This window comes from Ambystoma mexicanum, chromosome 11 (assembly GCF_040938575.1).
Source record: "Ambystoma mexicanum isolate Mex_15411 chromosome 11, UKY_AmexF1_1, whole genome shotgun sequence".
Classification (NCBI taxonomy): Eukaryota; Metazoa; Chordata; class Amphibia; order Caudata; family Ambystomatidae; genus Ambystoma; species Ambystoma mexicanum.
The window spans coordinates 865,730,407-866,811,763 of NC_090934.1; the positions used below are offsets into that span (position 1 = coordinate 865,730,407).

The window sequence follows — 1,081,357 nt, forward strand, 5'->3', positions numbered from 1 at the left end:
CATATCAGTGCTTTCTCCAGACAGACTCTTACTGACATCCTCTTTGTCATTCCCTCTCCAGACCTATTGACCCCTCATATGGTTTCTGCTCTCTATCCTTTTTCCTTCTCTCCCTCATTAATGGTAGCACTTGGTGGAAGGTCATTTTGGCCCCTTTCCACTCCTCTAAAACCATCATTAGTGTTCATCTGAATGGCACTGTCTTGGTCCAGGGCCCTCAGCCCAATCTCCTCCTTTTCGATAGGCATCTCCCCCGTTTTATCATCTAAATTCCTGCCCCTGCTACTCCTCTTAGCACCTCCCTGGCTCCTCCGCCACCTTCATCTTCTGCCACCTCTCTGGCACCCTCCTCATCCTCTCTGGCTACTCTGGCATCTACATTTTCCTCCTCTGCCCACTTCCGGGCTCCTCTACCACTTCCGCAGGGAATACCTCAAACTTGTACCCCTCCACGGAAGTCTATCAAATGTGGCCAACGGCTCCACGTCGCTACTCTCAACTCTGGCTCTGCTGTCAAACACTCCTTTGACATCTGCCACCTCCTTGAAGAATTGGACCTGGATGTCCTCGCTCTCACCGTGACATGGTTCACGGTCAGCTCCGTCACAAGTTTTGACACTCTTCTCCCTGACAGCTACGCAATCCTCTCCGAACCCAGAACCAACCGTCCCAGAGGTGGAGTAGCTCTAATCTTTCTGAGGTGGATCCCTGCTTCTGTCTACCCCTCCTTTAAATGCCTTGTCTGCAGGCTTTCTATCTCTCCTGGCCTCTCTCTGACTGTGGCCACCATCTACAGGCCACCTGGCCAGGTTGCCTCTTCCTCTCAGAGTGGGTGGATGTCTCCTCTTCTCTCCTTGCCTCTACCTGTCACATTCTCCCACTCTGAGTCCTCAACATCCACCTGGATGCTTCAAATCCCTCCTCTGGGCTTGCAATCTCTGCAACACTATCTCTCTTACTATTCTACCCTCTTGCCTGACACACTCTGCCGGGCACACCTTGGATGTTCTCATCTCCTCAGACATCCCCCTCTCTAATCCTCTCACCACTCCTCTCTCTTGGACTGCCCGCTTTCTGCTCCCTCCTGAAGCTCTCTGTCCCCCAGATGAAGCCGACCCAAGCACTGCCAACTACCTTCTTGGTCATCCAGTCCATGAAGCGTGTATCAGTGGAGGCCTTTGCTGCTACTTTCTTTCCTCCTCCTGCACCTGCGGCTGACTCACACTCTGATACAGCCCTCTCTAACTTGAATCTTTCCATCTCTAGCACTCTGGATGTCCTTGCCCCTGTTATGTGAATCCGCCTGAAGCCTACCTCCAAGTGCAACTTTTGGTATGACTCCGACCTCGCCAACATTAAACCGAAGTGTAGGATGGCTGAGAGAAAGAGGAGAGCATCGGGCGCATCCTCTGAAAAACTGGCCTGCTGCCTGCTCCAAAGTCAATACAGTCTCTCTGTCCTGTCCAAGAAGAGAGCCCACATCCAAGCCTGCGTCTCTACATCCTCTAACAACCCAGCTGAACACTTAAAAATCTGCAAGGTGCTGGCCAATCCTGCTGCAGTCTCCACCTCTCCAGTTCGCTTGCAGAGCCTCTAAACGGCTCTGCTGCTCACTTCACCACTAAAACCCAGGACATCCTGTCCTCTCTTTCCTCTTCATCACCCTCTACCTCTCTCTGCCCCCTCTGGCTGCCTCTCCCTCTTCTCCTTCTTTCTCCTCTTTCTCTCCAATCACACCTAACAATGTTTCTAGATCGGAAGTCCGATCTATGAAAGTGTTGTCCAAGCAGGTGCTCACCTGCTCTTCCAGAATCAAGAACCACATTGTCACCCTCTGCAATCTGCAATCACTCTTTTGCAACTGGAATTTTCCCCTCCCCCTAAAGCACTCCCTTCTGCACCCCCTCCTGAAAAACCCATCTGCCAATCATTACTGTCCAGCAAACTACTGCCCGATCTCTATCACTCCTTTCCTGGGCAAACTCCTGGAAAACGTGACCATCTCCCATTTTACTCTCTTCAGAGAAGCCAGAGGCACAGAAACTGCTCTCCTGAACGCCGGTGAAGATCTGCTCACTAATCTCGACTCTAGCCTTCCTTCTGTCCTCATCCTCCTTGATCTTTCCTCTGCTTTCGACATGGTTAGTCATGCCAAACCTGATATGTAAGAACCTGGGCATCACAGATCAGGCCCTGGCTTGGTTGACCTCCTTCCTTCTAGACCTCCCTCCCAGGTCCAACTTGGGTCCTTTCTCTCCACCGCCTCTCTCTCCATGTGTGGTGTTCCTCAGGGATCTATCCTCTCATTTGGTCTTTTCAACGTCTACTTGGCCCACCTCATCTCTACCTTCTCTAACTTTCAGTGTTATGCGAATGACACTCAGCTCTCATCCAGGCTGCCCTCAGGATCCTACCCCGTTTTGCTCATTCCTGACTGTCTATCCACGATTCAGGAGTGGTGCACCTCCAACGATCTCTGCCTTAATGCCAGTAAGACTGAGATCCTTCTCATTGGGGCCCCTGCTCCCACTTTCTCTCTTTCACTCTGGCCGCTCTCCTTTTACCCTTTTCCTGCACAAAAAAACCTTGGTGTCATCTTCGATTCTCTCCTCACATCACAGACCTCACTAAGAAGTCCCACTACCAGCTGCACCTCCTCAGAGGTATTCTTCCTTTTCTCACTTTCCCCCAGAAGCTCACTTTCTCCAGAGCCCTGGTTCTCGCTAGGCTGGACTACTGCAACAGCCTCTTTCCCAATCTGCCTTCCTCTACTCTCCGCCCTCTGCAACTAATCCAGAACAGGACTGCAAGACTTGTCGTTGGCCTCAAGCCCAGGGACCGAATCTCTCCAGCCCTGAAATCTCTCCACTGGCTCCCGGTGGCTGCAAGGATCAAGTTCAAGACCCTCTGCATCATTCACAGGTCTGTCCGGGGCCAGGGCCGGGGCCTGCACTACCTCCAACTGTCTCTTCCTAAACGCCTTCCTTCTCAAGCCCTTCCCTCAGCCACCTCCAACTATCTGAGGGTCAGATGCTTCTCCGGGCAGAGAGTGGGTGGCAGATCTCTCTCCTCTGCAGGTGTCTCCCTCTGGAATGGCCTTCATGCCCCTCTCAAACTTGGAGCCAGACCACCTGAGGTTCCGGAAGTAGCTCAAGACCTTCCTTTTTGCTTCTGCTTCTCTCTCTCTCTTTCTCTCTCTCTCTCTCTCTCTCTCCCCTGCTGATCTACCTGTCTGCTGCGCTGTCTAGTTGCCGGGCTACACTCAGAATCTCAATGGTCACCAGGCTCCTCCACGCCCAGTAGCCCCTGCACTGCCTCCAGGGCTACCACACACTTGGGGCTGTATCTGTAACACTGCAGTCCCCACTTACCCAGAGCCGCACTGCTCTGGCTGCACTTGCTTGAAGAAATACTGCCCTGCTTGCACTTCCCCTTCCCTCCCCCTGTCATGTCTCCTCTCCCTCTCCCTCTGCACTTGCACGATCTGAATGATTGAAAGCAGAGTAAGATTGTTTGTTTTGTCCTCCTTCTGTCTTCCCTACCTTGTCTTGTTGCGCCTAGAAACAATTGTGTACAGGCGCATTATAAATGACTTCTCATATCATATCATATTGCAGGTGGAGAGGGAAGTCTACCGCCCAACAGGTAAGTGCAGAGTAGAGGCAAACCACCCAACAGGCGGGTGTGGGCCCAGAGGGCAGTGCAGGGAGGTGCTGGGGGCAATTGGGCAGAAGTCCAGGACCCTATTGGACTCTTGAGGGACCAGGCTGCCAGACTCAGTGACAGAGGGGATGGTTAGCACAAGAGGGGGAGGGGGAAGGAGGAGGAGAAGAGAAAGGTCTTGAGTTGTTTGCAGAACTTGAGGTGGCCAGGTTCAAGATGTAGAGAAAGAGGGAGACTGTTCAATAGGAGGGAGCAAGCTAAGGAGAGAGATCTGTCCTCAGATCTCTGCTTGGAAAAGCGTTTGATCAGCAGAGAGTTGGAGCCAGAAGATCGAAGGGATCTGGACGGCGAGTATTTAGCGAGAGAGAGTTGCAGGTAGCGTGGTCCCATGTCCCAGAAAGCCTTGTGGATGATGCAAAGGGTCTTGAATTTGATCCTTGCAGCAACCAGGGGCCGGTGGAGAGATTTTAGACCTGGAGAGATACAGTGCCAGGGCTTGAGGCCAAGGATAAGGATATCCTATGGATAAGGATAACCTATAACTCTATGACCTGCATTTGTCTAACAGAGGATGGGACATGCACATTAGGAACATTATAATGTACTCCTACAATTGCGAGGGGCTGAGAGTGTTAACAATTTCTTTTATAATTGTTTTGTGTATTTGACATGTAGGTAATGGTCGGCTGGCATTTGAGGAGATTGAAAAATTAAAGCTTGTGTCTCGTGTAAAGAATTGAAACTTGGAGGGTGGGGTTGGAGGATTCATTGTTATGTGCTCTTCCTGGGAATATCGCCAGTTTCCAGTGGCTGCTCCCTGCCCTCTATGCTCACCGGCTACTTAACTCACCTCTGGACCTCAGCACTGATTATCTCCAGGTGAACTTAACCTCGATGTACTTTCTTTTTCTGAATCTGTCCATGCTTTGAGAATTCCATGCCTAGACTTGTTTGTTCCACTGCAGGGGATTGATGGGGTGAATCTACAGCCTCCCTGATCAATTGGTTTTATTATGTACGCTCTCCCACCACAGTTTGGGGGCTTTATCTTGTACTGCACCTTCTGGAATGTGGATAAAGAGACAGAAAAATAAATACAAAAACGGATAGCCCTCGGCATGATATTGGGTTGGGTTTTATACTGTGTTCCAATGTCATTTGCACTGCCTGTTGTTGGCGCCTAAATGATATGCAAAAGGGGCAAGTTGCTTTTGGTTTGTAAGGACAGAGGATGAATGCAAGATTGCTTTGCTGTTGTGTTACTGCATGGGGATCATACGAAAATAGAAAATGCAATAACGTCGAAGCCCAAAATACCGACATTTCTCGACCCATATTTTACCACATGTTTATGTGGAGGGGTGAGTTAAGCAAATATATCTTTTTTGGCTTAAACTTTCGCAGTATTCACATAGATCTGTTACGTGTAGGTCGGGCGAACCAGGGTTCTATATACATGTATGTTTTAGGTGATTTGTGTTGGGCACACTAGGTGTGTCTGTATCCAGAAGGGAGCCTTGTGTGCCCATACTTTAATGGTCGATTGGTTGGCATTGTGTTATACAAGCTGGGGGAGAGATGTAACATTCAGATGGTTTTATTGTGTGTTGGGAGCGGGTGTTTAATTTCCATGTGCGTGCAGCTTAGTTGCTGTACACAGTGTACATTGGAAAGTAGAATTTGAGCAGTAGCTGTGTGGACGTCCTAGTAGGGTCCGCTTAAGTCTCACTGAAGGGGACATTTAGGAGCACGTGCAGTGGGGGTTCACCTATTAGCAAATCACATAGAGAGGGCACCATAGAGCAATCGCAGTGGTGGCGCACACTGGAGTGAAAGCACAACTACAGTTTGGCACATTTTGAAGCAATTTATAGTGGGCGGCCACCTGGGAACACCTGATCGCTTGCAGTCTTACTGCAGTGGGGTGCACTTCTGTGCCCAGGCATCCACAGCCAGCCTGCAAGCAGGTTTTTGTGACCCACTCCTGCAACTCTTTTTAACCTCGGTAGGCCTCACGGTAGTTGATCTCACCAACTCTGTAGCTCCCAAAGAAAGGAGTTGAGCTACATTTCTGGCTGGTGCGTTCTCTTGATCCCTTGTCACAGCTCCCGTGAGAACATGTTTGTTGGGAGTCTGTATGGGACCCCCAGGAAGCGATGCCCGTGAGACACCAAACATGAACAGACGGACACCAACACGTCTTGTCTGTGCGGGCACTGCCGGCAGCCGGGAACGCCCCCTTTATTTTTAATGCACGCAGCGGCGTGCAACGTCACACCGCCGCGTGCTTGCCCCTTAAGGGGACAGCACCACACCCCTCCTTTTCCATGAGGACAAACAACAACATTTTATCAGTGTCAAACAACAACAGTAATGTCAAACAACACAATCAGAAAACTCCCCACAACACCCCTTTATTCACAACCACCCTGGATCCCCGTAACTACCATGTGGAGCCCACGGGCCAGTTATGAGACATGTCCCAGCACGTAATCATTGAGGTAAGCAGGTTTCCCTCACCCAGTCCTCTGGGGGTACCTCCCGCTAGCCTCCAGCACGGGCAGTCCATCCGGGGCCACTCCCCGGGCTGGGGACGCGGGCATGGGGAGATGGCCTCCGCCTTCATCTTGTACTTCCATCCTGTCCGGTTCAAGGGGAGGCTCATTCATGGGGTCCCCTAGCTTCTTAAAGAAACTCAGGGTGACAGCCGACCTCCCGTCTGAGGCTGTCACCATGGACCCCTTGACAGCCACCACATCAAGTGGTTCAGGTTCGTACGGGAGAGAGAGCTTTCCATGGGGGTGTCTGTTCCTTACAAGCACCTCATCTCCTGGTTCCAGCCGTTGCGGGCGGAGTCCTCTTCTCATGTTCTCCTGTTGCGTCCGCAGCTGGCGATCCAACTGCACCTGCTGATCATCGATCACTCCGGGCTCTTTATCCCCCACCTCAGGCAGCAAGCCTCTGGGGCACCGTTTGAATAGGGCCTCAGCTAGGGCGACTCCTGTGGAGGAGTGGGGTGTAGTGCGACATACTCGTAGGAACTGGTAAAGAGCCCTCTGTAGGCACTGTTCCTGGCCTTGGACTATCTGGAAGGTTTTATTGAGAGTTCTCATCAGCCTTTCAGCCTCACCATTGGCCCGTGGCCAGAACGGGGTGATCTTTCGATGTTTGATTTCCTACCCCTCCATTAAGTCTGAGAAGCGCTCACTCTGAAATGGTGCCCCGTTGTCTGAACACAGGGTGAGGGGAAAACCGTGCGAGGCAAACACTTTCTCGATGGCGACCACCACGTGCTCAAACGCCACTGAGTCCACGAACTCGACCTCCGGATAGCGGGAGTATTCATCCACCACCACTAGGAAGTGCTTGCCCAGAGTGGTGGATCCAAAGTCTGCATGCACCACCTCCCATAGTCGCGTCCCCCTAGGCATTGCCTCGATCATCGGCTCTCTTTGCAGCGGGGACGCTGCCTGGCACCAGACACATGCAGCAACAAAGTCATCGACCCTTCGTTCCAGCTCAGGGAACCACACTTTGAGGCGTAGTCGAGCCTTGGTCTTGGCGGCTCCGTGGTGTCCATGGTGGGCCAGACTGATCACCTCTTTGATTTTCGCCTGGGGCACGACTATCCGATCACCCCTTAATAGGAGGCCAGAAGCTGAGAACGACAGTTCTTCCCTTACTTTCCACAGTTGTTCTAGCCCCACCTTGGCTTCCTGCGTGCGCCCGGCCAGTGACTCCAGTACAGTCTTCCACGACCCCTGCTGCAATGCGTGCTTAAGTCCTGCCCCTCCCCACCGTCCACACCAGAATGCCTGGACAGGTAGTCCGCTGCATTGTTCGCCCCAGGCCTGTACACCAGGGCGACACTATATTCGAGGAGGGCAAGCATCCACTGTTCAATCCTCGCCGGTGGCTTGGACGAGGACCCTGCCAGTATGGGCAACAGGGTTTTGTGGTCCGTCACGACCGTCACCGGACGGCCCAGGATGTACAGCCTGAAGTGCCGGCAAACCCCATAGGACTGCCAAGGCCTCGCGCTCTATTGGCGAGTACCGCTGCTCAGTGTCGGACAGCACCTTACTGGCGTAGGCCACGGGGCAAACACCACCATCCAGATCAATTTGCATCAATACAGCCCTTAGGCCCAATGGGCTGGCGTCAACGACGATTTCCGATGGAAGAGTGGGGTCAAAGAACGCCATTGTGTCTTCAGCTGTGAGGGCGCTCTTGATGTCCTCGAAAGCCGCCTGTTCGAGAGGGCCCCAGTGCCAGGTCGTTTCCTTCTTTGTGAGGGCCCTCAGAGGTTCCGATCTGGATGCCAAGTTCTGTATGAAACGCCCACAGTACGTTACCATACGGAGAAAACTCCTCACGTCCGACACAGTCTCCGGTGGTTGGACCTTCTTAATGTCTTGCACTTTCCTCAGATCAGGCGACACACCTCCTTCCTTGAACACAAATCCAAAGAATTAGATGGTCGGGCGCAAAAACTCACATTTCTCCCAGTGCAGTATGAGGCCCAGTGATTGCAGTCTCTCAAATGTCCTGGCCAATTTGCGCAGATGGTCCACCTCAGTTTTGGCGAACACCAGGATGTCGTCACTAATGTTTAAAACTCCATCCAGGGAGGGCACCTCTGATGATGTTCTGAAACACCTCTGCTGCCGATGACACGCCAAAACTGAGTCCCTTATACCTATAGAGTCCACAGTGAGTGGCGAATGTGGTTATGTATCTTGACTCGGGGTGGAGGACAACTTGGTGATAGCCAGCTCAAAGGTCCAACTTGGAGAAAACCGAGCACCTTGTACCTCCGTGATGATGTCGTCGATGGTTGGGGTCAGGTGTCTCTCCCTTTTGATGGCTTTGTTGGCTAACCTCAGGTCGACGCATTTTCAAACAGCGTTGGGTTGCTTCAGCTTCCTTGCCACCACGATTGGTGAAACCCATGGTGTTGGACCCTCCACTTTCTCGATGATATCGAGATTCACCAGATTGTCCAGTTCTTTATCCAGCTGCTCCTGGAGGTGGAATGGCACCCTCCGATGTTCCAGGGCTATGGGCTGCACAGATTCGTCAATGTGCAACCTCACCTGGTCCCCGGTCATTTGGCCAATTCTCTGGAACAGCGCGGAGTATTTGTCCAGCAGATCATGTATGTCCTCAAGATATACAGAGTAGGCAAAGCTAACACTGCCTAAGGCCTCCGCCGCAGCACAACTCAGGAGGGTATTTGTGCTCACAGGTGTGACGTAGAAGCGGGCCATGATCTTCGAGCCGTCATGCTCCACCTTTGCCACAAAAACGCCATCCATGGGGATTGGTTCTAGCCCACCGAAAGCAAAGATGCGGGCCTTCAGACTGACCAGTTTGGGTGGTGTTTCCATTGCATCATAGTGTCCACGGGCCATCACGTTGACTGACGCCCCCGTGTCCATGAGCACCGGGACGGGCGACTTGTTCACCTCCACCACACACCTTGGTTGACGTCTGTTCTTTCCCGTGAGAGCCCCCACACTGGAGAAGAAGAAGATGTTCTCCTCCTCTTCCTCCTCCTCCTCTTCTGCTGGGGCACCCTCTTCACCCTGAGCCACGTTCGGGGGGCGATTTTGACGCAGGGACCCCGACTGAACTGGGCCTCTGGGCACCATCACCGGGAGGGCTGCCTTACAGACGCGGGCATAGTGATCCGCCAGTCCACACCTCCTGCACGTTCTCCCCGCCGCTGGGCATTCAGCAGGGTGGGGCAAGTCATATCCACACTTCTGGCACGACCCGCCAGCTCTCCCACCTCTATCACAGAAGCTCTACCTGGTCTCCTGACACCTCTGCCACCCCGCATGGCGCATACCTCCTCTGTCTTCACTGGGTGCGACCCAGCTTCCATTCTGGACGTGCTGGCCTACGACACCTCATTGCAGCGCCCCAGTTCAAGGATTCGGGCAAGTGTAGTGCCTGGTTCTCTGAGCACCTGCCGTCTCAGTTTCCCTGACGAACATGCCTGAATCGGCATAGTCCTGATCATGTCCTCTGCATCACCCGAGGCACATGCCAAGGAGAGGCGCCTGAGACGGCCATAGAAGGTATCCAGCGTCTCGTCGTCCTTTTGCAGCGCTGACATTGAATAAGCAGCTAGAGGCTGGGCTTGAGGCTGTGCTTGAGGGTGTGCTTGAGGTTGTGCTGGTGGTGCCAGAGGCTGGGCTTGAGGCTGTGGCTGAGCTTGAGGCTGTGGCTGGGCCTGAGGCTGTGGCTGAGCTGGAAGCTGCCCACCGTCCTGATCATCAGGTGCACTCATGGGCTAGAGCGCACAGGCACCCCCCGCATGAACTGGGGGCCGCAACTCACCCCACCAAGGTCCTTGAAGTGCACCAGTCCAGACATACACAGGAAGCACAAGTCCAGGCCTGATGATGATGATAAAGATGATGTGTAGCAGAAGATGTCTAGATCAACATTGTAGCTCACACACACATGAAACAGCTGGGCATGATGATGAAGGTGATGATGAAGATGAAGCTGCAGGATGCTGTGATCCAGCATGGATGTCCCAAAAATTCAGCTGAAGAGGTGTGAGGGTTGAGCAGGCCTTGGCATCTCACCCCCTCTCTCTCTCCTCGCTCGACGTAATTCGCCCAAAACTTTGTAAAAATACAATATCTGGGCATGAGTGGACCGAACACACTGCCCGCTATCATAATTTCCCAAAATTTAGCATGGATGTCAATCACGGGCCAAAACGGAGCCCCGTCAACATCCGCCACGTTATTTCAAAATGACCGCCGCCGCGTGGTGCCTGCCCGGCCCGCGGCACGGCACAAAGGAGGACCGTCATCCGCTCCCGAGAGATACAAAAATTGAAATGTAATCACCGCCGGGCCTCGTCGCCACTGTTGGGAGTCTGTATGGGACCCCCAGGAAGCGATGCCCGTGAGCCCCCAAACATGCACAGACGGTCACCAACACGTCTTGTTTGTTAGGGCTCCCCGGTCGCACTGCCGGTGGCCGGGAACGCCCCCTTTATTTATAATGCTCACAGCGGCGTGCAAAGTCATGCCACCGCGTACGCGTCCCTTAAGGGGACAGCACCACAATGTTGATCTCGAGCCAAATCTGAGAAGACAACCACAGTCCATATCCTTCTGATCTCATAGAAAGATCTATGGGACACCTGGATCCTTTAAGGTTGGGACTCCTCTGGTTCCTAACAAGGAGCTGCCAAACTCTTTAGATTTCTCAGTTTCCCTGTGAGCATGTGTTGTGCTAGCGCCAGGTTAGGACAGAAGAGAGTCACAGTCAGCATTCTCCTACCCTCCTGGAAAGGACGAGCAGACACCTGGGTCCCTTGTTGTGGGGGAGGAGGGTTCCTCTATATTCTACAAAAGGGCTGTCAAACGCACAGGTACCTTGTATCTGGAATCTTCGGTGGTTTACGACTCACGGTGTCAAGCAATCCCCTTCAAGGAGGATCCTCAGGCCTTGTTCTGTCCGGTATTCCTCGAAATGTTCCAGAAATAAAGCTGAATGCGCAGTTATTGCGCATTCGGCTCAGCATAAAAAATCGAAGCAGGGGTGGCGTGGGTGTCCCCCGCTCCCTGTGTTCGGGACTATGGGCATGAGGGGTTGCGGGGTTGTCCCCCACTTTCATGACATTGGAAGCAGAGGACAATGAAGAAAATGAAAAAAGAAAAAAGGACACTGCAGCGCCAGCTCCCTCCCACGTTATTGGAGGGAACTAATGCTGCATGGGATACAGGAGAGCCTGCGGCACACTTCTGGGTCAGCCACTGAAAAAGTTAAGTGGGGGGTAGGGAGTTGGGGAATGGGGACATTGATATATGTGATCACTGCGCAACAGGATTTTGCGATTTTATCTTTTCAGATTTGCAATAGCCTGATGTGCATTTATCACATAGATCCTTTCTACCCAACTCCGAAATCCTGTTGCATTAGGGTCAGGGGCTCTTGACATCTTCACATTGAATAAGCAGCTAGAGGCAATGCAGTCGGGCCAAACTGTAAACTCGCCTTTGTGTGACAGGTAGCTCCCAGTCACAATTTCACCTGGATCTTGGCCTAGAAGGGGTTCTCTTTACACCACCATCCTTGTGCCCATCGTTCACACAAAACTCTACCCTTCTTGGTAGAAAGATAATTTAATAGTAAGGTTGGCTCTCTGGAGGATCTGAAACACTATTGCAAGGTGGTTCAGACGTGCTTCACCAGCTGGCACTGAAGACTGCAATGTCATTGAGGTAGGTGACCCAGAAGGCTGAAGGTGGTCAGTCCCCACCATGCAATTAGAAACTCGGAATAAAGCACACATCCCAGTAGGGAAAGAGACCAGGAGACTGGTTGAGAGAAAAATAAAGGTTTTTATATAAGATTCAGCATCCAGAGAACTCTGCTGCCTTGAGAGCGCTCTGGCAAACAATTCAAAGCAATACATTTTTAAAGGGTTACAGCGTCATAGATTACGTTTTCCATATAGTCTACAAGTTACATTTTGATTGGTGAGGGATTAGGTCCCAGTATGGACATGTAGGGGCAGGCTCCACGAGATTGGCTGGCAGCTTGGCAGGCTCGTAGGTATCACGTGGGTCAGCTGGGCTAGTCTGTGCGAGGTGAAAGTCAGTTCGGGTCCGGGAGAGGCGGCTGGTGCTGTCTAACTAATCTACATGCTATCACAGGACATGCAGTAAATAATAACCCATAAACTATACCTTTGGTATAAAGAGAGGGCTATACATTGTACACACTTATTTACATTATCCTGCCTGAGATCATTGGCGAGGTGAAGGGTGTGAGGGTCTTGCCCTCCAGGTGGCTTACTCGGGGTTGGGATTTAACAGTCGTCTGTTCTGGCACTTCAGAGCGGGAGGGAACAGAGTGATAGATGTTAGTTTAAGAAAGAATATGTGACAACATGGGATTAGTTTCATTGGAGGCACTCTAGGGTGGTCACCAAGGAAGGGTCACACTTCTGTTACATCAAAAGAAGACTGGAGGGCACAGGGTTGAACAGGCAGTAACTTTCCAACAGTGGGATGAGAGGTGCAGGAGCAGGTTTGTGGAGACGGATGGGCCACAAGTCATGATTCGGCCCGGTCACATGCAGGGCAGTGATCTCCGAGGAAGGATGAAAAGAATACACTGTTTGCTTGCAACAATTCGTGCCAGTGCATCCGTGAGAAATGGGCTTGCGTGGCACAGGCATGGGAGGAAAAGGTGGGGCCTGACAGTGTTCGTTTTGTGCGGCGCTGCTGAGGGGAGAGAAGGCTTACAGATACCAGAATGCGGCCTAGTCCAAAGATGGAGTCTGGTGCACACAAAATGGAGTACAAATGTATTTTGCAGTAGCCCCGCTTCTGTAGGTGCCAGGGACTCATCCACTGGGACCAGGGAAGGGCAAGGAAGGCGTCCCTCCACTATTGCAAGAGAAGGTGGTCCCTTTCGTGTGGAATGTACGGGGAGGAGGAGCAAACCGACCCCCTCCTTCCTTACAAGGCCCTCGGCCCCTGTAAAGTGAAGGTAGCTTTTTTTTTTTTAGATCAAATGGCATTGTCTTGAACTCTGTGCTCCAGATAAGATTTTAAAGTGGGAGTGTTTTACTTCCTATATTTTTAAATTGGGAGTAAAATAATGTTTTGAGAGGAAAAGAGGAAGTCCCATTCCCAATGGGAATATTTTATAAGTGAGTAAAGATACATTTTAATTATAAAAAAGAAATATGTTTGTAATAAATATTTCTTGGCACCTAGTTATTCATGCACATTAAAAGATAAATGTTTACCCCTTCAAATCAGGCAGTAATAATAGTTGTTTTTTCATGTGACACTATTGTACCACTGGGCCCAACATATCCATATCGGTCAGGGGGCATAGCGCAAGGGCAATGTGCTTGTCTTGGAAGCAAGACAACGCAATGCAACACAGGTTTGAATCCCGATCCCACACTTAGAAACCAATCTCTGGTATTAATCGTGTTATAAAAGAACATTTATAATTATGGACCCCTGTGGGTGAAAGCAGGGGAACAAGCTCCTATGTGCCAGTTTACTTTATTTTACGGGAGTATTTTTATTCCATATGTGTCTTTTTTGGGAGAATTTGCCAATTTTTGGGGAGTAAAGTTGGCCAATACATCCCTTATCTGTAGGGCTGTTTGAATTGATACAAGCCCTCTGGTGTGGACAATGGTGATTTGTCCTCTGCAAAGCCAGTCAAGGCTATGGACTAGACTGGCTGACTTTAACAGATAAAATCCCTTTTCTATGAAAGATCTCATAGTTATGATTATTACCCAAGCCTATCTTTATGCCATTCTGTATGCCACATGATTGCCACATGATTGCTGCTCTGTGTTTTGAAAGGTTATCCAGAGCAGTGGAAGTGGTCATGACTGATTCCAAGTAGCCATTCATCACTCTTCAGTGTTGCCTAGGTCACCCTATGTGAGACTGGCCCTGACTAGTCAGCTCATTCCGAGAGCTCCTGCTAGCCTTAGTGGTGCTCCCCTGTTTCGCATTATATACTATTGGGTCAAACCCTGTGTTTTTTATATGTGTTTATTTATATTTTTTATATCCTCCATATGCCCGCCCGCCATCCCCTCTGAAAAGGTTCCTCTGTTATTGCTTAAAGGTCATAGAGCTGGCGATAGAAAAGGACTGATGGGCGATGCACTGGGCGGAGCTAAGGAGGGTGGGGATACCATGCTTACCGTGCATAAAAAGAGGACACATTTTTGAAAAATGTGATGCTTTTTACAAAGTGCTTCGGTCCCGTCCCACAGGACGGAGGAATGTCCCATAAGTATGGAGGAAAGGGGACTATGGACTAGGAGTAAGGTAGTCACTACGGTGAGTAACTTTCTTATAATCAAAGAACACAAGAGTAAAATGCACATCAAAATACATGAGAGAGCGGGAAAAAGGCTCACACTCTCTCCAATAAAAAAATCAAGTCCTCAAAATCCAGAAAAGTTGCTGGGAGTCTCTAAGGTGAAGGGAATTGGCACATTTATGAGAATTCTCCCTAACATAGGGCCTCCCTCAGGTAGACCGATTGTCCACCAGGAGATGCTGCCAGTTTGCTTCATGGATGGGACAAGGCAGGGGATCTCTGGAGGACATGTTACAGATTCCGTGGAATGACATGAATGCATATGCTTGTCGTCTCCCCTTCCCCCCCTCTCAATGCGCTGATTCACAGGGAGTCACAGAGCCTTTCACTCATCTTGAGTGCACCATGGTGGCCAGCCAGACCTTGGTTCTCAGAACTCACCCAACTGTCAGAGCAGCCTCCGGTATACCTCCAGTTGGGTCCAGCCCACCGGTTCTCTCAGCAGGGGGGCACAGTCATTCACCCCACTCCACAGAAGTTAGCCCTGGGAGCGTGGTTGTTACGCTCCCCTGGCTCCCACAGAGGCGTCGATCTGAACTGGACAGCTGCGGTCTCCACCAATGTGATGCGTAGGGCCGAGATGACGGACTGGACTGGCCCACCTAGCTTCGTTTACTTGGCCCGTAGGAATATTCTTCTGCAAATGGAGAAAGGGAATTAACCACCCGTGGAGTTGAGTGTAAATCCCCCCACCCCCGCTGTTCTCCCCACAGATCACCTTTGATGTCCCCTCTTATAGTCTCACCTGATGGTTTGAAAAGATGAGCTCTCCATCGTGCATTGAGCGCAGGGGCGCGTTGATAACCAGTTGCTTCACTGGCTCGAAGGAATTGGTATGTTCCAGAACAATATTGACTCTGAAAAGTATGTAGTTCATAAGAGTTCAAATGCCTGACTTTCACTCTTGTCCGATTCCTTGCAGATTGCAGCTTGACCCTAGTGAAGAGTTCCTCGTGGCAACCAGTAATATTCTGGTAAGGATTTGTATTTCCAACACAGTTCGATAAATAATATCAATATGTAACCTGTTGCTACCTCCCTTATTCAGGCACTGAGAGAAAGTATGAAGTCTCGGTTAATAATACCTCCGGCGGTAAAATCAGGTAAGTCTAATGTGGTGAGGAGGGTTCCCCTTGATAGCCCCTTTGTTTCACCTTGCTGTCCTTTTGTTTCCCCTTAGGGGCCGGGGTTCGGCGAGGATGCAGTGGAAGCTGCGCCGACCCGTGAAGAGGAATAGTACCCCCGGTGGTAAAATCAGGTAAGTCAATGGGGGGGTTACTAATATTCCTCTGTGTATTCCCTTGGCTCACCTTGCTGTTCTTGTCTACTCCTTAGGTGCCGGAATGTGGCGGGAACATGCAGGAGGATGCGGTGGAATGGGAAGATGCTGCGAAGGCCGGTGAGTTCAGCGCAGCGCTGCAGCAGGCGAGGCAACACGCATAAAATAACTTCTTTCTTCCAGCTCGAAGGCGCGATGGATCGGGAATTCAGGTAAGGATCAAAGGTATTGCTCTTGTTCTAACCTTTTCTCCTTCTTTCTCCCTTTTTCTAGGAGCTCCAAACTCGAGGCGGGCGTGGCAGAAGACTGGATGCAGAATAACACGAAGTGTGTGCTGCTCTTTGGGCGTGGTTTAAATAGCCCCCAAAGTATTCCCAGGTAAGTATTCCTCCCCAGCCCCGCCCGAGTAAAAAAATAGTCCCTAGGTAAAATAGTCCCTTCCAAGCCTCATTTGGCTTGGAGCTCTTGCAGCATGGTCTGCATCAGGTAAGCTTGCAGCATGGTCTGCATCAGGTAAGTTCTACTCTATGAGCCTGGCGCCCATGGCGCCAGGACTGACTCTCCATATGAGCCTGGCACCATAGGCGCCAGGACCGCATCCAAACAGACCCTAGCAGGGGTTTTTGGGCTTGCCCAAAATAACTTGAAGCCTGCTTCCGGGGTTGCTGGACCTGGTCTGGGTCCCCGGGGGTAGGCATCATGACAGTGGTTCCTGAACAGGTCACCCTGAAGCATCTTCACTTGTCACAGGACAACCTTGCTATCATCTAGGGGGCAAGAAGCGACTTTACCAGGAGTCGGTACAAGAGCGAGTGGATGAGGTTCTGTCACTGGGCAAAAACAAACAAGATAGATCTGCTGACATGCTCACTGGACGATGTGTTATCCTTCTCTGTGCATCTGTCTCACTCAGGTGTGCAGGTAGACACCTGCCGTGTGTATCTAGCGGCCATAGGGGCCTACAAGAACTCTGGAGACATCTTTTCCTCCAACCTGGTGGTTAAAAGGCACTTGGCGGGCCCGACCAGAGGATATCCTCTGGTCAAGCATCCACATCCGGTCTGGGACCTTAACTTGGTGCTGGGCGCCCTGGCCCACAAGCCCTTGGCGTCAGCAGATATCGGGCTGGTTACTACAAAGCCTTCCCTACTCTCGTTTGCCTTACCTCAGCACGCCGGATAAGTGAAATTGAGGCGCTTGTGGCTTCAGAGCCCTATACCACATTTCACTGCGACAAGGTGTTGCTTAGGACGCACCCTGCATTTCTCCCTAAGGTCGTATCATCCTTTCACTTTAACGAGGAGAACTTCCAACATTCTTTGCAGATCCAAAGGATGAGGCTCAGAAGGTATTGCACTGTCTGGATGTCAGGCGTGCTTTAAGATTTTACCTGGACAGGACAAAGAGCTTCCATAAGTCAGATAAGCATATGCCGCACTTAGTTGGAATCCTCAACGTAGCCTGCCTTGCATCTAGATAGAATTGTGAATGTAAGCATATGCCGCACTTAGTTGGAATCCTCTACGTAGCCTGCTTCGCATCTAGATAGAATTGTGAATGTTAGCATGTGCACACATAGAGGGAACTCCTAAGCTTAGCATGTGCCACATCTAGATAGAATTGTAAATGTCAGCATATGCCGCACTAAGTTGGAATCCTCAACGTAGCCTGCGTCGCATCTAGATAGAGATGTTTTTCAATGATTGATATACGACTCTCCTGCCAAGCCTAGACCAAGCATGCAATCATGAATCAATAACCAACCCACTAACAATGTCACTCCTCTGCATACACCACTCAAAGCAAACACAACCACAAGCCTTAAACACAGAAAACCGCACAAACTTCACTACACTGCAACAACAAAACAAACCACACATAGACTTGCACAACAGCACACGACCACTACCAACCGAAAAACACCCCAAGCCCAGCCAACAGACCCACCAGGCTAAGGCTGCCAACAGCACATCACTGCTATCTTGCACTTTTCCAGCTCATTCCCACTAACTCACCCACCCCTCCCTTTTTCAGAGCCGCCAGAGCGCCAGGGGACCACTCCGGTGGTGATAGTTTGCGGTACAAATATCCTTTAACATTAACATTAACACTAACATGTATAGAAAATTGACCTATTTCCTTATTTTTAAGTGAGTTTGTTATGTTATGTCAAAGGTTCTTATACGGAGCACTGTTGGTTCTCTGGCGGATTTGTAAAGCAAGGAGGGAGGTGAGTTAGTAGGACTGAGCTGGAAAAAAGAGCAAGAGAGCTTTGATGTGCTGTTGGCAACTCCAGTTCGGTGACACCGTTCACGGAGCCTAGGAGTGTTTTTCGGTTGGTGGCTGCCATATGGTGTTGGGCGAAACTATGTGTGGTTTGTTTTGTAGTTGTGGTGATAACATAATATGAGGGCAGCATGGAAATATGAATGATTCAGGATAGCCCTTCACCGCCAAAGACCTGGAAATTAGATACAAAGTTTAGCGACATAGGTGCTGAAGGTTTCCCAAATTATAGTCATCCATCACTTGGCCCATCAACCTAACAGAGTTCAATCATTTCAATCCCATGTTTCTTCAGGAATGGGTACTCCTTGGGAAGGGGACATTTTGAGCCTGTTTCTCAAAATAACTATTATTAGATAATAACTATGTGTTTCCAGTGACCGATCTGCGCTGCTAGAGTCAAGTTTTTTTTTTTTTACTAGTCAAGCTAAATAGGAAATCTTTGATTGAACACATAACTCTTATTTGTATTCTACGGTACTCATATTAACAGCACAATACAATGATACAAAACATGTAATACTCGTTCATAAGGACGAGTCCTTCGTAGACTTCTGGCAGCGACCCGACCGTCTCCCTATGCCCTATGCTAGACTAGCGGTAGCAGTGAACTATCAGGCATCACGTGCTGACTGAACCCACTGGCACTCAATGTCAGGCAGCTTCAGTTATGTGGTGGCCGGGGAATGTCAACAAATTGCTCCCATCTCCAGAGCCTGGTCGCCACTGCCTCCTGGCCACCAGTTCACCCAGATGCTTGGGGCATATCCCTTTTCGGCTCCCAGCCTAAAAATCATGGTTCACTCCTGGACTTGCAACTCTCCTTCCTTCGAGAGAATGGAATAGTTGTCAGTTCTTGCCACTTTCACTAAGATGCTTTAGCTGGGATTGTACCATTCCTATCCTTTCAATACCCTGCACCAGAAGCTAACGGCGAGAATGGATTACTGTAATGCGATATAACTGGGTGCGTCAAAAACTTTGCAGCACACATTATGATTAAAATGGAGTGGAGAGACCATGTCACACCCACACTTTAATCCCTGCACTGGTTGCTGATGGTACACAGAGGGCATTTTAACGAGCCTTACCAAAGGTCGAAGTGGGCGGGAGCGGTCGGGAGCGGTGCTCCTATACTTTTTATTTTTAGGTTTCACTGTTCCTATTCTTTTATTTTTAAAAAGAAACCGTTCTAGAATGGTTTAGTTTTAAAATAAAAGTGTAGGAAGAAGTTGAAGCTTGCACTTCAGTGCAGTGCACTGGCATTCCCTTAAATAGCATGTGTTTGTTTGGGGGTTTGGATTGTGTGTGCGAGGGGGCATGGTGATGTGGTTTGTGGGGAGCATGGGCAGGCCAGCAGGGAACATAGTTCCACTACTTCTTTTCATACACCGCGACCACTGAGCCTTACTAGATACAATGGGCCTGAGATAGCAGTACAAGCTGCCCGGTTTGGTGCATATGGTGCTGCAGGGTATGGGACCTCGGTTTCTGATCAATACATTTGTTCTGATCAACCCAACCTTAACCTCTGTTCTGCTGATGTACGGCTGCTGTTAGTCCTACAGGCTTAACTGGTTCACTGAGTGGTCGAGCTGTTTGCAGTTTTAGAGTCTTAGACCCACACTTTGCGATGCCTTAAATGGAACCTTGACCATTATATAAACCATCTTGCATTCTGCAAAGCTTTAAAGACATGATTGTTCCCTTGGTAACTGCAGCCTTCAAGTGATGAGGCTGCATGTGTTCTTAGAGCCAGGATGTCACTAATATGGATGGGGACTCTACATGTTCCTATAGATATACTGCCTTGAGGGATCACTTGGCAATGTCTGTCTAAAAGACTTTGATCATGGTCCCTGATGTGGCAGCCACCCAATACTATTTACTTTAACATGGAAAGAGATGAGATGTTGCCTGTGATGCCCCAATACTTGTTGGGCACTCTCCAGGCCCTGCCAGAGTTAGAGGTCACACCCCTGCACTCAGGAACCCATGCACACCTCTAGTGCATGGCAATGTGGCCTACAAATAAAAGCCGCAAATCCTTGCTCATGGTAAAGTCCATGGCAGGAGCTCTCATCAGACTTATGTGCTAATATTTGCAGTGTCGCTGTGCCGTGCACCATACTAACCCTACATTTGGTGAACATGACACTGTGAAGGGAGGACAGCTCATTTAATCATGCTCGAATAGGAGAATTATCAGGCTTTAGCAGCTGACTTTTTTGTATTGGGAATAGTCAAGAGGACAGTCTCATTGGAACAGGGAGTCCCATTGAATGCCATTGAGCTAGATGACAATACACCTCTGTTATATGTTTATAGTGTGAAGATACCCCTCTGGGGTGAACATGTGCTCTACAAGTACAACTATTGTGTTATAAGTCTTAAAAAAGCAGGTCTTTTAATCTTTCCTTTCACCTGAACGCATATGATACTCAAATATTTCTCTCTTTTTCTCCTTTTGACTCTATTTTGCACTCCGCTGTATTGTAGAGGATTCCAATCGGGCTTCACATACTGGATCAGGACTCTTGCCCTTAGCCTAGGATGTAGCGCTCAATTAGAATACATTTTCTTTATTTTCAGCGAATTCGAATTGAGCTGGCACCCAAATCGTCTCACACCCCCTTTTTCAAATACCCCGGGTCACAATGGACCATGAACCAGGCCAGTTGGTGGTAATACAATAGTTGCTTATTTTAAATTCAAAGAAAATCACAGTTTGAGTATTGGGCAGCAATCACCAATGGGGTGATAATTACAATGTAAACTAATGAAATACACTTGGTTGACCTTCTACAAGAATATATCCAAAGCACAAATGAATAGGAACAATTTTGCAGTTCGGGTAGATAGCACCCAAGTTAAGATTTCCCCCTGCAATGCTCCCTCAAACCCCAATTAAATGACTCTTGAGTGGATAGAAAGGAGCAGCAAGGAGTCGGGGATATTAGGCAGCAAACAGAATTAAAATCCGATCTTCCCTCACAAATAAAAAAACCCCTGCAATGGCATAAAATGACACTCGCAATTGACAAATAATTAATTATATGTGTGTTATATAATGAGGTGCATATGTTTTATCACAGTATCAGGAGTGTAATATCACTAGCAAATATAAAGCAGGGTATCACAAAAGGGCATACAGTTCAAAAGCAACTTGAAAGTGAGAACACAGTGCAGTCAAAATCACACGATGAAAAGTTGCATTTTACGCTTTTTTCAGTTTTAAATGTTAAAACGTTTTTTTTAAAACGGGTGAAATAGACAGAATCGGAATGCGGTTTTTAGGCTGGGGAATAGATACACATCACAGGGATCATATAGAAGTGAAAGAGTGACTGTAGTTGAATAACTAGATGAGATTTCCAAGGTGGAAGGAGAGTCAGTTTTGGGAAAATAAAGCAGTTAAAAGAAAAAAATCAGTTGGGAAAGGAAAGGACAAGTTTCACTTAAACGAGATTTAATGGCTAGAAAAGAGAAACGCCATCCGTGAATAGAAAAGTTATGCTGCAGTTGTAACCCTTCACGCAGTGTGCCTCTTTTCTTAGGGAGAATTAATTTAGTTAATCAAAATATTACTGAGGACTCACAAATGACAGAAACTTGTGGAAAAATGGAGCTAACACTAGGAAATCAAGGACAGGATGCACAAATAATTCTGACAGTTTAAACAAGTTATCAGGGCAGGAATAGGATTACTTAGAAAGTAGGACAAAGACAAAGTATCAAGATGGGATAGGCTATGTTTTGCTATGGGATGGGGAAATACTCACAATCCACACTTGAGTTTGGGATTTGGGACAGCCAACCAGGTTCTGGACTCTAAAGCTCTGGTCACAGGATGGCGGGCTCTCCTAACAGCAAACAGCTGGGCAAGTCTGGTCACTAAATGGCAAGGGTACAGCAGGCATGCAAGTAGGGCAAAAGCTGGTCTGGTCACAGGATACTCCCCAGAGGGTACCACAGCTTTTCCCCCTTGTTATAGGGATTTTTTTGGGGGTTTCTGGATCAATGGCCCTGCCTGGATAGGGTCAGCTATGCTTTGGCCTGGCAGTAGAGTCTAGAATCTTGCAAAGGTGGATCTGGAATGTCCGGATACGCAGGCGCTGAAAATCCAGGAGAGAGTCTGTCCCCCCTGTGAGCTTCCCCCCTTCATTTATAAGGTGGGTGACATCACAGGATTTATTGTTGGGCAGAACTAAGCTAGACCTACCCCCAAGAACCGGATAGGTCAGCCTATGTTGGTTGCCTCCTCCACGTGGCATGACTACTGGCCCAACAATGCAGAAACCACACCATCTGATGATGGGAGCCAAGGGAAACACATCACCTTCACGTCCCTTTGGGACATTTCGGCACAGGGGGCCCAGTTGGACTCTGTCCTGGCGCCTTTGGTGCCAGGCTCATGAATGGATAACAACAGAGACTTTATTCTGATGCAGGAGTATTTTATTATACTCATTGGAATCCTCCATTAGCACACTGGTCAGGCATGACTATTTAAAACTGGAAGGCACGTGCAGAGAACCTAAGTGAGGAGGCTGAAGGACACGTGGAGAATCTAGGATGGGCAGGGTGTGGCAGGCAGGCCAGAGCCAAATGGGCGTGGCCATGAACTAGACTATATAAACCCATATTTTCCTCAGACAAGCGCTTCATGTTACTTTGCACCTCTGTGCAACGTGACGCTCACCGCCGCCTGATCCAGTTAACTTACCTTGTGGGATCTTACAGCGGCTGCAACCTTACCTGGACTCTGTTCACGGCACTCCGGCAGGATCCCATTTTCTTGGCGGTCCTCGGGTCCCACTCCGCAGCATCCACGCTCCAGCTCTTCAAATCTAAGACCTGAAATGAGAAAGAAGACAAGAAAACAAGGTTAGAACAACTAAAAACACCCGGCCCTAGGTCGCGCCTTGCTTGAAATCATACGCACATCTTTACGGATTGCTTACCTGCTACTGAACCTTCGCTGCTCCGTTCCTCCGCACCACCGGCTCAGTTTCCATCACTGCGACTACCGCCAGGACCGCTACAGCACCTGCAAACCACTGCAGCTACCGCCAGGACCGCTGCATCACCTGCGAAGGGAAAGAGCAGAAAAGAGACATTATATACAGAATGGACATTCTTTAAGAACAAACTTTATTAATACAATTGCGAAAAGAAGATGGAAGACAAGCCAGCAAGTGGAAACAAGAGAAACACCAGCTGAAGAAGTGGATAAATCGCAGCTGGTCTGGACCTCCACGACAAGGGACCAGTGAAGGAACTTGGTTCCCTTTGTCAAGCGTCCCTGCCAGAAGCAGCAGGACGGAGAGCTCATCCTCATCATTCAACCGGTGAGCCTTCTACAATAGCACAACCAGGTAAACCACAGTAAGGGAGAGGAGGCCTGGAGAAGGGGTTAGAACCACAGCCAGCTTATTCTCACAACCCCACTCTATATTCCAGCAGGAGTCGCGCTGCTCATACCCGCCACTCCTACACAGGCGCAGAGGGAGAAGTACTACCAGAGGTTTCATCCCTGGGAGGGCTGCGATCGTGCCCCAATGCCTTCTCAGAGACCAGGTGAGTGTAACGCCAGGAGGGAACTCAGTTTATGGGGTGGTGTTTTATGAGGTACAAAGCCATCCAACAGTCATTTTTGTACAAAATCAATTATAACATAAATCGCTCCTTTTTACAGTGGTGACACTTATGTAATGTACATAGGCAGATTACATATTTCACACAGAGCGTGGCAGTCCCACTCTCAAGTTTGTAGGACTTTGTTTCGTCCGTCTAATAATTTTTCTTCATTTTCAATTAGAATAATTTTACCTAAAATTCTATAACTTTATACATGTGTACATATTATCATAAGGCATGTGAGTATTGAATTTCAAAGTGGCACCATATACACTTTCCGCAGAATATCCAATTCTCTGCCATTTCCGTCCCCAATATGCCAGTGAAGGCAACCACATCTTAAATTAAAGCCACCAACATTGCATCTAAACTGTGAAACTTTCACATTACTGCGTTGTCCAACTGTGGAGATAAATGGCTACCAAATAAGGGTACAACTTCCAAGGCTGCTCTGGAGTTGGCTTTGAAGCTCCCCAGTAGAAGTTGAGGGGAGGTGTTTTTTCAAACGTAACACATAGGTGTCCCAGAAACTATTGTGTCAAGCTGGAGCACAGACAGAAGTCTGACGAGCGTGTAATATGCTACCTATTGATCCATTCAGAGTTTCAAAGGGCAAAAGTAACACGTAATTGTCCCAGAAATCCATTGTGGCTCCTTTTGTGGGAAGGCCACTCCTGTTGCCAGCACCGAAATGTCCCTTGAGCCAAGGCAGAAAACCTGTTTGGCTGGTTTCCCAGTACAGCCAATGCATTTATTTCTTTATTTTATTTTATTTTGTTCTGAATCAGAAGCAAGTCTGTTGAAATAAAACATCCCATATATGTATCCCAGCAAAACCCCCTTTACATTGCGAGGCAAGGACAGGGCCTTATTCGACATTACACTTTTTAAACCAGGTATTTTTCTTGTGTGCAAAAGCACATTTTAATACATGGTGAAATCTGCTGGGATGTCCCTTTCAAATCTGGTTTTCTCTTCCATCTGAATTTCCGACATTGTTTTGCAGCCCTAGTCAGTTTCTCTTATACAGCAATCTGTTCAAAGCACATGTCCACTGAAATTGACATGTGCCCAGCGAGCTATGGTTTCTTTTGAAGCGTTTATTTTTGACATTTTGTAGCCTATAAGTCAAGCGTTTTTCCGTATGGCTGAGAGTAAAGTTTCTGTTGATTCCCCAGATCTTAAAGTAACGGGAACGGTGGAAGTCGAGTGGACACATTCCAGACAACTTTTTTTAAGAAAAATTGCGAGTGGGTTGATTAGAGCAGGCCCATAGGACTCATTTCTCTGAGGAAGGTGAAGGACCATTGTCTGTAAATTTGAGCAATTGGGATGAGCTAGTGCAAATAAAAAAGAGGCTAATACATACAGAATTACATCGATCTTTCATGATCAAGTACCTACGGTCAGATACCCTACCCTCTGGTTTAATCGTATGGAATGAACCACGTTTATTTTTGGACAACAAGGAGTTCATCATTCTATGGAGCTATATAGCCAACAAATGTGGCAGGGATTGGGTAATCCTGATAATTGATACAGCGAGAGAAATGACACTAAAGATTACAGGAGACCTAGACACAATGGGAGAAGCCATTAAAAAATTGGTACCATTAGATACATATTAAAAACGTCTAGAAGAGATTACACGTGAAATGATGGATTTCAACATTTTTTGTACGAAAGACAGAATCGCACGGATGAAAAAGGATTTGATACATTTTTCACATGAAGGTGCTTCTCCATATACAAAAGACAGGTATATACCTACAAGAGCACAACAACAAAGAGTAAATGGCCAACAAAAACAAAATAGGAAAGGTTATCCATCATGCAGCTCGGGTAGTTCAAATGAAGTTAGCTTTCAAAGTGGACAAGGCCAGAGACCATGCAGGAATAGGGGTCGACAACAGAGAGGGAACTATTGTAACAGATGTGCACAAAGAAGAGGAGGTATGAATAATCAATATAATCCAGGCCCACAACTACAACAACAACAATCCTCCACGTCCACGGTTTCTTTTTTGGACGAACGAGAGGAAGTGAATCAGTGGAAATCAGAAGACTGCAGAACTCGGAGCAATCATCCCTATTAGTTAACTTCTCTAGTTATATTCCCAAACCGTTGAGAAGACAGTTTTGAACCATGGACTAGGTTTTGTTCTTACTACACATTATGATAAATTTCAGACGAGAATCGAGATTGAACAATTACTACGTAAGATTCCCCTGAAACAGTATTTTATGGATAAAGAATTTGAGAAAACTGTGAATGAAAGTGGGCTAAAGAAAAAATCCATTTTTGACCCCCCTGTAGCGGGTTACACCCCCGAGGCCATAGTATTTGCTAAGAGAGAAAGAGAGAAAGAAAGTATTTGCTCTCTAACTTGGAGAAAGAGAGCATTACTTTCAAATTTCAAAATTTAAGCAATGTTGAAAAGAAAGCAATGACGCCGCTGGCTAAAAACCAGAGTATCATTATACGCAAGGCAGATAAAGGAGGGGCAGTGGTCATCCAAGATAGGGAAGCCTATATTGTGGAATGCAAACGACAACTTGGTGACAGTTTTTACTACCGCAGGCTAACAGATGACCCAACTGAAAGACTATCCCGTCTTAACAGAGATAAAGTTGAGAAGGCATTCGGGAGAGAATGGATCTGCAAACAAGAATACGAATATCTTATTGTGCCCAGACCGTCGGTTCCAAAGTTTTACACTTTGCCTAAAATTCATAAGTCATTGCTTGAACCCTGGGGCGCCCGATAGTTTCAGGTACAGGGTCACTGTTGGAACCACTTGCAAAATTTGCTGATAAATTCCTCAAACCGTTTGTCTTAAAGATGTTTTCATACATACAAGACACCACAGAGGTTATAAATTGCATTGAGCATATGACTTTTGATCCTGAAATCCATCTGTTACTCAGCTTAGATGTAGTTGCATTATATACGTGTATACCGCAACAAGACACACTAGAGGTGCTTGAGAATGTATTACTTGCCAAAAGAAATACAGGTGTGACACCTAATAGTTTCATTCTTTGGTGTGCCGAAATGGCTCTTACGGAAAATGATTTAATGTTCAATAATGAATTATACCATCAGATTCATGGCACAGCCATGGGCTCTCCAGTGGCACCAACGGCAGCGAACCTCTATGTTGAACATTTTGAGATACAACACATCTATCAAACCACTAACCCATATTTTTTGAAAATCGCCTTTTGGCGTAGATTTATCGATGATATCTTGATAATATGGGACGACACAGTGAGCTCTTTTTTAGAGTTTTTTGAATGGATCAACCAACTGAACCGACATTTAAAGTTTACCTGCACCCATAGTTCAGAGAAGATTGATTTTTTGGACATAACTATCTGGGTCGACAAAGTACAGAAAATACTGCAAGTGAAACCATTTCACAAGATGACAGATAAGAATGCCTTGTTGAGTTTCAATAGCTTCCATCCTAGGCATATACGAGAAAACTTACCATTTGAGCAGTTTATCTGGTTAAAACGGAATAGTACATTGAATTCCACCTTTCATGAAGAAGCCGAACAATTGAAAATGAAATTGATAAGAAGGGATTATCCCAAGAAAATTGTTAAAAGAGCATATAAAAGATCGATTAATAATCACCATGAGGCACTACTTGAATACCATCCTAAAAATCAAAACAAGAACGACATTGTGTTTGTGAGCACTTACAACGAAAGATCAAATGAAGTTATTAAAATCATTAAAAAGAACTGGCACATACTTACAGGGGGCGAGAGCCCATTGGAAAGTCCATTATGTGCTTATAAGAGAGCGCCCAATTTGAAAGAACTGCTAACCAAAAATGATATTGCTCAGAAATCGAAAGAACAAATCAGCAACACACAATCATGGGGTTTACCCACACTAATAGGACATGCCCGTTGTGGCAAATGTGTGAACTGTAAATATAGCTGCAGAACAAAAGAGATGGATTTGGGTCTTCCCAAGTTGTGGCAACAAACCAGGTTTACTAATTGTAACTGACGCATGTATTATATGCAGTATGGTGTCCATGCCAGAAAATTTATATTGGCATGACTGAACGGAAAGTGACCACACGGATAGGCGAACACAGGAGTTTCATCCGTAACCAGAACATACTTGCCCCGATGGTAAGTCATTTCTCGATGATGGGTCATGATTTAGAAGAATTGAAATTGACAGTCCTGTGGCAATTAGAAAGAACAAGTAACACTGACGCTGACGTAAGGAAATTTCAGTATAAGGAACAATGGCTGATTTTCTTAACTGATTCAGCAACCAAAGGACTTAATGAATTGGACAATTGGAAACACTGACCGTGCATCTACTATTTACATGACACTGAGACATGTGGCACCATTGTTATACACACCGATACAGATACTATAAGACAGATAGTTCTGTGTTGGTTATTTCTATCCACATGCACTCACAGGCCAATGGTGGTATGCTTTACGAGATACTGGCTACCCAGTCGGGAGTGGAGTATATTGAAACGGACTACTGCTGACTGCACCATGTGGAGAGATCCCGAGTGATGGAGGGTTGTAATTATAACCCACATGTCAGTATTTTTAAGCTTGAGTAGCGAGTTGAATAAGTAGCTTACAAACCATTATGGCGAAACAGCTGGCCATTAATGAGTGATCACAGGAGATAGAGAATTGTATCATAGTGAATTCCAGGCTCTTACCGCAATACAGTGTGTTGAGAATCAACATCGCGCACCAGAGGACTGGTGAGAGTCACTCGATTCCAAGGCAGGAAGGAGTTAACGCTCTGAGAAATTCGAGGAACACGTGAAGTGTTCATGTGACGTTATGTGGTACACGTGATACTAGTAGTGTTCACGTGATGTGGTCATACGGGTGTATAGAACACTCTGCGAGCACCGTCAGTGTGAGCCACAGTCCAGCAGGAGAGTGACAGGATCAATACAGACCGTTAAGTTGGTAAGTTAATTTCAGTCCGTTCTGTGAGTAGTGAGTTAATAGGAGGCTGAGTATGGAAACTGCGACGCCCGCTCGTGAATAACGGTGGGTCTGATTCTTTACTTTTAGCTGCAGGAATCCACGTTGTGATTAGTAAGATGCGGTGGAGTTGAAGCGCCATAACGGTAATTGGAGGCTATATTACCCGAATACGGCGGCAGGAAAGTCGGTTCCCGAGGCATATGAGTGAAAATTAAAGAGAAATAGACCCCCACAGATAGGAGGTAATGGTTGTGTCAAGTGTTAGTATGCTATTTATAGAACTAAATACAACACAGTGTGCCCTGTAGGGAGAGGTGGAGGGGACACATTGATGCATATAAATGGAGAACAACAGAAGGTGACAGAAGTTAATTTGCCAGTACAGACAGTGCTATTAGGAGTTTATCCACAAGTTTGGGAAGAGGCTAAATATGTTTGTTTAGCTAACGGAATAAATCCTTGGTGTAGGAAGAACAACTAACACACCAGGATTGTCATGGTATGATGATGAGTTCCATTTTTAGATTGTACACCGTTTGAGTTGTCTGTCTGTTTTGAGTTTTTCAGGAATTGAGTGGTCCGACATAGTTGTTGGGACTCTCCCCTAAAATAACCGTTGTCAAGTGACTTTGTGGAAGAGTGACACAGTAAGCCTTAGTTCAGGAAACTTAGGTGCTGACTAGGTAGAACAACAGCAAAGTGTATATTACTGACTGTTGTTTCTTGTAATTTTTCCCTTATTTTGTTTCCCCAGGTCAAGAATTGTGTGGCGTAGTGTTAACTGTATTATTTGAACATCACTTAGAATGAGGTGTTGAATAGTGTTGAACCAACCATAGAGGAAGAGAGATGGTTTAGTGCAGATGGTCCCCCTGATGAAGTTCTGAAGCATTGTGTCGAACTAAATTATGTTGAACAAAACATGTTGGGCAATTAAGGGATTGTGAGTTAGTCACAATACATGAAAAACATTGTAAATTGAGTTGGAACTCACCCCAGGGTAGCACCGAATAGGGTAGGAATGTACTTAATAGATGGTATACTTTACATGTGGTATCCTTTAGTAAAAGGGAACCTGTGAGCTACTGACCATTTTGTTTCTTGAGGCATAGTGATGTCCTTCAAAGTACTGTACATGGTTTAGCTTTGTATAGGCAGGATGTCACAGGGTTGAGCACAACACAGGTTGTTTTATGTATGGTAATTGTTTGTTATGAGAAATATTGTAAAGGGTTTTCAGATATTTTTGCAATTTTAAAAAAAATGTTTAGATAGTTCTACAATGATTTGTGATTTATATGAAATAAAATTCTGAAATATGTTTTTTTTTTGCAGTGATAGTTATTGTGTGGTGACTTAGTACCTATTTGCTAAAAGTACTAGGTTGATTTGACCTGGGGATTACATGAAGGAATAACAGGTGGACGTGTTTGATCTTTGGTCGAAGGATTGTCCAGAATTTGTTCTTAGGAGCCTGGTCATCACGTCGTTAAAATGGCTCTACGTCTCTGTGTGGTTGTTGTATGATTCCCCAGATCTTGTCTGAAACAGCCTGTCATTCAGGGATAATGCTCTCTTCTGCTGGAGCAAAATCTGAATATGGATGGGCATGGCAGGGTCTCACTGATACAAGCACTGTGATGTTGAACAGATGAAAAGAGCATCAGGGCAGCATCCTTTTCAATGTAAAATATTCCCTTTTCAATGTAAAATATTCCCTTTTCAATGGGAACCTTTTAGCAAGCAGCAGAGCATCGCTGCTTTTCAATTCTCTTCTTTGATGCACACTAGAAAACACACTGGCAGCCTTTCTCTGTGTGCTCCCTGTTCCAACTTGCCCAATAGGTGCTTTGGCAAGACTGTGCAGCCATCATTTTGTATCTGCAAAACGCAGTTTTGATGCAAGCCAATGGTGCTCAAAGGATCCAGCGCAGCCATTCTGCTGTTAACTGCTGAAGTGCAGCTTGGTGATGAAGCAGAATTCTGCTGAGTGGGTAAATGTACTCCGCAGTATCAACTTGCCTTTCTGCTTTCCAAAACTGGATGTCTTCTCATTTTCTACACCTCAATCCTTCTGAGACCGAGGTTCTGTTTTTTACAGTTTCAACTATTCTGTCTACTCTTTCTCCTGTTTCTCTTTTTTCCTCCTTCCTCTCTGCTCTTTTCCTCTTCTGCACGCAATTTGGGGGTTATCTTTGATGCCTCGCTTTCTTTCAACTGCATATCTCTTCTATTGCTCGCTCCTGCCACTATGCCCTTTTTAAGATCTGTTGTGCATGCCCCTGTCTTTCATCTTATGCTATTAAACTTCTTCTGTTCTGCTTTATTCCTTTCTTGTATTGACTACTGCTGTTCTCTTCTTCTTGGCCGTCCTGCCTCACATCTTCTTACTCTCCGGTCTGTTCATAATTCTTTGGTTCGTCTTCTCTTCTCTATACCTTTTCACTCCTCTATCACATCTTCTTCTTTACAGTCTATTTCACTGCTTCCTTTTGAATCAAGTCTTCTCTACCATTGTCTTTCTATTGTTTTTAAATGTACTCACAGCTTGGCTCCTCCTTATCTTTCTTCACTGGTCTCATTCTATTCTCCCTCTCGGATGCTCCGAACACAGAATGCCAATATTGTCTTGTATGTCACATCTAAAATTTAATGAATGTCTATACCAAGCTTAGGCCGGTATTGTTTTAGTTGGAACCTAAAGATGTTTTTGTAAAAGTTACTTCGTAACTATAAATAAAAAAAAATAAAAATAAAAAAAAAGAATCTGCTTCTTCTCACTGTCCCCAAACCTCACTGTGTTTCTTGCCATTTCAGATCTTGTGCCCTCTTATCCTCTAAACACTGGAATTCTCTCCATCCCTCTATCCGCTTTTCTTCATCTCTTTGTACTTTTCAATCTAAACCGAATGCTCATCTTCTCTCCCTTTTTTCTACTTAGTGACTTTCTATTTCTCTCCCCTCCTGTTTTTAGTTGTTTTTTGTATCATCATGTAAATTGTACTGTTATTCTAATATTTTGTAATAGTGCTTTTGGTAAGGCACTTTACAAATTCAATAAATCAACTTAAATTAAATGAATTGGCTCTTCAAGAGATGCCTGAATGCTTTGCCATGTAATTGCCCCTGGAGGGTTTTGAAGTCCACTCTGGTTTGGACTGCTAGCCAATGGAGTAGTCTGAGAACGAGGACACTGCAAGATGTGTGTTGCCTCTACCAGAATTTGTGCAGAAGCATTACATAGAGTTAGAAGCCTGTTAGAGGCACCTGGCCTGCACACCGGATTTTGTATTCATTTAATGTGAGTTTATTCCCGATACTGGGCCAAGCAATGGTACCAAGATGTTCTTTTGATAGACATTGCAATGTTTAAAAGTCTGGAGCAGAAATGGCTGCGCTGGGCAATGGTCACATGTCATGGGATGGGACGAGCCATTGAATCAACATTTTAGGGCTTTGACTTTGGATTCTGTGGTGCTGGGTAGGATCCCGACAACAATTCATGTAGCAATGCCAAAGACGTTTTGTTTATGTGGACGTACAAGAAGATTGTTTTTGGAGCTGATTAGGTGTTTTCAATTCTGGTCCATCTAAGATCTTACTTTGCAAAATGTGGAGTGGAGGTATGTGTGCCAGAGAGTGAGAGCACGCTGAATGCCAATTTTTCTTGAATGCGAAGTTATGAATGTGCCTTCATATCTTCAAGATCATTGCTGCAAAGGCTGATCCTTAGGGACCTCCACATGCTGCTGCATCTGCAAAATGGTGTGTGTGAATGATGCTGGCTGTGTGTGATAATGTCTACTTAAATTCATGTTTTGCAGTACAAAAATGTATCAATAGTGATGTGGCATTTGCATTTTACAGTGTGAGCATGAGGCAGGGTGCTTGTTTTTTTCAGTGCAAGATATGTGTGAGGACGGGTGAACAATATACCATGTGTGTCTGTGGCTTTAGTCATATGCTGTGTGTTATGTTATGTTATCTTGTATTTTTTTAGCGCCTCCTGACATATGTTATGGCTTTGAAGTGTTTGTACATGTCAGTGAGGCAAAGGAGGAGCATGATAGAACATTCATTAATGGAAGAGTGTCAGGACTAACCTCTGGACCTGCAGATTTCTTCTGGCAACCGTCAGGATCAACCTCTGCACTTATAGATGTCTTCAGGTGGCAGAGCTGGAATAGATAGGGTATATCTCTGTAGAGGGCCAGCCTTCCCCTTGGGAAGTAACAGGTAGCTGGAAGGACCCCCCAGCCCCCACAGATGGTGAGCCCAATGGGGGAAAACCTTCTGAAGAAGAAAATCCCCACCGCAGTAGATGACAGAATTTAGTGGTATCAGAATCAGGCTGGGAGAGCAGGCGGACTGAAGGACTTCCATGAAGATTGCAAGCTGGAAAGCGTGTGGGCAACAAAGCGGGAATTAGGAAGGAGCGAGCCACGAAGAATTAAGGAGGAGACCAGGGGAAGGAGGCAGAAACACAAGAGAAGGCAGATCAATGACTTAAGGGGCAAACTTACTGCAGGACAGCGTCCATCAACAGGGGACGTCATTTGTTACAATGCGCCAGGCTCTATCATGTTCAGAACTTGAAGCGTCTGTGAGTGCTGTAACGAAAGTGGGGCAGCTACCGTGAATAATGACTAGACTGTTAACTGCATCTTTGAATGAAGGTGTAACAGGCTCCCAACCTCCCTCAAAATTGGGGAATCATTACAGTGTGCCTCTCAACAAGCCCCAGCCGCCAGGCTTACACAAATGAACATGATGGATTTTACGCGCTAATGAAGACGCATTAATGAATTGTGCGGGTTCCCATGATCGATCGCAGGGGGATCCTTTCCAACCCACCTAGTACTGTAACAGGCCCCTCTGGCATCTGGAATCACATATACCGGCAACAACCTCAAACTCAGGAACATGATTCTTGTAGATGGGACGAGGCAACTTCTCTGACTGCATGGCTTCAATGAAATGGGCAAAGGGCAAAGGAGCGAGGAGAGAAAAACAGGAGAAATTCTATTCCAAGAGGGAGGTAGATGGAGCCTATAGGCCACAGGATTTGTCCTCTGTACGATCTTGAATGGGCCAAAATAATGTGGTGTCAATTAGGAAGGAACAAGCTGACAAGCTAGGTAGTTCAGTGCTAACCATACTTGGTCTCCCATCTAAAATCCGGGATCAGGGCTCCTTCGTCGATCTGCAAATAGTTTCATACACTTTTGGGCCTGAAGAAGGTGGTCCTTGGTTCACCTATGAGCGTCATAAAGTTCTTTGATTAACTGGTTAGACGAGGGTATCCGGAGTTCCGGTTGTAGGTCCAATGGAAAGGCTTGAGGATGAAATCCATAAGTAGCATAGAAAGGGGAGGTTTTTATAGAGGACTGCAATGAGTTGTTATATGCAAATTCTGCTATCGATCAGTGATAGCATTGTCCAGTTTTCTGCAGATGCAGTGGTAAACAGCAAAGGTATTGTTCCAGTACCTGGTTCACACATTCGAACAGCCCATTGGATTGAGGATGGTAACCAGAAGATAGGTTCCCATTGATGTGTAATTTCTTCCATACCTATTTCCTGAATCGAGAAGTGTATTGCGTACCTCTTTCTGATATTATAGACCATGGAAGACCATGAAGGCGAAAAATCTCTCGTACAAACACATGAGCCATCTCAGAAGCAGTAGGGATCTTGGGCATAGAAGCAGTAACTTGCCCTGGTTGGAGTATTGGCTTTGGGCGCGCATATTGAACATGGGGCTACATAGTCTGAGACATCCTTCTTCCAACCAGGCAACCAGAAGCATCTCAACATCTGTTCAGCAGTGGCTTTATAAGTTTGGTGTCCGGCGGAAGATGTATTGTGGTACAACGTGAGTGCTTGCTCTTGGAGGTGGGTTGCAGAAAAAAAAAGACATTGGGCCTCATTACACGGTAGGCAGTAAAGGTTTACTTGTACCGGTATTTTATCGGTACTGGTAAATCCTTACTGCCTTACTACGAGGTCCCTTTGCGGGTTGGGGAATTTAACGCCTGCTTTTTGCAGGTGTTAAAAACCAACCCGCAAAGGGACCCAGGGAGCAATTAGCGGTGCCGTAATTAGCGCCTTCCCCATTCCCATTATGCCCTATGGGGCAAAAATGGGAATGGGGAAGGGCAATGGTGGAAGGGGGAATTACCGCCCGCCAACCTTGGAATGGGGCGGTAATTTCCCTTGAATTCTTGTTGTAGACGCAATCCATCATGTGCAGAAAAAGTGGAACCATTCCTGGATTCCTGAGTAGCCTGTAAAACTTGTTGAAGAAAGGGCTCTATTAGACAGACCCATTTCTTGTTGGCCAACAGGTGCTTACGTAGGATGGGTAGTGAGAAGGGCTTTCTGTCTTTCCAAGGAAGCACATCAACAATGACGTTCTTGGAACCAGGTAGGTAGGTCATAACAAAGTCCAACTGGGCAAAAAAATAAGGCCACTGGGCTTGTCTGCTGTGCTGGCACTCGTATTGCTGTAGAGCATGGAGGTTTTTATGATCTGTCCTCAATTCAACAGAATGCTTGGCTCCGAGGAGTAGATGTCTCCATTCTTGGCATGCAGATTTCAGAGCTCGTAGTTCTCTCTCCAGGACCAAGTAATTTATTTTGTTACATGTAAACAATCGGGGATGGTGTGCGATAGTATGTTCCATACTGTTATCCTGCAATTGTAACAATAAGGCTCAGAGGGCCACTTCAGAGGCATCAACCTCCTCCAAAGGGGTAAGAAGTATCCGATTGGCATAGAACTGGAGCCTGAGTGAACTCCTTTAACCTGCGGAATGCGTTTTCCCCTGCTGATGACCTTAGGAACTTAACATCCTTGCGCAACAAGTAAGTAAAAAGGCTGACGGAGCTGGGAAAAGTTAGCTATAAACTTCCTATAGAAGTTGGTCATTTTAAGAAATTGCTGAATTGTTTAACGAAGGTAGGGGGTTGCCACTGCAGAATGGCATCAACCTTGCAGGGATCCATCTCAACACCTTCAGCAGAAAAATTGTATCCCAAATAAGCAACAGTGGTTTCATTACAGGTGTATTTCTAAAGTGTAGCCTTTAAATGGTTTGCACACAAGCAATGGAGCACTTCACAGACACGGGTTCTATGTTCTGTGGTAGTTTTAGAAAAAACTAAAATGTCATCAAGGTAAATTATCACAGAACAAAAAAGGAGATCTGAAAATATCTGATCCACGAAGCGTTGAAATGCAGCAGGGGCATTAGGCAAACCAAAGGGCATCACACAGTTTTGATACAGTCCAAATGGCGTTTAGAAGGCTGTCTTCCACTCATCCCCTGCTTGTATTCTGACAAGATGGTAGACCCCTCTGAGGTCCAACTTGGTGTAGATCGTGGCTCTACAAACAGTTTCGATTAAATCTGAGATGTGAGTTAAAGGATACTTATCCTTAGTAGAGATCTCATTCAAGCCCCTATGGTTCAAACAAGGCTGCAACTCAGATGTATCTTTCTTGGGAAAAAAATAGAGATGCACCCCCAGGTGCCTTCGAAGTTGTGACAAGACTGTTCTGCATATTCTTATCTAGATATGTCCGTAAGGCTTCTTTTTCAGACTCAGACAAGACGTACATTCTTCTGAACAGGACGGAGGAACCAGGCACAAGATCAATGGTGCAGTCCTCATGTCTATGTGGGGGCAGTCCAGCTTCTTAAGGTTCAGATAACACATTGGCCTATTCTGTCTATTCTCTCGGGAGAGAGACAATATTGGCTATGATGAACTTCAAGTTGGTCATCGAACTGGATTGCTGGATGGTCACCTCCGGAAGGCGGCAACAGTAATCCTGTGCAAATAATTCAGATCTCAATGAGAGGGTTTCTGCCCTCCAATTTATAAAGGGGTTATGTCTCTTAAGCCAAGGCAACTACAGTACTACTGCATAATGGACAGTCTTTATCATATCGAATACCAATTGCTCGTTATGTTGTCCGATCTGCGTAGTCCGAGAGATGGTTTCTTTGGGTACAGGTCCAGATCTTAAGAATTCCTTGTCAACTCCTTCTGCCTGTGGCTTATAGATGAGAGGAATACCATGTTGTACGGCCCATTGATGGTCGATGAATATTCTCGTAGCTCTGCAGTCTACCAAGGTGGGAAGAGTAATCAAAGGCATACCCGTTAATAACAACTGAACACATAACAACAAAAGTGAGTTATCATGCTTACATGATGGTCAGTCTGGAACTTCATCTTTCTCCCGGGCCAGGGTCCTACTTAGGAACAGGAGCTGTCGTTTCCATGTTTCTAATCCAGGGCTAGAGGACATTCACTAACCAAATGTCCCTTGGTTCCACAGTACATGCATAGCCTCTGGGCTTGGCGTTGCCTTCTTTTAACATCTGATAAGGGACCACGAGATGCACCTATTTGCATTGGTTTGGGCGCAGGGTTACATCCACTCGCAACTGGTGGGGAAGGAGCAAAGGCTGGTCTAATGGTCTGATTCTTCCTTTTTTCCAACTTGCTCTCTTGGAGTCTATAAGTGCAAACAACTCAGGGAGCAAAGATGGTCTGGCCATATGGGCTGGTTCATCCTTGAGTGCTTCAGCAAACCCCCGCAAAAGAGAGTGAACCTAGCTTCATCAGGCTAGCCCATCTCGTCAGCCAGTTGTACGAATTTAATTACATAACTCAAGGTATCTATGGTTCCTTGAGAAAAATCCAGTACATTTTCTAACACCATAAAGGTGGTTTCCAGACATTCGAAACATTTTTTTTAATGACATCACAAAGGCAGCATAGTTGTCCAAGACAGGGTTGTTGGCAGTCACTAATGGTGTTACCTGTGCTAATGCATTACCCACCGTATTGGTTACCATGTAGCCTATCTTGGCTCTATCTGTAAGGAACTGGTGGGAGCGAAATGTAAATTAATTGCACAATGATCCAGGAATTCTTTGAGTTTCCTAGGAGACCCATCGAACTTGTGTCCAGTAGAGCTGCTGCCAGTTGCATCCATGGGATGGGCTTCTCTGGTGGCAAAAGCTTTTCTCACAAATCTATAGACGAATCTCTCATGAGCTGTCCAGAGGCCCTGTTGATTCTTTGTGGTGACCTGAATGCTACATGGCCCCCGCAGGAAACACCTTGTGTCCCTCCTCTGTCTTCATCACCCAGAAACAGACGAGGATCAACGTGGTTGTCCCCGATGTCCTCAAGAGATTTGCTCTGCGCTGGCGACCTATTCCCCAGAGAAAATAGACCACCAACCTGGGAAAGAGGAAACTCCCACGCGGACATCGATCACATTTTTGTAAGCAGACATCTGGCAGCTTTAACTAACTCGTTTGAAGTTCTTAAGTCCTCAGCTAGTGACCACAGTTTGTTGGTCCTGAAGTGGAAGACTAGTCCCATGAACAATTTGCACATGGTCGCACAAGTGGAGGCTAACAACCAACAAAACCGCTTAAAATTATCGGTGGCTTCCATTTTGAAGATCAAGTATCACTACCAAAGAAAAGAAAATGAGCTCTGTCAACAGAAAGCTCAACAACTACCAGATTACCAACCTTTCTTGCTACCATTTATATCACAATCCAACAGTTCTAGACGCAGAAACAAACCCTTCACACATGAGCACAGCAGAGAATTGGTTGAGAAAAGGCATCTAGTGAGGAAAACGAGAAGAAAACTGCGCACTTATCCCTCGCAAGAAAACCAATCCAGCTTCAACAGGGTCCAGCTAACCTACAAATCTTGGATCAGACAACATCGGACACATGTATACCAACAAGATGCGGAAGTCATGTTGAAGTTGGTTTGTGGCCACCATCTGCGAGAGTTCTGGTCCCTCTTAAGATCCACATCCGCCCCCCTGGAGGTATTACAAACAAACCCAATCAGCGAGGTAGACTGGACGAACTTCTACAAAAACTTGTTCCAGACACCCTCAGCCTCAAATTCTTTGGAGATCAGCACCAAACTGGAGCTCTGGGCAGATCTGAGCGATGAAGCAGAGATAATTAAGGTTCTTCAAAAAGGCTCAAACCATCGAGAGCCCCTGGTCCTGACGGAATTACCAACTTTGACTCAAACAAAACTCAAAAGAATGGTCTACGCTGATCAGCGAAATTTTAAATGATGCAAACAATCTAGGCAAATCCCGTCTTCATGGACCACATCAATCGTGGTGCCCATATTTAAAAAAGGGTGCAAAGAAGATCCGAAGAACTACTGTGCAATAGCCCTGCTGGACACTATTGGCAAAGTCTTTGGGGCACTGCTTCTACAACATCTTCAGCGATGGGCAAGACACGCTGTGTGTGCCAACCCGTTTCAAACGGGGTTTACTAAAAACAACGGCACGGCGACAAACATCAAGTTCCTCAGCGCTTTAAAAAGCAAAGTCCTCGGAGGAGGGCCAAGAGTCTTCCTGGCATTCGTATATCTGGCACAAGCCTTTGACCGGGTAAACAGAGCGAAATTGTGGGAAAAGTTGAGACTTTGGAATTGTCCCACAGAAATTCTTCAACCGATTCAAGCGCTCCATCAAGACACCAAGCTGCGTGTGAGGCTGAACCAAGCCGTTTTGTTATCCGCAGAAATCCCAGTAGGTAGAGGAGTGAAGCAGGGCTGCCCATTAGCCCCGGCCCTCTTTATTGCTTACCTTGGCGATTTCAAGCACTCCGAACTATCCATTTGCTCTTTCCCCCTGTCTATGGGGAAGCAGAAAACCACAAGGTTTAAGGATGACTTAATCTTAATGGACATGACCCCGATCGGCCTTCAGTGCCAGCTAGACAATCTGGCCGCCTATGCTCAAACAAATGATCTAACCATTAACGTATCAAAAACCAAGATACTGGTCCTGGAAAAAATGAAACGGCCACAAGAAAAACTGTCCTGGTATCTGGAGGGGGCCGCACTAGAAAAAGTTCACAGCTTCAAATATTTGGGAGTAACTTTGGACTGCTCAAGTATCAATGCAGCCCTGCAGAGTTCCCTAAAGGATAAAGCAAAAAAACTACCGGCACAAGCTTGTGCACTGGACAAGAAATTCAGACGTTTCTCTCTGCTACCAATGATCCGATTTTACCTTGCAAAGGTGGTTCCGTCCCTCACTTACACAGCGGAAGCCCTCCCACACACGCCCACGCACCTGTGGTTAAAGTTAGAGGGTTATTTCTGGCGCACGGTATTAGGCCTTCCTAAGTCAGCATCCATGCTGCTAATCCAAAGAGAGCTAGGTCTTCTCTCTTGGGAGGGACCACGGAAATAAAAACTATTATGCTATACAGGAAAATGCTGCTTCTGGACTGTCCGCACCCATTAGCCGCAATACGTGCTGAAACTCTGGCTGCACGCTGCAGCGTGTTACAATCTTGGGAAGCAGCGTGCAAAACTAAACTATCGGAAATTCACTCTTCAGAGGTCGATCTCGTCCGCTATCCTAAAAAAATAAAAAAGAAGATGGGCGACCTTGACTGGATTAAAACTCTGGACAATGCAGCTACGGCCAAATCAGTCAGTCATCTTCCGCCTTATCAAAGTAAACTGAACTTGGTTCCAAATTACCTGAGTAAGTTCCCCAACAAATCAGCCAGAAATATCTTTCTGAGAGCACGTCTAAACCTGCTGGAAACCAACAAGATCTTAAATCTAAGAGGACAAAGCAACTCAGACACATGTCGCTTTTGTAAGAATGAAACAAAGGTGGAAACCATTTGCCATCTGCTACTAAATTGCCCAGGAACAAAAGAAATAGGCGAGAAATTCCTGTTACCGCACTTTTCGGCTTCATACACTAAGGAAGAGGAATTGTGGTGGGACCGCTTAATGAGCAGAGAAAGAAACACTTGGACAATTGCCACAACACAGACTCTTAAATTTATTCTTTCTCTGTGAAATCAAAGTCAGCCTCCTACACAAATCAAGCCGCTACAGCGATGCTAGCCAGAAAGGCTTTGCAGCAACGCTTTTCCTCTTCTTTTCTCTCTTCTTTGTCCTCTTTGGACTGTCTTCTTGGACTGTCTCTTACACAGACTTTTTCTGATGTACAGTTTCTTCTTCAACAATGTTTGTAAAAATCATTAATTTGATTAAATCAACTAAATAAATTAATTAAATTAAAAACCTTGTCTGAAGGTAAGATTCTCCAGGTATAATTCCTGAACTTCTGTAGACAGTTTCTGGGCTGCTTCCAGTAATCCTTGCATCTGTTCCATGCCTGACGGAGGAGCTGATACGGTTGGGTGTTGCAAACTGTCAGGACTAACCTCTGAACCTGCAGATTTATTTTGGCGACTGTCAGGATCAACGTCTATGCTTATAGATGTCTTCTTTCGACAGCAGGGTGAGAAGAGATAGGGTCTATCTGTGTAGAGGGCCAGCCTGCCCCCTGAAATGAAATGAAATGAAATGATATTTTATTTATATCGCGCTCGTACACAAGTGTTTCAGAGCGCGAGGGATGTAACAGGTAGATAGAAGGCACCCCACAGATGAAGAGCCCAATTGGGGAAACCCTCTGTAGAAGAAACACCCCCCACTGCATTAGATGAGAGGACTTAATGGTCTCAGAATCAAGCTGTGAGAGCAGGCAAACTGAAGGACTTCGGTGAAGAGTGCAAGCTGGAAAACGCATGGGCAACGGATCAGGAAGAAGAAACGAGCAAGCCAGGAAGAATCAAGGGGGAGACCAGATGAAGGAGCCAGAAACACAAGTGAAGGTAGATCAAGGACTTAATGGGCAAACTTACTGCAGGACAGAGTTCATCAACACGGTAATTCGTTTCAACGCGCTGAGCTCTGTCCTGTCCGGAACTTGAAGCGTCTGCATGAAGGCATAACAGCCTCCCAATATCCCTCGATATGAGGGAATCGTGACATAGAGAGGAGCAAAGTGGGGCTAGATAGTTGGGATGTGGGCGAGGGCCAGATAAGATGATCATGAAGGCATGAGACGGAAAAGGTGGAGGAGCTATGTGTACAATTGGACCAAATTTATTGTGGTCCATAACTGTATTCTATGGTGCGCGGTGCCGAAAGGAGTGATATCAGGAGAAGAGGTGTTCATGTATGGGGTGCTCTGTGGGTATGACTGCATTTTGTGTACTGGGTGGACTAGTCTATAGGGAACGCTGCAGATTTCCTGGTAGGCCTCTGCACCCTGAGCCGCTTTTTTATGGTAACCTATTTTATTTTCAAATGTTCTCATAGGGAAAGGATGGGCTTGTTGAACATGTGTAATATGGGGGCACTTTGAACATTATTTCAAGGGCCTCTTTTGGTTCCCAGTCTACCCGTTTGTGTATCAACTCACCCTCATTTGAACAGTGTCGCGCGTGCGTGCGTGCGTGTGTGTGTGTGTGTGTGTGTGTGTGTGTGTCGATCTGTTTACTCACAATGCTGTGACAGCGAGCGCATCATTCACTGCACAGGTGGCAGCTGCTGTGTGCATGACGCCGAATGTTCATGCTTCTGTGTGTGCATTGCGGTGTGTGCTTGCTCATGATACATTGTGCAATTAATGCTGTTTGTGCAGGCGGACAATGTTAAAGGTTATGTGAGCGTATGGTGTGCATGCGAGGACATGCGTGCCGTGCGTAACGCCGTCTCCCCACAGCTTCATGCACCCCAGGGTGGGTACACAGCGTTCTGCCGGCAGCACTCTGAACATGGCGTTCTCTCCTCGGAGGAGTACGCCTGCCAGGCTACCGCTGCGTGGGCGTGTTTGTATATCTGCCCCAGGCCATTACACTGTACTCTGGGGGAGCCTTCCTGCTGGTGCCCCAGCATCCTCTCCAGACCTCAGACCTGTGCGTGCATCCAGGGAGCAGCCTCGGATCAGCTGCTCCGAGGGAGGGATCCCTGCGCTCCGGAAGGGAGGGGATTAGAGCAGAAGGGGGGGGCGAGCAGAGCGGGGAGGCAGAGCAGGAGAGCCCGAAGGGCGTGGGCTTGCAGACTGATGATATTTCGGTGCACCTGCCTGAAGAGATTATTGTTTATTCTATATTACGCTCTGCTTCAGTTCGGCTCGGCCCTTCCTTCTCGCTCTCGGTTATTGCAGCCCACCCTCTCTCTACGGGACCCCCGTTGTTGTACCAGCGGCTCCCACCCTTACCCCGTCTCTACCCCTGTGAGACCATGGAGTTGAGTACCCTGGTGGCCACAGTGGAGACTGGACAGCAGGACCTGGTGCTGAAAGGGCTTACGCTCTATAACCAGGAGGTGAGTGGGGGTCTGTCTGATGTCCTGCGGAGAGAACCAATCTATGATGCAGGAGAGGGTGGGCGTCATCTGTGGCTCAGAGGGGACTGAGCTCCATCTGGGGTGCAGGTGAGCGTGGTCCCCTTATGTGGTCCATGAGAGTGTTAGGCTGTCTGTGTGGATCGCATCTGTGGTACATGTGGGCTCAGGTGTGGTACTATAGGAGTGTGGGCATCTTCTATGGCTCAGATGGCACTGAGCTCCTTCTGTGGAGGCTGGTGGGCACTGTTGAGTGTGGGTCCCATCTGTGGTAGTAGGAGAATGTGTGCACCTTCTGTGGCTCAGATGGCACTGCGCTCCATCTATGGTGGCTGCTGGGCACGTCCCCATCTGTGGCAGTAGGATAATATGTGCATCTTCCGTGGCACAGATGGCACTGACCTCCATCTGTGGTGGCTGCTGGGCACGTCCCCATCTGTGGCAGTAGGATAATATGTGCATCTTCGGTGGCTCAGATGGCCCTGTGCTCCATCTGTGGTGGCTGGCGGGCACCTCTCGGTCTGTGGTGCAGAGCATGGGCCCCGTGTGTGGTTCGTGAGTGTGTCAGACAGTGTGTGTGGAATGCATCTGTAGTGCATGGTAAATGTGGGTTCTGTCTGTGGTACTAGGAGAGTGTGGGCATCGTGTGGGGTCCACAGTGAGAGTAGGGTTCTCATATGTGGTCCAGTGTGGGTGACGCCATCTCAAGTATAGGGCAATTGTGGGCACTGCCTGTGGTACAGCCTACAGGAAAAATGTCAACAACCCCTGTGGGGAAGCATGGCTGTGGGTGTGGGTGTAAACGCTGATGTATAGCGAGTGTCGGCTGTGTCTGTGGTACGGGTCAATGTGGACTGCATCTGTGGTGCAGAAGAGTGTGAACACCATCATGGATAAGAGTAAGCTTTTTCTAGGTTTCAGGAGTGTGTGGCCTTCACCTGTAGTGCAGGGTGAAGGTGGGCGCATGTGGGCGCCCTTTATGGTACAGGCAAAACCTGGCTCCGTCCGTGGGGCACAACACATATCTGGGTGCCATCTGTCCTACGGTGCAAGGGTGGGTATCGCCTGATTATCTGTGGTCGAGTGCCCACATAGGTACATCACGTAGCGCAGGTTAATTGGGGCACCATCTTTGGCACAGGGTGAGCATGGTTACCAGTGAACGTGCACTCAACATTATCATAACTATGTGGTCGTTAGGAAGTTTCAGGTGTTTTAATGACAAGAATAACACTAAGTACGGATTGTTCTTTGGAAAAATAGGGTATGACATGACAATAAACAGGGGTGCCGGCGGCAAAATTGGGTTTTGGGAAGTCGTGCTTGGGGCGCCACTTTCGCATTTGTCTCCCTTGGGATTCCCACACTAGCCCAGGCGTCCATAATGGTTCGTGCTTCTGCTCAGTTAATCCTACCGCCAGTGCCTTAAGTGGCAAAAGAAAACAAGCCGGGGCTCATCAAGGGGGCGTCATCTGCCCATATTAGGGCACGCCCTCTTAACGCCCCCTCAGCTCAATAGGTTATAGACATACCCCCACCCACCAGGCCGCCCTTTGCAAAGATCAGCACCCTGAAAGAGCGCTGATCTCTGTCCATTAACAAAAGCGAAGCCTAGCGGGGGACAGCGCCTCACCTTTTCAGCTTTAATGGTGGCACTGTCCCTCATTTCTTTAGCTAAGAGATCGCTGCATGACAGCACCACCATTACGGCTGAAAAGGTGAGGCCGCTGGAAACCAAGGGTTTAGAAAAAAAGGCTTTGCTTTCCAGTAGCCTCGCCTTTTCTTCATAATAGTGAAGCCAGCACACAGGCATCTCTTGTGCCGTCGCCACCATTGTTAATGTTAATGTTGAAGGATATCTGTACCGCACACTATCACCACCGGAGTGGTACCGTGGCGCTCTGGCTGTTCTGAAAGAAAAGGGAGGGGCCCTGGGTGAGTTAGTGGGAATGAGCTGGATGGGCTGTTGGCGGCCTCGGCCCGGAAGTCCGTTGGCTGGGATTGGGGTGTTTTACGGTCAGTAGCCGCTGTGTGCTGTTGTGCGTTTCTATGTGTGGTTTGTTTGTTGTTGCAGTGCAGTGAAGTTTGTGCAGATTGTTGTGTTGTAGGCTTGTGGTTGTGTTTGGTTAGAGCAGAGGAGGGAAATTGTTAGAGGGCTGGTTAGATTGGCCCCGCTGTCTGGAAGCGAAGCGCTAGCTTTCCGTATTGTCTTCAAGTGGGGTGCCGTGAGCATCTCCTCGTCTCCATCTATATCTGGGGCTATCCGACCCTCACAGTCCCTTTACCACCTGACATTCACTCACATTCATAACCTTGCCCAAGTTGGGCACCGGCCGCCTATACGGCACCGGTTTGTCAGCCAGGGTTATTCCCTCCATATGTGGCAGCTGCTCAGCATTCATCATCTTATTCAGTTGCTCATGCATGCTACTGCTTGCTACTGCATGCAACTGCATGCTACTGCATGCTACTGCTCCCTGCCCCTTTTCAATGTGGCAAATGCCAACGCTTGGAGTTACGTACAGAGGCAGCATCTGCCTTCATTCACAACTCCCTTCGGTCAATGCCCCTGCCAGTATCGACAACTTGGTTTGAAGGTGGCAAGTGTAGACATTCACACAACTCTATGCAGGTATGATCTCCAATAGCATTGTGGAGCGGGTGAGGTTGTTCACTGGAAGTTGGCTAGGGATGCTGATTTCTGTTCTTATGTGTGTCACTTGTGTCCTATTCGACTTGGCGTCCTCTCTCTTGTTGTAGTACGAGTTTCTTTATTCGGTTCTGGATGTTGTCAGTGTCGTCCTAGATTTGTCATCCTTTTCTTTGTGGTTACCGTTCGGTAGTTTAGCTTTTTCAGTTTGAATCTCTGATGTTGAAGAGCCAGGTTTTATGTAATTTTCTGAATTGTAACTGGTCTTCAGTGTTTCTTATTTCTTTTGGGGTGTTGTTCCAGGTTTTTGCGGCTAAGTGGGAGAAGGAGGAGCTCCCAAGCTTTTTCTTAAGGTATGGTTTTTGTTCCAGATGGATTTCGTTGCTTGATCTGAGGGGTCTCGTTGGCTTGTAGATTGTTAATTTCTTTTGTAGGAATTCAGCTCCTTGTCCGCTGATTGCCCTGTGTGTTATTCACATTGTTTTGAAGGTGATGCAATGTTTGACTGGAAGCCAGTGCAGTGTTTTTATGGCCGGATTGATGTGGTCTCTTCTGGATATTTTGAGGAAAAGTCTTGCTGCAGTGTTTTGGAGCTGTTGTAGTTTCTTCAGGAGGTATTCTGGTATCCCAAGATAGAGGCTGTTTGCATAGTCGATTCTTGACATGATGAGGGCGACGATTGTGAGTGTTTTGTGGGTGAAGGACAGGAAAGGTAAGATTCTTCTTGCCGTGTGAAGGAGGAAGAAGCATTACTTGATTATAGCATTTATTTGTGGTTCTAAGCTTAGACCGTTGTCCATCAGGACTCCCAGATTTTTTACTACCTTGGATGGTGTTGGTGTCATGCCTGGACAACACCGGGGAACTCTCCCGTGACCCCTCCTCACCTCTTTCTTCCGATGAGCCGGTCTGAGTCTCTGTTGTCCCTTTTCTTTGGTTCCTACCTCTTCGGCGCTTCTGGGTCTTACTCTTCTTCTTGCGCAAGTAAGGATGAGCTTTGCCGGAGGCCACCATGGCAGGATGTAAACACCTGACCAAAGGGAACCCCAGGGAGCCAGCCTCCGGAGCAGGGAAAAAGCACTTGGCACCAAAAAACCCTGCAGTTAAGAGTCCTGCTGATGCACGTATGATGTCCTGGGGTACGGCAAATAATACAGGAGACTGAGGTCGGAAAACTCCAAAAGATTCCGACTGGAGATGATCAACAACGGAGGCTGGAAGCAGATTGAGGTTTGAGCTGTGAGTATGCTTACGGACTGGACTAGGAGTAATACAGGAATAGATCAGAATGAGGATATATGGAAAAGAAATGCCAGATCGACTGAAGTAAGAGCAGGGGCTCAAGAAAAGCTATGAACAGACATGGACGTGTAAAGAACACCTTCTGTGAGAAATGCAGAGAGGCAAGCGGAAGAGCCGATGAATGTATAGTGAGGGGGCACACCTGTAGAGCGGGTACCAGATGAGACAAAACTTGGTTGAATCAGAAGCCACAGAGTAAACGAGTGGCAAAAAGTAAGAAGGCGAAGTCTGGGGGAGCGACAAAAATAATAAGGAAAGGCAGGTACAAACAAGGGGACCACTGAGTAACAACGAACACTCAGGAGATGGAGAAAACAGCCAGGAGAGCTGCAGCGGGTACCAGGAAGAACGATACAATGCACTGAGCCATGACTATGGTGCGTTGTTATAGCAACCCTACCATGCCACGGCCATGTTGGGAGAGGACTAGACCGCATGTGGTCTTTCTCGGATTGCCGTTCCCAGGACCTGATTCAGGACGTGTGATACAGTGCATCCTCCATGAGTGCCACAAGTGCCAGGGATGCCGCATGACAGTTGGTGCGGTTGCCATTACCGTTGGCCATGGACTATAGGTGCTGTTCTCTTGGTTTTTGGATATAATCATGATTTCTGTCTTTCCTTGGTTGATTTTCAAGTTGTTGGTGTTCATCCAGTTAAAGACTTCTTTTAGACACTCGATTAGGGTTGAATGATCGTCTTGAGTGTCTTCGATTTTGTAGATGATTTGAGTGTCATCTGGTAGTTGTAGCATGTAATTTTGTATTTTTTGAAGATTCTGATTACTGGAGTTTGGTAGATGTTGAAGTACCGTGGTGATAGTGAGGACCCTTGTGATACTCCATAGTCGTTAACTCGTGGGGTGGATTTGAAGGGCTTTATCCATACGGTTTCTGTTCTGTCTGCTAGGAATGATTTAATCCAGAGTAGTGCCATGTCCATTATTCCTATGTCTTCTAGTCTTTTGGTTAGGGTGTCATGGCTAACTGTGTCAAAGGCTGCGGAGAGGTCGAGCAGAATCAGGGCCGAGGTTGTGTCAGAGTCCGCGTTAGTTTTTAGGTCATCCCAGATGGATAGTAGCTCTGTTTTGGTTCCTCTTGCGGGTCTGAAACCGACTTGTGCCTGGTCTAGCAGATGGTGTTTTTCTACGTGTTCTTGGGTTAATTTGTATACTTAGGTTTCCAGGAGTCTTGCTGGGTAGGGGAGGTTTGAGATCAGTCTGTAGTTGGAGAGGTCTCTACGTCGCCACTTGGGTTTTTTAAGAGTGGTTTGATATATGCTGATTTGAAGGATCTTGGTACGGTTCCTGTTGCTAGTGAGCGATTTAGGAGGTTTCTGTAGTATTCTGATGGCGTTCCTTGTGCAAGGATTGATTCGTAGATGTCCAGTGGGCAGGGATCCATGGGTGACCTGGTTTTCTTGCTGTGTTTCACCAGCAAGCCGAAAGCCTCTGCTGATATTTCGGGAATGTTTTGGGGTTTGTGTTGTGGTTCAATGTTAGGTCCGGTTGGTTGAATGTTATGGTCTGTTGGTCTATTTTGTATGGTTTGTCGGATGTCGTTGATTTTGTTCTTGAAGTGGTCTTCCAGGTCATTGCAAAGTTTCTCTGAGGGGGTTGGAGTGTTGTCGCAGCCTGGTGAGTTTCTCATTTTTTTAATGATGTTGAACATTTCTTTTTGTGTTTTGGTGGCATTGGTGATTCTGTCATCATAATGCCTTCTCTTTGCCTTTTGGATTTCCTTCTTGTATGCTCGAATTTGTTTCTGAAACAGTATTTTTTTTCCGGGTTGTATTCTTTCCTCCATTCCAGCTCCATCTTCTTGTTGTCCTTTTTCATGGTGCTTAGTAGTGGTGTGAACAATTTTACCATTGCCCTTTTTTTTGATAGGGTGAACGGTTTTTCCGGGGCAAACTTTTTCAATTGTATCAGCGATCCATTTGTGTAGTACCTCTGCTTTCCCGTCTAGGTCAGCCAGCTCTAGTTCTGTAATTGAGAGTTTGGTCGTCTGCAGTTGTTCAAACAGGTTGCTTGCTTTGACGGTTTCCCAGTTTCTTTTTGTGGTGGCTGTTAGTTTGGGGGCTTGGATGCAGAGTAGAGTTGGTAGTCTGATGACGAATGGGATGATGAGATGGTCGCTCCACAGTATTTGTATCGGTAGTGCCGTGGTGATAAGTTTTTCCTTGGTGAAGATTGCAACAAGGGTGTGTCTTGCCGAGTGTGTTGCCCCTTTGGCCAGCTATCGTGGTTTCATGGTTGTAGGTTGTCCAATCAGTGAGTTTTGGGAGTTGGCGTGTCTTGCTTCAAACCAGATGTTGAAGTGCCCCAGGGTTATTAGATGTTTGTGCTTGGTGGCTATGTTGGTGATGGCTTCTATGAAGTTATCGACGAAGGTTACATCATATGACGGTGGTCTCTACACCAGGATGAATGTGATGTTGGTTTTTGAGTTCGCTGATAGGTGTATGACCATGGTTTTGCAGTTGATGATGTTGAGAAGTTTGTCTATTTTTACTTTTAGGTGTCCTTTGAATGCTATCGCGAGGCCTCCTCCTTTTCTATTTTCCCTGTTTATTTGAAGGCATTTGAAGTTGGTTGGAAGGCAGCTTTGGAGTGTGATTTTGTAGTTGTCGTCCAGCCATGTTTCTGTGATGAATAGGATGTCAATGCTGTTGTCATGGAGAAGGTCAAAGATCTCTGTTGAGTGTTTTGACATGGATCTTGTGTTTATTAGATTGCAGTGGAGTTTAGAGGTGTGGTTTGGTTTGTGCTTTATTGTTGGGGTCGCCTTCTGATCGGTGTTGGGGTTTCCTTTAAGGTCGATCTCTAGTTGAGGTGTTGGTACAGGTGCGTCTGTGTCGTCGAAAAATTCTTCTAGGTTCAGTCTTGGGTTTTTGTTTTCATCAGGTTCTTCTTCCAAGGATTGTGGGTGTTGAGTGGAAGTTTTTTGACTTGGTAATGTAGGGTGTTATTGCATTGATTGTGTTTTTGTTATTTCTAGCTTTGTACGTCCTTCTTCTGTGTGGTTGTGTTTGGTTGTCTGCTGTTGCTGATTCTTGCGTTGGGTTGGTTCATTCTGGTGACTGGTTGTTTGCGAGGCATGGGGTTAAGTAGAGGGATTTGTCTCTTCTCTCAGCGTTAGTTAGGTTGTCGTTCCTGTCTGTGGGAGTGTGTTCTGCAGTTGCAAGTCTTTGTTGCTGTTCCGGAGTGTTTGTTCTTTCTGCTCTTTTTCTTCCCCTCGGTACAGGTCGCTTGCGTGGCATTTTGAGGTTGAGTGTTGTTTTGGTCTTTATTTGCTTTGGTCCGGTTGTCTTGTGGTGTAGTACTGGGTGTAGGTAATTGTCCGCTACAGGTTTGGGGACACTCTGTAGGAGGTCAGCTGGTATTACTGACTTGTTCAGTCGCTGTTTGCGTAAAGTAGGGGAGGTTTGTTAGGATTATATCATTGGGTTAATGTTGGCTGTCCTTAATATGAGTCTCCCTGCATGATGTACACTGCGGTGAGCCAACTATGTGGGTTAGGAAGGATAGCTAGTGACTACAGATTTGTCCTAATGGGCGCAACTAATAATCACTGTGACATCTAATGAGGCGTGCGCCCCTCATCACAGTATCACTCCACAATAATCAACCAATGATCGCTCTCTCACTCCACAGTGACGGTCTCTAGGTGTGAGTTGGTCGGTCACGTACAAGGTACTATATAGTGGGCTAAATACCTGCAATCAACAATGCAATTTTAAATAGGGCGCTACTGTATTTTGGCGTTCTGTATAGTGGCCGAGAGGCCTATGCATGACAGATCAAGCGGGTGCAGCGCTAGATACAGCTAGGTCTGAGATACAAGTGAACCAATGAGTAAAGGCCAAACAGAGTCAGATCCGAGAGTCCCCCACAGTGGGAGAGGGGCCCACGGCCAACAGGTTCAGTGGGTGTTTGTAGTAGACACAGCTAAGTTTGAGACATGGGTGACCAAATGATCACAGTCCCTGACACAGCTAGATTTGAGAGTCCTGTATAGTGGGAGAGAGGCCTAGGCCTAACAGGTGAAAGGTTACAACCCTAAACACAGGTGAAAAGATTACAATCCTCAACACAGCTAGATTCGAGAGTCATGTATAGTGGGAGAGATGCCTACTACTAGCAGGTGAGAAGTTACAACCCTAAAGACAAGTGGAAAGATTACAATCCTAAACAGAGCTAGATTTGAGAAACCTGTATAGTGAGAGAGAGGCCTACGCCTAACAGGTGAGAGGTTACAATCCTAAACACAGGTGAAATATTACAGTCCTAAAAACAGCCAGATTCGAGAGCCCCGCACAGCGGGAGAGAGGCCCACGCCCCAACAGGTGAGAAAGATTACAATCCTAAACACAGCTACATTTGAGAGTCCTGTATAGTGGGAGAGAGGCCTATGCCTAACAGGTGAAAGGTTACAACCCTAAACACAGGTGAAAAGATTACAATCCTAAACACAGCTAGATTCGAGAGTCCTGTATAGTGGCAGAGAGGCCTACTCCTAACAGGTACGAGGTTCCGGGCAAAAGTAGAGGGTACACGCAGGGGGACGGGGTCCACCCACTTTATTCAGAGGGTGGACTCAGTCCCCCACAGCTAAAATGAGAAACATTGAATGTCCTTGTTGAATTTATGAATTAAAGCCGACCTCAAGAATCAAACCGCAGTGGCAGATATGTAGGCTAGACACTTCACCACTATGCTATATAACCTGATGAAAAATAACCAACAACTAAAGGTGAAATGTCCCATTTCGGCACTGCAATCCCAGGGAAAACATTTGTATTAGTTCTTGGAGTTTAAAACATGCACACCTTTTAAAGTTTTCAAAAACACTATTTGAAGAAAATATCCTCTGTTGGTGTTTGTGCGTGTGTTGATTTTATGAAATGCAAATGCCATTTGTCCTTTTCAATTTGGGTGGTTATGCAAAGCCAATTTAATAAAATGTGCATATTTCATCTAGATATGCTAATTTCTGCCAACATCACATCCCATTGGGTTTGTTGATGAGCCCACCCACTTTAACTTTTAGGACTTGACCCCTAGCGAGGTAACAACCCTAAAGACAGGTGGAAAGTTTACAATCATAAACAGAGGTAGATTTGAGAGTCCTGCATAGTGGGAGAGAGGCTTACCCCTAACAGGTGAGAGTTTACAATCCTAACCACAGGTGAAAGATTACAATCCTAAACACAGCTAGATTTGAGAGTCCTGTATAGTGGGACAGAGGCCTACGCCTAACAGGTGAAAGCTTACAATCCTAAACACAGGTGAAAAGATTACAATCCTCAACACAGCTAGATTTGAGAGTCGTGTATAGTGGGATAGAGGCCTACTCTTAACAGGTTAAAGTTTACAACCCTAAAGACAGGTGGAATGATTACAATCCTAAACAGAGCTAGATTTGAGAGTCCTTTGTAGTGGGAGAGAGGCCTACGCCTAACAGTTGAGAGGTTACAATCTTAAACGCAGGTGCAAGATTACAGTCCTAAACACAGCCAGATTCGAGAGTCCTGTATAGTGGGAGAGAGGCCCACGCTGAACAGGTGAAAAAGAATACAGTCCTAAACCCAGCTAGATTCGAGAATCCTGTATAGTGGGAGAGAGGCCTACGTCTAACAGGTGAAAGGTTACAACCCAAACACAGGTGAAAAGATTACAATCCTAAACACAGGTAGATTTGAGAGCCCCGCACGGCGGATGAGAGGCCCACGCCCAACAGGTGAGAAAGATTACAATCCTAAACACAGCTAGATTTGAGAGTCCTGTATAGTGGGAGAGAGGCCTATGCCTAACAGGTGAAAGGTTACAACCCTAAACACAGGTGAAAAGATTACAATCCTAAACACAGCTAGATTCGAGAGTCCTGTATAGTGGGAGAGAGGCCTACGCCCAACAGGTGAAAAAAGATGACAATCTAAAAAGAGCTAGATTTGACAGTGCTGTATAGTGGGAGAGAGGCCCACGCTGAACAGGTGAAAAAGATTACAATCCTAAACACAGCTAGATTAGAGACTCCTGTATAGTGGGAGAGAGGCCTACGCTTAACAGGTGTAAAAAGATTACAATCCTACACAGAGCTAGATTTGAGAGTCATGTATAGTGGGAGAGAGGCCTACGCCTAACAGGTGAGAGGTTACTATCCTAAACACAGGTGAAAGATTCGAGAATCGTGTATAGTGGGAGAGAGACCTACTCCCAGTGGTCGAAGTGGGTGGGAGCGATCGGGAGCAGTGCTCCTATACTTATTTTAATTAAGTGTTACCGTTCCTATACTTTTATTTTTAAAAAGAAACCGTTCCGGAACGGTTTCGTTTTAAAATAAAAGTATAGGAAGAAGTTGAAACTTGCACTTTCAGTGCACTTCACTGAACGTTCTCTTAAACAGCAGGCGCATCTGTTTTGGGCTTTGTGTTGTGCGTGGGAGGGGCTGTGGCGATTGAGTATGTAGGGAGCGGTGCAGGGCAGTAGGGAACATAATTCCACTACTTCTTTTTGTACACTTCGACCACTGCCTACTCCTAACAGGTGAAAAAAGTTTACAATCCTAAACACAGCTAGATTTGAGATTCCTGTATAGTGGGAGAGAGGCCTACACCTAACAGGTCAAATGGGTGTTGTAGTAAACTATGATTGATAGTGTGAAGTTGAGGAAGAATAGTGTGAAGTTGAGGAAGGGGAAAGTCAGCGCATAGTCATTTTTGCAGTACAAAATGACTTTGCACAGACTTTGCATGGCAAAAATACACTTTGCACGGTTCCGTGAATCAGGGTTTGTGTCTGCAGTGCAAAGTCACTTTTCAGCAGTGCAAATTCACATTGTACGGGGCAAATATTCCATGAATCGGGTCCCCAGAATCTCCAGGCTAAACCCAGAGGTTAGGCAGGTGTGCATTCTGCGGCAGGGCTTGTTCTGAGCTTTGTTTTTGAGAGCCTCCTGCCCTAGGTAGAGAAGGGCCACTGCACCTCCGCCCCCACACCCTTTGACAGGGTCATGAACCTGACCCTGCCACACCATATGCAATTGACAGGCAAGTGTCGTAGGTTCCATTTGTGGTAGAGGCAGTGTTGGACCCTAAAAGCTGTAGAGTCAGGTATGACGCCATCTTTGGTTCAGGGCACATGCGGGCATCATCTGTGGCACAGTGCTAATGTGGGTTTCATTTGTGATACAGAGTACTCACGTGTGTCCCGTCATCGGTTTGATATGGTGACATATATGGCGTTACTTCCAACAGGGACGCATCTACTTCTCTAATTTCGATTGGTCAGTTTTCTCTTGCTCTCGTTCCTCCTGTATTTATGGGAGGTTTGGGGGCGGGGGGAGTTAGCCCCATTCTCCACATGGGCACTCTTTCTCACCCATTTCACGTGTCGATCAATTTTCGAAGAAAGGGAGTTTTGCTCATTTTTATATGAGCATTTTCGAGGAAACAACCCCCTCGTGAGCGTAGCCGATGTTTTCGTTACATGCCTTGGAAAGGCAAATGTGGGCTCCGTTTGTGTCTGCGATATAAGTGTTAATGCCACCCGCTGAACAGGGTGAGCGAGGCCTCCAGTACAGCGTGAGAACGGGCTTCATCTGCCACACAGGCAAAGTGTCCACTTAACCTCCAGTGCCTATGTTCAAACTTCCTTGAATGCTCCTCTATTACGCTGCAGTTATTATCCAACGTTACGTAATAGAACAGCTTAATACCTGTGGGTGCATCTGCTACATAACACATTTAGCATAACATGAAAACGTGGGTATCCTCTGTTATAAATGTGATTAGGGGCGCCATCTATCGTAATACATCAGGTGGCACTGTATCGTGTTAGAACACGTGCAGGCCCAGTCTTTGGTCGAGGTGAATGTGGGCTACCCTACCCTGTATTACTGGTGGAGCAGTGAGCGCGCCATCTCTTGCACAGGGGAAGTGCAGACTCCATGCATTGGCAATCAGTGTAGGCAGCAGCTGTGCTAGAGCGCGAGCGTGGGATCTTTCTGGTACAGGCTGAGGGTGCTCCATCTGTGGGGCAGGCAAGCGTGTGCTGCATCGGGAACCCTTCGTGTTTATGGCTGGGGCGGGGTGGGGGGGGTCTATGTTATTTTCAGTTTCCCATTACATCTGCTGTTACTCTGCTACTTTTACTGTCTTACCTCAATTCCCCTTTCTTGCTTTCATTTCCAGACTTCCCAGTGCTTTTCCTTCAAAAATGAGGACGTGGAGACCAGAAAGGTGAGACCCTCACATTTCGACCCACCGGCAGGCAAGCAGAGTGAGAAGGATTACGAGTTGCACATGGACCTACCTCCTTTCATTGGGAAGTTATCGATACACTGTGCATCGTGTATGGAGAGCCCCGAAAAGATCCCGAACCAATAACCACCCCCTGCTCCAGTTGCTCTTGGCAGTGTTAAAAACGGGGCACAATAGGAACATTTCGCACACACCCACAGGGGTGCACTGGCTTATGGGGAACTCTGGAGATGTCCCGGTAGGCCTCTTCACCCAGGGCCTCTTTTGTGGGGTAACCTATTTTATTTCCAAATTGTCTCATAGGACAAGGGTTGGGCTTGCGCAAGATGTATAATATGGGGACACTTTGAACATTATTTCCAGGGCCTCTTTTGGTTCCCAGTCCACCCCTGCACACCCTCTATGTTGACACACACACGCACGCACGCACGCACGCGCGTTTAGATTCTTGTCTTTACACTGCACTGGGCCTTATTACTTACAGTAATACTACCACCGTTACTGCATGAAGTAACAGTAACATACCACCTGATTTAGAGTCCTTGTACCTTAAAGCCATTCCCCATTTTGGTGTTCCTTTGGGCACGTGCAGTATTATCACATGCTGTAATACCACGCGGGTAAGGCAGCACCCTTTACCGCATGTGTGTCGAGGTCATTGTCTCAACACAAAAGCAGACAGTTGCACAGGGTTTCGTGTACAAATCCTTCAGGGGTGTTGCTAGCTTTGGAAAATATCTGGGGCTACATTAATGTCGAGACTGTCAGGACTCTGGGCTAGCTAGCCTTCTGGTTGTAGCCCCTGAGCTTCTAAAACCATACCAGTGCACAGCGATAACACATGCAGTATTCAGAAACTCAACTTCTGAACCATTTTTAACAGGACTTGTCTTTTGTCACAACAAAGTTTAGTTTAAAAAGCCTGTAAAACAGCTTGACATATCCAGGCAATGCCGGTAAGATCCTGACTCCAGCCTGGCCTTCTCTGGAATGCCCCATGGGTCCGGATGTCTCGATGAACCATCCCACTGAAGGCTTAACTCTTCTCAATCCTCCGCACTCCTCCAGTTTCTTTGCTTTCTACAATTTTTTGATCATAACTAAACACCATTTACTGTTCTTAGTCTGCGTAACTCAACCCTCCTTCTCTTGTTAAAAATACTTAATTTGCCCCCGATGCTGTGTGAGCCTGCGGCACCCAAAAGATAATATGGCAGATACCTATGAAATGAAAATTGCCGGCACCATGGGCACATCAAATGTTACATAGTAAAAGTCATTGTTCGAAGTACAAGTGTCACATTGATCACTGCTCGAAATTGAGATTGGATAAGCGGGAGCTAAAAGCAGCTCCTGGGTATCCAGCATTAACCAGTGACCAGGAGCTAGCACTGGGGAATGAGGAGCTATTAATTGGCATTCCGAAGAAATCTAACTGCAACATAAGGTTGAAACATAACAGTTTGGCCATTATTTATGGTCGATTATGCTTTAAATGCCATGTAGATCTGTTCTAATGTTCATTTATAGATTGTGCCAAATGCATAAAATTAAATTCACATAGGTGTGTTTGTTTGGCATCAGTTGGCCTCGGGAGTCAAAAGTAGCTCCTGGTAGCTGTTGGTGTCAAGCTAACCAGGCACATCTATGCTACATGCAGGAGCTAAATAGCCTCCAGCTCCCCTCAATGTTGAACTCTGTTGATGCATGGTAATTTCAAAAAGTGGGGGCTGTGAGGGCAAATAATAGTGTCACTATATAATGTATCTGAAAAAAGTCAAAACAGACACAAAACATCACATGTAGTGTATGATAGAAACTAAGAATATGTTACAAATGCCAATATGTTTCGGCCGTCCATAAATCAGAGAAGGCTTCTTCAGTACTATGACTTTGTGAACAAATTGTTGACCAGTGTTCTTATGCTACATACCTTATTGCTGTGTTGCTCTCTGAGTCACGTACACTAGTCAAGTTATTTTTATTTATATTTTACCCTGTTGTTCTCTTTTTTGAATGTATGTTTTGTTTGAATTCTTTTAATGCAAGTTATGTATTAGTATATGATATTCTACCTTAAATATGCTATGTATTACGTTTAGAATATTTTAATAACAAAATTCTGCAAATTTTCTTCTGTGGACACCCCCACTTTTTGAAATTTACCACAATGGCAATATGACTAAATAGTTTTACAAGTGGGAAAAGAGAACTTGATTCATTAGACACAGGTAACTTATTAATTGCAGCTTGCTGCCACTATTCGTTGCATCAGCTCCTTAATCAGTGAATAGAGTTCATAATTCCCAAAATGTCCACGGAGCCCCCCAAACCCTACAAAGTACCTCACAAATGTACACCAGACAATGCTTATTTGTATATATATACACACGCTCGGGTTTGTATGGTTTTATTGAATTTTACCTTCTTTGTGGCACAAAACAAAGCTTCACACACAATTTCTTTCTTTTTCATAATAAACAGGCAAATATGACTTAAGAAGATTTAGATTGCAAACAAGCACATGTTCGATTTTTAAAACAAATTACACATTATACAATGTCATGCTAGAGACATGAGGTTTCCCTTTTGCAAAGCACTTCTCTCCCCAGCACCGAAAATTGAAGTCTCAGTGATATGCAGCACCCCTCTGTTTAAAGGCCATGTCTAGGGAGTGGGGAAAGTTGGGAATTTCATTTGAGGCCAAGTGCACCCCTTTGTTTAAATACAACATTTAAGGAGGGGTGTGGGATTTTCGTTTTGTGGCAAGATTCCCTTTGGTTTTAAAGGAATGCTTTGGGAATGGAACAAACATCTTTGTGTTTTAAAGGCAAGTTTTGGGAATGGTGACAATTATCAATGTCGTTTTTGTGGCAAGGACACAGTTCATGGAAAGGCAGGGTTTTGGGACGTGGTATCAGTTGGGAATTTCATTTTAAGGAAGGACCTTTATGTTTTAAAGCAAGTTTTGAGAAGGGTTATCACAGTTCAGAAGTTTCATTTTAGGTGTAAGGACCTGTCTGTTTTCAAGGCAAGTTTTGGCAATTTTGACACTTACAAATTTCGTTTTTGGTGCCAGGACACCCCAATTGCTTTATGTGACTGTAACATTATTCCCGCTAGGAGAGAGGAGGGTGGAAGTTAAAAACTCTTCCATGCTCCCCCGCGTCAATCTATTTGGGGGTTAATTAAATGAATATATAGTCAAATATGCTAAGGGCCTACACAACTTGCTCCCACCCACTAATGAAAAGGAATAGATTCATTAAATAGGTCCTGCACTGAAATTCTGTTGGATAATCTACTTACTTTTGGAAATCTCTGGGCTTGACACTCATGGAGACTGAGCAGGGCTTTGCTTTTGGGGAAAAACAGGATTTGGGCAAGCACTTCAGTCAATGGGATCCCACCGCATTCATCTATCTATGGGCTCCAGGTAAGTGTTTTCTTGTCTCCCCAGCAATGTGAATCCCCAGCCCTCTTCCAATATTTCAACTCAGATGACTTTTCAGCAGATCTTCTTTGGTGATTTATAGACAGCCGTCCCCTTCTTCCATAGTGCAAGACCTTTTTACTCTCTAAGCCCCTGGCATGGAATATGAACATTAGGAGGTGCTAATTTATGATCTCGAAACTGGGATTGGACTTTTACATTTCTCTCCACCCCCAAAGTCCAGCCCCTCTCTAAGGATTGGTTCAGGAGTCTGGAACAGAAATATTGCAACTCCTCTTTGAAATTAATATTGTCACATGTCCACTTTTACCTTCCAAAAAGTGTAACAGGGCAAAGCTTTACATTTTATAGATAACTGCCATGATATAAGGATATTAATATTCCCCTCCTCATGATGGATCAGTAGAACTTCTTTTTATTTCGGCACCTCATTGCATGGGTGTGCTATGATTTTCTGCCCTTCACACAAAAAGTATAATAGTTATGAATATGAAACTAAATTACAGATACCTAGTTTAACGAGCCATCAGCTCGCCAACATTCTCAGTGATACTAGAAACACATTTTAGATTGCTATTGCGTTTCCAAAGGTCAGAAATAGTGGCATTGCACAGGCTCAGCATCAGCTTTCAAATGACATATGAATGGACTCAGTGTGACTTATCGCTGCTGAGAAAATGAACAATTATGATGGTCCATTTAAACTAATGGAAAAGTTCAAGCATGTTTTCAAATCCAACCCCCATTTCACCATGCAGGTTTCATTTGTCTGAAGACACATGGTCCAGAGCCTCTGTGACCTCATTGTTGGTTCAGAATGCAATAAACCCATCAGCCTTTCTTCCCTTGAGGGTTAATGTCCGTCTGGATTGCTGTCCTGGATTGCAGATAGCAATCCAGATGGATATTAACTCCAGAGCCAACAGGCCCATCCAGGACCAAAGACTGGGAACAGACAGAATTGGGTTTCCTTAACAGGAACCCCACCTGGGGATACAGATCCCCCTTAACAAAACCGTAGCCTTGATAAAGACCCCAGAGGTCGAAACACGTATCGGCTGACCACTACTAAGACCAAATGTTTTCACTTGAATAATAAAAAACACGGAACCCAACACTGTGTAGATACTCTTCCTTTTCAATTTACTAAGTGTGAGGTAACCAGGATCTTTCTTCTTTACTACACCAAGGAAGTGTGGGTGTTATCCCCAAAAAACCTGTGACCTTGCAGAACCTAATCACCAGATCACCAGAAATTAGAGCGAAGTGCAGGAGTGTTCACATCCTAGGGCCCACCAATCTCCCACATACTTCTCTAAGCAGTTTGCATCTTTCTGTTATGGTGAAATGCATTTTTGAATCAAGGTATTTTCTTTGTGTTGCACTTCCAGTATTTTTCTTACTTTGGCAAAATTGAAAGTGAAGGGCTGCTGTATGTTTGGTCACTCACAAAGGCCTTTTTTAAAAAAATTTACATGATGTTCGTTATAAAAAAAACTGCTGCTGTTTGTCTCTCAGCAACAAAGTAATGGGCTTTTCCCATCTTTATATACTTGTTTGTGTCATTTGTAGAAATACTTGGATTTATATTGGGTAGACACATTTAGCAGTGTTGAAGTATTCAAAGCAGGCTTTTCATTCACCAGTGGGCCTAGCCATAAGAACAATGTCTTTTGTAGTAAGGCCTAACCTGGCCTTTCAGTTATATTTGTTGGGGCTGGGATTAAAGCCCACAAGTCCACCCCGTCTCTTTTCCCTGGTGAGTCTTGGGAAAGAACAGGGGAGAGTGGGTTTCCTGCAAAGTCTTTTTTTGTTGAATCCTGTCTGGCTCATTTTCTTTACTCAGGGAGTGGTCGCTCTGCCTCCATTTCTATCTTTTTGGTTGGGCGGTGTGGAAGGTACCCAGTTCCTTCTCCTTCCCGGGATCCCTGGGGTCCTTGCAAGACTCCAATTCTGCCCCAGGCTGGAAATAAAGGAGGTTAATGATCTAGAAATAGGAAGAAAAAGAGAGGTTCATATTTCCCCAGAAACATTACAGAGAATTAAATATACAATATTCGAGAAACAAAGAGAACAATATTTCAGAGAAAAACAAAACATATATGGACAGCAGTTTCAATGACAGTTTTTAAACTCCATAATTTTCTTTGTCATGGGTAGTAATTAAATTACTCCCTGTTATATATCTTTTGGTCTCCATCCAGGGTTTTCCTCCGCACCCCTCATTCCTCAGATGGTTCCTCAGTTCGACTTTCATTAGGCTCCTCAATTAGTCATAAAGCTTGTCTAGGAACTGATTGATGTGGACCCATTTTTCTTCCATCTGTTCCACTTTTGCAATGCGGATCTTGTAGGCAACAGGTGATATTTTATCTACAATTTCAAAGGCACCACACCAAGATGGAAGGATTTGCGCTCCTTGATCTGATTTCTTTGAAAATTGTACAGGTACACCTTGCCACCTACCTCATACTCCTTCTTTGTGGTCTTTAGATCATAATATATTTTCATTCCTTCAGCCGACTTTTCTAAATGGCACTGGGCATAAGCAAAAGTGTGCTGCATGTGCTTCCTACATTTTCAATGTACTCATAAGGGGTGGACGCATTGATCAGTGTCTGCTCCTGAGTTCTGTAGGGCAAATGCTCAAGTAACACCATTTTTCATCCGTTCATAAGCTCAAATGGAGACATTTTAGTTGCAGAAGATGGTGCGGACCTAATGGCCATCAGGACAAGCAGTGATCTAATGCCCAACTGGGTCCAGATTCTGCTACGAACATCTAAAAGATTCTCACAGTTGTCTTGTTGTATCTCTCTACCCCCCCACTAGAGGCTAGGCACTAGGCAATGTGGAGTTTTCTTTTTAGCCCTAGGATCTCCCACATATTTACCACCACCTCACTGGTAAAATGACTTCCTCAATCCGACTAAATCCTTTGCAGGAGGCTGAAATGAGAGAAGATGTGATTGACCATTAGTGTGGCAGCTGTCTCTGCCTTACAATTCGGGACTGGAGGACATTCTACTCACTTTGTGAACAAGCAGGTTACAGTCACCATGTACTTGTTTCCTCTAGAGGAGCGAATCACTGGCCCGATGAAATTGTCATGAGTACGAGGCTGGTACGTTCCACTGGTAGTAGTAGAAGGGAGGGGCTGGTAGGAGCATCTTGGGTAAAAGCCTGGCAGGCTAGGAATAAAACTTCCTGCATATATCCCATAGACTTTCAGTATACATGAGGCACTTCCTATTTCCCTCCAACATGCTTTCCCTGATGCCATCTTCATACTTACTGCTCGTTTCAGTCTATGGGCGTGTGGGCCTAATTAAGCCACGCCCAAAGAATGAATCGTGCTTCGCGTACACTCTGTAGCCTGAGGCACACGCTTACCTGATTCCCGGTCATCCTTTCCAGTTCGAGTGCCCCACCTGGGCGTTTTCCCTCACGGACTCCGAGCACCTGCAAAATAAGAAGAAGCATTAGAAATTCTCTGAGTTCAGCATCGTTTTTTGCTTACCTCTTCAGTAGTGCGTTCGGCGGAACTGCCAGCAGGACCCTGATCTATTCTTCGCACAAACTTTTTGGATTGTGTTACTCTGCTTACTTCGGATCTTCGGAGCTCTCTAGACCTACTGCAGCACTACGGAAACCTGCAATCAAGAAGAAGGGAGCACAGGTTACAACGAATAAACTTTCAATTTGACGAGTTACTTTAGCCCGCATTCCATACCCAGTGAAGCAACTGGTAGAGACTTACCCGATTCCACGAACTTACCTGGCTCAACATTCCATACCCAGTGAAGCAACTGGTAGAGGCTTACCTGATTTCACGAACTTACCTGGCTCTGTGTTCCATACCCAGTGAGGCAACTGGGAATGGTTTTATCAGGCCAAATTAACTTACCTGGAACTGTGATTCATACCCAGTGAGGCAACAGGGAGAAACAAACTCACTGGCACTCTTCAGAGTCTAATCCAGAGCGAGGACTGCCAAAGTGCAGCAGTGCCGCCATCCACTCCGCACAGAGAGGATATCGAGACTATAGCGCCCCTGCATATGCAGGATAGAGAGCTCGCCATATCACATCAAAAGGTGAGCTATTAGCCTTTGCACCACCACTGACCACAATTACAAGGAACCCAGGGGGGGAGTAGGTGAGGTGGTCCTTAGGGTTGTTCTTCTAGTTTAACAGACCTATCATCCCCTTTTAGGTGATTACCCCCCGGGATGGAGAAAAGGCACGGGCAGGGACAGGAGGGCCTCATCGCTTCCGCAGAGCCTCAGGTGAGCATGACAGAAATCGACTGGAAAATCTGACCAAGGCAGTGTCATTCCCCTTTTTTGTAGGGGAGCTCTGTGTGTGAGTGAACTGGGTTGGAATCGAGCACACACAGGACACCCCATGAGGTAAATGTTGAGGTCCTGGGCCATGTTTGGCCAGTAATCTACCTCACGCAAGATTTCCAATGTCGTATGAAACACTGTATGACTGGCAGTGGCCGTGTCATGGGCGTGGTTCAACATCAGGCTTTGAAATGAGGGAGGTACCACCCACTGGTCATATCCTGCTAGGGCTCTCCATAGCAACAAACCATCTTGGATCCGGAACATCTTGGGAAACTTCATCAACGCCCAGAGATCCTCTTTACTGGCATAATCCGATTCATTTAGAGGGAATCCCACGGGGTCTTCAATGTGTCAATAGAATTTTCTGATAATCTGGTCCTCTTTCTGTGCAGTGATCAAATCTGCATCTGGGGTATCTCTACTCCACTGGGAAGTCGAGAGTTCACAGACGGTTTTTGTGATCTGGTGACAGCAGCAACTTGGGTTTCAGCCAGCAGGGATTCAATTTCTATGAAATCCACCTGCAGAGCTCTGGTTTTAGCCAGCTGGTCAGACAGGTCATTCCCAGTTTTATCTGGCACCTCTATTTTGGAATGACCTCTTATCTTCTTCCAATAGATGGTCATCTCATTAGAGCTCACCAGATTATCGATTGCTGGGTCACTTTGGCATGCTTTAAGGGTTTGTTGTTGGCACAAAGCATGCCTCAATTGTTCCAGTTAATCAGGTGCTCAACTAACCCATTCCTGACATAATCAGAGTCAGCAATTATGACCAGTTCTTTGAGTTGGTGGTGCACTGCAGTGAGGATGACTTGATAAACGGCCATCAACTCTGCCACCTATCACTACTACTTTGGGGTTCTATTTTGTAACCAACAGAGGGCTCTGGGGATCATTCACCACGGTATTCCCAATGCCGGTCACAAGTTCTTTTTCCCTGTTGTTATCAACATGGTAGGAGCACCCATCCACACAAAAACTGGAATTGCAGGGAAGTTAAGTACGCCTCCATATTGTTGTTGGTCATTAGACCTTCATCCTCAAGACAATTTTCTTGAGCACAATCATGCTAGTCCGCCAACCCTTGTGCTAGGGGACTCTTCTTGTTCTGGCCATATCTGACCTCTACAGGAAAGCCTTGCATGGACAGGATCCAGGAAGTCATTTTGTAATTACTGACGTTCCCTGGCCAGATTCTGTCACTTTGTAAACATTGCCAGGATTGCTGAGGAGTCTCGGCAATGATGTGCTCCCTCTGGATGAATGAGCAGCAATTTTTCAACGCCCACACCATTGCCAGGAGTGCATACTCGCAGTCATTGAATTTTTCCTCCACAGAGGACACAGTTTTGCTTGTGTACAGGATGACTTTGTTGACCTTGTTGTGCTTTTGATACAATACTGCTGTTAGGCAGGTATCTGAGAACCCGTCTCCAAGAATGAAGCGGTATCTCTATTCTCATACTTTGCTTTATCTTTATGGGGTAAGCCAAACAAAGAACCTGGGAAGGCTTCTTTTCAGGTGTTTAACTGCCTCAGATTGTTCTGGACCCCGCTCCCACTTGACTCCAGCCTGTAATAAATGGACCAAGTGTCGAGTGACCTCTATATAGTCTTCAATGAACATTTGACTATAGTTTGTGAATCCAAGAAGGCTTCTTAATTCTCACAGAGTAGAGGGTCTTTTAATTTCAATAATGCTTCCACCTTCTTCACCTGGGGATTAAGACCGTCAGGGATGATCTCATGCCCTAAGAAATTCACCTCGGGTCTTACACCACTGTGCCTCCTGAAAGGACAGTTTTGCTCAGGCTTTCTGCAGCTGGGTTATATGAGAATTTAAGGCACTTACTGTCTACCTGATAGCAGAACAGTGAATCACGGCATGTGAGTAGATGAGAACCGAGTGTGCCAGTCCCTTGTCCTGGTCTCCCTCATCAGAGGAACAAGGCCCAAAAACAAGGGCAAAGGTTTCTCAGAAAAAACCATTGTACTGAAGTTCAATAGTGGGTTCACTGTTCCGGTAGATGTGGTATTTTGAGGTACAGAGGATGAAAGGCAGGCCACGATATTCAGAGCAGACTGAAACAGAGATGATTAGGCAGTAGCAGCTCCATGTTGTGCGACCGGCACCAGTGAGTTCAGAACTCAGAGAGAGGCTGTGCTGGAGACAAGGAAGCAGCGATAAAAGGAGGAATCATTCATGGAAGAAAAAGGCAGAGGAATAAGATGTGTAACTTCAACGAAAAGGGCGAGAGACAGGAAGGAACGTCAACACAGGGAGAATACCTGTTGAGATGCAGCATCCAAGAGCTCCGACTCCAATTCCACTGTGCAATCAAATGCAATTGGTGGGCGCCATGTTGGAAAACACTAGACCGTGCATTCAGTAACATCAATGCTGTGATGGAATGATACTGTAGATCCAACGCCAGCATTTCCAAAGTGACTACGGGGGGGCACGTCTGACAGCATGCCCCCTCCCAGGGTCCATAGGACCAGGCTTCCAAAGGTGCAACTGATCAAAACGATGTACCAGCTGCGGGGCATGCACGTTGGACACCGGCTCCCAGGAATGCTCAGAGACATCGTACCCAACCCAATCGATAAGACAGTGAAGTCATCCTCTGAAGTAATGGGAATCGCAAATGCAAGAGACAACATACTCAAGAGAGCCATCAACCATCTGTGGAATGGGTGCAGTCATTCGCTTCCTCAAAAAGTATCCGGCAGGTATGGTTTCAGCAGGGAGGAGTGAAAATCAGGATGGATCCTCTTCCAGGCACTCATGATCGCTAGTTTCACTGCAACTGGGTTGATGATCCAAAGGATACGAAACAGTCCCATGTACAGAGGAAAAGACCTGGAGGGAGTCAACCTCTTGGGTAGGTATTTGGTAGACAGCCACACCTTATCACTGATATGGTATTCAGGTTGCTGTGTTCAGGTTGCTGTGAGCACTGTGTCAAGACTAGGGTGTCCCTCCCTCAACTCATCCTCACCTTTATCGTCCAAGGAGCTTTCAGGAGTTTCTGATTCTTTCTTCTTTCTTGGCTTCCTAGACTCCTTCTCCTTTTTAACCTTTTTGCGATGTAAGTAGGGGCGAGCCTCCTCGGTCGCCACTTTGATTGGAAGGCAACCAAGTCCTGGGGACCCCCGAGGGGCAAGCTCCCAATCTCAGGGAAAAAGCTGATCGGCTGAAAAAACCCTGAGCAGAACTGATGAGTAGATTGTTTCTGTTCAATTTGGAATCCTGCAGGTTTATCCCACTGGGAGTGGATCTTGAAGAAGTGCCAAATATATTGTCCACCAGTTTGTAGTTGGCAAAAAGGAATAGGATGTAGTTCAGTAGCAGGAAATTATCCAGAAAAGACAGCTTATAGAATATGTATAGGAAGCTCAAAAGTTAATCCACGTAATACAGTGTAGATCCAAAACAAGGACAGGCAAAAGGATCCTTCACCAAAAGGGGCGGAGGAAGCTACGGTACAAAGGGTGGTACCGGTAACTAAGGGAAAGTCAAAGGACTGCGTAGTCACTTCATACAAGAAAAGGTACAGCGATAAGCAAGAGCTGTACGCCCAGAGACAGGAAAGAAAACAGAAAGAAGAGAAAGCGGCACTAAGAACAAATGCCTCATTATACTAGCAAGTCAATAAGGAAAAAAGGATACAAAAATGAGAATAGGATATACGGGGAGGTAAAGTAACAGAATGGAGACCAGAACTGAAAACCCACCACGGTGAAATAAAAGAGAAAAACCAGGTTTGAGCAACCAACATTGGTAGTAGCCTCACACAAAAAAGTCATAAACATACGTTTGATCTTGACATCAAGATTCACAGAGCAAGGTTGAATAAGGACCTGCAGGCCTTAAAAAATCAGAAGCTGTCGGTTGAAAAACTCAAGGATCAGTGCAGACTGAGGCGGCAAGCTTATAGGAATTGGCGGATCCATCATCACGCCCTCCTATTACAGATGGATGGTGAAACAATGCTTAAAGCAATGAAGGAATTCAATTCGAGAAATTACTGGGCTTTGATTAATAGCACTGAGACCTCACAAATTCAATTGAATATTAATCCTATTAGTGAGAAGTTTTGGTGCGATTATTTTGAGAAACTTTATGCATGCTCTAGTAACGATGACTTTGTGTTAGGGCAGACAAATCAAAAATGGATTCTAGATGTATCGGTGGGCAAAATATTATCCATAATGAAGAAAATGAAAGCCTCTAGTACCCCTGGCCCCAATAATGTGTCTGTGGCATTGTTAAAGGAAAATGTATTTTTGTGGGCAAAAATATTGCATATGATTTTTAAAGATCTAATAGACACAAACCATGCCGGACTCTTGGAAAGTTTTGTATGTAATATTGATATATAAAAAAGGTAATCGTCAGAGCACGATCAATTTTAGGCATATGTCTCTATAAACATTGAGACAAAGATATTCTCTGCCATAATTCTGGAAAACTTGTTAAAATGGATGGATGATAGAGATATCCTTGACGTCCGTCAGATTGGATTTCTTAAAGGTCTGGGCACGGATGCTGGGGGTCTTTTAGTTACTATCCTGCAAAAGCAAACATCTAAGATGGGGCATGTACCTATATATGCTGCGTCAATGGATCTTTCGGCAGCCTTTGACATGGTTGACAGGCCTCTTCTATGGCAAAGACTTGTAACTCTAAATATAGAGTGGGGGTTACTTTCCATGCTTATTCATCTGTATTCTAACACAGCTCTAAGGGTTCGACTCAATAATGAGGGCTTGATGTCTAAGGACATTCGCTCTAGGAATGGCTTGAAATAGGGCTGCGCCTTGGCACCAATTCTATTTAATTTGTATTTATCTGGAGCAAATGAGAGATTGGATTCCTCAGGTTAATTATCTCCTAAGGTGGGCGGAACTGCGATCAAGTGGGTGGCGTATGCAGATGATTTCTTGCTTTTTGACAAAACAAAAATAGGCTTACAAAGGCATATTGATGCATTTGTCAGTTTTATCAAAGATTTGAAATTGAAAATTAATTCACAGAAAACAGTTGTGATTAATCTGGGCGATAATAACAAGAAATGTGTAAATCCTGTATGGTTTGTAGAAGGAACCACAATTCGACTATAGAAAGCATTTAAGTATCTAGGCTACTCATTTTCAAGTAAAATGTCAAACAGTTTTGTGAAAAAATGTCTTGAATCCAAAGCCATTGAGGCGGCGAAACAAATGAGAGTCATTGAAAGTAAATATGGAAAATGTTCAATGGCAGCTTGTAGGGACTTTTACTTGATGAAGGTCATTCCAAGACTGGCATATGGCTTTGAGTTCTACCCTGACAAAGATACATCGCAGTTAAAAACAATTGAATCCAATATATGGAAAAAATTATTATTTTTTCTGCCAAAGTGTGTACCAATTGAATTAATAAGATATGAGTTTGGTCTGAATTCTTTAAAATGCTGCATGGATTGTAAAAAAGCAATGCTATACAGAAAGTGTGTACTTGCAAATCATAATTCAATGTATCAAATATCCAATAATGAAATGGGGAAATACATGATGAACTCGAAAGTAGAGGTGGAAAACACTGTGCAATATTGGTGTCACAACGAAATGGCTCTTAGAGAGACCTGCCAAAACTAAAATGATGATTAAAGCATTTGATTGGGTTGCAAATGATTCTGTAATAATGAATTCAAAATTGTATGGTCAAGTTTTATCGGTATGGAAATGGTTCCCGGAACCTGAATCATATCTTGTAAAATATCCTTCACGGAAATTGCGTAATAGCATTATGAGATTTAGATTCAATGTGATGAATACTAATGAAATAGGTGCTATAAGGAAATTGATTCCAGAGTATATGAAGGTATGCAAATTATGCATGAATGAAGATACTACTGAAACATTGTCACATTTGCTACTAGGTTGCCCTATGTTGATGAATGAAAGACTTGCTTATTTCTCGGATTTTGTATATGACACTTCCTGCGTATTAAGAGAGCAAATATGGTTCGAAATGCTTCATGGAAATAATATCTCACTGAAAATAAGGGTAATAGCGTTTCTGACAGGTATCTGTAAAGTGGCATAAAAAGAGATATGATAGTTATGAGAGGATAGGACTGTATTTGTGTGTATACATTTTTGTTTGTGGAAAGTGTAAATCATTGGTAAAAATGCTTATTTGATTAATTTAAATTGAAATGGATGAATTTATGAAGTAATTATGAGATCTTTTATTGTAGATATAGGTTATGATGATTGAAATGAATTTTATTATGTATGTGTAAAATGATAATTGTATTTTAAAGTTTTATGCTTTGATATTGTAAATTTGTAAAGGTTTTTTCAAACCAATATACAATAAAGAAAAAAAATAAATAAAAGAGAAAAACCTGCGAAGGAAATACCTGAATAGAAGGGTTGCCATGGATCGTGCAGGAGGATAGGGTGTAAAGAGAGATAAAATAGCGAATAACATAAGATAAACAAAGCGCAAGTCACTGGAGCTCAGAGACCGGCAGCGTCTTAGTTTGAAATGATGCACCTGGCATAAATACATTCAGGCGGTCATCTTGAAAAGGCACAGACCGGCAATTGGAACTAATACATCCATTTTAGGTGTATCTCCATCGAAGCCAGCATCCCCAGAGCTGATGCATGACACAGTGTTTATCAGCATATCTTTTTGTTGTTCCTCTGTATGCTGTAGATGAATCATAGCTTGACCTTCATGAATGCTGCTCACGTGCTGACCCACTGAAGGAATGGATGCAACTGCAGGTAGATTGACAGGAAAGGCAGTAGGGTGAAAACCATAGGCACAGTGAAAACGAGTGGTTTTGAGGGATGTATGGTAGGTGTTATTGCAGGGAAATTCTGCAGTAGGGAGTAGCGAGTAGGGAGACCCAGTCATCCTGGGCTGTGGTGGTGAAACAGTGTAGGTACTGCTCCATGATCTTATTAGTCTGTTCCGTGAGACCATTAGTCTGTGGATGGTATCCTGAGGGAAGCATTCGCTTGATTCATAGATTCGAACATAAGCGGGGCCAGAATTTATAGGTGTACTGAGACTGCCTGTTCGAAATGATGGTGGATGGTATGCCATGAAGGTGGATTATTTATTTTAAAAAGGTGGAAGCCATAATCAGAGCAGAAGGAAGTTGAGGAAGCAGTATGAAATGGGCTTGTTTTCTGAATGTGTCCACTGTAACCATAATCACAGTACACCCTTTTGCGGGTGGTAGATCGACAACAAAGTCGGTGTTGATGACATTCCAAGGACGTCATGGTAAAGGCAAATGCTGTGCTTGACTAACAATAGCTTTGGTAGGTCTCTTGATTTGTGTGCAGCTTGAACAGGTCTTTACATACTGTTTTACATCCTTCTGCATTGTTGGCCACCAAAATGATCTATTTAGCAGAGCTAGCGTAGGTACCACACCACAATGTCCAGCACTTCTGCTGTCATGGTATATAATGAGGATAAGATGTTGAAGAAGGGTGTTTGGCATCAGGACTTTGTTGTTTTTACATATTAATCCTTCCTTAAAGTTGACATTAGAGTCCGATTAGGCACTGGGGTTTTGTTTAAGGTAGACTGTAGTACCTTCCTTTATTTCTGTAGAAGAGTTCTACATGGAACACAAAAGTGTGGGACTTCACCATAATTTCCTTGGACGGTAGGTTAGTCCTACCAATAAGTCCTTTCTGGATAAGGCATCAGCTACAATGTTTTTGGATCCAGGTATGTAACTGACAAATAAGTCATATTGCGCGAAGAAATAGGCATACTGGGCCTGTTGACTGTTTCGACACTCCATATTTTGTAGCGCATGAAGGTTTTTATGATCCGTTCGGATCTCCACAGAATGTCTAGCCCCGAGAAGAAGATACCTCCATTCTTTGAATGCAGTCTTGATTGCTAGGAGTTTCTTTTCCGGGACCAAGTAATTCCTTTCATGGACAGAAAGAGTTTAGGAGAGGTATTCCAAACGGTGTTCCTCGTTGTTGTTAAACTTTTGTATGAGAACCGCTCCAAGGGCAGAATCAGATGCATCGGCCTCCACGATGAACAGTCAAAGCGGATCAGGATGACAAAGAATAGGAGCTGTTGATACCGCCCTTTTTATGTCAAAAATGCTTTCTCGGCGGCGGGAGTCCAAATGAAAGAAACATTTCTTTTGAGCAACTGGGTCAAAAGTAGCACCACATCAGCATAGGTGGCTATGAATTTTCTGTAGAAGTTGGAAAGACCAAGGAACTTCTGCATGTCTTTAACTGATTTAGGAGTAGGTCAGTTCTGGATTGCAGATATCTTTCGTTGATCCATTTTAAAGCCTACTATAGAGAGTATGAACCCTAGGTAAGGTACCTTGTTGACTCCAAAGAGACATTTCTACGGCTTGACCAGTAGATGGATTTCTCAAAGCCTAGATAAAACTTCCTTTACATGCAAAGAGTGGTCTTCGAATTTCCTGGAGAATATCAGGGTGTTGTCGAAGTAGATTATCATAGAGTGAACAAGCAAGTCAGAAAAAATGTGGTCAATGAACCGTTGAAAAACAGCAGGGGCATTTGTAAGGCTGAAAGGCATAACCTAATACTCAAAGTGCCCATAGGGCATTCGAAAGGCGGTCTTCCATTCGTCCCCTTTTTTAACAAAGTGAAGATGATATGCACTTCTGAGGTCGAGTTTGGTAAAGACGACTGCTCCCTTTACAGCCGCTAGAAGGATTAGTCGTAAGGGGTATTTGTCTTTAATGGTTACACTGTTAAGATATCTGTAGTCCAAGCATGGTTGTAGTTCTTTACAGTTTTCTTTGGGGATGAAGAAGAGCGAGACCCCACATGGTGCTTTGGGCTCAGTGATAAGAAAATTTTGTAAGCGGAGTTGGAGCTTTTCCAAAAGTGCTTTTTTCAATTTCAGACAGTATAAAAATGCAACCAAATGGGACTACTGCCCCAGGAATTAGATTGATGGCACAATCATATTCACAATGTGGCGGTAGAGTTGTAGTAGGTTGATCCAAAAAGATGTCAAGAAATTCCTGATATTCCTCTGGTACGAGCTGTACATTAACTAGTCTTGTCCAAGGGTTGGGCTGGAAAGAAGAGATGGGTTGTACTGACAGGGAAGTTGCTTAACAATGCTCACTGCAGAAGGATGATGATATATGCACAGTGTGTTTACACCAATCCATGGCCGTACTGTGCAACTGCAGCCATGGCATGCTCAAGATGATAGGGTAGTGTGTTGCCCTGATTATGTCAAATACAATGGTTTCATGGTGATTGGTGATTTTCAGTTCCACCGGTATCGTATGAGAGGTTATAGGCCCAGAACTGAGAGAATGCCCGTCTATTCTTTCATCTGGCTGTGCCTCAGTCTTGGATTCCAATGGAATAGCGCTGTTCTGTGCCCATTCAGAATCCATGGAACATCCAGCAGCTCTGTAGTCAGCGAGTGCTGTAGTTTCAATAAAGGTATACTTGATCTTTAAAGAGACTCATATTACTATCAAGGATATGCCGCAGTTGGTAGTGGAGCAAAGAGGTTGAACGGGACTTAGCAAACATTTTTCCCATCCAATTGTCCCTATCTTGGATGGAAAGTCTCGTTTCCCAAGCGCCTTGTGGTTCCAAAGGGCATTCCTTTAGTAAATGGGTGTTGGAGCTGCAATACAATGCAAACCTTAGGTCTCTCTGTCTCTTACGTTCATCATTGGTAAGAGGGCCCCTAGCAGTTCCCACTTGCATTGGTTTAGCTTTGGTAGAACCTGGGATTCCTATGAGCCTTTTCGGGCTGCCATCATATTTTTCCATGTTAGGAGAAGATATAGGGTGTTCAACCCCTACTGTTTCCCTTGCAGCCATCAGCTGTAGCAATGTGGCGTTTCTGCTTTTAGTGCCTGTACTTCATGTGACAGGGATTGAACTACGTTTGACAAATCTTGAAGTTGTGCCATAATTCTTTTTTACGGGCGTCTCAAGCTGTGAGAATTTAAGGCACCTGTCGTCTACTTGATAGCAGAATGGTGAATCACGGACGTGAGTAGATGAGAACCGAGCACGCCAATCCCATCTCCCACTCTCCCTAATCAGGGGAACAAGGAAAGGACTGGCTGCAAGGCTCAAAAATGAGGGTAAAAGGTTTCCCAGAGAAAACCCTTGTAGTGAAATTCAATTGTCGGTTTGCTGTTCTGGTATATGTGGTATTGTGAGGCACAGAGGATGAAAGGCAGGCCGGGATATGCAGAGTAGACCAAAACAGAGAGGCTTAGGTAGTTTCAGCTCCGTGTTGTGTGACCGACACAAGTGAGTTAAGAAATCAGAGAGATGCTGGGCTAGATATGAGGAAGCAGTGAGAAAAGAAGGAATCAGCCAGGGAAGAAAAAGGCAGAGAAATAAGACATGGAACTTCACTGAAAAGGGGGAGAGACAGGAAGGAATGGTAACACCGGTAGAATACCTGTTGAGACGCATCGTCCAAGAACTCCGACCGCAATTTCATTGTGCAATCGAACACGAGTGGTGGTTGCCAGATTGGAAAACACTAGACCGTGCATTCAGTAACCAGCAATGCCATGATGGAATGATACTGTAGATCAGATGCCAGCGTTTCCAAAGTACCACGGGGGTCACGTCTGGCAGGTTAGAACATAGCAGATTTCTGCTATATGTTCCCTGTGAGGAATCTGAGGGCGTCTTCACTTCATACCCCAAAATATCCTCCTCCCAGGGGACCAAAGAAAGGCAGTCGCTATCGGATCCTGATCCACCTGGGGGTGGATATGTGAGGGAGGATCACCTGGGTGGAGGAGACTTGGGGGCTGGGGACGAGGGAACCCTTGGGTGCGACACGCTATCCCCAATTTCCCTTTCCTAATGAACCTAATATCCCCCAGGCCTTTATAGGTTATTACCAATCCCTTCCCTATTTCTTACCTAATGTATCTCCCAGTAAATACCAGTTAGACACCACTTTGGTACTGGGAAGAGGAAGATGCAACAAAGTCTGATAACAGACTTCAGAACGCCCTCTTCGCAGTCTAGTTGCGGACGTCAAATCAAGTTGGCAGGATATTTAAAGGCCAGTGCTGGAAGCAGAAGAGGGACCGGAATGAGAGAGCAGTCATGTGGGAGCTAAAGCCCAAGAAGTCGAGAGAAGCTGGGGAGGGATGAAGAGCAAGCGCAGCAGGAAGCCAGGTAGAAAGCAGGCCGTCATGAGAAAGCTCCACTGAGGAAAGCTGGAGCTTCCCTCTGAACTGGAGAAGCAGCTGTCGAGGCTGGGAAAGAGCCGGAGAAGCACTGCCGAACGAACCGCAGCAGAGAAGGAGCTGGCGGGGTCACAGAGGCAGAGAGGTTTATCAGACAGACTGGCGGGCGAGAGAGAAGCTGGCCACGGAAAGAACGGCATGACAGAGAACGCTTCCCGGGGACACGACAAGTGCTGCAGCCTCATGCCCAACGTCACACATGCCAAGCAACACCGGTGAGTCTGCCCAGGAGTGCTGGGAGTCCCAGGGTGTACCAACACAGGTTTCAATGGGCTAATTACTGTATATGACAAGTGGATAAAAGAAAGAAACTTTAATTATGTGAATTTCCTGAAATAAGTTAATTTGGTGAAAATACAGAATAAGTACAACAACTAAGTAATGAACTCTGATAAAACCAGTAAATTGGTTATGTACTGACATGAAAAGCAAAGCTATTAAAGAGAGACAAATAAACAAGCATACGTGAAGGTTTGAGTTGAACATTTTTCAAGAGGCAAACAAGCATTGTCAAGAGTCAAGTGAGCATTGCCAAGAGTCAAGCAGCTATTATTGTGCATTAATGAAAGACATGAATGATTGAAAGCAGAAAACCTGCATGCAAGAAAAACCTGACAAAAGCGTGTCAGAGGTGTTGAGCAGAATGCATGAAACAGTGAATATGTGTATTAGCTGGAGAGGTAACTGGGAACCTAATGATAACTGGTGTAAAAGAACTTTAAACCTAGGTTCCTACCAGGAGAGTGTACTGGGAAGCCTGTGTTGGTTATTCCAAGTGGAAGCTTTTAAACAAGGGAATGGTGATAAAAGAAGCAACAATAAAGCTTCAAGGGCACTTGGAAGGAGAACAAGGCAAGCCTTATTGTGACGCTAAAATGGTGGCAAAATACTCACGAAGCAGATGCAACTATGGTCTGTCGGTTGTGTGACCTATAATGTGTGGACCGTGTGGTCCAACAACTGCATCTAGACCGAATACACCCACCTATGGAAAAAGCCACTTGGTAATTGAATAAAGGAAATCTGAGTGAATTGAAACTGACAACAGAGCTAAACTGGTGAAAAGTAACTAGACAGGAGGAGCTGGGAAGTGTCCAAAGGAACTGTATTATTTTGGCACATGGAATATCTTAAGGAATTGTGTTGTTTTGGAGCATTGATGGACCTGAAAGCTTGGGAAAGGGAACCCCTACATTGTAAAGCGAACTCTTTGAACCTTGGGGAAGGCAATCCCTCTTTCTATCCAAGAGCTGGACAAAGCTCTGAACCTTTATTTGAACACTTCTTATTTGGTGCTTTCATCCCTACACGTTGGGCCTCATTACGAGGTTGGAGGTAAGGGGTTACCAGCACCGGTAAGGATGCCGGTGCCGGTAACCTCTTACCTCCGTATTCCGAGGTCCCTTAGTGGGTCCCACTAAGGCTGGCTGGTTTTACCAGCCACCCTTAGCGGGAGCCGCTAAGGGTCCGTGGAGCTAATAACGCTATTTGCGGGCCCGTTATTAGCTCCTTCCCCATTCCCATTGAGCTCTATGGGGGCTCGAATGGTAATGGGGAATGGTTTTCAGAATGGGAACTTACCGGGTCCTCCAAGGTTGGAATGACCCGGTAAGTCCCTATTCCGACAACCCAGACCCGGAATGCGGTAAGGGGGTAGCCATGGTGCTAATAGCACCATGGCTACCTCCAACCTCGTAATGAGGCCCATTGTATCCAATTAGATGTGAGGGCAGGTATAGGTTTTGGACACAGACAGATATTAGGTTTGGACTGCCTGACACAGACTAGCATTAGTTTTATTGAGGTAGGGAAATCCCACCTCAGCATAGGGCAAGTTAGGCCTTTTTCCAACCTCCTTCTTTTAGTTAATAAAAGTTTATATCCAAAATGTTATTCAGTTGTCTGTGTCTACTTCATGATGCCTTCACATCCTCTACAGTTTCGCTCTTAATCAGAACATCATCTACATAGGTCAGGCTTCCCCTTTCATCCAAGTCAGCATTGGCCTTATGTAGAAAGAGGTTGAACTCATTGCCTGAGTGTATTGTATTCGAAGGGGGTTCAGGCCAATATGTATTGCTGTCCCCCAAAGGTAAAGGCCAGGTTGTATTGGTCTTCCCTACTCACGGGTACTGTCCAGTAGCCGTTTGCAAGTCAATGGCGGTGTACACCTTTGACCCTTGGATCTGTGCTAGCCGTTGATCGATGAAGGGTAGTGGCCATCTTGTGGACCAGTCTGCAGATAGTCTCCATTGGCCGTTTGGTTTGAGTATCCCCAGTATTGGATTAATAAATGCACTGTGGATTGGACAAATTATCCCATGGGATTCTAAGTTCTTAATAATGTCTGGATGTGAGAGGCAGCCGGTATTGTTTAACAAACACTGGAGCCATCTCGTTGTCCGTGGGTATGCTGGTTGAATGAATAGATGTGCGACCACAATCATATCAGTCCCCTGGAAAGATATCCTGGAATTCCAGGAAGACCTGCTTCAGCTTTTGTCTCTGCTCTTCAGTCTCACAGAAATCAGCGAGATTGATCCGTTGTCCGACCATCTGCATGAAACCTGGAAAGACCTTAGGATTGGCAATTTCAGCAGTATCCTCCAGTTGGGTGGAGAGATCTCTTTTTATGGTGTTGACCTGGAAAGGAGGTTCCAGGGATTCGAGGAAGTGGTCCTTGACTATGAGTACCACCTCATCCCCTCTGATGCCACAGGTAACCTCTTCCACCCCATAAAGGCCGGAAGAGTACACCAATAAGCTCCCCCCCCTTTCCTGGAGAAAACCTTTGCTGGAGGAATACCATTGCTGAAGTCAAAATTTGGGATTGGTCCAATGATTTAATTACCTAAATCAGTAGAATAATGTTGGGCATCAACCGTTATTTCAATAAATCCTTCTGCACCCAAAATTATGCTTTGAGGGTTGCTGTGATCCACCAGTATTCAAATGGTTTTGTGTTCTAGGTCTACTAGAGGTGCCGGATCTAAAGACAAAACTTGTTTTTGGAGACAGGAATTCAAATTTATATAGACCTCCTGATGTTTGAGGTTCTGTCCTCGCTTAATTTGGAGGGGAACAGTACATTGTTGCACATGTCCTGGGATGGAAACACCATATGGCACTTGAAGTTCAACCGCATAAGGTGGCAATTGAGCTGATAGGAATGCTTTTTTGGTGTTGTCAAAGCCCATGGGGTTACCCCACCGTCACGACCAGGCTTTATTATTAATTAGGTCCACATTGATTGCGAATCGTTTGAGAATGTCACTGCATAAATAAAAGGTGGAAGAGACATCTCTCATGCCTCAGCAATTATATTCTATGCTTTTGTTGCCAATGGACATTTTTAGCATAGGCCTGCTAGGCAGGAGCTGTTTGGAATTCTGAGGCCTACCTCTCACCTGTCAATTTACTTAAATGTGGGAATGCTCTGATATTTTAGGAGTTTCCTGAATAATCCTTCGCTGATGAAGCTTCTTCCATTATTCCAGCATACAATGGCGAGCACAGGCTCCTCCCTCTTGTTTATTTGAATGGGGACAAACAACTGTTTGCCCTTTCGCTGAATGTCTGTCAGACTATGAGCTGGGTCTTCATTGTCTTGTTTCACAAGACTCAATGTTTCTTCAGATTTTGGACAGGTGTAACATTTCAAAGTCTTCCCTTCCAGTGTAGAATATCACTTAAAACTGAGAGGAAGGTTGATTTTCAAAAATGGAGAAGGGTTACCATCACCAATTTGTTCTCCTACAGTGATGATGGTGATGCCTGAGACTTGGTTATTCTTGAAATGTAATTCTTTCTCTGAGCGTTGATCAATTAAATAGCAGGTACCATTCATGCTTACATAATTTGTACTCATTTTTAATTCAGCGGACCTTGTTTACACAGTTGATCAGAGGTGATAACCTCCTCAGGAGATTGTTCCCCTGTAAACATGGTGTGCCCTCTGGAGTCACGACTATCACTGAATGTTTTAATCAATGTCGCCCAATTTTTATTTCTAGATCCACAGCAGTGCCTTTGACGGAAATGTCAACAGTTTGGAGTTGTCTGGGAAGTGGTGTGAGGGGAATTTGGTGACCGTCCCCCTGTCCTGAGTTTAGTTGGTTAAAGGCCTTCTTGGACCGGAGGGTGGCTTGGGCTCCAGTGTCCACCAGAGCTGATAATTCACACTGACCCTGCACCTTGAATGGCACATCAAATCTGCCTTCTTTTTCCTTCAGGGTGCACAGAATGTGTGAGTTATTTGCCAGCTCAGCAGTTATTATTTGAATATTAAACTCCGACAGTGTGTGATCTTGGGCGATTTTTCATGTCGGAGATCGGGAATCTGTAAGATAATATTTACAACTGACAATGGCTGGATTTGCGGATTCTTCTTTCTCCCCTGATTCTTTGCTGTCCCCCTTTACCTGGAGGCAGTTCTCATAACCTGTTTGGGGGGAGCATAACTCTGTTTCTTCCTTGACTGGCTCACATTTTCTGGGGTTGAATAGTTTCCTGATCTGGGTCAGTTTCCATACTTACCCTTTCCATCTCAGGGTCATTTGGGCCCATTTTTCTTTGGGAGGGATTCCCCCATGCCTGAAAGAGGCAGTTTGCTTAACTGAATCCTCCAGGGACTGTTCTTTTTTAAAAGGGATGATCCTGAGCTCCTCTACAAAGCGGCTTATTCTTTGGCCTCTCCTACTTACCCTTTTCTCTTTTGGTTCTAGCTTCCTGGGGGTAGAAGAGTCACTTTCAGGCTGAGAGGTGTCTAGGGGTACTGTCTGGGTCAGAAAGGAAGCTTCCTCTAGTGCGTGGCATGTCCCCTCCACCCGGACCCCTTCCTTATGAACCTGTGGTTTGTCAGACATTTCATCACATCATTTCCCCCTCGGTGTCAGGCTCCAACCTTCAAGCGCAGGAGTGGCACGAACCAACCACCCCCTCCGCGGTACGAGTGCCTGCAAGTCACAGCTTACACAGACCTCCGAGACCCCTGCGGAGAAAGAGGGTTAGGGAAACGATGGTTGGACGGGAACTGGTTTTCAGGATAACCGGAACAAGGTTTAGGAGAGGGAAGGTGGACAGGACTGGGGGTGATAGGGTAAATACAAACTAACGATTAAACATGCATACCAAACCTGCATATACATTACATGCCCACATTACAGACTGTCATCAATGATGCAATTAGAGCAAAAGGACTTATCTCTGTTTTTGAGTGCTGGCCTCCTGCCTGCGCACTCCCAGGTCCGGTCTCCGGAGCAGATAAATGCTGCAAAGAGAGTTATGAGTTACTACCTTGTGAGTGTTTCCTCACACACACAACAGATGCATCAGTGGGTAAGCGACATTCCTTCATGCACCCCCCACGTTCTAACTCGTATGCCCCCTTGAGTGGGTTTCACCCTGATATGCGGTTAGGCCGCACGTGGCCCCGCAGTTCTCGCTGATCCACGTGTTAATATGCACACGTAGATTAGAATAAACGTGCCGCTAGCCGCACGTGGCGCAGTGCGACTTCTGTACAAGCCACGCCGCTGTGCTCCCAATTGCAGTCCCCTTAGCTAATGCACATGGCTAATTATGCATGCAAATAATATGCACTGCTCGTGGGATCGCTGCGCTTCGGTGCGAGTCTTGCGCGGGTCTTAGCTTTGGATTTATGCTGGACTTATCCTTTTGCCGAATAAGGGGACTGATGAGTCTGGGCGGTGCCCCCTTGCGTGTGCCCCGCTTCGCGTGAGAGATTCCTGACTGTTCGCCCCTGAACGCGGCTTTGCTGCTCAAGCGCGATTTTCCCAGCATGTGCTGTAGCTGCTCCCCTGCGCTTGCTGTACTTATCTCAGGCGTGTGAGGGGCCCGGGTGATGGCTGGCTGGGGCGTGGCCCCTCGCATGTGTCCCCTTCCTCGGAGCTGCAATAAGCACGTCCTCTTCATTCGGGAGTTCAAGCACAAGCCCCGTGCGAACGTGCGCGCGCGCATGCGCAGACGTGCTCCACCCGACGTGGGTGGGGTTTTGTAGTTTCTGGCCTGGGGCCTGCTGGGAGTTGGAGTTTGTAGGCCTTTGTTCCTGCAGCGAGGGCACAGAAGCCTTTGATAAGGCAATATCCGTTTGCGCTGGAGTTTTATGTGTTTGTCCATGTGTGGACCACGTCCACCACTCACTCCAGGCTCCCCTTTACATAATCCCACGGCCTGCACCTTGACACTCGGGGCATCAGACCTGGGTGTTGGAGAATTCTGGGAACTAGGATTAGCTTGAGGGTTGGACTGAGCCTCCAGCATGCACCCCAGGTCGTTGGTCAGTTACTGGACCTGTGGCTCCGGTTGCAAGACCTTTTCTAGGTTATACGGAGGTCCTGAGTCATAATTCTGCTACTCCCTAAAAGGGTAACTGTCCCTTCTCCCGAAGTAGCTCGGGTACTGGAAATTTCCCCCATAATCTTCAATCCTGAGTCTGCCTTCTCCTGGGTTCAGGGATCTATTGTCCTGGAACCAGGGAGAGAGACAAGGATTATTTTGGAAATTCTGGTTCGGGGGGTAGCTAGGGAAAAGGTTCAGGTTGAAAGATGGAGTGATACTTCGCTCCTGAGGGAAGTTTGGCGGTATGTTTCCCAGGGCAGTACTTACCTGATTGTTTCTCCCCCAGTGTGCCAGGGAAGTGTATACATACCCCAGGATTGGCTTGGTATCCTTGTACCTAGAGTTTACATAGGTGGCAGGTTCAGAGGGATCCTTTTTCTGAACTCCCGCCTGACTACCATTCAATTGGGCCGAGGCAGGGGGTCCCTTCTGCCTTCCATTTTGCTTGTTGGATGGAGGGTTATTTTGGGACCCCTCTCCTCCCCCATCTCCAGGTCCAATGGAGGAGTAGCTCTCACCTCCGCTACCTCTGTAGCAGCAGGTGGGTGAGATGGTTTTGGATTTTTGGGGTGTTTTTACTCTCAGTGGGCTTCTGGACCTCATTGATCCTGGTGGCATGTTCAATTACCCAATCCAGGGTCCTGTGCTCATGAGAATCCTGCAACAACTGAGATATAATGTATTTGAGGAGCACATGAAAATAAGTGGTCACAAACTCTACTATGGGTGTTAACCCGCCGGGAAGTCTGCGCAAGGGCAAACCTTTATGCAGCCTTACAGACCTCCTGTGGGTTTCTGTGGGTAGAGAAATGTTTCAAAATGGCCTTCTTATGGGTAGACCATGTATAATGATCCTGATCCTCCAGTCCTCTAAAGAAACTGGAGTACTCAGGTGAAAAAGTCCATTTAGCAAATGCCATCCAATTCACATAATTTCTGATCTGGAATGATACCATCATCTGCTCATAATGTTCAAGGTGCTCTCATACTGAATAGTTGGCATTCTTGTGGTATGGGGTCAGGAAGCTCTTTATGACCTTTATTTGTCTTATTGGGTCTTTAACAAAACCCTTGCTCTGTTTTGCTGTCTTTTTCTTCCTCTGCACCTGAATACATTTGTTTTCTGACTCAGAGCTGCTAGTTGTACTCCATTCCCTGTCCTCTAGGCGCTCCCTATCTCGGCAGGATTGGGGATATCTCCCAGACTCATATGTTCAGGACTCCTCGGCTGGACCGCAGTGAACTCTCAGACTCACTTTCACTGTAGTAACTTTTAGGCCCAGGATAGAAAACTTTTAGGCCGAGGATAGAACACAGTTTAATCATCCCTTCTTCCAGGGAGTTTGGGGGAAATTGACCCCTTCCGCTGAATGTATGGAAGTTTACGGTAAGCCCTTCCTAGGCTGGTGCTCTAGTTTTTCTCCTCCTGCGAAGTAGGTGAGATGGTCTCTTTGTAGTCTCATCTTCAGCCAATCTAACTCCCAGACCTTCTCATCATAGGGGTTTTTATGGTCTGAAGTTCTCACTGTATTCCTTTTAGTCTCCCAGGACACGCTGGCCTGGACCTCTTCCCTTGTGTATGGTAGAGATGAATACTCATTAATATCAGACAAGAACTGGCCTTCTGGATCAGTGTGGCTAAACCTGGGTAAGTCCAACTGCCTCATGTTCCCTGTTCTTTAATGATTGCATCCATGAGATCATTTCCGCTTTGTACCCGGGAGGTTGTAGATGACTACTCTGAGGTCCCTGATGAGAGGGGCATCTCACCTTGATCAGTGGGCCTTGTCCTGTATCCTGATTGGTCAGGGTGCCTCAGAGCCTGTTAATAATGTTCATTTTCCTTTTTGGGACTCTCACACCTGCTTTTCTCTGTCCTTATTCCCTACTGGTATTCAGAGAGCTGGCTTTTTAATTCTGACACCAAGGAACTAGTCTCTAGCACCTACTTGGAGCCACCAATCAGCCCTTCATTTTCTGTAATTCCTCCTGAAATGCTTTATTTTCTTTCTGGGAGCCCTGTATTATGTGTGCATACTCTTGGCGCTTTTCTTTAAAAAAAAATGAAGCTCTTTCTCCGGTGGGCCCCTACAATTCGCTGCCTGTGACACATCAGCTTCTGCTTGCTTCACACGCGACACAAGTTCCATATTTTCTCGCCTCATTCTGGTCATTTCCTGAGAATTGACTGACCCTTCCCTGCATCCCTTTCCAATTTTGATGCATCTTGGTCTTTATTGTTCACAGAATATTTAAACCCTGAAGCATTTTGTCAAACTCCTATTGTGAGTCCATCTCTTTGATGATGAACTGACTGTTTTCTCTTTCTAATAACCTAATTGGTTGCTTGAGGGCCATACTGTCATATAACAACCCTCTATTATGAACAGTCTGGTCATTCAATTTGCATTGGAGGTGGTTCACAGTTTCTGCACTCTTTTCACGTGTGCCTTTCTGTGCTGCAAACTCTATTTCTCGCTCTGCACTGTGCTGTGTGTGGATTTTCGCCTCATTTTGTAATTGTCCAATGAGGTTTTGTTTTACTTCAAAAAATGGACTCTGTTGTGCTTTGTCTTCTGTCTGCTTTCTTTCTGAGCCTGTTTATATTTCGCAGTCTGACTCAGCACACAAGCCTCCCTATTTTTCACTCGCTCCTCCACTAACTGCAAGTGTAAATATAAATAAACTGCGAGCTGAGCCATTTGGATCCATTCTTCAAGAGCATTCTGGGTCATGTAATGCTTTGTGTAAAATCCCATCTTCCAGCCAAATGTCAGTGCTCACTAAGGTAACCTCTTGCATGAATTTGGTATGCCAGTTCCCGGCTTTGCCCTCACTCCATTCTCCTCGAATGAAAAGCTTAACCAGCAGATGCTTCCTGGCATCACACACTTCTACGGTAGTCATTATAAATGGCTTTTTGCAACTTTGTAAAGCTTTCTTTGTGCAGGGACAAATCCTGTTTGATTTCCACACACAATGCCGAATCAAAATCAATTCTTATCAATCTCCTTTTCCACCTATATACCTCCCTGGAACTCGGGCCAAGTCTTTGTGGCACTTTAACAATGCAAAAACAACTTTCTATCCACCTCAATAAAATGACACCAGAATGAATAGTCTGTCACTATGCACTTGTCATGAGTCATAAGACAGTAAGCGAAATCCCATACGAGCCCCCAATATGTAACGATATATAGGGAAACCACACTCAACATAGGGAGTTCCTTCACCCCCACTTAAGAGAGCCCACAATTTATCCTTTGTTTAGGATCCAAATATGCCCTACTTATGACACACACATATAGAGCCCCAACGGATCCCTCCCCCTGTGTCAACAATGAGCCAAGAACCATGCCTGTGTATAGAAAGAATGTATATTTATTTAAAGTATAGGATTAATGAGGTTTGGTTTATGTTACACACGCACCTTCTTTGTGCCACAAAACAAAGCTTTGCACGCAATGATGTTCTTTTTCGTGATAAACAGGCAAATATGACTTAAGAAGATTTAGATTGCAAACAAGCACAGGTTTGATTTTAAAACAAATTACACATTATACAATGCCATGCTGGAGACATGCGGTTTCCGTTTTGCAAAGCATTTCTCTCCCCAGCACCAAAACCCCAAGCCTCAGTGATATGCAGCAACCCTCTTTTTAAAGGCCAGGTCTAGGCAGTGGGGACAGTTTGGGAATATCATTTGGGGCCAAGGGCACCTCTTTGTTTAAATACAATGTTTAAGGAGGGGTGACAATTGGGATTTTTGTTTTGTGACAAAACCTCTTTTGATTTTGAAGACAAGGTTTGGGAATGGAACAAACTTATTTGGGCTTTAAAGGCAAGGTTTGGAAATGGAACCAACAGCTTTGTGTTTTAAAGGCCAGGTTTGGAAATCCACTCCCATGGCCCCCGTCCCTGGGCTAACCCCCCACCCCCTCCGACACAGTAAAAAACCTAGGCTGCACTATGGACTCTGGCTTAAACCTCTCCCATCAGATCAACTATGTGGCAAAATTGCTGTCACTACCATCTCAAACTTCTCAGACGCATCTTTCCCTACTTCTCCTTCCTGTGCAGACTTGCTGCAGTCATGTCTATTGTAATGTCGAGACTGGTCTATGCCAACTCCCTATACATAGGAGCCCCAGTTTACCATCTTAACAAACTCCAAAGAGTACAAAACGCTGCTGCTAAACTACTCCTTGCACTGACTCCAAGAGACCACATCTCTCTAGCTCTCCAAACCCTCCACTGGCTCCCAAGGGCCACTTTCAAGACCCTGTGCATCACTCACAGTGCAGTGCACAAGACCGGCCCACTATACCTGCAAGAAAAGATAAAACTATACCCCCATCCTGCACATTAAGATCAAGCTCTGCCCTCCCCTTAGTGATTCCAACCTCCAACTCTGTCAGGATCGGAGGATGCGCCTTCTCAACCCTGCCCCCGACTCTGTAAAACTCGCTTCCCCTACATATTCGACACACCAAAGACTATCTGACATTCCGCAAAGCTCTAAAAATGTGGCTCTTTGCATAACACTAACCACAACCTTCTGATGCAATTGAATCCTTAGCAACTAAGATGACTAATGCTCATTGAAACTCGCAAAAATGACATCAATCAATACGCTCATTAATTTAATTTGCCTATTAAGCAACTGCATGCCTGAAATGGACAATAATGATCTCGTTAGATCATAACTCCATGCAATTCCCTCTCCTTACTAATATTCACATATCCCTGCCAGTATCCCTACTGCATCCTCACCATACTAGGCCCTCAACATAGCCTCTGTCAACTCCCAGCCTGCCTCGGGTACACTTCCCACCCCGTGGTGTCCCTAAGTACTACCACCCCCCCTCTGCCTTACTGTGTTGTCGCTGAGTACGTACATCCACCGCAAGTTCCCCCTAATATCGCTATATGACCCATCCCCTCCGGTCCACTGTGTATCACAGTGTGCCCCCCAAGGCTCTTTGGTGCCCCATGTTTTTGCTGTGTGCCCCCCACCCCCTCTTAGTCCCCCGTGTTGTCGCTGTATTCCCCCCTCCCACTGGCTCAGGTGATGTCACTGTGTACCCCTCTGGTCCCATGTGTTATTGCTGTGTACCCAGCTCCCTCTAGTCTCTGTGATGTCTCTGTGTGCCCTGTGTGCCCCCAGCCCCTTTGGTCCCCCGTGTTGTCACTGTTTACTCCCTACCCTCTTGCGCCCCGTGTTATTGTGTGCCCCTCTGGTCCCCCATGTTGTCGCTGTATGCCCAGCCCCCTCCAGTCCCTGTGATGTCGCTATTTGCCTCTTTGGTCCCCCGTGCCCAGACCCTCTAGTCCCCGTGATGTCGCTATGTGCCCCTTTGGTCCCCTGTGCTATCGATGTGTACCCCGACCCTCTGGCTCCCTGTGTTGTCATAGTGTACCCCTCTGGTCTCTAGACCGAGTGCAGTAGCTAGTCCTCACATTCGTGCGGTACATGGCCTGTGGTAGTGTCTTTGCGTTCTTCCTCGTTCCCTCATTGAGCGCTTTCGAAGCGCACTCTGCTTAGGCGCTGTGTGGATGAACCATCATCATATCACTATGCTTACTCTCTACTCTACACCATCACACAATTAGAGTGCAACTATACCCCTCCATCAATTCGGCAAAGCTGCTCACATAGGAACCCTACCCCATGAACATCTCATCACTCTAATAAAACACAGCTATACCCCATGACAAACCGGCCTACCTGCGCACATAAGCGTCCTACAGGCCTAACGCAGCCGGAACCCAGCCTGGGTGTCCACCTTCCAGACTCACACATTCAACTGATATCATCACCACCACACCTAATGCTAGCATGAAGCTACCATCAGGCAATTACATCAGCTGCACACATATCTGGTGCACCCACGCACCCTACTACACTTACTCTCTCAACTGACCTGGACTGCGGTCCCCAAGGGCATTCAACCTACCAGCGTTTTGAGGTCATACCAATGATATATAGAACGCTATATAAATGCCAAATAACATAACAAACACCTTTGTGTAACCATGCCTTTTCAGCTATAAAACCTGCACTGCCTTTAATGCAGCGTCTCACCTTGTCTAGCAACAGCGATGGCGTTCTCCGACATCTGCAGGACACTGCAGCGCGAAGCACTACTAGCCTAATGGAATGTGCCATAGTCTTTACCTTCCCCACTCCAAGTCTCATGGATGTGCCCAACCTGACTCACTGCATACGTCGTCATACATTGGTAGCTGTGTCCAACACTTGGCCCCAATCTGCATAAAGAAAGACTGTGCACTCAACCTGACCCAACACCCCTGTGTGTTCCGCCACCTACCGGAATGGAGCTCAGCAGATCTGCCCCAACACCTTACCATAACGGTAACTCATCATATTCTATGCTCATCCCAGCTGTTACCTCATTGTCCCGGCCAACATTGCCTAGAATGGGAGATACTGAACCCCCTGACCTAGTATCACCTCCTACCCACACCCAACTCTGCTCACCCACAACTCTTGCCTCTCATTGCCCACTGCACTGCACATCAACATAATAACGTTGCCCTCACTTATCATTGACCATAAGTTACTAACCCCCATCTCAGAGGTTCACACACAGTTTACACTACTGATCTCACCTCCTTCTCAGCAGACTTACCTACCATCAAATTGTAGCCTCAATGAAGGTATTGTGATCAAAGCAACTCTCATTAATGCAAGATCATTGACTGCCCATGCCCCTGACATCTGCGACTGGCTCACTGCCAATGATCTGAATCTATTCGCCATCACAGAAACATGGCTGCACTCTGCCTCCGCCCCATCCCTTTCACTGGCTATCCCACAAAATTATACTATCTATCGTACAGACCGTTTTAATACCAGAGGAGGGGTCTGGCCTTTATCTCTAAAGACTCACTAAGCAATAGGGAAGCCAATAATGTGACTTCCCTCCAATCAGGTGAACTATTCACTATAAAACTCTCACCCTCGCACACTATCACTATAACTCTCCAACTTATTTATCAACCACCTGGTCCAGTGCTGTCCTTTGAAGAGGGTGTCACACACCTCCTTTCAGCTGAAACCAAGCCTTCCTCCAGAATCATCCTTCTGGGTGACATTAACTAAGGCTACAATGATAGCACTGACTCCAATGCTCTGGCCTTAGCAAGCCCTAGGCTTCACCCAATGCATCTCGAGCCCTACCCACAATGAAAGCAGAATTCCAGATTGGGTAGTTGATTGTAATCACAACATTACTATCACCTCGAATGCAAAATGCCCCTGGCCAGATCACAATGTCGTTTCCTTCAGTATCTCTGTTGCAAAACATCTGCAGGCCACGCCAGCCTCCCTCCCTGCCATGTTCACTAGATATTCTAGGTACATCACCCCAGCACGTATCCTGCCTGCATTAACCACCCTCACCAGCCCTCAACCTACATCAAGCAATCCAAACTTGGGTGGTTAGACCTATAATCTGTCCTTACTACAGGCCTTGGATACCATAGCCCCCCTGGGAACACAAAAACCTAAACCACAGTCCCACCTTATTACATGGTTCTCGCCAGCCCTCAAAATACTCTGCACAACTAAACATGCCACCGAATCGGCAGAGAGGAATGACTCTACAGCCGCCAACAAAACACACTTCACCATGTTAGCAAAATATTACAAACGGGCCATAATTGAAGCAAACGGTTCCACTTATAATGCACCAATTAGCAATGCCAAATCATCTACCAGACAGCTGTTTTATATATTAAGGGAATTGGTATCTCCCGGGCCCCCACCACAGAATTGCACTAAAGATTTTACTTGGTGCACAAACTGCCCTTCAGGATAAAATAGCCTTACTACAAAAAAAGATCCAAGCTAAGAAAAACAATTTGACCTTAACAGATGCCTCTTTTGATAAAGCCTCCTCCCACTCAAAGCATCAAAGACCATTTTAACTTCAAACCTGTCTCAAACCTGGAGGTAACTAAAAGGATAAAAGGCCTCAACCCTTCCAGATGCCAAGGAGACATATGCCCAGCCTCAGTCATAAAGGATTGCGCAGAAGCACTCACTCCATTCATTACCTCTGTTATCAACTCTTCATTCTCCAACAGCTCAGTGCCAGCCAGCCTAAAAGATTCTTGGGTCCTACCTTTACTAAAGAAACCAATGTTAGACCCAAACATCCCCACCATCCTTTGCCCCATCACAATCACAATCGTCCCCTTCCACCTTAATATTTTAGACATAGCTGCCTACTTGCAAATTCGGTCACATTTGGCAACCAATATCCTGCTGGGGTTATGCCAATCAGGATTCTGTCTGGGTCACGGCACAGAATCAGCACTTTTAGACTTAAAAAATCAAATGGCCACATTCAGAAATGCTGGCAGAATGGCTATCCTTCTCTTGCTAGACCTTTCTGCTGCCTTTGATTTGGTGGATCATCAAATTCAAAGTATATGCCATTTGCATGTCAAGAATTACCAACACGTGTTTCGACCTAGGGTCTTTCTCAAGGCGGGAGTGAGCAGGCTTGGTGGGTCCTGCGTGTGGGTAGCTGAATAGCTTCTTAAGCCTGGCGAGGCTGGGTGAAACAGTGTGGGCTCACAGGGATTGTCAAATGTGCGATGAAGATCCCTGTAAGCATGCGCTGTTGGCAATTCTTGACATGCAATTGGCACATCCTTTTTTTTTTTTTTAATTTCTTTTATTGATTTTATGCAAACAAAACAACACAAACCAAACAAGCAGCATAATCATAATAGTTCCATTACACATCAATTTATCTTAATCACTGCATCCATAACCCCTCCTTCCCCCCATGAGCCTATTTGTCAATCTCATTCAATGTCTGGCACATGCGGCCGGGTTTCGTTCTCTTCGGAGTCTGTTGGATCCAATATTACTCCAAACAATTCTGCTATTAGAGATTTCCAAGCCAACAGGGTGCCCGCCTCCCCTTCTCCAGCCAGGCTACTCGCTTCTTGCCATGCCACCGTCTCAGCCTCCGCCCATTTCTGCAAGTCCCTCCACCATACATCCACCTTAGGTTTGTTGCATTTCTTCCACCCCATGGCAATCCTACGTTTTGCAAGCACATATGCCAGATTTCTCAGTTTCTCAATATGCTTGAGTTTCCGTGGCCTGGGGAACCCGCCCAGTAAGCAGGCCCAGGCCGTGTCTATAACAAGAGTAACCCCCTTATCAGCCAGTTTCTGCACCATTTCTCCCCAAAAACACCCAATGATCGGGCACGACCAAAACATATGTGTTATGTCAGCGTTTTCTAAGTTACATTTGGGACACGCTTGTCTTCCAGTGTTTCGGAACTTGGATATCCTCAAGGGGGTCATGTATGCCCTATGCGTGACATACAGCTGTATTTGTTTTAATCTGGCATTTCTAGACACTTTTTTGTGATAGCCCAGGGCACGCTCCCACACCCCATCCTCCATTGGGGCCCCCACTTCCGCCTCCCAGTCCAGTCTCAGATGTGTTAATTCTTTCCCAACCTCAGCCATCACCATCTCATACAATCTCGAGATCTCATGCCCTTCTTCGGATATATCATATATTGCTCCCAAAATTGCATCTGGTTCTTCTATCAAAACTGTCTCTGGCCAGGTGTTCCTAATCATCCGCACCAATCTAATGTATCTGACATATTGGCCCGTATGTAGCCTCACCTCTTCGCTGAGTTCTACAAACTCCTTAATGGACCCCTCTTGCCAAACATCGCCTAGCGTTACCAGCCCCACCGATTCCCAGTAGGTCCTAATAATCACCCTCAACTGATTATCCCCTCCTGTCAAAGCAACCAGCGGTATCTGCGAAAGGCACGGGCATGGGACTTCCATCAGGTGACAAGCCCTACGCCAAATTTTCCACCCAAACCTCAACATCGCAGGACGCCCCCTCATTTCAGTTTCAGGCAGCCAGATCATTTCTTTCAAGTAAAACGGGGCGCAGTCCTGTCCAAGCACTCTGTGCTCAGGGGTCACTTCATCGGAGAGCCACTTAGCCACATACTGTAGCTGTCCCGCCAAATAGTAAACCTCAAAATGAGGCAGTCTGATACCTCCGTTTTCATAAAAGTTCTGCAATTTCCAAAACGCCACTCTATTTCGGGTACCATGCCACAGGAACTCCCTGGACATGCTGTTCAATTTACTGAAAAACCTCTTGGGTATCATGTATGGGATATTACTAAAGTAATGCAGGAGCCTGGGCAGGACTACCATCTTGAGCATTGCCCCTCGCCCCATCATCGCCAGGGGCAGTTTTGCCCAGAACTGCATGCTGTTCCTAATTTTCTCGACGGCTACTTCTGTATTATGTCTATGTTCTTCTTCCACCGTGTGGTATACATCTACGCCCAGGTAACGAAAAGAGCTAGTTGCCCATGGTACTTGTAGCACCGGTAGTCTATCCACAGGGGTCCACTTATAGTTACCCAGCGGGAATATGACAGACTTTTGGGGGTTCACCGATATGCCCGACAATTCTGCATATCTTTCCATCACTTCAAGTATGTATAGGAGATTTTCTTCTGGGTATTGCAGGTACATTAATAAATCATCTGCGTACAAGGATATCAAGTGTCGTTCCCCTCCTACCTCAATGCCTATCGCATCATACTGTGCCCTAAGGCATATTGCCAGAGGCTCCAGGGCTAAAATGTAAAGCATCGGGGACCAGGGGCACCCCTGTCTGGTGCCTCTACCAAGTTGCCATCTCTCGGATATCACCGCTCCAGTTCGGACCCTGGCAAGCGGTTCACTATAGAACATCTTAGCCCACCTTATATAGCCCGGCCCCATTCCATACCCTTCCAAGGCAGCCAATAGCCATGGCCACTTTACCGAATCAAAAGCTTTAACTGCATCTAGAGACACTATCGCCATCTCACCTTCATTTCTGCTACCCCATTCGACCACCCGGTGAAGACGCCTATGGTTGTGTGTTATATTCCTATTCGGGACATAACCCGTTTGATCAGGATGTATCAGTCTACCAATCACTTTCTGCAATCGATTTGCCAGGACAGCCGTTAGAATCTTGCTGTCCTGATTTAGCATCGGCAAAGGTCTGTAGGAACCACATCTATGCTCCGGTTTGTTGGGCTTGGGCAGCGGTATTATGATCGCCTCTCTGAGCGACTCAGGCAACCGTCCTATCTCAAACGCCTCAATAAGCATGTCCAGCATTGGGGGGAGGATTTCCTCTCTGTATACTTTATAGAATTCGCTGGGGAACCCATTTGCGCCCGGGGTCTTACAGGTAGGCAACTGCTTAACAACCGCCTCTAACTCCTCTAACGTGATTGGCTCATCTAGTTCCTCTCTCTCCTCTTCACTGATCTTGGGCAGCCCTATGTTTTCTAACGTTTCAATTATCTTGCGTTGGTCACTCATCTCATCATCTCCGTACAGCGCTCTGTAATAATCCGCAAATTCTTTGTTAACCCCTTCTTGCGTGGCCACTTCATCCCCTTCCTCCCTAATAATGGTCCTAATCGGAGGCCTAGGGGTCTCGCTTTTGTATAGCCAGGCCAAAAGGCGGCCTGTTTTATCTCCCCCCGCGTGCTACCTCTCAACATATTTCCTATAATTAAGATTGCAGAGTCTTTCCCAATGCCCTGTACATTGTTGCTGTAGTTGGAGTACCAGCTCCGTGTCTACGTCACCTTTCTTCAATGCTGTTTCTAGCTCAGTTTCTGTCCTCTGTAGGTCAGCCAAGACCCCACCCTGTAACCCTCTTGACTTAGCAATGGCCGGCCCCCGCATCACCACCTTAAAAGCTTCCCATAATGTGCCCGCGGAGTCAACACTCCCAGTATTCTCCTCAAAGAAGTTGGTAATCTCTTCCCTTATATCTTCCCTAAAGACTGGATCTTTAAGCGCCTCTGATCGGAGGCGCCATGTAGGGATCCTCGCCCTCGGGGGGGCAATATTGCCATCCGAGGATCAGGGGCGAGTGATCTGAGAGGACCCTGGCCTTTTATTCGACTTGAGTAATCTCAGACATCACATCTGCTGTAGCAAAGACATAGTCAAGCCTAGTGTGCAGTTGATGTGGGGCTGAATAGTGCGAGTATTGCCTCTCAGTGGGATGTTTCATCCTCCACGCATCTGTAAAGCCAAAATCAATTAGCAGCGTCTGCAACGCTCTCGCCGCCGGGCTAGGCTTACCCACCCCGCCATCAGATCTGTCCACCACAGGATTCAGCACACAATTAAAGTCCCCACCCCAGATCACTGCGCTCCCTATGCACATACTAAGGTTGGTACACAGGGCTCTGAAATATGCTGCTGTGTTTTGGTTGGGGGCATACGTGTTTACTATGCATACCTCCCTGCTCTCCATCAGCCCTCGCAATATAGCCATCCTTCCATCCGTTTCAACTACCTCTTGTATCGACTGGAACGGGACATGCGGTGCCACCCAGATTAACACACCCCGGGCGTACGCAGAATATGGCGAGCCCACCACAGTCCCTCTCCACTTTCTCTTAACCATGTCCAACTTCTCTCACGTCAAGTACGTCTCCTGTAGTAGTGCAATATCTATTTTCTGCCTTTTCAGATACATCATGATTTTATTTCTTTTCAGATAACTGTTAAGGCCCCTGACGTTCCACGTTATTATCCTGAGGTTTCCCATAAGTCGTTGGTAAGCACCCCCTCGATCTTCCGCTGATACCACCCCCTCATGCGCCGCAAGTGCAACATTCTGATTCCTCCAAATAGACTCGAAACAAAACTTAAACTTCCCATAACCACACACACACTCAACTTCCCATCCCCCCACCTTCTTCCCCCCCATCCCTTCCCCAACAACACCCCCCCAACTGTTGCCCAGCTCCATTCCTGGATCTCAGGCACCCCCACATCTAGCCCTGCCAAGCACAAGCTTCTACTCAGGGCTCAGTAGGGTAAGCCGCCCTAATGGCCGCTGAAACTAATAATCTATCGGGGTAGGTCGTCCACGTTCTGTTGCTCCTTTTAAGAAATATTACGCATACAGATGCTAGACAGTTACCAATTGCAGTTACACTCACTATATACAATCAGGATCCTCCTCCCACTCACCCTCACAATGTCCGTATTACAAAATCTTCATTCGGTATGCTCCTGCCGGTCACAATCCGCTTCATGTTCCGGGCAACCCTGCAGGTCCAGCCATGCAACAACATCCTCCGGGGTATAAAAAAAAAGCGCTTTGTTCTTATGTAGCACCTTCAATCGTGCCGGATACAGCAGCATATATTTGACTCCCGCCGCCCTCAGCCTTCTTTTGACGGCGACGTAACTATACCTCTGCCTTTGCACCAGTATCGTATAGTCCGGGTATGCTGTGATGTTGCTGGATGCTCTCTCCATCGTACCGCCCTTACGAAAATATTCAAGGATCTTTTCTCTATCCCTGTAGTTCAGGATCCTCGTGATGATCGGCCTTGGCGGGGCCCCCGGCCGGGGTTTCCACATTAGGACGAAAGATTCCCTGCTCCGATCACTTGTATGATCATGTTTTCAACATAGTTTGTGGGGTCTTGGCCTTCTTCCCCCTCCGGCAGACCAACCACACGGATGTTGTTCCTCCTCGCCCTTCCTTCCGCCTCTTCCACACGATTTTCCAGGTTGGCAACCTGTTGTTTTAAGACATGAATCTCCTTTGCATTGTTCGTGCTAACGTCGGTATTGATCTTCACCCCACTTTCCAGACCACTGGTTCTTTCTGCAAGTGCCCTGACATCTTGACGTAACAGGGTGAGTTCCGTGCCCACAGCATCAATCTTATTCTCCAGGGCTGTGCGTAGGTCCGCCATTGCCAAGTCCCGTTATAGCCTCCAGGATCTGGTGCTTATCCCCTTCGGGGGCGTCTTCTGCGGGAGTCACGACCATGCTCTGCACCGATGTCGAGGGGGTCCGCTGCGTTTTCGTAAAAACCTCCATCGTGGGTTGCTTGGACTTGACTCTCAACCCTTTCGCCGACATGGCGCTGCCCTCCACTCCTGTACGGCTCCGTCTTGGTGCAGCTGCTGCAGTGTCCTTAGTCCGACAATAGTCTGGCTCCCAGGTGTCCTAACTCACATTTAAGATGGCACTCCAAATTGTCTTACGGGTGGGCTATGGCCTCGCACTCCTCATTCAACTTCCGTAGGCCTTGTCGCCCAAGTGTCCAATGCTATCTCCTCCTGCAGTCAGATCGCCAAAGCTTCATTAGCGTACGCCAGGCCGGGCACTCTCACAGTGCCATCTCGAACACTTTTCCATATTTCCTGTTGTACTCGTCCTCCAGGCAATCGTCCGCAGCCTTGTCCCGCAGTCCCGGGGAATCAGTTTTGTTTCTCCTCGGAGGTCTCTCCTTTGTTAGCCGCCATCTTGGCACCGAAGTGGCCACACAGCCGTACCAACAAAAACATATATATCTCACGATTCCTCGGGACCATGAACTTCTCCCACAAACTCCACTTAGCGTGCAGCTTCCGACACCTGATCCCCAAAGTTCTAGGCGCTCGTTACAGTTTCAGCGGGTAACTTTAGCAAAAGTAAAGTCGGATCATCAGGAGCTCCTCACAAAGCACGTGCTATTCCATGGCCAGATAGCCACGCCCCCCCCAATTGGCACATACTTAATATGCAACTGTACACAAGTTTGTCTGCCCAACTTGGGCAGTTACTGTGATCTGACCAATGCACCATTAAAGTCGACCAACCTTAACATCGATCTGTGTCCAGCAGTTTTTGGAGATTCATACTAGGGTACTACCATACCACTTGCCAACTGCCACATCCAGCGTCATTGTAACCGAGTTTCCAAACCCAATTCTCTGCTAATTAAATAAATCCCCATGCTGAAACTTTGTTGGACAATCTACTTACTTTTGGAAATCTCTGGTCTTGGCACTCATGGAGACTGAGCAGAGCTTTGCTTCGATTCTGGCCAGCACTTCAGTCAAGGGGATCCCACAGCATTCATCCCTCTATGGGCTACAGCTAAGTATCACAGCATCTGTATCCTGGTCTCCCCAGCAATGGGAATCTCCAGCCCTCTTCCAATATTTCCACCCAGATGATTTTTAAGCAGATCTCCTTTGGTGATTTTAGGCAGCTGTCCCCTTCTTCCATAGTGCAAGACCTTTTTACTCTCTAAGACCCTCTCATGGAAAACTAACATTAGGAGGTGCTAACTAATATCCAGGTACCTAATTTAATGAGCCACCGGCTCACCAACTTTCAGGTTTCCAACATACTCGGGCAGCTAGAAACACATTTTAGATTGCTATAGAGTTTCCAAAAGTCGAATATCGACTTATCATTGCTGAGAAAATGAACAATTATGATATTCCGTTTAAACTCATGGAAAAGTTCAAACATGTAATGCAAATCCAAAACCCCATTTCTCCATGTAGGATTCATTTGTCTGAAGACATTTGGTCCAGAGCCTCTGCCGCCTCATTGTTGGCTCAGCCTGCATTAAATCCATCCTCCTTTCTTCTCTTGAGGGTTGATGGGCTGAGGAGATTGTTATCATGCACCAGATGGCCTATGACATCTGGAGGCCCACTGGCATCTCCCATTTTGTCCCTGTAGTCTCAGGTTGACCACCATTTTGATTTAATACTGTATATTTTTAAGCATTTTCACTAGGTCTGTGTTGATGTGGCCCTGTTGTAAATACTTGGTGTCCATCAGCTTCTCAGCGATCTCCCATTTAGATAAGGATCCAGGCAGGCACTTGAGAACCTGCCCGACAACAAGAAACATGGTCTGTCTCGGGCCTAAATGACATGTGACCTATGAAAACAAAATAGCCTTTTCAATAGTTGCCTTCTCTTCTCAGTGCCACATTGTATTTATTTAAGCAGTGTGCATCTTTCTGTTATGGTGAAATACATTTTTGAATCCAGGTATTTTCTTTCTTTTGCACTTCCAGTATTTTTCCTACTGAGGCAAGACTGAAAGTAAAGGGCTGCTGTCAGTTTGGTCACTCACAAAGGCCTTTTTAAATAATGTTAATTTATATAAAATGCTGCTGTTCATCTCTCAGCCACACAGTAATGTGCCATTTGCATCTTTACATACTTCTTTCAGTCATTTGCAGAAATACTTGGATTTATATTGACTAGGCACATTTAGCCATATTTAAGTTTGTAAGGCAGGCTTTTCATTCACCAGTGCGCTGAGCCATAAGTACAATGTATTTTGCATTAAGACCTAACCTAGTCTTCCAGTTATATTTGTTGGGGCTGTGATTAAACCCCACACGTTGCTGAAGGTGTAAATTATTAACAGATAAAATGTGCTTCTGATATAGTTGAGTGGATGGAGTGCTTACTGGAGACACAGGTGTTTAGCCAGCAGGCCAATGGTCAAAGTCCCAGGAGGGTCCTCTCAGCCTTTCATCATCCTGCTTTTGGTAACATTAGTAGCAGTGAGCTGGATGAGAACAACAACTGTTTTTTAAGCACCGGGGGGCTATTCAGTGTACGTTGTGCACCATATAATTTTATTTTCTTTCTGGTTCTGCAGGTGCTGGGCACCCTTCTCATCCAGCTTCTGGAGCGGGACTTGCAGCCGCCCTGCCAGGCAGTCTGTCTGGAGACTATCCGCATCTTGTCCCGTGACAAGAGCTGCCTGGGCCCATTCGTCACCCTCTCTGGCCTGAAAATGCTGGCCCGCCATGCCGGCATTGACTGCTCCTCGCCCCAGGTGGCGGAACCAGAGGTGATGGTGGAGTCACTTAAATGCCTGTGTAACTTGGTCTTCAGCAGCACTGAGGGGCAGCAGCGGAGTGCTGAAGCGGGGATCGTGGTGGGTCTGGCCCGGCGCCTCAAGCTCCACCGTGAGGGTAGCTTCACGCATGAGGTCCGATTTTTACACCTGCGCCTGATGTTCCTGCTGACCGCCCTGAGGGTGGACGTGCGGCAGCAGCTCGCTCGGGAGCTTCAGGGTGTAATCCTGATGACCGATGCACTGCAGGAGATCCTGGGGGTTCAGTGGAAGGACTCCTATGAGGTGGCCAGTGATCCCAGACTCCTTCCGCGACAAGCCATGGAGCTGGCCATGGAGACCCTCAAGGTCCTCTTCAATATTACCTTTGACAGCAACCGGCAAAAGACAGACAAGGTAAGCAGTCTTTCTTTTCACTAAAAAAGGTGCGTGATTTCTGCTAAAAGGTACATAGTTTGTACAGGGGGATAGTCCTGTCCTCAAACATTTATACTACAATACATTTTTGTAGTGATGATTCAAACAGACCTCCATATTAGTACTAATACATCGAAAACAAGTATGCATTATTGGAAGAAGGTTCTGATCCAGATACTGGAAAACAACTACAGTGTCCTTTATTAATTAGGCCACATATGTAGACATTGAAAATCGAAAATCGAAAATAAACCTTGTCACCAACTAGTCAAGTAGTGTTAGAGAGGTAACATGTATTTCAAATGTTCGGTGCACATTTAATAAAGTAACATAGGCCTATAGCAGACCCTATTTTTAGGTTTCTTAATCATGAGGCGATTAGCTTTGTTTTGTGCAGTCGATTGTTTAAACTGTTGTAATATATTGTTTGTTTGGCAAATATGATGTAATATTGTGCAAAACTGTACACAGGCAATACAACTCTGCACCATTATACAGGTGTGTTGGCAACACACCCCATGAATTTTGTAAATGTACCTTTTCTTTGAACGTCCAGTGCATTTCAAAATGTCACTTTAGAATTCTGGTTTGTATGGACTTAAAAAGGCCAGATTCAGTGCCCACCTGTCACCAATGAACATGTGCACTGAACATTTGAAATGCATGTTACCTCTCTAACACTACTTGTCTAGTTGGTGACAAGGTTTATTTTCTATTTTCGATTTTCGATTTTCAATGTCTACATATGTGGCCTAATTAATAAAGGTCACTGTAGTTGTTTTGCAGTATCTGGATCAGAACCTTCTTCCAATAATGCATACTTGTTTTCGATGTATTAGTACTAATATGGAGGTCTGTTTGAATCATCACTACAAAAATGTATTGTAGTATAAATGTTTGAGGACAGGACTACCCCCCTGTACAAAGTATCAGCCAAGCCTTTCCGTCCTGCCCGTCTATAGGCTATCCCTTTTGTTACAAATAAGGTACATAGTGACAGTCCCCCTAGTCTCCAATGGGTGTTTGTCAGCTACTGAGAGAGATGGAGGTTGTGTGGTAAGGTGTCTTTGGTGGGGAATGACCATTGTAGGCAAGTGCAGGAGATGGTGTACAGTGCCACCATGTTAATGTTTTTGTGTGCAAACACAGTACAACATTATTATGCCCCTAACCACTCTTGCCTGTTAACATTACCCTAATCCTGCTGTACAGCACAATGCTGGTTCAAAGCTAGGTTTGTGCTATATCTATCCTATAATATAAAATCATAAGTGACGGTTTCGTGTAACGTTTTCATGTAACATTTTCTGTAATGCTTGAAATTGGGGTCAACGTATGTCCGACAGACATGGGACTGGTGTCATTCCGTCCCACATTTGGCTCAAATCAGTGGAATACTGTCCACATCTGCAATTTCTAATGCCTTTCGAGAGTATTGACGGCTGAAGTTGTGTATGAGCGACCATTTTGTGTAACTTTTTTTGTAACGCTTTCACTTGGGGTCATTGTACATCCTACAGACATGGGTCTGGTGTCATTCCGTTCCACATTACAACCCCTTTGATGGTATACTGTCCAAACTGCAATTCTTGAGGCATTAAGTCCATTCATTGGAGTTCATTCAATGATGAATTTGTGTATAAGTAAGGCGTTTGAAGTCCATTCACTGGAATTCATTCCCTGATGAAGTTGTGTATGAAGCTGTGTATAAGTGACGATTTCATGTAACGTTTCATTGAGTCTGGTGTCATTCCGTCCCACATGCACCGAACTTTGCTGGAAAACTGTCCAACTTTTGGATTCCCCAAAGGGGGGCAGGTGAGAATGAACCAAGCCCTTGGTGGGGTATCCCAACACGCACCCAAGCCGTCAAATCCAGCAATACAAGCCCTTCGGGTGGTTGGGCGCCAAAGTAAATATAATAATAACTATTGATAGAGTTTCTTTCTTGTTGAGGGGGTATGACTGCTGCTATATGGGAGAGTCTGTGCTCTATGGCGGGGCCACTGCTGGAGAGAGAGAGAGAGAGAGAGAGAGAGAGGGAGAGGGATCGAAAAAAGGTTTGGGGTCTGTAATATTTGTGCAAGTGGGTAAGTACTCTATAGCGCAAAAGAAGATATATTGTCTGTCACCACTTTTGGGGCGTGGGCTATCAGTTACAGAATGTTGCAGGTGGAGAAGGCGTCCTGAAATATCTAGGCTAGGGATGGCAGGAGGTCTGGGGCCCAGGTCCAGTACTGTCTGAGTGGGCTGGTTGCTGCAGATGGGGCAGAAGAGGAGGGGTTAATTTTTCCCACTCCATATATTTTGGAAGAGGGGAGAGGCTGTTTCAAAGAATCAATAATACATATGACTGCATGAAACACTTTCTTCAACTCCGACGTGCAGTGATCCAATATATTCGAAGATGACTCACGTTACAATTAGTACACATATACATACACACTCATATGTTGACCCTCTTTCCATCTTACTTAATTTTTTTCTTTCTTTCGCTTTCCTTCTTTCACCCACATTGGCACCTTCTCTTTTCTTCTCCCCTTCTTTCTTCTTAGTGCAGAATTGCCCACCCCTGATGAAGTTTATGTTATCCAGGCCTACTGTGCTATTTTCAAAACCAGTCATGAAGAGCGACCTTAATTGAATAACTCTTAACTACATAGTGGTTTAGCATGGCTTATGTTGATGCTGAGCAAACTCTTGAAGGGTCAGTGCTTGAAGGTCCTATTCTAAAATAAAGTCACAAGATCTGGTAAAAAGAAGTCTGACCGGGAAACAGGAAGCTAAACCCGAGAAATGATGATGTGGCTACTAGAGTCAATCCAGCGCATCCTGAACATTCCCTTTTATTGTATCGCTTTGTTTTCTTTTCCACTTCTTTTACTTTTCTGTGTCTCCCTTTTGTTTCCCGTTTTGACCTATTACCACTTACTCCATGTGCCCCCCAAGCCCTCCCTTCTATACACGTCCAACTCTTGGCACCGACACTCCGGTCAGCTGGCTTGGCAAACCCAGTGCACGCCCTTGATATAGGGATTCTTTCCGACAAACGAATCTGGTGAAAGCCTCCACCCTGCGAGGGCCCGCTTGAGCACTGTCAATCCCATCAGGTAACCACTCACCATCTAACCACATCTAGTGCCATGCTTCGTCAGTTCTAGATATTGCCAGCACAATAACACTCTGCTCTAATCCGCGCTGTACTCTGCTGAAACCCACACTCATGTTTACCAATAACGAATCACATTTCAGAAACACGCATCCTACTACGACAACCATATCGCTTCCCACTCATCCCCATTGCTTCCCCCCTTGTTTTTCTTCAGTCCATCGTCCAGTTTTTCTTTCCTATCAGCTCCTCCCCAAACCTCCCCTTTCTTTCCACAGACGAAGGTCTGGCAACACCCTGGGAGGGTCGCAATAAGCCCCCTTTCAAGCAAGGTCAGGCGCTGTAAAACCATTACAGCAGTGATGGGCGCAGTATGAATATTGGATTACATAATCATAACATATTAATAGAACACACATTACACAACCCACAATCTACACACCTGGCCAGAGCACAGACATACAGAGTCAAAAAGCGACCCCTTTCTTTGACGCACAGGAGGTGCAGCAAAACTACAGAAGACTAGGTTTAATATGCATCTTTAATATGAATAAATCTTGTTTTATCTGTATTATTCCCACTTCTTGTGTGATCAAATGGTCAGTTTATAAATAAACCTAGCCTTCTGTAGTTTTGCTGCACCTCCTGTGCATCAAAGAGAGGGGTAGCTTTTTGACTGTGTATCTCTGTGCTCTGTTACTTACTTACCCTCTAGACTCTAGAGTCTGGAGTCAGGCCCCCCGAAAACAAAAAAGAGGGCGGGCGGGCCCCTTGTTCCATGGCTGCTGGACTCCAGAAGCCAGATGACGAAAATGTTGCCCTTGTGCTAAAAATTCATCAATTTTCCAGCATAGATAACATAGAAACAAACGGGGTTTGCCCCAATCGGCGTTACCTAAACATGTTTTGCCATGTCAAAAATGAAGCTGGCTGTTGCATGTACAATGTTTGATGCGGATTAAAGAAAGACATATAGTAAACGCATTTCATTCTATGATATGCAGAAAACATAGTAAACCAGTACGATACATTTTTGCCATAGTGCAACGGTTTTTTGATAATACGGATTTTGATAAAAACAGGTTTGCTCCATTCCCATGTTATCTAAGCATTCGCTCGGTTTTTAGCACAGTTGTTGCTTCTGAAATGGAAGTGAATTCAAAGAGACCGTGGGTCGTGACAAGCGTGTAATGGCTGCGCGGTAATTTTCCTGAGCAGGAAAATTACTGCTCAGCCATTACGCACTTGTCACGACGCACGGTCTCTTTGAATTCACTTCCATTTCAGAAGCAGATTTAATCGCAGCACGTGCTTCAACTGTCTTTATCCTGCGAGAACCATCTTTATCCGAAAACAGAGAGAGACTGACAATATCAAGTGAATGTATGGTTTCTTGGCCCAGAGAAACGTGTGCTATTGAACCTGTCACGCAGGGCCCCCGGGGTTGGCCAGAGATGTTGGTGTTAAAAGGACAGAGCCAGCCGTGAAGATGGACCATTCGGTCCAAAATGCATCGGCAATGCTCTCTGCTGTTCTTTTGTGCAAATCACAAAGTTTACACCAATAAAGAAGACGTCTATGAGAATTCTTCTGCACAAGATACTTTAATTCTGGAATTAATAATATTCAGTATGCACTATTATTTACTACATCATTGGCACCCCATCATTGGTGCCCCGGTTCTGATGAATTGTTCATCAGAATGTTCTTTTGTGACTATTCTCCTATTTGGCATAATTTCCCCTCTTCCCTCTCTGTCAGTCTCGGGCACTGTTCTCCTATTTGCAAATACTCTTCCCTCTTTCCTCTCTATAAGTCTCTGGTACTGTTCTACTATTTGGCATACTGTTCCCTCGTTCCTCACTATCAGTCTCTGGTACTGTTCTCCTATTCGGCATACTTTCCCCTCTTTCCTCTGTATCAGTCTTTAGCACTGTTCTCCTATTTGCAAATACTCTATCCTCTTTCCTCTCTTTCAGTCTCTAGCAGTGTTCTCCTATTTGCAAATATTCTTCCCTCTTGCCTCTCTATCATTATCTGGCACTGTTCTCCTATTTGGTAAACTCTTCCCTCTTTCCTCATCTCTATCAGTCTCTGGCACTGTTCCTCTATTTGCATATATTCTTCCCTCTTGCCTCTCAATCATTCTCTCGCACTGTTCTCCTATTTGGCAAACTATTCCCTCTTTCTTCTCTATCAGTCTCTGGCACTGTTCGCCTATTTGCAAATACTCTTTCCTCTTTCCTCTCTATAAGTCTCTGGTACTGTTCTACTATTTGGCATACTGTTCCCTCGTTCCTCACTATCAGTCTCTGGTACTGTTCTCCTATTCGGCATACTCTTGCCTCTTTCCTCTCTATCAGTCTCTGGCACTGTTCTCCTATTAAGCATACTCGTCCCTCTTTCCTCTCTTTCAGTCTCTGGCACTGATCTCCTATTTGGACATATTCTTCCCTCTTTCCTCTCTTTCAGTCTCTAGCACTGTTCTCCTATTTTCAAATACTCTTGCCTCTTTCCTCTCTATCAGTCTCTGGCACTGTTCTCATATTCGGCATACTCTTGCCTCTTTCCTCTCTATCAGTCTCTGGCACTGTTCTCATATTCGGCATACTCTTGCCTCTTTCCTCTTTATCAGTCTCTGGCACTGTTCTCATATTCGGCATACTCTTGCCTCTTTCCTCTCTATCAGTCTCTGGCACTGTTCTCATATTCGGCATACTCTTGACTCTTTCCTCTCTATCAGTCTCTGGCACTGTTCCTCTATTTCGCATACTCTTCCCTCTTCGCACCCAATTGGTCTCTGGGGTGCCTGGTCACTCTGTAATAAGATTGCACCTACTCTTCATGTGTTTTGTCTTATTGTGCCATTCCTCAGCATCACAGAGTACTGGATTTCCCCCTTTATTCTCTGCAACCGAGACCATGGGCACTGGAATAGTTACCTCTCACAAACTACCAGCAACCTTTGTCCTCCTAGACCCCAACCTTTACTTTTAGATATCACTGTTCCTCCCTTTTACAGACTTACCCCCTTTCTTTACTTTAAAAAAAAGTATTTTTAATTCTGCCAACAAAACAAAACAAGATGTTAATACGCATTAGCATCCTGGCAGGGGTGGGGGCAGCCAATCAGGTGGCTAGGAACGCTGGCTTGAACTGCTGATGCAAGCCGCGTTCCATGCCACCTGACAGTTGGCTCCCCGCCGCCATCTTTCCCCCACCCTCCGTTCTTGTATTTTTTAATTTTTGCCCTTTTCCCAGCCACACTGACCTGTTTGTTGTGGCGGCACAGGCCGCCGCCGCAGTTGCTTCCCTGCTTCTTCGGGCGCCATGGAAAGGGAAGAGGGCACTGATGAGCCCCGCCTTCCCTTTGTATGGTGGCCATCTTGGAAAAGGATTTCATTAATTGAACGGGACGCCTACATTTATGACGGGCGTTGGTTGGTGACGGGTTGAAATGCTGCATAATCCCCCTGAGAAGTTGGGTGATGCTGCAAAAGTGGACAGAGTAGTAGATAGTATGTGCTAGCGTGTTTGGTGCGGGACAATTGTTTGCAAATTGTAGGCTCCACCTTACTTCAATTGTAACAGGAATGTAATTTCAGAGGATAACAAGTAAATTGTATAGGTCCTGGTCCGTTCATTATAGTCTCATTATAGTTCCGGTTGGAGCGGGCATGAGAGCTGGCTCTCATGACAGGTTTGGAAGATTAGAGGGCAAGAGTGAAAGGTCCAGTTGCTGGCATGAGAATGGTCAGTGATGGTGTCATAGGGGACATTTGCTAGAAAATAGAATAAAGTCATGCTCCATCAAGCAATGCTTCACTCCAGGTTCATTGGGCGATTGTGCGCAGAATTCATTTAACAAATTAACGTATTTCTGCACAAAAATCAACTATAACTTCATACTAGGTCACGGCTCTGCGACGTTCTGCTCTCCAGATGTTTTGGACTACAACTACCACAAGCCCTACCCAGTATAGTCAAGCGTGAGGGATCATGGGAGTCATAGTCCAAAACATCTCGAGCGCCATAGGCGGCAGACTCCTGTAATAAGCAACATAGCAGGCAGAATAACCAATCAAAGTTACTGATTAAGCCTGCACCACTGTACTCCTTTACAAAATGTCTGCAAAGCATCCGAGCTAAGCAATCCATTTAACACGCAAGATTGATAGTATAGCCACCAAGCACCAAGTGACGTTCAGAATATGGTACTTAGCAATGGTAAAGGAGCAGTAAGGGAGCGTTGACAAAACCAGTAATGGTGGCTGTTGCATAGGAGAAGAGGTTACACCACACACCGTGGAGGTGAGAGCAGTCAGAGATGCTACCGGATGCCCTCTGGTGCACCCCTGGTAGGTATCATCTTGCCGGGCACGGGCAGTGGCCTAGAATTGTCTTACTGAGGAGGAACTGGCCCTGCACCTGAGCGGAGTGAATACTCTGTGATAGCCTTGCTTGCAGTGTTTGATGTGCCCCCCTCCTCTTCACTGATGCGAATGGGAGAGAGAACCCATTTGACTGGGGCACGCAAGGCACTATGGGATGTTTCACAATCCCTTCAATTAATACTTTTTGCATGTGCAGCTCTTGGTCTCCCGGTGACCGTCATATTCTGGCACTCCTGTGCAACCTCTTTCTATGTTTCATTCTCTTCCACATGTGTACTGCAGTTTTGTGTTAGTAAGGGGCAGAGAGAACGGGGCTTATGAGCATATTAAGGGCCTCGTTTAGCTGAATTTCCAGAGTGCAGGCGGTTGATGGCCGGGCCTGCGCTGCAGCAAGTTGATTCTGAGTTCACCCCATTTGCTCTCAACCCAATGCTGCACTCTCCGTCCTTGCTCCCAGGGCTCCCATCACCCACCCTTACCTATCCCCTTGGCACCCCTTCTAGTGCCTCTCTGCCGTCCTCGCTTCCTGTGCCATTTCTTCAACCCCCTTACCGCACCCCTCGCCCTCCTTTCAAATACGTCCATTCCCATGCGCCCCTTAACATTTTCCCATGCCTGTGCCGTCCCTTCCCTGCAAAGGCGAAGTGGGTGGTGATGTTGTATGCCGCATGTAAAAGTCATTTTCAGTGATGCTCACCACCTGCGTCCTGAAGTGCAGCTTGTAGATGGCACCCCCTTTGTACCCGTTCCAGGATCTCAAGCAGGGTGGCACTTCTGCCCATTCCTGACCTGCTTCAGGCGCTGGGGCAGTAGATCCCCACCCAGGTGACTCAAGAGATGGTGTGGGTGGAACTATTTGCACAGTGGTCCATGTCTGTGAGCAGGCAATACTGGTGAGGCAAGACATACCACTCACCGGGCTGCCACAGGTGCACGCTGCACACCACGAGACTGCGCGGGACGGATACATGCAATGATCCACATTGTTCCCCCCTAAATCTGGACTTGCTGAAGGCAGAAGGGCCCCAGTTCCCTAGTACAGGCCTAGGCTGCTAATGTGGATCCCAAAAAGCCAACACCCTTTAACACATGTGTGAAGGGCCATTGCAAGGACACATGCTGCTGCTGCTGCAGACGAAATGCCATTTTAGATTTTTGGGACCAATCTGGTGGCCCCCTAGAAAGCTGCCTAGAATGTCCTTATTATAGAATGACCTCTGCATGTGAGCCTGGTCAATGCTATGTGATTGCACTGCTTGCACTCTCTGATGTCTCCCTTTGCTCTGCATCGAAGCCAGTGGGACATACCTTCCAACACGCCAAGACTGCTCTCGCGGGGAGCCATCTCCTGCTAGTGTTTTAATTTCTGAAAAATTGCATACTTACGGCTTACCAGGCATGTAGGCCCACGTAAAAGTATCTTAAATTGCCCTTTTGAGTTAATTCAAAAGAGCGAGCCTTATGTCTGGCTTGCGGTTGAATCATGTAGTTATGCTGATTCTGCGTCACACTTTCATCCTTCAAATGACTGACATTAACACAATAGGTGCGCAAGGTGCTTACCCACCAGGATCATTGAACGTTCAACTTGTTTTTTAACTGGTCTGAATAAGTTGATGCATTTGATGAAACCAATAGGAAAGCAGAGAAACTGCAGATAAAAATGCAACCATCGTCTGAGCTCGCTCTTCTGTCCTCCCTAAATTCTTACTATGATGTCTTCTCTTCAGGAGGACAAAGAATCTTATAACCAGGCATTGGGCCACATTACAAGTGTGGCGGTCCGGAATAATGGGTGCTGGTCGCACCGTACCATCACCCATTTCCAGACCGCCATACCACAACTCTGTGAGCCGGGGGCCATTGCGCCAGGCATTTCTGACCTCCTGGGCATAACGACCCCGCCCGCAGAGTTTTCAGGGAAGCACCGGCATTGTTAGCAACAGTGCCAGTGCTTCCGTGTCCCCATTCCCATAGACTCCTATGGGGCTCAGTGGGAATGGGGACTATCATTTTCCAGAGCCTGACTTCTCAATCCGCCGGGACTTGTAATGTCCGAGTGGCACCGGGAAGTCAGGCACCGAAAAAGTTTTAGGTGTCTGGCGGGAACCCGCCGGAAGCACCGGCAGGGTGACCGCTGGACTCGTAATGAGGCCCATTGATCACTTTGAGATCCACAATCCCCACTCACACTGACCTCCTCCCCAGTTCCTTAGATTCGATCTTTGATTTCGATACCTATTTTAACTCTGTGATGGCTACTACTCTTTTCCCATTCGACTAAATGGTGCTTCTATTGTTTCTCCTTTTCTCTTTCTCATTCCCTTACTATCGTAACGTGCGGATTCATGAAGCGTTAGGAAGTGCCCCACTTTCAGGAGAGAATGATTAAGAAAAGAAGTCCATTTTGTCCCTGCTCTTTGGCTCGTGTCCACGCTGGACAAGGGACCATTGCTGCAGGAGCAGTTCTCTTGCTCCTTCTTTTTGAAGCCGAGGCCCCATCTTGGTTTTTATATCTGCCGCTCATTAGCGCTGCCCGCTTTTGCCACTGCACCAGACCCACCAATTCTGCAAATGCAAATTAGATTCTTCAGGGTGCACCCGCTTACCAAAGTCTCGTGTCTAGATGGGTGCAAATTGAAGAGCGATTTGCACACGTGCTTTTCCTATGCAATCAGTCACAAGTGGCCTACTTTTGGGTTTTGCGACTTAGGGGCGATTGGGTCGGGAAGAATGTGCAGCCACAAATACACTCGCGACTGTTAAAGTGCTTTATGAATTGGGCCCTATCTGAGCCTTCTTCCCTTTCTGCTTCTTCGCATATTATTTAATTGAATCTTCTTTCTTTTCTCAAAAGTGATCATCTCACTGCTGCTCCATCTACCTTTTCTGCGAAGCGCTCATCCCATCACTCTATCCGTTACCAATCTGGTATTTACTGCTCTGTCTAGTAACCTGTTTCGTAGGTTTTCTAATATGCTGCATTTATTTTTCTTACTACATCCCTTGCGTCTTTCTCCCTTCTGTGCCTGCCAATGTTGAACCTGTGCCTCTTCCCTCTTTTCTATCTAAACAACTTGAACATCTTGATCACCATCAGCTTTGTCCTTATCTGCATATCAATTCTCTTCACTCTCCTGTTCAGTCTGGCTCCCGCGTGCACACTCATTAGACGCCACTATTCCCTCTCTGTCCATCATCAACCATCAGATTTTGGAAAGACAGTACAACTGTGGCTTCCCGTTAAACCTTTAATGTATGCTTTTGCTACATTTGACATGGTGGACCCAGCTCTACAGATAAGGGAGTATCCGCCACTTTTACTCCCTAAAACTAGGCAACCACCTCCTAACAAGGAAAACAGGGACTAAAAATACCCTCCAACAAAAAGTAGTTAACTGGCAAAAAGGAGCTTGTCTCAACCACACGCAGAACCTCTGGAAGATGTTGTACTATTATGACTGCCTGATCGGAAGAGGAAAACATTCATCTTTTAATGTGCATGAATAACTAAGTGTAAAGAAATATGTATTGCACACACATTTTTGATTTAATATATATGTTTACTCGCTTATAAATACTCCCTTTGGGGAATGTAACTTACTTGTTCCACTCCCTAAAATCATTTTTTCCCAATTTCGCATTTTTCACACCCCTTCACTTTGGGGTCCCCTAAATTCCAGTCCTTTTTTGCATTTACACTACTTCTCAAAAGATCAGATTTTTCAAAATACGGTCTCTCATATACAGCAATGATTCACAAGTCCTTAGCCATATTTCGTGTTTCTCAAAAACTCTTTGAAACAACATTTCTGGGTTACCTTGATTTTTTTCTCATTCTCGCACTTCATTGTACTAAAACAGACATTCTTTTCTTCTCTGTGTCTCATGGGCTTCTTTACTCCCACATTTATCTTCATTCCACTACTCCCCCACCCCTGCCTTCTTCTGTACAGAAAATAAGGGACCCCTTTGCCACAACTCCTCTTTCTCAGCCAATAGTTCCTGTTTTTCGCCTCTATTACTTTCAACATTATAACAATTGAAAAAAATGTATCTTTATAACCTTTCATATCACTGAGCACTTATTCTTGCTCTTTTTTACTAGGACTTTGATTAATGCTCCTGTATTGGGCCTTCCTGTATGTGCTCTTTGCTTTTCCAATGTATCTTCAGTTTGCTTCCTCATCATCGGTGTAGCCATCTGACTGCGGAGGACACGACCATCCACAGCCGGTGCAAGGGCTACCAGTTGCAGAGGACACAGATGGTGGTGTGGTGTATTCATTAAAACAATAAGATACTTAGACTTAACAATTCACTAAAAGAACCTTTATTTTGATTCTTTGTATGGTCAGGATTTCTGCCGTTGCATCCTACCTTCTGCCTTCCGACTCTGCCTTCACATCCTCGCCTGCATCGGAGGAGGTCAGCATTAAAGAATCCTCTACCTCCAATCCCCTCGCTCCACTACGTGGCTGCTGGAGCAGCTGGGAGCTACAACACATTAGGTAAGCCCACTTGGGCTTGGCACAAGAACAGGCAGCGCTATTTTAACAAACGAAGCGCTAAATTCATCTCTTTTAAATTATAATTGATTTTGTGCTGCCGGCATCATTGAGTGCTTGTGTGTTTTTGACCTCGATACTGAGTTGGGCCTTCACCATTCCAAAATGGCAGCCCTCATCCAAGCATCGGAGTGCCTGGTGTCCCCACTTTGCTGATGTGCATTGATTGGGTGCAGTCTCCTATTTTGAGTAATTAGCGAGCCGGCAGGTGAAGCCATCCCCTTCCCAAAATCCCACTCCTAAGGCCCTTGTTTGTGCCTATCTGGGTCGTGGGAGGGCTCGGCCTCCCCTCTCTCCACAACATGGAACTGTTCACCAGCATGCAGCCATCGACACCACAAACTTGTGCCCCATTTGCAGCCGGTATCTTTCCGGACTATCTGTGAGTTATGGTCTGAACTACCGGATGCCGATCCACTTATTCCCAAATGCTGTACCTAGCTGAGCCTTAAGTCCACCTCTGTTGCTTCTGCCTATGCCTCACTCCCCATCATTACATCTTAATGCACTGTGTGCCTTTCTGAACATTTTGAATCTAGGTGTGTTTTCCATCTCAACACCCCCATTTTGCATTGCATTGTGTGCCTTTCTTAATATTTCGAGTCTAGGTGTGTTTGCCATCTCCACACCCCCCATTTTACATTGCATTGTGTGCCTCCTGTGCTCAAGTGTTCCCACTGTATCTGCTTGCTCTCTCTCGGCTACAAGGCCACCTGGTTGAGTTTCTGTCTATGCAGTGCAACCTCATGTTCCATCTTGTTCTATCCTCCTTTCTGTATCTCTCTGCCACCCCTATGGCATTCACCATCTCCCCTATCTATTCTAACTGCTATACTATCACTCATCCCCATTCTCTCACAAAGTCTGAAAGGAAAATGTTTAATAAAGATTTCTTAACCACCAACCCTGGTCTGCCCATTGCAGACACCTACATCAGCGTAACTTCCAGACACATTGTCACTGATATACTCTTTTCTGTCCCCTATGTCCCCTCTCCAGATCTCTGGACTCCTCATCTGATCTCTACTCTCTCTCCTGTCTTATCTTCACCCATTAATGGTAGCACTAGATGGGAAGTTCTCTTGGTGGGCTTCTCAACATCCAGGTGCATCATTAATGTCTATCGCAATGGCACCATCATGGCTCAGGGTCCTCAACCCAACCTCCTCCTCTTTGACTGAGGCTTTCCATCTCTCATCAACTTCCTTCCTGCACATGCTACTCCTTCTTCTTCTCTCTCTGTTCCTCCTTCTCCTCCATTTGGGGTACCAGGCCCCTGTACCCCACATTGGAAAACCTTTAAAGGCAGAGACCGGCTTCACCTGGCTACGCTAAATTCCCGCTCTGCAAACACTCTGCTGACATCTGCCTCCTCCTTAAAGACCTTGACCTCGACATCCTCGCTCATACCGAGACATGGATCAAGGCCAGCTCAATCCTGCTTTTGGCTCCCTTCTCCCTGATGGCTACAAGATCATCTCTAAGCTGCGCCCCAACCATGATGGTGGTGGGGTTGCCCTGATCTTCCCTGACTGTGTCCCTTCTTCCCATATACCCTCCCAGCCATGCTCCTCCTTTGAGAGCCTGGTCTGCAAGCTGGTTATCTCTCCTACCTCCTACTCGACCATTGCCACCATCTATCAACCACCTGGCTCTATCACACTGTTCCTCTCAGACTGGGTGGATTTCTCCTCCTCTCTTCTGTCATCTACCTCTAAACTCCTTCTACCAGGTGACTTCACCATCCACCTTGACTGCTCTTTCATGGCTATGACTCTCTTCCATGACCGTTGCACCTCGCTCTCCCTCTTCATTCTCCCCTCTGGTCCTACCCACTTGGTTGGACACACTCTTGATGCCTTCATCCACATTTATCTTCTGCCCCCCCTCATCACCCCTTTCTCCTGATCAGACCACTCCCTCCTCTCCTCTCACTTGGGCCCTCTCGTCCCCCTGATCTCACCTCCTCCAGCTCTGCCAACCTTGTTCTCAGACATTCACCCGATGAAATGAGTGTCAGCTGCTGCCTTCGCATATACCTTGGTCCCCCCTCCCCTCCCACTGCAGACGCTCCCGTGGACGTTGCTCTTAGCAACCTCCACCTCACCATCAAAAACACTCTCGATATGCTTGCCCCAGTCATGAGGATTGGTCTGAAACATGTCACCAAGCGTGACACTTGGTACGATTCTGATCTAGATGCCCTGAAGCGCAAGTGGAGAGCGGCGGAAAGGAAGTGGTAGACCTCAAGCTCATCCTCTGACAAACTGGCCTGTCGCCTTCTCCAAAGGCAATATCGTCTCTCCATTCGCTCCAAAAAGAGGGCCCACATCCAGACTCGCATCTCTGGTGCATCTAACAACACGGCGGAAGTCTTTAAAATCTGCAAGGAACTAGCCAATCCCTCCGAAGTCTCCACCATGCCTCTTCCTCCTCAGGCCCTCTGCACTGCATTGGCCACCCACTTCACTGCAAAAACCCATGGCATCCTTAGCACTCTTTCCCCCTCCCCCATCCGATCCCCTTGCCACCCTTGGCCTCCCATCCTGCCTCAACCTTCCTCCCCTCCTTCTCTCCTATCACGCCGGACAAGGTCTCTAGGGTAGTCCGCTCTATGAAGGTCTCCTACAAACTGTCCCCCCTGTTCTTCTAGAACTATTAAGGACAACATTGACTCCCTTGTCCCTGCACTTACTGATTTCTGCAATCACTCTGTTGCCACTGCGTCTTTCCCTTCTTCCCTGAAGCACTAACATGTGCACCCCCTACTAAAAAAAACATCTGCTGATCCCTCATGTTCGGCTAACTATCGCCTCATCTCTATCACCCCCTTCCTTGGGAAACTCCTGGAGAAATTGGTCCTCCCACAGCTGATTCAGCATACTGAGCTGGTTGGTTGCCTACACGGCCATCAATCTGGATTCCGAGCATCCAGAGGCACCGAAACTGCTCTCCTGGAACCCCGTTAAGAACTACTCACATCTCTGGACTAACTCTCCCGCTGTTCTCATTCTACTCAATCTCTCCTCTGTATTTGATACGGTCAACCATTCCATCCTCATAAAACAGCTCCATGATACCCTTGGTATCTCAGAGCGGGCACTGTACTGGGTGACTTCCTTCCTCACTGACCGTCCTTCCCAGGTTATCTTGTGTTCTTTCTCCTCTCCCACCTCTATCTCTACCTGTGGTGTGGCCCAGGGCTCCAAACTCTCAGCCTGGCTCTTAAACGTCTATCTCACTCCAGTTGCTCACTTTATTTCCAGTTTCTCCCTCCCACTTCCAGTGTTATGATGCAGATGATACCCAACTCTTCTTCAAACATCCCTCCGACCCTCTTGCTACTTCCTCTACCATTCCTAACTGCCTTCCTGGTGTGCCTCTAACAATCTCTGCCTCAATGCTAGCAAGACTGAGATCCTTCCTATCGGTATTCCTGCTCCCACTTCCTCCCTTCTCCCTTGCAACCCTCTATGCCCCGCTAACTTCATCTGAAGCAAGAAACCTCACAGTCATCTTGGACTCCTCTCTGACTTTCCTCCCCCACATTATAGACCTTGCCAAGAAGGCCCACTTCCAACTCCACCTCCTCAGAGGCATGCTCCCTTTCCTCACCTTTACCCAGAAGCTCAATGTCTCTAGAGTCCATGCACTCTCTAGACTGTGCTACTGAAAATGCCTCTTCCTTAATCTACCCATTTCCTCTTTTTGCCCCCTCCAGCTTATCCAAAATAGGACTGTAAAATGTATCCTTGTCCTCAAGCCCAGAGACCGTAACTCTCCAGCCCTAAAATCTCTCCACTGGCTCTTGGTTGCTGCAAGGATCACATTCAAGTCTCTCTGCATCAGCCATAAGGCCTGGGACAATGCTATCTACAACTTGCTCTCACTGGATACTCTCCCTCCAGGTCTTTACGTTCCTCCAGCTTCAATTCTCTGTGGGCCTCATTACGAGTTTGGCGGCAGCCATGGAGCTACTAGCTCTATGGCTGCCGCCAAACCGGGTTTCTTTACCGGGTCTCCATTCCGAGTATGGAGGGCCCGGTAATTCCTCCCTCTGAGAACCCAGGCCTGGGCCTTCCCCATTCCCATCTGAGCCCCCATAGGGCTCAATGGGAATGGGAGAAGGAGCTAACAACGGGCCGATTACGAGCAGCCGTTGTTTGCTCCCTCTTCCCCTCGCGGGACCCGGTAATGATTCCTGGTTTTGCCAGGCATCCTTACCGGGTCCCGCGAGTGGACCTCTTAATTTTGCATAATGGGATTAACGGGTCCGCCTCCTTTAACAGAGCCTGTTAACCCATTACGCAAAAGTCGTAATGAGGCCCACAGTGTCAAGCGCTTCTCTATGCAGCGGCCGCTCTCTTTCCTCGGCTGGCTCTTTCCTCTGGTACAGCCTCGCCTCGCTCTCTGTCTTGAGCCAGATCTCCTCAAATTCCAGAAGCGCCTCAAGACATTCCTCTTCACCTCATCCTTCCCCTCCCCTCCCGTTCTAAACCCCTCAGTCGCTGATATTGGTGGACTTGGCCCTTATGTGTCCTTCTGGGTCCTGCCCTTCCTCCTAAATGCCTTCAGCCCCTCCCACTCCCAGCACTTGCCCTTGGGCACTCACTGGCCTGTGTTCCCTCAGAGGACCGCACTTATTGTATCAGCAGATGACCACTCTTTACTATGGGTCCTCTGCCAAGCACTTACTAGTTCCCGGAACCCTACTCCCTGGCACTGCCTTCTGAGTAATTTCCTAGCAATTACCCCCCTCCCCTGCCTCCCCTGTTTTACATTGTTCTCTCTCTCTCCCTCTCTCTCTCTTTCTCTCTCTCTCTCTCTCTCTTTCTCTCTCTCTATCTCCCCCCCTCTCCCCATCCCCTTTCACGATCCAATGCTCACAAGGCCTAGTAGGACCACCTCTATCCTGTTCATTATTGTCTTCTATTGCCTTTATACCATGTTCCCTCCCCTGCCATGCGGGCGCTTTGAAACACAATTTCTTGCTGTATGAGCACCTTACCAACGCACAATAAAATAAAATAAATAAGCACATAGTTTTCAACCAGTCGTTTATTCATCTTGGCTTGCTTTGTAACCTTCACTCTACGTCCCAGAATGCCGTGCAGTTTTCTCTCATTCCCCTGATGTTCACGTACTACTTTTGTGCACTTGTGAACCTTCACTCCAGGTTCCAGAAGTCAGTGTGAGTTTCCCTCTTGTGCATTATGTTCAATGAACACTGTTGTGCACTGTTGAACATGTGCTCCAGGTTCCAGAATGCGATGCAGGTTTCTCTCTTTCTCACCATGTTCACTGGTAGTTGGTTTGCACTTGGTAACCCTCACTTTAGTTTCCAGGATGTAGTGCTGTTCCCCTCTTACGTTGCTTACGGGTGGTTGTTATATGCTTTGGAACCTTCACTCTGGTATGGAAGCTCCCTCGCAATGCTCTGGTTTATCGCAGCGACCAGGATCTCCAATTGTTCTCTCTGATTGCTGCTCTATCTGTCCTCCTCCTGCTTCCCAGGGCTCTCCAGCTCCCTTACCATTTTGGTGAGGGGATGTTTGCCACTTGACGCCCCCTCTGGATGGACTTCTCATTTTGTGTCTTCCATCTTGGAAACATGCAGCCACTCTCCTTTCTCTGAGGTGTCGGCTGCTGGTCTCCTCTCGCACCTGTCTTGCTACCGTGGCTGATGGCTTGTTTGGTGTCGTACATAGAGCTGCAGTTCGCCCCTTCAGCGGTTTCCAGCGGCCCCATTGGTTGACACGTTTAGAAGGGTTCTTCTTTGTGACACGTCCTTGTGTCTCGTTGCTCATCCACATTGTCTCTCTCTTCTGCTCTGGCAGTGCCTCGCCTCCCACTTCAGATCGGGCAGGAGCATCCTCGCCAGCTTTCCTCCTCCGCTTTAGCAGGACCTCTCATCTCTTTTCTACAATTGGCTTTTCTCCTACTTACAGAGAGAGCCCCGGATCCACTCATGTGAAGATGAAAATTGACAGATTGCACAAGCTTCCTTCCTCGTTACAGGATGCCAATGGGTCATGTCACATGGCTGGCACGTTCTACCGGCACCGCACGTATTGCACTCAGGCACTGCCATAATTTATTAACTAGCAACTGAGCAGTTAAACTCCCTTGTTCAATGTTCATCTCCCACAGCTCATTTGGCTGGCTTCCTTTTCACTCCATTCTTCAGTTTTCTTTTCAGTGTATTGTTTTTAAATGCGTTCGTTGTCTTTTTCCCAAACAATTGTCTCCTTTAGTAACTTTAATACTTCTTTTAATGTTCTTCCCTGTGCCTCACAGTTTCGTATGTCAGCCCTTTCACCGCTTTGTGTGAAATCATTGTTCTGATGTTTTCCTCTCAATATACATTAATATTGGAATGCACTTTGTCTCCTTGCAGTCCACACTGTTTCCATCTGAATGCCTTCATAACCTTCTGTCGCAACTACAGAAAATACTGTAGTATGCTTAGTGCATTTATTATCTTTCGGAATGTTGTGTGAGCCATGGAATTCGAAGAACCTGTGGGTTCTAGTTTTGACGGTTTAATTGGACTTTCAGGATGGGAGCTATTGTACTGGTCTTTCCATCTAAAACGTATTCATCGAAAATGATTCATTGAATTGCCTTTCCATTGAAAAACATAATCATTGAATAATTTTCTATGGTTAATTTTGATGCATAATTAGGGTTATGGGTAGGGTTAGATTAGGGACATGGGTTAGATTAAGGGTTAGATTGTGGTTAGGTTTAGGGTTAGGATTAGGGTTAGGGGTTAGGATTGGGGCTAGGGTTAGATTAAGGGTTAGATTAAGGATTAGATTAGGGTTAGTGTTGGGGTTGGGTTAGGGGATGTGCGGGGGGTTGGTGGGACTGGGGGGCAGGGGACACCCCCTCCCAATATACAATAAACTTTAAAACATTACAAGGGGCTGACCAGTTCCGAAAATTTCAGCAGCGGACAGCTCCATGGAACGTTCTAACGTTACAAAAAAATGCATCAAAATGCTATTTTTTACATTTTAAAGTGCATTTCCATCTAAAGTTGTCCATTTATGTATTCGATGGACTGGTTTAGATGGAAATGCACTTTTACATGTAAAAAATAGCATTTCGATGCAATGGCATTTGATGGATTTCCATCGATGGATTTGCATTTCGATGCATTTCCATCGATGGAGAGACCATAAACCGGAGCTAGACCTGGGTGGACATCATCTTACTGCTCTCCTGTTCACCACCTATTCTATACCCTGTAACTAATAAACCAAGTTTCTTTGTTACCTCCTGTCTCTTGCCTGTTTCCTGGTCAAGGAGTTCCTTAAAATGAGGCTCAAAGTCCCTAGGCGATTGCGGTTAAGCAGGCTGGTGGCTAGACAAAATAGTGTTTGCTTTAACTACCCCACAGTCCAGAGCAATAGATGGTAGCTGTGGGATATGATTGGGTTGTGAGGCTAGCAAGGAAATGCCTGCAGACAGTACAATCAGAGAGCACCTGATTCTCAGAGAGCTCACCTACACATATTGACATCGGAAGGTCTTGGTGGCTGGTTACCCAGGTGCTGCCATTAAGACACAGAAGTGTAGTGCAACAGGGCTACCCTCTTTCTCATCAGGAACCAAGCCAGACTTTAGCCTTTGCAGGGATAGAGATACCCCGGAACAGCTCCAACACATGCTCTCACTGCAACGCCGCCAGCGGTGTGGTCTGGACACTGACCCGTGATTTCCTTTGGGGCTGTGGACTCTGCTACGAGTCAGTGTCTCAGAGACACTCTGTTGGTCTTGCCTGACATCCAAAAGGGCACCAAGATGGACCTTCCTCCCAAAATGGTGAACAGAACAGGAGGTCCTTGTCTCGTTCCCTTATGGGCTGACATCTGTTTTTTCTGCCACCGCATTGGAGGGGGTGGGGGGTCCACTGCCAAATGGTGGCCAGCATTCAGAACAAAGGCACAGATCCAGAGTCAGGATGGAGTGACCTGAGCAGAAAGGTGCTGACTTGTCTAAGCTGGTTCAAATATAGGCACACACTCAAAGGAGGGGTGGCCCTCAGGAGCTATGCACAATGTGTACCTCTTGATATGTGACACCACACCCCACACATCATACCAGTCTCAATATCCAAGTTGTGGAGTGACCAATTCCATCCTCCCCCGAAGAGGAGAAAGAGCATCATAGAGCCACCCAGTCCCCACAATCTCAGCATTCTACAGGCATCCTGAGAAGACATACACAAAAGTGACAGCATAGAGATGGAAACAGACAGCTGAGGTTCATAAGGGGCCTTTAGGCGCAGAAAAAAATAACACAATTTCCCTAAAACACTGGGCCCCCATGAACACCACTGATTTTTACAAATGATAGTTCAGTGCTTTGAGAAAGTACTTTAATAATACAACAAAAAACAAGAACACATTCAGGAAAAGTACTAGATAAGCGACATGTTAGTTGCTTACAACATACATTCTTCTCCAGTCAGGTTTAAAGATCCCTCTCTGGAAGCAGCCTGTTTGTCCGTTGTTTAAAGATACCTTGAAAATGGTCCTAATGTAGAATTTAAAGCATTTTAACATAAAGGTAATCCAGGAATAATGTGTGAAAACTAAAGATATGCATGTATGAGATACATTACTCATTGTAATCGTATTTCTGTTGCATGCATCTGCTTAGATTCACATGCTCTGCATAGTCTGACATCTAGTGTTAGTCGTGAAGTATTACACATTTTATTTCGAAACTCGGAAAAACAGTTGTCGACAGGGCGTTAGTTATATTATCCCTAGTGTGACGTGTACTGTACCCATGGTCCTTCACAAGTCGAGGTCCCTCAGATTATGTACTTGTAGCATTGACAAAAGTAAAATCACAAAAATGAACATTACACATACCTTCTCCAAGGTTAGTTACAACTTAATTGGTCCCGCTATTTACACCATTTGTTGTAAGTCAATAGCTCATTAGTGTTCAGAGCAATCTGTTGCTTAGTGATACCACAAATTAATCTGGTAAAATTCTAAATTATAGTCGTTCAAAAGCTCGAAGATTGATATAGCGTAATAATAGGACTTAAACAAATACCTATACTTAAGATATTCTACAGTTTAAAGGATGCACATCTACTGACTTCTGGATGTTTTTCTAGAATCTGTAGCAAATGACTAACAAGGCAACAGCCACAGGAGCCTGTGCCGGAACACATCATATGGCAAAGCAGTCCAGATTAATTCTCGCTGGAACTATGGGACACCAAGAATGCACAGATTGTATATACCCCTTTATCTTTATGGCACTAAGCACCCACAGCAAATATATTCACGTTGGCATTTTCCAAGAATTGACAATTCTTCCTCTGAACCTGCTCTGCAGCATTGCAAACATGCAGCACCACAAACACAGCTGTGAGCAAGGCTTGGACTACCTGTGTAACTTCAGCTTTGTGGGCATCACAGACAACCGCTGTACTGCAAGAGGAACGGTTCCTCTTTGGTGTATTAATTCTGTTTTAGGGATATTTTCCATGCTTCTGGATAACCATTTAGTTTCGTCTTCTCTAGGCCCTGAGAGGTAAATCCTTTTTAGTCTGGGCTATTAGGTGGCGCTAAAGCACCACCTACAATCCAAAACTATTGCATTAGAGTACAGCTAGGGAAAAATGGCAAATGAGGAGGGACAGAAAGCATGTAGGTGCTGTTTGTATATTTAACCACCCATTGACAGGCCATGGCGATGCAAATCCCCATGGCCATTCCCCTCAACTTCCTGCCCCTGCCAGTCCAAAACACATCCACAAGGCATATTTTTCAGCTAGCATTATCAAGCCATACCATCAAACGTTGTGCTCAAAGTGCCTGCCAGTGTTGTTCTGAGAGCTTGTGACTGAATTGGTGCTGTAAACGCTCTACTGTTGTAATCAAAATGTCTTAACCAGGCCAGTGTTCACTGAAGTCCTATTAAAAACAAGCATTGGAAAAGCCAACAGTTTTGGCTTTTTGTATAGGGATTTGGCATTTGCCAAGCACTGCTACTATATACCCAGGTACTTGCACCATTTTAAGGATACTACCATTTCTGTCCAGTTAACACCACTATGGCAGTGCACTCTACTAGACTATTGCACCCCTACTAGATGCGGAATAGGCTACTTTCACTCACAGTCAGGGATATTGCCTCATTACGAGTCCTGCAGTAGCCCTACCAGTGCTACCGGCGGGTTGCCGCCAGACCCGTAAATATTTATCCGCGCATGACTTCCAGGTGCCACTGGGAGATTACAACTCCAGCGGCCCAGAAAGTCAGGCGCCAGTAAAATGTAAGTTAAGTCCCCATTCCCATAGCGTCCCGTAGGAATGGGGACACTGAAGCACTGTTGCTAACAGTGCTGGTGCTTCTGTGATCGGTCTGCCTACCGTGGCTGCTGTGCACGGCAAAGTCAGACCTGTCAGGCACAGCGGCTCCAGCAGGCAGCCCTGTAATATGCCAGTCTGGAAACAACGCTTACTGGCACCCTTGTTTCCGGACTGGCAAGGTCGTAATGAGGCCCATTGACTTAAGTCTATTTAGCTCAAGCTCACCCTGGCCCAGTTTAGGCAATACGAGCCACTCCAGCTCGAGCTCTCCAGGGGACAGGATTGCCCAACTTCAGTTTAGTTCATAATTGTAAGGACTAGGAGCACTTCTGCCCTTAGTACCATAATGTTCTCCCTGCTTCTCCACTGTCTCTGCATCTGACCCTCCCCGACTCACTACGCAAGACTCACTGATGATTGAAGCAGAGAGGGTCAGACAATTCTATAGGAGAGAGGAAATTAAGTAACACAATGGAGAAAAAGGAAGCAGGGATGCACATATGATATGTACGAGACAAAATATTTTTAAAAGTCCAAATAATGTTTGTCTACACAGTCTTGAGTATAATAGTAGCAAGTGATTCATGAGTGACTGTTGGCTGTCGTGGCTGGAGGTGCTGTGCTGAATTGGTGACTTTACTTTCCTGGTCTTCGCTTTTGAGACTGCAACCTTGCTATGCTTTCACCTGGACCAGATGAGTGGCTGGCTCCTCCCGCTCCCGCCCACTTTCCCAGCCTGCCTACAACTGCCTTGTGAATGTGCTTCAGCGCGCGCTTCGCAAGTGATTCATAAGTGACTGTTGGCTGTCGTAGCTGGAGGTGCTGTGCTGTTCTGAACTGGTGACGTTACTTTCCTGGTCTTCGCTTTTGCGACTGTGACCTTGCTACGCTTTCACCTGGACCTGATGATATGCTCCGCCCTCTACTGAGCCCTTGATGAACTTTTGGCTGCCCCATTGTTGATCTTTTGGTGCCGCGCACGGCTAATATATTGTTCTTTGTCTTTAGAGTGGCTGGCTCCTCCCGCTCCTGCCCACTTTCCCAGCCTGCCTACAACTGCCTTCATAAGTGATTCATAAGTGACTGCTGGCTGTTCACTGTGCAGCGTTCACTGTCACCTTTTACTACAGTCTCTGCTAGTATTATTATTGCTGTTACTGTTTTATTTAAATTAGTTTGTTGCTCGAACTGCACATGCAACGCTGCATGTATTCTTTAAAGACAGACATGCCTGAGTCCCTGTAGCAAACTTCACCTCCCATTAATCCAAAAAGAAAGCAAATGGGCAGTACTCCGCATCCCCGCTCTACTTCCAGCTTACGAGCGGCGAAACACAGCGGAATCAACTCAAAGGTAATGTCGCGTGACATCCAGCAGATAATATTGTACATAGTACGGCGCCTCCTTTAAACCATGCCGTTGTTCGTAACTCTATACCATTTACTTTGCCTAGCTCCTCGCTCCCAATCTCTGATCTTACACTGTTTAAAGGCAGTGAAACATTATTGTTAACAAAATTAGACCCTCAACTTCCGCCTTTCCCTCTGGTCCCCATTATCAGACCGGAATGTCCCCCTTGTGTTAATAATTCTCCACCTATACCACAACCGGTTACCCTGAATGCCTCCATTCATGAGCAGGGTTGCCCTCCCAATGTTGTTAATCTACCTTTGGTAAAGCACTCTGCCTCTCAAACTATCCCTTGCACTCCATTACCGATTACCCCAACTAAACCCCTTCCAGTTTGTCCAATGGTTGGGGTTACAAATGATGTAATTGAGCTCCACTCAAACTCGTCCTTTTCTAATGGCGACGATGAGTCCGAGGCCAATTATGACTTGCCAGAAGTTTCCCATATTTACTCCGATGGCAATTCTATGTCAGTCTCATCATATACCGCCCCTACCCCCTGACATGTAGAACCTGACCCAATTCCTATCAGTGTCCCATCCTACTTGCCCACTTCCCCTCTACCACAGCCCGCTGAGGCTATCTCATCTTCTATATTGGTTAAAACTACTTTGCATGCGATGAATCTCGCCATCTCCTTATTGTTTAAATTATACAAAACTTTAAATGCAAAGCTGTTAAAGCAAGATAAACAGCTTGTTAAACTAACAAGATGGCAATCCCAATTATCTTCACAAATGTACAAAACCTCCAGAAAAAGGACTCTACTTTGTTACAAAAACAGTATCCAGTCAGTTTGGCCCCTGCTCCCCCGGTGCCAAACGGACTCCCTTTTTTCTGTTAATAATATAGCAGGTATGTCCTCCTGAGCAGAACCATACTCCTGAGTTTTTACCGGATGCCTGATCTGCCATCACCGGCCCGAGACTTGTTTACACCTGCCAAAAGAACTCTACACAATATTTTCAGGAACTCACTCACCTAAACAAAATACCCCTATAACCTCAGTCCTTGTAAAAACAGAGAGGAAACTAAAAAAGGTACCAAGTCAACAGATTCCCCCTTCCATTGCCAAGTCTTTTCTAAAAGGTATTAAGTTACCGACAAAAAAAAACAAATTCAATGGTCCAAAATAAATATGTAAAACTTGCGGCCGAAAGGAAGTTAAAGGACAGATCTACTGGAAAAATACCCGTAACATATGCCCCCTTGAATGAGATAGTAGCATTAATTTAGAAGAAACCTGTGCCCTCTACCGATGCGCATGCTTTGACTAAACCGTCCACCCAAGAAGTAAATGATTAAGCAGTCTCTGAACTGTGTTTGAAACGCGCTACTGTTTGAAAAGAGATTGACTTGTATTTGAACTCTAAAGCTATTACACCCTTTTCATCTGATACCAACACTGCTAACGCTGCTGAACCAAAAAGCTCTGGTATTGAATTGTATGGAGTGTCGATACCATCTACTCTTCCACCGATCCCACCTTTAAATCCTTTATCTCACAAGGTGGAACCCCTCTGCCTGACCTCAAACCCCTGATTGTACCCGAGTCGTTGGATCATTGTATTGCCGAAACTGCGATCCCCAATCTTGATCATATCATAACCTCAGCTATAGAACAATACATGACGAAACATAAACTAAACTCGGGCATTTTGGTTGGTCAATGTGATGATGGTTTAGTCAAACAAACTATGACTAACTCTGTTCAGAGACAAAAACATATCTCCTTGCCTCTGCCTGAAAGCTGTCCTGTGCGACCACTTCCATTGACCGTCCCTCTTTCCAACCATGGCATTAGGAACCCTACCCTGCAATCTGCCCTTAAGAAACCCAATTTAAAACACAATTTTCATTCCTTGATTATTAAATGCCGACCTCTACCTTTTCCTAGATATGATCTGAATCGGTCTAGCATTTTGGAAATCTTTGGGGACATTTTTGTTCTTGAGGATATTAATACTTCCGATATTGAGCAAGTGGAATTTCCATTTACTCATGATCTTTCTATTGCCAGAATCTGGCTACGCTCAAGAGTAGTATTGAACACTCTATGGGCCGCCCGCTCTGAGTTATGGGAAATGGGATTTTAACTCCTGACTGACAACTTGAGATCAATTCCAAATTCGATTCCTGTAATGGCACGCAGCAATCAGCATGTGACTCTACTAAGGCAACCTCCATTCCCAAAAATCTTACACAGAACCCACCACAGTGTAATTGCAGATGTCCAACCTATCAATCTTAACCCACCCATTGGTCTACTTCTTTCATTACTAAGTTGGAACACCAGGAGTTTCAGACATCTTTTCTCTCCCACCATTACTAAATTGAGAGACTATGACATCATTATTTTTCAGGAAACGTGGTTAACCCATTGCCCCTCTTGGGATGATTACCATATTATTCTAAACCCACCAATTTCATCTGCCAAGAGCCGTCCGATGTCTGGCCTGATTGTGCTGTTGAAAACATCCTCGGATGTTTCCTTTATTTCACATGAAGCTCCAACCCCATACCTCCAGCTTGTACAATTAACTATCACTGAGAGCAACTATTTTATAATCAATGTATATTGGAATCCTGTGGCACTGTCAACAGATTCATTCATGAAAACACTTGAATCTTTGTGGGAAAAAATATACCAATTGCCTATGCATAGCTATGTAATCCTAGCAGGAGATCTAAACTTACATTGTTTGGATCACCCCAATTCGACCTCTGCAGAACGATTACTGCGCTGGAATACTTTTATCCACTCAAAAGATCTGATCATGGTAAATGGTACGTTTCCCCAAGATTGTCTGCCTCATTCCACTTGGAAAAGAGGAAATTCTACGGCAATTATTGATTTTTTCAACTGTTTCGATCTTTAAAGGGTTTTCATGTTTCTCTAACTACTGATAGCAAACATAATATGCTGAGTCTTAAATGGCTGTGTAACAGCAACCACCTTAATCCCATCCCAGCTACAATGACAGGTGTTATACAGGTTATCTGTGGTCGGAACAGACTTCATTGGTCCAAACCTAAGTTACAACATTTTACTGAGAAGCTTAAAGCAATATTTACAGACTCCCGACTTACCACTGATTGTCAATCTGAATATTCCAAATTAATGCATCAGTTTGCTTCAGTAACTAAGCCAACAAGATCTCGAACCACAGCTCATAGTTTTGATCCAAACATGCAAAGCAGAAAAGCATCATTTCGAAGAGAAAAGAAGCTAGCACTGACCCTGCCAGTTGAATTACGATGGGCCTCCCTAAAATCTATCAAGACCCAATATAGGAATTGGAGAAGGTCTTACCGATCTAGCTTATTTCAGAAAGATGGCGAATCTATGCTAGCCAAAATCTTGTCGAAAAACTGTGCAGGTTGCTGGGCGCTAATCACGGAAACTTACAATAACTCTCAGTGTCTAATGCAAATTACTGCATGGCAAACTCATTTCTCCCGTCTATATGCTGCCCCTTCATCTGACTTGCGATTAGCTCCTTTGAATTTTGAAAGTGTTTTTTCGCTTTCCTTTACCATCGAAGACATTCTTTACTATATCCATAAAGCTAGCAGATCCAGAGCTCCGGGTCCGGACGGGCTTTCCAACTTTACGCTAAAGCAGTTTCCTGAACTATGGGCAGAGATACTCTTTGAAATATTCTTGCATGTTTTACTTGTCCAGAAGATTCCCAGATCTTGGTGCAGTTCCCTAATTGAACCCATTTATAAAAAGGGCGATAGCCATGATCCCATCAATTATGGCCTATCACCCTTTTGGACGCACCGGGGAAAATCTTTGCCTCTCTAATTCTTCGAGATTTGCATTACTGGATTGCTTCAACAAACATGCGGGATAGGTTTCATACAGGATTGGCACTGGTAAAGGTACTATTATTAACATTGTTACTCTCGCATCTATCAAGGCCCTTTGTCGTCAACAGAAGCAATCCCTATACATTGCTTTTGTTGACTTCAAAGAAGCTTTCGATTCTATTGATCGACATTTAATGTTACACAAACTGATGATAATGACCTGTCTGTTTTCAGTGGTTAAACTGATCTCCCTTCTTCATGAAAATACCTCAATCCCTGTCCGTCTAACTCTTGATGGCCAACTGACACCGCTGCTTTTGTCATTTCGGGGTTTAAAGCAAGGATGTATCCTAGCAGCCACCATATTCAATTTGTTTATTTTGGACATGGGCAAAAAATGTAAGAACATAAACTTGATGCCCCCAAACTAGGTGCGGAACAGATCTCATGGATCCTTTACGGCGACAATCTCATTCTGCTTTCAAAAACCGAGGCGGGTCTGCAAAGGATGATCAGTGGTCTGGCTGCTTATGCATCTGAAAATGCAATGACTATCAATTTAACGAAAATACAAATGATGGTATGCCATAACTATAAATCCTCAAAATATAATCAATTTAATTGGACCATAGATCATGACCGTATCTCTATCACTCCCTCATATAGATATTTGGGAGTCATGATTAACTGTATTGAGAATTAAACTCTATTTTTATCTGAGATCATCTCGAAATTATTGGCCCTGACCTCCCAATCAAAGGCCATTCTTTATAAGTTTGGCAAATTTACATGTAATCAGTTATTGTCATTTTTTTCCTTGAAAGTTAAACCCATTAATCCTTTGGTTCGGAATCTCTTACAATGCAATCACATACTTTCTGGGACCGATTAGAGGGCACGTTCTGGCGTTCAGTTTTTAACCTACCTAATTGTGTATCCCTTGCATTACTCCGGTTTGAATTAGGATTATTATCACTATATTGCGCAGTTACTTGGAAACGGATTGCTTTTTTGAGGAAGTGCATAATATCACTGCAATATAAGGATATATCTTGTATTTTGGGCCAATATTTACTATATTCATCACATCAATACCCAAAAAATTAGCGAAATGCAGCCTTAAACATTCTCACTGATGCTCAATAATCCTAATCAGGCTAAAATTAAACTGTATAGAAGAGATTGCATTTACACCCTTGAAACCTGTCAGCGTCTTAAAGATTGGAACGTATCCCAGTTTGGACATAAGAGGTTTAGAATTACAGAAACATACTTCATCAAATATCCGTCCCCCAAATTCAGAGACGAGTATATGGGATTTAGTTTCAATCTTTAGCCCATTAAAGACATATTGTGCAGGCGAAATTTATTGGATCCCAGTGAGAATGTTTGCAGGTTCTGCAAAAACAATGAAATTAAGAGAAATGTAAAACATGTGACTGCATATTGTCCAGCACTGTATGTTTTACGTTGTAAATATTTTGCACATTGTTTTAATGACCATGCAATAATTGATAGTGAAGAACTATGGCTGCTAATCTTTGGTGCAAGATGCATGTCGCTAAAATTAGCTACAATTGGTTTCCTAAATGTATTCGATTGAAAACAGAATTAGAATATAATTATTTTAATAATTTTAACTATGAGACTGCATTTTATTGTTTTTATTCTAATTTGTATGATGAAATTGTTATTATGTATTTTGAATCTATTCCATGTATTTGTGTTAAATTGAATGATGAAAAATTCCTCTTTTTGAAAGGTTGTTTCTACAGCCAATCAATAAAATAATAAAAAAATAATAGTAGCATTGTACCACTAACTTTATTTTAAACTTCTTTTTTGTGTGTTACGAATCAGCTAACAAATGTGCTTGTTTTAAGAACGGGACCTAGCATTGCACCCAGTAGAGTGGAACACGTTAAGTAGGGTATTCTGGAAAGGAGAAGAAAGGCAACTGACGCATTAGCACGGAATAATTAAGTATGGGACACAATTGATCAAAAGAACAAGTGAATTCTTTTGAATCCAACAGTATGTATTTGTAAAATCAAATGTTGGTAATGTTGAACAAATTAAAAGGCAAAGTCTATGGGCCTCATCACAAGGTGGGCGGTATCATGCCAGTAAATCCATGGGAATACAGCCCAATGCAAATAGCCTTACTGCAACTGGGTCCGGCGCTATTAGCGCCGGATCCTGAGTTGCAGCAAGGCTGTAAATCCCAATTTCTTTCATAGTCCATAGGACTCTATCAGGTATTTTCGGCGCAGTAACCGTGGCGCAAATTGTGCTGCAGTAAATGTGCCAAAAATGGGCAGAAAGTCAGCAGATTTACATCGCGCTCAAAACTGGAGGTGAATCACCCTATTTTCTGTCCAAACTCGGGATTGGGCAGAGCAGTAATGCTGCAGTAACAACGTTACTGTGCTCTAACACCTTTGGGTGTTCTCATGCGCAAAATTGGATTAGCATAACAAATGATCTCGAACCCAAATAACTGGGCAGGCTCAAAGAATATGGCAAAATAGGACTTTATTATAAATTCAATAAAGTAGGGAAACCTGGCAAAAAACAAATTGTAGTCCACACACTCTCAATTACATTTCAGCTAGAACAAAGGCTTTATACCTTGATGTACGTCAGCTATGATGTCATCCTAAGTGGCAAATATCAAAAACTATTGGATGGAGGGATTGGTTAGGGGAACATATCTACTTACAGTCTCTATACGTGTTAGTAACATAATTAGCTGCCCCATATCTGGCAGGCATAACTTGAACTTCCCTCGAACTACCTATAATACAGATTATAGCAATATTACAGCAGCGGATTGGCACCTGCAACAATGTATGCTAACCATTGCATAGGCCCTCATGACTGGTTGGCATTCGCTTTCAACCTAGGACATTCGGCTTGTTAGCAGCCCATAAGCAAAACAAAACCCATGTGCAGAGAACAACGTCAGACTACGGCCTACTTGTCCAATCAGTCCACCATCTCTCATCAGCCAAGGCTTCTTCTTTGTACTTGACCATGCATGATGTTCTCTTCCCTGGAAGTTCAAAGATAGTTAAGGCGCATCGTTATCTTCGTCTGGAGCTTATGAATAGGCCTTGTTTTCTGGTCTTGCACCATGTGTGAAGAGACCATGACTTTGTCCATATCGCCTTTCTATTTAGTACAAATTGATTCAATTATGTTGGGTGCCATTACCTGTTAGAAACCTGAAGCTGTCTCCCTGGCTAATCCCCGGGGATCTGTCATCCAGGTGGCCAGGACACGGCCATCCCTATTGGATCCAGTTCCTGGGGGTGGACCAGTGAGGAAGGGTCACCTGAATGGGGGGGTCCTTGGGGAGTGGGAGTGGCACACCGACGGGTGAGACACAGTATCCCCCTTCTTTCAACACCATTTCCCCATCCTACCATGTAGGATATTCCAAAACACTGCCCCCCCCTTTTCCGACACAAACACTTTCACACAACACGAAGGACAACGGACTAACACCAGAGCCATTTACCTGACATGTCCCAATACAAGGGTCAGGAGAAGTCAGGCAAATGACCAGAATCACACACACACACCCGACAGCCCTTTCCCTTCCCCACAGGGATAAAAGGTGGAGCACGACAGCACAGGGAGAGCAAGGCAGACAGCACGCCATGAAAGCTAACTCAGCACAGCAGTTCAAGAGGAGGAGAAAGATGGTGCATATCGAGAGGGTGACAAGGAGAGAAGCAACCTTGCCTTTTCCGACCAAGGCCCATGAAACCTCTGCAGAAGGAATTGTAAGACTGCGAACAATAGCCAGCGTATGTTGCATCAGGTGTCAACAGTACACAAGACCCTCCTCAGCTGATAACCAAGCCGGGCAGAGATGCTTGCCTCTGTGGTACCAACCTTGACTCCAAAGAGAAAGAAAGCCAAGCGGTGCACCACAGCCGGGGAGTCGAGGGGAGAGTCGATAAGAAACCGAACTGTGTTGAACGAAAAGTAGCAAATGGCTAAATTTGAACTGTGAAAGACTTGAAGAGATATTGATGGAATAAGGGGAAAACCAGCAACAGAGGAGTCCGACACCACGTGGGTGGTCATGCAGTAAACTCTGGGTGGTTACCTGATGATAGAAACTACTGTAACCAGAAGGCCTTGGGAAAAGGTGAAAAGTGGTCAAAGTGGTCATACAGGGGTCTTGAAAAATCCTCTGTACCGTTGAACGTCTTTGACTGACAGATGATTGTGAAGCGAACAGAAATTAGTCCCGCTTGGTGAAATTAGCGCATGAACAGTGTGTTACAAAGGTTGGGATGAGTGAACCCGGCGGAGGGATGCTAACAAGAAGGGGGCAAGGCCCGAAGTCCCTATGAACAGTGTGTCGACAGGAGTGAATCTGACGAGGGATGTCCACAGTGAACAGTGTTTTACAAAGGTTGGCAAGAGTGAACACGGCAAAGGGAAGCCAACAAAAAGGGGCGATGCCTGAAGAACTGTTTAAAAAGTCATTTAATTGTACAATGGTGGAGGAAGGGGTGTACGAAGGTGGGAGATATGGTATGGGAAGGGGAGATAGCATCATTTGAAGACTACAAAAGCCAACTGGGAGTGACAGAAATGGAAAGATATGAGTACATACAACTGAGACACTGGCTAAAACAGCCTGAGATGCAAAAAGCAGCCACACAACAAGTGACCGACTTTAAAAATATATAACCATGCAATCTGGGGACAAACATCTAACCTCAATCATCTACGCGTTACTGGAGGGTTGCTCAGCAAAGGGGAGATGGCCATATCAGGTGGCATGGGAGCGCACAGCACGGGTGGAAGTGGAAGGGGAACAGTGGGAGGACGTGTGGTGGAACATCCCAAAACTAACTAGATTGATACAATTAATGGAAGCCTGGTACAAAATGTTGATACAATGGCATTATACACCCGAATGTCTCCATAAAATGCATAAAACAATCTCCCAAGAATGTCGGAGGGGCTGTAAGGGAATAGGGGACTGTAAACATATATGGTGGGACTGCCCCAAGCTTAGGGAATTCTGAGACAAAGTAACCAAGCAGATAAAAAATATGCTGCCAGAGTTGCAAGACATCTCCATAGAGGGAAACTTATGCGGACTCCTAGACCCGATTGGAACATAATTTCGAAACCTCGAAAGACAGTTAGGATGGCCTAATTAATAACTGCGTGGCTGGTAATAGCTAAGAATTGGAAACAAAAAGATCCGCCGACAAAATTGGAATGGCCACGCAAATTGTGGGATGTAGTAGTGATGCAGTGGATAACCTACCGGCTACAAGGAGATGCAGGGACATTTCGGACAGAATGGGGTGAGCTGCTAGACTAGATGAAACAATGGTGCCCACAAAACCTGAGATCATTTGACGTAAGTGGAATGCAAATGAACAGGGAGCCGGACTCTGACTAATGAGAGGGGCAAGGATGCCATACAAGACTATCCTATGGAGACACTGTGGATCCGGGGGTGGGGGGTATGGGGAAGAGGGAAGAGGGAGAGGGGGATATTACAGGGAGTAAAGTTGTAAAATCTTAATAAAAAGATTTCTTTTAAAAAAAAGTCATTTAAGATTCATGAGTGAAAAAAGTATTGTAAGACAAGGGAAAGTGGATCGTCCCCCTTTGCATGTGGATCCGAGCCCGACCGAGGGAGATCCAGGGGTGAAGAGTCATCACCCAAAGTCCATTTGGATAGGAACTTTTTGTTCGTCTGTTCGTTGAATACATCAGGCCCTCGAAGGCAAGAGACTTTTCATTGAAAGAAGACTTAACCATCGAAGAACCTGATAGCTGGAACGGAACTGTCGGCCCGTGCTGGGAAATCTTGAGTGTGTGTGTGCTCAGAAGATCTGCCTTGTCTCGTGCTCAAAACGTGGGCAAGGAAGACCCCTGGCAATCACATCCTGACTTATTATTTGTGAATGCTTATTTCTTTATTAAAAACCCTATCCCACACACTTTCTGTAATTAGTTGGAAGAATTTGGCAATAGTTTTTTTTAGTATAGGTCTTTTACTTTGACAAGACGCCACAACGACTGCCTTACTTTTTATTTGATGGTCGAAGCTTGCTCCCATCTTAGATTTAGGTTTAGGGTAGGCGTTTTTTCCACCCTGCATTTACAGTTTAATAAACACCCTTGAACTGTGATCATTTGTGTCTCTCTTTACTGTTGCCACCATGAGTTCCTTACATACCCTATTCAGCCTCTGGAGACTTGCTTGCTCTGCCTCACATATGCTTTCTGCATCTTTAATCGTCAATACTTGGTATTTGCAAATGTTTACTCATTACTTAATATAAGAGAAATATGTCCTGCGTACATTGCTTATCCTAGTTGACTCCCTTTGTACCCTGCAGTTACTTCTTGCTGTGGCATCCTTGATCTCTGGCGAACAGCTATTGATTGTTGCTGTGCAAATCCATTCTCCAGCGTCCGTCAGCTCTGCAGACCTGGTCTCTCTCCTTCAAGCCTTTCGCTTACCATTATTCAAAGCCTACATCCATCTTCTCAACATGGCTGCTTTACCCATGTTATGTTTTCTACTGCAGCAAGCTTCTATGTGACTCATCTACCTTGCGTTTCTGCATATATATATTTACTACTCTTCTTGTTACTTATCTTCTTTGTATATATGGTTTCTTCTAACTTGTATATATGTTTACTTTGCTTCTTCAGTTACATCTTCATTTGTTAAGTATTCTCATATCGTTTTGGTGCGTCATCGTGCCTTCTCCTTATGACATCACTTTGCACCTATCAGATTTCCTTTACAGCTCTTCAGTATTCAGCAGTGTGTGCAACTCTGCTACTACCACTTCAGTTTGAGGGTATATTCAGTATGATTTTCTGAGTGCATAACATCTCTCATACACTCAATGCGATAATGAAACTATACCTGGTGTCATGCACAGTGTCTTCTTGTTCATCATCCAGTATGTCGGAGGTGAGAGGGCGGGTTCTATCAACGAAATATACACCTGCTTCTCTACATTCCCCCCTCTGGTTGGGTCCTCGACCACCTCCTCTTCCTCAATTGTCTTCATTCTTCCACAAACTTACTTCTTTGGGATCCATATCTTAATCACCCCCCTCTGGTCACCTGCATTCTTGATGTGTTCATCCATACTCCGGGTCATATGGCAGCACTCCCCAGTATATTGACAGAACACCCAATGCCCTATATGTCTTATGATCCTTGGGATAAAAAAAACTGCATTCCTGGGGCTGCCAGAGGACTTTCTTTCAGGTGTTCATGGGTAGTAGTTTCACTCTGCATGTGCTTGTCAGTCACAGCATTCACAATCATTATCTTCATCATAATAGCTTTCTTTGCTGTCTTCTTGCACTGTCCTATGATTATTCTTATAAGACAGAATCCCAGCAACACTAACACTAGTATTGCTCCAAGTTGCTTGAAAGCATTTGCCAACCAGGTTGGAACTCATGAAAACAGCGACACAAACCAATCTTCATCTTTGGTCTCGTCTACTTCCTCCACCAACTAGGTATTCAGCGTTCACAGCATAGTTATTGCTTCTGTCAGGGTGATGTTTTCTCTATCATGGGCAGGTCTGAATGTACAGCAAGAAGGCCCAATCTTGGTGCATACACCTCATTCCATTGATGTAATGAAGTCCAGGACATACCTGTTCTGGAGGGTCATGAGTCTAATGGCCCTCATATTGCATTAAATCCTTTTATTGTCGTGTTAATTTTTTGTAGCAGTTCCCACCTAGTAATTTGAAATCACTTGGCGTTTGCTGCAGTCTGAATTCCTGGCATGAATATAGCTGTAAATATCACTGCCCATCTGCTAAATAATTTATGTTAATCTGGAATGTCATGATAGCCTTATATCGATTTTGCCGAAAAATAGATCTCTCTCTTCTGTTCTGTGAAGCTAAGTGATCTCTTCTTCCTCTGGTGTGCAGCCATTTTTGAAAAGCTGTCAATATGGAGATCACTCAGGGGAATCACCAATGCAGAAACATCTATGACCACCATAGAACACATTCCTCCCCAATGTTTAGGCAACTGCATGTAGGCCTTAGATCCACACGCCCGATAATGATCCATCAGCACGGCAGTTCCTCCGTTCATTCCTGGTACACCAATTATTTACTTACATCCTTTATTCTCTGCAACTGGGACCAGGCCTTTGTTCCTGAAACACAGTGTTGCATTCTTCATTGGTAATATAGATACTGGTCCTGTTTCATTTTCAACCCATGTCAGTAATTTCGAATAATTGGCCCACGACTTTAGACATTTATCATTCACAACTTGCACTACAGGTGCTTTCATCAATAGATGCGCACTGCATGCTAGCATTGCTTCTCCCCATCCTGTACTGGTGGAAATGTGTCCATACACCGATAGCTGAGGCTTCTCCCAGCATCCTGGCAATCCTGGTGTTTCCCATGTGTCTGCATAATTCATCCTTTGTTGTTCGACAATCCTTATATGTTCTCCAGTCATGGATGAATACATGAGCATTCTGCTTGTCTAACTTGGATCTTTTTCCATCTTCTACATTTTTATGTAAGCATCTTCATATGGAAACAATTTCTTCCATCATAGGGTTGCCCATCTTCCTTCAAATTGTCCCCTTGTTGTGCATGCTGCTAGATGGCTGAGACACTTTGCATCATGTATGGGTATATCTATTGCAATGAAGGTTCTGGCTAGCTCGTGGCATAAGGGATGAGAGAATATACATAGCAGCTTTCATCTGATGTTCTCCTCCCCACCTCCCTCATGTGCTGATATCACATGTTATTCTTTAAATGGGTCGAACTATCAAGATATTAATTTATACCTTCATTATCTTCCCTAACATCTCTTTTCTATCAGACAATTTGTTCAGAAATATCAGGAAAAGTATCACTTGTGCCTTTATCGGGGATAGAAAGAGATGATGTCCCATTGTCAGATGCTTCAGATTTACTGTAAAACAATATGTCATAAAGACAGCACATAAAGCAAAATGTAGCTGTAAGAAGTATTGCCATAGTGTTCAAATGCCTCATTTTCTCTTTTGGAGTAGCTGGTCTTCTTGTTAGCAATGTGTGTCTAACTTAATGGAAAATTCCCATTTATTATTCTACTGTTCACCTCCTATTACTTTTAAAAATGTGCACTTGTTATAACAGAAAATTAATTATAATGGCAATAATAACTCTGTGAATGATACTACTGTTTTTAGGATTTCCAAAAGATTTAACAATGTCCATGTTTCGCCACACTAGAGCTGGATATGTTTGGAGTATATACACAAAAACAGCATGCAGAAATGTGTGAAACGTTTCAGGAGGCATAAAGTGTGCTGTGCAATTTTTCACGTCTTATTTTTAATGTACAGTCTGTTTTTAGTTCAAATGAAAAAGTTCTGGAACTGCAGAAAGGCCATTCATTCACTATTAGATTTAGGAAATGTCAATTTGTTTCAGAATGCTTTTTAATCCATTGATTCTTTGTCCTTGTTCTTTGTAGCTGATCGGGTCTGCACAACTTCTCTTGCTTCACTGTCAATGGGTGCTGGAGGGGTCTGGGCCTCTCCTTTGTAGAGCTTTACGTCGTTCAGGTGCAGCCAGGCTCTTCTCCCTTGAATCTTTACCGCGGTGGTGTGATCCCCCCTCTACTAGAAGCGGTCCCTCAAAGAGGGGCTTGTTCCAAGATTTAAGTTAGTACTTGGTCCCCTGGATAAAATTTAGGCTGATTGAGTGAGTCAATAAAATTAATTGGTTGGCTGTCTTCCTCAATCTTCTTCAACCCTTCCCTATGACATTTGATCTGTTGAGAAATAAAAAGAAACACTAGCAGTCATATTTGTTAAATAATCATGAATCTCATCCCCTAATGTTCTCACTATGGGCATCAGTTGTTATTCAAGTGGGAGGAGCAAGGGGTACTATCATGCAACGTCCAGTTACCAGCTCATGAGGAGTTAGGTGGTGATCAGAGCCAGGCTGGTTTCACAAGTCAAACAAAGCAAGGGGTAGTGTCACGGTCGGCTGTCCAGGAATGCACAGGCGTAGTCTTCCCAGTACAGTGGTAGGGGTATTTGTCATCATTTCAGGGGCATACCAACACCTGCAAAAGACCAAGAAGAGCCACCTGGGCCCTGTCCTGGCGCATCTGGCACCAGGCTCATAAGGGATGAGGAGCACAAGACCAGACCATGGCAACTGCCTGGTGTCCCAACATGGCTGCTGGTGAGTCAAAACCCATTTCTGCTGCATGCAGACTAGTGTGTGGGGATGGCTGGGTTGATTGGGCGTGGCTGGCTATATAAGCCACGCCCCATCCTGAGACCGTGCTTTTCGTTACTCTGCTCTAGGCAGCGTGATGCTCACCGGTGCACCTCCTGTTAACCTCTTCAGACCAGACCGCAACTTCAGCTTCACTTACATGTGAGCCCTCTGTCACATATACCAGCTTCTGTCAGCCGCAGTGAGGTGATCCCGTGGCCCCAGTGATACTCACCTGGTGATACTATTAGGCTTCCTGGTCTGACTGAATCATCCTGCTACGATCCTGCTCAGCTCCCGTCATCGCGGCTCCAGCCGATACCTGAAATGGAATAAGGTCTTTGAAGGACCGCCTCTAGTAGAGGGGGGGATCACCCCACTGCTGTAAAGATTCAATATAGAAGAGCCTGGCTGCACTTGAATGATGTAAAGCTCTACAAAGGAGAGGCGCAGACCCCTCCGGCACCCATTGACAGTGAAGCAAGAGAAGTTGTTCCCGGGAGGATAGCTGAGCGGCAACGTGTTCGCCTTGGAAGCAAGATGACACAAAGCAACACAGGTTCGATCCCTGGGTCCGCGCTTAGAAACCTCTGTGTATTTAAGCGGGTTATAAATACACAACTAAGACAAAAAACAAAAAAAAACAATTACGCAACTAACAAACAATTCCTGTAACAGCGCCTCGATGCCTGCGGGCTGTGTGAGCGCTTTAAAAATGCAAATTAAAAAAAGAACAATAAAGTAAGAACAGAGAAAGAAGCAGCGCATGCAAGAAAGTGACAGATATGGAACAAAGACATGCATGCAAGAGAAAGGCTGTGCAGCACGAGGAAAGGCAGCAAGTCAAGACACAGAGCACACAAAGGAAAAACCGTGCATGCAAGATCAAGAAAAGGACAAACGGCGCTCGCAAGGGGAAAGCAGCACATGCAAGAGGAAAGACAGTAAGTCAAGTATTGAGCAGTGCATACAAGAGAAAGCAGTGCATGCAAGGACTACATAACGCTGTGATTATGTGCTAAGGAGGCACCAACAGCACCATTCAACCATCCGCCAGCACACGTGCTGGGAAGGCACCACATAAAGACACTAGGAGCCACAGCAGGTCTGGGCTCGGACTAACCGACATACTCGTGAACCAGTGGAGCAACTTGGTTCATTTGCGCCCCTGCTGAAGGAAGCAGGAAGGAGAGTCTGCCTACAATAAATACAAGGTGAGGAAAGCCCCAAGGGGAAACCCAGGCTCTGCAAATCGGGCACAGGGTTGGTGGAGGGCCCAGGGCTGAAACATCTCACACTCACCATAATCCCTCATCATAGGATCACCCTTCGGAAACGGGCCAGCAATCAGCGCAGTCGACCCAACCACTAGCAGGTCAGCAGACGTTCAACTGGACCGGCGCCCCTGCAGAGATAAGGTGAACGTAACAGAACGCAAAGCCCTTACTTGAAGCTCTGCACGGGTGCCATTGAAACTTCTGACACGGATCAACTGGCCCAATTACTAGGGGAACTACGAGCTGAGGTGCATGCTGCCCGGCAAGAGACAAAACCCTGAGAAGGGAACTGATTGTGATCAGAGACTGCACAGAAGACTTAGCCAGACAGCTGCTCCAGACACAAGCCAGTCAAGCACCGCTGCCTAGTACCGCTCCAATGGTTGCACCGTCGCCACCCACTCTGGTGCAGGTAGTGTTACCCAGGGCAGTGCCTTTGCCCCACCCGAGCGATTCTCTGGCGACCCCAACAAATATGCCGTATTCAGGAATCAGTGCCGTTTGCCCTTCCTTTGCAGGCTGGGAGCATTCCCCAATGACCAGTCAAGAGTTGCCTTTGTACTGTCGTACCTTGGAGGTAGCGCAGCGGATTGGTCGATTCTCCTGGTCAACCGATATGATCCCTTGCTTTGTCATTTCGGGGGGTTTCAACGAGAACTTAAAAAGCTTTTCGCCTGCCACACCTGAGGTCAGGCCCTGGACAACGAGCTCTTGTCACTCAGGCAGGGCAGTCAGGATCTACTGACGTATATAGACATGTTGAACCGGCTGGTGACTGAAACCAACTGGCCGCAGGAGAAGAGGACAACGCTCTTTTACCAGGGTTTGCGAGGGAAGCTAAAGGATGTCCTAGCTCAAGTAGTGAATCCTCTGGAAGGATGTGCTGAGTTCATTGATTTAGCCGTGTAGCTGGACCACAGACTTCAGGACTATAAAACTGACTGAGCTCAGTCGGAAGGCTGCACAGTTTACATATGCCCAAAAGAGACTCCATCACGACTACCAGAAAACCACCCTGAACCTATGCAACTCGGGGGCCTGAGAAGCCCGCTCACTGAAGCGGAGAGGGAAAAGAGGAGACAGCAGCAGCTCTGTTCCTACTGCGGCAAATCCGGTCACCTCCTCCGTCAGAGTCCGGTGAAGCCACCTAGGAGAACGGTGGGGGCCACAGACAAGGAAGACGCTGAACCTGACTCGGAAAACTCCTGTGCCCGGCAAGCATAGGGGTCCGAATGTCGAGCTGTGAGAAGGAACCAAAGACCTCACACCTAGTCATACCAGTTATCCTGATCTACCACCAACAGCCATCTAAGATGCATGCCTTGGAGGTGTACATAGACAGTGGAGCAATTGGTAACTACATAGACGAGGATCTGGCAAGCTGGATAGGTCTTCCCTTTCAGCAAAAGTCAACGACAGACAAGGTCACAGCAGTCGCAGTACTCTGTTATCTTCAGGTCATGTAACACGTCGCACAGAAGAAGTGACTCTTCTTTGTTTGGGCAGCCACCGGGAAGACATCACATTTGACCTTGTCAGTGCTCCTCAATTTCGACTGATCTTGGAGATGCCTTGGTTGGAGGCCCATAATCCTCAAATCGACTGGCGCGTGAGGAGTCTGACTTTCTACAATGAGTATGCCTGTTCTTGCTACAGGGTAGGGTCACTTTCGGGAGGACAAAAAGAAACCAGCCTGAGAGGAGGAGCAGTGTTGGGTCTGACAGGTACATTGCCACCAGAGTACCTGTACTACCATGATGTTTTTGAAAAAAAAGGAACAGGCAAACACACTCCCTCCACACTGACCCTACGACTGCCAAATAGACCTCCTTCAAGGTGCACAGATACCCTGCAGTCGGATCTACGCCCTCACAGAACAGGAAAACCTCCACCTGAAGGCTTACCTTGACCAGTATATGGCTAACAGGTTTATCCGCCCCTCCAAGTCTCCCGCAGCCTCGCCGCTCTTCTTCGTGCCTAAGAAGGAGGGGGATTTAAGAACCTGCATCGATTACCGAGCACTAAACCAGAGAACGGTGAAGAACCTGTACCCTCTACCACTCATCCCAGAGCTCCTGGACCAGATCAAGGACGCCCAGATTTATACCAAGCTAAACCTCAGAGGGGCGTACCATTTTGTACGGGTTAAAAAGGGGGATGAATGGAAGACCGCCTTCCGTACTAAGTATGGCCTTTACGAATACCAGGGCATGCCCTTTGGGCTTTGTAATGCCTCTGCTGCATTCCAGTTCTTCATGAACGATGTACTAAGGGAACTACTGGACGTCTGTGCACTGGTGTATATTGATGACATCTTGATATACTCAGCCACGAAACAAGACCACGTCATCCATGTTCGAGCGGTCCTGGAGAAGCTCCACCAACATCGGCTGTATGCCAAACTGGAAAAGTGTCTTTCACATTGCAGAGGTCGAGTTTCTAGGTTTCATCCTCACCTCGCAGGGAATTTGAATGGACACCCGCAAGGAGGCCATCACCATCATCAGTGAAAGGAGTCCAGATTGTTCTAGGATTTGCAAATTTTTATCGCTGCTTCATCCCAGGATTCTCCCAGATCGTCCACCCAATAACATCTCTGCTATGGAAGAAAAGTGCTTCAGCTGGCCCGCGGAGGTGGAAGAGGCTTTCCAGAGGTTGAAACAGAGGTTCACATCAGCCCCGGTCCTACGACACCTCCGACCAGACCTCCCGTATGTGGTTGAAACCGACACCTCCAGTATCGCCATGGGAGCAGTCCTATCAAAGAAAGATCCTGACACCGGTCAATTGCATCCGGTAGCATTTTGGTCACGCACTTTTTCGGTACCAGAGTTGAACTATGCAATCACAGACAAAGAGCTCCTGGCGATAAAAGCAGCATTCAAGGCTTGGAGACACTACCTTTTGGGGGTCAGACATACGGTCATAGTAATCACGCACCACCACAACTTGCAATACCTAAAGTCAGCCATGGACCAGTCATCACGACAACTCCGCTGGGCCCTGTTTTTGCAGAGTTCGACTATGTAATCACATATCGACCAGGGGCTCTTAATGGCAAGGCCGACGCCCTCTCTCGTATGGTTGAAGGAGAAGAAGCGTACACACACCAGGCCCGGTAGCTATCATTCCGGAGGAAAAGATCCTTGGCGTACTCAAAACAACAACATCTTCCTTGACAGACTTGCAAACTAAGGTACAACAACATCCGGACAAGGGAGCACAGCAAGCATGGGCATCAAGGAGTAGTCAACACACAATCTCAGACGGTCTCCCATACTTCCAGGGACGTCTGTACCTCCCAAGTAAGGAACTACAAGACCAGGTCGTCACCAGCTACTGCGACTCCCTGATAGAAGGGCCCCCGGGGATTGCTAAAACACTAGCCAAAGTCAAAAGGAATTACTGGTGGCCAACCTAGCGAAAGGACGTGATTCATTTGTATCATCATGTAGAATCTGTGCTCAAAATAAATCTCTGAACCAAAAACCTGCAGGTCTGCTGCGCCCCTTGTCAGTGCCTCCCACACCGTGGCACACACTGTCACTTGACTTCATCACGGACCTTCCCCCCTGCAATGGTTACACCACCATCCTGGTAGTGTTGGACTTGTTTTTGAAAATGGCCCACTTTATCCCACTGAAGGGTCTGCCAACCGTACTCACTGTAGAAAAGACCTTTCTGGAACAAATCGTCTGATTACATGTATTCCCTTCAATGTTGATTTCAGATCGGGGCAACCAGTTAATTTCAAATTTTTTGAGAAAAAGGTGTGAACTCCCTCAAATCGACGTTCGACTGTCCACTAGTCATCATCCTCAGACCGATGGTCAGACAGAATGAACAAACCAAACATTGTAACAATATCTGCGATGCATGCTACACCAGACGGAGAGCAATTGGAAGGACGTATTTTGGATAGTAGAATATGCGTACAACAACTCAATCCATACCAGTATCGGACAGGGTCCATTCTACATTGCATATGGACGGCATCCACACACCTCCACCTTTGATCCACCCGAGATATTGGAAATGCCAGCAGTGACAACCTTACACACCACAATCGCCCATGTCCTTAAGGAAGCAGCTGAACATCTAGCCAGGGCTAAGGAGAGGCATAAGAAATGTTCAGACCAGCACCGGAAAAAGGCCCCTGCGTACCAAGTCGGAAACACCGTATGGTTGATGTCCAGGCATATTAATGTGAAAGGACCCCGAACTTTCCACCCCAGATACCTCAGTCCATACGTCATTGAGGCAGTTATCAATCTCGTTAAAATGAAACTGACCTTCCCCCGAACATGCGAATTCACCCAGAGTTCCATGTCTCCCTCCTAAAGTCTGTGCAACCCGGGACTCAGATCAAGACACCCCAGCCCCCGTAATTGTCGATGGTGAGCAAGGTGGTAAAAAACAAGCTATTTTACCTCGTAGATTGGAAAAGGTACGGGCCTTAGGACAGGACATGGGAACCTAGCGACCACGTCCATGCTCCACTACTAGTCAAGAGCTACCACCGCAGTAACCCAAACAAACCCGGACCGAGGAAGGACTTATCCTTGAGAGGGGCTTTGGGGGGGGGGGAGTACAGTCACGGTCGGCTGTCCAGGAATACACAGGCATAGTCCCCCAGTACAGTGGTAGGGGTATTGGCACCATTTCAGGGACATACCAGCATCTGCAAAAGACCAAGAAGAGCCACCCGGGCCTCTGGAACCAGGCTCATAAGGGATGAGAAGCACAAGGCCAGACCCTGGCAACTTCCTGGTGTCCCAACATGGCAGGTGGTGAGTCAAAACCCCTTTCTGCTGCATGCAGACTAGTGATTGGGGATGGCTGGGTTGATCGGACGTGGCTGGCTATATAAGCCACGCCCCATCCTGAGACCGTGCTTTGCGTTACTCTGCTCTAGGAAGCGTGACGCTCACTGGTGCAGCCCCTGTTAACCTCTTCAGACCAGACCGTGACTTCAGTTACCCTTACCTGTGAGCCCTCTCTCACGTATACCAGCTCCTGTCAGCCACGGGGAGGTGATCAGTGGCCCTAGTGATACTCACCCAGTGATACTGTTTGGCTTCCTGGTCTGACAGAGTCATCCTGCCACGATCCTGCTCAGCTTCCGTCATCGCGGCTCCAGCCGATGCCTGCAATGAAATAAGAACAATAAAGTAAGAACAGAGAAAGAAGCCGCGCACGCAAGAAAGTGGCAGATATGGAACAAAGACATGCATGCAAGAGAAAGGCTGTGCAGCACGAGGAAAGGCAGTAAGTCAAGACACAGAGCACGCAAAGGAAAAACCGTACATGCAAGAGCAAGAAAAGGACAAACAGCGGTCGCAAGGGGAAAGCAGCGCATGTCATGACCCACAGGACGCACCCCTTTTGGTCTTCCTGGTCCTTATCTCAACGGGCCTTGCAGTCCCTGACACTCGCAACATGGCCGTCCAGCGTGACACGCCTTCCGCGGTCTATACGTTGGACATAACGTATTCTACTAATAGACCGCACCCCCGCGGCTCCACGCGTCTCAATGCTATTGCCAAGGAGCGATCAGACGTGTGCTCCGTAGTTCGCAGTATTGCTTTCCTGGTTCCTAGCTTTTCTACTTCCATTCCTTGCCCCTTTCCTTTTTCCTCTTGCTTCCTGGACTCGTATGCCATCAGCACGTCTTCTTCGTTTCCCGGATCCCCGAATTGCTGCATCCCGGAATCTTAAACGCACGCTGGAGTCGGAAGAGACTCGCTCAGCCTTATTCAAGTCCAGGTCTGTCCGCAAGAAGACACCGCCCACAGAGTCCAGCAAGGAACGGTCTCAGGTGAGAAGGGGGGAACTCCGTGACAGTTTGAGACGTCTACCGACCGCACTTGAAGTCGACATGGAAGCGGCCGTCCAGGACCTGATGCGAGGTATGCAAGAATTAACCACAGAGGTGCAGAATTTAAAGGCGGAAAACGCTGCTCTCAAGCAATTAGATCTATCCCGTGATTCAGCCGCAAAAGAAAGTGTGTTAGTGGGCGGCATTGTTGACAAATACGATGGGTTGGCAAAAACCCTTCATGGATTCCTGGATTCATGTTTGGTACACTTTACATTTAAGCCCTATCACTTTTCCACTCCCAGGGCTAAGGTGGGGTTCATAATCTTTCACCTTTCCGGAAATGCTTTAACTTGGGCTACACCCCTAGTTAACTCCGGCGATGCTCTCCTAGATGACTACGATGGTTTCATACGGGCCCTAAAGACCATGTTTGATTGCCCAGAGCAGGTCTTCAGTGCCCAGGAACGCCTCTTAGACTTTCAGCAGGGATCCCAGGATGTGCTCACGTATGTAACTTGCTTCAAGCAATTGGTCAAGGAAGCTGATCGGTCTCCGGAGGCAAGTTTTACCCTTTTCAGGAGACAACTAAATGAGGAGATTAAAGATGAGTTAGCCAGAGTGGCCCGACCAAACTCATTCCAGGCTCTTATGGACCTTGCCATGCAAATAGACTTTCGCTTCCAGGAAAGGAAGGCAGAGAAGAAAAAATCTAGGGGAAACCCTCCGAAGGTGCCCTTTGAGAGTACCTCCAAATCTGACACAAACCCTGGATCAGTCACCGAACCAGAACCCATGCAGATAGGAGCCTTCCGTGGACCCATATCCCGGCAAGAAAGGATGAGAAGGATTAATACGGGGTTGTGCATGTATTGTGCCTCAGACAAACACTTGGTTAGAGAATGCCCTCTGGCCCCTCCTCGGCATTCGGGAAACGCCAACTCCCGATCCTAGATGGAGCAGGGCTTCGGGAGAGAGATGTTTGCTCCACATCAATTCCATCCTTGAACTCTCCTGGACAAAACAATCTAGTGATACTACAGGCCTTCCTATCAACCTCCGGGAATAAGACCTATCCTGTTTTGGCCTTGGTAGACTGCGGGGCTATGGGAATATTCATTGATCAAGATTGGGTTTTTAGTCACGACATCCCATATGAAACACAAAGCATCATGCAGCCGGTGGAAGCGATCGATGGAAGGCCCCTCACTTCGGGGCCCATAAGCCTGCAGACCAAAGAGATCCAGCTTTCAATTAACCACCACCAAGAGCGGATTCGAATCGACATTATTAAGTCAGCTCATTACCCCATGGCACTGGGCATGCCCTGGTTACAGAAACACAACCCGTATATCAATTGGACAGCAGGATGACTATTCCTCGGCTCAGAGTTTTGTATGTCTCACTGTCTAATCCTGGATCCCTCCTTGACCCCCTCCAAAGAACCACCAATAGACCATCAAGCACCTCTCATGGTTTCCAATATCATGCAGGCTCCTAAGGCCTATCAGGGATTTGTTGATGTGTTCTCAACTTCCATAGTCCAAGCCTTACCCCCTCACAGGCCTGAAGACTGCAGCATAGACACGGATCCCTCAGCAGTGATTCCTTTTGGCAGGATGTTCATCCTTTCCGAACCTGAGTAAAAGGCCCTCCAAGAATACTTGGATACCAACCTTGAGAATGGCACCATAAGACCTTCAAAATCTCCAGCCGGAGCTTCATTCTTCTTTGTTCCTAAGAAGGATACTAAGGAACTCAGACCCTGCCTCGATTATCGTGGATTAAATCAATGCACCCTCAAGGACCGGTACCCTTTACCCTTAATCTCAGATATCCTGGAAGCGGTCAGAGGCGCTGTGATTTTCACGAAACTGGACCTCTGGGGTGCCTATCATTTGATTCGTATCCGGGAAGGAGACGAATGGAAAACAGCATTCAGAAAACCCTTTGGTCACTTCGAATATCTGGTCATGCCCTTTAAATTAGCTAATGCCCCAGCAGTCTTTCAACGTTTTATGGACAGGGTGTTCTCTGACATGCTATTCCTCTTCGTCATTGTCTACCTGGATGACATTTTGATCTACTCCAAGGACCTTCTAAAGCATGAAGAGCACGTAAAGGCAGTACTACAACGACTCTGTGAACATAAACTCTTGGCCAAACCCGAGAAATGTCTGTTTCACGTTGCTTCTGTTCATTACCTAGGATTTATCCTTACTCCAGAGGGAATTGGCATGGACCCTTCAAAGGTAAAGGCTATATTATCTTGGCCTGCTCCCACGTCCGTGAAACAAGTTCAATCCTTCCTGGGGCTTGCCAATTTCTACCGGAAGTTTATACCAACCTTCTCTGAGAGTGTTCAACCGATTGTTGCTCTCCTGAAGAAAGATACCCCCTTTGTCTGGTCTATTCCGCAAGATAAGGCATTCCAACTCTTGAAGACAAGATTTACTGAAGCTCCCATTCTGGCCCAACCTGACATTGATCGACCATTCCTTGTGGAAACGGATGCCTCTAACTACACCATTGGAGCGGTGTTGAAGCAAGAATTTGAGGATAAACTAGAACAAACCATTGCTTACCTTTCACGAACCCTGACTCCCAGTGAGACACACTACTCCGTCCTGGAAAAAGAACTTTTAGCCATCCGCCAAGCCTTCACTGAGTGGCGACATCTACTCCTGGGAGCAAGATACCCAGTCCAGGTCGGCACGGACCACCGAAATCTTCAAATTCTACAGTCATTAGAGTGTCGGAACAGTCGTCAGGCTCGTTGGGCCTTCTTCTTTGCCCAGTACCAGTTCCACATCACTCATGTTCCTGGATCACAAAACTTGATTGCTGACGCCTTATCTCGACGGCCTGACTATGAAACTACCGAAGATAAGGCCTATCCTAGGATGTTTCCCCCACACGATTTTTCTAGCCCAAGCAGTCAACCTCCTGGAAGAAATCCGAGTACAAACTCAATCCTCTGAACTCTGGAAGAATATTTCAAGAAAGAATCAGTGGAACCTGAGAGTCAATGAAGGATATTTGTTCAAGGACAACGCTCTGCTCATTCCTACACAAAAATTACAACAAAGAATAATAAACCTCTGTCATGATACCCTTCATTCCGGACATCGTGGCATCACCAACACCCTCCACCTCATACAAAGACAATTTTGGTGGCCTAAAATGAAGACTGACGTACAACTATACGTCCAAGCCTGTGCAATCTGTAGTCAGAATAAACATGACAACAAGAGGCTGGCGGGTCTTCTGCTACAACCCGCACTGCCAACAAGGCCATAGGAATTTATCGTTACAGACTTCATTGTGGAATTACCGCCTTCCCGAGGGTACACCACCATCAAGGTCACCATTGACTTGTTCACTCATATGGCTCATTTCACACCCCTCAATAAGCTACTATCCTCATCTGAACTGGCTGGAATCTTCCTGGAGCACATATTCCACCTTCATAGACTTCCTTCCAAGATAATTTCCGATCAAGGACCTCAATACGTCTCACAATTCTGGAAACACCTCTGTCAAATATTAGTAATCCAACGTGCTCTTTCATCAGGTTATCACCCTCAAACTAACGGGGCCACAGAACATGCTAATCAAACTCTGGAACAATATCTTCGAGGTTTTGCAACTAAGGTTCAGGATGACTGGTCGCTCCTGATACCCGTGGCTGAATTCGCCTATAACAATTCTGATCATTCAGCAGTTAAGACCAGTCCCTTTTATTGCAGCCAAGTATTCCATCCATCAGTTCTGCCCTCTGTTCTTCCACAACCCACACCGGTACCTACTGTCGACTCCTGGATTGAAACACTCATCAACATACATAAGGAGACCAAAGAGCACTTAGAGAAGGCCAGAACACAGACCAAGAGATATGCGAATTCCAAAAGAAGACCGGGGCCTTCTTATTCAGTTGGAGATCAAGTCTGGTTGTCCTCGAAATTACTACCCCGACATCTACGGCCAAACAAATTGGCCCCCCAGAATTATGGTCCATTTTCCATCAAGGAAATTATAAACCCAGTCTCATTCTGGCTCAAGCTAACAGAATCCTGGAAAAAGATTCACCCAGTTTTTTCACACCTCCTTATTAAAACCTTATATTCAATCCTCTCGGAAATCCTGCAGACCCACTCCTGTGGTGGTGGACAATGAACTGGAATATGAAGTGTCCCGGATATGCGACTCCAGGTATAAACGGGGTCAGCTTCAATACCTGGTTGAATGGAAAGGATATCCCTCCAGTGAAAGAACTTGGGAACCACTTTCTAATCTGAATACCCCTCGACTGCTCAGAAGATACCACCTCATACACCCAGGCAAACCTGGAGGAACAGGTTTTTTTGGTGTATCGTCATGTCTTCTCCTTATGACATCACTTTGCACCTATCAGATTTCCTTTTCAGCTCTTCGACATTCAGCGGTGTCTGCAACCTGCCTGCTACCACTTCAGTTCGAGGGTGCATTCGTTACGGTTGTCTGAGTGCATAATGTCTCTCATTCACTCACTGCGGTATTGGAACTATAGCTGGTGTCATGGACAGTGTCTTGTTCTTCATCCAGTATGTCGGAGGCATTGTATTGTATTTGGTTATTTATATAGCGCTCTTTCCCCATTTATATGGCCTCAATGCGCTTTGTGGTTGGAATGCCCTCAGTGACCACAGTCAATGTGGTGGAGGTTCTAAGAGTTTAGTTTTAGAGATGCTTGCATGCATTTTCACCGGCATAGGACTTAGATGGCTGGCTAGGCTCCACTAAGCAGCCCAAGGTCAGGTACGTGGGTGGGTGCTGTTGGTTGTTTGGGATCAAGTGCTATTGTTGAAGATTCGATGTGTGCCCAGCTATACCGAATTTTCTTTTTGTTGGTAGTCGCTGTATGCCAGTGGCAGAGGTGTTAAGGTACGTCAGGTGTTTCAGTGTGGACTGTTATGTGCGCTGCTAGACTGTATTGGCATAGCCATAGCTGCATTCTATGGTGCATGGATGTTGGGCCGTGCCTATGGCCTGTGTCCACAGACGTGGTGTAAGGTATACCGTGGTGTAAGGTATACGTACCATATGCTTTAATGCATTTCGGGGGCAGTGTCCTTTGTCTGGTGTGGGCGGCCTGGTCTCTTTATTCGTGGTCTCTCTGGAGTGATAGTCTGAACGGCGAGGGTGAGGGAGGTTTATTGCGGTGTGCCTCAGCTAATGCTGCAGGCTTCCTGGGTGTATTTGTCAGGTAGGGGTGTTGCTGTGCATGGGGTGGAAATTTGTCAAGGTGAGCTGATGCAAATGCTGATGTTATCCGTGCCGTGGTTGGGGGAGGAGTAAGGTTTATTGTGTTGTGCCACAGTGAATGCTGCTGGCTTCCATGCACTATTTATTGGGTAGGAGTGTTGTTGTGCATGGGGCGATAGTTTGTCAAGGTGAGCCGCTGTGAATGCTGCCGGCATCTGTGCTGTAATTGTTGTATAGGAATGTTGGGTTCAGCAGTGTAGTTTAGAGAAGGGGAGGAGTTCAAGAGGATGTTGGGAAGGGCCAGGTTTTTAGGGCCTTTCTGAATTTCAAGTGATTTTCAGTGTTTGAATGTGTAGGGGTAGGGAGTCCCAGATAGTCCGCGCTTGGACGGAGAATGTGGATCCACCCAGCCCGGAGGAGTTGTAAGGTGGGATCACTAGGCAATATGCTGTGCAAGATCTGAGATTCCTTGAGGGCTGGTAGGGCAGGATTTTGTCTTGCAGGAATTCCGGGCCTGTGTTGTGAATGGCACGGTGTGAGAGGAACATGGCTTTAAAAGGTAGTGCTTCGACCAATTGGGAGTCAGTTTGTGTAGGGCTGATGTGTTCTCTGGTGGGTAGGTCAACGAGCAGGCATGCTGCCGCGTTTTGTATTCTTTGAAGTTTCTTTAGTTGAAACGCTGCAGCGCCTAGGTAGAGGCAGTTTGCATACTCTAGGCGGGACAGGATGATGGAGTTGATGGCCGAGAAGCGGTGCGGATAGGTGAGGTAAGGGAAAATACGACTAAGAATCCGTAGGTGGAAGAAACAGGTTTTAGATACGGGGGTGGTGTATTGGGTGAGGGATAGGTCAGTGTCCAATGTGCATCCAAAGTTTTTTACCACATTTGAAGTTGCTTGCGCTGGTCCTAGGGATTGAGGCCACGGGATTGGTTGGAGAAGGAGGGCTGTTTTCCCACAGACTAAGATTTCAGTTTCCCCAGGGTTGAGGATGAGGTGGTTGGTCCTCTTCCAGTGGTCAATATCCGAGAGGCATGAGGCCAGATCTGGACTGCCGGAGCCTTGAGATTTTGGAATTTTAAGGGTGATCTGGGTGTCATCTGTGTAGTAGTAGCATGTAACATTGTATGAGTGGATAATTGCTGTCAGGGGTTTAGGTAAAATTTGAAAATTAGGGGAGCTAGGGATGCTCCTTGTGGGACACACTTTCTTACTGGTCGTGAGGTGGATGTGAACTGGTCGAGGTGCATGATTTGTGAGCAGTTAGCGACGAAAGAGGAGATCCAGGAAAGGGCTCTCTTTCTGATTCATAGTGTTTGTATCCAGTATAGTAGGATAGTGTGAACGATGGTATCGAAGACTGCGAGAGGTCCAGTAGGATGAGTACAGCGCAGCCTTCTGCATCGGCTGTTCTTTTTAAGTGGTCCCAGATGGAGACTAGGGAGGATTCTGTTCCCCTCAGTGGCCTGGAGCCCGTTGTGCAGGGTCTAGGAGGTTGTTTGCTTCTGGGAAAAGGCCAAGATGCTTGCATGCTGTGCAGTCCATGAGTTTGGTGATGAAGCGTGTGTTGGAGATTGGCCGGTAGTTCTGGGGGAGGAGTGGGTCGAGTGTCGGTTTTCTGAGGATGGGTTTGATGTAGGAGGTTTTTAGGGTTTCCAGGAAGGATCCTGATGTGAGTGAGTGGTTGAGGATTGAGCGTGTGATACATCCTGCACAGGTGGAGGCTAGGATGTTTTTGCGGGGTGTGGATGGGCAGGGGTCCTCGGGGGAGCCTGAAGGGCGGCTGGCTACCTGCTACGAGCGATTGTAACTCCTGGTGTGAAATAGGAGAGAAAGAGTCAACGTTTTGTATGGGGGAGGTTTTGAGGAAGTTCAGTCTGTGGGCGGGTGGGGGGAGGAGGCATGTGTTCCAATTTAGAGATGATGGTGGAGTGTCTGTCATTGGCGACATTGTGGAGGTGCAGTGATAAGGTGTCACATAGGGCTTGGGAGACTGGTTGGGGGTGGTTAGAGCATGCCAGGTATTTGAATTTGGATATGATTCCATGTAGCTCCTTGCTCAGGTTTCGAGCATTTAGGATTCTGTTCCCATAGAATGTTTTCTTGCTTTTCCCGATTTCCAGTCTGTATGTTCTGGTTGTTCTTGCTAGAGTGGTTTTGTTCTGGGCTGTGTGGTCGGTTCTCTAGGTCTGTTCCAGATGGTGCCTGGGGTTTTTTGTGATTTGAGTTTGGCAGTGAACCACCTGGGTGTTGGTCCCGATCTCTGAGAGGTCAGTTTAGTTGGAGTGAGAGGTGTGAGGATGTTGGTAAGCCAGAGGTTGAAGGTTTTGATCGCTGAAGGTCCTTCCTGGAAGGAAAGTGTATTGAGAGAGTTCAGTACTGAGTGTGCTAGATATGGGGAGATTACCACTTTATTCTATAGTGGAATGAGAGGGGAGGTGATTTTTGGTGGTCGAGTCTGTCCTTGACCGCCAGTGGCTGTGCTCAGTGGTATGGAGAAGAAAATCGCTGAGTGATCAGTCCATGATAGAGGGTGGGGGCTGGGTAGACATGTCTGTAGTCCTGAAGATCGCATCATATATATGTTTACTTTGCTTCTCATATTCTCATATCGTTTTGATGCATCATCGTGTCTTCTCCTTATGACATCACTTTGCACCTATCAGATTTCCTTTACAGCTCTTCGATATTCAACGGTGTCTGCAACTCTCCTGCTACCACTTCAGTTTGAGGGTACATTCGGTATGGTTGTCTGAGTGCATAATGTCTCTCATACACTCAATGCAGTATTTGAACTATACCTGGTGTCATGGAAGTGTCTTGTTGTTCTTCATCCAGTATGTCGGAGGCATTGTATTGTATTGCATTCGGTTATTTATATAGCGCTCTTTCCCCATTTGTATGGCCTCAATGCGCTTTGTGGTTGGACTGCCCTCGGTGACCGCAGTCAATGTGGTGGAAGTTCTAAGAGTTTAGTTTAAGAGATGCTTGCGTGCATTTTCGCCGGCATCAGACTTAGGTGGCCGGATAGGCTCCTGGGTGGCGCGGGTATGTGACCTCCCGTGTGCGTCGATGTGGAGATGTATTGTGTCAGGTTGAGTGATTCTTGATTGTCTATGAGTGATCGGGTCATAGGGTTTGGTGGTGAGTCGAACCATATGTTGAAATCCCCTAGGATGGTAAGTGTTGGATGTAGGATGTGTTTGGTGGCTAGTGCTTCACCAAGTGTATCTGCAAAGTTTTTGTTGTAGCTGGGGGGTCTGTAGATGGGTAGGAAGCTGTGCGAGGTGGAAGATGAGAGTTGCAGTTTTACCATAAGGGATTCGTAGTCTGTGGTGTTGGTTAAGGTGTCCTTAATTACTAGTGGGAATTGGTGTTTGTCTAGTATCGCAAGCCCTCTCCCCTCGCAATCTTTTCCGGACTGCAATGTTCTAGACGGGTGAGAAAGCCTTGTTCGCAATGGGCTCGTAGTCGTCAGACAACCAGGTTTCAGTGATGAAAAGGGGTGATGAAGGGGCGGGTTCTATCAATGCCATATACGCCTGTTTCTCTACATTACTGCTGCATTTTTACCGCTCCGCCCAGCCGGTGATGAGGCCCATTGGGCCTCATGGCAAGTTAGGCGTATCCCGGCGGTAAATCTGCTGGGATACCGCCCAACACAAATCGCGTTACTGCAACTCAGTCTGGCACTATTAGATCCAGATCCCGAGTTGCATTAAGGCTGTAAATCCCCATTTTGTATAGAGTCCATAGGACTCTATGGGGCATTTTCGGCACATTTACTGCGGCACAAATTGCGCTGCAGTAAATGTGCAAAATAGGTGGCAAGTCGATAGATTTACCTCCACCTCAAAGCTGGAGGGAAATCTCCCAACTTTCCGCCCAATTGGTAATGCGGCAGTAATAGTGTTACCGCTTCATTTTTATTGCTCTGCCCAACTTGTGATGAGGCCCAATGTCTGCAAACCCGATTCTTTACAGTCAAGTGTATATTCATCATAAGAGTTTGGTGGTTTGTATGGCTAGTGGTCCTGGTCTGTGTGAACCCCTCTTTTTTCCACCCGAGCTTCTTTGGTATTGTCCAGCACCCATTCCAACTGAGTAGCTACAGTGGTCAAACAGAGTCCATTGTAAAAAGCACATTTATCACCATGGTCTATTCATTGTCGTGCAGAGCTGTAGCATCCATTTTAAAGATGCTTTGGTTCAGAGGCTATAGCGAGAGGCTCGCATCTGTCCTGAGCCTAGTGCAGGAGGACATGCCAGTAAGGCCTATTTGATGCCTACGTATGTTGGCCTAAGCAGTTAGGTGCAGTGTCCAGGGCAGACACGACTGGGTACTAGATGGCTCACAGTGACTTCTAGCGGGTGGGTGTTGGCTGCCCCAGGGGTTGAGAAGGTTATGTGTCCTACACTTTCTGGGGGTGGGGGGTAAGGGCATGTAGCTATTGCCTAGATTCTTTAATCCTTTGTTCATGGAAAGGTTGGGGTGACTAATGCAGAAAAGCAGGCCACAGCGAGGGGTCCTGTACTCCCTAGGAGAGTTTGGTTAGACTGCCAGGTGATGTTAGATGCATTTACATGTGCCTCCAGTGCGTACTTTATCCCCTCTTGTGCACTGATTTCAGGAGGACACAGCGGCGTTCAGACACCTAGGTGCTCTCCTGCGCTACTGCCTCATGCTGAAGGGGGATGATAAAGACACAACTGTGGAGTTCCACAGGTAAGTATGTCATCTTATGTAATACTGGACCCCTCCTTCTGCATAGACACTCTAGCCACAACTCATGGCCTGTGATGATCTCGAATGCATGTTTTTTCAAGATAAAGGGTTTAGTGTTATTTATAATGGGTTTTAAAGGGTACAAAATTGAGGGTTGGGGGGGGGGCCCAATTTTTTTAAAAAAAGGAAAAAACATGCATGAGATAGTAATATTTTCGATGCATTTTTTTAGATGGAATGGTCATTCGATGGTAAATATTCGATGGAATGACCATAAACCAGTTTCCTCTACTGAGTGAAAAGGGTTTTTCAATCTATGTGACTTTTAACCATCCAATATTCTAGTGTGTGCTTTGTGGTCCACCCGCCCTTGTAGTGAGAGACCCTATCACTCTCGCATCACAGACTGAGTTCCTCCTTCATCTCCTTTCTTTTCAACTCTCATGCAACAAGCTCATCCATACCCTATAAGGGCTTCATCTTCTGGGACAAAATGAGGACTGCACTATTCATGCCACCCAAACAACCACAGTGTGGAACCCCCCCCCCCCCCCCCCCCTTCCCATACGTTGAGGAAAGGCTTCCAGCTCTGTGCCTTTTCTGTAGCTATACAGATCACCTTGCCTCTGCATTTATTGTCTCCTTTCTGTCCATTCAGTCACACAGTGAACCTCCTGGGAAACCTGCCATTCAGGTGCCTGGATGTCCTGCTGTCCCCAAAGGTGAGACCGGGCTGCATCGAGTACATGGGGGTTAACCTGGATGCACCCAGCATGCTGCTGGACTTCCTGGAGCAGAGTCTGGATAGGGTGAGTGAGCCTCATTACTGTGCAACGTGCATGGAAAATAAGCGTCAGGGCACTAAAGATGTAAAGGCAATGGCCAGGGAGACACAAACCCAACACACAAAAGACCCCTTGCCCCAGTAGGCAATTCAGGGTTGAATAAAAGTGCAATAGAAGATATCAAGTCACACTTTAGGCAAACAGCTACTGCAAGCTAAGATGATCAAGGTAGTTTCCTTAAGCGAACATAATGAACGTAGCAATTTTAGCAGCCTTGATAAGACATTCCAGAATGCAACATTTCCAAAGGGCTTTGCTGTTTCACACTGAGATGTGTTCGGGGTTTAGGGAGGCATAAGCCCTCATTTGAGCTTCAGGTCTCGTGTGAGCAGGTTGTTGCAGGTAAGGAAGGACTAGGATCTAAAGTTCACGTTGGACAGGTTTGAGCATTACGCTTTGCAGAAGAAAGAGCTATAGCCAGGCTGTCTGAGTTTTTAGAAAATGTGGGGTTTGAAAGAGAATGAATCCAAGTGAACTTGCACTTGCATAGATATGAGGGAGTGAATCAGTGCAGCTCAATGCCACAGGGGCAGCACGGGGATCTGGATTTGTGTGCAGCTTTTAGGGATTGGAAATTCATCAAAATCATTTTGAGGTAAGCTTGGACAAAGTTGGGATCAACGTAAAGATTTGATGAGGGGGAACTAAAAACAGATTCTGGGTATTAGGCATCACCCACTATGAAGGAGCTTCCACTGAGGAGCTATTATATAGTGTGCCAGAAATCTAAATTCCACAGGAGATGAAAACTACATTGTATTGTGCATTATATATATATATAGATTACCTTTTATGGCTCAAATGTCCTCTAGATGTGTCCCAGTGCTCCTTTATACGCATTCCAAAACACACACAATTAATGCCAAATAAGTATTAGTATGGCAGCAGTTAGCCTGGGGAGTCAGAAGTAGCTCCTGGTAACTGCTGGCAACATGCTAACCAGCCTATTCTAGGCTACAAGGAGAGCAAAATGTATACAAACATGTTGAATCCCCATCACTGTGAGGCCAAAAACCATGGGATTTTTAAAATCAAATGTTTGCACTTATTCTCGCAAAAATAGATAGGTTGTGAAGTAGAGGTATTAATTAGGAGTAAGGGGTTGAGAGAGGGTCTTGGGGGATCTCCCCCTCCATTTATTTGCGAGAAAAAGTGTAAAATGTAGAGAGAGAGAAAAAACGATATTTTGGGCATTCACAGTGATTTTTGTGCAGTAATCACACAGATCCAGCAATTTTGATTCCCGTGAATAGCAAGGCAGTCTATGATTCGATAGATGAGGCCAAGACATGATTGTGGAGGTGTTGAGGCAGAGTTTAGCATCATTAGCTTACTAATGGACTTTGATACTGCGTGTTACTAGTCGCCACTGGGACCTTGAGGTGCTTTTCTGGAGAACTTTTTTATGGTTGAAGTGGTAAGAGGACATCATTGGGGTGCGGTTGCAGTCAATCCCATGCATTTTTACAGAACATTGATCAGGTCTTGATGATCAATGGTGTTGAAAGCCGATTAGAGATCAAGCAAAAATGAGAGTCAGAAAACAGGGCCCTCTGTCATATTAAGACTGATCTTTTCTTAGCACGAAATAGCTTAAATCGTACCAAAAGCCACACCGAGAATTAGAAATTGTTCTTTGAAGACCAGAATATTTCCTAGCTTTCTTGCCATTGTTTAACATCAAGAATTCGTATTCATTCACTAGAACACATGTAGGACTGGCAAAGATGGTATACACAAAGCTACACTCTTAATCGTAAAAGGGTATCAGGTAATAATGTCCCTATACATAATGTCGCCGGGAAAAGCCATTGGTGACATATTTGGTTACATTATATATCAGGACGGGTTACCATTTATGTTCAATGCAATAATGTGTCCGCCAAAAAAGCTACTTTTTTGTCAGGCGATATTTTTGCGGGAACATTATTACATGGCACCCGTAAAAGGTCACATCCTGGTAATACTAAGGGTTAATCAATAGTGTTGATTGAAGAATAAATATAAATATTAAACAATGCAGCTGTTGGGCCGAACACTGGCAATGGATCCATTAAAACACTCATTGGACTTGACACTCCAGCATGACATTGCACAGGTTTAGGGTGACCAGACGTCCCGGTTTTGCCGGGAAAATCCCGGGTTTTGGTGTTCTGTCCCCCTTTCTCCAGATTATGTTCCCATTGGAAACTGCAGTGGTCCCTGTTTTTTGTAGTAGGTCTTCATAGCTGGCAGGCAGGAATGCACAATCTTTCAAAGGAGAAATGCTGCATTTTACAACTTAAGATAGTGTTAGTTTGTGATGAATTAATTATATGTGTTTCTTTGAACAGTAACACTTAAACCCCCTTCTCCTCCAAAACGCTACTTAAGTGTAGTGCCTTGACAGCCACTTTCAAGAGTTAGTCCTGCTTTTATGTTAGTTGCCCTGTCCCGGTTTTTTACTTTTAAAATCTGGTCACACTACACAGGTTTCAAGAGCCAATGGCAACTCCGGAAACTCACAAGGGTACCTGCTGGTCCAGCAGACACACGCGAAGGTGCTCTATGCATACCAGTATGGCCCTGCTAAAACCATGGACATGGGGCAAAATATTTCATTCATGAAAGCCTCAATCTGCACAGGTGGCTGTAGTTCACAAGTTGGCTCAGTTTCTAGCAGCAGAGAAAGATAAAAGGGGTTTGGATATTGGCCAGTTGCTAAGGTGAGTGGTGGCCAGTAAGGGGGCGTCTGCTGCCTGCCATAACAAAGCTGAGCTAACCCTTTCCTTGATAGGACTGTTAACTCTGTCCATGATAGTGGAGCAGAGGGTGGATTTGATTCTCACAGTCTTCTGTCAGAGAAGGCGGGCCCTACATGACAGTGCTGTACATGCCAGACGTTACATTCACACGTCACGCCAATCGCTTCAGATGCATCTCTGGCATGTGGACAGGGCATTTTCCGGGTCTGGCAGTCGTACATTTGACGGGAACAGATTGGAGGCAGAGGATGCAGAACGTAGACGTATTAGCCGATCGAGGATTTCTATTTGGCAGCCGGATCGCACGTCATCACGTTGCCGGCTATTTACTCAGTTCCTAATGTATCTCTTTCTCTGTTGTCAGATCCTCGCTGACACCGGGAGTTACGCCTGATCCATTCCCAGGCTTTCGGTATTTGTTACCGCAACACCCATTTGATACCAACATTGTTTCACTAAAGGGTATCAACTCTTCTATTCTGAAGAATGTCCATGATCATCGGGTTCTATTAATTAAAGATCTGTATGCTATATTTGGAGAAGAGCACATTATATTTCTCTAAGACTTAGTGTCTTCCTCCAGCCACTCCTGCTCATGCTCTGTACCGAGGTCTTGCTTGACGTCCTGACCTCCTGCCTTTGAAGTATTCCCCCTCAGTCATTTAGGGGAATTTTAATACTCATTTTGCCCCGAGGAAGGCGGTTTTCCAACATCAGTGGCCTCACAGGTGGTCCGCCGAAACGTCTTAACGGTCTCATTGTCTGTTGGAACTCATTTTGTTCCCAATTGCTTATAGATTTATTCGCTTCGAGACCTTTTCTTTTCTCTTCATATACCATGTGAGAAGTGTACGTTGGCAGGCCTGTATAAATGCTTTCATATTGCGTACAAATGTATTTATATCTTGCCTAAATCAACTGGTGGACCTCTACAAAATGTACTTAGATTTTGTTTAAATTATAATTGTATGTCTTTGTTTAAAGGAATGAATTTTATGTACTCGTTAAACACACTCACTTTTTGTGTAATAAATAAGTCAGAAATAAAATATGTTTTTCTTTGTGTAAAATGACATTGCTCTATGCTTCTCATGGTTACCTTGGGTTGTTCTAAGTTAGAATAATCAGGATATCCTGTTGGATACCTTTTGAATAGCATTTCATAACTTTTCAAATTTAGTTTCTACGGCTTTTGAAATCCTTGTTATGTGAATGGTGGCTGGGGTTCGCATTGTTCTCTGTATATCGCGGGAGACCTCTTGGGAGGCAGTGGGGGCGCGGCAGCCTGTCAGGATACTGTACCCTACTCCTGGATCTGAGGCGCGAGCCAGTCACTTCTCTCTGCCCAGCCTGAGCCATTTCTACATCTCATTTTACAGGGACTTAAAATGAAGGAGAATCTGACTCCGGCACTGAACCTGCTGACTCAGAGCGCCCAAGTTCACCAGCAGACCAGGCGATACCTACGAGCCAAGGTAAGAGGGGGGGAGGCCCATGCCGAAGGGGAGGAGGGGGACATTCGGGGGTGAAGCGAGAGCAACACCCCTTTTACTTGTAACAACCCACTAAAGGAAGATTGCATAACACAAAGATGTACACAGAAGAGCATACCGCAGTTCCGATGCAATCAGCACGTATCTATTCTCAAACACCATTGTGCAAACACTATCACCATAACACAAACATCAATATCAGAGTACACTGCGTGCACAAGGGAAATAGTGTCAGAACTAATGGAATGTGCACGGATACACAAGATCAATGTCTTGCGCCCCCAGAACTAGCTCGTCGGCCCAACTACATAACGATTCAAGGATGGCCCTTGAGTATGAGCAGCGCCCTCTGTGCCACCCATTCACTCGCTTCTCTTCTCTCAGGTGCTGCCGCCTCTGCGTGACGTGAAAAACCGACCGGAAGTGGGGGAGCACGTGCGCAACAAGCTTGTGCGACTCATGACACACATGGACACAGATGTCAAGCATTGTGCAGCCGAGTTCCTCTTTGTCCTCTGCAAGGAGAACGGTAAGCGTGCTAGCTGAAGTGAGTGAATTTGAGCACCTTAGTAGTCTGTCTCAGATAAAGAAGGTTCTCTTCTCCATCCCCTGTCATGGTGGTCATGGGTCCTTTTCTGAGATTGAATGTACTGGATAGAACAGGGATCCCTTTTGGCCCAGATGTTAAACTGAGTTCTGAAAGTAACCACAGTCCTCAGCTGCAACCATCTGTAAAATCGATACCAGGAACAGGGCCATCCTTCATGAATATGTTTAGACATCCTCGCAGCTGCCTCTGTCGTCCTTCATGGTGTCAGTTGCACTGAGGAGAGGCAAGCACCATGCTAAGGTTGCGTCTTCTCCATTGAAGAAGGATGTAACATTTTTTGGGTAAAAAAGGCGAAGAAAGAGTAACAGCATTATTCCATCTATATGCATCAGATAATGTGGCGGCCATCTTGTCAAATACGGTTCATAGACATAATTTCGAATACAAAATATTCGAAAGTCAAAAAGTCGAAAAAAAAACGTCGGAAAAAAAAAATGTCGAATTTTTTTTTAATGACGTTTTTTTTCGAAATGGGGGGTTCCCCCCCCCAACCCCCCTTTTTTTTATTTTTACCTATTTTTTTCACAGAAACTAGAGCCCAAAAAAAAATATCGAAAAAAAAAACAATTCGACATTTTTTTTTTCGACATTTTTGATTCGACTTTTTTGACTTTCGAAATTATGTTTTCGAAATTATGACTGGACACCGTCAAATACAACCATGTTATTGGCCTTAGTTTTTCGGAAATTGCTTGGGATCTCCCTCTATCCAAACACACAGCGTTACAACCCAATCTCAGTTAAGCTAACCATAAAAGGCTTGCTTCTTTTCTACCTCGAAGGATAGTGACACTACTCTCCAGGACATAACTGTAGGCAGAAATGTGCAAAAGAGCCTGGCTGTATTTCTTTTGCCTCCCTCCAGTAGCACAGGAAAAAACGTCTTTTTGACAGAAAGGAGCTGTTTTCAACCTGCATGAATGGACCAGCGCACCAAATATAAGGAAGGTCTCAGGTAAGGTTTCTAGCGCAGTCATTTTGACTAAGCCCTTGTTCAAGCCATCACACGATCTCTCTGCCAAAAACAAAGGTCCAGATGGGATCAGGGTAGCAGGTTCAAGTCTTCTCCGATAGGTCTACGAGCAGCTAGTGGAGAAAAAAGAAAACCTCCAAACCGTTCTTCCCTACTGGGGAGTTAGGGAGAATTCTCATAAATGTGCTAATTCCCTTCACCTTAGAGACCCCCAGCAACTTTGCTGGATTTTTAGGACTTGATTTGTTACCTGGAAAGAGTGTGAGTCTTTTTTCCCACTCTTTCATGTATTTTGATGTGTGTTTTATTCTTGTGTTCTTTGATTATGGAGTTTTAAGATAACTCAATAGGCATCTTTTCGTGTGTTTTACACAGCACCCTCAGTGCAATAACACAGGGATGTCTTTTTAAACTTCCACAAGGTTTAAATACCTTCTCAGGGATAAACTACTGTTTCCCAGAGAATGTACAGTTAAATTGACTTTCCTAGTCATTTTAAATTCCTAGACCCAGTACACACTATCTTCCTATAGAGTGCTGGAGGGGTTACCTAGTATCCCCTGTGTCTAGAAACTCATGAGGCAGTCAAATGCTACCCTTTCCTATCGAAATGGCTGGTGGCAGTGGTTTTACAACAAGCTGCTATGATTTTTCCCGACTGCGAACACCGGTAGCTAAAAATCACGCAAGCCATGTTTTTCAAGATGGCGACTTAAGCCCCTTTGTTTAAACAGGTCCCGGTCTTCTTTTTTCGCCATTTTATTTTGGAAAGGTCCTTCTAGAATTTGTCTCTGTGCGCCAAACCAGGTTTGGTCCCTTTGTTCGTACGCCTTTGGCGGGCTTCAGAACTGAAGACAGCCTCTGGTGCCTGAGTATCTGGGGTGGGCAGGAAGTGAAGGAAGTGCCAGAAACTCCCTGTGCTTAGTCTCCTACGAGACCCAAATGCACTCTGGCGTGATTGGCTGGCTGGCTGACTGTCCAGCAAGGACAGCCACCCTGCTGGGTGAGTGGCAGCTGGGCTGGAATGAAAGGGAGCAAACTATTTAAAAGGTGAGTCTCTTGGACTGGAAAGCAGAGTCAGCCATTGGAACGAAAGAACCAAAGACGAGCTGGAACAGGACGGCTGCTGCAACTCCTGGACCGTTGGTTTGCCCGCTGAAGCCCTGCTGCAGGTCTGAATTGCCAAGGTCATCTCGACAGAGCAGCCCCTTCAAGGACGACTTCTTCCATTGAGTTGGTGGGACCAATCAACTCGTAAGCCACCTGGATACCATTCTCGGAGCTGGTTAGGTTTATCCAGGGGGAAGGACACCTGCTTGTGTGCTTGAAGACAGCTATTCGAACCGAAGATCTTCCATTTGCCAGCTTGTTTGACCAGTCCCTTGCGCAGTGCAGGAGTCCCCCGACGTCCTCCCTCATGTCCCCACGACTGAGGCTCAGGAACAGTGAGATCTGCAGGAACTGCCAGGAACCAACGTGTTCAGCTGCATCTTTTTCTTTATATTAAGGTACTTTGCCAACCCGATTGAGAGAACTTACTTCTCACGGTGAAAGTTCATGGAACTTTCCCAACTTGCAGCCCTAATCAGCTTCTGACCCAACATATGATTCTTTTTAGTACAAACTACTTCTGAGAACATTGGCAAAGACTTTACCGTTTACTACAAGAACTGTTCTTTCCTATCCAAGACACTAGCCCATTGACTTTGGCCTAGGCCTATTGAACTGAATCGAGTCCTCTAGTGAACTGAAAGTATTTGTGATCTATTCTATTAACTTGTGCCTTTTTACTCCCATTCAAAGTAACTGAAATGGTATGCAGTAATAAAATTGCAGCAAAAATGTCGCCTTGACAAAAATCGTGGAAAAAATGCAGTGGTTTGACCTGGTAAAGGTATAACCCATTATACCATTTAAGGGTAGCAGGGGTCGCAGGGGTGTCCCCCGCTCACCTTAGATGGTATAATGGGTCTGGGGTTGCGGGGGTGTCCCCCGCATCCTTTACATGGATTGCAGCGGCAAAACCACAGCCTTTTTGCCGCATTTTTTTGTGTAAACAGCCATTTTTGCCATGATATTAACACATGGAACCACTGAAATGCCATTTTGTTCCTATTTCAGGGGAACCTAATTTACTCAGAAACGTATTGGTTTGGTATTGAAGTGTGTTTGTGTATAATATCAAGTTGCCTCCTTCTAGTGAATGTTTTCTAAATGACTGTGTAATAAATTAATAAGTGTTTTACCAAGAAACCTTGAGTGTAAGTGTCTACTTGAACCACTGTGATTGTAAGACCTCTGTGTTACATCCTTATACTGCTCACATTCCCTCTTGAGATAAGCCTGGCTGCTCAGCTCGCTCCCAAAAACAGTGTAGTACAGACTTATACCAAAGGTTGGGTTTGCTTACACTGGTAGTCCTAATTGTATGTGGTGGTCCCAGAGGGTACTGCATGCAATTCTGCCTAACATGGGGCATTTGCAGAACAACAAAAAATTGAACTGTCTACCACCCTTGTTGTCAGGGAACTTGTAGCACTGATGGAGTAGAGAATTGCTAACCAGTTTCTGCTTTGTCGATCCATCAGAAACAAGTCAAGGATTCTCAGGTGACTAAAAGGTTCAGGATTCCTCTTCCTGCTTCCTTCCTGGTACATGAAAGGTGCAGTGACTAATCAATTCTGTGTAATTTCATGGTGAGAAAACGAGATGATGGCGGTGTCCAGCAAGTGGTGCTTGAGAGAGTCAAGGTCATGATTGGTGTTTGATTGTGTGTGAGGTCCGGACCGGCGCGATAAGAGCCGGCTCCACCTGGTGCTGGGAGGTCTGGGCCACCGCGATAAAGGCTGGTGCCACCTGGTGGTCAATGTTCATATGCTCGGGTTGGTAATTGTGAGGTTTAGGGACGTGTTTCAGGATATTGTGGGAAATAGCCAGATTTTGCTGACTTTAGAAGGGAAGATAGTCCTTGGTGCAGTGGATGTGCAGAGGAAGAGTGTGCCAGGTGGTGGGAGAGAAAGGTGCTTGAGAGAACCAAGGTAATGGTTGGTGTTGGATAGTGGGAGAGGTCCGGGGCCACCACGATAACGGCCAGTACTGCCTGGTGCTGTGAGGTCGGGGCTGCCGGGATAACAGCTGGTACCACCTGGTGATCGATGTTCATATACTCGGGTTGGGAATTGGGGGGTTGAGGCTATTTTGGGAAAGAACAAGTTACTTTCTTACCTGGTAACGTTCTTTCGATGGGATGGTCCGACGACGTATTCCATATCTATGACATGTAATCACCACAGCTGTGCTGCTTCGGAAACTTTTTTCGGCGTCTGCATCCTGCGTCGATGACGTCGATGCGCCGTCGTCGAGGGCTTGCTCCGACGTCCGACGTCATCCCATGTGATAAGTAGGACGCACGACGCCCGTAGCCTCAGTTGTAGTTTTTTCCCCCAGAACGTGTGACACTAGTCAACTGCCAGTCAGACACAAAGCCTTGCGGAACGTAAGCTGCAATCGCAAAAGAAATTCTGCAGCGGGGAAGGCAGGGCGGGAGCGATATGGAATACGTCGTCAGACCATCCCATCGAAAGAACGTTACCAGGTAAGAAAGTAACTTGTTCTTCGAGGGGATTGGGTCCTCCGACGTATTCCATATCTATGACAGACTCCCAAAGCAGTACCAGAGCAAGGAGGAGGGAAAGAATTTAGAATCAAAATTTAGAATAGCCAATCAAATAGCAGAGCAAAGGACCGCCTTGCCAAAGGCCAGATCCTGTGCTCTGATGGAATCGAGGGAATAGTGACGTACAAATGTATGTATTGAAGCCCAGGTGGCTGCATCACAGATGTTGCGAATAGGAACACCCCTCTGCAGGGCAGTAGACGCAGCCATACCCCTGGTAGAATGGGCCCGCAAGCCAGCCGGTGGGTCCTTACCCGCCAAGCGGTAGCACTCCGAGATGGCCCAAATAATCCAGCGAGACAAAGTCTGTTTCCTCACAGCTTGCCCCAAACGCTTTCCAGCGAAACCAATAAAGAGTTGATCGTCCACTCTGACCCGGGACATGCGTGAAACATAAAAGCTTAAAGCTCTCCTAGGATCAAGCCTATGGAGCCTCTCCTCTTCCTTACCAGGATGCGGAGGAGGATAGAATGCCGGAAGAACAACCTTCTGGGCCAAATGAAATTCCGTCACTACCTTCGGAAGAAAAGAAGGACGAACTCTAAGGACAACCCTGTCCTTGTGAAATACAGTGAAGGGAGGCTTAACTGAAAGTGCCTGTAACTCACTCACTCTGCGAGCGGAAGTAACCGCAACTAAAAACACAGTTTTCAGAGTTAACAGCCTCAAAGGGCAAGAATGTAAAGGCTCAAACGGAGCACCCATAAGAAACTTAAGAACAAGGTTTAAATCCCAACCGGGCACCAGGAAAGGTGACGGAGGGAACACATTAGTGAGCCCTTTCAGAAACTGTGAAATCAAAGGGATTCTAAAGTAAGAACACTCTTCAGACGAGCGCTTAAAGATGGACAGCGCCGCCAGGTAACCTTTAACGGTACCCACTTGCAAGCCCCTGTGGGCCAAAGAAAGTAAAAAGGACAGAACCATGGGGATGTCACATGCAAAAGGATCCACATTCTGAACTCTGCACCAGTCGCAGAACTTACGCCAACGGCAACGGTACAGAGACTTTGTTGCTGGCTTTCGGGCCGAAAGCAACACCTCCATCACGTCCTCAGGGAGGTCCCAATCCTTATACCTCAACCTTTCAGAAGCCAAGCGTGAAGGTTGAGGGATCTGACCTCTGGATGGAGAACCTGACCCCCCTCCCGTGAGAGCAGATCGTCTCGGTAGGGAAGACGACGTGGAGGGCAGATGGATAAGTCGAGAAGGTCCGGGTACCACGTCCTCCGAGCCCACGCCGGGGCAATGAGGATCATCCGGGAGCCGAACTTCCGTAACCTCCGCAGCACTTGCGGGATGACGGGGACTGGAGGAAACGCGTACAGCAGCGGGAATGACCACTCCACCACGAACGCGTCTCCTAAGGCTCCTTTTGGAGGAAATTCCCGCGAGCAAAACCTTTCGCACTTCCGGTTGACACTGGAGGCGAAGAGATCCACTTGAGGGGTCCCCCAAAGGGTGAAGATCTCCAGGAGAATCTACTGAGCCACCTCCCACTCGTGAGAGATTGCGCTCTGCCTGCTCAGAGCGTCCGCCGTCACGTTTTCGTCTCCGGCCAGATGAACTGCCGAGATCGAAACTTCCTGCTGGATGGCCCAGAACTCGAGCTGCATCGCCTCACTGCACAGAGGAAGTGACCCTGCCCCCCCCCTTTTTGTTGAGGTAGTGCATGGCCACTGTATTGTCCGTCAGGATCAGGACACTCTTTCCTCGCACAGTCGGCAGAAAAGCCTTCAGGGCTAGCCTGATGGCCCTCAGCTCCAAAAGATTGATATGGAGTCTGGACTCCGACGGAGACCAACGACCGCTGACTGTCAGCCCGTTGGCATGAGCTCCCCATCCCGTGAAGGATGCATCCGTCACGATCGTCACCTCCGGCCAGGGAAGCCAAAATGGAGCCCCCTTCATCAAGTTGCCTTTGACGGCCCACCACAGAAGATCCCGGGCGACCGAGGGCGGCACCTGAACCGGGTCCGACATCCTGCCGGAGGACTGCGACCATTGCGTCTTGAGTGCCCACTGCAAAGATCTCATCCGCAGGCGAGCCTCTGGCACCAGAAGAATGCAGGATGCCATGAGGCCGAGCAACCTCAAGAACTCGAACCCAGGGAGCGTCTGGGCATGCTGAAACTTGTGCACCATCTGCTGAATGTGAAGAGCCCTCACCTGGGGAGGAAAACACTGCCCCAGGGAAGTGTCCAGCACTGCTCCGATGTACTGGAGCCGCTGTGTTGGTGTCAAATGGAACTTCTTTAAATTGAGGGAGAAGCCCAGCCTGTGAAGGGAGCGGCAGGTGACGGACAGATGATCCAGGACTTGCTCGGGAGAGCTCCCCCTGATCAACCAATCGTCCAGGTAGGGGTAGACGTGAATCCCCCCTTGCCTGAGATGCGCTGCCACCACCAGCATGAGCTTGGTGAAAACCCTCGGGGCGGAGGTCAATCCGAACGGCAGGACCCGAAACTGAAAGTGCGAGTCGCCAACCGCGAACCTCAGGTACTTCTTGTGCTTGGGATGGATCGGCACATGGAAGTAAGCATCCTTGAGGTCGAGTGACACCAACCAGTCCTGAAGCTGAAGGGCCTGGAGGACTTGAGAGAGAGTAACCATCTTGAACTTGTCCTTCCTGAGGAGTTTGTTCAAACCGCGCAAGTCCATGATGGGTCTCAATCCCCCGTCTTTCTTCGAAATCAAAAAATAAGGGGAATACCAACCCTTGTTCCTCTCCGCTACAGGCACCAGTTCTATGGCGCCTTTCTCCAGCAGGGCTTGAATTTCCTGCGCAAGGAGCGGATCCGGACTCTGCAAAGAGAGGTTCCCCGGTGGATTGTCGCGAGGCCTGTGCCGAAAGGGAAGACAGTAGCCGTGGGTTATGATCTCCAGAACCCACACATCTGAAGTAATGGCTTGCCACTCTACAAGATGCTGCGCCAGCCTTCCCCCAACCGGCGAACCATGGGACATGGCCTCACGACTGAGCGGGAGCGGCGTTACCTGAGGGCAAAGAGGCAACTGCCCGAGCGGCCTTGGCACCACGGGTACCCTGTCGTCCACCTCTGGTACCCCTGCGGTGGCCTCTTTGACTGCCAGCTCCTCTCGCTTTACTGAAGGATGAGTAATAGCGAAAGGAACCACCCCTCCACTGCTGTCCCCTAGGACGAAAAGGCGGAGGTTGGCGAACTGCAGCGCCCAACGACTTCGCTGCAGCTTTTGAGGTCTGCAACCTCTCAAGGCTCTCGTCAGCCTTGCTGCCAAAAAGGTGTTCACCGTCAAAGGGCATGTTGAGGAGCCGGGACTGCACATCAGGAGCAAACCCCGACTTCCGCAACCACGCAAACCTGCGTATCACGGTGCTCGCCACCATGGACCTACTGACGCATTCAGCTAAATCCAAACCCAACTGAACGGACTCACACATGGCATCCTTACCATCCTGGACCATAGCAAGGAAACCATCCCGTTCGTCCCCTTTGGGAATATGTTCAGCCGCCAACGCAACACAGTTCCACAGAGTGTGTGTGAAACGAGACAAGGCACAAATGGAGTTGGCCGCCTGAAGCGCCATACCACCAGAAGAAACCACTTTCTTCGCCAGCCATCAAAACGTTTGTCGTCCCTATCAGGAGGGATGGTAGGGTACAACGCCTGCTTTGCCGGGGCCGTGGCCGCCTGCACCACCAAACTCTCCGGAGTGGGATGCCTGGTCAAGTAGCAGGGGTCGCTACTGGCTGGACGGTATTTTCGCGACAAGGATCTGCCCACCGCCGGGAGACTCTCCAGAGCAGTCCACGCCGCCGCCACCCTTCTCTGTAAAGCCATATGGAACGGCAGTACCGGGTCAGTTGGGGGACCAACATCAAGGATGTCCGTCAGATCATCCTGCACAAACTCCCCTGGGGGAGCAGACCATCCCAAGTACTCAGAAACCCTAGCCATAAGGCGCCGGTACGAGGAATCGGCATGAGAGCCAGGCTCAGGCCTACAAAACTCCACCTCCGGAGAGGTGTCCAGTCCACTGGCATCATGCAGTGACTGTCTCAAATCGTCAAACTGACTATGGCCCGAGACAATTTCATCTGGAACCTGACTAGGAACCAGGCCATCAGAATCCTCATCCGCCTCTGAAATATAGTCCAGGTGGCGAAAAGAAGGCACCCGAGAGTGCTTGCTCTTAACCAGAGCCTTCCTAGGGGGTTCTCCCGTGCCACGGGGTACCTCCGACACGAAAGGCGTCGAGCGAATCGGCGCCGGCGTCGAGAGAACCGGCATCGGCGCCGAGAGGATCGGCGTCGACGTCAGACGCAGCGCCTCCAGCATCGGCGGCGTCGACACAGCCCTCGAGGCCGGAGCCCCGAGCGTGTCCCTCGACGACCCGAGCGTCGACGGCTTCGACGACTTCCTCGAAGCCGGAGCCTCGAGAAAGCCTGTCGACGCCCTCGACGCCTCAGACGTCGATGTCTTCCTCGAAGACCTCACAGGTGCACACGGTCTCGAACGCGTCAAGGACTGGGACCTGGAACGGGTACGGCGAGAACGAGTCTCCTTGTCCAAACGGGACCTCTCCCGTGACTCGTGCCGACCACTCATGCGAGCGGTGTCTCTCGACCTCACACGACCGACCCCACTCGGGGGCGCGGACAGCTTAGTACCCTGCGACTCAAGAATCGCCAGCATTTTCTTCCCGAAGGAAGCCCATTCCTCCGGCGTCGCACGGCTGGTGGGGTAAGCGACGTGCCGGGCAGAGTCCTCCGAGGAGGACCTGGAAGACGACCGGTGTCGGCGCTTCCGAGAACACCTCGAAGAGGCTGAGGAGTGGCGAGACCGACTCCTAGAAGGAGACCCACGAGACTTCCGACGATGACGCGGAGAGTCACTCCTCGAATCATCCGTCGAAAGCCCCGCAGACTTCGACTTCCTGGGCTTGGACACCCGACCTACCGACAACTTCTTCTTACGTTCGCGTAAGGCTTTGGACGTGAGCGACTGGCAGTCGATACAGTCATCCGTGTCGTGGGCCTCCCCGAGGCACCAGAGGTAGGCGTCACCGACATCTTGGACCCACACTCCCCGCACTTCTTGAAACCCGGACGCGGGGTCGAAGACGAAGTAGAAGACATCTTCACACGAAGGATTTGCACAAAACGAACAGGTTCGAAGAACCGAGAAGAACAGAACTCCAAAGAGTCGAGGCGTGAACCGAGAATCACGAAGCAACACGTTCGCGGAAAAAACGGAACTGAGGCTACGGGCGTCGTGCGTCCTACTTATCACATCGGATGACGTCGGACGTCGGAGGAGGCCCTCGACGACGGCGCATCGACGTCATCGACGCAGGACGCAGACGCCGAAAAAAGTTTCCGAAGCAGCACAGCTGTGGTGATTACATGTCATAGATATGGAATACGTCGGAGGAACCAATCCCCTCGAATAGCCTGTTTTTGAGGACTTTAGAAGGAAAAGTAGTCCTCTGTGCAGCAGATGTGCAGAGGAAGAGTGTTCCAGGTGGTGGGAGAGAAAGGTGCTTGAGAGAACCAAGGTCATGGTTGGTGTGTGAGGTCTGGGCCGCCACGATAACGGCTGGCGCCGCTGGAAAGTTTGTCCTCGTTGCGGCAGATGTGCAGAAGAACAATGTTCCAGATGGTGGGAGATAGTATAGAGAAGGCTGAGCCACCAACTCTAGTGGATTGGCAAGGGGGAATAGTGAGGAGGAAAGCTGAGCCCAATCTGAGGTTTCTGGGGGGTTGGTAGTGGATGATCTTTTACTGTAGGAACTCTGCTTCCGTATGCCCGGTGTGATGCATTTGGCTTTGAATGTCGCTGTTAGGCAGACAGAGAGCTAATGTAGTACTCTGAGTGTGGGGGTGATATATTCTCTGGGCGAGAGGGCAAGGAGCAGTCTATCTGCTGAGTTTTGGATTCATTGGAGTTTCCTGAGCTGGCGTGCTGGGACGCCAAAATAGAGGGAGTTGGCATAGTCTAGGCAGGAGATGATGATGGGGCATTATTGCAGAAAGTCTTTGAGGATAGGAGAGATAAGGAAAGATTCACTTTAGGATGTGTGAGTGGAAGTGGCAAGTTCTTGATACAGAGTTGATGTGTTTGGAGAGAGATAGGTATGTGCACATGGTGCATCCAAGAATTTTAACGGCGTTGGATGCGGCAGATGGGGCTCCCAGGGCTTGTAGCCACTGTCTCGGTTGGGGAATGAGAGCAGTTTTGCCGCATAGTAGGATTTCTGACTTGTCTGGGTTGAGGATGAGGTGGAGGATAAGGTGGTTGGTCGTCATTCATAGGTCAATAGCTGAGAGGCAAGAGGCGAGGTCAGGAAGGTGGAGGCTGGAGTATTGGGAATTTTGAAAATGATCTGGGTGTCATCTGCGTAATTGTAGTAGGTAAGGTTGTGAGGACGGATGAGAGCCGGAAGTGGACTTAGGTAGATGTTGAAGAGGCGGGATGAAAGGGAGGCTCCTTATGGGACCCATTTTCTGACAGGCTGAGGGGCGTGGGAGAAAGGTGGAAGGAAAATTATTTTTGCAAGCAATTAGAAATGAATGAAGGGGTGCAATCGAGGGCAGAATCGTTGATGCCTAGGGTGAGGAGCCTGTTCCTGAGTATTGTGTGGTCGATGGTGTCAGAGGTGGCTGCAGAGAAAACAGATTAGAAAACACCTTGTATAAGGGTGAATGTCTCTACGACCCGGTGCAGTCTACCCTGTTAGTGTGGAGGGCCATATTTTCGAGAAAAGAGATGGAATGCCCATATTATAAATGGCTGCCTCTGTTGAATTTCCCTGGCCTCCCACCTACCTGGGTCGCCACACTACGAGCACACTGGAGAAAGCTGGGGTATTACACATTAGGAGACTGGTTCCCAGATGGGCGACTACTGACGCTAAATACTTGGAAGGAGGGTCACAGAGGTACGCCTACAGAAATGATGCAGCTCTATAGACTAAGGGCTGTGGCCTCAAAGCGATGTAAATGCTACCCGATTGAGCCCCCAGAAAGCGAGTTGCTTGCGTTTATATCCAATTCACATGGCTGCTAGAGGACACCTGCTACCTTGTACAAAATGATAGTGGAAAATACCTCAGTCGCTGAGGTCAAAACTGGGGGGAAATGGGCTGCTCAGATGGAAATAGAGATTGCAGATGAGCTGTGGGGTAAAATGTGCTCTCTTACTAAGACTGTGTCAATCAATGTCAGATTTAAGTTGATTCACTTTAAGATCTTGAATATGCTGCATTACACACTAGACAAGCTGACGAAAATGTCCCCCGAACACGAGGGCTCTTGCATACGATGTAAGCACCGCAAAACGCAGACTATTTGCACATGATGTGGAACTGCCCTCAGCTCTCAGAATTCTGGCACCATGCTTATGTAACACTGTCTAAGGTAGTGGATAGACAGCTGGATAGGTCGGCCATGAGTGGCCTCTTTATGATCTGGAGTGCAGGCGCAAGAGATCTTTCCTAAACATGGGGTGTGTGCTAGCCAAGAGGTGTATCCTGAAAAAAAAAATGGAAAGGCCAACGTCCCCCGCTTGAACGGGAGTGGCTGAAAGAACTAGCATGGGAGAATGACTAAAGAAGCATTCATAGTAACGCAACTTGCCTCGTCAAGGCTCAGAGACATTTAGTGTGAGTTCTGTCTATTCTTGTCTAATAACCAGTCCATTGTATAACTACGTCATGATCAGGTCGTAGTTAGGATTCTAAGCTGCAGGCAGAAGCTCTGTTGTACGAGAAGATTTGTTTAAATGAACCATAGTGTATTGCTTTGTTATGAACCAATTGTGTATGCCAAGCATAAATAACGTTTTTTTTTTTTAAAAGAAGAAGCATCAAAGAGCAGTATACGCCTATAATAGATAATGCCCATTTGATTACTAGCCCGCAGTGATATTGAGACATTCCTTGGCTAGTTAGTGAATCTTAATGGATGGAGGTTCTAGGGCACAGTCTGTCAGGTTTTGCTGCGATTGGTTCTTAGCTCTCCATTGATTTCTCTGCTTACCTTTGCTTCTCCAAGTATTTCTCTAAGCATTCTTCCTTCTTTCTTGTCTACCAGAAGGCAGCTGTGTGAGCTTTGATACATGAGTGCAATGGGTACTAAGATCCATCGGAATGTGAAGAGCGTCTGGGTGTGTGATTGCTGAAATGATATGGGTGCAGTATGTGAATGAACCCTTTAAGGCATCATGTGTGTGATGTCTGTGTGTAAGAACTATTGTTAGTGTGATGTATGTTTGTATTCTTATTGGCGTATCGAGCATGGGAACATTTAAGGGAGTGCTGAGTGTGTTGGAGCCCATCCGTGTAGCCTTCCATGTAAAGTTCTCACAGCGATCCTCTTTCCTCAGTGACACGCTTCGTTAAGTACACAGGCTATGGCAATGCAGCTGGACTCTTGGCGGCTCGTGGCCTCATGGCAGGAGGAAGGGCAGGGGGAAATTACTCTGAGGATGAAGACACTGACACGGAGGAGTACAAGGAAGCTAAGGCAAAGTAAGTGACCGTTCGTTTCCTATCCTCGCAGAGCTCTGCTATCCACCTTTCCCCATTCCAGATGGCCACTTTTCCTGGGTGCCTCATCTGTGTCTAATGCTCTATGCATGGACAGGGAGAGTACGGAATGGGCTAAGCCTGAGGAAATGTAGGAGCTAGAAGTAATGAGCAGGAAGAAGATAGGCAGTCTAGATTGGTCTAGTGGTTTTACCTGCGCTAACATTCAAGTTTTCCACATTTTGTTGGACTAAAGATATTAGGTATCTCTCTCCCCTTGCTTATGCCCTATTCTGCTCGTTGTGATTTATTGCAGCATTAACCCAGTGACAGGGCGTGTGGAGGAGAAACCCCCAAATCCATTGGATGGCATGACGGAAGAACAGAAGGAAGATGAGGCAATGAAACTGGTGGACATGTTCACCAAACTCTCCAGGTACAAGAGCCTAAACTTGGACCAGACATCCTGGGGGGGGGGGAGTGGGAGATGGGCCAACACGGTTTAGGGGAAAGTCTGAAGGCCAGCTTAGATGGACTAGAAGAAGAGGTGATCTGCAACTTTAACACAGTCCACACACATTATGTATCCCACCCAGAAGCACACAGACATGCAGCAAATCTGGTAGATTTCCTGACAGTTCACTGCCTCTGGTGAGCTCACATGTCAAGCTACAGTGGTAGCACTCATCTGACATCATTATTCATGTAGTTTCCTCAATTTTCATCTCTTCTTCCAATGCAATCGACCTTCTTTTTTACTACTCCTCATGATGCTGCTTGCCTTATATCTATTTTCAGAAAGAAAAGCCTCCTCTATTAACCACTCAGCTTTCAGCACAGAAATAGGTGGACGAATGGTTTGAACCTTCTTACTTCAATCTTTGTGTGGGGCCATTAGCCACTTTCCCTTTTTGTTTGTGTAAAGGAAATGAAGTCCAGGCTCCCATCCTTTTATACTAATCTCACGGCAGAATGGTGCAAGGTCCTTGTGTGAGGTGCTGGTTTTTGAGATGCAATATGCGCCAGCAGTGAGGGGGTTGGTCTCCGGTAGGATGACAGTCAGGGCATTTTCCCTCTTTGTCATATAGAACTGCTCCACAGTGAGGGACAACTGTTAGTAATGAGTGGACTTATGGACACCACACCAAGCTAGAAAAGCAGCTTCCACCTCAACTTAACTTTACTGCCTTTCGAATGTTACATCTGTTTTCATTGGTGGTCTCCTTTCATAGTCTTTCTTATTGTTTTTGTGAATGTATGTTTTGTTTACACTTTAAATGGGTGAAGACACCCCAGCTACCCACCCATTCTCCCCCTTACCTGTCTCTAGGGTTGTCTGTAGAAATCATTTTTACAAAGAACACTTACACGTGATGGGAGGGCGCCAATAGCCAGGGTGTTTGAATAGTAGATAATGTGCTTCTATTACCAAGTATAAATGCATTGACTTACTAGTAAAACAGCCCATTTTCTCTCCCAGGGAAATATTTGGAAAGTGAGTCTACTTATGCTCCACTTATGCTCCCTCCCATTCTATACAGAACTACAGGATAATAAGGGCACTGAGAGATCTACAGACATCTCATATATCCTGATTTCAAGCACACTCTAGCGATCTATGATGTTTCCCTTCAGGCTGATTTCACCAAAGCCTGGTTCCCTGAGCCCGGTTTTTGTTTTGCAGGAAAACATCATTCCCTCCAAGCACCCCCTTTCCTGGCCTCTCCCAATGCTCTCCTGCCCCCACACCCTGTCGTGTGATCCAAGTGAGACACCTATGCCATCCATATACTCCAGACCCACCCTCTCAATCCTGACTATAAAAACCTTCATACACACTGTGACGAATCTAGCAATATGGAGAGAAGCTTCTCTTACGTGGCCAGGGAATGGCAGAAGCTACCCGACTCTGACCCTAGGGGTGTTAATCTGCGGGAGGACTACGTGGGGGAAGACAAACTCCAGAGGGACAAGAAAATATTGGACCAAAATAATCTTGCAACTTTAATTTCTAATGGCATCCATTTACCATTGCACACATACCTATATGGCTTATTGGGATGTAGATGAAGAATGTCCACGTTTTTCTAGCTAAGAACCTGATTTTCCTGCCACACCCTTCTTGTACTGAGACAAGGAAAAGGGATGGAGCAATGAAGATGACTAGGACTGGGAAGCCAGCACTGCAGTCTAGTTTATGGAGATTGCTCAGCTATGCCGGGAAATTTCAAACTGCCACAGCTGACAGACAGATGAGAACTGGCTGAAAGAGCAAGACAGAAACCGTAGGAACTGGTGCCTTGTTCCGACGCTGGTCAGAACACTGAGCGTGAGCAAACTCTAAGAAGCAGCATTGTGGCTGACACAAGCAGAGTGCAGGGATGCCTGACCAAAAGAAGCTCTCCGCTTGAGAGCCTGAAGCAGCAGGAGCCGTACGATGCAGAGAAAGGCAAAGCAGGGGCTAATCGGCTGACAGGACGCACGCCCATTCAGTGAGCAGAAGAGGACAGAGAAAGGGAGATGTGAGGAACATGAACGCCGCCCGGTGAATCCCGAAAAAACGAATGGTTTACCGGAGCATCTGCAAGCAAATGCTGTGTCTCAGGAACAGTGCAAGAAATGCAAAGTGCAATCTGTGAAGAAACTGATACATTTGCAAACAGTACTAATAAGGGTCAATGATCCAGTGTTTAATAGGAGCAGTTAATGTGAATGCAGAGGAAATTGGTACATTTGTGAACAGTTATAAGACAGGGTCGGTGACCCAGTGTTTAACAGGAGAGGTTAATGTGAATACGAACAGTATTGTAAAAGGGGCAGTGGCCCAACGCTTGAAAGCATGTAGTGAAACTGAGACAAACTTTGTTAAATGGTCAGTGACCCAGCATTGGATAAATGTTATCTCGTGGACAAAAAAAAAATGATTGGAGAAAGTAAAAGCCCTGGCAGGTTAGTGAACCAGATGAACCATGAGTCTGGGACTCACACACAGGAGAGAAAGATAACGAGAAGTGATCTTGAACTTGTGAAACAACAGTGTAGCATCCTGGGAGAAGAGTAAACCAGGAGTGGGAAGAGAAGTAAACAAGTGATCACATTTGTGAAACAGCAATATCCTGGCAGGAGAGAAAACAATGAGTGGGAAGAGAAATAAACTGGAACTTGTAATTGAACTTGTGAAACAGTAATAGCCTGGCAGGAGAGTAAACCAGGAGTGGGACGCAAAGTGAACGTGGAAGTATCAAACTGTAAGAAGTAAACATGAAAGGGAGGAAGCATACCCTTTTTTGTAGGATCAATGAGAAAGTCCTAAATATCCTGGCAAGGGGAATACAGCAGGAATAGCAAGAGGAATGGTCAGTTGAGAAGGAAAGAACTGTAACTCTTTGAAGTCAATGGAAATATAGAGTATGAGAAATTGAATGTATAAGAGAACCGTATGTGTAAGAAGAGCCGAGGGAAAGAGGAATTTTCCTTAAACTTTTGAAAGCCAACCAATTGAGAAAACCTAAGGGAGAGGTTGTACAAGTCGAAGTTGTACAGTAAAGTCTTGGAAGGAAGGAAAGCCGGGGTTGACAAGAGGAGTCCCCAGCTGTGTGGAAAAAAGTGGAACATTGTTAAACTTTATCTGGAGATGCTGGACAGACATTAAACAACTAGAAGAAACATAGGGCAAAGGAGGACCCCTTTCTCTAGAGGAACTTTGTTATTCCTTTTCTTTCTACAGTCGTTGAAACTTTTATGTTTTGGAACTTTGAAGGAAAGCCATGAGAGTATGGGTTGTTCAAATCCCCTTGTACACATTATATTGAGTTTAGAGTGTAAAGGTCAGTTTTGGGTTTGGAGACAGGACGGAGGATGCTATTTTTTTTAACATTTTGACACAGACATTCCTTAGTTTAGTTGAGGCAGGGAAACCCCTCTTAAGATTAGGGATAGATAGGATTTGCCCCAACCCTCTTATTGTTTTGATAAATAAAAGTCTATAGCCAATAACTAAGATGCCACTTTGTCAGAGTCTTACTCTTGATCTCTTTTTATATATATATATATATACACACACACACACTTTTTTTCCAGTGCCCGCGAATGGGCAATTACTGGGTCATTACGGCCCCACTGGACCCGCTAACTGCCCATTCGCGGGCGCCAGAATAATGGTCCCGTTGCATCCGACATGCTCTGCTCGCGGGTGCCGGTACATCCGCCAGGTTAGACCTGGCGGGCGGGAAAGCACCTGTGAGCAGAACTCATAGTTTGCTGGTCCTGTAACAACAGTACCGGCAAGCTTACTAGTACCGTTGTTACCGGACCAGCAAACTTAGAATGAGGCCCATAGACATACCTTACTTCTCCGCAAACCCCCTTCTTAGCTCTCAGTCAGCACCACCATTTGTGATATTTCCTGTGTGCGCAGTAACCGCATGGATTTTCCCCGACAGGCTGCCGTTCAGTGAAAGTGGTCTGTCAGGATTTTATTTTGAGGAAAGTGAGCAATACCCACTCTAGTACTCCAGTACTGATGCAGCCACATAGCTCTACCAGTGCACCGCTATCTTGATGTACCATACTGAATAAGCAGAGAGCTGTAGGTCTTACAGAGCCATGGCATTCATTGCTTTGTTTCATTTTGTTTTTACTATTTGTGTGGCATTAACCTACTGAAGTGGTATTTGTTATTGTAATGAGAATAATGCTAAATGGTGGGCGCTAAGTGAGGAAAGCAAACTTTGATTGGATTCTAGTGAATGAGGAAAACCTCAAAGGGATAGGATCCACGTTGCCCTGCGCAGGGGTAGCACAAGCCTCTCGCACCCACTACTGTTTTGGGGCTTGCAGGTGTTTAATAATATACACAGAGACCTGGGCAACCCCAGCAGGGAAGGAGGATTAGGGTCCGTTGGTTGGATGGGTAGGGAGAGTTTAGGCAAACCGGGTAGAGGTGAAGGGAGAGGTTATGGATAGGAAGGGGGTAGTTAGGGTAAATACTGCTCCTCAGCTCTTGCATTCTTTGTTCAGGTTCTTGTGCTCCTGTTTTGGTTGTTCCCTCTTTACACATACATACACTCACATACATGTACACATCATACACATTAGCATCATCCCTTAGCAGACTCTCATAATGCCTCATTATAAATGTGGCCGCCTGGAAATAAGGATGTTAGTAGCAAAGTACCGACACCCTTTCCGGACCGCCACACTCCGACTCTACGGGCGGGGGCCTTTACGCCCAGCAAATCTGGCCTGCCATGTGTGACGGACCCTGCCCGCAGAGTTTTCGCAGAAGCACTGGCACAGTGAACAACGGTGCCGGTGCTTCTGTTAATCCATTCCCGAATCCGCCACCTGATATCCCTTGGCCACCGGGACTTGTAATATCCCAGTGGCACCGGGATATCAGGCGGCGAATTCAGTGTTTACGAGGAAGGCGGCAACCCGCCGGTTACTACTGTCATCGTAATGAAGCCCATAGACTTGTGATTGTATAATATACAACTCTGAGGCGAAATCTTGCACTCAAACCAGCAACCTAAAAGAAGCTGGCTTCAAACAAAAGAATCACTGACACAAACAATACAATGATAAGGCACCTAGCTTCGTGGAGTGTCCTTTGTTATGTCCAGAAAACTGCCTCCGTCCTCTGGATGCGGTGAACAATGGCTGCAAGAAAGAGCCATGTTAGCGAGTGCAAACACAATGAGGATATTCATAAATACAGAATGCGTTCACTTATAGCAGCAAAAGTGAGTTCACACAAGGACTGCTGTCCACGTTATTAGTATGGTTTAAAATGGTGAACCATGTTCATGCGTAACGATTCCTCAGGTTAGATCTGTCAGTGGTGCACCGTAGGGGTTAGATTCCATGCGCTAGCCGTGGTGCGAGTTAGCCAGAGTATTAGGCTAAAGCATGCAATCATTGGCGCAAACCGCGTATGCCATAGTACTTATGTGCACTCAGTGCAGAGGGTGGAGATATCTGGTGGGGCTTGGCCCCTGCGCGTGATCCCCACTCTGGTGCTCACGCTGTTGTGGTGCACTGTCTCTCTTTTCTCCTCCCGACCTTCTGGTACTTATCTTTAGCTAGGCGAGGAGCTGGTGATGGCGTTGGCCCTCGCACATGCTCCGGTGTGCGGAGCTCATTCAAACACATACTTGCAGGTCGATGTCTCGTGCGCAAGCCCCGGGCTGGGGCTGTGCGTGTAAGGGCGAACGTTGCGTGCCCAAGATGGCTGCTGTTCTGTAGTCCTAAGGCTTCTGGGCTTGCAGTCTGGCAATGCTATCAATGCTTGTGTCTTCAGGAGGGGCAAATCAGCAGTCTGTGGCGATTCCAGTGTCCCTGCACATGACGCTGCTGCTGCTGCACTAGGAGTGCCATATGTCTGACAACCCGTTTTTGATGCACACACAGTGTCTGCACTTGGTGCTGCTTTTTTCCCTAGACATGATTGCTGACACAAAGGGGAGATGCCGTCCTTCAAACTTGACAAAAGTGTGCACAATATACAAAAGCGGTTTGGTCTGGTGGATCAGTCACTCACTTTGAAACTGAGGTATTAGTGGGGCCTAATTATGCTTTTGTCACTTCTCACACTATGTGACTGGAACAATCAGAAAAACACTAAGCAAACTCAGGTGAGAAATAAACCCCCTTGTATGACCAACATCTGAGTGAAAGTCTTATAAGTAGAATCTACAGTGTCGCACGAGGTACAGAATTGAGCAGGAGAGACCTCACCACATGTCTCTGTTTCGTAAGAAGAGAAAATGATCAGGTGCTTGGCAAACCAACTATTTAGCATTATATTTAAAGGCACATTTAGAGATGGTTACTGATGGGGCAGAGGGGAACTCTGTAATATTTAAAATCTATTAAAACATTGTCATTATCCATCCAAACTTACCTGCTCATTCAAATCCTCCCCACCCTCTTAGTTCGTCATAGAAGATAATGAGTGCCAACCTGAACCTTTTTGTTGCCATCCAGATCGGTTTTATTTGTAAACATCATATGACACAGAGCTGTATTTTCTTCTCTGGGTACTGTTGCAAAAGGGGATGTGGTTTAGTGGGAAGTGTGACATTCTCACTGACAATGATTCTCATTTACAATTGGGTGGTGTGATACACCTGAGGGTATCCTCACACCTACTCCCCTTGGATACTCTTCTCAGGTGGCCAGGGAAAGGCCATCGCTTTTGGATTCTGACCCTGGGGGTGGTGTTGCGAGGGAAGATCACCTGGGAGGAGGGTCCTTTGGGATTGGGGGGAGGATATCCATAGCAGAGACATGATTTCCACCTTTTCCAATGGAGAACCAACATTCCCCTCCCCTTGCCTTCATAGGCTATTGTAAACTCTCTCCCCTCAATTCCTCTCATTCATTCCACTCTAGTACTGGGACGGAGAAGAAGCGACTAAGAGTAATGCACACTAATAGATCCTTTCACTATTCTAGTACTGAGATGAGGAAGAGGCCTTCAGACTGGTGTAAGGGTGAGGCATGTCCAGAATGCTTCACTGATTGTGGTCATGCAACTGAGCCTAAAGATTTAAACCTGCAACCGGTTAACCAGTTGCAGGTGCATAAACGGTGAAGTGGGAGAGCAAACAGAGAGACCAGCAGGGAGGCCTGCAGAGAAATCCTGCAGAATATGAAACAGCCAAGGGTGGTACTGTCGGGAAACCAGGATGTCAGCAAGAACCAAAAGCGACTGTGGTGACGGGCCCAGCAGGGGCAGTGTGAAGGCCACAGTATTGGGAGTCTCGCAGGTCAATGCCCGCACCAGGAGCTGCGGGCCGGAGAAGAGATCCAGTCGTTTAAAGTCACCATCAGCATCCGCGGGATGCGAGCGGAGCTGCCGGCGACCCACACAGAGAGAGAAGCAAACTGCGAGCGGGGCTCGCTAAAAACAGAGGAAGTGTAAACAGAGCCGAGAAGGAGGTGACAGCCACAGGGAAGAGACGCCGCAGACCGGTGAGTGAGGAAAAGCAATCACTCGTACCGAGGCGCTCCTGGGGCTGTTACGTGTGAAAAGGGAATGCCGAATGAATATGAATTAAGGTGCAAAACACGTAGAAGCAAGGTATGGTTTTTTATGATTACTGCAAAGTGTAAGCAAACAAGAACTGATAAATTTTGAATATCAAAATGAATGAAAGCTTTTGGTGAGCATATGAAAGCTTTGAATAAAGCAATGTGCAAAGGGCTAGTTGGTGTGACAAGAAAGTATCTCAAATTGCAAGCTAGGAGGAAATCTGATGAAATGCAATATCAACATTGCAAAGGAGTGTGAAAGCAACATGGTGAAGGGAAAAGAGCACCACGCAGTGAAATGCATAACTGAGCTCATAGTGGCAAGGTCCAGAGACTGGCAAAAATTGAAACACGTTGTGGAAAAGCCAAACGGCTGGCAATGAGAAAGCCAAGTGAGTGTGAATCAGAACACAGGTGCAGCTACAGAAGAACCTGTGGGGGCAAGCAAGCACAGGGTGATCGTTTGCGTGACCTGTGATGGGTGGACCATGTGATCCGACAACTGCGCCTAGAAAAATGAAAGCCAGAGAAATATACAGAAAGTGATTGAAAGTGCCCGAAAGAGATTGCTAAAGTAAGGTAGAAAAAAGCAATCTGCGTGAACTGTCAAGGAGTATAAAGTTGACCTGGAGCTGTTTTGGAATTTGGAGAGACTGACTTTAAGTACAAGTTGGCAAGCTGAGCAAGCTGGTGTATTGGGAGAGGAGAATCCTGAGACTTATTTTGATCTGTGTTATTTTCTTGAGGAAAGGAATCCCGAGATCTTGTTTTGGAACTGTGCCATCTTCTCGGGGGAAGGGAACCCAGAGATTCCATTTGAGACTTTGTGGAACTGTTGTGAACTCGGGGAAGGGAAGCTGGGAAGTGAGTCCAAAGCTGGAATAAGCTCATAACGTTATTTGGAACACTATTTGTTTTGTTGCTGTCATCCCTACACATTGGTTAGCTTTAGTTGTGAGGGCAAGTATAGGTTTTGGACACAGGCAGACTTTTAAGTTGAACTTCCTCACTCAGACTATCCTTAGTTTCTTTAGGTAGAGAAATCCCACCTTAGCATGCGGCAAGTTAGGCATTCAACCATCCTGACATTTAAGTTAATAAATAATGTTTATTTGAACCTTGAATCTGTTGTCTGTGTCTTGCTTCATGATGCCTTAACAGTGGTATTTATTCGGCCTAATGAGATTTACAAAGCATGGTTTTAGGGCTATTTGGGTGGCTAAGAGGTAACTAGGAATTTACATGTTGGTGCTTATCTGCAACACTGACTTGACTTGCTTTGACTGTCTCAGACTATCATCCTATAGAATAGTAGCTGGGCTCTAAATCTGTCCTCTAATCTGCTCAATTCACACTTGGCAGTCCCTTCCAAGTGTTCCTTCAAACTAATGTTTGTTCCCCCTCCACTCGCAAGGGCGGACTGTGTAAGGAAGCAGAAGTAAATCTCTGATGCGGAGTGATCACTGTGGTTGGCAGAAACCTTTTTTCAAAGTGAAAAATTAAAAGAAAACCCTATCTTGCCCTACCTCTAAGAGGGGTTTCCCTGTATCAACCAATATTACTAATGTCACAGTCAGGATGTCAAAAGGCAAGAGTCCACAGTCATATGTGAGAATCCGAGCTCCGTGCCTCACACGCTATGCTATGCTAAACTAAAGAAAAAGCAGATCTTCTTAGTCCAGAGGAATGACTCCCTTCCCCTGGACACAAAGGCAGTTCTTGGTTTACACATTTTCTCAAGTATTGGGGGGAATGTTTCCCTTCCCCAGCGTTCCTCAAGCTACTGGTACAGATCAACTGCTGGGGGATGTCTCCCTTCCACAGTCTTCCTTAGGCTTATAACACAGTTCAGCAATTGGTGGGGGAAATGTCTCCTTTTCTCAACCATGAACAACAAGGATACAGAACTTAATCTGAACCTAGGTGTGCTACCCCTCGCTCTCCAAACGGAGTTGCTTCAATTTTGTGTAAATATAATATATAATTCCACCAATTTCAAAATCATCATTCTGTGATCAATTGTAAAAATCATGAAGATTGTTATCTTCTGTTTATTGCTGAGGCTTGGGCATCATGCACTCAATTAGCACCATATAAATTTGTTATGCCAATACATTTCGGACACAGTCTGTCATCAGGGCTTTAGGCGCTCTCATTTATACTTTAACATAAAAAATAAAACATAAAACAAAAACCATCAGCATATTTTTTGACCAAAATGAACAACATGTCATTAATGTCAATGATAACCATGTGTATATCGTTTTGTCACCAGCAATCAATTCAATTGTTATAGTACATTGTTGTATATCACGTTTTTTACATAGATAAATCGTAATGCATGAATTCAAATATACAATTTAGTGCAACAGATATTATAAATTGAGTCCAATCATATTATATCAAAAGATAGAAATGAGGTCACATACCATTGTTGCAGGTTTCAAATTCCCCGGGTGTGAGTCATCGTAGGTAAGTAAAAAGTGATAATTAAATACACGTGAGTGTTTAAATCGGGCATCTATTGCGTTTTCACTCATTGTTCAAAGCATATCAAGTACCTCTTATGTGGCTAAGCTAGCCTCCCTCCTTTCGTGATGCTCCGTGATACCTCAATTTCATATGTTCACGGTTGACCTATAAAAAGTCATCGTGTTATGTTAGTGTACCCCTCGTGTCTCGTTATTCATTAATTATCATCCTTCGGACCCTTGCTTACCTGTATCGACCATCAGCAACTCGCTTCTCCCGTATCGCAAAAACCTGCGTTCTCACTGAACGCCGGTTTTCACTGTTTCGGTACGTTGCTATGCAACCCGTGTGTGTGCCGATGCTTTGCGGGCGCTTACTTTTGTTTTGTCATTCTTGCCGCGCGCCGGCTCTTCTATCAACAACACTCTATTAAAGTGACAGTATCTTTGCTGCTCTTCATCCGAGCGCAGTATCATTGTAGGCTCAATGTAACAATAATATTCAAAAGTTGGGTTTGATGGGTAACATTCAGATGCTATATTTACATGGACGTCATTATTACAAAAATCTAAAGGTTGTGTGAATAAAGGATACCGGACCCATGTTACTGGTACTATGTATAGTACCAAGTGCAAATGCCTCATAAACAAAATTATCTGCAACAATTATAGTGTCCACCAGCTCGGGATGCCCAGGCAGGAATGCCGTTCCTGCCTTGGGTCCCACTCAAGAACGTGTTCTGAACGGGAATGTTTCCTCGTCGTGGGCACTGTACAACTCGTTCAATCTCATCACCCTGTTGTAATGTACAGGTCCCCATTATGTAAACATGGTGGGTATCATGAGAGTATGTGTGTAAATGTAAATTATACAAAAACCTCTGTCAAATTCTGTGTTCAATGTTCTAGTTGTGTTATATGTGGCGATATTAATACCTGATACCTGTCACAAGGAAGATTGGGTATTCTTGTTAGTTGATATGATCTTTTCTTGTAAGGGTCCTTTCGTCATATTATAGTGTAATGTTTCTCTTAGTTTCCCATAGGGGATGTCCTCTTTTCCCCACTTTCCATACACTGTTGGGTTTATGGTTTATACTACCCTCTAGGGACCCCCAACCATAGGCTCAGCCACCCAAATACCTTCCGGTCGGTCGCAGGCTTGCTTGTGTCATTCTCTGCTTTGCCGGTGCTCTGGGGGTTACTCTCGGCTTGCCGCAGCGGCTTCTGACCCTGTGCATGGTTTTTCTGCTCTGCTGGTGATTTCCCCAGCCAGCCTCTTGGTTAGCTCAGCCTGTCCGGTGGAGACCACCACTTCAATGTCTCCATGCCTGGGTCTGCTCTTGCTGCTTTCCTTGCAGAGCACCGGACCCTCATGCAGTTCCTCTCTGGGGCATCTGACACTCGGGTGAGTCCGTCAGTCGTTTTTATGCCGGTATGCAGTAAGGTCTGTGGTTGAAGACCAGAGCGTTCACATAAGTACATCTGAATGATCACTGCAGATCCATGCCTTTTCCTCATCAGAGTTTCTTGACTTGGATCTTCACGATAGCCAATTCTATTCTTCCTCATCCCAGTCCTTTCTACTCTTGGAATCTTACAGAAGTACATGGGATAGGAAGGAAGGGGTGGAGGGAGTGGGGATGAAGGAGAGGTATAGGTGTTATGTGGTTACCGCGTTCTCCCACAATAGTCATAACGGGTCCAATAGTGGGCTTTCCCTCCCATGAGATCCACCCAGTGAGTACCACCCCTGGCCTCATGGGAAGGGGCTCCCCAATGGAAGCAGTGAGAATACCCTGGGATTCATCACAACTGGCCAGGGGGGCAAAGGGGCAATTGACCCCAGGCTGTTGCCCCATGGGCCAGATCTCCAAAATGTCAAAACAATAATTGAAAAAGACATAATCCTTAAGAATCTAGCCTGCCACAAAGGAACAGAGTGTTGCAAAGCCCGCTTAGGGTCTATGTAAATGGGGCGAGACATTCATCTTGAATTCAGCAACGCTTCAGAGGTGCCTGCGTGGCCTCCACGCATGGACATCGACAATGAATGAGCGGGAGAATAGTCTAGGATGCATGGGCATGTTCATGCCGCCCAGTGGCAATGTATGCAACAAATAACAGATTCTGTGATATCCTGGATGGCAATGTTGGCACTAGTGCTCCCCATACACCATTGATCTGTTACAATCCACAGCATCTTAACATAACTCCTACTTGCCAAAGAAGTAAGGGTCCATATCTTATTAGAGATTGTCCTCGGTTTGATTCTGTACGAATGCTTCCCCTGTGTTCTGGTGAATTTCTTGATCACCAGTGCGTTCATACAAAAAGAGTTTTGATAGCATCCTAAATTGCACCATCGCATGTTACTTATATGGTGGTTATAAAAATGGCTGTTGGATTGTTTGTGGTACTTACATTAGGAGACAGTTGAAAAACACACATAGAAAGGTGTAATATTTAGTTATTCATTATTAGAAGACTACAAACTAAGGGGCCCAGAGTTGTGCAGATTTTTACTTCTGAAGAAAGCTACCAGTGCAACTGCAGAAATACCACCTCCGATGGCGATAATGTAAAAAGGTTTAACTTTTTTTTCAGCATCAATATGAAGGGAGATAGATTATGTACAGTAGTGGCTCATATCAATACTGTTGATTTTTTAATGCACAAAATTCAAAGCTCAATTCTGGACCTTGTATGCATTACATGGGTAAGGTGGTGAGAGGAGACATTCAGAGATGCCCCACATTTTTACCCACTCAGCATGGCATTTTTATGTTACAGTTTTGGGATCTGTACCACTGACTTAGTGATCGTGGTCATTGGTGTGCATTTCTTGGCCCAGATTAGTTAATGGCCACAGACCAAAGAATGATTGGATGAAAATGTTGGGATGATTCCCACATCTTGAAGTAGAAAGCAGAGCAGAAAAGCAAGTCCTATGTCTGGCATGCTTTACGTGTTGCTTCTTGCACTGGCCGGATAGATTGTTCATATTGTGATGGTTTCTTCAGCTGTCTGTTGGAGAATACATCCACCTAGAGATACGGATCACCCACTATTGAGCTTTGTTTGATGACTCCTAAAGGCAGGCGGTCAGGAAGGAAGCTATCCAGGAACTTTGTGCTATAGCTGTGGGGACATAAAATAATGGTCACAAAGAAGGAGGATACCAAAACCAACATGGTCTGGTGATCAAGTTAATGCTGACTTGGACTACCTAGCTCTCAGTCAGACACTCTTTAATAACTGTGAATTACTGGTTGTTATGCAGAAATCTCAAGAGTGATCATTGTCCAATGAAAGCTAGCCTCACTAATCTCCTAAAAGCAACTAAGATGGAAAGTAACTATGCCAGCTGTGTTGTCCATAATAAAGGTCACAAACTGGTTAGGAATATAGAAAATAAGGCAACATTTGTTAAAGGAGTGAAGGCTATTGTGGACAATAGTAATATGGATGATAAAAAAAAAAAATTCACTCCATTTTCATTTGCACAAATCGTTATTGGTTAATGATTCCAAACAGGGTCCTTTTCTTGGAAAGCCCAGGCGAATCTGACATGATGCTCGCATTCAGGAGACAAAGAGACTACTGAGGGCAGAATTTAGCTGGCTAAATAGTTTTAAGTTTGCAAGTGAATTGGAATGTGGCAATAAAAAAATCGAAATCTTCCTATGAAAACTGGATTCACTCGAAAAAATTGGAAAGAATGCACAGAGAGGGGGAAATGATGCTACAGACTATTGTCACAAAGAACACAAACATTTCTGGGCCATAGTGAATGCCGCAGCAAGCTCACAGGTAGATATGCAAACTAATGCAGTGAATGAGAATGACTGGGGCACTAATATTTCTGATCTATGTAAGCCCTCCAATGCTGTAACAATGTTACCATCGGACTGTCAGTGTTCTCTTTCTCTCTCTGTCAAGGACATAGAAAACCATATAAGACCAGCATCTAATTCATCTGCATGTGGCCCGAATAGGCTGAGCAATGTCATCTTAAAAATAGACCATCTGCTCTGGGCCACCATTCTGCACATATTATTTGACAACATAATGCAGTAAAGAGTAATACCAAGCTCATGGCAGAAATCAGTGATCATACCGATTTATAAAAGGGGGGAACAGATCTGCACCTACTAATTACCGTCCAATAGCCCTGATTGACCCGGAAAGCAAGGTCTTTGCGTCGCTGTTGCAGACTGAAATAGAGAATTGGATTTCAACAGCTGGTATCCTTAATCATATGCAGACTGTGTTCCGGGGATGGGAACCAGTATAAATAGCTTTGTAGTCAACTGCATTCAGGAAATGGCTAACACTGTCAGTCAGGCTCCAATATTTATGGCAGCTATCTATCTATCGAAAGCTTTTGACACCATTAATCGTGATAGTTTATGGGTCAAATTGCATGGATGGCACATACCAGAAGAGCTTCTGGCGATCTTGATGTGTATACATGCAAATTCATCAGCTCAGATGAGGTTGAATAGGCTGGGACAATTAGGAAATGACTTTAAAACTGTCCACGGCCTATGACAAGACTGCGTTCTGGCCCCATGCCTGTTCAACCTCTACATGGTTGATTTAGTTGAAAATCTGGAAACTGCAGCCTTTGGACCAATCAAACTGGGAGACTTGAGGCTCTCTTTAATGACCTATGCGGACAACATCATCTTAGAAGATCATACACAGGTAGGACTACATGATTAATAAATGCTGTGGTGTCATACGAGGAGGAAAACTGGTTATTAACACCAACAAAACGGTCATACTGAAGTTATTCTCTAACTCAAATAAACGCTATAAATTCACGTGGAACGTTGCCAGTACAGCTGTAACACCTTCACTTGAAATCAAATATCTAGGGATGTTCTTTAGAGTGAAACAAAGAAAGTCTGATACTATTGAACACCTTAAAACAAAGGCCAGAATGGGTGCCTCCCAGTTTAAATGGGTGCATTTAAGGCATTAAAGATTCACCATCAAGCTCCTTGTTGACTATTATAAGCAAAGGATTGTTCCATCTCTTTTTTATGGCCAGGAGATTACATATCTGACACGATATCTAAATTGGACAGTAATTGAACGTTTAACTGGACTCTCTTTGTCCCGATGGTCGCTCTACGGTTCGAACCTGGTATAGTGTCACTGAAGGCCTGGTACCATTGGAGGGTGTTGTCTTTTTATGGGACGTTTCTCAAGCTTATGAGGGGGTACCCATTCACGTTTTTCAGCTGTGAGGTGTCTATGATGAATGTGCTGTTTCCAGTTGGGCATTTTTTGCCTCATCGCACATGACATTTTACATAAGATTGGGGTCAGTATTGTGTTGTTGACAACCACGCCGCAACTTGTAAAGAAATGACTGTTTAGAGAGGATTGATTGGATAGAAACAATCCAGAAAATGAGGTTGTATTATCTCTACAGTAGTCTATCCTGGATTGACAAGCCAGTAAACATGCTACCGAGTTACTTAACACGCTTTCCTCATCCCTACTGGTGTCAGCAATGTATGCGCTTTCGCCTGAATCTTGTTTTGCCTGGGGAAATGATAACTATTAGATTTGGGACTGACCCAAGTGACTTGGTCTGCAATCTCTGTAAAATGCCAGGTTGGAGCCAAACTAGACAACATTTGATTATAGGTTGTAATGCCATACACGGTTTGAGGCTAAAGTACTTTCTCAGATTGGTGGAGGAAGAAAAGTGGCTGCAAACAGATGTGTTTTTATAGAGCCACAGGGGAATACAAGGTGGCCATTACAATCACCTTGGTGAAATTCTTGGGAGCTATAGGCAGAGTTTCCTAAGAACAATGAAAAAGACTATTTATTTTTATTTGAACCTCTACTCAGTTAAAACTAAGTTTTATCAAATTTTTCACATCCGCAAATCGCGATACACTGAAAACATCTCTATCTACAAAAACCTCCCAACAACTGGTGCGTCGCGCTGGCCGCTAGTAAACGGGATACCTGAAACTTGCCTCCTACGACCCACGCCTTATGGAGATCCACCCTGGGACGCTTGTTGATTTATCTGTTTGAATGCAAGTTCTATTAGTTTGACCAGCGCTATTGTCCATCTCGTTTTCTCGCCGGAAATCAGTCTATTCCACAGATCCTCAGGTCGAAAGATCCATAAGTTTTCAACCAGCGGAGGGAGGTAGATGTTCCTGTTGGCGTTGGTTTTTGAACACTCAATCACCAGATGCTTTAGTGTTTCTGCCGAAGATTCCTCTTTGTATAGGCGACATCTCTTGTCGGTTGAGGCTCCTCGAATTGTTATGATCTCACGGTCATCAGTAGGTTTAGTCTCGCTTTCATGAAGCAGGTTCTCATTTTTTTGTCCGGAAATTTCAGGCAGTAATTCTGCTGTTTTTTCAACTTGTTGAATGTTGGTGGCAGGTGGCTTAGAAGTTTATTCCCCACCGCTTTCTCTATTGTCATGATCCAGTCCATTTCTTCCATTTTTCTTTGAATTCGATCTGGATTTTCCTGCAGTTCTTTTTCTGTACATACTATTTGGGCTAGATCGTCCTTTCTAGCCTTTACCCATTTTTTCAGAGCCTTGCATTTGCCTGTTTCGATTTCTTCCCTCATGATGTTGAAGATGGGTAATGTGTCCGACATGATTATTTTCCTATACAGTCTCATTGCACTTTGGTCTACCATGGACGCTAATGACACTAAGCCCAGCTCTCTCCTAATGGCCGGCATGGCAGTCTAATTCGGTAGACCTAACAGTGTTTTCCAGACGTAACCCTCTAGTTTGGTCCAAAGATGACGTAGGGTATATAGCGACGCTTCCATTCCGTAAGCCAGAGCAGGAATACATTTTGCCTTGTAGAAGGTTGTCGCTGGTGTTAAGGAGAACTTTCCGAACTTGGTGTCAACCGCTCTTGTTTGTGAGGTTAGACGTTTCACTTTTTCCCATAGTTGGTTTTGCACACTCTTGTCTGTTCTTGAGCTATCAATCTGAACCCCTAGATATTTGATATTTTGTACGATTTCGATTTTTGTGTTATCCAGAAACCAGCTTAGTTTTTTCGTTGGTTTGCTAGGTACTTTCTCAATTACCAGGATTTTGGTTTTTGTTTTATTTATCTCCAGGCGGTTTTCGCTGATGTACTTCTCCAGGTTTGCTAGTTTTCTTTGAAGCCCCACTTTGGTCTTATCTAGCAGAATGACGTCATCGGCATACAGAAGGTGTGGAATCTCCGTTTTTCTCAATTTTAGGGGGGAACGATCTTATTTTGATTTCTGAGAGCTGATAGTCTCCTAGAAAAGCTATGAACAGGGCTGGGGCCAAAGGACAACCCTGCTTGACACCTCTGTTCACGACTATCTCTTCTGAAAGTGCACCCTGGTAGTTTAAATTGACTCTGATTTTCGTGTGCGAGTGAAGGGCGTTTATGGGGTCCAGTATTTTTTTAGGACCATTCCAGCCTTGTAGTTTCAGCCAAAGTTTTTATTTATTTTCCTTTGAATCAATTGTAATGTGGAATGAAGCATTTGAATTAATGTGTTAATTTAATGAACTGATGTATGAGTCATACGTTGTTTTATTTTCTTAAATCTTTAAGGGTCCGATTCATGGAACACAGCGCAGAAGTAGCGCAAGCACCGCGCGCCGAGAAGGAGCGTGCGCCACGCGTGCACCAGCTGTGGCGCAAACCAGCAATTGCACGGCACGCATCCGTAGCCGTGGCGCAATGAACATAAAGCAGCCCAGTAACGCCCCCCAACACGCCCCCGTGCGCAGGTCAAATCCAGTGAAATGCCTACTACGGCGCAAGGCCCCGTGCCATCCGTGGGACAGCACACAGCTCCCCCATCGTAATTGCGTGAAAAATCAGAGCATACCCCGGTCGCACCAGTCAAATCGCGTGGAAAGGGCCGTGCGTACCCCGTCCGCACCCCAGCGAAATCACGTACCCCGCTCACACCAGCCAAATCGCATGGGAAGGGCTGAACATACCCCGCGATACATGCACAACTCCCCTAGAAGCAGACACCTCCTCACGGGACAGCCAGACCCCAGCAGTGGACCATACCCTGCAGGCAGCCCACACCACATGGAACCCCCACCATCACCTGTGAACATACCATGCAGGCAGCCCATACTACATGGCCCCCCATCACCTGTGAACATACCCCGCAGGCAGCCCACACAACATGGGACCCCCACCATCACCTGTGAACATACCCCGCAGGCAGCCCACACCACATGGCCCCCCCATCACCTGTGAACATACCCCGCAGGCAGCACACAACAAATCGGACCCCCCACCATCACCTGTGAACATACCCCGCAGGCAGCCCACACCACATGGCCACCCCATCAACCGTGACCATACCCCGCAGGCAGCCCACACCACATGGGACCCCCCACCATCACCTGTGAACATACCCCGCAGGCAGCCCACACCACATGGCCCCCCCATCAATCGTGATAATACCCCACAGGCAGCCCAGGATCCCCATCACCTATGACCATCCCCTGCAGGCAGCCCACACCACATGGCCGCGCATCAACCGTGACCATACCCCGCAGGCAGCCTACACCACATGGCCACCCCATCACCTGTGAACATACCTCGCAGGCAGCCCACACATTACCCCGCATGCAGCCCACACCACATGGCCCCCTATCACCTGCCTGTGACCATACGCCATAGGCAGCCCACACCACATGGCCACCCCATCACCTGTGTACATTCCTCGCAGGCTGCCCACACCACATAGCCCGCCATCAACCCTGACCATACCCCGCCGGCAGCCCACACCACATGGCCCCCCCTTCCCCTGCGACCATACCCCGCAGGCAGCCCACACCACATGGGCACCCCATCACCTGTGAACATACCTCGCAGGCAACCCACACCACATGGCCCCCCCATCACCTGTGAACATACCCCGCAGGCAGCCCACACCACATGGGACCCCCACCATCACCTGTGAACATACCCCGCAAGCAGCCCACACCACATGGCCTCCCGTCACCTGTGAACATACCCCGCAGGCAGCCCACACCACATGGCCCCCCATCACCTGTGAACATACCCCGCAGGCAGCCCACAACAAATGGGACCCCCCCCATCAACCGTGACCATACCCTGCAGGCAGCCCACACCACATGGGACCCCCACCATCACCTGTGAACATACCCCGCAGGCAGCCCACACCACATGGCCCCCCATCAACCGTGACCATACCCCGCAGGCAGCCCACACCACCACCTGTGAACATACCTCGCAGGCAGCCCACACCACATTACCCGGCAGGCAGCCCACACCACATGGCCCCCCCATCACCTGTGACCATATCCCGCAGGCAGCCCACACCACATGGCCCCCCATCACCTGTGAACATACCCCAAAGGCAGCCCACAACAAATGGGACCCCCCCCATCAACCGTGACCATACCCTGGAAGCAGCCCACACCACATGAGACCCTCATCACCTGTGACCATACCCTGCAGGCAGCCCACACCACATGGGACCCCCACCATCACCTGTGAACATACCCCGCAGGCAGCCCACACCACATGGCCCCCCATCAACCGTGACCATACCCCGCAGGCAGCCTAAGACCCCCATCACCTATGACCATACCCTGCAGGCAGCCCAAACCACATGGCCACCCATCAACCGTGACCATACCCCGCAGGCAGCCCACACCACATGGCCACCCCATCACCTGTGAACATACCTTGCAGGCAGCCCACACCACATTACCCGGCAGGCAGCCCACACCACATGCCCCCCCATCACCTGTGACCATACCCCGCAGGCAGCCCACACCACATGGCCACCCCATCACCTGTGAACATTCCTCGCAGGCAGCCCACACCACATAGCCCCCCATCAACCCTGACCATACCCTGCAGACAGCCCACACCACATGGCCCCCCATCCCCTGCGACCATACCCCGCAGGCAGCCCACCCTACATGGCCACCCCATCACCTGTGAACATACCTCGCAGGCAGGCCACACCACATGGCTCCCCATCAACCGTGACCATACCCCGCAGGCAGCCCACTCCACATGGCCACCCCATCAACCATGATCATAGCCTGCAGGCAGGCCCCGCCTCATGTCCCCACCCCCCACCTGTGATGGCAACCTGCAGGCAGGCCCCGCCACATGTCCCCACCTTTCACCTGTGATGGAAACCTGCAGACAGCCCCCGCCACATGTCCCCACCCCCCAACTGTGATGGCACCCACCACATGTCCCCACCCCCCACCAGTGACAGCAACCTGCAGGCAGGCCCCGCCACATGTCCCCACCTCCCACCTGTGACGGCAACTTGCAGGCAGGCCCCGCCACATATCCCCACCCCCACCTGTGATGGCAACCTGCAGGCAGGCCCCGCCTCATTTCCCCACCCCCACCCCAAAACACATTGGACCAACATACAATCATGCAGCACATGCCAACTAAAACGCCACCACACGCTGCACCCCCCTGGTGCACCTCAACATCCATCCATTGGTCATGCTCCCAAGTACATGCCCCATGGCATGTGAATCCTAATATCACCCATGCATGCATGTATGCATACACATGAACAACATTGTTGAATAGCAGGGACACGCAAATGAGTCATGGAGGAGTGAAACATGCACTAAACCATTGAGACCAGACACCACTTAGATTTCAATGGCAAAAAAGATTTAAAAAAACATGTATCTAAGTCACACACAGTAAAAACATCAAATTAAACCTGCATGAACCAAATCAAAAAGCAAAAGAAAGTGAAAACCAAAATCAATGTGATGTAAAAAATGAAAGACTCAAAAATGTGGTCCATGTCCATTAAGGTATGTACAAATGAAATCACATATCATAGGAAAACCATTCCTTCATGGTGTAACTGTTCAAATTAAAATCCAAATATTGACAAAGATCCAGGGTCCATGGTCCCAAAACATGTAGAAACATCCTAAAAATACAATCCAAAAATAACTATATACAAAGGCAGCGGGCTAGTCCATACGTCCACTTCCACTGGGCGGGCCTCCGCTTCCCCCTCGAGGGCTTGCAGGGGCTCCACCATGCTCCTCTCGAACTCCCTGCAATTCTCCTCGAGGAGCTCCACCCGCCTCTCTGCCCGATGCCCGATGCAGTCAATTATCTGCCCTGGCCATGGTGAGCCTTGCCTCCTGTGCCCGCTGCCGCTCTGTCCCGATTTGCTGGCCCAAACGCTCCAACAAGGAAGACATCCTTGTCGTAAGGTCCATGTTTGCCTCCTGCCCCATTGCCGATACCTGCCCCTCTGATAATGAACGCCCTGAGTCCTGTTGCCTCCTACCCTGAGCCTGCCGTAGCCAAAATGACTGGTGCCTGCGCCACAAGGATAGCCTCCGGGATGATGACACCACCCGGGGCCATTGTGCACGTGCCCTGCTGCTTGGTGCCTGCACTTCCTCCATTGCCATAGCTCCTGTTGCTGCGGTGACCACCTCAGCTGATTCTCCTGCGACTCCCGACTGTGGCAGGGATGTAATCTCCACCAGACTGGCCGCCGGGTTTGGGACAGGTACACAGGGGGCCCTGGTGGTAGCTGGGCTGGAAGACGATAGGGAGGACGACTGGCGCACAGAGGAAGAGGAGGAGGGGGTTGCAGCAGTGGCCAGCACACATACCAAATTCGTGACCAGGAACAGAGGTAACCGGTTAATGAGGCAACAGTCCTCATTGTGATGATGTGCAAGCCCACAGTTGGAAGCCTGCACATCATCACGAATGGTGCATGTATGCCTCGCAATACCGGCTAACAACGGTTCCACCCTGTCACAAATTGCTACATCCGCAGGTAGTGGTAGATCCATTTGCATGGATACATCCGCCACCTGCGGATGGGTCCAGCCTGAGGCATGCCCGCAGGTGCATGGTGCAGTCGCAGGGACAAGATCAGGCCCAGGCCCCTGCACGGTGACCTGCAATGCCTCCGGCTCCTGACCCTGGACTGCACCAGTCACACCTATGTCATCACCCCCGCCGGGCCCCATTTGCTGGGCTGATGTGGCCTCCTCCTCCACCGCCACCAACCTGGAAGCCTCCCCACTGTCTTCCGCATCGGATTGCCCCTGTGTGGGCTCACCTGTCCATCCCACTGCCGAGGAGCCCACGACCAACTTCACCCTCTTGGGCAGCAGCTGCGGGCCTTGTCTCGGACGCGCCACCAGTGTCCTCGCTCCCGGAAGATGACGGTACATGGGAGGATGACTGGACCCTGCGTCTGTGCCTGGAGGAGGCATCCCTGCAGTCGTGATCCACAGCGCCTTCTCCGCCCTCTTCTACCATCAGCGCTGTGGATAGGGAAACATAGAACACAAACATCAGGCTTCTGAACATATGTGTGTATGGGTGTTTGTCACAATGCAAATGTACATCAGTGGCACTGTCAAAGGTTACAACCATCATCCCCCTCACTACACACTGGGAAGTGCCATTCACACACATTCACAAACATGTCCATCATCCACAACAGTCATTCACATCCTTCAACAAGGCACTGACACAAAATCATAATTGTGTATTCAGCTCACACACATCATGGGACATATACATCTCATTCACACACATCACCTGACAGTCATGAGGCAGGCCATGGAGCTATCACATCACAGTACACTTGAGGGCAAATTGCCAGCGTGAGGCAATCACAAATGAACAACTCAAGTAACATACATCCCGAAGTGGTGGCCAGTCACACACTCACTACTCAGACACACGCACATGTACACCAGGCATGTCCATGATGGTGACATAAGCACCCATGTCTCACACCTCTTGCATGCCTCAGTCCAGACACAGGTATGCAAACATGTGCACGTCGTTACATGCCGGTGCGCATCACGCATTGCAACACAGACACCTTTGATGTGGGACACGCTTGAATGGACTCACATGTAGCACTGTCAGGGACATGCACACAGTCATCTGTACAGGAGGCATGCCAGACATAAGGCCAAGGTGCACAATCCAGCCACACGTCAACATGCACTATGGTGGACAAGAACACAGGAACACTTACCAGTTGACTCCAGACAGAGCACCAACTCCAAGACCTGGATGTACAGCGCTGAGTTGAATCGCTCCAGGACCCTCACCTCATCAGTGGTCAACCGGCCTCAGCGCCTCAATTTATCATCACCAGCCTTGAGGAGGCGCCAGGCCTTGTTGAGGGTCCTGGACTTGAAGTCTTCCCAGCGCTTGTGGACATGATGGTAGTCGCGGGCTGCCACCCCCTCTGCATTGATGGCACCCACGATGTCTGCCCAGATCTTCTTCCGTCCTTCATTGCCGACTTGCGATGGGCCGTGGAAGAGGGCATCATGATGCCCCAGGACTTGCTCCACCAGGATGCCAACTTCCCTGGGTGAGAAGCTGACAGCCCTCTGCCTCTCTGCCAGTGGGTTGCCACTTGCCTCAGATGGTGTTGTGTCAGCATGGCAACCCCCGAGGCAGGTGTGGGTGGGCAAGGTAGTCCTGGGGCTGGGTTGTGGAGCGGTGGTATGGCAGTCAGGAGTCTTCAGGATCAGGAGAGGTTGCACAACGACAGGATCACTGGCAATGGCTTCAGAGCAGGCACTAAAATGTAGGGCACGTGGGCAGCAGGCACACAGAGTGGGCTGGCAGCAGCAGATGGCTCGTAGGAGGCAGCTCAGGGCAGTTGGAGGCAGGTAAATTGGCTGGTAGGCAGGAGCGTGAGTCTTCCTTGTTACTCGCGTGGCCAGCCGGAACTGATTGACTCTGCACGTGCAGAATATTTGCGTTAGCATGGAAACAGAGTAAAGCCCCTAAGCGCGTAAGTTTCGTGACACGCGCTGAACGTTGGGCGTTGGCATTCAGGATCAGGATAAAGGTGTGCGTAGGACAACATTACAATGTACGTGCATTTCGTGGCGGACGGACGCGTGGATTTAGGAGTATTTTGGGGTCCCACGCAAATTGTTCACTACTGTTCAAGTGCATACTTCGTCTTTTGGCGGGAGAGTTGCCTACGCACACACGCGCGTGCAATTTATTTTCTTTCTACAAGGCAGACGGTGAGTCGCACATGCATTTTTCATACTGTGGCTGCCCCTGTGTGTTACGTACCCCATTTTCGAGGTCATAGTACCCTATGTTTTCCTCACGTATGCATTTTTATTGTTGCTGGGTGCCACAGCATATTGCGGTACGTTTTTTCTTCACACGTGGGCTACCGAGGGGTTATTTTTTCACAGGGGTTACATAGAGCCATGCTGGAACACAGTGGTACATTTTCCATCACGTACCCTGCCCCCTCACTCCAATTGCCAAAGACAATTGTTTGCTGCACCTCCCATTGCGCTAGTCCATCAGTGCCATGACAGGGAGGGCAACAAGTGGGAAGGGAGGCGACCTGGCAGAGGTGGCCGAGGTGGGCAAGATGTCCGAGGTGTCCAGACCCGTGCAGGGAGAGCTATGTCCCCCACCCAACAGGGTCAGGGAGATGCAGATGATGCTCACGTCCCCAGCAGCCGGTGTCACACAGCAGTGTCATCTGCTGTCCAGGGAAGACAGGGAGTGGAAACTGCGGGGGCAGCTGCGGCTACCATCACCCAGGCTCAGGGTCACCCAGCCCGGACTGCAGTGGTCCTGGCCCAGGGCCAGAGTGACTCAATGGCCGATTTCCATGTCCCGAAGGCCAAGACCCGTGCGGTGCAAGGTCCTGGCACCGGCACATAGGGATCCGGAGCAGCAATGTCATCTGCTGTATACACCGGCCAGGGTGAGGAAGCTGCAGGGGCAGCTGTAGCAACCACCACCCTAGCTCAGGGTCACCTAGCCCGGACTGTACTGGTCCCGGCACAGGGCCAGAGTGACTCAGGGGCCAATTCCCTTGTCACTAAGGGAAAGACACGTGCGATGCAGGGTCCTGGCAACAGCACCCAGCTACCGATACCAGCGAGCAGACCTTCTGTCGTTACATTAGTGGCTGATGCCATAGGCCAGTCTACCACTACTACAGCCCCTACTGACCCGAGCGGTACAAGCCACTCAGGGTCTGCACCACCTCGCAAGAAGCAGAAGCATGCTGTAACGGTACAGGCTGATACCCCAGACACATAACATGAGTCCCACACGTCGAGAAAGAGGAGTTTCTGTGATCAGGAACTGGACATAATTGTGGACTACGTGTTGGAACACAGCCGTCACATGCTGGTGCAGGCAGGGAGCACACATACGTCTGCTCAGCATATGGCCCATTGTAAGTGCCTCGTGGACCGTATTAGCGCCTTGGGCTATGAAAGGGGCACAGCTGGTGATGTCTTGAAGCATTGGAATGACCTCCGACGCCGAGCAAAAAATAAGCTGGCTGCCAAGTTCGCCTCTACTCTGGTGACTTGCAGTGGGTCACCACCAGAGGACGATGACCTCACTGGACATGAGGAGATTTCTAGTGATTTCATTGCAGTGGAGCAGATCCAAGATGTGGGAGACCTGCCAATGTATGAGGCAATGTCCGGTGAGTGGTGATGCATGTGTGTCCAGGCCATGTGTATGTTGCTTGGGTGATGTGTTAGGATTGTCTGCCAGTTCAGACTACATTCACATGACTGCCATGTGTGAACCATGTGATGTTGGACTGATACGTGCTTGTTGTCATGCAGACTGCATACAAACCATGTGCTGCACACAGAGGCAATCCTCATCACCACACCTGCTCCCTCCTTCCATGACACTCTCTGTCCAGCCTCTCTTGGCCCTATTCCTGCTCCAACATGTGGTGGCAGATGTCCTGTGATGATCTTCCACTCAACACGCGCCTTCTATCGTCACATGTCTGACGTCTCTGAGAGGTCACGCTTCCAGCTGCTCCTCCTCAGAGGCATTCTTCCTTTCTTTCTTCTCCTTCCCCCAGCAGCTTATTGTCTCCAGAGGACTGGTTATTCCTATTGTGGCGTACTGTAACAGGCTTTACCAGGATTTCTGTGATTCTACACTCTTCCCTCTGCAACTTAGCCAGACCTGGACTGTGTGAAAAGTCCTTTAGGCTTGGTGCCAGGTATCTCCCTAGGACTGTGATGATGGCACAGGCTCACAGTGGCTACGCGTTTTCATTCCTGACGCTGTGCATTCTCATCAAGGCCCTATGGACCAGCAAGTCCTTCAACTCCATTTCCAGTATTTATTTCCTTCTCATGGTCTTTGATCATCCCGTTCGTTCTCCCTCAGGGTCAGTTGCTCCTCATGGCAATTAGTTTGTGGTTATCATCTGTGTTAAGCTGGGGCCTCCCTCTGGTACAGCCTCCCTGCATATATGTAACTGGAGGTGTAGCTTCTCCGGGTCTGGAGGCGCTTCTGATGCTTCCACATGTGTTGTGCTTTCTGTCCTCCTCTCTCCTGCTCTAGTCCCAGATGACTGAGAGAATGCACTGGTCACCTGCCCACACTGTCAGCTACAACAAGGTCCTCTGAGCCACCAATTTAACCCATGCACTGCCTCCTAGCCATCCCCTGCACTTGGAGGGTGGGAGGGGGGGGGGGGTTACTGTATCCCTACAACCCACTACCAACAATTTACACATGATGACTGCACTTACCCTTACACTGCCATCAGGCCACAACATTGACATTACTGGTTCCGTGTTTTTATTCATAGTTGAGGCCATTCCCATGTACTGCAGTGCACCCTCACACTTCTAAGCCCTGTTCTCCCCTTCAACATGCCTATTCACTTGCGTGATGTCAACGTGACCTAGCATTATGGAATCAGTGTGCCTACCTTCACTGTATTACCCCACCCTAGCGTTGTTGCACTCTGTGAGACGTGTGTTTTCAAATTGTGATTTCCATGTAATGTCATCTGACATGCATTGTACATGGCTCATGGACAGTAATATTCAACTTCCACCTGAGGCTGGTTGACAGTTCTGGCATGGCTATGCTATGTGCCATCTGTGTATTGGCATCAGTCATGTTTGTGGAAGGACTATGCCCGTTACATGCTTGTGTGTGAAGCAGGTGCTATGCACCATGCAGTACATGTGTTATTTTGCCCTTTGACACACATCCATGTCTGCTTTCATCCTACTCTTCCCTTTCATTGACACTGCATGCGTGCCTGAGTTTGTGCCATGTGTGACATGGCAGGTTCATGTGTTGGTTGACTACATTGTGATACCTATGTGTGTAGCCTATGCTATTAACATGTGTATTAATGTCTTTTTTTTAATTTGTGCAGGTGATGAGGCACTGGATGCAGTGGAGGAGGACGTGGAGGAGGAGATGGTTGAGGAGGAAATGTATTCAGAGCTACAACCAGGCACCAGTGGAGGACGTGGTGTGGTAGCCCATGAGAATTCATTGGTGCTACAGACCATCCTGGCCAGGGGTGTGTTTGAGTACACCTCTGAGGAAGCCTATCCCTCTGGTGCTGAAACGGACATGGAACCCTCATTGCTGTCGCAGGTGAGTGATTCTACTGTGGGTGCTGTTCTGTCCCAAACACCTGCAGGGGGGTAGACCCCCTCACGGGGCCAGTCAGTATTAGAATGTCCGTCTGCGGTTGTTCCCGCTGAGGGTCATTCCTCACAGTATTGGCTCCTGTTCCTGGGGCAGCTGATCAAGGGAGGAATGCAGTCCTGCAGCCACAGGCAGCGCAGCAAGGGCCAGGTATCCTTGGGTCCGGCAGGTGTGGGGTCTGGTAACGCGGTGGCTGTGTGCCACCTGGGAATACTGTGTGGGAGCAATCCATATATGCTATTGCACAGCAACAGGGGGCATCATGTGAGATGTTGGCTCAGGGCGTGGATAGGGTGGCCAATTCCATTCTCCCCCCCGCCCCCTGAAAGACAGATGGAGCTCCAGCAGCAGGCATATAGCTGCAGAGGCTGAGGCCCATACGGCTGCCCTGAGAGAAGAGAATACCTCCCTCAGATCTACTCTGGGTGCACTTGAGTTATCCCACAGTAGACGGGCAGAACAGCAGATGGAGCAGTTGACGCACAACGTCTCTGTGGAACTACGTGCAACTAGTGAGGTTTTGCAAGCGGAGATCTGTGCATCCCGTGAGGTCTTGCAAGCAGAACTTCATGCATCTCATGAGGTGCTGCATGTGGACCTCCGGACCATCATGCTGCAGAACCAAACCTATCAGGCCCACATGGTCGCTGACATTGAGGAGCAGACCAGGGCTACACATGGTCAGCCTCCCTTACCACGGACACCTTCTAATGCTATGCCAGAGGGTGACGACAGCATTGACAGCTCACCCACTCTATGCTAGCCATGCAGGACAAAATAAAATGCATCTCAACATCCACACACCTCCCTCCCTCCTGGGTGCCCTCGGTCCACCATAGCCAATTTTGATTTTTTTAAAACCTTTTTGGTTGTCGATTGTGCATTCATGTGACAGTGTGTTGCTTTGTGTGGCATCTGAAGGCATCCACTGTGTGTTCCGGCTGGGCCCATACAGGCTTGTCTCGTGTTGGTACACTCCTTGTTTGTGCCTTAGTGTCCAGACACATATGCCACTCCTGCTTCCCCTGTCCATGGGCTTGCAAGGAGGGAAGCGTGTTAAAGTAATTTACACAGAGGCATTGGGCTTCCATTATTTCTGTGGCCAGTCTGAAGTCCTACCTGTGTATACACCCCTAGTGGGGATTCAGGATTGTTTGTCCAGTGCATGGTTAGCATACCTTTCTTTTGGGACATTGATAAATGTGCTTTTTTCATGTTAAATATTCATGTATTACCTTGCCTGTCTCCATTATTGCTGCCCTTCCAGCTGTATGCCTTCCCCTGCCCCCTTTAGTTAGCAGAGACACACTCAAGATAGAAGGGGTCCATGTGGTAGTTTTGTCACATTGAGGCACTTGTGCTATTGTGATTGGTCACTGTCTGACATTGTCACTGTTGGGTCCTGTGTTTATGATATGTTATGCTGGACAATGGATGTTCCTGTGTACGATTTTATTTTGATGTGTGAGAGTGAGTTAGTTCAGACCTTGTTCCGTTTATCGGAGTGCACTTTGTGACAGTAGTGTTATGTGTTGGGCATTTATTTGTCACATTTGACATTGCATGCCATAGCATGGTGTGGCAACCGGGTGACATGAGGTTTGGGAGTGTTTAGGTGACATACCAGCATTTAGATGTGTACTTTGGCATGGGGTTCATGGCATACTGCATCTTCAATGTGTGCCTTTTGTTCACACTAGATAGGGTTTGTTTAAGTAGCTAGGGATGCACACAATGTAGCACTTCCAAGGACACATTCTCAGGGTGGTAAGGTTGGGTCAGTTGATTGTCCCTTTGTTATCGATTGTCACCTGGAATGTGCCAGGCCTGTGTGCACTCCGCAGGGGTTGGATTTTAGGTGAAAAATTGTGCCACAAGCTGGGTACGGGCTGCCTCGCCATGTGCCCTTTCCTGTCCTATGCTCAGTGGGCATGCATGTGGTTGGGGATGTGGGCGCACCACCATGTCCACCGGTGTGCCACGCCGTGTTGCAACATTGTGCAGGACACATACTGCCACAAAGATCCTGCACACTACTGGTGGTGCATATAGTAGCTGTTCACCAGAGTGGTCAAGGGAGTGGAAGCGTGACTTTAGCACTCCGAATGTGCGCTCCACTGTGGCCCTAGCTGCAATATGGGCTGCGTTGTATGTTACCTGGGGTGGTGTGGTGGGGTTCCGTATTGGTGTCATTGTGTAGGTGCTCAGAGGGTAGGCACTGTCCCCTGGGGAGGTGAAATGGTTGTCATTAGTTGGCTTTCTCTATTTATCTGTGTCTAACATGCTTTCATGTGCATAGCCAATTCTACTCACCAATGAGTCATGTGTTGCCATGCCTCCCAGCTTTCCAGGTCCCGGGGTAGAGGTGACATTCTGAATATGAAACTATCATGGGTGGACCCTGGATAGTTGGCATATACGGACGTAATGATTCCCTTGGCATCACATACAACCTGCACGTTGATGGAATGCCAGTGCTTGCGATTCCGATAGATGTGCTCTGTGGCCCTAGGTGGACGTATGGCCACATGGATGCAATCAATGGCACCAAGCACTTTGGGAAATGTGCCACCCCATGAAACTCCTGGACCACAGCCTGCCTTTCTGTAGGTGTTCTGGGCATGTATATGTGCCTGCGGACAGAGGGGCGGGCACCTGGTGTAGGCAGCGTGACGGCGTGGACTGTGAAAAACCCCCCCAACTATGGCAGTTGTCACCCAGTGGCCAAAAAATGCAGTACAATGAGCACCTTTTCCAAGGGGCTCAGTGCTTGAGAGCACAGCGTGGGTGATGTAAGGTCATCCTCCCACTCAGTGACCAGGTCTAAGACGATATGAGGTGGAAACCTATACCTGCTATAGACCTGGTCATCAGGCATCCCAAAAAGGCTTGTCCTGGGTAAAAAAATGCGGGCCCTGGCTATCCTCCTCCTACGGTGTCCCACAATGACGGCTGCGAGAAATGGTACATTCATCGTAGCTGTATGCGCGCGTTTATTTTTCACGCACACTTTTATGCATTGTTTTTGGTGCGCAGTGACGCTTAAGTCAGCTTTCGTCTTTTGCCGCGCGCCGGAGAACCCTGTTCGATTCCATGAATATGTGTTGTTAGCGTGCGTGTGGGCGTTGTGAGTATTTGACGGTGGTACTTCCCACGTAACGGCCACGTTTACGCTTGTTGTTCCCCATTCCACGTGTTCCACCCACTTTTTTAGTGACTGCGCAAGACGGTATGCCCCTTCACTGGGAGTCTCACGCAAGGCGTTTTTTAGTGGCGCTATGACGTGTTTGACAAGCGCGGATTCGCTCTCAGTCACCGGTAAACCAAGCGCATTCTGTTCCATGAATTCAGAAACGGGCGCTTGCACGTGTTTTCGGACGTTTTCTTGCGCAAGTCACCATTTTTACGTGCAATTAATTCCATGAATCGGGCCGTAAATGTTTAAATCTGTAAATAATTTGTATACGTTCATGTAAGACCAATTTTTGTTGGTTAATTCATAATGTTTTAAAAAAGAAAAAGAATGGCGTGACAAATTCCATCATGTGATTGTGTGGCTTGGAAAGGCAATTTCGAAACATTCAATATTCTCCACGTATGTCAATGTCCTCCCTCCCTTGTCGTTGACTTTCTATGTGTGCAGATAATTCAAAGGGCATTTAGTAAGACGATATCCAGACTAGTGGTGAAGAAGTTTATGGACAGGTTTCTGTTAGACCCAGAATTTTAATGTTGTAGTTCTTGAGCCAGTTCTGTATGTTAGCACATTCTTAATTCCCAACAGTAATTAATCAGACCTATTTTTAAATGTATTCAGATGAGTTGCCCCAGAGTGTTCTTTCATTTTTCTGCTGTCCTCATTAAAGGGCAAGACAAATGCCAATCTATGAGTGACGAACATGCCACTGATGAACTGGCTCGTTGACTGTTGAATGGTAGATTGTTAGCCTATATGGGTAGCCTGGGGATTGTTTGGGAAGAGACCTCGTTGATTGTGTGGGTCCCTGTGTCATGAGCGGGTTGTTGGTTGTGTTGCCACGTTTACCATGGCAAGTAGCTTTAGACAAACACTTGACCATGGTTTGCTAACATATAGTAGGTCATTTTAGGGATGGTCAGGATATGGGGTATTGTGCTAGATTTGTGGCCCTGCTCACATATGTATTTTGGGCGTAGTGCAGTAGAACTGATGTTGTATTAAAGCATGATATGATTGTTTCTTGGCTGTTTGTTAGTCACCCTTTGGTGAACATATTAGATCTATTTGTATAAGTATTGGATCGCATTGTAGTCTTTCCTCCTGGCTCAGGTAGTTTATTCTTCCAAGAGGTTAGGGTCTGTTATTGTGAGAACAATATGGGTGGTTGCGATTTCCCTCACCTGAGGCAGGTTGGGGCACCTCATGGGTGTATGGGATGCCTGTGCGTTTTTTTAAAATCACTGAGTCCCATTATTCTATGGTGTTTTATTCCTGACCATTTAGGACATACCCTTTTTATCCCTCTCCCATATGTGCTATGGAATGTCTTCAGGTTTTGATTGTATCATTATGTTAAATAGTGTTAAGTCTAGTTGTTGAAAAGAGAAATTAAATAATATGCTTTTACAATTTGATTCAATTTACATTTTTTATCAGTTTTATAACATGCAACAAACAAAAAGGACTGACTGTTATTTTACTGAAATATAATATCATAGTCACATCTGTAATACAGTGATGTATAAAAAATCATTCCGTATCAAATTAACACTATTGATGAAATCATTACAAATAGAGCTATACTTACCCGAGGAGGGAAGCAGACTTCATTTGAATGACCGTTTAATAGGCTATGCAGGGGCTGTTTTCACATTAAAAATTGCCTCCCTTTTTTGCGAATTAGCCTAACTTATTTGTACTGATTAGTTATTATGCGATTACATACAATCATCATATGGGCTAATATTACTAGACCAATTCCACATACTTGGCGAATCCAATCTCTGTTCACAATTTTTAATCTTGCTCTCACTACCATAACATCTTGGGCTTGACTTAAATATGTTAACATCAATTTTTGACACACCTCTGGCTAAGAGTCTTAGCCATATTGCTCTGCACGCAGTCCCCACATCCCTCAGGGCACAGTCATATGTATAGCATATCTTTATTATGTGAAGACTAACACAAATTGATACTTTTATATCAGTGGAAAATTGACTCAAATTTAATAATCATAACCATAACTCAATGTTTCAAATTTAAGAGCCCATTTAGATAGAGAAATATGTACACTTAATTAAAACAGCACCACTGCTGAAGGTACAGTGATTTTGTGCTCATCCACATATAGACCTAGATGGCTATATAACACTGAACAGTGGTAATAATTAAATACACAGCAGGACATTATATATATGTGATATAATTGAAACAGGAGGGGGAGGGATAGTAAAATGCATAACAAGTTGCAACACATCTTTCTTGAACTTTGTTTTGTTACTGTTAGAAGATTGCATCTTTTTCATATTTAACTTTGCTGTAATTTATACTCGGGGATCTACTTATTAGAAATCATGGAATTTGTATTTTTGGAAGCGACAGAGAACGAGGGCACTGGAGAGTGCTCTTTTCCCCAATGTTTATTTTTAGGGAAAAGCTCTGCTCCCCAACCATCTGTTTGTATTTGCATTTCAAGTGGGGCTAACTGTAAACATCACTCGTTATTGGCCATGAAGGTGGGGCCAGACATTTAACAAGATATGAAAAGGCTTCATTACCACTAGACGCAGAATCTGGGAGAGCATTGATAGTCTTAGGGCCTCATGCATGCTTTTACTTAGTACGTCAGTTCAATCTCTCGTAGGCAACCAGTGCTCATAGAACTGGTGATCCTAGGCACTATAACAATCAAATCAAGCCTTTCAAAGTTCAGTCCCCTTTAGAAGACCTAAACGTTTTTCCTTTGAATTTGTGTAACTCTGCCTCTCCGCCCATTATTAACAATGGGCCTCATTACGAGTTTGGCAGTAACCCGCCGATGCTACCGGCGGCTTGCTGCCGAACTCGTAACATCGTCCCGCTGCCTGATATCCCAGTGCAACCGGGACATACAAGTCCCGGTGGCCCGGGATGTCAGGCGGCGGAAAGTGTAAGTCCCCATTCCCGTGGAGTCCAGGAGGAATGGGGTCACTGAAGCACCGGCACCGCTGCTAATGGTGCTTCTGTGAAAATCATGCCTGCAGGTTCGGTGCCCTAGGCAGCTCAGACCTGCCGGGGCAACGGATCCTGCAGGCATACTTGTAGTCTGGCGGTCTGGAAAGTGTGCCGGTATGCTGCTATCGACACCCTTAATTCCACACCGCCAGACTTTTAAAGCAATTAAAACGTGCACATCATATTACCAATATGACACAGCTATATGACACAGCTATATAGAAGCATCTCTTTCCATAAGGAGCTCAACTAAGCAAATGATCACCAACGAAAAGGAATAATCAGGCTACCGAACAAAATGAAAACTCCTGGAAAGAGCTCCAGTGCCATCAACTACCCAGAGCTGTCTACAAGAAGTTATGCAAAGGAGGAAAGGGGGAAGAGGTGTCTTTATTATGTGAAAGAGGAAACAAGGCCTGGAAAGCTTAGACGCCCTCAAAGTTTCCCAAGTTCCACAGAAATTGCGGATTCAGATCCATTCCTGGGAGACCCGGTGGAAACTTTGCCATTTGGCGAGATGGACCTTGGTGTTCAAACCTAAACCAGGTACCTGTCCAGTAAATAAAAAAGGAAACCTATGAACTATTACAGGGGCCGCAGCATCTTCAAAAATGTAAGACGTCCGAATGTAAGAGTGGAACATATGCAGAGCCATAAAGTTCATCTCAGTGCATTCCTCCGTAGAAACCTGCAGTCATTGGTCTGTCCTGCGGAGGTCCTAAATAAATGTGGAAGAAGGTTGAGAACCTGCTAACATTAACAGGAGTGAACGAGGAAGAACCAAACCAGAGAAGGGGGACATATGCATGCCAACGTTTAAATTATTCACCAAACTGGCACCTCTGAAACAGAGGGCTGGCAGTAATGCAGACCTCAGAGGACAGAAAAAGTGGAAAAGATCAATGAAAAAAAAGGAAAAAATAAACGACAAATTAAGGAACTTTAAGAGGAAAGTGGAGTTTATGAAATTGCTTAGGTAATTAGTTCTGGTTCGGACATCCTATCGTAAACATACACCGGTATGCACAATTACTGACATCGATCTATTTGACCAGGGACAGAGGGTGTGCAGGCAAGTATCAGGGTAGCAGATGGCTGATAGAAACGAAACAATGACATCACAAACACAAGCTCTTCCCACTTCAAGCCTGAGAACATATAATGGAGCCCTCAGAAGCTCACAACTATTACCACTAGTACTATTGTTAAGCCTATGAAAAGGAGTGAGGAATGAAGGATTTTTAAACCAGGGGATATCATAATCAATCTCAAATCGAAACCCCCCGAATTCAAGACAAAGGGCCTGATTCACATAGCGTTCTCCAATGGGATTGCGTCATTATAAAATGCTTCTGTGAATCAGGCCCACATTTACAAGAGAAAAATTATAAATGCTCTGAAAAATAAGATACTTTCCTGGTTAATATACAGAGTTGCCGTTGGTCGAGTAAGAGCACATGACTCGAGGAATATCACTAGTTTCCGGATACAGGAGTGGAGCGTTGCAAAGATAAGCATCATAGTGGGCTGTGGGAAAGGTCATCTCTCTGCCTTCCCTGAGCTCTCCATGAACTGAAAACCCCAATTTCGAGTATTGCATTTCCCTGGACAGTATCGTGTGGCTTCACCGACACCCGTTTTTTCAAAGTAACTTTCAATAAAACAATTAGAAAAAACTCATTAAAATATATAGGGAGCGAGAACGTGGTTAAAAGGGGTGGGGCTGGGGTTGGGGTAGGGATATTAGTATTAGGAAGGGAGGGCTTTGGGGGGACCCCCAAAATTGAAAAGAAAAATTCGATTCGTTTTTTCGAAGTCATTTTAGAGTTGGCGATGGAACATGGAACCCCCTGGACATTCACGCACTTTGAAAAGGTGGATGCAACGCGGACAGTGCCATGTGACGGTGAAATGCACCTTGCTTGTCCTAAAGTTGTTGTAGGCAACATTTTATTTTCTGTACAGGTTTTTTTCTCCGAAACGCATGCAACGTACCAAAGTTCTTTATATCATTCACTATAGGAAATCAGTGCGCATTCTGCAGATTGTCCTCTGTGGCTTCTCTATCCTGCCCCGTCCGCGTTTAAAAAAACTCATTGTTCTTTAAAGAAATGTTTTCCAATGTATTGCTTTTTGTATTCATGTTTTTAATGCTGTCTCGAAAGACTCAAGGCAACGAAAGTCTAAATCAAATCCAATCCTCAGAGGGGCACTTGCTAATGATTTTTTCCTCTTGCGTCAGTAGTCTCCCTTGTGTAACATACGGTAACACTTAAAGGGACCATTACATGATGAAAATGCTTGTGTTTTCATTGAGATAATGCTCCCCATCTGTCGCTTGTGTAGTGGACATGTGTGCTATCTAGCCTATTATTATTATTATTAGGGATAATGTTGAGCGTGGCACTAGCACCCGGAAGCAGTGGGGCGCTTTACAAGCCGGGGCGAAGTCCAGAGCGAGGGAGGCAGATCTGAAGAGATAAATACAAGGGGGTTGGAGCTAACAAAGGGAGAAAACAGTTCTCTAAGATGGACGGAAGTGTTCGTGTCAGCACCCTCTGTTTTTGGAATGTAGCCAGTGACCATAGTTTAATGGCATAAGGAACTTTCCCTGTCAATTCAAACATGCATCACACAAGAGTTTGCCAACATATACTAAGAGAGAATAGAAACATGAATCCATCAGACCTAAGCGCCTGTCGCCACTTTGCTGTTTGCCAGCATAACAGAAGGTTTGGCAGAACTGGAAAGCATGACAATCCGATGGGAGAACTCTTCCAGGTAGAGTGCACATTGTTGCACACATTCATTTAAGAAGTGGCAGCAACATTATGTGCATTATTTCCCATCGTTATCCATAACTAAATATATCTATATTTGGCTTTATGAATAATATAGCATGGTGTAAACAAATTTAAAACACTGCTGCATGTTTCACGAAGGCAAGGGCTGAGCAGAGCGGTCGAGATGTGTGTATAAATTGACCAGCAAAGTGCGAACTAGGAGAGAAGGATCTAGCGCAAATAGAAGGTAGAGGAGTGAAGAAGGTGCTGTGCTAGTAGTACAGTCCCGTATACACGTGAAAAAGGGGAGCAATGGAAGGAGAAGAGGATCGAGAAGAGAAGCACCATGATCAGGGGAAACGGGGGAAAAGATCAAGGAATGATTTTAAGAACAAAGGGACACACGTGGATTAAGCAACAAGATGGGGACAAGGGAGGGTAAACAAGATATGGACCAAAAAGATACTAAAGAAATAAAGTAAACTACCAAAATGAAGTGATCAACAGGCAAGCAATTAAGTGTAGTGGGACCAACACAGAGAGTAAAAAGGGAGAGGGGTGGCAAGAAAAGCTTGGGAGAGAGAGAGAGAGAGAGAGAGAGAGAGAGAGAGAGGTGGGAATCAAAAATAAATAAATAAATGTGTCTGGTCTGGATTTAATTTGCTTTTTCTCTCCTTCTCCTGCAGGCAGCAGGTCATCCAACCAATGGCAGTGGGTCCAGATGGAAAGCTGACATCACTGGATGGAGTCATGCACAGGATGGCCGAAAGATCACCATCCGACTCTAGTTCAGATATGGATTGAGAACTAGGCCTGAGCTCATCCAGGAGTCCCTTGTGCTCCTTTTCACCACTGTCACTATATCCAGCAGTGCTTCTGTACTATCCAAATGGTGTTAGAGCCTGACGTGAGCAGTACTGCCAAACAAGCAAAGCACCCACCTAGATGGCAGCCTTAGACCTGCCACGTCTTGTCTCTGTCCAATGTTACCGAGGAGGAGGAGTCCCCTCACAGATCGTATGTGCGCGTCACCAAGAGCTACCTGTTGCAAGCTGAACTGTTCCTTCTGAAGAAGGAAAATACCACGTGCTCTGGTTTGTGGTAGTTTGGGACATATGGAAGAAAGCTTAAGACTGACCGTAACCACATTTGGATGGACAAGTCGTGTACATTGAGGAGTGACTCTTAAGGGGAGGTTGTGCAGAGGGGTCTTTAAGCCTAACGCATTAAGCAGCTAGCCTGCGCCACTCTCTGGGGAAAATGTATCTACTCAAGGCCCACGGAGAATTGTTTTTCTGTTCTTCAATTAGAACCTCTTATCTCCTCCTTGCAGGAAACTCCAAATCCGAAATACGCTGCGAGTTGGGCAGTAAAAGTGAAAACAGCTGTCTTTGGCAAATGCAACAGTTTCTACTGCTTGCCCATTTCAGAGGTGAGCTAGTTAATACCTCAGAAGAGGTATTACGGTGTGGACTCTCCAAATGGAAATCCCCCAATTATTATGTCCACTCCAGACTTTTGAGTAAACAAAATGTAAATTTCCCCTAAATAATTGTATACTGTTTTCACTGCAGAGAAAGGAAGCCCCAGTGCTTGCTTGCAATTCAGTGAAACGGGTTTTTTAATGGTGCCATTGCAAGGGGTGAATAGGGGGCATCTCTTCTACCCCCCTCACCACCTTACACACAATGCATAAACGGGTCAGAAATAACCTCTTTCAGCATTAAAAAGTACAGTAGTTGTGTGCACCACTACTTGTACTATTACATTTACACAAACCATGGTCGTAAAAAAATACAAGAATGGCATTACTGGAATACCACCGGTGGTATACCATTGATAAAGTTTGTTACCACTGAGGTCAGTGGTAACTGTGAATTGGGTGGATTTTAGGTATCCTGCCGGTGTAGGTGATCATTTCATCTAGTGATATTCTGTTATAAAACCCACCCAACTATTCCATACTGCTTGCTGAGGACCCTTCTTGTACTCCTCATTCAGACACCCATGTACTTACCTACTAAACTGCTCATTGGAGCTCCACATCTGCACCTCACCAATAATATCTCATCAATAGTAACCACTAATGTACATCTCGCACAGAACACTTAATCTGTGCTCTGAAGTTTCCCTTTTCTATGCCTCGAAAGCCACCCAGTCCTATGGTTTTTTTTCTTGAAATTCTGGTATTTCTAGTTATAAATTTAAAATGGAATAAACAAAACTTTATTTCGATGATTAAAACCACATTTAAATTCAAAATAGAATACAAAATTGGCAAACAGCATAGCAATAAATAAAAAACATTTATCATGCATTGTAATTCACCTTTTCAATAAAACGATACATTGCATCCGCGATATTCCTCTCAGGACTAATAATTGTCTTAAAATGACATGCTTTACTATTGGTGCACGATATTTGCTTCTTAATCCTTTACACATTGGACAGAAGGATAAACAATGTGTCAAAGCATCCACTGTAGAAGCATCACAAACACAAGTCGCAAAGAGACTAAATGCCCATTAACATTTCAGCTAGAATCTACACAGGCCAGTGGAAGACAATTCACCCTAAAATCAGACAAAAACAGCCCTCATACAGCGCTCATGGAACTATCTACAATAATGATCCATATGATGGTACAACTCATGATCAAAATAATATTTTGTTGACTGCTTACCACACAATTGATTATATCGATCTTGAGATTTGACATTAATACATTCAGAACAAAGTGTCTTCATATCTTCTGGGGTAGCCAAAGATGCTTTTAAAATTAAATCAGTAAAAAAAAAAAACAACGCAGCAAATTCACGTTTCCGCTATCGCAGCTACAGATTACAATGTACAACATCAGAATCAAGCAAATCATCAATAATCCAATGAGTCAGACCGTTGCAACTTCAGAGTTTTACCCAAAGTTTCAACAGTTTAAGGTTTATCAAGTTGACAAAAAATCCTAAATCAGCGTCCATATGCAATAAATTAGTAGTGCACCGCTGACACCCCAAATAAACATAGAAGAATGTGCTTTCCCCGCAAGTTCTATTGTGGCGACTGTATTATAGCCCCAAACGTCTGCCACATAGCGTGTCCCCGAGACAGAGTTTGCTAGATAAATAGTACTCCCTTCTAAACTTTTGATAAACCACAAGATTGCTCCATTAACTTGAGCAATTTGTGTGGCACGATCAGATACCTGGGTACCCCATTTAAAATAGAAAATAGAAAAAAGGACAAGTCCCAGAATTTTAAGAAAACAATGCTTTCTCATGCCTGAACTGGGAAATTGTATAGCTCTGCCTTACAAGCCCAACGAGAATGGCAATGGTACTTCCTGTTGGAGACTAATAATGGCTGAATCCTGGGCAGCCCCATTTATACCCTTTACAGAGAACACCTCATCTACTCATTGCAGAAAACTCCACCTGTTCACAAAGTACTGCCTGCTGAGAACCACCCGTGTAAACCTTTCTGCTCGTAGAGCAATCTTGATTTACTCCTGACTGAGCACCCTATCAACACCTCACTGAAAACTCCTTGCCTACCCAATTCTGTGATTCCCCTCATCTACACCTTGCAGAAACTGCCAAATCTAATACCGCCCAATGTGAACACAACATCTACTTTATTCTTCACTAAGAACCGCTGACTTAAACACACTCAGAGTCCTTCAATGACCTACTTAGAAAGATGCTGTTACAGCGCATTGAGAATGCCTAATGACTTCTCAGAACCCCCTCTGTTTTTACTCTTCATTGAGAACCCCTCTTCATCTGCTCATAATGCCGATCCCTTCACTTGCTCTACTCCTTGCTGAGCTCCCTATCACTCACTGAGCTGCCCTCCTCTGCCCCCCAGGACTCACCAAGAATCCTATATGCTCTCCGGGAGACTCTGAGAACCTTTTCTCTACTGCACTCTACTCCACACAGCTCACACTGAACTCTACTCTGGATGAATATGGTGTGGCTAAACATGAATTAGCACTGTTACACATCTTTACCCTTTAGCCATGCATGTCGGATCCCCAATCTGAGCAGGTGATTGTTCACAATACTATTTGTAATGGTCCTTTTTCAGTTAACTATCTTTTGTCATTGCTCGCACCCATCACGTTAAAGCATTAAATTATCAGGCTGGGGTGCATGCATTTGAAAACATTTTCATATTACACTCTGTTTTGCAAAAAAGTAGTAGATAACACCTTCGTTTTTCATACATTCAATATTTCGACACCAAAACTCCCACAATCCAACTAAAGAGGCAACGCCGTTTCGAGTGATTGGTAACAGGGTCCCAGGAAAGGCAGGCACAACTTAATGGAAAAGCACTGCAGCAAGACAGTCACATGTTTAGACAATCAAACCCCCCCCCCACAGTTCAAATCTTATAGCACAATCAGATAAGCCTCCTGTCTGAAATGCTTTTATTTTCTCCACAAAGGGAATGCAAGTAGATCACTGTTGTGATACAGCGCTAACATGTGGGCAGACGTCGATCCCAAAAACAAACAACGCACACTTTTTTAATTTGAAGACTCATTTTTTGTTCATAGTACAAATTATGCTTTTCAATAAGATTTTTTAAAACGATTAGATACACCCTCATCTCATTTCTTGTGTCTACTTTAAAGAGACTGGAAAAAAAACAGTCAAAGATGCATCCAGGATGCAGAGCCAAGCAGTCACAGAACTCTTATTAGAGCACGGTGCCCTGCCTTTCTTGTTGTTGTTGCAAGTACAACTTTTCTTAGGTCTTCACAGTGTTTACCTTCTTGTGTGTACAATTGTGCATAAAGTAGTTTGATCAAAAGAAGAGATTTCATGTGAAGGACATTTTAAACGCATTGTCTAATTATTGAATCAGGAGGTTCAGTGGGTAGCTCCAATGAGCGCCTATCGTGAGTCTACACTACCCACCTCTCAGCTCCTGAGACCGTAGGAAAGAAACATCAGTACTAGACCCCACAGTTCTGCAGCTAATCTTGAGTTCTAGGTAACTGTCCTGCCCGTCCAGCAGGCCCCTGTGATTGCCCTCTGTTCTCGAATAACCGGCGTTCTCGTTGGAAAGGAACGACAATGCTGTAATGTTGAATAATGAATTGCCTGGTGTTACTTCCAATACACACAGCTGCCGGTTGGTATCACACATGCTAAGGTTTGACTCGGGCAACTCACGTCTGCAATTTGTATTTTTGATTTCTTTTTCTTGCTCGCTTTTCTCTCATTTTTCATTTCCTACTCCTATTTTTATGTCCAAAGAAGTAAATCTGCAAATTCGGTAATCTAGAAAGGAATAACAAAAACATTATTTTAGTCACCAATGTCAGTATTAATTGGATATAAATGTGCAATTCTTAACTCTACTTATCATTTCCTTGCTGTTTTGATGTAAATCACGTTTAAGAAAGTTGGACTCTTTCCTTTCAATGAAAAAGGCCTTTGTTCCTGCCCTTCGTTGAGTTATTGTGAGGTCGAGGTTTTCAAGTGCCACCGTGGCTTTAAAAATTGCTTCTTGGGGATATCACAGTGTCCTCCTTTCTGCAGAACTGTGCATAACCTTTTTCCAATAGTCAAATTGTGCCATTTCGGGGATGGTTTTAATCCTTACGCCTATAGCGCAGAACTGTTCTATGAAACTGTGGTTCTTACATCTGTAAATGTGGGTTTAGGTGTTTATGGCTCTCTGGATTGGCAAACATTGTAGGAGATTCCTCTTGCATGCGAGGGGAGTCTGCATTAACATGCTGGCTATTTCTCTACTCTTTAAATTCTTTGTGGGGACATTATTTACAGTGGGGAGCCTGTCTGGATTTAGCCAGGCCTACAAATGTCGTGGTTGGACTTACATTTCTAGTTTTTAGAGATAAATCTACATTACACTTATCTGCTTTAACTACAGATCCAGATGTGCGGGAGTTGTAGTGATGGAATCCCTAACCCCTGCTTACTTAAGCAGTTCACTTTCAGTGCTTGGCTACAGGACCCCTGAGATGTTCTCCTTCTCTCTTGGTGTTGCTGTTTGCACATTGGATCAGATCGATCCGGTTGTTGATTGGGAAGTTGGTATTTGCCTTGTTTTTTGTCTTTCGTTGTGGAATCGTTTTCTCAGTGTTTTAGAGGGTTTGCTGGGTTTATTATGCTTGAAGAAAGACTATGCATGCCTACGCAGGACCTTAGTGTACTCCAGTAGAAGGCAGGACCTTCGTGTACTCCAGCAGAAGCCTAAAAGTGAGGTTCTGTTTCCTTCTAACTTTAGTAGGCGATGTGTGCTACAGTTTTCGTGAATGTGATGCTGCAAATCGTCGCTGACATTTATCCAATGAGGTGAAGGATGTAAGCCAGCTTTAGTTAACTATTCTTCTGATGCGGTTATTCTTGATGAATGCCTGTGCTTCCCTATTGGGGGCAAGTGGGGATTGGAACTTGATATCATGCACCACACTCTCCTTTCATAAACTGCAGGCTTTAGTTTTATATCTCTAGCTAAAGGTTTGCATCTGAAAGGGTCTTTTATCCCTTCATGCTACTCTACAGTATAAGATATGATTATTTTGTCACGTGGTAATTATTGATTTGTTTTTTGGAAGGGGCTGGGTCTTTGGTTTGATATGCCTACGGTGAGTTTTCTTGTTTAACATTTCCTGTTATGTGGTTCGCAACTTCATTGCTTTATTTGTTTTTAATTTAACCCTGCGGTTTTCACTCACAAAAATGTCATGCTCAATAATTCACTGCCTTCGTATTATTGTTTCTGTTTAAGTTTCTAATATCACATGGTAGCAGAACTAAATGCTGGGTCATTCTAAATGGCTTCCAATAAACAAAACCAAGGAAGGGACTGTCAGTCACGAGAGCATAACGACTGTCTTTGTCGTACAGTTCCAAGCAAAGACCAGAACCAAAAATGGCATGGACGAACTACAGAATAAAAGTCAAACTATTATCGAGATAGGCTTGTCAAGGAAGCAATCTGTTAGCTATCTGTAGCCATGGCTTTCCTACAAAGTCAAAAGCCACCTGATTTTTTCGTGTCTCAAAAATTGCAAGAAGAGAATTTAGGAGGTATGGGAGGGGTACTGACGCCTCAAGAGATGAAAGGGGGCACTGATGCAGCAATCAATAACAAACTGTACAGCTATACAATATGGCACTGCATTTGCACAAACAGAAACCACATGGGCTGTATTTCATGGAGATTACCTCAGCCTCTTTTGAGGAAAATGTTTAGGGCCTCATTTTCAGTAAAGTGGCAGTTAGAGAGGGGCCAGAAACGTTTGCACTTCAGTGAAATTGGGTACCCTATGTGGAATTTTTGACATTTTCTCCATGCAGGGGAAAAAAGTGGTCAACCCGGTCGAAACAGGGTAATACATTTTATTTCCTACTATGTTGTGACAACTGTGTAAATGCTGATATATGTTGGTTCCCCACAGGCGGAATTCATCGAAGCCTGGTTGCTCGGGCCTGAGTTTCGTGCTGCGAGAAAACATGTTTCCCTTTCCACTGCCCCATCCCTGTTCCTTCTCGATGCTTGGTACATCCCCACAACTCCTGTTCCTTCCCCTGCCCTCCTCCCCCAGACCCGCTCTACTCTGCGAGGATAACGCGGCCACCCCGTTCCCCTCTCGTCTCACAACATACACATACTTTTACACACGCACGCACGCACATGCACATACTACTATGCACACCACAAACTCCTCCTTACCTTAACTCCGCCATCTCCACTTCCTCAATGCGCAGTAAACACATGCGCAGTTCCGAAAAGGCGGCCTTTCAGGGAACTCGAAATGATGAAATGGAGTGAAACGGTAAGTAAATGCCTACCGCAAGTAACGGTTTTGAAGGATAACAATGTATTTCTATGGAATCCACCTGCTTATAGTAAGTGCTAAAACAGGCGAATGCCATAGGAATCCATTGAAAAATGTGTGCCAGCATTAAACCATGCAGCTTTTGAAGGCATAGCATTGGAGAAATCCTGTCCTTTGTCCAAACTCCACCACCAAACAGCTACAAAATCTCCTGAATCACTAAAATAGATGTCAAACAGACATTACACTTCAGGGCCCGTTTTTAGCATCTAATCTAGTAACCCGGCATACCAGAAAATGAATTCCTGATTGTTCTGGGGTGCTTTGAGTGATAGAACTCAAATAGTGTCACTTTTGTCAACTGAGCAGTTGAGGAATGTTGAGAAAACATAGTTAACTTTTTTTAGTGGGCTATTTCCAGCATTTTGCTGCTTGCAATGTCTATGCATGCCAAAGGTTTATCTTGGGAAGGAGAGGTGCCCATGGGAAGTTGTTGCAATCCCTAAAAGGTAAGACCGCTAAAAGGCCCAGAGGGCTGTGGCAGAGTAAGTTGCACGTTGGTACTAACTACAATATTCCTGAATGCGACAAAGCCTTTCTAGCCTTGCAGACAAATTAGCCCTTTTGGAAAATGTTCACTTTTGCATCAGGAAAGTCTGCGTCTATCAGGAGGCAAGATAGGAAGTTTGGAGATGAGGGTTCAGACATTATTGTGTCTGTTGGAGTTTTCGACTCCCTAGCAGAGCAGGTTGGCAATGACCATGATGATAAAGAGGCAAAAAGCAGCAGTTACTGCATTTGAATTATTGGGTTTATGGTAATTTCATCTAAAACCATTGCATCTAATGCCATTGCATCGAAATGTTACCATCGAAATGTTTTCCATCTAATGCATTTCTTTTCTCGTTTCTTTTTGGGGCAGGGGTCCCCCCAAACTCCTGTTGTTTACCCTTTAAAATGCACCTGAACAAAAATGAACCCTTTACCCCCCAAAAACATGCATTGGTTGGACATTTTTTAGATGGAAACATTTCAATGGAATGGTATTAGATGGAATGGGTTTAGATGAATTGACTAGATATCGAATTATTGCCCTCACCGCAATTGGCTTGCATCTTCAACCGATAATGAGCAGAATCAGACTCCACAGCCTTTCCCACCTTCACGATCCAGCTGCAAATTAAAGAGTGATACATCAGTACATTATTGGCAGTTGTAAGAGACTTGCAACCAACCTACAGGGCCAATACAAACACCAAAGCTATCAACAAAAATGGGCAAACACCAAAGCTATCAACAAAAATGGGAGCCAGCTGCAGACAATGACCCTACAACCGAAAAATTGGTAGATGTGAGTGAATTGCGGTCCCTGCGAACCGAAGGGATCATTAAGGAGGGTAATCGACAGTAGGACATAGATATTCAAGACACAAGGATAAGAGACAACTGGGAATTGCATATCTCACTCTTCTTGGGAGATGGGCAATGACCTGGGCCTCATATCCCAAGAGGGGTGCTTAACCATAGAAGGGGAACCAGGGTTGGAGACCAGAGAGTCATTTCCTGATAATGTCTGACAAAAAACAGATGAGCCCAGGTGCTAACCATACTCCTCGGAGGAGCACTAGGTCTGTGTAGACTGGGGCTCTGAGATGTGACGAGGCCCGATTCCAGGCACAAAGGGGATCGGAAAGATCTTGGGGGACTGAGAGTATCACTGTTTTTGGAAACCATCTTGGATCTATGAAGCATGGGGATTAATTTAGGTGTCAGAGGACTTAGCTCGACATTGTGCCTCCTTTATCTGAAACCAACACCCCATATTCCTCATGCCATGTGCTACTATTTACCCCACCCCATTACACGCTCTTATGTCCCATCTCTAAAGCCACATCTTCAAGCCCCCCCTACTCAAAATGTGTACCTTTTCTGTTTCCTGTTGCATGAGGTCCTGCACCTTTTCCGTCCATTCCAAAAGGGACACCAGTCTCTGCACCCCTTGGATCACATCCCCCAGTTCAGCAACATCACAGTGCTTTGGAGTGCGGCAGGCAAAAGGTCCCACCAAGTCACGGTTTATTAACAACCGTGGAACGGAACCACGGACAACACCGGCCAGGCTTGCAAAGGGTTCCACCTGAAGCACAAGAGAAAATAAGGAACGTTGTATGGTGCAACACAGCTGAATGAATTGCCTATGAGTGCTTTGTGGCATGAAAGGGTGCCATTGAGGTCAAGGTATTGGAGGGGAAGTAATATGGGTAGGGTGGGAGGATCCAAAGAATTGATTAAAGTAATGCAAGGGAGAAGCAAAAACAAAGTCCAGAAGAGAAAAGCGGAGCAGAGAAAACAGACAAGAGGGGTTTAAGGTCACAAGGGAACACATGAAAAATCTGGAGGAAGAGAACATTGATGATTTATAGATGACTGGAAAAAAGGGGACGGGAACAATGGGAGCGAAAGAGTGAGCATTCGTGTTTATATAGAGACAGCACCAAAAATACAGGTGGAGAAGACGAGGCCATGACAGAGGCAAGAGAGAAGAGAGTATTAGGCAGGGTTTATGCTAGCAGTTTGAAAGTCTTACGGTAACTGTCTTGCATATCACTGGCCATCCCCACATAACACCACCTGCCATAGACATACACCAGCAATACCTAAAGGGGCTTGTTTCTGCCCAGTAACCTTTTCCTTCCAATCCCAATGCACAAACGATTAATTTTGGACCTCCATCATACTGTAATTCCTGCTTCTTCTTAACGCCCAGACGAGGGACTAGCCTGAGAGACCAATTGCTACTCTGTTCTTCTCAGAATTTGAGGCAGGAGATAAATGCACATTGAAGTATGAAAATAAGGTATTTTTAATAGACTAGTTGATCCAGATTCAGGGAGCTGCAGTGCTGTATCCTGGAAAAGTATGCACTTTGGTCCTCAAAATACAACATTTTATTTACCTACACTGAATACCTTCTTAGCAAGAGTCTTCAGTCCACCTATTCAATTAGTACTAACTTTAATGAGCATCCACTGCCAGCAGCTCAGGGCAGAGGTCATTATCAGTGCTCCACTACCCTTTCTATGGGGTGTTTTTCCATCTGGGACCTTAGCTACATTCCAATGAGGCAAAATGCATTGGGCCTCATCACGAGTTGGGCGGTATCCCAACAGTAGCCAGGATACCGCCCGCGCTAATAGCGCTAATAGCGCTACCACCACCCGGTCTGGCGCTATTAGCGCTGGATCACAGGTTTGGTGGAACGGTAATCCCCCATTCCCCACTGGGCCCAATGGGGAATTTTTGGCGTGATTACCGTCAGCGGTATTACCGCAGGGTAATAGTGCTGAAAATGAGCAAAAAATTCCCGGCGGATTTCCCACCAGCTCAGAGCTGGAGGGGGGTAAATGCTGCCAAACCCTTGATTTGGCAGACCCTTAAATGCAGCGGTAATAGCATTAGCACCGCATTTAAGGGTTACCGCCAAACTCGTGGTGACCCCGATAGTATGCTACTCATCTTTCTGCACCCACTGTCAATATGAATTGGTGTCACCTGAAACTAAACTCCAATTAACTAGAATGTTTTTGTACTCTAACAATCTATTTATTTTTATTTGTGTAAACTATTTTAAATCTTTCAATGCCTTGCTCACCTAGACAGGTCTTAAGAGCTTAACCGCTGGAAGATTAGAGAATTCCCCTACCCCTGTCCACAACTCCCATTTAGTGTCTCCCTTCTACTCCCGAGAACAATGTTGGCTGCTCCCGCACCTCCAGTGAGGTGCCTATGATGATGAGGAGGTCAGCCATAGGAAAATCAGTCAGGTGCAGGAAGAAGCGTCTGGGAAGTTCCTCTCCGAAAAAAACAATGTCAGGTTTGATGAGGCCACGACAGACGGAACAATACGGGATCTGGCCTTCCATGATGTGCAACTGAAACAAGAGAGAAACACATGTCACCCTACAAGAAGAAACAGCCGACAAATAGCGACACATCACATACCCAAAGACATACAACAAGACCAATGACACCCTCAATACAGCACACACAAAAACACGGATGCTACTTACAAATAATACAGTGCAGGTTTAACCTTCCATTGCATGCAGCTGAAGCAGGACACAGCCACACATTATTGATAACACAAAGCATCACACACACCAACACTACACAGCCCAGTTCAACACCACTTGAGAGATTAGGGAATGTACTCCTGCCGGATGCTACACTTGTAGCACAAAGAGACATACCAACACATCGCACACCCTTCAAAGGAAAACTGTGCGATCAAGACTTCTATTTCAGGATGAATTAATGCTGCTTCCAAAGCATGTGCAAAATGATCCTTACCCAAATAAAATGGCCGCTATGCATAACTGAATCCAATCAATCAAAGACCATTCTCCTGGATGTACACACATGACACTGTATCTCCACGAAATGCCCTTATTAAATACTAAGCAGATGTACTACATCAGAGATGCAAACTCGAATGGATAACTTTTATTATCGATGGAAATGTCCTGTGGAAGAAGAGAACAATCCGTTTGATGGTTAAAACTCTCTTAACGCCTTTTAGGCTACCGGTCTTCAAAGGGAAACATTTCATACATGTTGTTTTGTGTGTGGCGTGTGTGTGTGGGTGTGTATAAAATGTAGTTATCCATTAGTGATTTAAAATAATACTAAAATATCATGTTTCATATGTATAGAGGGATATGGGCCAAATCAGGACATGGACCTGGCTCTAGGAATCACCTGAATACTTACATTCTTGAAAATACAGTGTAAATACACAATAAAACAGATAGGATAGGTAATGTATCTAGTTAACACCACTTCATAAATTAAAATCTTCAGCTGGAATAAATCCTTTCCTTGTAATGCACGACTTACCCTGACATGCCATTCATGATACCTCATGATCTGTAATGCCATGATATGTTAGGAAAGACTTCTTTTTGCAACGTTTCTTAAATTGACAATCCCATCAATAGAACCCACAGCTATTTTGCTATGCCTTGAACCCTGACCTGACTTTGGAGGTAAGAAACGCCCTTTTGCTTCACTTCCCTTGCTCAACTCGTTTATTTTGGGGGCACTAGTCAGCCCTCATGGTTACCAGTGTAAGGGTTCTCTGGCCCCTTTCATTATTACTGTGTTGTTTTTAATGTAGGACATATAACCTTACAGTGAAGTGCTGCAGAAGTACTTGGTATCCCTTTTCCCTTTTTTGCTAGTAACATTTTTGTTACCTTTCTGATGTGCCTAGGAAAGGCTGGTAGCAGTGAACCCTGCTTTGTATATCTTTTTTTAACCGCATAACACCATTTCACATACCACATACTCAAAATGGCTGTACCATGTGGGTTAGGACCTGTCCTTTGGACATCTTTGCTCCACCCTTCTTTGTGCCCTCCAAGGTCTGAAAACTGCCACATGTTGTAGGCATTAGTGTGGGATCCGGCTTGGGACTCATCTGAGAATGTCTGATGTTTCTATTACTATTGGTCGCTATTATTCACATTCTTCCTGGGTTCCATTTCTGAAAGCAATGTTTTATCCATCATTGCTCTTTCTCATCCTACTTCTGCTCCCTCTGATCCACTGCCTGCTTATTTGAGTAAATCTGCATTACCTTCAGTGCTTTACTCTTAACAAACTTTTCAATCTTTCCTCATCATCTGGGATGCTACCGATTCATTTAAAGTCGCTACTGTTATCCCACTAAAGACACCCTCTCGGCATGCTACCGAGTTAGATAAATGTCATCCTATTTCTCTTCTGCTTTCTAAGCTCCTTCAACGCATTGTTCATTTTCAACTCACCACTTATTTGAACTTGCATCATCTACCTCTGTGTCACCAATCTGGATTTCGGCGGTCCATTCTACAGAAACTTCCCTTGTATCTGTTTCCAATTGTAGTCTACACGTTGGTTTCCAGTTTATCTTTATTTCGTATTTATTGGGTGGCCCTTCAGTGGTTCTTATCTATCTCATTGGTTTTTTGTAGTGTCTTTGAATGGTTCTTCATCATGTTCCTATCGTCTTTCTTATGGAGTTACGCAGGATTCTTTTCTTGGTCTTCTTTTTACTCGCTACACCACACCTCTGGCTACACTGATGACACTCAAACGTTTCTCTCTTTTTCTTTTGTAACCCAGAGCCCAAATGGTGCCCGGTGGTGGGTTATTGATAGATCTAGGTTGGGGAGGTAGAGGATGGAAGCAAGGAAACTAATGACAGACACAGCAAAGGGTTTTTACATTTTTTATTAAATGTAAATGTGGTTAACTAACTCACCTGACTGTACTATGTTTACCCACCATCGGGGACACACAGAACCTTTGGACAATGGGCAGTACTCCCCCTGCCAACGAGACTGGGAATATCTGAATGAAGTTTTTGAGTCAGAAAAGGACAGTTGGGAGTGGCCCTTGAAAAAGCTAGAAAAAGACGAAGACAGAAACATAAAATACAGGGACAGAAGGAGAGAGAACAGAGAAGAGGAAGAACGCTTCCTGGTAGTCGTGACCTAGAGCACCCCCCTAGGGCATCGGTCATGTGGGTGACCAGGCTGCAAATGCCAGTTGCAGAAAGTTGTCCATTTAGCCCAAGGACTGCATGCTGGAGCAGGCCAGGTGAAGTGAGAGCCTGGGGTCGATGTGTGTGGAGCTCAGCACCAGACCCAAAGCTCGGCCTGTGGGACATATGTCCTGCCTGGGGGGAAGACTGGGTAAGCCAACAGAGAGTTAACCCCCGGGCCTCATGAGGGGTGTAGCCCGGGTGAAGAAACGCCCTCGCCCGGGGCAATCTCAGTGGGTTAACCCCAGGCAAGTGTTGTGGCCATTCGGGGGCCAGACAAGATGGGCCAGGCGAACCTCATGCCCTGGGCCTCGTGGCAGTCTAGATGAAGATTGGGTGGGCTTGTGGAGCGGACCGCCCACCCAGCGCCAGGTGGGATGGCCCATGATTTGATGTGCGGGGACGCTCGCACCACCGAATGGACCACAGAAGCAACACCCTCTCTGTGGCAAGATGGTGGGCGGCGAAGGAGAGTGACTTACCTGGCTGCATCTCCTATGCAGCTGGGGCTAAGCGCTGGAGTGTATAGTTGTTGTATGCTCCGCCCATGTGGGTGAAATGTGGGTTGAAGCAAATAGAGCACTCGTCCATGCTGCTAAACACTGCCACAGTAGAAAAGTGGGCTCTGGCAGCCATAAATTAGTAATAAAGCGCCGTCATAGATGAAAGTGGGCTTCTTTAGCCCTAATGAATCATCAATAAAGCATCGCCACAGAGGAAAGTGGGCTTTTTTAGCCCTAATTGTCAACACTAGCACCAACACAGGGGAAATTGGGACTGGTGTAACATATGCCACCAAAATCAATCCAATTAGACAAAATAATGGAGCATAACAGGTGCAAGAAAAAACAGCTTTATTTACTTTATTTTGCAAAAGTAACAGCTGGCAGAAAAAACAAATAACATTTTCTCAACACACCCACATCAGGCCAAGGAGTATAAAGAGGAAAAATGCTGCATTTACATAATTACAAAAAACATGACATAAAATTCTAACCTAGTCATTGGCTATTGTAATCAAAACCCTACAGAACCATATACATTGGAATCTATAATTGGCTAATGTGAGGGGTCACAAATTAAAGCTGTACACAAAGTTGTCAAGTTTTTGGTTAAAGACTTTTATTCAACCGAAATAGGTTGGGATAATTCCTGCCTGGCACTATTCTATGGAGGAGTTTCTCTGCCTGAAACCAAAAGCTAAGGATCTGTCTTTGTCAGGATGTCATAAATCAAAAAGCCGTCCTTGTGTCCAAAGCAATCTATCCTGACCCTCATACTAAAACAAATAAAAAAGTGATAAGAGAAATGTCTTTAACCTGGTTTTGGCAAAAGTGTTCTCAAATAAAAAACAGAATAGCTGCAACATAAATATTCTCCAAATTGTAAAAGACCTTAACTCCAGAGGGGGATTCCCCATCCCCTTGATTCTTCCCTGGTATCACAAAATGCCTATGGATCTAACAGTTCCATTGTGTCTTTCCTGGTCCACAACAAACTTGTTATACAAACACTGTTCAGCCTTAGATGTTCCTCTTTAACAAAAAGTTCCTTTTTGTAGCACAAGTTTCTTCCTTGTTTAACAAACACTATTTCGGCTTCATATTCATTGTAGGTTTGCAATTTGCCTGGTGTACTCTCCTGCCAGGACTTTTCTCGCACTTAAAATTGCCCGGTGTACTTCCCTGCCAGGAATTCTCTTGTGTTCACAACTGTCTGGTATACTCCTCTGCCAGGACTTCCCTTGTATTCACTCTTGTATTCACAACTGCCTGGTGTATGCTTGCCAGGACATTTCGTATCTTACAGTCTCTCTCTTTATGCCCAAGTAGCATATACCTTTCTGGTTGGCTTGGTATATCTACTTGGCAAATGTTATTATTTTACTTTCAGTAGTTTCACAACCTTCTAAATCTTCTACCTTTATGATTCATCAACATTCTTCTTGTCATTTCACTTTCTGTAACTTCACAATGTTCTATTTCTCTTTAACATGGCTGCTGAAACACCCCGGGATCCCCACTCTGCTCTGGCAGACTCACTGCTTCCCTGTTGCGTTTCCGGGTGTGCTTGTGCTTCCGTAGCATAGCTTCACCACCTCTTCCCAGTCTGGGCGGCTCTAATGTCTCTCCATGTTTCCTTGTGGCTCTGCTCCTGCACGCTGGCTTCTCCGGTAAGGATCACACTGCTTCTCTTGGCTGCCGGATGCCCAGATACCCTCTTGCGGTTCCTGGCCTCTTCACGGCACACCTCTCTCGCACCACTTCTCTTTCCTTCTCTACCGGTGAGCTCTCTCACTTCGCCACGCCAGCTCACGCCTTCAGCTTCTGCAAGCCGACTCGTGCCACAAGCTTCCGCGCACCGGCTCGTGCCGCCAGCCTCCATCCACCTTCCCATAAGCAGTCACGTCATCTCCTGAGCTGCTTGTTACCTTCTCGTTCACACATTTAAAGGTCCCGCGCACATATGCCTTCATCCAACAACTAGCATGCTCAACATGCATGTTGCTCTGTGTCAATTCCTTCATCCTCCTCGTCTCAGTACCTAAGTGGTTGCAGGAATTGAAGTCCATTAATGGTTTCTGTTGTATGATAGTTGGAGGATCTTTTCTAAAGATGTCACATGGAGATCAGTCCTATTTGAAGGAGAACTAGCATGACAATAAGTCATTAGGGCATTGGGCATCATCCAATGAGACTCCCATGAGTCTCCCACATGGGAGGGTGGGGGATACAAAGCATCATCCAATGAAGCCATGACATCTCCCCAGTGGTCATCTCCCCCCGTGTAATCCTCCCTCATATACCCGCTCCCAGGATCAGGATCAGATAGCGACTGCCATTTGCTGGCCACATAACAAGAGGCCACCATCAGGGAATTCGTGATGATTCCATTGGATTCATCACACTAATCCACTTTCTCCAGAACCGCCCAAATCCAACCCATCCACTATAACGTCATTACCATGTGCATCATTAACTCGATGTTTGATTGGCTGGCAGGTTTCATACTGAAAGTGATAAAAACTTCTCTATACCATTGGTTGGCACCCCTTGGACATCGCATCCCTCCGAGACAACCCAATTAGCAATTAATGTGAATAGAGAGATTGAAACTTGTCTTCAAGAAAAACCTGATACTGCCATTTACCATGCGTGGACCCTAATGATCTCAGAATGTCCCCTAACCTTGAATAGCTCATTCTGCAACTCTCACCTCGATACATGCTGCCAACGCAGGTGCACAGTCTTCTAACTAGGTGTTGGGATGAAAAGCTGTTTTAGAAAAACATGATGATGGCTGATTTGCCGAAAATGATTTCTCGTATTTATTTGTCTCATTAACATATTCGTTCACAGATGCGATGGCCCTTTGTATGCAAGTTACCTTAGTATTATTGGCAATATTACTACATGGATCCTTGTGCACCGGGCGATCAAAGCTCTGTGTAGTCATGTAGCTGTTATCTGGAATGAAAATAATTTGTTGCAAATCTTAGTTTCGAGTCCTGGGTACAGCTGATTCTCAACTAACACCATCCTGTCCTCCCTTCTTTCCTGACCTTGGCTATCAGGTGTGCTCCAAACAGAAGTGAAAAGAAAAGCTTTTAATGAAACAAATGTGAGCAGCCGACTTGCAGCTTCGAATGGGGTCCTTGTATCAAAATGGTGATACTCTTGCTCAACAAAGCTAATGTTCTTATATACCATGTTCAATTTTACATACCAACCTTCATTGCTGTTCTGTGTCGTCTGTGTATTCAGCAACCTAGGGCTCCCTGGAGTGCAGCAAAACTAGTTCCCTGCAGTGTGGCAAAACTAACTTTATCCTACTTGCGTCAGCAATCTACAAAACAATATAGCAGCTATGCAAACAACAAAGACCTGCACACCTTTACTAAAAGTGTTTTCTTAATTTATACTTCGGCTTTGGGGGTCTGGAAGGTGGTGTGTGACGTTGCATTTGCCCTACCTGCACCATCAAAATGGCACCTCCAATTAAACCCTGAACTGGAGGGAATGTCAGCAACCCATGACAGCCACCAGCTGCAGGTAGGTGGTGTGAACAGATTACAGAAGAACAAGGATAGACAAAACAGGACTAATCCGGGGAAGAACTGTGCTGACAAAAGGACATACTGCAGCTGCCAAGGTTATTAAAATTAATAAAAATTAAAAGTGTAGTAGGAAAATATTGGATTGAAGGTATGGGAGCCCAGGGAAAAGGGTGAATAGGAACTTGTTTGAAGTTTATGAGTGGGGTCTGTTTAGAAGGGTATCTTTTACTCCTATGAATGTAATAAATAATAATTGGGGAAACTGAAAGGGCTAGAAAAAGAGGTGAAGAATGCTTAAGCATGTCTAAGTTTTATAATATCGCATGCAGGGGTTAAAAAAAAGCCCCTTGGGTGTACTGTGCCTTATTTGTCGTCATGAACTCACGTTTGTGGCCCATGTCCTGTATTAACAGCCTTAGCTTGCAGGATGGTCAGTGCCTCATCTCAACAGCGGGCCATGGTTGGTAAGGTGGTGCCAGTGTGGCTCACTAATGGCCCACAGTAAGTTTAAAGTGGGCGCACTCGGGCCATGACATCTCCCCAGTGGTCATCTCCCCCTTCAGGGGATACACTTCTTTTGATTATACTATTCATTAACCCCGTCACCCTGTCACTTGGCTGTGAAATATTGGATGTCTTCACATTTCCTATCTGTGCCTCCCAAGAAAACAGAAATTACTTTTTTTCCTGCAACTTCCTCTATTTTTCACCCCCTTCTATTTTCTTTCCTCTACTACATTTACAGATAGGGCTCCGGTCCTGTAACTTGAATTTTATTTTTGATTCAGCATTCACTGTACAGGCTCAAATCACTACCTTAGTTCGATCTCCTCATTTTAATCTTTGTAATCTTAAAATAATCCATCATCTATTAACCTTTGCCTCTGCTAAGTTATTACTACAACCTACTGTTTGCCCCATCTCAACTATTGCTGTTCTTAGTATGTTGGCCTCCTCTTTGTTTTTTTCTTCATTCTGCTTTTAGATTATTGTTTGGACATTTCTCCTTACTTGATCCAATTGCGGTGGCTCCCGATTAAGTCTGGATTTTAGTTTCTTTGCCTGGTATTCATGTGTATTCACATTCTGGCTCCTGATTATCTGTGTTATTTGGTTTTTCTATGTCATCCCCAAAGGGCTTTTAGTTCTGCATCAAAGTTCCTTATTTCTGTTCCTCGTCCCTTGTGCACATCTCGTGGAATTGTACCTTTCAACTATTAGCTCCTAAAATCTGGAACTTCCTTCCCCTGGATATTTGTTCTTGTTCCAACTTAGCACGTTTTAAGAAATGGCTCAAACTTTATTTATTTCAGTCTGCCTTCTCCCACAATGCTTTTCCTTGAATTCTTGGATGTGTATGTATGACTTTCATTTGCTCAGTTCATGATTTTGTTGTTTACTCTTTTAGTAGCGTTTGAACTATGTTGTAAAAAAACCAAATAAATGCCCTTCCAGGTCTGGGAACTAGCAAATATGGTAGGTACTAGTGCAGGATCCAGTAAGGGGATACACAGCAAAGTTATTTGTGTGAGGGCCTGGTGCTCATGGCGGCTTGGGCTGCCTGGTCTCAATCCACATCCATGCCATAGCATGTCTGTTGTTGGGAAGATTTGGGGTTTGATGCTGTCAATGACAGGACAGCCCTTTACTGTTTGAATGGTGCATAGCCTTTGTACTGATGTGGTGGGGCAGCCACCAGCCTATACTTGGTATAAGAAGTGTCCTGCAGTCTTTTCCTGGATCATCCACTGGAGTCAGGACCCCAAAGAAGAGGAGCTCATGCTGAAAACCCAGAAGATGCTGCTACAGACAACCAGCATTGCCAAAGCCATCACATGGTGAAGCCCTGCTTATTTTACAATGATCCCAGAAGACCCTTGTCAGTGCTATGACCCCATGACATGTGGGAGCAACCATTCCCGATCATTTCCACCAGAAGCCATGGGGAGTGTCCTGGGACCATCCTGTGTACTGACCAGCCTCTGCAAGGGCATTACCTCTGCACTAGTCACTATCCTGAGCTGGAGCCTGGGACTCTGCGGGTCATCAACTTATGGCCTTGGATAATTTCTCCTGCTGTTGCTTCTCTTTTGTACAAAGAGGGGCCCTCCTAGAACTGGTTCTTCTTTACTGTCACAAACCTTGCCTCACTAACCTGACCGGGTTTCCTTGCTGCTGTTTTGCTCTGCTGTGAGCCTCAAGGTTTCTTCTTGTCGTGGGATCTGCTGTGGCTGCTATCATGAAATGACTGGACTGTCCAGCTGCTATTAGTTTGGGGTCATCCCAGAAATGGATTTCAAAACCGCTGCATACCAGACCAAAATGGGACACCATCTTCAGCCACTGCACCTGCAGCCATTGGACCTCCCTCGACGGTACCAATGGCAGAAGTAAGTGTCCACAGTGATTCGGATTACCCTAGGGTGGTCACTCAGAAAATCAGAGGAAGGGGCGCAAGTGTATTTTCCGTTTTCTGTGCCCCCATCCACTACACGGTTTGTATAGGTGCATGGTCCTCCTCTTAGCACTCTCTTTGCTGTCTATGTGGTCGATGGAGATCTAACCAAAGATCCTGCCCAAGGTATCCCCCAGTGTGGTAGTATTGGGAGTGCACACCTAAATCCTTTACTTACCTGTGTAAGGAAGGCATGGTATCAAAATAAGACAGACACAAGTGATCACAGTTCAAGGGTGTTTATTCAACTGCAAAATGGGTGAGATAAACGCCTAAGCTAATTTTCCAGCAAATTTTTGCACGGAACAGAGTCTCTCTTTGTTTCGTAAAAGACTGAAGACCCTGCTCTTTGCTTAAACATTGCTTATATTACACCCTTTCTCTAGCTTGTCTTGTGACATTACTGTTGTCTGCCATGTCTATGTTTGCACTTGAATGCCTGTGGGCTTAAGCACTATATATATATTTTTAAACAATTTGTAAACATAATCTAAACCTAAATCTAAGATGGGAGCAAGCTACGACCATGAAATAATAATAATACTGTCCTTGTGGAGTCTAGTCAAATAAAAGGGCCTATACTAAAAAAAACTATTGCCAATCCTTACCGCTATGCTACAAAATAGTGAGGGATAAAGATCACAAAAATAAGAAGTGTTCACAAAATAAGTCAGGATATGTAGGTCGTGGCCTCCATGCCCCACGTTTTTAGCACAGGACAAGGCGAGACACTTGAGCACAGCACACTCCAGGGCTCCTCCAGCACGATGTAAGAGTTCCCTTCACCAGCATCATGGGCTTCTCTGTCCAAGTCTCTTTAATGTAAAGTCTCTTGACTTTAGTAATCCTGATGTCCCATAACATGTCCCATAAACACAAAGAAAAGTTCCTTTCTCAATCTTGAGAAGCGATTTCCTCTTCGCCCAGGTTTCCCCTCGGTCAGGGTCAAATCCTTCCTTCCCCAATAGCCTCCCTCTGTCGGGCTCAGACCAACTTCAATATATACGCATCCCTCAGTCGGGTTCACATTTGCTACTACAGTTTCCGTGGGTGTATTATCGTTCACCTAGGTTCCCCCTCTTCCAGGCTCAGACCCTTTCTTTACAATCAGTCCCCCTCTTCTGGGCTCAGATCAATTTCTCTTTTCAAACAATCGAAGACTTTCGAGTGTCAGCGGGATTCAACGCAACCAGATGCAGGACCACTGATTTTACAGTTCAACAATTCTTCCCCGTTCAGATGGGGGGTGGAGGTACCAAACAGAGACCTTCGAGTGAACACCCACGTGGCGCCGGACCACTCTATATCTGGTACTGTTCTTAGTTTCACAAAGTTCAATTATATTCAAGCTCTCTTTCGTCACACAATGTTGCCAATTGTAACCTTGACCATAACACAGTCTGGTCTGCTATCAGTTTCTCCAACTCACCGGCTATGCTGAACGCGTTGGCGTGGCTTTGCTGTCGGAATCAAGGACGGTACCACAGTGGCAATTGCTTCTCTGCATCCTGGCTATCAGTGCGAGAGGGCCCTGTGTACCTTTGACACATGCTACACCATTCGTCAGCTGCAAATCCTGGTTTTATGTTTCATTTCCTTGAGGCTTTCTGAAAGTCACGGTTCTGGGTTGTAAAGGACAAGGGTAATTCCCTCCTTGTCATCCTCTCATATCTCTCCACCTTTCTTCTGCGTTAAAACTGCTGTTTCAGGATAGCTGCTTCCCCTTGCTCAGAGTATGCTTTTGTGCTCCGCCATTTATCCATGTGGGGGAAGTGTAATGGGAGTAAGGTGTGTGTGTAGTTATCAGTAATAGCCTGAATCTGCCTGACTCTTGTGTTGGGACATGTCAGGTATACGGCTCTGGTGTGTTAGTATGCTGTCGCTCATGATGAACTGTCCAGGAGAAAGTGTTTGTGTCAGGAAAGGGGTAGGGGTGTTGAGCTTCTAGGTATCCAACCTGGTAGGATGGGGAAAAGGTATCATAAGGAAGGTAATACCGGGTCTCACCCTTCGGTGTCCCACTTCAACTCCCAAAGACCCCCATCCAGGTGATCCTCCTGCACTGCTTTACCCCTAGGAACTGGTTCGAATAGCGATGGCCGTGTCCTGGCCACCTGGATGACAGATCCCCGGGGACTAGTGAGTGAGACACCTTCAGGTTTCTCACACCTGCTAACCTCAAAGCTGCTTTGATTCACCAATTTTTACCAACCTACTGACTTTGCCAAAGTTTGTTCTAGGGCGGACATTAAATACTTCCATCTCCCCTCCCTGGTTCTTACCTCCAAATCTGACTCTGTTGAGGCACTAGGTCTACTTATCGGATAAGGAAGGCCTGCTGCAGCTATAGGAGCCGTACCTTTATAACGCAGGGTATGTGGTTATTGATTTAAATGCTTTGTTCTTTTTCACTTTACTGTTAAACAGTTTCTCATATTTCATTGTTCTGAAACGCTTTGCTGTGTTATGTGTAGGTAACTGTGTTTGGATTATATACATTTCTTTGATTTTACGTGTGTTAAAGGCCTAATAAATTAGTACAGCAATTAAATCTGAAGACAACAATACATTGGCCCTGGTCAGAAAATTTAGGTCAAATTACAAGACTGTAGTCAAGGCCAAAAAAGAAGCAGTAATTGAAAAGAGATGGAAAAGTTTGATGGAAGCTTCAATGGAACATGACCAAAAGAGGTTCTGGAAGATAATTACGCATGGTGATTCAAATATTAATCTTGGTTCTATTAGGACTATCCCTGAATCTGTCTGGTTTGAGCACTTTAAGCAACTAATTTTGATGGCATTCTTAGTTATATCCTCATTTTTCGCAACCCTTAAATATTTGGAATGATTCTCCCTTATTTTTCCCATTGGAGGAGGAGATCTTAGCACACAATGCACAAAAAAAACAAAGCACCTGGGCTGGATGGCCTTCCGATTAATCTTTTTAAGGTGGATCTTTCTTTTGGGCCCCTTTATTACAAAAGATGTTTTATTTAGTGAACACATTTTATAACCCGCCTCTGTCACGAAGATTGGCTATAATAGTGCAGATATTTAAAAAAAGAGACAGAAACAACCCCTCCAATTATAGACCCATTTCACTGTTGGATTGTCTGGGGAAAGTGTATGCCAAAATTCTTGCAAATAGGCTTTTACAATTTATTGATAATTTTAATCTCATCTCCTTCATAACAGGCAAGTGGGATTATGTAGGGGCATTGGCAAAGTCGAACCACCTTTCTGCTTTTTATTGATTAACCAAAAATATTTTTCCCCAAAATGTATGCCACTGTTTTTGTTTGCCGTTCATTGACCTCAAGGCGGCATTTGATAATGTCCAATGCCACCTTTTATGGGAAACTTTGCATGACTGAGGTCTCCCACCCCAGTTAATCAATTGTATCCATGCTCTATACACCCACAATAATGCTACAGCACGTTGGGGCTATCAAGGCAAACTGACAGATTAGCTTAGTGTTATGAAAGGGGTGTGACAAGGGTGCGTCATGGGCCCCTACCTTTTTATTCTTTTAATTGATGGCCTTGCCAGATCTCCCTTGGCTAAAATAAATGATGACCCTATATTCGCGAATGAACACATTAATATATTGTAATTCGCAGACGATGCATTGTTATTATCTACATCTCCTCAAGGTCTTAAAAAACCTTTGATGATTTTGTAGCATTATGTAAAGATAAAATGTTAGTTATAAATGCATCGAAAACCAAAATAATGTCCTGTTCCAGAAAACCACTCCCTGTATTGGATGGATTAAAAAAAGAAAACGTAAAATTCTACGATTATCTGGGGATTCGCTTCAATAAGACTGGTTCATGGAGCACCCAGATTCAACAATGTAATATAACACTGAATAGAAATACTTGTGCTCTCCTGGACTCTTCTTGACTCTCCTTTACGTGGCAATCGAAGCTACATTGGAGGTATATAGAGCTCAGGATCTTTCAGCAACATTGTATGCTGCTTTGCTCTGGGGTTGCTGACGTATTACCCCGCTCAAGGTTAGCGAAAACAAATTCTTTAACCAACTGTTGGGCCTACCATGAGGTACTTTAAGTATAGCATTAACTTTGGAACTAGGACAATCATGTATTATTTACCATTCTCAACTAAAGTCAATTTTATTTTGGATTAAACTTTGGGCATCCCCGGAATTGGGGGGTGTACAAAAATGCAATGCGAGACGTTCTGAGTAACTATTCCAAGCCCTGGATATGGTTCAAGCATGTAAACATGGTTTTGATGAAGATTGGCTTGAGTAGCTTCTGGTTTACCCCGGAATACCTGAAGCCGGTGAGCTTACAATTCGTGAAGAAGGCACACTGGCAGTGGGCCTTGTTGGACTCACTGCGTACCAATAAGTCAAAAGGCCTTTTTCAAGTTTATATGCACGGTAAGAGTATGGTTGGCCTGGAACAATATCTTACTTGGATCACGAAACCTGTGGAGACGTCTGTCTACAAAACTGTGCCTTGGGATCCTGCAATTACACAAAGGAGGGAAATGCTGACTGCCCTATGTGTGGATTTGTAAAGGAGGATGTATATCATTTTATGTTTTTCCGCCCTTATCTGAAATTTCGAAGGCAGAAATAGCTTGTACCGCTTTTTAAATTTAACATCATAAATACATTATTTGGGGCATTGGATTTCTGTAAAAGCCCAACTAGTGTCTGCAGGCTTTATGCAGTTTCAAGATATCTTACAAATGCTTGGAGGCTGCGACAAAGAATGATTGAAAAATAGGCTACAATAACTATTTCGCTGGCGCTCTTGTATGCATCTTCTACGCAGCAGTGATAACTGCATTTAACAACTAGCGTTTAGCTGATCCATTGCACCGTGTGGTATTATGTAATGTTTTTTAATGTTTTATCCCCATGATTACTATTTGTCTTGCTACTTTATGCAAAGGGCTCGTCCACAGAAGACTCTACCGAGACATATCTTCCTGTGTGAACTTCCTTGTGCTTGTTGTATTTTTACCATTGATGTGTTTATGGAATTTCTTGAATGGAAATGTATTTGTTTTATAATGTTTGTGTATAACTTTTATGGTTCAATGTTAACCAAAATAAAGCTTAAAAAGAAGAAAAAAAGGCAATATATTTGTATACTTCTTGTGAACTCAAATATTTGATTGTTATATGTGGGGCTAATTGTACTTATACACCACTCTCCCCACATCTCTGGAAGTCTGCCTTACTGTGTCTACGTTATGTTGAGAGAGGTTAGCTACGCTTAGGGCCTCATTGCAAGTGTGCCGGTACAGTAACAACAGTGCCAGTAAGCCTACTGGCACCATTGTTACCGGACCGGTACACGAGTCTGCAAGCGGGTGCCGCCCCGCCCGCCAGAGTCAGACCTGGTGGGTGGGACATCACCCACCCGCAGACTTTCACTGAATCACCGTAACGGTGCTGGTGCTTCCGTCATCCCCATTCCCATTGAGTCCTGTGGGACTCAAATAGGAATGGGGATTAACAATTTACCGGCGCCTGACTTCCCGCATCGCCGGTGTCGTAATCCCCCGGTGATTCCGGCAAACCAGGCAGCGGTAAATGTTGCAAGTCCGACGGCAACCCGCCAGCAGCAACGGCAGGGTTACCGCCAGACTTGTAATGAGGCCCTAAGTGTCAAACACTGTATTCACTAACTAGTTTGGCCTCTCAGAAGTCTAAACTAGGTTAGTTCTGAACATACATTTCAACAACGACATATGACATGAGGTATCACAAAATGATGACATGATCTGTGATCTGTCATGTTCAAACTTCACAATTTGGGCGATTGCAGGGATTATCTGAAATTTAGGTCTGGGACTCCTTTAATTTCAGGCCTGAATTACGAGTCGCAGAACCCTTGCATCAACCAGATTTATATTAATAGTAACCTTGGTGCAATAAGAGGATTTATAGGAGTCTTAATGTATAAATGATCATTTTTATGCCGGTGTTCGTTTCAGTGCTTATGCTGGTGCCTTTGCACCAGAGCCAAGACCAACCATGTTTGTTAATTGTGGTCCTCTGTTTAGCCCTTAAAGTGTGTGTGGGGCAACTCAGCAGGCCTGGCCCCACCACCCAGTACGTAATGTGGCCCAAACAGGATATGGGGGAGACCGCCCGGTCTCTTTCACAACACTGGAGGTGGGGGGCAGATGCTCACCACTTGGCTCATGCTGTTGCTACTGCCCATTTAAGAAAGCAGACTATTAGGTTGAAATCTGTGGGCCCTGCAAGCCCGGACCCATAGTAACCCATTTTGAAATTATTCCAGAGCGTACCAAAGTGAATTCTATCTGGCTCACCACGACCTCGGAGAAAGAGCAGCAGGCACAAGTCCTGCTGGCTCTGCTTGTGGAACTCAGTGCGTGCATTCTGGCACTGGTACCCAATACTTCCAAAACAAAGAAGGGGGATCCGGCTTTTCTCAGGATCGGTCCACTTTAGGGAAAAAGCTAGTAAAGCCAAAATTAGATACATCTGGTGGGCGTGTGTCAAACTGGGAAAATTAATACCCTTCATTTGAATGATAGACGTAACTTGATGGCCGTGGGCCAACCGTCTTATGCACCAAATTATAGAAATATAAACTGCTATGCTTGACCGACGAGCGGCCATTTTAAATGTAGCAAGAATCGCCATTTTGCTTGTTAACCATTGCTCATTGCTATCTGTCTAAAAACTGCTTGGCAGCTTGCAATTCTTGCGAATTCTGCTTACTCTGCTCAACTGTTAACATTGTTGTCTGAATATGAAAGGACAAGGTCGCGGGCCTGAAGAGTTTGCTGAAACTCCCCATGAGTAGCCCAGAGAGGAATGCCCACGCTCCCTCTCTGTAGCCTTGGGTGGAAGCTGCAGGGCATTTAATCACTTCACAGCTGCCAGCCAGTCTCGTACAATGGTAGAATTTGTTAGAATAATACAGTTAAAGGCTTGAATTATGCTTCTCTTACGGCCCCCCTTCGCAAAACCCTTTAGAACGTGTCGGCTCCCAGGACACGAATAGTACCTCATAGATAGCAAAGCTTGGAATGTGGCTCTTCCCCGTGTACAAATTGCTTCCAAGAACAGAACCACTGTGTTCTAAAAGATGCCTCCGCACTTTCTAAATTGCACATTGTTACTAGAATAGACATCGAAAGCATTATAATCGTCATACTCGTCGGATATGTCCATCGTCATCCCGAGTTCAAAGGAACTTAATACAGAGGGGTGTTGAACATGACTTTGCTCATTGTATGATATGCATTTTGTATATATGTAACTGATGTACGTAATTCGCTCTCTTACGTCCCTCGAGGTCTAGGAAACTCACGTCGTGGGGCGTGAGATCAGAATTGGCCAATTGATACTATCTTTTGCTTGCAATAAACCCTAGCATTGGGAATTTGAAACCTCGTGTCTGGCGCATCTTTTCGTGTATGGTCATTGCCTTGTTTCCATAGCACGAGGGACCCCTAGGGGCCCCTTTCAAGATGGCGTCCGAATAGGGACCCTCCCCCACTTGCCCCATCGTATACGTTGTAACGGAGTAAAGGCGGAAGAACGGCGAGGAAGGGACGTTCGAGCCGGGATCAAGAAGTGTACGGGGCGCCCTGTAGAAGAGAGGAGAGATTCCTTCCGCAGATCTGCACACATCTGATCCCTGATCGACGTACCGGGCCAGAGGGAAAAGGAGGCGAGGGTCCCGAGACGAGGCAGAAGCCAGAGAAGCGCAGACACGACGTGGGGAGAGGTTGCGTTAGAACAGGCGACTTGTGAGTCATTCCCCTATTCAAAGAGAAACCTGATTTTTGGTAGAGTGTTGATTTTGCAAACTCAAACGTCCAGGTAAAAGTGGCTAACCAAAGGGGAAGGTTAAAGAAACATGCCTGGAGTACTGTCCACTTTAGCGGGGCTTTTCTGCTGCGGTAGACAGTCCTTGGAATATGGCCAAAGTGCACCGCCTGGGGGAATGCCGGCTTATGATATACATGCAAAATATGGTGTGGGTGCGATAATATTTTGTGAAATTTGGCATAGGCAAACTAGAAAGCAACCCGACCATCAGTGGCCGATTAATGGTAGTTTTGAGATGGGGAGGATAGATAACCTAGAGAGGGTGCCGATTAGAAAGAAAGCGCGACCTGCAGCTTTTGAGACCGTCAAAGATTGGAGGAGGGAAGCGATGCTCCGACTAAGGAGTAGAGAGAAGCATGCGCGTAGGCATCAAACAAAGCTTGAGATAGCAGAAGAGAAGGAAGAGGAGGAGTGGACTGAGAGTCTAAGACGGGAAGGGAGACGGGACCAGATGAACATAGACAGAATATACCCGCAGCGGGAACTACACATAGCAGATGAATTAATGGAACATTTGTTAACTAACACGGGTCGAGGCCCAAAACCAGAATCGAAACCAAACACGCCAGCAGTGACTGCGCGGGCCCAACCAATAGCTCTCATACCCCCTCCCGCAGCCCGAGCACTTCCCCTCACGCAAGCGTTAACCCAAGCCCCGCCCACAGCACGAGCACTCCCACAAGCGCAGACCGCGGACACACAATTTCCCAGCAAGGCCCTTCACAGATGCCACCTGTGTCACTTGTCCCATCCGCACCACCCGCTCTAGAGACAGATTCAGCACCATCCGCCCCTCCCGAAGTCGAAATTGAGACTGGGGAGGCGGGGCTGAAGGAACAGGATTTGGACGGGTAACTCGAAGCGCAATCAGCAAAGAGAGAAAGATTGAATTACGGCAAGAGGCAGAAATGTACATAGAAGGAAATGATGAGACGGCAGCATTGGCCTCATTGTATGGGTACCAAAGAAGAGACGAGAGACAGGTAGTGTTGCAATGCATGGGAACATTTTTGGTGGGAGAATGGAAAAAGTTGCTTGACAAATTACCACCACAACGATTGTTAGATTTGAACCAACTAGCATGTTGTAGAATAAAAGATGAAGAAGTGAAGGAACATGTGGATAGACTTTTTGATCTTAAAAATGAGTTGGATAATGAATATGCCGAAATGTTTGCTGCGCCTGGGGACAGGGGTTGGGAGATTAGAAGAGAGGGGAGAGGGACGGTAGAATCATACATAGAGCAGAGACATTCAACGTCATCTGTACAGAAGGGCGAGAAATTGAAAGTATGTATACGAGAAGCGGTAAAATGGGTATCAAATCCTAGTATTCCAACAATGGTTATACATGATATATTTGATGAATATTCCATACCAATGAAATGAAAGGCACTGCAATCGATGGCTGAACATTTGATGGAGAAGGATATAAAAAATAATAAGGCCAGCCCACTTGAGATACTAGGGGTATACAGGAGAGCATTCGAGCGAAGTACAGGAGAAACGGGCCTATCACTGGACTTAGGAATACCATTGAACCTAAGAGAAGGGGGAGGGATCGTGAGTGGGGCATTTCCAATGAGAGAGGTCCCGCCCACGTTTGTACCAAAAGTAGAGATCCCTGCGACGGGAACAGTAGGAGCGCAGGTAACACCAGCCCATTTCACCGCCCAGTATGTGCTTGTCTCCTTTTCCAGGCAAGAGGTGAATACTATAAAAACAGACGATTCCCGATATAAGAAAGAATCCAGCAGGGTTCTACAAGGAAGTAGAGTCAACCCTGAGATCAGCAGTGCTTACTATGACCGATATAGATTTGATTTTCCCAGCCAATTTGCCAGCAGATATATGGAAACGATGAGGACGGTAGATGATGCGGGGGTTTTTGGCGCCACATGGGCAGAGTTACTACTGGAGGATAAAAATAGAAAAGTAGGGGAAAATCCGGGAACCCGCATGGCAGATCTACCAGAACGGATAATGCGGAGATTGAGGGAAATAATTCCAGAAAAAAGGATTCAGTGGGACAAATTAACTACATGTGTACAGGGCAAGGATGAGCCAGTAACAGATTATTTCAATAGATTTGAAGGAGTATTCACAGACTTCAGTGGGCAGGATGTGATCACAGAGTCGCGGAAAAGGCTATTTGTTGATAAATATGTGAGGGGACTAATATCGCCAATTCAAGATATGTTAATGACGTCTGAAAGTTCCTGGGCAGCAAAACCGGTGAGTGAGATATTACACATAGCCCAATATTACGAGAACAGGGTAAATGTGGCGAAAGAAAGAGAGGTGAAGGATAGAGTAAATTTAAAAACAAGGGTGTTACTGCAGCAGGTCATTGGATACAATAGAGGTAGAGGTAATGCACAAGGCCGGGGAAATTTGAATAATATGCATGGGGTGTCATTGGCATTAAATCAATGTTCGTACTGTAAGGAGGAAGGACACTGGTGAGCGCAATGCCCGAACCTACAGAATAGAGGTGGGTTTGGTCAGAGAAGGCCTCAGAGGACATCAGGGGTCGAACGGCCCAAGCAGAAGTAACATGCAGCAGCAGCAGGGATATACCAATGGAGGTACTCAAACCCAATCATATGGCCAAAACCAAGCACAACAGAACCAGACATTGAACCAAAGTGTTTCGAACCAAAATCAGGCCGGGCAGGGCCAACAGAGAAATGATCAGAGTGGAGGACATCAAGGGGGAAATGGGAATATTTTTGATACACAACCGAACACGTATTACAGCAGTAGCGGTGGCTACACATCGGACGATGTGTTATTTTTGCGATTGGACAGGCCACGACAGGGGTCGGAACCAGTGTCTATTCCCGTGAATCAGAGAGGACCCTACGTAGAAATGAGAGTCGGGAATAAGGAGCACCGTTTCCTTGTAGATACAGGGGCACAGAAGTGCTCGATAGACCACCACTTGGTTCCGGAGATACCACTGTCGGGGCAGAAGAATGTTTCTGTAGGGTTTGCAGGTACACCAGTAATTAACCCCATGTCCGAAGCTGTCCCAATTACAATAGGACCATTTACGGAGCAGTATCCATTTCTTTTGACAGAAAATTGTGGAGAGAACTTGCTAGGATTACATTTGTTGAGAAAATTGGGGGCAGTCATACATTGTACGGCAGACGGGGTGTTCCTCACGATGTGGCCTCACGATGCACCGAGTACCAACCTATCTGTGGGCAATGCATGATAATGATGTAGGATGCTTGAAAATAGAGCCAGCAAAAATAACTCTGAAAGAAGGTGTAACACTACCACGAATTCCCCAGTATAAAATTTCTGTTGAAGGTGAGAAGGGATTGAAAAGCATTGTTACTGACCTGGTGAGATTGGGGGTGGTTGAGGAAATCGCAGGTAGCACGTGCAACAGCCCGATTCTTCCAGTTTACAAGAAAGGAGGCAATGAGGTACCCTATCATTTCATAATTGATCTGCGCGCATTAAACAAAGTGGTAGACCCACAATTCCCTTTGGTCCCAGATGTCACAACACTACTGACAATGGTACCGGCCACTGCAGAATACTTTAGTGTAGTCGATTTGAAGAACGCATTCTTTAGCATACCAGTGGATAAAAGCAGTAGATATCTGTTCGCGTTCACTCTAGGAGGTCGATCATTCACATTCACACGCATTCCACAAGGATACACAGAAAGCCAGAGGATTTACAGCAGAGCGCTAAAAGAACAGCTAGACATGCTAGAACTACCCGAAGGTTGCGTACTCTTGCAGTACATAGATGACTGCTGACACGAAAGAGATCTGCAAAGAAAGTACTGTATTACTCTTGACACATTTAGCGACCCATGGTCGTAAGGCAAGTTTGAAGAAATTCCAGTATAATCAAAAGGAGGTGTCTTATTTGGGATACCTACTTTCGAAAGAAGGGAGAAGATTAACACCAGAACGCATAGAAAGTATTTCTAGAATGCCTATTCCGAAAACTCAAAAAAGAGTGAGAGCTGTAATAGGCATGGCCTCTTATTGTCGGCAGTGGATCAATAATTTTGCGTTGATTGTGGAGCCGATGATAAAATTGGCTAAAAATGATGCACAGATGCCTTTACAGTGGGATGAGGAATGTCAGAAAGCGTTTGAGCAATTGAAAGTTGCATTGTGTGCTGTGGCAGTTTTAGGCACTCCCAACTATAAAAAGATCTTCAGACTATTTGTGAGTGAGAGTGAAGGATGTGCATAGGCGGTTTTGACACAGGAACAAGGTGGAAGAAATAGGCCGTGCGGCTATTTTTCTTGCGTGTTGGACCATGTAGCGCGCACTACCACGATGTTTGCGATCCGTCGCAGCGGCTGCTGCGTCAGTCAAACAAACGGAAGGAATGGTATTGGGGTACACTTTAATTCTAATGGTGCCACATGCTATAGACGTTCTATTAAATAGGACGCAGACGCAACACCTCACCTCAGCTAGACTGACAAGATATGAGCTCATCTTGTTTGCATCCCACATCCAAATTATGAGGTGTAGCGCATTGAATCCTGCAGAATTGATGTCACTGCCCATAGCAGAAATTGGTGACAACGAATCACCACCCCATGATTGTTTAATGATCACTGAAGAAGAAACAAAGGGAAGGATTGATTTGAGCGATATCCCACAAAAAGAGCCAGATGGGGAGTTAGTTTGCGATGGCTCTTGTTTTAAATTACCTGATGGCACATCAACGGCTGCAGATGCAATTACTACCCTAAAGAGAGTTGTAGAAAGCAGAAGGATCCCCTACAATTCGGCACAAGCTGCAGAAATAATAGCACTGACCCGAGCCTGTGAACTCTCTGAGAATCTGAACGTAAATATTTATACTGACAGCCAGTACGCCTTTGGCGTGGTTCACAATTTTGGCCGACTTTGGGCTGAGAGGGGTTTCTTGACATCACATGGAGCCAGGATTCAGCATGGGCCTTTGATTGTGCGATTGTTGTCTGCGCTCACGTTTCCAAAGCGCCTAGCTATAGTAAAGTGCAAGGCGCATAAGAAAGTAACATGCAGAGTGGGAGAGGGAAACGCGTTTGCAGACAGGTTTGCGAAGCAAACAGCCACAGATTTGGGGAATAAAATGATGACAGTACAGACTGAGGAAGTACCTTGTATGATAGAGAATGGAGTTGCCACAGTCAAAGAAATGCAGGCTGAGGCCACCACCGAAGATATTCAGTGGTGGGCTGAGGGCTCTGCTGAGTTAGATTTGGAAGGATGTTGGGTGGACAAGGTAACAAAGAACTGGATGTTGCCAAATTGTTACGTAACTGCAATGGTTATAATGGCGCATAGCCCTACCCACATTTGCGCAAACAAAATGGTACAGCATTTATCCACGGTATGGAAGAATGAGCACATAAAAAAGAATGCAGAAAGGCTAGTGCAGAATTGTACCACGTGCCTGCAACACAATGTAGGAAAGAGAACCGTGACTCCAGCAGGTAGTTTCGGCCCACCCTCTATGCCATTTGAGGTGGTCCATTTTGTTTTTATAGAAATGGAAAGGTGCCAGAACTACAAGTACGTGTTAGTGGTAATCTGTGCATTCAGCAAGTGGGTGGAGGCATATCCTTTAAAAGACTGTACTGCCATGTCCACAGCCAAAGTAATGCTGAAGGAGTATTTCTCCAGGTTTGGGTTGCCTCGTGTCCTGTGGTCAGACAACGGCCCCCACTTTGTGGGCGCAGTAGTGCTACAGATCTGTGCAGGTCTGCAAATAGAGAAGCGATTCCACAGTTCCAGGCATCCTAGTTCTGCCGGGCTTGTGTAGAGACACAACGGAATCCTGAAGTCAAAGATAGCGAAAATTTGCGCTGGGAGCAAGTTGAGTTGGGTGGATGCATTACCCCTAGCGCTGTTGTGTATGCGCACGTCTGTGCAGGCGAAGACTGGGCTCTCCCCCTCTGAGATTATAATGGGGAGACCAGCAAATGTATGGTGCGCCCCGCAGCCCAAAAGATTATGTGAGGTCGAGCATCCTATGTTAAGCACTTACTGTGGACTTTTAATACAAAAGTTGCGTTTGATTCATCAGCAGGTGCAGGAGGCGTTGCCGATGCGATATACAGGACCAGGGCACTCACTGGAGCCTGGGAGCTGGGTGCTAATCAAAAACTTTGAACGGAAGACAGCACTAGCACCCAGGTGGCGGGGCCCCTATCAAGTACTTTTGGCAACACAGACGGCCATCCGAGTGGACGGACGGAAGGCATGGATCCATGCGACACATGCCAAAAGATTCCCAGGAAAGCTGACAACTTCCGATGACCAGAGAAAGGAAACGGTCTCGGAAACGAAAGAAACTGTTGCCAGTCCAGTGCCACAGCATCAGCCTGAGCGAGAATTGAAAGTTGAAACAAAGCGCAAACGAGAAGTGAAATTCGAAGCAGAGTCTGAGGAGGCTGCCAGTAAGGGGGAAGGGCGGAAAGTGCCTCAACGTTGCTTAGCGGAAACAACATCACTGCTGAGCGACAAACCCTGCATTGCAAACACAAGCAGAAACAACGCGTGTACCCCTTTGGCGCCCACCAGTTCTCGCGAATGCACCAAAGCCAGAGAAAGAAACTACATCATTGCCACGACGCCCATCGCTGCCCATCATTTTGCCACAGGCCTGACACTGAGCCTGATACTAGAAACGAAAGGGCACTATTCACGGATCATACAATAGCAGGAGTGAATCGATATAATCTGCGGCCTCGACAGGCAAAGTGATCCACAGATCTTTGGTGCTTTTCTTTTTGGCCTTTGGTTCTCCTCACGGAGGGAGTGGGAACCAGGGGCGTAGAGGAGAGAAGTGTGAGAATTGTGCAAGTCGGACAATTCAAGACTCACGGCTCCTCGGTGCGCTTATAAAAGTACATGTGTCAGGAGCCAGAGCAGGACAAGCTGGACGCACATAAGTACTAAGGCTGATAGAGTACATGTGTCCTAAGCCAGAGTGGGACAAGCTGGATGCACATGGTACTCTATCAATAAATAACTGTTCAGAAATCGTCTGAGCAGTGGGAGAAAGAACAACTAATCTTGCTCGGGAGTGGATAAATGATCCAGGCTGTGAAAAGACTGGCAGAATCGAACTGTGACATTTTCCGTTGAACTTTTCTGGCATCAAGAACGAGAGACATTCACGACGAACTTCGCCAGCAAGAAGGACGATGGAGAACAAGTCAAGACCGGTTTCAGCCTCCTCCTGCACCCCTGCTAAAAAAATAATAGATTTAGAGACTGTAAATTTAGGGAAAAAGCATGGTAAAAGGAATATGGTACTGATTTGGACATTGGTCCTATGTTTCTTAAGTATGATAGTACCAACAATAACAGCTATTACACTATGGTTCCTGGAGTACGTACACCCATTAGAAACACTTTTGCCAAAAGCAGCTACTGAAAGCCCGGTTCATGTAATCACTGGTACTTTGCCCCCAATGGAAGAAAGACAGAGAAGGTTACGGCAACAATACATTGTTGCTCATCATGAACAAGACCCATGCAGTGTTAAAGAAAAAAGATTGCTGGGTTTGCGCCCATTTACCACAGCACGGTGGGAAAGGGATAGGCTGGTATGCACAACCATTGCCATTGATTTATTCCTGTGAAGTAACGTTAAGTGCAATGTTCTTTGGGAAATGGAACAAGAGTAATACGGGTCAGCTAGATGATACCAATATGAATGAATTTGAGGAAGTAATCATGAGACCTGTGGGTTGTTCCATATTCCAAAAAGCTTGCGTGTTTGCACTAGAACCCATGAGAAAGAATACACAAAAAATAACAAGACTAGATAGATTACATAGGCAGAATAGACCAACCCCGCCAGCAGAAAGAACATCAGTAATGACATTTCGGATGAGGGACGAATGGAACAAAGCTGCTGTGCCCCCTGCCTATACAGTGGATCACAGCCCCAAAACTGCTCCCCTATGTCTACAGAAAAACGGTTCCGATAAAGTAGGAACGTTTAGCAAATGCCTGAACACAGTGGTTTTAAAACATGAAATAGAACCCGTGTACGTGGGAGACCCTGTTTATTTTATATGTGGAGAAAAAGAATATCCATGGTTACCTAGGAACTGGGGAGGTACATGCTACCTAGGTCTACTGTTTCCAGGATTGTTCCTCTTGGAGACAGCAGAAGTAGCCAGACGAACAAAAGGTAGAACTCAAAGGAGTAGTGAGGATGGAATGATAGCAATGGATATAGCCAAATCATTTATACCATTCTTGTCCCAAATAGAAGACTCTTACAATATAAGAAAACGGTCTGGAATATTACAAAGAACAATAGATTCCACAACGGATATTTTATCGAATATGACTTTAGAAGAAAAAGGAATAAGACTGATGGCACTCCAAAACAGGATGGCTCTCGATATAATATTAGTTGATCGTGGGGGAGTGTGCAAGCTCATAAAAACTGCATGCTGTGTGTATATAGATGACTACTCCCCTACGATATTTGAAGCGATCCTGAAATTACATGTCATAAGTTCCACACTCTCTACTGAAGCAGGGGGTTGGGGGATAGAATCCTGGTTATGGGGATTATTGCGGTCTTGGGGATGGAAGTTAATTTCGATACTAATGATGGTACTCGGGATATTCATAACATGCTGCTGTTGCATGCAATGCTTACCAATAATATGCACTGAAATAACTGATGGCTGTACTATGAGATGTATGCACATAGTGTTGAGAGGAAAACAAACGCATGGCCGGAATAGCAGAGACACTGAGGAAACAAAAATAGTAAAACAATTCATGGCGATAGACATTAATGATGGAGATGATTCAGATGTAGATACCCCAAACTCCTCCTCAGAAGAGGAGGATACAATGAATAAATAAGATGTTTGGCACACGGCCAAAAGGAGGGTTTGTCAAACTGGGAAAATGAATACCCTTCATTTGAATGATAGACATAACTTGATGGCCATGGGCCAACCGTCCTATGCACCAAATTATAGAAATATAAACTGCTATGCTTGACCGACGAGCGGCCATTTTAAATGTAGCAAGAATCGCCATTTTGCTTGTTAACCATTGCTCATTGCTTTCTGTCTAAAAACTGCTTTGCAGCTTGCAATTCTTGCGAATTCTGCTTACTCTGCTCAACTGTTAACATTGTTGTCTGAATATGAAAGGACAAGGTCGCGGGACTGAAGAGTTTGCTGAAACTCCTCATGAGTAGCCCAGAGAGGAATGCCCACGCTCCCTCTCTGTAGCCTTGGGAGGAAGCTGCAGGACATTTAATCACTTCACAGCTGCCAGCCAGTCTCGTACGATGGTAGAATATGTTAGAATAATACAGTTAAAGGCTTGAATTATGCTTCTCTTACGGCCCCCCTTCGCAAAACCCTTTAGAACATGTCGGCTCCCAGGACACGAATAGTACCTCATAGATAGCAAAGCTTGGAATGTGGCTCTTCCCTCATGTACAAATTGCTTCCAAGAACAGAACCACCGTGCTCTAAAAGATGCCTCCGCACTTTCTAAATTGCACATTGTTACTAGAATAGACATCGAAAGCATTATAATCGTCATACTCGTCGGATATGTCCATCGTCATCCAGAGTTCACAGGAACTTAATAGAGAGGGGTGTTGAACATTACTTTGCTCATTGTATGATATGCATTTTGTATATATGTAACTGATGTACGTAATTCGCTCTCTTGCGTCCCGCGAGGTCTAGGAAACTCACGTCGCAGGGCGTGAGATCAGAATTGGCCAATTGATACTATCTTTTGCTTGCAATAAACCCTAGCATTGGGAATTTGAAACCTTGTGTCTGGCGCATCTTTTCATGTATGGTCATTGCCTTGTTTCCATAGCACGAGGGACCCCTAGGGGCTCCTTTCACGTGAAGCCTGGGCAGCCCAACCAATCCCTGAATATGGAGAAATATTATACCCAGTTACAAGTTCTTAATGCAAACCTAGCCCACTGGGAGGAAGAGAGCTACTATGAAAACCCACATAAGGAAAAGGGTAGTGTGGGAATTTGGGGTAGCAGAGCTCCGAGTGCAGGAGCAGAGGTGTTTGAGTTGAAAGAGGAGTTGGAGGCGTCAGAGGAGTTGGGGGCATGGGAAGTGTTGGGGTGCAGGAGGCATTGCAGGTGTAGGAATAGTTTGTGGTGCAGGCGGAGTTGGAGAAACAGGAAGGCGGGAGGCAACAAGAGAGGGTAAAAGAGGTGAAGAGTCAAAAGGAGGCAGAAGAAGAGTAAGGAGATGAAGAGGGGTGATGTAGAAAACGATCAGAAGAGAGGAGGGCAGAAATGTTGGAAAGAAAAAAAGAGCAAGCTGAAAATGAGGAGAAGAAACAGGAGGTGAGAGAGCAGTACTCTGAAAGTCCCTAGGAGCCATAGGGAGTGCCAGACAGACAGTAATACAAGAAAATCTACTTGTTGTCTGGCAGAAGTCAGAGGAGTAGCAAGCATTGGGCGGAACATACAGGAGGTTAGACGACAGCCAGCTCGAGGACTATAGACATGTTCTAGTGCCAGGCCCATAGGCACAAGGGAGCATTGGGGCAACTAGGACGGGAGCAATATGGGGTTGGAAGATTATAGGTTGAAGACCTTAAAGTAGAGAGGTGAACCAGATCCTAATCAGGAACCTAAACACCCTCCAGGCCTATCGCACCTCTGGGAGGTGATGTGTAACTGGATCAAGAAGAATGTAGAGGTGCAGCAAGAGTATGTGAGACATCTTGATAACACTATCCATCTAGTGGCCACCTGGGGAATGCCACTCAACCACCCACACATCATTCAATTAAACTACTCTATGAGTGACCAAGGGAGACTTTTTTGTTGAGAACCCCTTTGAATTAATACAATGTTTTGCATTGCTGACCTATTTTCAGTTGCCCAATATTGCATGTAGTCCAGACAAAGCCTTGTGAAATGAAGCGATGCGTTGGGTTCTTTGTGGAGTCCATCGCGCTTCTTGACAGCAGATGCAATGACCACATTTGTGCTTTCTTTTCATTGGTGCTGTGACAATGTCTACTGACAAGCTTAGCGGATAGCAAGTGGATAGGCCAAAACAGGGGTTGCCTGGGAACCAAAAGTGGCAAAATGGGAATAGGCATCTAATGTAAAAGTGTTTCCACGTTACTTAACACTTCCACACCAGGAAGAGCCTAACAGGAGCCCAGAGCTGTGAATGGGGGGCGAGGGAGATCCAAGATGGCGGACCAAAACTTAACAGGCTTTGTCCATCCCAAGGGTCATACAACACACAGAGAGAACTAATTTGTTATGGCCAATCGGAACCCCACACTGGTTCAAATCCACAGTTGGAGACCCTCACAGAAAGCCCACCCCAATGGGAGGGGTCACAAGGCTTTTTCAGACCCAAGTTTCAGGCATTGTGGGTGATTGTATTACGAGCTGGCACAGGAGTTTGGAGCAAGTTGGAGACTGAGGAAGGAGTTTGCAGTGGGTGTGGAGAGTGGAGGAAGCTAGAGGTGAGAGAAGATAAGCCAAGAGATTGGTGGCAAACATCAGAAGGTGGCGTTGAAAGATCTGGAGGGGGTGGTGCCAGAGAACAGAAGAAAGTTGTTTGGAAAGATCAGGAAGACGTTGCTGCAAGAGAGCAGGGAGAAGGGGGGAGGTTGGTTGGAAGCATCAGTAGTAGGCGAGTTTAAGACACCAAGAGGAGTTTGGAGGATAGCATTAGGGGTATAGCTCGGGCCTAGTTAAGAACATCAGGAAGGTATGAGAGGGCACATTTGGCCCAACAAATGGGGAATCTGTAGAGTTTAAGCCCACAGCCGGAGAAGGAATACGCACATGGTGTGGCATGGAAGAGGTGTAGGACCACAGCAGAAATAGGGAGGTGGCAAAGAGTGAGGCCAGGACCCTAGTAGAAAGAAGGTGCAGAGCCCTCTTTAGCCTACCTGTGGAAAAGGAAACCGAGTGGGTTCAGGGATGTCATTTGGGGTTGCAGCTGCAACCCCCAATGTCTCCCTTGTTACCCCTAAACATTGTTTTAAATACAAAGTTTTATTTTTTTTAAATGTAAGCTCCTGGGCTGTGACCAGAACCATGTGGCTCTTTGTTTCTGGAGTGGCTGGCTTTCTTGTTCAGGCCTCTTAAAAAACAGGGGGTTCCTCAAGTGTAGCACGTTTACCAGTGACCCTAAATAAGAAAGAATAGGAATAAATAATTTGTCTTTCTGGAATTCTATTCAATACTTGCTAGACTAATTAAAGGTTTATTTTGGCACACTTCAGGGGATGAGTCACTGATTTAGTGTGTTCTTAAACACCTCAACTCAGCCGTTAATCCTTCTGAGGTTGATAAATGAGTACCAACACAAGTTGGACGATTATTGTATGTATAATTGCTCTATAAAAATCGCTTAAGCAGAAGTGCTATATAATAACACATCATTTGGCCTTGGACGTCTGCTTGCTGTAAGGAACTCATGGTGGCAATAGTAAAGACAGCAACAAGTGATCACAGTTGAAGGGTGTTTATTAAACTGTATAGATGGGTGAGAAAAATGCCTAATCTAAACCAAAATCTAACATGGGAGCAAGCTATGGCTATTAAATAATAATAAGACAGTCCTAGGCCTATAATAAAAAACAATATTACCAATCCTTAAAGCTAAATACAAAAAGAGTGTGTGATAGTGTTCACAAGAAAGAAGGGTTCACAAATGATAAGTCAGGATGTTATAGCCGGCGATCTCCCTTCCCCATGTTTTCAGCACAGGACATGGCAGGACTCCTGAGCATAGCACACTCTCGAGCTTTCCCAGCATGAGACTACAGTTCTGTTCTCGGCAGATATGTCTTCATGGGAGGGCAAAGGGGGCACTTCCCCCAGACCCCCACCTTGGAGGAGGTCCCACAATGCTGTCTGATCTTATGAAGTCAGTTCACATTGTTTATCAAACTTGATAGCACACATCAGGATATGTTATGGTGTGCTGGTTATGGCGTGGTGCTGAGCCCCTAAAGACTAAATATTGTCTTTCTGTTGTTGACAAGTACATTTTGCTCTGATCAATTAATCCTGTAATGCTTTCTATGTTCACTCGAATACACATTGTTTCTGCATTCACGGCGGCACAACTATTGTAGCATTCTCACCTTTCTGTGGGGATTATATTGTGTGCAATAACCAAAGTTGAAATGCATATTGATAAATGTAAGTGCTGTGATGGATCAGAAGATAGCTCAGTGTCTTAATCATTCACTGCAGAAATCTGTGTTTATGCAAGATTGTAAATACCAAATTACAGCAAGCTCGCCCCAGCCTTTCCTATATGTGAAGTTGACAACCCTGCATGTGTATGTACTTTGTTTTGTAGGACAATATGTGCCATTATCAGCAATGTGCCTGCATCAGATAGTGGTTGCTATAAACAACTAACATAGCAGTAGTATGGTGAAGCTCTAGAATTGTATTTGTTCAGATAGGGTGTTCTAAACCCTAGGCAGCCACCTCTAATGATGAGCATAAGTGTTAGTCTGAGAGGTGATTAGGTAGATAAATTCAACACTGTGGAACCAAAGCATTCGCGCTTGTATCCTGGCTTTGCCAGCAGGCGATACAGTGATCCTGGACAAATCTTATATCACTCACTTTACTGTGCTCTATTCTGTGGAAAGGTGTGCCTTCTCGCATGCTGTTGGCATTGTTTAGCCCATTCCCCGATGTTTCTTTTTATGTAGGCCATTTCAGTGGAAAGGGTAAAGACGGCAGACCAGATATCACAGGCCTCTGGCTAGCATATTTTAACGGTCTACTTTTTTTTCCTTTTATACAATTCAAGGGTTGTCCTGCATGTGTATAAATAATTTCAGCTGTGATTTGGGGGAGTTTAAAGCTTTAAAATACAAATCCGAAACCCAGGTGAAATATTTCAAGATCATATCAATTAGTATGCTGGTACTTACATACTTCCTTTGCTGATGGAGACAGTGAAGCTAGAATCAGTCCCATTTGGAATGATGTGGTTATAATAGTTTGCATTAAAAAAAAATTACATATTTGGTTATAAGATTTGTGTACTTTCCAAATCAGTTCTATAAAATGGGATTACGTTCATGGTAAGAACTGGAAAGGAAAGTGGCAAAGTGCAGAAATTGCTGAGTCGGCACACATCCCAGCTTCACTACTCAACCAATGTGTGATCCTGGACATCTCATTTAATCATGTATTCACTAACCTGTCATAAATGCCAGTCCCTAAACCTTTCAAAATTGTCACCCTTCCAAGTGATTTCGTTCTTAATGTATTATTTAAAAAAATCCCTCGCTCATGGCTTTGTTCACTGCCTATAGTGTTACTTTCGCTATAGTGATAGTGAGCATTGATCTATAGCACACTGCAGCTACGTGTTTCTTTTCTCTCTTATGGCAACACTACGTGAAAACAATGTCCCTCTTCTAATCTCAGTGTGTCTAGGTATGGACACTTTCCCAGTATCTTCTAATCGTCATCTACTATCTATGCTCTAGTACTTGTAGGTTTATTTCTCCTCACTTCCAATTGGTCTCCTGTATCCCTGCTTGACCATTTTTGCATTCAGTGAGGCAGCCAATTTTAGTCCTCTGTCTATTCTGGCTTATGTGCGGCTTTTCATGCGTACTGTGTCCTGTATTTATGCTATGGCCAATATGCTTTCCTCGTGGCTGCTACTGATGAAGAGTGTCCTCCACCTGTGCTAGAACACAAGTCATGGTCTGTTAATGTTGGCCTTCAAATGCTACTTGTTCAGCATTCTGATAACAGCAAGAATAAAAGAGGGTAAGGAGACTGAAATGGAGTACCCATGCTTATTTTGATCACTGTGAGGCAGCATATCAAGATATGTGTTATGATTGTGACGAGTGGGGCACAACCAGATATTCTGGATCCATTCATTCCTTGGGTTCGGTGGAGGGGGGGCCCCAAAAGTGGCTTTGCCCCGGGCCACAAAAGTGCTTAAGATGGCCCTGGTCTCAGGTACCAGGATCTTCAGTGGTTGAGTCACTTTTCTACAAAAAAGTCTCTTGCCACCGAGGACCTGATGTGTTCAAAATAACAAAACACAAAGTTCCATTCTGTATGTACATTGGATGATGGCTTTTCTCCCCTGGATCTCCCTCTTCCGGGCACAGACCCCTCTCGAATAGCAGCCTCCCTCTGTCGGGTTCACTACAGCTTTTATTCACAAGATTCCATCTATTTCGTTACGCAGGTAAATGGTTTTCACCTCTGGGTAACTCTCTTCCAGGCTCAGACCCCTCTCGATTGTCAGCCCGTCTCCGCTGGGTGCATTATGGCTTTTATTCACAAGATTTCACCTACTACATTCACAAGTCGTTGTGTGATGGCTTTTCACCCTTGGATCCCCCTCTTTCAGGCTCAGACCCTTCTCGACTGTTAGCGTCCCTCCGTCGGGTTCACTACAGCTTTTAACCCAAAAGATGTCTCCTTTCGCATTCACAAGTCTTAATGTCTTTTGAAACAATTTACTGTGGACATCCCTCCGTCGGGTTCACTCTTGTCAACACAAAGTTCATTGGACCATCAAGCTTCGCCCCGTTCTGTCAGCATCCCTCTGTCGGGTGCACTCTTGCCAAACACACAGTACCTTCTCCTTTCTCACTATGCAGGATTTGTCTCCCTTAGTTTCTCAATGACATGCCGTTCAAAGACTTTCGACAGTACATGGGGTTTTGCTAGACCCCTGTATGACCACTTTGAACTTTTCCTTGTGGCCTTCTTTGGGCCATCTGATATTGGTAGTTTCAACAATAGGGGAATCAACCAGAGTCTATCGAGTGAGTACCCACGTGGTGCCGGACCCCTCTGCAGCTGGTTTTCCCCTTAATTTGCAATTCGCAACTTTTGTTCAATGCATTTCGGTTTCTTATCGGTTCTCCCTTCGACTTACTGGCTGTGATGAACCGCTTGGCTTTTCTTGTCTCTGTAGTCAAGGACGGTACCACGGTAGCAAGCATCTCTCTCTTCTTTGATTATCACTGTAGGAGGGCTCTGTGTACCATTTACATCTGTTGCAACACACGCTGGCTATTGTTTGCGGTCTTAGGATGCCTTTCACAGAGGCTTTGTGGGTCTGGGTCGAAGAGGGCAAGGTCGCTTCTCTCCTTGCCGCCCCTTCGGTTCTCAACACTTCTCTCCTCCTCTTGAGCTGCCACCGTGGATTAGCTGTCTTGTTGTGCAGTTTGCTTTGCCGTAGTGTGCTCTTGTGCTCCACCTCTTATCCCTGTGTGGGGAAGGGAAAGGGCTGTCAGGTGTGTGTGGTTCTGGTCAATTGCCTGACTTTGCCTGAGCCTTGTGTTGGGACATGTCAGGTAAACGGCTCTTGGATTAGTCCATTGTCTTTCGTGGTGTAAGAAAGTGTGTCGTAAAGTGGTGGGGTAGTGTGTCTGAGTATCCTACGTGGTAAGATGGGGAAAGGTGTAATAAGAAGGGGGATACCACATCTCACCCATCGGTGTCCCACCTCCACTCCCCGAGGACCCCTCATCCAGGTGATCCTCCCGCACCAGTCCACCCTCAGGAACTGGATCCAATAGCGATGGCTGTGTTCTGGTCACTTGAATCACATATCCCTGGGGACTAGTAAGTGAGACATCCTCAGGTGTCTCACATTGCATTCAAAGTAATTTGGTAATATGGGCCTATACACACTGATATTAACAATACACATGGTGATCCATTCTTATATGAAATGTATATCACATTATAGTGGTATCTATCGTAACCATATTTTTCGTGAAGTACTTAGCAACAATGCTATGTGATGGCACGTGCTGTATTGTCAAGGGGTGAAAGATCGTGTTCCATTGCTTCCTGTGATGTCACTTTGGAATGGGGTCAAATGATATCACTTCCTGTGATGTCATCAGAGGTCAAGGGTTGTGTGATATCCCTTCTGCTACTCCTGGAATTTTGGTGAAATGATGTCCCTGAGTAGGTTCTGTCATAACTTCAAAGAAAAAGTCTTCTACCACCAACAGCTCATGTTAGAGACCCTGCAACATCTAGAGAAACTACAGAATGCATCAGTGTGTCAGGGTTCGGGGAAGATCGGGTTTGAGGTCTTGTGGCAGCACGCGCAGACTTAATTGTGTACAGACATTTGTAGGGGGTTAGGATGAAAAGAAAATACACACAATGCTCCTTAACCAAGCAGCTCACAAGATGTAGGATTGGGCTGTAACCCAGGGCAAGATGGTGCTTTCTCTCAGTAACATTCTACTATGGAATGTTGAGTTCAGGTTGGAGGTGAACAACTTTTTTCAACTGCCTGTCATCAAAATTGTCCAGTGAGGAAGTCAGGTTTTGTTCCAGCTCCGTTGAGGCCTACTGCTGTGAAAGGGTATTCGTGTTTAGAAGATTTTGGAACTGCAGCAACTAAATAATTTACTGGTGGGAGCGCAGCGATTTGGATGATGTTCATTTTCACTCAGTATTTAACTATTCCTAAAGACAGCATAGTACTCAGCTCAGACTTTAGTTTTGCTTATTGAAATCTACAGTGTACTTTATGTGTCTAGGAATGTGAAGTGATAATTGTTTAATGGAGCTAGACATGTGACGAAAAGTATATTGTCTAGAGTTTTTAAGAATTCACTTCAGGTTAAGCACAACGCATTAGAGAGGAAGGTGGTACTGTTACATTTCCAGATTCCTAAATTACATAAAAGCCGGTGAACTTCATCTTTTCTAGGAATTTAAATGAAAATCCCCTGCAATATTCGCGTTCGCCGCTAGATGGCGTATAGCAGTTGCATCTCGTGCGACAAACGAAATTCCAAATAAAACTACAGTGAGATTGGAATTAAGCGATGTATAACTGAGCTGTTGATATGCACACTGCAAGTTTGGTTTGTATTGTTTGTTTGTTGAAAAATCCAATAAAAATTGTTTAAAAAAAAAGGTTACCGCTTTACATCAAACATAAAGCCGGAGTGTGTTAAGTTAATATTGGAATTTAAATAATATCTTGTGAACACGCACACTTTTTTCTGAGGGCCTTTGAAAGTCGCCACTTGCGCATGGGCGTAATTATACGGGGGCAGGGGGGGTTTTGTCCCCCCCCCCAACTTCTGCGGCATGCCTTTTTGTCCCCCCCCCATCTTTTGGAGGGAGGGCAGGGGGGCTGCAATCATCAATTATGTAATTGGACAGCGCGAGCCCGGCTGGGGTGCCCAGCAAGGCTTGCGCTGTCTCATTACATAATGCTGAGATGCCTGGCAGCCACGCTGCAAAACATTTAGGGCTGGCATGCCCTGCGTGGCTCAGACCCTCATCCTGGCTGGCCTGACTCAGTCAGCAGCCAGGGTGCTGAACTGGGTGTTGCAGGGCCTGGCACCTGTGCTCTGTGCCACGCTAGCAGCAGCACTTCCTGGGGCCGCGGCGCAAAGAATCGCTTTCCGGCTTTGCGTTCGTGCGACACACAGACAGAAAATTAGGAAGCTCATTCTGCTTGCTGGTTTCGGTCTGGAGGTGCGTGAGTGCGGATAGGTTAGGTCGGTGTAACATGAGACGCGGGTCGGGCGGTATTTGAAAGCAGAGCAGAGGTACTTTTTTGTTTTTATAATTTTAAATTGTGTTTATGTATGTTTGTTGGGGGGCTGGGCTGCTGGCTGACCCTAGTGAGGGCGCGTGTCACATTTGGACAATGTGAGCAGAGCTCACAGCACACATTAAGGCCCCAGGTATGAAGACACACCAACAATAACCGTGCATTCTCTGTGGCAAGCCACAGCTCTGCAACGCCTCTAAAATTAGTCTTGCCACTTTTCAGATGCTACTAAAGCACCACCATCCTAATTTCAAAATGAAGTTGGCGGAAGGTGCGCCCTCCCCAAGTAGAGTGGAAAGAGTCAAGCTGAGAAAACCTGTGACCCAAAACTGTCGTACTCTGCAAATTCTGTGAAATGAAACATGGTGAACTTTTGTTAAGCAGTTGTTGCTCTAAGTGCGCAGAAGCAACCGTATGGGATTTTGCGTTAAAAGCACACTTTTAGGAGTCCTATATAACTTTTCCCCCTGCCACCAAAAATAATCTTCACTAAACTGGCAAAAAGTATTTTGAGTTTTGCATACACTTTTACAGGACGGTTTGGTGCAAATTAGTAAATGGGTGTCAGGGGTCAGGTTACAGGCCACCAAAAACTGCTTCACTTACCGAACTAAGCAGGGGATTATCCAGCATTGTAAGAGCGTGTGTAGGGGGGGGAGGGTGAGGGGGGTGAGTAACAAAATGCAGTGTGTGGAATTTCACATGGTGTCATTGGCTCCCACAAACCGCCCACCCCTTCCCCAATCTACTTTTTTGATATTAGTGGAAGATGGCATTTTAGCACAAAACAAAAAAATAAAACTGCAGGATCATTCCAGATGCAGGAAACTCATCTATTAGATCTTTGTCCAAGATATCCAAGACCTGGTGCCTTCCTGCTTGTCTCTCTTTTCCACCAATTAGCAAGCCCCACCCACCTGGTGCCTTCCTGCTTGCCGCTCTGTTTCCCTACCTAAGGAGCCCTCCAGCCTCTTTTCCTTTGCCGATGGGGAGCAGGTGCAAGTGGATCTAGGTCACCTGGCCTAAGACTCACCCACCTGGTGCCTTCCTGCCTGCCGCTCTTTTTCACCACTTAGCACCCCTGCCCACCTGGTTCCTTCCTGCTTGCAGCTCTTTTCCACTACTTAGCAAGCCCCGCCCACCTGCTGCCTTCCTGCTTGCCGCTCTGTTTCCCTACCTCAGGAGCTCTCCAGCCTCTTTTCCTCTGCAGAAGGGGAGCAGGTGCAAGTGGATCTAGGTCACCTGGCCTAAGCCCCGGCCACCTGGTGCCTTCCTGCTTCCCGCTTTTTCACCACTTAGCAAGCCACGCCCACCTGGTGCCTTCCTGCTTGCCGCTCTATTTCCCTACTTAAGGAGCCCTCCAGCCTCTTTTCCTTTGCAGATGGGGAGCAGGTGCAAGTGGATCTAGGTCACCTGGCCTAAGCCCCGCCCACCTGGTGCCTTCCTGCCTGCCGCTCTTTTTCACCACTTACCAAGCCCCGCCCACCTGGTGCCTTCCTGTTTCCTGCTCTTTTTCACCACTTAGCAAGCCACGCCCACCTGGTGCCTTCCTGCTTGCCGCCCCGTTTCCCTACTTAAGGAGCCCTCCAGCTTCTTTTCCTTTGCAGATGGGGAGCCAGTGCAAGTGGATCTAGGTCACCTGGCCTAAGCCCCGCCCACCTGGTGCCTTCCTGCCTGATGCTCTTTTTTACCACTTAGCAAGCCCCGCCCACCTGGCGCCTTCCTGCCTGCTGCTCTTTTTCACCACTTAGCAAGCCCCGCCCACCTGGTGCCTTCCTTTACCATCACCGTCGTGTGGCCAATGCTGGATTTGACTCTTATGGATTTCATTCATTCACGGTGCGTCACTCTTTCTCAACTCTCATGCTGGACTTCCTTTGCATCTTGTACTCATGGTGGCCCTGAATCATTCTATTCCCATCTTCATCTTGTATCCTGGCTTGCAACATTATGTGTTACTACTGACTTCTGGCAATTGTATTCGCTCTCCACTCTTGCTTCTCCACTCTTTTTGACTGCTTACTTTCTGTTCTCTCCTCATTTCCCTTCTCCCTTTTCCTGTATCCTCCCCTTACTTTCTTCTATGCACTTACTCTATCAGAATTGTCCCTGGATCTAATATGATAACAACCTCGTCTGTTTCCTCCACCCTCCCATTACTGTTTTTTTCCTCCCCACCACCCCTCCAGCACTATCTGAAATGTCGTCAGGCCTAGTATGTTAGTCGCTTGTTTTGTTCCTCCCCTCCCTTTCTGCACCCTCTCCCTCACCTTTTGTTTTTCTCCGGCTCTATCAGAAATGTCATCAGGCCTAGTACGGTAGTCGCCTGTCTGTTTCCATTTCCTTTCCACTCTCCCCCCACCCTTCCTTATCTATGTCTTAGCTCTTGCACTATCTGAAATGTCGTCAGGCCGAGTACAATAGTTAATTTCACATCCTTACTGTTCATGGCCTGTAAGAATGTGGTTGTATTTTCCCTTGTTCCCTCCCTTGCCTTGAAGCGCTTTGAAACACATTGTGTATAGGCGCTATATAAATAATCATATCATATCATGTCTGAGGCAAAATACATGCAAACTTCCTAATTATTATATGGATTGCACCAACATAAGTGACTTCACAGAAAAGGACATTGCAAGGCGCATCATCAGTCCTTGATACTTGGAGGCACCATGGAAGTGACTTTAGAATAACTTGCTATAAATAAGACAAGTGACAAATAACATTGTGGTGCAAAATACCTAAATTGGACTATTGGTATATGTGGAGCAACTCTATGGTCAGTAGGCTTTTCCATTATAATACCATGATAGATTAACATAAGCTTTGAAGTGAATCAGAGTCATTTGCAGAGCTGCAGATAAGGCACAATGTGATTAAATGATTTGCTCAGGATCACACACTTGGTTAAATGGTGAAACTGTGATGTGGACAATTTTAAATGACTGTGAACATCTTTCCAGGTTTAGTTGATATAGATATTTATTAAGGTTTTGCTTTACATCTCATGTGCTTAAATAATTATTTATAGCAATGCCTTGGAAGCCAACCACATAACATAATAAACTATTCTGTCATAGTAAACTAACCATACACTGCATACATTGTCATAGAAATATGTTGAGCAATGGGAGTATGGCTTTAGTTTTATTCTCCCCAAATTGCATACAACATCACAATAGCATCATGTAGATTAATGTGAGCCTAACAAAACCCCCTTCTGTTTTAAAGCCATAGTCATTATTTCATAAAGCATGCAACATTATGGCCCTTCTCACTTCTGATCACTTCCTCCCATTCACATTTCTAACAGGACAAAAGTCCCTGCTAATAGTACCCCCTCTCTCCCATCAGTGCCTAATGGCTCACATTGTAATGCTCTGTTGATACAGAGCAACGTGAGGACCCTCTGCTGCCCAGAGCTCCTATGGATAGTGTCCTAGCAGCAGGACACCTCTACCATTCGGAACGGGTAAGGTGTCCTGCTGCCAGGACAATGAGCTTGCTGAGCAGGAATTGCTCAGCACACATTGTCCTGCCAGTGGGACACCTTTGCCGTTGGGCGCCCTCTTTGAGGTGCCGAACGGGAGAGGTGTCCCAATGACAAATGTCCCGGTTTGGCTCTTAAAAGAGCCATGGGAGCAGCTTGCCCCCCTGCCTCTCCTGCTCGGTACTCCACTGCTTGGAGCCATTTGAACACAGGAAAACATGCCTTAATTTTAATCAGTCAGAATCTTGTAGAAAAAAATCTATCATCACATACACATATAAGGTGTGGTGCAGAACCCAAGTTTGGAGATATATGCATTTAAAAATGGCTTCTGAATGAAAGGAAAAATCAAGGGAATTGCTAACATTCCAGCAAATCTGTTCCTTTCAGCCACAGCTTTATAGTTCAGCTAGGTCAAGTCAACTTAGCCCAAAATGTCAGGGATCAGAGGGTGATAAACTCTGGTCTGCTCAATGGACCTTGCGCCACTGTTTCCATTTGTTATTGTATACGTACATATAAATGTGTGCACACAGTGTATGTCAACGGAGGTGCTGGGTGCATTTGTGTGTGAGTGAGAGTGTCTGCAAGCATATATGTGTGTTGACTTTTGTGTCTGAATGAATGATAAATAATGCATTGATTGTACGTTCTATTGGAATTAAGTTTGTGAGTGTTATGTTGTGTCACTGGGTGCACAGCAGTCCGGCTGAAGATGTGTGGGGGTCCAATTGAATTTTAGAAATATGCCACCAGTCTTATGAAAGTTATAACAGAGCGTTAGCAATGGACTTTTGTGGTGTAGTAGTCTAGAGTTCTCCCTCAGGGATTTAGGTTGTTTGATCGAGGTACAAAATTACGAGGTAATTGACCGTAGGCATTTTCGCTGCGAATACGTTTTTACCTCGGTACAAAATACCAAACCCATGTCCCCCCAAACTGCCAGTGCACCCATAAACCTGCACCTACTTACCTTTTCTCCTTCTGACGCCTCTCCTGTACTCTGAAAGCGTCAGATCCATCCATCTAACGCAGGTCCGATCTCGCACTGCAGGGTCCTTTTGTTTATTTCTTTTGTTGGGCCCCCTGCCACCAATGCTGAGGAAGCAGGCGACACCCCTGCAACCGCCAAAGCCAAAAATACTGATCAGGGGGAGCGGGGAACACCCCCGCACCCTAGTTCTTCATGTTCGGTATCTTCAGCTTCAAACTAATGGTGGTGACCGAATTCAGTCAAATCTATCATTCCAACCAAATTTATTCGAACAATTTGGCCCAAATGAGCCACCATACGGCGCTATCCCCCCCAACATTTTCAGCAAAGTTACTCCACTGCACTTGCACAATTTACTTCTGTGAAGGAAGCTGACTTAATACAATGTTTAAGGAAGCTAGGTGGGATCCAGTGGAGATATAACTCCTCATTTTTTCAGAGTTGTAGTTGTTTTTGAGCATCTTGACTTCAGTTAGATCCCGACGGCCATTTTATCTATCATTAGGGGAGTTGAGGTTCATTTCTTCTTTGTGTAGTCTTTTTTTAAAGAATTTTTTAAAAGACATTTCGAGATAAGGAATTCAAATAAAGGAAAAAAACTACCACAAACATTTTTTTTGGAATACACAGAACATTATTTGAATGACAGAAGAATAAAGATTTACAAACAAAAGTTCAAAGTCAGTGAGTGGCAAGCAGTGAAAAGACTTCAGCTCAACTAAAGACTTGCTACAGAAATATTCTGTTTTGAATTCAAGAAAAAAAAGAAAAGGATTAAATGCATTTTAAAGCGCACCTTGAATTACAATAAGAATTTAATACCCTTAGCCTTTGCAGAGGATTCACAGGTAATTGGGAAGGGAAGTAAGGGAGGCAGGATTGGTGTTGGATTACATTAACAGGTATGCAATAACACTTTAATTGTTGTACAGGGAGTCCAGCTGAGAAGCAAGAAGAGCACCTTTGTCTTTGTTATTTTATCCATTCCCCTTTCTCCCCCGGCTGACCCGAGTCTTGCTGGAATTTAATATATCATTAGGACACAGAGCAGTCAGCGAGGGACTGGGGGGTTCAGCAGCTTCCACAGAAGAAATACAAAGAAGAGACAAGACACAGGGCAACTCAATTGCTCTCCCTACCTCCAGTTTTTGTACCTTCCAAGCCTCTACTTACAGACTGTAGGCGGCTCCAGACAGACAGCATTGAGTAGGCTGATGGTCACGCGACCAGGCCCTGCCACTCAGTTGCTCTGCCCACCACCATTTTAATCAGTCCTCCTTAGGCATCCTCATCACCGGCATCCTGAGCAAAGGACGGGTGAAGACAAGGAACTCACCTGTTTGTGCCTGTTCAAACCTGAAAGGGCCAAGCCGGCTAAACTGCATTTCACCTACAAACTAATTGCTACTACTGTTACTCATCAAAAGACATCACTATGTATCTACTCCCTTCACAGCCCATGGCCACTCTCACTAGGGCACGAATGGCCAAGTGCCCTGGGCAGCCCCGACAAGCTAGCCAAGCGATCCTCATCAATATTTCCCTTGCTCTCAGCTAACACCCATGGGCCACATGCACATGCCCTCTCATGTTGATCAATGCTCGCTCAGCAGTCACTCACACTGCAGAGATCGCTAACCTCATAACGTACAACAACCTTGATGCCTTGTTCATCACTGAAACATGGTTTACCCCATACTCCCCACATGTTTTCAATGTCCTCTTACCCCAAGACTACTGCATCCAGCATGCCGACTGGGCAGGAAGATCAGGAGGCAGAGTGGCAATCATCCACAGGAGCCATTGGCCACTTTCCCAGAACAAGCTCATTTGAATCACTTGCCTGCCGGTTCCCTCGATTGCATAAGGAATCCATCACCTCATCTACAGACCACCTCACAGGAGTGACTCTTTCATTGCAGACATCTACAAAGTACTCTCCTCTGCCAAATTAGCACATTCAAATAACATCTTTGTGATTTTATCGTCCTAGAGTCACAGGCTGACAACTACACTCGAAGCACGCTTTTGGCACTGAACGATTCCATGGACCTTAAGTAAATTGTGCTCTCCCCCATGCACAACAAAGGCAATACCCTAGTCTTCATCCCCTTGCCTCACTTGTGGAGACCCTATCACACTTGACTGGTCTGACGATGCCGTCATCCCATTAGCAGTCACTCACAACTATGGCTCACAACGGTCAGGCTAAACACACCCTCATTCAACACTGCTCATTTAAAACTTTCCCGGTCAATGAGCTAGAAGCAAACTTTGCGTACTTCCCCACCACACGAAATGCCTCAGGCCTCCTATAATTATTCAGCAACTCTGCTATGAAACTGGTGGACACTCATGCCCCCCTAAAATCTAGCCAGGCTAAGACCAAGCCATCTGCCCCATGGTACACCCCTGAGCTAGCCTCCAACAAATGCTCAATCAGAGCCCTAGAGAAACAGTAGCACAAAAAACCATAACTCGTGAGACCTCACCAATCTCACATCTCTGTGCGCAAACAGTAGTATTCTGATTACCAAGGCCAAAGTGCCTTACTATTCCACCACCATTGTGGCAGCCTCTAACAAGAGCAAAGCCCTCTTTGAAGTAGTAAAGCATTGTACCAGCTGCCACTCCTCATCGCCTCCTTCTCCCCCAACTTCCAGTGTTATGCAGATGACAACTCTTTTTCAGACTTCCTGCTGACTCACTCACACCTTCCTTCATCCCCGACTGCTTATTTGCCATCCAGGACTGGTGCACTTCAAATGATCTCTGTCTGAATTCCAGCAAAACTGAGATCCTTCCGATGGGGAGCCCTGCTCCCTCCTTTTCCCCTTCTCTCTGGCCTCCCACCTTGGGCTCTATCCCTGCTCCTTCTTCTGAAGCCAGAAAGCTTGGAGTCATCTTTGACTCCTCTCTCGCCTTCTTCCCTCACACTCAGGACATTTCCAAGAAGTGCCACTTACAACTCTTCCTTCTCAAAGGGATTCTCCCTTTTCTCACTTTCCCGCAGAAGCTCAATGTTTCCTGAACCCTGGTTCTCTCTAGGCTTTACTACTGCAACAGCTTCCTCCTCAATCTACCTTCTTCCACTCTGCAACCCCTTCAGTTAATCAGGAATAGAGCAGCAAGACTTATCCTTGGCCTTAAGCCCAGGGACCGCAACTCTCTTGCCCTAAAAACTCTCCACTGGCTCTTGGTTGCTGCACGGATCAAATTTGAATCCCTCTGCGTCATCCACAAGGCTGTCTCGGGCTGCGGACCACACTATCTGCAACTCTCTTACAAAATACTCTCCTTCTAGACCTCTACGTTCCTATTGCACCAACTCCCTGTGTGTAAAGCGTTTCGCTAAACAGAGAGCAGGAGGTCACTCGCTTTCCTCAGCTGGATCCCTCCTATGGAGGAGCCTCCCCCTGCCTCTGTGTCTTCAGCAGGACCTTCTTAAGTTCCGAAAGCATCTCAAGACTCTCCTCTTTTCCTCCTCCTTCCCTTCTTCTCTCCTCTGCTAATCTCACAGTTGCTGTGATTGGTGTCTTGGACCCTTATGCATCCACGGGGCCCCTGTCCACTTACACCCAATCTCCCTTGCTTCTGTCTACCTTCAGCACTTGCCTTGGCACACCCGTACAGGAGACTCGCACTTTTCCACCCAACGCGGCTCCTGGCCGTATGGCACTTTCCATACCTTGCACTTCTGCTGTGGCTCACCCTCAAGCACGGACACCCCGGCACATGTCCCACTGCCCTCTTCCTTGCTGCACTTGCACTTTCTGAATACTCACAAGGCATAGTAGGTTCGGCCGTCCTTTCCCCCACTGTATTTTTTTGTATATTCTAATTGTAATGCAATCCCATGTTCCCTCCCTGTTGCCCTGTGGGCGCTTCGAAACAGAATTTATTTCCTGTATAAGTGCCTAAACGAAACTAAACTATTCCACTACGAATGGTCTGATATTAGATCGTGAGCATGTTTGAATGGTCTATTTTCATTTGCACATTTATTGCTGATAATGAGATTTATGCTACTCTTTTTTGCACAAGTAATGTGTACATGCTCAGGGTGAATCAGATGCATTTTATTCAATGTATTTTTATGATCTATGATGTTTATGTAAAGATTTTATTGAATCTCGCGTTTTGTATATCACTTTCTATAAAGATTTACATTGATGTGATTATAAAGTATTATCTGTTTATATTTGTTCAATGTTCTTCCTTGAGAATTATGATTACATATAAAAATGGTTACATTGAAAATCATTCAATTGATTCTCGTGAGACACCATTCTATTTTGTTTTATAGTATTTCTATCTGCCCACAAATTTCCATTTGGTGCAAGTGCATGATCCATGCTGGCGTCTGCGCACTGTGAGAAACCAAAGGATGTCTCACTTGCTAGTCCCCGGGGATTTCTCTCTGAGGTGGCCAGGGCATGGCCATCACCTTTGGATCCAGATCCTGGGAGTGGACTAGTGCAGGACGATCACCTGGGTGGGGGTTCTTCAGAGAGCAGAGGTGAGGCAACTGATGGTGAGATGCGGTATGCCCCCTTTTCCCGTGCCCATACCCCATCCTATTTTGTAAGGATTCTCCAATGTCCCACCCCCCCCCTTTCTACATAAACACTGGGCCGAGGAAGAGGGTGACTGAGAGTAAAGAGGCTAACCCTTACATATCTCATTGGACATGTCCCGTTAATCAGGTCTGATACCTATTAGCTCCCCCACATGGATAAAAGGCGGAACTTAGAGACACACTCTGAACAGATGTTACGGGGTCAAGGCAAACCCACTGAAGCAGGATGACCGATCAAGGGACCAGAGTGAGGGGTAGGAAACCCCTGAAGTTGCCTGCAGGATGTCGTTGCCTCTGGGAAACCATGAAGGAGATACAGAGAAAGCCAAATCCCAGACAAGAAGAAGACTACATTGTGTTTCAAGGATGCCAGCGACCCTCCTACGTGAACAACAGAGTTGGGTAGGCAAGGCCAAGCCTGTGGTATTAACCGTGACTCATGAATCAAATCTGCAAAGACAAGAAAGGAAGTCACACAACCGGTGAGTTAGCGAAAGAAATGAAAGGCCGGTTTGTGTCAAGGAAAGATTCAAGCTGCAGCAGTGTATTGCACGATTAAAGGTTGTGCAAGTGCTGATGTCACACGAAAGAAAGAAAACCAGTAACGAACATGTAAGTTACAGATAACTATGAAGCCAGTGATACAGAGTAGCAGAGTGGGCCGGGCAAAAGGAAAAAGCCCACTTGTTATAAACCAGCAAAGTCAACAAACTCTAAAATGCGCAATGGCCAAAATTAACCCAGACAAAAGGGAAAGTTAAAAGGTGATTCCTTGAAGAGGAAGATTTCTTTTAACTTTTATGTTTGAAAGGGGAAGTTAAAAGGTGATTGCTTGAAGAGGAAGATTTATTTTAACTTTTATGTTTGAGTTATAGAACTACCAATATCAAGAGACATTGCAGCAAATAACATTAAGAGAAAGCTGAACTGAAAGTTGAAGTGGTCCTGCGGAGGTCTATGGTAAAAGCCTTTCAAATTCAAAAGTCTTTGACATCATTGAAAGGTCCGGGCTCGAGCTGAGGGAGACCGGAAACATGAAATAAGTTTGGGGAAGGGAACCCCTAAAGAATGTGAATGAAACTTGGAGAAGGGAACCCCTGCAAGTGCTGTTATTCTGAGGTCTGAGCCCGACTGAGGGAGGCCTACGTGAACTATTGATGCCTTGAGAGGTCTGAGCCTGACAGACGGAGACCTACGTGAACTTTTGCTGAACTATGAAAGAACTTTTGAAAAGCTGGAATAAGTGACTTTAACGTGGAAGGCCAAGCGGGCCTCGACCCACGTTTTGAACTTCCTTTATTTTGATAACCTGAGCCAGAGTGCCTCATCCTGTTTACGGGGGACCGCCTCACGCTGTGCTTTCCAAGGTGGGGACGGGAGCTGACTCAGCCACATTGATCATTTCTGTTATAACATCGACTTTTCTTTTGCATACACATTCCCTTTTACACACTTTTTGCATAAGAGATAGGGCAGGCATTAGGTCTTGTTAGTATAGGCCATTTTGATTTGACATAAACTGACTAGGACTGTGTTTTCTTTATTATTTGATGGTAGAGACAACTCCCATCATAGCTATAGGGCAACATAGGAGTTATTCCAAACCCCAAGAATCTAATAAAGGTTTTTAAACTTGTAACTTTTGTGTCAGTGTCATACTTGTGATACCATGCCTCCCTTTCATATGGTGTCAGAGTGGGATACAACTCAATTGCGAAAAATTGGTGGACCCTAAAATTCCAGAAACTTAGCCACAGAGCCTCAGACCCCTCTACTGCCACGAAACAATCCATAGGCTTTAATATATGTAGCAGCGGAGAGACCACTATCCCTCCCAGGAAAAGAGAGATGATTCCCACTGACTTAGTTATAATACCCCCTGCGGGTTGTTATAGAACAATGGCCTAGCCTGGAAATTTGGTCTGGATGTCCTAGCAGGCATTATAGATCCAGACTTTAGGGGAGACATAAAAGTTATTTTACCGAACCATGGCAAGACCCCGTTTGAAATACGTCGTGGGGACAAAATTGCACAGGGAATTCTTGAGAAAGCTCTATTACCCCGTTTTGAGGAAGAAACTGAACCCGAGGAAACACAGAGGTAACTTAGGCTTTGGAGAGGCCGATGAGATACGTACCACCAAGGCAAAAGGGGAAGATGAATCTACCATCCTTCCCCACCTAGCCTTTGCCCAGCGAAATGATCCAGTACTCACAGAGTCTTTATTGTAAGTGATTCCTGAGGGAGAAGGACAAGAAAAGGGAAGTCCCTTTTTTCTTCCTGAAACAGGGATTACTATATAGAAGGGGAACCTCCAGTGAAGGCCCAAGTAAAACTCAATTAATAATACCCAAAAGCCATTGTAAGATCGTGCTAGAGATTGCACACTCTCACTTGACAGGGGGACACTTGGGACAATCTAAAACCCAAACTTACATCAGTGGGAAATTCTATTGGCTGGGTATCCAGGCTGACATAAAGAACTTCATTCAAACATGTGAGATATGCAATTAAAAAACAGCTCACATATTCCCCTACCTGCCCCTCTAACTTTCAAATGTGCAAGGCTTTTACCATAGACCGCCGCAGGACCACTTCGAGTTTCACTTCAGCTTTCTCTTAATGTTATTTGCCACATTCAGACATGTGAGATATGCCAAAGAAATAGCTCAGCTATTCCCCAACCTGTCCCTCTAAGCCCACTACCGATAATAGAAGTTCCTTACTCTAGAATCGGGATGGATATTATTGGACCAGTGGAAACATCTAAACTGGGCAATAAATATGTTCTCGTAATGGTGGATTACGCTATCCGGTACCTAAAAGCCTTCCCCATGCAGAACAACACAAGCCAGAACATTTTAAAACACCTGCTACCATTCTTTTCTAGGGTTGGTTTTCCCAAGGAAATTCTAACAGATCAGAGATCCAATTTCATGAGTAAGCTCATGGGTGAAGTTAAGGAATTACTATACATTACCACCTTAAGAACCTCAGTTTATCACCCCCAAACAGACAGATTAGTGGAGGGATTTAATAAGACCCTCAAAATGATTCTGAGAAAGTTAGTAGACGGGGATGGGAAGGACTGGGATCGTATGATGCCTTGGGCCCTGTTTGCAGTGAGAAAGACCCCTAAGGCATCCACCGTTTTCTCCCCTTTCGAGTTACTATACGGTAGAGAACCAAGAGATGTCTTGGACATGCTACATGAGACCTGGAAAGAAAGGGAAGAGGCATCAATACCCCTCTCACAGACAGCTACCTAAATGCGAGAGCATATGAAACTCATCCAGAGTCTAGTCCACACTCCTATGGAGAAAGCTCAAGCTCAACAAACACTTACCTATGATAAGAAGGTAAATCTAAGGTCATTTTCAGTAGGTCAGAAAGTGTTAGCCCTTTTACCTACCTCTGAAAATAAACATGTTTCAAAGTGGCAGGAGCCCTATGAGGTACTAGAGCAAACAGGAACCTGTACCTATAAATAGCCCTACCCGACAGAAGGCAAAATACCCACCTGTACCACGTAAATCTCCTGAAAGAGTGGAAAGAAAATCCTTTCACCACTACCTCCTCTATAGTATTCTGTTTGGTTCCTGAGGAGATTGACAATTTAGAACTTATTCCCCAAGAACTACTTAAAGATAAGCAAAAGGATTTGAATGACCTCATCACTGCAAACCCTAATGTATTTTGTGAGGAAACCAGGCAAAGTACATGATACTTACCACTATATTAGAACTCCAAAGGGAAACGTGGTCCATCTAAAGCCACATAGACTCCCAGAAGCACAAAAACAGGTAGTGATTGACAAGGTTAAAAAAATGTTAAAGCAAATATCATTGAGCCCTCTTCAAGCCCATGGTCCTCCCCTATTGTGTTGGTGCCTAAACCTGATAGTTCTTGGAGATTTTGCACAGACCTTAGACAGATCAACGTCATATCTGGCTTCTATGCCTATCCTATGCCACGCATCAATGATTTGATGGATAAACTAGGAAATGCCACATTCTTGTCAACCCTAGATTTAACCAAAGGATTTTGGCAGGTCCCTGTCCATGGACCCGATAAGGAAAAAACTGTTTTCTCAATGCCAATAGTGCTATTCCCATTCAAAGCACTTCCTTTTGGATTGCGTAGGGCCCCAGCGACTTTCCAACGACTCATGTACGGTATTCTGCAGCCTTATTCAGATTTCTGTGGGGCCTATATTGACGTCAGTCATTTATAGTAAAACTTGGGAAGACTATCTTTTCCATCTTTCTACTATTATGAGAACCCTCTGAGAGGCCGGCTTAACTGCCAACCCCACAAAATGTAAGCTGGCTCAGTCAGCAGTGGAATACCTTGGCTTCTTTGTAGGGAATGACAGTGTACATGGGGTGGAAGACTTACCACAAACCAAGCGTGGAAGTGTGGTGGAGTGAATTGCAGAAATGGGCGGAGGCAGAAATCATATTATGGCAAGAAACAAGCAATGCAGGGGGGGAGGAGGAGACCGAGTCCCTGATGGCCTGGAAATCATTGATAGCTGAGATGTTTGGGTCAATATGAGACCCGGCAGATCCCACAGAAGGGGAGACCGTACCACAGGACGCAGAAACAGAAGGTTTAAAGTAATAGACTCATAAGGGGGGGGTGGGATAAGGGAAGCAGTGGCTAGAAGTGAAGAATGTATAATGAAACTACAAATATATGCACTGCCTGTTTGGTTTGTATTGTTTGGTTGAATTAATTAATAAAATGTTTTTTTTTAAAAAATGACAGTGTACAGCCCCATCAAGAAAAAGTGAAAGCTGTCCTAGGTGCTCCGACACCCAAGACCAAGAGAGAGCTCAGCGCATTCCTAGGTTTGATTGGATATTATTGTAGGTTTATCCCAAATGTTTCAGATAGAATAGCCAGACTGACAGATAAATTAAATGCAGAACCCCAGAAAATGTGTTGGACTGATGAGAACAATGCTCGTTACAATAACCTGAAACAAACCTTATGCCAGAATCCAATATTAAAAGTAGTAGTCCTCTCAAAACAATTCGTTTTACAGACCGAAGCCTCCCTCACAGGCTTAGGAGCAGTATTATCTCAAATACATGATGGATGAGAATACCCAGTCCTATTCACTAGTCGTAAATTCTACCCCCGAGAGAAGAACTACTCTGTGTTGGAAGTGGAAGCCCTTGGCATCAAATGGGCTATTATCCATCTTAGATACTACCTTCTAGGGAGAAAAGTCACACTCATCGCTGACCAAAGGGGAAGTTAAAAGGTGATTGCTTGAAGAGGAACATTTCTTTGAACTTTTCTGTTTGAGGTACAGAACTACCAATACCAAGAGACATTGCGGGAAAATAACATTAAGGGAAAGCTGAAGTGAAATTTGTGTTCATGCGGAGGTCTATGGAAAAGCCTCACACATTCGAAAGCCTTCGACATCAGTGAAAGGTCTGAGCCAACTGAAGGAGACTGGAAACATAAAATAAGTTAGGGGAAGGAAACCCCTATAAAATGTGAATTAAGCTTAGGGAAGTGAACCCGTGCAAGTGCCGTGATTGCGAGGTCCGAGCCCAGATGAAAGAGATCTATGTTGAATCAGGTACTTTTTGATTTAAAGGTCTGATCCCGACTGGGGGAGGCCTACTTGTACTAATGATGCCTTGAGAGGTCCAAGCACGAGAGAGGGAGCCTTGACCCACTTTTTGAATTGCCTTTATTTGATAACCTGAGCCAGAGTGTGTCATCCTGTTACATGGACCATCTCACTCCATGCTGTCCAACGTGGTGAGCAGAGCTGACTCAGCCACATTGATCTTTTATGTTATAACATTCACTTTTCCTTGCATACACATTCCCCTTTACACACTTTTTCTATAAGAGATAGGGCAGGCAATAGGGTTTGTTAGTATAGGCCATTTTGATTTGCTGATGACTGATTAGGACTGTGTTTTCTTTATTATTTGATGGTAGAGACTACTCCCATCATAGCTATAGGGCAACGCAGGAGTTTTTACAAACCCCAACAATCTAATAAAGGTTTTGAAACTTGTACATTTTGTGTCAGTGTCCTTCTTGTGATACCATGCCTCCCTTAAAGTACCCAATGTGTGCTGCTTTCCAAGTCCCCATTCACATGAGGAATCATGAATGGGGTACATTTTATCTCAGATCACTATGCAGACACCAAATACCCATAAACCTTTCAGAGGGCTTAGGGTTCTTCATGCAGGGAGCAGGTATGGCACCTAGGCACACTCGCGGGGCCTCTCAGTCCCTCCCCATGAGGCGCATTTCCTTTTTTTTACCTTGGCAGTTGCTGCACTCTTATGGTCCCGGATGGAGGAATGGGGATCATGTGGGATCCTCCATATACCACCTCCATGGTTCACATCACAGAGTGGGTGGCTCATCCAGGTTCCCAGACTTCCCCATTCTCCTTTAATGGGTGGTACACAGATGAACATGTCAGAGCTAACAGGAAGGTCACTGTATCACTACATCTGTCACTGGAACCAAGGAATGCATTAATGGTCCATCCTCCCACCCCCACATAGATAGATCATTTATTTATTTATTTGACATTTATAATGCGCACATAGCCCAGAGGCATCAAGGCGCTGAAACTTAAGAGATTGGTTACAAGGAATACTTCAACATGTACAGTTACATTGCGACATATAATGTCAGACTACAGAGATACGGATATACGAAACAGGCGTGACAAATGTATTGTAGCTGGTTACAGCCTAAATGATTGTTATTCATATCAGAAGGTGCTGTGCGTGCATGGGTTAGTAGATACATATATCTTGAAGGAATGGATGGTGGGTTGGAGCTGTCTAACCTAGGACTGGTGTCTTATTGTTGGGAGTCTAAGTTAAATAGTCTAGTTTTCAGTCCTTTTCTGAATGACCTGAGAGATGGGTCATTTATTAATTGTGGTGGCAAGGTGTTCCACAGTTTGGCTGCAACTACCAGGAAGCTAGACCCACTTGCTTTCAGTCTCTTGAATGTGGGTGTAGCAATGAGGTTAGCATATGAGGCTTGAGTGGGTCTATTAGATTGAGTTTTGACGATTTGGTTGCTAAAATATACTGGCGCCTTGTTGGCGAGGCATTTGTCGATGAGAGTGAGGATTTTAAATGTAATCCTGTCTTGGATCAGTAGCCACTCTATGTGTCATCATTGATAGCCATGGTTAATGAGGAGGCCGCTTTTTTATTCAAGAAAAAAGATAGGAGAGCGGAAATAGAGCTTTCATAACAACAAACACATGCAGAACAATACCCTATGCTTAGGGTTTTTATGGACCCTTGCGCTTACTACATATTCAGGTTTCTTTTCAGAACCTGCTCTTATGAGGAGTTCTGAGAAGATAACATAAAAGGTGCAACCAGTTTATACTTAAGTACTTGACAAATCTCAATGGCAGAGTGGACGAGTGAGCAGTCAGGCTTAGACTCAAGAGGTTGGGCTGATGTGGAGTACAGTTAACACGAGCAAAGTCTGAGGTCCACACATACATATTCTATTTATTTAAAAACAAGAAAGCATGAAGTTCATCACACTGACAGTAAGTAAAATCATTATAATAGATATGTAAATCCACAGGTTGGTATCACCACAATTGGTTAGATACCCCTTTAGAATTTAACACTGTCATAAGCATATGCACTGTAAAGTAGCTAAAGTTGTAGAGAAAAAAAGTAGTTTCACAAGCCTAAGCTGCAAGAACAGCACTTTAGAAATCCATCCCTAGCATTTTCAGAGTTCAGTCTGTTACAAGCAGCTGGCCCCATCAGGCAGTGTTCTTTTTTTACAATGTGACTGGAGAATGTTTAGCCATGGAGGGTGTACACTACCAGTCCACAGGTCCAATATGGCCGTAGGGAGGACTCCTAACCCAGGCTCCAATGTGGCCTGCTAAGGTAGTGTGGGAAATCCAGGGCATTCGCCTCTTCCTCCGACAGGGAAGCTACCCCCTTTGAGTCTGTCCAACATACATTATCTTCAAATAAGAGACCTGGAAATACTGTTGTTACTTCTGTTGTGAATACTCCTATTTTGAAACCACCAGTGAGACTTCTTATTTCTATTTGTCTTCAGGTAATACTGGATCTCACCTGATTGCCCATGACAAAGAGCATCAGCAGAACCCGCTTTTTTGAGACAGACATCACTTTGGATTCACCGAATAGTGAAGTTTTCTCAAGCTGTTTGGCTACAGGCAATGCTGAAAACAGCCTGCACACCATAGTCGGAGAAGGAGGAGACTATGCTGTTTATTCTTGTGATGTGTAAGAGGAGAGACTACTACAAAGGGAGGAGAACCTGCTGAATCGACCATCTGCTGAATCCATGTCCCAAAGGGGTGGAGCCCCGCAGGGCTGCAGAGCCTGTGGGAGCAAGGAGGGTGAGCAAAGCGCTAGCCCAACGCCTGGGGGTTGGTGCTCTACCCGACCGAGGAGACATGGTCGGAGGAGAGGCAGAGACGGAAACACAAACATCTCATGTGGTGGCATGCCCACGAAGCAGCTGTGGTTGACCTGTCGGCCTGTAACAGAGGCTGAGACCAGACCGCCTGAGGGAGCCCAGGTCCCCCCTCACACGTCAGACCATAGCTACCAAGCCAAGAAGCTTCGGGCGAGCCAATGACGTTACAGGAGCCCGAGAAACCAAACAGAGACATTCAGTGAAGACTGAGAGCTTTGAGGGGTCAGAAATGAGAGGCGCACACACATTTGGAATGTTCTCAACATTAACCATTTTTATTAAAATAAAAGGGGGTTGGGATGAAGGCCTATCTGTCCCTATCCTAACCTTGTGTCCAAAAGATATCTGACCCTCGCGCTAACAAACACAATCAAAAGGTGCAAGGTAAATGTCTCTGTCCAATTCAGCCAAAATGTGCACACATCCAAATGTGTAGTTCCAACAAAACACTCATTGTGTCCAGGGGTTGATTCCCTTCCCCTGAACTATTTCAGGTAAACTGTTGAAAGTGTTTTGCTCCAACAATGGTCTGTTAAAGTCAGTAAAAATGTATCTTTCACAAAATGCTTTCCTCTGATTGACAAAGCAAATGTCATTTCTATAGAACACTTTTCTCAGGATGGCAAAACGTCTTCTTAACTTTAAAAACTGCAAAGTATTTCTTTCACACAACTGTTCAAAATTATGACTTCCTGGTATACTCTCCTGCCATGAATGTATCAACTGAATCTCTGGATATCCTGGTGTACTTCCCTGCCAGGCATCTTCAAATTTATATTTTCGCTTTCTCCATCCTATGAATTTATGGTGTACTCCGCTGCCAGGAATTTCCCCCTTCTGGTTCACACAGATACCCTGGTGTACTCTCCTGTCAGGTATCTTTCTCCAAAAAGGACTCACAGCTGGATGTGCATTTTTCACCAGGTATTTGCTACAATGTTCACTTTTCTTTAAAGTATAACGTGGTTGCACTTCTTTACTGATTATACCTTGTTGACTACAGGTATCAATATGTCTTTTTAGTGTCTTTTGGCTTTGGCAATGCTTATTCCAGGTTTCCCTAAACTTACGTAAAGAGAATTGTACAACTTTTACCCTTTTATTTCAGCTTTAGTGTCTCTTGGCTTATGGCAATGCGGGGTCCAGGTTTCTCCGAACTGACATCTCACATAAGGAGAAATGTACCCGTTTTACCCTTGCCCTTCAATTACACTTGGTCAGTATTCAAAATGACTCCCCAAGTATTTGTTAACTTGATAGCACGTTCCGGGCCCCCAACTGCTCTTGGTTGACTCACCGGTGTAAAGTGCAGCTGCGGCCAAGAGTTTTCATCGGGATAGTTTCCACAGCTAGGCAGAGTCTCTCTCGGTGCCCGTGTCGGCTTTTCACTCCTTCCCTGATGGAACCATTGCCACTCCAGAAGACTGCGTCTCCTCCGGTCCCATTGCTAATGACTTCTCGCTCCCAGCTGTCCCTCCAGGGCACCCGCTACACCTTCACCAGAGTTCCTCTCCTCCAGTACGTGACTCCTCCAGGTGGTTGCCTGTAAGCATCTTCTTCCGGCAGAGCTCGCCTGTGTGACTCTGCCTCTGGGTTTGCTTCCTGCTTCATGCTCTCTGCAGTTTCCCTCTCCTTCTCTCCCACCTTGCAGGTGATCTCCAAGTTTAAATGTCCCATGTAGCTGATTGTGAACTTGACAACTAGACCACACGTTGTACTTAGCATCACTTTCATTCCATATTAACTGCTTGCTCCTCTTCTTCGTCTCAGTACTTGAGTCTTTCTGGGACTTGGAGTCCCATGGATTTTTAGACGGTTATATGTGATCTTACCGATCACAAAACGAAAACGAAAAAACGAAAAAACAAAGAAACGAGCTGGGGGTAGATCTCTGTCTTTGGCTGGGGCCTCCATCTGGAACAGCCTCCCTGCCACTCTAAAACTTGAGGAGAACCATCTCTGGTTACGGAAGCACCTCAAGACCATCCTCTTTTTCTTCGGCCTTCGCTCCACCTCTCCCCTGCTGATCTGTTCTCTCTTGGCACCGTGCACCTGGCCACCCTCTGTCCTTCGGGCCCAGGTACCTGCTCACCCTGCCACCCTCCCGCACCTCACCCTTTGCACTGGGGTCTGTATCTGTACCCGTACAGCACTCCATACAGCGCCCCCCTTTTTCTTCCTGCACTTATCAGACCTACCCTGTCTGCTGCCTTAAACCTAGCACTTGCAAATTGCTGGCTGCACTAACACTGTTTGTTGCTTTTATTATTTATGTATTGTTATTTATCCGTTTCTCGTCTGCTTCGCACTTTCCACTTCTCCCCCCTTCCATGCACTTTTCCCCTCCCCCAATCCCATGCGCTTGCACGTTCTAAATGCCACTGGGCCTAGTAAGATCGCTGTTTTGTTCTCCCCTGTTCCCCTCGCTTGCATTGTCGCACACTGAAACACTTGTGTATAAGCGCGATAGAAATAAAATATCAATCAATCAATAACAGAGTGGACAAAAAAAAAAAATCGAAAAACACAGAATTTCTTTTTTATTTTTTCATTTGGGGGGTCCCTCTCAAGCCCCCCTTTTCCTCAGCCTTTTAAAGTCACTCCAACCCCATCCGACCCATTTTAACCCCTTACCCCACTACTCTTTATATATTTATTTATTTTTTTTCAGTATTTTTCAATGTCATTGTCCGCTCTGTTATGTACCACTCTGTTTTGTTCGCAATAAAATAACTGGATACCTTTTAAACTGCTGTAAGTAACATTGTTGGACACTTTTGTAACCCTCATAAACATTAGATGTTAAATGTGTTTTAGAAGTGTTATGTACTTCTGAGGAGAAAATAGAGTTCTGTTTAGAAAGTTTAACAAAAAGGGTTTTAAGGGTTTTACCATTTTAGGGTTCGGCATAATGGCAACATGCCAACAGGGACTCTGGAATAAGGGTTTCTTTACCACTGAAAAGGTAAGAAAACCGCATCCCTCCTTTTGGAGTTCCCACCTCCCCCTGACAGCCATCTCCTCCAATGTCATCCACTCACAGGAAACCACTCCCAGTGTCAGGATCAGGTAGTGGCTGCCTTTCCCTGGCCACATGGGAGGAGACTTTAGGCTGGGGACCAGTGATGACGCCATAGGATTCATCACAGAGCCGACGAGGTTACAGAAGCCTTAGAAACTCGGAAGTGGAAAATTACTGTATAAAAAGGGGACTGAGAATAATACGAATTTTATTGTTAATGATTGGAAAAAGTATCAAGGTTACTGGAACCCAAGAAACCCGGATGTGCAAAACCCCTATGAGAGAGGGATTGGAAGTAAAACAAGAATTGTGAACAAGAGCTAAGGAAGCTATCAAGGTCACAGGAGCATAAGAAACCCGAGAGTATGAAGACTCTATGAAAGAGGGACTGAGTGAAATACTAACACCGTGTATAATGGCTGAGAAAAGATATCTAGGTTATGGGAGCCTGATAAACGCGAGGATGTAAATAACTTATGAAAGGAGAGAAAGAAACAGACACCAATATTTGAATTGAGGTTAAGAAATCCAAGTAAACTACAAAACTACAGAACTGTGGGCAATCCCAATGCCTTGAAGCAAGAAAAGGCAAACTCATTTTTGTTGTTGTTTTCAAAACAGCTTGGAGAAGTGGGATCATTTTGCAACAAGAAAAAGTAGCTTTTGAAATCTGTACTTCGAGTAAGAGACCCGGAAAGATCACTGGCTTGAAATGAAAAAACCTTGAAGACTATGAACTATCTACGTGTGAAATTGGCCAGGCAGATCTACGTGTGAAATTGGCCAGGCAGAAGCTGTGTTGTCATAATTCCCTTTTTAGTTAGATGTTTTGTCAAGAGTGGTAGGGCCAGAGAGTGGTTAGGATTCGGGCTCAAGAACATGCTTTTGCACTTTAACATCCATCCTTAGTTTTTGTTTTGTTAGGCAGGGAACTCACAGGAATAAGGAAAGTTAGATATTTTGATGCTTTTCATTGGACTAAAACTCTTAAAAATGACCCAGATTTGCATGTGTCTTACTTCTGGTCCTCCACATTAGCTACTTTTTAAATAAGGAACTTAAGCCAAATACAAATCAAAGGGGGAGGGGCACATAAACAGACATAAGCTGTCTTGACACCCAGCCTCTGACTTGTGAATCCAGCGACACCCAGGAAAGGGAATCAGTGGGAACAACGGGGCTCACCTTACATATAGTTCTGAAGGCTCACAGGCTACAATTCTGAGGCTTTCACCTATGATGCGGTCAGCCATTTGCAGAGGCCCTTTGAGAGGGTGAAGAAGGTTTGAATTCAGTTGCAGCAACATAAGAGGACCACTCAGGAGTCGAAGGCGGGAAGAGGCATTGGTGTGATCCACTTCAGGGTCGGTTTTGTCCTGCCGAGCAAGATGGTTAGCCTTCTGGTTCTTGACGGCCTTTCCTCGTTGTGAGAGATGGCAGTAGCATGTTGGCATGATCCCAGAAGAATTCCCTGGATGAATGCAAAGTTTTGAGTGATGAGGCCGGAAGGGGCCATCCAACAGTGCTTTCAATTACCAAATATGTGCAGGTTAACTGCTGACCCTGCAATGACTCAGACTTTGGAAAAGCAACATGCAGATCAGGGCTTCAGACCGGTTGGTTCCCTAGTCAGGTGAGGAAGTAATTGGTTCAGATCTTCCCAGTCGATTTGAAGGCAGATGTCTGGTATTATGTAGTCGGCTTGGCATATGCAGGTAGCAGTCTTCTGATGGGTCTCTGGCAAACATAAGGCTTCAAATACTTGCATTTGGTGATTGATGATCTCAAATGGCTCTAGGTTCTCTTTTGTTCTAGAATTCGGGCTGAACAATGTCCCAAACCATCTATAGAAGGGATCTGCAACAATCGAACAGGCGGGGTTCTATCCAATCAGGGACAGCCTGCTGCCACAAATTCTGCCCCGCAACAGCAGTCGGAATAAAAAGCAATGACCAGGAGATCAGTGTGTGGCTGCCAGGATAAGCCATACTCTTATATGGCAATGCCCAATCTGGAGAGGAAGGAAGATGGCCTCCAAAGAAGATGGCTCAAACAAAGGTCAGCAGCCATTTTGAGTATATGGTACTCGAAAAGGCATTATCGCAATGAAAAATAAAGGTGCATGGCTGTACACCAGGAAGAAAATGAAAAACAGTTCACTGCCACCAGCCTACATGGTACACATCGTAAACGTTACTGGGATGTTACATATAGGAAAGTTAAAGGTAGACCAAGTATTCCTGTATCACTCCACTGCAGGTGGCTACTGCTTCACTGTAAAAATAAAGGTGAAAAATAAAGAGAGGCGAATTTGCTGAACTAGTAGCCAGAGGGGGACTGACCATTACATTCCAAACGAAATGAGTGAAGCAGGTGAGTGAGTTATAAGGGCTTCACTCACCACAAAAATCAGCTAGGTTCCAGACAAAAGACAGATACGCTGGGGGACACCATTGAAGCGAATAGAGGAAAGTTGCAAAAAGAAAAAAAAGTTTCTAATAGTGCATGTGCATTGTCTTTTCTCCAAACTGCACTGATGGGCTTTTCTCCCACTATACAGGTGTCTCAAACTTAGCAGGGCCACCGCGCCCAAATTGCATTGTCTGTTCTCCAAACTGCATTGATAGAAGGGCCGCCGTGCCCAAATTGCATTGTCTGTTCTCCAAACTGCACTGATAGGCCACTCCCACACTATACAGGTGTCTCAAACCTAGCGGGGCCGCCGCGCCCAAATTGCATTGTCTGTTCTCCAAACTGCACTGATAGGCTTTTCTCCCACTATACAGGTGTCTCAAACTTAGCAGGGCCGCCGTGCCCAATGTGTATTGTCTGTTCTCCAAACTGCACTGATAGGCCACTCCCACACTGTACAGGTGTCTCAAACCTAGCAGGGCCGCTGTGCCCAAATTGCTTTGTCTGTTCTCCAAACTGCATTGATAGGCCTCTCTCCCACTATAGAGGTGTCTCTCAAACGTAGCAGATAGAAGGCCGTCTTGCCCAAATTGCATTGTCTGTTCTCCAAGCTGCATTGATGGACCTCTCTCCCACTATACAGGTGTCTCTCAAACTTAGCAGATAGAAGGGCTGCCGTGCCCAAATTGCATTGCCTGTTCTCCAAACTGCACTGATAGGCTTTTCTCCCACTTTACAGGTGTCTCAAACTTAGCAGGGCCACCGTGCCCAAATTGCATTGTTTGTTCTCCAAACTGCATTGATAGGCCTTTCTCCCTCTATACAGTTGTCACAAATTTAGCTGGGCCGCCGTGCCCAAAGTGTATTGTCTGTTCTCCAAACTGCACTGATAGGCCTCTCCCACACCGTACAGGTGTCTCAAACTTAGCAGGGCCGCCGTGCCCAAAGTGTATTGTCTGTTCTCCAAACTGCACTGATAGGCCACTCCCACACTACACAGTTGTCTCAAACCTAGCAGGGCGCTGTGCCCAAATTGCATTGTCTGTTCTCCAAACTGCACTGATAGGCCTCTCCCACACCGTACAGGTGTCTCAAATTTAGCTGGGCCGCCGTCCCCAAAGTGTATTGTCTGTTCTTCAAACTGCACTGATAGGCCACTCCCACACTATACAGGTGTCTCAAACCTATTTATTTTATTTATTTATTTATTTATATTTATATAGCGCGCAAGCAGCCCAGGGGCATTGAGGCACTGTTACTTGCAATAACTTAGTTACATGGTACATATGATAGCGATTGTTGACACATTATGAATAGTACAAGAAATCATACTGTTGTTTCAAATATTGCATTTGGTCGTATATTACAACATATATGATAAGTATTTGTGCTGATGTGTCGGTCTTTATGTGAAGAGGGTAGTTTTGAGTGTTTTGCGGAAGGTGGTGAGGGAGTCCTCGCCACGGATAGTGGGAGGTAGGGCATTCCAGTGGGTGGGCGCGAGATAGGGGAAGCTGGATCCACCCGCTTTTACTCTTTTTACTAGTGGCACAGAGAGCATGTTGGTGTACGGGGATCTGGTTGGCCTGATAGTGGAGACAGGGTGGATCCTTTGAGAAAGGTATGCAGGAGCAGTGAAGTGAATGCACTTGTGGGTCAATGTCAGGGCTTTGAATACGATCCTTTCCTTTATTGGGAGCCAGTGGGCTAGTTTTCTGGCTTCAGAGATGTGTTCTCTTTTAGCAATGCCTTGGGCTGCCCGGAGAGCATTGTTCTGTATTACTTGTAGTCTCTCTAACTTTTTGTTGGAGGTTCCTAGAAAGAGTACATTGCAGTAGTCTAGCCTGGAGCCGGTGATGGCTCTGGCTATGTTGGTGCAGTTCTCTTTGGATAGAAAGGGCCTGATTGCAATGATAAGTTGAGCATTATATGCAGCTGCGGATGCTATTGCGTTGACTTGTCTATCCATGGATAGGCTGGAGTCCAGGTAGACTCCCAGAGTTTTGACAGAATCGGAGACCGGGATTTTAATGGAGTCAATGGTGAAGTGGCTGAATTGGGCATCTAGGTTTTTTAGCGTGTCGGGGGAACCTACCAGGAGGAGTTCCGTCTTGTCAGAGTTGAGGCATAGTCCATTGTCAGCCATCCAGGCTTGGATGGTGTTGTAGAGGTTGATGAGGGTCAGGGAGTCGGTGTCATAGTTACCTGTGAGAGTGAGGAGGATCTGAGTGTCGTCGGCGTAGTTGGTGTATGAGATGCCCATAGCGTCGAAGATGAGGAAGAGGGGTCGTGTGAAGATGTTGTACAGGGTGGGGGAGAGACAAGAGCCTTGGGGTACACCACAAAGTATAATAGTTGGTGATGCAGCGGCTAGGTCAGAGAATACTTGCATGGTTCTGTCTTGTAAGAAGGAGGTGATCCAAGCTGTGGCCTCTGGGGAGAATTTGGCGGTGTAGGAAAGGTGGTGGCATAGGACGCCATGATCCACAAGGTTGAATGCTGCGGATAGGTCAAGGAGTAGGAGAAGTGCTGGTTTACCCATGTCTCTAGCATCGTCCATTTGGTTTTTCAAGTCAAGTAGGGCGGTTTCGGTCCCGTGTCTGGGGCGGAAGCCAGATTGGCGGAGTCCAAGGAGTTTGTTCTCTTCAATGAAGTGCTGGACCTGCAAGTAGGCTGCTTTGTCCAATATTTTGAGGAGGAATGGGACAGTGGTGATAGGTCTGTAGTTGTTGGGGGAGGTGGGATCGAGAGTTGGTTTTTTCAAAAGAGGGCGGACCCAAGCTTCCTTGAGGGAGGCGGGGACTTTCCCTGTGGTAAAGGAGGCATTCACAAAGGCTGTTAGGAAGGGCGCTAGCGCTTCCGTGCAGTCTTTGATAATGGAGGCTGGGCATGCATCACCTTTGCAGGCTTGATGTTCCTCATAATGTTGATGATGTTTTTTTCTTGGATGGGTTTGAAGGAGAAGGGTAGGGGAGGATCCGGGGCAGGTTATGGGATAGGGATATGCATACTGGGTAGAGCTTGTTTAGTGGTTAGTATTTTGCTTTTGAGGAGGCTTAATTTGGTTTGCATGGCTGTTTGTATTTTGTCACACCAGTCTATGTCTTTGGTGAAATTCTGGGGGGCGGGAGTGGGTGTCTCGAGCTCTCTGAAAATGGCGAAGATTTCTTTTGTGCTAGATTGGGCTTCCGAGATTCTGGATTCAAAGGATTTGGCCTTTGCTTGGGTGATTGCCTTTTTGTATTTGGTGGATAGGGCTTTAAAGATCATCTTGTCTTTTTCAGAGTGGGACGTTTGCCACTGTGTGAGTGCGGCTTTTTTCTCGTTGCGGAGTGTGAGGAGCTCAGGGGTGAACCAAGAGTTGGAATGGGTAGTGGGTTTGGATTTGCGGGGTTTGAGAGGGGCAATGGAGTTGATAGCTGCTTTGATGACAGTATCATAGGTTGTTGCGAGTGTTTCTGGGTCTGATGAAAAAGGTGGTCTGAAGGCTGGGCCTTGGAGGAAGGGCAGTAGCCTTTCCTTAGTGAGCTGGCGGGAGCTTCTGGCGAGGCAAGGTGGGAGCGGTTGAGGCAAGGGGGCAGCAGGGGAGCTAGTGGTGAGGATGCTAAAGGTGATGATGTGGTGGTCAGTCCACGGGGTGGGATTGTTACCTGTGATGATGAGTGGGCAGTTATGCTGTGCTATCCAGTCGAGCGTTCTGCCCTGAGTGTGAGTAGGGCTAAGGATGGTGTTCTTGTAGCCTAGAGCATTGAGGGCAGAGTCAAGGGATTTGGCTGCTACGTCCTTACTATCCCGGAGCCCTAGATTGACGTCCCCAAGGAGAATGGCTTTAGACTGTTTTTTGAGGTTGTCAGAGAGGAGGTGGATGAGAGAGGCTTGGAAGTCTCCTGTTGGACCTGGAGGGCGGTAGATGGTGTGCACAGTAATGGTGCAATGGGGAGAGAGGGTGATTTTAACTTGGAGGTAGTCGCTGTTGTTGTTGGTCAGGGATTTCTCTATCTTTCTGATAGAGAGCGAGTCTCTGGCAATAATTGCTACACCTCCACCTTTGGAGAGGCGGTCTTGTCTAGTTATTGGATAGCCAGGGGGTAGGGCGAGGGATAGTGCCGGGCCGGAGGCCTCATGTAGCCATGTTTCTGAGATCATGAGTAGATCTAGGTTGTGGGAGGTTAGTAGGTCGTGTATGTCTAGGGCGTGGGCATTGATGGAGCTAGCGTTAATCATGGCGCATTTCATGTGGGGTTCAGTAGTGCCTGAGAGGGGGTTCATGATGAGAGAGGGTTTGGTGGAGGGGGGGTTGAGCTCTGGGTGTTAGGGGAGAAGCACAACCCAGATTTTATACTGGGGGTCACATTTTCAGAAGTGGTGGACACATGTGGTATAGCATTTGGCACACTAGCATTCAAAATGGTGGTAGAAGAATTGCAAATCACAGATTTTACACTGGGGGTCACATTTTCAGAGGTGGTGGACACATGTGGTATAGCATTTGGCACACTAGCATTCAAAATGGTGGTAGAAGAATTGCAATTCACAGATTTTACACTGGGGGTCACATTTTCAGAGGTGGTGGACACATGTGGTATAGCATTTGGCACACTAGCATTCAAAATGGTGGTAGAAGAGTTGCAAACCACAGATTTTACACTGGGGGTCACATTTTCAGAGGTGGTGGACACATGTGGTATAGCATTTGGCACACTAGCATTCAAAATGGTGGTAGAAGAATTGCAAATCACAGATTTTACACTGGGGGTCTCATTTTCAGAAGTGGTGGACACATGTGGTATAGCATTTGGCACACTAGCATTCAGAATGGTGGTAGAAGAATTGCTAATCACAGATTTTACACTGGGGGTCTCATTTTCAGAAGTGGTGGACACATGTGGTATAGTATTTGGCACACTAGCATTCAAAATGGTGGTAGAAGAGTTGCAAATCACAGATTTTACACTGGGGGTCTCATTTTCAGAAGTGGTGGACACATGTGGTATAGCATTTGGCACACTAGCATTCAAAATGGTGGTAGAAGAATTGCTAATCACAGATTTTACACTGGGGGTCACATTTTCAGAGGTGGTGGACACATGTGGTATAGCATTTGGCACACTAGCATTCAAAATGGTGGTAGAAGAATTGCTAATCACAGATTTTAAACTGGGGGTCACATTTTCAGCGGCGGTGGACACATTTGTAATCACATTGGTTATGGAGGCGGTATAATTATACGAAAAGTTAAGTACTTTGTTGGTGGCTGTGTTGGTAGTACTTGAGGTGGATGCAGGCTTTGAAGTTTTGCGGGGGTGCCTGGCCTTATCAGCGAGTGAGGAGGGTTGTACAGTGCGTGAGCATAGCCGCGTATTACGGCTGCTCGTGGGAATGGGCTGTGAGCTGAAGGCGGCTTTCAAAGTACGGGCGCGCAACCTGAAGCGCCTTGAGGTGGTGCAGGGGTTGGAGAGAAGCTTGCAAGGGTAGAGCTTCTTACCTTCTGGGTGCGGCGTAGGTTTCAGGCAAATGACAGACAAGCAGCGAAGAGCTGCAAAGAGCACAGGAGGCCTTTTCTCATGGCCTTCTCTCGTCGGCTTTGCCTCTCGGCCCTCTCCCCCTCCATTTAAAGCAGGAGGGGAGGGGCGGGCAGGCGGACACAGCAAATGGGAGCCTGGGCCTGCGGCGGTGAACTGCGCGGCAGCAGTTGATGTCGAGGTCTCCATGGCAACGGCATCCATTTTGTGGCTCCTCCAGGCGGCAGGGAGTTCCTCGGAACACACGGTTGTTCCGAAGGAAAGGAGAACAGCTGATGAGGCATCCAGCTGGCGTGTGGGGAAGCGTGATCGCAGCGGAGCTGCAAAGAGCACAGGAGGCCTTTTCTCCTGGCCTTCTCTCGTCGGCTTCGCCTCTCGGCCCTCTCCCCCTCCATTTAAAGCAGGAGGGGAGGGGCGGGCAGGCGGACACAGCAAATGGGAGCCTGGGCCTGCGGCGGTGAACTGCGCGGCAGCAGTTGTTGATGTCGAGGTCTCCATGGCAACGGCATCCATTTTGTGGCTCCTCCAGGCGGCAGGGATTTCCTCGGAACACATGGTTGTTCCGAAGGAAAGGAGAACAGCTGATGAGGCATCCAGCTGGCGTGTGGGGAAGCGTGCTTGCAGCAGAGCTGCAAAGAGCACAGGAGGCCTTTTCTCCTGGCCTTCTCTCGTCGGCTTCGCCTCTCGGCCCTCTCCCCCTCCATTTAAAGCAGGAGGGGAGGGGCGGGCAGGCGGACACAGCAAATGGGAGCCTGGGCCTGCGGCGGTGAACTGCGCGGCAGCAGTTGTTGATGTCGAGGTCTCCAGGGCAACGGCATCCATTTTGTGGCTCCTCCAGGCGGCAGGGATTTCCTCGGAACACCCGGTTGTTCCGAAGGAAAGGAGAACAGCTGATGAGGCATCCAGCTGGCGTGTGGGGAAGCGTGCTCGCAGCGGAGCTGCAAAGAGCACAGGAGGCCTTTTCTCCTGGCCTTCTCTCGTCGGCTTTGCCTCTCGGCCCTCTCCCCCTCCATTTAAAGCAGGAGGGGAGGGGCGGGCAGGCGGACACAGCAAATGGGAGCCTGGGCCTGCGGCGGTGAACTGCGCGGCAGCAGTTGTTGATGTCGAGGTCTCCATGGCAACGGCATCCATTTTGTGGCTCCTCCATGCGGCAGGGATTTCCTCGGAACACACGGTTGTTCTGAAGGAAAGGAGAACAGCTGATGAGGCATCCAGCTGGCGTGTGGGGAAGCGTGCTCGCAGCGGAGCTGCAAAGAGCACAGGAGGCCTTTTCTCCTGGCCTTCTCTCGTCGGCTTCGCCTCTCGGCCCTCTCCCCCTCCATTTAAAGCAGGAGGGGAGGGGGGGGCAGGCGGTCACAGCAAATGGGAGCCTGGGCCTGCGGCGGTGAACTGCGCGGCAGCAGTTGATGTCGAGGTCTCCATGGCAACTGCATCCATTTTGTGGCTCCTCGAGGCGGCAGGGATTTACTCGGAACACACGGTTGTTCCGAAGGAAAGGAGAACAGCTGATGAGGCATCCAGCTGGCGTGTGGGGAAGCGTACTCGCAGCGGAGCTGCAAAGAGCACAGGAGGCCTTTTCTCCTGGCCTTCTCTCGTCGGCTTCGCCTCTCGGCCCTCTCCCCCTCCATTTAAAGCAGGAGGGGAGGGGCGGGCAGGCGGACACAGCAAATGGAAGCCTGGGCCTGCGGCGGTGAACTGCGCGGCAGCAGTTGTTGATGTCGAGGTCTCCATGGCAACGGCATCCATTTTGTGGCTCCTCCAGGTGGCAGGGATTTCCTCGGAACACACGGTTGTTCCGAAGGAAAGGAGAACAGCTGATGAGGCATCCAGCTGGCGTGTGGGGAAGCGTGATCGCAGCGGAGCTGCAAAGAGCACAGGAGGCCTTTTCTCCTGGCCTTCTCTCGTCGGCTTCGCCTCTCGGCCCTCTCCCCCTCCATTTAAAGCAGGAGGGGCGGGCAGGCGGACACAGCAAATGGGAGCCTGGGCCTGCAGCGGTGAACTGTGCGGCAGCAGTTGTTGATGTCGAGGTCTCCATGGCAACGGCATCCATTTTGTGGCTCCTCCAGGCGGCAGGGATTTCCTCGGAACACACGGTTGTTCCGAAGGAAAGGAGAACAGCTGATGAGGCATCCAGCTGGCGTGTGGGAAAGCGTGCTCGCAGCGGAGCTGCAAAGAGCACAGGAGGCCTTTTCTCCTGGCCTTCTCTCGTCGGCTAGCAGGGCCGCCGTGCCCAAACTGCATTGTCTGTTCTCCAGACTGCTTTGAAAGGCCTCTCTCCCACTATACAGGTGTCTCAAACCTAGCAGGGCCGCCGTGCCCAAATTTGCATTGTCGCTAAGGGAGACGGAGACTAAAGAGAGCCACTGTTAGAACCCAACTATATAACTATACAACCCTTAACTCCACCCCTACCAAGACAACAACTAGACTAAAACAACTCGGAATCGTACAAAGCCGCGCAAACGACCCACCCAGAGGGAAAGAAGAGAAGAAAGAACAAACACCCCGAAACTTCAACTAAGAACCGCAACAACAGAACACACCCCCACAGACAGGTTCAAAGATCGGACCAACACTGAAAGAAGAGACAAATCCCTTTACCTAACTCCATACCTCACTGAGACCTACTCACCAGATCGAACCAACGCAACGCCAAAACCAACTACACTGAACAACCTACCAACATCACGACGAAGGACAAACCCCACCAGATACAACAAGCACACAACTGAAGCAATAACACCATACATCACCAAAGCAAGAAGAACCCCCAACCCACAACCATGTCCCCTGGAAGACGAACCAGATGAAAACAAAAACCCTAGGCTAAACCTAGAAGTACTACTCGAGAACGCCAACAACCTGAAACCTGCTCCTGAACAAGATCAGAAAACGACCCTAACAAAAAAAGGCAAACCAAGCTACACCTCTAAACTCCACTGCAATCTAATAAATGCAAGATCCATGTCAAAACACTCTACAGAGATCTTCGACCTACTCGACGACAACGGCATCGACATCCTCTTCATCACAGAAACTTGGCTGGACGACAACTACAAAATCACACTCCAAAGCTGCCTTCCAGCAAACTTTAAATGCCTGCAAATAAACAGGAAAAACAAAAAAGGAGGAGGCATCGCAATAGCATTTAAAGAGCAGCTGAAAATAAGAACAGACGAACCACTCAACATCCCCAACTGCGAGTCCATGGTCATACACCTAACAACTAGCCCAAAAACCAACATCACATTCATCCTGGTGTACAGATCCCCAACTTATGATGCATCCTTCGTCGACAACTTCATAGAAGCCATAACCAACATAGCCATCAACCAGGAACACCTAATCATACTGGGGGATTTCAACATCTGGTTCGAAGACAGTCATGCCAACTCCCAAAACTCATTGAACAACTTGCCACCATGAAACTACGACAACTAGTAAAAGGGGCAACTCACTCGGCAGGACACACCTTGGACGCAATATTCGCAGAGGAAAAACTCATCACCATGGCACCGCCAATACAAATACTGTGGAGTGACCATCTCATCATCCCATTCGTAATCACTCTGCCTACTCAAGTCTACATCCAACCTCCCAAACTCACAGCCACCACAAAAAGAAACTGGAAAGACGTCAAAAAAGGCAACCTATTCGAACAACTGGAGTTAACCAAGCCCTCAACAACAGAACTAGACCTAGCTGACCTAGACGGGAAAGCGGAGATACTACACAAATGGATTGCAGATACAATCGACAAGATGGCCCCAGAAAAACCATTCACACCATCAAAAAAAGAGCAATGGCAAAATGGTTTACCCCACTACTAAGCACCATGAAAAAAAAAAACAAAAATATGGAAATGGAATGGAGGAAAGATTACAATCCAGACAAAAAAAACAATGTTCCAGAAGCACATTCGCGCATACAAGAAGGAAATTCAAAAGGCAAAGAGAAGGCATTATGATGACAGAATCACAAATGCCACCAACACACAAAAAGAAATGTTCTGTATCATTAAAGAAATGAGAAACCCACCAGGCTGTGACAACACCCCAACCCCCTCGGAGAAACTATGCAACAACCTTGCAGACCACTTCAAAAAGAAAATCAATGACATCCGACAAACCATCCAACAGATACCAACCAGCAGCGACTCACAACCAAACGAACCTAAATCAGAACCGCAGCACAAACTCAATAACTACCCTCAAATATCAGCAGAGGCATTCGCAATGCTGATAAAACACAGCAAGAAAGCGGGCTCACCGATGGATCCCTGCCCCCCGGACATCTACAAATCAATCCTCAGACAAGGAACACCAGCAGAATACTTCAGAAACCTTCTAAATCTATCACTGGCAACAGGAACAGTACCAAGGATCTTCAAATCGGCTTACATCAAACCACTTCTGAAAAACACAAGCGGGGACGTAGATGACCTCTCCAACTACAGACCAATCTCCAACATCCCCTACCCGGCCAAACTCCTCGAAACCTACGTATACAAACTAACCCAAGAATACGTTGAAGAACACCACCTGCTAGACCAAGCTCAAGTCGGCTTCAGACCCACAAGAGGTACAGAAACAGCACTACTATCCATCTGGGATGACCTAAAAACAAACGCAGACTCCAACACAACATCTGCCCTTATCCTGCTCGACCTCTCTGCAGCCTTCGACACAGTTAGCCATGACACCCTAACCAAAAGACTAGAAGACATAGGCATAACAGACACAGCGCTACGCTGGACTAAATCATTCCTAGCAGACAGAACTGAAACCGTCTGGATCAAACCCTTCAAATCCACCCCACGAGTCAACGACTGTGGAGTACCACAAGGATCCTCACTATCTCCACTGTACTTCAACATCTACCAAACCCCAGTAATCAGAATCTTCAAGAAACACAACATCAAATGCTACAACTATGCAGACGACACTCAAATCATCTACAAGATCGAAGACACCCAAGCCGATCATTCAAACTTAACCGACTGTCTAAAAGAAGTCTTCAACTGGATGAATGCCAACAACCTGAAAATCAACCCAGGAAAAACCAAAATCATGATCATATCCAAAGACCAAGAGAAGGAAACCGCCATCCCGTGGCCAACGGAAATGGGATCTACACCATCACCATCTAAGGTAGTAAAAAATCTGGGAGTCCTGATGGACAACACCCTAACCTTAGAACCGAAAATAAACCCAACAGTCAAGAAATGCTTCTTCCTCCTCCACACGGCAAGAAAAATACTACCTTTCCTCTCCTTCACACACAAAACACTCACCATCGTCGGCCTCATCATGTCAAGTATTGACTATGCAAACAGCCTCTATCTCGGTATACCGGAATACCTACTGAAGAAGCTACAACGGATCCAAAACACTGCAGCCAGACTACTCCTCAAACTATCCAGAAGAGACCACATAACCCCGGCCCTAAAAACACTACACTGGCTCCCAGTAAAACAGCGTATCATCTTCAAAACAATGTGCATAACGCACAGGGCAATCAGCGGACAAGAAGCAGAATTCCTACAAAAAAAAATAACAATCTACAAGCCAACAAGACCGTTCAGGTCAACCAACGAAATCCGACTGGAACAAAAACCTTACATCAAGAAGAAACTCGGAGGCACCGCTTTCTACCACTTAGCTCTGAAAACCTGGAACAACATCCCAAAAGTAATAAGGAACAACAAAGATCACCTTAAATTCAGAAAATTACTAAAAACCTGCCTCTTCAACACCGGAGACTAAAACCGAAACAACAATAAGACAAACGACTCATCAAAAAAGGACATTGACAAACCCCTAGAACCGACAGAAGTACCCTGGGCACCAGTAGGGCTGACGCTGGACACAGGGGTCCACCCGCGAGACCCAGAGAAACGGATACAACTACTCCAGCCAACCCTTACCATCCCCCACCGCCCGTACAGCCACAACTAGGTTCCACCAGGCTGTGGAACGGACAAGATACCACCAATCACCACACAACCGGGTGTATGGACACTAGCAGCGGCGCTAGTCATGTGGAGGGGGTGAGGAGCATGCAAGGTTATTAAGGGAGCGGGCGGAGGGGACAGCTAGATCCTCAAACGGCCTTGAATGAAAAAACGGGCACGTACCTCCTGAGGCTCAGGGTGTACAAGCATCCCGTCGGGTAAGATTACACGAGCCCAACTGGTTCAGTCCAGGATAGAGATGACTAACGAATACCATTAACAATTTCCTTCTCTGCATACACCTCTCAAACTCCCAACCAAACACAACCACAAACCTCTAGCGCAGCAAACCGCACGAACTTCACTACACTGCAACAACAAAACAAAAACACACATAGACTCGCACATCAGCAAACGACGACTACCGGCCGCATACACCCCAGGCCCAACCGACGGAACCACCGGGCTGAGGCTGCCAACAGCACATCACTGCAATCTTGCACTTTCCAGCCTCCACCCACTAACCCACCCTCCCCCCCTCTTTCAGAGCCGCCAGAGCGCCAGGGGACCACTCCGGTGGTGATAGTGCGCGGTACAAATGAGCTTTAACATTAACATTAACAAGTGGTGCAATGCCTGGTACTTGGGTGGCTCGTTCCGGTGACAGCGAATTTCCAAAAGCACTTTTGAAGACAAGGACAACATGTGTTCTCTCTGTGTTATTAAATTGCATTCAGAATTAATCTAAAATGGACTGGCCCGTTCAAATGTTGTTCTCGAGTCATCATTGTGGTGCTGCCTTGCTTATATATGCTTGGTGTAAATAAATATTTCATATGTATTTATAGAAACCCAGAGTAGGAATTGATTGTCTAGTCTGATGTATAGTTCAGTTTGTAGCACACGCTATTAAGTGGTCAATACATTATTATTCAATATCACATCCACTGCCCTTTGGCAGACTGCAAGTACCCACCATGGTACCCCATATGTTTTAACTCACCCGAAAATCCTGGCCAGGAAATGAACGAAGACACGCAGTGCATGTCGCTGTGGCAAACGTACCATGGGCTTCGACCAGTTTACTGGGTGGGATTCCTGCCGCTAGAATGAGAACAATAGCTTGAGAGAAAGAAGAGTGTGGGTAAACTAAAGTGAAAGAGGAGGGGAGTAGGGAAGTAATTGCAAGTGGAAGGGATAAGGAAAAGTGAAAAGGAAGATTTGAAAAGTAGCAGGCACAGGGATAGAGAAAGTCATAAGGGAAATACTCGAAGGCAGAAGAAGGGGGGGGGAGTATGATGGGAAAAAATAAGAGGTGGAGGAAAAGATTTAAAAAAAAGAACAGAAGGGATTTGAGGAATAGTTGCAATGTCAGGAAGAAAAAAGAGGGAAAGGGGAAACAAGTGACAATGAGACATACAGGAGCAAGGAAAAGAGGAGAAGAATGAGAAAAGCAGAGGAAAAGGGGACGGAAGAGGAAAAGAAGAGGTGCAGAGGGAAAGAAGGGGCATGGGGAAGTAAGCCTCACAAAGACATAATGCAAGGGTAATGATATCTCTGCAGAGGGCTCCATCAAGTATTCCATCAACAGAACAAATGAAACAAAAAAGAACACTTCAGAGGACTCTGGAAAGATAGTGAAGTGTGCAGACTATGGGTAAGTACTATATATAGTTATTTCTTATCTCTTTGTGACATGATCTTGTAGGCTATATGGCCTCCCTGCTTGTCATCCTCCCAACCTTCTCATCTCCTCTTATGCTCCTTGGTAGGCTTTCCATGGGCATGGAGAGTGGACCGAGGCTTGCACATGCCACATACCCCCTCTGTAACCATGCGAAAGATACCATGCGAAAGGTAGTCCCTGAAGTAACTTGGAGGTTTCACAAACAATGGGGCTCGCTTCTTGCAGGTGGCCTGCTGAGATACTCCTATCGGTGAGGACGTGCGGCTCCTTGAACCATATAGTCCTGGAAATATGTTGGGGACCTGAAGGCTCTTGGAGATGCCATTCTTGTTTCCCCTGACATGTTACGTTCATAAATGGCCTCTTGGGAAGCTGAGGACAAATTCCTCCTCTGGGACAGAGTTCCCCCTCCAGGTTTCACACCCAACCACACCCTTTACTGGTTTTCACAGAGTTGTGGAATATCCTTTCAACGCATAGGCTCTTGCTGTAGAGCAGGGTTGTCCAAGTGCAGGCCTCAAAGGCTTTTTGGGATACCTATCATAAATATTAATGAGATACATTTGCATACAATAATTCTAAATGTATGCACATGTTTCCTCATGAATATTAATGAGAGATATCCTGAGAACTCGTCAGGCCTCGAGGTTTGCAGCCCTCGAGGCCTGGAGTTGGACACCCCTGCTGTAGAGCAATTGGTAGTTCTATCCTGACAAGTCCCCACCTGGTGGTGACTATACTCCCCCACAGCCTTCCTGATGTCATACTGAGCAGATACTGGAGGGACCTGTTCCTCAGTGTCCATATAAACTTTACATGCTTTCTGTAACCAGTGTGGGCTAGGTTTGGTGGTAGGCTTCCTGCCCCTGCACAACTCAAACAGGGGACATCCCTGTGGTTGAATGTGGTGAAAATCGGTGGGCAATCACTCTTTCTAAGACTGCATTCTTCCGGTCTGCATTATTAGGCCATGCCCACCATATACAGTCCTTAGTTACCTTGTTAAATCTCTCAGCCGTGCCATTGGATTGAAGATGGTACACTGAAACAATGTTCAATACCATTTTCTGAAGAGATATTGACGTACATCAGTAGGTTTGTATTACACCCCATTGTCTGTCACAATGACACTGGAAAACCCGTCCCTCTTCAATATCCCATCTAGGAGCTGAACAACAGCAATGACCTCTTACATAACTCATCTAGGAATTGAACAACAGCATTGGTCGAAACCGGTTTCAGTGAATAAAGCAGTTTTTACCACCTTCTTCAGGACCAAAGGTCGTAGGAAATTGATGACCCCTTATGATTCATCTGCCAATTATTGAGACACAACGCTAGCTTTGAACCACACAGGTGTTGCAAGTCCCCAAATACCTCAACTCAAGAGCACACTTGCTGTCTCTCTTGTGTCTCCATTCAGAGAATACCGAGTGTGGTATGAAGCTAGCGTTGTGTCCCAATAATTGGCAGATAAATCATAAGGGGTCAGCAATGACCTATGACTTTTGGTCCTGAAGAAGGTGGTAAAAACCGCTACATTCTACTGAAACCGGTAGACATTCTAAAGGGATGGGTTTTCAATGTCCTACACACCCAGGGCAAAGTAATTAGATCAAACTTTCAGGAATAACTGAATACTATTCCGTGCCATTGTCGGTTTTAATACTTGGGTGCAGGTATAAGCGTTCATTTGGCTGCTATACTAACTCCTGTGTTTTAACAATTTGTGGGTAACAAGCAGCCAATATAAAGTAATAATATTCTTAGCTTCAACCATTTCTTTTCCACTTCTTTCACATTTTTCTATGTTTTACTTCTAAAGTAAACAACTTTTCGTTGGTTTATTTTTTCAAAATCACACATGAATGCTAAATGAAGTAAGACTAGAATAGGGAAAGCTTCTCTCCCTGTCCTTCCTTAGATAGACAGTGCACCATCTCTGCCTAGGGAGACTAACAACACTCTCTATCTCCCCGTTCATGGACACAAAAAAGGACAGCTAGTACCTTTGTAGGGCGATCTAAACTAGTTTTTCCAGTTTTAAAAAAAGTGTGTTGTTTCCTCCCTCTGTTGTGTTGCCATATTTTGATTAGGTATCAGAGAGGAATGCTCAGCTCTAACGGGCCCCTCTTGTGTATTTCAGTACATATACACAACCACAGGAGGTGGCAAGCCACATAGAAGTAATAAACGTACCCCTGGAACAGACTCAGCTCAAACAAACAGGTTGCATAGCACCGCCTGGCCGACCCTGGACTACTCCCTGAAATTCCTGTTGACACAGTAGAATTTTGTGAAGATGTGGGTAGACCTCCACATAAAGGTCCTGCTGATGTCGAGCATGGGAACACCAGAGAGAAACGCTGTCGTTGCTGCAATGTCTCTGGTGGAGTGGGCTCTCGGCCAGCCTGGAAGCGTTCTGTTGGCCAGACGATGGCAATGCATGATACAGCCCGAGAGTCACCTGGAGATGGAAGCCTTAAACAGGGCCTTCAAATGTCCCACAGGTCCAAAATTAACAAAAAGCTGAAACGTCTTTCGAAAATCCTTTGTGTGTGTAACATAGAACTTCAGAGCATGCTCAACCTCCAGTGAATGCAACGCCCTTTCAGCAGGTGAAGAAGGATTAGTGAAGAAAACTGGTAGAACCAAATGCTGGTTGAGATGAAAGCCTGACGGAACCATTGGCATAAAGGAAGGATGAGTTTGCAGAACCACTTTAGTGGCATGGAAGGACAGATTATGGAGGCTTACAGGAGAGGGCCTGTATCTCCCGACTCGCCTGGCTGAGGTGATTGCCACTGGAAGGCGGTCTTTCACGACAGAACCTTCAAAGGGGCACGATGCATTGGTTCAAACGGAGGCCCCATCAGTTTAAACAGTACTATGTTCAGTTCCCACACCGGGGCAGGAGCTTTCACCGGAGGGAATGTTCTGAAGAGACCCTTGAGGTTCTCCTTAACAAGCATGTGTGACCAAAAGGATATCTTGTCTGGACTTTGTGTGTACCGGGATGTGGTGGCCAGGTGGACATTGATAGACGCATGGGCAAGGGCAGCCTTGGCCAGTGAGATCGGGTATGGGAGGAGCTGCCAGGCAGTAATGCGCAGTAGCGACATCTTCTGCAGCCGGCACCACACTGCAAAGTGCTTCCATTAGTGCTTGTAGCAAGTTAGCGTAGAGGGATCCCTGGCTTTGGCCAGGATCTTCTTGCATTCCACAGGCAGTGAAAAGTGACCAAATTCTAAGGCTGCAGGAGCCAAGCCATGAGGCTCAGAGACACTGGGTCATGGTGCAGGATTGACTCTCCTTCTCTGGAGAGCAGGTCCGGAAGTGGAGGCAGTTTGATGGCTGGAACCACCAACAAATAGAGAAGGTCAGAGTATCAGATCTGTCTGGGCCATGCCAGTGCAATGAGGATCATTCTACAGTGGCAACATCTGAGTGCGTTGATCACACCTAGCAACAGTGGAATTGGAGGGAAAGCATACAGGAAGAGGCCCTCCCAGGCGAACAAGACGACATCCCCCCAGGCTCCTCAGCTGAGGATACCTGCTGGCAATCCTCTGTCACTTGGAGTTGGCAGCCGTTGTGAAGAGGTCGATTTGAGGGAGATCCCATTTGATGAAGAGGTGCAACACTTGCGTTTGCTGAAGCTCCCATTCCTGGCAGGACTGCAGCTCCCTGCTGAGAGAGTCTGCAGTGGTGTTCTTGACGCCTACCTGTTGAAAGGTGGGAGAGCTTGGGAGAGTTGATTCCCTACACTGGAGAGCCATAATCATGGTTTTCCCCCCTCCCCCTGCTAAGGGTATGATGTGTGTGTTGGAGGGGAGTCTTTCACTGGTCACCTGAATTGTTTAAATGGGTTCACTACATTGACCATAATTCCTAGAAACTGCAACTGTATTTATATTGGTTTCACCTGAATTGAATGGCAACTCAGCCTCCCTGATGAGTATTGCAGATAAGAAAGCACTTGGAGGAGCACAACAGTGCAAAAAGGGAATCAACCCTGTGAACTATTGGTCAATACTTGGGATTTAACCCTGTGATTGTTTTTGGACACTTGTTCAGGTAATATATTGGCCAGGAATTGGAGTGCGCGCCTCTCCCCTGCTTTTTTGAACATGGTGGTAGTGTTGTCTGTGAACACCCTCACCACCTTCCCCTGGAGATGAGGCTGAAAAGACTTGAGGGCCCAGAAAACCTGCCAGCAGTTCCAGGACACTTATGTGCAAATCCTTTTCCCCTGGGAGCCAGAGGCCTCTGGCGGGAGAATGTTCTGTGTGGGTTTGCCAACCCTCCAGTGAGGCATCGGTTGTGACTGTAGCCTGATACAGAGGGATCTGAAAGAGCGCCCTGAGAAAGGTGTGGACAAACTGACCATCATTGCAGGATTTGATGGAATACCTGACTGAGGGTGATCTTGGCAGTCCATATGTCAGTGACTTGCTGCCACCTGGTATCCAGAAATTCTTGAAGGGGTCTCATCTGAAGCCTGCAAAAGGGAACAGATGGATGCAGGAAGAACATCATAGCGAACAGGGACTTGATGGACCGGACTGTTGCAACGGATGCTGTTGACAGCTGATGGACTTTTCTTAGGATGGCATTCACTTGAGAGGGAGTCACCAGACACGATAGTGTGTTGAGTCGGGTACCCAGGAACAAGCCATTCTGAGATGGCACTGCGCAGACTTCGGATAATTGATTGAGAATCCTACCCAAGTCAGAAGTTGGATGGTCTCTGCTGTGTGCTGGGTTGTCAGTGGATGGGAGTGGGACAGGATGAGCCAATCCTCCTGCCGATTTCAGGCTAAAGGGGGGGGCCTTGAACTGGTAATGTCTCCCCTGAACGACAAAACATAGGAACCTCTGGTGCTTGCGATGAATGGGGATGTGGAAGTACGCATTCTCCAAGTCGAGAGTTGCCAGAAAATCCCCTTCCTCCAGCTGGTCGAGCATGTGCTTCAATGTGACCATCCTGAACTTTTGGGACTTGAGAAACCTGTTGAGGCGTCGCAAGTCTAGGATTGATTACCACCCTCCTGACTTCTTCCTTAACAGAAAGTATCTGGAGTACACTCCGGAGCACTGGTGGCGCTGTGGATCAGTTCTATTGCCCCTTTGCATAGCATGGCTTGAACCCCATGCAGCAACTGTGCCATGTGTAACTCTTGTTGCGCGACAGGAGGAACGCGGGGGCACATGTCTTGAAATTCTAAAGTGTGCCCCTGCTGAAGAACGTCCAGCACCCATTGCTACTGATTAACAATTTTTGATAGCCGGCCTCACACTGCGGTGCAGAAGTGTGGGTGCGTTTCCTGGGCCGGTTCAGGCCTGCTTTGGCATCTGCATCCTGGATGGGGGGAGACAACGCTGGGTGCCACTGCTGTAGGTCTGGGAGCGTTTCCTATAAACCCCCTGGGTGGTGGAGCAGGAGGGCTGACGATAGGGGGTGGTGAAACTCTTTGAAGACCTGGAGACTCTCCCTTTGGAACGAAAGGATGGCCTCCTCTGCTGCAGGGTTCCAAGAGAAAGTGCTGTCTCTGTGTCAATTTCAATGGCCTGGAGAGAGTCATCGACCGCTTTACCGAACAGGTTGTCTCCATCAAACGGCATGTCGATGACCTTGGTCTGCACATCTGTGCAGAGGTTCATGGCTTTGAGTCAACATTGGCGACAGGGGACCATACTATTCCTTATCTGGTGGAATTCGGAGTCCACGATGTCGAGTGTGATGGGGCTGCCATGGGCGGAAGCCACTTCCCCCTCCTGGAACAAGGCCAAGGCTTTGGCCTTCTTATCGTCAGGGAGGAAGCCATAGCTGGGCCCCAGCTTTGGCCACAGCTCCCTACCTGGCGAGGACGTTGGCGGCCTATATGGTGGAAGCTGCTGTGGTGATGATGTGCTTCCCTGCAGTATCTAGCTTCTTATCCTCCTTGTCCAGAGGCACCATGGACGAAGAAGAGGGGTTGGAGGACCTCTTTATGGCAGCGGCTGAGACCACCAAGCCAGTGAAGGCTGGGCCCTGAGGCACTCAGGGGCTGAGTCCGGGACCCAGTACTTCTTCTCCAACCAGTCAAGCTTAGTAGGCATGGTATTTTTATGTGTTTGGCTAACAATCTATCACTTCAGAAACATGTAACACTGATAAATCTCATAAAACAATAGCATTATGTACAATAGAAAACGACATTATTTTTCACTCGTATTATAAAACACTATCAAAAAAGATATGAATCAAAAAACAAAATACCCATGTTTTCTTTTACTTTTACCAGTCCTTTTGCCAATAGCTACACAGCTGTAAATTTAAGAATACATTCCCATACATGTAAAGCCGCTGTCACGTTAACTAACGATTCTGAAGAAAAGATGGTTGCCCAAAATTGGTGTGACACTACCTACTCTGTCTATACAGAAAAAGTTGGTATATCCTTTTGTATAGAGCTTGTTGAAACATATACAATCAGTGAGTATATGACGAATCGTTTCAATTGAGCACTTGCAGGAGCGGCACAAGCTATGCTCATGTGGAATGTTGGTCCTGGCACCCGTGTATTCTAAAACAGAAAGCAAATTCAGGCATAGATACAATATAAATCACCTTAATTTATAACTGCAGATTTCGGTGAGGTAACTACAAGGTTCCATATTTCGAAAGCCCTGCGTTTTATACTGTGTACTGTGCCTTTGTTGTTAAATAATCAATTGAGGACGTGCAATCCCAGACTAACGATTTCTTTTTAATTTTAAGACGGAAATGTTTCACATCCAGCAGATCGATGAATTGCAAACCAATAGCCTCCAAATGTTTTGTCACTGTGCTGGCCAAATCCATGTGAGCAAAGTTACCGGTTCTGCGTCTTGGATTTGCTACAAACAGTGCTACCATGGTGCCATTAATGTCATCAGCCATTACTATTTTTCCCAGCATCTTACAACAGGCCATTAGGTCAGTAAAGAGGTTACCCCCTAGTTCCAACCGCAAGGCTTCTACGGGGACCGATGTTGGAAAACCAAGTAGGGACCTCAAAAGTTTACCCTCAATGGTTTTAAGCCAGTTAACATGTCTACTTTCAAGCCTTTCCATCCCATACTAAATACACGGTACTACAGCCTTCCTGTACACCTCGAGGTATCCTTCAATGGATCCCCTGCATTACATGGCAACATTAGTGATGAAACTTTAATTAACTTGCCACATGCGTGTGGCTTTAAGGGAGATATGGGCCCTGCATTGCTGAGCGCTAGGAGCGCAATAGATAGGGAGACCAAGATACAAGTGCTGATCCACAGTGCAGCTTCTCGCCGGCCAGTATCTATGTGATTACTATGTCCAGTTTACTGCGCCAGCCGAAAATGTTTACTTTTTATTTTCGACCCCCTTTTCATTGCATATATATATGCGGGGGTAGAACCTTTGCAGCCCCTCCCAATCCCCTAACATTAATTATGTACTGTACCCTTCCCCACACATATATGCAGTGAAAAGGGGGTCGAAAAACCAGTCGTCATTTTCGGCTGGCGCAGTAAAATCAGCGCAGTAATGGTATGAGGCCTGCCGCCCATATGCTAACTGTGCAAATTGGGCTGCCTGCTTTCCTCATTAATCTGTAATACCTTTGTTTGCCCATTCTAATGATCTCATTAAACATGAGCAGTTGCAACTTGCCCCAATAAATGGATTAATCATAACCATGGTTATAGCTCTGGGCAACCCTCCACACCACCCTTTTTCAGCCTGGTAAGACATTACTGAAGGGCAAAGACCATATGCAAATCAGGCTTGGTCCCACCCCAAAAGGGTCAGTCCAGCCCGAACTGCTAGGTCACATCCCTTCTGCAAGATCCCACAAGCCTCACCAGACAAGTTTGCGCCTCGTTGAGCGTCATCAGTAAGGAGTAGCTTGGATCTCTAGGCCCAGCAGGCTCGGGACCCAGGTCTGGCAAACAGTCCTGTGAAGTAGTGCATCACAAAGAAATGGCAAAAGTTGCTCAAGGCTAAATCTCAGCAGCATCTCTGACCATTTACAGCCCTTCTTCAGCAGACCCAAACCATGTTTATTGTTCTTGTTTTCCCCGAATTCCAACAACAGTTCATCCTCGATACAATGGGCGTTAAAATCACCTGCTAAAATGGTATTACCTCCTGGTGTTATTAACTGGCAACCATGTAAAACGTCCAATATCTTACAAAACAGTGCTATAGTATACCTTCCATCAGGAGGATCATAAAGATTAAGGGCCCGATTGATGGAATAAAATTGTGCTGAAAAAGGGGCTGAGGAGGACAGCCAGGGCACGCATTTCTTTACCCAGGACCAGCCTTTTTGGCATGCCTGATGACCAGGTCTATGGCAGGTATAAGTTTCCACCTCATAGCATATTAGACCTGGTCCCAGAGTGGGAAGTTGACATCATATCGCCCACCCTGTGCTCCCAAGCACTGAGCCCCTGGGAAAAGGTGCTCAATGTACTGCATTTTTTGGCCACTGGGTCATTTCAGCGGACAAGTGCCATAGTCGGAGACGTTTCACGGGCCACGCAATCATGCTGCCTACACCAGGTGTTGGCAATCATGACTGCATGCCCCTCAGTCCGCAGGCACATATACATGCCCAGAACACCTGCAGAAAGGCAGGCTGTGGTCCAGGACTTTTACGGGGTGGCGCACTTCCCTAAAGTGCTTGGTGCCATCGATTGCACCCATGTGGCCCTACTTCCACCTAGGGCCACAGAGCACTTCTATCGCAATCGCAAGCACTGGCATTCCATCAACGTGCATGATGTATGTGATGCCAAAGGAATCCTTCCTCTGTATTTGCCAACTATCCAGCGTCCACCCATGATAGTTTCATATTCAGAATGTCACCCCTACACCGGGCCCTGGAAGCTGGGAGGCATGGAAACACATGGCTCATTGGTGAGTACAAATGGCCCTGCAAATGCATGCGTGTCTCATACAGACAAAACCACACCACTGACAACCCATCTCACCTCCACAGGGGACAGTGCCTACCCTCTGAGCACCTACTTGATGACGCCAATACGGAAACCCCACCACTCCACCGCAGGTAAGATACAGCGCAGCCCATATTGCAACTAGGGCCATAGTGGAGCGTGCATTTCGAGTGCTAAAGTCACGCTTCCGCTCCCTTGACCACTCTGGTGGTAAGCTACTATATGCACCACCAGTAGTGTGCAGGGTCATTGTGGCAGCATGTGTTCTGCACAACATTGCAACATGGCGTGTCGTACCAGTGGACATGGTGGTGGCCCCCACATCCCTAACCACATGCACAGCGGCTGCGCATGGGAAGGGGAAAGGGCACGTGGCGAGGCTCCCCGTACCCAGCTTGTGGCACCATTTCTCACATAAAATCCAACCCCTGTGGAGTGCACACAGCCCTGGCACATTCCAGGTGGCAATCGATGACAAATGGACAATCATCTGTCCCAACCTTAACACCCTGAGAATGTATCCTTGGAAGTGCTACATTGTGTGCATCCCTTAGTACTAAAAGTATCAGTCAGGTGTGCACAAAAGGAACACTTGGAAGATGGAGTATGCCACTAACACCATGCCAAAGTACACATCTAAATGCTGGTATGTCACCTAAACCCTCCCACACTTCAAGTCATCTGGTTGACACACCATGCCATGGCATGCAATGTCCAAACTGAGAAATAAATGGCCAACACATAACACCACTGTCAAAAAGCGCACAATAATCAACGGAACAAGTTCAGAATTAACTCACTCTCACTCATCAATACACTAATGCACACAGGAACATCAATTGGCCAGTACAACATACCAGAAACACAGGACCCAAGAGTTAATCCGTCTGACTGTGACCATACATAATTGCACATGTGCCTCAATGTTTCGTGACTTCCACATGACACCTTTGTATATTCGTGTGGCACTGCTAACCAAAGGGGGCAGGGAAGCGCAAACAGCAGGAAGGCTAACAATAATGGAGATAGTCAAGCCAATACATGAAGATGCAACATGAGCAAAAGATGGATATCAATGTACAAACAAAAAGGGATGCTATCCATTCACTGGACAAACAATGAATCCCACTAGGGGTGTATACTTGAGACTGCCCACAGATAGAATGGAAGCACAATGCCACTGTGTAAGTTACTTTTACATGCTGCACTCCTCGCAAGCCCATGGAAAGGGGAAGCAGGAGTGGCATATGTGTCTAGACCATAAGGCGCAAACAAGGAGGGTACCAACACGAGACAAGGTTGCATGGGTCCAGCTGGAATCTACAGTGGATGCCCTCGTCTGCCACACAAAGCAACACACTGTCACATAAATGCACAATAGACAAAAAACTAGTAAAAACAAATACAGAATTCCCACAGGGGACCGGGAGGGAGGAGGTACAGGGTGCACGTCAACACCCACATGCATGGATGTTAAAAAGAAAACCTCCATGGGTTAATGGGCCGCACGGCTATCATGGATCGGGAGACCTGTCGCTGCTGTCGCCACCTTCTGGTGTTGCATCAGAATGTGGTAGTGGAAAGCGAGGATCACCACGTATAGCCCTGGTCTGGTCCTCCATGGCAGTGACCATGCAGGACTGAGATGCTTGCATCTGCAACATGATGGCTCGGAGGTCTCCATGCAACACGATCGTACGAGTCATCAGTTGCATCTGCTGTTCAGACCGTATACTGCTGGATGCCTCAAGTGCAGCCAGTGTAGTCCTGAGGGACCTATACTCTAAACCCAGGGCTTCCCTGTGGGCACGACCCTCTGCAGCCATGGATGCGCGCAAAGCCCTCAGTTCTGCCTGTCGGCTCATGTTGCTGGCCACCATGTTGAGCCTGTGTGAGCGGCATGTGGACCACAATGCCTGCTGGTGGTGCTCCACCCGTCTTGCTGGGGGTATCATGGAATTGGCCACCCTATCCATGCCCTGAGCCAACATCTCATATGAAGCAGCCTGTTGTTATGCAACAGCATACATGGACTGCTCCCACACAGTATCGTCAGCAAACACAAGGCCACCGCCAGACCCCACGCCTGCCTGGGCCAAGGGTATCTGGCCCTTGATGTGATGCCGCCGTCTATAGCCGCAGGACAGCATCCCTCCCTTGATCAGCTGCCCCAGGACCAGGAGTCAATACGGTGGAGCGTGACCCTTCAGCCGTAACCACCACAGACGGACGTACTGACACTGACTGGCCCGGTGAGGGGTCATCCCCCCTCCAGATGTTTGGGATACAACAGCACCCACAGTCGATGCACTCACCTGCGACAGCACAGAGGTATCCATCCGGTGGATCTGCATGGGCTACCACACTACGTCCTCCACTGGTGGTTGCAAGTGCAAAGTGTCAATGCAAGTGAAGGGTAGCATGAAAGCAGCCATGGACATGTGTGGAAGGGCTAAATACAACATGTAGTGCATGGTGCATACCACCTGCTACACACATGAGCACCTGACTGGCATAGTTCATTCACCAACATCACAGATGCAAAAACACATATGCCACATAGCATAGCCATGGCGGAACTGTAATACTGCATGAGATGGAACTTGCTGACTACTGTCCAAGAGCTATGTACAATGGATGTGACATGACATGACGTAAATCACAAACTCAATACACACAAGTGTCACACGGTGCTACGATGCAAGGGAGATAGAATAGAGTGAAGCCAGACACACCCATCCCATGAGGCCAGGTCACATTGACATCACGCGAGTGAATAGGCATGGGGTTGGAAGTGGGAGTGGGCGCTGCAGCACATGGGAATGGCATACCAATTAAAGACAACTACATAATCAGCAATGAAAATGCGGCGGGCTGGTGGAAGTGTATGTGCAGACATCAGGTGTCAATTGCTGCTAGGGGGTTGTAGGGATACAGTAAACAGCCACTGAGTGTGGGGGATGGTAGGGGGGCAGTGCATGGGTACAACTTGTGGCTCAGAGGCCTGTGTCGGAGATCAGAGTGTGGGCAGGTGACTAGTGCATTCTCTCAGTCATCCAGGACTCCAGCAGGGGAGAGGAGGTAGAGAAAGCACAACACATGAGGAAACATCAGAAGTGCCTCCAGACCCGGAGAAGGTTCACCTCCAGTTCCATTGAGGGAGGGATCCTGTACCAGAGGGAGGCCCCAGCCAAAGACAGACATTAACCACCAATTAATTGCTATGAGAAGTAACTGACCCTGAGGGAGTAGGAAAGGGATGACCAAAGACCATGAGAAGGAAGCGAATTGGGAAGATAGAGTTGAAGGAACTGCAGCACCAGAATCCATAAGGCTGTGTGGACAATGCACAGCAATTGGAAATGAACAGTCGCAGCCACTGGGAGCCAGTGCCATCATCACAGTCCTAAGGGGACACAATACCTGGCACCAAGACAAAAGGACAATCCCCACTGTCCAGGTCAGGATGAGTTGCAGAGGGAAGAGAGTAGAGCCACAGAAATCTTGGTAGAGGTGATGCAGTACCCAACCATAGGTGTGACCAGTCCTCTGGAGACAGTGAGCTACTGGGGGAATGAGAGGAAAGGAAGAATACCCCTCAGGAGGTGCAGCTGGCAGAGTGACCTCTCAGAGACGTCAGAGATGTGCGGAGAGAAGGCAAGTGTGGAGTGCAAGATTGTCACAGGCTATCCGCCATCACAGGTTGGAGCAGGAAGAGGGCCAAGAGTGTCTGGACAGAGAGTGACATGAAAGGAGTGAGCAGGTGTGGTGATGGGGTTCGTCATGGTGAACAGCACATTGTGCATATGCAGTCTGCAGGACAACAAGCACGTGTCAGTCCACCATAACATGGTTCACCCATGGCAGTCATGTAAATGCAGGCAGAGCTGCCAGACAATCATTACACTTCATCCAAGCAACATGCACATGTCCTGGACACACACGCATCACCACCCACCAGACATTTCCTCATAAATTGGCAGGTCTCCCACACCTTGGATCTGCTCCAGTTGTTCGTCCTCTCGTGGTGACCCACCTTCAGTCACCTGAGTAGAGGCGTAGTTGGCAACCAGCTTATCTTTGGCTCGGCACCAGAGGTCATACCAACACTTCTGGAGTTCCTCATCACTAAAGCTCCTCTTCCTCAAAGTGTGGGTCTCCTGTGCCGTGCCGTGGGACGGAGCCTGTATGCCTACTGCACGCTTTGCCGTCTTGCAAGGTCATGCAGACCCTGAGTGACTGGGACCACTTGGGTCAGTAGGGGCTGGAGCACTGGTGGCCTGGGCTGTGTCACCACACACTGATGGTGTGACAGTAGGTGCCCTTTCCAGTGGCTGTACCTGGGTGCTGGTGTCACGATGCTTCACAGCATGTCCTTTCCCCTTTGATGCACGGATGGCATCTGCCCCAGCGTCTCCGTGGACCGGGGTGGGGAGCACAACAGGCCTGGCTGTGTGTCCCAGAGGCTGGGTGGTGAGGTCTGCAGCTGCCCCTGCAGCTACCTGACCCTGGCAGGTGTTTACAGCAGTTGACACTGCTGCATCTGGGCCCTGGGTGCCAGTGCCAGGACGCTGCACAGCATGTCCCTTCCCCTTCGCTGCACGGATAGCATCTGTCCCTTCGCCTCCGTGGATCGGGATGGGGAGCACCACAGGCCTGGCTGGGTAACCTGGAGGCTGGGTGGTGGTTGCTGCAGCTGCCCCTGCAGATTCCTGACCCTGTTGGGTGGGGGAGCATAGCTTTCCCTGCACAGGCCCGGACACCTCGCCCACCGCTGCCACCTCGCCCACCTTTGCCTCCCTTCCCACTAGTTGCCCTCCCAGTCATGGCACAGATGGATTAGTGCAATGGGAGGTGCAGCTATCGATTGTCCTGGGCAATTTGAGTGAGGGGGCAGTGTACGTGATGTTAAACGTACCAGGGTGCACCGGCAAGGCTCAATGTAACCCCTGGGGAAAAAATAACTAGGCTGCGTAACGCACAGGCACCCCAAATATGAAAAATACATGTACGTGACACCTTGGCAGCCCACGTGTAAAGGAAAAACCTAACGCAGTATGCTGTGGCAACCAGCAACACATAAAATATGTTTGCAAAGGACACGTAAGCTACAGTGATGTTAAATAAGGGGTTACGTGACACACAGGGGGACCCACAGAATGCAAAATGCATACGCAACTCACCACCAGCCTCAAAAGTACACGCGCATGTGCGAGGAGGCAATCCCCCACCAAAACAAGAGGCACACACACAGTGAAGAGATCGCGTGGAAACAAAGTCTACACGTCCTTCCGCTATAACTCGGCAAGCGTGTGATGCTCTCCTACGCACTACTTTATCCTGATCCCAAACGCCACACCCCACGTTCAGCGTGTGTCACATAAGTTACGCGCTTAGGGCCTTTCCTCTGATTTCACGCTCACACGCTGTTAGCTTGTACGCTGTTTCCGCACGTGCAGGAGTCATTCTGTTTCCGGCTGCCCACGCGAGTAACACGGAAGACCCACGCTCCTGCCTACCAGCCAAATTACCTGCCTCCAAGTTCTCTGAGCTGCCTCCTACGAGCCATCTGCTGCTGCCTGCCCACTATGTGTGCCCGCTGCCCATGTGCCCTGCAAGTTTGGTGCCTGCTGTGCAGCCATTGCCAGTGCTCCTGTCATTGGACCTGTGACCACATCTGCTGATCAAGAAGACTCCCGACATGCCAGACCACCGCTCCACAGCTCAGCACCAGGACCACCTTGCCCATCCACACCTGCATCGGGGGTTGCCATGTCAACATCATCGGAGGCAAGTGGCAACCCACGGCAGCGAGGCAGAGGGCTGTCAGCTTCTCATCCAGGGAAGTTGACATCCTGATGTAGCAAGTCCTGGTGCATTATGATGCCCTCTTCCACAGACCATTGCAAGTCAGCAAGGAAGGACGGAGGAAGATCTGGGTGGACATCATGGGTGCCATCAACAGGGAGGGGCTGGCACCCCACGACTACCACCATGTCCACAAGCGCTGGGAGGACTTCAAAGCAAGGACCCACAAGGCCCAGCGCTTGCTCAAGGCTTGTGAGAGCCAAGCGTGGAGAGCAGGCCGTTTGACTACCGACAACATGCAGGTCCTGGAGCGGTCCTATCCAGTGCTGCATGCCCAGGTCGTGGAATTGCAGCTCCGTCTGGAGTTGACTGGTAAGTGTCCATGTGTTGTTGTCCTCCACAGTGCCTGTTGATGTGTCGTTTGAGTGTGCAGCTTGACCTTATGTCAGGGATGCCTTTTGTACGGCTGTCTGTGTGCATGTCCCATACAGTGCTGCATGTGTCTCCATTCAAGCATGTGTGACATCAACGGTGTTCCAGTTTCAATGTGTGATGCGCTGCAGCATATAATGATGTGTCTGGACTTGGCCATGTGAGAGGTGTCACACATGGGTGCTTTTGGCAACATCATGCACATGCATGGTGCATATGTGCATATGTGCATGTGTCTGAAGAGTGTGTGTGTGTGACTGGCCAACACTCCGGGATGGATGTCACTTGAGCATTAGATTGTGTGATTGACTCATGCTGCCAAATTGACCTCTAGTGCACTCTGACGTGATAGCTCCATGCCCTCCTTCATGACATGATGTGTGTGAATGAGATGTGTATGCATAATTTTGAGGTGCTGACAGTGCCTTGTCCAAGGATGTGATTGTCTGTTGAGAATGCCAGACATGATTGTGCATGTGTGTTAATTGCACTAACCTATGTGTTGTGGACGGTGATGATGGTTGTGACCTTTGACAGTGCCACTCATGTACATTTGCTTTGTACAAAACAGACATATGTTCAGACCCTGATGTTTGTGTTCCATGTCTCCCTATCCACAGCAACGATGGAAGAAGGGGGCGGAGAAGGCGCTGTGGATCAAGGCAACAGGGATGCCTCCACCAGGCACAGACGAAAGGCCCAGTCACGCTCCCAGTTCATATCATCTTTGGGGAGCAAGGAGACTGGTGCAGCGTCCGAGCCAACGGCCGCAGCTGCTGAGGGGAGGCCCAAGAGGGTAAAGTCAGTTGTGGGATCCTTCGCAGTGGGAGGGATAGGAGAGGTAGCACAGGGGAACTCCGATGCGGAAGATGGTGGGGAGGCATCCAGGTTGGCGGAAGTGGAGGAGGAGGTTGTATCAGCCCAGCCCACTGGGCCCAGCGTGGGTGATGGCGTGGGTGTGACTGGTGCAATCCAGACTCGGGGGCAGGAGGCAGTTGAGGTCGCCGTGGAGGGGCCTGTGACTGATCCTGCCCCTTGGACTGCGACTGCACCAGTATGCACCTGTGGGCATGCCCCAGGCCGGACCCATCCCCAGGTGGCAGATGTTTCCACCCAAACAGAACCACCAATACTTGCGGATGTCACCATTCAGGACTGCGTGGAACCGGTGCTAGCCGGTATCATGAGTCGAACAGGCACCATTTGTGATGATGTGCAGGCTTCCAATCTCGGGCTTGCACATCATCACAAGGAGGTCTGCCGTCTGGTGAACTGGCTAGCCCATTTCCTGGTCTCGAATTGGGTGCGTGGGCTGGCTACTTCTGCGACCCCCTCCTCATCTTCCTCCTCTGTGTGCCAGTCGTCCTCCCTGCCGTATTCCGGCCCAGATGTCACCAGGGCCCCCTGTGTACCTGTCCCAATCCCGGCGGCCAGTCTGGTGGAGACTACATCCCTGCCAGAGTCGGGAGTCAAAGTTGGATCAGCTGAGGTGGTCAGCACGCAGATCCAGCCAGCGACAGGAACTGTGGCAATGGAGAAAGAGCAGGCATCAAGGAGCAGGGCATGTGCACGACAGCCCCTGGGGTTGTCATCATCCCGGAGGCTGTCCTTGAGGTTCAGGCACCGGGCTATTTGGCAGCAGCAGGCTCGGAGTAGGAGGCTTTAGGACTCTGGGCATTCAATCGCAGGGAGGCAGGTATCGGCCATCAGACAGGAGGCAAACATGGATCCTGCACAAAGGATGTCTTCCATGTGGGAGCATTTGGGCCAGCAGATCGGGACAGAGCGGCAGCGGGCATGGGAGGCCAGACTCAACATGGCCAGGGTGGAGAATTCACTGCATCGGGCAGGCGGGCTGAAATCCTCGAGGAGACTTGTAGGGAGTTTGAGAGGAGCATGTTGGAGTCCCTGCAAGCCCTCGAGGGGGAAGCGGAGGCCCGCCTTGGGGAAGTGGACACAGTGTTCGATGATGTGCTGGCCAAGACTATGAGGGAGCATGGTGAGGAGAAGAACTAGCCCGCTGCCATTGTATATAGTTATTCAGGTGTACGTTTCATTTTTTTGGTTAATATTTTTTGGAGTTATTGGACTGTGCTCCACTTTTTGTATATAGTTATTTTTTGGTGTGTCATTTCGTGGATTGTTTTTTTCATGTTTTTGTTATGGATTTTGGACAATGGACCTCTTATACTTGTACATAGTTTTCATCTTTCTGGATCCTTTTGTGTTCACCATGATGGAAGGGATTTCTTTTAATTTTGAGAGTCATTTAAGGATATGGACCGCATTTTTGAGTTTGACATATTTTTTGGGACCTGTGTTTTCATTTGGACATGCTTACTTTTTTTGTTATTTTATGCACATGTTATTTATTTTCAGGAAATGAATGTGAATTTCTTACTTGTTTTAATATATTTTCTTATTTTTACTACAAGTGATGTTTGGTCTCAGATTTTGTGCTAGTTTGACGCTTTCTTACTCTGTTCTGTGTCCCTGATGATGACCAATGTGGTTAATGTGTGTGCACACAAGCATCCATGTGTTGTGTGACATCCATTCATATGGGGCATGTCCTGGTGTCCATGACCAGTGGATGGGTGTTCAGGTGGAGTTGAAGTGTGCATTGTGTGGTGGTCTTTGATTTCACATGTGCAGCATATTTGTGTCTTGGTCCTCAGTGTTTTCGGGAGGGTGGTGGGTTGGGCGACTGATGGGAGTGTGTAATTTGGACATTTTTGGAACAGGATTTGCTTGATGCAGTGTCAGTGCCTTAACAATCATGTCTTTTTGATAATTAAATTGTATCTCATGTAGTTGGACATCCTGCTTTGCTATTCCTATTTTCCAATTGGTAGGGTTTGACACATGCAAAGACCAATGCTGCAGTATATGTTGTTAGTTAATGGTATGTTTGCAATGTACACAATCATGACTTGAGTCATTCCTCGGTGCTCGTGCTTTTGGTACTCCTCTGCCCTGATGAGGTCCTGTGAAATCTGCTATGGTCAGCTGCGTACCCTCTGAACTAAGGTTCCCTTGCACGCCACTTGCACACTGGCACTGGCTCACAGGCATGCACAATCTTTAGACTATTTTTATGTATGGCAACAGACACCTACCGACAGTTTACGACTCCTGTTTTCACTTAGGCTTGGAATTGACACAGGCTGGGCAGATTAACTTTGTTGTCGTTTTGGGTGTTTTTCTTGGTGTCCTTCACATGTGCAGAACTGCCACCTCCGGAACCACAGTTCATCTATCAACACTTCCCAGGCAGGGGCATCGTCTCAATATCACCTGCTCAGACACATTTCTAGTGTCTATCTTCACTCAGTTCCACCTGCCGGGACTCTTTGGCCCTTTGCACACTTGTGTACATGTGCATTGCGGATGACATGTGATTTTATTGGATGTCATGTCCCTCACACATGGGAGTGTCACTCGTGTGTTTATGGGGAAATAGGTTCATGTGATGTGTGCTCTTTGAGGCTCATGCCATGATACGCCAGGCAAATTTCTCTTAATCGAGGGTGCTTTGAATTCTGTCACAGGGCGTCATTCCGAGTTGGGCGGTAAGGGGTTACCGGCAACGGTAAAGATGCCGGTAACCCCTTACCACCCTATTCCAAGGTCCCCTAACGAGACCTGCTGAAAACGTCTGGTCAGAACAGACATCCTTAGCGGGTCCCATTAGGGGACCAGGGCGCAAATAACGGGCCCACTATTTGCGGGCCCGTTATTAGCACCTTCCCCATTCCCATTGAGCCCTATGGGGGCTCGAATGGGAATGGTATTTGGCATGGGGACTTACCGGGTCCCCATTCCGCCTACCCGGACCCGAGTTTGGAGGCAGCCATGGTGCTAATAGCACCATGGCTGCCTCCAAACTCGGAATAACCCCCACAGTGTGTGTATTTGTACATATGTTTTTTTTACATTACTTTGTCATATGGCATGCAGGGCCGCTCTTTGGCATACACTTTTGTGATGTGTATGTTGGGATGTGGTTGCAGTCAGCAATTGCGTGTGATCACCTGGGACACTGATGCGTGTGGGCCAGATGTATGGCTTTTTTGTTGTTTGCTGTATGTTTTGTGGACAGGTGGTTGAGGGTGGTGTCAATGCATGGCATGCAAGTTCACAGACATGGAGTGTACGTGTGTCACTATGTCAGCATTCGGCATGCAGGTGGTGTCTAGTATACGGGGCCTGCCTGCAGGTTGCCATGACGGGTGATGGGTGAGGGTGTCCCATGATACGGGGCCTGCCTGCAGGTTGCCGTGATGGGGGTGGGGATGTACCCATGACACGGGGCCTGCCTGCAGGTTGCCGTGACGGATGATGGGGTGGGGGTGTCCCATGACACGGGGCCTGCCTGCAGGTTACCGTGACGGGTGATGGGGTTGGGGGTGTCCCATGACATGGGGCCTGCCTGGAGGTTGCCGTGATGGGTGATGGGGTGGGGTTGTCCCATGACACGGGACCTGCCTGTGGGATGCCGTAATGGGTGATGGTGTCTCATGACACGGGGCCTGCCTGCAGATTGCCGTGACAGGTGATGGGGTGGGGGTGTCCTATGACACAGGGCCTGCCTGCATGTTGCCGTGAAGGGTGATGGGGTGGGTGTATCCCATGACACGGGCCTGCCTGCAGGTTGCCGTGATTGGGGTGGGGTTTTGGTGGTGTCCCATGTGGTGTAGGCTACCTGCAGGGTGTTGTCATGGGTGATGAGGCTCCCTTGTGGTGTGGGCTGCCTGAGGGGTGTGGTCACAGGTAATGGGGGTGTCCCATGTGGTGTGGGCTTCCTGCGGGGTGTGGTCACGGGTGATGGGGGTGTCCCATGTGGTGTGGGCTGCCTGCAGGGTGTGGTCACGGTGATGGGGTTCGGGAGGTCCCTTGTGGTGTGGGCTGGCTGCGGGGTGTGGTCACGGGTGATGGGGGTGTCCCATGTGGTGTGGGCTGCCTGCAGGGTGTGGTCAGGGGTGATGGGGCTGGGATGCGGCTGTCCCATCAGGAGGGGCTGCTTCCAGTGGATTTGTGCGTGTTTTGAGGGGTATGCGCAGGATTTTCCACGCGATTTGGCTGGAGTACGTCCAGGGTATGTGCAGAGTTTTCACGTGATTACGCTGGGGTGCGGATGGGGTTTGTGTGGGGATTTCCACGCGATTACGCTGGGGTGCGGATGGGTGCAGCCAAATCGCGTGGAAACCTAGCGCGTACCCTGTCCGCACCACAGCCAAATTGCGTGGAAACTCAGCACGTGCCCCGGTCGCACCTCAGTCAAATCGTGTGGAAACTCAGCACGTACCCTGGTCCGCACAGAGTTTTCACGCAATTTGGCTGGGGGGGCTGTAAACTGGTCCAGGGATGGCGGAGGGCTTGCGCCATGTTTAACATTTTACTTGCTTTTTACTGCGCGTGGGGCGTGATGGGGCGTTACTGGCGCTGCTTGATGTTCCTTACGCCACGGCTAGTGATGCCTTGGGAAATCCATGAATACATGTGCCGAGCAATTGTTTCTTTGCACCAGGGCTGGCACTCGCATGGCGCACGCTCCTTCTCGGCGTGCGGCGCTTGCGCCTTTTCTGCGCTGGATTCTATGAATCAGGCCCCAAGTATAAGTGTTGTAGTACCAACAGAAAGAAGATTGTTAACAGCACCTAAACAATAGGAACAAACAGATGTTACATCATAGTAATGGGCATCAAAACAAGCTTTCAGTCCATTACATAGTACCCCCTTGGAGCGCCCTTTACTCGACTTAATTGCTGCTTGTGTAAAAATCTGGTATCCATCTAATATGAAAGATGAGGACATCCAAGTCTCCTGTAAAAGGAATATATCAGCAGAGCTTATGGCCTTAAGGGTACACTGAGAATTTTCTGAAACCCGAGTATTCCACAAGAGTAAAGCCTGTAGAGATGTTGTCCCAATGTGTCCGATTAAGAGTTCTTCCATGACCGTTCGCCAGCTGAATAAATGTCTTTCATCGACATCAGCACAGGGACTCGATCTCCCAGGAACTTGATTACTTGTAGTGAAAAACTCCGTTTGTGCGACAGCGGCTTTTTTTCCCTTCCATTGTATATAAGGGGGCAAACGGACGGTCTAATCTTGCCGCTGGCTGCTGTGTTTGTAGTTCAAAGCCCATATTCCAAAGACATTCTGCTGATGGCACAATATGATCAACAACCCAAATGTCACGATAGCCCAATTGCTAGTGCTATTAATACCGGGTAATTCCCCGTTTATGATGTCATTGGAAGAAACAATCCTCAAATCAGACACCCGGTGAAATAATCTCATTAAATGTGCTCAATTGAGAAATTGACTATTGTTGGTAATTTCCACTACTCGCATACAGCAACTCTGCATGATAGATCTTTGGTGCAATTGCTTGCCAGTATCAGTGGCTGCAGCTGCTGGGCGATATGAGAATGAAAACCCACAGCTTCTGATCTCATCTGTGTATCATAAGAACTGGTTGTAGGTATGGCCTTCAAAGGCCCTTGAACATTATGAGCGTGTCATTACTACCCGCCCTATGGTGGTTTCTAATCGTGTGTCATCTTGGGTTACTGCGTTTTGTTTTAAGCTAAAAGACTTCGACAACCCCATCAGGGTCCCTGGACCATTCGTCTCGGGTAAAAATGGCTTATCAAGTATGGTAATCGAAATGTGAAAATCAGGCACCTGAAGCCACTTATCTAAAGTACCCACTATAGACACTATTTGCTCAGTACTTTAATTCCCTTAGCTGTTTGTGTGATACTCGGCTCGGGGATCAAATTCACCTGGTTTGCAGTCCCTGCCAAACCACCTGCATCTGCCGGAAGTCTTAAAACGGCCACTTTGTGTGCCTTCTTCCTGTTATTCTTTCGTTTTTTACATGTGGGTCTTGGTTTCTTATTCTGTCCAACTTGCATACTCACAGCTATTGTTGCAGGTAAATGAGTGTTATGCTGCCGAAGAAGAACGGAATCCGCAACATACGAATGGTCTAGCTTGCTTTCCTGCGTGTGTGACTGCATTAGCATAGAAGGTGCAGAATTCATCATGATGGATTCGCTGGCAAAATCCCTTCCAGCGTGGCTAAATCGATAACATGCTAAAATTAGTCGCATACTCGCATTGTCTTCCAATGTGACGCTACTTGCCAGAATGATGTCAACTTCGCTGGCTAAAATATGTTTCATGGCTTGTCGCTCATTCGCCAGAGTAGAACACAGTCCTGTAAGGTTCCTGCAAGGCCTCCCTCACGGCTGCTGCGCAGGCAATAATACGCGGACACAAGACTGAGAACACGTCTTCTTTATTTAAATCACACACTAGAACTGCCCGTTTCCCCATGTCCCCCTCCCTAACCCAACGTCACTTCCTTCCCTTTAGGGCCGCAATGGCGGACCTCCCACCAAACTTTGTGGAGGGGCTGTATTGCTGGTCAGAGTGTTACGGCACATCCTGACATCTGCCACCTTTTTAGCCTGTGGCCCGGGAGGTGTCTTTTAACCCATCTCTTCAATGAGTCTTTGTGGCTTTATTCGACTCCTCTGTGGCCTTCCTTGTCTGCGCGGGGTAGCAGGGATCGACCATGATGGTGCCTCTTCCTGTTCGGTTTCGGACGCCTCACTGTCTCCCAGGTATGGCTCATCTCTTCGTCTTCCGTCTGTTTCGTCATCAGCTCTTCTCCAGACCTGTTCTAGAGGGGCCGCCACTCTCCTGAAGTGGAACACATTGCGAGTCGTAGCAGGACTTTCTGCCTCCACGGTGATCATGCTGCCTTTCTTCTGAGTCACTGTGAGCAGCTCAGGTGCAAATGTGGCGTCCTCCTTTCGCCCCTTTTGTGGTTTCATGATCACTATGTCCCCCGGCGCTATGTTTGACTCTTGAGCTTGTCTTTTCCCGTCTGCCGTGTCTTTCATTTTCCTTTTTCCCTCTGTGTCATTTAGCCTGGCCTGTTGTTCTAACGGCGTTGGGGGCTCTGTCCGTGGGTCCTCTGGTAGCCTTGACTTGACTGGTCTCCTGAACATTAGGTCAGTCGGACACGCCCCTGTGGTGCTGTGAGGAGTGTGTCTATATTCCCTCAGGAATTGGTATAGAGCTTGTTCAAATGGTTTGTTCAGTATGTTGGCTATTTGCAGTGTACACTTGATGCTGGCCATAAACCTTTCGACGATGCTGTTCGCTTTCGGCCATCAGGGAGTAATATTTCTGTGTCGGAAATCCATATATTTGGCAACGTTTTGGAAGTCTGTGCTGGCGAATGGCGGGCCGTTGTCTGATTTACTTATCCTCGGGACCCTCTATGCGGATAGCATCTGGTCCAGCGCTGGGATGATGCAGGTGGCAGCAGTGATTTCGACCAGCGGTGCTTCCGGGAATCGCAAATGTTCGTCGATCAATACCAGTACGTATGTGCCGTTTCTGAGTGGGCCGAACATGTCCACTACTAGCTCATCCCAGACTTGTTCTGGGAGTGTAGATGTCTGTACCGGGTTTGGGCGCGGTGGAGGAGCTACCTGCGCGCAAATCGTGCATCCCCCCACTAGCCGTTCTACCAAGGCGTCCAGCTTGGGGAACCACACTTTTTGTCCGAGTAGCCGCTTGTTTGCTGCTACCCCCCCGGTGTCCTTCATGTGCCAACTGGACTGTCTTTTCACAGAGGGACTCGAGTATGACGACTTTGGACCCTTTTAGAATGACATGATTCTCTACAACGGAGAGTTCGTCCTTGACCTGGTCTAGCCACTGGACGTCGTCCTTAACCGTCTCAGGTTCACATCTGGCTTGTTGTCGCATGTGAGCACATTTGTCGAACTGTATGCAGTGCCGGACTATTCTCAAGGCTGAGTCTTGTTCCGATTGGGCGACTAGCTCCGTCCATCTAACCGGGAGTGGTTGTAGGTGGTGTATCACAGTTAATATATGCATCCGCTATGGATGGTTGGGTGGCCACTGGTCACGTGGGGTGGCGGGACAGGTAGTCTGCGGGGTCGCCCTCTTTGCCCGGTCGGTGTCTGATGATGAATTTGTAGCCTTGTAAACGCAATCCCCATCTTGCAATTCTTGGGGGCATTCTTGCCTTGGGGTCCCTGTAGATCGTCAGAAGGGCTTGGTGGTCAGTTATGACGGTAAAGTTTTTTCTGTACACGAATAGATGGAAATATTTGCATGCCCATACCACCGCCAGGCTCTCCTCCTCTGCTTGGGAGTATGCTTGTTCGGTGTTGGTGAGACTCCTGCTGGCGTATGCCACTACGAACACCTCGGATGGGTTAGATGGGTCTTTTTGTGCGAGGATGGGTCCCATCCCAACGGGGCTGGCATCGACAATTAGTTCCGTATTGCGTTGGGCGTCGAAGTATGCCATGTCTTCTGCTCTGGAGATGACGTTGCAGATGGCTTCAAACGCGTGTTGGCAGTCTTTGGACCACTCAAAGGGTTGGTCCTTGAGAGTGAGTAGCCGCAGGGGGTTGCTTATTGTGGTGTAGTCTTTTAGGTACCTGGCGCAGTAACTGGCGAGTCCTAGAAAAGAGCATAGCTCTGTTGTTTTCGTGGGGGGTGGGGCTGTATTAAGGGCGGCCAGTTTTTCTGGATCTGGGCACATCCCTTTCTCTGAGAAGATGTGCCCAAAGAATTGCAGGGACCCTTTGTTGAATTCACATTTCTCCTTGTCGAGTGTGAGACCTGCCGATTCCAATGCGGCGCAGACTCGGTGCAAGGCCACGTTGTGTTCGTCCTTGGTCTTCCCGAACACTAGCACGTCGTCTGAGTAGTTTAGGCAGTTCGGCACATGGCGTATGACTCAGTGAATTTCTTCTTGGAAGATCTCTGTGGCCGAAGAGATGCCAAAGCTGAGCCTCTTGTATTGGAAAAGTCCCATGTCAGTCACAAACGTTGTAATGTAGCGAGATTCAGGGCTTATTTCAATTTGGTGATACCCCTTTGTTAGGTCCAGTTTAGAGATTGTGGTGGCTCCATGGAGAAGGTGGATCATATCCGTGATCCTTGGCGCCTGATGCCTCTCTCTTTCAATTGCCACGTTCGCCCTTCTCATTTCCACGCATAGGCGAATCAATCCGTCCAGGGACTTTTTGGGGACAGGGACTATGGGTGATACCCATGGGGTTGGTCCGGTAACAGGCTCTATGAATTGTGCCTTGATGAGCTTTCCCAGCTCGTCTTCCACCTGCTTTTGAATGTTTACTGGTATTCCCCTGTAGTGCTGCGCTACTGGTGGGATGTCTGGGTTGATGTGTAAGTGGACTTTCCTGGTTTTAAGCTTTACGAGGCCTCTGAACAACTTCGGGAACGTGTGTTCAATGGTTTATGGTTTTGCAAAGTATTTATGTGCCATTAGTTGGTATAGGATGTGCACCAGCCCCATGTAGACCGCGGTCTTGAAGCTCAAGATGCATCCACTGTTGGCCTCAGTCTCGAGTATGTGTAGTGGTATCTTTGCAGCGTGGGACTTGTGTGTGCACCACGGAGTGATGGTGCCTTTGCATGGCAGAGGCGTGGTTGCCCCATATGGGTATATGTCCACGGTGGCTTTGTGTATTTTTGGTGGGTTCGTTAGGATGTTTTATGCCTGTTCACTAATGATATTGACGGTGTCTATGAGAAATTCCAGGGGTGTGTTGTTAACTTGTAGTGTGAGAATGGGACTGTGCTGGGTGGCGTTTTGTTTTTGTTTAGGGCCCAGACATACCCTTTCTTTCTTCGGTCATTCTCGGATGACGGGGTGTCGCTGGGGACCACATCTCTATGTATCTCACGAATCTTATCCTCTGGCTGCGTCTTGATGTTTCTGCTGATCGCCTGTCCTCTCTTGTGTGAGTGTTCCGATGTTCCCTACCATCTCTGCGTTGTGTTCTGTAGTCTTCCTCGTGTCTCGTGTCTGTCGGGCTGTGGCGGGTGCTCCTCCTACGTTCTGAGGGTCTCTGTCTACTTGACATGGGGGTGGGCGCGTTTTCGCACACCACCCTAAAGTGGTCCATCCCACCACAGGCGGCGCATTGTTGGCCTACTGCTGGGCATTCTTCTGTGTGTGGGTACTTGTATCCACACCTGTAGCAGGTGGCCAGTTTATTGATTTGGTCCTGTTGTGGTGACTGTTGTTGTAGTGCTATTTTGCCAAGGCTGTCCAGCTGGGACTCTACCGCTGCTTCCATCCTGGCTAGGGCAGTATTTCTTCAAGGGTTCTCTGCTTTTGCAGTAGTTGCTTCCGGAATGGCTGCAATATGCATCCTACTACAACTTGCGAACGAAACGCCTCTTCATTAGAGTACCAGTGAAATTCGCAGTACTTAAGCTTGATACGGAGACGCATTACGAAGTTGTCGAGGGACTCGCCCTTTTCCTGCCTGGTAGTGTGAAAAATGTGCCGCTCGTAATCAATGTTGGTGTGTGGGGTGAAATAGTCTGTTAATTTGCCATGTAGCTCTCCGTAGGTGGCATTGTCCAGGTTTAGCAGCTCACCCGCTATGTCCCTGAATGCCGGCCCTACCTCCACGGACAGTGTGTGCTTTAGCCTGTCATCATCCGTGAGGCCTATGGCCGCAACGTGGAATTTAAAGTCCCTTAGCCACATTGCCCTGCGGGGTCCTAGGTTGGTGGTATCACTTAGGTCGAATGGCAGGGTCATGTTCAGTGTTTGGGTTGTCCCTCCTGCTGCTGTGGCCTGATTTGCATTAGCATTTCTATTTGCACCTCCATCTGTTCGTGATGAGGACGTTGTGGGGGCTGTCGAGGCTGAGGATGCCACAGGACTTGACATGGTGGCGCTGTTGATGGTGTGGCGTGAGTGTTGTTTAGGTGATGGTTCTGTGTTACACCCTTAGGGAGTTGGCTGGCCCCGGGTGAGCCTAGTTGCCACTATTCTCCCCCCTCCAAGCTGCTTTTGGACGGTCTGTACCAGTGTGGCATGGGGTGTGTTGCGGCCTTTAATGCCTCTTGGTTGTTGTTCAGTCTTCTGACTGCTGTGGGCTTGTTTTGGGTGTTTCCCCTCCCAGCACGTGGGCTGATGTTGCCTCTTCCCGGGTCTTCCGTGTGCTGCTGGCTCAACTTTGCACTTGGGCCGCTGTGCGCCCTTTTGTATGGGCTCCCGGCTCTTCCCAGCTCCTCCGGCTGAATGCAGCACGTTCCGTGTGCTGCTGGACTCGCCGTCCACGTGGGTCGCTGCGTGCCTCTCTTTTTGGGCACCCGGCTGTGCCTGCGGGCTGCAGCGCAGTGCTGGCTGATGTCACTGCTGCCGCCATATTACTCAGGCAGTGAGCAGCAGGCCGCAAGACGTTGGGGCCGCTGCTGTCCGGAGGTACGCCGACGCGCGCTCGCTGTCCGACAACAGCCCTCCTAGCAGGCTGGGTCCGCGTATTGTGACTTCGTCGCCATTGTAAGGTTCCTGCAAGGCCTCCCTTCCGGCTGCTGCGCAGGCAATAATACACAGACAAGACTGTGAGAACATGTCTTCTTTATTTAAATCACACACTAGAACTGCCTGTGTACCCCTGACCCCCTCCCTAACCCAACGACACTTCCTTCCCTTTAGGGCCGCAACAGCGGACCTTCCACCAAACGATGTGGAGGGGCTGTACTGCTGGTCAGGGTGTTACGGCAGATCCTGACAAGTCCAAATATAGCATCTACAGTGACTGCCACTGTGTTTAAACTAGGATTGAAAGAAATGTTGTGGTGAGTTGAATTATTTGTGTCCGTGCTACTAGAAACCAGCTCTGTTGCCAAGGCCACAGCAATCTGTTCAAGATCAAGGATGGCCGACAAGTTAGTACTACAGTTCTATGTTCTTTCATTGTCATACATTACAACGAATGCCTTTTAAACGTGTACAAAATTATGAAAAAGGTAATCAAGTTTTTTTTGTTTTGGGTTGGGGGGTTACCTCCAAAACTCCCCCTCCCCAATTATTTTTACCTATTCCCTACCCCGACCCCTTATCTGCCCTTTCCCACCCCCCTAAAAATTTCGTTTACCTTTTTCATAATTGTATACACGTTTAAAAGCCAGTCGTAAAAATGACTGGCGATGAAACAACGTTATATCAGTACTAGGAATGATGTCTTGCAGTTGGACACTTGTTGTTACACCTCCTAAAGATTCACTTAGAAAATTAAAACATACATTTAAAAAAGTGAATTATTGTTATCTATATAATTTTTTGAAAAAGGAGAGCGAGCTGCGTTGGGGGTGTGAATAATGTTTGTAGGTTTGCCTTGCACCGCAGCCGCCGGTGAGAAATAGCTGCAGATTTTTTTTGTAGTGGTGGTGATGCCTTTGCTGTTCAGGCGATGTAACTGCCCTTCTGTGCCATCTTCAACAGGGGTGGTCGTATGCGTGGGAAGTTTGTTGTTTATTTGTGTAGATACTGTTTGTGCTGTTGTACGAGGCTTCAGTCATCGGACAGGAGCAACATGATGTTTAATGCGGCTACGTAAAGCATAAACTCTAGGAAGAGGTGGTTTTATGGCTTTCTGCTTAAGTGCAACATTTGTTGTGAGTGTCATATTTAATTAGCACCCGGCGAGGGACAATGAGATTGTAACATACGATCTCATTGGCCATCGCCGGGGCGTTACCCGACCGGGAATCCCTCTCCCCCACAACGTGCCTTCCTTTCTGTCTCCAGGTGGGGGGGTGTGTGGCAGCCACTCAGCCAATGAGGAGGCTCGGAATGGGGTAATCCCTGCTCCGAGCCACCACACGGCTGGAGGCTGCCATCTTCCCCGCCAGGGATCGAGGTAGGTGTTGTTCCCTCCTCCAACTGTCATGATCTCTGGTTCCAAAAGGTCAGGGTTTTCCCAACTCCCTTGGAAGCAGATCCATAACCCAGGTTCCGAGTGCCAACCAGTCCCAATTGGGACCTTTTGGACCCAGTCCTGGCGCCAGTGGCACCAGGCTCATAAATATGCCCAGTCCCAGCGCTGGAAGCGCCGGGCTCATAATGCTTGGGTGGATTTACCTGCAGCAGACCATGCTGCTTACTTGCCTGCCAGTTGAGCCTCTGATCCTCTTCTGTTTGGAACTACTTTTCCTGTTGGGTGGGGCAGGAGCCACTCCCTAGGTTCAGAACACTGGAACTCTTCTGGAAAGCAGGAACTCTTTTCTTACCTAGGCGTGGCTGTGGAAGGAGACACCTAAGCACTACAGGAGGCTATTTAAACCACACCCGATGGATGAATCTTGCTTTGCGTTATTCTGCATCCTCTGCAGCAGAACGCTCATCGTGTCTTCTGCATCTGATCCTGGGCCTAAGGAAAAAAGGCTTACCATCCTGAATCCAGTCTTCAGCAACACCTATAAAGACAAGAAAGAACTGGTTAGCATTACGGTCTCGGTGACAGCTCTTCACTTACCTGGTCCATCGGCTGTCACCAACGCCTCGCGCTGCATTCCGACATCTGAAAGACAAAGGCTTACCTATCCTTCGTGCGCTCCGGAGGTCTTCACACTGCATTCCGGCATCTGAAAGACAAAAGCTTACCAACTCTTCGCACGCTCCGGAGGCCTTCGGCGCTGCATCCCGCATCTGAAAGACAAAACAAGGTGCGTTTAAAGACATTGGGGAACTTTAATACTCACGTGCCATTACTCCTTTCCACATCTAACCCAGTGGGTATTCCGGCACCCTGTAGCCGCTCCGAACTTGTACCTGCAAAATAAAAAGACAGTTAGAGCGCATCGTGAAGCAGGCAACAAGCGCTTACTTACGTGCTTCCAGGCGCTTCTATTCATCACACGGGCTCCATCTTCAACTCACTTCAGCCCGTCATCCACCATCGCCGGAACCCTGCAAAACAAGAGACATCATTACTAAAGACTCTAAAGACATTAGAATTACTCGAAACTTACCGTTCGTGCAGTAAACGACGGACAGCAGTCCTCTGAAGTCAAGAGGCCTGCTCCCCTTATCCAGTGAAGAAACTGGTTACAGCACCCTGCCCCGAGGCAGATGGAGAGCACGGCGTTCACTTACCTAAGGTGAGAGCGTTAACCTTCGGGGTTCTACAGAAGAAGAGAAAGGGAAGAAGAGAGAGACAGTCAATAACCCAGTTCATTAATCCCATATTTTCTATCTGCAGACATCTTACCCTTCGAGTCAGACATACAGTGCACAGAGGTCCAGCCCAAAGAGCCAGTTACACATCACCTTTGAAGATACGGTATACGCCCAGTCAAGACCGGCGCCTCTACGGGAATCAGGTGAGCGTTACACCAGCCCCCCCATTCAAAGGATCCCCTCCTCACCCTCCCAACCCCACGTACCTTCTTTTTTGTCAATTTTGGGAGCGGGCGCGTTGGGAACACTTCTGTCTCCAGCACGTCCGCTCCTAATCCACGACAGGCTGTTATGGAAAGGAGGAAGGGACTACAAGTAGTCCCTTCCTCCTTTCCATGGCGGCCATTTTCTTTGTTTAAATTTTTCCCTATTTTTTGAATGGCCGCCAAGGAAAGGGAGAAGGGACTACTTGTATTTTGTATTTGTATTTTATTGAGTCATATATAGCGCTTTTGCCCAAAGCGCTGCACAAAGTTAAAACCAACAGTACAAAAATAATGAAATGTAAAGTAAATCAAATATCAATTCTGAAAGCGAACAATCATGGACAGTAAAGAAGATGATTTTACAAACAGACCCGAAAGAGAGAGTAGACCGTGATAGACTGAAGAGAAAGAGGAAGAATGTTCCAATGAAGAGGAGCAAGAAGCTGGAAGGAACGTAAACGGGACTGGGCACAGGGGGGACTGAGGACAGTCAGCTTAAAGAGACAGGAGGAGCGAAGAGAGCAAGAAGGAGTATAAAAGGACAGAAGAGCAGCAAGATAGTCCAGAGCTAGCCCATAAAGAGATTTAAAGACTAAGCACAAAAAATGACATTTAAGTTGGGAATGAAAAGATAACCATCCAAGAGATGCAAGCGATGCTGAAATAGAATTACGGTAGGAGAGAAGACAAAGTAGACGAACAGAGGAATGACATATTGATTTCAAAGGGGCAAGGCGAGAGGAGGGAAGACCAAAGAGTGTGACAGAACAATAGAAGAGTCGGAAGAAAATAAGAGAAGAGATAAGAAGTTTAGTCACATGAAAAGTGAGAGAGGAGTGAACTTTACGAATATTATAAAGATGAAAACGGAAAGAACAGGGTGTGAGGGAAATATGATGGGTAAAAGAAAGATTAGAGGCCAAATAAAGACCAAGATTGCGTGCAGTAGGAGAAAGAGGAAGAGTAGAGGAGGGAAAAGAGATGGACCGTGGTGGGGGAGAGGAGGAATTGTGCTGGCAGGGAAGAATAGAACCTTAGTTTTTCCAGCATTTAGGGTCAGGAAGTGCAATACCATCCATGATTTAATGGCAAAGAGACAAGTGGTAAGAGTGTGGTGAATTTCTGGTGTGAAAGATGAAAAGGATAGAAAAAGTTATGTGTCATCGGCGTAGAAGTGATGAGAGTCCGAAGGAAGAAATGACCGTAGCAAGTAATGAAGTATAGAGTGAGAATAGAAACAGGCCCAAGACTGTGCCGTGTAGTCCCTTCTCCATTTCCATCAGCCATTTTGTGTGTTTACCTTTTTACATTCATTTTCAATGGCGTCATGGAATGGGAAAACGGATTTTGTTTTCCTTTACCCGGCGGGCATTTTTTTTTCTGTTTCGAAATGGCTGGACCGTTTGGGGAACAGAAAAAAAATGCTCTTAGAGCCCCGGTCTTACGGGCCGGGCTACTAGTAGCAATAGGCCCCTCATAAGAGGGGCATTACCAATTCAGGTAATGCCCCGGGGCCTTCGTTAACTATGGGCCCCGGAGCATTACCTGAAGTTGTAATGCCCCCCCCCCCTGCTCTGGGCTTATTGCTTAAGTAGTGCACTGCCTGCCATTCGGTAAGCGAGCAAAATTACAAATCGCTGTTGGTAATAATATGTTGTGTAGTAAACACGTTCGCTTAATGTTACATTAAGAAATCAGATACAAAACCACTTACAGCTTTTCCTATTCAACTGCAATTGCAATGTTTCATTTGAAGAGGGCACTTGTGGCGAGCGAGATAGCAGTGATACAGCTCCAGTGTCCTCCTGCAGACGACTGCTGACCACACCACTCACCACACCACTATGCCTGGCGCTCCGCGCTGTTTTGAGGCAGTTTTGGATTGCTGCAGAGCACCTGCTCTGAAACAGCGCCTCCAAAAGATGACCACTGAAAAAATACTCTCTCCATGTAATTGTCCACTGCTGACCACAACACTCAGCACACCGCTGCGTGGGGCGCTTTGCCCTGTTTTGAGGCAGTTACAGGAATGCTGCCGAGCTCCTGCTCTGAAACACAGCCTCCAAAAGATGACCACTGAAAAAATACTCTATCCACGTAATTCTCCACTGCTGACCACACCACTGGGCACACCAGGCATGATATTAGGAGCCTTCATGACTGCCAATCCATCCTCCCATATGTCATCCAACAAAGGAACCGAGACAATGGTCTTCTTGGAGGACTCCCACCATCAAAAAGGAAACCCTCCTTTTTGTTCTCTTCTGGTACCAGGTTGAAGAGTTTGGCAGCCTTCGAGATGAGAGAGTGGAAAGAGCCAATATCATCCAGGTGAGAAGCCATGGTGGGCGTACTGACATCCAGAGGTTCCCCATCTGTGGGAACATAGTCATCGTATACAACCGTGTGAGTACCAATGGTGTCGGTGTCTGTGCAAGTGTTTGTTTGAACTGGTTCCACCACAACAGGGGGCAGAGCACCTAGCACTGGCCAAGGGATAACAGGAGCCTTATGAGGCAGTGTCGGTTGTCGAAAAGGCCTTGGCAGACTCCTTCCCCGAGCAGGGACAGGAGCAGTGGGCTGAGGCATAGGCAGAGTGAGGTCGGGTTCCCCTTGGGCTCCTTCCTGATCTGAATGAAATCCTTCTGGTATGTCCTCTTCAGAACTGGTGTTGTTGGCTAGTGACCTTCTGGGGGATCCCAGAGGAGCTAGGGTAAATAGTGGTAGAGCCTTGGTGGGCCTGCAGCAGGAAGTTCAGAGCTGGAGGCACGTCTCTCTCTCTCTCAAAAGCAGTACCCCTCAGGAAAGAGGCGACAAATGGAGCCTGCAGAGCAGGAATAGGTGCCATCAATGATGTCATCATTGTCGGAACCACTGACAGATCTAGGAGGCAGAGAGACCCTGGGCATGGTGACATTTGCAGAGGTAAAGGTGACGGTCGTTGACGAACCCCTCGGTGTAGCAGCCGTCATAGGAAGCCTTAATTTCGCAGACAGTCGACGATGGGGTGGTTGTTGATAAGGCAATGGTCTTGATGGAAGAAGTTGTCATTGACGAGGCTATTGTCGACAACGGAATTGACGACGGTAGAACTGGAGACGGGCCCTTAGCTGACTTGGTCTTTTTGTAAATGTTTTTATTTTATAGGTATTTTCATTAAAGCTTTTTTTATTGTTATTTGCTGAACCGCTTTAAAATCAAGCTTGGTACAGCAACGAAAAAAGTGGGTTCCTGTAAGAAAAACATTTTAGAACATTGTGGTCAAAGGATTGGTGATCATCAATACAATCATTCGCAAATTTTATGACAGATCCCAACCCATTTCTACTTAAATACCGAGCTGACTTGGTCTTTGACGACAACATGTGCTTGGACGACGATGTCTGATTTTCTCGTGGACGGAGGTAATCCACCTGGCGGCCCTTTTCCGAATTGGGTCCCGCAGCCACGGTGACTGCCGACGAGGAAGGTGATAGAGCGTGAGATTTCGCCTACTTTTGGATCTTCACCAAGGAAGCATACTCAAAGGACCTCAACCTCTTCTTATCAGAGGGAGTACACTCTTAGGCCCGGAGGCCACGCCAGAGGCCTTCCCCTCCTCGAACCAGGCTACCAACCTCTGATGGCGGTACTTCCATGTCTTCGAACAAAAAGGATTCACAAATTGAACAGCCATCAGCATCGTGGTCGGGTGAAGACAGTAAATGTATTTGAGGTGCCGATCCGAAATGAAGATATTCTTCAGGCCACAGCTGAAAAGGCCTTTCACAGGCCTGAAAAGGTTTATCTTTTTTGCCTCTGCCATGGTTTTACGAACAAGGCCCAAGCCTGTGGCACCACAAGCTGAAGATCCGACTATGGACTGAAGATCTTCGCCGGCAACAGTTCTGCGCCGCCTGTAGTCACTGTGTGATGGTTGATGAAGAGTTTGTTGAATTTTTTCAAAAACAGCAAAACACTAACGATTTTCGAGGAGCAAAGCATGAGGACTCCCAACACTGGAAACTTTTGGTAAAATCTGATGATGGCCACCAGTGATGGAATTTAGGAAGACAAGTGTCATTGGCTGGGGGCATTATGACCCAAAGGACACTGATAGGCTACTGAGAAGACTAGCAGGTTTATCTTAAAGCTAAACTGCGTTACTTTTTACCAAGGATTCCCAGCCTAGCGGTGGGGAATATTCATGAGCATGTGAATCATGCAGGACCTCATGCTGTAGAATCTTTGTGACTCTTCTACAAATCTGGCAATTTGACTGAAAGTTGCAGAAGTTTACAGTGTAGTGTAGGTTTTTGGATTTGTGTAAGGATAAATAAACCAGTAGTTGGGTTTGCGGTTTCCTTCCTGTGGAGCATTCATCTAGTCAGGACCTTACTTGAAAGATTCTGGCACACCCTAATTAGATGAATACAGCAGTCACCCTACTCATATCACTAGGTCTGGTCCCTCCTCTCCCTCCCAGCCCCATACCTAACAAAATGTGCAAATTCATACTACTTAATTGTGCAGTGAAAGTGATTTACTTACACAAAGCCAGGGTGGGCAGTGCAACAGGGAGGGGAAGCAGTGAAATATTGGAAACAGTTTACCTGCCCCCCACTTTCTGTCACATTAAGATCATACCCAGTCCACCTCTACCACTTGGTCCTCCCCCTCTCTTTCTGCCTACGTAGCATTAAAAACAGACATCCTGCATTCAGTTTCCCTCCCATTCCCAAAATCTTTCAAATAAAATGAACACTGTCAACCAATCAAACCCCCAGCTAAACCCTGTTCTACGGTCCATTTTGTCTGCTCCAATTGAGCAGATGGACTGTTCAAGAAAAAAGCGACAACCTCAGGTTTATCCCAGCCAATGGGGTAGTTCTGGGAGGGTCAGTCTGCTTATGTGTGGTAGTTTGTTTCATGATCAATGAAGGGGTTGGGGGTTGGAGGGCATGTGCTGCCTCTGAGAGCAACATATCCATGTTTCTGGGTTGGTATTGCCACTGGACCACATCCTATAACTGCAAATGTGACTCACATGCATGGTGTTACAAAACGCCTCGCTAAATCCCTGCCACACCCAGGGATTACAGCTGACAGAAGGTGGTGCTGTGCTGTGATGCCTTTCCTTTTGCCTTTCTCCCTGTTGCACCCGTGAGTACCGGAAGCTTCCAAATGACTGTGCTATCTCGCTACACTGTGCTACTAACCTATAATGCATTCCCTCCAGCTCCTCCTCCTACTCACCTTTCCCTACCCTTTTCTCCAACCACACTACAACTTCCTCCTTTCCTATCCCTATTATGAAACTCACAACTCGAAACTCCCACTACTCCATTTCTCTTCCACCTCCTTTCAACAAACAAAGCCAACGAGATAACTATACCTCATCTAACACCTATCCACCTTGCCTCTCTTCCTCTGAGACTCAACTTCTCTTCTTTTCTCTTCCTTTCCTCATCAGCTGAACATTGCACTTTGGAATGCTCAGACTGTATGCAACAAAGCGTCCTGCATCACTGACTACTTTCACTTCAGCTCTCCTCCCCTAGACCTTAGGGCTATCACTGAAACCTGTATTTCTCCATCTGACGCTGCCACTCTGGCAGCCTTACATGACTCCAAACTATCCTGCGTTCACGCTCTTCAACTGACTAGCAGAGGCGGAGGTATCAGACACCTACTCCCTTCCCGTCTCAACAATCTTAAATTCCACATTTTCTCCAACCCCTTTTGAATTCACCATCTCTACTATTGCTCTGCCTCACTCAGTTCACATCATCTCCATCTATTGCCCTCCTGGTCCCACTGGACCATTCTTTGATGACCATGGGCAACTCCTTGATTCTCTTTCCACTAAAATCACCTCATTCTCTTAGGTGACTTTAACCTTTCCTCTGCGACCACTTCTTTGAAATCTGAACTTCAGTCTTTTCTTAGTGACCACCCTCTCCACTAAATCCTTAACCGACCTACCCACACAGGGGGTAACTCTTTGCATCTCTTATTCATCTCCAACTCTCTCTCAACTACTAATACTACTGTTACACCATCCATATCTGATCACTAAATTGTTTCCACCATCTTCTTCTTTCACTCTCTTTCCTCACAACTTGCTTCACCTATTTCTAAAAGGAAATGTAAACCTTCTGCCATTCCCCCTTTCTCTCTGACCTACAGTTCTCACTTTCCTCCTTCACACCCGATACCTCTTCCACCAACACTGCCTTCTCCAGCTTCCAATCCCTACTATATGACTCCTCCTCTCACTTCCCACTGCTTACTTTCACCCCTACATCTTACCATTCTCAAACATGGGTCACCACATTCAAACGCTCATTCCGCACAGACATGCGTCGGCTGCTGCGCAAATGGACGTGTACCCACTCGCATGAGGACCTGCAAATCTACCTCTGAGCCCTGAACCCTCCCAAGTCCACTCTTGATAGCGCTTAAAGGGAATTCTACGTAACCCTCATAGACTCTCACTCCAAACATCCTTGCCGGCTACAGGGCACCCTTAACTCACTCCTCCTAAGTCTATGACTATCAACTCCACTCTCACAGCTAATGACCTAGCTGAATACTTTGCTTTAAAAATTACCAAAATTAGAGACTCTCCCCTGACCTTCCTCACACTCCCATCTCCTACATTTTACACTCTGCCTACTCCACCATCATCCTCTGCCTCCATCTCCCACTTTAGTCACACTAACACTGAAGAAGTTGTATCTATATTGATGAAGGCTAACCCCTCTTGTGCCCTATCAGACCCTCTTGCTCCTCAGTTAGTCAAGCCTATGGACCCTATAGTAGCCTCTCACCCCGCTGAACTCTTCAACATGTCCTTTGACTCTGCTTGCTTTCCCTCCGTTTTCAAAACAGCCACGGTCATCCCTCTCCTAAAAAAGCAAGGGGCTGACCCGAACCTATGGGCTAACATTTGCCCTGTGTTTCTCCTTCTGCACTACTCTAAAGTGCTCTAAAGAGTTTAACTGTCTTACCACTTTCTTAGACATCCACAACCTTCAAGACCCCCAACAAGCAAGGTTCCGCTCCTGTCACTACACGGAAACTGCTTTCATGAATGTGTACCACTTCATTGCCTCTGGTAAGCACTCAAACCTATCCTCTATCCTAATTCTCCTTGAACTGTCTGCTGCCTTAGACACCAGCAATCACTCTAATCTCCTTAATACTCTTTTTCTTCTTGGGATTTGTGATCAAGCCTTTGCCTGGATTGAATCCTACCTTGCACCTTGCCAATTCTGTCTCCTGGAGCAAAAGCACCTCTCAACTCACTCTTCTGTTGATGTTCTACAAGGCTCTGTCTTGGGGACACTCCTCTTTACACTATACACTTCTGCTCTTGAGGCACTAATCTCCTCCTTTGGGTTCTCGTACCAACTCTTGTGGACAACACCCACATCTTCTTCTCTTTTCCTGAACTCTCCTCAGATCGCTCTATGAAAATGTCCAACTGTCTCTCTGCCATTAAATATTGGATGGCTTTGCACTCTCTAATGTTAAACTCTACCAGAACAGAGGTACTCTTCTTCCCTGGCAAAAGTTCTCTCATCTCTTCCTCTGCCTATCTAGTTCCCACCTGACACTCTCTCCTATGTTTCTTCTGCTAGAAACCTCAGCGTCATCTATGACCCTTATCGCACCTTCTCTACTTTCATTCCCAAAACTGGAATAGCAGCTCGCCTCAACCTCCTAAATATTAGGAAAATCAGGCACCTCCTTCTTTTCAACACTGCAAAGCACCTCTTACCCACTCTTGTCTTCTCTAAACTGCACTACTGTGCCAGCATCCTCTTTGATCTCCCCGACTATGCTTTCTGTCCTCCCAAGAAGATCATTAACTTCGCTACCAGGACTCTTTTTGAACTCCCTCACCTCACACCACTTCCTCATGCCGTCACCAGGCTGGATGGCTGATGATGCAAAACAGGGCCAGATTTAAATTTCTTCTCCTGGTTCACAAATCTATCCATGGTAAGGCACCACTCTATCTATCCTCCTCTATCTAACTCTATAATCTTACTCGTAATCTCTGCTTTGCCTCCCAACTACCCTTGAGGCTCCTCACGCTCCCTGCACTTCCTCTCACATCTGCTCATTCTCTCTTCTTGCTTCACTTGCATGGAATTCTCTAACCCCGGACATGCAAGAAACAGCCCACACGGATTTGTTCAAAACCAAAATAAAAGTCTACCTCCTCACCTCCGAGTTACCCTCTTAACCTACCTCTCATCTGCTTGCTAGCTAAAATGTTTTCCTCACCTCTTACCTGCCTCTGTCTCTCAATTCCCCTGACTCCTTTCTAGCACTTCACCCATCGTGGTCAAGTCCTGAGCACAGCTGACTGTACCATCTACCTGCACTTAGAAATGTACAATGTTGGTTGTCCTAAATCTATGTATGTCCACTTTTGTATTGTCCCCAGTGACTGTTCCATTTACTCCCCTCCACAACCTGGTCAGAATGTCCCTCAAATTCACCCCATTGTAAGAAGATCACTGCTTCCCAACAAATCTGATTTCTTATCTATTGTACGTTCTTTTGTGATCAAAGGAGCATTGTTACTCCTGTATGTAAATAAATAAACAAATTAAATAAATGTGCCGCGGCTGAAACCCATGGGTGGAGAGACCCGGGTCCCTGTTAAATCTCCAGAGGGGAGATTGGATCAGGCACCAGTTAGTTACAATTTGTGTTACTTTGTTTCAGAACGTATCTAGGAGTGAACTGGGAGGTATATAGGCACAGTAAACGATATATCATTTTACTGTATTTTTGGGTGGCTCTCTAGGCCTAGTTTGTAAATTGTTTTACTCTTTAACTTCAAACTTTAAATATGAGGGAGTACAACTGTTCAGCCAATGTCCTGGAACAGTGATTAGTAAATAAATGTACTTGTCTGTGCAGGAATCATTTTTCTTCCCATCCCTTAGCATGATAACGTGTAGGGTTTAACACCAGGTACAGGCCCTTCATTAGCTTGAGTGGAGAGGGTCTATATTAAGGCCATTCACTGATTGAATGTATATTGTGTCTACCATGTGTTCTGTCCTAAACGTATGGTACTTATTTTAACCGCTAGTTACTTTTGTGCAACTATGTAATAAAGTGAATATTTTTCGGTATAATTGTGCAGGGTTGTTGATTGGGACTAACTGTACTTACCTACTAGCCTCCCCACGTCCCTTGAGTCAAGCCAAGGCTGCTTTGCTACTGCTACCCATACAGAGGTTGGTCTATTTTCTGGTTGAGACCCTATCTTACTTTTAGGATAGGTGGTTTCACACCCCTCGCCAGAAGGCTATGGAAAAATCTTCCTAACAATGCCATTGTCATAAAACAACAGAATATTGCTCACATATCGAAAGGGTATTTAGTACTGTTCTACAAAATGTACATTAAATAACACGGACATCACAGTCAGTCCATCTGAATCAGAGGCATTCACCCACAGTGCTCCAAAGATGCGATTCTATCTCTGACTGGCGATCGAAACTACACCAGTAAACAGTAAGAAGAGATGGGAAGAAGGAGCCTTACCTCTTTCCAGGCCATCTATGTTCTGCGTATACAGGCGCAGGAGCTGTCCTCGGTCGTGCAGGTGCCGCAAGAAGTAGTGAACATAGTTTGGCCGGAAGTTCCCTGGATAAAGTTCTCGGGCCAGTGTAAAAAATGGCCTGGGATTGTGAAAGAAGTAACTCAATTCAAATATGGCTTCAGGATACGGGAGGTCATAACTCTGAAGGTTACTGTACAAGCCACTCTCCGGAGATCTGCAGGCAGGAATGCAAGAGAAAGCAAGACAACAGGTGAAATCATGTAAGAATCTGCAAAATATGGATGCATTGATATTTACTGGACTAAATTCCCTTTCTTAGCGTCTTTAATCTGTACATGGCAGGTTGCCCCCGTTTGTTCTGAAAGCAGAATTAGTAGCTAGCAGGCAAACTGTGTCCCCATGTGGTGACATACCGATCCAAGATCATACAAGCATTGGCCTGCAAAGATTGATGGGTCCATTTGGGGTATCACAATAAACAATTGATGGGAATTAATACAGCAACATAGAAAATAATGGCAATTGTTTGAAAGAAAACTATCTCGACGTACTCTGGGAGATGAACCTTTGAGTAGGACTCTAGAAATAGGGTTTTACTACTCAGTGGATCCCTTGTTGCAGTTCCACTCCGTAGAGAAGCCTAAATAGTGCTCTATGGAGCCGTTTAATGAGGGATACAATGCTTGTGTGGCTGGCAGAGGTATCTTTGAAAAGCACTTTAGAGTTAGGAAAGAGTGGCATATGGAGATCTTAAATCCAGAGCTAGGCCTCAATGCTGAGCCTCCCTCTGGAACAGCCTCCCTGCCTCTCTGAAACTCGAGGAGAACCATCTTCGGTTCCGGAAGCACCTCAAGACCTTCCTCTTTGCTTCTGCCTTCTCTCTTTCTCTCCCCTGCTGATCTCTGACTGTTTCTGCACTGCGCTCCTGGCTACCCTCTGTACTCAGGCCCAGATCCCTGGGATCCTGGCTACCTCTGTATTTAGGCCCACCCATCTGCATGCCCGCACTGCCTCCTGGCAACCCTTGCACTTGGGTCTGTAGCTGCAACCCTACAGTCCCCTTCCAGCACTTATCAGACACCCGTTGTCTGCGCTTTAACTATTTCACTTGCCACCTGCTGGCCACACTGCCTGTTGATATTTCATCACGTGTTCAGAACTTTCCACTCCTCCCCTGCCCCCTGCACTTTCCCGCTCCCCTCTCCCCTGCACTTGTGAGTTCTCAATGTCACTGGGCTTAGTAAGATCGTAGTTTTTCCTCCCTTGTACCCCTCGCTTTCCTCGTCGCTCCCTGAAACACTTGTATATAGGCGCAATATAAATAAACTATCATATCATACCATACATTTTAGAGCTGGGTATTTTAAGGGTGTTGAAGAAGGAAGCTGACACAAAGGTGGCATGGTTTTGGTTATAAACTTTTATTTCTTAAATAAAAGACCTCACTATCCCTATCTCTAAGAGGGGGTTCCCTGCCAGAATGTCCGTCAAATCAGGGGGAACCCAGGAGACTCAAAGTGAAAGCCGCCGCGGTCGGGAATACAACGTTGTTGTATTTAAAAATCTCGGCTCCGGGAAGCATAGAAAGAAAACCGCATTATTTTTAAATACAACAACATTGTATTTAGGTTTGCTGTGGCTTCAGCTTTGAGTCTCCTGGGCTCCCCCGACGCGGGGGAGCCCAGGAGACTGAAAGCTGAAGCCGCTGCAGTCAGAAATACGTTGTTGTATTTAAATATGCTGCGGTTTTATTTCTACATTTCTCGGGCTCCAGGAAACATAGAACGAAAACCGTAGCATATTTAAATACAACAATGTTGTATTTATGTTTGCTGTGGCTTCAGCTTTGAGTCTCCTGGGCTCCCCCGACCTGGGTCGGGGGGAGCCCAGGAGACTCAAAGCTGAAGCCACAGCAAACATAAATACAACGTTATAAATGCTGCGGTTTTCTTTCTAAGTTAGAAAGAAAACCGCAGCATTTATTTTCCAGTGCTTTTGAAAAAGAAATTTAAAGCACTTACCAGCAGCAGGTTGTGTTAATCTATGCTCTCCGGCAATAATGAAGCAAAAGCCACCTGCTGGTAGCTTTTGTGTATTACAGCTGGCTGGCTTTTGCTTCATTAGTGCAGCAAGGGCAAAAATTAACACAAGCCCAGGAGACTCATCCATTTCACAAAATGGATGCCTCCTAGTGCTTTAAATATGTGACTTTGAGCCGTGTTTGCTCAAAAGTTTACACAGCAACTTTCTTAATGATTATTTTTTATATATATTTTTGATGATGGCCCATCTTTTGAGCCAATAACATTTTTAATGACATTATCCCTTTAATGACCTTAAGTACTCAAATAGGCATAGTTCATACTGAATCATTCCTCTCAATCATGCCCAATAGCAGCCGCCCATGTACGTCTAGTATCCCAAAATACACACACACAGTAAACTCTCTCTCCAACCCACCCCCAACTCAACTTGGGAATAGTGATCCTACTAACAATCGTACACCTTGTACTACCTTGGCCAGGAATAAAAGGCTCAGAGCCAGATTACCTAGATTGTACGAACCTTCAACTACCAAAACAACTAAAGTAACTAACCTTTCCTTACTAACTACCACCAAGAAACACATCAAATATAATCTGAGGGATGTCAACATCATGATTGCTCCCCCCACTATACACAAAGTAAGAAACAAGACCTGACTTACTAATCACACAATCAACACGTTAGGGACCACCAAGGTAAACTCCCCCACTGGTATCCACGCCTCCCCCAAGCCTAAAATATCTCATAACACTCCCTCTGCCTGCCCAACACATATCAACATCCCCAATCTTAAAGCTGCGTTAGTCAACGCTAGATAACTTGTAGCACATGCATCTGACATTGCTGACTAGATTACGGCAAACAACCCTGACTTCTTAGCCATAACCGAATCATGGTTACAACCCGCTGCAGGCCCTACCATCTCTCTTGGCGTCCCAGATAATTACAATATACTAAGAGCAGATAGAAAGGATGCTAGAGGTGGAGGAATTGCCATTATCACTAAAGCCAACCATGCCATGAGAATAATCCTGTCCCCAGACCTCAAATCTTGCGAACTCCTCACAATCAAATTACCCACCTCCAAAACCAGCACTCTAACCATACATCTAATTTATAGACCTCCAGGACCAATTGGATCCTTCAAAGAGGACATCTCCTCTATCCTATCGGAGAACACAAAGTCTCATCCCAAATACTTCTACCACAGGACTTCAATCTTGGGTTCAATGACCCCAAAGACATACATGCCCTATCCATTGCCAACATAATCCTTGAGCTTGGCTTCACCCAAAGATTAACTCAGGCCACCCAGGACAAAGGTAGAACCCTCGACTGGGTGGCAGACCTAAACTGTGATGCATCTATCCTATCCATCACACCTCAAACTTGGACAGAGCATTTCCTCTGAACCTACTCCCTTTCAAGCAACATTCTCTGTCCCAAACCTAACACAATGGCTCCCCCCCATCTAGATCTGCAATAAAAAGAACATTACAGCAGACAGGATCCTACCGCTTATCATCCCTGTCCTTAACTAACTGCTCGAATCTTCAGACCCTGATGTCTTGGTTAATGCATACAACACTGCCATTACAAATGCTCTAGACTGAGTAGCACCCCTCAAACTGCGAAAAAGTAAACCAAAATCACACTTGAACTCCTGGTTCACGCCTCACCTAAAAGCACTAAGAGATGTAAAAAGGAAGTTAGAATCCACTTGGAGACTCTTCCCTACCGCAGATAACAAAACAAAGTTGGTCAACTGTATTGCACGTTATAAAAAAGAAATACTACTATCTAAACAAGAAACTTATAATAGGATTCAGAAGGTCAGGTCTAGTTCCAAGGAACTTTTCACGATCCTAAGAGAACTAGAAACACCCATTCCACAAGCAGATGATTGCATAAAAGACAAACCTTGGTGTACCAACATCCAAAATGCCCTCTCCAACAAAATCTCCCTTCTACAGAAAAAAATGGAGAACAGAAAAACAACCTTATCCACTACTGATAATAAGGCTGCCCCCTCAGAGCTAATAATCCTGTCCTTAGTTTCAAATTCTCTAAAGTGTCCACGCTAGAGGTTGAAAAATCTATTATCTCACTCAAACCATCCAATTGCGAAGGAGATAGCTGTCCTGCCCAACTTATTATGGACACCGCTAGAGACCTATCCCCTTTCGTAGCCAAACTAATCAACGCCTCTTTTTCTTCAGGAACTGTCCCTAGCAACTTAAAAGAACCATGGGTTCCTCCCCTACTAAAAAAGCAATCCTTGTACCCCACCATCCCTACCAATTACTGCCCTATTACCACTGTACCGTTTCTCTTTAAAAATCTGGATAAAGTGGCATACATCCAGATTCAGAAGCACCTTGAGCTTAATCACCTACTAGGCATCCGCCAATCAGGTTTCAGGCCACAACATGGCACAGAAACCACTCCATTAGACCTAAAGACCCAAATTTACACTCTCAAGGACACCAGTAAAACAGCCCTCTTACTTCTCCTCAACCTCTCGGCCGATTTCGACCGGGTCGACCATAAAGTACTGTGGCATCAGTTGGCCAGTGCTGCCCACTTCTCTAAGGATGCTATCACATGGATCACATCCTTCTTGAATAATAGGACAATGAGAGGCTTCTCTGCCACTGACTCTGCTGACCCCATCCCCATCATCTGTGGCGTGCCACAAGGCTCATGTGTCTCGCCTACACTGTACAACGTCTTCACGAAGCCACTGTTCGATAAATTGGACCGTCTTGGTATCATCTACACTAACTATGCAAATGATACCCAGATCCTCATTCGACTTACTGGCGATTATAGTGTAGACATGGCTCTGGTGAACAAAATGCATCTAATCATTCAGGCATGGATGGCTGTCCATGGCCTATGCCTGAAGGACGATAAAACACAACTCCTCATACTTGGGTCGGCAGCCAACCTGAGCAAACGTAACCCTAACTATTCCTCATTCAATATTGATGGAAATACTATCAAAGTGGCAAAGGAGGTCAAGACATTAGGATTTCACCTCGACTCCACATTCAATCTAAACAAACAAGTAAGTGCTATGTCATCCTCTACAGTGTACACATGTAAGCTGTTTAGATCATGTAAATCTTTTCTCTCCAAAGAAAGCTTCTTGATCCTGACTAGTGCCCTTGTTTTGTCCACGTTGGATTACTGTAATGCACTTTACTTATGAGCCAATAGAAGCATTATCACGAAAATCCAGATTCTACAAACTATTGTGCTGAGATCAGCTTGTGGGATCCCTCGGAGGGAGCACATCTCACATGTCAGAAGACAGAATAAATGGCTTTCCACCAATGATAGAAATTACCCTCAAAACGCGATCCCTCACCCACAAATGTCTGAACGGTGCAGCCCCACGCTACCTATCTGAAAAAATGATCATCAGGAAAATTCCCACTCAACCGACCCGAACAGCCAACTCTTCAAAATTGATTGTGCCGAGATTCAAACAAAAAAAGGCAGGAGGGAGCAGTTTCCCCGTCCGGGCGGCACAACTTTGGAATGATCTCCCACCGTCACTTAGAAAGGATCAACGATTCCCACACTTCAGGCGCAACACTATCAACTGGCCTCTTTCCAAAGACACCTGACTTGTCTGCTCTTATGACCCCCTCTTCATCCCATGACTGACACAACACTCAACTAAGCTGCTTGACCCACGCTCCTGCGGGGCCCTGCCCCCTCCGGCCCTATACCCACCCCCAACCTCTCACTATGGATTTTAATGTACTATGACCTATATCTGCCCTACTTATCCTGAACATGTCAATATTGTAATTTGTCTCCTCTTTGTTGTCCTTGTTGTCTGTAACATAAGCCTAGCGTATACTTGCTCTTGTGTGTATTCTGCGTACAGATACCTTTGGGCTTGGTGCGCATTACAAATTCAATAAACAAAAACAAACAAACTAACTTGCTTTCATGTCTTTCGACCAATGGCTTCATCACAAGTTGGGCAGTAACCCTTAAATGCGGTAACGCTATTACCGCCGTATTTAAGGGTCTTCCCAAACATGGGTCTGGGGTGTTTACCCCCAGGCTCACAGCTGGGGGTAAACACGCTGGAAAAAATTCCCATTTTCGGGCGCAATTAGCACTGCGCTATTAGCGCATGCTAATTGTGCTGGAAATTCCCTATTTGGTCCAATGTACCCAATGGGGAATTACAGTTACCGGCCAATCCTTGATCCAGCGCTAATAGCGCCGGACTGGTTGGCGGTAACGCTATTAGTGCAGGCGGTATACCGCCCAACTCGTGATGAGGCCCAAAATCTAATTTAAATGGACTTTCCATCATCATTGAAACTTATTCAAATCAACACAAAATTCATGTAAACTAGCATTCAAATTATTAAAATTCAAAACATGTCTGTATTTCCAACACAGTGATGCATTTACTACTGTGATTGTACAGCATTACTAATTCTTATACTGACAATATTTAACTATCACAATTATTGTTTCACATCAGAGTACAAAAACAGAAAAATCATATTTGTTTTTTCAAGTGTTGTTGCCGATGCGTTTCGGATATCTATCTATCCTTCTTCCAGGGCTAATCGGAGTTGCTATCTTGTTACTCTTCCTCTGTCATGTGTTCTAAAAAATAAGTACATATAATATATAATACCTCAGATATATATTCTTGTAGAATCTTATACTCCTAATATTAATACATATTGCACCCACCTCTAGTTCCCATTGGTCTTACAACATACTCAGTTGTCTAGAATCTAAAAAAACAAAATGAAAAATAAACCTCCTAGCTATTCAGCCCAGAGGCAAAGTCCTCATTGCCAAACTCAAATCTCTCTACAGCACAGCCGTGTCTACACTTACCCGATTTCGGGTCAATAGACATTTATACTCCTTTACGTTCTCCCAGCGTGTCTGTGTCTTCTATGGACAGCAAATCTATTGCAACAGTACCACTCTCAGCCCAGTGCCAAGAGAATATCTCCTTCCTCCTGGAGTTACTTTGTACAGTTCACCACAAGGCCAGGGGGAATGATTCCCTTTCCCCGACGTCTTTATCACAGGCATTTGTCCGATACCAGGAGAATGACTCCCTTCTTCTGGCATGGTTTGGTACAGTTCTCCCTCACTGTTGGGGTTCTGAACCATTCTCTGGAGGCCAGTGATTTCTTGACTAGCATTGTGGTGAGGAAGATTTTGTCTGATGTTTTCTTTTTCACTCTTGGTGTCCCAGATCTTTCTCTGGTGGTCAATGGTTTCCTCGTTACCACTTCGCTGAGGAAGATTTCCTCTGATGCTTTTCTCTTTATTGTTGGGGGCCCAGACCCTTCTCTGGTGGTCAGTGGCTTCCTCACCAACACTGCGCCGAGGAAGATTTCCTCTGATACTTTTCTTCTTACTCTTGGGGTCCCAGACCCTTTTCTCGTTATGCCCATTAACTTCCTTGCTAATATTGGGCTGGGAAAAAGCCACCTTAGTGTCTGTGTCAACCTCTGGGTCTGCTCTGGTTTTTATCTACCTCCCTTACCTCTCCCAGGGCTTTGGTCCCTTGCTGGGACTTCCTAAAACCGGGGCACACTTCTCTGGCTCCCTGGGCTTCTCTCCCCTTCACTCGTGGCTTTGCGGCATCTTCCTGGCTTCAGGACGTGGTCCGACTTCACTCAGCGGGCAGAGACTTTCCTTGGTGTCCTCTTGCCGCTCCTTCACAGCATTCGGCCGGCATTTGAATCACCCGCGCTCAAGACTTTGGGTACCAACTGCTTTCTCCAATAGGGCTGGATACCACTGCTCCTGCCACCACTGTCCTTCTCTTCACGGCTGTGTTTGGCTCTGTGGCCGTGCTTCTCAGATTGTTCATTTTTACACTTTGTATCTAGTTCCTCTCATGTGTATTGCACAAGTCCTTCTTCTTTGTTATCAATTCAATCCTTATGCCTCCTTGGGACCATTTTGTACCAGTGTTATCACAGTACATGATCTTCATGCCTCCTTTGTTCTTTCTCGTCCTAGTACTTGCAACAATACATAGGGTTGTTCTCAATGTAGTGGCCCTGGACATCATGGAGGGCAACATTCATTGGGCTATACCCCAGGTGATCATCCTTATACCCAGATGGGGAGTCCCTCCCCATGAGGTCCTACCACATCCAACCACCCCTACGGGGACTATTGGGTGGCGGCTGCACCTCCCTAGCCTCATGGAAAAGGCCACCCCCCCCCCGGGGAGAAGTGACAACACCTTGTGAATTGTCACATACCCTTCCCTTAATGCTACTGGCTTCCCCATCTCCCGCTAAGGGAAATCAGAATTTCCCTGTTCTTTGCCCTTCCGGTGTTCCACATGAGAACAGAAAAGCGGGAGAGCACATGGTCTCTTTTGTCACACTGAGCCAGGTCCGTGGTGAGTGGTCACTTATTCAGGTGAATTTTCTAGCTGTCAGGTAGTACTTTAAATAACCAACTGCACATTTGATTGCTGGGGCCGCAAGTTTGATGGTTAATTATGTTCCCTTGGGAAGAGCTTCCGGGTGATGTAAAAGACTGGATGCTCTATCCCACCATACTCCTGGGATAAAACGCCCCCTATCCCTACCTTGGAAACATCCATCTGGAGGATGAATTCCTTGTTGAAATTTGGGACTTTCAGAACAGGCTCACTACAGAAGATATGTTTCAATGTTTTAAAGCTTGCCTGATCTTCCTTCTGCTATCAGAGCTTTTGTGACTCTGCATTCTTCAATTTATCAGAGAGGCATGATGTTATGACCGTATAGTTGAAAATAAACATCTGCTAATACCCGGTCAGCCCCAGATATGCCCTTAGTTCTTTTTTGGTCTTTGGGGGAGCCGTTTCTTGTACAGCCCTGACTTTTTCTAGTTGGGGTTGGACTAGGTTAGATCAATCATGGAGATATAGACAGCCGCTGCCAGTCAGTCGATGAGGTTGTCAATCCAAGGCATTAGATAATTGTCGAACTAGGACATAGCATTCAACTTTCGGAAATCTATACAGAACCTCCATGATTGATCAGGTTTGGCTACTAGGACTATTGGCGATGACCACGGACTCTGAGATGGCTCAATTATGCCTGCGGCTAACATTTCCTCTACCTCCTAGAGGACTATCTCCTTTCTCGCCTCTAGAATTCGATAAGGCCTTAAGTTAATTACCCCTAGGGGGTACAAATGTAGTGTTTCACATTTTTCACTCACCCTGGTTCATTACTGAAGACATCTGGAAACTGTTCCAGTAAATCTAGGATATCTTGCGGTTGTTGCTTAGAGAGTTTAGATGGGATCAAACTACATTCAGTTGTTTTGTCAGACAACAAGGCAGCCATCAGTACAGAAGAAGATTCTATGGTGTCCTTTTTACACTCCTTTATGAGGTTTATATGGTAAATTTGTCTTTTATGTCTTCTGTCCGGCTAAGCGACCTTATCATTATCAGGGACTATCCTTTCCACAATTTCATAAGGTCCATACCATCATGAAAGCATTTTATGCTCTGAAGTGGGTAATAGTACTAATACTTTCTGCCGGATGGAGAAGGACCGAGAAACCGCCTTCTTGTCATAATGACTCTTCTGCCTTTCTTCGGCCTGTCCTAGATGTTTTTGGACTAGGTCCCGCACTATGGGCATGTGCTCATTGGGCCTCTGAGCTGTTTGGGACATAGGTAATACTGCTTCTTCCCTTTCCTCCCAGATCTTCCGCAGCATGTCCAGTACATCTCTGGGGTCGCATCTGTAAAGGAACACAAAAGAAGAAAATACTCTGGAGCCTTGGGGAGCTTTTCCGATGGCAAAAAGGATCCAAGGGAGTATTGGGGCCAAGTTGCGTCCATCTGCTTCCACCAGCTTATAAAAAATGTTCTTCTGGGTTTTATTAAAATGTTCTACTAAGCCGTCTGTTTGAGGATGGTACACATAGGTGCGGAGAATTTTTATCTGTAAGATTTCCTTTACTTCTGCCATCAGTTTAGACATAAAAGGGCTCCCTTCGTCACTCATTTTTTTCTTTTGGGAAGCCTACCTGCGACAGAAAAGGGATTAGGTGTTTTAGAATCTGCTGGGAGGTGCTATTTTTCAATGGGAAGGCTTCCAGCTACCGGGTTGCATTATCTAGTATAACTAGAATATGCTTATTCACTAGTTGAGACGGCACTAAGGGACCCATTATGTCCATGCCAATTCTAGAGAACTGTACCTCTATTATAGGGAGAGGTTGGAGTGGTGCAGGTGGAGGGGAGCGTGGAGCTGTTTTCTGGCATAGGGGACATGTGGATATAAAGTTCTTAACATCAGTGTAAACCCCTGGCCAGTCAAATCTGTAGATCATCTGCCCCTGTGTTTTTGCTGTTACCAAGTGTCCCGAAGTCAGATGGGCATAAGCCATTTTGAGGACAATTCTCCTGTGACTTCTAGGGACAACACACTGGGTCCTGGCTACCCCTTCTGTGGTAAGATCTCCCCTATATAGATGGCCTTGTTTCGGGAAAACAAATGGCCTATCCTTAGACCTTCCTTCATCTTCGGCTTTTAAGAAGGCCTCTTATAGGATAGGATAATTTCACGGAGCGAAAGTTAGGTCAGGAATTAGCTCTGCCTCTTCCCCGGTAGTTCTCATTGTTACTGAGTTACAATAGCAGGGGGTTCTTCATCAGCCTCTCCAAAACAGTTAGCGCTTCTTTCTGCGAGTTCTTGTTCTCAAACATCTAAAGGTTTGGCAAGAAGGGCTGCTTCTAAATGTCTCTGGGCGATTTTCTCTCCTGTTTTCACATCAGAAATGTGTTTCCCATTATTCTGTATTAATATCTTTATGTCACCCATATAGTCTGGGTCTATTACTCCAGCTATTGCATCCAGACCATATTTTCAGGCGAAACCGGATTTGGATACTAGGTAGATGTAGGTACCTTTATGAATTGACCGAATTAGTCCTGTGGGAATCAACTGGCACTCTCCTACTTCTATAGAGATATCTCGACTGCTGTGTAAGTCAAACCCTATATATTCACCAGTAGCTACAGTGGGACAAGTGGCCTGACTGCTCAATTTGGAGTATTTCAGGGTTCCCCAATGTATATCAGTTCAATCAGATCCCACACCTGACACTATATCTAAGGGTGTCGAAGAAGGAAGCGGACACAAAGGTGGCATGGTTTTGATTATAAACTTTTATTTCTTAAATAAAAGACCTCACTATCCATTTCTCTAAGAGGGGGAACGCTGCCTCAAACTAAAAATAAAGGAATTGTCAGAATGTCCGTCAAATCAAAGTTCCACCACCCTGTGTCAAATCCTACTCGAACCCTCACACTATAACTAAAAAATAAACTAACGCAAAGTATTTCTTTCAGGAGAATGGCTCCCTTCTCCTCCTTCTAGAACAGTGTCCAACAATTGCATTCTTTCCACAGAAAATACTGAGGGGGGAATGACTCCCTTCCCCTGGCTTACGGGCTTCACCCAGTCTTCATCCCATTATGGCCAGGAGAATGAATCCCTTCTGGTATGAGTTTATGTAGTTCCCAATAGAGGGGTAATGACTCCCTCCCCCTGATGTCTCCAGTACCAGTATTTGCCCAGTGCCAAGAGAATATCAACTTCCTCTCTCCTGGAGTTACTTTGTGAAGTTCACCACAAGGCCAGGGGAAATAACTCCCTTCCCCTAGCGTCTTTAATACAAGTTCTGGGTCTGCAGCAGGAGAATGGCTCCCTTTCCTTGGTGGTGCTTGGTTCAATTCAAAATATGACCAGGAGGAATTACTCCCTTCCCCAGGCGTCTTGATGACAGCTCTCGATCTGAAAGGTGACTAGGGTGGGGGAATGACTCCCTTCTCCATGAGTCTTTATCACAGCTCTTTGTCCGATACCAGGAGAAGGACTCCCTTCTCCTGGTATTTTTCGGTACAGTTGTTCCTCGCTGTTGGGGTTCTGAACCCTTCTTTGGTGGTCAATGGTTTCCTAGTTACCACTGCGCTGAGGAAGATTTCCTCTGATGCTTTGCTCTTTATTGTTGGGGTCCCAGACCCTTCTCTGGTGGTCAGTGGATTCCTCACTACCACTGCGCCAATGAAGATTTCCTCTAATGTTGCCTTCTCACACTTGGGGTCCCAGACCCTTCCCTGGTGGTCAGTGGTTTCCTCACTACCACTGTGCCGAGGAAGATTTCCTCTGATGCTTTTCTACGTACTCTTGGGGTCCCAGACCCTTTTCCCGTTATGCCAATTAACTTCCTTGCTAATAATGGGCTGGGGAAAAGCCACCTTAGCCTCTGTGTCAACTCTTGGGTCCGCTCCGGTTTTCATGTACTGCCTCTTATCTCTTACAGGGATTTGGTACCTTGCCGGGACTTCCTGGGACTGTGGGCTTCTCTCCCCTTCACTCGTGTCTTCGCGTCGTCTTCCTGGCTTCGGGATACGTTCTGCCCTTACTCAGCGCGTGGAGCACTTCCTTGGCGTCCTCTTGCCGCTCTCTGCTTCTTCACAGCTTTCGGTCGGCATTCAAATTTCCGGCGCTGAAAGCTTCAGGTGCCGGCTGCTCTACCAAACAGGACTGGATACCCCAGCTCCTGCCACCACTATGCTTCTCGTCATAGCTGCGTTTGGCTCTGCTGCCAGGCTTCTATGATCTAACAGCCCTTCATTAATTTGTATACTTTGATCCAGTTCCTCCCATGCAGATTGCACAAGTGTTTCTTCTTTGTTATCAGTTCAATCCTTATGCCTCCTTGGGGCCACCTCATACCAGTGTTATCACAGTTCATGATCTTCATGTCTCCTGTGTTCTTCCTCGTCCTAGTATGTTTGGTCCTAGGCCCTATGTTGCAACAATACATAGGTTTGTTCTCAATGTAGTGGCTCTGGACATTAGGGAGGGCTAAGGAATTTTAGGTAGTGGCAACATTCATCGGTCTACACCCCAGGTGATCGGCCTTATCCCCAGAGGGGCATCCCTCCCCATGAGGTCCTCCAGCTTTAAACCAGTGGTCAGGTGTAGTGGTGAAGTCAAATCTATGCTGTCTCATAAAGTCAAATCTATGCTGTCAAAAAAAGTCTGTGACACAAAGAAAGCTTCGGGAAGGGAAACCTCAAGTAAGTTGAAAGAAACTGTGAATATTATCAGTTACTGTTGCTAAATAGAAACCTTGCAACTTGGGAAAGGGAATCCAGAGTAAATTGAGAACGAAGGAACATTGTACATTTATTTGAAGCAAAGAAGCTGGTTTGAAAAGGCACCTTTGCAGCATTTTATTTTGAACCTTGAGAGAAGTTTGTTTACAAAGAGACATTGGCAGTACTTTATTTTTGAACATTGGGAAAAGCCTGATGTTGAACATTGAGAGAAGCCTAACCTGGATACAACCAGCAGCTGAATAAGCTGGTGAATTTCCCCAGTAAACTAGAGTGTGCCTCACTGAAGGAAACGGTGCTGCCGATCCCTAACATATACTATCCCAAGGTGAAATCATGGGGATGGGAGTCACCCTTCTGTGAACACTTTGCCATCCTGATTCTTTTGTTAAACACACTTTCCATATTATTTAAGTACATTACCCTCACACCTTTTTGTGTATGCTTAGGGCAGGTAATAGGTTTATTAGTGTAATTGTTATTGTTTTGGACTAGACTGACTAGGACCGTTTTTTTTCTTTCATGTAATGGTCGAGATTACTCCCATTCTAGCGTTAGGGCAAGGTACGAAGTCTCCAACCCTTTTGAAGCTGTTTAATAAACACCCTTGAACTTGCTCTTTTGAGTTGTGGTCTTGCTTTTGATACCATGGGTTCCTCACAGTGGGCAAAGAAGATTTAACCAATACGCCCTCCAGAGCGGCTTGTTTCATATCCATCATCGTTACAGGAACCAGAAGGCCATTAAACTTTGATTGTACGCAGCCACAGGTATGCGCACTATTCTTCATATAGATGGCTGTGGTTTCACAAAGTGAAGCATGCCATGCGTCATGTAGATGGCATACAACGTACGGTTTGTCTGGGTGGACTTCCATGCCTCTCAGTGCCATGGCATCTGTGCAATTCAATATGGATGACCGCAACAACTGCCATTCAAAATCTCACATAACAGCCACCGCAATGCAGTCTGAGAGAACACTCATTACCATAAACATTTGAAAAACGTTAGGCTAGTAATCCCCAAAGTCTCAGTCTCTGCTTTGATTAACAATCTCTTAGAATAATTCTTATTGCCATGAGTCAGGCCTTTAAAGCAGCAGATGATGTTTCCTTTCCTCCAACCTGCCAATGGGTCTGCTTCAGAATTTTTTCTTACGTCCCGTTGGCCCTGGGTACCTATGCCTTCTTATTTATTGATGATTACAAAGGCTGCCCCCCTTTCTTCGTGCACGGGTAGCAAGGTCTGAATTGCACCGACGTTCATGGTAATGCTTGGGTTCCACGAGCCGTTCCATAAGCCCCTCTAGGGGGCCTCTGATTTCCAGTTGACAGATTTTAGGCAATGATTTTTAGCACTCTCAACAGAGGGGCCAGGCGCAAGGTCAGAGTTGTGCTATGTTGGAGCTTCAGCTTTCGGATCCTAGGTCAGAAATGCAATTTAGAGCAAGTACAGTTTGGGTCCCAACATCATTGTGTGAGGGTTTTGCGTGGTTCTTTTTATTGCTCAACGGCACTTGGAAGGGTCCGACCTCCAACCAACTTTATAATGACTTCCAGGCATTTATCCAATCGCTGCTCTAAACGTTGCTCATCCCTAGCACATGAGATGTGCAGTTTGTGAATCTCGTTTTTGATGTCATCTATAGAACACTTGATGTCATTCAGCCACACCCCCAATATCCACATGTTCTCAGGGAGAGGATGAATATCTCTTTCGAGGGTATTGTCTATGTCCTAAACATCTAGACTCTGGCACTGAGGTTGCCCGAGTTGAATGTTATGGTCCTGCGAGGTTTCTGTGTCAGAGGAAAGATCTATTTGATCGCTCAACATTGGGAAGAGCCCTCTCAGATGAAGCTAGACTTACTTATTTACACATAAATAGAAAGTAGGTTGTGCCAACATAAAACAATTGAACAGTCCTACAATAATAGCAATTGATAATTATAGAAGATACAGGCTGATCTCTTCACCAATCGTTTGGGCTCCCCACACTTGTGCGTTCTCCTCTGGCGTTTTCTCTCCGTGCCCCAACATCACGCTGTCCATTGGATCAAGAATCACATTGCTAAATGCGGGAATAGTCGAGTTGCAATTCAGTCATTTAAAATGTCTACACATGGTATTGGGTTGAGCATACTCGTCTATTGGGTCAGCATTTCTAAGCGAAGTACCGACCTCTGCAGTAGGGCACGGTGCAGTTATAACAGTTGGGACTGGACCTATGCTCCTTTCATAGGATAGCACAGTAGATGGTTCAAGAATCACACAGTTTTCTGTGTAATATCTGTCAATTGACCTTTCCAAGGACCCCAGCAGGGATCTACCCGATGGCTCTACGTTTCTTTGTGATGCCTGATCAGACTGGCCAGCGGTGGTCGGTCAAAAAACCTAAAACAAAATCTCGAATCACAAAAATATCGAAACCAAAATCTCGAAAAAAAAAATAAATCTCGAATTATTTATTTATATGTATTTGTGGGTTCAGGTAAGTATAAAAAAGGGTCAAATAAAAAAAAAAGAAAAAGGGGGGTTGGGGGGAACCCCCCCATTTCGAAATAAAAACGTATTAAAAAAAAAATTCGAGATTTTTGTTTTCGAGATTTTGTAATTCGGTTTTTTCACTATAAACTGCTGAGCATACGGTGGGGTCAAAGTCTCACTGGGCACCTGTTATGATCTTTGCTCATCTCAGCAGCTACCTTGGTCGTTCCAACTCAACCTGGGCATACAACTGGACTGCGCCTGCGTCTTCCGCGAGCTCCATGAGCTCTACTTGAGCAGGTATGGAATCCTGGGACACGAAGGCAGTCTGAGGAGGAGCTTCTGGAACTTCAGTGCATTTTTCCAGTCCTTTCAAGTCGCCAACGTCACTCCCCCTCTGCAATCTGATGGCCAAATTAGAGGCCAGGTTGATAGCGGTCTCACCCCATAGGGCACAACTCCATATGGTTGTCTGGGAAGGGTCTCCAGCTGTTTTTACTACTTTGGCTGATTTAGGTTGATGCAGTGAATGAACGGATGCACATGGGGTCGCAGTGTTATTTGTCTTATTTGTCCTGCTTACCAGGGTTTTGGCATTCTTCTGCCTAGACTTCGCCACCATCATCACAGCTCAACTAGGTGGAAGGATGAAAGGAAAGGAAAGCAGGAAGGCAAAGATCGGACGAGGACAAAAGGAGAGTGATGATCAATCAAACAATAAAGCAAGAAGTCGGAAGCAATGATGTAAGCTTAGAGCTTTTGTTTTTAATGCTAATAAGTGTGTGTCACCACCCCCCCCCCGCTTCGAATGACTAGCCAGCTGTTTAACAAATAATAGATGAGCCAAAGGACCCAAAAGACCAGTGACAAATAAGTTAGCCACCAATCTTACTGTCTGCACCGTCTATGTGCACTTCTCCAATCACCGCCTAGTCTCTAGGCCAAGATCACAGGGCTTTCCATGACAACTCCAGGCTCCAGGGGTCGACAGCCTCACCCCTGGACCGGAGGACAGCAAACCAGGAAAACAAATGGACACAAACAGGGGTATTTCAGGGTCGGTTTTCCAAGCGGGACCACATAATTTAATAGTGGTAAGAAGCACAGGACTAGGGTCTTGAGTTGGGGGACAAGTAGAGAGAGGATTGAGCAACATAACCTATCACTGTATTCAGCTTACTTGTAGGTGCTCCAGGTGTGGAATGATATTTAAATAGGCCTCCATTTTAGGAGAGGTACCTTTAAAGCTAGACTGAGCAAAATTGCAATTAAGAACGTTTATAGAGCCATATGAGAAATTTGCAGTGACTAAAAGAAAAGGGGTACTATAGATAGTGCGATCCATATTCTTTCGATGTACCCACCCACAGTTTCGGGATCATAGAAGGAGAATTTGAAGTCCAATGTTTCTGAATGATGCAGTTCGTATACTGCACAAAGTCTAAATTGACCTTTTGGGTGACAATGTGAATACTGGTGTTGGTCTACTTCGGTATATGGCTGAAATTCAGAACTACAAAACAAAAGCTGCAAAATTAATTAGGACATCAGATGGTTATAATCTGATTGCCGGGAGGATAGATTAAGGACTAAACACTTACCTTGGGAATTGAACGATGCATGCTGCATAGGTTTTTTAACACACAGTCAGTCTGACTCAGGTCTGCACTCCTTCCCATCCCACAGGTTGATAAATTAAGTACCACATGTGGGTAAAAATAGTGACATTGATTGTAACAGCTGCTCATTCAGCGGCAGTGGTAACAAAGTTTCCGCGTCCGCAAGGTTGCGGAAAGACCAGCCGATTACATGCTGTCGTCGTGCGCACCACACGGACGTGGAAACTGTGTAACCGCCACCACGGAAACACCCATGGAAATGGACATAGCAGCGCCACAAGTTGCGTAAAACCCGTGTCCGCCACCGTTGCCACGGACACGGAACCGGAAATACCATGATCGCCAAAACAGGAAACAGAGAGGCGGCCATCATATGAAGCACAATCCATTGCCATCCAGAGTCAGAACAAGCAGAAACCACACTAAGAAGCCAAAAGGGACCACCAGCATGTCTGCCAGGATTCCAGCCCAGAGGCAGCGCAAACAGCGCTTTAGTGAGGCGGAGCTAACTGTTCTGGTCGAGCACATAGTGGAGCATGCTGAGATGCTGTTCAGTGCCGATCAACGGCATGCTACACAGCAGCGGAGGAAGGAAGTGTGGGCGGAAGCAGCACGCAAGTGCACCGCTGTGGGCATGACTGTGAGGAGCGTAAAGGACTGCCACAAGCAGTGGGACGACCTCAGGCTGAAGGTGCGGAACCTGAACTCGACACACCGCCAACGCAGCAGTGGGACAGGTGGAGGACCCCCTTCCCCACTGAGGCTGCAAACATGGGAGGAGCGCTGCAGCAGGGTCCTCCACCTTGAGGGCATCCATGGGAACAGGGATGCTGAGGCAGGAGTGAGTCCACCTGCAGATGCTGGTAAGTGCGCAAATATGAATGCCATGTGAGGGTATGTTGAGGCAGGAGTGGCCCAAAGGACACATTAACAACGCCCCCCGGCAGTGCATGAATGGGCCAAAGGACCCATTAACAAACCCCCCCCGCACCCCCAGGCAGGGCATGACTGGCCCAAAGGACCCATTAACAACCCCCCCCAGGCAGTGCATGACTGGGCCAAAGGACCCATTAACAACCCCCCAGGCAGTGCATGACTGGGCCAAAGGACCCATTAACAACTCCCCTCCCCAGGCAGTGCATGGCTGGGCCAAAGGACCCATTAACAAACACCCCCCCCCCAGGCAGACCATGATTGGGCCAAAGGACCCATTAACAACCCCCGCCCCAGGGAGTGCATGACTGGGCCAAAGACCCATTAACAACCCCCGCCCCTCAGGCAGTGCATGACTGGCCCAAAGGACCCATCATGATCCAGATGGTGACCCATATCACTGCAATGCATTACCGGCAACAAGCAGATGCATGTAAATGCTACTATTAAATGATCAACCTGTATGGTGCTTGTGATGCACCCATCAGGCACCACCACATAACTAAATGCATGCCCTCTGTGTCCCCACAGCCGTATCGAGTGACAGTGATACTGCATAACAGCCCAAGCAATCAGCTCCTGCACGTGTGCAGTAGCAACTGCAACACATGGGCCGGCCACCATCACCAACATCTCCACCATCTTGACGCTGCCTGATGCAACAAAGGTGCCACGGGCACCCATCATGCCAATGCAACCCACCACAGAGAGCATCTGCACTGCAGAGGAGGCAGCATGTAGTGACAACAGTGCCCTGGCAGTGCACTCTGATACAGGGCCACAGGGTGAGGTGCCCACCCTGGATGACTTGGAACAGGGGAGTTGCTAGGTCTGGAAAAGACCCAGGGCTAAGCTAATGTCGGAACTGTTGGGACTGGGGGCTAGCTAGTCTTTTGGCTGCAGCTCCTGAGATTCTATCCGGGGCTACAACCAAAAGATCAGGGGCTATAGCCCCCTTAGCTCCCCCCCCCTAGCAACGCCCCTGACTTGGAATCATTCCATCAGCTGGAGTTCAGCCCCCCCATCACACCACAGTCCTATGGGGTCACCTACCCCCTCAATGACAGAGCTAAATTCCCGCATGCCGCGGATGGAGGAGCAGCTTGTGGAATCTAGGCTGCAGAGGGAGTGCTACAGCACATCTGTATGTCGCCTCTCAAAGTCCATTGGACGCTTTGCCAGCACTATAATCACCCTGGCACGCCATGTGCGGGAGGGAAATGACAACACCTCGAGGATCATTGAGTCCATGTTGATTGGCCAACAGCAAATCTTGCACATTTGCCACCTATTCCAGATTCTGTGCCATCCAATACCACCACCTCATCCAGCTCCACCACTGCCAGTCCACGGAGGTGCTCGAGTCGGCTAACAGGGCTCTCGGGCAAGGATGCACAAGCACAGAAGCGCACACGGAAATGATGGCATGTGTGTCGGGTACTGCAGGACACATATGGACTAGAAGGGTGTGAGGGGGTGGGTACGTTTGGGTGGTGGAGGAGGTCCATTTGGGGGTTTGTGTATTGGGGCCTGGTTGGGGGTGGATACATTTGGGTGGTGGGGGAGGTCCATTAGGGGGTTTGTGCATTGGGGCCTGGTTGGGGGTGGGTACGTTTGGGTGGTGGGTGGGCACGGGTGTACAGCTTCCCTAACCATTGCACCTCCTTCCCTGTTGTGATTTCATCAATATATCATCATTTAAAAAAACACATACATGAGTGGACATCCATCATTTCATTTGCAGTACAACAATTCATTTACTGGCATCACCATATCCATGCAATGCTGTGAATGTGCTGTCTCTCAAAAGTAAATGCGAATCAGTGCATCCAATGCTTGTTGTCCATCTAGTGGACCGCCAGGAGGAGGTTGTGCCATCCCATCCCCACCCCCGTTTTCGTCTCCATCCCCATCTGCATCTGGAGGCATTGGAATGTTCCTGCACAGGCACAGATTGTGCAACATGGCACAAACAAGCGTAATTTTACCCGTCTTCACTGGGCTGTACAGCAGTGAACTGCCAGATCTGCTCAAACAGCGGAACCGGGCCTTCAGTAGTCCAAATGTCCTCTCAATCATGCCACGTGTGCAGACATGTGCCGTGTTGTACGCCTCTTCATGCATGTTCCTTGGCCTCCGTACAGGCGTCATCAGCCATGGCGTGAGTGCATATCCTGCAACACCCTCATGGGATGTAGATGTGGGGGACATGTCAGTGTTTGTGGTATAATGTCTTCATCAGATGCAGTGCAATCTTGTGTCATTGTTCATTTGTGCCTATGTGGCATGCAGTGGTTTGACTGATGGGTGGTTCTGTTCTTTGGCCATTGTAGAGGACGTTGGCAACTGGACATTGACCAACGCATTGGTGTGCATGTGTACTCTGCCCTGCGGGTGACATTGGCTTGTGAGTATGGCATTGTGCAGTGATGTGCACACATGGCAGAGTCAGTCCACTGTGATGATGTAGTCGATGCAGGACGTCTCATGTACAGGCATCATGTGCATTGGGAGGGCAGTGTTGCATATTGTGGGTGTGGGTTTGCAGTGGCTCCAGGTGTATGTGCCAGCAGCAGTTCAGGCTGTGTGTCATGTTGCAGGGTGTGTACGGGGACACTGTGGCAACCTGTCATGTGTTGCTTTGTGATGTTTGGGTTCTGATGTCTATTCAGTTGATGGGCGGGGGGGTGATGCATGTGCAGTCTCAGCGGCACACTCACATTGCTCATTGCCCTGGACCCATACACACCACTTCCACAGGGCAGGTGCATTGGCAGCTGTACTCACCCAATAGCCATGTGCTTTGTCCAGCATAGCGTTCCATGTACCGTGGCAATGTGGAATTCCGCAGTACCACTGAGTCATGGGTTGAGCCTGGGAAACGTGCGCAGCAATGTGTTATCACTTGCGTGGCATCACATACCATCTGTACATTCAGTGAGTGGTACTGTTTCCCATTGCGGAACACCATCTCGAAGGCACGTGGTGCTGTCAGCTCAATGTGGGTGCAGTCGACTGCACCTATGCAATTTGGCATGCCTGCTATGGCATGGAAGGCCAGCTTGGTGGCAATTACCTGGGGGAGGGTACGGGGTAGGGCAATCTGTTCAGACACATGGTGCAACAGGGCATCCAGTACCTATACCAGGATTTTTGAGAAACAGGGTTGTGATAGGCCGTGCAGCTTACCAACTGTGTGTTGATAGGTACCGGTGCCAAGATAATGCAGAACAGACACAACCTTCAGGAGGGGGGGTTGGAGGTGGGGGTGTCTATGTGGCTGCTGATGTCATCCTCTATCATGGCGGTGATGTACAGGATTGTTGGACGGTCCAGCCGGTATAATGTGTGGATCTGTCCTTGGCTAAGGTTCCAGGGTGAGGCCCTGATGCGTGGTATTGCAGGCTGTGTGCGGTGCGGTGCCGGCTGGACAATGGGGTTTGCCAGGGGTACTGGGTTAGCTGGTTGCCGCCTGCTCCTCCTACGCCTCCGCCTCCTCCTCTGCAATATTACTGCCATCATGTGCAGTGCTGCCTGTTGGTTGAGTAGGCTCAGTCCCAATGCTACTAGAGCTGCTGCCTGCATGGTTCTGTTTTGAGTTGGCCTGGGTGTGGCCCTTTTGTAGGCTCCCAGTGGCCTGCTGGGTCCAGCTGGGATGATTTGGTGCACCTGTGGCCTGATTCAGGTCACCAGGCACTGTTTAACGTCATGTTCGCGGTGGCGGCGGTACCGCCACCGTGATCACGGTTTTAACGCCATTTTTCTGGCGGTGTTTCCATGTCCGCGCTACTTGTGATGCTTGCCGTGTTTAGTATTGCCGGTAACGGAGGGGTTTCCGTGCAGGCAGAGTTTACAGGAGCTTAAACTCTGCGGTGGCGGTTGAAGGTGGTGCTATTTCCGGGTCTGCAGGTCACGATTAGGCGGATGCGGAAACGGTGCTGGTATGGTTATACCGGCGGCATCAAGTCCGGACCGGTGTACTTGTAATGAGGCCCATTGTCTTTTGTAGAATTGTCTATTCTAATTTACTCTTTCAATAAGCTATTAAAAACATGTTAAGGGATTACTCTGTTGGCAAATAAACTGATGTAATTATTTGTAATATTTGAAAGGGCTAGAACCTAACTTACGCATAAATAGAAAGTAGGTTATGCAAATATAGAACAATTAAACAGTCCTACAATAATAGCACAGTGATGAGGCATTTCTTATTCAGGAATGGGTCTCAAGGACAATGATCAAAAGACGAGGGACTCTAGATTCTGTAGCTCAATGCTGGAATTAGACTGCAAAAGAACAAAAATATAACATTGCTAAATCAGAGGTTGTCATTGCTGGAACACATGGACTGCCTGGCCAAACAGATCCTTTTCAGGCGAATCTCCTCCAGCCCAGAACCCCGGAAACACAGTGAAAGTCTAACAGGCCATGCTGGATTTACCAGTTTGGCACATTTGGGTTTGTATGCCTATACCTTTTCTGCAGAGTGGTAAAGATTCCAGTAAATTGAGGGCGCCAGATAAGATTCTAAAGTGGAAGAATTTTAATGCTGGGTGTAAAATTATTTTTTGTGCATAAAAAGGTAATTCCCACTCCCAATGGTGAGCAAAAATACATTTAAACTCTAAATAAGATACATAGTGAAATGAATGCAAATACAAATTAATTTTTACCTTAATGTTCCTCCTCAGATCAGCCAATAATAATATTAAAGCTTCTTTCTTGTGGTGCTGCTTTTCTGGTATGACTGATCCCAACATATCCATGAAACTTGAGGAAGGCTGCTAGGTGTCAGTTGTTTCCTGTTTTTTGTCTGGAGTATTTTATGGCCTATTGCTTTTGTGCTGAAGTAGCTGCCTCTTATGGGAGTAAACGTGACATGTAGGCTGCTTATATACCTGACTGAGTACAGCCATGTCCTTAAATACACATATTTGCAACTTGCATACACCGGGAAGCAATGTCATTTTTGCAAAGGTCCCAGAGTTTAGATTAAATAAAAACGAAGTTTATTGTAACATATTCCACTATATTCTAGACAGACATTGCTGGTGGGAAAGGTAGAAAAAATACATTATGCTTATGTGTAACAGCAGTGGCTGGAATTAAAAATTGCATTTTGTTTTCATATAATATAAAATGTGGGTGTCGACCTAGGGAATTACTTCTTGTGGTATTGACTTGAAGCCCACATTCACCATGCACCAACCCCCTCGTGAGATTAGTTTAGTACATATATGTGTGATAATGTGTGGCCATTGGAAATACATTTTGCACATTTCAAAGCTTACAATGCGGTAAAGTGGAATCCATGTCATTCCATAACAGAGAACAACCCTACAAAATACTGTTACAAGTAAGTGGCATTTTCCTTTTGAGCCATGACTGTAATAGATTTTAAAGCAATATTCTAACCCCTTCAGAGGTGGAGGCTGCAATATTGTAGTGGTAACATGTTGATTACGGAGAATATGTCATCTTGCATCACTTACGGGTCTACAAAACTGCATTTTTTAAATGTATTTACATAAGTCTAAACTGCAGCTCTACATGCGTCTTCTATTAGACCATTCTCTAAATAAAAAAAAGACAGAAATTGTTTGGCGGATTTTCCATATTTAATAGGTTGTAGGTGTGGAAAATCACTATTTGCTTGAATGTGACATATTATAATTCACTATACTAACCACATAGCAATATTGGCTTGGTATTCCGATTGTCCTTATATGAATCTCAAAAATCCACAGATATTTAGTCCTTTAAATTATTTAGTCTTTGCTTGTATATGACCATGGACGTCATTTAGGGGTCGCCAGAGGTCACAACTGTGACCTCTAAGGTCTCCCTTGCGACCACTGTCTTAAAAAAAAAAAACAGGAAAATGGGTTTTTTGGGGGGGGGGGGGGGGGGGAGTTTGGTAATGCAAGCTCCTGGGCTGTGGCCAGCACCATGTGGCTCTTTACTTCTAGAGTGGCTGGCTTTCTTGTTCAGGCCCCTTTTAAAAAAAGAAGAAAAATAAGAACAGGAGTGCCACAAGTCTAACACTTTCAGCACTGACCCTAAATAAGAAAGAATAGGAATACCAAATAACGTGTCTTTCTGGAATTCTATACAATAATTGCTAGACTCATCAAAGGTTTATTTCAGGCACACTTCGGGGGGCGAGTCACTGATTTAGTCTGTTCTTAAATGCCTCAACTCAGTCTTTCATCCTTCTGAGGTCGATAAATGAGTAACAACACAGGTCTGGTGATATTGGGTGTACATTTTTTCTATATAAAGCGCTTAAGCGTAAGTGCTATATAATAACACATTATCATTTGGTCATGGACGTCTGCTTGCATCCACAGTAATTTAGTAATATGGGCCTACATACACTGATCTTAACGATACATATGGTAATCCATTCTTGTATGAAATGTACATCACATTATAGTGATATCGTAACCATATTTTTCGAAGTGTAAAATGCTATGTGATGCCACTTCCTGTTTTGTCAACAGGTGAAAGGTCGTGTTACATCGCTTCCCGCGAGATCACTTGGGGCGGGGTCAAATGACATCACTTCCTGGGATGTCATCTGGGCGTCAAGGGTCGTGTGATGTCACTTCCACTACCCCTGGCATTTTGGTGATATGACGTCCCTGTATATGACTACTCTCATCAGATCTGAAGTATTCAGTGATCTTTCAGGTGCACATCGCAGGTCTGTAAAGACACGGCATGTATGCCCCTCATTGTATCATGGGTGTGTCTGTGCAAATGGACACATTTGTGTGTGTTCTACCTCTGCAAGACCCCCTTGCTCATCCTAATGTGTGCAGCATTTAGCCTTTAACTACCTTGTCACTCCTGAAGGGATTTCACATGTGGCCTGGCACTGGGTTTCAAATGAATGCCAAATCTAACATTCCAAGTACCGTCATTAAAATTGTTACTATAACAGACTGAGATGTCTGGAAGTGGATTGCTGGTCTCTGAAAGGCCATGACCCTCAAAACTGTAGGGTGTGCTATGGAAATCTGGGAGAATATTTTCACTCCTAAAAATGTCCTTTACTGACAATAAACAGATCAGTGCTTCTGTAGAGTCCTTGTGAAGCTGAGGTATGTTGCTTGTGGACAAGAATGTTCCCTTCGTCTGCTAATTATCTAGAGATGGGTACTTCCAATCATACGTTTGGCTACACAATGCTAGACATTTTATACACACTATTGGTGCATACGTTAGCCCAATACGTAACTTGAATTGATGTTTTTGACATACTACTGTAAAATTCTTTGGCACTCATTTGGCATTTGGAGTATAGCAATAACGGTAATACCTCGCAGATAATGGACAAAGCAGTATAACCAAATGCAGTATTCGACAGCAATACCACATGCAGCAATTATTGGAGGATTATGAGGTGAAATATCTCATTTTCAACTCCATTTTTTCTAAGAGGTGAAGATTAACAAAAACTCCTCAAGTTTTGAAAGGGGGTTTTCTGCAGTGAAGGAAAGAAAAGGTTCTGCATGCCGATAACCAACAGGGCCTTAAATGAGGGCTTCTCCGATGGCCACAACCCACCCTCTTTTCAGTGCAATGCACAAAAGGGTCACTCACAATTGATATTTTTGCAGAAAAATCTATAGTAGAGTGATGAGTGGTGACTGCACACAATCTAAACCTATCCTCAAAAGGAGGGTGAAAATGTATTGAGGAAAATGCTTAAAATAATGCATATGGATTTACAGCATGCCGTATTTAGGTAAATCGACATCCATTACTGCCAACCTGGCAGATTTCTTATAATAGGGCACATTCCTGGAATTATCACATGCAGTAACGGTAATGACCTTATTCTATAATTCCCAGCAAAAATCTGCTCCATTTGTAATGATGGCCCTTGTAATTCTGGTAGAGGGGTATGTGTGGGTAGGAAATGTTTAAATTAATGATAGTCATGAAGTCAGCTTCTTGAATCAGTAGAATATCAGCATGTAGGTTTGTCAATTGCACATTGATTTGCTTTCCAGTATTTGTTTAAGGGACACATATCTATAAAATGGATGTATACTACCCCTTTTTTGGATCAGAAGGTGGGTGGAATAAAACCCTCGACTTTTTTCTTGCACAGATACTTCCTCGATTTTGCATTTAATCAACATTTGTGCCCTTTTCTATGAGTGACAGATGCCTTGGGTTCTCCACTCTGTACTTTGGTGGGTATTTGTATTGACCACTGTAAGGAAGGCATGGTATCAAACAGTGAAGACAGACACAAGTGATCACAGTTCAAGGGACTTCAAATGGGTTGGTCGAACGCCTATCTAAACCTAAAGCTAAGGATGGGAGCAAGCTACGGCCATCAAATAATAATAATGCAGTCCAAGTCAAGTCTCTGTCAAATAAAAGGGCCTATACTAAAGAACCTGTTGCCAATCCTTACTTCTAAATACAAAAGAGTGTGGGACAACGATGTATGCAAAAGGAAAGTGTTCAAGAAATAATATGTCAGGACGGTTGAGCAGTTTGCTTCCCTTGCCCATGTTTTCAGCACGGGGCAAGGCGGGCGGCACGTTCGAGCTTTGCACACACTCTGGCTTCTTGGCCATGAGGATACAGTTGAAAGGAGAGATATCTGGGCCTTCTGCCAAAGCCACTTTCCAATAACATTCTCTTACTGTAGAGGGTCTGTCGTAACAAAAAGTCTCAAAGTTCAATTTCTATTAGGATTTTCACATGCACATGTTCCTGCTCTCAATGTTCATCATGGGAGTCCCTCTTCAGACTGAGACCCCCTCTTTATCACAATATTCACACTCAGTCTCCCTCGTTGAGGCTTGGACCATGGATCTGCATGAATCCCATTGATATGGACCTCCCTCGTTTGGGCTTAGATCCTCTTGATATCAAAATCAAAGACTTTTGAACTTGTGATGGGTTTTGGTTAAACTGTCGCAGGACCACTCCGATTAACTTCAGACAATTAGTCTCATCAATCTTCCACTTTCGTTTCTCTTGGCGAGATACCTTACAGAGACTTTCGACTGAGCACATCCACAGTGCCGGACCACTCTGCCAACGGTATCGTATTTTTCTTTCTCAAGTTCAAAGACTAACGAGCAGTTTAGCTTTACTTGCGTCTTTGATCACACACATTTAACAATGTTTGTTATACAATGTTGCCGCTTGCAACCTTGAGTTCAACACAGGCCGGTCTTGCATCGGTCTCTCCAACTCACCGGCTGTGTTGCTTTTTCTGGCACTCCTTTGTTCTTGGAGCCAAGGATGATACCACAGCGGCTGCTGCTGCTCCTCCCTGCCGTGGTCAGCTACGCAGTAGGGCCTTCGGTATCTTTGACACACAATGCAGGATTCTTTAATCTGGTTTCCTGGCCTTACACTTTCTGCTTTGAAGGTTTCTTGAAAGTAACAGCGTCTGGACGAAAAAAGGTCAAGGGGGTTCCCCTTCTTATGAATCCTTCCGTCTTTGCCATCTTTCCCCTCGTTCAGCTGCCGACTTGAAACTGCTCTACCTTTGTGTGCTTTGCCTCGCTCACAGTGTGCATTGGTGCTTCACCTTTTATCCATGTGGGAAACTCTAATGGAAGTCAGGTGTGAGTGATCGTCATTAATGGCCTGAGCTTGTCTGACCACAGTAGCAGCACATGTCGGATACACTGATCGGGTGCGAGTCTGTTTTCTACCCTACCTAGTAGGATGGGGTAAAGGAGTTGCAGGGGGAGGGACAGGGCTGTCACAAGGTGTGGTGAGGCTCGGGGCAAAAAAAATTGGGTGTTGCCCCCTTACCATTTTTTGCACTGGGCCAGCAGCTGCACTGCGCAAACATGAGACGTGAGAAATCGCCCCTTGAGTTTATGTGGAGGAACCCAAAAAATGGATAATTATTACAACTGCAAATCAACTACAGCAAAGTTAGATTTCTCTACTGAAGAAAGGTTTATACCAGACTAACTTTTGTATCATATGCATAAAGATATATAGGATGGTATGACGGTGTGTGGTGCGTCACACCAGCATTAAGGAGCATCCTGCCCCTGTGTGCACATTAAAACACACATCATAAACAGTGACAGATGATGTAAAGTGGGGGCCGGTGAATTTCTGAACTGAAAATGCTTAAATGTTTGTGTAAATTATACGGGATCGACAATGCACAGTGAGGGACACAGAACCAAACAAGAGGAGTTTGAGGGGTGTCTCACTCCCAAGAAAATGTTTGAAACATTGGGTTAAAATAATGCATTTTACAGCACTTTCTTTGCAAAATTGGGTAGAAAGCCATACAGTTTGCAATTGGTTTTGCAATGAAGCGCATGAAAAAACCAAATAGTTGCAAGTCACCAAACATGGACAGGAACATTTTCTAATACATTTCATGCCGCTTTTGCACACACCATATGCGAATATAAAAATACATTTATGCTGGTTGTTTCCATGTATGCCCATTCAGGCTGCACTAATATATGCCATTATTACCAAATAAGGACTTCCAGCCAGTAAAATAAAGTATGTCCAGGTTGACTATGCACAATAAATGTTATTAATGACTAGACTGACCTATTTCTAACGTGGTTCAGTTTAGCCAAGTAGTATATTTGCTTTACCCTTGATGCATGGTCCTGTAAATCAAGGGCAAAGCAAAACAAGCATTGGCAATGCTAACGGTTTTGGGTGTCTGTGCAGGCATGGGAAAGGCACTGCTGTATTGGTATTAACGGACGTTGATGGTAGCAAGTGCAAAATGGTTAGAGTGCCTGAGCATCTAATAGCATTGCCTGGCAAATACCTAATACTTATGCACAAGCCACAACTGCTGGCTTTGCCAATGCTTGTTTTTAACAGGACTTCAGTGAAAGACATGTGGTGTTTTAAAACAAAATGGATGAAGGCAGACCTGGTCAAGGCATTTTTATTACAGCAGTAGCATGTTTACAACTCCAATTAGTCATTAACTCTCAAAAGACCCGTTTCAGAAACTACTTGCAGACACTTTGAGGACAGCGTTCGATGGTAAGGCTTGAATAAAGTTAGGTCAAAGAGTTCCAATGAGGGGGTGTTTTGGGTCGGGCAGGCAGGAACTGGGTGGGGATTGCCATAGGGATTAGCATGGCCATGGGAAGTTTTCTGCACTGTGGAGCGCAGTGTGGGGGCAAGCTGGTTCCCTCACCGCTGGACACATTGGGGCATTTCTCAACAAGGTCAGCAGGTTTGGGATGGACTCTGCCAGTCTCACATCAAACTGATTAACCACTGACAGACTCTGCAACAGTCCTATAAGTCTTTCAAAGGTATTGGGCTGTCCATATATTTTTTCTTAGGCCAGTACATGTTTGATTGTTCTCAGAGTGGATAACAGGGTGAGATCCATGGGAGGTTTGAAGCAGGCACATTTCCCATTTTCAAATTTGATGCAAAGGTGGAAGGCTATAGGCTAATTTCAGTATCAGTGTTTGTAATGCAATATGTGGACTCTTCCCTCTGTTTCAGTGTGGTAGGAGGCACCCCGTATTAGTTTTGTTTATTAGGTGGTGCCTAAGTGCCACCTATGAGCAAACATTATTACACTGGATTACATATAGGAGAGATATAGGATATCAGGAGAGGTACACAGCTTGAAGGTGTTGTTTGCTTATTTACTCGCCCATTAACTACCTCATGCTAATAATCCCTATCGCCATACCAACCCGCTTCCTGCAGCTTTCCAACCAAAACATATCCTCATGAGAACTCTTTGAGCAATCTCCATCAAACGGTAACACCAAACTTTGTGCAATAGGGGGCCTTACAGTGTTATTTCTAAGCGGTCTTCTGAGAGTTAATGGCTCAACTCCCCACCTATCCTGAGAGCGGGGGGGTATCTTCTCCCTCCTCTTTCCTCCACTGTTTGCTTGCATATCCATTGCTGCTAAACTGCCTACCCTCCCCCTCCCCCATTCTTCGCTCCACGCTCCCTTGTATCTCTGCTTTTCTCACTGTGTACCTTCTCCAAGACTTGTAAAGTGCATTGTTGCTTACCGAAGCACAGTCTGTGCTCAATAAATACCATAATAATATTAAAAGAAATACAAATAATATTTGCAGCTGTAATTGTGCTACTGGTCTAATAGAACATGTCTTAAACAAGTGTGCCTTCAGCCACTTGATTTATAAGTAGTGTGTGTGTCCTTGCATCTCTTCCTTGCACTTAGGTCATATGAAAAACAAGCATTCTCCAAGACAACAGTGTTGGATTGTGTATAGATATAGACGTTTGTCAAGCACTGGTATAATTTGCCCAGGTGTTCACATCATTTTGCAGCCATTGTCGTATCATGGGCAAGTATCACCATTCAGGCAGTGCATGCAAAATGCCTATCCCATGGCTACACTAAAGCCAAATCTGTTGGCTTTATCAATGCTCGTTTGTAGTGGTTTCATGCAGTACATATAACAGTTGGGTGTTATTGTGGGTTCATGCAGAACATATCACTTTTCCGTGTTATAATGTATTCGAAGATGGGGTGAAATGCGTCTTAAACCCGGAGTGTGGTTTGGAAGCTTGGCAAGAGTACATCCCACCGTGTTAGAGTTTTGGAAGGTCTGCAACACTGATTCAGAGCGTGGCTTGGGAGGCCAGCAGCAGGTATGTTTGTTTCTGGTTCTTTAGCTTAATATGAATCACTGTTCCTTCTGAAAATGATGGTCCGTAATCGTTTAGTAAAATCTACGCCATCCTGCAGGTCTAACTCCCACAGCATGGGCGCACGCGCATGTGTTTTTGTGTGTGTTTTGTGTGTCCATTTGAGCTCTCTGAATCTTTGACTTGCTACCACCCTACTCATCAGGCATCTAAAGCTGCATGGCAAAAGATGGGCCACTGTCTGTGTCCAATTGCGGCTAAGCATGCTCAGTATTGCCATAGCTCCTTCAGCCATGTTCCCTGGGCCTCCATATGTGTGGAATGAAGGTCCGTCCTGGAAGGCGCCACGAGGCCCCCCCAGTTGCGAGGCCCGGGGCAGTTTGCCCCTCCTCCATCCCCCTCGTGACCGCCCTGTATGGTGACACAGTCCTGGACCTCGCTTACTGCTGCAGGGCGCTGCTATGATGCCGTAGGAAGGGCTGGACTTCCCACCTGATTTCATAGAGGACAGGAGTCCTTTTGGAGTCTTAGGAGCAGCGCGGAATAGCTATATTTAATCCCAATTAGCGAATGACTATAAAAGCCAGCGCATCAGAGAGCCAAAGGAGGGAGAAGGTCGAGAGGCTGAGAAGAGAGAAGGTCATGCGGATGCGAAGAAGAGATCTGGGGAGCAGAGCAAGGCAGTGCGACATTCCTGTCGACACTGCACGGGTTGAGGATCAAGAGATACTGCACGCTGAAGAGCGCGATGGACCGTGCAAGCGGCAGAGAGCTGGGCGCTATATCTCTGGAGACAATGCATACCGCACTGTGTGATGGGCACTATAGCCCAAGAGGCACAGTGCCCAGATGCAGTGCAAGCTTTGGCGCTATATCCCTGGAGGCACAGTGCAAACCGTACAGTGAGATTGGTGCTATATCCCTGGAGGCACACTGGAAGCCACACAGTGCGATGGGTGCTTGTCAGGAATTCGAACATCCACATGGTGGGTATGCACTCGTCCAGGCTTTTTTGAAATTTTAAATGAAATTGAATGGTGGTAGATCAACCTCTGGAAAATGTGTGGGGCTAATCTCACACATTTTCCTATGCTCACCGCACAGCATACACATATACCTGTGTACTCTGGGTGGACACAGCCTACAGGTGCAGTTCTCCCTGTCATATTTAGTTGGGCACTGACAGGTGGAGTACATGATGCATCTCAGAAGAGGAGGGCCACAACCTTCCACCTGCCATGGCCAGCCTAATTAACTATCAAAGGTGCCATGGATCTGCCCTGTCCGTCTGTTTACCCTCTTTGGATGGTGGCAGCAATTAAGATAATTAACATACTAATACAGTATACCTCAAACAGACCCACATGGGGCCTGGTTGCATAGGTGAACAAAAGGCAGGAAATCCCCAACAATCTTTCATATGAACTGTGTCAAACTGAAGCTAGCTTCTACCTCTCGGTATCAATGGCAGTGACCTGTCAAGTCTGGGACCGCTGATTACAATAGTCACCCCGCAGGGGGACCCCATTTAGAAGGTATGAGTATGTGGTTTGGAAGCGACCGAAAGTCTGGTCTTGCCACAGCTTCAAGGGCGACCTGCTGCTTTAATCAGGAACCACAGAGAGCTCAATTAACCAGAGAGTCCCTTTGGTCCACAACAGACAGGAAGATGGGTGGGACTTAATATTAAATGTCCCCCCCCTTTACCTTTTCGGTTGCAAAGCACTCTGGTTATGACCTCAGGCATACAGGAAATTGTGGGTGGGTACCCAGGCTTGGTTCATTAAGGTAGGCCTACCCTACACCAATCACTGTGGCCCATTTGGCTTCAAAAGAGGGTTGAGAACCTATTTTGGGCAGATCACCTGAAGACTTCACAAGGAGTAAGAAGAATAACTCATTTGGAGCCTGGCTGCAGGTACAGTCTGCCTCTAAGCTTCTGACAGTGAAGGAAGGCCAGGATTTCCAAGAGGGAAGCAAGATCCCTCCCCTAAACATCTCACAGGGAACAGAGGGAGATAGTGAATCCAGAGGATCCTCGAGCAGCTCCAAAACCGGTACCCGGCCAGCACACGGTGTGCCCTGCTAGGTTTTGCAGCAAGCTTCCTAGGTGGGAAGTGCCAGAGAGTCTCTGAACGAAACAAAGGACAAGGCCGATGCCTGCAACCCTCTACTCATCTTTGCGCTGTCCGCCTCAAAGGACGACACAAGTCCAGTAAGAGACTAGGAGGTGTACATCGACAAACATCAACCAATGCCTTTAATGACATTTTTGAGCCAGTGCAGCCCCTCGAGCTGCAACAGACTGCACCGCTGACTGATGTCACGCCGCAGTTGCTAACGTTGTCTGAGATGCCTCGACCGGTGCTTCAGACCCGCCAACCAGCCCGGATTCCTGACCCCGAGCCGCCCTGTAGGCCAGCCTGGAGCCATCCATCTAGCCTCGTACGCCGAACTGCCTGCCGCCTGATATCCGGAGCTCTCTCCCATCTTGAACTCTGTCGAAAGGAGCTGCAAAAAGCACTGAAACTGACTCGACCCTGTTGAGCCCCAAGAACTTCTACAAGCACAAGGTACATTGTGGTTCTGTCCCCCTGGTCCTTCTCCAAAGGCCCCAAGTGACAGTTTATGACCCATTGCTCCCCTTGTGTTGAAACCAAGTATGCTTGAACTATTGCGATCAATTACTTTACCGACTACACTCCTGTCAGTATCAAGAGTGCATCCCTTTTCCTTTTTGAAACAGTCTGTCCTCTGCATTTCTTACAAGGTGGGTTGTATCTTGATACAACCTTGACTGGACAGTCCCTTTTATCATTGGGTAATAATTGTATGTTCGCTGTGTTGCAACTAACCATCGATCCACGACCTTGCAGAGATAAGCCTGCCGTTCCATCCACATTACCAAAATTGGACAAGGAGGTTTATAATTTGCTTGCGTTTCCAATCTGTTCAGATCTCTTCTGATGTACTAGAGGTGTGGGACTGATTGGTAGTTTAGAAACCAAAATTCACCCCTGGACCACTGGTGCCTCGGAAGTTGATTTGTTCCAACAGTGCTACATCCCTGTAGGAACAGTGCAAGCTGCACAGTGAGATTGGTATTATACCCCTGAGGCACAGTGCAAGCTGCACATTGAGATTGGTGCTATATCCCTGGAGGCAGAGTGACAGCCTCAGAGCGAGCTGAGCACTATATTCCTGGCAGCATAGTGACAAGATGCTGAGCAAGCCGGAGTGCTATATCCCTGAAGGCACAGTTAGACCTGTTAAGTGAGCTCGGGATTATGTCACTGAAGGTGCAGTGGAACGCTATATTTATGTGGGCACTATTTATTTTATTGTTTATTGCACTATAACCCTGAAAGCGCAGTTTCAGAGTTGAAAAGGGAGTGATCTATCCCTGGATGGTAGAAACGTTCCAGTGCTTTGCATATTTCTGAGACCAAGAAGTGTCCCTGAGTTGACTAAGTAAAGAATGTGTGCACTGGGCACTGGGCACTGAAACCTTGAGACTGAGAAGGGAAGTTAGAAGGGTTCTAGATCCATCTGTAAGAGGAGTAAGTACCACCTGGGGTTATTACTTTCCCCACTCCCTTAAACCTTGTGAGTATAGCTCTCAGAGACGTGAAACCCACATTGTGTATAGAACAACCTCCAAAGATTCAAATTGTAAGCACACACTGTGGTCCAAAGTGCGGGACCACGGCTTGAGACCATCCAAGATTGTGAAAGATTCAGGCTGGCGCTGCAGCCAGCAGCAAATCAATGGTGCACACTCACGCCTCACCTCGGCTAATGTATTATCATGACACCGTGATCCGCGTGAGGCCCGGGGCAGTTTGCCCCCCTTGATCCCCGTTGTCACGGCCCTGGGGAGGGATACCGCGTCTCGCCATCCGGTGTCCCACTCCCACTGCCTGAAGAGCCCGCACCCAGGTGATCCTCCCGCACTGGTCCACCGCCATGAACTGGATCCAAAAGCGATGGCCGTGTCCTGGCCACCTGGATGACAGATCCCCGGGGACTAGCGGGTGAGACACCTTGTGGTTTCTCACACAACCCATTTGCGAGAGAGTAGTTGTATCCAACAGTGTGGGGAACACCTTAGTCTTGTCTTGTCTGGGATGCTGTTGTCTGGGTTATATATGACTTGCCCTTGCACTGATTGTGGATTGCCCCTTCCTGTGGGCTAGGGTCTTACTTTATTTGTACTTCTGGGTTTTGAGGTACTCTACTGTCAAGGCGTTTCAAATGGCTGCACAGCAAACTGTTGGAAGAAATGTTTCCAATACAAAAAGGACTATACAGACTTGTGCCTCCTGAAAGTACTTCAGTTTAATTAAATATGTAGGGTGAAGAACGGCTACAATCTCTTTGGCTCATTACTGTTCCCTGGTGTTGTGATCATTGGTCACTGCTCATGCCAATTATCTACAATTCAGTGTTTTTGTGTTGTTCTGTTCTTCCTTCATCATTCACTTCCATGTACACTGGACTTCAAATTGTAACAGTGATTTAGACCTGTACCTGCACTTACCTCTACACAAAACTATTTTTTAAAACAACCCAAAAATGTGCCCATTCTCCCAACCAGCCTCAAACTATACTCAAGTACAAATGGTGGTCTTGTCTTCCATTCAATACTGCCTATTTGCATTTTAACAAAAAAACTATCAGCCAGCCTTCAAACAGTTCAAATTATGGTTTAAATATATACTCTTTTCTTTGAAGGAAATGCTCTTCGCAGTCACAAGCAGCTTTAACTGCACTGATGAGGAAATCCCTTAATTTTAATATCGGAGGTGTTGTCACCACGGGAACCCATTCTCACCTCCCAGGCAAGCGAGCCCCTAACAGCAGGCTAGTATTTGGGCACACTCAAGATTTATGGCAACCACACAAGAATGGCTAATTAAGGACCACACTTCTATTGTCCCACGGCATGAAGAATTGGAATTCCGCAGCGTGTCTCAAGGGGAAGAGCTCAACTTGATACAGACAATTGTGTCTTCATGATTCTACACCAAGGCACAATATTTACCGAACAGCCTTGAAATAGACAACAGGGAGCCATCTGAAACAGAGTAAGAAAAGGACTCAATTGAAAACAACAATACATAGCATCCAGTCCTGAGGAAAACCAGCCCGGTTAAGGGGATATGGTTGAAACTAGTGTAGGGTTGATTAGGAAACAACTCTACAAGAGCTTGTTACAGAAGACGAGCATTAACACCTTGTCTCTTCTAGTAGACTGATGGTTTGTTAGACTTACTGTTTAATCTATGACATGGAATAACATCCTTAGAATTATTTGAGTTGTTTTAGTTCCAACCACAAATTCTTGATTATATATCTGAGGATTCAATTGTTTGTGCATTACATGTTTCTGTCTTTCACTTTGTAACCTTTCTAATTTGACAAGGTCACCATCTTGCTTTTGTAATTTATGTATGCACTTTGTGGAATTTCTTATCTTTATGCATTGAGTGACTATTCAGACATGCTTTGAACTTTGTGTCTAGGGGATTCTCTACCAATTGTTGGATAAAATGTTGAGTTTGTTGACTTTAAGTCTCTTGTATATTTTTCTTCAACCCTAAACACATTTTTGTTATGTTCTAACCTGGTAGTGTGACCAAAGCGCTACTCCCTTGTATTATCTGGGCGTTATCCAAAACACAAAGTCATAGCTAATTTAGCAAAGGTTTGTATGCCCTCAATTCACTGTAATAAAAAACAGATCATCCAATGGTTTATTCATGATTGTAGCAAATTTCTTTTTAATGGTTTGCCATAGCGTGTTTCGACCTGCAACCACAGGTCCTTTTTCTGGGATTATTTAATAAAATCCTTAGTGGTTGCACAAATTCACACTTAATCAATGAAGTTGATTCTTTTCCAAAAAACAGCACTTAACGAAGAGAAATAGTGTATTCCCAAAAGCGTCCATGGCTTTATGGCTATTTCATAAATTCCCAAAAAGTGACCATAGTAAATATTTGTTAAGATCACAACAGGGGTTTAGAAAACATCAATCTAGTTGGTTTATGTAGTGCTACTGTATTTAAAAAAATGTAGCTCCTTCCCTCCACCCATGACAATTATAGGCAGCACAGCATTCCGCGCAGACAAACTTGTAATACTTTATGATTATTAGCCCCAGTGTTTAAGGTTGTTAATGGGGCATACAAAATCCAATATTGGACCAAGTGGGCCACGCAACCTGGACCACAGGCCCGTAGGCAGGGTACCCAAAAAAGTCCAGGTGACTTTCTTATTTCTAATTCTTTTTAGAAGCCTACTAATTTAGCTAAACTGGCCCTCCAACCGTCGCTACATATCCCTCGTGTGGTGAATGATCCTAGTGGGAGCTGGTGGGCTGCCTATCTATGGTTAGGGGACAGACAGAGAAAGCTAGCCCTGAGTTGCTCCAGAGTGCAATCTCAGAAAAGTGCTACAAATAGTGTGTGGAAAACAAGTTCCATACTATACTAAAATATGGAAATACCGGAACAATGAGCACGGGAGGGAGTGCATTTCAAATGTGTTGCCCCCTACTCATCTGTTCACTTGTGAAACTTTAAAAAGACAAAAAGCTGGTTAATTCCTCTAGGATGTCTGATTGGTATTCAGAAATTCTGAAATAAAACGGTCGACTGGTTTCAGTTGGGTGCCAATCGCTTCTGTCTCACTTTCCTCAGGACCCAAACACATGCGTGACTTCTTGTTGCGCGAGTCACTATGGAGCTGCACGAGACCAGATTGCTAAATCATCTCTGCTGTTGTGAACCTGCAGTGAAACAGGAAGAGTGAAAGGACATGTTGTCACTGTCTCATATGTGGGATTCTAGTTACGTTTCTTGTACTTGTTACAGTCAAAATTGGGAGATCACTCACCATATTATTGGTGTTCCATTTTTGGGGTTAGCCCGGTTGTGCCATGAGTCACCACTGTCTGATTTCCCAAGGAATAGATGCTGGTGCACTTAGTCTGGCTGCTGATATCATCATGGTTATCTTAAGGCACATATCATTATTGAAAGTTAAGTATACTCACTAGAATGGTGGTACAATCCTGTTCGTGCACGCTGAATGGGAAGATGTGTCTGGCTTTGTCTACAGTTTATTTTAGTTAGCAGTTGTGTCTTCTTTCTACAAAATAAGTAGTATCTATAATTACTTACTAGCCGTTAATTGTCAGCTGGAGGTTTTAAAAAAGAAAACATTTACTACTTATGGGTAGGGAGAATTCATTCATGTACTTACTTACCTTTCTCTTCTAAGTTTCAAAGACATGAATGGCAAAATGTCTGAGTACTGATCTTCTGTGCCCTACAAAAATGAGCAGTATGTTGTCTATGTAACATGCCCAATTTCGGATATTCTCTCGGAACGAATTATTTATGTTGTAGATTGTATTGTTCTCAAATTCTGACACATAGGTTGGCCAAACTGGGGACAAAGGTAGCCCCCACTGCAGTGCCCGATACTTGTTCAAAAACATACTTCTTCCAAAATGAAGAAATTGTTTTGCATCACAAAGTGACCGGTATGTCCAAAGGAGGATCTTTTGCTCGTAACAGTCTATCGATCACCCTCAATGTTTCTTCCTGAGGGATGAGAGTATACAAGGATTCTATGTCTAGAGTGACAAAGAATTGTGTAGTGGGTTTGAAAGGCATGCACCATGTCGCCTTCAGGACTGCTGTTGTATCTTTAGTGTATGACTTCATCTTGGTCACCTCTTCTGTCAAAAATCAACAAATTCTGAGAGGGGTTCCAGGATCGATCCTATGCCAGAGACGATGGGTCTTCCAGGAGGTGGATCGAGTCCCTTATCTACCTTAGGCAAGGCATACAAAGCAGGGCATCTTGGATGCATGGGGATCAAGAATCCAACTTCTTTAAGACTAATATGCCCTTCACTATGTGCTTCTTTAATAGAGTCAATCAAGCATTTTATGTCAAGTGTTGGGTCTGCGGCCAGGCGCCTGTAGCTAGAGCAATCATTCAGTAGTGTCATTACATTCCATTCCACAAAGGAAATGTAACACAGTTCTTCTTGAAGAGTTGAAGAGGGAGTGATCTATCCCTGGATGGTAGAAACGTTCCAGTGCGTTCCATATTTCTGAGACCAAGAAGTGTCCCTGAGTTGACTAAGTAAAGAATGTGTGCACTGGGCACTGAAACCTTGAGACTGAGAAGGGAAGTTAGTAGGGTTCTAGATCCATCTGTAAGAGGAGTAAGTACCACGTGGGGTTATTACTTTCCCCACTCCCTTAAACCTTGTGAGTATAGCTCTGAGAGACGTGAAACCCATATTGTGTATAGAACAACCTCCAAAGATTCAAATTGTAAGCACACACTGTGGTCCAAAGTGCGGGACCACGGCTTGAGACCATCCAAGATTGTGAAAGATTCAGGCTGGCGCTGCAGCCAGCAGCAAATCAATGATGCACACTCACGCCTCACCTCGGCTAATGTATTATCATGACACCGTGATCCACGCGAGGCCTCCCTGAGCGCGAGGCCCGGGGCAGTTTACCCCCTCTGGATCCCCCTTGTCACGGCCCTGGGGAGGGATACCGCGTCTCACCATCCGGTGTCCCACTCCCACTGCCTGAAGAGCCCACACCCAGGTGATCCTCCCGCACTGGTCCACCGCCATGAACTGGATCCAAAAGCGATGGCCGTGTCCTGGCCACCTGGATGACAGATCCCCGGGGACTAGCGGGTGAGACACCTTGTGGTTTCTCACACCACCCATTTGCCAGAGAGTAGTTGTATCCAACAGTGTGGGGAACACCTTAGTCTTGTCTTGTCTGGGATGCTGTTGTCTGGGTTATATATGACTTGCCCTTGCACTGATTGTGGATTGCCCCTTCCTGTGGGCTAGAGTCTTACTTTATTTGTACTTCTGGGTTTTGAGGTACTCTACTGTCAAGGCGTTTCAAATGGCTGCACAGCAAACTGTTGGAAGAAATGTTTCCAATACAAAAAGGACTATACAGACTTGTGCCTCCTAAAAGTACTTCAGTTTAATTAAATATGTAGGGTGAAGATCGGCTACAATCTCTTTGGCTCATTACTGTTCCCTGGTGTTGTGATCATTGGTCACTGCTCATGTCAATTATCTACAATTCAGTGTTTTTGTGTTGTTCTGTTCTTCCTTCATCATTCACTTCCATGTACACTGGACTTCAAATTGTAACAGTGATTTAGACCTGTACCTGCACTTACCTCTACACAAAACTATTTTTTAAAACAACCAAAATGTGCCCATTGTCCCAACCAGCCTCAAACTATACTCAAGTACAAATGGTGGTCTTGTCTTCCATTCAATACTGCAATACTGCCTATTTGCATTTTAACAAAAAAACTATCAGCCAGCCTTCAAACAGTTCAAATTATGGTTTAAATATATACTCTTATCTTTGAAGGAAATGCTCTTCGCAGTCACAAGCAGCTTTAACTGCACTGATGAGGAAATCCCTTAATTCTAATATCGGAGGTGTTGTCACCACGGAACCCATTCTCACCTCCCATGCAAGCGAGCCCCTAACAGCAGGCTAGTATTTGGGCACACTCAAGATTTATGGCAACCACACAAGAATGGCTAATTAAAGACCACACTTCTATTGTCTCACGGCATGAAGAATTGGAATTCCACAGCGTGTCTCAAGGGGAAGAGCTCAACTTGATACAGACAATTGTGTCTTCATGATTCTACCTCAAGGCACAATATTTACGGAACAGCCTTGAAATAGACAACAGGGAGCCATCTGAAACAGAGTAAGAAAAAGACTCAATTGAAAACAACAATACATAGCATCCAGTCCTGAGGAAAACCAGCCCGGTTAAGGGGATATGGTTGAAACTAGTGTAGGGTTCATTAGGAAACGACTCTACAAGAGCTTGTTACAGAAGACGAGCATTAACACCTTGTCTCTTCTAGTAGACTGATGGTTTGTTAGACTTACTGTTTAATCTATGACATGGAATAACATCCTTAGAATTATTTGAGTTGTTTTAGTTCCAACCACAAATTCTTGATTATATATCTGAGGATTCAATTGTTTGTGCATTACATGTTTCTGTCTTTCACTTTGTAACCTTTCTAATTTGACAAGGTCATCATCTTGCTTTTGTAATTTATGTATGCACTTTGTGGAATTTCTTATCTTTATGCATTGAGTGACTATTCACACATGCTTTGAACTTTGTGTCTAGGGGATTTTCTACCAATTGTTGGATAAAATGTTGAGTTTGTTGACTTTAAGTCTCTTGTATATTTTTCTTCAACCCTAAACACATTTTTGTTATGTTCTAACCTGGTAGTGTGACCAAAGCGCTACTCCCTTGTATTATCTGGGCGTTATCCAAAACACAAAGTCATAGCTAATTTAGCAAAGGTTTGTATGCCCTCAATTCACTGTAATAAAAAACAGATCATCCAATGGTTTATTCATGATTGTAGCAAATTTCTTTTTAATGGTTTGCATTTTATGTCAAGTGTTGGGTCTGCGGCCAGGCGTCTGTAGCTAGAGCAATCATTCAGTAGTGTCATTACAATTCCATTCCACAAAGGAAATGTAACAGTTCTTCTTGAAGACCTCAGGGATCCCTTCCCCAAGCTTCAATCCTTTCAACACTATAAAGAAAACCAGTAAGTCTCCAACTTGGTTGGGCCGCTTAGGGTTCCCTTCCGCAAGCTCAGGCTCCTTCCAGCTTTCAAAACACAGAGTCAGTTTTATCATGATGCACTTTGCTTTCCACAATAGGCCTCTCAGAGTTCCCTTCCCCAAGCTCAGGCCTCTTACAGCTTTCAACACAATACAAAATATATCACAGTTCCTTTTGGATTACACTGGGCACCCTTCCCCAAGCTTAGGCCCCTCTAGTTCCAAACACAATTTGAGCTGGTCAGGATGTGCCTTTTCCTTATATATAGTTTTTCTTATCTACAATCCTCCCATGGGGTAGAATTAGAGGCTTTCGAAAAAAGCCAGGATCTTTGCTTTTCATCAGCGCAATCGCTCTGATCCTTTGCCCCTCTCTTTGTTTCTTATTTTTGCTTTCCTGTGCACTTTATATCTTCAGGTGCTTCCTGCACCACTTTCATATGTTCCTTTCCCTTTGTCGCACACACTTGCACTATCCTTTATCCCTTCTCTCTGTTGTGCCTAGTCTTCTTTCACTTATCCGTGCACTCCTGCACTTGTTTCCTTCTTTCCGGTTCGCTTGCACCCTTTTTGACAGTTCAAAATTCAGATTAATCCTTGCTCATAAAAAACACCTTCTCAGTGCGTCACTTTTTTCCTCTCTCCATTTAATTTAAAGTTCACCTCTTTAACAATTTTCATGTGCTTCTGGCCCACTTTCCACTCATATCACTTTAATTGTCCAACTTCATTCCATTTGTTATTTCACACACGCGTGTCTCCCTGGCTTTGCGCCCACACTGTTACATCTATCTTTCCACTGTTGAAATCTTCCCTATAGCTTTAATCCAACATTCACACAAATGGGTCCTCTTTCTTATGAGTTTCTAGTGTTACTATGTATCACGCTCTTCACAACCCGACTCTGCAATGCCCTCAGACTCACCGGGCTGACTTCTGCGCTTCAGCTCCACAATGACTCTTTGTTCGGAGTTCAGGATCTCACCGCCTGCCCCTCGGACACTCCTGGGCTGTCTCACCAGCCCTGGGGAACAAGCATTCACCTTCATAGGTTCTGCAGGGGACCAGCATGCCGCTCAGCCCCCATCCACAGACTCTTCTTGGCTCCATGTACACAATGCTCCCTCGCCATACTTTTGCTCTTTCAAACTGCAGCTTCTGAGCGTCTCAGCATCCTGGTCTCTGGCCTCTGGTCCTGGGCAGTTCCGGTGTCTCGGCTCTCCTCCCAACTCGCTTTCCTACTCACTCCCCTACTTGCTCTTCCATCTGTGCAAGACCACACCTTTTATAGTAAAGAAACAAGTCAAATGGAATCAGGTGTGAATGGTCTCTACTAAATGCCTGACCCTACCTGACTATTAGTGGGACAACTTGAGTTCTTTCTAGGCTAGGTTTCCCTTATTCCTAAGGGTAATCTTTACTGATCTTAGTTGCCTCCTCGTCTCAGTATTTGTTGGAAATGGGGAGGGGGAGATGGAGCGAGTTTGAAAATACCCCCTTGAGTTTGAGGGAAAGAGATTAGAGATTTAATAAGATTTAGAGTTCTGGTCATCTTATTAGGTAATCAACAAGGAGTATAGGAACATCTCCTAGTTCGTTCTTCAACCAAAGGAGAAAGTTGTCCCCTTCTTTATGTCTGCCAATGGCTTATGCGTATAGGGTTCTGGGTGGTATTCCCTCTGATTTAGAGAGGATGAATAGATCTTGTTATCATATCTTGTGTTACTGGGGCCTTCCTCCCTCTCCCTCTTAGGTAATCAACTCATTTCCTTCTCCTTCTATGGTCATGACAGATGGAATGAGATCTATGGATTCTGCTCCCTGGATTTGGGTCATGGGAATCAAAATACCCCATGAAGGCATCTGGGACTGCCTCCTCCACCACTATACCATTACAATACTGCATATCACCTGGGGCATTCTCATGATCACAACCCTGTCTCCCCTACCCAGGTGATCCTCCCTCCTTAGTCCACCCATAGGGTTGGGATCCAAAAGTGATGACCCTCCCTTTGCCACCTGAATAGAGGGTTCCCGGGGTCTACATGGGAGAATACCCCTAGGCTTCTCACACTACCCTTGTGTCTCACTAATTATATGATCACCTGTTCCTCCATATTAATGGCCTCAACTGGTTATCTTCTGAATTTCTGATTCATGCTACTTGATCTTTTCTGGACAATGATTCTTGCCCCCGACATATCCTATCCCTCTGACCTTGCAACCATACACTTGTGTCAGATGTCATTGGTCCAATTCCGATCATGAGATCAAGTTCAAGGTTGCTAACTGTAGGGGTTTTCTCGTTGGGGAATCTTTAGAGGTGGACGCAGGTAACATTTGCTATTTTAAAAAAGCTCTTAAGAACCAAGCTGTTGATTCAGGTTACTCAAGTCTTCACTGACCGCTTGTTTTGTAATTTAGCTCAATTTCATTTCGATTTGTGATTTGGTTTATGTGCTATTTATTTGTTGCTGCTTTATTAATTGTATCTGCAGTGTCTTGACGCTATCTTTTAGCTACCACGTGTTTGCACTTTATAAATAATAAATGAAACCGCATGAAACAGCCCCATCTGGCTACTAGAGGCACAACCCGGCTCGGAAAAGTCAATCTCGTGGCTTACAGATGGCATCTAAATGTCAGATAAAAAGGGGTTTACCTGAAGTCAGGAATACCGCTTGGGGTGCTAATGCCTGCACCCACCATCGCCACCACTCGCTGGCACCTTCTGTTCCGCAGGAGCTCTGCTACGTCTTCCAGAGATCGCCTTTCCTTCCTGCTGTCATCTCCCTGCACTCTTCTAAGGACACAGCTGGTGGATAGGGGCACTCTACCTAGGATACCTAAAGAAGCAGAAAAAATAATAAGATCCTGGTTAATCAGAGTACCGCTCTCACTCCCAAGGTTAAATAGTAGGAACTTCAAGCCAAGCTGTACTATAAATCAGCAAGGTGGGACTCGGTGGAGATAATATTCAACTTTATCATTGATAAGTACATGTGTGGTGGGTGGGTGGTTAGTTAATCCTGTTTGGAGAGGTTTTCAGAATGACTTGCATCATGAATAATTTGTCTCCTTGGACTGGTCTACTAATTTCCTCTTCCCCTCGTTCCCTAAACCAGGCTCATTCAGGGAAAGTGGCAAATGTTCTTATTAGTATAGATTATGTGAATGATAACCCTATCCCCAGGGCCTATTATCGAAATGCCATTGGCTGAAAAAATTACCTTTCAGCACCCTTTCTCATGTCTGTTGTAATGTGTGTTAGCAAGGGTGATTGTGCATTAGTGATGAACCAAGGACCTGTCTTTGAAATGTCAAGTATCTAACTTTTTGAAAGTCCATTGAAGCGTCTGAACCCTTCATGTAATGAACCTGGCAATTAATAACAAGAGTGTCATGGGTATTGCTGGAGGGATTGTAGGAAAAACATGTTTTTTTTAAGTTTTTCATTTTTATTTAAGTCCATGTAGTGACAAAACACCAATACCTTCCGTCCTGCCGTCCTACCATTCAGAGTCCAAAAGGAACATCTTACAACACTGAAACAAACAAATCAGCCGATATGGCGCTTTTAGCCAGATTGAGACAAATCTCGTGGCCTTGTGAAAACAATACATATTGGAACACCAATGCCATGTAAAGTGTGGGCTTTATTCTCTTAAGACCTCAGATATAGAAGCAACAATTAAGCCACTTAACAAAAGATAAAGTAAAAAAATAAAGGCTTTGGGGGCAGGTGAATGGTTTCATTCTTCATTGTGTAGTGGACTGCAACTATCCCAGATATTTTCTGTCCTACTCACTTCCCATATAAACCCAAATGCTCATAAACCAATACAAATTATTAAGGCTCCCAGTTCATTTCTGGAAGGCTGCATTAGCTCCATTGCTGCATATAGTAACTGTACAATCAAAGTGACTGCTGTGCATGGCTTTCATTTTACACCAATAACAAATCCTTTTTTTCAAATACCTCAAGAGACCTCGAAATCTTCACCAGTATTAAACCACTGTGTCTCCCTACACTGGCTGGCAGTGAGTCAAAGAATAGCTTTTAATGTGTTATGTATAAATGCATGTATGGACTTGCTCCACCATATTCAGTCAATTTAATTTATTTTTATCAACCAATGAGATCACTTAAATCAGAAGACAAAAAACAATTGAAAATACCATCCTCCAGTTAAGCCCACAGAGGGGACAGATGTTTCTCTGTATACGGACCACGACTATGGAACTTTCTGCCTCTTGAGCTTTGAGACATTACTTCGCTATTGCAATTACATAAGGCTCTGAACACCTATTTATTCCAATGATCTATTCTGATACTGCTCAGTGTTGTTTTGCTCAGACTGTCTTTTCTTCATTCCACCTGCATTCTGCCTGGTCTGTACAATATAAATTACGAAATAGAAATAAATGCATCATCCTAATATGAACTCGCGTTAAAGGTATTGAGTGTGGTAGGAGAAGATTGACACACAGTTGGCATAATTGTTATCAGAGACTTTTATTAAACAATATAGGGTTGGTGAAACACCTTTCTGACCCCAATACTAAAAGGTGTTTCCCTGTCTCGAAATAAAATTCAATGGTGTTTTTCAAGATAGTCAAAATAATCAAGTCCACCGTCGTGTCCAAAATTCCTATTTCCAGACCTCACACTTATAACTGAAACTAACGTGTAAAAGGGAGTTTCTTTAGTCTCAAAGTTCTGCTCTACTTGCAAAAGCAAAGTTCTAAAAGGGTGCAACAAATAAACTCTAAAAAGGTTTTCGAGCCCTCCGAATGTTCAACAAGAGGCTTTCCTCTTTCAGTGTTCCAAGACAACCTTATCCCCAGATTGTCGTGCCCTCGGAATGTTCTTTGAGGGTCTTTCCACTTTCAGTGTTCCAAGACAACTATACCCACAGATTGTCGGGCCCTTGAATGATCAATGGTCACCTTTCCTCTTTCAGTGTTCCAAGACAACCTTACACCCAGATTGTCATGCCCTCCGAATGTTCAATGAGGGTCCTTTGCACTGATGTTCCAAGGATTTGCTTTCTGTGTATTTTCCAACTGTGTTTTTTCTTTGCTTTAACTGCTACTGCTTGCTGGTCACAGCCAACCTGGTAGACTCTCCTGCCAGGTATGTGCACATGAAGATTGCTTTGGCTCTCTCCTCATGTGCATGCAAATCCCAGACTCGCCTTTTGATTGTGGTGTTCTTGTTTTGTTTCCACTACTACTACTACTACTACTCTGTCTTTGGTCACAGCCAACCTGGTGTACTCTCCTGCCAGGTACTGTGCACATGAAGATTGCTTTGGCTCTCTCTTCATGTGGGTATAGTCTTCTTATTTTACTTCTACTACTACTACTACTACTCGTCCTTCTTCTTGGTCATAGCCCACTTGGTGTACTCTACTGTGACTATGAGGTCTGGCATGGAGGCCGTGATATGGTAAATCGTTGCATGCCACAGATTCACATTCGTGATCTTGCCTTCTTCTAGCCTTTCCATCAACTCTCCCAGACTCCCTGACCTCTCTGGAGTGCTTACTAGGTTTTCTCCGTTGCTCGTGGGTGGTTCGCTACTTCCCCGGCTTACAACGGCTCTGCATTGACTCGACTTCTTCGCGCACTCAAGGCTTCCTAACTGGATGGGAGCTAAGGCTTCTGCTGCTCGCTGCCGTTCGTCTGCGACTGAGTCTCTAAGGATGCCTTCACCAGCAGGTAAGCATCCCGTTCTCGCTGCTCTCAGCATCCCTTCTCCTGCACAGCTTCCAACATTCGAATCCCTCGCTTCCTACTGGGAGGGCCTCACTCTTTTGGCAGTCCTTCGCCCCTTTCCATTAGACAAACAGCATTAGCCGTTCTATGGCATCTAGTCATCTTCGTTCTGCGGAACCTGCCATATGCAGCCATGCTTCTTCCTCTTCCTAGTAGTGAGGTCTGTATTCCTCACTATGCTGTTGTTGCTCTTCCTCGTCCCAGTATTTCTTGGGGAAGTGTCCTTGTCCGCTCTGTAGACATCCATGGAAGTGTGTGTGGTTATATCTTGTACAGGGTAATATGGTGAGGGAGGTGGGGTGTAGGGAAATAATACCACGTATCACCCAAGGTGTCGTCCCTCATCCCACAGCGGGGTTTCCCACCTCATGAGATCCACCCGCTCAGGACCACCCCTATGGGGACTATCGGGTAGCGGCCTTACCTCCCTGGCCTCATGGGAAGGGGCTTCTCTCATAGAAGCAGTGAGGACATCCTGGGATTCGTCACAGTATGCAGCATTTTCTCTGCCACCGCTGGGCCACTTCGGTCCGAGGGAAGCAGAAGAAGCCCACAGCCCAAGCTGTACAAGCATGGCTCCTCTGACAGTTTGTGAAACTTGTGGCTATTGTGGGGTCAAAGGCTCCTATGCTGTTGTCAGTGTGGGAGCAATCGGAATTGCAGCTCTCAGAGTGTGAGGCAGAGGGGTAGTTAAGGTAGGGGAGGTTGGCAGGCAGCCAGATGCTCTTCCTTTTTTCATCATTTGGGGACAACCACAAAATGAGGCAGGTGGGGAAGGGTGGGGGGGACAATGGGTATTTCATTCATTTTTGATTTACAGAAGGGATACGGTTGGGCTTACAAAAGGCAGGAGGGTGGAGACTGCCAAGGTTATTTCCCGTTTGTGGTGTGGAAAGGACAAGAGGGCCCATGAGGGTGGCGTTGCAGAGCACCAGTTATATATTTTCATGTTGGTTGATAGGAAGGAAGTATACAAGGTAGTTGAGAGATGGGGCATAGCGGTAGGGTGGTTTATTTTCTTATCTTGGCTGTAGTCGCTCTCTGCCACCCATCGCCACCGCTTACAAAGCTGGCTGGTGGGACCAGTTCAGTATGTGGAAAAGAGATGGAGTGGGCTATACCAAACATAAAATCATACAAAGTCAACTATCAGCATTGAGGTATAGTCTACATCTATGTTCCAAATGCCATCACAGAGAAGTCGAACTTTGCTCTTGTTGTTAACCAGATGTCAATTAGAAACCCTTGGTGAAATATACCCCCATAGTTGATAGCCATCTATAATTCTATGTATTGTAATTTAGCTAAATGTTTTAATCTTCAGGCATGGTGCCCCTTCAGGAGTATTAATAGTTTTAAAGGGTGCCAGCAGTCTGTGGCTTCATTATCAGTTTTAAGAACTCGACCCACAATAAAGTGATCTCTTGGGAAACTCCAACAACAAATGTATTGTTGTGCTGGTCACCCTTTTCACATATGCTTGAAAGAAAACACTAACTTTAGAAGACAGTTCAAGGGCTATTTGTAGATTAGTACAGGGGCACACTAAGAGCAGTCTCTCTATGACTTGTCTAGAGCAGCCCATCCCTCCCTAACCCAGGGGTCCCACAACCCCAGGTTTGTCACGAGAGATAGGTAACCCGTCCTATCTAAAATGCGGACTGTCTGACTGTAATGACATAAAAGCAAACACCATCTCTCTATAGCTCTCTCTGGGAACAATCTAGGTGGTTCTTAATCTAATTCCCCAATGTGATGCAAAGTCATGATTGGTACCCTCAGATACATGGGACTCACTTGGTCCTTTCCTTCCATGCTCTGGTGTTCCTCTCCCTCTGTCACTCTCCCTTTCTTCTTCCTACTCTCCACTTCCTACTCTCCACTCTACTACTTCAGTCACTGTCTTTTCTCTGTTTTTTCTCATTTTCCCACAAACTTCTTTCCCTCCAATGTTTCTCTGATTGCTACCAACCTCTACTCTTACTCTTTCCTACCCCCTGCATTATTACTACTTGCCTATCCAAACTACTACAACTACTCAGCAGTCTACACACTACTACAGCCCTCTCCACACTTCTACTACACTCCTCTAAACACTACTGCTACTACTACTCCCCTCTCCACAATACTAATACAGCACCACTCTCCAAACTACTACTTTCCACCTACACCTTCTATCTCATACAGTCCTTCCACTTCCTCAATAACTTCCCCACTCACTGCCTACTCTCCTATCGCTCTCACACACCTTGCACCACATTCAAACCAACGCACCACTTTTTCCCACCAACCAATGCCTAACTGTGTCAACTCCTATAGCAATTCTCATCCATGCTCTCCTACCCTCTCCTTCCTCAGATTGGACTCTTGGTCCACCTACTCCTCCGTTGACGTCATCCGACACTTCCTATTTCCTGTTCCCCCTTTTATCCTCTCCTTCCCTCTCCACTGATGATCTATCTCTGGCTTTCCTTTTGACATGGAATTTGTTACAAGTGGACAAACACATAAAAGGGATTTTTAGCCCCACCCTTTGTTCGTACCCGTGTCAGCCGTCGAGAGGCAATGGTGGCCCACTGAAATCCAATGTAATGTCCCAGTTCATAATGGTGGCTTTCTGGATGATGATCATGCTGGTTTGAAAGAGGGCGATCGCCAGCCTTTTCGAAGTTAAGTGGACGGTCTATGGCCATTTCAAATGATTCATGGATATCAATGAACTGCTCAGGGCCCTGCTGCACATTCTTGGAAAAGCTGGCGAACTGTCCCTTGTTCTGTGCTCTTTGGTGCTGCTCATTCGTTCCACCTGTTTGCAGTGCAGGATGCTTTGGAGTTTTGCAGCTCCCTTCTGTCTCACTCATTGTCCGTCTACTGGTTGGCAGATGTACTGCTAAGACTGTAGGAGGCAAAGAGAAAGAAACTGGCTAGAATTGGACATTGCAGGCACGGGTGATCAACAGTGACACATGTTGCAAGCATGCAGTGACATGAAGAAGGGACATGGACTGGGGCCCTTCCAATTCCCTCAACCCCGTCACTGAGGCAGGACTAGCTCTTGGAATATTTGTGTCAGGTTTCCCACCTGAGGCTGGGAGGAGTACCCACTCCCTTTTGAATGGGTCAACTCTCCGACCCAGTCACATCCCACAATCCTTCCAAATTGTCCCTCACTAGCTAGCAGCTCATTTGTGAAATGTATGCAGTTTGAGATATCATCTGAAAAGCACTTTTTATGATGTGTGTATGTTGTAAACACTCTAATGATCTTGCAGCTCTGGACCCTGTTCATCCTCAAATCTGCGTAGGACCTGTCATGAGTTTAGCATCTCTGGTAATAGTCCTTCAGTTTATTCGCTAATAACATTTATAAAGCAGATCCTGTCCCAAAGGAAATGGAGCACTGTACAGTAAAATTCCAAAATACAGCATCTGGACAACAACAATGTTCAATCAAAACAAAAATAACAAAATTGTAAACAGCAAAAATAATGAAAGAAACGAGGTAGAGCTATATACCAAACTTGCCGGTAAGAATAAACGCAGGAAAACAGGTGCTTTTTAAGGGATTTGCCAAAAGTGGGGAGCAGATTAATAGCAAATTAATAGAGAGGGCAGGCCATTCCATACCTGCGACACAGCAACTGAAAAGTACTTGGCAGTATAAGGGCATGTTTTAGGTATGGAATGCTTAATCGTGGAATTTACAAACTACAGGTGAACCTCGACCTTCCAGAGATGTGGAGTTTCGCGGCCAGATAAGCTAAAGTAGAGTGGCCACTGTGATGAATCCTGCAGCGTCCTCACAAAAGCCCTACCTAAAGTCTCCTCCCAGGTGACCAGGGAAAGGCAGATGCTTCCTGATCCCGACCCTTAGGGTGGTGTTAGCTGGGGGATTATCTGGGAGGAGAAGGGTCTCAGGCTAATAGGAGGACTCCATTGGATGAGACACAGTATTTATCTTCCCAGAGCAAAGAAAGATCAGTGATACCGAAATATGTAATGCCCTGCTGTTAGAAAGAGCTGTTAACTTCCCAAATTAATTATATCAATGGGGATAATAACCATCCTAAACAGTTATGCCTTGGGAAGAAGAAAGCCCCTTTTAAGGTCATGGACGTTCCCAAAGATGAAAACTCCTATGACTTACAGAAGGTTGAAAATGAAACTCCAAATATTAGCAATATAGATTTGGAAAAATCGAATTCTTCTGTAAATCAAAAACCTTCATTATATCCTTTTAATACTCCTTTAGGGAATGTAAATAAGGATAGAAGGGAAGTTAAAAAAGAGTATTGTCATGAAAAGAAGTGAATTTGAACATTGTGGACTTCAAGCCCCACAATACTCAAAAGACTATGACAAAGAAGAGGGAAACAGAGGCACAAAACTGACATCTGCAGTTAATTGATGTTAATGACCCACACCTGAGAGGTACTGGGTGATATTTTAAACCCCCTCAGGTGTGGGCCAGCAGAAGCAGTTGTGAGTGGCCGTTGTTGAATGCAGGAGTTGCTGGGACCATGACCAGTATGAATGCAGAGCCGGGTCCTGAGAGAGCTATCAGAGCAGGCGCTCGAAACTGCAAAGTTCACGCAGCGGGAGGCAGTGCCGTGGTGAACTGTTTCCTCAGAGAGGGTATGTTTGTTCCCTCCGGGTGGCTGGCGGGCATTAGAGTGCCACAGGGGCAGAGCAAGCTCCTTTTCCAAGCAGTGTGCCCCGTTGGAGAGTAACCAAAGGGGGCCGGAGTCCTTGAAGCAGGAGAAGAGGCAGCAGCAGCATTTTGCAGAGAGGCGATCAAAGAAACCGGTGAGTTTGCCTATAAATGGAAACCTAGGAACGGTCAGTTAGCGAACGCTAGCCTTTAACCCCAAATTTGACTATCAAATTGGTATTGAGGAGCCAGTTGTGAATAACAGAAACATTGTGAACACAATGGAATGTTTTGGTTATTGTTGAAAGGAGCAAGTGAAGTACAAATATAAAAAGGGGACAAAACTTGAACAAGACTATCAGAACTATCATTGTCAAAGCCAAGAGGGAATGATTAAAGAAAGCTAACCATCACCCCTACTACCAAAGCCAAGTGGAAGTGGTTCTTCATTCCCAGAGTCAAGAGGGAGTGACATTAAGGAAAGATAACCATAAACCCCAGTATCCAAGTCAAGAGGAAGTGGTTCTTAAGCAAGCTCCTTTTTATTTACTAGCAATTCAGAGAAAGAGCAACAAAACAACAGAATTATTATGAACAATGTTGCTTAAGACAAAGAGGGGTAAACTTGATAGATGAAGATTGTTCACAGTGCTTTGTTGGAAGAAAGGGGAAACAAGAGTGGCAGGAAGGCTGGCCTTCTGGTAGAGGTTATTCAGAAGGAGTGGAGCATAACCTGCATTGCATAGAGCAATCACAAGTGTGTGACAAACCACATCAGTGTGGTTCTTGTTTTCCCTGAGGAGATTCTTAAAGTTGATGTAGTTAGTAAATAACTCTGGCCTGGTAGGAAAGTACACCAGGTCGGGGAACTGTGAAGTCTTTTTGTTCTGTTCTGGCATACCAGAGCAGAGAACCTTGTAGTAGTCAGCCTGGCAGGCGAATAGACCAGGTGGAAGTTGACAAAGTACTCTGGTGGCGAAATGTTGCAAAGAAGAAGTAGTAGAACCACTAATATGGTTGTATGAATCATTTCTGACAAACATATATAACTGAGACAAGTGTTGAATGTAGACACATCCAATATTGATGAACTCTTGGAAGATTACCTTTACCACAGAGGTACTTGCAGTTAGTAGTTTACTCTGGCCTGGCAAAAGAGTACTTCAGGTCAGATGGCTATGTAGCCTTTGTACTGTTCTGGTAGGAGAGTACACCAGAACAGAGAACTTTGTAGTAGTAGGCTTGGCAATTAAGTAGACCAGGTGGAAGTCGATGAAGTACTGTATTGTGGTGTTGAAGTGTCGGTCGTAAAGAAAAAGTGGTAGAACCACTAAGATGGTTGCGTGAAGTGCTACAGAATCATCCTGACAAAAATATATCACTGAAGCAAGTGTCGTTTAAACTGCTGCAAAATTATCCAACATTATTGAAACAAGTGTTTTGTGAACTGTTGCAGAAATAAATCTTAAAGACATTTTTGTTGATTCTAATGAAACAAGAAAGCATTCTTGATCTAGGAGAAGTTGTTTTGAGCTCTTTTGTCAAAACTGAAAAGAGGAAAACCTTGTGAAACACTTTTGGAACTGTTGTCGTCACGTTGGAACACACAGAACTATATTGGAACCTTTGTTGTCAAGCTGGAACAAAATGAACTGAATTAGAACTTTATCATAAGACAGGATTTTCCTTATTCTTTGGAACTGTTGAACAGAATGCTGCTTGAATATGGGGAAGGGGAATTCACCCAGAATGGAAGGAGAAAAGGTTATCAGATTGGGGATCTAAATGTTATATGCGTTATTTTGATTTGCCATATATTACCATATTGAAATGTTGTGTCTATAAGTGTAAGGGACATAAAGCTTTTGTTAGTAGGTTTCCTTTAGTTTATTTTAGGCAGGAAAATCCTCGTCAGTGTTAGGGATGGTGAGGTGTGTATACAACCTTTGAAGTTAATCACATGGCATACTGTGAAAAATCTTCACAAAGTTGTCCGCCTCACATTTCTGATCCCTCACATATGGTGTCAGAGTGGGATAGGAATCAATTGATACAAACCAGGGATTGTGAAAGCATCATGAAGCAAGATACAGACAACAGATTCAAAGTTCAAACAGAATTGCTTTATTGACTCAAATGCCCGGATGGATGAAGACTTAACTTGCCCTATACTAAGGTGGGATTTCGCTACCTTAATGAAACTAAGGAAAATCTGAGTCAGAAAGTTCAACTTAAAAGTCTGTCTGTGACCAAAACCTATACCGGCCGTCACAACTAAAGCTAAACAATGTGTAGGGATGTCAGCAATAAAAGAAATGGTGATTGAAATAAAGTTCGGAGCTCTTCCAGCTCCTAGCTTACTTTTCAGCTCCCTTTCCCAAGTTCAAGAAAGTTCCACCAAAGTCTCGGGATTACCTTCCCTAAGTTCATGAAAGTTCTACAAAAGTCTTGGGGTTACCTTTCCCAAGTTCAGACACTTCCACAAATCTTCATGGTTCCCTTTCCCAAGTTCAAGACAGTCAATTTACACCTATTCTCAATCTTTCAATATTTAAAACAGTTCACTTCAGAAATGTCTTTGGCTTTCACAATTGAGGGTTCCCTGGTCTATGCGCAGTTGTCAAACCACACGGTCCACCCATTACAGGTCATGCAACCCGGAACCCTAGGCTCTCTAGACCACACAGGTTCTTCTGTATCTGCCTCTGTTTGAATGTTCACACTTACTTGGCTTCTCCTTGTCTGCCTCTTGGCTTTATGTGAAAGTTCACAGTCACTTGACTTCTCATTGTCAGCCTCGTGGCTTTGCCACAATGTGTCACATATCCTTGCCACACTGTATTCATATATATATATAGTTCACATCATGGTGGTTCTGTTCCTTCACCACCTTGCTGTCATACTCTCTCTCAAACTTCCATACTTGCTTTATTCTTTCGTATTTCATTTTCAATTAGGCAATATCTGAATTTCACATTAATTTGTCATCAGGTCGAAGCTTTGCCAAAATGTTCTCGTTCAGTTCGGTATTCAATCTTTGTAATTGGTTTACTTTGCCGCTTGCATAATATTGTCCTTAATTTGCTCCCAACTCGTGGCTTCAGGTTTGTTTCATTGTGCACATGCTGTTTCATTCATTCGGGATTAGCCTCGCTTCCCCACAGCCCCCAGGAGTGCCCCGGCTCAAGTGAATTTCCCTCTTCACTCACCGGGCCCTGGTGTTCTGTCCGGGCAACTGTGCATTCGCTTTTGGCTCCGCCTGCTGGCTTTCCTTCACCCGCGAGCCATTGTCGCACTTCAGTTTCTCTCCAGTTCTCGCCGGCAGCAGGCTTCCTCTCCACGGACGCTGTCTGTCACTTTGCTTCCTTTTCTTCGCCCGCAGCTCTGGCTGCATATTGTCACGACCTGGGGGAGATGGCGTGTATGGAACCGCTGGAAGAGAGGTCCGCCATTGATTGTTCCATCACGCTCTCCGCAACGTTGTGTGTAGGTCTAGTTCTTTTTTGCTTTGCGCCCGGCGGCGGTTGTAAATACAGCCACTTCCAGTTTTTGGATGCGTTGCAACGTACCTAGGTTTTTCCTCCTGTTGTTGCCTGCGCTCCCGTGTTCGCCTTGCGGTCTCACCCGCCTGCCTTTTGTCCCTCTGCCTTGTCGTCTCCCACCCATCTTGCCTTCTGCCGCTTGATATTCTTTTCCCTCCCGCTTGACTTTCCTCCAGCTCCTCTTTTCCTACCCAGTCTTCTCTTACCTTCTCCATTCTCGTTCTTGCTGCCCTTTCTGTCTTTTCATCCCTGTTTACTTACCTGTGTACCGGAAACCTTCGCCTGCCTTTGGATTGCTTTTAGTTCGCCCACTAACATTGTTCTGCTTACCTGTGTACCAGAAACCTTCGCCTGCCCTCGGATTGCTTCTTCATACCTTCCGTTCCTTCTCAGCCTACCTGTGTACTAACCCTTACCTGCCTTCGGTCTTCAGGATCCTCACTGGTAGTGTGCTTCAGTGCCTGCTCGTGAATCAAGGACTTACTATCTCCCATCCGTGTGATCTTCATTGGGCTTTTTTGTGCCTCAGGCTTTTTCCCCTTTTGGCCACCACGGAGGATTGCCCACAGCTCACCTATACGGTGACACTGTGGCGTCCCTCGTGGGTGCCCTTACCTACATAAAAAAAGGAGAAGCCTGGACATAAAGGGAAGAAGCAGCCAGAAACCACATGGAGAGGTAAAGGTGAGGAGAAAGGGGAGGGAGGAGAGACAGAATCTTCTTTTGAAGAAGAGGATATAACAGACCATTGTGACATCTATATCCGACCATGGAGGCTCCGACACCTGTGGTCTTCTTGCGGCCCGCCTGACCCTCAGCTCCACAGTTCCTTGGGGCCATCTGCCGGCGTCCTGGTCCTGAGCAGGACTCGCCACGGCTGCCTCCTCGCATACAGGGTTCCCTGCTGGTCTCTTTGCTGCTGGTCTCCTCCCTTCTTATACACCTGCAACCACTTGACAAGTTGCAGATGTGAGTTCCAAATTATAATTGCCTGGTTGCAATTGGAGGAGAACTTGGGATATGCCTGACCTTAACAACACTCTGCAGGCCTCTTCATCATCTCAGTACTAGAGTGGTGAAATTACATACTAGTGTTCACTACTCATAGGCGCCTCTTCCTCGTCCCAGTACTATAGATGGTTGAATGAGGGGAAACGAGGGGAGATGTTTTGCAATAGCCCATAAAGGAAAGGGGAGGGTTAGGTTGGTTCTCATAAGGGAAACGGGGTACCATGCCTCACCTGTGGATACCCTCTTCCCAATCCCCACTGACCCGCCACCCAGGTGAACTTCCTTCGCTTCTCCACCCCAGGGTCAGGATCCAAAAGCGATGGCCTTTCCCTGGCCACCTGAGAAGAGGATCCAGGGGGAGTAGCGGTGAGAATACCCTCAGGTTTCTCACATACTCTTCCCCAATGCAGGTTATACCGGGGTGCTGCACAGAGAAAAAGGGAGAGGACGTCCACGTTACCTTGATCTCGGCCCTTCTGGTGTTCTACTGTGAAGCAATAAGGTTGAAGGTTCAAGAACCACTGCATTACCAGAGGATTGGATTCCTTCCTCTGACGAATCCATACCAAAGGGGAGTGGCCTGTTATTAAGTGAAAAGTACAACCCAGGAGGTAGTACTTCAGATGTATCACTGCCCAATTGATTGCCAGTGCCTCCAACCCAATGACAGAGTCGTTTTTCTCCCTGGGGAACAGTTTCCGACTGATGTACAAAATGTTATGTTTTAAACCGTTGTGGTTTTGTGATAAGACAGCTCATAACCCTATTAAGGAAGCATCAGTCTGGAGGATGAATTCCTTAGTAAACTCTGTTACTTTCAGAATGGGGCTCTGGTATAGAGCTTGCTTCAAGGTCGTATAACAGATCTCGTCTTCCTCTTCCCATCTGATCTTTTGGGGCTCTGCGTTTTTCAATTTGTCAGTAAATCTTGATGTTTTGCTGGAGAAATTTGGAATAAACCTGCAGTAGTAAGCGATTAGTCCCGAAAAGACCCTCAGATCTTTCTTTGTTTTTGGAGTGGGGGTATCACGAACAGCTCTCACCTTCTCTTGCTGTAGTTGCACAGTACCATTACACAGAAAAATAAACAAATACTTTACCGCAGATTGGGCCAGTTAGCATTTTCTGGAATTAACAGCCAACCCTGCTTTTCTCAACACTCTCATGACTGTGTAAAGGTGGTACAAATGATCTTCCCATGTCTTGCTAATTATCACAATGTCATCTATATAGGCTCTGCACGAATCTGAGCATGGCTGTAAGTTTGTATCCATCAACCTCTGAAATGTTGCGGGAGCACCAGCTAGACCAAAAGGCAGGACTTTAAAATGAAACAATCCTATGGGAGTAGAAAAGGCAGTTTTCTCTTGATCAGGTCCACACAGCATAACTTGCCAATACCCTTTTGTTAGATCTATTAATGAAAGGTAGACAGCATTACCCAGCCGGTCGATCAGATCGTTGATACGGGGCACTGGGTAAGCATCAAGGGCTGAGATGGCATTCACCTTTTTAAACGTCCATACAAAACCTCCAACCTCTATCGGGTTTTGCCACCAACACGATAGGGGAGGACCAAGGACTATTTGAAGGTTCGATGATGTTAGCCTCAAGCATGTTTTTAACTTCCTGGATGATGGTATCTTTTCTAGCTTCGGGTAATCGCTAAAGTTTTAAAAGTACCATTTTGCCTACGGGAGTGTGGCTATGATGATAAATATCCTTCGTTCTTCCAGGCTCCTCTCTAAACACGCCAGTGAATTGTTTTATAAGGTCATACAGGTTTTGCTTTTGACTGTTACTAAGGTCAGGGGGAAATTAAGGCTTTGTTATCTGTGTCTGCTGGTAATAGACAGGATAATGTTACAGCCTGGAATTCCGAAGGATTTTCTCTCCATTCCTTTAACAAGTTCATATGGTAGACTTGGGTTTTAAGACAGCGGTTGTGAGATCTTATAATTACACAGACCCATTTGTTTCAGTACCTCATATTGTCCATGCCACTTAGATAAATGTTTATTTTCAGAAGTGGGCAATAGTATCAGCACCTTCTGCACTATGGAAAAGGACATTAAAGAAACTGTTTTATCATAGGAGGTCTTTTGTTGTTCCTGTGCTTTAACCATTGTAAGGAAATAATGGTCACAATAGTAACGACAGATACAAGTGATCACAGTTCAAGGGTGTTTATCAAACTGTAAATGCAGGGTGGAAAAACGCCTAACCTAAACCTAAATCTAAGATGGGAGCAAGCTCCAACCATCAAACGAAAAATAAGGCACCCCTCGTGGCGTCTTGTCAAAGTAAAAGGCCTATACTAAAACAAATCGATTGCCAAATCCTTACAAATAATTACAGACAGAGTGTGGGATAGGGTTTAAATAAAGAAAGAAGTGTTCATAAATAATAAGCCAGGATGTGATTGCCAGGGGTCTCCCTTCCCCACGTTTTGAGCACAGGACAAGGTGGATTTCCTGAGCACAGTACACGATCAGGCTTTCCGAGCACGAGCTGACAGTTCCGTGCCAGCTTTCAGGTTCTTCGATGGTTAAGTCTCTTTTTGATAAAAAGTCTCTTGTCTTCGAGGGCCTGATCTATTGAACAACAAAACAAACAAACAAAGAGTTCCTTTCCAAATGGAGTTTGGGTGATCACTTTTCACCCCTGGATCTCCCTCGGTCAGGCTCGGATCCAAATGCCAAGGGGGATAATCCACTTCCCCTGGTCTTACTATACTTCTTGCATTCATGAATCTTAATGTCTTTTTAAACAGTTCTTCAGTCTTTGCCCCTTTTTGTCTGCTTCCCTCTGCCAGGTTCACTCTTGCATACTTTTGCAAAACAGTTCACTGTGGACTTCCCTCGGTCGGGTTCACTCCTGTCAACACACTGTTCATGGACTAATTTCAGCAAGTGGGATTCCTTTCCCTTTGCTTGACAATCATCTGTCGGTCAAAGACTTTCGACGGTACAGAGGATTTTACAAGACCCCTGTATGACCACTTTGACCTCTTTTCACCTTTTCCCAAGGCCTTCTGGTTACAGTAGTGTCTACCATTGGGTAATCACCCAGCGTTTCCTGCGCGAGTACCCACATGGTGCCGGACTCCTCTGTTTCTGGTTTTCCCCCCTCAATCTTATCTTTAATTATTTCAAAGTTCAAATTAGCCGTTGGCTACTTTTTGTTCAACACAGTTCGGTTTCTTATCAAGTCTCCGCTCGACTCACCGGCTGTGATGAACCGCTTGCCTTTCTTTCTCCTTGGAGTCAAGGTTGGTACCACTGAGAGAAACGTCTCTCCCCGGCTTGGTAATCAGCGGAGGAGGGTCTCGTGTACCACTGACATGTCCTGCAGCACACGCTGGCTAGTGTTCGCAGTCCAATGATTCCATCTGCAGAGGTTTCACAGACCTTGGTCGGAAAGGGCAAGGTCGCTTTTCTCCTTGTCACCCTCTTGGTATGTGGTGTCTTTCTCCTCCTCTTAAACTGCTGTGCTGACTTAGCTCTCACGTCATGTGGTCTGCCTTGCTCGTCCCGTGCTCCTGGGCTCCACCTTTTATCCCTTTGGGGAAGGGAAAGGGCTGTCAGGTGTGTGTGATTCCGGTCAATTGCCGGCCTTTGCCTGACCTTCGTATTGGGACATGTCAGGTTAATGGTTCTGGTGTTAGTCCGCTGTCTTCCGTGTTGTGTGAAAGTATTTGTGTCAAAAGGGGAGGTTTTGTCATGGGAAATTATATTCTTCATCCTAGGCGGGTTGCTAAATTCAGAAGGGCGAGATTGGTTGGGTTTGTGAAGCAAACGGGAATGAGCAGGATTATTATCATGAAATAAACAAGGGGGTTTGTGCAAACTGTAGTGTTTTATCTGAGCAGGTTGGGAATGCTGGAAATAATAATCAGAGGGATGGGAAAGGGAATGACTGGGAGTATTCGGGTAAGACATGGAAAAGCAGGAATTCTGAGAGAGGTGGTTTCTGGATGTAACTGGGTTTGGGATTTTAGGGGATTTGTTACATTTGGGAAAGAGAGCTTTGATGGGAGGAAGGGGGGTAGATACATTACAGCCTACAAAGGCCTCAGGTATCTCGTCCTCTCCTCCTTTTTCCCCCCGGTACAATACTGCATCTCACCTGGGTTATTTCCCAGATCACAACCCCAGGCTCCCCAATCCAGGTGATCCTCTCTTTTCTGTCTGCTCCTAGGGTTAGTGTGAGAATATCGGGCCTTCCCAGGCCACCTGAATAACGGTTTCCCGCGGTCTGCCTGGGAGAATACCCTCAGGTTTCTCACACCATGCGAGTCTGTACCAAAGATCTAACAGCCGTCATATGTATTTTAAGCCTAGTTGCAGTTTGGGGGGGGTAGAATTGGGGCTTGCTCTCTCTCCTCCCACGTTTCCCTCAACATATCCAGGACATCCCAGGGTTCTCGTCCATAAAGGAGTTCAAACAGGGAAAATCCTGTCGATGCCCGAGGGGTTTTCCTAACTGTGAACAAAGCCCATGGTATAAATTGATCCCAGTTCTTACCATCCTGTTCCACTAACCTCCGTAATATAGTTTTTAGAGTTTTATTAAATCTTTCAACATGGCCATCTGTCTGGGGATGATACACTGATGTTCGTAGTGTGGTGATATGCAATCGTTGTTTAACTTCCCCCCTTAAGCTTGCTCACGGAAGTAGAGCCCTGGTCAGTTAATATCTACTTTGGAAACCGTACTCGGGGGAAAGAAAGGGAGCAGGTGTTTCGGATTTGTTGTGTTGGCTCTTAGGAGGAAGGATCAGGATTTTGTGTGGCGTCGTCTACAATGAACAGAATGTATTCATTTCCTAGTTTGGAAGTTTCCAGGGGTCCTACAATGTCCATAACAATCTGTGAAAATGGAAACTCAATTATTGGTAGCAGATTTAAGGGTACTGGTGGTTGTATATGAGTGCTAGTTTTCTGGCAGATTTCATAAGCCTGACTATAATTTTTGATGCCTGTATGGATTCCGGGCCAGTAAAATGTATTCAGTAGTTGGGCCCGAGTTTCGGACTACCCTAGATGGCCCCCCCGTCAGATGTGAATGGGCTATCTCTAGGACCACGTGCTTGTGACTTTTAGGGACCACCAACTGCGTTTTTACCAAGCCCTCTGAAGTGGTGTCTCCTCTATATAGAAGTCAATTTTTCAAAAAGAAAAAAGGCCCCCCCTTTCTCACCACCCACGGGCTCCGATTGGACTTGTAAAAATGCTTCAGCTAACAAGGGGTCATTTCTTTGGGCTAAGGCTAAGTCTGGAAGTGTCTCGGGTGCTTCCTCTTTAGCTTTTCAGGGTTCAAGGTTGGGAGGGCGATCAGATGTTTCATCAGCTTCACCAAAGCCTCGATTTCCTCTACCTGTTCTCTCCTTCCCCGATTTTTCCTTAACCCTAGGGAACACTGCTTTCTCAAGCAACCCTTGAGCAATTTTATCCCCTTGATAAATTTGGAATGGGTCCTTCCTGTGATTTTGTTACAACACCTTAACATCACCTCGAAAGTCTGGATCAATTACTACAGAGATCACATCAATTCCAAACATCCTTGCCAGTCTGGATTTGGGTGCTAGTCTGATGTATGTATCAGGGGGTGGAATTAAAATTAAATCAGTGGGTATCAGTCTTCTTTCGCCTGGAGGAATAATCTCATCCCTACTGCTACAAATATCAAACCCAATCAACCCCTTTGTGGCCATTCGGGGGTCTGATGCTCTGGCACTTAGCTTTTCGATTTTGAGGGCTCCCCAACTTGTATCGGTTGAGCCGCATCCCACTCCTGACAACATTTGTGAAGGCAACATAAAGCAAGACACACACAACAGTTTCAAAGTTCAAATATAATTGATTTATTAACTCAAATGTCAGGATGGATGAAGACCTAAATTGCCCTATACTAAGGTGGGATTGCCTTACCTTAAAGAAACTAAGGAAAATCTGAGTCAGAAAGTTCAATTTAAAGGTCTGCCTGTGTCCAAAACATATCCTTGCCCTCACAACTAAAGCTAAACAATGTGCAGGGATGTCTGCAATAAAAGAAATAGTGATCGAAATAAGGATTTCAGCTTCTTCCAGCTCCTAGATTGCGTTTCAGATCCCCTTCCCTAAGTTCAAGAAAGTTCAACTAAAGTCTCGGGGTTACCTTCCCCAAGTTAAAGACAGTCAATATGCACTTATTCTCAATCTTTCAATGTTAAAAAAAAACTAACTTCAGCAATGTCTTTGGCTTTCACAATTAAAGGAATGGTTCGGTCAAAACATTTTATTGCCCCTATGGGTCGGCCATGTGTTTTTAAGCCTAAATCGCTCGATTTTAGAAGAATTTCCTATGGACCTTACCTGAGTTTTTGTCCATTAAACGCACGTGAAAACAGGCACCTGGGAGCTGCCATTTTGTGATAATCCTATCATTTCCCCCCCATCGCCCTGGCTGACCTGCTTTTGCGGCACTAAATCATATCCCCCGCCCCTGAGCCTGTCATCAGCAGACGCGTACCGCCCATTTCACAACGCCAAAGGACGTCTCGTGTCAACATCCGCTGCCCTTCAGCTAATGTGTCGCCATGGAAATGTCAGGACGCCTCTTTCCTCAATAAGCATAAACAGACCGGTTCACAACACACAGCAGCAGATTTCCGATTCCATTCCTCTCTCTGTGCTACTTTGAGTATTCTATGACTCGCTTCTGTGCTCTGGTCAGCTACCTTCGTTGCTTGTAGCCCGTGTGAACAGATACCAGTACCACCGCTATCAATTATTTTAGTTTGTGTAACACACAATGGATACAATAATGCCCTACATGTACGAGCCCGAGTATACCGAGGAGGAACTACTGGAAAGGGAAACACGCGAAAACGGTGGGTCTTCGGACGGCAGTTGGGAGGACGATTTAACAGCTGAAGAGCCTGGACCTAGTCGCATGGACGGTGTTTCCACCTTGTGCACATGCAATCGGTGCGAGCTAATGCCAACCGAGGATGAGAACTGCTGCTGCTGTGAAAACTCGGGATGCGTGGCCTACATTTCGGAAGGCGAGCTACGACCGCAATGCATCACCGAGCTGCCAGACTTCAGGGCAGCCTGCCTCACACGGTCCGTGTTGAGGATAATGATGGTGCTTATGCACGAACTTCGCGCAACTGTTCGTCCTCGTAATCCGAGTAACGAGTAAGTATACTCTACTTGTCATGCCACTCCCATTTCATGGTCTTCTACTATATCCAAAATTACATATATATATCATTGTAACGCACAAAAGTCTTTCAATAGTGTGCAGTGTCTAGATAGCATTTGTCCGAGCAGAATGCCATTAGTTACAAGAATTGTCATTGACAACAAACGTTTATTAAACTTATCTTGGTCATTTAAAAAAAGTTTGTTTCGTTCCTTTTCACAGGTGGTACAGGCTGGTGGCCTATCGTTCCTTTACATGCTGGCTTCACGGGAGGCTTGGACACCGCGTTCGAAGAGTGATAACCGCCTGTGCCGTTCGTGCCATAAGAGAAACGTTCCCGAGTGACAGCGGTCAGTACAGGGGATTTTCTCTCGCTGTGCTGCATCCTGAACTGTACAATGTGTAAAGTTTTGTATTTGTGTCATCAAAATAAGCTACAAAATAAAACACTGCATATATTTTAACAACGGTTGTTTCGATTTTTTAAATCAATCAAGTGTGTCTCCATTCAAGGATGGACGTCAGACATCTGTGCTCGGAATGGGTGAAGTTCAGGTCGCTGTGAAACGGGGTGGTCACTATCTAAGCCAACATAATATATTATCAATAATGCATGCACTACATAACACTTGTTCAAAGTCTTTCAGTCGGTTATGTCTATAAAAAAGTCACACATATATCAATACTATCAATTAACATTGGATTATACAGGCCTTAGGTCAAGGGTCTTGACCACTATAATACACTGTTTGAAGTGTGGGTCTGTGCTCACAAGAATCTCTGATATGTGGCATTTGTTATTGATAGGCAACGATATACTGCAGTAGGGGTCTAATGTTAGTTGGGGATCTGCTAGGTGGGCATCATGGCGTGGTCAGTGTTCTGGCACATGAAGAGAATACCTTGCAGGGACACAGGGTCAGAATGGCAGTAACTTTCCACTGGCGAGGGTGCGTGGGCAAGGACACGTTTGTGGAGATGAACGAGCCATGTGCTTGGTTCAGGCCGTTTCACATGCAGGACCGTGATCTCAGAGAGTGATGTGTTACATTTATTAGCTGTTGCAAATACCTCTGGAGTTTTCCAGTTAGAGTGGGAACGAGGCTGTGGGCCATGTGCTCTGCGCGCTGTACTATCGCAGTGAGGCCTGGTCACCAAAATGGAGTGGAAAGGGGGTACAAAAATGGATGCCCCGTGTCCTGCTCAGTATTCCCATCTACGCGAATGTCATGCAAAGTTAACATCACATAAGGGAAAGGGGCGAACCCACTACTGGAGGCACTTGGTACGAGTTTCTACTGAGAAGTAAAGGATGAGAGGGGCCTGATGGCCCCTCGCTCCCACACACTTGCCTGCACGCCAAAAGGCTGTTCGCACCCTGGGATGAGCGCTGGCATGGGGGGCTGTGACGGGCGCAAACGGCCAAGGTGCCAAACAGCATGTACACTTCAAAAGGTATCCCACGCCCAGGGGCCATCGCTCACATGGCCTCCTCAGACCCCGTGTCTCCAGGCAGGCCTCCCCTGAGGCAGGCCGCCCCCCTGCAATCCACATAAGTGTGTCTCCATTCAGCAGTCTTCCTGTGCCTTATCTGCACGCCCCAGGCCCATCCATCCCACCCCCTCTATCAAAGGCGGTTCGCACCCGGGGATGAGCGCTGGCATGGGGGGCTGTCACGGGCGCAAACGGCCAAGGTGCCAAACAGCATGTACACTTCAAAAGGTATCCCACGCCCAGAGGCCATCGCTCAAATGGCCTCCTCAGACCCCGTGTCTCCAGGCAGGCCTCCCCTGAGGCAGGCCGCCCCCCTGCAATAAACATAATACCACGACATACACATGTCATTCATTCACAAACACATCCCTGTTTCTAATACTTTATAAATCACTTGATATGTCTCATGAGAACATCTTTGTGCTTTGCAAGTCAACTCCTGAACCTTCTACCTGAGAAGCACTGAAATCTATGCTAATCTGCTTGTCGCCGAGCTATCTGTGACCGCTTCGAGCAAACTCGTCAGTGTGCTGCTACCTGTGGCCACCTACCTGTTCTCCTGCAACATACTGCTCGGCCTGCTGAATCCAACTGTTTTTTGGTCAAGCTAAGGCCATGTATCCTAGTCATATTTCGGTCATTTTTACATTTCAATCTATTTGCTATTACAGTACCCAATAGAGCAATGGTCATTGGTCTCATTGCTATTGACTTGAGTTTCAATTGTTATGCTATCAATAGATCTATTTATTTTCATCTGTGTCAATTGTCATCGAATTGCATCCTTCGGGGGTCCAGTCTATACAGTAAGCATGGTTCCTTTTCGTGCAAGACAGAACATCCAAGGGACGAGTCACATGTTCAGAGTTTAGTCACATAATTTAAAAAATGTCTAACTTATGCAAATACTAAGCCGCACATGATGAACTGGTATAGTTCCGGCGACCAAAACAAACCTTGCATTGAGCATGGTATGGTTCATTTACTTTTTTATGACGTTTTTATTCATCAAGGTTTTATAATAATCTTGATATTTACTTTTCAGAATTTTCAACAATGCCTGCCTGTTCGATTAGCGGTTGCCCTTCGAAGACCCATGCTAAATCTGAAGGCACTACAATGCATGTTTTCCCGAAAACTGTTGATCGAATAAGAGAATGGGTCAGACATTGCGGATATCCACTGGATGAGCTGGAAAGTAGAGTCCAACAAGTCTTTGAGGACAAGAGGGGAGATCGATACCGCATCTGCAGCCGGCACTTTCCCTCGAACATGTACACCACATCTTGGGTAACATAGAAGAATAAACGGCGATCAACATGAAAATTGCTCGCAAACGCTATTCCCACTCTATTCGTCCAAAATTCGCCACTGGTGAGACAAGTGTCCGTTTTTAGCTTTAGGCCTTGCGGTAGTGTGTAGGTGGCCGAATGGATTCATTGATATTTTAGGTGTTGTTTACAATTTGTAATACTTTTGACACTGATATGAGTGTATAGCTTTTTGAATAATGACATTTATCAATATATTATTTTTAGATTTCATAACCCACAAACGAAATCTATATATGGGCACAGGCAACTGTGCTATATTGCGCATTACTCAAGTATTCTGTCTCCTTACATGGCAATTTTAAATATTGCCATTTCATTATCAAACAATAATTTACCTTTATAACTTCTTGACTATCCCTTGAATCTGAAGCAAGAACATTCTACTTCGGTCACGTGCTCGCAGTTATCAACCACTTCTAGAGCGTATCAGGTAATCATACTTGGCTATTCCGCTACAGACTTGTTTTATGATGTCAAGTAATAGTTTGTATGTATCGTGTGATTATTTTACCAATTGTTTGGTTAGTGCTTTCCAATTGATATACACCCTAATTGTCGTCCCCTGGTGTTTGTTTTCAGTTATAATTAGTGTTATCCATACTAATGCAAGTACTGTCTTTCAGGGAGATGCTGAAGCGTCCACCACATTGACAACAGCCCTAGATGTTCTACAGCAGCCCGAGGTATGGATACTGATAGCTCAACTGACCGTGATCATCAGGACTGGAACACTTGTCGTTTGATTGTTCTACACCATGTTTCATTTGTGGTTAGCCGTTGATATGTACCTGTGCGGTCGACCCCAAGCGTGTGTTGTGTTTTCAATATTGTAATCCTTACTAATGCAAATACTATGTTTCAGGCAGTTGTTGAATCGTCAACCCACGCACTTGATGCGGAGCCTGACATTCAAGTAATTCCGGTGGAAGCGGGACCATGCGGATACGAATCGGCGCAACAGCTTTCGGAAGAGCGCACCACATTGACAACAGCCCTAGATATTCTTCAGCAGCATGAGGTATGGATACTGACAGCTCTATCGAGCGTGATCATATAACGTGATTCCATTTGCTATACTTTCTTCCCTATTAACGCAAGTACTGTGTTTCAGGGAGATGATGGAGCTTCCACTACAATCACAAGGTCCCATTTGGATGATGCAGATGTAAAGAAATCGGAGAAATAAGTCGATTAAATCTGATCATTTTTAAATATTCCTTGATTCTTTTAGACAATGCAACATTTGTGGTTATCTCTTTATTTGTACATGTGCCGTCGACCCCAAGTGTGTGTTATGTTTACGATATTGAAAACCATACTAACGCAAGTACTGTGTTTCAGGGAGTTGCTGATGCCTCCTCTTCAATACAATCATTTTTGGCAGTCCATGTAGAGCCAGAGGTATGGATACCGACAGCTCAATCGAACTAGGTCATCACAGCTCGAATTCTTGTCGTTTGATTGTTCCACACAATGTTTAAATTGTGTTTGGCTATTGAGATGTACATGTGTGTTCGTCCTCACGTGTGTTTTATGCTAACAATATTTTGATACACAGTAATGAAAATACTATGTTTCAGGGAGTCGATGGAGCCTCAATCCGTGCCGTCTCTGCGGATACAGAAAATATAGTCGTTGCAGAGCAAGAGGAAGGGGAGACATGCAGATACGTATCGGAGCAACAGCGTGCAGATGTTGAAGGTCGAGTCAAAAAAGTTGCAAAGAAAAGAAACAAAAATAAGGTTAATTACAAACAGTTCATAACTTTAGAAATGTTTTTGTGCTGGGGACTATTTATGTTTTTTTCCAGTCAATTGTACTATACTTTATCTTGTGTTTAAACTGAACATCCCTTTTCCAATCTGTCCTCTAGTTACCCGTGGGTCTACGAACTATACATACACAGACAGTGAAGCGAATGTGAGATGTTGCTTGCCAGACCATTTACACTATGGAGGAACAATTAATTCAGACGCGGCATGTTGAGACTCGGGATGCTCATGTCCAATGGCCAGAACATGAAATGAATGTGTCCGGAGAATCCAGCAAAGCTGTATTGGACCATTGCTACAGTACGACCGCACCGCCGCAACAACATGATACTGGATGTATTGAAGATAGCTCTGAAGTAGTCGCAGATCAATTCACACAATCTACACCCGCCAAAAAATTGCCACCAAAAAGGCTGTCGACATTGTTGTATTCTCCCATCAATGTTGAGTTAACAGATGTTGAAATGACAGAGAATGAACCAGCAGCAACATTCACCGACGCATCAGAACTTGATAGCAGCGATATTTCTTTCAAATGTGGTGATATGTCCTCAACGTCACAGGCCGAAACAACTTTGACGCAGGATGACAGTCTAATGAAAGAGGGCAAATACATAGTATTCGACAGTTGTTTGATGGATATTATAAGTATGCTGAAATGTGGGCATTCCGTCAGAGGGAAAGTATGTGGGAAGCCATTGATTCATGTGACTCGTCAAAAACAAGGCAGTAACGTCACAATACATGCCGCCTGGAGATTACATCATACGTTCTCATGGTCTGCACAACCGATGCTGGGGAAACTGCCAGCAGGCAACCTACTGTGTGCAGCTGCATCACTTTTTAGTGGTTCCAGTTTTAGAAAGTTAAAGTCTTTCTTTCAGTTTGTGGGACTCCATTTCATTTCAAAAACGCAGTACTACAAATACCAAAATGATTATCTGTTTCCGGCCATTAGTGATGCTTGGAAAATTGAACAATTGTCTCTAGCAAGTACATTCGAAGGCAAACGATTCAGGATTTTCTGCCAAGTACTGCACCTACCACTTTCAGGACATGGATAGTAAGAAAATTGTGAGTTCGGTGGTCGTGCAGGTAACACAATGTACATCCTCTGTGGCCATGGAGAAACTAGGATTTATAAAATCAGTGGAATATCTACAATCGAGGGGAATGCACATCGACCTCATAGCCACGGACAGACACGTTTCAATTGCCAAGACAATGAGAGAGCAGTTCCCACATATTAAACATCAATTTGACGTATGGCATCTTGTTAAATCAATCAATAAGAAAATCTCGGCTGCAGGGAAAAAAAAAGGTTTGGAAAGTATTTCAGAGTGGTCCCAGTCTATGAGCAACCATCTTTGGTGGAGCTCCAAAACCTGTGAAGGGTCAGTGGAAATACTACTTGAAAAATGGCGGTCACTGATGCACCACTGTACCAACGTGCTCCGCTGGTCAGAAAACCTACATTTCCACCAACGTGAACATGGCCCTTTATCCCCAGTGGAGGCACGGAAGAAGAAGTGGTTGAATCCATCTTCACCGACACACAAAGCCATTGAGAAGATTGTTTTCGATAAAACTATCAAGAGATTTGAGGGGACTGACAGAATTCTGTCACACACGAGGTTTGGATGTGTTCCACAATATGTGCCTAAAGTACAGGCCAAAGCGCTTGCATTTCAGCATACAGGGCATGAGACATAGGACTCTACTTGCCGTCTTGGCCCATAACGAGAATCTCGGCCGTGAACAATCTAGGACTAAGGGTAATGTAAGGATGCCTCGCTACACTAAGGCCTTTTCAAAAAGAAGTAAGCAATGGGTGATCAAACCAGTCTATGAGGAAATGGAGTTCGACTTTGTCAAAAGACTTATTGTTGCTGTATTAGAGAAGCACAGATATGGAATTTTGAACGTTTCTGTGCAGAGCACTGATCCATTGCCACCCAACATTGCCACTGTGCCATGTCCACCCAAAGGGGAGCTGGTTGTGAAGTACAAATCCCGGTTTAAATAATTGTAATACGATTGTCTTTTTGTAAATAAATTTGATTGTACAGTGTGCATACAAAGTACGCTAACCCTAACCCCTACCTTCACCATCCTGGGTGCCGAACTACCTGGGTGTCATCTTTGAATTCTCTCTCTATTCACCTCATATTGCTGACCTTGTCTATATGTGTATGTATATATTTTTGTTGATGTAACTAATTTTCACAATCTCTTATAAATGCTGGGCACTGTTAACCGAGGGGAGGCTTGCGTATTGCCAGTAATAAAACAAACAATAAATCTCACTGTCAACTCAACTGAACTCCTCGGGTACTTTATACTTTCCTTGACCTTCCCCAAAAAATTAAAAGTCTCAATAGTTATGGTTCTTTGGGGCTTCAAAGCTCGCAGACAACGAGGACAAAATTGGGGGCCTTAGAACGCGCCAAGCGAGCCGTTGCAGATGGGAGAGAAGCCAGTTCGCATTTGCACATTGAGGCGAACTACATAGATGGATTCGAAACTTCAAGTTCTCACAGATGGCTTTACTATGGGATGTTGCAAAGAAAGAATGTATGCTCATTTCTAGTGAAGGTCAGCGGCTTTGATTTTCAGCTCGCGCCCTGAAGAGGCCCACAACTCGCACTGGCAGTATAAGGTTCTATTGTTTTTTGACCTTGAGAGACAGGGACCATGCAGAAAGAACTTCATTTGAAGGGGGGGTTGGGTGGGCAATAACGTAAGAGACGATAAGGCAGAAAATTCTTAAACTAGACCGAGTTTCATGTTAGTTCAGTATATGAAAAATCGTTGTCAAGAGCACAGTGGGATTTACAGACTGCATTACACAGAGACACAATGGAAATTGCAAATATAATGTAAGTAACTCTTTAGACGCTTTTATACCGGAATGAAGAATTAATGAATGGATGCATGAATAAATGAATGAATGAAAAGCTTTGAAAACGTTTGTGGGATCGTCCTTGTAGCGGGACATGGGCATGCAGGTCCACATTCCACACGCATGTAGACAAAAAGTCGTTTCTCATTGTGTACTAACCTAGATTTATTTCGTTAGTTTTCGCATTGATTTTAGAGCGGAACATACTCCATTGCACTATCCTTGAAAGCAAATAGTTTCAGCTTGGCCGTAATAAATAAAATGAATAATATTAATAAAGATCGGGTGGCGAGACTAATTATACATTTTATGTTTTCAAAACAGGTATATACTCCCCTTTTGCTACTCCCACCAGTTTCAGACACCGGCAGACGGTTTCTTCAGCCGCCAGCTGCAGCTTAATGTAAACAACTGCACCATTCTGATGATCTTATGGGACGATCGCCAAGGGCCCACATGCCCTAACGCGGTACTAGCGGCTAGAAGCAACATATCAACCTTTACGCTGGCCTAGTGCCTACTTGATGGAGCAGCCTTGCGGTTCAACGTGCGACAAAAGTGCTTCTTTAAACGAAAACCAACACCCTGTGTACCATAAAGGAACAGCGCGTGACTCACAATAAAATTTTACGGATTTGCGGATAGAGATAAAAGAAAATAAATGACTTTCGGAGTTCATATGGAAATTGCTGAATATTCTATGAACATTTAATGTCACATAAATGTACTTTACCAAATTTACCGTGTTGCTGTTTGATTTTAAAGTACAGTTTCATATTCCGAATTGTGGCGTGCTGTGTTGTGAGCTGATCTGTGTTGGTTTCCGGGTTCTGTGTGAAGTTGCGTAGAAGACGGGGCGCTTTTGCCTACGCAGCACAGTAACGTCACGGAGAGAGGCGGGGAATATGAATGTTTTGATAATGCCAGGCTCAGGGGCAGGGATATGATTTAGTGCCGCAAAAGCAGGTCAGCCAGGGCGATGGGGGAAATGGTAGGATTATCACAAAATGGCAGCTCCCTGGTGCCTGTTTTCGCGTGCGTTTAATGGACGAAAACTCGGGAAAGGTCCATAGGAACTTTTTCTAAAATCGAGCGACTTAGGCTTAAAAACACATGGCCGACCCATAGGGGCAATAAAAAATGTTGACTGAACCATTCCTTTAAGGGTTGCCTGGTCTAGGCGCAGTTGTCAGACCACACAGTCCACCCATTACAGGTCACGCAACCCAGAATGCTAGGCTCACTAGCCCACAGGTACCTCTGTATCTGCCTGTGTGAATGTTCAGACTCACTTGACTTCTCCTTGTCAGCCTCTTGGCTGTATGTGAAAGTTCACACTCACTTGACTTCTCCTTGTCAGCCTTCAGCCTCTTGGCTTTGCCACAATGTGTCACATATCCTTTGCCAGTCTTTGACCTTGCCACAGTGTGTTCATACATATAGTTCACTTCGTGGTGGGTCTGTTCCTTTACCACCTTGCTGTCATGCTCTCTCGCAATATTCCATACTTGCTTTCTTGTTTCGTACTTCACTTTCAATTAGGAAATATCTGCATTTCACATTAATTTGTCATCAGGTCGTAGTTTTGCCAAAATGTTCTCATTCAGTTCGGTATTCAATAATTGTTTTACTTTGCCGCTTGCATATTATATTGTCCTTAATTTGCTCCCAACCGTGGCTTCTAGTTTGTTTCATCATGCGCATACTGTGTCATTCATTCAGCATTTACCTCGCTTCCCCACAGCCCGCAAGAGTGCCCCAGCTTGAGTTTCCCTCTTCACTCGCCGGTCCATGGTGTTTCCTCCAGGCAGCTGTACTTTCGCTTTCGGCTCCGCCTGCTGGCTTTCGTTCACCTGCAAGCTCTGCTCGCGCTTTGGTTTCTTTCCAGCTCTCGCCAGCTGCTCTGCTTCATCTCCACAGACGCTGTCGGTCACTTTGTTTCCTTTTCTTCACACGGCTGTGTATCTCTGACCATGAAAGCGCCCACACCTGTGGTCTTCTCACAGCCTTCCTGGCCCTATGCTCCACAGTTCCTTCGGGTTGTTTTACAGCGTCCTGGCTCTCCTGCAGGACCCGCCATGGCTGCCTCCTTGCATACAGGATTCCCTCCTGGTGTCTTGCTGCTAGTCTCCTCTGTTCTTATACTCCTGCAACCACTTGAAAGGTTGAAGGTGTGAGTTCCAAATTGTAATCGCCTGGTTGCAATTAGAAGAGAACTCGGGACATGCCTGACCTTTACAACACTCTGCAGGCCTCTTTCTCGTCTCAGTATTAGAGTGGTAAAATTACTTACTAGTGTTCACTATTCCTAGTTGCCTCTTCCTTCTACCAGTACTATAGTAGTTTGAATGAGGAGAAATGTGGGTAGATGTTTTGCAATAGCCCATAAAGGCCTGGGGAGGGTTAGGTTGGTTCTTATAAGGGGAAGGGGGATACCATGTCTCGCCTGTGGATACCCTCTTCCCAATCCCTAAGGACCCTCCACCTACGTGATGCTCCGTTGCTTCTCCACCCCCAGGGTCAGGATCCAAAAGCGATGGCTTGTTCTGTCCACATGAGAAGAGGATCCAGGGGGAGTAGGCGTGAGAATACTCTCAGGTTTCTCGCTGGATCCACTATGTATATGGCAGATTCTGATCAGACCGAGATGAGTCAGAAGAAGAGTGGTATGGTCATGCTTCCCATCTTCATAAATCATATGCACCCTCTATCGCCCCTGTGTCTACCGCCTCCCTCACTGGGCAGGGAGAGAATTCTGATCCTCTTACCATCAGAGGGACCGGAGGTATAAGGGAGAACATGAATAATCAAGGGCCTCTCCAAAGAAATCGCCTTGAGCCTCTAAGGCGCTTCAGTCTGGGTATACCTTGATCCTCAATCCTTAAGGCAAATCCAGAATCTCTGTGTATGCCTATTGTATAAGAAATTTTAAACAGAACTTGCATCTTGGGTGGAGTTAGTTCTGTAAATCTTTAATAGTCGCACTGCCGGGTGAACAAGGAAAAGGACAGCAAAGGACCTTCAAACATTCCCAAAGTTGTGTTAACCCCACCCCCAGTACAACAACATATATAGGTTTTCTTTTTTTTTAAACATATTTTTATTGAGAGAGTAGGTCAGCAGCAAGACACAATATTAACATGTCAAAATATAGCTTGATCATTTTACAGCCTTCAATTTAGGGGAGAGGGGGAAGAGGGAGGCATCACAAATCACAGACATGAGAGCAACCAGTACAAGTGTAGTAGGTATCGCAAGTCAAGGCGAGAACCCAGGTGTTACATCAGGGTCTGAGTCCAGGCCGCACAGATAGAAGCGTAGCAGTGACCAGATATCTTTGGGGCGACATGGCGTTGGAACCGACAATACAAATAATTCCTCGTCATCATTTACCATACAGAGGTCCCTTAAAAAAGTGGCTCTGGTTGGGGCGGTGGAGGACTTCCAACATTTAAGAATACAACGTTTAGCAATAATACAAGCAATGTTAAATAAACGCCTCGTGGTTTCCTTCACTTTACCTATGTCGCCCAGCAGGTATTTCAAGGGGGAGAGAGTCGCCGGGATGGCTGTGATATCCTCAAGGAGCTTCGCAACTTCCTTCCAGAACTCCGCTATTAGCGGACATGACCAGTACATATGATAAGGCCCCGCATTGGGGGAGTCACATTTGGGGCAGGCGCCTGTGCAATTTTCCACAAATTTAGCTAATCTAGCCGGGGAATAGTGTAATTGGTTTAAAACCTTAAACTGAATCAGCCGGAACCCAGCATTCACGGACACTGATTGAGTAAGTTGACAGTACCGGGCCCAGCGGACCTCGTCTATTTGAGTGCCCACGTCTCGCTCCCAGATTTCTCTCATCGTATTGCGTGATGGGGAGTGAGTCTGCACCAATGAATATAACATAGAGACCCCCTTGCTTTGACCGTCCATTGATACTATTGACCTAATGCATGCATGGGATTGGGGTTCTTGTGGAAATGTCGGCCACTTCGCCGAGAAAGCAGCCCTCATCCTATAATATTGAAGGCGTTTAAGTTGGCCCCTCCCCACCGCTTCAGTGAATGTCGTGAGGTCACAGAACTCACCATCCGGGAACATGTCGTGTAGTGTGAAAAGTTTGTTAGGGTCCCAAGATTGTTGAAGGGCTCGGTCAAATGTGGGAGAAATGCTGGAGAAGTCCCACAGGGGGACCTCCGGGTCGTAGGGGTATTCGAGTCCTAGCCTCTTGTAAAGTCTGGCCCAAGCATGAGAGGTTGTGTATACTGGATCGACCAGGCATATGTCCCCATAGCTTGGATTGAGAAGGACTGATCGTATGTTGTGTGGGCGAACAGAGTGCTTTTCGATCAATATGTGGGGGGCAGTATCCTCCGGGTCAAACCAATGTTTTGCAAATTGCGCCTGTGCGCATAAATAATAAAGCTCGAAGTCTGGTGCCGCGATGCCTCCCTGTACAAAAGGCTCAACCATCTTGTCCCAACCCATCCTGGCGGTTTTCCCATTCCAAATAAACGTGGAGGCGAGTGATTTAAGTTTCGAGAAAAAGGGTTTACCGGGCCAAAGTGGAATGTTATTAAAGTAATATAGGAGCTTGGGTAGGACCACCATTTTAAGTAGCGCAACTCTGCCATACAGGGATAATGGAAGGCTAGCCCATATCTGAAATTTGGTCGAAAGGGTTGACAACAGTTCCCCGTGGTTATGCGTGTATAACAGGGTTTTATCTCTGGCGACCATTATCCCCAAGTAACGTACCTTGGTGGGGGCAGATCTAAATCCCTCTATTTCAGTTAGGTCTCCCGGGCCGTCAGTAAGGGGAAATATTTCTGATTTCGGAATATTAATTCTATAACCCGAGTGATCTGAGAATTAATGTATATCAGACAATGTGTTGCACGTTCTCTTTGGGGTCACGGACATATAAAAGGGTGTCGTCAGCGTAAAGTGATATTATCTGGGGGACACCGGTCATCCTGAGGCCTCTGTGTGAGTGGTTTTGCCTTATGAATTCCGCCATTGGTTCAATGGTCAGAGCGAATAGTATGGGTGAGAAGGGACATCCCTGCCTGGTCCCCCTGTGTAGGTGAAATGACGGGGAGAGAGTGATGTTAGTCAGGACCTTAGCTGTCGGTTGTGTATATAATAATCGGACACAGTTGATATAGTACTGGCCGAACCCGAACCGCTCCAGCACTAGGAAGAGGTATGCTCAGGAAACAGTGTCAAAGGCCTTCATGGCGTCTAGTGCGACCACGGCCGCCTTGGCATCTGGGTCTATCTGTGCCATAACATTGAATAGGCGTCTTAGGTTGAGAGCCGTGGACCTAGCTGGTATAAAGCCAGCCTGGTCGGGATGAACCAGGATCGGCATGTATGGCAGGAGTCTGGTTGCCAGCACTTTTGCAAAGATTTTTGCGTCAGTGTTAATTAAAGACAGGGGTCGGTAGGACGCCATGTCTTGTGGCGGTCTACGGGGCTTCTGAAGGACCGTGATGATTGCTTCTCGCATCGATTCCGGGAGAACCCGGAGGCTCATTGCCTCTTCCCACACTTTCAGCAGTATCGGGGCCAATTCACCAGAGAATTCCTTGTATAGTTCCGCAGGGAGGCCGTCCGAGCCGGGGGAACGGCCGCTCGACAGAGTTTTTATAGCCTCTGCAATCTCCTCTGATGTGATTGGGCTGTCTAGTATGTCACGGTCTCCGGCAGTTAGTGTGGGAAGATCGATGCTGTCCAGATATTGAAACGTATCCCTTTTGTTTTTTGTGTCGTGGTTAGAGTAGAGGGAGGAGTAGAACTCAGTAAAAGCGGAGTTAATGTCTTGGTCTTTGTTCACCGTCTCCCCGTTCGGTGTCTGTATGCTCGGGATCGGGTTGTGGTGCCTGTCGGCTCTAAGGATGTTGGCCAGGAATCTCCCAGCCTTATTGCTTTCCCCGTATCGTCGGGCTTTGGCTGGAGCCGCCATGTAAAGAACCTCTCTATGGGCTAGCTTGTGGAACTCTTTCATTGTGGTATGTATTTGCGCCAGGGTTCCCTTATCCTGTGTGATGCTATACTCGGTCTGTAATAGGTCAATTTTTGTCTCGGCCACCCCCAATTCCTCACGCACCGACTTCAACATACCAGTCGATTTGCCCAGGATGGCTCCCCGGACCCAGGCCTTGAATGCATCCCACAGCGTGGCATATGCGGCAACAGAACCTGCATTTAGTTCTAGGAACTCGGCAATCTCTACATGCAATGATTCACATATGTTGGGGTCTCTTAGGACTGCAGGGGGCATCCTCCATCTTCTCGCCGGGGGAGAGACATCACTAAAGTTGATGTCAAGCGATACCGGCGAGTGATCCGAAAGGGTACGGGGATGTATTTCACATTGGGAGATCGCCCAAGATAGGGATTGGCTGACGATCCAATAGTCAATGCGTGAGTGGGAGTCGTGCACCGACGAGTAAAAGGTGTATTTCTTCTCACTTGGGTGTAATGTACGCCATGCATCCACCACACCCGTCTGTTCCATCAATTGTGTTACCACCAGTGCGGCTTTGGAGGGGGTTCTGGGGACAGTCTAACGGTCCAGGGATTGGTCCAGTATCATGTTGAAATCGCCACCCCAGAGTATTTGTACCTCCCCAGCTGATGAAAGCATATCCAGTATTGTACAATAAAACTGTGGGTCATCTAAATTGGGACCGTAGGTATTAATCAGAAGCACTTGGTGCCCTGCCAATTCACCCCATACCAGTACGTATCTACCCTGTGGGTCTATCTTGCTGGACTGATATTTGAAACACATTTTGGGGTGTATGAGAGTCAACACTCCTCTGGATTGTGCTGAATATTCTGTATAGTATCTGTGTGACCCCCACCTCGGTAAGAGTTTAGTATTAACCTGCCCAAGCGCGTGTGTTTCCTGCAAGAAAAGAATGTGAGGGCTTTGACGTGTGATGTACACCGTGATCTTCCTTGCCTTGATCGGGTTATTTAACCCCCGGATGTTCCAGGAGAGGAGCTTAACACTCAAGCCCTTATTAACCTGCGTCATGGTTGCACCCGAGACTAGGCATACATCCATGCTCCCGCCCCTGTCGCAGGGAGGATGGGTATCCCGCTGCAAAACCGCTCTCCATTTTAACCGTTATAACAACCCTAAACATGGGTTCCCCCAACAAGCCCGGTAATTCGGACTTCAACACCCTGTTCCACTCCCAACCCCCTCCCGCATCATCAACCCCAACTGGACGATGTACCCCTAAAACCATAACCTAGGAACACTCTTGGGGGTATGTGCTGCACTCGTACGACCGCCAGTCCGGGAAGTCTGCACAGCTCCATTCCAACAAATATTTACCTTCAGGGCCACCCTGCGGGCTTCAATTTAAGACTTTATAGCAGTGTGGCATAAGAAAAAAGAAAAGGATATCAACCCGCGGGGTCGTCGGGTTCCACCGCGCCCCGGGGTGGGAGGTTCTGGTTCCCGGCCCGAACCCGGGTCGGTAGAGGAATGGAGGCTTCCACGTAGAGCATGGCTTTGGTTGGATTTTCGAAAAAATGAGCCCTGCCTCCGTGCTGAATCCTCATTTTCGCCGGGTAGACAAGGGAGTGCGAGACCTCATCGCAGTCTCAATTGTCTCTTGACGGGCTCATAGGATCTCCTGAGTGATTGCACATTGGTAGAAAAGTCTGGATATACGTGAATTCTATTGTTTTCATAAAATAGGGTGCCCTTCTCCCTGGATATCCGCAGGATAGCGTCTCTGTCCCTATAATTTAGAAGGCGGGCAATTATCGTACGAGGTGGAGCTCCAGGCCTAGGCAGAGGTGCCGATGTACGGTGTGCCCGCTCCACAAGGAAGTGGTCCGAAAAGGAGTCGGGGCCCAGGAGTTCCTTCAGGTGGGCCTCTACCTGACGTTCCATGGCCCCTTTGCCGAAAGTCTCAGCCACCCCAACCAGACGGATATTGTTCCTCCTAGAACGGGATTTCAAGTCCTCACATTTGGCAAGGGTTTTCCAGAGGTCCCCCTTCAGCTGGGCAATATCGCGGCCATGTTGTTGTATCGAGTCTTCATTGGTAGCGATCCTGCCTTCGGCCTCAGTAATCCGTGTGCTTTCCTTGTCCACCCTTGCCTTTAAGGAGCTAATTGTTGCCCCTATGTCCAATTTAGTGTTCACTGCTAGGAAGCCGTTCTGCACCATGGCCATCAATCGGTCCACCCTCTCCTCCATTGGCAACTCAGGGTGGCTATCCTCTTGCTGCGACGGGGGCGCCGCGGGCCCGCTGGGCTGGGAATTGGCGAAGGAGTCCATGGGGCCTGTTTTTTTGGAACGTGTTCCCTTCTGCTCGTGTCGACCCATGTGTAGACTCAGGTAGACCGCGTCTTCCAGCGCCCTCTGCCCCGTCCGCCCCAACGTGTGGCTCGGACTCTATACGGGGTTGATGGTGAGCTGAGACCCCCTTATCGTGCAGGAGAGGCGTTCAAGGAAGGGTTGTAGTCGGATAAAATGTCCTCTCCTCAGCAGATCCTCCCTCCTCGTGCGTTGCCCCACTAGTTCTTACTCGTTCTTAACGTCCGTCCTCACGGAGAGAGGCCTTCCACCAGCAGGAGATATCAGGGCGGCTCCGCAGGCACGGGGGTCGGAGCACGGCGGCTGTACACCACGCGGCCTTGTCCGGGGGATTGCCGCGACTGCCGCGCCCATCACGCAGCAGCAGTATATACCGGCGCGTAGCCCTCACATCCGCCGGTAGAGACAGTCCATCACATCAAGGAGTTTGATCGAAGCGTGGCCTCTACAACTCGATCCGGCCCCTCCCCCCGCGGCTCCAGGGGAAGATCGCCCGGAACTCGCGGGCGGCCAATGTCTCAGCCTCCGTCCACAGGATCTTCAAGACGGTGTATCTTCGACGCGGTTCAGCGGACCGGCCCAAATTTTTCCCAGTGTGTGCACACAGTCTTACGCCTCTGGATGGTGCGCTTCGCTTGTTCCGCGGACGGCCCTGAAAGAGGATGCGTATCTTGAAGGATTTATAGAAGCCGGAGCTCTGGGACTAGGCGGCCATCTTAGATGTGCGCAACAGCGCCCCCCTGCATATATAGGTTTTCTAACACACTAATTCTTATGCAACCAAAGGACCTCTGTTTGGAAAAAGGCAAGCACTGGTCCTCCAAGTTCATTCCAGCCGCTTTTAATAGGTATGAGCGCAGATGTGAATTCCTTATTCAGTTAAAGCAAACAGTCTCTTATCACTAGTCATTTGAAAAATGTTCTCTTGATACATAAATATCCTGCGGGCAAAAAAGGGAGGTTACATAAACGTATGCTGAGGCTGAAGTTAGCTAGTCATGTGAGTAAAATATCACTTTATGTGCCGAATTTTGAATCTCCATTCAGACAGCGAGCATATATGATTCACAATGGAGTCTCTCTACCTATAACAGACAAGTACACTGAATATAAGGCCTAGTGCTGTTACATCAAAAATGTTCACATCTTTCATTTGAATTCACTTACTAATGGATTTCAGTCTACATGCTTTTAAACCATCTTGACATACAACTGCATTTTTCTTCCACACTATTATTGGGAATCCCAAAGTCTACCACAACCCATTTTGCCCATGTGCAACTGGCACCAACTGATCTGAGCTTATAGCTATGTGTGCATTGGCATTCTGGTGAACAGTGTAGAACAACGAATTGACCAACTCCCCTATTAAAAAGATTCCATGGTTAACATAGGTGAAAAGTAATCTTACACAGCTGGGTTGGTACATTGGTTTGAATTCAAAATTCCCATGGGTGCTAAAGAACACATTAAGGAGTTGTCCAACATGTGCAAAGGATCAGTGACTATTTAACATTTGCACCATCAAGGCAGATTATGTTCTTTGAGCACTAAACCAAAGACACTGATTTTTTACTTGCATGCTTTAGGTTGGGTGGTTTGCGGTTATATTCCTTGAAACCAAGATAGTCGACAAATAATAGAATGGATTGTGGGTGTGCACTAATTCTCTGTGTTTGTATAATACCCTCAGGAACCAAACTATCTACGAGGCTGGGTATAATAGGGGATTTACTAACGCAAAACTGGCGTCATCCTGGTTTAAATTACGTTTAGACCCTCAGATCAGTTTTACTTTAGCATCCTTCTTACAGCTTAGCCTTGAGTATCAGGAAGAAACGTATGCAAAACTGAATTATTGGTGTTGCAATTATGTAGTTAATATGGACCACCGTTATTTACTACACGTGTTTAGGTAAAGAAGTCATTTTAAATTACCTTTGGTGATATATGACTATTAATTGACGGTTTATTGTAAGAATTGATGAATGTATACATTTGTAGTATTGAGGTTTACTTCTAATATCAATTGTAACATATTTGTAACATCATACTACACTATGGCAGCCTATAACCATCAACTGAAAAATGAACATTCATTAATTTTATTTAAATATTAAATTTGGTAACTCTGTTATCTTTTGATATGATGAATTGTGTAACTTGTAGTTTCCGAGTTATTTTATGAAATGAGTATTCTGAAATAGATTTCTTGACTCGATTATATTTCAAGTTGTCATCAATCGTCCTCCATCTCCATTGGCTTGGGGGCGAGCGGGAAATGTGGATGTTGGGCCCAAGCTTATCCAGGTAGCTTTGGAAGTGCCTTCTTTGAAACAGCAGTTCATTTTCCATCTTGATCACTTTAGGATACATTGGGTTGCAAAAATTATTTCAATTTCGGAATCCAGATATCTACGCTTGAATAAACGACTGTCTACCTCAGAGAACCCTGACTATTCACACAAGTCTACCAGAAAGTGTGTGCTGCATGGGAGGAAACAGAAGTCCCTACTTAGTTTCTCCCATTGGCTGAGTTCTCTTTCCTGTATGTGAAAGGAAGGTGAAGACAGTCTGTGGTGATAGTGGCCTGCAATGAGCTACAGGTGCCAATTATGTCCTCTACCAGCTGGTAAACTGCATTGAATCATTCTTTCTCCCACAGGCCAGTTTTGGTTACGTTGATGCCTTTGTGCACTAATAAGATGACTGTCATGGAAGCTGGGGTGACTATTTACGTTCCTGCAGTAATTTATTTTATTTATTGGACATTTGTATGGCGCCTAAACAGCAGAAAGTATTTCCAGGTGCCACAAGACAAAAATCGAAGGGGGAACAAGGGAGGATAAACAACAAGAAACGGTCCTAATATGCCTTGTGACATTTGGATCGTGCAAGCGCAGTAAACGAGTGCGAAGGGGAGGAGGCCCCAGGGATGAGGCAGGGTAAGTGCTAGGGGAGCCCATGGAGGGAAAGTGCACAGGGAGACAGGGGTAAGGGTAGACTGAGAGGAGCAGGGGTGGACCAGGCTCAGTAAGCTAGTCTGGGAAGGGTGCCCGAATGGCAAGTGCTGGTAATGGGGTGCTGCAGAGAATGGTAAGAGGAGGGTCTGGCCCCTCTAGGACACAGAAGGGACTAGGCAGCCAGTCATAGCAGCAGGGGGGAATTAGCAGGGGAAGGGGAGACAGAAGGAGGAGGAGAAGAGGAAAGTATCGAGGAGTTTCTGGAACTTGAGGAGATCCGGCTCAAGTCAGAGAGGCCATTCCAAAGGGAGGCTCCTGCCGAGGAAAGATATCTACCCCCCACTCTCAGCTTGGAGAAACATTTGACCTGAGAGTGTTTGAGCTAGAGGACTGAAGGAGTAATAGTCACTTTTTAACATCAAGGCACCACCTTGCTGATAATCATTTGGGCTGCAAGCATTGCTCTGACCGCCAGGGTATTGGTGTGCTGTTGGTGGAGTAGAGTCTTTCACTGCCCTGGCTCTGTTGTCAATAAGATTGTTTGCATGCACTGATCTTTTTCAATCTCTTTCTGGATTTCACAGAGATGTACTGCTTTGGGTATCACCGTCTCTGAAACCATGCACACGTGTCTCAGTGTCCTTCACCTTTTGGGGGAGAAGGTTGATGGTCTCTGGACACAAACTTCAGAAGTCAAGTTCAAAATTGTAGCTGTGGAGAAGCAGCATCCAGATGGGGACTGCTGTTGTATAGTCTGTAACTGCCTAAAAGTGTTGCCTGCAGGTGTACATATAAAGGGGTTTGATATCCCGTATCACTAGGATGGTTTCTGCTGCCATCTGGGAATACCATTGTTCGATGACCAGGAGTGCCTGGGGTGAGAAATCTGAATGTGTCTCACTCGCTAGTCCCCGGGGATCTGTCATCCAGGTGGCGAGGACACGGCCATCGCTTTTGGATCCAGTTCCTGGTGGTGGACCAGTGCAGGAGGATCACCTGGATGAGGGGTCTTTGGGGAGTGGAAGTGGGACACCGAAAGGGGAGATGTGATATCCCCTTCCTTGTAACACCTTTTCCCCATCCTACCAGGTAGGATACCTAGGAACATCGCCCCCCACCTTCTCGACATGACCACTTACTCACGGACAGCTCACCATGAGCAAAAACAGACTAACACCAGAGCCGTGTACCCGACTTGTCCCAATACAATGGTCAGACAACGTCAAGCAATTACTGATCAATACACCAACCTGACTTCCATCACACTTGCCCACACGGATAAAAGGCGGAGCACGAAAGCACAATCTGAGCGAGGCAAAGCACACGAGGAGTTGCAAGGAGGGAAGTGCCCTTGGCCTTTTCAGACCGTTACTTTTGTGAACCTTGGAAAGTAAGAAATCTAAGACCAGGAATTAAAGCTGAACAAACCTACATTGTGTGTGAGAAGTACCCGTGTCTCTCCCATCTCGATACTCAAGGTGGGGAGGACTGGCTGCCCTGTGGTAGTGCCTTGGGCTACTACAACAAAGGAACGACAGTAAAGACTGCACAGCCGGTGAGTCGGGGAAACTGATACCAAACCAGCCTATGTTAAGAACCAAGGTTACAAGCAGCAACAATATATGAAGAAATCTCTAGAGAATAGCATGTGAAACGTATGTGTCGAACAACGAGAAGATAAATGAAAACCAGAGGAGTGATTGAACTTTGTGAGGCCAACTAAGATACCCTACACAGAGTGGTCCGGCACCACGTGGGTGCTCACTCGAAGGTCTCTGTCAGGTATCCAACTAATTGCCATCTTTTGAAAGGGGAACTTTGAGATCGAAGTGGTCCTGTAATGGGTCAAGCTAAATCCAGCACACATTCGAAAGTCTTCGATAGTTGAATACATGCTACAATTGGTCCAAGCCCGGCTGAGGAAGACTAACTGTGACGGAGAAAGTAACTGAGCCCGGCAAAGGGGGATTGGGGGTGAACTGTGACTCACCTAAGAAAGAGTATTTTTTTAACATTATAAAAGGGGGATCTGAGCCCGGAAGATGAGGATCCACGAAACGGACTGTGATATACAAAGGGATCTGTGCCCGGCTGAGGGGGATCCAGGGTGAGAGACCCGAATTGAACACTCAAAAGAGGAAAGGAACTTTTTGTTCATTTTGTTTGTGTACAACAGGCCTTCTGAGTCAAGAGACTTGTGTGGAAAGCAAAGAGACTTGCATCACAGAAGGGCCGGATGCTGATAATGGAACTGTGTCCTCGTGATGAAGAAGCCAGAGTGTGCGCTTTGCTCGAGTGAACCGCCTTGTCCCGAGCTGAAAACGTGGGGAAGGGAGGCCAACAGCCTGAACATCCTGACATATCATTTTGTAAACACTTCTTTCTTTTTCATGAACACTACCCCTCACTATGTATGTTTAGGGGTAACGATTGGCAATTTTTTTTTTTTTTAGCATGGGCCCTTTTTATTTTGATGAGACTCCACTAGGACTGCATTATTATTATTATTATTCGATGATCGTAGCTTGCTCCCATCTCTAGATTTAGGTTTAGATAGGCATTTATCACACCTTTGTTAATGTTCAATAAACACCCTTGAACTGTGGTCACTTATGTCCGCCTTACTGTTGATACCATACCTTCCTTACAATGGCTACATAGGTGACACATTCTGAATATTTTGTTTGGGCAAGGACAGCAGTAATACAGCAAGGGTTGCCATTGACTATAATTTCAAGTGTCTTTCTTTTTTTTTTTTTACTTTTGTTTATTGGCAAGGAACAGTAGCAGGTGCAAAACACAGTACATCAGCAATAAGCATTTCACATTTAGAACAAGCAATGCAAGAGTTATGAAGGGGCATACTGACAGAAGGATGAGATTAGTCTAGCAGGGCTACTCAAGATCCAGGTTATATTTCCAGCTGTTCCGGCGACGGGGGCGAGGATAGAAGCTCCAAGTCAACTTGATTGTTCAAATAGCTACAAAACTCTGTCCACACATTTTTGGGGCGGAAATTAGTAGGTAGGGAGTTGATGTAATCCTCTTCTCACATTTGCGTCCAAGTGAGGGCCTTTTAACCACATCTCAAATGAAGGGGGGAGCGACGATTACAACACTGTAGAACACATCTTTTAGCCACCATGGCCCCGATATTTAAAATCTTGGCTACTTTTCTTGCTCCAGGTCCCTCCCAGAGCCTAAACAGCACAGCAAGTGGATCAGGACCAATCTGGAAACCTACCATTTCCGAGAGGGCCTCCAGCACAGCCTCCCAGAACGGGGCCAGTGCCCTACAGGACCAGACCCTGGTGTATGGTCGGCTTCACCGGATCTGCACCTCGAGCACACGTGGGGCTGGTTGTGTGCAAATTTCCCCACCCTATGGGGGGGAGGGGGAGTAGTATAGGCAGTTAAGGAGCTTATATTGCATGCATCTGAATCTGGAATTGAGGGAGACCTTGCGTGTGTGTACGCACATTTTGACATACATGGCATCAGTAATCACCACCCCCAGTTCATTGCTCCATGTGTCCTGAAGTTTGTGGGATGAATGTGCAGATTTTGCCATCAGCATTTTGTATAGGGCGGATGTTAAGCCCTTACCTCTGAGAGAGTTAGCTATATAGCAGATCTCAGGAGAGTCAGGGGGTTCATCTCAAGTGTCTTTCTTAAATTTCTGATTACGTCATTGTGGTGTATGCAATGGTGTTATGTTATTGGGTCTATTTTGCTGTTGTCATGGGCTCTTGGCGATTAGGGACTGACAAGAGATGGGTTTGTTTGGTGTTGGTTGGGGTAGGGACTTTGAAGCACAGAGAAGGTGAGCATGTTTGTTGTGGTGTGGCTTCTTCCAGATCGGAAGGGCTTGGGTTTTGTGTGGAGGTAAGTTTATAGGTGTTTTTTGAGACAATGTGTTTGGGGAGCCCAGGTGTGTGCATACCGTGGGTGGCATTTATTTATTGAAGTGCTTATGGAGAGCACACCATTAAATACATTGTTTCTAGGTGCAGAGATGAGTAATGTAATTATCAGAGGGAGGAGGAAAAGTAGGACAGTCTAGCCTTGAATAAATTACTAGATCTTGAAAAGACTCCTGAATTGTAACAGTGGGTTTTCTTGGCACATATGCATGTTTACAGTTCTCTAAGCTTGATATCAAGACTGCTCGAGTGGTGTACCAGACAGGATCAAGCAAGTATGGTGTGTGCTCTACGGTTCTTGCGAGTGCTGCTGGGAATGAAGTGTTTTTCTGGTGTGGAGGGATGTGGTGTCAGTTAGGGTCAGAGGCTGATAGTGGAGGGATGTGGTGTCAGTTAGGGTCAGAGGCTGATAGTTGTGATGGTGGTTAGTATTTGATTTGGAAAGATTTAACATCCGTTGTTTTACTCAGTGCAATTTATATTGCAATGGTGGACCACAAAGACAGAAGGCCCCGACGATGTCGCATAGCAGTTCTGTAAATGTTGCCATCTTTGGAGCGATTTGCCAGCAATAGTGGTCATGCCAAGGAAGCTACATACATCTGGGAAAGATTGCACTGGGGGCCTCTCTAATGTCTTTGACCTTTCAGGGGTCTGCTGTTATGCCCTTGTAACTGAACACTTAACTGAAGAATTCAGTTGGTCTTTGGCAAACGCACACTTCTCCTTGTGCAAGGTCAGGCCTCAGTTGATGAGCCATTGAAGCGTTACTCTCACTCTTGGTAGGTGCTCGTCTTTGGTTAGTGAGTACACAAGGATTTCATCACTCATACTGTTGATGCCCTCAAGGCAAACCAGCATGGAATGTATGGTTTCTTGGAACACTTCTGCTGCAGAGGATAGGCCAAAGCTCAGGTGCCTATTTTTTCAAGTACCACATTTGTGAAATATATCGTTATTGGGCACGACTCCTTGCTCTATAACAACTGGTCTAGTCCTGCTTTCAGTTTTAGTTTGGAAAATACAATGGTGCTGGTTGTCAATTCTGGCACTGACATGACTTTCTCTGTAGATCACACGGGTGGACAGGCCTATGCACATGTCCTGGTTATTTGGCCCTCCTGTTGACCACAATTAGTGACACACATGGCAATGGGTCTCTCGCCCTTTTTATGAGCAAGCTACGACCATCAAATAATAACGCAGTCCTAGTTTTGTCCTGTCAAAATAAAAGGGCCTATACTAATGAAGCTATTGCCAATCATTACCTCTAAATACAAATAGTGTGGGAAACAATGTTATACAAAAGAAAGTGTTAAAGAAATATTATGTCAGGATATTCAAGCCGTTGGCTTCCCTTCCCCACGTTTTCAACATGGGACAAGGCGGCACACTCGAGCTTAGCACAGTCTCTGGCTTCTCTAGCACGAGGATGATGTTCAAATCTCAGTATCAGGGCCTTCTGTACCAAAGTCTCTTTGCCATTCAAAGTCTCTTACTTCAGAGGGCCTGATAAGACAAATAAACATTCAAAAGTTCCTTTCTCCTCAGGATTCTCATTTACAACTTCTTGGGTGATTTTCGATTCACACCAGGTCCACTTCCGTCGGGCTCAAACCCACTTTAACCACAAAACCTTCTTAGGTGATTTACTGTTCACCCCGGGTCCCCCTCTGATGGACTCAGACCCATTTAAACACAAAATCTTCAATTGGTTTCCCTCTGCCGGGTACGGACCAGACTCATGTATTGTTCCAAACTTTCTCTATTTCATCAAAATCGAAGACTTTCGACTGTGCACAGGATTTGGCTTGACCCGTTGCAGGACCACTTCGATCCACATTTATTTGTTCACTTTCAACTGATCCCCCCCCTCATCCGGGCTCAGATCAAATGTATCGAATGTTGTCACTCCTCAGCTGGGTACCTAACAGAGACCTTTGATTGCGCACCCTCGCGGTGCCGGACCACTCTGTCAAAGGTATTGTAGCTTGCTTTAAAGTTCAATCACTCATCAGCAGTTTAAATTCCCCTGCGTCTCTTATCACACGTGTTTTAGCAATGTTCGTTCCCGCATTCTCCATACAATGTTGCTGCTTGCAACATTGGCTTCAAAACAGACAGGACTTGCATCAGTCTCCCTAACTCACCGGCTATGTTGATTTCACTGACGCTGCTTTGTTCTTGGAGCCAAGGATAGTACAACGGTGGCTGGTGATTCTACTCGCCTTGATTATTGACACGTGAGGGCCCCGGGTATCTCCGACACACAATGCAGGATTCTTCAGCCTGTTTTCCTGGTCACACGCTTTCCAATCTCGAGGACTCATGAAAGCAACGGTTTGTCAAAAAGATTGAGGGTACTTCCCTCCTTGCGATCCCTTTCTGTTTTACCGTCTTTCTTCTCTCGTTAAACTGCCATCTTGGAACTGCTGTTTCCTCATGTGTTTTGCCTCGCTCAGAGTGTGTTCTCGTGCTCTGCTTTTATCTGTGTGGGGAAGTGTAATGGAAGTCAGGTGTGAGTGATTGTCGATAATTGCCTGACCATAGTATTGGGACATGTCAGGTACACGACTCAGGTGATAGTATTTTTTCCCTTAGAGCGGGCTGTCAGTGAGAAAGTGTTCATGTTGTAAAAGGGGAGGTAGAGTTCCTATATATTCTACCGGGTAGGATGGGGGTAAAGGGGTTACAAGGTAGGGGATACCGCGTCTCACCATCCGGTGTCCTACTCCCCGAAGACCCCTCACCCAGGTGATCATCCCGCACTGGTCCACCCCCAGGAACTGGATCCAAAAGCGATGGCCGTATCCTGGCCACCTGGATGACAGATCCCAGGGATTAGTGGGCGAGATACCTCCTGGTTTCTCACAGACCCTGAGCTCTTCCTCCGCCTTCGCTCACATGTGAAAAAGCATGCCCCTGTGTCTTGTGGCTCTGGGTTAAATCATATTGTTAACATACAGCACTGAGTATCTTTCAGGCAGGCCATCACAGTGAATATGCTGTGAAACTCATCAAACAAGTAATCATGGGTGTTGAAGGTGAACTTGATGATATCAAGATATTACGTTGCTTTGCGGCCAAGTAGCATCCCTGACCAAGTCTTGGCTAATGACACACACTGTCCCCTTCTTTCTCTCTCTCTCGCTTTTGCATGACCTTCATACCAAAGGCCAGGTGTTAAAATGGCCCATAGTAGAATACACTTGCTGCTGTCAAGTACAAACATCTTCGCCTTCATGGGTTGCAACATCCCGTCTACGTCCGGTAGCTGCAACTTCTTCCTAGGTAGGCCGCTAAATGGTGTACTTTAATTGATCAGAGGCGAAAACCTTGTCATTGATGAAGTTGCTGCATTTGGACGGGTCAGGCAGACCCTTTGTGTCGTTACCTACCTCATATATGTAGAATAACTTTTTTCTTCTGGATGATTCACTGATTGAAAGTCTTGGGCTTCTGAGTGATCTGCAGTGCCAATCTCAGGCTATATGGACAGAGCAGAGCCTACAGTGTGGCCTCAAGGTTTGTTTGATGACTGTATACGGTGGCAAAGCGTTTTGAGTTTACCACATTGGTCTCCTTCTCGATGTCACACATGCTGCCAATCTGTCGGGTGTTGTGCCCGCTAAAGTGTTCACCGAAATGAGGGTCTCAGGTTGTGGCTTATCACTCACTTCTTTCCTTTAGCTTCTGGGCTGAAGTTGGGACCTTAACACTACATTTCGTGATGGTAAGCCATCTTCAGGTTCCTTAGTATAGAAATCCAGGTTTTGCAAAACCTGTAAATTGAGAACAAGGTCCTGGCCTAGGTTTGCTCCCTTATTTCTTAATACGTTGGGTTTGAACATTCAAAGTTATAGAGATACATTTTGTCTTGTTTGTTCCTAAATTCAACAATTGCGTTTCAGCGAACATGTTTTTTGACCTATTCAGGTCTTTTTCAAGGCTGATATTTAAAAATGGTGTAACATGAATACAACACCACAAAATCACATAATAAAATCAAAGCTATACGATGAAAATAAAAACATTTGAATAATAAAGCAACAATCAGTAGACAGAGCAAGAAACCAAATCATGAAAGAAAAGAATGAAAAGGAGGAACAAAGAAACAACGATGGAAAGAACAATTATCATTAATATATTTGCAATGAAACCTTGTAACTCTAAAGTCAATAAAAACAAAATGAAACATGTCTATAGGCACATTCACTACAATTGGGAACCTCTAATTCAAACACCCAAGTCACCACACCTCAGTAGAGTTCATATGTGAATCAAAACAAACTAGCTGTCAGTGCAACCCACATGCATATTCAATTATGGCATTACAGTCTACTGCACCCCAGGTGATAACTCCATGACCCATGTGGACATCTTGCGTGTTACTCATGGTTAGTGAGCTCAAACCTAATGTGCAGCTTAGAAACACCTTCTTGGTAAGGACATCCAATTACTAGAACGGCTGCATAACATACCACATTTGTTAACTAGGAAAGCACACACCAATTCACAAAGGAAAAAAGCGAGACAGTCAAGTCAGACTTAAATCTATATTTATAAAAGTCCAAATTTGTTTGTAGGTGTGCGACTTGGCAAAGCGTTGTTCCACATGCAATTCCACAACGTTTCTCAAATCTGCACCAAATTTTGCATAGTTACCTGTTAGGACCTTCTGGACTTTACTGGCTACATGACATTTAGACACCCCACCTCTTTCCCCAGATTTCAGCACCTTCAAACATGAGACGGTTGCCTGAAATCAGTGAATCATCAAGGTGGTCGTAGAAGGACTGGTCTCGACACGAGGAACAAAACTCGAAAACCACGTTTCAAGGCCCTAGGATGCAAGGTTTCTGGAGATATTTGCACAGCAATGCACCGCAACGAACTGCACCATCCCATGGTGAGGCGATAGGTGTGAAGAGAGCACATAAGGTCCCAGTAGGCAGCATCACACCAACTCTCGCCCCAACCCCCCCAATGTCTGCTCCGGGGTATGTCAGCCAGCCACACGCGCACATTCTCAGTGCAGTTTACTTTAGAGTGCAAAGCACATCAAGCGATAAGCAAATCGGAACAGGGACCTACAGGATCATTGATTTTCAACAATTGGTGAGGGTATTGTCATGTCTGTCTACAGAACCCGTTTCGAGAACGAGTATGTTTTGCTGGTATTATATAAACCTGTGTCATGGACCCAGAATCATACAAAAATGAACTTAAACCTACTTAAAAATAAAATTCAAGATTGATTACAAATGTAATGCAGTCAATGCATTACACCTACATTAGTAATCGGATACTGGTGTGGATAAAGTGGTTTGTCAAAATCAAAAGTCATCTCCCCTCATTATACACTCAATATACATAATATTAGGAACCTACCTCAAGCAGCTCCAGTATTGCAGCGGAAGAGAGCGCGATACTCGATGGGTTGCTGTGTTTGTGTTGTGACGAACCCAGCAGCGTTGAGGTCCCTGCACAGACCTCAGGCAGCACCAGTGTTGCCACGGCACATCAAGGGTGGCCTTGCTTATACGGGAGCACACTCATCAACGTTAGCTTCATGGCTCAAACCATCCCATACCAGAGCCTGGTGCTGGTACCCAAAATGGAAGTAATGGGGACAGCGCCAACCCCGGATAACGTCCTGATGTGTGCCGGCCCACCTCTGCCGACCCGGAAGTTCCTGATGGACTTCCGGGTCAATTAAATAAAACACAGACAGCCCGTGAAGTGGATGTCCGATCAACTAATCCTTATGGACAAAATGCTGTGCAGTCTTCCTGTCCATCACGCTGCGCAATGTTCTTGTCTGTCTTCCCTGCCATGTATCCTGATCTTCTCCTATGCCACAAGTAAGTTTACTACTCAATGTAGGGACATTTAGGAGAACTTCATGTCTAGTTCTCAGAGAGTTTCCTCATTGTCTCACATCACCTTAATGAGATTACCTACCACCATGTTTCTTCAAAGATAGATCCACACTATGTATATATAAGTACCTCCCTTGGGGACTGGGTAAGGGGTAACAGAGAAGTGAGAGGTTCTAACCACACCACTGCCTGATACTTTGAAGTACGGCTGCTCACTGTTGACAGCTGTGAATCGCACCAGAGACGGGGTCTCCAAAAGTGTTCCTAGAACCTCAGAGATGCTGTCTTTTGTCTGATTCATGACACATACACCCTGCTGTGGAGAGTACAGGTGGATCCTGAATATCAGATGCTGACACAATTCCACCAGTGGATCGGAAAAAATGCCATCACTGATACTCACAATTCAGTGCTGTGGTATTAGGCTCTGGACAGCCAGTGGACGAAGCGTGGCGTCCTGCGTGCTTGAGGGTGCCATTTTGGCAAAGCTGACATAAATATCTCTGATGGCGTCACACGTGGACCGGTTATGCCAATGCAGTCATGTGCGTAACAATTGCACTGACCAGTCCTCCTACATTAAACAGGGTGGCTCTCATCCTATTCAAGCTTTCTAGTCATTATTATTGTACAGCTACAATCAATTCACGCAATCACTGTACTAAGGCTAACATACTAATTTCATTAAAGCGCTCACTACAGTAATCCTGAAGCCATATATCTCTAAATGTACAACTCCATCGCACAGCATTATTGTTTAAATTTAAAGCCATATGTGACGATTCACCAGATCTCGTCACTTCTCCCCAGAGGGCAGCCCTTCCCCATAAGGCTAGGGAGGTGAGGTCGCTACTGTAAGGAAGGCATTGTATCACACAGTGAAGACAGACACAAGTGATTACAGTTCAAGGGTGTTTATTGAACTTCAAATAGGTTGGTTAAGACGCCTATCTAAACCTAAATCTAAGGATAGGAGCAAGCTATGACCATCAAATAATAATAACGCAGTCCTAGTCGAGTCTCTGTCAAAATAAAAGGGCCTATACTAATAAACATATTGGCAATCCTTACTTCTAAATATAAAAGGGTGGGGGAAAATGGTGTATGCAAAAGAAAAAAGTGTTCAAGTAATAATATGTCAGGACGGTTGAGCAGTTGGCTTCCCTTCCCCACGTTTTCAGCACGGGGCAAGGTGGCACGTTCGTGCTTTGCACACACTCTGGCTTCTCGGCCACAAGGATACAGTTCAAAGCACAGACATCAGGGCCTTCTGTCAAAGCCTCTTTTGTGATAACAGTCTATTACTGCAGAGGGTCTTTCGTAACTAAACAAATCTCAAAAGTTCCATTCCTATCAGGATTTTCACATGCACAAGTTCTCGCTTTCAATCATGGGTCTCCTTTCGTCAGGCGGAGACATCCTTTTTATCACAATGTTCACACTTGGTCTCCCTCGTTCGGGCTCGGACCATGGATATCCCTCATTCGTGCCTGGATCCTATTGACATGCATCTCACTTGTTCAGGCTCGGATCCTCTTAGTATCAAAATCAAAGACTTCCGAATGTGCGGTGGGTTTTGCTTAAACCGTCGCAGGACCACTTCGATTCACTTCACATCATTGTTTTCATCAATCTACTGCTTTCATTACCTTTGGCGGAACACCTTACATCGATTGAGCACATTCACGGTGCCGGACCACTCTGTCAACTGTGTCCTATCTTGCCTTCTCAAGTTCAAACGTTAATCCGTAGTTTAGCTTTACTCGCGTCTTTCATCACATGCTTTTAACAATGTGCGTTCCAGCGCTCGTTATACAATGTTGCCCAACTCACCCGCCGTGTTGATCTCTCTATTGCTTCTTTGTTCTTGGAGCCAAGGACGATAGCACGGCGGCTGCCGTTCCTCCCCCACTTGGTTGGTTACGCAGGAAGGCCTTCGGTATCACTGACACACAATGAAGGAGTCTTCAGTCTGGTTTCCTGGCCTTATGCTTTCTGCTTTGAAGGTTTCTGGAAAGTAATGTTTTCTTGCCGAAAAGGTCAAGGGTATTTCTCTCCTTGCAAACCCCTCTTGGATTCCTGTCTTTCTCCCCTCGTTCAGCTGCCGATTCGAAACTGCTGTTCCTACATGTAATTTGCTTCGCTCAGAGTGTGCTCTCGGAGTCAGGTGTGAGTGATAGTAACTGCCTGACTTCACCTGACCATTGTAGCGGGACATGTCAGGTACACTGCTCGGGTGTGAGTCCGTTTTCTCCCAGAACCTGCTGTCCATGTGAAAGTGTTGGAGAAGGGAAGGGGGGGGTGAAGTTCCCACGTATCCTACCTGGTAGGATGGGTTAAAGGTGTTACAGGGGGAGGGATACCGTGTCTGGCCATGCCGTGTCCCACTCCCACTCCACGAAGACCCCTCATCCAGGTGATCCTCCCGCACTGGTCCACCCCCAGGGTCTGGATCCAAAGGCAATGGCCATGCCCTGGCCACATGAGAGAGAGATCCCCAGGGACTAGTGTATGAGACACCTTCTGGTTTCTCACAGGGCTGAACTGCATCATGGGGGTGCTGCAGGTCGCAGCCTTGTTTCACACCAAGGGGCCCTGGAACCGGGACCTCTACAAAGCCGCAGGATGTCTTTATGTCAAGCACTTATCAGTGTCCTAAGATCAAAATAACCACTCGTTGAAGTTCGACAGTTCCTTTTCATGTGCAACCCGCTACTGGATGTATAGAAATGGGTTTGGGATAGCTTGGAAGTCCTGTGCTATCATGCAGGATGACAGATCCTTTGGGCTTAAAACAACCCTTCTCGAGCATTCAGAAACCACATGTGAAAACTTAACTTAAGAAAGAGCTGGTGTGTGTAGATACAAAAGCTGTTATTACGGCTCACTCTCAACAAAGACAAACGCCTGAACCCCCGTTACAGAACAATGTTACAAATTAAACATGTTGTTGAAGCAGGGGCAAGGTGTAAAGGGAAACGCTTGAGTCGTAAAAGAAATAAATATGCACCTAGCAGTGGGACAGGGGGTGGTATGCTGTCAAAAGGCATTACTATGGACTGTGCCGATGTACCTGGTCTTCAGGCTGCAGCAACAAAAGAACACTGCTATAGCCGGGTGCCACTCACGCGTGTTAAACAGAGTGATGATACAAACCAAGCTGTGGTAATCATCGACAATGATGATGCCTTGATGGCATGTAACAACTTGATTGATAAAAGACAGTATACACTGTTAACTAACAGGTATTAGGTATGAATTAGAAAATAATATAGGTAACTCTAAAGATCAAATTATTGCAAATACTTTTGTCAATGCAATAATTAACCCATCTAATAACACCACCAGCCAGATCATTTGACAGCACATATTAGATATATTTATCAGTATGAGCCTGATCTGTCTCCGTATGAAAACATCAGCCTGTGGGGGGAGGATGATGTATTTGTCGGGACTTACGATAGGTCTGTTAATGAGGGTGTGCAGTCTGATTGAATAGATGCAGCGCTGGGTGCAGATTGTGTGTGTAATAACACCCATGCGGTCCCCACTGAAATTCAAGATGGTGGTGCTGTCAGTATCACCATTATAAATGACACAAAAATGCATACATTGATCATGATGCTCAAATTCAGAAGACCAATATTAATGTCTCGGAGGGGTTGTGTGATAATCATCAGGTGGGCCGTGCTAACATTCAAAATGGCATTAACGCTAGTATCATCACGATAGATGACACAGCCAATGTATGCGGGTATACAGCCGTCATACGTGCGGGACCCACTATGGTGCAAAACCCTAAAACTTCAGCGAAAAAGAACAGAACAAAAACTGTATACAAATTCTGACCTTAAAACAGAGCTATAAAGAAAATGCTGGCTCTCGTGTACACTTTGAAGCCCTATTGTAAAAGTAAATCAGGGGAACCTGATATCAGGGGTTCTTTTCAATATATGGAGCCGGTGGTGTCTACATTAATAAAACACCTGGATGATAGCACCACAGCCTTAATGGAGGGGCACTGTGGCACAACCCTTATAAACCAGCGTGACTTTCCTAGTAGCGACACATGCAATGCTCAAAATGAGCAAAATTGCATACAGGGGTTGTGGGGAGCAGTTGGTTTGAAAACCATAACATCTTCTCTGCCACTGATACCCACTGAAGATGATGGTATAGTGATACCTATCCCTAACACAGTTGCTACTCCACTAACACCCATTCAAGGGATCTCACCATCATCAAATGTAACAGGGTCTAAGAGCAAACAATTGTGACTAGTAAATAGCTCACACTTGAAAACGAAATGGCCCATTACAAAACAGGCGTGCTTTTTAAACAGCCAGCGAACTGATGGGCACACTCGCATTTAACCAGCGCCAGATGTGACAGGAGTGATCCAACATGTGAAGTTGAAAACAGTTGAAATGTTTCTACAGAGTGGGGGTGGATACTCAGTTCAGAGGGGCTGTAAAGACACTGAACGATCCTTTAAATGGTGTACATCAAGAGCCCAGCGACGTCAGTTATTTAAGATCTTCATCTGCAGACGCGAATGCCCTAACAAGCCACAACCACAGCCTGATGCTCCTGTGTACTTAGAAAGGGTGCAGCCATATCAATGGATGCATAAAACATTCGCAGCCATTGTGTATTACAAGGAATTCTGATTTGTGAACTTGGATCAGTTATGGTCCTTGGGACACGGGCTAGCTGTTATAACAGAAGCCGTAGAAACATTGGTCAGGCATATATTACAAACTGTTGGACCCAACGATTTCATACAGATACACATGGATGCTGATGGTTAAACCAGGCCCTTATTTACAAGACGATCCACGCACAAGGTCTTCTGTGTTGTACAATTTCTGAGGCGGCTCAAGCAGAGTAAAACTGAAATTATATGTTTTGTACCCTTAAGAGTCGTCGTAGTAGTTGTCAGACCCCACTCCAGAGGTATTTACAAAAAACGAATTCACAGTCATATTATAAAATCTAAAAGCAGATGGCTATGATATTTCAATCACGGTATTGAGGAGATTCCGTGGGATGAGACACAGCATTTTTCCTCTAAAAGGGATATGCTTACCACCATGCCAGAAGAGGTTATGGCCTATTGTCATTTTAACATCTCTAAACCTCCTGTTAAAACTAAGGTGGTAAAACCTGAGGTTGTAACATCCAGACCTATTACATCAAAAGAACAAATACTTTTTATCCCTAAAACCAAACATTTTCCTCAATATCAAAGGTAAATTACAAGGAATGGCAGAAATGTTACCTTCTCTATACCTTCTTCCTCTAATCACATGTCGGACCGTAGCTCCTGAGCCAAGTAGCAATGGGGAGAGCCGACAAGGTTACGGGAGCCTGAAAAACCCGGCAGAGGCATTGAGTGAAGGCTGAGAGACCGGACGGAAAATATACTGCTACATGGTACAAACTTTGTGATTAATGAATGGGAAAGATATCAAGGTTACGGGAGCCTGAGAAACCCTAGTGTGTAAACATCCTATGAGAAGGGGGATCAAGGATGATATAAAACATTGTTTTCTTTAAAAAAAGCTTTTTATTGATTTTTGTGTTCACCAACAAACAACTTTGCATACAATACAACACACAGTGGCAGGAGCATCATACAGCCTGTGTTTCTTGGCGCTCGTTCTAGTCTTACTATGCTTCGTTTCCCGTTGTCTCTTGTGGGTGTCCAGGCGTGTCTTCCTAGGAGGGGGGTTATGAACTCTGGTTTGCCCACTTCCAGCTTTCTACAGGTCGCGGCTAGTGTCACGTCCCCACTCTCATCCGGGTTCTTGTTTGCATTACTCTTGTTCGCTGGGGTTCTCCGGTTTGTATCCTGCATTGGGTGCAAACAGCTCCTGCACCATTGTGTTCCATGCCATTATCTTTTCACTGCTTTTGTGTGCTCCTCTTTGTAGGGCCACAGTTCATGCTGTCAACTCAGTCAAGTCTGCCCACCATGCCTCGATTGCCAGGCCTGTTCTGGATTTCCAGACTATCGCTATTCGGCTTTTCGCCAGGATACCCATTGGGTCTTTCATTTTGGCCAGATGCGCTCTCTGCTTGTTGCCCCTTGGGAATAGTCCCAGCTACTAGGATTCTGGTGTCCAAGCATGCATTTGGATTCCCCCTGCAGCAGCTTTTGTCCTGATTTGGTCCCAGAATTCTGCTATTCCTGGGCAGGTCCAGAACATATGCAGCATATCTGCATTTTCCGCTGCGCATCTGGGGCAGGTCTGTTTTGTTTTGCATCCCATCCTTGATATTCTGCTCGGGGTGAGGTAGGCTCTGTGCGTAGCATATAGTTGTATCTGTTTAAATCTCGCATTTATGGAAACCTTTATGTACATCAAGGCCCTTGTCCATTCTTCGTCTGTGAAAGTTTTCTGAAGTTCTGATTCTCATTTTCGGCGTGCAGGCAGTTCTGCATTGTTTTGGTTACGCAGGAGCAGTTCATACAGCCTGGACACTGTGTGCCCTCCTTCCGCCACATAGTACCATGCATCTAGCACCATGTCCAGCCCTTCGCCGGTGCGCAGGCCTGGCCACCTTTTGTTCATTACCTTCACCATGCTTTTGTGTGACATGAATTGGCCTTTATGTATATTGTTCTCTTCCATTAGGGTTTGGAACTCCACCCACTGCCCCTCCTTCCATAGGTCTCCTATTTGTGATATTCCTTTTTACTCCCAGTGTCTTTTTTTTATTCCTTAAGCGCATCTGGTCGGGTGTTCACCATTCCCCCTAGGGGGACTTGTGCCGAACAGGGATCTGGGCTTTTTAGCATTTTCCATGCTCTCTTCCATAGGGTGAGGCCCAGTTTGATGAGTGAGGGGAGCGACTGGTGTAGGGGGTTTTTCATCCATATGATCTCTTTCAGATAAGAGTGTTGTAGTGCGGGATGCAGGAGTAGTGTCTCTATGGAGATCTCATCTCCCAGCCAGTGCGCTACGAACGGCAGCTGGCCTGCCAGGTAGTATAACTCGAAGTTCGGTGGTCTAATCCCACCTGAGTCGTAGTCTCTCTGCAATGTGCCTAATGCTAATCTGTTCCTGCCCCCTCCCCACAGAAATTCCCTTGTTGTTGTGTTCAGTTTCATAAAGAACGTTCCCGGTATGTTGTAGGGTATGTTAGTAAAATGGTACAGAAGGTGGGGAAGTACTATCATTTTCATCAGGGCTGCCCTGCCCAGCATCCCCAGTGGCAGCGTCTTCCAAAACACCATTGACTTAGTGATAATCCCGAGTGCTACTAACCTGTTAGCTTGGTGTGATGTTGCCGGGTCGTGGTGTATATCTATACCTAGTTATCGGAAGGAGGTTGGTGCCCATTTCAGTCCCAGGCTAGCCAGGTGGTCTATGTTCCTTCGCCCAAGTGCCACCAAGGGGCACAAAGAGCATTTATTCTTGTTAATGCATATGCCCGATAGCTTGGCAAATGCTGTTACAACATCTAGCAAGTGTGGTAGGCTGTTTTCCGTGTTATTGACGTACAAAAGCATGTTGTCAGCATATAACAAGATTAGGTGAGTCGTATTATCTATGCTTATTCCCGCACTGCCGTATTCCTTCCCGAGGAAAGCTGCTAGCAGTTCCAGGGCCAGTATGTAAAGCATTGGCGACAGTGGGCCGCCCTGTTTCGTACCCCTATATATTCCCCATGCTGTCGAGACATGCCTGCATGTTTTGACCCTAGCTCTGGGTTCCTTGTATATAAATCTGATCCACCGCAGGAAGCCCTCTCCCATCCCAAAATGTTCAAGTACATGCAGGAGCCATTCCCAGTTCACTGAGTCAAGGGCTTTGACCGCGTCGAGTAAGGCAACCGCACTCTCTTCCTGTCTATGATTGGTCTGGTCTATGACATGATGTAATCTTCTCAGATTCCACGTGCTGCTCCGTCCTGGGACGTATCCTGTCTGGTCCGGGTGCACCAGGGTATTTATGACCTGTTTTAGCCTATTGGCTAGGGTTGCCGTAAGGATCTTACTATCCTGGTTGATCAAAGAGAGTGGCCTGTATGATCCGCAGTCGAGGGGCGATTTCCCCGGTTTCAGGATAGGCATTATTAGTGACTCTAGCATGCCATCCGGTAGTTGACCCTGTGTATACGCCTCTTCATAGGCCGCAAAGCAGTTTGGGTGCTATTATTTCTTTATATTTCTTATAGAATTCCCTGGGTAATCCGTCAAGCCCGGGGTATGGGCCGTTTGGAGGCATTCAATTACTGTTTCAAGTTCTTCTACTGTTAGTGGGGCGTCTGGTACCACTATCTGTTCTTCTGTTAGTTTTGGTAGTTCAATTTGGGTCAGGGCCTCCTGTATTTCCCAGGTCTCAGGACCTTGGTCGGAAGAGTACAGCTCCTCGTAAAAGTGTGAGAATACCTGATGAATGTCCTCTTGGGCTCTAATGATTTCCCCTGTCTTGTTTCTAAATGCACTAATCAGTTCCCTTCTTACTTCGTCAGCCAGGCGAGGAGTCTGCCTGGCTTATCTCCCTCGGCATTTAGCTTTTGTATGTATTTCCCATAATCTAGTTTCCCCAATTTCTCCCAGGTGGCAGTACACTGTAGCCTTAGAAATAGTAATTCGCCCCGTTCCAGCCCAATTAGTCTAGCTTGCCTCTCGACCTCCGTTATGTCCATTTCTATAGTAGACAGTTACCTTTGCATGATCCTCTGGAGACCCCCCCATTTTCCCATCACCGCTCCCCTGACCACTACTTTAAAAGCATCCCACAAAGTTCCAGACTCATCTACACTGCCAGTGTTGTGTTGGAAGTATTCTTCTATGGTCTTCTGCACGTATTCTTGGAATTCACTGTCCAGTAGTGCTTCCGCTCTCAATCGCCATGTTGGTGTAGGGGCGCCCTTGTTTGTGTACCTCCATGTCGTCACTAACGGGCATGTTCCGAAAGGGTATTCTATGTCTATGAACTCATCCATGGATTCCGTCCCAGTGAAGATGTAGTCTATCCATGTGTGCGTGCCATGTGGGCGCTATAGTAGGAGTAGCTGTGGACTTCGTTATGTGTCTCTCCAGATGTCAACCAGTCTTAGCTGGCCAAGGAGTGTCAACAGGGCTTTTGCTGGCGACGCTGGTTTCTTACATTTGGTGTCTGACCTGTCCAACAATGGATTGAATGTGCAGTTGAAGTCCCCACCATAGATGTATGCCGCCCCTATGTATGGGGATAGTTGGGGGACAAGTGTTCTAAAGAACCCGGTGGCATCGTGGTTCGGTGCGCACGTGTTCACCAAGCACACTTCTCTATTTTCTAGCAGTCCATGCACTATTACAAGCCTTCCTTCCTTGTCTCGTTCCACTGTTATAAGCTGAAAGGGGACATTGGGGGCTATCCACGTCAACACCCCTCTGACGTAGGTGGAGTAGGTTGATCTGTATACTTTCCCCCCTCCACTTTCTTGCTATCTTGGACTGTTTTTCTTTTGTCCGGTGCGTTTCTTGTAGCATTGCCACTTTCACTTTTGATCTGTTTGGCCATGCGTACACTCTTAGCCTTTTGACATAGTTATTCAGTCCCACTACGTTCCATGAGGCTATACCCATCTCTTCAGGACTTACCATGGCGGCTCTTTGCGTGGCCTGTCTGTTCCATGTGGTCTACGTCATTCCTGTTTCTGCCTGGATCTTCGCTTTTGTACTTGTCCTCCAGGTTTCGCATCCATTTCCTCTGTTCAGTAGGGGAGGCAAATAGGATTTCCGTAGCTCCTCAGTCGTCTCAAATGGTTTAGCTCTCCTTAGTGTGTGTACTGGTCTGCTCTGTGCGCCCTCAGATTGTTCTTTAATAGTGGTGTGTTCTCCCGCCTTCATTCCAACGTTTAATCAACAAACTTGAACTTTAAACAAATGCCCAGCCACCCACCCCCTGCTCAGGCTCTGCTGCTTCTCTTGCACAGTCTCAGTTCCCTGAAAATGGCCCGCCGCAGCGCAATGCCTTCTTACTGGCATCTTAAACTTTCTCCGCGTTCTGGGGGTTGCATGGTGTGGCAACTGTCGAGGTAGTTTCGATTTGCCCTTCCTCTGTCTCCCGCTTGTTAATTGTTCTGGTCTTGGTTTCACATCTTTAACGCCCGTTCATATTTCTTTCAGGTTTCTCTGAGCATGTTTGTTCATGTGGTTATGGTGGTGCGTTGCCATTATTGTTATTATGTCTGGCTTCCGGTTGAGGTATGCCTTGCTGATCCATCCAGGCATGGGCCTCTCAAGTGCTCTCAGAGAAGTGGGATTGACCGCTGTGTAGCACTCTTCAGTTTAGCAGGGTACAGCAGCATGTCTCGCAAGTTTGATTTTCTAAGCTGCTCCTTCGTTGGTCCGAACAGTGCTCTCTGTCTTTTTACAAGTGCAGTGTAGTCTGGGTAGAATGCAAACCTTGAGGAATTCCTGGTAATCGCGCCTCATTCTCTTGAAAAGGTAAGGATCTTTTCTCGGTCCTTGAAGTTCATGATTTTGGCTATCATGGGCCTCAGCGGGGTGCCCAGAGGGGGCTTTTTGACCACAGAACAATGGGCTTTTTCCACGGCAAAACCCTGCAACAGTGTGCCCACGCTCACCTCTTGCAACAGTAGTTTTTCTATATAGTTTGTGGGGTCTCTGCCCCTCAGGTAAACCAACAATATAGATGTTTCTTCGGGCCCTTCTCTCTGCATCTTCGACTCTGTGCTCCAATGTTTGTATTCTTCCCAGCATGTCTTGGGATTGGGCGCTTGCAATATTGTTAATGTTATCCTGCACTTGCTGTTCTGCTGTACCCATTCGGTCTGCCAGGGCCCCGACGTCCTGGCATAGCAGGCCCACATCTACGATTACTGCATCTATTTTGTGCTCCAGCGCTGTCTTTAGTGCTGCTATTGCCTCAAGGATAGGACTGTCTACCTGGCGCCCTGTCTGCTGGTCCAATCTCATTGCGTCCTTGTCTGCAGAGGTATGTGGGATGTTTTTGTTCGTGCAGGCATAGGACTCCATGCTGGTCTGCCTGCCCTTGCCCCCACGTTGCTTATCTGGCATATTGCTGATCTTCCGATTCTTGCTACTGTCCATGTAGCTATCACCCCAGTTGGTCAGGTTTGATCAGATTAGTTCGGGGTGTTCTGGGGGCAGCGTAGGTGTGGAGCTAGTCCCGTGGTCTTTGCACTTTGTGTAGCATTCCGTCTATTGGTCAGGCCCTGCAGCTCAGCGCAGAGAGTCGGCAGTCCAGGACTATTCCCGACCCAGTTGTCTTGGCCGAGTCACTGCACTCTGGACCCCGCACTTTTTTGGGATCTTCTCGGCCTCTCCAGTGGGGCTGACAGGGGGGCGGGGGGGAGGTGCTTGTGTTCATCATGCTCACCTAACTCTTTTACCTCACGTGTTGGCTTCCCTCTTGTTTGTGTGGTGTGCTGCGCTGCTCTTATTCCACCCCCAACGCCGAAATGGGTGTCCAACCTTCTCCCCCGGGTGCAATAAGGTGTCTTGTGCTGCTGTTGCTCTGGGTGAGGCTGGGGTCGTGTTATGGGTAATTTGTCTTTTTTAACTTGCTCTCCTCAGCTCCAGGCCTTATATCGCGTCTTGCTCCTGTCCTTCTCATGCTGACCACCTTCCCCATCCCGTGTGCTGTGTTGTTATGCTCCCGCTTGCGGGGAGAGGTGTGGCTTCTGCCTGCCCAGTTTGTTTGGGGGTGGGGGCTCCACTTGGCCCAGCAGTGGTGTCTATTCTGGCCAACGGCGTGGGCGGCGAGATGCCTTATTACGGTGTTCCCCAGGCTTCCTTCAGCAGCCCGCTTCGCCTGCAGTCTCTCCCGAATCTGACAGGCTTTTACTTGTCGTGGAGGGGGGCTACCTGCAGCGCCCGTTCCCACCTCTGGGCCTTATTTCCAGCCGGATTACTGGTTCTGGCTGCGGAGGCTCATCTACACTCTTCCGTGTTGTCCCCAGAGGCCTCCTTCCAGCGGTCCGCTCCATTGTCACGTAAGGGTGTTATGCGCTCCGAAGCTCCGGTCACCTGTGCCTGTGGTGCTCTGCTGCGGGTCGGCTTCGCCTCTCATGCAGCCTGTCTTGTGCCTGATTGCAGGGGTACGCACCTCTGCTGCTCTTCCTCTTGGTGTCAGCACTCGGGCTTCTCCTGGTGTCGCTTGCCTTCTCGCCTCTCTTTGCGTCTCCCTCAAGCCAGCCAGCCCCTCTCTGCCATCTTGGCACGCAAGCGCCTCATCCACATTTCGGGCTGCCGAGTGCTGGCCTCTCGTTTCCTCGCTCTGCGATTTTCCATAGAGTTACTCCTGCCATGCTCCGACATCCTTGTCCTGGATTTTGGGCACAAATCAGACCAGTTTTATGGGGGTTTCAAGTAGGATCTTCGGTAGCTCAGAGATTCCGCTGCCTCACCACATGGCCACCAAGCCACTCCCAGCAATATGAATATTTTTAATAACAGCTGGGAAGGCTATCAACGTAAAGGAGCCAGAGAAACCCGGAAGTCGGAAAAAACCTATAAAAACGGGACTGAGAATAATATGAATATTTTGATTAAGCATCCTTTGAAACCTTGATGTGTACAAAACCCTATTAGAGAGGGATTGGAAGTAAAACAAGAATTGTGAACAAGAGCCAAGGAAGCTATCAACGTCACAGGACGTCACAGGAGCCTGAGAAACCCAAGAGTAAGAAAACTCTATGAAAGAGGGAGTGAGAGAAATGCTAACACTAACGGCAGAGAAAATCCATCTACGTTATGGGAGACTGTGAAACCAGAGGGTGTAAATAACATATCAAAGGAGAGAAAGAAATAGACACAAATATTCGAATTAAGGCTAAGAAAGCCAAGGAATCTCAAAACTACTGAACTTTGGGGTATCCCAACAACTTGAAGCAAGAAAAGGCAAAAGCATGATTTTTGTTGTTTTCAAATCATCTTGGAGGAGTGGGATCGTTTTTCATCAAGAAACAGTTGCTTCTAAAATCTTTACTTTGAGTTAGAGACCAGGAAAGATAACCTCTGGAAACAAGGAACCCTTGAAGACTATCTACGTGTGAACTGGGCCAGGCAGAAACTGTGTTGAGGTTCTTGTACCAAAGCCTCCCAATTCCCTTTTTAGTTAAATGTTTTGTCAAGAGTAGTAGGGCCAGTTAGTGGTTAGGATTCAGACTCAAGAACTTTATTTTGAACGTTAACATCCATAATTAGTTTTTACTTTGCTAGGTAGGGAACTTCCCTCATTGAAATAGGGAAAGTTTGGTATTTGAAATCTTTGAACATACTCCCACTCGTCCAAGTCCTTCTTCTGGTTGGGCATATCGGGTAGAAGGCAAATGAGTACAGTGTATTTGACTTTCGCCAGGAGTTAAGGGTTTACTGTAAAGAAGATGATAAGGTAATTTGTTCAGGTATAGGATAATTCAAACCACCTGTCAGGAAACACCTATACCGATACATAAAGGTGTCACGCTGGGAGTGATTCCAAGATGGCCGCCGAGAGGAGAGCACAGTGACCGATGCTCTCCTGATCCACGGGGGCCACTAGATTCCTAAAGATCTAAGGATCAGTCTCGGGAGGATAGATCAGGGGCAACGTGCTCACCTTGAAAGTAAGACGCCACGGAGCACCACAGGTTCAACCCTAGGTCAGCGCTTTCGAATCCTCTGGCTATTAAGCACGTTATAAATAAGCTATCATATCATAACCTATCATATCTAATCGAGCACCAGTGCCCTCACCAGGCAGCAGATTCAGTAATAGGAAAGCCCGCAATGACTGGGGCTAATTAATATTCCTGCTCTGTCAAAGCAGAACAGGTTTCCCCAGATTGAGGGATGCCAGATACGACAGGGCAAAGCAGAATGGTACAGAGAGCGATGCAGGAATCCTTGCGGCCGGATGAAGAGGAAGCCCAGAAGGAGCCGCGGGAGGTCCGCCCTTACCCCTTTGCCACAAGCAGAGACAACATCACGGTAAGTGGGACCGGGAGAGGAGGAGCACCTACTTGAAAGGGACCCGTGGCAAAGGGGAGAGAGGCCCAAGTAAAACTCCCGATAAGGACCGGAGATCAATCCAGGGAGATCCCTCAAGGCTGCAATATCTTGGAATACTAAGCGGGCGGGGAGAGAGGCCCAGCTCCTGTGGAGTAGAGTGAGAGGATCGCCCGCAAGAAGAGAGGCGGGGGGGGAGCAGAGGAGACGACAAGGCCCACATTAGGGCAAAGAGGTCAGCCAGGGAATTTGGAGGGTGCAGGGAGGACTCTACACAGCAGGAGCACCGTGCACTGGGGTGCGTGTGGCGTGAAAGGCCTAAGCTTAACGCAAGGGAGCACAAGCTCCCTGTGAGGGACAGCCAGAAGGAGAGAGGCCCACACCAGGCACCTAGGCCATTAGGAGATCACAAGCCCCACCCCAGTGACAAAAACAACCTGTAAAGGGGGCCAAAGACTGACACACTGTAATCCAAGAGGCAAGGAAAGAAAGAATGTCCCCCCCCGTCGGAGGCAGGAGGGACATGGACAGCAAAAAGCTGCTTGGATATTTAGGAAAGTCCCCTAACAAGCTGATACACAGCTCAATAGAGGAATCCAAACTGGAACGCACTACCCCTCTCCCACAAGGAAAACTAGGAGAAATACAGTGTACTTCGCATATAACAAGAAGGAAGCAGAGAAGAGTCTCCATCCAGCAGGGCTCTGTGTACCAGAGAGGGAATAGGCTCTCAGAAAGGACCGCAGCAAGTGATAATGTCCAAGACCATGGGAAAAGGCCCGCCTCTAACATCGAAGGGATCCAGGAAACCCCCTGGGAGCAACCTCCAGAGGATGTGGAGCAAAGAGGTTAGCTCCCCCCAGGGAACTCAAGTGGGTCAAGAGCAAATAGAACAGGGAGATCCCCAAATAGAAGAAGGCCAAGACCAAAACGTGACGCAGTCACTACTTAAGCAATACTTCACATACTTTGGGGACAAAATTGCTGAAAAAGTCCAGAAACAAATGACCATTATGAGGGAGGATCTGGTGGCGGCACTGCAGGAGATAAAAAAGGATGTGAACAAAATGGAGGAAAGCGTGGATACTAACAAGAGAGCTATACAGGAGTTGACAGAGGACTCAAGGAAAACAGAAACCTGGGTAGGAGCAAATGGCAATCGCAACCCACAACTCAGAGCTTCAGACAGAGGACTTAGAGAACAGGTTGAGGAGATCAGGCATCTTTTTAATCTGTATGTTTGAGGAGGTCCTAGACAAAGACCTTGAAGCAGTGGTAAAAGGCATCTTCGCAGACCTACTAGATGCAGAGGAAAAGCCAGAGGTGAGAATATACAGAATCCATAGAGTCAGTCCCTGGAGAGCGGAACCAGGGGAACAGCCCAGAGATGTTCTGGCAGCATTGCAAGATTACAAAACTAAGGAGCAGATTCTGCAACTACCAAGTAAGGCCAAACAAATAACATAACGGGTCTGTACTGTTGTTTTTCCAAGACCTGCCCCAGACAACCTTGGCCGAAAGGGGAAAAATGGCCCTGGTCGTGTGGGAACTTCGAGATAAGGATATCCGATACAGGTAGAAGTTCCCGTTGGGTTTGGTGTTTCGAATGGCAGGGGAAGCAATACCGGATCACTTCCTTTGAAGAAGGAGCGAGGATTCTAAGATGATTGTGAGGCAATAGCGGCCCCTCAATCAAAGGACCAAATTGCGCACAAGAGCTGAGAATGATCAACAGGGGTGAAACCAAAGCCAAACAAGAATGGGGGATACCAGCCCCAACTGAAAGGACCAGCCACCTGAGGGGAATGAGGGAGGAGGCTACCACCAGTGAAGCACAGATCTTCTAGAAATGGTCACTGAGGTACAAAGGGCTAAACAAGAAGTAAGCCTGGGGGGGAGGGGCGTTTGGGTGAACAAAGGGATTGACTCAGGAGGTCCCGAGGGTATGGGAGAGGTGGGGATGGAATCCAGAATGGGTTGGGCTCTCAATTCCAGAGGGGGAGATTCAGAGGGGCTAGAGGCCGGTTGAGCCCTTTCAGCCAAGGGGAGGGGAGGAGGGAAGGGAGGAAGTAAGGAGGCAGAAGGGGCGTGGGGAGAGGTGGAGGGGGCGGGGGAGAGGGAGTCTGACCGTGAATGGGGGAGGTGGTACAGAAAAGCTAGACACTCCTATAGAAAATTGATAGTTTCAATAGGTTAGGCATCATATCCCTCAATATAAAGGTACTAAACTCCCCTTTGAAGAGGACAAAATTGGAAAGGTACACACAGAGGGAGGGACCAGATATAATAACATTACAAGAAACCCACATACAGACCCGGGACAGGGAACGCCTGAGATTGCAAGGCTTTCTCCAAATCTACCAGTCCACAGAAAAGAACAAGAAGGCAGGAGTGCTGATAGCCATACGGAACAACCTTGATCTTAGAGTGACTGAGACCTAGCTTTGAACTTGAAGGGGAGGGCTACACTATAGCAACCATCTATGCCCCAAATACCGGTCAAGACGCCTTCATCCAACACGCCCTGGTCAGACTCAAGAAATGTGCGAAGGGTCCCATAATTTTGACAGGGGATTTTAACATGGCATGGGAATCCGGAAAAGTATTGATCCACGAAAATCAAATGAGCCCAGGGGAAACCCTCGAAAGAACTAATCCAGAAAGTGGAGAGGCTAGCCATAGGGGACATGTGGAGGTCAAAGGAAGGGGACAAAGAAGGGTACACATTTTTCTCTCATGTCCATCAATCATCATCACAAATAGATTATGTGTGAGCATCCCGGAAACTCTTGGGACGGGTAAGGGCTATAGAGGTGGGGACAATAATCTTGTCAGACTACGCACCCTTGACCCTGAAAATAGGTAGAAAGCCAGGCACCCTAGAACTCTGGAAATGGAGGTACCCAGTGTACTTGTTTAGGGAGGAGGTTCTGAGGAATGACTTGAAAGAGGCGATTGTGCGCTTCTTTGGAGGACAACAACTCGGAAGACACATCAGCGCAAACGAGGTGGGATGCTTTCAAGGCTACGACCAGGGGGAAAATCTTTGCAATTAAGGCCTGCAGGGACAGGGAACTAAGGCTGGTAGAAAAATATCCAGAGGGAAGACTAAAAAGGGTAATGGCCGAGATGGGAGTGGGAGCGAGTGGACAAACAAGAAAGCATAGAGCCATAAAAGGCCAACTGGAAATCATACAGGCAAAGGCAGCAGAAACATCTTTGTCGTTTCTAAAACCAAAATTTTACATCGAGGCCAACAAATCAGACAGACCTTTTCCCAGCATGTTGAGAAGGGATGCGAAGGCTAAAACAATCACAAAAGCAAGGGAATTGGCTCAAATAATGGATCAGGAAAGAGAGGCACTAGAACTAGACATTACATCGGATGAGATGCAGAGGGTCATTATGATCCTTCCCAGCAATAAGTCCCTTGGCCCGGACGGCTTTAACACAGAATTTTATAGATCCTTCAGGGAAACATTGATTCCATACCTGGTCCCTCTTCACAACGAAATAGGGAGTAGGGGACAAATTACAGCAACCGAGGAAGAGGCAAAAGTAGTCCTCCTCCCAAAAGAAGGCAAAGACCCGACTGTATGCTGATCTTACAGGTCGAAAGCCCTAGTCAATGTGGACAAGAAGATCTTTACAAAGGTCCTGGTGAACCGCTTAGATCAAATCCTTCCAAGCCTAATTAGCTCAGACCAGTCAGGGTTCACGGGCAGTCAGACGAGTGATAATACAAGGAGGATAGCTCACCTCATAGAAAAGGTCAATAAAAAGAGAATCCCAGCAATTCTAGTAGTGTTAGATGCAGAAAAGGCCTTTGACAGGGTTGAGTGGTGGTTCCTGTTCATCGCAATGAAGCAAATGGGCTTTGGTGAGAAGTTCCTAAAAATGATCAAAGCCAACTGCCAGAACCCATCCCTAAGGCTAGCAATAAATGGCCAGCAATCCGAGCCCATTAACGTCCAGAGAGGCACGAAACAGGGTTGCCCCCCCCCTTGCTCTATGCAATTTATTTGGAGCCACTTTTGACGGCAATAAGATTGAATATGAGATTGAGGTGATACCATTTGGGGGAAGGGTACATAATATTGCTGCCTTTGCGGTTGACATGCAGCCGACCTTGATGGACCCCGAGGGCTCCCTCAGGGCAATGGAGAGAGAAATATTACGGTTCGGGTCAGAAGCTGGGCTAAAAATAAACCCGATAAAATAGAAATTCTGAACCTCAAAATACCAAGGGAGATAGAGGAGGGGCTCAAGGGCACGCTTCCATATAGATGGGTTGGGAAGTACATAACCTATCTAGGAATAAAACTAATTAAAACCTTAGACAAGCTTTTTTGTGTTAATTACTTGCCCTTTAGAAGTAATAAAGAATAAACTGATGGATTGGGGACCTCTATCGATAACCTGGAGGGGCAGAATCAATGTTTTAAAGATGGATATTCTTCCACAGCTGTTGTACTACTTTATGACTCTCCCTATCCATGTCCCTGTCTCCGTCTTTTGTGCTGTCCAAAAACATACTGGGAGATTTGTCTGGAACAATAAAATATCAAGGATAGCTAGAAGGGTTACGATGATGCCTAGAAGCAGGGGAGGTATGGGGGAACTGGACCTTAAAATATACTTTATGGTGGCACAAATAAGGGTAACGAGGGACTGGCTGGGAAAAGATATGGAGGGCAATAGATAAGGCAGTAATTGGGGAAAACCTTGAGGAGGTACTTTGGTAACCAAAGGGAGAAAAACCAAAAAAGATGCATTACAGTAGAATACTGATGGTGGGAGGGGACTCCTGGGACGAGTTAATAAGGTGGGCCCAAATCAACACATTTCTGTCTCCATTTACATAATCTTTTGGCAACCCACGTTTCACACCAAGGTATGGAGAAAAGGGCTTCGGGGCGTGGCAGGAAGGAGGCTGCCAAAAGATCTGGGATATGTTTGCGTGGCCAGACATTAAATCATTCTCCCAATGTAAGGCAGACTTTGGAGTGGAAGAAAATAAGAGGTTTCAATACTTCCAAATAAGGCACTGGGTAATACATTTAGTGGGTGCAATATACTCACTTATCAAACAAGGTGAGGAACCACGAGAAAGGAAATACATGGCATCCTGGGAAGAGGTAACAGGCCAGGCGATAGAGGCAACAGAATGGAAGCAATTGTGGACTAACATACCCAAGCTAACAAGATCCCTACAAATCCAGGAAATATGGGTTAAATTAATGTTACAATGGCACCTAACTCCAGATAAAATACAAACATTCTACCCCTCAGTATCAAATTTTTGCTGATGACAATGTGGAATGGTGGGGACTTGGAATCATATCTATTTGGACTGCCCTCATATCCAGGAATACTGGAGGGTAATATGGGAAAACACTTGGGGAGTCACTGGGTTTTAAGGGAAGGGGCAACAGAGGATTGTCTATACTGGGGCTAGGGCGACAATTGGAAGATTTGCCCTCCAGAGCGGATCGTAATATATATGTGATTCTGGTGATGGCGGAGGCATTTGGGGGTGGCGCAAAAATGGAAATCTAAGGATCCTCCAACTGAACATGAATGGGTGGGAAAAGTCTGGAACATTGCAGTTTTGGAATGGGCTACCTCCTCTCTACAAGGTGATTGATCATCAAGGTTTCCTGGTGGATTGGTCCCGGGTCTTGGGGTTTCTTCAAAAAGGAACTGGTGCCTGAGGAGAATGGGACTGCTAGGCCTGGTGGAATAAAACAGGTCACTTGACTCTAGGAGGCTACAATTCAAAGAAAATCAAATGGAATGCCTACCATCTACGTTCCGACTCTCGGGGGGCAGGGGGGTTACAATGTGATGGAAAATTTTGAAAATGTTAATAAAAAGTTACATGGAAAACAAAAGTGTCACGCTGACTAGTTGCTATATGCAGATCTACAGACAATTGTACCTAAAGCTGAAACGATCACGCTGCGGTCCTCGGACTGGTACCACGGTGCCAAAAACGTTATTCAACAGCGGCTATTCAATTACCCTTATACATAACCGAGACTGAAAACATTGCGATGCAACACTCTCTAACTGATAGCTGTGAGCAAAGGTAGTGGCTAAATGGATATGCTTTGGTTCAGGGTGTAGAAACAGCCTATGAATTCAATGTTGTTTTTATCACAGGTGTCCTGAATGTTACTCAGCTGGGAGTTTCAACACTCTAACAGGTACTACTTACAAGCAGTTGTATGGATGCACCCTGTTGAAACAAACATTCCTATCCAGTCAAAGAGTTCAGGCTATCAGTACTTGGGAGCATGAGTTGTGCACAATTGTACAAAGCAACCCAAAAGTGGGTCCTTTTCTTAAAGAGAAGAAACGGCTGGACCCCATACAACCCGAGATGCACTGAGTGAAGGTTGTTTGAATGCTTTAAAGTTACACCATTGCACCTCAGAGGGTGAGCAAATACACTATTTAGATTTCATCAATCTATACCTGGCTGTGAACAATGAAAAAACATATTCTCTAGGACACGCAGAGATCATCTGTGACAATTTGGAGATATAGACCAGTATTTTGGTTTGATCAGGTGTGAGGTCTATCCACCAGAGGTCTTTACTTACCCGTGTTGCCCGATAGATGTGGTGGCAAGCTAATATTCCCGCTTTGTCGTACACGCGCCGAGACAAAACAGGCTTGGTGTAAACACACGGATGAAGAGCGGGTGCTGACACGCACATTGTGTACGATCGAGTTACAGGCTGTTTTGAAACATGGCTATAGACTGGAGCGCATACACAGGATATCGCTCTTCTGTGAATACATTCAAACATTCCAACAGCAGAATCAAGAGGCGTATGGCTTTCCGTCATGGGGTGTGGACAATGCCACTAAACAGGCTTGAGTGGCCAACTTACTTACATCACAAATCGAGTCAAAGGTCACAACAATTTTGTACCAAGTGTTATTGGCTTTTGATGCTCAGGAACTGTCTGGCCTTAGAGGCAGGTGGGAAAAATATGTAGGCCCCATAGAACATGAAGAATGGGTGGAGGTGCTGATGTCCCCGAGGGAGATTGATATGTCTGCCAGGCTCTGCCTAATACAGTACAAGATTGTACATTGTGTCTATTATTCACAGGTCAAGCTGTGTGGGTGGGTGTGGGCTGATGATTGTTGCTTACGGTGTGGAAGGCTCGGAGGCTTGTTCTATCACACCCTTTGGGAGTGTACCTTGGTCCAACTACGGTGGTGGAAATGTATCCAGAGGCTGTCTAATGTATTGACGATGGAAGTCCCGTCGTACCCGAAACGTGTTCTAGTCAGGGTAAGGGGGGGGAGGGGGGACGGGGGAGACAGGGCTCTCAAAATATGAGAAAATATTTCTGGCAGTGGCCTTGGGACTGATCAAGAGAGTCATTGCCTCGCTGTGGGGATCTCCGGATCGGCCACCGTGGCCGGCTGGATGGCTGAGATTGAGATGTGCATGGACTTGGAAAGACGAGTGTACAATGCCAGGGGATGCCCTGTAAAGTTTAGGAAGGTCTTGGGCAAATGGGAGGAAGGGGGCGATGGATAGGTGAGGTTTATGAGTGGGGTGGTTATGTCAGATGTGGCTGTGATTGATATACTTGACGGACTTCCATAGGGAGCCCTGCAATTATATATCACTCAGTGGCTGTATTTCTGTGCTGCTAGGGCAAGCAGTAATGTTTACTTTGCTCTTTGTATGCTTTGTCGAGAAAACAAATTAAAAATGCCTTATAAAAAAAAAAACGGCTTGCATGGATTATTATTACAAACATCAGGGCATACGTTTGCACATGGAGTACATTGAGGACAAACCCGCTAATGTACACTCGCACTGAAATTGTGGAAGGATGGCGCATGGAAGGATGTCGGCACGCACCATTGGACATCATGGAGCGCTGAGTAAAATCTGATGAGGACAGAGTTATGTCATGGAGAAGCTATACAAAGCCATGCTGAAACAATATGAAAATACTTAAGTGTGACGATGTGACTGAAGTGACAAGAGAAACATGTACGAAACGAAAAAGTAATCATGCATACAAAAGAAGATAAAGTACCTTGCTGACCAATAAGTGTAAATACGCAGTAGCGCAAGGTAGAAAAGAAACATAGAAGCTTGCTATAGAAGAATATATAACGTGGCAATGACGACCATTGTTGGAAAACGGACACCGGCTCGTGCAAGGATTCAACTCAACTACCTCAGAAACAGACCAGGGTTGAAGAGTCAGGAGATGCTGTAAGAACAGCGTTGTGTGCAAAACAAAAAGGAGTCAATGTTGGCGTGGGATCAAGGACGCTATTTTTAAGGAATAGCTGAAAACCACAAAGGGAGGCAGACGGATGAGTCATGGACATGAGACATATTCCTCTAAGATTAAAGAAGAAAACAAGAGCCAAGTATTGGACAATTAAAAGTGTACAAAGCCTATGCAAGGTAGAGTGAGCAAGTCTCTAGAGGTCAAGAGGAGAAATGACACTCAGTATAATTAAATCAAATAACAGTAAATAAGAGGCTGGAATTGACTAATTTGTGGTCTCTTCACACATGACCCAGAAGTCAAAAATTAGGGCTATTCATTAAGCCTCGAATGAAGATAGTGATGTGCTTTCACTTCTTTGAATGTCCTAGAACAGAGAACAGGCTACACGGCTAACTACAGGCGGGAAACTTTGGCTCATGGCCAGACTGATGAGAGATGGACTAATGGGAAAATAGGGAGTAATCTGACATGATTCAAGCACCTGGGTTTCTGTTTCCTTACGTGCTGCTAGCCGAGTCGGAAGTTCAAGGTTGGGTTGGAATGCCAACCAATCAGTGGTCTATGGGGCAACCTGTTATACAATGTACCAATCCGCTGCCATTTTGTTTGCTATAATCAGTATTATACGCATGTAGAAGTAGTTTGAGGGTTGTCTTACAGATAAGAGACAGCCAATTAAGTACTAACCTGTATACCTTCTACAAGTAGATATGTTCCCCTAATCCAATCCCTCCCGCTAAAAGGTTTAATGGTTTTCCACATTGGATGATGTCATAGAAGATGCATATTGGGGTACAAGACCCCTGCGTAATCAGGTTTGTGTGCGAGTGTGCAGGTATCAGTGCGATGTCTGCCAGAGGACCCTGCTTTATTAAATTGAGAATAAAGTAGTACTTTGCCATATTCCTTGAGTCTGTATGGTTATTTGGTCTGAGATCTTTATTGATAATTCCATCTAGCACAAGAGACACTTTAAGGTGCTAGAGCACAGAGGATCAGAAGAACACACAGACTCTTGGAGGACCTTTTCAAGGTGCATTTATTAAATAATAATATGAAGGACTAACTATGCCTACATATATAAATAACTAAGGTGCTTGTCAGTCACCTGTGAATGTCCAAAAGGAAAATTCTCCTGTCCAAAAGCTAACACTAACGGACCCTACCACTACCTTAAACTAAGTTCAGGAGAATGACTCTATTCTCCTGATGGGTGCTTCACGCACTTGTCTTCTTAGTTTTTAGGTTTCTTGTTAATATGCAATTTTCAAATAGTCTTTCGTGACCCTTCTTATTAGTTCATGCAGCTCTCTCAGGAGATTGTGGGCTTCACATTCTCCTTTTGGAATGCTCTCCCTAGACGCTTGTCGAATCCTTGGATCAATGTTAATGGCCGCACTTTTATTTATTGTTTGATTTATTGTTTAATGTATTTATTGTCTTACTTATTTTACTATTTATCTATGTACTACACTGCCCCATCCCTTTACCCCTTCCCCTGCACTTGCGCGATCTCAATGTCACCTGGCCTAGTAGGATCATTGTCTCCGTCTTCCCTCTGTTTCTCCTGCCTTGCCTCATCGCGCCTTGAAACACTTGTGTATATGCACGTTATAAATGCCATATCATATCAATGGGCTTTGGAAACATTGGTGAAATATAGTTTCCTGTATGGTCCTTGCTTCCTTGACACTTATAAGTTAGCTTTGCCTGGGCTGGCTTGTCTTATTGTTTAGGTATCAGAGACTTCTTTAGCCTTGATTTCACCATATTCTATTATATCCCGGTCTTTGACTCTTGACTCAGAGTTAACTTTACCATCTTCCCAGGATAGTGGTATACTCATCTTATTGATCTCCCACTCAGGGATCTCTATTATTAAATTTCTTTCATTCATTAAGATAGTTCAAGTTTCTTAACTTCATTTCTAAGCTTTTCTCACTTCTAATGAGGTGAGTTTCTAGTGATATTCTGCTTCTATTAATCTTCCTCTCACGGATGTTTATCATTTTCTTTCTTACATTTAGGCAGTTCAAGTTTAGCAACTTTGGTTCCAAACTTATCTGACTTCTACTGAGACGAGTTTCTCAGAGCATGCAATGAGTCCCTTTTGGCATCCCATTCCCCCCCATGTACCCCGTTACCTTCTGTATTGTTTAGGAACGTCTGCAGGATTCTTACTGGCCTGCGATCTTCTCCTGTTCTCTGTCTCATGCTAGACTCATTTTCACTGTCGTACTTGCTGTTCGGCTCTGGCTCTCTCTTGGCTACTCTGTATCTCGATGGGGAATCAAGCCATTTGCTGCGGATCACGCGGGGTGATATCAGCGTTGTTGCACCGGCAGCCTGCCCACCATGACCATCTCGTGGTCACGCCACCACCAAATATCTGACTCTAATAGTCTCTGCTTTCTGTCTCTCGCACATGCTGGGCTTCCAACATTTGTTTAGCTATTTTAGAGTAACTCTTAACCTCATGGGCTCGGCGCTCCCACTGTGGCTACTGCTGGTGTTACGCAACCAGGGGACCTCCCCTGCTTCAGTATGCGTTCCTCACTCCGCTTGTTTGATGAGTAGTCCTACTTTAACCTACTCTTCACAGTGGATTGGTGAGCTTGATTTTAAGAGACAACTTCTCTTTCTTCCTCATGATAGCACATTTTTACTTTTTCTTCAGCCAAGTCTCGGTATTTGGAAGTATTTGATATGTTAGATAGTCCCATGTATGCCATTATATGAATTGGTTTAGTGAGGTCCTCATAGGAACGTGAGTCGTCGTCCCCTAAGAGGGAGTCTCTCCTGGTGAGGTCTTACTTGCCTCAACCCCTAGGGAGGGTGTTGCAGAGTGGGCTCACCTCCCTAATCTCATGGGGGGGCTCCCCCTTAGTGAGAAGGGATTAATTCCTCAACACGTCACAATGCATATGGAAGAACATTGCGCTGCTCAAAATGCTTGTATACCCCACCATTCAGCAACATACGGCCATTCTAGCTATTGTCTCTGACGATTTGGTGGCTGCTATTTCTGAGATCACCCAGAAAACTTTAAAGGGTCATGTCCTCTTGTGTATTTGTATTTTATTAGGTTTATATAGCGCTTTACACCAAAGTGCTGCACATTTTAACAACAGGATACATTTAACAATAACAGAAATAATAGTAACAATAGAAGCAAGACAACACCAAGTATTTGTGTTAAAAAAGATGAAGGGTATCATCAAGAAACTGGTTAATGAGTAGGTATCCATACGGGCTAAAAGAAATGTGGTCTCTCAGGCCGGTGTATTCATAGATCTCTCATAGACATAGCAATACTGCTAATCACCATATTGATCAGGGACCAGTGATGGAGCACACTCACAAAATGTATATGGTGGACAAACAACAATTAGAAAGCCTAGCACCCACGCCCCTGGAGGATTGGGATATACGGATGGTTAGAACCATGCATCTCAACTCCGAAATGAAGGATGTTTTAAAGAGGCCCGATTTAACACCTCATGATGAAGTGGTCTTATACGCAACTATTCTACATAAATACTTAAATCACTCTACATGCAGAAAAGAACAAACTAACATTATTCATGCCACCCAGTGAATGTAATAGTGTGAAAGTTACCAAGGCAGCAAACCCGTTTGTGGCGGAAGTTGTAGTTACTTACCTATAACTGTATTTCTCCAGCATTGGTATCTTTCATAGATTCAGATGCCTGAATATTCCCCGCCGTCAGACTGGGAATCCTCAGTGATTTAAATATAAAAAAAAAACAAACACATATATACACACACACACACACACTATATATATATATATATATATTATATTCCATAGAAATACAATGTAGATTGTCCCTTATGGCCTATTAAGCCATTCACTTGTGTAGTCCTCCCACCTTACTTTGGTCCTTATGGCCCTAACCAATGAGGTGGCAGGGTTTAAGCTCCACCCCCAAGAGCCATCTTCAGATTTTGAGCCTTAGAAGACTACAGGAAGGATGGCTGCGGGAAGGGGGAGCAGCCTCTCAAGGGAGGCGGGCGGGCGCATGTGAATCTATGAAAGATACCAATGCTGGAGAAATACAGTTACAGGTAAGTAACAAACTTTTCCAGCATTGGATCTTTCATAGATTCAGATGCTTGAATAGAATACCAAGTAGTTTGGACATGCCTATATCATATGTGCATTCTGCAAATCCTTCTACTCGCCTTACTACACAACAAGTAACAGGTTACATTACCAGGAAAGGCGGGAAGAGAAGGCTGCTCCTACCATACGCAAAGAGATGGCGAAGAACCGCTTGTCCTACTGCTGACTCTTTGCTGGTATCTTCTGCCAGGCAGTAATGTTTGGCGAACGTAAGCAGAGTGCTCCAGGTTGCGGTTCTGCAGATGTCTTTCAATGGTACTCCAGCGTGAAAAGCAACCGAAGCTGCCCTCCCTCTGGTGGAGTGAGCTGAAGGCGGTCTAGCAAGTGGATCGTCTTTTGACTGATAGCAGTGGCTGATACATTCGGAAACCCAACGTGCCAAACTTTGCGTTGAAATGTGCTGTCCTTCAGTCCGGCCAGCAAATGCGATGAAGAGTCTAGTCGAGAAGTGGAATTCTTTAGTTTTCTGGATGTAGACCTTTAGGACCCTTGCAACATCGAGTGAGTGTAAGAACCTCTCCGCATTCGAAGAGTGATTCATGAAAAAGGTAGGAAGTACGATGTGCTCAGTGAGCGTCAATTCTGACAGTAACTTGGGTAAAAATGTAAGGTCTGTCCTTAGTATGACACAGTCTGTAAGAAACAAGGTGAAAGCAGACTCTGAAGACAGGGCTTGCAGCTCGCTAATCCTCCTGGCTGACATAGCTACTAAGAAAGCTGCTTTCCAGGATAAAAATGTTATGCCACACCTGTGAATTGGTTTGTATGGTGGCTCCATGAGCGCTGCTAGAACCGTGTTCAGGCTCCATGTAGGAACTGGTGTAGGAGTTGGCGGGAAAGTATGCATCAATCCTTTTAAGAATATTTTGAAAGCGGGTTTGGTGAGTAAACATTGTTTACCTGTGTTAGTCGTGTATGCCGATATGGCGGGCAAATGCACCTTGATGGATGAAAGGAAAAGCCCTGCTTTCGCTAGGTGCAACAGGTACGGTAGTATTTACTCGATGGAAGCAGAAAGCAGGTTCACTGAAGACGTTTTGCACCACTTGGTAAAACTGGTCCATTTCCGAATGTAGGTTGTTTGTGTAGGCGGGGCCCTAGGGGCCTGAATTACGTCCCAGCATTCTGCAGGAACATTCCGATAGATAAGTTTTCGGTGCTCAGGAACCATGCATGTAGTGACAGGGTGGCTGGGTCGTGGTGGAGCACCTTCTGACCTTGTTGCGTTAAGAGGCTCTGATGAACTTTGAAGCGAATCGGAGGGCATCGAGGCAGGTGATGCAGGGTTGGATACCAAACCTGGCAAGCCCAATCCGGTGCTATCTGGATCATTGAGCAGGCCTGTTCTTTCAGTCTGAGTAGCACTCTCGCTATGAGTGGGATAGGAAGGAAGGCATAAAGGAATTTGCCCGTCCAGTCCACTGAGAAGGCGTCCCCCATCGAGAGGTGTTCCCGATACCTGGAGGCGAACCTGTGGCATTTTAAGTTGGCCTTGGTGGCAAAAAGGTCGATCTGTGGAAAATCCGCTGCGTTTATGCTTCGTCCAGCTCCCATTTGTGGGATGCTGAAAAATCTCTGCTTAACTTGTCTGCCAGGACATTGTCCACTCCCAGTAGGTGTTCCGCCTTGATGTGGACTGTGTAATGCAAAGCCCAGGTCCATTGCTTTTGAGCCACTTGCGATAGCAATTCCGACCTTGTTCCCCCTTGTTTGTTTGTGTAGTGCATTTGAGGTTGTGTTGTCTGTTTGAACGGTCAACGCCTGCCCTGCCAGTACCGGCAGGAAGGCTTTCAGCGCCCATCGAATTGCCCTGAGCTCTAACACATTTATGTGCAGCTGAGATTCTTGGGTGGACCAAGTGCCTTTGGTTTGTAGATCTGCTAAGTGCGCTCCCCAGCCCGATAGCGAGGCATCCGTCCTGAGGAGAAGGGTTGGCATTGGAGCCTGGACAGGCATTCCCCGTTGCAGGTTCTGAGGTAAGCTCCACCATCAGAGGGCTTTGTGAAAGGCCGCTGGTAGTTTTATGGTATCTTCTCATGAGCGGATTGCCTGCTTTCATTGGTGGTCCAGGGTCTCTTGGATTGGCCTCATGTGCAGCCTGCAATTTGGTATGAGGAAAATGCATGAGGGCATCATGCCCAGAAGAGATTTGAGGGTGCAGACCGTGGTCACCCCGTTGCTTTGAAACCATGAAGACCAATGAGTTAGTGCAGATATTCTGTCCGCCGACAGTCTTACTCTGGGTATGCTGGTGTTGATTTCCACCCCCAGAAACAGCAGTGTCTTGTTGGGAATGGGGCAGGATTTCTCTTTGTTTATCGAAAACCCTAACGCCTTCAAGAGTTTTATTGTTCTCTCCACTGCGGCGCACGCCAGTCTGAGTGAGCTGGCCCTTATGAGCCAATCGTCTAAATATGGGAAGACTTCCGTTCCTGACCTTCTGAGGTATGCTGCCATCGGTGTTAGGCACTTGGTAAACACTCTTGGTGCTGATTTTAGGCCGAACGGGAGGACACGGAACTGAAAATGTGACTCCCCTACGGCGAACCTGAGGAATTGCCTGTGGACAGGATGAATGGGAATGTGGAAATATGCATCCTCCAAGTTGAGGGTGGCCAGGAATTTGTGTTGGTTGAGCCATGGGAGAACGTTCTGAAGAGACGTCATCTTGAATTTGATGCGTTTGATAAACTTGTTGAGAGCTCTCAAATCCAGAATCGGTCTCCACTGACTGTTCTTTTTCTTCACCAGAAAGAACCGGGAGTAGAAGCCTCTTCCCCTTTGTCGGTATGGTACCGGCTCTATAGCTGCTTTTAGGAGTAACTTGTAAACCTCCAGCTTGACCTACTTCTGATGATGCGCTTAGTGTGGAACGGGGGCAAGGAACAGAGGTTGGTCCAGGAATTCGATGGTGTGACCTTCGCTGACCACCTGTAGCACCCACTTGTCTGATGTTATTTTTAGCCAACGTTGATAAAAATGGCTTACTCTTCCACCCACTGGTGTGCGATGTGAAAGAGGTGGAAGAAGATAGTCAGTTTTGCTTGCTCTGGGCCTTGGCGTGGTTGGAGCCACTCTTGCCCCTTTGGATGGGTGTACCTGTTTGATGACTGATGAAATCTGTCTTGAAAGGTGTTACTCTGTGATTTTTGATTGTAGAAGGGGCGGCTGAAACCCTTATATTTTGAGGATGCACCTCGAAAGGGAAATGATGGCACGCGTCATATCAATATCAGCTTTAATACCCTTGAGATGGTTGTCAATCTTTTTACCAAAGAGGTCTTGCCCATCGAAGGGCATATGTAAGATCTGACTCTGAACCTCTGGTCTAAAGTTTGTAGCCTTCTTCCAGGCTTGCCTTCTCAAGACTGTACAATGGGCCATTTGTTTGAAATCCGACTCTGCTATGTCAACAGCCTTGTCGATCATATGGTCGGAGGTGGCCTCGCCATCCGATGGGATTGGTTTGGCCTCTTCTTGCAGGTCTGCAGGCAAATGCTTGGTCAGTTTGGATATACGGAGCCACAGCTCACGGTCCAGCCGTGCAGTCACGGCCAGGGCGTTTGCAGCCCTGATGGTGAGAGAGGCCGAAGATGATACTTTCCGGCCCGTAGCCTCCAATTGAAGTCCTTCTTTGTCCGGTGGAGCTGAAAGAGGTGAGGATGGATTAGTCAACCTTTTCCTGGCTGCGACCGTTATGACAGAATCCAGTTTGGTATGCCCCCTTAGGCATAATGGTGCTGTGTCCGGTGCTTTATACTTCTTCTCCGGCCTTGAAACGAGGGCCGGTGTGGACAATGGTGTAGCCAACATGTTTGCTCCAGTGTCCCATATAGTGTCCAAAAGAGGGATCGTAGTGACTGTTCTTCTACGTTTGTCTCTATGTTCATACAGCAGTGATTTTTTCTCTTCTGATGCAACTTGTAAATTAAAGAGGCCCGCTGCATTACCAATTATGGTATGAAAAGACACTAGATAATCTGGTGGTGAAGCATCTCCTGGGGAGTCCTTCTTACTGGGCTTCTCTACAATGTAATCGTCCCACTCGCTCTGCACGTCTGGCTCCTGTGTAATCTCCTTTTCTTCAAGGTCTGAAAAATCCCTGAAAGGATCTTCTTGCCAGTCGGAAACGGATGGGTTGGATGGGACTATCATGGGGTCCCTTGTGGGTGGTCTCATAGGATCCCTTGTGGGTGGTCTTGGCGTAGGAGATGATCTAGAAGGGGAGACACTTGTCGGCGAAGCACTGAGGGTCCTGCTCCTGGACCTTCGGGGAGGTTCCGGCGAGTGTGCTCTCTTCTGAAGTCTGCGCCTGGTAGAGAGCTTCTTGGAGAACTATGAGGCAGTGAAAACTGCCTTCGAGGTGATCTTTCGATCAGTGTAGAGGAACAATGCCTCTGTCTCTGGTGCCTATTCACTTCATCAATTATCCTTTCCATCGAAAGCATGAGTTCTGGATCATATGGGTCTATGGGTTCCCCTGGAGTGGGATGCCAGGGAGGAATGTTCTCCTTGGGAGTGATGGTCGGTTGCTCAGGAATGAGTTTGGAATCAGAGAAATCCTCCAGTAGGATGATGTCAGGAAGTTCTGCCCTTTCTTTTAAAGGAGATAGTTGAGCTCCTATTGGTAGAATGAGGTCTTCCGGTGTATGTAGGCCTGTGTCCATTGGTCCGAATGACTCGCTTTCCTTGGAGGGCTTGTCAGGGATAGCTGTGGACGGTGCCTTGGACTTGTTTTTTTCCATTGATGAGGGGACAGTAGTCGTCAACGGTATCTTCCTCAACGATGGTTTGGACTTCGTCGACGAGGATGTCATCAACGAGGGTTTCGTGGACGAAGAAGGCTTCGTCGACGACGAGAACGTTGTGGACGGATGGTGCTCCTTGACCGTCAACGATTGCTTGGAAGTGGCCGATTTCGACAACGAAGACTTAGTCGTGGACGACGAGGTTTGAAGAGTCATCGTTGACGTCTTGGGTTTCGTCGACAGTTTACTTGTCGACGGGCCTCTATCGCCGGTGCCGCTTGTTTACGGCGTTTACGATGACGACTGTCCCCCCCTCCCGGAAATTATGACACCGTCTCCTTACATTTGGAGGAGGTTTTCTCATCAGGGTGCTTTTTCTTTTGGGTGATGGAGATAGAGACGACAATTCCATCTTTTTCTTGCTACTATGTGAGGGGGAGGAGCTTCTTTCCACAGAGGAGGCCCTTCCTTTTAAAGTCTGCCTCTCTGTAGGCTTCATAGACAGTACAGGGGCTGTTTTAGCTGATTCTTCATCAGAAGAGTGTCCTCTAGATTACAAATATAGAAGGAGTGTTCTATGTCTGTCCTGGAGAGTTTTGTTAGAAAACGTCTTACAAATATCACATTTGTGAATTTCATGCGGATAGAGACAGTAAATACACTGCTCACGAGGGTCTTTCATATAGACCAGTTACTTCTTGCATCTAACACAGTTCCTGAAAAGGGAAGGTAGTAGATTCCTCTGACATGGTGTGAAGAGAGGTTTCACTCGACGAAAGTGAAAACAAGTGTTTTCTGGGCCCAGAAACACTGTAAAGGAAGAGTTTGATCAAGAGATCAAGGTAAAGCTGTTTTTGAGAAAAAATGATTAAGCTAACAGCAAAGAAAAATCGAAAAGCACAGAGTGCTGAGGATTCCCTCCAGTCTCTTAGACTGCAGTGAAAAATCTGAAGATGGCTGCCGGGGGCGGATCTTAAACCCTGCCACCTCATTGTTTAGGGCCATAAGGACCAAAGTGAAGTAGAGGGACTACACAAGTGAATGGCTCATAGAACATAAGGGGCAATCTACATTGTATATCTTTTTTTTAAAAAAAATCTTTGTTTTTTACAACAACAAAAACATAACATACAAACACTCATAACATAACTGGCACGTTGGCACATTGCACAGATTCTGTCCCGGAGCGCTCTCCAGCGACCTTATTGTTCCGATCTGACCCATTCGTTGGGGCAGTCACAGAGTCTGATGCGTATATTGTCTTTATTCCAGGGCTTTATACTCAGCTTTCCTGTTTTACTTATTGATCTTCTCTTCTCGTAGGATCTTCGCTGTCTCCCTCCTCCCCGCAGCCAAACAAATCCTACATTAGGGAGTTTCATGCGGTTAGTTTGTGCGCTGGTTCACCTTTTCCTCTCTTCACTGCTCTTATCCACACTGCAGTCTCTGCAAGCGTCCACTTCTGAAGGTCTGACCACCATGATTCTATGTTCGGGTCCTCCCTTGACTTCCATGTCATTGCTATTCTTCTCTTGGCCAGTATACATATTAGGTCCTTCATTTTCGCTAAATGTGACTCCCGTTTGCTCCCTCTTGGAAAGAGGCCCAATAAGTACTTCCCCAGGTGCTCCGCCTGAATTTGGAGTCCACTTCGTGCTATCTTAGTTCTGATCTTGTCCCAGAAGGCCTGTATCACTGGACAGGTCCAAAACATGTGTACCATGTCTGCTTCATCCACTGAGCAATGGGGACTCCTATTCTGGTTCCCCATCTGCAGCTTGTTCATCCTTTTAGGTGTAAGATATACCCTATGCGTCGTGTATAGTTGCGCCTGTCTGAACCTTGCGTTTCTAGACACTTTTTTTGGGTATCGTAGTGCCCTGGTCCATTCTTGGTCGCTGAAGGGTCTCTGAAGTTCCTCCTCCAAGCACTGCCTTGTGTGTTGCTCCTGCGGGTTGCCTGCAACCTTAGTAATTGTTCATATAGCTTGGAGGTTGTGTGTGTTCCCTCTGCTATGTCGTACCATGTATCTAATATTGTCTCCTCCTCCTGGCCTGTCCATTCTGGCCATCTTTTCTTAATGTTTTTTATCATACCATTGTATAGGATGAATTGGCCCTCGTGTATTTCGTGTTCATCCACCATTTCTTGGCAGTCTGCCCACCTCTCCTCTCTCCTCAGGGCCCCAATTTGTGCTACGACCTTTGGCTTCCCAGTGCACTCGGTATACTGGTAATGTATTCATGTCCTCGCCTAGAAGACCCGCTAGGGGGATTTGTGCTGAGCATGGATCCTTTGTCCCTTGGAGTATCCACGCACTAGTCCATAGCCCTATGGCGATGTTGAGCATTCTCGGTAGGGTCTTGAGCAGGGGTCTGTCGAGCCATGGAATTTCTCTTAGATAGTATTGCTTCAAAGCTGGTTGAAAGATGATTGTGTCTATTGTTTCATCCTCCCCAAGCCACTTGGCTGTGAACTGCAGCTGCCCTGCTAAATAGTACTTTTCAAAGTCTGGCAGTCTTATACCTCCTTCTTCATAGTCCTTCTGCAGGGTCCGTAGCGCGATCCTGCTTCTTCCTCCCCCCATAAGAAGGTACATGTTGTCATGTTTAGTTTGGTGAAGAAGGCTCTGGGAATGCTGTATGGGATGTTCGTGAAGTGGTATAGTAAGCACGGCAGTACCACCATTTTCAGGAGGGCTGCTTTCCCCATCATCCCCAAAGGAAGTGTGCCCCGAGAAGGTCATTGACTTCCGTGTTTTTTCTAGGGCAGCTAGTGTGTTCGTTTTATGGGCGTCGGCGGTGTCATGATGTATATCTATACCCAGGTATATGAAGGAGCGCGGTGCCCATGTCAGACCCAGATCTGGGAGGCTGTCCGGGGGGACGCACTTTAGTCCTGCTAGGGGAAAGATCAGGGACTTCCCTTTGTTAATTGCTATGCCGGAAAGTCTGGCATATGCCCCGATCGCCTCTAGGAGGCAGGATAGGTTTGTAGCCGGGTTCTTTACAAATAACAACATGTCATCCGCGTATAATGATATTTGGTGAAGCAATCCATCTATATATATCCCAGTGTCTCCATATTCTGCTTTAAGAAAAACCGCAAGCAGCTCTAGAGCTAGGATATACAACATTGGTGACAGTGGGCATCCCTGCTTGGTTCCCCTATGTATCATCCACTCTTTTGAAATGAATCGCCCCATTTTCACCCTTAGGCTGGGTTCTTTATATAACAACCTAATCCATCGGAGGAACCCCTCCCCAATACCGAAGTGAGTGAGTACACTCACCAGCCACTCACAGCGCACAGAGTCGAAGGCTTTGACAGTGTCCAGGGACACTTATCCTGTCTTTGGTATGTCTCCTCTATCACGTGGTGCAATCTACGGAGATTCCATGACGTGTTCCGTCCCGACACATAGCCTGTTTGATCCGGGTGAATCAGTGTGGGCACCACTATTTTTTTTTATTTGAAAGTTGTTTATAGTTTACATATTATAAACTTTTTACAACGTAAACAAAATTACAATTACTTTGTAATAAAAAAAATTCAGCATAGATTAGAATTTGACATATAACATAATTCATGAGTAGTATCGTTCCATATATACCTATTTACTAATTAAACACAATATATTCAACATAAAATACTTTCTACACCATAAAAGGTCTAAATACCATAAACAATCCAACTTGATGTTGCTTTATACTCGATAAGTGAATAACATGATGTTTCTTTAATTTACACCGTGTAACCCGTATAACATAATTTCAATGTTTCATCTATTACAAAAAGATCTACACTATTTCACCAAAAACACTTTTTCCAAAATCAGATTTCTGGTTTCCAGATCCTCGTTGATTCTAAACAGTAACCTGGATAAAACCAGAATCAGACGCACACTGTCCCCCTGCATACTACGTTCCCAAAATACGGCCCTTGCAATATAATTTAGACCAGGAGAATATTCCCCCAGGAGCGTGGGTCTATTTCTCTCAAAGTAAGGGCAATAGACCATGAGATGTTTTATGGTTTCTGTCTGATTTAGAGAGTTACAAAAGCGATAATTTAAGTCCCCATTCAGATGTCTTACTTGATCCCATTTGTGCATACGCTCTAGGGTGGAAAATTGGTTAAGTCTAAATCTTAAATAAAGGTTTCTCACATTATTGCAAGGACATTTGGTGAGATATAAGGGACAAGTACCCATCTTCCTCGCTCTCAGTGCACACTCTGTATACGTGGAGTATTCCTTATTTTGGTCTAGGGTCATCATCGAGTCCCAATCATACAATTTGTGTTTGTTTCTGGTTAGTCCAATTTTTAGATCTTCCATTATTACATCAATGGTTTCCAGAAGTAAATGTATTTGTTTTTTGAACAATTCCAATGAATAAATAGCACCATTCAATAATAATACATTAAGATCTTGATAAAGTGAATTTCTAGGAGGCAATAACATTTTGGTGTACCTAGTCAATTTTCACCATTTCCATTTCGAGGCTAACGAAGATAGACCCAATTCATGGTGAATAATCGAGTTGGGTAATGCTAAGGACAAACCCAACATTTTTTTCCATAGAATCCTTGTATCCTATTCAGGATAGAGTCGACATTCATCAAACACATATCCAAGCTGAAAAGAATAACGTGTTCAACTTTTAGTAGGTAAAACTCCATCAAAGGCAATACTGAAAACATACAATATTTAGTATATATAACCTTCATCATTGATAGCAGAGGTTGAGTTTTAGATGATAAAAACTCTTGCCATGACTTAAGTGTGTATCTATTCGCCAATGGATAACCTAAATACCTAATGGTGTTCACCATTTCAAGTCTGCTTGCCATGATTGTCCAAAAATATGACTATTTATTTCTTGTTGTGCAGGATAATAATATGAGATTTTTTAGGATTAGCCACAAGGTTATGCTTCGCAGCATAATCTTGGTATATGTCCAATTTCAACTGAAGTCCCGACGGGATCCTATTGAAAATGACAATATCATCGGCAAAGCAGAGCCAGTCCAATTTGAGATTATCTAGTCTTACTGGAAACATACCCTTGCTTGTCCACAAAATATACATAAAATTCAGGTTAAACAAGGTTGCTGCAAGGTTACAACCCTGTTTTACACCTATATCCGTAGTAATAAGAGGGGTTAAAGTACCTTCTCTATTTATTCTGATTTGGAAAGATGTATTGGTGTGGAGAATTGCTACCAGTTGTATAAGTCTGGTCCTGTCGCAGGTAACTTCGATTTAGCAAATATGTGCGCTAATATGGTTGCATTAAGAGATGTTCCGATGTTCCTTCTAAAATCAGATTGAAATTTAGAATAAATATCATTATCATCAATGTACTTTTGCAGCTTTTTCAATAGCAAAATAGCAAAAACTTTGGCTGAAGCGTCCATAAGGGCAATTGGCCGAAAGTTTGACAGGTCGTTAGGATCACCTTTTTTATAAATTGGAATAATAATGCCATTCAACCATGATGCAGGAATGCAGTTTGAATCCATGATATTAAAATATTTGGCATAGAGAATTTCTGCCCAGAAAATCGGATCATCCTTTAATACACACAAAGGTACCCCATCAGGTCCTGCCGCTTTTGACGATTTTAGAGTATTAATGGCATCAACTATTTCTTCCATAGTGAATGACAAATCGTCAGAGCATTGTTTATTGAGAATGCCCGAGTTTAAATTGCAAAAATGTGATGGTAATTTAAATTTTCAGTCATGTATTCTTTCCATGATTCAGGGGATACTGAAGAACTTAAATCGTGAAGCTCCTGTTTATTGGTGTCATTAATAATAGACCATAACCGGCGAGTGTCATTGTGTATTAATGCTTTCTTTGTCCGCTGGTTATCAGATAACAATCTTAAATTTTATACATTTGTTCTTATTTTTGTATTTAGGACATATTTTCTTTTTGCATTGTGAATAAATATCGGAATTCAAAGTCAGTTTTTGCAATTTTCTCAAACAAAGATTTCTTTTTCGTTTTAAGAAGGCTATTTCGGCATTAAACGTGTGAGGGTGTCGTGCAAAGGAAGACCGTGAACTTTTTACAATAGAAAGTAAATGATTTTTAATTATGAAATTGTTCCAGGTTTCTCGAAGCTGAGCATTATGCTTTATATCGCCTCCTTCAGGAATTCTCCAGAGATCCTTATGTACCATATAGTTCAATTGTCTGCACATAGATGGGTGCCAGCCCACTGATCGTTGAGCACGTTTGATATTAATCATTTTAAGGATTGGGTTTCTTTCCAAGAATGAGGAAGGTATTCTAATGGTCATACTAATAGGAGCGTGATCACTATAGGGGGTGTCAGTTATTACTATCTTATTCACGCGCCCTATTAGTCCCTCTGAAACAAAAAAGTAGTCTAGAGAGGAGGCCGCTTCACCTCTTCTCCAGGTACCCTTATGGAATCCAGAATCAAAATCCACCCGAACTCTATTCTAGGATTGAGTCCATTTTTTTCCTCTGCAAACAAGAATGTGAGCTGCAGAGTGAGGTTGCAGACTGTGGCAGACCCTGACCCTGAGTCTTTCTGCAGTGACTACCTTTTTCCCAGCTTTCCTGAAACTTTACCTGAGCCTTCAAATACTCACTCCAGCCGCGGAGCGGCCGCGGAGTGAGCTGCAGAGTGAGGTTGCAGACTGTGGCAGACCCTGACCCTGAGTCTTTCTGCAGTGACTGCCTTTTTCCCAGCTTTCCTGAAACTTTACCTGAGCCTTCAAATACTCACTCCAGCCGCGGAGCGGCCGCGGAGTGAGCTGCAGAGCGAGGTTGCAGACTGTGGCAGACCCTGACCCTGAGTCTTTCTGCAGTGACTACCTTTTTCCCAGCTTTCCTGAAACTTTACCTGAGCCTTCAAATACTCACTGCAGCCGCGGAGCGGCCGCGGAGTGAGCTGCAGAGTGAGGTTGCAGACTGTGGCAGACCGTGGTACGACCGCGGTCACCAACAAAAGAACTGTCATCATGGACTCACAGTATCGCGAAACCGATGGTACGGTCTTCACATGAGAACATTCGAAAGAAGAAACACAAACAGTAAAGGAAGGAGCAGGAACGAACTTGCAGCCAACATCGCTGTCACCACCTCCACGAAGTGGGCTGCAAGAGGATACAGGTACGACGCCCCTTTCCTTCCCCTCAGTGGAAGCCATAGACGATGCAAAATGTTTCCGCGGGCCTGCCTTCCTTTTACCCCCTTCCCTTTCTCTTTTGCCTTCTTCTTACCCAACCCTTCCTCTCCCTTCCTTTCCGTCCCCTCCTTCCCATCCCACCTGCCCGCTTGTTGGCTCAGAGGCTGAAGTCCCTCGACGGGTACTTCGACCGCCGAAGGAAACTCCGGCAGGAAAAACGATTACCAGGAGACGGGGCGAAAAGCCACAGGCGCCCAAGCGGGTGCCGAAAGGGACTATTTTTTCAGACCAGCCCGAGCTCGCATCGGACTTTCACCCGAAAACCGCGAGGCTCTCAACGATCATCCATAATGAATCCATCTCTGAGGCTGAAACGGATCCTGCGGCAGTACCGCTAACGGGGCCACTAAGTGAGCCTCGCCAAACAGAGATCCGGTCCACATCTCTTTCTGAGGCGGCTGATTCGATTCCCCAGTCTGTGAGCAGCGACCTCACTGGGGAGGGACCACAGTCCACACCTGAGCGGCCCGACCACGAAAACGCAGTCGGATGTGTGTTAACCTCAGAGAAACAGGCTGGATCTACTGAGCAGGTCGAAAACTCTTCAGTAAGGGATATACGGATGACCACAATTACTGAAGGTGTGGCACTTCACCACACAAGCTCCATTAAAGATGCTCAAGATAAACCGACACTCGCCACGAAGGATCAAGTAAAAACCACCTGTGCGGCTCAAGTACACTATGTGCTATTGTCAGAGGACAGGAGGAGCATCACAGAGAAGGTTCCTATAACACCAACTCCCTCAAATGGAAACAACGGAGAGCAAAAGAAACGCAGAAGTCTCTGCCTTAACCCAGCTGTATACGATTCAGTCCTCTGCAAACACAAAGACAACATTGAATCGGCGGTCAAACCCGGTACCTCTAGAGAAAACCTAACCGCCTCCGAAGTCACTGGTACGCATACGGCAAAGGCACCAAAAAAAAACCAAGGAAAGCAATATGAGGATCATTACAACTCACTCCCAACGTTGATCACAAAGACTCTTCGACACAACCATAACAAGGTGAGAAGAAGACTGACCTCTAGACATAGGGTCCCCCCAAAAAAGAAAATGGGCCCTAAAACTGGTCCCCCCAAGCCCGTCACAGTGGCAGCCCTGAACGATTTCTTTAGGAAAAAGACAGAGATTTCTTCAAACTTCCAGAAGGAGCTGTCGGACGACGAAATTTTGGAGAGTCTAGGTGAGACTGAGGCAGAGTTATCATCCTTGGGTTGTCTCGCAGTCAAACCTAATACATCTTCGGAACCCACAAAGACCACCGCACTCACGACAAAGGCAATCGTGGCACCGCCACTCAAATGGCACTATTTAAACAAACCTACTCCGACGATTAAAAACGTCCAACTTCAGGAAGAATCAAGTGAAAAGAACAATCAAGAAATACTCCTCGCCGAACCAAGAACCGAAACTGACCACATTGCAGCTGGGGACTTGAAACAAAAGCCCAGTTCCAGTTTGCATGAAATTATTTCCGAACCATGCATTCGTGCTCTAGAATCTCGAAACAAAGAACTGAGAAGGGGGGAGAGTCCCGGGTCTCAAGAACTCTCAGCGTGATCGTCAACGACACGAAACATCTCGCATCTTAACGTTTCTGGCCAAATCACTTCTCAGAAAGACACTGGAAACAAATCGCCAAAAACCTTACCGCTGAGCCACACTTCGATTCCATTGCGTAAATTTAGCGGACCCCAACAGCTTTCTCCGCTAAATCCTGCTCAGCACAAGCTGGAACTAACAACTATAACGTCCAGAGTATCGATTGCAATGGCCCCATTTACCAAGTTGTATGAAAACATCAACGACACGCTGCGTGACCAGGTGTAAATGCTGGCCCTAATGCAAGCAAAATTACACTACTTGGAAGGTTACATTATGGGGGCGCAAGGACCAGATATCAACGGAAAAAAGAGCAGGACAAGGCCGGGTGAACCTAGCCCCAGTGACCAACAGACAGAATTACGATCACCAAACGACGATCGCTTAAACCGACGGTCGCAACAAAACAACGTTGCACCGACCGCCATACCTGACACCATTCAGGAGGATGCTAAACCGTCACCGCAACAGGACGAAAACCTTGACATCCATATTAGCAACCAAGGGACTGAACCCCTAGATGCCATTATTGCTATACTGGAGGAGGAAGAAGTTCACCCACAGTCAACTGATCTCGAGACCAGAGAAGGGGCGAAGAAACAAGTAACTAACCCCTTCTCTTACATAAAGGACGCTAAAGAAGCACAAAGACCAAAAAAGGCCTAGCTGCAAATCCAAAGAATTTTACATACGGCATATTTACCCAACAAAAATCGATTCTTAAGCGAAACATCAAGTGGAATGAGAACAACCTACAAGAAACATCGGGCCCTCAAGCCCAGCCGAAGCAGACGAAGGTTGCTGTCAGGAAAAACGGGCCACTTACAAAACCTACAGAGACAGCAAGCCCACATCAAAAACAAGTGAGAGATAAACGAAACCACAGCTCAAAAGATAACGCTCCTCTCTTTGTCGTAGAGGAGCAATCAGACTGGAGCATACTGACAGTGGACGAGACCGGGTATGAAAACAACCCAAAGAAACAATCAAAGAGAAAAGCAACAAAACGGATCCTAGATTCCCCCAAAAACGAACCGCCATACAAAGTTCAAATAAATGAACTCTCTACTTCGCCGACAAAATCCTTTGAGACAACACAAAGATGTCAAAAAGTGGACTATGTGGACACTGTAAACCCAAAACCACGAGCTCCCGAGGAAAAGAGACCAGAGCTAGAGCGTAGAGTAAGCTCAAATATATGGAAGAGGAACGCTCACGTGCACTCACCTGCTATCTCTCGGACTCAGGGAGGAAAAGAAAACCAGAAAATGACTTCAAAGTCTCGTAACGAAACAGGGAAAAAACCCACGGATTCATATCTAGAATACATCTTCGAGGTGAACAAGAAGAGACAAGAAGAGACCAGATCGGAACAAGATCGCGATCGGAAAAAAGAATCAAAGCCAATCGTGAGTGCTCACACGCTAAGACTGAAAAACATCAATTCAAAGAAGAACGACTTGACGATGAATAGAACCACCATCATCAAAATTCTAACCCAAATTCCAAGCCTGAAACACTTTGGAAATAAAGACCTTTGGATGGTGGAACCAAGTACGTCTGGCAGAACAGACTACTCCTATATACACCTCAATTCCGAAGCCACCAAGCTCCATCTAATGAGAGAATCCGGTAACCTGGCGTCAGCGGGCTTTGAACTAGCAGAAATTAGGCGACCGAGCAAGCAAGAGGATGCAACAAAAAGAACTGAAAGAGGCCTAAATTACCAAATGGATACTCCAAAGACGACAAAGAACAACCACACTCGTTATATCAGCAGGATGCCCCATGCTGGTCTTTCGAAGACCTAAAAATTAATAAACAGATCAGGAACCTTTAATCCGAATCAGGGGGAACGAGAAAGACCCGAGAAAACTCCCCTGTCTGACCGTAATCGAGAGCAGAACTCTGTCCGGAACAAAAGGCTACAGCAAACTCTTCAAAACGATCGAATTTCAAGCAACCACGGAACACCAGGAACAAACATACCTAAACCGTGGACGTGGCATAAAGCCGATTCCAATGCCGGGCATAAGCATTAGCAACGACTTCCAGAAAAGAAGACCCACCCTCAGATCTGTCAGGACAAGGAAAATCCGAAGTCAACATCCGAGCTGAACCTACTAAAACTTGGCTGCTGGAATACGAGGGGCTTTACACACCTCACAAAGAAAACTGACGTCAACCTGGGCAAATTTGACGTTCTGTGCTTACAGGAAACCTGGCTGACCAACAAACCCCAGCTGGACGGATACGAAATAATTTTCACTAGCGCGAAGAAAGGGGAAACTGGACGACCTTCAGCCGGACTGATAACTGCGATTAGAGCAGGAGCGGGCATGGAGATAACCGAAGTCTTCCCGACACCGTACTGGATCCAGGCCGTGCTACTCAAAAGAAAAGACTGTCCTACAGATTTAAAAAATAGCCCAGTACTCCTAATAAACGTGTACTGGAATCCTGAGACAATAACGAATGAAGACTTCACGATCGAACTCCAGAACGCCATGGATAAATCCCAGGAAATCAGAATCGACCACAGCACAATCATAAGTGGTGACTTCAACGCTATATGCGATGGGATCGGAAACCGCGCTAATCAAAAATCTCCAGCACGGGAGAGGGGGAAACTCCTGGACAAGATAATGTCTGACAGGGACATGTACAATCTGCACTGGCAGCGTTTAGAAGCAAACCTGTCGATCCCGTCATGGCAAAGATGCGACCAAAACGGGACGATAGACCACATATTCGTTTCTAGAGACATTCTGCCAGAGATCCACTCCTTCGCTATTAGACCGACAACCTTCAGTGATCATAATCTCTTAATTGTAGAAGGCTGGGCATCTGGAACGCAAATGACTGCGTGTCCACTTCCACTCGAGACAGCGGAGAAAGGAAAGCGAGTAAAGATCTCCGAAAAAGGATTGTTAGAATTAGAAGCTCAGTATACAGGTTTAAGACACAAGAGCATGACAAATGCAAAAAAGCGGGGGATCGATCTGGACTATACACCTCTACTAACCAGATACCTTATGGCAACAGCAAAAATACCCACCCAAAAGAAAGACCACCCACATTCCTACAGCAAAGATCTGGTGGAGAAAAGGAAGGAGCACAGAAGGTTAAAAAGACTATACCAAAAAGTACCATCCTCTGAAAACTTGGCAATTTGGACAAAGGCAGTGAGTGACTATAGAAGCTGGCTGCTACAACACCGCCATAAACTATACTTGAACGACTCACAACACATGCTGTCCGATATCTGTGGAAACAAGCCAAAGGAATTCTGGAACCTGATCAAGGGAACACAAAGCAACATCAACGACAAGATCCAAAACAACGTGAGTGAGGCCCGATGGATTAATCACTTCTCAAACTTATTTGCTTCAATCATGGATGAAAAAACAGATAAACCTCAAAGTAAAGAATGTCCCAAATCCGACACTCCGTGGAACATCCCCAACGACAAAGAGTCTATTTTAAACAAACTCAAAAAACTGAACAACTCAAGGGCCCCGGGTCCCGATGGTATCAGCAACCTGGAACTCAAAAAACATCCTGAGCTATGGGCCAACTTCATGAGTAAGCTTTTTTCAAACTGCAATCAGACCAAAGAAATCCCACCTACCTGGAAAAAAGCAAACATCGTGCCTATTTTTAAAAGAGGTGCAACTGACGACCCAAACCAGTATAGGCCTATTGCCCTTCTAGATGTCATGGGGAAAGTTTTTGCGTCTCTTGTATTGGACGCCTTTCAAAACTGGTCACGTACAGCAAATACAATGGACCCTTTTCATAACGGCTTCATCAGAAACTCAGGAACAACTACCAACATCTTGCTCATGAGTGCCTTGAAAGCAAAAGTTCTACAAGGCGGCCAAACGATCTACGTTGCTTTTATTGACCTGGTACAAGCCTTCGACCAGGTCAATAGGCAGCGCCTCTGGGCAAAATTGGAAGCTAAAGGATGTCCGGACTCAATCCTTAACCCAATAAAGGCCTTACACCAAGAGACCTCCATCAGAGTCCGCCTTAGTGCGGATGGCCGCTTGCCTGAAGAGATAGGCACAGCAAGAGGAGTCAAGCAAGGCTGCCCTTTAGCGCCTTCTTTATATAACGCCTATATTGCAGATTATGAGGAATCAACGCACACGATCAGGCACTTTCCACCTTCGCTGGGCGGAGAGAAGATCGATCGTCTACTGTACGCCGATGACATCATCCTGATGGATTTGACACCCATAGGCCTCCAACGCCAACTGGACAATCTGGTCTCTTACTTGTCAGAAACAACCTTCGACTCAATAAAGAAAAGACAAAAGTGCTAATCCTGGGCAAACTCTCTAACAAGAAACAAAAACCCTCTTGGCATTGCGATGGCAAGACCTTAGAAATAGTCCAGGCCTTCAAATACTTTGGAATCACCATCAGCAACGACAGGGACGAAAAAAACATGCAAGAAACCCTGTGGCTAAAAATAAAAAATCTCACAGCTCAAGCAAAGGCTGTGGACAAGAAATACGGACGTTTCTCGATCATTCCCGTCCTGAGATTCTTCAAGTTAAAAGTGGTTCCTGCCTTGATATATGGCATGGACGCAATGCCACTGACTCCGAACATCATATGGGAGAAATTTGAAAGTTTCTTCTGGCGAAGTGTCCTAGGCCTTGCGGCATCCACTCCAATTGCGCTAATAAGGAGAGAACTCTGCTTATCATCATTGCTGGCAACAAAAATGAGAGCCAGTCTAATGTTATATCGCAAAGTTATCAACAACCCCGAAGCACGAGTGTTGGACCTCATACGGAAAGAAATCGTCAACAAAAACAATCGGATGCTTGCAAAATGGGAACTAACTAACCTAACGATCCTGAAAGAACTGGACCTGACGGTCGAGACTCTACTTCAAAACCCTAACAGAGTATCGAAAAAACTGTACGAAGCAGATTGGATTCATACGCAAGAAGTTGCATATACATACTCCTTGACAACTAAACTGTCATCTGTCCCGAGGAAGCTCAACGCAGAGCGAGGTTATCTCCACAGATTTCCAAACAAGAGCCTCAGCCGGATGTTTCTGAGATTCAAACTAAACCAAATAAAAACCAATGAGCTCTTATTAATTCGTAACCAAGTGCGATCGAACATCTGTCGTTTCTGCAACATAGAGGGAAACATAGAAACTACAAAGCACTTGATAATGGACTGCCCAAGCCTGGCAACGGAAAGATCTCGATTTCTCATGGACCCGCTGAAGCACTACTCAACCTTAGACGCGGTAAACCTGTGGGCATTACTGACTAATGGAAACAAGCGATGCGTCTTAGGAGTTACCCTGTTCCTCAAATCTTTGAATCTACAGTAGAACAAACCCATTTCTTGACAACGACCTGGAAACTAATAACTATTTAACTACCGGAAGGCTCCTCCCGTGACACAAGTTGAACTGGAGGATCAATACGCTATAAACAAAAGTCCGAAATAAACTAAATCAAAGTAAATCAAGGACGTTTTAAGGAAGTTTGTAGACAGGAGTCTACAAATGTACTGCACTGTCATTTTTGTAAAAATTGTTATACAATTAAATCAAAAAAAAAAAAAAAAAAAAAAGAATGTCTTTGTGCTTGGAAGTGTTGCGGTGTATGTCAAGAAGCCCCAAACTAAAACATATCGAGTTGAAATCTCCACTAATCAGCATCATGTAATTTGGATTGCGCTCATTTGCAGCTAGGAAAATAACATCCAATGTGTCCAGAAAATGTTCTATAGAGCAATCAGCTGGATTAAAATAAACACATACCAATAGATATATGTACTCAGGGTGTCCGCATAAGGATAATTCAAGCGCCAATAGATTTTCTGTTACATATAAGATTTTTGATTTGTGATTAATGGAATTGCTAATCATGATTGTCCTGCCACCAGACGGGCGACCAGCGAGCCCTTGTCGAGCAGGCACACTGAAAGCATTGTATCCATCAATAAAGAACGTGTTGAGACACATTGTTTCCTGTATGAATCAGATCGTTGGCGACTGGATGCAACCCGAAACCTTGAGCCAGTCACCTAGGTTTTTCATCCCACAGCAATTCCATGAGATGAACCTAAGATCCGCTTCATTAGGATTGCTTTTGTTTTGCCGGCATGTCTATTAAGGAAGACATCAATGGTGCTAACCAGGTTAGATTGGAGGCTGCACCTACAAGTGTTGAGATCTGAGTAATAAATTCTACTGCCTGTTCCGAGCTCCCCACCTGACTCTTATCACCAGATCGGTTTTGTTCGGAAGCAGGCAGAGCATCCAGGAACGCATCGGCTTCTTCTATAGACCCAAGTAAAATTAGATCTAATCCACGCAGTTCAAAGTCCTTCCTGTGCTCCCATAATAGCCTTGTCATAATTAAGGACTGGGAGGCACAGATCATGCGTAGATTATTGTGATTTACAAGCCTGATCCATTCAATATCATCTGAATGTAAAGTTCTCAATTGAGGACTCCCTTTGAATACATTAAATATGAATGATCTATTTAGTCTTTGTTGCCCGTTCATTTATGTTTATGTTTATTGTGTTTATATAGCGCTTTACGCTAAAGCGCTGTACATTATAACAACAAGAATACAATAACAGCAGAACCAATTACAAGATGAGTCAAACCAGTAATACAGCAACTAGAACAATTTGCCAGTGGAGATAAATGAGGGAAGAAGGGGTGGAGAGGGGAATGGAGTGGGGAACAAGAAGTGAGATAAGCTGAAGGCGAGAGAAGGGGAGAGGGGCATTAGAGGAGACAAGGCAGGGGTAAAGAGGCAAGATGAGGAGGATAAAAGAGGGGTGGGGGAGAGGGAAGAGGATCAGAGTATCAGGGAGGGGAGTAGAGAAGAAGAGATTTTAAGGAGACACGAAAGGAGGAATAAGTGGGGATGGAACAGATAGAGAGGGGAAGGGAGTTCCAGTGGAGGGGAGCAAGGAGCTGAAAGGAGCGAAAACGAGAGGAGGCACATGGGGACGGGGGAACAAGGAGAAGGAAGTGATCTGCAGATCTAAGGGAACGGGAGGGAGTGTAGAATGAGAGGAGAGAGGAGAGATAAGTGGGAACAAGTTCATGAAGAGATTTAAAGACAAGACAGAGGAAGTGGAATTTGAGTTGGGAATGAAGGAAAGCCAGCCAAGCTGTGAGAGCGAGGAGGAGATGGAGTTGTGAGGTGAGAGAAGTCAGAGGGTGCGAATGGCAGAGTTGGAGAGGGATTTTAGGGGGGCAAGATGAGAAGCAGGGAGTCCGAAGAGGAGAGAAGAATAGTAGAAAAGAGAAGAGAAGGGAGGAGATTAAAAGTTTAGTGGCGTGGAAGGTTAGAGAGGAATGTACTTTGCAGATATTGAAAAGGTGGTAGCGACATGCGCGGGAAGTGAGAGAGATATGGTGGGTGAAGGAGAGGGAGGAGTCAAAGTAAATGCCTAGATTACGAGCATGGGCAGAGAGGAAGATTAGTGGGAGGAAAGTGAATAGAAGGAGGGGGAGAAGGAGGAGGAATAGTGTTGGAGGGAAAGAATAAGACTTCAGTGTTGTCTGTATTGAGAGAGAGAAAGTGGGATGACATCGAGTTTTTAAAGGCAGTTAGACAAGAAGAGAGCTTAAGATGGAGGTCAGGAGTGAAGGAAGAGAATGAGAGGAAAAGCTGAGTATCATCGGGGTAGAAGTGATGACAAATACCAAAAGAGGAGATGATAGGGGCGAGAAGCTAGGTGTAAAGAGAGAAAAGAAAAAGGGCCAAGGACAGATCCTTGGGGTACACCATAGTCCAGTGGAAGCGTCGAAGAGGTACGACCGCCCCAGGAGATGGTAAAGAGCGGTGGGAGAAGTAAGAAGAGAGCCAGCTGAGGACAGAGACTTTGAAACCTAAGAGGAAAGAGTGTTGAGCAGTAAGGGGTGATCAACGATGTCAAAGGCTGCAGAGAGATCAAGGAGGATAGGGACAGAGGATTGCTTAGAGTAGCGAGCAGTGAGGAGGGAGTGAAGGACCTGGGCGAGGGCAGTCTCAGGGGAGCGTTTAGGACGAAAGCCAGATTGAAAGGGGGGAAGGAGAGAATAGTTGGTAACGAACGCAGAGAGTTGGGAGTAAACTATGCGTTCAAGTAATTTAGAGAGGAATGGAAGAAGAGAGATTGGACGGAAGTTGGACACAAGATGAGGATTAGCAGAAGGTTTCTTCAGAATAGGGATGATCGTAGCATGCTTGAAGGCAGAGGGGAAGGTAGCAGAAGAGAGACAAATATTGAAGAAGGAGGTTAGGTAGGGAATGAGGAGAGGGTAGATCTTGGGAATAAGGAGGGTAGTGAGTGGATCAGAAGGCGCAGCTGTGGGATGAGATTTTGACAGGAGAATGGAAACTTCAGACAGAGTGACAGGAGAGAAGTCAGTCATACAGGTAGGGGGAGACTGGGGGAAAAGGGGGGAATCGTGGCACAAAGAGGAGGAAGTGATGTTTTGGCAAAGAGAGAGTATTTTGGAGGAGAAGAAGGAAGAGAAGCCAGAAGGGGATAAGGGAGATGAGGTTGAGAGGTCTTGAGTAGTTGGGTAGAGGAGGCGAGAGAGGATTTGAAAGACACGGCGAAGATGACAGGCTTGAGAGTGTAGAAGGTTAGAGTAGTGAGAGCGTTTAGCAGAGCTGAGGCAGGAGTCATATAGAGCGTGATAAGAGAAGTAGGAAGTCTGGTTAGATAGAGAGGGGAATTTGAGCCAGTGACGCTCAAGGCGGCATAGGAGACGACGCATAGATAAGAGGTGGGAGGAAAGCCATGGTTGAGAAGGTTTACAAGTAGGGCGGAAGGATGAGAGAGGATAAAGTTGATCCAGACTGGAAGAGATTGATGAAGACAGAGAGGATAGGGCTTCATTTGCCGAAAGGGAAGAGAAGTCGGGGAGAGGGGGGAGAGAGGAGGAGCAAGTATCGTGAAAGAGAGAAGGGCTACAGTTACTGAGATCTCTTCGAAAAAAGGAAAAGGAGGAGGGTGACAGAAAGGGTTGAGGCAGAGGGGGAGTAAGGGAGAAGGAGAGAAGGGCATGGTCAGAGAGATAGTTGGGTAGAGTAGAGACGGAGGAGGAAGAATAGGTAGAGTTGAAGATAAGATCAAGAGTGGAGCCAGAGGAATGAGTAGGAGGAGAAGGGAGTTGAGATAGGAGGTAGGAGTCAAGGATGGAGAACAGAGGGGAAGGCTGAGGAGGAGACGGGAGGTGAAGATTGAAATCGCCAAGGACAGTGAGAGGAGAAGGAGAGGGGGAGATGAGAAAGAGGAGGTGGTCAAGGTCTTCATAAAAGGAGAAAAGGGGGCGAGGAGGTCTATATATAATTAGAAAAGAGATAGGATGAGGGGAAGAGAAGGATTTGTAGAGGTATTCAAAGGAAGGGAAGGTTGGGAGAGGTACAGATGGGGTAGAAGAAAGGTATTTAGGGTGGAAGAGGAGTCCAGTGCCTCCACCACGACCAGAGGAACGAGGGATGTGAGAGAAGGAGGAGGAGGATGGAGTGAGAGAAGCAGGAACAGTGGAGTTGTGAAGTGGGATCCAGGTTTCGGTTATTTGAGGGTCACTTTGCCATCCCAGTATGTAACGTGCATCCCTAGAGAAAGAAATCTTTTCCACAACCGCCTCAGAATTTTTACGTGATAGTTGTCCTATACTATCCGATTCCATTTCTTCATGGCTGAGCTTTGAGGATGGGTTACGCTGTTTTTGATTAGAGTTATCTTGCATAGAGGCAGCTTTTTCTACACTTTCTAAAATGTTTTTGGTAATTGCAGTAACAATTTTAGTATCTTCAAGCCTTGCCCTAGAGTTAGCATCAGCAACGTTTATGTGCTTATTACTCGATTTATTTTCTGTGGAATTAGGTTGTTCCTTGGTTGCCAAATCGCCTACTGGAGGAATGGAGTTTACTTCAGGATCATGTGTTACTTCATTTCTACTTAATTTTAACAGGATAATATGTTGATAGAGGCCCTTGCTTGAGTGTTGGAATCATCAGAAGCGATGTCCAGTTTACCATCGCTCTCCTTTTCCAAGGCCTTTCCTCCCATGCCTTTTAGTTTCTGCTCGCGTGGAAGAGCCAGATTCAGCAATGCTTTTGATTCATCGTTGAGTTGTGATAAATCAATCACCAATTCATTGCCCGACTCATTGGGGTAGCCTGACTTTTTTTTTCATGACCATTATAGGAGCTACTCTGCTGTCCATTATTTTTATTTTTTCTAGATTTCGTAGACTCCTGTACAGATTGGACAGGATTTTTTTTGTTTTACTTTTTTAAGGCCTTTGCTTGAGCACGTTTCATTTTACAAGAAAGAAACACTGTAGGAGTGTCCTTACTAGTTATCTTCGATCACGGTATTGTATGGACATTTGCCAAGATCGTCATCTTTATCAGGCGTCAACTTGCCACTTTCCACCATGACAGATGCTGATTCGGCAATCGTCATGTTCAGAAGTGGAGTGGGGCTGTTTGGATGGTCATCAGGATAAGCAGAGGTTGCGATAATGGGGCTTATCTCACGAGTACCAGTTTCAACCCCATTTTCTTCAGAAAGCATTGGTGTACCGTTAAACGATATAACACCATCTATTTTCACTGAGTTAGCTTGGATACGCTTTAGAAGCACAGAGGCAGATGTGTTTGTTGATATGTTTTGGACATTTGATCCTAAAGTGAGTACTTTTGCACATGAAACTTCTTCAGTCTGAGTACATGAATCATGGTTCCTATGTGCAGTGTTTGAGCCATTTTTAATATATGAGAATCTAATAAGAGTAATTTTCTCAGATTGGCAGGTGGCATAGGCCATCATAAAACCCTCAATTTTGCATATTTTTCCTGATAACTCTGATATGTTATCCTTAAGAGTTTAAGTAGACATGAGTGAGGTTGTGACCTTTATCTAGTAACTTTAGAATAGGGCTAATTACTGGAAATGAGGCGTTTTCCTCAACCATATTTGTTGGATTAAGACCACCATTTTCATCAGTATCAGAGTTCTTGTTCAATACCTCCTTGTCCATTGGATGAGATTCATAATCATCTTCTATCGTGTTATCATTATGATTCCTAACCACCCCTACCCCAGCCACCCCTGATAGATCCCCCATAGTTTGATTAGAGGGAGAGCTAGTTGAGGGCCTACAAGTGGTGGCATAGGTGGAATATAATGTTCTAATGAGGAAGCACCGCGTATCAAGTCATCAAGACTATGTTAATATGTTTTCAATTTCAGCAGGATGAAGTACTGCAGGTGAACTAGGTCCCAGGGAAATACGACAACGTTTTCCCATTCATTAATGAGTACTGGAGCCATAATGGATACATCTGATAGCTCATTTTGGTTAATCCTAATAGTTGAGGAAAATGGATTTGTCCCTTTGAATGGAGTCGTATATATATGGGGATTTTTGGATCATTCTCCATATGAATTGATCCCATAAGCGAATCCAAGTTTGTGCCCAAGCTTATGCCGTATCATCATTAGGTTCAACGGACAGGAATTGGATGCTATATGGGACCGTGTTGCCATCCATTTCACGTTCCCTTCCGTGTGATTCATAAAGCATGAAGCCCGAGTGAGTAAAGGGCGAGAAGCAGAAAACAAGGACTGTTTGCTGTGCTGCTGTGTTGTGCTGTGCTGTGCTGCTGTGCTGAACTCTTGCAGCCCCGTAGCCCCGTAGCCCGTTGGAAGAGCTGCGCGCCCACACTGAGGCTGTGTGTTGAGTGGCGCGTGTTGAGGGCTGGGGCAGTGTGCCTTTAAATATCTGGCCTGCAGACGTACCGCCCACAGGAAGTGACCTACAAAAGGGGAAGAGCATCACCCTTGTGGCGTGAAGCCCGAGTGAGTAAAGGGCGAGAAGCAGAATACAAGGACTGTTTGCTGTTTGCTGCTTTGCGGAGTGGAATCCTACGCAGTTTATGGCAGCTAGAGCCGCACGTTCCACTAGTAGGAAAAACAGTGTTGCAAACTCACTGGTTTCCGTGGAAAACAACGAGACTCTTGGCCCACGTTTACGCAGCTCAAAATCAAGTACGGCGCTTTGTTATCAGTTAGACAAAGTGCTGGAGCTGCATGTACCAAACACAGCAGATACAGAACCCGGGCTATCCGAGCCGGGCGCTGAAATCCCCTTGATGGACGTCGTTGTCTCTCCTGGTTCCGGAAATCGTCTAAATGAGATGGAGCCCCCGTCTGCCGCCAGCTGTCCCCCGCCGAGTGATGCGAGCGTAGCGCGGCCCCTCGGAGGAGAGGAATCGCCGCTCGCTCCAGGTGAGGAGGTATTAGTGGGCGGTGGGGGGGGTGGACGTGTTGGATGGACTGTCTGCTTGCGCTTCCCCGGAATATGGACCTGAGTCACGAGCCCTTCTGCCGGCCCAAGCCCCCCTGGCCCCCTATGTGGTGGAGGGGTGCAACGTCCAATCAGAGCGGCAGCCCCAGAAAAATCCCTTTGAAAGTAAAATGGATAGTTCAGTCTCAAACGGCCTCATACAGGTCGCGATTTGGCAACATTCTCCGCCGGAGTCTAGTCCTGTGCTGGCCGTAGAGGTCTTGCCACGGTTGGGCCTTGGAGAGGATGAGCAGCCCACCGTCTCGGGGAACCGGGACCTTGAAACATCTAAAACCCCCAGGGCAACGAGGCCTAAGGATAGCCAAACAAAACCCTCCCACGTTTCGTTAAATACCGTTTACTACAGGAAAAAGGGAGGGCCGTCGCGTAGGAAACGATGCGCGCACCAAAAGCCTAAGATGGGGTTGAAAGTTTTGACTTCTAAACGTCAAAAATCTACAAACGCCAATGACAAGCCTGCAAATCAATCAGAGGACGTCCAACCAAATTCGCCTATAACCAACAGATTTTTTGCTAAATTTTTGAAGAAGAAGCCTTCAACATCGGAAGAAATCTCGGATGCCGAGATCTTGGGCGCGGTCTCGGACCAAACCCCGGCCACAGCACCTGCAAAACCAAACGACGAGCGAGCTGCGTTCTCGTTAAAACCGGTGAACTTTTCCTTTTCTAGCACGGTTCCAAACGCAAACATTAGGTGGCATTTCGGTTCTCCAAGCCCTGCGCACCTTCCATCTCCGAGACAACTTTCAAGCTTACCAACAATCCCAGTGAAAGGGCAAAGTGGTCCAGGCCAAACATCTGGGTCAGATACACAACCACTTTTGGCCAAAAACCTCGACCCTGGGAATTCAGTGATCTCGGCCCAAATTGCAGGACAAAGTCATTCCACTCTAAAGAGGACTTTCCAGACTGAGGAGACCCAATGTCCCCTGACAATCTGTAGTGAGGTGGAAAGTGACGCAGAAGAAAATCAGTCCGATCAATCATTGCTCATATTTAACCCCTGCTTGACTGAAATGAACGCCGATGGGAGCGCGACTAAAACAGCGGGCTTGGGACTGGGGCAGGAGGACACCCAGCCCAATCTGGAGTCTGATAATATTCCTCTCCAAGTCCAACCCTCTAATCATCGTAATACAACCAGCTTGGGGAAGAGACCCAGTCTGGACGCCTTAAGGACTTCCTCACCCTCAAGAGGGCGGACAAACTACTGTAACAGCGATAGGGCGCTTAGTCCAATGAGAAACCGGCGTTCCAGCGAATTTACAGGAAACCCATCTAAGGATCCCTCGCCCAAGAAGACTGATTTAAGATTAATTATGTCTACAGTAACGTTGGCGATGGCACCGTTCTGTAAACTATATGAGTCAATAAACGACTCCTTGAAAGATCACACATCCATTACAGCGATGATGAACAGTCGCCTGATTTTCCTAGAAGGCTATATCAACGCCTTGAACAACAAAATGGGAAAAATCAATATGGACGATTGTCCGGGGAAGACGAGAGCCAGGTCACTCGAGACACGACCTCTCTCTTCAGACGCCAGTACCCAGACCTTTGAAGATGGGCGGATTGCCGACCTTGAAGGTTTTACCCCGGAGGGAGACAAGGAGTGCCCTGAAAGGGGTCATCAAAAAATTAAAGCAGGTGGCACGGCACCAAAAACCAATGGATCAACTTTTAACGATCAAATCTCGATTTCATCTGAAATCGATAGTGTACCAGCATCAAAAGGCCCTCTCCTTAAGCAAAAGCAAACGACAAGAAAGCTTCTTGTTGCAGAAGCAAACAGCAGCAAAAAAGTGCCTCTAAATGAGAAGGGAATGTCTAATTTGCCCGACAAACTATTGGGCAGAACAGTTCAAGGAAAAGGAGACAAAGCGAACTACTCAACGAAGGACACAGATGATGTCATAGCCGGTACTCAAATAGCCTCTAACGTGGGAAATCGAGTAACAGACGTGGACTTGTTAAACCTCAGTGTGTACACACTGTCTGATGACCAAGATGAAACTCGAGACCCAAATTGTACTATGGAGGAAAATCCTCATTTTCAAACCTTAGAGAGTCGTTGTAGGAATCTGCAAAATAAAGCTAGCGGGGGGCATGAAGTGCAAAAAAAGGTCCAGAACAAAAGTCAACACTTACGAAACCTAGAAGATGATCCGCAGAAGATCAGTCCGTCGGAAATCCGTGGGAGAAATGGGTCTCAAAACAACATCTATGTTTCCAGAAGGAGCTCTCCCCGAGGGCCCAGATGGGTGCATGCGACAAGATCCAAAGATGCCCCAGCAACAAGAAAATACGCAGAAGCGTCTGTAAAAGACAAGCACTATCGACATAACTCCAGACCTAGCCTAAAAGAAAAATCGGTAAGGTCTGGAGCTCAGTCTCTCAGAACCAAACGCAATTTCCTTATTGAACAATTACCAGATAACAACAAACATATCATATTAAACAGAGGATTTTTGTTGCAACTTCTTAAATGTGTTCCTTCCCTCAGGAAAGTCGAAACCAAGGATTTAGCGAGGGTGGAACCATTCCATCAAGGGAAATTAGCGAGTGCTTACCTCCATGTCCACACAAATTGGGCAAAAATCAGACTAGCAGAGGCAGCCGAACATCTCTTAAAGCTGGGATTCGACTTGTTCGAACTAGAAGAAGGTGCGCCTTCTTCTAGGTGGCGTGAATTATCCGAACAGTCAGAACCAAAAACATCTCCACATCTCGAAAAAGCGAACATTAAACCGAAGTCTTCTAAAAGAGACCTGGAGGACAGAGGTCCGGAGCGACAGGTTCGCTCTTTTGGAAAAATCTATGCGGATCAAACAGCAGAAACTCAGCAGATAAACTACCACGATTCTGGAAGCCAGCAACCCTGGGGAGAAGCTACAAGAGAGGAAGCGGTTTATAAAGACCCGTTGGAAATAGGAAGACGCCCTCGCGGCCCTATGGCCACAATTCAACGGACAATAACCCAATCCGTGGGTAAGGAAGGCTCCGATACGAAGGACACTTCAAAACAAGTTCTATCGACGCAATCTTGGGCATGGCTACCCAAGGTTCTCACACAACATAAGATTCAATAGCAATCCGCCAGCCACATCTTCATACCCCTTTCCATACAACAGACACAGGGCAAAGAAGTTCTCTCCCTGGGGTCATGGAATACGCGCGGTTTTCAACATCTGACGAACAAAGGGGACGTAGATTTGGGATGCTTGGACATAATCTGCTTACAAGAGACTTGGACGATCGAACGTCCATCAATCGATGGCTTCGACTTGGCCCATGCGCCAGCAACCAAAGGTCCCCTTGGGCGCCCTTCCTCAGGCCTTGTTACGGCAATCCGGTGTGGCTCAGGACTACAATATTTAAAAACCTTACATTCATCCACTCACTTGCTGGCCACAGAAGTCAGCTGGACGACTAGCAAAAAGGACGGGGGCTACTTCAAACCACAGCCCCTAATTATCATAAATATCTACTGGAATCCCGCAGCCTTGAGCGACGTCTCCTTCATTGCCTTGTCCAGAGAGATCATTAATGAAGTCCTGGTGAACAATCCGGAAGCACTGTTGATCATCTGTGGAGACTTAAATGCTACTTGGGCGCCGCTTGAAGTAGTGGAGCATCCCCCTTTCTTTTCATCCCTCAGAAATAAACGAGGGGCCAAATGGTTATCTCTGATGTCAGCGTGTGACCTGCTGAATGCAGGTGACCTTTTCTCTAGACAAGGGAGGCCCTTTACTTGGGAAAGAGGAAATTCGCACGCGGACATTGACCACATCTTCATTAGTAGACACCTGTCCACTCTTACAACTTAATTTGAAGTATTAAAAACCAAGGAGAGTGATCATAATTTGTTGGTCTTAAAGTGGAAGACAAACCCAACTCATAGTTTGGTTATGCCCGCTCCAGTTGAGGCGAACAGTCAACAAACACGTCTAAAACTACCAGCAGCCGCTATTTCTGCAATAAAGCTTCAATATGAGAACATAGGCAAAGAACAAAAGGAACAGGATTTTCCGCGACTGCCAGATTACCAACCACTTCTGTTACCGTATAGGTCCCACCTCAAGGGTCAGGGACGACAAAACAAAGTCATCTCACACGCGTACAGTAAAGAACTGGTCTTGAAAAGGCGTCAATTAAGACAAGCAAAAAGAAGGTTGAAAGCATTCCCTACGCTAGAAAACCAGGTAATCTTTACGCAAGTGCAGAAAACCTATAGAACGTGGATTAAACAACAACGGTGTAACCTTTACCAAAAAGACGCGGAAGCCATGTTAAAATTGGTTAGTGGTCATCATCCAAGACAATTTTGGGCTCTAATTAGATCTACGACCCTGCCTTTTAGCGAACCACTAACAAACCCAATTGGTGAAACTGTCTGGATAAAATTCTACTCAAACCTATTTCAGGCTCCCATATACTTGGGGCCTCCACTGGAAAATACAAACTTGGAACCGTGGGTTGATCTGAGCAACGAAGAAGAAATTTTTAAAACACTTCGCAGGCTTAAACCATCCAGAGCCCCCGGTCCGGACGGTGTTACAAACTTGGACCTAAAACAATTTCCAACAGAATGGTCTGCATTAATCAGTGACATCTTCAGACGATGTAAAAAGGCCAGACAAATCCCGCTCTCATGGACAACTTCAATAGTCGTCCCTATTTTTAAAAAGGGGCTAAAAGACGATCCCAAGAACTATCGCCCTATAGCTCTTTTGGACACGATTGGCAAGGTGTTTGGTTCCTTACTACTTCAGCATTTTCATCGATGGTTTGACAATACGGATTGCATAGACCCATTTCAAACGGGTTTTACCAAGAAAAATGGCACATCCACAAATATCATGTTTCTCAGTGCGCTAAAAAGCAAGGTGCTAGCAGGTGCTCCAAGAGTGTTCCTGGCTTTTATCGACTTGGCGCAAGCCTTTGATCAAGTAAATTGAGCAAACTTGTGGAGGAAACTGATGCAGTGGAATTGTCCAGCAGAAATACTCCAACCAATTCAGGCATTACACACGAACACCAAGCTCCGCGTTAGGTTAAATCAAGCAGGCTTGTTATCATCAGAAATTCTGGTTGGCAGAGGAGTAAAGCAGGGATGTCCACTTGCTCCCGCACTTTTCATCGCGTACCTCAGTGACTTCAAAGATGCAGAGAAATTAATTCGCTCCTTTCCGCCGTCACTGGGAGACCAAAAAATTACAAGGCTACTTTATGCAGACGATCTAATCCTAATGGATTTAACTCCAATCGGTCTGCAACGTCAGCTCAATAACCTAGCTGCTTACGTGAGTGAGAACAACTTAACCATCAATGTTGCAAAGACCAAAATCCTGACGATGGAAAAATTCAAACGGAGACAAGAAAAATTGTCCTGGTACTTGGAAGGCAAGGCGCTTGAGAAAGTGTCAACCATAAAATACTTAGGAGTGACCTTGGACAGTTCAAGAACAAACGTAGCACTCCAGACATGTCTGACAGATAAGGCAAAGAAACTGGCAGCACAGGCGCGAGCACTAGACAGAAAGTATGGGCGTTTTTCTTTGCTTCCAGCGATTAAATTTTACCGTACAAAGGTAGTTCCTTCAATTACCTATGCAGCGGACGCTCTCCCTCATGTGCCTTCCCATTTATGGCTGAAATTAGAGGGGTATTTTTGGCGCACGGTTCTGGGGCTGCCAAAATCTACATCGGCACCCTTAATCAGAAGGGAATTAGGTCTACTTTCACTGCAAGGATCTGTGGAGATTAAATCTATGATGCTCTACAGGAAAATGCTGTTACCCGATTGCCCTCGCGTGTTAGCGATGATCCATGCTGAGGTCAAAAGGACGCGATGCTTGGAGCTCAAATCTTGGGAAACAGCAAGAAAAGCAAAACTATTGGAACTTCATTTTTCGGAACAAGAGCTGGTGCGAAATCCCGCAAAAATAAAAAACAAAATGGCAGAGTGTGACTGGATAAAGACACTGGACTTTGCGGAAAAAGCGAAATCAGTCCAACATCTCCCGCCCTATAACAGCAAATTAAACACGGTCCCCAACTACCTGAGCAGGTTTCCCAACAAAGCTGCCAGAAACCTGTTTCTGAGAGTACGTTTAAATCTACTCCAGACAAATGAGATTCTGAAACGTAGAGGACTGAGTGATTCAGATACATGTCGTTTCTGTAAAGATAGCTCAAAAGTCGAAACCATTCGGCACTTACTTCTCAACTGTCCAGGTACCCAAGAAATCGGTGAAAAGTATCTCCAACAACATCTTCAGGAATCCTACACCAGAGAGGAAGAATTCTGGTGGGGTCGCTTAATGAGCGGAGAACGAAATACCTGGACAATTGCGACCACTCAAATCTTAAAGTCCATTTTGTCTCTATGAACTTTTTTGTTAGAGTCTTCTATTTTGATTGAAAAAAAAAAAAAAAAAAAAAAAAAATGTTTCTTCATCTCTATTTTTCTACTGATTCTTCAACTATGTTTTGTAAAAATCATTAATTTGATTAAAACAACGAAATAAATAAATAAATAAAGCATGAGAACGGATTAATTCAAGGTTGAGTAATGAAGCTAAATAGGCGCTGTGCCATCAAGTGCCATGTCAGATTTAGCTGTAGAGACACTTTTGCCACTATGTAAACTTCCAACCATGATCAAACAGTTAAATATAACAGGGACAGGAGCCACACACCATCGAGTAATAGGGATCAAGAGTGCACGATTCAGAACACTAGGTTTAAAGAGACAGCAGACAAGTACGTTTGATACAACTTACTTGAAGATATTTGTCTTGTATTTGGACCACCCGACACCCGCCACACCGTCAAACAGTCCAACAGTACACTTTCGATACACTTCCGGTACGCGCACGGTGCGTGTAACCGGAGAGGTAGTAGCTGACTCCACCAATCAGAATCCAGTAGGAGGGAGGGAATGATGATGGTGTGGGGAGGTGTCTAGGGAGAGGGCGACAAAGCAGTAGAGAAGTTCTTTACTTTGGTGAAATTGAAAGTCCCGCCAGACAAACAAACGAGGACCAGTAAGAAGACAGTACTAGCAAAATGACGGCAATAGCAGCGTGTTTAGAGGCACGGAGAACTTTCTCTTGTGCACTCGTTAGGCTCAGTGCAAAACAGCGAGACCACGAACAGCAAGTCCACAGTAGCAAAGTCGGGCGCAAGGTACACCAGCACGGAGTCCAGTCCCAACAGTACACTTTCGATACACTTCCGGTGCGTGCGCGGTGCGCATGTTACGCTCACCTGGCTCCCACAGAGGCGTCGATCTGAACTGGATAGCTGCGGTCTCCACCAATGTGACGCGTAGGGCCGAGATGACGGACTGGACTGGCCCACCTAGCTTCGTTTGCTTGGCCCGTAGGAATATTCTTCTGCAAATGGAGAAAGGGAATTAACCCCCCTTGGTGTTGAGTGTAAATCCCCCCACCCCCGCTGTTCTCCCCACAGATCACCTTTGATGTCCCCTCTTATAGTCTCACCTGATGATTTGAAAAGATGAGCTCTCCATCCTGCATTGAGCGCAGGGGCGTGTTGATAACCAGTTGCTTCACTGGCTCGAAGGAATTGGTGAGTTCCAGAACAATATTGACTCCGAGATTCCCGGCAAGACGCCGTAAGTATGTAGTTCGTAAGAGTTCAAATGCCCGACTTTCACTCTTGTCCGAGTCCTTGCAAGTTGCAGCTTGACCCTAGTGAAAAATTCCTCGTGGCAACCGGTAATATTCTGGTAAGGATTTGTATTTTCCAACACAGTTCGATAAAATAATGTCAATATGTAACCTGTTGCTTTCTCCCTTATTCAGATGCTGAGAGAAAGTATAAAGTCTCGGGGAATAATACCTCTGGCGGTAAAATCAGGTAAGTCTATTGTGGTGAGGAGGGTTCCCCTTGTTAGTCCCTTTGTTTCACCTTGCTGTCCTTTTGTTTCCCCTTAGGGGCCGGGGTTCGGCGAAGATGCAGTGGAAGCTGCGCCGACCCGTGAAGAGGAATAGTACCCCCGGTGGTAAAATCAGGTAAGTCTATGGGGGGTAACTAATATTCCTCTGTGTATTCCCTTGGCTCACTTTGCTGTTTTGGTCTTCTCCTTAGGTGCCGTAGTGCGGCGGGAACCTGCAGGAGGATGCGGTGGAATGTGAAGATGCTGCGAAGGCCGGTGAGTTCAGCGCGGCGCTGCAACAGGCAAGGCGACGCGCATAAAATAACTTCTTTCTTCCAGCTCGAAGGTTCGATGGATCAGGAATTCAGGTAAGGATGAAAGGTATTGCTCTTGTTCTAACCTTTTCTCCTTCTTTCTCCCTTTTTCTAGGAGCTCCAAACTCGAGGCGGGCGTGGAAGAAGACTGGATGCAGACTTGCAGGCACGGTGAGCGTTACGCTGCCGGATGCAGAATAACGCGAAGCGTGTGCTGCTCTTCGGGCGTGGTTTAAATAGCCTCCAAAGTAGTCCCAGGTAAGTATTCCTCCCCAGCCCCACCCGAGTAAAAAAATTGTCCCTAGGTAAAGTAGTCCCTTCCAAGCCTCTTTTGGCTTGGGGCTCTTGCAGCATGGTCTGCATCAGGTAAGTTTTAATCTATGAACCTGGCGCCATATGAAACTGGCGCCATAGACGCCAGGATTGCACCCAAATAGCCCCTAGCAGGGGTTGTTGGGCTTGCTTGGTATAACTTGATGCCTGCTTCCGGGGTTGCTGGACTTGGTCTGGGTCCCCGGGGATAGGCATGACAGCGCATGACCGGAGAGGTAGTAGCTGACTACACCAATCAGAATCCAGGAGGAGGGAGGGACTGATGACGGTGCGGGGAGGTGTTTTTGCAAGTTGATTGACGGCAATAGCAGCGTGTTTAAAGGCACGCAGGTAACCTTATTTCTGCCAGTGCGTCCGCTATGTCGCCCGGGTCTATCTCCGGATTTGGGGCATACAGATGCTCATAAAAGCAGGCGAATAGGGTATTAATGTGTTCCTGGTCCCTAATCTCCGTCCCGGTGTGGTCTTCTAACACCGTTATAGGGTCTTTTTTACTTTCCTGCCTAGTAAGCCATGCCAGGAGCCTGCTGGGTTTGTCCCCTTCTGCATGTAGCCGCTACAGGTACCTCCCATAATTCAATCTCTCTAGTTTTTCCCAGAGTGCCATACATTCTGTTCTCAACTCCACCAGCCCCCCGGGTTCCACTCCCTCTATCTCTGCTCATCGTTCCCTTAGTTCTATCTCCCTCTCGAGTTTGCTAAGTTCTTTCATGGCCGCTCCCGTCAGTTCCCCGGTTTTGCCTATTTGCCACCCCCCTTATCACCACCTTAAACGAGTCCCATAATATAGCACTGCTCTCAACACTGCCTTCATTGTGCTCAAAATAATATTCTATCGCCTCTTGGAGATGTTCCTCAAACTCACCCTCTCCCAGTGCCTCTGCTCGGAGTCGCCATGATGGTATCGGGGCTTTCCTATGTGTGTGTGCCTATGTCGCCAGTATTGGGGCGTGATCAGAAAGTGTGCGTGCTTTCATGGTAATCCCTGTAATATCTTGCAATGATTTCCTGCCCGTGAATATGTAATCTATATGTGTGAATGTTCCATGTGGTGCACCATAGTGTGTGTAACCTCTCCCCTCTCCATGTACCTGCCTCCAGATGTCCACCAGCTGTAGTCGCTCGAGGGTCCTGTGTAGTTCCTTGGCTGGGGGTGCTGGTTTCCTGTGCTTGTCATCCGACCTGTCGAGGAGCGGGTTCAAGGTGCAGTTGAAGTCGCCGGCCCAAATGAGTGTTGCCTCTCTATACTGAGCTAGCTTAGGTGCCAGCTTCTTGAAGAAGTCTGTTACGTCATGATTTGGGGCATTGGTATTGACCAGGGCCACTTCTCTATTTTCGAGCATGTCATGCACTAGTACCAGTCTCCCTTCTGGGTCGGTCTCTTGCTTGAGTAGCTGGAATGGGACCCCTGGGGCAATCCATATTAATCCTCCTCGTCCATAGTTCGAGTATGTAGCACTGTATGTCTGTCCTCCCCATTTCTTATCCACCGTGATCAGTCTTTCTGATGTTGGTGCGTCTCTTGTAGCATCGCTATCTTAACCTTCATCTGGTTCAGCCAGGCGTAGACCCCAAGTCTCTTAACATACGTATTGAGTCCTCTCACATTCCAGGTTGCTATTGTTAGTTCATCTAAACCCATGTTCTCGTCTTTTGATCTGGCTCCATTGTCCCACAGCCGTATCCCTGCTCTCTGCTCCTAGTTTTCCCCGTGACGGTGTCTCTTGGAGTCCTGTTCATGGGACCTTTCTTTCCAGTGTGACTGCGATTGTCACTCCATGGTCTCTCCTTCACTTTACTCCGGTCGCTTTGTGCTTGTGTTCTTCTATTATCTTTTGTGGTGTTCCTTCCACTGCCTGTGCCATGTACTGCCCATTCACACCATTTAACGTCTTTAACTCAAACAGAAACTGAAAAACTAACGCCCAGCCACCCTCCCCCTGCTCGGGCTTTGCCGCTTCTCTCGTCATGCTCCTTTGGATGGGGCTGACTTGCCGCAGCGTGATGTCTTAAATCTGACATCCAAACTAGTAGTTTGTTCTTTCCAGGGACGCCGCCTCTTTCAGCCAACTCAGCTAAGGTGGGGGCTGATCGCTCCTCTGTACTTTTCTCCTAGCTTAGTTACTTATCAAATGCTTGACGTTGTTGTTCCCGACCATTTCTATTGTCTCTCTTCGGGGTCTGTTTCCGTCATTGTTGGCGTTTCTCCATCTCAGTTGGGGGATGCCCTGCGAGTCCCTCCACCTGTGGTCCTCATCGGTAGAGTCAAAGAAGCATGTTTTGCCTTGATGCATCACCTCGAGTTTGGAGGGGAATAGGAGCATGTATCTTATCCCTGCAACCCTGAGACGTGCCTTTGTTGGGCTAAACTGTGCTTTCTGCTTCTGGACCATGGCCGTATAGTCTGGGTACATGATGATCTTGGGAGGAGTTTCTAGTGATCACCCCTCCCCCCTCTTGAGAATGTTAGTATTTTTTCTCTGTCCTTAAAGATCATAATCCTGGCGATCATCGCCCTCTGGGGGGGGCACCCGGCTGGGGTCTCTTAGTCAGGGCTCTGTGTGCCCTCTCCACCCCTCTCCACCGCAAAGCCTTCCAGCTCCGATCTCTTGGAGCAGCATGTTTTCGACGTACTCCGTGGGGTCGTTGCCTTCCTCTCCCTCCGGAAGTCCAATTATACGGATGTTATTCCTCCTCGCTCTTCCCTTCGTGTCCTCTGCTCTTCGTTCTAGAACCTTGACACTCTGTAGCACTTCCGACATCTGGGCCTGCGCTACAGCAACCCCTGCCGTGTTTTGTTGCACTTGCTGTTCTGTCGCTGTCACCCTCTCCGTCAGGTTCCTTGCGTCCTGGCGAAGGAGGCCCACATCCACCATGACCGTGTCCAGTTTGTTCTCCAGGGATGCCTTTAGGGCCCTGATTGCTGTGTCCATCTTGTTTTCGAGGGATGCTTTCAGGGAGGCAATCGCTTCCAAGATCGGACCTTCGTTTTCACTTTCCACCTGATGTGGAGTGTCATTCACGGTCATTGCCCTGTTAGTTGGCATTGGTTGCCTATGCCCGGATGCCTTAGCAAAGGTGTCCATGCTAGCTTGCTTGGTTTTCCCCTCCATTTTCTTGTTTGGCATTATGTTTACACCTACCCGAGGTGTCTCCCTCTTCCGGCCCTTCTCCAGCAGGTCTGTTGTCTGGATCAGCGTGGAGGTACGTGGCTTCCCTCTTCCCATGTGTATGCAGGTCTCTGGGATGTGTGTTCCCTCGGTGGCCTCTTGCCTCACGATGTTGGTGCCACATTGTTCTGTTAGGGACTTAAGCTCCAGCAATGTGTCACTGGACCCTACTTGAGTGCTTCCAGGGGGTCTTTATCCTGGTGGTCTTGCGTTCTGCCAGGGCTTCCCCGGCTGCTTTCTGCTTTATAAGTGTGGGTCCACTCGCATATTTGTCCTGGCCCTCTCCGCACGTCCCCCCTAACCCCTGGGGTCTGCTCATTTATTTTCTTTTCCGCCGCCTTCTTCTTTCTCCCCTCCTTTTTCTTTTTCCTCCCCCTGGCGCGCACTGTATCCCCGGTGCCTTATTTGCTGCGTGGGTGCCGCACCCCAGGCCCGCAATGTCTTCCCTTTGCCGGCTGCGTGTTTATGTTAATGTTCATCCCGATTTTCCTTACGGGGCACACCAGGTGGGCAGCGGGTGTTCCGACGTCTGTGGATTGACTTTGACGATCCTCGGGAACCGAATTATGCTAGAATTACAGGATCTTTGCCGGATCGCACCGTAGAATCTCAGCAGCGTGTCCTACTGCATTTGCTCATCTACATTGTATATCTATGAAAATAATTATATATATATATATATATATATATATATATATATATATATATATATATAACATTTTTTATTTAAATCACTGAGGATTCCCAGTCTGACGATGGGGAATATTCAAGCATCTGAATCCATGAAAGATCCAATGCTGGAGAAGTGTTAAATACACTTAGCCAGCGCTATAGACCTAATGCAGAACTACTGCTACATAAAATGGAGACTGAATATTATGCTGCAGCGTGGGATAGGGGAGAATTTATCTGCCGAGGTACGGTTGTAAGGGGTTCAAACAGGCACGATCTAGTACAAGGTATTATAAGTTGACAGTCAACCTCTGTGTTCTTGGCCACGAGGTAACAGTTCAAAACATAGACCTGCAATAAGATTTAATCTGCAGTTGGGCTAGACAGACAGTGGTCCAAAGAACCACTTCCTGCATAGTCTCAACTTTCTGAAAAACTGCACTAGTGCCTAATACAAAGTGCGCCTACTATAATAATGTTTATCTGTTCATGTATCTTTTTGTTTCAGATTATATTTGTCATATCTGTGCTGTTATGTTTTGTTTTACACTTTGCACCAATGTGTAAAATACACTGAATAAATGTACATATATTTTTTGATACGTACTTGAGTGCAGAAGGTTATATATCTCCTCAGTAATTACATATATAGGAGGGAATGCCATTTAGAGGCATTTCCCCCCCCAATGATTACAGGTTCTCCACATATATGTGTCCATGGGGGTCATTCCGAGTTGGGCGGTAAGGGGTTACCGGCACCGGTAAAGATGCACGGGCCGGTAACCCCCTACCGGCCTATTCCGAGGTCCCTTAGCGGGTCCCACCAGTAACGGCTGGTCTGACCAGCCGTTCTTAGCGGGACCCATTAAGAGACCTTGTAACTAATAACGGGCCCGCAAATTGCGGGCCCGTTATTAGCACCTTCCCCATTCCCATTGAGCCCTATGGGGGCTCGAACGGGAATGGGTAATGGTATTCGGCATAGGGATTTACCGGGTCCGCATAGGTCGGAATCTCCCGGTAAGTCCCCATTCCGCCTACCCGGACCCGAGTTTGGAGGCAGCCATGGTGCGAATAGCACCATGGCTGCCTCCAAAATCGGAATGATCCCCCAACCCCCATGTCTTTTTTCTGTCAAATATTTTTACTAGTTTAGAATATGTTAATAAATGTTGGCAGCCCACCTCTGTAAACTGCTTCTTGGTCACGAGGTAACAGTTCAAAGCATATTCCTCAGGCCTTCCACCAAAGGTTTCTCTCTCAATGACAGTCTCTTATTGTAAGAGGGCCTGATGTAACAACCAAAACATAAAAGTTCCTTTCTCCTTCTCGGGTTTTCACATTCACAGGTTTCCACTGTAACGCTCACCTGATTCTCGCAGAGGCGCCGGTCTTGACTGGGCGACTACCGTATCTTCAAAGGTGATGTGTAGCACCCGGTTGGCTCTTTGGGCTGGACCTCTGTGCACTGTATGCCTGACGTGTAGAGTAAGATGTCTGCAGATAGAAAATAAGGGGTTAATGAACTGGGGTTATTGGGGTGTCCCCATCTCTTTCCTCTTCTCCTCTCCTGTAGACCCCCAAAGGTTAACGCTCTCACCTTAGGTAAGTGAATGCCGAGCTCTCCATCTGCCTCGGGGCAGGGTGCTGTAACCAGTTTCTTCACTGGATAGGTAGCGCAGGCCTCTTGACTTCAGAGGACTGCTGTCCGTCGTTTACTGCACGAACGGTAAGTTTCGAGTCATTCAAATGTCTGTAAAGTCTTTAGTAATGATGTCTCTTGTTTTGCAGGGTTCCGGCGATGGCGGATGACGGGCTGAAGTGAGTTGAAGATGGAGCCCGTGTGATGAATAGAAGCGCCTGGAAGCACGTAAGTAAGCGCTTGTTGCCTGCTTCACGATGCGCTCTAACTGTCTTTTTATTTTGCAGGTACGAGTTCGGAGCGGCTGCAGGGTGCCGGAATACCCACTGGATTAGATGTGGAAAGGAGTAATGGCACGTGAGTATTAAAGTTCCCCAATGTCTTAAACGCACCTTGTTTTGTCTTTCAGATGCGGGATGCAGCGCCGAAGGCCTCCGGAGCGTGCGAAGAGTTGGTAAGCTTTTGTCTTTCAGATGCCGGAATGCCAACCTGTTCTTCCTTGTCTTTATAGGTGTTGCTGAAGACTGGATTCAGGATGGTAAGCCTTTGCCTTTCAGATGCCGGAATGCTAACCTGTTCTTTCTTGTCTTTATAGGTGTTGCTGAAGACTGGATTCAGGATGGTAAGCCTTTTTCCTTAGGCCCAGGACCGGATGCAGAAGACACGATGAGCGTTCTGCAGCAGAGGTTGCAGAATAACGCAAAGCAAGATTCATCCACCGGGTGTGGTTTAAATAGCCTCCTGTAGTGCTTCGGTGTCTCCTACCACAGCCACGCCTAGGTAAGAAAAGAGTTCGTGCTTTCCAGAAGAGTTCCAGTGTTCTGAATCTAGGGAGTGGCTCCAGCCCCACCCAACAGGAAAAGTAGTTCCAAACAGAAGGGGATCAGAGGCTCAACTGGCAGGCAAGTAAGCAGCATGGTCTGCTGCAGGTAAGTCCACCCAAGCATTATGAGCCCGGCGCTTCCAGCGCTGGGACTGGGCATATTTATGAGCCTGGTGCCACTGGCGCCAGGACTGGGTCCAAAAGGTCCCAATTGGGACTGGTTGGCACTCGGAACCTGGGTTATGGATCTGCTTCCAAGGGAGTTGGGAAACCCTGACCTTTTGGAAGCAGAGATCATGACATCCACAATCTTCACAATTTGTTTTCCCTCGTTAGGGCTCAGACCATAGATCCCTCTCCTTCGGGGTCAGGCCCCTTTTCCACAATTTGGTCTCTCTCGTTCGGGCTCGGACCACAGATCTTCCTCATTTGGGCACAATGTTCACAGTGGGTCTCCCTCGTTCGGGTTCAGACCCCATTTTGGTACATGGCGTAAAGACACACTTTAACTATGTGAATACATTTGAAGCTGCTGCCGACTGTCTTCCAGAGCCCTCTTGGCCTTTAGTTATTCAGTTATCAGTTCAGGAGGCTTGACCTCTTGGATCGCCCTTTCCCCAAGATCAGATCAACCTTCCTGGGTTTTACACAGTTCATACACAAAAGTTCCTCAATAAATGTTTGTTCTTCAATTAAAGATTCCCCTTGATCGGGCTCAAACCTTCCTCAGTTCACTTCCGGGGGTTCCCTTAACAAAAATGTCTCTTCACAAAATACAGGCTTCCGCCACCTTGAAATAACGTTTACTTTGAATTCAAAATTGTTCAACAAATCTTGCTTTCTCACTTTCTTGGGGTTTTTCCCTTCCCCTACCTTTCAACATCAAAGGCTTTTGAAACAATATGGTATTCTTTTAACTTGGATCAATTCCTGACCACTTTGACTTTGCAATGTTATCTTCTTTTCCCAGTGCCTGTCGGTACTTGTAGTTAACACTTTTATTCAGCTCCCCTCAGTCGGGCGCAAACATTCTTCTTCTTTCCTTTTCATAACGTTCTTGTTACTTTTCACTGAGACTTTTGAATGGGTAGTTTCAAACACTACCGGACCACTCGGTCATTTAGTTTCACTCAGTTTTCTCGTAAACAAACGTTTTACTTGTGGTTGCTGTCTAACGCACAACGTGCACTGGGTACAGTTCTTTAACATCAAACAGATGTACACAGAGCCAGGCTTTTGTTTCTTTCACGGCGATAACTCACTGGCTGAATGTTATCAGTCTATTACTCTTTGTCCTTGCAGTCCAGTGCTATCATGCCTCCTCACATCAGCTGGTCACAGGGGGTAAAGCAGACCTCTATCCACGGCCTATGCGAATGTTAACGCAGCATTCTTTTCTTCATGTGGAAAACAGGGTCTTGTTCTATTTAGCTCACCCTGATGCTGTTCCACAAGAGTTGCTCCTTCTCGGCCCCACACTTCCTTTCAGCCACACTGTTTTGGTTCCAGAACGGATTCGTCCCGCAGTACTGTCGTGAAGGTACAGCTTTCTCTCATATCCATGTGGGGAACGTAAATGGGTATCAGATGTGAGTGATTATTGTCAAGTGCCTGACCCTGCCTGATCTCGTTAGCGAGACATGTCCAATGTAAAGGAGAGGAGGTAATTCTTTCAGCCTCAGACCTCCCCTCCCTCAGCTCTGTATTGTTGTAAAAAAGGGGGGGAACCTTGCAGTTGAAGTATCCCATGAATTGGGATGGGTTACAGGTGCAGGCAAGGGGGGGTTAACGTGTCTCGCTCATGGAAGTTCCTCCCCATGTTTGTCTGGCCCCAGGTTTGGGATGCGAGAGCGAGGGACCTCGCCTGGACCACCTGGGAAAACCATGGGAGAAATGCCTCAGGTTTCTCACATCACCCAACAACACATTCTGGAGAGGTTAAAAGCTGTTGACCCTGCTACTCCTACACCAACACAGCCCAGTAAATTCATCCAGACCAACCACCCCGATTATCAGATCCCAGGCGCCTCTACCTGAAACAAGGTGGCATGCCTTGGAAGTTAAAGACTCTTTACCAACCATATCACAATAGTATTATGACCATGCCACTTATACCTCTGAAGGGCCTAGGCCTCGCAGAAGACGTATACATGCGAGTTGGTTGTCTGATTGATGCGAACAACCTGTTGTCTAGCGGTATTACAAAAGACTGTTTTAAGTATAACCATTGCCTTTTAATCCTCTATGTATTGAAATTACTGTTTTAAGTCAAATGAATACATTTTCTAGGTCTTTGATCAATATTTTTAAAAGTAATAAAACAGACCGGTTGATTATTACATTGCCACATATATTTATAATAACATGTGAGCAACACTTGTTGATTTAAAAAAATATATATTTTATTCATACAAGTCAACACTAAATAGAACGCACACATCTGCATTTCTGACACAGGGTAAAACGTCTGCGAGATCTATACATGCTATGTAGTGTCTTATTAACGAATGTTGTCACCATTTGATCGGTCTGCTAGTGATTGCTCAAATACTTTTTCAAAACAGCCCACAGCGATTGCCATTCCGACATTTGACTGATAAAGAATATACAGTGTTGTCCGCATGTAATAGCTTTAGAGTCTTGGACCGGCACAGTGGTATAATGTAAATATTGTGCAATACTATTTACGTAATCCATTAAAACACCAGCATATTTGGGGTGTTGTGGAAAGTGTGCGAAGCTGTCAAACACTGCTAGCGTATCCCCCTCCAGCCACAGAGCTATCCATGCATTCCACCCTGGGCCTGCGGATCAGTGTTCACCATCAGGCTAACAGGGCGACTACGAGGTAGTCGCTCTGGGCATGCATCGCTGTCATACATACCAAAAAATGTTTTCCACCCGTATCTATTGTTACTCGGGAAATATTTTATCTGTAGACTATCCATTATATATCAAAAAGTATGTTTCACTGTGCGTTGATCTCGAGAACGCTCTCGAAAACGCTCCACACTAGAAACTAGTAAGTAGCTGCTATGTTTCTTTCAAACTTTATATCAACTCATAAGTTCCCACTCCTCAATAGGTTGAAATGTCCTGATGATTCGTTGTCGGGTCTTAGGTCAAAGGCTAGTAGCGTATAGACATGGGCATAGTCAATGCATGGGAATGCAACTGCTGCATCACTTATGTGTTTTCCTGTAATAGACGTCAGTCTCATGAACTCCCTAATTATGTATGGAATTCCAAAGTTAGTTGCGTATGCTTTGGCTGCGATGAAGACACCAACCTTATGCCACGTTGCTTAGTTCATGTTACATTGTTTGAAGGGGTTTCGAGCGTATGTTCCTGTGAGCGACACTGTTACAAATTATCACCATGATGATTATTTTTGGTAGTTGTCCCAGGAACAGGTCGTCTTGACTGGTACCTCAGCTACCAGGAGGAATGCTGAAGACTTTAAGGGCTACCTTCTCAAATGGATACTTCACATTAGATATTGTGCTAATCTAATGGTTGAGAAGACGCTCACACATTTAACAAACAAACTAGCCGATATGATGACTAGCTTGTATAGTTCGGCATCCCCGCTGATGAGCGAGAAACCATCCGTGTTTCGGGATAGTTCCACTTGGAGATCAACACGGTTAATCAACAGTATATCCTGGAAGAAAAGGTCCTAATGTAGTCCCATAAAATCAAATATTCTACTGAGAATGGCGCAGCAATCTCTCTTCAGAAACCCTGTTTTGTCACCATTCAGAGCAGTGGCATCGAAACGTCCTGCACTGTCTCAGTGAAAGATACCGGCTGAGAGCTGGTTTTCCAAGGCATTGGGCCATCATTTAATATGCTCTCTATATAGGACTTGTGTTATGTCCACCTGGTTGAACATTGTGGCTATGGGGTATGCGATCATAGCCACTCGTGCGCCATCCACGAGGTTGATGCCTTCAGCATTTGTTATTTTACAAGTTAGATGCAACAATGTGTCATTCAAATCAGATGCATGTTGGTTGTCCCTGATATAAAGACTTCTATGGGGGCTAGCACTGCCAGAAGTAACACCTCCATGAAAAAACAGTTTTCAATGCTGGTTTGGGTCACTAGCATGCTGAAGAGATCAAGCTCTGATTACACACACTTCCCAGAGGAACCATTTAAGAAGGCCATTGTTCTTTAGAAGATATCACTTCCCTTGTGTGTTTCACGGCTAATGTGCTTCTTCTTAGTTTCATGTCTGTGTCGGGCCCTTGAGCTTCTTTTCTTGACGGTTTACGGGGGCGGGGGGGAACATAGATGTGATGTGGACCTCTTCCTCTTAACATCCCCATGAGGTCTATAAATGAAGCCTGATCCACCCCGCCTCTCCTTTTTCTGTCTGGCGAGACGATTGGCAACTGCTGAAGTCACACTCTCCATGATGTCTTTAGCAATACTGGTGGCAGCCATTTTCATGTGTGGTTTACCCAACTTGAAGCCGCCACATAGGAAGGGAATTGCGTGGCTAAAGAGACATCTAAAAGGTACTGCTGAGCCCCACTCCATACATAACGTGGCTCCCACTAATGTATGGCTGATCTCCGTAGCCGACCTGGGTCCTGTAATATTCCATATAAGCCCTGGGGTCCCCATAGTTCTTCACCACAGCCATTGTAGCACAGTTCTATTAGTTTTTGAGTCGCAGCAGTCAGAAGTGCAACCGCAGCCAGATTTTTCTGTATTTAAATTAAATAAAACAACCCTTGATCATCTCTTATCTGAATGTTGAGTGTCAACATGGTTTTTACACATGGGTACTGTGAGAAACCCGAGGGTATTCTCCTGGGCAAACCTCAGGAAACCCTCATTTAGGTGGCCAGGGAAGGGCTGGCGCTCTCAGATCCCAACCCTCGGGGCGGACGAGCGAGAGAGGATCACCTGGATAGAGGAGCCCGGGGTTATGCATGGAGGAATACCCGAGGAGAGACGCAGTATTCTACCAGGGACGAAATCCGAGAAGCTTTTTTGGTTATTCTGCATCCTCCTACCTTCCAACCAAAGAAGCTCCCTTAATCACATCCAACCACCCGATTACACTCAAAAACCATAACTCCCAGAATCCTTGTTTTTCTGTTAACTCCCTGAATACTCCTAGTCATTCTTTTCATGTCCCTCTGATTGTTCTCTCCCGAAACCCAAGTATACTGCATTAACAACACACTACCATTCCCACAATTCCCCCTGTTCAAGTCACAATGGAAATTCTGGGGATCTTAGTTCATTCCACAACCCCTACCAATCTCACCCTACCAAACTTACCCAAACCTCTAGCATGAGAACTACAATCCCGTACGACACCTTTTCTCCATCCTACCCCGTAGGATGCTCAAAAATCCTACCATCCTCTTTTCCCAACATGAACACTTTCTTGCACGGTGACAGACAATGGGCTAATATTAAAACTGTTTACCCGACATGTCCAGACACAAAGGTCAAGCAGAGTCAAGCAATTAACCAGAATCACACACACCTGATGGCCCTTTTTCATCCCCACAGGGATAAAAGTGGGAGCAGAAGAGCACAGTACGAGCAAGGCAGACCGCACGACGTGAGAGCTAACTTGGCACGGCAGTTCAATAGGAGGCGAAAGATGGAGAATGCCGAGAGGCTGACAAGGAGAAGTGCCCTTGCCCTTTCTGATCAAGGCCTGTGAAACCTACGCAGACGGAAACGTAAGACCGCGAACAAAGGCCAGCATGTGTTGCAGCAGATGTCATGGGTACACAAGACCCTCCTCTGCCGATTACCAAGCCGGGGAGAGACGCTTGTCTCAGTGGTAACAACCTTGACTCCAAAGAGAAGGAAAGCCAAGCGGTTCATCACAGCCGGTGAGTCGAGGGCAATCTCGATAAGAAACAGAACTGTGTTGAACGAAAAGTAGCAAACAGCTAATTTGAACATTGAAAGGCATAAACAATTGATGCAAGTGTTACGCTCACCTGGTCTCTGCAGAGGCGTTGGGGCACGCTTGCAGTCCTCCCGGGGGTGAGGTCGTTCGAGTCTGACTTCGCCATCTGTGCTTATGTGGTGACTGGTGGTAATAGGTGATGCTGCTCGGGACTTCTCCTGTGTGGAGAATAGGGGGCGTGAGTATGCCAGCTTGTGCGCCTGATGCCCTTCGAGACCCCGTCTCCCAAACCGTGGTACCCCTGGGATGCGCTGTCCCTGGAAAGCTCACCTGTTGATTAGTTTTGGCGAGCACTCTGTCATGCTGCTTCTGGCAGGGGTGCTTGTATGATCTGGACCAAGTTCCCTCACTGGTCCCTTCCACGTGGTAGTCCAGTCCTGCTGCGACTAAGACACTATACTTCAGGTACGTGTTGCTGTTTGCCTTTGTCTTTTCTTGTCTGTTTTTGTTGCATTGTAAAGTTCGCTGTCTTGTATTGCTGTCCATTCCACTTTTGATGTTTGCTCTTTTGCTTTCTTTCCTTGCAGGTGATGTTGCCGGCACGGCAGAAGCTGCGGAGCTCGAGGCGACAGCCGGAGGGAATGAGGAATGAAGCTGTACCGGTACAGTAGCTGGTAAATTGTTAACTAGGGGGCGCACAGGGTTCAAATGCAGCGCGGCCCTCGGACGGATGTTCTAACCGTGTCTTTCTTCTTCTTCATATGATCCGAGTTTGTGGATGAGGAGTGCGGCGCTGCGGTGTCGGGATCAAGATCACTGGATGCCAGCAGATGAGTCTGCAGATGAAGCGATGAAGCACCGGTTTCCTGGAGGTGAGTATGCAGTAGAACGCCTGGTTTCAAAGGTAAGTAAACTGGTTCAAGCGGTGGTGAGCGTCATGTTGCACGCAAGTGTACAGTAACGCGAAGCACCGGCCTTAAGGATGGAGCAGCTTATATAGCTGAGCTTCTGAAGCCACGCCCACCAGGTTCAACCTGCCTGCCACACCTGATGAGTCAGCACACAAGGATGTTCTCTGGAATAAAGGTTTTCAGCTCTTGGAAAGTTCTTGTAAAATAAAAGCACTCCTGCACTGAAATAAAGTAAAAGCACTCCCGCACTGGAATAAAGCGTTCCTGCTCACATCTCTATATGAGCCTGGTGCCTTTAGTCCAGCTAGGGTCCCTGTGTTTCTAGGTCCCAAAGGGACACAAGTGAGTCAAATGACCCATTGCCCCATCACTAGATGGTGAGGTTTTTGTGTTCTGGGGCCTGTGGCCATGACAGAAAGAGGGGGAAAAACCACAGCAACAGAGGTTTCCGGCACCACATGGGTGCTCACGTAGGAAACTCTGGGCAATTACCCAACAGTAGAGGCTACCGTAAGCAGAAGCCCTTATGAAGAGGTGAAGAGAGGTCAAAGTGGTCTTGTAAAATCCTCTGTACCGTCGAAAGTCTTTGACTGACAGATAGTTGTGAAGCTAAGGGAAATGAATCCCACATGGTGAAATCATTATATGAACAGTGTGTTTCTTAAAGGTTAGTAAGAGTGAGGCGTGGCCTAGAGCGCCGATGATGCGGTCGCTCTTCTAATGGCCTCCGTGGAGAACCCAATGCATTTGAGTTTTTGACAGCGTTTCGGCGGCCCTTCCTTGCATCACAATGCCTGGCGCAGCGTAGGAAGATCCAGTGCCTCTGCGAACACAATTCTGACAATTTAAGGACCCAGGATGTTGCAGAGTAAGCATGGTGAGCCCCGCCGCGGTACCCTTCCAAAATGGTGGGCAGACCCGGGGAGGCGCGCTGTAACTCCAACAGTGAGCCTTGCGATTACGTCCCCCTGCCCTGAGAGATCCGGCTGCAGCATTCGAGCCTTCGAGTGTCCCCCAGATGCTCTGCCGGATGGCTATCTAGGGCTTACCCGGTCCGGAGAGCGACCCGGGGGACTGGCTCGCCCCTGCCCGCAGGCACAGTGAGGAGACACTGCGTTGCCGTGGTTAGGTGGACCATAGCGCCGGGCTGCGCTCTGAGGGGGGTGGCGCTGGGCATCTCCAGGCTCCCCCGCCCACCCCTGGAAGCACTGAACAGGCCAGAGGGAGGTTTCGGGCCCCAACGCAGAGTTCTCTGACGTCCCTGGGAGGTGAGAGGGATCCGCCAGGCCTCCCTGAGCAGCATAGACTTCCCCAGTCCCCCCTGCACTGAAAAAAGAGGGGGCCAACATCGGGCGGCAGAGCTGTCCCAGCCGCATCAGACACGCAGCGGAAGGTGGATCAGCAGAAGGGCTCCCGATCCCTCTGGTCGCACTCCATGCCCAGGAGGGCCGTGCCACTGCAGTAAGTGCTCCCGGGGCCTGCTAAGAGAGGGGCTCATTTCCCCATACTGTGCCCCAAGCTACACCTAAGCCCACCCCGGATCCAGGGGAGCTCCTGCCCACACATCAGCCCGCCCCCCTGTGGTGGACCCCACAACTTTTTGGACCCGGTCAGCTGTCAGCACCATCCTCCTATACAGACAGGGAGACAACTCAGCCTATAACTGCTACAGATTCTCCCGCAACCAGCCTCTCCTTGAACACACACGAAGTAGAGCACCTCATCACCTTCTGGGGCGCCCCGGCCCACTTCAAGCAACTTTGGCAACGTCAGCCCAAAAGCACCTGCTGGCCGACCCTAAATCCCCATAGGCTTCTGACAGACATCAATACCAGCCATCCTGGGCCGTAACATACTAGATCCATACATCGCCCCCCAGCCCCCTGCCCTCCCCGGGAGGGCTTCTTGTTCTCTCGCGGCCTTGGGGACCTGGTTGGCCCACTGCCTTCTCCGTTAACCACACACAGCACCCAGAAAATCCCACTAGACCGGATAATAAGGGCTGAGGGCCCTGCTCTGTCTCCTCCCCCAGCCGGGGTTAATACAAGAAGGGACTAGCTGTCTTTCACCGTTGCACCTCACCTGCTTTCGGGGTCTCAGCAACCCCCTTACCTCTGTATCACAAGCCACAATGTTTAGATAGTCCAAAACCACCAAAAACCCAGACATAGCTGTGATGCTACTTTCATCAGTCAAAGGAAAGAAAATGGATCTGCTGAAACTCACGCCTCCAAAATCCGGGGATAACAGAGGAGCCCTAGCTACTAAAGAAGACATACAAGCATTCATGTCAGACATTAAGGCTGAATTTAGATCCTATATGACCGAACTCACAGCGAAACTAGAACAAATTGACCAAAGGCTCACAGAAGCAGAGCAGAGGCTAGGGGAGGTAGAAGATCGCTCCCAAGAATATTCCACTAACCTAGGGGAGGTCCAGCGCTCAATCCAGGCTCTCCAGGACAAGTGCAAGATCCTCAAATTCAAACAAGAGGACCTCGAAAACAGGGCTCGATGCAACAATCTTCGGATCCAAAGCATTCCATCTGCGGTACTAGACAAAGATTTGGAGGAATATGTGGGGGATTTCTTCCAGTCCCTGTTGCCTCATCTGGATAAACATCAACTTCTATTAGATCGCAGTCACAGACTGCGCCCCCGCCAAGGGGTGGACTCAGATTCCCACCCCCTGATGTCATAACGTGGGTCCACTTCTACACCACGAAGAATGCTATATCAGCAATAGGCCGGACTCGGGATGAGCTCCCCTTCCAGGGTTCCCCCTCCAGATATACCAAGACCTCTCCCTCCTCACTTTACAGAGAAGAAGAGCCCTTCGTCCTTTGACTCTTTTCCTGCAGGACCACCAAATTTGCTACAGAAGGCTGTTCCCAACAGCGTTGCAATTTGTTTATAAAGGCTCCTCCCGGAGAATTAGTCACCTAGAAGACGTAGAAAAGTTCCTACATCCAGGCTCCCCTGAAGACTCGCAGAATCCGATACCCAGAGGTGCGGAGGGAGAGACCATCCCACTTTGTCGAAACCAAGATGGGGCTCCTGGTCTAAAGTACACAAGAACAGGAGGGGGAAATGACCCACAGAGGCACACCCAGAAATTCTACACCATGGCAATAAAGTTGCAGTGAGGCCGACATACAAAACATAGAAGGCCTGCATCGGGCCTCCCACGGCTCATGCCTGCTTCCAAGGCTCATTCTACCGTGAGGTTCTTGGAAAGGAACCTAGCCACCCGGGCCACGTTGGCAAGGGGCAGACGTTCTGCCAAGTTGGCCAGGAGGGACACTGACCCCAAAATATCGGCACCCCGAACAGTTACAGTTCTGTTTGCTTGTTGGCAGCCGAAGTTAAATACCCAATTGCAAGGTGCCACTCAGCTGACACCCCCCCAAAAGGATGGCTGACCAATTTGTAGCTCAACCCCCCCCGACCGAATGCTGAGGAGTCCCCGGATTCCACCCCGACTCACCGCACCCTGAAGCCTGTCTCCCACAATATTAGTGGACTGAATTCCCCATCCAAGCGCAAATCCACATTACAAAAATTGCTGGATGAGGATATCGCAGTAGTGTTCCTACAAGAAACCCATCTATTGCCAGCAGACTTTGGGCGGCTGTGTAACAAACACTTACCGCTTCAATTTATGGCTTCCAGCGGCTCCAAAAAAGGGGAAACCGCGATCCTTTTTGCGAAAGGTCTACACCCTCAAATCCTGGACAAGAGATATGCCCTGAGGGCCGCTATGTAGCAATGAAGTGCCTGCTGCTGGGTCAACTATACTCGCTTATCTCTGTGTATGCCCCCAATGAAGGGCAGGCCACCTTTTACGAGACCCTGCCCAACGATCTAGCCCCTTTTGTGGAGGGTCAAGTCATAATTGGTGGGGACTTTAACAGAGTCCCAGACCCCTCTAGGGACAGATCACACCCGCACTCCTCCAAGGATCTCAAGCATGCCCTCAGCCTCCTTCACTTCAGGACTCTAGATGTGGTAGATGCATGGCAGGTGCTTCAACCCACCGAAGGAGACTATTCCGTATACTCCTTTGTGCACAGAACCTTTGAGGATAGACGAAGTCTCCATAGGCTCTAGAATCCTGTCCCATCATGCTCCGGTCTCCCTGGCACTTCGAGTACATGAGGCATCCCCAAACCCTCGACCCAGATGGACGTTATATGATCCTATGCTTAATGAAATGCCACTGAGAGACTCCATCGCCTTGTCAATCCAGAATTTCTTCAGGGAAAACCCCAACAAAGACACCTCTCCAGCAAACACTTGGGACACCATGAATGCGGTCATGAGGGGGGAACTGATAGCGCAGGGAGTGGCGCACCATAGACGTCTACGACAAGCCCGCCTGACGCTCGAGGAAGAACTCCGCATAGCAGAAGGGAACCACACGCAGAAGGGTTGGTCTCCGAAAACTCAACGAGCCCTCTGCATCGCCTGAAATAAGTTAGAAGCACGTTATGCAGAACATACAGCACACTTGCTGGTGAAAGCCAAACAATTCTATTATACTAGGAACAACAAAGCAAACAAATTAATGGTGGCAAAGTTAGCCAAGGCGCGAAAGAGAAACACCATCACCGGGCTCCGGGACCGTCATGGGGTGGTGAAATACTCAGAGCAGGAGAAGTTGCAACTCGCAATAGACCACATGAAACAGGGGATGGCTGCGCCACCGCGAGACCCTAATGAACAGCGTGAATATATACGTAAGGCGGCCCTTCCCCAACTAACCGACTCGGGACAGGAATCACCAATCACAAGGGAGGAGATTGAGGCGGCAATCAAGGCACTCACACCCTGTGCTCTGGGGCCCGATGGTTTCTCCACCAGGTTCTACAAGATGTTCCGCCCCCAGCTGACCCCTCCCTTGCTCCAAATCTTCAACGCCTTTAGGGACTCTGGCGCGGTGTCCCCCTCCTTGCAGGAATCGATTACCATTCTCCTCCCCAAGCCAGGCAAGGATCTCAAAGATACAGCCTCCTATAGACTGATCGCTATGTTAAACAGACGCTAGTATTTGCTCTAAAATCATTGTAAAACACCTGTCACATATTCTGCCCAACATAATCAATCCCGACCAAACTGGCTTCATCCTAAACTGATCCACGGGAGACAACATTCTTAGAACCCTGAACTTAATCGACATTGCGGCCCAGGATTCACAGAAAATGGCACTCCTAGCCCTGGACGCCACCAAGGCATTTGATAAAGTCGACTGGATATTGATGCAGCTCACCTTGGAGGCGTTCCGCTTTGGACCAGCCTTCCAGGAAATGGTCCTGGCTAACTACAGATCTCCAAAAACCCTTCTCAGGGTCAACAGCGTGCTCTCCAACCCAATCGCTGTAACCTGTGAGACGAGACAAGGATGCCCACTGCCCCCTCTATTATTTGCCTTGGTCATGGAACCGTTCACCCAAAGAATCAGACTGAACGCCAATATTAATGGGTTTACAAGTGGGCACGTCTCAACACACAATAGGCCTCTACGCAGACGATGTGCTCTTAACCATCTCAGAGGCAGGCACCACGATGAGGCAAGATCTTTCAGAAATTGACGACTTTTGGAGGGTTACCAGCTTCGCCATCAATCTTAGTAAATCCATAGCCTTGGGGATAGGCCTGTCGACAGAAGAAATAGACTCCCTCAGCACTCTCAGCCCCATCCAATGGGAAAAAAGGTTGATCCCTTACCTAGGCGTACAGATCCCCGCAAGCCCAAAAGATACTTACTGAGTAAACTCCCCCCACCCCCTCTTTAAGGAGCTCGAAGGGGACCTGGACCACTGGTCAGCACAGGAAATCTCACTGATGGGGCCACCACAGCCTGTAAAATGAATCTCCTCCCCAGGCTTCTCTATATGCATGCTCTTCGCTACCCGTCGCGATTCCTCTCCTGGCCATACGCAAATTGCAAAGGAACATGCTCCAGTTTATTTGGAGGGGTAAAAAAGCAAGGATCTCGCAGAAGACAATGATGGGCAATGCCAAATTGGGCGGGCTCGGGGTCCCCGACCTGCAAAACTACCAAGTGGCAGCTCAATTAGCCCAATCTTATGCCTGGATGATGACCTCCGACCCTCCAAGATGGGCAGAAATTGAACAATCACGGCTTCCCCTCCCGTTACGGTTCTTGCCACACATTGAGCCCCTAAATCGTCGGCGATGGGTGAAGCTACTATCCTCCACAACCCACACCCTACAGAACTGGGCCTTGAAGTGTAAGGGGATGCCATGGGGGCTGGGTCCATCCGCCCGGGCTTTTAAACCCGGCATTCTCCCCGGGGACTCAACCCCGAAACTTCAAAAACTGGATCACAGGAGGCCTGACAACTCTGGGTCAGCTATTCGTGGGGCGCTTGCCCCGCACATTTGAACAATGCAAGGAGGCCTTTCACCTCAAGGAGACTGACATTTCCCTACATCCAGCTCCGTCACTCGTGCTCTCATCCCCAAACTCGACAAGCCGCGTTACGCACCCCAACGGCTCTCGAACTTAGCTTGTTAGAGCCTCCGGCGCGGGGGAGAACCTCCACTCTATACAGATGCCTACAGGTTGACTTCCTCTCTGAGAAGGCACCATACACACTTGGCACAATGGGAGGCAGAACTGGGCTGGCATATAGAAAATCAAGAATGGGTGGACATATAGACGAGAATACACACTTCATCCCCCTGCATCAAGAATATAGAATGTGCATACAGAATTCTACTGCGTTGGTACTACCCTCCCGTGATGCTCCATCATATGAACCAGGCGCTAGACCCCGCTTGCGGGAGACTCTGCGGTCAGCCGGGCTCTTTTTACCACGTATGGTGGCTCTGCCCTAGGGTAAAGCAATTTTGGGCACAGTGCCTAACCACCATTGAGAACATTACCCACGTGGTGCTCCCTCTAGAGCCCGAGCCTGTTCTCCTGGGATCCCCAATCCCTGGGGTGTACCCCCGATCAGGTAGGAAAGCCAAGTTGATAACCCAATGCCTCCTAGCAGGGAGAATCGTGGTAGCACGCACCTGGAAAGCAACTGAGGGCCCCCTCATGATCCTGTGGTGGGGAAAGATGTGTGATATTCTAATCGCAGAGAAAGTGACAGCAGCAAGAGCAGGACTCCTTCACCATTTCTTAGACATCTGGGCTCCATTTCTGGAAATCGACAAAGCCTTCCTTGCACTGACATATAAACCCTGAGAAGCCCAGAGAGTCCTCGGCGCGGAGGTTTCCCATGGGGAGGAGGGGCCTGGGATGGATCTGGAAGTATGAACACAAGAGGCAGCAGCCCGCTTTAGGGCCAGGGAGAGACGAAACCGGGAGACATTTATATAGAATCATTGGCACTTGTTGAAATGTTTGTCATGTCACCTTACATTGGTTTAAAATAATAAAATAAACCCATTTTTTCTACAACAACAAAAAAAAGTTAGCAAGAGTGACCCGGGCAGAGAGATCCTAACGGGAAGGGGCGAAGTCTGAAGTACCACAGTGAACTGTTTCATAAAGCTTGCCAAGAGTGTACTCGGTGGAGGGATGCTAACAAAAAGGGGTGAAGTCTAAAGCCCCAAAGTACCGTGAACTGTCTGTAGAAGGTGCTAAAGTGAACCCGGCAGAGGGAAGCCGACAACCAAAATAGTGTGTTGATCGAAGTGAATTCGACCATGGGATGTCCACAGTGAACTGTCTGTAAAAGGGGAAGCTGATAATCAAGGACAAAGCCTGAAGAACTGTTTAAAAAGACCTTAAGACCTGTGAAAGTAAGAACTATTGGAAGACCAGGGGAAGTGAATTGTCCCCCTTGTCAAGTGGGTCCGAGCCCGGTCGAGGGAGATCCAGGGGTGAAAAGCCCTCATCAAATGTCCATTGAGAAAGGAACTTTTTGTTTGTTTGTTGTTGAATACATCAGGCCCTTAAAGGCAAGAGACTTTTTATTGTAAAGAGACTTAACCATTGAAGAACCTGATAGCTGGAATGGAACTGTCGGCTCGTGCTGAGAAAGCTTGAGTGTGTGCTGTGCTACAAGGTCCAACCTTGTCCCGTGCTGAAAACATGGGGAAGGTAGACCTCTGGCATGCACATCTTGACTTATTATTTGGAACAGGTCTTCCTTTATTGAAACCCTATCCCACACTCTTTCTGTAATTAGTTTTAAGGAATTGGCAATAGGTTTTTCTTTAGTATAGGCCCTTTTATTTTGACACAGCGCCACAAGGACTGCCTTATTTTTCGTTTGATGGTCGAAGCTTGCTCCCATTTTAGATTTAGGTTTAGATTAGGCATTTTTCCAACCTTCATTTTCAGTTTAATAGACACCCTTGATTTGTGATCAGTTGTGTCTGTGTTTACTGTTGCCACCATGAGTTCCTTACAGTACATAATCGGGTTTACTGTATTGAATTAACACAATATCATTGTTGTTACCTTTCACCTCCACGGTTCTATGTAATGGTGCATAGCTATCCCCCACTCTTTGATACGCCACTATATTGCGGTACATCAGTAAACTGTAAACCCCCCCGGCCTTTAATATCAGCTCAGCTATTGTCCTGTGGTTCTCTCCTTCCAACATGTTGCACGGTTCCCAGTATGTTAGTTACACAGTCTCCCCACTGCTGAAAACCTGACAGACGTGTCCGGCCCTTAGGAAAAACATTCCTCTGGTTCGGGTCTAGATGTTACACTGTGTTCCCATACTCTGGTATGGTTGATATGTTTTTGTTGATGAATCTGACAAAAATCCTCGGGAGGATATCTCGGGGGCAACAAGCGACACTGAGCACCATAGGTTTGATCCACGGGTCCGCGCTTAGAAACCTCTGGGTATTAAGCGTGTTATAAATAACCTATCATATCATATCCTGTATATTTGGGTAGTACCCCTTGGCAAACAGTGTCAGTGAAAGCCTTGCCAGGCTTGTTTGTGTGTTTTATGATAAACGTGGCGTTCCCGCTGCCTAAAATATCCCACAAACAGACGTATTCAACTTCTGTGAGCGGCACAGTCCACTGTCCTTCCAAATGTACAGGTTTGGCTAACTTCACATTGAAGTTGGATATTTTGTTCTCGGTAAATTTATCTGCGGAGGCGTTGCTGGGGAGCATAATGTAAAAAGGTATAGGCTCCATGACTTTCCCGCTATACACCAGTGCAGAGGCGTTGCTAGGGGGTGGCTGAGGGGCTATAGCCCCGGGTCTTTTGGTTGTAGCCCCGGATAGAAGCTCAGGGGTTACAACCAAAAAGCTTAGCTAGCCCCCAGTCCTGACAGTGCCGACATTAGCATAGCCCCGGATCCTTTCCAGACCTAGCAACACCCCTGCACCATTGGCCTCAAGAGAGCTGCCATCAACCCATCTGTGGAATTTCACAGGCCACCCCCGCCATTTCACTAGATATTGTTTCCTAGATCCTTGTTCCTTACTAGTTATGGCTTTTTCTATTCTATAAACCCTGTGTTGGCCTTCACTGTCTTTCTGGATCTCCTCCCTATACAAAAATCACTTTGAACAGGTCCCCTAAGTAATCAATTAGTCTGCATACATAAAGACCTTCACAGAGAGCCACTCCATCTAGGATACAGATCTCATTGCTGTAGTTCTACTCAGACCCCTTTGTAAAGTTGGCCTTGAGTTTCAAGATCCACACATTGGGCCTCATTCCGATGTGGGCGGTAAGGGATACCGGGCACCGGTAAGGAGACCGGTGCTGGTAATCCCTTACCGCCCAATTCCGAGGTCCCTTAGCGGGAACCGCAAGGGATGTGTGGTCGGACCACACGTCCCTTACGGATCCCGTTAGGGGGACCAGGCCGCTAATTACGGGCCTGCTATTAGCAGGCCCGTAAATAGCGGCTTCCCCATTCCCATTTGAGCCCTATGGGGGCTCAAATGGGAATGGCTTTTGGAATGGGGACTTAACTGGTCCGTCAAGGGTGGAATGTCCCGCTAAGTCCCCACTCCAACAGATCGATCCCAGACACGATTTTGGAGGTAGCCATGGTGCTAATAGCACCATGGCTACCTCCAAAGTCGTAATGAGGCCCATTATCTCCCTTTTTAAGAGGAGTTCTTGCCTCCTTTTCAAAAAGTCTTTTAGCATAAAGGTATCTCCAGACGTCCATGGAATTCTGGGGTGTTACAGCTACAGGGGTAGTTTTAATAGATCTATGTGTATTGTACACATTTATAAATGTGGGTAACAACCACATATCTACGGGCATTTTTAGGTGTGAAGAAATGCCAGATATGTGTTTTAAATGTTTGTATAAAACTTTCTTCGATGGAGGGTTTAACTTCGAAATGTGTTAATAAATGGCACACCCCATTTTGTTTTAGAAGGATCTGGAGCAGTTTATTTAGAAACTCCTTACCATAGTCTGTCTGTAGTTTAGAGGGTATTCGCCGACTGTTAAATATGCGTTTCAAAGCTGCTGCTAAACTGGGTCCCGGCTTATCTTTTAATGCCTCAACATAGGCATATTTTGATAGGATATAGAATATAGCTAAAGCCATTGTTGTCTACCTGGAACTGGCTCATATCGATTAGATCAGATTGCCAGTTTCGATGGTATTATACCAAAATGTCGCTCTCATTTGTGCGCCCCCCGCAGTCACTGCGACTTTGGAGGCACACAAAATGAGGGCGACATTTACTGCGCCCAAGCAGAGCAGGGGATGTGGGGGTGTCCCCCGCTCTACTTGGGTGGAGTAACGTGGATGGGGGGTTGCGGGGGCGTCTCCTGCTTACCATTTCGGAAAGCGGGGGACACATGAAAAACATTTAAAAAATAAAAGCACCCTGCGGCCTCAGCTCCAACCCACGCAGAAGTGTGCCACCCTAAAGGTGAGTGGAGTGGGGGGGTTGGGAGGGGTAATGTAGGCCAGGGGAAGCAGGCACAGTGATCGATATGATCACTGCGCCGTGCCGTAACTGGCGTCAGCATTTTCAGCCATCACAGTTACAGGTGGCGCAGTGATCACATAGATCCGTTTCGATTGATATTAGAATGTGGGAAAGGGAGTTCCCTGGCAAGCACATCCTGACTTATTATTTGTGAAAACTTCTTTCTTTATTGAAAACCCTATTCCACACTCTTTCTGTAATTAGTTGTAAGGAATTGGCAATAGTTTTTTTAGTATAGGCCGTTTACTTTGACAAGATGCCACAAGGACTGCCTCATTTTTTATTTGATGTTCAAAGCTTGCTCCCATCTTAGATTTAGGTTAGGCGTTTTTTCCACCCTGCATTTACAGTTTAATAAACATCCTTGAACTGTGATCACTTGTGTCGGTCTTTACTGTTGTCATCATGAGTTTCTTACAGACTCCTGATCAATAGCCACGTCTTGACAGCGCTCATTGACACATTCTCGCCATCAGTTCTCAGTTTACAATACAATCCTGCAACACCTCCATAACTACTGACACCCCCTTCATCATAATATATTTTGGACAGCTTTATGCTGAACATGTTCACCCCATAGCTGTTGGACATAAAGACAACTACATTTTACAAACAACTGTTTTTTATTCAGATTTACAACATCATATTTTTATTCAGATTTACATCATCAGATTTGTTTTCACATTTAATATCTATGGTTGTTTGCTGCTGTACAGTTTTCGATCAGGCTTCAAATGCTTCAGTATGCTCAATTACTTCACACACATTCTGCCATTGACTGCTGCGATAGGCAGGCATACAGAGTATAGCAGTGGCTGATAGAAATTCATAAAGCTCCCTTTCAAGCAGTCAATATCCTTTAATGGCTAGGAAATTATGTTGCATGTCGTACACTGCTAGCTTCAATGAAAGTTGCACAGGCAGCATTACATCATCAAAACCCCCTCTGTAGCGATTTCGCCAGTAGATGTCCATTGTAGGGTGACATCTGTTGAAACGTATGACTGCGATACATGGAACATTGATACAATAACGTTTGTATGCCTGTAGTGGTGTTTGAGGATAACACAACATCCTTGGAGATATACTGCCTAGATACTCTTTGTAAAGCCAACATTAATTGCTGTACACATCCAGTTGCAGGTTTCACGTTAAACTGAAAGCTTCTCAACATGTACATTTCTCCGTTGTAGTGGCTTAAATATACTTTATCCACCCGCTTGCGAACAGTTTACTCAATTATACTTCTAATACACAGCAGACATCCCCATCTAAACTGCTTCATTTTCAAAAGGGGCTTATATGACACTTGTATAGCCCACATTTTAGACGTGCATTGTTCCGCCCCTTTCCCAACACTTAGCTGGGTTGATGGCTGTAATAGACGCATCATTTTTACAAGACGTTTAGGGCTCAACATGTAGCATATTTTGCTAACAGATTTATCTGTATAAAATATTTGCAAACATTCATGAGCCTCTTGCTGCAGATTGACAAATGGTGCGACTGGCATAAAATTGACGAAGTATTGTTTTAAACATGTTTTCACCACTATGGCTGTGAGGCCTTCAATGGCTAGGGTATCAGCCAAGGCCACAACAGTTGTGAGGTATCGTCTTTAACACTATGCGTCTCCATTATCGAGATACATTGCTTATAATATAATTATAATAATATCTTACACAGTGTATTGTTAAGATTTCCCAGGTTTTCAATTTGATTTGAGCAGTAAACAGTAAATATTGACAGCGTCTGCTACAGCTTGGCTCTCTCATTGCCGTCCATTTTGTCAGCTATAGACTGTAGACAAAAACAGAAACACATGGTATTAATGCCAGATTAGGCGCCACTCCCCTAAACAGGTAAAAACATTTGCTTTAGAAATACACCCTCTGGCTGGCATGACGTCCGATATTGATGATCGATGTCCTTCTGCATTCTCCAAATGTTGAGGGGGTCTGGGTCACTCTCCCCCACTGCAACTCCATCATCCTGCATGATCATAGACTTGTTTCCATTGTCTTCCGACTCCATTTCAGCAGTTGCAGATCTAAACATGATAATACGGGCTCTACGCCCATGGGCTGCTCGAGAACCACAGTATCACATCATTAGCCATTTGGTAATAAGCTACACCTTCGGTTGCACTGGCCTGAGCATTTTGAATGACGTCTCCAACAGACCGACCCATGACAGTGGCGATGAGAGGCCGCTGACTGCCCACACAAAGTGTAGGCATGTTCTCACTGAACTCCCGATCTTCACAGTCCGCAATCAAAGCGTTCGAGTCATCCATTGCATCAAGACTGTTGAATCTTCTCTTAAGGCAATAAGGTAAATAACTATCATTGTGATCGCTGGTGCTCCCAGGGGCTGTTTTCTCCCTCTCGTAACTGTAACTGTTCATAATGACAGTTTCCCTGACACCATGCTTGGTAGCCCCGAATAATCTGAAGAGCGCACATATTTTGAAGGTCTACAGTAACTGCTATATATCAGTCTTGTGATAATAATAGTGTCATAGCCTTAAAGCCGCCCATAAACATATGCCTATTTAGCACAGAGACCCATTCAAACTATAGGGGTGCTCTCAAAGTTATAGTTCTACATGAAATTCATTGAAATTGTTATATTTATATAAAATTCATATAAAATGTGTATCACATTGTTGGGGTGTTATCAAATTTATTGCGGTCCAATTGAATGTATAGGGCTTCAGGTACATCAATATAAAATGTTATATACACTACAGTGAGGTTCTTATCAAGTTTATATAAAATGTATATAACATTTTATGGGGGTCATTACATTTATATGGGTTCAATCAAATGTATAGAGGTTCATGTGCGTGGTAAAGGGGCTTGGCCACCTGCCACTTGAAACACTCGATGAAAGGTATCCCACTCTACTACTCCCCCCATCTCTGCGTTGAGGATACAGCAAGCCTTTATACTTTGAGTTCCTGGGCTGTACAGTATGCATGACAAAACTGTACTATGTGTGTCATATGGCTTTACATGAGTTTACAGCCTAACTGCTAACTTAAAAACGTGGAAATGTTGATCACTCTTGCTTACAATATTTGCTTCCACATTCACTTGTAAATAGAGGCCACGCAAAATATAGACTCTATATATTTGTGCCTCGCGGGCCGGACAAAAGAGCATGGCGGGCCGCAACTGGCCCGCGGGCCGTATGTTGTGCACCCATGATATAGAGGTTTTGCGAAGGTTTGAATCATTATATGCCTTTCATTGAAAATTGATTGGTGTATACCACCTTATGGAATTGGTTAGGCAAGAACAAAGTATGCAGTCACTTCAAGCAGAATGAAGAGCCCAGATCACAATTCAGGCCTTCACAGTCAATGGTAAGAGGTACAGGTATTCGCACAGTTACTGTTGCCTGACACTCACCGGTCTGCAATACAAGCACTTGTCGCCTCATCAGAGACACCAGCCTGATGAAGGAACGCACACCCATCAGGGTAGTACTCTTCATACTGCACCATCAAAAGGAAACTTGAGAAGAGGCTGAAGAAGAAAAAGGAGAGATTTTTAAAATCTAGATCTTCTTGCATGCCTTTTAAGACTCATTCCATCAGTTATGCTTGGTCATATGCAAGGTGCCTTGGGGCTTTTATTCAATAAGTGCACCATACAAATCTCTAAAATTGAATAAATGGGATCTAAAAAAAGAGGTGAATTGGGTTTGGTTAATGACAGAGAAAAAATGCAAGATACACTGTGTGTGTGTGCAGTTCTGAAGAACACTGGTTCTGCCTGCGAGTATGTTTTTAGCCGATATCATCATCATATTAAACTTTATTTCAGGTGTGTGCCATAAAAGTATAAGTAACAATTCAATACAAATCAATGCCATTACGATCACAAAGTCTTCAGTGGGTATGAAGTGGACACCCAACTGTGTCAGTGAGGGGGTTGAGTCTGTTATGGCTTTTACCGTCTCAAAGTTGTGACAGGACAAACAGGACCTACGATAGAATCCAGAGATAAAGGCTATTTGGTCTCTGACCCAGTCGATAGCCGGATTTTGCTTTTGCAGCCACAATACCCTGAGGATCAGCGGAAAGTGTGCAGCCCTTATATGATCGAACTGAATTGTCTCTTCATGTTGTAGAACAGACATGGTGATAGCATTGGTGGTGTGGGTGATAAGCCCAGAGCTTAGGAGCGTGCCGTCCACCCTTTCAACCTTCTTGTCTTCTTCCTTCTCAATGCGTTCGATACCTATCTTGTTGGCCCAAATGATGTCCATGAAATTACCAGCTGCACCGCAGTCACTAAGGGCCAGAGTGTCCATTTTCTGCGGTTTGATCAATAGCTGAACGGCCACCACCATCAACCGGTTATCTTCGGTGGGAACTGTGGAGGAAACAGTCATTGAGACGTAGGGACTTAAAGAACACCCTCGGACACTCGTCCCTACTAGTTACACGGGTGCCCGTTTCCCAGGTGGCAAGAAGGGACCTCAGGACAATCGCAGAGTAGGTTCTGATTGGAACCGCAAAACATACACAGACTGTTCTCTTTGTGTCTCTTGCGTTCCTCTGAAGTCAATGGGGCTCGGGTGGCTCCTATCTGCATTGGTTCTTCTTTAGGTGGGCGAGATGTGGAGAAGGTCGGGACAGATGGCTCCGGAAGAACATCGGACTGCGGCCCTTCCTCCTTTCTGATCTCCTCTCTGCGAGACGAAAGTCAATCTGTAACGTGGCAGACAGCAACTCAGGAAAAGAAGCATGCCTTGGAATATGGACGAGTTCATCCTTCAGGTCCTCTTGTAGTCCACGTCGGAATATAGTATATTGGGCAGTTTCCGGACAACCATTGTTGGCGGCGACTCACTTTAACCGTGCGATGTAAGTTAGAAAATCAGCAGAACCCGGTCATATATCCAGTAGTTCTTCGCTGGCAACCTGCAAAGATTCCAGCCTCTCAATGGCTTGTTTGAATTGTGTAGTAAACGCTCCATAGTCTTGCAAGACGGGACTGGCACTAGTTACTAATGGAGTTGCCCATGCCAGCGCATTTCCAGTTAAATTAGAGTTCGGGAAACCTATGCATGCTTGATCCGAGGCATAGGTTTATGGTCGGAAGGTGAAATGTATGATGCAGGCTTCCATGAATTCCTTGAACCTTCTGGGTGACCCATCGTATTTGCCGGAGGCCAGAGTCACCGGGGGCAATTCGGCACGTAGTTGATCCCGATTACCTATCATCTGTCGTAGAGTGGCGTTTTATGTCTTCACGGTTTGAACCACCTGGGACAACCCCTGAACAGCATTTATCAACTCTTGTACTTGCTCCGCAGTGGCCATGTTGATTGTAGGGTGGAGTTGCAAACTGTGAGCACTGTCAGATTGCTCCTGCTCGTCACTTGAAGCAGTGATGTCCCCCTCCTCCTCACCTGTATCTTCCGATGAAGAGAGATGCTTCTTTCCCCTTCTTTCTTCGATCACTCCATGTTTTCTGGAAGAGATGCAGCCTCCCTCTGGTGGAAGCCACGGTGTCGCCTTACAGACAAAGGACCCCCTCCTGAGGACGCCTGAAAAGAGGAAAAAGCGTTTGGCTAAAAAGAAACTCTTGTAGGGTTGTGACTTGATTGATGTTCTCGTGAGGGGGACTCGAGCCAGTAAGACGAGCGATGGAACGGTCTCCCTGACCCAGGATGGTCGGCGGGTTGATGTGTCCAAAAAGAGCAGTTCTCACCAGTATGAAGGTGAAGGAAGACAACGGAATAGCTGCTAACCGCCGGAGTCGGCAATAAGACAAAGTCTGCTGCAGTGACTGGCTGCAGAGCGGGGAAGAGCTCCGTGGACAGAGTAAGCAGAGCAGAGCAGAGCGGCTCCGAGAACAGAAGCAGTTTAAGAAACAAATGAAAACCGCGAGAAAAGCGAAAGAGAAAACCAGACAACGAGGATGGGAAGCAAAAGGGCGGAACGAGACGAGGTCTCAAAAGGAGGGCAGTGCGAAGACACTTCCAATGCAGAAACAGCAGGGAAGAAAAAAGGCAGAACCTGGCCGAGGAATGGCGCGGGACCTGGGGAAGGGCCTCAACCAGCTACAAGAATAAATAAGCAAAGCAGGAGAAAAAAGCAGTGAAACGGGATGAAAAAGAGAGAGAACAAGACATAGCAAAGGCCGGTAGCTAGGGAAAGCACAACAAGCGTCGGACCCGGAAGTGAAGGTACAGTCTGGGGTGCAAGGCACCAAGGAAAGGGAGAGGCGTGGTTAAGAAGGGGAGATGAAGCCAGGGCAGCAAGAGACTAGAACGTCACAGAGGGCAACATAGGGAACGTGAAGGAACAGTTTAATGGCGACAGCTTCTCCATGAGTCCCACAAGCACCAGGATGGCGGGCGCGTGATATGAGGCCCCCATTCCCATCTCTCAAACCGCCACCAGAATGCAATAAAATATTAAATTGTTTCAAGACTTAGTTTGTATGCATATGGAAAAGGCCCAGAGCCAACAAAAATCCACTTATGACAAAAAAGTAAATTTAGGATCATTCTCCATAGGACAAAAAGTACTGGTACCCTTACCCACCTCAGAAAACAAACTTGTCTCCAAGTGGCAAAGACCTTATGAGATAGTCAAACGAATGGGAACTTGCACTTGTAAAGTAGCCCAACCGTAAAGAAAACAGAAGGTCCATTTGTATCACGTAAATCTCTTGAAAGAGTGGAAAGAGAACCCGTCAGCCACTCATGCCAAAGTACTAGCCTGCCTGGTTCCAGAAAAGATGGATAACTTTGAATTAATTCCTCCTGAGCTATCTTTCCAACAAGAAGAAGATTTAAAAGATGTAGTAGTCTCACTCATTTCCTGATGTATTCTCAGAAAAACCAGGAAGAGTAAAAGGCACATATCACTATATTAGAACACCTAAAGGTAAAGAGGTTCATTTAAAGCCGTATTGACTCCCAGAAGATTGTTTGTTTGTTTATTTATAATGCGCACCAGACCCGTAGGTAAAAGGGCGCAGCAATAAGAAGGTGCAAATCTTACAAGGTTACAAGATGTTTCACATTCTGACACATTATAGATTATATTTACAACAAAAAAAAAGGGTTACAACATGTTTCAAGAAAGATAAAGACAAAGACAATATAGCCGTATCTCAAAATATAGCAACAAATGTACAAATTCCAGCAAATTAGGTTCTCTGGTTCACTAGACTGCGAGAGAAGACTACGGCAGCCCGGGTGGGCAGACTACAAGAGTAAGGTTAGTAGTCAGTAGATTTGGGCCAGTTGATATAATTATTTCTGAATAGTGGATATGGTTGGTCTACTCTAAGCTCGTGGGGCAGAGAGTTCAGATTTTGGCTGCCTTCACTGGAAAGCTGTTACCGCCAATTTTAGTGAGTCTAAATCTGGGTACCATAAGGCAGTTGGTATTGTTGATTCTTGTCGGTCTGTTGGAGGTTCTTCTAGTTAGTCTGTATTAGGTAGCTAGGGGCCGCATTATTTAGTGCTTTATGGGTCAAGGCAACCATTTTTAACAGTATTTTGTTATGGGTCGGAAGCCATTTATGATGTCGTCTGATCGAAGAGATATGTACTCTTTTATTTAAGCCTAGTGCAGCTGTTAAGGCATCATTTTGAAGGATTTGTAGCCTTTGGATAATGGCTTTGTTAGCGCCACTATGGAGGGCGTTCCAATAATCTAGCCTGGAGAGTATTAATGCTCTCGCCAGGATCATGCAACTGCCGTTGGAGAGGAATGGCTTACCAGCTCTGATAAGCTTACAAGTATAAGCAGTGGAAGAGGCAAGGGATTTTACTTTTTTGTCAAAGGACATAGTTGAGTCAAGGTAGAAACCAAGGGTTTTTACCTCCTTTGTAACTCTAATGGTATTATCATCGATGGTAAATTAAGAGTATTCTTGGCCTAGTTTATTGATGTTAGTGTGAGTATCGAGGATTATCAACTCTGTCTTATCATTCAGGCATAGACCATGGGTGGCCATCCATGCCTGGATGATGGAATAGACCCTATTCACCAACGCCAGGTCCGCGCTGTGATCCCCTGAAAGCGGGAGGAGAATCTGTGTATCATCTGCATAGTTAGTGTAGGTGATACCCAGAAGGTCCATATCACCGAAAAATGGTTTGGTGAATATATTGTATAGGGTAGGGGAGGCACGGGAGCCCTGGGGTACACCACACTGGATGGGGGGGGGGGGGTCGGGTTCGCTGCCGCTGATTGGTAAAACACCATCTGTCAGGAATGGCACTCTGTCAAGAGTGGCACAGGGTACCCAAATAGGGTTTGGGTGGCTGTGCTGAGGTAAGGTAGCATATAAGCACACACCGCAGGAAGTTCAACAAGAAAGAAGAGTAGGAAACAGTAGCTGTGAGCCAAAAGGGGCAAAAGATACAAAGGTACAAACAAACTGTATTCCCTCTTGGGGTGTATGCTGAAATGGGAAAGAGTGTTCCACGAACCTTAGGAAACTCCAGCCTTCTGCACAGTTTGCTATAACAGAGGCCCACGCTGTATGCTCATGGCTGGGAACAACAGCAGTGGGTGTCTGTAACACTGAAAACGGGACAAGGGAAGGGGCAGAGGTTGCCTGCCGGAGACCAACAGGTAAGCTCTGTACAAAGGGATTACATAAGACACATGAGAAGACAAGAACAGAAATATCCAGTCAATGAGCAATCTAGCAGAAGGAAATTACGGAAAGGCAGTTAGACTGAAATAGATAACCTAAGGTGGAGTACAGAGGACTCAAGGAAGAGAACAAGGAGCAGCAGTCAGGAAAACAGAAGGCTGCAAAGTAGGAAGCAGGTCTGCAGTCAAGAGTGGCACTAGGTGGAGGCAAATTTTATTGGACTGCGGAGGACTGTAGTAGTCTGAAAGGCAGGGAGTCAAGAAGAACAGGACAGAGAGAGATTAGTAGTAGGCGACAGACAGTGAGCCCAAAAGAATAGGGCCGCTAGGTAGGGAGCCCAGAGGAGCAGGGCTGTAGGCAGCGAAGAGGTGCAGGATGCAAGGTAAGGAGCCCAGGGAACAAGGGCTTGGAGACAGCAGAAGGTTGCAAGCTGCACGGTAGGGAGCCCAGAGGACAAGGGCTGTAGGCAGCCGGAGTGAGGCAGGCTGCAGGGCAGGGAGCCCAGAGGACAAGGACGGTAGGCAGCCGGAGTGAGGCAGGCTGCAGGGCAGGGAGCCCAGAGGACGAGGATTGTAGGCAGCCAGAGTGAGGCAGGCTGCAAGGCGGGCAGCAGAGGACTAGGACTGTAGGCAGCTGGAGTGAAGCAGGCTGCAGAGCAGGGAGCCCAGAGGACAAGGACGGTAGGTAGCCGGAGGGAGGCAGGGCAGGGAGCCCAGAGGACAAGGACGGTAGGCAGCCGGAGTGAGGCAGGGCAGGGAGCCCAGAGGACAAGGATTGTAGGCAGCCGGAGTGAGGCAGGCTGCAAGGCGGGCTGCAGATGACTAGGACTGTAGGCAGCCTGAGTGAGGTAGGCTGCAGGGCAGGGAGCCCAGAGGACAAGGACTGTAGGCAGCCGGAGTGAGGCAGGCTGCAGGGCAAGGAGCCCAGAGGAGCAGGGCCGCTGACTGTAGAGGGCTGCAGAGGACTGTAATAGGCTGCAAGGCAGGAAGCCCAGAGGACAAGGGCTGTAGGTAGAAGGCAGCGGAGCGTGATCGGCTGCAAGGCAGGGAGCCCGGAAAGGGCACTGGAACAAAACAGGATAATGCAGCAACAGGAACAGCATACAAAGTAAAGGGTCAAGGCAAACAGGAGCGGGGAGAACTCAAGATGCAAGACACTGTGCTCCTGCAGGCAGCTGCTTATATACACCCCTGCCCTGTGTTGAGGCAGGCTAATTGACAGCACCTGTAGCGGCACACCTGAAGACAATCTGCCTACTCCCTCTCTGGTCCTGAGCAGGTGGAAGCAGCACTGGCCGCTAGGGCTTCTGGGGATTGTGGTCCCAATAGCGATGAATGAGAATAGCCAGGAATTGAGGACTGCAGCCAAGTGCATTATGGTAAATGTAGTTAATTGAATAAAATAAGAAAGAACCAAAGTTGAGAAAATGGAAATAAAAGACCAAGCCGTGAAAAGGAGTTGTTCAAGGAGTATTAGGAGGATAAATGAGTACCAAGTAGTCCATGATGGTTGCCAATGCGTGCGCAGCGGCGCGGGCATGACACCCTCACTGTCCTCTCGCTCAGGAAGGATTCTATCCATCCGATAGCCTCATTAGAAAAGTGAGATGCTGAGTCCAGGTGTCTACATAGGGCCTTGTGATCCACCAGGTCAAATGCAGCTGAAAGATCAAGCAATAGGAAAAGAGCTGTCTTCCCTTTATCTCTCTGCTCATCAACCTGTATTTATAGGTCGACCAAGGCAGTTTCCGTCCCATGTAATGGATGAAAACCAGATTGTCTAGCTCCCAGCAGGTTGTGCAGATCAAGGTATTTTTGGATCTGGATGTATGCAACTTTGTCAAGTATTTTGAGTACAAATGGTACTGTCGTAATCGGGTGGTAGTAAGTGGATCTAGCGTTTGCTTTTTCAAAAGTGGGAGTACCCAAGATTGTTTTAGATTAGGAGGAATAGTACCAGATGTAAAGGAGGCATTGATCAATTTGGAGATGAATGGCGATAGATCTCTAGCGGCATCTTTTATGATCTGAGCAGGGCAGATGTTGCCTTTGCAATTAAGATGGTTTAAGAGATAGGATAGTTTTCTCTACCTCCAAAATGGTAGTTTTGGTGAAACAGAATCTGGGAATCAAGGTTGTAGGAGTATCACTAGGTGGAGGTGTGTGTGAGGGAGGCTGTATCTTTTTTTTGGTTAATTTTATTTTGGAGCGTGTTTATTTTATTGGCTAGTGCATGTTGGATATCTGAACACCAAGTCTTGTTTTTGATGCAAATGTCTGGTGTGAGGATCAGGGACTCTAGTTCTTTTAGAATAGTGAACAGTTCCTTCATGCTTGAATTGGATTTGGCAATGCGTTTGTTCTAAGAATTCAGTTTCGCCATGCAGATTGAGTCTAATCTTAAACATTGCAATTCCCATCAATGCTTCTTTATTCATTCTAGGCGATATTTCTTTGCTGGATGAGATTGACTTTGGCAAGAAAATGTGGTTGCTGCGAGCATGCATGGTTGCTAAAAAAAGAATATTGAGGTCCTGGAAGTCAAGCCTTTCTTTTAATATTGATGAATGGGTGGAGGAGCTCCTTACTGTCTCAAGATATGAAAAAGCCATTTATATGTATAAGGATGAAATTGAGAAATTTTTGGACATTTGGAGCCGTTTTCTTGATGTCTATGGATGAACTTGAACTTTAATTCGGGATTGATGTATCCCTGGCTTTGTATATTACTGTTATGTGTCATTACCTATGGTTTTATACAATGTTTTTGTGATATTCTTGAGTCTGTTGCATGGATTGTTGCTTTTGTAATTTGCAGTCATTGGCTTTGTTGTTCTCTTTCTTTTTCCTTTCTTCCTTTTCTTCTTCTTTTCCCCCCTTTATGCCCCTCTATTCTTTTCTTATATAGGATGTTTAGTGGTAGTTTATGATGAACTGATTCATATGTTTTGACTTTGGTTGACAAGGAGTATGATTTAAAGATTAATGCCATATTTTGTTGTTATTTGCTGTTGTGAAATGGAAAGTTTTGATCGTTTTGCCATGCAGATTTCTTTTTTGTAATGCATCGAGATAGTGGTTAACTTGCCTTGGTTTTCATTGGCTGGAGAAAGTCTCCAGGCAGTTTCACACTTCCTTTTTAGGTTGCGTAAATCCTTTAGTTGTGGGGTGAACCACTTGTTTAGGTGGGCTTTTGGTTTGCTAGCTCTCAGTTTAAGCGGGGCAATTTTGTCCAATGTGGTGAGCATGATTTTGTTGTATTCATGGACCAGTATGCTGGGGTCCAAATTATCAGGCAGTGAATTAAGAGTTGGGAGAAGAGCAGGGATCACTTTATCCATGGTTATATTCTTTTTGTTTCTGGTTAGGCAGGGTGGTGCCAGTTGCGGGGCCATAGATGGAGGTTTGGTGGTTGATAGAGTGAAGTACACGAGTGAGTGGTCTGTCCACAGTTGTGGCGTGATAGTGGTGATAGTAGCTCTGCAATTACGATCAGCTACCCAGTCTAGCGTTCTACCTTTACTGTGAGTAGGTTTGTTAACTTTCTGTGATAATCCTAAAGCAGAAAGGATATTGGCTACCTCAGAGGCATGTTTATCAACTGGATCATTAAAGCCTATATTAAAGTTGCCTATTAGTAGTAACTGAGTAGTAGTTTTCAGGTTATTAGCTAGTAAACTGTGTATATATTCTTCAAAAGATCCAAGGAGGCCAGGTGGTCTGTAAAGTAGATGGATGGTGAGTTACTGGGAGTTCATTAGGGGGAGTTTGGCAGTGAGGATTTCACATGAATGCACATTTTGTGGAGGGGCTAGTCTTAGTGATAGGCTTGCTCTGGAAATAATAGCGATTCCTCCACCTCGGGTTCCCTTCTCTATCTTGCCTGGATATCGTGTATCCATCTGGGATGGCTAACATAAGCGAGGGCCCTGCAGCATTGTGAGCCAGGATTCCGTTATAGCAAGGAAGTCAAAGTTTCTTTCTGTTATTAGATTGGCGATGTCATTGGTAAGTTAGAGGCAGTTAACATAGTATTGTGTGTCGTAGTCTGACTGGCAGTGGTGTAAGGAATCACTGAGGATGTAGGCTGGTTAATATTATTGATCTTTCTATTGACATGGCAGTTGGTTTTCTTATTTATCGGTGGTAGTGATCTTGTAAGTGGTTCGTATAGTTTAGCAAGTCTCGCCTGGAGTCCGAGGTTTCTGTCATTAATGGTGCAAGGGAGAATAGCATAGGCTTCTGGACCTGTATCAGAGATATTTAGGTAGGACAGAGCTAGGGCTGTCAACTACCAAGTTTGTCAGATTGGATAGGAGTGGTTCAACCTTGGGTGAAGCTGCTCTATTGCAGAGTTCTACAGAGCTAGTGGAGAGAAATGTGGTGGTCATCATTAAACAGTATGCTATACTTTGGAATAACATGTTTGGCAGGAGGTATATTATGTCCTCTGCAAGTACTAATGGGGGGGTCAGGGCATGCTGCACCTTAGTCACGGTCAGGTGTGGCGGGTAAATTGGACAATCAATAGTCAGATGAGACCCTGAAGGTAATTGGCTAGAGTCGCGTGATCTATAGACAGGGGCACAAGGGAGGCCGAAAGGTTTGGTGGAGAAACAGTACATTAGTGCACACAGATTACAAGCACATAAGCATGGGAGTAACATTCACTCAATCTGTGCATCAGTGCACGTGATAATGTCAATCAAGTCTTGATCATTGTATTGGTACATAATATGTAATAAATACACAGTTAGGGCGCCGTGGGAAACGCATAGTAGTGAATGTCGGCTGAGACATTCTATAGCGATTAGACTAGGCAGTATGACATGATCACAGGTAGGGAAAAACAGTACATAGCACACACAGTTTCGAAGATCAGGTAGGCAATGCCAGTCAAAAGGCATGGTGCCGTGAGAGTGTGGGTTCTAGTTGTAAACTGAAAGCAAAGCACAGGCACCGGCACCGAGAGGCAGTATACATCCTATCAATACGAGGTAAGCGTAGTAGGTAGAAGGAAGCGGTACTCACTAGTTCTAGAGCATTAGCTACAGGCAGGTGATTAGGGAGTCAAAGAACGTTACATAGACTACTTGGATGGTCACTCAGGATAGTACGCAAAGCACGCCTTTGCAAAGGGTAAAGTGAGCACAATCAGGCAAGTAGGAATACTGAAGTACAATCAAAATCAGTTCAATCAGAGCATAGATTGCATGTAAACATGGCAGTATGCTAATAAGAGGGCACTGTGTACAATAGCTTGGCGGGATGCGGTTACGCATTCGGGGGCCTGAGAGTTCAACAAGGCAGTTCGGGAGGCTAATGAAAGCAGTTGACAACGGGCAAGGCAATTGGGCAATAAAAGTTGTCTAGATTTACAAATGGCATAACGGGCCAGTTAAGGCATTTAACAGTGTAAATCGACCTCTACGTGGGAATTTAACTATAGCTTTGGGCAAATCCAGCTGTAGTACTTACGGCCTGATTTGCGTTGCAGGAGGGAATGTCGGCGAACTTCAGAGCTCATTGGCAGTGCGACATAAGAGAGGACATCACGAGCAACACAATAAGTAGTGTGAGAGACCATGGATAAGTTGTTGATCAGGGGTACTGGCGGAAGGCGTCAATGGCTAGTGACAGGCTCAGGACAGGTAGTGAGCCTTCGAGGTTGTGCCTTAGACGGCGAGCCGGCTTCTCGCCTGCCAGCGAATGGGAGCAATGTAAATAGGATGGCTCCAGCCAATCCTGGGTTGCCTTGTAGAGGCTGTGTGGCAACACAGATGCAGATGGCTTGCTAATGCAAAGCGGCCATCTTGGAACGCCAAACCTCGTTATCGAGGAAGTCAACAAAATGTTGAAAGCCAATATTATTGAACCATCTTCAAGCCCATGGTCCTCTCCTATTGTATTGGTCACTAAACCTGACCATTCTTGGAGATTCTGCATAGACTTCCGTCAAGTTAATTCCATCTCGGACTGCAATGCCTTTCCCATGCCATGCATCGATGACCTAATTGATAAATTCGGAGTGACCACCTTTCTATCTACCCTAGATTTAACCAAAGTGTATTGCCAAGTTCCTGTATATGGTCCAGATAAGGAAAAAATGCATTTTCAACACCTCTATGATTATTTCAATTAAAAATCCTGCCTTTTGGCTTCCACGGTGCGCCAGCCACTTTCCAACGCCTCATGGATCAAAACTTACAACCCTATTCCGATTTCTGTGGAGCTTATATTGACGATATCGTCATTTATAGTAAGACTTGGGAGCACCATCTCTTCTATCTTCATACCATCATGAAAGTGCTCAGAAACGCGGGCCTAACTGCTAATCCAGCTAAGTGTAGATTGGCCCAGTCAGCTTTAAAATACCTTGGCTTTTTTGTAGGGAATGGCAATGTACAGCCCCGACATGAGATAGTAAAAACTGTCTTAGATACACCAACCCCTAAGACTAAAAGAGATCTTAGAGCTTTCCTATGATTAATAGGAGATTACCGTAGTTTAATACCCTTTTGTTTCGGACAAAACAGCCCGGCTGACAGATAAACTTAAGAATGCCAAACCCCAGAAACTTCATTGGAATGACAAGGATGAGATATGTTACAACACCTTGAAACAGACTCTGTCAGAATCCAATCCTGAAGCTAGTCGATTTCTCTAAAGAGTTTGTATTACAGACAGATGCCTCCTTTACTGGGTAAGGGGCTGTCCTGTCACAGGTTTGCGATGGATTGGAACACCCCATTTTATTCACTAGTCGCAAGCTGTTCCCACGTGAAACAAATTACTCTGTGTTGGAACTAGAGGCCCTGTCCATCAAATGGGCCATTATCCATCTTCGATACTACCTATTAGGACGGAAATTCACACTTGTTACACATCACTCACCCTAGTTTGGATTAGCCAACGCAAAGACTCCAACCCTTGGGTCATGCAATGGTTTCTAGACCTACAACCCTATTGTTTCACTGTAGAACACCAAAAAGGAAAAGACCAGGGAAATTTAGATTTCACAAGCAGAAGGAGCAGTATCATTCTTCCATAAATGTTTGTGCTCCTCTTGTTTGCCAGATGTATATACTGTTTGTGACACCAATGTATACGGTGAACCAGAGTTCACAAACATCTGCACTCGCATGTCATTCACTGTGACATCTGTAAATGGTGGTCTATACAGTCTTTCTTCCTCTTCCTTCTCCGTCGCTGTGGGTGTCCAAATTTGTACTACCACCTTAGAATAGTCTCTTGCTTCATCCACGCACACTGCATTTACTCAAGCTCTCTCTCCCAGTTTCTTTCTTTCTCAATCGTATGACCAACACAATTTCGTAAAGTACCCTGTCTTGTTGCACTTCCCACATGCTCCCTTCATTGCTGGACAATCTGGGTGTAATGCTACATGGCCTATAATACTGCACTGGAAACAAGCACCTTTGAAACTTGCTCTGACTAATGAACTTCCACAAGCACTTGACTCTTTCCTCTTAGGCACCACTGCCATTACTCCATCCCCTTCGAGGTATTGCACTGCTTTGACACCCTTTTCACTATTCTCATTATTTGTTTGTTTCATTTCCATATACTGGGCACTTTTGTTACTCAAAAAGTGGTTTGTGACTGATTGATCATCCAATGATACAGTCAGGTCCTGAGGAAGACAGACATCAGTTGTAGTGTTGACCTAGATGTTTTTTTCCCATCGAAACTAGAAAAAGGGAAGGTCTATATCAAGTAATGAGGAGATTTTTACAAGAGTTTTTGTTCCTCGTAACAACCTCTAGTGGACGAGTGTTAAGAGTGATGGATTAGCACTTTTAGGTTCATGATTGTATTAGAATTATAACAATGCGTATGTATTTTTAAGCTTTAGGCGTATAGGATGTGACTGTTTTGTAGCAAAAGAACTTTTTGAACAATAATGTGTATTTGCACATTTTATGCTCGTCTTTTGCACAACACCTGGCTCATGCAATTCTGCACAGATGGGGGAATCAGATTCAGGCTAGTCAGGCAAGGGTGCATAAGGGTAAGTGCTGCGTAATGGGTGCTGGGAAAGACTGGACGAGGAGGTCCCGGCCCCTGTAAGGCACTTTAGGAACCAGGCACCAGTTGCAGCGGCAGGGGGACATTAGCAAGGTGGGGTGGGGGGGAGAGAAAGGAGAAAAGGAGAGTCTTGAGAAGTTTCCGGAATTTAAGGAGATCCGGCTCAAGTCTGAAAGGAGCAGGAAGGCCATTCCAGAGGGAGGCTCCTGCCGAAGAAGGAACAAGTTAATTACCTGTAACTGTTGTTCTCCAGCATGGGTCTGGCATGGATTCACATGCTCATGAATATTCCCCGTCGTCAGGCCGGGAATCCTCGGTATAGAAAAAAAATTAGTATCAGTTTCGTTTCTGATCTGTCTTTCTTAGTAGTAACCAATCACTGGTCTCTGGGTCATACTGCCCCCAGCCAATGACTGCCCTCTCCCTAAGCCCCCGCCTCCGGCAGCCATTCTCAGATTTGGTAGCACGTGAAGTGGCAGTATGACCAAGTGAAGAGCCGCAGAGGGGTAGGCGGGAGGGTTCGCATGTGAATCCATGCCAGACCCATGCTGGAGAACTACAGTTACAGGTAAGTAACTTGTTCCTTCTCCAGCATGGGGTCTGGCAGGGATTCACATGCTCATGAATAAGAGAATACATAGGAGTACACACATGCACAACCACGGGAGGTGGCAACAGGCTCAACATTAAGCAATACAACAACTCAACATTAAGCAACTCTTACCTCCACACCAGGATCACCTTTGGCGAACAGGTTGCTCAGCACTGCTTTGCCAACCCTGGACTCCTCCCTGGAGTCCCGATCGACGCAGTAGAATCTTGTGAAGGTGTGCGTCGACCTCCACATCGCAGCCCTGCAGATGTCCAGCAGGGGCACACCAGACAGGAACGCCGTGGTAGCAGCGATCGCTCTGGTCGAATGGGCTCTCGGACGGCCGGGCAGCTGTCGGTTTGCCAACCGGTGACAGTGCATGATGCAGCCGGAGAGCCATCTGGAAATGGAAGTCTTTGAGAGAGCCTTCCCTTGATTCACAGTCCCAAAGTTCACAAACAGTTGTGACGTCTTCCGAAAACTCCTTGTGCGGTCCACGTAGAACTTCAGCGCTCTAGCTACATCCAGCGAGTGCAACTCGAGGGCGTGCCCTTGCGCCAGGGCGTCCAACACCCAACGGTCGGTGAAGATGAACTCCCACACGCTGACGAACCTCGCCAGCCGGCCTCCCACCGGGGTGCTTCGGCGGGGGGCCGACCCCACGGTTGGTTCAATCTTGTTTGGAAGCCGCCTTGCCTCTTTGACCTCCTTGTCGACGACGACGGGCACCACCTGACTTGCCGCGTCCCCTGTAGGCTTCCTGGAACGAAGATCTTGCCGCTTGGCGGTAAGTGGAGGAGCCACTGCCGGATCCCTTGGAGGCACCTTGTCTGCCTCCGGAGCTCCGAAAGGACGGCCGTCGTTGTTGGAGCACTACCAGTGCCCGGGCCGTCTCTGTGTCTGTCTTGATGGCCTGAAGGGACTCATCAACCGCCTTCCCAAACAGGTTGTTCCCGTCGAAGGGCATGTCCAAAAACTTGGTTTGTACGCCCTGGCGGAAATCCGTGGCCTTGAGCCATCCTCGTCGTCTCAAGCAAACGCCGTTGCCCAACTGACGGTAACCGGTGTCGGCGATGTCCGTTGCCACCGTGATTGCGTGGTCCGAAGCAATCTCCCCCTCCTGTAGGATTTCAAGGGCCTCAGCCCTTTTGGCGTCCGGAAGGAAGTCTAACAGAGGGGCCATTTTGAACCACAACTCCCTGTCGTAGCGGGCTACGATAGCCAGGGCGTTGGCCACCTTGATAGTCGTCGCTGCGGATGAGATGATCCGTCGTCCCATCGTGTCCAACTTCCTGCCCTCGCCGTCCGGCGGGGAAGTTGATGTCGAGGCCGATGCCCCCCCGGTTTTCTTCTTTGCCGCCGCCGAGACGACCGAGTCCGGGGTAGGTTGTGCCCGAAGGCACAAGGGGGCAGCATCGGGGACCCGGTACTTCTTCTCATACCGATCCCTCTTTGCCGGCGCCGTGGCAGGGTGCTTGAGGAGGGCGAGCCCCTCATCCCAGATGTCATCAAGAAGCGGTAGGGCGAGGACCGTCTTCCTTTTAGCCTCGCGCCGTTGGTAAAGGAACCCTTCTTCTTTTCTTCTGGGCAGAGCTGAAAAAGCTCGGATGCCCTAGAAATCATGGTGTGAAAGGATCCAAGATCGTCGGGCGGGGACGCCCGAGCAGGGGGCGTCAGGGGACACGTCCCGTCGTCGCCTCCGTCGTCATCTGTACCTGTCGTAGCCGTGTCCGTGCCTGTGTCATCCCCGTGGGTAGTATACCGGGGGGAAGGCAGAGCAGGCCGCAGAGGTGGGAGAGGTGGCGTAGGATGCGTCCTCCTCCTCTTATGCGGTGGACTCTCCGAAGGTCCTGGCTCTGGTTCCCCCGTCGGGTCTGGCTCAGGTACCTCCGTCGGGGGAAGGGGCAACCATGTCCTTATCTCCGAGCATAAGGACCTGAATCGCTGACAAAATGGCCGCTGAGGTGTCCTGCGGCGCCAGAAACGACGGGCGCGAGGGCTCTTGAGGAGCCTTGTCGGCGACACTGTCGCTCTCGTCGTCGCCCTCGTCGGGATCCCTGCCGACGGGCTGGGCCTCTTCCACGACTTCGATGAGCTCTTCTTCAGAGGTCGTGTCCGAATCCACGATGGCCACCAGCCCCTCCCCCGCCTTTTCCAACACGGACTTCGTGGGGGTCTTCTCAATGGGCCTGAAAGACGACTCCCTCCGCGGTGGCAGGGAGACTCTGGATCCTGAGGGCGCCTCCACTGGTGTAGCCTCCACAGGTTGAGCCAGGGCCGCGGTGACATCCTCAATCGAGGTCTTAGCAGGGTGAATTAAGGCCATCGTCACCTTCTGAACGCCTGGGGCCTTCACCTTAGGGGGAGGGTCTGTGCCTCGCTCCCCCTCTGCCGGAATCTTCGAGATCGACCGGGGCCTCTCCAGAAGCTTCGCCGGGTTCTCGGACTTCCTCTTACCCGAGCCAGAGCGTTGGCTCGTGGTTGATGGCGCCGGGGAGGATGCGCCCTGCCTGGCAGCCAAGGAGCCCGACCGTTCGGCGCTCCCTGTGCCCGCAGACTCGTAGTGCTTAGCCTTTTGTTGGGCCCCCGTCGCCGGGGCACCCTCTCATGACTGACCGCTCGGACTTCTTTTTCTTCTTCTCGCCTGACAGGCTCTTCCCTTCCAGCCAGTTGGCGAGACAGAGGTGGCGATCCTTCATGGTCCGCTCTGACATGTTCCCACAAAACGCGCAGTCCTTCTCGTGCGTCTTGTCCTCATGGAGACAGTAGAGGCATAACGAAAGCTCGTCCTCCTTGAAAACATTCTGAAGCTGGCATCCAGGGCAGGTCCTGAACAGCTTCCTGGGCGTCGAGCTTCCTTTCTCCTGGGCCATGTACGGGGTAGGCCTCGGAACTTCTGGAATCCTCCAAACGCGTAACTCGACGAAATCTTCACCCTTGAGGGGCGCAGAAAACTCCGAAACGGATCCCCGTTGATCGGATGTAGAAACTGTGGAGCTTGAGGCTCTATTTAACCGAAAAATGAGAAAAAATCTCCTGAAAAAGCACAAAAACGCAGCAAAAGCTCGAGAGCTACAGCACGAGGACTCCCAACACTTGAACGTGCGGTAAAAATCTGAGGATGGCTCCCGGAGGCGGGGCTTAGGGAGAGGGCAGTCATTGGCTGGGGGCAGTTTGACCCAGAGAACAGTGATTGGTTACTACTAAGAAAGACAGATCAGAAACTAAACGGATACCGATTTTTTTCTATACCGAGGTTTCCCGGCCTGATGACGGGGAATATTCATGAGCATGTGAATCCATGCCAGATCCCATGCTGGAGAAAGAGATCTACCCCCGACTCTCTGCTTGGAGAAACATCTGATCCGCAGAGAGTTGGAGCTAGAGGACCGAAGGACTCGAACAGGGAGGTATTTACGGAGAGAAAGTTGGATGTAGCTGTCATGAACCATCAAACTCGCCCCTTCTGGTCTTCCTGGTCCCTGTCACGTCGGGCCTTACACTCCATAATACTACCAACATGGCGGCAAGCTCAGCATGCTGCTCGCCAGTCTTCACGTTCTACGCAGCGTCCTCTATAAAGAAGCCACAACCCTGCGGCCCTGCGCGTCTCAACGCTGCTACTAGCTGTGATCGGACGCGTGTTCTGAACTTTCTCTAGTGCTTCTTGCTATCCCCTGGCCCCTGGATTCCCTTCTTTTGACTTTTTCCCTCTTTTCTACTTCCCGGAATCTCGGTGGCGCTTCCGCGCGCCCCCAACACCTTCTTGAATACTCCTGGAGTTTCCCGTGATCCTGGACATCGAAGCTGAACGTAATCTGGAAGCCGAGGACGGCCGAGCGGGCTTATTTAAGACCCAAACCATACGAAAGAAGACTCCACCAAAGGAGGACATCAGGCAACATAGACAGGTGAGAAGGGGGGAAACCTGTGACAGATTGAGACGCCACCTGACCGAAGTCGATACAGACATGGAGGCGGCCATCCAGGATCTTATGCGTGGCATGCAAGAACTATCGAACGAAGTACAGAACTTGAAAGCAGAGAATGCCGCTCTGAAACAATTGGTACTCTCACGCGACTCTGCCTCAAAGGACAGCGTGCTATTGGGCGGCATTCTTGACAAATGTGACGGCTGTGCAAAAACCCTCTGAGGATTCCTGGATTCTTGTTTGGTCCACTTTACCTTTAAACCTTATTATTTTTCCACCCCCAGGGCTACAGTGGGCTTTATTATTTCTCACCTCTCCGGCAATGCCTTAACCTGGGCCACACCATTAGTTAACACCGGAGATTCTCTTTTGGATGATTATGATGGATTCATTCAAGCACTAAAAACTATTTTTGACCGCCCAGAACAGGTGTTTAGTGCTCAAGAACGTTTACTCGATTTCCAGCAAGGCTCTCAGGACATGCTCACCTACGTAACTCGATTCAAGCAATTGGCTAAAGCGGGTTGGCCTTCTGAAGCTTGCTTCACCCTCTTTCGAAGAGGGCTAAATGAAGATGTTAAGGATGAATTACCCAGGGTAGCACGTCCTAGTTCTTACCAGGCACTTATGGATCTTGCTCTAAAAAATTGATTTCCATCAGGCAGAGAAAGGCAGAGAAAAGGAAGACCAAGTCAACCATCCAAAAAAATCCTCTTGCAAGCCCTTCAAAATCCGAAGATTCTCCTGCTCCTACAAATGAACCCGAACCCATGCAGCTAGGGGCCTTCCGTGGACCCATATCCCCCCCAAGAAAGGCTGAGAAGGATCCATACTGGCTTATGCATGTACTGTGCCTCAGACAAACATTTAGTCAGAGAATGTCCCTTAGCCCCTCTACGGCGTTCGGGAAACGCCAGCTCCCGATCCTAGATGGTGCTCAGTTTCGGGAGAGAGATGCAGGCTCCACATCTATACCATCCTTGAACTCTCCTGGACAAAACTCCCTGGTAGTCTTACAGGCTTTTCTATCGTCATCTGAGAAGGAATCCTACCCCATTCTGGCACTAGTGGACTGTCGGGCCATGGGAATATTCATAGATCTGGAATGGGTCCTTAAACACCATATTCCTTACGAATCCCGGAACGTCCAGCAACCCGTAGAAGCAATTGATGGAAGACCTCTTTCTTCTGGACCCATAACCCTTCAGACTAAGGAAATTGAGCTTGCTATAAACCATCACCGAGAAAGGATAAAGTTTGACATCATAAAATCTGCCCATTACCCAATGGTTTTGGGAATGCCCTGGCTACAAAAACACAACCCATACATCAATTGGACAGCTGGTTCCCTGTTATTAGGTTCCGAATTTTTTATGTCCCATTGTCTGCTCCAGGATCCTTCACCAACAACATCAGAAGAACATTCAACAACTCAGCAAGATCCTCTTTTGGTCTCCAACATCATCCAGGTTCCTAAAACCTACCAGGAATACGACGGTGTGTTCTTTTCTGCTATTGTCCAAGCCCTGCCACCCCATAGGCCCGAGGACTGTGCTATTGAGACTGAACCTTCAGCCGTGATTCCCTTTGGAAGGATGTTCATCCTGTCTGAACCAGAGAAAAAGGCCCTTCGTGAATACCTAGATACTAACCTAAAAAATGGCACCATACGCCCATCCAAGTCTCCGGCTGAAGCTTCACTATTCTTTGTTCCTAAAAAAGACACCAAGGAACTCAGAACTTGTCTTGATTATCGAGGTCTTAATCAGTGCACCCTTAAGGATCGTTATCCATTACCCTTGATCTCGGATATCCTGGAAGCCGTAAGAGGAGCCGTAATATTCACCAAATTGGATCTTAGGGGTGCTTATCACTTGATTCGTATTAGAGAAGGTGACGAATGGAAGACAGCCTTCAGAACACCCTTCGGTCATTACGAATACTTGGACATGCCCTTTGGACTCTCTAATGCTCCGGCAATCTTCCAACGCTTCATGTACCGGGTGTTTTCGGATATTCTATTTATTTTCGTCATCGTCTACTTGGACGATATGTTGATATTCTCTAAGGATCCTCTCAAGCATGAAGAACATGTTAAATCAGTGTTACAACGGCTACGCGAACACAAGCTTCTAGCAAAACCTGAGAAAAGCCTTTTTCATGTTTCCACTGTTCACTATCTAGGATTTGTCCTTAGCCCAGATGGCATAGGCATGGATCAATCCAAGGTTAAAGCCATACCATCCTGGCCAACTCTGAGCTCCGTAAAACAGATCCAATCTTTCCTGGGCTTGGCCAATTTCTATCAGAGGTTTATACCATCCTTCTCCGAGATTGTTCAACCGATCATCTCCTTGTTGAAAAAAAGATACTCCCTCTATCGATGGACCCCAGCCCCGGAGAAGGCTTTCCAACGCCTAAAAACAGAATTTACACAAGCCCCCATCCTGGTTCAACCCGATATAAATCGACCATTCTTAGTGGAAACAGATGCCTCTAACTATGCCATTGGAGCAGTTCTGAAACAGGAACTAGATGACGGGCTGGAACATCCTATTGCCTATCTTTCACGGACATTGACCTCCAGTGAAACTCATTACTCAGTCTTAGAAAAGGAACTTCTAGCCATCCGCCAAGCCTTCACCGAGTGGCGTCATTTACTTCTAGGAGCTAAACATCCTGTCCAGGTTCGGACGGACCCTCGAAATCTCCAAGTGTTAAAGGCCCTGGAATGCAGGAACAGCTGTCAGGCCCGTTGGGCGTTCTTCTTTGCTCAATACCAGTTCCAAATTCACCATGTTCCGGGAACACAAAACGTAATTGATGACGCCTTGCCTCGGCGCCCTGACTATGAACCTCCTGATGACCGAGCATTTCCCAAGATGTTTCCCCACACAATAATTGTAGCCCAGGCGACCAGCCTTCTAGATGAAGTCCGCAGTCAGACTCAATCCTTGGAACTCTGCAAAGGTATCTCGGACAGGAACCAGTGGAAATTGAAGACCAAAGATGGATACTTGTTCAAAGACAATGCCTTGATCATCCCAACACAAAAGCTACAGCAAAGGATAATAAATCTATGTCACAATACTCTTTACTCCGGGTACCGTGGTATTACCAATACCCTCCGATTAATACAAAGGCAATTTTGGTGGCCTGGAGTGAAAACTGATGTACAAAAGGTATATCCAGGCATGCTCTGTCTGTAATCAAAACAAACATGACAACAAGAGACCAGTGGGTTTATTGCAGCAACCTCCACTTCCAACAAGGCCTTGGGAATTCATAGCAACAGACTTCATTGTGGAATTACCACCTTCCAGGGGATACACAACCATCATGGTCACCATTGATTCGTTCACCCATGTGCCCCATTTTACACCTCTGTTTAAACTACCATCCTCGTCAGAACTTGCTGGAATTTTCCTGGAACACATATTCCGACTGCATGGACTCCCTTCCAAGATCATATCAGACAGAGGGCCCCAATACATTTCTCAGTTCTGGAAACATCTTTGCCAAATACTAGGAATCCAACGCGCTCTTTCCTCAGGATATCATCCCCAAACCAACGGAGCCACAGAGCACGTAAACCAAACCTTGGAACAATACCTCTGTTGCTTCGCTATCAAGGTCCAGGACGATTGGTCCCTCTTAATACCAGTGGCAGAATTTGCCTATAATAATTCAGACCTCTCTGCTATTAAGACCAGTCCTTTTTTCTGTAGCCAAGGATTCCACCCTTCGGTTCTACCCTCCATCTTTCCTCATCCTACAGCAGTTCCAACAGTCGATTCCTGGATTGAAATGCTCATTAATGTTCAAAGAGAAGCCAAAGAACAATTAGAAAAGGCCAGGACCCAGGCCAAACTGTATGCGGATTCCAAACGAAGACCAAGCCCCTCCTACACAATAGGGGATAAGGTTTGGCTGTCCTCGAAACTACTACCACGGCATTTGCGACCAAATAAATTGGCTCCTCTATATTATGGGCCATTCCTTATAAAGGAAATCATCAACCCAGTGGCCTACTGACTCAAGCTTCCAGACTCGTGGAAGAAAATCCACCCAGTCTTTCACACGTCCTTAATAAAGCCATATGTTCAGACCTCTCGAGCTAACCTTCGGCCCAAACCAGTAATCATCAATGACCAACTGGAGTATGAGGTCTCCAGGATTTGCGATTCTAGATATAGACGTGGCAAACTCCAGTACCTAGTGGAGTGGAAAGGATATTCCCCTAGTGAACGCACTTGGGAACCTATCTCAAATCTAAATACCCCCAGGCTACTCAGAAGGTTCCATCTCATACACCCGGGCAAACCCGGTGGAACAAGTTTCCGGAGGAGGCATGCTGTCATGAACCATCGAACTCGCTCCTTCTGGGCTTCCTGGTCCAGGTCACGTCGGGCCTTACACTCCATAATACTACCAACATGGCGGCAAGCTCAGCACGCTGCTCGTCAGTCTTCACGTTCTACGCAGCGTCCTATATAAAGAAGCCACACCCCCGCGCGTCTCAACGCTGCTACTAGCTGTGATCGGACGTGTGTTCCGAACTTTCTCTAGTGCTACTTGCTATCCCCTGGCCCCTGGATTCCCTTCTTTTGACTTTTTCCCTCTTTTCTACTTCCCGGAATCTCGGTGGCGCTTCCGCGCGGCCCCAACACCTTCTTGAATACTCCTGGAGTTTCCCGTGATCCTGGACATCGAAGCTGAACGTAATCTGGAAGCCGAGGACGGCCGGGCGGGCTTATTTAAGTTCTGAACCATACAAAAGAAGACTCCACCAAAGGAGGACATCAGGCAACATAGACAGGTGAGAAGGGGGGGAAACCTGTGACAGTAGCGGGGTCCCAGGCCCCAGAAAGCATTGTGGATGATGCAGAGGCTCTTGAATTTTACCCTTGCAGCCACCGGGAGCCAGTGGAGAGATTTTAGGGCTGGAGGGATGCAGTCCCTGGGCTTGAGGCCAAGGAAAAGTCTTGCAGCCCTATTCTAGATTAGTTGAAGAGGGCCAAGGGAGGAAAGAGGCAGATTGAGGAAGAGGTTGTTACAGTAATCAAGCCTAGAGAGAACCAGAGCTCTGGAGACATTGAGCTTCTGGGAAAGGTGAGGAAAGGGAGAATGCCTCTGAGGAGGTGCAGCTGAAAGTTGGACTTCTTGGCAAGGTCTGTGATGTGGCAGAACACCATCCCTGGATAGCAGTCAGCCAGTCAGGTATGAGAGAGGAGGAAGAGGAGGTAGAGGAGGGAAGCTTAAAAGAGAGCCATGTGTCATTGGCTTAATACTGGAAGTGAGGAGAGAAGGTGGAGATCATGTGAGCCAGAGGGGCAAGGTAGATATTGAAAAGCCACGGCGATAGGATAGAGTCCTGAGGGATGCTGCAGTTTGAGGGTAAGGTGGTGGAGAGGAAAGGGCCCAATTGCACTTGGGAAGGTCAGTTAGAAAGGAAGGAGATCAGCCAAGCTAGTGACCGGTCCATGATGCCTAAGGTATCACAAAGGCGATTTATGAGGATGCCATGGTTGACCATGTCAAAGGCAGAGGAAAGATCAACAAGGATCAGAAAGGAGGGTGAGTTGGAATTAAGATTTGAGAGCGGGTCTTCACAGGTGTTCAGGAGAGCAGTTTCCGTGCCTATGGATGCTCCAAAGCCAGACTGGTGGTCATGGAGACAGCCTGCAGATTCAGTGTGGTGGGTCAGTTGGGGGATGACCAACTTCTCCAGGAGTTGGTCCAGGAAAGGGGTGATGGAGATAGGGCAATAGTTAGCTGTGCAGGAAGAGTCAGCAGATGGCTTTTTAGGAGATGGTGCACAACGGAGTGCCTGTGAGGTTGTGGGAAAGAGAAAGTGGCAAAGGAATGATTACAGAAGTTAGCCAAGGCAGGGGCAATGTTGTCCTTGCTAATTCTGGAAGAGCAGGGGAGCACCTGTTTGGAAGAGACTTTCACAGAGCAGACTACTCTAGAGACCTTGCCTGGTGCAATCAGAGATAAGGAGGAGAGAATGGGGGCAGGGGGAGTGGGGTCAAGGGAGGCAAGAGCGGTGGGGGTGGGGGGGGACGGAGTAACAGAGTGAGGACAGGATGTCCTGAGTTTTGGTGAAGAAGTGGGAGACCAGTGCAGAGGACCTGGGAGGGAAGGGGAGAAGTGGAGACTGCAGTAGGATTGGCAAGTTCCTTGCAGATTTTGAGCCATTTTCAGCCGTGTTATTGATGGCCCCCGAAAAATGCAGGCTTGGACATGAGCCATCTTCTTAGAGCGGATGGAGTCGATATTGCCTTTGGAGCAGGCGGCAGGCCAGTTTGTCAGAGGGTGCGCTTGTGGTCTGCCACTTCCGCTCAGCAACTCTTCACTTGGGTTTCAGAGCGGTCAAGTCACAGTCATACCAAGAGTTGTACTTGGAGGCAGGCTTCATGCAGATCTTCATGACTGGGGCAAGGATGTCCAGAGTGTTGGAGATGGAGAGATGGAGGTTAGCAAGTGCTGAGTCGGTATGAGAGTCAATAACAGCAGGGAGGAGCAATGAAGGTGGCGCCTGACACATGCTTCATCAGTCGAATGACGAAGGAGGAGACTGGCAGTGCAGGCAGATGCATCGCCGTGGTGCCAGGGAGCTCCAGATGGGAGGAGAGGAGAGAGTGGTCAGACCAGCAGAGAGGGGTAGTTAGAGGATTGGAGAGAGTGATGTCTGCTGAGATGAGCGCATCCAAAGCAGACCAGCAGAGTGGGTCGGTGTGAGGGAAGAATTGTGAGGGAAAGAGTCACAGAGTTGAGGAAAAGAACAGTGGCTGCATCAGGAGAGTCTAGATGAATATTATAGTCATCAAGGAAGAGATGTATGGGGAGGAGGTCAGGAGAGAGGAGGAGAGGTCAGCCCATTCAGAGAAGAAAAGGGGGGTAGGTCCAGGGGGCCTATAGATAGTGGCGAGAGTGAGGGAGAGGGTAGGAGAGACACCCAGCCTATAGACGAGGCATTCAAAGGAAGAGTAAGATGGCATGGGTATGATAGCAGCAGGTATCCATTCAGGGATGACAAGGGCAACTCCACCTCCAGACCGGTTATAGTCCTGGGTTTGGGGAGGATCTTGTATTCTTCAGGAAGGAGAGTGTCACAAGAAGTGACAGAGCTGGCTTTGAACCATATCTCTGTGAGAGCAAGGATGCTGAGGTCAAAGTCTTCAAGAAGGTGACAGATGTCAGAGGAGTGTTTAACATTAGAGCGAGAATTGAGGGTAGCTAAGTGAAGCTTGTTGCCACCTTTAAAGCTCTTCCGCGGTGGGCTACAGGGACGTGGTACATCCATCGGTGGGGGTGGAGAGGTCAGAGGGGTGGTAGTCAGAGGAGTGGCAGGAGACGGGAGGTAGTTAATGAGAGACGCCTATCCAAAAGAGCCCTGGCCATGATAGTGCCATTTTGGTTATGATGCACCTAGATGATGAGAAGTATGCCAAGAGAACTTCCCATCTTGTTCCACTGTTCATGGGCGAGGAGAAAAAAGGGGATAGGATAGAGACCATATGGGGTGTCGATAGGTCAGGAGAAGGGACAATGAAGAAGATGTCAGTGATAGTCTGTCTGGGGGAAGCATTGACATAGGTTTTGGCAATAGGAAGGCCTGGGTTGGAGGACAGGAGCGCTTAAATATTTTCCTTCCAGCCTTCAAGAGAGGTAGAATAGGTGATAGAGTAACAGTCAGAGTAGATAGGGGAGACAGAGAGCACCATGAGTACAGGGGGACGGGTGGATGAGTCAGGAAGGGGGACTGCACTGTCAAGGAGGAATTCAACAGGCGGCCTATCAGCCAATACAGGGGAGATTAAACAGAAGTACAGTAAGTCAGGAGTCCAATGAGAAAGGCTAAAGTTACAGCAAGCCACAGTATCACAACATGAATGAGCTAGGGAGGAATAAGGTGAAAGGGCCTAGATTATAACACTGTCACAGGAATTGCAGAATGCCCAGAATTGAGATTTTAAAAATGAAGCTGAGAGGCTATTTTTGACTACAGTCATAGGTCATAGGTATAACAAAGTGCCCAAATTCGAATGCAGTTAAAAAGGCAGAGTAAACAACATCTAGATTTGAGTATTCAAAAGCACACTAGAAATGCAATAAAATGCAGTTAAAGGAATGGTTCGGCCAAAATATTTTATTGGCCAAAAATAAAAAAAAAAGTGGCAGTATATTTTTTTTAAGTCCCTATGTAAAATTTTGAGCAAATGAAGCTCAAAGGGAAGCACATGGGGGCATCCATTTTGTGAAATGGATGCCCGCCTGTGCTTGCGTTTGCGGCCCTAATGAAGGAAAGCCAGCCAGCTGTAGTAAACAAAAGCTACCACTGGGTGGCTTTTCCTTCATTGGTGCTGGGACTCGCAGGACGGAGACCGGAGACTACAGGCAGAAAAGCTGCAGCTGCATCTCGGTAAGTGCTATTTAAAAAAAGAAAAAACCACTAGCTGCGTTTTTTTCCTACGTTTTCCAGGCTGGAGGAGCCCGGAAAACTTAGGAATAAAACTGCAGCTTTAAAAATGTTGTATTTATGTTTGCAGTAGCTTTTGAAGCTACCGCAAACATAAATACAACGTTATTGTGTTTGAAAACGCTGCGGTTTTTCTTTCTAAGTTTCTCAGGCTCCTCCGAGAAGGAGGAGCCTGAGAAACTTAGAAAGAAAAACAGCAGCGTTATTGAAACACAACCGCGTTGTGTTTCTGCCTGCCGTGGCTATCACTTTGGGTCTCCGGTGCTCCCCCAGGGGAGTACCGAGACCCAAAGTGAAAGCCAAGGCAGGCAGAAACACAATGCGGTTGTGTTTCCATGCCACAGTGTTTCTGCTTAAAGCAGCTTTCCCATTTGGGGCTCTCAGGCTCCCCGTGGGGAGCCCGAGTGCCCCAAATGGCAAAGCAGCTGCAGGCAGAAACAACGCGTTGCGTTTCCATGCCACAGTGTTTCTGCTTACAGCAGCTTTCCCATTTGGGGCTCTCGGGCGAAAACGCTGCAGTTTTTCTTTCTAGGTTTCTCAGGCTCCTCCAGCTCGGAGGAGCCTGAGAAACTTAGAAAGAAAAACCAATGAAGGAAAAGCCACCCAGTGGTAGCTTTTGTTTACTACAGCTGGCTGGCTTTTCCTTCATTAGTGCTGCAAAAGGAAACACAGGCGGGCATCCATTTCACAAAATGGATGCCCCCATGTGCTTCCTTTTGTAAATTTTGAGCTTCATTTGCTCAAGATTTTACATAGGGACTTAAAAACAAAAAAGTGCCAGTATATTTTTTTTATTATTGCCCATCTTTTTGGCCAATACATTTTTTTGGGCAAACCATTCCTTTAAAAAGGCAGAATGAAATGCTAGATTTGATTTCTCAACAGCATCCTAGAAATGCAATAGAATGCAGTTAAAAAGGCAGAATGAAATACTAGATTTGATTTTTCAACAGCACACTAGAAATGCAACAGAATGCAGTTAAAGAGGCAGATAAAATTACATCTAGATTGGATTTTTGCAGCAACAGTAAAAGGCAGCAAATTGAGTAAGGCCTGTAGGTACAAAATGCTACTCAGCAAGCCAAAGGAGGAGCAGGACAACGTAAGAAGGTAAAGAGAGGCCTCCCAATCCCAAGCCATGGATGCTCCGGAGAGAGGACGGTGGGGGTATGGGGGCAACAAGGCAGTCATCCTTTGGGCAGTAGGAAACGATGACGGGGGCCCAACAAAGGACGCATAGGAAAACAGAGAGCAGTCCAGCAGCAGTTTTTTCAGATTGGGGAGATAGGATGCTTGTCCAGCACACGCTATGGTAAAGATGGATTGCAAGCCAGAAGGATATGCAGGGATAAGGAGGCGACTCACAAAAATGCTGTGCCTTAGTGGCAGGGTAGTGAGAAGAGGTTGACAGTGTTGGCGCTGCGGTAAGAAGAGGGGTGTGACTAGGCACAGCCACGGCGTTAGAACAAGTGTGCAGGCTGGGAGGGCATTGTGAATTGAGTGCAAAGAATGCTCTTACCTATGAACAACGGAAAGACATTTTGAAGCCAACGGAGCATCTAGCGAGGCAAAGAAGAGCGGCCCATCGGCCATGGCCAGTCAGGGGCCTTAGTGGGGGCCTTTTTCGGGGGCCTGCTCAGCCTGCCGGTCCATGATTGGCCTTAACCAGAATGAGGATGGCTAATCACGGCTGAGGTAGGGTGGGCTGGCATGACCCTTAAGTGCCAATAAAGGCAGCAGCCATGTTGGAGGTGGTAAAGGCCCCCAGCCATTCAACAGCCCCATTGGGCTGCAATGTTGTAAGAAATGTGGCTGGATGAAACAAAGGGACACAACCCACAAGAAGACTGAAAAACAGCCCCACAGGGCAATTTAGAGGATCGATGTGTGAAATGTCATAGTGGCACAGTAAGAACACAGAGTACATCAGACAAAGCCCAAATGGGCTTACCTAGGTTGTGACAATCATGTAGCTTGATGAATTGCCTTGTGGTCACTGGAGACTTGCTGCTTCTGACTGCGCTCGATGCTGGCGTGGAAGTGTATTTTTAGAATGAAATGTTAGGATTTTTGTCAATTTTTCTAAAATGTTAAATCATTTATAATATTTACACATCTGCCTGAACAGATTCATCGTTACATCTATAGCCCCAATTTATAATAAATTTGGAACATTTCTCAAAATGCTACTTGCGAAGCACCACCCTTTGCAGATTTTGTTATTCCAGGACTCGCCATTCTGAACTTTCTCGACAGCAACCTACTGTTTCGATGCAATCCAGCAGCATGTGTCCAATGTAGGTGATCCGCTTAAGAAGTTATCCTGTAATTGGCTGCGTTTCTCACAGCTCTCCGTTCACAAAGTGCATCTACCTGGGAACTTTCTTGCAACAGTATTTTCCCAGATTCCCGTTAGCACAATGGATGTTGCAGTTGCGTCCGCTAGTGGCAGTTTTGACGGATCTCAGGATGTCGTCCCTTCTCCCCTAGGCAGAGAACTTTCCCATGGGGCCAAGGTGGTGTGTCCAGAGTACAACAACGGGATTGGGGATGACTATTCCCAGGAGACGCGGTATGCTCCCGCTTCAGGTCCACCAACCCCTTCTCCATTACCAAGTTTTCCTTCCTCCTCTCTAGCCAGAGCCAATGTGTTGTATTGTCAAATTATTCCAAATAATATACTTGACAAGACCGAAAAAACAACCAAGTATTTTACATCTAGTTTTAAAAGAAGTACTGCGAAGACGAAAATGGCAGAGGGTCCGAGGATCACTTTGAAGGATCAGCGTGAGCGGTCTAGCTTCTCACGGGATGTCATTGGTCGAAGCGAAAGCAACAAACCACTGCGTGGGTTAAAAATGAGGTCAGCGCGGACTCAGAGAGAAAAATCCTCTGAGGAGGAACTGTGGAGCCGTGCACCGGGCAAGCAGACTAGCGCCGAAAGGGAAGCCGTGAACACAGAAAAGGGAGAACACGAACCTGGTCCAAGCTGTAAGGACTCAACATGCTACTTCCGTGACAAACCCCTGGGCACCCAAGACCCTGGACAAGCACCTGCAAAGAAGGACACACAGCCAGACAGAGTCAGATGACTGCAGGGCCGCTGCAGAGCTTGCTGCTTATCCGAACGCTACCAGAGCCTAGAAGAACAACGCAGCTGCTCAGGAAATGCTGGTACCTACAACAAAGAATCTGACAGGTACGCAGGTTACCCGAGAGGTGTTGGAGGTCTGGGGAAGCAAAGGGGTGAAGAGAGAATTTGGAGCAAGAGGGTCTGGGACCCTGAAGGACATTGCAAGTCTGGGTGCCGCACCCATATGAAATCGAAACAATAAGTGAGTCTGGGGCTCCGAGGAATAAGAGGGTCTGGGACCCTGAAGGGTCATTGCAGGGCTGAGAATGTATAGAAGGCATGGTTCAACATTAAGACAAACAAAAGTGACCATAGTTCAAGGGTGTTTATTAAACTACAATTGGGTTTGCAAAACATCTATCTAATCCTAAATCTAAAAGGTGGGAGTAAGCTACGACCATCAAATAATAATAATGCGTCCTAGTGGTGTCTTGTCAAAATGAAAAGGGCCTATACTAATAAACCTGCTGCCGAGCCTTACCTCTAAATACAAATAGTGTGGTAAACAATGTTATGCAAAAGAAAAGTGTTCAAGAAATGATATGCCAAGATATTCAAGACGTTGAGTTACCTTCCCCACGTTTTCAGCACGGACAAGGTGCACACTCTAGCTTAGCGCAGTCTCTGGTTTCTCTAGCACGAGGGTGCAGTTCAAAACTTCAGCATCATGGCCTTCTGTGCCAAAGTCTATTTGCCATTCAAAGTCTCTTCTTTCAGAGGGTCTGTTGCAACAAACAAACAAATAAAGTTCCTTTCCTTTTTGTATTTCACATATACACAATTTTCTTAGGTGATTTACTATTCACCTGCGATCCCCCTCCGCCGGGCTCAGATCCACATTAACACAATGTTCTCAGAATCTTCACATATCAAATTTCTCGCTCGATGCACTGTTCAGCCTGGATCTCCTTCCACGGGGCTCAGATACACGTTATCCCAAAATCTTTAATCAGCCTCCCACTGCCGGGCTCAGACCAATTTATCTATTGTAACACAAAACTTGTTTACTTTACTTTTTACTTTACTTTAATTGATTTATAACGTGCAACCAAGAACCCGTAGGTATAAGGGCGCACATGAATCAACAAGGACTAACAAACAAACAACCAACCAAGATTACATTCAGAAAACCCAATGCAATAGCAGTGCAAATAGGAACGGAATTTAGGAGAATAACAGAGTTTATATTTTTTTTTCTAGAAACCTCAGTAGATTTTTTGTTCTCTGATGTCAGGTGGAAGGGCATTACAGGCTCTTGGTGGCACATTCGAAAAAAAAGCTCCTTTCATTGCTTTGTTGGTGTAACATCTGGGAGACATGAGCTGATCAGAATTATTTGATCTGAGGAGTCGTGAGTTTGTTTTCTCAATGAGCAGGTGCTGTAGGTAAGACACCATCATTCCCCTACGACATTTATGGGTGATTAGCAGTAGGCGAAACACTAGTCTGGATTCCACAGGAAGCCAGCGCAGATTTCGTCTGGCCTCAGAGACATGGTCTCTCCAGGCAAGACTAGTGACCACTCTCCCTGCACTGTTTTGGATCAGCTGGAGACGGTAACAGTCCAACCTTTAGATGCCATATAAAAGACTACAACAGCAATCAATTTTGGTTCCTATTATAGCCCTGGCAATAGTCTCTGTGTTAATTTGAGAAATAAATGGACGGAGATGGGCTAACAGTTTAATATAGTAAGCAGAGGATGACACCAGACTGCTGACATGCGCCTTCATATTCAAATTCTAGTCGAAGAAAATACTTAGCGTCTTAACTTTCTTTTTAGTGGGAATTTTAGTATCCTCGATAGAGAAACAATCATAGCCAGATCCTAGTTTCTTGACCATATTTGGAGTGCCAACCAACATAAGTTCTGTCTTGTCTCTGTTCAGAGCAAGACCATTCTGCAACATCCAATTGTGGATAAGATTGTACACTCTGTTTAGATGAATTTCATCATCTTCGTGTGACCCAGTCAGAGGGATGACACATTGTGTGTCACCCGCATAGTTTGTAAAGGCCACACCGTTTTGTTCAAGGAGAGCAAAGAAAGGGACTGTGAAAATATTGTAAAGAGATGGGGAGATGCAAGCACCCTCGGGGACGCCATATTCAAGTATCATAGGCAGTGCTTCTGCCTCTCCACAATAAACTCGACATTCTCTATTACTAAGAAACAATGATATCCATGATGTTGCTTCACCCGAGAAATTAGCCACATCCCTCAACCTGGTGACCAAGATGGAATTATCCACTAGGTCGAAGGCCGCAGAGAGATTCAGTAACATAAGAAGAGAGGGCTTTCCATTGTTCATGCCAGCCAAAAGCCTGGACTTCAACTCCAATAGTGCTGTATCGGTTCCATAACCTTGTCTAAAGCCAGACTGATGTTTATTAAGAATAGGGTATTTGATTAGGTGGGCAGAGATTTGAGTATAGGCCACAGGGTCTAAAATCTTTAGCAGAAAAGGCATATTAATTATGGGTCGGTCATTTAGGACATAATCCTTTTATTTTTAAATAGGGGAAATCCAAGCCTTTTTTTTTTATCTCCAACGGCACTGAGTTTTCTGAGAAAGAGGCATTCACAGATGTGCACATAGAGTCCAGCAGAATAGATTAACAGGATTTAATGATCATCGCTGAGCATGGCTCGCCCTTACATTTGGAATATTTGAGATGATCGACAATGCTGGCTAATTCAGATACTGAAAAGGGGGCGAACATCTAAATTGCTGTATAAAAAAAAAAAAGAGTCATCAACAGCTGCTACGTCGCTCTGTTCGGCGTACTTCGCTTGTTCTACATTTTTTTGCGCAATGCCAGCTTTGATATTATCAAGTTTACCTAACATGGCCTCTTGAATAGCTTTGCACCATGTGCCATCCTTTTTTACGCTGCCAGTGTCCTGTATATAGGGAGTTTCCTGCTCTCTTAGGATTTTAAAGAGTTACTTGACTTTTGACTGAGAGTTCTGAATTCTGCTGCTAAGGTATTTTTCTTAGCGTCGATGACTGCGAAATTATACTCTTTCGCAGCCACTTTATATGCTGCCAGAATCTGGGGTGTCTGATTAAACTTCCATGCATAAAAGTGTCTACGTTTGGAATCTTTAAATTTCTTGATATCAGGCGAGAACCACACATTATTGTCTCGTGACTCTTTAAGAAATTTCTTTTTTAGTGGTATTAGAATCTTTGTAATGTCCCTGAACGAGTGAGAAAGAAGGTTTGACAAATCCTCAGCCGAGTCCAGTTTAGATAGGTTTGCAATAACTGGAGTCAGAAGCGGTTCAATCCGCTCTAATGTCAATTGTTTTAGGTTTCTAGTCATTACCTTATGATTGTGTGAACCTCTCAATTTTAAAGGGAGTTTACTAATGATTGTAAAGTCAATAAAGAAATGGTCTGACCGGGGACAACACTTATAGGAGAGAAAACAAGATTTCTAGTAACACTAGTTTGCTTTTCAATTAATGTGTATACTACCAATATCCCTAGGTGGACGAACACCCTATCCTTGTAGGTTATCCCTGTCCCTGGGTCAGACGTGGTGTGTCTTCTAATAGGAAAGAAAAGAAAAAAACTGTCCCTGCATCTACATTGTATACAGTTCCAGTAACAGCCAACGGCTAAAAGAGTTGAACCAAGTCCAACTTACTTCCATGGACATTCGAAGATACAGTTAATGTGCTATTCGAGTTCAACAGCGGGATTTAACATGCACAACATAACATAATAAGTGAGGCGATGGCTATACCCTCTTAGCCCTATTTTAACAAGTTTCAACTCAGTCCCAACAAATACTTGACAGTTAAACTCCCATGTGTCTAAATTCGATTTATAAATGCGGGCGGCTCCCCAACCTCTTCCCCCTATCCTATCCTATCCTATCCTATCCTATCCTTTCCTGACAAAACATACTATTGTTTCAACCCAAAGCTTGCAATTGATCTCCCTCTGCCAGGCTCGGACCAACTTTATCTACTTTGTTATCAACTCTTTTCTGTATAAACATTGAAGACTTTCGATTGTGTGCAGGAATTTGCTTGACCCGTCGCAGGACCACTTCGATTCACAATCCTTTGCCACTATTTCACTTTTGTCAACTCTCAGCTAGATATCTTACAGAGACCTTCGATTGAGCACCCACCCAGTACCGGACCACTCTGTCAAAGGTACTGTATCTTGGTTTCAAAGTTCAGTCACTCATCTGCAGGTCAACTTTACTCGTGTTGGTTATCACATGCGTTTCATCAGTGGTCGAAGTGGGCGGGAGCAGTCGGAAGCGGTGCTCCTCTACTTCTTTTAATGAAGTTTTACCGTTCCTATACTTTTATTTTAAAAAGAAACTGTTCCGGAATGGTTTTGTTTGAAAATAAAAAGTGTAGGAAGCAGTTGAAACTTGCACTTTCAATTCACTGCACTGAACATTCCCTTAAACTGCAGGCACATGTGTTTGGGGGTTTATATTGTGCATGGGAGGGGGTGTGGCGATGGAGTTTGCGGGGAGCATTGAAGACCAGTAGGCAACATAGCTCCACTACTCCTTTTCGTACACTTCGATCACTGCGTTTCATACAATGTTCGTTCCAGCTCTCGCCATACAATGTTGCCGCTGGCAACCTTGGCTTCAACACAGACTGGTTTTGTATCGGTCTCCCCAACTCACCGGCTTTGTTGATTTTACTGACGCTGCTTTGTTGCTGGAGCCAAGGACAGTACCACGGCAGCTGGCGATTCTCCCTGCCTTGATTATCGACGCGGGAAGGCCCCAGGTACCTACGACAAACAATGCAGGATTCCTCAGCCTGGTCTCCTGGTCCTATGCTTTCTCTTCTCGAGGCTTTGTGAAAGTAACGCTTCCTTGTCAAAAAGGTCAAGGGAACTCCCCCTTTGCGATCCCCTTCTGTTTCGCAGTCTTTCTCCTCTTGCTAAACTGCCATCTTGGAACTGCTGTTTCGTGTGTTTGTGTTGTAAAAGGGGGCAGGGGTGAGTGCCTAAATATCCTACCTGGTCGGATGGGGTAAAGGGGTTACAGGGAAGGGGATACCACGTCTCACCATCCGGTGTCCCACTCCCACCCCCGAAGACCGCTCATCCAGTTGATCCTCCTGCACTCGTCCACGTCCAGGAACTGGATACAAAAGCGATGGCCATGTCCTGGCCACCTGGATGACAGATCCCCGGGGACTGGTAGGTGAGACACCTTCTGGTTTCTCACAGGACCCTCAACTATATCAAAGTCAAAGTATAAGAGGGTCTGGGACCCAGAGAATAACCAAGAGAGAGAAATCGTACGTTTGTCAGGAGAGATAGGAGAGATTTGTCAGATATGACAATGAAGTGCGAGTCTGGGTCCCACACCCATATGAGAAGCCAAGAATAAGAGGGTTTGGGACCCAGAGTGCAGAAGGAGCCAACAAGGAAAAGTTGTATGCTTGGCACAAGAGCAATCCAAGCAGATACAATCCTATGTTTCGAGTCTGGGATTGCACTCATGTTAAAGGGAAAGACCTGAAGTAACAGGGAATAAGAGGGTCTGGGACCCCGCAAGAGAAAGAGAGTCAGTCCTGGTGTACCTCAGAGTCCCACAGGTCCCTGGCACACCCGCCAGTCCTCTCGCACTTGCCTCTGGACCTTGCACTTCGCCTCATCATCACTACACTTGGTAAATGACCTAGAGAATGGCATCTCTCTGCACTTACCCTAGTCACTACCGACTGGGTGCAATTTTACCCAGCCCCACCCCCTTCCCCTATCCCCCCGCCTCCACTCCCCCCCACCATCCATTTAACTGTCTTTGCACTTGCGCGAATACGAACGTACCATGCCTAAAGATCGTCTGGTTTCCCCGTCTTCCCTCCCTGCATGGTGATGCCTTAAAGCACTTGGAAAAACTGCAGAATTGTCGTTAGACATATTTGCTGTTACCTCTACTGTTATATGTATTATATGTCATCGTCCCAGAGTTTCAAGGGCTCTGAACGACTGTTTTTCCCCCTTGTTCCGTCCCTCCTTGAGCGTTTTCAAACACTTGCTTTGTGTATAGGCACTATACAAATAAACATTACCATTGTCATGAGAGGACAACGGCTTGGCAGGAGAGTAGACCAATCAGATCCTTGCGAGTCTGGGACCTGCACCCACATAGGAAGTTGAGGACAAGAAGGTTAAGGACCTTGAAAGGGAAAATGACGTAATACTATGCTTGGTAGGGAAGTGAACCAAGTTGGTGGGATAAAAGAGATGCGCATCTGAGAAGTTAAGGGTAAAGGAGCACAAACCTAGCCTTGGAATCGTATACTTATGAACACTGTTTATTTCATCACTTTTGATTTCCTGAGAGACTGGGAACTTTTCTGTTCGTGGTACTACCACGAACCTGTTACTTTGAAAAGAGATCATCCTTGCACAGTTGGCTTAAGTTGTTAGTGTTAAGGACAGAAATAGGCGTTCGAGACACGACAGTACAGGCTTTTTGGTTTTAGACATCCTGACAATTTCACTATTTTTCTTTGAGGCAGGGAAACACATCTTGGCTTTAGAGATAGAGAGGCATTTTTCCAACCATTTCTTGATTAATAAAGGTCTGTACCAAGAAGTATCTCACCATTGTGTCTGAGCCTTACTTCTGCACCCTTACACACACACATGCAACCTCTAGCACTGCCCCTGCGACCCTGTCAATGATTGTAGAGGCAGTGTGCAAATGAAAATGAAGAGGGTTCCTAGATCCCTCTTTAGATATTAGTTTCAGAAATACCCTGTGAAGTTTAGCTTTCTCTAATGGGCTGCATTTGCAAAGGTGCAGCTGGGGATTAGTGTTTGCCTATATATTTGCCAGTCAGACTGGGCCCCCAGATCCAAAGTGTCTTATTTAAAGTTAACTTGATTTTTTTATATCTCTGAAGCCTGTGATGTTGTGCCAAAACACTCTACTTCTTGATGTTACTGTGGCATAGATTTTTCCATATCCAGTTAAAATACTTAGTATTCTACCATACTTTTATGTAAAGCACTTCCTGTCTGACGCCTGACTCCTTCTGCTTGTAGAAATAGGTTTTATAACTATGAAATTTAACAGTTCTTAATTTAGCATCCTCAAAAGAATGAAGGGCTGATTCAGCCCTGCTGAAATATGAACTTTGAAAGTGCAGGGTGGCACATGTCCAAAGTGAGTTTTTAACTTTCTGAGCTATCCAATTGCAGCACAGTATGTTGTTTAATTAATTGCGCAGTTAAAAGAAACTTTTATAAGGATATCTAACCAATACTCTCTACTGTTCCCGTCAGTCCTTTCTTCTTTTTTTTTTAAAAACGTGTTTTTATTAAGCTTTCTTAACACCAAACATGAAACAATAACATCAAAATCCCCAACTTCCTCCCCTCCTGTGCCCCCTCGCATCCCCTCTGGAACGTGTCTTTGTGCGTTACTGAGAGGCTTCTATCGGCTTCCCTTTAGCTTTTAATTGAACATATCCAGAATTTTTATTTTGTGTGGGCACCACTGTTTCATGTAATCTCCCTGTAGGTAGTTAAGGGTTGTGCCCCAGTCCGTCTGAAATTTCTGGCGATCCCCCTGAAAATTTTAGGTGATTTGTTCCATGGCGATATATATGTCCACACTCTCTGTAACCATTCGAACCTTGTTGGTGGGGAGTTCTCTTTCCAATTTTGGGCTATCGCCAGCCATGCCACTATAAATCGGCTCATGAAATTCCATCTCTGTGTTTTAGACATTGTCTTCTCTCGTGGATCCCAGAGCCCACACATCCTCCCCTAGTCCCGCCGACCCTGCTATCATCTCCTGCATCTCTGCTTTAACCTCGCCTCAAAATTGCTGTATCGCCGGGCAATCCCACCAGATATGTCTCCAGTCCCCCACCCCACCACACTCTCTCCAGCATCTACTCAATGTGGTTCTGCGTGTGGAGCCTCTCTTGGGTGTAGTGCCATTGTACTAAGACCTTTGCCCATATTTCCCTGGTTTGTATTGCTCTTGTTAGTTTGGGAATCGCCGTCCATATGTGTTCCCAGTGTTCTTTTGTATATATGTTCCATAGGGTTTTTTCCCATATTTTCATATATGATCATTTAACTTCTTTCTGTGTGTTTAGGAATTTATATGTGGCCGAAACAAACATCTTCGTGCCTGCATGAGTCGTAAGTAATGTACTTTTCGAATGGGGTGAGTTCCCTTGTCGCTGCCTGCTTGATCAAGGGGATTGTAGCCAATGGCGTAGTTGTTCGTATTTGTATCTATCTTTGGGGGATAGTCCCAGTTGCGTAACACATTCTTCATATGACCGAATCTCCTGTGCCTGGTACATGTCCCCTACCTTGCTGCACCCGGCAGCTTCCCATTTCTGGTATGTGCCCTTTTCCATGCCCGGTGGGAATTCTGGATTTCTGAACATCGGCATAAATGGGGCCGGGTCTTTCGATAGCATCCCTTCTTTCGTGGCCCTGTCCAATATATCTAGTGACGTTTTCATTATCATACTGATTCGTAGATTGGGGTGTCTGTTTTGTTTCCCTCCCCATAGAAGATGGCGAAGGTGGGTTGTTGCCACCGCCCTATCTTGGGCGGCCCATATTTTCTATGACCCTTCAGGGATCCACTCTTTCAGTACTCATAGTTGAGATGCTTCATAGTATTTACGGAAGTGTGGAAGTGCACATCCCCCGTCCTGTTTCTGTGCTGTGAGGACTGTTCTGGACACTCTTGGGGTCTTTTTATTGCAAATATACTCTACCACTATTTTGGTGAGGGCTTTAAAATATGAGGCAGGGACTTGGAACAGGTACAGGACTCGGGGCAGAATGGCCATCTTGACTACTGTAATGTGGCCCCACCATGTGGTTGACAAGGTGTTCCATTTCTCCATATCCTTTTTAATCTTTTCTAGTTGGGGGTAGTTTACTCCACCCCGCTTGTTAGATTTATTCCCAGGTATTTGATCTCTCTGTCTACTACCTTCAACTGTAGTGCTGAGGCTTGTTGTTTGATGGGGCCGCTCTCCCCGGCCAGTATTAGTATTTAATTTTTAGCCCTGAGATTGTTCCAAACTTCTCCACCTCCTGTACCAGGAGCGGAAGAGCCGTTGCCGGGTCTCCCAGTACCACCAGCATATCATCTGCATACGCTGCTATTTTGTGGGATTGGCCTGCCAGGTCTATTCCTTTTGTGTGTGGGGCGTCCCTTATTCTCGCTAAAAGGGGTTCCAAGAAGATTGCATACAAAAGTGGGACAGGGGGCACCTTGGTTCCTCTCTCTATTCGGAGCTTATCGGATAACTCGCTGTTTAACGGCAACATGGACGCTTGGAGTATTGTAATTAGCCCAGATCATATTGATGAAGGCTTCTCCTATGCCAATTTTATGCAGTATACTGAAGAAAAGGGTCCCCTCGATGCGGTCAAATGCTTTGTCTGTGTCTGGAGCTAATAGTATTGCCGGTGTTTGGGTTATCCCTGTCTTTTCCATTAAGTGGATTATTCTCCTTATATTGTCATTGGTTTGTCTGTTTGGGACAAATCCTGCCTGGTCCTGGTGGATGAGCTTCGGAAGGACTTGTGATAGTCCATTTGCTAAGATTTTCGTATACAATTTAGCATCTAGGTTGATTAGGGCAATCGGGCGATATGAACTTGGTAACCCTGGATTTTTCTCTTGTTTTTGGAAGACTTAATTTTGCCTCGTTCATTGAGTGGGTTATATTACCTTGTACTTTGAAGGTGTTAAATAGCTCTTTAAGCGGTGGGGACAGAATGTCTATACACTTTTTGTAGAACGGTGCAGTGTAACCGTCTGGACCTGGGGCCTTGTTCAGAGGAAGTTCACAGATTGCTCTCTTAACTTCCTACTCCGTTATTGCCCCATATAAGTGTTCTTTTTCTTCCTCCGAGATCGTCGGGTGGGGTGGGGGGGAAGACACTGTCCAGATATGCTTTCTGTGCTTCCCTATTGGGGCGGTCCGAGGTATAGGTTCTGATAAAAGTTTCTAAAGACGTTTCCTATGTCTGTCGTTTGGGTTTTTTCCTGGCCATTCTCATCTATGGGACATTTCACCATTTGCTTTGCCCGTTTCCCTTTGAGTTGCCTAACTAGGAGTTTATCTGCTTTGTTCGCCCTAACATAGTACCAGTGTCTCAGGTGCAGCAGATTACTCTCCGCCCTTTTAGTGCAGATTGCATCAAGCTGCCCCTGGATGTGTCTCAGGGCTTTAAGTTGGTCGAGTGTTTCTGGGCCATCTCTAGTTGTATCTCTGTCAATTTCCCCTCCAGTTCCTTTTCCCATTGGCAATTTTGTTTATCCCTCTTAGCTTTGAGTGCAATGAGTGTCCTCTGGTCACCACCTTAAATGCCTCCCACAATGATTCCCTTGATATTTCTTGGTGGTTATTGTCGGCATAGTATCCTATAATGTTTTGCCTGATTGACTCACCCATGATCGGGTCCTGGATTATATCCACTGGGAGTCTCTGTTTCCAAAGCCCTGAACTGCGGTGGGATAGCGAGAGTTCTACCCACAATGGGGCATGATCGGCTAGAGAGATCGCTCCGTTCTCCGTGTGTTGGACCTTCACTATGAGCCCTGTTGAGACCCAGACATAGTCTATTCTAGACATTGTACTGTGGACGTGTAGCCCGGCTGTGCACCTCTGAGGCACTGTCATACATCTACTAGTGTTTGCTGGCCCATTTTTTCTTGCAGGGCTTTTGAGGGTGTTCCCTGTCCTTGTGGTCTAGTGCCTGATCAATCTAGCTTTGGGTTCCATTCTATGTTAAAGTCCCCCCCTAGAACTTTTATGTAAAGCGCTTCATGTCTGACGCCTGACTCCTTCTGCTTGTAGAAATAGGTCGCCGTCGTGAATCCTTCGAGTTTGTCTAGGGTTTCCCTGATGAAGCCGTCCTGTCCCGTATTTGGGGCGTATATTACTGCCAGTGTTAGGGGGTATCCTTCAATATGGGAATTCCCGAAGAGGTATCTCCCTTTTTTGTCTGCATATGTGTTATGTATTTGGATGTTCAGTGAGTTATGGAATGCCATCAGGACCCCTGCCCTTTTCTCTTGCAAGTTTGCCCGAAATATTTGGTTGTACCCTTTCGGTTTCACCTTTCCCCATGTCCATGGCATTGATGTGTGTTTCCTGGAGTATTAAGACTTCATATTTCTCTTTTTGGAGGAAGTGTTCCAGCTTCTTCCTCTTTACTGGGGAGTTCAAGCCTCGGACATTATATGTTAAGACCTTTAACCCTATTCTTTTGTATGGTGGGTAAACTCTTCTGCTGCGTCTCGGCTTCCCTTTTCTGGCGTCTGCGGCCTTCTGGGTCTCCCCCGCCCCACTTCTACCCCCCTACCTGAACTGCGCATCCCCCAACTTTTGTCCCCCCCCCCACCTAAACTGCCCTTAGGAGGGCTCTGGGACCTATGATCGCTCCAGCGTAGAGCCTTCCGCGCCATGCCCTCTACACACTCAGGGATAACTTGGTGGGGCGCTCTAAACCCCATGCGGATTCTTCTGATAGCGCCAGATGTGGGTCGGTCCTTCCTTTTTAAACCAAACATGATCAGATCTGCTAATGTGACAATACATATCCCTCCTGCTTCTAAGCACTGTAATTGTGCTATGTTGTGCTATGTTAATAAGAAATGTAACTCCCCAGAGCCAGTGCATTACTAAATGCTGTGCTATGCACATTTAAGGAGAAATAGCCGGGAGTACACCTCAGTGGGTGAAGTGCACACTGCTGAGATCTACGTTTATTCTGCAGATCACAGGTTTGAATCGTATTAAGGTTAACTCAACCTTTAATTCTTCTGAGGTCAACAAATTAATATTAGATACATTTTATGTAAATTGTTCTGGAGAAAGTGCTATATAAGTCATGGATTATTATAAATGCATAAGTGGGGGGCCACCAGGGGGCACAGGGATGTGGTAGCACCCCTACGCCTGCTCCTCTCCATTCAGGCCGAGAAGGGATTTGAGCCCCCAAAGAGATTCCTCAGAGAGTAGCCCCGACCCTCCTGTGCCTAGCTTGCGTCAGGTGCACCACAGGAGGCAAGGAACAGGAGTCAGAGCCCCTGTAACGACAGAGATACGGTCCCACGTTGAGGGGGCGAAGCCAGTGTAGGGTCCAGGCCGCTCATTGGCTGAGACGTGCGCAACTTACCCCGAGGTCCCACGCAGCTGGGGAGTGCATAGAGTAACACGCACCCCCACCCCCCCCTCCACTTCGGAGAGCCGGGACTTAGGGGCGCCCCCCTCTTGCCGCCTGGGGTGTCGGTAGGCCACGAGGGACACGGAAGAGCTCCAGCCTGGGAATACGGCATCGGAGGTGAGAGGTGAGCGTCGCCCCCCCATTTACCCCGAGGCCCACACAGTGGCACTGTTCCCAGTGAGGGACAATGCACCCATAGCGTCTCCAGCCCCACACAAGCATTGAGGCCACCGCAGGGAACAGTAGACCATCTAGTGTGGCGCGGGATAGCCTGTCCCTCGGAGCGTTGCCGCTCGCCAGGGGCCCTCCCCTACCTACAAACGCTCCAGAGCATACAGCGTTGCCATAATGCTGCAGGGCCCAGCAGGAGGTGAGCGAACTGAAGAGACGTCATCCAACCCTGAGCAGAAGAAAGATGGCCCCCCCCCCACCTCTTGGAAGAACCAGCTGGGTAAAGCAGCCCAGGTAAAACAGAACATCTGGCCCTGAGCCCACAGAGAGGCAGTGACTCTGCGGTGGGGCTGGAACAGGGGCCCTCCTCCTCCCTGGCAGTGCAAACAGTGTGCTGAGATCTGGTGACAGTGACTACAGAAGCCCCCCGCGAGCATACTAGGGTCTTTAAGTGCTTCTGACCAGAGCCACGAAACAAACTCAGACTAATCCAACCCGGGCCCGCTCTGCTGCAATATCTGTACACTTAGGTAACCTGGGTGATCGGGTTCATTGACAAGCAGCCTGTGTTCCATGCACCCCAGGCCCTAGCGGACAAAAGAGAACGGACTGCAAGGGGGCGCGCCCCCGGAAATCACTCTCCAGTTCCACGGTGGAGCACCTCCCTGCACCCAGCGAAGACCCTGCAGAGGGCGTCATCTTGCCCATTGGGAACACTTCAGGTAAATTGCAGATCCTGCCTCACGTTGATCGTGCTCCTGCTGCTGTGCCCCTTTTAAAATCATTGTTGACGCAGCCCTGTTGCCTGGCCGCCCATCTGCCCTGTAACTTGAGAGACCATCCCCCCACCGCCCATCGCCTTTGGGCCAGTAATTACTGACTGAGGGGCCGCGCGGCTGACTGACCTCCTCGCCGAGGCCCGAGACCCCCTTCACGACTTGAGAAAGGTGGCCCTGGAGGGAGAAGGGAGAGACCCCGAGTAAGTACCCGAAGGAAGAAATAAACCAGAGATGAGCCAGGAAAAGACGTGTAGGGATCCTGGGACCCCGGATCTACTCAGGGAGAACGAGCGAAAGTGTGGGCCTCCAGGTTCCTGCTGGGGCGTGTGCCTGCCTCGGTGGGGACCCCCTTACGCCCCCCACCTAGTGAGGGCACCATCTGTAAGGTGCAGGAAAAAAAAGGAAGGACATTATGAAGGAGAAGAGCCAGAGTGGAATTCACCCCCACATGCCCTGTGGGGCCCTAACAGCGTCAAGTGAACCCGGCCAAGGTGAGGGGTCCCCAGGAATCCCATCTGGGGCGTGTGCCTGCCTTAGGAGGGGCCAAGCAAAGTGATGCCCCACACTCAGAAGGGAAGCGTGGAGATAGACAAGAACATCCCCGTCTGCTAGAGGGGAAGGCAGGAGGCGGTCCAGGCACCTAACCCCCCCCTGACCCTCACCAACCACAAGCACCTACATTTTCTGGACTGTGGGGGTCAAGACAGCAGAGGTGGGTGAAACAGGACCTCCCCAACGTGTGAGAACTGGGGCTGAGACACGAACCAACCAAATAAAGCAGTGCCCCACCCTTCCCATGGACTGCAGATCAAAACCTGGACACTTTGAATACCAGAAACCAGTGCATTATCTAGTCCCATCATGTCGGAGGCGGAGCGCGACGCCATGTCCACCAAGAGAGATATTGCCTCCCTTCTGGAAGAGATCAGAGGAATGAGGGCGGACATCGGCGGTAAAGTAGACCGAATAAATGTTAGAATTGACAGCATGGACGAGAGGCTATAGGCGGTGGAGCACAATCAGACCTCCCTCGAAACATTGGAAACACAGATGGATATGAGGTTGGCGGAGTTGGAGAGAAGGGTAGGGGAGGTAGCTTTAAAGATGGATGACTTTGAAAATCAGTAGAGAGGAGAAATAATCTGTGATTTTTTGGAATAAGGAGAAGGAAGGAGAAACGGAAGCAGCCCTTCGGAGAACCATCCACAAGGTGGTTAAGACGCTTTTCAGCAATGAGAATATGGACGAACCCAAACTTGAGAGGGTCCATAGAGCGGGAGCAACCGGTAGGGGCCAGCGTTAGGTGCTTGCACGCTTCCAGAACTATCCAGACAGACAAAAACAAATTGAGAAGGCAAGGGGCCTGAGCTATATGGCCCTGGGAAACACAAAGGTGGCGCTCTACCAGGATCTATTGGCACTAACACCGGCGAAGAGGCAACGGTGTGCCCCCCTCACAAAGTGGCTTAGCGAGAAGGGCGTGAGGTACGGCTGGGGGTTCTCCTCTATATCTGTTGAGATTGAGGGATACAGCTACAAACTGGTGACCAAGGAAGATAGGAGGGTCATGGAGGAGTTATTGGGAGGAGATGGGCAAAGAATGGCTGACAATGACAAGGGCCAGGAAGACAGACAATGGCGCATAAAGGGTCCAAATAGATGTAGCCCCAGGCTCCAGAAAATTCAGGAAGCTTGGTTTGTCCCAGCTGGGTCCCTCCTGAGCCGTGAGATTTGTTGATGCTGATAGCATTGAGTTTCAATGATTAAGAAGGGGGGTGAATTGTATGTTGTTACTAGAGGGAACAGAGGGGGGTTCAAATGAGTGTGTTTGGTTGAGCCGGTCCACGAAGGGGGAAGACCACTGGTGATTCAATCTCGTCAAGGGAAATGGCATTGGGCCAGGTTGGATGCCAAGAGTGGGGGGGGGGTAGGAGGGAGGAGGGTGTGGAGGGCGAGGGTGCTCTATGTTCAGGATGTGATTGTGTTAAATCAATGGTGTGGTGTAGAGATCTGGGTAAGAGGGCCCAGAACTTGGAATTGTCTCAGAGGAGGGGGAAGTAGAGTGTTCCTGTGGGTAAAAGGAGATGTCTGGCCAGGGCGATATGCAGATAGGTTCCCTAATGTCCAGGTGCTGAACTCACCCTCCAAATGATCTATGGTGCTACGTGAGTTCAAGAGTTCCCATCTCGAATGGATGTGCTTACAAGAAACACATTGGAAGAAGGGGGGGGGCAGACTGCACTCCCAGGAGGTGGGGGGGGGGGTAATTATGGCATCTGATGTAAAAAAAGAGATGTAGGGTTGTGGTCCTGGTCTCACCCCGGAGGAGCTTTACGATAGATGCGGTACTGACCGACCCCAATGGGAGGTATGTGTTCGCAAAGTGCCAATTACATGGAGTTAAGCTCACTATCGACTCAATATACGCACCAAATGTGCAGCAATGTGAATTCTGGGAGAAGGTCAGAGACAAATTAATTCAATTTGTTGAAGGTCAATTGGTGGTGGGCGGGGACTTCAATATGGTATTGGACCCACTGAGGGATTGCAAGAGGGTGGGAGGGGAACAAATGAGGACGGTTGACCCGAGTGATTCAGAGCGGTTTAAAGGGGGCAATGAGTTATTAGCTTTATGTGACTCCCTCCACCCTGTGCCAGAAGGGGACATGCCATTCACTTTCTACTCCACGGTCCATGACTCCTTCTCCTGCATCGACTTGAACTTAGTGGACATGACCCTAAAAAATCAGGTCCTACAATCCTGAGTAATGCCGATTCCGTGGTCGGACCACAAGATGGTCACAATTCAGGTTGATATGGGGGTACTGAAAGGTCCCCGGGGGAGTTGGAAATGTCATGACTTCCTGCTAAAGGATAAAGCAGTGCAGCAGGAACTGCTTTGGGGAATAAAAGAGTACTTCCTCTTCAATGATACAGCAGAGGTGGGGATCCAATCGGTTTGGGACTGCTTCAAGGCAGCCATATGAGGGACCCTGATGAGAATAGGCTCAGAAAAAAGAGAAAGGTAGGAGAAGGAGGTTAAGCTCAACAGGAAAATAGAAGAGCTACACCGGGAGGTACCCATGGGCAATATATTTCATCCGTCAAAGTGATAGAGCTCTGACGGTACAAGACACAATTGAAAGCTATATAGATGCAAGCTACGGAAAAATAACTCCTGTTCCTGAAACAGAAATACCATGAGAGTGGGGACCAAGCTTATAGGATCCTAGCATGGAGATTGAGGGAGGAGGAAAATAGGAGGACCATCGGGGCTATTAGGATGGAGGATAACAGGTGCCTACATGATGTCCAGAGTATAGGGAGTGAATTTGTATAATACTAAAGAACCCTCTATTCATCAGAATGGGCAGGGTATGAGTCCCAAATTGACACATTTTTGGAAATGCTACCTATCCCGGGGCTCCCCGAAAAGATAGTGGAAACTCTAGAGAATCTCATAGCCAAAGAGGAAGTCACATGAGCCACTGCGGGTATGAAATCAGGGATTGCCCTGGGGGAGGATGGGTTTACGATAGAATTTTATAAATTATTTAAATCCCTGGGAGCCCCGCTTTTAGTGAAGGTATTCAATGCGTGCCTGGAGGGTGACCCCCCACCCTCCCACGATGATGGCAGTGATTATTGTCGTGATCCCAAAGGAAGGGAAGGGCCCCACTAGATGCTCCTCATATAGGGCTATTTTCCTCCTTAATGCTGATGTGAAGATACCAGCGAAAGTCCTAGGAACGAGACTGGAGGGAGGGATGCCACTCCTAGTGCATGTAGACCAGGTGGGATTCATTCGGGGGTAAGCAAGGATCAGACAACATCAGGAAGACTATCAACCTGATTCAAGGGGTGGAAGGGCTGGATGCATGCCTGGTGACATTGGACTCAGAAATGGCCTTTTATAGGGTTGAGTGGCCTTTCCTAATGAAGGTGCGGGGGAGGATGGGGCTGGGAGCAAACTTTCTGAAATGGGTGTCTGCATTATATAACAGGCCCAGGGCAAAGGTTCGGATAAATGGGGGACTCATGGTGGCCTTCGAACTCCCGAGAGGGACCAGACAGGAATGTCCCCTATCTCCGCTCCTGTATGCCCATGCCATGCAGCCTCTGGCGATTGCAGTTAGAGTGAATGAACAGATCAAGGGTATCGTGGGGGGAGAGCTTGAGTGCAAAATGTCCGAGTTTACTGATGATATACTGGCCTACCTAACGAATGTACAGGTTTCCCTCCCACCGCTAATGGCCCAGATAGTGGAGTATGGCCGCTTCGCGGGACTCAAAATTAATGTGGGAAAGTCAGCTATCATGCCGCTATTGGCGCAGAGCCCCCTCCTAGGTACGGAAAAGAGCTACCAGGGCATGTCCATTAACCAGAGCAGCATATGGGTGACAAGGAATTTAGGAGAGATGGTGGCTGCTAACTATAATCCCTTTCATGACCAACTCACGGCATACCTGGAGAGGTGTCTCCCTTCGATATTCACCTGGTATGGAAGTATGACCTCCATAAAAATCAATGTCCTCCTCAGACTGCTATATTTGTTGCATCCATCCCGAGCCAGCTCCCCGATACGTTTTTTTCAGAAATTACAGTAGAGCTTCGAAGATTCATATGGGGAAACAAGACCCCAAGGGTGAAAATGGCAACCTTTACCCTTTCAAGGGATAAGGGGGGACTTGGTTTTCAGGATATCCGCCTGTACTATAAGGCGGCACAGACCAGGGGTATGCTGGAACATATGAGGCAAGATATGAGAACTTATTGGACCTACTTGGAAGATCTTCTAGCGCACCCTCTGAAGGTCAGGGAATACTTTTGGTCCCCGGCCAGATCAATACCAGAACGCATTCGATCCCACCCCACAGTAGGAGTCTTTTGGTCAGTGTGGAGGGATTCCAGGGACACACAGGGTTATACTTCGTGGCCCTCCGCTATGTCTTCATTAGGGGGTCTGCCTTTTGAACTGGGGCACAATGGATTCACGCACTTGCAGAGGTGGTCAGATGTGGGGCTTGAGAGAGTGGGTCAATTCTTTGAGGATGGGAGCTTTCATGAATGGGTTAAGGTGCGGGATATACTGGGAGGGGACTCAATTTCTATATTTGAATATATTTGCATTAAGGGTATCCTGCCGGACCCAAAGTGGGGGGGGAGGGGCGGCTAGAGAACTAACACCAGTGGAAACAGTCCTAGACCAATCCGCAACAAGGAAGGGTATACTGTCCAAACTGTATAAGGCAATGAACGAAACCTGTTAAGAGGGGAGGCAAACCTTCCAGAGATATTGGGTGGAATTAGTGGGTGCAGAGATTTCCAAGGAGGAGTGGGCAAGTATATATAAGGTGGTCTTTCAGGGAGGGTTGTTCACCTCCACAATAGAACAAGCTGCTAATTGGATGGCAAAGAGATCCGGTGAAACTGTCCAGGATGTTTCCCGGGAGCATCTCTGCTGTGCCCTAGGGGTTGCGGAAACCGGGGGACCCTAGCCCACATGTTGCTGTGATGCCCCAAGGTACAAGTGTATTGGAAAGAGGTGCTGAGCCGGATGGAAGAGGTGACGGGGATAGGGCAGACCTTGACCCACTGCAGCTAATGTGAGGCTCCCGCAAAAAGATAGGGAAGAACTTAGACTTCCAAAGATGTGAGAAGCCATGCTGAGAACGGGGAGACTGGCCATTGCACAGTGCTGCAAAAATGAAATGCTGCCCACGACAGTGGTGTGGGAATGAAAAGTGTAAAACATGACGGTAACAGAGAAGCTCATTGCAGTGGTAAATGACAGAATGGAGGGATTTCATACTGAGTGGTCTGCCCTATTGCTTAAATGGGGGCTGGAGGAAGACAGCCACGTAGATTAATCCAGTGTGTGGGGAGTGGAAAGGGGAAGAGTGGAATGGGGAGGGCCTGAGAGGGGAGCTGGTAAGGGATAGGAGTACCTTCGGATCTGAGACAATGTTAGAGGAAACTCTTCAATGGTGTCATTGAACAAAGTTGATTTGGATGAGGGGTGGCGGCGGGGAGGGAGGGATGGGAGATCTAGACTATTTTTGCCAAAGTGAGTTACACATGTTCCTTGTTATATTGAAAATGTCTGTTTCGCTTTATAAATGCTAATAAATCAAGTTTTAAAAAAAAATGTGTACGTGTTCCATCAATAAATCCAAGAATAGTCTCAGAATAATGGGCCTCATTGCGAGTCAGCTGGTCCGGAAACAACGGTGGCGGTATATCTGCCACCACCGTTGTTTGCGGACTGGCTGATTCCGAGTCCTGCAGGCAGGAGGTGTCACTCCTGCCAGGTCTGACCTGGCGGGAGTGACACCACGTGGCTGCAGGCAGATATGGAAACACCGGCTCTGTCATAGACGGAACCAGTGTTTCCATGGTCCCCATCCCCATGGAGTCCTATCGGACTCCGTGGGAATGGGGATTTACAGAATTCCGCCTCCAGAATTATCGGGTCACCGGGGTTGTAATGCCCCAGTGATTCCAGCAATCACGGAGGCGGAATGGTATTACGGGTCCAGCGGCAGCCTGCCGGTTTTTCCGGCACGGCTACCGCCAGACTCGTAATGAGGCCCTATAGTTTTAAATGAGTGCCATTTTAAAAAGTGTTACTTTGCTTCCTTGAGTTATGTGTGAATTCTGCTTGATGTATTAGTCGTGTTAGGTGTTGTCATTTTATGTTCACGTTTTTAACATCTGTCTTGCATTAATTGATATCTGTAGTAAAGACAAAACACATTGTTGATAGTAACCCCTGGGCACAAATGTTGTCTATGTTTTTTTTTTAATTATTGTGAGAAGGTCACCTATACAGTTTTACAGGAAGAGTTTTTGTTGATACTTGCATAAAAGGTTTTTATGAAAATGGATACATACATATATTTTTTGGACAAAATAATGCTCTGGCGTTAAAAAGCTGATGACTTTTGTAGCGTTGGGCTGGTTTTGTGTGCTACTGTGAATTAAGTCAGTGCAAAAGGGAGGGGTAACCTCTTTTCTCTTTATATATTGTGTGATAAAAATCTTCCCATCTTGAAACAGGTCCCTGAAAACATAAAATAGGGAAGTACCCATATGTTGTCATATGGTATACTCTGCTGCCAGGACTTTCTCATATGAACAGACTTCAAACTTGCATCTGCCTCGTACACTCTCCTACCAGGACTTTCTCATGAACATACTTGTGACTTGCACCTGCCTGGTATTGTCAGGTTTCCTTCCGCTATTCAGACTATTTTCCCTTATTCAAGTTTCTTTCCCATTATTTCTCTTTTATTATCCTTTTTAGATTAGCCTTGTGTGGGTGGGAAGTTTTCTATTGTAGTTGGTTTGGCCTTAACTTCCTAATTCAGAATCCTGGTTCTGACCCAAGGCAAAATGGAGTTTCACAGTGACAGCTCTGATTGGTTGGAAAACACTGCTGAACAACAATGAACATTCTAAACTGTCACTCTTTGCCTTTCATCATCAAAACCCCAGCTGAGAGGACGTGTATAGTGGCTGCTCCTGCTTTAGACTTGGGCCTGGTGGATTTTATTCCTTCAGGCGTTAGCAGTAGAGCGGCTACTTTCTTGGGGGTTTCAGGAGAAGCTATCAGGAATTTGTTTTGAAGTCAGGAAACTCTGAAGATCTTTAAGAAATTGTGCTGGAGATAAGTGACTTTGTTTTAAAACTGCAGCTCTGTTTATCTTAATGACATTTAAGTGAGAACTCGTAAAATTTAACCTTTGAATTTATATTTTTGAACTTTTGCGCGAGCAAGTGTTTTCCAGTGTGTGTGATTCGTAGCGCGAGAATCGGTTTGCCGTTAGAACTCTATAGCGCGTGTGTTGTCTTTGCGCGTGTGCTTCCCAGCGCGAGGATCTGTTTGCCGCGTGAGAACTCTATAGCGCGTGTGTTTTTCGTAGCGCGTGTGCTTCCAAGCGCGATGATCTGTTTGCCGCGTGAGAACTTCATATAGCGCGTGTGTTTTCTTAGCGCGTGTGCTTCCCAACGCGAAGATCTGTTTGCCGCGTGAGAACTCTATAGCGCGTGTGTTTTCAAGCGCGTGTGCTTCAGCGCGAGAACTCAATTGTGCATGTGATTTCCTGCACGTGTGTTTTAACGCTGGTACTCGACCGCGTGTGAACACTTTTGCGCGTGAATTCTGTTTCGCATGTTTTTACAAGCGCATGTGTTTTTTCTGCGCGTGGACTTTCCTTACAGTGCGCGTGTTCTTCAACGCAGGAAGTTTTCAACGTGCAAATCTTCTGAATTGAGATTATCCGCGTGTGTGTTTTGGACGTGTTTCTTCAAGAATTCACAAACTTTATTGAATTGTAAAAAGTTTTGAAAACAAAAGAAAAGTTTGAAAGAAAAAGAAAGTAAAGATAAAGACTATTTAACTGGACAACTAGTGAATTTTTGGAAAAAAGGCAAAGAGCAAAACCTTCCAGGTTTGCTCTAATTAAGAAGTTTCTGTGAATTTCAAGAGTCTCAAGTAAGAGAGATTTTCAGCTTCTTTTCAAGCTTCTCTAAGAAATTTCAAGAGAAGAACCAGGTATGATTCTTAATTATTAGTTAAGGATTTAAAGTCTTTCCACTCTTAAGGTTGAGTAAGTAATAAAAGGATTTGTATCTGCTATTCTTATATCCTCTGCAGGTTCAGCTTTGGTTAGCCTTGACAGTCAGCCTGGTGTTTTGTTATCCACTTCCCCCTTTCCCTTTGGGGTGTAGTTTGCAGAGCTGAATTGAAACCTAGTTCTGAGAATTACATTTCAGGGGGATTGTCGGGGGTTCAGCAGCTTCCGCGGACACAGAACCTCTCAGCCTGACAGGTATACTCTCCTGCCAGGGCATTCTCATAGGCACACTGCGCACACTTGCCAACTTGTGGTTTTGCAAAAGTTCACAAGGTGAGGGACTCTCTTTTTCTCCCCTTAACATCTCTCGGGTTTTGCTCCCCTTGTGTATGGATCCCAGGCTCCTAGCCGTTATGGTTTTGCAAAAGTTCTTCTTCCACCTTGTACTCTCTTAGGCATTTCCTCCCTTGGGTGCGAGTCCTAGACTTGCTACTAATATGGTTCTGCAAAGGTTCACGACGTGAGGGGGTTTTCTTCTCCTCCCTTGACCTTTCTCAGGCTTTGCTTCCCAAAATGATTATCTTTAAGAGATATTGAGTCTCTCATTCTTTCTCATATGTTTTGTTCCCTTCTATTTGCCTTCGGTAGGCTTTTTGAAGTGCCCTGGTGTCCCCATTTCTCTTGGGTGGACTCAACGGCTCTCTATTGCAAATGTTCTCTCAAGTATGCAGCGGCTCTTCTGTGTCCCATGCCTTTTCTCTGGGTTCGCTGCTTCTGCTCCGTGGCTACTGTGCCTCTCATGGTTCCTGCTCACCTGCTCTGGGTATCTTCAGACTCAAATGGTGTGGAGGCTGCTTTTCGGTACCGGCGTACGCCAGGAAGCCTTTCTTCCTCTTCCTCGTGTGATGTCCCCGCTGCCGAGTAAAATCTCCTGCAGTCTGCTCTCCTGGGTCTCTTCTTCAGTGAGGGAGTTTCTAGCTTCCATGTGGCACACTGCTGGTGGCTAGGGGTTCACCCCCTTTTTGGGAGCCACAGCGGTTCCCAGGGTTCCCCCAGCAGTCTCCAGTTCTCCACAAAGTGTTGGGGTCCAAGGGTTTTTCCTGATCTCCTCTGGAACAGCAGTCCAAGGCCCCTTCTTCTGCAACAAATGAACCCTGCAACCAGGTCCTCCAGGGAAGGCCTCTCTCATACTTCCCAAGTTTTTCCTTGCTATTATACTGGCCCTGGCCAATAGGATTTGGTGAAAGACTAGACTGTTGTGATTCTTACATCGAATTCTCATTCCTCCATTCCTTTCTGCCGTCACAGTATTGCTCTTAAAACTCTCTTGTGAGTCATTGGGGATCTTTCTCGTCACAGTACTAGGAAAGTGATCTTCATTCAGGATACTCCTATTCTTCCTTGTCCCAGTACTTTTTAGGGGAATGGTAGGATAAGCACAACCCATGAGTACCTTAGGGAAGAGATTGTTCTTAGGGTTGTAGGAAGGGGGTCTAAGGTCCCTTAATTGCTGGGGATACCACGTCTCACCCAATGATGTTGTGTCGAGGGTTGCCTCCCCCATGTGATCCTCCTCATTTACCCGCCCCCAGGGTCAGGATCAAGTTGCGGCTGCTGTCCCCTGGCCACATGGGAGAGGACACCACTGAGAAAGAGGGAGTGATGACACCATCTGATTCATCACAGGAGCCATATGCCAACATATCCGATTAGCCACGGGCTGCAGACCCCTGATAGTTCCTCCTGTGCATGGTATCTTTACTAAGTGGCATTTTGTTGACATAGAACAACAGCAACTAGGCATGAGGTTGCGCATGACATGCAGTGACATAACATTTGCATGATGTATTCTTTGTCATTTGTGTCTACACATCACCCATGGCAAAGATACCATGCATGTAAGGAACTATGGGGTGTTAATGGTTCATTTGAGGTTGAGCTTGGCATATAATGGAATCAATTACACGCGAAGCTGCACATATGGTACTTTATACCATTCATAAAAAAGCATTGAATGGCATTACTGGAGCACTTGAGGCTGCACTTGACATATGATGGCAGCAAATACATATGGTGACTGCACCAGGTGTGTGAATCATTAACTGTCATTGGGTGGCATTACTGGATATTTATGGATGCACTTGGCATTTGATAGAAGCAACTGAATATATAAAATGTTACCAATATATTTGGATTGCAAGGCTAAAGCAGACGTAAGTTGGCAATAGTATCAAATAGAGGCTATATTTTGCATACTGTATTAAGGCAGCACCTGACATGAGCAGCTATAAATGGTATAAAATGGCAGGAAATGGCCATATGAGGCTGTAGTGGTATATGCATAGCAGCACCACTGGCCTATTTTGGATGTGCTGGGTCTACTCCTGTCATACATGTCGCCCTTCATGACATATCAAGGCAGAACCCCAGTTAAAATGTGGTTGGTTTCTAAAAAAGGTACATGCCCGTTTTAGTCCCGGTTAGGTATTTTCTGAAATGTAAACGTACGTACCTTGTTTACACCCAGTCTCTTCAAGTGATGACATAGGGGTCATGTGATGTTGTTTTATCAGGGTGAAAGGTCATGTGATATCACTTCCGTTGATGCCAACAGGTGCGTGATGTCACTTCCGCTAGCCCTGGCCCTTTAGTGAATTGACTTCCATGGGTAGCGCTCATCTGGTTTGGTACTATTCTTTTTTCAAGCTCAATTAATGCGTACACACTGAATGAAGTACATGCCTTGGGAATCTCCTATCTGGTTCTTGTTCACTTATTATTTTTTCAAGTGGTGGCAAACTCGTTCAAAGGCAGTTTTTCCAATTGGAAATGGGAGCATGCAAGGAAGGAGAAGGTAGTAGGTGATGGAAGGTGAAGGGGAGTTAATGGAAGGTGAAGGGAGAAAAGATGGAAGAGGAAGGGGAAAGCGTGAGACTTTGCAAAGAGAAAAATAGTTTCCGACTTTAACAAATTGATAGATCTTGGTCAAATTTCTGGGGGTCAACAAAACCTGGTGAATAGACCATGCTATTTCCAGCCAGTGTTAGGACCCGAAACACACAAATAACAACAGTAAAATAAGACAACCAACATCCAGAAACATACCCTAAAGTTAAATAGTGTCACACTCCTAGAGCCTGTCTTTCCACAGGGGCCCTGTACCTTAAATCTGTCCTACTAAAGAGGCTGCCCGTGGATGGTAGCGGTGTGCGGTGTAAATCAACAAACCATAACATAAATAGGGAGGTTTAACATGGTTATTTTAACTCAATGAAAACTGCAACTGGCCCCATCCTATGCAAGAGCGTTTACACAGGTTGGGAATGCAACATTCTAATAGTTATGATTGGTTCATGCACTTTTCCAATTCTAAGGCAGCACCTGACATGAGCAGCTATAAATAGTAAAATATGGCAGTAAATGGACATATGAGGCTGTAGTGGTATATGCATGGCAGCACCCCTGGCCTATTTTGGATGTGCTAGGTCTACTCCTATCATGGGTTGTATTATGGGTTGTACTTATCCTACCATTCCCCTAAAAAGTACTGGGACAAGGAAGAATAGGAGTATCCTGAATGAAGATCACTTTCCTAGTACTGGGACGAGAAAGATCCCCAATGACTCACAAGAGAGTTTTAAGAGCAATATGGTATACGTGCCCCCCTTAATGGCATATCAAGGCAGAACCCCAGTTAAAATGTTGGTTTCTAAAAAAGTTATATGCCCGTTTTAGTACCTTTAGGTATTTTCTGAAATGTAGACGTATGTACCTTTTTTACACCCGGTCACTTCAAGTGATGACATAGGGGTCATGTGATGTTATTTTATCAGGTGAAAGGTCATATGATATCACTTCCTTTGATGCCAACAGGTGCGTGTTGTCACTTCCGCTACCCCTGGTATTTTGGTGAATTGACTTCCATGGGTAGCCCTCCTCTGGTTTGGTACTATTTTTTTTCAAGCTCAATTAATGCGTATATAGTGAATAAAGTACACACCTTTCATTCGTATGGCATGGTCAGTGGGAATCTCCTCTCTGGTTCTTCTACACTTATTTTTTCAAGTGGTGGCAAACTCGGTCAAAGGCAGTTTTTCCAATTGGAAATGGGAGCATGCAAGGAAGGAGAATGGAGTAGGTGATGGAAGGTGAAAGGAGAAAAGATGGAAGGGGAAAGCGTGAGATTTTGCGAGGAGAGAAATACTTTCCGACTTTATCAAATTGAGAGACCTTGGTCAAATTTCTGGGGGTCAACAAAACCTGGTGAATAGACCATACTATTTCCAGCCGGTGTTAGGACCCGAAACACACAAATAACAGTAAAATAAGACAACATCCAGAAACATACCCTAAAGGTAATAGTGTCACACTCCTAGAGTCTGTCTTTCCCCGTACCTTAAATCGGCCCTACTAAAGAGGCTGCCCGTGGATGGTAGCGGTATAAATCAACAAACCATAACATAAATAGGGAGGATTAGCATGGTTATTTTAACTCAACGAAAACTGCAACGTACCGCACTCTATGCAAGAGCGTTTACACAGGATGGGAATGCAACATTGTAATAGTTATTGTTTCATGCACTTTTCCAATTCTAAAATGAACAGCCCACCTAAAATCAAACGCTACAAACACCTGCAGTACAGCAAGCACGACACCAATCACTAACTTGTTAGCGGTAGGCTCAGTTACCTCTGTGATGCGTGTTTGTCTCTGTTTGTGCGAAACGTAGCATTGCAGGGATTTTAGTTATTTTTCATACAGGCGCGTATATTCTGAACTTTACGGGGGTTCCCGGCAGCCTCTTGGTGTGACGCTTCCGGAAGTGAGTGCGCATCCTTCAGTTTGCACTTCCGGAGATAAAGCCGGCTCACTAGCAAAAAGTTAGTGAAGACCGGAAGGTGTTCAAGGTACCAAATCCTACGGACTCGCTTCCCAACCATGAAGGAGGTATCGGGCTTCTTACAGCAGCAGCAGAGCCTAAGCTCAACCCCTGAGGAGGCGGCGGTGTGGAACCGTCTGGAGGAGTTTTACGGCAAGAAGTGAGAACGGAGTGGTTGGGCTCTGTGAAGTGACAGATGGAGGAAAAGCCATGGGTAGGGGGGGTTTAAGGTTACGGCGGCTGGACGGTAAATAAGTTGCCGTGGAAAGGAGCACGGATTCTCATGTTCTGCATAGTGTTTTTGAGGTTAGTTTGGTGGCAAACATCGAAGTGGTAGAGGTTGGTAGAAGGAAGGGTTGTAATTGGTAAGGGGGGCGACGGACGAGTCATAGGCTGGAGATGCCCTCGAACGATTATGAATGCATGGTGGGATAATGACTACGGTAAAGTCAACCATATTTACACTGCGGGGCTGTTCGTAGTATATAGCAGCGTGGACGCTTTGCTTTCATCACAAGCGTACTTTGGCCGTACGTCTACTTTATCTGTGCTTACGACCCTCCCTCTCGGAGGCAACGGTAATTTTTTGGGCCAGGGGAGGTCAGATGTCAACTTCAAGGGTAGTCTGTCATTAGTTTTCTTGGGGACGCCCACAAACCGCACGTTTTTTAAAATATTTTCGGTAAGTTTCATTTACCGATGCCATACGCTTCCATATTAGCTGGGGACACATTAATATGCCAGGTTGGCTCAATGTCCAGGTTCTGCCTAAAATTGCAGATATAACCATGCACGTACTTGATTGACGTAATAAGTTCAGAACATGCAGAATGAATGCATGCTTCACTCATGCTTACTGTAAAGGTCAACCGCTTACAGCACTACACGCTCCCCAGATTCACATAAATTAGCTGTGGTGCAAGCTTCCCTCACGCTTGAGGCCCAGTGCTTCACATGCAGAACCGGGTCACCATAGCGGCAGTAGTGCAAGTTTTTCCCCCGCTTTACCGAGCAAGGATGGTGTATAAAAACATTCACTCACACAATGCCCATCAGACATTGCAAGGAGCTACCCCTCGACCCACAAGGCAGGTACAGCACAGGCGTCGTCAGCTCTGCAAGATTCTCCCCAGCCTCCTGCCCCCAACCCCCAGAGCAGGAATGGCATAGGCAGTAAGAGTTAGGGCTTCCTCGCACAGAATGGCGGCAGTAGGACAGGCTTCAATCGCACCTTTCCAGCGCAGGCAGCAGTAGTGCATGCTTCCCTCACACAAAACAACCGTAGTGCAGGAATAAACAATACAAGTGTGCATCCCACAAACTGGTAGAAAATGTGTAGCAGCACTGTAAGCATTCATTACATAATTGAACAAACATATATGTCGGCAGCATAAGCTTCCCTACACAAATGGTACATAATACCAACTCCTACCAATTCAAAAGCTTTTGGCTTATCCCCAAGCCCGCCAGATACTTCTGCCACTCTACTCTTCTTCCCAACCACCAATGTGCCTACTGCTTCACGGGTTCTGGTACACAAGCATTGGTTCCGACCCTTGTCACATTGATGTTGGTAACGTTTTACTGTTGCGTTGTGGGAATCCAATCTGTGTTTTGCAGGAGGCAAGTCAGTAATTATGTACGGCTCCCATCATCATTCTTTTGAAACAAATTTAGATCTGTCTCACCCTCCTCTTTGACACTTTCCCAAATCCAAACCTGCTCACCTATTTTAAGAACTTATGCGTTTTCGCACTTCACTGCATTTTAGATAAGATGTTAAAAAGAACCATCTGTTTTCCTAATTTGATCAGCTGCGGAATGATGAAAGGCAGTCAGAGACGGCCCTTGTAGAATAGTTCAAATTCTGATTGTACTTTTGCTAAAACATACGAGTTAACGGGTGTACATAAGAAGATACCGTATAATAACATAAAATGCAGGTTTTTGCAAAAATGAGGGTACTAAAGACCTATTGTCGATGATTGTCTGCAATTTATCAGAACCATTGAGTGAGTGCATTATTTAGGGCTGTCTGGCTGCGGTGGAAGGAGGATCCTTCTCCAGTGTATTTTGGTAAGACTTTGCAGACTCTTGCTTTCCCTACTCTGTGCTTCTCTTGTGTTCGACAATTTAAATTATTTCGGCAAGGTCGAACAATTTATCAGCTGCGTAACTCTGTGTGGGGCAGGCAACTTAAGTCTGCCAAAGCAGTTAAAAATGCCCCCAGCTCCACGTCCGTCAATTCTATGACGGACTGCATGCATGGGAGTGCTGGGATTATTTCTAGAAAGTCTGAAGCAGGAAATATAACTGCCTTTTCCACACATAGGGGAATGCCTTGGACGGCGTACCCGTTCTTTCTATTCCACCTGGTGCAAGTATGCCCTTAATATCCCCGACTCGTCCTTGCTCCCGCCAAGCGACAATAACTCCCTGCTCACCTTGTAATACAGCGTGAGTCGGTAGGTTGTCAAACATCGTCAGTGGCAGATTTAAGGCAAAGGGCCCTGTGAGCATCACCTGACACAGGGCCCTAGGTGGGCGGGTCATGGAGGCAGAGCTTTGGGTGTGTGGTGTTTAATTGTGGTCACAAATGCACAATGGCAAACCTTTTTTTATTGAGTTGTCTTTATTACAGTTACCTATGGGTCGGACTAACTGGAAACAGCCAGGCCTCCTCAGCAGGCTTTGCCATCAATGGTAATATTAGAGGATGAATCCTGAAGCTAATGTTGGAAAAAGCCAAAGGCATATTTGTATTTTTAGTTAATCAGTGTCTCGATTATGCTACATTGATGGTGTGGAGGGGGGTGGGCAACAAGCAGCAACCTAGGGTAGCAATGCATGTGATGCCCTTGTACACCTATTGAATTTCAACAGTGAGCTAGGATGGTGAATCACGTGTTTTATCCCTAAATAGTCAGGTTTGACAAATGCCCAACAATCCCCACAAGCCCACCCTTTCAGGGAGGGGATGCTATATCTGGAAAAGATCCGTGCTATGCTAATGTCGGGACTGTCTGGACTCGAGGATAGCAAGCCATTTGGTTGTAGCCTCTGAGCTTCTAGCCGGGGCTATAACCAAAACACACAGGGCTATAGCACCACCAAGTCCCCTTTGGCGACGCCTCTGCTTTCAGATATGCCAGAGCACACGGAGACCATGCAAATGCAGCAGTGCCCGGTATAAGTCCAGTAACTTGGCGTAACATGCTCTTTCTGCTACCCTGTTGCAGCTTTTCCTGGATGTGTCTGTGGAAATTGGATCTGGTGGTATTCCAGGTGTGAGTGGGGTAGACATTGTTCTAATGTCTGAGCGTATCGCTATCTGGGTGAAGGGGCATATCTTGAAGGTATAGGCCAGACCTTACTACTTTATGCAATTCCGTGAATGGCGTATTTGTATTTTATTTATATAGCTCTTTCCCCACTTGTCTGGCCTCAATGCGCTTTTTCGGTTGGAACGCCCTCAGTGATCGTAGCCAATGAGCTGGCACATTTGAAAGAGTTTTTAGCTTAAGAGATGCATGTGTGCATTTTGCCGATCTGGGACTTGTGGCTGTCTAGGCTTGACTAAGCATCCCAGAGAGAGGCCAGGAACGTGGTTGGGCGCTGTTAGTGGTTTGCGATAGATGCTATTGTTGAGAGAGTCAATGTGTGGCCAGCTATACAGAGTTTCTTTCAATTGGTAGTCGCTGTATGCTAGTGGCAGAGGTGTGGAGGTACGTCAGGTGTTTGTCTGGACGACTATACGCAAAGCTAGACCGCAAGGGCGTAGCCATAGCAGCATTCTACGGTGCACGTATGCTTGGCCGTGCCTGTGTCCCCACTGGTGGTGTGTAATTATATGTACCGTAGGCTTCGCAATTGCTCGGCTGGAGCGTTCTTTGTTCAGTACAGCAGAGTAAACGGGCCTAGATTCTGAGAGTCCTGTACCATGCAGGGGAGGCCTAGGTTTCGAATACCTATTTAGTGTTAGCTTAAATCCGTTTAACAAGGGATCAACAATGCTAAATATTCTAAACCTGGTGATTTGTGAAAGAAAACTAGAAGACGGCCTGCTTTTCCAGAGAAAATACTGGTTAAATGTTAGATATTTGTACCGCGCTCTGGCGGATCTGCAAACGAGAAAGTGGGATGGGTTAGTAGGGTGAAGAGGGAGTAGAATAGTGAGTGGTGTTCTGTCGGCAGCTTCAACTCAGTATACAGCGGGTGCTGAGCTTTTGGGTGAGAGTATTGGGCGATGTCCGTCCTCGTGTGCTGTTGGTGCGGTTTGTGTTGTGGCAGTGTGAAGTGCATGCAGATTGCGATGCCACAGGTGGGTGTTAGTGAGATAAGTATGTCGAAAGCTTAGAGCTTTTTCGGTTAGTGGGTTAAAGCTGTTCAACCAATCGCAGCATGGCTGAATGCCTGGGCCTCGGGATTCCTGCCTGGTGCGGAAACGGCTAGAGTTGAGAGACCCGTACAGTGAGGGAGAGGCCTACACCCAGCTGAGCATAGCAGTCTGCTTTGCAGGATTTCAGAGACGATTGAATGATTGAGTGCAGTCCCAAAACGCAGCTCGAATCGAGAGTTCCGCAAGGGGTGAGAGGGGCCCACACCGGACAAAGATTTGGTTTTTGCAAGACACATTCCCTGTTCTTTTCTAGTGAGCTGAGTCTACTGTAATATTTTGGTTAACTATGTATAGTGAGGATGCGGTGTCTATTCTTTCCTTGGGTGTCGGAGCAGTAGTAGGGGTCTCCTCCTGCCCTACCATCTAACTAAGAGTGTCTGCTTGAATTTTAGGAGTGGGGCGTGTTGTGATGCTGTGAGTTAGTCGATTGAGTGGTTTTGTCTTGGCCTTACTATATGTTTGGTCTGTAGTGTCCTCATATTGTGACTATCTCTTGAGATGTCTTATTGACTTTCGTGGGGTGCATTCTGATCGAGTTTGGTTGTTTTGTGAGGCCGAGGCTGGTCTCTTTATTCATCGTTGATTAGCGGTGTGGGTGTTCTTTGTGGGTGGTCTTCTAGTTACGCAGTGAAAAGCCAGGATTTGAGCAGTTTCCTGAATGCTAGGTGATTTCTTGTGTTCTGTATATTCTTTGGTAGGTCATTCCAAGTTTTCGGTGCCTGGTGAGAAAACGAGGATCCTCCCAAGTTTTTTGTCTTGTTATAGGGTTTCGGTTCTAAGCGTATGTCGTGGCTTGATCTGAGCTTTCTTGTCGGCTGGTGTAGGCGCAGTTTGTCTTTCAGGAATTCTGTGCCTTGGTTGTGTATTGCTCTGTGCGTGATGCATATGTATTTGAATTTATTCGCTGTTTTATTGGTAACCAGTACAGTATTTTTAGCGCAGGTGTGATGTGTTCTCGCCGCGGTAGTTTGAGAAGGACTCTGGCCTCCGCATTTTGTATGCGTTGTAGTTTTTTTTAGAAGTCTTTCATGCATGCCCAGGTATAGGCTGTTAGCATAATCTACTCTGGACATGACCAGCGCGATGATGGTAAGAGTTTTATTGGCGAATGACGGGAACGGTAGGATCCTTTTTGTCGCTCGTAGGAGAAAGAAGCATTTCTTGAGTAGAGCGTTTACTTGTGGCTCTAGGGTGAGGTTGTGGTCCATCAGGAGCCCTAGGTTTTTTACAATCGGCGATGGCGTTGGGTTCGCGCCGAGTTCTTTTGGCCAGGGGATGTAGTTAATGTCTCCTCTGTTTTTTTGTGACTATCATTATCTATGTTTTACCTGGGTTGATTTTAAGGTGGTTCAAGTTCATCCAGTTAACTATATCCCGAAGCCAAAGCTCTAGTGTTTTCTTCTCGGGTGTCTTGTATTTTGAAGATGATTTGTGTGTCGTCGGCGTAGTTGTAGCAGGTGAGGCCATGTCCTTTGATTTTGATTAATAGATATAGGTAGATGTTGAATAGGAGTGGGGAGAAGGATGACCCTTGTGGTACGGAAGGATTTTATCCATACTAGGGCTGTCTGTTATTCCCAATCCTTCTAATCTCGTTATGAGGATGTCATGGTTGACCATGTCGAATGCTGCGGATAGGTCAAGAAGTATCAGGGCGGTGCTGTAGTCGGAGTCTGCGTTTTGTTTTTAGGTGTCCCTTATTGAGAGGAGAGCTTATTCTGTTCCTCTCATTGGTCTGAGTCCAACTTGTGCCTGGTCTAGTAGGCAGTGTTCTTCTATGAATTCTTGTGCTGTTTTGTAAATGTAACTTTCTAGCTGTTTGGCTATGTATAGGATACGTTTCCTGTCATGTCTTTGAGTAGCGGCCTGATGTAAGCCGATTTAAAAGCCTGTGGCACTTTACCTGTTGATATTGGAAGGTTGAGGGCGTTTTTATGGTATTCCATGGGAGTTCCTTGTTTGAGGATTGATTTGTATATGTATGGGGGGAAAGGGTCTTTCTAGCAGAAAAGTGATGTCATTCTGTTTGTGCGGGCGTTGCTGCAGCCATGCATTGCAAAAGGGCAGAATTGCATAGGATGGTTCTAAGCTTTTGCTGCACGGGTTGGAGAGCGAAAAACCATGGATCGGTACAACGGTGTACTGGAATTACTGAGGCACATACCAGAATACCACTGCGCTGCAGAATTCTGCTTTTGTATAACGTGAAAGATCAGCGGGGTAAGTCGATTATCCCAGCTTGTTACAGAATAATGTTTGAGCAGTGAGGGGTGAACAGCATACAGTGGTGAAATAGTTTCCGGACGTACAGAGATTATCCTAAAATGCCAGAAGAGCAGAACAAACGCACCCTCCTAAACCTTTAACGCGAGGGGTGAACGGAAGAGACATTCCAATGCTTCGAGCAAAAACTTGGCTAAAACATGGGATAATGCATATCAGTCAAATTAAAACGGTATTATCAGAGAAAAATGAAATGGGGAGGAGGCACTTAGTTGGCAGCAGACAGCAAACACTGCTCGACAGCCTCGACTGTGTACTCAACCAGCACGCAGCACCCTGCTACAGCTAGGCCCCGGCAGTGGCGACTCCTTCCTTGTGGCACCGGCACATAACACGGGTGACGTAGACACTTCTCATTCGTACACTGGCACAAGATTGGAAAGGAAGAAATAAAAAACGTGGAGAGTGAGTGAATCATTGATTCACCATAATGAAAGGAGCTGGACTGGAGTGACGTTGCAGCAGAAGGGGCGCTGTGTGGAAGGGGCGGGGCCTGGCACAGGGGCACGGTCGCCATTTGTCTGCCTGGTGACCGTTAAAAATCCGACTCTGCTACTAGTGCTGCTGTCCATGGCACTTAGGACCGTAGCAATATTATTGGTTTTAGCTTGCCGATATCACCTGTCCTCCTTCAGTTTGCTGAAAGCTTCTACGACGCACCAGTTTAAGTGTATTCTTCAACCTGCTCAGTTTTCACAGAAAGATGGCTCGAACAACAGAATTGTAGACCTGATACTGGCCAATAGTTGCACTGAAACTAATGAAAAGGGTAACAGTGTGTTGCCCATTCAGTGCCCACACCAAATGAAGTGGCATTGGTGCTAAGGATGGCCCAAGGTGGACTAATGAGAGAAAATAAAACATTACGAATTCGGGCAAAATTCCCACCTGCTAAACTGCAGCTGGGGATTTGATCGCGCTCTAGGCTGAATGCAGGTTCACTTGGCTTTACCTCTTCACCGAATGCATCCAGGCTGCTGATGTCCAGGTGGCTAAAAACAAAAGGGTTAGGGACGACACTACGCAGGGACCCCTGGATAGGTGGCATGGTTTCATAAACCGAAAAAGCAGCAGTGTCATAGGTGCAGCTGGATCTTTTCTTAGATACTTCCTTTAGTCTTCGAGTTCTTCTGAGTCTGATTTGCTTATGCAAAATATGGAATTCTCTATCGTGGAGAATTTGGCAAACCCTGTGAGCTCTGAGGTAGTCACAGCTGCCAACGGGGAAACTTATAGGGGCCTGTCAAGTTGAATATATTCTGTGACTACGAGGTAAAACTAATGGAGCTTTTTGTTACGGGTGACAATCCTTTTTTTGAATAGACACATTGTTCTTCAATTGCTGCATTGTATTCCACAACATACTCTTAACACTACAAAATATATTAATTTAGTCAAATTGACCCTACTTAACAGAGCCACTAATGGGTTAATTTTATTTCCCTGGTTATAGTCCAATTTTCCCCGTTATAGTAGTGTACCTTTTTTACTTTTTAACTTGAATTTCTAAAAATGGGCTTTAAAGTCAAGCTGGACTTGTCTGATATCGGATCTAAGGCAAACCCCTTTGTGGATGGGCAGGCTTTTAAATCACTTGGAAGTTACAGAAACCACTTTGAAGTTACAAAAACCTGCATCAGTCGCTCAGTTCACCAAATTACCACAACTATTGAGCATTTTAGATTGGCCGAAAACAATTCTAATTGGGATTGGTTACCTGCTGTGCTTTTAAATACGAAAGATTGAACTTTTACTAAGGATGGAAAATCAGGAATTTATGAGAAATGCCCTATGGTTTTTATTTCTTGGAATACACAGGTAATTAAATCATTTTTGAATAATCTGGGAGTTATTACCATAATAACAAATGCGGATCCCATTGTCCTAAAGGTGACCCTGTTGACCCAAAAGGTCTGTATTGATGGCTATACTAGATTTGCGGCTATACTAGATTTGCTTAACATGTTTTTATGGGCAGACCTTTTGGAGGACTTGTAATTGGAGCCAAGACAAACATGGTTCTTACAGATTATTTTCCTCCTGTTGATAACCCCAATGTACTTTTAGCAATTGTTGCTATTTCTTACTCCTTGCCCATATTAAAATTCCTTATTGTTTATGACCCTCTGTGAGGAGTTTGCTCACGCTCTATACTGAATTGTTGTAACATTCTAATTAACTGGTTATTCGAGAACCGCGATTTGCAATTCATGGTGATTGTTATGTTTTTAAGGTATATTGGTCCTCCTTTTGTGTCGGTTTTGGCATCGAATTTTTGAACCCTACGGCAAATGATTTTACTTCAGGTTGCTCATCGATCTTCACTTGGCAGAAGGGGAAACGCAATTCTAGAATTGATTATATTTTTGTAACGCTCCCACTAAGCAGGGTTTTTGTAGATTATCAGACTGAAGTAAATACTGTGAGTCACCATGTAGTGTTGAAATCCATCTTCACCTGCATAACATGGGAATCATCCAAAGGTTGCGGGGACATGATGCGTTTACACTCAAATCTCAACATACTATATTGGAATGTGCAGAACATAGAATAATTGAATAGATCATTACTTGATGTTCTCCATGTGCTAATGAACCTGAAAGGGAAAAGGAGACTGGTGGCAGAGATGTAGATGCGTTCCTGGCTGAACTGAAGACTGTGACCTGCCTAATGGGTAAAATGCAGAAATGGTCTGTTTGATCCAGAGCGTCCCCCGCACACCTATTACCACTGGATACCAGTCAATACTTGGAAGTGTATTGATATATGATGGGTTATTTATAACATGCTTAATCCAAGAAGTTTCTAAGCGCGGACACAGGGATCAAACCTGTGTGGATCTGTCGTCTTGCTTCCAAAGCGATCATGTTTCTGCTGAGCTATCCTCCGGAGACCTATTAATGAGTTTAAAGAAAAGGTCCTCCGTATACTCCTCAATTCTGCCCAACAGTTTGTTAAATTTAAGAAAATCACTACCACACACTGTGTGTGTGTGAATATTTACATTTTATGGTTAAGTTGCTAAACCCATAGGAAGACCACTTTTTCGGCAGCTTTTAACTTTGCTCCCCGTGGACAAATCTTCACCAAACGGTGCCAAAAAAGTATATGGGGCCCGCTGAATTTTGCGTGAGGTTTTGTGGAGGAGGGGGGACAAAGTTATAGGGGGGGGTCCCAAATTTCTTTTTCTCCATAGATTGAATGGGGAAAAACTTTGCGCACAGCCACCGGCTGTACTGCTAGATGGATTTGTACCAAATTTGCGGCAGGGGCGGGGGCTTTGTTCAGAAAGCCTACTTTTGTGTGTTTGGTGGAAATCTGACCAGTACTTTTGTTGCAAAGAACTGACATGTACGGCACAAATTTGTGATATCTGGCTTCTCTCCGCTGACCCATTTCCCTGTTCGCTCCACGGACAAGTCTCATTGGCTTGCAGTAGCTGTAAAGTCAGTGAACATTGAACGCGGCCGGTGGTTGGCTGGAGAGAAGCGTGCTGTGCGCCAACGTTTTGGGAAACGCCACCATGGTGTATCGGAGGACAGTGCAGCGCCGAAAGGGACTGATAAACATAATGTACGCCATGTGGTGGTGGGAAGAAGGGATTGAAATGGTGGGGGGGAGAGAGAGAAGTGGTTCATCTGAGATGTGCGATTAGGTGAACGAAGATGGTGGTGTGCCTGCAGTATCCGTGCATACTGCGCCAATTAATTAGGGGTGTCACGGTATTAGTTTTATGACGGTACAATAACCTTCTTGCCAAATGACGGTATATCATGGTTATCGCGGTATAGCAGGTGGAGTTAACTAATCTTAACAAATATTTTCTAAAAGGTCATAAATTGTCAGATTTATCATCCCAAACAAAACCAGGCACCCAGGGCCAGAATTGGGCTTTTCAACATACTTTCCACTGAAATGCCGCCCCTTGCTTCCACCAAACGCAAAAACACATGTGGAGAGGAGGAGGGGTGGGGGGGTTAGCCCTGCTGCGCCTGGCAAAGCAAACTGAATAGCTTTTCTTAAGTGGTCATTTCAGGTTTTAGCCCCCCCACTGGCTACTGGTGAAGATGAACATGTTGCCATCTTGATAACCTGCATGCCACAGATCAATGGAGTCTGATGGTAGTATACGCTTGTGCGCATACGCACACACGCACTCTCTTTACGTTATAGCCTTTAGTTTACTTGAGGGCCAAAAGGTGTTCAGTAATCACGGACATGTTACACTTTGGTATGGCAGCAGGGAATACCCACAGAGATGAGTACATTTCGCACTGTGACTTATTATATGTAAAATCAATGATGGAACCAGGGAAATCCCCCATTGTCATATGTTTAGAAAACATTATCCATTATAAATATGTAAACCCTTTTCCTTCTTGGCACTGTATTCTTCCTATTGCTAACATATTGATTTTGTGTCAGGCATGTGTGGTTTATGGAATGACATTAAAAACTGCTCCAACTGAAACTACTTGGCAGACGGCACATCCAACAGTGCAAGACCAAGACTGCACAGCACTTGCTTACTGCAGCCTTTCCAAATCAGATTGAAAAGCACACTTAACGGTATGAACGGTATACCGGTATAAACAATGTGACGGTTATTATTGTTCAATTAAGTGGTTCACGGTATCTTTAACGGTATACCGTTACATCCCTAGCCAATTTGCCAGTCCCTGCACAAGCGACTACCATGTGTGGTGATTGGAGGCAGATTTTGTTACGGCACAATAGCTTGTGCCGCAATCTATTACAGTGGTGACTGGTGTGAGCTGATTTGCAGAAGCGGAGTGCATTGCAAAACCTATATTACCCCATGTGGTGGTGGGAAGAAGGAATAGTAAGGGTGGGGGGGGGGTGAGAAGTGGGTCATCTGAGATATGTCAATAGGTGGATGAAGACGTTGATGTGCCTGCAGTATCTGTGCGTACATTGCCAATTTGCCGGTCTCTGCACAGGTGGCCACCTTGTGTGCTGATTGCAGGCTTTATTACGGCACGATAGCTGGTGCGGGGACCTCTTTCTGTGGTGACTGGTGGGAGCTGAATTGCAGAAGGAGTGCATTGCACATGACATGCACATTGTACGATAGCGTGTACTCCGGTGTGTTGCGTGTGGTAAGCCCATAGCCCATTCAATGCACGGATGGAGGACTTGCACCGCCAACTATATGCCATGGTAGCAATTATGTTTGACTTTGTTGCCTTCTGTGTGTGGTTCGTCAGCATTGAATACATTGTTCATTCCATGGGTGTGGTGTTTGGTAGCACATCCTACTGTTTACTACATGGCTGCAGCACAGTTCTGCAGTGTTGCAATACTGTCAGTATAGAAGAGAGTAGGCTTGCTTGGATACTGCAGTGTGTGAAGTGGGTGCAATATTTAAATGTGTGCATAGAATTGGATAGGGGTAAATTGCATATTTCATAGGATTGCAGAGTGCGGACTATTGCACTATGCGGCATTGCTTTTGTGTACTGAATGGAGTGCTGGGAGCAGGGCCACTGTTGCGAACATCTTTGTTGGCAGTAACGCCATACTATGTGAATGAAAGTGGGTATTCGTGCTGGAGGCTGTTATGTTCGTAGATTCTGCTAACTGTTGCATGTTGCCATGCATTGCTGTATTGCGGTGCGGAGGATGGGTAGCTGTGGCGGTGGCTGTGGTACGTGTGTGGTACTTGGTCACCTGTTGCCATGCATGGCTGCATTGCAGTGGGTGTGGGCAAGGCCTAGATTATTGGGTGCATGGCCAAAGGCAGTAAGTCATGCACCCAATAGTCTAGGCCATGCCCACACCCACCGCAGCAATGCACTTAAGACTGCATCTGTCAGAGGGTGCGCACCTTTACCGAATGGTTGTGAAGCACATTGTAGACTTCATAGAGCACCAGAAGTCTGCTGACATGCATATATTGTTGGTTGGTTGGGTTGGCTGGCAGTAACGCCATCGTATGTGAATGAAGGTGGGTAGGGGTGCCGGAGGCTGTGGTACATGTGTGGATTGTGGTACTTGGTGACATGTTTCCATGAATGGCTGGATTACACTGCAATGGGTGTGGGCAAGGCCTAGCCTATTGGGTGCATGACCAAAGGCCATAGGCCATGTACCTAAAAGCCAAGGCCTTCACCACACCCACTGCAATAATGCTGTTTTGACTGCATCTCTGAGGGTGGTCACCTTTACAGAATGCTTGTGGAACACATTTTACTATTCTTAGCGCACCAGAAGTGTGCTGACATGCTTGTATTGTTTCCATGGGTGCAGTCATTGTTCGAACATCCTCCGGTTTTCGGTGTATGGCTGGAGATTGTGCAGTGAAACGTCCTGCGGTGTGCCCACTGGTGCAGTGTTGGAACACTGTCAGTATACAAGAGGGTAGGGTTGAAGTGAATCTTCTATATGCTCGGATATTCTGGTTTGTGTAGCTTCCTGGGAGTAGGTCCAATGTTGTGAAGATTGTGTGGTTTGGTTGGCAGTGACACAATACTTTGTGAATGGAAGTGGGTAGAGGAGGCAGAGGCAGTATGTTTGTGGAATCTGCTACCTGTTACATGTTTCCATGCATCGCTGTTATGGTGCTAGGGTTGGGTAGAAATGCCGCTGGCTATGTTACGTTTGTGGATTGTGGTTTCTGGCCACATGTTTGCATGCATAGCTCCATGATGTTGTGCTGAGTTTGGGCAAGCAGTAGGCTCTTGTCTGCATGGTCGAAGGCGTGATGGATGATTTTGGATGCTGAAATTGTGGATTTTTTCCCCCAGAACTTTGTACTGAAGGGGCTTTGGAAGCATACACAACGTGTAATCTGAGTTTTCAACAGTAAATATGGAGTGCTGTGCAGAAATGATAGTTTTGGATGCAGAGTTCTTGGCTGTGATAGTTGCATGCATGCGTGGCTATTTCATAGTACTCAATGAGGGAGTGCTGGAAGCACAGTGGAGAGGGGAGAAGGACTGTCCCTGCTTTACTAGGATGTAGCACTCGTTGTAGCTGTGAAGGCGCACATGCCACAGCCTGCCATTCTGAGCATGGTGGGCATGCAAATGGAACTGTGAGGATTATGGAATCGGGTGTCACAGGTGTGGTTCACAGGAAGGGGCGGTACTACTTTTTCCCAATACTCTGTGTAATGAGGTTTGTAGAGATGGAGAGATGCACAGTTCTGATCGTGGGTGATATCTTTGTACAAGAGCTGCACAGGTATGCCGTGCAAAGAGGCATAGCTGTTAATTTCGGGTTAGGAGTGGACGCTTTGTGGGCCATTCTCTTTGCATGCAGTTTCGGCAGGATGGTTCACCTTTGCAGATATGTGGCCTCTACAGTTGCTGTTCAAGTTGTTGTTGTGCATTATGGAGGTCTACATTTTGGTTACATGTCGTGTGGACGTTTGCTCCATCACCTGAAGAAGTTGATGAATGCAGTGATGCAGATTTTTCCCATAGCGAAGGTTATTTTCTCAACCATTCCACCAAGAGGAGTGACCATGCCGGTGTAATATGTGCACTAATGGGATCTTCTCCACCCACTATGAGAGCATGAAGTTGCAAAATATACACTGCTTCCATGTAAATGGTATTTCTTTGAACACCATTGGCAATACTATTTTCTTTTACACTGTGCAAGAAGAGTTGACCATAAATTGGTAAAAATTGAAGGAGAAGCGCAAACACTCAGAAAGAGAAAAAATAAAACAGGTGGTTTGCAAGCATTTTAGAAAAAAGGTCAGACGGACCACTAAAGACCCACTCCCCTACCCTGTTTCACACTCCACCCTCCCCTCCCACCCCACCCTTCCTAGCATGAAAATTCTGCGGTATTTTCAGGATTACATGTGCCACATCCAGCCATTTTCCGGATGGGAGCCTGTCGGCGACCCCCAACAGGACCGCTGGGTTCTTGAGCACACCGTGTAGCTGAGAAATTTTTCCCTACAATACAACTCCCAAAAGTACCTAAGGACTGTTTGAGAGGAGGATTGCCTATAATCTCCCCAGTACACAGGTGGCTGCAAAGAGACACACCGTCAATACACTCTGTGATTACAATGAAACAAATACAAAACAAGGGTGTTCTAGAAACTTGTGTGTGTCTCTTGAATGGATCAGGGACCCACAGCAGAATACAAGGTGATATTCTTCAGGTAAACAATAGCCAAATATCTAAACGGACCTAGCGTAGTACACTGAGTACAATAGACGGGCTTACCCCAAGAAGTCCATAAGCAAACGTGGAGAGACAGGGATTCGTGAAGTTGAGCAAAGTCCAAGGAATCGCCAGCACCAGGAAGCTAGTGAAGTCCGCAAAGATTCTGAGAATGAACTCAACACCGCTGGCACAAGGATGCCTAATGTCAAGAGGTGCTTAGACGGCAGTCTCTAGTTCAAGCACACAATGTAATCCTTGTAGAGTCACAATTCAAAAGTCTGAAAAGGGTTGGGCGTTCCGTGAGCAACGGAGTTCCTGTAGTGTTGAAGTTCCAACTTACGTTGATCCAAGGCCGTTCCAAAAAGCTTTCAGAGGTCAGCAGGGTTCCAGACAATCCGAGGACATAGACGTGAGCCGGGACAGGTCCGCGATAAATGTCAGGGTCGGAGTACAGCAAAGTATCAAGCAAGTTCCAAGGAGATAACGGACAAGGGCTAAGCAGGTATGGAATCCAGTTGACAAAACGGGTGCAGAATGGAGGAAGCAAAACAGTAAGTACGAGAAAGCTTGATGAAACACAATTCAGAAGCAGTGCTTCACGGTCAGGCGTGCTTACTGCATTACCTGATAACGCAGAGAGCGGCAAGACGTTGAGCGTGGCGCACACGTGACCGTCCGTGTGTTGGTAGCCACTGACTCATGGCAATCCTCAACGCTGTCTGAATGAGCGAGGGAATGCTGGAGACCAGAGTCTTGATCGTTTCAATGTACGTGTTTTCCTGACGGCTGGAACCAAGGTTGAAAACAAGGAGCGAGCAGGAGTCTTGGTGGTTGCTGAGGGTAGGTTTGATGAACGAGGAGGCAATAGTGACGGATTCCTGACAGAGCCATGGAAATGGGACTGTGGAGGTAAGGCATTGCTCAATAAGGTTTGTGATTGTGGTGTGTATGCAAAAACTGTGACAGAAGGTCTCTTTGTACAAAGAAGTGCAGTGGCCTATGGTGGAAGTGTGCAAGGTAGGGGGAGGGCATCCTGTTTGCATGCATACACTGAATGTACTTGTCTGAAATTGGTAACATCCATTCAGTGCTCCTTTTGTGCGATCATTTTTTAAATGTTTGTAGTAAGTGGGGTACTGTGGGGGAGGAGGGGAAACGTGACATGTACTAGGTAAGTGGCAGGCATTCTGTTATGAATGCAATGCGTGTCTGATATCATATGATGTGAAATTGTATGATATGGCATTTATAATGCGCCTATACACAAGGCGTGACGACGCAAGGGGGGGGGGGTGAACAGAGGGGAGATGGATACAACAAACCTGCTAGGCCAGGGGGAGGGAAAGTTCAGTACACGGGAAGAAGAACAAATGACAATACGTAAAAATACGGCCCGATTGTGCCAAGTGCAAGGATAAGTGCAGACATCAGGTGGTGGAACTGTTGGGGGATAAAGAAAATGGTTCCCAAGTGCAGCGTTTGCCAGAAAGGTAGTGCAGGGGTGTGACTGGTGGGGGAGGTGGCCTGGGCCTGACATCAGAGAGTGGCCAGGTAACCAGTGCAGAATCGGAAGATTCAGGGAGGCTGTTGCAGAGGGAGGCCCCAGCTGAAGATCTACCACCAACTAGTTGCTTGCAGAAGGGACTGACCTTGAGTGAGTTGGAGGTGGATGAGGGAAGGAGATATATATAGGAAGTGAGAGTTAAAGGTATTGAGGTCCCAGGGCACAGAAGGCTTTGTGCATAATGCAGAGGGTTTTAATCTTATTCCTCGCAGCCACTGGGAGCTATTGCAGACATTTCAGCCCAGGAAAGAGATGATCCTTGGGCTTGAGGCCAAGGACCAGTTGCACAGTTTTCTTCTGGATGAATTGCAGAAGGCAGAGCATAGAAGTGGGCAGACTTAAAAAGAGGCTGTTGCAATAGTCCTGCCTAGAGAACCACAGCTGTGCAGACAGTGACCTTTTGGGAACTTGCTTTAGGTTGGTAAGACACGTTCAGTGCTGGTTTAGGTGCCATATTTTTACCATTTTTGTAGGAGATGAGTTGGTGGGCACAACAATTGTGGCATTGTCGGAAGGCAAGAAGAGTTCCCGTTTCAATATTACAATGTGTGATATGGGTAATGAAAACGTTGCAAGCACATACACTTGAAGTGCCACTTGATGGTAGGGGATGGGACAAAAACAGTATGCTTTTTAATGACTTAATGGACGCTCAGTGCCAGATACCGTGAGCAGAGGCACTTATAACAGAGTTGTAAACACTGCAGAAAAAGTATTCATACCTCTATTTTGTGGTGATGGGTGCTCATGTGGATGAACAGATCTTGCAACCTTTTACTGCACTTGCTACTGTAAGTGCTTTGCAATGTCAGGACACTTGCAGGCTGAATTTGTAACTATACATATGAAGTGTTGTGCAGAACTAACAGTGTTGGATGCAAACTTCTTGGATGACATTGGTGGATGCGTGTGTGACTATTTACCCGTACCCAATGAGGTAGTGGTGGACAGAAAATAGGACTGCTCCTGCTTTGCTGGGGCGTGGCCCTCGTGGTACTTTGGGAAGCGCACGTGCCACATTCTGCCCATCTCACCATGCTGGCCAATGGAAATTGGCTGATCCCCCACAGTCCCATCAGGTACTATGGGTGTGGTTCACAGGAAGGGGCGGGCATGCTGTTTTACAGTACTCAGTGTAGTGAAGCTGGTTGGCATGGAGAAATGCATTGTGTTGACTTTGGGTGATGCCTTTGTGATGGATATTTTGATGACAATTTCGGTTTAGGAGTGGACGCATTGTAGAGCGCTGTCTGACAGGTTTCGCCAATATGCATGCACTTTGCAGAGGCCTGGACACTTCGGCTCGTGTTGATGTCGTCGTGCACTACAGGGGCATGCATTTGGGTTACGTGGCTTGTTTAGGTTTGTTCCATCGACTGAAGAGGTTGCTGAATGTAGTGAAGAGGCTTTTTTTCCCCACTAGACAGGTGCTTTTCTTATCCAGAACACCAAGAAGAGTATGGGACAATGCTATTCCGAGCCAGAGGTTGGAAGGTGTCTCAACAGAGACATGTGTGGTTTGTTTTTGTTTTTTTGTCCGCTCGTGGGATGTTCTTCTGCTACAATTACCTCATTAGTTGTGGAAATGCAGAGTTTCTCCATGCAAAGGGCATTTCGGTGTTGCCCATTGGTAATGCTGTTTTGGTTGCCCATCTACAGGATGCGTTGAATTTACTGTAACAATATGAGCATAGGACAGACCTTCCAGGATTTTGCGGCATGAAATGGCAAATTTTGCGACATTAAATGGCAAATTTTGCGGCACACCTTTTATTTATTGCAGCATTTTTGCGGGACATTTTGTATTAACTGGAGGGTGTAAGATTGCCACATTACAGGAAATAGGCAGAGTGCACGGCTACAAGAGAGCCAGGGTATCATTATGTATCTTTTGTATTCATTTAATAGGAAGAGTCTCAGATGTCTCTGGCTTGGTAGAACAGTGTTTGATTTGGCTACATTTCTGGTTGAATGTTCATGCCTATTTAATAGTATTAACTAAAGTGATCATTATCAATTGTAATGCTGAAAATATTCCCCTTCTATGTTCTCCAATGCCCCATACACCCACACACCTCTCACCAACTCTCCATCACAAATTACATTCCTTAACCTCTCATTCTGTCATACAAATACTCACGTGCTATGGCACACTGTCAAGTCAGAATTTGCACTGCCCAGCCCCTACCACACTCCACATCATACTCCCAACTCACACCTTACACTCTACAATTCCTCCCGCAATATACAGTGCTTCATTCTTTTGTGCTGCTTCTGCATCTTGCATCCTTTCTCCCATTCTATCGCACTCTTCCCTCATCCTTTTTCCCAATCTGCAGCTCACTGCCTCTTTCTGGCCAACCGCTTCCTCTCTGCTTTCTGGCTCACTGACCACACGCTCCCTCTACTTTCTGTACCTCTGCTCGCTCTCAGATTTCTGGCCCACCGCATCACTGCTTTCTCTGCTCTCTTGTGCAGCGCATCCTCCTCTGACCCACTGCTCTCCCTCTGCTTTTTTGCCTATCACTTCACATCTCACTCATCACTCTCCCTCTCACTCATAGTGTAACCATTTGTTTAAAAAAAATTTAAATGCAGATTTTGACCCAGTTCCTCAAATAATGGGGCATTTAAAAAAAGAATGGAGGATATGCTATTTTTTAAACAACCCATTTTTGTAAATGAGCAGGTCACCCTATTCTCAAAGGTTACCGGCGCATTTCCACAGGCTTGAGCTGTAGCGCAAATTGTGTGCTGGCCAGCTGCCTTGAAAGGTGTTCTGGGTTGTTTGACCGAAGTGTAATTATTTGCGGCAGAATTGACCGTAGTCAATTTCGCTGCGAATTGATTTGCACTTCAGCCAAACAACCCAAAATGTACTTCACCCCCACCCCACCCGCTCCCCTACTTGACTGCTTGGTCGCTGCCACTTACCCTGCAACGCTGCGGTTCCAGATCCGTCCCTCTAACACGGGTCGGATCCGACTCCGCAGGGTCCCTTTTTCATTTTTTTTTTTTCTGTCCCTGCTTCCAATTTTGAGGAAAAAGGGGGGAAAACACTTCTGCAACCACCCTAGACCAAAAATACTGAACATGGGGAGTGGGTGACACTCCCGCAACACATTTCAGTATTTATAAAAATCGATCGAATACTACTGGACGAAATGGGTCAAATTGTAACATTCGATAGATTTTTATCATCAAAATGGGCAGTACTTTGAATAGAATCGCTCTCCTGACCGTGTTCTGCAAGCTCCCAGTGCCTTTCACAGGGACAGGCACTCCAGGTGCCTGCCCCTGTTAAATGCGACCCCAAAAAGTGCATTTTTATCCTGTTTGAGGAACAGAAATGCAAGCGACACAGCAGCAGTTCATACCTTAAAAGAAATGCATGACGGGGTCAGGAAAGACCCTGCATGCAGTGGCAGCCCCACATCCCGTGCGCGTAGGGTTGCCTACAATTTTTGCACATTGCATCTTGCTTGGAAATGAGGGATGCGCTTTTAAATTGACAAACGCCACTTTATTTGCTCAAGGAGGTGAAGAGGCTATATGAATGGGCGTGCCCATAAAATGTGCCCATTCATGTGTCCCTTGTGGAATGGGCTGCACTTTTTTGGGGCGCAAGGGATGAGATGTGATGAGATGTTAGGGCATTTCATTTCTTGAGTAAAAAAAAAACTTGATAACCTGGCACCCTGAGTATTATTTTTTTTGAAACAGTATTTTTTGCAGATTACTTAAAAAAAAGAAAAATGTAAAATATATATATTTTTTTTAAGGTGCTGTTTTTGCACAACAAAACGGCTGTTTTTTTTGCTGCATTTTGCGCAAAACGCCAGTTTTAGCGGCATTTTGCGAGATCGCAAAATCGCTATAATCTGGAGGGTCTGATGAACACATAAAATCAAATAAAAACCGAAAAAAGGTTTCTCTAGAAACACCTTTTTTTAAAAAATAAAAAAGCTTCTTTTCAGAGCCGCCGCTAGAAACCAACTCCCATACCTATGTTTCAATTTATTCCCCTATGCCCGCACGAAATCCACATCCGGGAATTTTGAGGATGGCCATGGAAATGGGACTGTGGAGGCTGAGGTATTGTGCAATAACGTTTCTGGGTGTGGTGTGTACGCAGAGGACTGTTGTACTGATATTGTTACATGGAGAGCTCTTGCGTGTGGAATATTTTACCAGTACCCAATGACAGCCTGGTGGAAAGGGAAGAATTAATATTTTTACTTTATTGGGGCACGGCCCTCCCCGTACTTCGGGAAATGCACTTGCCACATACTACCGTTTTCAGCATGCTACCCATGGGAATGGAACCGTGGGGACTATCGCAACTGAGGGTGTGGGTCACAGAAGGTTTGTTAATACTTTTCTCCATTACTGTGCGTACTGAGCCGGGCTGACATGGTTGCCATTACTTGCCAAGGCAATTTAGCACAGCGGGTTCGGTGCAAAATCACTTACAGGGCAAACCAATGTGGCCTACTACTCTGTTCTGAAAAGCTACTAACAGATTGCAGAGCAGCTCTGTGGTGTGGCCTTTTGTAGGGCTGCTGTGGAGAACTTGCACCCTGAAAACAGGCCTACATTGTTGAGAAACATATACATGTGCAATGGCACATTGTGTGTTTGTAAGCGTGTCCTTTAACACTCTGTACATTGCACAACACTGTACTTGTTTGCTGTCCGAGGGTCCAGATCGTGTCCCTGAAATAAGGGCTCAAGCGCAGCGTGGGTGTGGTCGCATGGTGATGTCGCCACTGTTCTCCCTTAGGGCGGCTGTCCGCAGTATGCGTTGTACACGTGTTTGGGTCTTCTATGTACACGGTTGCCATTTCTATACTGAGCAATAGTGTGACACACGTGCGCCGACAATTTTGGGAGACACTGGATGTTTCTAGGGTATAGCAGGTGGGATGTTTATCTGTATAGTTACCTGTAGGACATGGGTGGGCTGCCCAAACGAAATAAAGTTTGTTTGCATATGCTGCACAGTGGCGGTGTTACCAGGACACAGAGAAACAGATACACATGCATGTACTTGCACAACGAACAAATGTCCGCTCCCACACGTAATTATAAGTGGTGCACAACATGCAGAAATGCGGGTCTTGCTTGCGTCATACCAATGCTTCCATTGTCATTGTGGCTAGGCCGTGCAGGTGCGGTGTCCGTAGGACCTTTTTTTGCTTAATTGCATCGCTCCGTCATCAAGGCGTTAAAAAAAAAAAAACCTGTGTACACTGCGCAACAATTTAAATATCAACTCTTACTTGAAAACATTGATACACACCAATAAGAAAGGGAATGGGGTAGCAGAAGTGGATACTTATTGTGGGGAATTGGGGATTTGCACAAGTTGGTTGTGAGGGGAGGAAGGGATTGAGGTATCATCTTCACGTCTCGCATCACCCAGATTTTGAGGGGATGGTGGGCTGTGACATGGGGAGGGGGGGAACACGTGCAGGTCTGGCAGTGCTGTTCTATTTTGTCCATATAGCCCTTTGTACGCGATCTTTGAAGGCGGCACAATTGCTCAAGAATTCTTCCATTTTGGCTTCCAGGCTGTCCATTTTGATATTTACATTGTTTCTTTCCTTTCCTATGCTCGTATGCTGTTGTGGAAGGGGTGCCGCTTGTGCTGCCTTGCTTTACTTTTCAATATGTTCTTGTACAGAAAAGAAAATGTTAGGTGTACGTGAAGCAATATATATTACATCATTTACATTACTCACTACTGTGAGTACCAATGGGGTTAGTATCGTAAGTCATTGCGTCATGAGGGAATTTTTCTTCCAGCTACTGTAAGGTGCTTGCCATTGCTACGTATGCTTCTGTACTATTGTATACTGCACCACCTGCGCAATTATCAAATAAACTGTATTGTGCTTACTACATTGCAGTGATATAGTAGTCATAGTACTTCTGGCTGCTCTTTCTTTGTTCCCGGGCACAGTAGCAGTGAGGTAAGATTGTTGCAGGGAGACGTCACTTCTGTTGTTGGTGCATTCCGTTATGGTGTAGGCCCTATGCCTTTGTGCTGTTTGCTTCATAAGTACACAGTTTGCATACCTAATGTATTTCACCTTGCAATTGATGTGCATGCTGCTGGTTGCATATGTTACTTGTGTTTACTGAATGGTACCACTTTGTAAGAGAGCCTCTGCCTTTCTGAGGAGGTTGGACGCCACCCGATGTCCGCAACCAGACGCATACTCCAAGACTGCTGTGCACAATAACATGGTGCCCACAGGTTCAGTGTGTTGTACAGTACCTCTTCAAAATGTAAGGGTATCCTGCTAAAAACCTATGCAATTCACTGAAAAAACATTGTTAAATTCAGTGACAAAAAACATTGCTAAAGGGACGTTATGGTTAAGTTGCACCTCTAAAAAGCTATGGCATTCACTAACAAAAAGGGACAATATGTTTTAGTTGCCATAAGAAAAACCTATCCAATTCAGTGCAACAAGTACTTGAAAGGAACGTTACACTTACTTTGCACTAATAACAACCTATCAATATTATGGTTACAAGTAAAACCAAAAAAACCCAGAAATTCGCCAGTTATGGTAATTTAAGCAACCAAAACTCACACCACCGCTAAGACTAACGCCTATGACATCAAACATGGCATCACAAATGTCATTGATGACATCCCATGCCTGCCTCCCCTTTTTTTTTTTTTTTTGTTCAGACATATCTAAGCCAGGTGGCAGTCAGAAACTAAAAAAAAAAATCAAAAGGTACTACCTTTTTTGTTGCCAAGTAAAGGCAAAAACTTGTGTCACATGTACAACAGCAAACTCATAATTTTTTTTTTTGTCAGCTCTACACATTTTGGGGCAGTCGCCTTCCTCTGGAATAGTCAATCTTTTGTTTTCCTTATGATTTTATCTAGGTCTCCTCTTAAGTATTTACAATTTGAACATACAAAAATAAATGTTAGTAACATGTGGTGATTGTGTATACATTTTAATTACAATTCTTTAGTGAATACATTATTTAAGTTCTGTCATGGTTTAGTCTGTGATCATTTACATAGTGTAGGTCTGGAAATAGCAGCCCAAGCTGTGTGTTAAACTTCTTCAATTTGGATACACTGAGATGAGTCCTTTAAAACCCCTTCATAATAAACTTACGATAATAGAATCCTGCAGAATATCTATCTGTAGCCACTCAAATCTTATAAACTATGGAGAAAGCAGTCAGGAGAAAGCAGTCACCCTATTCAACCCTCTCGGCATCGTGGACCCATGTGGGTTAAAACCTGCTTCCGGGTTCCTCCTTCATAGTGCGAGTCAAGGTCAGCCTGATTAAAATGCTCAAATGACTTGGTAGAGACGTCTACTGTGTAATGACCAGCCATGCTCTTCTTTTCCTCCCGGACAGCCACGCAGTAAGAACAAAATGGCTGCCTAATATATTGTCATCCGGGCATCTGCACCTCATGGTCATAAGAACAAAGGCGCACGAAGCGCACCATTATTCAAAAAGTACACGCACGCAACTGGTGCATTTCTTGCATTCACTGAAAAGCAGTTTCTCACACCAATTACAAAAGGATAATATCAAAATGTATTAACAAAATAATATTGTATATCTCCTACTTGTGTAGTCTACTTCTGCTGACAGTCATAAGCAGTATCTCTTAATGATTAGTTCCAATGGAAAACCTAAGGATTAACATCCACACATTAAGATGTCATTCCTTGCGCTTGTGAAAGATGCGTTATGTTTCTAAATTACAAAACATTGTACGACCTTTATAAAGAATGTATAGTAACTTGGGTCAAATCCTAATTTTGGTTTATGGATGTCCAGTCCCTGACGTTCTTCACATGTAGTGTCGAATATTAAGGAGAAAGCTGTCCCCAGTTGAGTGAACTTCTGAGTGAGAAGATTCCATCTGTGTATCGGGAAAGGGGCTAGGTTATAGATGTTAGTTCTCCCTAAAAACAAAAAGGAGACATTCCATTACTGTACACATTCTAGCCAGTCACCATGTGACAAGGCTCATTAGGAATAATTGGAGTCTACTAGAAATGGACTCCCAATTAAATAAACCTTTCCCAAAACAGAGAAATGTACGTCCACGACTACACAACTCTCATGGGTAAGAAAGAGCGGTAACTTCTGCCTCCAATGCAACATCATAAAAGCAACCTATGTCTGACACCCCCATTCGGGGGCTAAGGTCATGTTAACTAACTTCACCACGTGCAATTCAAGCTCAGTGATTTATGGACTTGGTTGTCCCTTGGGGTTTATTACATGGGCCAGCCCGCGCGCAGAGTCAGAGATGGAATGAACATAAAAGCAGTATGCACACACAACACCAAATCGCTGGTGGCAACTTACACAGGCGTACCATTGCACAACTAAAGTTCATTGTACTGGTGATAATGGTACACAGAGAGGGGGAGAAGGAAACTTAACCAAAGGGAATTATACTGGATTGAGATTTGACCCCAAGTGGAATGAATGAGGATCTCCACCTATTGGGCTGGTTTTCTATTAAACCGATTATGGCAAAAAATGTGGATTGTGAACATGGCTGACTCTGCAATTCATTCAACTGGAGAGGGCTTTCTCATTAATATTAGCACTACATATTGAGCACGTCAGGGAATGGCTATTTGGAATACTTAGACTTTTACTTCTAGATTCTCAGCGAGACTGTGACAACTTGCCTCCTATCTTCAGAGTAGTTGTTCAGAATTCAGTGACCTCTAATTGGTACTTCCCATACCAAACTAGGATTTTTCCCAAGTTACTATACATTCTTTATTAAGATCGAACCATGTTCTGTAATTTAGAAACATAATGCTGCATCTTTCACAAGCGCACAGTTTGACATCACCCTAATGTGTGTATGTTGATCCTTAGGTTTTCCAGTGGCACTATCATTAAAAGAAACTGCTTGTGACTGCCAGCAGAAGTAAAGTACACAAGTATGCGATGCAATGGTCTGTTCAGGTTTAAGTTGCCAGCATTTATTATTTTATATCATTTTTTGGAATCGTTTTGAAACTGGTGCGATAAACTGCTTTTGAATGCCTGCAGTGGCACACTACACCTGTAAGACTCACAAGTTGCTTGCTTGTTTTTTGAATAATGGTGAGCTTCATGTCATTAAGAGGCGCAGATGCCCGGATGACAAGCCAATATTATGCAGCCATTTAGTATTTACTGCGTGGCTGTCCGGGAGGAAAGCAAGAGCATGGCTGGTCATTACACACAATAAGACGCCTCTACCTAGTCATTTGAGCATTGTAATCTGACTCACTATGAAGGAGATACTTGTAACCTGTGTTTTTTTTTGTTTGTTTTTTGTTTGTTTTTTTAAAACTTTTATTTTTAGACTGGTGCTGCCTACTGCAACTGAATAGAAGAGGCAGGATTTACCCCACATAGGTCCATTATCCTGAGGGTTGTGAGATTTGTAGCCTTTGAATCACTATTGTAATATAGATCCCAGAGAGGGAGAGGGACTTTGCTTTCTCCATAGTTTATACTGCTTTCTCCATAGTTTAAAAGAATGAGTGACCACAGATGGATATTCTGCAGGCTTTCTATTATCACATGTTTTTCATGTGGGTGACTTAACCCTCATTAAGGACTCACCCCAGTGTATCCAAATTGAAGAAAGTTGACCACAAAGCTTGGACTGCACCAGGTAATGCTCACAAACTAAACAATGACAAGCTTAAATGTATTTACTAAACATTTGTAATTAAAATGTATAGAGAATCATCGCACGTTACTAAAATGGATTTTTTTATATTCAGATTGTAGGTACTTATGAGGAGACATGGATCAATCGCAAGGAAAATGCAAGATTGACTGCTCCTGAGGAAGGGGACTGCCCTGAAACACGTAGAGCTGACAAAAATGATATTGCTGTTTTACAGTTTTTCTGTATTTTTATCTTTATTTGGCAACCAAAAGAAAGATGGGTTTTCCTACAATGAAACGGCGTGTAAGTGGAATTCTTAAATTTACCAAACTGTTTGTGCAAAATTGGGTGTAACTCATTAGTGCACTACGAGTATTGACTAGTGGTAATAGGTGTGCAGGGGACGAGAGTGTTCCACAGATTGTGGACACCTTTTTGTTTGTCCTTATTATACTCCACCCACTGCCACGGTTTTAATCTTCACTTGCACCCTGTAAAGTCATAAATCGCATTTACATATCTCCAATTCAGGTGTGCTCCTCACCAATTTTTAGTTTGCAGCGTTTATAAAGCCATGCAGTAAGGAAATGGGAGCTGATTGGAAGCATCAGATATGTTAAATAAAAATGGACATTTAATTGTGCCTTTAAAGAAGCATCGAATCATTAATGTGCGCACTAAATATAAGAATTGGGTTAGGTCACACAAAATGTAAATGAGCTATGCACATTGGCAAATCATTTTCATTGCACTGAGGGAGATAACCGAAATGTTTGGTACTATGCAAATAAACACATGAGTGGAAGAATAAACTTGGAAGTTAACCCAGTTGTGTAATCAAGATGGGTGGATTATGTTAGTAGGTTAGGCAGCAGAAAAACCTGGGGGTCGTAAGGTAGCAGTGCGCTAGTGAATCCCACTAATTAATATAAGTGTGGATCAGCTGCGATGGAAACCTTTTTCTGGCGCCCCCTAGGCAGCACCAGGAAACGTAATGCAGAAACAATGAGATAAAAGGTATATCCAATGCGCAGTTCCAGAAAATACACAATCACGTCAGAATATGGAACCAAAGGTCCTCTGCCTGTATGCAGGGTTTATTGGTCATAAACTGCCTACACGTGTTTCGACCAATCTGGTCGTTATCAAGGCGTGAATCCAGTAGTAAAATGAGCAATTGCTCTAAATGATTAGAAAGTAGTAAAGCAGGATAAATACCAACAATTGGTAAAATCTTAGAAAAAGTCAAATGGTAAGGGAATCTGAAATGGCATAGACGCTAATAGCAGTCAAAGGGTTCAATCCCCATAGTAACATTAATGTGTATACAACATTAATGTTACGATGTTAATATTAATGTGTGAACAACACTCTCCCCTCACTAAGCAAGTAATGTCTCGGAGGATAGCTCAGGGGCAACATGCTTATCTTGGAAGCAAGACAATGCGGAGTAACACAGTTTTGATCCCCCTGGTCCGCACTTAGAAACCTGGGTATAAACGCTTTATAAATAACCAACAATAGGCGGAATGCTAGTGAGGAAGGGATTAAAGGCCAGGAAAGGGGTAAACATGTAAGAAATACTAGAGCTCCTAGGATCATACTGCCGTTTGTAAAGCTAAATCTGCCAGCCTGAATTTGTTCCTTTAGGTCCTGTGCAAGGTATAGGTAGGAAAGGTCTGACTAAACCCCTAATAACAGCAGGCACTATTGGGTTGCATACCGTCAAATGACTTGCTATGATTGAAAGTATCATTCAAAATTTAGTGGCAAGCCTCTTTGCCTTTGAAAATAGTTGTAGCTGATGCCCCTTGCATATATTCGAGAATAATGGAACTTGCTGCTTTTAGTGCAAAAATGAATGGGCAATCGTATTGCTCAGGGGTGTAGACTGACTATTGATGAACATAGGATGGGCAACTCAATGTCGCATGGGTTAATGCAAGGTAGGGGCAGCACTATTTTAAAGTTTGCTCAAATAACGGGGTTGCAATTCAACCAAAGCAGTCTGGTTTTTATGTCCAATAATCCAGCAAAGGTGGTTGTGCTGTGTTTGCCGACCCGAAGCAGACTCGTTGGTTAATGTTCTTTTTGCTGATGGAAGCAAAAATGAGGAAGTGTCTGTCCTTGTACGTCAATCAGTACACTGGCTTAATGGGAAGTCAAGTAATATTGCACCCTGTGATATCTTTGCACTGGCAGATCATGCATAAGAAATTGTGGAGTAGGGACATGGTGCAAAAATTAAAGTTTCAAGCTAGCCAGACATAGTCACTTGGCATCTCAATTCTATACATGGCGCATCATTTTTCACTCCCCAAAAGTGAAATGACACTAGCCAGTGGAAAATTCTACACCCTCAGTGGGGACTTTTTTGGTTGTATATCATGGATCTCCTAGCATGCCCTGCTATACTGCTGTCAGTCATCTCTTGCTGTTATGTTACACCCTCCCACCCCCCTGGAACCTTCACCGTTGTTCATACCTTGCTGGGGTGACCTATTTTTCCGCTGATGCCACCTCGCCTATCTGTATGGCGGAAGGTTCCAGGCACTTGTCTGACCTTCATACAAGGAGAGCTGCATTTCAATGCTCGCACCAATCTCCCTGGTGTTCAACAATAACCACAAGTAAGCACAGACCCCCACAGCATGCCTCCTGGCCTGCCCATGTTGCATGAGCAGACCTCCCTCCCCCCCCCAAAGAAACTGCGAAGCTAGTTCACTGTGAGCCAATCCAATTTACTCCAAAGCTGCAACAGTTCATACTTCAAATCCATATACAACAAACAATACATGCACGCCATCTAAATAGGCAATGGCTAACCCTCTTAGGACATTAGACATTTTTTCTGGGCCTCTGGAAGACATAATGTTGGGTTACCCTATTGTACATGGAGACAATTGTAACATCAATCTAGAGACTGGATCCCTCGGATGATGGCTTTGATCCCAGCCAGGACTCGAGCGGGGGGTTTGCCAGAGATCATTAAATTCAGTTGCCTGCTGTGATACAGGGGGACTTCGATTTCCAGTGTTTGGAGGCCAGGGCTATGTGGACTGCACACCGAAAGCCCTCCTACCAACCAAGTAATTTTTCAAAATAGCAAGCAAAATTCTATAATGGATTATTTTGTTGAGACATTGATTAGTTTTTAGTTTTAATTGAGTGAGCCGAAAATGATCGCAATCCATTATGATCATAAGTTGTAATATCGCTGTAGAGGACCGATTTTGCGTCATCCGGCCTGTTTCGTCTGAGGATATGTGCCATAACTGGAGGCCACTTAAATTGGCCTCATTAGTCCCGGCCTTGTTGCTGCTTAAAATATCAGATGTAACTTGGTTGGAAATTAATATGTCTTAAAGGGGGGGGGTGTTCTTCATTTTGGAATCCTTTTATGAGCAAATAGTTGATGCATATATTTTCAACATTAAAGGGCTTTGACCATTAACCATTCTGCTTGTTTTTTTTTTTTTTTCCCCATCCTGTAAGTCTGCTCCTCACGCAAAACAAGAGGTGATGGCTGGAGGGTTTGAAGTTTAATCCTAACCTCTGGCATTGTTCTGGGCAACCCTCCAGACCATCCTTTTTTTGCCTTCCAAGCCATTACAAAAGAGGAAAGACCATATCAGACTTGGTGCCAAACACAAAACATGTCTGGGGTTGCTTGTGTTTCCGTGCAGAGGGGACCTGGCCTAGCAGTTTGGGCAGGGCTGCTCACATTGGTGGCAGCACCTGACTGATTTGCATGTGGCTGGATCTTGCAATGGCACAGGCGGGCTAAGAAATGTGATGTAGAAGGTTGCCCAGAGCACTGCCAGTGGTTCAGATTCGTTCAAAACATTCCACCCATCAGTTTTGATCTGCTCCACACACCTATCTCGATTACAATAATAATCCAGCTCCGATTGCTTCTAACTTAATGGCCCAAATAGATGTGTTCAACAAGGCAAATTTACCTATAAAGAGCTTGGGACAAGTCTGTTGGCTGCTAAACCAAAATATAGTTGTATTTTCAGTGAACCCACTAGCTAACAATTTTCAAAATTTAGTGGCAGTATGTCCACTTTTCTTTTCAGTCATCTCTAATCCATGCCAGTGTAGATATGACTTTGGCTCTAGGGAATCTTGACGGCACCGATTTCCAAGGGTGCCATGACTGAGATTTTGTTTGCAGAAGTTATTTCTTTTATTGGTTTTTATTAAATGTCTAATACTGTAAGTTCGGTTTCTAAACGAGGATCCGGGATTCAAACCTCGGTTGCTCTGTGTGGTCTGTGCTATCCACCGTTTTCCCAATAGTTACACAAAAATATTTGTCTTCGAAGTGTCCATGCTTGCTGCCATCATATTTAATGTCAGTATGCCTACTGCCATCATTGTTCTCTCGATGCACACATTGTGGTTGGTTCGGTCAAATGACACTCCTCATTAGTGTCTGATGAAATGGTTCTGGCTGATACCTTGGGTGGAGGATGGTGTATGTACAACTGAGAAGACACTTTGCAGCTAGTGAATGGAGATTACTTTTTTCATACAAAAAGTAAACCGCCTTCAAGATCTCTTCTCGTTCTTGGACATGATTACATCGACTATGGGCGGCCCTGTTGGCCCTGCATATTCCCTGGCCACTATTGCTAATTTTCCAACTGCTCCACCAGGACACCAAGAGACAATAACAGTGGTGAGTGTACAGAATTTGTTTTTATTTTTTTTATTACATTTTCTTTTTTATATGGGTTGTAAGTGGCAAACGATGATGGTGTTGGGGCACCTACTGTTCAACCTGTATATCGACTCTTATCATGGGCACTAACAAACAAGAATCTTAATGTTTAATCTGCAGGAGGGCTGCTGATATCTTTGCTATGTTACGGGGATGATGTATCGCTTTTAGCAGGGGCACATCATTTCAAGTTGCAAGCTACTAACCAAGCATACAAAGTCACTTGCACTCTCAATTCTCTACTTGCATACAGTACACCATCTCTTACTTGCAAAGAGTCAATTATCACTAGCAAAGGGCTAGTGGACATTTTGGAGCCTCCTCTGATCACGGATTTACAGCACCTTATCTGCGGTTTACATGAAGTAAAGGGAGCCCCCCAGCAACATTACACAGGCTAAGGCCCTAGGGGAGAAGTGGAGAGGGCAGGGGGTGGGGCGTGGCGGGGTTTAACATTTCTCCTGATGCATTTTTTTTCTTCTAGATCTTGAGGGAGAAACATTGGTGCGAGTCAAGCAATTTGTCTACCTGGGTATTGCTTTCCCTAAAAATATCAGATTTCACACAAACGTACATAAACGGACTGTGATTTCTGTCCGAGATAAGTTGAGCCGTTATGCATGCCTGACTTATTTGACCACTGACGACTTGTAGAGGCAATTTTGTACACTTTCTTTTGCGCAAAATCTAGAGCTCTCGGTCGTTTTTGTGGGGTTGCAAGGCTTGTGCAAAAAAGCTGAACACTGACTATGTTTGGTCTACCTGAATCTATTGTTTCTGCTCCATTGTGACTTCTCTGGAGTGATTCTGAAGCTCTCCTGACTAAATGGATCTTGGCATACACCTGCATGATAGCTGACATTTTCTTCAAGTTACCCTGGCTTCATCACACTCCTAATGCTCTAGCTTCATTTCCCTCTCCATCAACCTTCACAGGGAAAGATGGGATTGACACACTACTCTGGGATCGATGTCGGGATGTCTTGGAACATGTTGAATTGCAAAAAAGAAACCTTTTACAATACTTTAACTTGCTTAGGAAAATTGAGAATTATTGGATGTGGATTTCAGAGCATATAGCGAGGAAATGGTTAACCTCGTTGAGGTTCCACATACTGTGGATTGGAGGCACTTTGGATTTATGGGAGTGCTCCATTTAACATGGAGGAAATTGTACCTTATTTTATCCGTTTTATTCCAAAAAATGCATGGGTGCAGAGCATCACAATGTTAACGTTGAGAGGTCAAGAGGTTTTACTTTGTCACCACTCACCACTGTATTTGAAATCCATTCCCGATGAAGTAGTTTTGTTCTCATGTTGTTTTTTAAAACATTAAGAACCAGAAAACGGTGGAACTAGCTGCACTGTAGTTTGGCTTTAGGGCCTCTTGCTTCATTTTTTGCTTTTTGATTGCATAGTTGTGACTACCTTTATTATTTAGGGGCCTCTTAGTGGTGTTGGTCTTGATTGGATTAAATATTTGAGCTTTTAGTCCTTTACATTTTCGTATCCATTACTTTCCTTTTATGGTGTTTAATGCAATAATGTTTGACTACAGTGACTGGCTGAGGCCCTATGCTACAAGCTCTAGAAAGACTAACAACCAGCTGTCTATTTCCCACTGTAAGATGAGTTGAAACAGGTGTTGCAGTTTTTACAAGAAATCTGCTTTATTAGGTGCCTTTGCGGAGGTCCTAATGGTTCATGTGAACTACATGTCTCTGTAATAACTAAATGCTGCTGGCCTGCAGATCTTGCAGGAAAAAGGTAATTTCTAGTGGTATTTGAGTGAGAGATGAAGTTCTATTACAGAAAGATGTCTAGTTCCCCCCAACAGCTAGTTTATCTGGAATGTCTGTCACTATTCCCTAATAAAACATGCTAAAAGTATTTAAAAAACGGTCAAAAGTAGGCCTGCACCATCTTTGTTCAGTCTTTAAATATTTGATCCGTACCCATCTCCCTAAACAGTGGCTGAAGTCGAGTTATTCTTCTACTTACTGCTCCTACCTAGTAGAGGTTTCAACAAGCGCCTCCTATTTCTTTCTTTCCCAATGATATGTAGGCAGCTGATGTTTTTGGGTCCATGTGCTGAAATCGGGGGCAGAGTGCCACAGAATATGCAGAGCTATTCCTCACTAATAATTTTCAGAATGACATTTCTGGACACCTTGTTCTGTAGGTGTAAACTGCTCCTTTAGGGTCGTGACCACTATATGAAGGTGAAGCATAAATCGTTTGTACTAATGAAGACCATCCTGATCATCTTCAAGTTGCCTAGTTCCTAAACTAAATGGGTCACAGTCCCAGGCTTCTAGAAAGGAAGTTCGTGGTTCTTAAACGTTGTTTTCTTGATATATTAAATGTTTTAACGACCAGCAATTCACCAACAACCAACCTTATTGCCTATTTAATAGTAGGAACTCCAGTGCTCGAATTACTAGTTTGGCAATTCATGTTTACCAATTTTACACTATAGATACCTTGTAATAGAGGACTGGTTGGCTGAGGATTGCGATGTAGTTGTTACTCACCTGGTTATGGTATAAAATTAAAATATGTGGAGGCGGGTTGGTTTAATTATTCTGCCCTACTCTGGCTTAGCTGAACCACGTTGAAACTATGCTGTGTAACCTTTCCATAGGTAATCACTTTACCATTGGACTCCTATGCAACTGAACATTTTGCAGTTCCCTTCATCTTGGAGTTTAGCAAATACATCTTTTAATCATTGGTGGCTTCAGAGTTTGGCTCGATTGTCTGGACGTATCAAAAAAGCAGGCCTTGCAAAAACCAACCACTTGCATTGTCTGGTACTTTTGAGGTAAAAGTACCGTTTTCATAGTACTAGTCACTGAGGGTGAGCAACAATTCCGAGATTGTTTGCCGTGTTAAGGAGCAAGTCAATTTCTTGCAACCATCTGGTGATTAGCTTGCCCTCTTGTGAGTGCCTGTCGTATAGAGAGGAATGTGTAATGTGAGCTGGCAGTTTATGAACATTAAGTTAGGACAAAGTGAAAGTGCAGTAGATGGGCTGTGAAGACCATGGTAAGGTGTGCTCACGTGTCTGCCCCTGGACTGCCTTCCGATATGTCTGGAGACCTTTGGTGTATGCTATGGGGAGGGAGCTACTATGTTTGTGAAACCTGAATTGCTGGAGGACCTGGCAGAATCGCACCCGGTAACTTGTTTTGCACAAAACATGTCTTTGATGATGGCATGCTCCTGCAGGCCATAATGAATAGCACCAGACAGAGCCACAGAATTATTTTGTTCTAGTTGCTGCTCCATCAGTGCGTGCCTTCACACTATTTTTCCCAGCAACATGGTCTTCCAGTCCAGGTTACACAGTGCTCACCAAGTTGTTCCAAACCACGCCCTGATTTGCTCATGCAGAGGGGCTAGCTTGAAACCAGTAGCTAGTTTTGGCTCCCCAGGCCGACTGGTGCATTATAAACCTGCATGTGCCACATTTAGTGTTGAGGTTTAGGGCGCATTTAAATATAATGGATCCTTTATTATTGCAAGACTCCTCTTGCAATTCTATAAAGCGGTTCTATCCAAGCCAGGCGGGTCACTACTTAAAATGTGGTGATTTGGATGAACCTCTACTAAAATTAGAATGGAGTGGGTACTGTTTGTTTGTCATGGGTTTCTCTAGAAACAGCTAGTTTGATTTAATACAATATTTTAGGTCCTTTCAGATGTCCTATTGTACTCCAAAGGTACTGCATAAAATAGGCAGTATGGCAGGCCTGACCAACTGGAAATGTGAAAATGAGTCTGCCCATTTCTTGCACATGTGTTTGAGCTGTTCAGGGGTATTATGGCTCTGGATTGAGGAGGTGAAGACTCTTGGTGAACGGCTAGAATGTAATGGAGGTTCATGGTTTGAAATTGAGATTCGTAAACCAGCTTCTGCGCATTACCCTGTAGGCAGGAGCCATTACTGGGGAACCAGGAGCGAGTTCATCACGCACTGCAATTCAATTTTTCTGCATACGGTGCACACTTTGTCCATTATGTATGATCCATCACATTTTAATGAGCCCAGATTTGTCCTAATTCTTAATTTGCATTCTTCAACGCACAAAGTTAATGTCACATATCATGTTTGTAAGACAATAGCTGTCCTGAGGAGACAAACATAGTTCCTGGTAACTGTTGGTTGTAAGCTAACAAGGCTTTCCTAGGCTAGGAACTGTAGTTAAGTAGCTCCATGCTCCCAGCAATTTCGAACCCTGAGGTTGGAGCCAATCAGATTATTTTTTTGCTTGTTAGGTGCTTATACAATAAGACGATACTGTTTCAAAGTGCCCACAGGGCATGGGAGGGAGCAGGGGTGGGAGGTACATTGCAATTCATGAACAAACACAATTTAAGAGCAGGGGGACTGGGGGAAGCCAGAGGACTAACCTACTATGCCTTATGAGTATACCGAACATGCAAGTGCAGCAAGGAAGAGGGCGGGGTGGGGGGGGAGTAAGTGCCACAGTTGAGTGCTTGGGGTGTTGAGTGCAGTACGGGCTGGAGCAGCGAGGGATGAAGTGAGTCTCCAGGGCGGATGGTGCAAGTGCAGAGGATGGACCGAAGCTGGGCCAATTTGGTGGGGAGGGCCGGACCCTGAGGATGCATTAGGGCCCATAAAACCAATCGCAGCAACTGTGGGATTAGCAGGGGAGAGACAAAGGGAAGGAAGGAGGGGAGGTAAAGAGGGGAGTCTTGAGCTACTGGATTTTACGATCCTGCTCAAGGCGCAGAGGAAGGGGGGGGGGGGCTGTTCCATAGGAGGGAGGCAGCAGAGAAATGCTAACTACCACCTGTTTAGCAAAACACTTTATACACTGATTTGGAGCCAGAGGACCATAGTGGTCTAGAGGGAGAGTATTTGGTAAGAGGAGGTTCAAGATGGTGTGGGCCCAGAGTGCCTTGTGGATGATGCAGAGGGATTGGGATTTAATCTGTGCAGCAACTGGGAGCCAGTGGAGACCTTTTAGTGCTGGAGAGTTGTGGTCCTTGGGCTTGAAGGCCATGCATAAATCTTGCTGCCCTATTCTGGATTAGCTGGAAGGGTCGCAGAGTGGAATATGGAGATTCAGGAGGAGGCTATTGCAATTGTCGAGCCTAGAGAGAACTAGGGCTTGGGTCACATTGAGCCTCTGGGGTAAAGTGAGAACAGGGAGAATTCATTTGAGAAGGAAGAGCTGAAAGTGGCAATGGCAGGAGTGTGAGGAAGGAAGGAGAGTGAAGAGTCGAAGATAACTCTAAGGTTTCCGGCTTCAGAAGAGGGTGCAGGGGGGGGGGGAGCCCAAGGAGGAAGGCCAGAGTGAAGGGAAGGAGGGAGCAGGGGTCCCGATGGGAATGATCTCAATTTTACGTGCATTTAGGCAGAGATCGTTGATGGTGCACCAGGACTGGATGGCAGAAAGGCAGTCCGGGATGATGGAGGGTGCAAGAGGGTCGGCAAGGAGTTGGAGAAAGAGCTGTCATCTGCGTAACTGCAAGTTGGAGGAGGAGATGAGGCGTGCAAGCAGAGAAAGGTAGATCTTAAAGAGCCAGGGTGAGAGGATGGAACCCTGGGGGACACCACCTGTGGAGAGGGAAGTAGGACTGGAGAAGGTGCCCAGGGTGACTTCGGGGGGGGGGAGATAAGGAAGGATATCAGCCAGTCCAGTGCCCGTTCCGAGATACCAAGGATATCTTGGAGCCTTTGTATGAGGATGGAGTGGTTGACTGTCAAAGGCAGAAGAGAGATTGAGAAGAATAAGGACAGCGTGGGTGTTGGAGTCCAGAGACGTGAGCAGTTCTTCACGGGTGTACCGAAGAGCAGTTTCCATCCCTCCTGGATGCTTAGAATCCAGATTGATGGTCTTGGAGACCACCAACAAGTTAAATGTGAGAGTTGAGTTGGGGGTAAAACCAACCTTTCCAGCAGTTTCCCCAGGAAGGTGGTGATGGAAATAGGGCGGTAGTTGGCGGGGGAGGATGGGGGTCTGCCAATGTTTCTTTTCAGGAGTGGGCACACAAGGGAGTGCTTAAGGGAGGAGGGGACAGATCCTGTGACGAGAGTATTGCAGGAATCTGCAAGAGCAGGGCAAGAGAGCTGATACCTTGATGGTCTGGGTGAGCAGAGGGATACCTGCTTAGAAAAGGCCTTCATGGAGGGAGAACTCTGGTAACTTCTTCAGTTGTGACGGGGGTAAGGAGAAGGAGAATGAGGCAGTGGGGGCAGGGAGGGGAATGGGACTGGTTGTGAGGGTGTGTAGCAAGGGGGGGTGAGGCAGTCCTGGTTTTTGGAGGAAAAGTGTGAGGCCAGTGTATTGAGGAGGGCCTGGAAGGGGAAGGGAGACTGAGGAGGGTTGGGCTAATGCCCTACAGATCTTGAAAAGTTCAGCCGTGTTACTGGGTGCACCAGAAAGCCATGCCTGCATGTGGGCTCTTTTCCTTGGCACAGATGGAGTGTCTGTGTTTCCTTTGGGGCAAGCGGCAGGCCAGTTTGTCAGAGGATGAGCCTGAGGTTCTGTTCTGCAGTCCTGCACCTTGCTTTTCAGGTCTGCAAGTTCGGGGTCATACCAGATGTTAGGCTTAGAGGCAGGTTTCAAGCTTATCCTCATGACTTGGTCAAGAATTTTGGGGATGAAAAGGTGGCAGTTGCTGAGGGCAGAGTCGGAAGTAGTCGGGTGGGCAGAGAGGGGGGTTGAAGGTGGAAGCGAAGGCAGCCGCCGACACTAGGTTGATCGGGCGGATGTTGGCAAATGAGGTGGGGGGCGGTGTTAAGCGGGCCAAGGGGACTCGAGCGGGTGGAGAGGGGAGCATGGTCAGACCAGGAGAGAGGGGTGACTAGTGGGGGGAGGGTTGGGGAGAGTTCGAGTATGAGGGCATCCAGAGTGGGTTTGCCCAGATGGGAGAATGAAGAGGGGAAGAGAATGGATGCAGAGCCTGGGGAGTCCAGTTGGATGTCGAAGTCACCCAGAATGAGGAGGTTGGATGTGGATGAAAGTAAGGAAGAGCAGAAGTCGGAGGAACAGGGTGGTGGTGGTGCCTGGAGGCCAGTAAATGGTGGCAATGGTCAGGGTGGAGGACTAGCTATGTCTATTAAGGCTTCTGCTAGTAAAATGCAATTGCACACAGCAGCTAAAATGCCTAGGTGCATCGCTATGCACTTGAAGAAAGTGGCCCCATCCATAGGTGCTGGATGGAAGGACCTTAGCAAATGTGTGCTTGCAGAACGGTACCGTCCCTTAAAATCCATGGCACTTATTATAAGTGCTAAATTTACCCAAGATTGGTCCTTAACTAGAGCATTGGCTCGCTTAAACTGCACACCTACTCCGGAAAGTGTTTTTTTTTTTTTCTTTCTTCCAATGAAGTCCTTGTGGTTGGAGTTATGAAGCCTAATAGTGCACCTCCTGAAGGTATGTGATACGAATGAAACTGAGAAATTATCCTTATAATTCGAGACCCCCCACAAAGACTCCCCTTTGCCGGTTCCTCCCCATTCTATTACTCCCATATAAGTATCCCTGGGGAGGGGCACTTTTTTTGTATTTGCTTTGGTGTCTGAAATTAAGACTTTTCCCTTGCTCTAGGAAAAGTCAAATCCGAGTGTCCTTGTTAAACGTCTGTGCCTGAAAATTAGGCTTTTGCCTCCTATCCCGCTATCGAGGAACTCTTCCCTCTACCCAGAACACTTTCCTCGAGGTGTCCTGCTTGTTCTGTTGCTGAAACCTCAGCTTTTCCCTTCTTCTATGCTCTGTTGTAGTCCGGTCTCGTGCACTGCAGTTTCTCATTCACCCCCCCCCCCCCCCCCCCCCCACCCCATAGTGCTTTCAATCTCCTCTATCTTCGCTGCTGCTTTATCACCTATTCCTTTCGAAGTCTGGAAGGAAAAAGTTCAAGAAGGATCTCCTGTTCTCCGATCCAGGCCTGCCCATCACTGACATCTATTTCAACACTTCTTCCAGGCGGACATTCACCAACATCCTTTGTCGCTCCCTCTCCTGACCTTTGGATTCCCCTTCTCTTCCACTAATGGTGGCACCTGTTTTGGAAGTACTCTTGGCATACTTCATTTCCCAGAGGGGCATCATTAATGTCTACCTAAATGGCACTGTTGTGGTCCAGGGCTGTCGGCCCAACCTCCTCCTCCTTCTTGATGGGCGTCTTCTGTCTCTCAACTTCCTCCCTTCTCCTACTGGCCCCTCTGCCACCACCGACTGGTGTACCTCATTTCTGTACCCCTCTTCGGAAGTCCTTCAAAAGTGGCAAACCGCTGCACCTAGCTCCACTCTCACTCTGCCGTCAAACTGCCACCTCCTTTTGGATCTCGACATACTCGCTCTTGGAGACTTGGTGCATGGCCAGCACTGTTTTGAGACGCTCCTCCCAGAGGGCTACAAGATCCTCTCCAAACCCAGGCCTAACCTTACTAGGGGCAGAGTGGCACTGATCTTCCCTGAATGAGTCCCTACTACTATCATACCCACTCGGGCGTGCTTCTCCTTCGAATGCCTTGTCTGCAGACTCGCCTATCCTCTCTCTGACTCTTGCACCCATCTAAAGGCCACCTGTCCCGATCTCCCTCTTCCTCTGAGTGGTCTGACCTCACCTCTTTTCTCTCCTGGCCTCCACCTTCAAGCTTCTCCTCAGACTTCAATATTCACCTTGACGCCCCTGATGCAGCTCTGGACTTTTCTGCAACCTCTGAGACACTTTCCCCTCTCCATTCTTCCCACTGTGCCGACTCGCTCATCCGGACGCACCTTGTATGCCTCATCTCAAACCCTCTCACTAATCCTCTCTGGTCTGATCATACTCTCCTGTCCTCACTTGGATCCCCTGGATAAGCCCGTCTGCACTGCCAGTCACTTTCTCCGTCATTCGACCTATGAAGTGAGTGTCAATTGCTGCTTTTGACCTGCCCCCACTCCTTCCTCTCACTCACTCCAACACAGTCCTTTCTAACCCTCAACTCTCCATCTCCAACACGTTTGACATCCTTGCACCCGTCATGCGGATCCGCATTAAGCCTGCCTCCAAGTGCAACTCCTGGTATGACTCTGACCTGGCCTCTCTGAAACGCAAGTGTGGAGCTGCTGAGCAGAAGTGGCAGGCTTCGATCACTTCTGCTGACGAATTGGCTTGCTCCAAAGGCAGTACAGACTCCTTCTACTGGAAGAGGGCCTATATCCAAGCCAGCGTCTCTGGGGCCACTAACAACACGAGTGAACTTTTCAAAATCTGCAAGGAGTTTGCCAATCCTACTGCAGTCTCCATTTCTTCTCTGCACTGGCCTCTCACTTAATCAGTAAAACTCGGGACATCCTGTCCTCTTTCCTCTACACCACTCGTCTCCCTCATCCACTCTCTGGGTTTCCTTGGCTCCCTTCCCTTCTACTCTCCTCTTTCTCTCCCATAGGTTACAAGACAAGTCTGTTTTATGAAGGTCTCATCCAAACGGGTGCTGCCCTAGAACTATCAAGGAAAACATCTCCCTTGCTCCATCCTTGGCTGATTTCTGCAATCCCTGCACTCCCTATGCGCCCTCTCCTCAAAAAGCCTTCTGCCGACCATTCCTGTCTGGCTAACTACCGCCCTATCTCCATTACCCCATTCTGGGCAAACTCTTGGCGAAGATGGCCATCTCCCAGCTTATCCACCACAGTGAATCGCTCCATGACCACCAGTTTGGCTTCAGAGTTGCCCGAGGCACGGAAACTGGTTCCTGAACACCCGTGAAGACTTGCTCTCTAATCCATCCTTTCTCATCCTTCTCGACCTTTCCTCTGCCTTTTGATACGGTCAGTCATGCCACCCATATAAATCTGCTCTGTGATACCCTTGGCATCTCGGACCTGGCTCTGGACTGGTTGACCGACCTCTTTGACCGGCCATCCCCCAGGTTCAACTGGGCCCTTTCTCTTCTCCATCACGCCCTCTACCTGCAGTGTGCCTCAGGGCTCTATCCTCTCACCTTGGCTTTTCACCATCTACCTGGCCCCTCTAGCCCATTTCATCTCAACCACTGTTCTGTGGATGACACGCAGCTCTCCTTGAAGCTTACCTCCTCTGCCTCCACCTCCTCATCCTCTCTCATTCCTGACGGCCTGTCTGCTATACAGGCAGGGTGCACTGCTAACGATCTCTGCCTAAATGCCAGTATGACGCATTCTTTTCATTTGGTACCCCTGCTCCCTCTTTCCCTCCCACACTCTGGCTGGCCTCCATGGGCCCCTCCTCCCCTCACCCTTCTGTGAGGCAGAAAACCTTGGTGTCATCTTTGACTGCACTTGCTCCTTCTCTTGTCACATCGCAGAGCCCGCTTTAACCTGCACGTCCTCTGAAGCATTCTGTTTCCTCCCATCCCCCAGAAACTCCATGTCTCAAGAGCTTTGGTCCTCTCCAGGCTGGACTACTGCAACAGCATCTACCCTCTTCTCCCTTCGTCCCTTCAACTAATCCAAAATAGGACTGAGACTTATCCTTGCCTCAAGCCCAGGGACAGCATCTCTCCAGCCCTGAAATCTCTCCAATTTAAGGTTGCTGCAAGGATTAAATTAAAGACCCTCTGCATCATCCACAAGGCTTTCTGGGGCCTGGGACCCCGTTACATCAACTCTCTCCCTAAATACCTTCCTGCTAGTGCCTTCGATCTTCCAGCTCCAACTCTTTGTAGATCCAGACGCTTCTCCAAGCAGCGAGTTGGGGGTAGATCTCTCTCCTCTGCAGGTGCCTCCCTCTGGAATGGCCTCCCTGCCCCTCTCAGACTTGGGCCGGATCTCCTTAAGTTCCGGAAGCTTCTCAAGACCTTCCTCATTCCCTCTCCCCCGTCTACCTCGACTGGCTGGCTGCCTGGTTCCTTCAGATTCGTACAGGGCATCAGGCCCTCCTCGTCCGGTCTACCTATGCGCTCTGTCTCCTCCTGACCATACCCCCTCACCCCCAACCTGCACTTGCCCTTCTGGGCCCTCTCCTCCTTCTCCTGCACTAGCCTGGCTGGGCCTGCACACATGAGCCCCTTACCCCGCACTTAGGTCATGGACCTTTCTTCCCTGGCAGTCTCTTCTTTCCCTTGGCTCTGTCCACCTGTCCTCTCCTGGCGCTCACTTTCTCACTGTGCCCTTCCGCCCTGACAGGGACCCCCCCCCCCCCTCTCTCCTGCACTTGCACGATCCGAATGTCACATGGTCTAGTAGGACCGTTTTGTTATTGTCATCCCTGACCCCCCCTGCCCCCTCTCCCCTTGTTGTGCCTTGAAACACCTTGTGTATAGGCGGATTATAAATACCCAATGAATAAATACAATGTCCCTCCTAGTAAGGCTTAAAGCTCATGGCATATCTTTGCTCTACATTACATCCCACCTAGGCATCCTTACTTTAGAGCTATACTGCACTTGTTATCCCCCATCTAGACATTGTTGGGGAAAATGCACTAGCACTAGATAACCCTAAGAACAGTATATATTGGTGCCCCTGTGAGGGTGCGCTGCTGCATTTCGTTCCATGTTTCTTACCCCCAGGTATTCCCAACAAAAGCCATGCATTGTTTTACAGTCTTGCATCGCATTATGCCTAAAACATACTGAATTTTGTAATGGGTGCATTTGCATACAGGCATCCCTAAAAAGCACCTTGCATTGCTGCATATTTTTTAACGTTGGGCCCCACATCTTGGTTCCCTTGAAATGGTGCATCACCTTGTGCATTTTATGCTTCATGTTCTTGGCATCACTAGAATGGTACACTGGGTAGTTCAACATTGTATACCAGAAGGGTACAAAAACTGCACTAACCATTGTCTTGTTTTATTAGACTCTTGGCGAATAGGAGTTCTAAACCCCAAGATAAGCTCGTGGAACTGGTTACTGTTTTGTTGACTGCATACACTATGCGCATATTCGTGTTTTTTTCCAGAATAGGGTTGATGGAAATGGTTGGCCAAGGACCGATCTGAACAGTAATGGTCACACATGCCTTTTATTAATAATGACCTACATCACTGCTGGATCTTCTGCTCACTGTCTTTCTTGGGGTTGACTTTCTCTGCAATTGTTTGCTCAAGCCCTTGCTGCTCGCTGGTTTCTCACTGTTTTTGCTGTGGCCGTTTTTGCTTGCTGTGCACTGACTACTGTTTCTTGTGCGTTTCAGACTCTGGCACCAGTTAACTCTGCTACTCCTGGAGTTTGTGCAGGACCCACACTTTGCCAAAGGAGATGGGCTTATACAGGTGGGTATTTTTGTGCTGGAAAACGGTGCATGCTCTGATGTGCGCAACCCATGGATGACAATAGTCATCTGCACTTTGCAAGGGAGGGGAGGGAGGAGAATGTGGTGTTTGTTTGGACCAGAGAGCAGCAGGATCGACTGCTCAGAGGACAACAGTGTGCTGAGATGCTAGACCCTAGTCCCACACAACTAGGAGGGACCGCTTGTCACTGAGGTGCTGCCTGGGTGAGTGTCATGAGAGAGTGAGGGCGGGAAAGAGGTGCCAGTGGGCACAAAGTCCAGGGAACAAGAAGGGTGGGGGGGTGCTGAAAGCCCCTAAAGGAAAAGGTTAAGAGCAGGAAATAAAAGCAGAGTTAAAGCTTGCAGTGGTCGCGCTTAGGAGTGAGGACAAGCATAGGTTTAGACAGATTTTTATTTTGGACTTTCAATGGCCCTTAGAAACCTCCGTTAAGGGAACCATCCCTTTAGTGTTTGAGCCAGTTGGGCATTACACCAACCCAGGAACTTTAGTAAATAAAGTTTTGTAAACCAATTATCTTTGAGTCTCTCTCTTCATACCATGCCTGTCTCTCAATAGCCACTATGGAAAGCCTAAAATGTGGTGCACTTTACTTTATTTTCAAACTGTGGCATGCACCCAAAAATACACATGCCATAAATGCCCTTTCTACTGTTCCAGTACTCTATCCCTCTGTTGTAGACTGTTTCTGTTGATTTCTTGAAGTCTCTTGCTGTGTTGCTTCACATGTAATTCCTATTTACATAGCTTCTTCTTTTGTCTGTGCATTTTTCCTTTCAGTTCTTCTGTCTAGCTGCCAACTCTCATTTAGTAATTAACTGTCTTTGCTGCAACATCCATATCCGGTCACTGCATGGGTTATTGTATTCTTGATCACTACTCTCTATTTACTGCCACACCATTTATTGTTTCTGCTGCCACCTCGCTGCTGCTGCTGCTGCTGTTGTGTTCATTACCCGTGACACATCGTGCTTTAAATGTCATCTAGTGGTTTCCAGAATCGCCTTTTGTTAAATTGTCCAACACACAAAGTGAATGTCGGAGAGGTATATTTATGTGGCACCAGTTGACTTATGGAGCCAAAAGTAGCTCCTGGTAGCCGTTGGTGTCAAGCTAACCAGGCTATAGCCAGAAGCTATATGGCTCCCAGCACTTTTGTACCCTGAATTGCAGTAAGACTCTAATACATACCTTTGGGAAATCATCCTCTTTGTCGTTTGCCACACACCCAACCTCTCTGCTGAAGCTGGGCATAAAGAACATATGATCAGCCAAACTGATATTCATTCACTTGTTCAGTAAAAATGGATTTCACTTGTTCAAATGTATTGATCTGCTGCCCCAAGGTACACATGTTGTTCTCAACAGGCACAGCATGTAAACTAACACTATTTTCAAAATCATGCACGCTGAATAACATGCACAGAATACAATAAAAAAAATCCGACCCAACGGCCACTGCATCCAAGCCCAGCCATGATCAATACAATGCCGTCTGAATAATACTCTGGATAACAAGTGTAGAATGCACTACACATAACCGAACATCATGAGTAAAATAACACACACGTAACAAAGTAGTACACGAGCAAGACAAAAAGAGGACATCACGGGGGGGGGGGGGGGGGGGGGGGGCTGCTGCTATCTGTTCTGTAAAAGTTGCCAAGGCCAAAGTTAAGGCAGGCCACTAAAGTTGCACTCGCCGTTGGCGAGTGATAATATGCTCTTATTGACTAGGACATTGTGTGCTCTTTGCTTTTGGAGGCATTGTTTGGAAGGCTAGTAGCTTGTTAACTAGACCTTTTTAACCCTGAATAAAGTTCAAATTCAGTATTTCTCCAATAGAAAGTCAATAAATAAATATTAAACCTTACCTCACAGCACTTTATATATTGGGTAACCCACATTATTAGTGTAGTTAAAGGTTGTGTTGTGAAGCAGTGATCTAGTGAAATCCGGTTCAATTTGAAGTGTAACTTTAGTATGAGGCTAAGTTTGATACTTTATAGTCCCAATACATACGTCTTCCAGGTGTGTCTGTTGCTGGGCAGAAATGGGCTTTGTGGCTGTTCATGATCAGACAGCCTTTACCTGCTTGGTGCTTATCCTTGCCATTGGTGATCTAGGGTAACCTCCTGCCAGGATGTTCGATACGAGGAGCCCTGCCGACCTTCTGGATGTTAACCATTGAATCAAAGAGACCAAAGATGAGCAGCTTGCTGAAACGGACCTTCTCAATTGCTGTGGAAGTGAACCAGCATTGCCCAAACCAACAGCAGTTGTCCGCTGCTGGGGAAGACGCTAGACAATGCCTTCCTCTGATGGACTGATGGGAACAAATGGTCCTGCGACCAGAAGCCTACTGTCAGTGATATGCAGGAAGTCTCCTGCCCATCTGCTGAAATAGTTCTCTGCTTCCTCAGTCGCTGTCCTGAGCTTAAGCTTGGTACTCTGCCGCTCCTTAACTTTTGGCCCAGGAACATCATTGCTGCTACTCTCAATGAAGAGGGTTTTTCAAAGAGCCTGGTCCTTAAATCCATTGAGTCTTTCCTACTGACACCTGCTCAGGGTTTCTTTACCACACTTCATAGTTGGCAGTCGTGGTGATCCATCTTCATCGTGATAGTTGCTGTGGCCACTGTCCTGATGCATCTGTATTGTCCACCTACATGTCTGTTAGTAAAGAGACATCCTAAAACTGCAATCGGAATCGCTGCTTAACTGAAGATGCTGATACCATCTGCAGTGACTGCACCTGTAACCCTTGGACCACCGTTGCAGTGAGGTGTTTTGTACTTCTCTGTTTCTCCACCATGGGGTCTGGCATGGATTCACATGCTCATGAATATTCCCCGTCGTCAGGCTGGGAATCCTCGGTAAAGAAAAAAACAGTATCAGTTTCGTTTCTGATCTGTCTTTCGTAGTAATAACCAATCACTGGTCTCTGCGTCATACTGACCACAGCCAATGACTGCCCTCTACCTAAGCACTGCCTCTGGCAGCCATCTTCAGATTTTTACCGCACGTTCATGTGTTGGGATCCTCGTGCTATTGCTCTCGAGCGTTAGTGCTATTTTTTTCACGTTTTTTTCTCAAAACTTCGTTTTTTCCGGTCAAAAGAGCCTCAAGCTCCACCGACTCTCCATCCGATCAACGGGGACCCGTGTCGGATTCGTCTGCGCCCCTCAAGGGTGAAGATTTCGTCGAGCTATGTTTTGGAGGACTCCAGAAGCTTCTCAGGCCCGGACATGGCCCAGGAGAAGGGAAGCTCGACACCCGGAAAGCTGTTCAGGGTCTGCCCTGGATGCCAGCTGCCGAACGTCTTTAAGGAGGACGAACACTCCTTTTGTCTCTACTGCTTGCATGAGGACAAGACGCACGTGGAGAAGGACTGTGCGTTTTGCGGCAATATGTCGGAGCGGACCATGAAGGACCGCCACCAACGCCTCGCCAACTGGCTGGAAGGTAAGAGCCCGTCAGGCGAGAAGAAGAGGAAGAAATCCGAGCGGTCTTCTAAGACCTTTGAGGACGCCCCGGCGACGGGGGTCCAACACAAGACCAAGCACCGCGAGTCCGCTGGCACCGGGAGCGCCGAACGGTCGGGCTCTACGGGCGCCAGGCAGGGCGCACCCTCCCCGGCACCTTCAGCCACGAACCAACGCTCTGGGTCGGGTAAGAGAAAGGGCGAGCACCCGGCGAAGCTCCTGGAGAGGCCCCGGTCGAGCTCGAAGGCCCCATCGGAGGGGGAGCGAGGCAGTGTTCCCCCCCCCCCGCCCCCCCCCCCCCCACCCCAAGGATAAGGCGGTGAGCGCACCTAAGGTGGTGAAGGCCTTAATCCATCCGGCCAAGCCCTCTATCGATACTGTCGCGGCGGCCCTGGCTCAGCCTGTGGGGGCTACACCAGTGGTGGCGACCTCGGGGCTCAGAGTCTCCCTGCCACCTCGGAGGGAGTCCTCTTTTGTGCCCATCGATAGGACCCCCGTGAAACCCCCGGTGGGGAAGAAAAGGGGGGGGGGGGGGCAGGGCGTCGTCGTAGATTCAGCTTCAGAGGAAGAGCTGATCGAGGTCTTAAGCCACGGCCTTGGCGTGGATGAAGACCGGCCCGTCGGGATGGATCCCGACGCAGGTGACGACGACAGCGTCGAGGGTGCCGACGGGGCCCCTGATCGCCCGTCGGATTCCCCTCTGCCAGCGCTGCAAGACAACTCGGCGGCCATTTTGTTGGCTATACAGTCCTTATGCTCAGAGATAAGGACGAGACTACCGTTGCCGACGGAGGAACCTCTCACATCGGGGGATCCTGAACCGGGACCTTCTGGTGTTCCCCCGCCCAAGAAAAGAAGGATTCACCCTCCACCTCCTTTTCAGCCATCGCGACCCGTCCAGCCCTCCTCCCTGTCCACCCGAGGGGATGATACGGGGACTGACACGGCAGCGACGGGTACGGACGACGAGGTATACGACGAGGATCTCCCGTCGTCACCTCCCACCAGGGCTTCTCCGCCCGACGAGATTGGATCGTTCCACTCAATGATCGCCAGGGCATCTGAGCTTTTCCAACTCTGCCCTGAGGAGAAGAAAAAGGAAGGATTCCTTTATCAACGGTGCGAGGCCAAGAGGAAGACGGTCCTCGCGGTGCCTCTACTGGACGACATTTGGGATGAGGGCCTCGCCCTCCTCAAGAACCCTTCCACGACGCCAGCTAGAAGAGACCGGTACGAGAAGAAGTACCGGGTCCCGGACGCGGCCCCCCTGTGCCTCCAGGCGCAGCCTACCCCGGACTCCATCGTCTCCGCGGCGGCCAGGAAGAAAGCGGGGGGGCGGGGGGGGGCCCTCCACATCGACTTCCCCACCGGACGGCGAGGGAAAGAAATTTGACGCTATGGGACGCAGGGTCATCTCGTCTGCAGCGACGACGATTAAAGCGGCCAACGCCTTGGCTATCGTGGCCCGCTACGACAGGGAGCCATGGTACAAACTGGCTCCCCTGCTGGACTTCCTACCGGACGCCAAGAGGGCGGATGCCCTGGAGATCCTACAGGAAGGTGAGGTGGCGTCGGACCACGCCATCACTATTGCGACGGACATCGCCGACACTGGGTTTCTCCAGTTGGGCAACGGCGTGTGCCTTAGGCGGCGTGGATGGCTCAAGGCTACGGACTTCCGTCAAGACGTACAGACCAGAGTCCTGGACATGCCGTTCGATGGGAACAACCTGTTTGGGAAAACAGTGGACGATTCCCTTCAGGCCATTAAAGCGGACACTGAGACGGCCCGGGCCCTTGGGGTTCTACAGCAACGACGGACGCCCTTTCGGAGCAGCGGAGGGTTTCTCTACCTACCGTCAAGCGGCCCGCTCATCGTCTCAGGAGGCCTACAGAGGACGAGGCAAGTCTGGCGGACCCCGCCGTCGTCGCCAAGGAGGTCAAGGCGGCAAAGCCTCGTCGAAACAGGATTGAACCGGCCGTGGGGTCGGGCCCCCACCGAAGCACCCCGGTGGGAGGCCGGCTAGCGAGCTTCGTCAGCGTGTGGGAGTCCATCTCCACCGACCGTTGGGTGCTGGACTCCTTAGCCCGGGGCCACGCGCTCGAGTTTCAAAGAAGGTGCCCGCGCGTCGTTCCCCCCCCCCTTCCCCCACCCACCTTCCCCCCCCCCCGTGGCCAGGAAAGAGCTTCACGTCCCTCAGCTTCTCTTGGAGGTAAAGGCGTTGCTCAGGAAGGGCGCCATCGAACTCGTCCCAAAGAGACTTCGGGGCTCCGGAGTTTACTCGAGATACTTCCTCGTGAAGAAGACGGGAGGATGGCGCCCCATCCTAGACCTGCGACGTCTGAACAAGTTCATCAAGGCGCAGAAGTTCCGGATGGTCACCCTCCAGCACGTCCTGGGTTAGCTGGAGGAAGGAGACTTCCTGTCGTCGTTGGATTTGGAGGATGCCTACTTCCATATTCCCATCCTAAAGGGGCACCGAAAAGTCCTCAGGTTTGTGGTCCAAGGGCGTCACTACCAGTTCAAAGCCCTCCCCTTCGGACTACGGTTGGCACCCAGGGTATTTACCAAGTGCCTTGCACCGGTGGCGGCGCAGCTGCGCCGCGAGGGGATCCACGTCTACCCCTACCTGGACGACTGGCTCATCCGAGCCAAGACGAGGGAGCTCGCCATGCAGCACACGGCAAGGACCGTCCAACTGCTCACAGACCTGGGATTCTCCGTGAACTACGCCAAGTCCCACCTGGTACCCGCGCAAAACGCACTGTTTCTGGGAGCGAAGCTCGACAGTGTCCCTTCTGGCCTCCCCGTCGGAGGAAAGGACCAGGTCCATCCTGGGCAAGGTACAGCGGATGTTGGTTTCCGACGCGGCCAAGGTGAGGTCCATCAAGTCCCTCCTCGGAATGATGTCTTCTTGCATCTACCTCATTCCCATGTGCAGGCTCCGGATGCGCCCGTTGCATGAGTTCCTGGACGCGCGCTGGATCCAAACGACGGGCGGCTTCGAGGAGAGGATCACACTCGACGAGAGTTTCCGCCGAGCGGTCCGGTGGTGGGGCACCCGCGCGCATCGGACGGCGGGCATGGACTTCCAGACCCCAGACCACCAGGAGACAGTGACCACGGATGCCTCCCTGGGAGGGTGGGGAGCGCACACCGAAAATCTGCACGCGAGAGGCCTCTGGCTCCCGACGGAGAAGTCCCTCCATATCAACGTCCTGGAGCTCCGTGCAGTGTTCTGGGCCCTCAGGTCCTTCCTTCCGTCCCTCAAGGGCAAGGTGGTGAGGATCTTCACCGACAACACCACCACCATGTTTTACATCAGGAAACAGGGCGGAACCAGGTCCCCAGCACTGTCCAAGGAGGCGCAGGACCTGTGGCATTGGGCCGTCGCCCAAAGGATGTTTCTGGTGCCGTTACATCTGGCAGGGATAAAAAACACCATCGCCGACTCACTCAGCAGGGAGCTGCGCTCGTGCCACGAGTGGGAACTACGGCAGGATCTAGTGGATCGCCTCTTCCGACGGTGGGGCACACCCCAGATCGACCTGTTCGCGACGGCGACGAACTCCAAGTGCCGGAGGATCGCCAGCAGGTTTCCCCAGGCGAGGAGCATGGGCGATGCTTTCTCGCTCCCCAGGGAGGGCCTGTTCCTCTACGCGTTCCCTCCTTTGCCACTGCTAATCCGGCTCGTCAACCAGCTCAAGAGGTCACGGTGCAGGATGATCCTCGTCGCACCTGCGTGGCCGAGGCAGATATGGTTCCCGGACCTTCTGGACTTATCAGCGTCCCCGCCAATCGGGCTGCCGGTGGACGCGGATCTACTCTCCAGGGAAGGAGGCGCCATCCTCCACCACGACCCGAAATCGCTGAACTTGCAGGCCTGGCTCCTGCAGCGCTAGAGTTTGGAGGATACGACATACCGGCCGACTGCAGAGAGGTTCTTGCAAAGGCCAGGGCGTCCTCGACTCTTAAATGCTACGGACACAAATGGAAGAGGTTCTCTGTCTGGTGCCACGCACAGAAGATTAACCCCTCTATGGATTACGGCTCCCCAGGTACTGCCGTACCTGCTGACGCTGGCCAAAGCTGGACTGGCACACGCGTCCATCAAGATTCATCTTGCTGCGATCTCCCGATACACCAGGACCATGGGCCGGACGTCCTTGTGGTCTCATCGTCTGGTGAAAGAGTTCATGAAGGGACTGTTCAGATCGTTCCCGCCGGTGAAGGCTCCGGTCCCGGCATGGGAGCTCAACGTGGTGCTGACCAAGCTCATGGGACCTCCGTTCGAGCCTCTGCACTCGGCCCCGTTGAAGTTTCTGTCGTGGAAAACAGCGTTTCTTGTGGCCATCACCTCCGCACGACGGGTGGGAGAGATCCAGGCCCTTTCCTGCAAGGCCCCGTACTTGACTTTTCACGACACGAGGGTAGTGCTCAGGACGCACCCCTCCTTCATGCCCAAGGTACCGTCGGACTTCCATCTCAACGAACCCTTGGTGTTGCCTGTGTTCTTCCCGTCGCCGGCTGAGAGGACTTTGCACTCGCTGGATGTGGCTAGAGCGCTGAAGTTCTACGTGGACCGCACAAAGTGTTTTCGGAAGACGTCACAACTCTTTGTGAATTTTGGACCTGTCAATCAGGGGAAGGCTCTCTCGAAGGCTTCCATTTCCAGATGGCTCTCCGGCTGTATCATGTACTGTCATCGGTTGGCAAACCGACCGCTGGCTGGCCGTCCGAGAGCCCATTCCACCAGAGCGATCGCAGCCACCACGGCGTTCCTTTCTGGTGTGCCCCTGCTGGACATATGCAGGGCTGCTACGTGGAGGTCGACGCACACCTTCACGAAATTCTACTGCGTCGATCGGGATTCCAGGGAGGAGTCCAGGGTCGGCCAAGCAGTGCTGCGCAACCTGTTCGCCTGAGGTGAGCCTGGTGAGGAGGTAAGATGCTTAATGTTGGGTTTGATGTAATGCTTAATGTTGAGCCTTTGCCACCTCCCGTGGTTGTGCATGTGTGTACTGCTATGTATTCTTTATTCATGAGCATGTGAATCCATGCCAGATCCCATGCTGGCGAAGGAACAAGTTACTTACCTGTAACTGTTGTTCTCCAGCATGGGTCTTGCATGGATTCACATGTGAACCCTCCCGCCTACCCCTCTGCGGCTCTTCACTTGGTCATACTGCCACTTCACGTGCTTCCAAATCTGAAGATGGCTGCCAGAGGCGGTGCTTAGGTAGAGGGCAGTCATTGGCTGTGGTCAGTATGACGCAGAGACCAGTGATTGGTTATTACTACGAAAGACAGATCAGAAACGAAACTGATACTGGTTTTTTCTTTACCGAGGATTCCCAGCCTGACGACGAGGAATATTCATGAGCATGTGAATCCATGCCAGACCCATGCTGGAGAACAAGTTACAGGTAAGTAACTTGTTCCTTAGGCCTCCCCCTTCCTGCACCCGATAGTAGTATGGGTAAATTCACTCTCCAGCAATACCCTTTCTAGGCCGTGATCAGGGAGATCTAGCCAAATATTCAAATCCTTGCCAAGTTTTCAAACCCCTGAAGACTTCTTGGGCAAACTCTAATGCCAATCTGAGATTGGGGTGGTGGGGGGTGGGGTGTACCACTAACTTGTTAATTACCCGTTTTCTATAAAAGGTGCTCTTTAAAATATATTTTAAAACCTACAGGTGATTATAGGGGAACGCTGGACTCCCCACTCCCTCCCCCAATCGGACTCAACACAAACTCTTCCAAGACCGTGATTGTTTTTTATCTGCTAAGGACCTCCAGCCATTTGTTTGTCCCCTCTTTGATTACTTCACAGCCACCACTGAAGACAGCGGAAGAACATACTTTGCCGGCTGGTGCTCCAGTCGACCGTGAGGCTGGGCTTTCTGACCGGCCTATGCAGTAGGGAGAGTGGGGTCTGGGTTCGCTTTCTTTATCAAGAATGTCTTTCCTTCTCCCCTCTTTGTCCCTTTGGTTTTGCTGTCACTTTAATACACCTGAGCTATGGACAGCACACCATTTTAAATGTTGCCATTCCTGTAAGGGCAAGTACCCCTGGAAGGGTGCGCACCAGAGGTGCAATAAGTGTCTCCCTCGCGATCACCACAAGGCGTCCTGTCAGTTTTGTCAGCTCTTGTGTCCTAAGACAATCAAGGAGCGTCGAGTTAAGCAGTGGGTGGCCTACGCCATGATGCAGGCCAATGGTAGCTCCCCCATCGCCGCAGGCGCCGAAAGTGGTGATGAGGTAAGCGATGGCCGTGGCTCCGATTCGGATGCTATCAACCTCTCACCATCTCAGCGGAGCAATTCCGCTCCAAACCATCTGTCCCCGGCCCCACCAGGCAGGACGATAGTTCTGCTATGAGGAATGTACACCCTGGCGACAGGGACGCACCCGCTACTCATAGAAACAAGCACACAACCCCCAGTACTGTCAAAGCGGTCTAAGGCGCCAACCGGTATGCCGAGCTCCTCAACAGCACCCGCCGGTCCACGAGGTCGGCAGTCCTTACCGCAACCACGTAAGCGGCATGTGTGTGGACACTGCAAATAAAGGCACCAAAAGTCACAATGCCGTCTAGGCTCCTCCTAGAGCGTGCCGATGCATAAAGTTCCGGCTATGTCAATCTATAGTGAAGCCGCTTGAACAGCCTAAACCCCTCCCGGAAGTGCCGAACATCCACGAGAGTCTTTCAAAGATCGTTTTGGTGGCCAGTAAACCAAGGACAAGTCGAAAGACACGTCCACACACTGGGAAAGGCAGGATGAATATTCTGAGAGTCCCCAGCCCTTATCCAGTACACTCTTAGAAAATTCTCGGTGTTAGAACCTCAGGAGGATCCCTGGGTCTCCTCTTTATGGACCAGGGAACAATGTGAAGGCTTTATGAATAGGCTTGCAAATTTGTGGGCCTAGTGAAGACCTTTACCCCTCAGTGGCCAAATTTCAGAGAATCACCGGCCCTCTTCATGAGGAGGCCTCTGACCTGACAGATCAAGAGGAAGTTCCTCATGACCCCTATCTGCAAGAGGATGGTCCCTTTGAGGATCCCACTGACCAGGCCCCAGATTTGAGAGGGGGGGGGGGCGGATGAGCTGCCGGTGGACAACCCACCATGGCTGTCACCTACTCAGACCAGGATCCTGACACCATATGCATGGATCCTCCCTCCTCCCCACCTCTGCGTCATGCCATCTCCTATAGATTATCTGATGGCGTTTAACGCCATTCTGAAAAAGCAGCCAACCGTTTCCAGATAGCCACGCAAGAGGCGGTGCAAGACTCTGATTTCGTGGAGGATATACTAAAGGAGAAGCCTTTACTTTACTTAACTCCATTAAAAGGCGCAACGTCCCTTCCTTACGCCTTCAGACCAGGGCTGTGAACCCACGGGTGGAGAAACTTTTTCGCCCTTCCCCTTCTGACCCGCTCTATATTTGGGGACATGCCACCCCAGATTCTCTCGTGGTCACTACAACCAGGAAGAGGGCAGGGGTGCTCTTGTCCACAGGTGAGGCACCGTCGGACAAGGAATATAAAAACTGTATGCCCGGGGAAAGCGAATTACTACTGCGGCAGTATATTCCACCCAGATTGCTAACAATACCACGCTGTTGGCCAGCTATTCTGATGTTCAATGGGAACCTCCTACAGGAGGGCCTGCAGGAGGTCCCCGAACCAGTGCGTTCTCGCCTGCTTACGATTATATCCGAGGGTAAGCCAATAAACCATTAAACCATAACATCCTTAAATGCTGCTGAACAGCTGCGAGAACCCTGGCCCAGGGTACCCTCTTGAAATGACACGCCTGGTTGAAGAATTCTGGGTTCAAGCCAGAGACACCAGCGTCTCATCAACAGACCGGTGGAGGATTCTAACCTGTTTGGCAAGGCTGTTGATGAGGCGCTAGACATGTACGTAAAGGGGGGTTTGTCCTGGCAGACAAGGAGCTATAAAGCTCCATCTCTCTTCATATTATCTATGGTACAGGAATCCAAGAGTATTGTGGATAGCCTCCAGTGGGAGTGTATATTTACCACCCAGTGGGGTATCCTAACGCAGGGTCCTTGTCAAATTAAGGAACTCCTAAATATGTGTTCAATATTTACACATCTCTCTCTATAGGAAACAATCCTTGAAGTCTAAGGTTACAACTACGTTTAATTCAATTAGAGCGTTTCAAAAACAAGATACATTTGTTTTTTATTGTTAATAAATGAGGTGTAAAAACTTCTAATATCAAATTATCTATATATACACATAGAAGACCTTCAGACCAAAGCATACAAGAGTGTATCATCTAAAAACATCAGTGAAAAAAGGCATTTTATACACAATTCATGCACAGTTCCTGCATGTATTTACAAATGAAAAAATCAATTTGACAAACATGGATTTACATCAATTGCCACGTAATTAAACAACATTACAGGTGAAATAAATCAAGCTCATACCAATTAATGTCACATGATAATATCAAGCCTAAATCTGTTCCCATCTCGGTGGTGTCTGGGAGGTGCCTTTTTCAATAGCAACTCTACTCCAGTTTCAATTCTGCTAGGAGTTTCAAGGAAAAGGTTCAACTGATGAGACGGTAGAAACTGCCAAGAAAGAATACAAGACTTTGAAATCTTTGAATCAAAGCTAAGCCATCATTGACTGACCTTGACTGGTCTTTCCAAGCATCTTTAACTTTCTACTGCCTGTACCGGAAAGGGAATATTAATTCTCCCCATGATGGCCTCAATTTAGGGATATTTTTGCACAATCCTCTGGTGAGGGCTGTACAAATAGACCAGACTCTTTGAATTGGTAGCTAGGCAGAACAGTTATTAACTCAAAGGTGGTAAGGAGGCGGGTTAATGGGTAAGTTAATCTGCCAATCGGCACAACAAGAGCATACACTAAACAGATATACTGCATATTGGTTACACATATAGATCAAATAAGTACTTGAGTTCTGTACTGTAAAGCTTTGTGTGTGTGTATACATTCGAGGCTTGTGGATCTCCTTCGTATCGCATTGGCTGACATCTAGTGGTAAGTGAGTATTGCACAGGTTTTCGAAGTTCGTAAAGGGACATCAACTGGGTGTTTTTGTAATATCACCAGTGTGATGTCTACTGTACCCATGATCCCTGGAGTTATGTACACACCTTTACACAACACTACTACCTGGATGCACACTCTAGGTCTGATTCTCAGGTGGGACAAACTGTGCTAAGACATCTTTGCTGCTGTTCTTCACACATCCCACCACCATCTCTGGGTACTGCTCGCTAGTATATGCACAGCATGTGATTCGAAGTAGATTTAAAAGCATCAGAAGACCTGCATTACTCAACGTATTAGCATTTCTGATGATTGTATCTGCTTAGATTCACATGCGCCCACCCTTCCTCCCTTCGTGGAGTAGAAGGAACTTGGACTTCTTAAACCTTCTCTCTTCTGTACTCGCTCATGCAGACTATAAGGCTCCCTCACGACAGAAAAAAAAACGGTGGTACACTACACGTCATGTTGGGGATAGTTAGTCGCGCCCATGTCAACATCCATTTCGATCTTCAAAAGAAAGATGCAATACTCGGATTGCCACTAGAGGTCTGACTATGTGCACAGCATGTGAGTCTAAGCAGATGCCATCAGAAATGTTATTACTGTGAGTCATGCATGTCCCCTTCCCTTGCAGAAGCAGTTTGCAGGATCTGGTTAGCGAGGGACTTGTCCCAAAAGGACAACTTCCCAGGAGTAAATGCAACGACTGAATTGTCATCTAGAACACGTAGTAAGTCCAAGGAGTCATGGACAGCTCAGAGGAGTGGACAGCCATCATTAGACAGTCGATTATTGGGAGGGAGGCAACAGTGGGGGTGACACAAGAACTCCCAGCGGAACAGTAAAGGCTGGGTGGGTAGGGGTTCCCCACAACTCTTTTTTTTATGTCCAATTCATGTCATGAGTTATTTGGGGAAGTGGTGGGGAAACGGTCCAGAAACTGTTTCAGCATCACAGGCGTCCACGCCCATCTAGCGGGGAGGACCATGGGCAGGACGAGGACAGTTTAGGTGGGGGAGCAATGACTATTAGCAGCCAAGAGAAGAAACCATAGCTAAATGAGCATGCACAGGGCCAGTCTGTAGGGCTAGAACTGGTGAAATTAACACTCCTGTGAGCCAAAAATCCTCCAGCAGTTATGTAAACCTGCAGAATCGCAGCAAAGGTGAGCAATGGACAAAATCTCTCCCCTAGATGGTCCACACATACACGGGCTGGCCTGAGCCAGTCCACCGTTAACACTGTGGGGCTCCAAACAAAGTTTTTGTTAGCCAGCCAATTCATTTGGCCTGAAAAAATAGCTAGCCAGGACAGACCATCTAGTTTATGTATAGACTTGTGAGGAGCCAGGAGTGAGACTGACAGAGAATTCATGGTTTTGGCAATAAATGTTTATTTTAACAAATGGGTTGGAAAATGCCTCGCTGTCCCTAATCTTGGAAGTATTTCCATGCCTAAAGCAAAAACTAAGGGTCTGTCCAAAGGAAAAAAATGTCTTGTGTGCGAAATACTATTCTGGCCATGTCAAGGTGAAAAGGGAAATGTCTTTGGCCTGTGTACAAACGTTCAAAAAGGAAAGGTGCAACTCCAACGCAAAAGTTGCAAATGGATAAAGGTCACAATTCCAGAAGATGGCTCCCTTCCCCTGGATTTCTCTTCACTGCACTTTAAACTTTTTAAGGATATTTTTCCTTGGGCTTTATTTGGTCACAGGAACAACTTGTATGCAAAACATCTTGGCTGTTGGTCTTCATTTTGGTAGGCTACCTGGTGTACTCTCCTGCTAGGTTTCTTCTCTTTAATTTCAACAGTCTTTGGCTATACTTGATGCATCCTTATCAGGACTCTCATGTAATTTACTTTCACACTGTTCAACTTGACTGTGCCAGGTATACTCTCTTGCCAGGACTTTGTTTCACATGGCAAACTTGAAAATATTTTGTATATTTAAGTCTTATTAGGAAGTATAGAGTCTCCCATTCTTTTTCATATTTGCCTTTGGTAGGGACTGGTCAAGTGGCCCGATGTCCCAGTTTCCCTTGGGTGGATTCACCGACTCCGTGGCATGTGTTGCTCCTCCCACGGTAAGCATGCTGAGACTCTTTGGTGTCCCTTTGCGTCTTCCCAGGTTATCCACCTCTGCTTTGTGGCTTCTGCACCCCTCACGGCTCCCAATAGCCCGCTCTGGGTATCTCTGCTCTAGCAGCGTGGAGGCTGCTTTTCGGTACCTGCATGCACCAGGAAGTCTTTCCTTCTCTTCCTCTCCTGGCATCCTTGCAGCAGGCTGGGTCCTGCAGTCTGCTCTACTCTGCTTTCTCAGTGAGACTTCTCAACAGCACAGTGGTCCCTCGGTCGATACCAAGAGGATGAGATTCTCCCAGCCAGCGTCTCTATCCTGTGAGCTGGTTCAGCGGAATGTCCCGGCATGAAGTATGCGCTCGCAACCACTAGAGCTCAAGTTGTGCTTCTGGCCTCGTTCTTCATTGCTCTGCCCAGCTTCCTCGTCACAGTACTTGGAAGTTGGTTCTTGATGACTTATATCCAGAGTATGGGAAGGTATTGGCAGTAGCTTTCATGGGTGGATGAAGGAAGTTTAGATAATATGCCACTAAGGCATGGGGAATGGAGGGGGTATCCTTAAAAGAAAAAGGGATACCATGTCTCGTCCGATTGTATCACTCACTTGCCTGCCATATGTGAACCTCTCGGGATCAGGGAGTGGCTACTGTCCCCTGGCCACATGGGGAGAGGTCCCCAATAGGAAAGGAGTGATGACTCCATCGGATTCATCACACATGACTTTGGGTTAAGGACCTGTCCAAACCACTCCTGAGGGTGCAGGATGGGCTCAGAGTGAGCCCATGTGAGCACAGCAGCCATTTTAGACTGGCCTTGTGGTTTCCCTAAACAAAGAAAATACCAGTCAAAACAGAATGGCTGACTGTATCACTTAAGAAAAGTACATAAGTAACCCAACGGCTACAATACCGGTACATTGGGCTGCTATTTTGGGAAAACAGGCTACACCCCTGGTGAAGCCAAACCTAAATTAGAGCCGACACCAGCCTACTCCACTACATTAGTGTAGGGTGATATAATCACCTTGGTCCTTAAATGGGGTTCATAAAAAGGATCCCTGTGCTAGAAGACCCAGAAGCTACCTTACGAAATCACATTGGTTGCAGTGGCTGGGGAGTCCTCACCAGAAGTCCCTTTGATAATAAAAATAAGGTGAAGGAGCCAGGAAAGTCAACCAGGAAAAGCAGGTATTCTTCAGGTTTCTACAATGGGACAACAAATATTCTGCCCTTGGTCACAAGAGTAAAACCTATGGATCCAGGCAGTATCTGCATCCAAGTCCAGAAGACTGGCAGTCAATTAGAGGTGGATCTAGGTGTTAATGGCAGTATTTTTTTTTTTTTGCCACCTGTCCATTCCACTGGGCAAAATCCACATTTGGCTGTTTATTGTGCTGGCTCAATGTTGCTCTGTAATGGAAATGGGTTGCGTCTTGCAGAACCTACTGGGTCCTGAATGGACGAGAGGCTGTCTGTGCCCGCCAGCCCATTACACCCTGCCCACTGGCTGAAACTCACCTCAAAGCTTTTTGGGTACATCCTAGTGCGTTGTGACACAGGGTGCCCTGGCCAGGGCCATCTTGGACATCTTTGGGGCCCTGGGCACGGACCTCCTTTGGGGCCCAGCTCCTCCAAACCAAAGGAATTAAGTGATCAGGAATATCTGGTCGCACTGCCCCGCTTCGCGATCACAACCCATAGGTTGATATGCTGACTTGCAGCATTTAAAATAAGCCAGTTTACTCCCAAGTCGTCCTACCCTCTTCATTCCTGCCCTAATCCGAATTCTAAACGCGTAGCATTTGAAGGCCAACATTACCAGTCTACGAAGAGGTTACTTCTGTTAGAGTATAGATGTAGGATCCTTTTTATCGGTAGCATCCGGAAGGTATGCAGCCTGTAGTATTAATGTAGGACCATATGTAAAAGATGTATGTAACCCAGAATAGATCTAGTACTTGGCTGCCTCACAGAATGCAAAAGTGTTCAAGCATGGATAGCGGAGACCAGTTGGAAGGAAGGAGAAAGCCACACATGCAATTGCATCGATAGTGGATTCAGATTAGAAACTACCAGGAAGGTGTCTGTATCCAGACAGACTGGGATTAGAAGTGGGACATGGTTTTCAAATAGTGTTGCCATTAGAGATCAAAGGAACAAGTACCTGTGGTGTGCAATTTATCAATGCTCACTATTGTAGTGGAAGCCACACTATAGCCAGTGAAACCATGAGTGAGGCTTTTTTGAGGATCATACCCTGAGAAGGAAATCGCTCGGAAGGGCTGACAGTTTTGAAGGGTTTGGGGACTGGACATTTTGAGAGTTTAGGCAGTACAAGATTAAATGAGAGGCCCTGGATCACACATTGGTTAAGGAGTGAAGCTGGGAGCTGTGCCAACTCTGCAATTTCTGCATTTGAACACTTAATCTTCCAGTTCTTACCATGAACTAAAATAATCTCCTATTATAAAACTAACTAGTACACAAATCACATAACCAAATATCAACTTTTTTAAAAACAAAAAATTATAGAAGGGTGTTACGCAAAATGAGAATTATTCTAGCTTCATGCTGCCATCAAGTGAAGTATATAAGTACCACCATACCCATCGATGTGATTTTAAGATTTAATATGGGGTTGTCTTGTATTTTAAAGCTATAAATACTTCCAAAACACTGGCTTGTGAAATTGACATTTACAAAAAAGCAAACCGTTTTTTGTGTCCCACAAGCAGACCTTAAAATATGCTTGCCTAAGTCCTGCAACATCTGGTCTGCTCTCTTCTGTCTACCACTCCTCCCACTCAAATGGCCTACATAAGAAGAAATATCAAGTAATGAGCTAAACAATGCGACCAGCATGCGAGAAGGCAAACCTCACAAGACAGCACAGTAATGTAAGAGCTATTAGATGATTTGACCGGGATCGCTATATGGTCTGCTGGCAATGCCAGGATACAAGTATGAATGCTTTGGTTCCACTGTCTTGAATTTAGATACTTATTCACCTCTTGGACACAGTTTATGCTCCTCGTTGGTGCTTGCCAAGGTTTTTCAACACTCCATCTGAACAAACCAATTACTAGACCTGCACCATACGGGTGACTGGTTTGTTTTTATTGTAACCCCAATCTGGTGCAGGTACATGGCTGATAATAGCACCTGTTGTGCTGCAAAAGCAAGTATATATGCAGGAAGGTTTATAAACCTCCGATATAGGAAAGCCTCAGCCAGCCTTGCTAGAATGTGCTATTCTAATCTAGTGTATGAACACATACCTCTGCAATGAGTGCTTAACACACTGAGCTAACTTCTGAACCATTGTGGCACTCACTTTATCAATATGCATTCCAACTTTTGGCTACTCATAATGAACATCCTTCCCACAGGAAGGAAATAATCCTACAGGAGGAGTGCTGTAAGGAACACACAAACTATGTATACCACAGTGAACGGAGAAAGCACAACATGATGAATTGATGAAGGCAGAATGTATTTGTCAAAACAGACGCAATAGGGTTAGAGCCTCTGCAGCATGCCATAACATATCCTGGCGTGTGCTATTGAGTCTGGTGAAAAATGGAATGTAACTTCTTTAGATCAGGCAGCTTGTTGTGGCCCCCCTCCAAGCTGCCCGTTTTGCCCTCACATAAAAACATCTCTGGCCCTGGCCCCTTTGCAGTCCAGGTTATAGTTTTAATGCTTATAAACATAGCAGCCTTCATCAATGAGCAAATAATAATTTAAGACATCCAGGATAAACGGATGTTTCCAGTCTACAGTCCATCACCAAAAACATCAAGGTCGAAGCAACACTGGCCGTCCAGGCACCTTTCAATATCCAGACCTCTTTGGTCACTGGCAAATTATTGTTGCAAGTTTATGCTCACCTAGGAACACTTGATTTGCTCCAACTGTCTGTGCCACTACGATCCTTGGAATACTTAAGCAATAAGTTTGGAATCTTGAACCCAGACTTTGTCCTTTAACCCATACACAGGTAGGCCAGGGAAAAGTCTGTGCCCTTTTGCCACATCAGTTTTATTGTAAGCCACCACCTTGTTCTAGACATCCGCGTTGCACACATTTGGAAAACCTTGACCAGATTGAGAGTGGGAGTACCTGGAGACTTTATCTTCTTTTAGAAATTGGCTTGATCCCTCTCAAGGCTTTCTCTACCCAATATTAACTTTATAGAGATCTCACTTTATTCCGGCAGGGCACTAAATGTTGCTCTTACTACTGCTTCTACAAGGATCATGCTTTTTGAGAGACTGGAGGGTGCCTGCCTGCCTGCCTGCCAAGAAATGCCTCTTCTTTAGAACCTGAGCTGTTACAACCTTGTGGGTTCAGTTCTCTACCTGCTACATCTAGTACAAAGCCCCTGTGCAGAATATTTATTTGGGTACCTTTCTGCAACAAACAAGATTGCCTTTTCTACATCATCCGGTTTCTCGCACCAGGGCACTAAAAAGATTGGCTCTTGGGGGGGTGGGGGGTCGGGGGGGGGGGGGGTTTCGGCAGGCACAGGGTGTGTTAAGGGGCAAATGTCCAGGTACGATGTTCAGAGCTTCTAGCTGAACTATTGCTGGCAACAAAGCAAGAAGCAGAAGGAAGAGAGCTGCCTAAAGGAAGGCCAGGTGCATTACAGCCCCATTAGTAGGGGCATGGAGTTAGATTTGACTTCAAGAAACGCTCTTCAGAGATTTTCTTGTCTGTGCCTTAAACCTGAGACTCCACAGAACATTCTGGATCTATCTTTTTGAAGGAATTCCTTCTTTGCCATGTAGGCTGATGGAACATCTTCACAGAGAAGATCGAATGGGATTCTTTAAAATCTTTGATTGGAGATGGAGCCACTGTCCAGGCAGTCCCGTGAATCGGTTTTATGAAAGGAAACTGACATAACTGAGAGAAATGCCCCAGAAACGATGCCAAAAATACAAAAAAGGTGTCTGATAAAGGAAAATGGGTGCCTTCTGCAGCAACCTCCTTTAGAACCCTACAGAAGCTTACAATGACACTGCAGTTTCACTTTACATGCTGGATCTGTCCAGTCCAATCTGCTACCATGTATCTTGTGTATATGCCATAAAGTAACATTTAATTTTGTGTATTTGGTTTGTTTTTACATGTGGTGTGTGTGTGTAAGCACATGTGGTAATGTATACCTCTTGGGTTTAGAATGTAGTATTGTTAATTTTATCTATTGTGCATGTGTAGAGGCTACCAGAGCAAGCAATTCAGTTGAGGTTATTCATAGGCTGTATAGTTGCATGTAGATTTTCCCCTCAAGGATTCACCTAGATGAATGTATCGTTCTATTGTAGTCAGAACTGACATTACCTTTTCTCATCTTACAGCTATATGAAAATTTTATTAATGACTTCGAGCACAGGTGAGATCATGCTGCATGTATATGGACATAGACTTAAGAGTGTTTCATAAACGTCAGTTAATATGAACTTTTCTGTTACAGGGTAAATCCCCTGTCGCTGGTGGAGATCATTCTCCATGTGGTGCGGCAGATGACTGGTGAGTCTCTGGACTAGAACCAACAACTTCCACTGTACGTTTTGGGCATATCCCTGAGACCACGATTCGTGAGGCCTTTCTCTGAACTACCCCACCTGCTTTACATACTGTGCACATGGTTTCTGGGGCACTCCGATCCTTTTCTGTTTGCTGCCTGAGCTTTGTATATGTATTTTCTTCTTGGAGCTAGGCATCTCACTGGTGAAAGTGCACCTTTTCTCTAATGCCCCCTCAGCCTGACATCTTACTGGGTAGAAATGCAGACTTGTTATTGGGTACAGCTTCTTGATGTTGAGACACAAGAAGCTGTGCTCGAGGGATTTTTGATTGTTTGCATTTTGGAATGACTCGTCCATCTCTTCTATTTTCACCCCAGATCCCACAGTGGCCCTCACTTTTCTGGAAAAGACCAAGGAAAAGGTTTGCTTTTATTTTTGCTTATGAGAGTTGCTTATGGTTTACTTAAACTGCTTTGTTCCTATTTAGAGTCCTAGGTGAAATAGAGAGCTAGTTAAGAGGGTAATTGCTGTGAGGGATAGTGCTGCATGATTAACATAATCTGTACATGCACTAAGCAAGCAGGAATGCTTTAGAGCCTCACATTCAATGTGCCATGAATAATGAGTGCAATATTTTCTTGCCACCTAATTGAAGTTTCCATGGCATGAATGGTAGTTCTCCACATGCACACAGCACATGTTTCTTACCATCTCTAACTTTCATCTCTTCATTTCTAACACTTTGGATGTCCAAATCCAAGTGCAACTCTTGGTATGATTCCGACCTCGCCACCCTGCAGCGCAAGTGGAGGGCACCATGCGCATCCCCTGACAAACTGGCCTGCAGCCTGCTCCAAAGGCATTACAGACTTTGTCCTTGAAGGGAACCTACATCCAAGCCTGCGTCTCTGCAGCGTCTAACAACTCTGCCAAACTTTTCAAAATCTGCTGCAAGGAGCTGGCCAATCCTGTCGCAGTCTCTACCTCTCCTGTTCCCTCCCAGGCCCTCTGCACGGCCATGGCTTCTCATTTCACCACGAAAGCTTGGGACATCCTGTCCCCCCCCTCTCTTCTTCCTCCTCCTCCTCTACCACTCCTGGCCAGTCTGAGGCCTTCTCTCCTCTGCCTTTCTCCTCCTTTCCCCTGTTCACCCCATTCAATGTTTCTAGACAAGTCTGATCAATGAGTCTTGTCAAAGCAGAACCATCAAGGACCTAAAAGCAGAACCATCAAGGACCACATTGACACCCTTGCTCCAGCCTTGGCTGTTTTCTGCAGTCACTCTGAGACTTGCCCTACCCCTTAAGCACTTCCTTGTGCACCCCCTTCTAAAGAAGCCTGCAGCCAGTCCTTCCTCTCAAGATAACTATTGCCCCATCTCCTGTGTAAACTCTTGTAAAAGCTGGCCATCTCCCAGCTTAATCTGCATACGGAATCTGTTGGTTGCCTCCATGGCCGCCAGTCTGGCTTCATAGCTGCTAGAAGCACAAACTGCTCTCCTGAACACCTGTGCTGACCTGCTCTCCAATCTGGACTCCCTGTCCACATTCTCCTCATATCTATCGCCTGCTTTTGACATGGTCAACCATGCCATCCTTCTCAAACGCCTCTGACAACCTGGGTATATCAGATCAGGCCCTGGCCTTGTTGATCGCCTTTCTCACTGACTGACCCTCTCGGGTCCAACTGGGCTTTTCCCTCTCTACTTGTGGTGTTCCCGAGCGGTCTAACCTCTCTCCCTCGCTCTTCAACCAATACCTGGCACCTCTTGCCCACTGCATCGCTATGTTCTACTAACAATTTTCAGTGTTCTGCAGATAACACCCAGCTCTCTTTTGGCCTCCTCTCAGCCACCTCTGCTCCTTAACATATACCAGATTGGCTGCAATTCGGGAATGGTGTGCTGCCAACTATCTCTGCCTTAATGCCAGACTGAGATCCTCCATCGGTACACCAGCTCCCGCCTTTCCTCTCTCTGGCTGCTCACTCTGGGACCTCTTCCTGCTCCTACCTGTGAGGCTAAGAACCTTTGGGCCATCTTCGACCCCACCCGCTCCTTCTCTCATCACATTTCTGACGTCTCTAAGAAGTCAAGCTATCAGATGCACCTCCTCGGAGGTATTCTTCCTGTCCTCACTTTTCCCCAGAAGCTCGCTGTCTCCAGAGCTCTGGTGCTCTCTAGGCTGGACTACTGCAACCGACTCTTTCTAAATCTTCCTGCCTCTACTCCACGACCTCTACAACTTATCCAGAACAGGACCACAAGACTTGTCCTTGGCCTCAAGCCCAGGGATCGTATCTCTCCAGCTCTGAAATTTCTTAAATGGTTGCCAGTGGCGGCAAGGATCAAGTTCAAGACCCTCTGCATCGCCTACAAGGCTTTCTGGGGCCTCTGACCGCACTAGCTCCAACTCTTCTTAAACATCTACCATCTCATCCACTTCCAACTCTTTGAGGGTCAGTCGTTTTTCCAAGCAGAGAGTTGGGGCAGATCTCTCTTTGGCTGGGGCTTCCCTCGGGAGCAGCCTCCCTGCTTCTCTCAAACTTGAGCAGAACCACCTCTGGTTCTGGATGCAACTCAAGACCTTCCTCCTTTGCTTCCGCTTTCTCTCCATCTCCCCTACTGATGCCCAGGCTACTCCATGCGCTGATCACCTGGCTACCCTCTGAATTTGTGCCCAGGTTCCTACATGTCCAGTTGCACTTCGCACTGCCTCCCTACTCTCCTAGCACTTGTAGGCTGTGTCTGCAACCCTACAGTGCCTTCTCTCTGCATTTATGACCCACCCGTTGGCTGTAATTTTGAGTTGCCTGCACTTCTCTCCGTCCACTCTCCCACACTTACACAATCTCAATGACACAGGGACTAGTAAGATTGTTTTTGTCCTCCCTATGTTCCCCAACCATGTCTTTTTGTGCCTAGAAACTCTTGTGCACAGGTGCATTATAAATGCCATATCATATACATCTGATTGTGATGTTCTTGGTGGAGAAATCTCCTAGTCCCATTAAAAATAAAAGCGGGGTTAGCACAAGACGCCAATATTCTTCATTTCATACATTTAATGGGTAAGGTTGCAGAGCTAATGAGATTCCTGGATCTAGCCTAGCCTAGTCTTACAGAGCAGGGGTTGGTGTCTATGCATAAGAGGGACCTCAAGCAGGCAACTGGTTTATGTAAAGATATAAGAAATGGCTTGACTCGCCTTATGGTTTTAGTTCTTGGGTCAATTTACTTACTGGGAAATGTATTGCCAACCGGATAACCTTTGCCACAAACCTCTTAATCTGTGACTGATGCACTTTTTGTGTTTATTATGCTCTTGGCACAGGCGCTTACCTTGTTAATGATTAAAAATATCTCTTCTCTTAACATATCTGTCTCATTTAAAGGTGAAAAGCAGTGATGAGGCTGTGATTCTTTGTAAAACAGCCATTGGGGCCCTGAAGTTAAATATCGGCGATCTACAGACAACAAAGGTGAAACGTGTATTTCTTCCATTGACTGGGGAGCCAAGAGTGGGTCTAGTGGTTGGTGGTTAGTGGCTGTGCGTACGTGGTAGGGTGGAGCCTGTGGGATGGTCTTCAGGAGTCCAGAGTATTGTGTTAAAAAGTGGTGAGTAATAGTTTTTGCGACCACATCCATGTGCAGGGAGTAAGCAGGTGCCTTTCAGGTGTAGGGTGGATTTAAATAGTTTTTTTCTTTATCCAAATGTTTATAGCATGCTTCACTGTTTGTGGGCAAACAACGTAGGCTCTGTTTTTAATTATTGATCCGTCATCTGGAGACAATACTTTGTGGATAATTAACCTAATAAGCCATTGTGGCTTAGTTTACAGAGTCTTAAGTCCATGTTTATACATTTGTGTTTTAGTAATATGCTTTTTTCCCCCCTTGTAGCCTTGAAGATAATCTGAGTTCTTATATTGCGCCACTAACCCGGAGGCCTCAGGGGGCATTCACGAGATGGAGGGGGGGTGGGGGGAGAATGCAGACCACATACAACAAATAATCTGAGACAGACAGACAAAATTAGCCAAAAGCGTCCTACAAAGCCGACGGAGCATGTTAAATGTTACAAGATGGCGATGTAGGGGTAGATATCAGAGAACCGTCTTGAAAGATTACCCGTGACCTACTTCAAATTTTAAACTGTTTTTAAAAAGTAACTTTCTGCCAGATTTCTAGGCATGAAGTTCCATAGGGCAGGAGCCCACAGATTAAAACTGACACCACCAGTTCTCTTCAAAATGAGGATAGGGGTTAAATCAAGGAAATATTGCAACTTGAGCGTAATATGCGTCCAATGGGTTTCTTTTTAATCGTAGTAGTAAGGTATGAGGGAGCATAGCCTCACAGGCATTTGAACACAATAGATAGGCCCTTGGGCTGCAGCTGCTGTTGAACAGGCAACCAGTGCAAGCTGCGCCTGGCCTCAGATGTGCATATTACGCTTTAGGCCAAGCATGGCATGCACAGCACTATTCTGAACCACCTGCAAAGATTTAAGATTCACCTGGGATGTACCAATGAAGAGGCTGTTAAAATAATCCAGCTTGCAGTTCACAATCGCTGCTGCAATCGGAGCAAGATTTTCTTTAGACGGATAAGGCCGTATCTGCCAGAGAAGCTGAATGTAAAAATGACAGGAGAATTTCAAATAACCAGTCTGCTGGTTGAAAGACAATTGGGGGTAAAAGACTGCAAATGTTTTAACCGTTTTTGAAACTTGAAAGTTCTCGTATCTTGCATCCAGTTTCTTTAGCCATTGTAGGGTGCCCGAGACAAGCAATTCAGTTTTGGCATTAAGAGCCAGAGAATTTATGGCCATGCAGTTCTGGATTTCCTTGAAAATGTAGTTAAGATCCTGATCTTTAAAGTACTCGTCAGGTAGTTTAATAACAATCTGCATATCGTCTGCATAATTGGCAAAGTATATGCCCTAGCCGACAGAAGAGCACAGAGGTTGTGAGTAAATTTTAAAAAGTAAAGGCTAGAGGCACGATCCCTGGGGAACACCACATAATAGAGTAGAGACCATGGAAAAAGCATTGTCCCTGGTCACACTCGTATTCCGCGGACCCAGGAAGGATTTAAACCAGGCAGTTGGCTCTTTAGAGCATTTGCCAACTGAGGTTAATGTGTCCGCCAGAAGTTGATCAACAAGTTCAAACGTGGCGGACCGATCCAAAAGTAATAGTATCACTGTGTTGCCCAGATCCACAATACCAGCGATGTATGACTTAAAATCCAACAATGCATTATCAGTCCTACAATTTGGTCAAAAACTGGACTGCTGAGCAGCCAATATATCATGTTCTTCAACAAAGGTCTGATATTGACAATAGGCAATCCTATCTAAAATGTTTGATTAAGGGAACATTTGTGATCGGGCGAGATTTCCCAACCTCTGCAGGATCTAGGTTTTCCTTTTTCAGCAGAGGTGGTACCCATGCATCATTTAATGCTTTCAGGAACAAATGAATCACAGAAGGATCGATTGATGAAGGTAGTCACCCATGGGGCGAGAGTTGAGATATATTCTTTAAATAGTGCTGCAGAGAAAATGCTCCCTTAGCATGAAGTGGGTTTAAGCTCAGACTACATCAGTGATCTCCTCTATGGAAACTGCACTAAAAGAAAAGACAGGAGAATCATTGACACATTCTGCACCACTTATCGTGGGAGTGATATGGACAGATAATAATTGAACCTGAGCATTGATGTTGTTTTGATTGGTTGGGATTTTGTTAATAAAGCTGTTATGAATATTTTGACACCAAGAGCTGTTGGCATAGGGTAGATCAGGTGTGGTACAACCCTTCAATTCTTGAAGGATTGTAAAAAGCTCCTTGGCCTAGATTTTGCCTTAGAAATACACCCGTATCTCTTTGATCCGAGAAATAAGAATTTTATAACGTCTAACAGCAAGCCTATAAGTAGTAAGGTTTGCCTCAGACAGATGCTTCCGCCATAATCGTTCCAGTTTTGCATTTACGCGCACAAGTTTCTATTAACTCAGGTGTAAGGGGTATGGGATGTATTGGTTCCTTCTTTTTTTATGGAGGATTTGAGAGGAGTAAGTATCTCAAATGCTTGATCTCCTGCAGATCTTATATTAGTTACAAAGGCTACATGAGGCATTGGTTCTTCAAGTGATGGTAACAATGGAAGAACCGTGTCATGGAATGCATCTTGCGTGACTTTTCATACACTCCTAGTCATGGATGGTATTGTCAGTCAAACAAGTTTATTCGGATGTATAAAAACAACCATTAAACGACATACACATTATTGCACGAATCCAGGTTACAATTTCATAAAATTACAGTTCCATAAAAGATAAAATCAATAGACCTTTCCAAAAGCATCATACGGTAAAACAGTGGCTACATTAAAAATATTTGATAAAAAGATCGTACAGAAAACAGTACTCAGACATTAGTCCCATTACGGACGATATTATACTTTATAACTCTAAATTTCACCACCTTGTAGTTGCAATAGCCTATTTCTGAAGTACATCCCTCTTTTCAGAAACGTCAAGAGCCCAAGCTGTAAAAACAGTTTCGGCACTTAAAAGAAACACAAGTGCAGCCCTGTATGAGCAAATCTGTCTTCTTAAGGGCGGGAATCGAGGTCGTTTTATTATTTATTTTGTTTATGGTTTATATAAACCTTTACAAAATAGAACATCAATACAAAAAAGGAAACTACATTTCAGAATCAAATAAAAACATATCGTACATTTGATACATAGTTGAAACAAACAGACATTATAAACACCTTCAGATAAAATTTCACAATTTAAGATCACAAGATAAAAACAAATAACAATTGGCTTGTGAAAACCATAATTACGAAGCGGATCAGACACAATTCATATAAAGTTGTTCCTGTAAACCTTAAAAGAATTCTTAAGATTCCCAAAATATGTCAGTTTGTTTAAACCGATATTTCTTATTTATATTTAAGGTTTGAACATAAGATGAAAATTCATTATAATAATTTAAGATAAATCAGACATTTTTTTTTAAAAACGCCAAAATTCTCAATTTTAAGACCATCAATGTGTTATGTCTGATTTGATACCATAAAGATTCTGTATCAACTGCATGAAGATAAAAGAGCTGGACATTGTAGTAGTATGTGCTTCAAAGTTTCTTCGGTCCTTTCTACCTTACAGTATTTACACCACATCCATTCGCCGTTCAATAGGTTCCATCTTTTTAAAATATAATTTGTTTTTAAGATATCAAAATGGAACCTCATAAACGAGTTTCTAAAATTCCGAGAAGGTATTTCACTAAATAATTCTCAAGAACGGGATAAAATTTCCAAAAAGAGTGTATCTGATTAAGGGTTTTAGATTGCCGGACCGAGTCCAAAGTCTTTTGCCAATCATTACTTTGAAGTGTAAGTTTCACTTTTTGCGGTTTATTTATCAACATCTCTATAGTTACTCCTATATTCAATAGTGACTCATCAATTACAGATTTTAAATTCACACAAAAAGGGTTAGATCGATCTTTTGCTGCAATCGTATATAGAGATGAGGTATCATTCATCAGACATTTCCTCCATAATAACATTTTTCTCCATATAATAATTGAATGTAAGGATTGCAGACCAAATTCATATCTAATCGCGTGAATGGAAACGCCTTTAGGGATGAAAAATAACACACCTTTCCACATATCTTTCAATTTTTTTCATGAAATCAGAGCTTTCAAGTTCATAGAATTCTAAACCATATGTAAGTTTGGGGATGCCCGAAATAGTATAAAAGCGTTTCAATGGTGTTGCACTGAATCTGCCATATTTGGCGTCAATTTTCGACATCTGACGCTTTATTATTTCTGTTTTAACTTCTAACTGTTTCTTGATTATTGGCATCATACTATTTGCTATAAAATGGTATCCTAGATATTTCAGAACAGGTTGACTTTTTAATCGTTTCCCCTCACAACACCATGTTGAGGAAGATTGTTTTTTATTAGGTTTTCCCATTCTTATAATAATAGTTTTCTCTGCGTTCATTTTTAGGTGTAAGCCAGCAGTAAATAACGCAAAAGCATTGATCAATTTTTGCAGACCGATTTTAGTCCGATCTAGTAATAAAAAATCAGCATATGCTACCCACTCTAGCTGTTTCACCTAGTTTTGGTGTAACCAAACCTTTACCCGATATTGTTTTGGCAGCCTTAGAGACCTATAAGTTAAATAAAATGGCAGCTAACTTACAGCCTTGTCTCAGCCCATTAGGTATATCGAGGTTGTTTTACGTATGCCGACATACCCTATACAGAAGAACAGCAAATGGGGGAGGTCCTCTCGAGAGCGGCCACAGACCGGGCAACCCGCTGAGTCGGGAAAGCCTTTCCACATGTGTTGCCTTGCAGCCGAAGGCAGTCGAACCGTGCCCTCGTAATCGGCCACCTATCCCTTTTTAAAAGGGCTCCTTAACAGATAAGGTTGTATTCCAGTAAGGCTGCTAATGCTGGTATGAAATTGGCCAGATTTGTGGCCGTACTCTAACAGAATTCTTTTTCTTACTGTGATTTCACCCAACGTTGCTTTGTAAGCTGTCCCCTCATTCTTGGTTATGAGTGAGTCAGGCGGAAAGAGGACACCTAAATTGACTTCACCCAAAGTCGAAGAGACATATGCAAGCCAGGGGATTTTTTTCCAGCCAACTTTCCCCAGCACAGTGCGTATAATAAAATGACAGAGGCCGAACCCACAGTTGAAGAGGGGCCAACGCCCACATGTCCTCCCAAAACTCCATACCCAGCTCTCTGTGGACGGCTATTCCAGAGACGCTGGTCGGGAGCCCTAGCAGGTTTTTAAAGAATTTGCTCTCCTTACTCTGGATTTCCGCCACATTCTGGAAACCCCAAATGGCTGCGCCGTACAAAGTGAATGCCAGAGTTTGTGTGCCATAGATCGTAAGAATCACATCCAGGGGCTGGCCCCTACACTTTGACAAATCTAAAGATTCCGCCTATCTGTTGGCTCATCTTGGCAGATTGTTTGGCCACGTGGTCCTTGCCATTTAAGGCCTCTGAAAAGCTTATTCCAAGATAATCAAAGTTCGTAACTCTGGGAATAATTTCCCCTGCACAGAGCAAAGGTTTCATGGGCATAGGACGTTTTCTACCAACACGCGCCATTACTGCTGATTTCTTGGTATTGATTTTTAGGCCCACATTATCCATAAACGTTGCATAGGCATTGATCAAGACCTGTAAGGCCCTAGGTGTTCTTGCTAGAAGAACAGTATCGTCTGCATAGGCCAATACTGGGAACCCCCTTCCCTCCCAAACTAGAAAATCAGCCAATATATATCCATCAAATCCTGTGAAAGGCCATTAATGTAGAGGCAGAAACAAATGGGGGCCAACACACAGCCCTTCCTCACACCACACCCCACCTGAAAGCAGGCCGTGCAAGGCCCCCCTGGGCCACTGCGTACACAGGCCTCATTATACGTATGGAGGTCAACCAATACCCAAAATATTTCCCCTGGGCACCCTAAGGACCCAAGCACTGCCCAGAGCTTCGCTCTATCTACTTTATCAAAGGCAGTGCTTAGGTCCATAAAAGCCAGATAAACTGCCTTGCCCCGACAAAAAACAGAATTGGCCACCAACAAATAAAGATTAAGGCTCTGTTCTATTGTGCCCACTCCTGGGTGAAACCCAAACTGAATATCAGAGAGAATTGACTGTTCCCCGATCCAGGTTTCGATTCGGGCCAACAGTATTCACCCAAACATTTTGAACGAGGAGTCCAACAAAGAAATCCGTCTATAAGCTACTCAGTAGAGTTGATATGGTAATTCTTCTCGAAACATACAAGATGTTCCGACCAGATGCATTGGTCTATCTGGATACTTGTAATGGGAAGGTTTTTGGATAAGACCCAGTCTAAGGTGTTGCCACTTGTATGTGTAGGAGCCTTAATATGCTGCACTAAGTGTATAGAGAGTAAAGACGTGGCAGTTCATCTGTTGGGTCATTATCCAAAGATTGATATCACCCAAAATAATAGTGGGGGATTGTACTTACAAGAGTTGCCTATAAAAGCCAGCAACTGTTCTTCAAAAAGAGGTGTATGAGGTTTATAAAGAAGCAATAAATTGAGGGAGGATACTGGGTTACAGCTATGATTAACGACGAGAGCCACACAATGATCCAGTGTAGGTTGACTTGTTACATGCAGTCTAAGGATTGTTTGTTATAGATTAAGGCCACTCCACCACCCCGTTTATCCGACCTATTTCAATAAAACGAATAGCCAGTAGGGGTAGCAATTTGGTGGGAAAGAATAGCAGCATCATGGACCCATGTTTCTTTCAAAGTAGTTATCCATTTGGGTTTGCACAATAAGATCAGCCACCTCATGACGGTGCTTGAATAGTGAACATGTATTCAAGAGCATGCACTTTAATGTAGCATCATTGGAAACTGACTTACTCTGTAATGGAGTAACCTCAGTAGCGGACTGAGATATAAGCTCAGGTAACATGACTTGCTCAGTTGCACTGAGAATAGGATTTACAGATGTGGACAAGGCAGTCCTGCATATAACAGTTTTTAGCCTGCTTCTACGGTTATTTTGAATGGCAGATACAAGGTCACACCGAGATACCATAATTGAGGAGAGAAAACAGTACAAAATGCAAATAAATGAACAAATCTGAATATATAGTGGCAGGTAACGGGTACTCGCCTCCACAAACCGGCCCAGACGCGCAGGTGCTGACATGTCTAGAAATATGGTCCGAAGGGAATTGTAGTTCTTGAAGACGCTGCGTGTTAGCACGCGCTGATGAAAATAAAACTAATTTCCAAGCCCCCAGTAGTTGGACACTTGGCTGCAGTATATCAAATTTAGTTAAAAGAAAGACGCAGTTTTAAAAATATATTAAACGAGTTTCTGACTTGGAAATACTTTTACTAGTAGTCAAATAAAAACAAAAAATGGCATGGCCCGTCTGTGTAATGTATACTTTGAGTCAGTCAACCTTATTCACTCTGCATGTTCGTTTGTGCATGCTTTCTCTAACTGCTGGCCAATCTGTATAAAAGCAAAACCACTCTTTGGCAGATCTAACCTGTACTCTTGTCTTTATCTCTTGCTGTTTAGATGGTTTTTCTATATCTCAACTAGTGGGGGTGGGTGGTTTTAGAGAAGCCAACCTGTAGTGTTTCACCAAAGGTCAGACCAACTCTCGCTGATAGTGTGGCGGAACAGTTAGCCCTCACTCTGAGGGGTAAACAACACTTTGTATAGAAGACTTGAGAGAGACCACAAAGTAAGAGTGTACATACAGTATACACTGAAAAATCAGTTCATTTAACAAGAATGTGTGAAGGTGAAGTTCATCAACACTAAATATTGTACTACATCGAGCACTTGCGAGTCCAAAAGGGACATCACTCATACTTTTAGCAAAAACACTACGCAATTGTATTGCAAGATTTGACTGTTGCAGTGTGAAAGTGAGGAAGGAAGGTGATGATTAGAATGTAATACAGGCCTTAAAGGTTGTTGGGGAACATCTACTGAGCGGTCTTTAGAGACCTAGCCTTACTGAAAGGACGGGCAGGGTGTTAAGTTTGACCAAACTTGTTGTGGGTGTACCGTAGTAGGAGCACTCTCAGGAGGGGTGGGCTGGTACCAAGTACATCACACACCTGTAAAAATTATGCATCCACATTATTTAGTATTGCATTATCTTAAAAGACTGTCAAAGATTTGCAAGCAAACCATATAGAACAATGCGGTAAAGGGATACAACCTTGGTGCCACCAGAGACGTTGTGGTGGCTATCTTGAGAGGCAGTACTAGTTATCTAGGAGCCGTATAATGGAGGCCGCAAAGGGCTAGAAGAATATTTGAAGCTGGCCCAAAAGGATCAACCAGCAGACAGTAAAATTAGGCAAACAGTTCTGGGACAGAATAGGTTCCCAATTCACTACTAACAAACACCATGTTAACCACCAATACTACAAAACCATGTCTTCCTATCGGGCAAGTGAACTGCACTAATTTGGTATACTAAAATCTAAGTTTAGGTGGTCTTCTACAGAGCCCATTTACAATAGTGTTGCCCTTGCTACGCGTGGTTCTGTAAAGAAATGGGGTGGGATGGTGTTAGTGGGATAGGCAAGGAGTGAAGGTTGTGGTGTTGGAGTGCACTTAGGATGCACCCGTTACCTGTCTGCCTAGTATGGATTCTGCTCTGTTAGGACGGTGATCAGTTACCCTTGGATATATTAGCCGTATGGATTGTCCAGGGGTAATAGGTCAGGCGTGGATGTGTTGTGGTGATGTGAGGTTCCGATAATGAGAGGGTAGAATAGGAATCTGGGTGTGTGTTACACCTTGTGGGTCATCTGATGGAGTGTTGATGTTCTGTAAATGTTTGAAGATGTAACGCTGAGTAGTTGGAGAGGGAGGAGTGGGTGGTGTTTGGAAGGGGAGGTGGTCTTCCCACACCCCCAAGCTGTTGAGATTAAGAAAAGGCTATGAGATGTGATGTAAGAGACCAGGGGAAGGGATGTTCTTAAATGCTGCGCAGCAGCCAGCATCACAGGTCTATGCCACAAACCTAAGGAAAGGACTAGGTTGCATCCTGGGCACTGATGAGAAATGCTAAAGCCGTAGAGATCCATAAACCCTTCACTGTCTTAAAAGTTGCCAGCCTTTGTTCTCTGGGAACAATGCTCCCTGCAAGGCCATGAAAGGGGAGCGGAGCACCTTTTTGTAAGATAAATCCCACAGGCTTCTGACCCCCACCAGTCGCACCTCTGTTATAGCACCCAAATGCCCTAGTCTCAAGACCTCTGAATTCCAAGGTACCAGCCAGCCATGAAGCATAAAACTGTTAAAACTTCTGATGCTTGTTAATCTTACAATCACATGCTGAGCCTATGCTCCGACATCCAGTGGTAACCGCAGAGTACTGCATCTTGTCTTTTGAGGATCAAAAGGAGACGTGAAGTGTACCCCAAATCCCTCACGTGCCGCGGTCCCTCAGATAGTTTTTTTCCACCCAGATAACTGGTCGCCCTATAGCGGAGCTCTTCATAAGAGGCATTGTTTATCTTTATACCGACTTTGTCGGTTATTTCCCCATAAGTCACTTTGACAGCGATTCAAGCAGTTTCGGCAAAGACTGCGGGAAGTTTCTACGGCGGTGGATTTCAGCACCTAAAATCCGGCAGCTGAGCCATCCACGTGGCTGGGCCCTCTGGCTGGCCTACACAGTAGGGGGGTGGGGTCCGGTGGCCATATCTTTTATGTCTCTCCTTTCCCCCTCTTTGCCCTGGTCATCTTTGTCTATACCTTTTGCTATGGAAAGGGCACCATTTAGGTTCTGCCCTAATATAGGGTTAGGTACCCGTGGAAAGACTAGCACATTACGTGTAATTCTTGTCTACCCCTAGATCACAACGAGAAGCGGTGTGCGGCCTGTAAGATCCTTTGGCCTAAGACCCTTAAGGAGCGCTGTGTAAAGTGGTGGGCCGCGTATGGTATTTTGCGGGCTGAACCCTCTTGTCCCCCCACCTCCCCCCACTGCCCCACCGACCGAAAGTGACGGGGGCACTGATGACCAGACATCTGTGTTGGATGTCATAGACCTTGAGGTGCATGCTTCTAGGTCCACCACGCCCATCCCCAACCCCTCTAGGCCTGACTTAAGTCTCGCTTTGGGGACAACACCTGGCGACAAGGGCGTACAGAAACCACACACTAAGCACACAACCCCATCACTGATTTTCGACGGGTCCGTCGAAAAAGGTGAAAGCACCAACATGACCGCTGAACATTTAGATGGAATCCTCTGATCTGGTAGATCAGCAGCCTTCCCTGCATCCGCAGCAGCGTCTTGCGATTGGGCACTCCAAAGATAAGGGCCCAACCATTAAATCGGGTTTACACACCGAAGCGCGATCGTCTAGCGCCCCATTATGCCCAAAACCTACCCCTAGGCTTCCTAGCCTTTCCGCAGGTGAAAAATCTACCGCTAGGCCCTCTGACGCCGCGGTAGGCGGTAAATCTACTGCTGACCCATTGACTTACGCTGATTTGGCAGAGATTGAGGATTGTCTCGCAAGGATTATGTAGGCGGTTGGGCTGACGCCGAAGACACCACTGAAACGCATGGAGCGTGCCACGGACAGGGCTAAAGACATGCCATGGCGCGCCAATACTTGCAAAACCTACAAGGACAGTCTGGAGCCTCTGTCCAACACCCTTGGGGGACACATTTCGATGCCAATGAGAAGGCAACGTTTTTCCACCTTTTGCCCCTTCTGGTTCATGTAAGTGAACCAGGGAAAAGTTCAAAGGATGCATGGACCATCTAGAAACGATTGTCTCGCGTTCAGAGCATCCTTAATCTAAGATCTTTGGTGTCTGCTTCACGTTTCCATGAAAATCTTGACTCTCAAGGGCCTTCGGCTTCTGTCCACCATGAAGATGTGGTTCAAATGGACACTTACCAAGACATCTATGACGAGGAAGAAGACCATTTCTTCCTGCAAGACTACCCTGATGACCAGGCGGATGCCATGGGCAACTGGGAGGAGACCCAGCAAGTGGTGACGGAGCCATGGGCGCTCCCTACGCAAGATCGGGACACTGATGTCCTATGCTTGGATTCCCCTCCCACCTCGCCTGTGGACGATCAAATGTCTTTCAATGCTATCTCAAGAAAGGCAGCAGAGCACTTTAAGATCACCACCCAGGAGGTGGTACCCGAACAAGATTTTGTGGAGGACATTCTCAGAGCAACCCCCCTCAAACCATTCCTCTCCTGAACTGTTTAAAGAAGGTTGCGCTCCCCCTCCCCCCTCCTCCCTGTTCAAGCCAGCACAGACCCGGGCAGTGAATCCAAGAGTGGTGAAACTATTTCATCCCATCTCCTACTGACCCTCACTATATTAAAGGCCACGCCACCCCGACTCTTTTGTTGTCACTACTGCCCGGAAACGGGCAGAGGGTACACCTTGCTACAAGGGAGGCACCTCCGTTGTATGCCTTAGGTAAACGTGTTACTTCGGCAGCTGCATACACCACATGCATAGCGAATAACACTACGCTGCTTGCCAGTTATGCAGATGCACAATTGAAACTTATACAAGAAGGTCTCCAGGAGGTTCCTGAACCTGCTAGGTCCAGACTACTCGCCATCCTGGCCGAGGTTAGGCAGGTAAATCAAAATATAATTAAACACTCTGGACAATCCTGAGACGGCAGGCAAGTCCAGACCCCTGGCCCAGGGCACACTACTCAAACGGCATGCTTGGCTCCACAACTCTGGGTTCAAGTCTGAATCACAGGCCGCTCTTATTAACAAACCCATAGAAGAGACCAATCTCTTCAGTAAAGCGGTCGACTATGCTCTGGAGACAGCCAAGAAAGAGCATGAGACTAATTCCTTAAAATAAATAACTCCGAAGCCTTCTTCCCAGAGGGGAGGTGGTTCTTGTTGGTCCTTTCGAGGCCAATCCTTTTCAGGTCTAAATATCTACAATACGGGAAACTGATAATCTGGACAAGCATCCTGGAAGCTCCGCCAACTACCTGCCTAGGGGTTAACGACGCGGCGGAGGCAGAGTCCCCCAACCCCGAGGAGCCGCAGCCTCTGGTCAGATTCACCAACGGATCCAGGTCCCCTCCCATGTCACCCCAGTTGGGGGGAGCTTAACATCTTTCCTTGTGGCATTGGAGGGGATAACTTCAGACCAGTGGGTCATAAAGACGGTCGCCCACGGGTACTGCTTGGAATTTGCCTGACCACCACAGTTCAGACCGCCGTGTTCACAATGCCTCACGCCGGACCATCTGCAGATCCTGATTCAGGAGGAGGAAGCACTTCTGGGAGAGGAGGCCATAGAGGCCGTCCCTATTCTTCAGGTAAACAAGGGTATTTATTCAGTGTACTTCCTTGTACCCAAAACCATGCACCCTGTTCTAGTGCTGCACCCAGCGAACAAATATAAAACCTCAGTTTCATATGGTAACGCTACAGGAAGTGATCCAACTGTTGAAACAGGGGGACCTCGTGCAACATTGGACATGAAAGATGCATACTTTCATATTTCAATGTTGCCAGCACACAGGCAATTTGTAAGGTTCATGATAGAGGACAGGCACTACCAATTTAAGGTGCTCCCGTTCGGCATTGCCTCTGCGCCAAGGGTGTTTACAAAGTTCCTGGCAGTAGTGGCAGCACACCTGCGCAGACTATCTGTCCATGTTTACCCTTACCTCGACGATTGGCTCGTAACAGGGGACTTTTACGACACATGCTTTTTGGTCACCCAGACGACCGTAAACCTTCTGTTCAGTCTGGGATTCTTGATCAACTAGAAGAAATCCACTCTACTCCCCACTAAAGTAAAACAATTTCTGGGGGCTCTTATCCGGATGAAGGACAGCCTCGTCTTCCCCCTCCAACGAGAGGGTTCAGAACATGCTTTTTCAGATCCCTTAATATGTAGCCACTCGGGAGGTGATGGTACGCAAGGCCATGCGGCTGCTATGTATGATGGCGTCATGCATATACTTGCTTCCCCACGTGTGCCTGCGTCCCATGCAAGAGTGGCTCAACAGCCAGTGGTGTCAGGCCAGCGGACAATGGGAAGATATGGTAGTTGTCTCGCAAGCCCTTGTTCTCTCTGCAGTGGTGGTCGAGGTAAAACGTCTTGAAGGGGTGGGGTGGGGGGGGGGAAGTCCTTCACTACCCCCGCAGTGGAAGCCACTCTGCCGACACTCATCTCTCATGGGGTGGAGGGGGGGAGCGGCCCCCTCACCTGCTTCAGACGGCGCATGGAGTGTGGTTCCCACAAGTAGCATCCAACCATATAAATCTGTTAGAGCTATTAGCAGTGTTCAAGGCACTAAACGCCTTTCAGACTCAACTACAAGGGAAGACCATTCTGGTTCTGGCAGACAGCACCAAAGCCATGTGTTACCTAAACAAACAAGGGGGGGGGCACACTCTCCAGGGCTATCCAAGCTGTCCCAAAACATTTGGATGTGGGCTCTCAAACACAAGATGTTTCTGTTGTCCCAACACGTTCCAGGGGAACTCAAATCTCCTGGCGACGTGATCAGCAGAGATTTCCCACTGCCCGTAGAATACGAAGGGCGTCTGCATGAAGACCTAGTCTCCAACGTCTTTGCAGAATGAGGCTTCCCAGAGCTGTTCGCAACTCAGGACGGCCAATGCCAAGACTACCCCCAGAATCACTCCAAAGGGAACGGACTCAGGATAACGTGGTCGGGGACATTTGTCTACGCCACCCCCCACTCGCCGACTCCCCTACTCAACAAGATAGTGCACAAGATGCACCAGGAACCAGTCACCATGATATTGGTGGCCCCCATGTAGGCCCGCCAACCTTGGTTCGCTCATCGAATGGAAATGTCCCCCGCCCCACCAATAAAACTGCCCGTACATGTTGTCTCGGGACAGGGGTGGGGGGGGCGGTAGAGACCCTACACCCATGCCCACAAACTGAACTTAGCAGCCTGGCTCCTGAGGTCATAGAGTTTGGACACCTACAGCTCCCTCAGAGATGCATGGACATACTCTGGGAAGCTAGGAAACCTAAAACTCGCTATTGCTATTCTAGTAAATGGAAACACTTTGTCACCTGGTGTAATACCAAGGGCGTCAATCCCATAAATTGCTCATCCACACACATTGTGCTGTACCTAACCCATTTGGTAGACGCAGGACTGGTCTTCAATTCCCTAAAGGTTCATCTTGCTGCTCTTAGCCTACACCAGGTCACAACAGGAAGTGTCATGGTGGAAAATACCGGTTATTAAGGCCTTTATGGAAGGGGTTAAGAGAATCCACCCCCTCACCCAGCTCCTCGATGGGATCTAACCAGGTTCGTGGGATCTCCCTTTGAGCCAATGCATAAAGCAAGTCTAAAAGACCTTACTTACAAGACGGCCTTCTTAGTGGCTATCACTTCAATTAGAAGGGTTAGCGAACTACAGGCCCTTTCTGTTCTAGACCCTTTTGTTACAGTCCACAGGGATAAGGTAGTTCTGCACACTCATCCCAGATTTGCGCCTTCATTCAACTACTCACTTTCTTCCAGAATCCCACTAGCATGGCCGAAAGAAGCCTACACACACTAGATGTGCGCAGGGCAGTCATTTTCTACCTGGAAAGAACGAAAGCACTGAGGAAAACGAACCCATTTTTCGTTTCAGTGGCAGCTGGCAGAGAAGGGGATCCTGTCTCTAAATTAGCTATCAAGGGGATTGTCAAATGCATCACTGTTTCTCTCTTGCTAAGAGAGAAGTGCCCTTCAAGCCTAGAGCACACTGTACTCTGGGCACTGGGGGTTCATAGCATTTATTGCAAATGTTCCCCTAGAGTCCATTTGCAAAGCGCAACCTGGAGTTCTGTACACAGCCTTACAAAACACTATTGCCTAGACACTCATTCTAGATCTGACTCAGACTCTCAGGTGGGACAAGTAGTATTAAGACATCTTTTCTATACTGTTCCTTCTCATAACCCACCTCCAACTCCAGCTACTGCCCGCTAGTCTATGCACAGCATGTGATTCTAAGCAGATTAACAAGCATCAGAAGATGTGCATTACTCACTGTAATAGAATTTCTGATGATTGTATCTGCTTGGATTCACATGCGCCCTCCCTTCCCGCTCGGGGTGGAAGGAACATACAAGTCTTACTACTTTCTCTCTTCATGTACTCACTCTCAATAGCCTTGGGCTCCCTCCTGGCAGAAAAAATACAATCTGAGGGACCTCAGCGCGTGAGTGATTTTGGGTGCACTACACGTCACGATGGGGATAGTGCCACAGACACGCCAATGCTGACGTCCTCTTTCGATCCTCGAAAGACAAGATGCAATACTCTGTGGTTACCACTGGATGTTGGACCATATGCTCTGCATGTGACGCTAAGCAGATCCAATCATCAGAAATGCTATTGAGGTGAGTAATGCATGATATATATATATATATATATATATCAGCAGACCTCTAGGGAATAATTTTGCATTATAGAGGAGCTGCTGGTAGTGATTCAGATTTTATTTTTTAGGTATTGATTACTGTGTTTCTGTGTATCACAAACATGTTTTTTAACAGTTTGTATATTTGTTTTAGGGTTGTTTTTGTATATAGGTGTGTTTACTATGTATTCACCCATTCCACTGGCGACGCATTTGTGTCATAACATGAAACTGAGGCATAACGAGACCAGGATTGCGCAGCGCTCGACCTAGGAATGATAAACGGACCCAGAGTCCAGGGTTGGCAATTAAAAACAAATTGGAGGGCCCTAGAGGGGAAAGAAAGTCCATCCAGCTAACTTGCAATTTATGGCACAGCAGATGAAAATATCAGGGTTTTTTGTAGGAACTGGAAATGCGAAGATAGATCCCATACCTAAAACTCAGGTGAACACTGGTAGTAAAAATATAAGTAATCCGCCTGTGCAACAGCCAGATGGAGCTGACAGAACTACAGTGGGGAGGATCAATCACTTGGTAATGAGGGATCACTTGATAACAATGGATCTCTCCTAGCTCTTTAGAAGAAACTCTATTGTAGGGTGGTAGACGGTCCAGTATTGGTGAGAGAAAATGTACTAATTTGTTGACAAGTCCTAATCTTGATCTACTGACAGTCATTGGGAGTTAAGGCATCCCCCATAGAAGGGTCAGTAATTGAGGATCCCACGAGAGAGAACCTCTCTTGCAGGGGACATCATCATGCAGGCCATGATTGAGGCCCTTACGGAGAAAGTAGAAGCTTTGTTTTCCCTGTTTTCAGTGATGGCATCTGAACAACAAAGACTATACTCTGACATCTAAACTGATCTGCCACAGTGATATGGGCGGGAGGTCAAATTTTGAGTCCATTAAATTGAGTAACCCCTGTGGGAGCGTCATAGACGGTGGCTAATTAAAAATTCAAGTAATGCTCGGTCTGTGGTGATATCCGCTGGTGTAACGGAAGCCATAATATCAGAAACACAAAATACCACTTGGGGGCTGGAAGACTCTGTAAATATAGCAGCAAGCTCAGAGGAGGATGCGATTGATGACCTCTGTGCGGAAATATCCTTGATGAGGGAGGCTTCTAGTCCAACTGTTCGAAATGTTCCCCAGCAGGGTGTCTGTCTCAGGTACTCTCTGATGGATGCCCAGGAGAAGGGACACCCATTGAAAGATTGTGGTACAGGTGCAGCAGTGGGCCCTCGTATAATCACAAGGAAACTTCAGTCAGCTCGGTAAAGTTAAATGGTTCCATGGATAAGTGGGTTAGCTTTCAAGACTTATTTATTCGTTTTTAAGCGGGCAGCAGCCCGTAAGCATCGTGGTGCTAGTTATAGACAGCTTACTTGGTTACAGAAGTGAAGAAAAACAGTCGCAAACATGTACAGAACATACAAAGGGTCATATGAAGAGGAGGGTCTTTTTTGCGGAAGCTGAGTAGTGAGTTTTCTGGTCTGAGGGTAGGGTGTTCCAGAGGCCAAGTAGGGGAAGCCTAATCCTCCCGCTTTGGCTCTATTGATGAGGGGCGTTTTGTAAGAGATTGGTATAGTGTGTCCTGTTGGGTTTGGAGTGGGCTGGTTTGGACAAGGTTTGTACAAGATATGAGGGTGCTGATAAGGAGTCATTTGTGGGTGAGGATTTTCAAGCTGATGTGTTCTTTAACAGGGAGCCAGTGAGCTCCCTGTCTGGCCTGGGAGATGTGTTCCCTTTTGGTGAGGCTTAATGCTGCTCTGAGAGCATTATTTTGAGCAATTTGCAGTCTATTTATTTAGAATTTTATTTATTTATTTATTTATTTTTAAAGGTGTCTGCTAGGAGTGCGTTACAGTAGTCTAGTTTGGCTCCAATAGTGGCTCTGGCAATTGCAAGGCAGTTGGTCTGGGATAGGTATGGTTTTACTGCGTTAATGAGTATGGTAGTGTGCTGATGTGGAGGTAATGGCCCTAACCTGTCTGGTCATGGACAGGGTGAAGTCTAAATAGACGCCAAGGGTCTTTACGGAGGTAGAGACAGGGATGATGCTGTCTATGATGAAGTTAGAGTACAGGTTATCTAGGTTGGCTAGTGTAGGTTTTAGGCCTATAATAATTATTTCAGTCTTTTCTCCATTGAGGCAGAGGCCGTTTGCTGCCATCCAAGCCTGGATGGTGGTATATATTGAGTGGAGTGCTTGGGCAGCTCTGGTGTAGGCGTCTGTGTGGTAGGAGTACTTGAGTATCAGTGTAGTTCGTATACGCAATACCTAGTGCGTTGAGCTTGTCGAAGAGAAGCTTTGTGAAGAAGTTGTAGGAGTGGGTGCAGTGCATGAGCCCTGCGGGACTACACGGTGGATGGTGGTGGGGGCAGCATGGGCTGTGTCTGAGAATACTTTCATTGCCCTGCCCTGTGAGGTGATCATTGCACAGCTTCTATGGAGAAGTTGGCTGAGTGGGTGAGGTGGGTTATAGATTAAAATACCGAAAACAAAGGACCGAAAAACAAAAAGGTCGATACAAAAGGATTGAAAGTAAAAGGATCGACCTCTAGAAATAATGTAAAAAGGTCATTTGCTCGAAACAAAAGGATTGAACATTGAAAACCATAATGAATGAAAATGAACTTGAGAAAGGGTTAAGACATCTAAACGAAGAGTAAAGAACCTTGTATAGAAAGCATATACACAGGTGATGGTTGGAAACAAACTGTCAGTGCATGAGGGAAGGTGAACAGGAGAGAGCAGCTGGCACAAACAACCGAGACAATCACGTATTTCTGACTAAAATAAAGTGGTAAGTGAAACAAAAAGAAAATACAAAACTAAATCGTTAGCACGTTAGTCAAACACTATAATCTATAAAATTGACTGTTTCAGATACCATTTAACACGGATATGGAATACATTAAATCGCAAATGGAAGTTCGCAGTTGGTATATGCCGGCTATATCTACAGTAAAGAATCTACACGGAAAGAAACAAGTTACTGGAAATGCAGAGTATAAAAAATTGCAGTGTACTGGAAGAGCTATAACTGAGGATGAAAATATACGATTCACGGGTGAGCATAATCATATGCCAGACACTAAAACTATCTTAATAAAAAAATCGATAAGTGAGATTAAATAAAATGTGGATGAAAATGAAGCGACCAGCTCGCTTGTAAACAAAGACTATGAAAAATTGCTGCACAGATGCCAAACACCAACTAATGAAAAGAAGTGCAAACAGACAAACGGCACAAGGAAAATTTGCTGATGGCACCACAGACATATTTAAGTATAAATGTGCCAGAAATTTTACAGAAAACTGACACGGGTGAACAGTTTTTGTGGAAAACATTGGATGTTAAAAATGAAAAAATGTTAAAGTAGCAAAAATTATCTAATTTGTCGCACCTGGGGGATTCAACTATATGGCACGGGGACGCAACTTTTAAATCATGTCCATCACCTTTTCATCAATTTTATAGTATTCATGGAACAATCAATGGAACAGTTATACCGTTAATTTATGTATTAATGCCAGGAAAATCAGGAACTGTACAGAAATGTATACCTTAATCAAAGAATAATTGCCAGAAATATCACCAAAGGCGACAATCATGGATTTTGAACAAGGGCAAATGAGAGCTTTTGAAAAAATATACACATTCAAGGCTGTCTTTTTCATTTCGGACAATCTTTGTGGAAAGAAAATACAGAAATAGGACTGAGAACAAAATGCATAGAGGACAGTGAATTCCAACACCAAATCAAGAGATTATATGCATTGGCATTTGTGCGAGAGGACATGATAGTAACATATTATGACACATTGATTTCATCAGAGTACTTTACCAATCATGAAGAGGAATTATGTAATTTAATGGACTATTTAGAAAGCACATGGGTTGGCCAACTTACGCGACAAGGCACTAGGAGAAAGGAAAAATACGAAATAAAAACATGAAATTGCCACAAATCAGTTAAAGAAAACTGGCCAAGAACCAATAACGTACAAGAGGGGATGGCATAGCAAAATCAATAAAGAATTCAACACAATCCAAACTTGTGGCACTTTATCAGCCACCTAAAATCCAAACAAGCTACACAGGATATAAAACTAGCGCAAACAATCTCAATGGAAAAGAACCCAAAAAGCAAAGAAAATAGACTACGAGGAACGCATAAACAGCATTGTGAACAGTTTTGAAACGATTGAACCAATACAATACCTAGAAGCAATTGCCTGTAACTTAAAATGCTAGTAAGATCTGCCAGCGGTACACTGGATGAAGTCACCAAATGGAAACAGTGAAAAAACGCATCCAAACAAGGCAAGAAACCTAATCAAAGTGAATCCACAAAGTACAGATAAAACCAATAATCCATGCAAAACGGCCATAAAAAAAAATCCAGTTCCGAACTCCATAGTGTAAAAAATCCATGAATACAGATGAAAAAAAGCATACGACCATAAAATCCATGTAAAAAAAAAAGCTTCAATCCACAGGAAAAAATAGTCCAAGCAGGAAAGAAAAACCCATAAAAAGCAATCCATTGGGGAAAAGAAAAACAATCCATTAAAAAAAGGGAGCGCGTACAAACAGCAACCGGACCAGTAACGAAGAACTCCAAAAATGGTGACTACGTTACATTACTCAACGTAATACGTCACACGTTGGACACAATTGTAAACCTATACAAAACTTTAAAGTACTAAAAGTAAAACAGCACCACCTACTGGTGAAAAAATGTTTCTTTGAAGGTTACAAAATGGTGTATATATAGTTAATAATTTAAGAAATGTTGAAATACCGTGTGTGTGTGTGTGTGTGTGTGTGTGTGTGTGTGTATATATATATATATATATATATATATATATATATATATATTGAATAAAAATGTTAAGATTACATATATATATGAAAAATACATTTTGCATTAACCAAACTATATTATATTACGTTTGAGAAACATTAAAACATAATATATATCAAAATAAATGCATAACAGGCAAACAAAGTGTGTAGCTCATTATTTTAATGTAAATAAAATTTGAAAAAGTTTCGAAAATTTTTCTAACAATTGACTATCCGACCCTATTGAATTTCGAGAAAATGCACTCACCTTTTGTATTCGATACTTTTGTATTCGATACTTTAACTGGACACCGGTGAGGTGTGATGCGAGTGTCTTATGGTGTCTACAAGATCGAAAGCCACTGATGGGTCTAGGAGTAATAGGAGGGCTAGCTTCCCTTTATCCGTGACTTGGGTTATCTGATTTTTTTATTTTTTTATTTTAGGTCTACCAGGGCTGTTTCCGTGCCATGGCCTTTGCGAAACCCAGATTGTCTAGATCCAAACTTAGACACGATAAAACAAGAACCACCACAAAATGCAATTGGAGCTATGATTAAATCCCAAGAATACCAATTGAAAAAGTTATCTTTAGGAAGCCATGCTGCCATTAGTAGGTAACTTTAGCCCAAGCAATGGGACTCGAGACAAGGCTTCTGGTGGTCCCCAAAGTGTATCTTCATGAAAGGGGTAGAATAGGCAATTTTGGGGTGGACCAGCATAATTGGATATCTAAAATTCAATCTCAAGCCTGTTGTGGGACAATTGGGGTGCAGATAAAGAGACCCAATGTCCCCCACCTGTCCAACCGAGAGTGACTGTAGAGGTGCCGATCAATTAATTGGTTAAGAGTCGGGCACCGTCGATAGCCGATCTTGATGAATTAGGGTTCACGCTCAGATTGGATGAAATGGCCAACACTGACAGGAGGCCCTATTTAAATCATTCAGCCCTGTTGGACCTTTGGGCTACGATGGCCTGGTTATCATCGATTACCTCGAAGGACATAGCACAGATCATGCTTCCCAAATATGGCGGCTGTACCAACTGCGTCTAGATATGTATGGCTAACAAAATTGCCATGGCCCTACTCTGTGAACATGCCCAGAGCTGGTCTGAAACTGTCTGTGTGCCAAGAGTCCATAAAGGAAAGGAGCCGCAGTAATGTAAGCAAATATATGCCTAAAGACCACATGAATCTTTCTTCGGAGTTATTGGTTAGACTGGGTGAAATATCTACCTTTGATGAAAGTCCATTTCAGAATAGAACTACTCTACTTCAGATATGGGTAAATATACCTTGGCTTTCGTTAATTACAACTAAGGATACTGCAAAGATCCAGCTCCCCAGGCCTGACAGTTCAACAAATTGGGCAATATTGAGGTTTTAGAATTAAAATCGCAGCAGATATATTGCGTGGAAATGCTGAAGAATTATTAAAACTAGGTCTTTGGGTGGGAGTGGGACAAGAGCTTATGCCCTGGTGGCAAGGGAGGGATAACCAAGATGAACACTACCAAGAGCTGCTGGCCATGGGAGCGGGGAGGGGCGGGCAGTACTCTGGAAAACATACAGTTGTACACTAAGCCTAGTCTAAATAATGCAAAGCGTTTTAAAATTATGCTGCCTTATCATGGGAAGCATTGATGCGTACAGCTAAACGCCCAATCACGAAGACCACCACTTGACCATTGAGGTTGGTTAGCTGTAATACTCGGGGGCATAGACACTCGTCTCCGGCTCACTTAACCTGCTTATATCATCTGATATTTTCATGTTGCAGGAGACATGGCTTGATTGCCCCTTGGTAATAGATGGCGTCCATATAAATCAAGAATTAGCCACCAAAGGGGAAACGTGGTAGACCATTTGGCGGCCTTGTTATTGCAGTAAGAAATGGGTTCCGTTCCAAGCACGTGTCCCTGGACACAGTCGGGGGAAATGCAATGGCAGTGGCTGTCGATCATGAGGGAGTGATGGATTGGAAGCTGTTAATAGTTAATGTGTACGCCCCAGCAAGCGCAACTGGGCCACAGGAGATCCTAAATAGTTTAGAAGATCTACTTAATAATATAGAGGACAATGAGAACCATCTGACAGTTGTGGGAGGAGGATCTGAATGCTCGGTGTGTTGACAACACTCTTAGACCTACCTATAAAAATGTCCAGCCAAAAAGTATTCATCAAGGGATGGGGAATAACAAAGGTAGAAAATGGATCTCTTATGGGTCTGTGTGACATGTGGCTGTTGAATGGCAGAAAGGTGGGGGACAGAACCTGGAGAGGCAAGAACTTTGTGGCAACCCTGGATTACCTTTTTGGTAACAATGCATGCCTTCAATGAGCGGTGGTACAAACCTGAAAATAAACCTTGCTATTATGCGGTGGACGGAAAACAATTTAATAAAACTAGATGGTATGCTTAGAGAATTCCCAAGCTGATCTGTATTCCAGACATAATGAATGAAGTCGAGAAAAATGGATACACCAACTTGCCAGAAAGGTGGGCAAGGTTGAAAAGGTGGGTTTGGCTATCTGCAATAAATGTCACCATGGCTATGATAAACATATTCGGGATAAAAAAGAATTCTGCATAGACATATCTGTATGTTGCAGGTAAAAGGAGGCAAATGCCAGGGGACTGCATTCCAATGTAGAGAGATCCATAGAAAATACCAGGATTGGCTTGGACTCTATTCGTAATGCCGACTGGCAGTTTATGGTTAACACTACAGGGAAACTGTCCTGGGCAACATGGGCGATGTTGTCAAAAGCCAAAGGGGACATTGGAGAGCGCATAGCCAACCCCATACAAGGCCAGCCCTGGAAGGCCTACCTAAAGAATAGAGGTGGGGATCCAATACAAAATATAATGGCGGTTATTGTGGAGGCCGGCTGGCTCGAGAAGGTAAAAAAAAGCAATCCTTAAGTTGAATGGGCTGGCTAATATAATGCTAAAGAGGAACCCGGACCAGTGGGCTATAGTCCTGAGGGCCTTATGTGAAAAGGTCTGTCGGAACCAGCACATCCCTGATTCATGGCATCAAGCCGTCCTATTACCAGTCTATAAGAAAGGTGATAGGATGGTACCTGAGAATTACAGATTATCTTTATTGGATGTGACGGGGAAGATATTTTCATCCTTTATACTAGAGACATTTCTATTATGTGTAGAGGAATCTAGGATCCAACGTTTCTCCCAAACTGGTTTTCGGGCTGGCTCTGGAACGAGCCATAACCTTAGGGTGTTAGATTCATTAAGACGTGGCACCCTAGATACTGGTAACCAGACATATATTGTCTTTGGACTTTAAAGCCGCGTTTGATAGGGTGGATCGGCCAAGACTATGGGAGAAACTTATCAAAGCTGGCTGCCCCACCTGGCTTGTTGGTGTATTGCAGGGCCTGCACTTTTGTACTAAGGCGGCCGTCGGACTTACTGATCATGGTATGACTACAGAAATGGTAGAAACTTGGAAAGGAGTTAAACGGGGGTGTACTCTGGCGCCGACCCTGTATAACCGCTACATGTCTGATGTGCCGGACTGGTTATATACAGATGTGGGGTCCTGTCCGAAGGTAGGGGCGTGCCCTCTGCCTTGTTTATTATACGCGGACAACCTCATCCTCTTAAATTACACCTTTTTGGGGGTGAAATCTATGTTCACAGCACTTTGTAAATATGCATCTTTAAATAATCTAACCATAAATATAGAAAAGACTAAAGTCCTGGCCATATCGGTAAATAAAGTGAAAAGAGTATGTGGATTGCTATTCATATTTGGGGTTGGCCATCGATAGTTCCAAAACATACAGGCAAATTGTTGGTAATGTGTCAGGGATACGGCAGGGTATTCCCTGGAGGGAATAATACTATTGTATATACAAAGTTTTTGCGCAACAGTGCTCTATGGATTGGTAGCCCTGGCCATGGCAGATTTTTATCTTGGCTACACATTGTGGAGGGCAGCTTTTGGAAGCAAATGTTGGGACTCGAGCCCTCGACAACAATACAGTATATCAGACTAGAATTTGGCTTGACCTCCATCAAAGGGGAATTTTTGAGATGGGTCTGTTGTATTAAAGCCCATATATTTCCCAGATGGCAACTTCTCAGTCTCAGGGCAAAGATAGCTTTGGTAGTTTGGTAAATGACCTGTTTAATGACTTAAGATGGTATCCCGCCTATACAAGGGGTACATCCTATGAAATCCTGAACAGGGTCTTCTCAAAAGTCAGACAATGGGACTGGGCCGCCAACTACAGACATGTAGAGTCCCTACAGAGCTATATACGTATAGCACGTGTTGTGCATAACTATCTTCAGCCCCAAGAGTTTCTGAGACAGTGCCCTAATAAGGGAATGCAGGCATTTAGATCGAGGCTGAAGATAAGCCAGCTACAAATACTTACTCTAATGGGTTCACAGCTGGGAATTCCCAAAAAAGACAGATACTGTCGTATTTGCCAGAACCCTGCATACCCTGAGACAGCTAGACATAGTTTCACTGAATGTAGAATACTGGGTCCGGAAAATATGAATTTGTTAGGACCATTTGTACATGAGAATGATTATATCAAGAGTGATGATTTCTGGGCTTATTGCCTTAACACGCAAAATCAAAGTGCATATTGCCATGTATTAGCTGTGGTTAATTATCAAAAAAAGCCTAGATAGTGCTATAAGAATTAACACACTCACTCTAACAGTTATCTTAAAACTTGTTAACCTTTAATGGATATCTGCAACCATGGTAAAATGTGTGTGTTTTGTATTGTGTATGCTCTTAATGGTATAATGTTTTAATATACAGTTATATTTTTGTAAAGTTTCTTTGCAACTAAACAAAGAATAATTGTTTATATTGTACATCATTTCCTTTTAAACACTGCCTTATGGCCGATAACTAATGCAGCATCTCCCACGTGGAAGATGATAGAAGGGGCTGGAACCAATGTCCCGGCATCCCCTACGGAGCAGGCAGCCTTTGTTATAGGGTCTCTCCAAACAGACGCATGGGTTTCGACTATGTGATGCCACTGATGTCGCCGTGCTTTTTGTTAATGTGCTGCTCATGCAGACATTGGCAGAACTTTCGGCAACAGCAGAGCTCTTTGCTTGTGCACTCTTTTAGGATTACAATACTTGTTATCCCTGCAAGAGATGTACTGGACTTTTTTTTTTATTATTTTTTTTTTCCTAGCGGCTTGTATTTTTTTTTCTGGTGTGAGCATTGAGGGGCTTTCCTACAGAGGGAAGGAGGATGATTTCTTAAGGTGTCCATGTGGCCACGTTTGCTTTGTTTCTGTAGATTAGACTTCTTTGTCAGTTTGGTTTAATATGGCCGTTTTTAATTTCCTTTAAGCATTTTTGTCTTTGTGATGGAAGCCAGTAATTCGAATGGGTTTAATCTGGGTGGTTTGCTGTATATCTGGGTCGCTTGGCTGGAGAGCAATGTTTTGAGTAGTTTGCTTCCCTGTGAAGATGTTTAGTTGGGAGTTGCAAAGTTTAATAGACGGTATGGCGATTCTCCTTGTCTTGGAACAAGGACTAGAGCTGTGTTTGATGTAAGAGTTCTTGAGGGGGTGCAGTGTTGTAAATTCCCTGTGAAACAAGTTGGGCCTTGTACATGGTAAAAGAGCTGAGAGATTGAGTTTTGAAGTGTAGTATTTTTTAACACGTAGCCGATGCGGCATAAGGGGTGCAAGGTTGATGTGTTCAAACCTTCACCCAGAGGAAGTCTGGCTGCAGCATATTGCACCCTTAACTTTTTCAGGTAGTGTTGAGGGAGTCGAAGATAAATGCTGTTTGCTTGATCCAATATCGATAGCGCAATAGGCATGTCAATGAACAAAATGTGGATACTATGTGTCGCAGCATATGAAGTTGAAAAAAAGATCTTGGTAATTTCTCACTTTAATCATTCTACTGTAAGGGGTTACTGTTGGATGTCACCCTGGTTGGTTCCTTAAGGTAACTCATTACTTGGTGGTAGCTGTTGTAATGCTTTCCAAGTGTGCCCGTTGTTGCTGGTATTTTGTATTCCGGGAACAAAAACATGTCCCTGCAGATCACCCATTAAAATTGAGAAGTGAGTTTAGAAGTTCAATGCATTTGGTAGGGAGATTCAAGAACACCCTGGTGTTGGGTAAGATTTTCATGAATGCAAATCATTTTCCTGACCTGTGTCAACCCCAGAACTTTTTGCTTGGATTCGGTGATTTATTTGTTCTTGTCCCTAGGTGAATGGGAATCTTTTTCTTGTTCACCTACTCTTTTACTCTTTCTGGGTGACCTTTTTATGTCTCTCCATAGTGTTTGGATTTATAGTTCCCTATAACATTTGACATTTGGGCAGTTTAGGCTGTTGCCCCCTTTTTTTTTTTTTTTTTTTAAATTAATTTTATTGAGCATTTGTTCGGTGCTTGTACATCAAAATTGTGTTCCAAAGCACCACAAGGCTAAATGGGAACGGAACAGGAGAAAAATAACAATGGCAAAATAGTCGTGGTCCTACTAGGCCTTGTGGCATTGGAAGAAAGATGGAACGCAAGCAATGCTGAACAGCCAAATTCCATTTTTAAAAGGGCAGCAAACTGCAAGGCAGATGGAACACGAGTACACAAAATGAGTATGAGATGCAAGAGGAAATAAGTTGGATAAGGCGAGGCTGGAGTGACAGTAGAAACTTCAGGAGAGTTAGTGATAGACTCACTTTCATGCCGGCTCTGGCAGTCTTCGGATCAGTAGCTGTGGCAACAGGTAACAATTTGTCTGTGGATGGATCATCGTTGGGGACCCAGGGCTGTGGCTGTCCAGGCCCTGACTGGGACAGACGGGAGCCTTCGGAGTTGGGTCTTGGGAGGCGGGCTTTGTGCAGGAACCCAGACCATCTGCATGCCTTTACTCGTGAATCCCACCAAACACAAAACCAACAAAGGGACCAAACTTGGTTTGGCGCACAGAGTACATCTGAAGGACCTTTCCACAAAGAAATGGCAAAAAAGACCAGGGCAATTTTGACAGAAATGGCACCCTTAGGTGTTTTACTGCAGCTGCAAACGTAGCCTGCAGTAAAAGCACACCACGGTAGTTAAAAGTAAACCACTGCCACCAGCCATTCATCAAGGAAAGGGTAAGATAAAAAATGTTACATGCAAAGCTAGACAAAGGGGATGCTAAGTAACCCCTCCAGCACCCTATTGTAAGATGGTGTGTGCTGGGTCTAGACAGTTATAAATGTAAGTAAAGTCAATTTAACTTCACTGCTCTTGGAAACAGTAGTTTATCCAAGAAAAGGTATTTAAACCTTTGGGGAAATCAACTTCCCTGTGCCACTGCACTGAAGGTGCTGTGTGACACAATGTAAAATATGATGCCTATGGAGTTTCAGACTCCACAACCTAAAGAAACCGTGCTAAAACCATAGCAAAAATACATGAGAAAGTGGGGGGGAAAAGGGTCTCACTCTCTACAGAAGTCCTCAAAATCCAGCAAAGTTGCTTTGTGTCTCTAAGGTAGAGAGGAATTGGCACATTTCTGGGAATCCTCCCTGAGAAATCCAAACAAGGGTACTGCCACTGAGGCCTATAGAACCAGAACTGCCCTGGGAGTCTGTAGTATTGGACATATGGGGACCATTGCATGACGGGTGTAATAGGAAGAAATGGGTTCTAGTTATGATGTATTTGTATTTAAATTGGTGGAAGTTGCAAGTGTATTTTGAGGCGACTCAAAAGCAGTGATGCTTTTTCGATGTTCCAAAGAGCAGGTTTTCCATCAAGAATCTTAACCGATAATGGGATACAGCTGACATCACAGGAGATGGAGTCCCTTCTCAAACAAATTGGGGTCCAACATACCAAAACATCACTCTACCACCCATAAATAAACAGCTGTGAAAAGCTTTCAAATTACCCTATGTGCTGGCCCCTCGTTCAAGCAAGCCATTACCCCCCCCCGAATGGGAAGGAGGAGGGGGGGGTTATGTGGATTGGAACTGAGAAGAAATTTATTAGAAGGTATGTAGTCAAGCAGAAAAGATGAAAGGTGGATATAAATTAAAGTGTCAAGAATCTGGAAATGCTTATAGGGCAGAGAGTTAGTAAAGAGTGGGGTGGTACTCAAGGGTGAAAGCAGATCATTTTTTGGGTCCATAAAGTGATAGAAGTCCTAAATGCAGTTACTGAAGATGGTAGTGTGGCGCAAGAGCAAGGCGTCCGTAATGCAGAGAAAATATGTAGCGCACAGACATGGGTAGGGGAGAGATGTTATGTTAACCTATGTTACCAGTATGTGTCTAATTTGACATTCTTTTCTAATCTCATGAAAACAGAACATATCACCACCAGAAGTCAGCTGTTTCCTATCAACAGCTACATTGGATCATGAAGATTCTAGGGTGATAATTGATAACTGAAATAAGACTGGCAAAGCACTCATGGTGGCACTGTAGTCTGTGCAATTAAGCTAGCTATAAAAGGTCCAGCACCTGTGTCTGAGGGCAGGGAGCCAGTCTAAAATACTATGAACTTGGCAGCCTGGCTTCTAAGGTGATAGAATTTGGATACTTAAAACTTCCTAGTTGCATGGAATTAATTTGTGAGGTTCAAAAACCAAACACAATACATTTCTATTTCTTTAAATGCAAAAGGAAGCCGCTCAATCCTATTGATTTATCACCAGTAGACAATCGTGTTACTTATAGACTCGGTTTGAAGTATTAATTCAAAGTACATTTAGTAGCATTAGCAATATAAACCACCTTCCAACATAATATCTTGGTGGAAAGTACCAATGATGGTACTTCATGGTAAACCATTCCCCATCCAGGCTAGGATCTAAACCCAGCACTCTCAATAGACTAACCTTTTTTGTTTAGTATACACAAAAATCAGGTCCGTCTTGGAACTCCTTCCTGCTTTTCGTCCAAATTAATTTCAGATTTTCTTGTGAACCAGTCTGTAGAATTGCCCGTTTTTGTTCAAAGACGCAAAAGTAATCTGGAAGAGACCCCCTTCACTCTGGAGGTGCACAGAGCAATAATTGAAATGGATTGTGTCCTCCCACGTATTACTCATCTTTGATACTTGTTGTCTAGCTTTAGCTGCTTCAGAAAATATTTTCGGCAGAGGGCACTGTGCGTCCATGTTCCTTGAAGGCCTCCGTCAAGGATGTCATCAAAGGCATATATAGCACGCACAGTGCCCGTTGGCCTCAGTTCTGTTTTCCCCTGACAGATTCGAGCAAAAGTCAGTGCTGTTAGGGAGAATTCTCATAAATGTGCTAATTACCTTGGAGACCCCGAGCAACTTTGCTGGATTTTGAGGACTTGGATTTTTTTTTTTTTTTTTATAACCTGGAGAGTGTGAGCCTTTTTTCCCACTCATGTGTGTTTTACTGTGTTCTTTGATTGTGGAGTTTTGGACAACTCCATAGGTATCATCTTTTCATGTCTGTCACACAGCACCTTCAGTGCAGTGACACAGGGAAACTTTTTAGGCTGTCCCAAGGTTTAAATACTTTCTCTGAGATAAACGACTGTTTCCCAGAGAAAGTGAAATTGACTTTACTAGTCTTTTTAAATTCCTAGACCCTAACTTACAATAGTGTTGGAGGGGTTACTTAGTATCCCCTATATCTAGAAACTCATGTAGCAGTCAAATACTACCCTTTCCTCTCGAAATGGCTGGTGGCAGTGGTTTTACAACTACCATGATTTTTATCGACAGCGAACACCGGTAGCGGTAAATCACGGGAGCCATGTTTTGCAAGATGGCGTCTGAGCCCCCTTTAAGTAGGTGGCGGTCGTCTTTTTTCGCTATTTCTTTTTGGAAAGGTCCTTCTAGTGTTTGTCTCTGCGCACCAAACCAGGTTTGGTCCCTTTGTTCCTACGCCTTTGGCAGGCATCAGGACTGAAGACCACCTCTGGCGCCCGAGTGTCTTGAGTGGGCAGGAAGTGAGGGAGGTGACCGAAACTCCCTGTGCTTAGTCTCCTAGGAGACCCAAATGCACTCTGCTGTGATTGGCTGACTGTCCGGCAATTGCAGCGACCCTGCTGGGTGAGTGGCAGCTAGGCTGGAATGAATGGGTGGAAACTGGATAAAAGGCAAGCCTCTTGGCTTGGAAGGCAGTCGACCACTGGAACGAAAGAACCGAAGACGAGCTGGAAGAGGACGGCTGCTGCAACTCCTGGACCGTTGGTTTGCCCGGTGAAGCCCTGCTGCAGGTCTGAATCGCCAAGTTCATCTCGGCAGATGCCTGTCAAGGACGACTTCTTCCTTTGATTTGGTGGGACCAATCAACTCCTAAGCCACCTGGATACCATTCTCGGAGCTGGATGTATTTTCCTCAGAGTGCTGCAGGAAACCGAATAGCCAGAGAGGACACCAGTTTGTGTGCTTATAGCTACCGGAATTGAAGATTTACCTTTGCCAGCTTTTTGACCAGTCCCATTGCAGTGCAGGAGTCCCCCTGCGTCCTCCCTCTTGTCCCCACGACCGAGGCGAGATCTGCAGGAACAGACTTCTCCAGCTGCATCATTTTCTTCATTATAAGGTACTATGAAAACCTGACCGAGAGAACTTGCTTCACTGCGAAAGTGCTTGAACTTTGGCAACTTGCAGGCCTAGTCAGCTTGTGACCCGACATTTGAATTATTCTTTTAAGAACTACTTCTGAGAACTTTGGCAAAGACTTCCTGTGCACAGGATGAATCTGCACATGAAAGTAAGCATCCTTGTGGTCCAGAGACACCAACCAATCCTGAAGTTGAAGGGTCTTGAGGACTCGAAAGAGTGACAATCTTGAACTTGTCCTTCCTGAGAAGTTTGTTCAACCAACGCAAGTCCATAATGGGTGTCAATCCCTTTCTTTCTTTGGGATAAAAAATAAGGGGAATACCATCCCATGTTCCTCTCCGCTACAGGCACCAATTCTATAGCGCCTTTCTCCTGCAGGCTCAAGATTTCCTACGCAAGGAGCAGATCCGGAAGCTTCAGAGTTTCCCTGGTGGATTGTCGTGAGGCCGCTGAAGGAAGGGAAGGCAGTAGCCTTGGGCAATGGTATCCAGAACCCACGCATCTGAAGTAATGGCATGCCATTTTTCGAAATGCTGAGACAGTCTGCTCCCAACCAGCGAACCATGGGACATGGTCTCATGACTGTTTGGCTGCAGCAGTGCTTGAAGGTAAAGAGGCAGCTGCCTGAGCGGCTTTGGCACAACGATTTCCCTGACCGCAACTGGTACTTTTTCGCTAGCCTCTTTGACTTGCGGCCCCTCTGGTTCCACCAAAGGAGTAGTAACGAAAGAAACCTCCCCTCCACTGCTGTCCCCTAGGACGAAAGGCAGAGGTTGACGCACCGCTGCGAGTAAAGATTTCACCGCAGCTTTTGAGGTTTGTAACCTCTCAAGGCTCTCGTCGGCCTTGCTGCCCAACAAATGTGCGCATGTTGAGAAGACGGGCCTGCACATCCGGAGAAAACCCCGACTTCCACAAATCTGCGTATAACTGTGCTCGCAGCCATGGATCGGCTAACAGTCGGCCGTATCCAAACCCGACAGAAGGGATTCACACATGGCATCCTTGCTGTCCTGCACGAGAGCAAGGAACCCATCCATTTCTTCCCCCTCGGGAATATGCTAAGGCGCCAACGAAACACAATTCCAGAGTGTGTGAAAACCTTGCCAAGGCACACATGGATTTGGTTGATTTCAGGGCCATGCTCCCAGCAGAAAATACCTTCCGGGCCCATCCGTCGAAGCGCTTGTCGTCCCTATCCGGAGGGATGGTAGGATACGCCGCCTGCCTCTAGGTGGCCGTAGCTGCCTGAACCACCAAACTCTCGGGAGTGGGGTGAGTGGGTAGGTAGCTAGGGTATCTACCGAAAGGGTGGTATTTCTTGGTCAAAGATTTCTTCACAGCCGGAGGAGATTCCGGGGACTGCCAAGCAGCTGCCACCCTTTTCTGCAAGGTAAGATGAAATGGCAAATCCGGGTCAGAGGACGGACCTTGATCTAAAATGTCTGTTATATCATCCTGCACAAAGTCTTCAGGAGGACTGGACTAGCCCAGATACTCTGAGAACCTCGCCTTGAGCCTCCTGTACGAAGACTCCGGATGAGCCCCAGGCTCAGGCCTACTGAATTCCACTACCGGAGAAGTGTCCAACCCACTGGCATCATGGAGGGTCTGCCGCAACTCCATCCAACTGATCGTCACCAGAAAAAAGTGGAGCATTAAGGTCACCAGGTTCCTCGACCTCGGACCTTTCCTTTTCATAAGTATCATCCAGAGGGAGTTGAAACCCAGGTCTGGGGACATAAGAGGGCCTGAAAGCCAAAACCAGCCTCAGACTTCGGTGTAGACTTCTGTGGAGGATCCGCGATATCCGGGTACTCGAATGGCAAATTGCAAGAAAAAATCCTAGAAGGCATCGAAGGGTTCGTCGAGAGCATCGACAACCTCGATGTCGCGATCGCCGAAGGCGCTGACTGCACCGTGGGCTGATACAACGGCAAAGCGTGGACGTCTGAATCGGATGGACACAGCGCCAAACGACGCAGGCCTCAAGCCCTCAATAGGTTGCTGCGGTCTTGCTGGAGACTAGTACCGAGACCTAGACACATCTCTTCCGACTCTTCGAATCCTTGTCTGAACGGGACCTCAAAGGGTCCCCATGCGAGTCGCGTTGTGTACACGAGCCTCAAGGCGTGCAAGCCACAGTACGAGACGGATCCTGGCCAGCTTCTTCAGAAGGCACGACCGAACCTGTGCCCTGCGATTTGGAAAATCGCTAACATGGATTGTTTAAACGCTGCCTGTTCCTCCGGAGTCGAGGACTTCGTAGGGCACGCTACCTTCCTCGAGGCACCATCCTCTGAGGACAGGGAAGGCGACTGGTGACGGCGCTTCCTAGAGTGCCGGGAATAGGACGAGTGGCAGGAACCACTCTGGGACTGAGATGCCTGGGACCCCTTCCGACGCGGAGAGTCCGTGACTTAAGGGCTTGGAGCCCCTACCTACCTGGAGCTTCCCCTTCCGCTCCCGCAAGGCCTTGGCAGTCGGCGACTGGCATTTCGGGCAGTAGTCTGTCGTACGACTCGCCCAGGCACCACAAACAAATGCGATGGGGGTCGGTGAGCGACCTCTTCGACTTGCAGTCCTGGCAGGTCTTGAAGCCAGACCGCGGAGTCGGAGGGGTCGAAGAGAAAGACATCGTAATGATTAACACATGAGACGCACCAAGTCTCATGAAGTTAACACTTTTGCAGAAAAAACGGAACTGAGGCTACGAGCGCCGTGCGTCCCATTTATAACATCCTGTGACGTCGTCCTCGACGGAAGCCTTCGAGGGACATTGACCCGACGCCATCAATGCAGGACGCCCTCTGTTGAAAAAGATTCCGGAGTGCACAGCTGTGGACATTACATGTCAAAAATGTGGAATACATTGGACACAATCCATTCGAACTGTAAATTAAAGATACAAAGAAACTGAGTGGTCCGACAAAAGAAAATTGCCCAGTCGAAATTTTCTGAATTGTCAAACGCATGTAGAAGTGGTGGGATGAGAAAGAAACAGATGCAAGATTTGAACTGATCTAGGCAGAGGGAAACCTGGATGTGGGAGCTATCTTTGAACTTTGAAATAAGTAGTACTGTGCTTGAAACTACATTTACCAAGAGGCCTTGGTGGAGAGAAAGTGACGTTTGAGGAAAGAAGGTTGAAGTGGTCATGCCAAGGTAAGAGCAAAAGCCTCACAGTTGAAAGTCTTTGACAGCGGAAAGTGAAAGGAGGCTTGAGCCTGACGGAGGGAAGCCTATGAAGGTGTGATTGAAGCTTGGGGATGGGAACCCCCACACATTGTGATTGAAAGGTTTAATCCCGGCAGAGGGAAAGGGAATTTTGTACTAATTTTTGGTAACAAGTAGGAAATTAACTTTTGAACTGTATTACAAGCTAAAAAGTAACCTGGGCTGGAGTTAAGAGAAAGCTGAGAGAGCCAGCGGATAAACTAGTGTTTTTCGTGGAAGACCAAGTGGGCTCTGGAAACGAAACCGCATCCTTGTGTCCGAAGCCAGAGTGTGTCGCAAGGTCCAAGTGTGCCACCTTAACCCGTGCTACAAAATGTGTAGAAGGGAGTACTCTCCCATACTGACATCTTTTGAACGCTGATTTTTCTTTTTGCATTAAACATTCCCTTTACACATTTATTGTATTAGTGAGAGGACCGGAATTAGGTTTATTAGTATAGGCCATTTTATTTTGACTAAGGACTGACTAGGATTGTATTTTCTTTTTGTTGATGGTCGAATACTCCCATCTTAGTCGTAGGGCAAGATGGGAATTTTCCAGCCCCTTTTTAAACCATCAATAAAGGTTTTGAAACTTGCAGATCTTGTGTCTGTCTACTTGCGATACCATGCCTCCTTCACAAGGGACACTTCCTAAGGCTCTGAAGAGCTGGATCTTCGCAAAGGCTTCAAGACTAGTTTATCCATGGGCCGAAGCACCCCTGAAGGTCTTCAAAGATCAAGCAGAGGAGCAGAGATGAACACTGGAGGGGTTGGTGGTCCACTGCAGAAGTCATCTGGTCATCAACAGACTGCTAATTTTTTTTTGATCTGAAGAATGGCTGCAGGAGTCGTCCGCTTATCCAAAACTGGGGCTGAAAGCCAGTCCAAGCCCAACAATGTTAAGGATTTGCACTATTCAAACAGTCATTTGTTCAATTAGAGGCAGCTGCTTGTTTCACATCCACCCCAGTAGCAGACTTTCTGGCCCCTGTGATGTGGACTGGGGCTAGACTGTCCCAGCCCCCTTCCTATGCCACACATAAAGGCTCACTAACCCGACAAAAGCGGCAGCTTTGCCGAGCAAGTGGATGACTTTTATAAGGACTTTCCTGACCCGAGAAGGCAGGAAGAAGGGCAAACTACAATATGGCCAAAGCATAAGCCAAAATCCTGTGGCACTGTTGTTTTAGGGCACCAGCCACATATTGTAGCTGAAATGCCATTTTGCTAATGGGAGCGAAATGGCATTTCAGTTACTTTGAATGGAAGTAAAAAGGCACAAGTTAATAGAATGGATCACAAATACTTTCTTAGGCAGTGCAAATAGTTTCAGTTCCCTAGAGGACTCGATTCAGTTCAATAGGCCTAGACCAAAGTCAATGGGCTAGTGTCTTGGATAGGAAAGGGTAGTTCTTGTAGTAAACTGTAAAGTCTTTGCCAAAATTCTCAGAAGTAGTTTGTACGAAAAAGAATCATATGTTGGGTCACAAGCTGATTAGGCCTGTAAATTGGGAAAGTTTCACCAACTTACACAGTGAGAGGTAAGTTCTCTCAATTGGGTTGGCACAGTACCTTTTAGTATGAAGAAAAAGATGCCGCTGAAGACGTTGGTACCTGGCAGTTCCTGCAGATCTCACTGTTCATGGATGGGGGAGGGGGGCAAACAAGCTGGCAAAATGGAAGATCTTCGGTTCGAGTAGCTGTAGTCAAGCACGCAAGCTGGTGTCCTTCCCCCTGGTTAAACCTAACCAGTTCCAAGAATGGTATCCAGGTGGCTTACGAGTTGATTGGTCCCACCAACTCTAAGGAAGAATTCGTCCTTGAAGGGGCTTCTCTGTCGAGATGAACTTGTCGATTCGGACCTGCAGCAGGGCTTCACCAGGCAAACCAACGGTTCAGGAGTTGCAGCAGCCGTCCTTTTCCAGCTAGTCTTCGGTTCTTTCGTTCCAGTGGTTGACTCTGCTTTCCAGTCCAAGAGACTCGCCTTTTTAACAGTTTTCTCCCTTTCATTCCAGCCTAGCTGCTACTCGCCCAGCAGGGTGGCTGTCCTTGGCAGGCAGTCAGCCAGCCAATCACGCCAGAGTGCATTTGGGTCTCGTAGGAGACTAAGCACGGAGTTTTGGGCACCTCCTTCACTCCCCGCCCACTCGGGCACCAGAAGCGGTCTTCAGTCCTGAAGCCAGCCAAAGGCGTACGGACAAGGGGACCAAACCTGGTTTGGCACGCAGAGACCAACTCTAGAAGGACCTTTCCTAAAAAAAACGGTGAAAAAAGATGACCGAGACCTGTTTAAACAAAGGAGTTTAAGGCGCCATCTTGAAAAACATGGCTCCCGCGTTTTTTAGATACCAGTGTTCGCGGTCCGAAAAAATCATGGTAGTTTGTTGTAAAACGACTGCCACTAGCCATTTTGATAGGAAAGGTTAGCATTTGACTGCAACATGAGTTTCTAGACACGGGGGATACTAGGTAACCCCTCCAGCACTCTATAGGAAGATGGTGTGTGCTGGCTCTAGGAATTTAAAAAGACTAGTAAAGTCAATTTAACCTTACATTCTCTTAGAAACAGTTTATCCCAGAGAAGGTATTTAAACCTTTTGGATGTCGAAAGACATCCCTATGTTTCTGCACTAAGGGTGCTGTGTAACACACATGTAAAGATGTCTATGGAGTTATCTTAAAACTCCATAATCAAAGAGCAAAACGCACATCAAAATACATGAGTAGGGGAAAAAAGGCTCACACTCTTTCCAGGTAAAAAAAATCAAGTCCTCAAAATCCAGCAAAGTTGCTGGGTCTCTAAGGTGAAGGGAATTGGCACATTTATGAGAAGTCTCCCTAACGCAGATCTAGATCAGATGCAGCTTTCGGACAGGCGGTTCTTAGAAGCCTATTTGCTTAGATGGTCTCCTTTCCACCCTGGGGCTGCACTCTGTTGTAATTGGCCATGCAGTATGGAGGCAAGGGGACGGGATGAAAGAGTAATTATAAGTTACTTGCAGTAGTGACTAAGTCCTTGGTCCCCTTTCCTCATACGTTCCACCATCCCCCGCTCCCTTATAAAACTGGTGTCATTAGGCAATGTTAATCTATTGTCGCTGCGCCTCTGGGGACTGAGGTGTGGTGCCGGAGGGTGGAGTCAGGCCAGCGCATGCTGCCAGGGCTGCACCCCTGCGTGCCTCTAAATTTTAAAGGGGATGTTTTTTCTGGTGAAAAAGGTTCTGTCTCCCGTCCCTAGGAAAGGACGTCATGCAGAATGGAGGAAAGGGGACTAAGAGTATGTTAGTCACTATGGTGAGTAACTTTCAGTTTATTGCACAATACTCTACAGTAGTCGAAATTCAGATTTCATCAGGAGCTAAAACTAGCTCCTCTGTATCGGCTTGTAGGCAGGAGCTACCACTAGAGAACCAATAGCTAGTACATGGTGGTTTGCAGATCTAACTTAACTGTGTGTCCATTATATACAATACATGATTTAAATGCTTCTTTATACACATTCCCAAATACAGATGTCCCATAGGTCTGTTTGTATGGCACCAAGCCTCTGGAGCCAAAAGTAGCTGCTGGGAGCTTTTGATACCAAGCTAACCAGGCTCCCCGGGGATAGAAGCAGAGCTAAATGGCTCCCGACAATTTCGAAAACCTGTAGTACAAATGTTTGCTACCGCCAATGGGTTCACTTAATAGAGCTCATCAAATAGATTAAAGATGTATTGCAGATAAATGATCAATTACAAGATGCGAACCAGACACAAGTACACTATCCCTTATTTCAGATGTCCAGCTCTAAGATGTATGGGGCCTCGTGCCTATAAGTAAGGGGTTCCAGCACAAGGTTTATCGTAGGTATGACTTCTCTAAAAGGATACAATGGGATTGTGGTGGGGGAGATTATTTTCAAACAAATTAAAGTGCAATAATTTACCAGATCAGTTCTCCTCTCTTCAGTTACAAGGCTAACCCAGGGGCAGGATACTCAGTCCAGGTTCTACGACCAAAGGTGAGGGAGTTGGGGGACAAAGGGGGTTGGTCTCCATGTTATGCTATGGACAACAGGGCAGAGGGTGACGGGCATATGTATGTTTACTTACCTCCCCCGACTTTGATTTTCACAGAGATCACAATGGGTGGGATGGGGGTCTCTGGGGGCATGGGCTTCTGTCCTTTGTTCCAATGAGAGGTGCCCAGAGGTTGCATGTTCAGGGATTCTTCCATCTGGTGCAACTGCAAGATTCAATCCCTGCCAGCGAGGAACTAGATTTGAACGATGCAGGACAAGTAACAGGATGGAGGAAGGAGAGTTCCAGCGAGTATCAGTTTTCAGATGTCGACGGGCATCCTTCCAGTTGTGGTCCAGAAGCTGGTTCAGGACAGATTCCCTTGAAGATGGGAAGCTGATATTTCGGGAAAATTTGACTTGTGGATCTAGCTGGCGACCACCAAAGTTCCGGGCTTTAATGTGGAACAGCAACAGTTCTGGGCACTTCGTAAGGCTCTGAAGTGCTGGATTCTTGAAGGTGTTTATTAGTTGGACCCCACTAGGCCTAGGAGCAGGCTTTGGCCAGACCCTGGAGGGGATTCTAGGCCCCTTCAGGAGTAGTCCTAAGGTCAACTGGCTGCTTTCTTTGAGGGATTCTTGGCTCCAGCGTAGATCTGAAGAATGGCTGCAGGAGCCATTCTCTTATTCAAAACCTGAGCTGGTAGCATTTCCAAGACCACAAATGGTAAGGATCTGCACCTTTCAAACAGCCAGTAGTTGTCCAAAAAGAGACTAATACTGATTTCAGATCACCAGTAGACTTTCTGGCACCAGTGATGTGGACTGGCACTGGACAGTCCATTCCCCTTCTACGGACGCATGCCCACAAAAGCAGCCGCTTTACCGGGCACATGCATGGCTTTAGAAGGATGTTCCTGACCTGAGAAGGCAAGAAGAAGGCCAAACTCCAATGTGGCCAATAACAAGCAACAATCTCATGGCCCAGCCATTGTAGGGCACTAGCAACAATTTGTAGCCGTACGTGGGGAAATGCAAATGCGCACACCAAAGACAATGCTAAAACAGTACAGATGTAACTGCTTGCTGCCACCAGCTTGTCTTTAGTCGCATATATGAATAACCAAAAATACCATGTGTAGAAAGCTAGGGTGATGTATTCCAATTGCACTGCATTGTAAGGTGCTTTGTGCGATGTAAAAATGCAAGAATTCAAAAGGGAAACAGTTTGTCAGTGCCGATAGTCTGAAGCACTTGATCAGCATCCCCATAACATATGAGCAAAAGGCAAGCAAAATTGAAGGTTTTACTTCCTTTATGAAAGTCAGTACAGGATCTAAAACTGAGAAAAAAAAAATGGGTTTCCGTGGGAAACTTTGGAGGGGGGGGAGTTGAGAAATAAAAATCTTTCTCAACAGTGTAGCATTACCAAACTGCAATCTTTGCTACCAAACTTCCCTTTCCCTTTGTTTCATATGAGGAATACTTTCAAGCCACAAAAAGGCAGATCCTGACCCTTGAGTTGTCCACCCATCTGTCAAGCCCAATACTTAGCTTCTAGCAAGCATTGACTGCCACCCAACTCCATCCTTAACTTACTGTGGCCTGTGCCTATTTGTTGTTACCACTTTGCTGCTCTAATACTTGCAGCCCAAATGCAATAAAAAGAAATGCCCAAACCAGCAACTTGCAGTACCTCCTCTCTGGGTTCCGAAAGCATTTGCCTGAAACCCAGCAGCTCCTACTAGGTCTCCTTAACCTCATGGGCCTTCCTCATTACAAATAACATCCACCCACCCATCGAATTCAATGATAGTTGTGATTTTTCAATTGAATCCAATGGATTTCCACAGGGAGAAAGGAGCATGCATTCTTTTTGGCACAATAGCTTGTGGGAGGAGTGAACCCTTAAGCTGTCCAGTGCAACCCCTCCCTCAAACCCCATACTTTGCTTCTGAAACGCAACCGTTCCTATGATGTCTCCTTACCTTGTGGGACTGCCTCCTTACAAATGGAACTCCTCTGTTCAATGATGGGTGTTATTTTAATTTGTTTAACCATCCAATGGCAAGGAAGTATTGCCTTTCCACGGCGTGAAATGTGTGTGCGCCTCATACCATTTAGGTACAACAGCTTGTGGGACGGCTGTAAAGAGTGCACAAAATCGCACACCAGCTTCACTGTTCCCACCTAAAAAAAAAAAAGGGGCTTAAATACACCACTTCAAATCTTAACTAGAGTCCTTATGGTATGCATCTCCTTGACTATTGGCCATAGTGTGCTTGTGCGTGGACTGGAGTGGTGGGTGAGCATGGACCTGCTTTGCCACTTGTCGATTCCGTTTCTCAAATGGCAAACTTTTACTTCTCCCTTTAGGAGATAATTGAAGATGTTGATGAGATGCTAAAGAATCTGGCAGGCGTCACTTCTGTACACAGCCGCTTCTATGACCTCTCCAGCAAATACTACCAGACAATTGGAAACCATGCTTCATACTACAAGGATGCCCTGCGTTTCTTGGGCTGCATCGATGTGAAGGACCTTCCAGGTAACAGAAGTCGGCAGCGCAGCAAGCTCAAACCAGCACTACTTGTGTGCCTTCAACAGTGTAGGCTTTCTTATTGAAATCACTTTCACTCACACAGCTCCACCCTCTCTACCTCTAATGTAGACAATCAGTCCTTTTTTAAACTACTCCCCAAATGTACATTCCTTTTTAGTTGAGCCACACACCTAACTCAATACACACTTTAATGGTTGGGCATAACCATGGGAGCCAGAGGCGGTTTGTGTTGGAAGTCCAATGTGGGTGCTCATTGGGTGGGTGCTAAAGGTGTGCAGTGGGGAAGATGGATTGTGTCACACAAGCACAGTAGTGAGCTAGCACCATAGGGTTTTAAATAGGGATAGAAGGGAAAAGGGGGGCACAAGCCTGGCGGGGTATATGGTGGCAGGGTGCTAGGACTTGGTTGACATTCATTGCTGTAGATGAACAGTTGTCGGAGGAAGCATGTTGGGAAATGGGTTCATGCATGCTATGTGCCAAGGTGGTTGGTGGGTTCACATGATTGGGTGCATGGTAAGTCCCTGATGATGTCCTGTTCTTATTCTTAGTGTCTGAGCAGCAGGAGAGGGCTTTCACTCTGGGCCTTGCTGGTCTCCTGGGGGAAGGAGTTTACAACTTTGGCGAATTGGTAAGTCATTGGGTAGTTTATTGCTGTCCTCTTATTCCATTGTCCTAGGAATACTCCCCAAGAGATGGTTTGGATTTCCTGTCTTTCATTGTTGATGATGATCGGAATAGCGTCTGATTGATTAATGTGAGTGAGATGGATCTGGAATAACCTATGTGGTAAACAATTGTGATTGGAAGAACACACCATTTGTAGCTCCAGAGCCCTCATTGCTGTCTTGTCCTTTCCATGTTCTTGCCCCGTTGCCGGTATCCTTGACTGGGCGATACTGCGTGGTTGGTTTGTCTTCTACTAGTAGCATTTTCCCATCTCAGGAAGAAGTTTGTATCTGGGCTTTATTCTGCCAGTGGGACGCCTGTTGTTCCTGTGCAGTACTTCTTGGAAAAGGAAAGCTGATTTTGTTTCAGTCTCCTGTCTCACCCGCAGAACTGACTTGTTTTCCAGCTCATGCACCCTGTTTTGGAATCTCTTCGCACGACGGACAGGCAGTGGCTGATAGACACACTCTATGCCTTCAACAGTGGCAATGTTGAGAAGTTCCGAGCCATGAAGACTGCCTGGGGCCAGCAGGTAAACTTAGGGAGGAAGGGATTGGGGGCTGTGGGGGTGTTGCTGTGCGGAGGTCAGCTGCTGGGTTTTGGGCTTTGGTGGAGGAGTAAAATCTGAATTAATCTTGTAGCCCCTGGGACCTGAATGGAGGCAGATGAACAGCAGGGGGTTCCTTTTTGCATGGCAATGAGAATCCTAGGCTGCCTCTCACTTTTATTCCAGTTTGTTTAGTCTATCGTTATTAGGGTTTGTTACTGAATTGCCTTTATTTTTCATTTTTTTTTCTATTCTTGAAATCCCAGTTTACTGGGCCAGTGTTTTTTTTTTTTTTTTTTTAAATGTATTATTTTTCTTTGCTTTTTTTTTGTCAGCCCGGTGGATTTCTTTGCTGGAAGGTGCAGTGCCACTGGTCTGTCGCCTTATTCATGTCCTTGGAGCAGCTCAACACTGGTAGTCTCCACTCTCCTTTCCCACAGCCCTTTTAGCCTTGTCAGTCTACCTGTAACCAAAGGCTACTTTATTGTTAAAAGGCTAAGAATAAAGTTCTAGAAGAGGAGTTATACCTAGTTTGCATTGTTTTTCACTATCTGATGCTTGGGGGTGAACTTGACATAGCAGTGCTTTCAAGGGGGAAGCAGGGTGCCAAATCGATACGGTGCACACAATATTAAGCAATAAGGGAATGTATGCACACTGAGTAAAAATAGTTTTACATAGTCCGTATTAGAAATGAAGTATGTTTCATACGAGCAGTTTTATTTATTTTTTTAGGAATTGTGTTAAATGTGGTGACCTCTGCAGACGTTAGTTGGAAACTTGGAATGTCTTGTTCTTAAAACGGGGTTTAGTGTTAGAAATGAAAAAAAGCCAGTGCCTTCCTGTGGTGCAAAATCAGGCCATTACTGGGGTTTTTGTGCTGACTAGTGGCAGTCAGCGCAAGTTGTGGTTGTGCTTCCCTTTCACCCAGTGGTTTACTTTGGGTGCTTTATTGTTCACTGTGCCAAAGGTCAATGATAAGCCCCCTTTTAGAAGAAAGTGCCACTTGCCTTGCTTTCCAGCTTTGGGTGTTCAGGCGGGGCGGTGGCTAGCCACCAGTTAAGCCGGTTAATTGGATAGCAAATGTGCTGTTCTGAGCCCTGGAAGATTTTAACTTGGACTGTCGGTCCTTTTCAATTGAAAGAAGCACTGTTTTATGCCTCCATCTGGTCCTGGAGTGAGGTCTGGGTCATGCAGGCTCCAGCAGTGCTTAACAGTTGGATTACAAGAGCAGAGCCTTCCATCTTCCAGCTGCTTTGGGATGTGTACCAGTGTTTGGAATGGGTCTGATGCAAATACCAATATTTTTTAATTTTTTAAACCTTATTAGTATTTCCAACACAAAACCTAACATAACTTTAAACAACACACATCACATCTCTACTGGCACATTCAAGTAGGAGTTAACACTGCTTTTCATTATCTGCTCGATTTACAGCGAGGCCTCTTTCTCTTATCCACAATGTTCGTACGCTACTCAGTGTAGTTCACCAGGGTGCAGTGTCCAAGCTACCCCCTTGACTCATTTCATCTCTTATTTGCTGAGGTGCCTCTGCTGTTGTCTAGTCAGTCCTCCGGGCCTCTAGGATCGTCTATGCCAACCCCTTTGCTTCCAAACAGGTCTTGCACAAGGGTGTTCCAGGCTAATACCTTGGCCCCACTGTCGCCTTCTCCCCTGTGCAGCACCCTTGTCCACACTGATGTTTCGGCTATCATCCATTTCTGCAGGTTCACCCACCACATCTCTGACTGTCCCATGCTTGTGTTCCACGCCATAGCTATTCAGCGTTTCGTTAATATTGTCATCAAGTCTTTCATTTTTGCCAAGTGCGTCCTCTGTTTACCACCTCTCTGGAACAGGCCCAGCAGGTAGGACTCCATTGACCATGCCCGCATTTGGATTCCCCCCATTCGATGCGCTTTCCCTGATAGTCCCAGAAGTATGTTATCACCGGGCATGACCAGAACATATGCAACATATCCGCCAATTCCACTGCACAGCGCGGGCAACTCTGGGTCTGTCTACTCCCCATGGTTGTCATTCTTTTAGGAGTGAGATATGATCTGTGTATGATAGAGCTGTATCTTTGTGAACCTTGCGTTCCTGGAGACTTTCTTTGCATATCAGAGGGCCCGGCTCCATTCCTCATGCGTAAAGGGTTTCTGGAGCTCTTCCTCTCATCTGGCTTGTGCTTGTAATTGTCATGTTGACGCCCAGTAGCTGTTTATAAAGTCTGGACACTGCCCCACCCCCCGACCCCCTCTCCGAGATATCATACCATGCATCCAGTTCCCCTCCCGCATCATCCACCTCCAGCAAGGTCTCCCATCTCTTACTGATCGTTCAGACCATGTTGTTGAACAATATGTATTGGCTGTTATATATGCCCTGCTCTTCTACCATTGTCAAAGTCCACCCAGTGTCCATCTTGCCACAAGTCTCCAATCTGGGCTACTCCATCTTCCCACTGTGTTCTATAAATTGCCAGAGTGTCAATGGGGGTGTCTACTAATCCCGTCAGAGCAATTTGTCTGGGGTAGGGGTCACTTATCACTTGGAATTTCCACACGCTCCTCCACAGGGCCAGGCCCAGTTTAACCATGTTGGGAGTGTTTTGGATGAGGCGGTGTCTATCCACAGGAGCTCCCTCAAATAATATTGTTGCATTGCCGGCTGAAAAAGTATTAAGTCTTTAGATGTATCTTCACCCATCCACTGTACCACAAATTGAAGTTGTCCCACCAAATATCGTTCGAAGTCCAGCAGCCTGATGCCCCCCGCACCCATTTCATAGTCCCTTTGTAGTCTACTCAGTGCTATCCTGTTTCTGCGTCCATGTGAGGCCTAGGTGTGGGGTCGCTCCCCTCCGGTCTGCCAAGGGAAACAGCGAAGATTTTTCCTTATTTATAGTGATCCCCGACAGTCTAGCGAATGCTTGCAGGGCTTCAAGCAGTGTGTGTATGTGTGTATATATATATATATTCTCTCATCTGGGACAGTGAGCACCCCTGCTCTGTACCCCGTGCAATGGTCCACTCCTCCAAGACGTGCCTGCCTGTCTTCACCCTAGCCTTTGGATCCTTGTATAGGAGCTTAATCCAGCGTAGGTACCCCTCACCTATCCCAAGTGGGCGGGCGCTCTGAGGAGCCAGTCCCAGTTCAGAGCCAAAGGCCTTTATAGCATCCAGTGATGCTACTGCACACTGCCCCCCCTGCACTACTCCTCTCTCTCATTCGTATGGTCTGACATGGTGGAGTCTGTGGAGATTCCACATTGTATTCCGTCCCTGTACAATCCTGTTTGGTCTGGGTGTACCAGTGTGGGTATAACCCGTTTGAGTCGGCTGGCCAGGGCCGCTGTCAGAATTTTGGAATCTTGGTTTATTAGGGGAAATTGGTCTATAGGAGCCGCACTCTAGGTTTCCCTGGTTTTAATATGGGTACAATTATAGATTCCGACATACCCCTTGGCAGCTGTCTCCTCTCAGATGCCTCCTTGTGTTTCTAGCGCACTCGGGGAGTGGGGGGGGCAGACTATCCTTGTATTTCTTGTAGAATTTTCTGGGTAACCCATTGGGTCCCAGGAACTTGCCTGTCTGAAGTTCAGCTATGACCGCCGACAGTTCCTCCACTGTGAGTGGTGCAACTAGCATTTGTGCTTGTTCTTCTGTTAGTTGGGGAAAGTTAATCTCCACCAGCTAGATCTCCCGCCTCTGCCTCCTGGTCCCGGGAGTACAACGTCTCATAGAATCGAGAGAAAACCTTGTTAATGCCTTCCTGGGTCCTGACTTCTCTCTCTGCTCATCTTTAATTGCATCTATCGGTTCCTGCTTGCCCTCTTGTTTAGTTAGCCAGGCTAGAAGCCTGCTGGACTTGTCCCCCTCTGCATGCAGCCTATGTAAATACCTCCCATAATTCAGCGTCCCCAGCCTCTTCCAGATTGCTATACACTGCAGCCTTAGAGTAGTGATCGCCCAGTTCACCTCCCATCCCGCTCGATTGTGCTTCTACCAGTGCCATCTCCCTTTCTACATCCCCCAGATAGGCCAAAATACTTCCCCGGAGTCCTTCAGTCTTCCCTATTGCTGCTCCCCTAACCACCACTTTAAGGGCTTCCCAGACTGTCCCAGTGCTGTCCACACTCACCACATTGTGGTCAAAATAGTAATCCATTGTGCCCTGGATATGCTTCTGGAAGTCCCATCCATCAATGCCTGTCCTCATTCGCCGTGCGAGTACGGGGGCCCTCCTGTATGTGTGCCCATGCCGCAACCAGCGGGGCATGGTCAGATAGTGTTCGTGCGTGAATGTGTATCCCGGTGAATTCCCAAAGTGTCTCCTTGCCCCTTTTTAGGCAAAATCCTGTGCAGTACCCTTAGGGACCACTACACAAGATTACTACCACAAGTGGTAGTACAATTTCACCTTTGGTACAAGCCCGTACTACGCAGAAAAAGTGGTAGCAGTGGCTGAGCAGCCAGACTTATCTGAAGAGCAAATGAGCAGTAGTAGAGATTACACAAAGGACTACAATTACTGTGACTCGAGCAAACACTGACTCAAGGTTTCTGGTTAAAAAGTAAAAGTACATTTATTTTTAGACCATCTCTTCACAAAACACTTCACTTCTATTAAATTAAAACCACACTGTAAATACACTATACACAACCAATTCACCTTGTGCAGAACAATTCAAAGTCACTACCTTTGCATTTGACAGACCGGTGTTGTGAAACAGACATTACCGGGGGTTATTACGCAATCACTTGACAGTAATGACAGTTCGGTCTTACGAAAGAAAAGCGTACCTGCAAGAAGAAACGTTACCATAGTCAAACACACTGGACACATGAATTAACACAAGAAAATTGGGGATAAAAATCATAGGCAATACTTTTGTCAAGGCAGAATCAATATACACTTTGTAAAATGTAGATAAGTCAATAGGCCTGCGCCACTGTCAAGTGGGACAGGGCCCCGATGTCGAGGATCACAAGGTTAGAACAGTTCACGATTCGGGATTGCCAGGAGTACTTGGATATTGCCAAAAGGGAAGGAAGACCAGGGCAAGTCTTGGGTGAGGAGAAAGGGTTCACCCCAATTCCTCGAAGCTGGACACAGTACCTTCTTCGTATGAAGAAAAGCTGGTGTTACGCAGTTGTTCCTGCAGACCCACGGTTCCTGAAGCTTCAGTCCTGGGGACAAGGACGTCGTCTGGAGCGATCTGCACTACCCAGGGATGAAGCCAGCAGCAATGAAGCAACAGTGAATAAAAGGTGCGCTCCTTTAAAACAGGAGAGGCTCTTCAGATGGCAATCCGGACCACTACAGCTGTGTGCAGCGATTTCGACCAAGAGGATACTCTGGCTGTGGAAGGTGAGCTGGTTGATCCCACCAGGCTGAAGGGAAGAAGACTCCGGACTGGATCTTCTCTTGTCGTTGAAGGGTAGATGGCTCAGGACTGCAGCAGGGCTTCACCGGGACTCGGGAGATGCAGCAGCAGTCTTCTTCTCTGCTTCTCTTCGGTTCTTTGCAGTTCCAGTGGCGACTCTGACTTCCAGCCCAAGAGTCCTGCCTTTCATGCCAAAATCCCCCATTCATACAGCCTGGCTGTCAATCACTCCGCAGGGGGCTGTCCGGCCCAGACATTCACCTTAGCCAATCAAATCAAAGTGTGACTCGGGTCTCCAAGGAGACCCCGTGCAGGGGGCGACTTAACCCCTCCCTCACATTCAGCGCACCTAGACACCCAGACGCCAAAGGATGGCTTCTGGACAGAAGCCCGCCAAAGGTCGACGAAAAAAGGAGGCAAACCTGGTTTGCTGCGCAGAGTATAAAACCAGAAGGACTTTAACAAAAAGAAATGGTGATAAAACCCAACCGGATACAAAATACAAAGTATTTGGTCAAGCGGGTTTAAGTTCGAGGCTAATACAATAGCCTAAAACAGTACCACGTTTTATATAGTATAATCGCGGTAGAAAAGTAGCTCAGCGAGGTACAGACAAAAAAGGGGTAGGATTTAACCCTTTCCAATACTCAATCTAAGATGGGGTGTGTTGGGTCTGCAGTTTAAATGACTACATAAAATAAATGGCAACTTTACGTGTTTCTGGGGGACAGTAGTCAGCCCCAGAAAACTTGAGTCAGTGGGAAGTCTCAAAGACAACCCTGTGTCACTGCACTGAAGGTGCTGTGTAACACCAACAAAAAGTGGGGCTCATGGCGTGGTGTAGCTCCAGAGCCCAAGATCACACACAGTAGAAATACACATGGCAAAACTCATGTAAGGGTCGAAAAAAGGCCCACACTCTTACCAGGTGGAAAAAATAAACTCCAGAAATCCAGCAAAGCTGATGAGGGAATCACTAGGTTAGGGAAATTAACCATAAATTAGAATTCTCACTAACACCCCTGAACAGATAGTCTGTTCGAGTAAATGTCCCATGCAGGACGCTATAGTGTGTGTATCCCCTAGTGCCTGTGTGTACCGTCTTCCAGTTCGAGCTGGTCCAGTATCTTTTGTAGTGCTCTGGCCGGTGGTGCTGGCTTCCAATGCTTGGTATCCGATCTAACCAGTCCAGTGTCCAATGTCCAGTTGAAGTAGCCAGCCCAGATGATCGACACTTCTCTATATGGGCCCAGCCGGGGCACAAGTGCCCTGAAATACTGTTGCATTGTGGTTGGGGGGGGGGGGGTCATACGTATTTACTAGGCACACCTCCTGGTTCTCCAACATTCCCTGAACGATCACCACTCTGCCTTCCACATCCCTTTCCTGTTTTATAAGCTGGAACTGGGTCCCTGGGGCGATCCACGTCAACACTCCCCTGGTGTAGTTGGAGTACGTTGAGGTATAAATTTGGCCTCCCCACTAGCTATCTTGGTTTGCTTTTTGGCCATCCGCTGTGTCTCCTGTAGCATTGCGATGTGAACTTTTGCCCTATTCATCCAGGCATAGACCCTTAGCCTCTTGACATAAACATTTAGTCACCTGACATTCCAAGTGACTGTTTAGTCCTTCCTGGCCCATTTGTTCACTGAGTCCGGTGGCCCGCCCGTTCCCATGGGCTTGTGTGCTGTTCTTCTGGCGTTTGGTGCTTCCGGGTCTACCCTCAATATTCCTCGCCTGTTGGGGTGGTATTGGCCCCTCTGCATCCCATTGAATTCTGCTTGAGTCGGTTCTGTGCTGCCCTTCCCCTCTGGTGTGCCTCTCTGGATCTCTGTGTTCGGACGTAGCTCTGATTGCTCCCTCTTTTTGCCTCTGCCATGTCCTTGTCGCTTGATGCTTCTTCCTCCACTCGTGCCTTCACCTAACAAACTTAACCATACAACTACTATAACTGTGAACAAATGCCCAGCCACCCTCCCCCTGCTCGGGCTCCACCACTTTCCAGGTGCCTCCCTTATTCCATGGTTGCACTTGCTGCGGTGTGGTGCATTGAAACTGGCATCGCAAGTTCTGTCCTTCCGCGGGCTCCCATGTGTGGGTCTTGGTGGCCTGCTCTCGGGGACTGCGGGTTCCTGGTTATCAAACTGCTGGTTCAAGTCTCTGTGCTGTAACTCGTCTGTTCAGTCTCTACACCGTTTCATCCAAGGGGGGAAGGGGGGTGGGGTACCCGTCCTGCTCGTTCCCCATCCTGCTCGTCCCTCAGTTGTGGGTATCCCTGCTGGTCCATCCACTCCTGGGCCTCAGTCGTGGTCTCGAAGATGTATGGTCTGCCATTATTTAACCCTTTCAATTTGGCCGGGTACAGCAGCATGAATCGCACCTTGGCGACCCTGAGGAGTTCCTACGTCGGCCAAAATTGCGCTTTGTGCCTTTGCACTTCTGCCGTATAATCCGGATACATAGTTATTCTAGCAGCGTTTCTTGTTATTACCCCACCCTCTCTTGAGAGAGTCAAGATCTTTTCTCTGTCTTTGACATTCATAATCTTCGTTCTGGGTCTTGGTGGTGCTCCAGGGCGAGGTTTCCTGGTCAGGGCCCTGTACGCTCTCTCCACCACAGCCCTGAGATAAATTCCCTGCCCCACCACCTGGAGCAGTAGGTTCTCTGTGTATCCCGTATGATCTCTGCCTTCAACCTACGTCAGTCCCACTATAGGCACATTGTTGCACCTGCCTCTTCCTTCAGCGTCCTCAGCCCTTTGCTCCAGGGTACGTATACGGTCTAGCGCCTCCGTAATTTGGGTGGCAGTTATGTTCGCTGTGTTACTCTGCACTTGCCCCCTTAGTTTACACGTGTTTCAGCCTCTCAAGGGCCTTTGTCAAAACAAAGTTTTCTGGGCAAGTTAAATCCTATTCATGCTCTAAAGATGGTTTTACAAATGAAATTGAAGTATAAATTAAAGAAAATTGAAAATGTTGCGGCCAACACAGCACTCCCGATGGTGACTGCTATTATAGATTTTGAAGAGAACAAGTGTTATGTAGCTTTGAATGCATACGCAGGGTTGTCAGCATGATTAATTCCCAAGAACTGTGTGGCTCCTACACAGATACACTGCAAGTAAGGGATTGGGAAAAAGTTACTCACATGTGCCAACCTTATTCCTAAAGTATTCAAAGGTGAGTCATCCAGTTAGTTATATAGTCAAAACATATTCCAATTTATACTTTTGAAAGAAAGGTTTCCAATTCAATATTGATGATCTTGAAATGTTCTTTTATTCATATGTTAAGGAACGAACAAAGATGATTTACTGCCTGGTGTTAACTTCACATCTTAACATTTGCACATCAAATAATATGCGCAGATCCTTACTGTACTTCAAATTCTATGTCCTCATATCTCTCTCAACGCGTGTTTCCCCATTGAAACTGTCAATAGTTCATCAGGAGAAGAGCTACTTTCTGGTAAAAGAAAAAAACAAGTGTGTTTGTAAAACTAAAAGATTTGCTTAGGTTTAACACATCAAATTAATATTCAGTATCATTTTAACCAGAAACAATAAAAATTGTGTTCGACTCACCATAATAGTTATGCAGTTTTAGGGGTCATATTTGTATTCATCCAAATGGTTTTAAATGCATCAGGAAAGTAGTCAATGGCTGATCTGTCCAGATACTAATTAGAAAATGTTTAATGGGTGTTGCCTCTTGATTAATTTGTAGATTCAATAGAATAGAGGGGCTAAAGGGAAGAGAAAATTATAGAGTCGTGGTCTAGCGCAACACATTGACGTCATCACACACGGCGGCCATTTTGGTTCGGGTAGAAACGTTGTAATGCACAGTTCTGATAGGCTTGCCTGTGATAATTTGTAAAGTCTACTGTTTCTTCGATTTAGACTTCCTTTTAAGGCTTGCTTTACTGGTGCAATTTTTAAGGTTAGGTAACATGGGTGAAAAGGGTTGGAAAACTTAATGTTGAGATGGGTTTCCTAACCTGTCAATTCAACATGTGGAGGAGTATATATTTTAAGGCGTCAATATTGTGTAAGTGCAGAAACTCTAATGGGTATGAGTGCAGTCTTCTAAAACCAATGTCCTGTAGGAGATTCCAATTTAAGTTATTTGAAAATACAAAGAGCCTAATATAAAAAGATAATCTTCACGTGTAGACATGTCCTTATATTTTTCTAATCGATAAAGCTAGAGTGGAGATTCAAATCCAGATTATAAGGTTAAATCTAGCCAGCATATGTTACCTAGGGCAACTTGTTGGGTACACCAAGTTAGATACTCTAAAGATCATTAATTACCTGCCAACAGAGAAATATTTGAAGGAATAGAGTAGAAAAATATAAAGATAAGAAAAAATGTCTATAGCCAGTTGTACATTTCCGTGTCACAATTCAGACCTGTTACGCATGTGTCCATGATACAAATCCATTTACATACATTTTTGCGTAACAGTTCCTCCTTGTTACCTCCTTGAGGCGGGGTAAAGTCACTTTCTCCAAGCCAAAGACTTTGAGGTTGGCTGGCAATGTCAAAAATTGGGTGGGTCGTGATAATATGAACCGAAATGGGGGGATCTTAGGCCTTTGTTCTTTGGCTCCTGATACGTGGCCCAACTGAGCTACAGACTTGTGCATCTTGTTAAGCGGTCGTGTGAGCAGTGGTTCCTTTTAATAGGTGATGCAGGGAGTCCTAATGAGTATTCTTGCTGTGATGGGAAGCCAGTGCAGATCCCTTCGAGGGAGAAATGTGGTTAAGAATCTTCTTTCCAATTGAGTCATGCTGCATCATTTTGGGCAACCCTAAATGGGGCCTGGTGGCGGGAGTCCCCCCCCCCCCCCCCCCAATTGATATGAGCGATTACCAAGGCCTGCACTTTGGTTCTGAAGTCTGCAGGCTTTATACTAAGGGGTTAGCTGGTGCCACACGTTTTGGGCCATTCTATAGTGAACCAGAATGTTGGCGGTTGTGCACAGGTGCAGTGTGAAGTATGTGCATGTCATTCAGTGTTGGATGGACGTGAGGCAATTCCAGGTGCGTGAGATGCACTGGGTAAAACTGACATTTATGTGTAATTGGGTATTGTCTGTATATTGGTGGCATGAGATGTCTGGGTCATTAAGAAGTGATCCCTTGGCTCAGTGTGTTGATTAAAGATCACCAGGGAAGAGTATTGAGCCTTGTGGGACCAGGCTGTGGCCTGAACAAACATTGCCTGTTTGGACTGCATGGTGTCTGTTGAAGAGGTGAGTTATAAAGAACTGTGCCCAAGAAGCTCATTCTGTTTGCAAGTAAGCTCACTGTGAGGTGGTCAGCCGTGTCGAAAACAAGACTAAGTAGGGGAGGACCGCGAGGCATGAGTTAATTTAGCCCTTGATTTGACTAACATCTATGACCTGGAAGGTGGCTGCTACAATGCTATGTTTTAGCCTAACCCAGATCGGTAATCGCGGAGCATGCTGTGTTGGTTAATCCAATCATTGAGTTGACAATTTTTCCAACATATGGGAGACTAGTGTCTGTTCGTTTTGATCGTCTGGGTTTGAATGTTTTTTTTCTTTTTTTTTTTTTTTTTTAAGTAGAGGGTGGTTTAGGCCTTTATAAAGGGTGCTTGGGAAGATGTTTTGCATGAGTAAACGTGAAGGTGTCTGTATAATACTTGGGGTTGAGTTTAGTGAAGGTTGAGCAGGTTTGTGCTGTACGCTTATAAATTGATGGTGAGGCATTTTTTGCCATATCTGTATGTTATCTATTTTCTTGATAAAGTTTATAGCGCTGCTCTTTTTGTAGACTGTGAGACAATGCCATCTGCAAGGGCGTGCAATCCAGAGCTTTTATTTTTGCTATGCAAAAAGGTGCTGCATTTCACACCCGAGGAAGTGTGCTCTTCTAAAGGGACATCAGTTTCCAATGCTCCATGCTGAAATTTATAGTGAACACACTTTTTTACTCTGCAGGGCCTTGTCTACTGGCACGCTGGCATCTACAATGTGATTCATCCTCTCGACCGGTACAGAGTATCATGCTCATTCATTTGTGCATACATAAGCGGCTAGAAACTGGTCCTGTGGAATTTCCATTCTACTGAGCCTAGTGGCTTTAACAAGAGCACACCAAACCATGCAGGTTAGTTGGCCCATTTCTCATTCTACAATCGGATGCATGAGGTAAGGGAAAGCTTGATTAGGTGCCCAAAACAGTCTTTGAATCCCATGCTGTGCGTGTAGTCAGACATCCAGTGGTAACCGCAGAGTATTGCATCTTAGTCTTTCGATTATCGAAAGGGGATGTTGACATGGGCGTGCCTATAACACTATCCCCAGCGTGACGTGTATTGTACCCAAAATCCCTCGCGCATCGAAGTCCCTGTGACGAAGGTATTAGCTATGACCCAGGCTCCATTTCGGAAGCCATTGACCTTACTATAGAGAGTTCTCGATCCGCAGCGTCGTCCGTCCCCAGCTCTGATGGGCACGACGTGAGTCCTGCTGTGGGGACTATACATCTGAGCAACAGGAACACGCCCGATTTCCACACTAAGATCACAACCCACGGTTCTGCTTCGGCGGTAGAGTCGAAGCACTCCAAAGCGCCAACTGGCAGTCCGATACTTCGCCGGTGCCCGTCGATCCTTATGATCAGCAGCCCTCCCTGCAACCGCAGCATGCCTCTGGGCAGTCCAAAAGTAAGGGCGCTAGCACTAAATCACACGCGGCTGTCGTGACGCTTCAGAAGAAAGCTCCAACACTGCTTAAGGCCCCAGTGTCGCCAAAATCTACCGCGCAGCCATCTGCTCAACCGTCACACCTCCCTGTAACCCCGAACATCAGCGATAGTATCGCGAGGATCGCTTCGGTGGGTAAACAAAGGGAACAGTCTAAACAGAAAGAACGGCCTAAAGACGTGTCTAGAGACACGGCACATCGCCCAGAGCCTCCAAAAGAGTACTCTGAGAACCCTTTGTCTTTATCCAAGACTTTAAAAGGAAAATGTCGACATTTTGCAGAGGAAAATGGCCAAGAAGATCCTTTTCCTTACCTAGACTCCTCTGGTTAATCACGGGCCAGGGAGAAGTTTGAGGGATGCATGAACAGACTGGAGAAGTTTGTTGAATTGTCAGAGGTTTGCTCCCAAGAGGCCTCTTGAGGAGCTTCCCTATACGCATATGGCTACGTTTCAGAGGAGCTTTGAGGATTTTCATGAAGAGAATGTTTGACCTTACTGATGACGAGGTGCCTAGCAGTACCTACATACACGATGATGATCCCTTTGGGGACCCTACTGATCCCATGGATAATTGGAAAGACAGCCATCCACTTTATAATCAACCTTGGGCTTCCCCTTCTCCTACCCCAGACCCTCTGTGTATGAATTCCCCTCCTACCACTCCAGTCCGTCAGGGATCACCTGTGGATGATCAGATGGCGTTTAACGCCATCTTAAAGAAGGCGGCTGAACATTTTCAAATCCCCAGACAGGAGGCTGAGCAGGTTTCGGATTTTGTAGAGGACATACTGAAGTTAAACCCTCCTGCCAGTCAGGTCATTCCCCTACTGAACTCTAGCAAGAGACGTCTGGTGCCCTCATTAACACCAGCCCAGACCAGAGTGGTTAATCCCATGGTGGGGAAGTTGTTTCGCCCTTCTACTGCCCCTGCCCCCCTTATGTTAAAGGGCATGCCACTCATTCCCTGGTAGTTATGACTACGAGAAAGAGGGCAGGTGTCCCCCTGATAAAGAAAGCAAAATGTATGCACAGGGAAAAAGGGTTACGACTGCTGCTGCATTCTCCACCCGAATAGCCAACACCACTCTGTTTGGCTAGCTACTCGGATGTACAGTGGAACCTGCTACAAGAGGACCTTGAACCAATGCGGGTTAAACTGCTTATGATTGTGTCATAAGGCAAGCAAGTCTACTGCAACATTAAGAACACTTTGGGCGCTGCTGAAACAGCGGGCAGGACCTTGGCCCAGGGTACAGTACTTAAACGCCACACCTGGTTGAGGAACTCTGGTTTTAAGCCTGTAACCCAAGCAGCCTTAATAAACAAGCCGGTTGAGGAAACCAACTTGTTCGGCAAGGCCGTGGACTTGAGACGGCTAAGAAGGAACATGACTTTCAAGACCTTAAACCAGATTACCCGACAGCCTTCACAACAGAGGGGGGTGGCTCTCGTTGTTCCCTTCATGGGCAATCTCGCTCCCCTCAAAACCAGTATGGTTCAGAAACAACCGGTCTTCAAGACAAGGATCCACCAACACCACGTATCCACCTAGAGGACAACGCCATGGAAAGGGTAGAGGCTGGAATTCCACCCACAGGGGCTCCCCGGCCTCGGGTCAGAAATGATCCTCAGATCCAGGTCCCCTCTCCTGCCTCCCCAGTCAGGGGACGTTTAACATCATTCCTTCATGCATGCGATGGGATTACAGACCAGTGGGTGCTCAAGACCATCGTCCATGGGTACTGCATAGCATTTTGCCGACCACCTCAATTCAGACTGCCAAAATCAAGACGCCTGACTCCGGGAACACCTACGCATCCTTCTGCAAGAGGCTGAGATCCTGCAGGAAAAGGGCGCCATAGAAGTCAACCCTCTTCTACAGGTAAACTAGGGTATTTATTCAGTGTACTTCCTTGTACCCAAAAAGGATCTCCCCATGCGCCCCGTGCTAGACTTGCTCCCAGGGAACAGGTTTGTCAAGCCTCAAACGTTTTGTATGGTTACATTGCAGGAGGTAATCCCTCTTCTGAACAAGGGGATTACATAGCAGCACTGGATACAAAAGATGCATACTTTCATATTTCAATGTTGCCGGCACACAGAAAATGCCTAAGGTTCATGATAGAGGACAAGCACTATCAGTTCAAAGTACTCCCCTTCGGCATTGCCTCAGCACCAAGGGTGTTTACGAAGGTACTGGCAGTGGCAGCAGTGCACCTGCGCAGAGAATCCATTCCGGTTCCCCCTTCCCTCGACAACTGGCTCATAATAGGAGATTCCTACGTAACATGCCCGTTGAACACCCAAAAGATGGACCTCTTATTCAGCCTGGGATTCTCCGTCAACGAAACTAAATCCAGCCTAAAGCCCAGTCAAGTCAAACAGTTCCTAGGGGCTCTAATTCGAACAGAAGGCGTCCTCGTCTTCACCTCCAACGAGGGGTTCAAAACATGCTGTTCAGATCCCTCAGTATGTAGCCGGTTGAGAGGTGACGGTACGCAAAGCTATGTGACTGTTAGGAATGATGGTGTCCTGCATTTACTTAGTACGCATGCGCAGACGCGAGTGAGGAACTATGCAAGAGTGGCTCAACAGCCAGTGGTGTCAGGCCAGCGGACAATGGCAAGATCTGGTGGTTGTCTCGCCAGCCCTCCTCCTCTCTGCAGTGGTGGTCGAGGAAAACCTCTTGAAGGGAAAGGCCTTCACCGCCCCTGCAGTAGAAGCCACTCTCACGACTCATCTCTCACGCACGGGGTGGGGCTGGGCCCCACCTCACCCCCCCCCCCCCCCTCACCTGCTTCAGCAGACGGCGCACGGCATGTGGTCCCCAGCAGTATCATCCAACCATATAAATCTGTTGGAGCTGTTAGCCGTATTCAAAGCACGGACTGCCTTTCAGGCAGTTGCAGGGGAGGACGATCCTGATTCTCACGGACGGCACCACTGCAGTGTACTACTTGAACATGCAAGGGGGCACACACTCTCCAGGGCTATCCAAGCTGTCCAGAACATTTGGAAATGGGCTCTCAAACACAGGATGTTCCTGTTGTCTCAACATGTTCCAGGGGAAATCGATCTTCTAGCGGATGGGCTCAGCAGAGACTTCCCACTGCCCGCAGAGTACGAATGGAGACTACACAAAGACATCGTCTCCAACGTTTTCGCACAATGGGGTTTCCCAGAGATCGACTTGTTTGTAACTTTGGAGAATGCTCAATGCCAAGATTGCGCCTCCATGTACTCCCAGAACCGATTCAAGGGCAACGATCTCTGGATAACATGGTCAGGGAAATTTGTTTAGGCTCCCCGCCCCCCCTCCCCCACTACTCAACGGGATTGTGCACAAAATGCACCAGGAACCAGTCACCATGATATTGGTGGCCCCCATGTGGGCCCGCCAACTCTGGTTCTCCCATCTGATGATGTCCCTATCTCCTCCTATGAAACTGCCTTGCCCGTACAACATGTTATCTCAGGACAAGGGGGAGACTCTTCACCCATGTCCGCAAACCCTGAATTTAGCAGCTTGGCTCCTGAGGTCATGGTGTTTGGGCACCTACAACTCCCTCAGAGATGCATGGACATACTTAGGGAGGCTAGAAAACCTAACACCCGCTACTGCTACTCCAGTAAATGGAAGCGCTTTATCTGGTGCAATTCCAAGGCATCAATCCTATTGACGGCTCTCCTACTCACATTGTAGTGTACCTGACTCACCTACTAGACTCAGGCCTGGTTTTTAATTCCCTGAAAGTTCACTTAGCTGCTCTCTCGGCCTACACTACGTCACAACAGAAGGTGTCGTGGTGGAAGATGCCAGTTAAGGCTTTCATGGAAGGGCTTAATAGGATTTATCCCCCCATTTCTAACCCGGCTTCCGGATGGGACCTAAATGTGGTCTTGACTAGACTTATGGGGTCTCCTTTTGAGCCTATGCGTAAGGCAAGTCTCGAATATCTTGCGTACAGGACAGCCTTCCTAGTGGCTATCACTTCTATAAGGAGAGTTGGTGAACTACAGGCCCCTTCAGTTCTAGACTCTTTTGTTACAGTTCAGAAATGGTGGTTCTGCGCACTCTCCCCTGATTTGCACCTACATTTATTTCTAAGTTCCATGTCGACCAATAAATAGAACTGCCTACTTTCTTCCAGAAACCCACTAACGTGGCTGAGAAGCCTGCACACATTAGATGTTTGCAGGGCAGTCCTGTTTTACCTGGGAAGAACTAGACCACTGAGAAACAATTTTTTGTTTGTGGCAGCTGGTAGAGCAGGGGATCCGGTCTATAAATCGGCCATCTCAAGGTGGATTGTCCACTGCATCACACTCTGTTACGCTCTTGCTAAGAGAGAACTGCCCTTCAAGCCTAGAGCACATTCTACTTGGGGCACTGGGGCTTCCATAGCATTAATTGTAAATGTTCCCCTAGAGTCCATTTGCAAAGCGGCAATCTGGAGTTCTGTACACACTTTTACAAAACACCATTGCCTAGACACTCGTTCTAGGTCTGATTCTCGGGTGGGACAAGCAGTACTAAGACACCTTTTCACTACTGTTCCTTCTCACAACCCAACGCCAGGTACTGCTTGCTAGTCTATGCACAGCATGTGATTCTAAGCAGATTAGAAGACGTGCATTACTCACCGCAATCGCATTTGTCTCCAGAACACTGCATAGTGTGGATACACATGAAGGCAAAAAAAAGCACATTAACTTTCGAGAACTATTTGCAGTGTTCAAGGCCCTAAATGCCTTTCAACACTGCCTTCAGAACAAGACCGTTCTAGTCATGAGACAGCACCACATCGATGCACTACAGGGGGTGGGGGGTGAACACTCTCTCCAAGCATGTCCAAACTAGCCCAGAACAGATGGCTTTGGGCACTTCCTCACATGTATCTACTGTCTGAAAATGTTCCAGGGGAACACAACTGTCTAGCCGATGTGCTTAGCAGAAAATGTACATCCTCCGACAGAGCGCAAATGGCAGTTGCACAAAGTCCTCCATTGCGTTTTCACAAACTAGGGACAACAAGACATCGATCTCTTTCTCTTTACAACACAAGAGAATGCACATCTAGGTATCCCCAGACAGTCCAGAGGGAATGCTCTGTGGATGAACTGGTCAGGGAAATTAGCATATGCTTCCCACCCCACCCCCAAACGCCACTTCTAAAGAAAACAGTCCAAGATTGATCAGTTAGATTTTCATTTCTATGCCAAATCTTCCTCAACTGTAAGATCCCCAGAACTTTTTGCTGTACTTGTGGATTCTTTTTCTCTTTTCCTTAGTGAGTGGTAACCTTTTTCCGCACTCACACGTTCTTGTACTCTATTTGTGGGTGTCATTTTTGCTGACTCTCTATTGTTTAGTTGATTATCCTTTCCTATGACGTTTGGGCATCTGCGTTTTCATTGCAGCACATAGCACTTTTGTAGTATTGCAGGGTTTCCTTTGGGGCTTCCCTTTTATGTTCTCTTGACTTACCTTGTAGAATTACTATTCTCCAGCATGGGGTCTGGCATGGATTCACATGCTCATGAATATTCCCCGTCGTCAGGCTGGGAATCCTCGGTAAAGAAAAAACCAGTATCGGTTTCGTTTCTGATCTGTCTTTCGTAGTAATAACCAATCACTGGTCTCTGCGTCATAGTGACCACAGCCAATGACTGCCCTCTACCTAAGCACCGCCTCTGGCAGCCATCTTCAGATTTTTACCGCACGTTCATGTGTTGGGATCCTCGTGCTATTGCTCTCGAGCGTTAGTGCTATTTTTTCGCGCTTTTTACAAAAAACTTCGATTCTTTCGGTCAAAAGAGCCTCAAGCTCCACCGATCCTACATCCGATCAACGGGGACCCGTGTCGGATTCATCTGTGCCCCTCAAGGGTGAAGATTTCGTCGAGCTACACTTCGGAGGACTCCAGAAGCTTCTCAGGCCCTGTCTCGGAGATGGCCCAGGAGAAGGGAAGCTCGACGCCCGGAAAGCTGTTCAGGGTCTGCCCTGGATGCCAGCTGCAGAACGTCTTCAAGGAGGACGAACACTCCTTTTGTCTCTACTGCTTGCATGAGGACAAGACGCACGTGGAGAAGGACTGTGCGTTTTGCGGCAATATGTCGGAGCGGACCATGAAGGACCGCCACCAACGCCTCGCCAACTGGCTGGAAGGTAAGAGCCCGTCAGGCGAGAAGAAGAGGAAGAAATCCGAGCGGTCTTCTAAGACCTTTGAGGACGCCCCGGCGACGGGGGTCCAACACAAGACCAAGCACCGCGAGTCCGCTGGCACCGGGAGCGCCGAACGGTCGGGCTCTACGGGCGCCAGGCAGGGCGCACCCTCCCCGGCACCTTCAGCCACGAGCCAACGCTCTGGGTCGGGTAAGAGGAAGGCCGAGCACCCGGCGAAGCTCCTGGAGAGGCCCCGGTCGAGCTCTAAGGCAGAGGAGGAGCGTGGCAGTGCCCCCTCCCTCAAGGATAAGGCGGTGAGCGCACCTAAGGTGGTGAAGGCCTTGATCCATCCGACCAAGCCCTCTATCGAAACGGTCGCGGTGGCCCTGGCTCAGCCTGTGGTGGCTGCACCAGTGGTGGCGACCTCAGGGCCCAGAATCTCCCTGCCTCCTCGGAGGGAGTCTTCCTTTGTGCCCATCGATAGGACCCCCGTGAAACCCTCCGTGGGGAAGAAGGGGGGGCAGGGCGTCGTCGTAGAGTCGGCCTCAACCTCAGAAGAGGAGCTGATCGAGGTCTTAAGCCACGGCCTAGGCGTGGAAGAAGGCCAGCCCGTCGGAATGGACCCCGACGCAGGTGACGACGACATCGTCGAGGATACCGACGGGGCCCCTGCTCGCCCGTCGGATTCCCCTCTGCCAGCGCCGCAAGACAACTCGGCGGCCATTTTGTTGGCCATACAGTCCTTATGCTCCGAGATAAGGACGAGGCTACCGTTACCGACGGAGGAACCTCTCCCGTCGGGGGATCCAGAACCGGGACCTTCTGGTGTTCCCCCTACCAAGAAAAGAAGGATCCATCCACCACCTCCTTTTCAACCGTCGCGCCCCTTCCAGACCTCCTCCCCGTCCACCCGAGGGGATGATACGGGGACTGACACGGCAGCGACGGGTACGGACGACGAGGCATACGACGAGGATTTTCCGTCGTCGCCTCCCACCAGGGCCTCTCCGCCCGACGAGATCGGATCTTTCCACTCCATGATCTCCAGGGCTTCCGAGCTTTTCCAACTCTGCCCTGAGGAGAAGAAAAAGGAAGGCTTCCTTTATCAGCGGCGCGAGGCCAAGAGGAAGACGGTCCTCGCAGTGCCTCTGTTGGACGACATTTGGTATGAGGGCCTTTCCCTCCTCAAGAACCCTTCCACGACGCCAGCTAGAAGAGACCGGTACGAGAAAAAGTACCGGGTCCCGGACACGGCCCCCCTATGCCTCCGGGCGCAGCCTACCCCGGACTCCGTCGTCTCCGCGGCAGCCAGGAAGAAAGCGGGGGGGGGGTGCGGCCTCCACATCGACTTCCCCGCCGGACGGCGAGGGAAAGAAATTGGATGCTATGGGGCGTAGTCATCTCGTCGGCAGCGACGACGATTAAAGCGGCCAACGCCTTGGCTATCGTGGCCCGCTACGACAGGGAGCTCTGGTACAAGATGGCTCCCCTGCTGGATTTTCTGCCGGACGACAAGAGGGCGGAGGCCCTTGAGATCCTGCAGGAAGGTGAGGTGGCCTCGGACCACGCCATCACCGTGGCGACGGACATCGCCGACACTGGATTCCGCCAGCTGGGCAACGGTGTTTGCCTTCGACGTCGTGGATGGCTCAAAGCTACGGACTTCCGGCAGGACGTCCAGACCAGAGTCCTGGACATGCCCTTCGACGGGAACAACTTGTTTGGGAAGACAGTGGACGATTCCCTTCAGGCCATCAAGGCGGATACTGAGACGGCCCGGGCCCTTGGAGTCCTGCAACGACGGACGCCCTTTCGGAGCGGCGGAGGCAAGGGCGCCTCCAAAGGTTCCGGCGGCGGTTTCGCTTCCTACCGTCAAGCGGCCCGCTCGTCGTCGCAAGAGGCCTACAGAGGACGAGGCAAGTCTAGCGGACCCCGCCGTCGTCGCCACGGAGGTCAAGGCGGCAAGGCCGCGTCCAAGCAGGATTGAACCGGCCGTGGGGTCGGGCCCCCACCGAAGCACCCCGGTGGGAGGCCGGCTGGCGGGCTTCGTCAGCGTGTGGGAGTCCATCTCCACCGACCGTTGGGTGCTGGACGCCCTGGCCCGGGGCCACGCGCTCGAGTTTCAAATAAGGTGCCCGCGCGTCCCCCCCCGTGGCCAGGAAAGAACTTCACGTCCCTCAACTTCTCCTGGAGGTAAAGGCGATGCTCAGAAAGGGCGCCATCGAACTCGTCCCAAAGAGGCTTCGGGGCTCCGGAGTCTACTCGAGATACTTCCTCGTGAAGAAGAAGACGGGAGGATGGCGCCCCATCCTGGACCTGCGATGTCTGAACAAGTTCATCAAGGCGCAGAAGTTCCGGATGGTCACCCTCCAGCACGTCCTGGGTCAGCTGGAGGAAGGAGACTTCCTATCGTCGTTGGATTTGGAGGATGCCTACTTCCACATTCCCGGACTACGGTCGGCACCCAGGGTATTCACCAAGTGCCTTGCACCGGTGGCGGTGCAGCTGCGCCGCGAGGGGATCCACGTCTACCCCTACCTGGACGACTGGCTCATCCGCGCCAAGACGAGGGAGCTCGCCGTGGTCCACACGGCAAGGACCGTCCAACTCCTCACGGACCTGGGATTCTCCGTGAACTACGCCAAATCCCACCTGGTGCCCGCGCAAGTCGCACTGTTTCTGGGAGCGAGGCTCGACAGTGTCCCTTCTGGCCTCCCCGTCGGAGGAGAGGACCAGGACCATCTTGGGCAAGGTGCAACGGATGTTGGTGGCCGACGCGGCCAAGGTGAGGTCCATCAAGTCCCTCCTCGGGATGATGTCTTCCTGCATCTACCTCATTCCCATGTGCAGGCTCCGGATGCGCCCGTTGCAAGAATTCATGGATGCGCGCTGGATCCAGACGACGGGCAGCTTCGAGGAAAGGATCAAGCTCAACGAGAGTTTCCGACGAGCGATACGGTGGTGGGGCACCCGCGCGCATCTGACGGCGGGCATGGACTTCCAGACCCCAGCCCACCAGGAGACTGTGACCACGGATGCCTCCCTGGAAGGGTGGGGAGCGCACACCGAAAATCTGCACGCAAGGGGACTCTGGCTCCCGACGGATAAGTCCCTACATATCAACGTCCTGGAGCTCCGTGCAGTGTTTTGGGCCCTCAGGTCCTTCCTTCCGTCCCTCAAGGGCAAGGTGGTGAGGATCTTCACCGACAACACCACCACCATGTTTTACATCAGGAAACAGGGCGGAACCAGGTCCCCAGCGCTGTCCAAGGAGGCGCAGGACCTGTGGCATTGGGCCGTCGCCCAAGGGATTTTTCTGGTGCCGTTTCATCTGGCAGGGATAAAAAACACCATCGCCGACTCACTCAGCAGGGAGCTCCGCTCGTGCCATGAGTGGGAACTACGGCAGGATCTGGTGGATCGCCTCTTCCGACGGTGGGGCACACCCCAGATCGACCTGTTCGCGACGGCGACGAACACCAAGTGCCGGAGGTTCGCCAGCAGGTTTCCCCAGACGAGGAGCATGGGCGATGCTTTCTCGTTCCCCTGGGAGGGCCTGTTCCTCTACGCGTTCCCTCCCTTGCCTCTGCTAATCCGGCTCGTCAACCAGCTCAAGAGGTCACGGTGCAGGATGATCCTCGTCGCACCTGCGTGGCCGAGGCAGATATGGTTCCCGGACCTTCTGGACTTGTCAGCGTCCCCGCCGATCAAGCTGCCGGCGGACGCGGATCTACTCTCCAGGGAAGGAGGCGCCATCCTCCACCACGACCCGAAGTCGCTGAACTTGCAGGCCTGGCTCCTGCAGCACTAGAGTTTGGAGGATACGACATACCGGCCGATTGCAGAGGTTCTTGCAAAGGCCAGGGCGTCCTCGACTCTTAAATGCTACGGACACAAATGGAAGAGGTTCTCTGTCTGGTGCCACGCACAGAAGATTAACCCTCTACGGATTACGGCTCCCCAAGTACTGCCGTACCTGCTGACGCTGGCCAAAGCTGGTCTGGCACATGCGTCCATCAAGATTCATCTTGCTGCGATCTCCCGATACACCAGAACCACGGGCCGGACGTCCTTGTGGTCTCATCGTCTGGTGAAAGAGTTCATGAAGGGACTGTTCAGATCGTTCCCGCCGGTGAAGGCTCCGGCCCCGGCGTGGGAGCTCAACGTGGTGCTGACCAAGCTCATGGGACCTCCGTTCGAGCCTCTGCACTCGGCCCCGTTGAAGTTTCTATCGTGGAAAACAGCTTTTCTTGTGGCCATCACCTCCGCACGACGAGTGGGAGAGATCCAGGCCCTTTCCTGCAAGGCCCCGTACTTGACTTTCCACGACACGAGGGTAGTGCTCAGGACGCACCCCTCCTTCATGCCCAAGGTACCGTCGGACTTCCATCTCAACGAACCCTTGGTGTTACCTGTGTTCTTCCCGTCGCCTTCGTCGCCGGCTGAGAGGACTTTGCACTCGCTGGATGTAGCTAGAGCGCTGAAGTTCTACGTGGACCGCACGAAGGGTTTTCGGAAGACGTCACAACTCTTTGTGAACTTTGGACCTGTCAATCAGGGGAAGGCTCTCTCGAAGGCTTCCATCTCCAGATGGCTCTCCGGCTGTATCATGTGCTGTCACCGGTTGGCAAACCGACCGCTGCCTGGCCGTCCGAGAGCCCATTCCACCAGAGCGATCGCAGCTACCACGGCGTTCCTATCTGGTGTGCCCCTGCTGGACATATGCAGGGCTGCTACGTGGAGGTCGACGCACACCTTCACGAAATTCTACTGCGTCGACCGGGATTCCAGGGAGGAGTCCAGGGTCGGCCAAGCAGTGCTGCGCAACCTGTTCGCCTGAGGTGAGCCTGGTGAGGAGGTAAGATGCTTAATGTTGAGTTGATGTGATGCTTAATGTTGAGCCTTTACCACCTCCCGTGGTTGTGCATGTGTGTACTGCTATGTATTCTTTATTCATGAGCATGTGAATCCATGCCAGACCCCATGCTGGAGAAGGAACAAGTTACTTACCTGTAACTGTTGTTCTCCAGCATGGGTCTGGCATGGATTCACATGCGAACCCTCCCGCCTACCCCTCTGCGGCTCTTCACTTGGTCATACTGCCACTTCACGTGCTTCCAAATCTGAAGATGGCTGCCAGAGGCGGTGCTTAGGTAGAGGGCAGTCATTGGCTGTGGTCACTATGACGCAGAGACCAGTGATTGGTTATTACTACGAAAGACAGATCAGAAACGAAACTGATACTGGTTTTTTCTTTACCGAGGATTCCCAGCCTGACGACTGGGAATATTCATGAGCATGTGAATCCATGCCAGACCCATGCTGGAGAACAACAGTTACAGGTAAGTAACTTGTTCCTTCTCAAGGGTAGAGGGATTTCCATCCCCTTTAGATTTTATATAGTGGGTCCAGAGCACACCACCTTATGTGGAGTGCTAGGGAGATGGATGTTATACCCTTTCGCACTGCTCCAGTAACACTTCTGTTACCATGACAAGGTGTATTGTGGCTGGTGGCAGCGGACGTTCTTAACTGACTTGTGTTTAATATTACACGCAGGCTGTCCAACCATCCAAGGTTCTGCACAGAAGGGTCACCATTCTGCTAGAATGGTGGCTTCTTTTTTTTTGCCCTTTTAATCGTGCTTGTCCTTTCTTGATTATTCCTCTGCCGTCCTGGGCTCTGCCGTCCTGGGTTTGGGGGGGGGGGGAGGTCCTGGTTGCAGTTTTGTCTAAGGTGGCAACCCTTTGTGTAGCCTGCCGAAGCTCAAGAGTCTGTGAAGGCAGGAAGTGTGGGAGGAGTCCTAAATTCCGGAACTTTCTCTTCTAGTGTGCATGAGCGAAACCAGTTCCCACTGGGGGGCTGACTGCCCTGATTGGACAGCCACCCACCACTTTCTGTAAACTGCAGGGAGACTTTGCTGAGGTTGTTTGGCTTTCTGTATAACTGTCCAATTCTGGAAGCTGAAGTCAAGTCTACCACTGGAGCTGAATCCGAAGAGGAAAAGAAGACTGCTATAACTGATTCCAGTGACTGGAGATGCCTGCTGTGTAACCAGAGCCTGGTCTGACCATTTGTTCCATGTGACCTAGGAGTCCTGAAGAGGACTACTTCAACACAGACTGTTGGGGGCCCTTCAGGTTTAAGATGACCTGCAAAACAATCTGCCTCACGATTTGCGGTGACCATCCTGGGCTGCAAACCTCTAACACACTGGGACCTGGAGCCTGAGTGCTGTGCATCGTCTTCCAAAGTTGGATTCTCTCTGAATGTTTGGACTCATGCTGGACTTTCAGAGACCCATTTCAACTCCTTGAAGTCCCCGTCACTAGAGTGCAGGACCGAATTAGCAAGGAGAATCCGACTAGCGACAACTGTCCTCCTTCTGATACCTGTAAAAGGGTCCAAAATCCAGAGCCACGAGAAGCACAGAAGATTCCTTTTGTTGAGCCTTTTCTGTCAGTTGCTGCAAGTTCCCATCAAGTGTCTGTTCTTTCGTCACCGCAACCAAGAATCCAGGGACCGGGCCCTGTACTGCTGCATTGTGAAGGCATCAGGCTGCAAGCTCTTCACTGCTGAGGTACTGTGTTGGCTAATTCCTGTTTGGGATTTCGCCCATACCGTTCGCCCAGGAACGCATCTAGAGAGCCTTCTACAAAGTCACTGTACACGTTCTACTAACTCTAAAGTCTGTACTTGTTGAAGGAGAAATCCTCTGGAAATCACTTTGCTTCATCTCAGCCTCATCCTGACATGCCTGCTGTTGGCTCCTAGACCACGACGGTCCCTCTTCTGACTCAGAGATCACTCTTGCCCTAGAATAGGGAAGGACTTTACAAGTATAAGCCTGTGTCTTGGACATATAACACATACTTGCTAAAGGTGTTGTAATTGTATCTGTGAAATAGGATAAGTTACAAGAACTTTAGGACATTTTTAACTGTGAATTCGTTACTGCATTCTTAAAATTATAACCAGGTAATTTCCTTCTGAATTGTTGCACTCTTCTAGAAAGTAATTGAGTTGGTATTGCTTTATTTTTCCTGAAACTGAATAAGTGTAAAAGCTTACCAATAAGGTTCACACACTTTGAATAGCTGCCGCCGGTCTAAAAGTGACTTTGGGTTGTACTTGCCCTGAACTGGTTAGTGCATTACTAAAACAGTCCTACTTTAGGTTCTTAGTTACCTTGAACTGCTGATTGCTTTTGACTTGTAGAGGAGCAGGTAGGTGTTATCCTGCTAGGTCCAACCCCCTCGCCATCGTCGTATGGAATAGTCTGAGAAGAGCTATAGATGGGAGCACCTGAATCGCTTGTATACCGCAAGGAGTGTATGAGACGCTATGCACTCAGCCATACAGAATGTACTCCCGCACTAAGTGTGGCAGGGTATTGCATGGAAGAAAGTTACATGGAAGGATGTCATTTGCCAAGATGTCAGAATGCATCAGTGAATATCGTGGATGGACGTTAAGTGAAATCCAACAAAGACAGTGATGTCATGTAGAATATATAGGGACCTATGCTAAACTATATGAAAATACTGGTTAACAAAGTAACTGAAGCGCTAAGAGGAACATAAACCTGATGCTAAAGTGATCCTGGAGATGAAGTAACTTACTGACCAATAACTGAAAGTATGCAGTAACGCAAGGTAGAAAGACAACTTATAGAAGCTTGCTATGCAGGATTATATAACGTGGCAAGGACGGCCATAATCGGGAAAATGGAAAGACTGCCCCGTAAGCAGACCTGACGGTGAGTCAAGGTTGGCCGAGAGTAAAGATCCTATTTTCTAAAGGATAAGCACAAAGGGAGTACGTGGATAAGCTCTTGATCCGAGATCTTCTTAGATGAAGAAAGACTCGAACATCTGTCAGCCAAACTACTGGTCAATTAAAAGCATACAAAGTTCATATGAGATGGTGAGCACGTCTCTAGAGGCCAGAAGGAGCAACAGCACCCTGCATTATTAAATCGATTAGCAGTAAATGGAAGGCTGAATTGGATGAATACATGGTCCGTGTTAGGGAGAATCCTTATTTCTGTTCCAATTCGCTTCATCCTTAGACCTCACTCTTCTGCTGGACTTGGCACTTTTTAGTTTTAACCCTTGACTGAGTGAGACCTTGTTCTCGCTCTCGTGTTGTATCTGATTAGGATTTTGTGTTTTCACTGTTTTGGAGTGTGACAAACTCCAGAGGCATCTACTTTTTGTATGGTGATGCACACAGCACCTTCAGTGCAGTGTCACGGAGAAATCCTTTAGGTTTCTCATAAGGTTTAAATACATTTTTCTTGTGTGAACTACTCTTCCCAAGAATTGTAAAGTGAAATTGACTTTACTTTTTCTCTTTGTAGGTCCAGCACACCCCGTCTTATGTGGAGTGCTGGTGGGATACCTAGTAGCCCCTTAAACTACATTCTCATGTAACATTTTTGTTACCCTCCCTACTTTAACTGTCTGGTGGCAGTGGTTTATTTTTCCTACCATTGTACTTTTCTACCATAGGGTGAACCCTCAGCTGCAGTACAGCACCATGTGTACTAGTGTGTCAGGTGACCATTTTGTCAAAATGGCCCCTGACTTCTGTTTTCGAAAATGTTCTGTTTGTGAGGTTGGTCTTGGGTTTTACTGTGCGCTGAGGCAGATTTGAGCCCTTTGTTGGTTTTGCCTAGCTGCCACTCGCCCAGCAGGGTGGCTGTCCTTGCTGGACAGTCAGCCAGCCAATCACGCCAGAGTGCATTTTGGTCTCCTAGGAGACTAAGCATAGGGCGTTTCGGGCACCTCCCTCGCTTCCTGCCCACCACACACTCGGGCGCCAGAGGCTGTCTTCAGTCCTGAAGCCTGCCAAAGGCATAAGAACAAAGGTACCAAACCTGGTTTGACATGCAGAGACAAACTCTAGAAGGGCCTTTCCAAAAAGAAATGGCGAAAAAAGATTGGGACCTGTTTTTTTGTTTTTTTTTTTTTTTTTTTTTTTTTTTTTTTTTTTTTACAGAGGGGGCTCAGATGCCATCTTAAGAAAACATGACTCCCGCGATTTAACGCTACTGTTGATCGTGATCGGGAAAAATTATGGTAGTTTGTTGTAAAACCACTGCCACCAGCCATTTCAAAAGGAAAGGGTAGCATTTGACTGCTGCATGAGTTTCTAGACACAGGTGGTACTAAGTAACCCCTCCAGTACTCTATTGTAAGATAGGGTGTGCTGGGTCTAGGAAATGGAAAAGACTAGTAAAGTCAATTTCACTTTACTTTCTCTGGGAAACAGTAGTTTATCCCAGAGAAGGTATTTAAACCTTGGGACAGCCTAAAGAGCTTCCCTGTGTCACTGCACTGAGGGTTCTGTGCGACACAAATTAAAAGATGATGCCTATGGAGTTGTCTAAAACTCCATAACCAAAGAAATAAACACAGAAAACACAGTAAAATTAAAAGTTCAAAGTCCCAAAGTTTAGCAAAAGAGCTGGAGGGCTCTAAGGTAGAGGGAATTAGCACATGTATGAGAATTCTCCCAAACACTAGGCTGTGCATGAATGGGAGAAACCTACTTAAAAGGCAAGGGTTTTGGGACTACAGGCAGTCGAGAAATACCCGGCGAAGAAACCGTGAACAAAGCTTTCTGCATCCTCCTGGATCTTTAAATTGCCCGGTGGAGCCCTGCTGCTGTGCTGAAGCTCCTTTTTCAATTAGATAGAAGCTCCGGAAGGGACGACCCCTTCACTTTTGATTAGTGGGACCAACTAACCTGAGACGAACTCCCCTGGACCATATTCCCTGACTGGCTGTACTTCTTCGCTGCTGCAAGAACCGAGCGCCAGGGGTCAAGTAATCAGTAGTCTAGTGCAACGTCTGAAATCCGTCTAGAAGCTCCAGGAGTCTCCGAATGACCCGCCGTAAGCAGGACGACCAGAGCTTGAGTCCCCTAACCAGAGTGCAGGAACCAAGGAGTGAAGGAAGCCCAACCGGTATCAGAGATTCGCGACAGTGCTGTTTACCAAACTCTGAAACCGCAAAGTGCCACTGATCTGAAAAGAGCCTGAAGCTGCCGACCCCTCCCTCCCAGACCCCCCCCAGTACCGATGCAGGAGCCCTTCAGACGTGTCCTCTTGTAGCCACAACTGTAGCTTAAGAACACAGTGTTTGCACCCAAGTAGCAAGACAGAATCCAGCTGGACTACTCTTCTTCAAACCAGAGGTACTGTTTAAACATGGGGTACTTACCTCATTGTCTTTTAGCTGTGGTTTTGTCATTTGAGATTTGCAGTGGCTTACTTTTAGAGTTGACTTCAATTCTGTTTCTCACAGGCCTAACAGCTTGTGACCCTACAAGTAACAACTCTCTAACTTTGCAAGACTTTATCTAAGAAGTTGTGAAGGACCGGAGGGGGGGGGGGTGGCTGTACTTTCTCTCACTTTGGTAGAGGAGAGGCACAGAGGACCCCTGCCAAGATTCTCTATTACGGTAGCAATGGACGAGCAATCAAGGCCTTGCTTCTCAGGAGGTGATGCGGGCTGGTTCTTAAGTACAGTGTAGTCCACAAGCACCCATAAAGGAATGTCCGCACACTGTATTAGTTAAAACAGTCTTTATATAATTAAAATTCAAGGTTATGTACAATATCACGATAACTCACTTTGTACTCAGTTATCTATAATGACAAATAGTTCTACGTGGTACCACAATTACGATTAGATCTCTTTAAAGTGCATCAACTGTACGGTTAACCCTTTAAGTGCCAAGGACTAGGTATCGCATCCTTTATGGCACCTTGTTTTGAGCGATCCAACCCCCGGGCTATGTGAGGGGGAGGTCCCCCTCACTGCCAGGGGGCTGGATTACCTTTAGTTTCACGTCGGCGTGCCTAAAGCACATCGGTGTGAAAGTAATTCTCACTGCAGCAGCCATTTCGGGCTGCTGCGGTGAAAACAGAAGGTGAGCGTTCACCTTTCTCCGCCTCGATCTCCGGCTGGATTTCAAGCCGGAGATGGAGGCAGGTATCGTTGGAAAGGGGAGATTCTCCCCTTTGAAACGATACCCATTGTGTGGCGTTGCTGTCTGCGGATCGGGCGCAGGGCGCGCAATCCGTGGGCAGCAGTGTCACCGGATCAATACAGATCCTTTTGTGACGCGGGGGAGGGGGGCTGCTTACTCTGTCCCACTAGGCCAACCGGGATAGCAGAAAAAGTTGTGTCCTTGGAAAGGAGGCTCTCCCCTTTCCAATGACACCACATACATGAGGCATTGCTGGTCACGGATCAGCGCAGAGCGCTGGGTCTGTGACCAGCAACCCACTGGACCACCATGGATCCGTTTGACTGGGGGGCAGGGTGGGCTGCTTCAAGTAAGCAGCCCTCCCGGCCCCAAAGCATGGGGGCACATGTGTACAACCCTGGGGGCAGATGGCTGATCTTCCCCCAGGGAAGGGGGGCAAAATAAAAAATGAAAAGCACAAACAAAGGGTATTTTGGGTGGGAGTGGGGGACCACTAGCCACCAGGGATATATTTTTCAGAAAAGGGGGGTGGCCCTCTCCCCCCCCTTACCCGAAGGGGAAATGGGGCACCCCTTGTAACCCTCCCTGGGGGCAGATATCTGCTCCTACGAAGGGGCATCTGATCCCAGGGAGGGCTGCATGAAAAGAAAATTATCTGTCGGTTTAGGGTGCCCCTCAGCCTGCCCTAAAGTGTAGTGTAGCATTTAAAAATAAAATTCTTTATGAAACGTGCCTTGGCGCAGAGGGGCACATTGGTGTGCCAATCTGGCCCCGGGGTGCCCAAACCTTACTGCTCCAGCCACTGGGCGGGGCTGCCCCACAATTTTTGGGGGCCCTCTCCCCCAACCCAAATGGAGGGCGGGGTGTACCTCACGCAGCTGTTTGTAGGAGACCTGCATGAGGTGCCCCACCACCCATTTGGGGGGAGAGGGCCCCCATAAATTGTGGGACCGGCCCCCCAGTGGGTGGGGCAGTAAGGTTTGGGCACCCCGGGGACAGATTGGCACACCAATGTGCCCCTCTGCTGCAAGGTTAGTTCCGTAAACAAAGAAAAAATGGAAAATGGTGAACGCTTTTTAGGGGGGCTGTGGGGCACCCCAAAGGGTCTGGGAATTTTCTAATGGGATGGGGCGTTGACACCCCCCCCCCCCCCCCCCCAACCCCTCCACCCACCCCTCCCGCCGCAATGGAGTGGGTGCCATGTCATGCAGCCCTCCCTGGGACCAGATATCTGCTCCTAGGAATGGACGCCTGAGCCCAGGGAGTTGTGCAGGACAGCCTCCCCCATTATCTGCCCCTGGGGAGGGCTACATGAGATGAGATGTGCCCCTCCAATTTGGCGGTGTTTCGGTGGGTGGCCAGAGCGAAATGTTGGAGAATTGTCTTCATTTCCAGCCAATTTCAGAGACATTTCCCTGTGTCCACTAACCAAAACATGTTGCCAACAACAGATGTCATACCTTCTCGCGTTCCCACAGGTGTCCCGACGAAAAAGGTAAAAAGGTAGGGGGCGGGGGGGTAAAAGGAAAAGGGTAACCCATTGGTAATCCCAAGCCTTTCGGCACATCGCATTTTGTTCATGTGGGCAACCTACAGATTTGGGTCTAGGGTGTCGAAGCCAGCAAGGGAAACGGGGAACAGGGAACCCCATGCATTTCCCAAAAGAGGACACCCTTGGGAATCCAGAGGTCTGCCTTGTGCAAATTGACCCAGTTTTTATTAGCCACAATCCCCGAAAAAATGTGATATTTGGTGGGGGAAAAAACACGATGTTCACTTTGTCTGGGGTTCTGGGTAATAAATCCTGGGCCGCATCGCGCAAATCATACCTCTGCGGATTTGCACGGGTGCCCTCTTTTCGGGAATGCATGGGGTTCCCTGTTTTCCTTGGTGGCTTGGACACCCGAGGCCCATATCTGTATGGTGTGCGGGAAAGTGTGAAAATCTGGTGTGAAAACAGACTTGGGGTTACCTGTGTTTTAGGCTGTCCCCTTGGCACCCAGGTAGGTGCTCCCACACGTCGGGTACCGTTTTCATCGGCACACCGGAAGGTATAACATTTGTTGTGTTTGTGTGGTTTTCATAACGTTTTGACCCATTTGCTGGTGCCCTTTGTCACACAACCCTTTCATTTCCCAAATGTAACCTAATTTAGTCGCTGCTTTAGGCACCATACACTTTTGTAACCTGCACAAGTCGCCTACCCTTGAAAAGGTCTGCCTGTACTCTTTCAAAAAATGTGTGCTTGCCGTTCCGCACCATTGGTTTTCCCGATTTACACATGCAAAGTGCATCTGTTCGGGCTGTGAGCGTAAAACTCCTGTGTACCATGGCTCAGTGTTTGGCTTGTAGTATTGCTTGTTTTGTAAAACGCTACAAATATTGTGTGCTTTCCTAACTGCAAGAATCGGGAATGTAGCGGAACATTGCTTTTCTCAAAATTCATAGAAGCCATTGCCGTACCAAGCCAACCATGTCCAACACATACCTTTTTTTTTCTTTTATTTATTTTTTCAGTCAATTTCCCGTTTTTCCTCTAATTTATGGCATTTTCCCCTACCTAGTTGTTCCCTGACCTATGCAAATCACCCCTTCTGAACTTGGAATTTTATCTACTTTTCAGATATGTATGCCTTTCTGTCCTCCAATTCGGCTTTCCTATCCTTTTCTCCCATTCCGTCCATGCATGTCCAATTGGCAAAAATGGCCAAAATCGCTTACCTCTCACAAAACAGTTGATAACCACATCAAAATATTTATTTTAGTTTCCACTCGACCTGTTCTTGAAAGCCAGGAAATTGGGGAATTCAGCACAGCAAACCATTTGTTCCTAGCTCTTGCACGGAAAAAACACAGGCTTCTTTGTAGATCATTTTATTGGCATTTTTTGAAAAAACACATTTTCTCCCTTTTTGCTTACTTTCTCTCACCCCCCTACAGCAACCTAGGATTCTAGGATTCCTGGGTGGCGTTATGACCGCCTACATGTGGGGGGGGGGGGGGGGAGGAGCCAAATTTGGCTGAGGTATCTCGTGTAACAAAACAGTTACAAGGCTTTGAATGGCCACATACCGAAATCGCCAAAAAAGGCCCTGGCAATGGGGGGGGAAATACCCATGGCACTTAAAGGGTTAAATGTCACATCAGTTTGTAAGGGAAACCAACAATAGAGATAAGAGGAAAGCAGTTGGTTAGAACAATTGGCAGAATACTGGCCCCGATACCTAGACACAGTTCTGTGCGGAGATTCCCCCCCCAACACCTCCTCCCCCCCTCCCCCCTCCACCTGGGCAACCTGTAGAATAAAGATATATCACAAGCCCAGTCCATATATTCACAAGAGACTTTCCAATTGTTCTGCAACCCCAAAGTACCTGGCGTTGTAGCGTTCCTCGTCGGGGAAATCGACAGCCCTTCTTGAGTGCCCTCCCTTTAAGGCAGGAGTCACGGGTCGTCGAATGTCCGACGGAGAACAGGGTGAACTACGACTGTGAAGAGGCAGCTTCTTTCCTTGCGGTGCACGTCGGCGGGGAAGCATAAACGTCCTGCAAGGAAGAGGTGTGAGGGGCACCTCAATGTCCCTGGTTCTGGACCGCAAAGAGTTTGAAGAATTGTGGCCCAGCAAGGGCGTCGAGTCGTCTGCGTCTCTGTGGTCTTTAGGTGGCGGGAAACCCAGCGGCGGATGCTCCTCAGCGCGTCGACGGCCTGGCCTTCTCCAGCAGGATCAGACGGGTGATGCAGACAAGAGCGTCCTTGGATCCAAAGTTCTTAGGCAACCGGAGCACGGCGGCTCCGGTCGCAACAGCGGTCGTCGACAGTGGCGGACAACAGTCGGGGGGCTTCTCTTTGGGATTCCGCAGCAGTCTGTCTCCGGTCGGCCGCCAGTCGTAGGTCTGTCTGCCAGGGAGCTTTGGCAAAGATCAGTTGGTGCACGATGGTCCCTCGTAGCTTTGGAAGAGGGCGCCTTACCAGGTCCTTTCTGGGTCAGTCCTTGGAGACGCAGCAGATTTCGGATTGATGAAGGAAAGCAATTCTTCTCTTCCAGCAGGCCTTCAAGGTCAAGCGTCCGTTTCACTCCAGTTACTCCTCATAGTTTGGACTTCAGCTCTGAAAACTTCTGAACATGATTCCTAGCAGTAAGCGGTCCGCAGATATACAGTTGATCTTCCATTGAATCCGCTGGGTCACACTCTAGCATCCAATCACTCAGAAGGGCATTCAGGCAATCAGTTATCCAATCGGGCACACGGTGCATTCAGGCCATTCTTCTCCATGCAGACACTCGCAACACAGAATGCGGACAAGTAGCCCACCATTCAACACTGCAAACTGCATTCATACCAGTTTCGGGCAGGGCTGTCTCAGTTATTATGTCAAACACCAGAAACAGTGTATATCCGTCACACACTCCATTCATCCTGGTCCCACCCACAGGCGTACCCACAACATACGGTTGTTGGGAAGGCTTCAGCCAGTCTGGTCGGCACTTCCCCCACACTACCATATATGGAACTTCCACCCAACAGCCAGTCAGGGGGAAGGAACAGAGTCAGGGCTTCGGGAAGATCAAGGTAACGGGGGATGGAATGCAAGAGGCCACAGGGGCCATCTTGTCTCCATCAGGAATGTACCAATTCCAATGACAGGGCCTGGGCATTCCAAAATGGAGGACACTCAGGGCACCAGTCAATTCAGCACGGAGCTGCCACCAACCCGTACCCTGCTCTGTGGGCCACACACAGGTGCCCAAAACATACACTAGGAGCCCAGGGTTGGACCCCACCCATGCGTGCCATAAGGGTATCCCATGGGTCCGTTCACCAAAACCAAGAGAGCTGCACCGCCAGGAGTCTCGCATGAAATCCTGCAAGGAAAATACGACAGGACACACGATAAAAAGCAGTAAAGGACAAGGATACAGAGGCCCTGTCCCTCTGATGCATTTCCAGCATCACAGAGGTTCATCAGCTCCATAGACTGTTTAAAATTGACTTTGGCTGTCCTGGCTCCCTGCAGACTTCTAGCCCATTGACTTTGACTTTGATATTGTTTGTCCCTCATAGGTTGTAATTTGTTTTAGACTGTCACTGCTGGGAAAGGCTTGTCTAGATGTTATTGGAAGATGTAAGCGCCCTCACATATACTGAGAACCTGTGTAACCATTTTCCTTCCGCAAACCTTTCCTTTCTGATATATAAATGCCATGGTTGTCCTTGTGATTGAATTCACCTCTGGGTGTAGGAATTGTGTAAATTCTGAAAAGTATTTTTAAAGTGCATTTACAGTAAGTGTTCTTTAAAGAAGGCAATTCATTTATTTAAAAAGGAATGTGAAATAAATAATTATTTATATGAAACCTTGGGACTAAGTGTTACTTGGCTGCTTGTATTTACGGATTTCATTTGTACAGCTCACATTTACCCCTCTTGAGATTGGCCTGGCTGCTCAGTCACACTACCAACCTGTGTAATACAGACCTATACCAAAAGGTGAGTTACCTAATACCAAGTAGATAGTTTTGTGTAGTCTGTGTGACTGCACCAATTCTTACCCAACAGTCCACTCGTACGTGACTCAGAAGTTGAAACGAAGACTATTCATTAGAGCCTTAAGCTAAGATAGTGGTGTGCTCACACTCCCTTGAATGTTTCAGGACTGTGCACAGCAATAAGGTCAAACTACATACGAGGGACTTCGGCTTGTGGCCTGCCAAAGAGACAAACTAATTGGGGAACAATGGGGAGTAGTCTGATGGGATTCAAGCACCTAGGTTTCACTTCACGTATGTGCTGCGAAGTAGCCGAAGGTCCAAGGTTTGGATAGTATGTCAATCAGTAGGGTTGCGGGGGGGAGGGAGGGCGGCATCCTAATACAATGTTGCAGGAGTCAATCCACTGTCTGCTATAAATCAGCCTGTTTAGAGGGAATTCAAGGTGTCCTGCAGACAAGAGGTAGCCAATGAAGCACTAACTCTTAGATATTTTGTAAGTAGACATGTTCCCTTAAGCAATCCCTCTCCTCAATAGTTTTTGTATTTTGCCATGTAGTAGGATGTCATAGATGACATACATTGGGGTATAAGACCTCCGCGCAAACAGGCTTAGGTGCGAGTGTGCATGCATCAATCCGATGTTGTTCAGGTTTTCCTACTTCATTAAACTTAGAATAAAGTAGTACTTTGCCATATTCCGTGAGTCTGTCCGGTTATTTGATTTGTGACAATTGTAATTCCAACAAGCACAAAACGGGCTTCAGGGTCCTACAGCACACTCTTCTGAAAGTATCATTGGTATAACTATTTCTTTAATAGAAATAGTGGAGAGGAGAGGGAGAGAGAAAAAAAACCACACCCTTGGCTTACCCGCCTACGATCCAGTGTGTCTGGGAAGGCAGGAGTTATTCATTCCCCTGCCCTTTGTCTGCCAGAGTTCCTGAATGAAACCAGTTCCCACTGGGGGGGGGGGGGCTGATTGTCCTGATTGGACAGCCACCCACGTGTCTGTTAAATGCTGAGACTTTGCAGAAGACTGTGTAGGAAAACTGATTAAAATGTGAGGTACCTGATGTGAAAGTCAAGTCAACCACTGGAACTGAAGTAACTGAAGCTGAAGACCAGAGGCACCTGCCAACCCTTCCATCACTGTAAAGCGACCAGTGCTATCTTGACCCTGTTTTCTACTCGGCAGAGGAGCTCCGAAGAGGACTCCTCATTCCCTTTGGCTGGTGGGACCAACCAGCCGTGAGTTGAACTACAAATTGTGCCATCTCCCGAGGTGCTGTGCCTCTCCAGAGCTGCAGACCGCAAATACCAGGAGCCCCCCCCACCCCGGCCCATTTGCAGTGCAATGTCTTTGGAAGGCTGAATCCGTCCAGAATTTTGGGGAGCTCCATTTGTTCCTCCCAGAGGAACGATCGGACTAGTTGAAGTCCTCTCAACAGAGTGCAGGACTTCAGAAATGAAGATCGACCGGCTGAATACCGTCCTTTGTTGATGCTGAGAAAAAGGTGCCAAAACTGCAGACCGACCTAGGAGACTGAAGAAGTCTGTGCCAAGGGTCCTCTCTCAAGACTGCTGCTGAGACATCCCAGTCAGAGTCCTTCCTTTCGTCACCAGGCTGAGGAATCGAGAGACCAGGTCTGTCGCTGCTGCACAGAGGTGAATCCAGCTACAAAGCTTTCTTCTAGCCTAAGGTACTGTGGGGTGAAAGGTATAACTTGCGTTGAAACAGTCTCTCCAGAGTGACTGGAGTGCGTGAAGAGGTGTTCACTCTACCTTTGACCCAAGCTTACCAGCTTGTCTCTTGGGTTCCCCTCATTGAGTTATATTGCCAAGTAACTTATCCTAGAGACAGTATACTGAGGAACTTTTGCTGTTCTGCTGCTGCTTAAGACTTTGAATCCATTCCTACACTGACTTTTTTTGTATAGTTGGGGATTGGACATTTAAAGCGTTAGTTTGTCCAAGCGTCTCTAGAATGTTAAGCTCTATTGCTGTGATTAACTAACCTTTGTCCTTCCTTAGAGACGTTATCTCGGGTGGTTTTGTAAACTAAATGCAATTATTGTATATCTTTGTCTTTACGTGAGTGCACGGTAGTACCGATAAAACGGTTGAACTGTATTTCGTGTCAAATTCTGTAGCAATTGTACCGCAAGCAACTACCATTGATGCAATTGCCTTTGAAACGTATTATGAATTCCTGTGGGCGTTGGTTAATTGAACTACATTTTTATTCACCTACCAAGCGTAAACATCCATATTTTAATATAACATTTTATGTCTGAGTGTTTCTTTGGACTATTGTATTTACTGGGTTCAGTGTACTTAACTACAGCTCAGATCTTCCTCCTAGCATAAGCCTGACTGTTTTGCCACTCTACCAAGTTTCCTTGAGTAGTACAGATGTATACAAAGAGTTGGACTTCTATGCCAAGGGATAGTATTATGAAGTTATACCTCAAGTGGACTTTAGGAAAGTCCCCTAACGGTGCATTATAGAACAGTCTTACTGAGTTACTTGTCCATGAGTAGATTACTGCCCCTCTAAAAAGTATCTGTTAATTACTTGCCTTTGAACTGTGTTCCTAAAAGTAGTCTGTGACTGTATCCATTCTGGAAGAAGAATAAGTTCAACGTGTGCCAAGGTGTTTACTTATAAAAGTGTTGGTATAACTAGGTGATTCCTGAAACACAATAACTGCAGGTTATTGCCATTAGGGTATGCTGCCCTTCAATTACCTTATGCCCTTCTAAAACTCTAACTGTTAGGTTTTTGTTAGGGAGAATTCTCAGAAATGTGTTAATTCCTCTCTACATTAGAGAACCCAGCTCTTTTTGCTGGTTTTAGGACTTTTTATCTCATGTATTTTTGTGTGATTTATACTGGTTTTTTCTTGACTTTGGAGTCTGACCAACTCCATAAGCGGCATCTTTACATTGTGACACACAGCATCTTCAGTGCAGTGACACAGGGAAGTCTCTTAGATTTCCCAAAGGTTTAAATACCGTCTCTTGGTGAAACTGTTTCTAAGAGCAGTGAAGTGAAATGGACTACTTTCTAGACCCAGCACACACTATCGTCCCATAGGGTGCTGGAGGGGTTACTTAGTATCCCCTTTGTCTAGTTTCTCATGTAACATTTTTGTTACCCTTTCTACAATTAATGGCTGGTGGCAGTGGTTTACTTTTCCCTACCATCGTGTATTTCTACCGCAGCCCTCAATTGCAGCTGCAGTAAAGGGCCCATTGGTGCCCATTTTGTCAAAATGGCCCGGACTTCTTTTTTCACCATTTCTTGTTGGAAAGGTCCTTCTTGAGATTTACTGGGCGTGCCAAACCAGGTTTGGTCCCTTTTTTTTGGTCTTGGGCCGGGTTCACTGGTGAAGCCCACCTCTGGCTCCAGCAAGGGAGGTGCCCGAAACTCGCTGTGCGTAGTCTCCTTGGTTACAGGAATGCACCCAAAGATGATTGGCTGGAGAGGGCTGTCCTTGGAGGACAGCCCCCCCTGCTGTGTAATTGATAGCTAGGCTGCGAATTAATGGGAGAAACGTGCATAAAAGGCGGTCTCTTGCTTGGAAGACCGAGTCGACCACTGGATGAAGGAATCAGAAGAACTACTTGGAAGACACGCCTGCTGCAACACCTGTAACATTGGCTTGCCCAGTGAAGCCCCGTTGCAGTGCTGAAGCTCTGAATTCGCCTCGACTAGAGAAGACCTGCAAAGGACAACTTCTCCCCTTGGGTTGGTGGGACCAATCGACCCAAGACAAGCTCATCTGGAAATCCTCTCGGAGCTGGCTGTACTTCCATTGATGCTGCATGAACCGATTGGCAGGGAGAGGAACACCAGAATCGAGTGAGTGTCTTTAAGTTGGACCTGAGCTCCAGGAAGATCCTCCAGACTCCCAGAAAGCTGGACTGACCAAGCCTGAGCCACCTCAACAGAGTGCTGGACCCCAGATGCAAGGAAAGCCCAAGGTATCCGAGAACCGCATTGGTGCTATTTGCGAGAGCCACAAGGTGCTGAAACCTCGGAGTCATGCTGATCTGAAGTTTGCCCATTGCTGCCGCCGACCTTCAATTCATAGTGCAGGAGTCCCCAGACGTTCTCCCTCTTGTCCCCAGACATGAGACCCAGGAACAGGATCCGCAGACCTACACAGGAACAGAAATCAGATGGAGCCAATTTCTTCAAACCAAAGGTACTTTAAAATTAAGGGTACTTGCCTCTTGTTGTGTAGCCTTGCTAGCTCTCAGTTGCGGCTTGCCTCTGTTGCTGTTGCAGAGTTGCTTGCAGCTTTGCCCCTCGCAAGCCTCCCAGCTTGTGGACCTACAGTGATTTAATTTTCTACAAAGACTATTACGTCTTGTCCCCTTTCCTCCATATTGTATGGGCGTCCCTCGTGAGGGATTGGAGACAGAACTTTTTTCACCAGAAAAATCTTTCCCCTTTAAATTTAGAGGGGCGGACCTGGGAGCATGCACTCGCCTGACTCCGCCCACCGGCGACACTCCTCGGTCCCCCTTTCCGCGTCAAAGGGAACCGCCCGAATTGACCAGTGCTCCTGCATTTGGCTTTGGCCATGTAATGCTACGCACTCTTTCCCAGATATTCTATCTTTTTCTTTTCAATTCACCTCTGGAGGACCTAAAGGACTTCGTCAAACATCGCTCGAGGTCGAAGGAAAGGCCTCTATTCACCATCGCACCCCGTAAAGGCGACTCCTTCCCAAGGAAGCGGCAGGCCGGGAGGAACTTTTTGGGTTCTAGCACCAGCACACGTACCAAGGCTAGTCCAGCTACCAGCCTCACGGCCGAGGAGTCTCCGGATCCTTCCGAGGTCAGTGTTGAGGGACGGCAAGGTTCTTTTACTGGGGTTACTTCCGAGGGGCAACAACCTAGTACCGTCATCCTGTCCGAGGGGGCGCCTTCACGCAGCACTACCGGCAGCTCTGCCGAGGGCAATACGCCTTCCAGGTCACAGCCTGGGGTGCCGGCTAGGCCTTTTTGTTCCAACACCAATCGTCTTGGATGGGGCTGGTTCCAGTGAGCCAGGCACCACGACTTTGGCACATGACCCGCAGATCAACAAAATGGCCTCTGTGCCAGTCAAGGTGGCCGCTCGTCCGATAACTGTCTTGCAGAGCGGGTGAAGGAAAGGGTCACAAGGTGGGACTGGTGTCAACCAGATGTGTGGCCTACAGTTTATCCATCAATAGCGCAGGGCAGGTTTCCCCTGCACCCCAGGCAGTGTGCCCAGACCCCAGTTGTCCTTAGCCACTCTGTCAATATCACCTGCCACCTCTATAGCCTCCGAAGAAGAGTTCTTCGAATGGTTCCCAGGGCTGATGCGAACTCCCCAGATGGGGGGTGGGGGGGGAGGGGCATCCTCCGGAATGCCATCAGGGACATGCTTCCCTCAGGTCACCCCACTGGCACCCATAGACATTCCTCCTGTGGCTCGGGTGCCGCAGGCCCCAGCACAGCCACCACTGCCCAAGCCGGCTCCTCCAAATCCAGTTTCCCTGCCTCCCTCATTACCAGCTGCTCCACAACAGCCTCCTCAGCTGCCACCAGCTCTGGTATCCACATGGCACCCGGCACCCCTCCACCAGTTCTGGACCCTCTGAGCACTCTGGTGGACACGAACGAGGAAGAGGACCCCCCCCCCAAACACGGCATTTTCAGCAAGGGCCTTCCACAAACGCCTTGCAGATTTGGCAGAATATCTGGGCCTTCCTGAGCCCGACATAGAGCAGCCTGAGGAGGGGGTCCTCACCCTAAGACCTCCCCTAACAGAACGGGGATCCTGATGCAGAAAGACATAGTTGCCCTGGCCAAGAAGGGGTGGCTCATGCCGCACTGTCAATTGTCACCTCGACGCCAAGTATAGGCAGATGGAGGCGGGATACACACTTGCTTTCGACGCATCCTCCACCACATTCTTCTGCGATTGCTGCAGTGTCACTCTTCTCTAAGCCCTAGTCGTCCTCGTTCACCTTGTCCTCAATGCTGCTAGGCAAGGAGAAGATCTTTGAGGCGTACGGGAAAAAGTTGACTCCAACGCCTCCTTGCACCTGTGTCAAGCCAATGCAGATACCGTGCTGGCAGCCATTAACAAAAGGCTCTTGTGGGAAATTGCAGCCTTCCTCCCAGAACTTAGAGCGCAGAGCCAAGCGCGCTTCAAGGCGGGCCTAGGAGAAGCCAGGCTGGTAGTGCAGGACATCATGGAGACCACTGTGGCCCACATTGATACCTCTGGCCGGGCCATCTGCATCACCACGGACATAAGGACTGCCTTGCTTTGGGCTACTAATTTTAACCGTAACGTCCAGGAGCGCATATTGGATCTTCCATTTGAGGGTAGTGACCTCTTTAACTTCACCACGGATGAAGGATTAGATTAGATCAGAACAGCTTACAAACGGGGAAGTCTTTATCTATTCTCACCCAGTCACAGCAACGCTCCGACAAGGGTCTGGCCTTTGGCGGGTTCCAGGGCTTTCAAGAATGAAGGTCCAGTCAACCTGACTGTTCTCCGAGTCAACACCAGAGGAAACAAGAAAAGAGGGGTTTGGGGGGAGCAGGGGGGTCAATCGCCCTCCTTCACAACAGCCTCAGAGGTAAAGAAGGCATGACCTGCCCCTTCAGGGCCACGTATCTCTGATGGGGGGGGGTAGGCTTGCCTTTCACGTGCACGTTTGGTGCCCCTGGATACTCTGTAGTCTCCACAGGGTAACACCTACAGTACCTTCCTCTCCTCCTGCAGATTGGGACAGCGACTCTGTTGGCGGAGATCCCGTCGCTTGTCAAGAGCCAGGCTGTGGAAGAAGTCCCAACCTCCCAGCTAGGCTTGGGCTTTTATTCCAGGATTTTCGCCATTCAGAAGAACCAGGCTGGCCTGAGAGTTGTGTTGGACCTTTCCACCTTCAACCTCTCCCTTCCTCTGCAAAAAATGCAAGATGGTTACGCCAGCATTCATTGTGGAAATGCTGGACAGGGGAGAATGGATGTGCTTCCTGGATCTGAAGGACGCGTACCAACCCCTCCCGATTTGGCAGCTGCATCGTGCCTTATTGCGGTTCAGGATCATGGGCTGCCATTTCCAATACAAGATACTACTCTTTAGCCTCAACTCAGCCCCCAGGGGGTTTACCAGGCTGATGAAGGCAGTGGCACCCCTCCTCGGGGACCAGGTCCACCAATACCTGGACGATTGGCTTGTTCAGGCTACATCTCTGGAAGCGGTTATGTTATTTTGCATTTATATAGCGCCTTATAGACCATTGGTATGGTCTGAAGGCGCTGGTAGGTTGAACGCCCTTGGGAACCGAAGTTCAGGTCAGTAGAGAGAGTAGAGGGAGTCCAAAAGTGCGTGTGTGCACCAGGTATGTGTGCAGCTGGTGTGGAAATCGAGTGGTAGCTGCTTTTTAGCTGTAGGTGGTGTGGTTGAGAGGTCAGGAGTATGTGTTCGCTCTGGTCGGTTTTACCCAGAACGAGTGTGGCTGCGTTAGGCCTGAGAACGCCTGGCTAGGGGGTGTGCAACCAGCAATGATTACTTAGAGTGATGTGGAGTAAGCGGGAGATGTAGATATGAGGACCGTTATACCGAATGGTGTCATTATATCTGTGTTCTAGATGAGTGGTGGTGTAAGGGGAAGAGTACGCGTGGGGTGTGGTATGATGTATGTTTTCAAGTGTTTCCTTCATTCCAAAGCATATTAAGTATCGTCAGTTGCACATATTCGTCCGTTCCTCATACTCGTCCGCTTCACAGATTCGTCAGTTCATTATCCTCGTCCAGTCCGCACGCTCGTCCAGTCTGCACACTCTTGTAGTTTATACTCGTCTGGATACCGGCTCCAGATAGGGCACTCGTTCAGTTCACAATGGTCGTCCGGTCCATCCACTCATCGGAAAAGCCAACTACTCGTCTGCTCTGTCTGTTCATCCATTCCATACACTCATGCTCTGTTTTTTTGTCCGCTCCATGGATTCATCTGTTGGGCACACTTGTCCGCACCACACATTTACCCGCTTCACCCAATCGTCTGCTCCATATATACATCCGCATCCGACACTCGTTCGTTCCATATACACATCCGTTCCATACGCCCATCCACGCTACACATTTACTTTTTCGCTCTCCTCATTCATCCGCTCTCCACACTCCTCCGCTTCGCACTAATCTGCTCTCCACACTCGTACCTTCTCCACGCTCCTCAGCTCTCTTCTGGTCCCCACACTCAACCGCTCTCCACGCTCCTCAGCTCTCTTCTGGTCCCCACACTCAACCGCGCTCCTCAGCTCTCTTCTGGTCCCCACACTCAACCGCTGTCCGCGCTCAACCGCACGCTTCTGTTTAGTGTATTTGTCTGTTCTGTACGCTTCATCCATTCTAACTGTTTCATTTATGTCAATCACTGTATTCCCTTCTCATTCATGATGTCCCTTTCATCGGTTCAGATCTCCAAGTTTCTCAATGATTTATTCCTATTTTCTGTTTTGATCTACTTCACTCGTTTAGGCCTGTTTTGTGTTTCTAGTTTACATTCGAGTTTATTTAGCTGTCATTTCTCGCTTCATGTAGTTTGATGGGTCGGTATTATTGTGATGATGCTAGATTGGTTTTATGGGAAGAGCCAGGTTTTCAGTAGTTTGCGGAAGGACGTTATGTCCTCATTAAGGCGGATGTGGGATGGGAGGGAGTTCCACAGGGTTGGTGCAAGGGCAGAGAATGATGATCCGCCTAGCCTGACTGAGTTTGTCTTGGGAATTACTAGGGGGCCGGCTGAGCTTGATCTTAGTGTGCGAGTGGGATGATAAGGTATTAGTTTGTCTTGAAGATATTGCGGTCCAGTTTTATGCAGTGCTCGATGGGAGAGGCATAAGGTTTTGAAAGCTACCCTACGGGCTACTGGAAGCCAGTGCAGTGTTTTAAGGGCTGGGGATATGTGGGCTCTTGGGTTGAGCGCAAGTAGCATTTTGGCCGCCGCGAAAGGCATGGATTCCGAGTATAGGGGGTTTCCGTAGTCCAGTCTGAATATAACGATTGATTGGACAGCGGAGACTCTGTTGGGAAATGAGGTATGGAAAGACCACACCTCCGCACTGATGAATACACTCCACGACCTGGGGTTCACAATCAGTCTCAAGAAGTCTCAGCTGCAGCCCACGCAGACCCTGACCTTCCTGGGCATCATCTGGGACATGAGCCTCGAGAGAGTCTTTCCCTCGGAGGACAAGATGGCGGCCATCAATAAAGCACCTCTCACTTCCTCTCCAGGGCAGTGACCTCGGCCTGGTTGTACCCACATCTGTTGGGTGTAATGGCGGTGGTCCTGTTGGCCGTACCCCACACAAGGCTCAAGATGAGATTACAGCTGCACTGCGCAGCCTCATGGAATCAGAGGAAGAGCTCCCAAGCGGAGCCAGTCGACATTCCTCCCTTTCTCCACCCAGACCTCGTGTGATGGTCCCCAGACTTCCACCTGCGGCAGGGCAAACCCTTCCGGCAGCCGGACCCTCAAGTCACCGTTGCTACAGACTCCTGTCTAGAGGGCTGGGGAGCCACTCTCGACAGCCACAGCTTCCATGGAGTCTGGACTCGGCAGGAGTCCCACATCAATTGGCTTGAATTTAAGGCCATATGGCTAGCTCTCAAGGCCTTTCTCCCTCTCCGAGGGCACGGCAGTTCTTATGCAGACTGACAACGCCACCAGCATGTACTATGTCAACAAGCCGGGGGGTACCGGATCCCCTCCACTGTGCAATCTAGCGGTCTGCATGTGGGAGTGGGCAATGGAGAACATCTACCTCACTGCAGTCCACCCCCCACCCCCCGGGGAGTCCAACGAGGCGGACAGTTTTAGCAGACTGGGGGCAGACAATTACGAGTGGCAATTGAACGACCTGGTGCCGCCAGGTAATGCCCGCAGTTCGCTTCCTGGCAGGGGAAGGGCTCTGGCTCACTGGGCAACGCATTACAGATACAGTGGAACTACATGACGGCATACGCCGTTCCGCCCACACCCCCTGGTCCACAGGGTGATCTGCAAGATAAAGAAATCTCGTCACCTTAGCATCATTTTGATAGCTCAATGGTGGCCAGCGAGACTGTGGTTCTTCGAGCTACTCACCCTTATCAGACAGGCCACCCATTCACCTCCCGCTGGGTCTGGCTCCTTTCCTGGCCCAGCAGGAGGGCAGGGTACTCAACCCCGCTCCTCACAAACTAGCCCTCGCAGCGTGGCTCCTGAGCAGGTCACGTTGAAACACTTGAACCTTTCTCAAGCTAACCTAGAGATCATCCAGGGCATTAGAAGCAAGGCTACTAGGAGCCAATATGAGTAAATGGTTTAGATTTTGTCATTGGGCCGACCCTAAGGGGATCGACCCGCTTGGGTGCACCTTGGACGACGTGCTCTCCTTCTCAGCACACCTTACATACTCCGGCGTGCAGGTGGACACATGCTGCACTTATTTGCCAGCCATAGGGGCTTACAGGAATTCGGAGGGCCTCTTCTCTTCCATCCCGGTGGTCAAGAGACATCTGACTGGCCTCCAGACTCTACCCGCCTATAAACCACACCCTGTGTGGGACCTCAATGTTGAGTTGGGCACCTTGGCCCACAAACCATTCAAGCCAATGGCATCCGCGGACATCAGGCTGGTCAACATAAACACAGCTCTACTTTTGTCATCGCCTCTGCTCGCAGAGTCGGCGAGATTAAGGCTCTGGTGGCATCAGAGCCCTACACCACTTTTCACAAGGACAAGGTGGTCCTGCGAATGCACCCGGCGGTCCTAATCAATGTGACCTCCTTCCTGCTCAACTAGGAGATAGTCCTACCCATGTTCTTCGCCGACCCCAAGGATGAGTCTCAGAGGGTCTTTCACTGTCGAACGCGCTCAAATACTACCTGGACAGGACCAATGGCTTTCGCAGGTCGGGCGCCCTGTTTGTCACTTTTGGTGGGTCAAGATCGGTTATCAGGCTAAGGCCCCCATAGCAAGGTGGATGGTTGCGGCCATCAAGGAGGCTTCTAAGGGGCAGCACAAGCCCGTGCCAGCTAACTTGCATGCCCTTGCAGTCATAGCCAAGGCCACGGCCATTGCGTTCCAAAAGCATTTGCTGTGGTAGGTCATCAGCAGGGCGGCTACCTGGGCCACCCCTTCAGCTTTCTGTAAGCACTATTGTTTGGATGCCGCCTCTAGGTCAGACGCGGCTTTCAGGCAGGCAGTTTTAAGAAACCGGTTTTCTTACGAGGGATTCTTTTCCACCGTGGGGCTATATTCAGTTGTAATCACTCATACAGTATGGAGGAAAGGGATGGGGACGTAAGAGTAATTAATAGTTGCTCCCCATAGTGACTAACATATTTGGTCCATGGTCCCCTTTCCGCCATACGTCCCACCATCCTCCCCACTAATTATACTGGTTTCATTAGGCAATTCTGAATATTGTTGATGCGTCAATGGGGACTGAGTGGCGCCGGTGGGTGGAGTCAGGTGAGCCCATGCTCCCAGTGCTGCGCTCTAAATTTAAAGGGGAAGATTTTTCTGGTGAAAAAATATTCCATCTTGCGTCCCTCGCGAGGGATGTCCATACAGTATGGAATAAAGGGGACTATGGATTAAGAGCAAGTTGGTACTACCGTGAGTAACTCTTAACTTCTAAAACATTGTGCAGGACTTTTTACTTACCTGCAACATGACGTCAACTCCCCTAGACTTTGTTCAATAAACAATTGGCTGTCCTGGCTCCCTGAAAGACTCTTCTATCCTCTGACTTTGTGATGGAACTATCCCTCACACATTCTATAACTAGTGTAGCTGGAAAAGGGTTAATTTACTTGGCATTGGGATGTTCAAAAAGTACTTATCTGCCTAAGAATATTGGTCAACTATTGTTTTATTCCCAAAACCTTTCCTTTGACACCAAACTCAGAATTGCTCTAAATGTACCAGTGATATATTACTGTCCAGTGTCCTAGTTATTTAAGTCACCTCAGTGTGTAGGAAGTGTCTGTCTGCCATCCCAAGTGGGTATCTACTGATTTAAAGAAAGTGATTTTTTTTTTAAAGGAAATTTTGTTACTGATATTTGCTCCCTTCTAAAGAAGGCTTGTACAACTGACTGTTAAATTAATAAAACATTGTTCAACCAAGAAACCTTGAGTGTAAATGTTTATTTGGATACTTATTACTGTGAATCTGTTAAAACCCACCAGCTCACATTGACCCCCTCTTGACATAAGTCTGGCTGCACAGTCACTCTACCAACTTGTGTAGTACATGCTTATACCAAAGATTGGGTTAACTATTGCCAAGAGGTCCAGGCTGTTGCAGTCTCCCACAGGGTATTGCATACAATCTTGCCTAACACTCTGGTATATAGTTTTCTAAAGCCCTTAGGTGGACTTTAGAAAATGTGTCTCAACACTCAAACTTGCATAGCTTAGTGCCCTTCTAAATGTGTGTCCAGATTATTTACTTGACAATGAGTATCTGACTGCCCCTCTGAAAAGTATATACATTTACGTACCTTTGAAATGTGGTCTGAAAAGTAATCCAAGTGTAACTGTATCCATTCTGAAAGAGTAAGTCGCATATGTTGCAAGGTGTATACTTGCAACAGTGTTGGTATAACTAGAGTTTTCCTGAAACAGAAAAACACTTATTACCATTTGGGTCTGCCTACCTTGAATTACATAGTCATTCTAAAAGTCTAAGGTGGTTTTACTCCCCATGAATAGCATCCTACCATTCTAAATGTGTAACACTAGGTTTTACTCCCCTTGAACTGCATACTGCTTTTCTAAATAAGGTTTATAGTTTGGTTTGCATACCATAAGTATGGTGTTGGTTTCTATAATTGTTTATGAATAATAGTACTTAACTTTCTAACAAATTCACAAGTGTATCCGTGTTTCTTGGACTATATGTATGCTACAAGTTTTGTACCCATCAACAGGCCCCTCTCCCTCCTAAAATAAGCCTGGCTGCTCTTGACATTGCTACCATTCTCAGGTGGTACAGCCTTATACGAAGAGTTGGAGTTTCTGTATTGCCTACGGTAGTTTTATAAAGCCCCTGAGTGGACTTTAGAAAAACTGTTGTAATAAAATTGCCCCAGGAACAAGTAGAACTTGTTCTAATAACGGCAATGTGGGCACGTCAACCATGGTTTTCACACCTGCTCAGGAGGTCCCTTTGCACACCAGTCAAACTTCCTTCCCCTTACATGCTGTCTCATCAGGTATTGAAACTTCATCCATATCCCCAAAAACGAAACTTTAGCTGCTTGGCTCCTGAAGTCATAGTTTGGACATTTAAACTTGCCACAGAGATGCATTGACATCCTCAAAGAAGCATGCAAACCCAAGATGCTTTGTCATTTAGTGCAAGGCATGCAGCATCACATCTATTGACTGTTCACCATCCATCCCACATAGTGCTTTACCTACCTTACTTGTTAGACTCTGGGTTTAGTCTAACTCCCATAGAGTTCATCTGGCAGCACTTTCTGCATACACCACTTTTCAAAGTAGTGTCTTGGTGGAAGTTTCCAAAGCCTTTTATGGAAGGTTAAAAGATCAAGATTACAAATCCAACTCCCGGCTGGGACATGAGCATTGTACTTGCCAAACTCATGGGTCACGCTTTTGAGCCAATTCACAAGGCCAGTTTTAAGCATCTCACTTAAAAGACTGTTTCTCGTGGCTGTTCTTCTATAAGAATTAGTGAACTGCAAGCCCTCTCAGTTCAGGAGCACCATTTGTAGTTATTCGCAAGGACAAAGTGGTTCTGTGAGATAAATGCAGGTGATAATCGCGGATGTGTTCAAAGTTCCATGTAAACCAATCCATTGGTCTCACAGCTTTCTTTCAAAATCCTACTAATGCAACTGAAAAAAGCCCTTCTTACACTAGATGTTTAGATAATACATGATGGCCCTTCTGACAAGACAAAACCAATAAGGAAAATACACCAGTTCTTTGTCTATAGTTACTGGAAGAACAGATGACCCTGTCTCTAAATCGGCTATTTCGAAGTGGAGTGTAAGATGCATTAAATTATGTTATTATTTAGCCAAGAAAACATTACCTTTCATGCCTAGAGCACATTCAACTCGACACAGGGGCTACTCTAGCATTTCTTGCAAATGTACCTTTAGATGCCATTTGCAAAGCAGCTACTTGGAGCTCAATTCACATATTCACTGAACACTACGGTTTAAATACGCATTCAGAGCAGTAGTCACAGTTGGGACAAGCAGTGTTGAGACATATTTTAGCCACTGTACCTTCAAACAACCCACCACTTTCTCCATGTACTGCTTGCTAGTTTATGCAAAGCATGTGATTTTAAGAACGGCCACAAGCCTCAGAAGGCATACATTACTTACTGTAATCGTATTTCTGATGCTTGCCTCTGCTTGGATTCACCTGTTTCCACCCTTCCTCCTCTCGTCCTGTTGAAATTACATAGACATCATACAACTTTCTTTTTCTCCCCTGTACTCTGTTCTCATACATACACTTTATGCTCCCTTGTGTTGGAAATAAAACAATCTGAGGGACCTCAGTGCATGAAAGACCATGGGTACAGTACATGTGCCACTAGAGAGTATTACAAACACCCAGTGACAAACTTCAAAAACAAGTCATGCAATACTCTGCACCTACCACTAGATGACGGCCTATGTAAAGCATGAGAATCTAAGCTGATACAAACATCCGAAATGATTACGGTACGTAATGTATGCTATATCCAGTCACAATAGTTTCTTAAAATGCATTCAGTGACTTGAATCAACAAAGGAGGTAAGTAAAGTGATGCAGTAAAGATGGAACAAAGTCACAAGTGATATTCCCTAGCTTTAGTAGTCCAATCCCTAAAGAGTGCGGTGTTGTGCCCATAATTGATGATGCTTTTCCCTGGAATGTATCGTTGGTGATTGTTCAAAAGAAGGGAAAGTTACTAGGCAAGTAAAATGTGTTCTTTCAGGTTTTATTACTCTGGTTCGACCAATAATCGGTGGCATGCAAGAAACTTGTTCTCAATGTTACCCTATGGAGGACCGCGGGTGCCAAATGCTTTGCATTTACTTGCTCCCAACTCCAATTTTCCCAGGGCCCTGGATAAGTCGATTCGGGGTCGTTGGTTGAATGTCCCACCCTCGTTTCCAGCGAGAGGTGCCCAGTAGCTGTGGGCGCAAGGATTTTTCCGGTCGAGTCCAGGAGCAGTGTGCAACCCTTGGTGATGGAGACATGCAAAATTCACTGATGCAGCCCTTTTCGGGATACTTCACAGGACGGGGAAAGGAGTTTCAGCGATGGCCACTGCACACAGACAATGGTAGGCATCCTTCCAGTTGCGATTAGATTCATTTTAAGCTGGAATTCGGCAGTAAAGGGACCTGTAACAGAAGCTGGCGACCACTAAAGTTCAGGCTGCTAGGTAGCCCACTGGAGTGCTGAATAGTTCACTGGCTGGGCCACAGACACTTCCGAAGGCGCGGGTAGCTGGATCCTTTAACACATTCAGACTGGTTGGTCCCACCAGTCCAGGAGTTCTCATCGCACATGGCCTTCACCAATCAGGTAGTCAAACAGGGCTCAACTGGGCCAGACACAGGATGGGATGCTGGACCTCGTTGTGAGTCTTTGGAACTTCAGGTGGATGTTCTTCTACAAGAGATTCCTGTCTGCACTGCTGATCTGAAGAAATGGCTGCACTATTCCTCTTATTCAAAATCCAGCCTGGTAGGCAGTCCAACCCGACCAATGGTAAGTATCTGCACCATTCAAACACCCAGTAGTTGGCCAATCGGGGACACCTATTGGCTTCACTCCTGCACTACACCCAGTCGCTCTGGCACTGCGAATGAGTGCAACAAGACTGTCCCACTCCTCACTCGATAAGGGATTTGGAAGAAGCACAAACAATATGGGCAAAGAACAAACAAAAATCTTGAGGTGGTTCCTTTTTAGAGCACTAGCCACGTTTAATAGTCATGCGTGGTAAACACACCGGTGCAAACAAGAAATTACAAATTGTAAAAATGTCATTGCTGCCACCAAGGGTCCTTGTACTGAGTTCCTCTTATGAGCAAAAGGCAGGGGAAGTGAAGCTGAAGGCTTTAATTCCCTCAAAATGTCAGAAAAGGTTAAACAAAGCAAAAAGATTGGGGGTCCCTAAGAAATTAGGGAAATTTGCCAAGAGAATCTTTCCTAACCGGGAGCAGTTCAATTTTTAGAAATGGTATATTATTTACAAAGTATTAATGTTTGTGTTGATATGTATTTGAGATTTATTATCTGTTTGTAGCTCACTTGGTTGCCTTTAGTCTACACATTTTGCACATTAAGTTTTTTTTTGGAAAAGGTGAATTTATGTACTTCGAAATTGCATTAATGCAGCAGTAATATTTGTTCATCTGTAACCCCCAATTCCTGCTATAGGGGATATTATTTGGACTATAATTGCATTACATGGTTTGCCATTTGATGCTGTATATTAAACCTAGTGATGACTATATATATTTGTATTGATGTTGTGGGTGTCCAGTCAGTTTCGACTCAAAAGGGTCGAATGACAAAAGGGTTGAGTCAATTTGACAGAAAACAAAAGGATCCATTTTTTTTTTTAAATGTAGATATTTTTTTTTTGTGCTTTAGTATAGGTAGAAAAGTGTTTTTGCACCAAAAACAGCGGTTGGGGGGGTTATCCCCCCAAAATAAATTCAACCCTTTTTTCGGTCGAATTGACTCGACCCTTTTGTCATTCGACCCTTTTGAGTCGAAACTTTGGCCTATGACCGGTGTTGTGTGATAGTCTGATCTGCTAATTTCATTTTCAGTGTGTTGGGCCTAGAATAAGATTTCCATAACTGACTGTCTAAGCTGAACTTTTGGTCTCATCCTGTGTGGACTCATTAAGGTCCCTTGACCATGCTCGCACTCTCCTGAGACTAGGCCTTGACTGCTTTTTGCCCTACCATGATTCTGTTTTGGTTAAATTGAGTCTCTGTTCATATCTTTTTGTTATGGTATTTGAGCGCTTTACAGTGATCACAACATACCAGATCTACAGCAGGGGCTAGGATACGGAGGGAGGGAGGGAGGGAGGGAGGGAGGGAGGGAAGGTGGGTGGTTACAACTGTGCAGGCTGGCGGGGAGGAGGGGCAGATGGTGTCTAGCGATTAGATAGCATGGGGGGGGCGGCGGCGTGATGGCCTAGGTGATTCCATCGTGTTCTTTTCTGAATTATAGGAGCGTGGGGGAGAGTCTGATGGTGACTGGGAGTAGGTTCCATAGTCTTGGGGCATAGGCAGAGAAGGCTAGTTCTGGTCCTTTCCTTTTTGCAGCAGCAGATTTTCAAGTCTGCACATGTCATGGCTTCTGGTGGTGCGCTGTCTGCCGGAGATGCAGAGTTTCTCTGCAAGGTAGCTGGGTGACTGCTTTATAGATGATGCAGTAAGACTTTAAGCTGATTTGTGCATGCAGCGATAGCCAGTGAATGTTGAGGGCTGGGGGTACGTGGTCTTTTCTGCGTAGACCCTTGAGGCATGCGGCCGCGGGTCTGGCATTTCTCAGTGGCGCAATGGAGGGCCACAGAAGGCCTTCGAGGAGCCCCTTGCCCCATCCAGGTGGGATAGGACCAGTGCTTGAATGGTGGATCTTTAGTTGTCCAGAGGGAGGAAGGGCTTGATGTTCTGCAGCAGGGGGCGCTGATACCAAGCTGCCAGAGTTTCCTTAGCTATGTGTCGTGAAGGAGAGGTGTTTGTCGATGTGGAACCCAAGGGATTTGGCCCAGAAGGAGATCTTGGGTGTGAAACACTCCAGGTTCATGGTTGATGGCCAGGTCTGTATGTCTGGGTGTTCAGTGTTAGTGAGATGTAGGGATTCCGTCTTGGAGGGGCTGAGCTGAAAGTATTTACTGGACTTCCAAGATTGGGTCAACGAGAGGCAGGTTTACAAGCCTGTGGATGACCTTCATGGAGTCGGTCTTGAGGTGTAGTTTCGTCGGGGGTATTGATGGATGTGTTGCTGGCAGGGCTCCCAACAGTTCATGTATAGATTGAAATCACTGGGGAGGATGGAACCCTGCGGGACTTCGCAGGAGACAGGTAGCATTGGCTTTCTAGAGGAGTCAATCTGAACAAACTGCAGTTGGCAAGGTAGTATGTGAACCAGCATAGGACAAGATCGCTGATTCCCAATCTCCCCCATGAGTGAGCTGATGTAGGGTATCCATGAATGCCTGGTGGTCTACTGTGTCAAAGGCGGCCGAGAGGTCAAGTAGAACCAGGAGGCAGGGGTGCAGTCAAAGATGTTGTGGGCGTTGTCAACCACCTGTTTGCTGTCTCTGTGCTGTATCTGGGTCTTACCCCAGATTGATAACTATGGTAGCCTCCTTTAAAATCTGTCCACCAGGGCTGATTTTTAGAAATCCATCTTAACCTGGTTCAAATCATTATTTGACAGCATTTCATCCATGCCGACATTATTCATTCCATTTGGGAGATGCTAGTCCAGCCTTGGTTTTAACTCTGCATTCTAGGCTTGTAGTCCTGAATTTCCCCATTATAAATACAGAACTAGAAGTCCTGTAATGCAAAGTCAAAATCGGGACTGGACTAGCGTAGTCTGAATGCATAATGTTAGCATGTATGGTCATTTATAAAATATGTTCACTGGCTATAATTTTGATTTCTTATGTTTCCTCCAGCCAGATCTAGCTGCAAACGAATCTCTACTGCTGAAGAAGATCCAGCTCCTTTGTTTGATGGAGGTGAGCTACTCTCAGGAGGTAGGGTAAAGAGGGGCAGGTCTTAAAATGTATTTAGCTGTAAAGCCTTTATGAACAAGTCAGAAGTTGAATTGAATGTGGATATGCTGAAGCCAAGAGTGAGTGGAATGCTCTTATTGTTGGATAGACTATACTTGTGCTTTGGAGGGAGGGAGGGCAGAGCAGCAAATGGTCTAGGGCTTGCAGTAGAACGGGCTGTGCTTCTGGGAACATTCCAATAAAAACATTTAGATTCAACATGCTGCTGGAGTAATGGTTTAAGGAGACGCGTAGCTAGGCCCTCGTTGCAAAGTGGGCGTTGTGTTCATGAGCTGTTAGCATTTGACTGTCCCTGTGGGATTCCATGTTGTAGAACACATGTGTGGGTGCTATCTCGTAGTGTTTGCTGTGGTTTTCACTGCTCGTCTCTAGGGAGCTTGCTTTTGCATTATCCTTTGTTTTAGGAAGATGCGTGTGCACTGCTCTTACATTATTTGTATGCTTTGTTTTTAGTCACATGTGTTTGGTACCCTGGTAGTACTTGCTTTGGTATTTGATGTATATATTAGGGGTATGTAGGTAATGTTTTGTATGTGAAATCTATGTATGCTGTTCCTGCAGTAAGCTTCATTTTAGGGGAGCACATGTTCTGCCCAAGCAGTCCTTTGGTAGTTTGCATCCACATATAACACTACACAATCTATTGCTTCCTTGCAGATGACATTTACACGACCTGCAAACCATCGACAACTGACTTTTGAGGAAATTGCTAAGAGTTCACAGGTGGCAGTCAATGATGTAAGTTTGTATCGTTGGTATTTGTAAGAGGGAGATTGTGGGGGTTCTTCAATATTATGATTGTTTCCAGAGAATAGCCATGTGTTAGGCAAGGTTTGTATGCAGTACCCTTTGGGAACACTACACACAACTATGACTACAGGTATAGGCAAACCAACCTTTAGTATAAGCTTGTACTACAGTTTTGGTAGCGTGTTTAGCAGCCAGGCTTATCTCAAGAGGGGAAATGTGAGCTATAGTGGAGGTACACAAAGATTCAGTTACAGGTATTCAAGTAAACTCTTACACTGATTGATAAATTAATAATTGTTTATGCAAGAAACAGTCAGTTCTAAATCCACCTTCAGAAGGGAGCAATAGAATGGTAACCTACATACACTTCAATACTGTACACTCTTGTTTCTGAATCGGACAAGACCCTTTTGGGATGGCCCACAGACGCAACCTACACCCACAGGCGACTTCAGTAATAAGGGTGCTGGGGACATTAATATCTTGCTGTTGGCTTTCAGGACACTCTTAAAAAGTTGGTAAAAGACAAAAGGTTATTAGAACACACGAGACCACAAATATTCATAGGCAGTACAATTACTTTTAGAGTTCACTAGAAGTCATTCAATATGCAAAGCCAAAGTCAATGGGCCAGAGTCTTGCAAAGGATAAAGCACTTCTGGTAATTAAATGGAAAAGTCTTTGCACAAGTTCTTAGGAGTCTTTGATGAAAAGAAGAATCAAATGTAGGGCTGATTACTTCTGTTCCTGTGCAGCTCTGCAGATCTCACTGTTCCTGTGCTTCAGTCGTGGGGGACAAGAGGGAGGACGTCGGGGGACTCGATGCACTGGGACTGTCAAAACTGGCAACCGGCAAACTTCACTTTAAGTGTTTGTTTCGCGTTTCAGCTACTCGGTCCTACCGCAAATAGCAACAACGTGATTCCTGGCTATCAAGATGGACTTTCCTTGCTTCTGGGGTCCCGCTCTCTGCGGAGGGGGCTCTGGCTTGGTCAGTCCTGCTTCATGGCAGTCCGGAGGATCTTCCAAAAGCTTTAGGCCAGCTTAAAAGTAACACACAATCTGGTGTCCCTCTCCCTGGCTCTACAGTTTCCTGCAGCAACTCTGAGGAAATTGAACCAGCTCAGAGATGGGTGTACAGGTGGCTTACTTTGGAATTGTTTGGTCCCACCTTTGTCCTTGCAGGGGCTTCTCCGTTGATACAAACTTGGCATTTCGGCTCTGCGGCAGGACTTCACCGGGCAAACCAACGGTCCAAGCGTTGCAGCAGGCATCCTCTTCAAGCTCTTCTTCGGGTCCTTTGTCCAGTGGTCGACTTTGCCTTCCAAGCCAAAAGACTGCTATTTATTTAGTTCTCTCCCGTTCATTCCAGCCTAGCTGCCACTCACCCAGCAGGGTGGCTGTCCTTGCCGGAAAGTCAGCCAGCCAATCACCACAGAGTGCATTTGGGTCTCCTAGGAGACTAAGCATGGAGTTTCAGGCACCTCCCTCACTACCTGCCTACCCCAGACACTCTGGAGCCAGAGGTGGGTTTCACTCAGAAACCCTGCCAAAGGCGAAATTAACAAAGGGACCAAACCTGGTTTGGTCCGCAGAGAAACTCTAGAAGGACCTTTCCACAAAGAAATGGCGAAAAAAGGCCAGGACCTGTTTTAACTAAGGGGCTCAGACGCCATCTTGAAAAACATGGCTCCTGCAATTTAACGTTACTGGAGCTGCGGACAGTTCAGTCATGAAACATCATGGTAGGTTGTTGTAAACCACTGCCACCACCCATTCTGAGAGGAAAGGGTAGCATTTGACTGCTAGATGAGTATCTAGACACAGGGGATACTAAGTAACCCCTCCAGCACTCTATTGTAAGATGGGGTGTGCTGGGTCTAGGAATTTAAAAGACTAGTAAAGTCAATTTCACTTTACTTACTCTGGGAAACAGTTTATCGCAGAGAAGGTAGTTTAACCTTGGGAAAGCCTGAAAGGCTTCCCTGTGTGTCTGCACTGAGGGTGCTGTGTGACCCAATTGAAAGATGCCTGTGGCGGTGGTTAGACTCGATAACCAAAGAAAACGCAGAGGTTAAAACATAGCAAAATACGAGAGTGGGGAAAAAGGTTAACACTCTCCAGGTAAAACAAATCAAGTTCTCAAAATCCAGCAAAGTTGCTGGGGGTCTAAGGTGAAGGGAATTGGCACATTTTTGAGAATTCTCCTTAACAGCCACACACCCTTGTTACAGCCCCCCTCGATTTCTCACATTTAAAGCACTGGTCCCGCCTCTAAGGTGCAAGATGAAGAGCCAGTCATCACATGAATACTATTATGTTAGCCTCTGCTGGTTGATTAAATAGTACTTACAGGTTACATCTGCAGCCGAGGGACAAGCCATTTATCTTATACAACCTGCAGTGGAAGCCCATAAATTGCTTCTGATTGGTGTGCTGTCTGGTATGGCATTAGTTATGTGAACACTCTTCAAGCCCCAATTACACAGGCTGTCGAGGGGCACCAGCAGAACAATGTGAATCTGCTAGCAATCCATATATAAAAGTGCCAAAAGGCATGACCATATCACTTTTAAACCTTATTTGGGTATACATGATGAGACCGTCTAATTCTGCTGCAAACAATAGTTATCAAGCAGTACATGCCCCGATCAACTATTTTGGTGTACACGGACCCAGCACTGTACAGAAGCAAATCCCATGCAAAGAGGGCCTCAATATTCATATAAACCTGCTAATTTTAGCTGATGTAAGAGAATTCATTGCGTGAGGGCCAAATACCTAGTGCTCTAAACTTTTGAGCAACATTTGCGGTTATCTAGGATGACCATGAGATGGAGTTCCTAAATTTGGTGATTTACTTTTTAGGCCCCTCCTTTTTCCCCATTTATTTTTTTGAATTTGACTTCCTTTAGGTAATCAGGGTGACGTCTCAAAGTCCCCCCTCCCATTGCACTTTTTTATTGTTTTACTTATTCTTTTAAACCACACTTAAGGTTAATGGTATTGGGTCACCCTTAAGGTACCCAGTATCTGGGTGCCTTTCGGGAATTCCAGTTTTGCCCTAGGGTAATTCTATTAACCTGCATAGGTTGTAGGGAGTAGGTGAGGGGGAGAATTTTCATTTCGAATGGATTGTGTCCTCCAACGTATGCCTCATCTTAGATGTATTCCATCCAGCTTCAGCTGCTTTGGAATTATTATTTTTTCCCTCGCTAGAGGGCGCCGTGCGTCGATGCTGAGTCGAAGACCCGCGGAGGCCTTCGTCGAGGGTGACGTCATCCGGTATACAAGTAGCACGCGCGCCTCCCGTTGGCCTCAGTTCTGCTTTTCCGCAGTATGTGTTGCTTTGGAGACTCGGCCCGCCCCGACCCCCGACTAAGACCCCGTGTTCAGGGTTCAAAAAGTGTAAATCCGCGGTTCGTAAATGTCCATCACGGACCCGCACCGAGAATGTCTGTGGTGCCTCAGTGAAGGCCACGACATGGAGACCTGTACGAAGTGTCAGGCAATTACGGGGAAGGCCTTGCGAGAGAGGAAGTGAAAACTGCAGGTAGGTTGAAAACCCAGCAAAGCCTCTAGCGTTGAGTCGAGGTCCCGTGAGGAGAAATCTCCTTGACGCAAAAGCATCGGTCTAGGTCCCAGAGTGGTTCACACCGCTCTTGGTCTTGGACAAAAGTCCAAGAAAAGACACCATCGGTCCCCTTCCACCTTGTCCTCGGAAGAATCCCCAAAAAGAATGAAATGCCCCACAAAACCATTCTTCCTCTGAAGAATGGGAAGCATTCAGAATAAAAATGATGGAGGTGTTTGAAAAGGCTAAGCCTCGGTCCGCGCCTTCTTCAGAAGCCGGTCAGGAGCGTTACCATTCCAACACTCGCGCGCGCCCGGGTGATTGGAGAAAGCATCAGGAACGCTCCAGGACGGCGAGCCAAAAAGAGCTCGAGTCGACCGTTCGAGGTCACCGATGCCGTCCGGAACCAGACACACCTCGAAGGGTAAGTCTTCGAAGAGCGCTTCGACGCCCTCGAAGCTAGCTCGGTCGACGACCACTATTTCGTCTGTGCCATCGACGCCTTTGTAGATGTTGACCCCGAAGCCCTTGGCGCCAAATATTCCAAAGGCTCCAACTCGGCCAGAAGCTGTCAAAATAACAGCAAAAAAGAAGGCTGCAAAGGCTCTAATGCCTTCAGGTTCCACTGATACACCTCACCCAGGAAAGGTTTTCAAACCTCTTCCAAGGAAAGAATTGTTCAAATCCTTAACTTCAATTTTTGAAGAACAGGAGAGGTCTGATGAGAATGTTTCTTTTGGACTGGAATATGGCACCCCAAATGTCCCAGAATGCCTGAATTCTGAGGAAAACGGGATGAGGGCGCTGGTGGAAACCTTGCATAATGCTAGTGGAATTGATACTTCACCTGAAACAGATTTTGGCAGGCCAGAACCAGGGGAACATGCCAGTCCTTCATACAGACAACTAATGACAAAGGTGGTCGAATACTTGGGATGAGCTAGACCACCAACTCAGTTCATCCAGGATTATCTGACCGATATATTGGATCATGGTCCCACCGAAGATCCGATCTTACCCTTCCATGTAGCCTTACAAAATAGGGTGACCAAAAATTGGGTGACGCCGGACTCTATTCCTCCGGTGAATAAGTCTCTCACTTCAAAATACCTCCCTTCCTGTAGCAACTCCGGCTATTTGTCTAAGCACCCTACTCCCGAGAGTTTGGTGATCCAGGCAGCCACAGCTTCAAGTAAGGTGGCATACCCTTCTATCCCTCCGGATAGGGATGACAAGCGTGTGGATGGCTGGGCACGCAAGGTATTTTCGGGTGGGAGTATGGCGTTAAAATCGTCCAACTCCACATGTGCTTTGGCAAAATTTTCGTACTCTGTGGGAGTGCTTTGCAATGGCGGCGGAGCACATACCAGATGGGGATGAAAGGGAAGGATTCCTAGCCATTGTTAAAGATGGAAAGGAGGCCATCAGGAATCCCTTAAGTTTGGATTGGACACTGCAGATAGTGTGAGCGTGTCCATGGGCACTAGCACAGTAATGCGCAGATTTGCGTGTTTACGGAAGTCGGGTTTCGCACCAGACATGCAAAACAGTCTTCTGAACATGCCCTTTGACAGGGTCTCACCTTTTTGTCAACAAGGCTGACGAGAGCCATGATAGGTTGCAAACCTCAAAAGCGGCTGCCAAGTCTTTAGGAACTGCTATTAGGCAACATGAGCTTTTTCGTGCATGAGGACAATCTTGGAAGGGACGATCCTATCGTTACTACTCATATGGAAAGGTGAGAGGAATGGCCAAAGAGCCCAGAAAAAGGCCACTCGTGGTGGACTAGGAAAACGTGCAAAGCCAGCTCCAGCTTCTTTACCACCAGCAGCCGCAGCAACTGCCACAAAACCACTTTGAGGACTTGCATCACAAGACACCTGTGGGAGGAAGGCTGTCACAGCATCTGCAAGAATGGCGAGCCATTATTTGAGATGTTTGGGCTCTAGAAATAATGGCCCAAGGTTACTGCTTTCCTTTTCTAACGCAACCTCAAAGCAATCCCCCAGGGAGACGCTCTTTGAAGTTTCCAGGCCCGGTTCTACAGCAGGAAGTCTTAACCCGTACCTGTAGTGGAGAGGAACAAGGGATGGTACTCCCCATATTTTTTTTGATCCCCAAAAAGGACAGAGCACTGAGACCATCTTGGATTTAAGAGGCTTGAACAATCGGGAAGGACAAGTTCAAGATGGTCCCTCTTTCTCAGATCCTTCAGGCCCTTCAACTTCTGGATTGGTTGGTGTCATTGGACCTCCAGGATGCCTAATTTCATGTGCCAATTCATCTCAAGCACAGAAAATACCTGAGGGTCGTAGTTGCCAACTCACACTATCAGTTTTGAGTCCTGCCATTCTGGTTGACCTCCGCCCCAAGGGTTTTCACCAAATTAATGGTAGTGGTGGCGGCACACATCAGGAGAGGGATTCACATCTACCACTACCTAGACGATTAGTTGATCAGGGCGCATTCTGCCGAACAAGCCTTGAATCATTTGAAAGTCACCTGCCACTTTCTCCACAGACTGGGCTTCTCCCTCAATTTCAAGAAGTCGCAAATGACACCTTCCCAACAGCTCCAGTACATAGGGGCTGTATTAGACACATCCTTGGAAAAGAGCTTGTGTCCCAAGTCGAGGGCTCAAGACATTCTTCAGATGGTTTCCAAATTCCAAAATGCCCAAAATCTCGAGGCCTACGACGACTTAAGATTGCTCGGCCTCCTATCATCCTGCATCTTCCTAGTGCCAGAGGAACGCCTGAGGATGAGCTCCCTTCATTGGGCTCTAAAGACTCAATAGTCCCAGTTCTCAGGTCAAATGACAGATCTTGAGATTCCGAACAAGGTTCGGCAGGATCTTCTGTGGTGGACTTGGACATAGAACATCCTAAAAGGAAAACATTTTTTTTTAAAACTTTTATTTATTGGCAGGTTAGGACAGGTACAGCACATCTATGCAGAGAGACAGCAATCCCTACTGGCATACAGGCATTACAGCGAGATTAATTACAAGTAGCACAGAATGTGGGGGGGAAGGATCATGGCATGGGGATATCACGAAGAGTTAAGTTCCTGTGGGGAGTCGGGCAGCTCCGGCAGGGTGGTGGAGCGCCAGTCCACCTCGTCCTTGCTATTCAGATAGCTGCAGAATTCAGTCCACAGATTCTTGGGGCGGGATAGGGTGGGTAATGAGCCAATATATTCTTCTTCACATGTTTCTACCCAAGTGAGAGCCTTCAACCACATCTTTAGAGTCGGGAGATCGGCGCTTCAAGCATTCTAATATACATCTTTTGGCAACAATTGTGCTCACATTCAAGAATTTTGACATTTTTTTTTCCCCAGCCCAGACCCCAAACAAGGCCAATGGGTCAGGTCAACCGGGGATCCAACTATCTCCGAGAGCGCCTTCGTCACCTCCCGCCAGAACGTGCCCAGCGCAGTGCATGACCAAAACATATGTATATGGTCCGCTTCTTCAGACGTACATTTCGGGCATGTGTGGGTCAGGGAGTGAGAAAATTTCGCAATTTTGAACGGTGTGTAGTACAGTCTGTTGAGGAGTTTATACTGTATGCAGCAAAATCTAGCACTTAGAGAGACCTTGCGCGTATGTGTGCACATTTTCTTCCACGTTTCATTAGTAATTTCCCTCCCTAGCTCCTCAGCCCAGGCTTCCCGTGGCCTGAGGGATACGGCCTCTAGTTTCCCTAGCTGCATTTTGTAAAGGGAGGATATAATTCCCCTGCTTCCTGTGGAGTTTGAGATGTACTGGAGCTCTGGGGAGTCCGGCGGCTCCTTTGGGTAGGAGGGCCACATTCTACGGACTGCAGCTCTTAGCCGAAAGTATTGTAATAGCTCCAACGGTGAGTTGGAGTGTTCAGGCCGCCACGTTAGGGCCGTAATAAATTTACCACCCGGATATAGGTCGGTGAGTGCACGGTAGCCCAGGTTTCCCCAATGACGGATTAACTGCTGATCGTGTGTGGGAGAGAGCCCAGGAACTTGCCATGTGGGGAGCCACTTGTAGTACGGGCGATGGTCCTGTTTTGATTCGAGCATGGTATTCCACGCTCTAATCGTGGCCGCGGCAGGATCCGCCTGGGCATCCGTCTAATATGTATGGTGTAACACTAGGGTCATGATATTCCCTTCGCCAGCCAGTTTCTCCAATTTGACATGTGGCGGCGGGTTGCTGTGTTCGTACCAGTGTGTGGCATGTCGGGCCTGAGCCGCAATCCAGTACAGTGTAGGGTCAGGGGCTGCAAAACCACCTTTTTCATAGGGTAGAGTCATCTGTTGCCATTTTTTACTTACGGCCCCAGAGTGCCATAGAAATTGGGCACCCGCCGAGTGGAGCCTCTTGAAATAGTGCTTACCGGGCCATACCGGGATGTCAGCGAAAATATAGAGGAGTTTGGGAACCACAATCATTTTTATGAGGGATAGCCTGCCTGCGAGAGACAGCGGAAGATTGTGCCATCTGAGCATTTTGGACAACGTGAGTTGTGCCGTGGTCTCATAATTCTCTGCCAGTAGAGGTTTTGGTACGTGATACTTGCACGCCAAGGTATCTGATACCACCTGGGGACCAGCGCAGGGGGAATTTGCATGCATGATGGCTGATGGGTCGCCTTGGTGAGAGGAAATATCTCAGACTTAGAGTAGTTAATGGTAAAGCCTGAGTACGTGCCAATTTTAGTTATGTCTCTGATGATTGGGTCTAGATACGTGGAAGGGTTTCTGACATACAGGAGCACATCATCAGCATATAGTGCTATGATTTCTGGTGCATCCTGTAGACGAATGCCCTTACGGGTGTGCTCATTTCAAACATGGTCCGCCATAGGCTCGATAGAAAGCGCAAAAAGGATAGGGGAGAACTGGCATCCCTGGCGGGTTCCTCTATGTAACGCGAAGGGAGAGGAGACGCTGGAATTGGCCAACGCCCTGGCCGTGGGTCCTGTATACAGGAGTTTTATGTAGGCGATCATATTAGGTCCAACATTAATTTTCTCCAACACGGCGCACAGGTACTGCCAGGAGACCATGTCAAACGCCTTCTGGGCGTCCAGTGTGACTGCTACTGCGTCCGCTTCCGGGTCTATTCTGGCCATCACGTTGAATAGACGGCGGATATTAAGCGCCGTGGAGCGGCCGGGGACGAATCCGTTTTGGTCTGCATGGACTAGGTGGGGCATGAATGGAAGGAACCTATTTGCTATTTTGGCAAATATCTTCATGTCAGTGTTTATAAGCTTTAAGGGCCTGTAGGAACCGCATTCATCAGGGGGCTTGTCTGGTTTGGGGAGGACGGTGATCAGGGTTTCTCTCAAGGAGGGAGGAGGGAGGGTGGATAACTGTAGTGATTCAGCCCAGACCCTGTAGAGTACGGGAGCCAGAATAGCAACATGCTCCTGGTAAAACTCAGATGTGAGCCCGTCTGGACAGGGGGCCTTGTTCTTGGGAAGGTCGGAGATTACCTGGACTATCTCATCCAGGGTGAATGGGGCAGCTAGTTCCTTGGTGCTTTGGGAGATGAGGGTCATGGGGATGTTTTCTAATAGATCGTCCAGGTCTTGAGCACTGTGCTCCGGCTGGGGGCCGTATAGAGTGGCATAGAAGCGAGCAAAGGTGTCAATGATGGATTGGTCGGCCCAGTGTCGTGAGCCTTGTTCATCGAGAATGCTATCTATCCTAGTTCTTCCCCCTCTCCGACCGGACTAGTTTAGCCAGGGTCCTCCCGGGTCTGTCCCCCCTCACCATACATACGGGCAGCTACAGGACGAGCATAATATTGCACCTCGCTCAGGGCGTGAGCTTCAAATACTTCCAGTTCCGTTCTAATTTTTGCGAGGGTCGCCAGGGCTGGTGCAGAAGCATGCTCCTGTTCCAATGTTTGAAGCTTTGCTTCAGAATTATTTAGGGCTTGCCTGATAGATATGAGGACCCCAGCCTCCCTTGAGATGCACATCCCCCCCCGATATATACCTTAAATGCCTCCCAGCGGGTCCCCTTGGTGGTGTCTTGTGTCTTGTTTTCAAAAAAGGCATGTATATCAGACAGGATATCTGCCTTAAAGACCATGTTAGCGCATTAGCTTTAAAGCGCCAAGGAGGTCGTGCAGGGAGGATCCCGCCCAGCTGGTTCTGTAGCAGTACAGGAGAGTGATCTCAAAGTGTACGTGCTAGAATTTCGACACTCGTCCCCTTGCCCACCAGGCATCCCGACAATAGAAACATATCGATTTTTGAGGAGCTATTGTGAACCGTTGAATGGAAGGTGTAGTTTCTTTCCTGGGGGTGGAACATTCTCCATACATCGTGTAGGTTTAGGGTATTCGTGTGTTATAAGTTGTCTGGCGGCACGGGATGTGACCCTGCGTGAGGTAGTTGTTCTGTCCAGGACATTGTCGAGTATAAGATTCATATCCCCCCCCCCCATATATAATAGGAACATCTACATATCTTGTCAGGATATCAGCTATTGCATCTATGAATTCGGGGGAATCGGTGTTGGGATTTTATGAATTGGCTATCAAGTATGTACTACCAAAGTGTAGTGGAGGATCACATACCTGCCGTCTGTCGATATGGGCTGTGTGAAGCGTAAATTTGACCGATTTGTGGGTAAGAGTCCAGACTCCCCTGCACGGAGTGGGGTATTGAGTGTAGAATCTATTAGGGCCCCAGGTCTGCGCCAGGTTAGATGAAAGGAGTTTCTGTGCATGAGTCTCCTGCAGTAGAAGTACCTTAATTCCATGTCTCTGTGCATATGCAGTAATCCTACGGCACTTCGTAAAGTTAGTTAAACCCCGTACATTCCACGTTAACATTTTAATAGCCATGGTGATACTTTAAGGAACATCCCAGACATAGGGGCCATCTCTGATTACAGTCAAAGATCTGTTTCTGATTCCCATCGTATATGCTGCGGCATGCCATGGAAGCAGACCGGTCCTCTCCCTCCTGGCAGTTTTAACGTAACACCCCACAACTTTACCACCTCCCCCACCCTCACCGCCCGCTGTGCACTAGCAGTGTGATAATACCCACCCCAAGAGCGCTCATCTGTGTGCCATCCCCAACTCGGCGACGCGCAGTGTGCAAGACCCATAGCATGAATGCCAGGGCGCCACGACCAGACCAGCTGCTTCAGTCCGTTCGCCCAACAGGGGCTTAACCAAGAACATAACCAGAACATTGAGATTGCAATTGCAGTGGGGGCGCCACTGCCATGTACCCAATTAAGCAATGGTGTGGCGCATACGCGCCTAACAGGCAGCGATAACATTTAAAAGCATATGTTACAGTGAAAAATTGTTGTAGAATAGTGTCTTCAAAGGAGAAGTGCAGTCATCGCCAGTGCGATGGGAGTCTAGGGACCTCAGTCATTGTTCATCTCATCAGGAGGCGCCTCCCGAGGGATTTGTGCTTCAATGAATTTGACTGCTTCGTCTGGGACCGTGAAGTACAGTTTATTACGGAAGGAGAATTTCAGGCGTGCCGGGAATAGCATTGCATATTCGATATTTCTGTCGCGGAGCATTTTCTTTACCCCATTAAACTGTCTGCGCTCCGCCTCAACCCCCACGGAAAAGTCCGGGAAGATTCTTATGATTTGTGAGTCCATTCGTAGTTCGCCTCTCTCCCGTGCCAGTCTCAATATGTGGTCTCTATCCCGATAGCTGAGGATTTTCGCTATTTTCGGCCTTGGGGAATCACCCGGCTTCGGGCAGGGAGCGAGAGCGGTGCGCTCGCTCCACGGTGAAGAAAGGTGGGAGTGGAGGGTCACCTAGTAGATCCTTGAGGAGGGATTCAACCGCCAGCTCCATACGGCCCTTCAGTGCGGACTCCGGAACCCCCACAATACGAATATTATTCCTTCGGGACCTTGATTCAAGATCGTCGCACTTGGCCTTGACACTATTCATGTCGCGGACCAGCCCTGCCACTGTGTCTTGGAGTGTGTGCACGCTGTCTTCGGTTGTCCCGATTCTGGTTTCTGTCTCGGTGATCCTGGTGCTATGTTGATCTAGTTTCGACCTGAGCGAGGCCACATTAGCATTTATATCGTCCAGCTCCTCCTGGAAGGAGGCAACGTTTTTGGCCATAGACTCCATCATTGTGGTTAGGTCCGGTTGATGGGGGTTCTAGTGGGGTATCATTGTCGGCGGCATTGGAGGAGGTGGTACGCTGTTACGCCCTGGGCGTTGGTTTGGCAAATTTGTCCATAATCCCTGCCTTGTATGTCCCACGGCATTTGCTGGGCATCCCAAAGTAGGTGATAATGAGTACAAGTGTAAATGGGTTCATTACAGGGAGAGTCAGATGGCGCGGGTGGAGGCCGCTGTGTGGACAGCTCCGCGCACCTTAAGCTGGGTCCTCTTGTTCGCGGCCAAGCGAGGGGTCCAGACGGGCGCTCGGGAGTAGTGTATGTCAGCCGTCCGGGGAGTAGCAGACGTTTGCACAGAACAGGGAAGGCCCAACCGACCAGCAGTAGGAGCGCAGGACGCAGAGTAGGCCTGTGGGGCAAGGTAGGTAGGTATGTTGATTCCCTATGAGTAGGGACCGACCCTGTATCGGCCGCCACTGTGCAGGCGCCAAGCTGGGGGCCGTGGATCGTAGCAATGCAGCGTTCGCGGGTGAGAGTCCTCCCGCCGCGCCTCCAGGTAGATCATGCCGGCAGTCCTCCGTCAGTCCGCAGTTGTCCGGTGAGCGGAAGAGGAGGGGGCGGGCACGCCGTCGGGGACGCCGCAAGCCAGGCGAAGCACCATGGCCCGGGATCTCGGGCACTGCGTCATACGAGGTAGGCCGGCGTGTCCTCCCTGGCCAAAGGAAGGGCCGCAAACGGGGCCCCCGGTGTCCAAATTTCTTCGGGATTGGACATGGGTGTAGCTCAGGAGCAGTGCTACACACCTCTGTACCTTCCAGCCAAGGATTCGATGTTACGCCGCCGATGGTAACAGATAGGATGCTGTAGGGCACAAAGCTCCGAGGATAGGCAGCCATTTTCTAGGCTGCTCAACAGCGCCCCCGAAAAGGAAAACATTTTTGGCAACCATGGGCGGATATTACAGTAGTGACGGACACTTCACTCATGGGGTGGGGAGCTCATGCCAACAATCAGCGGTCGTTGGTCTCCATCGTAGTCCAAACTACACATCAACCTTTTTAGAGTTGAGAGCAACCAGACTAGCGCTGAAGGTTTTTCTGCCATCTGTCAGAGGAAAAAAGTTCCTGATAATGACGGACAACACAGTGGCCATGCATTATCTAAACAAAAGAGATGGTGTAGGGTCACTACCTCTGTGCAGAGAGGCAATGCGGCTCTGGTATTGGGCAATTCAAGAAGGAATATCCTTAACCGCAGTTCATCTAGCCAGGGAGGAGAATGATGGCGGACGCTCTGAGCAGGCAGAGCAGAGGGTCCCACGAGTGGGAACTGGCTCAGGAAGTCCTTCAAGAGATCTTCGCCCTTTGGGGAACCCCTCAAGTAGACATGTTTGCGACCGTAATCAACCGGAAGTGCGAAAAGTTATTGCTCAAGGGAATTTCCCCCGAGAGGAGCCCTAGGGGATGAATTTGTGGTGGAGTGGAACTTATCACTACTATACGCGTTCCCAACGATTCCCGTCATTCCTCAGGTTATCAGGAGATTGAGACGGTTCGGAAACCGCATGATCCTAATTGCACCGGATTGGGCCAGGAGAACGTGGTACACGGACCTCTGTCCTCCGTTACGGCTTCCTCATTTGAGAGAGAAGGTCCTCTCTCTGGAGGGCCAGGTTCTCCATCCAGAGGTCAAGACTCTCAACCTTCATGCTTGGTATCTGAAAGGATGAGATACAAGGAATGGGACCTTCCAGATGACGTCATGGAAGTGTTGCTTTCGGCAAGAAGGCCAGCAACAAAATCTCTACCATTGCTGTTGGAAAACGTTTTGCAACTGGTGCAGAGAAAAGAATGTTCCTTTTTCTATATTCTATCCCGGAAGTCTTGTCCTTTCGCTTGTCCCTGGCACTTGGAGGCCTAAATGTTGGGACTATTAAAGGTCATCTTGCAGCTCTTTACATTTTCAAGCGCTCTTCAGAAGAATGTTCCTACTTTAAAATTCCTTTGACAACACAATTCTTAAAGGGACTCATTAATGTGTTCCCTGCTTACCCTTTCCAAGTCCCAGTGTGGGACCTTAACCTGGTTTTAAAGTTTGTAATGTGCCCCTTTTGAACCATTGCATGCTTGTCCATTAAGGTTAACATTGAAAACAGCTTTCCTGGTTGCTTTAACATCTGCAAGAAGAGTGAGTGAATTTCAGGCACTGTATTCTGGGCCACCCTATACTGTGTTCCACGGGGACAGAGTGGTATTGAGGGTTAAACCCTTGTTTTTGCCTAAAGTTGTGTCCGATTTCCATTTAAATCAGAATTATTCTGCCCACATTCTACCCTCCACCTCACCCCAGTAAGGAGGAGGAAAGATTACATAGACTGGATCCAAAAAGAGCTCTAAGCTTTTACATGTCTAGGCTTTCCAAGCTTAGAGCGGATAATCAACTTTTCATTGGCTACACTGGAAGGAAATTGGGGCAATCGGTGTCGAAACAAACCATATCACGTAGGATTGTGCTTTGCATTTCAGAATGCTACAGATTGGCGGTCAAAGACCCACCAGAAGGCTCAAGAGCCCATTCCACCAGAGGCATAGCCTCTTCAACAGCCCTTCAAAGAGGTGGTCCCATAAAATCTATTTGTGAAGCAGCAACTTGGTCATCGCTGCACACTTTTTCTAAATGCTATAGCCTGGATGCTTCCCAGTATAAAGAGCTTGCTTTTGGTAAAGCTATATTCGGCTATATAATATAAAAAAAAAAATCTACTCCCTCCTCCAGAGAGCTTTCTACACTGCTTTGGGAGTCTATCTAAGATGAGGAATAAGTTGGAGGACACCATCCATTCGAAGAACAAGTTACTTACCAACTGGTAACTTTCTTTCGACTGGATGTTCCTCCAATGTATTCCTCATCGCCCTCCCATCCTACCCCACTGTAGATTTTCCGTGTTATTCCCACTTCAACTTTCGCAAGGCTGACACCTGGCTACCTACACTATCCATTCAACAAAGCAAGAGGGGGAAAAACGGAACTGAGGCCAACGGGCGCTGTGCATGCTACTTGTATACCCGATGCCGTCACCCTCGACGGAGGCCTCCGAGGGACTTTGACTCGACGACATCGGCGCCCTCTGCCGAGGGGACATTTTTTTTCTGAAGCAGCTGAAGCTGGATGGGAATACATCTAAAATGAGGAATACGTTGGAGGAACATCCAGTCGAAAGAACGTCACCAGTTGGTAAGTAACGTGTTCTGTGCAAATTCCCTGTAACCTTGGAGACCCCCAGCTCTTTTGGTGGACTCTGAGCTTTTTAATTTTAACTCCTCAGTGGGACTTATTTCTCACTCACATTTTTTTTCTGACTTGTATTTTTGTGTTTCTTACTGTTTAATGGAGTCTGGTAAATGCCATAGACATCTGCTTTTTGCATTGACACACTGCACCTTTTGTGCAATGCCACTGAGAAGTCCCTTGGGCTTCTCTTAATCTTTAACTACATTGTCTTGGGTGATCTACTATTCCCAAGAATAGTAAGAGGACTCCGGTCTTAACTTTTCTTATGTGGGTACAGCACACACCACCCTTTGTGGAGTGCTGGGGGAGTTCATCCCACTTCTTATGTAACATTCTGTTGCACTAAACCTGAATGGCTGGAGGCAGTAATTTCTTTTTTACTACCTTGTGCCATGTATCTGCAGGCTGATTCCTCAGCTGCAGTGCAGTACCTAAGGGTGCCAATTTTCCCAAAATGGCCCGCCATCTTCTTTTTTCTCAATTTCTTGTCAGTTTGTTCCTTCTGGGCTTTTACTTGTTTGAATCAAGTTTGTCCTTTGTGCATTATGCCTTTTGGCGTGCTTCATCCCTGAAACCCCCGCAGGCTCCAGTGTGTCTGGAAAGGCAGTAAGTGAGGGATGGCCTTGAAAATTCCCTGTCCTTTGTCTCTAGGTGTGTCTGAGTGAAACCTATTGACTGTCCAGGAGGACAGCCACCCTGCTGGGTAATTGACAGCCTAGGGATATGAATGAATGGGAGCTTGCTTAAAAGGCAATGTTTTTAAGACTAGAGGCAGTCGACCACTGGAGGACAACGTCCGACCAAGACACCAGCAGCACCCCCCCTGGAACGTAGAGTGCCTGGCGAAGCCCTGCAGCTGTGCTGACCCCATTTTCATTTTGGCTGGCAAGAACCGTATGGGATGACTTCCTCCCTCGGGCTGGTGGCACCAACTAGCCTTACGACGAGCTTCATTTTGGCGCAACCCCCAACTTGCTGTGATTTTCCAAACCTGCAGAATTCCAATGCCCGGCAACCCCAAAACAACATAGTGCATTGTCTTCAGAAATGTGAATCCAGCCAAACCTTTGTGGGCATCCAGAAGACCCTGGTAAAAGGGCTAGAACAGTTGAATGTGTAATCAGTAACAGTCTTTATATCAAAAAATATTTTAATATTTTCAAGATAACACTTTAGTTATTGTGTACTCATTAATCACATCAACATATCACAATGTATGACACTTTTCCGTCTCTTCACCAATCAACCACTCTTTCATTCCATATCGTTACTGATTGATTAAAACACATGTCCAAGAAACATTTTCCTATCACAAGAAATGTTTAAACCTTTTACAATTTCGATTACACCAACCAGTGAGAAAAGACTCCGGAGGAGAGGATACCAGACCTTAGGGGATGGGGGGCGGGGACATTTCTTTGTCTGACGAGGTGAGACTGTCCATCCACACCATTCACGGTGGCGACTATGGGAACATCTGGGAGACACTCGCCAGAGGCGGCGTCGACAGGGATGACGACATGGGTGCTGGGCCTAGCGACCCTGTCTCACAGGTGCCTCCTAGAGACATATTGCAGGATATCCTCTCGACCTTTCACACACTGGTGTCGGAGATTCAGAGGAGGCTGCCAATGGCACCACCAGTGGCACCACCGGTGACCCCGTTGACACCGTGGCACTAGCAGTCCCAGAAAACATCCAAATCCTTAGTGGACAGACTTGATGCAAGAGGAGGCGGTATCGCCCTTATCCCCAAATCACACTTAGCAATTAGATTAGTACCCTCCCCATCGATCACATCCTGTGAAATTCTCACAGCTAAAGTACCAATATCCAATTCCAGCTCTTTAACAATCTATCTAGTGTATAGACCGCCGGGACCTATTGGCTCCTTTTTGAGGACAACATCGCAAGTATTCTCCAATACCAAAGAAACCTCACAGGTACTCCTACTGGGGGACTTCAAACCTGGCTTTAACGACCCTACAGACATAGATGCCAAGGCCATCTCCAACATGCTCTCAAAACAGGGACTCATTCAAAAAGTGACTCACTCAAAAAGTGACTCAACCGACTCATGTTAAAGGCAGGACCTTTGACTGGGTGGCTGACAGGAACTGTGAATTATCTATTAATGCCACTACCATGGACAGACCCATCTGATTACCTTTACGATGGCAATACATAAAAAGCCACAAACAAATTTGTTCATGGCTCCTCCTCAGTTTACAAGGAACAAAAGAAATATCACGGCTGACAGATTACTTCCACACATCCTCCCATCCTTTAACTTACTCTCGTCTGCTTCTGACCCTAACATCCTAGTCGACGCTTACAATAATACTATGGCTAAAGCTTTAGACTCCATCGCACCTACCAAACTACATAAAAGCAAACAACGGGCACACTTGAATGCCTGGTTCACCCCACACTTAAAGCCCTTGGGCTGGAAAAAAGAAAAACGAAGTCATATGGCGCCGCACCCCTTCAGAAGAAAATAAAACCATTTTGACTAAATTCTCGAACTATGAAAAAGAAATGATACATACAAAGAAAGACCTATGCAATGGCAGGATCTCCAAAGCCAGATTAAACACAAAGGAGCTATTCGCTATCCTACGAGAAATGGAGGCCCTAATCACACTAGCCGACAATATTTTTAGGTACAAAATCTTTGTACCAACATACAGAACGCTGTAGATAACAAAATAGTACTTTTCCAAGATAGGATGGCCAACAAGAAATCTTTATTACCTAAACAGGACACACAAACGCCAATCCTCGAGGAATCGACTAACGGACCAGATCAATTCAAATTCTCTAAAGTTTCCACCCTTGAGGTGGAGAAAATGTCCTTGCTGAAACCATCAAGATGCCAGAGCGATAATTGCCCAGCACAATTAATCAGACGCAGCCAGAGACTGGCACCATTTAGCTCCAAACTTATCAACGCGTCATTCTCAACCAGCACAGTCCCCATTAACCTGAAAGAATCATGGGTCCTACCCTTACTTAAAAAGCAAACATTAGACCCATCCATTCCAACCAACTGCAGGCCTATTACAATGATGCCTTTCCTTTTGAAGATACTTGACAAAGTAGCGTATCTCCAGATACAACAGTACCTTGAAACCAATCGCCTCTTAGGCGTCCGTCAATCAGGCTTCAGGCCAGGACATGGCAGTGAAACTGCACTAAATGACCTAAAGACTCAAATCGAGGAGCTTAAGGATAAAGGGAAAACCACCATGCTGCTGCTCCTTGACCAGTCAGCCGCCTTTGACTTGAAGGATCATGAAGTTTAATGTAAACACCTTGCCTTAGCGGTTTACTTGTCTAAGGACGCAATAGCATGGGTCCAATTGTTCCTGAACAATAGAACAATGCAAGTCTTCCTCCCCCCCCCCCCAGACTCAGCAGACCCGATCCCTATAACGTGTGGCGTTCCACAAGGTTTGTGTGTCTCACCTACCATGTACAACATTTTGACTAAGCTGTTTGACAAATTGGATAATCTGGGTGTCACCTACATGAACTATGCAGACACCCAGATCCTCATACCTCTTTCGGGCAATTACCTCAGTGACGCGGCTCTTGTGAACAGGATTCATCTCATTCAGGCATGGATGGCCACCCATGGCCTCTGCCTGAATGACGATAAGACTGAACTTCTGATCCTTTGAATCACGGCCAACCTCAAAAACCTAATCTGATTTCTCCTCCTTTTAACATTGACAGCAATACCGTCAAGGTCATAAAGGAAGTAAAAACCCTAGGCATTTACCCCAACCCCCCCACCCTAACCTTGAGCAAATGCCCTTATACTCTCAAGACTGGAATACTGTAATGCCCTCTACCTGGGCGCTAACAAGTACATCCTAAATAAGATCCAAACCCTACAGAACAATGCCCCAAGAACAGCGTCAAATATTCCAAACAAAGATTACATAGCTGAGCTCACAAGACAATCGATGGCTAACAATCAATGACAGAATCCTGCTTAACACAACCACCCTCGCCTTCAAATGCCTGAACAACGCCGCCCCACTTTACCTCACCAACCCCATAGTCAGGAAAACCTCTAATTGCCCCTCTAGGACTGCCAACTTATTTTGCCTTAAAGTACCACGATTCAACTTAACCAAATCTGGCGGCAGAAGCTTCCCAGTTATGGCAGCACAAACATGGAACTCGCTCCCTCTCACACTACATGCTGATCAAACCTACCTTGGCTTCAGACGCAACATTCAGAAATAGCTGAGAACTAACTATACTCATTCTGTGGCCTAATCCTAAGAACAATGTGCTAAACAAACTATATGCCACAGGATCAGTTCTGAATGACTTATTTTGCTGATGCCTTTTATGTACTTATCGTGCGGTTTGCTCTCCCTACCTTGACTACCCTGTAACCTATGTATCTTGTAACTGCAAATCTTTGTAACCTAAGCCTACGCCTTCAAGTACTGCTTGCGCCCAGTTACCTCCGTGTTTGGTGTACCATACAAATAAAATAAACCACTGGCGAAGAAGAGGTCACATCCTACACCTCCATTCCAACCGTCGCTGCCCCCACACATCTCAACCAGGGGGACAGGGCCTGACACAGCGACAACTGACGCAGATGACGACATGAATGGGAGATGCTGCATCACCGCACCGAGAGCTTCTCCACCGGACAAAGTGGGATCCTTTCATTCCATGATCGCCTGGGCTTCGGAGCTTTTCCAGCTCACCCCGAAGGAGGAGGGCTTCCTGTACTAACGCCAGGAGGTGAAGAGGAAGACTATCCTCTTAGTACCGCTCATGGATGACGGGCTGGCGCTGCTGAGGAATCTCTCCAAAGCCCCAGCGAAGAAAGACCGGCTTGTAAAGGAGTACCGGGCGCTGGATGTCTGAGGTCACAACTGTCTCCGGACTCTGGTCTCGGCGGCCACCAGAAAGAAATTGAGTTCATCTTCATCTGCTCCCCCGGACAATGAGAAGAAATTGGATTCCATGGGTAGAAAGGTAATCTACTTGGCGGCAACTACAGATGCTCTCGCCAAAGGAAACACTTTAGAATTTCAACAGAAGTGTCTGCGAATACCACCGGTGGCCCGACAACACATGCTGGAGGTTCAGGCCATGTTAAGAAAAGGGGCAATTGAGCTAGTTACACAGCGATTCCGTGACTCTGGAGTTTTAAAGGTAATTTCTCGTGAGAAAGAGCTGTGGGGCCATTCTCGACCTACGATGACGGAACAAGTACATAAAGTCCTAGAAGTTCAGGATGGTCACGCTGCAGCACATGTTCGGCCAGCTGGAGCAGGAAGACTTTGTCGTCATTGGATCTAGAGGATGCGTACTTCCACGTCCCCATACACGAAAAGCATTGCAAATTCCTGTGCTTCGTCGTCCACGTGAAGCATTACCAGTTCAAGGCTCTTCCCTTTGGACCGAAGTCGGCGGCCAGAGTCTTCAAGTGCCTGGCTCCCGTGGCGGCCCATCTATGACTACAGGGGATTCACATGTACCCTTACCTGGATGACTGGCTCATCCGGGCCAAATCAAAGGACCTCTCCTTTGATCACGTGGTGAGCACCGTCCGGCTGCTGACAGACCTGCGGTTCTCTGTGAATTATGCTAAGTTCCGCTTGACTCCATTGCAGGCCGCACTGTTCCTGGGATCCAGGCTCAACAGTGTCCTTTGACAGGATTACTTTGTAATTGATTGGTCCCACCAACTCAAAGGGACAAGTCGTCCTTGCAGGGCTTCTCTAGTCGAGGCGAAATCGGAGCTTCAGCACAGCAGCAGGACTTCACCGGGCAAACCAACAGTCCAGGAGTTGCAGCAGGCCCCTCTTCCAAGTTATTCTTTGGATTCCTTCATCCAGTGGTCGACTCTGCCTTCCAAGCCAAAAAGCCTTGCCTTTTATGCATGGTTCTCCTATTCATTCCAGCCTAGCTGTCAATCACACAGCAGGGTGGCTGTCCTTGCCAGACAGCCAGCTAGCCAATCACCTTTGGGTGCATTCCTGTAACCAAGGGGGTTTCAGGGACCTCCCTCACTTCCGGCCCCTGCCAGACCTACTGGAGCCAGAGGTGGGGCTTCACTCTGGAATCCCGCCAAGGACAAAACTAACAAAGGGGCCAAACCTGGTTTGGCGTGCACAGTAAATCTCAAGAAGAACCTTTGGTTAAAAAAAAATGATGACCGGGGCCATTTTGACAAAATGGGCACCCATGGGTGCCTTACTGCAGGAGCGAGGACAGCCCGTGGTAAAAACACAATGATGGTAAAAGGTAAACCACTGCCACCAGCCATTCATTGTAGAAAGGGTAATGCAAAATAACCCCTCTAGCACCCTATTGGAAGATGGTGTGTGTGCTGGGTCTAGAAAATTACAATTTGTAAGTAAAGTCAATTTCACTTCACTGTTCTTGGAAACATTAGTTTCACCAAGAGAAGGTATTTAAACCTTCAGGAAATCTAAGACGTTCCTGTGCCACTGCACTGAAGGTGCTGTGTCACAATGTAAAGATGCCTATGGAGTTTGTCAGACTACAAAGTTAAAAGAAAAGGAGTCCAAATCACAATAAAAATACCTGAGGGTGAGAAAAAGTGCACACACTAACCAGGTTAGAAATTAAAAATCCTGAAGTCCAGCAAAAGAGCTGGGTGTCTCTAAGGTAGAAGGGAATTGGCACTTTTCTGAGAATTCTCCCCAACACCCCTCTAGATGGAAGGGGAGCCCACACCAGACAGATAAATGCCAGAGGCAACTGGAGGAAACCGACCTTCACATCAACGTCCTTGAACATTCGGGCTGTATTCTGGGCCCTGCAGTCTTTTCTGCAGCCATTGAAAGGCAAGGTGGTGAGGCTCTTCAGACAACACCATGACCATGTGCTACATCTGGAAACAAGGGGGGAAACCCCGTCTCCTGCACTCTCCAAAGAGGCCCTGGATTTTTGCCGGTGGGCCATTCATCGAGGCATGGCCCTCATTCCGTTTCACCTGGCAGGAGTCGAACACCATCGCATACTCGCTCAGCAGAGAACTGTATTCTTGTCACGAGAGGGCTTCGCCAAGACCAGGTGAATCTGCTGCTTGACAAATTGGGACGACCCCTGATCGATCTCTTCATGATGGTGGCAAACACAAGTGCCAGAGGCCAGCAGGTTCCCTCAACTGAGGAGCTTTGGGGGGGGGGAAGTGTTCTCGTTCCCGGGGGAGGGACAGTTCAATTACACCCCCTCTCGTTTCCACTCCTCCTGCGTGTGATCAGCACACTCAGTGCCACTGCAGGATACTAGTCGCCCTGGCATGGCAGGGGTAGTTCTGGTGTCTGGGCTTAATATGCCTGTCAGTGGCCCCGTCCAAGTTACTGCTGTCCCTGGAACTTCGCGCCAGAGAAGGGATAGGGGGGGGGGGGGGGGGCGATTCTGCATCACGACCAGTCTCTGAACCTGCAGCCCTAGAGTTTGGAAGTTGTGCGTTGTCTTTCCACGCTTCAAGGGTGATACTGCCTACACACCCCACCTTTATGCTAAAGGTTCTTTTGGGATTCCACCTCAATGAACCTTTGACGGAGTGGGCCTTGCATTCGCCTGACATTGCTTGTGCCTTAAAATTCTATCTGGCACATACAAATGATTTTCGGAAGACTTCTCAGTTGTTCAACTTTGGACCTGTGGGAAAGGCCTTGTTGAAGGCTTCCATCTCCTGGTGGCTCTTCGGCTGCATTATGCACTGTCATCGATTGGCTAGCATGCCGCTGCCTGGCCATCCAAAAGCCCGCTCCACCATTGCAGCTACGACCGCGTTTCTCTCTGGTGTGCCCCTGCTCGACACCTGCAGGGCTGCTACGTGGAGGTCCACTCACACCTTCACGAGGTTCTACTGCGTCTACAGGGATTCCAGGGATGAGTCCTGAGTCAACCAAGCAGTGCTACGCAACCTGTTTGAGGTGAGTCTGTTCCAGAGGGGAGCTTTTATTGCTTCATTTGAGCCTTGCCACCTCTTGTGGTTGTGCACATGTACTGCTGTCTAATCGTTGTTCATGAGCATGTGAATCTATGCCAGACCCCATGCAGGGAAGGTTTGTTACTTACCTGTAACTATTGTTCTCCAGTTTAGTCTGGCATGGATTCACCTCCGTGGCTCTTCTTGGTTCATACTGACACTTTACTTGCTTACCAAATCTGAAGATGGCCACCAGGGGTGCAGCTTAGGGAAAGGACTTTCATTGGATGGGGCAGTATGACCAGAGGCCCGTGATTAGTTTAGGCGCAAAATACTGTTTCATAGTGGAAGTGAAAGTTTTTTTCTTTTACCGGGGATTCCCAGCCTGACAGGGAATATTCATAAGCATGTGAATTCATGCCAGACCCATGCTGGAGAACAATAGTTACAGGTAAGTAACTTGCACCCTCCTGGTGTCTGCTCGGTACCCTGCCAAGAAGTGCCCTGGGACTGCCATGTGGCTGACCAGCTGTGAGTTTGGGCTACCGTGCTGCTGCTGTTTCGCGTGGAGGTCTGGCACTTGGGGATCCTCAGTTTGCCCTAGAAGCGAAATTGGAGTCCTAGCATCAAGGGGGGGCACAGATAGGCGGGAAGGTCTGACCGCGACAAGCGAGTCGCTTTGCGTTGCTGTGCTGCAGTGACAACCGTCAAACAGCTTACCGAAGTCCAGTCTTGAGAGGGGTCCTGCATCGTGTTCCTGCCAACGAGCCCTTGCACAAACCAGAGATCTGCTTGAACCTGCAAACCAAGGACTGAGGCTGGCGGTGGGAAAAGCTGCCTCAGACCTCCCATTGACCTGCCAAGTCCTGTGAAGAATTGGAGTACAGGGGGGAGTAACGGTGATTTGTATCTGCCCTTAAACTCCCTTTAAATGTTTTGCCAACTTTTCTAAAACTTTTACAATACTGTGGCTTTGCCATTGCTTGCTCGCACAAGCCTACCAAATGTTGGAAACTTTTGTTAGTTAGAATAACTTGTTCTCTAACACTTGCCTGGACCCCAGAGACCCTATCTTCATTTTATTCCAGCATTACAAACTGTTATAACGTTTCCTGATCTTTTGGGCATAAGGCCCCAGCAACTTGGGGAAGGACTTTTGAAGCTAGGGCAAATTCTGCGGACCTGTAGTGCACAAACTAATCCATCCTATCCTTTTACAGGGGCTGTATCTGTATTATGCCCTACTCTAGTGACTGTATATATGTATTCTATTAGGGATGTGTGATACTTCTACCTGTTGGTATTCATCTTTCATAGTGTTTGGCCATAAATAAAGTGTATGCATACTGTCAAAATGTAATTTGTGACTCCCATTGTGTGTACTCATTGTGGACCCTTGACAAGCTCACCACCTCTTGAGATTTAGCCTGGACCCCCTCGTCAATGCTACCTTGAACTGGTTTGGCTACAGCTCCCAGAGTTGTCCCTTTCACAATATAGGTTGGCCTTCTATAAATCTGTCCCCCAGGCCGGATTATAGAAAATGAGTCCTAACACTGGGCGCACGCCTGAGGGGGGGCACCTACACACAGCGCAGACAGCACTACCGGCCCCATGACCAGGGGCCAACTGTCTACCAGGCCCAAGCCTGAGATGCAGGGTGGGGGCACAGCTAATGCGTTCAGGCATGCAAGCCGAGCCCAGGGCTGCGTCATCCACGGTCCCATGTGCAGAAGGCACAGACGAGAAGGCAACCTGGCCTGACCCCTAAAGGCAGGAAACTATCCCGACCAGGACCGAAGTACGCCAACAGGGTGGACTGCATTGGGCGTGAGGCTATGGCCATGGTGGATTGGGTTCCGATGACACTGGTCATGTGGACCACTTCAAACACGACCTTCATAGGTCAAGCACGGTACCATGAGGGCATGTTCTCACGTTGGGGACAGACAACCAGCCTTTACTCCGCCGCAGCCAGTTGATGATCACACACAGCCCACTTGCAAGGATTGTTTTTTCGACATGTTTTTGACCCTTATGCGTCTCCGCAGATCAGGAACATCCTTAAAGGCATCATTCTGGAGGTGCTGTCGCCCACACCACCACCTCAGCAGGTCCCTGTGCAGCCTGTACCCCCCAACCATTGCCCATGCCTCTTGTAGTACTGGTCGCAGCGCCTCCAGTTCCAGCACCTGGGCCAACTCCAGCAGCAGACCTAACTCAGGTTACCAACGAGACACTGATGAGGAGGAGCAGGGCATGCCTTCTTCGGCGATGGCATTTCATGATGAGATTGCTGATCTAGCTGAATACTTCGGCCTCACTCAGGCCCAGAAGGAGTTGATGGGGTTACTGGTAGAAGTACTCGCCATCAAGGCTGAATCAAGATCTGTCATCCTGTTTCAGAAGGACATGGAGGCTCTGGCGATGGATGGTTGGCTCAAGCCCCCCCCCCCCCCCCCCCCCCCCCTTCTCCACTCGGCCAATAAATAAAAGGCTGGATGCAAAATTCAGGCAGGTGGAGGCTGACACTCTGCTCTTGTCCATTCGCCCCCAGCCACTGTCATTGGTCATTGCGGCGGCGTCTATGAACGCCAAACCTCATACCTCTACCACGAGGACCTCAACTTCAGCACTACAACGTAAGGAAGAAAACATGCTTGAGGCCTATGGGAAGGTGTACTCCAATACAGGGCTCCACCTCAGGCAGGCGTTAGGCAAAGTTTGTATGTAGTACCCTCTGGGACCACTAGACACAACTCTGACTACAGGTATAGGAAACCCAACCTTTGGTATAAGCTTGTACTACAGTTTTGGTAGCGTATTGAGCAGCCAGGCTTATCTCAAGAGTGGTCATTGTGAGCTGTAGTAGAGTTACACAGAAATGTACAGTTAGAGATAGATATTCAAATAAATGTGTACTCAAGGTTTCTTGCATAAACAATTAACTCATCAGTCAGAATAAGCCTTCAGAAGGGAGCAATATAATAGTAACAGACAAATCCACTTCAATACTGTACACTCTTAGTTTCTAAATCAGTAAAAACCCTTTTGGGATGGCCAACAGACACGACCTACACACACAGGTGACTTCAATAATTAGGGTGCTGGGGACATTAATATCTTAGTGTTGGCATTTCGAATACTCTTAGAAGTTGGCAAAAGACAAAGGTTAGTAGAACAAGAGACCACAAATATTCTTAAGCAGGCAAATACTTTTGAATTCTCCAAGAAGTCATACAATTCAATAGGCTAAGCCAAAGTCAATGGGCAAAAGTCTTGTATAGGATGAAGCACTTCTGGTGGGTAAATGGAAAAGTATTTGCACAAGTTCTTAGGAGTCTTTGATGAAAAGAATGAAATGTAGGGCCACAAGCTGATTAGACTTGCGAGTTGTAGAAGTTGCAAGCACTCTAAAGTAAGCGGTAAATTCTCTTAGACTTTACAATACCTTAGAAATGAAGAAAGGATGCAGCTGATGGCTTCTGTTCCTGTGCAGCTTTGCAGATCTCCATGTTCCTGGGCCTCAGTCCTGGGGACAAGAGGTGGGGGTGTCGGGGGACTCCTGCAATGCACTGGGACGGTCAAAAATCGCAACCGGCAAACTTCACTTTCAGTGGCTATTCAGTGTTTCAGCTCCTCGCGTCTACCGTTAATAGCAACACCACGGTTCCTGACTCAACGGACTTTCCTTGCTTCTGGGGTCCCTCACTCTATTGAGGGAGCTCAGGCTCGGTCAGTCCTGCGTCCTGGGAGTCCGGAGGATCTTCCTGAAGCTCTAGGCCAGCTTAAAAGCAACACACACAATCTGGTGTTCCTCTGGCTACATGGTTTCCAGCAGCAACTCTGTGGAAATTCAACCAGCTACGAGTGTTGGACTCACCTGGTCTCCACAGGGGTGCCGAACGAAGCTGGACGGTAACTGTTTCCACCAGCGTCACACGCAGCGGAGTGATGAATGGCTCCACGTGCCCCCTCTGTTTTGTCCTTCCGTCACGAAAGAGGATTCGCCTAAAGTGTTGAAATGAAACGTTAACTAGCCGTAAGGAGGAGGACCGACTCCCACCTCCCGTGATCTCCTTATGCACACCTCTGCTATGTCTTACCTAGGTTCTATAAATGGCGAACTCTCCGTCCTGCGAATGTATGCAGGGGTGCGTAGCAGTTAAAGGATCTAGTTACTACACTGATCCTGAAGAGTTCAAGACAACTGTGACTCAGTGGGTAAGTCTTTATACCAATGATCGTTGGTATGGATTGCTTTAGAGTTCAAGTTGCCTAAAGTTCACTCCTGTGCCTTTTTTCTTTGCAGGTTCCTGATGCACCTAATGAAGCGTGACTCCTGTCCGAAAATGGTGAGCAGAATTCCAAAGTGAGTTTCCACGCTAACCTGCTGTTCTTCTGCAGGTGCGGTACCTCTGGAGCGGCAATCGCGTGATGGTGTCTCGAGAGACCGCAAGAGAAATTTTAAATGTCTTTAATGAGGCCTTTTTCCCTTTGCGCAGCTAACCTGATGCTTTCCTTTCTGTTCGGCAGGTGCGGCAACTCCGGAGCGGCGATCGCGTGATGGTGCTTCAATGGATAGCAAGAGCGAGCAGCCTTCAGGTGAGTATTAGCGCTGCGCAGAGTTGCAATGCCTTTAACATGGTCCTTTGCTCTGCGCGGCTAACCTGGTATTTCCTTTTCAGGTTGGCTAATGCAGAGATTCCAGAGCGATCGAGATGGAGCGTCAGGTAAGAGCCTTGTTCGGTTTTCTCCTCACTTTCTTTCCTTCCTTACAGGTGGAGGTTTGTGAAGACCTGGACGGGTGTGGCTGAAGCTAGCAGACACGGTGAGCGTTGCGCTGCAGGAGTGCAGAATAACACGAAGCGTGTTCTGTTCTGAGGGTGTGGTTTCTATAGCCTCAAGAAGTAGTCCCCAGGTAAAGTAGTCCCTCCAGCATGCATGTCTCAGACTAGTCTGCACGTGATTACTCTTTCCCTGCAAACTGTCTTGTTTGAGAGGGCAGTATGAGCCTGGCGCCAACGGCGCCAGGTCTGAGTCCAGGAAGCCCTTAGGCAATCCTTTGGGGCCATAAAGGTCCCCATTGGTGCCAGTACCCGGGGCAGGCTGGTTTGCTCCTGTTGTCTGGGGGCAAGCACCGTGATACCGAGATGGATGTCTAGGTGGCTTACTTTGGAGTTGATTGGTCCCACCAACTCAAGGGGAGAAGTCGTCCTTGTAGGGGCTTCTCTGTCGATGCATACGTGGCCTTTTGGCACTGCAGCAGGGCTTTACCGGGCAAACCAACGGTCCAGGAGTTGCAGCAGGCGTCCTCTTCAAGCTGCTCTTTGGTTCCTTCGTCCAGTGGACGACTCTGCCTTCCAAGCCAAAAGACTTGTCTTTTATTCAGTTCTCTCCCATTCATTCCAGCCTAGCTGTGACTCACCCAGCAGGTTGGCTGTCCTTGCTGGGCAGTCAGCCGGCCAATCACCAGAGAGTGCATTTGGGTTTCCTAGGAGACCAAGCACAGGGAGTTTCGGTCACCTCCCTCACTTCCTGCCTACCCCAGACACTCTTGAGCCAGAGGCACAAATGAACAGAGACCAAACCTGGTTTGGCGCACAGAGTAAATCTCAAGAAGGGCCTTTCCACAAAGAAATGGCGAAAAAAGACAGGGGGCCATTTTTACAAAGATGGCTCCCGTGGGTGCTTTACTGTAGCTGCGAACGCAGCCCGCGCTAAAGGCACACCATGGTAGTTCAAATGAAACCACTGCCACCAGCCATTCAGTGCGAAAGGGGTAACATAGAAAATATGAGGAGCTGGACAAAGGGGATACTAGGCAACCCCTGCAGCTCTCTATTGGAAGATAATGTGTGCTGGATCTAGAAAGTTACAATGGTAAGTAGTCAAATTCACTTTACTGCTCTGGGAAACAGTAGTTTATCCCAGAGAAGGTAGTTAAACCTTTGTGAAATCTAGAAGACTTCCTTGTGTCACTGCACTGAAGGTGCTTTGACACAATGTAAAAGATGATGCCTATGGAGTTTGTCATACTCCACAACCAAAACGGTGTACAAAACCACAGTAAAATACATGAGTGGGGGAAAAAGGGCCACACACTCTCCAGGTTAAAAAAATCAAGTCCTTAAAATCCAGCAAAGTTGCTGGGGGGTCTCTAAGGTGGAGAATTCTCCCTAACAGCAGGCCAACCCGATACAATAATGGCAGCTGCTAATCAACGGCTTTGGAGGGAAATTGCAGACTTCCTCCCAGGTAGTGCAGCCGACCAGTCTTTCAAGGCAGGACTTGCCGAAGCGAGACTTGTGGCACAGGACATATGGAAGTCACATGGCACACATAGATACGGCTAGCAGGGCAATCTGTGTGACGGCTGACATGCGAAGGATGGCATGGCTCAAGCCGACCATATTCAACCCTGATGTTCAGGACAGAATCCTAGGGCGGCGACTTGTTCCACTCCACCACTGACTGGGAACTTGATTGAAAAGAGCAGCTCGCAGACGGCCAAATCACTGGCCATTCTCTCTAACCCAGCAGCCAAAACCTTTACACAGGGACACTATCAGACAGAGGGCTGTCCTTTGGCAGTTTCTGGGGTTTCTAGGACCGCCGGGCCAGGCAACCAGACAGGTCGCCCAGCCAACATAGGCAAAAACACCAGAAGTCTTTGCCCAAGGGAATTTTTCAGTCCCCCTCCCAGTCATCTGCCTCCGACCCCCAAAAAGCAATTACAGCTTATTTCAGATCCATAGCACCCCAGTCGGGGGCAGGTTGGCCCTGCACAGTCAAGCTGGGCGCTCACGTTTTACAGACTCATGGGTTATTTTCGATAATAGCCTCAGGCTTCTGGCGCCCCCACCACACCCTCCCCCTGAACTTGGCACCGAGGGTATCCACAAGACTGAACGCGGTTCCGGCCCTGCTCAGGTCGGAGGGCCTCCATGTATATCCTTACCTCGACAACTGGTTAGTCCGAGGGAGGGTGGGTCCCCGGGGCAGGTCAGGTACTAGACGGACAGGCTCATGACTACACTCTACAAACTGGGGTTCAGTCGTTCTCAATTTCCATAAGTCCCAGCTCTACCTGTTAGGCAAGATTGTATGTAATAACCCTGTGGGAGACTACACCAGCCTGGTCTCTTGGCAAAAGAAAACTCAACTATTGGTATAGGTCTGTACTACACAAGTTGGGAGTCGCTGAGCAGCCAGACCTCAAGCGGTGTCAATGTGAGCTGTAGAGGTGTAGCATGGAGGTTTTACAAATGCAAGTATTCAAATAACATTTATGCTCAAGGTTTTCTAGTAAAATAATTTGTCAGTTTGAAAATCAGCCGCCTTTAGAAAGGGCAATATGCAACTATAAGATACACTTCCTCAGATTTAAATTAAGTAGATACCCTTTTGGGATCTCGCACTCACTCTCTCTCCAGGGAGCCAGTACAGCCAATGTCTACTGAAAAGTCTAGGGGAGCTGAGGCACTTCTTGTAGATGGCACGAAAGTCTTGCACAATGTTAAATGGAGAGTTTGTAGATCATCACTGTTGGTTAACAAGCTGTAAGGCTTGTGAAGGCAAAGCTGCAAGCATCTCTGCAGAAAAAACAGCCACTGCAAGTCTCTAGTGAGAACAAGCAAGCTCCATACAAGAGGCAAGTACCCCTTCTAGACATTGCCTTAGGTTGACGAGGCGGATCCACCTGCCTTCTGTTCAGGTTGAAGTCCTGCAGTTCCTGGGCCTCCGTTGTGGAGACCAGAGGGAGGACGTCTGGAGGACTTCTGCACTGCAGTTTGAAGGTCGGCAGCGGCAACAAGGTCATTCTAAATCAGCGGCACTTCATGGTTTCTGCTACCAGCAAATGGCACCACTGCGGTTCTTGGACACCTTGTGGGCGCCCCTTTCTTCTAGGGTCCAGCACTTTGAGGTGGCTCAGGCGGTCCTGCTTCGGGAGGGACCTCAAGATCTTCCTAGAGCTCGAGTCTGGCTTAAAGACGATGCACTCGTTCTTGGTGTTCCTGACCCCTGCCACTCTGTTCCTGCAGCAGCAAGGAAGTACAGCCAGCAGGGAGAGGGATTCCAGTAAAGTTCGCCTTAGGGTCAGTTGGTCCCACCAACCCAAGGGAAGTAGTAGTCTGTTCCGGGCTTCTCTAGTCGATGCAAAATTCAGAGCTGCAGCAGGGCTTCCCCGGGCACACCAACGGTCCAGGAGGGTGCAGCATGCTTCTCTTCCAGTTTTTCTTCAGATTCTTCGTCCAGTGGTCGACTCTGCCTTCTGTCCAAGAGACCACGTCTTTTATGCAGGTTTCTCCATTCATTCATAGCCTAGCTGTCACTCACACAGCAGGGTGGCTGTCCTCCAAGCACAGCTAGCCAACCAGCACTCAGTGCATTCAGGTAACCATGGAGATGGACAGAGCTTCAAGCACCTCCTTGCTTCTGGCCCAGCCAGACATGCTTGAGTCAGAGGCGGGTTTCAGCCCTCAAGCCCACCAAAGACAAAACAAACAAAGGGGTAAAAACTGGTTTGCGTGCAGAGTAAAACCCAAGAAAGACCTCACAAGCAAGAAATGGCAAAATAGACGACCTTGGTCATTTTGACAGAATGGGCACCCATGGGTGCAATACTGCTGCTCAGGGTTCAGCCCGCTGTAAAAACAGACAATGGTACGAAAATTAACCACTGCCACCAGACATTAAATGTAGTGAGGGTAACTTAAAAAATGTTACATGAATAAGTAGCCCCCAGTACTTCCACATAAGATGGGCTTTACTGGTCCTGGACATTGGAAAAACAGGTAAGTAAAGTCAATTTCACTTTACTATTCTTGGGAACAGTAGTTTAACCAAGAGAAAGTATTTAATCCTTAAGAGAAATCCACAGGACTTCTCTGTGACCCTATACTGAAGGTGCTGTCACAATACAAAATGGTGATGCCTATGGAGTTTGTCAGACTCCAAAACCAAAAACTGACTCCAAATCCGATTTAAAAAAATAGTACGAAAAAGGTCTCGCTCCAGGATAAAAATCAAAAGTCCTAGAGTCCAGAAAAAGAGCTTGCGGTGTCTAAGGTTGAAGGGAATTGGCACAGAAATTAGAATTCTCCCTAACACTACCCTGCACAAGCACTGGTGTTTTTGGCGCTGCTGAGGTATACTTCGAACCCAAATGTGTTCTCCACGAGGGAGAAGGTGGCAGGTGGCAACGATCAAATCCTGTTGCTCACTTCCTCAGTAGAACAGTAACTATGGCCTGGTGGTACCAGCACCTGCTGGGATAACTGCTGGCATGCCTCCTGGACATGCCTTACACCAGGCTGCAAATGAGGCTGCAGCTGTATTTTTCAGCATCTTGGGACCAGGAGCCTTGTCATCAAGAAGCCCTGGTCACTATAGCCGCTCACCTACAGCAGGACCTCACTTGGTGGGAGTACAATGTAAACCTCATGGTGGGCAGACCATTAAGGCCCACCTCTGGTGGATCATACTGTAACTACGGATTCCTCACTCTGCAGGCGAGTGCTGGGACACATTCTGTGTGTGATCTGTGGTCCCAGACCGACAAACAAAATAACATCAACTGGCTGGAAATGATGGCCATTTGGCCTGCACTTAAAACATTCCTCCCATTGATCAGGAGCAGTGTGGTTTGCATTCGAACTGACCATTCTACCTGCATGTACTACCTCAACAAGCAGGGGGGCACCAGATACCCGCTCCTATTCATGCTGGCCCTCAGCATCTGGGAGTGGGCGATTGTGCAGGACATCTGGATCTCAGTGGTGCATCTGTCGGAATCGTACCAGGAGGTGGACACTCAGTCGGTTGGACTATGAGTGGCAACTGAATGAGAGAATCCTACGAGACATTTTCTGCAGGTGGGGTCACCCGGTCACAGACCTGGTTGCGACGGAGAGCAACTGGACCTGTCAGTAGTTCACGTCCTCGGAAGAGGGCACGGCTCACTCGGGGGATGTGCTTCAGATCCCCTGGGACGGGATGTGGGCGTATACATTTCCTCCTACCCCTCTCGGGTTGTTTGCAAGAATGGGCAGAACCAGCAGCTGCGCCTCATTCTCATAGCGCCTCAGTGGCTGGCCCGGCCATGGTTCTCAGACCTCCAACTGTCAGCCCTGCCAGAAGTTCCTTTCCTGTGCGGTAAGGGCACTCTCCATGCATAGCAAGGAAGGGCGGGGGTCCTTCACCCCTGCCAGGAGAGCCTAGCCCTAGCAGCCTAGTACTTGTGCCTGTGACTTCAACATCTCTGGCTGTCTCTGGACAACCTGGAAATCATCCAGGGAGCCAGGAGTCTGGCTACTTGAAAGCAGTACAAAAGCAAATGGACCAGGTTCTGCTTCTTGTCCAAGGAAAAAGGAATGGACCTGCTATCCTGCGCACTGGACCAGGTGTTGTCGTTCTCAGCATATCTAGCCAGGCCCAGGTCGACACCTGCCGGACATACCTAGCGTCCATTGGCGTATACAGGAACTCTGTCAAGTTTACCTTCTCTTTGGCCAACCCAATAGTGAATAGGCATCTAGCAGGGTTAACCAGGCTGTATCCGCCTGTCAGACGTCCATACCCAGTCTGGGATAGCAATGTTGTTAGTGCCCTCGCGCACAAACCATTTGAGCCCATGGCCTCTGTGGACTTCAGTTTGGTCATGATCAAGACAGCACTACTAGTGGGCCTTACTTCAGCTGGCAGAGTTAGCAAGACTTCTAGTGGCTTCCGAGCCCTACACTGTCATTGGGACAAGGTTGTGCTCTGCACTCACCCCAGGTTCCTACCAAAGGTCCTCCTTCCACATTAACAAAGAAATTGTGCTCTCCACTTTCTTTCCAAACCCCAAGGAAGACGCCTCTAGACTGTTTGGACGTCAGAAGAACACTAACATTTTATCTTGACAAAACCAAGGACTTTCGCAAAACCGATGACTTATCTGGCATATTTGGCGGGCCAAGGCCTGGACAGCAAGCAGCCAAAGCTTTAATAGCTAGAATAGCTAAATGGAGGACTGCTTCCATCCAAGAGGCATACAAGGCTCAGCACAAAGAATCGCCAAGGGGCTTGCATGCTCACACCATCGATGCCAAGGCAGCGACTGTTGCCTTTCAGCATCACATACTGTGGCAAGTGATTAGCAGGGCGGTGACATGGGCCACCCCATCGCCCATCTGCAAGCACTTATGTCTACCGTTGCCAGGGCTGATGCAGCATTTGGCCAGGCTGTCCTTCATGATCTGTTGCCTAGAGTGTCAAACTCTCCTCCCCATTGCAGTTGTATCAGTTGTAGTCGCCCATACAGGATGGAGGAAAGGGGATAGGATGTAGGAGTAGTTAAGTGTTACTCATCGGAGTGACTAACAAACTTCTAGTCCATAGTCCCCTTTCCTCCATACTTCCCAAAATCCTTCCCCCTTAAAAGAAGAAACATTCTGAAGGACGTCTGCAGCCACCGCCAACCTGAATGTGTGACTGCTACAGCTCCAGCCCTTTCTCCTGCCCGACGGGGAAGATCCATACCGGATGACTTCCTCCCTTGGAGTGGTGGGCCTACCCAGTCTTGAGACCAGGTACAGTTTAAGCCAGCCGAAGTTGTGCGATCTTCCAGGCCTGCAATACCCAAATACCCTGGGATCTCTGGCACTGCTGCGGTGCATTGTCTCGTCAAGCGCGGTACCAGCTGTACACTTGTGGGCATCTGTCTGGGCCTACAGAGACTCTCTCCTGATTGTAGAAGAGTGGAGGCCCAGGAGAAGGAAGAAAGTCTGCTGGGTGATTAGTCACTGCTACAAAGCTTGTCAAGCCTCCTCAACCAAGTGCCACGAAGAATGTCTGCTGGGCATCGCTGTGACTGAATTTGGCGATCTGCTCTTGCCAAAAGATGCTCATCCAGCTGCCAAGGCTAGATGCCTTAACCGGAGCTGTTGCCGTCTTACCTTGGCACCCGCCAGTGACATCGCTCTTCGTCATAGAAGGTACTATCCAACTCCTGGGTACTTACCTAGGCAGTTATTGTGTTGCTGTTTGCTCCTCCTGAGCTTCGTGTCATGTTGGGGTGGGCAACCCAACTGTGTTCTCCCTTGCCCAAGGACATCGTCCTAGGGTCTGACATCCTTCAGGTGGCCTACTTAGTCCCCATGAACCCTTTGAATCCAATTCCATTACTTGTTGCAAGAACACTTCTGCTCTCTGACATCTTTGACAGTGCCTTCCTTTGTTCTGCCGCCCAAGGATCACTTTTGTCCTCCCTACCCCCGCACCCTCAAACCTCCATTTGACATTTTGAGACTCATTCCACAGATAGGGTTTGGACTTCGAAAGGAAAGGGTTTCCTAGAGTTAACATACCAGTATTGCTAATTCAGTAAAAGTTGGTTCAGGTATGATTTGCTAACCTGAACTACTCTTGCACTTACCTGATATCATCTAAATGTCTACTGTTTGAAATGAGTATGGCTACAGCCAATATCTGTGTGAACTGCTTTTACGTACCTGAATTATTTTGAATGTGACATTGTCTAGTATGTGTAAAAAGCATATTTTATTTATAACTACATTTCTGAGGCTTGTGGAATCTGCTTAGATCACGTGCTATGCATAGGCCGACATCTAGTGGAAGCTGCAGAGTATTATAGTTGTATTCGAAAAGGGACGTCGACAGGGCGTGCCAGTAATACTATCCCTAGTGTGACTTCCACTGTACGCATGGTCCTTCACGCGTCGGGGTCCCTCGGATTGTTTTTTTTATTTCTGCCATCATGAGAGGTCGCTTATTGCAGAGTGCAATTTCGGCTAACGCCATATACTTTATCAAAGTTTAAAAATAGTTACTCTTCCTGTCCTTTTTCCGACTGCCATTTCTCGATGCGGTGAAGAATCAACGAAGGACAAGACAAACCATCGGACGAAGAAACTTCAACAGATTCCTATCGGCCTTGGAAGGCCCTTACAGTAGGAAGAGTGGGGGGGCGGTCATTTCAGTGTATTGCTCCACCCCTTCTTCCTTATCTCCCAGCCCCAACCATGAATAGGAGACCTTTTTAAATTTTGCCCATCCTGTAATAGTGTGTGGATCAAGAAGCCCAAGGTGTCTAATCTGAGATTTAATCGGGACCACGACGAAGGGCACTGTCTGGCTTGCAAGCTCTTTCGACCCAAGACCCTTAAAGATTGTAGGACGAAACGCTGGGGCCCATCACTCCATGCAGGCCGTGGACGGTGCCTCCAGCAACTGCAGCATTGCTGTCCGAAAGGACAGCGAGGGGGACAGGGATCTTCGTTCCCCAGTGCTAGCCCCGACCCTGGAAGACAGGCTGGCGGCTCTGTTGTGGGGACTACACCCGGGTGGCAAAAGCACCCCACACTAAACACATACCCCGTGGCAATGAGTCAAGCACGCGCTGAGCTTTGGCGTCTAGGGGCAGATCTGCAGATTCTGTACTCTGGGCACTCCAAAAGTCGGACGCCTCATGACAGGCCTCATAAGACTAAAGACGCTGCCCATAAATCCGCATCTACTGAACATCGAAAGACGCGGCAGAAGCCCCTCCCGACCACCGAAAATCAGAGGACTCGGCAAAGGCCTTTGTCGTCGAAAACAACTTTGAGTTCAAAGAAATCCTCCTCTAAGAGCTATGATCATAGAGATAAGCAAAAGGACAAGAAGTCCCACAAGGACAAACCCCATAGTGAACGGCCTACCCCTGCCAGATTCACTGTACAGGAGATTGATGAAACCCTGCAGGAGGATGGGGAGGGCCCTGTAGGTGAAGCCCTAGATAAGGGCCTGCCTCCACCTGCTGTTCCTTACCCTGGCATTATCCCCAGCTCAGCCAAATGGTCAGCTGAGGACATGGAGTAATGTCCAGAATGATTCTTTGCGAACTTCTTTGAAGAGCACCCTCAAGCCTTTGAGAGGTTACAAAATACACCCCCCACTGATTAGGCTTCTACTTCTTAGCACTGTCAATCATCCCAGCCATCAGGAAAGAGATCTCTCTTCTCTTCTGATCCTTATGATAAATCTGCTGCCAAACCATCTCGCACCCCTGCAGATCTTTGTTATACATGCAGACAGAAAAATATCAAGAGGATAATCAATACTATGACTTAGAGGATGAGGGGGAAAATAATGACGATGAGGCAGAGGTCTATGCTATGGACTCTCCAGTTCCACAGTATTCCCAGTTAACGGGTTCCTCAGGGGATAATCAACCCTGGTTTAATGACATTTTGGTCCAAGCAGCTGAACACTTGAGGCTCGAGACTCAGCAGGACAAGGATTTTGGTTAACATCTTGGGGGACTAGAAAGCTGCCACCCAATTAATACCCGTTTTGAAGTCTGTTCAAAGAAGGATCCAACCTTCTCTTGAAATGCCCAATCCAACATGGGCAGTTTACCCAAGAATAGAGAAGCTATTCCACCGGACCCCATCTGATCCCTTGTATATAAGAGGACAGCTTAGGCCAGATTCACTGGTGGTCAGTACCCGAAAGAGCTGATACACCCTTGGCCTCCTCCGAAGCTCCACCAGACAAAGAGCAAGAAGCTCTACACCATTGGTAGGAAAGTGGCTACTTGCACAGCTTACCAAGCAAGAATCGCCAACAATTCCACACTGTTGGTAAGTTATGACCGTAATAAACGGGACTAGGTTACTGCCCTAACTGACTCTGCTTCTGAACCTCTGAAATCTAAACTTGCCTTTTGGCGCAGCCAAAGGCAGGGCCCCTGCCAGCAGTCTGCTTAAAAACAACCTTGACACTGCGGTTAATGCCGGATGCATTATCGCAGAGGGCACTATCCTCAAGAGCCTGGCTTCAACAGTCTGGTTTTAAACTAGACTCGAGCAACCTTGCTCAATATGCCAATAGAACCTAATGTTTTATTTGGCAAAGCAGTGGAGTATGCTCAAGTCAGCCAAGGGCGAGTATGAAACACTGAAGTCCCTTTGCCAACTTACTAATAAACAGGCTGGACAAAGGGGGGTAAACAATTTTTGCTGTTTTTACAGCCAAAAACAAAGAGGCTCTGGACAAAACCAGAATACATCTTGGAATTACAACCTGGGTCAAGTATCCCAAGGTTATCCTAGAGGCCAGCGCAGAGGTCGCGGCCGGGGGCGACACTCCAATGGCAGAGGTGGAGGAACGCCTCCCAAACAATAAAGGCCCTTTACAGGTCCCCTCCCATGCCTACCCAGTCGGACGGATTTCAAGCTGCACCCACGCATGTGAGGGCATAACCAGACAAGTGGGTGTTATTAACAGTAGCAGAGTTTATTGCGTTGGAGCTCCTAGAAATACATCAAATTTTGCCCCACGCCAGAGGAAGTCAAGAGAGGAACAACTCATCTTGATAGAGGTCAACGCGCTACTCAAAGATGCCATCGAGATTGTGCCGTCCAACGAGGTTAACGAGGGTATATAGTCAACATACTACCTTATACCAAAGAAAGATCTGACAATGCGCCCAGTATTAGACTTGCGCTCTGCAAACAAATTTAACTTTCTATCTGTAGGACGGGACACGCGCAGTGCCTGAGACGCCAGAATGCTGGCTGCGAAGCAAGGAAAAGCTGAATAAAGAAACGCACGTCTGAGCGCAGCGCCATCCAATACTTTGCAGCAACGCGTTCACACGTTCGATTCTATCCTGGTCAAAGTCACCATTTTACATTGGGCTTCATCTCCCTGGAATTTTCACATGCGCAAGCATTTCCAGTTAGAAGAGAATAGTAATGTGGCTCTCAAGTACAAAGCAGAGGAGTGATGGAATACCATCAGCGTGAAGGAGCAATTGCTACGAGGAAAGCGAATAGGCGAAAAGGACGCTATTGCTTTTAGACGGCACAATTAGCCGGCAACACTTCCGGATACACGCACATCACGTGACCAGCAGCCTACATAGCCACACCCCCACACCCCCGCGCCCTTGCGGCGTAAGGCCTGAGGACAGAAGGGCTGGTTAGTGGCTGTTGGGCTATTTGGCTGCTTTGGCGCAAGTGCAAGACTTTGAAAACCCCTAACTGGTGGAGACTGTGGGCAAAGAGCCTTTGATCCACCCTAATAAGCAACGCACCCCGAGGCACATACGAGAGAGGTGCTGAAGCCAACAGCCAGCGTCAGTGTTTTCTTAAAAGAACCCAACGCACCCGACAAAACACGACACATCATCCATAAAAAAAGAAGGAAACAAATCTACTAGCGACGGCGAGCTCAAGAGAGCCTGTAATACAAAGTCACAACTCTCCAATGACACGCACAACAAAGCGCTGGAAAAAAAACGCAGAATTAACCCCCCCGCACATGAAACTCAAACAATGGAGACGCCAGAATCACAAGATGCAACTATCAACGCATACGAAAAAAACATGAATTCAACCCCAAGAGAATCCAATAACCAAGATGTCCCCATATTGATAGACCGCGACGAGAAAAGAAGCAAACTGGTACAAGTCCACTGACCTCACCCAAAAATGAAGGTGAGAGAAACACCACCGGGCACCTAAACCCAACACCGAAGGAGGATATGAATGAAGACACAAACGAATCAAAATACCTGAAGCCTGAAATCATAAGCAAAGGCGAGAGGGTTATCACTGGAGACTCAAGACTCATAGCACAATAACTCCTGCTCAAGGAAACAAAATGCAGCCAGGAAGAGGGAAATGAAAGAACGTGCAAAAACCATCTGCTGCCCGAGATGAGGACGAAAAAGAAAGTACTAAACCCAGCAAGAAAAAGCAGCATAAGCACAAAAGAAATGGCAAGCTCTGTATGAAAGCCGTAGACACTCCCAACAACTCTATACAAAGAAACGAGCAGCCAAATCCTAAAGCTGCAAGACTGTCTCTTGATATAACAAATTGAAAATCTAATGAGGAATCAGGAAAGAGTTATTTGGGAACACACCCCCACTGGCAAGAAAAAACAAGCCAGACACCTTGACTCGAAATGGACAAAAAGGAAATGAACTAACGCTGAATGAACAACAAAACAAAGATAGAAACCGGCAAAAAACTAGCGATCAGCAAGCTGATTCCAAAGAGAAACCAATTAAAAACAATCGCAAGACAACAAATGCAGATGCAATCACCACAAGGAGCACGAGGGCCTCAATACCAACGTCAATGCTAGATCTACAAAACATGCTGATAACCACAACACAATCATTACTCCCATACATGAAGCTACAAGAATCTTTAGTAGAATCAATAAAAGATCAAACGACTCACTGCTTTGATACACTCCAAACAAAGCTATCTTGAACAATGTATAAACAAAATCCTGGAGAGGCTTGAAATTGAAGCACAAAATAGCCACTTATGGCAAACAAGGCTATTTGATATCGCAAGCAGCGACAGAGTGGAAAAAACAGATTTGACTCATGCATTAATTACAATGATGACAACAACAAATAAAGAAAAAATACAGATGCTTCTACCAAATCACAATAATACAACCAAAGTGACACCAGAGCAGGAAAAGGCAGAGAACAATGAATTAACAGACAGCTGGAAGGCAAGAAGCAAAAGGCAAGACCACATCAGAAGAAGCAAACCTAATTGACCTGAGTGAAGAACCTCTAAAGAGACGAAGACAAACCACCTTATAGACAGAGAAAGAAAATAAGAACAGGACAACAGACGAAAACAGAGCAAAATCTAAATTGAAAGAACCAGAAACGTACAAGATTTTCGCAAAAGGAAACGAGATACCAGCAAACGGAGAGCCTGCCAAAAAAGGAATAGCCCCGAAAAAAAACAGAGGCTCTTGCGCGTTTCTAAGAAACTTAAACCCTGTAAAGGAACCCCAGACGAAAAAGAATAACAAAATACATATGAACAAACCACCGCAGCAGAACAAACAGGAAAACGCCAAAGAGAACTCCAATCTCAGACCATAAAAGTGAAGATTCAGAAATGGAACTCATCAATCTATCAACATATATGGAAGACGTGATCTATCAATCAGAAGAAGCTCAAATCGAAATTGAAGTGGCCTCCATGATCACGCTGGACGAATACGAAGAAGAGCAACCAGAAGATGATCAAACTCAAAGCTCCAAATATGAAATGACCCTTGACGAGTAAGGTCGACTGGGAAGATGAACGAAGCAATCCTTGGGCAAACAGAAAAAGTAATAAAACTGCCAAACTTTGTCCACCCACAAAACAAATAGAAAAAGCAGACAAAAAAATAAAACTAAAGAGCCGCAACAAAAAGCCACAACCTGATGAACTGCACAAACGTGCTAAGATTGATACAAGCAATCCCAAACATGAACAAAATCACAACGAAAGATATACGAACAGTAGAATTCTGCGACAACCCAACAATGGACCAAGTGAAGATCAACTTCAATTTCTGAAAAAACACTGAACAGAATGATAGATAATAATAAACTAATCTTCAAGCAGCTAGGCTTTGAGCTAACTCTGATCGCAGAAATGCCAAACACAGGAAGGAAAAAACAAACGGCAAAGCCAAGCTGGAGACAACCCCTGCTCAATGAAAGTACACATGAAAAGGCCGATGATTACGAGAGCAAACCAATTCAATATGAGAGAATAGTACATGCACAAGACAAAATCAAAAGATGATAAAGAATATCAAAACCGGCATGAGCTATATCGGAAATATGGAGACATCAAGACGAACCAATAACGGAAACAGAAGAAATTCACAACCGAAGAAGATAATCAAAAGAAGAGAATACGCACAACACCACACTATGCTCATGGAATGCCCGGGGTAATAGCCATCTATTCAACACAACAAACCCGACACTCATACCGGCTAACATAATCTGCATTCAGGAATCATGGATAACGGAACAACCCATATGTGACGGTTATACAGTAATAATGAACCCAGCAATCCAGAAGAAGAAAGGCCGACCATCATCTGGACTCTTAACGATAATCAAAAATGGGCAAAAGATTGACATAATAGAATCCGAAAACCTAAACCCGTGGATACAAATCACAATACTCAAATGCAAAACAGAAAACAGAGAATCTCCAACCAGGAATTACAGGAAGGACCAAATATGGGCACTAATGAACCTGTACTGGAATCCAGTAAGCATAATGGAAGAGAAATTTATAGACATGGTACTATCGGCAATAGACAACACAAGGAAAATACAATGCGATTGAATTTATAATATGCAGCGATTTAAATAATCACATATTCGACAAAAAAGAACTACTTAAGGAAAGCCATCTCACGCCCCGAGCCAAATGCTGGACCAAAGAATTAAGATGCAGGAACCTGAAGATCGGACAGCCTCGACACATCAACTGGAAGACAAATGGAAACTTGGGCAAGAGGCAACTCCACTGCCATAATCGATTTATATATACATGACTAAAGATAATACATGACCAACTGAGTGAATCATTAAATATCAAAACAGACGAGCGACCGCTACATAATGAAAAGATCGTGGAACACTGAAAATGATTAATAAAAAAAATGAAACCAGCAAAAATCGAAATAAATAATGGAAGAAACAGAATGAGACAAAAAACAATGGAAGAACTACCAAACATAATGAATAACTCAAGACTAGACAAAATCAAAAAAATCAATTATGGATGGTTACTTCTACCATATAGGTGCCAGCATACAACAAATGAAAAGCAATTAACAAACACACTCATGTATACAATGAGAAAATAACAAAAAAAGGAATTGAGATTCAAAATAAAATTGATAATGAAACAAAACCTAGCTGAGAAATATAAGAAAAATCAAAGCGGCAAAGCAAGAATACAGAAATTGGACAAGCGCCTTCTTAATAATGCAAAATGACGCAGAGAAGATGCTCCAGAACCTAAAAAACGGAAACGCAAGACAATTATGGCCGCTACTACATGATCAAATACAAAGCACAATGATCACTGATGTACCTGGGGCAAGATGGACAGAATATTTTAGAGATATATGGAAACAAGTCATCAAAAGAAAAAATCCATACAACAAAAAACATAGCATGGGACCGAGAAGAACTACAAAAGGCAATAAGTACTCTAAATATTTCCAGAGCCCCAGGACCAGATGGTCTATCAAATACAGTAATCAAACGGAATCAGAAAGTCTGGGGAACAATATGCAAGAGCATTTTAAAGCTGATCCAGAATACAAAAACGATCCCAAACACATGGAAGCAGGCTACAATAATACCCATATTCAAGCATGGATCCACAAAAGAACTGCAAAACTACCGACCCCTAGCTTTACTCGACCCCTTGGGGAAGATTTTTGCAAACTCCTACTAGGGAAACTGGACAGATGAGCAACTAAATAAGAGATACGCAACAAGACAAACAGGATTCGTCAAAACCATAGGCACTAATATTAATCTCCTACTATCCAACCCAATGAAACAAGAAGCCATAAAAACAAAAACGCAGATCTGTGCTGCCTTCGTAGATCTACGGCTGGCCTTCAATTCAGTGAGCAGAGTCGACCTATGGGAGAAACTGAATGGATGAACTGGTCAGGGAATTTACGCTCCCCTGCCCTTCCAACACCGTTAATGAGCAGGATTGTGAACAAGATGCACAGAGAAGATGACTCGTCCTATGTGGGAGGAGACAAACATGGTATTGTCATCTGAGCAAATTGGCGATGTGCGATCCCATCAAGCTCCCTTACCTAACCAACCTGTTAACCCAACACGGGAAACAACGGTTCATCCTCAGCCACACTCCATGAACTTGGCAGCATGGCTCCTGAGGTCATAGAGTTCGGACACCTTAATCTATCATAGCAGTGTATGGATATCTTTAAGGAGGCACGAAAACCAAACACTAGACACTGCTATTTCGACAGGTGGAGAAGATTTGTAATTTGGTGCCAGTCAAAACAAACCCTGTACAATGTATTCCTTCACACATTGTAAATTATTTACTCCACTTGTTAGTTTCGGGGTTAGTATTCAACTCTATAAAGATCCACCTGGCAGCTTTATCAGCCTATACCGCCTCTCAAAGTCAAGTCTTGTGTTGAAAAGTGCCAATCATTAAGGCATTTATGGAAGGAGTAAAGAGGCTCCACCCTCCAATTTCTAATCCCCCCCCCCCTGCCAGGGTGGGATCTCAATGTAATACTAGCAAAGCTCATGAGACCCCCCTTTCGAGCCTACGCACCAGTCGAGTCTTAAACACCTAACCTACAAGACTGCCTTCTTAGTGGCTATTACTTCCATAAGAAGAGTTGGTGAATTACAAGCCTCGTCGGTGCAGGACCCTTTCTTTATTGTCCATAAAGATAAATTGGTTTTATGTACTCCTCCTAGGGATTCCCCTAAATTTCTAATTTCCACGTAAACCAGTCCATTGAGCTCCCGGTTTTCTTTCAGAATCCAACTAGCTCAGCTGAGGTTAAACTCCACACACTAGATGCGAGGAGCGCGATCCTATACTACGTAGACAAGACCAGACTGCTTAGAAAGACAGATCAACTGTTTGTCTCCATAGCAACAGGCAGAGAGGAGGACCGCATTTCCAAGAATGCAATCTCCAGATGGATAGTCAGATGTATACAACTATGCTATTCATTATCAAATGAAAAACTGCCTTTCACGGCAAGAGCCCATTCCACACGGAGCACAGGAGCTACTGTGGCTTTTATTGCAAATGTACCCTTAGACAGCGTTTGCAAAGCAGCTACATGGATCTTAGTACATACTTTCACTCAGCATTACTGCATTGACACACATTTCCAAAGCAGATACGTAAGTGGGACAAGCGTTTCTAAAACATCTATTCGAGGGGATTGTGTCCTCCATATTCCACATCTGACTGGTAATGTCCACTACTGTGCTGTTTGGGAACATTTTCGTCCGAGGGCGTCCTGCGTCGATCCGTTGTCCATCGAGGGCCTTCTGTCGAGGGTCGATGTCACTGGATGTTATGTATAGGACGCACGGAGCCCGTAGCCTCAGTTCAGTTTTTTCCGCCAACGTGTTTGCTTCGGAATCTCTGCGTGCTTGATTTTTTCTTCGTGTACGATGTCTTCATGTTCTTCTAATACCCCGAAGTCGGCTTTAAAAAACGTCAGGGCTTCGGTTCGAATTAGTTCATCAAGGACCTGCACGACTTCTGCCTTTGGTGCCTCGGCGAAAGCCACGCCACCGACGACAGCGAGGATTGCCAGTCCCTGACGTCTTAAAGCCTTGCGGGAACGTAAGGGGAAATTGAAGGCAGGTAGGGTGTCTAAGCCCTGTAAATGGAAGTCTGCTGGGCTTTTGACCGATGACTCGAGTGGCGAGACTCCACGTCAGCGAAAATCCAGGGGGTCTCGGTCTATGAATGGTTCACACCATTCCTCTGCCTCTTCGAGACATTCTAGGAAGCACTGTCACCGGTCACCTTCCTCGTCGGAGGAGCACTTTGCCAGACGGTTGACTTGTCCCACCAAGTCTGTCGCCGGCTGAATGGGATGCATTCCGCCAGCAGATGTTGGCGATTTTCGAGTCGCAAGGCACAGTTCCGGCCGCACCTTCGAAAGGAGCTGGCAGGGAATGGGCTAGTTCCACCACTCGCAAGCCTTCAGGCTTTGGCGGTCGGCGTGATCATCGGGATCCCGCTCGGACAAGGGAGATGCCATAGACTTGCCAGGTCCCGGTCCTCGACGCCATTGAGACAGTCCGAACCTGTGAAGCCTTCCAAAAAGGCGTCAACGCCATTGGCACAGTGTTGGTCGAGGGACACTCTCTGGGCTCCGTCCTCGAAGTCTTCGGTCGATGTCAACGCCGATTCCTTCGGCGCCCTCAACTCCGTTTGTGGTGGATTTGATGGAGGTGCCCCTGAGGGCTGTGGAACCTCCAAGGAAGGCTACCAGTAAGTCTATGGAGCCGGTTTTTTAGCCCTATTCTGTTCCTCCTCCTAGATTGAAATATCCTGTAAAGGTTGGAAAAACTCCAGAGGTTGAGGAACTGTCTGAGGAGATGGCCTTGACTGTGCCTCCTGATGACCATTTTGTCTGGTCATAGTCAGATGGAGGAACTCTGTCAGTCATTGCCTGACGCTAGTGGCCACCTCTCCGGAGGTGGAGTTTGGCCGACCTGGCGCACATGCGGATTCCTATCGGCGTCTCATGTCAAGAGTGACAGAATACTTGGGGTGGTATGCTCCACCTGAGTTTGCTCAGGATGATTTGCCAGACCTCCTGGATCAAGGTCCGCCCACTGACCCAGTGTTGCCGATTCACATGCCTTTGCAAAGGAGGGTGGTGGCGGCTTGGACTGCTCCGGAGAGTCTACCGGCAGCTAATTTGCTTCCGAAGAAATACTGCCCATCCAGTAGTGACCCCTGCTACTTATCGACGCACCCTACTCCAGAGTTTGGTGGTGCAGGCGGCTACGGCCTCCTCTAAGCAGGCTGCTGTAACACTCACCTGGTATCCACGGGGACGTCACTCGGTCTGTTCTGACCTCTTACGACCTTGAACCCTTCCCTGGAGGCTATTCGACTGGAGACTGGGCCTGAAACACAGGATTGGTAGAGTTTAACTCCCTATTGTCTTTGTGCTTGAACTCCTTCTTCCCCGGGGTCCAACCCTTCCCTTTGATCCACAGCTCACCTTGTTTTCTTGGATAGTGTGCTCTCCATCCTGCTTTCAGCGCCGGGGTGCGTTGATTGATGCAGGTTTGTTGCTGCCTAGTTACTTCACTGGCAAGAGTCCGACAGGTAAGTATGAGTCTTTTGAACAGTTCTCTAACTTCGTTCCTTTCCTTCCTTAGATGATGGCCGGCGTGCGGGGATGGCGGCGTGCTGCTGAGATGAGTAGCGCTGAAGGTGAGTGAGAGCGCGATGCACCCCTTTCGTATTGATATTGAACTGAGTTCTTTTTGTGTCTTAGGTGCCGCAACGTTTTCAGCGTGGATGCCGGTTATGAAGAACAAATGCGGTGAGTAAGCACGGTATGCAGCGCCTCTAGTTTCCACGCTAACCTGGAGTGTCTTTTCCCTCTTGCAGATGGATGAGAAGTTCCAGAGACAGAGTTCCCCCAGAGCGGCTGGTATTCAGGTAAGCGTTTGAAGCTCGAACAGTATTTTAAAATAAGCGAAGATTTGCAGAATGCTTACTAATGCCTTTTTTCGGTTCTTTTCCCTTTTCCTTAGGAAGGGGCGTGCCGGGATGGGAATGACACCGCCGAAGATGCCCGCAGAACAGAAGGAGCGATGAATGATGGGCAGAAGCGCTGCAAGGTAAGGCTGTTCATAACAGTGTTCTTGTTCTTGCAGGAGCTGAGCGCAGAAGAAAGATGCAGGCCTACTGGAGACCGATCCGAACACGGTGAGTCACGCTGCAGGTGCAGAAAATGCAAAGCATGTTTCTCAGCCTGGGCGTGGCTTAAATAGTCTCTGGGTATCCCAGGTGTCTCTGGGCTGAACCACACCCAAAAGACTAGACTGCACATGCAGTTCTGGGAACCGAAATATGTGGGGGCATCCATCTTGTCCCCATCAATGCACTACAAGTCCAAACCCCATTGTTATCCTATGGGAGTGAGTGAGTCTGGTGCCACAAGCGCCAAGTCTGACTCCAAGTGGGTCTTTGGAGGGATGGAGAGGCCCTTGAGGGCCATGTAGTTGATCGTGGCCTGGCTCCAGCCTGACATCTTGGAGGGCTGGGAACATGAGGGGCAGGAATCATGACGGCTGCATGCCCTACCATCCCTCCTGATAGGGACGATAAGCGCTTTGATGGTTCTGCGAAGAAGGTATTTTCGGCTGGGGGGTATGGCGTTTAAGTCAGCCAACTCCACTTGTGCCTTAGCGAGATTTACACACTCACTGTGGTACTGTGCGTCTTTGGCGGCTGAGCATATTGCTGAAGGGGATGGTTTTCTAGCCCTCGTGCAAGACGGCAAGGATGCCATGTGCAAATCCCTTCAGTCGAGTTTGGACACGGCAGACGGTGTCAGCCAGTCTATGGCTGCAAGCACCGTGATACGCAGGTTTGCGTGATTACGGAAGTCGGGGTTTGCACCTGATGTGCAGTCCCGTCTTCTGAACATGCCCTTTGATGGGGTTCATCTGTTTGGCAGCAAGGCTGACGGTTGCAGACCTCCAAAGCTGCAGCAAAGTCTTTGAGCGCTGCAGTACGTCAACCTCCGCCTTTTCGTCCTAGGGACAGTAATGGAGGTAAGGTTCCTTTCGATACTACTCTTCTTTTGGTAGATTGAGAGGACCTGCCAGTCAAAGGGGCCACCGTAGGAGTACCCAGGGTGGAAAGCGAGGTTCTCGGGGTGCTAAAGCCGCTCGGGCAATTGCCTCTTTGAGCGGACGCGGCAGTGCCTGAGGGCAGTCATGAGGCCATGTCCCATGGTTCGCTGGTTGGGGGCAGACTTGCGCAGCATCTTGGAGAATGGCGGGCCATTACGTCAGATATATGGTTTCTTGAGATCATAGCCCACGGCTACTGTCTTTGCTTCCGGCAGAGGCCTCACGACAATCCACTGGGGAAGCTCTTTGAAGCATCCGGATCTGCTCCTTGCGCAGGAAATCCTATCCCTGCTGGAGAAAGGCGCCATAGAACTGGTGCCTGTAGCGGAGAGGAACAAGGGATGGTATTCCTTGTATTTCTATCCCGAAAAAAGACGGGGGATTGAGACCATGGATGTTGGTTGAACAAGCTCCTCAGGAAGAACAAGTTCAAGATGGTAACTCTTTCTCAAGTCCTCCAGGCCCTTCAACTTCAGGCTTGGTTGGTGTCTCTGAACCTCAAGGATGCTTACTTTCATGTGCCGATTCATCCCAAGCACAGGAAGTACCCGAGGTTTGCGGTTGGCGACAGGTATTTTCAGTTTCGGGTCCTGCCGTTCGGATTGATCTCAGCCCCGAGGGTCTTCACCAAGCTGATGGTGGTGGCAGTGTATCTCAGGAAAGGGGGAATCACATCTACCCCTACCTGGACGATTGGTTGATCAGGGCACTCTTTCCCGAGCAAGCAGTGGATCATCTGTCCGTCACCTGCCACTCCCTTCACAAGCTGCGCTTCTCCCTCAATTTAAAGAAGTCACATTTGACACCTACCCAGCGGCTCCAATACATCGGAGCAGTGCTCAACACGTCCCTGGGGCAGTGTTCGCCTCCCCAGGTGAGGGCTCATCACATTCTGCAGATGGTGGACAAGTGTCAACGTGCCCAGAGTCTCCTGGTGTTCGAATTCTTGAGGTTGCTCGGCCTCATGGCATCCTGCATTTTCCTAGTGCCAGAGTCCAGGCTGCGGATGAGATCCCTGCAGTGGGCTCTCAAGATGTAGTGGTTGCAGTTCTCAGGCAGGATGTCGGATCCCGTTCAGATTCTGACCTCGGTCGCCCAGGATCTTCTATGGTGGGCAGACAAAGGCAATCTGATGAAGGGAGCACCATTTTGGCAGCCATGGCCCGAGGCGACGATCGTGACGGACGCATCCCTCACAGGTTGGAGCGCTCATGCCAACGAGCTGACAGCCAGCGGAAGTTGGTCTCTGTCGGAGTCCAGACTCAACATCAATATGTTAGAGCTGAGGGCCGTCAGGCTAGCCCTGAAGGCTTTTCTGACGTCTGTGCGGGGGAATAATATCCTGATTATGACTGACAATACAGTGGCCATGCACTACCTCAACAAAGAGGGGAGGGGGGGGGGGGCACAGTCACTCCCGTTGTGCAGGGAGGCCATGCAGCTCTGGTTCTTGGCCATCCAGCAGGAAATTTCGATCTCAGCAGTTCATCTGGCCAGAGACAAAAGCGGCGGCGGACGCTCTGAGCAGGCAGAGCACGGTCTCTCGAGTGGGAGCTGGCGCAGGAAGTTCTTTTGGAGATCTTTGCCCCACAAGTGGATCTCTTCGCCACCAGTGTCGACCTGAAGTGCGAGAAATTCTGCTCACGGGAATTTCCCCCAAGAGGAGCTTTAGGGGACGCGTTTGTAGTAGTGGTCCTTCCCACTGCTGTACACGTTTCCTCCAGTCCCCGTCATTCCGCAAGTGTTGCGGAGGTAAGGGATTTGGTTCCCGAATGATCCTCATTGCTCCGGCATGGGCCAGGAGAGCGTGATACCCGGACCTTCTAGACATGTCCATCTGCTCTCCATGCCGTCTTCCCTACCGAGACGATCTGCTCTCACGGGAGGGAGGTCGGGTTCTCCATCCAGAGGTCAAGTCTCTCAGCCTTCATGCTTAGTATATGAAAGGTTGAGGTATAAGGATTGGGACCACCCCGAAGAGGTGATGGAGGTGTTGCTTACGGCCAGAAGGTTTGCAACGAAATCCCTGTACTGTTGCCGTTGGAGAAAGTTATGTGACTGGTGCAGGGTACAGAATGTGGATCCTTTCCAATGTTCCATTCCTTTGGTTTTGTCTTTTTTGCTTTCTTTAGCCCACAAGGGCCTGCAAGTGGATACTATTAAGGGTTACCTGGCGGCGCTGTCCATATTTAAGCGCTCGTCTGGGGAATGTCCTTATTTTAAGATTCCTTTGATTTCCCAGTTTCTAAAAGAGTTAACTAATGTGTTTCCACCATCACCTTTCCAGGTACCGGGATGGGATTTGAATTTGGTTTTAAAGTTCCTAATGTGAGCTCCGTTTGAGCCCTTACATTCTTGTCCGTTGCGACTGTTGTCCTTTAAAACTCTGTTTTTAGTTGCGGTTACTTCCGCACGCTGAGTGAGTGAGTTGCAGGCACTTTCCGCCAAGCCACCCTTACCTTTTTCCATAAGGACAGGGTTGTCCTGCGGGTGCAGCCTTCTTTTCCTCCGAAGGTTGCGTCGGATTTCCATTTGAGCCAGAAGGTGATTCTTCTGGCGTTTTATCCTCCTCCACATCCTGGTAAGGAAGAAGAGAGGCTCCATAGGTTGTATCCTAGGAGAGCTTTGAGTTTCTATCTCTCACGGATGTCCCGGGTCAGAGTGGACGATCAGCTCTTTGTTGGTTATGCTGGAAGGCGCTTGGGTCAGGCTGTTTCCAAGCAGACCTTGTCCAGATGGATCATTTTGACGATCTTGAGTGTTACAGTTTAGCGTGAAAGGACCCTCCTGTAGGCTTACGGGCTAACTCTACTAGGGGTGTGGCTGGCTCCACTGCTCTGCAGAGGGGCGTTCCTATTTGCGAAGCAGGCACATGGGCCTCTGTCCATACTTTTGTGAGACACTATTCCTTGGACTCCATCCATGGGTGGGATTTGGCCTTTGGTAAGGCAGTCCTCTATTCAGCCATTTGATTGGGCATTCTAAAATTGTAAATGTTCCCACCTCCATAAATTGGTACTGCTTTGGGAGTCTGTCATAGATGTGGAATACGTCGGAGGACACAATCCCCTCGAAGAACAAGTTACTTACCATGTCTGGTAACGTTCTTTCGATGGGATGTTTATCCGACGTATTCCACATCGCCCTCCCAGCCTGCCCCCCTGCTGAATTTCCTATACAATTGCAGCTTATGTTTCTGCAAGGCTTTCTGCAGTCATACTGGCAGGAGATTGGTGCCACACGTGCTGGGAAGAAACTAGAACTGAAGCTACGGGCCCCGTGCATCTTGTACAAGATATCCGGTGACGTCAACCCTTGACGGAGGCCCTCAAGGGACAACAGATCAACGCAGGACCCCCTCTGCCGAAAATGTTCTGAAGCAGTACAGCTGTGGACATTACCTGTCATAGATGTGGATTACGTCGGAGGAACATCCCATCGAAAGAACGTTACCAGATATGGTAAGTAACTTGTTCTTTGCTGCTGCTCCTACTCACAACCCACCACCTTCTCAAAACACTGCTCGCTAATCTATGCACAGCATGCGATCTAAGCAGATTCCACAAACCTCAGAAGGGATGCATTACTCTCCATACTCGTATTTCTGATGCTTGTTTCTGCTTAGGTTCACATACATGCGCCCACCCTTCCTCCCCTGGGAGAAGGTGCGTAGATGTTATGAGCTTTGTCTATTTGCTTGGATACAACTGTACTCGCATTACATTTCATGCAACCTCCTGTCAGAACAAAACAATCTGAGGGACCCGGACACTTAAAGGACCATGGGTACAGTGGAGGGCACACTAGGGATGGTATTACTGGCACGCCCTGTCGATGTCCCTTTTCGAATTTCGAAAACTGTAATACTCCGCAGCTTCCACTAGATGTCAGCCTATGCATAGCATGTGAGTCTAAGCAGATACTCACTGTAACCGTATTTCTGATGCTTGTAATGTATCCCATAGAACTAGTGTTTCCTTGACCAGAAGTGTGCGCACAGGTCTTTGTACTCAACTACAGCCCTTCTCCCTGCTAGACTGAGCCTGGCTGCTCGTCCATTGCTACCAAACCTTTTGGGTAGTTCAGGCCAAATTTATGAATTGGAGCTCTGCACACCTAAGGTTGTCTTCAGTCCTAGGTGGACTTTAGCAAAACTCGCTAACAATTGGTTGGCTGGCCTTCGACCAGCCCCTTTTGGCAGGGGTACTTGAGCTGCATCTGGTCCCTTCCTCTCTTGGCTTTGTTTGGTGAACTTGAAGCCGGTCTGCTGACCTGCTGAATAGTTCTTCCCCATAATTCCAGCTGATTTTTGGCCCCTTTCCTGGCACTGCTGTCTCGGTACAGTGGTTTATGCAGATCTTTATACCTATATTTATATATGTGTATCTCTGGAGTTCAGGCCAGGCTTCCTTAAGTCTCCTGCTGTCTCCCCTCATGTGCTGGGTCAAGCCGTCCATGCTGGAAATATTTTCTGGGTTGTTTAGTGTGCTTTACCACCAGGATCTTCTGATTAGCTATATGCTGATGCCATCAACTGGAAGGGCTTTCGGGGCCCTAATTTTCTCCTGAGCTGCCACCCTTGTGCGTCCACCGAGATCTAGCTTCTGGGGTCCCTTGTCTTCCTCCTGTAGCCCTATACCACTCTCTCAGCCCTCTCGTCTAAGCGGTACCGCTATGCTACCCTACCTTGATTGGGATTAGCTAGACTTCATTGTCTTTCCTGTTTGGTAGAATAGGTTGGCCTCCCAAAATCCACCCCTTGGTTGAATTTGGAAATCCATCTTCATCGTAAGCCATTATAAGAGCAACATTTTAAGTAACTGGGTATGGTAAAGCAAGTGACAGAGAAAATAGCAATTTGGAGACAGGTAAGTTACTTAAATGGGACACCCACAAGAAAACCTATGTAAAGGTCCCTAATTCTTGATAATTCCAATTCTGCTATGAATTGCGACTTAGTGCCCAAAAGTCACCAGTTCTACAGCATGTACTTTGCAGGACGGTTTTCGCTTTGATTTGTGAACAAGAGTTGCCAAGTCACTAGTTGCAGATAAGTGTTCCAGATTTGGAAAACAAAGGTATGTTAAGTTCTTACCGGTTTCTCTCCCAATCTCCCCACTCAAGGGGAAGCCTGGGAGGATTCCTTAACCATACCACTGCAGATCTTAGCCAGGCAAGGGAGAGATGTGGTTCGAACTTTATGCCCATACAACACTATGGTGGCGGGCACAGGGGGGGGGGGGGGGGCGTAGTTAGGAATAGGCATGCAAACGCACTCCCTTATTCCGATTTCTTCAGCAACCACTTCTGGAGTTCCTGAATCTGGTGGGTCCACTTAAGTCTGGGCTTTTGTCTGGTTGAGGGAGGTCCAGGGGTTGTGGGTAGAGGTCAATTTCGGCATCTGGATTGGGTTTGGCTAGTGAATGGTTCCAGAATCTGGCAAGATGGTCCTGAAGACTGGACAGCTGGACACCCATGGGAAGACTAGATGAAGAAACGCACTGAGCAGTTGACCTTATGGACATGAAATAGTCTGGTTGCAGTGAGTCTCGCCATGATCGGGCAGCAACAGGTGATCATCGCAGCATGAACAAATGGACAGGCCATTCACAGCTTCTTTTTGATCAGGGAAGCTGAAACTGCAGGGACAGGCGGCTTATTCCACAAGTTGAAGAGCTGCAAAGATCAAGTCTGAACTTGGAACAGCGACCAGGAGAAAGCTGGTAAGTATACTGTGTGGTCGAGGGAGATCTTCGGAAGGCTATGCAGGTATGGAGCCCCGAGCATAGGCCGGGACAGGTTGGCCACATCAGTCCAGGGGTCGAAGCACCGATAAGGGGGGTGTTTAGAGATATGCAGAAAGGACAGTGCTTCATCAGACTTGGCTTTGGGCCATGCTGGTCAACTGCAGCGGTTGTCCTTTGGTTTTCAGTGGGCTGCACTTCATAGGGGGAGGGGGGGGTCTTGGTTGCAATGATTATCTGTTGAATGTCTGCACAAGTCCTCATTGTATCCAGGATTTAGACTGTAGTTGCCTCCAAGCTGCTCTGGATCTGCACCTTTCAAACTGGCAGGGGCTTTCCAATCCCGAATAGCCTCTGGCCTCCACATCTGCCCAGCAAGTCGCATGTTGTCTTGGATGTGGACTGGGTGCAGACAGACCACAGAAAGCAGAGGGATTTCCATATATGGCAATTCGAGACCTGAGAGGGCAGGAAAAAGGCCAAGACGGAAACTAGCCAAAGGATAGGTGAAAATCAAAATGGCATTATGTAGCAAAATGGAAAAGTGCACAAGTAAAAAGAAAAGCAGTAGAAAACTTTCAGCTGCCACCATCCAATCCTGATCAATGTGTGTCGACAACAACAAAGTTGCCAAGAAAGTTCTAGGAACAGTGTCTCAACTGCACTTTGTAAGGTGATGTGTGCAGTTTTAAGAATCCAAGAATTTCACTAAGGAAGACTGGGTCTCCCATTACTGATAGTCCTAGTGACTGATTAGTCTCTCCCCATAAAAAGTGAGCAAAAAGCAAGGGAAATAAAACAAAGGGCATTACCTCACTCCAATTCCAGGTGCGGGTGCAGACAATAGCAAAACTGACATCCCATTGAAGTCTATGGGAGAAAAGCAGCCAAAAAACAATTTGCCTAGAATTTTTTTGCATTTGTATGTTTTTCGTTCTATGCTTCACAGTCTGAGCTAATGTGGAGAGCTGATGAGGGCGTTAGAGGTTTTTAAACTAGAATTGTCTGCTTCCCTTTTATCACCTGCCTATGTGTTCTGTTCTCACCACCTAGTCTAGGACCTATTATTTATTTTGGTGGGGAGTTTGGTCTAAGGATACTGTACTTAATTTGTCGGCCCTATAGGGGATTTTGCCTGTTGGGCTGTTGGTTCAATTTGGCCCTCCCCTGGTTTAATTTTGGTGGGTGGCTATATGCGACGGTGGGCCCACAAAGGCAATGGGGTATGAAGTTCTTTTTAGGCATTTACTGTTTTAATAACCAACTGTGTATGTTGTATTACTGTGTATTAAGTACTTATTTGGTATGATGGAGATATATGTGCAACCAGTGCTCTAGATAAGCTTTTGAAGTGGGAATATTTTACTCCCCATTTTTGGAAGTTGCGTGTAAAATTATTTCTAGGGAGTAAAAAATGTGCCCCAATCCCAATGGGAGTTTTTAATAAATGAGTAACAATATGTTCAACTGTAAAACAAATTATTTTTGCGAGATACTTTTGCACCAAGTTATTCATGTACATTAAAATATAAATTTGACCTCTCATAATTAATTGGTTCTTCCTGTGGTACTACATGAACTACTGGTGCGAACACACCCGTGGATCTGTTCGGGTGAAGGCAGGGGCAGAAGCGCCGGTGTATCCATTTTCCTGTTTTTGCTTCCTATGTTTAGATTTGGGGAATATTGGCCTATTTTCTGAGTAAAAGTTGCTGATGCACCCCTTATCTGTAGGGCTGTGTAACCTAATTCAAGTATATAGTTTGTGTATTGTATTTTCTAGAGATGTGTATAGTCTATTTGTACCTCTGTCATCCTACTAAGTCTACTTGAGAGTGCCGGTGTTCCTTACCTTTAAGAGTGGATTGGCCTCCCCTTGTTGTGAGGTGTTTTAGTACCCATTAATATTACTGGTTGTGGTGCCCTCGAGAGGATTGTACAAAAACTGCATCAACACCTCGCCATCCGTATTGAAGTGCATTCTGGTAGTCTCCTCCCTCCATAACTGATGGGTCATCATGGACTTTCATACAGTGAATTTTTATATTTAATTTCTTTACAGAAACGTGCTTGATAACACCTGTTAGGGAGAATTCTCAGAAATGTGCTAATTCCCAGCTACCTTGGAGACCCCCAACTCTTTTTGCTGGACTTTAGGACTTTTTAGCTCATGTAATTTTAATGTGATTTATTATTTTTGTTCTGTTTCTTTTGACTTTGGAGTCTGACAAACTCCATAGGCATCATCTTTACATTGACACACAGCATCTTCAGTGCAGTGGCGCAGGGAAGTCTCTTGGATTTCCCACAAGTTTAAATACCTTCTCTTGGTGAAACTAATGTTTCCAAGAGCAGGGAAGTGAACATTTCTAGACCCATCACACACTTTCTTACCATAGTGTTCTGGATGTGTTACTTAGTATCCCCTTTGTCTAGTTTCTCATGTAACACTTTTGTTACCCTTTCTACAATTAATGGCTGGTGGCAGTGGTTTACTTTTTACTACCATTGTGTTTTTACTGCGGGCTGCATTCGCAGCCACGGTAAGGCACCAATGGGTGCCCATTTCGTCAAAATGGCCCGGTCATCTTTTTTTCGCCATTTCTTGTTGGAAAGGTACTTGAGGTTTACTCTGTGCGCCAAACCAGATTTGGTCCCTTTGTTTTGTATTTGGCGGGATTCACGAGTGAAGCCTCCTCTGGCTCCAGTATATCTGGCAGGGGCAGGAAGTGAGGGAGGTGCCGAAACTCCCTGTGCTTAATGCCCTTGGTTGCAGGAATGCACCCAAAGGAGATTGGCCGGCTGGCTGTCCGGCAAGGAGAGCCACCCTGCTGTGTGATTGACAGCTAGGCTGGAATGAATGGGAGAAGACTGCATAAAAGGCAAGGCTTTTTGGCTTGGAAGGCAGTCGACCACTGGACGAAGGAATCCGAAGAAGAACTTGGAAGAGACACCTGCTTCAACTCCTGGACTGCTGGTTTGCCTGGGGAAGCCCTGCTGCTGTGCTGAAGCTTCCAATTCGCCTCGACTAGAGAAACCCTGCAAGGACTTCTCCCTTGGAGTGGATTCGTCCCACCAACTCAAAAGTAAGCCCGTCTGGACATTCTCTCGAAACTGGTTGTATTTCCGCTGCTGCTGGAACCAAAGTGCCAGGGAGAGGAACACCAGATTGTGTGCGTTGCTTTTAAGTCGTGCCCGAGTGGCAGGAAGAATCTCCGAACTTCCTGATGCAGGACTGACCAAGCCTGAGCCACCTCAACAGTGTGCTGGACACCAGAAGCATTGAAACTCTTAAGTGATATTAGAGAACCGTGGTGCTGCAATTTGCTGTCAGACGCGAGAAGCTGAAACACAGAAGAACCGCTAAATCGAAGTTTGACCATTGCTGCCGCCGACCTTCCCATTGCAGAGCAAAAGTCCCCAAACGTCCTCCCTCTTGTCCCCACGACTGAGGCACAGGGGTTCCATGTAATGTCGCCACAAAAATCTCGCCATGCAAAAATATCGCCGAAAAATGGCCGTTTTTTGTGGCGACATTATTGCATGGAACATGCGGGGGACACCCCACAATCCCCAAACTTTTTTTTTTTTTAAATAGTTTTTTTTTTGCCCCTGTCCCCATATATATGGTCACCCAAATAATATTGCCACAACATTTTCCCGGCGATATTATTTACGGCGACCATATATATGGTGATATTATTACCTGATACCGGCTCAGGAACAGGACCTGCAGAGCTGCACAGGAACGGAAGCCAGCTGGAACCATTTATTCTAACCAGAGGTACTGTAAAGTCTAAGAACTTACCTCTTGTTGTGTAGCCTTACTTGCGCTCAGTTGAGACATGTCTTGGTTACCTTGCACAGTTGCTAAAGCTTTGCCCCTCACATTCCTCCCAGCTTGTAACCCTACAAGTGTTCTATTTTCTACAAACATTTCTAAAAACATTGTGCAAGACTTTTTACCCACCTACAAAGATGATCTTCAGCTCCCCTTGACATTGTGCAATTAACATTGGCTGTCCTGGCTCCCCGAGAGACTACTCTTTACCTCTGACTTTGTGCGTTTGGCCTTTCCCACAGGAAAGGGTTAATTTACTCTGCCTTGGATGGTTATCTTTTACTCCAAACTCAGTATTGGTCTAAATGTACCTGCGATAAATCAATGACCAGTGTCCGAGCTATTTGTCACCTGAGGGTGTATGAATGTCTGTGTGCCATCCCAATGGGTATCATCTGATTTGGAGAGACTAAGTGTGTTTTGAAGTGTTACAGGTTTTGCTCCCTTTCTGAAGAAGGCTTATGTAACTGATTGAAATAAATTGTTTTATCAAGAAACCTTGAGTAGAAGTGTTTATTTGGGCAACTGCTACTGTGAAACTGTCACAACATTACTGCTCACATTGACCCCTCTTGAGATAAGCCTGGCTGCTCAGTCATACTACAAACCTGTGTAGTTCAGACGTATACCAAAGGTTGGGTCCCTATTGCCAGGAGGACAAGGTTATTGTAGTGCACCCAAAGGGTACTACATCCAATCTTGCCTAACAACCTGCTTGTGATAGATTGAACTATAGCAAAGCTAGGCATGGACTCCTATAGTCTCTGGTTGCATTGGCATTTCCTGACTACTGAAAACTTGCAAACTGTTTAGCAGTCTCCCCCTCCCCCCCCCTCCGGCCAACCCCCCACACCTCCCCACTATTTCAGCCTTTTACAGTGTTTGCGGATTACTCAACTGACTTGTTTTTAAGTTGTAGGGAGCCAATTTTAGTGTTGACCATTCTCTTGGGTGGGATGGGTGGGGGTGTGTGTGTGTGAGAGATAGTGACTTGCCAGTTATGTTGTTTTTACGGATTGCTTCTGTCTAATAGTATTTTTACTTGTTATGTTGATTTATACCACGCACCTCTACCACCCAAGGGCAGTCTCCAGGTGATCATGTGGCTCTGCAAGAGAATAGGGTTGGGTGTGTAAGTGGGGAATAGGATAGGTTCAGAACCAGGAGGTACTGGCGCCTGTGAGCGTTGTCTTGCATGTGGCAGTAGGTTCGTGAGGCCCCTTGTGCTGTAACTGTATGGGCAGGTCTCAGTGCCTAAGATGTGTGTTAGTGTTGGGTGTGTCATGTGATGTTGGGCCAGGATTTGTGGTCGTGCGGACTGGTTAGTTGTATCCATAAGGGTCTAGAGTCGCGGATGGCTGTTGTGTGGATGAATATATTGTGTTGGTGTGCATTTTATGTAGCGTTGATGAATTCATGGACTATGTGTAAGGAAGTTCCTTCTAGTGTTTCCAGAGTCTGTGATGGTAGGGTATGAACATTAGATTAATTCTGTTTGTCTAGGGTGGCTAGCCCAATGTCATGTGTAGTGGTGTTGGTTATGTTGGTGGAGGAGGAAGGTGGGAAATGGGTTAGTCAGTTTGATGCTGCCTCTGGCATGAGGGTTTGGTTGCCACTCAATGTATCTATCAACATTCTTGGTTGTGGTTCGTTGGCCAATCTCACCTCCTCCAGGCCTGGATGCTGACTTCCCTGTGGGTTTGCTGGTAAAGGGTTGGTTGTACCTAGTGTGTTCCTGGTTACCCGTCTGGGTTGGTCATGGCAGTTGGGTGTGGACCTGTTGAGCGGTCAGCTGCTAAATGGGAACAAAGCTGGTGTTCTAATAACTGAGGAAGTGGTGCTCGACCGGGCTGCCCTAATTGTGTTGGTGGGCAAGTTAGGGTGATGCTTTTGGTTTTAATGCTTTACCTGTCTGAGTTTCTTTGGTGTCTAATTACACGTGGGTGTTCTCTCTAAATCTGTCCATTGAGCGGCCTTCTGTTCATTGATAACTCTAGTTGTTGGGCATGGCTCGGGGGGTAGGGATGGATGGGCGGTGCGTTGTTCAGGTCCTCTCGAATTTTGCCTTTATCTGTGACTGAGTCCCTTGTGTTTTTCTTTTTGTCTGCAATGTTTTTGCTGGTGATGTCTCTTTGCGCTTGTGTCATTGTCTGTTGAACGAATACCCAGATTTTGAGTAGTTTTCCTGAAGGTGTTGTGGTTTTCTGTGGTTCTAATTTCTTTGGGCATGGTGTTCCAAAGGTTCTCAATAAGCCTCGAGAATGCTGTTCCTCCAAATGTCCTTTTTTCGGACTGTTTTGTCACTATTTGTAGGTAGTCACTTGATCTTAGGTCCCTTTTTGGCTGGTATCAGATGATCTTGGCTTGAAGGAATTCTGCTCGCTGTCTGTGTAAGGCTTTGTGGGCAATGCAGAGGGCTTTGAATTGGATTTTTTTTTTTTAACTGGTAGCCAGTGAACACTTTTCAGAGCTGGAGTGATATGGTCTCTTTTGTTTAATCTTAGTAGAATCCTAGCTGCATTGTTTTAGAACTTTTTGGAGTTTCTTTGAGTCTTTCTGGAATTCTTAGGTAGAGGCCGTTTGTACGCCATTCTTGTTAGTATCAGGGATATGATTGTGAGTTCTGTGAGGAAAGGAGAGATATGGGAGCAATCCTCTGAGTAGTGTTCTGAAGTAGAAGCACTTTTTAGTGATTGTGCTGACTTGCAGTTAATGGGATAGTCCGTTATCCATGAGAATTCGTAGCTTATTTACGATGTTGAGCGTCTCTGGTTGTGTTCCCATGCTGGTTGGCCATCCCAGTAGTGGGTTGTTTGTGTTTCTGTGGGTGAACTTTTTTTTTTCCACGTTCAGTTTGAGGTTGTCGTCCAGTTGTAGACGTCCGTGAGGCAGTTGTTGAGGCGGCTATTTTGTTGCTGGGTCGTTACTTATGTATGTGTACCTCTATTCCTTAACAGACGTTGCTCTTTTTAACTGTACATTACACCAAGCCGACCTCCTCCTGAATCTAATCGTACCTGCTTGGCATTGTTACTATTGGGTTTGGTCAAATACTTAAGTGGAAACTGGTTGCAGTTTTAAGTTGGCTTCTCAAAACTGCTCAGAGTAGGTTCTGAAAAACCTTTTATAGTGGGCCTCTGTCACTACTTTCGCCCAGGCTCCAGACTTCCTTAGCACCATGCTGTATGCCCATACCTCCACCCACTGTGCGCTTCATCTTTCCAGATTAGGGCATCCTCCTTGAAGTGTTACTTTAAGCAACATTCTTGCTCTAATGTTCCTAGGTTGAAGTTGAACTGGCTGGGACCTTTTTTGTTTCTTTTCAACTCCCTCCAATCACTGTTTTTCTTCCCTTCCTGATGTTCACTAGTTAGGGGAGTTTTCCTAAAGTCCTACTGGTAGTAAACTATGCCAGTGGTTTGTAGATCAGCAATTCGAAATATCAGTCTGTACTAACTCAGGATCTTGGTCGAGTGGCAGAGCAGGTCAGGTTTATATTAAGAGGAAGATGTCAGCTGTAGCTAAGTACACTGAACCTTAGTTAGACATGCACACCAAAGAAACAATGACATTTCTAATTTATATAAAATTATATATACACCAGAATCACTTTAAATACTTAAAACGTTTACACTAGAACACTTTGGAATACTTGAATACACTGCAAAGGACACTTTCACTTTTGTGTTTGTGTGCAGTTACTTTTGAAGCAACGTTGGAAAGGGAAAAGACAATGTTATCGTATTATTGGTTATTACGCACACCTGCGGTTTCCAACAGTTTATACAGTAATACATTTACTCTGCAAACACTTATGGCAACGTTAATTTAATGGAGGAAAAGGGATGGTCAGTGTGACATTAGCTTGGTTCAATGTTCTGGAGAAGGTTTCTTCGCACAGCAAGTCTAAATCCAGAAATGCAACCCTAGCTACATGCAGTTCGGAGAGGGCTCAAAATCTTGACAAGTAGAAGAATACTGAGTTCCAGAGGATTTCTTCCAGTCGCTAGTGTTAAAGAAAAGCAGCAAGTTAACAACTTACAAGGGAGACCTAGAAGAGGACTCGATGAAGGGACACAAGCAGCAGCTTGATTCTGAGGTAAGAGGGGGGTGACCCGGAGTACATCTACATGCACTCCAATGCTCTGGGGCGACGACTTGGAATCGGGTAAGCAATACCTTTTTCCCCACAGTACCTTAGATTCGAAGAAAAGTTTTTTGCTGGATGCTCCGCAATGTTGCAGCTCTGGACCCGACCTCTGGATTCCGGATGGATGGGATCTCTCAGCAGCAGTCACGAGGGAGGACCTTTGACACGACTTTCAGCAACTTCTTGGTTCACTCTGCTGTTTTGGTGCCTTTTCTGCAGCACCAACCAAGGACATGGATCTTGTCAATCTTCTTCGCTTCCTGCAGTCCTGCGCTATGGTGAGGGGGGCGTCTGGGTGAGTTGGATCGGCTCTCTAGAGCGTCCTTACGGGTTCAACAAAGATTTGAACGGATATGGCCGTTCCACGATGATGCACTCGAAATGGGCAGCAGGTCTCCTGGCATTGGGGTTCTTCAGCTCTGGAAACTCCTAGGATCTCGGGATATGGCTCAATCGTCTTGAGACTAGTTATTCCCACCAGCCAAGGGGAAGGAGTACTCTTCAGAGCTCCTCTGTCGCATAGTAAACTGTCAGGACAGCAGTGTTAGCTTATTTGTTTTCGCTCGCCACGCCACCAAGGGTGTTTTTATTGATTCGTAACATTCTCCCTGGACTGGGCTTTTTGTAAGCGTTGGCATAAGCGAGGGTAAGTGGGAAAGGTGTTGTGATAAAGTCTGTATAATTTAGGTTCCTGCTGGGGTAGACCAAGCCTTTAAAAGGCTTGGCCTCCATTTTGAATGTTACTTTTCTTTCTGGGACCAAACTTTGGTGCTGTACAGGAAATCTGTTTAGTTTGCTGTCGGTTTCCTGCAACTTTGTGTGCAGCCGGCACTGCAGCGAAGGGTCTATGGTGTTGCATTCAGCAGGCTCACAGACAAAGGCTTGCTGGGAAGTAAACTGGTTATGTTGTCTTATGTGGTACTGGAAAGTAAATGTGGTATATGTCTCTTTAACAGACCTGTGGCTGACTGTATGCCTTGCTGGCAGTGCCTGCTCAGGCTTTAGGTGGGCTCAGTAAAGAAGCATTTTATAGCCAGTTATTGTTGCGGAATGTTTCAACTTGTTTTTTAAAATAAAAATGTTATTTGAATGGCGCATTGACTGAGGCGTTCCTGTAAGACTATCCCTAACCTGTGGCCCAGGTTAACCATGGTCCTAAATGTGGCAATGTCTGTTTAAAAAAAAATGCTGGGCCATTTGTTTATATGTAATCGTGCCAAGTTTAAGATTAACACTGATCGCTTGACTTCATGCGTTATTTTAAAAACTTGGTATGCTGAACGATCTCCCACTAAATCTATTGACAAAGATCCCTTCTTGTTGATACCAAAAGGCAGCTGGGTGAGTTTTCCTTATGGACTTCATGTCTATGCCACAAGGTACAGTAAGGAAAGTGAGTCGTGAGCTTAAAACACTACACCCTAGGCAGCTTAGAATGCCTTCAAATCGCCCATTCCAAAAATGAGTAGCTCCCTGACTTTCTTGTGCCCCAATGGGGAATACTCATTTTAAATTCTGCCACTCCTGAAACACCAGGTTTCCCAGAGTTGACGCGCACAAGGTGTGCAATAGTTGTCACCTATGGGATCAGAAGGAGCTTAAGTGTCGGGGCCCGTCAGCATTTCAACCCCAAACCAAAACACTTGAGTGCAGAACAAAGCATTGGGCCGTGTATTTGGTGCAGATGCAAAAAAGTAGTCCACTGTTAGCCAAGATTTTCATATTTGTGATGAGTCTTCTTGACCTGTCAACCTCATAACATTTTGCTTGGACTTGGGGATTATTTCCTGTTGTCCCTAGGTGAAGGGGAATCTTCTTCCCCCACTCACCTAGTCTTTTACTCTTTTTATCAGGGACCTTTTCATGTCTCTCCGTAGTGTGGGATTGTTGTTAGTTTCCTATAACTTCAGACTGTAATGTACTATGGCAGCACATGGCATTTTAAATGCAGCGGCTTCCTTTTGAATTTCTTTCATGTACTTGACCACAGCTAGTGCTTATTTTTTAAAATAAAATAAATAGCACTTACCGAGATTCAGCTGCAGCTTTCCTGCTCTGGTCTCCGGTCCCCGTCCTCCGCGTACAGCACCAATGAAGGAAAAGCCACCCAGCAGTAGCTTTTGTTTACTACAGCTGGCTGGCTTTTCCTTCATTAGTGCCGCAAAAGCCAGCACAGGCGGGCATCCATTTCACAAAATGGATGCGCCCATGTTCTTGCTTTTGCAAATTTTGAGCTTGAATAGCTCAAAATTTTACATAGGAAGTTTAAAAAAAAGTGCTAGGTTTTTTTTTTTTTTTTTTTTTTAAATGTTGCCTATCTATTTTTTACATTGTTTTGCTGGACTTCCCCTTTAAGTAGGGTCTCCTCTCCACCCTGGGGCTACAATCAGTTGTAATCGCCCCTACAGTATGGAGGAAAGGGGACGGGACCTAAGAGTAATTCTAAGTTACTCACCGTAGTGACTAACGTACTCTTAGTCCATAGTCCCCTTTCCTCCATACGTCCCACCAACCTCCCCCCTAATAATACTGTGTCATTAAGCAATGTTAAATCTTTTGTCGACGCGTCGATGGCGACAGGGGTGTGGTGCCAGAGGGCAGTCAGGGCAGTGCATGCTCCCTCCGCCGCGCTTCTAAATTTAAAGGGGAAGAAGATTTTTCTGGTGAAAAAGATTGTCTCCTGTCCCTTGGAAGGGACGCCCATACAGTATGGAGGAAAGGGGACTATGGACTAAGAGTACGTTGGTCACTACAGTGAGTAATTTATAATTTAGTGTTGTAACTGTAACAATTGCTAGTGCAGGCCGCTACTAGTTAAACAGTGGAACTGTCATTACTGTCATTTTCTTGTAACAATTATGGGCGTGGGCCACTGCTATTTAAGCAGTCACATGTAAAAGTATTGAAGTTGCTTGCTTACTTTGGCGTTTCCTCCCTTCTGAAAGGTAATAATTATTGGTACTGTTTCATTGTTCTTAACTGAACATACAAGCTTACCAATAGGGTTTCACCTGCCTTGAATAATTGTCCTTCTTAACCGTGTACCATTTTATTTATAGGATGTTTATAATGCGCCTATACAGCAAATGTTTCATGGTGCAACATGACAAAGGAGGGTGGGGGGGTACCTGGGGCGGGGGAGGGCCGGTCTGAGTGCAACGAGCACATGCTATTTATTGTACCATATATAGCAGTGCCCAGGACCCTGAGGTATCACAACACTAGTTACATTAAATACACATTGTCAAGTTAATGGAAGCATGCTTTGACACATCTGCGCCCCATGGTACAGGGGAGCTACATCAAATATGCAGTGATGCAAGATTAAGATGGGTGCACAAAATGGGGAAATACTCACCTCATGATACAGAGGGGGCCTACATCAAATATGTAGTTACAAATAGGTAGTACATCACAGGACTGGGCGTGTCAATCCAGATGTTAATGGTAAGTAAAGTACAACACAGTATGTTAATGTTAAAGGACATTTGTACCGCGCACTATCACCACCGGAGTGGTCCTCTGGCGGCTCTGAAAGAGGAAGGGAGGTTGAGTTAGTGGGAGGCAGCAGGAAAAGTGCAAGAGCAGTGATGTGCTGTTGGCGGCCTCAGCCCGGTGGGTCCGTTGGCTGGGACTGGGGTGTTTGCGGCCAGTAGTCGTCGTGCACTGGTGTGCAAGACTGTTATTGTTTTGTTGTTGCAATGTAGTGAAGTTTGTGCGGTTTGTTGTGCTGTAGGTTTTGGTTGTGTTTGGTTTGGAGTTTGAGAGGTGTATTCAGAAAGGGAAATTGTTAGTAGGGTTGGTTAGTTTGCGTCTCTATCCTGAGTTGAGGCGCTCGGCTTGCGTAGTCTCGCTGATGCGGCTCCGTCCTGATCTGGGTCCGACTGGTATATAAGGCACCGCTAACATGCTCTCTCAACTTCCCTTATCCTCCCTTCATACTCCTGTGGCCAGTGCACCTGCCAATGTTAACCTCTCAGGTAGTGTGGTGATTGCCAATGTCTCGACAATTCCACATCACTGTGGTGCCTGGCGGTAACTAAGCGGCGGCCGAAAGTGTTGGTGGGATTGTCTGGGGTAGTTGACTCAGTTTCTGTGAATGCCGCCTGTGTTCCAGTCTATCTGGTGTCACCCGTCCAGGTGCCGTGGGGGTTGCCCTCTTGGGTCGGGATGTCTGTGTCATTTCCAGTTTAGTCCTCCTTTTTCCGATTTTTGGTTTCCAGATTTAGTCTGTGGTGTTGAAGAGCCAGGTTTTTAGTGATTTCCTGAATTTTAGGTGATCTTCAGTGTTATTTCTTTTGGGATGTTCCAGGTTTTTGCGGCGAAGTGGTAGAAGGAGGTGCCTCCAAGTTTTTTCTTAAGGTATGGTTTGAGTTCCAAGCGGATTTCGTTGCTTGATTGGAGGGGTCTCGTTGGTTTGTGGACTGTTATTTTCTTTTGTAGGAATTCTGCTCCTTGTCTGCTGATTGCCCTGTGCGTTATGCACATTGTTTTGAAGGTGATGCAGTGTTTTACTGGGAGCCAGTGTAGTGTTTTTAGGGCTGGAGTGATGTGGTCTTTTCTGGATAGTTTGAGGAGTAGTCTTCCTGCTGCATTTTGGATCCGTTGCAGTTTCTTCAGGAGGTATTCTGGTATTCCGAGGTAGAGGCTGTTTGCATAGTCGATTTTTGACATGATTAGGGCGATGATAGTGAGTGTTTTGTGCGTGAAGGAGAGGAAAGGTAGAATTCTTCTTGCTGTGTGGAGGAGGAAAAAGCATTTCTTCACTGTTCCATTTATTTGTGGTTCCAGGGTTAGGGTGTTGTCAATTGGGACTCCCAGATTTTTTACTACCTTCGATGGTGTTGGTGCGTTTCCCATTTCCGTAGGCCATGGGATGGTGGTTTCGTTCTCTTGGTCTTTGGATACGATCATGATTTCTGTCTTTCCTGGGTTGATTTTCAGGTTGTTGACATCCATCCAGTTGAAGACTTCTTTTAGACAGTCAGTTAGGGTCAAGTGGTCGGCATCAGTGACACTCGGATCATCTACAAAATCAAAGACATCTGCGTAGTTGTAACATGTAATGTATTTTTTGAAGATTCTAATGACCGGAATCTGATGTTGAAAGATAGTGGAGATGGTGAGGATCCTTGTGGCACTCCAGTCGTTCGCTTGTGGAGTAGGTGCAGAAAGATAAGCAGCAACTATTTTAAGATGGTGTCAGGCATTTGAAGAAAACATAGTAGCCCTGCTGGGCTATAGGAAAGTACATAGTGTAAAGAACCAACTGGAAATGCATGCAGCACAGGGCTGGTGGGTACACCTCTGAAGCAAATATCATGTAAATTGTAGGCAAAATCAAAGGGCAAACCAGTTTACGACCAGGCATGGAGAAAGGGATAGCGGGCAGGGGGCATCGACCTGGTTTCGGGAAGGCACTTACACCGGCGAGTGTTACCTCAGACACTGAGTCGGCTATGGAGATCAGAATGAGGGGGTGGAAGTCTAATCAGTAGCCGGTCTTGTGAGGCAGACCAAAGCAGCATTAATGACAGTTACTACAGTTCATAGTGCTTGACCAGGTCCAGGAGTGAGGCAAAAAGATGAAGATTCAGAGAAAGGCAGCCAGGCCTGGACAGGGCCATACAGGAGTAGAGTTGCAGGCCTTTAACAGGGCTGGTTTTAGAGAGATTTATCATTTGTGCTTCATCCCCTCTCCCAGTGTGACCCCCCCCCCCACCCCCAGCATTTTTAGCAGGACTTCTCGACCTTTTTCTGAAATGCTGAATGAGTGGAGCCTTTTTCCACTCATTCATTCTTGTAGGGTCAGTCTTTTGGAACTGAATGCTTTGTATTCTACCTATCCCATGGAGTCTATTTTCCTCCATAGATCTTAAAGGCATCTATATTGCCTGAATGGGACTAGCTCCCACTGGGGGTCTGGCTGTCCTTTGCTGTAAACCGCTGAGGAATTTTGCGGAGGAGCTAGTGCTTGATATGCATAAAAGGTGAGTCTCCTGGAGTGAAAAGCAAGTCGACCACTGGAAGCTGAAGTAACCGAAGATCAGAGATGCATGCAGACTCTTTGCAACACCGTGAAGCGACCACTGGTGTCCTGACCCCATTTACTGTGCGACAGAAGCACTGCGAAGAGGACTCCTTTGACTGGTGGTAACCACCAGTCCCATGACCAACTTTGATTTGAGCCATCTCCTGAGGGTCCTGTGAGTGTCCAGATCTGCGGAACCCCAATACCAAGAGACCTACCCATTTCAAGTGCATCATCGTGGAAAGGCTGAATCCATCCAAGTCTTTGCTGAGCCCTCAAGGACACGCCAGAGACTCAATCCAACTCAACCAGACCCCCTCATCACCTCATCAGAGTGCCACTGCAGTTACCGAAGAAGGTTGACGGGGCGAATCACGTCCTTTGTTGGTGCAGCATAAAAGGCACCAAAACCGCCGTGACTAAAGAAGATGATGAAAGCCGTCGCAGAGGTCCTCCCTTGAGACTGCTGCTGACAGACCATGTCCAGTGTCGTGCCTTTTGTCGCCCGAGCAAGGAATTCAGAGGTCTGGTCCAGAGCTGCAACATTTCAGAGCATCCGCCACGAACATTTTCTTCAAAATGAAGGTACTGTGGGGAAAACGGTATTGCTTACCTTACTCCAAAAAGTCGCTCCAGAGCATTAGAGTGCATGTAGAGGTGTTCAGAGCAATCCCGTTTTACCTCAGACTCATGCCGCGGCTTGTGTCCCTTTAGTGAGTCCTTTAACAGGATCTCCAATGTTTGTCAAGTCTAATTGTATCTTCTTTCCTAGAGACCAGAAAGTATCCACAGGAACTTTGAACTTCTGCCGCTTTTCAAGGCTTTAAGCCTCTCCAAACTGCCTTGCATTTTGGACTTTAAAGGACTTGCTGTGCAGGAAAACTGCCTCTAGAACCTGAAGCTCTGCTAGGATAACACTAACCAACTGTTTTCCTTCCCAAATATCACCATCTTATGTGCATGCTGACTAAATAAAATTACTTTATTACTTTGTGGGTGTGTTATTACCGATGGTACGGTAGACCTGTCAAAATTGTGCACGTTCAGCATATAAGTATATCTGTGTGTTGGTTTATTGTGCTAAGTATGCAACAGTGACTTGTGTAAATATAAAATCTATATTTTAATATAAATGTTTCTTTGTGCATTACTAACTAGGTTCAGTGTACTTATAGCTTGCATCTTCCTCTTAAGATAAACCTGACTGCTGTCACTCTACCATGGTCCGAGTAGTACAGATTGACACTAAGAGTTGGGCGTCTACAAACTACTGGGATAGCTTACTAAATTCGTACCCCACCCCCACCACCTCCCCAAGTGGGACTTTAAGAAAACTCCCCTAACAGCTGGTGTTGCCTACCATCTCCACGAAAGGTGATGCGAGCTAGTATGTGGACTGCCGAGGCGGGTCCATGGAGGGTCTGCAGGCCTTCGTGTCGGTCGTCATGAATCCTTGGGTTTTGCTTTCCCAGCTCTGTTTTTTTATACAGATCTAAAACTGTCTTTTAGAGGGCCTACACGCAACTCAAAGACAAATATTAACTCAAAGTGTATAGGTCTTACCTTAAATAGCTGCTGCTCTTCTAAACTAGTAACACTGGATTGTGCTTTCCCTGAAACTGCTTGGAGCATTTCTAAAATAGTCATAGGGTTAATTACTTACCTTGAAATACATTGGGTCTTTCATAAAGTCTAATGGTGGTTTGCTTTCTCTGAATTGCTTAGTTAATTCTAAAACAGTCTTACTGAGTTCTTACTTATCCATGAGTAGCTTACTGTCATTCTGAAAAGTGTTAGTGGCTTACCTTTGCACTGTTCTGAAAAGGAATATTGGGGCAACTGTATCCATTCCTAACAGAAGAGTAAGTTACACATGTTATAAGGTGTACACTTGGTGGTGTTATAACTAGGTGATTCTTGAAACTGAATAACACTGTAGGTTACCACCATTACGGTCTGCGTCCCTTGAATTACCTTGTGTCTTTGTAAAAGTCTATTTTGGTTTTACTCGCCATGAATAGCATGTTGCCATTCTAAACAAGGTTATACTTTGGTTTGCATACCATAAGTATTGTATAGGTTTTTATAATTGTGTTTTGAGTTATTATATGACTTACTTTTCTAAAGATCTTTGTCAATGTGTATATAAAAGACTATTATTTGTACAATACATAAATGTATCAGTGTTTCTTTGGACCATATGTATGCTGCAATTTCTTTGTACGCATCTACAGCCATATCTCCCTAAGAAAAGCTTGTACGGACTGCCCCTGCTACCACATCTCGGGTGGTACAGCCTTATACTAAGAGCTAGAGATTCTGTATTGCTTAAGGTATTGTTTTTATAAAGTCTGGGTAGCACTTTAGAAAAACTGTCCGAATAGCCAGCTTTCAAGGAAATTTTACCAACGTAGGGATCCTCTTCAAACCGTAGGACTCTTCTCCAACAATTTTCTCAACCTACCTCTCAAACCATGTTACCATCTGACTAGAGGCACATAGTATTGTGGCAACAGCTCACACCCAGCCACATCACGAGACAAGCGCCAATAGAGACGTGCTAGAGGACATACTCTGTGGAGCGGCCTCAGCCGCCAAAATAACTTTCGGTACAGGTTCCCTCCAATGTATTCCAACTAGGGGTGCATCAAATCATACACCCACTCATGGTATGCAATAACTTTGGAGAAGTGGGTGCTATCAATAGTAAAAAAAAATTGCTATAGCATGGAGTTCCTTTTTAAACCTGTGCAATCATCCAACGGGACACTTTCAGAACACCTGCTTCTGCAAGAGGATTAAAGGTGCAATCGCGGAAGTACCTCTACACCAGTTATACAAAGAAATGTATTTTCTCAACTGCCTGGTTCCCAAAAAAGGCAAGCTAAAAAGACAATTTCTAGACTTAAGACTGGCAAACAAATGTCAAACCTGAAATTCAGAATTGCATCGCTCCAGGAGGTAATACCCTTCCTAAAAAGGGATCTGGCCACATTAGATATTGGTAGGGAGAATTTTAATTTCTCTGCCAATTCCTTTTAACCTTAGAGACCCCCAGTTCTTTTGCTTGACTCTGGGCTTATTAATTTAAACTCCTGAGTGAGTGCAACATTTTTCTCACTCATTTTTTTTTCGGACTGATTTTTGTCTTTCTTACTGTTTAATGCAGTTTGGTAAACTCCATAGGCATCTGCTTTTTACATTGACACACATCACCTGTTGTGCAGTGCCACTAAGAAATTGCTTGGACTTCTCTTAATGTTTAACACAATTTTCTTGGGTGAACTACTGTCTGTCTTTTCTTTTGTGGGTCCAGCACACACCACCGGAGAGAAACCAGTTCTGATTGGCCTGCTGGCTGTCCTGCAGGACAGCCACCCTGCTGGGTGATGGACAGCCTAGGGCTGTGAATGAATGGGAACTTGCTCAAAAGGCGAGATTTTTGGGACTAGAGGCAGAGTCGACCACTGGAGGACGACGTCCAACGAAGATGGGAAGAGACGCCAGCAGCACCCTCCTGGACCGCGAACTGCCCAGTGTTTGTTTCGACTGGGAAGACCCGCACGGGACAACTTCCTCCGTTGGGCTAGTGGGACCAACTAGCTTGAAGACCAGCTTCATTTTGGTGCAACCCCAACTTGCGGTGACTTTGCAAGGCTGCAGAATCCCAATACCCTGGAACCCCTGGCCATCATAGAGTGCATTGTCTTCCGAAGTGCAAATCCGGCCAAAACTCTGTGGGCACTCAGAGGACCCTGCAGATGCAGGAAATCTTCATCTACAGTCCCCTCACCAGAGTCCAGGACCGAGGGATCAAGTAACTTTCCACCAGAGCTGTTAGGTCGTCTTTGGTGCTGAGAAAGACACCAAAACCAAAAAGCCGCCAAAACCACAGCCTCTGCATCAAGGAGAATCCATTGCTGCTGAGTGCATCTCGAGTGCTGCCGCAGGAGCCCGCCAGACGTCCCCCCTTTCGTCACCACGACCAAGGACCAGGAACAAGGGGGGGTGCTTCACTGCACAGAAAGGCATCCAGCTGGAACACATGCTTCCGTTTCCAGGTACTGTGGGCCTTGGGGTACATCAACCTTTTTTCCATTTGTGGTGCTTCCTACCTTGGGGTGCCATTTACCCTCGAGTTGACCTAAACTCACTTGCACTGGCCTTTCAGCTTGTGCTTCTTCAAGGTGACTCTTGTTGAGTTGCTGTGATTTTTCTATTTGAACTACTGAATTTGCTAAAACATTTTCTAAGAGCATCAGCTCTCTGAACTAGCCCATTGACTTTAGCTGTCCTGGCTACCTTAAAGCCCCCTTCTGAACCTATTGGCTTTGGCAGTGCTTGTTTCCTTACAGGTGAAGGCACCCAACATACACATGTCCTCAAAAATACAAAATTAAAGATCATATCCCTCATCAGGGAACAAAACCAAGAGATGAGTTGCAAGAATGGCAAAGTTTATATAATGCCAGCAAAGAACTCTACTGCCCGAGAGCACTCTGCTACAAATTACACAAGTAGGACATAAGAAGCAATTTCGTCATGAATGGTCATATATATATATATAATCCCAGTAGGGATTGGAGGGGCCGTATGGCACAGCCTACTCTATAGGGGATGCCAGGCTCCAATTTTCCTCTGCTTCCCAGTCGATCGGGTGGCACGTGGGCCAGCTGGGCTCATCTCCGCGGTGAAGGTCAGGACGAATGTGATGCTTATCTGTCTAAGCTAAACAGGATCTGATCAAAAAAAATAATGGCGAACATAAAATCCTTGGAAGAACTTGACTAATATATTGGACCACTACATTCAGGGCTTCATTGATAACGGGGGTCCTGCCCCCAGGCATCTCCTCCTGGGGGTTTGATCTACTGTTTACTTTCCTGGTTGCCTTATGTTTCGAACAGACGTGTTGCTTTGGGGAGCAGATTCTGCTGAGCCGGATGAAGTCTATGGCGGGTGTTCTGGAATAGTCCATGCGAGAGTGTCCGATGTTCATCAGCAACAAAGTTGTTGGGGGTGGGGGGGGTAATCAGGCCTGGTATACCCCTGGAATGGTGGGGTGGGGGATGAGGGCACAGTCAGTTTAGTGGAGTTGAATGGGCACTGGGGCCGAGGCCTGTCTCTGTCCCACGCTCTCTGCAGAGTGCATTGTTTTCGGAAAAGATACTTAAGATTTGAAACATGGGATGGCGGGACTTCCGGGAGAACGTGGCTCGCATGGAGCTAATGGGGTGTGGCAGTGACTTGGTTCTCAGGGCGGGGTACTGTGGATGGGAGAGCTTGCGTTTACCAAGGGATGATTTTCAGGCATAGTAATAAGATGGCATCTGGTATAATGCAAAATGGTGTCTCCATGCAGGGGCATATGCTATGTTATTCGTGTAATGGTCTAGGTTATTTTGTGTGGATGAGTGCCGTGGGAATGAGGGTGTCTCCCCCACTGCTCACATGTGGTTTAGTTACCGAAGGGGGGTGGGTTAGGATCATCTCCTTCCCAACACAGGTTTTAATGGTTGAACACCATCATTGCTGGGATCAAAGACTGCCTACATCCCTTTGTGAGAATTAAACTGTTTTTCTAAGTACATAGTCTTTTCTAATCGAAACATAACCTTTCCCTTATTACAACTAAATATTGCAAAGGTGATCACAAATAAGTGATTACTGACCTCAAATGACGCCAGTCTGTGCTTGAAAATGTATAACATATGAAAATGTTACTCACCTGCCTTATTGATTCTGTTACCAATGGAATCCTAGCTTTGGAATTAATGTTACTATTTGCTGCTTTTTAAATGTGTGTGTGTGTATATATATATATATATATATCTCTTTCTGAGGCTTGTGGAATCTGCTTGGATCACATGCTGTGCATAGGCCGACCTCTAGTGGAAGCTGCGGAGTATTAGTTTGTTTTTCAAAACTCGAAAATGGGCGTCGACACAGGGCGTGCCAGTAGTACTATCCCTAGTGTGATGTCCACTGTACCCATGATCCCTCACGCGTATTGGACCCTCGGATTGTTTTTTCCGCCATGCTGGTCGGAAGCACAGAGCGGAGTTCCCTGACTTAGTCAGATTTTGCAAATATTGTTATATATTTCCCCGTTTATTCCACCTATACGTCCAGTCTCCGAACATCGACACTCGACGCCGGATCGGAGAAAATTCAACCGTCTGACTACAGCGACGGATTTGGGTCTCGGAAGGCCTTTGGACTCGGCCCTGCAAGTAGGGAGAGTGGGGGGTGGCACATATCCTACACTCTAATTTAGGTACATTACTTATATTCCTACACTCCCAGCCGGCTGCCACAGGGTGCGTATGGAGGGTACCCCCTTTCAATTTTGTCCCAAGTGCAACCGCAAGTGTCCTTGGGTTGACACACGCCACGTGTAACCTCTGCTTGCCGAGGGACCACCCCGAGGCGAATTGCAGAGCGTGCAGTCGGTTTAAACCGAAGACCCTTAAGGACCATACGACAAAGCGTTGGGCCAACCACGCCAGGCGACAAGAGGCCATGGCCGCGGAGGGTGCCTTCAGCGATGGCAGCGACGCCGTACTTTCGGACGGCGAGGGCAATGTGGCGTCGATGGACAGCCAAGCGCAAGTCCCCGACCTCGGATGGTTGTCCGGCAGGGCAGCTATGGGGAAGAGCCACGGCGTTACCCACACCACTTCCAGCAAACAAAGGTCCAACCGAGACTCGACGCGCACGTCGAGTTCTCGGAAAGAGGCACGAAGATAACGGGCCACCGAGTCAGTGTTCTCTGGGCGTTCGAGATCGCCGCATGACACCAGGCAACCCTCCACTGTTGCTAAGAGTGCCTCGCTCCCCTTAGTGACTGAGGTTCGGTCGTCAGAGGACGACGCCGGCCTCTACCCCCCCCCCCCCCCCCAGGCCGCACTCAAGGAGTCGGCGTCTGCAGGCAGCACGAAGGCTGCTACCGAATCCCTTACACTCTCTAGAGACAGGGACTCTACCCCCAAATTTCGGCGCCAGGCACCGAAAAGCTCTGATAGGGCCCAAAAATCAGGGAAACACTCTTCCACCTGCGGGGAGGGGGGAAAACAAAGTAAGCAGTCCCAGCCTACTTCCACTCCTAAACTACATTTTTCTCCACCTAAACAGATGGACAAGTCTCTTGTCCCTAAGACCCCCGTTCACACCAGTAGGTCTAGTCAGGTTAAAACAGGTAAAGCACTCCAGGAAAGAGTTATTCCCAGTTCAAGGGTATGGTCCAGTGATGACATAGACAGAGTAATGTCAAGGATGTCATCATTGGCAGATTTCTATGCCAAAAACCCGGAACACTTTCTTATACCCCAGAAGGGTCAACTCCCTCAGGCTCTAAGGATCCAATACCCCCAAGTAAGAAGTCCCGGGCTGAAGCACCAACTCAGTCTTCAGACCCCTTCTATATACAGCCCTATTCTCAATATCAGGAAGATCCATCCTTTGAGGATCCAGACGTGGGCATGTTCGAAGAACAAACTGGGACAGGCTATTATGGGGAGGAGGAGGAGGAGGAGGAGGATGACCCAGATAGATACAGGGTAGATTCCCCGGTAGAGAAAGAGCCTGCGGTTACCGACTCCCCTGTCGACAACCAGCCTCTCCTGAAAGAGGTCCTGTCCAGAGCGGCACAGCACTTCCACATTGACACCCAAGGTGCTCAGGAAGAGAGGGACTTTGCAGAGGAATTGGTGGGAGAAAAGAGACCTGTTGCTCAGGCCATCCCTATCCTTAAGTCAATACAAAGGAGGATAGACCCTTCCCTTGTTAACCCCAATCTCACTAGGGTAGCAAACCCCAGAATTGAAAAGCTTTTCAGGGCAGCCCATTCTGACACACTGTACATAAGGGGACATCTCAAACCGGACTCCCTGGTTGTTACAAACACCCGTAAGAGGGCGGGAACACCCTTGTCATCGTCCGAAGCTCCCCCCAACAAGGAGAGCAGGAGGATTTATGGCTTGGGCAGGAAAGTAGCTTCCACTTCCGCCTACCAGGCAAGGATTGCCAACTCCACCACCTTGCTGGCTAGTTACAACTGCCACCAGTGGGAAGAAGTCGCGGCTCTCATAGACTCTGCCCCAGAACCCTTAAAAAGCCAATTGGCACAAGTTTCGGCAGAGGGGAGAGCCGTGTCAGGTTGCATCTTAAAATCAACCTTTGATGCAGCGGATAACGCCGGCAGATTAATTGCTGAAAGCATGGTCATCAAGAGGCATGCTTGGCTACGGCAGTCTGGTTTCAAGGCCGAGACCCAAGCATCATTGATAGATAAGCCGGTGGAGCCGGATCTATTGTTTGGAAAGGGGGTCGAGGATGCGCTAAAGAATGCCAAGGACGAGTACGAGACACTCAAGTCCCTAGGGCAACTAACCAACAAACCCCCTAACCAGAGAGGGAATGGCAATTTTCGTCGGCCTCGCGGACAAAACTCCCAAAGAGGCTCAAACTATTCCCAAGGCCAGGGTACTACATGGAACACCAACCAGCAGTCTACCCAGAGTTATGGCAGGGGTAACAAAAGAGGTTGTGGTAGAGTTAGAGGCAGTCCCAATAAAGGAGGGGCCCGCCTCCACCAAAACAGTGACGCTCCGTTCAGGGTCCCTTCTCACGCATCCCTAGTAGGGGGACGCATTTCCATCTTCGCCCAAGCTTGGGAAAAGGATCACATCAGACAGATGGGTGCTGTCCACAGTGTCCGCAGGATACTGCATAGAACTCCTAGAGCGTCCCCGAAACCACCCTCCACGACAAAGAATACACTCCTTAGACCACCAGAAGATCCTGCTCGAAGAGATAGAAATTCTTCTCGCAAAGGACGCGATAGAACTCGTCCCGGGACACCAGCTAAACAAGGGTATTTATTCAACTTACTTCCTTGTGCCAAAAAAAGATTTGACAATGCGCCCAGTATTGGATTTACGGCCTGCAAACAAGTATGTCAAACCCCAAAAATTTCACATGACTACTCTCCAAGAGGTAATTCCCCTCCTAAAAAAGGGGATTACATGGCAACATTGGATATGAAAGATGCCTATTTTCATATTTCCATGTTCCCAGCGCACAGAAAAGATCTGCGCTTCAAGGTGGACAGTCGGCACTACCAGTTCAAGGTACTGCCCTTCGGGATAGCCTCGGCTCCAAGGGTATTCACCAAGGTACTGGCGGTGGCGGCGGCACACCTACGCAGGGAGGCAATCCCTGTGTACCCTCATCTGGACTGGCTCATCACGGGGGAGACCTCAGTAATTTGCAGGACAAACATTCAAAGCACTATCGACCTCCTCTTCGAATTGGGCTTCTCCATAAACGAGAAAAAAATCAAGTCTGGTGCCCAGCACCTCCAAGCAGTTCCTAGGAACTGTTCTAAATACTCAAGAGGGGTTGGCTTTTCCTTCAGAGGAAAGAATTCGGAATATACTACTGCAAATTCTGCAATATCAAACTGGTCGCCAGATAACAGTACGCAAAGCAATGCGTTTGCTGGGCATGATGGCGTCATGTATTTACCTGGTCCCCCACGCGCATCTGCGTCCCATGCAAGAATGGTTGGCGAAACTGTGGTCTCAGGCAAGTGGTCAGTGGGACGATCTAGTGGTCGTTTCGCCAACACTTGTACCAAGCCTCCACTGGTGGACAAGAGACAATCTATCCAAGGGTAAACCCTTTTACGATCCCGAGATACAGGCGGTAGTCACGACGGACGCATGCCTGACAGGATGGGGAGCTCACCATCTCCACCACACAGCTCAGGGTCTCTGGTCTCACACAGTGGCCAAGAATCACATCAACCTGCTAGAGCTTCCGGCAGTTTTCAGAGCACTTCAAACGTTCGAGCCCCACCTACTGAACCTGTCGGTGCAGATCCGGACGGACAACACGACAGCCACGTTCTACCTGAACAAGCAAGGAGGGACTCGTTCGCCAAATCTGTCCAGACTTGCCCAGAAAATTTTGGATATGGGCACTCGGACGGAACATCTTTCTGTCATCTCCACATGTTCCAGGGGATCTCAATTCTCTAGCGGACGCTTTGAGCAGAGATCCCCTTCCGGAGGAACACGAATGGTGTCTACACAGAGAAATCGTAGATCTCTTCTCTCAGTGGGGATTCCCCACTACAGACCTATTCGCCACAAGCGAAAACAGACAGTGCCCAGGATTCGCATCAAGGTTTCGACAACCAGACTCCCTGGGGAACGCCCTGTGGATGAACTGGTCAGGGATGTTTGACTACGCTTTTCCACCAACTCCTCATCAGGAAGGTGGTGAACAAGATGAACAGTCGATGACGCTCGTCTTAGTTGCTCCCATGTGGGCGAGACAACCGTGGTTTCCACACCTACGCAGACTCTCGGTGTGCGATCCCATCAAACTCCCGGGCTGGTACAATCTTTTGTCCCAGCACCAAGGTCAGAAGGTGCATCCTCTACCCAACTCCATGAACCTAGCAGCATGGCTCCTGAGGTCATAGTTTGGACATCTCAATTTACCACAGAGGTGTATGGACATCCTAAAAGAGTCTAGGCCCTGAGGACCAAAGGGCTGTGGACTTCACTGTTTGCTGTGGCGAGTGCCTCTATCCAGGAGGAAGAGAGAATTGAAGAGGTGTTCTGAGTACAGAGGTGCGTGTGCCTGTACCTTTAACAACTGACCCAGGAGTCAGGTCACCTGACCTAGGTCACCTGGTACATAAGGCCGCCTCCAGTGCCCTTGCGGCGCTAAGCCCTGAGGACCAAAGGGCTGTGGACTTCACTGTTTGGCGAGTGGCGCAGGGCGCCGGGTCACTGTGAATCGGCTCGATGGATCCAGTTACACCAGCCTCGAGGACAAGAGCCCAAGTCAAACGCTTGGCAACTTATGAGGACCACCCTGTCAAGCGGGCCCGACAACAACAGCTGAGCCAATACTATTCATGTGGCTCAATATTAGAAACCTGTGAGGATATGACAGCTGGGCTCGTAGAAGAGGTTTTTGAAGACTCCCCGGGCGTGACATTAATAGCCAATGAGTGCCTACACTCATCTACTATCTCCGCTGCTTTACCTCCGCCCCCGCCTCCTGAGCTTACCAAACCCGCTGAGATGTCTCGGACGAGCATCGTTGATTACACGACGGGTAATGAGTTGATGGATAACATTCTGGGCGAGGCGCTTGCTCCTTCGCCCTCCATGGCAGCCCCGCAGGCACAGCCTGGAGACGGTGAGGGGTGCACGGGCTTCGCGGAGTCGCCACGTGAGGGTGCCGTGGTGGACAGGGCGTCTCCTACGGTAGCGCCGACTCCGGCCTCGAGCGACGACGCAGGTGGGCGTGGCTGCATTGTGACGGATGCGGCCGCGAGTGATGACGGCACAGACGCGGAGGCTCGGCAACGTCAGCTGGACTTGGAAGAGGCATGGCTGGATAGCAGACTGACCGTCCTTGCTGACACGGTTGATCCTCCATCCGCGGTCTTTCCTGACATACAGAAAGTTGGCATGACTAAAGGGATAAAAGTAACCAAAGCAAGTATGAAGTCTGGGAGACAGAATGATGCATCCACGCACTTGCACTCGCATGGTACGCCACAAGCTGGGCAAGGCGTGGTCATGAATGCTCCATCAACATCACAAACAGTTCCTGCTATCCCCTTAGATCCAATGGATCCCTATTTGCCTTTACTTGCACCAAACATACTTCCACAAAGTGAATGTAACCTAGATGCGGCAAATGATAATGCAAAATGTACCGATAGAAGAAACTCGTTGGAGGTGGTTTCTGCGGTCTTGCAAAATTTGATCAATGTAAATAAATCACGTTCCTGCAAACTGACGGCCATGGCTACCCCAGATCCTAATGTGTCACAAAATGTTTCCCAGAGTAGTCCTTGTAGATCCATGACGAATGTTAACAGAGATATATGGGGACCTGGTAATTATAAAAAATTAAGAATTGGATCCTCTGAGGAGTCAGCACTATCATCAGAGAAAAAGGTGGTACACTCCCAGAAAAGATTGCCCTGTCAATCTACTAAAGATCATGAGTTTGAGAGACAACAGCAATTATATCAACCACAGCTAAGTCAAGACTCAAATAGCGACAAGCTAGACGAGCCTAGGTCAAGAGATTCATCGTCTCTGGCGGGTCCATTCCCAAAAATAAGAACGCGTTCGGCTCTCACGATCTGCACGCGATGCGCAGCACATTTCTGGTGGAGGATCGGTAGCTCCGTGTGTACATGTACCATCGAACGACTTACTAATGGCCCTGACATCAGCGATGGCAATCTCCCTGACACCTTTTACTAAATTGTATGAATCATTAAATGAAAATGTGAAGGATGTTACAACACTGCTGGCGCTCGTGAATTCAAAACTCGTTCATTTAGAGTTAATGCACAGAGGCCAGGAGTCAAAACAAGAGGAGATAAACCAAAATCTACTGGCAGGTATGAAAGCTGCTAATGAAGCCAAACGGAACGGCATGATTGATAAACTGTTTGCGGATGTTGCAAAAGAAGCGTTGGCGCTATTCCACAAACCAAACACACACCTAAAAGGAGAGGAGATGGGCAGAGCAAGTAACATGGCTTACGTGGACATGAATGAGCAGTCTACTCTTCTCACACTTCCATTCATTATAGCAACGTCCACAAAGCATATCGGTCAGCAAACGCCATCACTCCATATGAAAGATCAGTCCCCTCAAACCAACTTGAACCCGACAAGCCGGCAAATGGAATCAATTGACTTGACAAAAGGTTCAACTATCGATGCCGCTTTTCATGAGGCAACGGGTGAAGCAAATTCAAGGAACTTCAGTGAAGAATCTGAAAAAGGTGAAGACCAGCTGTGCTCACTGGAATGCTCGTTCCATTCAGCGTTTATGCAAACTATAAATGTATCAAACCCCGCCTTGCATGACTGTCAACAAGCATCTGGCTCGCTGCTTACACAGCAGGCGGTGGCTGACGATTCAGGTCTGAATGATGCGGCGGTGGACTCGACAAAGCCTGCAGGCCTAGTCCCCATTTTTGGAGGTTTATTGGTCGAAGCCCAAAACAAAATCAATGGGGAAGTAAGAAAAAAAAATCCATCACAAGCGAAAAAGGAAAAGAACATGCCTGCTCGTAAGAAGTCGAAACAAAAGGGAGCCAGAAAATTTCTTCGCAACATCATGTTCCAACTGGTAGATAAAGCGATCACATCAGTCTAAAATTAGCAGACACAATCAAGGCGAATAAACAAGTTGAGGGAGATTTGACAGGAATTATTACGCCACTTTCCGAGGCTGCAAAAGATGAATCTGAGCTGGACGATCAGGAGTTACTGGAATTATCAGTTTACGAGGACCCGATTCATGAAGTCCCTGAGCTAATACCTCCTGGTGTGCCGTGTGATCACAAAGCAGTTACTTCGCCTTCAAACTCTGGAAGGAATAGTGAGCTCAGGAGGCCAGTGGTAGGCACTGCTAATTCTCACAACCTGCTGCCGGGAAATCAACAAGCGCCACCTAAAATCATAACTTCGGAGTCCCGTGACAGGGTATGTGTGATAGTTTTACCCGTAGGTGAGGCTGTTGAGGGGGAGCAAGGGCCTAAGAGCCGGAGTTTGTCACCTTACAAGAAAAACGAGAGCGGCTGGCGAGAAGCGCGGCGGCAAAGAGTCAAAACGTTGGTGGCACAGGTGTGCCTCCGCTGATAAGAATAAATGCCGTAAAAGGAAAAAGTGAGATGGCCGAGGCAGTGGTGGTTGATGATTTACCTAGATCACGGAAAACCGAGAAACAGCAGCCTGAGGTGAAGGAGATCAAACTGAAAGACAGGAACGGACATGAATCAGCCCAACCGGTAAAGCTAAGCCCTGCAATCAAATTGATGTTGGAGAGGTTGGAATGTGGTGAAAAATTAATTTTGAATCGAACAAATGTGCTAAGGCTGCTTCATATGTGCCTAGGCTACGATCCTTGTGTTCTAAAGATCTGCGTATTATTGAATTTCAGGAGGAGCTACGCACGGATAAGGTGATCCTTCATATAAATTCCAATATAATCGCAAATGTAATTTTGGAGTCCGATGAGTAACTACTGTCTCTAGGTTTCGACACTTATAAATTAACAGATCCTGTAAGGTGCAAAACAGTAGTGATGAAAGACAGAATCGCCCAAGATCAGTTAACACAAAAAGGTAACTCAGGAGACAAAGAATGTTTAATTAGAGCTGAATCCAGAGAACAAATCATGCAAGAGCAACTGGTCGAGAATGAGCTGGCGCCCAAAGAGGGGTCATCAGTTTCGGCGCGAAGAAGTGTAAGCACTGGCAAAAAAGAAGCGACTGCGAGAACAAGTCCAATGGCGAAAATTAAAATCACCATAAACAACGGTGGCTGTGCAGATATGACTACTCCGATAATGATAAATAGCCCTGCGAACAGAGATACGACGCAGGACTGGAAGTGGTTGGCCTCGGCGTTGAATGTTAATACTCGCAGCTAATGCCTAAAGGACAGCGCGGTGCACCTATGTTCTTTTGCCTCATGGAACACGCGAGGGTTCTTACATCTGCTAAAAAATGACTGGATGCATGATTTACAATTGATTTGCCTGCAAGAAACGTGGTTGAGTGAAATGCCGGTGTCTTCTGATTTTGAGTGTGCTCTGAACCCCGCTATCAAGGAAGAAAAGGGACGACCCATGTCTGGTCTCTTAACGATGATCAAACGATCATCAGGCTACCGGTTATTAAATTCATCTAATGTCACGTCTTACATTCAAGTATGTGAGATTGGCAAAAGCAACGCAATACGACAAGTGGGGGAGGCGATCCATATAATTAATCTATACTGGAACCATTACCGAACTGGAACACACTCGTTCATCGACCAAGTGACATCAATAATCGACAATTTATTGGAGTCAAACAAAGGGGGCTGCTTGTTAGTTTGTGGCGACTTAAATGTTGATATCTGCAAGCCACAGAATGCAACTAAGAGACAACTTGCGAATACCTGGTTAGAAGAACTCAATGTAAGAGGTCTGTCAATGCTAAACGGATGTACACAAGGTGACATACCAGCTCAGCCTACGTGGCGGCGTGAATGTCAATTTTCGACCATTGACTATATTTTCGCTTCAGATATCATGCAGGCGCGGGCAAAATCCTTGAAAATCCGTACCATGAGCAACAGTGACCATGATTTGTTGGAATTAACATTCCAAGACTCAAAAGAGGAACAAAATCAAAAATGGAGATCAAAAGTTCTGGTGGAATCAAATCGTCTCCGGGTGAGATTGGATGAAAGTGACGTGGCCAACATATGCGCCCAATTTAGATCAACTTCTGAAGAGATTGAATACGTGTCCATTCTGTCCCAATTCAAAGCTAAATACATCGGGATGAAAAACTGCTCTTTCCAGAAGAAACATCGCTTCGACCTGTTGGTGATGCAGCGCAAAAGACTGATGAGGGCTGAAATACGGAAAAACAAGCAAGGGTCAGTCCACGTTATAACAGCAAAAAATCGGATAACTAAACAATCCTATAAAAACTGGATAAAAAGTCACAAACGTATATTACTTCAGCAAGACGCGGAGGCAATGTTGAAGATCCTAATTACTAAGAACAGTAGAGAGTTCTGGCGATCTATTAATCAAATGGAAGCACCACAAGAAGCTTTGCAATCATGCCTGATATCTGAATCTGAGTGGGTGCAGCATTTTTCTGCTTTATACCACAAACATTTAGTTCCTACTATTTCAAGCCATAATTCAGTACCATGGGATCTATACTTTGCGAAGGATGAGATCCGAGAGGTTATCATGAGAGCTAAAAATTCCAGAGCACCAGGCCCTGATGGCCTGTCGAATTTCATGATTAAACAGTGCCCTGATCTCTAGACTGATTTTTGTTTCGACCTTTTTGGAAGAATTAATACACAAAAACAAGTACCAAATTCATGGAAAATTGGGATTATAGTCCCCATATTCAAAAAAGGAGACAGATTATCACCAAAAAACTACCGACCTGTGGCGCTGCTGGATGTCCTGGGCAAGATTTATGCATCGTTGCTGAAAACCAAATTGCTCAAATGGGCTACAACAGTAAAGAGAGTTGACGAAAGACAAGCGGGATTCGTAAAACTGGTCGGATGCTCATTGAACCTGCTGGTCCTAAACCTACTGAAGATGGAAGCCCTCCAACTAAACACGAAGGTGTACCTGGCTTTCGTCGTTTTCTCTAGCGCTTTCGACATGATTGATCGCGAGAAGCTTTGGCAGAAACTGGAGGTGTGGGGTTGTCCAGTGGGTCTCTTAGCGGCGATTAAAGAGCTTCACACAGATACCTCCATTACAATTCGCCTAGATCAATCAGGCTCCTTGTCGGCACTAATCAAGACTCATAGGGGTGTAAAACAGGGATGTCCGTTGGCGGCAGCACTTTTTAGTCTCCATCTCTGATATCGGTGAGGCTATCCATTCCGTGAGAGCGTTTCCACCTAAGCTCAATGCTTCACGGATAAGTTGGCTGCTGTATGCCGACGATTTAGTAATTTTAGACTTAACCCCGATTGGCCTTCAACGGAAACTAGACGCAGTACAAAGTTATGTAAGCTCGAACAACCTCAAGATCAACGCAGCAAAGACGGAAATACTGGTGTTTGGGAACTTAAGAACGACTCAACCTGCAAATGCGAAAAAGTATGTGTGGAAACTAGATCAAGTACCGCTAAAGGTTTCAAAAAGTGTGAAGTATCTAGGTATGATACTGAATTCTAGTATCTGTGATGAGTCCTGGGTAGTAGAATCCAAGAGGAAATGTGGACAGCTAGCTTGTCAGGGTATTGTGATACACAGAAAATTTGGACGTTTTTCGTTGCACCCCCTGCGTAACTTTTATGAACAGAAAGCGGTACCTATTCTGATTTACAGTGCGGAAAATGCGTTTGGATGTTCGTCAAAGCATTGGGCATCCTTGGAGCACATGTTCTGGATGAAAGCGTTAAGTTCACCGATTGGGATATCGACTGCTTGTATGAGATACGAACTTGCGTTAATATCACTGCATGCTCGAGTCAGCTGGAATCAGCTAACCTTATTTCGGAAATCCAGAATAGAGGAAGGAATCTTGCAATTCAAGATATTACATCAGGCTTCAGCAAAAGGGTGCGACATTCTATCTCAGTGGGTGAAACGTTGCGAAGATCTGTTGGCACTATACAACATCAGCATCGAAATGCTTCTAGCAAATCCAACCGCAGCAAAGGAGAAGCTCTGGCGTGCCGACTGGATTGCCACATGTAGTGAGCGAAAGAATGCTAGCGCCATGAAAGACTCTCCGGTCGAAGCAAAGCCTTCAATGTCCCTCATAAGTACTTGAATTGCTTTCCAAATTCGAAAGCAAGAAGACTGTATATGTTATTCCGGTTAAATGCCTTCAAAACAAAGGAGGACCAGTCATTGGCCATGTAATGTTGGTGCTAATTCCACCTGTCGCCTTTGCGAAAAAGATGTGGAGTCACTTAAGCATCTTGTGCTTTTCTGTCCAGCACTAAAAGACATAAGATCAATTCACATGAGCCGGTGGTACAACGTCCATCAGTCCATATGTGCGGAGGAATCCTGGCAGATGTGTAATGGTCTGGATATGAAATTAATATTGCCCCTGACTTCCTTCTTGGCTGTAATTGAAGAGAGACTAAATGCGCTTGATAGGCTGTGAGCGAAAGAGGTTGAGTAAAGCCATGCTCGACTCAGTGATCTTAGGTGTTATCTGAGTAGGCTGGCATAAGAGATCACAGGAAGGAATTAGGATAATGTTGGAATCATGATTTCGTTTAAATTGTTGTGTTAAATGTTTGCCTTATGTGTTTGTTTGTAATATTTTAAAGGTTTGACCTAAAAACCAACAAAATAAAAAAAAGAGTTTAGGAAACCGAACACGAGGCATAGCTACTTCGACAAATGGAAGAGATTCGTTATCTGGTGCCAGAATAAACAAATCAACCCAGTTGATTGCACTCCTTCCACAATCGTGACATACATGCTCCACCTGCTGGACGCAGGGTTGGTTTTCAACTCACTAAAGGTACACCTGGCAGCACTGTCAGCGTACACCACCTCACATAGCGAGGTGTCGTGGTGGAAGATACCTTTGGTTAAAGCCTTCATGGAGGGAGTAAAGAGACTTCATCCCCCTATATCTAACCCACCATCAGGATGGGACCTGAACGTGGTGCTATCTAAACTCATGGGCCCCTCCATTCGAGCCCATGCATAAGACAAGTCTCAAACACCAGACCTATAAGACTGCCGCTTTAGTAGCCATTCGATATATATTAAGGGTCAGTGCAATTCAGACTGTCAGTGCAGGATCCTTTCTTCCTTATTCATAAGGATAAGCTGGTTTTACGGACACACCCTAGGTTCTCACCTAAGTTTATTTCTAAATTCCATGTAAACCAGTCCATCGAGATTCTGGCTTTCTTCCAAAACCCACAAAGCTCGGCTGAGGTTAAACTACACACCCTAGATGTGCATAGGGCGGTCCTTTACTACGTAAACAAGACCAGACCGCTTAGGAAAACAGATCAACTGTTTGTCTTCCTAGCCAGATGCAAAGAGGGAGATTGCGTCTCTAAGGGTGCCATCTCCAAGTGGATTGTCAACTGTATCCAGTTGTGTTACTCTCCTTCTGACAAAACTTTGCCTTTTACGCCCAGAGCCCACTCGACAAGAGGCATTGGGCCCACTCTGGCTTTCATTGCAAATGTTCCCCTTGACACCATTTGTAAAGCAGCTACTTGGAGCTCTATTCACACTTTTACTCAGCACTACATTGACACCCATTCCAAGACAGATACTCAAGTGGGACAAGCGGTTCTAAGACATTTTATTTTCTCATGACCCGTCTCAAATCCCACCTCCTAACACTGCTCGCTAATCTATACACAGCCTGTGATTAAGCAGATTCACAAGCCTCAGAAGGGATACATTACTCACTGTAATCGTATTTCTCCAGCATTGGATCTTTCATGGATTCACATGCTTAGAATATTCCCCGTCGTCAGGCTGGGAATCCTCGGCAAGTTATATAGACGTTTTCCATAGGAAAAATTCCAACACTTTTGTGTCATATCTGTCGTTTTGGGCCGCGCACGTCGGCGCCACTAGGACGTAGAGGTGTGTATATATAGCCCCGCCCCCACGGCTCCCTCAGATTTCAACCGTCTTCCAAAGTAGTGGGATTACCTTGCGTATCTGCTATTTGGTTAGGTTCTACTTCTGCGAGTTTTTTTTTTTTTTTTCTCATGTCTGGAGAGGCGTTGTTTCGTCCGTGTGCTACATGCGATCTTAAGAAGGTGTACGAAGGGGATGGTCATATGGACTGCGTTTACTGTCTTCATCCTCACCACACAGCGGACACATGTGAAATCTGTCAGGGCTTCTCCCAGAAGACCCTCAAAGACCGAAAAAGACGCCTTGTCGATTCGCTCAATGACGGGGCGGGTGCGTACCCGGCATCGGAGGTGGGCTCCACGGCCTCGAGAAGTAAGTGAGAACACCCGACGAAGAAGGCGCGTTCTGTTGAAAAACGCCCCTCGGAGAAGCATTCGGAGAAACATTCGAAGGCCCTCTCTTCACAAAAGGCGTCGTCGTCTTCCTGGTCTAAAAAGGAGAGAAGAACCATCTAAATCCTCCTCAGGAGACCGTCATAAGTCTACCTTGAGTTGAGAGGCCTCGGCCAGCAAGTTGGCACCGAAAGTGGCGGGAACACCAAGGCCCTGAGCCACTTGCTTTGTCGACGGCCCGCTCGTCGACACCTGCGTCATCGGCGACTCCTCCCACGCTTCAGACGGCGGCTGTAGGAAACCTATCGTCATCGACGGTGGTTCCGTCTATGGGATGGCAACAGGAGGTTTTTGATCCTGTTTCTCCTGAGGCCCTGCTGCAACCAGAGGCGGCTTTTTCCATCTCGTCGGCTGACTAGGAACGTGGCCCGGTCGCGCACCCAACCGACCTGGGGTTGCAACCAGTGCGGTGACGCTCTTAAGTGGGTGTACCATCCCTACGACCTCGTCATTACTGAACCCCCAGGCAGTTCTGTCCTTGGAGGTGCTAAATATGCTACAGAAGCTGTTACAGCGTTTGGACACACAGATACCTCAGCCCAGTGCCCCGGCACTGCTACAGTCTACGCCACTCGTCGACGAGCCGGGCCCGGCTCCTCGCTCGACAACCAGGATTACTGCCGCTTCCAAGTTGCGGAAGATCGCCCTCGTCCACAAGAACTACTACCGGATTCTGATTCAGACCGCGAAGGGTCGGGGTTCAGACATCTCACTATCCCCCTCAAGGGACCCAACATGGGACTCTGAAGCAGAAATGGACGCTCTGAGAAGTCCGGCGCAGCCATCACCACCTGACGACGTGGGAGCGTTCCATGCCATGATTAAGGCATGTGCTGAGTTTGGCCTAGTCCCTGAAGAGGAGAAAAAGGATTTTCTTTTTGATCATATGGGCAAGAGAAGGAAATCCATATTCGCCATCCCTTTTTTAGACCATGTCTGGCAAGAGGGCCTGAAGACCATGCGTCATCCATTCTCGGAACCGGCAGTGAAAGGTCGTTTGGAGAAGAAATTCAAGGCTCCGGAATCGTGCTTGACGTCTCAACCTTCGCCGGAATCGGTGGTATCTGCGGCAGCGGCTAGAAAGGCCAGGTCTCAACATAAATGCACGACCCTGCCGGACAACGAAGCCAGGAGGCAAGACACTTTTGGCAAGAAAGTGCTGTCGGTCGGTGCGACTACAGTTAAAGCAGCCAACTCCTTGGCAATTATGTCTAGGTATGACAGGGAAATGTGGCACCGGCTGGCTCCTATCTTGGAGCATTTGCCCGAAGAACATAGAAAGTCCGCCATGCTGTAAGTACGGGAAGGAGAAGAGGCCTCCAACCATGCTATAAACATTGCTGTCGACCTAGCCAAGTCCAGATTTAAGCAAATCAATAATGGCGTGGTACTACGAAGACAAGCCTGGCTCAAGTGCACTACGTTCAGACCGGAGGTGCAATATAAAGTCTTGGATATGCCGTGTGAAGGGGAACAACTGTTCGGTGAAAAAGTTGATGAGGCCTTGAAGGGCATGAAAGAAGATACTGACACGGCGTGGTCACTCGGAGCCCTCGAGTGGTAGGAATTTTCGTTCCTTTCGTCCTTTCAGAGGGGCTTCGGGTAACTCCCGGTTTGGGTCATCTAGAGACCGAGGTTTCAGCAGACCTTCCTACTCGTCCCAAGGCTACAGACGTGCGGCCCAGTCTTCTCGTAGAGGAAAAGATTACCAAACCTCCAGACGGCGAGGTGCCTACCCTTCGACGAAAGATCAACAAGCCAAGAACCAACAATGACATGTTTCAGGACGTCCTGGGGAGCTGAGTGCCTCGTCACGTCGACGAGTGGGAGTGCATAACAGACCAATGGGTTTTGGACACGATTCATCTGGGCCATTCTCTACAGTTCAAGGACAAGCCACCACACATTCCACCGGTGTTCTCGGCTCTGCCCCACCTTCAAATACTACTGCAGGAGGTGGCGCTTATGCTTCAGAAAGGGGCTCTAGAGCTGGTCCCGGTGGCAGAAAAAGGACCGGGTGTGTACTCCCGTTACTTTGTCGTCAAGAAACCAAATGGAAAATGGCTTCCCATCCTGGATCTACGAGCGCTCAAACTGCTCTAGAATTTAAAATTCAAAATGCTTACGCTCCAGGAGGTGATCCGATCGATACAACCCGGAGATTATTTGTCGTCGCTAGACCTTCAGGACGCATACTTCCATATCCCGATGCGTCGATGACACAGATTTCTGTGGTTCGTCGTCGGACGAACCCACTATTAATTCAGGTTCCTCCCGTTCAGACTAAAATCGTCCCCCAGGACGTTCACCAAATGTCTGGCTTCAATAGCAGCCTGGTTAAGAAAGGAAGGTCACCATGTGTACCCTTATTTGGACGACTGGCTAGTGAGGGGATTGTCTCCGGAAAGGACACAAAGCCTAGATGCCACCATGTCCCTCCTACAACGTTTGGGCTTCGCAGTGAACTTCGACAAGTCCTCATTAAAGCCGTCAAGGACCTTGGTCTCTGGGGGCAGAGTTCCACACAGTCTGGGCTGGTGAAGCCATCCCTCGAAAGGATTCACAGACTGCAACAAAAGGCATCGGAATGGCAGGTCGACACCAGAGTGTCAGTGCGAAAGTACATGTCCTTGCTGGGGACCATGTCGTCCTGCATACCCTTGATCAGCAATTGTCGCCTCTTCATGAATTCTTGGCGGATCGATGGGCACAAAGTCAAGGGCGCTGGTCGGACAAGTTGACCATCAACTGCCAGCTCGTGCAGGCTCTTCAATGGTGGAGAATTTCCATACATCTGACGAAGGGAATGCCCCTGCTGGAACCTGCGTTCCAGAGGACAGTGGTGACAGATGCTTCTCTAACTGGGTGGGGAGCTCATCTGGAATCCCTACAGGTTCAGGGTCGTTGGTCATCGGAAGAATCCGCCCTTCACATCAATCTGCTAGAGTTGAGGGCGGTGCGTTGGGCCCTGAAATCCTTTCTACCACAGATAAAGGCCTCAGTGGTGAGAATCATGACAGACAATGTTTTATCTACGAAAGCAGGGAAGAACTCGCTCCAGGATCCTGTCGACGGAAGCCCAGGAGATCTGGCATTGGGCCCTCCAACACGACATACATCTGTTGGCGTTCCACTTACCAGGAGTAAAAAATGTGCAAGCAGACGCTCTCAGCAGGGAGATGAATCGTCTACACGAATGGGAACTGAACGACCAACAACTACACCGTGTCTTCGAGAAATGGGGTCATCCGGCCCTCGATCTCTTTGCGACGAGAGACAACAAGAAATGCTCACAATACGCGAGCAGGTGGCCACAACAAGACTCGCTAGGGGACGCGTTCTCCTTCCTGTGGACGGGCAAGTTTCTGTATGCCTTCCCCCCCATTCCCTCTCATCCGTCGGACTCTGCAATGGATCCACAGATATCCATGTCGGGTGATCCTGGTGGCCCCGTATTGGGCCAGACAAGTGTGGTTCTCCGATCTACTTCACCTTTCAGCGGCAGAACCAATGAGGCTCCAGAAGATCCCCAACCTTCTGTCTCAGGAGAAAGGTCGTTTGGCATCACGACCCGGACAGCCTCAGTCTGAGGGCCTGGCTCCTGATTTCTTTGAGTTTGGCGCCTTAGCGATTCCAGCGGACTGTCGTTGCGTTTTGCAAGCTGCAAGGGCACCTTCCTCGAACGCTTCATATTCATACAAATGAAAAAAGGTTCTGCATATGGTGCGCAGGTCAACCAGGTTTGGTCCCGCTGACAATCACACGAACAGCTCCTACCATACTTGTTGCTCCTGGCGAAAAACGGTTTATCTGTTTCATCCATAAAGGTACATCTGGCTGCCATCTCGAGATTTACTCGGAAGAGAAATTCAACTCCATTGTTCAGTGACCGCCTAGTTAAACACTTCCTTAAAGGGTTGTTTCGAACCTTTCCTCCCACGAAGAAGTTTCCTCCGATCTGGAGTCTAAACCTGGTTCTGGCAGCCCTGATGAAACCCCCTTTTGAACCAATGTCGTCGACATCTTTAAAAATTTTGTCTTGGAAATTGGCTTTCCTGGTGGCCATTACTTCAGCTTGACGTCTGTCAGTAATACAAGCTCTAGTGATCGACCCTCCGTATTTGAGGTTTTTCAGTAATAAAGTTGTGCTGGTCACTAACCCGCATTTCATACCTAAATTGCCTTCCATGTTCCATAAACGCGCTTCTATAGTGTTGCCTACATTTTTTCAAACACCGTCTTCAGTGGCGGAGAAGACTCTCCATACATTGGACGTGAAAAGAGCTTTAAAATTTTATCTCCATTGCACTCAAAGCTTCAGAGACACACGAGACAACTCTTCGTAGCTTATGGTCCTGCGGCTAAGGGTAAGGTGATTTCCAAACAAGGACTATCCAGATGGGTGTCTTCGGCCATTTCTTATTGTCATTCCAAGGCCGGAAAACTGCTAGAAAAGCATCCAAGGGCCCATTCGACGAGATCTACGTCGTCGGCGCTGTGTTCTGGAATTCCGCTGGGGGATATCTGCCAGGCGGCTACCTGGTCGGTACCGCACACGTTTACCCGGCATTACTGTCTCGCACAGCAACATGCTGAAGATACACAGATGGGGCGCGCAGTACTACGTCACCTGTTCCAATAAGGTAAGCCCCAAGTGGGGGTTACACCCTTCGGCAACTATGCTTTAAAGTGCTGTGTCTTTCACTGTTCGCATACTATAATGTAATGTGTTGCCATGGTAAATATGTATTGTGATTATTGGGATGTTGGTTTGCATACAGGCCTCCAATGTTGGGGGGATACTGCTATACAATCTATTCTAAGCATGTGAATCCATGAAAGATCCAATGCTGGAGAAGGGAATAGTTTTCTTACCTGTAACTTCATTTCTCCAGCATTGGTATCTTTCATGGATTCACATGCGCCTGCCTGCCTCCCCTGAGCATGCAAACCAGAGATCCCCCCCCCCCCCCCCCGATATACTACTTTGGGGGCCGAAATCTGAGGGAGCCGCGGCAGCGGGGCTATATATACCTCTACGTCCTAGTGGCGCCGACGTGCGCGGCCCAAAACGACGTAGATAGGACACAAGTGTCAGAATTTTTCTTATGGAAAATGTCTATATAACTTACCGAGGATTCCCAGCCTGATGAGGGGGGATATTCTAAGCATGTGAATCCATGAAAGATACCAATGCTGGAGAAATGGAGTTCCAGGTAAGAAACTATTCCCTTCTGATGCTTATATCTGCTTAGATTCACATGCGACCCACCCTTCCTCCCCTCTGAGAGAAGGCGCATGAATGCTTGTAGTCTCATTTTAATATCTATCTGCTTGGATAATCTGTACTCGCGCTACTCCTCATGCTACCTCATGTCAGAAAAAATGCAATCTGAGGGTCCTAGATGCATGAGGGATCATGGGTACAGTGGACGTCACACTAGGGATAGTATTACTGGCATGCCCTGTGTCGACGTCCATTTTCGAGTTTCGAAAAACAGACTAATACTCCGCAGCTTCCGCTAGATGTCGGCCTATGCGCAGCATGTGAATCTAAGCAGATGGAAGCATCAGAAATACGATTACAGTGAGTAATGTATTATATATTCTCTGAGTGTTTACTTGGGGATTCCTGTATTTACAGATTTCATTCTACAGCTCGCATTACCCCTCTTAAGAAAAGCCTGGCTGCTCAGTCATTTTACCAACTTGTGTAGTGCAGACCTATTGAACCCTAGAGGCCCTTTCAGTCAAGGCAACACATCACACTGTCGATGGGACGGAGAGTTACATCTCAGACTAAGCAATAAGACCGACTCAGGAAGTTGCCAAATTACTGTTTTATTTTCAATTTTCTAAAACTGAGTGTTAGGGAGAATTCTCTGTTTAGGCTGAATTTCCCTACCTAGTGAGTCCCCCAGCAGCTTTGCTGGACTTCTGGGGTTTCTTTTTTTCTCCTGCCAAGAGTGAGACTCTTTTACCCTCACTCTTGGACATGTTGAAGTGTGTTTTCTTGGTTAAACCTTGTGTTGAATGGGCTATGGGGTCTTTTACTCCATAGGGCCTCATGTATTTTTGTGATGTGGGTTACACAGCACCCTCTGTGCCGTGACCCAGGGGTGTCCTAGGGACTCCCCAACATAGACTCCATACCCTGGGACTGACTACTGTCTCCCAGGGCATGTAAAGTCACCAAAGACTTTGCTAGTCTTGAATCCTGAACAGAACCAGTACAAACCATCATATTGTGGACGTACTGGCTGGGGCAATTCGATTGCCCCAGGGTCTGTTAGTCGAGGGGGCACGTCTCCGTCCCCCCTGATCGAGTTTTGGCTGGTGGCAGTGGAAACTACTTTTTATATTCGACCGCGAATATTTCCCTATGGGATTTCCCATTGTTTTAGGCTAACACATTTATTTATTTATTTACGGTAGCCTTAAACATACCGCCGGGTTATATATTTATTAGTATAACTCCGGTTGGGACTTTTTGCCAAAACTTGATTCTAAAATGGCGTTGGCGTTCGCCTCTGTAACTCTGACCCAAAGTGGAGCCCTTTGTCCCACTTTTGGCGGGCTTCTCCACAGAAGCCCTCCAAAGTGGTGCCACTCTGTCTGGGGTACTTAGGAGGGGTGGAGGGGGATTTAGGCACCCTGGACTGAGTTACCTTGGTAACTCAAGTCGCACTCCGTCCTGATTGGCCCAAGTGGTGAGCCGGCCGGCTCACCACTTAGCATGTTTGAGTGACAGCTAGGCTGGGTGAATGGGGGTTTGCTGCATAAAAGCAGGGCTTTGGGGACTGGGACTTCAGAAGTCGCCACAGGACCAAGAATCCGATGAGGGAAGAGCTGAGCCGACCTGCCTCGACGACACCACCCGGTGGAGCCCTGCTGAACCGTCTCACCACTTTTCCCGACGACCGAGGAGAACTCTTAACGGAGTGGCTCCTTCCCTTGACTGGTGGGGACAACCAGTTTTCGCCTTCTTTTCGCTTCTCGAGGTATCTCGTGGCCGCCTTGCCAGTGCCAAGCACCCCGGCAACCGGAACTCCACCACTTTTACCCCAACCACGAAAGTCGGTACAACCCTTTAACCGGAGGACTCCGCGGCTGGTTTCTTCCCGGGCAGTGCAACGACCTTCTTCTTCTGCTCTTCAGCGAGAACTTCTTCTCCCCTGACCGACGTCGAGCCTTGCTGCCACTGCCTGGAACAACTGCCACCGCTGGAGGACCCTTTCCGCTTAAGGTACCGTGTTCCGCCTGGCTTCCCTTGCCACCGACTGTACGGGGTAGATTTAGCCCCCGGCTTTCGAACCTGGGAGTGCCTGGAACACCTTGGCTAAACTTTCTAAACCACTCTAAACTCTTTCTAACTCTTTGCAAGACTTTGAATCCCTAATAACAGTGTGATCTTGGGCACATTTTCGCTCCGGCTACTCTAAGAGTGGGCCCTGCCTAGTGACTTTTGCTCACCTGTGACTTTGTGCTTCTTTGAGCCTATTGCAAGTGTTCTGGACCTTAGAGTGGTGTGTTTAACCCATTTCTGTTTCTCTTTTATCCCTTCCTTGAACCTTCTAGAGTGTCATCTAACGTTAAGCATTCACCTCTGTTTTAATTATGTGATGTTAACTTAGAGTTGACTAGATAGGAGTAAGGGTTGAAACTGCTTTCATATGCATTATATGAAGTGTTTTTACTATACTTTGCTAGAGTGTTTTCAACTTATGTGTTCTTAAAAATAAATAACAATATACTTTTGAAACCAAGCTCTGGTCAGTGTTTGCTTGTGCTATTGTGTCTGAGTACATATTGTGTATACTTTGCATACTGCCTAACTCTTCTTGAGGGAAGTCTGACTGCTCAGCCACAGCTACCAGGTAAATCTGGGTGGTGCAGACTGCTACCAAGTGGGTTTACTGCTATACCTGTAGTCTTAAATCTTTTGCAGTGTTCCCCAAGGGAACTGCACAGGTTTCTGCCTAACACTGAGTACAACGGATGTCGCACAGCATAGTCAACGCATTTTATAAAAAAAACATTCTTGGATAGAAAAAACACATGACAGGCAACGTCATACTACGTGGCAAACGAAGAAAACCTTTGTGGGATTGTGGTTGGCTCAAGGGGAACATCCAAGTATACTTTCTATATGTGATAGGATCATGATTGGGTTCTACCGTCAGGTGGACAATTTAAGCCTGCCTCTAGTGCAAGTCACCTTCAACACTTAAGTACACAGAATACTATTGTTTCTTAAACTGTACAGCCCTTTGTTATATGGCCTTCTACAATTGGTTGGCACACTTGTACCTTTCTGGAACAATCGATTCTCTAACCGCACATAAGCTGGTACCCCAAGTGCTGGTGGGTGAACTTGACCGTGTCTTCCCACCCAATTGGCCCAACTCGCATACCTCATGCGGTCTGCCATTCACATTGTATTTGAACTCTGCCTTGTAGTAGCTTCTCATCTCTGGGAATATACACCATGCTCTTCATCCATGTCACCCTCCGCTCACGTGATCAGAGACCATGAATCGACCTGTGCAATAGCATTTAATTGTTTTTAATAAAGAAACTTGGCACTCAAGGTGTTCTCTCTTTGCAACTTAACAAGGGATGCCTCGGCTTCTCACGTTTACTATTCTTCGCAGTCTGAAAACCAGTTCTTGGCTGCTTCCAGTCTTTGACATCAAGCCAGACAGTTTCTTTAGTTTTGCTTCGAATTCGAGCCTCTTCTTTGCTGCGACACACGCATAGCTCTCAATCCGTCTTTCTTCATGGAGACTCAATTACTAAAATTGTATCATCAAATGGCCAGAATTCTGTATACATACATATTGGCGACACCGCCTGCAGTCTATAGATCATGTATAGCCAGCCTTATGAATACTTAGTCTACTTGCGTTGCAACATCTGTACAGTTTAAAACGGCTTGTTTTCTCTGCAGTGTTCTTCACACGGGCAATCTTCATTCCACACATAAAAGGCTTCTCGATTCTTTACTTCACCATCAAATTCTATATTGTCTATGCATTCTCTTCTCTGGTCATCCTTTTCAGTGCGTTACACATTCCTCGTGACCTCGCCAGCTTTCCACGTCGTCACTTCAGGCACTTCCCTCAGAAGACCACCAGTCTTTCGCGGGTACTTCATATAGGGTCTTAACGAATACCTTGTCTCAGGGACTCTTCGTGCTATAGGTATCATTACTGGGGTTACACATGTTGCAATTTCTGGATTCCAACATATCATAGTGACGGGACATCCTGTAGAGGCATTCGGCTGCTCCTCTACACTGTATTAAAAGGTGGGTTACCTAATACCAAGAGATGTCTTGTGTAGTCCCACACCAGTTGGCCTGCATCATTTCTTACCGAACAGATATGAAAGATGCCTACTTTCATATTTCAATGTCCTCAGGTTATTGAAAGCATATATGCTTTAAAATAGATCAGTTATTTCCAGTTCAAAATACGTCCATTCGGGTAGTTTTGGCAGCTCATGTATTGACAAAGGTGTTTGCAGTAGTAACAGCCACCCACCTATGCAGCAACTTAATCCCACTTTATCCTGATCTAAATGACTTGCTAATAACTGAGTGGAGTGCAAAATAGTGTTGAGTTCATACTTGGTCAATCTCTGGAACAAATTGGGGTTTCCTATCAATGAAAAGAAATCAAGCTTCTTAAGTCCCGTCCCCTTTCCACCATACTGTATGGGTGTACCTCGCGAGGGACGGGAGACGGAACCTTTTTCACCAGAAAAATCTTCTTCCCCTTTAAATTAAGAGGTATGGCACTGGGAACATGCGCCTGCCTGACCACCCACCGCCACCACTCCCCAGTCCCCTTTTTCGCGTCGACGGGGAACAGGCCAAATTCACCAGTGCTCCTGGGTTTGGCTTCGGCCATGTAATACCACGCGCTCTTCCCCGGTTAGTCTTCTATCTGTCTTTTTTTCATCTTTTCAATTAGGTATTTGGTCCTCCGACATCACGTTCCTCCCCGGCACATGTTGACTTCAGCTGGCTTCTGCAGGTGTCCAGCATCCGAGCCCCCCCATGCCCTTTCCTCTGCTGCCTTTGCCCTGACCACGGCTGGGAAGGTTGTTCCGCGTGTGACGCACTGATTCCACAGGCACTGAAGAACAGGCTAGCTAGGTGGAAGGAGTTCTTCCAGGGGACGCCTCCGGAGGACCTAACGGATTTAGTCAAGCATCGCTCGAGGCTGAAGGAAAGTCCTCCATTCACCATCGCACCCCATAAAGGCGACTCCTTCCCAGGGAAGGGCTCGACCAGGAGGAACCTTTTGGGTTCTAGCACACGTACCAAGGCTAGTCCAGCTACCGGCCACGGGGCCGAAGGGTCTCTGGATCCTTATGGGGTGACTGCTGAGGGACCGCAAGGTTCTTTTACCGGGGTTATTCCCGAGGGGCAATGCCCTAGTACAGGCATGTCCGAAGGGGGGGCCTTCACGCTGCACTACCGGCAACTCTGCCGAGGGCAATATGCCTTCCAAGTCACCGCCTGAGGTGCGGGAAAGGCCTTTCGTTCCAACATCAAGCATCTTGGACGGGCTGGTTCCAGCAAGCCAGGTACCACGGCTTCAGCACGTGGCACGCAGCTCGACAGAATGGCCTCTGAGCCAGAAAAGATGGCCACTCGTCAGATACCCCTTCTTGCGGAGCGGGTGGAGGAAAGAGTCACAAGGTGGGACTGCTGTCAACCAGGTGCGTGGCCTACAGTTTATCAATCGGCTGCGCAGGCCAGGTTTTCCCTGGCCCCAGTTGCCCTTAGCCACTCTGTCAATATCACCTGCCACCTCTACAGCCTCCTAAGACCGGTTCTTCAACCGGTTCCTAGGGCTGATGCGATCACCCCATTTAAGGGCCATCCTGGGTGATGCCGTCAGGAAGGTGCTCCCCCTGGTCACCCCACCAGCACCCATATTCATTTCTCCTATAGCTCAGGTGCCACAGGCCCCAGCGCAGCCACCGCTCCCCCAGCCGGCTCCTCCCGATTCCGTCTTCTCTGCCTCCCACATTACAGGTGGCTCCACAACGGCCTCCTCAGCAGCCACCGGCTCCAGTATCCACAACGCAGCGCCCATCATCCCTCCACCAGTTCCGCACCCTCCGAGCACTCTGGTGGTCACCTATGAGGCGGAGGACCCCGACATGCCATCTTCAGCCAGGGCCTTCCACGAACGCCTTGCTGGTTTGGCAGAATATTTGGTCCTTCCTCAGCCCGAGGTAGAGCAGCCAGAGAGTGTCTTGGCAAAAGTCCTCACCCTAAGACCCCCTACCAGAACAGGGATCCCGATGCAGAAAGACATAGTTGCCCTGGCCAAGAAGGAGTGGCTCAAGCCGCACTCGGCCCAACCTGTCAATCGACGCCAAGTATAGGCATATGGAGGGGGATACTCTTGCTTTCGGGGCATCCTCAACCGCATTCTTCTGTGATCGCTGCAGCATCACTACTCTAAGCCTCCGTTGTCCTCGGCCACCTCGTCCTCAACACTGCTAGGCAAGGAGAAGATCTTGGAGGCGTAGGGGGGAAAAGCTGTACTCCCAATGCCTCCTTGCACCTGCGTCAAGCCAACACGGATGCCATTCTGGCAGCTGTTGGCAAACACTCTGGCGGGAAATTGCAGACTTCCTCCAAGAACTTCCGGCACAGAGCCAAGCGTGCTTCAAGGCAGGCCTAGGAGAAGCCAGGCTGGTAGCGCAGGACATCATGGAGTCCACCGTGGCCCACATCGATACCTCTGGCCGGGCCATCTGCATAGCCACAGACCTGAGGACTGCCTGGCTCCGGGCTACTAAGTTTAACCCCGACGTCCAGGAATGCATATTGGACCTTCCATTAGAGGGTAGTGACCTTTCACTCCATCACAGAAACACCGGAGGAAACGACAAAAAGGGGGCAAGGGCTTTTTCCAATCCCCCCTCCTCCGCAACAGCCTCAGGGGGAAAGCAGGCATGACGCACCCTTTTGGGTCCACGTGTCTCGGGTTGGGGGAGGGGGGTGCAGGCTTGCCTTTCACGTGCAGTTTTGGCACCAGAATTTTGCGCACCACTGCATCCTCTATGTAGTCTCCACAAGATACCGCCTACCAGTACCTTCCTCTCCTCCCCTCCTCTCCCACAGATTGGGACAGCAACTCTGTTGGCGGAGATCCGTTGCTCGTCGAGAGCCAGGCTGTTGAAGTCCCAACCTCCCAGCGAGGCTTGGGCTTTTATTCCAGGATTTCCACCATACAGAAGAACCAGGCTGGCCTGAGAGTTTTGGACCTTTCCACCCTCAACCTCTCCCTTCCTCTGCAAAAATTCAAGATGGTTTCACCAGCACTTACTGCGGAAACACTGGACAGGTCAGACTGGGTGTGCTCCCTGGATCTGAAGGACGCGTAACTACACGTCCCTATTTGGCAGCCGCATCGTTCCTTACTGCGGTTCAGGATCATGGGCTGCCATTTCCAATACAAGGTACTACCCTTTGGCCTCAACTCAGCCCCAGGGTGATGAATGCAGTGGCAACCCTCCTCAGGGCCCAGATCCACCATGTCTACCCATACCTGGACAACTGGCTTGTCTGGGTTACATCTCCGGAAGCGGTTCACCATACCTCCTCCGCACTGATGAATACACTCCACGACCTGGGGTTTACTATCTCAAGAAGTCTCAGCTGCAGCCCACACAGACCCTGACCTTCCTGGGCCTCATCTGGGGCACAAGCTCCGAGAGTCTTTCCCTCGGAGGACAAGATAGCAGCCATCAAGAAAGCCACCTCTTACTTCATGTCTAGGACGGTGACCTCGTCCTGGTGGTACCAACATCTATTGGGTATAATGGCGGTGCTGTTGTTTGTACCCCACACAAGGCCCAAGATGAAATTACAGCTGCACTTCACAGCCTCATGGAATCAGGAGAAGGGCTCCCAAGCGGAGCCAGTCATTCCTCCCGTTCTCCACCCGGACCTCATGTGGTGGCCCGCAGACTTCAACCTGAGTCATGGCAAGCCCTTCCGGCAGCCAGCCCCTCGGGTCAACATTACTACGGACTCCTCCCTAGAGGACTGGGGAGCCACTCTGGACAGCCACAGCGTCCACGGAGTCTGGACTGTGCAGAGGCAGGAGTCCCACATCAATTGGCTGGAATTGAAGGCCATAATGGCTGGCTCTCAAGGCCTTTCTCCATCAAGGCAGTTCTTATCCAGACAGACAACTCCATCAGCATGTACTATGTCAACAAGCAGGTAGGCGGGGTGGGTACCAAATCCCCCTCCACTGTGCAATCTAGCTGATTGCATGTGGGAGTGGCCACTGGAGAACATCTACCTCACCACAGTCCACCTCCCAGGGGTGTCCATCCTGGAAGCGGACAGGCTCATCAAATTGGGATACAATTACGTGTGGCAATTGAATGACCTAGTACTGAAGGAGATCTCCTCAGGTAGGGGCATCCCCAAGTGGATAGGTTTGCCTCCGGGGACCACAGGAAATGCCAGCAGTTCGCCTCCTGGCAAGGCAGGGCAGGGCTCCGGCTGCCTGGGCAATGCATTCCTGATACGGTGGAACGACATGACTGCATACGCCCTCCCACCCACACCCCTGGTCCACAGGGTGATCTGCAAGATAAAAGAATCTCGTGACCTCAGCATCATTTTGATAGCTCCATGGTGGCCAGCCATTCACCTCTCGCTTTGCCCGGCACCTCTCCTGGCCCAGCAGGGGGCAGGGTACTCCACCTCGCTCCTCACAAACTAGCCCTTGCAGCGTGGTTCCTGAGCAGGTCACGTTGAAACACTTGAACCTCTCTCATGCTAACCTAGAGATCACCCAGGGCGCTAGAAGCGGGGCTACTAGGAGCAAATATGGGAGTAAATGGTCTAGATTCTATCATTGGGCCGACTTGGGATCGACCCGGTTAGGTGCACCTTGGAATATGTGCTCTCCCTCTCTGCACACCTCTCCTACTCTGGCGTACAGGTGGAATCATGCTGCACTCATCTGGCAGCCATAGGGGCTTACAGGAATTCTGAGGAAGGCCTCATCTCTTCCAACCCGGTGGTCGAGCAACATGGCAAAATCATGCAGGACTCTGCAGACTCTACCCACCTATACAGAAACCACATCCTGCGAGGGACCTCAAAGTTGTGTTAGGTGCCTTGGTGCACAAACCTTGTAAGCCAATGGCATCCGCGGACATCAGGCTGGTCACCATAAAGACCTCTGTACTCGTGGGCATCACCTCCGCTCGCAGAGTCGGCGAGATTCGGGCTCTGGTGGCATCAGAGCCCTACACCACTTGGACAAGGACAAGGTGGTCCTGCGAATGCTCCCTGCGTTCCTACCCAAGTTGACCACCTCCTTCCATCTCAACAAGGAAATAGTCCTACCCAGGTTCTTTGCCGACACCAAGGATGAGCCTCAGAGGGTCTTGCACTGTCTGGACGTCACATGCTCTGAAATGCTACCTGGACAGGACCAAGGACTTCGGATGCCCTGTTGGTCACTTTCGGTGGGTCAAGGCCTGTTATCAGGCTTCGAAGGCCTCCATAGCAAGGTTGATGGCCGCGGCCATCAAGGAGGCTTCGGAGGGGCAGCACAAGCCGATGCCAGCTAACTTGCATGCCCATGCGGTCAGAGCCAAGGCCACGGCCATCGCATTCCAACAGCATGTGCTGTGGCAGGTCACCAGCAGGGCGACTACCTGGGCCAATCCTTCGGCTTTCTGTAAACTTTACTGTTTGGATGCCGCCTCTAGGTCAGACGTGGCTTTTGGGCAGGCGGTTCTAAAAAAACGGTTTTCTTGAGGGTCTCCTCTCTACCATGGCGCTACAGTCAGTTGTAATCACCCATACAGTATGGAGGAAAGGCAACGGGACGCAAGAGTAATTTATAGTTGCTCACTGTAGTGACTAACATACTTAGTCCATAGTCCCATTTCCTCCATACGTCCCACCATCCTCCCCCCCCCATTCTACTGGTGTCATTAGGCAATTCTGAATCTTGTCGATGCGTCAATGGGAACTGAGTGGCGCCGGTGAGCGGAGTCAGGCGAGCACATGCTACCAGGGCCACACGCCTCTAAATTTAATGGGGAAGGTGGTCAGCTCATAAAGCCAAAAACATGCACACATGTGCTAGAACTGCTGGAACCAAACAATTCTGCGGAGTAAGACCATTCTCATTGCAGGCAACACAACAGCCATGGTTTTTATCAATACGAATGACTGAAAACTAAATAGAGTTGTCCCGACTTGCACAGAACGTTTGGCAGTGCTGCATCAAGACCCCTATTAAGGCACAGGTTACAGGAGAGTACAATTCACTAGCAGACAGTCTAAGTAGGGAATAGGTGCAGGAACACTAGCAGGAATGAAAAACCAACACGGAGTTCTGCAGAATGGGGCCAGCAAACAGTTTTGCAACTGCAAAGAATGTGAAATGCCCAAGCTTTGCATCAATGTATGCGCAACTGGAATCCCTAGACCATGCACGATCGATTAACTTGTGGAGATATGTGCATACGCTTTTCTCCTGACTCTGCTATTGCACAAATTAGTGAACAAGTTGCAGCACGAAAATGCAACCATGGTACTCATTGCACCAATGTGGGCAGGACAGCTATGGTACTCCGACCTACTGAACATGTCACTATACCTGCTTTGAAGCTGCCAGCCTTGCTCAACAGATCATGTATGCAACGCATTCAACCAACCTGGCAGCTTAGCTCCGGAAGCTATAGTTTGGTCATTGCAAATTTACCAACACGCTTTATGGAAATAGTAAGAGGTACGAAAATCCAACATCAGACATTTCTATTTCAATAAATGGAAAAGGTTTTTCATCTGTTGTACCAAAAAGATCAGTCCCATTGATTGTTCACGAACTAAAATACTTGTGTACCTCTTCATTTTACTAGATTCCAGTCCAGTATATAATTCATTGACAGTGATTTGGCACTAGTGTCCGGTAGAAGAGCAGGTGGATGGGTTTTCCTGAGCTCCTGTCGTCATATTGGAAAAGCAGTAGTAGAGCTGTGGGACCCCATGTGCTGTCCCTATACTGCATCAAGTATGAGACATAATATGCACTAGGCAGCCATACCGAATGTACCCTTGTACTGAAAGAGTGAAGGATGTCCGCACGCACTGTAGGACAGCATGTAGCGCTGAGTGAAATCTGATGGGAGTAGAGTGATGTCATGAAGATATACGAGGACAAACTGCTAAGGAAATACGTAACGATTTAACTGAAGTGAAAAGAGAAACATGTATATAATGATAAAGTAATCCTATATTCAAAAAAGATAAAGTAACTTGTTGACCAATAAGTGTGCACAGTAATGCAAGGTAGATAAGATTTATAGAAGCTTGCTATGCAGGAAAATAAAACGTGGTGAGGATGGCCATAATAGGGAAATGGACATTGGGACGCAGAGTCAGGAGACATTCGAGAAGTAGCTTAATGTACAAAATGGTCTGTTGGTCTGGGATCAAGGGTGCCATTTTAAGGAATAATTGCAAGGCATAAGGGGAGGCAAATGGATAAGCCATGTACGCAAGACATTTTTCTTAGATAAAAGACAACCTGTGCAAGAGCCAAGTATTGGAAAATTCACAATGGATAAGGTATAGACCGGATGGAGTGAGCAAGTCTCTAGAGGCCAAGAGGAGCAAGGACACCTACATAAGTAAATCAAATAGCCGTACATAGGAGGAAATGGAAAAATGTGTGGTCTCCTCACACGTGATTCAGATGTCGAAAACGAGGGCCATTTATTAAGCTTTGGATTAAGATGGTGTTTGTTAGGACAGTTTTTCTGAAGTCCAACTAAGGGCTTCACAAAACCATTCAACTGAGATAGTACAAGACTCATCTCTTAGTATATGGCTGTACCACCTGAGTATATGGTAGATGTTAGGCAAAGTTTGTATGCAGTACCCTTTGGGAACACTATAAACAACTCTGACTACAGGTATAGGCAACCCAACCTTTGGTATAAGCTTGTACTACACGGTTTTGGTAGCGTGTTGAGCAGCCAGGCTCATCTCAAGAGGGGAAATGTGAGCTGTAGTGGAGTTACACAAAGATTCACAGTTACAAGTATTCAAATAAACTCTTATACTCAAGGTTTCTTGCATAAACGATTATTAATTTATCAGGCAGTTATAAAGCCTTCAGAAGGGAGCAATAGAATACTAACACAAATATACTTCAATACTGCACACTCTTAAATTCTTAATCAGTAAAGACCCTTTTGGGATGGCCAACAGACACAACCTACACCCACAAGTGACTTCAGTAATAAGGGTGCTGGGGACATTAATATATTTCTGTTGGCATTTAGAATACTTTTAGAAGTTGGTAAAAGGCAAAAGTTAGTAGAACAAAAGACCACAAACATTCATAAGCAGGGAAAATACTTTTGGATCCCTCAAGAAGAGTCATACAATTCAATAGGCTAATCCAAAGTCAATCGGCAAAAGTCTTGTATAGGATGAAGCACTTCTGGTAAGTAAATGGAAAAGTCTTTGCACAAGTAAGTTCTTAGTCTTTGAAAAGAAGAATCAAATGTAGGGCCACAAGCTGATTAGACTTGAGTGCTAGAAGTTTCAAGCACTTTTACAGTAAGAGGTAAGTTATCTTAGACTTGTTTTACAGTACCTTAGCAATGAAGAAATAATGCAGCCGATGACTTCTGTTCCCGTGCAGATCTCACTGTTCCTTGGCCTCCGTCTTGGGGACAAGAGGGAGGACGCCGGGGGACTCCTGCAATGCAGTGGGACTGTCAAAACTTTCAACCGGCAAACTTCACCATCAGTGGCTGTTTAGTGTTTCAGCTCCCTGTGTCTACCGCAAATAGCAACACTGTGGTTCCTGGCTGCCGAGATGGACTTTCCTTGCTTCTGGGGTCCCGCACTATGTTGAGGGTGCTCAGGCTTGGTCAATCCTACTTCCAGGTAGTCCAGAGGATCTTCCAAAAGCTCTAGGCCAGCTTAAAAGCAGCGCAAACAATCTGGTGTTCCTCTCTCTGGCTATACGGTTTCCAGCAGCAACTCTATGGAAATTCATCCAGCTCCGAGATGGATGTCCAGGTGGCTTACTTTGGAGTTGATTGGTCCCACCAACTCAAAGGGAGAATGTCGTCCTTGCAGGGGCTTCTGTCGTTTCGGCACAGCGGCAGGGCTTCACCAGACAAACCAATGGCCCAGGATTTGCAGCACACATCCTCTTCAAGTTTTTCTTCGGTTCCTTCTTCCAGTGGTCGACTCTGCCTTCCAAGCCGAAAGAATTGCCTTTTAATCAGTTCTCTCCCATTCATTCCAGCCTAGCTGTCACTCACCCAGCAGGTTGGCGGTCCTTGCCAGACAGTCAGCCAGCCAATCACCAGAGTGCATTTGGGTCTCCTAGGAGACTAACACAGGGAGTTTGGGCACCTCCCTCACTTCCTGCATACCCCAGACACTCTGGAGCCAGAGTCACAAATTAACAGAGACCAAAGAAATCGTGAAAAAATACGACTGGGCGCCATTTTGACAGATGGCTCCTGCGTTGCTTTACTGTAGCTGCGAACGAAGCCCGCAGTAAAAGCATACCATGGTAGTTCAAATGAAACTACTGCCACCAGCCATTCAGTGAGAAAAGGGTAACATAAAAATGTTACATGAGCAGCTAGACAAAGGGGATACTAAGTAACTGCTCCAGCACTCTACTGTAAAATGGTGTGTGCTGGGTCGAGCAAGTTACAATGGTAAGTCAAGTCTATTTCACTTTACTGCTCTGGGAAACAGAAGTTTAAACCAGCAAAAGTGGTTAAACCTTTGGAAAATCTGGAAGACTTCCCTATGTTACTGCACTGAAGGTGCTGTGTAACACAATGTAAAAGATGCCTATTGAGTTTGTCAGACTCCGTAACCAAAAGAAACGGTGTACAAAATCACATCAAAATGCATGAGTGGGGTGAAAAAGGGCCACACTCTCCAGGTTAAAAAAAAATCAAGCCCTCAAAATCCAGCAAAGTTGCTGGGGGTCTCTAAGGTGGAGGGAATTGGCACATTTCTGAGAATTCTCCCTAACAGCGTAGACAGAGCAGCCAGGCTTATTTTAGGAGGGAGGCAGGGCTGTAGAAAGGTACAAAGAATTTGTAGTATACCAAGGGTTCAACAAACGCTGACAACCAGAAGTCTTATGAAAAATAAGGGTTTATTATAAATGCAAGTTAAGCCAAGGTAAATCTTGGGGCGGAAGTACTTGGTCATAGAATCATCAACACATTCTAAAAACACAACACTGTGCTTTAAATGACACAGCCCAAAGCATAAACCTTGTTCAGAATACTTAACAGTATTTCTAGGCAAGTCAGACCTTATCAAACACATTTATTATAGGACACCTACGCATGGGGAGTAAACCCATAAATTACTTTCTGATTACTTTCAGTAATGCAAGGGTATTAGATCCTAGCAGTTGTGCAGTGACACTCAGTTAAGGAATCACTTAGTAGACCAACCTGAAAGCATACTTTTCCGAATAGCGGAAAACTAATGGGACAGTAGAAACCTATAACCGCATTCAGATTAACCAACACTAGGTGAGTAGGATCTTTTGGTGTGATATACAATTAGTTGTTTTGGCTCAGTGGAAGACAGCCTAAGGCAAGCAAGAACTATTTATACTAATTTAGGATTGCAACAGGCAGACCAAGCCCGGCTACCTCTACAGAACACTTTTTAAGAATGGCACACAGCTATTCTAGGCATGTAAAACCTAATGTTGTAATATATTAGTTGCTTTTCAGGTCAGTGGGACATAAACTAAGGTATGCAATAACTTTCTAACTTATTTTAGGATGCCCCAATGCAGACCAAAGTAAAATGCATATACTTTTTAAAGGAGCTGTCGGCAACTTAAAGGTAGGTATAAACATAAGACTGTTTTACCATCTTATGAAACGGACCAGGAAAAGCAAAACCCAATGTTACACTAAGAATGATCCACTGTTATTCAAGGTAGGTAAAACCCAAAACAGACTTAATTTAGAAAGGCTATACAACAGGTCAGGGGAAGCAAGACCTAGTTGGTGAACTTACACTAATATTCTGGAAGGAGTCAAGTGAAGCAAATGGTATTACTTTAGGGAAGATGCACAACCAATTCACAGGTGAGTAAAATAACCTTACATATACATTTCAGAAGGGCACAACACACATTCAAGGTAAGTAAGAACTTGTGTAACTGCTCACTCTGATTTAAACACTTGTTATACTTTTCAAGTCGGAATCCTTTTCTTATCCAGTCCTTCCCTAGTCTTTGGCATGAGTTCTCCCTGAGGCAGAAGGGGAACCCTAGTGGTCTAGGTGCCAGCTGTAGGTAGGGTGAGATGGGGTTCAGCTGCAGAAAGTCAGAGTACCTGAGGAAGACTTGATTAAGTTGTTCGCTTTAGAGTTATTTTGGGTCCAGGGACTTCTGAGAAACACCCGTAGGACAGTAGTCATCAAACCTTTTTGGCCTGGTACCCCCCACCCCCAAAAGCCAAATGGACAGTAAGTCCAAATGGCTATGAACTATCGCACACCGTCAGTGCCCCTTACTCCCAGTATAGTGCCTTGGCTCACCCATCTGCTTCCATCAGTCTCTGGCCTCCCCCCTCTCATCCCCCTCCTAGCACCCCACTCCTGACCCCCCCCCCCCCAGCCCCGGGGATTTTTTTTAAAATAATGTGTTAAAATGTTACATTTTAGAGAATACTTTAAACAAAAAAAAATGGGTAAATGGCCAAAGAGTTTGCAGTTGGGGCCAGGAGGCAGGCGTGCTATTTTGTACTGGACATCTATTATAGATCAACATGATTGTATGTATGTGGGTGCTTGGAGGCCCAGGGGGCAGGCATTTTTTTTTTTTTTTTGTTTTGTATTCTTTTTTTTTTTTTTTTACTGGACATCTTTGATAGATGGCCAGTAAACCAATACCATCCCTGTCCCCTGGGCTCCACAGCGCCTCAGAAGAGATGATTTTTAGCAGGTGGGTAAGGGGATTGTGCCTTTATTGAACAGCCCTCCCATCGCACTTGGCAAAATAAGCTCCACGGACCAACACAAGCGCACATACATTCACCACACAGCCAGCACTCTATCGTTCATTCGAGCACCCATCATACACTCGCTCATAACGCAAGCATACACGCATCCATACACATAAATGAATGAACATAAACTTACATTCTGCCCCAGCCCTGAAGTTTCCTCCCCAGCGCTCTAACTCCTGCATCATGAACAGGAATCGAGAAGCAAGAGCTTCCTGGTTCCTGCATGCAGTGGCCGGAGTGTGGGTGCTGAAACACCCTGCGCTGGCTTACTATGTCTGTGTAAGGAGGCATAGGAGCTCCCCTTCGCACATACAGACATGCAGTTCCCCAGCTTGCATTTCCAATGTGCTATGCAAGGCTGCCGAAGCAAAGAGCCCCCAGCCTTGCATGGCTAATTGAGCCATGTGCAGCTGGGGAACTGAACTGCCAAAGTGAAAGTGTTTCCCTTTGACAGTTCAGCCAGCCCAGCAGCACTCCTTCAGCAGGAAAAAGCAGATGAGAGACGGTTCAGCGTTTCCCTGGGCTGGCTCCTCCGTAATGGGCGAGGTGGGCCACTGCGTCAATGCCCCTTTGCCCATCATGGACGAGCCAGGGCTCTCACTGCCCTGCATTTTCATGGATTTATGTGATCACTGCACCGCCCATAATGTCGACTTTCAAAATGCTGACTTCCATTACGGCACGGCTCAGTGATCATAGATCACTGTGCCCCGCTTGCCTCTACCCGCCTACCCACTTACCTTTTTGGTGGCGCACTTTTGTGTCCCAGTCTCTCCTCTCCCTGAACTGATTTTTTTTCTTTTTTTTTTCTTATTGACCACCGCTACATCTAATGAAAGTGGGGGTGGGGGACAAACTCCTGACCCCCATTACACTGACTAAGAGGAGCGGGGGACACCCCTGCAACCTCCATTCTCCTTAGCTGGCATAATGATTGTCAAGATTTGTTTCTGTGCAAGGGTGCTGTATTTGTAATCTCACCACAATTGTGGTGACATTTTGGTACGTTCAGGCTCTGACTGGCCCATAGGGCAGTAGGGCAATGCCTGAAACAAAAACACAGTGTAGTGTGGGCCTGTTTTTTGGGTCCAAGTGGGCCACTTTTGTGGCCCATGTGGGCCAGTTTGATAAGTTACTTCACCATTCAGCTAGTAGTTTTGACCCGTGTTACTGAATAAATATTCTTTAAAATGCACAACTTACATCACATTTCATCAAAAACCTCCCCCTTGCGTACTACTCAGTCTATCACAAAAGGAATTAATTGCCATTTGCAACTGTGGGCCACTTTTTTACTGGTACCCGGGACACTTTATGCCCCAGTCCGACCCTGGGTATGCTTCCCTCTTTCATTCCTCCCTTTAAAAAAATTAAATTGAATTTACTTTTGTTTTTACATTTCAGGCTGGGGATACCCGCACATCCCGCCACCCCTAATTCCCCCCTCACCCCATGGAATGCAGCCACGCCCCATAGTTTGAAGACCTCTGCCCTAGGAGGATTCCAGCAGTGGGGGCCAGGGTGGGGTGAAGTGGATATGGATGTGAGGATGCCCTATCACAGAAAACACCCCAAAAGCTTTACAGGAATTACACTGACTTAAAGTAACTAAATGCCCCAGCCAACACAGTACCTCAACACAGAAGTGTGGCAGCAGGAAGACTTCAGGATTTGCAGCCAAAAACACAGCCAATGGATTACCTTGTCATGAAGATGGAAGGGATTTTTAGTCTCAAGGGTTTCTGTACAGTGACTAAAGGTACCAGGGTTATCCCTGAGCATCCCAGATTAGGGGCTGTAATTAAAACTGGCAAGATCGAGGGGCCTTCTCCAGGGGCACTGGCTACGGGGTGTGACCCTAAGCCATCCCACAAACAATCTTGTGGTTGTACTGATCCTGCTGAAGGGGCAAAGGCCACAAATCTTCAAGTACCAGCTCTGCCGAGGTTCGCTCACCAACGGCAGATTCTTCTGCAGGATCCAAGGGGGCTCAAAAGCGCTCTAGACCTGCTGGTACCGGCTCTACCGAGGTTCCCTGTCACAAAGCTAAAATGGATAAAAAAGCCCCTGAAACCCCAGTGGTGACAATTGCCTCACTGAAACCTGTGACACAGATCACCTCAGGTAGTGACAAAAGGGCAGTTCAAGCCACGCGGTCTGAGGTGGCTAATTTGACAAGCTTTCACACCAACGGCTGGTACAGAGTGCCCTATTTTTTGGCTGAGCAGCATTTTCCACAGAATGTGGACCAAGGAATCCTTTCTGCCCTCGAATGGATTGGCGTGCTACTTTTCCGCTGCCAGTCTCGCTTCCTCCTGCGTCCGCTCCCTTAGTTTATGTGGATCCAGTTGTTGGAGGGCCACCCTGGCAACCAGCCTCTTTACAATCTTGGGGTCTCTACCCACTCCTCTGCCTAGACCTTCCTCTGAGGATGCGTTCTTTGGCAAATTTCAGGCCATTATGCAATCTAGATCCTTAAACTAATCCTTCATCGGGTCATTCAATGAAATGTATCATTTAGCCACAGCCTGCTCCTCCTACCCCCAGCAGGTTTCGGAAGAGCCGCCCCCTCCTCTTCCGGTGAGGTCTCCTCCTCCTACTTTCACCAGTGTTTGACACCAGCTGTACAGACAACTACGCCCACAGTATCTGAGGTACCACGTGCTGCGGATCAGTTTTCAGTTCCAGCCTCAACTACCGAGGACCAAGGGGATCAGGATGGCGAAGACCCGCCCCACTCTCAGAGCCTTCCATGACCGGGTTGTGGATATTATGGCGTTGCTGGATATTCTAATACCCGAGCCTCTGGCTCCACAAGGTGTACTTTCAGGAGCCTTAACTCTTACGACACAGGAGTGCACAGGACTTTTCCTTCAAAAGTATAGGCTAGCTGAAGCCTGCAAGTTGTGGGAAAAACCTCACTCCGGGCAGCACGTGGATAGGAAAATGTGATGCTCGCTACAAGCTACACTCGTCAGAAGACATACCCATGACTGCATGTCCACTCCCCTGATCAACGGTGGTGGCAGCAGCTACGCTCCAGTCTAAGCCGTCCTCCACATCCTCTACTGCTGCCTCTCAGGTGCTGTTCAAAGAGGACAAACTTCTTGACACCATTGGGAAGAAAGTGATTTCCAGTTTGTCTTCAGCTGTACCAGGCGAATACTGAAGACCTCCTTGCAGGAGCAAATCTGAAGTTGTGGAAGGAGCGTTCAGAATTTCAGAAATGTATCCCTCCGGACAGGCTGGAAGATTTTAAAGGGGGGCCTATCTGATGGCAGTGTTCTGGCTCAGGACCTGCTGGGGGCTGCAGCCCTTCATGTAGACACCTCTGCTTGTGGCCTTATGGTGGCATTAGACATCTCATGCCAAGTATGGTTGCATGCTACAAAGTTCTCGAAGGAGGTTCAGGGCAAAGTGCTTGATCTTCCCCTTGAAAGTAAAGCGCTGTTTCCCTCCTCCACTGATGAGGAACTCAAACCAAGGCAAGCATGCAAACAGCTAAATATGTGTCAGTCCTTGCCAACCCGGACAAGGTCCGTCTCAGGTTTCAGAGTGTTTCAGGAGCACGCCGGGCAGAAAGTTCCTCTGGTGCACCTAGTCACAAGCAGCAAAGGCAAAGTGGCAGTTTTTTTCGCTCGGTCATCAGCCTCTTTGGCAACAGGTGGTCTCGCTGCTGACAAACCATCCAAATTATGTTTTCTATCTGTCAGAAGTGACTCCGGTGGGAAGATGTATATAGTCTCATCTGGAAGCATGGCAGACCATCACAGATGACTGATGGGTTGTCCGTCGCCTGGGCAGTCTTCTGCTTGCCCCTCCCTCACACCCCATTCTCTCACCCTCTTCGGCAGACTGAGTCATCCTCCCTCAGAGCTGGGGTACAGAAATCTCTGGACCTCAGAGTGGTGGAACCTGTTCCCTTGCGCGAGCAAGGGGAGGGCTATTACTCATGTCGCGCCCTACCCCAACCAGGCTGGCCTGCACACTATCCTCTACCTCTCCAACTTCAATCTTTTCCTACCCCAAGAGAAATTCAAGATGATCATGCCCAGCTAGATAAGGTCCTCTCTCCGGAAGGGGACGATTGGCTCAGTATGGTAGATCTTCAGGATGCTTACATGCACATCCTGGTCTGGGGCCCACTTCGGAAATGCCTTTGGTTTTTCGTGGGAATAGAACACTTCCAGTCTTGAGTGCTGCCGCTTGGTCTCAGCTTGGTACTGCGTCTCTTCGCAAAGGCGATGGTGGTTATTGCAGCATTCCTCAGATTGCAGGGAGTTCATGTCTATTCATATTTGGACGATTGGCTTCTCCAGAGTTCTTGTCCATGGGCTGCAACAGCCAATCTCCAGTCACTCCGCCAGCTCCTGTTCCAACTGGGTCTGTCGGTGAACTGGCAGAAATCATCTGACAGTTGCTCAAGACCTGATTTTTTTTCTGTCCGTGCCAGCGTTCCTAATGGAGGACAGAATTGCCGATATCAGCCATGTGTCAGTCTTTCCCTGAATTCCTCCCACATGTTGGCCTGGTGGTTCCAGGGACTCCTGGGCATGATGGCTCATGCGTGTTAGCCCTACCTCTTGTGAGAGTGAAAATGAGGCGCACACAGCTAGCGCTTCCAGGCTACTGGTCCAAAGCTGTGGACCCGGACTCCAAAATGATTCCAATTCCATCATCCATGAGGGCGGGTCTTCAATGGTGGTCAACCACCAGCAACCTTTTAGTGGGAACCTCCTTCCAGGAGCCTCTCTCACAGATTACAGTTACAACAGACTCCTCGCTCCTAGGGTGGGGAGCGAGGCTAGGGCACCTCCAAGGTGTAGGACAGAATGCCTCCTCAACCATCTAGAACTTCTGGCAGTCTTTCTGGCATTGAAAGCTTTCCAGCCTTCTATCATCGACAGTGTTGTGTATTTGCACAGACAATTCTGTAGCTATGTTCTACATCAACCAGCAAGAGGGCACCAGGGCTCCTCCTCTAGTGGTTATAGCTATCCAGATTTGGAGTTCGGCAGTCCAGCGCGTCGTCTGGCTACAAGCTGTGCACATTCCGGGTCAGATTAATGTTGCAGCAGATTCTATGAGCGCCAGTCTGTGTCGAATTAAGAATGGGAAATGAACAGCCACAGTCTTACCAAACTTTTCCAGCAAAGGGTTTCTCCAACAGTGGACCTTTTTGTGATTGCAACAAACAAGAATCTACCACTCTATGCACCCAGGGATGGTTTTGGAGCATCTTCCCGGGGATGCCCTCTAAATTCCTTGGAACACAAAGGCTTATGCCTTCCCGCCTTTGCTGCTATTGATTAATCGGTTGCTCTGGAAGCTCAGGAGTGCTTCCAACTGCACTCTCCTCATCATAGCTCCTTGGTGGCAAGCCAGGTTCTGGTTTTCAGAACTGCAGCACCTATTGATATGCAACCAAGTCAGGTTGCCACAGATGCCCGCCTTTGGCACCACTCCCCACAATCCTTCAGCTTAGTGACCTGGTACCGCAGTTCAGGTCCTTCAGCATGTGGTCTGGCATCGATTCACATCCGCATGAATATTCCTGTCATCCGGTCAGGAATCCTCAGCAAAAGAAAAGTTTCACTTTCACTTACAAACTGTCTTTCTCCTATAAACCAATCACTGAGCTCTGGGTAATACGCCTCCAGCCAGTGACTGTCCACTCCCTAAGCCCTTCTCTGGCAGCCATCTTCAGATTTTTACTGCATGTCCAAGTTTTGGGAGTGCTTGTGTTTAGCTCTTAGAGCTTTTGTGTGTTTTCGTGCTTTTTTGCTAGGAAATTCCTATTTTTTTGTTTGTTCGAGCCTGTGTGCTGTTTCGTTTCTTCATTCGACTTTGGGGGATCCATTTGTCGGCACCTTTCATCCCCCCTCAAGGACAGAATCGTCTTCACCCGATGCATAAGGATTGCGAGATCTGTCGTGGCTTTACCAAGCGCACCATCAAGGATTGGCACAGCAGATTGGCGCCGTGGCTCAACATCAAGGCCTTTACCCCGGGTGCTTCACAGGGGCATGACTCACCCAGACCCAGTCAGAGTGGGCTTCTATGTACTTTGAGGGTGCCCTCAAACTGAGGACTTTTTGCGAGAACGTCGAGGAGGTCCCCAGAGGGATGGACGATGTAGGTGCTGGGCCCAGCAAGCCTGCCCCAGTCACCTCCAAGAGATTTCTCGGGACATTCTTTTGACTCTCCACACTCTTGTGTCGGAGATGCAGAAGAGGATGCTGATGGCATCACCGGCACTGGCCCCACTGACGCTGGACACACTACTGCTGAAGAAAAGGAAATTGCACCCTACGCTGCCTCACCAACTGCTACATGTTCCCTCCCACCCCCTCCTAGCGATACGGGGACGGACACAGTGGCAACAGACTCCAGCAACTAACACCGGCGACATCACTCCACCACCAAGGGCTTCTCTGTCCCACCCCCGTCAAAGTGGGCTCATTCCACACTGGTTGCCTGCGCATCAGAACTCTTCCAGCTCACACCGGAGGAGACTAAGGAGGGTTTTCTGTATCAACACCAGGACGCGAAGACTATTCTGGCAGTGCCCCTCCTAGACAATTTATAAAATGAGGGCAAAAACTCCTCAGCCCCGGCGAAAAGAGACCGGCTGGTGAAGAAATACCGGGTGCCGGAGTCTGCACCCAAGTGTCTGCTGTCACAGCCATCACCAGACTCGGTGGTCTTGCAGCCGCACGGGAGAAGTCATCCAACCAGTCATCCTCAGCCTCTGTCCTCCCAGACAGCGAGGGGAAGAATTTGGAAGCTGTGGGTAGAAAGGTCATCTACTCGGCGGTTATGACGGGCAAGGTGGCTAACGCTGTAGCGATCCTGGTCGGGTACAACCAGTGTTATGGTACAAGATGGTCCCGCTCCTGGACTCCCTCCCCGAGGACAAATGAGTTGAGGCGCTGGAGATCCTTCAGGAGGGTGCGGTGGTGTTGGACCACGCCATCCCTGTGGCCCTGGACATTGCGGACATGGCGTTCTGGCAAATGGGGAACAGGGTCTGCCTCCATCGTCATAGCTGGTTGAAGGCCTCCAACTTTAGGCAGGTAGTACAGACGAGGGTCCTGGACATGCTGGTCAACGGGGACAATTTCTTTGGAAAAGCTGTCTGTGAATTGCTGCAGCCCATCAAGACCGGCACAAACAGCCCGTGGCCTGGGCATGCTGCACATAGCAGTCTGCCCTCCTGAGGAACGAATGGAAAGTCGGGTACATCATCGAAAGGTTTTGGCGGAGGCTCGTCCTCGTTCCACGACCCAGGAGACTTACAGGAGTTGTTCCAAGGCCTTCAGACGTGGCCATCGTAGTTGCTTGGTTGCCGCTCCCAAGGCGGTGCGCAGGCAACCAAGCAGGATTGAATGGGACAGGATGTCGAGCCCCCACCCATGAACCCCGATGGGAGGCAGTCTGGCGAACTTGCTCAGCGGGTGGAAAAACATCTCCACTGACTGTTGGGTGCTGGATGCTTTCGCCCACGGACATACTTTGGAGTTTCAGCGAAGTGTCCTCTGATACCACAGGTGGCTCAGCTAGAACAATACATCCCTCAGCTACGGCTGGAGGTACGAGCCATGTGGAAAAAGGGGATGATAGAGCTGGTTCCAAAGCGACTCCGGGGCTCTGCAGTTTGCTCCAGATACTTAGTGAAAAAGACCAGGGACTGGAGGCCCAATTCTCGATCTACGACTCAAGTACATAAAGTCCCAAAAATTCAGGATGGTCATGTTGCAGCATGTGCTCGGCCCATTGGAGAAGGGGGGGGGGGGCGCTTCCTGTCATTGCTGGATCTGGAGGATGCGTACCTCCATGTCCCCATTCACGTAAAATATTGCATGTTCCTGCGCTTTGTCGTACAGAGGAAGCACTACCAGTCCAAGGTCCTTCCCTTCAGAATGAAGTCGGCGCCCAGAGTCTTTACAACGTGCCTAGCACCAGTGGTGGCCCATCTGTGCCTGCAAGGAATACATGGGTACCCATACCTCGACGACTGGCTCATCCGTGCCAAGTCAAGGGAGATCGCAGTCGATCACACGGAGAGGACCGTCCGGCTGCTGACAGATCTGGAGTCCTCTGTTAACTAACTGAAGTCCTGCTTGATTCCATCATAAGACTCTGTTCCTGGGGTCCAGACTCAACACGGTCTCTTGCATGGTGGCTCCCTCAGAAGACAGGATAGCGTACGTTCTGGGCATGGTGTGACGGCTGTTAGCACTGAAGATCACCACAGTGAGGACCATCAAGTCGCTTCTCGGTATGATGTGTATATACCTGGTCAGACTCTGCATGTTGCAGATGCAACCTCTTCAGTAGTTCCTGGACGCTCGTTGGATCCAGGTCTCCCGGAAGCTTCACCGACCAGATCGTCCTTGACGAAGAGGTTCGTCGAGCCATAAGTTGGTGGGGTGTACGCTCCAACTTCACCGGGGGCAAATTTTTTGATCACTCCTTACCAGGAGAAGGTCACTGTTGGGCAGAATCCTGTGCAGTGCCCTTAGGGACACCTACACACAAATTAAGACTACAGGTGGTGATACAAGTTTTATCTTTTGGTACAAGCCTGCACTACTATGTCATAGTGGTAGCAGTGGCGGAGCAGCCAGGCTTATCTCAAGAGTATATGAGCAGTAGCAGGGATTACACAAAGGGACCACAATTACTGTGACTCAAGCAAACTCTGACTCAAGGTTTCAGGTAGAAAAATATAAGAACATTTATTTTTAAACTATTTGTTATAAACGCAACACTTCTATTAAACTTCAATAAAAACCACACGTTAAATATACTACAACTAACCAATTCACTTGTACAGTAAGTCTCAGGGTAAGTACCCTTTGTTTGAATGAACCGGTGTTAGGCACAAAACACATTACCGCAAATACGTTTGCGATCACTTTTTGACAGTTCGGTTTACTAAGCAAACGCGTATCCGTGACATGAAATGCTACCGGGGCAAAAACACACATAGCAACTGAGATACCCAGAGGGAATTGGAGGCCAAAATCACAGGCAATATTTTGGTTAGGCAGGCAGAATCAAGAAACACTCAGAGACAGGAGTTCAAAAGTCAAAGGGCCGGGGCCAGTTGCCGAATATCACACGGTCTAAAAGTTCAAGATTCAACTGAGCCAAAAGTACTTTGATATTGTCAATGTTCGGAAGCAAAAGTTATAAGGAGGGAAGACGAGGTGAAGCCTTGGAAATGAAGAAAAAGGGATTCACCCAGTTTCCTCAACAGAACACAGTGCCTTGTTCCAATGGTGCAGCTGGTGTCCTGGCAGTTGTTCCTGTTGGTTTCCCGCAGACCCACGATTCTTGGAGCTTCGTCGAGGACGTCTGAAGGGGGTCTGCACCACACAGGGATGAGGCCGGCAGCTGCAGAATAAAAGGTGTGCTCCTGAAAAACAGGAAAGGCTCTTCAGGTGGCTATCCAGAACACTACAACAGTGTGCAGCAATTTCTACCACGGAAGAGGATCCTCTGGCTGTAGAAGGTGAGCTGGTTATCCCCACCAAGCTCAAGGGAAGAAGCCTCCGGACTGGATCTTCTGAGTCGTTGAAGGGCAGATAGCTCAGTACTGCAGCAGGGCTTCACCGAGACGGGGTAGTTGCAGCAGCCGTCGTTCTCTCCGCTTCTCTTCGGTTCCTTGTAGTTCCAATGGCGACTCTCTGACTTCTAGCCCAAGAGATCTGCCTTTTATGCAAAAAAACCCCATTCACGCAGCCTGGCTGTCAGTCGCCCAGCAGGGGGGTTGTCCACCCCAGACAACTACCCTGGCCAATCATGACAAAGTGCGACTTGGGTTTCCTAGGATACCCTATGCAGGGGGTGACTACACCCTTCCTTCACATTCAGCCCACCTAGACACCCAGGCGCCTTGAGTAGGGCTTTGTTGCAGAAGCCCGCCAAAAGACAGTGAACAAAGAAGGCGAACCTAGTTTGCCGCGCAAAGTAAAACACAAGAAGGACTTTAACAAGAAGAAATGTCGAATAAACCCAACCGGAGCCAAAAGACGATTTGGTCAAGCGGGTTTATGTTAGAGGCTAATATAATAGCCAAGAACAGTACCACGTTTATCTAATATAATCACGGTTGAAACGTTAGGGTAGATACCACTGCCACCAGCCAAGTCTAAATGTTAAAAGAGCGAAACAATGCTCTAGGAGGTACAGATAAAAAGGGATACGAGTTAACCCTTTCCAGTACTCCATGGAAGATGGGGTGACTGGATCTGTGGTAGATTGAAACTTTACCCTTTTCTGGGGGGACAGTAATCGCCTCAGAAATGGAGTCGAGGGAAGTCTCAAAGACAACCCTGTGTCACGCACTGAAGGTGCTGTGTGACACACACAAAGGGGGCTACTGAAGTGGTGTACTTCAGAGTCCACAATCACAAACACAGATGGAAACACAAAACAAAACACAGGTAAAAGTGGGAGAAAAGCTCTCACTCTTACCAGGTGGAAAAAAATAAACTCCAGAAGTCCAGCAAATGCGAATTCTCCCTAACAGTCACCACAGATGCTTCCCTGGAGGGCTGGGGAGGTCACACTGGATGTCTCCACGCCAGAGGCCTGTGGCTACCGGAGTAGAGGGACCTCCACATCAATGTCCTGGAGCTGTGGGCAGTGTTCTGGGCCCTCGGTTCCTTCCGTCACTCAAGGACAAGGTGGTGAGGGTCTTTACGGACAATACCACCACAATGGTCTACATCCGGAAGCATGGGGGCACGAGGTCCCAGCACTCTCCAGAGAGGTGCAGGATTTGTGGCACTGGGCCGTCGACCAGGGGATGTTCCTCATTCCTTTCAACCTGGCGGGAGTCGAGAACACCATCGCTGACTCACTCAGCAGGGAACTACGCTCTTGCAACTAGTAGGAGCTTCGACAGGATCAAGTGGATAGTCTCTTCCTCAAGTGGGGCAGGCCCCGGATCGACCTGTTTGCGACAGAGGCGAACTCCAAATGCCAGAGGTTCCACCAGCCGCAGAGCATGGCGGGATGCATTCTTTTTCCCATGGGAAGGTCTGTTCCTGTATGAGTTTCCCCTGTTGCCCCTCCTGCTGCGAGTCATCAATCGACTCAAACTGTGCTGGTGCAGGATTATCGTCGTCGCTCCGGTGTGGCTGAGGCAGATTTGATACCCAGACCTCTCAGCCTGTCCATGTTGCCACTAGTCAAGTTGCCAGTGGTCGCGGATCTGCTTACCAGAGGAGGCGCAATCCTACATCACGACCCAGGGTCGCTGAACCTGAAGTCTTGGCTCCTGCAGCATTGGATTTCGGTGGGTATGAGCTTCCGGCGAACTGAAGGGAGTTCCTTGCCAGGGCCAGATCTTTGTCGACTCTTAAGTGCTACGGGCACAAGTGGAAACTATTCGTGACATGGTGCCGGACACAGAAGATCATCCCCCTGAGGGTCACGGCCCCGCAGATCCTTCCGTACTTATTGTCCTTTGCAAGGCGGGTCTGGCACACGCCTCCAAGGTGCATCTGGCAGCTATGTCCTGTTACACCAGGTCTCCGGGACAGTCTCCTCTTTATTCACACCATCTGGTAAAGGATTACCTTAAAGGACTGTTCCGATTGTTCCCGCTGGTGAAGGCGCCCACCCCGACTTGGGAACTAACGTGGTTCTGAGGAGGCTCATGGGGGGGCTTCCTTAGAGCCTATGCATCAAGCCCCTTTCAACTACCTTTCGTGGAAGACTGCTTTCCTCGTGGCTATCACCTCTGCCAGGAGAGCAGGAGAGATCCAGGCCCTACGCTGCAAGCAGCTTTATTGAACTTTTCTCGCTAAAAGGGTGGTGCTGCGGACACACCCATCTTTGCCAAAGGTTCCGTTGGAATTACATCTGAATTAACCTTTGGTGTTGCCTGTGTTTTTTCCTATGCCCTTGTCACCTGTGGCTGAAAGGACTCTGCACTCTGCATGTGGTGCAAACTTTGGTTCTATGTGGCTCACACAAAGAGTTTCCAGAAGACTTATTAACTTTTTGTGAACTTTGAACCTGTGAACCATGGGAAGGCCTTTTCCAAGGCTTCCATCTCTAGGTGGCTCTCGGGCTGCTTCACTGTCACCGGTTGGCAAACCAACCGCTGCCTGGCTGCCGAAGAGCCCATTCTACCAGAGCAATCACTACGGCGATGGCGTTCCTGTCTGGTGTGCCCCTGCTGGACATCTGCAGGGCTGCTACGTGGAGGTCTACGCACACCTACACAAGATTCTACTGCGTCGACATGAATTCCAGAGAAGAGTCCAGGTTCAGCCAAGCAGTGCTACGCAACCTGTTCGCTTGAAGGTGAGCCTGGTGAGGAGGTAAGAGTATTGCTTCTGTTGAGCCTTGCCACCTCCCATTGTTGTGTATGTATGTACTGCTATGTATTCTTCATTCATGAGAATGTCAATCCATGTCAGACCCCATGCTGGAGAAGGAACAAGTTAGTTACCTGTAACTGTTCTCCAGCATCGGTCTGGCATGTATTCACATGCTTACCCTCTCTCCTGCCCATCTGCAGCTCTTCTTGGTCATACTGCCACTTAACGTGCTACACAATCTGAAGATGGCTGCCAGGAGGGGCTTGGGGAGAGGGCAGTTATTGGCTGGGGGCATTATGACCCAGAGCTCAGTGATTGGTTTCTAGGAGAAATACAGTTTGTAAGTGAAACCGTTTTTCTTTTGCCGGGGATTCCTGGCCTGACTGGAAATATTCGTGAGCATGTGAATCCATGCCAGACCCAGGCTGGAGAACAGTTACAGGTAAGTAACTTGTTCCTTAGCGCAATTTAATCTTTCAGAGGATATGTGCATAATACAGGCGGCACGTAAGCCTTCTGTGAGGGCTCGGTTGGGGAGAAATTTCATTTGTGCCAATTCCCTTTAATCAGAGACCCCCAGTCTTTTGCTGGACTCGGGTCTGTTTAATTTGTATTCCTGAGTAAGTGGGATTTTTTTTTCTCGTGTTTTTTCCTGACTGATTTTCTATGTTCCGTAATGTTTTATGGAGTCTGGTAAACTCCAAAGGCATCTGCTTTTGCATTGTGACGCACTGCACCTTGGACTTCTCTTAATGTTTAAATACATTTTCTTGGGTGAGCTTCTGTTCCTTAGCTTTACTTTATGGGTCCAGCACACACCACCCTATGAAGTGCTGGGGGAGGGGGGTGGAGAGGTTTACATAGTCATTCCTTTAACCCATTCCTCATGTAACATTCTCCAGCATTGGATCTTTCATGGATTCACATGCTTAGAATATTCCCCGTCGTCAGGCTGGGAATCCCCGGTACATTACATAGACCCTTTCCCGTAGGAAAACTTTTTCGACGCTTATGCGTCCTATCCACCTCGTTTTGTATCATGCGTGGCCGCGCCGTCAGGGCGTCATGATATAAATACAGGCCCCGCCCCCGCGCTCCCTCAGATTTCAACCGTCTTTCAAAGTAGTGGGATCCTCGTGTTTTACTACTAGTGAAAACTAGGTTGTTTTTGTCTGTTTCGCTTCGGCGAAGTTCAAATTCTGGAGAATTATGTCTGGAAAAGCGTTATTTCGCCCGTGTGCAACCTGTGGCCTCATAAAGGTTTATGAAGGTGATGGCCACATGGACTGTATCTACTGTCTCCACCCACACCACTCGGCAGATACATGTGAATTGTCAGGGTTTCTCCCAAAAAACCCTTAAGGACCGAAAAAGAAGGCTGGTCGACTGGCTTAATGACGGAGCAGGGGCCTACCCGGCTTCGGAAGTTGGCTCCACGGCCTCCAGGAGTAAGTCGGAACCTCCATCGAAGAAGGTACGGCCAGCTGAAATGCGCTCTGAGGACAAGCATAAGAGGAAACAGGATGGATCCTCCTCATCACATAAAAAGTCGTCGTCCTCCTCCTCATCTAAGACGGAGAGGCTAGCGCTGTCGAAATCCTCCTCATGGGACCGTCCCAGGTCTTCCATGAGTCGGGAAGCCTCAGCCGGGAAGTCGGCATCCAAATCGACGACGAAGTCTAAGGGCTCGACGACGACGACTTGCTCGTCGACCTCGGTGTCATTGACGATGCCTATTACCGTTCAAGCAGCAGCGGTGGGGATTCCCCCGTCGACGGAGACTCAGTCCATGGCTTGGCTGCCCGAGGTCTATGACCCGATCCCCCCCCGGAGGTCTTACTGCAGCCAGACACGGCCGGCTCGGCAGAAGGAGAAGGTGATCTGGTTCTGCAGCCATCGGATTTAGGCTTACGTCCTTCCATGTCGACTACGACGGCGACGAGTGCAAACGGGGGTGTGGTACCGATGTCGTCCACGCTATTGACCCCCCCCCCCCCAGACGGTTTTGTCTCTGGATGTGCTTAATACTCTTCAGAAGCTCCTGCAGCGGCTGGATACGCAGTTCCCTCAGCCCGGGACGTCATCGTCGCTTTTGTCTGTACCTTCCGTCGACGAGCAAACTTGTACGGCTCGATCGACGACGAAACACCCATCGGCTCTCCAGGCAGTAAAAGATCGTCCTCGAGCCCAGGAGGAGGGTGAGTTGTCGGAGTCCGATTCTGTACTGGGTGACTCAGGGTCAGACATCTCCCTGTCACCTTCGAGGGACCCAACATGGAATTCGGATGTAGAGGTAGAGTCTACGAGGAGCCAGTCACAGCCATCTCCCCCGGATGATGTGGGAGCCTTCCATGCAATGATGGGGAAAGCTTGTTCCGAATTCGGCTTGATTCCGGAGGAGCAGAAGAAAGACTGTTTCCTTTTTGACCATATGGGTCAAAGGAGAAAATCGGTTTTTGCCATCCCAATCCTGGACTACGTGTGGCAAGGTCTCAAAACGATGCGCCATCCGTTCTCGGAGCCCGCCAGAAAGGTACGGATCGAGGAAAAAGTATAAAGCTCCGGAATCCACTCCAAAATGTCTAACATCACAGCCTCTGTCTGACTCGGTGGTGTCGGCGGCAGCGGCTAGGAAGGCCAGGGTCCAGCAAAAATGTTCAACGCCACCTGAAAGCGAGGCTAGGAGACAGGACGCCTTTGGAAAGAAGGTGCTCTCGGTCGGAGCGACGACAGTAAGAGCAGCCAATTCCTTAGCGATCGTGTCACGATATGATAGGGAAATGTGGCACAAATTAGCCCCTAACCTAGAACACCTGCCAGACGAACACCGGAAAGCAGCTATGTTACTGGTGCGGGATGGCGAAGAGGCCTCGAACCACGCTATCAATATCGCAGTTGACCTAGCAGAATCTGGGTTCAAACAAATCAACCATGGAGTAGTGCTTCGTCGGCAAGCGTGGCTCAAATGTACTACTTTCCGTCCTGAAGTACAGTACAAAGTCCTTGACATGCCATGCGAAGGGGAACACCTGTTTGGCGAAAAGGTTGATGAAGCGCTGAAAGGGATGAAAGAAGACAAGGATACTGCTAGGTCCCTCGGCACCCTTCAAACGGGTAGAAATTTTCGTTCTTTTCGCCCCTTCAGGGGTGCTTCTGGAAACTTCCGCTTTGGAGCCTCGAGGGACTGTGGATTCAACAGGCCCTCTTACTCTTCACAAGGGTTCAGACGAGCGTCCCAGTCGGCACGTAGAAGCAGGGATTATCAAGCCTCCAGACGGCGAGGCTCAGGTCAGTCGTCAACGAAGACCAAGCAAACCAGCAACCAATGACGGCCTTCGGAACGTCCTGGGGGGTCGAGTCTCTCATCACTTCGACCGATGGAAATGCATCACCACAGATCGATGGGTCCTAGACACGATTTGCATGGGTCATGCGCTGCAATTCAAAGACAAGCCTCCGCGTCTTCCTCCTTTATTCTCGACACAGCCCCACCTCTGAGTCCTACGACAAGAGGCGGCGCTTATGTTGCAAAAAGGGGCGGTAGAGAGAGTTCCTGTAGCACAGGAAGGACAAGGAGTTTATTCCAGGTTCTTTGTTGTAAAAAAGCCAAACGGCAAATGGAGGCCCATTCTTGACCTGAGGGTACTCAACTGGCTAAAGAGCCTAAAATTCAAAATGCTAAAGCTCCAAGAGGTTATCAGGTCGGTGCAACCCATGGATTATCTATCATCACTAGACCTTCAAGATGCTTATTTTCACATTCCAATACGCCCACGACACAGGAGATATTTAAGATTTGTCGTCGGGAGAAAGCATTTTCAGTTCAAGGTCCTCCCATTCGGGCTCAAGTCCTCCCCCAGGACGTTCACAAAGTGCTTGGCCCCTATAGCGGCCCATTTAAGGAAGGACGGTCATCATGTCTATCCATATCTAGACGACTGGCTGGTCAGAGGTTCATCCAAGGAACAAACACGAGACAGTCTACGAGCCACAATGTCCCTCTTACAGGAACTGGGCTTCGCAATAAACTTCAACAAGTCCTCCGTAGAGCCTTCGAGGACCTTGGTCTTCCTAGGAGCGGAGTTTCATACACACACAAGCCTGGTGAGACCATCCAGCGAAAGAATTCAGAAACTTCAAAACAAGGCGTCGGAATGGAGAGGCGGTACCAAGGTCTCGGTGCGCAAGTACATGTCCCTGCTAGGGACCATGTCGTCCTGCATTCCGCTAATAAACAACTGCCGTCTGTTTATGAGGCCTTGCCAGGAATTTCTAGCGGACCGTTGGGCGCAGAGCCGAGGTCGCTGGTCCGACAGACTGGTCGTCGACGAACAACTAGTTCAAGCACTCGGCTGGTGGAGAGTGTCTACTCATCTAACGAAAGGGATGCCTCTACGGGAACCAGAGTTTCAAAAGACGGTGGTGACGGATGCATCGCTGAGCGGATGGGGAGCTCATCTGGATATGTTACAGGTACAAGGCCAGTGGTCCTTGCAGGAGTCCTCCCTGCATATCAACCTGCTAGAACTGAGAGCAGTGCGATGGGCTCTAAAATCTTTTCTTCCGCAACTGAGGGACTTGGTGGTGCGTGTCATGACGGACAACACCACTACGATGTTCTACTTGAGAAAACAAGGAGGGACACGTTCCAGATCCCTATCGACGGAGACACAGAAAATCTGGCATTGGGCCCTACAACACAACATGCAAATCTTAGCGTTCCACCTACCAGGCGTGAGAAACGTGGAAGCAGATGCCCTCAGCAGAGAAATGAACGAAGTTCACGAGTGGGTACTGAACGACCAGCAACTACAACAAGTATTCAAGAATTGGGGACACCCGTCCATAGACCTGTTTGCAACGAAGAACAACAAAAAATGCCATCAGTACACAAGCAGATGGCCTCAGAAGGGCTCTCTGGGGGATGCGTTCTCCTTCCCATGGACGAACAAATTCATGTACGCATTCCCTCCATTTCCCCTGGTCCGGAGGACATTGCAATGGATCCTCAGGTACCCATGTCGTGTAATTCTGGTGGCCCCATACTGGCCCAGACAGGTGTGGTTTTCAGACCTGCTACACTTAGCGGTGGCGGAACCGATGAGATTCATGAAGACCCCCGACCTTCTGTCTCGACAGGACGGTGTTGTTTGGCATCACGACCCGGACAGCCTCCAGTTGACGGCCTGGCTCCTGACTTCGCCGAATTTGGTCGGCTAACGATTCCGGAGGACTGTCGGCGTATCCTACAAGCGGCAAGAGCACCTTCCACAAACGCCTCATACGCGTACAAATGGAAAAGTTTCTGTCAATGGTGTGAGGATCAACCAGGCTTGGCCCCGAAATCGATTAAACCAGAACAGCTCCTTCCATACTTGCTGCTCTTAGCTCAAAAGGGCCTGTCGGTATCTTCAATAAAAGTACACCTAGCAGCCATTTCCAGGTTTACTCGTTGACGGCACTCGGCACCTTTGTTCAGCGACTGCCTGATTAAACACTTCCTTAAAGGCCTCTTTCGGAGTTTCCCTCCAGAGAAGAAATTTCCGCCGGAGTGGAGCCTCAATCTGGTCTTAACATCTCTTATGAAGCCTCCTTTTGAGCCAATGTCATCATCGTCTCTAAAGTTTCTGTCGTGGAAATTGGCCTTCCTAGTGGCCATCACTTCAGCACGACGTATTTCAGAAGTTCAGGCTCTAATGGTAGACCCACCATACTTACGATTTTTCAAGAACAAGGTAGTCCTAGCCACTAACCCGCAGTTTATACCAAAAGCTCCTTCGGTGTTCCATAAACACTCCTCTATTGTGTTGCCTACGTTTTTTCCGGAGCCATGCTCGGGAGCGGAGCGCATGTTACACACATTGGATGTAAAAAGGGCTCTTAAGTTTTATCTCCATCGTACGCAACCGTTCAGAGAAACGAGACAGCTGTTCGTGGCCTATGGTTTGGGTGCTAAAGGAAAAGCCATTTCGAAGCAAGGACTGTCGAGATGGGTGTCATCTACCATTTCGTACTGCCATTCTAGGGCAGGGAAGCCTCTTCTACGACTGCCAAGAGCTCACTCAACTAGAGCAGCGGCATCGTCGACGGCACTGTGGGCCGGAGTCCCTCTGGGGGACATTTGCATGGCGGCTACCTGGGCGGCTACACACACACCTTTACCCGCCATTACTGCCTGTCGCAGCAACATGCCGAAGATACCCGGATGGGACAGGCGGTGCTTCGACACCTATTCCAGTAAGGTAAGCCCCGGCTGAGGGGTTGCATCCTATGGAATTTGTGACTGTATGTGGTTCGTTTTCCTGTGTTAACTATTACTGATGTATACATGATCATAGGGAACGGGCTTTGCGAACAAAGTATATGGGTTTGCATGCACGCCTCCTCTTTGGGGGTGGTACTGCTGTGTAATCTATTCTAAGCATGTGAATCCATGAAAGATCCAATGCTGGAGAAGGGAATAGTTTCTTACCTGTAACTCCATTTCTCCAGCATTGGTATCTGTCATGGATTCACATGCGCCCACCTGCCTCCCCTGAACATGCAAACCGGTTCCCCCACTACTTTGGGGGCCGAAATCTGAGGGAGCCCGGGGGCGGGGCCTGTATTTATATCATGACACCCTGACGGCGCGGGCACGCGTGATACAAAACGAGGTGGATAGGACGCATGAGCGTCAAAAGTTTTCCTACGGGAAAGGGTCTATATAATGTACCGGGGATTCCCAGCCTGACGACGGGGAATATTCTAAGCATGTGAATCCATGAAAGATACCAATGCTGGAGAAATGGAGTTACAGGTAAGAAACTATTCCCTTCTGTTACAGTAACTCACTTGAATGGCTGGTGGCAGTGGTGTCTTTTTTTACTACCTAGTGACGTGTATCTGCAGGCTGATACCTCGGCTGCAGTGCTGCACCCAAGGGTGACCATTTTCTCAAAATGATCCGTCTTCTTTTTTCGCCATTTCATGATAGTTTCTTTTGGGCTTTTACTGTGTCAGTATTGAGTCATTTGTGTGATTTGCCTTTGGCTGGCTTTGTTGGGGAGAATTCTTATTCCTGTGCTAATTCCCTTCAACCTTGGAGGCCCCCAGCTCTTTTTCTGGACTTGGGACATTTTAATTAATTTAAACCCTGGAGTGAGTGACCTTTTTCTCACTCTCGTGCTTTACCTGATTGGATTTTGTGTTTCCCTGTTTTTGGAGTCTGACGAACTCCATAGGCATCTGCCTTTTTATGGGGACACCCAGCACCTTCAGTGCAGTGTCACGGAGAAATCCTTTAGATGTTTCTTAAGGTTTAAATACCTTTTTCTTGTGTGAACTACAGTTCCCAAGAATAGTAAAGTGAAATTGACTTTACTTATCTTTTTCGCTTTGTAGGGTTCAGCATACACCGTTTTATGTAGAGTGCTGGGGGGTTTACCTAGTACCACCTTATCCTACTTTCTCATGTAACATTTTTGTTAGCCTCACTACTTTAAATGGCTGGTGGCAGTGGTTTACTTTTTTCTACTGCAGGCTGAACCCTCGGCTTCAGTACAGCACCCATCGGTGACCATGTGTGAAAATGTCCCGTCTTCCGGCATTTTCTGTTTGTGGGGGTCTTTCTTGGGTTTTACTGTTACAGGTTTGAACCCTTTGTTTGTCTTGCCTTTGGTGGGTTTCAGCACTGAAGCCTGCCCCTGGCTACAGTGCATCTGGAAGGACAGATGTGAGGGAGGGTCCCGAAACGTCCCTGTCCTTTGTCTCTAGCAATGCCTGAATGCAACGAGTCCTGGCTGGCTGGCTGGCTGGCTGGCTGGCTGGCTGACTGTCCTGTGTGATTGACTGTTTAGGTTGTGCATGAATGGGAAAAATCTGCTTAAAAGGCAAGGGTTTTGGGACTACAGGCAGAGTCAACCTCTGGGAGAATACCCAACAAAGAAACTGTGAACTAAGCTTGCTGCAACCTCCTGGACCTCTGAATTGCCTGGTGAAGCCCTGCTGCTGTGCTGAACTTTATTTTTGTATGTTTATTTTTTTGACCTCGACAGAGAAGTTCCGGATGGAACGACTTCTCCCTTTGGGTTAGTGGGACCAACTAACCTGAGACAAACTCCACTGAATCACCATCCCTGACTTACTGTGCCTCTGTTGCTTCGGAAGCCCAATGCCATGGGTAGTGTCCATAGTAGAGTTCAACGTCTGCCGCAGAATGATTCCGACCTGAAGCTCCAGGAGACTCCGAAGGACCATCCAGAAGCAGGACCTCCAGATCCTGAGTCCCCTCACCAGAGTGCAGGACCATGGGAGTGAAAAGAGTCCAACCGGTGTCCAAGATCTGCATCAGTGCTGTTTTCTAAGCACTGAAACCACGAAGTGCTACTGAACTGAAGAGTCCATAGCTGCCGACGACCTCCCAAGTACTGCTCCAGGAGCCCTCCAGACATCCTCCCTCTTGTCCCCATGACTGAGGCTCCGGAACCAGGGTCTGCACTGCTGTAGGAAGACAGAATCCAGCTGGACCACCCTTCCAACCAGAGGTACTGTTTAGGCTTGGGGTACTTACCTTATTGCCTTTAGCCGTGCTCTTCTCACTTGGGAATTGCACTGGCTTACCTTTTACAAGTTGATTCCAACTCTCTTCCCACAGGCGTTACAGCTTGTGACCCTACAGTGATTTTTCTGAACCTCTCTAACTGTGTGCAAGACTTTGAGCTAAGAAGTGAGTCAGATCCATTGACTCTGTACCAAATGACTTTGGCTGGCCTGGCTCCCTGAAGGCACTCTTCTAGTCCATTAACTTTGATACTGTTTGTCCCTCCATAGGTGGTAGCTTGGTGTATACTGTTGTTGCTGGGAAAGGCTTATCTAGACTTCATTGGAGGATTTAGCAGTCCTCACATGTACTGAGAAACTGTCTAACCTTTTTCCTTCCCTAACCTTTTCCTTCTACAACCTCAATCTACAAAGCATACTAGTGTAATATATAAATGCCATTACTGTTCTTGTGATTGAAGTCACCTCAGGGTGTAGGAATTGTATATGAAGCATATCCAAAGATTATCCACTTGTTTTTGATTCTGAAAAGTAATTTTAAAGTATTTACATTGTTACAACAAATTGCCTTTTTAAAGCATATTTATTTAAAAATGTGTTAAATTACTTTAACTGAAACCTTGAGTGTAAGTGTTACTTGCTTACTTGCATTTATGGATTTAATTTGTTCAGCTCACATTTACCCCTCTTGGGATAGGCCTGGCTGCTCAGTCAAACTACCAACTTGTGTAGTACAGATCTGTACCAAAATGTGGGTTACCTAATATCAACCAGATCAGTGTTGTGTACACTTGCACAGTGTGACTGCACCAATTCTTACCTAACAGGCTTCATCCCTGAAGCCTGCCCAGTCTCGAGTGTCTGGAAAGGCAGGAAGTCGGGGAGGGTCCCAAAATGTCCCTATCCTTTGTCTGTGGGTGTGCCTGAGTGAATCGGTTCCCATTTGCTAGCATCGAGGCAAACTCTCTTTTGGGACAACCCCTGACTTGTTGAGACTTTCCAAGGCTGCAGAAGCCCAAAACCCAGGGTACCTCGACCACCTTTGAGTGCATTGTCTTCCGAAGTCCTGTACAAATCTTCGTGGCCATCCAGAGGCAAGAAATCTGCGTCCCGAGACCGAGGGATCAAGGAAATTCTAACTGGAGCTTTTTTGTTGTTCTTTGGCGCTGAGGAAAAGGCACCAAACCACAAAGAGCCGCTGAATCGATGGAAATTCATTGCTGTGGAGTCCCTCTCTCGAGTGCTGCCAGAGGAGCCACCCATACGTCCTCTCTTTCGTCACCATAACCAAGAACAAGGGTCTACTGCATTGTAAAGGCATCTGGCTGGAACACCTACATTTGAGCGGTACTGCAGGGCTTGCGGTACATTATCATTTTGCCATTGGGGGTGTTTCCTATCTTTGGGAGTGAGATTTATCCCTACACTAAGTTGACCTCAACGTATGTGCATTGGCCTTACACTTGTGCCTTCTAAAGGTGACTCCTTGAGTTATTGTGATTTCTCTTTTGAACAGACTAACTGTCCTGGCTCCCTAAAGGCCTCCTTCTGAACATATTGGCTTTGGCAGTGCTTGTTCCATTGCACCTTTTAAATGTTGATCACTTTAATTATGGCATAATAGACTGCCTGCATCCCTTTGGGAGAATCTATCTAGTTTGTTCTGATCTCCTTCCTTGAAAACTCAATATTGGAAAGGTAATGCTATATAGATGCTATACGGACCTCCCCTCCGGGTGCTGGAACATGTTAACATATGAATGAATTACTTAGCCGGTTAATCGATGCCTGGACGCCAAGTACAGGCAGGTGGAAGGGGATACACTCCTGCTTTCAGCCCATCCTCAGCCACACTCTTCGGTGATCGCTGCAGCATTACTGTACTCCAAACCCCAGTCGGCCTCTTCCTCTGCGTCGCTGCTAGGCAAGGAGAAGATTCTGGAGGCATATGGCAAGAAACTCTATTCCAATGCCTCTTTAAATCTACGTCCTGTCGATGCCATGCTGGCTGCCGCCAACCAGAGATTATGGCGGGAAATTGCGGACTGCCTCCCGAAACTCCCCCACCCAGAGCCAATCGCACTTTAAGGCGGGACTAGCTGAAGCCAAGCTGGTGGTGCATGACCTAATGGAATCCACAGTGGCTCTGTATTGCGAATAACAACCTGGCTCCGAACAACAAAAATCAACCTGGATGTCCAGGAGCGCATTCTAGATCTACTGTTCGAGGGGAGTGGGGGGGACCCTCTTCCACTCCTCTACGGACGAAGAACTGGACAAAAAGAAAAAAAGGCTCACAAACGGCAAAGTCTCTATCCATCCTTACAAAGACCACGCCCAAATGGTACACCCAATCTCAACAGCGCTCGGAAAGGGGTAGCACATAAGGAGGGTTCCATGGCTTTCAGGAACGAAGATCCAGGCAGCCGGACCGCTCGCTGTCTCAGAGCCGGCGCAAGCAACAAGAGGGTGGTGGGGGGGGGGGAGGGATAAGGGCTTTTTTCCAGTCCCCCACCTCAGCGACGGCCTCCGAGGGGAAAAAAAGCATGACCCGCCCCTTTGGGTCCACATGTCTCTGGTGGGGGGCAGGCTTTCTCGACATGCACATTTCTGGCGCCAGAATTTCGCGAATCCTATCCGTAGTATCCACGGGGTTCTGCCTTCCTATCCGAGCCGCTCCTCCCTCCTCCCATCCGCTCCCACAGGTTGTGACAGCAACTGTTTTGGCGGAGATCCGGTCACTCGTAGAGACCCAGGCAGTGGAGGAAGTTCCAGCCTCTCAGCGAGACTTCGGCTTTTACTCCAGGATTTTTGCCATTTCGGAAGAACCAGGCAAGCCTGAGTTGTTCTGGACCTTTTTACCCTCAACCTCTCCTTACCCCTGCAAAAATTCAAGATGGTTACGCCAGCTTTTATAGCGGAGACATTGGACAAGGGAGACTGGAAGTACTCCCTGGATCTGAAGGACGCATACCTACACAACCAGATTTGGCAGCCCCATCGTTCTTTCCTACGGTTCAGGATCATGGGCTATCATTTTCAATACAAGGTCCTTCCTTTTGTCCTCAACTCGGCCCCCAGGGTCTTTACCAGATTTATGAATGCTGTTGCGGCCCTCCTCAGAGCGCAGGGTCTCCACATCTACCCATACCTCGATGACTGGCTTATCAGGGCTACATCTCCGGAGCCGGTTCACCACTCTTCCCATGCCCTTATGAACAGACTACACGATCTGGGCTTATCGCTCAATCTCAAGAAGTCACAGCTGCAGCCCACAGAGACTCTGCCCTTCCTGGGCCTCATATGGGACACATGCTCCGAGAAGGTCGTCCAGTCTGAGGACAAAATCTTGGCCATCAAGAGGGCCACCGCCCACTTCCTCAGCAGAGAGGTGACCTCAGCATGGTGGTACCAACATCTTCTGGGTCTACCTGCAATGGTCCTATTAGCCGTTCCCCACACCAGACGGAGGAGGAGGATTCAGCTGCACTTCGCAGCCTCATGGAAACAGGAGGGGGGCTCTCAATCCAAGATGATCAACGTCCCTCCATCTCTCCACCCAGACCTAACATGGTGGGGCCAGGGACTGCAACCTACGGACGGCCTAGCCCTTTCGGCCACCATCACCACAGACTCCTCACTCGAGGGCTCGAGAGCCACCTTGACGGCCTCTCAGTCCGTGGCACCTGGACTCGACAGGAGCAGGAATACCACATCAATTGGTGGGAGCTGAACGCCATCTGGCTAGCGCTCAGAGCACTCCTCCCACTTCTCAGGGGCAAGGTTGTCCTCCTCCAGACATACAACTCGACCAGCATGTACTACGTCAACAAGCAGGGAGACACCCCTCCTCTCTGCAGACTGGCGATCAGCATGTGGGAGTGGGCCCTAGAAAAACGGCATTTAACGCTCGGCAATCCACCTCCCGGGGAAATCCAACCTGGATGTGGACAGGCTCCGCATGTTCGGAGCGGACAATTGCGAGTGGCAGCTAAACAACCTCGTTCTTCAGGAGATCCTCAACTGGTGGGGTCAACCCCACGTGGATCTCTTTTCCACCTGGCACAACAAGAAGTGTCCCCATTTCGCTTCCTGGCAAGGTCAGGGCCCTGGCTCGCTGGTTGACACATTTCACCTCCAGGGGACAGGCATGAAAGTCCATTCCCCTGATCCAGGGGGTAATTTGCAAGATCAAGGAGTCTCGCCGACTCCTCATGATTCTGATGGCTCCCTGGTGGCCAGCCAGGCCATGGTTTTCGGCGCTTCTTGGGCTCTCTGAGGTGCCCCTGATTCACCTTCCAACGGGCGCAGCACATCTTCTGGCGCAGCAGGGGGGCAGTGTCATCCACCCTGCTCCAGGGAAACTCACCCTCACAGCATGGTCCCTGAGCAGGTAACGCTGCGGCACCTTAGCCTCACTCAAGCCAACCTGGAGATCATACATGGTGCCAGGCCCAGTACAAAAGCAAATGGGCCATTCGAATGGTTTGTGTCCTCCAATGTATTCCACATCTTTGGCATGTAATGTCCACAGCTGTGTGCTTCGGAAACGTTTTCGGCAGAGGGCGTCCTGCGTTGATGGCGCCGGGTCTATGTCCCTCGAAGGCCTCCATCAAGGGCGACGTCACTGGATGTTATAAATAGGATGCATGGTGCCTATAGATTCAGTTCCGTTTTTTTTTCCCCGCAAACTTGTTTGCCTCTGAGACTCTGCGTGCCTCGTGTATTCCTCGTGAATGTCTTCTTCTTCGACCCCCTCCTGCTCTGCGGTCTGGCTTCAAGACTTGCCAAGACTGGAAGTCGAAAATGTCGATTACCGACCTGCATTGCATTTGTTTGTGGTGCTTAGGTGAGAGTCACGACACCGATGACTGTTCCTAATGCCAGTCACTGACTGCTATTCCCTTGCAGGGGTGTAAGGGAAAGCTTCTGGTAGGTAGCGGTTCAAAACCTAGTAAGTCCTGTAAATCCAAGTCCAAGGGTATGTCCACCGATGATTCGAGAGGTGACTCCATGTCGGAAGGAGTCCCGGGGATCTCGGTCCCAGATTGGTTCCCGCCATTCGTCTCGGCGTTCTAGGAAGTGCCGCCACCGGTCACCTTCCTCCTCCTCCTCAGAGGATGGCGCCGCAAGGAAAGTGGCTTGCCCGACTAAGTCCTCGACCCCAGGGGAATGGGCTGCCTTTAGGGAGCAGATGTTGGCGATTTTACAATCGCAGGGTACAGTTCCATCCGCACCTTCTGACGAAGCCGGCAAGGAACAGTCTCGATCCGTGGCTCACACGCCTTCGGGCTCTGGTCCTCGGCGCGATCCTCATTGGGAACCTTCTTGTCCCGTTGGGACAAGAATCAGGATGGTCGCAAGAGAAACCTACTAAGGGCTCGAGGTCGGTGTCGACTCAGTCAGTGCTTTGTCCATCGGGCATGAACGTCGAAGCTTTGCCTTTGTATTGGCCCACGGTGCCTTCGAGGCCTTTTGGCTGAAATCTACCGTTGGAGGTCCCTACTGATGTGGATCCTCCTAGGAAGGATTACTTCCAAGTCTGTGAGGCCTGTTATGGACTTCAGGCCCTCGGCTGTTCGAGACAGGACTTTTTGGAGGAGGAGGAGGTGGTGGAGGTGGAGGTGGAGGTGGAGGTGGAGGTGGAGGAGGAGGAGGAGGAGGAGGAGGAGGAGGAGGAGGAGCCGCCGCCTGAGCCTGTCTTTTCAGGGGATAACCAATTTGAGTAGTTGAGACAAACACTTCATGACGCTAGTGGCCTGGACACTTCTCCTGAAGTGGAATTTGGCAGGCCCAAGCATGGTGCGCAAGCTGAGTCGTCCTACCGGAGGCTCGTGGCTAGGGTCATGGAGTATCTGGGCTGGTCCAGTCCTCCTGAAGATTTTGTGCAAGATGATCTAATGGACATTTTAGATAAAGGTCTGTCCTCTGACCCGGTGTTACGTTTTCATCTGACATTACAGAAAAGTGTGGCGGCTGCTTGGCACTTGCCGGAATCTCTTCCGGTTGTTAACCAAAAAATACCGCCCTTCCGGTAACTATTTGTTATCGACCCCAGCTACCAATCCACTCGCCACACACCTGAGTTTGGTCGTTCAGGGGGCTACGGCCACCTCGAGGCGGGCAGCGCACCCTACCATCCCTCCTGATAGGGACAACAAACGCTTCGACGGTTGGGCACGCAAGGTGTTTTCTGCGGGGAGTATGGAGCTAAAATCCGCCAACTCCACTTGTGCCTTGGCAAGATTTTCACACACACTGTGGAACTGTTGCTCTTGCGACTGAGCATATTCCCGAGGGTGAAGAAAGGGATGGGTTCCTTGCGCTCATATAAGATGGCAAGGATGCCATGTGTGAATTCCTTCAGTCGGGTTTGGACACTGCCGACAGTGTTAGCCGGTCCATGGCTGCGAGCACCGTTGTACGCAATTTGCGTGGTTGTGGAAGTCTGGTTTTGCCCCGGATGTGCAAGCCGGTCTTTTGAACATGCCCTTTGGCATGCATTTGTTTCGCAGCATGGCTGATGAGAGCTTTGAAAGGTTGCAGACCTCAAATCTGCAGTGAAATCTTTAAGCATAGCTGTGTCAACCTCCGTCTTTTCGTCCTAGGGGACAGCAGTGGAGGGAAGGTTCTTTTCATTACTACCCCTCCTTTGGTAGAACGAGAGGAACCGCCAGTCAAAGGGGTCAGCGTAAAAGTACCTGTGGTGTTCGGGGGAAATGGAGGTGCCAAAGCCGCTTGGGCAGCTGCCTCTTTGCCTTCAGGCACTGCCGCAGCCACTCCAAAACAGTCATGAGGCCATGTCCCATGGTTCGCTGGTTGGGGGCAGGTTGTCTCAGCATCTCGAAGAATGGCAAGCTATTATTTCGGAGGTGTGCGTTCTGGATACCATAGCCCACGGCTACTGCCTCCTCTTCCTAAAGCGGCCTCAAGAATCCACCGGGAATGTCTTTGAAGCTTCCAGATTCGCTCCTTGTGCAGGAAATCTTGACCCTGCAGGGGAAAGGTGCTATCGAACTGGTGCCTGTAGCGGAGAGGAACAAGGGATGGTATTCCCCTTATTTTTTGATTCCAAAGAAAGACTGGAGATTGAGACCCATCCTGGACTTGGGTTGGTTGAACAAACTTCTCAGGAAGGACAAGTTCAAGATGGTCACACTTTCTCAGGTCCTCCCGGCCCTTCGACTTCAGGATTGGTTGGTGTCTCTGGACCTACAGGATGCTTACTTTCATGTGCCGATTCATCCTAAGCACAGGAAGTACCTGAGGTTTGCGTCTGGCGACTCACACCTTCAGTTTCGGGTCCTGCCATTCGGATTGACCTCCGCCTGAGGGGCTCACCAAGCTAATGTTGGTGGCAGCGTATCTCAGGTGATGGGGATTCACGTCTACCTCTACCTGGACACTGGCTGATCCGTGCGCGTTCTCCCGAGCAAGCATTGGATCACCTCGATCTCACCTGCCGCTCCCTCCACAGGCTGGGCTTCTCCCTCAATTTCAAGAAGTCTCATCGGACACCTTCCAACCGCTCCAGTACATCAGGGCTGTATTGGACATGTCCTTGGGGGAAGTGCTCGCCTCCCAAGGTGAGGGCTCATCACATTGCGCAGATGGACAAGTTTCAACATGCCCAGAGTCTCCCGGCTTTCGAATTCTTAAGGTTGCTCGACCTCATGGCATCCTGCAATTTTCTGGTGCCAGAGGCCAGGCTGAGGATGAGATCCCTGCAATGGGTTCTCAAGATGCAGTGGTCACAGTTCTCAGGCAAGATGTCGGATCCCGTTAAGATTCCACTCTCGGTCTCCTAGGATCTTTTGTGATGGGCCAACAAGGGGAACCTGATGAAGGGGGAGCCATTTTGGCAACCGTGGCCGGAGTGGACTGCAATGACGGACGCTTCCCTCACAGGATGGGGAGCTCATGTCGCAGACTTTACCGTCATGGGTCTCCATCAGAGTCCAAACTCCACATCAACCTGTTATAGCTGGGGGCCAACAGGCAGTCTGTGCGGTGGAAGAGTGTTCTGATCATGATGGACAACACAGTGGCCATGCATTCCCTCAACAAAAAGGGGGAGGGTTGAGGAGTAGTGTCACTCCCGTTGTGCAGAGGCAATGCTGCTCTGATTCTGGGCAATCCAGCAGGAAATTTCGCTCAGCAGTTCATCTGGCCGGAGAGGAGAATGCGGCGGCAGACGCTCTGAGCAGGCAAAGCTCGGTCTCTTACAATTGGGAGTTAGCTCAGGAAGTCCTTCTGGAGATCTTTGCCCTTTGGGGAACCCCACAAGTGGATCTCTTCACCATCAGTGCCAACTGGAAGTGCAAGAGATTCTGCTCAAGGGAATTTCCCTCGAGGAGCCTTGGACGCATTTGTAGTGGATTGGTCATTCCCCCGTCATTCCTCAAATGTTAAGGTTGCTGCAGCTGTTCGTATCCCACATGATCCTCATTGCTCTGGATTGGGCCAGATGAGCGTGGTACCTGGACTTCTAGAAATGTCCATCTGCCTTCCCTGCCATCTTCGAGAGGATCTGCTCTCGAGGGAGATGGTGTGGTGGTGGGGGGGGGGGTCAGGTTCTCCATCCAGAGGTCAGGGGACTCAACCTTCACGCTTGGTATCTGAAAGGTTGAGGTATAAGGATTGGGACCTGATGTGATGGAGGCCAGCAACACAATCCCTGTACTGTTGGCGTAAGTTTTGCGACTGGTGCAGGGGACAAAATGTTAATCATTTTCAGTGTTCAATTCCTGTGATTTGTCTTTCTTGCTTTCTTTGGCACACAGGGGCCTTCAAGTAGGTGCCATGAAAGGTTACCTGGCGGCGCCGTCTGTCTTTAAGCGCTCGTCTGAAGAATGTTCTTTAAGATTCCTTTTGATTTCCCAATGTCTTAAAGGGCTGACAAATGTGTTCCCACCGTCCCCTTTCCAGGTACCGGTTAGGGATCTGCATTTGGTTTTGAAATTCCTGATGGGTGCCCCATTTGAGCCTTTGCACTCTTGTCCTTTGAGGCTGTCTTTCAAGACTGTGTTCTTGGTTGCGGTTACTTCCGCTCGCAGAGTGAGTGAATTGCAGGCACTTTCATCTAAGCCACCCTTTACTGTTTTTCACAAGGATAGGGTTGTACTGGGTCAGAGTGGACAATCAACTCTGTGGGATATACTGGACACCGATTGGGCCAGGCTGTTACTAAGCAGACCTTGTCCAGGTGGATTATCCTCACCATTGCTGAAAGTTACCAGTTGGCGGTTAAGGACCCTCCTGAACTGAAAGGTTGCGAGCTCATTCCACTAGGGGCGTGGCTACTTCACAGCCCTACAACAGGGAGTTCCTATTAGGAATATTTGTGATGCAGCCACATGGGCTTCTATCCACACCTTTAAGCATTACTCCCTGGATACGATCCATGGTCAAGATATGGCCTTTGGTAAGGCAGTTCTTTATTCTGCCATCTGATTGGGTACTCTTCTTTTCCCTCCTCCATTTTCTGGTACTTCTTTAGGAGTCTGTCAAAGATGTGGAATACCTTGGAGACAATCCATTCAGTAACGTTCTTTCGATTGGATGTTCCTCAAACGTATTCCACATCGCCCTCCCAGACAGCCCTTCTGGAGAATTTCCTATGCGATTGCAGCTTATGTTTCCGCAAGGCTATGTGCAGTCAAGCAGGCATTGGATTGGTGCCACACGTTATGGGGGAAAAAACATAAACTGAAGCTATGGGAGCCATGCATCTCATTTATAACATCCGGTGACAACACCCTCGACGGAGGCCTTCGAGGGACATCGACCCGACACCATTGACGCAGGACGCCCTCTGCCGGAAAAGTTTCCGAAGTACACAGCTGTGGACATCACATGTCAAAGATGTGGAATACGTTGGAACATCCAATCGAAATAACTTTATCAGTTGGTAAGTAACTTGTTCGATTCTGCCACTGCTCGGACTCCTAAGGTTTCGACCCACTGGCAGGCACTTTCGACAATGTGTTCTCTTTTTCGGCGCACCTTGCTCATTCAGGCGTGCAGGTGGATACCTGCCGCAGATACCTTGCCGCTATTGGGGCTTACAGGAACTCTGAGGAGGGCGTTTTCTCCTCCAATCCTATAGTCAAACATCTGACGGGCCTTGCTAGGCTCTACCCGCCCGTCAGACTGCACCCTGTGTGGGACCTTAACATAGTCTTGGGTGCCCTGGCGCACATACCATTTGAGCCAATGGCATCCGTGGACATCAGGCTGGTCACCATCATGACGGCCTTACTAGTCGGTCTTGCCTCGGCTCGCAGAGTCAGCGAAATCCAGGCGCTGGTTGCCTTGGAACCATATACCACCTTTCACAAGGACAAGGTAGACATGCGGACGCACCCGGCTTTTCTGCTCAAGGTTCCGTCAGCGTTCTGCTGGAACGAGGAACTAGTCCTTCCTACTTTTTTTTTCCCGATCCCAAGGACGAAGCACAGAGGGTGCTGCACTGCCTAGATGTCGGGCGTGCCCTAAAATTCTACTTGGACAGGACCAATGGCTTCCGCAAGCCAGACGCCCTGTTTGTTACTTTCGGAAGCTCAAGACCAAGCTATCGGGCCTCAAAGGCTTCCATATCCCACTGGATGGTCTCTGGCATCAAAGAAGTGTACGAGGGCCAGCACATGCCACTTCCGGCCAACATGTATGCCCACGCAGTCCAGGCCAAGGCAACTGCCATCGCCTTCCAGCGCCTTGTCCCTTGGTAAGTCATAAGCAGGGCGGCCACTTGGGCCTCTTCCCTCGGCTTTCTGTAAGCATTACTGTTTGGATGCTGGCTCTAGAGCTGATGCGGCCTTCAGACAGGTGGTTCTCAGGAACCGATTTGCTTAAGGAGGGTTTCCTCTCACCCTGGGGCTACATTCCATTGTAATCGCCCATACAGTATGGAGGAAAGGGGACGGGACGTAAGAGCAATTATAAGTTACTCACCGTAGTGACTAACATACTTAGTCCATAGTCCCCTTTCCTCCATATGTCCCACCAACCTCCCCCCTAATAATACTGATGTCATTAGGCAATGTTTTTTTTAACTTATTTTAAATCAAGGCAGGATGACAATTACAAACATTATAAGCAGTGATTATTTAGGCATGTTGATCCCCAGTCCTTTATCCCCCCCCCCTAAGTTTCCTCCCTCCCTCCTCCCCCCTCCCTTTGGTCCCTCTGTCCCTTAGGCATTGTAGGCGGAATCTTCCCTCCTAGGCTGTCCAGTTTGCGCCTCAGCGTCTATGTATCTTCCTCAGGGATCTCTTGATTTTTCAGGATCCAGCGGGCCCAGATAGGTTTATATGTCAGAGCGGGGAAGCGCTGGTTGTATTCCAGCACTGGGGCCCAAACGTTCTGGAAACGATGGAGAGTTCCCGCTTGTGCTGCCGTCACCTTGTCCGCTACCAGAATGGCCCAAAGTTTAGTCCACCATTGGGCTATGTGAGGGCCTTCCGGGGTTTTCCAAGCTCTGGCCACCACAGTTTTCCCTGCTAGTAGGCAGTGAGATGGTAGTTTCGATCTGGTCCCGGAGCGCGGGTAGATCTCGGGGATTGGAGCTCCCAGCAAGACTGCTTCTGGTTCCAGGGGAATCGTTGTTCCGGTAATTCGTGCGATGGACCCCAGGCATGATTTCCAGAATTGTTGGATCTTTGGGCAAGCCCACCACATGTGGAAGAAGGAGCCTGGGTGGACGCATCCTCCAACAAGAATGATCCACCTGGGGTTCATATGGTGAAGTCGGAGGGGCGGATAGTACCACCGCAGCGTGATCTTGTACGCACATTCCCTATTGGTAATGCAGGTGGATGAGGTGTGTGTTCTGGTCCATATGTCCACCCAGGTTTGATCCTCTATTGGATGACCTAGGTCCGCCTCCCATTGGGCCATGCAGCGGGTCTTTGTGGTCAGGAAGTCACTTAGAAAGCGCCTGTATAGGGTGGATATTCTGCCGTGGGTTGGAAGGTCTCCCAGAGTGTTCTAGGGCAGTAGGAGGGCGCGTCGCTGCTTGCAGAGTTTGAGGGTGTGAGCACCAGTGGCGTAATTGAATGTAGGTGAATCCGTCCCTTGTCCCTTTCCTGGAGTTGGAATTTCTCCTTGCATTGGGCGAATGTGAGGTCTTCTTCCCCACCCCCATATACAGCTGGTCCAGTTACGAAAATTGTGAGGATTCTTTCCAGGTGCGAACGTTGGATTATGGAAGACCGGGCAGTGTGGGCTCAGTCCTCTTGGCGCTCCCTTTCGTTTTAGCGCCCAGTCCCAGGAGCGAAGGGTGTGTTTGGTTGATAGCAGGAGATCTCCCCATTGTGTCCTGAGGGGGGGCGGGATGTGTTAGAAATCGTAAGGGTAGGGGCACTTGTGATTGTTCCAACTCTACCCATCTAGGGCGGTTTGTTGTATTTTGCCATGCCTCGACCTGTGCCAATTGAGCTGCCACTCTGTAGGCCTGCAGGTCTGGGACCCCCAATCCTCCCAATTTGGAGCTCCCCAGCATAGTTCTGAGAGGGATTCTCGCTTTCTTACCTTTCCAAATAAAGTTCAGCATTTTCCTCTGGATCCCTCGAAGAGTTGGTGTGGGTGGGGATCGCTACTAGTAGGGAGGCACAGGTGTATAGTAACCTCGAAAGGAGGTTCATCTTGCATGCAGTGATGCGCCCGAGCAGTGAGATTTATTGGGTCTCCCAGCGTTTCAAGTCGCCTTCCGATTCTTTAAAGAGTCGGGGGGAAATTGGCTTTGTATGTCTCTTGGGTCAGCCGGGATGTGGACCCCTAGGTAGGGGATGGCTCTTTTTTCCCATGTTATCGGGCACATCTTAGTCAGTGGTTCCCGTTCTGCTGGGGTGAGGCCGATGCCCAGGGCGGATGATTTATCGAAGTTTATGGTGAGGCCTGAAACCTCCCCGTAGCTGGCGATTTCTCGTATCGCGTGTTTTAGAGATGAGTGGGCCTCCGAGATTGTGAGCAGAATGTCGTCCGCGTATAGGGCGATTTTGTGGTGCGTGGGGCCACTTTGTATGCCCTTGATTCGGTTGTTTCGCCTGATCTTTTGTGCAAAGGGCTCCATGGTGAGTGCGAAAAGCAAGAGTGACAGTGGACAGCCTTGCCGGGTTCTGCATGATAGGGGGATTGGAGCCGAGCTGTGTCCGTTGATTCTCAGGCTAGTTTTAGGGCTATTATAGTTGGCTAGAACCATCGTTTGGAAAGTTGACCCGAAGCCCCCTAGGGTGTCTCATGAATGTCCAATCCACCCTATCAAATGCCTTAGCTGCGTCGAGTGCCACTAAGACTAGTTTTTGGGAGTTCCGGGGGGCAAGGTCCACCAGGTTCAGGGTTCTCCGGATGTTGTCGCCTGCTGTCCGGTGTAGGATGGAAACCTGCCTGGTCGAGGTGAATGATCTTCGGCAAGATGCGATTTAAGCAGGTTGCTAGAATTTTTGAGTATGTTTGCATTGATGTTTAAAAGTGCGATCGGTCTATAGGACGTTAAGCTTCTTGGATCTTTTCCAGGTTTGGGCAGGAGGATGGTGGTTGATTCCTGCATCGATGGGGTCACTGCTCCCGTTTCCCTGAAGGAATTGAATAGGGTAACCAGGTGGGGGGGTCAGTTGTGCTCTGAATAGTTTGTAAAACCTGGTTGAAAAGCCGTCTGGGCCGGGGGCCCGTGTTTTAAGTGATTTGATGGCTTCCTCCACTTCCTCCCCTGTAATGAGCTCCTCCAGTTTGTCTCTCGCTGTGTCGGAGAGACTGGGCACTGCTGCCTGCTGTAGGTATTCCTTCTGTTGTGATAAGTTTTGTGGGGTTGCCCTCATGATTTGGGTCAAATCTATTGCGAGTCGTCGCTTTTCGGGCTCTGAGTGTAGTGTGACCCCGTTGGGATCACGCAGACCAGTGATCGTGTTGACGCGTCTCCGCTTGGCTAGCTTGGCCACCAGGAACTTGTTCGCCTTGTTACCCTTCGCGTAGTATGACTGTTTGGCCTTCGCCATTAGTTGGGCGGTTTGTTCCGCATAGTGGGCTTCCAGTTTTTTCCTTGCTGTACGAATGATCCGTTGCGTTTTGGGGGACCAGCCTTTCTCCTTGTGGAGCGCCTCGGCCTCTCTTAGTTCGTCCTCTAGAGCCGTCCGGGTCTGACGTCTGTCTCGGTGGTAGGCCGTTCCTTGGGCAATTAGGGAGCCCCGGATTACTGCCTTCATGGCGTCCCAGTTGTTGGCTAACGAGGTGTCCGAGGCTGGATTTTCGTTAAAGAAATTTCTTCTCTGTTGCGATCTTGTCTCTGGTAGCCATATCGTTAAGGATTGGGTCGTACAACGTCCATTTACGTGGGTTATTGCGGTTGAGATTTTGAACCTGGAGTTCCAAGAGCACTGGGGCGTGGTCGGATATCGCTCTTGTGCCGATGGAGACTTCTTTGACTGAGGGGAAAGTTTGCGGGGAGATCAGGAACAGGTCGATCCTTGAAGAGGTGCGATGGACGAATGAATAAAAAGAAAAGTCTTTTTAGTCTGGGTGGAACACCCGCCATGAGTCTTATCTCCAGGGACCTGAAGAGTCGGAGGAGGCAAAGTGCTTGGGTGAAGTCGCTTGGAGTCGGGGGGTGTGACCTATCTTTGGTGGGGTCGGGAACCCCATTGAAGTCCCCGCCGACTATTGTTTGGCCCTCCACAAAGCCAGCGAGAGATGTGCCCAAGGAGACATAGAAGTGTGATTGTCCAGTGTTAGGGGCGTACACCGAGACGAGAGTATATAGATCTCCCATTAGGAGGCATTTGACCGCTGTAAATCGGCCTTCTGGGCAGATTTTCGTTTCCAGAATCTGGGTTTCAAGTCTTTCCTGAAGAGGATCGCCGTACCTCCTTTTTTGTTTGTGCCAGAGGCAAAGAATTGGAGCGGGAATAACCGGGAGCGAAGCTGGGTCACGTCTACCGGCAGCAAGTGAGTCTCTTGGACCATGGCTATCGCTGCGTCTTCGTCCCAGAGTTTCAGTAGAATTGCCTTCCGCTTATTAGGGGAGTTCAGACCATTAACATTCAGGGAGAGGACCCGAAGCGTTTGGGGGTCCGTTGGGGTCTCACTCTCCTTTCCTTGGGTTAGGGGGGGGGGGTGTCGTGGGCCGGTGATTCAGCTCCCATGTCTGTTGGGGAATCCCTTAATATCATCCTGCACTTGAAATTTTAACGCGGAACCCCAACGGGGGGCTGCAACTTTAACTGGAGGGTAGACCGACATTGTAAGTACGGGCGTACCCTTGGCCAACAGGGCCAACTGTCCCATCACGTATTGTGTACTGTGGGTTTCCAAGGAACAAAGGTTGGAAAGTATCCTTGGAGTGGGTATGAACCATGGGTATGGCCCGCCGCCACCGCCTTCAAGGTTCCTCAGTTCGAGGCCAAGGTGGCGGGTCTTTATTTAGGTAAGGGCACTTGCGTCCAGGCAAAGTTGCTGACGGTACCTGGGGCCGTGGAAGCGTCCTCGTTCATCTTTCTGTTCCGCTGGGTTGATGACCATGATGTGCGTTTGGGCTTTGGGGAGGGAGGCAGTCCAGAGTCCTCGGTCCTCTCCGGGTTTGGCGTGGAAGGATCTCGGGGCGAGGCTGGATGTAAGATTCTCTCTGCGTCTTCCAGGTGGCTGATCCGGCGTAGGGTGCCTTTATATGTAAACTGGAGAGCCGTCGGAAACAGCCACCTGTAACGGATCTGTTGCTCCTGAAGGAACATTGCCAGAGGTCGGAGTGCTCTTCTTTTCTGAAGAGTAAGTGGTGAGAGGTCCTGGTATATTTGAAGTGGAGTGCTCTGAAAAGTGATCTCTTCTCCTTGGCGACTGATCGCCGATATCGCCTCTTTGGTTGTGAAGTGCACCCTGGTAATAACATGTGGGGGGGGGGGTCCGAATCTGTCCCTCCGCGCGGGCGGAGTCTGTGGGTCCGGTCTAGCAGGAGCTGAGATTTGTCCAGATCCGGGAGTAGGGCCTCGAAGAAGCGTCCCACGTAGTCCGCTAACTTGCTGTCGGGGACAGAGGTTGGGACGCCTCGAATGCGGAGGTTGTTGCGACGTGCCCTATTTTCTAGGTCTTCATGTTTGAACTCCAGGATCTCGCATTTGTGATGCAGGGAATCGATGGATCTTTGCATTTCCCCCAGCGTGGTAGTGTGGTCCTGAGAAAGGTCCTCTATTTCTCCGAGCCTCTGTTCGATCTCTGTAACCCTTTGGTCCGTCTGTTCAACTTTAGTGGTGAGTTCCGAGAGGCAGGCGCGGAACTCCGATTTAATATCCGCCATGAAGGCTATCGGGTCTCCTTTGGTAGCAAGGGTGCCCCTGTCCTCTTGTGGCTTCTGTTGGGTCAGTTTAGGAGGGTCTTGTTGCTTGGGTTTCTCCGGTGCAGTAAACATGGCGGAGATATCTGTGCCCTTGCTCACCTTTGTTTGCCTAGACATGCTGCTCGTATTGGGTGGTCTTGATTGAAAGAGTAGCAGCGGGGCTCAGGGCAGTGGGAGGCTGCACTCGGGGTGTGTATCGCTCTCAACCCCCTCTTTGGTCCAGGTCTGGGCGAGTGGGCCGGGGCGCCCCAGGAAGCGCTGGTGTGGGGGGGGTCTCAGTGAGTCAGGAACGGTGCAGGATGGCCGACTGTTGCGTGAGGGGGGGGGTATGTCGGTGCGATGAGGCCCACGGGCTCAGGGCCTCTCTGGATGAAAAGCTGTTATCTCGCTGCTTCCCCGCCCCTCCTCAAGTCTCTATCGGTGGTCCTTCGCTGATGGAGGTCTCAGATCCCTCTGTGAACCTCCCGTGTGTGGTTCCGTAATGTCTGCTGTCGCTGAGAGGAGGTCCCGACTTGTTCTGCGTAGCAGGGGAGGGGGAAGGCCCACTCTCCCGGTCCCTCGGTGTGTGCGTCGAGCTCTCAGGCCCCAGTAGCCGAGGATGCACTCGTGTGTAATCCAGGCAGCCTTGGTATGAATCGGATGGCTCTGTGCTGGAGTCCGCTCCCCTCCTCCAACTCCCTGGCGCTCTAAAGCCCCGTTACCACCAGGTGCGGAGTGCGTTGCTGGGTTCCGGCTTGGCGGCCATCTTGGTTTCTTCGGCTGGAGACTGGGGAGAGGTTCGGCCGCTGAGTTCTGGTAGAACGCCTCCTTGGTCGAAGGTTATGTTTGGACAGGTTGTGCTATGTCGGTTCCGGTCGCCTTAGATGGCATTGGCGATACAGTAACCCGCTTAGAACTGCCGGAATTGGTGGCGGGCATCCCACGGGCGGCCTCAGAGGAGCGACCACATCGATGGCGCTCCAAGCTACGCCCCTGTCATTAGGCAATGTTAAATCTATTGTCGACACATCAGTGGGGACTGAGGTGTGGCGCCGGAGGGCGAAGTCAGGGCAGCGCATGCTCCCTGAGCTGCACCCCCGCGTGCCTCTAAATTTAAAGGGGAAGATGTTTTTTCTGGTGAAAAAGGTTCTGTCTTCCCGTACCTTGGAAGGGACGCACATACAGTATGGAGGAAAGGGGACTATGGACTATAAGAGTATGTTGGTCACTACGGTGAGTAACCTTATTTTATTTTTGATGTTTCAAAAGTGCTCTGCTCCCGTCCCAATGGACGGAATGTCCCAAAAGTATGGGGGAAAGGAGAATATGGACTAGGAGTAAAGTAGTCACTACAGTGAGTAACTGTTATTCAGGCACTCTTCACATCCCTCCACCCCATCCAAAAACAATTTCTGCTTGGATACACAACCACATGTGTATAATTAAAAGGTGTTCATAGGCCTTCACTTGCAATGTTCCCCTTTCATTGGGTGTGCTACTTGGTTTCTCCCTTTTCCTTTTTAAAACTGGACTCCTTAGCTAGGCATGGGTGTTTAACCAACTCTTTCTCCTTTTGAAACTGTTTCCTGCAGGCCATTCCTGTTTCTAATGTTGCCCTCTACTTTCAGGTGGAGCTCTTGGTGATGAAAGCATTATCAGTTGGCCTGCTGAAGGGTAGCATAGATGAGGTCGACAAACGTGTACACATGACTTGGGTGCAGCCGCGGGTGTTGGATCTACAGCAGGTAAAATGCTCCTTCACCAGTTATCATATGTATGCTTAGGCAGACCCGATCCCATTTCAAAAGCCTCCAAGTACAATCCCCTGCTCTTTAGGAAATGCTTACTTCATATGGGGCTGTTTACTGAAGTCTTTTGTAGTTTTATAAAATAGTAATGTGGTTACACTTGACTCTGCTGGTCTGCACCCTATAGGAAGAAAGAATGGCTGCTAATGGTCTGATATGGACGTGACGAAAAATATACACAGGGAAATTGATTAAAAATGTGCAAATGCCTTCTCCAGCACCAAGAAACTATCAAGAGACGACACAAAAGGGGTGCCTGGAGATCAAGAAAAACATGTGTTGGTTTTAATCCTGTACAGCTAAGACTAGTGCTATCCCTAAAAGGAAGCACACAGCTGTCCCTGCAAGGGAATACTGTCCTTAGGCTGCATACCACTGTTGCCCTATCTAAAAGAAAAGCAGAATGCTGTCCATCCACTAAACTATAACTAGTGTATCCTGTTAAACACCTTTTATCCCCACAAGTAGGGCCATTATGGTCCAGAATGGCATCGTCTGAACATTTCAGACTGGAATTTAGTAATTCTTTATAAACCCACACTGCAGTGTTCACATAAAATGTGTGCTGGGTATCTGACAAAACCATGTAAAGCTTTGTGCACCACACAATGCACACACCCAAGATAGAACAGTCTTTCAATTGGTATCCCTCTTGAATTAACGGATATCCACAAAGAGGTTGATTTTGTTTCAATGTTTTATTTTTTTATTTATTGGTTTGGCTGTATAAATAACCTTTCAATTAAATTGTATTACAGAAAAATTCTATACACATTTAAAATGTCAGGTAAAATTACCTGAACAAGTTTCATAGATGTCCACACAAGTTACCCAGAGTTCCAAACAATTTTAAAATATCAACAATATGAGTTAGCTATGGTTTCAAAATACAAAGCAGTTAAAATCGAGAACATGGTTGGCCACCAAGGGGCGCACGGTTGAGTCTTAACTCTGTGAGCTCTGTGGCCGTGGGTCCCTAAGGTGAACTGAGCCCCCACCTTGAGACTCCCCAACACCCAAAATCGATGAGTCTGCTGAAGATCTCCCCCGCCCCCCACACTGGTAAAAAATCTGACCGAAATCGGACCCTGGAAAGCCGAGAAACTTGCCTCAAGCAGAGCCCGGTGCGGCAGCTCCGTGGCCCGTCTGACTACAGTAAAGCCCGCGCAAGCCTCGGAGGTGAACCCCAGACCTGCGGAACGAAGTGGTGTCTGGTCTTCCTCTCGCCCTGTGCGGGCACCCCCCCCCCCCCGAGCCTTGCTGCAGACATCGGGACAGCAGCCAGCACCGTGTCATCTGCGCCCGCGCTGAGGGACACACCGGATTGGGGCACGGATTACGCCCGCCATAGAGGAAAGGTAGGCGGCTGCCCCATCCCACTACCCACAGGGCCAAGCTCGGCGCACAACCGCCCTGTGCTGTCACTGGACCCCCGGTGCCCTGTCCGCGCAACAATGCTCCAACGCCTCTCCACCCCCTGCCGGGGGTAATGTGATACGCGGGCGGCCCTGCCAGCACGGAGCCGGCTGCCCGTGCCGGGAGGAGTGCACGAGGGTGGTGAAGGAGCGCGCATGCCCTAACAGACCCTGGAGCCCTTATAAACACAAGTAGTGTGAAAAGGGTGAAAAGCCCCCAAACAGTGGAAAAGAAAGGAAAGAGGAGTGGGAAGGAGGGTATGAAAGAAGGAAGGGTAAGAGACCCACAGAGGCTCAGGCTCCCAGCCTTTCGCCTGGCAACACCACAACTAGGGACTGAAGTGCGCCCACAGGCTAGCCACGAAGCCCCTGAATTGCCCTGCCATAACTACGCACGCCCCAACTCTTGGTGTCCCATATGCTTACATTGGAGCAATCGCCATACTCGTTGACCACGGTGCATCGAACCCATCTACAGTGAGAACACGTGCCAAGCAAGCTATTGGCCCCAAAAGGGAACCCAGTCACCCACCCCCCTCCCCCCCCCAAGACCCACATACTGGGACAGGTGACCACACCGAAGGCACCATAACCGTGAAGGAGAGCACCCCACCCCTTCGCTGCACTCTAATCACCAAGTGGCATAGGCTCAACGCAAGGCCCTAACTAACAAGAAGCACGAAGTTTCCTGCCACGAACAATAGCCCCGAATCCCTCAGGACAAAAATGCTTGTGCAGGGCCCCGGCAGACCTGAGAACCAAACCCCTACAATTAAAAGAATTGTTTGTGACCACACTACACCAGCGTGCCCTACGCACCGCCTTACCACCACCAAGGGCTGCAGAGACCCCGGACCCCATCCCTTACCTGGAAACATTTTGGAGACGTCGGCGAACACCACAGCGCAGAGGGTTGGGCCCCCGACTCAGGGGCGTGTGCTTCCTCTTCCGTAGTCTCCACCTCATGGACACTAGGGCGAAACTCGCCAAATTCGCCTACTCGATCTCACGACCCCTTTCGCCGGGAACATTGAGAAAATGGAATGCGCAGACAGACGTAGCTACCACCAAAGGCGACATTGCGGCTTTGCTTCACGAGATAAAAAATATGGGAGCTTATCTAGGCAGCAAAATAGATAAAATAACAGAGGATGGACAACATCGAAGAGAGGCTAGAAGGGGTCGAGCAATCACGCCTCCATAGACGCCAAAGACCCAAATGGACCTCAGAATGAGAGATTTGAGAAGAGAGAAGAGGAATTTCATCTCAAAATGGATGATTTAGAAAACCGCGAGAGGAGAAATCTGCTTTTTCGGTATTCCAGAACACAAAGGTGAAACAGAGGAGGACCTTAAAAACACCATCCCTGACATTATCAAAATTTTGACTGCCGACGAGGATATTGATGAGCCCAAAACAGAGAGCATACACAGAGCCGGTGGACCGCCGGGCGGGCCAAGATCAGTTCTTGCAAGATTCCATTGATATCAAGATAGAGCCAGAATATTGGAAAAGGCCAGATCTGGAGGCTCCAAGACCCATCCTCGCTCAATCTGGCGCTGAGATGTCTATGCAGCCCTCTCACGAAATGGCTCAAAGGTCAAAAGATCAGGGCACTCGATATAGGTGGGGATACCCTTTCTCTCTCACCTTCGAAAATGGAAGCAGAAGAATACAGCTGCGATCCGAAGAGGAAATCCGGGACTGCATTGATGACCTGCCTCTGAACCCGTGCTGAGGAGGAGAACGTGAAGCGCCCAAACAGAACAATCAGCGTTGGGAACTCCAGGGACCAAGGAGAGAGTTAAAGGCTCAAGGAAGTACACAAGAGGCAACAACACTCGCGAAGGCGACAAATGACCCTTTCCCCCTGTGATCCGCACCTAGAAGGCCCAGGACTCAGTGTTGTAACATGGACAATCCTAAACGACCCGAGCGAACCATAAGGGCCTGGAGCAGATCGAGACTCGAAGGCGAGACCTTTTGCAGGAGGAGAATGGACACAGCTGCCTGATGATGATCCTCAAACTGCATGTATCAAACTAGTTTTTTTTTCTTGTTCTGATAAAATGTTTAATTGAGTTGTAAATGTTGGTAAGGGGGAGTGAACTGGGGAAGAGCAGGGGGGGGGCTCAATGTTATAAGTGAACTTATATGTGCAAACGGACCGTGTGGTAACGGTTCCTACTGGTGGTCCGACACGGACTAGCAGTTTCCATCCAGTCCCAATCGGACGCCACCAAGTTAACATGCAAGCCCTCAATGACGTGGGGGTGGTGAACTAAACGAGCTGGGGGCAGGGGATACAGCGTTGTATTCCCCTAAGGGGTGGTGGGGGGGAGATAAAAACACTAACGATTAAGACGATCTGGCATACTCAACGGAGCACTCCGATTTCAGTGACACCCAGTGACAAAAGATGGGACCCGGCAGATAAAACAAGAACACACCATAATGGCAAATAACATCAATGTAAGCAACAGGCCAACCACAATTAAAATAGGGACACCAAACGTTAAGGGACTTAACTCCTCCATCAAACGGTCACTTGTGATAAGGGAATTCAAAAGGGCAAAGCTTGACATGCTCTTCCTGCAGGAAACTAAATACATTAAAGGTGAAGAGAGGAGGATTTTAAACGACCGTACAGGCACTGATCATTGGGGCTCGAGCCCGCTCAGAAAGTCCGGTTTCGGCATCTTAATCACAAAGAGTACAATTCGAAGTCCTGGGCGAATGTGAGCGGCAGAGCGCTGGTGCTAGTCGGGAAAATACAGGGCACTGCCTTTACACTAGCCTCTATATATGCACCCAATTCCGGCCAATCCAGGTTCCTACAACACATGATCCCTAAAGTAATGCTCGAAGCACAAGGTGAAGTAATCATGGGTGGTTACTTCAACATGTGGGCTGACCCAACCCTGGACAGACAAGCTGGAAACCCACTGGCGAACACCCCACCAGAAGCCGGCCATTCACTAATAGTCAATATGATGGACACCTACAAACTAACAGATACCTCTACCTCACAGCTGAGCTAACAGACGCAATGTCTGCAGCCAATATATCCCCTATAACATGGTCCGATCACGAAATGGTTATGGTCACGCTCGATCGTATGGCACCCTCCCCCCCCCCCCCCCCACAGAAGCTCAAAGTGGCGCTGTAATGAAACGCTCTGGAAAGACTAGGTATTTTGTGAACATTTTGAGAAGGAAATTGCCCAATACTTCGACCTAAACAACACAGGCGAAGTCTCGATAAACACATTATGCGAGGCCGGGAAAGCCACCTGGAGAGGAGTCCTAATCCAAGAGGGAGCAGCACGTAAGAGAGAGCGTCAACTCACAGAAAACATGCTAAGGAACGAAATAATGCAGTTAAACCACAGTGCGCAATCCCCCGGATCCGATAGAGATCGAAGAATAGAGGAGGCTGCCAGCAAGAGGGAGGAATTGCGGCAGCTGGAAATAGACCAGACCATCCGAAAACTCCAATATTTAAAGCAGAAACAATGTTAATGTTAAAGGACATTTGTACCGCGCACTATCACCACCGTAGTGGTCCCTTGGCGCTCTGGCGGTTCTGAAAGAGGAGGGGAGGTTGAGTTAGTGGGAGGAAGCAGGAAAAGTGCAAGAGAGCAGTGATGTGCTGTTGGCAGCCTCAGCCCGGTGGGTCCGTTGGCTGGGCCTGGGGTGTTTGCGGCCGGTAGTCGTCGTGTACTGTTGTGCTAGGCTATGTTTTTGTTTTGTTGATGCAATGTAGTGAAGTTTGTGCGGTTTGTTGTGCTGTAGGTTTTGGTTGTATTTGGTTTGGAGTTTGAGAGGTGTATGCAAAAAGGGAAATTGTTAGTAGGGTTGGTTTGCGTCTCTATCCTGAATTGAAGCGTAGTCTCCCTGTTGCGGCTCTGTCATGATCTGGGTCTGACTAGCATACAGGTTCCATACTCCTCTAGTCCCCGCCTCTAACATGCTCTCCGATAGGCCCCCTTATCCTCCATTTAGACTCTAGTGGCCAGTGCATCTGCCAATGACCTGCTAACATTCACAATTCCATCTAGATGTGACGCAGACTAGTTTTCACAATTCTAAGTGTGGACAAGCGAGTATTGACGGTTCTATCTAAGTGCAGACATGCTAACTTCACAAATCTATCCAGACGCGACATCGGCTAATGTTCGCAGTTCTATCTAGGCGTGGACATGCTAGTATCCACAGTTCTATTTAGGTGTGGACATGCTAACATTCACAATTCCATCTAGATGCGACGCAGGCTAATGTTCACAATTCTATCTAGGTGTGGACATGCTAACATTCACAATTCCATCTAGACGCGACGCAGGCTAATGTTCAGTTCTATCTAGGTGTGGACATGCTAGTATTCACAGTTCTATCTAGGTGTGGACATGCTAACATTCACAATTCCATCTAGATGCGACGCAGGCTGATGTTCACAATTCTATCTAGGTGTGGACATGCTAGTATTCACAATTCTATCTAGGTGTGGACATGCTAATGTTCACAATTCTATCTAGGTGTGGACATGCTAATAAGGGAGGTAAGATAGTGACAGGGGTTTTCTGGAGTAGAGTGATTGCTCTACTCCCCACCCATGTCACACTCAGTTTTTGTTGGTGTCTGTTAGCTGCTGGCTTCCTTGGCGTCCCCTGCGGACACCTGCAGACACATCTTGGGGCCGTCCTTTGGGGGTCCTTCGCCGCAGGGTTGCCGGGCAGAGGGTTGCCCTTGGATGTCCTTGAAGTGGGGTATTGGAACCAATCCGGATGGAGTGGGCGTGTTGGGAGGCGGGCACAGGGGAACCAGGAAGCGGGTGGGCTGGGGAGAGGGACCACGCGCCGAGTGCGCTATGGTGCTTTTAAGCACCTATGCAATATTGCATTGCAGGGTTTGGGGAGGAGGGGGTCAGGAGACTCCTTACCTTGGCCTGGGTCACTGCAAAATCAATACGAGAAAGGCGACAAAGCCGACGCGCTCCTTGCCGCCAGACTTCATGGCCAATGCAAAGAGAGATGGGTGTCAGCTATACACGAAGAAACTGAACCCCACATGGACCACCCTTGCGACATTCCTGAAGCCTTTGCCAACTTCTATGAGAACGTATACTTCTCCAGCATGGGGTCTGGCATGGATTCACTTGCTCTTGAATATTCCCCGTCAGGCTGGGAATCCTCTGTAAAGAAAAATCAGGATCAGTTTCGTTTCTGATCTCTTTCTTAGTAGTAACCAATCACTGGTCTCTGGGTCATACTGCCCCCAGCCAATGACTGCCCTCTCCCTAAGCCCCGCCCCCTGGCAGCCATCCTCAGATTTTTACGGCACATTCAAGTGTTGGGAGTCCTTGTGTTATAGCTCGCAAGCTTTTACTGAGTTGCGTTTTTTCAAGGGGTTTGATCAAATTTTTTCTGTCAATCGAGCCTCAAGCTCCACTGTTTCTACTTCCGATCAACGGGGACCCGTTTCGGAATTTTCTACGCCCCTCAAGGGCGAAGTTTTCGTCGAGTTACACTTCTTGGAAGATTCCAGAAGATCTGAGGCCTACCTCATGAACATGGCCCAGGACAAGGGAAGCTCGACACCCGGATCCAAGCTGTTCAGGAACTGCCCTGGATGCGGATTCCAAAATGTTTTCAAGGAGGACGAGCATTCAAGATGTCTATACTGCCTTCACGAAGACCAGACGCACGTGGAAAAGGACTGTGCGTTTTGCAAGAACCTGTTGGAACGGACTATGAGGGATTGTCGGTCCGTCCTCGCCAGCTGGCTGGAAAAGGGCCCAGCAGGTGAGAAGTCAGAGTGGTCTTCTAAATCCTGTGAGGGCGCCCTGGCGACTGGGGCCCAACAGAAGGCTAAGCACCGTGAGTCTGCAGGCACCAGGAGCGCCGAAGGGTCGGGCTCCTCGGCTGCCAGGCAGGGCACACTTTCACCAACGCCATCAACCACGAGCCAACGCTCTGGCTTGGGAAAGAAAAAATCCAAGAACCCGGCTAAGCTTCTGGAGAGGCCCCGGTCGATCTCGAAGGGATCAGCCGAGGGGGAGCGAGGCAGTGTGTCCCCTCCCCTCCCCCCACCAAGATGAAGGCCTCAAGCCTGCCCATGGTGGTGAAGGCCTTGATTCGCCAGGAGACGGCCTCTATCGAGGGAGTCGCAGCAGCCCTGGTGAAGCCTGTGGAGGCTAACCCAGTGAAGGCGACCTCAGGGGCCCAGAGTTTCCCTGCTGCTATGAAGGGAATCCTCTTTTCAGCCCATCGATAAGACCCCCGTGAAGACCCTGGTGGAAAGAGGGGGGGGGCGAGGGGCCGGTGGCCGTCACGGACACGGATACAGCCTCTGAGGAGCTGGTTGAAGTCGTGCAGGGCCTCAACAAGAGGTTCGAGGAGGTCTGGCCCCACGGGAGGAATCCCGAGGAGGCGGACGAAGAGAGCGACGGTGGCGCCAACGAGACTCCCGTGGAGGAGGAGCAACCATCGCGCCTGTCGCAGCCGGGGCCTGAGCCTCAGAACAATTCGGTGGCCATTTTGATGGCAATCCAAACCTTATGCACGGAGATGAGGACGAGACCCTCACCCCAACGGATGACCCAACAGAGCCGGGCCTGTCGGGAAGCCCCCCGAACAAGCGGAGGAAAGTTCATCCTCCCCCGCCTTTCCAACTCTCACGGCCCGCTCAGCCTTCATCTCCTTCCCCTGTCCGGGGGATGACACGGGAACGGATACGGCCACGACAGGGATGGATGATGACGGTGGTGACGGGAGGCGCCTTCCATCACCACTCCCCCGGTCCACCCTGCCCGACAAAATTGGCTCGTTCCATGCCATGATTTCCAGGGCATCCGAGCTTTTTCAGCTCTGCCCGGAGAAACAGAAAAGGGAAGGTTTCCTCTATCAGCGGTGCGAGGCCAAGAGGAAGACGGTCCTCACGGTACCATTGATTGACGACATCTGGGAGGAGGAACTTGCTCTCCTGAAGAACCCGTCCACGACGCCTGCCAAGAGGGATCGGTACGAGAAGTAGTACCGGGTCCCCGATTCCACCCCTTTGTGCCTTAGGGCACAGCCGGCCCCGGATTCGGTCATCTCGGCGGCAGCCAAGAAGAAAGCGGCGGGGGCGTCATCCTCCACTTCGACCTCCCCACCTGACAGCGAAGGAAAGAAGCTGGACGCCATGGGACAATGTCATCTCGTCTGCAGGGACAACAATTAAGGCGGCCAACGCCCTAGCGATTGTGGCCCGCTACGACAAGTAGCTGTGGTACAAGATCGCTCCCTTGCTGGACTTCCTACCAGACAAGAGGTCAGAGTCCCTGGAGAGGTGGCGTCGGACCATGCCCCAACGGTGGCCATGGATATCGCTGACACCAGATTCCACCAGTTGGGCAACAGTGTTTGCCTTCGACGGCGGGGATGGCTCAAGGCAACTGATTTCCGCCAGGTCGTGCAAACCAGAGTTTTGGACGTGCCCTTCGACGGGAACAACCTGTTGGGAAAAACGGTGGATGAGTCACTTCAGGCCATCACGACCGACACGGAGACTGCTCGGGCCTTGGGAGTGTTGCAGCAACGGCGACCGCCCTTTTGGAACGCCTGAGGCAGACAGGGCGCTTCCAAGGGATCCACCAGTGGCTCCTCTACGTACCGTCAAGCGGCCCGCTCCTCATCGCAGAAGGCCTACAGTGGACGCGGCAAGTCAGGAGGATCTCGTCGTCGCCAAGGTGGCAAGGCCGCCTCCAAGAAGGACTGACCGGGCCGTAGCGTGGGGCCCCCACCTGCGCACCCCGGTGGGAGGCCGGCTGGCAAAGTTCGTCAACGTGTGGGAGTCCATCTCCACCGACCGTTGGGTGCTGGATGCCCTAGCCCACGGCACACTCTCGAATTTCTAAAGAAGTGCCCCCGCATTCCTCCTGTGGCCAGGAAGGAAAATCACGTCCCTCAACTGCTGTTAGAAGTAAGGGCGATCCTCAAGAAAGGTGCCATTGAATTCAACCCCAAGAGGCTCCAGGGCTCTGGAGTATACTCAAGGTACTTCCTCGTCAGAAAGAAGACAAGCAGTTGGTGCCCCATCCTGGACCTGCGTCGGTTAAACAAGTTCATCAAGGTGCAGAAATTCAGGATGGTCACCCTCCAGCACGTGCTGGGACAGCTGGAGGAGGGCGACTTCCTATCGTCGCCTAACTTGGAGGATGCTTACTTCCACATCTCCATTCTAAAAGGATACCAAAAGTTTCTCAGATTCGTAGTCCAGGGGCGGCACTACCAATTCAAGGCCCTGCCGTTAGGGCTGAAGTCGGCACCCAGGGTGTTTACCAAGTGCCTTGTACCACTGGCGGTGCACTGTGCCTTCGGGGGATCCAAGTCTACCCCTACCTGGACAATTGGCTCATCTGTGCAAGGACAAGAGAACTCTCCATCGAACTCACAGCAGCGACCGTCCAACTTCTCACGGACCTGGGATTCTCCAACTACTTGAAATCCCACCTGGTCCCGTCACAGGTTGCACTGTTTCTGGGAGCCAAGCTCGATACAGTGGCGCGATTGGCCTCGCTGTCAGAGGAAAGTACGAAGGCCATCTTGGGCAAGGTGCAGCACCTGCTGGCCACGGACATGGCCAGGGTGAGATCCATCAAGTCCCTGTTCGGAATGATGTCCTCATGCATCTACCTGGTGCGCCTGTGCAGGCTACAATGCGTCCTCTAAAAGAGTTCCTCGACGTCCGTTGGATACAAGCGACGGGCAGCTTGGAAGACAGGATCCCTCTCATCCAGGCTTTCCGCCAAGCGATCTGATGGTGGGGCAGCCGCGCACATCTCGCAGTGGGCAAGGACTTTCAGACCCCGGTACATCAGGAGACGGTGACGACTGACGCCTCCCGGGAGGGATGGGGAGCGCACATCAGAGATCTGCATGCGAGAGGCCTTTGGCTCCCGGAGGAGAGGTCACTCCACATTAACATCCTGGAGCTACGAGCAGTGTTCTGGGCCCTCGGGTCATTTCTACCGTCACTCAAGGGCAAGGTGGTGAGGGTCTTCACCGACAACACCACCACAATGTTCTACATCCGGAAGCAGGGAGGCACCATATCTCCTGCCCTGTCCAAGGAGGCCCAGGAACTGTGGCACTGGGCCGTCGCCCAGGGGGATGTTTCTGGTCCCATTCCATCTAGCAGGAATAAAGAATGTCATTGCTGACTCACTCAGCAGGGAGCTGCGCTCGTGCCACGCGTGGGTGCTGCGTCAGGATCAAGTGGATCGGCTTTTCCAACGATGGGGAAAAACCCCAGCTCGACCTGTTTGCGACAGCGACAAACTCCAAGTGCCAGAGGTTCGCCAGCAGGTTTCACCAGCCGAGGAGCATGGGCGATGCTTTCTCGTTCCCCTGGGACAGCCTGTTCCTGTATGCGTTCCCTCAGTTGCCGTTGCTGCTCCAACTCATCAACCAACTCGAGAGGTCCCGGTGCAGGATGATCCTCGTTGCACTGGCCGAAACAGATCTGGTTCCCGGACCTTCTGAACTTGTCAGTGTTTCTTCCCCCCCCTCCCCCCCCCCCCCCGCGCCAGTCGGACTGTCGACGGACACCGATCTTCTCTCCAGAGAAGGTGCCATCCTCCATCACGACCCGGAGTCGCTGAACTTGCAGGCCTGGCTCCTGCAGCACAAGAGTTTGGAGGGTACGATATCCCGGCGGACTGCAAGGAGGTGCTTGCAAAGGCCAGGGCGTCCTCAACTCTGAAGTGCTACGGACACAAGTGGAAGAGGTTCTCTGTCTGGTGCCGTGCACAGAAGATTAACCCTCTGTGAATTACGGCCCCTCAAGTGCTGCCGTACCTGCTGTCGCTAGTCAAGGCGGGGCTAGCTCACGCTTCCATCAAGATCCATCTTGCAACGATTTCCCGTTACACCAGAACTACAGGACGATCATCCCTGTGGTCTCATCGCCTGGTAAAGGAGTTTATGAAGGGACTGTTCTGATCCTTCTCGCCGGTGAAGGCTCTGGCCCCGGCGTGTGAGCTCAACGTGGTGCTGACCAGGCTCATGGGTCCGCCATTTGAGCCTCTGCATTCGGCACTGTTTACATTTTTGTCGTGAAAAACAGTGTTCCTTGTGGCCATCACCTCCGCACGACGAGTGGGAGAGATCCAGGCCATATCTTGCAAGCCTCCATACTTGACTTTCCACGAGACCAGGGTGGTGCTGAGGATGCACACCTCCTTCATGCCCAAGGTGCTGTCGGACTTTCACCTCAAAAAGCCCTTGGTGTTGCCAGTTTTCTTCCCATCACCTTCGTCGCTGGCCGAGAGGACTTTGCACTCGCTGGATGTAGCTAGAGTGCTGAAGTTCTACGTGGACTGCACGAAGAGTTTTCGGAAGACATCACAGCTTTTTGTGAACTTTGGACCTGTGGATCACGGGAAGGCTCTCTCGAAGGCTTCCATTTCCAAATGGCTCTCCGGCTGCATCATGCACTGTCATTGGTTGGCAAACTGACCGTTGCCCGGCTGTCTGAGAGCCCATTCAACCAGTGATCGCTGCTACTACGGCGTTCTTGTCTAGTGTGCCCCTGCTGGACATCTGCAAGGCTGCTACGTGGAGGTTGATGCAGGGGAGAGGGCAGTCATTGGCTGGGACAGTATGACCCAAAGACCAGTGATTGGTTACTACTAAGACAGATCAGAAACAAAACTGATACTGATTTTTTTTTTTTTCTCTAATGAGGATTCCCAGCCTGACGGAATATTCATGAGCATGTGAAACCATGCCCAACCCATGCTCGAGAACAGTTACAGTTAAGTAACTTGTTCCACCTCGGACACCTCGACAGACGAGAGTGCAGTCGCAGAATATATGAACAACACGATTACCATCTCTAGCCTACCTCGCGACACTGCACAAGCCCTCGATGCCCCAATCACGAGCAAAGAAATAGCAGAAGCAATCAAAAGACTCCCAACAGGGAAGGCCCCCGGCAATGATGGTTATACCGCAGGGTTCTACAAAACTTTGTGACACCCTCCTCCCAGGGTCGCGCTCTTCAATCATATCCTCCAAACTGGCATCGCCCCCGCATCCTTCTCCGAAGCTTGTTTAGTCATCCCGAAAGAAGGAAAAGATCCCACTCGATGTACCTCTTACCGTCCCATCTCCCTCCTTAATATGGACGCCAAAATCTAAACCAGGGTCCTCGCCACACGACTGGAGACACACATGCCCGCTATAATCCACAATGATCAGGTGGGGTTCATGCTTGGAAGACAGGGCGCAGACTCAACTCACAAGACCCTCCACCTCATACACGAAGCTAAGAAGATGCCAAACTCACCGGCACTATTCTCAATTGATGCTGAAAAAGCGTTTGATAGGTTTCAGTCGAATGGTGTTTCCTGGATGCTACATTAAAGAAAATAGGTCTTGGCCCTACTCTGATGCGGAATCAAAGCTGTATATACCTCACCCCGAGCCACTGTAGCAGTAAACTCGCAATACTCCCGCTGGTTTAACTTAAGCAGAGGAACGCGACAAGGGTGCCCCCTCTCCTCAATACTGTTTGTGCTAGTGGTTCCAATGATGGCGCAAACGCTGAGAGCCAACGACGGCGTGGAAGGGCTTCACGTATGAGGGAAAGAATACAAATTGGCCTTGTATGCGGATGATATCCTACTCCACGTGCAGAACCTGATGACATCCATTCCAGAAGCAATCCACCTCATTGAACAATATGGTGCCCTGTCAGGCTTCAAAATCAATAAGGCTAAATCGACCCTCTTTCCGTTACAGGAACCCACCACCAGCCAAAGAGCAGGGCTTGAGCAACTCGGCCTCATCATACGGGGTCCCACACTACGATACCTGGGCATCAACTTGACGAGAGACATTGCCAAAATATACGAGGCCAACTTCGCCCAGCTCCTCACCGCCTTTAAAGCAGACCTGGCAAAATGGCAACCCCTTACGATCTCATGGATGGGACGCCTGAACGCCATTAAGATGGTTAGTCTACCACACTTCCTATATCCTTTCCAAGTACTTCCATCACAATCCCAGACACATTTTTCAAACAAGTAAAAGGGCGATAACTGGATTCCTCTGGGACGGAAAGAAGCCTAGAATACCCTACGAAACTCTCATTACCAACAGAGCAAGGTGGGGTGGGCCTCCCCGTCATGGAAAGCTACGATCAGGCAACGCAGTTGAGTCCTTATCCCCCACCTCCGAGGCAGGAAAGATCTACAGTGGGTCCAGCTGGACAACGATAACCTTGCACCTGTGACGCTATCTGAATGGTTATGGGTCCCTAGACCTCAACTCGCACGGAAATTGCAAAACCACCCTACACTGGGAACCATATGGAATAAATGGAAAGGGATGGTGGGAGTGACCACATGGCCACCCCCCCTTGAGCCACTTTTGGGGCCCTGGGGTCAGAGAGGAAATCCCAGATCACCCGAAATACCAAACCTGGTTTGATGCAGGACTCCAAAGGGTCGGACAACTATAGAGAGATGACAAATTCATTTCAATCACAGACCTTGAAGACGACCTTCATTTGCATCCGATTTTGATTTTCCTTGACCTCCAACTGAAGGGAGTTCTATCCAGACGGGAGTGGAAAACCAAGATCCAGAGAGAACTCGCTCCCTTTGAGAGAATCCTCGATACAACCTCCACGAACAAAGGGCTAATCGCACGCATGTACAATACCCTGATCACCAAAGACCAAAATCTGAACCGTCGCCTCAAGGAAAAATGGGAAATGGACTTCGATAGAGAATTCGATCAACAGGCATGGGATGTAATCTGCAAAACTCTGTCCCGTATAGCCATCGCCGCACAATACAAACTACATGCCATAAAACTACTTCATAGATGGCAATATGATCCCTACAGATATCGAAAATGTACCAGACCAACAGCCCCAAATGCTGGAGACGATGTGGTGCGGAAGCCAACTACTGGCACATGGGGTGGGACTGTCCCAAAGTCCGTATATACTGGAACAAAGTGCTTGGATGGATCAAAGAAATAGATGGCATTGAGTGGGAACCATCCCCCACCTCCTGACTTTATTTGGCCTGGAAGAAGAAGATGATTAACTCAGTAAAGTAAAGGGATTGGCTTCCCCACTCCTAATTGCTGCAAGGGCCGGCCTGGTTATCAAATGGAAATCTCCTCGCCTCCCAACCAAAAAGAAATGGACTGCCATTGCAATTAATATATACATGATGGAAAAAATCACAGCAGCCCGCCACGAAGAAACCTGCTGTGATTTGGTCAATGTACACATCCCAAGCCAAAGGCAAACGACGCTAGAAGATCCAGAACTATTATAATCCAATAGGAATACGAGACCCAACCACAACTCTAGAGCATGGAAACAACCAGGCCTGTCGCTCCGAACAAACACATGCAAGCCGAACGAGATCGACATCCCATCTTGCATTAATCACAGATCACTTGTCACCGACAAAATGGACGAACTTGCCAGACCGTCTAGGGGAGGGAGGTGGGGCAAGGGGACAAGAACATTTTATACACAATGGGAAGTGGTTTTTCGTTGTTGGTAAACAATACCCTTGTTTCATTTTAAGAACATAACTATGTACCTATGTGAATGCAACATAAGTATATTTCTGATGTTTGTTAATCTGCTTAGAATCACATGCTGTGCATAGTCTGACATCCAGTGGTCACTGCGGAGTATTGCATTTTTGCATTTTGTTTTTCGTAGACGAAAAGGGGACGTCGACAAGGCGTGTCTGTAAAACTATCCCTATAGTGACGTGCAATGTACCCACAATCCCTCACGCGTCGAGGTCCCTCAGATTGTTTTTTTCTGCCCAGATATTGGTCGCCTTTACGCGGAGCTCCTTGAGAGACATTGCAAATATTCACTTGACCATTTGGTCGTTATTTATAAATACTCACTCAACCTTTGGTCGTTACTTGCGTTCCTCCTTCGACAAAGCTGTTCTCCGCCGACAAGATCTTCGACGGAGGAGACCCCTCGGCGTCGCTGAACACGTGGCCTGGCCTCGAACAGTAGGGAGAGTGGGGTCGTGGGACATTTCTTGCTATTTGTTTCGGGAGGATAGCTCAGTGGCAACATGTACGCCTTGGAAACAAGACAACACGGGTTCGATTCCCCGGGTCCGCACTTAGAAACCTCTGGGTATTAAGCGCGTTATAAATAACCTATCGTATCTCTTTAAGAATGCCTTTCTTTCCCCACCTTTTCTTCGAGGTTATCACGCCTGTCCGTCCCCTCAGCTATGGAGAGGACACCCTTTAGGTTTTGCCCGCGCTACAAGGACAAATTCACCTGGAAAGACCAGCACAAAGGGTGCAACCGTTGCTTGCCCCTCGACCACAAGGAAGACTGTTGTGCGGCTTGTAAGCTTCTTAAACCCAAGACTTTAAAGGACCACAGGGTCAAGAGGTGGGCAGCCTATGCCATGTCTAGGTCCGAATCCTCACCCGCCGCCAAAAGTGGAGAGGAAAGTAATAACCCGACCTCCGCATCGGAGGATGTACACCCCTCTAGGGATGGGTCACGCTCCTTGTCTGTCCCCGGCTCCGACAAGCTCGGCTCACGCCCCGCTTATGGGGATGAACACCCCGGCGACAGACGCACATAAGCACTCGCGTAAGCACACGGCCCACGGCTCTTCTTCGTTGAAGACAAAGAAAACATTAGCGCCAATGGAGACGCAGGTCCTACCGGCGGCCTCCACGGACCGTAGGGGTCCAAAGCCCCCCTCGCAACCGCAGATGCGACTGGGCTACCCCAGATAAGGGCGCTATCGCCAAACCGCCAGACGTGCCCCGCCAGCGAGCGCCTGTCGGCGAAGAGGACGCGACACCTGAATCATAAAGCCCAGAGGATCCTCGACAGACCATTTAGTCGTCGAGAGACTGGCGTGCATTGTTTCCAACGATAGCCCGAGACGGACGGCGAAGGATGCCGAATACCGCTTGCAAGGCCAGGGAAAAGCTGAAAGGGACGGAAGGAAGGCGGGAACCACCCCCCTCAGTCGAAAGGGACTCCCAGCCTACTAGAAGGCTTTTCGGAAGGCGATGGGAGCTTACCCTCAACGTTATGGGATAGGTCAAAGCGTTTATAGGCCGAAAGCCTTCCCTTCCACCCCTCCGACCCCCTCCTCCCCCTGACCGCTCTGGGCAACCACAAGGGACCTTGGACAGACTCCAATTTTGCATGGACAAAATGGAGACTTTATATCTACCCAATACCTGCCCACACCCAAAAGACCAAGAGAGGGGCCTCAGGAGGATCCTAGGGCTAAATACCCTAGGCAGTTTAACCCCCCACAGGGGGATGTACAGTTGTATGACCTCACTGAAGAGGACTCCCACTTTCATGAAGATGAGTTCTTAGGTTACGAACAGGAATAAGACCAGGAAGGTTTTGAGGATGACCCAGACAAGGGTGATGGGGGGGGGGGGGGGGGGGGTTTGAAGAAGACCCAGAAGAAGGTGCTTCACAGCCCTGGCAGTCCCCATCAGCGTCTACAGACCCCGACGCCCTAAACCTGTCCCCTCCCAAAGACTCACCAATCAGGAATACGTCACCTATAGACTATCCACCTACCTTTAATGCACTACTACGTAAGGCAGCAGCGCATTTCGAAATTGAGACTGGGGAAATTTCTCCTGACAGACTTTGTTGAAAAGATTATCGAGGAGAAACCCCCTGTCAGTCAAACCATTCCCCTCCTTGCCTCAGTAAAGAGACAATATCATCCCTTCGCTAGCTACACCCGCATTGGTCAGAGGGGTCAACCCAAGGATAGAAAAATGTAGTCCTCCATCGGACCCGTTATACATCAGGGGCCACTCAGTACCGGACTCCCTAGTAGTAACTAATACAAGAAAAAAGGGCAGGAGTCCCGCTATCAACGAGCGAGGCACCTCCAGATAAAGAAGGAAAAAAGCTGTATGCCCTAGGTAAAAGGATTACAGCCTCGGCAGCCTTTTCCAATGACTCCTTACTGGCTAGTTATGCAGATGCCCAATGGAGCAAACTGCGCAAAGACATTGAGGTGGTACCTGAACCCCTAAAAACTCAGCTTCTGGCCACGGTTACCGAGGGAACCTTAGTCAACCAGAGCATCATTAAGAATACTCTAGATGCTGCAGCAGAAACAGCTGGCCGTTCTCTAGTCCAAGGAATCCTCCTCAAACATCATGTCTGGCTACGTAATTCAGGGTTTCAACCCAAAACTCAAGCATCTCTCATTAACAAACCAATAGAGGATGCCAACCTCTTTGCGAAGGCGGATGATGACGCGCTAGAGAATGCAAAAAAGGAATTTGGCACGATTAAGACCCTAGATCAGATTTCAAGGCCTCCCAACAAGCGAGGTTATGGAAACGGACGCTTTTTTCGAGGCCAACATCAGCAACAGCAGCAGTACTCTGCAGGCAACTGGTCCTCGAATCAAGGAACCATTGGACAATACACCCAAAGAGGACAGCGTCGTGGCAAAGGGAGAGGTCGGGGTTCCACCCCTAGAGGTTCCCAAGCCACCAACCCCAAATGACCTGAAGATTCGGGTCCCCTCCCATGCATCACCGGTCGGGGGCCGGCTAACATCCTTTTTTCCAGCATGGGAGGGAATAACATCAGACCACTGGGTACTATATAGAATTCAACCGCTCCCCGATGTACAGACCGCCAAGGGGACGACGCCTGTCCCCAGAACACCTCGCCATCCTTCTTCAAGAAGTGGACCAGGTACTAGAAAAAGGAGCTATAGAGGTTGTGCCTCTATCACAGGTAACAGAAGGTATTTATTCAGTGTACTTCCTTGTACCCAAAAAGGATTTAACCATGCGCCCTGTACTAGAGCTGCGCCCAGCGAACAAATTTGTAAAACCTCAAATTTCGCATGGTGACACTACAGGAAGTAATCCCCCTATTATCGTTGGGGGATTACATGACAACACTGGACATGAAAGAATCATACTTTCATATTTTAATGTTGCCAGTGCACAGAAAATACCTCCGGTTCATGATGGAGGGCAAACACTACCAGTTCAGATGATCACAATGTCATCTATATACCTTAGCCACTTTCTCAAATGATTAATGTAAGGATTTGTGGCAGGGTATATCGCCGCTTTTTCAAAGTACTCAACATAATGATTGGCCAAATTTGGGGCTATGGCCGCCCCCATGGCCGTCCCTTCGATTTGTTGGAAAATGCACCTTGAAATTGAAAGAAATTTTGGGTCAGGGCAAACTGTCATGAGCGCTACTCCCGAGGAGCCAAGACTGGCCCAGCGTTCCCCGGAAGCAGGCTCATCATCCACACCCCCGGTTCCAGCAGACCCCTACAGGGGCCCTTTGGACCATGTCCTGGCGTCTCTGGCGCCAAGCTCATAAGGAACCACAGTCCCGGCGCCGGGCTCATATTCTTAAAGTGTGCAGTAGTGATTGGGTGGACTTACCTGTGGCAGACCATGCTGCATACTCACCTAGAACAATCCAAGCTGGGTGAAGTCTCAGCCACTGGCTGGGAGAAACCAATCCTCTGTTACAGGAACTATTTTCTTACCTGGGTGGGGCTGATGCTAATCCTCTGACACTGGAACTCTTTTCTTACCTGGGTGAGGCTGGAGGAAGAATACGGACCAAAGCACTTCTCCACTATTTAAACCACGCCCGATAGAATTCACGTGCTTCGCGTCAACAGCAGCAGGACGCTCACTGAGTCGGCTCCTGCATTCCAGGTCCAGACACACCCTCAGCTTCTCGAGCAGCAACCTGTGGATGAAGAAAAGGCACAGGAACATCTACTCACCAGAATTCAGCCACAAGAGTCCAGTCTGTGACAACCTGCAAATAAAGACATAAGGTTAGAAAACGGGCAACACGCTCGCAGCTGCGCTTGCTTACCTTATCCATCCGTGATCACACCGGAGTTCACTGCGGCCTTCGCTTCGGCAGCATCCCAGCACCTGGAAGACAAAAGACATTGTTAGTGGTGTCCGAGCCGAAGTGGCCACAATTCAGTAATACTTGCGCGCTTCTTCACGCGCAGCAGCGGCAGCATCGCCCTCAGCATTTCGGCACCTGAAAGGAAGGAAAAGACATTATCAGAGGCGCCCATTTGGAAACGGCCACAATTCAGTTATACTTACGTGCCACCGCACGTGCAACAGCGGCGGCATCGCCCACAGCATCTCGGCACCTGAAAGACAGAAAAGGACATTATAAAAGGGTGCTCCTTCAGAAGCGGCCTCAGATCTTCTATACTCACGAGCCTCTTCTTGCACAGTAGTGGTGGTGTCGCCAACAGCTCCTCGGCACCTGAAGGACTATTACAAGCCACAAAAGGACACTGAGCCTAAACACTGAAATCATCCAGTGATAAAACTGGATTCCACGCGCCCCTGCACCAGAAGCAGGATGGAGAGCTCGGCTTTACTAAACCAAAGGTGAGAGTTCGTGGAGACCAGTCGAGAACCAAGAAGTGGGAAAAGCCGAAGATTGGTGGGAGAACTTATCCAACCAGCTTGTAGTTACCCCTTTTTCTTCCACCTGCAGAAAACTCACCTTACAAGCCAGACAGTCAATATTCGGAGGGCCTGGCCAGAGCGTCTTCCGAGTTCTACGCCTCATCATAGTCATAGAAGCAACTGTAGCAGTCCAGTTTGGGTCAGCGCCTCCGTGGGAATCAGGTGAGCGTTACACAAACTCTGTACACCATAAAATGAAGGCATTACTGACAGGATGACCGTCCTCTCTGCTGAGTATTTCTTCAACTACCTCTAGCGTAGCTCTTTGGGGAATCATCGTGTATACCTATCAATAGAGTGACCAGGAATGAATTCTACATTCTCCATTTTGTTAATGGCATTGGTAGTATCCCTCAAGTAGCTTTGCATTTTCGCAACAAACGGTCTCAAATGGAAATTGGCAAATTTGGACAGGGGTTCCAAAATGGAATTGACTCCAGATACTATGGGTCGCCCAAGGGGGGTTGACTAGACTCTATTGTACCTTCGGCAAAATGTAAAATACCGGAACCCTTCCTTGTGCCCTGATCAAATACTCATGTTCTTGTTTGCTGATAATCTGAGTCAAACGCTGAGGACACCTTCTCTTTGATTATTTATCAGTCTGGCTTAGGGGTCGCTAGTCATTTTTAAATAACTGTCGTCAGAAAGAACTCTCACATTCTTTCACATAATCGCACCGATTCATCAGTACAATCGCACCGCACCCCCTGTAACACTTCGAATGTTGTGTATTTGATCACATGTCCTTGTGGCCTACATTATGTGGGTAAGACGAATAGACAATGCAAAGTACGAATGGTGGAATATCGTAGCTGCATTAGAAATCAAGTAATCGTGGCCCCTTTAGTCAAACATTTTGTTGAAATGAAGCATGGCCACAATGATTTCACATGGCTCATATTGAAAAAGGTGTATGGTCGTAACAAATATGATACGGACCAAAAACTATTGAATTTGGAACAGAAGATTATCTTTAAATTACAAAGCCATGTGTTGGGGTTGAACGAGAATATTGATTGGCATATGGTTAGTCAAATCTGAACACAATTACTGTATTTATATTGTGCATATATTCAGCCCCGATTAGTGATTGTGCATTGGTCTACCTTGTATCCCCACAGGTTAGTTCATCTACACAATATTGAGTGTTGCTAATCTGAGTATTTGAGATGTAATTACATGCATGTGTTCGCTAGGGGTATTGCTAGCTCACATTATTTAGGGAAAATGTTATTGAATTGGCTCATGATTCAGTGTGTTTTTTTGCATAATACCAAATGTCTTTTTGCACAATACCAAATGTTTTTTCTGCATAATACTGAATCTGTTTTAATTACATTATGCTATTGTGCTGGATGTACACTTCTTTTTCCATCTTTTGTACGTCCATATGTCAACATTTGTCCAGATTTTGTTTGATATGCCATTTATCTTCTCAACACTGGTTGTGCGGCTGGCCATTGTTACGTGAGCTGTTTCATTCCAACATGGCTCCACTTTGCTGGTGCTGTGTAACGTTTTAGGTGATTAGTCCGTCCTTTGTGTTCATACCAACTTTGGGGATATGTGTAGGTGTTCAGCGGCTCTCGTGTGTATGCATCGGAGGAGAGTAGACACATGGCTTATCACCGCCGTAGAGTTTGAATTGTGTACGGAGCAAGCCCGTCTTTCAGGTAAACGTGTTACACGTCGGATATTTTAATTTGTTGCGGACGTGTTTATTGTGTATTTGTGCACATATTCCCAGGTTTTTTAAGCCTCCTGGGGAGTGCCGATTGTATTGGCGTTCTGCCATAACCGCCCGTGCAGATGAGACAACTTTGTATTTGATTTAGACGCGATGCATGATGCAATGGACATTGTTGGTGGAGTTTATTTAACTTATAACGACATTTGTGTATTTTTCGTACTGAGCGATGTAGGGTCATGCCCAGTTGCATGGGTGGTCTTTATGTGGTACGTTATCTACCTTTCACCGTTGTTTACGTGCACGTCTCCCATTTACACTTGGGATATAAGGTGGACGGCTGTGCATGAAAGGGCAAGTCACCTACATAATGGGGGCAAGTCACCGGAGTTTGGTGCTGTGCCACTCTTTTTTTTTTTTAAGGGCTTTTCCATTGATACCTCCATTTCTGTATGCTTTTTTACAGATTAACACTGTTCATTGGCGGTATAATTGCTTCGTATTGGTCCATTTGGTGCATTATTTTTCTTCAATCAGCACCCGTTCCTTCGATGGAGGAGGTAATCTTAACCAGCCTTTTGCGGTCTCACCGTGTTTCTGGTTCAAATGTTGTGATGACAGTGTGATGTTGATCTGGGTCTGATACAGAGAATGTCGTCTGTTTGTGGTTTGTCTCTTTAGGTGTTGCGATACTTTGGCGAACTTTGACGCCCTTAAATTTATTGGTTTCCCATTGGTGAGAGACTGGCTATTCGTCATCTTTAGATGCTCCCAGAAGGTTCACCATTTGAAGGTAAATCTTTGTGTTCCATTTTTTTGGAACATTTTTAAGGTTGGCCGATTTAAAGGCCCCCCATTTCTTCATTTGCTGTAGCTCTCTGCCCCCCCCCCCCCCCCCTTGGTGTTTAATAGTGTCCTCTGTCCTTCTTCCACAGGCTTTGGTATTTTGGCCATTTAGGTTGCCAGAAACAAACAACCCAGTCACCACGGTGTTGAGGAGATTCTTGGATGTTTTAGATTATCCCCTGAAGAATGTTCGCCCTAGATGGGCAGTGAAGAACAGACATGTTGGGATTGAGATTTTAATGACACATTGAGATTTTTGTGTTTTGTTATGTGATATCTTTTGTTTTGTAAAAACTGTATGCATTGTGTTTGATGTTTGAGTTTATGTTGTCTATTATTAGATACTGGACTGTCATGTAAGGGTTGTTTTTATGCCTTGTTGAAACATATTGATTAAATATTTTGTACATGAATTAAACCACGCAGTCCATTTTTTAAGGACTTGTAGTGCCGGAAGATCTGACAGTTTCCAAATCTTGGGGGGGGGGGGGGGGTGATGTGAGTAGAGAGAGAGAGAATCATCTTACTCTTTATCTTATTCTATATATTGACTTCCCTGTTAGTGGAGAAAGATGGGTTTTTCTCAATAGGTGTTTGTGTTTACCTATTTTGAACATACTGAGGAAAAAATGTCTCCATAAGTCATTTGTGTCAACAATCTTGCAACCAGTAAAATGTTTAGACAAGAGACGACGTTTATTCATTAAGGTCGGACACTCAACGACCAAGTCTTCTAAGGTTGCTTTCTGATTCTTGTTTTTGGCAAAAACGGCAGAAGTTCTTTCGAGTAGCTATAATAAGTCAGCGAGCCAAAATTTCTCTTGTATGTAATAGGTTGAGTCTGAATCTCAGATAGAAGTTCCTAACTTGTGCAGGAGGAGATTTGATTAAATCTTCTGAGATTCTGCTTTTTACAACCAAAAGGATTGATGCTAAAATCTAAATATAAACTACATTTGTGCTAGGTATGTATCCAGTCCATTTGATATAATTTCATTTGGGCACAAACAGAATTCTGTATTAGTTCTATAGAAAGATCTGAATCTGCTAGAACATTGAGAATGTAGTTCCTCCATTTCAAGGCAAAAACATGTGCAGAGGTTAAAAGATTAGCTAATATGTTTAGTAAGTTTTTCCCAGCGCCAGCCATTAAGCATTTTCTCAGCAGAGAGCATTAATTCCATAAGTAGACTACATATAGAGAAGAAATCCCCAGTTCGGAGCAAATCATGGATGTTGGTACGCAATTCAGAAGATTGAATAATATTCTCAAATGTGCCTTCTATTTAGTCCCAAAATGGTGGTTCTAGAGGTTTAGTCTCGGCTCCATATATTAATATGGGCACAACATTTTGTTTATAATCGGACAAGACTGGGCAACAGTAGAATTTACTGTATTTATACATTATGATTCGGCCCTGCGAGGAGAGTGAAGTGAGCTTGGAATCAATGTCCAGATATACATTATCATTAGTTAGGTTATTTATATTGATTCCTAAATATTTGTTTTGACTTCCATTAGCGCAAGGCCTTGAAGAGTCCATGCAAAAGATTTTGATTTGCGCACACCGCTCTTTATACATTGCATGATCTGGGTCTTGTCTAGGTTGATTGTCAATTGATTTTCATTAGCATAACAACCCAATGTGTATAGTAATCTTTGAAGACCTTTTGGTGTTTTTTGATAACACAAGGTCATCGGCATATAACAGAACATATCCAAAGCTGAGTATTGCTACACAGCAAGCCTAGATGCACTCAAAAGGGACATACCATCCCTCTATTTTAAATCAAAATTAATGTAAACATTTGGCGCCCAAAAAGGCGTAAATTCTACGGTGTACAAACACTGCCTAGCTTACTTTGGTTTACAAAGGTAAATGTAATTACACAATTTTGCAGCGTTAATAACAATGAATTGTAACTACAAGTAGCAAAGTAAATGGAACACTCAGAACCCAAACTTAAGAGCTAACTTTTGGATTTTAATCTTCATAATCCAACAAGTCGTACATGAGTGAAACAAAACTAGAACAGACAGTGTTCTCTATTATTCATAGGAAAAGGGCACCCACGGATGTTCAGTATAACATAAGTAAGAACAAAAAAAGGCGTTGATGGACAACAGCTCTAATAGAGTAACACAAATGCAAATCTGTATAACCGTTACAGTTCACAGTGCTCGAAATGCATAGGTTCAACCATTAAAATTTACAAATGAAATCTCATATTAAGATGTAACAAAATAAGGCCGACGTGTTTCGGTTCAAAGAACCATCTTCAGGGGATAGACTTCATTTTTCATAAGCATAACTATTAGATCATAGCACAGTCTCTGTGGGGTAGTAGAGAAAAAAGATTTTTCAGTAAAACTCTATAATAAGTGTAAAGTCCAATAGTTAAGTACAAAGAGTCAAAGTCACTAACCTTGCTGATGAAAGAGTCGGGACACAGACAAGGAGTCCAAACAGGCACAATGGGTAGCAAGAAGACACAGGTTGCTAAGGTATCTAGGGGGTAAGATCAAAGGACCAAACATTAAGGAAAGCAAAAAGGCTAAAAGTCCGTATTTAGAAGAAAGCAGGATTAAGTGAACAGGCGGAAAAAATAACACCAAACTAGGGGAGGTAAAACCAGTAAAACAGGAGAGCCCATATATGCCGACCACATAGCCATCGGGTAAAACACAAACGTGGAAAGATTGCGATGTAACTGTATTTCTGATGTTTGTTAATCTGCTTAGAATCACATGCTGTGCATAGGTCCGACATCCAGTGGTCACTGCGGAGTATTGCATTTTGTTTTTCGTAGTCGAAAAGGGGACGTCGACAAGGCGTGTCTGTAACACTATCCCTATAGTGACGTGCGTTGTACCCACAATCCCTCACGCGTCGAGGTCCCTCAGATTGTTTTTTTCCGCCCAGTTTCTGGTCGCCTTTCGCGGAGCTCCTAGAGAGACATTGCTATACTTACCACGGACCTCGGTCCTTTTGTCATAACTTAATATACTGGTAACGATCCCTCCCCCTCGACGTTAGCTGTGAAGCTGTTTCTCCGCCGAACTATTTTCGACGGAGAGGAAGAGCGGAGGAGATCCTTCGGCGCTGCCGAACACGTGGCCTGGCCTCGACGGCCAACTTACAGTAGGGAGAGTGGGGGTTAGAACTTTGTCTCTTCTCTTTGAGAATGTCTTTCTTTCTCCCTTTTCTTTCCCTTGGGGTTGTTATCGCCAGCTATTATTGCCTCAGCTATGGAGAGGACACCATTTAAGTTTTGCCCACGCTGCAGGGGCAAATATACTTGGAAAGATAAGCACAAGCTCTGTAATCGTTGCTTACCCCTCGATCACATAGAGAACAGCTGCGCAGCCTGCAAGCTCTTAAAACCCAGGACTCTTAAAGAACGTAGGGTTAAGAGGTGGGCAGACTACGCGATGTCGAAGTCAGTTTCCTCACCCGCTGCCGCTGTTACTGAAAGTGACGAGGAGTGCGATAACTCGACGTCCGTTACGGAAGTCATGAACCCCCAGAAGGAGCGCTCACGCTCCTCGTCGTCCGTCCCCGGCCCCGACGGGCTCGGCTCACGCCCTGCTTATGGGGATGAACACCCCGGCGACAAGGACGCACACAAACCCCATAAGGCTAAACACACTACCCACGGCTCTTCTTCGTCGAGAACGAAGGATCCATCAGCGCCGAAGGGGACGCAGGGCACTCCGGCGTCTACCGCAGACCGTAAAGGTCACAAGCCCCACCCGCAAACGCAGCCGCGACCAGCGATTGGGCTTCCATCTAACACGGGCGCTACCCCAAAAACATCCGACGCAACGCTCCATAGAGCGACCGTCGAGGTACAACGCGCAACGCACACAACGTCGACACCAAAGCCCTCGACGGACAAAATCGTGGCCGAGAGCCTAGCGAGAATTGTCGCCGAAGACGAACGTACGCGGACGACGAAACAAACGTCGAATACCGCGTCGAAAAAACACAAAAGTAGCCAGGAACTGCCCCTTTCTCCAAAGGACGCTTCCGAACTACCTGAAGGCTTTTCAGAAGGAGACGGGAACCTCTCGTCGACGCTGTGGGAGCGTTCGAAACGATTCGAAGGCGAAAACACTAATTTTCCCCCTCTAGACTATTCAGGGGTACCCCATGAGACCCTTGAAAGACTCCATTCTTGCATGGAGAAAATGGAAAGGTTTCTAGGAAACCAAGACCCACCCACTCACAAAAGACAAAGAGAATGGCCACAGGATGACCCTAGAGTCAAGATTCCTAGGCTGGTTGACCTCACTGAGGAGGAGCAATACCTCCAAGAAGATGAGGAGTGTTTGGGTGGAGAAGAAGAGGTAGAACTTGAGGAAGAGGGCTTCGAAGAAGATCCTTACACCACTCCTACAGGGTTTGAAGAGGATACAGCTACCTCGCAGCCCTGGCATTCACCGTCAGTGCAGCCTTGGCAATCCCCATCAGTACATTCAGACCCTGATGCCTTTCTCCCTTCTCCTCTCAAGGATTCACATGGGAACTCCTCTCCCATAGATGACCAACCTTCCCTCAATGCACTATTGCGCAAGGCAGCAGCGCATTTTGAGATTGATACAGGGGAAACTCTTCCAGACATCGACTTTGTAGAAAAAGTCATCAAAGAAAAAGCCCCTGTTAGCCAATCTATTCCTCTCCTGGCTTCTATTAAAAGAAGAATTTCTCCTTCCCTTACTAACCCAGCTCTAGTAAGAGGGGTCAACCCTAGAATAGAAAAGCTCTTCAGCCCTTCATCCTCTGACCCTTTATACATCAGAGGACACTCTATTCCGGACTCCCTTGTGGTTACCAACACAAGAAAAAGAGCAGGGGTGCCACTATCCACTAGTGAAGCACCTCCAGACAAAGAAGGCAAAAAACTCTACGCACTGGGGAAGAGAATCACGACCTCCGCCGCCTTCTCCACTAGAATTGCTAATAACAACTCACTTCTAGCTAGCTACGCAGATGCACAGTGGAACAAGCTGCGCAGCGAAGCAGAGGAAGCACCTGAACCTCTGCGTTCTCGCCTGCTAGCTATAATATCAGAGGGCACACTGGTAAACCAGGGCATCGTTAAAAACTCCCTAGATGCCGCTGAGACGGCTGGCCGCTCCCTAGTGCAGGGAATACTTCTCAAGCGCCACGTTTGGCTACGCAATTCAGGTTTTAAGCCCGAAACCCAAGCCTCCCTCATAAATAAACCCATTGAACAGACGCATCTGTTTGGGAAAGCAGTAGATGAGGCCCTAGAACATGCTAAAAAAGAGTTTGATACCATCAAAACTCTTGATCAAATTTCTAGGCCCCCTAACAGGCGAGGCTATGGTAATAAACGCTCCTTTCGTGGCCAAAGACAGCAGCAGAACCAACAACAATATTACTCTGGCTCCAACTGGCCCACCAACCAGGGTAACACCCAGTTCAGTCAAAGAGGCCAACGCCGTGGCAAAGGAAGAGGTCGTGGCTCCAGCCCCAGAGGTTCCACGCCCAATACCAGCAAATGACCCGAAAATTCGGGTCCCCTCCCATGCATCACCGGTCGGGGGCCGGCTAACATCGTTCCTTTCAGCATGGGAGGGAATCACGTCAGACCGTTGGGTATTATCCACCATAGCCCACGGATACTGCATCGAGTTCAACGGTTCCCTGAAGTACAAACCCCCACGGAACCGGCGCATGACACCGCAACACCTCTCCATTCTTCTTCAAGAGGTGGAAGAACTACTGAAGAAAGAAGCTATAGAGCCCGTCCCCCTATCACAGGTAACAGAAGGTATTTATTCAGTGTACTTCCTTGTACCCAAAAAGGACTTAACCATGCGCCCTGTATTAGATCTGCGCCCAGCGAACATATTTGTCAAACCCCAAAAGTTTCGTATGGTGACCTTACAGGAGGTAATCCCACTGTTATCACAAGGGGATTACATGACAACACTGGACATGAAAGATGCATACTTTCATATTTTAATGTTGACATCGCACAGAAAATACCTCAGGTTCAAAATAGAGGACAAACACTACCAGTTCAGAGTACTACCCTTCGGGATAGCATCTGCACCAAGGGTATTCACGAAAGTACTGGCAGTGGCAGCGGCCCACCTGCGCAGATTATCCATCCCGGTATACCCTTACCTCGACGACTGGCTCATAACAGGGGATTCTTACGAAACATGCTTCTCCAATACCCAAAAGACCGTAGACCTTTTGTCCCAACTGGGCTTCTCCATCAACGAAAAGAAGTCCAGCTTAGACCCCAGCCAAACCAAACAATTCCTAGGGGCTCTAATTCGAACAAGGGACGGCCTCGTATTCCCCTCCAACGAGAGGGTCCAAAACATGCTGTTTCAAATTCCCCATTATGTAGCAGGCCGAGAGGTGACGGTACGCAAAGCAATGCGCTTGCTAGGGATGATGGCGTCATGTATTTATTTGGTACCTCACGCGCGCCTGCGCATGCGCCCAATGCAAGAGTGGCTCTACAGCCAGTGGTGTCAGGCCAGCGGACAATGGGACGATCTAGTGGTGGTCTCGCAGGCCTTGGTTCTCTCGCTACGGTGGTGGACAAAAGAAAACCTGTTATTAGGGAAAACTTTTGCCACACCCGCAGTGGAAGCCACTCTAACCACAGACGCATCCCTTACAGGATGGGGGGCTCACCTATCCCATCAAACGGCACACGGAGTGTGGACTCCGAGTTTAGCATCCAAGCATATAAACCTGCTGGAACTACTAGCGGTGTTCAAAACACTGAAAGCCTTTCAGGAACACTTACAAGGAAAGACAGTGATGGTCCTCACAGACAGCACCACAGCCATGTACTACCTCAACAAGCAAGGGGGCACTCACTCTCCAGGACTGTCCAAGCTGTCCCAGAATATATGGAAGTGGGCTCTCAAACACAACATGTTCCTACTAGCACAACATGTACCAGGGGAACTCAATCTGCTAGCAGACAAACTCAGCAGAGACTTCCCCCTGCCCGAAGAGTACGAATGGCAATTGCACGAAGACATCGTCTTAGACATCTTCACGCAATGGGGATTCCCGGAAATAGACCTGTTCGCAACCCTGGAGAACTCACAATGCCAAAGTTACGCCTCCAGGTACCCCCAGAACCAGTCCAAGGGGAACGGTCTGTTGATTCAATGGTCAGGGAAATTTGTTTACGCCTTTCCCCCGACTCCCCTTCTCAACAAAGTGGTGCACAAGATGCACCAGGAGCAGGTTACCATGATACTAGTGGCCCCAATGTGGGCACGGCAACCTTGGTTCGCTCACTTGATGGAGATGTCCCTATCTCCCCCAGTGAAACTTCCCTGCCCGTACAACATGCTGTCACAAGACAAGGGCAGGACACTGCATCCATGCCCTCAGACCATGAACTTAGCAGCCTGGCTCCTGAGATCATAGAATTTGGACATTTACAACTCCCACAGAGATGTATGGACATCCTCAGGGAAGCCAGAAAACCTAATACTCGACACTGCTATTCTAGCAAATGGAAAAGATTCGTTATCTGGTGTAGAGGTACTAGCATCAACCCAGTTGACTGCTCTCCTACTGACATTATTCTATACTTGACCCATTTACTGGATTCAGGTTTAGTATTCAATTCCATTAAAGTCCACCTAGCGGCACTTTCTGCATACACCACTTCCCAACTTAAAGTGTCGTGGTGGAAGATACCAGTTATCAAAGCCTTCATGGAGGGGGTAAAAAGGATACACCCTCCGATAGCTAACCCAGCTCCCGGATGGGACTTAAATGTGGTACTTTCCAGACTCATGGGCCCTCCCTTCGAACCCATGCACAAGGCAACTCTTAAAGATATCACCCTTAAGACTGCTTTCCTAATAGCTATCACCTCCATTAGGAGAGTAAGTGAACTACAGGCTCTTTCTGTACTAGACCCCTTTGTAACAGTTCACAAAAATAAAGTGGTTCTACGCACACACCCAAGGTTTGCACCTAAATTCATCTCGAAATTTCATGTAAACCAAACTATAGAACTACCAACGTTCTTTCAAAACCCTTCCAGCTCGGGAGAAAAAAGTCTGCATACACTAGATGTACGCAGAGCTGTCATGTTCTACATGGAAAGAACCAGACCACTGAGAAAGACTAATCAGTTCTTTGTCTCGGTGGCAGCAGGAAGAGAAGGAGATGCGGTCTCAAAATCCACTATATCTAGATGGATTGTTCAATGCATCACTCTCTGTTACACTCTTGCTAAGAGAGAACTACCCTTCAAGCCAAGAGCACATTCCACTCGAGGCACTGGGGCTTCCATAGCATTCATTGCAAATGTTCCCCTTGAGTCCATCTGCAAAGCGGCTACCTGGAGTTCTGTGCACACCTTTACAAAACACTACTGTCTAGATGCACACTCTAGATCTGACTCCCAGGTGGGACAGGCAGTATTAAGACATCTTTTCTCTACTGTTCCTTCTCATAACCCACCGCCAACTCCGGGTACTGCTCGCTAGTCTATGCACAGCATGTGATTCTAAGCAGATTAACAAACATCAGAAGACAATGCATTACTTACCGTAAAAGCATTTCTGATGGTTGTATCTGCTTAGATTCACATGCGCCCACCCTTCCTCCCCGCTCGGATGGAAGGAACATAGACTTCCTTTATATCTCTCTTTTCTGTACTCACTCACGTCTATAAGGCTCCCTCAGGGCAGAAAAATACAAACAGAGGGACCTCGACGCGTGAGGGATTGTGGGTACAACGCACGTCACTATAGGGATAGTGTTACAGACACGCCTTGTCGACGTCCCCTTTTCGACTACGAAAAACAAAATGCAATACTCCGCAGTGACCACTGGATGTCGGACCTATGCACAGCATGTGAATCTAAGCAGATACAACCATCAGAAATGCTTTTACGGTAAGTAATGCATTGTCATCCACTTGGAATGCGTGCATAACAAACAAGCATACTAGCACGATTCGAAAAGTCTCAGAGTAAGAAACGTGAACCGGGTGGTTCAGGGTGTAGGTCCCTCGAGAGGGAGACAGTTGCTTACCTGCAAGTGCAGGAGACAACAGGTCCTCTCGCTGCAGACGTGCGAGCAGAGTGACCGTTAGCAGGCAACAAAAGCGTTGTCATGGTAACCTCGCGCGAGTGCACCATGGGGACGTCCATCTTGGTGTGGGAAGCTGAGTGTGGTGTTGCCATAGGGATATCTATAACAACTTAAAAGATATGCGGCCAGGAGGTCACGAGGAAATGTGGGCCGGGCAGCAATGCTATGAGCAAGGTAGAGCGATACTATAAAGGGTTGTCTTAGAGGTAAGTGCATGGAAAATGAGTAAAGATCGCTCGTGTGGGGGCAGCAACCGTTGCTCAGAACTACGGGGTGCCCGCACGGGGCGAAGGTGGGCAGAAAATGAAAAAAGAACTCTTAAGGCCTCCAAGCAAAAGGTGTATAAGGCAGCTCATAAGTCTGCGTAAGGGCGGGGGTAGCAGGAGACCAAACAACTCGGGAGAAAACCAATGATCAATAACAGTGGAATAAGGTATTAAGACCATGCGTGGCATGCTTGAAGGGAACAAAACAAGTACAATATCCAGAGGCGGGGAAGAAATAGAGGATACAGCAGAGGGGACACTGGCAGACAGGGCAACTGAACAAGAAACTGAAAGAATAAATGAGAGGATGGACACAGACCTGGAGGAACTTCAGTCATCGGGAGATAAAAAGAGCTGGACCAAGCTCAAGAGGGGGCAATAGTAGTCGTCATGGAGTAATAGAATCAGTAAAACAGTATGTCATACATGAAGCCCATGTGTAGATGGTACAAGCTGTTGGATTTGCAGTATAACCACAGACATAAAAAAAGAATGTAAGTAGCAGTATTACAGTGACATATTTTTGCAAGCAGAGCATAGTGATTAACAATTTTCCAAATATGCAGTTACACAAAGCACATGAGGTCGAATTCGGTATTCATGCCACGTGGGCTTAAAGAGTCCAGCAAGTCAATCCACAAAATTTCACGTAACAGTTTACGCTGTATATCGCCTCCCCTGCTTCCTGCTGTGATTTGCTCCAATATAACACATTTCAATTGTGCAATGGTGTGCCGTGCTCCAGAGAAATGTAGTGATACTGGTGACTTGGGACTCTTGGTGCGAATATTTGATTTATGCTCAGACCATCTAATTTTAACTTTTCTTGTGGTCATGCCTACGTAGTATAACCCACATGGGCATTTTAATGCATAAATAACATTTTGGGCATCACATGTGCATGAGTGTTTGATAAAAATGGGTTTGCCAGAATGGGGGTGTGATATGCCGTTGCCTTTAATGATATTGCCGCAATGTTGGCAATTGTGACATGGGATGGTACCTTTAAACACTTTCTGTGGGCTAGACGATGGAATTTCAGCTTTGACCAGGCTCTTACGTAATGACCTACTATTTCTGTAGGCAAAAGTTGGAGGTTCATGAAACAGTTGCTGCAATTGAAGATCCATTCTAAACATGCTCCAGTTCTTTTTGATAACCCTTTTAATCTTCATGCTCTGCATGGAAAAGGTAGTCACGTAAACCAGTGCTTCGCCCGGCTTGGGAGGTTTAGGAGTCAGTAATGTTTCTCTCCCAGTACTCTTGACTTTGTCTGCGAATTCTGTGATCTTCAATTGGTCGTACCCTCTCGATGTAAATTTTGTTTCTAAAAGTCGTGATTGTCGTTCATACTCAGTAGTCTCCGAGATTATTCTTCTGTAACGCAAAAATTGACTAAACGGGACGCTATCACAAGTTCTCTTAGGATGAAAGCTTGTGGCCAGCAACAGGCTATTCCTATCAGTCTTCTTGGTGTAGATTCTTGTTTCAAGAGTGTTGTTACTCACATAAATCTCCACATCCAAAAAGTGGATGGTAGTGTCAATTGTCTCGGTGGTAAATTTAATGCGGGGATGAATCGAGTTCATCATTCCGTAGAAACTTTGCAATTCTTCTTCCGGGCCGGTCCAGATTCCAAAAATATCGTCTATGTATCTTAAATACAATGGCAGATGCCTCATCCATCTTGGTGAACTGAGAATATTTTCATGTTCGAGGTAGTACATGTAGATGTTGGCGTAGCATGGTGCCATTGCTGCCCCCATGCTGGTTCCAGATATCTGAAGGAAGAAACGATCTTGAAATTTGAAGAAATTGTTCGTAAGTACTAATTTCAGTAAGGTTAATACAAATAGTCTGTCGGCATATAACAACCATGGGACCGGATAAGTTCCCAGCTTGGGGGGCCTCAGACACAATAGAAAGGAAGGTGTCCATGTCCAAAATAAAAACATAAATAGAATGGAAGCAACAATGCACCCCTGCTTAAGTCCTCTGAAGGTAGGGAATGGCGCAGAGAGAAGACCGTCAAGGGTTAGTTGCACTTGCATAGTGGTGGATGAATGTAAAAGATTAATGGTCAAGAGTGAACTCGGACCTTGTTTTTCTTTTTTTTTTTCTAAAGTTTTCAAGCAATAGCTCTGTCAGAGTCGAACGCAGTTCAAAAATTGACACAGGCAAGATATAGAGGTTGCTTTAGACTAATGCAATGAGCCTTTATTGCTTTTAGAGTTATGGAATTGATGGAAGTACCTAGCCCCGCCACAAATCCAGCTTGATGAGGATCATAGTTGTTTGATTGTAGAGTCCAGAGATTTAAGTCACAGAGAAGGAAACATGCAAAAATCTTTCCTGGCATGGCAAGATGGGCGATCGGTCGATGGAATTTTACGGTCGCCCTTCTTGAATATCGGGACAATTTAGTGAATGCCTACAGGATTCTGGAATCCTGTTTGCGTCATTTATATATGTAAATAAGTTAAATAGGATCTGTGTCCAACTGGGTGTTCTTTTAACATTAAGTTGGTCCATCCAGGCCAGGGGCCAGAGAACCACTCGCTTGGTTTATAAAATGTAGGCTATCTTCTTTGTCAAATTCTAAATGGAAGTGGCTATTAGTGATGGAGGGGAAGTCTCTGGATTTAGCAATATCTGAGGCATACAGATTAGTCAAGTGGATTATCCGCTGATGTGCCAAAACATTGTTTATTTGGATCACTAGTTGAGACTCAGAGGTGGCTTGATTTAGTAAGGTCCAAATTTGAGCAGTGTTCTTGGTGCTAACAGCTTGCAAGATGGCTTTGTCATCTTGCAGGTATGCTTTGGCATTATACCCTTGTCTAATTTCTAGATTTTGTTTTGGTAGTTTTAAGGCTGAGATTCTTTGATCAGACGGAAGACATGAGGCCATTTTTTTCTTGCCTACATAGTGCTTTCTGAACTTTGTTTTTAAAAAATCCTTTTGTTTTCCATTAGTGCATAACACACAGGGCAATCAGTGGACAGGGAGCAGAATTCCTACAAAAGAAAATAACAATCTACAAGCCAACAAGACCCCTCAGGTCAAGCAACGAAATCCGCCTGGAACCAAAAACATACCTCAAGAAGAAACCTAGGAGGCACCTCCTTCTACCACTTAGCCGCAAAAACCTGGAACAACATCCCAAAAGATATAAAACGCCGAAAATCACCTAAAACTTAGGAAATTACTAAAAACCTGGCTCTTCAACACCACAGACTCAAACTGAAAACCGAAACAAAGGAAAAAGGACGAATAAACTGGAGTGGACACTGACCACCGCCAGTACAGACTGTGGACATCCCCCTAGGTGAAGAAGCTCCCACGGCACCTGGACGAAGGACGCAGGTTAGAGGGGAGCATAGGCGACACCCAAACTGAGATGGAGTAAACCTCCCACCCAACATCCGCACTCGCCCCATAGTTACCACCAGGTACCACAGTATAGTGGAATTATTGGGATATTGGCAATCGCCACAATTGCTGAGCGGTGGGTAGGTGCGCTAGCCGTATGATTGGAAAGGGAAGACTGAGGGAGGAGGGGGTGCCAGATGTGAAAGGGACCTCTGAGGTCAGACGAACCCAGATCAGGACAGAGGCGCAGGTGTGCTCCCGAGCCCCACCTGGGGAGATTACAGAAGCCCAGCACCTCAATTCAGGATAATTGATGCCAACTAACCAATTGCACTAACAATGTCCCCCTCTGCATATACCTCTCAAACTCCAAACCCAACCACAAACCTGCAGCACAACAAACCGCAAAAACTTCACTACATTGCAACAACAAAACACACACTTAGACCCACACAACAGTACACGACGACTACCGGCCGCAAAACACCCCAGGTCCAGACAACGGACCCACCGGGCTGAGGCCGCCAACAGCACATCACTGCTCTCTTGCACTTTTCCAGCTTCTTCCCACTAACCACCCCTCCCTTCCTCCTTCAGAGCCGCCAGGGGACCACTCCAGTGGTGATAGTGTGTGGTACAAATGTCCTTTAACATTAGTATTAGTCCTTTGATGTTGTAATAGATTGCTATATTGTAAGGGTAGTTCTGATGTCTATATAGGAAAGTTATTAGTTATCAGCAAGTTAAGGTTTCTAATGTGGATTCAGACCAATGAAATCTGGTTTTGCCATTGTTGATTTTTTAGAGGCCCTTAGGTTGCTTGGATAGATGTGTTTGGGGATGGATTAGATCATTTCAATGTAAGCATTTCATGATCACTTTCAATTTGTGGAATGATTTGAAATTGTTCAGCAATGGCAAACAATGTAGGGTCGAGATGGATGTAATTGATAGTTGCTTTAAGGGGGCCTCTTCAAGTAGGTTGAGGAGGAATATCTCCAGGCAGGGCACCATTAGACATAATCATGTTTTTAGACTGAATGAAAGAGTTCCAGAGTGTTAACTGCAAATCTAGCGCGCTCAATCTGGCGGCTAGACAATGTAGGTTTAAATCGCCTACCAAAATGGTATAGGATATTTTGGGCGCAAGATTGACCAGGTCAAATAAATATTCAGGTCCTCATAGAATTGGTCGTTGGATATACCACTGGGGTCCCAATATAAATTTATAAGGGCAATGGCGAGATTTTGAGTTTTAATTTTAGCCAATTGCATAAGAGTTTGGAGTAGACCAAGTTTCATTTGTGATACCAGAATTGTTTTTTGCAGCCATCAACACACCGGACATGGGTCGTCATTTGGAGGCACGCACTGCTGGGTGTAGTAATATGTAATGATTGTCCCAAGATGGAGAATCTAGAAGCCACGTTTCTTGAAGTGACTAAATCAAATGTATTTACTTGGTTTTCTTTTTTTTCAACAAATGGATTAATCCTCTGGTGTTCCGCTAGGCTAGCTAATGTCATTTGTTGCATGACTACACTTGTATTTAGTTAAGTTAGTTAAGTCTTATTTTAAAGAACCCCTACAATCCTAGAAAAAAGCCAGACCCAGGCTGATGGCCATACCAGCAAACCTCCGCAAAGACAGCAAGCCAAAAGCAAGGAGCCTATGGGGGGGGTCCCCTAATAGGAAAAAAGAGGACCAGATGACCCTACCCTCAAGAAATGAAGGAAAGATGTATAGGTTTACAATCGACAATTCCAGAATGACAAGTAACCTAAAGATATTTTGCGAAAAACCGTCACTCAATGGAGACGATAGGGCGTGGATTGCTAAAGCTCTAATGGCCAAGAAAAAACAATAGGCCAGTGTAAAGAGCCAGGAAACAAGCCTGCACATACCCTCATGGAATACTTGTGTCTTTAACCATCTGTTCTCAGGCGTGGGCAACTTCTTAAGCGCCTATGAAATAATTTCTCCACAAGAGACCTGGTTATGAGAAACCACTGCGCAAGGGATATGAGGTCTTTACTCCAGCTAAAAAGGGATCTACTGGTCGCCCCTATGCAGGCTTGTTAATGCTGATAAAACTGACAAGGAGTTCGGGTAATTGAGCATCTAACACAGAGCCCTTTTATACAAGTGCTGAAAATGAAATTAACGCTAGAAGCAAGGGAAGCCTCTATCCTCCTAATCAATGTCTACTGGAGCGAAAACAAACAGCTGAACAATAACTTCATAGCGAGAATTGAGAATATAATCGACACATCCATGATCGAGGAACCGGAACAATTTATTGCTCTGTGGCGATTTGAACGTCAAACTTCTAAAAAATAAAGCCAAAAACGAGATCCTAATCCCTTTAGGGGAAAAAGAACAAAGTTGGAAGCTTTCCATGGGGAGTCGCTCCATGGGGATGCTTTATGGAGCCAGTAAAGGTGACTTGAGAGGTGCTGGTACCTGGTTCTGTGCAAAATCTAGTGCATGTCTGGACTACTCTTGTCTCAAATAACCTATGGGACGCTATCAAATCTTTTGAAGTAAAAAAGCAACTTTATAGTGACCATGCTCTCCTCAGTATAGAAGTAATCTTCGTTGGGAAGGCCGAAGAGAAAACTAAAATCACTCCCAACGAAGTATGCTAGGGAAGGAATCTAATCAAAATAAAGAAAAGGAATGTGGTTGACCTAATAAAGTGATAACCCAGATGAAGTTAACTATGGATGGCTCCTGATGGACTACCAAATGAAACAAAATTCAAATAAGTTTGATGAAATAAACTAACCACGCCTACAATAAAACTGTAGTAGAAAAGAGAAAAGAATATCGAGCACAGTTAAGGCATCTCCGGAAAGCATGCTCCCAGGAAGCCAAGAAGCAATAAGAAAATGCAAAGAAACCTACATAAATTGGCTCAAGATGACAAGAGTCAATAGACTACAACTGGAGACGGAGAAAATGCTTGCTGCCATCAACTTGTGTAACCCAAGATACCCTTGGGATATCAACAATCGAAAGGACTTTCAATCTACAGTTGGAACAAATCAAGTCTCACAGTTGGGTCAAACACTATACTTCCCCTTTTGCAAAAAACAGAGAACCCGGTTTAGCTAACAAAGACCATAGCAAATCAATCGTGGTCGATTTTAATTTCGACCTTACATAAATTTACAAAATGATTGGTAAGAAAAGTACATCTCGGGCAGCTGGCCCGGAAGGCATCTCCAACCAAGCTTTGCCTCGGTACTGCTACGGGACTTGAAGAAATGGGCCCTACAAGGAAACCTCCTTGACGACAAGAGACAATCTGCCTTCATCTGTGGTGTGGGCACCTCCCTTAACATATCTTAAATTTGTTGAAAGCAAAGGCCCTGGAAACAAAGACCAAGGTCTATTTGGGGTTAATTGACCTGGAACAGGCTTTTGACTGTATACATTGAGATCGATTTATAGGAAAAGCTGGAGAAAGGGGGGTGCCCGGTAGATCTTCTGGAAGCAATTCAGAGACCTCCATTCAAATCCAACTTTCCAGAGATGGTACTTTTACTAAGAAAATAAGAACATTTTGGGAAATCAAGCAAGGATGTGCCCTTGCGCCTTTGTTTGTACTCTACCTGGCAGACATGATTAGCTCGCAGAATGAAATTGGAGCTTTCCCCCAACAATTGAAGATGACATAATTCAATGGATCCTATATGCAGACGATCTAGTTTTTGTTGATTTAACACCAATTGGACTGCGATGTAGGCTGAACGCGTTCAAAACCTATCTGGATGGAAATTGCATGAAAATTAACACCAAGTCAAAGATGATTATGCGATCATCCCAAGGAACCAACAAAAATAGAGGGGCAACCTACACGTGGAAAATTGATAATCGCCCGCTGGGATCGGTAGGGTCCATTCTCTATTTAGGAATTTGCATCAACAAAAACATCAATGAATTAGGCCATTATTCATTAATAAGGGAGACATTAGCAAACATGACAAATCAAGGGTGAGCACTCTACCATTGCTATGGAACCTATTCCCTGAAACTAATTATTTTCTTTAAGCAAAAGGTAATGCCGGTGATAACCTATGGAATGGAAGCACTCCTAACTCTATCTTGGAAGACTTGAGAGATCTGGGAGGCCGGCTTCTGGAGGAAAATTCTGCGATTACCGAATGCTGTCTCTGCTGCAGTGATACGATTTGAATTGAGACTGCAATCTCGAACGTCAGTTGTACTCTGGAAGTCTCTATCAATGTTCTGGAAATGTATCATTGATAATCCTCCTGCTCCCTTCGAGATCTTAAAAGGGATGGTTACAAACAAACCTCTCAAGATGGAAAGATCGCTGTAAAGAGTACTTGATAAATCTGGGAACCGATTGTGATACTCTAAAGAATAACCCAAATAAGGTAAAAAAAGGCTATCTTGACAAGAGACTGTTTTTGCACGATAGTTTCTATCCAGAGTAAGCTGTGTTTGCCTATCACCTGGGAGCGTCAAATGGTCCATGAACTACCAGGCTACGTGACGAAATTCCCTCGCCATACTTCAGAGATTTGTTTCTGAGGTGCAGGCTAAACATCCTACCATCGAAGGAACTGCTCCTGGCCAGAAAGATAACGGCCAAAGAGGCAGTTTGCCATTTTTGTGTAAATCCTGATGCTATTGAAGCTAAACATATACTGTTGCTTTGCCAGAAATTAAGTAGAGAAAGACGTACGGTTCTACAGTTCCTACAATCGGACCTCGATCGATGAGGTGAAGATCTCACCTGGGATAGAACTGTTGGCCACGAAAATAGGGCAAACAATTGACGCTTTGAAATTTCTTTAAAAAGTATTGAAAGTAGACAATGTTTTTCTGTAAATAAGGAAAGAAAAATCAGTTTTCTACCACAATGTGCTGGGAACAAATGTTTAAAAGTTGAAATTTTTCACAACCATTTAAAACATAATTGTGGGGGAAAAAAATAGTCTTAATTTGACAACAGGAACAGGTTGGTTGCATCTTGTGAGCATTATGCTTAAATGTAACTTGATTTGAGTGCTGATGCGACAATGATTGATGTGAGGCTTAAGATTTGGTGCGGATTAGACTTCTTAATATTGGAAATGAAAGGGCCATTATCAGTGGCAGATGGAATTGGAGCATCGTAAAATATTTTAAAGCCTAAAGCAAACAAATCTGCTTTAGCTAACTATATTGTGTTTAAAACTAGTCTTGAGGAAATCCATATTCTTGATTCCGACAGGATTTCTTCATTAAAGAACTCTATTCGATCAATATCAATGGAGCTCAAATCTTCCAGATTAGGGATTTCAGCAAATATGGCCAAAATACTGCACCTATTTAAATCGTAACTGGGATATGGTGTAGCGCGGCATTTTATAATTGATACTGATGAGATCTAGATGGCAAGTGTTTCACACGCGGGAGAGTTCTCAGGTCAGTCAAGTCTCTTGCATCAGTACGAGAAAAGGCTGGCCTGATACAGAAGTTTACACGAGAATCAAGGCTAAGAGTTTGGTCATGGTTTAGTTTACACTCCGCTGTATGTACCATTTTGTCAGTTGAACAATTTTGTGGTTTAGAAGGGGCGTTATAGATTGAGAAGCCATAAAGCTCTCGTCGGCCTTTATCAATTCAAATTGACTATCTTCAGGTTTGTTGCAACTAATTACGGACGTAATAGTAATGGGAGTAATAGTGGAATTTTCACCAACGGCACCAGGAACACTTGGAGATGATGATAAAGTTGCCTTCTTTGGTACCTCCTGCAACTTCTTAGGAAAAGCTACATTAGCAGATTGTTTTGGACAAAGCAGAACTTTTTTTTAAAATAATTTGAAGTAGATATAGAGATACTTGGAGGCGGTCAATTTTTTTGAGAGGCCATGTAATTATCTACTTTGCGAATTTCAGCCCATCTAACTTCCACATTATAAGCTAATAATTTTTGCGCGGTTGTGACCGTTTTTTCAATGATGTTGTGCGAGTCCTGATCGGCAGCAGCTGATAGTCTAGTGGAGTATAAATTGGAGGAGACTGTTTTACCAGTTCTTTAGGAACTTTCTTCATATTAGTTATATGCAAATATTTTTTTTTATAAATCGCATCAGAGGCTTGGATAGAATTCTTCTATTTTGGCAGTGTAATCGACTTGGAAAAAGTTCTTGGTTGCTGAATTTGCAGCTTTCTGAGGCATATTGAGGTTTTTAGCTTTCTTCTCGGGGTTTGTTTTTCATTTTTTCTATTGCTTTTTTTGTTCTTACAACCTGGAGATGGTTTGTCGGTTTATTTGAGCTCGCGACAGTCTAGAATCGGAACAGACGCATCAGTGCTTGGTAACATCAGCGGAATTATGATTTGGAATGTCATGCTCTGCAGAACCGATGATTTTATCAAACACTGGTACGCAACAACAACTATGCAAAGGCTGGATGTCGATAGCGGAAGCAGCTTGTACTTTCTCTTAAGGTTTGTTTTTATGTGGGAGCACCAAGTCCTTATTTAATGATTTTATATTTGCTGGCGGCGTAAGGGCGTTGCGTTAATTGTGTTCGAGCTGTTTATCGTCAGCTTGCCAGGCAAGAACTTTATGAATCGATTGTGCATCCAATTTAGATGTCAGTTTCAAAGAGTTTGACTAACGAAAGGATAGTCATGTTCATAGCATTAAGAGTAATCTCAGTGAGAGAATTAGAACCAGAAGCTATTATTGAAGAAGGAACATAAGGCTTGTGATCCCAAGCTTGCGAGGAGTCTGAGCAGCAAAGGAGAACACAAGCGCAGAATCATCTTTGGATGCGTTATTAAATAAGATGGGGTGGAGTGTTAGGGGGGATTGCAAGAGATTGTGCATGCTTTTGTTATGAGATGGACATAAAGAAATAGGATCAGGATCTCCATCATTGTTCAAGCTATTGGATTTCAGATATAGGAGTAAGAGAGTAAGCAGAGTTCAGAGATGTGATGGTCCTGTTCGATCAGTATTGGTGCAATCCGAGGCAGCTGTTCGCCATTAGTAGCAGCCTTGGATGCAGGTACTGGCAGCTGAGCACTGCTCATAGCGGCTACTTTAGTCACAGACCGGTTCGTCATTCATAGGCTAGTTTGGAGTGCATGTGTACCCCGTAGAGATTAAAGAATAATTTGAAGTATCATGTGTGACCCTAGAATCAGTGGCTACGGAGCTAAAGTGCCCATTACTCTGCCTTTGGACTGACACAGGCATTCAAGCAGGTTTGCCCTGACAAAAGGGTCTAATGTCAGCGTTCATACTCGTTTTGTCTTTTTTGGACAGTCTTTCAGCTAGGATTGAATAACTGAAAGTGATGGTGCACACACAGTCTTAAGGGCGTGTTTATTCACAATGCTGGCAGATTGGTTAGTTACTCACTGAAAGTTTGTCTCCAGACAGCATATCGGATTTTAGCGTATACAAGCTTCTCCACATGAAAGGTGTGAGAAGGGGTAGGACCGAGTAAGTAATGTGTGTAAATTACTTACTGCTCGTAACCTGACTTTACCTTGCTTAGCTCATTTATTTTGGTGGCGCTGGTCAGTCCTTAAGTGACTGTCTCCTTTTATAAAGTTCCTTGTGGTTTTTAGGTTTTACACATCACTTTAAAGTGAAGTACAGTATCCCTTTTCCTTTTAGTAACATTTGTTACTTGCATGATATGTCCAAGAGTGGCTAGTGGCAGCGGGTATTCTATGTTATTAATTTTTCAATGTGTGCGCTTTTTAATTTTACTGCCATGTAATTTTGAGTACCATCATTTTGAGTACCATATGCTCAAAATGGTTATACTGAGTCTTTATTTTGACTGTCCTTGGACAATCTTGTCTTTTGGGACGTCGTCTTGCCTTCTCAAGTCACAAAACTCCATATAGGGAAACTTTTTCCGGGCAAAGCGGGCCAGATGTGGGGGCTGGGACTGTCTGGTCCCAATCAACGCTTTTCAAAATAGATAAATGAGGAGCGCACCTAGGTTTAGGAAACGAGTAAGTGTGACTTATGGCGTTGGAGGGTATGAGAGAGAATTACAACCCTGGCACTGGGTTGAGTACAACCAAGGCAGACCAGAAGTGGCCACAATCTATGGGACACTCTCTCGTCTCCGGTACGCCTATTGCTACTGGATACCAGTCAAATCTTTAAGTACATTAGAACATGTATAGGAAAAGTCCTGGCAAGGAACATCCTGGTTTGAAAAAATTATTCACTTCTCCAGCATGGAGTCTGGCATGGATTCACATGCTCATGAATATGCCCCGTGGTCTGGCTGGGAATCCTCGCTAATGAGAAAAATCAATTTCTTCCATTTCTGAACTGTCTTTCTCCTAACAACCAATCACTGAGCTAGAGGGGGGGGTCATACTGCCCTCAGCCAATGACTGCCCTCTACCAAAGCCCCTCCTCTGGCAGCCATCTTCAGATTTTTACTGCACGTTCAAGTGTTCGGAGTCCTCGTTTAGCTCTAGCTTTCACTGCGTTTTTTTTCACTTTTTGGAAGAGTTACTCTTTTTTTAAAAAAAATTATTATAATTATTTTTTTTTGGGTCAATTGAGCTTTGTGCTCCATCGATCAACCAGTTTTTCTGATTCTTCAGCGCTCCTCGTGGGCATATTTCGTTGTTTCTTCTTGGAGGCTTCCAGAAGATTCTTCAGGCCTACGTCGTGTGGACCATGTCGGAGGATGATTCAGGCCCCTGTTCAGACTTTGCTCCGACTGCGGCTTGCGGAATATCTTTTTGGTCGACAAGCATTCCGAGTGTCTTTACTGCCTGTACCCGGTGCACTTGGAGGAGGACTGTGCGTTTTGCCAGGAGATGCCGCCTCACACGCTGAAGGATCGGCATAGGTGGCTGAAGGAGTGACTGCAGGCCAAGGCCCCTGCTCTGGGTGGGTCTCAGCAGCATGCCTCTCCCTGTTCCAAGAAAGCTGAGCAGGTGTCTAAGAACTTTGAAGGAACCCCTCCCGTAGGGATCCAACAGAAGGCTAAGCACTGCGACTCCACTGCCACAGAGTGCCATTGCAATGGGCTCCTCAGCGGCCATGGCGCATTCGTCTCCAGCGACACCAGTCAATGCTCCGGATCTTCAGCCTAGAGGAAGTCAGACCATCCGGGCAAACTCAAAAAGAAGCCCAAGACTGACCTGCCGAAGAAGACCAAGGGGGATCTGGGCTCGGACCTGCCCCGTAAGGAGAAGGCCTCTGAGGCGACCAAGGCCAAGCAGGTCAAGGGACGCCGGTGAAGGCCCAGGTGCACCCGACGAAGGCCCAGTCTTCCATTGAGGGAGTGGTGGCGTCCCTCGCAAAGGCCGCTGTGGCGGGTCCGCAGGGTGCACCCCCGAAGACAAGTGCGTACCTCCCAGCCAGGAGTTGTCCTTTTTCCAGCTCATAGAGAAGACCCTGGAGACAAAGATGCTGGTCATCTCCCTGAAACTGTCCCCTCTAGTCGAGAAGAAAGGGGGGAGCGCGGACATCCTCCAGAACACGGATATCTCCTCTCAGAGAAGGAGCTCACCTACCTCCAAACCATCCAGGAGGAGAATGTCGGAAGCAAGCCCTACGACTAGTGCGCCGACTACTAGGATACCGTCGATGAAGGCTACGGGGGCATGGGCACCAAACCTGCGCCCCAAGTTCCGATTCTACCTCCACCTCAGTTGCCAACTCTGCCTCAGCTGCCTCCTTAGAGACCTCTCGGACATTCTCTCGGCACTGCATACCCTGGTCTCCGAGATGGACTAGGATTACTGTTGCGCCAGCGGCCTCTCCCACGGCTCCGGCCGATCCCCTGACAACGGGGGAGCCTCTGGCCAAGAAGAGGAAGGTACACCCCCCCTTGCCACCCTTCTCCCCCCCCCGTCTCCCTGACTGTCCCCCACCCCCCGAGGGATGACTGATCCAGACACGGCGACGACAGGCACGGAAGACGGTGGGATGGGGTCTCCCGTCACCACCTTCCAGGTCTTACATGCAATCTCAGAGCGTCTGAGCTCTTCAACTTGCTCCAGAGGAGGAGAGCCTCTTATATCAGCTCCGCGAGGTGAAGAGAGACTATCCTCTCGTTCCCAATCCTGGATGACATTTGGGATAAAGGCTTGGCTCTCTCATGGAGAACCCTTCTATGGCCCCGGCAAAGAGGGGTCGCTTTGAGAAGTACAGGGTGCTGGACTCTGCGCCCAAGTGCTTGCGGGCCCAACCGTCTCCGGACTCTGGTGTCCGCAGCAGCCAAGAAGTAGTCTTTGGGCGGTTGTTCCTCGGCAGCCTCTACCCCTCCAGACAGCGAGGTGAAGAAGTTGGATTCCATGGGGCAGCGGGTCATCCATTCTGCGGCGACAACCATCAAGGCTGCCAATGCCTGTTAGGCAGAATCCCGTGCAGTACCCTTAGGGACCACTACACAAGATCACTACCACAAGTGGTAGTACAATTTCACCTTTGGTACAAGGCTGTACTACACAGAAAAAGTGGTAGCAGTGGCTGAGCAGCCAGACTTATCTGAAAAGCAAACAAGCAGTAGAAGAGATTACACAAAGAACTACAATTACTGTGACTCAAGCAAACACTGACTCAAGGTTTCTGGTTAAAAAGTAAAAGTACATTTATTTTTAAACCATCTGTTCACAAAACACTAGACTTCTACTAAAATAAAACCACACTGCAAATATACTACACACAACCAATTCCCCTTGTGCAGAACAATTCAAGGTAAGTATCTTTTGGATTTGACAGACCAGTGTTCAACAAAGACGTTACCGTGGGTTGTTACGCGATCACTTGTTGACAGTAATGACAGTTCGGTCTTACCAAAGAAAGGCATACCCGCGAGAAGAAATGTTACCATAGTCACACACACACACACTTGGCACATGAATTAACACAAGAGAATAGGGGATAAAAATAGGCAATATTTTTTTCAAGGCAGATAGAATCAGAGAACACTTTCTAAAACGTAGATAAGTCAATAGGCCTGCGCCAGTGTCAAATGGGACAGGGTCCTGTTGAGGATCACAAGGTTGGAACAGTTCACGATTCGAGATTGCCAGGAGTACTTGGATATTGTCAGAAGGGAAGCAAAAAGTTATAAGAAGGAGGGAAGGAAGACTAGGACAAGCCTTGGGTGAGGAGAAAGGGATCACCCCAATTCCTCGAAGCTGGACACAGTACCTTATTCGTTTGAAGAAAAACTGGTGCCACAGCAGTTGTTCCTGCAGAGTCACGGTTCCTGGAGCTTCAGTCGTGGGGACAAGGACAGCGTCTGGAGCGATCTGCACTACCCAGGGATGAGGCCAGCAGCAGCAAAGCAACGGTGAATAAAAGGTGCGCTCGTTTAAAACAGGAGAGGCTCTTCAGATGGCTATCCGGACCACTACACCTGTGTGCAGCGATTTCGACCAAGAAGAGGATCCTCTGGCTGTGGAAGGTGAGCTGGTTGATCCCACCAGGCTCAAGGGAAGAAGACTCCGGACTGGATCTTCTCTTATCGTTGAAGGGTAGATGGCTCAGGACTGCAGCAGGGCTTCACTGGGACTCTGGAGTTGCAGCAGCCGTCTTCTCCGCAGTTCCAGTGGCGACTCTGACTTCCAGCCCAAGAGTCCTTCCTTTTATGCCAAAATCACCCATTCAAACAGCCTGACTGTCAATCACTTTGCAGGGGGTTGTCCGGCCCGGACAACCACCTCAGCCAATCGACACAAAGTGCGACTTGGGTCTCCAAGGAGACCCTGTGCAGGGGGTGACTAAACCTCCCCCCCCCCCCCCCTCACATTCAGACCACCTAGACACCCAGACGACAAAGGGGGATTCTGGACAGAAGCCCGCCAAAGGTTGGCAAACGAAGGCAAACTTGGTTTGCTGCGCAAAGTAAAACTCAAGGACTTTAAAAAGAAGAGATGGCGATAAATCAACCGGAGCCAAAATAAAAAGTTTTTGGTCAAGCGGGTTTAAGTTCGAGGCTAATACACTAGCCTAAAACAGTACCACCTTTTATATAGTATAATTGCTGTAGAAAAGTTAGGGTAGATACCACTGCCACCAGCCAAGTCTTTGTGTTGAGAGTAAAATAAAGCTCAGAGGCACAGACAAAAAGGGGTAGGAATTAACCCTTTCCAATAGTCCATGTAAGATGGAGTGTAGTGGGTCTGCAGTTTAAATGACTACATAAAGTAAATGACAACTTTACCTGTTTCTGGGGTACAGTAGTTAACCCTAGAAAAGTGGAGTCAGTGGGAAGTCTTAGAGACAACCCTGTTTCACTGTACTGAAGGTGCTGTGTAACACACACAAAAAGGTTGGGCTCAGGGTGTGGTGTGGCTCCAGAGCCCAAGATCACACACACAGTTGAAACACACATGGAAAAACACATGTAAGAGTGGGAAAAAGGCTCACACTCTTACCAGGTGGAAAAAATAAACCTCAGAAATCCAGCAAAGCTGCTGAGGGACTCACTAGGTGAGGGAAATTAGCCATAAATGAGAATTCTCCCTAACAATGACCTCACTATCGTAGCACGCTACAACCGAGAGCTGTGGTTCAAAATCGCTCCCATCCTGGACTTCCACCCTGACAAGAGGTCGGAAGCGTTGGAAATTCTGCCCAGGAAACCAACAGGGTCCGCTCCAAGCCCTTCGCAGGAGGACTAAGTCGCCGCCAGGGTCCCCAAGGCGGCCCTTCGATGTCTAAGCAGGATTGAAACAACCGTGACGTCTGGGGCCCCCACCCATGCACCCGGTGGGAGGCCGGCTGGCGAGCATGTGGAAGACCATCTCCACTGACTGTTGGTGCTGGACGCTCTCGCCCACGGACACACCCTGGAATTTCAACGGAAGTGTCCCTGAATTCCACCGGTGGCCCGGCAGGAAAACCACGTCCCTCAGCTGCTGCTGGCGGTGCGGGCCATGCTAAGAATCTGTGCGATAGAGCTCTTCCCAAAGTGGCTCCGGGGCTCTGGGGTGTACTCAAGGTACTTCCTCGTGAAAAAGACCAGATGATGGAGGCCCATCCTCGACCTGTGGCGACTAAACCAATACATCAAGTCCCAAAAGTTCTGCTTGGGCAGCTCGAAGAGGGAGACTTTCTGTCGTTGCTGCACTTGGAGGATGCGTACTTCGACATCCCGATTCACAAGGGGCACTGCAAGTTTCTGCGCTTCGTGGTTTAAGAGAAGCCCTACCAGTTCAAGGCCCTTCCCTTCGGATTGAAGTCAGCGCCTAGGGTTTTCACCAAGTGCCTGGCGCAAAGTCTACCCTTACTTGGATGGCTGGCTCATCCGGGCCAGTTCAAAGGACATTGCTGTCGACCACACAGCAAGGACCGTTCGCCTACTGACACAACTGGGGTTCTCAGTGAACTATGCAAAGTCCTGCTGGACTCCATTGCAGGACATATCAATAGTGTCGTACCTGGCGTCTTTGTTTGGAGGAAAGGATAGGGGCCATCTTGGGCAAGGTGCAATGGCTGTTGACACTGCAGGGCGCCACAGTGAGGACCAAGTCTCTGCTTGCCATGATGTCATCATGCATCTACCTCATCGGACTATGCAGGCTACAGATGTGTCCACTACAGGAGTTCCTCGACAACCATTGGATACAAGTGCCAGGAAGCTTTCAGGACAAGATCCCGCTCGACGAGAGCGTCCATCGAGCGATAAGGTGGTGGGGAGTTCGAGATTATCTGTCTGGAGGTGCCGATTTCCAGACCCCACCGCACCAGGAGACGGTCAAGACTGGCCCCTCACTGGATGGAGGGGATCTCACACCGGAAGTCTTCACGCAAGAAGCCTGTGGCTGCCGGAGGAGAAAATGTTGCACATCAACATGCTGGAGCTGCGGGCAGTGTTTTGGGCCCTGCAGTCCTTCTTCCCATCCCTCAAGGGCAAGGTGGTGCGGGTCGTCATGGACAATACCACCCCAATGTTTTATGTCGGGAAGCAGGGGGGGGGCGCTGATCCCTGGCGCTCTCCAAAGAAGTGCAGGACCTATGGCACTGGGCCATTGCCCAGGGGATGCTCCTCATTCCTTTTCATCAGGCAGGAGTAAAGAACACCATTGCCGACTCTCAGCAGGGAGCTATGCTCTTCCCACGAGTGGGAGCTTTGGCAGGACCAAGTGGATCACCTGTTCTGCAGATGGGGAAGTCCCAAGATCGATCTGTTTGTGACAGTGACAAACAACAAGTGCCAGTGGTTCGCCAGCAAGTTTCCCCAGCCGGGGAGCATGGCGGATGAATTCTCATTACCCCTGGGACGGCCTGTTTCTGTATGCATTGCTGTTGCTTCTTTGACTCATCAATCATCTCAGACGGTGCTGGATGATCTTCATCGCACCAGCATGGCCGAGGCAGATCTGGTACCTGGACCTTATCAGCATGTCAGTGTCCCGTCCAGACAAGCTTCCAGTGGTTGCAGATCTTCTCGCCAGGGATGGAGATGAAATTCAACACCACGACCCAGAATCGCTGAACCTGCAGGCCTGGCTCCTGCAGCATTAGAGTTAGTGTTACGATCTCCTAGTGGACTGCAAGGAGGTGCTTGCCAAGGCCAGAGCATCGTCTACTCAAGTGCTATGGCCATACATGGAAGAGGTTTGCCGTTTGGTGCCATGCACAGAAGATTGACCCTCTACGAGTCACGACTCCGCAGGTACTACCATATTTGCTGTCGTTGGCCACAGCAGGACTGGCCCATGCCTCCATCAAAGTTCATCTGGTGGCTATCTCCTGCTACACCAGATCTCCTGGACGGTCTTTTGTTATGGTCACACCGTCTAGTTAAGGAGTTTGTCAAAGGATTGTTCCATTCATTCTCGGCAGTGAAGGCTCCAGCCCGGCATGGGAGCTCAATGTGGGGCTGACTAGGCTCATGGGCCCTCTATTCGAACCTATGCAGACAGTTCCACGGAAGGTCTTGTTGTGGAAGACTGCGTTCCTTGTGGCCATCACCTCTGCACGACTAGTGGGTGAGATTCAGGCCCCGTCCTGTAAGCCACCTTATTTGACTTTTCACAGCACATGGGTGGTGCTGCGGACACACCCCTCCTTAATGCCCAAGGTGCCGTCTGACTTCCATCTAAATGAGCCCTTGTTGTTGCATGTGTTTTTCTGACGCCTTCGTCGCCGGCCGAGAGGACTATGCACTCGCTGCATGTGGCTAGAGCGCTGACATTCTACATGGACCGCACAATGTTTCTCGAAGATGTCAACTTTTCATGAATTTTGGCCCCGTGAACCATGGGAAGGCCCTCTCCAAGGCTTCCATTTCCAGGTGGTTATCCAGCTGCATCACCCATTGTCACTGGTTGGCAAACCGTCTGTTGCCTGGCCGTCTGAGAGCCCATTTGACCAGAGCGATCGCTGCAACTACGGTGTTCCTGTCTGGTGTCCAGAGTCAGCCAAGCAGTGCTGCGTAACCTGTTTGCTTGAAGGTGAGCCTGGTGCAGAGGTAAGAGATGCGTATGATGAGCCTTGCCACCTCCTGTGGTTGTGCATGTGTACTGCTATGTATTCTTTATTCATGAACATGTGAATCGATGCCAGACCCTATGCTGGAGAACGAACAAGTTACTTACATGTAACTGCTGTTCTCCAGCATGGGTCTGGCATGGATTCACATGCGAACCCTCCCGCCTACCCCTTTATGGCTCTTCTCTTGGTCCTACTGCCGCTTTACATGCTACCAAATCTGAAGATGGCTGCCAGAGGAGCAGCTTATGTAGAGGGCAGTCATTGGCTCGGGGCAGTATGACCCAGAGCTCGGTGATTGGTTGTTAAGAGAAAGACCATTCAGAAATTAAACTGATTTTTTTTTTCTTTACCGAGGATTCCCAGCCTGACGGGGAATATTCATGAGCATGTGAATCCATGCCGGAACCAAACTGGAGAAGTAAGTAGCTTGTTCCATTTTATTTTTCAGAAAATTCTTTCAATCTACTTTCTGGTAAACAAATGTAATATAGATATACAGAGCTGTAGATGCAGATATAGAGATAGAGGGGGGGGGGAGATAGTTTTGGTTATGTGGTTGCCCGATGAGGGCATAATACAAAGGAACTCAATTTGCTTATATGCAGTAACACACGATCGTTTTTGTCAGCTGTGTTTTGGGATAATTCCCTTCCTCGGGAGCACTTAATCTTGTTTTTTTCCTTCTATTTCGATTCCGTCAAGAAATCTACAATCTGAACATAAAAATCCAATTCAGTACAGTAGCGTTGCTCCATATACATTTTATAGCACACATTCTAATTCTCTCATGGTTTATGCTGTAATCATTTACCTGGTATAGATCTGTAAAAAGAGTCTGAGCTGTTTAAATGAGATTTCTAGGATTTTGGATGCACGGAGGTGTCACAGGTAAAGACCCTGTAGAGAAATGTGTAAAGAAATCCCTATTAGCTAAATTCTGAAGGTTAGTCGCAATACCATCAGAAGTAATCCATCAGATAGAATTTGCTACCTTGGGAAGATTTTGCGTCGTAAAGAATTTTCACATATTCTGTCAGTCTTTTGTCTAATAGAAGACCCTTAGGAGGACTCAGTCTTGGTCCAATTTATGTTTGTAAACAGTTTCAATATTCACTTAAAAGTAAAATGGTGGTGATTGTCTAGCAGCTCCTCACTAATATAGTTTAAAGACATGTTAATGCCTATGTGGCCTCATTCCAGAATGGTCAAGTCCCTAAATTGCTTACCTTATGGTTGAGAGTAGCCACCTTCACTCCATCCTCCTGGTTAGCCACGAGGTGGAGCAAAGCTGGCTATGTACTTGAGACATCTGGGTGCATGCAGCTCCTGATGGCATAATCAAAAGGTTCAAGCTCAACCGCCATTTTTTCTTATCATGGTATATTATACAAGGGATATGTCTCATTCCCCTTCAAAATCTTATTTCAAGGTAAAATAAAAATACACATTGCAACCAAAATGAACAGCATTTTTTAAAGTATGGCTGTCGTTTCAACATGCAGCACTTGATCATTAATTTTCCAAAAAACTATCAAGATACTATGCATAAAGAGGAGCAATAGATGCTGCTCCATCCTTATTCGATTCATACACTGTTTACACTCTGTTCATCCTACAGCAAATGGTCCGGGTGAGCCCTGCTCATGCGCACGCCATGCTGATGTCACCATTTGCATGCATTTATTCTGGTAAACAAAGCGCTGGATCTTACAGGTTCTATGTTCATTGGAATTGCAACAATAATTTTGCACATTTTGAAAACCAGTTCCCTCCTCACTCGGTTGACGATGGTCACAAAATGCTGGTAATGATAGATTTACCTCCTATCTAAATGTTAAGTATTGAAAATTACCGATCTGCATAATCCGAGGCCTGAAAGTGGATGCAACTGACAACCAGTGTGATCCTAGTTCCTAAAGTGTACCCACGTATTCAGGAACATAATGGGCAAGGGTCCCATCAACAAAAGTAAACGTGATGAATTCTCAGTAACACGGGAAGAGGATAATCTCAACCTGGTGAGTTCATTTACTCTGTGGCCTGGGTACCGAAAAAGCCATTGTGTGTGTGGATGGGGGAAGTATTTTATGTATTGAAATGTGGGGGTGGACCACTAGTAAGTGGAGTGAAAATTATAGCAGTTCATCAGAAAAAAGCCCTCTGCAGTTGAATGATCATAGTGGGTCCTCTATTAGACATAAGACTGACAGAATGTGATTGTTTTGGAGCTTGCATGAACATTACGCTGCAAAATCGTCCCAAGGTAGGAAATTCTGTCTGATGGATTACTTGTGATGGTATTGCAACTAACCTTCAGAATTTAGCGAATGGGGATTTCTTTACACCTTTCTCTACAGGGGGTCCTACCTGTGACACACCTCAGTGCATCCAAAATCCTAGAAGTCTCGTATAAACAGCTTGGACTACTTATTTACAGATCTGAACCAGGTCAATGATTTCAGCATAAACCATGAGAGAATTAAAATGTGTGCTATAAAACGTTTATGGACCAACGCAGCTGTACTAAATTGGATTCATGGCTGTTTTGGGGCAGGGGGGGCTGGGACTGGCTTTGATTCCTGGCACTACTGTTACTGAAAGTAGGTGTAGTTTCATTTTCTGGTAACGTGGCTGTCTTGATGAGTAAAGTGAGGGGCTTGCAACGATTTTGTAACATTATATAAATATTGGAGGCCTGTTTTACAAAAAAGATCTTGATTGCCTTAGCAGCTGTGCTATATCTGAAATGAGGAAAAACAAAATGCCACCAATTAGGAAGGACTCCGGGGCAGATTTCTTTTTTTTTTTTTTTTTTGCAACAGCCGTCAACACGCGAAGAGCAAGTTTGGCGCGTGCAGCGGCCCTTCCTTTGCCTTTACCCGGCGATGAGGAGGAAGAACTCTTACAATGCACACAGGCGTGCTCAAATGAGTTGAAATCTAGTGATTGCAACAAAATTGGCTGTATGGATAGTGCCGATGGCTCACTATCACTGTTCATAGATGACCCTCCTATTGAACTCGCTAAGGAAAAATCTAAATGTAGCCCAATGTCAAATGGAGCAATACCAGTAGTCGACTTAAGTCCTTCTGGTTCTTTTGCTGATGCGCCCAAAACATTTTTGACCAACGACTTTAACTTACTAGGCCTCTCTAAGAACGCTGATACTTTTGTGGATGAGGGGAACAGTAATGAAAAGGGGTCGGAGTTAACAACGCTGGGCATATTTAATAGATACATTTTGCAAGAATTACGAAAGCAGACTGAGCTTATGAATAAAGTTGTAATCGATTTTGGCCAGCTACCCTCTAAAATAGGGGACGTACTTCAGGTTTTAAAATCGTAATATTAAACAAACGTCCCATTCTGCCAAAAATCTGAGGAAGCAAAAAAATCAATAAGCCAGTTATCTGTTGCAGGGAAAGTAATACTGATCCCTGACTCAATACCTAGTGAAGGTATGATGAGTGACATAACCAAGTAAGGGGTCCAGTTGGGGGGGTTATCAGGTAATATTATCCCCATATATATGGTCGCCGCACATAATATCGCCGGGAAAAGGTCCTGGCGATATTATATGGGTGACAAAATATATGGGATGGGGGCAGTCAAAAAAAGGGGTTGAGGGTTGCGGGGGTGTCCCCCCGCATGTTCCATGCAATAATGTCCCCACAAAATACGGCCATTTTTCGGCGATATTTTTGTGGGGACATTACATGGAACTGTTGGGGGAGGCCTCGGAGGGCAAATGGTGCTCAACCAAAGGTTTTGCCGGATGAGACAGCAAACTTTCAAATTAAATTATCGGAAAAAAAGTGAATAAATGTGGAAACAGAACAAATTGGATGTTAAAAATATGAATGCATCTAGGGAATTCCTTACAGATAAGGACTTTAACTCAATTGAGGAGGCTAGACGAGAGATGACGCCAACTGTTCCTTCCAGGGAAAGAGTCAAAACAGGTGATCAGGCAGCCAGCACCCCAAACATAATATAAAGATGATCAGTCCACTCAAATTGAATATTATGAGGGTGGGGGGAGCGATGTCTGATGTGATGAAAAAGAAAAAGGAACTATGTAAAATAGAACTGCAACTTAAAACTTTAGAATATGGCTTGAATGACATCTTTAAAAATCCGGCAGCTATTCCCAGGCCGGTAACCCCAATAACTATGAATGATAACAATACAACAGAGGAAGGGGACGGTTCAAAAGTGCAACTAATAACTACAACCTTAGACCTGAAATATTGAAAAGAAGTAATGACTCAATCAGTTAATTCAGGTCTAGGTTACAAGGACTGGATTCAAGGGAAAATGAAACCCCACACTAATTTCATCTGTCTCTAAACCGGAATTGCCTATTGATCTTACTAGTCAAGATCATTTGGAATTTAGTAATGGCAGGGAAACAATTAAATGAAGATGAAGTTATACGAATTGTAGAAAAGAGATTTGCCGAGAAGAAACCTACAAAAGAGAATGTGCAGGAAGTATCTAGTGATAAAAAGCAAGAGCCACATACTCCTAGATTGAGAGAGCTCACAGAAGTATATAGACAATGTAAACATGGAAACAATGTAAGAAAACCAGCCTGACCAGACAACCCAGTTTAATCTTGGTCATTATTTAATGATGGTGGTCGAATATCGTTCAATAGGCTGTACATTCTATCCCTGCTCTCAGCTATTCCGGAACTGAGCTTGGTCTCGTCAGCTGATATATTACTGGTTGACTTTATTCATAAACTGAGATATGAATTTGTCCGTCTAGTTATACCATCTCCATTAGTGAGGTAGCTACTGATGGAGGTTGAAGCGCTACAGTGCAGGGGCTTTGACCTCTTCCCCTACAAAACATCAGCATACTTGGGAGAAGATAAAGAAGTTGACCAGAGGAAAGTAGAGTTGGTGGCTCAGTCGTCAGAAGAGGATTCCTCCTATGCTAACATTCTAGGGGACACGGACAAACCAGAGTGGAGATGGATAGCACTTTCATTAAGAGACTAACACTTTAAAACAACCGGGAAAACCTCTCTAGTACTTCTGCAAAGTTGAGTTTACGAAGTTGGAATTCTCAGGGATTTTTTCACTTGCTCAACAATGGTTAATTGATGGATGAACTTTTATCTTATGATTTTATTCTATTACAAGAGACGTGGGCCAGAGGCAAGATGCTATGGGATGGTTTTCATATGGTAGAAATATGCGCCACTGGTGGTTCCAAGGGACCTCCCAAGGGAGGTTTAATGTTGGCTTATAACCAAGAAACCTGAGCTGAGAAAAAGGAGGAATGGTGTATTTTGAACTGCTTTCTTACAGTAACCTTTAGTGTAAAGGTTCTGGGTGGCTTCTTTGCTTTTTTAATCACCAATGTTTATTGGAACCCACTAGAGTACTCTGATCAACATCTCAACCAAACTAGATAATCTGGGGAATAAGATTGACCAGTGGTTGTATGCTAATGAAGGAGTCCAAATTATCATAGCGGGTGACTTCAATACGGATTGCAACGTTAATCCGATAGTGGGCGATGTTCTTAAAATCAACATGGCAACTAGTACACCAAACTTAGAGGAGCCTTGTGGCTTCACTTAGCTGAAATCTGGGGTCTTGAATTGGTGGAAAATGGCTATCCGACCTGGAATGTAAATTTTGAAGTGAAAAACAGTGCTACTAGCAACCATAGTATGCTATCAATTGACTTTGTTCAAAATTCTCCTGGTGAAACTTCTAGTTACTATTCTGAAGGTATATCGATGACTCCTAGAGGTAATAGAATGAAGTGGACATGCAATAAAACTGTTAGGTCATACTCATTAATCATTGTTGACATGAACCTATCGCCATTAGAACAGCATATGCAGACCTACTCGGTTGATCATTTTGCTCCATACATAAACAAAATCATTCAAGGCATTTCGGTTTTAAATAAGACTGAAGAAAAATCAGACATAATGATACTGAGGTACATGCTCATAAAGCGGCAATGAGGAAAGATGTACAGTTACTTTTGAAAAGGGGCAAACGCGATTCTTGTATACTGAATGAGATCAAAAATGTTAAACATTACAAGAATTGGTTGATCGGTCAGAGTTAGGTCACAATTGGATGAGAAGTAATGCTGAACTCTAAAGAGCCGCAATGTATCACATTTTTGGAACCTGATTAACAATTTGGAACATTCTCAAAGATTGGTCTTTAAACCCAATTTCAGAAGGGGTATGGTTGGATCACTCTTCATTTACGGATGCAAGGCTAAGGTCACAAAAGACAAACTAAGAAGAAATGGAATGGTCACTGGACAACTCTATTGACAATGTGTCCATGTTGATTAAGAAATCAAATAATTTCCACCTCAAGTAACAGATTGACAGTGCCTTGCATCTTGTGCTCCACATGGCTGGGGGGGTTTCCCCGTCCGTTTACCTCAGCCCCAGTATACATATGTTCCTCCTCCTCTCCCTGTTCTCCAAGTCATCCATCTTCAGAGTGACTTCTTCCTCACGGAGCTCCAACTCTCATACGGGCATCCAGGCACATTTCAACCATATCCGCAAAGAGTTGATTATTTTCCATGCCCTCGATCTTGCTTCCCACTGTGCTCCCCCTCCATGTTCGGTTTGCAAGGAACGCCTGCAAGTCTCACCTGAAGTGCCTTAATTTCTGCCAAAATACTTCAAATATTGTTTTTTGTGGCAATTTTCGATACATGCAACTACGCCAGCAATCTCCTTTCCTGTGGCCTCCCCCCTCCCCCCCCACACACACACACTTCCCAACATTTCCACCAGGCTTTCCGGCCGACATAGCCCTAGGCTGCAATGTCTTTACTCTTCCACAGTTCCAAGCGCTCTCAGCAGTCTTCCTGAGCTCTCCCTGTCAAGTCACCCTGTTTCTTTGCTTCAGCACCTACATTCACTGCCCACAATGTCTCCTAACAGGCAGCCAATACAAATTCTTACCCCTATGGCGGACTCCCTGCAGTACGGTGTCCCGTATAACCCATTCATACTTAATACAAGGCCCAGATGTGGCCCGGGAGCCGGCCTCTTCGGTTCCTGGTCTTCACCTCTGCCCGCCTGCGCCCAGGCCCGTGGCAGACTCCAAGATTGCCCTCAGCAGTACAAGGTCCCCCTCAGCAGGCCGGGGGCCCCTCAACGGAATGCCAGCACTAAAGTCCTGCTCTCCTTCCTCCACTTTGGGAGTGATCCCCACAAAACAGGCTAGAGATGGACCTACCACCACCACCACCACCACCACCTCCTAACTTAAGCCTCTTCTCTGCTGGATGTGGTAACCACAGCCACAGTACTACTTGCCCCCAGTGCATAGGGTAGGCCGCCAGGGGCAGGGGCCCCTCCTACTTTTTGTTAGAACAATCCCTGCCCCCAGTGTGTATGGAATACTAACATTGCATGGTGCCTGCACTGGCGATCGTATTATGAATATTTCCCAAAGTCTTTGTCCACAAGGGTACTGCAGGATGCCCCTCACCACAAACCTCCACAAGGCAGTGCCGAGTTGTCTTGGTCAGAGTGGTTGCAGCTCCACTCTTCTCCTCTTGCCTCCCTTATGTAGCACGCATGGTGCCCTTGGGGAGGGGGGGAGGGCCTATGCATGATGGCAAGCCTCCTATGGCCTGTTTCCGCTCTAAAAATCACTGCTGCAGGCCCCAGGCTACAAACTGCCTTTGTTATCTTGGAATTTATTGCCGCCCACCGGGCTCTGTAATGCACAACGGGGGGGGGGGGGCCCTGCCGATGTGTGCGCCACTCTAGATGGTAAGTAACTTTTTTAAACACTGGTTATACTTTTCAAGACTGAATCCTTTTCTTATCCAGTCCTCCCCTACTAAGAGGGGTCCTAGTGGTCTAGGCGCCAGTTGTAAGCAGGTTGAAATGGAGTTCAGCTGCAGGAAAAGTCAGAGCTCCTGAGGAAGTCTCTTCAAAACAAGTAGTTCACTTTAGAGTTAGGGTCCGGGGACTTGAGAAGACACCCTAGCAGTATTCCAGCAATGGGCCTTAGCGAACTGGATAAGAGGACTCCAATCACTTGAATCACCACCAAAGCTTCACAGGAATCACAAAAGGCGTAAGGTAAGTAATACCCCAGCCAACACAGTACTTCTGCACAGAAGGAGTTTGCAGCATGACGTCTTCAGGATCTGCAGCCAAAAACAGTCTATGAATTCCTTGTCATGAAGACGACACTGGAAGGGAATTTGCAGCAGGAATCAACGGAGAAGGCTCCACGCAAGAGGTTCCTCACAGCTGAATGTGGCTCTGTGGTTTTGGCACCCTTTTCAGGAGCCACGGGAAGACTGAAAATAGCTGGTCTGATTCTGTGCATTTATCCAGTCCTGCATGCTGGTGAGGGGACTTTTTGGACTCAAATGCAGTCTCTGGAGTTCCAGCAGGATGCGACCAGAGTTTCAGCGCAATTTGGAAGACTTTGCACCACACAATGGCGCGAGGTCCCAGGGTATTTGGGTATTGCACCCAGCAACATCTCAGCACGATGTGGGATGGCTCAAAATGCAGGTCTTGAATCAAGTGGAGCTTGCCAGGCTCTGGGTCGGTGTTGTTTCCGGGACCCCCGGGTCGATTGGAAGGAAGGGTTGCTGCAGGCTCCAGTTATACAGCAGGCTCTCCGGAAGCTGGAAATAGCTTTCTTCCTCTTCGGTTTCAGCTCCAGTGGTCGACTTATCACCAACTTCCTGGTTGGTAGTATTTAACAGGAACTACAGCATATTGACTTCGGAAATCATGTGCACCTACGAAATTCTTAAGAGAATGCCGGAAGGTCTGTTGAAGTTAAGCAAGAAAGGAGACACCTGCTCCAAGAATTGTTTGTTGTGGATAAACCCGGAGTTTAAGTTAGAAGGAAAAGCTTTTGGGTTAATTGGTTTTTGTGTGGGATTCAATGGCTGGGTGACCTTTTCAAGGAGAACAAATGGATCGCTTTTAACAGACCGACTACCGAAAAGGGACTAAAAGATCGCACTTTCTGTGAATATCGAACATTGAAGAGAGCCGTCAGACTGAATCCCTGAGGAAGGCAAAGATTGGATGGATTGGTTGCAAGAATTAAAGATCAAATGACCTATTGCATCAAGGGTATATAAATTATTGGCGCAAAGTAAGGTTGCTGATGGGAATTTATTGGACAAATGGTCAGAAGTGTTAGATGCTGAAATGAGTGTGGGCAGATGGAACATCTGGGATCGTGAGTTTGACATCAAATCTAGGAGAAAGAGCAAGACAAATCAAGATATTGAACAGTGTATTGGACACCACAAAAACTATATGAAAGGGGCCTATTGGATTCTGAAGCATGCTGTAGGTGCAAACAGAGTGGGGTCATTTGAGCATATAATGTGGGAGTGACATTTTCAGGGTTTTCTGGGAAGGGGTGGCCTTGACAATGAATAAAGTATTAATGATTGATGTGGAATATGACTTTGCAAGTATTGTTGTGGGGAGGAGTGCATAGCAGACTTATAATTTCCGCAAAGATGTTGGTTCTTCAGAGCTTCTTTTTCCGATAAAAGAAAATCCTACTACGAAACCGGAAGTGTTCAATCACCCTCAGTTTCTACCTGGCTATTGGCTTTACAGCAAAGGGTGATCCTGTATGGAAATAATGAAAAGGAATCTATTTGAACAAATTTGGGAGAGATTCTTGGAGATGCTTGAATGATTCTGAGAAATGACTTCATTGTCTGACTTGTTATATAATTGTATTACTGAAATGTTTAATAAAAATGTGAATTTTTTTTAAAAACGAACTACAGCACAACTTCTGCATTCTCCCACTGAATTTTACAAGGAGCGGTCTGGTTGTCCAATTAGGACAGACAGCCCCTCAGTGGGAGTTGGTTCCTTTCAGGCAAAGTGAGAGACAAAGGCCTTCACAGGTTTGGGCTCCTCTCTCACCTCCTGCCTTTCCAGACACTCTGGAGCCTGAGCAGGGAATCCAAAGGATTCCTGCCGTAGACAAAACTTCCACTGAGGTCTGTTTCACCTAGAATGGCAGGGGAAGACCTCAGGAACAACAAACACACAAGAAATGACAAAAAAGGAGCCCCCATTTTAGAAAAATTGGGACCCTTCTGTGCATTACCGAGGCTGAATTAACAGTCCGTGAGTAATGAAGAATAAGTCCTAAAAGTAGTTGCACTGTCACCAGCCATTCAAGGAAACTTGCAATTGTAATAAAATGTTACCAGGTAAGTACGAAAGAGGATGCATTATCGCCCTAGGACTCCACATAAGATGGGGTGCGCTGACCCACTTATACAAAATGTGTAGGGGATGACAATCCCTATTTACTACTTGGGAACAGTAGTTCACCCAACTATATGAAAGACATTAACGTGGGAGCCCAAAGGGACAAACCAGCCTAGGCGCAAAAGTTATAGGAAACTATAACTTCAACCATACACTATGGAGAGACCTAAAAAGGTCACCCATAAAAGGAGTAAATGGCCAGATGAGAGCGTAAAGATCCCCTAGGGACAAGGTAAACTAGTTACAAAGTCCAAGCAAAAGATTCTGTAGTTGACGCAGGTCAGGAAGGTTTATCACTAATGTGAAAATCTTGCCTAACCTAGGGAAACCACTTTAGAGATGGGGAGAGGTAGTTTTTTTCTTTAATATTTTAAAAAAAGTATATGTTAAAATGGCACCCCCTTGTTTATCCTTCCAGCACGCCACAATTGTTACTCAGGATCGACTCTGCCAGTCTGCCGACATCCAATACCAACTGGTACCCTCTAATGCATAATGCATATAACCTCTTTCATTGGGTCATGAGTAGCTACTGTTTTGGTTAACCTTTTCTAAAAGAATTGCAGCATGTTATTAGTTTAAACTGATTGGCAACTTGCTTTTTTAAACATATTACCGGCCAATTCTATGGAGAAAGTGGGTTACCTTTTAGCACATGGGAGACAAAGTTTAGTTTGTATATTTGTAAAGCGCAACTGAACCCTACGGTAACTGGGCGCTAAGTCTTTAGGATCAGCAATGGGTATAGAGATTGCACATACATGGGCAAGCGAGTATAATACAGTACAGTAAATGGTGGGAAGGACCAGGTTACAGTGGTCCAAGAAAGGGGCACAGTAGATTGTGGCGGGACCGGGTTACAGTTAGGTCTGCTGCAATCATGGCATACATTAAACGATACAGGTGTCAGGGTGATGTACATAGTGGCTTAAATTTGATAATGGAACAGTTGAATGTAGCTAAGTGCAGTGGACAGGCTATTGTTTAGTTATGAGCAATTCCTTGACTTTGGCTTTAAACGACCAAAATGATGTGTCAGATCTAATTTCATAGGTAGTGCATTCCAGCATTTTGCTGCTAGTATGAGTAAAATTGCTCCCCCGGCCGTTTTCAGGTTGAACTTCGGTATGTTGATTTAGTGTAGATAAGGGGATCTGGTTAGTCTGGTAGAGTTCTGTCTAGTAAATTTGTCTGAGTATCGTGGGGCTGTCATACAGTCATTTGTGTGTAATAACCAGTGCATAGCTTAATTCTTTCTCGGATGGGGAGCCAGCCAGATTCCTTTCTGAATGTGGAAATGTGGGCCTTGCTGGGAAGAATGAGAGTGCATCGGAGGGCTTTATTTTGGAGTATCTGTAGTCTGTTCAGATTGTGATTCGTGGAACCAGGGAGAAGTGTGCTGCAATAGTCCAAGTTGGACAATGAGGGCTCTAGCCAGTGTGAGGCAGCTGTTGGTAGATAAAAACGGTCTGCAGGCATTTATAAGTTTATTGGTATAGGCTGTAGATGAGATGGTAGCATTGATTTGCTTTTTGAGGGAGAGTGTGGAGTCAAGATACACCCCCAGTGTTTTGACTTCTTTCGATACTTTATAATGTTGCCATTGATGGTGAAGGATTGGTATCTCGGGTCAAGTTTGTTAAGACGGGCCTGTAAGCCGACCATAAGCAGTTCCGTCTTATTGTTTAAGCAGAGGCTATGGGTGGCCATCCATGCTTGGATTTCAAGGGAGATCTCGTTCAACTTTGCAACATCCTCATCATAGCTCCAAGTGGAAGAAGGGGCAGTCTATGCAAATAGTTGATGTGGTCTTTGGCCGTGAGACTGGCTTTTTTGGATTCTATTTTGGCTTGCAGGAGAGCTATTTTATTTGAGAGCGCTTGTTGGATGTTGCACCAAGTTTTGTCCTTGATGCAGTCATCAGTGGGGGGCACGGGAGATTCCAATTCTCTTAGGATGGTGAAAAGCTCTTTTGTGCCAGATTTGGTGGTGCGTATTATATTGAAGATCTTTTTTTTGTCATTCATAATAGCAGCTTTATATGTGGCTGCTGTCAGAGAATTTTTCCTTGGTGAGCAAGGGGGCTTTTCTCCAGCTGGATTTGGCTGTTCTCTTGAGGTTACGAAGTGCCTTCCGTTCTGCTGAGAACCATTTGTTCACATGAGCAGTAGGTTTAATCTTTCTTAATTTAAGTGGTGCTATTTGATCCAGGGCTTGTTCCAGTGTGGTGTTGGAGTTTGACTAGGGATGTGGGATCAGTATTGGTGGAATTAAGGATTTCAGAGGTGATTGGCTTTATTAGGGGTCTCAGGTTCTCAATGGTAATATTGCATTTGTTCCTGACTAGAGTTTGCAGTTCCTCAGTGGAGGGTTCGCTTTTTTTGTATGGCTTTGGTTATAGTAAAGGTGATAAGATGGTGGTCTGACCAGGCGCATGGTGAGATGTCAGTCACTGAGATGTCAGTTGACTTTGGCGAGCCAATCCAATGTTCTGCCTTTAACATGTGTGGGTTTGTTGATGTGTTGTGTTAGGCCTAGTTGTGTGATAGTGTCATTAATCAGTGAGGCATTCACATTCTTAGGGTCCTGAAGGCCGAGGTTGAAGTCAACCAGTACAATGATTTGGGAGCCTGGTTTTGTATTTGCTGTCAGTAGGTGGGAAATGTACTCCTCAAAGGAAGTGATAGCACCTGGCGGTCTGTGTATAAGGTGAAAGAGTATGGTTCGGGAGCTAGATAGCAGGAGTTTGAAAGATAGCAGTTCGGCAAAGGGTATGTCTGTCTACTCCACCCCCAGTCCTGGATGTTCTGTCTGTTCTGATGATAGAGTAATTTTCTGGGACAGCAATGGAGAGAGACGGACCGGCAGCGAGATGTAGCCAGGTTTCAGTTACTGCGAGGAAATCCAGTTTGTTGGAAGTGATCACGTCAGCAATGTCAGGAGAGTGAGCGACTAAAGAGCGTGCGTTGACGAGGGCATCTTTGAGTGTGGTGGTGGCAGTAGCCGCTGAGTCATCTGGCGAGCGAGTGCCTGGTGTATCAGGGCAGGGGTTGTTAGGTTTGACAGTGTGGGATGATGGTATAGTAAGGTGCAGTGATTTGATGCCCTCTAATTGTGATGAATGTGCTGGCAGGTATATGTTTAGAGCAGAAGCGGGAGCTTAGTTGAGCATTTCTTAGATATGTAGGGCAGGGTATGAGGTGTTGGGTGGCAAATTTGGCAATCCATTCTGCCGGTGAAAGCGGTGGTTGAAGGGGAGCTGGGGCGTAGTTCCTGTAGGTGAAGTAGGCAATGTTTTGTCCCAAGTGTTGGGAGGGAGGTTAGATGGTGCTATATTGTGGAATAGCGGGAGAATAGACGCCATAGTGAGTGCTACTTATTGAGTATGCTACCCAGACATGTGACAAAGGGCTAGTTTGATATCTAGAGCCTGGTTGTGGTAATATTCTGGATCAAGATATGTGCATAATCTGAGGTAATGGGCTAATTCAAGATAAGCACACAATCTATAGTAGTAGTAGGCTAGTTTGGGATATGCACATAGTCTGGTGGTGGGCTAGTTCAGGTAAACACACAATCTGCAATAATGGGCTAGTTCAGGATGAGCACACAGTCCAAGGCAGTTGATGCTTACATGCGTCTGGAATGCAGGCACAGGGTTGTGTAGTTTGTCATTTAACTTGATACAAGATCTTGACTATGCATACAGATAGTAATATATACAATTATATATGATTATCATCACCTGAGCTGGATAAAGTAGGATTTCGGCATACCAGATTTGACGGCCAGTGTGCAGTATTCGTTGGCTTCCAATAGGCAGCAGATTTATCCACTTGTTCCTACAGGCACTTACAAGTCTGCTACACTGTCCCTCATTGAGGCATTTGGACACGTTTAGTAAGGGTTCAACCAGCTAAATGGGCATTAATGCGCCTAAGCGCGAACAGGGGCTAACGGGACATTTTTTCGGCCTTCGTCGGCCGCCGGCTTTCCGCCTACCGGCGGAAGTGGGGACTTGTTATGGGGACGTGTTACTTAGCAACTGAGAGGCAACCAAGCCTCGCTTTGGTGCAGAGCAGCGCCCAGCATTTTTTTCACAATGCGAGTATGCAGGCATCAGATTTCTGATGCAGTAGGCTCGAGATGGATCCAGATGCAGGTAGGGGCACCAAATGTAGAAATGTGGCCAAAATGCTGCGAAGGACCATACGATCCTTGTGGGCTGGGATCCGCTGTTTTTGCAAGTCTGATCAGTGCTGAAATGACTGTAGGAGGGACAGAATCCTGCAAATCAATTCCTCAGCTGCTCACCCACTTCCCCTGCACTACATGTTCTCCCCAGACCAGTTCTGCTACATTCTGTGATGGGCGTTCTCCAACTTGCTCTCTCATTGATCGACCCTATTGTGTGCTAGAATGCGTTTGCTTTGTTCTTTCAGACTAGTAGTGCTATGTACTGGAAAGAGTGTTCTATCTTTTTCTGATTGATAATCAACTTGCTTTTCTTGCAGATAAAGAGCATGAAAGACCGTCTGGAATTTTGGTGCACAGACGTGAAGAGTATGGAGCTGTTGGTGGAGCATCAGGCCCACGACATACTGACCTAGAGTGCAGCTGCACTATATGTCCAACGTTGGGAGAAGGGAGGGCGCTTAACTGCTGAATTGTTATCATTCACTATTAAATTAATTGGAGACCTGGCGAAGTAGTGTTATCTTGTTTTGGATTTATTACTCACTTTGACTCAATTGGTTGGAGTGACTCCTCTTGAGGTAATCCAATGTCAGAGCAGCTGCTGATGAAGCCAACAATGCATATATGGCAGTAGTGTTTTTTTAGCCAAGATTGTTCTTTTCTCCAGTCCTTGGAAGTTGCCAGTTGGAATCTTGTTTTTATCTGCCACCCGCATTGCTGCCTGATTGTATAGAAATAACTGGATACGAATGTGTTTGCTCTGATCACTTCCGATGGCTTGATGGCAGAGCCTTCCGAACTGCATTCTCCTTACCAAGCCCACAGCCTTTCTCGGTCACCTTGGATAAATTATCACATTCTCACTAGATGGGATAGCTTCCAGTGTTAAGAGGACTCATGTCAGACCATGAAGACACAATGTTTCAGAGGCTTTGAAATTCAGCCAGTTTCTTTTCATGATTGATGCATCCACATGCACCTAGAAAGGCTGCTAATTCCTCAAATGTTTACCTGGGCATGATACCATTACGTTCATAGCCTATTATTTTGGGTTGGTTCTCAAATACCTGTCTGTGGTATTTTGTTAGAAATACCATTGTTGTAGTGTTATGTCTGGCCAGAGATATTAAATGTCATTTTATGAAATTGTCTGTATGTCTTGTGTGTTCACTTTGAATGGTGTTGAAGGCTGCCCTCTCGGGTATCACTGTTGATGACTAGGAATCTCATAGCACATTACCCTTTTGTCTTTCCCATCGCAGACTTCACTATTTTCATCAAGTAAGCATAAGCACTGAGTGTAGCGAGGGAGCCTGAACCATCCATGACGGATTTGGGGGTTTCTCTCCCCCAGAGAACTTGCAATCTGTTTTGTAGGGTAACTCAAGAAAAAAATCCAATAGATGCAAGTCACAAACTGTGAGACGCATTTCCCAATGCATTTTCTTGATGCCTTTCCCACAATATATATGGCAGTGTGAAAAAGAGTTGTATTTTGGTTTTGGCAATACATTTCTCCAGCGTTAGATCTTTCATTGATTCACATGCTGTGAATATTCCTAGTCAGGCTTAATTTAGTACTTTTCCTATGGAAAAACTTTTGGCACCTTAAGAGTCCCATCAACATTGTTGTGGGTACTTTTGTTCCCTACCAATAGGACGTAGAGTATGTAGCTCCCCCCGCCCCCCTTGTAGCTTCCCCTCAGATTTCAACCGTCAGTGGCATTCCTCGTTCTTCTAAACACTGAGAAATCATCTTTATACTCAATTATATATTTGTACAGCAGTCCATCCGGAGCAATCAACTCTTTGCTAGTGTTGGCAATAGACATGGTGGCCATTGGCTCCAAAAAAATACTTATTCAGGACCTGTGGGACGTGCAGCCTAAAAAACATTTATAAAGGTGACCGGCATGTAGACTCTATATACTGCCTATACCCTAACCATTCATCAGAAGAATGTGAAATCTGTCAGGGTTTCTCTCAGAAAACCTTTAAGGACAGAAAGCGTGAACTCCTTTGATGGCTAAAGGAAGGGGCATACCTGGCGTCAGAGGCGGCCTAGTCAAGGAGTGGGAGAGCTACCAAAGAGTTTGCCATCAAGTCACAGACCCAGGTCGGAAGAACGACCTACGAAAAACAAAACAAGTGAGACGAAATAGTCGACAAGCCACAACAAGACTGCCTTACAGCCCTGGTCTCCTTCTAAAAAGAAACCGGTTGACCACAAATGCTCACAGTCCGTGAGAAAATAATCATTGAAAAAAACCCAGCGCCGAAAGCGACTACGACCAAAACTATACCATCGTCTTCAAAGCTTACGAATAAGGGCTCATGCCTGTCAATTAAGTCGACCGCCCATTCATCGAACATCCTCACTGAGGAAAGACTAACATAAGACCAAATCTGTCATGATCACTGCTTCCAAGGAGTCAGGACCAGCCCAACGTCCTTGGAAGCAGGCCCCTAACCCTGATCCTAGGCACCAGCCCGTCCCCACAGGGACCTTTTGGACCTTGTCCTGGCGCCGGTGGCACCAGGCTCATCAGAAGCATCGGTCCCGGCACTGGAAGCGCCGGGCTCATCATTGGTGTGAAGGTGCTGGGGTGGACTTACCTGTGGCAGACCATGCTGCTTACTTACCAGACTCTTAGAAGTCCTCTGTGAACTGGGACTACTTTCTTACCTGGGTGGGGCAGCTCCACTCCCTGGATACAGCACTGGAACTCTTCTGGAAGCAGGAACTCTTTTCTTACCTAGGCGGGGCCCTGGAAGGAGACGCCTCATCACTCCTAGGATATTTAAACCACACCCGATTGATGAAATGTGCTTCGCGTTATTCTGCATCTGCAGCAGAACGCTCACCGAGTCTGTTCTAGCCTTTCTTCTTTGGATCCTGAACCTGCAAGAATTATACTTACCATTCCTGTACCCGATCAACATCAGCACCTGCAAAAGACCAGAAACAACAGGTTAGCAGAACGAACTTTAACACGCAGTGTTTACTTACCTGATCCATCGGCAGCGGCCGTGTCTCATGCTGCACCTTCGCCTGCAAAGATAAACAGCATTATCATACTTACTGGCACGCTGTGCATTCCGGCTTCTTCACGCTGCATCTTCACCTGCAAAGATAAACAGCATTATTCTACTTACAGGCACGCTGTGCATTCCGGATTCTTCACGCTGCATCTTCACCTGCAAAGATAAACAGCAGTGTTACACTTACCGGCACGCGGCGAATTCCGGATTTCTTCATTCTGCATCGTCACCTGCAAAGACCAAGAAAGAGACAGTAAGAGCGCTTGCCATACTTACGCAATTCCAGGCGCTTCTCCGCCACGCATAAAAAGACTATAAAGAGTAAAGGTGTCCAGAAACTTACCGGTCGTGCAGACCACGACGGTACCCATCCTCTGAAGTCAAGAGGCCAACGTTTCACCAGTGAAGGAACTAGCAACGTCACCCTGCACTAGACGCAGATGGAGAGCCCAGCATTCACCTATCTAAGGTGAGCACGTTGACCTGGGAGGGGGGCTCAGCAGTCAGGCTGAGAGGAGAGAGATAGGGACATTCACAACCCAGACCTTTAACCCCCATATTATTTCACCTGCAGAAACCTCACCCTTCGAGTCCGACACACAGTGCGGAGAGGTTCGACCCCAGAAGCCAACCGAATCCTGCACATCACGTTTCGTGTTACAAACACCTTCCTGCCAAGATCCGCGCCTCCGTGGGAATCAGGTGAGCGTTACAGAACGCGAAGCCCACCACAAAATTCCTACCCAGGCGCAATGGACACCTCAGATACTGATCAACTAGCCCAGTTGCTTGGGGAATTAAGAGCAGAAGTACATGCAGCTCGCCAGGAAACGAGCTCTCTAAGAAGAGAACTGATAATTTCTAAGGAGCGAACAGAGGACCTTGCTAGGCAGTTGTTACAAACGCAGGCAGGACAGACACCTTTGCCCGTTCCAGGAGGGAGTTATCCTTCTGCATCAGCTTCAAATCCAGTGCAAATCAATCTGCCTGGTAATGTGCCCTTGGCTCCGCCTGAACGCTTTGCTGGTGATCCAAAGAAATTCGCAGTGTTCATCAACCAGTGCCGCCTGCACTTCTTATGTCGACCAGCTGCATTCCCAACAGACCAGGCCAAGGTGGCTTTTGTGCTTTCTTATCTCAGTGGCAGCGCTGCAGATTGGTCGATCCCTTTAGTCACCCAGGATGATCCGGTTTTACACGATTTTCAAGCCTTCCAGTCCAGCATGGAGAAACTGTTCGCAAGACATGCACAAGGGCAGGCCTTGGACAATGAACTTCTCTCATTACGACAGGGTAACCAAGACCTCTTGACTTATATAGCCTCTTTCAATAGACTCATAGTGGAAACACAATGGCCCGAGGACAAGAGTAACGCTTTTCTACAGAGGCCTACGTGGAGAGCTCAAGGATGTGCTAGCGCAAGTTGTGAATCCTCCACAAGAATGTTCGGACTATATTGACTTAGTTGTCCAACTGGACCATAGACTACAGAACAGGAAGGCAGATCGTTCCAGATTTGATACCCGAGTGTTTTCTAAACCACAGACCTCGAATAAGGGAGCTGACACTGTGGAACCCATGCAAATTGGGGGCATGAGAGGACCTTTAACCCAGAAAGAGCGGGAAAGAAGAAGGCAGCTGCAATTATGCCTCTATTGCGGTAATTCAGGACACTTTCTTCGGGACTGTCCCGTGAAACCAGCTAAGAAGACTGTAGGAGCCGCGGATACCTGTACCACAAATTCTGAGCAGGGAAAAGACCTCGCCCGACAAGAGTAGAGGTCCTCATGCCGAGCGTTAAGATCTGTCCCGTGACCTCGCATTTCGTGATACCCATGGTCCTCATTAGTCCTGAACGTCCGGATCGTTTGCATGCAATTGAAGCTTACATTGACAGCGGAGCAATCGGTAACTATGTGGACCGTGAAATGGTATCAAGGATGAATCTCCCCCTTGTCCCTAAGGCAGTAAAAGACGTCATCACTACTATGGATGGCACGGAGATAGCCTCCGGATCAGTAACGCATGCCACCCAAGAAGTGACGTTGTTGAGTCACAATGGACACCGGGAGAGAATAGTGTTCGATGTAACCAAGGCCCCTCAGTTCCAGATCATTCTGGGAATCCCTTGGTTAGAGAAGCACAATCCTCAGATTGATTGGCGAGCAAAGACGGTTCAGTTTCCAGAGTGTTCTACCACTTGTTATCCTCGACCTGATGTTTCATTAGCGGCGATCTCTTCTGAGGAGATTCTCAAATTACCTCCCGAATACCAGGAGTTCCAAGACGTCTTCCAGAAGGATCAAGCTAACATTCTACCTCCTCATAGGTCTTACGACTGTCAAATAGATCTGATACCTGGAACAACTCCTCCTTGCAGCAGGATCTATGCCCTCACCGAGCCAGAGAACCTTCACCTCAGACAGTACCTGGACCAATACCTAGCTAATGGGTTTATCCGTCCTTCAAAATCTCCAGCTTCATCGGCTTTGTTCTTCGTTCCGAAAAAGGAAGGAGAACTTAGGACTTGCATAGATTACCGCGCCCTGAATCAGATCACTGTTAAAAACAGATACCCGTTACCTTTGATCCCTGAACTCCTGGACCAAGTCAAAGATGCATGTATATACACAAAGCTGGATCTCAGAGGAGCCTACCACTTGGTACCGATCAAAGAGGGCGATGAATGGAAAACGGCCTTCCGCACCAAGTACGGGCTATTCGAATATCAAGTGATGCCCTTTGGACTGTGTAATGCTCCTGCTGCTTTCCAATATTTTATGAACGATGTCCTTAGAGCTCATTGACGTGTGTGTAGTTGTCTACATTGACGACATCCTCGTATATTCATCATCTGAAGAAGAACATCAGAGACACGTTAAAAAGGTTCTCGAGAGATTGCGTCAACATAGTTTTTTGGCTAAGCTTGAGAAATGCGTTTTCAACGCAACGGAAGTCGAGTTCCTGGTATTCATATTGTCACCTAACAGAGTCCATATGGATTCAAAGAAAGTTGATGCAATTATCAAGTGGCCATCACCAACCTCTGTAAAAGGAGTTCAAAGCATGTTAGGATTCGCTAACTTTTACCGCAGATTCATTCCTGAATTTTCCCGGATAGTCCAGCCCATCACCGCTCTGTTGAAAAAGAACAAACGTTTTGAGTGGTCTTCTGAAGCGGAACAAGCTTTTCAAGACTTAAAAGCTAAATTCATTTCTGCACCTGTTTTAAAACGTCCTCGCCCAGAACTTCCTTACATCATGGAAACGGATGCTTCTAGTCTTGCTATGGGAGCAGTGTTATCACAGAGATTCGGTCACCAACCAACTACATCCGGTTGCCTTTTGGTCCCGCAAGTTTTCGCCTCCTGAGATCAACTATTCAATTACTGACAAGGAACTTTTGGCCATCAGATCGGCCTTTAAAGCCTGGCGGCATTATCTTCTTGGAGCCAGACACACAGTCACCGTAATGACTGACCACCGCAATTTACAATATCTAAAGACAGCCAAAGCTCAGTCTTCCAGACAGCTTCGCTGGGCTCTGTTCCTAGCAGAATTTGACTTTATAATTACTTATCGACCAGGTAGTAAGAACGGAAAGGCGGATGCCCTCTCCCGGATGGGAGTAGATGAACATTTGATCAATCCAGATCCAATACCCATAATCCCAGAACAAAGGATTTTGGGTTTGGTCAGCACTCAATCTTTTGAAGACATCAAGACCACGGTGAAATCGCTCCTAACTCCGACCGATTTGCAGGACTGGCAATTAAAGGGAAAAGAATTATCAGTAGATCAAGACCTACCATATTTCCGAGGACGATTGCACTTGCCCTGTGAGAAACTACAAAAACAAGTAATCTCCGGTTATCATGATTCTCTAATGGAGGGGCACCCTGGCATTACCAAAACCATGGAAAAGATTAAGACATTTCTGGTGGCCATCGTGGAAAAGGGATATTAGAGACTTTGTAATCTCCTGCGGTGTGTGTGCGCCCAGAATAAAAGTCAAAAGCAAAAACCAGCCGGCCTATTACAGCCACTTGACATTCCTCCCTGTCCATGGCATACCCTGTCCATGGATTTTATCACGGACTTACCTCCATGCTTGGGATATACTACCATCTTAGTAGTCGTGGATCTATTCTCGAAAATGGCTCACTTCATACCCTTGAAGGGTCTGCCTTCAGCCTCAGTATTGGCCCGGCAATTCTTGGCAAACATCGTTCGCTTACACGGTTTTTCTTCGGTTTTAGTCTCCGATAGGGGAAGTCAGTTCATCTCCCACTTCTGGCGCAGTTGCTGTCGTCTAGCCCAAGTTGATGTAAGACTTTCGACCAGTCACCATCCCCAAACTGACGGACAAACCGAAAGGACAAACCAGACATTAGAACAATATCTACGCTACATGCTCCAACAAACAGAAAAACCCTGGAAGGACATTCTTTGGATCGCTGAATACGCTTACAACAATTCGACTCATTCTGGAACCGGGAAGACTCCTTTTTTCCTATTATATGGACACCATCCTAGAACCTCCAACCTGGATCCGCCCCAAGAAATTGAAGCACCTGCTGTGCATCACTTGCATTCGGAGATCACCTGTGCCTTTAAGGAAGCCACTGCCCATCTGCAAAGAGCTAAAGCTCAATTCAAAAAGGCAGCCGATCGGCACCGTAAAGAGGCCCCTCACTACGCTGTAGGAGATAAAGTCTGGTTATCCACTAAGCACCTGCCTTTAAAAGGACCCCGCACTTTCATCCCGAGATACCTTGGGCCCTACCTCATATCTGACATAATTAATCCAGTGGCTGCCAAATTGGAATTACCTACGCATATGAAAATACATCCAGTATTCCATGTCTCCTTATTAAAACCAGTACAACCAGAAACCCGATTGACTAAACTCCCAGAACCCGTTTTGGTAGACGGAGAACTCGAATTCGAAGCGAAGAACATCCTAGACTCCAAAATTTCCAGGTCTAAATTATATTATCTGGTTGATTGGAAAGGATATGGTCCCCAGGAAAGGTCTTGGGAACCCTCAGAACATGTCCACGCACCTTGTCTGGTCAAGAGATTCCATCTGAATCACCCCGACAAGCCAAAGCCCCCGGGAAAGACACACTTAGGAGGGGCCTTGAGGGGGGATACTGTCATGATCACTGCTTCCAAGGAGTCAGGACCAGCCCAACGTCCTTGGAAGCAGGCCCCTAACCCTGATCCTAGGCACCAGCCGGTCCCCACAGGGACCTTTTGGACCTTGTTCTGGCGCCGGTGGCACCAGGCTCATTGGAAGCGCCGGGCTCATCATTGGTGTGAAGGTGCTGGGGTGGACTTACCTGTGGCAGACCATGCTGCTTACTTACCAGACTCTTAGAAGTCCTCGGTGAACTGGGACTACTTTCTTACCTGGGTGGGGCAGCTCCACTCCCTGGATACAGCACTGGAACTCTTCTGGAGGCAGGAACTCTTTTCTTACCTAGGCGGGGCCGTGGAAGGAGACGCCTCATCACTCCTAGGCTATTTAAACCACACCCGATTGATGAAATGTGCTTCGTTATTCTGCATCTGCAGCAGAACGCTCACCGAGTCTGTTCCAGCCTTTCTTCTTTGGATCCTGAACCTGCAAGAATTATACTTACCATTCCTGTACCCGATCAACATCAGCACCTGCAAAAGACCAGAAACAACAGGTTAGCAGAACGAACTTTAACACGCAGTGTTTACTTACCTGATCCATCGGCAGCGGCCGTGTCTCACGCTGCACCTTTGCCTGCAAAGATGAACAGCATTATCATACTTACTGGCACGCTGTGCATTCCGGCTTCTTCACGCTGCATCTTCACCTGCAAAGATAAACAGCATTATTCTACTTACCGGCACGCTGTGCATTCCGGATTCTTCACGCTGCATCTTCACCTGCAAAGATAAACAGCAGTGTTACACTTACCGGCACGCGGCGAATTCCGGATTTCTTCATTCTGCATCGTCGCCTGCAAAGACAAAGAAAGAGACAGTAAGAGCGCTTGCCATACTTACGCAATTCCAGGCGCTTCTCTGCCACGCATAAAAAGACTACAAAGAGTAAAGGTGTCCAGAAACTTACCGGTCGTGCAGACAACGACGGTACCCATCCTCTGAAGTCAAGAGGCCAACGTTTCACCAGTGAAGGAACTGGCAACGGCACCCTGCACTAGACGCAAATGGAGAGCCCAGCATTCACCTATCTAAGGTGAGCACGTTGACCTGGGAGGTGGGCTCAGCAGTCAGGCTGAGAGGAGAGAGATAGGGACATTCACAACCCAGACCTTTAACCCCCATATTATTTCACCTGCAGAAACCTCACCCTTCGAGTCCGACACACAGTGCGGAGAGGTTCGACCCCAGAAGCCAACCGAATCCTGCAAATCACGTTTCGTGTTAGACACCTTCCTGCCAAGACCCGCGCCTCCGTGGGAATCGGGTGAGTGTTACAAAATCGTCCACGAAGACCCCACCTTTATCGACAAAGATGATGCCCCACTCGTCAGTCTCGTACTTTCAGAGAAGGGGCATAGACCCTCTTCCAAACAAGAGGCGTCAATGATGCATCCTCTGACGAAATCGGGACATCACTCGTTGACGGTCCACTAGTTAACGAAAAACAAAAATCTCTGGGGAGTGAAACGGTACACACGGCCCCATCAAGTTCTACCAAGGCTCAAGCCACGCAACATCCCGAACGACCTATCCTACAGCTGCAGGAGGAAACTATACTATCCTGTACTAAAGGGATACTACAAACTCCAACAGAGGAACCAGCAGAGCTTAGGCAACTCCCTCTAGGTGTATCAAGACGGTAGATCTCCTATTCAACCTAGGATTCTCTATAAAATAAAAGAAATCCAGATTGACCCCCTGTCAAATCAAAACGTTTCTGGGGGCTCTAATAAGAACAGAAGACAGGCTTGCCTTGCCCTCCAACGAAAGGGTCCAAAACATGCTGTTCCAGAACCCTCACTATGTAGCCAGTGACCAGGTGACTGTACACAAGTCTATGCAGCCGCTGGGGATGATGTCTTCCTGCATCTTCCTAGTTCTTCATGCCCGTCTGTGCATGTGCCCCATACAAGAGTGGCTCTCGAGCCAATGTTGTCAGGCCAGTGGGACGATCTAGTGGTTGTCTTGACAGCCCTCAATCAGTCTCTGTAGTGGTGGTCAAGGGAGAACCGTCTACAGGGAAAAACCTTCACCACCACTGCAGAAGTCACTCCAACCACAGATGGATCTCAGTCAAGGTGCAGGCGTCGGAGCTCGCCTCCTTCAACAGATGGTGTGGTCTCCAGCAGTAGCATCCAATCACATCAACCTGTTGGAACTGCTAGCAGTGCTCAAGGCCCAGAAAGCTTTCCATACACACCTCCAGGGGAAGACAAGTTTGCGTCCTCACGGACAGTACCACAGCCATCTTACTACCTGATCAAACAATGGGGGCACTCCCTCTCTAGGGCTATCCTATTGATTGCTCTCCTAAAGACCTTGTTATTTACCCAACTCACCTGTTAGATTCAGTACTGGTTTGCAATTCTCTAAATGTCCACTTAACCGCTCCCTCGGCATACACCAGGTCCCAGAGCAAGATTTTGTAGTGGAAAATTCCTGTGATTAAAGCCTTTATGGAGGGGTAAAGAGACTTCATTCCCCCCCCATCTCCAACCCAGCTCCTGGATGGGACCTGAATGTTGTCCTTACCAGATTAATGGGACGTCCCTTTGAACCATTACACAAGGCTAGCCTTCAGGCACTCCCCTACAAGACTGCCTTCCTAGTGGCCATCACCTCAATAAGAACAGTTCGGTGAACTGCAGGCCCTTTCAGTTCAGGGCCTCTTAGTTACGATTCACTAGGGCATGGTGGTTTTGTGCATGCATCCATGCTTTGTGCCCAAATTTATCTCAAAGTTCCACGTGACCCAGTCCATTGAACTGCCCACCTTCTTCCAAAACCCCACTAACATGGCAGAAAGGAGCCTCCACACACTAGATGTGAGGAGAGCAATGATTTACGATCTGGAAAAAGCAAAGCCACTACGGGAAACAAACCAGTTTTTCCTTCTTTGGCAGCTTGTAGAGAAGGTGGATCCTGTCTCTAAATAGGCTATTTCCAGGTGGATCGTAAACTGCATCACACTAGCTCTCTTGCCAAGAGACATCTGCCCGTCACGCCTAGAGCTCACTCAACTTGGGGCACAGGGGCTACCATAGCATTAATTCTAAATGTTCCTCTAGATTCTATTTGCAAAGCAGCAACCTGTAGTTGTGGTCACACCTTCACACAACACTACTGCCTAGATACACAGTAGGTCTGATTCACAGGTGGGACAAGCGGTACTAAGACATCTTTGCTACTGTTCCTTCACACATCCCACCACCATATGTGTACTGCTTGCTAGTCTATACACAGCATGTGTCTCTAAGCAGATCCACAAGCATCAGACATGTATTACTCACTGTAATCGTATTTCTGATGATTGTATCTGCTTAGGTTCACATGCGCCCACCCTTCCTGCCCCTCGGAGTAGAAGGAACATAGACTTCTTACACCTTTTCTGTTCTGTATTCACTCACACAGACTATAAGGCTCCCTAATGGCAGAAAAAAAACAACCGGTGGGACCTTGTTGCGCAAGTGATTATGGGTACACATCACGGATAGTGTTAGTCACGCCCATGTTGATGTCCTGTTAGATCTTCGGGGAAAATATGCAATCCTCCGTGATTACCACTAGATATTGGACTATATGCACAGAACAATGGTAGTGTCCCATGTGGCAATACAAAGAGAAGCACCCTTAAGATCTATTGTCGGATCTGTGGTCCCCTCTCGAATAGCTGAGCAGATACGTACACTGATGAGATTATCATGAACCTTTGCTTAGGGTAATTGAATGGTGAGGACTGATGGTTGAAGTGTGTGGATCAAAGGCTAGGCTGGTTGGGCCAAATCACCTTCTTTAGTAGGATATTCTTGATCTTCCTGGAAGGGTGGTGGGACCCAATCTGAACTGGGCGGATGAGAAACTGGGCACTGCAACTCTAGGAGCCAGATATCCAGATTTCCCACCAAAAGCACTGAGGGGAAGGAAGGCATGGGCCTCCAGGTTTCCACCTGGACAGGCCAGCCCCACACAGGTGTGAGATTAGCCTGAACCGTGATGACATTTGGTCTGTTGGTTAGAAGTGGAAGCCTAGGTGACAGACAAGGACAATGAAAAATGCTCTCTGCAGTTCGAGGGAGGAGACCTAGCAGGCTGCCTAGGTTCCCTTTCTAGGTAGACCTATAAATCTCCCAACTTGTAAGTGAATTCTGGTATCTTACCTGAGTTGGACCCTGAAAGGATTGTGTAGGGGACTTGTTGAGAATGTCTAAAACATAATTCTGGATGAGCACCTTTTCAGAGGTACTGTAAAAAAGATTAACTCAATTGAAAGGGAGATTGATGCCTTTGCTCTGGAATTACCCTATACTTTTAGCAGTGAGAAACCACACATGGCATCAGTCAGCCCCAAAGGGCATACTCCCAGAAGCAATGTTGACATGGTGGGTGACTGATTCTAAAATCTCCTGTACAATAACCCTGGCATCCGCCAAGCCAACCTTAAATAGTTTTACATTGTCTCCTGGTAAACAGTTCTCAATGTTGGACAACTTCTGTGACAACTACCGATTTGCTGCTGGAAGCAAGGCATTTCAATTTACTCGTGAATGGTGCACTGCAGAGTGTAAATTAAACATTTTGCCAATTGCATACTTTACTTTGTAAACCATATCAAGGGTGACGGAGGTAGGACCCAATGATGAGACTGCAGTACCTATGCCATGCAGCCATCGTAGATGAGGCTGAAGTATGGAAAAATGTTTAGTGTCTTTTTTTTTTAAACCAAGGGTGTTTGGGCCTTTTGCCACCTTCTTTGGGCTTCTAAAAGTAGATCGTTGGCAAGGGAATACCTGAACATGTCACTGCTTAAGTAGGTAGAACACCAGCCAAAACCAGGGCTTGGCATGAGGGGCATCAGCCAAATGTCTAGAAACTGAGGCCTATGACCCGCTAACACAATTTTCTAGGCCAGGACATCCTCATCATGAACACCACCTCCCTGAAGTGTCAATATCTAATGTCATAGAAGGGTACACAGAAGACGTAGAGAAAGAGGAGTGGTTAACACCAGGGCTAAAGGGCCATAGGAGACTTGGGCCCGGCGCGCTATATAAATAAACAAAATACAAAGGAAGAGCCCGCCACAAGCAGGTGTGTAAAAATAGGAGGTGCTGATGTGGGAACAGCAGGGGGGAGATGGCCAGTACCAAACTAGAGTAGAAAGTTGAGACAAGACCATTTTAATCAGATAACAAAAGGCGGCCTTTGGCTGAAAGTTCATCAAGTTCTGAACTCTAAAGATCAGTTCTTGTGTAGAGTGGTTGAACAGGAGGCGGATCGGCTACAGAGCCACTGACACGACTGTAACAAAGGGCAACTGAGCCATGGGGCCAAATACTTTGGTTGGGTAGGCAGAGGTGTGAGGCTAGATCCAGCTCCAGGCCTTGAGGGACAGAATCCTGATGGGTTTTGAGGATATCACTCATTAATATTCATGAGAAAATGTGCATTCATTTAGAATCATTGTATGCCACTTTCTCATGAATATTAATGAGGAGTATCCTGAAAGTCTGACCTGTTTCAAGCTCTAGAGTTGACCAGCCCTGGGCTAGTAAGCACACACGTGATGGGTGGAAGGTTTTTGAAGGAATCTGAACCACTGGCATTGCTCTGGGCAACCTTCCACACCACCGTTTTTAGCCTGTCTGCGCCATTGCAAAAGGAGTCCAGCCATATGCAAATCAGGCGGGTACTGCCACCAATGGTGGCAGCCCAGCCTGAACTGCTAGGCCTGGTCCCCTCTGCACGGAAACACAAGCAACCCCAGACATGTCTCGGCCTTGTTGGGCCTCCTCAGTGAGGTGCAGCTTGGTTCCCTATGGCACAGCAAGCAAGGGACCCACGTCTGGGCATACCCTCTCACATAGTGAGACCAACAGCACAAAAGTGATGGGTGGAAGGTTTTGAATGAATCTGAACCACTTGCATTGCTCTGGGCCTAGAGACCCAAGCTGCTACTCACTGATGACGCCCAACAAGGCTGAAACATGTCTGGGGATACTTGTGGTCTCGTGCAGAAGGGATGTGACCTAGCAATTCGGGCTGGACTGCCCCTTTTGGGGTAGGACCAAGCCTGATTTGCATATGTTTTTTCCCCCTTCTGTAATGGCTTTGCAGGCTGAAAAACTATGGTCTGGAGGGTTGCCCAGATCTTTGCCCGTGGTTAGGATTAATTTGAAACCTTCCAGCAATCACCTTTCTGTTTTGCCAACCCTGGGCTAGACCATTCTTGCAGGAGCCAACCATTCCAAACCTGGGAATCTCCATGAAGCCACACTCTACCTGGTAGAGTGTCTTGAACACAGCCCTGATGTGGATGGTCAAAGGTCACATTCTAGTCAAATGCACTGCCATTTTGTTCAGAGGGTATTTGGCGTGCATCACATGTTGGCCCGAGGAGTGATGAGCCACTGAATGAGGGTTTGATTAACTGAGGCACCTCAAACAACTTCAGAGGAAGGTTCATTGCTCAAACTTGATGCCCCACAGATGCACACTGTTCAACCAACACAGAACCATATATTCTCCCTGGGTGGACACTGTCAGTGCTGTGCAAAGTGAAGCCCCCCCCTCCAGGAGGATCCTCATACCCTGGTATTAGCATTTGAAGGAAGAGCCCCAGGTTTTAGCCCAAATGTGAGAAAGCTCAGTCTTGATGCAGTTTTAGACCTTGGACAGAGCAACTTGTGGAATCTGATGGAATGAGTCACCTAGTGTGGAATCTCAGAGATGCCTCTGGCTTTGACCCAGAATGGGTCATCTCTGGGTTACCTCTGGTGGGTGGAGGACTACTATGGTCCATCCTTGAACGGCCAGATCCTGAAAAGAAATCACCTGGCTGGGGTTCCTTGCAAGAAATATAACCTTTCTTTTGGGATGTCTTTTTAATTGATATCTGGAGTAGTAGGCCCTCCAAAGCAGCCTTGCGATGAGCATCTACAACAAGGAATTGCAGCACAGACCAATCCAAACGGTGCTCTGCACCCAGAGATTCCAGGCACATGGAGTGTGAATCGGCGACCAGAAAATGTAAGCAGAGTGAAACCTGATGCCATACCAATGGGGCAAAGAAAAATAAATTGAAAAAATAAAAACCTGAACTCCAAGCACTGGTCAGCAAAGCCTAGGGTGGTATCTAGAGGGGCGATCTGAGACTGCGTAGAGAAATATAGTAATTTTCCTTTTTAAAAAAAGACTTGTACTAGCCAAAACGTGCCCCAACACCATCCCTTTAGGATGGAATATCCCAAAGTATGAGGTAGATTGGGGTGCCCGGGGGGTACCGGGTGTAGGAGTAATAGGGTGTTCTAGTTGCCGGAGAGTGCTAGGGAGAACAGAAGATCCAAACTTCCTCTGGATTGGGATCTCACATTAGCCAGATATGCAGGTACGGATACATGTGGTTCCCATTCTGACCAAGGTATGAAGTGAACAACTTGGAGGCCCAAAGTAGAGGAACTGGAAAAGTGGGTGTCCCCTGAAACTGGTACTTAAGAGACCAAATGGTTGGATAGGCATTAATGTGACCTGTAGCATGTGTAAAAGCCGAACATACACAAGAGTAATAAATCAGAGGGGCAAATTGAGACTAGGCTGAGCTAGGTATGTATACAGACCAGTAATGTTCACCACAGTGAAGAAACTGCAGAAGTTTCACTGGAACATCTCGGCCTCAGGGATCTTGCTCCACTTCGTTCATGCACATAATTTCCCAGATCTCCTCCTCTAGTTCCAATGACTAAGATAGATGAGAAGGAAAGGAGGATGAGGAAGGAGTGAACCCTGTCCCATAAGGGAACCCAGGTGCATGCTTTAAGCTTGACCGCCAGGTGATCGGAAATCCTTACGCCACACAGGTGAAGCACAAATCCCAAACAACAATTCTCTTGAGTGGTCCCCAAAAGGCTTACTTGAGGTTAAGTGAGCTATTCTGATTTACACAACACTTTTTGCCAATTGAGGTCCGTCTTCCCATGCACAACATGAAGGTGAACGAGAAACGTTTAACCAAAAGCCATGACTGACTGCTTGGGAATAAATGCGTTCACACCCTTTCCAATTGAAGGGTGCAATATCCTTCACTTTCTTTTGTCTACAGCCGAAGTTGCAGCTCTTGGAAGTTTTTGGTGGCCTCTTTGAAGACAATGTGTACAAGGATGGTTGTCCTACACGAGTCCTTTTGTCAACACCCTCAGAGCCAAGACCCTAGTTTCCACGGGGCAAAATGCAGGTACTTTGTGACTCATTTGACCACATTAACTCATGTGGACGACTCTGGAATATGAGGAAGGGCAGCAATTAATTCTCTCAATCGACATGGGCTCTACTTGGTGAATACAGGACTGGAGTGACGGGAGGAGTTATGCTGCCTGGACCCAGGCCCTGTGGAAGAGGCACATGAAGCAAAGCTGCAGAGTATTCACTGAAATAGGTGGGACCGTTGAGGTGGCTGTTTGAGGCTGGAAATCTGCAGAGGGGGATACTGGACCCAGCTAAAGTAGGCCTACAATGTACATGTTAAACCCTCCCGCTTCAGGATCATTAAGCCATGGCCAGATGAAGAGAAATAAGATGGCAGACAAAGGAAATGGAGGTGGTCTCTGCACTTGGCAGAAAAGATGAGCAGATAAGGCTTCACTTGTCCCAGGCTCTGACAGATCCCTGGACACGACCTGCCACCCTCCTCAAAGTAGTCGAGCGTAAACCCTGAATCCCAACCAGAATGAGTTCCTGGGGCAGCTTTCTGCACAGTGTACCAAGAGATTCTATGGAGAGCCTTCTTGTGGGTTCTTCAAGCAACAAAGCCTGTCTGAAGACCAGCCTGGTGATTCCTTGTATTTGCCTGTAATGGGCACTGAGCCCTGGACTTTGAGACGGGTATCAACTGGTGAATCTCAGTAAATAGTGGCTGAACTCAGAACATCAAAGTAATCTTCATAGTAGGAAGGCTGTCCTGTGGTGTACTTGTCTCTCACACAACTATCAGGGGGAGCCCTGGTGATAAAGAGAGCGGATTCATCCGTGCACATCCAGATACCAGCATTTCACCACTCTGGTGAACACTGCTAATGGAATCCGTCTGAACAAATCTAGGGTGCAAAGTCAAGACTTAAGAGGAACCTCCAGGATAAGACTTTTGATGATCTTCCCTTCACAGGTATCTGTTAACTCTGCACTTCGCACTTGATAGGAAATTAGTCAAATGCTAAAGAATTTTAAAAAATCCCACCCAGGGCCAGTGATAATGGGAATTAATTATAGCCGTTTTTTCTTACAAAAAGCCCATGCAGGAGTACTGTGATTAGGGATTTCTCACCATTTGCAACTAAAACAGTCAGGGCAATGATATAAGACCTTTCAAACGCCCCTGTACACAAGTGTTTCTAGGTGCGACAAGACAAGGAGGGGGGGACAAAGGAAGGCCAAAACAATCTTGCTAGGCCTTGTCATTCAGATTGCAAGTGCAGGAAAGGGGGAGTGGAGAGGGTTGGGGGAGGATGAACAAGTGCAGGACAAAGGAGAAACGAATGCAGCCAATGGGTGGCAAGTGTGGGTACTAGTATGTGTAGCCAACGGGTGGCGAGTAAGTGCAAGAGAGGGCACTGTAGGGTTACCGATGGAGACTGCAAGTGCTGGGGAGCCAAGAGGCAATGCAGGATTACAGCTGGACAAGCCGAGACCTGGGCCTGAATTCAGAGGGTGACCAGTGCATGGATCACGCAGGTGATCAACAAGGGAGAGGAAGAGAGCAGGCAGAAGCAAGGAGATTGGTCTTGTCATGATGCCCGCTCCCAGGAAAGCCGGTTCAAGCCCTGCGTCCCCGAAAGCGGACATCCAGTCCCCAAGGAAGGACCCAGCAACCCCATATAGGGGCCCTTTGGACAGTGTCATGGCGCCAGGCTCATAAAAGACATCAGTCCTGGCGCCATAGGCGCCCGGCTCATTATGGGAGTGCTTGGGTGCACTTACCTGATGCAGACCATGCTGCAGGATCCTGGCCTCCTTGAGGCCTGAAAGGAACTACTTTACCTGTGGGACTAATTTACCATCCGGGCGTGGTCGGGGAAGGATACATACCTGATTGGAGGAAGGATACATACCTGGAACTTCTTCCAAGGCTATTTAAACCCCACCCGAACAGCCACACGTGCTTTGCGGCGTTCTGCATCTAGCAGCTGGACGCTCACCGTGTCTGCTCCTGCATCCTGACTTCTGCCATGCCTGCCAGCATCCTGGATCACCTGCAAAGGAAGAGAAGAAGAGAACAGAAGAAGGAAAAGTCCTTACCTGCTAAATCCGTATCCCGGAGACATCTCGCCGACAATCCTGAAAAGGAAGACTTTTATTTAAAAGCTCATCGCTCGATCGCTGCAGCGCCGCATTCCACTCACCTTTTCAGGGCGCCTCCATGTTCAGCAGCGATCATCTGGATTCGCAGTCACGCCCCAGCGGCTAGGGAGAAAAAGACCAGAACAAAAGGTGAGAGAGAGAAGGAAATAAGGAAAGCTAAATCTCCATGTTAAGATTTACCAGTTGATTCATTCCCTCTTCATTTCGGGTCTGCGCCGCATCCTGGCATTTCCGGACGCCGGCCCCTAAGGGGAAAAAGAGACATCAGCGTTAATGAGCGAATGAAAAGACATTACCAAAAAACGCTCATTAAAGACTTACCTGATTTCTACAAGGATTTCACCTCTCATCTCGGGTCGGTGCCTGTTCCCCGGCATTCTGTGCCCCGGCCCCTATGGGGAAAAAGACACTAGCATTAGTACATTAATTCATGGACACAAGGGGAACCTCTTATCAAAAAACTTACCTGGAAGCCAAGCAAGTTTGGTTCTCACCAATCCGAAAATCCAGTGAAGTAACTGGATACCAACGCGCCCCTGCATCAGAAGCAGGATGGAGAGCTCGTCCTTCCAGACCCTAAGGTGAGACGCTACGAGGAATCACAGAAGGGTTTCGAGGAGGGTGAGAGGGGAAAGTGGGAGGCCGATTGCATTACCCCGCAGACAGTTAATCCCCTATTTTCGCCTACAGAAGGATACTTCTGCGAGCCAGACAAGCCAGATTTGGGGGCCCGGTCCAGTCCGTCTTCTGAACCCTGCGCATCACCTTAGAAGAGGTCACAGCAGCGCGAACCAGGCCAGTGCCTCCGTGGGAGTCAGGTGAGCGTTACAGAACGCGAAGACTTCCTACAAATTCCCACCCAGGCGCTATGGAAAGTTCTGAGACTGATCAGTTGGCCCAATTACTGGGGGAATTATGGGCCGAAGTACATGCCGCTCGTCAAGAGACTATTGCCATCAGGAGGGAATTAATAATATCAAAGGAAAGAACTGATGACCTGGCCAGACAGCTTTTGCAAGGTCAAGCCGGGCAAACTCCTCTACCCGGTTCCGGAGGGAACCCCGCTCCTGTGGTTTCGAGTAACCCTGTGCAGATTAATCTACCTGGAAACATGCTGCTGGCCCCACCCGAACGCTTTGCTGGGGACCCCAAACGATTCGCCATATTCGTGCATCAGTGTTGTTTGCACTTCCTATGCAGACCTGGGGCCTTCCCTAATGATCAGACCAAGGTAGCCTTTGTATTGTCATATCTCAGCGGCTGCGCTGCCGATTGGTCAGTTCCACTGGTTACTCAAGATGACCTGATTCTCTGTGATTTTCAAAGGTTTCAAGCAAGCATGGAAAGGTTATTTGCTGGACACTCTCAGGGGCAGGCTCTGGATGACGAACTTCTATCCCTGCGACAGGGCAATCAGGACCTCCTATCCTATATTGCAACCTTTAATAGACTAATTGTGGAAACGGGATGGCCAGAGGATAAGAGTCACGTTGTTTTATCGCGGCCTACGCAGAGAACTTAAAGATATCTTGGCCCAAGTTGTAAATCCACCCCAAGAATGCACAGAGTATATAGACCTAGTGGTCCAATTGGATCACAGACTTCAAAACAGAAAAGTAGATCAGTCCAGGTTTGAGACCCGGGTGTTGGTCAAGACCCATGCCAATCCCAAGGGAGTTGATGTCTCTGAGCCTATGCAAATTGGAGGGGTTAAAGGACCCTTAACTCAAAAGGAACGTGAAAGGAGGCGGCAGTTAAAATTATGTCTTTATTGTGGGAATTCTGGACACTTTCTACGAGATTGCCCGGCAAAACCGCCCCGAAAGGCGGTAGGAGCCGCTGATAAAAACCATGAAGACTATGTTTCGGGAAACGACTCTGCCCGACAAGTGTAGGGGTCCGCTTGCCGAGCTTGAAAACTAACTCTCAGACCTCGCATTTCATTGTGCCAATGGTTCTCGTAGATCCAGAACAGCCTAAGCCGTTGCATGCAATAAAGACATACATCGATAGTGGGGCTATTGGAAACTATGTGGATCGTGAATTGGTCTCTAGGATTAACCTCCCTCTCTGTCCTAAAACCAGCAAAGATGTCATCACCACAGTCGATGGAACTGAAATTGCCTCTGGACCGGTAACATATTGGTCCCGACGGCCATCGGGAGGGTGTTGTGTTTGATGTAATCAAGGCTCCACAGTTTCAGGTTGTTCTTGGAATCCCTTGGTTAGAGACACATAATCCTCGAATTGATTGGCGAGCTAAGAGAATAACCTTCCCGGATTGTACACAAACCTGCTACCCAGAAAACCTGAAGATTAATCTAGCATCTGTAACCTCTGCCTCCATGCAACTACCTCCGGAATACCAAGACTTTCAGGACGTCTTCCAAAAGGAACAGGCCAACACGTTACCTCCTCACAGATTGTACAATTGCCAAATCAATCTGGTGCCCGGTGCACAACCCCCTTGTAGCAGGATTTATGCCCTTACCGAACCTGAGAATCTGCATTTGAGACAATATTTGGATCAATACCTAGCTAATGGTTTTATTCGCCTGTCAAAGTCCCCGGCATCCTCGGCTTTGTTCTTCGTGCCCAAAAAAGAAGGCGACCTTAGAACTTGTATCGATTACCGCGCATTGAACCAGATAACGGTTAAAAAACGTTATCCTCTGCCTCTGATCCATGAACTCCTTGACCAGGTGAAGGACGCTTGCATATACACCAAGTTAGATCTCCGGGGGCTTATCATCTGGTACGAGTTAAAGAAGGCGACGAATGGAAAACTGCCTTCCGTACTAAATACGAATTATTCGAGTACCAGGTGATGCCTTTCGGATTGTGTAACGCGCCGGCTGCCTTCCAATACTTCATGAATGATGTCCTTCGGGAACTCATCAATGTTTGTGTTGTCGTATATATCAATGACATTCTGGTGTACTCCTCTTCGGAATCTGATCACAGAAAACACGTCGGGGCAGTACTTGAAAAACTGCGCCAACACAAACTATTTGCTAAATTGGAGAAATGTGTTTTCCATACCACAGAAGTCGAGTTTCTAGGTTTCATCCTGACACCCAAAGGAGTCCGAATGGACTCAAGAAAAGTGGATGCCATCCTCAAATGGCCATCACCTAGCTCTGTAAAAGGGGTTCAAAGCATGCTCGGCTTTGCCAATTTCTATCGCAGGTTTATCCCGGAATTTTCACGTGTGTTACAACCCATTACTGCACTCTTGAGGAAAAATAAACGTTTTGAATGGTCTGAAGAAGCCGAGCAGGCCTTTCAGGATTTAAAAGCTAAGTTTACCTCCGCACCTATATTGAAACACCCGCATCCAGATCTCCCTTATGTCGTCGAGACTGACGCATCTAGCCTAGCCATGGGAGCTGTCCTGTCCCAAAGAGATCCCGAAACCAACCAACTGCATCCCGTAGCATTTTGGTCCAGAAAATTCTCAGCACCCGAGGTTTTATGCAATCATGGACAAAGAACTGTTAGCCATTAAGTCCGCTTTTAAAGCCTGGCGGCATTATCTGCTTGGAGCTCGACATACCATCACAGTGATCACTGATCACCGGAATTTACAGTATTTGAAAACCGCCAAGGCTCAGTCATCACGGCAGCTCCGATGGGCTTTGTTTTTCGCTGAATTTGATTTCGTGATTACCTATCGACCTGGCTGCAAGAATGGCAAAGCAGACGCCTTATCCTGAATTGGAATGGGAGAATCTGATACAAACTCAGAACCAGTACCGATAATTCCCAAACAGAGGATTTCTAGGTATGACTTTGTTACAGACGCTTGAAGACATTCAAGCCAGAGTGAAACAACTCCTGGACCCTACAACCTTACAGGATTGGATACAAAAGGGATCAGACTTTACCATAGATAATGGTTTACCTTATTTGCAAGGACGCTTATTCCTGCCACATAAGGAATTACACGAACTAGTTATTTCCGGTTATCATGATACATTAATAGAGGGACACCCCGGTATTGCCAAGACAGAAGAAAAGGTGAAACGACAATTTTGGTGGCCCTCTTGGTGAAAAGATGTTAAATCTTTTGTGATGTCCTGTGGTGTTTGCGCCCAAAATAAAAGTCAAAAGAAAAAACCAGCCAGTCTCCTTCAACCTCTAGAGATACCGCCAGCACCCTGGCACACCCTATCAATGGATTTTATTACGGACCTTCCTCCTTGTTCGGGGTACAATACTATTCTGGTAATTGTGGATTTGTTTTCCAAAATGGCCCACTTTATTCCTTTGAAAGGTTTACCTTCAGCTTCTGTCCTAGCCAAAGAATTCCTCAAATATTGTTCGGCTACTTGGATTCCCATCTATACTAATCTCTGACCGGGGAAGCCAATACATTTCCCACTTCTGGCGCAAATGTTGTCAAATGGTCAGATCGACATAAGATTATCGACCAGTCACCACCCTCAGACCGATGGTCAGACCGATAGGACAAATCAGACCCTTGAGCAGTACTTACGGTGTATGTTACAGCAATCTGAAAGCACCTGGAAAGACATTCTTTGGATAGCCGAATACGCATATAATAATTCGGTACACTCTGGAACTGGCCACAGTCCTTTTTATACTTTGTTTGGGCATCACCCTCGAACCTCAAACCTTGACTCACCCCAGAACATCGGAATGCCTGCAGTAGAACATCTGCATTCTACAATTACCCAAGCCTTCAAAGAGGCAACTACGCATTTACAACAAGCCAAGAGAAATACAAGGAGAATGCTGATCTACATCGGAGTGAAGCACCTCCGTATCAGATTGGGGATTAAGTGTGGTTAGCTACCAGACATTTACCACTCAAAGGGCCTCGAACTTTTAACCCAAAATATCTGGGACCTTATTCTATTACGGCAATAATTAACCCAGTGGCTGTTAAACTTGATTTATCAGCTAGTATGCGAATTCATCCTGTTTTTCATGTCACTTCTGAAACCAGTGGTACCCGGAACCTGACTACTCAAACCTCCAGAACCTATTCTAATAGATGGGGAGCCCAAATTCGAAGTGAAGAACATTTTAGACTCAAAAATGTTTAGGTCAAAACTGTTCTACCTAATTGATTGGAAGGGGTACGGACCTCAGGAGAGGTCGTGGGAACCCAGCGACCATGTGCATGCACCTCGATTAGTCAGGAAATTTCACTGACTCTTCCCAGACAAACCAAAACCCCCGGAGGGAACAACCTTGGGAGGGGCCTTGGGGTGTGGGAGGGGGTGCGTGCTGTCATGATGCCCGCTCCCGGGGAGCCGGTTCAAGCCCTGCGTCCCCGAAAGCGGACATCCAGTCCCCAAGGAAGGACCCAGCAACCCCATATAGGGGCCCTTTGGACAGTGTCATGGCGCCAGGCTCATAAAAGACATCAGTCCTGACGCCATAGGCGCCCGGCTCATAATGGGAGTGCTTGGGTGCACTTACCTGATGCAGACCATGCTGCAGGATCCCGGCCTCCTTGAGGCCTGAAAGGAACTACTTTACCTGTGGGACTAATTTACCATCCGGGCGTGGTCGGGGAAGGATACGTACCTGATTGGAGGAAGGATACATACCTGGAACTTCTTCCAAGGCTATTTAAACCCCACCCGAACAGCCACACGTGCTTCGCGTTGTTCTGCATCTAGCAGCTGGACGCTCACCGTGTCTGCTCCTGCATCCTGACTTCTGCCACGCCTGCCAGCATCCTGGGTCACCTGCAAAGGAAGAGAAGAAGAGAACAGAAGAAGGAAAAGTCCTTACCTGCTAAATCCGCATCCCGGAGACATCTCGCCGACAATCCTGAAAAGGAAGACTTTTATTTAAAAGCTCATCACGTCGATCGCTGCAGCGCCGCATTCCACTCACCTTTTCAGGGCGCCTCCATGTTCAGCAGCGATCATCCGGATTCGCAGTCACGCCCCAGCGGCTAGGGAGAAAAAGACCAGAACAAAAGGTGAGAGAGAGAAGGAAATAAGGAAAGCTAAATCTCCATGTTAAGACTTACCAGTTGATTCATTCCCTCTTCATTTCGGGTCCGCGCCGCATCCTGGCATTTCCGGACCCCGGCCCCTAAGGGGAAAAAGAGACATCAGCGTTAATGAGCGAATGAAAAGACATTACCAAAAAACGCTCATTAAAGACTTACCTGATTTCTACAAGGATTTCACCTCTCATCTTGGGTCGGTGCCTGTTCCCCGGCATTCCGTGCCCCAGCCCCTATGGGGAAAAAGACACTAGCATTAGTACATTAATGCATGGACACAAGGGGAACCTCTTATCAAAAAACTTACCTGGAAGCCAAGCAAGTTTGGTTCTCACCAATCCGAAAATCCAGTGAAGTAACTGGATACCAACGCGCCCCTGCATCAGAAGCAGGATGGAGAGCTCGTCCTTCCAGATCCTAAGGTGAGACGCTACGAGGAATCACAGAAGGGTTTCGAGGAGGGTGAGAGGGGAAAGTGGCAGGCCGATTGCATTAACCCGCAGACAGTTAATCCCCTATTTTCGCCTACAGAAGGATACTTCTGCGAGCCAGACAAGCCAGATTTGGGGGCCCGGTCCAGTCCGTCTTCTGAACCCTGCGCATCACCTTAGAAGAGGTCACAGCAGCGCGAACCAGGCCAGCGCCTCCGTGGGAGTCAGGTGAGCGTTACAGGTCTCGAGTTGCTTCCAGAACCGGCGATTGTTCTGATCAAGTTTCAGAGAGGCAGGGCGCTGTTCCAGATGGCAGCCCCAGGCGAAGAAAGAGATCTACTCCCAACTCTTTGCTTGGAAAGGCGACTGACCCTCAGAGAATTGGAGGTGGAGGCACGAAGAGCTTGAAGGAAGATATTTAGGAAGAGAGAGTTGGAGGTAGTGTAGTCCCATGCCCCAGAAAGCCCTGTGGCCAATGCAAAGGGTCTTGAACTTGATCTTTGCCACCACTGGGAGCCAGTGAAGGGATTACAGAGCTGGGGAGATGTGATCCCCGGGCGTGAGGCCAAGGACAAGGCTTGCAGTCCTGTTCTGGATGAGTCGTAGAGAATGGAGAGTAGAGGCAGGAAGATTTTTAAAGGGGCTGTTACAGTAGTCCAACCTGGAGAGGACCAGAGCTCCAGTGACAGTGGGCTTCTGGGGGAAAGTGAGGGAGGGAAGAATACCTCTGAGAAGGTGCAGCTGGTAGTTTGATGTCTTAGAGATGTGAGGAGAGACAGTGTGGAGTGCGGTTCTTAGCCTCACAGGTAGGAGCAGGAAGAGTGCCCAGGGTGGGTGGCCAGATGGCAAAAGGGAGCTGGTGTTCCAATGAGAGGCTCTTAGTCTTACTGGCATTAAGGCACAGATCATTGGCAGCACACCACTCCTGAATTGCAGAAAGACAGTCCGGAATGAGAGTCGGCTGAGGGGAGCCTGAATGAGAGCCGAGTGTCATCCGCATAACACTGAATGTTGGAGCCGAGGGCGGCTATGCGGTGGGCAAGAGGGGCAAGGTATTGGTTGAACAGCCAGGGAGGAAGTTTAGACCCCTGGCGAATACCACAGATGGAGAGATAGAAGAGAGGAAGGACCCCAGTTGGACCTGTGATGGTCGATCAGTGAGAAAGGTGGTCAGCCAGGCCAGAGCCTGATCAGTGATACCCAGGTTATCATGGAGCCGGTTGAGCAGGATGGTATGGTTGACCGTATCGAAAGCAGAGGAAAGATCGAGGAGAATGAGGACAGAAGAAAGGTTAGGTTTGAGAGCAGGTCTTCACAGATGTTCAGAAGAGCAGTTTCTGTGCTTCTGGGCGCTCTGAAGCCAGGCTGATGGTCGTGGAGACCACCAACAGATTCAGTCTGAAGCTTAAGCTGGGAGATGGCCAGCTTTTCCAGGAGTTTGCCCAGGAAAGGAGTAATAGAGATTGGGCGATAGTTGGCAGGACAGGAGGGATCAGCAGAAGGTTTCTTAAGAAAGGGGTGCACAAGGAAGTGCTTCAGAGGAGAGGGGGAAGGTTCCAGTTGCGAAAGGGTGATTGCAGAAATTGACCAAGGCTGCAGCGAGAGGGTGTCCATGTGATCCTTGATGGTTTTGTAAGAACAGGGAAGAACCTGTTTTGACGAGACTTTCATAGATCGAATTTGTCTAGAAACTTCATCAGGGTGAACAAAGGAGAGGAGGAGAAGGTAGGAGAGGCGGCTGTAGCAGGATGTAGAAGAGAGGGCGGACAGGATGTCCTGGGCTTTAGTGATAAAATGAGAAGCCAGGGCCGTACAGAGGGCCTGGTAGGGGACTGGAGGATTGGCCAGCTCCTTGCAGATTTTTGAGAGTTGGGCTGATTTGTAAGAGGCCAGGGAGACGCGGGCTTGGATGTGCGCTATCTTCTTAGCAAGGACAGAGAATCTGTATTGCCTTTGGATAAGGTGGCAGGCCAGTTTGTCAGAGGGTGTACCTGTTGCCCTCCAATTCCTCTCGGCCACCCTACACTTGCGTTTAAGGGCGACGAGGTCTGAGTCGTACCAAGTGTTGCACTTGGATTTGGGCTTCAAGCGGCTCCTCATGACAGGGGCAAGTACATCAAGAGTGCCAGAGATAGAGCAGTGAAGGCTAAAAAGAGCTATGTCAGGGTGAGAGTCAGCCAAAGGTTCAGATGGAGGAGAGAAAGTGGTGGTGAAAGCCTCAACTGACATGCACTTCATGGGTTGGATGACCAAAAAGGTGGGTGGCAGAGCTGGAGTTGGCTTGGCCCAAGGGTAGAAAGAGAGAGGAGAGGAGAAGGTGATCACTCGAGGAAAGCGGAGTGATGAGAGGGGGAGGTCTGAGGAGATCAGAACATCCAAGATGTGCCCTGCAGAGTGAGCTGGGCCAGAGGGTTGAATAGAGAGAGAGGGTGAGGTAGGGAGAGAGAGAGACTGATGCAGAGGTTGTGAAAGAGTCTAGGAGGACTGGAAGCATCCAGGTGGATGTTGAGGTCTCCGAGGAGAAGTTGAGAGGTAGTGGCAAGGAGGGAGGAGGCGAGATCTGCCCCCTCGGAGAGGGAGAGAGAGACGGACTGCATTCAAAAGAGTAGTCCTGCATAGGAATGATAGAGGCGCAGGGATCCACTCTGGTAAGATCAAGGCTACACCCCCACCGGGACGGTTGGTTCTGGGCACGGAGAGGATCTTGTAGCCATCGGGGAGGAGAGTGTCAAAACCTGTGACGGATCTGGCCAAGAACATCCAGGGCGAGTTCAAGGAGATGGCAGATGTCCGAGGGGTGTTTGACAGCTGAGCGAGAGTTGAGTGGCAATGTGCAGCAGGTTACTAGAATAGGGCCTTGGCTATGAGCCAGTGGTGTGGGCTGCACTCCCAGTTGCCAAAAAGGCTTTAAAAAAATGTCAACTTGATTCACTCTTCTTAGATCAAATTATGTACATTCTTTCAAATAAGATATTGTATTCTTCATGTATGACTTGTATCAAATTCCTTATCAGATGCATTCCATATGGCCAATGCATTTCGGACAAGCGTGTGTCCTTCATCAGGGCCTGTTAACATATCAACACGAGATAAGTAATGACAGCACTGGGTGGAATGTGTAGCTTTTTCTGTTATCCGCTTGACTGTTTTACATCCTCGTATTACCCTGCCACCCTCCCGCACTGCCTCAAGGCCACCCCTTGCACTGGGGTCTGTATTTGTACCCATAGAGCCCCCCCCCCCTTTTTCTTCCTGCACTATCAGACCTACCCTGTCTGCTGCCTTAAACCTAGCACTTGCAAATTTCTTGCTGCACTACCACTGTTTGTTGCCTTTATTATATATTCATTGTTATTTATCTGTTTCTCCTCTGCTTCGCACTTTCCACTTCTCCCCCCTTCCATGCACTTTTCCCCTACCCCTCTCCCATGCACTTGTGCGTTCTCAATGTCACTGGGCCTAATAAGATCGCTGTTTTGTTCTCCCCTGTTCCCCTCCCTTGTCGTGATCTGAAACACTTGTGTATGAGCGTGATAGAAATGAAATGTCAATATTACATATGACACATATGTTATCTAAGCTAATATGCAGATCAGAGAAAAATACTCCTTATTATCTCTATGGTTTTTTTCGAACATTCACTTGAGCCATTGGTGATACGCAGCGTCTTAATACGCTTAGTACACTAACTTCAATGAACTAAACTGCAGTACGAGCATTGTGACAGCATGAATAGAGCATCCACACGACCATATGGCATGAAAAGAGCATCCATAAAACCATACAGCAATTTACCTATAGATGCACTACTAATCCCATCATGCATCTACTTGAGCTTTCTGACGACACGCGCTTTAATATGCAACCACACATTTGTAGACTTCTCTCATAGCATTAACTATTTACATCCACTGCTTACTGCAATTCCCAGCATGCACCTTGCGGAGTTCTTGGTGCTATTACATTTAATATGTACAAGTAAAACTTGTTTGAATACACGGGCAGATGCCTAACTTTGTTAACAGGTTTGGCACGAATATATTGATCAATATGAACTGTGATCATGCCCGATATAAAGAGTAATGTTTCCCTATTGAAAATGGCGTCGCTCGCTCACGCGAAGCGATACCATAGTAACCCTGAGTTTACCCTGCAGCGATTTCTATCGCGGCAGACAAACGCCTCTGCAGGTGCGGTCTAGGGACCCTTTGAGAATTGAATGTATACTCTTGCCGTAGCGGCACGCATATTTTTAAATAACGTTAATGGGTTTTAGTTTAACATATCCATTTCATGCACACGCTATTGTTTTAAAGCGAGCCTCACATCAGAAAACGCATTACAACGCCCTAACGACCTGATTTAAGGAACTGGGGTAGTGCATAGATACCAACTCTACATGCATTCATTATATTGTAATGGTCCAGCATATTGTTGAATATGGGATGGAGATGCCCATGTGCACTGATTTATTTATGCGTTAGACTCCGTGAATACGAGTAGCGAGGGTACGCTGTGGGTAGTAAGCAAACGGCAATTATTTGTCTTCAAACATAGTATAGAAAACATTCAACGTTAAGCTTATGACGCAGACAAGGTACATGCGACTCATGACCCATACGCTACAGGAGCACTCATTATTTGTGCACGTGGCTAACATCAGCAGAGGTAAGTCCTACTAATACACTGATCCTTAATATAGCTTTTTGGTCAATACTTCAACAAGTAATTTTTTACCACCATACAGGATGTTAGATGCAAACTAAATTTCCGCTTCAGGATCTTCAGTTATATTTACATTCAGGTTAGTCATATCTTATTATTCATCATGATGTGACAAGACCAATTGTTTCTGATGACAATTACATCATATTATTTCTAACTTTTTCTTATCCTCCATTTCCTTTATGCCACTGTGCGGCTTGACATGTACGTACAATTAAAGTTACTTTGACCATGCATCTTATTACTGAATTTGTATTTATATGTAAAATATTTGCATATGAATTTCATTTAGGTTCTTGATATTCCCTTGTATTGAATGGTTGCACGACTTGCCCTTTACACTTTGATGTCTTTTGACAACACTTTGAAAAAATGTGGTGATTCATATTTTGATAATGGACCTAACCGGCCCTGATGAAGGACCATGCTTGTCCGAAATACATTGGCCACATTGAATGCATCTGATAAGGAATTCCATATGTCATACATGAAGAATAAAATATCTTATTTTTTTTTTAAAAAAACTTTATTTAATTCTGGCATGGCGTTTTTGGCATTAAACACATATTGTTTTAAACATTTGGGAGCAATGCATTCTTATCAATTTCACAACTTTTAAATTGTAGTTTCTCACTTATTGTCTCCATCTAGCTTTCTTCTTCGTCCGAGCTTGCCACCTGTGCTTGTAGGTATGCTCTCAGTGGGGCCCATATGTCCTTGGGTCTGGAGTGGGCTTGTATCCCTTGCACATATATCTCCTCGCTTTCTTGCGTTGGAGCCAAATGTCTGAGCCACGTTTGGGCCGTGGGGGCCGAACTAGCCTTCCATTTCAGGAGTATGTGTCTCTTGGCTACTGCTCCAGCCACCGCGAACAGTCTATGGACCTTAATTGAGGCCTTTCCAATGTCTCCTAGTAGGTATTTCTGTGGGGTTGCAGGGATATGGATGTCTAGTATGTCACTTACCTTTTCTGCCACGTCCTCCCAAAAATGCCGAATTGGTGGGCAATACCAGTATATATGTATCGCATCTGCCTCAATTGCTTTGCATTTGGGGCACGCTAACTGTTTGGTTGAGTCGAATTTGGCAATCTTTTTTGAGGTGATAAGCAACTGGTTTAGGATTTTGAACTGAATTAGGTGAAAATTGGCATTGAGAGAGATGTTTTTAGTGTATCTGCAGTAGTGTTCCCGTTGATTTCAGTGTTAAGATCTTCTTCCCATTTGGATCTCATTCTGTTGGCTGAGGGAGTGTGTGCTTGTACTTTCTTGTATATTTCAGAGATACCACTCTTGCACTCTTCCGGTGTCGGGATATCCACAAGGAATTTATGCACAGGAGGTTCTGCAGGGAACGATAGCCAGATTGCTTTGCAGGAAGCCTTTAGGCGGTGGTACTGTAGTGTCGGAGTCAGGCCTTTGCCTATGCTCTCCTGCAGTTCAGCTATCGTGATGAAGCGCCCTTCAGGAAAAAGGTCACCCAGCCTGGCTCCGCGTTCAGGGTCCCATCGGTTCTGCAGAGTGCGATCCAAGGTTGGTTCGAGGTATGGATATGCGGCCATTAAGGTATGTCGCATTGGGCTCTCTTCAGGATCTGCATCCATGCTCGGACCGTGGTCCTCACTGGGTTCGCCCCCATCCTTTCTTCCTTTACCTTGGTAACCATAACTCGCAGGTCCTTCGGGGCCACTGCGAACTCTTCGGCGTGTATACTGTTCAGTGTCTTGGGACCAATATTTGGCAAACTGGGCTTGGGCCGCATAATAGTATAGCGGGTAATCTGGCGCCGCCAGGCCCCCTGTCTCGTAATGTTCGCACATCTTGGTCCAGCTGATCCTGGGTGTACTTCCTCCCCACACGAAGTGTGAGCTGCTCCTTTGTAGAGTCTCAAAGAAACTACGGCCCAGCCAAATGGGAATACCACTGAAGAGGTATAACAATTTGGGAATGATCACCATCTTTAGTAGGGATATCCGGCCATACATGGACAGTGGTAGTTTCCCCCATAGGTTGAGCTCGGTTTCCAGCTGTGTTAGGAATGGGCCATAGTTGTTGGAATACAGCGTGTTCTTATCCGTTACCATGATAATCCCCAGATATCTGGCAGTAGTAGGTGACCAGCGGAACTGGGCTGTAGCCTCTGATTGTGAGGCGGCTTTGGTTAGAGGTATTATTTTGGATTTGAGTTGGTTAATCTTATATCTGGAATACTTTGTGAATTCTGCGATGTCTTGCATAATCAGGGAGAGATGTATATCTGGGTCTCTGATGTATAACATAGTGTCATCAGCGTATAGTGAAATGAATTGAGGTCTACCCATGATGCGTATTTCTCTCCATGCATGTTTGGTCCGTAAGAATGCTGCCATTCCCTCTATGGTGAGTGCAAATATCAGCGGAGAGAAGGGGCATCCCTGCCGCGTGCCTCTTTGTAGTCCAAAGCTATCGGAGATGGTCGCCTTAGTCCTGACTCTGGCTGTGGGATTACAATATAATGTCTGTATGCTCCCGATGAATCCCGGGCCGAATCCCATTTTTTTGGAGGATGGCGTACATGAACCTCCAGGAGATGGAGTCAAACGCCTTTTCGGCATCTAATGTTACTGCAATAGTTTTCTTCTCCGGGTCCATTTGTGATGAGATTGCAAAGAATCTGCGGAGGTTTAGGGCAGTGGAGCAGGATGGTATAAAGCCGGATTGGTCAGGATGGATCAGTTTGTTCATGTGTGGGTTTAGTTCATTGGCGATGGCTTTGGCTATGATCTTCGCATCTATGTTGATTAGAGATAGGGGCCTGTATGAGGAGGGGGTCATGAGGCGGTTTGTGCGGCTTCAACAGGACCGAGATTATGGCTTCACGTAGAGTTGGTGGCAAGAAGTCGTGGGGCTAGCTCAGTTAAAAATGCCTTGTATAGGTCTGTCGTGATGCCGTCTGCTCCTAGTGCTTTGCCCATCTTTAATTGCTTGTGTTATTTTCTCTTCTGATAGTGGGGTGTCTAGGATTATTCTGTCCTCCTCAGTAAGTCGTGGAAGTGAGTATGAATTTAAGTGTTGCTGTAGTTCTTCTGATGATTTCTGGTCCCTGTTTTGGTATAATTCGGAGTAATATCAGAGAAACACTTTGTTCATCCCTTTCTGATTCGTAAGGGTTATTCCCTGTTCGTCTGTGATGCTGGTGATTTGTCCTTGGCCTAGCTCTAACCGGACAAGTTTGGCCAGGAGCTCTCCTAATTTACTTCCCTCTCCATATCTCCTGGCTCTCATGGGTCGTATCATGTAGTGCACTTCTTGGTCTGCCAGTGTATTGAATGTTTCGGTGGCTTCATTTAGGGGGGGCCAGAGTGTTTTGCCCCGGTGCTCTGGTGTATTCTTCCCCCGCCTTTTTTATGCAGGTTTCGGTCTGGGTTAAGTTTAAGCGGATCTCTTGCAGTTTGCCATGCACTGTGGCGATTAGGTGCCCCCTTAGCCACACCTTGGAGGTTTCCCATATTGTAGTGTACGATGATACAGAGCCCTCATTGCGTTAAAGTCTGTTAGTTCTATGCAGAGTCAACTACCAGCGCTTCGTCACGTAGGAGTTGTGGCGACATCTTCCACATTCGGGGGCTTCGGGGTGTGGAGCCAAGTAGGATGTCTAGTATGACCAGGGAGTGGTCTGAAAGGGTGCGTGGTAGTATGGTGCACTCCTTAGTTTTTTTTAATACATTCCGTAGAGTAGAGCCAGTATGAATGAATGAAATGTAAACTCCTGCTTGCGTGGATGGAGTTCCCTCCAGGTATCGGCTAACGGTAGTAGGCGCATGGCATGCTTGATGGTTGAGGCCGCCTTCGTCTCTCTTCTAATGCTTGTAGTTGTTCTGTCCATCTCGGGGTCCAGGATGGTATTGAAGTCCCCACCCCAGATCACCTTCTCCTCTCCTATAGGCAATATCAACAAAAGTATCTGGTGGTAAAACTCTGGGTTGTCAACGTTGGGGCCATATGTGTTGAGTATTGTATCCTGCCCGCAAAGTGTTCCCCATTATAATTACGTATCTGCCTTCTGGATCACTTTTGGTTTTGGGCATAACAAAGCCTGTTCTTCTGTGAATAATTATCGCTACCCCTTTGGATTGTGAGGAATAGCCAGTAGTGGTCACTTGTTGACCCCATTTGAGGCATAGGGACGTTACCACTTTTTCAGTTGCATGAGTTTCTTGTAGAAACAGAATGTCAATGCAGTGTCTTGTAGCATAAAACATGACTTTTCTAGTTTTGATTGGGTTAGACAGGCCTCTTATGTTCCATGTCAGAGGCCTAGTGCTCAGCATCTTATCTTGAGTTGCAATTCCTTCTGCTCCGTGAAATGTGTGCAGCGTCTGTGACGCCTATATACAAGTCTCTCGGGTTGCCAGGTTTTATATGCAACATACCATATTCTTGTTTTTTTTGCGTTGTATGACCGTTATCAGTAACTAGCAGCTTTTCCCCATCTGGATCCTTTGTTTGCGTTCCTGGGTACAAGTATGTGTAGCATCGGGGAACTAGTCCTGCATTGGCATTCTTTTCGCAATGTGATAAATGTGTTGCGACTTCGTTGTCCAAATGCCTCTCTCTCCATGCCAGATTTTCTAGTTAACTTAACATATATCAACTGTTCCCCCCAACATGGGAAACGTGCCCAGTCCCCCCTCCTCCCCCCACCCTCACCAACCCCCCCAAACGGGCGTTGTATCCCTCATAACTTTATGCAGTACTGCAATAATGGAGGTGGTGTGTTCCGTCGCCGTATCCAGTGCGGCAGCCTTCAAGAGTGTTGTCTCCTCTTTCGCGCACCTCTCCCCTTGGAGTATGTGTGACGGACCTTGTGGGAGTCTAGCTCTGTATCATGCCGAGTGGTGTGAATGTTCGATTCCACATACATCATAGCTTCATCTGGAGTTGAAAAAGTGGGATCTGCCACCCTGTTGGATGCAGAGTTTCGCCGGGTACATCATGGCATAGACAATTTTCTTTTCTTGCAACACCTTTTTTACACCATCAAAGGTGCGTCTGGCAGCTTGCACTGTTGTCGAGAAATCCGGGTATATGTGCACAAGCTTAGTCGTACAGCAGTGGGGCTTTCTCACGCGCAAGTTTCAAGATCAAGTCTCGGTCTCTATAATTTAATAAACGCACTAGGATAGTCTGAGGAGGGGCCCCTGGCTTTGGGGGAGGGGTCAGCGCCCTTTCGACCAGGAACTGGCTGGAGAACTGGTTCTCAGGGGAATAGTGTGTGGAGAAGTTCTTCTAGGAAGTGGTCCATGGGCATGTTGAGTTTCGATTTAGCTACTCCGACCACGCATATTTTACGCTGTGACTGGGATTCTAAATCCTCGCATTTTGCCTTCAGGGTTTTGATGTCCTTTTGGACGTCCTCCAGGCCCCTGCTGTGTGAGGTGGACGTATCTTCTAGGGCGCTCACCCTCTCTTCTGCCTCCGAATCTCTGGCGTTGACCTTCTGTATATCTGAACGTATGGAAGCAATGTTCTTGCCTGTGTCGTCCAGCTTGTTGTTTATAGCTGCAAACCCCTTCTCCATCGCCGCCATGTAGGGGGCCATGCTTTGTTCCGGTGGATCTGGCGAGGAGGTCGCTGGGGATTGCGTGAGAGTTGGACCCAGTGTCGAAGCGGAGGCAAATGCTGTGACTGGGATTCTAAATCCTCGCATTTTGCCTTCAGGGTTTTGATGTCCTTTTGGACGTCCTCCAGGCCCCTGCTGTGTGAGGTGGACGTATCTTCTAGGGCGCTCACCCTCTCTTCTGCCTCCGAATCTCTGGCGTTGACCTTCTGTATATCTGAACGTATGGAAGCAATGTTCTTGCCTGTGTCGTCCAGCTTGTTGTTTATAGCTGCAAACCCCTTCTCCATCGCCGCCATGTAGGGGGCCATGCTTTGTTCCGGTGGATCTGGCGAGGAGGTCGCTGGGGATTGCGTGAGAGTTGGACCCAGTGTCGAAGCGGAGGCAAATGCATCCATGGGTCCTTTCTTTTTGTTTTTGGAACCTCTGCCCATCATGGGGCTCTTCAATCTGGGTGTGCGGCACCGCCCCTGTGTCAGGTGAGTAGCTGCGCTGCTGTTGGTGCTATGATGGCTTGGGGCGGCTGTATGTTGTATGCATAGCACCTCGCTATGGGAGCATCGGATGTAGAGGTTGTGGGGCCTTCTAGTTCCTAACAGGGGGTGTCTATATAGTTGGGCAAACAGGGGATATGTAATCCTCTAGTATAGTGCTGTGGCCCAAATCAGCGTATCACTTGTAGATCTGTGAGGCAACCTGAATATTACCAATTGGTGTTTCCCCCAGGAGTATATTAGTCCGGGTCAGGGGATGTATGCTTATGAGGGCCTGCATAGCATTGCAATGGGGGAAAGCGTCCGAGATGGAAGGCCTGACCAGCCCAGGCACTGTGCAGTCGTGACCGTCTGCTGCAAGAAGGCGTGCGTGTTATTGGGGGCTAGTTCCAGCACGTACCTTCAGGCCGCTCCAGGCATGCCCCCGTTGTTTCGTCAGCCGGAGATGTAAGGTCAGTGTTGTGGTATGGATGCTGCTCTGCAGACTACCCGATCCGTGCGCGGACCTCCGGGGAGCCCCGCGGCTCCGATGCTGCCGGGGAGCAGGCTTGTGCGGGTAGCCTCTCCACTGCTCGTCCTGCTCCTGAGGTGCCCGCTACAACCCGATGCAAACAGCACTGCGGCTCCGAGGACTGCGGCGCGCTGCAGCCTCTGCTGTGTTCCTGATTAGGGGCCGGAGGGGAATTGGCTAGGCGCCCGCAGCTGGTGTCTCAATGGGTGCTGGTTCCAGCACGGAGCAGCGCGTGTCCTCACAACCGTTGGCGCAGCCCGCCACCGGATCAGGGGCTGATTCTGACCCAACGGGGCCACGTTATCAGCTGAAAGTAGGGCCAGCTATGCTCCCAGGTCTCCGCTGGTCGTAACTGTAGAGAAGGTGGCAGTTCATAGCGGCAGACCGCAGGATTGTTTATTCAGGATATTGCCGGCTGCAGAGCACTCAGATCAGGTGGCCATTTTCGACGGCTGGCAACAGCTCCCCCCATAACATCTTATTTGAAAGAATGTACATAATTTGATCTAAGAAGATTGAATCACAGTTGACATTTTTTCAAAGCCTTTTTGGTAACTGGGAGTGCAGCCCACACCGCTGGCTCATAGCCGAGGTCCTCTTCTAGTAATCTTTTTGATGCCGGGACACAGAGGCACTTTCACACTTGGTTTGCACCCCACACAAAGACATACGTCCAATGAAACATTGATAGTATCGATTTATTTCTAGAAAAGGTGCAGCGCACACTCACTATTTCTATATAATGTGCAGCAGTTTGCCATCTTTGAAAGACTTCCGTGGGGGAGGGGGTACAGGTCTGTGGTACGCCCTGAAGAAGTGTAGAGAAAGCCCAAGGGTGGGCAGAGTAGGAAGGAGGAGAGGACAAGGTAGCCAATGAGGAGGAGGATGCCAGAGAGGTGGTGGAAGAGGGAGGCAACAGGGCATCCAGAGGAGCAGTAGAGGGTGCTGAATAGGTGGCAGAGGATGGAGTAGGCAGAGGAGGCAAAGAAGGGACAGCAGGAGAAGAAAGGCAGTTGATAAGGCGTGGGAAGCATCTATCAAAAAGGAGGTTGGCTTGAGGGACTTGGACCAAGACGGCGCAGTTTAGGTAAACATTAATGATGGTCTTATAGGAGTGGAAGGGGGCCAGGAAGGCCTCCCAACGGGTGCTACCATTAATGGGTGAAGAGGAAAAAGAGGGCACAGAGACCATATGGAGGGTCCATAGGCCTGGAGAGGGAACGACAAAGAGGATGTTGGTGAGGGTCTGTCTAGAGGAAGCGCTGGTGTTGGTATCGGCGGTAGGGAGGCCTAGGTTTGGTTCAAGGCTATCCCTTTTTAAACTGCTTCCTCCCAGACTTAGTGAGAAGGACAGGATAGTCTATAGAAAAGTAGTGTGAGAAGATAGGCGAGACGGAGAGCACCATAGATGCATGCAAGAGAGAGTGTGAGGGGAAGGGAGAGGGGAGGAGACACTAGGGTTAGGGACACAGAGGAGGGAAGCAAGCAGACAAATGGCAACTCGGAAGAAATAATAGACACATTGATTACATGTGGGACCTAGAGAGGAGAGTGGACACAGCAGATGGGCAATTAATAGCAAAAACCAAATTAACAGAGCGAACGACCAAGGCAACCTGGAAGAAAAGAGTGTGTAATAAGCATTGCACAACTGATAGAAATGATTTGGCCCATGACAGAATGCATTGGCATCCTACCAAGACAACACAGGCCCCCTAAGTAAGACTGCATTGCATGTGATGCACGAATGACCCAAACTAAAAAAATAAATATTTTCTTTTTTTTCGAAGTGTTCCGATGTTTGCTATCTGTTGAAGTGACTGGTCCGCATACTGCAGATAAAAAGGACTGGCAATATGATGTTTAATGGCACAGTAGGGGAAATGAGGTGACCAGGTGTGATTAATCAACTTCTGGGGTACCAGTGGTGAATATCGGTTCCTAAACATCAATTAGCCCCATACCTCTAATGCACAAGAAGGGATCCCAACAGGTTGGAATAACAAGCAAATTATAAACCATCTTGTCCAATTGTGGTAATGTGGACGAAACGGCAGGCTTATCTCTGCAAGGTTGTGGATTATTGGTTAGTTGCAACACAGCAAAAATACAATTACCCAATGATGAAAGGGACTGTCCAATCAAGGTTGTATCAAAAATATCTACTTTATTTATATCAACAGTCTACCACTACAGAATACCCCCCAAGCCCTCACCCTGTAAATGAATGAAGAGGACAGACTGTTTCAAAGAAGGAAAAGGGATGCGCTCTGGATACTGACAGGAGGGTGATCTGTATGGTTAATTACCACAACAGTTTAAGGCTCCATGGCTTCAACACAAAGGGAGAAATGGGTCTTGATATGTCTCTAGGGACCTTCTGGGAAGGACTTGGGGGACAGACCCACAATGTACCTTGTGTTGTAGGTGTTCTTGGTGCTCGACAGGGTCACAGTGCTGATCGACTGTTCTGAAGCACTGGTCCAGACGTCTTGAAGCGACGGTGGCTTGACAACCAACGCATCAAGGAACGTGGCTGGCTCAAATTTCCTTTATGGTGGATGTCGGATGCTTGTTGAGGCACTTCTCTCAGCTTCTTCAAAGGGCTTGTGTCCTTTTAGGCGGACGGCCCAAAGCTGAGGAGGGTTGCAAGCAGCTGCCTTGTCCTTGGTTGTGGCTACAGAGACCTTATGGTACTTTCTGTCCTGGAAGCTTGCTGCAGAGCCTAGCAGGCATGCTGTGTGCTGGCTGGGAACTGGTTCTGGAGTGGCTGGTTCTGGAGGGTCATCTGAGTTCTTTATCTCCCTCTGTTCCCTAGGAGAGGTTTAGGGGAGCGATATTGCTTCCCTCTTTGGATATCCTGGCCTTCCTTCACTGGCAGAAGATGTAAGGCAGACTGTACCTTCAGCCAGGGTCCAAGGTTGAGTTCTTCTTTCTTACTTCTTGTGAAGTCTTAAGATGATCTGCCAAAAGAGGGGCTTGGCCCTCTTTTAAAGCCAAGTGGCCCGCAGTGATTGGTGTAGGCTAAGCATACCTTAATGAACAGATCCTGAGGTCCCTAACAACAATCTCCTGGATGCGTAAGGTCATAACTAGAGTGCTTTGCAACAGGAAAGGTAATGGGGTGAAAACGGGAACAAGGTGTGCCCCACAATAGCGGAACCCTTCTCGCAACCGAAAGCTCTGGCCACACTCCCCTGTGATACGAAGTCCCACCCATTTTCCTGTCTCTTGTTGATCAGAGTCTCTCTGGTTAATGGCCCTCTGTGTGGTCCCTATTAGGGCAGCAGGTCTCCATTGAAGCTGCAGCGAGACCAGGCTCTCTGGCTCCTGCAAACCACATTCTCGTACCTTTATGAATGGGGTCCCCCTAGCGGGGTGGCCTACTGTAAACAGTCCCAGACATGACAGTACACTGCCATCAATACTGAGAGGTGGGAGCTGGCTTCGGATTGACACAGTTGCATATGCAAGGTTGCTGGGTTTCCTGCCTCCTTTGTTATCCTCTGCAGTCATGCCCCAGGTGGGCCTGTTTGAAATACCCCCCTGTTTGTATGATAATCGCTGCCACCAGCTGTAGGGCCTAACAAAAGAGCAGGGCGGATCCATGGAGCCTTTGTCAGTTAATCAGGCTGACCATGGCAGGGGGAGGGTTGGTCCTCCCCCTTCCTGGAGATGTCATTGTGCACTCCTTGGCTGTCGCATTCCAACTAAATACGGCCGGAGCAGACAGTGCCTGTAGGCATTGTCCAGCCTGGAGTACACAGGTCTATGCTTTGCCGTGGTGTAAACATAGGAATATGTGTGTGGATTAGCCCCCCACATTTCCCTGAGGTTGGTTTACCATCATTCCATTTAATTAAGCATTTTAAAAAAGCCCAGGTGCCACGCACCACACCGTGCGGTTGGTCGCACAAGGTGCAGCCATTTTTGTTCCCTGGCTACTGCTTTGAAAAATTGCTTTTGCTGTCCAAATGCTGTGGTTTCATCCACACAAGGAAAAGTGTCCCAAGTATCCAAGAAAGTGGATGGGAATATTTTCAGTTCTAAAAATAAAGCTGTTTTTTTGACTATGCCTACTAGAGCAGAACCATTTCTTGAAATATTGAAGCCTTGAAACGAATCTTGGAGAAATAGAAATGCTGAAGAGATTAAATCCTTCTACAATCGCTACAAAAAAGAAGCTATTCTGATATTTCTACTGTGATTGTATATTAGGTTTCTACTTTAATGTTTATTTATTAAAAACACAGAACAATTTGAGTGTTTTATGGGAGTACAGTGGTTAAAAAAACATTGCTGGGGTCAAAGTTGTGTTCTCCAATTAACCAGCCTTCCCAGCATATTCTAAGACTAGTGTAAATAGATTAACGGACTCCATTTCAGGAATATTTGCAGGCTGGAGAATGAAAGTTTCCCCATTGCGAGGTGCTACCAAAGACTACTCCACACGCAATACGTGGCAAACTAATCTGAAGATGGTCTCAGAGGGCAGAGCTAAACCCGATTATGTTAAAAACATTTTATGTTTGTTTAATAATTCAGAGGGTTTACCTGACACCGGCCATGTATCCTGTAACATTACAACACCCACTCCTTATATTCAATCTCTCTTGGGTGTCCAACTCAAAGAGCAACCCTCTAAGGCATGGGTGCACAACATACGGCCCGCGGGCCAGTTGCGGCCCGGCATGCCCTTTTGACCGGCCCGCGAGGCACAAAGACTTTCCTAATGGAGGGCGGCCCGCGGGAAAGTCTTTGTTGTCTTCCGGGCCGGTGAAAACACTGGCCCTCATTGGCTCAGCACACACACGCATCACGTCGCTCCTACGAGCCACGTAATGCGTGTGTGCTGCACCAATGGAGGGCCAGCACTACGGCTGGCGTGGTCCATAAGGCTTGATGCCGGAAGGCATTTCAGCCTTGGACCACGCCAGCCGTAGTACGATTCCAGCTTACCTGCCTGCCTTCCAGCACGTCTCCGGTAAGTGGTCTGTTTGTGTGTCGGGTTTGTGTGTGTATGTTGCGGGGGGTGTGTGTCGGATGTGTATGAATGTTTGTATTTGTATTTTGTGTGTATGTTGAGATGCGGGGGTGCTGGGGTGTGTCGGATGTGTGTGTTTGAATGTATTTTGTGTGTATGTTGAGATGCGGGGGTGGGGGGGTGTGTCGGATGTGTATGAATGTTTGTGTTTGAATGTATTTTGTGTGTATGTTGAGATGCGGGGGTGGGAGGGGTGTGTCGGATGTGTATGAATGTTTGTATTTGAATGTATTTTGTGTGTATGTTGAGATGCGGGGGTGGGGGGGTGTGTCGGATGTGTATGAATGTTTGTGTTTGAATGTATTTTGTGTGTATGTTGAGATGCGGGGGTGTGTCGGATGTGTATGAATGTTTGTGTTTGAATGTATTTTGTGTGTATGTTGAGATGCGGGGGTGAGGGGGTGTGTCGGATGTGTATGAATGTATTTGAATGTATTTTGTGTGTATGTTGAGATGTGGGGGGGTGTGTGAATGTTTGTATTTGAATGTATTGTCTGTATGTTGAGATGTGGGGGTGTGTGTGAATGTTTGTATTTGAATGTATTTTGTGTGTATGTTGAGATGTGGGGGGGTGTGTGAATGTTTGTATTTGAATGTATTTTGTGTGTATGTTGAGATGTGGGGGGGTGTGTGAATGTTTGTATTTGAATGTATTTTGTGTGTATGTTGAGATGTGGGGGGGTGTGTGAATGTTTGTATTTGAATGTATTTTGTGTGTATGTTGAGATGCGGAGGTGGGGGGGTGTGTCGGATGTGTATAAATGTTTGTGTTTGAAAGTATTTTGTGTGTATGTTGAGATGCGGGGGTGGGGGAGTGTGTCGGATGTGTATGAATGTTTGTGTTTGAATGTATTTTGTGTGTATGTTGAGATGTGGGGGTGGGGGAGTGTGTCGGATGTGTATGAATGTTTGTGTTTGAATGTATTTTGTGTGTATGTTGATGCGGGAGTGTTGGATGTGTATGAATGTATTTTGTGTGTATGTTGAGATGTGGGGGGGGTGTGAATGTTTGTATTTGAATGTATTTTGTGTGTATGTTGAGATGTGGGGGGGTGTGTGAATGTTTGTATTTGAATGTATTTTGTGTGTATGTTGAGATGCGGGGGTGGGGGGGTGTTGGATGTGTATGAATATTTTGATTTGAATGTTTTTTGTGTGCTGAGTTGGGGGTGGGGGTTCGGGTCTGTATGGGTGCTTGTTTGAGAGTTTGCTGATTTGGGGGGGTGGTGGGGTTCGGGTCTGTATGGGTGCATGTGTGTGCTGAGTTGGGGGGTGGGGTGTTCGGGTCTGTATGGGTGCATGTTTGTGTGCTGGGGTGGGGGGTTCGGGTCTGTATGGGTGCATGTTTGTGTGTGTGCTGAGTTGGGGGGTGGGGGTTCGGGTCTGTATTGGTGCATGTTTGTGTGTGTGCTGAGTTGGGGGGTTTGGTTGGGGTGGGGGGCCATGGGGCATAGTGTTCGGTTGGGGGTGAGGAGGCCATGGGGCATAGTGTTTGGTTGGGGGTGAGGGGGCCATGGGGGATAGTGTTTGGTTGGGGGTGAGGGGGCCATGGGGCATAGTGTTTGGTTGGGGGTGAGGGGGCCATGGGGCATAGTGTTTGGTTGGGGGTGAGGGGGCCATGGGGCATAGTGTTTGGTTGGGGGTGAGGAGGCCACGGGGCATAGTGTTTGGTTGGGGGTGAGGGGGCCATGGGGCATAGTGTTTGGTTGGGGGTGAGGGGGCCATGGGGCATAGTGTTTGGTTGGGGGTGAGGTGCCATGGGGCATAGTGTTTGGTTGGGGGTGAGGGGGCCATGGGGCATAGTGTTTGGTTGGGGGTGAGGGGGCCATAGTGTTTGGTTGGGGGTGAGGGACATGGGGCATAGTGTTTGGTTGGGGGTGAGGAGGCCATGGGGCATAGTGTTTGGTTGGGGGTGAGGGGTCCATGGGGCATAGTGTTTGGTTGGGGGTGAGGGGGCCATGGGGCATAGTGTATGGGGCATAGTGTATCTAGGGTCAATAAAATATATATAAGTTAATTAAACAGGCGAGATACAATAATTAAATAGAAATAAATTATAACAATGGAAAATGTGTAGTACAAAATGTAAGTTTGAAATGCAAATAAAAATCGTTACCCCTCAAAAACATTCTTTTTCCATGTGTTTAGTACAAATTGGGGGTTTAAAAAGCCTCCTGCCACGCCCCGCCTACCGGCCTGCCCATATTTACTCTTCGGCCCACTATAGCCCTCATGTAAGGTACTTTCGGCCCTCTGTCAAAATCAGTTGTGCACCCCTGCTCTAAGGGCACCGTCTTTCCTTGTGTGCCCCTGTTCGCACCCGGATGCTTTCTGCTTTTTCTCCTTATTTGCTTGGATCATATACTTTTGCTACCACGCTTTCTCATTCCCTAATTTATACCTTTTCTATACTTGTGAACATTCCTTTTCGTATCACTACCCTTTGTAAGCCACATGTACCACGCTTTGCTTCACAATAGTCTGATCGATCCTTACATTTGCGATCTTATCCCTCTTGTTTCAATCTCGGTTTATGGAATTCTCAGTCTGTTTCTAAAACTGATCTCCTCCATCTCTCAATCTCCTTTTAATTTGCTTTTCTTTGGATCAGAGACTTGGGTTTGTCCTTAGGACACTTCTACTGTGTCAGCTCTTCCTGCAATTCTTCATTTTCTCATTCTCCCTGACTCTTCTGCACTGGAGGTGGCACTGCTCTCTTATTTCACCCCCTTTTGGATTTCTATTCCTTCTCTCTCTTTCCTACTGTCTCTTCCTTTGAATTCCATTTCATATCTTTTAATCCCTAGCTTCTCTCTTTATTTTGACTACATATCGCCCCCCTCACATTCTTTTATGAGGATTGGGACACCTTATTATTTTCTATTTTTCCATCCAATTCTTTCATTGATCATATCTGGTGACTTTAATATTCATCTTCCTCAGACTGAGGCCTTGAATGGCCGTTTCTTACATCTGCCTACAATCTTAAGCTATTACCTTCCCCCTCCTACTCATGTAAAATGAGGTACACGTGATTTCATCTTTACATCCTCTGATCTTGACTCTATTGACTCTATTACCGCTCGCTCTTTTCCTCCTAATCATTTTCTGGTCTCCACACCACTTCATTTTCCACATCTTTCATCTTCTCCCTACTTTCCCTCAACATCAACTTTCCTTTGTCGTGTTCTTCTGAACCTTGATAGCACTTTTCAATGGATTGCTTTTCTCCTGCAGATTTCTGATCAGATAGATATCCCCATCAGCTCTGCTGCTCAGAAAAAAATGTGGACAGTGTGCAAAGTGGACCTCGACTCGATCGAATCAGTCTTGCTCAGTGCTCAATCGTTCCCTCTGGACGTGAAGTTGGGCATTGTTTATATAATGCATCACTATGCCCTGTACCTCAGCTCCTTTTTTTCCACAGGCACAGCACACACTGCTCTTGAGGAACCATAGTGAATTTCTTTCGAGTCTTCGACTCCACTGAACAATTTTTTTGTCATCTTGTTTTTTTCCTTTCTGCGAGCTACCATGTCCGCACCTCGGATTTCATGGTTCAAGTGCTGCACTGACTGCTATTCCAAGATGGCGGTGACCGACCCACATGACATGTGTGTGTGCCTTGGCACGGTTCGCAACAGAGGGGAGCGCATTGTGTGGAAAAAATGAATCCGAAGTCCCTTTGGAAGCGGGCAGTCAAACTCGAGGTGGGCCTGTTAAACCATATTCACATAATACCGTCTGGTTTTGAACATTGGCCTAAGCACATTCGCATTGTACAGAAAACCACGTTTAAAATGCCATGAAAAGAAGTCGACTTCGCTGCCATCTTAGAACCATCTGCCATTTTGATTCCAACTCCTGCTTTCTGTCCAAAAATGGTAGACTGTATTTTTGGCTGCAGCTGAGCAGCGTGAACGTTGAGCTATGTCAACATTAAGGCTGCTGAGAGAAGAATGTTTGTTCTGCGCAAAGAAACCTTGTGACTAGAATGAACTGCAATCTAAGTGTTGTCTGCGCCCACAGCCTCATCCTCATTCAAACAACGGAACAGAATGCAAAACAACTAAAACCGTGTGCTTTGGCAGAGACTCATTGTGTTCATTCTTGAAACTGGAGTTACTCTAAGCTGGAGTACCAACATCGCCATTGAATGTTCATGGACAAGTAAATATGTTAAATGTGTTGAACAATATTGTCATATTTGTCATGTGAACTGGGCATGAACCCTTGTATGTAACTTATTAGTTTGGAGAAGGGCTGGACAAAATGACCGGGATGGTGCATAAAAAGAGCATGTTTTGGGATATCCAGCGATCACTCCCCTCGCGGTGTATGCTGGTACACATTGCGAGGTGTTGGGAGCCCAGATAGCTATCTGATTTTGCCTTTGAATCTGTACAGAAACAAAGATAATTGTATCTTTTGACCCGTGATTGGCGTATTTCATTCTGTGGTACTAAGCCTCGATATTTCTCTGGTCTTTCAGATGGCGCACAAATAGGGACCCTCAAGATTAATGTCACCTTGCTGAAAAGAAGACGTGGCTATCGGACCGGGATCGGAGAGTGACGGGGGCCCCTTTTTTGTATGAGAGGCAACACCTCGACAGTACTGCACTATCCGATCCCTGGACGGTGAGCAAGCAGTTCGAGAGGGCATCTTGACGAGGGTCCCCATATCGAGGCGGGCTCTTTGCCGAAATCGCCAACCACGAGGATCCTTTGTAATCCGATCGAGCCTTGAAATCAGGTGAGTCATGCCCAGATTCCTAAGAATCCTGATATTGGTTGCAGTTTTGTTGTCATGAGTACAAACGACGCCAGGTAACGCCAGTAATCTGACATGCCTGGGAAATTGTCTTCCTGTTGCAGGGTTTTATTCCGCAGAGATGGATAATCTTTGGGACGAGGCCAACCGGCACCACCCGTTGGGTCGCTGGCTTGTTTAATGTACTGTAAGTACGGCCTAAATAGTATTGCATTTTAATGATATTTGGCACAGACAAACTAGACATGCTTCCGAATTGCAGTGGCCAGTTTATGGCAGTTTTGAAATTGCCCACATAGAGTATTTAGAGTCTATATTGTTGAAGAAAAAGGCTAGGCCTGCAGCATTTGATGTAATTAAAGGTTGGAGAAAGGGAGCGATGCAGCAACTCAGAAGTAAAGAAAAACATGCATGTTAGACACACCTAATATTGAAAAGGCATTATTGTATGATCAACAGAAACAGTCAGAATCTATTAGAAGTATGGATAGGGCTTTCAACTTGGAGTACAGAAAATATATCTGTGTCAGGATTTTCATACCTCAGATGAACTGATTAATAAGCTATTGAATGAATGTAGGACTGTTGCCACTGCGCCACCTCCTCATGTGACTCTCCCCGTTGTTTTGCCTCTTCCCACTGTTGCGCCTCATCCCGTTGCTGTTCCCCTTCCTTACGTTGCTGCTCCTCCTGCTGTTGCTCCTCTTCCTGTTGTTGCTTCTCTTCCTGCTGTTGTTCCCTCTTTTGCATCTTCACCCTTACCGACAGTTGCCGTTCCCTTAATTCCGTCTCCACCGCCAGCGATAGTGTCTCCACTACCTATTCAGCAGGATTTGTCTGAACCTTCTTTACCAAGTGGTTCTGTTGCACTTGTAGTGATTGAAGGGGCGGGAGCCGATTAAAAAATAGTATCCAAAGCTAGAAAAACAGAATTGTATACATGGGCTAAAAAATATAAAGAAGAGGGTGAAAAATCAGCTGTTTTAGTTGTGATTTCTGTCCAAGAAAGTGCTCCCGAATAGACTATTTTGATAGAGGGGATTGGGACGCATTTGGCTGATATTTGGAGTAATTTGACGGACATGATTGTCGCACAGGGGTTAAGAGATTTGAATGTCCTTGCCCGCTCAAAGGACACTGCAGAGAAAGTACATGAGCGTTGAGAAGGTATTTGAGTTTAAAAGGGAGCTAGATCGGTTACAGAATTATGAATTGGATGGTAATAGACTGGAAGCTTCATGTGTAGAAGCAATTTCTTCCTTCATTGAAACCAATGAGTGAAGAAACGCGCATTTGTACAAGAGACATGCTTAGATGGATTTCGGATGTTTCAATTTCTCCTATTGAAAGTGCATGACACGTTTAGTCAGTATGCTCCGGCTACGCAAAGGAAAGTGTTACGTGTGATGGTATCTACAAAATTAGTTTATGAAGAGAAAGGTTTGTTGTCCCGCAGATTTGATGGTCATTTATAAGAGAGCATTATCGCCTGATACTGCTTTGACTACTTTATCACTCGATTTAGCCTTGTTGCTTAATAAATGCTCAGAATTGCCTACTTTACAATTGCAGATGAGGGAGGTTCATCTGACATTTGTTCTGAAAGTAGAAATTCCAGCTAATGCCGAAGCAGGAACGCCTGCTACTACTGTTGAAGCACATTATGTCTCACAAATTGTGCATGTCCCATTTTCTAGACATGAAGTGAATACCATTAGACAAATAATTCAAGATATTAGGAAGAATCCAACAGGATTTTATAAAGAAATTGAATCTGTCTTGCATTCGTCAGTTTTTACGTTGGGTGACATAATTTCTTGTTTCCCGTGATCCTTCATGCTGATTTGTGAAAGCAGATTAGAACTGTAGACAACCAGGCAGGAATGGGTGATACATGGGTTAACTTGGTACGGATAGATGGAGAAACGAAGGCTGGTGAGAAACCTCCACAAGTGATACTGATGTTGCCAGACAGAATAGTAGCTAAATAGAAAACTCTGGTTCCAGAGAGAAGAATAGTTTGGGACAAGCTTACAGCTTGCATTCAAGGGAAGTCTGAAGGTGCTACTGAATTTTTTTATCAATTTGAACAAGTGTTTTCAGATTTCAGTGGTCAGGACTTAAGTACAGAGTCAGGGAAAAGGCTGTTTGTAGACAAGTTTGTGCGTGGATTGTTGCCGGAAATCCAGTCACAAATTAGACTTCCGATGGCGATTGGCAAGTGAAATCGCAGTCTGAAGTATTACATATGGCTCAGTACTATGAGAATAGGGTTAATACCGAAAAGGAGAAAGTAGAAAAGAAGGGAGACAAAAGTATTGTTGCAGCAAATAGTTAGAGGAGCCGGAAGTGGGAATACCCAGTTAAGAGGGCAATTTACACCACAGAGTAATGCACAACTGGGTCCTGTAAACATGAACCAATGGACATATTGTAGACAGGAAGGTCATGCCCGATCCTTCAGCAGCTATCAAATAGCACGTATGGTACCATGGATAGACGATCCAGAGGCCGTCCTGGTAGAAGTCAGTTCGCTCATAATCAACAGTCATCTTCAAAGGATAATCCGCAACATAGTGTTAATATTGGGAACATTTTCGATAATCCTTTTTCTGAGGATCTTGCATTTGATGATATACTATTCCGCTAGGACAGCCTGAAGCAGAGTCTGGAACCAGTACCTATTCCCGTCGATCAGAAAGGGCCCTATGTTAAAATTAAGGTGGGGAATTGGAAGCATCTATTTTTGATAGATACAGGAGCACAGAAGTGTTCTATTGATCATTCACGGGTTCCGGATATTCCTCTGTCAGGGCAGACCAACATTTCTGTAGGGTTCTCTGGTACCCCAGTGGTTAGTCCGGTCTCTCAGCCGATACCAATTTCACTGAGGCCATTTACTGATTCGTGTCCATTTCTTTTGTGACGAATTGCGGTGAGAATTTATTGGGATTGAATTTGTTGAAAGAATTTAATGCTGTAATTTACTGTTCTCCGGATGGAGTGCATTTAACGATTTCACCTCAACAAACTTCCGTTTCACAATTCTTGACTAGGCCTTTACCGACTGAATTGGATAAGGTTCCAACATGTTTATGGGTGGTTGATGATAATGACGTTGGCACTTTACAAATTGAGACTGTTAAAATTGTGTTGAAACCAGGTGTTAAACTACAGTGTATTTCACAATATAAGATTTCGGTTGATGGTGAACAAGCTTTGAAGAGTATTGTTTCTTATTTTGTAAATCGAGGAGTGTTTGAGGAAATTGCAGGCGGTGTGTGTAATAATCCGATCCTAGCAGTATATAAGAAAGGGGATCATACCATTATTGATTTGTGTGCCATTAATAAGGTTGTTGCTGCACAATTTCCAATTGTACCTAATGTTACTATGATATTAACAATGATTCCAGCTACGGCTACTCATTTTAGTTTTGTGGATTTAAAGAATGCCTTTTTCAGTATCCCTGTGCATGTGGACAGTAGATATTTGTTCGCGTTCACCCTAGGGGGATGCTCGTTTACATTTACTTGTGTGCCACAAGGGTACACTGATAGTCCAAGCATTTATAGTAGAGCATTGAAGGAACAGCTTGATATACTTGAGTTGCCTTCCTCCTGCACTTTGTTGCAGTATGTCGACAATCTACTTCTAGCTGCAGATTCTGAAGTTGCTTGCAAGGAGGGCACCATGATGCTGCTTATTCATTTAGCAGACATGGGCATAAGGCTGCATTAAAAAAGTATCAGTATTGTCAACGGGAGGTAGCCTAGATAGGTGACCTCCTGTCGAAGGAGGGAAGAAGACGGACACTTGAATTCATACTGTAGACAGTGGATCCCAAACTTTTCATTAATGATAAAAACCTATGTTAGCATTGACAAAGAAGGGTATTTCTTTGACTTTACCATGGAACATGGATTGCCTGAAAGCTTTTGATCTGCTCAAAGCTGCGTTGTGTTCAGCGCTAGTTTTGGGCACACCAAATTACGAAAAGGCCTTTGTGTTGTATGTGCATGAATGTGATGGATGCACTTTGGCTGTGTTGACACAGGAACATGGGTGCGAAAATAGACTGTGAGGTTATTTTTCCTCCACGTTAGACTCTTTCATGCGCTTTACCGAGATATTTGAGAGCTGGTATGGTTCTGGCTCACTCCTTAACTGTGATGGTACCTCACTCTGTAGACGTTCTATTAAACAGAACACAGACGCAACATCTCACATCAGCACGGCTAACAAGGAATGTGCTGATTCTATTTGCACCGCATATCCAAATTAAAAGATGTTGCTCATTAAATCCGGCCGAACTATTGCCTCTTCCGCAAGAAATTGATTGTAGTGACAATGTCACATGATTGCCTCTATACCACAGAACAAGAGACTAAGGGCAGAATTGACCTAAGTGATACACCTTTAAAGAATCCACAAGGGGAGCTGTTTTTTCCGATGGCTCCTGCTTCAAACTTCCGGATGGTACATCCACTACTTCTTATGTAATCACCACTTTAAGCACTATACTGGAAACTAAAAGAATTCTGCATAATTCTGCGCAGGCCGCAGAGATTATTGCATTGACCAGAGCTTGTGAACTTTCTGAAGGGCTTAGTGTGAATATATTTACAGACAGCCAGTATGCCTTTGGGGTAGTTCACAACTTTGGTCGATTATGGGCAGAGCGAGGTTTCTTGACCTCGCATGGGACTAAGATACAGCATGGCACTCTGATAGTTCGGCTACTTTCAGCACTTGGGCTTCCTACTCAGAAATAATTAAGTGCGCAGCACACCAGAAAGTAACGGACGATGTGGGAAAAGGAAACGTGTTTGCTGACCAAATAGCCAAACAGACTGTCACAGATTTGCATTCCAAAATGTATGTGACAAAAGAGGTCACTAACACTTGTGTGATAGATATAAGAATTGGTTGCATAAAAGAAATTCAAGCTGATGCCACTCCAGATGAAATTAGCAGTGGGCTGAGGGTCCAGCAAGTTTAGATGATGAAGGTTGTTGGGTAGATGATGAAAAACAAAAATGGATTCTGCCTGATGCTTATGTCACTGCTATGGTTGTCTGTCTGGATTAATGTAAATATTCCAAAAACTGCTGAGCGTCTTGTCCAAAGTTGTATGGTATGCTTACAGCATAATATTGGCAAAGGAACACTGACACCAAAGGGTAGTTTTGGCCCCCCCATGCCGTGTGAAGATGCCAAAACCCAAGTTGTTAAATAAAAATGTGGAGATTTGCTTCTTTTCGACTACTGTGACCAGTTAACTCAAAACTTGTATTTGATTCATCAACAGGTGGGAGAAGCCCTCCCAGTAAAGTACGAGGGTCCAGGTCATCGACTCAGACCTGGTGACTTGGTGCTCATAAAAGCAATCGAAAAAGCCTCCTGTCTGTATGAGTGGCAGGGAAAAAACACTGGATTCGCGCAACGAATGTCAAGAAGATTCCTTTTCCTCTGCCCCACAACAAAGTAGAGGAGAAGAAGATTGTTCACTTTGATGCTCACAAGCCTGCCTTGTCTACGGAAATCCTTCCTGGGCCTGGGGAGACTGCTGCTTTGTCTTCAAGCTGTTCTTCGAATTTTCCTTCATCGCTGAACAACCTTGCTTCCGCTTCATCATTTCCTTTGGGAAACGACGACACTCTTTTCGCAGATCACACCGTACCTGGAGTCTTGAGGTACGATCTGCAGGCGAGAAACTGAACTTACAGCACAGCATCGGCTGTGCCTACAACAGACCATTGTTGAGCCACTCCCTCGTCACTCTTCTGCTGAAAAATAAATAAGAGGCGGGGACTGGCAGAGTTACCTTCAAGCAAGCTAGGCCACGTGGTCAGGGGCCACCGACGGATGAACTAAAAGAGCCTAACGGAGAGGCTTCTAAACAGACTCTTAGAAACAATGCCCATTCCTAAACCCACTCGTACTGAAAGATACTGGTCACTTACCTAATGATGAATCTGTCCATCGAAGGTCATGTTCCCTGAGGACCCACTGTTTGCCAGTCACAATAGTAATTTGTTTAATTATTATATTTACACTTGCTTTTTGGTACTTGGAAAAAGTGCATCCGCTTCATATTCTTTTACCCACTGAAAAAATCCCCACTGTCTCCACCCTTCATGCATCTGCACATTATTCCGCCTCGAGACTTCCAGCATAGACAGGGTTACAATAATAACACTCTTCTGATGGTCATGAATGTAACCGATGCGATTCTGAATAAAACAAATTGCTGGGTGTGTTCACACTTTCCACAACATGTGGAAAAGGGACTGGGCTGGTATATTCATCCCCTTCCCTTAACTACTGCATGCTATGCCTCGCTCAGGGCACTATTCTTTGGTCGTTGAAATGATAGTATTTCTGGGAACTTTGACAGGACTAATCTAAATGAATTTGAAAAATTAGTCTGAACACCTCTGGGATGTTCTCTTTGCGAATAGACTCAAGCTCAACGTTGCTTCTATTAGGCCTTCTGATAGACTCTCTAGACCTTTTCAATCATTGATTACCTTCAAAATGGCTCCCGTAGGCAACCGGGATGCCATGCCTCCTTCCTATACTATCAATCATAGTCCGCACTCTGTTCCTTTCTGCATACAAAGAGAAGGTTCTCAGCCAATGGGTACATTTGAGGGTTGTACTAACATTGCGTATCTAACCAGTGAGGACAGACCTTTGTATGTAGGAGACCCTGTTTACTTTGTTTGCGGCAATGAGGCATATCCTTGGTTACCCAGAGATTGGCAGGGTACGTGTTGCTTGGGTATTTTGTTACCAGGAGTATATGCTGCCAACACCACTGAAGTCTCTAGTGCTCATCCAAGGCGGGATGAGAATGGTGATACACCTTCACAAGTCGTAGGTGATGTTGCAAAATCTTTTGTGCCATTCTGGGGACAGATAAATTCTGAGGATATCAGAAGACTAGCAAGGGTACTGGAATAGACCATCAATAGGATCACCGATATTTTGTACTATATGACGCTAGAGCAAAAGGCAATTAGATTATAGCCCTCCAAAATAGGATGGTGTTAGACATCCAAGCTGAGCATGGTGGGGTATGCAAAATTGTGAGATCTGCATGGTGTGTTTTTATACCAGACTCCTCCCCTACCATATTCAAGGCAATTCAAAATCTACATCCCTTGAATACTGAAGTACATGTCCCAGAGGGAAACTGGAATCTTAGTGCTTGGTTCTGGGACTTGTTGCGATCATGGGGTTGAGAAATCTTTGTAGTCCATATGATAATTCTTGGTATTATGCTGTTTTGTTGTTGCTGTATACAATGTCTCCCTGTCATATGTTCTATGATGGGAGGATGTTGTGCACAAACAATAGGAACACTAGGACCTAAGATGCATGTGCCTGAAAAAGCTACTAATGCCTTAGTAATGCAGGATATTACCATCAAAGAGCTAATTGCGATTGATGTCTTTGAAGAATGTGATTCAGGATGTACGGACATTGATGCATTGGTTTTTGAATAATACAAATGTTTGAATAATTCTCTTGGTTTAGGCCAAAAGGAGGGTTTGTTAAACCATATTCGCATAATACCGCCTGGTTATGAACATTGGCCTAAGTGATTCGCATTGTACAGAAAATCGGGTTTAAAATGCCTTGAATAGAAGTAGACTTCGCTGCCATCTTAGAACCATCCGCCATTTTGATTCTAACTCCTGCTTTCTGTCCTAAAATGGTAGACTGTGTTTTCGGCTGCAGCTGAGCAGAGTGAACTTTGAGCTATGTCAACATTAAGGCTGCTTAGAGCAGAATGTTTGTTCTGCGCAAAGAAACCTTTTGACTAGAATGAACTGCAATCTAAGTGTTGTCTGCGCCCACAGCCTCATCCTCATTCAAACAACGCAACAGAATGCAAAACTACTAAAACCGTGTGCTTTGGCAGAGACTCATCATATTCATTCTTGAAACTGGACTTACTCTAAGCTGGAGAACCAACATCGCCATAGAATTTTCATGGACAAGTGAATATGTTAAATGTGTTGAACAATATTGTCATATTTATCATGTGAACTGGGCATGAACCCTTGTATGTAACTTATTAGTTTGGAGAAGGGCTGGACAATGACTGGGAGGTGTATAAATAGAGCATGTTTTGGGATATCCAGCACTCACTCCCCTCACGGTATCTGCTGGTACACACTTTGAGGTGTTGGGAGACCAGATAGCTATCTGATTTTGCCTTTGAATCTGTACAGAAATAAAGGTACTTGCATCTTTTGACCCGTGATTGGCGTATTTCATTCTGTGGTACTAAGCCTTGAAATTTCTTTGGTCTTTCAGGCGACCGCCATCAAAGTCACAGGCGCAGTCGACCGTTAGGTCTTCAGAGGCCGAAACAGAGGGACCTACCCCTGAGAAGGAGAGTAGACATTGGTGCAAGACGAAGCAGACTCGCTCACGGAGCCACTCCTCTTCATCGCCCTCTCACAAAAAGAGACCACTGGCACTGACGGGACTCCAACTCTTCGTCAGAACAGGTTAAGTCGTTGGCGGGGCAGATAACTCGACAAGAGTGGGAGTGTTTTAAGTCGCAGATGCTTGCAATGTTTGAGAAGGCTGCTGTAGGTGCGGGTGCCCCCTGAAACGGCAGACCCTGATTGCTTCAGCGGTGCTCGGTGATCCCAACCCCCAAGTAGCACTGATGCCTATGGTTAAGTCTTCGATATCAGGACCTTCCTCAGGGCCCAGTGCTTCTTGAAGCGCCTTCTTGTCAGCCACCTCTTCGACATCTGACAAACCCTCAACACCAACCATCAGCAATCAACCATTCGTCCCACTTTCCTGTTCTGTTTTTTTTTAGGTTCCATATTGCAGATTTTCTGCGCTGATGGCAGGGACGAACAGGGTGATGTCGAAACTTATATATTCAGGGGCTAATGGAGTGGATTACTTTGATCAAGCAGACCTACTGGTCTTTGCACCGTGGGCTTGATACATCGCCAGATGTTGAGGTGCAGCAGACTCAGCCATACTCTCATGCCCATGCCAAATTCAGATCACTGGTAGACAGAGTGGTCGACACTCTGGGGCTGAATACTTCTGCAGTACAAGGACATGAGCTTACTGATATCTTGGACCAAAGTCCTATTAGAGAGAGAAACATGCCACTAATCCGACTATAGCTGACCCAGTCTCCTCCTTGTGACAATGACCCTGCTCGATTTTCGATACCCCCCCACCACTCCCCACACCCACCTCCCGGTCAACTGCACATACAGGCCGGCAAGAGGGGAGCTGTGTTTTTTTGGCCTCTCACCCTTCCCCGGAAGGACTAGTTGTTCAGGCAGCCATGGTATCCACCAAGGCAGCTTCATCCACCTCAAATCTGCCTCCTGACAGGGAGGGCAAGAAATTGGACACTGTTGCAAAAAAGATCTTCTACATCGGGAGCATGGCCTTGAAGGCTAGTAATGTTGTGTGGTTTTGCTAAATATTCCTTTGGCAGTCAGTTGATCATGCAGGCCAATACATCCCCGAAGGGAAGTCATGGGACAGCTTCATGCAACTGGTGGATGATTGAACGAATGTGTCCAGGCAGTCCCTGCAGATGGGCCTGGATGTGGCGGACTGCATTGGCTGATTGATGGGGTCAGCCATTGTGCTTGAGAGACAGGCCTACCTTCACTCCTCTTGGTTTTCCCCTAATGTCCAGAATAGGTTGCTGGGCATGCCCTTTAATGGGGCATACCTTTTTGATCCAAAGGCCGAAGACTCCCTGGAGAAGTTAGTCAAAGCTTGCCGCAAAATCGCTCGGCCTAGCTGCCCAGCCAGCCAAACTTGCATTCAGCTTTGCCTCTAGGGGCAGAGGCTACAGGCATTGCGTCCCTTGCATCAGGAAGGCACAGCTCCCACAGGCCAGGCAGGGGCAGAAGCATTTCTCGTGCTCCGGAAGGAGCAGGGGGGCTTCCAGAGTCCAGTAAGCAGCAGGGGCGGCTCTGCCTTCTAAGCAGGTTTTAATTCCCCTCCCACAACTCACTGGTCGAAGGACAGCTGTCTGAGCATTGGCCCCAGTGGTAGTAGATTACTTCTGCACACCGGGGCCCTGGAGCTTGTGCAGTGACGTTGTCTGCCCTTCTTACGAGAGCCTCCAGGACGACCCCCCCCCCAACCACCTCCATGCCAACCGGAACAGGAGCTCCAGGAAGGACTGTGAGCCCTGTTGTTGAAGAGTGCTATGGAAGTAGTACCGCCTGAGCAGAGGGTCGAGCTGGTATTCCTGTTATTTCCTGGTACCCAAGAAGGGAGGAGGTCTCCGTCCCATCCTGGACCTCAGGGTCTTGACCAAGTGCCTGAAGAAAGACAAATTCAGGATGGTGACGTTGAGCAAGATTCTCCATGCTCTCGAGCTATAGGACTGGCTGGTGTCCATAGATCTTCAGGATGCTTACGCCATGTGCTGATGCATCAAAAGCACAGGAAATTCCTGAAGTTCCTCATAGGGGACAAGCACATATCAGTTCAAGGTGCTTCCCTTTGGGTTGACCTCCACACAGAGGGTCTTCACCAAGCTCATGGTGGCATTTGCGGCTCACCTCAGATCTGGTTTCCACGTATTCCTGTACTTGAACTGGCTGATCCGAGGCAGGTCGGCGGAGCAGTCTTGACCCATCTCCGGGACACCCGTTCACTACTCCACAGGCTGAGTTTCTCCCTGAACTTGAAGTCCCACACATCACCAGTCCAGAGGCTCCAGTTCATCAGGGCAGTCCTAGACACTTGGGCAGGGAAGGCTTTTCCGGTCGAGGAGAGAGTAGTCTGCATTGTGTAGATGGTAAGGCTGTTCAGAACCATGTCACTTTACCAGCGGCTTCCTTCCTCCGCCTCTTGGGTCTCATGGCCTCCTGTATTTTTCTAGTACCAGAGGTCAGGCTGTGAATGAGATCATTACAATGGCTCCTGCGAGATCAGTGGTCACAGTTCCTAAGAATGCTCAAGGACGTCCTCAGGGTGTCGAGGTCTGTGATCAACGACCTTTCTTGGTGGGCCAGCAGCAGCAATCTACTTGCGGGAGAACCCTTCTGGCCCGAGTGGTCACGGATGTGTCCCTGAAGGGTTGGGGGCGCTCACTGCAAGGATTTGCAGGTGGGTAGCCTTGAGTCAGCAATGGAAGCCAGGTGGCTTATCAATAGGCTGGAGTTGCGCGTCATCAGTTTATCCCTGAAGGCTTTCGCACCATCTCTGAAGGGGAAGCATGTCCTGATCTTGACTAATACGGTGGCCATGCACTATCAGAACGAGCAAGGAGGTGTGCGCTCCCTCCCGCTCTGCAGAGAGGCGATGCAAATGTGGTCCTGCTTGTTGGAGAACCAGGTCTCGGCAGTTCATCGGGCGGGGACAGAGAACAGTTTGTCGGATGCTCTGAGCAGGCAGAGCATGGTCTCATACAATTGGTAAGTGTGCTAGGAGGAAGTCTTCTCTCTCTGGGGTACCCCGGCAGTGGATCTGTTTGCACTTCCTGTTGGACTCTGTGGCAGACAGTTTTGCTTGAGGGAATTCCCAATGAACGGTGCCCTGGGGGACCCGTTTCTGGTGGATTGGACCTTCCCTCTGATTCCCATAATTCCTTGGTCTCTCAGGAGGTTGAGGAGGTTTTGAGCAACTATGATCTTGATCGTTCTGAACTGTGCAAGGAGGACCTAGTACTTGGTCCTTCCGGATCTGCCCACCACTCTGGTTGCCTTGCCGCCTGGATCTCATAACCCAGTCAGAAGGTCAGGTGCTCCACTTGAACCAGGAATCCCTCAACCTACATGCGTGGCTCTTGAGAGGACGAGATACAATGACTGGGACCTCTCTGAGAAGGGGCTTGAGGGGTTTCTGGCTGCACACAGACAGTCTACAAGATCTCTGCATTTGTGCAGGTGGAGAAGATTTAAGGTGTGGTGCAGGGAACATGAGATTGACTATCTCTTGCCGTAGCACTACAGTGATGGAGTTCCTGGTCGCTGGCCTATGCAGGCCTTCAGGTCACCACAGTTAAATGATACTTGGCGACTTTGTCTGTGTTCAAGAGGTTCTTTTTTCATGATCCTGGTTATGGCCTAATTCCTGGGGTTCCCTTTGAGCCCTTGCATTCTTGTTCTTTGTGACTGCTTTTGCTGAAAACAGCCTTTTTGGTTGCCATTACTTCTGCCAGGCGGGTCAGCGATTTGCATGCCCTGTGCAGTACACCCCAATTGTTGGTTCTTTTTGTGAAAAGGTTTTACTTAAGGTGAGACTGGGGTTCGAACGAAAGGTGATGCCAGAGTTCCATCTTTCTCAAACGATCGAACTGCCTGTGTTTAACCCACCTCTGCACTCCTCCAAAGAGGAGTGCTTCCACCGATTGGTGCCAAAAAGAGCCTTAAGTTTCCGTGTGTCAAGGACGACGGAATTAAGTAAATCAGACCAGTTGTTTGTAGCCCACTCCTTGTCCAAAAAAGTTCTGCCTGTCACCAAGCAGACTCCCTCCCGATGGATCATATGTATCGCTGAATGCTACCAATTTGCAGACAAGGAGTTGCCTCTTGGCATCAGAGCGCACTCCATCAGAGGGGTCTCCGCATCTACAGACCTGCAAAGAGGAGTTCCAATTAGGGACATCTGCCGGGTGGCAACCTGGTCCTCAGTCCGCACTTTCACAAGACACTTAAGCTTAGATGTTCCCCTTGAACCTACAAAACCTCTTGCTGTGAGCTTTCTGCCCGCCTCCAGTGCTTTGGGAGTCTATCTGATGAGGAATCTGCGGGAGAAAATCAATCCATTGAAGGAGCAATTACTAGCCATAATGTTCTTTCTATGGATTCTTCTCCTGCAGATTTCTCATCTCCCCTACCATCCTTCCCCATTCAGAAAGCATTAGCAGTGGGTGTATGTCTTTTGTCGGGAGAGGGGAAGACTTGGTGGTGGTCCTAGAGTTGGTTGCTTTCAGACTAGCAAGCTGTATGTTTCTCTCACTCTTTAAAAAATAGGAACTTTTGTTAATTGTTTGTTCCCCCGCAAATTCTTCATATCCCAATGGGATCCTTGTTAACCCTCTATTTGCTATTTGGCTTTCTCTTGCTATTTTGCGTATGCAGCAGCTGAGCTGTGGGTTTGGGGGGTGGCAACTGAAGTACAGGGCGTAGTGACGCAGTATATGTATGTGATGCTTGACGTCCCGTCCGAAGCCGATGATCAAGCTAGACGATAGACTGGTGATTCGAGGTCCATTACACCCCCTGAAGAAATTTTTTTTCCAAGCAGCTGAGCTGGATGGGAATATCTGATGAGGAATTTGCGGTAGAAGAATCCATAGAAAGAACATTACGGTGAGTAATTTCTCCTTACTGTTTCCATCTCGGATCAGCTCTCCAACTGTAGTCACTCTTCTTCTTCCAACACTATCTTCTTTCTTCGTTGCATTTGGCTATTACGAACTTGCTTGACTCTATAGCCCCTCTCTGACTTTCATCCTAAGGGCTTACCTTCTTGAAATCTCTGTGTATACTTGTCTGTAGAGCTGAACCCAATTAGTTAAAAAACCAATACCCTGCTAACTATCTTATCCTCTGTTGCCCTTAATGCCTACACTTCTGTTCTCAAACAAGCTAAATCAAGCTACTTTCAAACATGTATTTCTTCTAATTCTCTTAAACTGCTTCTTCACAATCTGAAAAAACTCCCAGCCCTCCCCCCCCTTTGCTTCAGTTGTTCCATCTAGCTCTTCTAACCTGTCTCCTACCGACTTTCTTTTCCTTCCCAACATTGACACTAGTCGTTACTCTGCGAGTTCTGTAGTTGCACCCACTTTAATCAGTCTTCCTGCCTCGTCTGATTCTGCTCCCTGTGCCTCCCACCCCTTTCTCCCTCTTCACAGCTATCTCCAAAGGTGATGTCTTATCTATAATCCTTCAGACTCACCCTATGGCTGCTCCCACAGACCCTCTTCCTGCTTCTCTGGCTTAATCGGTCTATCCTGCTCTGGCTTCTTGCCATATTACTTTATTCAATCTCTCATTTGTCTCCTTTTGTTTGGTCTTTTAACATACCATTGTTCGACCACTCCTCAAAAAACCTTCTCTTGACTCATCTGATCCCCTTTAACTTCCATCCTATTTCCCTCCTGCTGTACTTATCTAAACGTTTGGAACGTTTAGTCTTCTCTCAGCTTTCCTCTTTTCTCAACTTAACTTCCTGCTCAACAGTCTGGCTTTAGATCTGGCTTTTGAACAGAAACTACACTCCTGTGTCTATCTGATTCTATTTGTCACGCGCGTCATCTCAAACTTTATCATATATTTATTTCACCAGTCATTCTCAACCCAACGATTTATCAAACATAACTGCAAACCCCCGTCCCCAACTGCCATTTTACAAGTAGAAATATTTCTGCTCACCCCATATCAAGCCTGCTTTGAGCCGACTGCCATTTTCCAATGCATCACATGTAGCATGGCAACACTCACTTTATGGCGTTTGAGGTGAGGCATTGCCATCTGTATTTGTGATGGGGTGATTAAGCCCCCTCACATTCCAGGTCATAACATTCAACCGTTGCCCCTCTCTACTCGACTTACTTCGACTGGCCTTTGCATATGCAGTTATATAGTGGTCTTTATTTACCCAACCATTTCCCTCAGAATTCTGCGATATTAAGTAATTACAATCACAGTGCAGAAGCAATACATTTTCTTCACTCCCTGAAAGATTTGCGGTCCAACTGGACCACGTTGATAACATCTTGGTAATTCAAAACGGCCATATCCTGATACCCGAGAGCCCCTCTCTTTGGCCTCCTAGAGGATCAGACAGATAGCAATACTGATGATCAGATGGGGGGATTTTTAGAATGATCAATTATCATCGAAAGGAGGTAGGAGATTAGCAATATTGATATTCAGTATTTGCAATAAAGACCATCAAATTGGATAAGTCATCACAAAGACTAACGGACAGCTCAGACATTACAATGCTAAATGTCTACGAATCATCCCCGCCATCTTTACAAATCTAGACCTCCCAAACCAGATCCCATACACCATTATCACACACATATCCACCCCAATTTTCACAGGCATATTGCCACTCCTAAAAACATACATCCTGAATCGAATCCACCTCTTACGGGCACATCCCTCCACCATCCATCAAGCTGTTGCGCTCCGCCTGCTCCCGAGGGCTGGTTGTCCCTGAAACGTCAAGTACCGGGGGCAGTGGCGTTTGCTGTGGCACCTGTATCAACAAACGCTTCGACGTTCATGAAAGTCTTCGATTCCCAGCAATCCTAGCGGCCGAGCCTCATGTGACGCTTCACGGATCCCTGCGCTAACCCGAAACAACTATTTAGTTGCTCAAGGACTGCTGGGCGACGCTCCTTTACTGTTGTGTGAGCCCTGTAAATCTGCTTTGTGTTCTGTTCCCGACCTCCTGGCTTGTTGACTGGATCTGCTTCAGTCTCGTCCCTCTCTGCTCCCAGCCCTTCGGAACAGACTTCCTGGTTCCTTAGACCTCAGCAGCTCCGTTCTTTTTGGACGTTGCTTTCTGCATCTGCCCCCTTCTGTGTCTGATGTTTGGTCCTTTCCTTTAGATTACCTGGCTCCCCTTGATCTTGGCTCACGTGTACTGGACTGCCTGACCTCCTTGTCCCGTCTGGCTCATGAACTTGGACTCTCTCTGGGATTCTCTGCGGAACTCTGAGGACTTCTTGGCTCAACCTTCCCCTGGATCCCATTTTATTCCTGTGCAACTGAACTTGGACAGTCTATTGGACAGCATTTCTGTGAGCCGTTGCTTCTTTGGACTCCCTATCTCCTGGGGTCATGTGACAACTGTGTGTAGCCCTAGATTGTGCCCTTGTGCTGCATGAGTCGGGCATCCTCTGGCTACTAATATATTGATGGCCCTTTCTTGGAATTTCACACACTCCCTGGAATCCCTTCATCCTTGAACTACTCTGGCTGGAGTTTTGCATTTATGCTCCTTGCTTTCAACTGCACCACAACAGCTAGAAGTGGGATTTTGTCTGAGGGTGGTGTGGGTCATACCCAGTTTGCATTAAAGGGATATTGAACTGTTAGCTCTGTTCCCACTTTAGCTCCGCTGTTTGCTCCTGTCTTGTCACCTGAGCCCCTAGCCTGACAGGTTTTCATATCCTCTGCAGGCTGCACTCTTGGAGGGTGGGGGGGTAGGGGGGGAGAGGTCTCCCTGTGAAAGGAGACCCCAGTTGTCCACTGAGACTGGGGTTACCAAAGTGGACCCAGATCCTGACACCCCCCCCCCCAATCCACCAAAGCAGAAAGCTACCATCCATACTCTGACATGTGCATCGTCTGCTCACCCCACCCGGCCAGGAGAGGAGGAAAGGTATGGAAAAAAGTGAGGTCAAGTGGACCAATTGCAAACTTCGGAACTAGGAGATATGAATTGTAGTCCTGACTTCCCTACTTGTCAAAAAAGCATGTGATCTTGGGCAAACCACGATCTACTTTTCCTTCAGTTCGTTTTTCTACGAAATGAGAGTTCTTGAAATAGAAACACCAGTAGAAGAGGCTTTATTATATCAAAAAGACTATTGAAGAGGTAAAAGATGTGGCTGTGGAGTCTAATCCTAACTTCCTGCCTTGACCAGAATTGTGGGACATCATTATGTTTTACATTAAATTGCAAGAATGGCAAATGCAGGCTAGCAGCACAATGGATGCCTTTAGAACCACAAGCTCGTGTTCTAATCTGGGTTTGCCCATTTGACCAAACGGACCTTGGGCACCTCGTGAACCCCAGTATAAAGTGCAATATTACACCAAAATTGATGGGCAGTTATGGTATAATGGCTAAATCCGACTTTGGAACGAGAATGTCTGGATCACAATCCTTTTGTTGTAGTAATTGTTACCAGTTTCTGCTTGCAACTGTGTACTGATTTGACCCCAACCCCTGCATGGAACCATGCAGTTACCAATCAGTCAGTGTGCCTTTACCTGTTTGTAGTTTAACCATGCAGTTACCAATCAGTCAGTGTGCCTTTACCTGTTTGTAGTTTAAATAGGTTCTAATGCTCTTTTCAACATTTTGATTAACAGTGAGGGGGCAGTCTCAAAAGTCCAATAGACTGTTTAAATAGAATACTGACCGTCATGGTGATGCAAGATGATTTGATGTCTCTTATTGTGATGTGGAGGATACAGGGATTGGGTTAGGTGTCTTCTGGAATGCTTATACATTTGCCAAAATAATGCCACTGATCTGAATCTACATATCCCAACTCGTCTAAAACTGATCTTGGGCAAGTACATTTCTCCAACTGCTTCATAAGGTGTTCCTGTATGTTTTCAAACATTCCAACCTTGATGGAAAACACGAAGTGCTACATCAAATGAAGAAAATCAAGGATAGAAAATGGAAATGTAGTGAGGTGCCGCGGTGCCACAATGCTGGTTTTGAAACCAAAGGTTGTGGCTTGAGTTTCGAAAATGGTTTGAACTTGGTTGAAGTGTGATTTTTCCTCATGCTGCCCTGTGTTAATTTGAAGACTAAGGCAAGGGTAGCCAAGCCATACATGTTTTCCACAATTAAATGAATCCCACAAACCTGATTACATGTACATCGTTTTTCAAAACGTGCCTCAGTGTGTCCTTAGAGGGAGTGTGTACCACTGTTATATGCCACTGAGGGTGCGTGAACCACGGTTGTACAGCCAATGAGGGGTTTTGCTACAATGTACGTTGTGCATTCGCAACAGTTATGCAGACGCATCACTATCTGTTTAAAAGTAGTACAGCAGCAAGTATGTACATTGAGGACCTGTGTTAATGTTCTTAACGATGCATGCATGGATGGTTCAAAATAATCTCAACGAGGCAAAGGAGATGGTGTTTAAGATTTTAATTATAAATATGCATAAGTGGTCACAAAGTTAAAGTTCTTTTCCAGTGCTCCTTGCAGACACGCTGGCTTTGGAACCATGGTTTATTGCTCTGGTCTGTGTTTGTAGTCCTCCAAGTGGGCCAAGATCCAGCCGGAGGGAATCAGGAAAGCGAGAAACATGGCACTGAGGGCCACAGCTTGATGCTATAAAAAAACAGAAGGCAGACATCAGCTTGGGCACATAACTAGCATCCCAACCACCTTAAAGTAAAAAAATCCATCAACGTGTGACGAGAGCAATAATCACCATTGTTAAGTCTCCCTTCCGTGAGTATCTACCCCATTTGCGTTTCCTGGGCCCTTTTACGATCATTTGCAATCTTATGTGAGATAACCAAATTGTAATCATTGTGCAGAACACAGATGGACATTTACCCTCTTCCCTCGTTCTTCCTAATGGCTGGTAATCTAGGGTATGAGCACATGCACTACCCAATGCCCAACACGACTTTTCAACCTCTGTATCCTTTTCTACTGCAGTAAATTGGTTAATTAGGTGTGTTATTTTATTGTTGTCTTTTAACCACTGTGAGTATAGGATACTCTGCATGCACTCTTAGTCTATAGCACCCTCCTCTGGCACGTCAACCCTACTGAACGAGCCGGACCAAATTAGCACAGTACACCTCATTCATTTATTTAAAAAAAGAACCTGCTGCCCATGATCAGAGGAATCTGTGTTCATTCATGCTGGCAGCGCCTGCCAGGTCTTTCCCTATCCGATTAGGACCTTCTTGAAAGATAGCGAAGTTCAGCAAAGACAGGAGGATGGCTATATGTAGGAAATGTAATAATAGACTAGGAGTAGATTAGTTACTACAGCAAGTAATCTTCATGCCCTGTTCCCTTTCCTTCATAATGCTTGGAAATTATAAAGCAACACTTGGGGTGCTGGAGGCTGCAGCTGAAGTTACTCCAACCAAAACAGGTTTGGGAACTACCTGACCAAACTTGGCATCAGCCCTAGAGCTCATGGCCTGTGAATAATGTTCTAAAGTGTGTACACTCCAGTGCCCCCTTTAGTGGAATATTAGGCAGCCCATTGAAGCAAGTTCTCTCTACCCTGTCCTGCTTTTGTCCAGTAAACAGCTTTTTTCCAATTCTTTCAAACATGCATTCATGAATTGGCCTAAATGATTTAGCCTTGCATAACAAATGAGCAGTTGAGTAAAAACATATCATCATAAAATAAACATCCTAAAAACAATAACCTTCATAAAATAAGGACATTGGCTTATTTACTTCTTTGCAGTGCAACATTGAAGGAGGAAAAAGTGAGAACATATGTAATATACTTAATAACATATTTGCATTTAAAAGGCCTAAACGTCATATAATTACTTAAGATAGAACTATGAGGGTTCATTTTTCTTTGATTGGAATCAGTCGCACTATTCCCAATATTTTTAATAAGGCTATCTATCATCCGTGACATCTTGTGGCCACTAACAACTCTAGACCAAAAACCACTCGCTGATAGCCAAAACACATCAATCCTCAAGTTGTCTTCCTGATTAGAGCCTCTATTACATCCCAGTCGATATCTCTTGCCAGATGGTTGATTTCAAGTCCATATAACAATTATGGAATAATTTTGAGTTTATAAAGTTCAATTAAAGATTTAATGGTGAATCAGCATTATCGATTGCTAATCCACTTTAATTGTGCAACACATTGAATTGCCTTGCTCTTTCTTTGTTTTAACAGTGCTAATTTACTGGGATTCAAGTCCATAAACAGCGCTAGGAACTTGATTTCAGATAATGGGTCGGACCACTGTACCTTCGAACATCCAAGTAAAAGCATAAGGGTTTCTGTGTTTTTTTAGTAAAACTAATGATATTCGTTTTCTTGAAATTAATAATAAAGATGTTTTCTTTCGCATAAGCCATGGTAGCATTGACCAAGTATTGCAGACCTTTCTGTGTTCTGTCTAGCAAAATAACATTGTCGGCAAACAGTTTGTAACGAGTAAAGAAATGGGTGGTGTTGGTTACCAACTGTCACTGTGCCAATCTATTTGTCCATGTTAGTAATATTTTTCTTCCAGAAACTAGGCACTGTCCGCATCAGGTGGTGGGAAGACTGGAACACCTGCCAGGCTGAAAATGTGTACAAGAAATGAAAAGGTGACCCCTCACGAATGTGTGCTCAATTTCTGTGATCAGTCATTCAAAAGATGATTCCGTTTCTTGTTAGTTTTACAAAAGGTGCTTATTTAATCAAGTAACCTGCTATGAGAAGGTTACATCAAAATTATCAGATGTGTACTTGTGTAATCATAATCAGCCATTGCATACAATGCAGTAGGAAACGGCCAACAATAACCTCTTGGTGCATGTGCCTCTTGTTTCACCAAACTATGGCTTCCTATAGGCTAGCGACACAATATCTGTCTCTATCCAGGTTAATGCCTGACATTCAGTTGCGGTATCTTTTGTTTGCTTACAATTTCATTATAACATACAGTAAACCTGTTTACATTCAATGATTAGAAATTCAGATTTAGAATCCGTGAGTTTTTCATCTTAGATTGAATGTTTCATCCTGTCAAGCGTTCCAGAGCTAGAGCTAAGCGCAGTGCTCTTCGTACCCTGTGTGGGATAAGATTGAGTGTATTTTTATATACACTAACACAACTCATTCATGGTATCTCCTAGGGTGCTCTCTTGGTAGCTCTAAGCATGATACTCCTGTTTGTTCAACAGGTGGGTAACAGTATGCCTCCTGATTAAGGTGGGTCTGTGTTCAGGTTTCTCAAAAAGAGCTATGAATACAGCGTGTAACTTCTCCTAGAAGGCAGCGGTGTTCTGCTCAGTCAGGGACTTCTAAGAGTAGATGCATGCTGTATTCACAGCTCTTTTTGAGAAACCAGACACACAGACCCACCTTAATCTAGGAGGCATACTTTTAACCACCTATTGAACAAACGGGAGTAAATTGCTTACAGCCAACCAAACAACCACAAGCTGTGTGTCCCTCTTCCAAGCGTTTCCCTCTTATATCACCACATCTCATGTTTAAGTGAAATATACAAATGTCACTTCAAGTACAGTAGCTGCAGCAGCAACACTCGGCCTCATAGGGAATTTTTCCAACAAGCATTCAAGCAACTGGCTTTCTGAGCTCTTTTGTTGAATGCAGCACATGCAGATAGGGTGCACAAGCCTGCATCATCTTGGCCTGTCTTTGGTATAGGTAAAATTCTCTCCAAATTAATGTCCACAGAGTTAGTTCATATGGCCTCGTCCCAATGCGGAGGTCTGGGAAACGTGACCACCTTAAGTGGCAATGGTGCTTCAAGTCCAGATTGCCACAACTATGGAGTAATAAATGCAAAGATCCTGGAGACTCGGGCACATCAGGAGAGAAGCCTGTGATCCAGAAAGCTGTTGGACTCGGAAGAGGCCCGCGTGGTAGTCCCATGAAAGAAAACCTGCCTCAATGAGTTAGTTCAGTATCCCAGAATCAGATATCAAGATAAACAGATTTCTCAGAATCATATTGAAAAGCTGCAGTACACTGCCTGAATGCACATGATCCCTGGTCTGGAAAACAAAATCTCCCATCACTTCAACATTCTGAACCTCAGTTCATTTTGCTAGCCCTTAAAACATTCGCCCATTGAGGAGAGGGGAAAGGATGCTGGGATTCCAAAGAAAACACCATAGCTAGGTTGTGTGTGACATTATTTCTCTTTTCTATGTCTCTTGGACATGTGGTTCTCGTTCTTCAAATGGTGCCATTATTCTGGCTTGGTTGAAATACAGGGGGTGCAGACAGGTACTGTAACAATTCCCAGGAGAAGTCTTAGTTACTTACCTGTAACTGTATTTATTCAGCATTGGTATCTTTCATAAATTCACATGCTTGATTATTCCCTGTCGTCAGACTGGGAATCCTCTGTACTATAGGAAAAAGCAATGTACATTGCTAATGATACCTGAAAGGCATTTGCTTGTGTAATCGCCCAACCTCATTTTGGTCCCTTTTGACCCTAACCAATGAGGTGGGCAACATCTTCAGATTTTGATCCTTAATATTGACTTCTAGAGTGATGAATTCCTACATCTGAAACAGCCTCATCGAGGAGTTGGGCATGTGAATCTATGGAAGATACCAATGCTGGAGAAATACAGATACAGGTAAGTAACAAAGACTTCTCCAGCATTGGATGGTTCATAGATTCACATGCTTCAATAGAATACCAAGCATGGACGCATGCCACCTACTTCACTGAAGCACATAGGTCAAAAATAGTACCCACAAAGAGTACCTTGAACATATTATGTATACTTGAAACATGAAGGGAAGGAGAGAAAGAACAATGGCTGTTCCTACCTCACACAAACGGGTGTCGCAGGACTGCTCATCTGACAGCGGACTCTTCCAGTGCTTGCCGAATGTATGGAGCATGCTCCAGGTAAGTGCCCTGCATAGGTCCTTCTTTGCCACTGCCACCTGGAAAGCTGCTTTGACTGCCCTCCCTCTGGTGGAATGGGCAGTAGCTGGACAGGTCCGTGGGTTGCCCTTGATCTTGTGGCAGTGGATACTGGATAATGCAATTCACCACCCATCCGTAAAGGCCTTGTTTGGACATGCTTTGACCCTTATGAGGCCCTGCAAACAAAATAAATCTAGAAGACGTTCTAAGAGTGCTGGTGCACTGCAAGTATAATTTAAGTACTCACAAAAGCTCTTTTGAGTGTCAGGGTGCGTTCAGCGCCGGAGGTATGATTGCCAAAGAAAGTTGGAAGCATCATGCGCTCTGACAAGGTTATATCCGGCACCACCTTGGTGGGAGGAACTTTCGGTGCGGCCAGAAACGGAGGTTCTGTGGACAAAGCTTGCTGTTCGTTAATTCATCTTGCCGACGTGATCGTCACTAGGCAAATGACTTTCGATGAGAGGATGTTTGTATTGCATGCATGGATGGGCTCATATGGGAGCAGCCATCAATACTGTGTTGAGACTCCAGCTTGGAGTAGTTGCTGGCACCGGTGGTAAGGTCCTCAGCAAACCCTTCATGAAAGTTTTTACAGCAGGGTCCGAGACAAAGGATGTAGCTCCAGGACCTCTGGAGTAAGATGTGATGGCTGAGAGATGAGCCTTGATCAAAGGCTCGCTTTAGCCAAGTGGAGCAGGTAAGGCAGTCATGCGCCTACTTTGACAGACAGCAGGTCAAGCTGTTGTGTGCGCACACCAGGTCATAACGCGCCTCCATTTCTTAGCATGCATCTTGCGTGTGGAAGGTGCCCTGGATGCTCGAATCATATCTCAACATTAGCCTGGAAATGTCGGGTCGGTGTGTTTTCGTTGTTCAGCAACCAAGCCCTAGGAGGGAGCAACACTTGGATCATGGTGAATGATTTGCCTGTTTTGTTGCCTTAGCTACACTTGGTGTGCTCTGAGACGGATGTGTGTAGAACACTTCATATGTAGGAGAGTCGGATACCAGACTTGCCGGGCCCAGGCCGGTGCTATTAAAATCGTCCTGCAGGCTTGTTCTCTCACCAGTCTCGGCGCCCTGGCTAGCAAGGGTAAAGGCCGGAAGGAACTTGCCTGTCCATGTTAGAGAGAATGTATCCCCCAGTAAATCCCTTTCCGGGTACCTAGATGCAAAGAGAGGGCATTTCCTGTTGTGCTTTTTAGCAAACTGATCGATGTGAGGGTGACCCGATCTTCTGAAAATTAATTGGACTTGAGAATTTCCTGCTCAGGTCATCTGCTAGAATGTTGTCCTCCTTGGAAGGTGTTCTGCTCTGGCCTGAATATTCTGTACAAGAGTTTCTGCACCTCTGTAGATAGCAGTGCTCCCCTCATGCCCCTTGCTTGTTGGTCTAATACATTGAGGTTGTGTTGTCCTTTTGTATGGTGACCACCTGGTGCATGAGGACCGGTTGAAAGGACTTTAGCGCCCACCAAATGGCACTCGGAGTACATTGATGTGCAGGTCTGATTCTTGTTTGGACCATGTGCCCTTCATCTACAAGTCTCAGAGATGGGCTCCCCATCCTAACAGGGACACATCTGCTCTGAGAAGCAGCGTGAAGGTGGTGGAAAGGCATACCCTGGCCTAGGTGTTGTTCCGCCCGCCACCAGTGTAGTGCCTGGTGGAAGGAATCTGACTGGTGCATGATGTCTTCCCACGAACCTGATTCTTGGACCCATTGTCGATCTAATTCTTCCTGGATCTGTCTAACTTTCAACCTGCAATTTGAAACCATTAATATAGATGATGACATCATGCCCAGTAGGAATTTGTAGAGACTCACTGTGGTCATGCTTGCCTAGAGGAACCGGTTGGCAAGTTGGGAGATCACTGCTATTCATTTGGCAGATGTTCTCACCCGCGGAATACAGGGATCCCTTTCTGCTTCTAGAAAGTGGGGGGGGGGGGTCTACAGTACATTTTTGTAGCAGCTGGTCGACTTCCAGCTTGAATTTGGCCATGTGATGTGCATTGCGTGCCCGCAGTGGAAAGGCTGGCAGCCGTGTAAGAAACTCAGTGGTATGTCCTTTGTTTATTATTTTGTAGCACCCATTTGTCCGAGGGGATCTTTTGCCACTGATGTAGGTGGTGGCTGATCCTCTCTTCCACTGGGGTGTGATGTGGAAGGGGATGTTGCTTCCTGTCAATTTTGCTTGGACGACTGGGCACTTGTCTGGCCTCTCTCACACCTGCCTTTTTGCGTCATGTATCTGGAGGAGGACTGCTGGTATTTGTTGGATGACTGATTTGCTGCAGTGCACCTCTGCATGGAATAGGATCTTTTGGAGTATCAAAACCACCCTGATCCTCCACGAAAGGAGAATAAAGTATGCCTTTCCTTGTCCCTTAGTGAACCGATGGGCCCGGTTGTATCGGTGTCCGTCTTGATTCCCTTCAGGTGATCATCAATCTTTTTGCCAAACAATTCCTTGCCATTGAAGGACATGTTGAGAATTTGCGCCTGCAACGCCATCCATTTGCGTTGGTCAACTTCATCCATGCTTGGTGTCTGAGGACCGCTCCATGAGCCATCTGCCTGATCCCAGACTCTGCTGCATCCACCGCTTTGTCAATCATGTGGCCAGACGTTGATTCTCCATCTTTAACAATGGCTTGTCCCTCATCCTGCAATTCGGCTGGTAGGCGATCCATGAACTTGGAAATCTTGTGCCAGAATTCCTGGTCATATCTTGCGGTGATAGCAAGGGCATTAGCTGTTCTGATGGACAGCAGCACAAAAGCAGATACCTTCCGCCTACTGCTTCAAGTTTTCTGCCTTATTTGCCAGGCGGGTCCGTTAGTGGTGAAGCAGGGCTTGTGAGCTTTTTCCTGGCGCAAACAGTGATAACTGAATCTGGTTTGGGGTGCCCTCGCAGCGCACAGTGGTGCATCCTCTGGGGCCTTGTATTTCTTCTCTGGCCTAGCCACTATAGCGGGAGTAGATGGTGGATTGGTTAGGCTCTTCTTCCCAGCTTCCCATATGGGGTCTATAATGGGTATAGCCGTAATAGTATTCGTTCTCTTGTCTCTATGCTAATAGCACCGACTTTTTCTCTAAACACAATGCTTGAAGATCGAACATCATTGCTGCCTTTGCAATGATAAAATGGATCAAAGCGATGTCGGGCAGTGAGGCGCTTCCAGGGGAGTCACGCCTCTGTTGCTTTTCAATGGCGTTATCCTCCCATTCGTTTGTATCCTATTGGGGTGAGTCTTGAGGTATTTCCCCATTTTCAGGCTCATGCCGGCGTCTCTGGCTCTCAGCTATGGATCCTGCCAGTCAGTAGGAGTCAGTAGGGATTGCTTCCTAATGGTTCGAGGTGCTTCTTTGTCTTCATGGGGGTGAAGCGCTTGTTTGTCTCCCAGGTGGGGAGATGCTCCTCTGCCTTTTCGTTGGTACCTCCTGAGTGCAGACTGGTGACTGATGTCATCGCCTGTGGTGGTGGTAGCTAAGCACTCCCTTTTCTGCCTTTACAATTCATCCATGATATTTTTAAGGGACTGCACCAGTGAAGGCTGAAAAGGGTCAGAAGTGTCTTCCGAGGGTGACTTCCATGGAGGGCTGTGCTCCTTTGGTACTGATTCTGGCCTGTCATCTTCCAGGTCCAAGAATTTCTCCTGAAGAATTAATTCGGGAGATTCGAACATTTCATTGATGGGGGACAGGTTAATATTAGAAACAGAGGTTTGTGGTACTGACAGTGTGTGTTTATCACTCTGTTCAGTGAATGGGGGTGTTTAGCAGTGTTACTACCGGTGTAGTAGTAGACCAACAGTCGTTACGTGTTTTTTTTGACTGTTTACCGGCTGTCGTAGATGCTCTTGTAGTCATGGGGACAAGGGCTCCCTGGAACTAGTTGTGGATGAGAGGCTTGGAGGTAGTTGTGGACAAGGAGTCTCTCGTGGTAGTCGCAGATAAGGGTTTCTTTGTAGACCGCATGTTAGCCTTGCACCGGGATGCATCCATCGATGAAGACTACTTTGTAGACTAAGAACGTTCGGGTTTCTGTGACTGATCCCTTGTGGACGAGCCACTAGTCGGCAACACTGATTTGGCCATAGACCGTGATATGCCAGTAGTAGAGGACGTCATGGACGATTTGCCCGTGGACGGATCCTTGTTGGTAGTTGTGGACAAGGGGCGGCGGGAGGGTGGGGGGCGGGTCTTACCTGCCGATGTTGATGCTTTTTGACCAAAAATTAGAATTTCTGACGCTGTGGACGTGTCAGAGGGTGTCTTTAACTCCCTTTCACCCATTTTCTTTGTTTTTGCAGATGGTGCGGTCCCTCTTTCCACTGATGAAGCTCTTCTCATGGAAGCATGCTTCACAGGAGCTGTCTTGACAGATTCCTCATCGGAAGAATGGCAATTAATCACCAGATGAAGGAGTCTGCTGTGCCTGTCATGTAGGGTCCTTCGATGTCATGAGGATATAGACAATATACACACTCCTGGTGAGAGTCTCTTATTAAGACAATCTTATTGGAGCACATGAGGCAGTTCCTGAAGAGTGAAGCCTTCACCTTCAAAGGGCCTTCATTACCCGAGTCCACTATTGCCCCGAGGGGCCAGGTGCAGGACTTTACCTCAACGATGTTAAGACGAAACAAAGGTTTCCTGGACTGCAACACAGAGCCTGTGTAAAGCAGAGGAAAAGGTATTTGACAAAGACTTGAAAAGACTGAATTGTAAAGTCAAAGCTCAGGAGAGCTGAGGAGGATTCTCTAGTCACTAGACTGCAGTGCAAAAATATGCAGATAGCTGCCTGCAGTGGAGTATAAGCCCTGCCAATTCATTGGTTACAGTCAAAAGAGACCAACATGAGATGGAGGGACTACACAAATAAGTGCCTTTCAGGCTTCATTGGCAATGTACATTGCTTTTTCCTATGCAACATTTTAAAATAATTAGAGGATTCACAGTCTGGTGACAGGGAATATTAAAGCATGTGAATCTACGAACGATCCAATGCTGGAGAAGTTATCCTTGTAGCACAGCTGTATCTTTGATATGGCAACCTAATTGCCATGCCTATTCATTGGAGACCGGCTTGGGCTACTTTTGGCACATTTACGCCATTGCCCCCATTCTGAGGCTTGGAGAACCAGAAGCAAATTGACTGAGAAAGAAAATGGTTGCCCAATCACAGTACACCTCGAAGTTCAGCTAAAGGTTTCATGTGAACAAATCTTTGTGAAAAAACACTCCTGCAAACTGGTCAGCCCTTCTAGCCACGGCGTTTCCATAATTAATTTTTTTTTTTACCCTTCAACCTTTTCTCCATTGTGCACTATGGGACTCATCAAGAGTTGGGCAGTATCCCAGCTGCAATACCACCCAACTGTAATTGTGTTGGTGCCAACCGGTCGGGCGCTATTGGCCCATTGGCTCCATTGGACCCAATGAGGCATTTTCAGCACAAATACAGTGTGCTAATACAGCCGGTGGTAACTGTGCCGAAAACAGGGTGCTAAATGCGATTTTCACCTCCAGAAAAAAGCTGCAGGTAAAACTGCCCATTTCGCACCCAACTTGTGATAGGGCCAGCCCTTAAATGCGGCAGTAATACCGTTACCACTGCATTTAAGAACTACTGCCCAACGCCTGATGAGGCCCATATGTATGCTTTCACATGTTACCCAACTAAGCTAAGTATTATTCCACACAAAGCTTTTTATGGTCAACCCAAATTCACTCACAGCTAGGGTCTCAAGTTCACCAACAGTTTATTAGATTTAGTCTGGATTTCATATTCAAATAGTAGGTCAGCCCTGTCACCCTCATAATATAAGTTGGCAAACCTGGAAGATGGTTTGCTTCTTTCTGTATGACCAAGAATAGGACCAAGATCACTAGGGACTGATTGGACCTTTGACCACCAGGGAACTTATTAGCCTCCGAGTCTTTAGAAAGGTTGTCCAAATCAACTGATACTAACATTTCGAGAGAGGGGCGCCCGCTACCATTGTAAAACTATGATACTAACATTAGCATTCTAGCTATACCCGGTCTTGAAACAGGATTAATTCCAAGAAAGCACTCTGTGTACGAATTCTATTGCCAGAGATCCCCCCACCCCCCCACGTGTATACATTTTTATTTGATGTTTGTTGCACACCTTATGTCCATTGTCTTTTCTGATTTGTATTTCCCCTTCTGTGTTGGTATATATTGAATATATTATAGTGTATTTTCTTATTAAGTGTTTTATTGGTTCAACAAACTCTCAACCTTATCAATGTTTTTTACAGTACATAACATTATTTACTAAAAATAATTTTAGACATTACATGTTATTTACAAGGTTAAAAATTTCTGACCTGTGCAAACGGAAACTCTTCTATAGACCCTCACAATTCATCTACTTTCCGAGTTGTTTTCCAAATGTAATTTTTTTTTTTTAAAGCAATTCTAGCCAATGACAAGACGTTCGGCAAGCAGATAGACAGTCCTTACATAAGTAATCTCCATTGCTTGTGATCTCGGATTCAATAACCCTTTTAAAATAAATAGTCTGCAATGGCACAAGTGTTTTACAAAAACATTAAAAGGTGTTTTTGTTTTCACATCCCCAGTAAAACCACAAAAACTGCAACACAAATGTCCCTTCATTGCGTTACGTCTATGCAAGATCTCGTTGGTAAGATTTAGATTCCACCCAAATCTGAGGAAGTCATGCCTGGTTCTATCCGCTGGGAATAAGATTAAAGAAGGGCCACGGAGCCAAGGCATTGATGTTCATGTTGCAAATAACCAAGGCTCATTAAAGAATGCAGTTTTTCTACTGTAAGGCTCCAATCATGTAGACATGGGGCTTTTCTTTTTTACTTTCCTCAGATCATTAATTAAGTCCGTTTTATCCATACTTACAGATAAGTAATTCACAATAATCCACAAAAGTATTTAAAATTCCTTCAGAATTAGTCAGTTTGCCTATAGTACATCTTAAGGTATCCTTTATGTGGGGTACTAACCAGTGGAAACCCAAATACACAGTGTTCCACCACTTCCAATTTTAGACCATTGATGTACCACCCATTACACATTTTCGTATTATGAGAAAATATGTAGGGCGCCCTGATGCGGGAACAAACACGGGCAATTGACCTGTTCTTGGGGAAGGTACCCACTCAAGAGTCTGCAGCCACATTTGAGCTCACTATGCCTTTCACAGAAGAGAAATCCATTTGCATATCAGTCTTTGTCCCGCCCACATGGGTAGTCCAGCACTGAAATGCTATGGCAATTCTCCTCTGATTAAAAGTACCAACAGCAACCCCAAACACGTGTTTCAGCCTCGTTAGGTCTGAGTTGAAGCTGTGCCTCTCTTAGCACAGTGAGCAAGGGGTACACGCCTGGATGACCCTAGGAAACTTGGGGTGGCCAACCCCAAGTCCCTTAAACAATCAAATAGGTAGGGTGGCCCTCTGCAAGAACAAACAAGGCCAATTGTCCTGTTCTTGGGGAAGGTACCCACCCGAGAGTCCACAGCCACATTTTAGCTCACTATGCCTTTCACAGAGGAGAAATTACATTTGCATATCAGTCTTTGTCCCACCCACATGGGCAGGTATCCTTTACCCGGGGTACTAACCAGTGGAAAACCCAAATGCATGAAGTGTTCTACCATTTCCAATTTTAGACCACTGATGTACCACCACCTATTACACATGTTCTTATTATGAGCTTTAAAATTCAGGATCTTTGATTTAACAACATTAATCACAAGCACATTTTCTTTAGCATAACGAGAAAAAGCAGTTAAAAGTCTCTGGAGAACCGATGCTGTGCAATCAGTAAAAATAACATCACCAGCATAGTCCAACCAGCTTAATCTTATGTTGCCCATTTTTGGAGAGACCAGTGCTTCAAACTCAATATTCTCTCCCACGTCAGAGATGTACAAGTTAAAAAGGCAGGGAGCTAAGATGCATCCCTGCCTTAAACCTTTTCTTGTGGATATTTGTTTAGAGTAAGATTCTTCCATATATAAGAATACTTGTACGTTTGTATTTTCATGTAGTTTAATTAATAATTTTAATAAACCTGGGGGATTGCCCAATTTGAAAGTTTCCACCATAAACGTTTGTTTCCCACTCAAGGAAGAATTCCAACCTGCAATATATCATTAAACAAGAGCGTAAGAATAGTTGCCCAAAGATTGGGATTGCCATTAGTTACATTATGTATTCCAGTGGCTCGATAGGAGCTAGATTTAGCTGTCATATAAGTAACCATTTCAGAGTATATCTGCAGCTTGGTATAGTGAGATACCGTCCCGATTTATTTTATACAAAAGATTGTCCTCTTCCTCAGCATAGAGCTTGGAAAAATGAATAACCCACGCTTCCTCGTTCACATTAATTGGGGTGGTGGTTTGACCCCTATTAACTGGTTAAACCATTTTCAAAATTCGTTGTATTTTTTTTTTACTAAACAGTGTACCATTAACTCTGTGTCTCTTAGCATTAAGTTTGATTTAAACCTGGATAACCAATTTTTGTATTTCTCCTTTTTTTAATCTGCAGACGTGTGTTGGAGATTGCCAAATCCTCTTTTCTAATTAAGCAAATTTCTTTTCTCATATTTTTTTCCAACAAAGACTGATACAACTGTGATTTCCTCTTTTCTTTATTACTCGCCCCCTGCCTAATCCCTGTATTATCACTTCTATTGGCCAGAATGTCACTTAGGAAGAAACCACAACTTTCCCATGAGAAGATTCTGATTTTTTTCTCTCTCTAAAGGTAGACAAACTCTGAATGGAATTCTTATTCCAGGCCCCTGGTTTTAGATTAATCAACCGTAAGGTTTGTAGGGTAAATAGCATGATGAGAGACCAAGCGAAGCTGAAAGCAGGTTTGAATCCTGCTCTGATCACTCCATTCATTTCTCACTATGACAAATTCTTTACAATGTTTGAACAAATTCATTAGTAAAACATAGTCCAACACAGACAATGAGAATCCCCTGTGCAAGGTCTCCATTCCCGGCATTTCACCAGTCCCAATCTATGTAAACACTTCAAGCATTTAACCCCATTTTATTCACTCTCACTACAAGCTATTTTCCCATATATCTGATCAGTATTATGACCAATAAAATGTTCTTTGGGATTTGTACCCCTCCAATGTACAATGTAGAAAGAGCTACTTTCCCAAATTCTATCGGGAGGGCATTTGCCCATGTGCCAATATATGTTCAATGGCACGTTATTGGGTTTACCCCTCCACTAAACAATTGAATTCCGCAACTAGGACGAGTAAAGCCAACATGTATCCTTAACAGAACCACCAGACCACATCTAGGGCTACCCAACTTTCCTTTTTTGATCCCTGAAAACAGGTGATAAAACCATCAACTGCTGGGCGATCCAATAGCCACACCTGTTGCAGACAGATGACCTCAAACTTTCTTAAAATACTTAGTTATTTATCAAAGAGGAGTGGCCCCTGGTATTCCAGGACAATACATCGAAACAACTCCTACTATTAAAGTCCCGTTACTGCACGTTGACTCTGTTTTTCACTAACCAGGGAACTGGCAACCCACATCCAATCCTCATCCGATTTCCCTTCCCTTTGTTCACTTCCCACAAAATGAACTTCTCTCAGATACTCACACCCATTCTCCATTGCGATTACAAATTCGTTACCCTGCCCAATTCTCTCATTGCATTTCCCTTAAGATAAGATCATACACTAATCTAGACTCAATGCTCAATAGCACAACTTTAGTTCTTGAGGGGTGAGGGAATTCCACCCTCTCTACATCTTTGGTTGAGAGCACTTTCAAACTAGGAATCTCCACGAATATGGAGAGAATGCAAGATCTATTTAAAATAAGACGACTCATTCTCAAATACACCTTCAAATAACATTTTAAAAGGATTGAACTAATTTCTGCTTAATGGACTCTCTTTTCCAAAATGTTGGACCCTTTGGTGTACATTTTTTCAATGCCTCTTCGCCCTTTTCAGGTCCTCTAACTCCCTATGGAATACTAAATGTGCTTTTAAACGAGTCATGGACCTTTGCATTGCCACCCTCCTTCCTTCCTCTCTTGGGCACATCGTTTCTAACATGTCTAAAGCTCTACTTTTAGTCGCCGACTCTGATCTTGCATTTATTCCACAGACTTTGTCACAAAAACTTGTGGTCTAATAGGAGCATCTAACATGTCATGCGGTCCATACAAACGAGTCACTTCTGCTTCTTTGTTAAATGTGTTCCCAATACCAATAACAAAGCTAGCCCCACAAGTAGAATTCAAATTAAGCATGCCCCCAGTTATTTCACATTGAGTAGACATTGACTTTTTTGAACAGTAATTTTGAACAGCTTTCCGCTGCGGGAGCCACTTCAACCTTATTGTGACATGTTAATCCGAAGCAATATAAGGGCTCTCTACTACAGTCTAAAGTCAATTTCCTAAAGTCCCCAATTTGTGTTTCATATCGAGTGCAGATAGTCATTTTAGACCGCGCATTACACCACTTTTTTCAAATGTCATGCCGATTTTCACCTGGTTTACACCCACTTCATTTGAAACATTAGGTATAAGGGTTTGTCATGCAAGGACAGGTTCGGCTTCACACTGCTTAGTCACCGATTTTAAGGGCACATAAACTGGACAAGGGAATAGCACACAATCGGGTGTTAAGAGCTTTATCCACTGACACCTCTCCCTCTAATTAACTCTCTGAAAAACTATCTTGAATCACTTTCTTAGGTTCAGGGACAACAACCTTCCCAACTTCCTAGTTGTTAGTGTTATGAGAGTTCATCATTTCAGGTATGGGCTGGTTTCTGAGGAATTTTCTGGACGATTGTCTAATCTGGCCCTTAGTCTTTGTATTTTTGGAATTCTTTTCTAAATTCAACCCAAGGTGGTTCTGTTTTTGTATGGCTTTCTTAGGTGCCATTTCCGTGCATTTATTAATACCTATAGGTAATTGCACGGGGTACACATGGTGGGTAATGGTCCGGGTGTAAGGTCCCAGCGCACCAGGAGAATTATTCTTTTTCCTGTTTTCAGTTTGCAATACATCAGAAACCTGTGTCAGCCCCGTTGATCTCTGCAACATTTGAATAACTTGTGAGAGGGCCAATAGACATCGCACCCAGTCCCCCACTCCTAAATGCTGCCTTTACTTCAGCTTATTTTGTAACGAAGTCCAGTTTGTTCTGTATTGATCCAAGAACAGTAGAGTGCATTCGAGTTTCATACTTAATATCCTCATATAGTAAAGCAAAGGTCGAGATTACATGATTCAAGGCTGATTGGGCCGCCTCAGTATCACTTTAATTGCCTTTAGTAACTACAAAGGAGAGGGAATGCAATTCCTCAGGGAGGGTTGTGGGGTTGAAGCATAAAAGGTGATTGAAGCTTCTATATCAGTCTCTTCATAAGAGCAAAATATCACCACATTCCCGGTGCACTGAGGATTAATATTCGCTCCTTGCCCATTAATGATGGCCAATATCTCCTCAACCGTTGCTGTAGCTCAACAGGAAGGTTGGAAATGTCCTAACAGTTGTTACCATTGTTCGTGTGAGGACGTACATCGGGATCATTTGAGGAAGTTGGGCACTTGGTGTCGTTAGGCTTCATCCCCACTGCACTAGGGTTCTCTGGATTCACAAGGAGCCCATCCGCCTCACACTTCGCCCAGGGAGGCTGGTAAAGGGAGCTCTTTTGCCATTTCTAGCATTTGCTCGTGCAGGGAGTTATCAGAAGGTTGCAGCAGGCTGTGCAAGGCATACATTAAAAATGATGGTCAATTTCATCCAAATGTAAACTTCAAATGAAATAATCGTGAGTCTATGTATGCTGCGCACTCCGCTTAGGCAAGTCGCTCATCTATACGTGGACTGGTTCTGTCTCACTGCCTAACTGCCCAACCCCCATTACACTTGCAATAATACTTTTGTATTGCTCGCATCTTTGTGCTGTCAGTGGGCTTTTGTACACTCAAGCAGACAATGCTAGTGGAGCCGAGCTCGATTCTCCCAGGCTCACTAGCTGATTCCAGGCAAAGTCCACTGCAAAATCGATCCTTGTGAGTAATGCCACCAATGTCAAGGCACAGTCTGTGGCCCAACTGGAATTACACTTGCGATCACACTTCTGTATTGTTTATATTGTGCTATGTCAAAATACATTTCTGATACGATTGATCAATCAATATGATTAAACATTAATTGTTCTTTATTAAAACTTTTCCCAGCTCACTCAAATTAGATCCCTTTTTTATGTGATGGGTTCTCTTTTTATTAACTTTCTTACACCATTCGTTGTTGATCTTTGATGCCAACTGATATGGTACACATCTAAGTTTGATTAAATAAGCCTAAATTGCATTAAAGAAAAGAAACATGACAGGAACACCATATGTCCTTGCTTTTTGTGTTAGGAGCAATTTTACTTCAACTCTGTGCACAACTGTCTGTACATTCAGGAGGGATGGGACTTTTCTTTATATAGTTTAACACAGTCACTAATTCACCTATCATCCTGTGATCATATACATGGCAGCCAATAATGTAATACATCCACCCGCCCCGCCATTAGGATAGACTTAGCTCCTCCCCAAAAAGCCTCCAGGTAGATATTCATCTCAAAATATTTGTTCATTAACTGAATTGGATTATCTAGAAATACCGGTTTGCAAATATTTTCTTATTTAGTGTTACATGTAAGGCCATCACTACTTTCAAGATCGCTCATGTATGTGCACCATGCTCAGACAACGGGTCTTTAACTCGCTCCCACTTAGGAAGTAATCAAGGCGCCAGTAACCTTTATTAACATCTAATACATATAGTCATGCTTTTCTGTGTTGAATTCTCCAAATATCATTGAAAGCCAGATCCATCCCCTCTGTTAGAGCACGGGAGAATCTGCAAGTAGCTTATGTAGTGTGGTGTGACCAATCTTCGACTAGTTCCATAATATTAACATAATTGCCAATTGCAATCTCTCCATGGTCAAATTGAGCCATCCGAGGCAGGTATAAAGTGTAAAAAGAATCATGGTGGTCAGTCAGGTCAGATAAACACTGACATTTCCTTCCCAACCACTGTCCCTGCAATGCCCCCTAATCGGCTTTCTTATACTGAAGTGAACAAATAAGTAGGAAGTGAAAGTTATTAAAAAAGGAACCCACTTCTCCCCCCACTTCCACTAGAGTATATCTAGAGAGGAAATTGGAAGGTGTCCAGAAACTACACTCATAGCAGAGAAAGAGGTGTCCATTATCAGAGCCACAACAGATGGTTCTGACAGGAATCATTACACTTATTCGAACAGTTCAAGACCCTGAATTCCGGCACCATATGTTCAGTTTCTGTTCACCTATTGTTCAGGGGAAAAAGCACAAGGTAAAGATGGGAAAGCCGACCACACAAAATATTTTTTGTGTTTTTGTATCCATTAGATTTCCAGTAAATATAATGCAGTAGCAAATAATCAGATGGGAAGGGCCCCTATAGACAGTGGGAAGACTTACCGCAGAATAATAAATGTTGATATACTGCAAACACGATTGGTGTGCTAACAATCATAAAAATCCTCTTGGGAGCATAAAAGATAGAATGACCCTCCACCCGCCCCTCCCAAAGTAAACTAAAAGCATATCATCCCATTCTTCTGTTCCTCTCAAGCCTGCAATTGCCAAAACATGAAGTAGTTGAGCTAACAAAATGATAAACAATTATGTTCGGCCTCTAAGGCAACAAAAAAAAGAAAGACAGCAAGCAGGCAAGGGCACAACTCATATTTTCTACTGGTCATTCATACTTTATCTCAGAAGAACCTGTAAGAATTTTCTGGACTTTAGATTCTGTCGTGGTGTTAGTCCAATCTGATATCTCCAGGCATATCTTGTGTATCGATTACATCATGCAGTACATGTCTCCATCAGATGTCATCCAGATTATCTGCAACAGAGTCCACTTCGTAACATTTCCCAGGTTTTATGCAAAAGCTGCTTTGTGCCTGCTCTATAACCCGTCGGATTCTTTTCCAACAATGATAGCAGTCTCATGTGAACTGGGCTGCTACAAACATGGCACCAGAACAAGGTTCAGTAGCTGGATATCCCTCCTCTGTTGGGGGTAAGATTCTGAAAGAGAGTAATGATGGTTTTCATCCCTCAGCATTTGGCAAGGATGGTCTGAAAACCACCTTCCAGTGGGTTGGGAAGTTCCCCTCCAAAGGGGAACTCAAGCCTGCTCCTGGTCTCTGTAAAGTCTCCTTAATCTCAAAGTAGTGCGCCTAGAGCAAATATACCTCCTCTAAAAAGCAGAGTATACCAGATATGTGTTGTTGAGGAAGATCTTGAATTCTCAGGGTCTATAAGCAGCACACCCTGCACATCCCATCTAGGTCGATAACCATAATTTTGAGAAGAATTCCAGACCTGAATATTGTTTCTGTGCGACCCATTTTCTGACCGATTTAATTTACTGGAAGGATTTCAGATCACAATGTTTGGCTTTGCAAATCCAGCCATTTCAGATTTTTCCAAACCTTGGGGTTTGTTGGTGGTGTGAGCCATTGCGGCTTGAGATCAGCAACTCTGTCCTCCGCCACAGGACTGTCAACATTGGAAGCAGATTGAGAGGTGAGCCTTCAACAAGCTGAGTTGCAAGAGCAACTAATATACGTTATCAGGGTATTTGACCCCTGTTTGCTCTCAGTAGAGGGGCTCCCACACCCTTTTGTAATTGTGTAAAACTTGGGTTTTCACCCTAAGTAGCCCAAGTTAATCCAGGTGTGGAGCCCTTGCTCACTGTGCCTTTGAGAAGCTCAGCTTCACGTCGCTGAGGAGGCCCAACCAGGCTGAAATACGTGTCTTGGGTTGATGATGGTACTCCTGTGCGACTTGAGATCAGCAACTCTGTCCTCCACCACAGGACTGTCGACATTGGAAGCAGATTGAGAGGCGAGCCTTGTACAATAACAGTTCCAGCCTTGAACAAGCACAGCTTCAAAAGCAACTGCTAAATGTTATCTGTTGTTCTAGGGATATTGATATCTACATCAATTTGTTCTTGGTCTGGTGGAATAAGAACATTATTTTGCAAACAAAATAGGTCCTCAATGTTAGAAGAACGTTGGTCTTTTTGTTTAGCACCATGGTTGCTATTGTGTTACAAAGTATATTAGAGCAATGATGAAAATCTTAGCAGGAGGGTCACTTCTACAGTGCGAGCAGTCCCACTCCTGCTCCTAATGTCCCCACAAAATTAAACTGCAGATACAGAAATAAGTGACATGGCTGGACGTGCAAAGCCATAAATCGCGATGGCCGGCACTTGAAGTTATGTGGGTAACAGCAGAGGGCCCAGAACTACATGAGGGGCAGTAGATAGGCCAATCTGGGGAAATTTGTATAACATGAGACCATGGCACACTAAATGAGTTCCAAGGCTTTTAAGTGGTGGCTCCAACAACCATTCATTAGGGTTACGCCTCATGTCGTCTCGTAAACACCAATTCAAGAGTAAATTGATGCAAGCAAGCCCCCAGAGAGAAACCAAACGTTAGTGGCAGATCAGGGATAATTATGTGAAGGAAAGTAGTACTCACTCCAAGGCACCTACAAGACAAAGACCCCCCAGGGCTGAGAGAAAGTTAATCAATTATTTTACTAGGTTATGGGAGAGGCACCGGTTTAAATCGACAGAAAGTAACCATTATCATCCAGGGTTTGAAATTGGTGGGAGCTATTTAGCTGCTGCTTTTACCCACGAAGAGACTGGTTAGCTTAAAACCAAGTTACCAGGAGCTATGTCTGGCTCCACAGGCCAGCTGTGCCTTACAAACATACATGTATGAGAATTAAAAATGTAAACAAAGATGCATTACGACACCTAAATATAATGGATCATACATAATGGGCAAAATGTTAAAGTGTACATCTCCTTTGGAAGTTGGATTTGTAGCACAGTGTGGACTCGTTCCTGTTCCCCAGCAGTAGCTGCTGCCTACTGGATTTATTTGTCATTTGTATAGCGCACCAAACCCAAAGGCATCCAGGCCATGGTTACAGAAAGCGTTGTCATACATGAGAAGTAAGTAGGCATTGGGCCTTGGTTACAATTACAGTATATCTCAAAATCAAACAGTGTGCCATCATCCAATGCGCTCATCAAGCATATATTTAGGTATACTGTATGCCAGATCTTAGTGCTAATTGCACAACTGAATAATTTTAAGATATATTGTAAAAAGAAATCAGATTAATCAGTATTAAGATTCTTGATTTTTAATGGTCAAATTCGGACCATGAATTGCTCTTGTCGACACGTGTTTCAACCAGCATGGTCCTTATCAAGGGAAAACTTAGGTTAATAACTCCACAGCATCATTGTCAATCCTAATCCAAAGTAAATAACGTCTATCCATAGAGACCAATGGCCTTAATTGTCCTTAATACCACAACAGTATCTCTGAGCTTGAAGCTTGAATCATTCGAAGTCCTATGTTGCTCTGTCTAGTGTCTTCCTTGGTTCATATGAATCTAATGTTCAGTTTTAATCCTGTGCATTCCTGTAGTCAGTAGGACCCTGCTTTCGTCTGGCATCCGCGTGCTTTCTCAACCTTGTTAAAATGTGAGTAGGAGCATTGGATGCTGGTTACAGAAGGTGCGTTAAAAGCAGTATAAAACGGTGGTACATACATTTCTGTCTTGATCAAAAGTATCACAGGTCTGATTGGTTGTCATTGGGAACAGATGGTGAAGGTTATGATTCGAGTGAGAAGAGGCCTTTGCAGAAGGACCAGAAAGAGGGTTCCGTTCTTAGGTGTGGTGGTAAGGCATTCCAGTGTTTTGCAGCCATTAAAGGGAAACTACTAGTCCCTGCTCTTTGTAGTTTGAATCTGGGGATAGTAAGATATGCGATTGTGTGGCATGCATGGTTCTGTTGGATTGGGATTTATTGAACTTTCATTTATTGAGCTATTTAGGTGTTGTAGGTGTGTTTTTCGAGATGCATTTGTGTGTTAGTGTCAGAATTTTAAAGAGGACACGTTCACGAATGGACAAACCGTGCACAATTCTTCTGGCTAGTGAGAAATGGTCCTTTTTAGGAATGTTCAGGCCTGCTCTTGGAGCATTGTTTTGAATAACTTGCAGTTTTTTTTTTATGTTTCCAGCCGTGGTGCCTGCAAATAAGCCATTACAGTAGTCTAGTCTGATTATGATAAGGGCTCTAGCAATTGTCACACAGTGATGAACGGTCTACATGCATTGATGAGTTTGGTCATTGGCCACAGACAATGAAATTTAATTGACTTGTCAGGTAAGTGAGAGGGTAGAGTCTATATACACCCCGAGTGTTTTGACTTCTTTAGAGACTGGGATGGGTATACTGTCAATAGCGAAGGATTTGTATTTCATGTCAAGTTTGTTTAAAAGAGCTGTGACCCTACAACGATGATGCCTGATACCTGGGAGCTGGTTTTAGCTCCCGCTCAGCAAATCTTAATTTCAAACCCTGAAATGTTGTACTCTCTGCGGCTAGAAGCACCATATCACCTACCCATGTATCTCAATGGTTTCTGGTGGTCAGATCTTGAGCATCACCCCTCGGGGTTAACACAAGTTCCGTCAACCCTACCCAAAAATGTAGCATCTCAAGCAGAAGCATCTCAGGTGGTCTCAATACAAGACTCCTCTGTGGTAGGTATAAAACTGTAGTGCTTGGTTGATAACCCATGAATACTCTTTATTCCCCAGAAACGGCAGCCATCAGTAGCATCCAGACTTTTGCTAAGAAAGTTGAGCACCACATGAAAACATGGCAGAACGATACCAGCCATCCACAGTGTACCTCCTCCTCCAAAGTGCCCTAAACCAGAGTGGAGTGCATAGTCATTAGCGGCCACATCCCCTCAGCGTCAGATAGCCTGAAATGCTCTGGATATCACAGATGCCAGTGAGCCGATCTTGGATCAGACGCATATGGAACGCTGCTTTTCTTTTGCCTTTTCCAGTGTAGCAGAAGACACGCGGCCCCATTAGGGCACCCATAGTCACGGTGGCATCTGTGGCAGCCACCCAACCCTAAGGAATCAAATGAGCCAGCTAGTTTACAGCTGTACAGTCGCAGTGACTCAGATCGTCACTAGAGCCAGAAAGGAGGCGGCCTTGTAATTCAGACGTCTTTGATGTCCACAGGGCAGCCATCCCCCTGCCCCATCGAACCCAACTGACAGTTCTAATTCGTTCACTGCTACAATAGCATCCACCAACGGTACACTGAACATTCCTGCAGACCCAAATCATGGCTGGGCAGATTAAGGTGTTTACCCATTCACACATAAAATATTGTGAATCCTGTCACAACTTGGGTCTGTGACGCAGATTTTTTCCAATGCTGAAAGCACTTGGTTATGTTGAGTAATTTAGGTTTATATAGCTTTCAATTGCTAGGAGGTGGCGGAAATCCAAAGGGCAATGGTGGTTCGGCAGAATCTTCCATCCAATAAAGGATCAAATTTGTTCTGATGGAAAAGCAGTGGCTGTGTGAGGCTGTTACGAGTGCACACAACATGGAGGCTTGCTCTATGCACTAGATGTTCTCAGAAAGGCTGAGTAAGTCAATAATGGCTTCACTGCCAAAATATAATTTATAATGTATTGTTAAGTCTTATACTTCTGCCATTTTCGTGACCTCTTGGCATTTGTTCGAGAGAAAAAAGGGAGGGGAGTGACAGGTTAGTGAGTAGTTTGAGAGGCATGTGCGTATCCTGCAGTGTTGATCAATGCAGGACAAAAAGCATAAATACTTGTGACTTACTTAAAGCCCCTTTCATTTGTGCCAGCAAGTCTACCCATGATTAGATCTACCACATCTAATTGTTTAACCCCACTCTCTCCCAAACCACACCCCAAGGCTACCTGTGAGGTGGTGATCACAGCTTCTAAAGGGGCGTGGGGTCCAACATCAGTGGTGTCTGTGTTTCAGGCCTATGTTGATTAAAAAGAGGCAAATGGGTGGTGGCCAGGTGACAACACCGAGCCAATCTTTCAAATGTGTGCACTAGCCCAAAACCTAGTGTAGCTGCTAGATGGAGGCAGGGGAACAATAGGCATAAAAAGCATGAGTCTTTATTGTAGAAGAGTTCTCTTGGCGAAAGCACAGGCAGCCATCCAGCCTACCGTTTTCTAGCTTCAGAACTGTATTCTACTTAACAGTAATAGCAAAACAGGACTTCAGTTTGGCTCATTCTCTTTAACCACCCTACTATTTAACCTCTCACAACCGACTGATCAGCACCTGCACACCTTGTAAATGGCCAAGTACTGAAAAGGGAAAAGTAGCCCGAAAACAACAGAGGAATGAGGTACAGGACTGGGAAGAGAGACCTTAAACAGAGAAGCCTCCAACCCCCACCCAAGGGACTACTAAGAAAAAGGAGAAACTGGTAGGCCCGATACGATTAGGCCACAGAAGGAGGCTCAGGGGAAACCGGGGGAGGGAAAATCAGGGAAGGGAGACTAAGCCTAGGTGCACCCCAACTGAGGACCAACAAGTGAACTGGAGTAACGCACCAGACCCTCCCAATATATCATAGACGTCTGTATGGTATTGAGGAAGAAGACTAATCATTCCCTGCGGATTCCCCTTAGGCCAGTGAACACATCACCCAGCTAGAAATAGGGCTTGTACTAAGAAATCAGACAGCCTAATAAATTCCAGAGAAGCTTAGGAATCGCTGAGGTGACAATTCAGGTAAAACCCAGAAAGTGCAACTAGCGGGGAGACAAATTTCACAACTGCCATAGGTGATGCAGTTAAATGAATTTCATGCGTAGCAAATGTGGCTCACTTAGACAGATTTCAGTGGTGGGAATTGTGATGCACTTGGATGTCAGGGTTAGGGAATCTGACACACTTAGGTGGTTTTCAGGGGTATGACGTGATGCACTTAAGATGAATTTTCAGGGGGGAGGGGTGTCACGCTGGGATTGATTCCTGGGGTTAGGGGGAGTGGTGCACTTAGATGGATTTTTGGGGTCGGGTGGTTCACTTGGATGGATTCCTGGGGTGGGAGATGTGGTGTACTTGGGTGGATTTCAGGGGTGGGAGGTGTGGGGCACTTTGATGGATCTCCGGGACTTTCACCAGCAATCCGTACTAATAAACTCGCTCTTCTGCATACACCTTTCAGACTCTGGACTTAACACAACCAGACCTCTACAGCACCAGTCTGCACATACTTCACAACAACAAAACAAACCACACATAATCTCGCACAACAGCACATGGTGGCCAACTTCCGAAAATCACGTTTATACTCCGTGAATGGTATTTCCGAACTGAAGCTGCCAACAGCACATCGCAGCTCTCTTCCCACTCAACCCTACTAACCACTCACCCTCCCTCCTTGCATTAACGATCCACCTGACCGCCTGAAGACCACACAAGTGGCATAGGTGTGCGCTATAAAAACCTTTTACATTAACATGGGAGGAGTGGTACTTTTTGGCCTGAAGGCAACAGCTATGGTGTTATGCCCAGCCCACTGTGCAGACGCACCAACCCACCACTCAAATTGTATACAGTCTTTTGTCCAGGGTCATAATTTTTAATTTAGGGAAACTAGGATTGTAACAAGGTCCCCTCTGTTCAAGATTATATATGTTTTACAGTCACCATTGATTTCTCTCCAAACTCTCAGAATGTATTGTAGCCCCAGCTGGAGGCTTCTCACCCTAGGGATCTGATCAATAAGCTGTCCTCTATGTCCTGCCCTGGAGGAAATGTTACCGCGCTACCCCAGTTTGTGTGCGATACTGTGGATATACAGCGCACCTGGAGCCCAACACATCCCCTGCTGCCTCTCCTGGTCTGGAAGGTGACGTGGCAGATCTCACTCCAGCAGTGACATATCCAAACCGCCCCAATAGCCGGAGAGAAGGCAATCAGCAAAAATGTAAACCCCTGGGGTGATGTGACAGTGACATATCCGGTGTAGAAAACCAGCAAACTGTTCAAGGGAATAAAAATAATAATTTGTTTAGCAGTAGCCAAAAGCAGCTCCTGCGTATCATGCATCACCAAATAAGCAGAAGCCACCTCTTGCGGGTTGGAAATCTAACTTCCACATGAAAGGTAAACAATCTTTTGTCTATCATATGTGACCGTTTGTGGTTTAAATCTTCTAGGTGTCCTAGTACTCCTTTGTGGAGTCAGAAGTAGCTCCTATAAGCTGTTTGGCGCCAAGCTAATCAGGGCTCCTCTAGTCTACAAGCAGGAGCTAAACGTCCAGCGCTGGCCAATTTGGAACCTTTTGTTTGCTAAATTGCCACCTCCTCGGCATACATTTCTAACAAAGTCACCAGCGTAGCATCCACCCAGACTGGTTTTGGCAAACGAAAGTGCAGTTTGGGGCAGATAAAATCAGTTACTAATTTCCTGAAAGTAGATGTACATTCAGGTTCTACACGCTTGAGTAAATTGTGTGGTGCTAGGCAAATCACGTTAATCCATGCGCTTTACGCCCTAGGTTTGTGAAAACGGGGATCCCTTTTAAAAAAAAAAGACGATGGTGGAATGCACTGCCATTTAAAAAATAAATAAATACATACATGGACACTGACTGTTCAATTTGTTAGGCTTTTCAATGTGACTAAATCTTTTTCCTTGTAGTGGCATGACATTCAGTGCAAGCCCCTAGTACATTGCAACCAAAAATAATTTCCGTTGGAAAGATGACTCATTCACAAAAAATATACTACCAGTGCTCCATGAAACGAACACAGCACATCATAGCAGACACAAAGCTTGGAGAGAGCCATCTTGATTACAGCACACAAGTGGCTCCTCAAAGCAGATGCAAAACGCTCCACGGGGCAACTCACCGGAAAGTGGAGCACACACAGGGCTCATCCTGTCACACAGAAGAAACCTCGCATCTACATCGTTCTCCCCTTCCCATTTACAGGTTTGTCCCGACTACCGTGGAGAGAGCATAGCAGAGGAGGAATAGGTTCTGCCCCGCACCGCACCTTTCAGACAGGATCGATGGGCCTGGGGTGCACTTTGAACCAGATCCTTCAAATTTCCCTAGAGGACGCCTAGTCACAGGTGTGTATTGCTCCCAAGGGGCTCCCAGTCATACTCCGATCAAGCACTCCTGGGTGGGGACACATGGAATAGTAATGAGGTAGGAGATGCTCCCACATCAAAGCACTTATTTTCATGTCGGTTTAGCAGCTTGGTGAAATGTTATGTGCAAGGGGGGTACTATTAAATGCATGATACGCAGCCTCCCTCACAATCAAATGGCAAGCAGCTCAGTGCACCTACTGCTCAGGTTCTAAACAATGTGAAGTTATGACAGAACAGCGCTTTAATGTGCCTGCTGCAAAGAGCGATAGGTCACCTGTGGGTAGCTGGATTTAACCCCAGCCAAGTAGCTATTTGGGTTAATATAGTGTTACTGCAGAAATCCACAGGCCAAAGAGTGCAGTCCCAGTTAAATAACTCTAGTGTCCATGCTCTTGATAGGGACCATCAGTGTGTAAATTACAAGTCGCATATTCCAATTCCAGTAATAACTGCAAGTTATTGCATCCTCTGCACAGATGTGTGTAATAGGAGGAAGCAAATGTTTCAAATAAAAGCAAGATAGGTCTGCACATTAATGTTAGTGCTTGTATAGCATACACACTGCACAAGGCTCTTTAAAAGCACTGCAGGGGAACCAGACATGTGGCAACAATGCTATAATGGGATGTTGGTTGTTTGCATAATTTACAATATCCCTAGTAAGCTTTGAAGCTCGGAGTAAAGAGGCAATGGGATTAGAGGAGAAGGAAGAAGACAGTCTGATATTTTGGTTGTGCTCTTATTGTTTTAACTCGCCTAATGCAGCTTCAAAAGGTTCCATGTGTTAATATCACTGGAAAAATATCGCCATATTTTTGCAGCGATATTTAGCCATGGACCCTGCGGGGGACACCCCCATATTATCTCTAAATGTGTGGGGGACACCCCTGCAACTCCCGCTCCCACAAATTATCCCCCCCAAAAATATTGCCTATGGCGAGACAAACGACCATATGTACGGCGATATTTTATGTGGAGATAATATATAGGGATACCCTTCAAAATACTGAATCGGGAGAGGGGAAAGGTGGGCTGGGTTATGAAGTAGCAGAGTGAAAGAGAGAAGATAGTGGGGGTGCAGGATAACTCCACGGTTAAGGTCTTAGAAACAAAAATCCTGACCGTGGAGACAGCGAAGGAGGAGAGGAAGGTTGAAGGGACATTTCAGTAGTCAGAGGAACCAGTTCCAACTTCAGAAAATGGCTGTGAAACTAGCCAACTGCGAGACCTGACAGCAAAAGCAGGTCGAAAGTAAAACCTCTGTGTGTGTCACAGTTCTTCGGGAGTGAGGCAGATGGGCGTTTGTGCATGGATGGTCACATACTCGTATCATACTTCATTACATGTCTTGTCTCTCCTGGAGTCCCCAACCATGAAGCAGTCCGAAGGGGAAACTCTCCGTATTCACCTTGAAAGGCTTACAGCTGGATAAACGAACGTACCAGTCTTGTGTGGTCCGGGCCCCTCTGCCATTGATCAGGAGACAAGAGGCATGTGTTGGCTGGGCACAGTTGCAGCAATGTTTACAGCCCAACCCGATATATGTGGTGGAAAGGGGTTTCACACAAAAATTTCATGTATTTCCCCTTTTAAAAAAAAATAAACTTGGCAGCTGCAGACTGCCCTTACTTAGTTGCAGCACCTGTGCTGGGGTGCCCTCCACCCACAAGTTCATCTCCAACTCCCCGCTCTGCCGTGGGTGGCTACCATAGGTAAACATGCTGTGGTGCTCCTGGGCTTCATGGGGCTTTGGGAGCCCTTGTTTCCTCTGTGGTAACGCCGCTTTGATTGGAGAGGGCTTTGGGAGCCCTTTATTTTCCTCTGTGGCAATGGTTTCAAACTAAAGGGGCTTGATAAACCCTTTCCCCCAGTGGTGGCCCTGGCAAGGATGTTGTTTTTAGGGCTTAGGGAGCCCTTCCGTATTTCATTACTTTTTCTCCGTGGCAGTTGTATCAACTTTAATGGGGCTCTGGCAGCCCTGAATGTGTCTTTTGGGTTTATGAGCCCATGCTCTCCCTGCTAAGAAACTCAGGGGTTACATTTCCTCTGTGGTAATGGTTTCCATGTATTTTCTGCTTCTGGGCCTTAGGGACCCTTTAGGTTTCCTCTGTGGCGGTGTGTACACTCTGTACTATGTCTGGGAGCCCTCCGTTTACTTTCTTCCGTGACTGTGCTTAAGCGGGAAGAGTCTTTGTTGGAATCCGCCCAGGCCCGCCTACCTTGGCGGAATCTTATCGCTCGCTGTGCACAACAGTGCTGAGCCCCAGCCGCATAGAACGTTGCAGCCAGTGCTATGGCTAAGTCCTTCTTGCTCCGCTCTCTCCCTGACTGGCCCTGGGCAGAGTGGATTGCCTGCAGGAACCCCAGCGGAGCTGGCACTTGCGCTGGTGGTGCTGGGGTCTTCTTATTTTCACTGTCCGCCTCGCCTGGACACGGGGTGGCCGGACTTCACGTCACGGCCATACACTGCGCCTCCCCCCCACACGCAGCCTGGGACTTCTCTTCTGGCCCGGGCGGGCCACTGCCTCCCAGGCCACGATCTCGCACTGCGCCGCACACGCGGCCAGGATTTCATCATTGCGCTGGGCTGCAGCTGGCAGGCGCAGCCCAGCTCATCAGAGAATGCCCTGGGGTAGGGAGAAGTTAAGATGTATAAATGAACTTAAATTGTACTACAGGTTTGAATTAAGTAACTTGTAGTTTTATTGGGAGGAGCCCCCATGGAGGCCAACCTTCATCTGTTGGAGCATCTTCGTGTGTGGTTATATCAACATTCTGGAACCATACACGAACACGCTGTCATAGTTACAGAACTATGTACATCATAGGTTCATGACTGTGACTGTGTATCATAACTTATGTAATACACATCACAACATCTTCCCTTCTATAATGAACTGAACAAAAAATGAGTTTTTAACTATTTAAACTTGACCAATACTTTTATAAAAATTAACTGTATATATGATAGTCTTGACATAGTGTCAATTAATAAAAGGATACACCTATAAAGTATTGTATATCTTTTGATGCACTCGCTTCCTTGTGTTGCTGTAGGTCTTAGTCTCAATTTCTCTTATAATATACATAGTCTTGATTATAATTCCACACTCTTTTCCTGGCTCTTGAAGATGACTGAACATTCTCTACCTCGTGTGTTCCATTTTTTGTCAAGTTCTCTTGAGCATATGCTTTGTTCATGTATCCAAAGTCATTTGACTTGTATTTAAACAATTCTCCCTTTGTGACCTCTTCTTTCTCATTCCTTACAACTTCCTCCTCCGTTGCCAAAATAATGTCATTACATGACCACTTCTTTCCATCCTCTAAAATCACAGATTTCCCAGAACACTCCATTATTTTCTGAGGATGACGAAATCTTGACTCTCCTTTCATCACTCTCTTGGGTTCTCTTACTCTAACCAAATCTCCTTTTTCAAATTTGCTTTCTTGAACATGTTTCTGTCTGTCATAATAATTGTTGTATTCTTCTTGTTTTCTTCTTACTCTGTTAACTATTTCTTCCAAATGTATTTCCTTGTTCCTCCTTTTTGTTATCCATGCAGGTCTGAATCTATTTGTGGCTATTCTTCTCCTCATCAAAGTAAAAGGTTCTTCTTCAGTTACTGAATGAGGAGTGACTGTATACGTATTGAGCGCCTCTTTCAGTGTCTCTTTCCATGGTATGTTGTTGACAATAGCTAATTGAATGATACCTTTTATGAAACGATTCATTCTCTCTACCAATCCATTCCCCATGGGATGGTATAAAGCTGTTGTGGTATGTTTGATGGCCCTCTCTTTAAAAAATGTTTGGATTTCTTGTGACATGAATTGAGCACCATTGTCAGATATTATTTCTTGAGGCTCCCCTTCTCTGTTAAAAATTTCCTCCAGAAACTTCATAACTTTCATTGCTGATATTGATTCCTCAACAATTCCACATTCCACCTATTTGGACATATAATCAACCTGTACAATAAAATAATCTTTTTGTGGTCCTAAAGTTTCATACGGTCCTGCTATATCAATTGCCAGTTTAGTCCACACAGTACTTGGAATATCTACTGGTTGTAATGGTGTGACACGTGTTGTTTTGCTTTTATCACTTACCGCACATGCTATGCAATCCTTAACAAGAGCTTCTAATTCACCCCACATGTTGGGCCACCAATAAGCTTCTCTCACTCTTCTTTTTGTTAAGTTTCTTCCTACATGTCTTTCATGCGCTATTTTCATAATTTTATCTCTCATCTTTGCTGGAGGTATTATCCGATCTCCTCTATAAACGCATGTATTATCACTTGTTAATTCATCTTTTATCTTTTCCCAAGATTTGATATTCTGCTCGGTATCTGTCCACCCATTTTCAATGGCTTTTCTTAACAATCTCTGTTCAGAGTCTTGTTCTCTCGCCTAAATCCATTCCTCTTTTGAAAAGCTTGGATGTATATGTGCTATAATGCACTCCATGTTTTGATCGTCTGTTAGTTCTCCTTTGTCATCACATTCCATATTGTCACTGTTACATGGCAGGTGAGAAAAGCAATCTGCCACTACATTTGTCTTCCCAGGAGTGTATTTTATACTGATATTGAACTGCATGATAATTAGCGTCCACCTCCTTATACGAGGAGAAGTCATGTGCGGATTCTTTGAATTCAGAACATGTATTAGTGGCTTGTGATCAGTTCTGATTTCAACCGGTATGCCACAAATGAGACTTTTGAAATGTTCCAGAACCCATTTAACTCCCAAAGCCTCCTTCTCAATGGTAGAATAATTCTTCTCTGCCCCTCTCAATGTCCTGGATGCAAAGGCAATGGGAACAACCTCACCATCTTGAATTTGCTCTAACACACCACCTAGGCCCATGTTGCTGGCATCCACTGATATTCTGGTCTTGGCACATGAATCAAACATTTTAAGCGCAGGTGCCCTGTTGATTAATGTCTTCATTGTTTCAAACTCCTTTTTGCATCCTCCAGACCAAACAAATCTCGTACCCTTGCACATCAGATTTCTCATTTGTTCCGTTCTGTCAGCATAATGATCCACAAACTTCGAATAGTATTCTGTTAATCCCAAAAAACTGCAGAGTTGATCCTTATTGACCGGATCAGGAATTTTGAGAATGGTGTCAGATGACCCAAATAAGTTACTTCGTTTTTCTTTATCTTACATTTCTCAATTTTGAGTGTCATGCCTTTCTGTTGTATGACTTGTAATACTCCTAACAATTTAGCATCATGTTCTTCTTCAGATATAGCGGATATCAAAATATCATCTTGGAAATAGTGGACTCCTTGAAGACCGTCAAACATATGATGCATCAACCTCTGAAATACTGCAGCCGCAGAGGCCAAACCAAACGGCATTCTTTTATATCTGAATGCCCCCAATGGCGTTATGAATGATGTTAAATGTCTGGAGTCTTCATCTAACACTAGCTGGTGATATGCCGACGATAGGTCAAGTGTCGTGAAAAATTTCACTGGCTTCATCGTGGTCAACATTTCTCCTATATTCGGTAGTGGGTGACGATCCACCCAGATGTTGGCATTCAGGTCTCCCAGGTCGACACACATTCTAATTGATCCATTTGGTTTCTTGACAATAACTATAGGGGATAACCATTCAGAGCTTTCGATGGGTTCAATGATGTCTTGCATGCTCAATTTCTCTAGTTCACTTTTCAATGCTTCTCTGGTGCCAATAGGTATGTTTCTTACTTTGTGTACTACGGGATTTGCCCCTCTTTTAAGTATGATCCGATGCTTGAAACCTTTAAGAATCCCAATGTTATCATTGAAGAATTTGGGAAAGCTCTTGGCCAAATTCTCTGATGTACTACAGCTATTTTCATTAATGCAAAGAATAGGCACATTCTTGCCTGGATGTATCCGGATCTTCAATGATGCTTGTTCCCACCATCCGACTATGGAAAATCCATTTTCAGCAACATAAAATTTACAGTATGTCTTCCTTCCTTCAAAACTCAAATGTACCCACACATATCCAACTATATTTATGGGAGTCTTTCCATATCCAGTTGCTTTAATTTTTGTCAATTGTAAATCTTCCATTTTCTTTTTCAGTTTGTTCACATATGTGTCTACATCCACCATGGTATATGGTGAACCTGTGTCCACCATGACCTGCAACGTTATTCCATTTATTTCCATTGGCACCCACGGGCCCACACCACTCTCATTTGATGTGAAAGCAAGTATCTGTACTTCTTCTTCAAATCTGTTTGTGATTGACAATAAACTACTTGGACCACCAATTTTTTCTAAAGCTTTTATGCTTGTCATGGCAGCACCTCCTCTACCATACCGACCATTGTTTCTTGCATATCGGGTATTGAATCTGCCTCTGCTGTTTCTACACATTTTACCAAAATGACCTATTAGTCCACACTTATAGCACTCAGCTGATACAGCCGGACAGTCCTTCTCTCCATTGACATGTCTGAATCAACCACATTTGAAACACTTGTTGGTCGCTCTGTATGTACCATCTCTTTCTTGTCTAGATCAAACATCGATATCAGACTTAACTATTCTTTTGACAATGGCAATCAAATCCTCTTCACTGCCATATTGACCATCCATCGTTTCTCTAACTGACTTTATTTCAGCAATCTCCATCTTGTTTTGTACTTCCTTCATGCAATTTTTAACCAAGTTCGATGGACCTAGCTATTTCAATTGCTTGATCTAATGCAGGGTTCTTTGCCTGCCATAAACGTTGCTGAATGCGTGGATCCACATGCAAAACCAGTTGATCTCTTAAGTATTCCTCCGCCACTCCTGTAAAAATACACATAGCCAGTAGACCTCTCAAAGCAGCTATGTAGGCATCGATGCTTTCACCTTTATTCTGTTTCCTCGAAAAGAATCTATAACGTTCCAACACAATGTTGGTTTTATTTCCAAAGTGTTTGTTCAGTTTGGTAATTGCCACATCATACTTTCTGGCTCCACTTGATGACTCACCACCCAGAACTACATCCGTGTGGTCCAATTCTGGCAAGTTCCTAAAAATCCTGAGTGCTTCAGCACCTATGCAGTTGAATAGCGTGGCTTCCTTTAAATCATCATTAAATTTGGATCCTCCTATCGCTCTCATATACACTTGAAAATTGTCTGCCACTGTTCCCATGGGCACACCAGATCCCCTGGTAGCGCCAAGAATTTCATTGGAGCCGCTATGTTCTGCATCTTTCCTTATTGATAACACGTTCTCTGTACTTATGTGGTCGTCACGAAGTCTCCTTGTTGTGCAATCTTATCCGTATTTTATTATCAGCCTGCTAAATGCTTTCAACTGCATTCACACTCTATCACTTGGAACTTGGTGCCATTTGCCCATTTTCCCTTTCAGTATCAAAATTTCTTCAATTCAGTCCATGTGCATCTCCGGCAATTTTAGCGTTGCAATGACTGATCTGTGCGTGTTTTAATTTAACTGTGCTCCCGCTTTGTCTGACTAAATCAACTGTCACACTTTGCTGAATCCGCTTGGGGCGTTCAGCATCACTTCACAAGTGAACTCGAATCTTCAGCACATTTCGTTCACATTGGGTGAACTGCTGGAGCTGTACACTTAAACACATAAACGTACGCAGGCCAGCGTATGCATCATCTCCTATAGTCTCGTAATGGTACGCGTGTTGTACGGCCTTTCGCGTAGCATTTGCCAGTGTGACGAAAACGTTGTATCCTTCAAGATGGCGGTACGCAAGCCACGTACATAGGTGCTTTCCTCTAGCATCTATTCACAGTCGGCCTCGCGCAGCATTCAAAAGATGCCAGTCCAACGTAAGCACATTTATCCAGCTATTATTCTGATTTCAATGCATGTAATTCCCGCCGCTACATATGCTCACTTGCTATGCTCACTTGCCTTAGTCTTAGTCCTTCTGTGGGTTCTGCCGCCTTACAATTTTTCTAATGCCGTTGGTAGAGTCGGCAAACTCGCTTTACGCTGCATCTGGGGGCTCCCTCCCCGCGGACTCCTCGTCGCCAATTGTTAAGATGTATAAATGAACTTAAATTGTACTACAGATTTGATTTAAGTAACTTGTAGTTTTATTGGGAGGAGCCCCCATGGAGGCCAACCTTCATCTGTTGGAGCATCTTCGTGTATGGTTCCATCAACATTCTGGAACCATACACGAACACGCTGTCATAGTTACAGAACTATGTACATCATAGGTTCATGACTGTGTATCATAACTAATGTAATAAACATCACAACAGGAGGCCCTTGAGGATGAGACCCCTCTCCCCCCCAGGGGCTGCAACTCTTCTTTTCTGTACTTTCTCTTCCTGCTTTCTTTCTATAGCCTTCTTTCAACCCTCTCCTTTCAACTGACACCTAACTTTTTTTCCCTTCTCCCGAACATTTTCCAGGTAAGTCTATTGTTGTGGGCAGGGGAGTGTTAGAAACTCCTCATCTTCCTGGTCCCTATAACGCTGGCGTCGCAGACATCCATATGGAACTGTTACCTTCCCAAGATGGCAGAGAATGGGTTCTCTTTCTTCACTCTCTAGTTGTTCCACAGGATGGTGATCGTGAGCCCTCCACGGTAGAGTTCCCTTCTGCACTCGGAAAGCAGTTTATAAGCAGGAAAGGAGGGGAGAGCTGCGTGTCTCTTTGTTCTGTTTTTGACTAAGCTACAACGCTAGTTTTCCTCTTTACTCTACTCTGCTCCCTTGGTTATTTTTGCCTCGCCCCTTGCTTCTCCTTCCTTAAGGCTCCCTCTTCGCTCTGGTTCTCTTCTCTGCCTGCTCCTGCTGGGCTCTGCAAGTCGCTTTGGCTTTCCTCCCCCTTTTTCCCTGTTGCCTCCCGATCTCCATTCCCGATCCTGTTTCACGGCTCTCATTGCTCTTATCCTTTTCAGCCTGCTCTCCTCCTGCATCTTCGGGCAGCCCGCTCCCTCTCCCTACTGGTCCGGAAGCGGTACTATCACTGCCATTGAGATTTGTTCCGATCTCGCTGGCCCTTTTGGACTGCCTTTCTTTTTCGGAATCAGCAACCATTCCATGCTCTCTCCTGTTTCCTACGGATCACAGATCTACAAGCCTCGGATTTCGTTGTTCCAATGCACCAAAGAAAATGAAGGAAGACCAACACTGGGTTTTTGCCTTCCAAGGGTTTTTCACCCTTTTTGGGCTTGGCTCCAGGAGTTCATCCTGAGTCCTTTTCTGTCCATCAAGGCTCAGGGGAGGCTTCTGGGCTTCGACCTACATCAGGGGTGCACAACTGATTTTGACAGAGGGCCGAAAGTACCTTACATGAGGGCTATAGGGGGCCGAAAAGTAAATGTGGGCGGGGCGGTAGGCGGGGCGTGGCAGGAGGCTTTTTAAACCCCCAATTTGTACTAAACACATGGAAAAAGAATGTTTTTGAGGGGTAACGATTTTTATTTGCATTTCAAACTTACATTTTGTACTACACATTTTCCATTGTTATAATTTATTTCTATTTAGTTATTGTATCTCGCCTGTTTAATTAACATATATATTTTATTGACCCTAGATACACTATGCCCCATACACTATGCCCCTGGGCCCCCTCACCGCCAACCAAACACTATGCCCCATGGCCCCCTCACCCCCAACCAAACACTATGCCCCATGGCCCCCTCACCCCCAACCAAACACTATGCCCCATGGCCCCCTCACCCCCAACCAAACACTATGCCCCATGTCCCTCACCCCCAACCAAACACTATGCTCCATGGCCCCCTCACCCCCAACCAAACACTATGCCCCATGGCCCCCTCACCCCCAACCAAACACTATGCCCCATGGCCCCCTCACCCCCAACCAAACACTATGCCCCATGGCCCCCTCACCCCCAACCAAACACTATGCCCCATGACCTCCTCACCCCAACCAAACACTATGCCCCATGGCCCCCTCACCCCCAACCAAACACTATGCCCCATGTCCCTCACCCCCAACCAAACACTATGCCCCATGGGCCCCTTACCCCCAACCAAACACTATGCCCCATGGCCCCCTCACCCCCAACCAAACCCCCAACTCAGCACACACAAACATGCACCAATACAGACCCGAACCCCCACCCCCCAACTCAGCACACACACAAACATACACCCATACAGACCCGAACCCCCCACCCCAGCACACAAACATGCACCCATACAGACCCGAACACCCCACCCCCCAAATCAGAAAACTCTCAAACAAGCACCCATACAGACCCGAACCCCCACCCCCAACTCAGCACACAAAAAACATTCAAATCAAAACATTCATACACATCCAACACCCCCCACCCCCGCATCTCAACATACACACAAAATACATTCAAATACAAACATTCACACCCCCCCACATCTCAACATACACACAAAATACATTCAAATACAAACATTCACACACCCCCCACATCTCAACATACACACAAAATACATTCAAATACAAACATTCACACACCCCCCACATCTCAACATACACACAAAATACATTCAAATAGAAACATTCACACACCCCCCACATCTCAACATACACACAAAATACATTCAAATACAAACATTCACACACCCCCCACATCTCAACATACACACAAAATACATTCAAATACAAACATTCACACACACCCCCACATCTCAACATACACACAAAATACATTCAAATACAAACATTCACACCCCCCCCGCATCTCAACATACACACAAAATACATTCAAATACAAACATTCACACACCCCCCCGCATCTCAACATACACACAAAATACATTCAAACACAAACATTCATACACATTCGACACACCCCCGCATCTCAACATACACACAAAATACATTCAAACACAAACATTCATACACATCAGACACACCCCCACACCCCCGCATCTCAACATTCACACAAAATACATTCAAATACAAACATTCATACACATCCGACGCACCCCCCACCCCCGCATCTCAACATACCCACAAAATACATTCAAACACAAACATTCATACACATCCGACACACACCCCCGCATCTCAACATACACACAAAATACATTCAAACAAACACATCCGACACACCCCCCCACCCCCGCATCTCAACATACACACATAGATAGACACATAGATAGACTCCAACATTACAAGATTTCTCATTCCTTCATAAGTGTTAACTCTGTAACCCTTAATCCATCCCTCTAAATTTTTCAAACACTCATTCACCCAAGTAGCCCAAGGGGTACTATCATGCTTTTTGAGGGTCCTAAACCTCTTAAGGTACTGGGAAGGAGTCTTCCCAAATCTAGCTATTAAAGCTAGCTTTACACATTCATAATCAGGGGAGTTGCTAGGTCTGGAAAAGACCCGGGGCTAAGCTGATGTCGGAACTGTTGGGACTGGGGGCTAGCTAGTCTTTTGGCTGTAGCTCCTGAGATTCTATCTTCTATCCAGGGCTACAACCAAAAGATCAGGGGCGATAGCCCCCTTAGCCCCCCCCCCCCAGCAACGCCCCTGTTCATAATCCATCCTATCCACCTCCCCCAACTCCATTACCACATCAGATGCAACAGGGGGGAGCCTAAAGAATATCCAGGGGATCAACTGATTCCCTGTGATATCCTGGAGCCCATGATTGTATTCAAACATAGCTAGCCAATCTAATACATCCAATTTAGGTTCATACATACCCACAATCTCTTTAGGCATCGGGGGTCTTTTTGGACTGGAAGACCTAGAGGATTCGGGGAGAGAAGCATTTTCCAAAGACAATTTCTTCATCTCTAGCTCATGATTGAGCTCCAATTCTTTGAGCCTTAGTTCTTGATGTCTCGGTTCAGTTGGGCACTAATTCATTTAAATTCTAGCTCAAGTCTCATTTTTTCTAGGGTGATAAATTCAGGACTTAATGTGGGACCTGACAATGGTCCAGTAGCCACATGTTGAGGCCTTTGATCAGGCAGAGGGCCAGAGGGGGTGACATTGTTATCCTCCTCTTCCTCATCTGCTTCAACAATAACATCATAAACATTAACATCCTCAATTTTTGCTACATGTGCTGGAGTAGTAGGCACTACAGCACCACTATGCAGACTTTGTTTTTCTAACAGTCTATCAATCATTCCTGATTTCTTGCCTGTGACAGGAAGACCTTTCGGTCTACACAGATCCCTTAAATAATCAGCAGTATTAGTAAACAGGGTCTCCTGGCTGTAACTTTCCATACTTTGACTTTGTTTAAAATAAACTTTTTGTGATTGTTAGCCTTGTGGTTAATTGAACCAAGGTACTAGCAGCACACTAAAATGTAAATCCAATACTTTCATCCCACCGCTGCCACCAGTGTTAGGCAGAATCCTATACAGTTCCCTTAGGGAGCACTACAGAAGATTAAGACTACAGGTATGAGCAATAAATCTCCTTTGGTATCAGTCTGTACCACAAAGATTTAGTTGGTAGCTGTGGCTAAGCAGTGAGACTTATCTCAAGAGCGAGATGAGCAGTATTCAGGGTTTACACAATAGGAATACAGTACTATGGTACAAGCAAACACTGACCAAAGCTTTGTATTAAAAAGAATATATATATTTATTTTACACACTTCTAGTTAAACACATAAATCACAGTTATTAAAGCAAGTTAAAACCAGTCAAGAAAAGTGTACACACCGCCCTAGTTAAACTGTAGACAAGTTTGAGCAAGAGTGAAAACTGAGCAAAACGGCACAGTGAAAACCACACACAAATGGCACTCTATCAATTTCTCACAAGGGAGGGAAAGAACAAGTTATACATGAATATACTCTTAGTCACCCTAGTAACACTTTCCAATAAGATTGTGAACAAGTTTAGGCAAGGCAGTACTTTAGCATGTATTATACTTGGATGAAAACCGAGCAAAATGGCACTTCACAAGTTTTGAAAGTGGGAAGGAAAAGGTGGTTATAAGAGTTAGGTGCACCAACACATTACTAGGTGAGAAGCAATCTAGAGAAGGCAGTTGTAACAGATTTAGCCAGAGTCAATAGGCCTGTGCCAAAGTCAGTGGTACAGGGCAAAGTGCCCAGGAGCAAAATGTTCTTATAGCTGCAGTCAAGTCTTTGTTAAACTATTCGAAAAGGTGGTTGCAGAAGGTGAAAGACAATGTTAGATGATTGGGGCGGCCAACCCAACAGGTAGGTAAAGGATTTAAAACACCTTTGGCGCTACCAAACGAAAAGGGAGGCCTGGCGGAACAAAGAACCTTAAAATGAAGAAGAGGCTCCAGCGGTGGCGGTTGTTCCTGGCAGTTCCTGCAGTTCGGGAGATCCAGCAGAGGAAGAGAGGCTCTCGTCTTGGAGGAAGGTTCGAGTTACTGCACTGCCCAGGGATGAAACCAGCCGCGGTGCTGCCAAACAAAATAAAAGGTACGCTCCTTTAAATCGCAGTCCGGGTGGACAGGTGCCTGGCTATCCTGTCTCCGAGTGCAGGGCACTGGCGATTCGACCAAGGCAGGTCCGGGAAGGCGAATGGCAAACTGGTTGGCCCCACCAGCTAAGGGGAAGAAGGCTCTTGCAGATGAAGATCTTCTCTCCTCGTGTGGAGAAAAGTTGTGAGACGCTGCAGCAGGGCTTCACCGGTGGTTCAGTTGATGCAGATGTCTTTGGCTTCTCTCCTCTTCGGCTTCTTATTCCAGTGGCGACGTCTTGCCCTTCCAGTCCTCAGGATCCTGCTTTTATGCAAAAAGATCCCCATTCATACAGCCTGGCTGTCACTCACACAGTGGAGTGGTCATCCTGGCGGGAGACCCTCCAGCCTATCAGGGCAGAGTGCGACATGGGTTGCTGAGGCAACCCTGTCCACGAGTCCTACTCCCCCTCTCACACAATGGGTCCACCCCAGACTCAGTGGCGCCAAAAGGAGGACTTCTTGAAAGAAGCCCACCAAAAGGACGAACAAAGGATCCCGACCTGGGCTAGGATTTTAGAGAAAGAAACGAGAAAGAATTTATATAAAAGTTCTGGCAAATAAAACCTACCAGAGTAAAGTTAATATAAAAATAAACCGGCGGTATGTTAGAGGCTGTCAATAAATGTGGTAGCCTCGAACAATGGGAAAATCCCACAGGAAAATATTTGCGGTTGAATATTTTTGGTAGTAACCACTGCCACCAGCCAGAAACCTTTGAGAGAGGGACTGTACAGTACCCTCTCGAAAATGAACATAAGGGAAAAACTATTAACCCTTTCCAGTACCTCCATAGTAAGATGGTTGTACTGGTTTTGTTCATAAAGAGTGACTAGTAAAGTCAATGGGGACTTTACATGCCCTGGGAGACAGTAGTCAGTCCCAGGGTATGGAGTCTATGTTTGGGGTCGCTACGACACCCCTGTGTCACTGCACGGAGGGTGCTGTGTAACACATGTGGATAAAGATGGTTCCTATGAGGGTGAGATAAACCCCATAGACATTAAACACAAAAAATAGCCTAGAACACACATAGCAAATTTGCCTAAGAGTGGGAAAAAAGGTCTCACTCTTGGCAGGAGAAAAAAACAAACCCTTCAAATCCAGCAAAGCTGCTGAGGGAATCTATAGGTAAGGGAAATTAGCCATAGAATGAGAATTCTCCCTTACACTCCCCCGGTGGATTGCTAGGGGGCTCCTCTGCCATTTCTGTCAGTCGCATTCGCTTTCTCGTTGAAATGAGACAAGGCGAGTAACAGCAGTGCTGACCGTACACCCGGTCACCCAGTCACTCTGCTTCCACTCTGCCTCGGCTCTGCCGTCAATGAGGTTTTTAAGGCACGCCAAGAATAACAGCAATAGTAGAAAGACTGGCTCCTGCACAGTCACTCTGCCTCCACTCGGCCACTTAAGACTGCCAATTTTTAGTGATTAGCAGTTGAGAGAGAAAGGGCAAATTGGATCAGCTGAGCCTGCTACAAAGTGTCCTGCGTGTCCCCCAGCGTAAGAAATGGTAGGGGGACAGAAGGGGGTAGCCAGACACCACTTGCAGGACGAATCATATGTCATGGTGACTATAAAGCAAGAGGAGGAATCCATAAATATGGAGCAAGATGCAGGGGTTACCGCACAATGCTGGGTTTCAAGTTTAAGATTGCCCAAGATCACAAGACTGCTGTAATGAAACCCTCCACTTTCCAATGGAGACTGCTTTTCCTACCTGTTGAAACGCAAATTCTGGAACGACTGCAAAGCCTGCACTGTAAATAATCCCACCACTTCCTATTCTACCCACAGTGCTAAACAGATTGCTTTCCTCCCCAGGGTTGGCACACAAGCTCAGAATAGACTGCTTGCCAAATACCACAATGCTGCCTTGTAATTAATCCCTCCTACCCCACTGTGGACATAATTTTCCTCCAGACTGTTGAAACGCCAGAGCTCTCCATATAATGTTTGAACAAGGTCATAAGACTGCACTGCAATAATGCAAGTCATAATGAGAAGTTGGGCGATTTCTCCAAAATCCCACAGATACTGTGTAAACAAGTTTCCAGATGCGACACAACCACACACACCATCGGTACACAACAAATCCATGCATTTAAACTCACCAGCTATCCACCAACCCATGCCTGATCCTGCACATACAAAACGTACGAAGCTGCTAAATGATCCGCTCAGATAGACTGGCATGCAGAAATGCCACCATACCCGTCCGTCCATCCATCTACCGACCTACTAACACGTGTTCACAATCGATCATATTACCTCCCAAATACCAGCCCACATACAAAAGTACAGACATGTCACCCACCGTTGAAGAAACATTGATGTATTCAAAAGCCAGAGCTAGTGACTCTGCCAACGATCGTTTGTGCTCCCCTTATCTTTGGGAGTTAAGAAGGTTCATCATTAATTAGCCAAATTCACAAAAGCATATGTCCATTTTAAAGGCTTAGAGTGAGGGTTTTGAGGTCTTGCAATCGCAGCAGAACTGGGCAGTTGCTGATCACCTCTTACAAAAGGGCGTTTTGTGGAAGAAATTGGCAGGTCTAAGTGAAAGGTGCTCAGAAGGCTTTTGTCTACTAGTCACCAACCTGGTAGCAGTCAGATGTCGTGCTGTACCGTGTACATCACTTTTGCCACAAGGCAACATTGCCCAATTCGTTTTGCATATAATCGGAGAGGTGCGGGGGTTTGAGGGGGCGAGGTAGAAAATGCAGCCAGCGCTAATTCTGCGAAGTTGCCATTCGGGAAAGAAAAATGCAGAAAACAGTCATATAACCACTCTGCCTGGAACAGATGTTACAGTCAGACTCGGGTACATCCAAAAGAATGTTATCATGCAAGATTAAGCAGTTTCTATCTGAATTCGAAAGTTATGGAATACGCATCAATAGACGAGAGATCATACAAAGACAGAAAGCCTCTGGGCTCCTTCATATCACCATCAGCCAGACATTAGTCCATCACTAATTAGTCTGCGGTCCTTATAACGCAATGCGGGCCCTGGCTCTCTCCATCCCAGTGCTAGAGCAAGGGCTTACTCTGCCTACCCATCGGAAGACTCCTCCGGACTACAGACCATACGGGACATGAGCTGTAACTCATTTCCAGTACTCGAATAGTGTGTGTTCTTACAGATCATACGGGACATGAGCTGTAACTCATTTCCAGTACTCGAATAGTGTGTGTTCTTCATGCCGACGGATGCTCATCTGAAGCATGTGATTCTTATTTTCCCACATTTAGTAAAAATGTGTTATGATCCTCGTAAATATTCCCCCACTCCAGAGTTTTCAGTGAACCCTGGTAGTAATTTCAAGGTCAGAGGATTCTTGCAGTATTGCTGCTTTAAAGGTTGCGCCGAGGTTTCATTAGCCGACTTCAGCCTCGTTTGACCTTCCAAAGTCATGCTGTGCTGGTGAGAAATCAATTTCCCCAGCATGCATTGCCTTGTGCCGTTACTGATTAACGACGTGTTATTCTCCAACTGCGCTGGAACACGATCCACGGGCATGCACAGTTAGCAACAAGAGCAGGAGATGCTTTCTCTGCTAAGAGGGTGGGGCAGTGGGGAGAGTTTTCATTTTGTTCCATTAGATCGGAGGCGGGGGAGCACAATTCCCATTTTCTAGGGCAGAGTGCCGGCGTCATACTGTATCGATTGATGCAGTATAAAAGCCTGATAACATTACTTCAATGCGTTTACATCCAGGGGTGGACTGGGAACCCACAGTGGCACTGGAAATGTCTAAAGTGGCTCCATATTACAACATGTGAGCAAGACCAACCCTTGCAAGTATGCTCTAGCATGGGTTCTCCCACAAGATTGGGGGCTGGGAGGAAAGGGGGAGAAAATAGATGACAAATCCATTACTTCCATTGGCTGTGGGCTATGACGGGAGCTGGAAGGAAGGGTGCACAGGAGAGAGGATAAGAGGAGCCGAAAACCAGGGTACTCTCATGGTTCATCGCCCACAGGGAAATATCCAGAGTTTAGGTCAGTCCACTGCTGTTTACATAAATTGATGCTTCAGTGCAGTGTCGAATGAGGAAAAACCCACACAAACCTGAAACGCACTGTGCAGGCCCCAGTACTTCACTGACTGAACATCATAGTTTATAAATGGGTGACGTTGGCAGAGTTGTCTGGAGACCATCCTGTATTTGGGAGAGGTTAAAATGCAGAGCTGGGCTGCATGGGTTCCAGTTGTACTTACATGGGGTGCGGGTCATGATTAGATGGAATCAAAAGAAGTAATAATTGGTATCAGTAGTGGAATGGCAGTGCGTTGCTGGCGTCATGATTGATCTACTTTTGTAGAGCTCTGTCCCCAGGCCATTCGTAATGAGCTTATATGGTGCTTTCACCAAAACGCTGTACATAGAACATGTTTACAAACAATATCACACAACCGAAGTTGGTACTCATTTACCGACCGGAAAGGATGATTTGCCAGTGTCGGGATTCTGAACTGTGACCTGCAGATCACACGCAGATTGCAGCAGGAAGCGCTCAACCCACTGAGCTATCTTACCCATCTGCTTTACTGTCATATCGGAAGCGCATTTGGTTACACGAACATCTATAGTGCTGAAATACCGTGAGGTACTGGTTGGGATGTAGATACTGGGAGAGGGTTAATTGTGTACCTCAGAAACAGACTGGTTCTCCGAAGAGTGGTGTGTGCGCGTGCTACAATACAAAAAAAAAACAGGACTTTGGGTATGTCTGATCTAGTACTACTAGAACAGCAAGGTAGCTGCAGGTCGTGTTTGGGGGTTCTTTTGACGGATGCTTTTGTCTTGAAGGCTACCCTGCTAGCCAGGAATTCGGTGCGTTGACAGAGCTGTAACTCATTTCCAGTTCACGAATAGTGGTGTTCCATTGAGCCTGGCGCACCCCCAGCCAGGAATCAAGTCTGATAACCTTGTCCTCTGTCACTTCCTGGTACGTGCTGCACAGAAGCCGGGCCATGGCCCCACTAGAGCCGGAACTATAAAAGGACAGGCCTAAAATAAACCAGCAACACGTCCGGGCTGGCCAGGGTTTGGTTCCGGGCCTAGCCGGTGCTCAAGAGAATGTGTGTGTACATTTCAGAGATCATCGCTAGACAATAGTACATTATCTGAGAAGTCTACTGCAGTGGGAAAATAGGCGAAGGGTTGGACCCAGAACCCTAGAGAAAAATAAAAAAAACGAAAATGTGTTTGAGACTTATACTGCGTTGCGCAGTGCGACTAAGGGCGAGTTATGCTGCAAACCCGTGACAAACGGACGAATGCCTTGCCACTGTAAAACCAGCACCCAAAGAAAAGTGCGTCTTCATTCCAGCCAGTGGGCTGCGGTGTGCCCTGGCAGTTGGCACCCATGTGGTTGTTTCTTGTGGTCTGGGCGCTGGTGTGTTTCCAGGTCTGGGCGTGCCTCGCGCTCTAGGGTGCAAATCCCACCTACTTCTTCAGGCTGTTGACGCCGCAGTTTTTCGCAACGTCAACCGCGTTCACACGGAAGCGTCCACTCCCCAACATCTGGGCTCCTGGGCCAACGAAGGACGGGCGGCCACTCAATTAACCCTCCCTGTGAAACACAGGTGAAACGCCATGACATGCGGGGCGGGGGGGGGAGAGTGGCACACCCCCTCCACCCCCTCATGCGGGAGGGGGGTGTCCCTCGCTCTCCCATCCCCCTCCCCATCCAATCATCAGCCGCGATAGGGCGGACTTTGGTTACCAGTTCACCAACAGAAAAAAGGTCTATGCTGTACCTACATTGAAGTCCAGTATAACGGATGCGGGGTGTATGGGCTAAAACGTGGAGCCCGCAAAACTGAATGTCCACAGTCCATCGGCCCAATAATAGTGGGTCTATGCACCTGCTGCGGCAAAGCGACGCAACCTTTCGAATTCGGAACAAAATCGGATTATGAGTGTCACATATTAACCGACATCCGTGTGGCAAAGAGCACAGAATACAAGTGGATGAATTCCCAGTGGGGTTAGGCGAGACTTTACAGCTGAAACTCGAAGCCCCTCGCACCCGGACCCAAACCTAAAGGGAGCGTGCAACGTGCCCGAAGGACTCCGTGTGACCAGGACCGCTCTAGTCCAGGTTTTTCACTGAACAAAACAAGCAACTGGTGGATTAATTAATACATGGAAATCCCACACCTTGAAATGCGATGTTTACGTGATCGTGATTCCCTACCGTCAGGAAAATGGAGGTTGTCATTCCAAAAACGATGGCCATAAGAAATAAGTCCGGGTGTTAAGAAAGGTGCGAGCGCTCCAGACCACAGGCCCGAAAGCCAAGGGTCGGCTAAGACCCAACAGATGCGATATGGCTGTGGTTTACACCTGTTATTTACAGCAGTAAGATCATTGATAAAAGACGCAAACTACAGTATGAAGAGATATATACAAAAAAGTAAAAGATTGTGTCATAGTCTACGTGGTCACTCGTTGCGCTTTTACAGCTCAGTTGCCCTGCAGGCCGCATGCCGAGGCACAACTTACCGCCGGGGTCACGATCTCCTTGGGGGGCTTGGACGAGACGTTGGCTCTCTGCACGAGCTGCTGGCGGGCAGCGCTCCTCAGGAACCCTATAGTGCGGGTGACAGGCAGCATGGCGGCGGCAGGTGTGTCCCAGGGAGAGGCTCTCGGCGCCTGCGGGAGATCTGGCTGCGGTCCTGTCAGTTGGCTGTAGGCGCGTGTCCGAAGGGCGCGCGGAACACGTCTGAGGAGAGGAGCGCTCAGCGGGACACGGCAAAGTCGAATGCTAGAAGTGCAGCGCGTCCGCCCAGCACTGCGACTCCCGCCCAGCGCTGATTGGCTGCTCGGCATGGGAGGGGCGCCTGGTGGCAGCCCTAGTGAGATTACTGTTGGGACACACAGCGGACGCCACCAACTCACTTATGAGAAGGGGGAGGTGTCCCCTGAAAAGAATCTGATCATTAATCCCCCACCCCCAATGTTTTCCATGACCCAAAGAAATATGCACATTCCCCTGCTCCGTTCACTAAATAATCTGCTCATACCCCAGTCCCTTGCCCCACCATTAAATCATTTGGCAAGAAGATCAATTTGATTTCATTAACGTACATATAGCCATCCTTCACCTGCTCATTCCCTCTTCCCGCTCTGATCGGAACATGCCATCTTTTAATTTCTCTAGGACATCGCATATGCCGCCATCTGATTTCCCTTATCTACCATACACATTTTGATCTGTCCATATAGTCAGTGGATTTGTGAAATAATTCAGGTAAATTTATGGATAGAGAGTAACTGAACATTTATTGTACACGAACCCCAGCATCCTGCAAACCTCATCCCCCAGCAAGAAACTGACAGAGAACGTGGAACCTTGGACATAAAACAACATCCAAGGTTCCATTACATCATTTCTCCCTCCCTTGGAAAACAATGAACTCATGGAGGGATGAAAACAACAATGAGGAAAAATAAGATAATACAATAATAGAGTAAAAAAAAAAACAATAATAGAAACCAGTTCAAAACACCCCTAGCAGTACAACACACTCCGCGTGCATCAAACAACACTCCCACCACTCCTGGACCCATTCCTAAACGCCCACCCCACATAGTCGTTGAACTTTACGGGTGGAAGTTTTATCCTCGTGGGGCGACCTGAACCCACACAACAGTGTGGGACACCATCTTGACCTGTAATAGCACTTCCACTGGACAGGGCTCCTCCCTGATCCACGTGTGCCATGGAAATAATGCTCGACTGCACAGGTGAACTAACTTTGGGATAAAATCCCCCAGCCCTATCAATATTACTGCCTCCACGCCTTTCCTTCTCTGCACACGAAACACTAAAAGGAACATCACACCCCTCATCTGGAACCAAAGGACTGTACTCAACCCACCCCTTGAGCACCACAACGCTCCTCTTACTCCACCTGGTGCCATCATCCAGTACCACGTACCCTGCACCAACCTTGACCACAACATGGGGATCCATGTATACACTGGCCCCTTTGGGCACAAACCAGGGATTCCTTACGATCACCCACTGACACAACGAGGGACCTCCTCCCCAACTGTCCCTCCCTTGCCTTTTCCTGTCGCAAAAGCACCCTTTCTAAAACCTCCACCATGTCCATCTCTGAGCGAACACTGCCACCCAAAGCTGCCACCCTCAATTTGGAACCAGGTTTCCTGCCCCTCATGAATTGAAACAGGGAATAACCAGTCACTACAGACGGAGTATGCCTGTATGCAGCCAACGCCTCTGACAACACATCAGTTACGCACAAACGGTTGGCCACCGGTAACTGTATTGCTCCCTTGACAAAACGGTTAATTCTTTCTAGTAAACCATTCGTGGACGGATTGTACTGTGCAGTCTTGTGGTGCCTTATTCCCAGCTTCCCCAGGAACTCCTGCATGCAACCCGACACAAAATGCACACCATTATCAGTAACAATACTGGCCTGTATTCCTTCCCTGTCTAAAACCCTGCTAAGGAATGATACAATCTTCTCAGCCGTGACCTATTCCAGAGCTGTGGCTTCCACCCAACGTGAGGTATAATCAACCAACACTACAACGAATCTCAACCCTTCTCCTAACGCATCCATGGTACCCATAATATCAATTGCCAACTTTGACCATACTTCCTACGGGATCTCTACAGGATACACCGGATGTGCCCTAAGCACTTTACTCTTGTCGCTTACGGCACGCCGCACAATCCTTCACGACCATTTCAACCTCATCCATCCCCGGCCACCAGTACGAATTCCTCAACATTCTCTTCGTCAATGACCTACCCAATTGTCCTTCATGTGCCAAATTTACCAACTTTGTTCTCAAACTGAATGGGAGAACTAACCTCTCTCCTTTGGCAATGCCCCACGAGCCCTCCGACGACTCATGCCACACATGCTCGTAACTCTTTCCTATCACCCTGCAGTCAAATTAGGATACTCCTCCTCTCAAATCTTCTCTAATCTTCATCAATTTGGGATCAACGCACACTCTTGTCCCACTCACTTTTATCTACAGCAGGAAACACACTGGCCACCTGCATGCTCTCCTCAACGTCGTCCTGCAACTCGTTACCAGCACCAAACGAACTAGGCAAATGAGATAAACAATCTGCCACGTCATTTTTGGCTCTTGGAATAAATTCAACCCTGAAGTTGAATTCCTGCACATCAGCCATCATTCTAGCAATCCTGGGTGAAACTGAAGACATACCTCTTGTAGTCAAAACGTAAATGAGCGGCTTGTTGTCCGACCGGATCACATAAGGAATTCTCCAAAGGAACGTCCTAAAATGCTTTGAAGCCCACGCAGCAGCCAACGTCTCTCTCTCCCTCTATGACAGCATAACGCTTCTGTGCATCCCTTAGTACCCTAGAGGCAAAAGCTATAGGACGACTTACCCCATTCTCCCATTGCTCCAGCACTGCCCCCAAACCCACATCATTGGCATCCACAGTCAACACAGTTTTTTTGTGGGGATTAAATGAACCTAAAGATGGGGCATGGTCTACATCGCTTTTTAATTCCGCAACCTCTTTTTGACAACTCTCTGTCCACTCAAACCGGACACTTTTCTTTAAAAGTGCCCACATGTTCACCGTTGTTTCTGCATACAAAGGAATGAACCCAATGTGATATTCATTTATCCCTAAAAATGACCTAAAATGCTCCTTTTTCACAGGAGCAGGTGCCGCTCTCATCACCCTTACCAGCTCCTCCTTGGGGCTTATTCCCTTCTCATCCAACATGTGACCCAGGTATGCCACGCTTGGCACGCCCACCTGGCACTTTGACCACTTCACGGTCAACCCACTGCTTTCCAAAACTCTCATCACTTCCATCACTTTGCTATCATACTCCTTGAGGCCCTTGCCCCACACCAGTATGTCGTCCTGAAAATACTCAACACCCTGCACATCGCCAAATAGCTTCTGCATGACCCTCTGAAATACAGCGGATATCGATGCCAACCCAAAGGGCATGCACCAGAAACGATACACCCAAAGGGTGTGACAAACAACATCAAGGCACGCGACTCTTCATGCAGATCTATCTGGTGGTAAGCCGAAGATAGATAAAATGTGGAGAAACATGTAGCACTCCCTACAGATGTCAGCAGTTCATTAATGTTGGGCAAAGGATGGCGGTCAACCCATATATTTGCGTTGAGCTCTCAGATCCACACACATACTTAGATTTCCATCCACCTTGCGCACCAATACCACCGGTGACAACCATTCAGAGCATTCAATCTCCTCTATTATTCCCACCTCCTTGAGTTTCGTGAGCTCACCCTTTTAACCATCCCTGGCCATCACAGGCACCTTCCTTACTTTGGGAGCTTTGGGCACCGCACCCATCTTTAGCACAATTTTGTGCGCAAAACCCTTAAGCCTCCCCAAATTCTCTGAGAATACCATGGGAAAAGCTTCCTTCAGATACTCAGTGGTTATGACCCCTTTTGGTAAACTTGATAGGTTTCCAATCTTATTTCCTATCCTTTAAACTACGCGTTTCGGGTAATGAATACCCTTCTTCAGGGTTATAAGATTATTGGATTCTTTTCTGTAAGACATAAATTGATATGTTTCAATTACTTATCTATTCTTTCCAAAATTAGAAAAACTACACTACAGTTCTTCCAACATGGCGCCGTAAACAGTCCATGTTGTTCTAACTTAGGCAATGATGAACAGCCGTGGTTGCCTAGCGACACGCGCCGCCGCTCGCCGCCCATGAGCTTCACTTGGAACAGCAAGTCGCATACTCTAGGAGCACCCACATCGGCTCTTAACGGGTAAGAACAGCCCGCCGCGTCTGATCGCGTATCAGAGATAGAGAACAGCTTCTCACTGTGGTTCCGCATACGTAGTAATAATTGTATATTTATAATTATAGATCCCTGAGGTCAGCCCCGACAGAGGCAAGACACATCACGGGCCTGTTGAAAAGCCGTTAACTCTCCTATATCTGATCACATGGAGATATCAAGCAATCCTTATCAGGTAGGCAAGATACGAAAGGTGGACAACCACACAAATATACCCATGTTACTTTGTTAAGTATTTGATAGCACAAATCTGTAAGATTCATGCCTGTTGTTTCAGGTACTTCCCCACATGTCTACAACCACATACATGACAGTGGAAGCCAACTATAAACTCGACTACTGGTCCAGTGGTGAGTTTAACATTGAACTCGTCTTATTATGTATTATTCTTGAGAATTTCCATTTATTAGGTGATGTGCAGGGGGACCCAGCGCTAACCACAGCGACTGTTCCCTCTGCACATCGCCGCTCCACACATAAAAATACCACCCTCTAGTGAAACACACTTTTATTCTTGTCTTTTACAGCCTCTTAAATTTACCCTATTTGGGCAGCAAGCCTTTCTGGAAAGGGAGATACGAATTCTAAAGGTTAGTCTATCTGTACTGAGTGATCACAAGAGTAATTTTTCTAATTTTGGAAAGAATAGATAAGTAATTGAAACATCAATTTATGTCTTACAGAAAAGAATCCAATATTCTTATAAACCCGAAGAAGGGTATTCATTACCCGAAACGCGTAGTTTAAAGGATAGGAAATAAGATTTGAAACCTATCAAGTTTATTGGATCACGTGAACAAATAACATTTGGCAACATATGAGGAAATATGTGAAAGAAATGTGAAAGAAATTTGTATTGTTTTTTATTCTTTGTAAAAAACACATATGAGTAAATATGTCATTTTTTTATAATGCACTACTTGGATTTATTTTATGAAGTAAAGTTTTTGGCGAATAACTAAAAATAAATGTCTTTTTGCATTTGAGAGATGTTGAATTTGAATGAATAGAAACTCATTGAACAACAAATTATATGAAAGTACTTCTGGTAATTGAACAGAATCTTTAGCAAGACTTGTTTTTGCCTCAAGCTGTGCCCCGGTTTGTACATCAAGGTTTTTTGTTGTACACTTAGTTGTCACATTTGTATCAGTAGAGGTAGCACTCTAATAATTGGGAGCACCAAAAAAGTACATTTAACTAAAACAGTAATTCATTATATGTTTATAAGTAATACTTTGACTTTGAGTGCGCCTCTACATACTCCGTATCCATTTTAGTATTGACTGCTGCTCTTAGACAGTGCCTGAGGTATCCTCATACCTCAACATTAATTAATCGAGTGAGCGAAACCAAGCATACCCCTACTAATTCTTTATAATTTCAAGCTTGGTCATGGTGCAGTTCTAATTAATGCCACCAATATGATGGAATATTTGATGACAAAGGATGAAGACACTGCAGCACTGTTTATGCCATGTGGGAGCACCGCAAATACTTTTCAACCATTGAGAAATATTAGGGAAGACCTCAGACAGAAATTCCTCAAGCTTGAACGCCTCTCAAAATGAGAGATAAACAAGTACTGGGAGAAAGTGTCTCTAACAACCTATCTGAAAAAATGATCAAATTCCCAGAGGACTTTGTATCCTAATATTCCCAGACTTTGACAATGCAGATGATATTGATTTGGCAGAAAAATGGTAGGACAATTTAAACAAAGGATCAAAAGTTATGATGCAGCTGTTAGTGGAGCATGCTTCCAGAGAACATAGTCACATTTTAGAGCAGATAAAAACTATGAAAAAGGCGATCTTAAATATGAATTTATTGGAAACTACTAAAGCCATGAATTTTCAAACCATGTACAATATATCGATAGAATATCAGGACAAAGTAAAGCTGAGAAAATCCAGGACATTTTTCCAGTGGGACAAGGACTAGCGACAAAATCAGGTGTACACATTTCAAGAGAAATATAATGACCAATCCAAGACTCATTGGGAAAGCACACCAGCTTCATCAGCATGTAGTTCTGATGTAGACTCAGAAGCAGATGTTGAGACAAGCAATATTACCAATACAAATACAGGTTAAAATCGAACATGTGCTCTCCAGGCAAAACGTTTTTTTTAAACCAAATAAAGTGAGGCAAAAACGGGAGCTGTGGAGTTATCTTCAAACAAGTAAGGTTTCAAATTCCTAGTATCCCAGCTATCACAACACAGGGCAGAGGAGGAGGGGGAGGAAGGGAGGCAAGATGAGACACAGAGGTACAACCAGATCAAGGAAGAAGGGTAACGAGAGCCAGTAGAAGGGAACTATTGAGAGGACAGAGATGAATAATCTAGTGATCAACCTTTCCAACGAAGTTCTGAAACCCACTGAAGTAGCAGTTTTGAATCGAGGATTATCTTCTGCGCCATCAATTTCTGGAAACCTAACGGATTTACAGATAGATCTGGTTGAATTTACCAGAAAACTTAAACTAAGGACGTTTTTCAGAAACAAAACTCTGCGAATACCTCTACTAGAGGAATATGGGCCTCATTCTAAGACAGGAGGTATGGTAAAAAAAGTGCTGGTATTCATGGGTACTGGCACTTTACCGGACTGCCAGACTACGGGTTTGCCAGTGGGGCACCTGGGTTACCTCCAGAAGCTGGAGGTAAGCCAGGCGCTCCACTGGCAAAAAAAATCCCTCATTACTGGCATTGCCATTGTCGGTAATGACGGCAAATCCCCTCATGGAGTTCTATGGGACTCCATGAATGGGGTTTTACACCATCATTCCGGCACTCGTAATCCGGCGCAATGCCGCTGGGCCGAGCGCTGGAAACGATAACAGCCTGTGCCGGTATCCTGGTGGGGTTACCATCAGTATACCGGCAAGGTTGGAATGCGGACCTATATACCTTCGAGTAGTTTGACTATCAGGGATATTGAGAACACACAATTGCTACTATCACTGGAAGAAGAGACAAATATTAATATCTTGGATAAGTCACGCAATCTGAATGTCAGATCAAAGAATATTGAAATAGAAGAGATGAAACCAAGATCAAAATTAATTCCACCAATGCCAAGTGATAATGTTATTGACAGTTTCCCTAAAGCTGTAGTAAAAGACATAAACAAACTTATTGATAAGAAAGTAAGGCAAACACAAGGAGGAGACAATATGCATGCTTTGGAATTTGTGTCCCTCATTAATCTGGCCCAGGATAAGGACATTGTTATTAAAGAAGCAGACAAGGGGGGGGGCAACATAGTAATTATGAACCGGGATGTCTATGTTAGAATGGCCAATGTGCATTTACTGACACTGGGATGTTATAAAGGTTTGTCATCTAACCCCAGCAGCGAGGTTCAAATCGAACTGAAAAGACATATTGACCAATGGTACTTTTAACAGACATGGAGAAATCCTTTCTGATGGTATCAGAACCCACCATGCCCACAATGTATTTTCTACTGAAAATACATAAACCATTTGAAGCATTGCCTGATACCAGACCCATCATGAGTGGTATAGGTTGGGCTACTGAGAGGATTGCATGATAGCTGGATACTATTTTTTGTTCGTATGTGTCCAAATTGCCATCTCATCTTAAAGACACCACACATGTATTAACAACGCTTAACAGACACACATGGACAACTGATCAGTAATTGGTTACATTGGATTTTAAAGCACTATATACATTGATACAACATGATCTGTCAATTAAGGTAATTGATTACACATTTAGAAATGAGTCAGTGGGCCTCATTACGAGTTTGGAGGTAGCCACGCCCTTATTAAGGGCATGGCTACCCCCAAACTCAGGTCCGGGTTTCCTGAATGGGGAAATACCGGGCCATTCCAACCTTGGAGAGCCCAGTATTTCCCCATTCAGGGAAGCCGGACACGTCCATCCCCATTACCATTTGAGCCCCCATAGGGCTCAATGGGAATGGGGAGCATGCTAACAACGGGCCCGTTAATGACGTGCCTGTTGTTAGCATGCTGAGCCGCTCGCGGGACTCGCTAAGGACGTCTGGTAAAACCAGGCGTCCTGAGCAGGTCCCGCGAGCGGACCTCGTAATAGGGCGGTAAGTGGTTAACGGCTCCGGTACCTTTACCAGCGCCGTTAACCCCTTACCACCCTCCTTGTAATGAGGCCCAGCATCTTTCTATAAACATGTCCAAATGATGAAGGAAATGTTGGACTTTACTCTTAAATATAACTTATTCATCTTCAATGAAGCATATTATAAACAGACAAAAGGAGTTGCCATGGGTGCCATGGGTGCCAAATATGCCCCGGCACTGCCAAAGGTATTCATGGGACAATTTGAAGTCACAGCTGTCTATAAGGATCCTGGATGTGAAATACATACCACATTGTCGTTATATTGATGACGTCTTCATGATATGGACAGGTAATTAGAGGGATTTGGACCAATTTGTTGCCAGACTCAATACAAACTATTTTGGTATTGAATTCACATAGCATAGCAATAGTACGCAAATTGACTTTTTAGATCTACATATCCTTGTGGATGGCACAACGCTCAAAACCTGCACCTACAGGAAGCCAACCGAGGTGAACGCAACATTATATGCTACCAGTTGCTACCAGAAGACGGTAATTGATAACATCCTGTGGGGGAATTTATTAGAGCATAACGTAACTGCCAAGACCAGGACAAATTTGAGGAGGAATATGCAATAATCAAGGAGCGATTCCAACAGCGAGCATATAATGAAGATTGTATCAACAGAGCGCACAATAGAGCACAAGCAATGGATAGATCAGATACTCTCTTATCAAAAAGCAAAGCTGGGCAAGACAAGTATGCTACTAAATGCATTACCAGATATTGTAAAGATAATCATTAGATTTATCAAATATTACTCAGGAATTGCATCTATTGCATTTCGATAAGGATATTACCAACCATCTGGCAAAGACTCCGAAGATAGTTTTTACAAAAGCACTGACTATTGGTAGTCAAGACCCCAGATTTCCACTTGCTAATCACTGGCAGAACTTGCATCAAACGGATAAAAAGCGGGGTCTTAAATTCATAGGACTACAGAAAATCAAAAAGAGCTCTATTTGAGACAGATGGAAGCAAGAATGATGTGCAAAATGTAAACAGCTGAAATGGGCCTTAATATCAACCATGAGATGAGGCTTCTCTTATGAACACATTATACCTTAATGATCAATGTATCAATGACCCTCAGTTAATTATTATGGACTCACCACCATTGTGCACAATAGATACTGACATATGATATTAATGAGACATGTATGAGAATAACATTCTAATTAATAAAAGATGGAAGGCATGGATGGGGAATGTTTGTCTATGGCTAAGAGAGTCAAGAGGACTCTATGCAAATTCTAGTTACTTCCTTTCATAGAGTTCTATTGGGCTAAGATCCTTTCACCTGCAGTAATAGAAGATTTTATGATGTCATGGAAAGAAGGATCCTGAAGAGGGCTCTAAGGCTGCCTACCTTGGTCCCTGTTACCCTGATTAGACTCAAGTTGGGGCTTATGTCTTGGTGGGCGCAACTGATGAAGCGCTGTCTTGATTTGTATTTCAAGTTCAAAAAAGCAGAATATCTCCCGATAGATTACTAGCTAAATGTGATGATGGAAAAAGGATTGAATCCCTACCTGTCTCCATTTATTTTTATAGTGTGTCAATTTCTATGGAGGAGTTAGAACTGCAGGGACCTGTTTCAGATTCCATGTTAAAAAGATGGAATAACATTGCGGACCTGAGGCACGTAAGTCAACTGAAAAGGTATAAGGGATACGAGGCAGTGTTCTTACCATCAAGGGAACCTCAATTATATGTGAAAAAGGTGCCCGTCAGCTACTTTTTTTGAAATTGGTACCTAAAGTTTAGGCTCAATTGTCTCCCAACACTTGAAGTACTGGGGCCCAAGCAGGGGATTCCACTGGAGCTGTGAGTCTGTAGATTGTGTGGGCAGGAATTAGAAACATTAAAACATCTAGTCATGGATTGTCAAAATCTAATGGTCTGAAGGCTTCATGTATTGGGTCCTTTTGTAAATTCAACTGCAGGCATTATAATAGATGATCTGTGGCTTCTAACTGTGCCACAGCTATCGCGCAGGCTGGCCTTGGTGACATTTATGATCGTGATTTTTGAAAGTTCTGATGATGTAATGATGGCAGCAGAAGCAGAAGTGGAAACATTGGGGGTGGATTAACCCTTTGTGGCTCCTGTAAAATGATATGGACTATTACGATTTGTAACAGGGTATTTTGTGTACCATATGGATGGGGTGGAAAATGTTTCAATGAATTGTTAGGAGGGGCGATATTGAGTACATTTTTAGCTATTCATGTTATTGTACTTGAGTGAGTTGCAGCAACATGTATTATAATGTAAAAAGTACCATGTGTATTGAAACATTTTAAATTAAAAACAAATTAAAAAAAATACTAAATGAATGATGTGTGCTCTTGTTCAATTTACTTAGATATCTACACTGTGAAATGAATAGTGAACTGCAATATAGGGATATGTGCTCCGCTATATGAGTTATTTGTGTCCATGCAATGATCATAAACACACATAGGTTATAATAAGAAAGGTATAAGGACTTACGAGACCGTTGAGAACATGAACCCTTTATATGCACACGATATACAGAAAGGTTATGAACTGGGGCATTGGATGAAAATGATGTACTCACTGGTAAATTAATAATGTGTGCTCCTGCCTGAAATATATAAGACTGACCTAATTTATAAGAATATAACCCTTCATACACACACCACATACACATTCCCACATTAATAGTTTATTTTATCAAAGTATTTAAACAGTTACACTGTGGGATATTTTCCATGTAGCATTATTAAGAGCCATTTTGTAAACTTAGCACACAGTAGAACGCTTCTGTGGTTTATGGTAATCTTAGCATCTAATCAAGCTTAGAGTCATTTCATGGGGAGAAAGAGACAAAATAGGGTGTGTGTTACTAATTTGTGCAATATTTACACAATATCAACATAAACGCCATCACGCTAACGCCTGGTCTAAATTGGGAAATGTGTGACATCATACGCTCCTGATGTCTCATGTCATTACATCACAACATAAACAAACCGAAGAATATGGCGCACAGGTGATTTACTGCGTGTAACGCCACCTAGTCCTTCGGATAACGGCGACTCTGAAAAATGAAGCAATGAATAATAAGGTATGTATAACCTAATGCAGTGTTCGGTACATTTCATATTGGCTAGATATGGGGAATGGCTGTGTTTATGGCATCTTAACAAGACAAAAACTCACAATCGATTTAAGGAAAAAGATATGAATCTCAAGTGAGGACTCACACTTTTTTCAACAAATATCACGATCACTAGGGTGAAGGACCTTCTGTCTTTCTGATGACATATGCATGCTCAAACAGAAAAGTAATTATGAGCACTAGCCAACAGGTTAAAAAGAATGCCTTATGCACTAAATGGTACACACTATGGGTTCACTTACCATTGCTAAAGTATATATGCATCGAATCTTGGAATCAAATAATGATATGATTAACACGGTGGAATAGACATGACTACTATCAATGCAGCTTTTGGATACTATTGACCAGAACACAAACACAAATGGATATAAATCTGAACTGAATCCACAAAGGATGAGGCTCTTATATCAATGGATTCGTAATGAATGTAATATATTATGCTCCATGAATGAAACCTGACGAAAGATTTTCATTTTTTGTTTTCTTTTGGGTTCTTGTTTCATTTTTCAATGTTATCATCCCTTATTAACCCCTCCACCCCCCATGCCAACCCTCTTTCTCCCCTATCAACCCTGACAATCATTTGTCTAATATGTTTTGTTTAATCATTCAATTATGCATTGTGACTTTTCTATATACATACAATATGTGATTAACTGTCAACAATTTGCATATATTAATGCTCATTTTGTAGTTAAACTGTGACAGAAACACTTAGCCCAGCCTGGAAAATGACCAATTATTGGTGGAAACACGTGTCAGCAAATGGGCATGTGCAAAGTGGCACCCTAAATGAGAGACGTTTGAATAAACCAGCTATTTGAGAACTAATTTATGGTTGCTTGTTGCTTGATTAACTACTTGGGAGTCATGACCCATTTGATTCATCAGGAAATGCGCCAACCAAAGATGCCAGTTCCCTCAAATTTAACAAACATTAGGTACAAAAATAATACCATTAACAATTGTTTCTGTAGGGGAACAAATAATAAACTCCAATAGATGCTAGAACAACAACAGTACCACAGTCACCACACCAAGAGTACATAGGAGAATGTACACATTTTCATGCTGGCCACGTCCACAGAAAAACACGTCTATCTCAACAATATGCCACCATTGACCTGTAAAACACAACATTGTATCCCAATATTTCCATTGCAAGAGCACATTTTGAGATTTGCTGGGACCAATATATACCAGCCTGCCACTGCTAATACCCAATTTCGTGCTGGTTGTGCCCAACATATAGAGCATGCTATGGTAAGAAAACCATGCTGGCTGTGCCCAATAATGGCTAGTATAATTAGACTTAATGCTGGCTGTGCCCAATGCATGTCAGCATGCCCCTTTAAGGACACATTCCTGTTGGCTGTGCCTACATTATTCAGCATGCCTCTGTGAGAACACATTAAATCTGGATGTGCCCAAAATATGACACAATTCCCTTGTAAGAACACATACTTAAGCTGACCATGCCCAGCATGTGCCAGCATGTCACTTTAAGAAAAGATTTTCATGTTGGATGTGCCCACAATATATGCCAGCATTGCCAAGGTAAAAACATTGTTATGTTGCTTTGTTGGCCACACAGACAATGCATGCACGCATTTCCCTCTCCCACCCTCTTTTACTCTCTCTTTCTCTCTCTCTCTCTTTCATGGACTCTGATGTACTTTTGATGCTTTACCTTAGAACCAGTAATTAATTCATTTCACCATCTTCATCCCCCTGCTTGCACTTTTCTTTCCCTCCTCCATCGCCAAATGGAAATTCAAACCCTACTACATTGCGCTCTACACTGATCAAGTGAAGATCTCCTACCAAACTCTCTCTCCACTACTCATCAAACTTGCCTTTGTCAAATTAAACACTGCCTTGGCTATTTACTTTAAATACTTAATATCCAGCCTGATTTTTCACTCCCTCTCACCCAGCCCACAAATATGGATTGCTCCAATGGGACGCCCATGTGTACCTGTCACCTTATTAAAACATGACAAATTCCTTTGGACAAATGTTAAGGGTACAAAGTACTATCTTGGTAAATATAAAGTGAGATGAGCCCCAAGAAGAGAAAATCAGACAAATATCGTAATGGGCAAACGTGTTACTAAAGCACTTTACTAATGGCCAGGTCTGCTGCTCCTTATGTGTACAACTGACACATGAGAAAATGACTTCAGGGGTTGCCTCTAGATGCAGCTCTATTATGGACCTGTGGCACAGGCTATGGCAGTAGCCAATCCAGTCTTTTCTTTAAATTGAACTGCCTTTAATGGTTTAAACAAAAGTGAAAAAATGCCCCTTCTCTGGCTCATATACCTCTTTCACACTCTGCTCTTTCATGTCAGTGCGTTGAGGATGGCTAACAGCAAAGTAATGTAGTGAACAAGCAAACACCATAGCAGAACATAAGATCTATCATGATGTGGAAGGCCTCCTCAGCAGGACATCGATGAGAGGGTGCTTTCCAACCAGAACAGATAGCAAATGGCGACACAGCAGGGTGTTGGCTGCCCAGGAAGCCAAGAGGCTGCCAGATTCTACACCATACAAGGCCACTTTACATTACAGAAAAACTGGAACTCCTGAGGAGATATCAGCTCAGCGCGCTTCTCACTCCAAATCCGATTATTGCATTTGTGGGGGGTTCTTGGGCTGTTGCTTGACAGGTTGGCTAAGGGATTCCTCAAGCCCTTATATTTAAATTTATCAGACAGGTAAGTGAACCTTTGCCATGCGCCTGCCCGTTGTGTAATTAGAAAGAAATTACTATTCAAAGCACACTAGATTGAATATTCAGCCATTTTTATTTTTATTTAGGACTGTTCACTGGATGCCCATCTAGTCAACTCGTGTTTCGACCTGCTACAGTCCTTATTAAGACAGGGCTCTATATCCTTGGCTTCCTCTGTATTTGCTTATTTTGAAACATTATATATAGGATTTAATCTTTTTAAGACCCAAGGTATCCTGAGGCTACAGCTCACTCCTCGCGGCGATCCACGTGTATCCTTTCCATTACAGTACACAGTTCATTTTCAAGCATATCCCACAAAAAAAGAATGCTCTTTTGGTGCTGGGATAATACATGCAAATAGTACCTTACTGGTACTCATTGGGCCTCATTACGAGTTTGGCGGCAGCCATGGAGCTATTAGCTCCATGGCTGCTGCCAAACCGGGCTCCTTTACCGGGATGGGGAATTACCGGGCCATCCGAGCTCGGAGGGCCCGGTAATTCCCCCCTCTGGGAACCCGGACCCGGACCTTCCCCATTCCCATTTGAGCCCCCATAGAGTTTGGAGTGAGAGAATTGGATCAGAGATTGATATGGATGATTGGCAGAATATGTGTGGTAATGTCTCTTTGTGTTCGTTAAATCTTAGTGAACGGTCTCGACAAATCAAGATCCTGAATCGTGTTTATTGGTGTCCTGAAACACTTCATAAAAGAGGCATGTCCGACAGTACAAACTGTTGGGGGTGCGTTCAGGCAGTTGGGTCATTGGAACACATGTTGTGGAGTTGTGTGAGGGTCAGAGATTTTTGGAGTGAAGTTTGTGATGTGTGTGTCAGGATTGCTGGAGGAGGGCCGGTCCTTGATTTTAGGACGGTAATCCTGGGTGATGATTCTGGGTTGGATGATGTCAGCTATGCCCACAAGAAGTGGATTTTTCGTGAATTCATTGTGGCCAAGCGGCTGATTCTCCATGGGTGGAAAGGGCGGGTCCTTCCTTCTTTCGAGGAGTGGATCCAGGAAATGCATTGCCTGTCACGGACAGAAAAATTGATTTACAAATTGAAATGTAAAATGTCTTCATATGAGAAGATCTGGAACGTGTTTAATGACTACTTTTAATTTTTGTTTTTAATTTTTGTTTTTCTCTTGTACATTCTGTTTCTGTAATATTGCTGGTTGCTGATATGTTCTATATATTGTATATATTATAAATAAATAATAATTTTTAAAAAACTTGATACGTCCTGCTACAGGAAGCCAGTGCAGAGCCCTAACCACAGGGCTGATGTGGGCACCATATGGAGTAACCGTAGCAGCCTGAGCAGCCATATTCTGCAGCAGCTGGAGCCGATGAACCAATCGCAGCCGTTGGGCCAAGTAGAGAGCATTACAATAGTCGATCCAACTATTGATAAGAGAGGCAACAACCAAAAGGCGGAGATGGACCAGAAGAAAAGGCAGTATTTTCTATTTCTATTTCTGTATATTTATTAAGCGCTAAAGCCCTTGGGCATCCAGGCGCTACACTGAAACATAGGCAACATAAGCCAAAGAAGGAAAAAACAACAGGGAAACCTACCTAGGTGAACAGTCTAGCTTTCAAGCTTTTCCTAAAGATATGATCGATTTTCTCTTTTCACAGATGCTCTGGTAGTTCATTCCAGGCCTGAGTGATCAGGATAGGAAATGATCGCCCATTCCCCGTTTCTCTTGAAGCGAGGGACGATAAGACTATGTGCATTGGAGGACAGAAGATTGCAAACTGGTTTATGGATTTCCAATTTCTCTTTCAGATAGTGCGGTGCAGTTCCAAACAGACACTTTTGACAGGGGTGTACCGAACTTCGGCTTCCAGTCCCTATTCAGACAAAGTTTGGGTGAAAAACAACTATTCGGTTTCGGCAGAATAGTTTCTGCCATAGTGACTTGAAGCCGAAGCCAACTTTCTATGATTAGCTGTCTTCTCCCTGTTAGAAAGTGTGGCAGTGTCTAGGCTGCAGAAGCCAAATAAGCTGTTTGCTTATTGGCTACTGCAGCCTGACCACAAAGGAAGCAGCCTCTGCACGTTGAAATAGGAAGTGAGAGAAGGGAACAGTTCTTCCCTTCCTCCGTTTCCTATGCCAATGGACCAGCAGACGCCAGCACTGCCAGAGAGTTCACTGCCCAGGTAAGTCCCCCCTCCTTTAACACACAGTGAGGCCGCTGGTGTGTCCGGCACCCCCGCAGCCTCACCAAAATGGGCAGCAATATTTGCGTTGGGCCACGTGTGCAAAGCCGGTGGCCTGACTTTCATTTCAGTATTAGGGGGCAGCTCCACTCTCCGGGAGCAGCCCCCAGAATCATGAGGCCGCCGGGGCACTTTGTCCTCCCCCCCCGTTGGCCTCAACATGTGTTAAGTCCCCCCCTTCAACACACAGTGAGGCCCAAAATGTCATGCACAGCATTATTTGCGTAAGGCCATGGGTGCAAAGCTGGTGGTCCGACATTCATTTTAGTATTAGGGGGCCGCTCCACTCTCCGGGAGTGGCCCCCGGACTCATGAGGCTCCCGGGGCAATTTGCCCCCCCCCCTGCGGCCTCGGAATTAGCCCCCAGGGTCGGACTGGGCCATAGAATTGTCTCTGGCACCAATGGAAAAGTGGCTCACAGTTGAAAATGGCGTATCATTCTTTTTCTGACACTGTTTGACTAGTACCCAAGGGCTTGTTTTATTTAAAAAAATGTTTACAGCAATACTGTTCAAAAGTGATTAGCCGCATAGCGAAGTAATTCATCAAACTGGCCCACCACATTGCCCCAAAAAGTGGGCAACTATGACCCCAGAAAATTGGAGCATGCTATTCGTGTTTTGGGTTCAGGCATTTGCCCTATTGCCCACTCCAAACTTGGATCTGGGGCCACCAGCTTTGCCTCTACATTGCAGCAGCCAGGGGGCGTTAGGACTTTCATGCCAGAGCGGAGTGATTTGCAAGTTGGGGTGGGTTGTGACAGGGGACAGCATTGGCCTCTGGTCAGTGCTGGGGGCATACTGTGCTAGGGGCCTGGGGTCTGGCATAGGAGTATAAGGACGGGTGCTGCAGAACCCTCTGTGTGAAGCATTTGTTGGTAAGCATTGGTATACCCCGCTCTCAGTCGCTCACACATAACATAGTCCTTAACATTTAGTCATACAACTGCCCTGAAAAGATGCAGCACCAACCAAGGAAGCTCATCTCTGAGACTGGCCTGCCATCCCACCTTGATGCAAATCACTGCCTAGTGCCTACAAATCTGGTGAGTACTATGGGGGTTGTACTATTCAGGGGAAGCTGGAGGTGGGAGGTCACCACTTGGTGTGTATGCCTGATAAATGAGAGACAGCTATATTATGCTTGCTGCAGCCAGTGCCTTCTAGTTTATTCATTGAATTGTTTATTATGCCCTAGAACATGTTTACCTAAAAAAAAAAAACGATTCGGCTCACTATTCGTTATTCGGCCAAATAGTAAATTAACTATTTGGTACACCCCTACTTGCGACCCAGCGTAAGTATCTTAAACTGCACCCTGGCTGCAACAGGGAGCCGATGAAGTAACCTGTGGGCCCTGGATACCGGTTCTCTACCCGCAATATTACAAACTGTGTGTACAGCATCATTTTTAATCTTTTGGAGCTTACCCAGACATCCCTTGCTTGCTCCAGCAAGCAATGAGTTGCAATAGTGAAGTCGGGGTAAAACGAAGGCTCAGACTAACTTCTCACGATTTTTCTGAGTTACCAGAGGGCAAATCTGTCTCAGAGCCCTCAGGTAATAGTTGGAATTTTTTATTACCTAATTTACATGTGCTTCCACATTGAGTGATGCCTTCATAAAGATACCTAGCCTTTTGACTTTGTCGACCACAGGAATGCCACCTCCATCTATGCACAAGCTCTTATAATCCAAGCTCAGTCAGTCTCTGGCATTTTTGGACCCGTAGACCATGAGTTCAGTTTAGGTGGCGTTTAAACATAGCCAGTTTGTGGTCATCCAGTATTTAATAAGCTTATACATTTTATTCAATTCCTGCTGATCATTTTCATAATTCCCACTCAATTCCATAGATAGCTGGAAGTCATCAGCATAATTAGCAAAAAAGACTCCTAATTTCTCTATTTCCACACGTAGCGGTTTAATGTAAATATTGACAAAATCCACACAAGATGGGAGCCAGGTCGGCTGAGGCGACTTCCCAGCAAACTCTGGAATTACGACCACAAAGGAAAGATTCCATTCATACTGTGGCTTTTTCTGAAAAACAGCCTATGTGAGTCAATGTGTTGTGCAAAGGGTTCTCAAGATAAAGTGGCTGGTTTTACATACCGCAACGATCTGTGAGGCCATGGAGAGAGAAGCCAAAAAGATCACTCCTAAATGTTTTACATCTGTCATTGGATGAGGAAAATCACCAAGTGAAAGAGGCCACAAGGATGGAGAAAACGAAATAGAGTCATAGGTTGAGCCCACCACTATGATCTCGGTCTTATCTCGATTAAGTTTGAGCCAATTGAAGTCCATTCTTTCACGGCTCCCAGGCAATCGCACAGAGCCGAGGACATCCCAGCTTAGTCAAGATCTAAACGCATCAGGATCTGGGTGTCATCAGCGTATGCATAGCACCGGAAGCCGCGAGAGCGGATGAGGTCTAACAATGGCTGCATCTTGATGTTAAAAAGAATTGGGGATAAGGAAGAGCCTTGAGGTACACTACACAACAGTGAATGGACAGGGGACAGTCAATGAGGAAGCACAAGAGATTGACACTTATCCTCCAAGAAAACCAGGACAAAACAGGACCAGAAAGGCCAGCGGCCCCCATGCCAGATATAAGGGTGGCGTAGTTGACAGTATCAAATGCAGCAGAGAGATTGAGTAGAATCACTGCACACATGACCCTGATCTGCTAGCAGGGTAAGATCGTCCAGGATAGACACCAGGACACTCTAAGTCGCATGCCCTGATCGGAAGCCAGTTTTGAAAGGATCAAACAAAGAAGAGGATTCCAGAAAAGAAGAAAGAAGAGGTGAGATCAGAGATTCAAGAAGTTTCATAGAAAAAGACAGAAGGGAGATAGGATGATAGTTAAATAGAAACGAGGTATCCAGTGAAGGTTTTTTCAAGAGAGGGATCACAGTGGCTTGTTTCAACACAGACGGGATGGTACTGGTCTGGCAGGACTAATTGACCGCCTTGGTGATCCAAGATAAAATGGAAGGCATCATTTCCTGCATTACCCCCATAGGCACCGTGTCCAAAGTAGAGGAAGATTTTAAAGGATTCACTACTGACAGGACGTCCTTAGGAAAGAACTCTGGAAATAAATAAGCCCACGAATAAGAAGAAAAAGAGTTCCCCTCCACACTGACGAAGGAGGAAGTGTGAGCCTTACAGTTACTAATATATGAGCGAATCTTATCAATTGTAGTGATAAAAAAGCGTGAAAAGGAGTCGCATAATTCTTGAGAGGGTACCGCGCTGGAGGTAAACTGCACTGACCACATAGTTAAATTTCTTCTTATTGCTGGCATCCCTTTCTTGAATGTCTAGTAGTTTGTATTCATCCAGGCCCTTTTCAGGAATATGAGGTATTCTTGTCCTAGAGTCTCGACTGAACATCAGTTCGGATGCAGATGTTCTCAGAGAACTGTGACACGTATTTCGGTAGTCTCTCAATAACTGACATAAAGTCTGCATGAATGAATGCAGCACTTGTGCAGCTTTTGTCCAAAATGAACTCTCTGAGGGAGTCTATTTTCTAGAACCATTTCCTTTGCTGCAACAAACATTTTGTGGAGACGATCCCCCAGTGATCTTCATGGGCCAGCTATATCACTTTAGCCTAAAGCGATGTGTGGATGGCAATTATTTATTTTTATTTTTAATTATGCCTTGCAACGTGACAGAAAATTCATCTTTTACACAGCAAGCGTCTTAAACTCGCCATGATCAGAAGTTGTCATTTCTTGTGTTGCAGCAGGAACATCACACCACCTTTGTGAATTGATGCCGTAATTCACAATGTCAAGCACATAGTCTCAAAACGTTTTGTGAATAATGCTGTCCATTAGAAGTGCCTGGGGCCACGCATGGTGGATAACGTAATTGATGTATTGTTTTGAGATCCTGTCCTCATGTGTCATAGGCAAAGGATTTCTAGAGAAATGTAGCAGGGGCATTATGTCAGTGATACTTGGTGCCAAATGTCTCTCTCTTTGTATTGCTTGGTTTCCTTCTTGGGCGTGGGTACAATCGGAGGACCTCAAACAGGTTCAATGATGTCTTGATCTAGTTGTGCTTGCATTTCATTTTCAGCTTGCAGTTGTTTGTTTATTAGAAGACCCCTATTGTATTGAGAAACATTTTTTATACTATCATCAATACGTAGTTTAATTTGCTTTGTAAAAATATATGTGTATTTTTTAATCTTTTGATTTCTAGGCTTGTGCTAGGATAACATGATAATCTAACATCCCCTTTATATAATCCTACTCCACAATTCTGGGCAAGGAACAGACAGTGAGGTAGTCAGGAAATGTATTTAAAAGAATAATGTAACTTCATCCAACTTAGTTCCCAGCTTTACACCATGGAGATCAATAAAAGGCTATGTATGGCAATTCCCCCCAAAAATTCCTAAATTCAAATTGCCTGCCTATATCAGCCCATAGAAGTATTCACTCGTAATTCAAACAGTCTTCATATCAATATATTGTATTCTAAAATATACTAGACATACTATATGTTCCTATTCTACATTTCTTTCAATCTAAACAACAGATTTAACTAAGTGATATCAGTTCAAGATGATACAAGTGTGTTTAATAACATTTGCAGCCGGGGAAGCGCACTCAGCCAATCAGGTGGCTGGAACAGCGGACGAGATTACACAATCATCGCCCGCTCCGCCAGCGACCGAGGCCCTTCCCTGGATGGTGTTTTCCTTTTTTTCCCATTGTGGGAGGAGCCTCTCCCTGTTGCCCCCTTGCCACAAAATGTCTTGCCACCATAGACATGGAAACTGGACTATGTCCCTTTTCCATATGGCGGCTGCCAACTTTTTTTCTTTTTTTTCATTTTACATTAGGAGATCGGCTGAGCAAGCAGTGTGGATCTCCCGGTGCAAAATTGTGAAAGCCATTCACACCCCGGACGAACCCTGGGGTGCGAATGGCTTGCATGCCCTGCCAAAGCTGAGGCCCTTGCTTCGCTTGCCCATGTTTTAGCTCCGACTGGCAAGCCGTTAATGGCTGTGTCCGTCCTCCAGGCAGGGCATGAAAGCTACATTCTCTTTTCTTTATTATCAGGACAAGTATGGTATCGAAGGAAAGTTACTTGATAAATGACATTTAAAATATATTTACAATCCACCAACTCCTCTGTGCCGGTGCGAGGTAGTGAATGTATTATCTATAGGCCACCTAATGTCGTCAAGGGCCAGCTTATTTTGGCTTCTGCAGGGGTAAATTCCAAAATCCTCTCAAATAATTATTTACCCTGCTCTGAACCTACATATATACACACTGTGTTCTTAACATACATGGGTGTAGCTTTAACTAATTATGTATGTGCGGCTTTCAGTTTATGAGTATGTTACTTTCAGTCTCTACCTGTGTGTGTGTGGTTGTTTGTGTGACTGTTGATATATCTAAATGTGCACCTTTAAATGTACTTGTGTGTGTGTGTACTGTTTTCAAGTTGCTTGCATGTACATCCGTTTAATCTATTTTTACCAGCACAACTTTAATGCATCTGTGTGTGTGGTTTTCAGCCTGCATGTATTTACAGGCGAAAAATATGCTATTTCCATGTGACATGTGACATGTTAAAAATTCCCCTTCCATTTCACACTACACATGAATCTGTCTGTACGTTAAAGAAAAGGGTATGCAGGGGTTTGCAGTTCCCACTAGTCTTAATGAATGAAATTAATTATTTATACTAATTTTTGTTGCACCACATCTGGTCTAAGACTATGGCTTCCCTCCACCGCATGAATGCATGATCTCACCCTAGGCAATGATATGTTATAACAATATCATGAGCCAAAATGACTTTGGACCGACTTAAGCCACTAATTATATTTGAAATAGAACTTTGTGTCCCATGTAACTGAGGGAACACAGGGCATTGAATTATCAGCACCTGTGCTCCTGTTTTAAAATGGAATTCCCTGCAGTCCCCTTATCTTTATCTTTCCGCTTTACCCTGGAATTTATCGTTTTATATGTAACTTCTGATTTTCAAAGAATTAGCTGGAGACTGAGTCAGTCTGCAGTCATTCCTTCGGCAAATCTTTTCTTCAGGTGGCTATTTGGAAATTAATCCCAGAACAGGGACTTTTCGTCCTTCATTTATGTGCTGCTCTCCAATCTACATAGGGTCAGTCCATCAAGTTCTCTTCCTCCTCTCCAGATAGTTCCTCCTGTCAATCTCCCAATATTTCATCATTGTAATGTTATTATATATCTTCCTGACTCCACCTCTTCCTTGTGATAGAAGTGTGGTTTTGATTCCCATGATCAGCAAGGGTGGGGTGAAAACCACTCCTTCTGCAGAAAATCCAATTTTGTTTTTATACTTTAATTTCTGATTGCATTAAATTGATAAACTAATATTTTCAGATTCTGTACATCGAGGCATATATTTCGGCAATTAAAAGATCATTCTACGGAAAAATGTAACGCTATCATGCATTTTCAAATGTTTTCACACGTTCAAAATGTAGCAATATACATATCTGTTACATATTCCGATAGATATTACTTCTAGCTACAAACTGTCCAAATTTCGTGTTGATCAGAGTTTATCGTTGGGACACAGCGATCAGTTTGGTGATTACACATTTGATGTGAGGTTTTCCTCATGTAAAAATCTAATCAGGCTTTCTAGTGTGAAGTTGCAGATGTTTTCCTACAGGTGGCAGTGGTGGTGCATCTCCTAAATAGTCCTTTTTGTATGCCATCTATGTGTATCCAAGACAGGGGTATTTTGCCAGACATAAATACATATGCTTCCCTTAAACTGTTTAATGGAGTTTTTTATGAGGTGCCAGACTTTGACAGATAATGACAAGGCCTGTGAAATTCCCCAGCCAGCACTTTTAGTGACATCTGGCATTGAATTTGTTGATGTAATCTTTGGAACCCACCCAAGCTGGTCATCAAGTCCCTTATTTGTGCTCTCTGTGTATTATTATTGCAAATTCCAGAGCTGGGTCAAATCTTTTATGTGAATACACAAAGTGGCTCCCTTTTCAGCAGTTTTAAACTCCCTCTCCAGTCACTAGACTCTAACAGGTCCCTTTGAATATCAAATGCAAGGACTCCAAGTGAAAGCTAGATATGGTAGACTGTGTATGGTTCTATATTGCATTATTTTAGGTAAAATGAAACTGCATTCAAATACAGTCATTGAAATTAGATGTAGCTTTCTGTACACAAGGCTGCAATAGGCCTTGCATGTTTACATTATTTTGTATAACACATAGTGAAGATGGTCCTTGAATAGTAATCACATTTTAATTGCAGACATATTTTTCTTATCGGGATATATACATACAAATTGCTCTTCTTTGTATGCTGGGAATGCCTTGTGTTATTATTTTTACATGAAGAAAGTTCCTGTTTAAATACACTTCATGCCCGAAATGCCATCAGCGTCAGTAAGGCAAAAATTGAAACACTGGTCCTCATTACGAGTCAGCCGGTCCGGAAAGAACGGTGGTGGTAAATCCGCCACCACTGTTCTTTCCGGATCGGCTGATTCCGAGTCCTGCAGGCAGGAGGTGTCACTCCCGCCAGGTCTGACCTGGCGGGTTTAACACCACCCGCCTGAAGGCGGAGGTAAAAACACTGGCACCATTACAGCATGGTGCCGGTGTTTCCACTGCACCATTCCCAAGGAGTCCTATGGGACTCCATGGGAATGGGGATTTACCGAATTCCGCCTCCGGAATTACCAGGTCACCGCGGTTTTTAATGCCCCTCGGTTTCCTGGAATCACGGAGGCGGAATGGTAACATGAGTCAGGCGGTAACCTGCCGGTTTTTCCAGCTCGGTTACCTCTGGACTCGTAATGAGGCCCACTGTATGGTGCTGTGATGTATTGAATTCCAAATAACTACAGTTATTTGCATTTTCTTAAACTCTGATCAGCCAGTCTTTACATATTATTGAAAAACACAAAGCCCTGGAAATATTATTGTGTGCATAAGCACACCTAGTTTGATGTTACACCTTTCAAAGGTCATCCGTTTGTCATGCCTAGATTTACAACAAATGACACGCTCTTTCAGGGAAGCCTTTTTCAGCTCTATTTTGGGCCATAATCATTTGTTCAATTTATCATGATAGTGGGTCCTTCAATTATCTGCAACCTTGAGACAAGGAGTGAAAAATGTCATCACCATGTCTTTTGCACTACAAGTATAACCTGTCGTGAGGCGATATAGGATGTGCAATAATCCCTTTTTGTAATGCATATTTAAAACTGAGACTGCAGTCTCCCAGGACCTCTACTTTAATGACATAGACATCACATTGTGCAGTCTTTCACAGTATTTTCTTAGTAAGAACAGACTGCATGATAAACGTCCTTGCAAGACCCGGCAACCCCCCTCAGAAACAATTGCAGGAGTCAACTGGCATTGCCCTGACGGCCTCTGCTGCTGCTTTTTTGTTTGGGGAAATGACCTAGGGGCCTCCAGGGCAAGACCTGGTAACCACCAAGCAACAATTGTGGGTGTTGCTGGGTCTTGCCTTGGCAGCCTCCACTGGTGCATTTTCTTTTTAAATGAGCAGGGGCGCCAGGAAAAGGCCCAGCGCCACTCCCCATCAACAATTGCAGGGGTTCCCTGGTCTTGCCCTGGTGGCCCCTGCTGGTGCATTTATTTCTTTTCAAGGTTCTGTGGCCCTTTGGCAACAATAGCGGGGGCACCAGGTCTTGCCCTGGCGACCCCGCTGCAGCTTTTTATTTTTAAATAAATGGTGGGTGGGTAGGACGAGGCCTGGTGACCCTGCACCAACAACAATTGCAGGAGTTGCTGAGTCTTGCCCTGGAGGCCACCACTGCTGTTTTTTATATGAGCATTGGGGCTGCCATGGCAAGGCCCAGCGATCCCCTCAGCATCAATTGGGGGTATCGCTGGGCCTCCGTTGCTACTTTGTTTTAAAAACAAAAATACAGCAATGGGGGCTGTCGGGACAAACTGAAATGACCCCCTAGCAACAGGGGGATTACTTTGCAGC

General features: G+C 46.7%; 3 protein-coding genes across 9 annotated transcripts; 2 read left to right on the forward strand and 1 right to left on the reverse strand.

Moving 5' to 3' along the window:
• Positions 1 to 42,438: 42,438 nt before the first annotated feature.
• Positions 42,439 to 213,282, forward strand: RIC8A (RIC8 guanine nucleotide exchange factor A). Its single transcript, XM_069623908.1, has 10 exons — positions 42,439 to 42,994; positions 55,158 to 55,205; positions 97,212 to 97,808; positions 152,725 to 152,819; positions 153,478 to 153,628; positions 157,788 to 157,883; positions 158,286 to 158,430; positions 171,528 to 171,672; positions 171,986 to 172,105; positions 209,371 to 213,282. Exons 1-10 carry the CDS (start codon positions 42,911 to 42,913, stop codon positions 209,486 to 209,488), a joined length of 1,599 nt encoding a protein of 532 aa, XP_069480009.1. The 5' UTR covers positions 42,439 to 42,910; the 3' UTR covers positions 209,489 to 213,282.
• Positions 213,100 to 569,005, reverse strand: SIRT3 (sirtuin 3). 5 transcript variants are annotated; one of them, XM_069623913.1, is made up of 11 exons: positions 568,872 to 568,977; positions 543,231 to 543,407; positions 542,996 to 543,146; positions 513,009 to 513,125; positions 376,492 to 376,675; positions 332,253 to 332,485; positions 291,522 to 291,622; positions 220,277 to 220,438; positions 218,431 to 218,643; positions 217,606 to 217,679; positions 213,100 to 213,975 (listed from the first exon to the last, which is right to left on the reverse strand). In XM_069623913.1, exons 4-10 carry the CDS (start codon positions 513,091 to 513,093, stop codon positions 217,644 to 217,646), a joined length of 1,014 nt encoding a protein of 337 aa, XP_069480014.1. In that variant the 5' UTR covers positions 513,094 to 513,125; positions 542,996 to 543,146; positions 543,231 to 543,407; positions 568,872 to 568,977; the 3' UTR covers positions 213,100 to 213,975; positions 217,606 to 217,643. The 5 variants fall into 5 exon arrangements, with proteins under 5 accessions (XP_069480014.1, XP_069480015.1, XP_069480013.1 ...); XM_069623914.1 differs by lacking the exon at positions 543,231 to 543,407 and having other exon boundaries at positions 568,872 to 568,960; XM_069623912.1 differs by lacking the exons at positions 542,996 to 543,146; positions 543,231 to 543,407 and having other exon boundaries at positions 568,872 to 569,005.
• Positions 569,006 to 569,019: 14 nt separating this feature from the next.
• On the forward strand, positions 569,020 to 946,198 carry PSMD13 (proteasome 26S subunit, non-ATPase 13). Of its 3 annotated transcripts, none has more exons than XM_069623910.1 (13): positions 569,020 to 569,367; positions 612,027 to 612,105; positions 632,125 to 632,159; positions 632,241 to 632,296; positions 632,673 to 632,716; positions 635,689 to 635,775; positions 676,365 to 676,536; positions 677,103 to 677,182; positions 677,627 to 677,752; positions 731,306 to 731,368; positions 732,083 to 732,163; positions 879,650 to 879,766; positions 945,370 to 946,198. In XM_069623910.1, exons 1-13 carry the CDS (start codon positions 569,345 to 569,347, stop codon positions 945,463 to 945,465), a joined length of 1,059 nt encoding a protein of 352 aa, XP_069480011.1. In that variant the 5' UTR covers positions 569,020 to 569,344; the 3' UTR covers positions 945,466 to 946,198. The 3 variants fall into 3 exon arrangements, with proteins under 3 accessions (XP_069480011.1, XP_069480010.1, XP_069480012.1); XM_069623909.1 differs by having other exon boundaries at positions 569,089 to 569,221; XM_069623911.1 differs by lacking the exon at positions 732,083 to 732,163 and having other exon boundaries at positions 569,089 to 569,221.
• The last annotated feature ends 135,159 nt before the right edge of the window (positions 946,199 to 1,081,357 follow it).

Coding starts and splice junctions, on each gene's coding strand:
- SIRT3 (XM_069623912.1), bottom strand. CDS start 513,093: ATGAAGAGTACTACCCTGATGGGTGTGCGTTCCTTCATCAGGCTGGTG. Junction 332,486..376,491: donor AGCGGTATTCCTGACTTCAG/GTAAACCCCTTT, acceptor TCCTGCCTGCAG/ATCTCCGGAGAGTGGCTTGT. Junction 217,680..218,430: donor TGCAACAGGAAACAGAAAAG/GTACACATTTTG, acceptor TTTAATTTGCAG/CTGGATCGTGAAGGTGGGAA.
- PSMD13 (XM_069623909.1), top strand. CDS start 569,121: ATGAAGGAGGTATCGGGCTTCTTACAGCAGCAGCAGAGCCTAAGCTCA. Junction 569,222..612,026: donor GAGGAGTTTTACGGCAAGAA/GTGAGAACGGAG, acceptor TGTGCGTTTCAG/ACTCTGGCACCAGTTAACTC. Junction 635,776..676,364: donor GCGATCTACAGACAACAAAG/GTGAAACGTGTA, acceptor TTCTCCCTTTAG/GAGATAATTGAAGATGTTGA.
- RIC8A (XM_069623908.1), top strand. CDS start 42,911: ATGGAGTTGAGTACCCTGGTGGCCACAGTGGAGACTGGACAGCAGGAC. Junction 42,995..55,157: donor TTACGCTCTATAACCAGGAG/GTGAGTGGGGGT, acceptor TTTCATTTCCAG/ACTTCCCAGTGCTTTTCCTT. Junction 172,106..209,370: donor ATGTTCACCAAACTCTCCAG/GTACAAGAGCCT, acceptor CTTCTCCTGCAG/GCAGCAGGTCATCCAACCAA.